This window comes from Artibeus jamaicensis, unplaced genomic scaffold (assembly GCF_021234435.1).
Source record: "Artibeus jamaicensis isolate MK-2021 breed Jamaican fruit bat unplaced genomic scaffold, CSHL_Jam_final contig_780, whole genome shotgun sequence".
Lineage (NCBI taxonomy): Eukaryota > Metazoa > Chordata > Mammalia > Chiroptera > Phyllostomidae > Artibeus > Artibeus jamaicensis.
This window is the reverse complement of record NW_026521967.1, coordinates 960-1,150,298: the sequence shown is the minus strand read 5'-3', so window position 1 is coordinate 1,150,298 and position 1,149,339 is coordinate 960. Positions and strand designations below refer to the sequence as shown.

At 51.9% G+C, this 1,149,339-nt stretch overlaps 1 protein-coding gene across 1 annotated transcript; it reads left to right on the top strand.

Annotated features, from left to right (window-relative positions):
- The first annotated feature begins 412,453 nt into the window (after positions 1–412,453).
- Positions 412,454–1,143,906, top strand: CSMD1 (CUB and Sushi multiple domains 1). The gene is given in 71 exon segments (XM_053672625.1): positions 412,454–412,484; positions 413,012–413,228; positions 529,605–529,717; positions 717,886–718,080; positions 730,372–730,579; positions 845,879–845,991; positions 870,809–870,886; positions 916,859–916,946; positions 930,121–930,245; positions 940,171–940,292; positions 949,838–949,941; positions 957,129–957,241; positions 974,795–974,977; positions 975,933–976,259; positions 977,353–977,547; positions 981,637–981,775; positions 984,181–984,368; positions 984,971–985,159; positions 986,111–986,227; positions 988,006–988,221; positions 989,012–989,200; positions 992,797–992,966; positions 997,280–997,436; positions 1,011,490–1,011,681; positions 1,012,034–1,012,160; positions 1,019,150–1,019,352; positions 1,020,752–1,020,943; positions 1,025,880–1,026,018; positions 1,029,578–1,029,765; positions 1,035,816–1,036,010; positions 1,036,348–1,036,464; positions 1,038,677–1,038,790; positions 1,040,192–1,040,287; positions 1,044,234–1,044,437; positions 1,045,318–1,045,442; positions 1,045,768–1,045,864; positions 1,049,054–1,049,158; positions 1,061,548–1,061,666; positions 1,061,973–1,062,042; positions 1,063,654–1,063,770; positions 1,070,031–1,070,240; positions 1,077,754–1,077,942; positions 1,081,279–1,081,456; positions 1,083,492–1,083,637; positions 1,084,358–1,084,438; positions 1,085,386–1,085,499; positions 1,085,995–1,086,183; positions 1,090,517–1,090,663; positions 1,093,235–1,093,423; positions 1,097,273–1,097,458; positions 1,104,707–1,104,901; positions 1,107,563–1,107,736; positions 1,110,354–1,110,527; positions 1,111,786–1,111,959; positions 1,112,774–1,112,962; positions 1,115,470–1,115,643; positions 1,118,807–1,118,851; positions 1,118,854–1,118,988; positions 1,120,101–1,120,277; positions 1,120,830–1,121,009; positions 1,123,442–1,123,615; positions 1,123,888–1,124,061; positions 1,125,515–1,125,588; positions 1,128,064–1,128,175; positions 1,129,945–1,130,124; positions 1,131,371–1,131,415; positions 1,134,141–1,134,302; positions 1,135,608–1,135,720; positions 1,136,454–1,136,541; positions 1,139,855–1,139,987; positions 1,142,726–1,143,906. Coding segments are annotated over 71 exon segments (10,638 nt in total). The 3' UTR covers positions 1,142,886–1,143,906.
- Positions 1,143,907–1,149,339: the final 5,433 nt, after the last annotated feature.

The window sequence follows — 1,149,339 nt, the reverse complement described above, 5'->3', positions numbered from 1 at the left end:
AGCCAAGCTGCTTCTTTTAGTTTTCCCTGTTAATATTTTATACTTTAAATAAGCATTGAATGAAGTATGACCTGTCAGCACTAAAAGAAAAAGGTTGTTTTCTTGAATATGAAGTTAAAGCTTGAAATCATGGTTGATAAGCTCCCTGTGTGCATTGCCTCCCTCCCCCCACAACTGTATCTATGAACCGAAGTTCAAGGCAAAGTCCTTGTTCTTGGCCCTACAAGTAACAAGTGGTAGTCAGGTGGGCATTTTAGGTTTTAAACGGGATGAGATGATGAAACTCTGTGGTTCTCTGTATGTTATTTCCCACTCTGAGTTTCTGGTTGGCTGTCGGCATTATTGTAAACCTCAAGGACCCTCAGGACCCGGCATTATTGTAAACCTCAAGGACCCTCAGGAGGGTCCTTACAATTTTGCCCAGTTTTCTCCGACAGCCTGTCATTATCTGTCACAGCACACCAGCCTCGCCCGCCCCCAACACGCACTGCCCACTCCTGTCCATGGAAGCCCCCGTGGCTCCAGGCCCACGGGTTCTGACTAGGCCGCACCTTTGCCCCCTTCTCCCCGGACGTGTGATTCTCTTACCCTCCTGTCGGCCTGGAGGTAGGGCGGGGACAGAGCTCCCCCTGGGACGCACACCAGTGTCACGTCGTCCAGGGTTCACCTTTCACTCCCATGCTCCTCTGCAGCTCCCAGCAGAGAAGCCCGATGTGACCCGTGTCATAATGGTTGTCATTTTTACGTGCTTTCAGCACTGTTTGGCTGGTATTCCTGTGTAGCTAGGACCGTGTCATTTTCTGGGACGCAGCGGCTCATCCTTTCATCCCTGTGATGGTTCCTGGTACGTAATGTTCCATCGCCGATGCCTGGCGTCATCAGTGAATAAAAGTAGACCTGAAAGAGATGAGTGGCTCTCTCTGCTAGATGACAAAACTCTCAGAAAGGGACGGACTCATGTGTCTTCCTGCCTCTCACAGTGAGACAAAGGCTTTGTGGGTGGGAGGTACTCAAATCCTTTTCCCAGTCAACGTAGCGATGCTCCGATGGATGGGTCTTCCTTTTCTGCACGTTGTCCTCTTTTCTCTGGGTAGCCAGGGCTTTCCTGGTGGTCCCAGTTTTCTGGGACCCCACAGGAGATGAGTTCCTTGTGCCATCATTAGTCACTAGCCTAATTTCCACCTGCATTCAGATGACTTTCTGACTGTTTAATCTTTCTGAGCCCTAGAGGTGGGTCTCTCACTCAAACGTACTGTAGCCAAGAACAAACCGACGATATTCCCCCTTCAATCGTGCTGCCCCTGGTACTCATTCCCACCCATTGAGCTGCAACGTCCAGACACGAGACCTCCTCCAAATTCTCTACATCGATACAGCCCGAGAACCTATTGACTAAACATTTCTGAATAATTCTCGACATCACTCCCTTGTCTCCTACCTTAACAGGGTTGAACCAGAGTATTATTATTTCTAAATACTTTTTCTAATTTGGAGTCCTGCCGTGTCTGGCTCACTGGCCTCCCTGCGTCCCCTCTGCCCCCCTTCCTCCACTCGCCCATACAGACGTCGGGTGGTCCGCACTGCCTGGACACCTGTCTGGAAGATACGTCTTTAGAAACTCATGTATACAACTAAACATGTTTCCACAGTTTCCTCTTGACTTCTCCCCCAGATTTGGCTTACAGACAAGGGTTTCTAATGGTCCAAAAATACCACTGTGGTACCTTTTCAGGAGACTATGTCCTTTGAGCTGAACGGGAGCACACTAACCTGAGAACTTGAAGGTCCTTGGAACATGTTTCCCATCACGGCTTGAAGCACATTTTGCAAAGAGCCCCTGATTCATCATGCACTTGCTGTGTTACCTTGAGAACCATCTTCAGCCTGTAAGAGAGATCATTTCCACCTCTTTAGGTTGTTAGAAGTTCATTAAAATAACATAGATAGTATGTGGAACTTCCTGAGGTAGTTAGCAGCTCCTGGTGGTTGTTTTGGGGTGACTGGTACTGGGGAGGTATGGAAGTTTGGGAAGATAGCTCTTGTAGCATTTCTTTAACCACCTTTTAGAAATAAACCATCATTTTCCTTATGTCTCATTTTCAGAGTTTAAAAAAAAATAAAGTTAAAGGTGAAATAAGTGAGTTCTAATTGAAGCAAATGCTAGACCAAGGTCCAATTGCTCCACCAGGTAAGGGGACCACTGTCGCCATCCTCTTTTCCCCTGGGGTTTTGATTTTCATGGTCACAAGGGAACTCAGGTCGTCCTGGAATCCGGCAGAGCAGCGGGACAAAGACCTTGGTTTGAAGGCAATTACCTGCTCTCCCAGGAGCCCATCACCGAGTGATAATGAGGTGTGAACACATTCCTCAGAAACCGCAGACAGGCCAAAAGGGCGGTCTGACACCCTGGTGAAGACAGATGAGATGTGAGGGGCTCGCAGTGAGCTCAGCCGCCTCCCTGTGCACCAGCCTCCTCAGGAATGTGGGGTGGGGGCTGCAGGAACTCTTAGTGCAGTGTGCGGGTCTCTTCCCCCAGGCAAAGGTCCTGGCCTTGAACCCACTGACCCCCTGGTAGCAGGGCCCTGAGCGAGCTCAGCCTCTCCTCTCTGCATGGCACGGCCTCCTTCACCAGGTCATCGGGGACGTTTGCGTGTGTGCCGCCCATGCGGACTTCATTTACACAGCGAATCCTCCATTTGAACCCAAGAACTAGTGCCCTTCCGCTGTGCTGTTTCGTTCGCCACAGCTGCCTAGTGCATGCTCCTGAGTCTTTCTTTCTGTACCTCAGTGGATGCCTCTGAGTTGGGGCACAGCTACTCGCTCCCACCACTGGGCTCAGTTGGGACCCGCCTGCACCGTGAGGCGGCCGCTCATCCCATGTGTGTAAGGATGGGAAATACTTCGATCACTTTGAGTCAGTTGGTGGTAGTACATGGCCCAGACCTACTCTGAGCCCGTGTGTGTCAGGTGATTTCATAGAACTCCAGTGGGGCCACAGAAGTGAAGTTCCTAGAATTCCTGTTTGCAAATCAAGTTTAGTTTTAGGTGATGAGGGAAAAATAGTGATTTACTTCATTAACAACTTTGTGCAAGGTCATTGTTTATGAGTTGAGTTCCATTTTCGTACACCTCTGAATCCAGCACTCATAGTATCCAGTAGTTTCCCCGGGAACTTAACAAATTGGCTGGAATGTACCTGGGAAACACATCAGCACTGGGACGGGCATTCAGGATGCTTCTCCCACAAAGATCGACTATGTGAGGAATTCTGAAATGCGCACTGCACGCAGTGGTTCGTCTCAATAACACACAAAATTGGAGTCGTATTTTTGTGTTAAGAATCTTGTGGGTTTTTTATTCGTCCATTAGAGTTCGCATTCAACATTATTTCATATTGGTTTCAGGTGCACAGCATAGTGGTCAGGCATTTATATAACCTGGGAGGCGATCCCCTTGATACCAAGTGTCCACCTGGCACTGTAGGTAGTCGTCATTAACTGTTCCCCGTGCTGTACTTCACACCCTCGGACGGCTGTAATGACCACTTACCACTTCTTAACCCCCTCGCCTCTTCCACCCAGCCCCACGACCCTCTCTCCCCTGGCCACCAACACTTTGTTCTCTGCATCTAAGACTCTGTTTCTGTTTTGTTTTATTCCTTTATTTTGTTCTTTAGATTCTACATATAAATGAAGTTACTGTCTTTGATGTTTCACTTAGCTTAGTATTCTCTAGGACCATCATATTGTCACAGATGGTAAGAGTTCATTCTTTTTTATGGCCAGGCAATATTCCAGTGTGTGTGTGTGTGTGTGTGTGTGTGTGTGTGTGTGTGTATATATATATATATATATATATATATATCACATCTTCGTCCATGTGTCTATTGATGGGTGAGTGGGCTGCTTCCATATCTTGACTATTTAAATAACGCTGCTGTGAACATAGGGATGCATATAACTTTTTGAATTTTTTGGATTCTCAGAAGTTGTCATATTTAATGCTATTACATTATACCAACTTTATTTTTTTTAAGCCTGAATTTTGAAGTCCACTAGTACAATAGGTAGAAACCGGTGCATGGAGAAGGTGTGAGAAGCAGAGCTGAGTGACAAGATGAAGTTGGCAGCGCCCAGTAACTCGTCCCGAGTGTCTTTGTGCCAAGGACAGTCTTCCCATGAGCACACGTTTTCCTGTTTTCCATGGAAGAATCAGTTTCCTTTCATCAAGTCAGAATTCCGTGTGTGGTCTCAGTGAACTTGTCTCTTGAAATCGACCTGCTGACCAAATCTTTGTCATTGCTTTTGTTTTTTTCATATTTAACTTGCTATATTCTTTTTTCTTAATTATGGTAGTGTTTTTTTTCATTTAAAGACACTACCAACTTTAAGAAAATCCATATTTTAATTACTAAGTGGGGAGGGAAAATAATAAATTCTTAATTAAATATACATATAAATTGCATGACACCACCCGATTTTTGAAAAATGAATCTTTAGTGAGAAAATTTGCTTCTTAGGAATTCAGAACATTGGGTTAGAAGTTTGACTTGCACATTTTCAATTATAAAGACAATAATTTATTGCAATAATTTTTAATTATATTTATTTTCTATAGTTTTTTAAAGAGAACATTTTATTTTTTCAGCTTTCTTTGTCTTGGTTTCTTTTGTTCTTTTTCTAACTTTTTAAAATTGTTGTTCAAGTATAGTTGTCTCCATGTTTCCCTGATCTCCACCCTCTCCCACCACCACCTGGGCCGCCCTCGCTCCGTACCCTTGATTCCCGTCCCCCCTTGGTTCGTCCGTGTGTCCTTTATAGATGTTCCTGAAAACCCTTTCCCCTTCTGCCCTTCCGCTCCCTCCTGCATTACCCCCTCCGACCTCCCCTCTGGTTACTGTCAGTTTGTTCTTAATTTCAGTGTCTCTGGTTTTTTTTTTATCTGTCTTCTTACATGGACTCTTTCATAGATTAATTTGCACTCCTTTCAGTTCATTAGGGAAGCAGCTAAGGGCAAACGAGTGAGATGTTCCCAGGAGTTCAAAGTGACGTTATGAAGTGTCCCCGTCTTTATTTAGACGACCATGCTCATACTTTCCTTTAAAAGAACCGGTCTCTGCATCTCGCATGGCAGGGACCGTTCCGGGCGCCCGGGACGGCAAGGCACTAAAATAAAAATGGTCACTGACACCCTGGCAGTGTGTGCAGCTGTTAAATTGTCACCCAAAGGTGTAAAACTGAAATGTGGCAAATGCTACAAAGAAGAAAGGCTTGGTGCTGGAGGCCATTCTGTGCTGGGCTGTGCCCAGGGAATCTTAATTTAAACAGGTGACTGAGGGTCGACCGTGAGAAGGTAAGGCCATTGGGGCAGAATTTATGGCTTCCATTTCTTTTTAAAAAAATTTATTGAGTGTATTGGGGTGACAGTGGTTAATAAAATCGTACAGGTTCCAGGTGCACAGTTCTGTAGTACATCATCTGTGCACCACCCCAGTCCAGTGTCCTTCCGTCACCCTGCCTCCCCTGCCCCGTCCCCCTGCCCCCACCCGCCTCCCCGCGGCCATCCCCGCTGCTGCCCGTGCCTGCGAGGTGTGGTTTTCGGTTAATCCCTTTCCTTCCCAATTTCCTGGCCCTGCCAGTCACTTTCTGAACAGCTGCACCTTCCACACTCCTTGTGTTTTGGATGAACTGGAAGGTCTCTCCCAGGACGGTTTTCTGTGACTCGCGTGGACGTCTGTGAGCGCTTGGTTACCTGACAGTGCAGTCACGTGGCCTCACAGCCACGGTGACAAGAGCCGCCCCACTGTCCCTGCCTCCCACCCCACCGCTCGCTCCTGCAGGGCCTGCTCCCTGGGGTGCTGTTTACCGGCACAGAGCGTCTGGAAGCATCTGGTCTGTGTCATCGTAGGCAGCATCCCGGATTCAGACTTCGTAGTTAAGTCAAGTATCATATCTGTTCCATTCACTTTTCCTGTTTCTTGTCCTTTAAATGATGGAAATTATTCCAAGCTGACTGGGGGCTGGCCCTGGTCTTGAGGACAGTCTACACTGGTGGCTGAAGTTGCTTAGATCTGCGGCTGGCAGGGACTAGACATTCAAGTCTCTTTCCAGTGGGGCTACAGTCCCCTTGGTTGTCATCCAGCCTTTCCTCTGCCCCGTCCGCTGTGGCAGTGACCCCCCACCTCCCGCCCCCTGCCGGGCATCACACACAGGAGAGGAACAGCCAGGCAGAGGTTTCATACACGATTCGGATCCTGGCAGAGGTGCAAAGAGGGTGCTCCCTGAGCCCTGTCCCCGGAAGGATCCACACGTCTGCGGTGGGGACACATCGGTACCATTGCAGGGAGGACTCAGGGCGTTTGAGCCGCATTTTTGCGGAGCGTGGCTTCTCGTTCCTGACTTAATGCCCCAGGCGAATCTCCTGCCACTTAGAGTCTGCAACCTGGAGGGAGAACGCCCCTCGGGCCTGGCGGTGGCCGGTCTGTCTTGGCGCTCAGTCCTTTCCACTCCGTTCCGATTTACACGTGCACCTTTAGTGGACGGTGGGGGGGGTGCAGCCGTTCTCGACTCCGAGATGCAACAATATTGATCGAGCTTATAAAATTATACATACTGCTTGAGGGAAAATAACTCCCAATTTCACTTCTCTCTTGCAAATGGGGAGTTTGGGTAAATTTATGCGGAGCAGTGCTTCCAAAAATAACAGGCTGTCTTGAAGACTAGCCACAGTTTGGAATCTTAGTTTTAGTGGTGAAACCTTGTTCACGCCAGAGCAAATTAGGCAGAGTCCTTAATCGTAGGCTGGCCAGAGAGGCACAGGCGAGAAACCTGTCTGTCTGTCGCTGCGAGGGGCCAGCAGGCCCTGTGGACATGTCCTGACTGGCGTCCGGGCAGGAGCCGATGACAAAGGGCCAGCCGTCCTGGCTTGTCCACTTCCGTGGGAAGGGGCGGGGCCCAGCTAGCTCACCTGGGACTTTCCATGCCCCCCACCTGTCTTCTCTGGGTCCCCTGCAGGTCTCCAGTGTTTGGTCCTCAAAATCGTGCTGTGTCCTGAAGTCTAAGATAACATACCGAACACTTAGTGTGAGAAGACTCGACCCGGGACTTCGGGGACGGGAAACCTCCGTGGGAGTGCCGGATTTCCTCCCCTGGAAGGGTACTTCTGTTTTCACCATCACCTTCTGTTACTGACCTTTTTAACCACAAGGAAGAGGATTTATATGTTCATTGCGGGGCTGCCGGTGACTCTCAGCAGATGTTCCGACTCCACAGGAGCCCCCAGGTTGAACTGTGACCTCGTGATATCAAGAAGGTCGCCCTGCTGGGTGGTCAGACTCCCGGATGGTTAGGGTCTGGTTTCAGAGGCCATTCCAATAGATGCTTTAAAACCCAGGTCCAGAGGACAGGGAGCCAGCCTCGGCCCCATCGGGAACCCCAGGGGTCCTTGTGGGTCTGAACTGATGCTGTGTAAGGAGTCACTGTCACTCAGTCAACACATTTTTGATAAACGCCAAACTGAGGAGACAGCGAGGAGGAAAGCCGGGTGACGTTCGGCACTTTACCATCTGGAGGCACAGGTGGTGCCTTCAGTCAGTCTGTAGGTAAGAATCCGTTTGGAAACCTTCATCTTTTCCCTTGATTAACACTTCACAAAAGCTTATTTGGAATCAGAATTCCACTTGGCTGGTGTGGCTCAGTAGATTGAGCACCGGCCTGTGAACCACAGTGTCGCTGGTTCAATTCCCCATCAGGACACATGCCTGGCTTGCAGGCCAGGCCCCCAGTATGGGACGCATGAGGAGCAACCACACACCGATGTTTCTCTCCCTCTCTTTCTCCCTCCCCTCCCCTCGCTCTAAAAAGAAATGAAAAATAAAATACAATCAGCATTTCAGCTGAGATTAGCTTTTGACAAATGTAGAACATCTTGAAACAAAGATTCATGACTGTTTTTCATTGTGGTTCTCATACACTCAGGACTGACTATTCTAAATAAAAATGAGGTCATGAGCGAACGAAGATTCCCAAAGGTTTATGGGGTTGCCACAGTCTACAGTGAGAAAAGAAGTAAGAGGAATAGAATACCGAATTTCTCTGTATTCCAGATCTTGCCAGGCAAATCTTACTATGTTCTTTAGCACTATTTTTCTTTCCTTTTTCTTTTAAATGGCATTGGCAAGGCTGCACTCCATTGAAAATACCAACTCTGTCTCATGGCCACCGGAAGGCACTGGAATCGGGTGTTTAAGAGCCTCGCTGGTGGGACTCTGTCCCCATTTCTCCCCAGCTCTCCGGGTTCCCGCCGTCTTTTAGTTCCTTCTTCAGGTCTGTGACACATCCTGTCCACCTGTTTCATAAAGGTGGCTGCTGAGACGGCGAGGGGACCTGGGGTGACAATCTGTCACACCACTGCTGACGTCAGTGGTCTCCGCCTCCAGTGCACTCTATGTCCCCGGGTCAAAGGGAAAACATGGCGTTTTGTGCGCACATCCCCTTTTACTGCATTTTTAACAACACTGGATCTATAATCACATTACAAATCAATAGATGTCACGTTCATAAAGTATAAATAAAATGACAGATACATTGAAGAGGGGTCTCTTTGTTGCCACCAAGGGCGCGGGCAGCGCTGGTGCCTGGTAGCCAGCGGCCGTGAGCAGCAGTGTGTGGGTGAGTGGCCGAGGTGCGTGCCTGACAATCGTCTTCCACACGAGGGGGTGGGCAGCGAAACGGACAACGGGCGGGGCACTGCGGAGCGAGCAGGGGCTCAGTCCCCACGCCCACGCCTTCCACAGCTTTCTGGGGTCGCCGTCCAGGGGCCGGGTTTCCTCCCCGTGAAATGAGGGCGGTGCCTCAGGCGGCTTCTGGGCCTCTTCTCACTCTGTGTTACTCACGGTCTATTTAATGTTCACTGACTGCAAAGCTACTACACGAGCGAAGTGCAACGGAGATTTACCTAAACGTCGATCTGAGTGAGAGCAAATGAAATGGAACGCTTCGGCCTGAATGGCGAAGTCGGATTAGAATAAAGTGGGAGCCTACAGCTTGCTCCGTGGGATGCGTTAGTTTGACCCTCCTTCATCACCGCGTTGGCAGTGACGCGACGATGCCACTTGACTCCAGCCGCGGGAAGTCAACCGAAAGTCCTGTTGCAGCCTGGAGCGCCCAGGCAGGGGAGCAGGAAGGAAAGCAGTGGGTATCACTTCTAGCAGGAAGAGCTGCGCACTCCAAGCGCGCTTCTCCGTAGGGAGACTGCAACTGGGAGCGAGAGAGGAAGCGTAACCGCCCCCCGCGTAGTTATTCTGATGCTGTGGAGCACAGTGACCTGAGACTCGCAAGGCTTGGAATGCGAATTCAAGATTTTGTTAGTTCCACAAGTGGGAGCCTGGATGCCACGTGTGAAGGTGGTGACCCCAGACGGGGGATGTTATAACAGCCCGACACTCTGAGGCCTCACTGGACACCGAACTAAGGTTTTGACAAAGATAACCAGAGCAGACCTGTATTAAGAGTTGATTGCCTGCTGGGCACATTTCTATGCACTCTGCATGCATTACTTAATTCTCACGAAACTTGGATTTGGGGTCACAACCTCAGGGGAAAAATCGGGATGCTGTGTATAACCCCCAAACTGTCACTGAATCTGACTCTGCCTCTCCAGGAGCAGGAGGTCAGAAAGGGACGTGTTTGACGAATAATCAGATGCTGAAAACACATATCCTGGGGGAGGGGAGGTCACACGTGGTGTGACTTGCCACGCAGAGCCACGTGACCGAGCAGTCACACACACACACACACACCCTCCACGCCTCTTTATATGGCACTGATCTCAGTGCGTGTCACAAGCAGCTGGCCGACACTGTATACGTTCTTGTGAAGTGTTTTCAGAAACCGAGTGTTTGAGATGAAGGGTCAGCCATCTAACCCCTGAGAGCTTCAGCCCCCTCTTCCCAACCCCCAATCCACACTCTTTTACGGCATTGCAGATCAGTGAGGACTTGGGGAGGAGCCTGGCAGTACCAACCCCATCAGTGTATCTGTTGTTCAACTCCCACTGCCTTGGAGAGATTTCCTCTGGGTTTTTGGTCCTCGTTCCCAGCCAGGGGACGCTGGCCTGACCTAGGCTTTGATGCTGAAGGCTCAGGGCTATGCACGGGTCCCGGGTTTTATTACACAATTGCTGGAGTTCACAGAGGGCCTTTTAAAACCTGAAGTGCCCTGGAAATGCGGACAGTGCAGCTTATCCCTCGACTATTGTGAAAATTGATTTATTTCTCCCGCTATGGAGAGTGGTTCATGCTCCCAGAGTTGTTCAGGCAAATGTGGAATTTAGGATATGAGGTTTGATTGATTCTCTTCCTTTGCCTCTAGAAAGAATAACATGGGGAAGTCTCAATGAATCCATTAAATTGCAATCATTGGCTCAATGTCCGGCATGTCCCTCGGTGGGAAAAGAGCCGAAAAAAATTTAAAACCCAAAGAAATGGAGAAGTGCATTAAAATTGCTTTATGTATGCAGAGGAACGATTTGAGTTTGGTATCGCAGATAAGTATGCTTTCAGCACTCAAACTCAAAGGCCCTAAATAATTTAAGCAGACTTTATTTTCGATTAGGCATTTCCCTTCTAAATAATGCAACAACGAGGCATCTCTTTGGGTCCACACTAACAGGAATAAAACCCAAAACCCAGGTCCTTCAGGTCTCTGGATTTTTCTTCTGAATAAAAATAGTGCCCCGAGCTCTTGGGCAGTCGGCCGGGTGCAGCAGACCTGAGAAATGAGAGTGTGCGTTTAAACCCGAAAGGCGTGTGGGGACAGGGCCAGGCAGGGGTGCCCCTGACGTCTCCGGGCAGGTTTGCTGGCTCAGGGACTTAGGCAGAGCCCGAGAGCTAAGCGGGAGGCAGGACAGGGAGGCTTCAGGAACGGATCTAGAGACTTCGGACAGGTTAGTGTGACACCACTAATCACAGTTTTGCACGGCTTTTACGAGGCAAAGGGGGGCAGCTTTGAAATGACGCACGGTCGGAGAAGTAAAACACGGGCAGGGGAGCCAGGCCCGGGCGAGGCTGGAACACCGGCAGTGGGGCGTGACCAGGGCTTCTCAAGGTGTAGTGCAGACGAGGACACGTGTGTTTTTCATCCCGTCAGTTTTCCACCAGAGAGCGGCTGGCTGCCTGCGTTTGCACTTCACACTCGACTTGGGCGTGGTGGTGCGTGTGCGGGGAGGGCCTGTTTCCATGGTGTCGCTCTCTGCCTACGTCACCCCACGGGACTTACATGGTTGGGTCTAGCGTCTATATTCACACTTTGCCTGGTGTGCTGAGGTGGGGAATGCAAACCGTGGCGGGGAACCGGGGCTCCACGCCAGCCGGGCACCCGAGTTCCCACGGCCCTAAGCCTTTTCTCCATATTGCGTGCTTATCGGATTGGGAACGGTCAGCTAGTGATGTGCGACCCTCGTGCAGAGCACTCTTGGGGAGAGCAACTCTGGCTCTACGATCGAGATCAGGGGAGCGTCGGCCGCCTTCATATCTGTTCAGACACCTCTGTTCATTGACTCTATCGGAAACATTAGAAGCAGAAAATGTATAACTGGTGTTTCCATGTCTTCTTTCTTTATCCAAAATACTTACATTCCCCAAGGATCGTATTGATGGGAATCAGAATTTTACTAGGTATTTTCAAACTTTCTTAAAAAAATAACATAGCTATACACATAATGCTCTCTGCCCAGTAGGTGATCAACAGACTTAGGGTGAATGAATCATTAAATGAGTGAATAAACGCTGGAAAACCCCTTGATTTTTTAAAACTACGTCACTGGAAAGATTGACATGAGAATGTTGTAGGAACACTTCTTCACAAGCCGTTGACAACACCATGTCATTCAGGGCCGTTGCTCGAATATTTCCGCAGCATTAAATGTGTCCTCTTGTAAGCGATGGCAAAGCTCATTGTCCTGTGCCTCTGACAAGACGTCTTTTCTTAGTTTGTCACCATCCACCCAAGAGTTTTGCCAAACCACACTGATCCCCTCACCTACCAGACAGCACACCGGGTAGGAGAAGGTGGACAGGAAGAGGGACATTCACAGTGATGGGGGAGGGAGACCGGAGCTCACTTCCACCACCATCTCTCTCTCTCAAAAATGGAGAGGTCCGTGAGTGTCCTCCACACACAGAGACGAAGATTTACTTTCTCTCCTGTCTGGGTCCAAGCAGCACTCCTCACCAGTGTCACCATTTCTTTCCTAATGCCCAGTGTTCCAATGAGCCGATAGACGTGGAAATCCAGAGAGAGAGGAAGATGACGGCACCCTCTGAATCGGGTTTTGTGGAGTTCATAATTGTCCCATTAAATGATAACCTGATTCCCCGATAGTTCATAAAGCGAAGTGTTCGGGCGCAGTTTTGAGTGCTAGGCATGTGCCCAGCAGGCTTGCCTTCCGAGCGATGATGACTGCTGCCTATTTTGTTTGATGACCATGTGCCTTGAGTTGCTGTCGAGAGCTGACACCCCGAGGTGCATGGATGGCTGCCTTCAGACCTCTGCATGGACTTGCTCAGGAGGGCAATTACACGAGATTGGAGTTCAGAGGTGAGTTCAAGGCCAAAGGCAAGAAATGTGGGAGACTTTCCAGTACATAAGACTGACCATGTTCATTTGATAAGTGAGTAAACAGGGAACAGAAGTGCCAGAAGTGACCCTGGGGCACTCCAGCAGTTAGGTTCACAGGGGCTCCTGACAGCACATGGGGAAGGTGTGGATGGGAAGGGGGAAAACGTGTATACGGTATTGAACAGAGTGTCGTATTCTGTGGGCCAAAGACAAAGTATTTCGGAAAGTAGGGAAGGATGCTGAGAGGGTGGCCCAGAGAGCTCTGGGAATCATCCCTTCGCTTCAGCAAGGAGGACGTGGTTGATGGCCAGGGCGGGACCAGGTGTGGAGGGAGAGCCCGATAACTGTGAATGCAAGAGAGGAAAAGGGGCGGGGAGAAGTGGAGGCTGGGGCCGTGGGGCCCGCCCCTGAGGGGTGAGGGGTGAAAAGGAACAGATTCTACAGCAGTGTCACCTCTGTGCGGGGGCGCATTGCTCCGCGATGGGGGGCCGATGGCGAAGGCACAGCCAGGTGGGAAGGAGGCTGCCGGGCGCGAGAGAGAATTGTCGGCGATCTGAATGAGCCGACGAGGTTTGGGCACACCTGATCCAGTGCGTGCTTTTATTCATTTTAATGTTTCTTATCATTGTTGAACCTTTCGTGATGTCTTGTGTATGATTATAGAACTTTTTCTGGCCAAAGAAATGATTTCTAGAAAGTTTTGTAATGATTTAAAGCAACGAGGGAGAAAAAATGATAACCTTTTATGACCACAAATAGGTAATTTAAATTACAGCCTACCATATTAACCTGCCTTCAGTTATTTTTAAAAAGAGGTTTTATTAACTGTGGCCTCTCGCTGTATTTCTCCAGTAAAGGAACGTTTTCCGTAACGATTGTACCGTGTGCAAATTCACCGAGTTTCCTGTGCAGATAAGTTATATAAACCGGGACTGCGATGATGTTACCATTTCATCACGGATGGCAGTTCCGACCATGGAGAAACCCGCACGCCGTTACTCGGGCTGAGCAGTGCCCCCTTCGGACCAGCCCTGACTCAGTCTGGGATGCACCCCCAAGTTGGGCGGCAGGGGGGCTGCAGGCAGACTCCAGTGCGTTCTGCCGCACCAGATGCAATGTCAGTCCCTGTACCAACGCTTCTGTGCTCTCCGTGAAGATCTTAGTTTTAGTTAAGGCATCGTGACTTTAAACATTCTTTTATTCCTTAATTGCATTCATTTACTTAAAATTGTCCTGCACAGAGGTCATAATGAAATGCAGGCTGCCGAGTTTGGAAGGTCTTCAGATCGGGCTGTGTACAGAAGGGCTCCAAGGCCAGTTAGTCGTAAAGCGAGGCAAGTGAGACCACGCCCCTCCTCTCCACAAACGTTAACTTTGGGCGACTTCACGGTCCATACCAGCGCTTTCCAAACCACTGTTTCCCCCACGTGATGAACGGTGTCATATTTTCACTCTGGCTCGCAGTTTTATGTTGGGGCCCTTTCTCCGCGATGACGGAATAAGGTGCATCAACCTGGAACGTCCTGCGTGTGTTTTCCCCACGTCCACGTACATCCCCTCTGCTCCTCAGTGCCTAGGCAGGGCTCTGAGGGCGTCCATGCGCTTGACTGTGGGGAGGAAAACCTGTGCGGTGCCCACGTCTGGGGTGGCCCCTTGTGCGTTCCCCGGCCAGCTCCTCCGGTCTTGCTGGCCCGGCAGGGGGCAGGGGATGGGACTGAACTCGGCATTTTGCGTACAGAGGTGCAGAAGCAAAATTGTCTGCTTCCCAAATCTGTGTCAGTGTTATCTAAGGCCAAAGTCAAATATATCTTGGAAGGATAAACTCTAGATGTTCGTATAATTTAAAACTGACAATGATAACCATCTCGTCTATTCACGTATTTTTTTTCAAGCAACAGTAATGAACTCACTGCTTAATACATGCGAGGCAAAGTCCTAACGTGCGTTGATAGGATGGCAAAGAAGCGCCATTCTTGGCAATGTGAAGTGAGAGAGCCTCTAATCAGAGAATCGCAGCCTCCCAAAGGTCCAGAGTGAAACTGCACTAACTGGGGGCAGGGTTAGTGCACACAGGAATGGGTGTGTGGCGGAGGGAGCTGTGACCAGGTCCAGGAGTCAAGTAAGACGTGTTCAAGGTGCTGTGGTCAGCCTTTAAGACAGAACGATCCAGACCAGACCAGGAAGGCCTTGGAGATGCCGCGTCGTAAATTCATTCGTGGACACACGTTCAGAGACAATTGCACTAGAAAGGAAAGAAATGGTGCTGTTTCTACTAACGCACCAGTGGCAGAGATGGCTGGAAGGCGTGCATTTAGGAGGCTTTACGAGGTGATTGCGAGACAGCTTAGCATCCGAGTGGGGACAGAAAGCAGGCAGATGGGTACGTGGGTGGGGGCTGGGCTGCTAGAGGAGGCCCCGCCCTCCTGAGAGTGGCGTCTCTGCCTGGCACAGGACCGCGAGCTGGGTCCATCACCCAGGACCGACTCGATGCACTGCTCAGGTTTTACACCCGGACGATGGTCCCCGCCGTGGGTTCCGATGTCTGTGCTAGGACACAGGGCACAGACCGCAGCGAGGGCGTGGGATTGTGCCGAGCCTGGGAGGGTCGATTTATCATGTAACCGAGAGCAGAGGGAACAGTTCAAGTGAAACCAAGGCGTGACGAGACAGGGAGGAGGTTCCGGGGGACGGCTGCTGAGAAAACCCTGCAGGGCCGAACTGGACGTTGTCCAAAGACTCTTCCCGGACGGAGGAAGACGCTGTCCCGAAAGACAGCCGACCTTGCCGCACAGCGGGCGGGCGGAGACGGGAGCGGAAGCTGGGAGTGGGAGAAAATGAAGACAAGCAAACGTGAGTTGGAGGGAATGAGGCCGGCGCGTGGAGGCCGAGAGACAAGGCGAGCTTTTAAAATAATAATCGGAGACACTTGAGCAGATTAAGAAGCTCAGGGGGAGAGCAGAACTGACAGGAAGAAGTTAAATATCGAAGAAACTGGCCTAAGGGATGGTGTGAAGGTCCCGACAAAGGAAGATAGAAACCTGGCGTCGGCCCGCAGACAGAGGCGCGTGCAGAACTGTGACAACTGATTTATGCATCTGCCGGTGCCGTTTTATTTTTAACTGCGTGAAGCGCGCGTTCGTGTGGGGTGCAGAGAGAGGGCTCGTGCGAATCTTACGTGACCACGGATGCATTGTGACCATCACAAAATGCCACGCCAACGACAGGACTGGAGCACAGGCCATCTGTCTTCTGTCGTTGCCTCTTGTAGCTCTGTTCCCTCTCGTGTCTGCTTTGTTGCTGGGAAAGCTCTGAGACGCATATCACCGGCGTCTCTTCCTCCTCAACATCAGCATCAAGAGAATTGATCCATTTTCAGCTCCAGAGTTTGCCGAGTGCCGAGGCATTGTGCAGGGGGCCGTTCTCCCCCAGTCCTCCGAATCCCCCCCGAGGCTCCTCAGGATTTTCCTGGAATTACTTTTGGCACTCAGGGGACCTACAAAACCAGATGAAATTGTTGTTTACTCGAGGCATTGTCTGGGTGCCTTGACATGCTTTGTGGTGTGGAAAATATCTCCTTCTTGCTTTGCAGAGAAAAAATAGCTGCACGAATCCGACATAATGATTTTCCAGAGAAGGTGCCCAGTGGCCAAGTGCAGTCTCTGTCTGCACAGGGGGCCGGGAAAGCGGCCGGGCAGGGACCCTGCGGCCCGCGGGTCTCACATCCCCTCACCTCGGCGTCTTTGATTAGAGCCGGGGTTGCGTTCTGTTGAACTCATCGTGAGCTATATGGATTTCTCATGATAAAAACGATGTCAAAGAATAGAGTGGCAGTCGTGAATTGGAGGTGCTATTTAATTTGTCATCGTGAACAGGTACATGTTTTTCTGTTTGGGGACGCAGTATGATTTATGCTATGATTTCATAAAGAGTTTGCACTCTGGTGTTTCTTGAGAAATGTAGATTAAGTAAGAACTAACAGAGCAAAAATCAATTTTCTGGGGCTAGAAATTAAATAAATAAACACAACCTTTTAAAATTAGAACAACGCTTTCCAAACAAAAGCAGAACTACTTGGTCTAGACCATATACTTCTATGACAGACACTTCAAAAACTTTTATTTTGAAATAATCTTAGACTTACAGAACGTTCTAAAAACTAATAGAGATCCCACGTATCCTCCATCCCCCTTTTGTTAATATTAGACATCTGTGAGGTCCTGCTCTGTCCCCATCCACGGAGAGCAAGGACAGGCAGCTGTGAGCCACTCTGATGGGTAGGTGGCAGATTTACTAAGCACGCGGACTTCCGTACGGGGGTTGTCTTAGGTGGACACAGGAGGAATGGGCCTCCACACCTGCCCAGCAGAATCTCACCACTGCTACGGAGGCAGCGACTGGGCTGAGTCACGTACCCCAGATTTCCAACTGACGGCTGCCTCCTTGGCACCTTGTGCCAGGAAGGCCGGCGGGGCTCACTTGCCAGGGGCGGGGGATGGGGCACGGAATGGGGCCCAGCTTGCAGGTCACCCAGCGGTCACGTCCTCTTGATGAGCGCCACCATTCCTTACCTAACTCTACACATGCAGTGACCAGCATTAAGAATTATCACTGGGGCAGTTCAGATGGCAGCAGAGTTCCCCTCATGCCCCTTCCCCCCTTTTTTTGCCCCAGGGTCCCACCCAGGATCCCCCACTGTACCTCTTCCTCACATCTCCCAGGTCTTCTCTAATCCGTGGCTGTCTCTCCATCTTCACTGAAGTTTTCGGTCTGGCATTGGGGTCGATGGTTCTTTTTTGGCCTTGGCATTTTGAAGCACTCTGGTCCAGTACGGCATAGGAAGTCTCTAATTTGCATTTGTAGTCGTCTGGAGTTGGCGAGCGACTTGATGGAGGTTTGCCTTTGGGTGAGACACCATGTGTCCCCAAGTTGGGCAGCGTCACAGGAGAGCCGAGGGCACCTACGTTCTATCGCCGTTCACCGACGTGTTTTCTCTGGTTACGGTGGTGTTGCTCGGTTACCCTACTGTGAAGCTAGTTTTTTTTTTTTAATTAATAAGTATCTGGGGAAAGAGATTGTTCGATTCTGACAATTGTTAGATTGTTACAGTGTTTTTATTCCAACTTTCACTCTTGCTTACAACAGCGGTCACTGTGCAAAGCCAATGCTGTTTTCTGTGTTTCCGATTCTTGAATAATTTACCCTTTGCTCCACTTGTTCTAGTTTCAGCCATTGAAGCTCTTCCCGATCACTTTCTTGATTCCCTTCCACACACTTCCACCGCTTTTGAGTGGTGCCTAATTTTATGACTTGACAGGATACGCTCTCCTTGTGTTCTGATTGATTCTGGGGAAACTCACGCACGCTGTGCTTCTGTGCCTGTGCTAACACCCTGAACACGTATTCTAACAGAAGCTGAGACGCTACGTTTAAACTGCTTTCAGCTGTTCCCCCTCTCCGATCTCTGTCAGAACTTGAGTATTGGAAGCTGGTCTTGATAATAACCGTGGAACTATCAGCATCACTGCAAGGCCAGGGTGTGGCTAGGCAGCCGGGCCGGGCAGGGGTCCTCCCCTACCACACACGGCGAGGGTAGCCGGGCAGCCGGTGTTGGAGAGGGGCGTGAAGGCGACCCAGGGGGTGAAAGACAGCCTTCTCCTCCAACAACGCTGGGTCTCTAGGTACAAACGTGTGAACTTCCGTCCTTGATACCAGACAAAAGGTGACCGCAAACGTGCCACAAATCTAAGTGCAAAACTTAAAAGTATAAAACTCCTAGGAGAAAACACAGGACGATGCCTTTGTGACCTTGATTTTAGGCGGGTATTTGTTAGTTAAAACACCGAAAGGGACCTCCATGAACGCACCGGCCGGTGACCCGGGTTTTACCAACACTCACACCCGCAGCTTGTCCACCGAACGGCACTTGGGAGATAACAAAGGAAGATGACTCCGCCGGGAAAAACGTTCCGAAAAACCATCTGTTTAAGAATAGACTTATTTTAAAGAACTACAATGAATCATCAAAATTCAATAATAAGAAAACAAATAACCTATTGAGAAAATGGGCAAATAATTTTAAGAGGCACTGTGCCAAAGAATACATATGGATGACACATTTCAGGAAGAACCGTCAGAATTTAATGTTAAATTGCACCTAAACCTATGCTAATAGACTTAGTTTCTGGGATTAATTTTCATTCATTCTCTGGGTTCATTTTTTATACAAAACATCTGTTTTAAAAATATAGATTAAATACAAATTTTACAAACTCAATTTTTGATTTTTTTCTTTTTTTAAAATGCAAGAATCAGGTAAAGCAGAAGTGCCACACACCACTCTGTGGGCCCGGGGAGGCTGAGCCATTCCTTTCCAGTGTCTCGCATGCAGGGCCTGGTCAGCCGGGTCTCGGGCGCGGCCTGGACGATGGAGGACAGAGGAAGGGGCCGCCTCCCTTGTCACAACAACTTCACACAAGCAGGGGCCTGAGAAGACCGAGGAAAAGTGGACTGTTTCCTCCCTTACAGATTTGCACAGGTCGGAAGAGTCAAACTGCGTCCTTTGCTGTCACACACCAGAGTTCACAGCGCATCATCCACTGCAGGTCCGACCCCGGGTCCCCGACTTGTGGTCTCCCCTGTGCCGCCAGCTCCAGGTCTCAGAGGGAACATTTCATGTATAAATTTGTTCTAAAATACAATTTAGAATTGGAGAAGTCAGTTAAAAATCTACCAGAACAGCCTGGAACATTTGTCATTATATCATACCCAGCTATTACCAACCACTTTTTAACAAAAATTTTAAAATAAACTTGAAGGAAGTTTCTTCTTTATCGTTTATGGATGTGCTTCCCTCATTAAAAGTTCCCAGGTCTTGACACTTGGGGAAAAAATGCTCATTGATATTAGGTAATCATTTGTCCCCTTTTTTATTTGTCAGTTACAGTTGACATTCAACATTATGTAGGTTCAGATGTACATTAGATATTTGCATAACTGACCAACGAACACCCTGTGAGTCCAGCCCCCACCTGGTCCCATGCACGGTTATTACAATATTATTGACTATATTCCTGATGTTGTTTTCTGTAACTGCCCATTCATACTCCCTCATCTCTTCCCCTCGAAGGAAGCTTACAAAACCACGCACCTAAGTACTGTTTTAGAGAACTGAGGGGTAAAATACACAACTTGGCCTCCACTTCCTGAGGGCGAGTAACACAGCTGTTCACTTTCGCGTTTGGAGAGACCAGTTCGGTGCCTGTCCTATCTCCTCCTGCCCCAAACATTCCCTCGCATGTGGACTCCTTGTTTTGTAAGTAAAGGACCACAGTGTGCGGCTGGAAAGAAAGAAAACCAGCCAGGACGTGGACCTCCCCTCTGGGTTCCCCACCGACTGCGCACGCAACTTCGGACTCGTTGTCCCTCCGCGGGTTTCGGTGGCGACTGCACACACATCCTTTCAGTGCCTGACTCTCTCTCCCCTCCTTCGCCAATGTCGACATGCTCTCAGAAAAGAAGTCTCTCTCTCTCTCTATTTTAATTTATTGATTTTATAGAGAGATAGGATGGGGGAGAGAGAGAGGAACTTCAATTTTGTTGTTCCACTCACTGATGCATTCCCTGACCGGGGATTGAACTAGCAACCTGGATGATGCTTTAATCAACTGAGCCACCCAGCCAGGGCCAAGAGCCTATGACGTAGGCAGCTGCCACCTACTTCCTGCCTCCAATGTACTTTCACTGGCCTGTAGCCTTTGCTGCCGTCGCCGGCCCCACTGGCCGCCCTACGGCCGTGGAAGGCAGTGGGGAGCAGGCATGTGACCCCGAGACGGAGGTCTCCTCCGAGCTGTGAAGGGGCTGTGGGGAGCCAGCCTTCCAAGAGCGGTCTCGACTCATTAGGCAATGACACCTCTTTTTAACCCCTGCAAGCCCCGACTTCCAGCTCAGGCAACAGCAGTGCCCATCACACGGCCCTGCCCGCACCCTCAGCACAGACCCATGCGTGGCAAAGGCAGGGGCACAGGGTGGGCGCTCTCTTCCTGTCCCTCCCTGCCCTGCAGATAAAGTAAGTCACATAGAGCTTGAGGTGGCCCCTGGAGCGTGGCAGGGCCGCTCTTTCCCGGAGATACAGCACTTCCTCCTAGCACAGGGGTCGGCCCTGGGGCAGATCACCTCCGCCCACCAGGCCCTGGGGCCGAGGGGCAGACCTTGCTCTTGTCGCTCGGAGCTGTGGACTCGGCGTGTGTGTCCCTACCACCGGCACCGGGCTGGTGGAGTGAGAGTGGTAGGAGCCAGAATTCGCTCCGTCGTGTTGAAAAGCTGACTCGAAGGCAGGCCATAATAGCGTAAGAGGGGTCCATTTATGTCACCGACGCCGAGCGCGAGCAGCTGAAACCCTGGGAAATGGCTCGGGTGAACCCGGCGTGGGCCCCCGAAGGGAGCCCGGCACCTTCCAGACTGAGCCTGCTGGTCCTCAGGTGGCTGGAAAAGGTGGAAAACACCCGGGCCACACGCTAGGGCTTTTTTTTCCTTCTAGAATGTGCGAACCCGGTATTCAGTCTAAATGGGGGAGGACACGGTGGTGAGACAGAAATTATCGGGCACCAAAGGGTTCAGGACGAGAGGACGGGACAACAGGGCTCAGCCCCGACAGCCGTCACCTGGGACGGATTCTGTCTGGAGAGCGAGGTCCTCCTGGCTCTCCGCACCCTCGGAACTACCCCCGGCTCTGCCGCGTCCTCTCCAGCCTCGCCCGGTAGGAAAGGTGCCGGAGAAGGTCCGAGTCCCTCCCCCGACACTGGTCGCTCCCCGGGTGAGGCCGGAGCCCTTCTGCCCAGACACTTGGTTTCACTTAAATAAAAGTCCTTCCCATCAGAGCCCATGGGTGGGGCTGCTATCAGTTACAGATGAGCGCTGACGATGGTGACTTGTGCTTGTGAGGGATGGTCATATTATTTCTATCAATTAATCCTTACAGAAACGAAGGAGGGGTGGCAGTGTGTTGGTTTTAGAGGAAACTTGCAGAGAAATTTTAATTCCCCAGAGTCGCGGCCGGCGGAGGCAGGGTGGCCGTCTGCGGGGCCCAGGCTGCCTAAGCCCCAGCGCCCTGGGTTGCCCGTGCAGGACGCGCTTCCCACTTAGGTCCCGGAGGGCCTGGGTGAGAAGGCGCCACGAGGAGCCCGGGGCCCCGGCGCAGGGGGAGAAGAAATGGAGACACTGGACGAGGTTCGGGCCATTCCTTGGGCCAGTTGGGTCACTCTCACCCAGGACAGCGGGGACGCTGAGGTCGCTGAGAATGCCAATACGGAATGAAAGGACTCCAGGAAATCAGCTCAGAATGCTTTTGAAATGATACTTGGAAGTCAGCTGAAGGCTGTACCATAGCATCAGTAGGTCCTTGTTTTAGAATCGGCCCTCCCCGTGACGCAGGCAGGGGACAGCGGTGCGTGAATAGGAAGCAGCCAGCAGCACCCAGACCAGCAGGCCGGACTCCCCACTGCCCAGCAGACGCCTCCTGCTCAGAGGGACACTGGCCACTGGACCCACCCCAGCTGTCGGCAGTGGCCACAGGCCGGGTAGACAGGCCCAGGTTTAAGGTCATCGCTTGCCTGCATTTGTTCTGCACAAGCTACGTCCTCTATGGTTGTGGGCATGAGGCTTTCCCTTAGCTTTGCATGTAAGGAAACCAAAATATTACCGACAGTTATTCTACCCACTGTCGACTGTCAATTCTCACTGCTTCTAACAGAATTTACTCATCCAGGGTCTGAAAATTCTGTTGCAAACGTGGCTCATCTCGTGCTATTGGAAACCGTATTTCACACACAAGTCCACGCGGAGCAGGTGGCAAGTTCTCACTGACTTCTCTCTGAGGAGGAAAGAGTGATAAACAAAAGAGACTCCGCAAAGACCAGAGAATGCCAGGTGCGTGATCGAAAGATGAAAATAGAAAACTCTGTGACTGAAGACCTTGCTACCCGTCTTATCAAAGTGCTAAAGGAAATGATACTTCACGTGAAATCCTGAAGAGTGGCAGCTACAAAAAGTCACGGACGTAAAGTACAGCACAGGAAATACAGGGGATCTCATTGCTGTGACTGTGCACGATGCCGGCGGCGGGGGCGGGGGGCCTGGAATTATCGGGAGATGGCTTTGTAAATCGTACAAATGTCTAAGCACTGTGCTATTCCCCCCAAACTAACGTAAAATAATATTTAATGTCAACCATAGCTGAACAATGTAAAAGACATAAAAAAGTAACACCTGCTTTTGGTATCCTGAGAAAAATGAATGAGTCGGCCAAGGTGGAGAGAAAGATGTGTAGGCAGGTTGGTAGGTGCGCAGGTGCGCGGTCGATACGGAGACAGATGAGCAGTTGGTAAGTGGAGAGACGCAGCGTTGATAAGTCGGGTGAGACGGCCGACTTCATTTGTTCCTCACTGTTCCAGTAAATGAGGCCATCAATTGAGAACGAGTAGAGAGAGAAACATCAGGTTTTTGAAAAGGGGAGTAACCCCTTTGTGAAAGCCGTGGAAACTAGCAGGAAAAATCAGTCAGGAAACGTAGGTGAATTAATACGTAACTGGACTCCTGTGGGAGGTCCGTCAAGATGTACCCGCGGTGCGTGTTTTACTGGGTTATTTCAGGCCGGGCGCTTGTGCTTCTGACCTTCAGTATCTTCTCCTGCAAAATGACAGCATTCGATTATATCATTTCCATGATCCTGTACGTTTCCAAAATTAACTCCAGAATTTGCATTTAAACTAGAGAGACTGCCAGGCTCCAACGGAGTCGTCTCAGTCCATCAAATGCAGAACACGGTTTTCACGGAAGCTTTGAACAGACCATGTGCCCGTTAGGTGTGGGTTTGGGGGCACCCCCGGGACACCTGAGCCCCTCCCACCTCACATGCAGCTGACGCGCATCCACAGTAGGGCTGCGTGGGACAGAGAGAACCTAGCAGCCTGGACGACACCACCGTTAAGAGGTGACGGCCACGGGCACACCTGTGTGGCCCCACGTTCTTGCTTCCACCGCCTGTCACGAGTACCTGGAGCCAAAACACAAAAATCCCATGTGCTCACTTGTACCGACAACGTCAGCTCCGGAGCGTGAGTGGAGTGACAGTGTCTAACTGCCTGACTCCCGTTTGACTCTTCCTTCTTTGATGGTTACAGGCTTTTGAGCCTTATTTTTATTTTTTTAACCATGCTCTTTTTTAAAAAGATTTTATGTATTTTTAGAGAGAAGAGGAAGGGTGGAAGAAAGAGGGAAAGAAACATCAGTGAGTGGTTGCCTCTTGAGCTCCCCCTACTGGGGACCTGGCCTGCAGCCCAGGCAAGTGCCCTGACTGGGAATCCAACCGGGGAGCCCGTGGTTCACAGGCCCACGCTCCACCCACCGAGCCACACCAGCCAGCACATCTTTCTGACGTTCGCATTTTCTTTTAGCTTCTTGCTGTTTTCTCTGTTCCCTCCCCTCCCCGTCGTGCCTTCTGTTTTGCGGTTGTTCAGTCCCCTTCAGTGCGGAGCCTCCCTGGGGAGCCCAGGCTCTGCCTTCCCCACCTTCCAGGCGCTGCGTTTAACCAAATCCCTCTCCGCTGGGTCATGGGGCGACCGCCGACTCTAACAGCAGGCCCCTTGTCGCTGGGGAAAGTGTTACTTGTTTCAAAATAAGAAAAACGTCTGCCCCCGTGAGATGTTAATACTAAAATGTTCCTTCTGGTGAGACGCGAACTGCAGACCCAAGTCTCACCCAGCCTGGCGGGTGGGGCCTGTTCCTTCTCTGACCTGCTGTGGCCACCGGCAGTGAGGGGCATCTCCACCCTCCTGTCTGAGGCCCAGAGCGCTGCCCCGTGGCCCGGCCCAGTGGGAATACGGCCCAGGGCTGGGGTGGGGACACAGAGCTGCCCTCCCAGGGCAGGTGGGCATGCGTGTAGCTGCATCTGACCCCCGAGACAGTGGGTCAGTGAGCGCACGGGTGAGACCTACTTGTCAGCCCCACCCGGGATGCAGCCTCACGGAGGGACGCGCCGCCCTGTCCCCGAGCGCAGCGGAGACACCAGTGGCCCTGCCTAGCGGAGCCCGGCACAGGGACACAGCCGCCCTCCCTCCGGACGGCCTTTCTCCGCAGGCTGGAGCCCTTGTTTCCACTGGCCGTCCGCTTCCTCCCAGCAGGCAGCCAGACTGCCAATGGGCCCCAGGCTGGAGGCTGTGGAGCGAGGTGCAGAGGCAGCTGCACCGGCCCCAGCGCCCAGATCATGTGAGCTAGTGATTATGCGGAAACTTATTACATAGAGGAGGCATGTGTGTGGGGGACTCAGTGATGGAGGAGGAGGCTGCGTGTGTCCCCAGACCGGCCGGAGCTATGGATTTCTGGGTTTGAGAGACTGAGGCGACACCGATTCACTTTCTCGGTGCAGACAACAACATAGAGAGGGAAAATGGATCACACCAAACGGTAACTTATGGAAACAATCAGCTTTTAAGTGTATCGAGGGGCTGCCCAGCAGCCTAGAGCGGACAGGCTGGAGGGTGTGCCCTGTGGGTCCCCGCTTTCACAGTGGTGCGAAAACTTTTTAAAAGGGTCTTTGAGAAACTGTCCACATTCTTGGTCTTTAAAAGAACTTTCTACATAACAAGCACAAACAGACCAAAACATTATGGCTCAGGAAGAACAGCTCAAAGCCCCAGAGCCAATAGCTCTAAGCCACCTAGAGATAGCCAACCTCTCAGATACACAGTTCAAAACACTGGTGATCAGGATGCTCACAGAACTGGTTGATTTTAGTCACAAATTAGAGGAACAAATGAAGGCTAACCTAATTGAAAGGAAGGAAAATGAACAGGGAACCAATAGTGATGGGAAGGAAACTGGGACTCAAATCAATGGAGTGGACCAGAAGGAAAAAAAAAATGACCAAACAGAAAACAATGAAGAAACAAGAATTCGAAAAAATGAGGAGAGGCTTAGGAACCTCCAGGACATCTTTAAATGTTCCAACATCCAAATTATAGGGGTACCAGAAGGAGAAGAGGAAGACCAAGAAATTGAAAACTTATTTGAACAAATAATAAAGGAGAACTTCCCCAATCTGGCAAAGAAAATAGACTTCCAGGAAGTCCAGAGAATTCTCTTCTCAGAGAATCCCAAAGAAGTTGGACCCAAGAAGGAACACACCAAGGCACATCATCATTACATTAGCCAAGATTAAAATGAAGGAGAGAATCCTAGAAGCAGCAAGAGATAAGGGGACAATCACCTACAAAGGAGTTCCCATCAGACTGTCAGCGGATTTCTCAAAAGAGACCTTACAGGCAAGAAGGGGCTGGAAGAGGTATTCCAAGTCATGAAATCCAAAGACCTACATCCAAGATTGCTCTATCCAGCAAAGCTTTCATTTAGAATGGAAGGGCAGATAAAGTGCTTCTCAGATAAGGTCAAGTTCAAGGTGTTCATCATCACCAAGCCCTTATTATATGCACTGTTAAAGGGACTTATTTAAGAAAAAGAAGATAAAAAAGATGAACGGCTAAAGGACAGCAAACTCACAGTTATTAACAACCACACCTAAAACAAAAGCAAACTAAGAGGACAGCTAGATCAGGAGCAGAAGCATAGAAATGGAGATCACATGGAGGGTTAGCAACAGGGGAGTGGGAGAAGGAGAAGGGAGGAGAAGGTACAGAGAATAAGTAGCATAGATGGTAGGTAGAAAATAGACAGATAGACAGGGGGAGGGCAAGAATAGTGTGGGAAATACGGAATCTAAAGAAATTGTGACACATGGACATGAACTAAAGGGAAGGAATGTGGGTGGAAGAGGGTGTGCAGGGTGGAGGGGAATGAAGGGGGGAAATGGGACAACTGTAATGGCATAATCAATAAAACATATTTTTAAAAAAGAAATTCAGCAAAAAAAAAAAAAAGAACTTTCTTTGGCCAAAACTCAGGCATGTTCCCTAGAACCTACATCTCTTTAAAAAATTAGAAGTGTACCAAAGACATCATCGATCTGAGGGGGTCAGGGCACAAGGGCCACAATTAAAATGCTGTGAGTCACTCGCGGAGTGACCTTGAACGCTGCATTTTACCTTTACAGAAACTAAATGAGCAGATCTTGAAAATGCCAGAGTGTACCGTTCACCTCAGGTCTCACGGCTTTGCTGCTAAGCCTGCAGCTTATCGACCCACAGGCAGAACAAGATCGGGTCATTTTTTTAACTGGCAGTAAAGCACATTTCATAGTCAGAGGGCTCAAACGGGCTGGAGCTACATGTGTTTGAGACATTGAAAAATGTAGTCAGCCGAAACAGCAGTCATGGCTGAGGGACACTTTTAAGATTCTCCGTAAGTTTTGTAGCATAATGTACATGCTTCATTGTTACAATGCAGACCCTCCTACACACGCTCGAAGTGTATTTACTGAGGAACCACACCACTGTGGCTCGTGTCCCCTGAGTTTTTACAGTGCGCCCATGTTTTGCACGCACCGTTTCAATTTACTCTTTAAAATAGCTACAGAGTATACATCTATTGTCTCCTCATTTACTTAGCAGGAATGCTGGAACTTGGGAAGAAGACACATCTACAAATCGTGAAGAGATATGAAGTAAATAAAGCATTTAACGATTAATTCCAGAACCCGAACAACCCCACATTTGGTTAGTGCTACCCAGTTCTGTGCATGCAATTTATAATCTAGATCAGGGTATAAGCAGACAAGGCAGCGATATAAATGCTTCAAAACAGGGAATATATAAACGTTCTTAGGAAAGTGTGGTTTGAATTTAATACCTTCATAAACTCATATAATTGAATTCACAGCGTGGGACACTATTTTGGCTAAAACAGCAAATCTCGGGTTTTAGTCTGAAAACTACGAGCGCCTCCTTCAGTCCCTATGAGGCAATTGCATAAAATAAAGTGGAAAATGAACACTGTCAGAGCTAGGGAAGACGGACCAGCCGAGACATTCCTGGGGGGAAGGGTGGAAAGTGGGCCGGCCCAAGGAGAAGCCGGAGCTGGGGCCACGTCATCGTGGGGGCCTGGGGAAGAGCGCGTGAGAGGACCCACGGCCAGTAGCCGGGGCAGCAGTGGGTCAGTGGCATCTGGGGAGGGAAGGAGAAGTAATCGTGCAACAGGCATCAGAAAGAAGGGGGCTTCCAGACAGAAAACCAGTAAGAGGACATCGGGCTTTAACGACACTTTCGACGGGGTGGACTTAGATATTCACAGGGGGCGGGAGCTGGGGGAAGAGATGAGCAAGAGAAGGGACGGGCGCACTCACGGGCAGGCGTTTCCACTGCCTTCTTCGTGACGTTCTGTGATTCTTCACTGAGCGTCAGCAGTTTTCTTGCAGGTTGCAGCCCGGTCTGGTTGGCTGCCCCCGATCTACCCAGGGGGTCGGAGGCCTGGCACAGAGGAGTGAGTTGTGATCTAGAAGAAGGTCCTGGTTCTGTGCGGTGGGTGCTCCCCATCTGACGTCCCTTCCCGAAGAACACAGTGTCCCGGCTCCCACGTGCTTGGTCAGGCCAGGGTCTGGTAGAAGGACCGAGTGTTCTGTCTGCTCTCTGCAGTGTGTGCGTGTGCGCGGGGAGTGAGTGGGTTTCAGAGTCAGGTCTGGATCTCAGTTCCCACTCCACTGGCTTCGTACAGGCGTGACGCGGGCGAGTCACATGTGTGTGGAAGGGAAGGGTGGAAATCCCTAATCATAACATGAGGCAACGCAGCCAAGTGCCAAGTGACACACGCAGGAAAAGAAAAACCAACACTTTGGCATCTAGGCACACGTGTCCCTGAGTGGATGATGGCGTATTTTATCCAGCGGAGTTGACGGGATGGGTTATTCAGTAAACGGGCCCATCCCAAGTTCTCCCCAGCTGGGGAAGGGGTGAGGGGAACGGGATCCCTTCAACACACACAGCTTCCAAGGGTGCTGTGGGATCAGTTACAACCTCAAGCTGAAAGAAAGACAAAATTATAACATTTGAGGTTCAAAGTCAAGTGTTTATGACTTTGTGATTGTCAACTGTGTTTTTAAGTCAGACATAAAAATTCTAAATCACAAATGAACCAGAGTTGTAAATTCAACCATGTTAAAATGAACTTTTCTTCATTAAATACCTCCATAAAAAGTATAAAATAAAAATACTCAGGGGGTAGAATTATTTATCAAACATATAATTTGCAAATAGATTTATCTAGAATATTTTTTTAAAGTCTTACAGATCAGTAAGCAAAAGTCAACAATCCATTAGGAGAAAAAAAAGGGCAGAAAACTCAAAAATTACACAAAAAGAGTTGCAGCCTAATTAGTTCTCAAGGGAACTGCAGATTAAGTCTGCAGTAAAAACACCGTTACGTGCGCTAACTCTGTAAAAACTCAGAAGCTGGACAATGTAAAGTACTGACCAGGAGGCGGGGTTCTGGGCGTCCCGATGTCCTTCTGTTTGTACTGTCATTGGGGAGGGACCTCTGCATCGTCTGGCGAAGTGGGAGGCGTGCGCAGGCTGGTGCTCGCCGCCCCGGCACTGCCCCTGCGGAGGCCTGCGCTCCAGGAGACTGAGGCCGGCGGCCCCGCAGCTGCAGAGCGTGTGACGGTGACAAACAGATGTCCGTCAACAGTGGGGAAGATGCGCCACTTGGGGAGGACATGATGTGGGTGGAGAAAACGCGGTAGCAAAAATGTGCCATCGGCAGTAACACGGAGGAACCTCCGGAATATAAAGTTGTGTAGAACGGGTCCAGTTTTAGAAGAATACATGGAGAATAAACTCAGGTACCCAAAGTTTAAAAACGTGAAAAGGTAAGCCATAGAACCATCCTAAGACTTATATTAAAAAGTAAGGAACGCGCAAACAGTGACTGAAAACAGTGAAACCCCCAGGTGAGCAAGGACGACGGTCGGGACCGGGGGGACCTGTCAAAGGCGTGTCTCTCCCTTCAGCAGGAGAAGGGTCTTTGGACCAGCTGCTGTCCCCGTGGGAAGCAGAGTTCCTTTGCGACTGGGGAAATCCAGAGACCTTATCTGCAGGTGAACTCTTTCGAGTAGCAGGGGTGTCAAGGAACCAGGGGACATAGTGCGGAGAGCTGGCCAAGTAGCAGCTAAGCTGCTCCTGTCCCTGGTCTGAAGGACAGGGCAGAGAGAGCTCAGAGCAGTGGCTGGCATGTGGAAGGAGACAAATCGAGGCAGCTGCTGAGAGGGTACAGTTGCTCTTAGTCCAGGGACATGGGCAGCCTCACGGGGAGGCAGCTGGTGGAAGGGGCCCCCTGCCCCCCGTTTTCCCCTCCTGTGACCTCTGCTGCTCACACAGAGAGGCCCCGGGGCTGGAGAGCCTGTCTGCGGCCTCTGCAAAGACCCGTGTCTGGGGCAGAAAGTAGGTGGGAACCAAGGGTCCGAAGGGCAGAGAGATCTGACCCAGTCACAGTCCCCACCTGGACGCGCCCACAATGCGGAACATTTTTTCCTACAGGAGCCTCACTCTGCGGAGGAGAGGAGAGAGGAAGGCCGGGATGGAACAGGGTGAAGCAGGGTGAGTAGCGGGGGAAGGAGACCAGACTTGTGGTGAACGCATAGCGCAACGTACAGACCATGTGCGTAGAATGCACACCCGAAACCTATGTAGTTTTATTAACCAACGCCGCCCCAATAAAGTCAGTTAAAAACATAGGTAAATAAATAAATAACCAGGGGAGCACTCGAATGCCAAGAAGAAAAACGAAGAGTATAAAGACCTAGAAGGAACAAGGAGAACTGGCGCAGGCCGCGGCCCCGGGGTGAGGAGACGGAGGGCGGAGGTGTTTTCCAAGGAGCTCCTCGCACCCATTGGCTCTGCCTGCCCTGGGTCACGTCCCCGGTGGCTGAGAGCCCTTTGTCCTTCTTGTGGTCATTCTCCTGTCAAACTGTCTTCTCTGAAGAAGTTCACTCCTCCTAGAAACGCAGCCCCGGCTCTGGCCGCACTTGCCACGGTCCTTCCTGTGGCTCAGTGCCGGGCGCCGGAAACCGGGCCAACGTCCCACTTTTTCATGGCAGCAGCTCATGGTAATTTTGCTGGGAACCAGCCGATGAGCCGTTTGTACGGATGCCTTGAACCCACTCCAGTTTTGTTCTCTTATGCACCAGCAGTGAAGGTGACTGACTGGTGGTTTCTAAAAGCCCTTCAGGGTTCACACTGTCCACCTGCGTTTCAATGTCCACATTATTTTGTGTTTGATTAGGAGGAGGAGGCAAGGGGAGCACTGTCTTCACTTATAATTTCAAACATATTCCAATTAGCAGACTTACGACACTACCATTTATTAATGCTGAGTGTTTATTATGTCGCTGCACCAAATGTTTAGGCAGGAGCACCGTTGCTGTGCTTGCGTGTGGACAAAGGTGTGTGACAGCCAACATCCTTGACATTCAAGCCTGAGTCCTGTTGGTCGTCCCCAGAGTGACACACTGGGAGCAGCGGAGTGCGAGGTGCCGTGAGCGCTTCTTGGACTGACGTTCATGGAAGGGGAAGATTCTTTTACTGGTTCAGGCAAAGCCAAAGGGTGAAGGTCCCGAGTTCCCAGGTGGCTGGAGCAGAGGAGGGGACCGTGTCACCCCCAGTCAGGAGGGGAAGAAGAGGAGCGGCCACACAGTAGAAGAAAAATACAAAGGCAGAAAAGTGAGCAGCGTCATACGAGTGGGGATTGGAACCAACCCTGGTTTCCACGTCTTGCAGGGTCTTGACTGCGCCTTCGCTTCGGCTCAGGAAACGTCGGTGAGGGGACAGCCATGTTTCTTGGACACCACTGGCCACTGCACGGAAAGTGCCCGCAAGGTCCCAGCACTGAGGACACAGCAGTGAAGAGTCTGTAGTTGGCGACAGGATTTAAAATAAAACCGACACTTCACTGTGAAGAAGGGAGGAGGGCACTGAAGGAGCCTGGATGCGGGAAGGAAAGCCAAGTGCAGATGGGGATCCGATGACTACGCGGTGATTCGTGTTCAACTTGACTCGCAGGCTCCCTCTTGAATGAGATCTCCTAGAATGACGGTGTCGTTGATTACATATTTCTGATTCGTTTTATCAAAAAGAAAACTTGTCATGGAAACACAGCATGTTTTCACGTTTACAGTCCATTTCTTTCAACTCGGGACCAACTGCCCTTCGGCCCCGGCCCTCCACTCCCTTTGTCTCACACCCTGCCACCGTCTGCGGCCCCCAGGACATGCACAGTGAGAGCACCCAACGTGATGTGCTCTCTCACCGACTCCGAGTTTCCTCACGAGTAGTGGAGACTCGCACTGGCTCTCGACCTGCTTCTGACAGCGTCCCGGGAAGGGGCCTGGGCAGTCGGTCTTTACGGGCCTTCCACAGACAACACCAAGTTGTTGTCGCCGACACGCAGTCATCCTGACACCAACACAGTCACGTGCACTCACACACACCCACCTCCACACTGTTGGTGCCCTGCTGAGGCACGAGGAACCCAGAGATTTCAGAGATTGTCAGAGAGACTGATAAAAACAGGGAAAAATGGTATGTATATCTTACATGGGAGTCAGTAGGGTAATTTATCAGGCAAAGCCAGTCCCGTTGTGACAGTGGCTGGGCAAATCACGCTTCTGTTCCGGCAGCTGCCACCTGACCTAAAGAACAGTGATTATCAAACCCTTTCATGGTGCCATCATGGCAGGGACGTTCTGTGCGCTGACCGTGGGGCATACAGGGCCACCGCCGCCGTCCCAGTCCCCAGTCGGGTTGCGAATTCTCTCGGGCTTTCTCAGTCTTTAACGAAGCATGCTATCAATAATCACATCAGAATAATTTGTGGTGGCTTTAACAAGATTCAATTTTCTATTTCCACCTTCAGAGGAAAGTAATTATTCTAAGAAGACTGAGCCTGGAGCTGATTATATGGCCCGTGTAGCTGAATAAAATGTGTTTATCCAGCACTCTGGAAAGTGCGTGGTGTTTCGTTTAAGGCGAGAGAGTGTCCTAAATGAATGTTGCTTGTTTTGCGGTAGAGAGCTCTCTGTGCGCACACAGTCATGGCCGTCACCGAGGCCGCAATGCCGGCTGCATTAGCAGAGGAACTTGACAGTTAAGTGATGCCCGTTTTTATCAGTTAATTCCAGTGTATTTTTTTCTCTTTTCCATTCAGTTCGTTGAACAAAATAGTGATTTTAGAGTTCATTCTGTTGAATGTGAAAACATTCTAACTGCTATCATAAATGAAGTTAAAAAGTGTAGCAGCAAAAATGAAATCATTCATCTTTTTATTAATAAAAACACCTGTGGGGCGGGGCAAAAACAGGTTCACAGTCATTCGTATGGAAGACATGATAATCAACAACCCAAGAACGGACTGTGGTTCGCAGACTCGCCACCGAGCGCCGTGGAGCGTAGTCTTGGGGTCAACACTCCATTCTCCAGGAAACAAGGTGCTTCTAAATAGCCGTGTGTGCGAACTGGTTGTGAGGCACGCGCAGTCATGCTTCCCTCCGAGCAGTGAACACGTCTGTGCCCAGAGATGGGAAACCTGGCGTCTAAACACAGCAAACAACCGGCACCCGCGCGGCCTGGAAGAGGGACAGGCTCGCAGCAGCTGGGAGATGTGTTGGGTGACTGCGGGGTTGGCTGTGTGGCCCCCTGGTCCCCATGGGGGGACCCCCACAGCAAGTCAGCTGCTCTCTGTCTCCGCATTTCTTCCCGGAGCCCCAGCTGCTCATTTGCGATCCAGGATGCGCCCTCAGGAACCTGATTTCGGAGGGGCTTCTTTTCAGGCCTCCGGTGCGCGCCTCCACTGCAGCAAGGGGGCGCTCTCCTGGGGTTCCGGGGTCCCGGGGTGGGGGGAGGGAGACGCAGGCCTGTCTCTGGGAAGGTGAAAGACGGATTTGGTCTCAGACATAACCAGGTGGAAAAGAGTGTGGAGTGTGAGGGTGAGGAAGGTGGTGCCCTTCGGCAGCCCACACCCACACACCCAAGAGGAGACTGTTCCCGGTGAGGAGGAGCACTCCCCCTCAGTGACTGAATTTCAAAACGACCCGAGGTTCAATTGCTGGGGACAGAGCAATGTGGCATTGTCCTTTTTAAAAGAACAATTTTAACTATTTTTTTATTGTTGTTCAAGTATGGTTGTCTCCATTCCACCCCCATCACCACCACCACTCACCCCCCCAGCCATCCCCACCTCCCACCCTCAGTCCTACCCGCTTTGGCCTGGTCCATGTGTCCTTTATACATGTTCCTTGACAACCATCTCCCCTTCTCCCCTGTTATCCCCTCCCCCCAGGTACTGTCAGTTTGGTCGTAATTTCAGTGTCTCTGGCCATATTTTGCTTGCTTGTTTGTTTTGTTGATCAGGTTCCACTCACAGGTGAGATCACATGGTGTTTGTCTTTCACCTCCTGGCTTACTTCACTGAGCACAATGCTCTCCAGATCCATCCATGCCGCTGCGAAGGGTAGGAGCTCCTTCTTTCTCTCTGCTGTGTAGTATTCCATTGTGTAAATGTAATATGGTAGCTATATGCCAAGGAGTTTTCTTGACAATTTGTGGCTTTTCCAAGGAATACTCCTATGCATTTAGGTTTGGGAACTTACTCAACACGCTCCATGAAACCCAGCCCCAGAGTTGGATGCGGCATCACCGAATAAACGGACGTCCGTGCTACTCTGCCCTAGCTGTCCCTTAACAAATGCCTACGGCTGTGACTGTCGGGGGGCACTTCCGCTCACCGACGGGCACAGTCTCTGCAGGAGCCGACTGAGGAGGGCAGGTTGTGGGTTGGTGACCACAGAGCCGCAGGAGAGTGCCAGGGACGTAGCCCCGTTCGCTGGAATCTAACTGTCCCACATGGATCGTAGGCTGTGGGGCCGTTATTTGGGACAATACTGCAACTGGCCATCTGATTGCTGATGGAAAACCGGTGAATTATTTCTGGAATTTTCAATATCATAGTTTAGGACCTCGGTGGACTGCAGGTAACCATGACTACAAAAGCGGAACCGCGGATAAGGTGGACCTCTGTACACGGAAGTGAGTACAGTTCCATGTTCTCCAGCTATGCCCTTTCTATGTGGACTCTGCAAAATTTTTTTAAAATTATATTTATAGCCACAAAGTCAAGCCAAATCACTTCTGGGACATTCCATATGCTACGTGAAAAGCACACTATTTTTAAAAAAATAAGTAGTACATGTTAAAGGTCAAAGGAATTAAAGCTGAGAGTACAGGAGGATAGCGATCTTTGCCGACCTCTCCTCGATTCGCCTTTTCCCAGGCGAGCACCACAGGTGTACTGCGTTCCAGCGTCACTGGGACTCAGGCACGTCGCGCTGGCGACCACGGTGGGGCTGCTGGGAACGGTGGTGCGGACGGAGCCTGTGTGCGATTCCGCTGGCAGGTCGCAAAGCAGAAGCTGGCTTCGGTTGCAGCATCGGGGGCTTCCGTGCGCACATTAAAAAGAGCATTCGGTCACCCAGACTCGGAGCCACCAGGCTGCATTGCCAAGGGAGCTGATGACCTTGCACGTCATTTGAAAGCAAGGCCGCAGAAGAGATGATTTCTTAGGCTCACGGGAGGGGGGCGGGGCGCTGGTGACGTTCAGGGCCAATCCTTTCCTTCTACCAGGAACTTCGTTCTCTCCCCACTTGCCATTCCCCCAGCGTCCTGAAAGCTTTGACTGGCGCTAATTCGCCAGTCATTTCTGATTATGTGGACTGCATTCTAAATGCAGTTAAGTGCAATTTATTTCTAGTAAACCCGTCATTAGCATTAGCAAGATCAGCATTTACAACTTAATTACCTTTCCTGGAGGCAGAAACAGCTCTATGCACAGTTTTGGTATTTTAAGGCTGCTAGAGAAAAAAGTGTGTGCATGTGTGTATGTGTGTGTATGTGTGTGTGTGTGTGAATATGTATATCTAATATTTGGCATGGTATGTATATATTTACAGAATACCTGGCCTTATACATGTGTTTTGTTAAATCACAATTGAAGTACCAGAATGTTTTACCTAGCATTTACTCCTAGTAATACCGCAGGAATGTTTTACGGAGCAATAGGATAGCTCCCCAGGGAATTGACTGTGAGGTTGATCGCTGGCGCTCACTACCAGGGTGCCAGGTTACTGTCCCATAAAACAGTTCAACGGGGCTGCTTTTGGTGGTTGGTGGTGTCCTTGGCACCCATGTTCACATGCGTGTTGAAAAGTAAAGTTACAAGTCAAAATGACGACAGACTCAGAAATGGGCGGGATGTTGTGGAGTGGATGTGGTTAAAATTTGGAGTGAATATTTGCAATTTTGGACTCTCCTGGTTGGCTAAGAACCGAATAATTTCAGTGCCTTGTGCTACGTCATCCATTGTGTTTTTCACACACGCACACCCACGCACACCCTCGTGATTCGCCGTCACGTCTTTCCAGTCTTTCTGTGTTGCTGGGGGCTCCCCTCCGGTGGAACGTAATGGACTCTCCGAAGCTCCAGTCACCTCCTTAGGACTGGGGTTTCCTGTCCTGGGCGCAGCAGCTCAGCCCCTGCCCCTCCCCGCGCACCCTCTCTCCCCACGGGGTCCTGAGTGGGAACTGGAGTCAGTGGGTCTCGCACTAGCTGCAGGCTTCCCGCAGAGCGCTCACTGCGTTGGGTGCTTCACCCATGTGGCCTTATGGAACCCGCACCACCGCCCCCTGAGAAAGACACTGCCTTTGTCCCGATCTCTATCTCTAAGGAAGTGGGTGCGGAGCACAGGGGTGAAGCAACCTGCCCAGATGCCCTGCGGTAAATGTCGCAGGGAGGTGGGTCAGAGCTGGGTCCACAGCCACTCAGTCCCCTACCCGGACTGCACAGGACAGGTGGTTCCCGCCGAGAGAGACTGGCCAGCGCTGACCTGACCCAGAGATGAAGCCAGGGCTTGCAGCGCTAGGACATTGTCACAGGCAAGTCCACCGGAACAAAAAACAGAGGCCTGGTGGCAAAGCCCTCTTGGGCCTCTGCTGTCACCACCTCGGGCACAGAGAGGGGGACCTGCGCCTGCTGGGCAGGTGCTTGTCCACATGGGAGAGGGAGCCGCCCTGGTTCTCCTGCTCCCCAGCCCTCCCTCCTGCTCAGGAGCCGTGGGCCCCGGCTTCCCCTGGTCGCGTCCAGCCCATCTTCCTCCAGCCCATCTTCCTCCAGCCCATCTTCCTCCAGCCCATCTTCCTCCAGCCCATCTTCCTCCGTGCTGGCACATTCACGGTGTTGTGCTCCGTGAGCCGTTTTGACTGTCTACTATTAATAATGTATAAGGATCTCATAAGCGACAATTACTACTTAGCTTTCATAGGCCCCTCATAGTTGTGTGCAATGAAAACTAAACATTTATTTCATCCTTGGCAATTGTACAAAAGCAGCTTCTGAAAATTCTCTTGTTCCTGAACATTGTCACACTGTAACAGAAATGAATGCTTATTGGCGTGAAAAATATTAACATGTACAGACATTTCTGAAGAGGACATTGAAGAACCCCTGAGTTCCCGGCCCTTAACCGCGTTCTTTCCGAATGTAGATGGTTCTGGTCGGTTTTCGTTCTCAGGGGTTGATGTCAGTATAATCTCCTGGCCTGTTTTATTTCTTGTTTATTGTGGAGAGAACAGGTCAGTGTGCAGCTCTGTTCTGAATCACGGGCTCTGCAGGCCCTTACACACTAACTCACCCAGCGCCACCGCCGCTCCTACTGGTCGTATGAAAATCCCCTCCCCCGCCCCTCCTAACCGCTTCTACTCTCCTTCTGTGAGTGTGACGATTTTAGATCCTCACGCGGGTGAGTCACGCAGTCTCGGTCTTTCTGCGACGGGCTCCTTCACTCAGCAGGATGGCCTCCTCCGACGTTAGTGCTCCCTTCTTTCTGCGGCTGGACAATTTTCCACCGCGCGCGCTGGTAGCGCATCTTCCTCATCCGCCACCATCAGCAAACCAGGGGCGCACGGAGGCTGTCTCGGGTCTGGGCTGCCGTGGCTGGCACCGCGGTCAGCCCGGGAGGGCAGCGCTCTCTGCAAGGCCCCTGGTTGCAGTTCCTTTGCATACGGTTCTTGGAAAAGGGCGGGGCTGTTGTGCAACGGACGCAGTTAAAATCTGGAGTGAATATTTGCAATTTTGAACTATCCTGGTTGGTAAGAACCTAACAGTTTCAGGGGCTGAAACGGCTATGCCCAGAAGGGGGCGTACCCAGAATATACACCCAGAAGGGGGATGGACCACACGGTCCTTCTATTTTAATTTTGGGGGGAATCTTCATGCTGTTTCCCATGGTGGCTGCACCACTTTGCATCCCCACCAGCGGTGCAGGGGTTCCCATCTTTCAAATCCTTGACAACATCTCTTTTTTTTGAATAATAGACTTCCTAGCAGATGGGAGGTAGTATTTTACTGTGGTTTCGACTTGCACGTCACAGGTGATTAGTGATGTTGAGCACGTTTTCACGCACCTGTTGGCCAAGTACGTATCTTCTTCGGAGAAATGTCTATTCAGTTGTTTTCTAATGAGTTCCCTAAACTTTTATGTCTTTTGAATGCTAATCTCACGGGACATGTGGTTTGCAAGTGTGTTTCCCAATCCACAGGTTGCCTTTTCATCTTGTCCACCGTCTCCGCTCGAGTCGGGGGAGGTTGTCAGTCTCACGTGGTCCCGCTCGCCTGCTTTGCGGCACACGGCTGGCGCTGTTGGTGGCGTATCCAGGAAACCGCGGCCCACACCAATATCCTGCGATCTCCCCCCGGGTTTCCCGAATCCGTCTTTTAGTACAAGCAGGGGACCTGCATACATAATTTAAAAAATAATCTGAAATTTAGATTTGACTGAGTATACTGTGGAAAAAGCAATGAAGCAGAGTACATGTTGTACCTAAATTATTTTCCACTTCCTAACTTTAAGCTTTTCCTAAATAGTGGAGGCAACATTATAGGTGAATTTGCTGTAATCAGCCAGGTTTCTAGCTTTTTGGAACTTGGTCAAATAGCATAGTGTTGTAGTCCAGTATTTGAAATGTTTTGGGACTTGATCTATTCCCCAATACATGATTCATTTTAGAAAATCATTCATATGCATTTCAAGACAAGTTATACTTCTGTTGGGTACAACTGGTGCCTAAAAGTCAACCAAGTCAGGTGTATTTTTCAATTTATCAAAACATTTTATCTCTATTTTTCTCTAGTTTTACTATTAGTTACAAGAAGAGGGATGTTCACTCTTTCCCATTGTCGTTACTACTTTTTACATTTTTCTATTTACTTTGTCATTTTGTTTGCTTTGCTTTACAGTCTAATTTGCAGAATATTATGGCTGTACCAACTCTATTATGATTGGAGATTACAATGAATATCCCTTCTGGATTTTCTTTTACTCTCAACATTCCTGTTTCCTTATATTAAAGGGTGTCACTTTGGGGCAGCATAAAGTGGAACATTATCTTAAATTAAATCAGTAATAAAGTCCTTGTCATTTAACTGGTGTATTGAGCTTACTTACTTTTAATGTAATGATGAATATACTTGGGGTCAACCACCTCGTCGAAACTCTGTTTCACGTTTGTTGGAACTGCTCCTGTGCCTTGGGGACTCCTTCTGTGTTGGTCGAGTGGGTCCCACTCTTTGTTGCATGTAGGCCCTTTCATGGTCCTTTTTGTAATTTCTCTCGATATTCAACTTTAATCTTTGACTTACTGTATCTGGCATACAGTATGTGTTTGCATCTCAGCCACTAGGATTAATTTACTGAGTTCTAAAAATGAGTAACGATGAAAAATGGATGAATTTATTCAGCGATCCACCCTCGTGCAACCTGATTTCCCATGAAACTCGACAGTAGTATTTCACGCGCTGTGGAGTGGGGTGACGTCATAAAACAAAAGGAGGACATGTGAGCACAAAGCAGAAAGAAAGAAATGAAGCACATCAAATTTCTCTCCTGGTTTCAGTACACAAATGCTCAGTGGTTCTGAGATTCCTGGGCAGGAACACGTGAGCAAGCAGGTATGAGCGCAGGTGCCTTTCCGTGGGTTTCGGTGAGTTCTTACTGAGGGTTATTTGCCCGTTTTGCTGAGACTCAGGGGAACTGGGGACAGAAGCACCCTTACACAAACATTTTAAAGGGACGTATGAAGACCCAAACATATCTGCTTATCTATTAACACAGTCCACAGAACACCCAGCATATGTCAGAAACAATAACGACCTTTACAAACACCCAACAAGAAATACCAGAAAGTCGCGCCCGACGAGGGTTTGTTTCTCTGGGCAGGAAAGTGTTTTAAAGGCTGTCCCCTCGGTGCCTTCAGGCTCCCCGAGGGGAGGGGCGTTTGGGCGTCTCTGCAACTGCCCAAGGGAACCAAGCTCTTAAGATGACTTACAAATATTTTTAAGGGATAGATACCTAAGCAAATAAAATTCTCTGCAACTTTCGGAGTCAGAAACTGCGGCTGGATCTTTTACTATCCTCACAAGCCAGTGACTCAGCCTGCTCGAACTTCCTGGGTCTTGGAAGAAGGCGTGTGACTTCGGATTCCGAAGCAAAGGGCTGTTTGTTACACTCGGCAGGAGCAGGAGGCACCGGCTGTCCATCTCTGGGGACCCGAATGTACGTGGGGCAAGGCTCCGCCTGCCTCTCACACTGTATCCGTCATCTGGGCCTCAGACTGTGTCTCAGAAATGTCGCTGAAATGTGTCTCCTCACACACACACAAAAAATAGCTTAAGCTTCTATTACTCGTGACCTCGAATATCACAGAGCCCCCAGCCGATCTCTCTGAATCTACTTTTCTCTTTAATTCTTTATGTGCCTGGCAATACACATGTGTCCTTTTAAAGTAATTTGGTTTTGTCCAATCAGAGTTGACAAGCAGTATTAGTTTCAGAGGTCCAACACAGTGATTGGGCATTTACAGAACTTACCACGGGACCACCCCAATAATTCTGGCACCCATCCGATGCCACGCTTATTACTGACTGCATTCCCTATACTGGATTTGGCATCCCAGTGACCATGTTACAAATTTTCTAAGCTACTATTACTACAAGGCAACTTATTTTTTAAGTTTTTTTAAAAAGCCATTTCTACAAATGGGTGAGGTTCACCCACCGTGGTATGTGTGATGTGGTTTCTCACCGGTCTTTGGAGAACCCGGGCTCCCTGGAGCACGCCACCGCAGTTTCTGGTGGCCGAGCCGCTGCCGCGGCCTCCACCCCACATCCGGCTGGACTTTGATGTCCTGGGTCATCGCTGACCACGACCAGCTCCTGTGGCTGCAAGTCTATTACTGCTGCTCCCATTTCTCGGTAACTTGAAGATTTAATCTGAGGTGCCACCTTCGCTACCAAACTTTCATTTCCTTCAGTGAAGAAACGAACAGGCCAGCACAGAGAGACCAACTCTGGCCATTTGTACGACACAGCCGGTGGCACAGGGGGGCCAGACACACGCCCGTTCAAGTGTGCAGGCAGGTCGTTCTGCGTAAGGAAGGGATTGTGTGCCTTTATAGAGACAATCCTGTGTCATGTCAGTCGTGGAGGGTAAAGCCAGCCAACCCGAAGCTCATAACCTTTGTCCCAAAGCACCTGTGATCCAGTTAGGAAGGATGGATGATGTTCCTGAACATCACAGGAAATATACGACATTGTGAAAAATTTATGGGGAAAATACGAGAGAATATAAATGTGTGTGGATACACACACATACACAGTGGTCTGTCTGGAAAAGTCCAGCCGTCGTTAATACAGTGAGAACGGTCTGACATTGATGTGACCTGGCAGCCGAGGACAGTGGCCTGGAATGCGCATGTGTGGACAGTGACGACTTTACTGTACTGGTCAGTGGGGGTGGTAGATGCCCTTGAGTGAGCATGTGCACTGCGTGGCCGTCACAGTCAAAATGATGGAGTGAGTAGAGCAATGAATCTGCCTCAGATTTTGTGTTCACCTTGAACCTTCCTCTGTAGAAACTATTTGGATGACTCAGAGGCCACAGCTGCGGGCAGCTGGTGATTGGCAGCTTCATCACAACAACGCACCTGCTCGTGCATCACGTCTCGTGCAGGGTTTTTGGTGAAACATCAAATCACCAGGTGACTCGGCCCTCTCCACAGCCCAGATTTGGTGCCTGCAACTGCCGGTTTCTCCCAAAACTAAAATCACCTTTGAAAGGGAAGAGATTTCAGACCAAAAATGAGATTCAGGAAATTACAACAGGGCAGCTGATGGCAATTGGGAGAACTGTGTGAGGTCCCCAGGTGCCTACTTTGAAGGGGACTGAGGTGTCATTGTCCTGTATACAATGTTTCTTGTGTCTTCTTCAATAAGTGTCTCTATTTTTCATAGTACATGGCTGAATAACTTCTGGACAGACCTTCTGCATTAGAAAGGATTCAATTTTTACAAATGTGCTGGACTTCAGGGAAGTCTGTCACAAGACAATGACACTGTTCACTCACTCGCTCAGAAGTTCATGGCTCTATGGCAATTCGGTGTTCGGTGCTTACTTTTGGTTCCTTCAAACTTGTACGTGGCGTCTGTGTGCCAGAGCCCGTGGTTTCAGAGGGAAGGTATTAGCTCCGAAAAGAACACCGAATCTTGTGTGTTCACAAGATGGATGTCCTCTCCCCTTCGGATTCTCTCACTCCTGAAATCTAAACAGCGTTGAATCTCATCACCCAGTCCTCGGAAAGGCAGGCGGTGCCCTGGAAATGAAAGGAAATCACACACGTTTATCTCTCTCTGTTTAGGGGACTGAAACTGCCTTCTGTAAGTACTCACGTCTCAGGAGAGACCCAGGTCTGTTTGGACACCCACTTCCCCTTACACTTGTTCAAACCCATTGGCCCCGTAGATTGCCAGGTAGGGGGGAAGCTATCTGCAAGGGAGGGAATCAAAACGCAAGTGGAGCTGTTGACCCGGAGTGTGGTGGCAGCCCCAGGCCACCGCCTTGCCGCCCAAGCTTTGGGCTTGGGGAGAGAAAGTGTGGGAATGCGAAACACTGGTGCATGCAGGCTCCGCTTGGATGCTCCCGGCAAGGAGCTGAAAGAGAGTTCAAGTCAGGCAAAGGCTGGCAGGTTTATAGATTCCAGACAGAGAACATTCTTCAATAGAGCTGTATCCCATTCTGTGTCTGCTCTCAATCTAAAATGTTTCAGTGTCCAGCAGGGCAGGGCCTTTCAGGGTTGGAAACACCAACTGCTTCTGTACGTTAAACACCCAGAGGTACGTTTGTCAGTGAGATTCCCTTTCGACAGCTGTGTGCTCTGAATCTAGAGGCGAACCTGTGAGTCAGCCTAGCGGGTCGGTGGTGAGTTCCATTTCCCATCCACGGCTCCCTTGGACCGCCTCGGCCCTGCTCTGTGTTCTGGGGATCTCCCCTGCAAAGGGCGTCACCCCATTCCCCGCCCTCCCGCTTCTGTTTACCCCCCAGGACAGCAGCAGCAGGTACAGGGCTGAGCAGGGACAGGTGGAGATGTTGGCCCCTCCAAGCCGAACTCAGCTGGCTTGTTTCCTTCTGTGGTGGTGGCTGCTGGTCTCCCCCAGGTCTGGCTCCCACAGGGACGCTCCTTCTCACTTGCCTCTGTCCCCTCTGTCCCCTCTGTCTTTTGTGTTATTGGAACGCAGGGTCCAGCAGAAGTAACACTTGCGCGAGTGGGGCTGGTAGGGTAATGATGTGGTTGTAATAACTTATAGTGTCAACGTGAACATTTCACCTACAGTGTCACATGGTGTGCCCGGGAATGATACTGTTACATTACAGAATTACATGCTCATGATTTTGTAATAAAAGATTTTATAATAAAAAGGGGCCGTTATTTGTGCTGGCCCCTGTATATCTTTAGCTCTCCATTTTATTTTATGTGTTAGCCGCTGAACTATAACGTGACATATTTCTGTGGTCCCTCCGAGGATTGGATTGTACGTCACTAACTTTTGGCAGACTACTCAGAGCCGCGACTTCACAACACTCGAAGGAGGAAAGTCTTCAGCAGCCTCGGTGTGTAGCCCCTGCCGTGTCCTGTAAGCTGCAGTAGTTACCGGTACACCGACTACAGGTTAGAATCTCCAAAATGCAGAGTCAGGTTTGTCGTGGGCACTCGTTGGTATATGAAAGGTCCTAGGAGAAAGGTGACCTTCTAAATTTGCCTTTGTGTTTGCTATACCCAAGCCTCTCCCCTCCGCCCGAGGACCCTGGCCCATCTCAGACCCTGGCCCCTCAGCCAGGACCCCCTCGGTGTGTCTTGCGTCAAAGGGCTGCTGCCGCCGGATCCTCCGCCGCACTCCCTGGAAATGCTGTGTTTGCCTTCCATCCGGAGTGATATTTTCCATGTCAGTAGGGTTCTGTGCCAGCAGCTTTACTTCGTCTGTCTTCCGGGACTGCAAGGTGCACTGTTGAAACCAGAGGCTTTCCGTCGAGGGGAAGTAAACGCAGAGAACCGTCTTGCATCCGGATGGACGTGACTGCATTCCGTGGCTTCAGAGGGCAGCCGTGGCTGGGGGTCACTTGGCTGGCACAGACAGGAGGGGCTCACTAACCGTCCCCTCACGGTTTGTTGTTTCTGATGCTCAAACGGTCCTCCCAGTGCCAGGACAGAGCACACCTTGGCACAGACGGATCTTCTGAAAGGCCCTTCACTATGAAGGTGACAGACTGTCTCACTGGCACCCTGGAGTGAGACAAGGGTGCCTGTCCACTCCAGCAAGAAGGGGAGGACTTCCCTTTTAAGGACAAAGCCTGCCTTCCCCGGTCCCCATGTTTCTAGAGCCATTCTGATGCGTCCAGTGCCATTGGCCATTGGCACGGCAGGGAGCGTGCACAGGGCACAGGTGCCCACTCTGGCCCAGAGATGTCAGGAGACATGAGGGTGTGGGCAGAGTGTGGCAGAGTGAGGGTCTTGATGAGAACATGAGACCCCCCTCCACTCCCGTTGGTAGCTCAGACCTGGAGCACTGACAGGCGCCGAGCCCCCCTCACTGCCTGTGGGATGCAAAGTGGCGCACCTGGTTGGGGAGACACCGAGACAATCTCTCACGAAAGAAACGCACCCTGGCCGGGCGGTCCAGCACACAAGCTCCCTGGTGCTTACCTGAAGGAACTGAAAACTTCTGTCCACCCAACCCCCTGCACCTGGATGGGTACAGAAGCTTTCGGCACAATGTCCAAATCGTCAGACTAAGATGCTCTTCAGTAGATGGAGGAATGAATGAACTGTGGTCCATCCAGACAATGGGATAGTCCAATGCTCAGGGCTGAGAAGGGACGAGCCATGAAGCCACAGAGATACAGAGGGACAGCAGAGGCACATTACTGAGTTAAAGGAGGCCATCCAACAGGACCACGTACTGTGCTATTCCAAGTCCACGCCATCCTGGAAAAGGCAAGACTGTGGACAGTCAGGTCAGTGGTTGCCAGGGGTCAGGGGTGAGGGGGGTGGGGCACAGAGGAATTTCAGGGGGTGAAACTATCCTGCAAGCGTAAGGATGGATACGTCACTGGCCCAAACCCATAGAATGGGCAGCACCATGAGTGGATCCTGATGTGAACTTGGTCTTTGGGTGACTATGATGTGCGTATGCAGCTTCGTCAGTCACAGCTTCTGAGCCCCTCGGGGTCGGGCTGTTGATAATGAGGGTGGGATGCATGCGTGAGGACTGGGGTTATGTGGGAGATCTGTGCCGTCCTCTTAACTTTGCCAATAACCCGAAATGCTCTAAAATGGTAGTCCTTGAAAAAGGGGGTCTTAGCATAGCGATCCTGAGATTCAGGTTGGGGGGCCCATTACCCGGACCCCACACAGAATGGAGAAATGCTTCAGTGTCAGTTCTAAGGCTGCAGCTAAAGCAAAGAGGCATAAGAGAAGGCAGGGGCTGTAGGTTTCTCCGGGAAGCCCTGAGCCCAAGTGGAACATCTTCAGTGGGTGCTTTTCTTACTGTTGAGTTCTAAGAATTCTTCGTACTGTTTAGATAGCAGTCCTTATCGGGTGTCTTTTGCAAATATTTTCTTCCTTATTCTAATTCTTTTTTCTTCACAGTGTATTTTGCAGAGCAGACATTTCTAATTTTAATTAGGTCCAGCTTATCAGTTGTGTCTGAAATAGATCATGCCTTTGGTGTCATCTCTAAAAAGCCATCCCCAGATCCAAGGTCATCCCTCAGTTTTCTCCTATGTTATTTTCTAGGAATTCTACACTTTTGCATTTTACATGGATCTCTTAAGATTGTGATGTATTTTGAGTTAATTTTTTGCAAAGGGTGTATAAATTCATTTTTCCCCAATGTGGATATGTAGTTTTTTCAGCACCAATTATTGAGGAGACTGTCTTTCAGCCATTGTATTACCTTTGTTCCTTTGTCAAAGATCAGTTGACTCTGTTTACTGGGGTGTATTTGGGGGCTCTCTGTTCTGTTCCATTGATCTGTTTGTCTAGTCTTTCACCTACACCAGATATCTTGATTACTCCGGCTTTATAGTGTGTCTCAAAATCAGATACCATCAGTCTTCCAATTGTTTTTTTTCCCCTTCAATATTTTGTTGGCTACTCTGGGTCTTTCCTCTTTCCATGTAAACTTCAGAGTCAGTTTGTCCACTGCCACAAAATAATTTTCAGAGCTTCTGATCAGGATTATTTTGAATTTATAGATCAAGTCGGAAGGACTGACACATTGACACACTGTTATTCAGGAATATGGACTATCTCTTAATTTATTTAGTTCTGACTTGATTTTGTTCACCAAAACTTGGTAGTTTTCTTCATATGAAACTTTTAAATATTTTGTTAGATTTATACATAAGACTTTTTGGTTCTAATATAAATGGTGTTGTATTTTTTATTTCAAATTCCACTTACTTATTGCTGGTATATAGGAAATATATTGCCTTTTCTGTATTGACCTGTATACCTGCAGCCTTGCTATAATTGCTTAGTAGTTCCAGGAATGATTTGGTTGAGTCCTTCAGATTTTCATACGCATGATCATGTCATTGGTGAGTAACGACAGCTTTCTTTCTTGCTTCCCAATCTGTATATATTTTGTTTCCCTTTCTTCTCTTCTTGCATTAGCTAGTACTTCTACTACAACCTTGAAAAGGAATAATGAAAAGGGACTTATTTGCTCTGTGCCTGATAAGAGAGAAAGCTTCAAGTTTTTCACCTTAACATATAATGTTATCTGTTGGGTTTTTGTAGATATTCTTTATCAAGTTGAGGAAGTTCCCTCTGTTCCTAGTGTTGAGTGTTAGGAAAGGAGGCCATTGGACTGAGGTGGCTCAGCTGTCTTGGAAAACCTATGGGATCAAATCCAAACCTAAAGCAAAGTCGCAAAGTTGATGCTCTCCAGTGTGAGACAGTGAAACTCAAGAACAACCAGCCACAAACAGCAAAGTCAACTCTCAGAAATGATGTCACTGCTTAAACTATAACCAATCAAATATATTTGCTTCTCCTCAGCCTGTCGTCTATAAAAACCTTTCCCTAGCTACTTCTAAAGGAGCACTTCAAACCACCTTTATTTTGGCAAAGCCCAATTTGAGTCAATGTTTGTTCATAGAAACTCTCAAAAATTTTAATGTTCCTCAGTTTACCTTTTAATTCTAGTTTACTGAGAGCTCTTATCATGAATGGGTATTAAATTTTGTGAGAGTTTTTTTGTGTGTATTGATATAGTCATTTGATTTTTCTATTTTAGCTTATGGATGGGATAAATTTTATTAATTGATTTTAGAATGTTGTAGCTTAAAGTTCTTTTTATACATTTTGGGGTTTGATTTACCAACATTTTGTACAGGACTTTTGCATCCATGTTGATGAGGGATACTGGTCTATAGTTTTCATTTCTCAGGACATTGTGCCTGGTTTTGGTTTTAGGGTGATGCTGGCCTCATGCAGTGAGGTAAGAAGTATTTCCTCTGGAAGGGATTGTGGAGGTTTGGTAACACTCTTTCCTCATTTTTGGTAGAGTTCACCAGTGAACCCATCTGGTCATGGTTCTTTCTCTTGTGGAAAACTATTAATTATTGATTCAATTTCTTTAATCAGTATCTGTCTGTTTAGATTTTTTATTTCTCTTCTTGTAAGTTTTGGTAAATTGTATCTTTTGAGAAATTTTTCCACTTCACCTGGGTTATCAAATTTGTGGAAATAGAGTTGTAGTAGTTTCTGTATTTTACTACCCTTTTAATGGACATAGAATATATAATTTGTGTTCTTTCTTTTTTCTTAGGTATCCCAGTGAGAAGCTTTTTGAATTTATTGATCTTTTCAAAGAACCAAATTTTGGTTTAATTGATTTTTTTCTACTGATTTTGTTTCAAATGTCACTGAGTTCTTCCCTAATTTTTATTTTTTTCCTCTGCTTACTTTGGATTTAACTCACTGTTTTTACTTTATTTTTTTAGTCTCCCAAGGTAGAGACTCGGATTATTGATTTTAGATCTTCTTTTCTAACACGTGATACCATTGATAAATTTGTAACAGGTGATAAATTTTCTTCTAAGCACTGCCTTTGCTACATTCCACAAAATTTGATAAGTGGTGTTTTTATTTTTGTTTAGTCCAAAATATTTAGCTTCACTTGAGATGCTTTGTTTGACCCACGTTTATAATCTTCATGCATTTGGGGGTTTTCAGTTATCTTTTTGTTACTGGCTTCCAGTTGAATTCCATCGTGTTCTGAGACCCGTGTATAATTTCTATGTTTTTAGGTCTGTTAAGATGTGTTTTTGTTGCCCAAGATGCAGTCTTTCCTCATGAAAGTTCCATGTGAGTTGGAGGAGAATGCGCATTTTGCTGATTTTGGAGGAGGTGGTCCATCGAGGCCAACTCCACTCAGCTGATGGGTGTGGTGGTGGGTCAGCCGTGTTCCTCCTGCTCTGCCTGTTGCCGCTGTCCGCAGCTGACAGGTGGTTGTGGACATCTCCCGCTGTGATAATGGACGGGCCTGTTTCTCTGTACAGTCCTGTCATTTCTTCCCGCAGACAGTCAGATGATCTGCTGTTAGGCACACACACGCTAAGGGCTGTGACGTCCTCTCTCTGAGAATCAGCTTCTTTGTCACTGTGCGGTGACCTTTCACTGTCCTCTCACTCCTTGCTTGGATGTCTACGCTGTCTGAAATTAATATAGACATGCCTGCTTTCTTTTTATTAATGCTTTATTATGGTATATATTTCTCTATTAATTTATTTTTAATCTCTGGGTCTCAATATTTAAAGTGTATTTCTTGGGGAGAACACAGAATTGGCTCCTTTTTAAATCCACTCTGACAATCCATGTCTCTTAATGAGTGTGTTCAGACTGTGGATGTTCAGAGTAATTATTGATGTAGTTGCGTTAATACCTACCATATTCATGGCCCTTTCTATTTGTAATCCTTACTGTTTGTTCTGATTTTTCCTTCTTTTTTCCTGACCCTTGAAGTTTTAATTGAACCTTTTATGTGATTCAGTTTTCTCTTCTTTCTTAGCATATCAGTTGTATTTAAAAAAATTTTGTGGTTGCTCTAGAGTTTGCAACACACATTTTCAGCTAATCCAAGTCCTCTTTCAAGTAACACAGTATCATTTCACAGGTAATGTACCTTCTAGTAGCAAGATAATTCTAATCCCCCTCTCCTGTACCTAATAATCGCTCTTATTCATTTCACTTATCCATAGGCATGCATAAACACATGTACATTTACATGTGAGATATACACAGAAGCATATATAAGTGGATAAATTGTTGGTGTTATTCAGAACACACTGTCAGATCAATTAAGGATAAGAAAAAGAAAAGTTATTTACTCACACAGTCATTATTTGACGCCCTTCCTTTTCCATGCAGGTCTGAGTGTTGGACCTTTATTATCTTCCTTTTCTCTAAGGAATTTCTTGCAAGACAGTTCTACTGGCAACAAATTTCCTCAATTTTTGTTTGTCTGAAAACATTGTTATTTTTTTCACTTTTGAAGAAAAATTTCACAGAGCCCAGAATTTCATATTGTTTTTTTTTTCTTTCAACACTTCGAAACTAGCCCCCGACCCGGTTCCGTCACTTCTCAGGGGTCAATGAGATTTCTGTCTTTGCGTCTGTGCAGGTGAGTTGTTCTTCCTCTTCTGTCAGGGTTTTGCCCTTTCTCTCTGAGTCCGTGGCGACGGTTCCCGGCACTGGACCCTGCTCGGTGCGCCCAGGGCCCCGCGCAGCTGAGGTTTGGTGTCGGACAGTAACTGGAGGAAGTGCTGGGTGAGAGCTTCACGCATCCCACCTGATGTCCCTCTCCTCTCCGTCTGAGAGAAAGGTGTGATCCCCGTCACACCAGAGTTGCCCCTCTTGTGACAGCTCACAGCCGTCGGTACTCTGTGTTGGTTTCTCTCTCCTTTTCGTTTTTGAGGATTCCGTGGCTCGATCCTCTGGCTCGTGGAGTCCCCCTTAGCTCATGTGGCTAAGCCCCTCGCGCTGGTCCCCACTTCGCTCCAGGGTTTTTGACTTGTAGCATTTCATTTCGATTCTTTCTCGGGAGTTGCACCTCTCTACTTGCATGGCCTGTCTGTCCTTGTTCGCCATCGATTTTATTCGCCAGAGCCCCTCCCGTAGGAAGCGCGGTCGTTTTCAGTTCCGGGGGCGAATTCCAGCGTTTCTGTCGTGACCGGTTCTGTGTCTTCAACGTGTGTTTCCTGCCTTGACATGTCTCGGAATGCTTCTTTTAGTCAGGCATGATGAAACGGGTCCAAGGAGCTGCTGCCAAGGAGCCCGGTGGATGCGGGGCGTGAGCTCAGGGACATGTCCCCCCATCTTAGGGTCCTTGCGCACACAGGTACGATCAGAGTTGTTGATTTTTCAGTCTGTTCAGCTTTTTACTTGTGGTCAGTGTGGAGCCAGACTCCCGTGCCCCGGCCCCTCGGAACAGGAAACTGGCCAATTTCAGTTTTATTCTTCTACAGACGGTCTGACTTTTATTGCTGTAGTTGGGTTTAAGCTCTTCCTTCATTTAATTCATTTTTTATTGTAAACATAGGTGTGTTTTAACCATTCTGTTGATGGTGTGTCACCCTTTATAAATCTGAAGGTTTTCATTTCCCATGAAGCCTGAGACTTTCTCCATCTGTTCTGCTGCCCCCTGCCCGCTCCTTCATCACGACCTTCCACCACCTTCACAGCGACCATTTCGTAAATTCCATCTGAATCTGCATGTGCTGCATCCTGAGAAAATTCTTCAAAACTGTCTTCGGTAAATTGCTTTTCTTCAGCTATATCTAAAATGCTCTTAACACATACCCAGGCTTTAATTTCAAGGACCAAAATGCTAGATAAGATAAGATTGAGAAACACTATGTTGGAAAGGAACGACATGCTTTCCAAACTTGGCTAAGAGTATTCGGGGCGAGGGGAAGCTCATGACAACCTTTACAATTGAGAAACATGAAGCGCCTTCTCCCCTGAGAGTATAATTTCTGTAACTGTAATTGCTGAGTTTTTCATGGGCATCTTACTTTACTGTTTTTTAAAAACTTCCGTGCCTTCTCACTTAGGGTAGCCAGTTTGCCCTTGTGTTTTGTGTTATTGTGAAGTCACGTTTGGGGGGCTACGTCTGGGAAAGTCCGAGGGGCCCGCAGCCAGGGTCCTCGGGAAAAGCGTGTCCCACCAGCGGTGCGGAGCCCTGGCAATCCACCTGCTCCGGGCGCATTTCCTCAGACGAACAGCGTGGCCCACACTGCGGTGTACACCACACCCGTGCCTGATGGGAGAGCAGGAGGTTTTGTTGTCAACTTTTTTTCTCTTTTTTTCTGCAGCACTTAGAGTAAGACAGCATTTCCTTGACCTTTGTTTGGTGGACTTGCTTTTCTGCGCCCATGTCTCGGAGGGTAGTTGTCTCAGGTCTGTATTTCTAGGGAATTTAAACTCTTTACTGTGAGTGAGCCTTCCACCCAGCACCCAGCAAGGAGCATCGCCAACCCCTCCGCGGGGCCCCACCTGACCTCAGGTCGGCCAGGCACCCAGAGGTCTGGCTCCCTTCGCGTGTTTAGACAAGGATTAAAACAAAACAAAAAACTTCTTTTAAGCTTAAATATTTCTTTAAAAGCACATTTGTTGTTTTAACTCCAATTTCAAGGGTTAAACCTCTTGTCCATGTATTTTTATGTTGCCAACAGTACGTAGGTCCCAACGATTTCTTTAAAGCAAAACGTTGCTGGTGTTGGAAATTTCATCCCCTAACAGTTACCGTGTTTCCTGACTCCATGCTCTCTGTAAATGCTAAGTGTTTGATTTACCATAAATGCAAAGTCAGAATATTCTGGCTTTTAATTGGCAACCTTAAAAAAAAAGTGCTATACTACCTGTGAGTTCTCTATCTCAGAAATTGTCCTTGAACTCCAGTCTGCTTCAGACAAAGGGCAGAGAGTGGGTGTTTATCACAGAGAAGGTCTTGTTGACTGTAATGTAGGGAAGGTCTTTTTTCAGTGAAGAAATAGGGAAAAAGGAGGAATTTGTTAAATCTCTACATTTCAGAACCGACCTTGAGTACCAGGAAATGGTGCCGTGAGGCTCAGATGAAACTTTGAAATCATAAGCATACTGTGGTTTTGTTATGAATTTGCTAAAAAAATATGTTCATGATCTAGTTTCACTAGTGTTTTTACTATTTAATAATTATCAAAAAAATCTGAGGGTTATTACGTTTTGCTGCTTTATATTGCACAGCGGGGATGGTTTGGTGAAATTTTAATTTGTCCGAAGATCTAGTTAAGTAATATAAGTAGCGATGGTGATTGTGCTAAAGGGCCAAAGGAGAAACATTCTGCTTTGTATTTTTTAACTTAATATCGATTCAAGGAGCCCTAAGTTGTTTCTGAAGAATAATTTACTCAGGAAATTATAATTTTCCATGCACGAACGGCTCCACCAGATAGAAACTGACATTTTCAAATAAATAAATTTATTACTATTTTAAGTCTTGGTACAATTTCATGTTTCCCACATCTTGCCACTCATGAGTATCCATTTTTAAATAGACTTTTCTCTGTGACCATCTCCACTTGATAAAAACTGACATTTCTAAAATAAGCCGCAATGTACTTACTATTTTTAGACTTTGCACAATTTTATAGTTTCATTCTAACAGGTCTGTCTGTGTACAAATTTATTGCTGTTACAATGTTCTCTGGAATTGCAGAGTACTTAAACTATTTTAATAAGTTAACTGCCGTTGTTCTGAAAATTCAAATATCACTGTCGAAAATAAATGTAAAAGAATATATAACCATATAACCTTGAATGACCCCTAATGTATTACTATTCATTTCACTAAACCTTACCCAAGTATTTAAAATATTCTGGAAGTTTTAAATCCATACGTACACGTGAAAAGCGATGTAAGAAAATCTGTGTCAGGGAAGTTGGTGACGGTATGGTACTCTATACACACACAGTCTTCTGCACACTCCTCCAAATTGAACATATAGACATTGACGTCTGTGGCCATTGAACTTGGCGTGGGGTCGCTCTGCAGGGCTTTCCATCAACCTGACCCAGCTCTTTCCTATTTGTAGCACACACGGCGTCTCTCCGAGTCCCTCTGAGCGGTGCCTGGTCTCGGTTCTCCCCCTCGACTTTCCTGCCCGAGCTGCCCTGTGGCTCATATTCTGCCACATCGAAGGCCACAGGGCAAAAATGAGTCCATTTCAAACCACTGTGTTCACGCTGACGGATGTCAGATCAGACCGCCCTGAAGGGAGCAAAAGTCAATGAGTGACAGTCCCAGCAACAGAAAGCACTTGCTCCTGCCTGCCTGTCACCGCATCCGAACGGGAAACAATGCCACCACGGGAAGGTTGTCAGAGGGGACGGTCCTCTGGGCCATTGAGAATTTCTCAAGGCCGCCCCGGGTCACGGCATCGCTGCTTTAATTGGCACTCGGGTGGTGGTGATTTCTCTGCAACACGCTGTAATTCCCCTTCCCTTCTTCTGTGTTGCTGTGCCCTTGCTCGTTTATTTATTTATATCTTGTCACAAATGAATGTGTGGGTTTTTAAAAACGAGCCTTTATAGGCTTGTTTATCCTGCAGAAAAAATATAAGTCTGAAATCAGAGGACCCTATAAGACCAAGATTTATTTTTCATTTCTCTCGTCTTCCCGACGCCTGTCCCAGGAGCGCGGTGGAGAGAAGGTTTCATGGTCGGCCGTGCCCTGTGTCAGCACCTGGATTCAAAGTGTCCCCCACAGGGAGGCAGGAGCGAGAGAGAGCACAGCACACAGGTCAGCCACCATGGCCATCTGGAGCCGGTCTCGCACCGTGCCCGTGGGAGTGGAAGCGAGACGTCCCTCCCTGCAGGTGCCCTGGTCGGGAGAGGAAATGAGACCCGGGTGGCCAGACCCCCCCCCCCTCCCGCCAGCAGCAGTAGCGGCTCTTGGCTTTGACCTGCACTGCGCTTGGACTCCCAGAAACACATGCCCTTTTGCTCCCACCTGGCTTTTTGTTTGGTTTCCTTTTATGTTTTCGAAATGTCACAAACAATCTCAAACAAACAACCCAGCAGACACAGGTCTCCCTGGGTTTCGATGCTGCACCAGCCAGCAAGCCCTCCCTCTGTTGGGGAACCCCCTTCACTCTCAGGAGGGTGACGCCTTCAGGCGGCAGGACGATGTCGTGAGGATTCCTGGGGCGTGAGTCTCGGTGCGGAGCGTGTGGCGCAGACTCGGGGCTCAGAAAGACACCGCCGCACACAATCCCAGCAGAGGATGGGACTGGTCACACGTACTGTTGTCGCTCAGCAGGCAAACCACCAAGACTTCTGCCGCAGAACCTGACAGGCTCTGCTTTGTGTCACCATCAAAATTATCTTCGAAGGCAAGAAAGCACTTTGGGTTTCAACAGCAGCAGACTGTTGTGGCCTAATACGATGGATAAAATAATACCTGTCATACATCCAGTAACTGGGTTCGGCAAAGCCCTGCGTCTCCCCGATGTTGCCATTCATGTGTTCTGAGCACCCACTTAAGCCAAGTGCTGGGTGCTGAGGATGAACATACGTGAGAGGCATGACGTCGGATTTGACAGGGTGCGGCGTCACGCTAGGGGGGTGTCAACAGACCGCCACCACCTGCCCGCCCTCCAGCCGCACAGTTTCCGGGCCCTCGGCGACAGGAGGTGGAGGTGCCGCCCACCTGCCTCCCTGGCCTGGACCGGGGAAGGGGTAGGGTCACAGGCTTTGTTTGCATCATCCTTTGGAGACTAAATCATACAAGCAAATAACAAATGGTGTTAAAAATGCTTAAGAAATATCAGGAGTTCTTTTTAAAAAGTAAAACCTCTATGTGCTGTTGATAAAACTAAGAAACTCTATTATTCATGGAAGAACTGGGAAGACCAGGGACAAGGGACGTAAGGTCCGTAACGAGGTGACGGGGATGTGGTCACCTTCGGGCCGCTCTCCCAGAGGCGGACTGGACCTCAGAGGCCTTCGTGTCTGTGACGGGCTGAGGACCGACTCCCAGGAACTTCCCTGGAAGGAAAGGCGTGGCCAGGAAATGGGAAGGACTTGAAGCAGAACAGGATCGATGCTTCAACGTCATCCTTGTTCCCCGGGATGTTGCGGGGGACACGGGGAACCAAAGTACCGGGACTCTGGTACTTTATTTACTTCCTCGGCCACGAGAACACAGTTGTCAAAATATTTCATTTTAAAAATATGTTAGGTCACTGTTCACTGAAATACCGAACAAAATGTTTGACTCTGGTCCAGATTCAGTCACATCGATCCCCTTGCCTTCCTTCCTTTAATCGTTTTTTCCCTTTAACCCTTGGCGCGAACACCTTGGATTGGTTTTCTTTCAAGCACGTGCTTCCAGATGATTTCTTTAGGTCTCTGTCATCGTCACCCCAAACCGCCTGCAGGCTGGAGAAAGAGAACATCTTCTGTGTAGGAACGATACAGGAATACGGTACACCTAGCATTTCGAGTGGAACTGCATAGACTTGAGAGAGAATTAAAAAGAAAGACACTTCACAAATACAAGATTTCCGTCTGACGTTCATCACTAAGTCCTCATTTTCACGTAGTTTCTGCTTTTCTTTAACTCTTTTTTGGTCTTAAGGAATGCTAGTATTTTTTTTTTTTTGCCTTTAACACATTTTTAACCCTTGAAAAATGTTACTAAAGATAACATGTGTTGCTCAAAAATATTTTTTAAGCTTTGGATACTTTGAAGTATATCAACAGCAATGATTTGGAAAAAATGAATATAACAAAATACCAGAGATTCAGCCCACAAGAACAAACCCCTCTCCAAAATAAAACCCCACTAATAAATGGATTCCACAAAGTTTCAGGATCCAGAGTCAACTTACAAAAATCATTTGTGTTTTCATGCACCAGCAAAGGGCAAACTGAAGAGGAAATTCAGAAACCAGTTCCACGTACAAAGGAGGATGATGAAGATGAGAAGTTTCGAAGCCGGAGTCCCAAGTCCGGCTGCAGCCGGAGGACGATTCGTTAGGGACAACTTTAATGTCCAGCGTGTTGAACCGAATGGGCAAATAGGGGTATTTTCTTATTCTACTTCAGCTTTGCAAAAGGCAATTTATTTATCCGCGAAGAGTGTCCCAAAGATCAAAAGCTTTTCTCACCAGTTTTAAGTGAAAAATTTCTACCACTTTGTATTTTTAAACTTCCATCTTGATGGAAAGCTTGCCCTTCCTGTTCTTTGCCCACATCTGCTTCAGAAAGTCTCTGACATGTTTGCAAACAAATTCCAGGCATGATTAGTTCAGCCCCAGAAGTTTTATTCCACAGAGAATGAGGGAGAGGGTTTGTCAAGGAAATAGCTGTGAAAATTTTAGTGCAAGTACTCAGGTCTTGTGGGTTAAACATGCTGTGTGTGTCCTCACTTTTGTAGTTATTGGGAACGACCCAGTCCACACAACAACATAAGTAAAGTTGCAGTTTTGTCTGCAGGAACCCGGCAGCGAGGCCCGGCCGGCGGGGTCCAGTTCGGGACCGGGCTTTGCCGGGACCCAGGTGTGTCCGCAGGAGGCCGTGTTCCCAGGGTCCAGGAGGGCCGTGCCCAGCCGAGCCTGACTTCCGAGGGTCTCTTCTCTTTGTGTCGAAGGGATTCGTCCTCTTCTTTCTTTAAGGAAATAAATGACAACGCTTATCTTGTTTTTTATTACCTAACAGCAAGGGCTGCATGCTTCAAAATAGATTTCAGCAAATCCTCCCAACCTTAGAGTCGCATTTCCCTTCTCAATTTGTTGTCTGAAAAAAACCATCTTGTGTTCCTTCTGACCGGCCATGCTTCACAGTCTTGTCTGTCTTTTAAAAAGCCGGCAGAGTGCTCAGCTGTGTCTGACCGGGGGACACTGACCCTCTGCAGACGGTTTGCTGTTAGTCTGCACCCATGTCCCATCCTGCCCGCATCTCCCTCTGTGTCTACACTGTGCCCATCTCTGGTACCCATCTCGTCCAACTGACCACTCATTTACACCGGAAATCTTAAAGACCTCGAGAAAACTGAGACGCCGTGACTCACCTTTGTGTTGCTTGTGTTTCTCGTGTTTCGAGACTGTGTCTGCCATCCTTCAGCCAGGTCAGCGTGAGAAAGCCATCTCCCTCCCTGTCCCCACCTCTGTAACGGCTGGTAACAACGTCTCCTGCCCAAATTGCAGGGTTTTATTGAACTTCCAAAGCACTTTCATGACTTTTCAGATGCGATGACGACATACTTGAGTTAGCTGAAAACCTGGTATGCAGACACAGCCTTATTGATTTCGGGACATACATAAAATTATTCTGTAACCTTGACCAAAGAAGCTCTTGGATCCAGCAGCTGTTTTGCCTGAAGGCATTGCCGTCTTGAATGGATGTTCTTTCTCTAGGAGCAAGAGCTCGGAGCTGAGAACTGGCGGTTAGGGCTTGATGACGTCTAAGAAGGGGGCACATTTGAGGGCATTGCACTGATGCCTTGTCTAGTGAAGGCACATGGGCTTACCCTGTGGGCAGCCTCTTTCTGAACGAGCGAGAGGGCCCTCCTGCTGAACATGAAGGGCATGTTCATGTCAAGCCGTCTCGGTGATTTTGTTAAAAATCCCCTGCCTGTGCTGTTTGCTTTAATTTTCATCCTAACTACATCGTATTTCATCCAGTCAAACCCAAATAAATTATAGTGGCGGCTACAATTCTCTCTCACTACTGTTTGCAGGGATTTGAATGTTAGAGAGGATTCTAAATGTATGCAATATAGAATATTTTATGGAAGTGTAAACATATGTGGGTAAAACACTGGAAGGTGCAACTCTATCTGCCCACGTTCCACATAGAAGCCTCATTAGGTCACCTTTCCTAGTTCATACCTATGACCTGTGCATAGCAGGGGACACGTTCACTCACAACCCGGGGGCCAGGGGTACATTTTTGTAAAATGTGGGGAGTTGCTTTGCACAATGTATAGATTTGGAAACACGCTCTTTAGAGCAGTAAATACATTTCTTCTGATGTCCCGTATGAGCCAACATTAAAGGAAACACATTGGGCTCGTAGGGTTTACGACCAGCTAAATTCAGAAATGTCGTGAAATCAACCAGTTGCCAGATTCTTTCAGTTTTTATTTATTTGCTTAAGGTTTTACTTCAGAATAAATTAAGGCACAAAAAATGTTGTAAAAGCAGCACCAATAATTTCTGTATGGATCCAACCAGATTCCCCAAATATTAATGTTTGCCCTGTTCCCTTTATTCCATTATCATTGTCAAGTTCGTGTTCCTGGCTTGTATCTCTTCCTCTTTCTCTCTCATTCTCTTTCCCTCTAGGTGTCCAGCTTGGGGTAGGCACTGGGGATGGCCCGCCTGCGATCCAGCCTGGGATGGCAGGCCAGTGTCACAGCCTCCTTGTCTCCAGCCAAACAGCTCTGGCCAAGACCACCCGTGATGGCTTTGCTGCAGAGCATAAAGGCCGTGGAAAAATGAGTGTGGGTCCCGCCCTCTTAACCGTTTTGAACCCCGACCTCCCCAGTCAGGAGAGCTGGGCCTTGCCTCCCTTCGCCCACCCTGCACCCTGTCCCCTTTTCATTTTCGGGTTGCTGCTGCACTGTTTACGGGGCTCGCTCTTGAAAATTGGGTTTTCTCAGTGTTCAGCCCAAGGTCTTTCCTGTTCTCACGCTGTACCACACTCATCCTACGGAATATCACCCAGGCCCATTGCCTCATGGGGACATGACTCCAGGGTGAGAGTGCACAACTGCTTCATTACTGTCTGTCCTTTCTCTAGGCACCCAGGGGTCAACGGTGCAGACATTTTTATGTGGGTAACCTGTACACTCCTGGAGCACCTCTGGGCTCCTGTCTGCAGCCTGCTTGAGAAGCAAATGCATATGTGCCATGGGCTGGGCACCAACCTGCGTTAGGTCTGGTCCTCGTGGGCACATCAGAGAGAAAGAGAAAGGACACAAAGAGGAAATGTCGCATGTACACGTGGTTTCTGAGAAGATGGAAAGGGTAGGGCATTGCACTTGGTGGTGGAAATCTAGCAGAAAGCCTGGTGATGTCATTGGCTAGCTGTGAGGACTTGGGCGGGGCCTGGAGACTCAGGGGCTCCAATGGGGAATCAACTACCTCCTCAGAGGCTGCTGTGCAAATTCGGCGTGATGTCTCAAGTGGGCAACAGTAAACGCTAGCCTCCTTCCCCGCTGACACCAGGCAGTAACCCTGTATTCTCAAGGGCTACTTGAGAAATTGAAGGCACCCTCAAAAAATCCAGAAAATGCACACATACATAATTGCAGAGGTTTCAACCCAAGGTAAAAGTGTACTATATGTTCTATGTCTAGTTCTGGAGTAAATGAGTAAACAGGCCACAATAAGAATAGCAAAAATAATTTTGTTTTTAAAAATTATTTTCATGCCCTGGCAGGAGTGGCTCTTGTGGATTGAGTGCCAGCCTGCTAACCAAAGAATCGCTGGTTCAATCCCCAGTCAAGGCACATGCCTGGGATGTGGGCCAGGTTGCCAGTAGGGGGCGTGTGAGAGGCAACCACACACTGATATTTCCCTCTCCTTCTTCCTCCATTCCTCCTCTGAAAATAAATAAATTAATTGAACCTTTAATAATTATTTTCAGTTCTTCCCTTTATGTACATTTATGTGATTCTTTTTACTTTTGCTATTTAAAAAATGGAGTACCAGCTGCCCCTGCAGCCAATCCCACACCCTCTAAATAGTTTTGGGTTCTTATTTAAGCGAAGCGGCTGAGGTCTGACGGAGTCCAGTGCCAGTGGTTCTGTCTGTGGGGCAAGGGAGTGGGTTTTGCTCATCCTCCAGGTTGTCACACAAAGATTATCTAATGGCCCTGTGCACCGCCGCCCCAGGCCATGCTGGAATATTGGCAGAAACGGTAAAAATGTAGGTTCTGTGCGGAGGGTCCCGTGACTAGAAGAGTCACTGCTTTGGGGGTCGTAGGAATGGTGGGTTTCAAACGCCTCTCGCTCTCTATCGTGCACTTTGCAAATCACATTGCCGCCTATAATCTGTGTTTAAAATTCATACCGAACCTGTGAGCAGTGCGTCAGCCTTCCTAACACTATTCCACGGGCTTGTTCTTTTAAAGTAGCGGTACCTTTATGTAGCCAGGAAATAACAACCTGTTTCCCCTCGACCACCTCCTTGGTTTCCGTAGAGTGAGCCCGGGGGCGCCGCTGACGCTGCGCACGCTGGCTGTCAGGTCAGAGAAGCAGATGGTCACGTCCAAGTCTGTTCCCACTGACACCAAACTCACCGGGGAGCAGAGGTCACCAGGGGTCTCGCTTCTGTCCAGTCCTTCCGGCTGCACTGCCTCCCTGAAAGAGAGGGCGTCACAGGAAAACCAGACTTAACACGACACGGTGACCCGGTGGAGGGAACGGTGGGCGCAGCGCCCCCCACCCTTGGACAGGACCTCCTTTTGAATTGCAGATCCCTCGGCGGGTGCCCTCCCTCAGCCCCAGCGGTTCCTGAGGAGAAGCCTGAACCTGGCTGTTTCCGAGAACAAGTCTGTGCCCTTCCCTTCTGTGTTTACAAACTCTTTCCGCCCAGACGGATGGAAGACCATTTGTCTTCCATTCATGGGATTTCTGGGGGCAGAACACTTAGCACATTCTCTCTCTCAGCAGTCTCAGAGCGCACAATGAATCCGGCTTCAGAATTTCTCATATTTTAATGCACATAATAAAAACGAACTCCAGATTTCTTTAATTTATTCAATTATTCATAAAATTAAGTATATTTATTGAGCAGCTAAAGTGAGCCCAAATCACTCACAATGATGGTAAATCTCAAAGAATCAGAATTTGGTCTTTATTGCTTTTGTTCGGTATTCATTTACTTTCATTCCATGTTACAAAATAATCTCATATATATGTATAAATTCATAAAGTACATGATATTTTATAATATTCAATCTGCCTGCATTTTATGAAATCAAATAGAATAATTTCATGCTCTTCAGAATGTATGCAAGACTTTCATACCTAAAATGACAAAATCTGTTCCAAATTAAGCACATTTTCTAATCAAGAAATTTTGAGATGTTGATTTTTGAGAGCAACACGACATAGAAAACAAAGAATAAAATATGAGAAGAGACGAAATACATGAGAAGATTTCAGTTTGGTGGGGATGTGTCCTGATCAACACCTGAAATACAGACAGTAAAGAAGGGAAATAGGAACCAATAAACAAATCACGGAGAAGATGTTCTTGAGAAGAAGCAGTGTCTGAGCTCAGTGGTGCTAATAACGGTGAGGCCACCCCTGAGTGTCACAGCTCCTGCTTCCCGGCTGGAAACTGGGGACAGGGCTGAGGCTGCGGAGGTGGAGACTGGCACTGAGGACCTCTCTTCTCAGGCAGGATGCGCCCCTCGGAGGGTTAAGGGATGCTCTTCGTGGCTCTTCGTTGCTCCTGCTGCCTTGTACATGGTCATGGAGCAACCAGGGCGTTGAGAAAGCAGGTGTGTGACTGAAGGCAGTTTCAGGGTCAGCGGACCTTGGTGGCTGCAGCCCACCATGCGCATGTGTTGGGAGAGGGGGCTTCATGAGTAAGAGGCAGCCTGGGTCAGTGCCAGGAGCCAGGTCCCACCGTCCTGAGGTGAGAACTCTGACTTGGTCATACTAAGTGCTCTGTCTTTTAATTGAATAAGAAATGGGTAACAAATAACAAAGAAGTGAGTAATTAAAATTCCAAACAGTTACGTGCAGTTTTGAACAATTACGTATGCGCACTGAGCTTCAATATAACTTGACCAAAATTAAACTCTTTCACACCAGCACAGTGTAGGGAGAGGCGCATGCAAGGCCACTGGTCACTCAGGTGCACGGCGGGGGGTGAGCCTGGCAGGATGAGGATGCCCTGTGTGCCAGCGGCTCTGCCGTGGCAGCCAGGAGATGGCGGATGCTGTGTGCTGGGAAAAGCTCCCGCATTTCCATGACACGGCAAATTTATGTTGGCGCCCAGTGAGGGTCATCGACGTGACGGAAAACCGCGATGGCTTCTTCAAACAAATGGAGCTGGAAACAGTGAGCAAACGGCACCTCGGCAGAACCACCAAAACTAGGAAAATGAGGAACAAAATGAATGACTGACAAAGTAAAGCAGAAAGAGTAAAACCCAATATAGCGATGGTTACAGTGTAATTGAGCCGAGTTCCCCTTTGCAAGGACAGACTGTCAGATTAGGTTAGAGTAAGGAGCATTTATGCACTATTTAAAAATAATTAGTTGATAGAAAAGAGTTTACTTTTGACACGGAAAATGTTTTCTTTTTAATGTGGACTTTTTATTGATATCACTAGACTTTTGACACCATTATACATCACAGGTGGCAAACACCAGGCCCGTGGGCCGAATCCAGCCTCCACCTTGTTTTATCCGGCCCGGCACCTTGTTTCTACCCTGCTGCAGCGCCGAGCTCCTTGCCCCGAGTTAGGGAGTTGTTATGCTTACACAGCCCTAAGGTTACACTCGGCCCTTTGAAGGCCACGGCCAGGCTGACATGGCCCCCGGGGAAGACGAGTCTGGCACCTGCTCTAAATCATCACGACTTCTCTGGATGGGCAGCGCTTCCATCTAGAACTGGTGTGCCTCTCAGCACCCCACTGGTGGTCTTGGGCTTTACTCCCTTCTTTGCACTCTAGACGCGGAAGGGAACTTGGGAATTCAAACTTCTTCTTAAAGAAAACAAATAGGGATTAAGCCAAGAAATCGTCTCCTTCCTCTCAGACCCTCCCTCTTACCACAAAAATTCCTGGAGCCGACACAGCAAACGTGAGTACGAGGTTGCCGAGAAGTGGGAAGAAGGGGCAGCGGCCCAGGGAACTGGATGAAAGAAGGGGAAGGGATCAGCCAGAGAACTCGTATGCATGACCCAGGGACACAGACCGCGGTGACAGCCGGGGGAAGGAGGGGCAGGGGCTGGGTGGAAGGGCAAAGGTGGGAGACATCCATAATAGTGTCAACAATACAAATAAAGTTAGAAAAGAAAATATATATAACTACATGAAAATGAAAATATGGCCTATCAAACTATATGGGATGCAGTTAACACAGTGTAGAGAATAAAAATTATAGCACAATATGCTCAAGTTAGAAATGAAGGAACAAGCAAAATTATTGAAGTAAGTTTCTACATCAGGAAACTAAAAAAAGATGTTAAACTCAAAACAGATAGAATAATAAAAAATGAAGTCAGTGAAATTGAAACCAGGGAAATAATAAAGCAAATAATTAAAACAATAAAACTGGTTATTCTAATAAAAGTCAATAAAATCAGGAAAATTGACATGCTCTCAGAAAAACAAGACTAGAAATGAAACCGGCTCTGTCTCCGAACTCTGTGTAGCCGTTACGAAGACAACGAGAATGCTTCAGACAGCTCAGTCTCACGGGCTTCACACTGACACAGGACAGGCCACAGACCACCCAAACCCAGGAGCTACCGGAAGTCAACCGAGACAAAATAGACTGCCTGACTAGATTAACAAGATGAACTTGTAATTTTTTTTAATTAATTGGCAGTTTCATTAAAACCCTGGACACCCCCTGACCCTATGACCCAATGGTTATACTCCTGGGAATTTTCCCACAGAAATGATGACTTATCTTGACCCCCAAACTTGTAGACATGTGTTTACAGCAGCTCCGTTCATAATAACCCAAAACTGGAAACACGCCAGGTATCATTCAACAAAGGGATGGTTTTGTACACCGCAGTGCCTCAAGGTCACGGCGTGGTGCCCAGCCATCAAAGGGAACAGTGGGTAATGGGAGAGTTCCGGTGATCTCCAAAGAATTATGCTCTGGGAATAAAAAAATACCAGCCCCAGAGTTGACACTCTGTATGATTCTGTTTGCATAACATTCTAGAAATAATGACATGGAGAACGGGTTAGTAAGTGCCAGGGGTTTTTAAGAAGGGGGGGGATAGGAGGCAGATGTGTGGGGCTGTAAAAGTCACCACAGGGTGCTGCTGGTGTTGAAGCCCTTCTCTGGCTTGGCCGTGTGTATCGGTGGCAATATCCTGGCTTTGGTTTTGTTCTGTGGTTTTGTGAGCTGTTGACATGGGGGAGGGGAGTGTTGGGGAAAGGACACATGGGAATTCTGAATTGTTTTTGACAACTACATGTGACTCTACAATGATCTCGAGGAGTTTGGCTAAAAATTAAGAAAATGAGGCTCACAGAAATTCTGGGATTTGCTCAGAGAAAACCCTTTACAAAATAGCAAGACATATAGAAGAGGCAGATGAACTAGAAATCACCAAACTATGCTCCTCCTCATTTAAAAGTCAATGAGATATGAGTGGTAAGCAGGGTGGAACAGCTAGCACAAACCAGGAATAAAAGATTCTCAAATCACCTGAAGGTTCAGAAAAAAACAGTCACTTCTTAAACCAATAAAATGGTCCCCGAGGAGTAAGAGAAGGAAGACAGCCCCTGAGGACCACGGGGGACAGAGAAAGCACTAAACCCTTCTCCACCCTGGACATTTGGTCTCTTTCCTTGTGTGTTAAAATCGTGGTCATCTGAAACACTTAAAAATAAAAAAACAAACTAAAATCCCGGTCATCTAGTTCTAAAAAGAGGAGTGTGGAGGCCCACCTCAACCCTGTATTACCCGTCGATATTTAAAGAGCTAGGAAGTCAAAGGGTGCTTTTCGGGCTCACTCCTCTGTGAACTCGTTATGACTCTGAAATATTGGCAACTGCTCCTTCTAAGGGGAACCACTTGGCCTTTGGAAGACTGCGTCGCAGCCTGTGATCGATGCTCCCACTGAAGGAACAGAGACCGGAGAGAGGAAATAATATGGCCGAGGAAATCAATACGGAGCAGCTGGACACACACCCATTTGCACTGAGTAACTCACAAATGCAAAATGAAGAAGTGACGAAGGTCATAGAGTAGCTAGAAGTCGGTGTGTCCTCCTCAAGGTGTGGGAGGAGCACCGCACCTGGGGTCAGGAGGGTTAGTGTCCTGCTCGGCCTTGACCTCGTGGGTCTGTTTGCCCAGCCGAAAACACATTCACGGCCTCTCATCCCCTTGGTCTCCAGGTGAGAACACTGTGAGGAAGATGGTAGACACACAGTGGGTGTGTAAAGACTCCATTGAATGCTGACTGACCTCCTACCTGCATGGTTTCTCTTATGACTCTGAGCAGCTTTCCGTGTGGACCTGCGGACGTTTTTTAAACGATGGAAATAATTACATAACATTTGAGTGCAGGAAAGAAAATAGAAGGAGGCTAACAACCCAATAGTTGTTGTAGGTGCTTTATGGAATTGACATTGTTCCTTGATTGCTGTTGGTAAGGAGCGCTTCTTCTTGATCTGGCTGCTTTGCGTGTCGAAATAATTACGTGGACCCTAACGATACAATAAGGAACCCATGACTAATAAACAGAATAATGTGAACAAGGGCCATTGGAGACCCCAAGAATCCCTGTGGAGTGGTTTCTGGACCGACTCTGAATTCCGATTGTTCCCGTCGGTAATCGGGACGGCAGAGCCCTTACACGGGTAGCTCGCTGCTACGGGTGGTAGATTTTTAACTCTTGTTCCTCTTGTAAAAAGTCCATGAGTGAAGCTCTCACTCTGTCTAGCATCATATTTGTAGTGTTACTCATGCTTGGCTTCTTCCACATAAACGAACCTTTAGGATAATAAAGCATTACTGCTCTTCAGTCGATGAGGAGCCTGACTTTATGAGGTTACTCGAATAGCACAAAACTAGAAAATAATGAAGCAAGAGCTGAAACGTTGGACATATGACCTTGGAGTTGGACTTCTTCTTCCCTGTACCTCCTGGACACTTTTTAAGGGTGAACACTGGGTCATTTCACTGTACTTCACACGTGAAAATGGACCAAAAGCAGAATTTCCCTTGAACAAACCTAGGTTGAGGCTGTCACCCTACTAATCATAGTAGATGACAAAGCAACAGTGGCAGAGAAGCGCCCAAGTCACATTGGCAGGACTCTTTCTAGGCCCGGGCACGTGTGTGTGTGAAGACAGATGTCCCCATTAGTACACTGCGGCTCTATCGACATAGTGAGACGAACACATTTGAGGGCACATGTTTCCACAGTAGTTTCAGGCAGTACGTGTCTTGCATGAGTTATTTTTATCTGGATCGAGTCAAGTTCTGACGAACCTGTCATCTAGTATATGTTGTGCTTGGGTTTGTCAATGGGAAGGTCAATGTTTCTTAGTTAAGAAAAAATTAAGAAATTAAAAAAAGACAGCTATGATCCACTTCAAAAGCATACCAGGAGGATTTATCCCTTAAACAGTGAGTTATTCTCATTTCCAGGTGAGATGAGTCGTGTGAATGAGGCTTGGTCCCCTCACCTGGACCACACAGGTGTGTTCTGGTGCCCACGGCATAGGGACGGGTTTTATTCCCTCAGGTACTCGGAGCTTCCTCTCGCTAAGCTAGGGAGGGTTTGAGAGCAGAGAGAGTTCCTCAAATACAGGTGAAAACTGTGGAGAACACACAAAGAGCTGTTTCCCAGGGGCGTCGTTAAAAACCGGGTTGTCTGATGGGAATGAGGAGGGCCGTCCCCCAGTGGCTGGGTGTGGGGTGCTCACCAGGCAAACATGGGAGGCAAGACTGGGTTCAGGGCTCCACCAGCCCCACTTTTCTGTTCATCTTCCCTTCTTCCCAACAGACTAGTTTTTCCTCGTGACACTGTTGTCACTTTTCCGTCTGAAATCCGTCCTTTGTGCGCAGTCGAAGTGAGTGGGTCAAACTGAGCAGTGCAGGAACCCCTCGCCGAGCCGTCGGGACCCGGGGCCTGCGCAGAAGCAGCCCCTGCCTGTCTCAGGAGGAAACACCATCTCTGGTCATTCAGCCGTTTCCACTCAAGCTGAACGTGTCAGTGTTGCAAAAATGCGAGGAACGTTTGTTTTTACTGGAGTGTATATTTTCAGTGGCCTCTTTGTACAGTGTTGATGCAGCCCTGGCCTGTTGCTCAGTTGGTTGGAGCATCTTTCTGCAAACTAAAGGGTCGTGGGTTCGATTCCCAGTCAGGGCACATACCTAGGTTGCGGTTTGGTGCCCCATTGGGGTGTGTGTAAGGGGCAGCTGATTGATATTTCTCTTCCACGTGGATATTTTTTCTCTCTCTCTTCCTCACTAAGCATAGCAATTAGAGATTTAAAAAAAGTGTTGATGCATACTTGATTTTTTTCTGAATTTAGAAAGAAAAATAATAATCCCAACTTACTAAATTATACACACAAACACACAGACATATATCTTGGCAATGAAACAGTGGTATTGTATTATTTTGGGGCATAGTTTTAAAATTGCAAAAGGTTTACTATCCAGTAGTTTAAAAGGGCAAGAAAGGTCGTCTCTTACATCTTCCTGTAGATTAAGATTCTCACGTTAAATAAATTGTCCACAGTTTTACAGCCTCCAAGTGGCATTGCCAAGGTTTTAGCAAATGCCAGATTTCACTGGCTAAAACCCAGTGTTGTTACAAAGGGCTTTATTTCATGGTGAATGCTGATAATACTACTCAGCTTTCTTCAAAGCTATAGCAGTCCCGAAACTAAACTTTTATTACACTACTTTTAAAAATTGGGTGTTGTTTTTCTTACTGAAGTCAGAGATTCACTATTTAAATTCAAGTAAGTCTTGCTTGTACTGAAGTTATTTTCTGGACATTTTCATATATAAAGTCAAAGGTTAATAATGTTAGTTATTTTGTGTGGACTATTCTAGTTTGTTGAGTGTCGGCTTTACTTTTTACAACATGAGCATTTATGATTAGGGCTATTTTAGCAATTAGCAAGGTTTAGTGCTGATTTGGCTGGACTCGCTAATAGACCAAATGAAGGAAAAAACTGGGCAAAACGTCGGGAGAGGAGGGGCGGGGAGGGGAAGAGGCTTCGGGAGAGCAGTGCTGGCGTCTGCAAGGCCGTGGCCTCCCCCACAGATCCGAGGAGGCTGTGGGATTGGGAAGGAGCACTACATCCCTGAAGTCGAAAACAGTGGGGGGCCGGGGAGCCCACGAGGGGGTTCCCCATCATCCCGCTGAGCGCCTGGTCCAGGGGCAGTGGGGCGCTCTACGTGGGAGGTCTGGGCCATGCCTGAGAAGCCGCAGGCAGGCTGCGGGCTGGGTGCACGGGCCGCGTGGGGTCCCCAAGCTGCGAGCTCTCACAGGCTTCCTGGTACACGGAGCTGCATACAGCTACACACTCAGCTGTCCCACGTGGGGAGTGAAGGGGCACAGAGCTACCCCGTCTCCGTGCACCTGCGGGAAAAGGCACATCCTGTGTGGTCGGGTGACTTTGGGCTCCCAGGACGCGCCGTTGACGTTGACGGGGCATTCCCGGAGCGAGCGTCCTGGACGGCGCCTCCGAATCCCCTAGAAATGTGTTCCACACAGGTGAGATGGAACAGTAACGAGGATGCCTGGTCACAGGGAGAGAAAACGGATTTCCAGGGCAGGTGGGCTTTCATTTCCGAGCAAACGGAGAGAAGCGAGGCCTCAGGACTTTTACTGACAGGGTTTTTGTCATCTCCTTGGACAGGGCGGCTGCGGTGTAAGTGCCCTGCCCCCAGGCAGCCAGATTGAAATAGAATATTATGTAATTTAGAATTTATATTCATGTAAAACAGACACATTTCTGCTTCCCCAAAGACCCCTGCAGGAGAGCCCGGCCGCGTCAAGGTCGCCGGTGACTAGGTGGAGGGCTTTCAGTCCAGGCCCAGTCCGCTGGCTGTCCCTCCAGATTTGAAATGAACACCTCTTGGGTTCGGTGGGAAAGCAGCTGGGAGAGAATTTTGACTTGGATTGAGCCCTCTGCCTGCAGCTGACAGTCCACCAGCAGGACCACTCTTTAAACTGGCCCTGCCGTTTGTGATAGCTGCCGGGGGGAGGCTCAAACAGGAAGAATTGTATTGAATCTCCCGAGCCCCCAGGAAAATATTATTTTACAGCAAACAAGGAAGAATTATGGTGACAGTGAATGAAATAGTGAACAGGGTGACGAAGTCCAAACAGGCCAAAGTTAATGTCCCCTGTTCATGCCGTCCTTTGATTTCCATCCAGATCCGCCCCCCACAGACCCTCCATTCCCACTGCCCTCTGCTGCGGTGCTCTGCTGGGCACCGGGCACGGAGGGAATGGCGGAGGGTAAAAGCACCGTAGAAAACACATATCTGGTCCAAAGGGTCACATCTCCTTCAATGTACTCTTCGACCTTGGATAAGTTAATGAACTTCATTTGACCTCAGTTATAAGAATGAAAATGACAATTTGTATGAATAAGTAGAACGTGATGTTTTAATCCTTCAGCTTTAATGTAGTCTAACCCATAATCATTCCACAAATAATAGAAACATTTTATTATTGTACAGATACTCATTATAAGTGTATTTAAAAACCTCAGACTAAGAGCTTAATTATGTCTTCAAGAAAGTTTGATGTAGAAGAGAAATCACTAACAGAATATGAGCCAGTAAAAGTCACAGTTATATAAAAAGAATTATACACCATGATAAATTAGAGTTTATTGCAGAGATTCAAGACTGGGTCAGTATTTAAAAATCTATAAGTATAATCCACTATATTTATAGGCCAAAAAAGAAAAAAATTCATGATCATATAATCAATGTGGAGATGGACGTTGACAAAATTTGGCACCCGTTCATGATAAAAAAAATCTTAGAAAAGTAGGAAGAGAGGGGAACTTTCTCAACCTGGTAAAGAGCATCCACAGAAAACCATACAGCACACATTGTGTTTAATTCTGAGAAGAAATGTGAATTTGGAAAGAGTGAATACTTGCTCTCTGCGAGGGAATAAAGCCAGAGTGATCACTCCCACATCCTGTTCAGCGTAGTGCGGGGGGTTGTAGCCAGTGCAATAAGACAAGACAGGGAAATAAAAGGCACACCCGCTCGAAAGGAAGAAACAAAACCATACTTATTGGTAGATGGCATATTTGCGTGCTGTCTGAGTTTGGGTTCCTATGACAGAAGCACCATAGACTTGGTGCCTTAAACAGCATTTATTGCCCACAGTTCTTAGATCCCTTCCCAATCTGCTCATGCTACTTGCCTGCTGAGCTCAGAGCTGGATTCCACAGCGCTGTGAACTGAGAGGGAAACAGTGTGGTTCAGGACGCAGGAGCCGTGGGGCTGGCTTCCTCGCCTGGCAGAGGCAGCCCTCCCCGGGGCAGAGTGGAGGCTCACCTGGCCACGCACACCTGTCATAGGACTTTGGAGCTGTTAGCCCAGCATCTGTGCCTGCAGTTCTCCCAAATGCCCAGATGCCGTTTAACTGGAGTGTAATCAATCTTATGTTTCACAAGATGCCCTGAGATCTGTGCTGTTCAGCTGCCTGGTAGAACTCTGACCACTGTGAGGTGTGTGTCTGGTGTGCCTCTGCCTCACTCAGTTTGTAGGAATGAGCAGAGGGTGATGCTCCATCACTGGAGTTTGAGAAAGAAATCAGGACGTGTGCAGGAGGGGCAAAAGTAGCTTTACAGTTGTGAGTATGCAAAGCAGCATTTGTTCTTATGTTATTACTTTCCGTATGAACCACTGTAGACCTACTTTTGCCCCCCCCATATTATATCATTTTAACATTAGCACCAGCTGTGGTAGGTGACGTTCTGTCTGTATTATTTCTCAAGGGAAAAGTAGGTATTGTGTGAGTAAGAATTGACTGTGTCTATGGAGATACTTAAATATCCTTTTCTAAATGTATGTCTTTCTAAACCCACCCAGAGATTGGGATGTGCCCGCCTATGACATGTTATAAAAAAGCAGTTTTAAGAGACTCTCATTCACATGTTATATTGTCAGTCAATTGACTAGGTGCTATTGTTGTCGATGTGTTTGTATCAGTAGATTTGTCCTGTGAGGTAATGGATTAAGGCTGTAACCCCTTCACTGTTTCCTTCACACGTTGGTTTATCTCCTGCATGCACAGGAGAATCAAGACAGAATACATTCTCACTTTAAATCCCACACCCAAGACTCACTAATGATGTTGGCGTTTCAGGAGCCAGAGCTCATGTCTGAGCCACTAACCAATAGTGGGCAAGTGGAGACACTCTTGATAGAGTGAAAATAAAAGCAAGGCATAAGCTGTAAGAGGTTTCAGAACCCACGGAAAGTCACTGGTCCTTTGACAGAGCCACTCACTTGCCATCAAGGGGTTTAACAAGCATCCTGAAGAGACAAAGAATGACCCACCGGTGGGTTAAAACAACACATATTCTCTCACAGTTCTGGGGGTCCCAAGTGTGAAATCGAGGTGTTCTGGGGCCAGGCACCCACCACGGGCTCCCAAGGAGGATCCACCCTCACTTCTTCCTGCTTCTGGGGGCTCACAGTGCCCCTCACCCGCTGCGACACAGTTGGTCTCCGTGTCCATCCTCACCCAGCCCCTCCCCTGCTGCACCGTGTCCTGGAATCCGGGTGTTTGGGGGCGTGTTTGTTTTCCTTTGTCTCAGGTCACTTTCTAATTTCTTTTGTGATTCCTTCTTTGAACATTGGTTGTATTAGAGGACATGTTTAATTTCCCCACGCTTGTGAATTTTTCTTGTTTCCCTCTGTTATTCATGCCCAGTCTTGTTCTATTAGGGTCAAAAAAGACCCTTTGTATGGTTTCATTTCGTATTTATGGAAGTTTGCTCTGTGGCCTGATAAACGGCCTCTCCTGGAGAATGTCCTCTGCGTGTGCGGGAAGAATGCGTGTTTTGCCACGTTGCGGGAGAGGTCTGCGTGTGTGTGTTGGATCCAGGGGGAACCCTCTCTTTCCTGACTCGCCTCTGGTCTAGTCGTTCTACCCATTTGCGAAGTCAGGGGGTGAAGTCTATAACCAATATTTTTAAACTGCCTATTTCTTCTTTTAATTCTGATAGTTCTTGCTCTCTATACTGTAACTGTCTGTTGCTGGGTATGCAAATGTTTATAACTGTTATATAATCCTTGTGTCCTGAATATTTTATAAATATATGAGGTTCTTCCTGGTCTCTTGTAACTGTATTTCACTTGAAGTCCATTATGAGCAGTGCCTGCTTCTCTTCTTGCGTCTGTGAGGACAGCGGTGGTGCCATGAACCGGCCCTCCTGGTGTCCTCCTGCAGGCAGGTGGAAGCGGACCCACCCAACATCTGCAGACACCTGCTCCGCTCCCCCAGGTTCAAGGGCAGGCCTGGGGAGGTGGGTCACTGCTGTGCTGGGGAGGGTTGGGTCAAAGGCGAGTGAAACTACCATAGCTTTTTCTGCCATTTTGAAGGTTTTTTAATTATTATTTTTTTTTACCATTGGGCTTTGTTTGCTGTAAACCCTTGACTGTTCTCGGAGCTCCAAGAAGGCTGAGCCCGTGAGTTCTCTCAGTGTGTCCGTAGCAGAAAGAGAGTAGGAGTTGCCCTTGACCGCTGGTTGGCTGATGTCCCTCCAAGAATCTTTTCTGAGGGAAATCTTTTAAAGAATATGCACAGCCCTGGCTGGTGTAGCTCAGTGGATTGAGCGCGGGCCTGCAAACCAGACAATTGCGGTTTGATTCCCAGTCAGGGCACATGCCTGAGTTGCAGGCCGGTTCCCTGCAGGCCAGTTCCCAGCAGGGGATGCACGAAAGGCAACCATACACTGATATTTCTCTCCTTCTCTCCTTTCCTTCCCCTCTAAAGATAAATAAATAAAAATCTTAAAAAAAAAGAATATGCACAGAGGTAAAAATAAGAAAAGATACCTACAGTTTGCAATGAACCCCAAGGAAAACTCTATTAGCTCACTGAATTGTTGGTAATTATTCTTTAAATCACCATCCCAGAAGGAGATTGAAAAAAAATTTAAGGCACTCAAAATTTTAAGAATGAGATGTGATTTTAAAAAAATTAGACAACATTTTTGGGCAAAGTTCTTATGCAAAAAGATAGCACAAAATATTGTTGGTTTCATCCATTGCAAAGATCCCATTTCAATGCTTTCCTGGCCTTGAGGTGTGAGACAAGAGAGGTGTTGAAATAAGTAATTAAATCTACACCGGTTGACTTATTCTTTTCCTTCACAGGTGATGATGGTGTCAGGTCAGAACTTCCTTCTTCTCCAGTCAGTCTTAGTTAATTGAAGGAAATGCAGAACTTGGTAAAAGACTGGGGGACTTCAGTCTGTCACTCTCGGGCGTGTTATGAGTGGAGTACTCTCTGGTTAGACTCTCATTGGGGTTTCGTAAGTGGAGGGAGGTGAGTGGAGGTGAGAAGGCACCGGAGCTTAATTCATAGGACAACTTCAGCGTCGACGTGAGAGCGATGACGGCCTCTGGTGTGCGCGGCCACCAGATCCCACACTGGGGTATGTCAGTGAGTCCGCAGGGACACGCGGGAAGTCTTAATGATGCGGGTCATAGCACTGTCGCCTCTCCGTGCTGATTTTCCAGAAATAAACTGAGAGGACGAGGAACTTGAGACAATAACGAATATAATGCATGTGCGGATGGAGGGTCATCTGGGTGTGTGTGCACTTGGATGTGTGGGTGTGTGTACATGTGGATGTGTGGGGGTGTGTACAGGTGAGTGTGTGTGGTGTTAGAAATGGGGAACAGCTCAGTAACAGAGGATGGCTGTGGATTGCAGTAACGCCAACACCACCAAAGGCGGTCAGCGATTCCAAAGGAGCAGATTCGTGTTCCACGTGCAGGGGACAGAGCAGCCTGCTGGAGGCGGGAAGTGCATGGTGACCGTTCCACGGATGTTGGTGTTCGCGGCTGTGTGTGGGGCGTTCCACCCAAAAGTGAGCAGCAGCCAGACTGGGCAGAGGCTGCATCTCTCTGCCCTTGGTCACATGTCGCCTTCCTAGAACTTGGCTAGTTTTTTATAATCCCAAAAAGTTCAACCTTGAAAAATATCCTTTAACAGGCACAGAATGTAGATTGTTCGGGTTGGCGATGTGGAGAGAACAAGTTAAGTTCAGAGGTCGAAAGCTGGTGGAGACTAAAATAAGATTTACCTCTGAGGAGCGACTAAGACAGCTCACACAGAACAAGTGGACGGTCACGGGCGGCGATGAGTCGATTCCGTGGTTCAGACAGCAGCAGTGGGGAGCCGCAGGCGCTGGGCTGCAAGAGCAGAAATCTCGCACCTCCTGTTTCCGAAGTGCTTTCTGCGTGGTAGGGATGGGGGCGTGGTCAGCCAGTGGCGAACCCAGTAGCGTGGACATGGGAGGGCAAGGTCACTGCTGCAGTCAAGCCCTGCGACCTAGCACATGTTCGCCCCCATCCCGGTGCCCGGCAGGTGCTGACTCCGCTGGCTTTCACAAGAATTGAGAGAGAGGTTCTGTTATTTTCGGACAAACAGCACACAGAGCCTTGTGCCAGGGCTGGGACAGTGACCCACACCAGCTGCCCCAGAGCCCGGGTGCAGAACAGGACATACGGATGACCTGGCTTCAGTCTGAACCATCGCCAGCAGTGATGGCAGAAGAGTATGAGCCAAATTGCTGGGGGAGAAGCCACATACCAAAGCTGAAGGTGAGGAGATCCCTGGAGGTTAGGAAAGTACAGTAATTACGGAGCATAATCACGTAAATTTTTAATGTATGCGCATCCTGTTGGCGAGAAAAAGAAATCAAAATCGTTTATGGATTTCATAACCCTGAGGATTAATACCTCCGCATGCTGGCAAATGGGTTTACAAAAAACAAAAACAAAAACAACTTTAAACATCTGCTCTCCCTTGGTTCTCTTGTACTGCAAATAAAACCGAGCTCCTGTGGGCCCCAGGCCCCCGGTGTGTGGTGGAGAGTGCACGGCTGCCCAGCCTCGCCACGGGCCCGTCCCTGGCGTCTCCAACTGCAAACAGCCGCCGTGGCGGGGCGGGAGGGAGACGGCAGGTGTTACTCGTGAAGTGGTAAAGTGAAGGGAACGTGGGCATATGAAATTCAGACGTGCGACCCTCCACTGGGAGGGTCCAGCTCTGAAAGCTGGAATGGGAGGTTCTAGAAGACATGGGAAGGGGCTTCGGGGGAGGCCTCCAGGGACCCTGACCTGGGGCAGGTGACCCCGGCGGGTCCATCTCCTGCTCTGCGGGCCCAGCTTCTGAGTCCAGTTCTCTGGATGCTGGTTCCCTGGGTTCAGCAACTTGACACGGCAAGTGGCGACGGATGGCCACTCCCATGATGGAGTGACATCATACAGACGGCTGACCCGATGAGAGGGCAAGTCCCCCCTGTGATGTGCTCACACCTGCCTGGGATAAGGCAAATGCTGGTGTGAGTGGCCTCGAGGGTCCCAGGACGGGACAGAAGCACCTGTGTGTGACCTCCAAGAGCTGAGACTGACCTCTGACAGGCAGCCGATGAGCACACAGGGACCCATCCTGCCACCCCAAGGGATTGCCTTGTACCGAACCCCCAAATGGCCTCGAAAGAGCCCCCTGATCCCCAGGTGGGATTCACTGTCACACCTTGATGCCTGCCTGTGAGTCCAAGTCCAGGACAGCCCGCTGACCCCAGGGACCTCTGACGTCATGATCATGGGCAGTGGCAAGGTGCCAGGTGCAAGTTAATTGGTTAAGCGGCAACAAAAAACCAATACAAGAAGTATGTGGAGAAAATGGATCATATCAGAAAATAAGGCGAAACAAAACACAACTATCTTTTCTTCTCGTACTCTGACAAATTCTGACAGATTGTTATACTTACTTTGGTGGAAGGTAGCCAATGGTCGTGTTTACTTCTTAAAACCTGGAGCTATTACTCACTGTATCATCTGTCCAGTACATACATCATCCTTAGAAGGCCACCAAGGGTTCATTAAATGCCCACATGCCCTGCTGCTGCTCGGGGCCCCGGCACCAAAAGCCAAAGTGAGATTCAGAAACTGCAATCTGTGCTGAAGAAAACAGAATGTCCATCGAGCAGGGCTGACTGCTCAGGGGGCTTGTCCCCGACCCCTGCTTTTAGGGGGGAAGCGAATGCCCGTGAGCAGAGGGAGCAGCCCCTGCGTCAGAGCAGCCCCGGAGCCCGAGTTCCCCCGAAGCTGCAAGGGCAGGTTTTATAGATACCTCGGGGCCACCCTTCTGATCGGCTCGCCCCTGACGATGTTTTAAATGCTCTCCAGAAGGTTCCATTGCACAGCGCTGCTTAGAAGACCAGGGAGACCAAGGGTGACAAGCTGCGCTGTCAGGCACTTTAATGGCTGAATACTTAAGTAACTCAAAATAGTTTTTTTCAGTGATGTCAGCAAGTATTTGTTAATAGGCCGGCAATCCGCAGGAGAAGCGCCCTGCCCCGCTGTCTGGGTCACTAACTGCAGCGCCGGTGTGAGGCCACCGTGTGGACAGTGTGCAGGGAAGGGTGACAGGGGCTGGCAGGGGGACACTGGAGAACGTGCTCAGTGGGTCCCCAGAGTCAGGCTCCCGTCGGTGGACAGGACCAGGCCCGGTCGTCGCCCACCCACCACGTATTCCAACCCTCCCCCCCCCAGGGCCTTGCGGTGCCCTGACCTGGGGTTGGCGCGCAGACAGAAGGGGAGGGACTCAGACAGAAGGGGACGGACTCCGAGCCCCCTGCTTCCCGATGCTTGGTTCCCTTCCTCCACATCAGGTGAGCAGGCGGGGCCCGCCTTGCGGGGGGATGGTGTCTGTGAGGACGGGAATTGGGTAAACACTCGGCTTGTGTCGGCTACGCAGGAGCAGTAGGTTCCGGTGGACGGTGTGTGGCAGTGACCGGTGTCCGGGCTGCTGCTGTCCCCACGAGGCCCTGCGACGAGACTGCGGCAGCGCACCCGCACGAGCGAACACTGCGCAGCGTGAGAAAGAGCGGGGTCTGACCTTTGCCCGGCGTGGAGGGGCCTGGAGGACATTGTGCCAGTGAAATAAGCCCGTCAGAGGAAGACAAACACCCCGTGATTCCACTCAATTGTGGAATCTCACGAACAAACCGAACTAAGAAACAAAATAGAGACAGACTCATCGATACAGGCTGGCCGCTGTCAGCTGGGAGGGGCTGCAGGGGCTGGGTGAGAAGGGTGAAGGGATTAAGCAGAAAAAAAGCCCCCATAGACCCATTAAACATGGTGATTACCAGGGGGAGAAGGAGGGCGGTAAACAGATGGAAAGAAACTTAACTTGGGGAGGTAAAAACACAGAACAAGATACAGATGACGCGCTGTAGAACTGTACACCTGAAACCTACATGCTTGTATTAGTGACGTCACCCCGATAAATGTAATTTGATTTAAATGCAAATAAATAAACAAACAAATAAGTAAATAAATAAAGGCAGAGACAGGCCCTGTTCTTCAGAGACCCCGCCTGGGTCTCAGGGAGGAGCTCGAGACGCATCCATAAACAGCTTCGGGGGCACAGTGCACCGCCCCAGAGGGACAGGCGCTGGCCGAGCAGGGGAGACAGAGTTTCGAGGTGCCCGTGGAGGTGAAGCTTTTCCGAAGGTGGTCTTTTGAGTAAGGGTTGAGGGTCGCTGGGGAGTTTCCCTGGCAGGAAGGGAAGGTACAGAGACCAGGTGCTTGGGGTGAAGGCAGAGAGAAGCTGAGCATGCGTGTGCCTAGGGAACATGCTGGGTCATCAGGGTCTGCTCACTGGGTTTTTAATACATTGCTTTAGCAAAACCATTGACCATTTGCATATAGAATTTTTTATTCTATCAATAGGGACGCATGTACCATTTCTTCATTATTTCTGGGAGATACTATTTCCTGAGTGGAACTCACCGACAGTTTTGCTCTGTGCTTAGAAACTCTTGTTGAGCCGTGGTGAGCGCCAGTCACGGTTCAGGCCCTGACGACGTGGGAAGGAAGGCCTCACTGAATGGGGAAGCCCGGATGGGTGACTCCTCCGTGGGCAGCCGAGAAAGCCTGGGAATGCTGAGACGTGTACACGGGTTACATGAAAGGGACAGTTCTTCTTCTGCAGAACTAACCCCCAAATTCAGAGACTCGGGTTTTACTCATTTTACTGTAAAATCGGTGTTATGCCAGAGTCACTGGGTGGAAGGAATGAGTCTTGCCCCATTTTTTTCTCCATGAGTCACAGGGTTTTTTTCTTTCTTTCTTTCTTTCTTTCTTTCTTTCTTTCTTTCTTTCTTTCTTTCTTTCTTTCTTTCTTTCTTTCTTCCTTCCTTCCTTCCTTCCTTCCTTCCTTCCTTCCTTCCTTCTTTCTTTCTTTCTTTCTCTCTCTCTCTCTCTCTCTCTTTCCCTCCCTCCCTCCCTCCCTCCCTCCCTCCCTCCCTCCCTCCCTTCCTTCCTTCCTCTCTCTCTCTCTCTTTCTTTTTCTTCTTCTTTTTTTGTGCCTCTTTGGATGATCTCCGGGTCCCGTGAGGATTACCTAAGGAAATGTTTTCCTTTCTTAGGATTGTATTATGTAAGATTCAGGGGCCCACTGGCCAGCCCTTGATCAGAGGAAGCAATGTATTCTCTCCAAGGAGATCATGAATCAGAAAGAAAAAAAAAAGTAGCTTAGAATAAATACTTCTTCCTTTTTGAAATTGAAAAAAATGATGCTTGGAATGAGCTACTTCATGAATCGTGAACGTGGGAAAACAGAAAAAGTCTCTTCCGTCGCCGCTGACAGTTTCCGGTTTAACCAGGTCCCTCACGTCGCAGTGAAGTGTGACGCTGAACGTAAACCATTGGCATAGGTTCCGATCGGCAGTGCGCGGGTCGCGGAATAGCTCCGTGTTTCGACCGCTGCCTTCCTCCCTCACGGACTTCACTTCCCCAGAGTCCAGAGGAGCAGGGGGTGGCGCACAAACCAGGTCCCTGAAGGCACTTAAGGGAGACGCTGATCCGTATGCATTGGAGCCGCTCATGAAACGGGGTGAAGTGCCACAGTCTTAACTCGCACTATGTATAGGCGGCTCCGGATCGTACCTTTGTCCCTGCAGTGCCCTTCACGGAGGCAGGCTGCGGGTGTTGCTGAGAGCGCCACCTTCCCCTGTGAGATCAACGTCTACCTTTCCACTACGATGAGCAGAAAGCCCTTCATTCTCTAAGGCTGGCTCTCGAGCAATCCGTTCAGGCCCCTTCGAGAAAACGGTCTAGAGTAAGTTGTGTAACCTGTCTCTCCAGAACTAACACTGAGTACATTAATCAAAGACCCATAAGGCGAGTCATATTTAAAAAATAAAATGCAAAATGTCTTGACTCTAATGTTGTACCGTTTAGATCTTTTATCCTTGCAGAATTATGTGCATATTTTGCTGCTGTTATATCAGAGTGACTTTAAAATAGAATGATGTAATTTAAAGTACAAATACAAAAATGGACGCAGTCACTTTTTAAATATGTGCAGTGTGTTTACTTTCTGGGAAAGATTCACACGAGTTCAATTAAGTCCATTACTTCAGTGACTGATGGTTCTCGAGTGAGTTGGTTTGATGAGACGCTTGACGAACCTGTGAAATTATCCCTAAAGCGAACTCCGTGCCCTGTGGATGGCAGAGTGGACGCATTGTTATTAAAGAAAGCAACACATCGGGAAGCTGTTACTGTGTCTGACTAGCTGCAAATCACATTTTGAATAATCCTTGAGCGAGGAGTAATTTCTGAGCCACTTTCTGTGTTTGCTACAGAAAACCCTCCAAAATCATAGGACTTAATTATAGCTTTTCAAAATGTCGGCCGTTGTTCTTCCCTAATCGGTGAACTTCCCCCATTCACATTGCTTCTTTGAAAAGTGGTTATTTCAAATCACCGCAAGGAAATTACCTCCCTTTATTTTATTTCACTTATTTATTTTTTGGTTTTGGCGGCATGCTTCACGGGCCTCGGGTTCCTAGATGTACCTTCCTGTTCCAGAGTCCCCATCACTCTGTGCTACAACTGGCACTTCAAGTAGTCCTCTGACCCACTTATAAGGAGAACAAGAAAGTGGCAAAGCCAGGGAGACACGCGATTTTCTCTTGGACAAGGTGGTGGCCCGTACCTGTCCATGCGTTGTAGTGGGGACTTCTGGTCTCTGCCCAGTGCCCTGCCCCTCACCCCGTCTCTGAGAACTGCAGTTGTGACTTCAAGGTAAAGCCATGACGTCCACTCTGTCAGATGACCCTGACCCTGGCGCCGTTGCATCCTGAGGTCTGCCTGGCCAACATCCACAGACGTCTCTCCCTCGGGAGAGGGCTGAAGTCAAGTTGGTGACGGGCTTCAGACCAGAGCTCCGTGGATTTCTGAAGCCAAATTCAGGGGAGCAGCCACCATACCTCCTTCTGTGAGGGCTGCTTGAGAGTGTCTGTCTTTCTGATTCTCTGAGACACCCGAATGTCTCCCCAAGATGTCCTCGTGTTCCGTAAGGGTGCTGCTCTCTTCCTTGTGCACTGTGGATTCATGAGCGGGGGGCGGGGGGGTGTTCAACGATCAAATCGGTGGTGGCTCTTTTGAGGTCACTGTCAGCAGCAGAGCAGGAGCCACACCCCCCGGCCCCGCCCACTGCAGCTGCAGGAAGGGGCGAGAGGAAGCAGTCTCATTCCACGTCAGCATTATTGCTAGAAGTACATCATCTTATGTCACACTTCCCAAATCTGTAGCGTCGTGGTGCATTTTTATAACCGTAAGGGACACACCAGCTGGTAGTGGGAAGGAGAGCCACGGGCAACCTGGAGCAGTGACCAGCGGCTTGTCCTCTGATCTCTCTTCCTCACTGGACGGCTTTGTGGAAACCAGTGAACCGGTCGGATGAGAAAACTGGGCACCCATGTGGGGCCTGTGCACGGCACTGCTTGTGTGCAGCCCATGGTTCACAGCAAGCATTTTAAAACTTTTTCACTTTCAATTTCGAGAGGCTAACATGCTGCTGCATGTCTAAAATATCGCTTCCTGTGGCCGTCTCATTACCTTTTCCGTTACTCTCTGGATGCTGGTCCTTAGTACTCCACCACTGCCCCCTTTGCTAGTATTTCTTCTACCTTCTGTCAAGGCGTGAGGGATTTTGTCAGAGCGGTTATGCAAACAGTGATGTGTTTAAAAAAACCTGTCATGATGTGAATTGCAAATGGTCTGGGTAAATGTAAACTTACCTTGGATCACCTCATGTCTGTCTGTCTGTCTGTATTCAGCTCACGAACAGAAATGCACTGCTCACGGTTCTGGAGGCTGGAGACTGGGGACCGGGGAGCCGCCAAGGTTGGGGGAGGGCCCTCCTTTAGCTCGCAGACCTTCACCGCTGCCGCACCCCCCCCCCCAAGGGCTGGCCACTCTCTGGGTCTCTCCTGTGCAAGCACTGATCCTGCTTGTGGTGGCTTCATGATCCAAAGGCCTCCCAGAGGGGGAGGTGACACCTACTGATGTCACCACTGTTGGGGGGTAGAATTTCGTCATACGAGTTTTGGAGGGACACAAACGTTCAGACCACAGCAAGAGCACCTTGGAAAGAGACTGAGGAGTTGAGGTCCTCTAAGACTTTAATCACATTAGGGAGGACTGTTTACACACTGGAATATGATGTTCATGAGTCTTCACTCACTTGCAACACCCTGCCCCTTCGTCAGCCGTCAGCATTCTCTCTGTCTCTATGGGTCTGTTCCTGTTTTCTTTATTCATTTATTTTTTTCAAATTCCATGGAAATGAAATCATATGTATTTGTGCTTGTCTGACTTATTTCACTTAGCACGACACCCTCTTGGTCCATTTATGTCGTTACAAGTGGAGGGTTTTGATTCCGTTTCCCTGCTGAGTGATGATCTCGTCTTCTTTATCCATTAATGTGTTGATGGGCACTCGGTGGCTTCCATGTCTTGGCTGATGCAAATACCGCTGCGGTGGACATAGGGGATGCATGCACCTTTCCAAATTAGTGTCTTCATCTTCTTTGAATAAATATCCGGGCATGGAATACATCCTATGGCGGCTTTATTTTTAACTTTTCAAGGGCCCTCCACGCTGCTTCATGGCGGCACCAGCTCCTCCCAGCGCAGCAGTGCGCAAGGGCCCCTTTCTCCCCGTCCTGCGGCGCTTGTTCCCTCTTCACTGTTGGACAGCCTGGCCTGTTTATTTATTTGCTTACTGAGAGGAGAGTGTGGTTGAGAAGCTAGGACTCCAAACACGGTGGAGAAGTGAGTTTCTACCGGGGAAATGAGAGCAAGCCTACGCTTCAGGTTAGACCCCAGTGAGAGACTGACCCCCCCGCCCAGGTTCAAGGTCGTCAGTAGGTTTTCTGGAACATAGCAGATATTAGTATACAGAACTATGTAGGTTTTTTTGTTTGTTTAATTAAGCTTTAAGGAGCATATGAAAGCATCTGCTCCTTGTGCGTGAAATCGTGGGCATGGAGGCACAGGTTGGGGTTGTTTGGGGAGGACAGGTGAGGGTGTGCTACCCACACCCAAGACTTTGTGACAGGCATAAACACAGGGCCGGCCACTGAAATGTGGAGGAAAAGCCAATGCCAGAGAAAGTACTGTGAGGCAGAGCAACACCTTTTTGCATTTCACCTTCTTTAGAGGGTTAGGACAACTGTATAAGAAGGAGATATAAGCCCCCATCAAGGGGAAATGTTTGCTTTTAAAACGGGCGTTCAGCCTCGGAATGAGGCAGCACACGGAGCCGTACTGATTGATTGGCTGGTAATGAAACAGAGTCTGCCGAGCAGGCTGTAATTGCCAGGATGCTCTCGAACGTGTTTACTGTCTGTGGGTGACTAAAAAAGGAGACATAAACATGATAATTAAAGGGTTATTTATTTTTTTTGTCCTTCATATTTGAGAATGTTACTACTCAAGATCAACCCGACTGGTACGTGATCTGACACTTCATTTTCTGCTGCAATAAAGGAGGTGGTTGGTGTGGGTAACTGACCATGACAAATAATTAACGTGTTGGACCCGTGGTCAGCACAGCCAATGCCGCTGCGGTGGTTCGTGTGCTGGGGATCACCTTCCGCCCCCTTTGAGTCCCTCGATGCAGCTTCCTCGCCCGGACAAAGCCAGACTTTCAGAGTTCTGAGTCCTGGTGGTTAAAAGTGTGCATCTGGACACGAGACTAATAGCTTCAAAATTAGTTGTATCCCAAGATCAGGGTATTTCTTTCATAATACTTGTGGTTACTCTTTATCTTTAGACTTTAGGGGGACAGTGAGTGACATGAATAGTGAATTACATATGGTGTAACAGATGTTGTTCCCTACAGTGTGCTCAAAACATATAAAACAGAAACATCACACATAGGTATGAATAGATGGATGTTTAGAGTTATTAACCACCATGATCCTATTGGAATAGGCTGAGTATTTCTAGATCTAAATACTTAGAGGAGATTTGCTCTTATTTCCGGTTTGCATGCTGCCATTCTGAACCCCAGTTCTCAGGTGTCACTGACAGTAAAACCATAAGTAAAAAAAAAAACACAGAAAAAACGAGACTTCAGTGTTTCTGCTTTTCTAGCTGGTTTTATTTCATTGGTTGCTATTTCCGATCTGGGTGGTAAAGGGACTCAGTCAGTAACTTTCTCCTCCCATCAGTCCCTGCTATTGTTTTTCACACCTTGCTGATGGCTAATTATCACTAAAAAAGCCATAATTAAGCACACATTTTTATAAGTCTATACAAAACTCTAGTGGTGCGTGAGACCACTTGAATTAATGAAAAGGTTGTTTTTTCCTTTCCAACTTCCACGCAAATCTGTGCTGGTTTTTTTACGGGATGTTGCTAAGAAGTCCAGAACAACATTGTCACACCAAGAAGATCGGCTGTCATTTCTCCTCCTGATCATTTGGGACACTCCTAAAATTTCTTAAATAATAAGCTGCTTGATAAAGCTTTCTAGTAGATAAACTTTTTTTTTAGGTTAAAGTAAGCATCCATAATTGTAGGATGAATAGATCAAGTCAGAGCTAACGTTTCTCCCACAGCCAATTAGAATGATGATGCAAATGTCACCGTAATGAGTTATGGTGACACACTCTCTCATCCTGAGCCATCCCTGAAACCCCACTATGCGATCAACCCTGCCATAACTGTGTGTACGTGTGTGTCTCTCTGTGTGTTTGTGTGTCTGTGCGCATGTGTGCGTGTTGTGTTATGGGTTAAACCGTGTCTTAAAAAAACACCGTTGTTGCTGTCGAGCCCCCAATATCCCAGAATGTAACGCTGGGAACCAGGTCAATGCCGATGTGATTAGTTCATTGGTCATGAGGTCACACCCGAGTCGGAAGCATCCTTGATCCAACGTGACCAGGGTCCCCGCGCAGGAAGAGGACAGACCCGGAGACACCAGACAGAAAGCCGCGTGGGGACGGAGCAGAGCCCGAGAGGCTCCAGCTGCCAGCCGGGGAGCACGTGGGTTGCAGGAAAACACCAGGAGCTCAGAGACCGTCATGGAGCAGAGCTTTCCCTCGACTCCTTGGGGAGCATGGCCCTGCAGACGCCTGGGTTTCAGACTGCAGACTCTGGGATGAATAGAGAAGACGTTTCTGGTGGGTGCGGCCACCCCTTCATCCCTGCAGCCTCCTGAAGCCGACGCACTGCGCGTGCGCGTGTAAGTGGGCGCGTGTGGCCGCACTGCGCGTGCGCGAGAGCTGTGGCGGTGCTGTTTAGGAGGGCGCCCAGCTCCGTCCCCTGCAGAGAGCTGGACGCAGACACTCACTTTCACCTGGAAAGCTTATCTGCTAGAAACCTTTCGGAAGTAGCTCGTCACTTGTGAAGCTCGAGGAGCGTCCTCGGTGATCAGAGGAGGAAGGCCAACCCCTCTCCCAGCAGCGAGGTGCGCACGCGCACAAACCACCCCTGCCTGCTTTACGCTGTAATAACTTCAAAGTGTAACGGATACACGTTTTTCTAAAACTCTACTTGGAAGTTTTGTAGATTTCGAGAAACGATTGTTTAGTTTTTCTAGAGTTTTTTAGTGTTTCAGAGTTTCTATCTTTAATCGGAGAGGATGAAACCTTTAAAATTAATGACTTACAGGAAAATGTATTTCCACTTGGACTCTGTTAGAATACAGAACATGGAATAAACCCTGGCTCTGGCCCTTACGACTGTGTTTATAACCCACACAGTAAGCTTCATAACCTGCAGATACGACTGCTTATAACCCGCACATTAAGCTTTATAACCTACAGAGTCCCAGCTTTTTTTAAAACTCACCTGAGAGCAATAAGTGAACCTGCTGACCGGATCTAAGGACAGTCAGGTGGCTCGACGCGCACTCGCTGACCCGGACAGTAGAGTCCTTCCAATTCTGCAAGGACGGTCACGTCCGTGTTTTAGTGTGGGGTGCGGGGCCAGCGTCAGCCTGCGTGAGCCCCCACGGTCCTGGGAGCTGCAAAGTAGAGACAGGGTTCACCCACCACAGCCCCTGGGTGGTCGGCGGGCAGGACAGGCACCGATGGGGGCCCAGGCCAGGGGAGGACTCGCACACTGTGGGTGACACCCCCAGCTCCGTCTGTCCTCCCTCACTGTTTTGTGGAGGGAACAGCAGCTTTAAACTACAGCGGGAAAGCAGCCAACTCTGTTACCTTCAGGGCAGAGGTGAAAATTCAATAGCACTGGGAAAAGAAATGAAAAAATCATCTGTCTTTAGGGAGCGGCATACAGCCCTGTGGCGAGGTCGTTAACTGCTCTCCGAGGTTGGGGGAGGAGAGAGGTGGCCATCAGGGGCCTTGCCTGGTGATGTGAGGCCGGGCTGGGCGGGGACAGCAGGGAGCACCCACCTGGGGCCCGCTGGGCTCTCCGGCCATGCGCTGAGGGTCTCACACTCAAGGTGAGGGGGAGCAGAAACCTTGGGGCAAAACCTAAATACAAGTGAGACCCTAGACACCCAGCCCCAGCCACGAGAACACGGGAACCCACCTGTCCTGCCACTGGACTCCGTGTCGGCCCAAACACGCCAGGGGGGGGTGCAGCCCCGTTTCCAGACCCGGCACAGGCTGTGGTCTGCGCGGTCTGCATGTTCCTTCACGGTCACCAAGCTCTCAGCCCCCACTCGTGTGCACCTCGAAGAGAACATTTCATGGGAGGTGACCTGGTCAGTACAGCCGGGTTCCAATGTGACCCTGGTGTCCGCATGAGCACACAGTCAGGGAAAGGGTCAGAACCATGCACGCATGGGCAAAGAACCCCCTGGAAATGCTAGAAAAGAAAGGGCTGGTGGCAGAACAGGAAGTTTCTGCAGGATTCGAGCTGCGAGAAGAACCGGTGATCCGGGGGCCAGGCGAACAGAGTCTGGACGTGGGAGCCTCCAGAGAAAGACCCGGAAGCGGGTCTTTAAAACAGCACCCACGTCGCATTCAATACGTGATAGAGAAATAGTAACATTTTGAATAACGGTTATTTTAACTTCGTGAGCTCTGAGCTTCAGGAGCAGTAAGAGTTCTACAGTGCTCTCGGGGACACGCACGCAGCCGCGTGGGCGTGCATGTGCTACACGCACGTTGCTGTACTTTGCTGACAGTTCAGCTCAGATTTTCGCATCCCTGCCTTTCGTTTTGCTGGTAACACATTCCGTTGTGTTTGGGGCAGGCACTGTCCTGTGTCGTCTATTTGCTCTTCTTTTTAAAGTAACCCTTTAGTTTCTGTACGAGCAGTGCTAGTGCTCCCCAGAGAACGGACCAATAGAATGTATCTGTCCGGATCTGTAGAGACAGGTGGGTAATGGTGGGCAGATGGATGGGCGGGTCCGAGGGCGGGTGGACTCTGTCTCCACAGTCAGATGGTACTCGCACCCCAAACCACACTCACGCACACCCTTAGAATAGCGTTTGCCCATCCGGCTGGGTAACTCTTGGCCTCATCAAGTAGACACATAACTTAACCATCACAAATACTTACTATTGGTTCTTCAGTGCGTGGGTAAAACTTACCTTTGAAGAAATGATTTTATCTTGATGTGCCCTTTTTCAGGTGGATACCGAAGTCTCTAATGATATTCTGGTTTTCCCGAGATATTTCAAATTGCTTTTTGTAATTTATGTATTTTTTCTATGAAAATGTCTACTTCATTAAAATGTTCAAGTGTTAGCTTATATTTTATCATAGAATTAGTATCATGGCTATTATTGTCTCTATTATTGTGACTATGATTTTTCTTCTCATCCCAATCAGTAATTAGGACATTATGAATTAGGAATATGTTCTTGTTTTTCGTGCTTCCACAGAATGTTCCTGTGTGAATAATTACCTGAGCCACAGTTCACACCAGGTCCCATCTGACCCCCTGGGAATGCCACTCAGACCTGGTGACCCAGGGAGACACACACTGTGCCGAGTCCTCGCTGTCGCCAGTGTGCCTTTCCAGACCAGTCGGTCCAGGCGTGTGCGGTAGCTTGTTGCTGTCCCGCCTTCCAGGGCGGCCGATCCTTCACACAGCCCCCGACTACCAGGGCTGGCCTCGGGGTCTGTTCCGACCTTACACCAGACGCCCTCTGGCCCAACAGCTCCTAGGGCCGGAGGCATTCACACCTGCTACCTCTGTTTCTGCAGCCGGAGCCCACGTGCTGTCCCAGTGGCTCTGGCCACTGTCTTTGTGTGTAGGGAGGTTGTGTGGATGGGGTCTGTCTGCCATAGTCCTCCTGATGTGCTCTAACAAAACACGAAGCCTGTGTGGCTGGGAAACAACAGTTCAGCAGGCTGGGAAGTCCAAGGTCAGAGTGACGGCATGAAGGGTAGAAGGCGGGCCCTCTCCCGGAGGCAGACTTCTCAGTATATCCTCATAAGGGTGGGCTAGCGAGCTTCCTGGGGGCTCTGTGATACAGGTGCCAGTCCCATTTGGGGGGGCTCTGCCTGATGGTCCAAGCATCTCCCACAGGACCGCTCCCTCATACCGTCACCTGGGGTGTTCCAAATTCAACATGTGACCTTTCAGGGAGAAACAAACATTCAGGCCTCAGTGTGGTCCATGAATTATTTGCGATGCTTTGAGGATGATTAAGTCATTTTATTTACATGGAGCTTACAGTGTATTAGAATTTAAACCCCTACATGAAGATACTGTTTTGTTCACTAATTTGTTCCCAGTGCCTAGAAAAATGTCGCGAATATGGTAAGCACTCGTTTGTGTTAGTTAGAGGACTGGCCTCTTCTTCTTTTTTATTTTCATCCTGGGTCCAAGGAGCAGGGCCCTGTGCAAGGCGATTTACGACAGTACATGAAGCCACGGAGGAACGGTTAGTAGACAAACTCGTCCTTGAGGTGGGGCATTTGCTAGCTGAGGGGCAGGGCCTCCCGGGTCACATCAGATTTTGTGCTGTGACTAACAGGCCACCCCTGCCTTCCATCCCACGCACACAAGGACAGAACCCGCAGAATATGACCCGGCGCTGCCCTGGGCGTATCCACAGGCTGCTCCCCTTGGATTCATACGTCCCCCATTGGGAGACACGAGTTATTACCCCGGTCTCACAGAACAGGAATTCTCCCACCCCAGCGCACGGCAGAGCCGAGCGCCAGAAAACCACACAGACGTTGCCGAGGCTCCTGGAATTTAGATGAGGCTGGCCTGTGTTCCTGGCTCCCATTTCTCTGATTTGTCTTCCTCTCACTCTGGATGACAGTCATCTCAACTTATCGGGGTTTGGGGAGCCTAGAGCTGTTATTGGTGAATGCCCTGAGGATTGTTGGTCTGTGTGATATTCAACACGGGTTTGTCTTGGACCACACGGGACAGGCGAGCGTCCATGACGCTGCACCCAAGCCAAGTGAGAATACACCTTCGGTGTCAACAGGGAGCTTTCTGCAAAGGTGAAGGTCACTTTTCATCACTGTCTGAGGAAGCAGAGAAATGCAACCCGATTACAACGATGGCTGATCTCAATGTCCTCATATTCACGGGGAGGTCGGGTCAAGGCCTCACCCCAGCACTTGTACATGAAATGGAGGAAAACCAAAGAGTGGGGTTTTTTTTGGCATCTTCTAAAAGAACAAGAAAATTGGAACTAAAGATTAATCTTTTAAAGGGCTCCCAACATGACACTTATTAATAAGATGCATTTTTAGAGGCACTTGCTCTTCCAAGGGCATTTTCTGCAGGGGGGGCCTCAGGGGTTTGGCCCAAACGCACGACATGCCCCGAGACACACAGTCCTCTTGGCGGCATCGGAACCGGGGCCGATGGGGACTCACCCAGGACCAAGTCACAGCAACACGGACGGTGGTGCGAACTCCGTAACATCACACTTGCCTCATTGAATTTTTAGTGGAAATCCTGGATGATACTGTTGAGCTTTAATTCATTCCTTAAAATATGTTACTTGATTTTTAAGTACTCTCTAGTCCTCAGTCGTCACCACCTCGAAACCCCATCATTTAAAAATGTTCAGATGGAAATCTTATGGTATAACATTTCTTTTCAGGTTGCATTAGATTAGAACATTCCCAGCAGGGTGAATATTCTTAGGGATAAATAATCTGGAGAAAAGTACTGAGCAGGGTCTCTAACTCTGCGTTTGAAGGTGTCATGCCAGAAATCTCCTGATTTTAAAACTGAGAACAAAGCAATGTTTTTAAAGCGAACAGATATAAAGGCGTATACATATGTTAGAACCATATTGAAGGCTGTGTGGAAACAGACACGGTTCTGTAATATCTGATGTTAATTGTAACGATAGCCTCTCTCACATCTACACAGATGGACCATTCAAGTGGAAATCCCACTGGCTTTTAAGCTATGAGGTCACTTAGAATTTTACTTTTATTACTAGAATAAATGGCTACTTTAAAAAATAAGATTTCAAGCAATGTTACTTTTTGCATTAGAAAGACAATCATGGAAGTTTAACACAGGAAGGGAAAAGATGAGGTCTGTGGCACTGTGGCAAAATATTTGGCCCTGAGAGGAAATATGAGTGTGCGCGCGCACACACACACACACACACACACACACACACGTGGTCTTCTGCTGTGGAGCATAGAGGTTCTTTCTAATTTGGTTTCACGCTTTTGAAATTTCTTTATAGTCCTTGGCATATCAATATTTCTTTAGCATAAATTAGGACAAAGTGCACGTAGTTGGTAATGAGCACTGAAAAGCGAGAATTTGGAGTCGGTTCTGACTCTTTCACTTAAAACTCATTTGAACTTGCACAAACTACCTGACCTCACCAAGCCTCAGTTTCTCTGTCATGTGGAGAAGAAAATGCGACCCTTTCTAGGGGGACAGACCGGAAGGCCAAGGCCGTCCGGTTCAGAACACAGCCCGCTCAGCCTTAAGTCCGCGCTGCCCGTGGTCAGTGCCGCGGTGCTAGAGCTGGGTGATCTGGACGGAGCACTGCATTGGAGCCGAGTATTTTTAAGGTTTCTGGACACATTTGAGCAAATTACCATCCAAAAATCACTGTAAAAGAAAGGCCTTAGAGCACAGCTCAACCTTATCAGAACTGTTATTTAAATAAACAAATCAACAGTTCGCCGTGTTAAGGTGCATTTCCTTTCCTTTGGCTACCGGTAGCTTCCCTGCAACCCACGGTTATTTCTTCATTTTTTCTGTCCTACCGCGCACCCCCCATGGCAGCCTTGGCCCTGTGTTCCTGTGTCGCCCTCTCTGGGTTGACACTTGGAAGCACCTTTAACAAACCTCCTGTCTTCCTTATTGCCGCTTAAATGTTTACCTTTCCTGCTTGTGACCGCTCTTCCTTGGTGGCATTTCTTCCACTCGCCTCCTGAGCCCCCTGTGACTGGGCACAGACCATTCCAGCAGGGGTGTGCGGTGACTGCCCTGTACCCCACCCTGGAGGGAGGCCCTGCTCCCCTCCCCACGCCCCGCCCCAGCCCCTCCCGGCCTGGGGCTCCTCCTGTGGCCCCCGGGGGAGGTCACTGCTAATGCGGACATGACAGAGGAGAACTAAAGGAGCCAGAGGGGCTGGTGAGGTTCACAGCAGAAGCACCTCCAGACTCACCTGTAAAGGCCGATACTGAACATCGGGTGGGAGGAGACAGGAGGGTTCTGAAGTTGACACGCTCTTTTCTTGTGGCCAGTCCTCGCCTGGGGACCGGTCTTCACGTTCCCGTTGTTTCATTTGCCTGAGTGTTGACTTGGTAGCCTTCCCACCCTGCTCGCCACAACCCCTGCCTCATAGCCTCTGCCCGGGGACCGCAGACCCCTTCTGTCCAAGTCTCGGCACAGAGTCACCCCCGCTGATGTCCATTTGCTTGGCCAACACTGCGTTCAGACCTGACTTACCCGTCCTCACACACGCCTTTGTCCCCTTTGCGGTTTTGTCCCCCTTCACGTCAGGCCCTCCCTTTGGCTCTGGCTTGGTGTATTCCCTTCCAGAGCCGACGTGGTCCTGATCCTGCGAAGAGGGACTGTGTGTGTGCACGTTGCTGTCCAGGCTGCCCCGCTGCAGCCCACCTGGGTCACGGTGCAGACTTACCGGGTGTCTAAATTCAACTGAAGTCCCCTTGAGGGGTTCAGAACAAGCTCCCCAGGACGTGCTTCTGGAGCATTTGGGTTGTTTTGAGCTAAAGGTAACTTTAAAGGTAACTTTAGCTAAAGGTAACAGGCCCAAGCGGAACTCTTGCCTCTCTGCCCGATGACCTGAGAGAACTTGCGGGCCTTGCCCACAGTGAGAGGTGCACAGACCTGTCTGTGGGTCAGGACATTTCTGTTTGTGAAGCGCCTGCTCTTCTCCTGGTCCTGTGAGAACCCTCGGAGGTGCTCAAGGCACCTGAGCTCGTCCCCAGCTCAGTGCGTCTCACTGACCCACCTTCTCTTTCTGTCTTTGACACTTCCTTGCAGGTGGGGTCGCTGGCTCTCCGTGGACCCGGCCTTCCCACACATACGCCTTCCCGCACATACACACGCCACGCGTTGGCCTTGGTAGTTTGCTCGTGCTAACCTGCCTCATGTCCCTTTGACACCTAGACCAGCACTTGCGCCTGGAGGAGCCCAGGACAAGGGAGCACGTAGGCGAGGCCCACACAGCACTGGAGTCCTGTTGGTGGCAGCCTGGACGGGATGTCACCTGAGACCAAGAAAAGGGGCTTAGTCCCGCCCTCTCTAGGTCACGTTAGTCACAGTGGCGGACGCAGGGGCTTGCTCCTAGGAGACCGACAACAAGGCAGTGTGGAAACGAGTGGGTTTATTATCGGAAGACAGTTCCCGGTGGGCCTCTCAGGTTTCTGCTTATTTTGCAATAAAGCAGAGGTCATGACTGCCTTTGTTCCATAATCTCTTTGCTCCCCAATGTCAAGGATGTTTCCATAGTGATCAGTCTGGGAAGGCAGAGACGGCGTTCTCCGTCCAGAGCAAAAGGCAAGTGTATTTACTGGCCATTATAAAAGAGTTATGTTCCTGAAGAAAGATTCTGCTGTTGTGACGCAGCCCGCTGTACCCAGAGGCGCCATCTGGCCACGGCACACGGCTTGGAGGGTGCTAGGGCTTGTGGAAGCCGCTGCACAAAAAACCAAAATGCCGATGGCCTTGCTTGCTGCTGTTCCTGCGAGTGGCGGTGCCCTTCGTTTGTGGCCCAGGACTCTCGTGTCTCAGCCAGGCCTCCTGAGATGGGCGGCGAGGGTGTTAGCGTGGAAGTAGCGTACATTCGCGGTCCTTTCACAATTCGTGATTTGTTTTCTGTGGGTTGTTTTCCTATTCACTCCTTTCAACTATTGGCCTTTATTAGCCAAGTAGGAGTAGGAACAAGTCACGGATTGCGGTGTGCAGGGCGATAGGAAGCAGGAAAAAGAAACCTGCTTTCCTGTAGGGAACCGCGGAGCTCCGCATGTGTTAACACGTGTCCTCAGCGAATACTGACGCCAAACACTGCTCTGGAAGTCCCAGGCGCACTTACGCTCTATCCCCACGGAGCTGGGTGCGCTGACGTCACTGCCCTGGCGCTAACTCGAGGGCAGAAACAGACGCGGTGCTGGACATGCCCGCCGGCGAAGGGGGCTCGCTGCAGTTTGCTTATGGGGCAGAGGGGTTTGCGTTGCAGAGACAAATGAAGTCCTCCTGGCCTCCTTGGCCTCTGTTTCTCATTGATACAGGGTGCGGCCTGGGGGGGGGGCGGCAAAAAAAGACTTGGAATGGTGTCCAGAATTCAAAGTGTGTAAAAATATTGGAGAGACATATGAGATGTCCTCACCCCCCAACCCGGGGGAAGGGACGCATGGAGCAGGGCCATTGAGAGCTGTTTTGCAGAGCAACAGCTTTGCAGCTAACCTCTGGAATGGTCATTTAACGTATCTATAACTTTAACTGGTTTCATAGACATGTTAAATAGCTGTGGCCAAGTTTTGAGCAGGGAGAAGGGAGTAGCTGGGACCCAGGATGGAACAAGGGGCTGCACTCCTGAGTGAGAAGGCCTGTGTGAGAGGTTGGAAAAGATGGGCTCCAGGACATGAGGGGATAACTGCCCAGGTGACAGAGAAAACCACGCAGCTTTTCCAGAATGGAGATCCCTGCAGCCAGGTGAAGAAGAAAGACACATGCTTTTGGTGCAGTGTGAACCCCTGCAGCTGTGGTAGAAGAGGCCCATGCGGCTTTGGGGTGCCCCCTTTGGCCACGTGGCCTGGAAAGCAAGAGAGACTTTGACTGGAACTGGGTACAAAGAACTCTTGCCAGTGGACCATGAGAGGGTACCGCAGTACTTTGGATTAACTCGAGATCCTGCACAGTGACACAGCTGATGGTGCCAGTGGCCTGCAACACAGATGTGTGCTCTTTTCCTGATTTACGGTACCCGGAGTTGGGACAGTGGGAGAAGCGGGAGCTGTGTGGGTGTAGGTGTATACCCTAAAGGACTTTGCTATTTTAGTGGAGGCATTAAGCCTAAATAGCATTAAATAAACATTTCATTTTCCTTTTCATAAATCTCTGGCATTGAGAGATGTCTTTCCAATTGGCGGTGGACAGAAGAGCCCAGTAGATATTAGTGTTCCGTCCTTGGGAGGGGCCCCTGTTGTTCTGTAGCAGTTTCTGGCATCCCTGGGTGGGCCAAATATTGCCCCGCCCCGGACGTCTTGTTCAGTAACATCATTGCAGCCAATTTTACTCAAATAAAGCAGAACAACACTGTCCCCATGCTCCTCCCCTCCTGCCCTAGAGTGTCCCAGTGACAGTGGGCCCCCGAGATGTTGGGAGCGCGGGGGATAAAAAACTTTCCTCCACCCTCAGGGGTTTTCTGGCTGCTGTAATAATCAAATTTATGTGAGACAGATTAGCAAGAGAGAAGAATCAATTTAGTAAGTGCCTGTGAATGGGGACCCAGCATACGGGGGGGATCAGAGACCCCCCCCCCCAGTGCACGAGAGGATTGAAGACAGAAAGGGTCATGGACATGGAAGACACCCTGAGCTAGAGATGGGGTAAGGGGCCTGGGGGCTTCGACAGGATGCTGTGTACCTAGAAGTTTGTCCGGCCCCATAGGTAGGTCAGAAAGGTCACCTCCGATGATCACTTCTGGGCAAGGCCCCTGATTCCAGTTCTCTTAGAGCGTCCAGGGAGGGGCCCAAGTTCCTCCAGAGCCTGTGGCCAAAATTGCCCTTAGCTCGAACCAACCGGAAGTCCACAGAGGCCCATCCTGGAGCGACCCATTCTGAGCCCCCACAGGTGGCTACACGGGTTTGTAGGAGTGCTCTGGGCCCCCGTTCAGGCCCAGGGGCTCCGCCCCCTGTGGCTCTGCGGAGCTGACACCGAGGGGGGCAGTTGGAGCTGCCCATTTCCAGCTCTGCTTAACCACCCGTGGACTAGGCTCAAGTGTCAAGTTCAATTTCCATGGACCAAGGACCCCAGAGAGCATGTGGATTTGCTTCAGGCAGCCAAGGGGCAGCCGAGGTGCTGTTGGGGCCGGTCTGGCTGCGTGTGTCACTGACAAAGGAGGCCGGACGCTGGTTAACTGGTGAAGACGAACTGATTCGGCAGTAAGTCTGACTCCAGGAGAAAGCGTCCAGAGTGGACCGACCTCAACTCTGCTCTCCAGGGGGCTGACCGGGGCGGGGGGGGGGGGTGAGAAGCGGGGCGGGGGGGGTACAGAGCACAGCCAGGAAAGGGGGCGTTTGCCAAAGGGGAAAAGGGGGTTGTTCTCTGGGTCTATTACCTGGATTCATGGAAATCGAGCCCCGCGCCCCCCCTACTGGCAGGGGGATGGGGAGTGAGATCCTGTCCTTGGCTGTTTGCATCCAAAAGAGCTCTGGGTCCCTGAAAAGACAGCTCGGGGAGGGGTGGAAGGTATGTGTCTCCAAAGGGAATTGGAGACAAAGGATCTGTGATTCGCAGCTTTTTAAAGTAACTGCTTTGGAGGGGCTCAGGGGTGTCATTCGTTTTTGGCCAAAACAGGCAGTGACTTTTCGCAGCCACACTGGGACTCCCCGGTGAAGAATCTTGAACTCAGGGACTCACTCCTCTCTCCTTTGGTGGCAGTTACAGCCCGATGCTGTGAGATCATACACTGAAGGGGTAAAGACAGGAGGTATTACTGAGACAGGCACTGTGAGGGGAGGGCAGGAGGGCGCTCCTCCTCCCTCCGTCCACCCCAACGCTGCAGTCCCGCGGGGCGGACACAAGTCTCCTTCCAGGGAGCTGGACGGCACCCGAGACCTGCCCAGACATGTCCACGTGTTAGCGCTCAGGGAACAGACAGCGATGAGTTGCTCTGACGCACAGGCTGCAGGACTCCACTGCTGATCAGGTGTCTGTTTTTACATTGCAACCCTTTGTTTGTTCTCGCTTCTTCCTTTCCCACCAAGCCTGTTTCTCGGACAGCTCGGGCTCACAGAGGACCTCACACACACGTGTTGCCAGGTGTACAGAGAGCTTTGTTTTACTGGCAATTATTCTCCACTGTGGACTGTCCGTCTCTCAGTTTGGTACAGGCAGTGAGGTCTTCCTGACCCCACTGACTAATGTGGATCTCGCTGCCCACGTACCGATGCTTTCGCCATAAACGCAGCGGCGGTTTTCATGTCAGGGTATTCCAGTAAGACTGGTCGAATGTACAGGAGACCTCTTCTGTGATATCAATATTTTATGAAGCTATCAGATGCACTTAAGTGCCGACAGGGTTAGCATTCATGCATAACTGGACAGTGTTTCTCTTAATGATAAAAAGATTATTTTTGGATTGCTGTTGAGTTTCCTTCTGTATTAAATTTTTATGAATGATCGATTATAATGGACGGTTGGCCTTCAATTATAATGTGGAACACTGAAAGTATTCACCCACTTTTGAAAGATTACAGCCGTTTGAAAGATTACAGCAATCTGCAAGCAAATTTCCTATCAAGACACAGAAGAATAAATAAAGGAAGGAATATAGCTTTGAACCAAAGGGAGGTTGTGTGTAATGTATAGCCAAGATGAATGGACTCATTCAAATATAGAAACATTCGGGGCCGTTCAGTTCAGAGTGAATAAGATTTTAAAAAAAATTCCTGACATCAATTACATAATTCAATATTCTGTTGAGGATCGATTGAGTTAGTTTGAAAAGCTTCGGTTTAATATAATTATACACAAGTAAAAAAATGGAGGGATAATATTCTGACTTCAGGCAAAGTTACAAAACTGTGTTGCTTTAATTACATTGTTTAACTCGATCAATAAGAGGAGACAAACATGATTTAAGAGGAAGAATGAGATCTGAGCGATGTTTTCTTAGCTGAAAATTTTACGATACCTGTGAGCACGATGACATCTGAGAGAAAACCAGAAAACTTTGTTTCCGAGACACAGAGGTTTGTGTTCCTCTCATAAGCACTGACGTCTTCCGGCCTTGCCCAGCTCTGCCAGTCGGTGCTGTTCCTGCAGCCGCACCGGCTCTGTCCGCAGGGCCGTGAACTGTTTCTGAAAACGGAGAGGAGTCTGGTGTGAAAATGCGATCACATCCCTGCAGCCCAGGACCTGAGTCGGAGCGCGGCTCTGCGCCGTGTTTCGGAGATCAGATGCCCAGCTGCTGGCCGCGCTCCTGTGGTCATTTCCAACGTCTCCCCCCCAGCCTGGGTTGTATGTACTCGGTTGTCTGCAGGCCCACGTCCCCGGCCCTCACTGGGCTCTTTGCTGCTTCAAGGAGGAAGAGCTCCAGGTGGTTCATCTTCCCAGTTGCCCGGACCCAGGTGACCGGTTGGTGCCCAGCCCTTTGCTGATCACGCAGAGGGCACGATGGACACTGTGTGGTGGATGCCAACTCCAATGTCACCACGGGTGCCCGCATTTTGTGCAGATGTCCACTTCCCTGTCGCTCATGCCTGAGGCTGCTCCTGTCCCATCGTGGTCAGCATGGGCCCATGCCTGGTCATTTATCACAAGAAGAGTGGGACCTTCCCCCTGGGCATGTTTGCTGTCTCTGGCCCCTCCCCGCCCCCAGACCTTCAGCTGTAAGGACCGAGTCCCTTGACGAGATGGGCACAGTCCTTCCAAAGACCCCGCAACCTACGGGGATGCGTCGGCAATGCAGGGAAGCAGAGCTCATACCTGGGCGAAGACTAAATGTCTCCCAGCATCCTCGACTGCTCGCACATTTCAGTCCAGAGGACAAAAACACGTTCATTTTCTTCCAAAACAACTTTGCAGGGGTTTCTGTCACCTTCCTCCTGTCTCTCAGTTTTCTCTGGAAGTGACGGTGTCCCCTCAATGGCTTCTTCGCCCTCTGAGGCCCGTCTTCAACAGCCCAGGCCCGGCCAGGCAGCCGCAGCCCACGTCCTCCCCACCCTGCGGCCCTGGGGTCCCCCTGCACCTTTCATTTCTGCTCACCTTACTTTCTCTTGTATTTGCTCTTCTAATAAATACACACCCCATGTCACTCTCTCTGTGACGTAAGGTGATATGGGTCCCGTCGTCCCACAGGTCACTCCCTGACAAGGAGGCAAGTCGTTCCTCAGGCTTGACACAAGGTGCGTCTGTGGGGTTGGCTGACTCAGGTTTAGAAGGTGCCCGAATCTTCTTGAGGCTCATTTCACACCAAACCTGCATCTGAAGGGGGCACTCTTGTCGCCTGCGCAGTGTCAGTGCAGGTCGCGCTCCTGAGGTCGGAGCTCCGTCTAAGGCTGTGCACTCAGGCCGGTGAGAACCAGCCACAGATCTGATGCTGAGACCTAGCAGCTTGTGGAAAACAACGTGGAGAATTCAGTTCTTTCCGAGCGCAGGGCCGCTAAGGAGAAGAGTACACCGTACGCAAATTCGAACCTTTGATAAAAGGAGGTGCAACGAGAGTCTAATGAGCTGCGCTGAAAATTTTTTCCTCCTTACATTTTCCTCCTTATATTAGGAAAATTTTTTCCTCCTTATATTAGACCAATCAATCCATTATTTCCTATGACACGTTAAAAAATGAAAAACCATAATTCAGGGAAGTTGGGAGCTGACACCTTGCAATTATTTTTTATTGTATAATATTTGTGCAATACGTATCAATCAGGGGACAAGCGTCGAAACTGACATTTTCTGGCGTTGCCAGGGTTCGCGTGCTATTTCCTCATTTAGAAGGCTATTAATTTCCAGCATATAAATTTATGTGAGGTTTAATAAATCTAGATTTATTCTCACTTTTAATTCTCCAATTATTTTTGTCTTCCATTTTAATGCCTGCCATCACTTAAGGAGTAAAAAGACAATATTGGGGAGGCTGAACCATTACATCTAAATACTGAAGAACCTCAAAACTTAGCTCACAGTTCCGAGTATTTCTTAAATTCTGTGCCTCTTCCCTCACTCTAACTTCTCGTTGACGGTTGTTCTGCCGACACCTGTCATTCAGGATGCCCTTGCTCCCCTACCTTACTGGCCACCTGAAACCTCAATGGCTAATTTCACAGAAATTCAGTAATAGAATTAATCTTGAAGATAATTTCACAGCCTTTATCTGAGACCAAAAAAAAATGACCCAGAAGGCAAAGCGAGTTATTAATTTACATGGAAAAATTAACAGGCGACCCAAGGTTACAAGTTTCTTATTCTGTGCCATTTGACCGTTCAGGGGAAAAAAAGTCCCTTAAAATCCTGACATGCCTGTTCCCCCCCACCCCACCCCCACCAGGGCCAGCTCGAAAATATGACAAATTTGAGAATCAACATCTCATGTTCAGAACACATTCGAGTTTCAGTTTTGTGCTTGAATATTGCCTCTTCTTTCCGTTGGAAAGGCGAGTGCAGGGCATTGGCGCGTTTTCCTGATCCGTGTAACCCTGCTGAGCCCTGGGAGCCGTGCACCCGAGGACGCCACACATCCCCTCGCAGAGCGAATAGCTAATGAGACCGAATGAACAAAGCAGCGACTGTGTTAGCTCGAGTCCTGTGGAGCCGGCCTGAGGGGAGAGCGGGAGAAGGTCTGCCGGGCATGGGGGTGCTCTGCGGGCAGAGAATCTGGGAGCAGGCGGGGGGTGGGCAGGGCGAGCTCCCGGGCCCTGAGGCTGCCCTGTGGCTGCCCTGAGGCTGCCGAGGCCCAGCCTAAATGGGGCTTTGGAGGGAGATGGTCCTGAATTGAGACATGGGTTCAGGCCACTTCCTCCTGCCGGCTGTTGGCCAAGGCCTAGCACCTGGGAGGAACCAGGAAGCTGGCTCAGGCAGCCGCAGGTGGTGCACCTGAAGGGGCGGGAAAGAGCCCCACCCGGGGGGCAGGGGGGTGGCGGGAAGCAGAGAACCCAGGCAGAGCCCAAGTGCCCCTTCCTGGTCGCCCGCCTGGTCTCCAGGTCCAGGAGTTTTCCGCTAAAGCAAATACCCCAGCTGAGCCCAGGGGTCTGTTCTCTTGGTCCTGAAGCTCCCGCCCTGATCCCTGCAGAGAGGCAATGCTTTCCGCCTTCCACGTGGCTGACAACGAGGAAATGAGTCCCTTGCACTGGAACAGGTGGGGTCAGGTGGCCAAAACGTGGGGCTGGCCGTGTGGGGACCACAACGGTCCCCCTCAGTCAGTTACCGTGGTGACCTACTACACCCGAGGGTGGAGGATTACATGGACACTTCCAGAAATAAATGATTAAGTTGTAAACTCTGCCTCTGCTGAGAAGCGTGGTGAAATCTCTGGAGAGCAGCTGTCTCCCCAGCGCTCCTCCCTGTACCAGTCCCGCCGTGGCGGCCTCGTGACCAGCTCCTCTGTCGGGGCATCACGGTCTGCGTCCCGGTCACCCTTCTTTCACTCACTAGTGGCCCAAAGCACAGGAGCAGTGACTCGGGCAGTGCCCAGGTGTCCGAGAGTGTCCCCCTGTGCACAGGCAGGTGAGAGGTGAGAGGTTGCGTCCACGTGACCTCAGTTACTGCCTGCAGGCTTAGGTGCTTTACAACTGCTTATTGGGTGCGTGGGTCCCTTCTCCCTTGCAGGGCAGTGAGAGAAGACAGCTTCACCATGTGTTGGCTATTGCTCAAGCCAAACATTAAAAAACAATGTTTAATTTAGTAATAAAGTAATACAAGTAATAGAAAAGGGTTATAAAATGTCCTCGTCCATTAAAAATTGGATATTAGGAATTACTGTAGTCATTTTACGTATCTGTTTATTTAATAGTCGAACTGTGTCTAAGAGGGATGTGTTCCTACAAACGGTCCATACATGAGGAAGCCGGGATATGGTTAGTTTGCTAATAAGTGGAGTGGTTAAGAAGGAAAGGAACTTCTTTCTAATTGTCTTAAAACTGGTCAGCAACCCCTTTAAAAATATTTAGGGACAGGTGCCTTTCAGAATTTTTGACTTTTAAGGAGGTATTGCAGTGTGCTCATCATCTGAACCCCTAACAGCCGCTGAGCATACTTGGGCCACTGCCCTTGAACCTGTGGGGAGAGGAAGCGTGTCGTGCAACGTTTGGTGACTGCGGCATTTGAGCGGTGGGGTGCAGAGCAGGCCAAGCCAGTTCATGACAGCGTCGAGTCTGCTTTCAGGATGGTTGGGAGTTTATGATTTTTAACAAGGAATTTTGGCCCAAACTTATGTGAAACTTGAGGGTGCTAGGCCAAGTGAAATGAAGCAGAAAGGTAGACACTGCGTGGTATCCCTTATACGTGGAATCTCAAAAAAGCCAGGTGTGTAGACACGGAGAGGGGAATGGCGGTTCCAGGGGATAGCGGGGGTGGGGGTGGGGCGATGTTGGTCAGAGGACAAAGTTGCAGCTGGGAAAGGCAGGAGTCTGCTCCAGCTCATCCATGTCTCGGCGCTGCTCTCTCCGCGTCCCCCAGCCTGGGGACTGCCAGGCGTCTTGCTATCAGCTCCGGTGTACGGCAGGATTCACTGGCGCCTTATTTTTTTCCATCTCCATTTGTGCGATGAATAATGATGTTTAACAACTTTTCATATGTTAATAGATATTTTGATATTCCTTTTTGTAAAGCATTTATTGCAACTGCTCATTTCTACTTTCTCTCTCATTAATTTGAAATAGTTCTCTATTTTGATGAATGAACCTATTAAATAAATGTATTACAGTCATATTATCCATTCAGAGACCTGACTTTTTACTTTTTAAAAAGAGGAGTCAAGGTTTTTTTATTTTTAAAGTCAACTCATTAAATATTGCTTTTACGACAAGTACTGTTTGAGTTTTCTTTAATGGACCTCTCTTAATTATGAAGCTGTTTTCCTAGGCTTTCTTCCAGAATCTTTAAAATTTTAGCTGTTGCTTTCAGATGTGTGATGCACCTCAAGTTACATTTTGTTCATTTGTTCAATAATTACCCTGGCGATACAATGTCATGAGCCAGGAAGACCGTGCCTTCTGAGCCGAACTGAAGTTACGTCTTTGCGAAGTCACATCAACGAACTACCTGAGCGGACTTCTTACTGAACTCCCTCTTCTGTGGCCTGGCCCATCTGTCAGCGGCAGACACTCTTAGATTCTGGATCTGTAGGGTGAACCTTTTAATCATATTATCTGCTAGAATAAGGTCTCTTGCTTTCCCACTTAAGGCTGTTGATGGCTATTCTTGGATCTTTGTATTTCTATGTGAATTTTACAGTAAGAACGATAATTTACTTAAAACCCTTGTCGTAACCTGAATACCACTGCACTGACTCCGTAGACAAATGGGGGAGAATGGACAAACACCCAGGTTTCTCACCCAGGAACCGTCTATCCCTCTTCCACGGATTCAGAGGTTCTTCTGTTTTTCTCCCTCTATAGTGTGGGAGCTGTGCCCACGCTCTACCTGACAGATTTCCACAGACTTTGTGATTTAAAATGATTATTGTAGCTTGTGTCCTGCATTAGAGCCCACCTGCCTTGCTGGTATACAGGAATATACCAGCAGGAATATATACCAACAGGAATATAACTGACTCTCTGTGTGCCGACTTGGTTTCCAGTAGCCATTCCAAGTTCACCGCATTTCCACCCTAGCTCGTGGTATCCGCACAAAGTCGCCGCGGTGGTGGCGGACGCTCACCCACGTTTTACACTGGACCGTAAGGGAAGCTGTCCCAAACTTCAAGGTTAGCTCGGGCATTTATTATCTGTTGTTTTTATAGAACGTTCTTCATCATACTGAGAGTTCCCTTCTACTCCTCGTGTGCTGAGCATTTAATCAGGAAAAAAGTTTAATGACTTAATTAATTTTTTATTTTTATTTTTATTTTTATTGTTGTTCAGGCTGAGAGTGACCAGAGGGGAGAAGGGAGGGAATTGCAGTGGAAATTGGAGACAGGTGGGGAAGGAAACTTTTTAAAAATTTAGGCATGCTTTATATCATCGAAGTGATTACTTTATCCTTCATTCTGTTAATATGATTAATTATATCCATTTGTTTTTTGAATATACTAAATGATCTTTGTGGGTTTTGAATGCATCTAATTACTTGAAACTTTTTTTCACTGTTCTTTTGTAGCTGGGTTCCAATTGCTAACATTTTTCTTAGTATTCCAGTATCCATGTTCACAAGCGCTGTTAGCTGCTAATTTTCCCTAATTAGGCTATCCTTACAAGATGTGGGCATAAAGTATCTGCTAGTCTTATAAAATGTGTTTGAAAATGCTCTCTCCATTTACTATCCTCTGTAATTTTTATGCAGGATCGCTCTTATCTTTCTCATAAATTTTTGAGAATTCCCAAAAACATTTGAGACTGGAGTTTTCCTTATGCAAACGTTACTGGTTAGGATGCAGTTTATTCAAAGACATGGGTCACTCATGTTTTCTATTTCTTTTTGTGCCAGTCTTTGTTCTGTTTTTCAAAGGATCTGTTGATTTCCTCAGCTTTTTCAAGCTTCTCATCATAAAGTTTACAAGCCGCCCATTTTATTCTCCATCTGTCTGTGAGGCACAGAGCAGAAACCTCTCCTTCAGTTCTGCTGCCGACATTGGTGACAGGTGCTGGGGACACAGAGCTCCCCTCGGCACTGGGGTCGGGGCCCGCACCATCATCTCACAGTCGGTTGTTTCCTGTAAGCTGTCCAGGGTTTGTAGTTGTTTCCGCTGAGAAGTCCAGTCCCTTATAGCTGGGTCTGAGGGTTGGGATTTCAGGTTCAAGTGTACGTGAGTCCTGATCCAGGACCCTGGTCCTGCACCATGACGAGTTAGTTCAAAGGCAGGTTCTCAACATCATCTCCATCTCCATTCGGTCCCAGAAGCCAGGAGGGCGAGACCCTGGAGGCAAAGCAGAGGCCTTTGGGGGGGGAGCCACGGGAGGATGAGCTTCTGGGTGGCTCCCCATTCTGGCTCAGTGCAGCTCTCCCCAGGGCACTGCTCTGCTTCGGGTCTAACAAACTGCCCACATCCACTGCCTTCAGACACACGTGGGCTGCACCCTCACGGTGACTGAGAGAGGAAAAGATCATTGTCACTCCCGTTTTCTTCAGGTGAACAGACTAAGCTTCAGTTTGCCCGAGGTCTCACAGAAGCGGTAAGGAGGGCTCAGTGTGTGCGCCAGGCGCCGAATTCCGAACGCAGGACGCGGCTCCGCGGTGTTGACCGCTTCCTCTTTCCTCTGAATAGCTCCCATTTTCACATTCTTCTCATGCTTTGGACAAGCTCGTCCTTGGAAATTTTGGTGTCTGTTCCGAATCCACTGGTACTTAAAAGATAATTTGTAAGCAAATGAAATAAACGAGGGTGCTATTTTAATTTCCTGATTCCTTTCTGCCTGACTTTGGTGCAGTCAAGTGCTCTGTCATCGCGACTGTGATGTTCAGGGTTCACTTGGCATCCTGAACGCAGGCTGTGATTTTTCTGAGTTAAAGATCATTTGTCTGAATAAAAGGACGTTCGCATCTGGTTGGAGGTTAGATGTATTTCCTGGTTCTCCCTCAGATGTCTCCATTATTTTTTAAACTTTCTAGTTAAAGTAGAAACTACTAACAATTTTGAGGGAGAAATTGAAACCTATTTTGAGGGAGAAAGAGAAGATGAAGCTAGAGTGAATATAATGTTTTATTTTTTTCACATGATAGATTATCAGACCGTTAGTTAAGACCACGCACGGCCCCCTCCCTTCTCCTATCTTTTCTAAGTTTTCAGAGTTGGAAGTGGAGGAGAAGAGAGGGTTGATTGAAAATCCATATTCTGGAAATTCGGTAATCTTCCTTTGTTATGCTTTTGGGGGTGGATTTGAAGACTTCTGTCAGTGCAGAAGTAGCGTGTAGGGGTCCCTGTGACACATATTTCTCAAAGAGATTTGGGGGTCATTGGTATGTGAATTAGAGGCATCCTTGGATGGCCACACTGCCCCTTTATTGGACACCCCAAGAGTGGATCTTCAGCTCTTTATAAGATAAGTGAATCCTGGGTAAAGTCCATTACCGAATTTTTATTCATTTAACCCTGATACAGCACAAAGTGTTGAATGGAATATAAATAAATAGAAGGTTCTGGGCTCGTGTCCAACTGAATCCTTGGCAGTGGTGGTCAGTCACCATGAGCACGCTCTCTGTCCGTTCCTAGGAGACCAGCCTGCCCGAGGGCTGACACAGACATTCCTGCATGTGTGAAATGGGGGCCGCTGGCCCGGTGCCAGGAGAGGGGAGCTGAGACGAACACACACTGACAAACTCAGCTAAGGAACTGTGCTCGAGGATGGGATAGATCTGTTTTTTTCTTCAGTTTCATATAAACAGTTAATACCAAAATACTGTGCATGCCCCGCTAAACCCATTTCTGGGTCACATTGTGTGTAATCCTGGGGCACTTGAGCTTTGGAGGCGGCAGGAAGCAGTGACTAACCTCAGACCCCCGACGTTTCACAGGGAAGTTACATGGGGGGTCGCCTTACAGATCGGGACACGGGTGAGTCATGTCGGGTGACCAGACAGACACAAATGACAAAGGACCTGCTCGCCTGGGAGTGCTTTTTGGATATCCATGCAGCAGCCTTCTGCAGAAGGCCCTATACATCAGTCAGCAGGGGAGAGCGTTTGACTGGGGGCGAGACAGATGGCGGGGGCCGGAGCGGGGGCCAATGACCGCCGCGTCTGCGTCCATGCAAGCCTTCCAGGTCTTGGCACAGGGAGAGGTTGGCAATGGCTGCTAGTTGGCCGGTTGCTACTGAAGTCTGATGCTCCTCAGCTAATGGCTGTTTCTTCAAATTGTGAGTAAATTAATGCTAATCAGGCTGTGAAGTTTGGCTGGTTTTGCATCTCCCATCCACAGGCTACTGCTGAATTGCAATGCTTGCTTTCTGGGTATCTCTTCACATAGCTGTACCCACAGGATTTCTTTATTTGTCTGGTTTTGAGGCAGGGTAATAAAAAGTTGGGAAAATTCCTTGGCAAGTGGAATGGGGAAACTGAGGCAGGTGGCTGACTCCAACTGGCTCCACCCAGCACCCTAACCTCCTGCCCCCTCCTCCCCTGCACGACCACTCCCTTAAGCGTTAAGCCCTCAGGACAGCGAGGTTCTGATCAGCACCAAATAACCTTAGGAACATGGCCTGAGGAACAAGGCCAAGTTTCCGTCAAACGGGAGGTGACATCAAGGCCTCATCTGTGTTTCAGCTGTAGGCCCAGAAAAGCAGCAAAACCAGAGAAAGTGACACTGTGGCTGACGTCAGGACCAGTGGCAATGACCCATGACCCCCCTACCCTGGCACCAACGGATCAGTAGAGACCATGATCCTGAAAGGACACACCTAGAAAGCTCAGGGACGTTCTGTCGAGTTACCCGCCTGAGACCTCCTCTAAAATTCCTGCCTTTAGAAATCAGATAAAAAACACTTAAGGCGAGGGACCCAGTATGCAGGTGCTCTCTCTTATCTGTCTTTTCTCTCCTCTCCCGGCTCCCTTCTCCTCTTCTCCCCTCTCCTCGACCCTCTCTTTAGAGAACACCTACACCTCCTCCCGCCATTTTTCCTTAAAATCATATCTTGATTTTGTTCCTCCAAGGGTCCTTCTTCTGCCTTGGTAACTTGTTTCCTGAGTCCCCACCACCCAGCTGGCTCCCTCCTTCTACTTCCGTGACTGTCTTTCTAGAGAGCTAAGGCAGCCAGGCCTGGGCTCCCTCCTGTGGCTGTGATCTCGCCTGAGTTTCCACCTGAGGCCCTTCCTTCATGTCACTGTCCCCAGCCTTAATAGACGTGCTCTCGACATACCTGGACTTGTGCCGTGACATCTTTCCTGCACAAGGTCAAGGACTGAGAGCCCACAACGCCACCAACAGTTTGAGCTCTAATCTGTAAAAAGCCTGGAAGCCACCACACATTTGCTGGATGCAGGTTCACATTTTGTGAGGTTATTTTAGACCGTTTCTATGTATCTTGAAAGCTGGTATATTTATAGCACACAGCATAGTTTTTTTTGCCTGGCAATTTTCTTGGTATACACTATTTTAAATATATGCATGATTATATACAGAAAACATTATTCCAATTCACAAGTATCCATCTGCAGGGAAATAAATGGTTTTATCTGTGCATCCTGTAGTTATATATAATATATTCATCATGTAGGGATATATTTGTGATGCTGACATTTTAAGCAATTACTGTTATTTTTTAACTTACTGAGACACCCATTATTGCACTTGTCTAAGAGATAACCCCATAATATTAACTTTGCATTCAATTCTTTACCTTCATTTTTTTTGTGGTTCATTTTTAGGAATTCCACCAAATGACCTGTGGAAGCATTGAATTTGATAAAAATCTAGTGTCGATTTACATGGTGGCACACTAATGAGACTTTTTCAAAAAGCACATAGTCATTGAAAAGAAATGAAGTGCCCTGTGTTATGAGAGACACAGACTGTATCATTGGACACATACAGAGCTCACATTAGTGGTTTTCCTCCCAGAACATGACGAGTCTTACCCACGTCCTTTGTTTATATTGTCCATCCACTTGCGCAGTCTTTATTCTGCCCGTTCAGTTCCCTATATTCTCTCCATCCATCAAGATTTAGTCCAGGGGAAGTTGTGCGTGCAGACCACCCCTGCCGCCGTACGCCATTGGACTGGCTCGTTTTTTCTACCTTTCACGACACTGTTCTGCTCAGTTATTGTGTTCGGAACCAGCCATCTTACCATATTCAGTCATTTACTTTTGAAATATGTCTTTTCATGGCCGTAAATAGAAAAGTTCATGACACGCCACTCTGTATCACCCACCTTCAGAACAGGTTTCAGTATTCGCCATAGAAAGCAAAGTGTCAACAAACAATTTCTAAAATATGCTTTGATAGTTTTCACTGAATGTAGGGCTTCAATGTCCAAGTGGGCTACAGAATGTAGGGAAAAATCAATCACACGGATGCAATGAAGATGTCTTCAATTTGACTTAAGTACTTAAACATTAACATTTTGATTACTTTTGAAATTATATTGTAAATGATGTTTTTAATAAAAGAAAATTGCTAGTGGTTTCCATGGAGTCCTTAGGGGAGCAAAAAGTGAGCATTGCTTAGAAATATTTATTAAGTTATCCAATGAAAAGAACCACAGTTTCACATAAAAATTGCTGTTTTGACCATGAATGGATACACCCACCAAATAAGAATTTATCATCCAACTACTTCAAGAAGAACAGAACCAGGCACTGAGAAAGATATGAAAGTCAGCCCTTCCCTCCAGGTACTTCTGGGCTGAAGAAGTGAGATGAACCTGCACGGTTAGACCCCCACCTTGGCGGTGGGTCCCTCTTCCAGGCAACCGCCTCACAGTTGAGTACAAAATCCCCACCTTTCTTGACTTAACAATGTCAAAGCCTGCCAAATCCTGTGAGTTCGTGATTCTTTCCTCTAAACTTCTCTGTGTCCCAGGGAAAATAATTTGGTGTGAACGTGTAAACAATTGTGTTTTCTAAACAAAACCCTCGTGTAAACGGACCGCGCTCAATTTCAGAGCTCACTTTGGAATTCTGCTTTCAACCGCACGGGATTTCAGAAGTGCGTCCTGCCGAGATTCAGGGCACTTGGCCGCCGGGAGAGTGCGGGGTACACAAAGGAGTCCTGCGAATAGCCAGAGGGCAGCTTACCAACATTTAAGGAGAAAAGGGAAATTGTTGCCAAGGGAAAAAAGGCAATGCTGTCCATTTCAAAATTTTCTTTGATGCTAGAAAACGTGGGTCTCTGAGTTTCCTAGAACTCACACCCACTGTTCCATGTGGTCCTCAAAGCTACCATCTCTATTCTAGGCCTGTTGTACCAGATTAAGTTTCTCTGGTTACAATGACAAAATTCAAGGTGATGGAATCAAGGCCAGGGTAGTCCTAATATTTCGATAATTAAAAAAATTGTGTGTATCAGATGGATTGATATCCTACAACCACATGTGGAAGAAAAACTTCTGAAATATGCAGTTATTGTGCCCAAAGGTGATAATAAAATCGATTGAAACATCAATAATAAAAGCTCATTCTTGCGTGTGTATCACCCAGGGCATCGTATGTGTTAATGTAGTCACTGAAATGACTTCAGGGAGCGTATACCGTTACTCTCTCTATTTTGTAGATGAAGACGCCAAGGCAGGGAAAGCTTTAGTTACCTGTCTGAAGCCACAGAGTTCGGCGCGTGGACCACTGAGTCTAAAACTCGAAGTCCATGTAACGAACCTGGCTCCCACCCACAGAACAGATATGCGCCAGCTCAGTTCTGTCTCACCAGGGTGACACGCGGCCACGCGCGCTGGGCACACCGCCATCGAGCTCCTGCGAAGGGATGATTTCCTAGAGTTTAATTCCCATCACTACTAATTGTCGAGTAGATTTCTTATTTTATTTCTTGATGGTGATTGTACCAAAAACTGCTTAGCTGTAATTTTATTTGAATATAGGTAATTAGTTGGTGCCTCTCAGATGAAGCTGCATTAAATTAGCATACGTACCTTTGCATATATTTTAAAATCAGCAAATTCCCAAAAGATTGCAAGATTTAAAGCATAGAAAGTGTACCTGACACGTGTATGATTTTGTTAAGCAGTGTCTCTCCTGATAAGTTCAATGAAAAGGCCCAGACAGTAGAATGCAATGCATGATTCTCCGAAACCAGCTCGTTCTCCCGTTGCCAGGTGGGCGCGATGTGAGACCGGGGACGTTTGATTTAGGAGTGAATTACACTATTGTACTTGACTATACCGTCATCATCATCTCCTCCTTTCCCCCTTCTCCGCTTCTTTTTCTTGTTTGTGATGTATTTGAAGACTTTGAGTTAAAAAGAAAATCATTTTCTGAATACAAAAATGCATTTTAAAAAGCAGAGTTCAGAGGTAAAATCCTTTATCTAGCTTAATTGCTCATAACTGAATACATGTACTCCTCTCAAAATTCAACCTTTCGCTCATTCCCAACTGGCAGCTGCCCCCCCCCACTCTGTGTTTATAATTCTTTGCTATATTTATTTTAATTGTGTCCATTAATTTTTGTGGGCCCTGTGGTCTCTGGTCCCAACTGATCCGTTCTGCTATTGCACAGACAATAACACACAAATGAGTGCAGTCGTTTTCCAGTGCAAATGTCAGCAGCCCAGACCCTCACCCTCACACGGGTTCTAACTGTAAATAAACCCTAACCATGAACCCTAACCCTAACTCTATTCCAGACTTTAATCCCAATACTCGCACTACATCTAAATTTTTTTCTTATTCTTCTTCACCTTTTTCACCCATCTCCTAACCTCAACCCCTCTGGCGACCATCAGCTGTACTGTCTCACAAATAAGCCACTTACGAATCTGGTGATTGAACTTGGATTGACATTTGACATTGTGTCTTTGTGGAGTTATTGGCTTGCATTTAGCATGTTCATTTTATTTTACTGCAATTGCTTCTCTTCCTTCACCTCACTTTTTCTCTGAAATGAGGCCAGGGACACAGGTTTCTGCCCATTCTAGAAGGACCCTTAGACGATGGTAGGGCTGCGTTTCGAAGATCTCCACAAACAAAAGAAAATGGCAGCAGTGTGTCCTTGGATTAAAAAAAAACAAACTGCAGTAAAGACTGATGATAATCAAATAAGATGTATTTTAAAAGATCTCCTTTGTATTGCTAAAGAAAGCACACTGCTAACCCGAAAGAATGTTTGCTCCAGTGTGAAAACCAACATTAGTGTTTAATGTTGCATCGGCAGGAAGCTGATTGGGTGACAGCACAGGCCCCCAGAGACCCCATGTCCGCTGCAGACACAGATGAGGAGAATCGCGGGAACCTCAGGACTCTTCCCCAGGGGCAGACGCCGGCCCCCCAAAGGTAAGGATCGGCCGCGGCCCGAGAACACTCTTCACCTGTCACTGTCGTCTCTGTCGTCGTTCAGAGCTGCTGTGGACCAGTGATATTTGTGTGTTGGACACCGTCCCCTTTCCAAAATGGGGCGTTTCTTTATTTTTTTCCGAAGACTCTCACTGTATTTTTCTTTGTTTATTGTTGACATGACCACAGGTGTCCCCACTCACCTCCTCCCCGCTCGCCTCCATCCAAAATGAAGTTTACGGCAGTGAGCTTCTCCCGTTCCATTGCTATGCGTTTCGCGAGGGCACAGGTTTGATTCGGGTTCAGAGTGTATCCTGAGAAGTGACAGGGGAACATCACATGAGAATAGGGTGCCTCATTCAGAGATCCTAGACTTCTGCCTTCACGCAGGTCACAATAGAATTTAGAGGGTGCCAGTCAGACCAGGCAGGAGGGCCGAACGTGAAGGAAGCGTTCTCAGCTACGTGTTGTGTTCAGAAGGCTGCTACCTCTTTTAACTGGCGTTGCTCACAAAAACCCACTTCTTTTCCCTGGACTGTGTAACAGGACTGTCCTCCTCAACTGGTTTTGAACTTAAGCGAGGTCACGCTCACAGGTTGCTCATATGAAATAGGAACAGAAGTGACTGAGCCTTTGACGGGCAGGGGACTAGTCACCGTAAGTGGGTGCAATGAGTGAGCTGGATCCCCCTCAACATGGCCCAAAAGATGGTGATGAAAACTGCTTTTGCAGCCGCTGGGAGCGCCGCACAGTGTGAGCGAGGTCGGGGAGACCTCACCCGCCGTGCGGAACAAACGTGGGTTACACACAGTTACACTCCAAGAAGAAGATGCGGTCCATTCGTTACTCACAAAGGTGGAAATGTTGCTACGTCTCACCAGAGAGAGGGAAAGATTGATTGATGGGTTGATTGGTGGCAATGAACTGGCTCCTGTGACCGTGGAGTCCTGAAGTTCAAATGCTGCAGGCAGGTCGGCACCCCACAGACACAGGGAGGGACCGACAGTGCAGCTCAGAGGCCAAGGCAGATTCCTTCCTTCTCCCTGGGTGGGTGGGGGGAAGCTGGGTCTCTTTCTCTGAAGCTCTTCCCCTGATTGGATGAGGCCCACCCACATGGTGGAGAATCATTTCCTTCTCTCAGAGTCAAATCATTTCTCTGGTCATTTAAATGTTAGTCACAGCTAATAAAATACCTTCACAGCAACATCTTGACAGGTGTTTGACCCCAGTATCTGGGCATCGTAGCCCAGCCAAGTTGACACATAATTAACCATGTCGGGGACATAGTGCAACTCACCTCTTCAAGGCTCAGCATTTCCTCCCCTATCCTGTGGCTTAGCAAATATGCGAGGCTGGACAAGAGTGGAGTGAAAATGGATCTGTGTAGAAGCAACACATTTTTAATAATTTTCATCGTCAGCAATGCGGGAGGGCGAGGGCGAGGTTCCAGGAGTCCGTCTCCCGCTGCAGTCTGTTCATTAGTGGCCATAATTGAGTGTCTAGTGTTAAATGCACAGCCTCGCACTCTTCTCGGGTGAAGACGGAACGCCGCAAATCTGACTCTCTATCCAAACCTGCCATCTTCTCTTCAGTGTCTTTTAGAAGATGGTTTTGCACTCGAGGCTCCTTGGAGGAACAGAATTTTCCAGGCTGCTTTTCTTGAGGCTAAAGGTGTGCCGAAGGTGGCCCTCCTGTGACCAGCGGTGAAGGACACCACCGCGCGCCAGGAGCAGGTAGAGGGCGGGCTCAACCCGCACGACGTGGACAGGTAGTTCACAAACTGGCCAAAACGAAAGTCCCTTTGAAATAGTGAGAATCGTGGTCAGCAGTAAATCTGGAAATAAACAGAAAGGAGCCCAAACTCGGTGCTAACGCGACAGAAAACCGTAACGAAGGGCCTGTGAGTCCCACTGAGTTACTGCTTGTTCGTCTCTCGTTCTTTGACGTCCTTCACTTTATTTGTCTGGTGACATTGTCGTCCTGTCTCACCACCTGCACAAGATGCCACGGTCACGTGTCTGAGACCTCTCTCCGTCTCCTCGTGTTCACAGTTCTTAAAGTTCGTAAGAGCCAGGACAAGGGGAGGGGACATTAGCCACCAAACTTAGATCGAGCTGGGTGGCTGTGATTGAGAGAATTCTGGGTCAGCAGTGGTTTTAGCGCTTTAGACTCGGCACTCGAGGACAGGAATGTGTTTATACTTACAGCACTTGGTCACGGTAGCCACGTGCTCTCGGGAGTACCACGTCCCTCGCCTGCTTTCATTACCAGCCGTTGCAGGTGGAAGGAGGACTGATGCTGCGCAGGTACAGGAGGGGTCCCTGAACAGGGTCTGTGGGGAAATAGAACGGTTTCTTTAGGGATATAGTCTTTCGAAGGTCACACAAGAAGAAACAGATAAGCTGAATAGTTCTGTATCTCCTCGAGAAATTGAATATATTGGTCCTCATCCCCAGGAGACTGGAGTCATTCACCATCTTCTTTTGTCAGGTGCTAGCTGTGCTCACGTATCAGTATTACAGGCAGAAGAAGTGGAAGAATAACCCGGGGTGGGTCTCCGGGTCTGCTGGTCCCTCTGTGAGGCCAGCCTCTGGTAAAACGCCATTTGTCCCATGCCCTCCCCAGGCCCCCCTGTCCACAGGACCCTGGCGGGACTGCCCGGGGTCAGCGCCAGCTCACCCTCACGTCCGTCAGTCCTCAGACTACCTGGGTCCCCTTTCTTCCTCCCATAGTGTGCACCTACCTGGGCAGGTGCCCAGGTCTCTTTGCGGACAGCTGACGCAGTATTGGGGTGCGTCTCCTGGAGCGTGGTAGAGAGCTCTCGGTCTGCGGGGTGACACCGGTGTGGGAGGTCACTGAGGGCCCGAGACTTCTCCCTTTTAAGTGGATGTTAGCCTCCGGTTCCCGGCTGGTGTAGGGCACGTCACACAGAAAAGGTGTGTGCGTGTGTGTGTGTGTGTGTCTGCCCCTGATGGGTGTCTGTCTCTCAGCTGTGGCAATGCCACGGTCAAGGCGCTGTTGCCACACCCCAGCCCTGCCCCTCCCTGCGGCGAGCGCGAGCATCTGCAGGGTCTCGGGGGGAGGTGCCGTGTGTCCCCAGCCAACCTGGAACCCTGTCATCCTCACTGCTGCTCGGGTCTCAGTCCAGGGCCCCCATCTTACCGAGGGCCGTGGTCTATAGACAGTGGCCTCCAGTGCATGGCTTCTGCCCGAAGTGCACTCCTTACGTCCCTGTGAAGGCAGTGACCTCGGGCCGCCTCCGGAAACAGGTCGGTGGCAGTCTCTCGGGTCTCACGGACAATGTCCATCCCGTGCTCGGCCCCCTGACACGGTGCTGCTTCCCTCGTGGCCTCGCCGAGGAGCCTCTGCCGCCTTCCCCACGTTCACCATGCAGGTCTCCGTGTGCCGAGGAGGCGGCTCAGAGGGGCAGCACAACAGACTGTGGGGACCGTGTCCCAGTGTCTGCGCCAAACCTGGAGTCCCCAATGGTCACCGTGGGTCCATCTCAACCAGCCGGCTCTGACCTAGTAGTACCTCCCTGACCTTCGGTTCAACACCGATAACCCCAGCCTTGGGATCCATCTGTTTTCATGTTCCCGTTGGCATGGTTAACCTGTTTCCGCAGTTTCTCTGTCTGCCTAGCTTTCCCTCCCAGGGGAGGGACTCTAAGCCCTCTCTTAGGAAGAGCTGTGACCTGCCCCTGGTGTTCGCCCAGAACAGCGAGGCGCCCAGTGGCAGAGCTCGGGGACAGTCTGTGGCTGGTTAGGTCATAGTACTGACTCTTGGCAAAGCGAGCGACCTTCCTCTGGCCAGACCAGGGGACAATTCTTCTTCCCAGCAGAAGAGCCTCAGCATCCAAGACCACAGGCTGACCCATCCCCAGGTCCCCACCGTGGTGGGCGAGTCGCCCCCCTTTCCTTGGGCGGCTCTCACTCTGGCTTCAGAGGGTGGGCTCTACGCAGGCAGCTCGGCCCCCCAGTTACACAGAGACCCCGCGTGTGACGTGGAGACAGGCTGCTCTGCCGCCCACGAAAGCACCTGTGAGCCGCCCCTGGACTCCCTGGAGTGCCCTGGGGTGGACGTCAGCCGGCCCCGCCCTTCGGTGCTTTTTGTCATCCAGGATCCCAAGTGCAGGTGAGGAAGGAAGGCCGCTCGCTCTGCAGTGCGTGTGGCCCTCCGTGCGCCCCACACTGGTCCACTCCCCCGGCGGTGCCCACGCTGACGCTCCCCTTCCCCCTGCTCCTCATCACGATGAACGACTGGAATGCCCCCCGTTCACCAGGGTTTGGTCTGGGTGCCTCCTTGGCTGTTAAATGACCCACCTCCCGACCCCCCACGTGGTAGTGTGTGTGTGGGGCACAGATGCCCACCTCCTCTTGGTGGCCTGCTGTCGGCAGGAGCCCGAGGAAAGGTTCACGTGCTGCCCTTCCCACGGGGCAAGGGGTCAGCTCAAGGGGAAGGAGGAGACGACAAGGTTAACATCAGGGAAAAAAAGGGAGAACCAGTGGATTTAGGTGCAAGCTGCCTGCTGCTAAGTGCAACTGCTTGCTTGATTTAAGGCAACATCCTCCAAGAAGCAAACTGCTCCTCTAGAGAGCCTTTCCGGAGGAAGGGAGAACTCATCTTCTGCTCCTACGTCTCGTTAGTCAATGGTTGGCCCCTAGGACGCGAAATAGCCCGCATTTCTGAGTTTCACAACCGTGGTGCTGAGCAGGGCCCCGCAGCACCCCAGGCCTGGGCGTCAGCAGAAACAGAGGCTCAGGACCCAGGGAGACGCAGCCCTGGCAAGGGGGCAGGTGCTGTGAGGTTGGGGTCCCCACAAAATTGGCCACCAGGCTGGAACAGGAGGCAGATGAGGCAGAGAGGACATGAAACGGCACCTATGCTGTGCCTGGTGCACCCCCTGCTTCTGTACGTCACTGGTCGAGTGAGAATAGTAACACCCTGTGGTTTGTTCCAAATGTTAAAGGAAGCACAATCGAGTCACTTGCTGCTTTTTAGTTACTGTCTATTGTATACGAGGCTTGCTGTATGATTTTTGTAAAAGATTTTGTTCAGGTAGGACAGTTTTTTAAATTGTCGGGTGCTGTTTTTAAATTAGACTTTAAGTGTTATCAAAAATTTTACCCAACTCTTTAGATAATTGCGTGATTTTTACGTAGTTGATTGAGGAACTAAATTGCTGGGTTTTTCTGACCTCACAAAATTCTTGCATTTCTGGAGTATTACTTGTGTGCGGTGAGGTTTTTATTTGTAATGTCCTGCCATATTTGTTTGGATAATACACTTTGGGTTTTTGGAGCTATGCCATATGAATTTTTGTTGTTGTTTTTTTAAATCTAGCTTTGTGATCAAGGACACATAAAACATACAAAATCGGTTGGGTGACTTCCGTTTTGGTCTGTCCTGAGGAAATAAATCTCCCACCAGGGACAGGGTTCTCGGTGGGTGGAGGTGTGTTTTGAGCCCTGGGTACAAAGCCTTCAGGAGCGGCAGTGAGGTTGGATGGGGCGCCTCTCCTGTGACCTCACCTCTTTATCTGCAGGGGATCTTTCGAAGGGCTTTTCCTGTTTAGGTCACAGCTAGGCCTTGTTTTTGTTTCTCTTCCCAAAACCTGTTGGCTCCCTGCAAACCCCTCACTCTCTCCCCCTGTAACCCCCTCCCCGCCCCTCTCCTTTCGGTCACTGTCAGCCTGTTCTCAATTTCAGTGTCTCTGGTTGTATGTTGCTTGCTCGTTGGTTTGGTTGATTGGGTTCCTGTTACAGGTGAGATCATGCGGTGTTCGTCTTTCACCGCCTGGCCTACTTCACTGAGCGTAATGCTCTGTCTCTAATAAACCCTTCAAATATCAAGGAGAAAGCAACAAACACCACTACCCGCCCCCCCAAAAAAACGAAACAGGGGCTAAATAAAAGATGAAGTGACGATCCTGTTGTTGAAGAAGGCTCCTGACCAGCCTGTCGGTTGCAGACCAGCTTTGTCACACGGAGCCCCTGCCTCGGGGCTTGTCCCGAGAGAGGCCACGCACCCATCAGGCCAGCGGCACCAGCGCCAGGCAGCGGGGGCGTGGTGATTCGTGTGGGCGCCGTCCTCGGAGAGGAGTCCACAGGCATCTGGAAAGACCCACTTTTGTAGCCGTGTTCATCAGACTGCAGAGTCAGGCCGTTCCCCGTGGTTTATGTCCTGGCACAGATTTACAGGAGAAGGTGAACTGAACAGGAGAACCACGCAGGTGGAAAACACAAATGGCTGAGTGCTGCACGGAATCCGCGGTGATTCCGAACGAGGAAGGGGCGTCCGGAGTGTCTGTGACCTTCTCAGTTACAGCTTCCCGCCACCCTCGTCCTGCATGAAGAACCTTCCTCAGATGAGGGGGACGATTCCCCTCAGCTGTCCTCTCTCCACACGTGCCTCAGTGTGTCCTGACTTTTAAAATACATTTTCACGAGGTGTAGGCTTCTGTCCTTCATTGCTTTACGGTCTGCATTTTCTCCTGAGAGTCTGCGATCATTCTTCTTCATTGATTGATTGATTGATTTGAAAGAAAGTTATCTTCTCCCTCCTTCCATCCTGGGGACTTTTTAGGTTTTTATTATTATTACTGCTCTCCAGCAATTTCAACACAGTATGTGTTTGTAGAATTGTCTTAGGTTTTTGTGGCTGGAGATTGTGGAAATTCTTGAATCTGCAGGATGATACCATTCATCAAGTAAGGTGAATTCTACCCATTATTTCGCGAACTATTACATTTATGTGTTAATCCCTTCGCAGCTTCTTGGGCTCAAACTGCATGTAGTTTGACGGCTTGATATTTTCTGATGGGCCAGAAATATAGTGTTTATTTTAATTATCTTTTTTTTTCTGTTTTATTGTAGGAAGTTTCTGTTGCTGCTTCTTCAAGGTCACTGCGTTTTGTCCTGGGTTTCTAATCCTCTGTGAATTATAGCCAACCTTTTTAATTTTAGATATTAAATAGTCGTCTCTAGAAGTTCCATGTGGACCTTTTAGAATGTGTTCCCAATGCCCCCCCCCCCCCGCCCCGTGTCCGTGTCTCTTCTGTGTCCCCAGCACACGACGGTGTTTATGGGAGCTAGTCACCACCACGGCCACTGACTTGAACCCCCGTCACAGCTGGGTCTGCTCTTACTATTGGTTTATTTCGTTTATGGACCACGCATTTCTCTTTCTACACGTGCTGGTCATATTTCTCTTGAATGACCGACATAATTTACACTGTATGGTACAGAGTTTTGTCCTATTCTTTTAATAGTATCGAGCTTTGTTCAAGAATTCAACCCTTGCTTAAGGATCGCTTTTACCCATAATGCTTGATTTGCGCCCCGCCCGGGCACCGAGGCCTCTGGGAGAGCTCCGCCCACCGCGGGGTGGGTTGCGGTGTCGCGGCATTGTCTCTGGGGGGCGGCAGACTAGTCCCACCCCATGAGTTATGGGAGATACTGAGCCCCCACGTCTTCACGTGTCATTTTTCTCCAACATCATTGAATTTCACGCCACACCCGCAGAATTAAGTAGTCAGGGGAAGACTCGGGGATTTTTCTGCAGATCTTTAACATTCTCTTGTGCCCACCTGGGCCTCGGAATGCAGTCATCGCCGCCGCAGTGAACTCTGACCTCTGTCTCTAACTGGAGAGAACATCGCATGGGGTTAGTTTGGGGGCTCCGCCCGTGCACTCCAGCTTGGAAAGTGCCCCTCGCCTTAAGAGGCTGTCACAGGACTTTTGTCGCTGGTTTTCATTCTCTCCAGAATCGCAGCCTTGTGTTACGTGTTGCCAAATTACAAAAACTGTGCGGTTACTAGTTGTTCACGGTAAGAGAGCAGTTTGCAGTTTTTTGTGGATGCTAAATTGTGCTGATGCATGTTTTGACTTACAGATTGTAAACTCCAATTAGAGATTATGGTTTTATAATTCAGTACAAACTCAGAATTAGAGGGGGTTTTAGAGACTTTCTTTTCTAAAGTAGCTTACACAGCTGAGAAACTTATCAATGGTAGTAGACTCCATTGCTTAGAGTAGGTTTGGGTTCAAACCGAGAGGAAGGCAGAAAGATTTGCCCAATTCCTCCTGCCCCACACACGCCCCGCCTTCCCCTGGAACATCCCCCGCCAGGTGGGACACCTGCCACAATCGGTGAACCTACGCTGATGGCCGTCATCACCCAGGGGCTGCAGTGGACTGAGGTCGACTCTTGGAGTGGAGTGTTTTATGGGTTCGGACAGATGCCCAGTGGTGTGTATCCATTACAGCACAGAAAAGAGAATTTCGCTTCCCTGAAGGTCCTCCATGGTCCGCCTGTGCATATTTCCCCGGCCCTGCTCCCCCCCACCCCGAGCCCTGGCAACCAGTGATCTTTCTTCCATGGTCTCCGCGATGTTGCCTTTCACAGACGCCACGCAGCTGGAGGCCCAGCGCGGGCAGCCTGTCAATGGGCCCTAAGCACTCAGTCACTTGCCCGTATGCTTCCTCCGTCTCTTTTCGTAGCCCGAGAGCTCATCCCTCCTCAGTGCCGAGCGGTGCTCCCCAGTCTGGGGGGAGCAGAGTTTATTCATCCACCACTTACCAAAGGACATTGCCTCCCCACTTGGGCGGTTGTTGAATTGGCAAAATTCACATATAGGATTTTGTGTGGCCATGTTTTCAACACTTCGGGTAAATACCAAGAAGCATAATTGATACATTGTGTGGTGAGAGCATTTTGAATTTTGTAGGACACAGCTAAACTGTCCCCCAACGGGGCTGTGAGAGGGCGCCCCCCGCCCCCCGCCCCGCAGCTGGTGAGATTCCTGCTGTTCCCGGTCCTCACCAGCACGTGGCGCCGTCGAGCCTGAACTTCGGCCACTCTGATTGGAGCGCAGCGGCGCCCCATTGCTGTTTAATTTGCATTTCCGTACAACACCAGACACGGAGCATCTTTTCTTGGGCTTGTTCGCCATCCGCGCAGCGTCTTCGATGAGGTGTCTGTAAGGCTTCGATCAGTTTGTTTCTTACTGTTGAGTTTCATAAGTTCTTTGTGTATTTTAGATAAGTCTTCTATCGTGTGTCTTTTGTAAATATTTTCTCCCAGCCTGCCTTGTCTTCTTAGGAGCAATATATAGTTTACGGAAACAAAGACACGATAGAGTAAATGTTCTAAATTACCAGTGGCCCTAACTTATTTGCATGCTTATAGATCTTCGCAATCTGATGTCCATTCCGTTAAAAAGAAATCAGGACGTCACATCTCCACTCGTTCTTAATTCTTCTTGATTTTATGTACTTGAGGTCCCCGGACGGAGGAGTTAGGGTGGGTGACAGTCAGCAATCCGCCTGTGGGGGAGGGGGTGGGGCAGGTGTGTCCTGTGCTCCGGGTGGTCTGCTTTTGAATACATGCATATTATGCATTAAAATCTCGAGGCCAAACGCATGCATGTGTTCTGGGCGCCGTAAATGTGTAAGTTTCTGTTCTCCCTACAGAATCTGGCATGCGCGGCCTAAGCACACCTACATTTTTAGAATCAGTCAGCTTTAAACTCCTTCCTCGGGTTGGCCAGGGAGGGGTCTCAGAAGGAAGCAGGAAGAGGACGGGCCCTGCCAGTGGGCCCAGCTGCCGCCAGGCCTGCAGATGGCGCTGACGTGCCGGGTCCGCCCCACTGGGGACAGGGCTCCCTGGGGAGAATATACGGAACAGTGATCTTGCTACACTAATTGTGTGCGTTCTCACGGTAATTACCGTAAACTTATTAGTTACAGTGATTTCCAGTACCCCACCGGGGAAAATGAAGTTACTTTGAATTATAATGGCAAATTAAATGATGTAAAAAGACGAGGTGGCATAAGTAATTTGGGTCACGGAAATGCGTGTTATGTCCCCAATGTATCCTTTCATTATCTGATTAGATCAACACTACAGATGCGTGTTTGTAGTTAGCCTCACTCCCACCCCAGGGGGAACAGACGTCACAGTCAGCGGCGAGTCCCCCCTCGGAACAGGGCGGACCCTGTGCATGGGGCCACGTGAGCAGGGCACCGAGTCAGGCCAGCTGCCTGGGATGCATGTAACTGTCCTCGGGGCACAGGCCTGAGGCCGGGGTGATGTTGGAGTGCAGCTGTTACCGATGGCAACCACAGCAGCCCTGCTGGACGGGCCCTGCTGGACTGCAGCGCCGGCAGCCACTGGTGAACGCCAGTCTGGAGGAGAGAGCTCAGGATTCATAGAAAGGAAATAGCAGTTTTATTCAGAGAAGCTCAAGTGCAAGTCCTGGGTATACAGTTTTTCTCTTGAGTGTTGAGTTCCTCATCCATAACATGGGTATAAAGGCCCCATTTCCCAGGGCTGCTGGGGAAACTAAATCGCGATGGATGAAGTGAGAGCAGGAAGACCATCGCAGATGAGATTTTCATAAGAATGATCGAGTCCCCCCGACTCTCTGGAAAAGAGCGGAACGGCACGCCGCTTCTCTGAACAGAGTCAGAGGCAGGGCCGGGCCAGTCCCACACACAGTCTTCCTCTCTGTGCTGACAGAGCCCAGATTTCCATCTTGATAAAACGCTTCCTCAGCTACGCTCTCCCCAGGGCGGCGAGGCGTGAATCCGCGGCACCAGGGGGCTGGTCTGAGTGCCGTAAGGAACGGGTGATTACCGGCGGCTATGTGGCTCCCCCGCCCCTGCGTCCACCTCGGTGGGCAGCAACTATTCCACAGGGTGGGGACAGAGGTTCAAGTTGAATGTCACGTCCCGGGTGCCTCAACTCTGGAAACAAAACTAGGTTTTGATCCTGATCCTCTAAGGTGTTTGCCATGTGTCACACTTCTCACGCGTGGCTCTCGCAACCCAGGCAATCTTTCTATCTGTGGACAGAGTTTTTTTTTCCTCTCCCTGTGAAAATGGGTTTTCAAAACTCAGGGCTGATCCGTTGATGTGGTGAGAGCAATGAAACGATGACCCTGTAGATAAGGTCAGGTGTCCAGAGAGTGGCAGTATTGCCAGGAAAAACTGGGGACTGCACTTCAGGGACCGTATTCCTCAGGCCCCTTGGGTCTAGTTGCAGTCATGTGCCTGGTTCTCACCAAGAGGACAAGAGAGGGACAGTGACATGTGTCTCTTCTGGGCCAGGGCTCGTAAGAAAGCTATTCTCTTCTCCCCTCTGTCGTCTTTCCCGGGGCCCCAGGTCACCTGGCTGTGAGAGCCACCGCCAGGCTTAGTCTGTAGGACACCATGTCAGTTTACTTAAACAAGAAATCAGCTTCCGTTGGTTTACAAACCTCACGTGAGTTTTATTTCTTACGTTACCTCGTGTTCCCCTGGCAGAGCCGAGTGCCGCGTGGACAAAGAATCCTGGGCTGCCTCACACTTAATGTGACAAGGTGCCCGACGTTTCTAAGTCTCGGATAACTGCTGACTTGTGATTTGAAAATGCTGATACATTGCTCAGGATCATTTTAGTCCCAGTAAAGTGACACTGGATGGCGAGTTGCATTATTTTAATGGACTTTATTTTACTAGCCAGTGGCCCTCAACAGACCAGCAGTTGTGTTACTTGCAACTGTGAAAGAAAATCTCGGGTGGCGTGAAGACTTCCACACAAGGAGCGAAAGACCCAATTTCCATCCCTGGCTTCAAAACTCCCCAACCACAACGCTTCGAAGTGCTATTCAATTTCCACTCCGCTTTTTCGTGAGTGAAAAACCAGACGTGGCTGTACACGCTTCTCACACAACAGAACTGGGGTGCCTGTACACTGTTGCACATGCCCCAGCTCACGGGAACTGAAGTCTTCACCTGGTTTTAAGTGTCATCGCTGGCGGAGCGCTGCAGTTCACGGTCATACGCCATTAGGTAAAGAGACGTGAAGCGCATCACACGCCCGCAGGTGTGAAAATCGCAGAGCCTACGGACTCGCGTTACAACCTTGTGAAACAGGTCACACAACTACGTTGTGCTAATACTTCAGATTCACGTCGGTCGTTTTCTAGATTAAGTATATAAAACAGTAAGTTATGTATACGTCTTTTTTAATTTTTAAAAAAGATCGTTAAAATGTATTAAAGACCCCCCATCTCACTCCTCTTCCTAGTTCTCCTCGGATTTGCTTTGAACCCGGAGACTGTTAACTTATTCACCTATTTTTTATTTCTCGGAGCCCTCGTAGTGGTCTTTCCACCAGCTCCAGTGGAGAGCAGCACAGAGACAGGGCCGCCTGCCCACTGCCCGGTGCCCTGCGGAGCCCCTCTCGAGCTCGGGGTGCGTGGCCGTGGGCCTGGAGTCCTCCCTGCTGTGGTCAGTCTCCGACCCGGAGTCGTGGCTCAGCTGTTGCTGACAATGGCCACCGTTCCTCCCTGTCCTCCTTGGAAGCAGAGGCTCCCTGCCGCCGGGGGCGGGGCCATGTGCTGTCAATCATGGTCGGGCAGCGATGATTGGGTGATTGTCACCACTGTGGACCAGTGACAATCCGAGGACCCAGATCAGCCTGCTACAAGGTCACCGGTCAAAGCTGTGAGTTTCTGAGCAGCAAACTTCACGCCCCTCCCAACTCCCTGCACCGCAGCTGCGGGAGTCGGCTTACACAGGGTGTATGAAATAAATTATAGGTATTTATTAACGGTGCCCATGTGTCACACACATAACGATGTGTCTATATTTAGATGTCACGTGCATGATGCCAGGACCTTTAAATGACTCCGACCCTTCTGCACTGTGTGTCTTCTATCAACCGTAATCCAATAGCTAGTGATTATGAGACCTACCGAGCTATAGGCTTGGCTCTTTTCAAACCCGCTTCCCAACTCTAACCTCGTGTGCTTCCTGGATTTTTCTGGACTGTTTTAGGGAGGGGGTGTGGTCTGTGTGGAGGGATAAAGGCCATCCTGGACTGAGGAATTCGGTTTCCGCTTGTGCTTCGTTTTTTAACCCACTGATGACAACTACTCGGGATCAGCCTGACATCAAATCTGTAAAGTGGGTACAGTATAGGATGAGAAGTCATTTCCCCGCGCTATTCTCCCCGGCTCTGAAATTCTGCCTCATTGAAACATCTCATCAGATTCATTCTGCTACATGGTCACTTTGAACGACCTGGATGAATCTGTTTCCGCTCCTGCAGCACTAAAGATTTTGATACATATTTCTTAAAACCCCGATTTTCTCTTGTATACTGAACAGGTCAAAGACCAGCCGTGGGGTGAGGTTTCTAAGACAGTCAGGATCTGATTGGCCTCAGTTCTGTCCTCTGTGAAACTGAGGCTGCTGCAGTTACTCCAAAGGGTGTTAGATTGAAAAAGTGAAGACATTTTTAAGAAAAACAGCTAAGTACTTTTGTTTATAGTATTGATGACAGGCATGTATATATTTAATTATAGATAAAATACAGTAAACTATGCAGATATCTATGATAGTTATGTGATTGTAATAGCAGCAGCATCAGTCGTTATGATAGCTACAGTGTCAGTGGTTGTAATGGCTACAGTATGAGTGGTTGTGACAGCTACAGTATCTGTGATTGTAATAGCTAAGCGAAATGACTTTTATTTACGAGAGCAGGGGGATGAGTGGCAGGCATGCTGTGGGTCACATCAGGCCACTTCCATCACAAGTACAGATGTTTTAAAACTGCTTGTTAAGTCTTGCATTTGGACGTGGCAGCGATTCCTGCAGCGCTCAGCCATCTCCTTGGAAGCGACTTCCTTGAAGATGCATCTCGGCAGACGCCGTTATTTCCTCCCAGTTTGCATCTGCCTTTCCCTCTGTGCGCACTTGCTTTGGACGGAAAAGGTCCCCTCGGGGCACAGCCTGGCAGAGTTAGGAGTTCAGCTCCTGGACCGCTGATGCTCGGAAATGCTCCAAGTGTGTTCTGAGACGATGGGCCGTCTCCCTCTTTCTTCTGTCTGCAGACAGCAGGCAGGGAGACAGCCCAGGGGCCCATGAGGCCCGGCGTGGACAGCACTGGGGTGGCTGCCCTTGGCAGAGTGCTGGGCTGGCTCAGGGGCCGCCCCCCATCCTGAACTCAGCAGATGCTGCAGTTTAAGGGGCACCCCCTTCCTTTCAAGTGCCTGCCTCTGGACAGACCAAACCTGCCTGCGGTCCGAGTGCTGCCCTCAGAGGCCGCTGCTTTCTCCAGTCGCCTGTCTTCCAGTGGGATTTCAGGCTTGCCCGGCCCTGCTAAGATCCCCGTTCAAAACCATGCTGAGATGTAGCTGTTTCTTGCAGGGAGCATAAAGCGTAGGAAGAAAGCTGGTGGGGGGTGACACGGGTCACCGCTGTCCACCTGCCTCAGGCCCAGGGAAGAGGTGGACACTGCACAGCTCGCTTGGCACCTGAACCTCAGTTTTCCTGGCAGCAAAACGAAGATGTTGGACTAGGGAGCTCTAAGGTCCTTTTTAGCTTGAAAATCGAAGTAGCACTATTATGGCACAGACATCAGAAAAGTAGAATCCGTGTGTTTTTAGTCCCAGCTGTAAAATGTCCCCTCCCACGTGAATTTTTTAATTCTGTTCTATGAAATGTCAGCATAGTCAGATGCGTATGAAACCACATCTACCGGACGCCGATTTGTAGCGAGCGAAGCCTCTCCCTAGCCCCGGGCTGCGGTTGTTCACCTGCCCTCCTCTGCACCTGCAGTTTTGGTGACACAGGGGCCTTGTCAACGGGGCGGCGGAGAGCACAGACGCTGCGTGAGAAACGAGGGGACGCACAGGCGCAGCTGGCTGACACCCTCGGAAGTACACGTGTGACGCTGAGTTCCAGGGAATGCGAGACGGCGCCCGCTGGGGCGAGGCGACCTGTCACGTCCCCGTGGTTAAAACCCAGTCGCTGTCCCACAGAAGTGCTGATGCGTGGGACAGAAAAGACAAGCCGGCAATAAACAGTGTATGTGAGAATTCCGTAAATGGCAACATTCTTACAAATGTGTGGGGAAAGACACGACAGCCATGCTGAGAAATTGTTTTCATATTTTTTAATGTTTTAAAGATTATTTATTTATTTATTTGTTGAGAGGGGGGAAAGGAAAGACAAAGAGAAGGCAAGAAACATTAGTGTGCGGTTGCCTCTCTAGCTCCCCCTACTGGGGACCTGGACCACAAACCCAGGCATGTGACTGGGAATCCAACCAGCGCCCTTTTGGTTCCCAGGCTGGCACTCAATCCACTGAGCCACACCAACCAGGGCATAATTAATTATTTTTAAAAGCACAAAATTAGAAGACTATTCGCCGAACTTAGTTGAAAATTGGGTTTGGAAATGTTTGAAAAATGAAGCCATAAGAACTAGAAGCAATTAAGGAGATTGCTCCTGCGCCAGGGATGAGAGAGTTCTAAGGACGAGATGGAAGGATGTGCAAATTTCAAATCAATTCTGCCAACACTCATCATGCGAGGAACGATGGGAACCGCAACCACTTGAAACTCATCCGCGGTGTGGGTTTTGGAGTTCACCCCTCCTGTGCTCATCAGGGCTCCGCTGGCGAATGTAATCAGGATGCCCAGCCCCCAGTTGATGAAGATCCGGTCTGTGTGCAGGTGGGTCCTGACAGGTATGGGCGCTCGCTCGGAGCATTTGGAACAAGCGTGTGTGTGTGTGTGTGTGTGTGTGTGAGAGAGTGTCGAACAGCTCGCTGTTGACTTCTCGGGAGGCGTGTGAGATGCACATCTAATTTGTAAGGACTCCCAGGTCTTCCCTAGATGTGCTGGGCCACCGCACGCGGCCGCCAGCGGAGCTCAAGTGCCCCACGCGCTCCGTGTGCCCTCTGGCGTCTTGAGTTCGAATCTTCCTTCTTCTCGGATGTTCTAACAGCGCGCTCTTCACTGACGCTATGACTTGCACTTCTCTGACTGCCGACGACAGGGAGGACTTTTCCAAGTGTCTACTGGGCATTGGTGTAAGTTCTTTCTGGAAAGGGCCAGCTCAAGTATTTCACACAGTCCTGTCATTTGTTTGTGTGAGATTTTGTGTTGTAAAATACGTGTTTTATGTATTTCCTCCACATCTGTGACTTGCTTATTCATTTTCTTGACAGTGCCTTTTGATAAGTAGAAGTTTCGTTTTTAAAAAAGACATGTGTAAAGTCTAATTTATCATTTTTTAAGCATTATTGCTTGCTGCTATATGTCTGAGAAAACTTGGCCTGCTTCCAAGTCTTGAAGATTATTTTCTATATTTTTCTCTGAAGCTTTATGATTTTACCTTTTATGTTAGGTTTTGACCCACCTTAACTTAGACCGTGTGGATGGTGTGAGAAAGGTGCAAAGTTTCTTTTTCCTTTTTATTGAACATCCAGATATTCCAGAATCATTTGCTAAAAGCATCTTCCTTTCTTTTTTGGTTATTTTGGCAGTTTTGTCAGGGGTTACGGGTGTGGGTCTGTCCCCGTGTGCTGCCCTTGGGTGTCTTACACCGGTGCCTTCTTACCTGATCCTATGAACTGGTGTCCCCCCAGTCAAGTTAATAAAAAGAAAAAAGAAAATGTAGGAAAAGAGTAGCATTTTTGCTGTTACATTGCCTCCTTCTAAACACTACAGGTACAGCTATGAGAATTCTCCATTTCCCATGTTCCCTTTTGTCAAAAACAGTACAGGACAGAGTTTAAAAGTCAAGGAACAAACACAGCAAGCAGACTGGTAGATCCACAGAACAAATGGGGGCCGCCAGAGGGGGCGGGTGAAGAGGACGAAGGGGAGTAAGAAATGTGCCGACTTGGAGTCGTGCAATGAGCCGGAGGGAGCACCGCACCGCACAGGGCGTGCGGCAGTCACGTCGCAGTAACCGCGTGCAGTGACCTGACCCCGCGTGGCCGCCACGCCGTGGGCTTGTCCACTGCCCACACTGTGTCTGACACCAGTGATGTGGCTGCTGAGCGGTGATGAAAACGTCCTTAAACGTGGTTCAGGATGCAGCAGACAGGAGGTGAAAATTCAAGTTCCTTCTACTTTTCAGGCCTCAAGAAAACCTTCCGTTTAAACTATGTCACTTAGTGGCATCATAATTTGGAAGTATTGTTTACTGACAAGATTCAAAATAAAAATATTTTTTTAAAGATTTTTAATATAGTTTTAGAGAGAGGGGAAGGGTGGGAGAAAGAGAGGGAGCGAGACATCAGTGTGAGAGAGAACATTGATTGGGTGCCGCTTGCGTGTACCCCCACTGGGGGCTGAACCCACAACCCAGGCATGTGCCCTGACTGGGAATCAAACCCACGAATTTTGCTTTGTGGGATGACACCCAAGCACACCAGTCAGGGCTCCAGAGAAATTTTAATCTCAATATTTTATCAATTTCTTCTCCTTCAGGGATGACGTTCGCTTCATATTGTGGGTCAAATTAATAAGAAAGCTACAAAAAATTCAATTATCTGTAATATTGAGAAGAGCATATTCAAAGGTTAAACAAATGGCAGAAATATGAATCACATCCAGGCGAGGAGGACCGTCTGAAGCTGTTTACAGCATCCCCCCTTTTCCTTGCCCTTTGTGTTCAGCATCGTGGATGGTGTCGGGGGACCCTCCCGAGAACGCAGCCACGGACAGCAGGAGGCAGGGCGGCTGCTCTCAGGGAGCCAGTGGGCGAGGGCGGCGGTCTCACCGAGCTTCGCCGTGTTATTCGGACACACAGCATCCCTGCTGCCGCTCCTCACGGCCCTGGGGAATCCTGGACATGCCGGCCTGGGCGGAGGCTGTCGCTCACACACGCCGGACACTGGCTGGGGCTGCCGGTGCTGGCTCAACTGTCGCCTCTTCCTCCATGAACACGGGCGGCTTTGCACTGACACCCCCTGCCCCGCTGTCAGCCAGACCCTGACCGTGACCTCCAGTCCCAGAAGGGCATGTGGGACACGAAGGTGGACCGCACGGGGTTCACCAGGTCCTTCAGGACCAAGGAGGGGGCCCTGTAATGTCTCCTGAGGTCACGAGGAAGGAGACCTTCCTGGGCACTCAGTGACCTCAGAGGAACGAGATGACCGTGTGACAGTGCAGGTGAAGTGGCCCCACGCTGCTCCCCCAGGTGGGACAGGCTCCCGTGGCATTGGCCACATCAGCGTCACTTTAAACAGCGTCCTAGGAAGGCCTCCAGAGAACGGGGCTGTGAGGCTGAAGCACACGCCATAGTCATTCACTGGGCTTGTTAGAGAAACAAAAACCAACCAACAAACAAACAAACCAGATGGCAGGGCCCCAGCTCAGGAGTGTCAGGAAGTCCCAGGCGGGCCCCCGGGCGGTGTTTATGGTGACGGAGAACGTGCGTGTTTCACCGATTCCCCGGGGAGGTGCTGATGCCGCTGGTCCCCGGCCCCATGCTGGGAGCGGGGGACAGTCACGGTCCCAGTGCCAGCGGGCAGCTCACGGCACAGTTTGGATCCATCTGGGGAAGTTGGGGGTCCTGGAAGCACCAGGTCAAGGTGCTTCTGTCTTAAAAAACCTTCTTATTGAATTTATTGGGGTGACATTGATTAATAAAATTACACAGGTTTCGGGTGTACAATTCTGTAACACATCCTCCGTCCACTGTGCTGTGTGTCACCTCCCAAGTCAAGTCTCCTTCCGTCACCGTTCACCCCCTTCGCCCCCTTTCCCTCTGGTAGTCAGCACACTGTTGTCTGTGAGGTTGCTTTTTGCTTAATCCCTTCATCTTTTTCACAACCCCCCTCCTGCCTCCCCTCTGACAGCTGTCAATCTGTTCTCTGCATCCATGAGTCTGTTTCTGTTGCATTTGTTAGTTTATTTTCTTCAGCGGATTCCACAGACCGGTGAAAACACAGGCGTTTGTCCTTCTCTGACCCGCTTGTTTCACTTTGAGGAACGCTCTGCGGGCCCATCCCCCTGCCACAAAGGGTAACATTTCCTTCTCTATTTTTACAGCTGAGTAGTGCTCGTTTCGTACATCTGTCCACCGGTGGGCACGTGGGCTGCTCCAATCTCGCCTATTGTCAGTAACGCGTCAGTGGACACGGGGGTGCACATAGCGGCATCTTCCTGAATCTGCCGACCGGACCGACGCAACGATGTCCTCCGTCAGCTTCTGTCACTGGTGCTGTGGGCGACTGTATGCAGTCCTGGGTACGCTGGCTCCTTCTGCGGCTGCCCGCCTGCGTCACGCATGCGCCATTTCCCCTAACTTTTGAAAAATGGGATTCACTCAAAATAGTTTCAGCAGGAAGTAAATCTTTTGAAGGTTCTTAGGTGAATCGTAGAATTGCTGAGGCAGCCGAGGAACCACATGACAGCCGAAGTGGCAGAGGGAACCCTCCAAACCCTGACAGCGGAGTGGCCTACCGCTCCGTCCCCCCGTGTGGTTTAACTTAGCAAGCAGTCCGGGCTGGCGCGTCAGCCCCAGAACCGTGCCTCGCCCTCGCCCTGCCCCGGAGAGCTTAGCTCGTCCGCAGCTTCTGTCTCGGCTACGGAGGGGGGGGTGTGCTGCCCACAAGGCCCCTTCCCTGAAGTTGCCCACGTCCGCCCTGAGGGCTGCAGGTGCCTGCGACCCCCAATCGCAAGCCTGTACCCCAAGCACCAGCAAACCGAGAAACACAGGCTTCGGGGCTCTCTTTTGGAAAGGAGCTGTTTGCACGTGGGGACCTGTCCAGATCCAGGGAGGTGTTCCAAAGCTGTCAGCCGGGCTGCTCCGTGGTTGTCCTAGGTTGCCGTTGAGCGACAAGCAGCGCCAGCTGTGGGGTGTTCAGAGAACCGTTGGTCTGCCCTGGGGCTTGGTGGGTGAGCCCGGGTGAGCTTGGCGGCTCTCGCTCAGGGTCTCTTGTGCATTCACGGTCAGAGTGTTCGGGCTGCATCGTCAGATGGCTGGACAGCTGGGCGAGGCCGGGTGTCACAGGGGCAGGCGGGCAGCTCCCAGCGCATCTGGGGCTGGAGACCCAAGTGTTCACGCGTGTCTTCTCCTCCAGGCGTGGGCTTCCTGGCACAAGGGCTGAGCTGGGGAGAAAACAAGCAGGAGTGAGAGTGAGTGACACAGGAGTGGGAAGACGGCGCCACTTCTGTGGGGGCTGCCCCGGGAGTTGGCCCAGCCTCTCTCTCCCACGTTCACGGGACCCGAGTGGACTCAGGAGGCAGAGCAGCGGGAGAGTACCTTGCGGTCGATTGGAGAGCAGGAACTGTTGCCACGGCCACCTTTGCCGATGCAGTCTGCCAGGCGGGGTTCGAAAGGGGCAGATAGAGCGTCTCTGCAGCTGACTCACAAAACAAACACACACACACACACACACACACACACACACAGCCCAACCACACGGCCCTGGTATTCGATCAGACCTGCTCCTGTGTTGCCCTCAGATACTGAAGTCCTCATCTCTGGTGCTCACTTATCTGCTCACAGCAGCCGGAACGTGAGACCACTCACTGTATCAGAGTGGGAAGGAGATAACGGCGGGGAAGCAGGTGTGGAAATCCCTCCTTCTAAGCACAAGTGAAGGAGAGGGTCTATCGGTGCGGGTTTTCGTTAGCGGTGCTGCTGAATGATGTCCCTGCCGTCTTCCTGCCGCTTCTGTCCTACGTCGGCTTTCTGGAAAACGGTGATACTCCGAACTCGGGGCTGGGCTGAGCCGTCGGGCTAACTGAGGCTGCGCTGTTTCGAACTCAAACCTCCCCAGCGGAATATTCTCATGAACTGGCCTGGTGTCATAATTGAGAAATTGTATATTAGAACTGATCTTTAAAAACTGAAGGACCCCATTCGCTCTGGGACTTTGCTTGTTACAGGTAAAGCTGTTTCCATCTCAGAACAACCATCCTGTACAACATCGCGGGCACCCCTTCCTTGCTGGCCGTCATTTCCAGGAAAGACTGATGGACCTGGTACGTCCGCATCTGGAGAGAATCAGGAGGACGCAGGTCCTGTCACCAGCTTCGCCGTGGAGTCGCTCGCAGACTGAAAGAATTGCAGACATCACTTGGGGACTCTCTACACTTGACTGCACAAGGTCGTCCGCGGACACACGCCCAGCTCCTTACGATGCTCGCTGAGGTCAGCCGGAGCGCAGCCCACACCCAAGAGCTTCTCTGAGCCTCTGGAAACTGCTTCCAAATCTCAACCACCTCCGAGACGGCCTTTCATCCCAGCACTTGTGAAATCATTTACAACCACGAAGATGAACACGGATGGCTGCATCGCGCAGCGCCGGATGAGACCACCTCACGTCCTGGATTGGAGAATGTCGGCACCCAGGAGTCCATTCTGCGGTCTGCGCTTCCCAACGTGGCCGGGCTTTGATGCGAAGGAAACACTGCACCCTTCTGCGGCCAGTGACTTAAAAATACGAGAGTTAACTTTTGGGATTCAACGAGAGGAAGCGATTTGGGGGTCTCAACACTTCATGGGTAAACATTTACTTCATTCTGCTGTTTCAAAATGGAAGCACCAGCCTCCATTAGGCCTGGGGGACGCAAGGGCAGGGACCCTCGGATCTGCCTTGCACTGAAAACAATCGCCAGGTCTTCTGCCGGCACAGAGCGGACGGAAAACGGCCTGGCGAGCTGAGGGGAGGGAAGGCTGCTTCACTGCTCTTTAAATTTTCAGTGTATCTGTTGCTAGTCCTGCCTTATCCTCCAACTTCCGGACATTGGCGGTTCCTCAGCAAAGGCACCGTTGCCTCCTGGGATTCTGCAATATCCTTGTATCGTGTGGCTTTTTAGGACCCACCGAAACCGTTGCTAGCCTACTGTCTCCTGTGCACGCTACATTTTTCTTCTTGCTGTTGTCTCCTCTCAATGTACATGTCTTTGTTGAGTTTTGCCTTCTACAAAATAATCTGCCGTATCTTAAGGAGGCTTGGGAATAAAAAGACAAGAGCGTTTTGGGGGCAGTAAAAGGAATCGGTCTGAGAAGATCACAGTAGGCGCAGGTCACCACACCTGTGTCCAACCCGTGTTCCCGTGCCAGGCAGCAGGAGTGAGTCTCACGGAAGCCACGGCCTTCGGGGCTGTGACGCGTCACCCGTGGTTCAGAAAAGACACCATTCTGCTGAGCGATATTGGGGGGCGGGGGTGTTCCCGAGTGGGTACAAGGGGTGTGGGGGAAACCTTCGCACATTCCTCTCAATTTTGCCGTGAACCTAAAACGTCTCTGAAATGTTAAGTCTCAAAAAAGATGCAAGAGCACATGACCAGTCTGCCATTTTAACCACGGTGTAGGGTGTAGGGTTATGTGCTCCTGCGTCGGACATACCGAAGATCCAATTAAGAGGGCTGAATGACTCTAAGAGGAATGTGAAAATATTTATTTGGTAAAAATATCAAATCAACAAATCATGTTAATATAATTAAGCAGAATTTGCTGAGTCAATTACCTCTAAATCCTGAAGCTAATTAGGTTATTTATTTCAAAGGACACGTTTATCTGTTAAATTTCCAAAACATAAACATCCAGGCCACTCCTAAAGTAGTCGTTATCAGAGACCAAGCAGGAATTGTCCCAGAGAGGAGAAAACAGGCCCCGGCAGAAATGTGCGGAGCGAGCAGACGACTTGACTCTTCGGGGATCATCTGAGAGACGCTTCGACGCTGCAGACCTGCTGGGTGCTGTGGACCAAATTGCGGTCCCTCTCTGTGCCTCGAAGGCTCCCCTAGGTCCCCCCTCACCCCCAGGCCCCTGTGAGTTATGCCGGGAAGCCTGAAGAGCTGACCCGAATCTGGCTCGGACTTGCTGGAGCCACTTCTAGGTTTGGTTTTATCCGTGAACTATCAGCGTCACACAGCACAGGGGACACCGGGCCCCTGCGTCTCCAATACTGACAGTTGGCCATTCTTCATCTAACGGGCTCTGTACAGCTGTCTCCGTCCATCTCCTTCAGCAGAAAGCATGGCTCAGCCGTGGAAGGACGGAGACCCCCACACCCCCCTTCCTGACTTTGGGGGAGGGCACTGACGTTGAAGTTGTTCCCCTCTGGAACCTGCCTGGACACCGTGTGTGATCGTCAGCTGGGAGATTCTGCAGCGTCCAAGTCCCACCACGTGTCAACTCTGTCCTCGGCTCCTCATCGCCGCACTCAGTGCCCGTGGCCGGTCACGCATCCTTGATTTTTGTCGCGCCGGCAGAACCCGAGGAGGTGGTCGGACTCCTGCCTGCAGTCTGCACCTCAGATAGCCATTAGACAGTCCGCCCCGGTGTGCGGTCCCTGTCTAAGTCCCATAAAGATAACAGAACACGATTTAAAAAATGAAAAGCCGGGTCCCTGAGCATGAGGTAGCGGGCCCTGGGCCAGCTGGTTTCGCCCCCGCCCCCATTCACTAAGACGTACGGTTGGCTGCCTCTGTGGTGAAGGGCCCCCTCTCATTGGCACGGCAGCCCACACAGCGCCCCTTCATTCTGTAGTTAAGGACTCAGCTCTGGCTTCGTCTCAGCACGTCCCCCAAACCCTTGGTCTGAATTGGGTTCTGGCCTTTTCCCTGCTCCCGTCAAACCCTGAGCATCCACCAGATACAATCTCCTGGGCGAGTCTCGCCATCACCGGCTGCGCCCACTTATCGGCCAGGGCAGAGGCCCCCTGCAGGCGGAAGCCAGGTACTGCGTTCATTGCTGCGCCCATGACCCCTCGCATGAGAAACCAGTACAGACTGCAGCATAAATTAACGACGTTGTCCTCCTCCTGATTGTCACACCCGGACTCCTCTGGTCTCCGTAGGCAGGGGAGCTCTGCCTGGGGCTTTGCAGCAGGGAACCAGGCTCAGTTTTGAGTAGGAAGGGGAAGGGAGGGGTTTATCACCACAGCAGGGCGGGGTCTGGGGGGAACAGCACTGAGAGAGCTATTTCGAGTGGGTTCTGTAGAAATGACTGGGCAGGAGGCTTGCGGAACACGGGTTCTTGTGAACAGGCCCAAGGGGGGTGGCGAGTTACAAGGGGCTCCGGGGAGCTTGGCTGGGGTTTCGTTGGGTGTTCACGGTGGTCAGAGTGAAATGCTGTTAGCCATCCTCATTTATGACCAGGACCCTCAAAAGCCTCTCGGCAGGAAGAGAGAACTCGTTTCCCCCAGTCAGCCATGGCTTGGATTATGTAAGCATTGCACGGGCTAATCTTTCTTCAGCGCCGTGAAGATGATTTCGGCCAATAACGAGGGGATGCGGACACATGATCCCAGGAGGAGGCTTTAAAAGCCCAGCCGTGCATGGTTTTCATTCTGCACAGTCCGTGGCTCCCCACCCCCCAGTTCTCTGAGGTGGGTGGAATGTAATATTTGGGGAAAGATTTTTCACTTGCTAAAGAGTTAGCGAGGTCAGTTACACCAACGTTTTGAACCGAAATTCTGAAGTAGAAATGGTGACTCCAGGGCACGCACCGCAGCCCTGTCCTTTGTAGGCGGGACCGCAACGTGATTCCTGAGTAAACCACGGACAGCTGTTGGCCAGACCGCAAACGCAGCAGCCGAATCACGATCGGCTACTCAGCTGAGGTGCCCCTGCAAACCCTGGGTTAGAACCACCCACCGTGTGCGAGTTCAATGGAGAATTATTATCTGTCAAACTTCTTGTTCCATCTATTTATAGATATTTTCTGCACCACATGTTTTCTTCCACGTCACTCGAGAAAACCCAGAGCTGGGAGGTCTGTTCTCGTAGGCAACAGGTGACAAGTCCTCTGTCCACTCCACCTCTTGGTGGTGGCCCAATGGAACGGAAGAGAGGACGTTTGGCAAGAGACAAGCAATAACCCAACCTTAATGTTGTCCGATTCAGACGCACGGTCACTGGAGGGTGACCGGGAGGCACCCCGTGTTTAAGAAGTAACCAGGCACACCAAACCGAAACTCACTGGCTATTTATATGGTGATTGACTTTCATCCTGCGTTAGCCACAACGGATGAGCTACAGGCACCTGTTTCCAAGGTCAGTGTCAGGAAGTGGCTGGGCTGCTGTGACTCGGCAGCCCTCATTTACGCACCATTCGCGTCCGCTGTCGGTGAGTCCTCCAGGTTATACCACATCACATACGCGGCACTCATTCCCTATTTGTAGAAGAAATCTCTTTCTAGCTCAACAGTTAAGCCTGTCAATCACAGATGGTGGAGGAAAAAGTACTTTTCGCTGTCTTACCTGTCCAGGGGACCGTGCTGATGAGATGCCACTCTCAACATGCCCATGGTTGGACAGCTTTTCTGCAGCCAATGCTAAGAGAAGATTCCTGGACTGATAAAATTAATTGGCCAAAGGGAAATGCAGCAACGGGCCCTGTGGGACATCGGAACAGGTTGTGCCAAGCAGATTTATTTGCAAAGGTGAGTGAGAGGTCTTGCTTTCAAGGAGCGCAGTTTGCGTTTTCTGCTGCCGCAGAGCTTGGATTCCCGCGGACGCATTCAGTGGTGGTTCCAGAGTGTTTGCCTTCAGAAGGGACGAGGTAAGCGGCTACTCCGGCCGTTGCTCTCTCCTAAGGTAACTCGAGCCCGTGACATGGTCTGTCCCTGCTCTACACTCGAGTAGGGGAAGCAGACGTGACCCAGCGTCCCTGTGAGGAAAACCCGAGACTACCCATTTTGGGCAGTATTTAGATATTTAGCCAAGACTGTCCATCAAAAGCAGTAAAAAGGTCATTTTAGCGTGTGTCTCCTCTTTCTTAGAAGTGCTGCAACAGAAAGAAATTCTGTTTCTAAAATGAAACTGACTTGCATCAAAACCGTCACCGCTTCCACTGAGCATCCGGACACACTGGCGAGAGAACAACACAGCACGTCTTTCCAGAACTGCACGTACTTGGGTGTTATTTTTATTTTTTATATTTTATGAGTGTGATGCTAACTTTCAGATGTGAGAGTCCTGCTACACGCTGAGAAATAATTCGCGACTTCATGATAATTGACAGGTGGAGGCACTTAGTGCTCAACTACAGATATTCTTCATGAACAAAGGGTTGTCTGTTTTCACAGGCTGATAAAGAGAAAGCACACGGAATGAATTTCCCAAATGGCTCCGTGGGGAAGATGTTCCCCTCAAAGTCCCCATGGACCTTTCGCACATGGCTCAGTGGGACAGGGAGCACCTGGCAGGGGCGGGAAACCTTGCTTAACCGGGTCCTGGAAACACACAGGGTGCTGGGTGACAGAGAGCTCGCCCACTCCTCGAAAGAGCTGGGGCGATGCGGAGCGCTGGGGAGGTCACCATGAGAGTGGCAACAGTTAGCAGATGCGTAACTGTTCAATCTCTGTTTGATCACGTCACTGTGACTCTGAAGTCACGGAACAATTCAGGCTTTCATTGCTGGTGACAGTATGTGGCATCTTACCTGCTTGCAATCTTCAGGACTTCTTGATTCGCATGTGTTTTTGTTGTTAATTTTTAAAAATGTTATATTCGTGTCCTGTATTCTCTGTCATAGTCTATAGAAATGGAGGGCATATAATAATCATTCAGTAAATGGTTGCTGATTGATGAGTAACAGTGTTATTGAGAGAAGCAGACCAGACTTTGAGAAACAGTCCGTTTCTGGAAAAATTCATGGTATACGGGTAAGCTCACTGAGGGTCTTCATTCCTCACTGGCTCTCGGAAGAGGCAGATCTCTGCCAACAAAAACGAAGTCACTTCTCGCCTATTCCTTTAAAAGTGGAGTCTGACAAGCACACAAGAGAGACCACCAGCACATGAAACTTGAAAGAACTCTCAGGTCTGGGCTGTAAAAAAACAGGAGAGGAGTTGGGCAGACCGAACATAGATTTTTACTGCAGCCGATAGCATTAGTGAGATTAAGAAATACGGAAAAAGGCTAGTTTTCTCACACCCCTCAGAAGGTTCACAGAAAACCCTTCCTTGATCTTGGGCTTGGTGAGGCGGTGCAGAGACGCACAGGGGTCTGAGAGCAGCAGCGAGGGGGTGCTGTGCGCCCTCGGCACGCCCAGCACGCTCTCGGTTGAAAGGCCCCAGAGTTTTAAGGGGCCTACAAACCCCAGGCAGGCCTTGAGAGTTCAAGGCCAGCAGAAGCTGGGCCCCACTTCTGTCTGGAGTTCTGGGCGGAGGATGTCACTATGACGGGAATGGCCATGGGACACTCCTGGAGGCGGAGGACCCGAGGAACCCGGCATGCGGTCAACCTCAGTGCCGAGCCTCTTTCCGGGGCCCTCCCACGAGACACTAGGCGTGGCTGAGCACAGAATTAGCACAAGGCCAGGAAGTCCAGCAACACAGGAGTAGGAGGCTTGCTCCAGAGCCAGCGGTGCGAGGGGAGTGACAGAAGGTGCCCGAGTCTTTGAGGACCGGCCACATCGCAGGGGAAAGGAGGGGGGGTAGACATGGCAGTGTGCACCGACCTCCTGGGGGGGGACAGGCCACAAGTGGCATGAGCCATGGACCCAGAATCCGCAGGAGGACACCCCAGAACACAGTACGAGGACAGGACACCCCGTAGGCCCGATGACATGGAGCTGCCCTTTCGATTCCACGGCCCCAAAGCCTGGTCACATTCAGAAAGAGGACGAGCAGGAGGGAGGAAGAATCATGAATTCACTAAGTTGCAATCTCGAATTTGTCTACATAGTTTTCCTAAGTGACTGGGGGAAACCAAATGGCCGGGAGACCACGAGGTTTTAAAATCTGCACTTACGTGGCAGTGTTGGCGTTGAATGACCCCGAGGCCCCTGCTACATCACTTAAAGCTCTGAGAGACACAGTTTTCTGGAGAATGGGTCCCCTGCCACCGTGTACCTCAAAACGCTCGATGTAATGATGTTGATCGAGTACTTTGTCAGCTACTGGTATTTGGATCAATAACTGGATTATTTGGATCCCAGTCTGCTTCATATTAACATGTTTTTTAGATATTTGAACCTGAGAAACTCCCAATAAGAGAACAAAAGCAAGCTTGAGTTAAGCACCAGGCCTCTGAATATTATTTTTCTATTATATTAGGGAGATAGTCATGTCACACAGTGATGAGTAATTGCCACCCAGCACTTTGCTGTTATTACATGACAAGGAACCAAAGCGGCAAAGGCGCGCGTGGCCGCCCCCCAGGCTGTCACTGTGTGTCTCTGACCCGAGACGCTTCCACGGCGTTGCCAACTCTCATTCATAACTGAAGAGGTCAGGCTGGCGTCATTGGCCAGCGCTGTAGCAAGTCCTCATTTATCACAGAATGATGAACAGTGGTGCCTGGCCTCCAGGGCAGACGCCCTTCCACTGTGGGCTCAGTAAACACTAGTCCGTTCACTTTCCCTTCCCTCTCAGGGATTCTCACCTCACCTGAACAAGGCAGGGACCTCGTGGGCCGTGCAATACGTGCTGGTAAGTCTGTGTCATGTTCTACAAACCTCGTATAAGTTCAAACATGAAGGGAACACTGGCCGCCTTCACGTTTAGGATAATCGGTAGAAGAATTGGACGGACCTTTATAAAACTGGGCTGAGGTTTACCCTGTAATGCACGTGTAAAAAAAAAAGATAATTAAGACAATCAATAATTAAGATGTTTGAACAAATGGGAAGAGCTACAGAGTGTTTGCAAAGACTAGGTATAATCCCCCGAGAATCTGTAGGTGAGCATTCGAATGGAGAGAATTACGGCAGGCAACCGCCTCGCCCCAGTCAGTGGGATGAGACGCGAGGTCAGTTCTTCGAGGCGCCTGAGAAATGGCTCTTCAGACTCAGAGGGTGTAGGCGGCGCCCCGACCACCTCCCACTGCTGAATAACGAGGCTGGTCCGGAGTTATGCCTGCCTCCGCTCTTTTTCTTTTTAGCCCCAGGCATCTTCCTGTGATTTCTGTACTAGTTCAGTAAATATTTATTGGATTAGTTAAGTTCAGTTAGACCTTGTCTAGACATTGGAGATATACGTGTGATTCCGACACACACACACACACACAAAAAAAAGAAGAAGAAAGAAAGAAAAGACATATCAGCCACAACAGTTAAATCTACTCAGAGAACAAAACCATGATCTCACAAGATGGGGAATTTTTTTAATGCCTCACAGCCAATTACATTCTAGAAAATACTACCATGGGAGACCTCGGCTTCTGATTCGTTACTGAATCTTTCACCAGTGAGCATCTCCCAAGGATATCGATTCCTACTGGCTCCCAGGAGTGTTGCTTCGAAGCGGACCTTCCTGCCGTAAACACACATCACGTTTCATTGCTCTGTGAGCTGTTCAGCGATGCCTTCCAACCGGGTGGGGTTCCCAGGGACACTGAACAGTGTGCTGGAACTCAGCTGTGCAAACTTTACTGATCCCGCATGTGACACTTCACTGGGTAAGGACTATGAGCTTCTGACAATGCAAACGTTGATGTCATGAGGTAGGAAATAGCAGAATGTTATACGGGGTTTACTCACTGCACACAGCATGGGGTGCTTATCCTTCTCTCCACTTACACAAACTTACAGGTCATTTACAAAAGAAGACGGCTTATTTCCACAACCTTATATTTCATCGGAATGCCCTTGTAAATGGCACATACTAACATTAATAAAGAAATAACACCTTATCATATATTTTGGATTGTGCGTAATAGACTTCATTATGATTGGGTGTGAGTTATGTGGGATTAATGAGCCACATTTTACTTCTATTTAGTGCCCCATGAAACATTTCCTAAAAGCATGAGCATATGCTTAGTACAGACTATACGTTGCCTTAAGCGATCAGTTTGGAGACTGACCGGAGAGATGTTTGATAGTACACAGGAAATACCCCTTAGAATATATCGGAGGTAGGGACATCATTGTTCATTTTGTTTTGTCTCGACTTCTGAATATTTTCTGTTTATGGGGAATCTGCTGTTAGAATGCTTTTAAAAACGGAATGCTTACTGGAACTGATATTTTTTTATTGGCTGGTTTCTGCACAAGAGTTTACATTCCTGCAGATTGCGAGTTTTCCCCACGTGCCAGTGGAATTCCCAGGTGAGACTACCATTTTCCTGGGGAGGAAGGGGGTTATTTAGAATTCTTTGGAAGCCGGGAGAGCAAGGTCGCAAAGAGGGACAAAGCGGTGCTTGGTCGCCGTTCAGTCACCTGAGGCCCTGAGGTGGCTTTCAGTGTGGGTCGATTTCCGTATGGTCATCAGGTCGCCTGCAAATGACCAGTCACCCTCTTAGAGCCAAAGCCATCCGAGAGCCAGAGGCCTCACCTTGACACTTGGGCAGGAGTCCTCCAAGGGTCAGGGCCAGTAAGATGTCCTAGGTCTTCTGGGGACAGTTCTCTCGTCATGTTGCCAGAAACCAGAGGAGTGGAGTGTCCTTCCCGAAGAAGACCACAGGAATCGAACATCTCAACTATTTATATTTTGTCCTTGGGAATGATGTCTTGTGAGGGACGTTTAGGGATCTTCCTCCACGGGCTGGAACATCAGCCACACGCGACGTGGTGATTTAGAAGAAATGATACACACGTGCTCATCCATGTGACCGGCATGTACTTCTCGCCCGTATCTGGTCTTAGTCCAGCTCTCTGAACTCACAGCTCCCCAGATCCTTGGGGTTTCCCAAGTGGTGAGGGAACTAGGAGCGTCCTTTGTTCTTCTACTTGGCCCCTCTGTCCTCGGCTCCTGAAAACACTCCGGACACTCCTCCACCCACTACAAACCAGGCTTCTGTTACTGTGGAGACTTCTGCAAAACACCTACTGTGGGGCTGGTTGCCAGGAGAACCAACCGGGAAGAAGAGGGAACTTTCAGCCCCGCCCCTTGGCCTGTGGCGAGGGGGGAGGAGCTGCAGGTTGAGCAGTGACCAATGATCGTCAACCACGCCTGTGTGCCGAAGCCGCCCTAACACCCAGCAAGCAGGACAGGGCTTTGGAGAGCTTCCAGCCTGGCCAACATGAAGGCTTCCAAGGGCCACCTTGCCTGGCCCCGAATGCCACATGGACAGAAGCTCCTCTGTTTGGGACTTCATCTGGCTGCTGATTGGTGTCCTTTAATACCCTTTGTGGTAAATCAGTAGTGAGCAAGTGGAGGGGTTTTCTGAGCTCCGAAAGCCACTGGAGCAAAGTAATCAAACTCAGAGAGGGGTTGTGGGACCCTCTGATGCAGAGCCACGGGCGACCACCTGCCCTTGGTGTCCGCGTCTGGGTGGAGGGCGGCCTTGCGGACCTGAGCCCGTGGCCTGTACGGCGTCCGGCCAGGTTGAACTGAGCTGAATTCGGGGCTCCCCTGCCCTCGGGCTGGTGTCTGAGAATTGGCGTGTGGCGGAGAGAAAGCCTCCAAACGCCGGCGGCAACTGCGTCCTGGCCCCAGAAGACCAAGGGTGCCAGCTCCTGGCTTGCGTGGCGGGTCGTGGCTCCCTCACCATCCACCGGGACTTATTCCTTCCTTGAAATAATGTATTTAGAAATGCTCCGGTGGTCCGAGCCCCTTATTCGTCCTTCTTGGTGACCCCGACTCTACCGCAGCCCTTGCCTCCCCTCCGTCCTGAGGCCCACGCACGCCATCTTTGCTCACGTCTCCTCTCATGCCTTCATGCACCGCCGTCTGGTTCCCAGCTCGCCGGCCACGGTCTCTCTCCTGCACCCTTAACCCTCCTGCTCCGTGTCCGGCCGTACACAGCAGGGCACGGCGGAGAAAGTCCACGTCGGGTGTGACGTCCCACCGCCCTCCCGCCCGCACTGGAGCATTTTGGAGATCACTTTTCTGGCGCATTCTGCCACTAAAGCCTTAAACCACCACTGGGCACCTCAGAGTCGTCTGCTAATCTGAGCCCCGTAGCTTCCCACCAGTCTCGAGAGATGTCATAAATCCGAGAAAAACAAAAATTAGCATATTTTTCTCTTGACCTTCTGTTAATCTGAAAATGTTTCAGACTCTGGTTTTCCGTTCTGAGTCCTGCCTCCTGTGCTTTGAAACCAAGTGGCCCAGGGTTCAGAGGATGAGCCACTAATTCTGGTTTTAATCTTTCCTGTCCGCGCTGTGCTGATGCGTCAGGAACTGCGGAGCGCGACTCGGAGTTGGCGGGTCTCCCGCCGTTTTCCTGGGAGCTCAGTGAGGTGTGGCACCTGAAAGGGGCCAGTGGCACCGGCCCGGCTTCCACATCGGTGACGTTATTGTGAGATCAGGCGGCCTCACCGAACTCCAGTGTCTTTGCATCGAGGAAAAACCTTTAAAAAGAGACATTTTAGACTCAGTAGCAGTTAATGGGGGAAGTGGTGAGTTACTGAAGTGAGCCGGAGGGTTGTGGGTGCGTCCAATGCAAGCCACGCAGGGAGCGGCAGGCAGTGAGCTCTCTGCTGATTAGATGAATGTGGCTGGGCCTGTACCTGTGGCCAAGCCGCCCATCCCCCTCCCCTTTTCCCTTTTAATTTTCATCAGTCTCCCCTGTAACCCAGAAACCAGACGTACATGTCTAGAATCAACATTGTGGATTTACCTTGCCGAGTCCCAGTGCGTGGACTGCCCAGGGATATCGGAGGGGTCGGACATGTCTCTAGATTCCCACGCCCCCGCTGGTAACACTTCCATGTCCCTTGGGTATTAGATTTCCGTCTGTGGGCGGGATGCGTATTCTCTCGCTGCTTTACCTGCCCCTCGCTTCCGCGCCGTGGAACCGGCGTGTAAAGGTGCGACTGCAGTGACGCGGTCGACCCCTAACGTCTCTGTCTGTTCGTGAGGGAGGACTCCAGGGTGGCGGCTGAAAAGCTGTGAGATACAGTAAAGTAAAAGCAGATTCGGTGATTGAAGCGACAGGGGTAGAAATGCAACAGTGTATCGAACGGACATGTTAGAATGTCCCGCCTGGTTCCTGGTGAGCCCTTTCCTGTGCTTCCTCTCTGGAGTCCGCCCCGGCCCCTGCTCTCACATCGAGCCACGTGGTGACCTGAGACCGTGGTGACCTGAGACCGTGGTGACCTGAGACCGCGGACAGGCTGACTGGGAGCAGCCTGGAGCTCCCTTCCTGGGCCGGGGCCTTACCTTCGAGTCGTCTCGGGAAGGGACTGGAAGGCTGTCCCTTTCTTCTATATATTGATTTCTTCTATATATTGCCCTGTTAAGTAAAAGTATTTTTAGGGAAGAGCTACATGGCTAAACTTCTTCAATCCTGCTTACCAAAGCACTGTTATTAGGACACAATGTGACTGAGGTTAAAGAGATGCCATAACCCACATCAGGTAGTGGATGCGTGGTTCATATTCCTTAAAAACAGGAACAGGCTGGACAACCCACAAGGCACAATGAAGCGCATGCGCAGAAATGAAAAATCTCTGGGTCTAAGAGATAACGGACAGTCAATGCATGGCTGACTGTTTCTGACAGCTTCCAGGGACACATTTCAACCGAACAGTTCTGCCCTTTGCTTCCTTAGGGTACCGAGATCCCTGCTAATAGATTCTTCTTCAGTTGATTAAAGACTCTAATTGGTTATGAAGCCCAAGTTCTTGCTAGAGGTTGGGTACCAGGGACTCTTACGGAACCAAAGAGAAGGGGCAGATGGAACCAACTGCGTTGTCCTTATTTTGTAACTGTTCGAAGCAGACACAGTTATTCTTTGTAATTGTGAGAGAGAAGTGTGTGCTCCGGGTCCCCTCAGAATAACCGGTGTGTGGTACGGAGCGTACTGTCCCCGGGATAATCCTCACAATAAACACGGCAGTGAGTTTCACTGGGTTGGATCTATTACCTTTATTAATGTAAACCAATCACGTAGCACCAAAGGGGAAGTCGACAGAGGCAGGTCGGGGCGGGTGGTCCAGGCACAGGTCCCCGTGGTAACTAACGATGATGGTATGAGAACCAGGTCGCCCAATTCCCAGTCCAGTGCTCCCCCCCACACGTGGTACATGACGGGGGGTAATAGGCCTGTGTATGACTCGCAGATGCATATACATGGCATGCGTGTCTGTCTCACGTTTATAATATATGTGACAGGGAGGCAGAGACTGACTTTTACAGGATCCTCCTACGCCAACCGTGTGTCCTTGATTGGTGAACCTAATCACCCCCACCCCGTTGCCCACCGTGCCCTGAGCGTGGGAAAGAAAGTCAGCTTCCCGCACGGCCGAAAGTGCCTGACAGTCGCAGGGTGGTCGTCTTGGTCCTGTTTCTGAGGACCCCCAAACTGTTTCCACAGTGGCTGCAACCATCCATCCGCATTTCCACCAACAGGGCACGAGGCTTGTAACCGGGGGCGATCCCCGAGGAGGCTGTTCTAAGTCACAGAAGGGCAAATGCTGCCTGACTCCACCCACATGACGTGTCTAAAACAGTCACACTCACAGAAGGGCTGTTGCTGGGGGGGCGGGGGTCGAGGCGAGCTGCCACTCGGTGGCTGTGGGTCTGAAGTTCCCCTTAGGCAGGGGGACTAAGGTCTGGAGTCTGCCCGTTCCCGTGGTAACCGATGCTGTGGCGTGCACTTGACCTGGGTGAGGAGGGCGGGGCTTGTGTTGTTTTCTTAGTTAGAGACAAACAAGAAAAGAGGCGAATAGGTAAACGGGGGTGTGTCTTGTTTGGGAGGATGGAAATTTTAGAAGGCTCTGAAAGTCATCCCCAAGTTCTCAGTTACTTTCTCCTTCTTTACATTTGCTGATCAACAGCAAATACATCTAAGTCACAGGCCCCAATCTGAGAGAATGTCTATTTTGAAAAGTCATACTTTGATTTCTTACTTTAAGTGATTTAGAGGATAAATCTCAGTGGTTATGGGACGCATTTCTCTGTCTTCACTAGCATTCTTCTCCTCCCCAAACTCTTTACCCACTGATTCTCTGAACAACTAGTGCCACTCTGTTTGCAGAGCACGAAATGATAGCCATGATGTAGTTCCCACTGTTGGTCATAAGATGTTGAATCACAAAGACACAAATCATCTTCATTCATTCCTTAATTTGAATGGCCAAGAAATGTTGACCCAGCCAGTTACTTGAAGTCCTGTAAGCAGTAGATGACAGAGTGAGGCACAGACCCAGGAATGGCCACCTATAGGCTAGTTCAAATGTCCCCAAGTGCAGACAGTGACCCCTCAGTCCCCAGACTCCCTGCCCCACACCCTTCTCTGCTGATCAGATGAAAATCTGACCCCTCAGGGGCTGCGCTGACCTTCACCGCCACCATTTTCAGTTCTCTGTTTCTCTTCGCTGCTATTTCTAGTCCTGAATCTTCCCGGGCTTTAACAGCCGCAGCTACTTGATAAGCTACCATTAGGTGTTATTAACTGCCTGCCTTGATTCAGCCCGCGTAGCTCTGGTCCCCGGGCGGCAGGATGGGCTTGGTGACAGTCTGTGACGAGAGCCAAGTTTTATCCCATCTGGGGAAAGCGCAGAGAGTTAGAAAGTTCTCCTTCATAAGGACCTTGAGCAGTTCTCAGGGACGGCCACATGCTAACCCCAGGTCTGTGCCTTCCTGCCCCAGAAAGAGCGGTGGAGGCACCGCTGCCCGGTGGCTGCCCAGGGCAGGTTCCTCCTGAGCTTGCTCTTTTCTCTTCTGCGTCTGCCTGTGCCCCTGAGGAGGTGAGGGTGTGTTTGCTGGCCCGGTGAGATGTTCGTGGGATATTCATGTCAAAAATGAGATTGCAAAACATGCATGGTATGGTCCCTTTCTCAAAAAAGCATGTACTGGTGTGAGCATACACGTGTATGCAGGTGCGGCCGTGTGCACAGCTGCATCCGTGTGAACCCACCTCCTGCTCACAAGCTCCGGAGGCCACACCCAGGGCTCATCTGGGTGCGGAATCACGGATCCTCTCCCTCTCTTCCTCCCAGCCCTTCCGAAGGTGGACTAGTGTAATAGTATCCCCGTGATGCTTTTACATTAGGAAAAGAGCCAAACATTATATTTTTTAATGAGTAAACAAAGCAGAGGGGAAAACTACGTGATCTCCCTCTAGTCCAATCAGGTCAGGCTCCTTAGGCTGTAGTCAGTACATTTGTGTCTGCTCCCGTCAAGGAGTCGTTGGTGTCCCACTCAAGTGTGACCTGGGGAAGCACCCTGCAGAGGCTTTGCGGGTGCGGATGGGAGCCTGTGGGGCGGCGGGCGGGCGTCCTCGCTCCCCTCCCGGCCCGTGAGGAGGCCGAGGAGCATGGTGTCCAGGCCTCGGGAGAGCCCTGCTCGGGGAGTCCGGCAGGCTGCGGTCATTCCAGTCCCCGGGACAGTGGGAATCACATGCCCGTCGTTCAGGGCCCCTGCCTGCGGCACTTCACCGGGGCGGCTTCCACGCTCTCAGGGAAGGGCAAGAGCCTTATCTCTGTCTGGTGGCCCCGGCCCAAGTCCCAGCACAACTGGGGGGAGACAGCAGCCCGGGCTCGGCGGGGCCCAAGAAGACGCGAGGTGGCTGATGGCCACTTCTCCAGCCTGTGTCACTTGGTGGGTGGCCTACGGCTGAACCTTCTTACAAACTGACGGTCATCGGCCACACAGAGAACATCAAAGTATCAACATTATTTTGGTGGAGAAAATCCAACATTTCAGAGACCTCGTTCCTGTTGGCAAAGGTTACAACTTTCTATCGAGTGGAGAGCACACCTCTGCATTTAAAAGCCCGGCAGAATGAGATGTTATAGAAAATCCGAGAAACATCTTTCTTCTTTTTGCAGACTCCCCGATCCTGTTCCGTGAGGGGACTATAAAATGAGTCTGTAGCGGCTCCTCCTTCGGGAGTCTAAACACAGGCGTCTGCCGTAGAATGAAGTGAGGGATCGCAGAGGAGACTGTCGCCCACTCAGAACACCACCCCAGGCCTCCTGCCTGTACGAGACGCGAGGACCCTTTGAAAGGAGCCAACACAGGGGGTCCCGGGCCCGTGGCAGCCAATTAACAACTGCTCCTAAGAACCTGGCTGAAGTCTCAGTCTTCAGACTAAAAGCGAGCACCGGGTTCTGTCTCATGACCGTGGCCTCAAGCTCAGTAGCTGGCACTGTGGCTGGCACCGGATAATAGTAGCCAGCGTCCCCAGCCAGAAATGTTCCCAAGGGTCTGGCTTTCCACCATGCTGCCTGATACTTCTATGTCTCAGGTAAAAGCTTTGCACTGAGTAGTCCTCACCTGAGCACATGCGTACTGATTTTGGAGAGAGGGGAAGGGAGGGCAGCGGAGAGGGAGAGAAATGTCAACATGAGAGAGAAAGTGATCAAGTTGCCTCTTGCATGTGCCCCGACTGGGTACCTTGGGTTTGAACCTGCGACCCAGGCATGTGCCCTGTCTGGGAACAGAACCCAGGACCTTTCGGTTTGTGGGACCATGCTCCGACCAGCTGAGCCACCCCAGCCAGGGCGAGCAGTTGGCATTTTTGTTAGAGCCCCTGCGAACGGATCGGACAAGGTGCTCGGCACTGAGTGGGGGGTCGCCGAGTCTCCTGCTGTGTCTGTGGGGTAGGGTCAAATTCAAGGTCAGGTCTGATGCGGAAACTCAGACTTCAGATCCCACTCAGATAGCTCACACGTCACTCCATTCCTTCGTATTTCAGTGTCAGGCCTTTCATGGGATCAACCGTGTGGACTATAAAGCCACGGCAGGCTCACTTGCCCTTCTCCTCCCCGAGTTTGACGAGCTCGTCTGTGTGAGCCCAGAGATGTTCCCTGGAACAGGCGGTCTCTCTGCTAGGCTGGTCGCACAACCCCCACCCCGCCCTGCCCAGCTGGGAGAGCCCTGCCTCTCCTCACGGTTGCCATCCCTGTCACCATCCACACCACGTCCGCAAGAGAGTACCCGCGCATCGCACCCACTTTCGTCAGGGACGGCTGTTAGAACCGTAATCGGGACGCGTCTGGCGGACGTATTTGTCCTCATTCTAGAAATAGGTCTTTCCTCGTCCCTTCAGTTCATTCCAAGACTTCGGTTCAGGATGCCGATCAGCAGCGCCGTTGGGTGTGAGGGTGCACCCTGGGACCTCCTCGCTGACCTTATGCCCAGCGGCACAGACACGCTGACACACGCAGGTGCTACCTGACTTCACTTCCAGCGAATTCCTGGCAGCATCAGCCATGATGACACCCGTCAGCACTTATTCCTCTCCTGTTATTTTTCTTTCTGTTCACAGCCTTTACACATGGGGCCCCCAACCGGATTTTAAATCCTGGGAAAGCACCGACTTTGTCCCATTCATTTCTGTGCAGGACAGGCAGGGCCGCCCTGAGTGACGGTTACAGATGCGCTCTCGAAATGCGGCGCTGCGCAAATCTGGAAATCTCTGTATTGGGCGAGAATCTTTGAGGGTTTGGCAACCTCCGGTTTGCTGGCAACAACCGGCAGGTGGACAAGAGGGAAGGCCCCTGCCCAGTGTCAGGCGGCCGAGCAGCAGAAGTTTAGAGTTTGAGCCTGGGTCTCTGTCTAAAAAGTCCTCGGTCAGGGGTCTGCATGGGCTTCGGGGCTGGGCCCAGAGCCAGGGATGTTCAAAGAGCCCCTTCCATCTCCACTGCGTGTCATGCAGCGCCCCCCCCCCCACCGAGGCTGTGACACCTGGCACCCAGCAGCCCGCCTTTGCCTCTCGCCTGGCAGTTCATCCTCAGCACCCCCTTCGCCCGCCTCCTGCCTCAACCCCGAGCCATCCAAGAGCGACCCCCAGCACTCCTTGGGCCCCCAAGGCCACTCCCCGCTGCCTCCACTTTTTCTCCCGTCAAATGAACCGAATTCTCCAGGTTTCGGCTTAGGCCTCACTTTCACTTGACGTTCTCTCCTTCCTCAGTCCTTCTATAGGAAGTCTTCTCAGCTTTTTATTTTTCACTACTTCAAGTTCACCTGTCCTCTGGCCTTCATTACTTGATTCTGTAGGCAGTAAGAAATGCTTTGTTCTTTAGAACAGGTGGATTTACTTTATCCCCGCAGAGTTCTTACCCATGGTCATCCTACTAAACTAAGATGGTCATCCTGCTTCACACCATCGCAGCCTTTATCAGGAAAGGGACTTCTTCGTCACTCAGCCTGTGACCTAGAGTGACCCCGTTAGCCGGTTGAGTGTTTCAGCAGTTGCTTAAACTTTTTCACGCAGGCGCGTTTCCTGTGGCATCCTGCAGGTGGCGCCACCTCGCCCTCGCCGGTTCCCACGCGCTTTACCTTCTGTCCTTAAACCTGTGAATCCTTCTCTAGATGCTTTGAGTTCCGCATCCCAAGAGTGTTCTCAGCGTGGACCTCTGGTCTCACAGAGGGGCCACCTGTCCTTCCTCCGTGGTTCCTTCGTCTGTCTGGGTCCACGTGCCTTTAAATTGAGTCACATTCCTGCAACTAGGACTTGGTGTGTAATTACTGAGAACAGGCTCACTACCTTAAATCACTTTCTTTTCTTCCGAGGGAAAGGAGGATGCCATCTCTGTAACACTCAGCCCATCAGAAAGGCACTGTGGCTATAGACTTAAGGGTTTTCTTTCTCAAGTGTTAAATACCAAAGCCACCTAAATCTAATCCCTGCCCGAACATTGTTCCGTAAGCGTGTCTCTATTTTCTCTCCAAAGAATACAACCCCTCCGCGTGTGCTCATCTTTAAAATAAAGACCCCGCCATCTGGGGACACTTCCCTCAGTCTTGTCTAGCATCCTGCACCTGCCTGTGGCCCCGCCCTGCACTGCGCACCCCTGGCCCCGCCTCCTTTCTGCATCGGAAGCCCTGTCCGCTCTGGGATGCCTCATCCTGCCCCCCAGACGCCCAGCCATGGACGGCCCCCTCCGCCTCCCTCCGCACTCACCTCTGCCCGCCCCCTGCCCTGCAGCAGGCCCGCCTCTCGACCCTCAGACGCCCCCGGCCCACCATTTCCAAGCGGTGCTCCTCCTGCCCTCCCTGCCGCCCGAGCTGCCCTGCGTCTGCACAGCCTCTCTCGGTCTCCAGCCTAATGCCGAGTAGGCACCACCAGTGTTTCCTTTTATTTTCCTTCTCTTCTACTTGCTCTCTTTATTTCTTTTTGGTTTGTTTTGTTTCTTCTTGTTCTGTAAGGACCCTATTTTCTGGCAAAACCAAACTTTGGAGGGAAGAAGACACGACTGACTTCACACAATCCAACCCCTGGTCGCTGTCCAGTCATCGCCCTGTAGAGGTGCAGAGCCTGCTTCTGCGCAGGTTCGACCCCAACTTCCTCTTAATGCCGGGCTACCACCCCGCCCAGCACTCTGACCTTTGACTCCCTTCCCAGAATGCCCCACACGGTGTGGCAGGTCCCCATGCCCACCCTTTGACCTGCAGAGCGTAGGGAGCCTTATGCATCTTGAAGAACCAGTGAAAGGGCAACGCCGCTGTTTGGTCTGCAGGTTCAAAGTCTGAAAACTGAGCCGTCCAGCTGTGGCGAGCATGAGATGCTGATGTATTAGCAGTTTGTCTGAATTCAAATTTCAGAGGGATACAGATTTTTCACTTCTTTAAACTAGTGAATGAGGAGACTCAGTCGTAAGTTCTACGCCCTTGACACACGTCGGGTTTGTCCCTACACCCCTACGGCCGTGGCCTCCTCCCTCAGGTCAAGCCCTTGAAGTTCTGACGGAGCATTTCATTTAAAAGAACACACACGCAGGGACTGCCTCTCTCATCCCCCCACCCCCACCCACCGCCCGATGAGCTCAGGCCACTGGGGCTGCGGTGAGGGCCCAGCAGGAGGACCATCCCGAGAGGTAACTCCCCGAGCGAGGGTTTTAGGCACAAGATACAAAAGACAAGAAGGAAATTCTGTTTCAAATACTGTGACACCTTTTCCCTAACAGCCATGTTGTTCTCAGCCCTGAATAGGCACTCACACAGGCATCTGGAGATAAAACAGTAAGCACATATTTAATTAGACGATCTTTCTAGAATCTCCCTCTGATCGCTTCATTCTCGCCTTTTATACTGTCTCGTTTGCCCTGTAGATGTGTGTATTCTTAAGGCTCCTCTTCCTTTCCACTGCCACTGTCACTCCCGAGCCCCTTGGTGGCCCCTGCGTGGCTGGGACGGTGCACTGGTGGCCGTCCCAGGGGGGGCCCGGGTGTCCGAGGAAATTGGTGGGAAGCAGAGTCTCCTGGTGCGTCTGTAACATGGGGGCTGAAAGGTCACTCTGTAAATATCTCCACTGCGAAGTGCCCCCTTGACCAGGCAGCTGACAAGCTGTCCCGAGACCGTCCTATCACAAGTTGCTGTGAGGGGGGCCTCTCCGTCACACACCTTTGTTACAGCAGGTGGGGATTAACTCCCACGTTTTATAAAAACCACATGGAATCTTACATTACAGAACACGTGGCTTATTCCCCAAAATTTATTTAAAACTTTAGAAATCACTTTGTCAATGCACTCAAGACTTGAGTAAAGCAGTGACTAATTTCTGAGCTACCTGCGGGGCTTCACTTCAGTCCCGCGAATCCCCACCGCGTTTCCTAATAATCTCGACTCTATCAGGGATTGGTAGCTGCAAAATGAGGCTCTGGAAATGACTGAGTGGGTGGCCCCGAGAACCTGCAAGCTGGGTGTGGGGTGCCCGCCCTGGACGTGCCCTGCCTGCACCGTGTCCACGGCCCCGCGGCCCCCAGAGGGTGCTCCAGGCTGTGGTCGTTAGAAAGATGCGCGGATTCGCCCAGCTCCGCCAGCTCAGAGGCTTAGTTGTGATCCCTGTTAATGAAGGTAATGATTTAGTGGGTGGAAAAAATGAGTCTTAGAAAGAATGATTAGACTCCATATGAGTTTCATAACCAATCTCCACAGAATCTTATTTTATGTCTCAGCTGATCCATTTAATTTCCTATTTGGAAATTATCCCGACAATAAAGGCAGATGGAAAACTCACATCCAAGACATAGTCAGGCTTTCAATGTGTTTTAAGGACTATAAAATCTCAGCGTTGTTTTTTCCCCAAATTCCAAAACTCTGTTCGTTTTCCAGAAACGCTGCAAGCGATATTTAATGCCAGATGTAGGGTTTTCTGGACATTGGTGAACTGTCCGTTTTCCGGCGGCCCCTCCGGACTTCCCGGGGGGCAAGAGCGAAGCAGACCCCGTGGGAGAGGGGGCTCAGCACAGACCCAGGGGGACTGGATGGCAGACCAAATAAATGATAGTCACAGTACGGGCTCTGGAGCCTGCCGCAGCAGGAAATGGGCGTCTCCCGCCCCCCAGGCCTCCCGAGGGCTTCGTCTCAAGTCCAAGAACACGGCCACACCCAGAGCTGAGGAACGACCTCCTAACCCACAGGAGTCCGAGTTGAATGTTTACCTAAACCAACACCCCCCGCACCCCAGTAGGGTTCCTGTTAGGATTATCTTCTCTTGGGGAAGGGGAGGCCCCACCCCGGACAGACTGGGAAAGTACATGAACTGTGAGCCCAAGTCTCCGTTCCATGAAAGAGGACATGGTGGCTGAGTGCTGGCTAGGAAGCGGCTGTCTGTCCTGGGATGGGTGTGTTTGAAGAAGAACAGGTTCTCAGAGGCGTTCAAACTGCTCCCCGTGTAAAGGGATGTTTCCATTAAGTGAAGGCACCACTCGCTGGGGAAACCAAGAACTCTGCACACCGTAGGCACTTTAACACGCGTGTGTTTGAGTACCGAGCTGCAAAGGGTGCTCATCTGAATATGAAAAGCGGTGCTAGGCCTGTTCTTTCCCCCGTGAGCAAGTCACGAAGTCCTAGTGTTGGACGTGTTGGTTTTGTGAATGAGGCGCTTGTTGGGAGAAGGCAGAATTGTCAATTCTTTAAAAGGTTTTTAAGGTCTTCATGGCAAGTGAGACATCATCTTTTTTTTTTTAATGGTGTGTGACTGAACACAGAAAAGCCAGTCGAGGGACTTTATGCAGGAGACATTATTATTTTACATGCCTCTGCGGCCTAGACCTGTGCGTTGCTGGGAAGTAGGAACCTGTTTCTCACCCTGCGGTTTCCGGGGGAAGACCAGGCGGCGGTGGACGGAGGGGGCCGTGTGGGTGGGTCCCGGGCTCTGGGGAGCAGAGGTAGTGCTCAGACACACAGCAAGTCATCTTCAAGAAGAGCCTTAGGGTGGGTTATTTTCTGGAGCCAGAGTGAGGGCGAAAGGTGTGGGTATTAGTTCTGTCAGGCTTTTTTCCCCCTAAAAATTGGATCTTGGGGGGGAAATGGTAGCGGAAGACCCGCAGCTGTTCTAGATGTGGCCGAAGGACACAGGTCCTGTCGGAGTTTGGGGGAGCCCCACAGTGGTGGGGAGGCCACTGCACTGAATTACGGCTGCCGAGGGCAGGCTAATCAGCCTCACCGTTTCATTTTGGAAAACTGTCAGTTGAATTTATGAATTGGCTTTTTGTGTGTCAGCCTTCAATAAAAGTGCACAGTCCATATGGGTTTATTGGTCATATAAAATGAGCCCCAGTGAGCAAACCACAGATGACTGCATTTCTGCACACAGGGATTCATCATCTTATGGTCCCGGTGGAAATCAGGGGACAATTTTATTACCATACTTTGTCTTCCTCGGTTTCCAAGTAGTGAAAAGATAAACTCTCACTTTATCCTTCTGGTGGTTACATGGTTGCCTACCACACAGAATTGAAAATGCAGATATGACTACTTAATATATGCAAGATATGTATATATCCACACACGCATATGTGTATATCATACAAACGGACTCAGGCTCATTTTATATTAAGATTCATAGAGCAATCGCATGATTAGAAATTACTTTACTTTGAGTAAGAGGAGGGGGATACAAGTATGAACAGGAAATTTTAACCGGTGTAACCCACGGTATTAGACAACCAGTCTAGACGCTGTCTTCATGTTTTGTGTGTGATTTGATCCCTGAGGTTTTGAGTTTTATTGTAAGGTTTTCTCAATGCAGTGTAATTTATTCGTGTTGACGGCTTGTGTGGAAATAGCCTGTGACATATTTATTTCCCGATAATATTTTGTGTCATTTTGGTAGGTTAGAATGAAATAATAAATACCAACATCAATCCAAATGTCTGTGAGAAATTGGTCAAAACTCCAAGTTTTGTATAGAGACGTGCAGTTTTTAAAGAGGATTCGAACGCTGGCTTATTTGCCTAATCTAGAAGCAAATTCCTGAAGCAGAGCCTTGCTATGGAATGCCGATATGATCTATATGTATTCCAATTCCCGTTTTATACGTGTTAAGGGATGTACACCACGTATTTCAGAGCCCCTCTCTCCCCAGGAAAGGTAACAAATCAAGGTGCTTATCATAATGACTCTTTGAATGCAGTTCATTCTCTTAAAATCCATGTGAATCCCTCATGCTTGGGCCAGATTGTGAAGCACTGAATGGCATATCCGGTTCAGTGATTTCCACGCATGTGATAGAGATTCAGTTCTTAAGATAGAAAAAAAATACTGTCTTCCCTTAAGAGGGTAGTAAGATAGTAAATTTATATATATATATATATATACCCTCTTTCCTATCATTCTCTGCCAAGTCCTAAAATACACCCTACGTTGGTGCTAGCCTAATTAATGCCACTACAAATCGAACGGCTGCCTCGGCGGGGCCCATCAGCTGAAATGCTGAAAGCGTCAGTGAGCTTCAGAAAGGCCACGAGGGGACGTGACTGAAGGGGAAGAGCATCGTTGAATGACAACAGGGTTAAATGTCTGCATCAAAGAATAAATTTGTAAGAAAATGAAGGGTCACGCAAAGGGTATACTGCCTTTTTTAAGCCCCGAGAAAAATGGAGGCCCCACTCAATGCAGAGAGGTCATGCACAGTTGCTGTTCGAGACTGATTCCTTCTAGGTGCCCACCACCGATGGGATTACAAAGGTTTAAGGTTCAAGTGTACGGATTGAAAAATCAAGGGCCATTTCCTTTCCAGCCCGTCACTCTTTAGTGTAACATGAACATATGTTGGTAAAAGGAAATATACATTTATTTGGCTTATTATTTCTAATGTTTATAGCAAGCCAGAAAAGTTGGATATAAAGTTCTATGCTTCTTAAATTGCCTGGGATGGACTTTGAGACAGCACAGTGCATCTCGGCTTTGGGGTCTCGGCCAGAAATAGCTCCCTTCTTCTTTCTCGGGGTGCCCGACAGGAAGGTCTAAATACCGTGTGTTAGTAATCCTGGTCAGCATTTTCAAAGTCTGTGTATTGTGAAATGTCCATTGTATATAATTTCAATTATCTTTCAACTAATTATATATACATATAACGTGTATACACACGTATGTGTGTATATTTTATACAAACTCACAATAACTTTTTTTGGAGAAGAACAGTTCCTTACACTCTCCTGTGCAACGGATAGTCTACATCTTCTCTCTTCATCTGAACAACACCAAGGCACAGCTTCAGACCCTTCTAGGTGGGCACCTTGGGACTTCACACCGTTCTCCCAATCACCATCAGCTGTCCTGTTGTATTTTCCTGAATCTCATTTTTGGTCTGAAATCTCTTCCCTTTCAAAGGCAATTTTAGTTTGGGAGAAACCGGAAGTTGCAGGCACCAAATCTTGGGTGAAGAGAGGGCGGAGTCACCTGGGCGATTGGACGTTTCATCAAAAACTCCGCACGAGACGTGATGCGTGAGCAGGTGCATTGTCCTGACGAAGCTGCCAGTTGCCAGCTTCCCACAGCTGCGGCCTCCGAGTCATCCGAATAGTTTCCATGGAGGAATGTTTGAGCCTAACTCAAAATTAGGTGCAGATTCGCTGCTCTATTTCTTCAGTCCTTTTAAATGTGACGGCCATACAGTGCACACACTCAGCGGCATCTACCACCCCCACTGACCAGTACAGTGAAGTCGTCACTGTCCACACGTGCACATTCCAGTCCACTGTCCTCGGCTGCCAGGTTACATCGATGTTTTGCAAACTATTCTCGTCATATCAACAAAGGCTGGATGTTTTGCAGACGTACTACGTCTGCGTCCATTTTGAAGATGTGAGCACTGAAGTGTTGTCTTTCATCAGCCCTTCTCCTCCTCTGCAGGGGTGATGTCGTTAATTATTCTGTGAGTGGCAGGGGGAGACTTGACCTTGGGCGATGAGCACAGAGTGCAATGCGTCAGCACGGCGATGTGTCAGAGTTGTGCACTGGAAACCTGTATAATTTTATTAACCAGTGTCACCCAAACACATTTAATAAAGTTAAGAAAAGAGACTCAAAAACATGGCTCGCAAATTGCATACGTGTGTCTGTTTTATCCTGGGCTGTGCGACATCGTAGGAACAACTGGACAGGTTCTGCCCTGTGGGACTTCAGTGACTCAGTGAGATGGACGGACAGACAGGGGTCCTGGTAATGGACGTGTCATTTCCGGCTGAGACGAGTGCCCCGAGGGGAGGGGTTCCGCTTCTCTGGGGGCCTGGGACGAGCAGGACTGCACTTGACCGGCAGTGCCCGGGGGGTTTGCCGAGGGAGCCCTGGCTGGGGCAGCCTGTGGGAAGGTCGTGACATTGGACCTGAGGGCAGATGTGACTCGACCTCTTGGCACCAAAACTTTTCTGTAAATAGCCTATGTGGCCAAAGAATGTGTTTCTGTTCTTTAGTTTTCAAAGCAGAAATTGTCATCAACTTTCTCATAAACACTTAGGTTTCCAAGTTTCCGTTAAAATACTAAATAAATAGCCTGGAAATAACACCTTCATTGCAGAGCAGTGAGGAGTATAAATGTTTGAAACTACCTACAGAATCACGTAAAAATATCTGTGATGTGTATGGGTAACTCACCAGGTTACTGACACTTCTGTGGCTTGCTGTCCGGGGAACTGGAAGGGATGCTACATTTCAGGTCAAGGTCAGGGAGAATAAATCTGCGGTCATTCCCCCTTTGGTTCAGGGGCCCCATGGATCCCATCCACAGACGACTTCAGCTCAGTAACCCTAACGGAGAAAATTCGGTGATGCTCTTTGCTTCATTTCCCTAAAGATCTTCCGCAGTCCTGGCTCAGTCTCTGGTAGCTATCCGAAGTGTAGACCGGAATGTCCTGAGTAATATATTCACATTTTATCTTCATGCTCAGAAGAGCAATATCTAATGGAGAGACCTAACACCCCATGCTGCTGAAAACCCGATGGAAAATTCTATTTTCTTGAATTCTAGAAACTTCGTCTCTGAGATTATTATATTGGAGGAGGGCCTTAGGTTGCATTTTCCTTCGAAGTACTCTAATCGATCGGAACACTAACTTGAGTTCCAAAAATTTCATAAGACATCAGGTCCCCTTAAAAAGAACTCACATTTTATTCGCAGAGACAACTGTTACGTTATTTTATTTATTTTACGTTTATTTTTGCTTGTCCATGTGACATGCAAACCTAGAAACATGGAGACATTCACTGTTGAAAAGCACTTATTAAGATCCTGTGAACTACTGACTCCTATGTTAAGTAGCTTAAACCTCACAGGATTCTCTAAGGTCAGAGGAAAGTGCCCCATCTCACAGATGTGGAAACTGAGGCTCGGGCTTGTCCGGCCCCAGGGGTGATTGCAACTCAGCGTGAAAGTATCGGAGAGCGGCCCCGCCTTGGGCCTGCAGGTCATTCTGCCGCGGAAAGGAGCCTCCGGCACACACCCCTGTGGCCTTGGAGTGCACTTGGGGTGCCAAGGCCCCCCAGAGAACAGAGACATGTCCCTTCCCCGTGGTGCTCCCCCCTTCCTGGCAATGCCGGACGATGCTCCATCCCCATTTCCAGCCCCCGCAGTTGCCTGCAGTGCTTACAGAGTCCTCGACGCCGTTCTCCGTTGTGGACGGGCACTCACATTATTTTACTTAGTGGAAGGACTCGTGGTAGAGACGCTCCTGAGAACCATCACCCAGTCTGACCTCCAGGAGGCGCGGCTGGGTGTGGCTGGCTGCGAGGGGGGCGAGCCCGTTGGGGTGGGCTGCAGTTTCCCCTCCTGCCTGGTCCTGCTCACCCTGCTTTTCTCAGTCCCCCCACACCCCACCTCTCACTGTGGGGAGCTCTCTCCTTTCTCCTTACTTGCCCCCACTGTCGGGAGAGTCCAAACGCCCTTTTGGATGGATTTCTGTTTGCAGGCATTGAAACTCTCAAGTTTGTACTCTTTGCACTGAAACCTTGCCAGTGGACCCCAAATTGGCCTGTGTTGCTTCATAATTATCTTTTGCTATTGGATGAACTTCTTTTTTAACCAAACTTACTAACTTCTGCTCCAAACTCTTCTCCCTTTCAGTAAATGTGCTTACCAACCTGGTCACCAAAACAGATGCCAGGACTCTTCCTTCATCCTTTTTACTTGTCTTTCTCCTCTGAATAGTCATCAGCGACCGCGGCAGTTCTGACACCGCCAGATATCTGAACATGCCTGAATTTTCCCCACCTCAGCCGCGGGCTGGCACCTTACTCATTTGTCCCCAGATTCACGCAGTTCAACAAGTGCTTCCACACTCTCTGCTCAATTGACACTAAGTAAGGTTCTAGCTGCAGGGACTCAACACTGAACAAAAGCAAACGCTGATTGTCATTGCGCTTCCAATGAGCATTCGGGCATCGCCTTCTGTTTGTAGAATGTGCGGACTGTCTGTCGGGGGACGAGGGCGTCACAGGGATGCTTGGCTGACCCTCACTTCCCTGAGCATAAAGCAGGATCAAAGTCCCCGCAGCCATCTCCCTGACGAGGTTCCGGGTTGTAAGGAGTTATCAGCAATAAAACATAATCGAAAAGACAGGTGTTCACGGCATTCCCACTAAAGTGTAAGGGGCTCCAGATCCCGACCCCAGGGGGGGCCAGGGCTCACTTCACCCCGGTGGGGCGCCATCTGCGGGACTCTCCTGGCATCATCCTCCTGCTGCCTCGGTTACAAGGTGATTGTTTCCTGGTAGCAACTTATGTTGTGGCCTGTTCTCAAAATGTGAGGTTGACGGAAAGGTTGTAGGATTTAAAGTGCCAGTCAACCTAGAAAATATTCCAGGTGTCACTGCCAGATAGAAGAGCAACAAAGTTACACTGACCTTTGAAACTTTTATAGCTATCGTCACATAATTGTTTCTTTTCTATTCTGGCAACTCTGTAATTTAACAACAATTAGGATTTTGATGAACATGAGTTACAGAAGCTGGGATGTTGGTAAATTCCTTTAAAACTGTATCCTCTACTTTTTCCTACTAGCATTTTAAAGATTTTGATTAGTTTTGGAAATGATCAAATGAGGGTGTGAACAATCAATTAATCTTAATACATAGAGAGAGTAGGTTCACAGCCTTAAGATATTGATATTTTTGATATGATGCAAACATCAGATATTTAATTTTTATCTGTATGTCACTACCTGAGGTATAAGTTTAATTAATAGCATGTTTGTAGGGTCCTCATAAAGATTATGTTTCCCAAAGTGCACAGGGCAGTGACGTGTATGTTCACTAGCAGTCCCGTGTATAAGAAACGTTTTCATTTGAATGCTCATTTTAATAATTCCTTCACGTGTTCGTCCTTGCATTGCCCGGCCGGTGAGGCTTCATAAGGGGTCTCTTCAGGGAGGGTTGCTATCTTCACCAGAAGTGGATGCACCGTAGTCACATCTGTGGACACGGAAGCACAACTTTCTCAGTTTCGTGAAAGCACGGTGGCAGGATCCGGCGTCCCCAGTGCGGCGGGTCGATATCGGAGAGTGAAACAGCGCTCGCTGCTTCACATCGGCACGCAGGACTTTCCCGGGAAAAGCAGCCCCGCGCACCTTTTGGTTCCGTGAGCCGGCCTCGCCCGGGGCCCAGCGGGCGCTGGGCTCTTCACAGTGACCTGCTGGACGACGGGACACGGAGGGGTAGGGCCGTCCACTGTCCACACGTCCGAATGACGTCCTGTTACTTTGTCAGCCACCCCGGACACGAGTGCGGGCGATGAGCAGGGATGAGAAGGCTCGCACCCTCATGGCTTGTAAACAGATAAACTGAAGCCCAGCCTCGCCCACCGCACATTGTTCCATTGGATGTTAGATTTTCTACCTTGTTTTGTTTTTACCGTCTCTGTAGAGCACCCGGCACCCTCAGCAGCTGGTCCAAACACGAACAACTCGTTCCTACTTATTTCCTATGTGTTCATTCTTTTTTAAAAAATTTTAACCACAGGAATTACAGTACGCAGTTCTCCATGGCCTGATCTCCAACAGAAGTCCTATGTCCCTCCCAAACTTGGGGACTGCCACCTGGTAGAAAAGAGGACAGGAAGCTCTGGGTGCTCGCGCCCCCTCCTGGCTGAGCGCTGTATCACAGCCGAGGGCTTTTCTGAGACCCCCTTCCCTACAGAGAGCTTCGGCCCACTGGGGTGCCCCCCATTGTCTGATACCTGGTTTAGGTTCAAGTCCTTCCTTCATTAAGACATGACCGAGTACTGCGGCAGCCTGGTCTGCGTCTGCAGCGTATCAGAGCAACAGGATTGCTGCTAAATCTATTAACTTGGTAATTACTTGCCGTGTCTGGAAGAAAAGGCCGGTTTTCAGACCCGTGTGTGGGAGTGGGGCGTGATATCCGGCTTTCCCTCTAAAATGCACGATCAAAAATTAAATGTTAAAAGGCAGGATGCACGCAACCAATGTGACCACGTTTAGAAAAAACATGACGCCCCATCGCAGTCCAAGGGGCTTCTCTCAGGAGCGAAAAGAGTGACGTCGGAGACAGACCGAGGGGGACAGTGAGTCTGGCGGGGCCACGGCCCCTCACCCGGGACCTCCCCGAGGGCCAGGCCCTGGGCCGCTTCCTGTCCATCCCCCTCTGGTGTGGACTGTAATCACAGAGTGTAAACATTACCTGTTTGAGCACAGTCCCAAACAAAATCCTCTCAGAGTCACTTTCAGAGGCCCAGGACCAGAGTCCAGATTGAAAGGAGCATTGCGTTAGGGGACAGTGAGGCTCATGGCAATGACCGGGGTGGCCGTGTGGGGCCAATGACAGGTCAGCAGTGACGCTCACCTGTTCTGTCACTGTGGCACGGCATGCTCTCAGCACTCAGGCACACGGTGGCCTTTGGGAAGGACTGCTGTGAGAGGCGTGATTGATAGAGGGCCAACACACTCGCTCTGCACCACATGGGGGTGCGCAGAGTCGTGCACGCGCGTGGAACCACTGTGGAGACGGGAGCAGTAAAGCGCTGAGGCAGAAGGACTTTCCCGGGTCTCACGCGAGGTCCCACCCACCAGGCCTGCCCACCGCGGGGCCTGAGCTCCGGGCCAGCAAACCGACACGTGGCTCTTTTGGGCCAAGAATATAGAGAAACATGGAGCTGGAACCCCACTGAGACTCGCCTGGCCTCTCACCCGTTAATGTTTCCCATGTCTTTTTGTTGTTACTGTTGTTTTAAACAAATCTCTGAATTAACCACAACGCCAAATCATGTTTCCCATGGCAACCGCTGGCCGCCTTTTGCTGGCATGTGCGCAAGATTGTCCCCGTCCTACCTTTGTCCGCGCGCCCCCCTCCCCTGGGCTTTGCTGCGGCCCTGCCGTCCCGAACAGACCGGCCTCACGGGGACCCTTGGGGAGCCCCGTGTCTCCAGGCCCAGGGAGCGCGGCGGAAGCCAGGTAGAAACACCTGCTTGTCCTCGGCAGTGAGTCCCTCTGAAGTAGGAGCTACTCTCAGAATAAAATAGCTGTACTCCTCAAACTGCCTTGTATGCCTAAAAGCCACGGTGTCTATAAATCGCACAGCTTAATTAGAGTTATATTTGGAAGAACCAGAGGACGTGTTTTAATGAGCTGGCTTTAGGAACATCTTTTCGGGGAGCCGCGTTCACACGCCGTCCTGAGGACCGTGTTCCTAACCTGCATCAGAGCCCGGGAACAGAGGGGCGTGTTGTCAGGGCAGGGAGGTGACAGGAGATGCCGGTTCCGCTTCCTCGTGGCTGTCAGCAGACGCCGAGCGAACCAACCGTACACAGTCCTTTTGCACCTTTCTGTGAGCCTGTAATTATCCCAGCGTTGAATGAAGTGTTCCATTCGGCTTAAAAAAAAATAATCCTAAGTTAAAGGTAAGCAGATTCAGGTCAGGAAAACTGACTTACCCTTTCAATTTTACAGCACTGAAAAAAAGTGGCATCCTTAAATAGGCTTGTTGGATGTCGGCATTGTTTGTTTCTAATTAAGAAATGTCCAGAAGTATCTCAGCAGAGTCACACACTCAGGAAAACTTGGTGGAGAATTATTTTTATGTAAAACCTGTAAGTTTCCCCTGATGAAGGAGGCAAATGTTACTTCCAGGTAGTGGAAATGGCAGTTTTCACGAATGTCCTGTCCATGCAGTGGGTGGAACAGGGGTGGGGTGGGTTTGGGCCAGAGAAGCAACCAAAGACTCAAATGAAACCTTTCGAATGTGAAGCAGTTTCCCCAGGAAAGAGATAAAAACTGGGGCTCCCTGGCGGGGGAATAGTCTCTCTCTCCTTTTAAGGCACAGACAAGTTTACTCTTCTCTGTTGTTAAAATACGTGAAAACACTAAGAAGAAAGTCAAAGAGAAAACACTTTGTTTACTCCAAGAGGCATTTTTTTCTTAAAAAAAAAAAAAAGTAGAACGGTCTTGCGAACTCCAGTCAGTCGGGTATTGAAAGAAAGATAAAGCCTTCGGAAGCTTTCCCTTTGATGTTCCCCAATTAAACGCTTCTATCAGCTTAGTCTCCTTCTGTCGGGGAGAATGGGGGCTCGTCTGATCCACTCAGGAAGACAACTTTGAGGGTGGAGAAGCGTCTCATGTTGAATCGCCTCATCTCGGTCCTTTGAGGATGGCAATGTCCCACAGGTACCTAATTGGCATAATCGAACACTCCAGGAGTAGCTGATGAGTTTACTTAGGGTCTCCTTTTGTCAGCGGAGCAACGGAGAAGCGTCTTTTCAGGAATAGGCAGCCGTAGAAAATGCACAGGAAACAGCTGCACACTCACCTCCCAGGACAAGGCAGCAGTTGGAAGTCCAGCCTCCCGAGCAGGTTTTCTGGGTAAAATCTCTCAGCACCTCCGCAGCTGATGGTCTTGGGCCGGTCATTTCCCTGTCCCAGCAGCAAGGCCCCCCACCGTCCTGCCCAGGGCCAGGGCGTGCGTGATTGGGATTAATTTATGTAAAGCGCTTAGCAGAGGATCTGACACTTGGTAAATACTCAAAGTTGTAAAACCCACTTTTTAATGACTGCGTTTTTTGACGCATCCCCTGAAGCAAGAACTAAGTCATGGGATGTGAGGTTGTGCATGTGTGAGAAGTTAGCTCTTTCACATTCTGAATACAATCCTCCAGTCCCTTTTGCCCTGACCACCCCTTCAGGGAAAGACTGTTGTCTCTCTCCAGCAAATGCTTCCTGGGAAAAGCAGAATGCCCAGCAAAATCATCGTGGCCGGTGTAGAGGTGGGTGCTCACAGACTTACTGCGCTGGTCGTTTCGCAATGCGCACAAATATCAAATCGTTATGTGAAAAAGAGAACAGAATACGGGGGCAATTCGGGTGTGGATGGCTAGATGGAATTACATACTCCCATAAATTCAAGTTAGTGTTTTTGTCCAATGTGTTAATGTGATTACATTACACTATATTAATTACATAAAAGTGCCACCGTATCATTGCTGGAATGGATGTGAAAGAGCGTCTTGGACAAAATTTAACACCAACTGAAACCGGTCTTGGCAGACGGGGAGCAGATGCGTGCCTGGGCTGCGCAGGGAGGCTGCTTGGCGCCTTGGAGCATCTCTCCGCTCACGCCACGCGCAGCACTTGGGGTCCCTGTTCAGAGAGTCCCAGGCACATGGGGGGCTTCAGATGACTCGGAGGTCTGCGTCTACGAGAGTGAGGGAATTCCTCTGAAAGGTGTGAGGGTTTGCTCATGGTGATAATAACCCTGACATATTGATTCAAATGAATCAAAGTTAGTTCCACAGTTAAAACATATAAGATGTCAAAGAACACAGAAATTATATGTATATATTCTTTGGATGAAAGTTCTATTAAGAGCAATAAAATCTAAAGTACATGTGGCCTACCTACTTTGAATCCTGAATTGTTCTAAGGACTTGAACATTAAAAATACTCAATATTTTTCAGCCTGATAATGTTGCTAAAACATTTACTGGGGGAAAACTCATAAATGATGTGAGTTGCCAGACAGTTAATTCCCTTTAATGACAGCAAATATACGCAACTCTGTGATAAAAAAAAAGACACACCCAAACAGAGAAATGAGCCTTGTATGTGGACTGAGAGCTCACAGAGAAGACAGCCGGGTGCCCCCTAAACCCACGGAAAGGCACTGACCTCGGGCAGAGCAAGAAGCTCTGGTCAGCGAGTCAACCCCTTATCCCCCGGCAGACGCGGGTTCCTGGGCAGCAGTGGGAAAGCCACCCATCTGAGCCCTGCAGGCAGGAAGGCGAACCGGCGGCGTCGCCCTGGAGCACAATTGCCAGCAGGTATCTACGCGGAAAGGCACATGAAACTTTGATGAGCCATTCCAGCATTAGGGATTTCAATTATGGATATGCTTTTGAAACGCCACGAGTCCCGTCCGCGAGGGCGTCGCCAGCAGAGTGCTCTCTGTAATTCTGCAGAGGTGAGAGCAAAGCGAACGCCCACGGAGCATCAACTGGATTGAAGAAATGGATTTGCCCTGAGACAGCGTAATACGAAATCTCGTGCAGATTTTAAAAGTAATACGACAGAATCCTGCGAAGGGAATTTGAAACTACATCGGTGGGCAGTAAAGCCGGGGCCGATCAGTGGGGTGTGTGAGAGAGCCCACATCAGGGGGGGAACATGGCGAGGAGGCCGTCCTCACCCCAATTTCTGAAGCTGGAGCACCCACACTTTTCACTCCCCACCCCTCGGAACAGACCATCATCTGGACCTGAAAACTGCTATTTTTAAAAGCAGGAGAAAAAATACAGAGGACTCCAGCAGCAGCAGCAGGAGACCCCACCCGAGGGATTCCCGGCCACCCCTGGTCACCGCTGCACGTCCAGGCCACCGCGGAGGTTCTGGATGATGAACGCCTCTGGCCGCCTCCCTTCCAGCTCTGAGCTACACACCTGAGTCCCTACTGCTTCCCGGGGCCTCCGTCTGCGCTTGCTTTGCTTGGTCCCCAGTGCGAGCCCCACTCCTTTCCCTCCCCTGCCCCACGCTCCCCATCAGGCCCTGAGCCCCCTCCCCCTCGTCTGCTCCTCTGCACTTGGCCCTTCTCAGCGTCAGCCTCTGCGTCCCCCCTTCTTGCCACCCTGCCCTGGTGCATGGCCTCGTCACCTCCCAGCCACCTCCTGTGTCTGCTGGGCCCTTTCCCCGCCGTCGCCCAGCCCCACCCATGGCCCCCTGGGTACGCCCTTCCTACACACTCCCCAGGCTCAGGGCGCATCCTGCCACCACCCCTGCCTGCCTCCCAGGAGTCACCAACTTCTGTGATGACCCTTGTGGGGACGTGGGGACTGTGGGGACCACAGGGACTGTGGGGACAAGGCCGGCCTCCTTGCCCCCACACTCCTGCTCTCTCGGACTCTGTTCCTGTGAGGGCTCTGCTCACACGTGGCCCTCCCACGTGGGGTCTGTCCCCACCACGCACACCTGTGGTCCCGGGCACTCCCACTTCCAGACAGTCGTCCCCGCCCTGCCTAGCAACACGGCTTTCCTTCCCTCCCTAGTGGAGGGCCACACGGGGACACCCATGCCGCTGCCGCAGTTGGCGAGGACAGGAGCCGGGCAGACGAGCTGTCTCACCCCAGGCTCTTCGTGCCCTGCTCAGCCTATGGATTTCGTCTTCTGCGAAGCCCCATGGCCTCTCCCGGGAGCCCCCGGGACAAAGCCTCTCAGCTCTGCAGCCTCCTCTGACCTCAGCTGCTACCTCCCGTGCCCGTCTGCAGACGCCCTGATTTTCAGACAGTATTTACCCCCAGGAGGCTGTCCAGTCCGCTGAGCAATCGCTCCGACCTTCCTCACTTGCCACCCCATCAACTCTAGGCCCCTGGACACTGCACTCTGTAAATTGTACAGCCCTCTCATTCCACAGTCCCTAAATTAAGTCTGCTGTTGCCACTTCTGGCTGCATCGAAATGCCTGAAAATCGCTGGGGACACTGCACACCTGCGCCGACTGCCCTGTCACTATGACTACAAAGCGCACGGTGGACCCTCACCGTCAGCTGGGTCTCCCTGGCCACCTTCTCTCCGAAATGTCAGCAGTTTCATGGGCCGTCTCTCTGCTCTCCCACCCGAGGGCCCTCTTTTGACTTAACAAAGAAAAGAGGAAAACATTAAGAGTTCCCATCACTCATTTCCTCCAAACTTCTCTCCCTTCTCCTTACAGTCCACTCTCGCGCCTGCATCCCAAATTCCGGGCCCAGCTGCACAGGGGTTTTGGGGGGAGGGGAATTCTCACACCTATAAGCCATTCTCAGGACACCGGCTGGGCAGTTTAGAATTCAACTCTGTTGTGACGCTGTTTACCCGGAGAGAGCGTCAGATTCCACAGGCAAAGGGAGGGCTCAGTCCCACCCCGTCGTCCTTCAGGTGCCAATCACAGGTCTCTGTTGTCACCGGGGCTCCCGAGCAGCTACAAAGGGAGGTCCCCAGGATGCATTCCTCAGCCTCGATTATCTTTCTGGAGTGGCTCGCAAGTTTTGAGACACTGGTCACTCTCCGGGCTGCTGATTGATTGATTGTACAAGGGTGTAAGTCAGGAAGAGCCAGGTGGAAGGGTGTGTAGGGCCAGGCGTGTGGGGACAGGGTGCAGGGCTCCCACGTCTGCCCCTCCCCCAGCACCTGCAGGAGCTCCCACACAGGAAGCTCCCCGAGCCCGTCCTGTGGGGGAGGGGGGTTGCGGAGGCTTCCTTACCGGGGCACAACTGACTGCCTCCTCGGCCCTTAATCACTGGTTCAGCCTCCAGCCTCTCTCCCTCCCCTTCCCGAGGTGAAGTCCCAAAGTCAAGTTCATTAACATAACAAAGGCACCTTTTCGGTTCTTAACACAAAAAGGAAATTTCAGTGGTTTTAGAGAGACCACGTCCTAGTTCTAAATCCTGCCCCCTGTGGCCTCTTCAAGGCTGGGGGTCCTCGTTACGTCCCTCCTCATCATCGATTTTCCCTTCCCACTAATTTTCCCCACACCCCCGGCAATATCTGCCCTACGTTAGAACGCGTGAGCTCAGCTGGCCCTGAACTAGGACCCTGCCTTCCCCCCACTTTACAGAGACGCTTTGAACTCAGGCATGTGTTCACTGTCTCAGTGCCTCACTTCCTGGCTTTGTTTTATTTTAACTCCTGCCAGTCCCAATCAGGGTCGGTCTGACCTCACAACCCCACAGGAAAGCCTTTTGCCAAGGTCCCGGGTGAATTGCCCGGGTCAAGTCCAATGCTGAGTCCTGTTTTCCTGTCTGCCCGGATGATGCATCCTCTCTGTCTGCCTCCCGTCCTGCTGCCTTTGCTTCCTAACCCTCTCTGTTAGCATCTCCACCACTTCCGGCTCCCCAGTGTCCATCCCCTAATGTCCAGGTGCCCCGGGGGGGGCCCTTGGCCGGTCCTCTCCTCTCCTCTCTGGCTGGGCTCCCGTTGCTCATCAGCTCACACAATTCTTAGGCCTTAATTACTGTCTTTACAGCAATAACTCCCACATTTCACATGTTAAATCCCCGCCTCTTCCCTAAATTTCACGCAAGAAATTCCAATTGCCCACCAGACATTCCTACTTGGGTATTTAAAAGGCTTCTTAATGGTGACTTGTCCTCAGGGTTCAGTGACCCGTCATCACGTCAATGACCTGGATGGGAAGGGAGGTCTTCCTGGGGGCCCCTCCAGGGAGCCGGGGCCCATGGAGCCAGCAAACCCTGGGCTGTGGCGACTCTCGCTCGCTACTCCAGAAGCCCACTGCTGTCTGTCCAGTTTCCCCGTCTCTGTGCGCGTCACACGTAACAGTTTCCTGCGCTGTAGCCTCGTTCCCCCATCTCCACACCCCTCAGGGGCAGAGGGGCCACCCCCCTCAGCAGACTGTCTTGCCCGGCTACTGGTTAGTGCAAAGGGCAGGCAGAGATGGCGGCCGGGGGCCAACTGCCCCCATGCCCAGCGCTCTCCCTGCCCCTGGCTGGGGCCACTTTCCAGGACTTCATTGCGCTGGATGGAAGGGCCAACTCAGCCAACCCCAGGGTGCAGGGTCCCCTCACCCGCCCTCCACCTAGCAGCCCATGGGCTTATCCTCAACCCTGGGGACGGGGTCCCTCAGCCCCACACAGGGGGCGTTTCAGACGCTGCTGTTGGTCGCACAGCCTGGGGACTGAGGGTGCCCTTAGGGCTTCGGTTTTCCCAGCCGTGGAAGGAGGTCCGACACAGGGACCGGTGGTGCAGGCTGTCTGGGTGGTCCAGGTCCCTCCGCTGAGCTCGAGGTCTGGAGGTGGTTCTGGCGCCTCGTTGCTGACGACCACGGACACTCTCTGTCCTTCCCCAGTCCTGGCAGGCCCGACAGTCGCCCTGACCGTTCCTGACCTCATCTCTAGCTCTTGTTCTCGTTCTGTCCCTCCGTCCCCGCCACGCGGCCCCCTTGCTGCCCCTCACATTTCAGGGCCTTCAAGGCAGAACCTCGAGGCCTCCGGACTCCCGCTGCCCCCGCCCCGGAATGTGGTCCCCAAGCTGTCGGGGTTACTTCCCCCTCGACCCATTTTTCTCCTGTTCAGATACCCCCTTTCTAGCCGAACCTTGGAAAATCCTACCTAAAAAAAAAGCCCTCCTGTGTTTCTCTAGAAGTATATTTCTTCACAGCGTTTATTGCTACCATAACTTACGTATCTATTTATTTACATTTTATTGTTTGTCTTTTTTACATCATTCCATAAACATAGTTTTTATTTTTATTCTCAGCTATTTCCCAAAGTAATTTTAGAAACTTCTCAATAAATATTTGTGGAGCGGACGAATAATATGAGAGCCCTCCTGACCTTTACACTACCGGCGGTAGCGGCGGTGTGACCCAGAGCACTCGCCCAGCTCCACGCTGCAGGGGCGAAGAAGCCTCGCCCAGCAGGCCGGTGTTCCCCGAGGCCAAGTTCACTGGTCAGGGATTACTAACACCACCCAACTTAGCATCAGTGCCTGGCCGAGATGGAAAAGGGACTTTGGAGCCCACAGATCAGAAGTCTGATGCACCTGTGATTCCTGCGCTAAGGACTCTACCAGGCGAAGGGGACCTCAAAGACGCAGCTGTCCTCTTGTATTTAGGCCTCAGCCTGGGTCCCTGAGCTGCGAGCGTCACAGGTGCTGCTCAGCTCAGCTTCAGTGAGACGGGGGCAGGCTGGCTCAGGAAAGGCCCAGGTGTGTTAACAAGCCTCCCGGAGAGCAGGCTTGTACCAGGGTGCAGCCAAGAGGGGGGCCCCAAGTGGGGGTTTGTACTGGGGTCCAGAACTCAGGGCGTCCAGGAAATATTAGAAAGGTATGTAAGATATCCTCACCCCTTCTCCCCACAGGTATGAGCTGGGGGAAGGGACGCATGGAGCAGGGCCATTGAGAGCTACTTTGTGTAGCAGCAGCTTGCAGCTAACCTCTGGCGTGGCCGTGTAAGATATCTGTAACCTTTAACTGGTTACATAGGTACGGTAAACAGCTGTGGCCATGCTTTGGGCCAGGGGAATGGGAGTGACTTCCGCCCAAGATGTAACTGGGAGGCAACTCCCCTGGTTACAGCGCCTGCGTGAGAGCTCGGAGATGACTGGCTCCACGCCATAGGGCCACAGCTGCCCAGACTCACGATCGAAGCCCAGTAGAGCTGGACAAACACGGGAGTGCTGGCAGCTGTGGCCAATTGTGGGAGGAGTCGGAAATGGGGCTGCAGAGGAGGATCAGCAGGAGGATTTAAACCCAGACTCAGCAGCCATTGAGGAGTGAGCTATGCCCACTTTTCTGGCAGAGTGGGGACCCCGCAGCTGGGGTGGAGAGAATCTTCATGCAGCTTTAGCAGAGTGGCGACCCCCCCACCCCTGCCAGCTTTGGTGGAGAGAAGAGGACCATGCGGATTCTGACCAGAGTGGGCACCCTTGCAGCTTTGGTAGAAGAGGACCCGCGACTTTGGGGTGCTCCTTTTGGCCACGTGGCCTGGGAAGCAGGAGAGACTTTGCCTGGAAGGAGGGTGAAAGAACTCTTGCCAGTAGACTGTGAGAAGGTGCCACACGGCTTTGGAGTAATTAGAGACCCTGCCTAGACCTCTGAACACAGCTGACGGCGCCAGCGGTCTGAAACACAGACGTGTGCTCTTTTCCTGATACGGTACCCCGAATCAGGTCAGGGAAGAAGGAAGCGCTGTGGGCGTCTGTGGGTATCCTAAAGGACTTTGATATTTTAATGGGGACATTGGGCCACTACTTCAGTCTGTATAGCTTTAAATAAACATTTCCTTTCCTTTTCACAAATCTCTGGCATTGAGAGACGTCTTTCCTCTGGCGACAGACAATCGAACCTAGTGGGGGGTCCTTTCGGTAACAGTACATCATACAGTCCCCTGGGCCCCGTGGGTGTGCGTGTCCTGTGAAGTCTTTGGCATCCCTGGGTCTGTTCTGTAACAGGCTGACATCGGTCATAACAGATCTCGGGTGTCTGTCTGTCCATGGGGTCCCTCATCCACCTCCTGCTGGCAGCAGGTGAGGACTTTTCTCTGATCTTCACCCGAGACCTTGATGGGCTCCTGGTGGTGGAACTGAAACAAGACGGGGGCTTGTTGTTCTCGTCTCTGTCTCGTGCCCACGTTCGTTCTAAAAAAAGCAGACGAGACGCCCTGCTTGGAGACTCCAACAGGCTCCAGCTGGGCCCAGGCTCCAGCTGGGCCCGGGCCCCAGTGGGCAGTGGTTTCAGGCACCTACCCTCTGCCACTCCGGGTTTCTGGTGGGGTTCGTCCTGAGACGCGCGGGGAAGGGCTGATTTTCACTTCGTTCAGCTTTTTCCGTATTGTGAGGATGGGAGCAAGGGCTTGCAGGCTCCTGGCGTTGTGGACCGGAGCCCAGGGGTCCCGACCCTGCTCTTTAAGGTAAGTCCGACCGATATTCAATTCGGGTCTTCTCGCTGCTTCCAAACTGGAAAGCGTGGGCAGTGGCGCGAATGTAAAAGGCAAAGGACTGGTCCACGGTGTGAGGGTGTTTGAGACACAAGGGCTTGTCTCTTTAAGCGGAGCCACAGAGAGAGGGGACATCCCCCCACCACCTCCATAATTGGTGGCTAAACACGGTCACTCTGAGGCACCAAAGGTTCCCGTGCGTCAACTGTGGGAAAAGCTACCTGGCCAAGGCTCGACCTCCCAGGGGCTCTGGGTCCCTGAGGTGTTGCTGCAGTGGCTCTCAACCTTGACCGCAACTTAGAATGACCAGCAGATGCTGTAAATACTCTGATGTCCCTGTGACACTCAATGAAATGAAATCTGACGCTCTCAGGGATGACGCCGGGGATTGTGGTAGCTTTTAAAGCTCCCCAGGTATGCCGGGCACTCAAGGACGGCTGCATTCAGTACCCCCTCTTGGTCCTTGTCCCTGCAGCAGTGTGACGACTGGCATGTGTCACAGTGTAGGACTCTTCCGATTTATCCTGCTTGCAGTCGGTCCAGACTCTCGGAAGTATGTTAAGTATAATTCATTTCCTTTGTCGAGTTTGGAAAGTGTCATTCATTGTTTTTGCAAATGATTTCTCTGCCTCTCCCCATCTCTTCTCCTGCTGGGACCTCCCCCCCAATACGTCCCGGTCTCCTCGGCGGGGGCAGTGGTGCCCCGGGTTGTGTTCACTTTCTTCACCCCTGTTTCATTCTGCTCTTCAGATGCCACTGGGCCTTTCCCGTGAGAGTTCATTGCCTTTACTGTTCTCTGCAGGTCCAGAAGCCCCGCTGGGCCATTCCTTATTGTTTCTGCCTCTTCACTGATATCCCCACCTTGTTCATGGTTTTTCTGGTCGCCTTCAGTGGTTGGTCTGCGTTTTTCTTTACCTTTTTGAAAATTATTTAAAGGAGTTTATTTAAAGTCTTTGTCTAGCAACTCCCGTGCCTGGGCTTCAGTCAGGGATGGCTTTTGTCTGTTGATTGTTTCCTTCCCGTGGGCCACGTTCTCATGCTTTGCGACTTTTGGTGGTTGGTTTTAAAACTGGACACTGGAATATCATTCTGTGTTTACTCTGTGAACCAAACCCTCTGCCTTCCCTAGATTTCTCTCTTCTCCGTGGTTGAAAGCTGTTTGTTTAATGAGTACGGGATTGAGACAAAGTTTGCCTCCAGCACCAAGAGCAAACGGCAGGACAAACAAAGGCCTCTCCCACGCTTTGTGCATTGGTGCCACGGGTGTTCGGGCAGCCCCCCGCTCAGCCGGCTGCGTCTCCTGCTCAGGGGTCTCTGCCTGCTTGTGCTGGACCTGCACACGGGTGCTGGGGCTCTCGGGTCCTTGCTGAGGGCTCCTCTGGGCCTGGGCGCGGCTTTCTGAACACTCGGGGTAGACAGAGGTGCCCTGAGTTCCCGAAGAAACTCTCTCCTGCCTTTCCTCCTGGGTCCTGTGTGCCATGGCGCGTCCTAACTAACTCTTCACGGCCTTTTGCCCCACCTGGCCTCCGGTTTTCCTTCATCCACAGTGCTTTGTGCTGTGTCCAGCAGGCCCATGCTTCCTGCCTGGGTGGGCTCTGAGCTCTCTGAGACAGGGACAGGGAAAGGCCCGCCCCAGCCCAGCAAGACCGCCCCACACAGGGCAGGGCGGATACTCCTGGAATCAGGGAACGGGAGCCTGGGACCCCACCGGGAAACACGGCTCACCTGTGTCAGCCAGGCAGGCGGGTGGGGGGCCGGGGCAGGTAAAACTGCCACAGTGAATTCCTACAGTTTTCAAGGGGCTTCCTGCGTGACTCAGCAGTGGCCTGGCTGCTGTGAAGCTTTGGCAGTTTGTCCAGGGCCCAGGCACAGCTGGCTCTGACAGCTCGGGCTTGTTTTTCGGTTTTTCTGGGGAGATGGTTGGAGCTGTTTGCTACTCTGCCGAGGCCACTCCCTTTGCTTTCAGGCCCGCCCCCCGGCCATCACGGGGTGTCTGCTGAATTCACGAGACTGCGTCTGCGTTCCCACGCTGCAGCGCACGCGGCCAGATGAGCGCACTCTGCCTAATAAGAGTTAGCTCGGTGAGGGCTGCCGCGGTGACAGAACGTTTACTAAACCTTCATGCCCCAGCTACACGCAGCTTCAAAGTCAGGGGGAGGTTCCGGGTGTTTTTGAACTATCCATCAGGTATTTAGCAATTAATATATATATAGACTTGTCTTTATAAATCTAACATGATTCCCAGGATAGAAATGATCTAAAGCATTTAAAAAATTTTTTTTGTTTGCTTGCTTTTTGCAGATTGAGGTATAATTGCCATGTACATTATATTAGTTCCCGGTATATAACACAATGCTGTGATATTTGCATATATTATAAAATAACCACCATAAGTCTAGTAAACATCTATGTTAATGTTTTAATGTGCAGGAAACAAAAAGCGTGGTCTCCTGTTTGCATTCCTTCTGCCCCAGCTTTCTGCAGGTTGAGTGGGTGTGTCTGTCAATACCCGGACACGCACGCTAGTGTTTTACTAGATTATTTCTGCAGTCGAAGGGAGTGGCTCTCATGCCACGGAGAATGTTTGTCTCTACGGCTTTTCTCACGAGGATTTTTAGAGTTTAGCTTCCACCGCACACAGCACGAGGTAACGGGGATACGAAGGCTCAGAGAGCGTGTATGTGGAGGAGCGACCAAGCCGGGACGTCATCACCTGCACCCCCGGCTTCTGTCGGCCGGATGCCATCATAGGGAGAAGACAGAAGGAAGCGAGGATGGCGTTTTAAGGAAATTAAATTCTGATCCCGAGACGCTTTGAAAGGTGTGACTCAAAAGGGCGGACACATGAATCAGTGCCCTTCGCGTTTCTCCTGATTCCTGCCTCCCCCCGCCCTCCTCCTCAAGATGAACGTGGCGGCGCTGTGCTGGTCTCGGTCCCACCTCTCCTCCTGCTCCCGTCAGGAAACCCACCGCCTCTTCAGCAGGGTGCCCTGTGCAGTGGCGGAGGCAGGGTGGGACGCCCAGCTTGGCTCAGGGACTCCGGCCAGCCGGCCTCTCGGGAGCTTGGCGGAAGCTTCCCTTCTGCGTCTGGGGAGGCGGCTGTGTGGCCGGGACAGCACGTGCAGGCATCTGCCTGTACAGACAGCCCTGATGTGACACGGGGTTCCTGCGTGTTCTCCGTGGGCCACGTGTCAAGGTGCAGATGGCAAAGTTCTGGAGTCCCTGGAACAAAAGGAGGACAGACGGCCACCTGCGCAGCTGGGACACGGAAGTCGGACGGACACTGGGGAGTGTGCTGGCAAACCAAGAGGTGCAGCTTCTGTGTCTGCGTGGACAGGTTTCGAGGCCTTTTGCCTTGACTGGTCAATAAAGTCGCGTGTACTTTTTCCAAAGCCTCTGAGTTTCGGTAATTAGATACTAAGATGCCCTCCAAGCACCATTTTGCATTTGTGTTCTCTTCCACGCTGTCTATGAGGAAGCCAATGGGTAGTAACTCTCCGAGAAACCCGCCTCAAATCCATGTGACGTCGGTGTTTTCATACTGTTAGCTCCATAGTCGGATACATGCCCAGGCACAGTCTCCGTTCAGAAAGTTGGAAATCGGTGAATAAGGGTGAGGATATTAACGATGGACGCCTGCTAGTTACATGTCACGCACACAACACTATGCCTTTCCACTCAGAGCTGGGCATCTTCTCTCTCATTCGAGAACCGGCGCCCTCCCCGGTACAGCGCGGCGATGCAGCTGTCCAGGGCCTCCTGTGTTTCCGCGGCAGCTCGTCCCACTAGAAGCAGCTCCCCCCTTGGATGTGAGCTGCTCAGAGAAGGATCCCGAGTCGCACACGTTAAAAGGCTAATTTCAAAAGAGATCCGTGGGTGGAGAATTTTGCTGTGTGAGATTATACACTACCAGAGTGTTTACATTTGAAAGGATTCTGCATTTCTACTCCTGAATCGGAGGCAGCGCTTTCATCCTTCAAATGCCTTGCACTTGGAATATTTACAAGGGAGGCAGGTATCCAGAGGTAGCGCCGGAGTGGAGGAATGGAGTTTTATCAACTCTCCACAACCACTGGCTGCATTGCTGCCTGGCCCCCTGGCAGGCACGTGGCCGCACAACACCAGACTGGGCGCTTGAACTGCAGACGGTCATTTCCTCACAGCTCTGGAGGCTGGAAGTCCCAGGTCAAGGTCTGGTTTAGCTGCTGGCCAGGAGTCTTTTCCTGGCTTGTTCACATGGTCTTTCCTCTGGGGGCCTGCCAAGCACCATCCCACTTTATAAGGACGCTCGCCCTGTGACACCGGGGTCCCACCCTGGGCACTGTGTTTGAGCTCAGTAACCGTAGCACAGAGCACCCCAAACCGAGCCCCCCCAGCCCTCCCACCCTCCTGTCCTCAGTGTCTGCTGCAGGGAGGGGCGGGGAGAGGCATGAAAGGGTCACAAAAGCGACAGAGCTCTGGCACAGGGTGGATGTCACAGCCTGGGAAGCACTGCAAGGAGGGGGAAGGGTCACAGAGGCAGGGCCGAGGGCCAGGGGGCTTTGGTCCCTGTGCTGATAGGCGGGCTCCGAGATGGAAGCCCCCCCTGGACATTCTGCTCTTGTGGTGGTTGTGGTGGTGCATGCGTCTCTGCCAAGTTCAAATACGGAAACCTGGCCCTCAGTGGGACGGTGTGGAGAGGTCAGGAGGTCACAAGGGTGGAGCCCTCGTGGACCCTGTGAGTCCATGAACCAGGAAGCCTCAACTGGACACCCTGTGGTCTCAGCCTTCTAGCCCCCCAAACCAGGAGAGGTGAATTCTGGTGTTTTTAGGCGACGTGGTATATCTGTTCTAGCAGCCCAAGCAGACTGAGTCTGGGGCCGGTCTCCCGTGTTGGCCCTGCGCCCCCACACACCCCGCGGTGCAGGGGTGTCCATCTGGGAGCCCCAGCCAGGCTGCAGCAGGATGCGTGCTGGCTAACCCAGGACCCTGCGGGGCCCTCAGTCAAACTGGGGGAAGCAAACCTCAGACTCAGGTCTGCACTCAGCCTGCGTGATATTCCAGGTGGTAGCACCGTGTCTTAATAAAAGTGATGGAAACCCCGTCACTTTGATGTTCCGAGCAGGGCTGCACCAGGCTCTGGAATGTGGTAAAGGAAACCCTTGTCTGGGCAGGCGGGAGGCCCTGAACGGGCTCCCCACCCGGGTTCGCCGGGGAAAAGTGGTCACTCTCCGGGGCTGCCTCCGGCTGCCCCCTCACTGACGGGGGCATGTGTGATTTGCAAAAGTTCTGGTTGCTCCGTTTTTTCAAATGAGTTAAGCATTTTTTTAAGGCATCAAGACACACTTCACCAATAGCTTTACTTCTAAGCTAAGCAATTCTTTGCATGAGGAGGGCTTCACATTTTGGGAGCAGCGGGCCGTTTCTTTAGAAAGATGAACATGCACAAAAGTGCTCGCACACTGTTCGTGTGACCGCTCCTCCCCTGAAGACGCGGGCACAGACCCAGGGGAGAGACCTTCGCTCCGTGATATCTAAGACCTCAAGAAACACCTGGGTCCCAAATGCAACCCCCTGTCACGGACTGTGTCCTTGGACAGTTTAACGACCCTCCGAGCCTCATTTGCTCACATGGAAATTGTCACACCCATGACCAAGGCCAAGTGCGACCATGTGCGGAGGTGTAGCCCTCAGGTGCAGAGGGCCGTTCCAGCGTGGGTGGTTCTGATGCGCGGCGCTGGGTAGGACGGCCGAGGACATAGTGAGAACTCCAGAGAGGTTCATCCAGTCCTTGGAAAGTACCTCTCAATGCGGAGTAAAGGGATCGCACTGCTTCGAGCCCGGCAACCCCTTCCAGTCGGGTGTTCCCTCATTTAAAATAAAGACAAGTTACAGCGTTTCGCTGTTTACGACCCATCCATCCTTGGCGGCCCTGGTAACGGTCACTTTGGCTGCACTAATTCACACCGCAGTGTTGGCAGTGCAAACGGACGGCAACAACCTCCAATCTCTCTGTTAATGAAGTTGGACCCGATCAAGGATAATAACAACTAATGTTTGTATAAGTATTTTTCATCGCCACAGTGTTTTCCCCATAGAGAATTGATTATACTCTCAAAATGCCGCCGGAGGTCGCTCAGATGGGAATTACTTACATAGTCCTTATGAGGCTGAAGTCGTGAAGACCCAGCCAGAGGGGCCGACTCTGCAGAATCCTGACAGCTGGTGATCAGAGACCGGGGGGGAGCATCCAACCTGCCCACTTCATGCCCCTTTCCTTCCCTCATCTTTCCTGACCCCCCTCTTCACAGCAGCAGCTGAAGCCAAGTCCCTTCCTCCAGAGTCTGGACTCAGGTGAAAGACAGTCCCCCCCCTCAGCCACTTTTCCCATGAAGCTGGACTCTGTCCTCAGCCCCACCCTGCACTCTTTCCCCACTGAAGTCTAAAACAGCACCACACAAAACAAGACAAAAAACAATGAAGAGCACTCTCCTAAAAGAAGCAGAATTAAAATAACGTGCCTCTCTGTGTGGTGTGTGTATTCGTGTGCACGCCCATTGAGCTTCCCCCGAATCTTTCCCTAAGAATGAGGTCCTGCTTCCTAAAACTAGATGGTGGCGTAAATAGTCGCACTTGTCACCAGTGAGGGCAGATGTGACATTTGAAGCAAATTAGCAGAATTGGCCCCCTCCGGAGCCCGTGGCTGCACTGGGGGTGACTCCAAATTGAATTACGTGTGTCTACCTGTTTGTGTCCCCAAGGCCAATGCTGCCCAGGGCCGTGGTATCGGGGACCTGGGTCCTCCTGGAGACAATTGTGCCCGCAGCTAACCTCGGCCGGTTTCAGGCTACTGGTCAGCTGATTTCCTGAGAGCACCCGGCATCTGTCCCCTCTCTTCTGAACCTGCTTCACAAATAGCAAGGATGGAGGGGAAAGGGGACCCATCTGCGTGGTGATGAGTCTGGATTTCTCCAGGAAACCGTCCTTTAAAATGATCCCAGTGGCAACGGGCTCAGATTAATTTTCCATACGACAGTGTATCTTGACAGAAAAATTCAATTTGCGGGAGTTTTTCTCATTGCCACGGGCACGCTGGCGGAGGCCCGGGATACACATCCCAGCGTTCACTCGCATCCAGGGCGAGGAAAGGGAGGCCGCCAAGGCGTGGAGGCAGCCGCTCGGTGCTGCGCCGACCCTCCCGGGGCAGGGCGCGGCCCTGGGCCCGTGGGCCTGCTCAGGGCCGTGCGATCGGGGCGACTTAGGGCACCGCTCACGCTGGACCTGCCAGCTCCTTCCCGAGTCTGGCACCGAGTTCCCTGCAGGCAGCCGGCTTGGGCTGGAAGGGGTGCACCCTTTTACGGCAGGCCAGGTGTTAGGACCCCCGAGGGCCTGCTCGCACAGCTCCTCCGAGTTCCACAGAGTCCCACCCCACGTCCAGGGAGACTCTGTGTCTCAAAGGGCGTGCGTGTCACCCAGGGATGAGTGCCCAGGTGTTTGCAGCCTCACTTGTCCTGGTGAGCTTGGAAAACGTGGCCAACCCCGGGGCTGAGGGAGGCGTCTGGTGGCTGGCTAGTGGCTGACCGCTGTGACCCTTTGCAGAGGCTGCAGTGCCCCGAGCCCACTGACGGGGAGGTCACTGGAAGCCCTGTCCTCTTCAGTGACAGGTCACGTGCTGTTCCCCTGACCAACGTGTGAATGCAGTGACCACAGGATGAACAGACTGTTGTCAGCAGGGTGAGCGCAATGTCGCCCTCTATGGGAGCTTGGGCTCGTGCACCTTCTCCCAAAGACCCCACGCAGGTCCCGGGGCCCGAGGCGTTGGGGGGCCCAGCGTTTCTGCAGAACAAGGCAGCGCCCTCTGCCCTGGTGTGCACGAGCGCAGCATGGTCTTGTCGTCCTGCCGGGCAGCCCCCCAGCCGTCCTGGCCCTGAGGATGTCTCCCATCACCACCGCCTCCTCTCGGGAGGTCCCCACCCCCAGCAGCGTGTTCGTCCTGCGCCTGAGCTGACCGCCCCGTGTGGAGGAGGAACGAGAGGGAACGTGGCCTCGCATATGGTTTCCACTGTCCGGTCACCCTCTGCCCTCCTGGCCGATGGCCCTGTGCTGTCCACACTTTCAGGATCACGGCCATCTCTCCATAGTGAGCGAGGCTCTGCAAAGGCCCCCGAGACTTCTGGGTAAACGCCCTCCGATCACTGCGACTGAATGAGAAGTGTCATCTGCTTGCGTGGCGTCGGGCGCGGGCTGCACCGCTCCCGCCGTTTGGCACGTCTCCTTGTGCACTTCGGCACCCGCCCTCTGACACGGCCGCGTCCAGGTGCCCTCACAGCAGATCGTCAGGACTCGCTCGCTACAAACACACGTTAGGATGAGCAATGTGCTGAAAAACACTGATAAAATACAAACCTGTCGGAGGAGTCGTTAATGTATTAGTTTGGCTAAAAAGGTTGTATGGTTTTTTCCATGAAATAACAGGTACATTTTTCATTTTTGCCAATAGCTTTACTGATTTGGATATTTTGAGTATGTCAGCCATCTTCTGCATGGCATAGCATTGATTTTTCTCAATTAATGTCTTAATTTGATCACTATCAATTTCAACTGGTCTTCCCAACTGTGAGGCAGTGTCTGGCGATAAATCTCCAGCACGAACTTCGCAAACCACTTTTGACACATTCAATCAGTCACGGCACCTTCTCCAAACACTGCACAAGTCTCTTTTTTTCTTGCATTTCAGTTACCTTTCTTGAAATGGTAAAGCATAATATGCCAGAAATATTGCACATTTTCTTCCATCTTCAATAGTACGTTGTTGCTTAAAAATTCACCAATTAGGATAAGTTTTGTTTTAAATGCAAGCTGATATGACAGCTGTCACAATACAATGTAACCAAACTGTTTTGAATGAAGTTAAAGACAAACTAAGTGTTGGGAACCCCTCTACAGCCTCTGGTTTCGGAAGCTGTAACCCCCCCCCCCCCTTTGTGGCTAAGGATGAGTGAGGGACCTTTGGACCATAAGCCACTAAGGAGACAAAACTTGCCTCCCTGGCAGGAGTGCCACTTCTCCTTTTACTTCATCCATAACTGGCCCCCAATGCTTGATTGGTTAGCCAGTGACGGGTAAGATTTGCCAAGAGGGGAACGACCTAAGACAGGCATGATCGCAAAGACTTGGGGGGCTATAGCAAAAGGGGGTGATGGACCCTGGCCCCTCGGCTCGGACATAGCCCGAGTCCTCATTTGGTCTGCAAGAAGTCTCTAATCTCTTGGCTGCCTTACTTCCCTGCCTGACTTAAGCCTGAAACAATGCCCGCAGGCGGTGCAGCCTGTGGCAGAGAGGGTTTGCTGTGGCTCTCAGTGACGTCGGCGCTCCCCGACTCTGTGGGACCTCACTCGGCTCTGCTCTGCCCTGAGAGGAGACACCCTGGGCAGTCGCTCCAAGGATGAGGACCGCAGCCTTTTACAAAAGCTTCTTCGATTGGGAAGATTTTATACATGCAGTTTCAGGAAATATTTTAGAGGATATTATTTCAATCAATAAGAAGAAAAGGGCAATCTTTCAGGGGGAAAAATATCAAAATAGATTTAACCTCAGCAGCAAAAATAAAGAGAATAAGAAGAAAGGAAGCTGACTTTGCTGTTTTGGTTTTCAAGTTCAAATTCTGTATTTTTCATAGATGTTCTCAATCAGCCCTCACAGCAATGGAATGGGTTAAAAATAGTTACTTTTCCAGGAACCGGAGAGTGGGGACCAGGGGCCTGTGCAGGGGACAGCCAGGACACTTTCTTAGCATGGTGAGGACCCCCACTTGCTACACACAGCACGCCCACCAGAGCAGCCTGGAGGGCGGAGACAGTCACAAGGTGACCACCGAGGGTGGTCTTAGCCCTCATCCTTGGGGTGTCTTCCTGGGGCGCTCTTCCTGAGTTAAAAGTCAAGTTAGATTGCAGGAGCTGACTATCTCAACTCAGAACTCCTGAAACTTCTTTAGCTCCTAGGGTGCTCTTAAACACCAAAGCCACCAGGATGCCAAGGACAAGGCCCGGTTGGTGGCCATTTCAGATATATTGACGTTCAAAGAGATTTGGGGTCTTTACGCAGCCATGGGCCATCACTGGAGTCACCTATCTTGAAGGTTGGTCAAGAGAGAAATGGGCAAGGGAAGGGGGGGAAGACCTGGTGGGTGGAGGAAGCAGGACAGGAGAGGTTCCTGAGCAGGCCGTGTCACTTCCCCCGCTGTCCCAGGTCCTCCCCACGCCCAGTGCGGAGAGTCCTTCTGCAGAAGCAGAGGGCACACGGTGTCTTAGCAAGGGAAGAGGGAGGAAGACTGAGCCCCATTCACCTGTACACCCGGCGTCCCCGGGCTCCTTTGGGGCCCGAGTCTCCTGCCTAACACCCGGCAGAATGATGAAGGGGTGCTTGCACAGATGCACGTCTGCCGTGACAGAGTCCCAGTGACAGAAGGAAAAGCCAGCAGGGTCCTGACTTCTGCGTTCAACGGGAATGAGGACATTTGCCCACAGGCTCTGAAACTGACATGTAGAAAATGTTTCAGTCACACGTTTCCTTCATATGAGGAAATCATCACTCGGGAGCAGGCGCTCCTGGTGAGAAGCTGCTGGTCCCTGTCCTGTTGGTGTCTGAATCCGAGGCACTTGGAGGCGAAAGGGCGATTTGCAGTGTTGTGACCACTGCACAGCTCGCTGACTTTCTAGGGAGAAAATGTGAAAAATCAGGTTTACTTTGTGGATGAAGACAAGTGTAGTGATGGTTCATCTTCTGAAGCTACTTCCGAGCTGGTGTGTGTGCTCGCGTGGGGTGCTGTGACCGCGGCTTTGCAGCCTGTTCTGGTAAACATAAACGTGTTATAGGGCGATCTTGGAAGGCCTTTCTCTTGAGGAGCTCACAGAACCTGCACAGGGACCATCAACACGTGTCCCTTTGCCATACACAGAGGAGTGGGAAAGGGCTGAAAGTGAGGAGCACGGGGAAGCAAAGAGTCCTCCAACCTCAGAGGCAGCGTGAACGCAAGCCCAAACCCTCTGTTTCACAGGACGAAAACCTAGTCTTGGAGCTGCCGTGACTTTTCCGGAAGCATCCGTCTAGAGAACCCTGCACACCCTGGCCTTTCTCCACACCATCCCACCGGAGAATGGTCGGTTACCCGCAGGAGACCCAGGAGAAGGCCCTGATGCTGGGTGAACATTTGTTTGTGTTCTCACGACGTGAGGGACCGCTGGAGCGGCCACTGGGCCCGCCCTCACTCATCCAGGCACTGCGGGGCCCGGGCCTGCCGAGACCTGCTCAGGGGAACCCCCGCTCCGGCTTTGCTCTAGTGCGGGAGGACAGTGTCCCTCTGCCCAGCTCCGCCCCAGCTCTGTGAGGTTGCTCTGTTCTCTGAGCCTTGGGAAGCAGCCAAGTGAGCTGCAGCCTCCCAAGCCCATCTTAAAAGTCATACTCACTGGCGCCTGCAGTTTTCCCCACGCACTCCTGCTGGCTTCACCTGGAGACTCTGGGAGGCGTTGGCTGGCTGAGTTGCTTTTTCCTACGAAAGTTCCTACAAAAAATCTCCCGAAATACGGATCAGAACAGATGGGGCAGGCTCTTTCCATCTGAGTGTGTTCTTCTCTCCTCCTTCCCAGACTGATGATGGAGAAGGAAAATAGTCGTAAGAATTCATTATCAGCCATTGTGTTTATCCTGCTGATTTTTCCAACCGGACTTTGGGGGAAACGTGGTGTTTCCCCCATTTTCAGGTGAGGAAACCTGTGCTGGGATTAGGCCCTGGTGCCCAGGCCTGCGCACCCCTCGGTGGGCAGAGGACCAGCAGGGACCTTGTGCAACGTCGATGCAGCAGCAGGCCCGAGTGGAGCCCCTGGCTGGCCCGCAGTAGGACATGACCTCCTCCAGGTCACCGGGTTTCCCAGGGCCACTGTGCCGTCGTCACCGGAAGGGGTAATGACAGCAACAATCCTGATATAAAGGAGAGGATTGCAAACAACAAGTGATTACTCGGATTGTTTCGATGTCAGCTTCCATTCTCAAAGCCCCCCCCCCTCTTTTGGGCCAGGCCCTACATGGAGGGGACACGAAGACTTGGGCCCAGATACCAACCCCCTTCTGAAGGATAGACTGTCCCCAACTCGCCAGTCCCCATTGACTTCTGACGTGTGACGTCAGACCAGCTAAGTGACGTTGATGGAGCCGTCACGGCACAGGCTGCCGCCTCCGACACGTTCACGAAGCACAGCTTTTTCCGGTGCTCGCCGTCCTCACCGGTGTGAGGTTTGTAATTTCTCGTTTTATCTCAAGTGCCCTGTTCCTGTCTCCATGCCCTCCTTACATGATTTCACTCGAAATAAAACCCTCTCTCATTGGTTACAACACCTCTGTCCCTCCGACGAGTCTTAGTTCAGCCGAGACACAGTTTCAGGGGTGTCTGTATCCTTCTTCCATGCGTCAGACCCTCTGTACCTTGTTCATCCTGCCGCTCAACTCCCATTCCCGAGCGCCGATGCCATTTCCCGGGCTGCTTGGCTGGACTCTGGAGACAAGGAACAGGAGGGATGCGCCCAGGATGGGACATGGGGCCGAAAACCCAGGAGCAGTGCCACTCTGGCACTGAGAGCGATGGGGACGGGAGGTCACCCAGCTGCTCCATGGGCCACCCCTGAGGCACCCCACCTTGACCTGCTTGTTCGGTACCCCTCTAAATCACTGGCATTAGAATTGCAGTATAAATTAGGGTTTTTGTGTTCATTCGAAAATCGAAGGGCAAAAGCCTCTAGGAAGCGGATGAGAGAGGCTGCCACCTCGGCCCGATCACTTCCATGGTCCCCGACTGTTCCGGGGGCGTCTGCGGGGAACAGGCAGGGGGCTCGGGCTCGGGGAAGAGACACGAGACAGGCGGGCCACCAGTGCTGTGCGGTCGCGTGACAGGAAAACTCGGGCACTAGATGGCAGCAGGACCACGCGTTTTCCCTCCAAATTAACAGCCTTAAAATCCTGGGGAAAACACTGCAATAGGAGCTCGAATACAACCGTATTACAAAATCAGCCTATCTGGCTTGACAGTCACCCCCGCCCCCGGCACGTGTGTGATGAAGAAATAGTTGGGTGTGAATCAGTGTAACTCGCTGAGTTATGATCTCCACAACAACGGAAAGATGCCCCATAGGAACACACGCAGAGATGGGTCTGTACGGGGCCTGGGCCGCTCCCCTGGCCGTGGGAAGCGGTGGCGTTGTGGGCGGCAGGAGAAGGAGACGCAGTGACGACTTCCAGCAGACCCTCAGAAAGGTGTCCTGCGGCCTGCAGCCCGGGGCCTGTCACTGTCACCGTGAAGGTGCCCGATCTGCAGGTGAAGTCCAACGCAGCTGATCTGGACAGAGCAGAAACTGCCAATGAGGCCTAGCCCGGGATGGCGAGGCTTTGGAGCCGGTTTTTAGTGGCAGGGATTTTCCTCGGTGGCACCAGGCACTAGGAAGCACCGCATGAAGGCAGGGCCCCATTTCTCGGGGAGACGTCCACTCTTCAGCTCCCGAAGGAGAGCGATTGTTGTTTTGTGTCGCTTCTGAGGAAGAGCTGGCAGTGAACTCTGGGGCGTCGTCTCGTCTCAGGCCTTAGAAAGCAGGTTTGTCCACGTGCGGAGGGACGGGACCCACCTGGGGCCTGACCGGAAATCACAGAGCCGGCAGCCCTGCCCTCTAGGCGCCCCCTTCAGCCTGAGCAGCAGAACCTGCGGGTCCGGTGGGAACTCCCGCCCGGCCCGGCCTTCCCTCCTGTTCTCCCCGGCGACGGTGGGAGTGAGGAGGGCTCTGCACTCAGGACGGCAACCTTCAGAGAAGCCAGGGTGGCCCCTGGCCTTGAGAGGTCACGTCTCCAGGACGTGGAGGAGAGTGGGACGGTGCACCCAGCAGTCCCAGGGAGGGGCGAGGGGACAATGGGAAGCATGTTTCGGTGCCAACGTGTCAAGACTGCAGCCCTTCCTTTTCTGGACTGACCCTCACGTGGCCATGGGGCCTAGAGACCCATGGGACAGAGGGGACCCAAGAAAACCCAGACGAGGAAATAAAACCTTATGGCCTTGTCAGTCTATTGAATCTTGAAGAGCTAGACAAAATGCAGGTGAGCTGAACTGCCAGGGCCAGGGCCCGCCCTGGGGTCTCCATGCCACCGAAATCCTCCAAGGTGGCAGAAGACACAGTGTTTCTTGTGGCATCGTCCTGGAAGGTTTCGGAAGGGTGCATCCTTGACTGTCCTTTAGTGACTACCAGCCCTCAGCCAGGGCCTCCATTTTCTGTGCATTTACTACCTCCCCCCTAAGAGGCCTTGCTTCCCATGTTCTCAGAGACGACGGGAGTCTCTCCTGTATTGGGGAGAAAGAGTGGTGAAATCTGGTTCCTTCTGTCAACTTCTGGGGTGCTCCAGTTCTGCTCCCCCCGGGCCAGGCTGCATCCTGTGCAGGTTCAGAGAGAAGCCCTGCCTGTGTCCGTCCCCCCCCCCCCGGGGTGCCCACCCGGCTGGCTGGGTTCCACACAGGCTTCCACCTGCCAGGGTGCCACCTCTCTCCTCGCCAGACCACACCGTCCATTCCAGACCCTCTTCCTGACTTGGCATCTAACCTGAACCCGTGTGTGCGCAGATAACACAACCCAACCTAAACCGGGAGCTGGGGAAACTGTTCTAACTCCCCGCAGACAGTCATCTGGCCAAAGGTGATGCCTAATCACGATAAGGACAATGTAACCACGTTCTTTGCCTGCCTTGGAGTTTGGGCTTGGGTCTGCCTCCTTTCCGCCCCTGTGGCTTTGCTAAGTTAAGCAGGGTCTTCTCAGTGTCTGTGGTCAGCACTAAGCAGAGGTCGGGAGATGGAGGCCAGCCCGGCGCGGCAGGTCCCTCCAGTTCTCCGGAGTTGCCTCTCCCCGGGTGTGTGTGGCGTGGGCGCCCCACAAGTCTGTGCCCTCCAGCCTGCGCGCCGCCCTGCAGGGGGCCAGTGGGGCGCAGCGGGGCGCGGAGCCGGCGCGGAGGCTGGGCGGTCCGGCTTGCCCGAGACAGGCTCGGTCCCCTCTCCGCGGGTAGGGATGGTTGAGTCCAGCCGCCACGGCAGCGGCTCCTTGTGCGCTAGCAGCCTGTCTTCTGCGCTCCCCGCCTCTCCTCTCTAGACTGGCTCTCCGCCTCCCCCCGCGCCCCTCCCTCGCTCCCTCCCGCGGCTCCCACTCGCTGGCTCTCTCTCCAGCTGCCTCCGCTCCGGGCTCCAGGTCTCTCCTGGCTGCGCGAGCTCCTCTCTCCGCCTCGCCCCCTCCTGCAGCCTCGGCCTCGGAGCCTCCCGGCCGGCTCGGCCCGGCGGCCCGGCGGGTGCGCGGCCGCTCAGCCCCGCAGCGGCTCGGACCCGGACCGATGCTATGAGAGGGCAGCGAGCCGGGCGCCCAGACCTGCTGGAGGCGTCGGGCGCGCGCCGGTCTGGGGACCGGGCTCTCGGTGCCGCTCGCCGTGCCCTCTGGTGATTCCTGGCTCTGCCCACAGCCCCGCGCGCCCCGGAGGAGCCCGGAGCGTCCGCGAAGAGACGCCGCGCCGCGCGGAGAGCGCGTGGAATAGCTGCAGACATGACTGCGCGGAGGAGAGCCCGGCCGCCGCTCCTGCTCCTGGTTTCGCTGGTGCTCGGCGCGCGGCTCCTCACTGCGGCGCAGGGTAAGGAGGCGGCCGGCCGCGGGGAGCTGGGCGAGATCCGCGAGGCCGCCGCGGCGTGCGGCGGGCGTCTGGCTCGGGGCGGGCTGGGGACCGAGTCGCTGGCCTCGGCAGGCGCCGGGGAAGGCAGCCCCGGAGCAGCGCCGACCCCCACCCGCCTTCGCCCTCGCTCCGGCCGAAAGGAAATGTCGCTTTCCGCGGCGGGGAGGTGGTGTGCGTTGTCAGGGCGAAGCGAGCCAGACCCAGCGGGGCAGACCGCGCGGCGGCGGCGGCGCGTTGAGTCCGCGGAGATGTGGGCACAGCGGGGTCGGGGTGGCGGGGGCTGGTTCCTAGGACTTTCTCCGGACACGGAGCAGCCGCGAAAGTGGCGCGGGCGAAGCCGGCCTGGCAAGTTCGGGCTCTCTGGGGGCTCGGGGTGCCGCCGACAGCCCTGCCAGCTGGCCGGGCTCCCCGCACCCCTCGCGCAGCCCCGCTGTTCCTCCGCCCCTCCCCTCCTCCAGCCTCTGTGGGGCCCAGCAGCTACCTCTGCGGGGTCGCCCCCGCCTTCCTCCCCGCGCTTAGCGCTTTGCAAGTTGGAAGGAGCTGGCGAGGCGCCTGGAGGAAGCAGGGAGACCTGAGGGTGTCCCTCCCCGGAGGTACTCGCCGCGGTCACCCCTGCCGCTGGCCGGGAGAAAGGGGCTGCCCGGCTCGCCCCCGGGGCTCAGAGCTCCGTGAGCTCGGCTCTCTGCTCGCACTGAGTTAGGGAATGTTTTCCCCGAAGTAGCCTCCAGGCTGCAACCTCGGGGCTGGCAAGAGCTCTGCACTTGTCTATTCTCTGGGAAGGAAAACAAGCTCCCTCTTGATTCAGAGGGAGAGGGAGAGAGGGGAGAGAGAATCGATTGATTTTCACATTGGAAAGTACGTGCCCGGCCCCTCATTTTGGCCTCCGTGGGCGCCCCCGCCCCCATCAGTCAACACCCCGTCGCCTTACTCCTGGAAATATTTACATAGATGTTTTTGTCTTCCTTTTTAAAGGCTGGAGTCAAATTCTGTAGGTTTTTTTTTTTAAATGGTCATTTGCTCTTTCCCCACATCAAATCCCCCGTTCCTCTCTAGATTCCTCCATCCTCGATCTCACCCATTTTCCATTCCTTCCCTTTCCAGTTCCCAGGGTGACTGAGGAGGCCAAGGACCATCTCGGGTTCCATCGGAGCGTCCAGATGGGCCCGGCCTGGGGAGGGATGGAGACGATGGCAGGGCCGGCTTCCCCTCGGGTCTCTCTTCTCCTTCAGCGGCTTCAGGGCTGGGTGAGAGCAACCAGCCGCTGGGAGCCCGTCCCCACGGCAGGCAGGCAGGCAGGCAGGCGGCCTCACCGGGTTGTCTGTGGGGCTGCACCCCAGGACCCTCCGGAGCAGACGGTTGGTGTTAGTGGCCCAGTTCACATTCGCCGGGGTTTGGGAAGCTACCCAGGGACCCCTACGCTCTGCCCACCCACCCGGTTGGGTCCAGATGCCCCGCCTTGGGCGCCGTGCTGGAACCAGCACGGAGGCATGCCGGGGTGGTGGGCAGCTGTCTCCGGGAGCCGAGGACTGGCTGGAAATGGAGGCGAAGCCGGAACAGCAGAGGACAAGGGGGCAAGGCTGCCCCTAGGGGGTGTCCGCCCATCGGTGTCCGGGTTGGGTCAGGGCTCCGGGGCCGGGACCGGGCTTTGCCTTGTCAGGCCCCTGCTTGGAGAAGAAACACCTGCTACGCACAAACTCCGAGAAACTTCCCGCCCCTTCCCCTGCCCTGGGAGCCCAGGGGGCCCAGGCCCCCCGCCCCTGCCTGGGAGGGCACTCTCCATCCCGGCTCTTCCTGTGCTGAGTGCCCTTCCCCCGCAATTAGCAGGGTTTGCTGCTTGGAGACGGCAGCGGCCCTGCCTGGGCTGCTTAATAACCCGCACACGTGTGTGGGGGAGGATCCCGCCCCCACGCGGGTGGGCCCAGGCGCTTGCTGGAGGCGGAGGGGGGGGCGGCTGGAGCAAGAGAGTAGGGGAGCAGATCCTGGTAGGGGTGCCCTTGCAGGTACCAACCGGGCCCAGGGCGTGAAGTCCTGGGCCTCCCTGGAGCCTGGAGGGGCGGCTGCAGGGAGGAGAGCCCCTTCAGCTCGCGGAGTCCCAGACCCCGGCTCCAGGAGGGAGGGGCCTTTGGCACTCACAATGCAAGACTGGAGTGTGTGTGTGTGTCTGTGTGTGTGTGTGTTTGAGCTCCTGCCTGGCCTGGGCTGAGGGGGATGTGCAAGCCACCTTTATCACCCCAGTGGGCTGGTCTCCTCTGCGACCCCAGGGTCAAGAGCAAGAGCAAGTGCAAGTGGCAGCGTGGAAGCTTCCGGCCCGAGGGAGGCTGGGGACCAGCGCCAGCCCAGCCTGAGTCTCCCCTGGTGCACTCAGGCTGGGCTGGATCTCACTGATTTGGGAAGCCCTGGTGGCAAAGGTGGGGCCTCTGCCGAGGGCTGTGGGTTGTTGGCTTCCTGCTGGGCGCAGGCCTTCCTGGAGAAGCAGCACTTGCTCTGGGATGGCTCGGTCCCCATGGCCCTGGAAGCTGCTTGGTGTGCACGGGTGGGTGTTGGCTCCCGCTGTGGTGAAGGCTGGCGGGGGAGTTTTTGGTGTGTGGGGCGTCCTTCCTGACCCGTTTGCCGAGTCCTGAGAGGCTGGAGAGGCCACAGCTGTGGTCCCTGGCACCTGGCACCCTCTGTCCCCAGCCGTCAGCTCCAGCTGCTTGTGTTTTGAGCTCCCGTGCAGCGCCGGGGGGACCTGGAGTTCGCTTCTGATGCTTTTTCTCTTTTTGATGATCAGTGTTATTGTAAAGGTTGATTCCCAAGTGTGCGCAGTGCCTTAAAAGCTGCGATTTTGCAGGGACCTCTGGAGAGGGGAGAAGACTCTAAGCATTTTCATCCAGCTAATCGGTGGAACGATCCTTCCAAGAGCACTCCCGTTTGCGCCCCAGATCTGGCGCTGACCCGCTGGGCAAACACACTCGGTCCCTCAGCACTGGCTCGCCTTCCTGCAGTTAACTTGTGGAACAAGGACCAGGTGCACGAGTTCCCGCAGGTCTCACCCCAGGAAGCCCGGGACAGAAACGTGTTTGTCACAGTTCCTCATTCTCACATTCCCTGGCTCTTCCCGTAGGGACAAGCCATGTAACCAGGCATTGCCAAACCCAGGTCACTCAGCAGAGAGAGAGAGAGAGAGAGAGAGAGAGAGGGCCCAGCAGCTTCTGCAAACCTGTGGGCTTCTACTCGAGTTCCCTTTGAACAATTCCCATTGCCCCAGGGAGGATGCGGAAACCTCGCATTTGCCTGTCAGACTCCTTTGTGGGGACAAGAGTGCCTTTCACAGGGACCCCCGACCCATCACACACTAACAGGGCGGGCCACGCAGGGGGTAGTTAATGCCTCTGCAGTCAGGGTTTGCTTACACATATTTCTGTTGTGTTTTCAAGGGGATTGTTTTTATTTTTTATTTTCTTTCAAGTTGGAACTGTTTAGTCAGAGAGCACTTGTGTGTCTGGAGCTCCTGTGCTTCTCGGTGTGGGATTGTAAGTCTTTAAAAAGGTACGAAGAGGGGAGGCTTTCTTCCGAAGTGAGAGGCTTTGTGAACTTGAACGTGAACAGTAGGGGGAGGAGATGTCCTTAAACATGTCTCCAGAAGTCCGTGGCAGGTGGTAAAGTGGAAGTGGCCCCCCCAGCTCCCAGGGTCTCCCCAAACACAGGCCTGCGGAGAAGCAGAGCCACCGTGTACGTGTGGGCTTTCAGCTGCCCGGTCGTGGGCGACGGGAGAACTGGACCCAGGGAGGGACTTGGAGGTTCCTGCTGGCAAAACGGCTGCTCCCAGGGGCCGCGCGTCTCTAGTCTCCAGTGTATTGCCACAAACACCAGCAGAGCTTTGAAAATGTCAAGAAAACGGTTCAGCTTCCTTTAAGAACTGGGAAAACAAGGGCTGGCTCGGTGGCTGGGTGGTGCTTCCTGTAGACGAGACAGCAAATCCACGTAGACATTTCTGAGTCCTCCCAATGCAAATGGCATATTGAGTGCCCCGTGCTCAGCTGAGTCCTCAGTGTGTCTCTGCTAGGCTTTCTGCTGAGTTCGACCTGGAAATGAGCCACCACTGCTTGCATGCGTGCCGTTTAAACTTCGCTTTCCCTTCGGCCTTTTGTCCTTCTAAGGAGGTTCCTGTCCTTCTGGAATGAAGTCACTGAATGGGGACTCCTTGCGCTGAGCAGGTGACCAGCTCCGCCATCTTTTATTTTAATTTCAGCTAATAAAGCAGAGGGCAACATGTGGGTAAAGGTGTAGGCATTCAGTGGCCCACGGTGTTGGCTCCTGTGGGTCCCGGTGGGGGGAGAGGAGGCACCTGGGCTCCTGGACCGGCCATGGTAGCTGATGGAACCACACCAGCTCTGCTCTGGGCAGGGCCGCGGTAGCAGCCAGAGATGGAGGTGGTTTGAAACAGTCACACTGGCTCACCTGTGACACCTGAGGCAAAGAAAAAGATTCTTTGGCTGCAGTGCAACCGGTCGTCCCCAGGGAGATCGCGCGTCGGGAGCACAGCCACTGCGCTCGGCTCCCTGGATGGGCGCGCGGTCATCCCATCGGTGTGGACGTCAGTGGTGCTGCGCGTTTGACGGAGCCCTCCTTCACAACGGCTGTCGGATGGCTCCAGTGACCTTTTACTGATTAATGTGTCTATATTCAGGCTAGAATTTCTTCCCTATACTGAGATGGATGAGGGACAGAATTAAAATTCCCACTGTATAAAAAAGAATAAAGGGAAATTGTTTAATTGAATTGGTTAACATGACTGACTGTCGGAGCTTTATTGGGAATAATCCACAACTTGTAAGATTTATTTTCCCAAAGATTAACATTTTTTTGGATGCAGAATATAAAACACGTTCCCACCCTCCCACCCTCCCGCCCCTGCCCAAGTTCGGCTGCAATTGCTTTAAACCTTTCGCATCACCCTGTCATTTCTGGGAGAGGAAAATGCCATCCATGCCTCAGGGAGATTGCACGGCCGTTCTTTACCCTCTGGCATCTTGGTACTGGCCGGACACAGCCCGCCATCCGCCAGGCACACTGACTCAGTGACGAAACCCACTTTGGAACATGTTGCAGACGTCTGACCGAGGACTAAAATTCCAGCGCGTGAACTGGAGGGCCAGTCAAGTGCTACTTTGACCAGTGCAGTGGCCACATTTATCTCCAGCTGAAGCTTCCATGGCGATTGAGAGAACACACAGGCATGGACACCTGTTAACAGTAACCACCTGTATTTCTCTAATGCGTTTCGTGACGCACTGGTTGAAGGCTTCTTGCTTTGTGGGGCACTTGTCTTAGGCCTGGGGGGCTGTGAGGGGGTGTTTCAGCGTAGCCAGGCTCTCTGCACACGAGTGAACCAGACCCTTCTTCCTGTGACCGTGCCTGCATTGTTTGTGAAGGAGTGAGTCATGAGAAATGCCCTGTGAGTTAATAATGACTCTGTCACCAACGTGAGACCAAGAGGGACAGAAGCACACAGGACTCACTGTTGGTGACGCACCAGCTTTATCGACTGTGAGTCCCTTTCAGGGCGTTACTGCAACCTGAGGTGTAAAGGACATAAAGTATCAGCTCCACTCCAAGTACCTTTCACTCCTTTGTCTCTTTTTCGATCTATGTATCTTGGAGACCCTCGAGCTCAATTAAAGTCAAGAAAAGCTAATATGATACGTAGATACTACAAACATAAACCCGCTTTCCATCAGAGGTACCCAGATAATGGTAAGCCACACATCCCAGTGGGGTCAGAGCGGCTTTCGAGGACACTCGGCCTGTCCCCCGTGTTTTGTGGCAATGCTCTGTTGTCTGCACTACACGTGCAACCTTTGTCATTGTGGATGTTGGCATTACGGCTGGGATGCAGAATCTTTGAGTATTTTTGCAAACTTGATGTGCATAAGAATCACTCGAGGTCTTGTGAAAATGGGAATTCCAAGGCCTCTCCCCCAAGTGGCTCTGAGTGAGCAGAGGTGTTGTCAGAAATCTGCATTTACATATGTCCATCCGTCCATCCGCCCATCCGCCCATCCGTCCATCCGTCCATCCGTCCATCCACCCATCCACCCACCGATCTATCTCTACCTCCTTCTCAAGGAGAAGCATAAAAATGTAATAACCGATTTACTGAGCCTGCACAGGCTAATTGGCCCATGCTGATTTCATGATGAATGTACTATGTTATAAAATTGTGCAATTATTTCTGAAGATTTCTTCTTTATCATTAGTGCCTCCAGTATCTGTGTTCATTAATCTATGCTGTTTAATCCTGTTTTTTTTTAAAGAAAGGTTTTACAACAAAGTTGAGATTGAAGCTCCCTATCCATGATGTTTATATCTTGGGAAAACTTCAAGGGATAATTATATTCTTTCATATAAAGATCTTTATGAATGAATTATTTTATTTTATTTCTTTTACTGTTTAGTATACTCTTACATGATTAGTGTTGTGTAAGAAGGAGCTAAATGTGGGATTAAAATTGGAATTATTTGGGGAATGCTCTCCAGTCAGTGAAAAGAGCCTTTGAAGTTGATGTTGAGTTCTGAGCTGTCTTCTCCTGGATGCGTGGTGCGGTCCTGCGCCTTTATTCAGGGAAACTCAGTCAGCTCTTCTCCCGTTTTGACCTTTTACACGTGGCTCATTTTCTACATGGCGTTGACACTCACGCACAACGTATGTTGGACGGCCCCCTCACTCACGCCCTTGTCACATTCCACACCCTTGACACGACAGGTGCTGCAGGCCTTAGCCAGTGACTCTGAATTGTCAGCTCCTTTTCTGTCTCTGAATTGCTAATCAACACCACAAACATTTGACTTTTCTGCCCATGCTAATCATCAGGGTTACAGAGAGTTCAACAGGCTCCTTCTTAGGAAAAATATTGAGTTCTCCTGAACTTAAAGATACTCAGCTTTCTTTCAAAGGAGGGATGGCCGGCATGTGTTCCGAGGCCCTCAGCTGTCTTTGGCTCCGTGTTTCAAACTGTCGTCTTTTTGACGGTGGGCCTTGGTGCCAAGTGCGGCTGTGGACAGTTGGGACTTGCAGCCGTGACTGTCAGCTCACACGGAACAGAGGGGGGACCCCGACGACAGGAGTGGGGGTGCGCTTTCACGGGGCCTGAGCTGGGTGGAGTGCCCGCCCGCTCGTGCGCCCCAGGCGTGAGCTTCTGCAGCGCTGGTCCCGCCTCCCCTGTCCCAGCTCGCTCTTCTCCTCCCGTCCTCACGAAACGAGTCCTGTGAACAACTTCGGACACATCTGGCCTCCAGGGTTTTGTCTTGCGTGTGTGGGTGACTCCACACCTGTGCTCCCTTTTCACAAAAACCACGTCAGAGTTCACAAAGGTCAATCGTGACACTTTCGCCCGAACCGTAGAGGTCAAGGGGAAGTCCAGTGTGAGAAGTGGTCCCCTTTAGGTGGGAGCATCTCGGGTCAGTGACGTCTTCAAGTACCTCGGCTGAACGACTCTCGTCCCCAGGAAACACACCTGTGTCTTGTCTCTTCACATCCTTCCCAGTGATGAAGTCCTGGGGGTGGGGCGGAGATCTGGGGAGTTCGGGCTCCTGAACGGAATCAGAGGAGTCACCTTGCTCCCTCCCCGCACCGCTCAGCCGGGAAACCTCCAGCTCCCCGGACCCAACTGTCCCCTACATGCGTCCACAGAGACCTGGGGGCTGGGACTGCCCTCACACAGCTGGCATTCTTACTTCCAAAATAAAAAAAAACCAACCCATGTTGTCACTTGATTTAATTAGTATTTATTCAAATACTGGGCTGTGAGAGAGATGGTACATGTCAGGCTGGTGCACTGGAGAGGAGTGAAAGGTGAACACCTGGCCGTCCGGGAGAAGCAAGGACAAACGGTCACAGTCAGCGGGAACGAGGGGCTGCCTGAGAGCCGGCCCCAGGACAGACAGAAGCCTCCTTCAGGGTCACGTGCGTGGATGACCCTACAGACACCGGCGGATTCCTGTCCCTGGTGAGTTCCTGCCGCATGCACACCGCACACCTGGCTTCAGGTCTCCCCTCCTGCTTCCCCGTGGCACAGGGCCAAACTCCGGCCCGACTGCAAGTTCGTTTCCTAGAAACGACGTTTTTGTCATGTTAAACTCTGTTCTTCAAGGTCCATCCCGTTAGTTACTTCTACTTTTTGTTGTCATGGCCTCCAGAATGCAATACCGACAGGACACAGGGTGGAAAAAACAGCCACACACGTTACACACAGCCCTTCCGGGGCCCTGGCCTCCCGGTGGCCGGTGTGGGGGCCGCACAGCCAGCATGCCCCCTGGCTGACGCCCCGGTGCTTTGGGGCCCGGCTCCGGCCTCCCTCTCTGTCTCTGGCCCGGTGCTTCCTGGCGGTCACACACTCAGGTGTGCCCAGCTTCGAGAGGCCGAAGCCACCTTCTGGTCCTCCCTTCAAATTCCTTCGTTTCTCCGTGTTTCACCTTCGTGGGTGGTGATGTTGGGCATCGTGAGTTTGGGGTCGTTTTGTTGTAAACCTTGCTGGCTGTGGCCAGTTCTGTTTCCGCCCGTGAGCCTCACGCCCACTGCGTAGACCTGAGTGCTAGGAGCTGAGAGATGCTTCTGCGACGGAGCTTCGTGGTGCCTCCCCACCTCCAGCCGCCTCTCCGAGTGAGCCAGGCACATGCGAGGGACACATCTGGGGGGAAGACGTGTGAATGAGAGTGACCTCTTCAAGCCACCCTTCGGGAATCATTTGTCCCCAGGCCTTCGCTGCCGCCTGAGGGGCTTTGAGACCCCATCCCAGTCCCGGTTTCTCGATGTGTTTGCGATGCATGTGTTTCCTTTTCACGGTGGTTGCTTCTGCACACACAGTAAGTCACCCAGGATGTGTGCGCTTCCTCTTCCAGCAAAAACATCTCGATGGCGTTAGAGCGGCTCCAGCAGATGCGTTGACCGGGCGTGTGGATCTCCGTGAGGGTCTTACCTCTCCGCTTCCAGGGCATAGAGTTACATGGAGGATTAGGGAACAGAGAGGAGCTAGTCGGTCTCTTTCTTTGGCTCCTTCAATTACAAAATTACCTTCCCGAGTTTTTTAGTGGCCACAGGAGACATGGAAGGGACAAGCTGCCAAGGTGTTTGAACGATGAGGGGGCTTCTGACCTAAAAGCACAGGCCGAATTCTGAGGGATGATTGATATCTCCCAGCAAATGTGTTTTTCTTTCAATTTTTGTGATGGATGAACACCATGAGGCCTTTTAAAAAGGAGTTGGTGTAAAGTAATATAAAGTGTTATATGACAAGGTGAGGTGACAATCACTTCTCCGGCGAAGTGGGGCCCCTTTTGTATTTAAGAGACGGGCCTGGGAGCAGGGAGCAAACACAACCGCATACGTCGGAGATCGGGCCTCACCTATCACAGCCTTGGAGTGAGAACAAGAGGGTTCAAGCCACTTTTTATGCCTCTCAATGGCTGCTCACTTTTTGTCCCAGATTGAGGAGAGAGAAAGACAAGAGGCCAAAGGCATTTTTGGAAAGACTGTGGTGTGTCTTTCTCCCTGTGCGGGACCAGACGCCACCTGGGACAGCTGAGGTGACAAAGGCCGTCACAGGGACACAGTGGAGGGAAGTCTCCCGTCTCAGTTCCATTTGTATCAGCTACCGATCGCTGCTGCGTAACATCCACCGAAGCAGCGGCTGCAGATGGCACACGCCAGGGCCTCCCCGTCCCTGTGGGTCACACTGGCCCTCTGCTGCTGGCCTTACTGATTGTAGTCCAGGTCGGAGTGGGGACACCCTTGTCATGGGCAGCTCGGCCGGGGCGCCACCCGCTTCGACTGTGACTCATGACTCCCGTGGCTGGTAGGAATCCTGTTCTTTGTGGCTAAGGGGCTGAGAGCTGGAGTTTATTTCTTGAGGTCACCATCAATTCCTAGAGGCCAGCCACCTGTCCTTGTCACGTGGGGCTTCCCAAGGTGGCCTGGAGCCCAGGGAGGGGGAGAGAGAGAGAGAGAGAGAGAGAGAGAGAGAGAGAGACTCAGGCAGGTCGGGAGCTGCAGGGTCGTTTGCAGTCACAGCATCAGGGACACACAGTCACCGCTGCCCAGGCCTGTTGGTTAGAAGCCAGCCCGTGTCCCAGCCACCCCCCGAGGAGGAGAGTCACACAGGTGTGAACACCAGGAGGTGGGGCCAGGGGGCCACCCCTGGAGTCTGTCCAGACAGACATGCTAGAACTGTGCGACTATCTGAAGAGCTTCATATGGTCACTAGGCCGAGGGTCTAGGGCCTGACTAAAAAGAGGCAATGAACATACGTTAGGGTTTTACAGAAAGAAATGATACACATAGGAAAAGGTCTTATTATTTCTCCGAAGGACGGTCTTAAACAATGCTGGGTTTCGTCTGCTACGTTTATGAACCAACTGATGCATCGCGAGTTAGCCAGCAGCACTTGGCGGGGACCACTTTCCACTCAGTTGCTGTCTGTCTGGAGACATCTTCGGGGCCGACAGGCGGTCCGTGCCTGCCCGCAGTCACACGGTCCCGTGTGTGGGCCCCGAACGTGCTCACTCCCGCAGTGACAGGTGCTCATTCAGCGTAGTTCACCCTCTGACACTGGAAAACTGGATGGAGTGTAAACGCCCATCGCCCTAAAATCACAAAATACATCCTGTAACACACTGCCTCGCCCACATGAAAGTGTGTCCACGGTGGAAGGTTGAGTTGAAAATTCAAAACAGAGTGTACATTTCGTTTCCCTGCGTGGGTAGGAAAAGGAGAACCCCTTCCCTGCAGAGAACCCCCTGCAGAGCCCGGCACACCGCAGCGCAACGGTGACCTGCAGGCCGCAGCTTTCCGACCTAAAATAGCAGTCCTTAAAAAGGATTATGTAGAAACAACCACAACAAACAAAAGTAGCTCTTTGCAGACTGTGTTGACAAGCGGATCGCAGACGCATTATAAGATGTTTGAACTTGCAGTGACCTTGACGTCTGGAAGTCTGTGTGTCTCGATTCGCTGGTGTCCAGTCGAGTTCTGTGCAGTGCACAAATGCCTTGGGACCATTAAGACGGGGCCCTGTCTGAGCGGAGGCTCTTATCATGGGAGCCCCCTGCCTGCTGATGACCCACTGCTCCTTCTGCCCCCGCTGGGGCCTGGCCTGGCCCCCCGCCCCACTCCCGCCCCCAGTGCCTCTCTGCCACACCCGACATGGCAGGGAAGGCAGGGTGGCTGGGCAAGTGCTGGGTTTACCCTTCAGAACTGATGTCACTCTGGAGCTGGGGATGCGTGGTGGTCAACTGTGCCCGTGGAGAGGGAGGCCCCGGGGCTGCAGGACCCTCGGGGGCAGGAGAGGTGTCGGAGGGTGTGTGTAGCGGCTGCGTTCAATGGTTAGTTCAGCGACTTCTTTCAGGTCATTGAAAACCATGGCGGTGCGATGCCGGGTGTTGGCCGGTTAAGCCCCTTTATGTCAGGATACTTTGAATGGCGCGTGCCTCCCTGCGGAATTCTTCCTCACGAGGAACGCGGGGCTGAGATGTTTCATTTGTTAGGACTGTTCACATCGTCAGTGGTGCAGCTGGACTTTGCCTGCTCAGATTTCTTCACGATTAAAGTGACTCGAATTATGGAGTAACTTTGAAGGAGTGCAGAACCGGTTCATCGCTTAGATGGGCAGCTGACCTCATGTCAGGGGAGCAACTTCTCTTTGTTTCCACGTGCTCTGGGGTTCCCGTGTGGCCAGCCCCCCCAAAACGCTGTGCTTTGGGCTCGACAGTGGTCCAGGTGAAACTCAGCAGTCAGGGCAGGTTCCTGTCTCGGCCCCCCATAGAGAAAACACAACCTTGAGACACCTGACACTGGTGAATTCCTCTTTGCAAAGCGGCCGTTCACTAGACTCAGTATTATAAGAACGTGTGGAATGGTACAACTCTGCCGGGGAGATCCTAACCTTAAGCCGATGTTAGTGACCGTTTTATAATGGAAACTAAAAAACTAGACCATCAGTCCCAGGTGTGTCCTGGAGAAAGCCCTGTTTTTCTGGAGAGCAATTATTTGTAAGTGGAAATGAATCGTGAGCGTTGGATAAAATCGACCGTCTTATATTTACAAGGATAATCCCGATCTAGTTTCTAGAATTCTGTAGAATGCACAAAACACTTTCATAGTTCTCATTACCTTGTTGGCAGATAAAAATAGAGTTTTTCCATCAGGCCAAGTGATAGCAGCATCAAAACAGGATTTGACCTTGGACGTCACATTCTGTGTTAGTAACATTAAATGCTCAGTAATGTCACCCAGAGAAGATGCATTTTGAAGTTTATGACCAGGACGTCTTGGACATTGGAAGTGACCCAGAGAAGAACCATAAGAGAAAATAGTAAAAATTTTTCCCCAGCAGGAATGCCCTAGAGAATAGATTTGTCTTCGTGTCTGGTGTGTTGGTTGCGAGTGTTCTCCACAGCCAAATGCTGCTTTTGCATTCGGAGTTTGTATATTTTTCTCGAGTTTTGCTGAAGAGCGGCATCCGAGGCCACTCTCCACAGGGACACCTGAAATGGACTGACTTGCTGATGGCACTGTGAACAGGCCAATTAGGTGAGGCCCTTTGACATCCCTCCATGTTCGTTTACAAGCGCCCCCCTTTTCAAGCGGACTTCTCGGAGTCCGACAATTCCTAATGTCCAGAGACGGCTGATGTGAGCCCTGCAGCAGCAGGCACAGCCGTCCCGAGTCCCTGGGCTCCCTGAGCGGCAGGCCTGCCTTCTCTCCCTTTCGGTTACTTGCAGGTAACCTGCACACAGGGTGGTCGCGCTCTTTCCTGTCCCACACGGGGCTGCCTCTCTGTTCCCTGGTCCCTCAGGTGGAGCCACCAGGAGTCCTCAGTCTACTCCTGCAGTTCCCCCCTCCACCCTCTTGAAGTGACACCGCAAGTGCAGTGGCCGGAGCCTGCGGGCTGGGGGCTCCCGTCTGAGCCCTGCGCCTCCTGGCTGGGACCTCTCTCTGCACCTCAGTTTCTTCCTCAGCAAAGAAAGTGGTTTAGCCGGGCCCCCGCCCCGCCCCCCCAGGCCCTGACATTCTTTGACTTCGGAGTCTAGCAGCAATCAGCTAATCCATACATGCTTAGAGGGTTAGAGCAGAGCGGCCGTAAATTCAATAAGGCCACTTGCAGCCGGAAGGTGGACTCCATCCATGCTCTGTGCGTGTGTGTGTGTCTAATTTCTCTTTGAACTGTCTTCCTTCTCATGCTTTGAATTCAGTAATCTGCAGTTTTTCTCCTTAAAGGACATAAAGTAGATATTCCTTGTAATTAGTATAACTTGGAATTAATTACTCTTTGAGCCTATTTCTCCTGATATTTCACAAGCCCTTTGAGAAATAAGTCACCTCGGTGTGTTAAAAGCACAGTTCTCAGTTCCATTCCCGCTCACAGGGGCCAGGAGGTCACACTGATTATCGTTATTCCCCGGGTCTCAGCCTTCCGGGAAGATCAGTGTTCACTGCAGCTCCCGGGCCCAAGCCTCCTTCCCCCCATTATCTCCCCCTGCGCCTGTACTAATGCGCTGCAGCCAGGGCGTCTGGGTTCGCCCAGCGTCTGCCCTCCGCATATTTCCGAGTTGGATCTGCTGTCTCGTAACTTTCTTCCTCTTTTTCAGCCCTAAGTACGAGCATCAACAGCTATTACTCACACGCAGAGGTTTACACACTTGCAAAGTACTTACACTACCTAAGGGCACACAGCATCGGTGGGGCACAGCGCAGCGCTGTGTCCTAGTTGACACTCTCCCAACGAGGAAGTCGAGGCAGCTAGCCACGGGTGCTGCGTGGCAGAGCGAAGACCAGGGCCAGTGTTCCAGGCCCTGTGTTAATCGTAGGTCTTCGAGTCTGCTCTTCCTTCTCCTTACCCTCCAGCCGCCCGGCCTGCTATCACGTGGATGTTGATGAGATAAACCTCCCCAACCGGCAGAGAATATTTATAACAGTGTGTTGGAGGCAAGCTCACGGCCTGCTGGTGAGCAAAATCGCTCCTGGATTGGAGAATGGGAGTTCCACAGCCTCTTTTATGCATTTGGAATTAAGGAGGGGGCCTGAGGGGGCTGAAATGGAGGCAGGAGGGAGCGAGGCTGGGGGTCTCTGATGTTAGTGAGATCCTGTGCTCTCTGAGGGCGGTTACTCTTCCCAGGGTCTGGAAAACGCGTTGCAAAGGGGTGTGGAACTGGAGGCTCGGGAACACTGGGCGGGGCCGGCGTAGGCAGAGAGAAACCCGGGGTGTGACGGCCCACCCATAGCTGTCCAGGCAGGAACTCGTGACCAGGTCACCCTGTGAGGCACTTTTGGTTAGAGTCACTGCCGGGCCCTGTTTTGTCCATAGAAAGAAGGACAAAACTCTGTGCGGATTTTGTTTGCTACACAATTAATTATAAAATGGTGACTAAGTCCTTTCCTGAAGAATCTTACCTAGGGGGCTGCCTCCCATGTGATTTTTCTTGAAATCATTCTTTTTTTTTTTTTTGGCTGATCATTCTCCTCCAGCCCTTCCCTAGTGATGCGCACACTGCGGTGTAGCGTCTGCTCGGGTTCTGCTGGGAACCGCAGTGCGTCTAGACCCTGAAGCTGCAGACCGGACGTGGTCCAGGCTGCTCTCCGGCCCCCGCAGCTCCGCCTGCGCAGGCGCGCTGGGCACGGCCTGTGCTCTGTGGCCGGGACCCGCGGACGGACAGCAGAACCCGAAACTTCCCCTGCTCTTGCACCTGCTGCGCCTAAATCATTATTTTATTTTAATTTTTTACATTCCCCTTTGTTTCAGGACATAGACAGACTTCGCGGAAAAATGTTGTCAGACAGTTGATTGATTGGGTTGGGTTCCCTGTTTGGGGGTGAAGGGCAGTGGTTGTGGGCTGCTCCTGCTCAGAAGAGGCTGCGCCTTCACACGGAGCCCCGAGGTTTTCTTGAATCTTGGGGTGCGTGGTCAGCACATGCAGCAAGCCAGGCACCGCGGCGGCCTCCAGTTACAGGGCCCGTGGGGAAGAGGCGCCATTCTCTGGGGCAGTGTGCTAAAGGCCTTTGGGGGATCTGTGGGGTCACGGCACTGAGGACTTTGTGTGACATTTGATCCGCAGACGCTTTGACTTGTGTCTTACTGGGCAGGAACAAGCTCTCTGGGTTCCAGGAGACGTTTACCAGGTTTTCGTGGTTTTATATTGGTTTTAGAGTCCCACGTGTCCTTCCAGGGCCAGCAGGCGTTCTATCATCTGAACTGGACACGTAGCGCTTCAGCACGAGTAATTCATATTTTTGGTACAAGTGAATTTCACATGTGCTGTGGAAATTAATTTCAATATTGATTCAATTAACCTCGCCGCGCATCCCCGGAAGTTCAGTCCTCCGCTAGCGGCAGCGGATCAAAGTGAACGAGGGGGAGTCCTGCCCTCGAGCATTTGAAATGAAAATAGGGATTGTTTTCCTCAATAATGCGATCAGGGTAATCAAACAAGCTCTAAGAAGATTATGACGTGTGCTCCAGATATTGGCCCTAAAGCAACAATATGTACGTCTCCGTTTGCTCTTACGTTTAGTAAACATGAGACAGTGTGTCTTCCCTTCACTTGCGCAAGCATTCTGAACACTTTAGGGTGTATGCACATTTTTGCCTTCTCTTCATGACATCTTCGAAAGGATTTAAGTTGTGGAAGGATGGACTCCCACCCCAGAGTAAATGCAAATTGTTTCTGATTTCTGAAAGTGACAGCTAAGCCGGGGAGTTAGCCACACACTCTTTACCAGAGGACTCTCCATCCATAGGTGCCAGCGCCTTCATTCAGGAGCGAACATCTCGCTGTTCCAGGCTGTTCCAGGCTGTTCCAGGCACTGGGAGCAGAAGTTCAGGAAAGGGTGGTGACCAAGGCTGCACGCAGCCCCTGCCTTCTCAGGGCCTGGGATGTAGAGAGCCCGCGAGTGTGTGACCACACAGTCTAGGGACAAGATCCCCTCCTGATGCAGCCCCTGCCTTCAGGGGCCTGGAGAGAAAGTCACCAATTCCTCTTTGTCCACTAGTGTCCCGCTCCTGGGTGGTCTTTGGGGGAAAGTCTCTGTCTCCAGATGCGAGGAAGCCACGGCTCCACCCCAGTGACGGCTGCTCGTGGGGCCATTTCCGCTGCAGGGACACCTAGAAGGGCCTGGCGGTGCTTGGAGACAGATTTTACATTCCCTCCCCACCCGGTCTTTCTTAGCTTTGTCGCTCTCACAGCCTTTCCCAAGTCCCTTAAGACTTTTTTTTCAATTGTTGGCTGCTGCGTTAGAGATAAGTGCTGATCGCTAATAGCTATTTCTTATCCCTAAAATGCATAACGTCTGTTCTCAATGAATCCCTTTTATGGAAAATGCATTCCAGGCCGTCGCACGCTGGTGTGTCTGACGACGGGAGTTTAGGGCTATTTCTTCCCTGATAGGGATCATCCGAACAAGGCGACTTACCTTTGAGTCCTGTTGCCACTTATAACAACGGTGATTACAGGAATTATAGAGGAAATATAACTTACGAAAGTTGATACCACTGGCACAAAGGATCTAGTAACAAATATTTGTTATAAATATTCAGAAATAGTCTTCAGTCATATATGTGCAAGGAAATGAGAACAACAGGATACATTTTTAACACATGCCTTTGCAATTACGAATTACAGCCTTGAGTGAGTGATAAACAGAGCCGACCGCTAAATACATTTCTGACTTAAGACTCCAGAAATTTTGTCAGATAAAAATAAATCTTCCTTCTTGAGTTTCGTAATTATGGCAACGAGCACCTGCATGCTAACTTTCACTCCGAAGGACTAGGATTATGGAAATTTGAGTTATTACAGTTTTTGAGAGGAAGTGCCTTTAAATACGCCTTCTCGAGGTGCCGTCTGCTGAGAGGGTACCGTAGATTGGAGAGGATTTGTGATCAGGAGGGACCGTGGAGGGAATCTGCATTGGAGGCGTTTTGAGAGGCCCATGTAAAAATAATTTTTAATCGCTTTATCAACGTATAGGTACTCGATGGCATTGAATCTCCTTTTTTCAGAGATCCCGCTTGTAGGTCACCGGGATCTTCGGTTTGGGGCTCAGAGACTAGCCGGTCAGAGATCTGAGGCTTCAGTCTGTTCCAAGTCTTCGTTTGGGGAGTGAAAGGAAGGGGACCCAGAGCTGAGTCACAGCCAGAATCCAGATTGAAGGGATGACCGAGTCTAGGTCCCGCAACTTCGCACACTGGCTCAGCCAGGGCCCCCGCCACCCCCCCAGGAACCCCGGGACAGTGCCCTGGGTGCACAGACATGTGGACGTCGCAGGTGCACTCGGAGCTCCGGGCCTGTCACAGCGCAGGGTGAGTGGCCACTGTGCCTTGTCAGTGGCACAGGCACATGGCTTTCTAAGACATGCGACACTTCACTTTGCTTTGGCGAGGAGAGCTATGACCTTATCCCCTCTTGTGAGATTGTGTAGTAGGAAAACAGAGACTCCTCCTTGGTGTCCATAAACATCAAGGGGTGACATCTGCTTTGTCGGGAAGTTTTCCTTGGGAGTTAAAGGGCCTTTATCAGGGCCACTTCTTCCTAACGCCTTGTCCTGGTCTTTTTAGTGACATATTTAGGGGGCACTGTCACGCAAGCTTTCTGTGGCTTGGTATGCTAGGGCTGTTTCTGGTGACCAAATCAGACACACGAGTATGTGGTGCTCATGCTGTGTGTGGCCCAGAGTCACCGAGGTAACCTTGGAGTTTAAAAAGCCCTTTCTAACTACATGGAGGCCATTAATGGTTTGCTACATTTGGTTCTTCTCAAACATCTTCTGAAAATGTTGTTCTAAGGAAGACATAAGTGAGGATACCATGGTGATATCGTGACCTGTGCTTCCTTGGGCCTCTTTTTAAAGTTCCGGCTGATTCAATACTCACACCTGTCCCGGCGTGGTTGGCTTTGCTCCGTCTTCCGGATGGGGGCACGGAGGCTCAGAGAGGCCCCCTGCGTCCCCAGGTGGCAGAGAGAGTGGGCGATGGGGTCAGGGTCGAGACTTGGGTCAGAAGTCCAGTGTCCGCACACCCCACTTCACAGGACGAGCTAGGACTTTCCTTCTTGACCTTCTACAGCATTTCCACGTGTAATTATTTCCTGCACTGAGTTATGTGAAACCAAACAATTCTGTCGTGTCTCTGCCCTATTCCAGAGGATTAAATCACCTTTGGATTTTGAGGTATTGAAGAAGTTAACGTATGTACTGTGAAATGTAGGGTGGATACCCACAATATGTAAATGTTGTATGTTCGAATCTGATCATGACCAGAATATAATTACAAATTACGCCTGCAACCCAGTAGGTGGTTCAGCCCTCTCTCCTCTGGCACATTGCGAGGAGCACAATGTCCTACTTGTTTAAGAGAGAAAAATGGATCGCAATCTGAAAAAGGCTTTTGAAGTGGACTGTGTTAAAACTGCAGGCAAAGGATTCGCTTTATTCTGCTGCACTCAGAAATTAAAGTGGTGGGTTATATCAGTAGGTGCGCAGCACGGAGGGGAAAGAGGACCTCGGAGACCGAGCTCCCGCGCTCCGGGGCCTGGGCCGCAGGCTCAGTCGGCAGCCCTGTGCGCGGATTGAAAAGCAGGTCCAGTAGAATAACACGACGAGTGCTTTTGTCGGCCCTAGTCGTTTGAGACGAAAGGTGACCTGGGCATTTGGAGATAAAAAGGGTATTATTTTCCAGAGGTTTGCTTTGTCCCTGCCTGGGTAGGTACATAGATAGATAGAGACAGACAGGAAAAAAATGGGAAGGGAAGGGAAGGAGGGGCGGAAGGACAGAGAAGGAAAAGGCAAGGCAAATAAAGTTTTCTAGAAAGTGGTCCCCAGTTCGGCATGTGCCGACCTGGCCCCATTTGGTCTCAGCATGAGAATCCTGTCTCATCTGATAGGTGCGGTGGAGGAGGAAGACGTCATAAAAAGAATAACATTCTGATAGTCGGTGATTGCTTATGTAAAATATTGTTCACTGGCATGGTGAAAATTCCTAATTCTGTCTCTTGTAGATCATTAACTTATTGAGCATGATCAGGTTTTTGGTTTGTTTGTATGCCTTTTGTACAAGTCCCTGGTGTCAAAGTGGCCAGGAAGCCCAGCACACCAACACAAAAGGACTGTAACAGGGCGTGTGCAAAGGGGCCTTGGACACCAGGTGGGCAGCTAGCAGGTAAGCGAGTCGGCCAGAACTTAACAAACGTGGTGGTGTTTGGGGTGAATTTTGAAAAATGAATAATGCTTTTCCAGTAGAAACAATTTTTTTGGTTTCAAAAAATCCCCTGTATTATTGGTTTAAAAAAACCCAAAACGCTGCGTACAAATGCACGGAGGCCCAGGAATCCGTGGAGGGGTGGTGGGCGTGGAAGGCACTGGAGCTTCGTGAGGAGGCTGCAGCGGTGGCCGAGGTGGCAGGGATGGACCCCGGGCTCCGAGCGTCCCCAGGGTGGTGGGGGTTTTCCTCCAGCTGCAGGAGGGGCGGGGGAGGAGCTGCCAGGCACCTGTAGGTAACATGACGCTGTCTGAGAAACAAGCGGACAGATCCGCGGGGTGGACAAGGGTGAGGAGGCAGAGAGAGCCCAGCCTTTGGACGGTCCGGCTGCGAGGGTAGGTCTGAACTCAGCAGAGCAGTTGGAGGGAGGAGTCGTGGGAAGGCGGAGGGTCCGCAGGGGTCCAGGCAGGGGCGAGCGCACCTCCACGTGTTCCCTGGAAGCTCTGAGGCTCTCCCTGGTGGGACGGACAGCGGGAGCCCAGGGGATGTGGTTTGCACCCAAGCTTTTGACCTGCTTCCACATCAGAGGTCAGCGGGCAAGGGGAAGACTCATGGAGACAGGAGAGATCGCCATGTCGAAAACAGCCTGCTGGGGAGAAGGGGGAGCAAGAGTCCATCGTTTCTCCTCCATGTAGAAAGTTGGGTTAATTGGAAACGCCTTCACGGCAATCATTTTACAGGAGTTCGCCTGGAAGTTAATTGTTGAATTCTGCATAACTTTCTATCACATTCTATGCTATATAAAAATTTGTACTTATATAATCTTATTAGAAAAATATGGAATTTGCATTTTCCTATGTTACAAGAATCGCCTGCCCTTTTTCATATTTGAATAGAAATTCATCATGTGACAAATTCTATTTCTCAGTGAACCTAAGAACTCTAACTTGGCTGGCTTGGCTTAGTTGTCAGATTCAATTACACAGAACTATGCCGTTTTGAAGCTCTGGCCATGTTATATCTCCCTGTCGTCTTTGAATGAGGAACGTGCATCATGTCCCGCCGTTTTGGAAAACGTAGAACGCTCTGCTTTCTCATCTGCTGTGCCACACAGAGGCATGAGTGCGTCCCTGGAGGCGTGGGACTGTCACTTCTTCCTCTCGTGCTTTCGGTCCGGACACCCTGTTGTGGAAATCCAACGCCCCTTGAGCAGCGTGGCTCTTGTGACAGCCAGAGACACCCGCTCACTGACCTCCTGACGCCACGTTCACGAGATGCCCGTGGCCTTATTATTGATAATGTCCGAGTTGGAAAAGTATCCAAGATGCTTGCCCATTGAAACTGCAGAATAAACCCCCCAAGGCCTGGCCACAGATCTGGAGTGTAGGTGCTGTTTTGTATCGAGATTTGTGAAAATGACAGATATTTGCTACGAGTTTTCCAATTGCTTCCAGGAAAAGTTTTTAGGATTTAAACATAATGATGGAACAATAATGTTATGTGGGAGTGTTTATGGAAGCACCTAGTATATTCCATTGCATGACTTAGGCCTACAATTGGGCACAACATATCAAAATCTGAGTGGAACCTATTTATCAATAGGGGTTATAGCCACAATGGCTTTATGACGATGGAGATTATCACTGTCCTCCCAGAACAGCTGAATGATCTTATGACTAATTGTTCAGCAGAGGATAATTTAAAGATAATTATAAAGGCCGAAGAAAGCAGAAAAAATTAATAAACTTAATCTAAGTATGTTTTAGCTTTGTTTTCTTACAGCTCTTTATTTGCAAACAAATGAGAAGCATTCTTAGTCTTCACAATTATCCTTTGAATACAAGGAGTCTCTTCCTGTGATTCCCGAAATTTTTTTGGAAGACAAATGTATCTGCTCAATCATTTCCAGTCAATGACTTATTGAACTAGCCTTTACCCCCTGGAGAAAACGGGGATGTCCGGTCAATTTCTCTCAGGCAGTAAGCTCAGAAGCACAAAACAAATGACATAAAATAAAATATTAATTTGTAAAAAGCAACGAATTCTCAAAGGAATTTGCAACAGATTGCCAATGCCAGAGTGACTGAGTTTTCTTTTTTTTAACATTGTTAAAAAACTGCTTGTGAATCAGGGAAAAATGCTCTTACATAATCAAATTCAGTAATTTGAAGGGCATATTGACAGTGCACCATAAATTCCTTGGATGTTTTTTACAGTGCCAGGGTATCTGAGTTACTTTTAATCAAGGCACCTATTAAATCCAATTCTGTAGTTCCCTTTGGTTTTCCTTCCAGACCCAAGTCATAACAAAGATAATGTGTGGGGACTTCATTACACATTTTTGCTCAGAGTACATATTGTATCTGCTTCCCTGGCTCCTGTGGTTCCACGGAGCGAATGTGAGGCTCCACCCGTCAGTCCCGAGTGTAGGGCACTGGTGCCTCCCGGCTGGGCCTGGAGACTTGTGGTCTCAGGCACCAGGCTCTGTGTGTGAGCCTCGGGGCCTGCCGCGCTGGGGACCGGGAAGGAGAGTTCGTGGAACTGTCATCAGCTCCATAGACACACTTGGTCCAGGTACCAGGAGTTGGTTTGAAACTCCTTGGTTCCGATTTCCGTCCTGGTCAGCGGTGTTCGGTTAGAAGTATTGGAACCGCCCCATGGCACACGTGGACCTGATTGGCGTCTGGACACCATGGTCATGGTGAGTTCTGTGCACAAGTGCGGAGGGTCATTCTCCAAGTACCTGTGGCCGTTACGTCTGTGCACACACACAGGAAGGTGAGTTTACTATTGTGAGTGTGTGAAGCCCAGAGTCCCTTCTTGTGTTACTACTTATCAGTATTGTTTTCCAAGGTGTAAACCCACTTTTGCCCCACCCTCCTCATCCTCTCTGTTTTAACCTGTCTATCCTCTAGTAAATGGGAGAATACATGTATTTTTTGGCCTAAATTTCTATAAAGGTTCATAAAACGCATTTAAATCTGGGCATTTTTTCATCCTAAATAACCATTTGTACATCACTATAAAAATTAAAAAGTGCATTTGCTGCTATGAGGTTATTTGAGCATCCAAACACCCTCACGGGGAAACTTAGGACATGAGCTTCATTCCGTTTATACGGATAATGAGAGTGACCTTCAGTAAACTCCAGGGATAAACCCAATTCCCTAGTTTATAAATGGGAAGCAAAACAAACGGGGCCTCAAATAAATTACATAGCTTGGCAGGGCCCCCTGTGTGGTGAGGCAGAGAGGGCCCTTCTGCTTCTAAATGCTCTGTGTTTTCCCTCGAACGAGTCATGTCTGTGTTCGCCAAAATAAACTGTCTGGGTGAATCGCCAAAATGATTGGATGGGTGCATGATGTCTCAATCGCCTTCGATAGACAGACCTGGCAGTGGTTGAAGTTACCTGTGTAGGTCACATGTCAGCAGGGTTGACATGCAGCAGGCGATCGATCAGTGATAGCTAATATTGATCCATGATGGATTCATGTAACTTGAAATCCTTTCGAAGTCCTTTTCTCAGAGACAGTTTGTGTTTTTAAGTCAGATTCATGACTCGTGATTTTCTGGGTCTATATTATAGAAACACGTTTGCTTGTATCTGAAAGGACCATACACTCCCATTGTTGTCTCCTTGCCTACAATTAGATGGATATTTTTGAGGCCGTCGAAATATATCTGATGCCTTATTGGAAGTAAAACAAAATGCATTTTGTGGAAGGCAGATCTCGAGGTGAAGAAACAACCCAAAATGGTGTGAAGAGGGGCTGAGAGGCCTTGTCACATCGCAGGTGATGAGAATCCTGGTCCCCAGATCTCAGACACTGATAGGAAAGTGCGGTGGGAGCCACACAGTGGCTGGCAGGACCCTCACGTCCGGGCTGGGTACAAAACAGGTGTGGACGTGATAATGGATGGTGAAAGGATTGTTCGTCTGATTTAAAGGCAAAGAGAGTTTTATTTTTAATTTTTTTTACCTTGGTTTGGGGGCCAAAAATACAACTAAATTGTATGTTCTTCACATATGCCACCTGGGATCTGGCACCCTCTAAATCACAGAACACTCGGCGTGAGCTCCCTCATCTTTCAATTTTAGGAAGTTGAGAGGATGAGCCATTTAGTAGGAATTGGAGAGTGGAGATGTTGCTCTAATTTTCTGAGTTCGTGGGTCCCACTTTTAGGCCAGGGGAGACTCCGTAATTAGTGGCGAGTTCGATGATTAGATTTCTCATTGGAGATTGCCATGCAAATTGTGTTATTTTTTAAGTGATTGAAAGGAGGTTAGTTAAGTTCATAATGACTATGTGGTCCAAGAACTGTTTTTTGATTCTTCTGGATACACAAAGCAGCTTCGATGCAAACACACGGTGCATGTTAATCTCACCCGAAACCACTGAGTTATAGTAAACAAATGGTGATAAAAAGAAATGTAAAAACTCACGAGTGCCAGTAAAATCGGAGAGGCAAAAGAGCGAAAGAAGGGCAGGTATGTTTCTGGAAGCAATGAAGGCTCATTGCTAACTTAGCCACGCACGGAGGGCACTGACGGGCCCACGGGTGGGGGCACCAGGGGACACAGCCAGTGGCCCTGCACAGGCCTGGAGATGTTGGCAGCCGGGCCTGGGGACTAGTGAGGGCCAGGGCGAGGGGCGCTGGACAGGGCTGGCCATGCAGGTGCAAGCCCAGATCTCCTTCCTTAGCCCCATGGGTTCTGCCTGCACTGCCCCCCTGCCCTGCATCCCAGGAACACGCAGGTTTATTTCCTGTAGGCATTAGACAGCTGTGCCTCTGGGTTTGGGACACTAAGCGCTGCAGAGGACCACGACTTGAGAAGATCAAGTGACGTCTTTCATGTTCAGTAGTGGAATCCCTGTGCTTTTCTCCGCCTTAACTCTAGAACATGGGCAACCGGACTTCTATCACCTGTGCAATCACCCCCTCATCCCCCCTCACCCCATTTCCCTCCTCCACCCACTCCTGGGCAGATGTGCGGGGCACTTTATCAAAAGCCCACCAGGCTCTGCCAGCCCCTCAGTGAGCCCATCAGGGTCGGTCTCCACTCTTAGGAAGCTGAAAGTAAACCTCATATTTTTGTCATCCTTGTTTCCCTGGGCAATTGTAAAAATCCTTCCACTCTAAAGATAGAACCAAAACAAGCCTCCCGAAGAAGACACATATAGTGGAGTCAGCAGGAGACAGCTTCCAGCACGATTGTCAATCTCAAGGTCAATAATCTGGCATCCACGGGCAAGAACCAGGTGCACTGAAGTGTGCCATCAGAGCGACAGACAGCTACCAACAGGTAGACATGGTGCAGCCGAATTCGGCAAACCCAGAGACCAGAGAGCGGGAATCCAACAGGTCGCTCAGGTGGTAAAGAGCGAAAATTCAGAAGGAGACCGCAGAGTGGGCAGTGGGGACACGGGACGTCGCCTCCACTGTGCTGATGACGGGACACCAAACCCCTCAGAGTTAAGTGACCGAAGGCACCAGGTGGAAAATTGCCTCAAACAACCAAAAACAAACAAAGGAAAAATCCCAGTAGAACCACACTATCACAAAATTTACAGCAATGTAAAAAGGAAAAGCAAGAAAAGTGTACAAGTTTGAGAAACAAAGTAGACAGACCCAGCGTTCAGGTGTCACGGGGGCCCTGGCTCCGCCGCAGCAAGAGAGGGCGCCCTGCGCGGGCGGCGCGTCGCCTTCCAGAGACTCCCCGGGAAGGGGCTCTCCCGCTGACCCAAGGGGGCTGCAGGTGGCCTGGGCCAGAAAGCTGCCTGGGGTGGGGGGTGGGGATGCGTCCCTGCGTTGAGGGAGGCCTGAGGCCAGGAGTCCAGACCGCGGGAGCGCTCTGAAAGCTCTCTCTCTTCTGGTCGTAAGAAAGTAAACGTTGAGCTCACTTTTGCCGAAAAGTGGGGCTGCTGTTTTGGTGGGTGAGAAGCAGGGGAAGCTCCATAGATAGGAATGTATAGTTAAATTAGAAGAAACTAATTAGCAGTAGTAGTATTTCAGGATTTGAGCTATCTTTTCCAATAAGCTTTTATTGCTGTATCACTAGATCATTGTCACTGTGTTTATTTGATTGGAGAATTGTATTTTATGGCGGGTGGTCAGCCATTTTTATACACGAGATGCTTCCTTACAGAGAGGCACGTGGAGAAACATGTCATTTAATTTTTCGGAAAGTAATGAAGTGAACAATCAGTACTTCATGCACGTGTTGCCGTTTTTCTGTCTCTTCCGTACGGAGATTGCAGGAGATCCTCTGACAGGCAAACATTTCATTGCACTTCTGTCTTGTTTGAAGAATTATAAATGGGAAGTTCAGCTTAGATTGGTGCTTTGCGACTATTTATCCCAAGCACATGTCACTTCGAAGTGGCTTTCGACAGGGGTAGGAGAGGTGGCCTGCCAGACCCCTCAACTAGACATTTTCAAAGTGGGACCTCTTTATCCTGTTCCGAGGAAGATGCCAGAACATCAGACACACCTGTCTGCAGTTAGGGACATTACGCATGAAATCAGCATCTTGTCCAATCCCTTCGTACTTTTGGTGGCCTTCCTGGGGGGCTTTTGTCGTTGAGTGTGCTCGATCAACAGGTCCTGAGGCAATCGTCTTCAGAGAAAATGCGAGAAAGAGTTTTAGAGCCTTACCACGTTTCAGGAATATTATTCTGAAATATTTGATGACTCTGCAAATGCTTTTCGAGTCGCAGCTGCGTCTGGCACAGCCTGGGTGAGCGGGTTGGACGCATCCGCCCGCCTGAGCTCGCGTTTCCGTGGGGAGTGAGAGAGAGCAACAGCGCCACGTGACATGTGAGTGAGTGTCACCATTCGAGAGGAGGGAGGTTATAGAGTGGGGGGGGGGGCGTCACTGCAATTCTGATGAGGCAGGCAGGCCATCTCTTTGACAAACTGTTACTACGAGATGTTCAGGGTTAAGTTCTCAGGGCTGTGGACATCCAGGCAAAAAACATTCTACGGAGAAGCAGCGGCCCCAACAGGGGCCGCTTGCTGATGACCAGGGTCAGTTTTAGGGTTCTGACGTTTCGTGATGAGAGAAGCTTTGGAGGGCTTCGAACAGGTAGATGGGATTAATCTGGTCTCTGCAGTGCTGAGACCAGATTGTCACCTAGACGAGGGCGGGAACCAGGAGTCCAGCCAGGAGCCCAGAGCAGTTAGACAGGCAAGTGGTGACGATGTTTCGGACCAGTGGGCTCACTGGGAAGGAGCTGACAGTTGGTCCATTCTGGAGATTTCCGAAGATAGAACAAACAAGATATCTGGTGGCATTGCGTCCTTGTAAATGTTGACTCAGAAGGCTCCGAGATGTCCTGCCATAAACAAACCAATTCCATTTCCACTTCGCTTTGCTAACTCTGTGGCCTCAGAGTTTTTTCAAAAAATATACAGCCGTTGTTTTGTGGCACTGGTGTTGCACAGACCGTATTTGGAAACGCTGTCATAGAAACCAAGACAAACGCCAAACGCAGCCTGGGCCAGACTGCTCCCCACATGAAAGCGTGCTCCCTTTGATGTGGCATGCACTGCGTCACGGAGTTCGGCCGCTTCAGCCGGAACGTGCAGTCAGGTTCTCACAACGTCCCCCTTTTTAATGTTGTTAATTCTCACAAGACCCAGGAAGCAAGGGACATCTCTTCATATTCTGTTTTCCAAAAATATTCTTTTCTCTTTATCGAAGGAAGGAGGAATCAATAAATTATCTACTTTCTTTGACTCCAGGACATGCATTTTTCAGGTCCTTGTCAAGAGCATGGGATATATTTTCTGTTGGAAAGCTCTGCTTATTTCAGTTCTACTTGGAAAAGGGGATAATTACTGATGGCTTATAAGAAGTTTCATTTATCTATTGAGTCACTAAGTCTAATTAGGTCTATTATTCTTAAAAACTCCATGGTAACTCACAAAAAGAGGAAGAGTGGTTCGCACAGACCCCACACTCGGGGGGCTTCTTTCCGCTGTAGTGGGGCTCGGAGAACAGTCCCGCTGAAGAAGCTGTCAAAGCTTCTATTCATTCTGAGAGTTTATAAATTAACTATGGGAATATTTCTGGCCACGGTGTGCTTGGTTCTCAGAGCCTTGGTATCTTCAATATCAAATGCATTTTCTCCTTAATACTTTTGACCTTCACGTACCTTTATTATAGATTCACATCTTTTAAAAAAATTTCATCAGTCTCCAGATTCATTAATTGTGGTTTAAAATAAATGGACGAGGATCAACCATGTTAACCTTTAAATTGGCAGTGACAATGGGAAATGTTTCAAAAAATTATAATATTAGTATTGATGCATCAAATAGGGGACCTTTGTTGAACCAGGTTTTCTAATTTTATAGGGACTATATTGAGTATTTATAGATAATATAAAAAGCATAAAACAGAAACTGCATGTGTGAAACACAATAGATCAGAAGGAAGTTTTGTTTTGTTTAGAAGCTTGGGTTTTTAAGTACACAAAAGACCTTATCCGAATTCCAGAGATCCCTTTTATGGTTGAAGAAATATCAAGCACTCACCAGTCTGCAGTATCAAACAAATGCTAAAAATTCTTTCTCTTCAACTTCGTGACTTGTACCATCTGTTGACATCACACGGTTATGGAAAAAATAACATCTTACTAAGGAGAGAGGCAGAGGCAGCGTCAAGTAAATGACTAAAATGCTCCTTCTCACACACACCAGCTCTATCAAAACACACTCTCATATTTCAAGGGTGCACACTTGTGTTTCCAATCGCTTAGCACACATTTGTCCCGTGCTGTTTGCTTAGAAGTTTTACACTGAGCATCGCGACCCCTTCTAGCAAAGGGGAAGAGGAGGGCAGGTATGGCAGGTAAAGAAAAAAAAACAGCTAATGGAGCAATTACTTTTCCTTTGCTCTTGTTAATTTCATCTCTAGAAAGCCACACATTGTTGATTCCTTCCATGCATTTTCTATTCATATGAGGATCTTGTACAAGATTTTTTAAAACCTTTTACACAGGTACCAATCTCACAACCAGTTTCTCATATGAAACACTGGAAAAGTTGAGAAAAAGTAGTGATCGCTACTCTCTACATTTTCCTTCTCTGAGATTATGTGGTAGCGTAAAAGATGACTGTTCTCTGAGATTTCTGACCAGCGTAACTTTGGACTTGTGAATAATTCCCTTTATAACGTTGATTTTTAATGAATCCCAAATTGACCCTTTGCCACCAAAACGTTTTGCTTGTGAGGAGCCCCAGGGCTTTGGGCCCAGGGCCAGGGTCGGGGCTCCTGGCTCCAGCATCCCAGGAGGCGGTGAGTGCGGCGGTCACTTCCCAGAGGGCCCAGTGCCCTGCTGGCCTGAGGCGTCTAGATTGTGGTGTCTGGTCGTCACAAAGGGCGTTTGCACACCATTACCACAGCTCGTGTTAAAGTGCATTATTCCATTTTCAAACGTATACTTCCCGCATATTTGGCAATAGTTGTAAATTGATCTGCATCTCCTCTTTGAATCAGAAGGATTTCTCCCCGGCAGGTCTTCTGAACGTCCTAGCTGGCCAGGGCTCTGCCTGGACTGGGGCGGAATGTGGAGGAAGGTCAGGCTGCCCACCGGGCTGCTGGACTCGGGTCAGGTGGTCACGGCTGCCCAGGGAAGTGAGAGCCCCACTGGGGACAGCCACCCCACTGGAGAGCCAGCTTGGCTCTCATCCAGGTGCACAGGATGTGTGGGTGCAGAGGGGGTGCGGGGCGAGACCGAACACAGTGGGGTCTGCATGTGGCCCAGTCTGCCCTCCCTGCGGTGTCGGCTCTTGGTTCTTGCGTGGCCCTGAAGGCTCGTCACCCTGCGGGTCACGGAATATGAACTTGGGTGGTCTGTTTCACGCTGGTCTCACCTGTGCTCCGTCATTTTCTGCATTCATTCCGTCACTTAGTTAACATATATATTTTTAGGTCATTGTGCCTTATGCCAAACGACTCTACATTTATATTTGAAGTTAATTACATATAGATTTCACTTGCTTCTGAGACTAGGCGTGGGAGTATTGACCCTAAGGAAAGGAGGAACCTGTTGTTTGTGTGAGGGAGGGAGCAGTGAGCTTTATTGCGGCTGCTGGCCCACCGCCCCCAATGACGGGAGGGAGATGCCAAGACAGGCCACGGCCAGCGGCCCTTGCAGACGCGTGGGTGGCCTGGCTGCGAGGGGGGAGCCCTGGGCTTGGGACAGGAGACACACTCAGCGGTATTTCTGTTTGAGACGTCACCGGAATGATTTTAAGGACTCGTTCAATGGACGTGCTGGCCCCATGCAGTCTGCTGAGTGCTCCACCAGGGCTCTCCGCGGATGGACCCCCGGTGTGCCGCCGTCTTCACCACTTTCCCGGGGCGTAAGCGCTCCCCCGACAGCCAGTGTCCCTGCAAGGGCCCCTCCCGCACAGGGGAACTCGGGCCGGCACAGACCTTAAGGAACGTAGGTGACCCTGGCATGTGTAGGGAGCAAAAAGGTCTGAGTATGACCTTGGCTTGTTTAATATAAATTCTCCTTTGGTAATTTTACAGAACTTCTTATTTTTTGATAATCACTGTGTTTTGCAAATGACTGGCACCGTTTCTGGAAGCTTCCCTCGATGGCAGCAGGTGGGAGCTCCCTTCACACAGGGCTGCGTCTCCATGCACAGGTGCACAGGGGCACTGAAAGCAAAGGAAATCAGCGTTTCGCACGTTGGATGCCTCCAGGATTTTGAAGTGAAGGTTCTCTGAATCCCATAAGCGATGGTCCAGTTTGTCCAAACTTGTGAACCCCAAAAGCAAAAAGGGGGCTAAAACAAAAGCATGGGAAACCAGAAATCTGCCCAGCAGGGTGACTAGGAAAGTTCCCCGTGCCTGCATCTCCTCGCAGCCTCGTGATGCGTGTTACAGGGCAGGACACTCCCAGGTGTCGGTCCCGGGAGTCAGAACCCTGCGTTCTCCACCGGGTTTGTTCCCTAGTGGGTCCTGTTTTGTAAATACATAAAAACTCGAGATTGGTAAAACGTGCTGATTGTAAAAAGATGCTTTATAAACATACAATCAACTATAGACGAATTAGGGTTACTTTGTATTCTATTTTTTATGCAGGGTGAATGAATTAAATCCCCGTTTAAATGACAAAATGATGTCAACTCTCTAAATGGTAGATTGTACATGGCACGCCGACCTAGACGCCAGCAGCTGCCTTCCCTCGGAACACAAACGAGCCCTCAGACATCCCTGGCGTCTTTACTTACAGATGGAAACATCACCTTTTAATTTTTGTATAACAAGCTTCCTTTATTTAAAACCTGTTATTGGCACTTCTGTTATAACACTTATCACATCTTATTGTAATTGGTAATTGTTGTTTAAAACGAAATCCTCAACCATCAGCTCCTGGAGGTTGGGGAACTATGATGTGCTTTCTGTTAGTTTATCATTTTCAATGCCAAGTAATAAGTTCATCATTGACGTTGGAGCTGGAATTCGAGTAGAACTTTGCGGGAGAAATAAGTTTATGAAATTAGGGAAGAAAAAAATCCTCGACAACTTAGTTCTTCCTGGCCGAGGGGTGGGAAGGATGACGTCTTCGTCAATGCCAGCACCTCTCTCTCCTCCTGGGAAGCGATGCTGGTGAGGAGGGCAGCTAGGCAGGTGCCAGCATCCCTGGGCCGTCCCAGTCAGCGAGCCCAGGGTGCGTCCCAGACTTTGTGATTTAATTAGAGTCCTGGGTAATTCTGTCAGTGGCAGATCATTCATATACAGACCGGGGGGAAGGAATGATGGTGAGGATGAACTGACAGGCAGGCATTCACTTCCCGTGGGACCTGATATAGACAAAGTCAGTGTCATGTGTACAGATACTGATAATCCCTCTTTACAAGTGGGATTGATGTTTAATCCGAGCACTTGAGTGCACTTTTATTAGTAGTACCAATTTCTCTTTACTGAAGTTCCACCAGTCACCAACAAACGAAGACGGAGCTTTCTAAGGGCACACGTAAGAGTCCCTAACTTGGCATCCTGAACGTGTTAGCGTCTCCAAATGCTGCTCCTCATAAGACATTCAGTTTGAATTTCAAGTAACAGCACTAACGATAAAGATTTCCTTGGTCACTCATATTGATGACAGGCATTTCAAAAAAAAAAAAAGATGCTTCACAATTTAATGTGTATGAATGGGTCCTGACGCACAGCTCAGGTTTGAATGGGCCTCATGTTGTCTGGAAGGCTGAGTAACCCACGTAGAAATTTATATTTAAAGCATAAATATAAATTTATGGGGATGATTCAGCAAAACTTGTCGGGAAATGAAGGGATTTCCTCCCACTGCGCTGTCTTGTACCTTTAGAGTATTTATACCTTGAGCGTTGAATCCCGTCAGTTCAGTTTGAGTCTATATTCTTTGTTGATTCTGTTTGAATAGATGTTTCTTTTAGGGACTATAATTTTTTTAACCTCAACAGTTGCCAATATACTAATGGTCACCTCTCTCTTGTGGGAACACTTAACACTCAGTATCAACAGGATGGGTTTGGAGTGAGAAGCCCTTCTGTCCTTGCATCAGACATGGTACCATCTGCAGGGGCAAAGCAGTGGGTCAAGGTCAGGTACACGTCACCTCATTATATTACACTCTTCACCCAACGGGCCTGACTGTTTTTGTAGTTTCTTTAGCATATAAACTATACATTTATATCAGATAAAATTTCAAAAAGAAAGATGGGAATCTCAATATTTGATATGCACACAATGAGTATTCATTTGAATTTATTCTACCTGCTTTTGCTTCTTGATAGATTTTTAAAAATTCATAGTCAAACCTCTCCTGGAATTTCCATATTAACTTTCTTGAAATATAAATTGAAGACATATCGTGAAATACTTTAAAATTAAGATTTTCAAGTACGTAAGAAAAATATATTTCAGTAACTCCAGAAAAGCTAAACCTGTTGGGTTTCTTTTAAAATATGTTTATTTCTTCTAAATAAGGGTCATTGGAGTCCAGTAATTATGACCCACTGATACACACTGTTCCACTGGATAATTACTACATGAAAAGATGTGGACACTGGCATCAGGTGTAACTTTTTCAGTCCCCGTCTGTCACCCGGTAACCTGTCCTTCCCCGAAAGCCTTAGCTCCTTAGCTGGCTCGGAAAATGAGCGGCTGTTGCCCCCCTACAACTATTCGCTGTAACTTATGTCGCCTTTCGTTATCTATGACAGCTGAAGTTAATTATAGGAAACACACTGAAGTTCCATAGAGCTTTATGTTTTTGTTAATTTTATTTACCTCCAGATCACGTCATGTTTTGATTAAATTAATTTCAATACTGTAAAAGCATAGGTGCTAATCACAAGATACTAGTTTGTAGAAGATATTTAACAACATTAAGGCTATTTGGTCTATTTGGTCTATGTTAATATTATAGGAGTGTATTTGCTCACTATATTGTATGTGAGGCATTATTTTCTACAGATTATATACAATTAAAATCTCCCAGGATATACACTGTCCAGGAGGTGTCTCAGGGAGCTTCCAGTTTCAGATCTGGGGTGAGGGGGAGAACTGCTTTCTAAATCTATAAATTAATATGGGTCTAACATTCTATCGCACGTTATATACGGAGTGGGCAAAAGTAGGTTTACAGTTGTAACAAATAATAATGCTTATTTAATAAATAATGCAAAAGTAATTCTGTGTTTTGTGTGTTCAGAACTGCAAGCCTACTTTTGTCCACCCCTGGGCTTGCGCTCCTTCCTGCAGACGGTTTGCTGACTGGGTAGAGGGTGAAGCCGCCCAGCCTGCGAGAGGGTGAGGCTGGGACCGCTGCTCCCCGAGGGCGTGGTCGGCGTTCGGGGCAGGCACCGGAGAGACTGGTTGTGCCGGAGAATCTTCCAGGTGGCGCCATGACCCCACGCTGCTCATTTTCTCCTCCGTGTAAGAGACACTCCTAAGGCATGTCACGACCCCGGCAGTCACTCACGGACGTTCACAGCCAGTTTGTGACCATTTTTAGTTTTCCGGCACATGTCGAAGGGCAGTCTCCCTTTGAGCCTGGCCAGCACAATTAATTAGCAATTAAGTGCAGAAATAGCTTGAGTGACAGAAACAGGGCTCGCGAGGTCCGCTGTCCTGAGATTGAACTGGGAACCATGGTGGACGGAGACCCAAAGGCACCGTCAGTGATGACACAGAGGCCCTCCCTGTGTGTGCACAGAACGGCCGTGACATGTCTCAGATCGCTGTGAACCTGGCCTGAGGACAGGGCGTGACGTACATGCGGGGAAGCCACAGGGAAAGTGGGTTCACGCCTGAAAGGCCGACAGGCACTTCCGAGGCAGGAATCCGTCAGTGGGTTCGAGGTGCACACAGGGCCGTTAGAAATCACCCACAGAGCCGCCGGCTCACGTGCTCTTTGTCCGAGTGGGAGCCACTCTCTGAGGTCACACTGTCTGCGGGCCACTCTCTGGGCGCACTCTTGTTTTGTCACGGAGTTCAGCGAGCTCTCGGCTGTGTGTGGAGTGTGGTGGTGGCTCAGGGTCTGGTTTGCGCACCCGAGCCCTGCGGCAGCCCGCAGGGGGGACCGGTGGGGTGACTGGAGCTCGCCGCCCCTGAGATTTGCACGTCGCGGGCAAGTGCGTGGTGCTGCGTGGTGCCCGCCTTCCTCACTGTGGTCAGAGGCCAGTCTCTGTTCTCTTTCCCAAGTTCTTAGCTGTGTTTTAAAATGACGATCATTAGCATGAAAATGATGTCGGTTTGCCCTAAATCAAGTATTTGCTTTAGAGTAAGGGGGGTTTTACTGAAAAACAAAAAAGTGCATGTTGATTTGAAAAATTATTTCAAATTTAATAGATTGAGGATAATTCAGGTTTACTACATGGAGGATGATTGATTTTTCATTCCTACTGTGTAGCGGTTTTATTTTCCAATCAAGTCGAATCGACGTATCTAAAATTGTAGGTTTCCGAAACTCGTTTTTATAAGTTACATGGGCCTTAAATTAACGATATTATGACTTAATTAATAAAATTTTTTTGAAAGACAGCTGCAAATGTTACCCAGTTCAACCATTCACTCACAGATCATAATTAACAATAAAATGGTGAAACTGTTTGGGTAAACCATCAATGTATGTAGCCTATTCATACTGCAGTGCTATTTTGAACAATTATTATGACTATATATATTCATATTTCAACACTCTAATATTTATTAGTGCAGAATTGTCAGCTTTGGCGCTATGGTCATGCTGGATGACACTCTAACATTAAATTAAAGAAAGCAGTTGGCGAACATTCTTTTTTGCAGAGAAAGCAACACACTCAAATACTTTTCTAGGCAAATTTCACCAAATACTGAAGGTACAGATGACTGCAATGGTATCCAAACACTTCTAAAGAATTCAAAAAGCGACACCAATTTCTGAGGTCAAGGTAACTGTGATACCAAAATAGGTAGGAGCGGTATGAAAAAGAGAAAAATCTCAAATCATTACCTTCCGTGTGGGCCGAGTGAAAATCCTGAACTTACAAACCATTTACAAAGCAAATGCAGCGGGGCATGAAATATTAGGGTAAAATTGCGTTAATCGCCCAAACACAAGGATGCTTACTATTATAAGACCGTCACCGTTCACCACATTAGCGGACTGAGGAAGCACACACAAGTCACGTCATCGTCCCAGTAGAAGCAGAAATGCCATTTGGTGGAATTTCACACGCGTGTGTGGTGAAGACATCTGATAAACCCGACACAGAGGGACGCTTCCTCCAAGTGACAACTTATGTCGGGCTTGCTTTATACAGTGCGTTTGAGAGTGTGACTGCTGGAAGTCTGTAGAAGACGGCACTCGTGGTGGGAAACGCGGTCTGTTCTCTCTCCTCACCTTTCCCGAACAACCCTGTGCCAGAGCCCACCCTAGGGCAACGGGAGACATGAAATGCACGTGGAGGGTTCAGGAGTATCAAGGAAGAATCAACCGCTGTCACTCTTCAGGGCTGTAATTGTCTACACTGAGAATTAGACAATTCTCGTTGATTATTAGACTGATTATCAGAATTATACACTGATTATTAGAAATATACACTGATTATTAGAAATATACACTGATTATTAGAAATAGAAGAAGGTTTAGCAGTCAGGCAACAAATATAAATTTGTAATTCTGGACTTCAGCAATAATTTTAAAATTGTAATGAAAAAAGGTACTGTTTAAATGACGATGAAAGACAATGTTAGGATTCACTCTTTTACCAGAGTCGTCAGACCCACATTCAAAAGATGGTAAGACTCTGAAGAAAGTCATTTAAAAGTCTGAATAAATGGAGACGGTACCGGTGGTCTCATGTAGGAACCTCAGTGTGACAGTGTCTCAGTGAGCACCATTCCACCTGAAACCTGTGGTTACTTGTCTCTCTGTATCTTTGTCCATTCCAAGTTGCCTTAAAAGTACTCATTTCCTCAAGTTCATTCAAATATTTAAACTTCCCCGATTTTACTTATCACATAGGATTCTTTTCTCTGGGTGTTTACTCTGGTTTCGAGTCTTTATTTTTTACCACCACTTTTACTCTGTACCACTTTTGTACCTTTGATTTTTCTCTACCTTTTAACTGATTATTGCATGTATGTATTTATTTATGACTGTCCTTTTAAAATAATTTTTTAAACAATTTTTATTTATTTATGTTTAGGGAGAGGGGAAGAGAGGGAGAAAGAGGGAGAGAAACATCAATGTGTGGTCGCCTCTCATGGGCCTCCTACTAGGGACCCGGTCCACAACCCGGGCATGTGCCCCGACTGGGAATCAAACCAGCGACCCTTTGGTTCTCAGGCCTGCGCTCAGTCCATTGAGCTACACCAGCCAGAGCTTTTTTCCAGTTTTGATAAAATACACGTAACACTGAAGTTACCATCTTAACCATTTTAAGTGCACAGTTGAGCAGCATTGAGTGTGTTCACACTGCCGTGCGACCTTCACCACCGCGTTCAGCCCAGAATGTCTTCATCCGGTAAAACCGAACCCCGTGATCCGTCACACAACTCTGCATGGTTCCTCCCAGACCTTGTCCACAGCCACCTCCTTTCCGTTCCTGTCGAGGCGACTCCTCTAGACAACCTGATGAGAGTGACCTGTATCGTGTCTGTCTGCTTGTGAGTCGCTTGCTGCACTGAGGACCCTCTCCTCTGGGCTTGCTCAGGACGTCCTTCTTTTTAACAGGTGGGTGGCGTTCTGGTGCTCCGTTAAAGAGGGACACCAGATTCTGCGTCTTCGTGCGTTCCCAGAGGGTCATCCGGCTGGGCCCCCTCTCGGCTGTTGTTGCAGCATTGCTGGGAACCTGCCAGGCACATGCCTCCTGTGACTCTGCCGTTGACTCTTTGGGGCGCACACCCAAGAGTGGAGAAATTCCGCACCTTACACGAACTCTATTTTTAGTGTTTTGGGGAACTGCCGTACCGTTTTCCATAGCGGCTGCTCCGTTTTACGTCCCTAAAGCAGCCAAGACGTCCCTCTTCACATCCTCACCGAGTCAGTGCCTGTCTATGTCGATGCCTCATCGTGCTGTTGATCGACAGTTCCCTAATGATGGATCGTGCTTGGCACTTTCTCATACAACCTAAGTTTTCAATTGCTCTTCCTGTTTATTTCTCTTATGTTAGTTTTGTCCTTGGCGGATGGATAACTCCTTTAAACTTGCGCTCACTCTGAACTTCTGGTACGTCCTTTAAGTTTTCACAAGCTCTGTGAGGTATTTATTTAGTCCATAAAGGATGTCAAAAACAATGCATTTCAAGAACTTTGAGTGAGAGAATTTCTGTTCCACCTGGCAAAGTGGCTGTGTATTTGTTGGGGGCCCTTGTAATTTAACTCTAAAGTCACTGACGACTAGCTTTCTCTTGATGTCCTTTGCAAACTTTGTATTTATGTCTAAAATCTCCACAGTGCTGAACCCTCAAAACCCTGTTGGGTCTTCTCTTTTTTCTGCAAACTCTTGGTTTTAAACCATCATATTTACTAAGAATGTCCAAATCTAAGATCCTAGATTTGTCTCTTTTATGAGACTTCTTAGTGATTCAGATGCTTAAAACGCAACAGAATCGACTCTTCTGTTCGAAACGTCCATGTGTCTGTCAACCTTCACTCCGGGTTGCTCCGATGCTCTCTGACCTCATTTTTGTCCCCTGATTCTTCTTTGCTTGACAGGTAAAGGAGCCCACAACTCTTGGTCATATTCGCTCCTTATTGTATTTTCTGTTCCCCCTGTCAGGATCTTAGCCCCGTCCACCGTGACCTCGATTCTGTGTGTCTTTAAGAGTCTGTGGCTGGTCTATCTATTTTTGGTCATGTCTTGGCTTTGACTTGCTCCAGATACGGCTGCTGCCAAATCTCTCTTCTTTGGGGACAGTTTTTATCATGTCATTTTCTTGAAGAACAACTTACTGGAGTTCTTTTTTTTGCCTATAATGTTGAGATAGTTATTTTCAAATATTTAAGGGATGATGTATGGAACGGGTATGAGGTACAGTTTTCAAAGTTCTGGAGGGGTAACTTGGATAACAGTGGAGAAATGACAGAGACAATTTTTCTTGATATGTAAAACATATATTTGTAATTACGAGAGATAATTATAAACATCATTGGTTAGAGAAAAGGGAAAACATTCAAACCAAGGGCTAACTGGTCTTAGAAAATACATACCTAATGAAGAGCTTACTGAGTGATTAGAAGTGGAATTAACCCTGTAGGATTTCTTCGAATTAGGAAATTTCTAGAGTCATTCGAGGACGTTCTTTATTCCCTAACTGTGACCCCTGCGTCTCATACATTCCTGACTCAACCTTGCTCACGGACAGGCCCGGCACAGAGTCCTGGGAGCCCGCTACTTCCTTCGGAAATGCCTTCGTCGACGCGTGCCCCTCCTGAATGCACACCTCCTGTCTACACGGTTTCAATATTCGAACCTTCCCAAAGATTTTTCACAGAATAGCCTGGGGACAAACGCGTATTTCACGCTCTTGGAATTCTCCCCTGCACACTATCCCCACGGTGTTTATGTTACCTGTTTCAACTGCCCAGCCCTCACATGCGTGTGGCATTTCCCCTGGCTGCGTGTGCGCAGGTCATAATGGGAACCCACTAATTTTGCTTCAGCCATAGCCCCATCGTGGTGGAACATAGGCCCTCAAACGTGCAAATTTGATGGGTAGATCAAGAAATGTAGCAACATACGTATTAGATTAGAGCACGAGTTACCAATGACTTTTTCATGGGAGTGGAGTCACACTTGTAAGTGTGTGAGAATTACTAATCCATGCATTACTGTCATGGGCAGGGGCAAATACATTAAAAACAATGACTTCAACAAATGTGAATTCCAGGGTCCGCACGTGGAGAACAGGGTCTATGCCCAGCCCATCTGATGAGGGCGGTGGAGATGCATCTGCATTACCCTGGGTCCCGAGGTCACAGGGAGGCCAGCAAGTAAGCAGTGGCCACACCGACGCACAGAACGAGGAGATCATGCCCTGCGTGGGAGCCAGGCACAGGCTGAAGCAGAGTCGTGCTGAATTCGAGGGGGGTTATTCAGGTAGTGAGGGAGGAAGTGATTTCAGAAGAAAAGGAAATGTGAGATGAAATCTGTGTGCGATGAATGAAAATAGTGACTTCAAAACTCAACGGGGTATTTTGTACTTTTGTTATGATGATAATCTTGGGGTAGATTATTTAGGGGTTTGAGGTATTAATTGCGGAAACTGGAAACAAAGATCTTTAAGGTAAATGAGCGGTACCTCCCATGTTCTCAGAGTCACTGTGAAGAGCACAGTGACCGAGTCTGTGTGTTTGTCATTGACCAACAATGAAGGAGACCCACTCACGTCCACACAATCAGATCACAGGTGGTCCTGTTCGCAGGTTCAAACAGGAAATCAAATTCCTGCGATCAAATTTCTGATGGTTTTCATTGACAGGATAGGAGTGAGAAAATTAAAAAAGGCTGCAGAAGAATAACATACACATGGACAACTGATTTCGGGGGGAAAAACCCTCAAGTGTCCATTTCTGAAAGTGCGAGAAATTCACCAGACACCATGGCTTGCCTTGTGCTCATGGTCAGCACCGAGTATCAGAAATAGCTTTGACCAGCGGTCCCCACATTTTTGCACCGGGGACCGGTTTTGTGCAAGACAGTTCTCCCATGGACCAGGGTGGGGGGCGGGGGGGGGGTACATGGTGCCAGGATGATTCAAGCCCATTACGTTCAAGCTCACCCCCTGATGTGCTGTCTGGTTCCTAACAGGCCGGGGCAGATCCTGACCCCAGGCTGGGCGGTTGGGGACCCTGGCTTAGCCCATGGTGAGAAAATTGGTTTTCTGTGAGCATCGGAGTTTAGCACACGAAAAGTGAAATGATGATTCTGAACCCTGTGCTGAGGACGACGGGCATTTCCTCAGAAGAGCCTTTTGAATAATGCCACAGCTTAATGGTTTTCAGTAAATATTTTTGTTTTTTATTTAATTACTGGATAATTCGGTTCAATAGGTCATGATAACAACTCATCAGAAGCTGAGCAGTTCCCACTCCACGGCCTCTTGCCGTGGACCTGGTTTGTGCTGTTGTCTTTTTCAGATGCACTCTGAATAGGGTGGCCGGGGATTAAACGACTAATTTGATTAATCTTAACTTAATTAAAATATAAAATGCCATAATGCAGCTGCAATATACCCTGTAAACAGGTCCTTCGTGCAAGCACGGGGCACTGATCAGTTAGCGCCTGGCTGTAATGCCCTGCGCCCCCGTGACCTCGGCATGCCCGCGGCGGCAGCCTGGTGGGCTGGTCCTTTAGGGTCTCCCGCCTCCTCCTTGCCACCTTCCCCACCTACAACCCCAAACTTACTTTCCCACCTGCTCTGAAAGTGTCCTGAGTTTCTCCCTCTCCTTGACCCATATGTTACTCACTTGCCTCCTTCACACTCTCAGATTCCATCTCAAGCACCCCAAACCGGGTCCTCTCTGCCCCCCATCCACCCCCCCCCAGATTACAGCTGTGGCTTGTATACTGTTTCCGTAATGCATGTGGTCCCACAACAATGCAGACCCTGTGGGGGTAGGAACTAGCGCCGTCTTTCAACACGCACCTGAGGCGCTCAACAAGTATCAGGCGAGGCGTTAATTTTCTGCAAAACCTATGAAAACGGCCTCTTCCCAGAACAACTCGGCGAGAGCCTCTCACTGGTTCAGGGGAAGCAGGTGCCGTGCGATGTAGGTCTGCAATGATTGCAGGGCATGTGTTGGGAAGCCTTGTGAAGTGGTGTTGTTTTTTAAATTTCTAATATATTAACTCGTTGCCTAACCCTTCAAAGTACAATGGTCTTGGAACTCACTGACAAGACCTGCAGCCCACCATTCCCTCCGGAGCGCCCCTAGGAGCCCTCAGCAAACCGTTCCGCCCTCTCCTGTATTTCTCCGACAGCCTGTCGGTTACCTTTTGGAGTTAGGATGCAAATAGAAAATTTCAGTCATTAACCTGAGAGTCTTCGTGGCTACTAACAGGGGTAACAGTGTAAGCATATGAGAGTTCAGGCTTTTTTCCTTCTACTGTTACTCTAAGCTTTTTTAAAACAAAGATTCTTTTGGGGGAGGGTGAATCACAAACGCCAATAAAACTCCTCCCGATAACGCGGCACAGCAAATGGAAACGACGTTTGGAAAAGTGGATGGCTGGCCTTTCCGAAAGAAGGCCGGCAGGCAGAGTGGATCTGGGTGTTAACATTTTCTTTTCTCTGCTGTGAACGTGGCCTTGCTCTGCAGTTCACACTCTGTGTTTTGAGGCGGGTGTGTGTGCACTGTGTGAGCGTGCTCCTTCCTTCCTCTGGGTCAGGTCACACTTACCTCACTCTGCCTGGCTCACACAGCCAGGCACCCTCGCTGCGCCCAATGACAGCGCCGTTCTATTGTGCGTGGGGTGAAGCGGCCTGCGTGCTTCTATTTTCCCTTCCCTTGGTCCCCCGCCACCGCCGAGGTCTTTAGGGGACTGTCCAGCTCCTTGTTGTTCATGGCTTGGGCAGTGAAGGAAATTTGGTGCAGTAGGTTACGAACCATTCTTTTTGTGGCTGTTCTGGACTTTGTAAATCTCTTTTCATCCAGTACATCCGTTTATATCTTTCTTCAGTGTTACCCCTTGTAAAAAAAGGAAACCTTTAACACGAACACTTCCGCCTGTAAAGACGCCCGTGAGAACGCTCCGCGTCAAATGCCAGCATCTGTACTTACTGGTATTTTACCAACACGGAGGGGACAGTAACTTCTAGAATGCATTTCACAGCAAAGGCAGGACTACACCATCTGATCTTTCCTTATATTTTTAAAATGTATGTTATTGATTACGTTATTACAGTTGTCCCATTTTTTTCTGCCCTTTAGTCCCCTCTGCCCCGCACCCCCTACCCACCGCCTTTGCTCACCTTAGTTCACGTCCATGGGTCATGCATGTACGCTCTTCGGCCTGTCCATTCCCCATAGTGTTCTTAACCTCCCGCTGTCTGTTTTGTACCTGCCGTTTATCCCACTCATTCCTTGTACCTTTTCCACCATTCGGCCCCTCTTCCTCCCCACTGATAACCCTCCGTGTGATCTCATTTCTCTGGTTCTGTTCCTGATCTAGTTGTTTGCTTACTTGTTTTTTTTTTTTTTAGGTTCTGTTGTTGATTGTTGTGAGTTTGTTGAGATTTTACTGGTCATATTTTTGATCTTCTTCCTTTTCTTAGATAAATTTGTTTAACATTTCATATAATAAGGGCTTGGTGATGATGAACTCTTTTAACTCGATGTCTGATCCTTATGTGATTTTTAAGTAATGTTTGGCTAAGAAAATATAGAGAGAATAGTATTTATTCACAAAGAGCAAAGAAAACCCGTATTGAATATTTTGGGAATTCTTTGGGGGATTTTTTGTTATTTTTACTTGTTAGCAATGTTGTTTTAGGAAAAAACCGAATTTACTTTGGCCTGCATTTGGGGGCCGTGGATACCGACGATGATAAGCCCTGGGTTTTGTCTCATTCCATTAATGGGCCTGGTGTTTACAGGGTTGCAGTGATCACCCCCTTCTCTGTACGTCTTCTCACGGTTTCAGTTATCCGCTGTCAAACACCGAAAAGATGAAATGGAAAATTCCAGAAATTAACAATTCATAGGGCTTAAATTAGCACCGTTAGCAGCAGCGTGGTGACATCCGGCAAGACCCCTCTGTCCCCCTGGGGCGGGGGTGCTGAGCGCTCTGTCCAGGGCCCCGAGCCCAACCCGTGGCTTACACGGGAGCCACCTCGGGGATCAGACCGACTGCCTGGGATCACAGGGCTGGTGCTCCAGTCCCCTGGGTTTTAGCAACGTGCCCGCAGCCCGAGAGCAGGGTGCGGGGACGCAGACAGGCCACTGAGGAGCCTGCAGGTGCACCTTCTAAGTAACCAGGCGGATGGGTGCAGTGCACTGGTTTGAGAGAGCGAGTGAGCACCTGCACGCGGCTTCTGTCCCAGCGCATCTGTAACTGTGCCTCTGCTTAGTGGTTATTGTTGTTGATCTCTCGGGTGCCTAGTTGACAGATGAAGTTTATTTTTAAAAAGTACAGGCAGTGTATGTAGGGTTTGGTACTATTTCTGGTGTCAGGCACCTGCTGGGGGGTCTTGGAACACACCCCCCACAGGTCAGGGGGTTCCTGTAATGAGAGGGTTACTAGACAAAGCTGATTTTTAATCCATCACCAAGCTGGCCTTGGACTACAATTCATCGACTAGGCCTGTGAGTCATTTAAAATGCTGACGTGGGGTGGGGCGAAAGTGGGTTTATTCTCCTGTTGTTATTTATTAATTATTGTGTTCTTCTCCACACACACAGCTGCAAACCTAGTTTAGCCCCACCAATGTTCAGTGAGTCGCTTCTCAGTTCTAGTCAGAAATGCTTCCGATCGTTCACTGCAAACATGCCTTGGGCAAAATACTATCTATAAACAAGGGGCACAACTGGAAGAGATGAGCAGAAGTTTTTAGTCTCATCCTGATTGTGCAGCCCGGCCACAGTTCCTTCTCCTTGATTATTGTTCTGTTTATATCGGCTTTAGCATATCTTCAGTTTTAAAAGATGATCTTTGTGTCCACTCTAAACCTTGAACAGCCTGATTTATTACTTCAATCTTCCCCGGCCCATATTCACTCACAATTCAATGTGCACATTGCGAAAATGCAGATTCCAAAGCTACGGTAATGTGTCCGCTGATGACCTGGTGCCCGTGGACACGGCGTAACCAGTCTTCGCCGTATAATCGGTTGCTGCCTCCAAATTTGACATGATTTCTGGGGGTCTGGAGGTGGTGAAGGAGGGCATCTGGAATAGGACAGAGCCTTTTCATGACTGAAATTACCTGGACTGCCTGGGACTATTCCACTTTCCCTTTGCTGCTTCTTTGATTAAGTCCTCAGCCCCCGACACACTGCACTGTGAACTGCTAGTATTCTTGGCTGTTGGTCTGATTCTGCTGTGAAACTGCTGGAAGGCAGTGTGAGTGCTGACTGTTCTCAGGGGCTCCGTGACATCCCCTGGCCGCCGTTGGCAATGGAAGGTGGTGCTTGGATCCCATGGGCTGCTCTCCATTCGGTGACATTTGAACTTGAATTTGGTAAACAGCAAACCAAGACCTCACTCAGGGGGCAATTCCTATTCTTGTATTCTTCTTCATTCTGAATCACAGAACTTCCTAGGATTTATTTTTTCCCATCAAATTACCTCCAGTTCGTCTTTATTCTTTTTGTAGCAAGACATGAAATCATTTTGGGCTTACTTCTTTAATTTTCATGGTGAAACCATCAGAGAGTTTGGAACTACATATTTTTGTCTCATGGTGATGAGAAGAGCTCACACTCCCACTGCTGAAAATATTGCAACGAAGAAAAATCTGTAACTGTGGGTAATTGCGTTCTTTTATTCTTCGGTCCGTCCCTCCATCTGTCCATCCTCAGCACCTGCGAGGCTGCCCGTCACAGCACAGACGTTGCCTGGCTTGGCGGGCTCGGGCGGACCCCTCGTGGTTCTGGGCACAGCACTTTCTAGGCTCATCACGGCACCGGACACAGCGTGGCGGGGCTTTGTGTCGCAGGTGCCACGTCATGCCCTGTGGTCACTGTGCTGAATGTGAGGCCTCCAGGCTTATCCTTCCCACACAAGTCTACCTTTGCTGCGTGTGTATATCAAATATTTTAGTATTGGGCATAAACATACGGACCTCCCCTCCAGGTGCTCGAGAAGGCAGAGAGGAGGGGCTTCTGCGAGTTCCTGTGAGTCAGTAAGTCTGTCCATGACCGTCTGTCCCACGTCCATTCACTCTCAGGCTGTTGTCTGATGAGGGCGGACCAGGCGAGGTGCTGGGGAACTTTCCGCTGCCTGGAAACCCTCCTGTGTTATTTGCGGCAAAGTGCAGTTTTTGAAAAGTATTTTTTCTTTCTGTCTTAAAGTCACACAGCAGCTGCTGGCATTTACTTACCTTCTGCACCAGCCGCTCTCTCCTTGGTGGCTTTGAAATTAATTTTCTTTATCTTGACACAAAGACCCAAAATATGACTTTCTTCCCCCCAGAGGAACAGACGGTGAGGAGGCAGCAGAACTTACAATTTACCGAAAGGGGGGATACTATATATAAACAGTGTATTAATGCACGATTGTGTGGCTGGCTGGGTTGGGTTCTTCCGAGGGGATGTTGGTGTTGCTCTTCTAAATTCCTCTGGGGCCGTCACAGCCTGCTCAGTGGACAGCATGGCTAGTGGGGGGTGGAGGGAGGGAGGGAGGGGGAAGGAGGGGAGCAAGGCAGACAATCTTTACTGGTCGGGGACCCGATCAAGGCAAGGAATTACAATGGCGAAGTACTTCACGCTACCAAAGAAAGCAGTATTCATGACCTGGTTCCTTAGAGTGTAAAAGCAAATCTTTGAACTCACCAGCAAAGGAAAATATTGATAGTATTTTTAAACCTTCCATCTTTATGTTGCATTTTTTTGGCTGGGTACCTACGATGCACCTGCACTAACAGACTTAGTCTCAGGCATCCGCTTTGAGCCAGAGCACAAACGGTGTTAGAACATTTTGGGGAGATAGACAAGGTATGTAGCTGAGGCTCTGAAACATCGCACAGAGAGGGATTAAGACACCCAATTAAAGACATAAAATTTCACCTTTATTTGACATAAGCTGCAGTTATTTTAAGGGTAACACTTTACACTGTTCTTTCTTTGTTCGTCCTTCGTGTGCTGTTGGTGTCGACTCTCTCACGGCAGCGATCACTGTGAGCTTACCTACGCTCTTTCCACACATGGGTGGGAACATGTCATCTTGCGAAAGTTCTGGTTCTAGTTGCCAAAATGGTGGACTAATAGGTTTCCAAGACAACATATGTGACAGACTAAGGGTATTATTTTCAATTAGCTTCTAGCTAAATGCTTTCATTTATATTTCATTTTAATTGAATGAGGCTTAATGAGGTGGTAGATTATTTTTTTTTAGGACAAACTGCCAGAGAGCTTTAGGAAGACTTTGTGCCTTCAGCTTGCAGAAGGAGCGGACTCGGTGTGTGTGTGGGTATTCTAGTTTCTGAATTCAGACGTTGAGTGTTTAATTTTTTTTTCATCTAGAAATATGTCGAGTGTGTAGTTACTTGATACCGAATGTTACTTTTTAAAACAATTTTATGTAAAAGTCACTTTTCTAACAGGAGACAAGTTATATTTAAAAGGCTTCCGAAAATAAGCTGAAGGGAAGAAATTCAGTTTACAGTTTTAATTATAGCAGAGCTCTGTCTGTTGATTTCATGAGTCTTTCTGGATGCAGCCAGGACGTGATTGAAGGCTGAGAGCCCCCGTGACAATTGCTTTAGTAAAATGCAGCCATGCTGTTGTTTAATATGTGACATACCAACGTGTTAGCAATATGGTTTTTATTTATTAATATCTACATTAAATAATCCCTCAAATTAGCAGTGGCTTTGGATTTTCACTCTGGATTTGAACAGCTAATGCACTTTGTGTAAGGATTTGTTATCAAAGCATTGCAGGGTCCCAGGAATACTTGTAAAACACACAGACCCCCCCTACCAACCAACAGGCTTAGGGCTTCTGAAAATGCCCTAAAATACACTGCATTTGAACACATTTAACAGGCTAATTACAGGCTACTTACAAATGGCTTTCCGAGTCTCACCCTGCATTTGCAGGAAAACCGTGCGCCATAATTTGCTGAAACGGTGAGAACGTACTGGAAGCTACTTAGTAATGAACTGTTGGCTAGTGTTTGTGTCTATAATTCCCTTTTCTAAGGGAGAGAGATAATAGATCTTTTTATGGTTGATGGCATGATGAAGCCAGCGCAGGAAGGGGCAGTGAATTGTCTCCTAACTCTTCAGGAGAGACGGCCACCGGCAGGTCCCTCTCCACAGTGGCTCCGCCCACAGGAAGGATCGGCCCTGAGCACCCCTGTTAACGTGAGTTTCCCTGATCCCTGGAGGCAGATGTTGGCAACGACACGCATCCCTGCAGCAAGCACTTGGTTCCACTCACATTTTATTGGCTAAAAGAAGGCGCGTGGCCCTGCCTACCTTGAGGGGAGAGGAAGTGAGTTCCTCGTACACACCAAGGCTGGGGAAGAATTACGTGTCCGTGCCCAGTAGGAATGTCTGCACAGAAGTGTTCAAAACTGAGGGAGGAACCAATGTCCCAGTTAAAGAGGAGTGGACACCACTTCAATCTCTTAGACCTCTGCCAAATCATTTCCTGTGAGATGTAAATTAAGGCAAAAATAATAAAATCAGTTCTGTTAGGCCAAAGGAAAGATGTGTGTATAGTTGCCTGAATTCTAAAGCCCATTTCTATGAGCCAATTAAGTCAAGAGCATTTAATGGCAAATTTACTCTTCCTCATGGCTCCTATAGGCACTACACTCCCAGTCTTAATGTTTTTAACTTCAAGTTCAATGCACATCTGTAATCTGGGGCTCTGCAGGAGGCTGAGCAGGGCACGTGGTGGTGGGGAACACAAAAGGCCTGGACTCCGAGTCCACAGAACTCTAGGGAGCCTTCCTTAGGAAAGATTAGATGTAGCCTAGACGTACGTGGGAATCATATATACCAACAGGTCAAAGAAATGGAAATATTGCAGCTGAGATTTCTCTATCTATACACACACATACACACATATATGTGTATATACACACATCATATGTACACACACATATACACACACACACACTGTCTAGAACCCGTAATCTTCCTGAGTCCAAAACTAAGAATTAGCTGGTATTACCCACAATATAAATGACCTAAAAATGGATACCTGGGGTAGGCAATATTAGCACGGCTGGACTTGGCAGCAGCGGGCCCTTGGAGAGACAGGTGATAAATGTAATTGTGTTCCTATCTGTGCCAGTCTCGGCGGGGGGTCGCAAACTAGATAGAAAATATGCCGGGGCCTGGAACTGGCTCGCTCGGCTGTCCACGCGGCTGCCTTTTCAGACAATTTCCAGCACAGCTGTGCTGACCAACATAATAAATTAACAGTATGTCCAATTTTTCTTGGAGAGCCTATTTCTCACAAAAAAATATGTGTATTCACTCATATGGATTTCTTCCCCTTTCACTCTTTAATAGCTTCTATGTCATTTCCATATAATACGCTTTTTTGTTGTATTTTAAATAAGCGACTGTATTAAAAAATAAAAAGCTTGGCTCTCAAAAGTGTGTGTGTACACATAATAATGAATTATATATACACATACACATATATATGATACATATATAGAATCAGGGCACTTGTGGTTTTAAGTACTTCGTTAGATTACGGTGGTCAGAATTGGTGTACCTACTAGTTATGCACGGTATCCTTGGAATGAAGTCAGTTACTTTCGTATTCTGTGGTCCGTGAGTAGAGAACAGCTAATGTTTGAAAGGGCACCGGTCACGTGTGGGAGGTGGGCCCCTCCCGTTGGTGGCCGCAGGTCCATGACCTGAATCCAGAACCGAAGCCCTTGAATGAGTCCTAGGCCACAGAGAGGCGGTGACGTGCAGGGCTTGAGCCCTGGGCCTTGACTTTGCCGCTGCCTCCCCACGTCCCTCTCCCCGTTCAACTGCTCGGTTTTTATCTTTTGTAATGTTTAACGTGTTTGTCTTCCTATCAGCAAATGATCGCTTTGGTTAGCAGCTACATTAGCTCTTGCAATGCACTGACCGTCAGGAGCCGAGAATTTGCAGATGCTCCGAGGCTGACCGGCCTTGCCTGCCCTTGACACTCCCCGTGGCCGTCTCGCTGGCACCGCAGGCCTGAGGGTGTGGGTGGGGTGGACGCTCCTGCCACGCTCTCCTTGGCCTCCTGGGTTCCACGGCTTGTGGCTCCATGTGCGAAGTGTAACCTGTGCGGGAAAGAACAGCACGGGAGCTGGGGCTTTCTGGGAGAGAGGAGGAGCAGCGCGTTGAGTTGTGGAAGGTGCTGGCGGGTCTGAATAAGGTAGGCATCAAGTTCGAGTCCAAGGTTTTCAGTCTGGTCCGGTGGACGACTGCAAGTGCACAGTCCTGCTTAACCCTCCAAACGTGGCAGGGCTGACGCTGCTTCTCCATGTCATGCCTGTGACCCGGGCTCACGATGTCGTCGCCCCTTCTCCGACTGGCCCCCCTGCGGCCGCGCCAGGGGGTGGGGGGGTCTTTCCCATGGCGAGGCTCTGGTGTGCCGGCCCTCGCGCTCTCTGATGAGGTGACCACTTTCTGAGCAAAGCTCTAGAACCACAGAGCCGCACAGCAAGGTGAAGGCTCGAACCCACGCCGCCAGCCCTCGCGCCTTGCATGGCCCTCGCGCCTTGCATGGCCCTTGCGCACTGTGCCTCTTCAACAGGTGCCAGAGCCGTCTGACGGGTCCAGGTTAGAATCGGATTAACTCATGCTTTTAAAGCAGGCAATGCAGTGTTGGAAAAATATGAGTTGGTTTGCAGATGTCATCTCGATAAAGGCTCTTGTTAAGAAAGACACCAGTTGTCTCCTACGGCCACACCACCCTGAACACGCCCAGTCTCGTCTGATCTCAGAAGCTCCGCAGGGTCGGGCCTGGTTAGTCCTTGGATGGGAGAATGACACCAGCTTTACCTTGGTTTGAATCGGATGCTCACTCAGCTGGGTCCTAGCGTATCCGGTTTAGAGGCAGGAAGTGCTTCATCGTATACATCTCATTGCATCTTGTCGCGTTATGTATTGTTATCAGAGAGCATCATGAAGAATGTCTGTCGGATGCAACTCCTTCCCTGCACCTTCTAAGGAAAAAGGTAACAGATTCTGTAGCTGGATGCTTCCTTTTAATTGTTGAACTTGAGTCCAAGAGAATGTTTTAAAAGTTGACTAGAACAAGGGTATCGTTATTAATCAAGGCCCGGAAAGAGCTGATAGTTTACTGAGAATCAACTCGGAAATACACCTGGAGACATGGGAAGAGGCGAACTGTCCAGGTACGCCCACCTCGGAGGTGTAGCAGGTGCGGAGCGGGGGCAGAGGGCGTGGCCAGGCGGCTGGGTGGAGCAGGAAGCTGGGGCGCACGTGGTGAGGTCTTGGCTGCGTGGTTCACCCGTGGTAACCAGGATGAAAGGAAACTCAGTGGCAAAAGCAGAAGCAGATCTCTCACAGTGCCAAAAGATTAAGAGCTTATCCACTTGGTTTTAATTCTACATATACAGTTATTATTCATGTGCGATTATTCCTCTGAACCTAGGCCACTTTTGCCCTGAAGCGTGGCTGATGAACGATGCAAAGGATAATGTGGGTTTATACAGTCACACTGAGAAATGGTATCCAAATGTGCAATCCCGGAGAGCTCAGGAGGTGCGGTTGGCGGTGTCGGGTCTGAGAGAGTTTACACGGCCCCCGAGTGGCGCTCACCAGCACAGACTCACCTCGAAGCGTGCAGAGCCGGGGGGAGGGATGTTACCCAGAACGATGGGTGTGTTATCACTTCCTGCAGTCGGAGCCATAAACATACCCATGCTCACACCTGGCGCGTCTCTTAATTCATTTTTTCCACAAGAAGAAATAAATGTCGGAGTGGCCTCCTCCTCACCCTGTAATTTGAATATTTCCAGGTTGGTAGGCTTGGCCGCCTTTTGGATTTATGACATAGTCAGCTCCTGAATATTAGTGTTGATACCCCAAAACCTGATTTTTCAAAAATTCAGAAGCACAAGTCTGTTTTAAAGAAAATACTTGGCATTTTATTGATTTAGCTGGGCTTTATGAGCTCTCACGCTCCCACTCATTAACTATAAATAAAAATTGCTGAAACGAGATGGGGAACAAAGTATAAACCTCTGTGTGAGAAAGCATTCAGTGCCCAGGTAAATAGAAGCTATAAATATTCTGCGTACGAGGTAACCCAGGGTACCATTTGCAGGTAGGAAATGCCAGAAAGAATGTATGTTTGAGGGAAGTGACTAGAGATCACTAACTTTTATGATTTTTGTGGTTGATTTTCAAATTTTTGCAAGCAAATTGCTTAAGAAATATATGTTCTCTATAGCACAACAAAGCACCTTGTATTTCTTCAACTGCTAAAGAAAAATCAGAATTTAAACAGGAATCATGTCCATGAATTCCAATTGTGACCAATTCGATGACCAAATGCCGGCGTCCAGAAATTTGCCTCCAGGTCAGACTATTAGAACCCAGCCCCTAAACAAAAGTTAGGCGGCACTGAACAACCTCTTAAAACGGAGGCCGACTCTTGCTTGGCCTCTTGGCATCCACAGAGTGAGGACCGAGTACTCAGGACTCCATACTCGCGTGCTCTGTCTTACAGGCTCCAACCTTAGATCTTGCATCTCGGTTTTGCCACGTGAGATGTTCAGATACGTTTGCTGGTAACCCCAGGGATGTGATGTGTTAAGACATGTAAGTGGCTCAGCCAGCCACTCCCCAAACACGTGTTGATTCTGTTCGTCGGTGCAGGCATCATGGTGGACTGGTTATTAGGGTTCGTTATGAGGGACAGAGTTGATTTCTGGGGAGAAAATGCAGGGTTCCCACCCCAGCTTGTCCTTTACTCACTGAGGAGACTTGGGGACGTGACCTCCCCTCTCTGATGACATTCAGAACCCCGATTTGGAAGACACAGGCAATACGATGGAGATACCGGGGGTTGGAGTCGTCGTGATGTGAGCTGACACTGCAGAAGCTCTTTGTAGTTTCGTGGTCGTTACTATGTTTTCAGCGCAATAACAACAGAACAGAGCAAGTTCAAACTCCTAAGAGGAAAACTCATGTTACGTAAATATACTTGAGCTACTTTGGTGAAATTACCTTAAAAAATCATATAAAACATAATGAAGTTATATAAAACTACTTTTGCGACAGCCTTACGATGGGTGCAGAGATACAAATACAGCTTCCATCGTCAGGACTGGAGCGTCAGCCGCGCATTCACGGTGAATCGGGATTCTCAGTCCCCCGACTTTGCAGGAGGCCACCGTGCGTTCTTGTGTGTGCTGACACCTTCTCACATTGTCCGACTCCCGAGGCGGGGGGGCGGACCTGTTCCCTGTTCCCCCATGTGTTTGGGAGCTCGGGCAGACAAGGCACAGCCAGGGCAGCAATGAGTTCAGACCCGACGCCACTGAGCCACCTTCCGTCCCCAGGGAGTCCAAGCCAAAGGGACCCTTTTCACTACGTGACGTCTGTGTACAGCGCATGATTTGTGAGCAGTGGCCTGCATGGTATCTCACTTGATTATTACGGGACGTGGAGTTATCGCTGCCGTCTTTTTTCCCCATGTGGGCACACGGGTCTCCGAGAGGTGGGCTGGGTTCCTTGTGGTCCCGTGGCTAGGTTTTCAGAACTGGCACTGCCAAGTGCTGACCGTCCCGCTGGGCTGATGCCCAGGCTCAGTGCATTGGAAGAGACTGAGCCCTTGCAAGAGGCATGATGGCATTCCAAGGGGCTACGGAATATCCTTCCAGAAAGAGCTGTCCACCCTCCTGGCCAGTTCAAAAGCACCAGAGCAGGTTGTGTTTGAGGAGGAGGCAGGAGTGAGTCAAGGCTGACAGGGCGGAAGGAGGAAGAAGCTGTTTCATGAACGAACAACTGGGTCTGCTCTCGTGTTCCAATGGAAGGAAAGTCTTGGAGATTGAAGCTAAAAACGCTCCTTGTATTACATGTTGGAAAATACTTCTAATTCCATGCTAATGTAGCTGACGTCGCTCATTTCCAACTCTATTTAAGCTGGTTGTCCCGAGTTTAAACGTTCTTTGGCTGAAGTAGCACCTCCCCGGGTGGCGTGAGATAGGCGCTTAGCGCTTCCTGAGTGCGCCTGTGAACGGATCCTGCTCCGGAACATTCTGCACAGGCTCAGACGCCGGGAGCTGGAACCAGCGGGAGTTGGAGGGACGTGACGCCCCTTTGGAACTCAGAGAAGACCCGAGCGAGGACCTCGCCGGAGGGGACTGTTCCAGTCGCTGTAATCTGGAGGTCTGTGGGTGCTGTCGCAGGACGGTCACTCGGGTTGTGGCATTGTAAACAGGGACAAGATACGATGCTCTTTACATGGGCGGGCCTTCCCTTTAGAACTCACGCGTGACTTCTACAGAAAATGAACACGGCATGTGTGCTCAAAGACCGAGAGTGTAAATGGTTTGGCCAACAATATAAAATAAGTCAGATTTGAGGATGACGGGAAGACATTACAGAGATTGAATGTCAAGTCATGAAACGTTCTTTTTGCTGCACACCTCTTGAGCCTTCAATTTCTACATTTTCTCCTGTGTGACTGCCTTTGGGAAAGTATCGGGTTGGTGTGACGACCGGGTCAGAAGCGCCGGGACGGGGACAGGCTCTCCGGGAAGGACGATGCCCGTGCGTGTGTGCACTGCGATCGGGTTTGCAACATGCTGATGGCGTGGACCCTCTGCCCTCAGAACGGAGGGGCCAGGGACCCGGCCACGCCGCCTCTGCCCTGCTACGATCTGCCGTCCGCTGGAGACAGGCTGCCGCCTGTGGGTGGCTGCAATGGCGGGTGCTTGGGGGCTGGCGCTTGGGGTGGGGGGCACTTTACCCATGTGGGGGGTTCTCAGAGCCTTCCCCTGGGAAGGAGACCACAAAACTGAATGGGGGCAGGGCTGGGAATTCCAGACAGAGAGCAAGTGTGCACAGGGGGCAAAGGGTTTGCTTCGTGCGTGAAACGTTGGGTTTGGGATAAGTACAGTCCTCCTGGGCCCGAGAGGAGGGATTAATCAGAACCGCGGTGATAAAGACGTTTTCCCACGGGGTGAGTGAGCGGCACCACACACCCACTCACCTGCGTGACGGGTTCACAGCCCTCTGTCACCCGAGTGAAGTAAGGTGCGTTTTGGAGATCCGCAGTGTGCGTCCGCGTGCATCCCGTTCTCTGTGGTCACCGTTTAAGGTGTCGTCTTCACAGGTATTCGTGAGTTTGGTGTGTGTGAGTGTATGTATTTATAAACACAGGTGTGCATTCTGCAGCATCGGCACAGGTATAAAATTCTTACCTAGAGAGGACCTTGCAGAACATGGGCTCGCTCGCATAAATGTGCACTGTCCGTAAGCTTAGTGTGAAAAATCACGGTCCTTGGAAGCTTAAAGAAGGATTTGCACCGACATCGGAATCTCGCCGAGTCTGCCCCTGTGAGGCCCGCGCCCCATCCGGGCGGGCTGACTGCAGTCCCCCTGGTGGCGGGGTGGGGAGAGAGGCCACAGGAGGACACCAGGAGGGCGGCTGCCACCGGCCCTTGATCACTGCGACCGCTTTTGAGAAGAAGCCCTACTTCATCCATGAGCACTGAGAAAAATGACCTTCCTGTAACTGTATCTTTCTATCACAGTCTTTCTCACTGAAGTTAGTTTTCAGAATTTCACAAATTCATTGCAGCCTTTCCAATGCGCCTTTGCTGGGAATCTGTCGTCATTTTAAAATGTGCCCCAGTGTGGACTCAGTCAGTCACTCATGTCCATTGGTTCAAACAGTTAAGAAAACAATATTATTTATGATAAATGCGAGACTAGTCGGGGGCAAGACTATGGCCCGTTAAGGGATTATGCATAATTAGCCTCAGATTCTCAGGAAAGGTAGGACTCAACATGACAAACACCACAAGTACGAGAGGTGAGGGTTCGCCAGTAAACGGCCTCAGCGTCTCCCGGGTTTCCATTTGCCACTTCCTTTTACTGCCCCTCCTGGGTTATCGCTGCAGAGTGCGGAGGGCACTGAAGCCCACCACGCAGGCCGTGCAAGCTTTTCGACCGCTCCTAACAGAGAAAACAACAGCAGGTGTTAAAGGGCCACAGGGCGGCTCCCGGGTGATGCCCCTCGTGCCTCCGTGAGCGTTTGTTGTTAAACCACAGAATGGGGAGCATCATTTTCTACCGTTACGGCATCATTAGTACATTCCTTTCTGCCAAAGCCTGAGAACCGGCCAAGTGGGTTGTCAGCAAGACCAAGAATTGGGCGTGTTCATCTAAATGTTGGTTCTAAATATACTTAAATTAGCAGAATTATGGCTACGATTTATTCATCGGTCAAGAGAGTATTTCTGAATTATAGCTGTGACCAAATGACACTGTTTGAATTTCAGGTATATTTTAACTTTATAAGGTTTGACCGTATTTTGCGGTGCGTGATGCACACATTTTTGCTCAAATTTCTGAGGTAAAAGTAAGGATGCCCATTACATGTGGGTGTCACGATTACACACCATGGGTATAATAATGGGTAGAATTATCCCGTGTATGATGCGCACAGAAATGTGGATGCACCTTATCCACAGCGAAGTACAGGTGCTTTGCCATCGGAGACTTCAGCTCCATAAATGCATTTGTGTGTTAGCCTTTTGTAAGTGAAGTCCAAAGTGGTCCTGAAACCCATCAGTGATCGATCGCCTGGTCTGTGGGAGTGTCCCTTTATCGAGGCAGGGGCTCTGTCACATCCACCCCTGTGCCCACAGGACTCGCCTCATCGTCACCCACGTCAGGTGCCCAAGTGATAGATTCAAGTTGTAATCAGCCGAAGAAAACAACCACCCAGACTCACACTCACACACTCACACGCTCACACGCTCACACTCCAGATCTTCACTCAGTTGCCTCTGGCGATGATTTCATTGGCTTTTACACATTTTTAAGTATCTCACTTTCTATTGAGTTATAGACCATTTTGTTTTTTAGGTGAGTCTTTGGGTGATGGTCTTGTGAATTATATACATACAATTCACACAACACATAAAGTCTATTTGGCATGTAAATGTGCCTATACAGGGTCACACATATGCATCTGTACACATTATTATAAAAACAATGTATCAGATTGATGTTAATGAAAAAACTATGAATTCATGGACAATTTTAAATGAACTTAGAAATTCATTATATTCATTATATTATAATGAGTTTATAAATTCAAATAATGACTTGATAAGACTGCAGCAGTGAGGTGGGTACAGAAAGGGCGTATTTATCAGTTTGCAGGAACCTGACTCAGCCGTCAGCTCTCAGCGTTGCCCCTTTCACAGCACGCCCTCACGTCCGAGTGTAGGTGTTGGAAATTGGCTTTCTGGTTTATCTCCAGTCCTCCGGACCGGGACGTGAGCACAGGTTCAGATTAGGCAGGGGGTTAGGAAAGGGCGAGGGAGGCAGGTGGATGGACGGAGGGGTGGGCGGAGCAGGCAGGGCGAGCCCGAGGGCCGTCACCGACCTTGTGGAACATCGAAGTGCGGCTCTGAGAGGTCCAGCAACAAAAAGGGAAAACACAGGCGTCGCAGGGTTGCAGATCTTGTGCATGCGCACAGCGGTCTGTCGGGCACAGCGCAGGGGTGGTGGCGCGAAGGGGGGCCCTGCTCCCTGTGACGGCTCCCCCTCGGGGCTCCCAGGACCCCGAGGCACGTGGCGCCAGGTGGAGAAGGGCGTTCTCAGGTGGACAACTGTGTAAACGTAACAAGCACTTGAGAGTGATCATCACTTTTTCATGGTGATAATTTACTGGCGATACTGGAAATGGAGATGACCTGAAGCCTCACCGAGCCCATTGTCACCCTACAAGTGACTCGTTGCTGTCATCTGGACTCCGAGGCCGCCTACAGTGGTACGGCTCACTTTTCCGGACACACATTTCCTGGGGTTCCCCTCCCCCTTTGCCAGTAGGTCGGTGCCTACCGATCAGCGGCCTTTGTGAACTCGGCCCTGTTTTCAACGCCCACCGCAAACGCTGCCGCCCGCCGAAGCCCTTCCCTCCCTGCATCTGCTGCGCTCTCGGCCGGAGCCTGTTCTGTCCCGTCCGTGGTGCCCTCAGCTGTGGATCTGGCACGTGCCCCACGCCCTCGTGGGCCCGCTCGGGCCTGCGTCCTGGGCTGGTTCAGCGCTTACTCCCCACCCCCTCCCGTGCTTTGCAACAATGACCAGTCAGGTGTTGACTGCGGACGCCCACGTGACCTGGTGCAAACACAAACATTCTCGAGTCTCCGCTGACCACTCCTACCACCCTTCCCGGCAGTGTCTGTGCCTGCTCTGGACTGGCTTCTGGCTGCGGCATCACTCAGATACGAACCGTGAACCCCCCTCCTTCTGGTCACAATGTCAGGACAGCTCCCTTACATGAGAAGAGTGGCTTAAATGCTGAAATCGCATCATCCGTGAAGAAAACGTTTAAACGATGCATGTGAAACATTTTAATTCAGGCCCTTGCTGCCGAGTTGCCGAGGTCGAATAACCTGGCGGTTCGGACCCCTGCCGAGGCGCTTCGTGGGCGAGAGCAGCCTTCCAGTGCCGTGCCCATTTTCGTTCCGGACAGCTGTCCTCGGTCTCCTGTCACCGTCAGTAAGGAGGTCACTCTTTTGTTGACAGACAGTCCACCCACGGCCCTGGAATGCCGAGTTACTGTTCCAGTGCCCAGGAATTTGTCACGACGCTCCTCTTTCCTGAGGGTCACGCTGCAGTTATCATCGCAGGCAAACACCTTCGACGCTCTCTGCCGATATTAAAGCCAGGTTTTATTTTGATAGGACCCTGTGTTCTTGTCACTCTAATGGGCTGACACTGTACTTAGTGTCACGGTCTCGGCCATTTACAGAGCCGCCTCCCAGGGCCCCCATGGAGAAAACCCTCCTTTCTGGTACAGAAACATTTTTGTGCCCTGAGTTATCTTCCTGACTTCATCAGGCGCCTGCTGGAACACCACCTGGCTGCTTGGCTCCGGGACCGGGTTGGAGGTGCAGGCTTTGCCTTTCCAGGGCAGATCCAGTCCATTCTGTGAGCGAGCGGCAACAGGTGTGGCGACCGAGCGGAGCCGGGCGGGGATGGCACCCGGCGGCAAAGAGGGGCTTCCCGGGGGACGGGGGACGCTGGCAGGTCACCCACGGGCCCTGTGAAGACCCCGTTGTCCTGCCTGGCACCCGCGGCTCACTGAGAGGATGCAGCCGCCTCCGAGCAGGCAGGCGCCACCGGGACAGACGGGTCTTGGCGTGGCCGAGGTGCCAAGCGTCCTGTGGGTCCAGTGTTTCTACGAAGGGTCCGCACCTCCAGCAGGCCGTCCCCGTGGGTGTCCGCCCCCTCGATGCCGTGTGGTGTGGCACAGCGCCCCTGGATCCCACTGCTGCCCGGCCTTGACTTTGACTTGTTTGGAAGTCCAGGGGGCAGCCCTGGGGTCCACAGCCCGGCGTGTGACTGGATGCAGCCGCCACCCAGCGATTTCGGCTGGGCAGGAGGCCCGTGACATCTCAGAGCTGTGCCCCTCGACATGTGTTCTGTTTCTTAAAACCCCAAGAAAGGAAACCCTTGCTGGCCAGGAGGAAGGGCAGACAGGTTGTCTGGTCTCTGCGTTTGACTGATCAGCAGAAGCCTTTTAATTTGCAAAACGTGGGTGGGGCCAGTAACAGACTGTATGGAACACAATTCATCAACACATGGCCTTTTCCCATTACTGCAAACCCACGCACATAACCTGCTTTGAACCGCCGCTGCGAACAGCAGTGTGTATGCCGAACACACACACGCACGCACACGCACGCACGCACACGTGGAACCTGTAGGTTTCCGTGGTATTCTCATCACGCATGCAGGTGATGAGCACACAGGCTCTGTGCTCTGCGTTCTGCGGCCACCTGCTTGGGAAATAACCTAGCGTGGCCTCCGTGACGTGAGCAGCTGCACGAGCCTTCAGAATACTTATCAGAGTGAAACGCGGGGTCTGTGGCCTGGTCTCTGGACACGAAGCAGAAAAGGTGTTGTCTTCTTGGGACCAAATGTTCTCGTCAGATTGTCTTTGACTTGGGATCGGGGCGACGTGAATGCTGCCCCCCCTTCTTGTGATCCCAGTTGGGGGGGGTGAGAGGGCCGTGGGTCGAGTTCGGGGAGCCCCCGGGCCTGGTCTGCACGTGTCCCGTGTGCTGTCGTGAGAGGGAACCCACGTAGCAGTGCCACACGCTGAGAACACACGTCGTCCTCCTGAGCACGAGGGTCTGACTCGTTTCACGCCGCGCCTTGTCCAAGTTCACCGTCGTGGATTAGTGTCTCCGCAGAGATCGGCCGCGAGACTCGCAAAAGCAAAAGGAGATGGTTTCATCCATAATTTTCCAATTTTTAAAAATGAACTGCTCCTCCTCCCTCTCCTCCCACACATACATATGTATCACTCTGTAAGTTTTTAAAGCGAATTATCCAATCTTCAATACTACAGGGTCTCATTATTTTAAATTTATTTAGCCTTCCAGCTACATTGTTGTAGGCAGGAGATCCGCGCAAGTCCTCATCCCGACGTTTGCAGTCTTTCTGCCCGATCTGGGTATCGTATCGAGATCTGTCAGTTCAGACACTGTTTTAAAGAAAACACAGCATCACACCTAATATGGGAAATAATAATTGCTGAATTCATAGTTTAAAACCTTAATTGGTTACAATTAATTACAGCCCTACTTTTAATAGATTCCTCTGATAATCACATTAATTAAGAAGGATGCACAGTTGCTGGGTTCTGTCCAAACCGTAATACCCTACAGCTGCTGGCTGGAGAAGCTCTTGTCGTCCCGAAGCCCTAAAGAATGTGCTGGAAAGGCTGGCCTGCTAGTTGGCAGTCGTGCACACAGTTCTGCTCACTATTCCCTCGCTCCCGGGTTTGTCAATGGCTCTTCCTAAGATAAACTGCGGTCAGGAAAAGTATGAAACAGGAATTATTATCTGTAGGCCTGTGGCTCCGGGCCACAGCGAGCGTGTGGGTGGAGACCGTGCTCAGCGGGAGGGGCTTGCGTGCCCGGGACACATGTCCCGCCCAGTCATGGGGGGGCAGGACTGGTGCTCAAAGGGGACCCTGGGGAACGGTCTCCTCTGGGTGACGCCTCTGGACAAGTGGTCACTAATGACGGCAGTGAAGCCGTCTCCACGGAGTGTGTGCCCAGGCACTGACCCAGCCCTGGGGACACGAAAGGAAAGATGTGGCCCCCACCCCCAGGAGCTTTCCTAGGAAGGGACCCGAGGCTGTAAACAAAATTGACCCTTATTATAGTGACGTGGGACGGGGCAACGGTAGACCCCGAATGTCTGGGAGTAAAGGAAAGGCAAGAGCTACCGCCACCCGGGAGCTGGGAAGTTTCCCCAGAGACGCCCCACGTGCAAGGTCGCGGCGGTGGCCTCCCCCGAGGAGCCTCTGGGGTTCAAAAAAAGCAGCTGGTATTTTATGTCACTCAGCCTGGAAGCCTTTCAAACTAGTTGAAATTCAGTGGTGCTTACCTATTTGGAACAAGCAAACAAACAAAAAAATCCCCAAACAGCAATAACAACAAAAAACAGGTTGGCACATGACCCACGCATAGCAGGGATTTCAAAGGGAGGCAAAGCCAGAGTAAAATGTGGGGGGAGGGGCCTTGGGGGGGGCTGCCAAGCCAGCAGGAGGAGTCGCTGAAGGTGGTGGGACCCCGTGGGGGGGGGCGCCAGCGTTTGGTCCCTAGTGTTGGAGGTGTCCCCCGGGCGCCCGCCTCCCGGCCCACTTCTTCCCCGTGGAGTCTTCGCTGCTCAGCGTCGGGCCTGAGAGCAGAATCCACTGTGTTCAGCAAGAGAACTTCTCTCATTGAAAAAATTTTGTTTGCTTGGTTTTGTTTTTTCCCTCGATATGAACTGACGTTGAATATTTTAAAAGTACGGGCATTGCAATTAGGAAAAAAAAAACAGGAATCGGGCTTTTTCTCTTACTGTGTAATCTCTGCTGAGTTTCTCTGAGCCTCAGCTTCCTCATCTAAAATCTATAAAATGCAACTAACTGCGCCTCCCGGCCGAGAACCAGGGATCTCGGTCTGGAAAGCCCAGCGGAGCCCTGGCCCACCCAGCGGAGCCCTGGCCCGCCCAGCGGAGCCCTGGCCCGCCGAAGGTGCCCAGACGAACGATGGAGCTCTTCGTGCTCACGGACGGCTGACTCCCGGTGAGTCCTGCCCCCTGGCCCTCTGCTGTCCAGGCTGTGACAAGACCACCCCCTGAAACCCCCACAGCCCCACCCCGAGTTTCTGATGCTCGGACACAACGGGAGGGCATCTGTAGTAGAGAGTGACAGTGACCTCTCAGTAAGGCCGATGACCGGGGGGTAGCGGTAACACTGGGGCGCAGACTTACACGTGAATCACGTAATACCCATGGCACTGTGGGCCCGAGTTCCTGGGGTCGATGTGCTTGGTCAGGGGCAGGGGAACCACACGAGCCTTCCCCTGGTGAGCGTGTGTGCGTGTTGGGTTCTTCCCTCTGCCCCGAAGGCCGACTGTCGTGCAGGCTCACCTACAGAAGTGACAGGGACAAGCTGACCAAGGTCACGTGAAGCTGACAGAGCATCACGGAAGAGCAGGCAAGGCCTTCCATATGCGGTTATTATGGTTACACGCGTGCGGATCTGCATGTAACTCGTGTTCCACGGCCTCTCAGTCGATGCGGACACTATGGAAATCCTGTGTTCGGGACAGATGCTACACAATGGGTAGTAGAACGAGAAGCAATCGCAGCCCTTGGGAGGATGTTTTTTTAATTTGTGAAAAGTTGTCACAGGTCCCCTAGCCCCAGTCCTTATGAAGCGAAGCCAGCGCGAGGCGGGAGCTCCCGGAGTTGGCGGTTTAGGGGGCGAAGGCTCCTGCGCTGGACGCGGGAGACCGTCCACCTTCGGACATGACCCAGAGCGGCCGGACAGCACGTTGCCTGGAGGGAGTAGAGGCTGCGTCAGACTCACGGAGGGGGCATCAGAGGGAGCTGCCCTTTTATTTTCCCAGAGATGTTTCCGAGTAGAGCTCCCTGGACGTCACTGCTCAGGGCATCTGAAGGCTGGGTGTAGGAAGAACGGAGAACACGCCGTGGGGAGCGGCCGTAAGCCGGCGGGAACGTGTCCGAGAGCTTCCCGAGGCCCTGCTGTTTTTAGCTCCTGCTCTAGCAGGACCTCGGAGCAAGGGGTGCCTTCGCCAAGGCCCCCGGGTCAGTGCAAGCCGGGCGACGCTCTCTGGCCCCGAAGGGCGTCAGTCACATTCTAGACCCGGAGCCCGAGTGTCCCTTCCCATCCGGAAGAAATACCTGCCATCGGGAAAGGTGGCGATTTAAAAACAGTCACTGGTAGGGGTGTTTACGTCGGGTTTCCTGAGACACGTCCCCGGTGTCCCTCACAGCAACTGTTGATGGCGTGTGCACAACCAGAAAGACTCCCGGAAGGTTTGCTGTAAGTGTGGCCGCGTGTCCTGGGGCCTGTCCTCTCCCCCCACAGACCGCTCGTGTCCACCGCCCTCCCGACCTTCCGGCTGACTCGCAGGCTGGCGCTCGCTCCTGCTGCCTGCCGGGCCCGTGCCCCTGTCCTCTGCCCTGTCCCCTGCCCTGTCCCCTGCCCTGTCCCCACATGCCTCACACGGGTAGCCGGGCCTCGTGAAAGGGCCGCGGGCTCTGAGTCAGGACTTCGCAGCCTGGTGGACGCAGGTGTGCTACTCGGCTCTTCAAATCACCAGCTTTTCCACCTGCGAGGCAGGTTGCACCTGCTCTGCCAGAGGGACCGTGACGGAGAAGAGTTCACACAAAAGCTTTCTCGTGCTCTGATGTTGCTACGGATGTGAGCAGTTGTCACTGGGCTTATGTGGGAAACACAGGAGTGGGCAGCAGGGGGTTCAGAGTTGCGACTATAGAAAGCACAGAGTTTATTCTTCTGTTTTTATTACTTATTCATTATTGTATTATTATTGTATAATTATTGTAGCAACTGTAAACCTACTTTTGCCCACCCCTGTACATTTATGGTACTCTCAGTGTTTCTGAAACTAACGGTTTACAAAATCAAGGATCAGAGCTTGGTGGCATTTCAGTTGTGTTAACTGTGGCGATTTGGGTAAGTTCAGAGATCTGAAGACCGCGGCACCTTCCCTGTTCCCTGTGCCCCAGATGCAAGCCCACGGGGGTCAGTGTGGTGTGAGCTCGGACCTCAGGCCAGGCCCTTCATCACACCACGGCCGTGGTTTAATCTCAGACTGCCGCCAGCTCTCCGAAGGGTCAGGACAGCCCACAACTGAAAAAGCAGCAACACAATTTTATTCTTTCTGGGAATGTGTATTTGGATTTTGATAGCAAATTCATAGGCTCGAAGACACTCATCCCTATTGGGGACACTTCCTGCAGTGGGTGACATGGTGTGCCGGGCGGCTTCCTGGCCTTGCGGACTCAGGGTCTGCTCTGAGGAGCCGGGAGTCCCTCCTGGTGCCTGGTCCCGCCACACACTCGTGGGCATGCATCGCTCTTCAGAGCTGTAGGTGAGTCTCTTTCCTGACGTATTCAGCCCTGTATAACTCACTTTAAAGAGCAACACTTCTAATCACACTGTAAATATTTTCCTCCAAAATATACCCTCACGGAGCCAGCTGACATCTCCAGGCTTTTTGATTGTGACGCAGCAGTTTGTGAGCAGCAGAGACCGTCCTCGGTTGTGGCATCTCCACAGGTTCATCTCTAAGTCTGCACGCGTGTCTGCATGCGTGTTAGTGCGGTGTTGTTCTCGAGGGAAGGAGAACCACCTGGAGTAGCTTTGGGGACACGAAGCTTCAGGAATAAAACCACAGATGCACAACAGACGCACGTGTAAGAGCTGGGCCCGAAAATGGTCATTGTATTCCTACAGCGACTGCGACGAGAAAATGCGAACGGTTTGTTGCGATTCACTCTGGGGATCCGGATTCACACTCCAGGTGCAGCCGCCGGGTTTCGTTGGGCACAGAGCGCTGTTAATTAGGTCGTGAGCCTCCTTGAGGGACCGGGGCAGGACATCCACGCGGCGCGGGCACGCCGGCAGGACCTCCGTCCCTGGTCCTCGGTGGAGTCGTCCCTTAGTCTGCTGTGATGGGCGGGGGCACCTTGCGGGTGGCCGGGCACCTCCACAGGGCAGATGATAACGGGCGTCGTGAATGACAGACCTCGCCTCGGCCCCGGCTTGTTTTCGTCTCTGCTGGCTGGGTCTCATCCATTCCAGTTGCCTTTTATAGCTTCCTCCGTTATCTGCAGTTAATTAGCATCAATAAATGACCGAGATGTCATGTGGTACGTGGATTGCATTTCTCTCTTTTCCATTTCTCTCTTCAGCAAAGCTGTATTCTTAATGTGTTGAGGGCTGTCTGAACCTGGAGATGAACCGATGCTTGGTATCGTTTTATTTTTAACAGAAGTCGCAAGTTTGACTCTGGTGTCAAACTGCATGCTTTTGTAGATTGTTAAAGATACCTCTACATCCTATCAAAATGCTGCTTGGAAGTCGATAGAGTTATATACCCCTACATCATTCTGCATTCGCCCTCAGTCCACCCCCATCCTGTCGTCCACGGGTCACTCACACATGTTTCTTGACTAGTCCCTTCCCCTTCTCTGCTCCATTACCCCCCCACCTCCCCTCTGCTCCCTTTTAGTCTGTTCCATGTCTCCATGCCTGTGGTTCTATTTTGTTCATTAGTTTGTTATTCACTAGATTCCCCCTTATAAGTGAGGTATTGTGTTTGTCCCTCACCGCCTGGCTTACTTCACCCAGTGTAATGCTCTCCAGTTCCATCCATGCCGTCACAGAGGGTAGGAGCTCCTCCTTTCTTTGTGCCGCGTAGTACTCCATGGTGCAATGTACCGGAGTTCTTCCTTTGGCCGCATGCAGATCCTTGCTACATTCCCCACTCCGTGTTTTACAGGCAAAAGACAGAGGCATATTTGGGTACATTTTTTCAGTTGATGCCTAAATGTTTCCCATAAAGAAAACTGAGTTTTCTTTGATTTTGGGAGTTGGGATCTGTTCTTCCAATATGGAGCAAGAAGGACATGTTCTGGAATAACTGAAAGCCAGACATGTTGCGGAAAGCAGAGTGCTGCCAGGAAGTATGTCTTCACTTACACTGGCATTGTCTCTGCAAGGAGTTGATGAAAATGATAGGATGTTCAGAAATGAAGGCACACGTGTTAAGGTCATTGCAGAGAACACAGAATCTCAGTTCCGATCTCATCCGGTTCTATGAGAAGCTTAAGTCTCTGTTTCATCATCCTCTCCATCATCTGTCCCTCTGTCTCCCTCTGTCTGTCCGTCTCCCCAGGATTTGAATAGCACAATGGAACAGCGAGTCTTGAGTGGGACTTTCTCACTCTTCTTTTAGGAAGGGACTGCACAGGTGAACCCTACTACTGAGCGCTAAGGTGAGGTGAGGAACGGGACCTAAACTGCATTTGTGACTCAGGATTGCTAAGAACGAGTAACAACTGACACCCTATGAAACATCAAATGCCTACTTTAATTTGTGAGTTATGATGGTGTGAGAGGTTAGAACCAGTGTCTGGACCACCCCAAACAACTTTTGAAAGGCATGTAGGAGGGCAAGAGCTAGCTATTTATGTATTTATTTCTATTGTTTGATTTCATAGCGAGCCGTCTTTGCTGTAACTTTATCGTCTTGAAGTTGATCCATTCCCCTGCCTGACTGCGGCTTACAGAGATAACGTGTTGGTAAAGCTTGGTAAAAGTCTGTTTGTGGTGCTTTCTTTTGCATTTCTCTTTTCCATTTCCTAAATGAACCCTTCTAGTTTTGGCGTTACCCAGGGACTTTGGCACAGGAGAAATGAGGCAGACCCTGCGAGCGTTTTATTCTGGGCAGTTCCCTGGTCCGCACGGTGGTGATGCTCTCCTGTGTTGGTCATTCATGTATCTACGTAAAGTGCCCAGAGTCAAGCCTGACATTTCAGGCACTCTGTGAAGGCCGGTTATAGTTTTCTTTTTTTCCCCTCTTTAAACAATGGATTCGACTTCCATGGAAGAGGAGAAGTAAGAGTATAAGAAAATGAAAGATCAGTTAGTCATCAGAGATAGGAATCCAGAGTGTTCCTTGATCTCCCAAGCTCCTGGGCCATCTGGTTTACCTGGGAGGGGAGAGGCCGCCTGGAGAACTGGGGGGACAGGTGGCAAATGATCTGTAACTGCTTGGCCAGCGTCCCCAACAGGCGCTACCTCTGACTCCAGTCCCCACTGGGGTCTAAGGTGGGAGGGGTGCTCACTACCTTGTGCTTGTTGCTTGTACCTTCCCTCACCTGCATAACCAGACCCCTGGAAAAACTCCCACTGTTTAAATACTTCAGGTGGTTTCTATGCTCCCACTGGGAATCACAATGAATAATTAATGACCATGACTGAATATTGAAACGGCAACCGGTAGGCTTGAGGAAGGAAGTAGCAAAAGCTGTAAAGCAAACAACAAAATATTTACAATATACGAGCCACATTCAGAGACACAGGGTTTCAGTCCAGAGGCTTCATATTTGCCTCGTACGTGTCCCACAAAGAAAGAATGAAAACAACCAAGTGAGTGAGCCGAGAAAGCCCTGTACTTTCTGTACCGAAGACGAATACAGACCTCCAGAAGGAAGAGCTAATTTGACACTGAGGAATGTGAAGGGAGGGGAACCCATCATGAGACATATACCAGTGGCTTCTCAGAATGGCAGAGCAGGGCTGGGTGCAGGCGACTTCCCAGGTTGACAGCCATCGTCCTGAAAAGACACTTCTCACAACCACACTGGAGGTGGAAGGCCATGGAAATGTGTCCTCTCATCTGAAGGTGAGTGACTTTGAGACTGTAATCCCATAAATGAGCATTCAAGGGAGAAGGCAGAATAAAGGCGTTTTCGGCCACGTGAAGACCTGCGCATTTCCCAAAGTGCACTTTGTCCAAGGATCGCTCCGGGAGCCATCGCGAAGAATTCAGTCAGATGAAGGTCTGGGGAGGAACCGGTAGGAAAAGTAGGCGTGGGGTATTGTAGTTAATTCTAAAGCAATACCGAGTGATGCTTTTAAGAAGAATGAAGTAGCCTCTGAAATGCAAGTCTGAGCTGCCTGTGATGGGAAGGACCAAGGGGGTTCCTGGGAGGGAAAGAAAGGGGAACCCGCCTGTCACTCTCAGCTTCAGGGGGACAGTCACAGGGACCGAGCGCCTCAGCGCACGCTCGAAACCGTTTTAGTGTTTCTGATAAAACTGAATTGGAGTCACCAGAAGAATATGGGGAGGGTGCATATATAGCAAAAACAACGACAAAAAACCCACTGCAATAAAAAGACAATCATGGGAAAGAGTGAAGTAGTTTGGAACAAAGAACCGTAACGATCCAAGGAGATCAATGGAACGAGAGTGAAGCAATGTGGCCGGAAGAAGACCAGCACATCTGTGATCGATACCCGTGACTCGGTACACGTCCTTTGTCACCAAACAGCACCAGACTGGCTCGGAAGGGAAGGGTGGTGTGTGTGGTGTGTGATGTGTGGGCCTCATATCTCTGTCTTTACAAATGGATATAAAAGGACCAGCAAGGAAGGAAGAAAACATCTTAGAGAAATGCTAACAGTTATAGGGCAGGATGGATAGTGATTATATGTATATGTATGTAATTAGGAATAACTGTAAAAATATAGCCAGGCAGTTGGAATAAGAAATACAAATACCCACTGTAACTATTTTATTGGGGTAATGAGCCCAACCAAAATCAAGGAAAGGCAAATAAATACAACAGATGTCATTTCCCCGTCACATGGATGAGAACAGGAAGGAGGAAGTCCACCTGGTGCTGAAGAAGGGGGAGGGGTCACGGCACAGCACGTGTCCCTGGAGGACGGGTCACAGTGATGAGGCAACTTTTCAAGGTGCACGTGCTGTTATGTCAGATGGTTTACTCTTAGGAAAGCTTGTGGACGGTGCTCACATTCGTGCAAAAATGACACACCGACTATGTTGACTGCAGCGATAGTTCTTGGAGCGAGGGGGGAGGATGGCCTCCTGTCTCTGCGTAGGGGGGCCGTCGAACTGTGAAGGGACCGTCCTGCTGGGGAACCACGCAGGTGGACCAGGCCCTGGTTTTGGACATGACCGGGGACAAAAGGAAGATGCCAGTCAGAAAGTAGCACGGTAGGACAATGTGCCCGTAAATGTCCAAGAGTAGATCTAAATGCATGGAAGTGCAGCCAAAGGGAGGGAGATGGTTGTTTGCCTTTGAGGGAAGGGGTCAAAGCGAGGCTCGTGTTGGGAGGGATATGATGAAGGATTTTGCTTTTCCTTTATGTGTTTATGTTTTGACTTTTTGGCAATTAGGCAAAGTCTACGTATAGCATAAACCCTTTCTAAGCGCTGCCATAGTAGATACGATCATTGTGTTCTAAATGCTCCCGTGCCCTATGGGGCTGAAGGAGGGGGGTCTGTCCTGTGCAACGCTGGCGCTGTGTGGCGGTCGCCGAGGCCTGCTGGGCAGGTGACGCCATCCAGCGGGGCGCACGGGTCCCTGGTGTGCTCTCTGGGGCCCGCGTCTGCTGGGGGGCAGGCAGACGGCTTTTCCAGCCCGGAGCCTCAGCCGCACCCCACTCCTAGGCAGTCTGGCTTCTTAGTGTGGGTGTGGTTTCATCAGAAAGTGAAAAGAGAAAATATCACATTTATCACAAACAAAGCAGTGGATGTGATCGATTCCTTATCATTACAATGAGGCAGGCCTGCTACACAAGCCGTCTCCGACTTTAGAAAAGTGCTGTTTTATCGACAAGGTGTTTTAATGCCTCGAAAGGATCTTGCGAAGTTGTTCCATTTACGTCTAAATGAAGCTACTTTGTTCAAATTGCAGGTGAGAGATGGAAAAACAACATTTGTTCACTTGTGACAGGAAAGAAGAAAATAGAAAGTTCTATTTCTTCCCACTCCCCGCACCTTCCACTGGCTCAGACGGTGTTTGCTGCCTGGCAGTGTGAGCGGGCCTCTCGCCACCTGGTTCCCAGTCTGTCTCGGTGGCACCTCCCCTGCCCCCTGGGTCATGGAGGGACCCCTTCCGTGTCCCTCCTCTTTGATGACCTGCCACCCGATTATTTGCTAAAGCAGAACATGAAAGAGTGAATGCCCACGGACACCGTCCATGGACAACACGAGGTTGTGTCTACACAGGCAATGCAAATGAACTTAATTAATTCAGCCTTCATGGACTGCTGACTCGGCTCACCGGGACACATTGGGGAATAACGTGGTTCTATTTCTAATAATTATTAAAGTGGCTTGTACGCGTTGATATGAGCCTTCAAGGAAACACATGTTTACAGTTTGAAGAAATTCGATTTCAGCGTCTTTCAGCAGAACAACTGATTCCACAGTGAGGACGATTCCTGAAGGGGATGATAAACCAAACAGTGATGCCATGATTTCAAGGCCAAGTACGGGGTAGTCACCTGTGATTCTGTATTTTACTTATGAAATGTCTTCAAATGGAAAGACGACTGTAAACCTCAGGTGTGTTCACACACGGTAGGATAAATTAGAATACCAAAAAAGATCAGCCTACCAACCTGAACGAATATTGTTTTCAGGGAATAAAATTCTCCGCACCAAAAAAATAAGAGTTTGCACAAATAAGCCTTTTAAATAAGATGATGTTGTTAGCTCGGTGTCTTTGCTGCTAAGATGATTCTTCTTTTGCTTGAGAACATAGAAGTTTACTTTTAAGCAGCCCTTGATAGTGAAACTTAATTGTCACATGTTGAGCTCAAAGATACGGTTTCAGAACATACACTGCCTGGGACATCATATCTGTACAACGGCAGAAGCAGCCCTGGGCGATGGGTGTTCTTGCTTCTCAAGCTTCTTGTTTCCTCTTCATCTAGTAATTCTACTACTAGGGGCGTCTAAGGAGCAGAGCCGTCCCCTGTATCTGTCTAGAGGGTCCTCAATTTCCAACATGTCCTTCTTCTTCCAATCCGCTGGACTCTGGATGTTCTCTCTCCTTCTCACCCTACCTGACACATGTGCGCACGCAACACGCCAACACGCCATGCCAGCTTTGCCTCCTGTTCTTCCGTCCAAGTGGCAGCCACCTGAGGCCAGGCAAACTTGTTCCAGGGGGAGCAGAGACCGACCATGTTTATGAAATTTTAACTAAGCCACAAGAAACGATTTCTTCAACAGGAATTTACGGGAAAGGGCTGTTGTGTGTAGGGCATCCAAACAGGGACGTGTTTCATTCTCAGCACTACTTCCTGATGGATAATACAGCTGGAAAAGCTTCAGCACCTTTGCCTTTCTGATTTGGGAGACCGCACTGCGTGTGGTTAAGAGACGCAGACCGACGCCTCCCCGTGCTGGCGGCCTGGCACGCAGAGAGGCCACGCGTTCTGGCCCTGAACAGGCCGCGTCCCCGAACGGCCTCTGTGCCCTGGACCAGCCCCTCACATTTGCTTCTCTGCCTCCTCATCTGTGAAGCCTGGGCAGCAGCAGTAGGACCCTCTGTCTGGGTGGGACATCCCCTGAACACACAGCAGGCACCTGGGAAATGCTTTCTTTGGTCCTGATGAGGGTCTAGGAAGCAAAAGTGAAAGGCAGTGTGTCTCAGCACCCACGGGCTCGGTGAAGGCTGACTTCCTCCACCACTTCACCCCTCTTTGTCTCGTGGTTTTAACGCCACCCCCATACTTACGGCTCCTGATCTCTACCAGTGGACTCAATCCATTCTGGGTTTCCTGTTTTTCAACATTTGCAAAATACAAAGATTTTTTGTATAATCTTCTATCAAATTCTCCTAACGCTAACGCCTTATATGTCTGTAGTTGAACGATCAGCACTAGAGATAGAACTTGATACGAGACCATTACACACTCCGCAAAGCTCGTTCAAACTGCGGCAGATTTTTCAGTCCAGGATAGAACCCAGGGCCACACACTGCATTTGGTTGATGGGACTTCTCAGTGTTCCTTGGTCTGGAATAGTCCTTCAGTCTTCCTTGGGGTTTCCAGAGGGTGACACCGTTGAAGAGTACGTATTTGTAGAACGCCCCTGGACTTGAGTGCGGCTGGTGCTCCCGTGTGAGGAAGCTCGGGCCTGCGCTGGGGACAGTGGTGTACCTGGTGCTCTGCTCTGTTCAGTCTCCCCCATAACGGGTGCGTGATGCCGGGGTGCGTCTGCGCTGGTGATGTGGACGTTGATCAGTGGTGACGTGACCACCGATTCAGGTGCGTCGGCCAGACTTCTCCCCCCAGTGTCACCTTTTCCTCTTTGTGATTAATGAGAACGTTGTGGGTTACACTTGGAGACTCCGTGAAGACCTGTTTTTGTCAGTACGGGGCTCTGCTTGTTCTCAGGGTCTCTATCTCCCCTCACCTTGCAGTCAAGCTGTATAACATCACAGCGGTTGGACAAGTCACTGAACTTTTTCAAAATGTAAAAAAATAATAATTTGGGAAACTCACAGATGTGTGCACTTACACAACACACCACTAAAGAACTAACAGAACACAGAAGAATTACGAGGAAAATCAGAACACACTGTGAGATGATTGCAGAGGCAGGCACAGCGCCCCACACCCTGGGTGTGCAGCTGAGGTGGGGTCACAGGGGCTTATGGCTGTGAATGTCTTGATCTGCGAGAAGAAGGATCTCAAACCAATGACCCCGTTTTCTACTCTAAGGCACTGAACACAGAACTCAAAGCAAAAGAAAGGAAATAATAGAATCAGAGCAGAAATTAACAAAATAGTGAATAGAACATACAGAACATGAGTAAAAACAAAAGTTGGTTCTCTGAGCAACTTTTAAAGGCATTAAACAGGACTTCACTGAACACGTGTGAGCTTGTGCAATGCCATCCTGAGGGATGAAGGAGGTTCGTCAGGTCTCTGACATCAGAGAGCTGACCTGTGTGGGCAGGGGCCCCCTGCAGGCAGGGGGGCCGTGCGGATGGAGGGATGGATGGATGGGAGGAAGGACAGGTGGACAGAAGAACAGACAGATAAACAGGTAGGTAGGTAGGTGGTGGGTAGATAGATGACAGGCAGCAATATAAATATAAATGCTAAGTACACACTTTCAAATATTTATCTGGTTACCTGACCACCAAATGGTCACCAAGTACCTGCAGTGCATCGGCTGCTACATATTTAAAGGCAGCACCGAAAGGCAGTCACTGTCCTAGGAGCTGTCAGCCAGGCCGTGATTTCGCAGAGAAGCGAGAACCTTGGTGACTCAGTGAGAAGAACGGGAACCAGTGGCCCGTGGAAGCACGGCTTTTGCACGCGGGAGAATCCGGCAACTGGAGCCTGACCGCAGACCCTAAGTGCTGGGGCCGCCCTTCCCGGAGGGAGGTCTCGGGGGGCTGCAGTGGCTGCCAGCCCCCCCGGGAAGGCAGGCGAGGCTGACCTGTCAGGAACGGTGGGGTCTGGACAGGTGGCGAGGAAAGGGGCGTCTGGGCCTCGGTCTCGGGGCCTTTGTTGGGGGGGGACGTGGGTGTCTGGCTCACTGTTGGTGCCCACTGCATCCCACTATGGTGGATGAGAAATGCCTCTGGTGATAAGGGTGACAAAAACTGAAGCTGAGTTCTGCTGACAGGAAGAAAATGGCACAAAGCAACCACTCGGTTGACGGAGCTTTGTTCTGGGTGGTCTTTGTGCGCACGCCTGGGTTATGTTCACAGATGCCAACACACCCTCTTTCACCCAGAATCACCGCGGGATTCCCACGCTCCTTTCCGAAGGGACCACTGGCTCCTGTGGCCTGAGGGTCGCCGATTTCCATGTGACTCTGAGTCTCTTCTGCGGCTGAGCAGTGTCCCCAAAGCTCACTCTCCTTCCGCTGTCCCCTGGGGAACACTTCCCCGAGTGCAGAGCTCCCCAAAGCGACCAGGCGGGTTCTCTGCGGCCCCTCCTGAAGGAGGCCTCACGGGGTGCCCGGGAGCAGGCCTTGTCTTCCACCGCGCTGATAGGGTTACCACCGCTGAAGCTAATACGTCCAGCAGAAAGGTAGGAAATTAATTGTAAAGCCAAAAATAAATCAGTCAGGAAATGGTTTCAGATATAACATTGCTTCCTAACCAGAAGTAATGAGCCTGAACAATAAGCAGGAAGGAGTTCGGGTTTGGAGAGTTCATGGATGACGAGGCAGAATGCTCAGGATGCGGGTGGCCTCCAGCAACCCTCCCCGGCTTCCAGACCTGTGCTCTGTGGGGGGCAACCCGGCACCCTGGTCCCCTTCAAGTGACGTGCAACTGGGGTCTGATTGTCCTGCTTACATCTCCTGGCCCCTTGGTCTCGGGGTGTCCTACTCAGGTCCCTTAAAGGGTGTGGCCCTTGTAGGTTCAGTCTTCCTTCCACTTTCTTCCTGTTCTATAGACTCGCTCTGGAAACTGCAGTTTCCTCGTAAACGGATTCCAGGCGAGCGTCTCTGCTTTGTGCTCCCTGTGAAGCACAACTTCGAGTCTCTGTTGCCCCGTGAGGTCCTGTCATCTCGGTGCCCCCACAGCTGCCCCTTCCCAGCGCCCCACTTCATTCCGTCAGGTCCCGCCAGGGACCCCAGCTGCTTCTTTCCCCTTCTTCTCCCCCGACTTTAAGTGCCCTCCAAGTCCCGCCACTTCTGTCCATGAGCATTTCTGGAATGTATCTCCTCCATCCTCTTTCCGCAGCGGCCCCGCTGGTTGAGACCTCAGCCCTTCTCGTGGACTCCGACAGTGGCCCTCCGATGGCCCCTGCCGGTGTCCGCTCTTCCCTGTGGTGCGTTTTCTGCGTTGCCCCCGGGGCCGGGGAGACGGAGCTCTGGCTCCCCACCAGCTGTGGTGTTTGGTCAGAGACACTGGTACCGCCTCCTCTCCCCTTGCCTCCCCTTGGGCCGCCTTCCCTGCCCTCCTGGTGTTTCTTTGCATCACCTCCAAAATCAACTACTCACTCTCCAATAATCTCCCCAGGATCCTCTTGGAGGTAACCCAGAGGAACACTTAAAGATAGGTGGTAAGGTCCTCAAAACACAGTGGCATATGGTAGGGATTTTAACCCCCCAAAAGTCAGCGGTGGCCGGCACCACGAGGGGCTGCTAAGGGGCAGCATTCTGGGGTGCGGACAGGAGTACACGCACCTGAGTCTGGGCTGTATCTCTCCTGATGGACGTGGTTGCCTTTTCAAGTGAATACCATGGAATCTATGTTCCTCGCTCGAGAGGCCGTGTTGGGCAGGACGGTTTGGTTGCTGACACGTTCGCCTGGAGCACAGATCACGGATCTGCACGGAGGGCCCCAGGTCGGAGCCACCGGGTCTCTCGTTGCTGCTTCACAGCGCGCATCCGCGCCCTCAGAACATTCGGACCCGGAGCCGGCCCCTCGTCCTCTCTGCCGAGGATATTTAAATGTTTTCCATACTTTTGCCTGTTCCTTTTTGTCCTGTGCTTCCTCATCACAAACCAAAATGCAAAGGAACCTGGTTTATTTGGGTTTTCATTAAGACGGGATCTTTCAACGCAATGGATTTTCTATTTCTTATGGTCAGGGTGCCGTATACCAGGGGGCGGCCTTTCTGTGTCCACCGGTGGGTTTCACTGCAATTTCCCTCCCTCTCACTCGAGGGCGTCCTCAGCAGACCAGCCCCCGGTTGTCAGGTGTGTGCTGACAAGGAGCAGACTCTCTCAACGGAAATCTGAGCGCAGTTGTTTTTAAACAGAGCTGTGCAAATGAACCTTCCAGTACAGAGGAGAGCGTCTATTTCATTTCTGTGAGCCTCTTTGATCTTTCTACTCTGTATTTGATTTTGAATATTTTTATTTGTCATGCGTTTACATAATGACTGAGCATGTTTTTTTCGAGTGTGAATTAGGACAGAGCTATCCCCCTGGAAGTGATCTGTTCTCTGCCTTTTGTTCATGCTGTCCTACAGGGCTGCTAATAGCTTCTTCCTCTTACATTCTATTACTTGAACTAATTTGGACACGAGAGAGGAAAAACACTCCCATAAAGCTGAGAAATGACTGCGCTGGAGGTGGGTGCCGTCAGCACGCGGGAGGGGCCACGGCTGCCCTCTCAGGAATGAGCACAGGAAGAGAATTAACTAATGAAAACACTCCAAGTACGAGGCGTTTCATCGTCCTTTGCCAAACAACCAATTATCAACTGGCTTGCAAAGTTGAAGAAAAGGGACGCAGGAATAAGCGATTTTGTGCAGTTAGAATTGAAGAGGCATCAAAATATGCCAATTTCTTTACATGTTTGCGTGTGGTCCGAAGAAATCTAGTTGGAAAAAGAAGCAGAGGCATTATAAAAAGAGTCTCAAGTCCATATGGAATAAAGACTTTGACAAAAACAGGCCACTTGCATATTTTTTTCAGTTTTCCCCCATGTTGCGGAGAGGTATGAATTCTTGCACAATCATTTTTTATAGATTCAAAGTAAATTGTGTTCCTTCTGAATGCATCGCTCCTGTGCGGAAGAAGTGGTCGCAGCCCATGAATTATGCTGTCAGGAAGGGTAGAATTACATCCTGGGAAAGGCGGTGGGAAGACTGAGGGTTGGGAGGGGCCCCCATGCTACGCAGATGCACGGGCCACGGGGGGAGGAGCAGCGTCAGCCTTCCCTCCTGCCCTGATTTAGCTGTCGCTCTGGCCGAGCTGAACTTACCTTCTTATCACAGTCGTCACACCACGTGCCACTGTTCTAATGGGTCTGAGTCCATCGGTTTGCTTTCTTTTACCGAAATTTTAACTTTTTACTCTATATGATAACAATAAAAGCTTCGTCAAAGGGAAATACAAAAGTAAGGTGCCCTGTTCATGAAGTACGTTCTTCTTTGAATCTTAAAAAAAAAACGTTGATCAACTAGATGGTTTTAAATGACATGAGTCAATTATTTAGGGATGTACTTGTGTGTGTGTCTGAATACAACAAAAACACTGTTTTGTAGAAGGTCCTCGTCTCTAAATTTATGGTCATTTCTGGGCATGTGTATGTTTATCTTAGTTTCTCATCTCTACTTTCGTTTATCGCTGCGTGGGTTTTCCAGTTTCATTTGGTCTAATTTCTCTTTGTCTTCAGACGTGTCCTGGGCCCCACTGCGGAAGCCACCCGGGGAGGCTTCCATTGAAGGGACTCGGGCTCATGCTTCTGCGGGACGTGGGCACTAGATGGCGCTAGACAAATGCCAAAGCTTCATCTCATGGGCGGCTCCAGTGAGAGAGATGCTTTGCTCCAATGTCCCCTCAATAAATTCAATTCAATTAAAAAAAGATGTAAATTGCTTTCCCCTGGAACTCAAATTTCAAATGAGGCCTGTGTTTAATAATTCATCTTGGTGAAACAATATTGGGCTTTCGTGGAAGAAAGCAGGTCACTTTTCAATTCCAAAATATTAATTAATGTCCTGTGTTCCGAGGGGAAATCATGTTTTCAGCGTGAGAGCCAGTGGGCTGGCGTGTTGTCAGGCGACGTGGGCGCCCACCTGTGCTATTACAGTTTGTGTGGGAACCCTCACCCGAGCCTTGGAAGCAGGTCTGGGTAGAGAAAGGAAGGAGAATGTTCGAGATGTGCGGGTAGATCCCGGAGCATCACCCGCGGAGGGGAGAAGGCCGTTGGGACTCGCTGGGAATTCTCAGGGCAGAGTTTCTCAGGAAGGAAGGCGGGAGGGCGGGAAGGGGGAAAGGAAGGGAGGGAGAATTAAGAAGACAGAACAAAATTAAAAAAAACCTGTGGGAAGATTAACCCACTAAAACCTCCCCCAAAAGTAGCAATTATTCAGGCTCGGACTCTGAATATGCTGGTTTGGTTCATAAGTATGTATGTCTGTATATAGGTGCATGGATAGATATCTATGTCTCTGTATAGGTACATGTATAGGCACATGGGTAGATGTATGTGTCTGTATATAGCCACATGTTTAGATGTATACCTATAAGGGCATGAAAATTCAGATATAACTTAAAATACCCAAGGTCGCCACAGCTCGTCTTCATGGTGAAGTGGCTGTCTGGCGGCAAATCTCTCCCACTAGCCCCTTCTTTCCTTTTGATATTAAAAAATGCTTATACTTAACAATAATCCAACTGACCAACAGCCCAAGTAAAAGTCTGTGGGACAGGATTCAAGATGGTAGATTACATGCTTTGACCAAAGCTGTGGCCACATAAACTGTTGCTCTTTTAATGTTGCAAGTTGCATTATGGTTGTAGTTCATTCCTAACCATGTAAGTCGAAGGCGACTTGGAAAAGATGAAAGGTTGCACTTGGCTGCTGAGTTTGCGGAAAAGTGGACTTTCACACAGCGTTTTCACACACAGGTAGGTAGGTTGATGGCTGGGAGGGAGGCAGATAGGCAGATGTACAGGTGACAACATCGCAACACATAAGTGGTCATTTATTCCAAATACGAGTGTGTGTCTCATTTGGCTCTTGGTAACTGTTTATTTCCCTCCTTCCCTCCCTCCCTTCCTTCCTTCCTTCCTTCCCTCCTTCCTTCCTCCCTCCCTCCCTCCCTCCCTCCCTCCCTCCCTCCCTCCCTCCCTCCCTTCCTTCCTTCCTTCCTTCCTTCCTTCCTTCCTTCCTTCCTTCTTTCCAGTTACCATTTCCGAAACCCATAGCAATTGAAATAATTTTTCACCTAAAAATTTCTCAGCTATGCTGGAATAAAACATTAGGCCACTGATGGGAAACACCCTTCTGCGGTTACCCAGCCTCCAGCACAACACAACTTTCCATGGAAGAGGTGGCAGTGTCTTTGGGGACTGACATACCCCACCCCACCCCCCCCCGTGAAGGCGCTCCAACGTGAACCTTCCCTGAGCACCGCGGTTCTTCAGCCACGCTCGTGTGCGAGATTCACTGGCAATGAACAAAGCCCAACCGCGGCTGCTGTGGGGACTTGCCTGCAATTCGCTCGTGCAGAGGCAGAGATGTTGTATCAGAGCTTGGCCCAGGCAGAAGGCGTGCCGGCCTCACATCACTGCGCCCACAGCTAGCTCACCGGAAGGTCTCCATCTACACAGGATGCTCTTAGGTGTGCACTGCAGTGCTACCTTTCAGATAATATTACAGACTGGTCATCTATGCAAAGAGGGGAATTTTAATCAAACGCCCTTGGATGACAAGACATAAACAGCAGGCAATTCATTTTCCAGAAGCAGATTGATGAGTGGCGAGTGCTCATTAATTTGCATGGTCCTTGACAACCCCAAAGAGTGGGGCTTCGGGGAGCGGTTAGAAAAGACGGGTCAACGCTCTCCCGCTCTCACAGGGGTTAAGCGAGCGATGAAAGTGAAAGTCATGTGCGCCCTTGGTATCTCAGGGCTTTTACTATCTCAACTCGCCATCAAAACACTGTGTTCTGGATGGTGCGTTTGTCATAAAAATAGTTTAGTAACGGGAGTTTCCAGAGACTTGATTAATAGGAATAAGTACGACATCTGAAATCTCCCTACTACTCAGCATGTTCCATATTAAGTGATGAGAAAGTCCCAAGATACAAGGGCTCTCTATTGATGATGAATTTATAATAACGGGAGGATAAAACAGAGAAGACTCTGTGGTGTTGGACTGCAAATCTTTCTCTTTTCATCCCTTCCCTTCTGCTTCTAAACACTGAATAGAAGTGGGTTTGGAAGACCGGCCGCAAAATGATTGCTTTAACATCGAAAGTCCTGTCTTGTTTATATGTATTTTCTCATAAATCCGGTAAAGGGAAAAAAGCATCGGAGTTTCGCTTTAAATCCAGATTCAACTCCTGAGAAGTGACCGTGTCCTGGGGGAAATAATTTAGATTCTCTGGCCTTCTGTTTTCTTAATTGTGAAAATAATAGTCCTTGTCTTGTGGGGGGAGGGTAAGAATGTCTCTCGTGAAGTGGATATGAGAAAAGATGTATTTCAAAAAGCAGACGGCTTTAAAAGAGGCAAGAAAAAGGCACAGAACAGGCTCCCTGGGAGGAGCAGCGGGGAAGCTTCGATCCGCGGGGGACGGCAGACTCCCCTGCCATAGCTTTGGGGACCAGTTAGTTCCCAAACCAGATAGTTTGGGAACCGGTCCCAGAGAACCCAGCAGACGGCTGGGTGTTTCCAGTGTTTGCAGTGGGACTGAGAGTCAGCAAAGCGGGGCGATTTGCAGAAAGCCGAGTGAATTGAATTTCTGTGGGAAGCTCTTCACTCGAGGCGAAATGGTGCCAGCCCCGGCTCCAACCCGGGTCAGAAACTCCGCAGTTCAGGATGACAGGAGACCTGTCCCTCCGAATTACTCGGGGGCTGGAGAGTGGTTATTGATGCTCTCTGGAGGCTTAGGGCCATTAAGGTGTCAGCCCTTAAGGACTTAATATGACATAACGCCAGTCTTCTCGATTTAGCTGTTGAGGCTCTGCTACATCTCAGGGATTTCCTGTGTAAATATAAGCTGACAGAAACAATTTTTTTGAGAGAATTTTCAAATTATCTGCACAGGAAGATTAAAGCCCTCCATAATGATTTTCCTTCCAAGCTCATGATTGAGTTTAGTTAAAATTAAGTGAGAAAGAGGCTCAGCCCCCAACCTCAGGGGAGGGCGGAGGAGCTGCAGGTGGAATCCATCACCGATGGCCAATGACTCAATCAGCCCCTGCCCGTGTCTCGAAGTCTCAACGAAGCCCCAGTGCGCGGTGCGCAGGGTCAGCACGCGGAGGGGGAGCGAGGGGAGGCTCAGCGCCCTTCCCCTCCATCCAGCGGGCTCTTCCTGAGTTACACCCCTTTCTAACAAACCAGGGCTGTGGTAGGAAAAAAAGATCAAAGGCCCTGAAATCCATAACAATGCGTTACGGGGCTTCTGAAGTCCAGGGCTGCCGCTGGATGAAGGCTGAAGTCAGGTGGAGGGCTCGCTTCCCACGTGGAGGGAGTTGGCTTGCGCTCGGCATAGGGGGGGCCAGGGCGGGCGGGCGGGGAGCCCCTGTGAAGATGAGGGTGCGCAACAGCGGTAGACCCACGTCGACCTGGGAACGGACACGGGGGCGCCGTGGGAGGCCGCGGTCGCTCTTGTGTTCGGAGGCGGCAGTGAGCAGCACCCTTTTCCACGTGACCATCTCACATGCTCTCGTGTGGTTTGCTCAGTGGGGAGAAGGCTCGTTTTGGCCTTTTGTGTTTATTAGTAAAAACCGCCAGTTTGCTTCAGACGGGATGGGCGTAAAGAAAATGAAGTCCCCGCTTCAGTGAGAGCGGCCGCTGTCGCCGCCGTGAATCTCCAGGCGCACAGGGGCCCCTCTGTCCTCGGGGGCGGTGCGCGCCGTTTCCTGGGTGACTCTGAATCAGGCGTCTTTTCGTGTCTGCGAGCGTTTGAAGTTTTCTAAATAACGGGTTCATTTTGTGTGTGTGAGAATCAGGTAAGGCCAGGTCATGGGGAGAAAACCAGAATTAAGCAAAGGTGGTGCAAATTTTGATTTTAAGACATCGGCCTACATTTAAATAGATGTCACTTGTACCTGTGTTTACAGATGTGTGGTGGTTGGGTGATATGTAATAGTGCGGGGTGCCAGTGTCCCGTGACAGGTGTGCCAAATGGGAAAGTGTGTGTGCGTGTGCACGTGTGTGCACGTGTGTGCGTGCGTGTGCGCACATGGAGACAGAGGCAGACCCGACATTTTAGGAATGGCAGGCCACCCCTTTAAAATGGTCTGTGAAGTAAAACATCATTGAGAAGGTGAGCGTTACATTTTAGCCACTATATGAAAATAACGTGTCGACTCTTTGTGATCCATCTGAGAATTAGTCGTTGGCTTTTTTAAAACTACAAGACAGTTTCTCTTACTGATACGGCGGCTTTTTCAGCCCCAGGTTACTGTGACCCCTCATCCCTGCTGTGATGCCCTTTGAGTAAAGATTAAAATTAATCTAATGCATTAATAATATTAAAACAGATTCTTTTAACTTTAGCAGAATGTATTATGATGACTCTGCCCATAGAGATTCACATGTGCACAAACCAACTAGAGAGTCATGTCTAGCAGAGTAAGGAAGAGCATACTTTGTAAGTGATTGAGAGATGGGCATATTTTAGAGTAACTGTTATTTACTTCTCTCTCTCTCGCCCCCCCTCAAAGTAAGATCCTTTCCTGGCACCTGTTACAGGTTCAGGATGAGTAAATTATACTTTAGTAAATATAAGAAAAAAATCCTTTAGACTTTTACATTTTAGACATTTTATACAAAATTTATATTCCCCAATCTTCTTGAACTTTTGTCATGTTTAAAATAAATGAAGCAATTTATTGGAATCACATATTAAATGAACAACAAAGTCAGTTCGTGAAACTCACACAAAATGAATTTCATTCCCTGGGGAAGTACAAGCATTGAAACCAGCTCTCCGATGTGTTCAGCTACAAGAAATTAGAACTAGAAGGATAAGTGTGATTGAGAAGACCACCCATGTTGAAAAAATTATTAATTTAGACAACTTTTAATTCTCCATCTCCTCTGTTCATAAAACGCCACTTGACGATGCGACACGGTGCTTTTCTTGATAAAATCTGCTGGTGTCCTCTCCCCCTTCGCCCTCACCAGACTCCTCATCCTGTTCTGTCAGGCCACGTCCACAGGACTGTCCAGTCCCTGGGTGTCGCTCCTGCCCTGGACCCCTTCGCTCACGTGCGTCCGGATGTGGGCAGCGCTCCGACAGAGTCAGGCGGCTCCCAGGGTCACGGCAGGTCAGGGCCTGCACCATGGATGTTAATAGTCAGGGACGCTATTAAGTGGACAGTAAGTGCAGGGGTCTTCCGAGCCCCTGCGCAGAAGGGAAGATTCTGGCACCAGGGCGCTCTCAGGACCAACAGAAGTTAACGTACATTCGAAAGTGTGCGGAGTGCGGTTGTAAGGGTTGCAGGAGCGTTGATTCTGGGCGCACAGGAGGCACCGGGAAGGCAACGTCCCAGCGAACTTGGAGGGGTTTCACCTCGCAAATGCAGCGGGTTTCCTCAGCAGGACAGCGGGAGCGTGCAGGGGTTTAGGAAGGAGAGGTCCTGCTGGGGTGAACGGTTGAGGGCGGCTGTGCTGTGACCGTGTGAGGATGCCATGACCGATGAGGCTGGGAGGTGCCAGGGCCCTGACGGTGGGGGGCCTGGAGATTCACGGGGGGGTGGCTGTGTTGGCCGTGAAGGTCGAGGTGAGCCTTCCAAGTGTGCGGAGTGGTTTCCTCTTAGAAGAGTTATTCTGGCAACAACAGATTGGAGAGAGAGAATTTATGGTGTTCCCAGGTAAGAGGAAGTTACAACAACACAGGTAATAACAAAAGGAGATCTGAACGAAGGAAGTGGATAGATTTAAGAGGTACTGAGGAGGCCTGCAGGTTAGATCCAGAGACAGATTAAATGTCAGGAGAGAGAGTAAATCTCCAGGGAAGCGAGATGGATGGGGGCCCTGGGGTGGGGAACGGGAGATGGAGAACGTGAGTGATAGGCCAGGGGGATGAGCTCTCTTTCCCAGATGACAGCGCCCCAGGGTTGGATCCTGGTGAAGGTTGGCCCTCTCTGTAAATATGCAAAGCCATGTCATCGTGCATTCCATAGGGAGGAATTTCATAGTACGTTAATCTTGATAGAAATATTTTTAAAAGTCACACCAGGATGCTTGCCTAGCCACCTGGGGGACTGCTGGTGCCATTGCCCCGAAGTCTCAGCTCAGGAGAGGAAAAGGAGGGGGTTGGGAGTCAGGTGCCGTCTGAGCCATTCCTGGGCCCCCGATCATGGAGACAAAACAGGCCCTGAATGTCTGAGACTGGGCATCGGAAGTGCCTCTGAGGATGCGGGCTGCGGGGAGGGCCACGGGAGTGGATTGCCTCCCCCCAACAGTGCAGAGGAGTGGGGAGAATGGAGCAGGGAAGCCTCAAAGGTGTTCAACAGGTGAGGACTAGCACGGGAAGGAGAACTGACTTGAACGGGCAGGTAGAGAAACATGGGCAGGGTGGGTAGTGGTGCCGCTGGTATTATTTTGAAGAGAAATTCTGATACAGTTATGGGCACGCCACTGGGTTTGGGCTTGAGTGCAAATTGAGGGAATGGAGCCACTGCCGTCTGTGTAACTCAGCCAAGGAGAGAGGGAATCGTTGGTGGAGGGTTGTTAGATCTAAGCATCACTCTGTTGGATAGTCGTGGATGAGGAAGAGGAGGCGGAGTCCCAGGAAGTAAGAAGACGGGCCGATGGTGATGGTGCAAAGTGCTGGAAAAGAGGGAAGGGGGCAGGGCAGGGAAGGAAGCGGAGGCTGTAGGGTCGTGACTAAGGCCTGCGACGGATATTTGATTGAAAGGACACTGGGCTTCCTGGGGCAATCAGTAAGAGAAGGACATTTTTACCAAAAGCACAAGAAAAAACTAGATACATGAGACTACATTGAAACCAAAATAGAATTGTCGTTCAAAGGGCACCGTGAAGACAGTACAAAGACAACCCATAGAAGGGGAAGAAGTGTCGGCAGATTATTTGTCTCATAAGGGACTTGTGTTCAGAGTAGAAAGAACTGCTACCTCATAATAATGAAAAAGCAAATAATTTAATTTAAAAATAGGGAAAGGATCTTATAATATATAATTCTCCAAGAAGGTATACAAATGGCCGATAAGCATGTGAAAAGGTGCTCAACATCATTACTCATCAGGGAAATACAAATCAAAACCACAGTGAGGTACCACTTCATATCCCCTAGGATGGCTAGACTCAAAAAGGGAGATAATAATAAGTGTTGGCGAGAACATGGAGCAGTTGGAACCTCACAAGCTGCTGGTGGGAATGAAATGTGATGTGAGCAAGGCTTGAGACAGTAGCCTGGCACTGCCTGAGAAGGTGACACATGGCATTCCGTGTGACCCAGCCACACCGCGCCATGCCTCCCTATATGCCCAGCAGAGATGAAAACGAATATCTGCAAACAGACCTATTTTATAAATGTGTAAAGAAACGTTACTCATAGTAGCCAAGAAGTGGAAACAACTCAGTAGCCCATCAGTGGGTAAGTGGATGAACAAGAGTGGTGTTGCCACACAGAAGACTATCATTCCACCGTAAAAACACATGAAGACCTTTGAGGCCTGGGTGGAGAAGCCTGAACTCTGGGGTCTCATTCTGGGTCCCCCGCTGGGTCCTGCCTGGATGCCCAGTGGGAGGGTGGGCTTCTGACCAGGGACTCTCTTGGCCCCCCGAACCTCAATATGCCGGGCTCCCTGCACCATGTTTAGAGGTGCCAACAACAGAAAACAGAAATGAAGCAGTAACATTTGTTAGGATGTGGACAGATGTTGAAAATTTTATGCTAAGCAAAATAAGCCAGTCAAGAAGTAAGACCATATATGACATGATTTTGTTCTTATAAAATGTCCAGATCAGGAATTCTACATGCAGCGGGGAGCTTGGCTGCTGTCCAGGGTGCCGGTGGGCTGGGGCATGTTGGCAGTGGGGTGGGGGGGCTAAAAGGTGCAGGTTTCCTTAGGAGTTGATGAAAAGAATGTAAAATTGGTTGTGGTGATAGCTGTACCAATCTGCCAACACACCGACATCACTGAAGTTCGGAGTTTAAACGGGTCAGTCGTAGGATAGATGATTTATGTCAGTGAGGTTGTTAGAAAAGTCTCCATAGAGGGGACTTCTTCTAAAGACCTGAGCGGCATTCTTCACAACTGCCACGATCATGAAGAACAAGAAAATTATTAGACTTGCACAGCCAGAGAAGAGACGGTATGAAACGTGAGGAGTAACTTACGTGGAATTCAGGAACAGGAAGAGGACAGCAGGGGAAAAGCTGGGGTGGCGGCTGGGCCGCAGCCATAGAATGTATCGGTGTGGCTCTGTCCGCCACGTTGCAACAATGTCGCCAGACCAGTGTGAGACAGTAAGACGGGGAGGAGCTGGGAATGAGGTGTGGGAACGCTTTGTGCTGTCCTCACAATGACTCTGTAAGTCCAAAATTGTTCTAAAATACAAAGGTTAACTTTTTAAAAGATGACATTTTTTTTTTTACTTTTCTGTTTGAAAATGTGATGTTAGAGTCAGCCCATAGAATTAAGTATTCAAGCTCTGTAGTCAGAAACCGCTTATGCCAATTAATTCTCTTTGAGTCCTCTTTGTGACCCTAGTGCTAGGGAAATGGTTCCTGCTCGAACCCACTATTAGATTAAGCATTAATTCATTTCATATTGGCAAGGACCCTGGCTTTGCCTTCAAGAAGAGACTTGGGAGGCAGTAGCATTCAGAAATAAACTATAACCTCGCTGGCCCTTTAAGGCTTCGTTTGTATCTTATGGTTGGCTCAGGTAGCCAGTTATTAGGACAAAAATGCCTTTTTCCTGACAAACCATTGGTTAATATAATTAATACAGACATTGAAAAAAACCCACTATGTATCTTTTTGTCCTGACCAAGGGTCCCTTTCAGAAGCAGGTGTATCCCAGTGTTTAGTAAATTTCAGTATTAGTCTCTCATGTATTCATTTACTTTAAATATGCTTACAGATAGAGCATGTATATAAGCATGCTATATTATGTAAATCTACATACACATCAGATATCATTTTATGACCACTTTTACTCTCTGATGAAATTAATCCTTGACCCTGGAAGAGTTTAAATTCAGGACCGGGCCACAAACTCTACAATGGCTCCAAGTTCAAACAGGGGAGAATTCTGTGGGCCAGATCAGAAGTGCCTTTGCTCAGGTGGAGCCGTTCAGGTCTCCAAGGGCAGCACAGATGGTTGACTGAAGAGGAAGAAGAGCCGGTGGGTTTAGGGCAGAGCCTTGTGGGGTCCCCCCGCAGCCAGAGCCCTGCAGCAAGCTCAGAAGGAGGTAGAAATCAGCCTCGGGGGTGGGCGGGTCCTGGCCCAGCCCCAAGGGCTCTGTGGCCAGGGGGCCCTGGCTGCCCTTGAGATGACCTGAGCCACACAGGAGCACCCCTGTGTGCACCCACCTGCTCCTTGGCAACCGTAACACAAGGGGCCAGGGAGGACAGCCTGGAGGCCGTGGCACAGGAGAGGTCTTCTAGTGTGTCCCCAAATTTGAAAGGAAGGGCTTTAGGCTTGTGCATTGGGAGGAGAGACCCTGAGGTGGAAGGGGATGTCCGTGCTGGTTGTACAGAGGACGGCGTGTGGGAGGAGGAAGAAATTAGGTCACTCTGTGGCCATGCATGTGTTTCAACGGCTGCCGCGGCTGGGTACTGGAGGGTCCCCAGGGGTCTGTCAAACCCCTCATTCTGGGAAAACAGAGCAGTGAGGGGAGGGTGTGGAGCAGCACGTGAAACAGAGACCACTGCTGTCTCAACTCGGATTCCAAATCTGCTAAAATAGTGCCTGGCACACAGTACAGACCTGACGACTACCGGCCGATGAGGAGTCAGAATCCAAGACCACCCGGCTGCCCCAGCAGGTTGCTGATGGGAATTTTAGGTCAGAATTACCTACCGTTTGGACTTTTTGCTTATTGCACGTGTTTGCTATTTGTTGATCTGAATTGTGGAAGCAGCCGGAACGTAAAGCATAAGAAAGATCACGGTGTGCCTGGCGTGTGTGTGGGCGTGTGGGCGTGTGTGCGCAGGTCAGGTGACGTCTGCCTCAAAAAAGGATCAGAGCTTCAGTGACTCCGGGTTCATGTTTTTAATTCTAAAAACTCTTGATTGTCTTATTCAATGCAATACTGACAAGTGCTGTTACCAAAATATATAGACAACACACTTGTATAATAATTTATATCACCTCACTTATTAGTCACAGTGGTTATTTTTAGTGATAATTTTAATATTTAATAGTGTCTTGTGAAACAATGTGTGTATATATATATATATATATATATATATATATATATATATATATATTTGTCTGCACTTCCATTACCTAATATAACTTTTGTCCTAAAGTTCATGGAACACACCAGGTATTCTATGAAAGGCTTTTTTCTTCCTCTAAAGGCCAGTGGGCTCTTTCCGCGTACTCAGGTCTGAGAGTTCCCAGTGCGCTCCCATCCTCGGAGGTGGCGGAGCTGACGAGAACCCATGTGCAGCAATAAGTACCTGCAGGTCTGCACACAAAGCCCGTGAGGCTCCTGAGAAAGGCCCTCCAGCTCGGAAGCCCCGTCAGTCGGTGAATGTGCCTGGGAAGTGGACTAGGGCGTCACCGAGAAAACCTGTCAATCAGAATCTCGAACAGTATTACTATCATTACCGTGAAATCTTTAGAGCCTCGGCAAATAGGAGTCAGCGCTACTCGTATTTCAGTTCTAAGGAAGACCTTTGGGGCAGGCGCTGTTCAGCAGGGATGCTGTGAAATGGAGACACAGAGGAGCAACGCGAGGCCCTAAATTTTGTAGGCCCCCCGCCACTGTGGTTGCTTATTCACTTGCCAGGCCCTCTCAGCAGTTGGTCCTGACCTTGAAGCAGCAAAGAGTGCTGATTGAAGCGATTATGAGCAAAAAGATGGCATTATGCTGAGTAAATAAGTTTCCAAAATAAAAGGAGTGGGTGAGAGCTCCAGCATCCATATTCAGATCTGTTAATTTCCTTTGGGAAGGCCTCAGTCTCTTCCCATTGATCTTCTCTGCAATAAATGATTCAATCAAAGGCCTCTCCACTGATGCTTGGAAACGTTTAGGTAAACACAGACACCGGGCCCCAAAATGCTAGTTTTAGTAGGAAATGCAACCTTAGAGTGCTACTTGAAATTACCAGGTGGCTACAATTAATGCATTTTTTCCAGTGCCATATATAGCAGAACATGATTCACATTTGGTGGAAAAAATAGAACTTAGAACTTGTCGATGAGTGTCACGGATTACATAAACATCGCGTGCACTCGTTTTCCCTCCAGAGGATAAAAATCTGAAGCATTTTACGTGTGTGCAGGCAGCTTCGTCTACGCACTAGGGCCTTCTTCTCAAACACACCACGATCGCATCTTTCCTGCCACAGCTTCCCCTCCCTTAGCCCTTGAACTTCCCCTTTGGGCCCCCAGAGAGCAGCCAGCTGGGGGCCGTTATGCCGAGGTTTCCTGAATCTCTGTGGGCTCCATGTACAAGGGCCACCGCTTTCCCTGTGCAGTTTTTACTTTACCATTCATTCAACAAGTACTGACTGGATGCACTTTGTACACAAGCCCACTGCTGACTGCCGCGAGAAAAACAGCATCCTATTCTGGACGAGTAAATAGAACAGGAGAAAAATGAAGGGATATGAGAGATAGTCAACCCTCAGACTGAGACCTAGGGACTCCTTCACGGAGATGGGAAGCTCATTTTCCCTGGGATTTGACAGATATCAAGGATTTGAATCTGCAGAGATGGAGGGATAAGGTGAAAAAATTTTTGTTTCTTCTCTTTGTGTAAGTTACCTTCTCGTTTTTGGTCTAATCAATCAAAATGTCAGGAAAGAATTATGTAAGCACTGAAAAGCAGCAGGAGTTCTTGAGGTCTTCCTCTTCTCCAGTGCATATATATTTCATAAGCTATTACTTTGTGAACCTCAGGAGTGAATCTCTGGTGGTAGAAATACTAGCACAAGTAATATGGCACCCCTGAGGTACTTTTGGTTAGGGAGACAGTATCTTAATCCCTGCAATTACACTATGCAGTGTGGTGGTGTAGGATAGTCCTACCTGGTGAGCAGACTGTGCTGGGGGTTTGAGCATCAACCTCCCACACCCTTACAAATTAGTACATTGTTACTTAGTCCTAGCATGGTAAAGTAGCATCACCTCTCAAGTTGTCTCAACAGGTGCAGATTCCTGAAGTATAGGTTAAGATCTCTGACCACAAAGAAAAGGGGAGTTCACTTGTTTTGATATCTGGTGGTCCTGTTTCCTGTGTATTTGCTAACCTTGGATTATATGACATTTAAAGTGTATTCCTATTCTACATTTCTAGTTTTCTCTTGATGAGACTTCAACCAAAATGGAAAAAAGCTTTGAGTTAAAAGCTGAGGTACTTGAGGAAAGTTAACTAACTTGAAATTCAGCTAGCATTTATACCTAATGTGCCTATTAATTTCTGCTTATTAAGGTTATTATAAGCAGTAAACAAGAGTACGTCAGAGAAAGCACAGGACAGTGCTAGGTGTCTCCAAGGTGGTCAGGAGGTGGCCAGCTGCTGCTTCCCTGTGGGCATAGTGAGGGGCACCCTCTGGGTTCCGTGTTGCTTAAAGCAGCCCCAGCAAGAGGTAGTTCAGGAGATAAAAGCGATTAAAATTGGGCTTTTATTTGAAGTACTAAAGATTGCAAGGGGAAGGAAACTGTGAAGAAGAGTCTTTAAGCTAAAGATAAATATAAAAATTCCATTATGGATCATTGGCAAATAGTTTGCAACAGAAGGCCAAAAATCCGATTGTTTTGGAAAAATCACATTTATGTGAAAATCACCATTGACTCCCCTTTCCCCTCAGGTCCCATCTTCAACCACTCACATGTTTTATGGCTGCAACTCTTTGGATCTGTGTATGTCTTGGCGTTCCAATTAGGCAGGCTCGTCTCGGTCTGTTTCCCTTGCTTCATTGCACTTCACAGACATCGCATTTCTTATAAATCGAAGGTTTGTGGCAAGTCAGGTCGAGCCCCTCGACTGGCCCATTTTTTTCCTACAGCATCTGCTCACTTACTGTCTCTGCATCACATTTTGGTAGTTCTCTCAGTATTTCAAACTTTTCCATTATTGTTATATTTGTTAGAGTGATCTGTGGTCAGTGATCTTTGGTGTCACTTTCATACTTGTTTTGAGGGCGTGCCAAGATCCATGCCTAAAATATTGGGTTGGCTAAAGAAGTTTGTTTAGTTTTTTTCCCCATAAAATGGCTCTAGGAGTACTTAGCTGTCTTTAACTTCATTTGAAACAATGTTGTTAGATTGTATTGAGACAGCTGTCTTACAGCGCACATTTAAAAAAATTATTCAAATGGGTGAATTTTTTTGTAGCCATTTTATTATTGAAGATGGAAGAAAATGAGCAACATTTTAGGCATATTATGCTTTATTATTTCAGGAAATGTAAAAATGCAAGCGAAACACACACACACACACACACACACAAAGATTTGTGCAGTGTGTGGAGAAGGTGCTGTGACTGATGGAATATGTTAAAAGTGGTTTGCAAGGTTTCTTGCTGGAGATTCCTCACTGGACATGGGATGCTCCATGGTCAGGTGGACCTGTTGAAATTGACAGAGATCCGATCAACACATTAATTGAGAATAATCAACATTATACTATGTGGGAGAGAGCTGACATCTTAAAATATCCAAGTCAATAAAGTTATTAGTGAAAATTTAAAATATGCCTTTTATTTTACGGAAAGAAACTGAATAGACATTGTTCGTCACGGCATCTGGAACAATGAATTCTTTCCAGAAGGTTTTCTATTGACTTTGCCCAGATTTATGAGAGGAATTACTACCTATGGCAGCTAGAGCCTTAAGAAATACATCTCTTAAGTACTAAGACCAAAAACTGCTCCTTGACCCATGGGCTGCAGTATGGGTGTTGTGTCCCACCCAACAGCTGGAAAACTTAATGGATTAGTGTTGTGTGTGTTCTGACTGTTCCACTGATTGGCTGTTACCTTGTCCCTCTCCCTGTCCTCGGGACCCCTCTTCCCTGAGACACAAAGCCATTGAAATTAGGCCAAACAGTAACCCTACAGTGGCCTCCAGTGTTCAAATGAAAGGAAGAGCCATGGGCCTCTCACTTTCACTTAAAAGCTAGAAATAATTGAGCTTCATGAGGAAGGCATGTTGAAAGCCAAAAGCTAGGCCTGTCATACCAGGAAACCAAGTTGTGAAAGCAAAGAAAGTTCTGGAAGGAAAGTAAAAGTGCCATGTGAGTGGACATACAAGTGATAAGAGAGTGCAGCTTCCTTATTGCTGGTGTGGAGAAAGTGTTAGTGGTCTGGATGGATCGCACCAGCCAGACCATTCCCTGAAGCCGAAGCCTAATTCAAAGCAAGGCCCTAAGTCTGTTCGATTGTGGGAAGATGGAGGGGTGAGGAAGCTGTGGAAGGAAAGTCTGAAGCTGGCAGAGGTTGTTTCATGAGGTTTAAGGACAGAGTCGTCTCCATAACATCACAGTGCCAGGAGGAGCAGACAGTGCTGATGGGGAAGCTGCAGCCAGGTGTCCAGAAGAGCCAGCTGAGATGACTTAGGAGGGTAGCTGCCCTGAGCAACAGACTTCCCATGTGGCCAAACAGCCTTCTACTGGAAGGAGACGCCATCTAGGACTTTGATCGCTGGAGAGAAGTAAGTGCAGGCTTCAAAGGACAGGCTGACTCTCTTGTGAGGGGCTAATGCAGCTGTGGCTTTACGTTGAAGTCATCGCTCAGATGTCATCCCTAGGATCCTAGGGCCCTTAGGAAGAACGCCAACTCTGCTCTGCCTGTGCTCTGTGAGTGGACAGCAGACAACAATGCCTGTTGATAGCATACCTGTTTACAACATGGCTTACCGGCTGGTTAAGCCAGCTATTGAGACCAATGACTAAGAAAAAATAAAGGACTCCTTTCAAAATATGATGGCTCATTGCCATGTGCCTGGTCACCCAGCATCTCTGAAGGAGACAGACAATGAGATGGATGTTATTTTCATGCCTGTAACACAGCACCCATACTGCAGCCCATGGGTCAAGGAGCAGTTTTTGGTCTTAGTACTTAAGAGATGTATTTCTTAAGGCTCCAGCTGCCGTAGGTAGTAATTCCTCTCATAAATCTGGGCAAAGTCAATAGAAAACCTTCTGGAAAGAATTCATTGTTCCAGATGCCGTGATGAACATTTACGACTCATGGGAACAGGTCAGAAGATCAGCATTAACAGGAGTTTGGCAGACGCTGCTTCCCTCACTTGTGATGACCTCAAGGCCTCAAGGCTGCAGTGAGGAGGTCGCGGCAGATGTGGTGGGGACAGCACGAGAACCAGAATCAGAGCCCGAAGGTGGGACCGAATGGCAGCAACCTCCCCATCAAACTCAAATGGAGGAGTCATCACTTCCTGTGGATGTGCAAACAGAGTGGTTTCTTGAGATGGAATCGACTCCCGGTGATGGTTCTGTGAAGGTCATTGCAATGACAACAAAGGACTTAGACTATTCCATTAATGTCATGGATGTAGCAGCGTCAGGGGTGAGAGGGCCGATTCCAGTCCGAAAGTTCTTCTGCGGTAAAGTATGACCAAACCGCATTGCCGGTGATGGATAAGTTTCTTGTGAACAGGACGGTCGTCCAATGGGCAGACCTCGCTGCCATCTCACCCTAACAAACCGCCCCAGCCCCAGCCTTCGCTGGGACCCGTCAGCAGCCCCCAGCCCCCAGCAGGACCCTCCGCCAGCAAGGCAGTGGGCTCACTGAGGGCTCGGGGGATGGAGAGCAACTTTTAGCAATAAAGTATTTCCACAATTAAGGTTCCTGTCTGTCTCACAGTCAGCACGCTGAGTGGACTACGGTCTAGTATAAACATAACCTTTACATGTTTAGGAGCCCACAATATTTGTGCAACTTGCTGTACTGCAGGATGCCCTCCGTCATGGCGTCTGGGCCCTGACCTGCAGTTCTCCCAGGCCCACCTGCACTGCGCACTCCCAGAAGGGCCAGCGAGGGGCACCTGGTCACATCCCTAACACGGCGGGCTGCAGGTGGGGCCCGGTCAAGTCACCTGTTCATCAGAAACCATTTCCCTCTGCTTCTCATCGTTCAAGTATGTCTTCTAGGGTTTTCCTAGAAAAAAATACCTTCCTAATCATATTTATAGTTTCATAAATACATTTTTCATTAGCATCTCCAAAGAGTGCCCAGGATTAGGAGGCAGAGAATCTATTTATTATAATCCTATGGTGAAGATGTTTTCTAGTTTTGATCTTCAAATTTCGATTCTGAAATAGAAGATTAGTTTTTTAAATCCCTGAGTTGTGTTTCTGTGTGACGCTTGCACCGTTTGTAACCGACCTTTCTCTTACCTCTGGCACACTAGTTTACCCTGTGCTCTCTCAATGATTCACTCATTTGCCCAGTGTGGACTGAGCACCCGACACGTGCTAGGGATATGCCATTGTTTTGGAATAAAAATGATAAAAAAAAAAAAAGACGGTCCCTTCCTCTGGGAAGCCAAGGGGTTCCAAAAGCAGAACAGGTCTGGGATGATGTTTTCACTATTCTTAAAGGGTTAAGGAAAATGATGCATTAGAGAATACAAAAGTGTGCATTGGCAACTTTCCTTTTTGCTAGAGTCCTGTCAGGGCCATGTACAATGCCTGCTCTCGCGAGGAGAAGAAAGGCTGCGGTCACTATTTTTGTATGTGCTCAGTGATAAAGGTCATAACCCCTGTCACTGCACAATGCTCTTTCTGCAGGAAGCGGAGGCCCTTCCATGCAGGGCCCTTCCGGTGGTGTGAATAATTAAAGGGGAAGCGTCAGTGTTGACGGGAGAGGCCGGGGCCCTAACCGAGCCTTCGTTACGAAGGTGCAGTTTCTCTTCCCTCCGGGCTATGCCTGCTCCGTGTGAGAATGTGAGAGGCATTGTTTCCACTTTAAAGTGTTTGCGCTGATGGAGACTGGCAGATATCGGGCACTTATACACAGTATCCATTTTTATTAGTCAAGGCCATTGTAAGTAACAGTTCTTTACCCAGACCCAAGTGGGGTCAGAGCTCCATGCATGAAGATGTGAGCGTTTAGAAGTTTACTCTGTCAGTGGTCAGGGAGCCTGCTAATGGCGCTGACCTTCGAATGCATGCAAAGAGAACGGAGAAGTCTGAGTTTGGTTTCTATGAAGTTTCAGGTCCAAGTGTGTCTGCGGAATGGCGCCTGCTGTTAACCGATGTGTTCAACCGAAAACGGTCGCTTCCCCTCCTGGTCCTGGAGCTGAAACCGGCAGGAGGCAATGCCCATTCTTTCAGACACAGGGCAGCCCCCAGACCCACACAGAATTGGGGTCCTTAGTTTATTTAGGATTTCTCTGGGCTTTTGGACTGCTCTTCTAAATGTCAGTGGCTTTTTTTTCAATAGATGAGAAGTTAAATGTGTAAGATGTTGAGCTAAATGTGAAATGACACTTGGGTATCATTATAAAGCATGACTCCTTGCTTGTCCAAACTCATTGCAGCTATTATTACATTTCTTGTAGCTTCTATCAACATCCAACAAGCGGGCAGAGGAGGGAGCATCTAAGCAGCTGGGGGACCAAAGTCAGTTATTATAGTAAATGGACAGATCAAGACGTAGTTTCTTTCTTTGAACTTAAAGAAGCCAGGAGCAGGTGTGATGATAACACTTGGCTTTCAAAGAACTCATAGGCTTGGAGGTGGGAAACTGAGGCAGGGGAGTGGGAGGAGAGGTCAGGAAAGGTCAGAAATCTGAAGGAGGCAGGTGAGAACCCAGGTCCAGGAGGCCCGAAGGCCACTGAAGCCCTGGTGTTCCGAACGCCTCGGAGGGTCGGAGTCCTTGCTAGAAGCAGTTTGCTGTGGACGGTTCTACTTTGCTGCAAATGCTACATTTGGAACACACAGCCCGCGATGCACACGAGTGGAAAGCCTCAGTGGTAGGCGCTGAGATAGCAGGGCGGGTTGATGTTGGGGACAGAGCAGGGACAGCGGTGGGTGTCACATTCAGACACTGGGCACCCGCGGCAGCCTCGCTGGGTCAGCACCGGACTCTGGGCCCCCAGTGGGAGTGCCTCATCTGCTTCCAGTGTGAATTGGAGCTGACAGCGTGGCGTTCGGGGGAGGGGGTGCGGGGAGGTCGCCTCCTGTATCGACGCTGCCCACTGCGTGTCTGCGCCTGCCGTAGAACTGCAGTCTGGGAGTGTGCGATCTGCCCGAACCCGGCTGATTACCTACAAAGATGCTCTCGCTCCGCACACTCCCTGCTGCAGTGGACAGTGGGCAGGTGGGACCGCGAGACGTTTGCCGATTCAGGGGCAGGGGCGAGAGCACGGGTCCCATCACACCCAGCCCCCCCCGCCCCCCCGCAGGTTTCCTTCCTTTGTCTGGTCCCTGCTCCACACTTAATTCTCACAAGGCTGACATCACCCGCTGTCTGTCCTCGCTACTGCGCCGCAGATTTGAGGCACTTTAATCATTGTTTTAGGGACAGTCGGGTCAGCACAGGGACGGGCGCCGACTGGCACTCTGATTCCACCTGTCCAGTGAGGAGCCAGTGGCTAAAACCCGGAGGGATCCAGAGTGACGTAAAGGGCTGGAGAAAGGGGAAGCGGCAGGAAAGCAAAGCTCTGAGCAGGGGAGTCCGACCCTCCGTGGTCTCCGGGCCACACGTTAAATACATTGTGACACGTAATCACTCACAAAATAATCCGAATATTTTAAGTAAGTTGACGAGTTTGCGTTGGGCCGCCTTCACAGCTGTCCTGAGCTACACGTGGCCCTGGGGCCGCGGGTCGGACACCCCTGCAAAAACGTTGGAAAAGCCGGATGTTTTCTTGTTTTAAATGTACTTCCCCCCATTTGCATTGATCTTCACTATTATCAACCGCAAAGCCACCACACAGCTTCATGGTTAACAGCATTCACCTCGCCCCTCCTGCCCAGGGCCTCGCTGTTTGGCCTGGGGTCAGAGGGAAGCCGGAGGGGCAGCCCTCCTCTGGCTGCTCCGAGAGGTCTCTCTCCCCGTCTGCTTTGCAGCCTGGACTTGACCGCCTTAGGCTTTCCTGGAGGCGAGGCTGCTCAGAGAAGCCCCCGGTGGTTCTCGCTCCTCCAGTCCCAGACCCTGGTCTTTCCCACTCGCCCACCCCCCCCAGCCCCGCCCACTCCAGTCTCTTCCTCGAAAGGCAGGAGCCGCGGGAGAGAAGAGGCTGCGTCCACTCCAGCATCTCTGATGCTCCGGCTTTCCTTCCAGGCCCCTCGAGGCAGGGTCTGCGCGCAGAATCGGTTCTGCCCTGTGCGGGGTCTCAGTGGCGAGTGGTGCCTTCTTCTCTCACCTGCGGGCCGGGCGCTGCCAGGGACCGGTTGCGCATCGTGTGCGGTGCGCAGACCTGCGTGCGGCTCTCCCCAGGTGGACGCCACGGGATTTCCGGGCCCCGGGTGGAAAAGAGTGCGCGGGAGAGCCAGCCCACCGCGGTAGCGTTTCAAAACATCATGTGATAATGACCGCCTTTTAAAGAGTAAGAACAAAAGCAGAGTGTACTGCTTGTACTGCATACTAATCAACATTTATTCATAAAGTTCGAGTTCAAACCGCACCGTGTCTAAATATTTTCACTGTGCCGATTAGCGCAGGCATGATTCATGGTACCTGTCTGCCTTATCCGACAGCGCTCGCCCCTCCCCCCATGCACCTGGGGGACTTGGATTGGGGGGCCCACTGGCAGAGAGGACAGCGCTGTCTGAGCCGCCGGCCCCGCCCAGGAGTCTGTGCTGTCCCAGGTGCGGACGGTCACCGCCCGTGGAAATGGTGCGCTGGGAGGATGTGTTAATTAGGGTCTCAGAGGCGGAGGTAAGGGAAATGAGGCTTCTGTGTTATAATTTGAAAAATGAGTCATGGTAGTTAATTAACCTATCTAATACCTCAAGGTAAATGAGTGCCGAAATCGACTCACCACGAACAATTTCTGTAACCCCCACTTGCCAAGGAGCCTGGTTAGACCCGCCCTGAGCCCCCCAGACTCTGATGGTCCAGTCCTCTCTTCTTGGCCTTCCTGAGACAGGCTGGGTTCTGGACTCGAACCTGCTGCAAGCCCCGCCCCCTGCCACCTGTCTCCCCCTCCTTGGGAGCAGGGAGGACGCTTGTCCCTGCGGGCACTTACTGAATTCTCAAGAAATAAATGATATGTTCTGAATTTGTCCTCATGGTTTATGATGAACCCCCCCCCAAAAAAAAAGAAGAGAAAGAAAGAAGAGGAAAGGAAAGATAAGAAAAAGACAAAAGAAAACAGGTGACCTTTACATCAGCCTGCGCTGCTCTCAGGCCTGGTCCCGAGGCCCCGAGTTCCTTGGCGGACGGAGAGTTGCTGTTTGGGCCGGCGCAGGCTGCACAGGACCCGCTGGGAGGAATAGTATTTTTACTGTGCTACATAAACTCCTATGTATTTATTAAGTTTTTATTCCCTTGGAAAATCAGGCTCTGCCTGTGCAGGACTGGAGGAGGTTTGCGTGGGGGTGATTTCAAGGCGGACTTCTTCCAGCTGTGGCATCTCGTACGTCCAGCTGCCGCTGGTGCTGGACGTGGTGCGTGGGCGGTTCACGGGTGTGGTAGATCCAGCACAGGCAGGCCTGACCCACCACCCACCCTGCTCCCGAAGTAACGGGTTTTAGGTCTTCCTTTGCTTGTCTTAGTCAACGGTGTTGCCACGGCCCCTTCTTCCAAACTGTGTCTGCAGTCCTCCCCGAGGGCCAGCTCTGTGCATCCCTGCTGCCCGCAACCACCCTGCCTCTCTTCTCCTCGACCACGTTTCCAGGGGGTTCTCAGCTGCAGCCTCCTCCTTCCACCCCTTTTGTCACCCGGCAACAGGTGCTGGGCCACCTGCTGTCCTGGACCCAAGCCCCACCTCCTCAGGTCCCCCCCCGCCCTTGTGCTGAGTTCCCTGATACCTCCCTGGTCAGGGTAACCTTGTTTGTTTAGAATGTGAGAAATTTCAAATTCCCCCCAGGTACTTCCCCCTCTCCCACCACCCAGCCCCTCCCTGTACCAGTCCCCACCAGGGCCGTTCTCTTCCGCTGCCCTTTGGCCTCGACTGGCTTCTCCGTCCGTTGAGGTTGCTCTTCCCCATCCTCCCCCCCACCCCGTTGGTCCTTCATGATTCAGCCCCAACTCTCCTGTGAAAATTCTGAAGAATCTGGAGGCATTTACCTCCTCCTTTCTCCTTGTGTTTTTTCATACTATTGTTAAGACTTACGCCTATTATCAATCGTATTTCTTAATTTATGGTTGTCTCCCATAGGTGATGTACTTTTAAAATTCAGTAAAATTCTTACCTCGTTTTGGATCCCAGTGTCTGGAGAGCCTCGGATGTCCAGGTTTCTCTTCCTACATTTACCCACTTTTTCTTCCTTTCCTCTAACCCATTCAAATCCTACTCTTCTCTGAAACTACAGGTCTGAATCTGACCTTTAACTCATCCTTGTTTCATCTGTACAAATTAGATGTCTATAAAAGTAACCATTGCTTAATGCCATTTGCATAAACAAGAAACAAAGATAATTCATTTAAAAAGTCTCTGGGACTCAAATTTTAAAATCATGTGGCTGATGGTGGCACCTACTGGCCAAATGTGATATTGCATCCCGGAGCAATCTTCCTAAAAACCCTGGGGTCCCAAAGACAAACTCTTCGGGTCCCTGAGGAGGTGGGGATCAGTTGGGACTGCTCTGGGGTGGGGGTCCACACCCAGGAAGGCTCTGCAGTGTCCTTTGGGTGTCAGAGATCCATGCAGCCCCATGCCCCGTCTGCATGAACGACCTTCGTAGGGGTCAGGAAGTTCCCCTTAGCCGGTTGGGACATCCATTCCTAGGATACCGTGTTAGGGGGACCACAGCAGTCACTGTAAGCCAGGCATTGGTTTCCATAGTATGTACGAGCCTGCCTTCCTTCCACCAGGTGCTGAGTGAGCACTTGCTATTGTGACACTCACTCTATTAGTATCAACTGTGCCTTAGGGTCCCCTGTAACTATTTCTTGCCGTGGTAATCTTACACTTCACTTGGAGTCTAACATTTGGCTTTCATACTAACTCCTCTGCTGCAGACTGCTACATTTAGGGGGTTTGCATTCTAGTCTTGTAGTGAGGGATATAGAAAAACTCACACAATTGTTAAATCCAGTAAGAGTTAGGAAGCATTGTACACTTTTCCCCTGAGATTTTTTTTCATGTAGACCTATTGAACTAGAGGGTCGGCTCAATCATTTTTAAGTAGGGATTTTGACCGGGAGGGGCCTGGGAATTTCCTCGCTGAGGTCAGGGTAGAGCTTTCCGGAGTGGCGACCTGAACCTAGACTGCTTGAGGAAGGAGCTCGGAGCTGCTCAGCCCCTGGCAACCAGCCCACCGTGGGGAGTGCGTGGGCTGCTGAGGAGTGATTGTTCAGTGGCCCGGGGGGCTGGGTCAGCTGGGCCCCTCCTGTGGTCAGGGCGGACCTGCCCAGACAGGCAGTCCCTCTCTGCTGTAATTCCTCATCCACGAAATGCCGATGCTTGCAGCAGCCATCAGAGTCTCCTTATGAATGAGAGACACGGGGCAATGCAGGTAAGACTCTCAGCATGGAAATTTGACGTTCTCTGTGCTCAGTAAGCCTTGCCTGTTAATGTCTTGCCCTCTAATTAAACAAGCAACCCTTTCTACAAAGCCATGGATGCTTCGCGGCCCGGTGACCTGGCTCCTACATCCGCTCTGCCTGGGGACGTTCCCCTCAGGGTCCCCTGAGTTTCCTCTCGGCCACAGTACCTTCTCTACAGCCACCCCCGATGGCCCTGGTGGGAATGCGCCACCGCCATGTTGGGGCTGGTGCTGGAAACTGTCCCCATGAGAGCCCATGGTTCTGTGGCTCCACCTCTGTCTTAATGTGCTGCCAACCCCGTCCTGGGTCTGAGCCCCAGGCAGGGCCCTTCCTCACTGGCTGCAGACCAGGTTCCTGTCCTTGCCCCCCACCCAGTGCTGGCATCTCCCAGCACAGCCCCTGCCATGCGCTGGGCATCGGACGAGTGTTGGCGGTTGTGCTAGAATTTACTGAAGACACGGGCGCAGGGAGATGAGCCAGGGCCCCACAGGTTTTCGGAGAGAGCCAGAGCAGCGAGTCAGTGGAGAGGGGACATTGTGCGTGGCTCCCAGGGGGGCCCCTCACGTGCCTGCTGGAGCCGCAGAGGCCTGGGGGCTGCAGCAGCTTTGCTCCCGGAGCAGCGGCTCAGGTCTGGCCCTCGGGGGAGTCTGTCTGCCCTGTGAGCGCTTCCTGGCCCCCTCTGTCAGTGCTGTGTGCGGGGACAACGGGGGCTCCCTGACTGCGGGTGCAGGGGGTGTCCACACAGCGCCTGTCCAGCCAGGTCCCCAGACTAGATCAGGACCCCGCATCCGGGAGGGGGGCTCCGCTCCCAGACCTCCTGCCACTGTCAGGCCACTTCACGAGGCAGGCGGGGGTCCGAGTGCCACCTCACACACCTCTGACAACGAACGTGAAAGTGTGGTGTCACGGGTGGCTTGGGGTCAGGCAGCCTCGTCCCTCAGACCCTTGGCGGCCCTTTTCCTTCAACTGTGCGGACCGCCTGTGACGCCACTTACAGAGTTTGGCACATCGGATAGGACGGCGCAGGTAAACCGCATCGAGGTTGCCATTGGCGGGTACTCAGTGAACCACGGCTGTTCTTATCGTTAATGGTAATAAAGACGCTAATGAAAGGGTTGCTGTGACGGCTGGGGAAGACGCAGAGTGTGTGGGCGGGGGGCCTGTGGGAATGACCCCTTGGAGCTGGGTCCATCACGGTCCCAGTCTTGGGGTCGAAACTTCCTCACGATCCCGTCTGGCAGCTGTGGGAGAACCGCCGAGTCCCTCCGCGGTCAGCCGGGCGCCGCCGCCTCCTTTCCGGGCCCCTGCAGGAGAAGGCAGGGGCGTGCTGGGTCCTTCCCCGTGATCTGAGCAGAAGCACAGAAGCACACGGTCTGAGTTTTCACTCGATGGCAATGGCCCAGGGTGGTGTGTGTTCGTGATGATAGTACCGTGTTGGGTACATTCAAATAAGTCCTGCGTCCAGGACTTCCAGAATAACCTGCCACGTTGAAAATACAACTTCGTTTAATTTTGTTTAAAAACAAAGCTGAATTATATTTTAGTTATACCACACAAACCAAAACTCCCACCGTGCTGTTCTTCAATCTTACATAATACATATCAATTTTATGATACCACGTTGAATATGGTGTGAGTGTTAAAATCCAGAATGTATCTTTTGTACCCTCAAGTGTAGCATTTGTCGTTATCTTTGTGTTTCAGTCATTTGAGGGAAAGAAAAAGATATTATGTGTCAAAGCTCAAATAAATGAAGACTGAGTGATGTTTACCTGTAGAGTGAGGTGCAATTATTCGGGGGGAGGGCTAAGCACCTGTTCACATGGTCAGTCTTGAATAGAAAAAAAAAACCCTTTTGGTGACAATAGCCATCACACTGGAGTTCCACTCACTTTCTGTGAAGCTGCGGATGATGAAAACCGATGTCCTTGATGGCAGTTCTGGTGAGCCGGTGACTCCCACTGACGCCGCTCGTCAGCACCTCCTAGAGGCGGGCGCCATAAGCAGACACCGCACATGTTTTTGGAGACGGGCTGGGGACAACATTCCCAGGAATCTCGGCAGAAAAGTTTGTGAACATGCTGACGAATACTCGGCTCATCTTCCGTGCCCCTCATCTGCACTGAGGGAACAGGTTTCTACAAATTAGAGACAATTCCTTTGTGCCTTTCCGCTCACCCCCTGGGCCCCGGAGCTGGGGAGAGGCCCTTGGGCCCATTTCCTGTCCCTGGTGCCCTTCGGGTCTCAGAGTTAAGACAAAGTCAGAGTCGTCCTCCTCTGGGAAGGTGAGTGACCGAGCAAATGTCGGGCCTGAGATCGATTTCGGTTACAAAAATAAACGCAGATCAGTTTGAAGTTTTCCAATTCTGTGAGGGGCAGGGGAGCTAAACCTTTGCTAGCACAGATATTTTCTCTAATTGCCTTTGTAAATTAAACTATTGATACCACTGCGTCTCCGAGGACAAGGGCATTCCCAGTGCATGGACTTGAAGATTTTCTAATGATTGCTCTGCTAAGGATCGGGAAGCGCGGGAATGTTAATGCGCTTCTGGGGAATGGCCAAGCGGTTTTGTCCTTCAGACCACGGAGGCCCCGCGTTGGAACCAGAGGTCAGCAGGAGCCCGTGGGTGCCTCTCCCAGGGGCGGGCTTCTCGGTGCTCTCTAAGCTGTGTTTTTCTTGCCTGCACACTGACCTTGAATGTGTCTGTGTTTTGACGGCTGAGAGGGTTTCCTGCCCGTGGGGACCCGGCGTGTCTGAGCGTAGTAAGCTCCTATACCTAGAACAGAGCCGCCTCTGGGGCTTGGCCGTGGGGCCACGGGACGGTGAGCAGAGAAAGGGCTGGAAGAGGCTGCTCAGAGGATCGAAAGACGGAGGGGGTGCGGGGCTGTCTCCTCGGTGCTGCCCCCCTTCACACGGTCACTGATGCTTTAGCCCCCCAAGACACTGCTGCTCCTCAGCTTCCTCCCGCTCTTCCTAGGTGGGAAAGCGCTGACTTCTAAAAGGGTTTTCTTCCATCTGTGGGCTCACGCGAGTTTTAAAGCAGGAGGGAGAGAAGTGCTGAGGAATCTGTCTTCAGGAGCCGTAGGAACTCAAGGGTCGTGCACAGGGCACTGCCCGGCTCTCCTTGTTTCAAAACAAATTCTTCGATTGCCCTCCACTTGCATTTCCCACAAATGGCTTTGCATTAGCACTGCTGTGGCGGTGAAAGCCTATTGCCCTGTGACAATAATGTCATTATAATGACATTATTTCACTTGGAAACACTGATTGTTTCTTAAATATAGGCCATCTACCTGGCCATTTCTAGTGAGTGCATTAAAATAGTAATTATTACCCTTGCTGGCTTTTGTCTTTGGTAAGTTCCATGTGCATTATTCCAAGTAATGCCATGATGTCTGATGTTATTTCACTGGGCAAAAGTGCATAAGTATGAATTGTCACTTGTGTGATGAGATTCCTTTTACTCGGCACACACAGACACACACAAACACACACCACTCACCGAGGACTGTCCGTGGAACTAAGCAGACTGCCGTGTTTGGGGCGGTTTCCATGGGGCCACGGTCAACCCAAGCGTCTTTCACCCCCAGAGGATTTTAAGTGGGGTGAGGTTGGATGGTCGCTGTAAAAATCATCCCATCCCTTTAACAAGAAGCTTAATCCTGTACCTTTTGTTCTTACAGCCATATTTGCTTAGAAGTCTCAAAGGCTTAATCACAGTTTCCAACAGAATCAAAACTTAGCGTACCACGCAGCCTTTCAACCCTCTGCCTCCTTCTGGAGTGACAATGAGTGTTATGTCAGGTTGGTGTGTGCCCCGTGGGGAAGTTCTTCCCTGTCCTCCTCTGTCACCTGGCTCCCACCTCTGCCCACCTGCCTGGCTCATCGAGATGGCACTGGAGGTAACAGGGAGAGACTGCATTGCCCTCCGTGGTCCAAAGACAGCAGGCTGCCTGGAGACTTCGCCTGTGGCTCCCCATTGCTTGTGTGTGAGTGTGTAAGTGTGTGAGTGTGTTAGTGTGTGGGTGTGTGGGTGTACTCATGCACACATGCATGTGCCTTGATTGGTGCGATTTCCTTTGCTCGAAATGTACTTTCCCTCTGTTTTTAACATGGCAAGATCCTACTGACATTTCAAAAGTGTAACTCAAATAGGAGGGCTTCTCTTTACTTTCTAAAGCTTCATTTGTATCTAAGCTCTTCTAGCCCCTCCCCCCCCCATTTATTTTCTCTGTCACACACACACACCCCAGCCAGGCCACCACCTCCACCACCTCCACTCTGGGAAGGCTGCAATCGCTTATGTAGTGACCAAGGTCTCACCGCGCAGAGTGATGGGTAAATATGTCATGGTCACTGTCATTATGTTGTGAATCTCTGCAGCCTGGCACCCAGATGTGTGGGTGAAGGTCAGGAGCATGGTCCTTCGGGTGGACAAGTGCCCCATGGTCACTGTGTTTGACTGGGTTCAGACACGAGGGACATGCACTGCTCCTCCACAAAGTCCAAGCCTTTGTGGCCCTCACTAGAGGACGGGACTGTCACTAACCCCCTCGCGTGTGTGTGTGTGTGTGTGTGTGTGTGTGTGTGTGTGAGATACTGTTTAATCCCCACTTAGCGCCAGCACATGCTTTACCAAGGAGGAAGCAAACTGAGGTTAAGGTCACTTAGGGGTTATAATTCACTTTTACTTATTTCCAAAACAGTCAACATTTAACACTGTAGGCATGAGAGCGAGACTATGAAATAACTTAAGCATTTGGATCAAACCTACTAAGAACCTAGGGTTCAACAAACCCTGCACAAACCGGAAATTATTGTGATGACTGCATAGAATATGGGCTCCGTCCACTTGCCACCCACATGCCACGCTCTGTCAAGACATCACTTGTAATAAGTTTACTAGACAGAGCAGCAAAAATGCATTTCACAGACACAGGGATGGAATGAGCATGGCCACGGTGAGACGAGACGAATTACCGGATTCCCCAGATGGGTGCTAGACAGGATCGTCAGAAACAAGTCCGAATAAATTAATTATCACCGTGAAGTATTAGTCACAGAAGCTGCACCGTGCATTGTTCAAATCAAGGAAAGATAGGAGGGAAGACATTAGGAGTCCAAGGGAAGAAATTATGGAAGGAACAAAATCCATGTGGTTTTTATCCAACTAAGGAATGTGTTCTGGAAAAACTTAATTGACACATGCAGCAGCGAACACGATATCACTTGTATAAGTGTTAAATTACCCACGGGAGGCCAACGTGTAGGAAACTGTGTGCAGTTGATTAAATACAGGGTCCGCTTGAGTGTGGTGGGCAGGACAATAATATGAGTGTAATAATTTACAGTTTTAATTTGAACATGTCACCTAAAATGTCATATAATTTTAATTTGAACATGTCACCTAAAATGTCATAGGCCGTGCTTGAGTCTGATATTGTTATGTTACAGAATCACTTGCTTCTGACTTTGTAATAAAAGATTCTGTAATAGAGGCAGGGGCGTTATTTGTGCCAGACCCCGTATGAAGTGACAACTGTGCGCCGAGTGTTACTTTCGAATTTGTGCTTCGCCGGAAGTAAGTTTGGTCATAACCCTTCTGAGGCCTTCTTTTTCGGGTCGGCCGGTTCGTTCAGCCAGGAGCAGGTCCGTGGTCCAGCCGTCTGCAGCTCGTGCAAATGTAAAGCATCCTGATTTAGGTGCAGTCCACTTAAGGGGACCGCTCCGTGTTCTAACTCCTCCCGAGTGGCTGTAGAAGAAGACTTTGAAATACCCTTTGAACCGTCAGAGGGCCCTGAGGACCAGTGGAGTAACAGGCATGCTTTGCTGACTGCCATTGCCCTGGGGTTGTGACCAGCCACAGTGGTGACAATTCCAGTGGCATCTGCTGTGCGACCAGTCATAGTCACAACTGGTCCCCTAGTTGCAGCTGGCACAGTGAGAGTCCATCGGGGGCCACCACACCCTCAACAACCCCGTGCTGCTCTCTGTGGGCGCCTCGGCGACCTGGGAGGTGGCGAGGGCCCGGGTGTTTTCCTTAAACAGAGGGAAGGTGGAAGTAGCTGCAAGTTGTCATTGTTGCCCCAAAAAAGGAGGACAGAGGGACGGAAGGGAGAGAGTGACATTGGTGAGAAGAGTGATGACATCGTAGTCGCTGTGCCATGCACATGCGGTATTTTAATTTGAATTTTACATCGTGCTTTTTGAGACACTTTATTCCCATCGGCTCCTTAAAAAAATACCTAAAACAGGCAAACAACTGTGATCACCTGCACTCTCCATGGTCACGCCCACCCCCTGAGGCCGCAGGGGTGGCCTGCAGAGAGGGGGCCGGGACACAGGTTTGAGGACCACAGGGGGCTGCTCTTCAGTTAGTGACCCGCGCCGTTTGGTTCCGACGCCTCGCTGCTGGAGCGCACCAGTGTCTGGCTGGGTGTCGGTCGGGGGGCACGATGCCGCCACCGATTACACCAGAACGACCCTCTTCTTGGGGTTCAGCCACCACCGGTGTGGCTCTTCCTCCGAAGAGATGTCCTCTTCTAAAACGCAGAGCCCCACAGGCTAAGTGGACTAACCAGTTCTGAATCCCAGGGGTTCACGGGACCCTGTGGGAATAGTGGTGATTACCTGGGAATTTCAGTGAGGAGCTAAATTTTATTTATGTATTACGTTTACGGATTCAATAAGACACGTTCCGTGGAATATGGGAAACGTTTATTATCTAACATGTTACATTGCCTGGCATGAGATTTTAAAGTTAAATTGCTATGGAAACACTCAGGAAGTGGCACCTAAGTGCTTTTGGGGGCAGGGAGACACTTCTGTGAGGCTATTTTTTTTTTAGAGATAATGTTTATCGAACTAATGGATTCTTAAACTGGTTGGATTATATCAGTACATGTTTCCAAGCTGTTCGTGTTTTCCTCAATTCAGCAGTGTTCCTACATGGAAATTGCAGAATAATTCTTCATGCTGCTAAAAAGGTTCTTGTCTCCCTGTCGTGACTTGAAGTCACAGTGACCTGTTGTCACACGCTGAAAGAGCACGCGTGACTCAGAAAGTTTTGGTGTCGGTTTGGTGTGACCCAGATCTTGTCACTGCAATATACGTACGAGTTTTTAACATGAAGTGTAACTCCTGCTGCTGCGTTATGGACGGAACAAAGTACATGTGGTTTTATCAAACCGAAGAATCTGTTGTGGAAAAGGTGGATGGATGGGTTCAGAAGGAAACCCAGTCTTATCTGTGCAAGTATTAAGTTATCCACGGGAAAGCCAAGTAGGAAATGATATGTAGTTGATTAACTATTAGATGAAAACTTCAGGCAAAGTCTTATTCCCATATTTGCCCATGGCCAAGTGTGAGTTTCCATGACACTGCTTCACGCACGGTGCAGGCAGACCCATGGCTTGTGATGTGACAGGTGGCCCTGACACTCCCGCCTCTGCAGCCCTGAGAAAAGAAAGCCAGAGCAGGACCATCAGGGACGAACCCATGCCTGGGAGCCAAGGGGGAAAAAATCTCAGCTCACATAGCAAAACTGTAGCAGTAATTACCTTTCATTAGCTCCTACTATGTACGAGGTAGTTATTACCATCCCTTTGCAGAGTAGCAGACCGAGTCTTGGATTATGTAGAAAAGTAGAAAAATGAGGAATAAATCTCTACACGTCTGATCACAAATCTCAACCATCAATGCATGGACTCTACAGCCTTCTTAGTGGAACTGTAGAGACACCTGAATGACTAGTAAGTGCAATCTAGAATTATTCTGAGTTTTCAAGTCACTTAATGATTTCAGAGAACTTCAGCCACATCTGTTTGCTTGTATGACTTTCTTTGCTTAGTTTTTTTTCTAGTTAATCTTCTTATCTCTCTGTCATTCTGAAGGGATGGTGAGCATCACTTGCGGCTTTTGAGTGGGCTTTAGGTCACCGTCGGCAGGAGAATGATGTGAAGATAGTTGTAAGTCAATGCTGGCCGAATTTATATTTGGATTGCCATATTTTTATCATGCGCTCAGCAGTCAGGCATAGGTGGCGCTCAAATCGTGCCCCAAGTGTCCAGTCATGAGAGGCTGGACTCCAAAGAGGAAGGACATTCAATTGGTGGAGTGCCAGGCGCAGCTCTGTGTCTCAGACAAGGGGCCATAAGGCTGTTTCATGTTTAATTTTTTTGAGGGACCTCCATCCGGTTTCCCACAGCAGCTGCACCAGTCTGCATTTCCCATAATGGTGCATGCGGACTCTCTTTTCTCCACATTCTGTCCAGTACTTGATGTTTGTTGATTAATTGATGATGGCCATTGTGGCAGGTCTGAGGTGAGATCTCATTGTGGCTTTAAACTGCATCTCTTTGATGATTAGGGATGTTGAGCGTCTTTTCATATGCCTATTGGCCATCCGTATGTCCTCTTTGGGAAGTGTCTATTCAGGTCATTTGCCCGTGTTTTAAATGGGTTGTTTGTTTGTTTTTAGTGGGTTTTTTTGGTGTTGAGTTTATAAGTTCTTTATAGATTTTGGGGTATTAGCCCCTCATCCAATGCAACACTGGTGAGCATCTTCTTCCATATGGTGGCTGGTCTTTTGGCCTTATTGATGGTTTCCTGTGCTGTGCAAAAAACGTTTTAGTTTTATGTGGTCCCATTAGTTTATTTTGTCTTTTGTTTCCCTTGCCTGAGAAGATATACCAGGAAAAAAATATTGCTATGAGCAATGTCCGCAATTTTAGTGCCTGAGTTTTCTTCTGGAATTTTTATGGTTTTGAATTTAACATTTAAGTCTTTTAATCCATTTTGAGTTTATCCTTGTGCATGGTGTAAAAAGGTGGTCTACTCTCATTTTCTTTTTTGTACATATCTGTCCAATTTTCCCAAGTCATTCATTGAATAGACTATATTTACCCCATTGTATGTTTCTGCCTCCTTTTGCGAAGATTCTTTTCCATGTAACAATAGCAAGTGCCATTGAGGAGCAAGCCATTGTCACCGTGGGCTAGTCCCACATTCTGCATCCCCTGTGCCATTTATTTCTCCCCAGCCATGGATGGTAAGTCATGCCGTTTTTCCCATTTATAGACAAAGGTACCCAGATGCCATTATTACGGAAATTGTAGGCCTCTGAATCAGGATTCTAGTTTGAGATCACGTTCTTGTACTTCAAAATGGGACATTTTTTAGTGAACCAGGGGTCTGCTGCAGCTCTCGTCTGGAAGGTGAGACACGGGCCATCCTGCATGCACCCTCAGTAAGGCTCCAGTGTGATGAACAGGGGTCCATGTGGTGGGCAGTACAGCAACTTGGAGCTGTTACTTTAATGTTGCACCAGAAGTTCCGTTTGCATCTGTAGCTCCTCCCCCATATGGTGATTGGTTTCCAATGTAAACATTTATCTATTCATACCTTTGCTCTTTTTCTAAAAACATCATTCTTGTCTTTAGAAAATGCATCATGTACATTTTTATTTAAAAAATATTTTTTAAAAAATTTAAATTTATTTTTAGAGAGGGGAAGGGAGGGAGAAAGAGAAGGAGAGAAACATCAGTGTGTGGTTGTCCCTAGCACGCCCCTCACTGGGGACCTGGCCCTCAACCCAGGCACGTGCCCTGACTGGGAATCAGACCAGTGACCCTTTGGTTTGCAGGCTGGCACTCAATCCACTGAGCCAAACAAGCCAGGGCTACCTTTTTTTAAAATGGCATATTTCCCCAAGCATGAATCATGTGATCTGATACAAGATTTATTCAAGGAAATATGTATCCATATTTATTTTATATATGTAAAATAGGTATGTAAAAACCCCAATATATTTGTATATGTATATATGGAACTACATATGAACATGTACATGCATGTATATATGAATGTTTCCATACATTACTCATATCTGAATATACGAAATAATAAATTAGTATTTTATACATCAATGTACATGAAAAATACATCTATGCATGATATTTCCATATAGACATGCAGGGGTAGGCAAAAGTAGGTTTACAGTTGCTCCTATGGAAAGTAATACAATGATTAATAAATAACAATACAAGAATGAACTCTGCGTGCTGTGTGCTTGCCACCGTGACCCTGCCTTTCCCCTCCATGTGTGTGTGTGTGTGTGTGTGTGTGTGAGTGAACATGGACGAAGGGCAGGACTTGTGGAGTGAAAAATGGACGAAAATGTTAAAACTCAACCTTGTTGCCAAGATTGAATCTAACCTCGTGTTCACTGAGTTTGCTCATGATCAGGATGTGAAGAAAGACGCAGTATTATGTGGTGTCCTTTATTTACAAAATGAATTGTAGAGGAATACAGTTTCCATTGGACATATTTAGACGGCGTTAGCGGTGTAACAGGCAGCGAGGCAGTTTTTCTGTGGTTTAACCACAGTGAAGCTTTAAAGGCCAGCAGTTCGCCTCCTTCCAGAATAAATCGGGGAGTGTGTGTGAAAAGCCATCAGGAAGGTAGGATGGTTTTCCCCTCACTATGTGTTTAGAAACATTTGTTCAGGAAGACGCACGCTGATAGGAGACGTTATGACCCTGTGAGTCTCGGTTGTCACGTAGACTAAACGATCCCATGAATCCCTCCAAGACCTTCAGTCAGCGTTCTGGGCATTCAGTCTAGTGAAACTTCTTCAGTCCTTTACGACACATTATTATTCATCTATGGAAAATGCTGGGCACTATGATGCTGATGGGATATTATTACAGCGAATAATGCGTGATATTTGAATGTGAAATTCAGCTCTCAGCACTCCTGTAATGGTCGAGTTGAAAGGTTAAAATACCGTGTTGGTGCCGATGATATTCGTGGTTGATTGTTCTGATTTTCCTTCCCAACAGTTTATCATGTCATTAACTATTTTCCGTCTGCACTGAATGACTCCAAGCTTCTTGCATTACCATATTATCCCTGATGACTTATTTCTAATCATATTAATTGTGCACAGTTAGTGCGATAGCTGGATTGAATTAATTTGGCTACAAACTTGATACAATTTAAAATATTGATTGCAGTAGCACAGCTTTCTCTTTTCATAAATCTGCCCTGTAATTCCATCAATTTTAAGCATGTGATTAAACTGTTTGGTTCGATTTCAAAGTTGTATCTTGACATGAGAAAAATCAAAATGTGGGAAATTGTAATTTCCAGTTGAAAGGCGAGCCACACCCACCGGGACCATGCAGCCGTGTCTGGCATGTTGCATGTGGCCAGTCACACTGGGGTGATTTGGACATGCCTCATGTCTCACCTGGAAAAGATGCATGTCCACCCTCCTTGGGCCAACACCTCTGCAGAGGCAGAAGACAGGAATTGGGCTTCCCAAGCAGATTCTGTCTGTGTTCATTTTTATGGTGAAATTTATCTGCACATGAGAAATGTGCGCTTACAGAAAATAGCAAAATCTCAAACGCGCATATCGGTGCGAGAAGAAGCCTTGTGTTTTATCACTAACTGTAATTCTGGGTTAAAGTCACAGTCGTACGGAGATGAAGCGTGTGCGTGTGTGTATGTATATTTATGTGTGTATTACCACAGAGTCACATGCTAATAGACAAACACGTGTGGCTGTATAAGTAAAACTACACAATGAGATGGAGCTCTGTGTCGGTAAAACCTAACAGGTATTTTCCACGTGCGAGTCGGGGAACCCACTTTCCTCGTCGAGGGGATGCCTTTTGCACAGAAGTGCATTTGCTGGGGGTCGGGAGGAGTGCAGGTCACGCTGGAAGCCAAGATGGTGGTGTGTTTCTCTCTGCGGCCCCCGCACGCCTCTCACGTGGGTCCCCAGCGGCTCAGCCCGTCAGTGAGCCTGTGCTGCCTCCCATTTCCTGCTCTCCCCACGCCCCGCGCCCCCCGCCCCCCAAGTCCAGCATTGACCGTCTCCGGTAACCAGCCCCTGGTAGAAGCTGACACCTTGCTTTCTCATGAAATTTCATCCAAAACCTCGTCTGGTGGAGGCGGGGACACACGCCCTTGCTCCAGGGCGTCGCAGTGGGTGACATTCAGAAGGCACTTGATCCGCGCCTGCGCTGGTTGGAAAGGGAGGGGAAGCTGCCGGGAGGCGCTGACCCGAGCGAAGGCAGGGTCGGCCTGGGACGCCTCCCGGCCTCGTCAGTGGCCCCGCACCCCCTGTGGGCGCAGGGCCTTCTGAGCGAATGTTCCTCTTCCTCCACGCGTGCCCCTCCGTGGTGACTCGCTGCACACGCTTCAGTCCGTAGCTTCTTGTCCCCCCCCCCCCGCCGCACCGCCCAATGACCGTCTTCCTCGTCTTCTTCACTGTTCTGCGGCGGAAGCTTCATCTCCTCCCGGGGTCTGACTCGGAGGCCGCTTCCCCGGTGGCCTGGGTGGGGGTCTTGCTTTTTCTATCACCAGGCAGATCTGCGTGTGAGCTGACATTCTGGCATCGATTACTTAGATTTTTTTAAAACAAAAATGATTAATATCCAGAGCATGTGTCCTCGTTGTGAGACCTCCTTAAAGGAAAGACATAGGCCTGGGGCGCGGCTGTCTCCCATGACTTGGTCTCCCCTCCCCCCATAGAAGACACGAAGCCTTTGCCTCGGTGGCGTAGAAGGACACAGGGTCTGAGCACAGGACGCCCTTCTCCCGAGTCCCAAAGGGCCCTGCTGCGGGGCCGGCGTGATCATCTGAGCCCTTCTCCCGCGTCCTGTTTCCTGGGCCCGGAGCCCTCCCCAGTTGGAGTGACGATGCCCACACCCTCATGACCTTCCTGGCACGGTGCGGTGACCTGGCCTGCGGCCCACCTCTCCTCCTGCTGACACCCGTGGATAGATCTGCCACGCCCACGTCCAGCCACGCCCACGTCCAGGCCGCCCGTGGCACCGCTTCACTTCCTGTCTGGCCAAGTCCTGACTTGGAAGGACATTCAAACTACATCTACATAATCAGTACCTTTCAAAATCGACAATGAGTATCCGTGAAATATGAAGATCAATCAAAACAAGTAATATACAGATAAAATCACCACTGAGTTATCAATTTATTTAAGAAAACATGGTTGTACAACTAAATACTATTTTGTCAGTTAAATATTAATTCATGTTATTCACCTAATGGTGATTAAGAGTCCCCAACACTATAATTTTGGGGGATCTTCAATAAGCTAAAGCTAATAGACATTTTGATATTTTATGCCATTTCATCACCAATAATTTCTATGCAGGTACAAAATGTTGAAAACATGTCACAGAACAGTCACATGACCTGGGTTGCTTGTCATGTTCACCTAACTGAATATTTGTCGAAATGATAAAATAATGCTTCATTACTTGCACAAATAGACCTTCTATAAAACCGATTAATTTTAGTATAGCATACATCTCATTTTCCTGCAGTTTCCGGGAAATTCATGATATGTTTTAGGAACTAGGTGGAAGTTGCCACACATGTCACTGAAATCTGATAGAAATTACTTCCTGTTGCCATTGGAACTCCATCCTGTTCTCCGTGAACTGCTGTCATGGGGCTCAGACCTGGTTTAGTGCAATGACACCATCATCGTTAATTATTCAGTCAGCGATACATTATTACAAACGTGTGAGAAGTTCAGAGAGAGGAGGTCGACCTTCTCACAGATTCTCTCTTCATCTCGCACTGTGATTGGACGGTGCACCCCTGGCCAAACCCTAAGGATACTGCTCCGTTTTCTCGAATTATGATCCTGTCTCTGATGCAATTCATCAGTGACAGGCCTGGACGTTCTCAAACAATGGTACGAGCTCTCCAGGTGTGTTTTCCAAAGGCCATGCGTCAGGGGCTTATCTTGGCTGTGTCCATCTTGAATTCCTGAGGACCCTCGAACCTCCTACCAGTGTGTCTTTCTCTCGTGCAATGGGCACGCCGATGGTGGCGTATCCCTGGAGACCCTTTTAGAGGCTCGGCAAAGAGGTTCTCCGGAGATCTGAACTTTGATGAACACGTGTCCCTGAGGTTTTGGGGAAGAGCGAATGTGTTCACTGGTGTTTGCTCATTATGATTAGAAGAAAAAGCAAAGCAGAAAGCTTCTGATGCTTATTTTTAGAAATTTCTTTGTATGTACAAAGAATACAGAGAACAAGGCCCATTTGTAGGCCATAAATTAAACTTTTGTTTTAAGATAGGTTGGTGGCATGTTTACGTACTTCTGATGTTTTTGTTCTTTTTAATGAATGTTAGCGAGTTTAATGTCTCATCAAAACAGGCTCTGGGTGGAAGTGATTATTTTTTTAACAGAGAGACCTCTCCTAGCATTCCGTGTTTGATTTTGATTTTTTTCTAAGCTCATTTTCTTCCACAGTGTATTCATCTTTAAGACCAAAGCGTGCAGTATTTCTTTCAGTCTATGGATTGACCGATGAAGTGTATGTTAGTGATTTAGAATAAACTTCACATATTTTTTAAAGCAGTGTTCTCCACTCTTTGTCATACATAAATATCTATGTCTGCCAGAAGGATCTTACAAGCAAGCTAAAATCTGTCCTTTTGGAACTGAAGGTTGACGTGAGTTTCAGCCGGTCAGTAAGACCAGGCTCTTTTTCAGAACCATTGTTCACACCTAGAACGCTGTCAGGAAATGCACGCTTTAATGTGCCGTCTTCTGACATAAGCATTTCATCCGCTGCTCTGGGTCCAGCGAGGCAGAGCCTCGGTGCCAATGCCTCCTGGGAGAAGGGGGGAGGACGGGGTACCCTCTCCAGAGCACCGCGGGGGGCGCTCACCGCACACACTCTGGGCGTTTCTATTTCGGCTGCGTTGGGGAGAGAGGCAGTTTCTGAAACATCATTTTCCTTGCTTTGTGCTCACTTTACGGCTTGTCTCTTTAGTGGACTCGAGGATGCTGAGTAAATTAGGGCCCTTTCTTTGTCACGGCCGGTGGAAGCGCTCCATGCATGTCTGAGCAAGATTAAAAGGGACTCAGAGTCCATTATCTTTGACGGGAATCGGCCACCCTCCCAAAGAGAGAAAGGAACCCCCCTTCCCCCACCTGGAGTCCTTCACCTGTGACAGGCAGGCTCGGGCTGTGGCGGCGGGCATCTGTGTCGGCCGAGTAGCACAGGCCACCAGGGACACCTGTGTCACCTTGCCTCCCCAAGCAGCACCCACTGAGCTCCACGGAGGGAAGACGGTGGTCCCTTCTCATCGCCGACCATTCCTGTCCAGTAGGGCACGAATTTCCAGTGATGTCAAACTGAAAACTGTGGAAGTGCCAGAACATGCAAAACACTGTCATTTCTCGGCCTCCGGCTAATAGGAATCTTGCCGGTGGTCTATTTCATCTCTTCTTTAACCCTCAGCCCGCACCTGTGCGGTTGGTAAAAAGCGCCATCAGAAAAGTCTCTCTGGAGAAGCAGTGTGTTTGGCAGGGGCCCGTGCTCTGGTTTGGGCGGATGGTGCTGACTGCACTGCGTTAGAGAAAAGGGAAACAGCGCACCTTTTCCCATTTCTCTGCAATACTGGCATTTGACACCATATCCTTAAAATAAAATTGTGTATTAAAACGAGGCAAAAGGGAACCACAGCATGAGTGAGTACAAATCTTTTATTTTAATGACCACTAGAAATTCTTTTAACACACAAAATCTCTGCTTGTTCGAACCCCAGTAACATTTTAAAGTCAGTACTGGGCACCGCATGTTACAGGACATTTTAACTCGCAGTGATGGACAGAAAGCACATCCACTTTTCAAGTTTCCAAAGCCCAAACTCACAAACCCTGCTGCTCCCGCTGCACCTGCCTCTGGTCCTCACGCCGCCGGTTTATTAGCTTTTGTCTTTTACGTTATGTTCCTCTAGAACAAAAATATTCAAATAACACTTCTATATCGTTCAACTTAACACAGTTTTGGTAGACGATTCCTATTCAAACGGTTCACAAACAGTGTTCGGGGTAGCTTGACTGAAGAAACTTCACCGGTGAGAGTCTCTTCTGAACTGTTCCTAGGTTTTGCCTTTCTTATTTAAGTAGATTAACCTGAAATTCCACAGCAAGGGATTGTCTGCGGTTCTCTTATTCAGCCTGAGCATCACAACTTTCTAGGCACTGCGAGAGAAGAAATGAACGAGGCCGTGATTGTCGACGCCCCAGGGCTGAGTTTTCTCCTGCATCGCAGAGTAACCCTTTCTTCTTACCTCCTCCTTTCTCCCAAATGCCTGGACTCCTTCCCCGATAGAATCCGACTGTCCTTTCCTTTTTGTGCACATCTCACTGGGTGAAATAGAACGGACAGCAGCATCCGAGAACAAGTATCTTTCATGGCCTCGCCTGTAATACCACACCTGTTTCCGCTGGCCCTTTGGTTTCACACTGTGGGGACGGCAGCACTTGGGTTCGATGTGCTTGAAGGGTCTTACCGTTTCCTTGGAAGCCATCTGGACACCACGAGTTAACTCCTAAAGCTTCCTTCTTCATTCTTTAGAAAATTTATTGGATTAGTGATATGCCAGACTCTTCCTTTGGCCTCCCAGTTTCCTCGGAGTAAATATATTGTTCCATATGGAAACTTCCAGTCGACTGATTCTCATTAACTCATCGGAACGGTGTAAAGATGCTGTTCACTTATCTATGAAATACAAAATCATATTATCTGCATTTTCCCCTAAAAACCTAATTAGAAAACGTGTACATTACACATCCCAAATCCACTGTGTTACAGTTCACGTAATAATTCCAATCATGCATCATGTGCTTCCATGAAGTGAAGAAACGAAACAAAAAAGAGATGTCTTCCTTTGCTTACCTTACCTGTGGCGTGAATAGAGGGGTGTGATCAAATTATTAATGGCTACAGAATAAACCATGAAAAGAAGAAAAGAAAAACACCAAGGTGCTCACTTACCAAAGAAAAATAAACTGAGTATGAGAAAAGCAATTTCAATTTTTAGAAGCGAAATCATTTCGTATAAATCACAAGGCTTAAAACTCGCTTCCGATTCAGTGCTGGAGATTAACGTGACCTGGTTCTTTGGTTTCTGTCGCAAGTCGTTAAAATTACACACAACGATAAAGCTCAACAACTTCAGCTTTGTGTTGGTAAAGGCTGCTGAAGTGGTTACTGTGAGCTAATTAGAATGGCTGGTCTTTCTGTACGATGCTTCCACGCTTCTACCGTGAGCACCGTGAGCCCAGCTCGACTAAGCCCCTTACACGGAGAATCGCCCAAATTCCCAGCATCGTTGGGAGGGAGCTGCTGTTCCTACCACAGGACAGAGGGGGCGCTGCTCAAGGTTTAATCCTCCGCGCGAGAGACTGAACTTGGGTCTCATCACATCCTGCGGGTCACGGAGGGGGGCCGCTCCGCACCTGGGCGTGGTGAGCCCTGGAGAGGTCACCAGTCCACACCGAGGTGCGCCCAAAGGTTAGACACACTCCCTGAATTTCAAACATTTAGTTCAAGTAAAAGAATGGGAGCTCCCTCATCAATGATGTTCGCATTGATCCCGTGTGGAACGGTGATATTTTGAATACACTAACGTAAATGTTGTTAAAATCAGCTTTAGCCGTTTTTTACTTTTTATTTTAAACAAGCCCAATGGAAAATTTTAAGTTGCCTTTGCAGCTTGTGTTTTATTCCTGCCGAAGGGCCTGGATTTGCTCTCAGGTCCGGCTCCTGTGCGGGAGTGAAGAAGCCAGGCGGGGACCCCGGAGCCTCGTGCTGCTGGGCTAGGACCGTGCCCCTCGTCCTGGCGCGTCACCCCCACTCACCTGCGCTGGGCAGGTCAGAGCGCTCTTAGCGAATTGCTGTGACGCTGGACAGTCCATCAGCCCTTGACCAGAAATCTATTTTATTGGACTTTTTTAATTTGCACAACACTTTTTTAAAATTTAAAAATTTTTGCCCACATTGTGGCCTTAATTTCTGTCCAGCTAATATGTCTTTCCTTCTCTGAATTTTTATTGGGGATAAAATTAACGTGTGTGTATTTTAACCTACACTGTAGACAGTGGGACCCTCGGACTGAGTCTAACTCCGGGGAGGCAGGCTGTGCGCACTCCAGTTTCAAGATGCCAGTTCGGAAGCGCAGGAAAGAGGGTCCAGGGCCTGATCCTGCCACTTGCCAGTGGCGTTGGCCGTGTGGCAGCCTCACCCCCGGTCCCAGTACGTCCAGGTAAAAGGAGGAACCGCCAAGGCCACGTCCTTGGACTTCAACCGCTGTCAATGGAACAGGAGAAGTGAGGCTCTCATCTGATATCTTGGTGTGTGTGTGAGAAACGCTAACTCTTACAATTTCGTGCGTATTTTATTTTTTCTAGTTTGTAGCATGTGTCCAAGACATCTTTGCAGAGAGCGTGTGTGCTCGTGATTTATCAGAGAGGCGTCTGCCTTCCCCCACATTAGCACCCGCTGCATCTGCAACCTGTCTCGCTTGACTGAGTTCCCTGCCCAAATCTCTTGTTGGGGGTGGATCATGGGGCTGCGACCGAGTGGGAGGTTTCTCCTGGGACTTGGTATCTCAGATAATTTGTGGCTCAAAGGAGTTTAGTGGAAGATTTTAATATAGCAAGAAAAATAAACCACCCCCCAAATTTCTGTGGTTGATAACCAGCTCTCGGGGGCATGGAGAATACCTCTTTTTTCCTGATTTAGTCATTTGTGGTTCAATATCCATTTAACAAGGAACAGATTCCTCTTTAACAATTTTGCCCCCCAGCTCAGAAAGGCCAGTGTGTTCATGATGTCAGTAGATGTTCTTAAATAAGTTTTGGCTCGATTTCATAAGGCTTTGGTATTTCTTAATTATTATCCAACCAAAGGCGAAGCTGCCCGGAGCGGGTAGGCAGGTATTTTAGATCGCCACACGGCCATCCAGTTCACCATCAGGAAAACACCTGCCGAGAGAGCATTAGAGTCCTGCCAGGTCCGTGTGTACTGGGGCCAAGAGACACGCACAGACCCAGGTCTCGTGGAGCAGGCGGCGTGAGGACAATGAAGGTGTCCCCTACGTTGTCAGGGGAATGAGTGCCATGCCGGACAAGTGCGGCCCACCGTGCACGGGAATGGCAGGTGTGTCTGACCAGAGGGAAGTCGGGAGGTCAAGGCGGCTTCTGCCGTGCACAGGGCGTTCCAGTGCGTCAGGTCTGCGGAGGAAGCAGTGGACAGGTACGTGCTGGTTTGTACACAAGAACTGAGACTGTGTGAGGCTAACTCGCTCCTGACGAGGCTCTGGTCACGCGAGTGTCAGAACCTAATTTCCAGGCAGGGCTGTTGGGCCCCTGAACCAGCACCCCCTTCTTAGAAGAGACACAAGAACGCATACATGTTGAATGTTTAACTACTTATGTTGATTAAATTGTTAGGACTCAATAGTGAATGTGACCGCATTGATATTTCAAAGGTCATTTCCATGAATTCTTCCCTGTCTACTAAGGGAACAACTTCCATTAATGCTTTTCTGGGGAAGTATTTTTGGGCCATAAATCATAACTTTAGATTCAAAGTTTGGAATGGATCATTACCTTGGGAGGTGGCCAGGATCCCCTTAATGTATATTAACAATTAGCTAATATCCCTGAATAGTCTATTTTATGGTAGGGAGTCATTATACGTCTGATCTTTAAATAAGACTAAGGAAGTGCTCCTTTCTATGAAATATGGGTTTTATATCTGTATGATGTCACAGGCCCTCTTTATTGGATTGGAACTAACACTGGAGGGAACCAGAGGGCATCTGGTAACTTCGGAGCTTGCTCTAATAACATCAGATTCCGACCCTGGGTCCCTGGATCCTTCCCCTGCTCGGTGTCACACACGCTCACGCACGCGACCTCACTTTACTGTGGCACCTGGAAGGTCATGTCATTTATTTCCAGATCTTGGTGTGATTGCAGTCACCCTCCCCCTACACAGGCGCAGATACCCATACATTGCAAGGGCAGATCGGACATTATAAGTCTGTTCAAATGTTAATATGCCTCTTTGCCAGAAAATATCAAAAGTAAGGAGAGAGTCCTTTCACAGAACGAATGAGGCACTTGAAAGGTAGCAGCAGCCAAGAACGCCACAGCCGGCCGCTGGCCGGGTTCCTGTGGACACGAGGAATTCAGTGTCTGAAAATCGATCGGGGGCCCTGCTAGGCTCACAGGGACCTGAAGATTATACTCTCGACTCGCGGCACTTGCTTCTGAAAGCTGTCTGGTTCTTGTCGTTCACTCTCTCTTGGAGTCCACTGTCAGATGGCAGCTACGGGAAAGGCGGGTCCTCCCGCTGAACCCCCTGTGGGGGTTCGCCCCCACTCCCGCACTCATCACGTACTTGCACATGTGATGCGTGTTGGCTGTCCCTGGTGAGGTGCACGGTGGGGGTGGTCCACGGTGAGACGGTGGTGCTCAGGTCCTGGCCGAGGCTGGTAGTGGGGAAGGGGCTGAGTGAATACTAGAACACTAGGTCAGGCCCGGTCTGCTCGGATGGACCGGGAGTACCTCTGGCGTCGGCGTCGGTGACTCTGCGGGTTCAGTGGCCCTTTGACTCCGAGGTGCCCCTAGACCTTCCTGACACCGTGTGTAAGACGACCGTGTCTCGCTGTCACTGAGCTCACGCTCGGCTTTGCCTGCATGTGCCCCTGCACTGTGCTCGCACCTGGACGTCTGTGATAGTTCTAGACGGGGCGGCAGGATGTGACTGTGGATCCCGTGAGCGTGGAAGGAAGAGACAGTGCAATGGATAAAAGCACAGATAGTGTAGTGGCAATGACACTGTGTCCCTGCAGGAGACAGTCCTCCTCAGTCCAGATAGTCTGAAAACTCCACGCCTCCTTTGTCATTCTAGAGATGCGTTTCACCCCTGTGTGTCCCCCCCTCCGCTTCTATCCTCCTCCTCTTCTTTTTGTCTCACCCAGTTTCTGTATTTCTGGTACAACGGATGCTGAGCTGTAAGGAGTTCAGAGGTCAAGCCTCGATCATGGGCGCCGGGGGGCCTGAGTTCAGAATCCTGAAGGTGGCAAGGCACACACAGCCGCCTCCAGGGACGATGGAGACAAAAGAGCAAAGTGGGGGAAAAGACTTCTTTGTATCCTGGTATCCTTTCTGTCCCGATTTGCTCAGGATGGCATTCAGGGCTCCTTTTCACTAAAATAAAAAACAGGAAAACCGGACGTCCATTCCACGGGGGCTGGCTGGGAGAGGGCCCTGGGGGGGAGCGGCTGCCCCCGCCACAGCCTGCTGGACCTTGGCTCAGCACCCAGGGTCGCGTACAGCTCCCTCCCGCTGCGTCTGTCCTCTCTGCCTGTGTGACTTCACGCTTCGTTTCAAAACTGAAGATGACTTGAGAAACTTGCCGAGCGACTCCTCAGCCCCACGGAGGTTAGAGTCCAGAGCAATGAACGGAGCGGTGGACGGAACCGGCGCAGGGCTCTGGCCTCCGGCAGCCGGCGCCCCTTTAACGGGAAAGGACGAAATGCACACTGCCACGTTCCTCCTCATCTCATTTATTCCTTTCGTGTTTATTTGAGAATCTGATAAATAGTGAATGTGAGCCGTTAAAGACATCAGACTGAAGTCCAACAGTTTTGCATCTCATTAACCACTTGGGCTAAAACTGGGAATGGAGGCAATTTTTTTTTTACTTTTTTTTTGAGCAGTTCGGGTTTACGACAAAAGTGAGAGGAAGGCACAGACGTGTCCCATGTACCTCCTGTCCCCAACGTGCGGAGGAGGCTGATTCCTCCAAGTCACGACCGAGAGATTTCAGACTCGGGAATCTGTCTGACCAGTTCAGAATGCTAACTCAGTGCCCAGAACCAACGCTGATGACCCAGAGATTCCATCCCTGCAGCCCTGGGGCCTGTGCCCCAGCCAGCGGTCCCCACGGTCACCATTCCCCACCCACCTGCCACAGCCCCTCCCCACCAGTCACGGTCTGAGGCCCAGGGTGGCTGACACTCATTAAGCGTTACCCTGGCAACCCCCACGACCAATCTGGAGGAATCGGGGGCTTCATGGCGCCCGGTGTCCCCGAGGGCTTTGCGGGGTGCTGCGCTGTGGCCTGGTCTGCTTTCTCTCCCCGCCAAACCCTGCGGGGACCATCCGAGGACACTGTGAAAAGTCATTGTCCCATGAATACCTGTCTTAGGGTATATTTTTGGGGAATACAGACTAACACAAAGGTTATTCATTTTTTATGTTTTGTATATTAAAATATTTTATAGAAAACAAAAATGACATACTGAAGAAAAAAATTTGAATTTTCTGCTGTCCGAAGGTAATTACCATTATCATTTGATATATTTTTCCAAACCTTGTTTTTTAACAGTAGGAAGAAAATGAGAAACCTCAGCGTGGTGTGTGTGTGTGTAAAAGTGGGTGTGTCATGTTTGTAATTAGGCATAAACTACAAAGTTTAGGCATATAAGCTATATGCCTAATTAAAATCATGACACAGCCACATTTCAAGTTTGTTCAAAATTTGGGTTATTTCTTGTAGATTAAAATACACAATGTTGGGATAAGGATGCTTGAACATATGTCTTTGCATAGAGTCCTATTTTTAATCTGGGATACATTCCTAGAAATAGAATTTCCAGGTCAAAACGTGCAGTCATTTCATATGTAATGTCGAGTTCGTCAAGAAGTGCTGAGCTCATTTATTTACCCCAAAGCAGTGAAAATAAAGTCCCAAGTTTCCTGGTGGCTGTGTGACTGCCCAGAAAGGGTTATTTTTAAAAATCTTACATAATTGAGGAGACATGGAGTCATGCCGTTTTAATGTGTGTCCGTTGATTATGTAATAGATCAGGTTGAGACTGTCATGGACTTGATGGGTTTATCACTGCTTTGTAGACTCAGCCACTTCCGTTTCATCATTTGCCTTTCTGTGGTTGCACTTTTCATCTTCTTCCTTATTGGAGTGTGCATGCCTGCCACACGGGAACCTTATGGAAATGCATCTTTCATGCCTTAGACTGGTCGGGACCCCAGGGAAAATGAGTGGATAGTCTGAGTGCTGGTGGCAGGGTGCTGGGTGACGAGGGGCCCGGGAACTGCACACGCTGGTCAGGCGGTCAGGCGGTCAGGCGGAGCCGAGTGGCTCCCACGTGCTTGCAGAGACAGGGGCTGACGTCATCTGGCCTTTTGAAGTAGTTCCAACTGATTTGCTGTGTTACGTGGCAGTAATGTTGCTTTGAAACTCAAAAATAACAGCAACCAGCCCTGGCTGGTGTGGCTTAGTGGATTAAGCATGGGCCTGTGAACCAAGGGGATGCTGGTTTGATTCCCTGTCAGGGCACATGCCTGGGTTGCAGGCCAGGTCCCCAGGCCTGGCAGTGATGGGGTGATTCCCCCCAACCCAGGGGGCTGCAGGACAGAGCTGTGTCTGCCACCCTGAGCAAGCTGGGTGCAGAGGTCGGCAGCTCCCAGAGCTGCAACCGGTGGGGCTTGCTAGCGCCCCCCACTGAGTGACCAGGCAGGGATGAGGCTGAGCTGTGCTGGGTCCCAGGCACCAGGCTGAGCTGAGTGGGGAGCAGGGAGCAGCAGTGGTGGGGGAGGGGCAGACCCTCTGGTCCCATCGCTGACCGGCGCCCAGTTCTTGTTGGAGGACCAGCTTCCTCTCTGCATCTCATCGTTGATGCAGATGGGATGTGCAGAGGTTACGTGCAATTTCAGGCAGTCAGAGTGATTAATCTTCCCTCCCAACTTCCAGTTTCAAAGTTCCCCTACTGAGGCCCGTGTCAGCATGCCACTGCGTAAATATTAGTATGTAGAAGTTTCTAGTGCTTCCGAAGATGTGGTTTTCCGCAGATTATTTTGGGGTGTACTGTGATGGGTATATGTCTCCCCAAAATGTGTAGCCCATTTCTAGAATCACTGTTTATTCAAAATCTGGTGTCACACAGTCTGGAGCTGTTCCGATCGTCCCCTCAGCCCCACCCACACCTGGACACAGGCTCACTCGTCTGTGACAGTCCCAGCAGTGGTCTGTGTCCGGCTGTGCGCTTCTCACTCCAGGTTCTCTGGGTCCCGACACAAAATCTCCCTTTCTTTTACTAAATTCCTCCTTCCCAAGTGAGAAAAAAATTCAAGTGATTACAGATATGCTTTGAGATTTGGAGTGGTTTCAGTGTGAATTGTGTAGGTTCATTTGAGAGAATGGTCACCTGGGAACACCGTGTGCGTCTTCATTTATTTAGATCTTTTATGTTCCCCTCTATTATTTAACATCCAGTTCTGCGTCTGGTGAGTTGTGTTTCGTCCATAAACACCTATGAGGGAGAGAGAGAGGAGGAGGAGGAGGAGGAGGAAGAGTTGGGGGAGGAAGAGGGAAGAAAGAAATTAAAAAAGAAAGAAGGAAATTAATGAAGGGAGGGAGGGAGGGAAGAAGGAGGTTCTGTTAGAAAGACCAGAGGAAACGATTTGCAAAACAATACAATGAAAACTAAGAACATTGAAATTAATCCAGGCACATAATATCCCTCATTTTCCAGGGACATGGAATTCACGAATTTCCCTTTCAGGCCCACTGTGGAAGGAACGTGTGTGTAAAGACACTTGTTAAAGAACAAGAAATCAAACGTTACAAACTAAGTTAAGGCAGTTTGAAAGTAAGAGAAGTCGACTCTTTCTAAACATAACCACAAAACATAATTATGTAACAGAAAACCAGAAAGTGTATCTGTTAGGATTTGTGTGGGCCAAGGTGAGAGAAAGTCCCGCCTCCACTGGGTGGAAATCCAAGTGAATCTTTTAGCACCTCAAACCAGCGAGGTGATCGGGGTTCTGCCTTCGGGGGTCAGGAGAGCCCTGGGCCGGGCTGCCTTCCGGGCCCTACCTGCCTGCGTTGTTGGTTCCCTTTGCAGACGACTGCAGCATCGTGTTGGCCTCGCAGCTGTACGGGAGCAGTTCACAGTCCCCGAGGTTAATTTCTAGCGGAAAAGACGGACTGTATTTTCCTAGAGGTTCCCCCACAGGTTTGGGGGACTTGGTTGCTAGTTCTTCCCTGGGGAAGTTTGGTTCACTGTTTAGCTCCAGGTCACGTGCTTCATCTATAGACAAGGGTTTGGGGTCCTACCCAGAACACGTGAAGTTCAGGACCTGCAGGGCCGGCGCGCCCCCAGGAACATGGGAATGCAACTCGGAAGCAGGGGGAAGGCTCGTAAGGAGGCGGGGCAACAGAAGCCCGTGTGAGAGGCGTTTGAAAGGCTGCAGGGAGGGAGGCCGGCCTTCCAGGGGCTGTGGACAGGGGCCCGGGCAGGCACTCACCCCTCGGCATTCCTCCCCCCTTTCATCCAACCTTCCGGCCCAGTGGTCTCTCCTCTTGGCACCCATGTCTGCGCTCGCTCTCCCCCCCAACTTATGAATTTAGGTCTCCTCTACTCCAGCCATGTAACCAGTGTAAGCATAGTTTTGTATTGCCAATTTCTAATTTCTGGCAAAGTTAACTATTGATAGAGGAATGTACTCTAACCTTGGCTCTAGGGAGGACAGCATTGTTGTTTGGGCGAATTTCTTCAGAATGAAAAGGTAACAGTAGTGGGTCGTAGAGAACCACTGTGTGTGTGTTGGGGGGGCGGTGCCGAGAAGAGACGAGCCTCCTTCAGACATCATGGAGCAGTGATTGCCGGTCCCAGACGCACCCAAACAGCGTTACCGTCCTGGTCCTGGGGCGCTGATTAAATGTAATCCTGCTTGGGCTAAGGAGTTTATTTAACTCTTTAACTAAATGTATCTTCGGATCGCTTTAGGATGATCACCTCAAATCTTAAACGTGTCTTCAAGTTTTACCTAAAAATAAAAGGCTCCGTCTGCCTGACTCGATCTGCGTGTTGCCTGAATAAAGCAGGGGCTCTAACCCCGTGGGGGCGCTGCGGGGGGAGGGGAGAGGAGCGGGGTTCAGCACTGGACAGCGCCCCTGCGGCTGGCTCCGCTCCCGCGTTACAAAGCCCCGCAGTGCGAGCCCTGGTTTGGGCCTGGGGCGTGTCTCCACCCTGCCGCCTTTCCTTGTACTTGAGACGCGTGTGGCAATACCTGTGGAAGCCGATTGAAGTCTTACGCCTTTCCTTCGGGTTCTAGGTGGCGTGGACGCTCTCCCCCAGACGTGGGAGACCGCAGCAGGCCCACCCTGGCTTCCTCTCTGCCGTGTCTATCCTGATACTCCAAGCAGAGAAAAACGGAATTTTAACTGTCATAGGAGCCCCCGCCGCCCCGTGTTGTCCAGCCGACCCCCACAGTCCGTTCCGTCCGCCCGTGTTATTAGTTATGCGTGATGGCGCTTGTGTTCTTGCGCTGGGCAGGTGCCGAAGGTAAGGTCTCTGTGTCTCCTCCGTCTGGGGCCCCTGCTGGGCCATCAGGTGGGTGCCCGGCCACACCCCAGACTGCCGGGAGTCTGAGAAGGACAGGCCGTGTCCGGGCCGGCAGTTGCGTGGAGGGCGCTCTCACTCGCCCTGGGAGAGGAGGGTCCACGCGGGCCCATGCCCCCAGCCCGTCTTCAGAATCCGCTGCGTTCCTCCGCTCAGATGTGTGTTTCCCTGTGTCCCGTATTTCACGTTCAGTGGGGCCAAGGTAAGCTGAACCCTGCTGCCAAAACCCAAGCTTTAAACCTCCCCAAAGTGAGGACAGTCTTACTGGGATGAACCATGGGCACTGGCCATGTTCGTTGGTCAAGCAGAGTTGAGTATTTTCAACCTTGTGACCAGTCGAATTTGACTAACATTGGGGAAACAGGTGAGGCGTGGCCACGGGCAGGTGCGCTCATCAGCCTTTGACTCCATACAAAGAAACAGTCGTTCTGAACGTCATTAAGATACAAGCATCTTTTAAATGCAACACCAGCTAAGCTGTTTTACCCTTTTATTTAAAGAAGTACTATTTTTCTTATAATTATCTCATGTAATCTGAGTTAGGCAGACTTCCTTCTTTCAGAATAAATTCCCAAATCTAGGCATGCTTCCTATTTTGGAGAAAAGTTTGAACACATTTAAAAGAAAAAAAACAAAGCACATCATCTTATTTAAAAAATCTTCTCAGGTTTTGAAGAAAACCAGACGGGACAGGATTTTTCAAAGATGAACTGTAGATTGGACTGAGACCTGGAGCAGAGAGAGACCCAAGAAACACAGCAGTGCGGGTGTCCCCAATGTTCCCCATTGTCAGTGGTCTCCAAATATCACCACCTGGTGTAAAAGCAAAGTGTCTCCCGACCGCCGGCCGCCTCCTCACTGCCCACGAGATGAAGTGAGGCCTCTACCGTAACACCGCGCGGCAGCAGGACTGCGGAAGGCCTTAGACGCCACGTCCCCATACGTATTAACTCACGCAACAAATGTCTCTTCCACACCCACCACCTTAACCTGAAACTTCCCAGCCAAACGCACACATTTTTAAAAAGAATGAGATTCTAGGAGTGTTTACGTTTTACAACAAAGAAGGAAGAAAGAGACCCTGAGGGGACATTGGTTTGATGGCAGGTGGGTTGGATCGGTGGACTAGAACTCACGTCTAAAGGCCAAGCTGGTAGATGGGCACATGCCCTGACTCACGGGTGGCGCTTGAGTCTGTTTTCAGAGGCACCCGGCCCCTTTCCTTTTCTATCTCATAGTCCTCCCACGCGGCAGCCGCCTTGACAATGTGCACAAGTCCCCGGGTGCAGAGACGTCGGTGGTTCTTCTGCCTCTCGCATGCCGGCTCTCTGCCGGGCGGGGCGCGGGGCCTTCTGGGGCGAGCTGCTTCCCGTGAGTGACGGTGGGCCATGGACGCAAGGGCGGTGGCCAAGCCCGGTCGGCCTGTGCTGTGGGCACTGCGGGGTTGGATCCAGGCCTTGCTGTGTCTTAGCCTGGCGGACAAGGTCCTCGGCCCCTCCCAGGTGCCAGTGTCCCCATTCAGGCAGCCAGGGGCCCGCCTCCTGTCCCATAGGATGGTCTCAAGGTCAAGCTCGATGACTGACTACAGGAGGGCCTCCATTCGTTTCTCCTCTGTTGTGGTGAGTGTTGCTCTCCTGTGAAAGCAAAGTCCAGACTGAAGTCTCTGTCGCCAGGGTCACAGGGGGTGTGAGTGGAAGGGAGCCAGGACCCCAGGAATCCAGACGACTTCCCCAGGGGTCTGGGGACGGAGGAGGTGGGGATCATCCAGTACCTCGGGCCACCAGCTCCCCAGCGGCTTTCCGGGTACTGGCCCCCCGACTCTCTCCAGGAGTCTGGCTGCATGGCTTCCTGGTGGCTGTGCACCCAGCAGGCACGGACGGGGGCGGGGCACTCAGCAGTCCTGGACCGCTTTGTGTCCCCTTCCTTCCAAGTGGCATCACCCCTCCGTGCCAGCTCCTTTTACTCTCCAAAGCAGGTGACATTGTTACCACCTGCTCAGGACAGGCTTTCCCACCCCCGCTTGGTTTCACAGTAACTGACCCCATGCATCCAGTAAGACGACTCCTTCCCACCAACAACCTCCAGACTGCAGGACTCCCGCAGGTGCGTCCTCAGTGGGCCAGGCTGCGCAGGCGTCAGGCGCAAGGTCGGCCCTGAGACTCACACCTTCCCGTCTCCTGCTTGTGTTTGAAATCTCCCGAAGGCCGTCAGAAGGCGCCCGAGATCGCAGCTGTCCTCGCCTGGTGGCCGTGGAAATACCCACTTGTAACAACTCTCTGCCCGGAGTTGAGTTCACCATTTCCGACATCAGCTAACACTGGATTCCATTTCTGCGGTGAATGTTTTGGGAGCCTGGCTGAGTCGCCTTTACAAACGTCCGTCATCTGAGGAAGGGCTGGAGAGGGACCTCGTGATTTCGGTCCGAGCGTCGTCTGTCCAGCCTCCCTGCCAACCCAGCGGGCCTCGCCTGGGCACTGCGGTTGGTTCGGACTCTTTCAGACAGGTCTCCATTCGAACTGGACGTGGACATGCGCTGCCCTCCACTCCGTGTTACCAGGTCACGTCGAATACAAAAACGTGTGCCCCCCTCTCACAGTACAGGCATCTGGAAACCCAGTGGGGAAAAAATAAGGTACCAGGGCAAACAAAATACTTATAGAGGAAAAAAGTTTCCACGTGCCCTGGAAAGGACAAAGGTTAAAAGGTCAAAGGATGCAGCCTGCCGTGATGTTTGGCCAGTGCCCTGGCAGGTAGCAGTTAAGTTTTGATGCCATGGTCATTTCAACCACTCTATCCGTAGTCTCAAAGACGCATCTCTGTACGCCGAGTTGCCTTACCCCCTTTGTAGTCCTGTGTTATAACGTGACACAGTGCACTGAATGGCCCTGCAGAGAGAACCAATGCCACGTGCTTTAATATCTGGCCTGGGGGCTGAGCTCTGGTGACGGGAGAAGGAGGTGGAGCACATGGGCTGGAGCGCAATTTTCTAAATAGAGCATTCAGACCACAGGGTTCCAGGACACCCACGGCCACGCCCCTCTGGGACCACGCCCCTCCGGGACCACGCCCCTCTGCGAGGATGGCCTTACACTTAGGCGCAGAGGTCTGACCAAGCAGCGGAGGTCTTCGTGGACACCCGCCGCGTAGACGTCCAGCCTCTGAAAACCCGACTCTAGGACGCGCCCTCCTGCGTCTGAAACGTGGAGATTGTTGCCTGAGCTTTTCCGAAACCGTACGGTTCCCTCGTCGTACTTACGAGGCACCAGGCCACCTCTTCTGATGCGCCTGGGACTCAAAGGCTCTCAGTTACTCAGCATCGGGCCGCTTTGTTGTATGGAAATATATCACCAGGGCAACATGAAGTGTGGACTCGGGGCGTGTGACAGTGGCTCCTCGGTTGGCTGGCGCCTGGGTATGGCGCCCCGGGAGGCACCTAGGACCGGTCCGGCTTGCTCCCGGTTCCCAGCCGCGTGGAGGCTTTGTGCGGGCTTGGCTTCCCGAGAGAGGCTCAGCGTTTCCTGGAGCGGAGCGCCCAGCCAGGGAGGCGCCAGACAGAGGGACGCTCAGGGGACAGCCCGGTTCTACCTAGGTGGGTCGGGAAGGGCAGCGCACCTCGCTGAAGGTTTTGTTGTTGCATTTCCTCCTTTCTGGTGGGTGACTTCCCAGAAGGTTGGACCACCAGTGCTTTGTTCTGACAGAGGCCAGCAGCGCCCCCTGCCGTCCCCCGAGCCTCGCCAACGTGAGACCCCGGGAATCTGACTACTCCCTCCAGCAGCCCGGCCAGCTCCCTGCCTGGCTCCTGTCCCTGAGACCTGGGGTCAGCGTGGTAAAGAGCACCCCTGAACCCCGGGAGGCTTGGAGCACCTCAGTTAGCCCCGCACCCCAACAGTTCCTACCGGGCGGGGTGCTCACTAGGCAATACCTGATCCTGAGCATATCGTGCTTACCTACAGCACGGCAGCTTGGGCAGAGGGGTTTGCTGATCCACAAGAACGTGTTAACTCTGCGGATCAGCAGCTGTGCGCTCCTTGGTGTAAGGCACACAAGCGAGCGTTCGAAGAGCCCGCCTTCGTAACTGGGGCTCACACAGCCATTCCCAGGCGGCAGGCAGCCCCGGGCGGGTCCCAGACACCAGTCGGTCCCTTCCAACCTGAAGCTGTCCTTGTCCTCAATCAATCAAAAAAAAAAAAAAAGAATCAGATCTTTTAAAGCATTCTTTTGTTACAAAGAATCCAAATATGGTCCTTTTGTATTCTTTCAAAATCAAAACGTGTATTGTAAAACCCTCAAGGACGAGTGTGCTTATCAGGGAGAGAGAGCTGGAGTGCGTCCTGAGCTCCGCGTGGTGGACCACGCGAGGATGTGACCACGCAAGCATGCGCGTGAGCAGGGACGGAGTAACCGATATTAACCAGGAAATAATAAAGTCTCATTCTCTGCACTTTCCTTTTTTTTTTGTTTGCTTCAAATTAGGGAGAGAAAGATGAAACGCTCATCTGCAGAAGTATGAGTCACAGAAGAGCTACACTGTGCAAAAATACACAGCAAAAATAGCTGTACATACAGAGGGTATTTTTAATGTCTATAAAGATGATGAAATGTAGGTGTTCCTAAGCCATACAGTGCAACACTGAATGTCTTAGAATATACTCAGAGTTTAATTATAGGCAAGAATCTACAATTCTAATCCTCTAGTGAGATTTCTCTAAACTAAAAATGCCCAAGATTTTCTATGCCAAAAAAGTGAAACTTTCTCAAAGCTGTGGCCTAGTTGTTTGTGCTGCTGTGGGTTGGAGCCCTGGTTATTTGGGGGCCCTGTTTATGGACTTGGGGTGCAGCACAGGGGGCAGGAGTGGGGGTCCCCGCATCCAGAGTCAGAGTGGCCTCCGTTGCAGTGTGTGTTTTCTGGAAAAGCTTGTTGGCTGTTTTTTGTCGTTGTTAGCTTGTTTTCATTAAGAATTTGCTTTTTTTACAATAGTTTTAGGTTGGAGAAAATTTGCGAGGGAGCTGCAGGGGGTTTCCATAGGGTCCCCTGCTCCCTGCCCTCCCCCCGCCATGCACAGCTTCTCTGACTCTCCAGATGGGACATTTGTCCCAAATGATGAACTTGTCCTGACATGTCATTGTCACCCAGAGTCCGCAGGTGCCATCAGGGTCACTCTGGGTGCTGCACATTCTGTGGGTTTGGACAAATGTACGGAGACATGTGTCTGTCATCACAGCATCACACAGAGGAGTTCTGCTGCCCCCAACCCCCCCCCCCGGCCCCGCCTGTTCATTCCTCCCCGTCACCCAGCCCCCGTGGGTTTGCCTTTTTCAGAGCGTCACAGCGCTAGACTCCTGCAGCCCGTGGCCTTGTCCCAGTCCTGTGCATCTTAGATTCACTCGCGTCTTTTTGTGGCTTGGTAGCTCCTTTCTTCTTAGCCCTAAGTAATATTCCACTGTGCATTCATCTATTGAAGGGCATGCCGGTTCTCTCTGGGTTTTGGCAACTGTGAGTGATGCCGCCGTATACACCCATGTCAGCTTCCTGCGTGGACCTCTGTTTTCAGCATCTTTGGGTAAATGCCAAGGAGCAGTACTGCGGGATCTTAGGGTAGGAGTGGGTTTGATTGAGTAAGAAATTGTACACTTGCCTGCCGCCGTGGTGGGAGGACTTGTTTCAGGCCTGGCTGTCGACTAGCTAGCCAAGTGCCCCGCTGACTGTCCCCGGGCCCTCAGCATGTTAGCTGTGACGCGCGGGCCATCACGGGGAAGCACGCTTCACTGGTCTCTGTGAGGAGCACACACGTGACTTATTCCACAGCGCTCCCTCCTGTGATCGTATTATTGACCGGCACACTCATGGCATGCCTAGACACTGGCACATGCACTCTGTCACAGCGGGTTCCGGAGCAATGCCATGTTACAGTTGTGTGGAGTGGGGACATTTGATCCAGTACAAGGCCACAGATTAATAAGCCAAACCTGCACAGATTTGAAATAGGATCTGTCTGACCCCCCCAAATGATTTCTGTGGCCGTTTGGCCTTATTAGTCTTCTTGTGACCCGCATCTGACAACCGTCCTCTGGGGTCCTGCTCTTCCCCCCCTGCTGAGCAGGAGCTAAGTTCATGGTCAGTTCTCTCCACACCCAGCAACACGCCGTCCTGACGGAACACAGAGACCCGTGCGTGGCTGTGGCGAAGACCAGAATGTGGAAAGGGGTGCAGGGTTACAAATGCCTGCAAACCAAATGTGAACTTCAATGTCTTTTTTCTTGGGGGCTGCTGTCTTGATTTTTAGGGTGCCAGTCTTCTCCGAGGAAAAATCCTCTTCCTTGCGTGGCTGCTGGGCCCCACCTGTTTCACCGTTTGTTCTGTCTGCTCTCCTTGCTCGGGGAACCTGTTTGCTGGGTCGGACGAGAAGCACAGCCCCTGTTGGGAGGTTGGGGTGAGGGGGCACCCCTCCCGGGGGCAGCGGCATCCAGGGAGCACAGCAAAGCGGTCCGACTCAGCAGCAGGAGCCGCGATCTGCAGGTGAGGGCGCGGCATGGCCCCTCCGGGTGAGGAGCAGCGCGTGCCTCAGGTCTTAACACCACTCGGGCTCTTAAAAAACAATCGGAACAGCCCTTGGGCCGATCAATCAGGGCGGAATTCCTTTCTCTTTCCTCTCAGGGGTGTCCAGCCTTCTGGTGTCTGTGGGCCACCCTGGGAGAAGAAGAGTCGTCTTGGGCCATACGTTAAATACATTGCAACACATAATCAAAAAATACTCTCATCGTGTTTTAAGTACATTTACGATCTTGTGCTAGGCCGCATTCACAGCCGTCCTGGGCTGTTTGCGGCCCACAGGCCACAGGTTGGACGCCCCTGCTGTGTAGTTCAAGCAGTGGAACGAGGTGCTTTGAGTTGGAGTGCGTCGAGATGGTGGTATTTGAGGTCGTGAAGAGTTACAGATGACGAAGAGCCTGAACACAGCTGCACGTGGGGCGGGGGACGGGGGAGGGGGGAGGGGGGCAGGGGCGCGGCTCAAACAACGCCGGGCTCCGCCGACCTTCAGGCTGGTCATAAAGGCGCGTTTTTGTTTTGCTTTTTACGTAATCCCCAATTTAAACCCACTAGGTTGTTAAATAGGCAGAATGTCTGGTCGGTTATGCTGTGAGTCTTTGACTAGCGTAAACAGTTGTGAAATATAACTCACAATATAACAAGTGCATCGAATCAGCCAGACACTCTTGAGTCTGGGCCCAAGGAGGCCACGGCTGGAACCCCTTCTGCATCTCGGGCTGCTATTGGGGAGGACCAAAGGATGTTTGCTTAAAATCAAGATCCTATTTAACAACTGATTGGAGGAAGTAAGGTATATTTGTTTTCTTATTAAAAAAAAAAAGAAGAAGAAACAATAGCTGGGAGGGCTATGAGCCGGGGGAACAATATTCCTGCTGTTTGGAAGTTGAACTTTGCAGCGGTCTCCCTGCCCTGGAGGCCCCGGCGCCTCGCTGGCCAAGGGCTCTGGCATTGGAGCGCCTCAATTAGCAGGATTTATTTCGTATTTGCACTTCCCTTTGGCTTTCCGCATGCTCGCCGGCATTTGCTCCGTGATGGAATGTTGCAGGGGGGACCTTTGTAAACACGCTCAGCCCCGCCTGCCAGGGACACGGCCGCTGGGATCTGCTGCGCTCCGATTTGATGACCTTCGCCGAATGCGCCTCTGCCGCCACTGCATCAAGTTCAGGACTGTGAACGGGGAAATGAGGGAAAATTATTAACGAGCTCTGTTACGTGCACGTTCTGCCGAGTGTTGTCTCTCAGACTTGAGGGCGTTTTTCGGTAATAAATGCTTCGCAGGGTGAATGAATTCTGTGAAAGGTATCCCGTGAGCCAGTTGGCTAGCTGCACTTGACTTTTCGGGAAATAAAGATGATGTATACGTGAAACTATTGGAAAGCCCAGAAGTACAATATAAATGTAGGGGATGCAAATGAGCGTCAGGTTCCACGGGCAGCCGGGGCCTTTAAAGTAAAAACGGTAACAAGACCCGTTATCAAACATTTGCCCCCACCGGGAAATCTTGTAAACTGGACTCCCGGCAACTTCTGGGAAGGGTTCTATAGGTTTTAAGTAATTAGAGCAGTTCGGAAATGGACACCAAGCCTCTGGTGGGAATGTCATGTGTGCGGAGTGACACCAGTCAGTCGGATGTCAGTGAAACCCATCAGTCTGGCTGTCGTGTTCCCAGGCCCTATACACTCACACACAGATGCGAAATTCTCCCCATTAGGGTGTGGCTCTGTGTTTGTTTAAAAACCACAAGAAAAGCACGTTTCTTCCCATCTTTTCCTCTCATCTACACCGCTACAGCAGCTCCTAAAAGCTAACACCATCCGAATGTCCATCATTATATTTCTGAGGTCTGTCCAGAAAGAGTCCAACTGTTGTTAATATAATGAGAATGGTTCGCACGACATCGATGTAGCCTAGCAGTCAAGCAGAGTGGGCTGGAATGCGCACGTGTGGACAGTGACGACTGCACTGTACTAGTCAGTGGGGGCAGTAGATGCCACTGAGTGAGTGTGTGCACTGTGTGGCCATCACGTTCAAAATGACTGAGCAAGAAGAGAAATGAATCTGCACCAAATTTTGCATGAAGCTTGAGCATCCCTCCACGGGAACTATTCGGATGACTTAGAGGCCACAGCTGTGGCAGCTGGTGACTGGCAGCTTCGTCACAGCAATGCGCCTGCTCATGCATCATGTCTTGTGCAGAGTAATTAGGTGAAACATCAAATCACCCAGGTGACTCAGCCCCCCTACAGCCCAGATTTGATGTCCTGCGACTTCTGGCTTTTCCCCAAACTAAAATCACCTTTGAGAGGGAAGAGATTTCAGACCATCCATCAGTGAGATTCAGGAAAATACAACAGGGCAGCTGATGACAATGGGAAGAACCGAGTGAGGTCCCAAGGTGCCTATTGGAAGGGGACTGAGGCATCACTGTCCTGTGTGTCTCCTGTCTTCTTCAGTAAGTGTCGCTATTTTTCATGTTACACGGCTGGGTACTTTCTGGACAGACCTTATTCTGCCACAGAAGTGACTTGAAGAAGATGCCCACTATTTCCTCAAACCACAACAAGAGCTTTTAGTTCCGAAGAGCAACCACAGAGAATCGGCGTGGACTCACAGAAGGCTGCCCCGGCCAGACGCTGCCACGCCAGGTCTACGGGACCTGGATACACCTGATTCCACAAAGGCCGCCAGGTACGGCCTGGTGACAGGTGGTAACAGAGGTACCTGCACCCAAACCCCTTCTCAGGGCATTTCCAGGGGGCGTTGCCTGTGGAAAAGACCTCTCACAGGTAAAAGCCCACCTGCTCCATGCTTCCTCTGGGCCGGTTTCTGTGCTGAGTGGCTGCGTGTGGACCTCGTGGGACGCAGAGAACACGTCAGGAATCCCGGATCGATTTCGAGTGCCCCCTGGGGCTGCAGGAGCACCACCACGCATGTATTGAAATGGACTAGGAGAGAAATGCACCAAAATCGGGATTTCAGAAAAGCAGTCAAATTCTGGAAGACTGGGAAGCCACACACAGTGGGCCTGGACTTTGCCTTTGCAAAAGCAGGGGCAGCCCCTGTGCGGTCCTTTGTCAAACCACATGTCGGTGGCTCTTTAGAGACAGCAGACGAGAATAGTAGTTCCCATTAGTAATCCGAACAGTGGGAGGGGCATTTCATAACAATGAGCTTATATGGAGTGCATCTGATGTGTATTTATAAAGAAGCCATGGTATTTCCATTTCTACCTAAGCATGTACTTTATATGGACACACTGGGCGTGCAAGTTCATGAATATAATGCAGGCGACAGGTTTGGACTGTAACTTGGTGCCAACGTCCACAGCAGGGTCGTGCCGGACGGAGTCTATCACCCTGGAAACAAGGTTTGCCCCGAGTTGCTGCAATGGTGCTATGGAGGAGAGGGCGCCCCTTGTGGTGGTTTGAGGCTGAGACGGTGGGGGTCAGGGCTGAAATGCGCACTCACCCTTGCTTGAGGCCCCTGAGGGTTGGGCCCGGAGGCCCTTGTGCTTGCTTCTTCACCTGTGCTCTTTGACTTCCGTGTGTGTGTGTGTGTGTGTGTGTGTGTGTGTGCGCGTGTTTATTACATTCCCACATACACGCAGTGTTTCCAAAGCAGATCCTCTAAAAACAGCCTAATGGAGGGCACGTTCCGTTGCATGCTTGGCATGTGCTGATTAAAACATATTTACGGTTTTCTGTTTTTCAACTGCGGTGCTTCAGGTGCACATGGATTTGTGTGTGTGCTTTATTTCTAATCCTGATGTTGCGGCGCTAGGTTTGCGGGTGCACATCTGTGCCTGCCGCCGTAGCTGAAGGGCAGCGCCGGTAGGGAAGCACCCCCCGCCCCCACTGCCCGCCCAGCTCAGAGGCAGGCCTCCCCCACCAAGGTCGCTTACCAGACCCAGTTTCCTGGTTTATCCACCTGCTGAGTCAATTAGGTGTAATTGTTTCTTTCTCTGCCTCGCCTGCCCGCTGCTCCTGGGAGATGCCCTCTTTTCAGGGAGCTTCCGCCGTCTTCGGTAAAATAGCCAGGAGGTAGGGCAGGAGGTTCCGACGAGAAGGCTCCCCTTCATCGCCTCCGTCTCTGTGTCTGGCGGCACCATTGTGAGGGGCTGAACTAAACAGTAGTTGCCGCGGGACGGGGCCCGGAGCTCAACACAACATTTACCAGGTAGAAACCGGTCACCTGGCTTCTCAGCCTAAGCCAGATTTATACTAACAAGTGATTGTGAGCTCGTGCTTTTACACACCCCAGTGCCTCCATCCTCAGTGACATGGTCAGAGTGTCACTGTCTCATTTTAGAAATGAACGTACCCAGAGAACAGGAACGTGACCTGTGGGAGCTGCAGAATTAGAGATGGGTGAAAGGTAGGGTTAGAATGTAAATCGTGCCGCTCTGGAAGAATACTCCTTGTGTGTTTCCAGGGCTGCTTCTAAAATCTCTTTGGAAATAAAGGATACGTTGCTGAGTGAGATGCGTGGCACGTCTCAGTAAAATTAGAATGGAGTACAGTTAGAGTTGCCTGGTTTTGCTTCGTCGGGTACAAGAACCTTGACCTTGACACAGAGGCGCCATCCGGTTTAAATATTTTCTAGGTAAGCATACCGGGAGGTACCGTTGAACACGAGGCTTTATGCCGCAATCGAGAACGACGTTGCCCATGCCACAAGTTCGCAGAGATACGGTGGCCCCTCTCTGCAGGGACCCCGAGACCGGCTCATCCCGGGTCTAATCACGGCTTATACCTTCTTCTTCCCCGGGCCCCACAGTGACGCGCACTGGGGACCACGCTCGCCTCCGGAGATGCCACAGAGACAGTGTGCAGAGAAGCAGCAAAACCGTGCACTGATTGCAAAGTAAACAGTAAGGTTATTTGCTGCTCGTTCACATTTTCAGGAAGGTTTCGGAATGACGTCCACGTCTGTCCTTATCAAGGTCTCTATGGAAATACTTGCTGTGGTGGCCGTGGCAGTGGGGTTTCTTCTAGCCATGCGGTCGTCTGGATTCCTCTCCAGCTTGGCTCGCCGGCCCGTCCTTGACCTTCCTCACAACCTGAGCTGGTTCGTACTTCCTGGAACCTGTGGCGGAAATGACTCATTTCGTGGAGTGACCACATCCATAAATTCTCAGGGCTGAAGTACCGCGTCACCTTCCCGGGGCTCCTGAGGACTCTGGCTTCCCCGCCCACACTCCTCACTCACTGCTGGCTGATCCCGGAGTGGCTGCCATGCCCCCCCCTTTCTCCCTCATGATCTCCCTCTGTGTGTTTTCCATGTGCCTAGTTACTCATTCTGTGCTGCATTAGATCACAGGGGTATTGTCCCACCAAATTAACACAACTTCTCGATGGATTTTAACCCTTACAAAGGATGGGAGGGGGTGTGACGGCATGGATGTCCCAGGAGGCCCCTGCGGCCCCCGTCGGTCACGCCACACGCTGCCGTGATTCAGGGTCTTTTCTCTTTATGTCTCAGGATAACTTGAGAAAAATGAGTGTGATCTAAAGTGGTCTTTTAATGAACACTGGTGCGGTGGCTATGAACTCATATCTAATTTCTCTTCTGGTTTTCTATCATCCATAAAGTAGTTCTCGTCTGTAGTTCAGTGTCCTTCGGACAGCAGCCTTTGGCGTCCCGGCATGATAAACAGTGTGTGCATGTTTTATACCTTTCTGCTTAATATTTTTATTTCCATGTAATCACAGTAAACACATTTGCACTGTAGGTCTTGTTCTTATTTAGTCGTTCATAGGCATTCAGCAACTCCAAATACTGCCCTCTTGGAGTAGCATTTTTTAGTTAAAAAGTGTAGTTGTCCCTCTGTGTTCTATGACATAAAGCCCGATTCCTCGGGAGATTTCGTATTTGGTCTGATGTCATCTTCCTGTGTTTCTCTGATTTATCTTCAAATTCCCTGCTTTCTAAGTTAGCTGTGTGGGTCCCCAAATTAAACAGCCATGAACCCTCAGCGTATGACGAGAAGAACAGGAGACTCGCTGCGGAGCCTTCCTGGGCAGGTCCCGTTCACAAGGGTCCTTTCAACTCCGCCCGCCACTTCCTGTGTATGGGGGCATCCGTCAGATCTCCGTGCCCTACACTCGATGAACTCCCGACCTACGTTTTGTGTTTCATATATACATCTTGCTGGGGTAAAGTAATTTTAAATTATCTGCTACAAGCAAATAAATCAAACCTATCACCCTACGTGGCATTTTTTGATTCCTGTACTTACTAAAATGATTAATTTATCCTTATCTGCTGATGTTTTTAAATCAAGTCTCGATTAAACCATATTATGGTTTTCTGCCCTTAGTCATTGCCTCCCTTTGTTTGTTTTTTTGAGCTCTTCCCTCATATGCCCAGTTATTAGAATGTACCCCCAAAACAAGCTTCAAATTGCAGTGTTACTTTTCTTCATAAATGCTAAGTGTTTGACATTTTTTTTAAAGAAAAAAGGAGTTCGTATTAGGCAACTCAGTGGAGGTAGGCACAATGGTCTTTAAACAGTGATTGATACAATGTGAATTCTTTTTTTTCTTGAGTTTCTGTATTGGGAATTCATGACATGGCTGCAGATTAATTATGCTAATTACATCGTTAAATCATTGCATCGGTATTTAAAGGAGAGCAGCGATGTTCAAACTGAGAGCGATGCTCCTATACCAATGTGCTAAGAATGACTGTGAACTAGCAAGCCAGTGCCTGGGCGAGGACTGAGAAGCAAGTGAAAGGAAGGCTGGTAAACGGTCCTTGCTCCCCCCATCCCGGTGTAGGTGGGAAAGGAGGACTCGTGTGAAACTGAACTTTCTTCAAACAGAATCATGCGAACCGACTGGGGCGGCCATCCATCAGAATCCTTTACCGGGAGCACGGAGGCGCTCTGAGCTGGCTGGCCCAGGCCCTCTGAGCGCAGTAGGACATCATCAGTAAGCCCACGGCCCCAGAAACGAGGAGAAGCTGCGGGGACTTGGTGCCCATCTGTTTTCCGGGACCGAGGCACACCGGATATCCTTGATGACAAGGCTTCCATCTTGTCAAACCGACGGCCAGTTTGGTGTGGGGTTGCTCAGACAGCAGTCAGTTCTCCCGATGTCCTGAAATGTGTGTCTTTATACGATACATGTTTTATATTCCAGCGATGTAGGAAAATATTTTTTACTTTATCTGTGGTCACTAATAGGTTCATAATCTATATTTCATTGAGTGATTCTAGATGAACCCTCTGTCAAATCTACAGATCAAATTGAAGGAATATTATTGGCCCAAATGAAGCAATGGGGACACCCATAACTCGGGGTGGCTGACATACTTCCAGGGGACCTGCAGCTGATGAGAAATGACCCAACCCGATCTGAACCCCCTCTGACTCCAAGCCATGCGATAAGGGTGCTGCCCTTGATGTAGACACTTCCTTTTGTTAGGTTTCTTGTCTGCCCCTGCACATCATAGGTCTTCAAGTTACGTTCATTATGAAATATTTATTAGGTTTTCAGTAGTAAAACATCCTCTAAGAGTTTGCTCAGTCAAGTCTCTTCAAAGGCATGTGTGACTGGTAATAATCGTCTCTTATCAGCCTGAGCGGTGATTTCAGCTGAAATGGCTTCAGAGCCTGGCTGTATGATGTGGTTCGATATTTATCACAGTCGGATGGCTTGTCGGACCCCCACGTAGCTTCAGCGAAGTTACAAGCTTGGAGTCAGCGGGCGAAAAAAAAATTCCGTCAGTAAATAGGTTGTATGGTGTAAGGATTTTAAATAATTACAAGATAAACATGCTTAGTAAATCACTCCAAGATTAAAGTATCTTTGTGGATATTTAGTGTTAAGATATTGATTCAGTAAATGTTACTGCTAAGGAAGGACATTACTATAGCCTCGGGGAAAATTAAAAAGCAAAAATCCAAAAGAAATACTGGCATCACTTAATTAAAATAAAAAGAATATTACTTTATTTCTCTATAGTCCATTTCATATGTAGAATTTATTTTATTTAATTTGTGATGCTAAATTTTCATTGTTAAAATTAAGTAACAATTTTACTGTTAAAATTAAATATGGGTGTTATGTTTTCATTATTTAATGAATAATTTCATTACATTTCATCTGTAGCCTAAACTAGAGGGGACTATGGCACACTATTAAGAAGTCAGTTTGGGGATTTTAGCAGGAATTAAATGATGAAATATGCAAGCTAGGTCTGCATGATTCCTGGCCACCTGCCCATAGAACGATTACGCTATAAGGACTTCTCCTCTTTTCATTTAATCATACTTCCAAGTGACAAGCATGTTGTCCGGGCCCCGATTATGTGTGTTGTGCTACACATCTGGGGGAGCCACACGCACACGTAACATGCTGTCCTCATGCTGCCGTCGCCCAGGTCTGAAGGAAGTGGCGCCATCCCACGGTTGAAATGAGCAGGACCTCGCCAGGGCTCAGTGGGCGCCTTCCCCCAGCTGCGCCCTGGACCGAAGCGCCGACTGCTACCTGGGTCTGGGCTTCCGCGCAGCAGGCGCGTGACCAGGGACTGGAAGTGATGCCCTGGGCCGTGGGTTCACGGTGCGAAGGCGCTCGATGTTTCAGAGGTTGTGTTGCCTTTGGACACGGTTTCAACACTCTGCGTACACCTTGTGGTTGGTTTTCTGTTGAGTAAAGGAAGAAGATAAAAGTGCAATTCGCTCATAGCGAGGTGGTGACACAAACGGATTCCCTGGGCTGGTCAACCGTCAGCGCCCTCCTCGTCGGGCCTTGGGTGGCTCTCAGGTGCCACCTCTGGGTTCTGCAAGGCCGACTCCGAGACTGCGCCCCGTTCTCCCCTTTGACGTTTGTTTGAATTCCTTCCAGTTTATGGAGCAGCCGTGTCGGTGACTCCGATGGCACAAAAGGAGGCCATTTCTGCGTGAAGTCTCTTACAATAACACAGACAGCGCACCGGCGTGGTGGCCGTAACACCCACCTCTGATCACTCGTACGAGCAGGACCAGCTCCCCGTGAAGGCGAGATCTTCCCCCAGCGTGAGCTAGGCGGGTGGAAGGCCAGGCTGGAGAGATGAGGGGAAGACGCATGGAGGGGAAGGTTCTGTTTCTGGCTCCCAGGAAGGAGGGTGGGGCCTTGGGCCAAGGAAGGGAAGTTGCAGAGTGGAAAACGACCCCTGTCACCTGGCCAGGACAGAGGGCCTGACCTCCAGGACACAGGGAATTGGATCCTGCCCAGGAGCCAGACGAGCCTGGAAACCCCTTCTCTCCCGAGCCTCCGGGAGGAAGGGCAGCCTGGGGAGGCCACGTGGAACTTGCGCCTTCAGAACAGCGAGTGGAAAGTGGTCCTGTCTCAGCCCCACGTTTGCGGTGGTTGCGCCTCTCTGTCGAGGGACAACCTCGTGTGTGCACGGGGCGGCCACAGTTTACAGAAACAGAGCCCAGCTGCAAGAGCAGGTGGAAGTGGAGGTCAATGATTTTCCGTACAAGGCGCCGTAGCTGCCCCAGGCAGCTACCTTCATCCGGCCTGATGGGCTGGACAGGGGCGAGGGCAGGGACTTAGCCTTGGTTCCGTTTCCGATTGGTCTGCGTACAGTGCCCAGCGTGAACCAGGGCTTCCTGTGAGTCCCTGGTCACCCGGTGCTCCCCGTGCCGCGTGGTCCCAGGGTCTCTCTCCTCTGACTGCAGGGTGCCCAGCAGCAGGCTGATCGAGTCTAAACGAGTCGGTTATGTGTGGCTGTGGGCTCTTGGGATGCAGGTCCTCAGTGTTGACTTCAAATAACATTCGGTTTCAGGTTTTAAACAGAAAGCCGAGTGTCCTTAATGGTCACGAAGTCCCCCCCTCACCTCCAATATAGCCCAAAGCCTGGTATGCTTTGTAATCGATTTACGAGTCTTCAGCTGCAAGAGGGATAAACGCCGTGGAAACGGGGTGGGAGAGTTGGGGCCCGAAGTCGGGTTCGCAGGGGTGTTCTCAGCTGGTGTCCCGCCGGACCTCTGGCAGCTGTGTGCCGGGGCCTCGTCTGCTCTCTGCCGTGCGGGCTCAGCCTGAGTCACATCTAAGGAGCCTGCAGCCACGTAACCGACAACTGTGTGTGCTGAGCAGAGGCGATCTCAGACTTCACAGTGAGCGGAATCGGGCTCAGTCCATCTTAACGGTGTTTACGGTGCACTGAGAGAGGCAGGGGTCCAGAAGATGAATGCCCAGCTCAGTGGAGAGCCACCCCTGTGCCCAGCGCCGTGGCATCATCTGTGAGCAGAGACGAGGGAGGAGACCGTTACCAGGGCAGCGGGTCAGGCTGGGGGTCAGGCTGTTGCACACCAAAGAGGCTCCCCAGGCTGGGCCCCGGCCCTGGGTGAAGGGGCCCTGCCTCCGCCTGGTTCCCGCGGCTCGTGCTGGGCGACCAGATGGGCCAGGAGGAGTTGGCGATGTTGCGAGGGCCCGTCCATGTAGGCTCTGACAAGCCACGCCTATGACCTTTCTCCTCTCAACATACAGGGGAGACAGGCGTGGCCGTATTTGTGTTCTGCAACATCCCTCTCTCCCTCCGGTGGGAATGACCTACCAGTACCTTTTAGGAGGCTGCTGAAGCGTTTCCTAGGGACATACAGGAGCTGGACTGGCGTAGAGCTGGACATGGAGGGAAGTGGACGGGATTGGGGACCATGAAAGCCCACAGGTGTGGGCGGTGAGTGAGTGGGAGGGTCGAGGGGGGTGTCAGGAGTGGGGCCGGAGAGCTTCCCCACAAAGAAGAACGGTGCTTCTGTGCAGCGTTCCTGGAATAAAACAGTGTTTTCAAAGTCTCAGTCAGTAAATCAGGAGAATTCATGACTTTTAATAAAGAGGCAAAAGCTGAGGGGGGCAGGTGGTCTTCAAGAGAATAAGTAAATCACAGAGACAGGCACTCGGTAAACAGCAGAATATGCTGCCCCTGATGGCAGTGAATTTCACACCTGAAAGGCAGGAGCAGGGCCCTCGGGCTGCCTGGTGCGCGGCCCCGAGTCATTTACTCCCAGGTCTGCTGGGCGGTGAAGGTGCGGCTGGTGACTCTGTTCCCTCCGCTCACCTTCCTGCTTTCCTCCTTCCGCCCCTGAGGGCGACAGTTAGAAACCCTCTGAGCGTTCTCATAGATGCCCTGTGTATAGTCGGCCAAGTGAGGTAGTGGTCAGTAGCTCCTAGGATGGGTGGACCTTTTTATTTAAAAAAATAAAATATCCTAAGTACTCATATGTGACTTGTGAAATGTTAATGCATAGACATTTGTGTTCCACAGATGATCTTCTGATAAAAACTCATTCCAAAGTGTGATTCAGGGTACAGTGGGGCCCAAACGCCATGCGGTAGAATTGTGTTTTGTTGTTCCTTCAGCAAAATCCCTCCGTTTACAGAAAACGCCCTACTGTGCACTGTGTTCTTAGTAAAGTGCAGTAAGAGTCACTTACTAACCACGGTGATGAGGATTCTTTCAGGTCCGGTCTCGGGTACTGGGGGGCTGTGAACGCCAGCTTTCCCACCAGTACTTTCTTCGCATCACTTCGCTTTACCTTATCTGTAAACCCATGAGCGTGTGACATTATTATCCAATCTTCCTAACACGGCTGAAAATCTAGACAGGCCAGGGAGACGGTCAAGGTCGTCGAGCAAATCGATTATGAGCCAGACCCGTCCAACTGCAAAACCCACGCTGTTAACCCTTTGGCCTCAGAGATTCTGAAAGATGTACCTGCGATGGCTTTGTTCCGAGTCATGTAATGATTCTGCGCCACGCATCAGCTGTGTCCTCACTCGAAAACTACGCCTAATTTTCAGGAAGGAGGTGAGGGATCAGAAACATCGGGATGATGGCTAGGATGGGGAGAGCCGACTGGGCCGCCCCTCAGCCCCCTGCCCTTCCTGCCCGAAACCACGACTGCTTACGTTTCCATCCCTTTCATTCCCTTCCCACCTGGGGTGTGCTGACCCCAGGGAGCAATCCCCAAAGCAGGGGAGCACTCGGGGCGGGAGGGTGGGAGGCTGGCTCCAGGTGGACGCCTCCATCTTTCCTCATGACCTTTTTTATTTGTAGATGAGCATGCAGTGGATGTCTGTGTGTTAGACAATGTTTTAGGAGGATGGGAAGGCACGTTGAGCCCATGCTCAACTGCCTGGACAAGGGACTGCAATGGCGTTTCCATCACCAAGAACAAGAACTCTTTGGTTTGGTGTGGTTTTTCTCCTGTCTCTTCTCTCCATTGACCTTCCCGAGCCCCAGTTTCCTCTTCAACCAATGAGTGTGGTGATGGAAATCCTCTGAGTGCTCTCGGAGATGCACGGTGGACAGCTGGCAATTGAGGGAATGGTAAAATAGCTCCTTGGATAGGCGGTCTGTCTGTGTGAAGGAAGTCGTACTGATTATTTACAACCTGATGTGAACCCTCCCCCCCGCCTGGCTCCATGGACATGCCCTTGTGTTGCGTGGTTCCTTAAATGCAACTCTAGCAAGGGGTCCACTCTTCCCCGAATTCCTTTGTTCTCGACTGCTCATTTGTATGATCTCATTATCTAGATCTTAATTAACGAATGAGTTAGTTAATTACATTCCTCTCTTTCCCTTGCATTTTCTTCCTGATACTATAATTTCGAACACAGTAGGTATCCAGCAAACACTTTCTGAACTGAACCGAACTGTGATAAATTGAATTATGCATTGAAACACCGCGTAGTAAATTATCTCGAAAAATTATCTCCAGCAATCTATCATCTGGCAGTCTGACGGTGTCCTCTTTCAATTTCATCAGAAACAATGAGTTTAAAACAAACCGACTTTCAGCAGGGTTTGCCACTCCAAAATTAGAGTCATTTATTATCAAAACCCTTTGTCTGGCACGTAGGCAGCCATCACCGTGTGGTTCAGGGCAGGTGGGCCATGCGCCATTTTTTTTTGAAAAGTGAAAAGTTAAAAACAAGATAATGAGCAAAATCATGAGATAAAAATTATAGCACTTTCTCAGGCAGATTATATTTAGGATACATATTTGTGGAAGGATGTGGAAATTGATTCTCTGAGATTTCTCCTTTTTTATCTGTTGCAAAGTCTTCCAGGGGACCTGGTATATGAGATTCTTACCAAATGGAAGGTGGTGTGCTGTGAAATATAAAAAAGAAATATAAGATAACGTGTGGGGGGATTTTTCTGAGTCCACACACTTTGAGAGAAGTGAATATTAATGACAATAAATCATAGACTAAGCCATTCGTTCCTGGATGAGATAAACACCAGGAGCTGAGGAGAGATCGTTGGTCAGGGAAATTCAGAATGTGAAAATAGAATTTGAAATGGACCTGCCAGGGGGGCAGAGGGAGAGTCTTATTTCAGGCAGTGAGACAGAGTGAGTGGAAAAGGAGGGCGTGGCAGGTCGGTGGACGATGGGAACGTGGATCCAGTGGAAGGAGGAGGCTGGTCTGCTCAGAAAGCTGTGTGGCGACAGATGTCGGCCGGGGACCGGTTATGCACAGCCTGGGAACACAGAGGGTGGGAGCCGGGGAGGAGAGGGCAGCAAAGTCTCCACTGGAGATAAATCAGCTTCTCATCTGTTTACAACATAGATCGGGAAGGAGAGAGAACCGAAGGCAGAGCAGAACAGTGTGAAAAGGCAGCAGGCCACGGACTGGGCTTCCCCAGGGGACTTTGTCACCGTCGCCCTCATTTATCCCTGCCACCTTGGGCGAATGGCTGTATCAAGTGATGTCAAGTCACGCATTCTACAACATCACCATCTTAGTGTTATTTCCATTTTAAAACTGAGAAAGCCACAGCTTTCGGAACACACTCAACGCGGGAGTCTGCCGAGTGATGACTGGGCGGGACTCTGAGCGCAGGCAAAACACGCAGCTTCCGCACCAGACCCGAAGGCTCGGGTCGGGAAATTCGACAGATGGTTAGTTCCAGGATGTTAATTAGAAGAATTGCAATGAAAAAAAATCACCTTCAAGTAATCCTCAAAAATGTATTTTTGAACAGAAATCGTTGTTAATTAGTTCCCTTCCTCAGGCATGCAGAGAAATGCCATCTTCTGCTTTGTTTCTGTTGGAAAGTGGGTGGGAAAGATGCCCCTGGAGTGTGGCAAGGCCTCAGGAGGTCCACGCTGGCGTAGGAGGGTTTGCGGACAGAGCCCTGTCCACGTGGCGGCTGACTCGAGGGGCTTGGGAAGCCCCTCCCGGAAGGGGCTGGGAGATGCACTTCGTGGGCCGTGTAACCCTGAGTGCAGATAAGGCAGCCGGACGTTGCCGTTTGCAACCTAGGAAACGTGAATCGTTTCGGAGCCCGTTTCCGAGTTAGGGTGAGAAAGACACCTTACTGTTCAGGTGGAGGCGGGAGGTCGCGGCTGGAGAGCAGCAGCGTGGGCAGCAGCGTCTGGGGCCTCTGTGTTTGTCCTTACCTGTCTTTCTACCTATTTATTGTGGAAGCGACAGTCACCCGTGGTTGTGACATCTGATTGTCGGATAAGGTACACGCTGTCATAGTTTTGCTCTGCAGAGGATGGTTTTATTTTTTAAAAAACCCCAATAATGGTTCCTTTCCTGTGACGGGGGAAATGTTCATGCTTTCAGCTGCCAGACTCCCCGGCTCCCTCCCACTCAGAGATAAATGGAAAGCCCTACCTTACTGTTCACAGAGAATGACAAATTGTTACAGAAAATGGTGTGCCACAGAGGGCAATGGGTTCAGCACTTGAATTACACCAAATAGCAATATCACAGTATATTTAATATTTACGGTCTCATAATATTATTCCCTGAAAACATCCCAGCATGCTGTGGAAGCTACAGCTTCTTCACGGGCTCTAATGAGCACTCCAAGGGACTGAAAAATGTCCATAAACAGATGCCGGAAGACGTGGGCATCTCAGGACCCTCGCTGCCACTGAAACTCTTACACATACATGAGCTCCAGTGTGAAAAATAGGTAGGGAACCTGGGAATTAATCTAAATCCACAAGACGAAAAATCTTTCCACTCTTTCAGAAAACAGTAGTTTGAGTTGATATTTTTAGAGAGCGGCTTGGCTGGCTTCCAATCTGGGCAGAACACTTAATGTGAAAAATTCCTACTCCCTGGAATGCTAATTGTCTTTCCAACTTAATACTCCTAAGAACACAGAGGATAACTTACAATTATCTTCAATTTACTTGGATCCCAACTTGCTAAAACTGTAAAATGGTGATCTTTAAGGAAATCATTAATCTGATGATTGCTGCTTTGCCCGATCTTGCTAGCTCTGTGGATTTCGGTCTACTGTGTTCTCAAAAGCATGATCTCACAGCCGCCCCCAATGCCCATCAAACCACATGCATTTCTCTAATCTCTGCACAACACCATGGCCTCCTAAATCTGTTGTGCACGCTGTCACTCGTCACGGCCACAGCAGTAGCTGTTTCACAGAGAAAGGAGGAGTATTGCAGAATCTGTATAAATCCCGTCACGTCTGTGGACTGGGGATGAGCTGCCCAACGCACACAGCAGGCGGTTAGCAGCTGCTTCTCGCAGAATTTAAATGAAAAAGTAGACGTTGATTTCCTACCCGAGTCGAATATTTTGACATGTCATAAGTCGCGTGAGGAATATGATGATTTTCCAAACTTAATATTTACAGAGCTCAGGGTTATGCAGTGGTAGCTCGATCTGGTGTTTTATGCATTTTTGTTTGTGTTCCTTCAGGAGAATATCTCAAGTGGAAATTAAAACATAATTATTTAATAATATGAATTCAAGTGTTTTAGATAAATCGCACGTATTAAGAGACGATTGCATAGGAACTCTTGAGCTGTAATTACATTGCATGTTATCTCTGTAATCAATGATATATTTAAATCAGAATTGCTTTGCAACACACATTACCATTCGCGTCTCCGGTACCATTAATCCTTTACATATTATTGGCTAAAAACGGTCAAAAAGTAGGGGAGTCGGTTGTTTGGAAAGTAAACAACTTTAAGAGAATATATCTTCTCTTCCTATGGCAACCCGCCCACAAGAAGGTGACGGCCATCATGGCCCTCAGTGAGGGACTGAAGGGTCTTGGGACCGTGCCTTCCTGCTACCACGCAGCAGCCTCCCATGGGCTGACCTGCCGTGGACCCCAGGATTCTGGTCAGAAGAGGAAACCCTGGGGTGGCAAGGGGTGGTGGCCTTGGCCAGGAGGGAAAGGAGTTACTGTCTGTGTGCAAAGCCCAGAGACCTTGCTACGGGTTGTTTGGGCCTCATCCGAAATAGTTCCTTCCCATCAGGAAGATGCAGGGTCGGCGTTGAATTCCGCTGCACCCCGTGCGAAGGCCACGGTCGACGATTTCTGTTTTATTTCCTGTAGGCACCCCATCGTCTTTGACATTTGAGGCTGACTTGGGGTGACCTGCGATCACACCACACCGGTGGACACAGGGTGGTAGGGATGTGCCACGGGCTCGGTGGCGTGCGTTCGGGGAACCGGAATAGCCCGCCTTCCCAGACGGCTTCCTTCCCCGTCTCCTCCTCCGGGCACAGCCAGATACTGGGGAAGATAAGCCAGTCTAGACGTTGAAAATTGTGACCTTCTCTGCAATGTGACCGACGCAAGGATAGACACAGGAGATGTCTAATAAAGATTATTAACTCCGGTGCACACCAAAGGAACACCTGTTCTTGGTGTTAGTAAATGGCGTCATTTAGACCCATTTGTTGGCCTCATTTCAAGGAGCTCAGAGGAGGCTGTGGCTCAGGAGCTGGGACTTTGATGGAGACAAATCTGTGTCTGGAACGATGACCCTCCTGATTGGGGACCATGCACGATGGGGCGTCGGGGCAGAGACGAGCCCCCTGCCCCGCTCCCACCCGGGCCAGCCGCTCAGAGTCGGACACTGACCGGAGCCTCCGGGGTGATGCCCGACTGTGAAATCTTGAAATGTCAGTCAGTCCCAGTTTTGAATCTTCTTTCTTTGGAGGTGTGTATGCTCACATATGTCGATGAAGACAACTTCCATTCAAATGAAAGCAGTTTCAGTACCTGAGACACTGAAGAAAAGTAAGTGTACAGAAATACTGTGAGAACATATTTAATACCTTGGGATTCAGGTAGACAGATCCTATTAGATTGTGTTACTTGTTTAAAAGTACTTATTTGACTCCCCCCACAGTTAAGTTGCCAATATCAGGAGACCACACAGTCGTCTCATTAGTTTGGGCTCTAAAGCAGCTTGAGTAAGCGCTGTCCAGAAATGTCTTAACAGCGTAATCACAAATATGCAAGATATTCCTGCTCCCTACGCTCGGTGGTAACACTTTGCCTCTCAGATTTATTTCCTTGTTATGTTATTTAAGAGGGAAAATTGACTTTAAAACGCCAACTAGTGTATTCTCATCACGTGAGGCCTCTTTGGTCTTAATTAATACCTTGAGTCCTAATGTATTTTTTAACAGTTGTGATCAGGTTTCCCACGTTAATTTGGGCTACTCTTCCATTAAGCATCTTCAAGTATAAATTTTCGTGTGTTATTCTGCTTTTTCATTTATTCACCGATTTATTAAAAATGTTAACCCTCCCCCCCCCGAAAAAAAATGGAGCTGGTCACATGGAAAACAGCTCTGACCTAATTCATTATTCCATAATATGTGGTTTCTGGATCATTTAATTCAGCCAAACATCCTTATTTTCATCAAGGGAGTTTATACATTTTAATTTGCAAATATGAAGTCGTACGTGGTTTCCCTCAAGAGGTGACCATTTGCAGCGACGTTAACGTGAGAAACTTTAAACCGGGGTCAGAGCCGCCCGGTGGATGCAGTGTGAGCTTCATGTGCAGTTTCTTTGTATATTTTCATTCTTTGTCTCTTCAGTCATGTGGTGACAGAGACGCAGATTCACTGATACTGCGGGGTACGAGCTTTTCTAGCACAGTGAGCTACCATGGGGGGGGCGGGGGGTGGAGGGGAGCCATGCTGTTCTCAGGTGTTAACGAGCCAAGCCAAAGAGGTAGGACCGGAGTGTCCTTTTACTGACAGGCCTCGTCTCAATCGAGAGAGAACAGTCTTTTAAAAATTGTGTAAGTATTGCATATACAACTTTATCTATTTAGTCTCTACATGTAAAAAAAATTAAAGAAACCAGTGAAACTCATTCTAGTAATGTTTAAAGTAGTAAATGTCAGTATTGCCATTTCAACCTGCGGCCAGTGTGCCTTTTACATCAGTGCTGACTGATTCTTCCCGTGGCGCTGTGCACCCTAACCCTCCCCGCTCCTCTCCGGTCGAACAGCCCCCGGCCGCGGGCCAGAGCTCCCGAGATGTCCTGGCCTCCGTGCTCGACGCAGCTCCGGGAGCTAGCTCAGGTTTCGCTTTAATTGGGATGGTTCTTAAATTATTTAAGTGCGGGGTTCACTTTCACTGACTCACTGCAGAAGATCGCTTACAATCTGATTAACGGGCACTCGTTGCAGGGAGTTCTCGGGCTACAGACGCACTTTTGTGCCGAGTGTAAAGATGGCTGTGTGCACCCCAAACTCTTCTCACCAGGGAAGGAATCGGGAACTCAGTGTGGGCTCTCATATCAGAAAATTCATCTCGAATAAGTCACTACACTTACTAATAAGCTTAAAATAGCCATTTCACTGTAAGTTTTCCCTGCATATTTTCCAACAATCAACAATATGAGTTATCTGTAATAGAAATGGCAATTTTGTTCATAATCTTTGCTAATGCAACAGGGCTCATTGAATATTATTTGCACAAGTGAGTTTGCCAAAATGCTTCCCTCAAATTGAATCATTTTCATCACAAAAGACACTTTATATTAGGGTAAACTGGAAAATATGAAAAAACTAAATGACAAAATGATATTCAGTATACCAAAATATTTATAAAGTAATGATTTGGTACATTTGCTATCGATTTACTTTTTTCATATTTACGATTATTCTAGAAACAAGAATACCATCTCTGCTTATCAACCACATATGGCTAAATAAAGGCAGCAGGAGGAAGCTTTGGGAGGTGTTGATCTGTTTGCGTCCTTATTGGTGGTGATGGTTTTCACACTCAGTGTATCCCATCCTCACACCTGTACGTTACACGCACTGAATACGTGCAGCTTGTTCCACAGGCCACCCGTACACAAAATGTGGCTGAAGCACATTTAACTTGAAGACGTGTATTTACTGGATAATTAATGAGCTTTCATTCAAACTGAGCTTCATTTATTGCTCAGTAACAGATAAAGCATTTAAGAAACACCATTCGCCCTTACGGCTGCACAGGGTAACCTGAGAGCCTTCATGTCACCGGCCGCCAGACGCATGTCCCCCATCGTCCCTCACTGTGGGCACACTGAGACTCTCGCCCAGGAGCTCATGATGGAGGGAAGGACGATCTTCACATGTCCCACAGTTATGTTTGCAGGTTCTTTACTGACAAAACACGGCCTAAGGGCTGTCAGTGCGGCAGTTGGTGATGGTCACTTCCTTTAAAGTCAAGTGTGGTCTACTGAGCGAGCTCACGTAAGATCCTGCGTGGGATTCAGCCCCGAAAACGAGTGACTGCATAGGCAACCAGATGTCACTTCACTCCCAGACACTGTTGTGCCAACTCCTACCCTTCACGGGCATGGTGAGCTACACGGGCTGCCGGGTGGGGGACTCCTGGCATTTGTCAAAGGCTGAAGGGCCTCCTCCCCCAGGCCGCCCTGTCCCGAGGGCCCCAGCGTGCAGGGACGTCCAGAAACCTCAGCCTCTTGCTCTAGTCGAGAAGTCTCTGATGAGCCGATCTTGGCTCCCCAAGGCCAGTGCTGACCACTGCTCCCCAGTCCCCCCTTCCCTCAGCCCTTACAGATTTGCTTTCCGAACAGCCTGTCTTCGCACCTCTCTTGCAGGTAAATGTCTCCTTCGCCTCTGTTTCCTGGGGAACCTGGTCTAGGGCATCGCCTACAAAGTCCCGTAGCAAATTTCACTCTGTTTACCAAGCCCACCTTCTACCTCCGGCCATTGAAATCGCCCTGGTCCCCAAGGATTTTGCTCTGTCCCTGCTTCCCGCAGAAGCCCCAGTGAGCAGCCCCCTCTGAGGGGTCTGTGTCTTAGAGGCCCCTGATGACCCCCTAGTCCCTCCGGGTGGCTCCCACGGTGGGGCCCTTGTGAGTGGGTGCCACTTAAAACAAAAACTCACAATAAATACAGGAGAGTCATTCAAAAATTATAAACAGTATAAAAGACCAGGTCTAGGGAGCTATAAATAAGAATTGAAAAGGCAAGCTTAGTAGCCAAGAGGTACCAAGTGACAGGTACAAAATAAATACGTTCTCGGAATAGAATGTACAGCAAGGTGACTATAGTTAATAATCCTGTATTGCGTATTGGAAAGTCGCTAAGATAATAAATCTTACAAGTTCCCATCACAAGAAAAAAAGGCAAAGCCAGGAAACAGCTTAGAAACATCTTTCATCAAGGAGAAGAGAGCAACGTTAAGAGTCATGTGCCCCTCATTATGAGAAAATTAAAAAAGAAAAAAAACCTAGAAGGCAAACAGCATCTCGGTACCTGAGCATCGGCAAATATTTCCTGTGCTTGAATCTGACGTGCGTTTCTCACCTGAGGCTTTTCTGTAAGTAGCTCTGGGGGAGGAGAGGAAGGCATCCCAAGGACTGTCTGGACAGTGAAGCCTGTCTCGAGCCAAACCCTGACCCTGACCCTAACCTTTCATTAAGGACGACGATGTGTTTGTACTGAAGGCTAAAGACAGACATGAACTCAGCTTGGCAGAGACACTGTCCTCTGGGCTCCGTGTGTGTGTCAAAGCCACATCCAGAACGGTCTGCGGCTTTGCTGCTGGGCCGTCCCCTTGGCCCCTCGCTCCACCTGCCTGGGAGGCCCATCACCCCTTTGATCCTGAGTGAGCTGGTTGAACCTTGCAAGTCCTGTTTCTGAACTTAGGAAAACACTAGATGCTGATGAGTTTTTATGGAGGTGGAGTGATTTCAAAGCTGCGTTAGCACTTTGCTCGCGCACAGGAAACTCATGGCTTGATAGTTAGTATGAGGGGCGATTGTGGTTTTGGGTGTTGACCCGACAGTTTCTGAAAACCTGGGTGGCAAACAATTGCCATAGTTTTCTCCGAGGAAGAACCTGAATTAAAGAGTATAAGTGAATATTAATAAATCAGCAGCTGAAGCTGTTTGCAGCGAAAGACGATTTGGGTGACTGAGTCTGCCTTAAAGCTGGAAACGGAGGGGTCACCTGTCCTAAATGACCACGTCCTCCCAGGGCAGCGGCTGTCATTCCGCAGACGGGGGATGTAGGCCTGACCTCACACTGCCCAGACGGCCCCTAGCAAGTGGCTACGTGTCCTGTGCCGCGTCCTCTAACCCCACAGGCGATGGGGAGCCAGAGGCAAGAACAAAACACAGACTCCCCGGCTTCTGTGGCTGAGCTTCCTGGGGTATCTGAAAACGGGGTGCAAGGCTGGGGAGCCAGAGGGAAGGTGTAGCTGTGCAAACAAGAGCAGAGCGCATGCCGTACCCCCAACAATGTGCCGTACGCCTCGCCGGAGCAGCCTGGGTGACCACAGGGGCCGGCGGAGAGCCTCCTATGTTCATGCAAAACTTGTGTCCTGAAAGTTCACGGTTTCTCACGGTGACCTCCCAGCGGGACGAGCGCCCTACAAGAGCAGTGTCATGGGCGTGCATGACACTGTGGCTGTCCCACCCTTTCCTCTCCACCCTTGTCCTGCACCCAGTCCCTCAGGACCCTCTACCACCCAGTGAGCATTATCTTGTGCACGTTCGAGTCTGTTTGGAGTAGCAGGAACACGGAAGTTAGCGCCATCGTCTCAAACACCCGGGGGTTATCCTGTTCCCCAGACACGTGGCCCGGGCAGGTTGCTTCGCCTTCCTAAGCGTCTCATTTCCCACTCTTCAGGGGCTCGCAAGAATAGCACCTGTCTTTTAGGGAGGTCATGAAGGTTGGGTGAGGGACCACAGTGCGTGTTTCCCCATGTTATACATTAGATTGATATTAACTGTCCTTACCCACCCCACCGCCCAACACTATTCAAAAATAAATTAGAAACATGTAATTGCAGTTTACATCCAATATTAGTTTGTACTGGTTTCCGGTGCGCAGCACAGAGGTCAGACCATCATGCACTTTACAAAGTGACCTTCTCTCGACATTCCCAGTACACACCTGGCCCCGTGCACAATTGTCACAATATTGTACCATATTCTGTGTGCTGTACTTGACGCCCTGGGGCTATTTTGTGTCTCCCAGCCCGGGCCTCTCAGTCCTGTCCCCTTGCCCCTCATCCCCACTCTCTCCCCTCTGGCCGCCTGCAGTCTGCTCTCTGGTCTACGGGTCTGTTTCTGTTTTACGTATCACCTATCATGCTCTTTAGATTCCACGTGTAAGTAAAATTGTATAGCACTTGTCTTCTCCCGGCTGACTTATTTTACCAGCACGATACTCTTCAGGTCCACCCGTGCTGTCGCGAATGGGAAGGGCCCCTTCTCTTCCGCGGCCGATCGTGTTTCATTGTGTGGATACGCCCCATCTTCTCTGTCCACGTGTCCAGTCCCATGGCTCGGCTATCGCAGCTGACGCTGCAGGGAACACAGGGGTGCACGTATCCTTTCAAACTGGCGTTTTGGGTTTTCCAGTTATATTGCCGGAAGCAAAACCACTGGGGTCATAAGGCAGATCCGTTTTTAATTTTCTGTGTCCCCGCCATACTGTTTGCCAAATTCTTTGCGTTAGGTTTGCCCCCAACATCATTGGCTACTAGTGGTCCCTCTGCCACCTCGGCCCTGGAAGTGCCGGCTCCGTGTCTTTAAGATGAGACGGCAGTGGCTCATCTGCACAGTCCCCTCCAGCCACGTTCCGGGGACTTGCTGGTCCTTCTCTGGGCCTCGGTGCCCTCTCTCACATTGACCCTGCGATCTCTCAGCTCTGGTCTCCAGGGAGGAAATCCAAGCAACACGGTCCCCCGATCCTTGCCGGGAAACCGAGTCCCTGCGCAGAGCAAGCCCATTTTACCACCGGAGTTTATGTATCTGGGAGAAATCGGGCAAAGCAGCCCTTCCCCTTTCTCTTCCCCTCACTCATGTGTTTGATTCACTTTGGTTCACTGTGGGTCTCTGGGCCCAGGGGTTCTGTCTCTGAGCTGAAAATAGGGGTTCACATTTCAGCTCCTCTGCTCAAAGCCACAACCAAGGTCGCCTCCATTACCTATGGCCGTATGCAAAGTTTTGTTAAACAATCAGCCACAGCGGCCATCAGTATCTGTGAAGCTCAGAGGTTCGGTGTGGCTATTTTTTTTAAGAGAATTAAAAAGGTTGCATGCAGAGAAATGCATAAAGCAATTGCAAACAAGGTGAGAGAGGGTGCTTTTACGTGGTCATAGAAGAGACTGTAAAGTCAGGACAAACGCAGAGTGATACACGGAGAGAAGGCTGTTTAAGGCCTGATAGGGCTCTTTGTGGGGGAGTACAAAGCGCAGTGAACGAAGACCCTGTGGACACCAGTTGATTCTGTCACCTCACCAGTCATGTGGAACAGGAATCCCAATTCTTTTTTTTTTTTTTAAATGGTAACGTACCTAATTCTTCTCTGCTTCTTTCTCCGAGAGGCTATCAGGTGCCAAAGAATCTACACCTAGTGCACACCGCCACGCTCACACACACCCCACATCCATGTGTAAGCTCACCCACACACAAGGTGCTCTCCTGTCCTTCACAGGGAGCCCGCCCCCGGCCGGCAGCTGCACCCCTGGCTGGGAAGCCTAGGCTGCGTGGAGACGGTGGGCGGGGCTGTCAGTGGGAGGAGGGCCTGACCCCTGGGCCACGTGGCAGGCGTGGCCGGAGGGGGCGGAGCTGGAGTGCAACCCCACGTTCCTGTCGGGCCAGAGCCAGGCCCCTCCCTTAGTACCGGACTGATACCGAGAATAAGATGGACCCAGGTCACAGAGAGGGGGAGGCACTGGCCCTGAACACCGCTGCAGGTGGGAGGGGATGGAGGGTCATGGCTGCCTTTCCCGGTGGGAGGAAGCCAATGATTAGACTCCGGATGAAGGAAGGGGGTCCCCCGGGACGTCTCACTGGCTGTGTGTCTGTGACTATCCCTTTACGGTGCCATGTGAATGAAGGAAGCGTTCGGACTGAGAGACCAGCACATGACACCAGAGACCTTGCCCACACTCCCGTGGACTCTGGAGACTAGAGAAGACCATGAAGGTTTTAAGTTACGGTTCCTGGATAAATTCTGTTTCTCTGTGTACAGGAGGTAATTGCCTGACATCGATCCAAAGACAACTAATTTTTATTGATGTACTTTTCCATCTAAGACGGATAAGCTCTGCATTCTCTTGAGGAAAGTGCCTTTTATTTACTTCTCTGCTTTTTAAATCGTTTTGCTCACTGAGTTGTGTTCGCTTGTGTCCTTAGAGCGGAGACAGCCTGAGGGTCGTGTCCCTGTGTGAAGGTGGCGCGGTCGGCACGCGGGGCACCGGTGACGGTGCTGAGCTGGGGCTCCGTTTGCGGGGTACCAGGGTGCAGGGCTCCCCTCCGTGCCTGTCCCGGGGGCGGGGCTCTGCTGAACCCGGCGTTTTTGCTCGAACTCCTCTATTGAAGGTTGGGGGATGAATGAGTTGAGTCAGCGAAAAATAAATGCGCAGAGACGGTACCCGGCACGGCGAGTAGAAGGCAGACCGCTGGTGTGTCCTTGGTTACTCCCCTCCGAGAGCCCGGCGGGCAGCCCGGAGAGTGTTCTGACAGATAAACCCGGACCCTCGATAAACAGAGACCCCCACGGATGACGCCGGGCTGGGTCTGGGAAGGAGCTCGTTACTAGCCTTCGTCTGGCTCTCTCTGACAGTACTGGGCGGGTTTGGGTCTCATTCGTAGGGGCGGGTGGGATGGGGGCGGGGAAGCGTCACTTGGCACAACACAGAATACATGCCCGACTGTGAGGGACAGTCGCGGGGCTCGGGCTGGGCCGAGTGAAAAGCGCAGTGTGCCTGTTACTTCGCAGATGACCAGGCCTGGTCTTCACAGCAGAACGCACATTGAACCACGTCAGGCCGACCCTTTTGCTCTGAGTTGTGGGATCTCTCACCTGGAAGGACACTCTTTCCCCTGGGGAAGCCCTTGGATTTCTTTAATATCCAGAGCACCCCCTACCACTCTGTCGCTTTCCTTGTTCATCTTGGGAATCGTCTGCCTCCCTCAAAGAGACCTTATTCTAACGCACTCGGTACCTGTTCATGAAATGGAGGAGTCAGCGAGTGAGTGAACAGAACGTGCCTGTTCTGGAAAAAAACAACCCCCAAACAGGGCTCTGTTCCACGTTTTGGGGGCTATTGAGGAAGAAGGTTGAGTCCCAGGGTGACACTCTGTTACAGGTGGACCTCGCCTCTGTGGGAGGGGTGCAAGGCCCTGGTTCCTCTCTCCGTCTGAGAAACACCAGCTGCAGGTCCCCGACTGCCTTGGAGCTGTGCCTAAAAGCGCCTGTGGCCCTCCGGCCTGGGCCCTGCCCCGGCAAAGCGGTGGCCGCTCTGGGGCGCGGGCCACTCTCAGCGGCTGCCAAGCGCTGGCCCCTGGCCAGGGTCCTCTCTGAGAGGTTTCGGCGCTTCCCCACCCTCTACTTTGGAACTTCCCACAACTCTTTTCTGATCTAAAAACTTTATTTTTGGGGGACGATTGTTGTTAGAGTGTGTCCCACGCCGGAAAGCACTTCTTCTAATGACAGATAATCGTTCTGTCCGATTGTCATCCTTTGAGATTGTGATGCCGTCATGTCTCAGTGACCTTGTTGTCTGCCCCCCTCCGAGATGCGCACGTGGGCCGCGCCGCCTTGGAACGTGCCCGGCAGCAGAGGGGCGGACGAGCCGCACGTGTTGGGCGGCGAGGGCTGCTCGGGCGGGACCCTCTAGTCCTCAGGCCGGTGTGTGACGGATGGAGTGCCGTCGGCCGTGTTTTACCCTCGTGGATGAGAAATTCGGGTCTCAGAATTGTTCCCCTCTCTGATGGAGAGGACACAATCTGTCATTCCGGAAAGATCCTGGCACTGGGCTGGGCAGTCTTGTCTGGTGTGTGTTGGCCCTGAAAGGAGACAGGGGTCAGGGGAGGAAAGGCCACGTCCCTGAAAAGTGTAACCCCGAGTCTCAGCCACAGCGCCTGCACCTGCCATTCCTGGTGGCCTCGTCCGGAAATGTCCCCGTGCCCGAGACTGGCTGTATTCATACGTGGGACGACTCCTGGCGGGAAGGCTTCTTTCCCTGGAATTTGTCTGTCACGTGTTCTAGATGATTCTTGTGAAGGAGGTTGCAGAACAGAATGAGGAGAACTTGGTATGAGCAGGTTCCTTCCTAGAAAATGGACATGAAAGGGGTTAGTTTAACTCCTTTCATGAAGCAAGGGATGGTGGGAATCTCTGGGTTTCTGATGGGCAGCGGTGATAGCAACAAAATTCTCTAATAATAACAACTCATCTTTAAAATATTTTATAAGTTATGGGGTTAGTCCATATAAACTGCATCTTGGTTCTTGGACAGTACTTCCAGGAGAGCCACTGCGATTTGATGGTTGTCACTACCTTTTTTTAAAGATTTTATTTATTTATTTTTAGAGAGAGGGGGAGGGAGGGAGAACGGGAGGGAGAGAAACATCAATGTGTGGTGTCTGTAATGCGCCCCCTACTGGGGATCTGGCTTACAGCCCAGGCATGTGCCCTGACTGGGAATTGAACCAATGACCTTTCAGTTTGCAGGTCAGCACTCATTCCACTGAGCTACAGCAGCCAGGGCTGATTGGCACTATCTTATGGGAGAAGAAGCTGCTCCTCACAAACACCAGACTGGGGGCATCACAGGGGTGTGGTGGCTGAGCCCTGATGGAGAGGGAGGGGCTCAAAGACCCTCGGTGAGGGGGAGGATGTAAATTCTCTGTGCCTGCATCTTACTTTACATAGAGTGGGAGACCAAAAATTCATTTTGTATGCATTTAAATGTGTTCCAGAATGTTAATTCCTTTGGAGTGGGCTCCACTAAAATCCCTCCTCAGTACCTGAGAATTCTGAAGGCATAAATTGTGATTTCTTATTTCTGGAATCTCAGAAATGCCTGCTTTATCTCAGTGGCCAGCACTGAAATGAGAAGGGGAAGGGTAAACGGGCCCTGGACCAGGGAAGGCAGTGCAGGAATACGCCCAGTTCTGCGTGCTGAGTGGCGCAGAACTGGGTGGCTTTCCTGCAACGTGATAGCTACTCTCATTAGGACAGCTGTATCTCCACCTCGAATGTGTATTAAAGCTTACATACTGCTTACTCATTACTTTCACCAAAATTGCCTTGCATTCCTACCTTTTAGAAATAAAGAGAGTAAAACTCATTAGGCTACCTTAGTTTTAATAAAGACTTTAAAAAAGCTTTCATTTTTCTGCCCAGACAAAAATTGATCCTGTGTCAGAGGCTCAATGTGCTAAGGAAATTAAATATTCGTGACTTTCGCACCCATGGCACATTAACACTTCCCTGGTTAGAAGTTATCTGCATAGTGAAATCTGACTTCAATAGTATGAATTCGAGTTAACGTTTGGCATGAGATTTTACGTCTTTGTTAGGGTTGAACTCACAAAAAGTAGGCCGTGTCTGCGTGGAAGAAAGACAGCCATGGGTGCCTCAGGTCACTGGGCGATAGTTACTGTGAAACTCTAATGTCTGGAATAACCGCGCACCTTTAAATTTGTCTGATTTGGAACTGTGGAGGGACAGTTGTTCTTTTGAAATTTGAATTTGAATTTTTATATAAGCCGAACCATGAGAATTATATTTTAAAGATTTGGTTCCATGTTAATGCCTGAGAGTATGAACATGGGAAAAATATACTTTCTTAAAGAAGCGTTATATTATATTTCTTTATTCCTGAAAGCCGGTCAGTGAAGGAATCCTGCAGGATTGCAGGGACCAACCATTCTGCACCGTTTGTGCACTAACCAGCAAAACGATCGTCGTTAAAATGTGAACCGAGAAAGTATTTTGTGAAATGACAGGCGACAGGGCCAAAAGGTTCATTGTTTGACAAACTGGAAATAATCGTATTGTTAGAAAAGCTCCTGCCAGAAGTGATGCAGTTGTGTGAATGCTGTCCCTTTGCTCGTGTCGCGGAGCGAGCCCCATGGATGCAGGGGGTTTGCCCTCTGTGTGGTTATCACGAAGGAAGTTCATGTGACGGACAGCCAGCCTCCCGTCCCGTGGGTCAGGCCCGGGACTGAGTGCCGTGCCCAGGGTGGTGGAGACCTGAACTGCAGTGTTGGGGGACGACCTCGAACCCCAGAGATGGCCCTAAGTTATAAGTGGAAGTAGGTTACTCTTAGTGTAGCAAAGAAGTAAGTGAAATGAAGGAGAGCAAACTGGAAGAGGTTCATTCCAGTCCCGAGGTGAAGGGCACCCCCTGGAGGAGGGCTGTCTGGGTGGGGGACTTGGGAGGGGTCCCTGCATACAGGTCAAGGGTGGCGTCAGGTCGTCCTGGCCCTGAGCGCGGTGGGAGAGGCTGGCCCAGGAGAACACTTCCCTGAGCACATTCCTCTGTGACAGGTCGGACTTGCCCCTGCTCCTGCCCCTTGGGCCATCCTGAGAGCCCCGGGAGAGAGACCAGGCTGGTATCTTTTGAGCTGAGCCTGTGGGCTTCCAACCCCCGCCCCAGGCAGGTGGTCTCCAGGTATGTGGCTCACTGTGGAGTCAGGCGGTGGGCGTGGCAATGAGGGAGGAAAGGCGGGGTTAGGGAGCTCCGCCTGCAGTGACCTGTCCAGGGAGAGGGGGAGGAGTGGGTGTGTGGGTGGACTGGACTAGGTGGGCGCACAGAGAGGCTGTGCTCAGCACTCGGACCTGTGCTTGGGGACCTAGGAGGCCACACGCAGAGTCGTACCTGTGCAGTGTGGCTGTTGTCACGGTCCCCACCACAGAGTGGGGGTACCAAGGAAAGTTCGTTCAGGCGTCCGGGGCCCACTGGGGCCCACTGGGTCAGAGGGAAGCTTTGCATCCTAGTGACTGAACGCACAGATGATGGCTGTGTAAACCAGAATGGCAGTGTCTAAAATTCTAAGAGCTCATGGCTACAGGGGAGTGGTCCCGGGGCCAGTGAATCGAGTCTGGCAGGGAGGTCATGAGTTCCTGAGGCTTCCGAATGGGTCAGCTAGAAGCTCACTGGGCTCTGGCCGTTCTACACACACACACACACACACACACACACTCACACTTGATTTGGAGACCCCATTTTCTGGGTTTCATGATGACGATGTCCGTTTTCTTGGAAAATGTTTTTGTTTGCTTATTTATTTCCTGTCCTTTTAGTTTTTTGGCACTGTAATGGGAATACTGACCTGGGGTTTTCCTTGGTTGCATTTGGGCTTCCTCAAACTCTTCACAGGTGTTGAAATAGACCCCTTGTAAGGCTGCGCTCCCTCCACGACAAGTGTGACTGTTCTTGGCCATCATTCTGAGCACCCCTATCGGTAGGTTTAGAGACACCATGTCCTGAACCAAAATAGAGTTAGTGTTAATGGAATAAAGACAAAAACCACGACTGGGAAACGGCTGTGAACTTCAAACCCAGGAAGGCATGTGATCGATAGAAAGACTGTGCCTTTAGTTCAAGAGCGCACAGTCTCTAGTATGGTTTGTGCATTTCATCGTTTATTTCCAGATTACTGAAGCAGTTCTGAGGGACATGTGTCTCTTTATAAGGCTACATTAGTGCACTGAGAGGCACGGTATCCACTGCTCCGCAGGGATGTCCTGGGCAGCGGACCTGGCTGCGTCTGCGGGGTGTCACCCGGCAGATCAGACGTCGCGGTTCCTTTCTGCCGTTCGCCACGCTGACACGGCGGCACCTCGTAGTACTTTGCGAAGACCAGCGTCAACACTGTAGCCTATCACACCTGACTGTCGAATTACTTACTTTGATCACTACCTTTAAAGCAACATAAATTTTAAGTTGTAAATGATAATGGCTAAATAAAAATAAAATATTTTTCTCTAATTACTCAACACATGCTCTACATTTTCCTCTCACTAATGTATATATACAATCCTAATAAATATTAAATACGTCTTAATCATAAGGAGAATGAGTGGACTAGAGCCCTTCTATTTGAAACAACCATCTACCTTGGCTTGTCTGGGCTCTTATAACAAATTGCCGCAGACTGGGGGGCTTACAAACAACAGACATTTATTTCTCACAGTTCTGGAGGCTGGAAGTCCAAGATCAAGGCACCTACAGATCCGGTGTCTGGTGAGGCCTCTTTGGGTTCACAGACAGTGAATGCTCGCCCTGGTGGGAGGGACAAGGGGTCCCTTTTGGAGGGTGCTGATCCCGTCTATGAGACCCTCTCACGTTCCAAAGGCCCACCTCTTACCGCCGTCACCTTGAGGACAAGGTTTCCACTAGGAACTTGGAGATGACACAGCGTTGAGACCAGAGCTGCACTCGTGAAGCACAGTTGGAGACTTGGAACTGTGCTCCTGAACGCGTAACATGCACGTCAACCTTCCGGATCTGGGGTGGGGCCCGAGAGTCGGAGTTTTCAACAAGGTCCCAGCTGATGCACAATACAAGCCCCCCGAGCAGCAAAGATGTAGGAGGTGCAACCTACTGAATGGATCTCAATTCCCCAAATAAACTCGTATATGTTCTGCTCTTCATACTTTTCCTGGAATGTCTGACAGAGCCGTCTTGAGAGAGATGTTGAGATCGAAACATTTTAATGCATTCTGTTATTATTCATAGGGTGCAATGATTAATGTTGGATCATATTGAGAAATTTTTTTCTATGATTTTTTGAGTGTACCTTTATTGTGGATATAATATATCAGACATATTTTAAAACATTTCCTAATTTAAGATTAACAAGATACTTTTAACTCCCGGTGATTTATTTTTTCTTTTTTTAAAATGTATTGTTGTTCAGTTACAGTTGTCCTACCTTCTTCCCCATGGCTCTCCCCTGCTCCATTCCCCTGACTCCCGCAGTCATTCCCCCACCCGGCACTGTCCACGCCCCGGAGTCCTCTGTTCATGTTCCTTGGCTTGCCCCTCCCCCTCCTCTCCCCGATTAGCCCCTCTCCCCTCCCCTCGGGTCACTGTCGGTTTGTTATTTATTTCCACGTCTCTGGCTCCGTTATTCTCACTTGTTTGTACTGTCAATTAGGCTTCACTTATAAGTGAGATCACACGGTATTTGTCTTTCACTGCCTGGATTACTTCGTTTAGCATAACGCTCTCCAGATCCATCCATGCTGCCTTGAAGGGTAGGAGCTCCTTCTCCCTTCCTGCTGTGTAGTATTTGTTACTTCAGTTATTTTGTGACACGAACAATAATTTGTTTACAACACATCAAAGTAGCACAGAGGAGACATAGGTTTGTGTGAGAGAGAAACTTCCAACTTTACAATGACAACAATGGTTTTCATTATGGTCTAATGATAATGGAATTCAACAACAGTGCTGTTCTCTGAGCCTAATTAAAGGGAGGCCAATGAGCTGTGTGCATCACTGGAGTTTTCTATCACCAGTCGCCTCCTGACAACCACAGGAATGTCTGAGGCCCTGGAGGACCACATACACAGGGAGATGGCGGAGCTCCAGACACAGAGGACGGTGATAGAGTGACGTCCTGTAAGGAGTGGACGTTGTTACTCCTTAGATCTTAAATATTAGTGATGACGCTGTTCAAGCTGGGTTATTGGATTCCAGCAAATTACTTTCTGTATATTTCTTTATGCTTCTTTTTATAACAGGTACTAATAATTTGTTATGTTTATTTCAAAAATTAAATCTAAAATGAGGCCTTTGATCAGGAAAATATGTAGAAGCATCATGTCTCGGGTGGGAAGTGGATTAAAGTGCGTCCAGTGTGATGACCGGTCCGGCGGCCTCCAGGAGAGAGCACTGCATTGTGTGTTGCAGAAATGCCTGACAGAAGAGCTACAAGTATTGCGTTAGGTTCTTGTTCTCTCTTTGAGCATCCAGGGAGCCCCTCAGAGTCACCATGGATACACCGCACACTACCTTCCATCATTGGGCTTGTTCTGCTACCTGACACTAATACAGATGAGGCCCTATGTCTTTTTTCCCCACCATAACCCTGCACATAATTGGAGACAGAAAGTTGACTTCTCTCACCCCATGGTCTGCTTTGCCCTGAGTGCATCCCACTGGGTCTGTCTTCCCGGACTGATCGCAGCTTCAGAAGCAGAACAGCAACTCCTCCCAGACTGGGCTGTGAGTGCCTGGTGCTAACCCTGTGTTTCTACCATAAAGCCTTGGATGAAAATATCTTTTTCTGATAGCTACATCCCCACATTAGCTCACATTGGGGTTTGTCTTGTTTTATTTTTTAATGAAAAAGTCCTGCACCTCTTGCCAACTTATGTCGAAGTCAGATTTTCCAGCCCGTCCTTGTAAAGGGTTTGTTGTTTGTTGTTTTTCCCTTGAGTGTCCGGGTAGAAACTTAAGTGCAGAAAGACACTCTTCCTGTGAACTTGAGCTCATTGCATTGACCTTACAAAAACTGGGGGACTCAGATATTTCCTATCAAGCAGAGTCATAATCTGCCCTTCCCCCCATGTGAAGGAAATCTCACCCTGGTACAGCCCAGAGTAAAAGAAGCATCGCTGTTTTCATTGAAAAAATGGGCTCCCCCACCAGTAAAACTACCGCACACAACAGTTGGGGTCCCCGCATCCCCAAGAACTCCGGAAGACACTGTATCTTATGCAAGTCCAAGTGCACATATGGGGACTCACAGAGCCGGGTGATGGACAGGAGATGAGCGATCGTCTGACTTCTCAGGGAGAGATAGTGGGCGGGGCAGAGTGAGCAGGAGGCAGGAGGGCAACTAGTAGAAGCACATTTATTTGTCACGTCTAAGTTGAACTTAGGGTGGTTGGTTGTTTCTTATATTTAAAAAAGCAGGGAAAACATAAGCTAAATCTTAAGAGTCAACAGACACCGAAACGATATTTTTCAGACCATTTTGAAACCATTTAACTCTGGAAAATTCATGCTTATCTTCCAGTAATACCACAGATTAAGTGAGTCAAGACTGAGTTCCACCGAGATCTTCACACACACACACACACACACACACACACACACACACAAACCAGCCTGTGTTGCAGGGTGTGCGGCATGGCCCACTGACCAGAATGTCAGTTCTGGGGGGTGGTTTTCATTCTAATGGGTAAAGTTAATATTTTTCTCATTATAATGGTGTAAGACCTGTAACTTTAACAACACCAATTTAATTCCTTCCTGGAATTTTGGATAAAAAGGAAATGACACAGTTTAGATATAGTTTTCTATCAATCTAAAAGATAAATAGAATAAATTTTCCATCTTTGAACATTAAAAACAGATTGACATGTTTTGCTGTAAACACACCAGAAAATCACGTGGTGACGTCACTCAGTAATTCCACTGTCTTCTTCATGAGCTGCAGCTCTGCCTTAGTGCAATCCACAGGCTTCTGGTCCGATGGGGTGGACTATCGTGTTGGTATTTTTAGAGGTCGATTGACCCTCCTATTTCCAGCTCCTCGTTTTAACTCTCAGGTGAGACTCTAGCCGTGTGTTCATGTGGTTGTGCAGCTGTGTGAAATGTGAGATACTTAGATATTAAAACGGTTGAGACCACCCGCTCTTTCCTGGCCGACCTCTCCATCACCCTCCATCTCATTCCGAGTGGCCAGGGGCTGTGCAGCTGGGATGCATCGGCTGCTGCCTCCTGGGCAGTGAGGACGGGGGGGGGCGCAGGGGCAGCACCCACAGGGAAGGCTCTGCCAGGTGCCCGGTGCGCAGGCAGCTCCCAGGAGCCCCGGTCCTCGGCACAGTGAGCAGGTGCAGCGAGCAGGCCCAGACGCGCAGAGCCCGGGGCTGCGGCGCCGTGGGCGTGGCCTCCGCGCTCTGGCCGCCGCGGGGCCTGAGTGGACAGGGAACAAGGACCCGGTCTGTGCGGCCAGAAGCCTGGGAAACCCTTCCTGCCGACCAGCAGCCAGGAAATGAGACGCTGTCAGAGATGCGCTTCATTGTCTGTCGTGCAGGATTATAAGTGCAGTACAGCTTCTTCTCTTTATTTGTGTGTAATGACATTGTTGATGTTTCTCAAGCATGAATGGTAGTAGCTATAATGAAACTCACATACCCATCTTACTGGCGATTTGGGAAGAGGCTACGGAACATTCCAGTAAATCAGAGGAACGGCTGTCTGTCGGGTGGGAGAGGACCACCTTTTTCATCCTCAGAATGAAACACATTTATTAAAGAACAGAAAAGTCAAATGTCATTCAGGTGGATGGAGATTGGTGTTTAAATCAATGAAACTTGCTTTTAAAGAGAGAAGTACATAGTGATAAAGAGTTAAGCTGTACAAAATCAAAATTTCCTTAAGAAGAGATACGTTTTGAATGGAAGAAATTAGCAGGCTCTTGTGTCATTAAACCCATGACAAAGAGGAGTGAATTACATACTTGAAAGGTATTTCAATTTACTGTGGAGTTAGCTTAAAGACATAAAAATAATAACAGTATTTGAAAAACATTACTACAATAAAGACATCAGTCAAATTGTAACTAAGTGTCAAAGAGTTTTCATCATTAATCATCCTACAGAAAAGTGTGAAAAACCCTGAAGACTTACTGACCATGCATGAATATAAGCTCTTAGAGATCTTCCCCAATTTGACAATATAAAAATATTGTCCCACTAGCATGGGACGTCCCCTCTCATCCCTGTGGAACTGTCCCTCCCACTCTCCAAATGCTGACAAGAGACCTTGGCTGTGACCGGGCCACGTGTCCTCCGTCAGTGCGCACAGGCTGGCAGGCACTCTGAGCCCGCCCAGCAGCACTTCAGGTCCCCCAGGCGGGCGTGTCCTCAGCAGCCCAGGGCACGGGGGTCCTTTCCAAAGCCAGGCTCTTAGCAGAAGCCAACGCCGCCAGCCAACACGGTCAGAGCACCAGGACATAAGGCAGTTTCCATCGTGTTGCAGCACGGATCGGTCGTCTCCCGCATTTCACAGTTCTGTGCGTTCTCACCTGGGCCCTTGTTTCAGTCGCAGGAGGAAAGAAACGGTGAACAAGACGCACGTCTGGTGGCATTAGAAAGGTGGTGTGGAGTATTAGAAATACCCACTCCCTTCCTTGAATCTCAGTGCCGCGGCTTCATCTGCTCCTGGGCAGACTGCGCTCCGTACCTTGCGGCTCCTTTGGGAAAACGCCCCTCCCGGGTGTGGAGTGACAGTGTGTGGAGTGACAGTCACGTGGTGGATTCCCGCAGACGTTCGGGAGTGGGTGCCTTGGAGATATTAGCTTCGTCCCTCCCCGCCTCCCCACCCCTCTTTCCTTCCCTCCAGGAAGTGCTTAGTCTGGGCCTGACTGTCCCTAACCCGCTGGGTCCCAGGCTGTGCTCCGAGTGCGGGCTGCCCACGTGGCCGAGGGCCTCCGGCTTCAAGGAGGAGACCTCTCACCATTGGTTCCTCCTTCTGCGCAGGGTTTCTGTTTGTCCAGCAGTAGAATTTACTGGGTTCGCTAAATGTCCTCGGTGGATTATTCTTTCTTGGGATATAGTGTTCAGATGTTTGTTTTTACTTTTGTTTTTTCTAGCACTGTTCTTTGGTATGAAAGGAAAGAAAGGAGGGAGGGTGAGGGAGAGGGAGGAATGGAATGGAGTGCCTTTTTCTATTTCTGATTTAGCTTAAAATCTACTCTTTAAATACCAAGCTTGGACTGTTTCTGATCATTTTTTATTCGGGCGTGGCGTGGCGGACGTTGGAAAGGAGCAGGGAGACCCGGAGTTGGAGCAGACGGGGCCTCTGCCCGGGTGGGCGTCCGCCCTGGCCGCCTCTCCAGGCTGTGCTTCCCGCAGGCACAGGGTTTGGGGCCCCGAAATGTTTCTAAAAGGATGAATGTGGGCATCGCCCGGCCTGCCTGGCGTTACTAAATCCTGGACGAGTCGGGCACAGTTGGAGCTGAAAAACGGCTGCCGGTTTTCATCACGCCAGGGGCTAAAACCACACAAACGCCGAGGGGACTCCACCCGGTGGGAGCAAGGACTCAGCCCACAGGTGCTGGCAGATGGGATTGTGACTTGCAGGGGCGTGATTTACTGTCTTCTCCTTCCAGGGTGGTCAGGGGAGCAGGCCCCTCGGACAGATCACTTTCCAGCAGCACAAATGAAACCCAATGGCACTGTGAGGCAGTAATTGGCAGAGTGATTTAAAAATTAACGGGCCGTCAAGGGGAAGCTCGAGTTAGCTGTGCCTGAGTGCTCCTGCAGGGCCGGGTGAGGGCTTGGCGTCTGCACTCCTGGAGTGTCCAGGCCAGGGAGCCACCAGAAAACTCCCGTGGGGACTGCTAAGGCGGTGTCGTGCGGCTCGGGTTCCCGGAATCTGGAAAGGGGCTGTTCAGTCGTTTCGGAGGCAGCGTGCTGCAGAGCTCTGCCTGCAAGTCCCATCGGTCCCAGTCGTCACCGGGGTTCTGCTGCCCGACACTGTCGCAGGCTGGGTGCTGGGCACCCTCCCGGGGTCTCTGGTCCCCAGACTCCTGCTGAGCCAGGCGAGGTGGAGAGGGCAGCTTCGAGAGCCAGCAGGCGGCCGAACTTTTCCTCGGCTTTGCCTTGGGTTGCCCTCCTGGTCTCCCCTTCCTCTGAGTGTGGGCAATATTAGTATCATTATTAGTACTGCTGTCGTCGTTGCTCTTGTTCTCGATAGCTTTTTGATTGGGGGCTCGTGACGCATCACGAGAAAAGTGATGCTTTTCTCATTATAAGAAAAGAAACAATTCAGTTTTTTAAGATTACAAGGAAAGTTAAGAAACAGTTCCGTACTGAAGGCCCACGATTAGGACACCCCGTGGTGTCGGCTGCACCCCGGGGACACAGAGCGCCTCACAGAGGTCCCGTCACTGACGTGGCTGTAGGACAACCCTGTGCCTGTGTGTCCGGGGCCGCCGTGCCCAGGCCTGGGGGACTCACTAATAGCAGAGATGGGCCAACTATGCTTCCTGCTTTATCCCTCACACGAATCAAAATATTCATTAAAAAATGTATTGAATGAGAGAATGAGCCAAGGGATGAATGGATGGGGTGAGTGTTATAACTTGATAATGGCCAGATGGACATTTTTGCCCCTTTCAAAGGCAGCCTATGTCAGTGCATTTGTAAATTTTAAATGATTAAAATACCGTCTGCAATGGGAAAAAAATGAAATCTACAAACTGCACCAGGCATGGAAATGAAAGGGCATGTGGCTGTCCGGGTCCCTGGACAGGGGACGGGTCTGTCACGGGAACAGAGACGTGAGGGTCCCAAACAGTGGAGGATGACGAGTGACCCAACCCAGAACAAGAGACCCGGTGGGGGAGGGGGCTCACAGCTTCACGAAGGCAGGCACTGTCCCCATCACGAGGTCACGGTTGGAGAGGGTGGCCTTGCCCTCTCGCCAGAAGAGATCAGAGCCCGAGTCACCAGGACCCAGAGCTCAGGGGGCAGGAGCGCGGGTGAGGCACCGGCACGGCAGACCCTCTATTTCTTCTTTGGTTTCAAGTCTTGAGCCCAAGCACTCGGACCAAGAACTAAAATGCCACAGCTATCCCGAGTGACTAAAACCCGATCAGCCCTGAGATGCCGAAAACAAAGCCGGGGTCCGTCTGGAGAGGGCTTTGTGTGCGAGGCCCATCTCCCACCAGGCTCCTCGGCCTTGGGCCGCGGAGCCGGGCGCAGGAATGATGGACCTCAGCAGTCGGCCAGCCACTCCCCGCTCCCTCGCCCCTGAATTTTGGAGTTCTTTGAACCGCCCCTCCCCCTCAACTCCTTTTCGTCCTCGAGGTTAAAATCGATGGTAAATACATTCCCATCTTCCCAGGCTCTTCTGTACAGCCTCAGATGTTTCTATTGGGTTTAGTTTGTCTCTTGATGAATGAAACGTCTCCAAAATCGTTCCGGGCTTCCTCCGGAGGAAATGTTCTCGGTGTCTCTGTCTCCTCTCCTTCCTCTGAGCACGGTGGCCGTGCTCGGGTGTTCTGGGAACCCGTCCAAGTAATTTCAGATGCTTGGAAATGCGGAGAAGAAAGTGGCTGATAAAGATGTCAGCCAGTGCTTGCTGCTCAAGGCTCATGAGGAGGGTAGTTAAAAACATGACTATGGCAGTGACTCTCGTAGGCAGCTGGTGGTTCCGAACCTGGATCTTTGGGGAGTCTCACCAGGAACTCACGCCCAGAACTCACGCCCAGGAGGCAGCCCCCCAAACATGGGAGCCGGAGCCCTGGCCCGAGTCTCAGAGGACGAGGAGGGTTTCGGGTCAGGACTTCTGAAAACAGCTTAGGGTGCAAGGTCTCACGTGTTCTCTGTGACTGCGTGGGACATGCCACACTCTGTTAGCTGTCATTCGTTTCATGCTTTGATTATGAACCCACCCCGCACAGTTGTGTAGGGAGCACGGGTGTGAGCACAGCGTTTGCGAAGCCCTGGGACTGGAAAACCGACGGTTAGTCTTATGTCTTCACAGAGGTTTAGGCAGGTGTGCGTGAGTGTCCGGGCTCCTGCCTTGCTCACCTGCTGAGAGATTAAGGTATTGTTTCTCTTCCGGAAAATGGATGATTTTCAACAGCTTTAAAACATGTGGGTTCCCCCCATTGTAAGGTCAACTTCCCCGTGGACACCTCCCCTCCGCCGTGGTCCGTGGCTCTGAGCTCCCCTGTGGCAGTGCTGGGAGGGGGGGCAGCACTGGCTCCCTCCCCCCCCCGTCCTCTCTCTCCTCCCCGCCCTCTCCCCCCCTTCCCTGCACCCTCTCCCCTGCGCCCTCTCTGCTGTCCTGGCCCTTCCTGAAAACCACCTCCAAGTGGAGCATTGGTGACCCATTCTCTGTGCTTGTCTCCTTTCCTTCCCATGGTTGGACCAAGTTGGAGTTCCTCTTTCTTTAACAGTTTTGTCATTCTTCCCCCGTGTCCCCTCGTTCTTGTCCTGCCACATCCGCCAGGCCGAGTCCTCACGGCTGAATCTTCCTCTCCGCCCCAGCGCCCCACATGGGAAGGCTGGAGGCCACGTACTCACCTCTCCTCTGCTGACGTTCATTCCATGGGTGACGGTCACCCAGGTCCTCACTGAGGGACTGACTCCTTCCGTGGTCACAGCCCCAGGTCCACCTCAAACCTGAAGCCCAGCCACCCCCTGAACCCCCACCTGGGCGGCGGGCAGCCCAGCGCCTTCCTCAAACCCCCCCCCAACGTCCGGTTCTCTGAGCAGCTGTCTCCCCTCCCTCTGATCCCCTTGCTTCCCAACGATTTGATCTAAAGCAGTTTGTTTCCCAACGATTTGATCTAAAGCAGTTTGACTTCCTTCAGTAGCCAGCAAACTTCGAGTTTTCTGTCCAGTGGACACTTGTAAATCTTCACTGAGCACTTATTCAAACTCGTCCCAAACAGAACTATGTAAACCAGCAACCTGGAAGAACCTTTTACCTGGTAAGGTACTTAGGTCCTAATGAGTTATGACTCCCTAAACTAGACGGGTCTTGACCTCTGATTTGGAGTGGGGAGGGTGTGCGGGGCGCTGTGACAGCGGTAGAATGGATCCAGATGTGGGGTGCGCTCGCTAAGCCAATGATCGGGACCCACCCATTCATGCAGGTACTGAATATTTAGTGAGCACTTACTACGTGCCAGCTCTGGGCTGCGTGCTGTCATTCAGTTTGGGAACGAGACTGAACTGGTTTCTGCCCTCGGCTGCTCACAGTCCACACACTGATGGCCTCAAGGCAAAGGAGATGAAGGCATCTCTTATATAACAAGGACCAAGTCAGTTAAGCAAAGAAATATTTTGAAAGAGAGAATTGCGGATCTGTGTACAAATCACCGTTTTATTTTCACCTAAAGCAAACATATACAGGAATCTCTACCCCTCTATCTTTAGATATAGGGTCATAGACAAAACACACACCAGGTGCAGAATCACACCCACTTAGGGCACTTGGAACAGAAGGGTGGCCTTTAGCTGAGGTGGAGGAAAGAGAGGGAGGGCGGAGTCCTGTGGGAAGAGCTCGGGGAGGTGGCTTTGAGCCTGTCACAACCTCCCTGCAGAGGTTCACTGGGCAGCAGGACTCAAGTGGCGGGGTGTGGCGTGAAAATCCGAGCCAAGAAGTTGTTAGCATTTGGGTGGAACTCACTCAGCAAAAAGTACATCTGTGCATGGGAGGTCGGCGTTTTTTTGGCCAAAACCACACCCACAATGCATCACTCCATGTGGTGACTGTGGAGTCCTTCTGCACTCTTATTATTTCCCGCAGTCGTTTAGAGTTATCTTTCTCCTACGCCAGGGGATTATTTATCCATAAGATGCACTTGAGATGATTCCCAAGGCTTTCAAAGTGGAGGATTATTGTTGGCATGAAAGTTTTCTTTCACGTTCTCAGCCCCTGGGTTTCTGCAACACTTGATTAGATTACTTAGATACAGACACGAACTTGACTGATATGACGAGTCAGTGCGGGAACTGAGTGCCCAGGTGAGCCGCGGAGCCGGCCACTTTCAGAGGGAGTGAGAGCTCAGGGTCGGTCGGTAAAGGAGCTTCCAGCAGGAGGGACGGTGGGTTGTAGTGGGGGCAGCCCCCTTGCCTTTGTCAGGAGCCAGAGAGCTCTGCTGTTAACCCAAACTCCTCTTCTTAGGGATTCATTCACCCTCGGCTGCCGTTCCAGGGCGCCCCAGGCCGGGGGGCTGCTTTTCCGGGTCTATCTTATCATTCGGTTTCCCCTAAACACACCTGTCCAGTTCTCAGGAGAAATTCATAAACAGCTCTTCGTTCTAGGTCTTTACATTTACAATAATGACTTGAAACTTGGCATTTTCCCAAGGTCTCCCGGGCCTTGGCCCTCCCAGGTCAACTGCTGTGTGACCGTCATTGTAAATACAGGGTGGGACTGGGACAAGGAAATGTGACCCCACTGCCGTCCAAGTTGAAGTGTGAGTCCCAGGGGCCCAGGTGGGGGGTGCAAATCAGAGCAGGGGCCAGGTGGCCATGGAGCGCAGGTGGGCGGTCGGGGGTGGGGGCCAGATGCTGGAGTACCAGGAAATAGGGTCCCGATTCCTGTTTCAGGTAGATGGGGGTGCCCAGTCCCCCGAGGCCTCACCTGTTGGGGATGGGAATGACCCTGCCCGTCCGGTTGGCACTGCTAAGATCCTGATGAAAGCTCTGCCCACCCCCCACACACCGGGTGTCACTGGAAGAAGGCGGTGAAGACGGAGAGGATCCCCGAGCCCCCGAGAGTGGGAGCCTCGGTGCAGAGGCAGGCGCTCTATTCTTAGTAGTTCAGAGAGAAAGCTTCTGGTCATAATAACCATCTTTGGGGAATATGAAAAGCTATTTTTTAAAAGAACACGCTACCACTTAGTTTCTATCTCCACGAAGGGTCAAAGGAGTCAGGAAGAACAGAAGAGACACGAAAGAGCTCTTCCGCATTGCGTGCTGTGAGGGGCCGCGGGCGGGGACCTCTGGCGGCAGTGCCAGAACGGCGCCCGGGGCTTATCGACCTGCACGCTAATGGCCGGCCAGACGCACTCTGACCGTCTCGTGCTCCCTCATCTGCGTCCTTCCGCGCACTGTGTGTGTGTTTGACGTGTTGCCAGTCCCCTGGCGGGGCCTTGAACTGGTCACTGGACAAACCAGCAATCAAAAGTGTCTCTTAAAGGAAGCTCCGGGACTTGTCCCTGATGTCAAAGATTACGCTCAATGGTCATCACTTCTCGGTAAAGCATGCCGCGGGTCATTTTATTTTTAGGATGGCGTGGAGAGAACCCTCTGGGACAGGCACCCAATTCTGCACCCAGAGTCTAGAGAGGTAGGACTGGAAATCCCTTTAGCGATGTCTTGGAAATGCCACTCAGTCCCAGCCAACCACCTGGAAGAAAATTCAATGCGAAATCTGCATAACAAATTTTTAAAACACATGTTACATAACCCAGGACAAATTGTTGCTGAATTATTTTGGGTAAAGGAAGACATTTTCTTCAATACCAAAACCAAGTTTGGAATTTCCACAGGAACACAGAACCTACGCCTCTTAGCTGTGCCCACTCCAGGGGGCGTCTCTGGAGAACCGGAACCTCAGAAGCCTACCACGTTGCTTCTGAAGTGCCAGGTACCCGCTTCATTAGCTATAACGAGAAACACACTGAAAAGGGAAACATCGAATGGAGACCTCTTTGAACACTTTACTCAGTGTATGACCTCCCACGATTATGTTTACTTCTGATCTATTCTTTAAAAAATAACAGAGCAACAATAACTACAGTACTTTGCTTATATTATAGTAGATTCATAGGCAAAAAAATCATGGTCACTGTCATCATCATCCTTGGCTTTGCTTGGACTTCCTAAAACATCGTGGTACTGACGGTCGGAGACGTAGGGAGAGCTGGTGGAGAGAGGCAGGGATGCAGCCGTCTTGGCAACTGGGGCATGGACCAGGCGGCAAGATCTGGCTCTCACAACTCTCAGCAGCTTGTAATGATTCTCTGAATAAAGGTTAGATTAATCTTCTAATCTTTCTTCTCTTGTTTTCACGTTCATGCTGTATGTTTTTGTTACCTTTATAAAATGAAGAGTCCTTCCCAGATATGCATTTAATTCCAAAAGTCAGAATTGCAAGTAGCAGAACCCACCGATTTCCTCTTTTATGTTTGAAGTAGCAAGTGCAGACATGCAGACATGTTCTTTCAACAATTCTCTTTCATCCAGTATGTTATGGACTTCAGCTGTAGACGCTAATCATTTCTACAGCAGTAATCATCTCATTTGCTAATCTACAGAATTATTTTTCCACTCATATTGGCAGTTTTAAAAATGAAGATTACTATTATCACTGTTCAAGTTACATATGCCAGGTTTTTCCCGAGGGCATGTGTAACCTGATTCAAACTGCAAGACTTCACTTGCTCTGTACCTTGCTTCAACCGTGGGCTGAGAATGTAAAAACCCGATCATTGCTTAATTGTGTCTGGACAGCTCATTTTAGAATAGTGTTCGATAATGTTAACTAAAAAGACCGGCCATTAAGTCTTGGTGTAAAACTTAAACATTCATTCTCATTTTTTTCCAAGTCACCTTGCTACTAGATTGTTGGCTCCTGAAATAGACTTCCCTGGGCAGACAGCCGGGCCCCCGTCGGGACCTCAGCAGCAAAGCGGTGTCTCAGCCGCTCCGTCTGAACCCATTATTTACTTATTCCATTTCACTTTCCATTAAAGTCCACCCCACGTGGGCTAAAATAGGAAACATTCTGTGTGTGAAAGATCATTATGAGTTTTCCGCCTCATCAGCGGTTCTCTTGGTCTTCATGATGAATATGTGCACACATAATTTGGACTTCGCCTTTTAAAAATGACTCATGTATTGCTATTGATTTTCCAACCTGAAATTTCTATTTTTGCAACTGCAGAGTCAAATATTTTGTGTGAGATGGTGGTAATTGTCACAAAAGTCATGAAATGGTTTCTGAAGCATGCATCTTTTAATTTTTCCCAAGAGGAAGTCTTATAGGAAAATGCTGAATTGTGGCGTCTCACCCAGGTGCAGGTAGATGTTTTTCCCACCTTAGGTCCTATAAAAATGGTTCACTGGCGCATCTCGTCTGAGGCCCGACACAATAGTCCCGTGTCAAAAGCATGACCTCCACATTCTCTGAGCCTGGAGGCCTCACTGTCCCTCCCTGGACAATCCCTGAGGCCTTCCTGGACACAGCTGCGTAACCAGGGGCAGCCCCATCCCCACAAATGCTTGGGAAGATGGGACACGCGTTGACACCTCACAGGCCAGCACTTTTCTGGATTCTATAGCATGTTTTACACTCGGGTGTTAGATTCTTACAGAAATCATCAAAATCTTCTGATGATTTTGAAATGTGGGTATTTGGTGGGCGTTTTCATTAGGGTCGTAGAAATATGTGGTCAGAACAGACACAGGTATTTCATCATTCGTTAAGCAACCTGCTAAATCAATCATTTCTTTTTCAAATTCTCCTTTTTTATAAAATGTTTTACACTTATGAAGACCAAGTAAAATGCACCCCACCGTGCACGCCATGGGCCCTACCAATACAGAATAGACAGTTCAGGAGGTGACCGCTGGGGCTCAGTCACAGGGAAAGTGTATTTCACACACTGTTCGGCTCCCACACATCACCCCGGTGTTTTCAGAAGCGGCAGTGAGCTTCCCTGAGGTCGGCCGGTCCATCTCCCGGTTTGGGGATCCGCCCCACCTCTGTACTCGCTCCTGTGCATTGTAGATATTACAGTTGGGTCACCCCCAGTTAGCCAGTGAAAATGAGCTTACAGCACCGCATGGAAATCGCCTGCAATGTCTTTATAAGTGGCCGTGCCCAGAATGACTTCCTAGCGGGCTTCCCATGGGACCCTGCCATAGATTCATTCCCACTAATGGACGCGAACAGGCTTTAATGGCGTTAGGCGTACGTGTCGGAGAGAAGGCTGCCCCCGTCCACCGTTGGAGGGAGCTCGGTGCCAGTGTGCAGAAACCGCACCGCCGCGTCCCCACGGGGAAGGGGCACGATCCAGCACTTGGAGCTGGACGTGCCCTGGGCTTGCGTCTGTGCGGGTCAGCTGAGCACGGGGAACAGAAAACAACGGGTCACCGTGTCGAACAAAGGACGAGTCCTTCACTGTCCATTTCCTTGGCCAAGATGGTGAAGGGCTGCCATGTGAGCAGGGGCTACCAGGTGCTTACAAGGCTGAAGGACGTGAGTGTTCCCGGGAGAGAAAAGTGGTGGAGCTCAAGTTTGTGTCATTTTCCTGACGGAGGACTTACTGCCAGGTTTTTTTTGTTTGTTCTTGGTTTTTTGTTCTGTGAAAGAGCCACTTCATCATATTCAAATTAGGGAGATCTCTTCCCAACCAGAACAGCAGTGAGATATGGAGACTATCACTCACATTCCTTTGGGCCCGTATACCCCGAGTCCGGGCTTCTTCTAGAAAGGAGGGCAAACTTGGAAGTAGTAAATGTTGTTTGGAAAATCCCCCCCAAGTCAGGGCATCACGCTGAAGAACCCCCAGTCCTGACGTGTCCTGATGGAAGTGGAACGGAGTGACTCAGGACTTGGGGAGGGACAAGAGGCATTTCTCTGCCTTTAAAAGAGAGGACGTCATTTTTAACTCAGTCTAGAAGTGAACAGCATTGTAAGGACTGCTGTATTGAGCTACTTTTCTTTGGATAAAATGAAAATCTGTAAACAGTATACTAGGTGACCTTCTGTCCATCAAAAACCCTATTATTTCGAGATGGTTCAAGGTCCGAGTTCAACAAAATAGAGACACACTGGTTTCCATTGGATGTCACTTGGTCCCTGGACGTTCTGGCCTCTAAGCAATAAAATAAAAAGAGCATGTTTCTGTTCATGTCAAACCACCCAAACTTTGGGTTATGTGATGACGAAGCCAAATGTACCTCTTTGTTCACGCAGCCTGTTGAATCTGCCTCTAGACACTGAGATGCACGAGCAACGAAAACTCCATCCTGTGCCTGAGTGGCCTGCATTTATGGGGGCAAATTATACAGATTTCCGCAGTGCAGTTCAGTAGGACCTGTGCCTCGGGCCTACCTGCTTGAGATTCCATTGTGAGATTCCAACGTCGTTCCCGTATTTCCATCTAAATCTAGTGTGGAGGCAGAGCAGAGGTTTATTATGTTGTGGGTGCATGGGGGAGCCTATAAACTCCAAGATGGAACTGTATACTTGCATTCAGTCCCGAGAAAAAAGCTTTCCTCTTACGCAGGCAGGGCAGGCCATGCGTCCTGGGTGTGGGGCGGTTCCCACACTGGACGAAGAGGCTGGGTGAGGCGGGGTCACGGATGACATGGTCTCCTGTTGGGCTCCAGGTGCTCTGCCTGCCACTCCACAGGGCCCCTGGTTAATTTTTAATAAAGTCCTAAGTCACAAAATACTGGCCAGAATGACTGTTCAGAACGGTCAGTTTATAAATATTACAACTAAGGGAATTTCTTTAACATGATATGCCAAGTAAGCAGCAACAGCTGCTGGCTTTGCATTTAATGTCCTTTCTCCCATTTTCTTTAAGATAATATATGGTACCGTTGCTATTCCGGTGGAGTTAGAGTTTGGCTTTGAGAACACAAAATACAAAGACCCAAACACAGGCGAAGAGGTGGTATATTGCACTATAAAGATTTTTTTCACTTTATAAGAAGGTTCACCGCAGAAATTCTTTCTTTAAAAGGATTAACGATCTGAAAATCAGCATTTGAATTCAGTAAGAAGAGCTCATTATTTTTCAGGTAACATGTAGAAGGCAGCCATTTCAAGATGAGGCCTCGGTGGCTCTCAGGAACTGGAGCAGCCAGCCTCTCCGGCGTGGAGCGTGCACATGCGAGGCTTATTCACGCAGGGCGGCCTGTCCGATGCTTTGAGCTACTTTAATGAGATACAATTTTATTTACAAACGTGAAAGGCAACGCTTCAAGGTTTGGCAGGCAAATAGTAATTCAACCTTTCAAAATAACAAATGTACGTTGGGACTGCTGTAGGTAATTTAAAATTCCCTAGCTCTCGCGAAAACTCATAAATCAATTTACTTTTACCTGGGAGTACAAAATAAGTGGAAAGTTAGCTTTTGGATAAAATAAGAAAAGGAGCCAAACTTTTCTTTACCTAAGCCCTCAAAAAGCAAACTCATCCCGGAATTCCAGAATATCTTGGAAATGTTTCCACAATTCTTGAAAATCATTAAGGAAGTTGGTTGGTAGTTTTTTTTTAAGGACACTTAAACACATTTAAAGGAAATGAAAGACCCAGCTTCAGAAGAAATGGAACAATAGCTGCATGAGTCTCATAAGAACACTCAGTAAATTAGAAAGATATGGCGGAGTCGGGGGGAGAGAGAGGGAGAAGGAGAACTAGTATCATGGAGTCAACATTTGTGTTAAAATTCGTTGATGTCTTTCCTCAGTCACGGCAGTAACATGCACAAAATCTGAAGTTTTCAGTTTAAAAATGAGTGTAGTGCGGTCACCTTCCTGCCCCCCTCCCTCCCACCCAGCTCCCGAGTGCTTCTCCGAGCAGTTCGTGACCGCACGGCCCCAGGCACCTCCCCGAGTGTCGCCTGGGGCACCGCCTGTGTGGGTGACCCGACAAAATCTGGGCGGCATCGTTTCCGTTCTCCCCCTTCTGCGCCCCGGCCCCCAGCAGTCACCACACCGTTGTCCACATCCATCGAGAGTCCTTTTTCACAAATAACACAAGGCAAACTTTCTCTTTGCTGTTTTTTTTTTCTTGATGACAACTCGTCTGGAAAGCATATTCAGATCGGTATTAGTGAACATCCTCCTTCCTTTTATAAAGTTTCCAGAAAATGTCTCTTTCTTCGTTTATGTCTTGACATCTGCCGGGAGCATTTGGAAATGCTCTGAAGTCTGCCCCACGTGTCCCTGTTACGTTCCTCCCTTCCTGTTCTGAGTTTTTATAGCTGTTGTAAACGGATTGTTTTTCTGCAAAATCTAAACTGGTGGTGGTTTTTATGTGAAAGCTAAAATTCTTTTAAAATAATTTAGTTCCCTTTTCCTTGTTAATTTTTTTTCTTAATTTATCATAGCTATTTTAAAAATTGATTTCATTTGCCTCTTCAGTATATAAGCATACCATAAGCAAACAGAGATACATATTGATCTTCTCATTTTCACGGTTTATGAAGTTTATTTTTGTCTCTATTTGCCTCGACTAGCAGTTTTTATAAAATATTAAGCAATACTGGAGATACTAGCCATCCTCGCCTAATTGCTGTTCAGCGGGGAGGCCTCTAAGATTTCTCTCTAAAGCATGAGACGGGATGTGGAGGTGAGCTAGGTGCCCTTGACCACATTAGAGAAGTATCGATCTGTGAATACTTGGGTGAATTTTAGCAAGAATAATTATTAATTTTTTAATATAAGAAGTAAGCCCAAACATCTGTCACTAATTTGATCGATCTATAAACTTCACCACTTCCCTACCCTTTTTCTTATACTATTTTATATCTATATTTAGCAGAACTATTTGCGATTAAGACGTGAGTAGAGAGGCGTTGGGGGCTCTCACACCGCCTGGGGTCACGCAGTTCCTGGGGGCGCGCCTTGGAGGAACCGGTCTTCCAGGGTCATGGTTCTGCTGCATCCGAAGACGCTCTTCCTCTCATGCGCTGACTGCTTCCCCCACAATGTCTCCTCTGGGTGAATCTTAGGTCGCCAGGCACTCTCTGGCTCAAACGGAATTGTACAGCTGACCTTTCGGATTCCCCTGTCCCTTTGCTATCCTCGGACTCGAGCTGTTTTCTCCCCGATGGCCCTTCCCCACACACTCGTGTGTGTCCGTTTCCTGGCACTTCACTTGGCCGCCGATGGGACATCTGAGCATGTGTCTCCTCCTCCTTTCTCCCCGTCCACACGTTTCCCCCGAAGGTCATGTCCCATGTTGTGACGAAAATTGCATTTTGAGGCAGAGAGGTGAGAGGGTGAGTTTTCTTTTTCTTAGTGATTTTTTATGATGTTCAGAATTAAATAGAAGGTCTGTCTTCTGCAGCCTTGCTCATATCCAGGACGTCTTCATTTTCATTAAGTTAGAGTTATTGAAATAATTTTTCTGACCAATGGAATCTCATTTTTACGATCTAGATGCTAATTTCTCTTCCACCTTCTTAGAGAATTGATTCCAATCGACACACACAAGATCTGTTTTTTGTTAGCATTCATGAGTGGCCAGGAGATTTCCGAAAATGGCGCAGAACAGCCAGTCCGACTTCTCCCTCGGTTACTCAGACCTCATTCTGCACTCAGCTCTCCTAGGAGGGCAGAACCCTCTCACCTTGCGTAGCACTCTGACTGGGAGGGCTGAGCGTGGATTTAACATCCTTTCCTCCATAGGGAATAGACCGAGACTTCAGGAAACTTTATGCTAATCCCTGCTCTGCTACTCATTGGCTGTAAGAATATAATGAATGGAAAGATTATAGCACCCAAGGCTTTTGACTTAGAATTTGCATCTGTCTTCTGGATTCCCTTTTTGACTCTCATTCTGTGCGCATTGTCTCTCCTTACACTTGTGTGTGTGTCCCTGCGGCGTTGACTGACACGCCCTTCCTCATTGCCACCCCACACGAGGGCTGCGTGACAATGGCCTGGATTTCTTTTCAAAGACCCTTTGAAGTCAGTGTGTAGTAAACATTGATTTGCTGCCCAATTTAGGATAGAACGATTCCTCCCGGTTCTGAAGACCCCAGTGCCTAAGGACGCGGACACCTTTCGAGTTGAGGGAGGGGTGGGGACTTCATGGAGACAGGGAACTAGTCAAGGGGACGCCCAAGGCTCTGCTCTGGGCTCCTTCGGCCTCTCCTCTTCTTCTTAGAACAGTTTCTAGGATATTCTGGGGCCAGGACCCTCCTTGGGAGACCTAAGTGTTTAGAAACACTGCCTTCTCCATTTTGCAAGGCTTGGAGTGAAGGTCAAGGAGAGTCTTGGAGAGGAAAAGGGCTCCCTCCTCGGTTTAGGCCCTAAACTGGTGTGTGTGTTTGTGTGTGTGTGTGTGTGTGTGTGTGTGTGTGTGTGTGTGTGTGTGTGTTTGCTGAACACCCAGAGGGGGAAGGAATGGCCCAGAAGATTCCTGGCCCCTGGGACCTGGAGCTGGGTGTGGACCGCAGGAGACCTGGTGCCCCTGGAGGAGCCCAGGTCCAAGTCTCACCTTGGCCTACACTTTCGGCTCCTGCTGCACCTCCGTATGTGGGGGAAAGCGGGCAAGGGCGTGCACGGTCACTCACATACCTTAATATTATGGTTTTCAAAACACATTTCTCAGAGCACTGCTTTGGAGGGGCCGCAAAAACCGTGTGGGAGGTTGGGGAGCAGGTAGGCACGTGGAGCTCCCAGCCTGATCTCTGTTTTGACAAGTTCCACTTTTTTACACTTTTTGTGAAATGTTACAGACACAATCTACTGAATAAAAAAAGATGGAAGCCACTGGGAGACCTCAGTGGATGGTTCTTCGAGTCCCTGGGTTCTCCGCAAACCAAATGAAGCTAGCCTCGCCTGCCTGGCATGCTTTCTGTACTGTGCTTTAAGTAATTGGCTAATAAATCTGAAACTAATTTAGACTAAAGTGTTAATAGCTGATAATGATTTAATGTGTTTCCCCACCCAGGGAACACATTTGCATTTTAATAGAGGTCTTACTGGTGATTTTCTTAACTCAAATGGATGCCTTTAATGGCCGGCTTTTGAGGTGCAGCGGGGACCCATCTTGTTGGAACTCTCAGTACCTCACGTGGCACCATGTGGTCCAGGCAGTGCAACATCAGTGCACCGATGATGCCTGTGGACTCACCCTCGTGGGGAGTGGTGCCGATTTCCTGAGCCTTGCATGTAGGTCAAGTGCGATTTCCGAGAATCGAGTTCGCTCATCCATGATGCCGATACTCGTTAATCTACATCCACATCAGACCTCTCTGAACTAGACGCGTGGGACATTCAGTCACATGTGCGCCGCCACGCAGGAACAGGGGTCGGCCGTAGGGAAAGATGGAGAGAAGCACAGCACGTTGAACATGACAAGTTAAAACAGAGGAAGGCGTAGCTTACCAGTCATTATATCCATCTGTGAGAGTTTACTAATTGCTGAATTAGAGATAGAGATTCTGTATATGTACTTACCAGAAATAAAGGATTCCGCGTTCTGAATGGGTCAGTATTCCAGAGCCTGTTCCACCTGTTTACTCTATTTTCTCTGCTTCACTCTGGTTCGGGAAATTGGCCCCGCCCCCAGCCCTGGCAACAGGCCACTTCTGATTTGACACGGAAAAAAGGTGAATGAACACTTCAGAGTAAGAGCTGGTAGTCTTTGGAGCCCTCCGCTGCACTCTCATCTGGAGACTATTAGGGCAGTTCCACTCCCGTTGGGGTCTGGTGGAGGCCCTCGGATATTGGAAATGCCCACCGTCCAAGGCCGTTCCTTATGCTCAATGCACTCATGCTGCCTGATGTCCTCAGCCAATTCTGTGTAATGAGGTGGTGCTGGGCACCCCAAGGTCAAGGACCAATGGCCTCACAGGTAGCCAAGCCCAAAGAAAGAAAACGGAGGCCCACGCCAGGAGCTGCAGTAATGGCCGGTCCCATTAAATGGCTTCCAGGGAGGTGGTAATTTCCTTTTTATGGCCCTTTACATGCGTTTTCTAGCATTTTTTCATAGGAAAATGCCCTCTCCAGCGCCTTAGCGAGTCACATATTTTATGTCACTGACTGGGGCCGAAGCTGTTCCCTCCGACGAGGCGAACGGGCGCTTAACCTCTCCATCTGTGTGATTCCTTCCCGGGGTGATGACTGGGAACAGCCCCCATGGCCAAGATACTGTCCTGCGGGGTGAGGGTGGGGGGCATTTGGAAGAATATTCTAGAAGAATTTTGAAAAAATGTTTCTAAGCTCAAAGCCTTTACCGGAATGAAAAGAGAAAATATGGCCTTCAGTAGTCATAGATGTATTAAAACCGTCTTTCCTACAATAAAAATATTTAGTAATATTTTCTATCTCAAATTTAGTACTAATTTTTCCCATTTTTCTTGGTCAAAACACTATCACATTTTTCTTTTGGGACTATTTTAGAATGGTTGTCTCAAAAATAGCTTCTCTGGTAGTCAGTTTTGCAAAGCACTATTCATTTCTCTGTTTGAATAGTACAGCTAAGACCAAGAATCCTTTCACCGAAGAATAAGTGATAATAAAACAAGGCCACTTGTCCTCAGTCACAGTCAAAACAGAGGTCCCTCTGGCCTTGGCTTTGTAGGACAAACAGAAGATGTCATAAGTGAACATGATTTTGTGAGTGTAATTATTCCGACGACCTCGCTGGCAGCCTGATGTGCACGTTTGACTTCAGGTTCGACTTTGGGAACACGGCGGACCACAGGGCCGTTCCTGCCAGCACCGAGCTGCCTTTGACCCATTTCCCGGAGACGTCTCTTGCAACAGTGCGCCACTTAAATAAAACTGTTTTCTGACACCTCGTGCCATCGTTCTCCATCGTTTTCTTCTCTTCGGTGGCTAATGAGCCCAAATGCCTGAAGCACACTTGCCCAGCACATTCTATGTCGTTCAAGTTCACATCCAATGTCCTCCAGACCTGCCAGGTACTTCAGTACAGGGAAATGGGCCATTTTGTGGCTATAAACATTTTTTTTTGCCATTTTATCATTGGGTACTGCCTCCCCCTTGATCTTTCCCCAGCACGCTTATCAGAGGTGTTTAGAAATTTCTCATTTTAGCTTCTAAGTCTTCTACATGATTTTAAAAAGTATTTTCTATCTTAGTTATGGTGTTTTGGGATTGTATTTTGTGTGCTTTTTCTCAAATTTTTCCAAATTCCTATTTTTCTAGTCAGTTTATTTGTCTATCCAAATTACCCAGTGATATTTTTACTTAATTAACTATGATTTCATTGCTAGAATTACTAAATTAATCTGGTACTCTCTTAGGTGGCTTTGTTTATTCTTATTGTTTTGACTCTTTCAAGGTTTTAGCAATTTCAAGTACATCTATTTTTCACTTCTGTCTAGCTCCCCCTGTTGTTTTTGGCTTTGTTGTTCATGGCCTGAGTGGACAGTGTCTTTCTTTCCCCATCTGCTGCCCCCCGCCCCTGGTCGGGGCGTGCAGGGCTCACCTGCCACAGGTGTCTGGCTGGCTGTCCCGCTCGTGCGCACGGTAGCCTGTGGCATGGCGCTAGCATAGAGGAAGAGTTTCTCTTTCTTGGATCTCCAGGTACTCGTTGTCTCTGGTCTTTGTATTTATTTCATGCCTTCGGGTCTCTGCTTCCAGAAACTACTGTAGAACCAGGTCCCACACTCACAGCCCCAGCGGGGGTCCCTGCTGCCTTTCCCCTTACACCCCAGGACTGGGGTAGATCTCCTCACTGCACCCCACGAACAGAGTTCTTCAAGCTCCTGGTCGAAGTCCGGCTACTCTAACTGATGTGAGAATTTATGGGGTCCAGCACCTCCACGTGGCTGTGTAATTAGGGTCTGCAGCCTGGACGCCCCCTCCAGAGGCCACCGATCCAGCCCCCTTTTTCAACACTTCCCTCTACCCACAGGTGACCAGTGAGCCCATCTGGTTTAGCTGCCGTCCCATCTGTAGGTCTGAGTTGTCCCTTCAGTCCCACCAGCTGGGTGCACCTCCTCTTGGTGATGACCCCAGCTACGTCTCACACGTGACATTGCTTTATTTGACTCACAATTTTCTTGTGATTAGAGTGCAGGGACATTCCTTCCGTGTCGATTCAGTCTGCCATGTGAGTGGGCGTGTTTGTTTCATCTGCCAAATGGGTCGGTGCTCCACTAAAAAGCATCACAGGTCGGGGTGCATAACCGAGAGCTTTCTCTCTCCCCCTTCGGGAAGCGCGGAGCCCAAAGTCAAGGTGCCAGCAGAGCTGGTGTCTTCTGGGACCTCTCTCCTTGGCTTGTAGGTGGCATCTTCCCTCTGCATCTTCATACCGTGTCCTCTCTGTCTGTGATGGTGTCCTACTCCCTCTTCTTACAAGGACATCTGTCATGTTGGATGAGGGCCCCACCTCATGACCTCGTTTCAACTGAATCACCCCTTTAAAGTCCTTTCCCCAAATAGAGTCATGTACGGGATCTGGCGGGAATAATGCCACTCAGTGTGGGTGGTTGGGTACGTGATTGTCACAGGAGATGGACAGCAATTTGTCCATCAGTTGGAACATTTCACCTACAATGTCATACGGTGCGCTCGAGGGTGAGGTTGTTATATTACAGAATTGCATGTTTATGACTTTGTAATAAAAGGTTTTTGTGTAGCAAAAAGGGGGATGCAGTTTGTGCTGGACCCTGTACTTACGTACTGAGTGTTAGAACCTCAACGTATGAATTTTGGGGGACACAATTTCCTGAGGGTAGAGAAGTCTGTCTCCTATACTTAAACATAATCAACCTCGCTAAGATGGTCTCCATAATAACAACACTATTAAACCCTGGGAATGTAATCATCCAATAAACTTTTTGACGGCCTACCAAATTCAGGTCACTGGGAGACAGAACATTCTGTGGTCGGTAACTGGTGTTCTTTAACTTCGTATTTAAGGAGATGGGTCCAGCTGAGTGACACATGGTGCCATAGCAAGGTGGTGGCCCTCCCCTCCTCGTCACTCCCCGGGAGTCCGGGGATCTGTCTCAGGGCCTCAGAGACCACGGAGCTGACGACCCACACGCAGGCGAGGAAATGCGTGTTTTAACCACAGTCTCGGTCTAGACTGGGAAGGGAGGACGCATCAGGTCCAAACCCGTCCTTTCTGAGGAAATCTTTGGGACCTGGGCTAGGCAATGTCTTCTCAGATTTGCCCCCAAGACACAAGTGACACCCGGACACACAATACATGACCCCATTTAAGGGAAGTGTCTACAGAAGGCAGAGAGCATGGAGTCGCAGTTGCCGAGGGGTCGGGCGCAGGTGCTGGGAAGCGCCGGCTCCTTCTCGGTGAGACGGGCTGTTCTGGGGCTGGTCGTGACGGCGGTGACGTGACTCTGGGAATATTCTGAAAAGCACGGACTTGTGTTCTGTAAATGGGCAAATTGTGTCTATGTACGTCATTTCTCAATAGCTACTGAGAAACCTTTAAAAAAAATTTTCCCTGTGTCCTTCCTCACTCCCTGGGGAAGCTGGGATCACGCCGGCCTGTTTGTCGCCCGCCCTGCACGCACCTGCTCACTGACTCCTGCACCGTCGTGTCCGCTCCAGCCCTGAAAGTCCACGCTGTGCCGCGCACCCTCCCTCCCAGAGTCGTCATGGGTGTGGCGGGCAGCCACGGTGGCCTGCATCTCCTACCATGACCGAAAGCAGGATTCGGGAAGCTGCTGGTCTTTAAATAACGCCCAGCTCCATTTTCTGACCTTTGAAGAATTCATCCTAACCTCTCCGATAGTCAGTTTCCTCGAATTTAAAATCCAGACGTAATGCTTCCCCCTCCCGGGACCGCTGTCCTAACTAAAATAGGGCAGCACACACAGCCTTCGCGGCGGCGTCTAGTGCCCCACGCGGTCACTCAGCGGGAGTGTGATTTTGTGGTCACTCTGGCCCACGTCACCACGCTCGCTTCTTGGTTGTACTTTGCGTCTACTTCCCTTTGCGTAGAGCTGCTGGTGTGATCTTTCTAAATTTCAAATCCGGGCATCTTAAGTCCAGCATACAATCTGTTGGTGACGTTCCTCACAGGTCAAGGGAAAGGCCCTTTGCAATTTGGTTCTTATTGTTCTGGCCCCCACCTCCACCAAGCCTCCGTTGGAGGAGGTACACATTGCCTCGTGATCCTGGAAGCTTCTGCGACTCTCCTTTTATCATTTCATGGGGTTTCCCTTCCTATTTATAAGTCTTTCCTCCACTTGTTCAGTCGGGTTACCGGGCCCCATCCTCTAGGTCACAACTCACGCACACCCTTTCCCAGGCTCTTCTCCTGGCGCCCCTGCACGGGCCCCTCCAGGTGGCTGTCTCCCTCTGCACAGCCCCGTCCTTCTCTGCTTGGACTGTCACAGCTCTGCCTCTTCCCAGCAGGGCTGTGGTTCAGAACATCTGTGTCCTCTCCCCTAACGTGCGTTTGGTACGGTTGAGATGGTCACTGATGGGACTGATTGAAACGCGGTAGGCGATGACTCAGTGCCGTTAATGTGAACATGTTTGTGTACAGTTCAGTTCAACCCAGTGTCAAAGGTAAGGATTTGAAGGGTTATCACATGGGAAGAAGGATTTGTTTTTATCTCTTATCATTCCATAGGGAAGATGAGTGATACATGAAAGTAACGAGACAGGAATGTTAACAGAAGTGTATCGTGAAGCCTTCAATTACTGCTACCCAAACATCTGAAATGGCATCGGACCCCTGTCTGAACACAGGAGGCTGGACAGAGAGCACGTATGCGGAGGTTTATTGGGGGATCCCTGTGTACAGTAGGAAGCCCGCCCCCACACGGGGTCCCCAGCCTTCCGGGAGCTGAGGCTGCGATGCTGGGTCCAGGAGAGCCTGGCTCTCCCAAGGCTCCCCGGTGACCTAGAGGCGGTCGGCGCATGGAACCCAGTTCTTCCCAAGGCTGGGCGCTCTCCCAGAGGGGAACTTATCAATTCTTTTGAAATATTAGTTCTAATAGACTGTAGATTGCATAATTTTCAAAACAAAGCATGCATTTGTGTGAAATCACGTGGTACTTGTCTTTCTCTGGCTTATTTGTGGAATCTAATGAACAAAATGAACTAACAAGCGAAAGAGAGAGACTCGTAGATGAAGAGCAGGCTGACAGCTGTTGGGGGTGTTGGGGTTTGAAGGATTGAGCAAGAAAGAACAAAAATGGAGGAAAAACCTCATAGACACAGTGTGGCGATAACCAGAGGGAAGGGGACAGGAGGAGGGGTGGGGAGGACGGGGGGACGAATGGTGACGGATGGAGACTTGACCTGGGTGGTGATCACACAGGACGGTGGACAGACGAGTTGTGCAACTGCGCACCTGAAACCTGTGTCGTTTCGTTAACCAGTGTCACCCCAATACATTCAACAAAAAGCAAAAAAATGGAATCTTATGAATAAGATCTATATTTTCAATCAAATGCTTTTTGATTGAAAGTACGAGGCACTACATCCAAGCGAAGTAAGTAAATAAATGAAGAAGATTCTCACTGATTGCGGTGAAGTGCTGTAATCAAGGACCAATGATTAGGTGTGAGACTTGGAGTGGATGTTCAGTGTCGGTTCATGTAGTAAAGAAATAGTTGATCACCTACAGCATAGGGGAAGTTACTACATGCCGAACAGACAGAAAAGAAGCAAAAGTCTCGGTCTTCCAGGTATGCTGGAGACAGCGTAGGGATTACAAGCGGAAAATAGTTCCATGGCACGAGGAGGCGCTACTGATACAGTAAGTGAGATACGTAGATCAATTGTAAGTGCTCTGTGGGTTGTGGCAGAAGGTGGTGCTAGAGACCGGGGCTTGGACACCCAGCAAGGGGTCAGACCACTTCCTAACCTAACACCCCCTCATGTCTGCGTCCAGGCACTTGGAGCAGGGCTGCCTTGAAATTTTTTTAGGCAATCTTTTCAATCAAGGAGGTGGAAAACCTAAGCCAGCAATTATGTATCCTTATGATGTACTTCTTTGGAAAAACATAGACATCCCTAGTCCGGAACCAGTAAAATATTGCCTAAATATCCAAATATTTAATACTGCCTTTTGTGATTATGCTTTACTTCTAATTCACTGCTGAATGAATAAAAAGAGATCTACGCTTTCATAACTTCAGTGCAGTGCGGATATTTGAACTAAGTACAACTTTCCCACATGGTGGTGTTTGCAGGAGACGATGTCGCTGCACAGGCTGGGTGATGGGTTATAGGTGACTGGACGTGGTTTTGCTCACGTCCCTCTTCTCCGGCCAGTGGGGAAACGCGGGTCCCTGCAGAAGGGGGTGCGGAGCAAGGTGAACTGGCAGCAGCTCCTCAGCGCCGCAGGCGATTCTGCACACACACCCTTCACTGCCCCCCCACCCATCCCCTACTGCGCCCACCCTGGAGGGCCATTGGATTGCATCCTGCAGGCAGGAGGGTAAGACTCCGAATTTTGCAAAGAAATTTCGAATCTCTTGTAATGGATGTGTACGAGATTTTTTTAATATGGCACATCACTCAGATGCAAATTATAAAGGGTATATAATGATTCCAATAATCATAATATGTGTCAATCAGAAATAAAAAATATTACCAGATTCTTTTTTTCAGAACTTCAAATAAGCATTCATATTTGGAAGCACATATTAAAAAACATATTCTGAGACACTAGGGTCAATTTTGTATTTTAAAATATTTTTAACCTATACAATCTATGATGTAAATGAAGAATTTAAATTTCAAGATACTTTCTATGACAGTAATAGACTCGTTTCAATACTGCCAACTATAGCACCAAAAGGGAAGAGGGTATGATGAATCGCTACATTGGTACTCAACTTGCTCCCTAGAAATGATGCTCTGTCTTTCATTCCTCAGAATGGACAACAAATTCCGTATTAAGGAATTTTGAGTGCTTAGCTTAAGAAGTAGGGTGGCATAGTGGTCACTAACAAAGTTCCATGGAAACCCTTATTTGTGATTCTGAATTTGTCGTTGCTGAGTAGTGAGGCTCATTTTGCAACGGGCAGAGCGGCCTTGTGCTGAATCTGTCCCATGAATCATAATTCATGAGTGTTCTGTGACATTTCAGGCCCATAAATATTTTTGTGTCTCATGTCATTAAAATGAAATGTCCTGTCTGAATTTGGGTGGCTCTAGTCTGGTCCTCAAGACGGCCTCTTCCTCAAGACTGTGGCAGGTGGCTCTTTATTAGGAAGTGGCCCTTAGAAAGGTCTCTTCGAGTTGGAGATGTCAGGAGCCAGCCAGGTGGCCCATGGCCTACCAGGTCTACAAGGCAATGACATCCACTGATTCTTGATAGAGTTTTTTTTTTTTTGGTTTTTAATCCAGAGGAGACTGTGAGATTATCTGTTTTACCTAAGTCTTAACCCAATGTTTACTAAAATTCATTTCAAGAAACTGATAGTAAGGCGTACTTAGAAAAAAATCTTCTGAATTATCACCACTATCCACTTTTTTTTTTTTTTTTTAGGAAAAAGGGAGATTTGAAAGGGAAATAAGCAGATGTCATGGAGTTGTGGTGTGTGGTATGATATTCTCTTGCAGAAAAGACAGCCAAACAAAACATTCAAACCAAAACCATCTATGGATTGAGAAAGCAGTTTTTATTTGACATTTTTGGAGCTCTTAAAGATTTTGATCAGAACATTAAAATTTCATGATGCTGTTCCTTCTACCTGCACAGTAAATGTTCGGTACGAACTGGAGATGGTAATGAGTTCTTAGGGTTAAGTGTCTCTGTTTACCTTGGCCAAACTTTTAAGTGCAATTGGCTGTCGAAACTATTCTGAGGTTAGGAATATTCTTTTACATCTTACACAAGATGTTGCAAACTATTAAGCAATTTACTAATTATGAAATGAAAGCTGAGTGTTTGCTGCTTGTAGGATGTCAACATGTTTGCACTTTATCGTGGATTATTAGCCTGAATGACTAATGCTTCCCCTTTGTACTTTGAGCTACCAAGTAATCCACACATCTCAGAATGCTCCTGTCCAGTAATTAAAACCGCTCAGGGGAATAATGTCACCAGCCACTACTATCTGTCCCTGTTAAATTGCCTTTGGTCTCATAATTTGAACTTCCTGGCTGAGCCCGAGTCAGCTGTCCCTGGGATAACGTAATTGTTGTGATCAGCGTCCCCCCCACCCCCCGCCTTGAATAAGCAACACAGGACAAAGCGTGTCTTCTGAGGCCAGATTGCTTTACGTCCCTGGACTCGTCCTGTTCACAAGATGATCATGCTAAGTGCGGAAGCCAACTAATGTGCTGCAGGGACCCAATCAGTGTGTGTATGTGTGTGTGAGGGGTTCGAGACAGCGTCAGGAGTATTTGTCAGAATCCAGTTTGTCTCCTTACTACGAGTCTTTTTTGTAGGTTTGTTTTCCGATTCGCAATTTCCAGAATTAAGTTTTTGGCTCTGTTTGTGGTGGTGTTTTGTGAGGTTTATGGAGTGACACGGGGCATTTCTGGGCAGCTATAGGTTCATGGATGTGGTCCCTTCTCTGATGGCACGGTGGGGCTCCCGGATGCCAGCCCCTGCTCTGGGCACTGGCGAGAGAGCACAGGGGAGTCCCCGACCCTGTGGTTCCACTTCCTAGTGGGGCAGAATGAGAGAACAATAAAAGAAAGACCGAATAAAGGGGACACGTGTGCAGAGCACCGTGCGGGTCATCCATGAGAGATGCAAGGAAGGGCATTGTGCTCCCGCCTCTCTGCACACACCCTGGGCTTCCACTGCTGGTGTCGGCCCTGAACCAGGTGGGCCCGTTTCCCTAGAGGGTCTTTGACAGCGCCGCTTTGTATTCCTGCCAGTGCGCATGTGCGGTGGACTCCGAGTTAGTGACGCAGGGGCAGAGGGCTGTCGGGTGACAGATTCAGTTCAGATCCTGTCACAGAGTCAGGCTCCGTTTAGAGGGGGTGGGCTGAGTAATAATCCCTGTCTTTGACCTTCACCGTCGTTACCAGATATTTCCCCAAAGGGGTCACTGAATTGTCCTTGATCTTCCTTGGAGTTATCAAATACTTAGGTTCATCTTATATTTATCACACCTGAGACTGAAAATAATTCACCACAGCCAGACGCACTATTTTTAATTCACTGAGGGGCTGTCATGTACCAAGGACTGTGCATGCATTATTCCTCACTAAGCCTCAGGACTGGTCGTGAGTTGGGCACCATCACAGTCTCTGTTTTAAAGATGGAGACTCATTACCTCGTTGGAGGTCACCTGGCCAACAGGTAATGACCACAATTAAACGCAGGGACTTGCCTCTAGAACCCGAGTCCTTAACCACTAACCTGCTTCCACAGGGTTCCTCTTGAAGGAGTCTTTAATCTGACACGTCCGGAGGGACTTTTATACTTAAAAGACTTGGAGATCGCCAGTCTGGATGGTGACTTGAGGATCATTTTAAAAATGAAACATCCAGGCAAAACTATTTTAGGAAGTAAGATAAATAATAGAGAGTATTAGGCCAACATAATACTTTGAACAGGCCATCCATGAGTAATTAAAAATCACAAATCACATAATTTGCCTGCACCTTGTCTGTGTGAACTGACAGCAGAGATGGGGAGATGACCCTTCTGACGGGCAGTCCCAACCCGTCCCGCAGAAACCACCGCAGCCAGGCAGAGCGAGACAGTCCCGGGGCACATGGGTCAGCCAGAAAACGCCACCGGAAATCACGGAGAGACTCTCCCTGCACTTGACAGGCAGGTAGAAGGACTGACATGACGTAGAGAAAAAAGAGGACATGTGTTCAGTCTGTGTGAGAAGAAGAGCCCTGGACATGCCGTGGAGTCCCAGCGAAGACCCTTTGTATAGTCTTGACAAGGAGACCAGCTTGGTGACGTGGGACAGTTTCTGAAAGAGGGTATGAGGTGGCAAAGACGGAGACATGGAGGAGAGGCTTGTTATAGGCTGCATGGGTGTCATGGAGCCCTGACAACTTGGAGACCCGTGAGCTCAGAAATGGGGAGTGCAGCGAGTGCTTCCGATGGGAGGCACCTCTCGGTGCAGAATCTCTGGAAGGTGAAACTGTGACCGAGACGCCAGCCTAAAACACTACATATGCGCAGTGGCATAGGCAATGAAGAAATCATTGGTAACCTTTGAAAATAATTATAAACCCTTTCATTAGTGTGGAAAGAAAGGCCAGACAATAGAGGGTTTAAAAGAAATAAGTGCTGGGAAATGGATACTAATGTGAAGGGTCACACATTTGAGAAGCTTTAACCGGAAAAAAAAACCTTCAAGTTTTATGACCTCAGTTCCATTCTCACTAAAGATATCTCAAGATCTGGATGTGTTTAAGATAAATATGTGTAAAAATATCAGTAATATCAAAGATAATGGCCAAAGGAAATAAAGAAGCGGGATAGCATAGGACTGGTGTCCCCACGGAGTAAGTAGAGAATGGGCGGAAGGGCTTAGGAAGTTAGGATTAGTGGGGCCAATCCGACGAGAGTGTGCCATAAAAAAGTCTTCTGCCCCATGTTTTCTTCTCCACTGGGCTCATACAAACATTATATCTTTCCCACGAGGCCCGTGTGCAAACTCCCTTGGCTTTGCTTCTTCCTTTCCCCTTCCTGTCCACTGCTTGATGAACATGACCTTGCTATTGGCCAGGAAGTGTTCTTGCTTATCAGCGTGCTCTGGGGCTGAGCACAGTGTCTCACATTTCAGCTCTCAAAGCTTTGCTACATGAATGAACAAGAGGAGTTCAAGGACAGAGCAACCCTGAGCCCAGAAATTTCTAACGGAATTCAGGAACTTCTGAGAAAACACATAAGGAAATGCTTGTAGTGAGGTTGCAACACCAAGAACGGGTTTGTGCCAGACAGACATCTCCACAACTTCCGAGGGAAGCCCTCTGTCCCAGGGACCACAGGGGTGAGAAGATGGCGACCCAGCAGGGACTGGTTCAGGGTCCATGTGGCTAAGCTGTGGGACCTGGGGAGTGTGTAGGCCCTCAGCTAAGGAGATCACTGTGGAGCCTTTTCTAGCAAGGGGCATGCCCGTGAGGAAGTGAATAGTTTAGGCTGGCTGTGGTAGAAACTTCGAGACTGGCAGTGTCCAAGAGGGACTGTTTCAGAGTTGAAAGGACATAATGTGTTTGCTATGAGGTCAGCCTGCTTGGCATGTTACTGAGGGCTTTCAGCTTTTAAATGGGCACAGTCTCAGGCAAACAGAACAGTTGGGAACCAGGTGTCTCCTTGGCCCCACTGACCCCAGTGATTCTTCACTGTTCTGCCCAGGTGCCCGAGGCGTGTTCTTCCCGTGCTCTCCTCTTTCCTCTGGCCTTCCTCCTCCCTGGCCTTTTTTGATTTTTCCCTCTTATGAACTTCCTCAACTCCTGTGTCCCCAGGACAGCCATCATTGCCAAGGGGAAGTTTTTATGACTTAAAATTTAGCCAGAGAAAGCAACGAGGGCTTGTGTTTGGGAAGGAGAATCCGAGACTGTTTTTTCAATACTTTATTCTTCTATGTGTTCTTTAAGTTTCCCTTAACGAGTTTCTCAAAGTGATACTATTTCTTTTGTTCTTCAAAACAGACAAGAAATACTACATTAACTAATTTTTAGTGGTTAGCATAAGACACATGGTTGTATGAGTGTCTATGAAGAATGTTTCTGGAAAATCCATATCGGCGACTGCACATTTGTTGTTGTCCAGTTGTGGGGCTCATCTTGAGTTGAGCAGGGTGACCTCCCAGGGTAGGAGTCCAGTGAAATAATGATTCATGGATTCATCACGTCGTCTCTTCACTTTAGAGTGCTAATTGGTGGCTGATTAAACCAAGTTCGTTACTGGGTTTAAGCCCATTAACTTGTATATGTACTAAAGCTTGACTTCTGGGAGCAGCTTCCAGGGACTTGTTTGAGGTCAGTTGGCTGGATCTGCCACGAAGGGTGGAGGCCAGAGAGGGCATTTCCAGGGAGTGGAAGGTGCTTGGTGGGTGAGACCGAGGGGCTGGATGGCAGGCCAGGTCTGGAGGACGGACTGTGTGACTCAGGTGGCCAGTCTCTAGGATGGTTTCACTGAACCAAACCCTGCTGGGCAATAGGCCAGTGTAGGTGGACTCAGGAGATGGCAGGAGATGACAGTGTGGCAGTTTATTTGTCATCATCTGATGATAGGGAGTGAGGCGAGAAGGTCCTGCAACCTGAGCTCACGCTTCCTGCCGATTCACTGGAACGTGTGTGAGAAACCTGAAGACACTGGCTGGCTGATTTAGAACCTCTTCGACTTCATTTTCGGTAGTTAGAGTGGAACAATGATTCAAAGGTCAAACCCTCGATATTCCAACCTGGGCTCAATCCCAACACTATGGTACGGGTTGACTTCATGTGATGGGGAGAAAGAGAATGGACTTCTGCTTGGCCCTGTGTCACTAGGAGTGTGTTGTCGATTTGCCCATCCTTTTGGTGACATTCTTCATTTCCTTGTGTCCCTTGACCCTCAGGTATAAAGCCTTTGTACCCCAAAGGCAGGCAGCCTGCCCTTCCCATGCTGTCGTAAAGATGGGGAAACTTTGTTTAAACACATTCAGGTTCAGTTTTAAAGGCGCGTGTTCCATAATGTAATATGACAATGATTTCAAGATTTCAGATCTGTGTAGAAAGGCAGCCATCTAATTATTTAGTTTATAAACTCAAATTTCAGATGCTGGACTGATTCTGTGCTAAATGTATTCACATCATTCATAGACATGTGCTTTTCCTGCAAATAGGAAGTCCCTCGATTTAGACTTTACCCTGCTTCTGGAACTCACTGTCAGCACATAGATAATATTTTCCAAAAAATGTCTGACAGAAATCCTCATGTATTAACCAATAGAAAGTTAAAAATAAAGATTTTGCCCTGGCTGGTGTAGCTCAGTGAGCATGGGCCTGCAAACCAAAGGACTGGGGTTCAATTCCCAGTCAGGGCACATGCCTGGGTTGCAGGCCAGTTGCCAGTGGGGGACCCACGAGAGGCAACCATGCATTGATATTTCTCTCCTCTCTCCTTCCCCTCTAAAGATAAATGAATAAAATCTTTAAAAAAAAGATTCTGGCATCTCCTCCAATTCTGCGGCCCGTAGGTCTCTTTTTTCACTCAGGATGAGGAATGTGCCAACCGTGCTCCTCAGTTCAATTTGTTCAGAAGGAGAGACAGCGGAAAGGAGCTGTGTTGGTGTTCATGTTGCTTTTTACTTTTATTAGCTGAGCAAGTGCTGAAGAGCCTTTTCCAGGAGTGGGCGAGGGGCGCCTCCGTCAGTCTTCATGCTTTTCTTATTGGACTAGGATCTTGACAGTGCCAGAATGTCACAAAGTTAGGGAGAACTGTAGTGTGTCGCCCAATGGATGCGCTGCAGTCGTCACCTTCAGTGGGGAGCGGAGCGGGACGTGCTTCTGGGTGCAACGCCATCCCCCCAGAAGGTTCTCTGTCCTCTCTGTGGTCACGCACTGTGCATCCCTCTCGGTCTGTCCACTGAGCCCCTGACTTGTGTTTATTTGCTTTCAGTGTGTTTGCATGATGTTTAACGTGGTTATCCATAAAACCTACTTCCTGGTGGGGGAAGGTGAGGACATCTGCAGCTAGTCCTGGAATGGGGGTTTTCCTTTCATTCCCACCAACGCAGAATGACTTAGGTAAGGAAGGAGCCCTGGGAGGTCCTACTGGGTCTCCACAGACCATTCCACAGGGAACCAGCTTACAACCACTAACAGGTTAGCAGGAGACTGCTGGGAGGTGTGGCGAACAGGCAGGGCGCTGTGTCCTGTGGCCAGGAAGCCCGGGAAAGGCACTTGTTAAAAAAAAAGGATTGCTTCGCTTTGTAACATCAAGTCCATTATTTCTCTCATTCCTTTTTCTTTCCTCAACTACAAAGGATCGTACTGAGAGTGTCCTTCAGCTTTCCAAATCGAATACTGACCATGAATATGCATTATAATGCAGATGGTTCTTTAAACATTGCCCAAGAATATGTCTGGGAAACATCTCAGAAAGAAAAGCCTTTTTTAACCAAACCTTTTCTATTATAATTCATATTGAGTAAAACAGGCTTTCTAGAGTCTTATAGAATGTGTGGACAAGTTAAAACTGGCAATAGGGCTCTTCAAAGTTTTAAAAAATTGTCCAGGGAAAGGAATGTTGTTGGTATCAAATCTTAAACTAGCAATGCCTACATTTTCTTTTCTATATATCCAAAGTTGAGAAGCTGGTAAGTTACGGTTGTGTGGACGCTGTTACCATCAGGAAAATGTGTGCATAATGCCCCAACGGTTAGGCTTCAGGAGAAAGCATACCCATACTGAAATGTCCAGATCTAGAACCTGCTGCATACATTTGCTGAATCCAGAAATAATGAGATTAATAAATTTTCTTGAGTTTAGGGCAGATTTATCAATTCCCACTCAATGCACTCATTTGCTACTTCAAAAGGAATTATTTTATGGACACCAGAATATTGCATTCGTGTGTTCGGGTCATTTAGTCCTATAATTTACCATTGGCCATTGATGTCAGAGTCAGAAAAGGGCCGTTTCTTTTTTTTAAATTAATTTTATTTAGTTATTTTTCAAGTACAGTTTTTTTGTCTATTTCTCCCATCCCAGCCTCCCCCACCCCCTTGCTCCCCACCTCCCTCCCATTTCCACCCCCCTTAGTTCTCGCCCCTGTGTCCTTCCTATTTGTTCCTCCAAATCCCTCCCCCTTTTTCCCCTTAACTTCCCTTCCTTCTCCCCTCTGGTCACTATCCCCTTGTTCTCTACTTCAGTGTCTTTGGTTTTTTTTTTTTCTGTTTGCTTGTTTGTTTTGTTGTTTAGCTTCCTGTTAAAGGTGAGATCATATGGTATTTTTCTTTCAATGCCTGGCCTATTTCACTCAGCATAATGCTTTCCAGTTCCATCCATGTTGTTGCAAAAGGTAGTAGCTCCTTCTTTCTCTCTGCAGCATAGAATTCCATTGTGTAAAGGTACCACAATTTTTTGATCCATTCATTTACTGACGGGCACCTAGGTTGCTTCCAACTCTTGGCTATTGTAAATTGTGCTGCTATGAACATTGTGGTGCATAGGTTCTTTGATATTGATGTTTTAGGATTCTTAGGATATAATCCTAGCAGTGGAATTGCTGGGTCAAAAGGCAGGCCGATTTTTATTTTGAAAAGGGCTGTTTCTTGAAAAATTGGAATGTGAACGCTTGAATGGGCCACCGTTTGTGTGTGTGCGTGTGTGCGCTGTGAAACACTGTTATAGGTCAAAGAAGGTGTATCAGACTGTACTTCCGATCTAAGGCCCATGTCATACTCGACCACTGCAGTGCTGAGACAGCACCAGTCACAAATGACAGCATGACAGGAAGTTCTGGGTCCCGAGTCCCACCCCGGGCCCTTAGCTGACCGGCTGGGTAGGTGATCGATGCTATTTGTGAAGCAGTGCCCGTATTCTCCTACGAAAAAACAATGCGAATAGGAAGCATTGTTATCGGTAAAAGCCCCCCATCAGCTTCGCAGTCCACGTGACATTCAGTTGAATGGAATGTAGGGAAGGTTCATATTTTGACTGCTACTTGGCTGGCGACCATTTAATTAAGAACCATTTTGGAGGCTTTTCTTGTTATTTTAATGAAATTATATGGATCCCGCTTATTATCACAGTAATGCTTGACCCTGCTGGTGACAGGGGACACGGGTGATCGCCACTCCTTGGGATGGCATGGCGGGGCGCCTGTCAGTGGAGCAGGCTCAATGCCACCTGCAGTCCTTATGCTCATGGAGAGCCTCTCAGATTGCCTCTGGGCCCCGGGTCCACGTCCATGGTCATGCATGCTCACTGGGAGAGGTGCGCTCTCTTAGACCAGGGTGCACCTGGGAAGGAGACTCTAAGGCTGAGAACGAAGCTGTAAGAGCTGGTATTTCAGGTCCGAAGAACAAAGGCCCTTCTGGTAAACCGGGAGCGCACTTCTAGAGTCGAGGACCTTGGAAAGAACAGGACGGCCCCTCAGTTCCTGTGAGATTTTTAGAAGGCCATAGAACTGGGGAAGCAAGTGAACAAACTCTCAGGGTATTTAGTAACCAGTTACATATCTCCTAATAATGGGACCGTATTTTGAAATGCACGCCAGAGGAAACCAAGCAGAAGTGACCAAAAGCTTTGGATCAACAGACGTAAATCATCAGGATATGAAACACCAGCCAGCCCATCTCATGTAACACCTCCAGGTACCCAGGTTGGCCCCCTGCCCTGTGGTTGTGCATTGGTTGTGCAAACATCTCAGGGGACCCGGGCTGGCCCAGGGCCTGCCAATGGCCTGTCTTTGGTCCCGGATGCTCCAGCCGATGGCCTCCGCCTGTTGGTTGTCAAGGCGCTCATCCCTGCTGCCCCGCATCACCTGCTGTTACAGAGACTCTTATGGAGGCAAGAGTCGGCCTCCACAGGAGCTGGACCCCCTGAAGCACAGGCGTGGAAGACACTTTCCACGAGTGCATGGGATTCTAGCAGTGAGCCACGTGTCGGCCCCACGCACAGACTGCTACCTCCCCAGGTGCTGGCTAGGCCAGGACACAGGTGTTCCCTGCCCCCCAGTGCCTCTCCATCATCCCAGTGTCGGACAGCACCCCTCTCCTCTTGGGCCATAGTCCCCTCAAGTGCGTTCCGCCCCCCGCATCCATCCGCATTGAGGCTGCTGCAGTCCTGGCCTTCCAAAGGGCACAGGGCCAGGACGGACGGTTCTGTAGGTGTGTTCCTTGTAACTGGCCCCTGAAGAGAAAGAGTGCAATGTCTCCTTATACCTGTCAAAGAGAAAGCCTAAGACACTTCCGTCGGGAAGGTTTTACTGAGTCTGTGGACACGGAATAAGTGAACATGGCCTTGACTGTCTATCTTCAAGGGCGGAGCGAAAACAGAACTTGCTGCCTCGTAGATCATCCTGACGTGAAACTCTGGATGGAGAGGTGGATGAGACTCCTTGAGCATCCCGGGCGTGACAAAGTTGCCAGTCAGTCCCCTTAGGAAACTAACAGGGTGAAATCAGATGGAAAAAAATAAGGCTACGAAATAAAGTCTTTACAGCCTTAATTCTTATTTATGAAAGTGCATCCCCGTTGAAGATGACGTTATTAGGTCCTCGCAGACAGCTCTCCACTCTGGGAGGCGAAGTGCCCGCGGCCCAGAGAGAAATCGCCTCATACCAAACCTATAAATAAGTGTGTTGTTCTCACCAACAGGTTCAAAAGACGATTTTTAAAACATGTGTTTCAGACTTTTTGTTAGGATCCCACTTCCCTTTACTACATTTAAATGTAGTTGGTTCTGTCATCTTCTCTCAGAAAATATTATCGACCAGACCGTCATTACGTAAGTAAGGTTGCTGTGCCGTTTCCATGGTGTGCGTGACTGCCTCCTTCCTTCTACCCATTAACTCTGTAATTGCTTTTAATTCTTGTTGCGATTCCCTGTGCTCTTTGTCACCCACTAAGTGTGTTCACGACATATTCTGTCATATACTGTAAGTTTCTGCCATTCCCTTGGTAGGCTTTGCTTGTCACTGATATCGGAAGGCGAGGATGGGGCAGTCACAGAAAGAGGCATGTGGACTCACGAGGAAGCCACTGTGGTCCACCAAACTTCTCAGTCCCCTGCTCTTCCTGTGTTAGCTCCACAAGTTTCCCCACTAGGGGGTAACATTCTTTTTTCCCCCCGGCAATTGGAAGTAGTTGATGAAATTTAAAAGTCATCACTACCACTCAACTTTATAATTTTGTTGAGTAATATAAAAAGAAAACTTGAGGTCTGTTACATTTTATAACATGGATGAGCAGTTAATCTTCTTTTCACTTGGTGTTCTCAAGAATTGAAAATGCAATATCAACTTACTGACAATTTACGGTTATTTATGGTTCACAGCAATTTTATGCCATCCCCCCGTTCCTATCAAAGCAGGAACCACTGCTGATGATACTTTATATACATCCTTTTGTGTTATTGCCTTGGAAATCCTTAGACCCTGGTAGAAATTATCCTTCACTCATGCGAAAGTGTTCCAATGGAACGTAGGTGAACTGGGACACAGCGCCGGGTGTGTCCGTGGCAAAGCCCGGGTTTGGGAATCATCGCTTTCTCTATACAGATGGCTCCACCTTCCAAAAACCATTGCAAACTACTCTGATCCTCAGAGAAGATCTGTTACATGTGATCTAAGTAATTAGTGATATACTGGCCATAGTAAAAACATACATATTCAACTGTACAAGCAAGGTGCCCGCTGAATGCCTTGGAAACGCTGGACTAGATGGGGAAAAAAGATGAGGCACATGTTTCGAGACAAACAGAAAGCCTATTTTTACCGCACCGTCTCTCCTATTTTTTATTAAAAATCTGTACACACTTTTTATAGCAAGGTTTTCAAACTATTAAGAAGAAAACACATTGTTCCTGCTTATTCTTCCTCCGAAATAAGTTGCTGGTATTTAACCTTATCGAATTGCTTCATTTCCCTGTAGCTGTGTGGGCATGAAAAAGTTTCTATCCTGTTTTTTCACTTACCTTAATTTTCCAGATTTTAAATGGTTTTTAGAAAATAATCTAAAGCTTATAAAATGCTATCCTGTTGATGTGCAATAATCTATTTGGCCTATGTCTAGTCAGTAACGTTGAGTATTTCCTCAGAATGTACTATAATGAATAACCCTTTCTGCAAAGATTAGCTTGTGCCTGCTCTTCTGCTCATGGGGCTACTTATTTCTTTGCAGCCCCCAAGTGAGAGTAACGACCCCGAGGGCACAGACTCCGGTGGGTGGTCCACTTGCTCTCCTTCGTGTTGTGGTTTTGTGAGCGTGTCAGTGAGCTTAGCATCTAGAGAAATGCGGTGGTAGAAACACGTCTGAGCTCACTGCACAGAAACCAGGGGCTGCACCTCAGGGTGGACCCTGCAGAGACCGTGGGTGGCCTGACGGGCAGGAGCCAGCTCCAGGATGCTGGCGTGGCCTCAAGAGGTTCATGGGCATTGCCTTGACTCCCAGAGGAAAGGCCGTCCCTGCCTCTCTGAGAATGGTCATCTGGCGATACGCCCTTTGTGGCTGAAGGTGCCCTCCCAACTCAGTCTCCAGGGCTGAGTTGTCCAGGTGGAAGTCTGCAGGGCTGTCCCGGCCTTGACCCCTCTGCTCCAGGAGTGGCATCGGGCAGAGCCAGCGGCATCAGCTGTGTCCCTCGGTCCTCATCACACGTATTCAATGTGCAGACATGGGGATGCACTCCAAGCAGGACGGGGACAGGCTGGCCTTCCAAGGCACCTCTCATGCCCCTGTTCCTCTCACAGGGCGGGGACAAGCCATTCCCTCTGCTTTGGAGTTTGCTTTTTCTGCGAAGCGAGAATATTGTGTCTACCTGCATGGCCGTTAGTGCATCTTGCGCCCTTCGGGTGAGTTCCCTGAGAAGGAAATCGAAACTATCAGACTATTTTTTGGTAGCACTTTTTTTCATGGGCATCTTACCCTTAGAATAAACAAACGTTGCTGAACCATATTAATAGATCAGAAATGAGAATTCTCTAGCATCGGCGTTTGGTCACATGCCAGTGAAAACACTACAGATGGATTGAAGACTCTGGTCTGTGTCTAACTTTTGTCCCACACGGAGGGATTGAGAGACAGGACCGGCTTCTACCCAGTGAGAGTGGAGAGGGCCTGGGGGTGTGTCTGTAATGCGTGTGACAGTCTGCATATGTGAAACCACACTTAATTTTCTAGGAGAAATGGAACTTTCTCTGAATACTTGCCAAAGTTATTAGAAACAGAATGAAATAGGCATTTAATATTTATTAGACTTTAAATAGAATATTTTAATCTATTTGGCATAGCAAGAAATCATTATTATACACATTATTCACTTACAGGCCTTTATGAAACCGTTCAAAGCATTGTTTCAGGAACAGCCTGAATGGAACCAGTATCACCAAATCAGGTGACCTTCTGTCGGCATAAAAAGCTGTACACCACTGTGACCGATCGTATCCTGAAGTCCAAAGTTAAAACCGTTTCTAAAAGCCTTTACATTTGTACGGGACTTGACAGGTAGCACGTGTTCATGTATAGTATCTTATGTGCTTTTAACATTTTTCAGACAATAAGCACACAAACAACATACCAAAGAAATGATTCTAATTTGAAAAGCACCACGTGTGTGACTGAGGTCATAAGCGTATGAACACGGTTTCCTACACGCTGACTCATCACAGAGGTGCCTGTCAGGAAGACAGTGTCCCCAGGCCCAGGCCACTGGTAGAGTGTCCCCTGCAGAGCAGGGGGCGTGGGGCAGAGGCCCTGTGACCTTCTCGGAGTCACTGACGTAGGTAAGTGCCACTCTGTGTGTCCCAAGGACGTTGCTTTTCTCAAGTGCTGTCCCACTTGTCTTTGTTATTCTTTGGCTTGGGGAGGAGGAGGGAGTCATCGGGCAGGGTTGGTCTGCAGGCCCAAGGAGGTGACATCCTCATCGTAGGCCACCTTGTCATCGGTGCTATGCGCAGTAGCAAGGATCAGAGGTTGCACCTAAAATCAGCTCAACCCGCAAAGGCAATCCAGTGGCTTACGTGACAACCAGGCTCGGATGTGGCTGGAGCCCGAGGCCCGTGGCCAATGCTGGCTGTTCCTCTGGGGTCCCTCGGACTCTGCCCCCTGCGTCAGCTGAGAGTGTCTCGTCAGGTCTTGCTCAGGATGGAGCGAGGGCTGCTGGGAGCTCCGAGAGCCACAGGGCACTGTACACACAGCCGCAGGGGGAGAGAACTCCTCTCTGCAGCCTCGGACATCGGCCGCGGGCTCCCCATGGGGGACCAGCTCACGCCCCGTAACCTGTCACGTGCACACCCAAGCACCACAGTCAAGGGCGTGGCATCCCCTTTGGACAGAGGCCACATCACAGCGCCAGGGGAAGGCACAGCTCCCTCCGGGTCACTCCGCTCCACCTGTTGGTGGCCCCGGGAGGCTCGTGTCACCACACCCACAGACTGGAAAGACTGGAAGGAGAACACCCCCTGAGATCAGCAAGTCATTCTGGTGGCTTCACCTGTTCCTAGTCGAACATCGTCGCACCTCTCATCAAAATCGAGTGTAAAGTCGGAGTTGAGGGTGAAACAGGACAGATTTACCCACTGAGACGTCTGGGGTCTTAGTTAGCATCGTGTTATCTCTCATTTCCCAACAACAGGTTCATTGTCAAGGGTGGACTAGGCTCCGGAGAACTCTCATGGGCAGTTCATGCCTATGTCAAAAAATGGCGTGTTTCCAGATGGGATTCCCTCCACTTCCGATTACACAGTCACACCACAGTGGATGTTTCGGAATTTAAAACACATACACACACACTATGAATCTGTATGGGCGTCCTTGTGTCCACTTTAAAAGGAGAGCTGAACATGGGTTGGCCCCTGTCACTGCCACCCTCGCTGTGATGGAACTTGCTTCCCCAAGCTGTCGGGTGTGACGGCGTGATGATGAGGAGCCTGCCTTCGCACCGCACGGCGCATCCGAGGGCGAAGGGAAATCCGCAGCACAGTGCGTTCATGTCGGAAAGGAGCAGCAGGAGGGAGAGGCTGGGGGCTGAATGAAGTGACCTAACCCTTCCGACTCACAGCCCCTCCCAGGCTCATCTGGGGAAGTAGCTGTCTCCTTGGAAAACCCAAGTGACCGGGTAGCACCTGTTTTTCAGATTCAGCGAGTGACCAGACGTGCAGCCTGCATTTTGCAATGAGCAGGTTGAGGCAAATCACTGCTAAGCTCGGTGCTAATTCAGAACATATCAAGTAGGCGTGGAGTTGCCCTTGTACCAAACACCGTGCAACTTCAAACGATTAAAAAATAGACTTGTCATTTTAATGGCATGTCATTTTAGTCACATCATTTGCATGTTGTCAACATGAGAAGAGCTGAAGACACTTCAAAACAGCTTATAAGCTATTATATGTGCAATTCAAGCAGTGCAATTTGAACCCTGCATTTTTATATATTAAAACAACTAGTGATTAATTTGATAAGTGGCCAGCTACTTTTGAAACCAAAAAGTGAGCCTTTCAACTTCATATGCACTTTGTATCATTGATACGGATGATTTAGCCGAATGTACAGCTTCGTTCAGAGAGATCGGGCGGCGAAGGGGATCCGTGCATTTCTGTCCAGCAAACATTCGCTGAGCACCTGGGCCCTTGGAGATGGTTCCCCCCGCTGGACCCTCTGAACTCCTTAGTAAGATATTTCCTTGTAGGAAATTCGTCACTGAAGAAGGAGGAAGATTAGGAGGCTTACAGCAGTGGGCTTGGTGTGAAAACACTTTCTCTGCTCCACAGTTAGAGTTTGGGGCCTGCTGTCAAAAGAAAATTCTAGAATAGCAGTGGGTATGTGTGGGAGGCGAGGAAAGATGGTCTAAAAATAAGCAGAGTTGAATTACTTTGATTGGTTAGTAAGCATGACATCTTCTACATTTTGTATTTCAGCAACACTCAGGAAAGGCTTGATATTTCGGAGCTTATCAAAAGTGAGGATGAGCTAAAGTGGGATTGAAAGCAGGCGGGAGTAAGGAAGGTGTGAACTTCTAATGTGCAAACTGCCCGCTCAGAAAGTGCTTTGCTACTCAGGCAGCCACTCCTGGGCAGGGGCCTGAGACCCGTCCCTGCCCTCACCTGCCACGCACTAAGGGCGGCCTCTTTGCTTGGCCCTGCATTTCAGCAGTGGGGTGCATGTGTCCTGAGAGACCCCTGCAAAGGACCGTGAATGCGAGGTCACCTGGGTACTACTTGGTCTGTCCCAGGTCTGGGGGGAGGGTTGGATACGTGCTGATCCCTGTCACCTTTGCCGGTTTGGTTGGGGTCACCTGGGTCCATGTCTTTCATTCCTTCACTGAGCATCACTGGTCTTCACTGTTCTTGATGACAGGATTTGACACACTGGGCCAGGAGTGGGGACACAGCTGGAGCAAACCAGACCCTTGTCACATGCGTGTTACAGGTTACTGGTAAAAATTGGATAAAGAGACAATGTTGCTGTTGATGTTATTCTGAGTTAACATGCACTGTTGACAGTGGGCTTCCTCAACAGGCGTCTCCAAGTCAAATGCCTGACGCTGAAATGTGGTCACAGCGCCCTTTGCTGTAGTAAGTGTACAGATAGCCTGCTTCCTGATGGTGCGTTCTGTAGTTAATTTATTTCCTCACTTTAGTTCCTGGCCATGTCACTAGATTCCTTCAACATAAAGGCCTCTTTCTAAAATTCACTGATCATGAATTCCACAATAGCGTAAAAACTGCCATGCAGAGCTACCTGGCTTATCAGCGATAATAGATACCTGATAGTTCTTACACGGTGACTCCATCCAACCTGATGGAAGTTTATTTCACCTGAGTGCGTGTGTACTGTTACTGGTGGCACCAGGCCCTCTGACGGTCACTTATTTATCATTGTCACTGATGCCAAACGATGGAAGGACTGTGTCTCTCTCATCTTGTCTCCAGTGCTCTACACCCAGAAAACTGAGGTATAGTTTCGTGAATCTCATGGTTCCTTTGCAACATCGCGATGATAAGTTTTCATAAATTTATCATTTTAGAGACTCTTTAATTTCTTTCTCCCTCTTTTCTATCATTCCTCCTTTCCTTACATTTCCCTCTCCTTCCCTCTCTCCTTTCCTCCCTTCCTTCCTTCCTTCCTTCCTTCCTTCCTTCCTTCCTTCCCTCCTTCCCTCCTTCCCTCCTTCCCTCCTTCCCTCCTTCCTTCCTTCCCTCCTTCCCTCCTTCCCTCCTTCCCTCCTTCTCTTTTCCCCCCACAAGAATTTAAGGGGCACCCGCCACCTGCCAAGAACTCTAATGGGGCTCAGGAGCACCACGGTGATTAAAAGCAGAACTCGTGCCATTTCCAGTCCAGTTGGGGAGAGACACGGGTTCATGGTCCCAGGGAGAAATGTAAAATGCAGCGGCGATTGCTGTTCCAGAGACAAACTCTGCAGGCCCTGCAAAGGCCTCCGGGGAGGTCCGCTCGACTGAGCCTGATTAGAAAGAGGACTTCCACTCAGGAACGTGTGGTGTGTGGGGAGGAGGGAGTGGGGAAGAGTCGGGAGGAGAGAGAGAGACCCAGGAAGGAAGAGCAGCCCCGCACTCAAAGGCGTTTTAAACAGTGAACACTGTGCTTAAAAACCAAGGAAGTTCTTCGTGGCTAGAGAACCGCAGCCGCAGGGAAGGAAGCATGGAGGACAGAATGGCATGGACGGGCCGGATAACCTGCAGGGAAACGCCGCGTGCTTGTGCTCGGGCTGCGGCCTGGACCGGGGAGTGTGCAGGAGCGGGGCGGCTCGGACAGCGTGCGGAGAGCGGGCCGGGAAATCGTGCTGGTGCTGCAGGTGGACTGGGAGGCAGGAGGTGTGTGCAGAGAGCAAGACTGGTGGGACCTGGCTGCCGGGTGGACGGCGGAGGTGCAGGTGGGGATAGGGCGTGGGGCAGTGCGGGGCAGAGCTCTGAGAAGCGGGTGGGGGGTGGATGGCGGAGCGTTTACGTCAAGGATGCAGGCAGCATCCTGGGGTGGGGGGCCAGCGGGATCCAGGAGCTTCCGTGTTTGGCTGGGGCCCAGGTGCGTGGTTAACGAGTCTCAGGTTGTATAGAGGGTGTCGCCACCCAAAGGGGCAAAGGCACCGCGTAATTTGTCTTCACTCCCGAGTCCCTCAAACCTCCCGTGTTTCAGTCACAGTCTGGGGTCCCCTTGTGCACAGACTGTGGAAGGTGACGTGTCTGTTTACGCGAAGCCCGAGTGTGCAGTTACCACTCGCTCAGCGGGAATGGGCGCTTCCTGACCTGCCATCCGGAACCGTGGTGAGGGCCAGAGGAGAGGACGCACTTCCAAAACTGCAGGTGTGAGCCAGGACCATTGCCTGCCCCACCCAGGCATGTGCAGACAACAAATAGTTCCCTTCAGACTCGGGGTTGCCCTTCTGGCTTTTCCTGTCGGTCTGACAATTTGGGGACTTCGCGGTGAGGAAACAATTGGACACCTCAGTGCACTGCACAGGTGTGGTGACCGCGGTGTCTCCAAGTCCACGTGCAGACAGTGGTTCATGGGACACTGAGGTGCTCACAAGGGTTGCGGGAGAAGCAGATGGCGCAGCTCCGGGATTCGTGCTCCACTCGGTGTCCACAGCGCCGGGCCATCTCCTTAGCCTGCTGTGACGCCCTTTCCTCTCTGCTGGGCCACCTCTGTAGCGTGGCGTCTGCCCGGTCTCAGCACTGGCCCCGACGCCGCTTCAGACAGAGCTCCACGCTGTCCTGGGACTGGTCCCGTGTAACAGTCCTGCTGCCCTGTGACTCCACGGGGTCAAGTGGAGAACAATCCGTCAGCTCGTGAGCAGTGGGATCAAGATGAGACCGATGTGAATGAGCACAGAAAACAGACACCCACTCAGAGACACAGACTGAAGGTCGCCGGGGGGAGGGGCTTGGGGGCTGGCGGGAAAGGGAGGGGTGGACAAGGACAGACCGGTAGTTACAGGACAGTCACGGGATGTGAGGGACGGCCCAGGGAGCACGGTCAGTGATGACTCTGCTTGGTGCCGGGTGGGCACTGGAGGTGTCAGGGGGCCACTCGGTAAGGTGCAGGATTGTCTACCCACCGCGCTCTACACCTGAAACTACTACAAGTAATGTTGAATGTAACGTGTATTTGGAGAAAATTCCACGTTTAAAGTATTGCAGAACATCTAGAAAAATAGACTGCGCCCCAAACCTCTCAAATGCCAAGGCAGGCCTTTCTCTCCTTCCCTACTTCTCGCTCATCAGTCCTGTTGTGGGTGATTCTTTTCCCCCTTTGACCCTCCAGAATGTTCCCTCAGAGGCCGGGTCTCCTTCTCCCTCTCCCTCCCCTTTCTTTTGGGTACAGTTCCCTCCCCCTCAGTAGGATTTCCCCCATTTCCCAGGAGGAGCGGGCGTGTAGGTGCCTGTGTAGGTCAGTGTGAACGTCAGGGTGTGGGGGTGCTGTGTACACAGTCAGTCTCCTCACTGACCGTGAACTTCTCTTCTCTTTGATCAGGCACCTGGCCTTTCTGTTGGTTGGTTCTTAGTTTTTCTGTATATTTGGCACCTTGCCTTCATCCTAGGATCCAGTGACAGTCATTCATTTTCTCCCACTGCCGGTTCTTTTTTTTTATAGGTATGTGTCTCATTATTCCAGTGACTTTCACTGACGTTCTCCCAGCAGGGGTACAAAACGGGTCGCTCCCTGCTGTCTGCACACGGGATCGGATTACTTGGAGTGCACGGCCTCTGTCTTCTGTCTGCCCTCCCAAGTCCGTGTTCACTTTGGGGATGTTGACAGGCTCACTTGTCTTTTACTGTCCCCTCCAGTCAGAGCGTGTCCCCACCGGCCCCGCAGCTTTGGGCCTAGGTCCAGGGATAAGTAGCTGGGGAAGTTTTTGTGTGAGAGGTCAAAAGATTCCCGAAACCTACGCTGATTGAGGAGGTTCCAGCACAGGGGCCAACGTCCCCCTGAGGCTTCCGTCCATCTCCCTCCCTGAAGTCCCAGGACACCGGGTCAGTGGGACACTGGCAGGGGACACCCAGGGGGCCTGCTGTCCCGTGTAACAGAAAGACCAGTCCCCGGACTCTTGTGCTGCCGAAGCCTGCTTCTTTCAGTGACACTTCATCTCCCACACGACGAGGAGGCCGTCCCGCCCTCGGTAAGCTGAGAACCGGGTGGGGCCCCCAGATCCACGCGTCAGAGCCCTGACCCCTCTGTGCCGTGGTCTTTGGAGGTGGAGCCCGTGGGGGTGATTACATTCAGATGAAGTCCTGGAGATGGAGCCCTCAGGATGGGAGTGCAGTCCTTGTAGGAAGATTCATTCTGTGTGTGTGTGTGTGTGTGTGTGTGTGCGCATGTGTGTGATGTGAGGACACAGCAAAAAGGTGCCATCAGGGAGCTAGGGAATGCGTCCTCATGAGGGAACCGAATTGGCTGGCACCTTGACCTTGGGCTTCCCAGCCTCCAGAACTATGATAAATGACTGTTAGTGAGCCGTCCCACCGTCAGCGTTTGGCTGTCACAACCCTCACTAAGAGACACCGGTTTGCTTCTTGACAGTGCCCAACACACGGTTCTCTGGCCCACGACATCACCTACTTGGAGAGAACAGGTTCCATTGTTAGCCACCATGGTGATCAGAAGGAAGTCTGTCGTTCAACGGGGCCAAGGTCATGGACAGCAGTAAAATTGGATATGAGAGCTGAGGCGGTGGGGGAGTGAAGTCCACTCCTGTTCTAAATTAGTGGCAAGAGTGACAGGGAATGAGGCGGCAGACATACGGGGAGAGGGGATTTCATTAGAGAACAGATCTGGGGAACGAAGCAGGTCTCTAACCATCCATGGTCTCCTTCGAAAAAGTTCCCGAAAGTGAGTTTACCTGGCCTGGGCCAGCACACCACCAGCCTTAGCACATCTGCTGAGTGTCTCCGATGTTTATAAGTCTTTCAACGCAGGATTTGCAAGGATGCAGGCGCGTAGGATGTTTGGCTTCTGTCCCTCCTGTCACTTCGAGAAGCATCAGGAACCCAGTGAGATTCTGTGATTTGGCTTCTTATACACATTTCTTCTTGGATGCCCTTCCAAATATTTCTGCTTGAACTGTCTGCTTTCAGGAATACCACTGCAGCGCCCCCACCTCCAACCCAGAGAAGATTGAAAAAAAAAACCTTTATAAAGGTAGTTTAATAAACAGGAGACATGTTCAAGTCAAAAAGAGTTGACAGCTTCATACCCAAAGTTTTTGAAAACTTAGTTCACGCATACATGTATTGTGTCTGCCGTTTGCTTCTGGAACAAGCCAGCCAATGAATAAGACAGAAAGGAAGAGGGGACATCTAAGGAAATGGATCAGAAATGGAGAGAACTCAATTTCAGAAATAATAAGCCCATGAGAAGAGAGGAATCAAAGAAGCAGCTTTTGTGATGTGAGGAGAGGAAAGAAACAGACGGAATGTGCTGGAAAAGACAGAGATGAACACAGCGAGAGGAGGGTACGGTTGTGGAGAAGGTGCCACAGAGAGCCGCGGACCTCGGGGACGTGCCGAGGGGGACCCCGGACAGCCTATTTCAATGATTTTAAATGTCTCCGCGGTGACGCAGCGATGAAAAGTTCTGCCAGGCAACGTGGCGAGTCTCCCTTCTCCTCCTCCTGGTGCGCATGACAGTGGGGGGGGGAACCCTGACGGGGCCGCAGGGCACCTCACGGTCACGGTGCTGCTCCCAGACAGAGCCCCTCGGAGTCCGCACTCGGCCAGGGTCACCCCTGGGCGAGGTCACCAGGCTCCTGTCAAAGGTCACAGCGGAGGAGGCAGCAGGCTCTAGGCTGGGTCCCCTGCTGGTTTTGTTTGCTTGTTTGTCAGTGTTTCTGACCCGGGCAAGGAACCTGTGCGGTTCTGCAGTCCCTGTCCCTGTCGCATGGCCTGAGCCCTCAGCTGTCACTGTCACGGGGATTCCTGCAGAGAAGGGCAGCGCTCCTGCCCTTCCAGAAATTGTTGCTCGGCTCCCTCACTTCTAAAACGAAGGGCTTTCCTCGGCACTAAAAATATAATTAGAACATAGGTAAACGCGTGAAAAGATGTTTCACTGAAGGCAACGTACAGATGAAAAATAAGCGCGGGAGGCTGTGCCCGTCAATGAAGCGTCTTGTCCGGGAAGTTCCTCCTTGCTCCGGTCGTGTTGTCTTGTGTGTATATTGGGTTGGCCGGAAAATTTGTTTGTTTTTTTCCATAAGTTTCTCTCGTAATGTGTAGTTGTCTTTAACGTCATTTGAAACAATTTTGTTAGATTGTATTGCGACAGCTGTCATATCAATGTGCATTTCAAAAAGAAAACTTACCAAAACTGGTGTATTTTTGTGTAGCCATTTAATCTCAAAGATGGAAGAAAATATGCAACATATTCGGCATAGTATGCTTTATTATTTCAAGAAAGGTAAAAATGCAACTGAAATGCCAACATGATCTGTGCTGTGTGTGGGGAAGGTGCTGTGGCTGATGGAATGTGTCACACGCGGTTTGTGACGTTTCATGCTGGAGACTTCTTGTTGGACGATGTTCCTCGGTCCGGTAGACCAGCTGCAGTTGATAGCGATCAAACTGAGACATTAATTGTGAACAATCAACATTATGTCATGAGGGAGAGACCCGACAGACTCGAAATACCCAAATCAATCAAGTTATTGATGAAAATGAAAAATGTCTCTTATTGTAAGGAAAAAACCACATGGACTTTTTGGCCAACCCAACAGATCATAAATAATGAGAAGCAAAAATAAGGCAGGGGTAATGTGGTCAAGGCTGGCGCCCCCGAGACCAGGTTCTGGGGGGCCACATGCGGTCTCCAGTGCGCATCGGCACAGCGGCCTTGGTCCGCCTGCTCCCCAGCCCCGCCCCCTGCCCTGGACCCCGCAGCTGGGCAGGCTCCACTGTCCAGGGCCACGCCAGTGTTCTGGGGTGAAGCACAAATATCTGAAAAGAAAAAGAGAGAGAGAGAGAGAGAAGGAAAGGAGAAAGGAAGGGAAGGGAAGGGAAGGAAGGAATCAGTCTCACTAACGCTTAGTGAGATTCCTGGCGGGCGCCTCCTTTGCTGCCCCTTTGTTCTCCCACTGTGGGATGCACACTGTCGCCTGGGTTCCAGCGCCCGAAGGAGTGGCCCAGAGCATTTCTGGGTCACGCAGGGCCACGGTCCTGTCAGGGGTGGGAGGCTCCCCCTGGGAATATGCGGCAGGTGGGCTTGCGTGGGACTCGACAGCGGGGTGTGGACGTGTCCCCGACAGCAGCTCACGGAGAGAAGTGACTGCTGAAAGGCAGTTTGTGTTCCTGCGAGCACGACGTGGGAAGCAGAGCCGGTTCTGAGAGACACTGTCGGGCGTGAATGGAGTCTTCCCATTAGCATTCACCAGGGACACCCGCGAAAGTGCCCGCAGCACAGATGGGCTCTTCACGAGGGGACGGCACCGGGGCTGCGGAGACAAGGTGCTTCACTGAGAAAATAGAATTAGTGTTGTTAAGAGAAAAGTGTGCCAACGTGGTCTTTTTGTAAAACCTAATCCTTTTCCTCAGCAATTTCCAGAACAATGCGCGTTCCTAAAAATTGTTCCCTATGTCTTTCCTCATTTCCTCGGAGTAATGCCGTCTTTTATTTTTAGAAACCCCTTATTTGTCTACCAAGTAAGAGTGTTTATTATATTTGCTATCAAGTATCAAAAAAATTTATTCCAGGGTGACTTGGAAAGTGTGCCAAGTTATTAGAAACTATTTATGGGTTTGTTAGAGGGATGTTATTTCCTTTGTAATTTACACACTTCATCACAGTATATGGGAAAATTCAGGAGGTTTAATTTGTGTGTGATGTTTCTCCGTCCCCAAATTTCTCTTCTGTAAAGTCTAAACACATTTACTCATTTGACCTGCATGTCAGTGACGTGTCTGTTAATGAAACGTGAGCTTACCAAACAGAACAGTTGTGGTAAGCTTATCACAGTAACACTCTGCGTTAACGTCACTAACCAGGTCAGTGGGCGTATGCATGTTCATTGTTCCAGAAACACACACTCTTCCCTCACTTCCCCGCTAAGATTGGATTCAGACAGGTTGTGTTACCTACTAGCAATATATTCTCAAATCTAATGTGTGGGGTTTTTTTTGGATTTAGGATCAGCAGGACTTAATATTCTTAGGAAAAAGAAATTTGCCTTGGTCTACATATACTTTCCTCATTTTTTTTAATTTGGAGATAGATTCAGATTCACAAGTAGTTACAAAAATTAATGCCGATATGTCTCCAGTATCTTTACTCAGTTTCCCCCAGTGGTGACGTCTTCAAAGGCCACGCACAAGGTCAAGGTCTCGGCCAGGGCACTGACGCACAACCAGGGTGTGGAATGTTCCGGTCCCCACCGAGGTCACATGCCCACTCCCGCCTCACCCAGGGTCACTCTCCACCTGTTCCTCATCTCCACGATTTCTGTTTGAATCTCAGAATGCTATGCGAAAGGAATCGTAACCTTTGGGGACTGTCCCACTCAGCAGAGTTTGCTGGAGATCCTCCCCGGCAGGTGCAGGCGAGTGGCGGTGCATTCGTTTCTACTGCCGCGTGCTCTTACCTGCCGCGGATGCACCACGACGGACTTAACCCTTTACTCCTCCAGGGGTCCTTGGGGTTTTGGCTTTTGTCTGTTTTAAGCAGAGCTGCCGTGAACCCTCGTGTGCAGGTTTGTGTGTGAACCTGCCTGCACACCTCTGGGTATTCAGGCTCCTTTGCTTTTCCTGTAGGTGTTGCAATGCCGTCGCCCGAAGGACAGAAAGCCGGGCCGGGATTTCTAGAGGGATCTCGTTAAACCTACGTGTTAGTTTGGGGAGAACTGATATTTTGGCTACACCGAGTGTGCCAACGTGGCCCGTCTCTCCGTTTACTTACATTTCTCTCATTTCACCACATTTTGTGTTTCCTTGGGTTTCCACCCAATTATTTTGGATGGTTTTAAACGGCACCGCCTTTTAAAATTTGTTCTGTTTACGCTGCAGCCTTGATAAACATGCACATCACTTCCCGGAGTTTTGTTGTCGGCTCCTGGGTTTTCTCTACAGAGAGAAACCAGGACGTCTCTGAATGTGGACACTTTCACTTCTCCATTTTTTACCTGCCTGACTGCAATTTCACTTTTTTGTGTTTTTGCCTTATTCCACTGGTGGAGGACGTCTGCCGGTGTGTTGAATGAGGGTGATGAGAGTGTATATACTTCCTTTATTCTGATCTTAGGAGCATCTTGAAAAATGGTCTTTCACCATTAAGTATAATTATAGTGATACATTTTTATAGAAGCTCTTTATGAATTAGAAGATGTTGCCCTTGATTCCTCAGGTGGTTTTATCCTGAATATGTTGAATTACATAAAATGTGGGGTTTTTTGCATTCATCAATACGATTTTATGATTTGTGTGATTTTCATACTTTGGCATTTTAATATAGTAAGTTAAACTGACTGATTTCTGAAAAAAATTCTTTAACTTAAATACGCACTGGATACAGGCGCCATTGAAGGTAGACTGTACAAGTTTGCTGAGTTTGGTTTTGAATCCTGGCCATGATTGTAGTCCTGATTATATGGACCCCGCTCAACCCTGAAACGCCCTCAGCGACACGAGCTGGAGAGAAATGGCTGCGGAGATCTGCTGAGCGAGGAGCGACAGGAGAAACTCAAGTCTTCCTCGGACCCTAAGAGCGTGGCACTTGACAAATACCTGCTATTTGCGGACGCTTGAACTCAAATTCAAAATGATACTCAGCGTGCTTTGGGGTGCCGACGAAATGTGTTTGAAAATAGACTTTCCTCCGGCATTTTCTTTTTGCCATTCGCGTTGTGATTCTTTTCCACCTGGGGCACCCTAACTACCCAAGTGTCACATTGAGATCAGAGACCCCTGCGGTGGCCCTGACACCACCGAGTTGTTATCTAGGTCTGTTTTAATGCTCATCATAAATCACAGCACAGTTTCTATCCCGATGCCAGCAGACACCCTCGTGATCATGGGTGTCTGAGGTCTATTTTACAAACTCTCCTTCCTGTGTTTGCTTCATTTGAAGCTCAGATTTCAGAACTTGCCTAGAGAGGAAAATAACAAGTGACTATTGTGAATTAAACCACAAGAACGCAACTTTCAGTAGTAGAGAAAAAATACTACATTTCCTTGTTCTTGCTGTTGCATGAAAAGAACCATTAAGCTTCTTAATAATCTACTAACAGCAAAACTTTTAATTTACCTGTGCATTTGCGATGGCCATTCAGAGGCAGTTTTCTTAGCAGCAGAGCAAATGACCTCTCACCTGGCCAGGGTTCTGCGGAGCAGAAAAGTCACTGAGACCCTAACGCCGTCAGATGGTACGATCACCAGCACGTCTTTGGGAAGTTTTATCAACCCGCCCGATTCCTGGGGAGAAAAGGGGGGCTCTGCGTCTTGTAAAGAGGCCCTGGGGATGCTTGTTGTAGTGAAATGGCCGTGGGCCCCTGCCCACTCACCTGGGGTCAGTCTGCGCTCAGCCCTGCCTGCAGGGAAAACCCCTTCTTTCCTCGTGGGGTGGAGGGGGTGGAGGGGGTGGGCCCTGCCGCCCCGCTCAGTGGCAATCCCCACCTCCCCCCTAAACCGAGAGGAACGGGCAGTTGAGCCAGAAAGGAAGTCTCATGTTTATAGCAAAACCCTTACTGATCTGAATAAGTTAGAACAACAACCTCAAACTATGCTTCGTAGTTACCCCTGGTCTCCAACTAGAAAAGGGATTGGTTTTATTTTCTTGTAGCTTTTATTTTCTTGTATCTCCTTTTGAAGACGCCTATCCAGGCAATTTCTTAATACTTTATTATTGGGAATAGAATCAATCACTTCTTCCCCATGCCTCCCTTTGTCTCCTCTGTTACTACTTTAATGGAAATAGGGTGCCAAACATGTTTACGCTTCAGGTCCTTCCTGCCTCGAACTCCTTCCGTCTTTTCTCTGCCTCGTGGGAAACTGGAGACTCAGACGTACTCCAGTGCAGTCTGCTCTCTGTACCTCAGGGAAGCAGCCCAGATAAGCACGTGACACCCCTGCAGGTCTGTGGGTGGTTCTGGGACTGTCGACCCAGGCTAATGTCCCTGTCACGCAGGCTGGGTACGTGCTAAGATAGGAGCCTGTTCAAACACCTCTTTGTTTTGTTCACTGAGTCAGACGAGGCCCCCTGATAGACATACACCTCGCCCATTAAGTGGTTCACCTGCAGACGAGGTGTGTGGGTTTAACTCTAAAAGAAGTGCTTGAACTCGAGTGTCCTGTTTAAGTAACAATGGCAGGATGTCGTCCTGCACTCGGCAGAAATGGAAGAGAGAGGTTGTCCCAGAAGGTGCGTGACAGCCGGCCAAGGCTGTTCACCATGTAGGGGACCCAGACACAGGTGAGCAAGGGGAGTTTAGTTATTGACGAGGACGTGCGACCATAGGACTCGGAGGACAGAAGGGACGTTGTCCTCCTGTCTCTGACCTGCTGGCGTTTGTGCAGAGTTTCATTTTCCCCGATGACTGGACCCCAGCTGTGTGCGAAGACCAGGGATGCCAGTTGCTCGGGGCCCAGGGACACGGCACAGCCAGGGACAGCCAGAGACAGCCCTTCCCCACGGGCTGGCTGAGTTCGAAAGTCGAAGCGCCTTCAGAGAGAGGCCCGTCACCCTTTTTCTGCAAATGCCCTGATTTAACTTAGGGGCTTGTTTTTGTTTATTGAGACATACCTGATATGTAACATCACATTAGCTTCGGGTGTACGACATAGTGACTTTGTCTGCGTGACCATGGTCCCCACAGTCAGTCCAGTAGTCATCCAGGCACAGCTACAGACTCTTTTCATGGTGAAAACTTTGAAGACCTACTCTCAGCAACTTCCAAATGTTTACCGTGCTGCTACCCATGGTCGCCATGCTGTACCCATGTCCCCAGGGCTTCACCTGTCTTGTCACCAGGGGTTCGTACCTTTTGACCTCCCCTTCACCCACTTCAGCAACTTTTCAATTGTTGCTAATTAGACCCTGTTTACGATTTTGTATTCAAATTCCGCTTGGCTGTATGCGCTCTTCCTTGCGTGTACGTGGGACATGACAGGATTTTGTGCATCAGAAGGATGTTTTCGCAGTTGCAAGCTAAGCCCTCATTTCGGCCTCTGCATTCTCGCTGCATGTGCTTAGCCTTACGCTGCGGTTCCCCGAGACGCCTCCTCTGATCTGACGTCTGAATTCCCTGCGCGGGGCTGATCTGTTAACGTTGCGAACGGCCCTCATCGCCAGGCCCGGATTCTTTCTCGCTATAAATATGTGAGTTGTGAGTATAATCTTCTGGTTCATTTACAGTAGTTACCGCAAGGCTGACACGGCTGTCATTTCGCTGCTGAAGAGACTGTGCTCCCGTTGTTGGTCCTCATGGAGCAGCAGCTCTCTCTCCTCCCCCAGGTCGTTTCTGGTCTAGAACCTTGGACGATGCAGGGTAAGACAAAGGAGAACGAATCCAGATGAAACCGAGCGGCTGCGTTGAGGGGGTGCGGGCCTTTTGCGTTCCGAGTTCTAAGTAGGAGCGAGTAAAATGAGAAAACAGGGTCATCTAGAGACTGTGTATTTTCCAGCTCAAGGCCACAGAGTTGAAAGAACGGCAGTTCCTCTTCTGCCGAAGTGGTTTGTGCAACAAGCCGTAATCTGCCCTGCAATTCCAATATCACGCAAGGCTTCGTCGCAAACATCACACAATCAAGACGGGGTGAGGGACCGGGGCCAGGGACGAGTGAAAAGGCCGAGACCACAGATGCAGATTCGTGGGTAAAGGTCAGTTATAGCTGCAAATCCGTAAAAACTGGGCCTTTGTTTTCTGTTGTCCCCGTGGCTATTTACCCAACGTCTCCTGGCCCGTTCACACATGTCGCTCATATGATGTCTTCTCATCCAAGACGTGAGACATGCCACTGCCCATCAAGTTCTCTACCACGTGCTCAGGCAGCTGGTCTGCAACACACAGCTGGGCCTGGGGGCAGCGAAGGCACCCTCCTGGCCCTTTCCAGCTCCGCACTCTCATCCGTGTTCCTCATTCCTACCCACCCGCACGCGTGCCGTCCTCCTTCCCCGTCTGAGGCTGGTGTGCACCAGGTGACTGTTCAGTCCTCAGTGGCTCGGGCTGGCTGGGACCGCATGTGTGTTTGGATTGAGCACTACCCTGCGCACCGTGTCCTTCCGCTTTGTCTGTGGGGCGTGCGTGGGCAGACCCTGAGTGGCTTCATGATCGCTCATGGAAGCGCCTCACCGTCGGTGGCAGCACTCCAGTGCCGGGATTCACCGAGGTCCCCTCCCTGGTGCACTTGTGAAGGGGCCACCCTGGTGTCCCAAGCCTGCAGGTCCAGGTCTGCTCCCTGCAGCCCCTCGCCCTGAATTGCGACCCCCTTCCTGGACACAGAGCTGGACATGGTGAGGGGCTCAGGGGGTACCTAGAGGGAACTTTGCTTTGCATAAAGCACAGAGCATTTAAATTTCTCTAAGGGACTCTTGACGACCAGGCTGCTGACCACCAGGACCGAGCTCTCCAGACCCCTTTCTGTGGGGGCGGAATGACGACCCCACGCTCTGAGTGTTCCAGGTAACCCTCATACTGCAGCACGATTCCACTTCCTTCCAGGAGCACGACTTGGGATTTTCACGGATCCTTTGACACGTGTGTGTGTATGTGTGTGTGTGTGTGTGTGCGCACATAGACTGCATTCAAACCACCAACATCGCTACCTCCCCACATATGCCCTAACTCACTCATGGGCTCCGGGAATTAAATATCGAGTGTCGGGCACTATTTGAGGAATGAGGATAAAAATCGGGCAGAATGAATTCTCACTCTTGGGAAGCTGGCATATTAGTCACAGAGACAGGTACCCAGTGAGCAAATAAGTAAACGGGATATTTTCACAGTGTGACCAGGAGGAAACTCGGCAGGGAGCAGGGCCGTGAGCCGTGGTCGAGGGTCTGGGAGGACTGTCGGCTCGGCCCCCCACAGGGGATGTTGGATGCGGGGGATCCAGGCAGAGCGTGTGCAAGGCCCTCAGGTGTGGACAAGCTGGGTTTGCTCCAGGGAAGGAAAGAAGTGAAGCAGAGAAGACTTGCTTGTGGTCACAGCAGACCTCAGTGGAGGGAGCAAGGGCCGTGCATGTTTACACGGTCTGGGGAAAACCCTGTTCTCTTTGACAAGTGTTGGGCAGTGGCCGCATGTCCTGCACAGCTGGGGGACCCCGAGTCCTCAGGGAGGAACTGTCCCTTGGTCCTTCTCAGGCCCCGGTGACTCTGGCTTTGCTACTCTTCTCCCCTGCTCGTTGTTGAGTCATCTCCCTTAACGGTTTGGGGTGAAAACGGCACCAAGGGCCCTAAGCCTGGAGCTCACTGCGGACACCCCCAGCTGTTCCTGGTAACCCCAGAAATGGGAGGCTTCTAAGACTTCCTTCAGGGCGTGCCGTTCCTAGGAACTGCCTGAAGACGATGATTCTGAAACGCCTTCACGTCCCAGGAAGGCCATTGTAAGCTGCCGTCCTCCTGCAATTAATCACTTTCCGAATAATGCAGAACCTGAAATAATCGATGGGTGGAACCGCCGAGTACAACGTAGGGTTTCACGCGTGTCTTGTTTGTCGCCGCTTCACGAAGCGCCGCCCGGAGCAGGAAACGCCCACTCCCATCAGTGGAATTGAGGGGTCCTGATGGTCGCCCTTCTGGACCCACCTACACGCAGGTGCCACCCCTTCGTCCTTAAAGAAAACGGACATTTCCAGTGAAGACCGCAGTGCCCAGCCACAGTCAGGTCTCCTTCTGTCACCACGCATGTGGCCCCTTTGTCCCCCACCCCTTCCCTCTGGTCACCCCCCTGCCGTTGTCTGTGTCTGTGAATTTTGTTGTTTTTCTTGTCTGTCCAGTTGTTGCTTTCAGTTGTGTATCCCACACAGGAGTGAGATCACGGGGTTCTGGACTGGTCTCGTCTGACTTTATTCACTTCGCACGATGTCTCGAGGTCCATCCATGTTGTCGCGAACAGCGTTTCATCTTTTCTCGTGGCTGAGTAGGGTTCCATGGTGTACACGCACCACATCGAGACCGACTTTCAAAGCAGGGACGTGACACAGGACAGCATGACCCCTGTCCTTCCCGGAACATGTCACACAGCTTGGTGGAGGGGGCGCCATGTGCAACCACCGGGAGCCGTGCTGCTTTCTGAGATCTGAGTCATCCCAGGGTCTCCTTGCCAGGCAGAGCGAGCTCCTGAACCTCCCAGAATAAAGAGCAGTGCCAACATCTTCAACCCAGCTCACGCGCAGGACTGGCAGCCTGAGGTCTGGAAGCTGCCCACACATTGCGCATCAGCCAAGGCAGCGTCGTTTGCAGAGTGTGAAGTGTAGGTTAGGAACGTGGTCAGAAAGTGATAGAAACGTTGTCTTCGGTCGTGGGGTTGTGAGCGATTCCTACGTCTTTAGATGCTGCTTCATGCCCTTTTCCCTGCCGTGGCACTGAGTGGTCACAAAGAAGGGCCGGAGTTCGGGTTCCGGAATCTCTGGGTCCATGGCCGTCTCGTGAGGTGGTCGGCATCGGTCACCGTGATGGCACCGGGAGTGGGGAGTCCCTGCAGTGTCGGACAGCATGTGGGTCTCGCCTCGCTTGTCTCTGGAGATGCGGCTGTGATCTGGCAGGATAGACAGCAGCGCTGGCATTTCCACGTCCATGACATCATGTGGCTCTGCTGTCCCAGGTGACTGAGAGTCCGTGTGAAAATGTGTGTGACAACACCGCCCCCTCCCGCCAGACGTGGACGACAGAGTGGAAGTGACACGTGATGGCTGGAGTCCTCTGTGTAGAAGTGGCTGCTGGGGGTCTCTGGGTAGAAACCGATGTTGAATTAACCCTGTGGGTGCCGTGTCTAACACTCAGGTTTAGACCAAGTATCTGACGAAGTCTAATTCCAGTGCTAGATGAGTTAGCCATCAATTTCCCCAGGTTCACTGAGACAGAATCGATATACAACATCACCGTACACCGCTTTGTAAAAATTACAGCCTGCACCAAATCGTGCGATGATGGTTTGTGTGAATTCTAGAAAATGAAAGCAACTGTATGTGCATTTCCATGTGCTTGTTTCTGTTTGATGTGGATTTGTGGTGTACATGCAGAGCACCTGTAAGCTACATATACACAGAACAGCTGGAGAAAGGCCTGCTTGGGTGTGGTTGGCAGGGTCATAATATGGGTGCAATAACTTACAGTTTTAATTTGAACATGTCCCCTGGAGTGTCCTATGGTGCTTGAGTGTGACATTGTTATGTTACTGAATTACATGCTTATGACTTTACAATAAAAGATTTTGTAATAAAAAGGGTGATATTTGTGCCAGACCATGTATGTGGGTACTTCTGGTTCTCTCGTTGGCTTTGAGGTTTGGAGGTAACTGCTGCCATCGGTACCTGCAGAAAGACCCTTAGACGTTTTCTTCGGCAATAATTGCATTTCCAGTCCTGTAAAGATAACAGAACATTCACTAACAGAGCAAAATGATCACCAAAACGCTGCGGATTAGTTCATTGCCCTTAGGAAATATAACTTACAAATGCCCTTACAACCAATTCCTGTGGAGCAGTATGTTAATGTGTGATTATAATTGCAGTATTTAAAAGTTTGTTCATTAACATTGCTTCCAGTTCGAATACTCTGCTTCTTTGAAACTCTGTTCAAGGCTGAGATTGAAACCAAGCATAGATGTAAGCCATTAAAAAAGAAACCATTTGTAGAGTGTTTGCGAGTGCTCTGTCCCAGGCAAGCGCCCATCAGAGTGGACGTCTGGAGGCGAAGGACCCCCCCAAGGAAGGCAGGCTCAGGTCTCTGCTGGGGGTGATGTTTGAGGAGACACCACAGCCTTGGTATTTGCTGGGGAGGGGGGTTGAAGGGCAGCAAGCCCCGAGCTCTGTCTTTATGAGAAAGCACGTGAGCAATCGGAACACACACACACAGGTGTCATCTATCATCTGTATCCCTGCAGCCATGGACTTACTTTATTCAGCGGGAAGTCCTTGTCGCCCCTGAAACTGTCTTTATTTCAGGTGAACAGGATGCCTGGATTCAGTTTGGTACCGATGGAGAGCAAAGGTGGTTCATCCTTTACATGCATTGATCAGAATCACTGTACAGCCTGGGATTTCCATTGGGACGCAATTTTAATTTAACGATATGTGGCACCGACCTTTGTTTTTGTGAGTGTGTTCGAAAGCATGAAGCTTGCGTGGATCCTAAGAGGCTGGGACCCACGACTCCGGGGTCACGGTTATTAAGCAGACGTCCTTCAGTTCAGTCTGGGCACAGATGCTGAGTGGTGCTATTTACTCCGAGGCGTGCTGGTCAGTGCCACAGGGGGACTGACGCTTATACAAGTGATTATTTTCATATGGGTTATTTTCTTATTGAAATCGAGATCTTTTCATGAGGCTGGAGATACTGACTAAATTTTCCTGGTGGGACCGAAAGGGGCATGGAGTGAACAAGAGTCAGGAGGCGGGGTCGTTGTTCCTAAAAAGAAGGACCAAAGAAATTGGTTTTGTTTTCCTTTGGCACAAGCCGCTCTTTCCTTCCAGCTCCAGGACAGGGGAGGGCTGCTGGGCCCTGGCCCGGGGACGGGGGGTCAGAGAGTCATCCCCACTCCGAGGTCCGTTGGGCTCTTTCCCGGGGGAGAAACATCCGTCTTTGACTCCGAATCTCCCGCTGCCGATAACCATTGTCTGCCCGCATGGTGCCTCATTCTTACTGATTTGGAAGTTTTCTTCACCATATCATAAATATGTCATTCGCTGAACATGTGCATTGTATATACATCCTATTTTCTGGAGTTCTTTGTCACCCTTTACTTTTATCATTTTATTTACTTTTATTTATTTTCTTATTTCCTTTTATGATGACTCTCTGTGTTCCCCCTGAGACACCCTTGCTCACTGTAGAGTGATGGAGGTATTTTTTCTGTTGTTTCACCTCTTACGGGAAGGTCTGCGTCCCTCGGGAACGGGTGTCTGTGCGCACTTGGGAGGTGTCGTGACGCCTTTGCCACCTGGCTGTTGGTCGGCAGCCCCTTCTGCCCAGAAGACCCCGGTGTCCCTGAGTGGGCTTGTCTGGGGCTTCCTGTTCCGCCCCGTTGACTCTCCATCTTGGGTTGCACCGACTGAACACTGTCTGCATTACTGTCACCGTATAATGACTCGTGCTATTAAGTAGCATAGAGTCTCCCGTTCTGTTCTCCTTCAGCATCGTCTCGGGTGTCTTTGGCTCAGCCCATCCACATCACAACGCTCCTCAGGAATTAATTCTTTAAAAACTCCTCGGTTCACTGCCGCATGCACCCTCTCTGCACCTGTCAGAGGACTTTTGAGAAGTTCGCATGTGTCTGCCGGGGCCTGTGGAAAAGTCCGACCACAGATCAAAAGTGACTCCTTCCGCAGAACGTGCTGTGCTAATTGGTCCCGCAACGCAGCCCGAAGTTATCCCTCAGAGGGCATTTTCATTTCTGATTGTCTGTGGCACTGTGACGGGCCTACAACGGTGACTGCTTTCCAGCTGACACTTCTGTTGCATTTATTTGTTTTTTCCTTCAATTTAGAATCAAAGCTTCACTTTTTGATTTACAGTGAAGCGAGAATTACTAGATAAAGCAGGAAAGCTATTTCCTTCACAGACCTTTCAAAACCCCACCGCTTTAATATCCACTTGTTACAGGGTTATTCTTAGATTTAAATTCAGTGGAAAATGGGGTTATTATTAGTTCTTTGGTTTTTAAACTCATAAATCCCTTCCATTAAATTTTTTATGAAGATTCAGCACCCCCCCACAAACGTTTGATAATATTACTGTGAACAAGTTGAGCTCACTGAGAGCTACCTTTGTTTAATATTTTTAAGTGTAAAATGCAGTTGGAAATAATTTTATATTTGCAGTCCAATAATAAAAGCTGGGATAATGCATGTATTCAGGTACTTACACTCCATGCAATAATCTGTATGTCCCTGGGTTCCTTCAAAACTTTCTTATTATTCTTATTATTATTGTCAAAACATTTCAGTTTAGGTCCTTTGCCCATTTTTAATAGAATTATTTTGTCTTTTTGGTGTTGCATTGAATAAGGTCTTTGTAAATGTTGGATATTAACCCCAAAGAAACCCAAAACCCTGGCTCGAAAGGATATATGCGCCCCTGTGTCTGGCTTGGCGTTATTTAGAATGGCCAGGATTTGGAAGCACCTGTGGGCCCATCAGTAGCTGAGTGAATAAAAAAGCTCTGGTCCATTCACACAATGAAACACTACTGCCCATCCACAACATGAAGGAAATCTTACCTTTTGCAACAGCAAGGATGGACCCGGAGAGCGTTACGCTAAGTGATGAGAAAGACAAGCACCATACGATCTCACTGACATGAAGAGTCTAATGAACAAAATTAAGAAATACACTAAGAGATACAGGGGACAGGCTGACAGAAAGGAGTGGCTTTGGGGGTTGGTGAAAAAGATGAAGGCATTAAGAAAAAAACTTATAGTCACAGACAAAAGTATGGTGACCACCAAAAGGGAAGGGAAGGGGGCACATGGTGTAACGGGGTACATGGTGACGGAAGGAGATGTGACTTGGAGTGCTGAACACACAGTACAATGTACAGATGATATGTAATAGAATTGTATGCCTGAAACCTATATAACCAGTTATAGGTTACTAACCAGTGTCACACCAATACATTTAATAATTTTTAAATAAAAATTAAATTAAACAGAACATTTAGATTCACATAAACCTGTTGATGGGCGATGGCCAGGTAGAGAAGCAGTAAAGTATTGCAGATAGTATTTGCGGCTCCTTCGGGGCCAACCTCAGACATGTTAATGCTGGAACGGTTTGACGGGGGATCCTTCGCCCCCCCATGAGGGCAATATTTGTAGTTAACACGACTCAAGCGTGTTCATGCGGGCAGTCCAAACAACCCACCCATCTCGATTTTGGTCCCTGCTCCTCATCAGCCTGGGTGACGCAGCGGTGGCCACGGCAGGCCCACTGTGAGAGGCGGCAGTGGGCCAGAATAGGTTCCAGTGAAGGAGGGGCCAGATCAGTGTGTCCCTGAGGCTTATACACAGGAAGGAGCACGTGGGACAGGAAGGCGGGAGAGGCAGGTGGCAGAGCGGAAGTAGGCGGATGGAGGATGGGGCAGAAGGGAGGCGGATGTGTGGGTCGGGAAGGCGGGGCTTTAATGGAGTTCGTCTCTTGATTGGAGTGCAGTTGGCAGGTCCAGTGCGTGGCTCTTACTAATCTCCCAGGTGTCCGCCTTTCAACAGACGATCCTTGTAGGATTTCTGGAGCTGCAATTTCCCGGAAAGGTCCCTCCCTGATATGACCTTCCAAATGTTGTACATGCTCCTTCTCTCTCCTCTTGGTATTTTTGTTGTTGTTATTCTCTATCTTTTAGTCCCGGGGAAGACTATTGCAGTTTATCATTAAGGCGGGGACAATGGTAGGGTTACAGTTGCCCCCATGGAAAATAATACCATAATTCATAAGTAATGGGACAAGAATAAACCGCTCTGCATACTCACAGCTGTGAACCCACTATTGCCCGCCCCCCATGAAGGGTCACAAAATAAGCCGTCATAAAAATTGGGAAAGTACTTGGAAAATTATTTTAAAATTCTAGATTAATAACAGCCAAAATAACTTGCTGGTTTTTGACTGATTTTCACGTGTGTTTGTTTCCAGGCCAGAACTGCGGAGGCTTGGTCCAGGGCCCCAACGGCACCATTGAGAGCCCCGGGTTCCCGCACGGCTACCCCAACTACGCCAACTGCACCTGGATCGTCCTCACCGGGGAGCGCAACCGGATCCAGCTGTCCTTCCACACCTTCGCGCTGGAGGAGGACTTCGACATCCTGTCGGTGTACGACGGGCAGCTCCAGCAAGGGAACCTGAAAGTCAGGTAAGGTGTCGGCTCCCCCCACCGCTTCCCGTTCAGTTCTGCTTGACGCAGATCCCGAGGCGTCATTGGAGTTGATATTTTGAATTTCATTGTAAGGGAAGGCCATTTTCTCTGGTTCCCGTAAAAGAAAAAGCTGTAGATGTGCGCACCATTTTTCAATGGTTAAAAACATAACTTCTCACGGAAAGCGATCGTTGACTTCATTTGTGAACACCAGATTGTTCGGGATCCGCAGTCCGGCGTTGTCAAGGTAATTGCAGTGACATTATCAGGCCCCATTGTTTTTAGGCAACTGTGGCTTGGCGAGAAATGGCACCATGACAAATGAGTCCGACTGAGTACTCAGAGTGCAATTCAGAAAAAAACAAAAGCAGCCTTTATATTGTCAGAGAAAACATTCAATAAAAACAACATAGGAGGTGGGTAAAAACATGAAAGACCGTGGCAATCTTGGGAGAATTTGTGTTTTACTCAGTGCATAATATATTCCATTCTCCCTTAGTTTTCTCTATTGATCTATGATTTTTACCATGAAGAAAGAAAAATGCGTTCTGGATGGTTTTAAGTTACATTTTTTATTTGTCACTGTGGGAAATTGCACCTGTACAACTATTCCATTTTTTGTGTGTGTATTTTGCAAAAGAAAAAGGACTATCTTTTCCAGGAAATTAGAACTTCTTAGCTAACCTGATGAACACATTTAAGCATATACATATTTGCAAATAAAGCTTTATGCTCTGGTTTGAAACTCTAGCATTGACTAGAAACAAAGTTTTTGGCTATATAGTGTCACGTAGAAAAGTGGACAGTAGGCAGAAGAAAGTCCTGTTCAGGTGAAGAAAATGGTGTAGCTGCCAGGGTTGGTGCTCATGCACACAAATCGGGAATTTTATTCATAATTGTGGAGGCCGAGGAAAACCTCCAATTATAAGACTAATGATACCTGTACATTTACTTAATATGTACATATCTGTTGTTTAAGGTATTAAATATATTAGTAAATTCCAGGCAGGCTCTATTTGCATTTTACCTGTGCATTCTCCACTGTCAAACCCCTTCTAGTGTTTTCTGGGTCACCTGCGAATGCCCCCCGTCCCTGTGCAGACGCACCTCCCCGCTTGCCCCTCCCTCTCCCCCGGGTGGCACGCCGTCCTCTCCCGGGCGCACCGGGGAGGCTTGCTGTCTCGGTCTGAGGCGCACGGGCCTGCACCCGGGTGTTTGCACGCAGTAGCTACGTAGCTGTCCTCGCTCATCCGATGCCAGGGTTCTGTCCTCTTTGCTGCTTTCTAAATACCCGTCTTTTACCTGCTTTTATTCCCCATGAACGATGCTACTAGGGAACAGCAGTCCATTGTGATGATAAAAAGAGTTGTAAGAGGAGCTGCAAAGAGTGATGGCAAAGAGAGAAGACAGTTTATTCACATGTCAAGCCATGTGACCTTGTGTTAGAAGGCGCTCTCTCTCTTTCCAGTTTGAAAAAAGGCCTAACAAATAAGTCCTTTTAAAAAGCACTTCTCCTCTCCACTTCCTTTCATTCTACCCTCTTCCAGAGGAAACTTTTCTCAAATATCAACTTGATAGACTGCCTGTTTTTAAACAGTCTATTGTCCTCGTATGTTCTTACCGTGCCGCCATGTTCCCTTTCTACATTAATAACGACAAAGCATGGAGCCCAGGCCCCCCGCCCGGTTGGTGATGTGCCGGCGTCCGCACCTGGTGCACTAGGGTCGGAACGCTGAGTCTGGTGGCAGGTCCCCAGAGGTCCAGAGTGGTGTCTAAACCGACACCTGTCCCTCAGGGAGCCCGTGAGTGTTGGTGAGTCCTGTGTGTGCCGTCACGCTTCCAACACTCACTGGTATTTGTACCAGGGAAAGCAAGGAAGGCTGATAAGAGAGAAACGTCCTCGGTTCATGTAAAGTACTGTTGGTTCTGATTTATTCATTTGGGACAGGGAACCAATATGCCATATTTCTGCCCCTTTCTTGTCCTTAAGCCGGGGTGTCCAACCTGTGGCCCGCAGGCCCCGGGATGACTGTGAATGAGGCCCAACACGAAATCATGAATTTACTTAAAACGTGATGAGATTTTTTTGTGATTGCGTGTTACAATGTATTTATTTAATGCATGGCCCAAGACAACTCTTGTTCTTCCAGTGTGGCCCAGAGACGCCCAAAGTTTGGACACCCCTGCGAGGTGAGGAAGATGCTCTTGTCCCCCCGCTACACCCCGTCACTTTTCCCCTGTCTTGCGGCATGCACGCTCTGTGGGTGGGTGGGGACTGCTCATAGCCTGACGTCACTGGCCCAGGTAGCGGCCACAAAGGTGGGGCCTGTTGGAAACAGGCTTCCCCCAGGGGCTGCTGGGAGCTGTGGGTCTTCACTCAGACAAGATGGAATAAACGATGATGGGAAATAAGAGCAGGCGTGTTGCTGGAGCCCACACTGAGAAGGTTGCGACATTTCCACGGCAGCGGACGGGCGGAGGAGTTAGAACTAGCAGTAAATTCTGGTTAACAGAAGACTCTGACGTTATCTGTGTCCCGTTGTACCTTGGGCCAGTCGTCGGCTTCCCCCACACAGTTAACTCACAACATCCACAGGAGGTCTGGGGTTCGCAGTAAGGACGCCTTTGTCCAAGGGTCACGTGTCAGCTGCCGTCCCGCCATGGCAGTTACTGCCGACACTGTCGTGGGCTGTGCGGTTTTGCTGCCACTCAGAGGTGTGTTCAGCAGCGACAGGTGCACCAGCCAAAAAATGAGTAGCTGGTTTTTTGAAACACCTTGAGTATTTTATTATAAAGAAATTTCTTTCGTTTAGCCACAATAAGAAACAGTTTTCTAAATAACTTAAGACTTAGATTTAATCCCAAAATAACAGAACATAGAATTTGGAAGCCAGCCGTATTGATGTTTACATCATACCCTGACCTCTAATGAAGCATATATTATTCACCCTATTAAAAATCTTTAAAGGAAAAGAAATAATGCACAATTTATGTTACCATCTTGGACTATTATATCAAAATATACAAACACGTAAGTGACTTTTGCCTGCATCAGTAAATTAAAATTTAACACGGAGATTTTGAGAGGTAAATTAAGACTTCTCTTAAGCACAAGAAAAAAGATGTGGCTCACAATTAGGAATCGAAATCCACTGAGTGACCTGGAATTAAAGCCACTCCCACTCACCGGCGGCCGCGCAGCCCTGCCTTGTCTCAGTCCCTGACCTTTACTGACTCCGCCTTGCCCCTTACTTCCCAAACGGAGGTCCAACCTTGTGGTCATAAACTCCTGCACTTTGGATCTTGCACCGTCTCTTCATTGACTGCGACCTGTTTTAGTCCTCACAGAACATGCCCCTGGTCCATAGTAGGTTGGCCACCGCTTGACTAGGACCCGACGCACTGCCCTTCCTGCCCTGGGCTCGCCCCTCTCTGATCTGGAATCATCTGTGCCCCATTCTGTGTCTGTTCTGCTTTGACAGTAAGATGAACGGTTCAAGGAAACATCACTCTGATATTCAGGGGACTCTGCAATTTGACGGCAAACTGCACGCTCACCTTCCACCTTTTCCATTTCTCCGCCCTGCGTCCCAGTCCATTTCGGCTGCTCTGGCAGAATGTCATAGTCTGGGGAGCTTACAGACGTCAATTCTCCAGGTTCCGGGGGCTGGAAGTCCGAGAGGGCCTTCCTCTTGGCTCACAGATGGCATCTTCTCACTGTGTCTTCACAGGACTCCATGGGGCCAGTAACCCCATTAGTGAGGACACCACCCTCATGGCCTCGGCACCTCCCAAAGTCCCACCTTCAAATTCCATCACACTGGGGGGTAGGGCTCCCACCTCTGAATTTGGGAGGGGCACCACGGGTGGTTTTGTTTCTTAGTTTAGTGGCTGCACGGGCTCTTCCTCCCCCTGACCTTATAAGAGAACAAAGTTATCATCTCTACCTCCTTGTTCTTTTTTTAAATATATTTTATTGATTATGCCATTACAGTTGTCCATTTCCCCCCTTCATTCTCCTCCACCCTGTACATCCCCTCCCACCCACATTCCCCCCTTAAGTTCATGTCCATGTATCACAAGTTCTTTAGCTTCTGCATTTCCCACACTACTCTTGCCCTCCCCTTGTCTATTTTCTACCTACCATCTATGCTACTTATTCTCTGTACCTTCTCCCCCCTTCTCCTCCTCCCACTCCCCTGTTGCTAACCCTCCATGTGATCTCCACTTTTGTGGTCTGTTCCTATTTTAGGAGTCTGCTTAGTTTGCTTTTGTTTTAGGTGTGGTTCTTAATAACTGTGAGTTTCCTGTCCTTTCACTGTTCATATATTTTATCTTCTTTTTCTTAGGTAAGTCCCTTTAACATTTCATATAATAAGGGCTTGGTGATGATGAACTCCTTGAATTTGACCTTATCTGAGAAGCACTTTATCTGCCCTTCCACTCTAAATGAAAGCTTTGCTGGATAGCGTCATCTTGGATGTGGGTCCTTGCATTTCATGACTTGGAATACTTCTTTCCAGTCCCTTCTTGCCTGTAAGGTCTCTTTTGAGAAATCAGCTGACAGACAGTCTGATGGGAACTCCTTTGTAGGTGACTGTCCCCTTATCTCTTGCTGCTTCTAGAATTCTCTCCTTCATTTTAATCCTGGGTAATATAATTACGATGTGCCTTGGTGTGTTCCTTCTTGGGTCCAACTTCTTTGGGACTCTCTGAGCTTCCTGGACTTCCTGGAAGTCTATTTCCTTTGCCAGATTGGGGAAGTCCTCCTTTATTATTTGTTCAAATAAGTTTTCCACTTGTTGCTCTTCCTCTTCCCCTACTGGTACCCCTATAATTCAGATATGGAAACATTTAAAGATGTCCTGGAGGTTCCTAAGCCTCTCTTCATTTTTTTGAATTCTTATTTCTTTTCTGCTTGGTTGTTTCTTTTTTCCTTCTGGTCCACTCCATTGATTTGAGTCTCAGTTTCCTTTCCATCACTATTGGTTCCCTGTTCATTTTCCTTCATTTCATTTAGTGTAGCCTTCATTTTTTTCATGTAATTTGTGACCAAAATCAACCAGTTCTGTGAGCATCCTGATCACCAGTGTTTTTAACTGTGCATCTGATAGTTTGGCTATCTCTTGGTCACTTAGAATTATTGGCTCTGGGGCTTTGAGTTGTTCTTGAGCCATACATAATGTTTTGGTTTGTTTGCGCCTGTTATGTATGAGGGGCGGAGCCTTAGGTGTTCACCAGGGTGGGGCAACCCAGTTGCTGTGTTGTGACTGGGGGCAGGGTCAGGGTCAGAGAGGGAGCAATGGCATTTGTTCTGCACTCTCATATTTTGGTCCCTCTGCCACTTCCCACAAGCAGATTGGGCCATTCTTGTGCTGGTTCCTGGGTGGGTTGGCTTGTGTACATTCTAGGACCCTGTGAGTCTCTCCAACAAACTCTCCTGTGAGGCTGGGAGTCTCTCCTGGCACCTCCACCCCTGCAAGTTTTTTCAGTGGGTGCTTTTAGGCTTTATTTCCCATCACTGGGGCCCTGGGTTGCATGGTCTGTCTCACTGACCGTTTTTAAACCTTTCTGCTTTATCTGCACGCAAATGTGTGTCTGAGGTCAGCCGGCGCCTGGCGAGCCTCGCTGGGTTTGATCTTTTTCTCCCCGTCCCCGCATCTGCCGACCACCACCTTGTCCTGCTGGGACCCCTTTCCGCCGGCCACCGACTCCACTCCTCTTACCAGTCTGGACAAATGGTTCCTTGTTGTCCGACTTTGGTGCAGTTCAATTTTCTGTCTGTTCTGGTTGTGTCTTTGTTTCTCAATCTTCGTTGTCCTTAAATTTGGTTCTGCGAAGAGGCACAGTGTCTCCACCTGCACCTCCATCTTGGCCCTCTACTTCCTCCTTCTTCCCTCCGCTTCATAGACTCTGGACACATGCTCCTTGGTGGCATTTGCCTCTCTTTGTGTTCCTGTAGGGACAGCAGAACATGCATCTTCTGAGGCCAAAGAACGTGCCCCGAGTGTGTCTTCTCTGGTGATGACAGGCTTGTTGGCTCTAAAATCGTCCCAGAATCTGTGTGGGGTCATTTTGACTTACAGTGCTCTCGATACGGGGCCACTCACCTCATCCCGTGTGTGGTCCTGACCTGACGTGATGTGAGTCTCTGCTCCAGACGAGAGGAGCTGTGCGTCCCACACCAGGTCCGCTGCCCTGCCGATGCTCTCTGAAGGCGGAGGAGTGTTTATTCTGCTCAGAGTCAGAAACTGATGGGTGTGGACATTGCTTTCCGCCTGTAATAGCCAACTTTCAAAAGGAATCGCTGTATAACCTCAAAAAGGTTATGGATTCTATAAAGCGACTCTATGAAGGGAAATTGTGCCACACAAATGTAGAAAACCAGTAGGTATTATCCCATGATTATTGTGTGCGGTAAGGCCTGGGAAAATGGCTCTGCAGTCATCTCAACTCTCTGCCTGTCCGTCAGGAGATCACCGCTAATTTTCTACAATGAGAGGTAATGAAGAAGTTAGAGACGAGTGTGGTAAGGCTGCTAAAATCGGGGAGTCATGAGTAAGTATTGCTAACGTGTTAGTTTCATTCCATTATGGTTTTTATAAACCACAATCGTGTGTTCGAATGCACTGACACTTAGCTGAGAAACCTATACATTACTCACTGGAGCTGATGATGTTTATAATTGGAGAACTTTTAGGGGCGAGGGCAGGGTTTCCGCTGCGTCTGGGCTACATCAGCCCGGAGACCTAGCAGTGCCTGCGTCCGCCTTCCTGTCCCCATTGCCGGTCCGAGCCCTGAGGCAGCCATGCACAGATCAATAGTTAGATACAATCAGAGCGTCGTTTTACTTTCAGCTTGGCTGGTGCCCCGGTGAAGATGCCGATAAACACAGGGCGAAGCATGTCCACAGCTTCTGCCGGGACTGGAGTCTCACGCTGACAACAAGCATGTCTCTTGGTATTTTATCGCCTTCCCTCAGCCACGGGGTCAGGGACGGGAAGGATGACTGGCCAGACCAGACCAGCATGTGCTGAGGGAGGGCCCGGGGTGCTGGGCCTCGAAGCCTGGGTGGGGGAGCAACCATTCACTGCCCGCAGGGGCTACCCCAGCCTGTGCAGCGCAGAGTCACCCAGGGCTCAGGCACCCGCCTGCACAGGTGGTCCCACACCTCAGTGAGTGAGCGCACCTGGGGGTGTGGAGGGGACGGGGCAGAACCTGCGCCTCTCATCTCAGACACTCACCTTCCACCCTCAGGTGCACCTGTCGGCCATGTTCACTATTCTGTACACGTATTTTGAGATGGTGAAATTGAAAACAACTGTCTTTGATACATCATTCAAATTTCTTAACCTATGTTTTAACTGAATGAACTATTCACAGAAAAGGTCAGTGATTATTGGGTGAGGTTGAGTTTTTTTTATTAAGTTGGCTCTCTGCAGGTGACTAGATGGACGTGAAGGCCAATCAAGTGAGAGGTTCGAGGACGAGACTGGGGCCTAGACATTGGTGAACAGGTGAACAGGTGTAAATGCAGATGAGGTTACCGATGCTGCCCGATAGGTAGGTTTCTCCTCCTACCCCAGCCGGTTTCATATTCAGATTGGACTTAGACCATCAATATGTATTTTCACATAAAACTTACATTTATTAACAAAAATGATGAAATGACTAGTGATTAGAAATTCTGGAATGAAAATAATAACACATTTAAGGAAGCAGGACTTCACACGAGTGGCGGGGGTCGTGCCGGCCCGGGTGAAGGTGCCCGTGAGGACCCGGCGCCTGCCCTCCGAGCCTCGCCCCTGAGGCCGCTGTCCCTGGTTGGACGTCCTTGGCTTCTTGCCCAAGCCCTGCTCTCTCTGGCAGCCCCTTGAAGATGGGAGGATCCTTGTTCTCAGCATGACCCCTGCCCCCACACTCAGGCTGTGTGGGTCCCACTCCAGACCCTCCCACTGAAGCCGGGAGCAGGCATGACCAGTGCTTGACAGCTTCTCACTTCTGTGCGCTGTATAACCAGCACCCGCCCCTTTTCCCTTAGAAACCACTTCTATCAAATACAAATACAACCTGTCTGCTTGGTCCCGCCCCAAGGAAAGAGTTCCCCTGGACAGGGCAGGTGTTCGTGTGAGACGGAGAATCAGGGATAGAGGCAGAACACAAGTGAACACACTCCCTACCACTGGGGACCTTTCAGCCCAAGGAAGAAAATGGAGCAAAATAAAACCGGGGCCTCCTGGAAGTTTCTATAAACGTCTTCCTGAAGGCGGCAGCTTCTCGGCTTTTCATGGGCTGCCACGGACCCCGCAAAGCCCTTTCGTGGCTCAGATGGTCCATTCTCACACTCCGTGCTTGCTCCGCCTACAACCTGCTGAGTCTGCCCTGACCGCTGATCAGACGCGGCCGTCCCTCTCTTTCCTCTGGCTCAGGTTTAGGGGTGTCTGCGCTTTACGTGCCCAGGCACAAGGAAACATTTCTTAGAGTCAGTCTTTCTAAAAAGCAGGTGCTTGGTACACATGGTGCGTCACTTATTTACTTTTTAATCCAGTAGAGTTAGACAAATGCTGCCTTTGACCAGGGCTGGGTGGGTGGAAGCGAAGTGGGGAGGCATTTGCAAGGACGGAATGGTCACTGGGCGGACCCCTGTCAGGATGCTCACGGATTTACGCTCATCCGACCGGGAGGCGGCATGCGTGGCGGGGCTGACGGCCTTCCCGTGCACGGGCGCCCCTCGCTCAGGGGCCTTGACGGGCTTAGACTTGACCTTGGCACTCCAAGATGCTGCGTGGGAACTGCGTTTCACGACGTGGGGGAAAACAGTATGTAGAATTTTAGGTGGATGGCGATCGATGGGCACCTTACCCTCCAGGCGCTTCGAGTTAGCGGCCCCTTCATTCTGCGCCCAGTTTGTCTAAATGACAAACACGTATGCATCGCCCTTCAAACGGCCGAGCCAAAGGCACAGCGCTTCTTGAGAAAGGCCATCAGCATCATGCCAAGACACGGCGTGGTGGGAAAACCGGGTCGTTTGGAGGAGTTTGCCCCGGGAAAGGCGGGCGAGCGTTCTCAGGAGGTGTGGGCAGGTGGGCAGGGCGTGAGTGGCAGTGGGGGGCCCCCGGGCCCCCAGAAGGCACTGCTGTGGGGCTGCACACCTGGCACGCTCCGTCCTCACCCTCTGGCCCAAGGCACGCCCCTGACCCCTACCTCCCAGAATCCCTTTCCTTTCCAAATGTGCCTTTCCCCCTTTCCGTCTGCCCATGACCTCAGTGGTGTAAAGAGGGAGTAACTTACGTACATGAGAGCGTCGCGACTTCGATCTGGGGACGGAGAAGTCTGGAGAGCTCTGTCTTTGGGAGCTGACCTCAGCCTTCACACCTGGGGCTGAGGCAGTGGGGCCGGAGGTGTCGGAGTAAGTTCCTCGCTTGTCGTCTCTTCCGAGGGACACGTGACATCACTGTTGGGCAGTCGATCTGCCACGTTTCACGAACACCTGGCGCCGGGGTCACCGGGTTGGAACTCTGCCGCGTGAGCAAGCCTGCCCTCCATGTGTTCTGCACTTCGCTCCACGAGATGCAGGCGGACTCCTGCAGACATGCGTTTCACTGGGGCCACGCTTCTGCCCGACTCTGTGGCGGGCCTTTTCGCTTGCGGTCCTTCCCGTGGGTGTATCAAAGAGTGTTGCCTTAGTGTGGTTTACCTGTGCATTCCGTGGTGGTGAGTGGTGTTACATTGTTTCCTGTGCTGTTTGGGCGTTCAAATAGCTCCTTCGGAAGTGTCGGTTAAAATCCTCCGTTGATATACAATATCTGTATGTGTTACAATTTCTCCCAGATTCCTTCTCTTAAGTGGTGCACTTTGAATGATAAATGTTTTTAAACCAGACTGAGTCTAACTTATCCATATTTTTATTTTTGTTTCATGATATTCTGCAAAATGTAAGAACTGTGTGCAGACTGATGTTGCACATATTTTCCCCAGTGTTTTCTTCTAAAAGTCGAATGGTCTTGCTCCTCCTCATGGGTCTGTGTTGTCCTTTGAGTTAATTTTTTTTTATGTAATGGGAATTAAGGTTATACGTTTATCTTTTTCCGTATGGATATGCATTTGTCTTTGAACCATTTTTGACAATACTCGGATTCTTATAAAGTTGATTTTTTGTGTGAGGCCCGTGTTGGTGCTCATGTTTTTAAAATCCCAGTGATCTGACTGCCTTTGTTGAAAGGAGCTTCTTTTTCTCATCGAACTGACTTGGCACCGTGGTCAAAAACCAGCTTCTGGGACCTGTGGGGACCGACTTCTATGCACTTTCCGGTTCTATTGATCTGTTTGTCTTCTTGCTGAATCGATTATTGTGCCTACAGACTCACACTTATTCAGGGGTCAGTGTTGTAAGGAATAAAATGTGTAAATATAAAAATAAGTTCATGTGTTTCTGCCTACTAACACAAGATAATGCTCACCCACACAAATTTCTCAGAGAATGATGCCTGCACATGTCTATATTGCGTTTTCCCTGTTCTAATGACCACGGTGGCCACCGTCTCTGACCAGATCTTGGCTGACGCTTCGTAGTAACAGTACATTTTTCATAGACATTCTCTCTCCTTTTGGGAACATTCTCAAGTTTTGAAATCACATAGAGTAGCTCCTGAGAGTTGGTTCTTTCGTGCGTGTGTTTTGGTTATTCTAGCCCCTTGGCATTTTGAATAATTTAGAACCAGCTTGTCAATGTCTATAAAAATCTGGTTTTCACTGGGATAGCTTTGAGTCTGTTGATTTGGGGGAAAAAATTACCATTTTAACAATAGAGTTTTCCAACATGTGACTGTAAAATATCTCTCCCTTTATTTCAGTCTTCCTTAATTTCTCTCAGAAAAGGTTCAGTTAGATTCATTCCTTATAACTTTTAGTTTTTAGTTACTATTATAAAAGCCATGGTTTTTCAAACCAGGTCTCTACAGTTCTGGGTCAGCTGTGTTTGTTGTTCGGAAGGTAATTTTAGACAGAGCCTAGGAATGTTTGAAAAAACAACTACTAAGTAAAACTAAATATATAAATGGCAACTGCTCCATAGAAACATCTATTCTGTTTTAAGAAATATAGAATATGTCTACGTGTATATATCATACACAGGAGAGGCAACCACACATTCGCGTTTCTCTCCCTTTCTCCTTCCCTTCCCCTCTAAAAATAAACAAATGAAATCTTTAAGGAAATAAGTTCTAGCATAGTAATAACACTATATCTGAGTCTTGGACGTTTTTCTGCTGAAGTCCCCCCAAAGTCTGTCTGCCTTTTCGAGAGGCTTCATCGCCGACCACCTGACTAGACCTGTCTGCCCAGCGAAGCCACGGCCCCCGAAGTTCCTGCTTCTCAAGGAGCTCCCTAGACTTCTCGGGCTCGGCCGTGACCCCAAAGGGTCCCTAGGGAAGGGTCTTCACAAGTGCTGGGCTTGAGGCCTTTAAGATGAATCGTTCCAGATGGGGGCGGGGGGCTGGTCGGTCACAGAGAAGAGGCCTGCGGTGGTCTCCGGCCCTTCGCCTTGTCGTGGGGGGCGGGAACCTCTCCTGCGGCCTTCGGCAGTTTGGCGGTCTGTGAAAATCAAGTCCAGGTGAGAGTGGTAGTGACCTTGTCAGCGTGGGTCAGCCTATTCTGAGTGGTTTCTATGGATTCCGAACACTGTTCAAAGATACGCTGACCGAGAGAAGCCAACAAATCACAAGCCTTTTAAAAGATCGGTGCTGTTTTATTAATTCAGTTAACACGCGTTGACTTGGGACCGATTTTGCAGGCATTGGTCTGGGGGCTGGGGGGGGGCTCTTATTAGCTGCCAGACCCTGTTCCTTATGCCTTAGAGTCTTCTTTGACTGTGGTCCACGGAACGTATCCTGTGAAAATACCGTTTTATCGCAAACAGCACTTCGCCGCCACACGGCAATGAGATAACCCTTGTTACTTGGTGTGTGTAGTTCAGCGTCTTCAATGCAGAGAGTGCACAAGGAAGACTGGTCTGTAACCACCTCAAAATGATGATGTTTTTGCATGAAGATTAAGTGGCCAGCACCCTGGAGCTGCAGGGAACATGGGCGGTTGTCACGGCCTGCTGGCATCAGCCCTGTGACCAAGGGACGGTGTCAGGCAGCTGCTCTGTCCCTTCCGGGAAGGGGGAGTCCGCTCGGAAGCTCCGGGTGAACACGTGGGGGGACCGGCCGTGCTCGGGCTGTTTCAGGCACACAACCCTCACCTGCCCAGGTGGGACCCGACCGAGAAACAAGGCGTTCGCAGGGCTTGCCTCGGAGTTTCTCTTCACCGCCAACAGAGGGAGCTCTTTGCAGCGTGGCTCCCAGGCCACCCCGGGAACAAGAACTCTCAGGGCTGCGGGGTAGAATTCCATTCCTTTCATTCTGGATTGTTTTAGGGATTACCAGAACAAAGGGTGGTGTGTAAATATGCACATACACACACATTTTTACGTAACCGTTTGAAAATATATGAGAATAGATTCTCAGTGTAAGTTTATAAAGGTGAAAAGGACACCCTACCAGGGACTACAAATTCACTGGACGCAATCAAACAAGCTCAAGATGTGAGACACATCAGGAAGAGAGAGGCTGGTGTGTCATCAGAGACGCAGTTGAAACACTCGTGTGCTACATGCTGAAACGGGGTCACCTCATTTTGGTGCTGTGGGCAGCACGATGATGACGGTTTCACACAATCAGCAGCCGTGTGGGCACTGAGGGTGCCCGTGGGACGTGATGGCATCTTCCAGCCCCGAGAGCCCTGCGTGTGCTCGGCACTCGGGTGCTCCTTGGGATTTTAACTCGGTTTCTGTCCTCAGTGTGTGAAGCCCCAAAGTTAGCGCTTGACAACTCCTCATCTGTTCACTGTGAAGAAGTGGCCGGACAATTTCAGTGACCCGTAATATTTGGGTGACTGTGTAATTAAGAATCGGAGAGTCCTAAGCAAGTACATGCTGTGACCTGCTACGTGAGACCGGTCTGCGGCTCTAAGTAACTGTCCCGTGTGGTGCCGCTGGCGAACACCACCACTGCCGTGTGTCTGAGCGCTTCGGGGGACATGCTGCACGTGTCCGATGTGAAGAGACCGTTCAGTGACACGTCAACTTCTGTGCTGCGCTGTGCATGCACACGTATGTGTGTGCCCAGAGGAGGGTGTGCAAATGCACGCTGAGTACATACACGCACAGCACCTCGGTCTCTCTCTGCACCGAGGGTCCAGGCACAGAGACGGGTTTGGGATAGGGAACCGCTCTCCCCCTGGCTGCACCCCAATGATTCGCACACCGCGGTGCGTGGAGGCGCGTGCAGAGTGTGTGGGTCATGGGCCTGTGGTGAACAGGACGTGTTCTTATCTGGGGACTGGTGTGGAGTCACCAGGGCTCCTTTTCAGGCTGAATGACTGTGGGCTACACACAGGATCCCTTTACAGGTAAATCAGAGGGAATTAGAAACGTTTTAGGAAAGTAACTGAGATTGGACAGTTTTTACCTTAACACAAATATTTAGCTCTTAGTTTCCATGTAAGGCAGAACTATTGTTTAAAGAAAGCTAGTTGTTTGATTCTTAGTAAGATTAATGCGTTGTAAATGCTGTAGGTACGTCACATTTTAAAATATCCTCTTAGGAGAGAGAGTTTATTCTTCCAGATCTATTGAATATTTTTCTAAATCCCCACTTGAGGATGTGTTTTATTGATTTTAGAGAGAGAAACATCCATCAGTTGCCTCGTGTGTGCCCCCCACCTGGGCATCGAACCCACGACCTCGGTGTAGGGGACAGCGCTCCAAATACTGGCCCACTCAGCTAGGGCTCTGCCAAGTGTTTCAGGAGAGTCTGGGCCTCCCTCTCTGGGACCAGGTGTGCGAGCGTGTGTGGCGTCGTGTTCAGCTCACTCTCAGCTGGTGGCTTCTCGGGTTCGTGTTTCTATGTTCTAGACTCTTCCCCGTGAATTGTCTTACCAAGCAATGAGGGGCTCAGGTTCAAGGTTGAAGAATTTGGTCACGAGCCGGTGGACCACAAGCGACGGAGGCAGCCTCTGGTCCTGAGGGCTCTCTCTGGCACCAGGGCCTTTCCCTGGCCCACCTCCCCCTCTCCGGGGGGCGCGCTGCCTGCAGGGTGGGGGCCGGTACCTGCAAGAATGGGTTTTCTGCCAGGCCTCAGCCTCCGATTCGGGCTGTTGAGGCCCCCACCTCAAAGGTAAGGACGCAAAGTCAGCCTGTGGCCCACAGGCAGTGCCCGGCTCTGCCCGGTGCCCGGTCTCCTTCAGAATGGTGGGTCTCTCACGGAGCAGGTGTGCTGCTGGTTTGGAACTTAGGGGTTTGTTACCTCTACTGCCTCTCGCATTGGGGATCAGTCAGAATCTGTGCTCTGCGTATTATCTATGAATTTCCACGCGCTGCTGTCAGGGTTTCCCCCCTGGTTTCCCGTGAGGACATTTAGTGATTAAAGTCTGCAATGCAAACAAAGGGTCGCAGGCACGGAAGTGGACTGTGAAGGGGGTCTGTGGAGGGAGGCAGGCATCTGCCTTCAAAAGCATCACCCCATTCCTCCGCACCCCGCAGAAGCCCCTCTCTGCGTGGCCCTCCTGCCGGGGACACACGGTCACGGATGGGCCCACCTCTCACTCTCCTCCGAGTTCCGCTCATGGGTGACTCACTGGTGCCATCAAACACGGCCCCCTCGTTGAGTGTCATTCATTCTGGGGGCTCCAGCCGCCTCGCTCGGCCCACCTCGCCCAGGGGCACTGGGAGAAACCCCCCCGTGGGGGCTGCAGGTGGTCCACGTGCGTGTGAATGCGTGTAGAGTGCACGCGAGTCCTCTGGCGGCACACAGTGAGTGACCAAGGTCCGCCTCGCCGTTGCATTTGGATGAAGGACAGAAACCTGGCCCAGCGGGCAGCGGACCCAGGGTCACGGTCTATTTATTTAGCACAGGGTGGGCCTCACCTCTCCCGACTCCTCCCTCGGTTTGCTCTCTGTGTTGGCGTGCGGGGGTCTCCGTAACCATAAGGCCTCCAAGGTGACTCTTCCCAGGTGTGACTTCGGGAAAAGGGGTGCATATCTGCCACAGTCGCCTTCCCACGGACGACAGGCTGCTCTCGGCACCTGTTCTACCCATCGCCCCCCTTCTCGCCAGTGGGCATGGTTTGCCAGGAGTGGCGCGGTTCTCGTTCTTCCAGGCGAGGGGCAGTGGGTTCTTGCTCATGTCTCCAGCTGCAGGACGGACCTGCAAAAGTCACTGCCACCGCCGCCCAGCATGTCACGCGGCCAGCCCGCACATAGATGATGGAGGTTAAGGGAGCCTGTCTGTGGTGATCAGCGCGCTTTCAAAGTTGGACCTTTGGCCCCTCTGCTGGGCGTCAGCACTGCGCCTGAGACAGGGCGTGTTCGCCACCCCACGCAGGAAGCGGTGAGCTGAGCGTCTCCTGGGCTCCGAGTCAGGCAGATCCGCGAGGCTGTTCAGCCTCTTCAGTTGTGCCCAAGATAGGAGGGGTCACTCGCTCTTTGTCTTAGTCCCTTCCAGACGCCACAGCAAAACACCCAAACCGAGGGGCGCCTGGCCCTCTGGTTGGAGTTGCTGAGCGGGTCCATGCAGCCCTCCCTCGGCCACCCCCCTCCACCTCCCCAGCGCAGGGACAGCCGGGCTGGAGCCGCAGGGATGGAAGGGGCGTGGCGGGGGCAGCAGGTCCCCAGGCCCCGTGGCGCTTCCCGGGAGGTTGGAGGCCTCTGCACCAGTGGTGGGGGCGCAGCACCCCAGGGGGAGGGGTCTTAGGACCACGCCCGTGCCCGCCTGGGCCACTGAGGGCCTTGGGGGAAACATGCCCCTCTTTCCATCCCCGTTAGATCATTAAAATGTTACTGTTTCGGAACTGAACAGGCTGAAGGAGAAGAAAGGCAAATTAGGCCAAATTCAGGTCTGCGCGCACAAGCAATTTATTAAGAATGTGAAATGAGAACTGAGTTCAGCTGACATTTAAGCCCCAAACTCAGTGCGTGAGGTTTTTTATCCCTGCCAAGGAGTCACCATTTTAAACTGGAATTAAATTAGACTATTTGTACAAAGCAAAGGGGAGCTATCGAGTAGTTTCACTGCGTTTCGGAGAGAGAACAGACAAATGAGGAAACGTAGCATTATGAATAATGTAAAGTACAACTTCTTCAGTCTTGATGGACACGCTCCTGAAGTGGATAGAAGGAAGCCCTTTCTCCTTAATGAAGTGATTCACGTGGATCTCAGGTGAAGGGAGAGCGATGCTCCGACTCGGGGGTGCGGGGTGGGGGAGGGCGTCAGCGTCTCAGGGGGCACCTGGGCAGCAGGTCCCAACGCTCGTGCTGAATGTGCACAGTTCCCTCCTCACCAGTGGGACGAGAAGGGCTGTGTTCAAGCACGCTCCCTCCAGTGCCCTTGGGAAGACTGAGTAACTGTCAACACACCGGACATCACGGTGTCCTTGGGCCAAGGGGGGTGCAGTTTCACCTGTAAGAATAGTTATTAACACGAAATGATTTTCACAACACATTGCTAAGGAGACGTGAATCAGCACATTATACCTACAGTACCATTTCCTTCAAATTTAAAACTACATGTATTGACATGTGTAGACATGTACATGGAGTCATGGACGGAAGTCTAGAAGGACACGCAACCGAACATTAGCCATGCAGAGCTCACGGGGACGGCAGGGCGCAGTGCCCGCTGCCACGCCTCTTGCACGTACCTGACCTTTGTCATGAGACGCAGTGAGGGCCCGGAACTCACATGCCGGAGTCCCCGTCACCTGTCCCTGCATCCTCGGCGCCTTTCCTGACCACGCCGCCAGTCAGCACCGGCCCCCGTCCCTCGCACCCTAAACCCCACGTGCGGACATGTTCTCCACAGAGAGAGTCCTCGGTTCTGTATTTCCTTTTGTCTATTTTCCTCATCAACCAACAGAAGGACTTTGTACTGCCTCACTTGCTGGCCACCCCCCCCTCCCTCCGGCTGCCCCTGGGGGCTGGGCTTTCCGAGTGCAGGGCCCGTCTCCGCAGAATCCCGGGCCTCCCAGAGCCTCGGAAGCCCAGGCAGCCGTCCGGACCACCAGATGGGGGACCGTTCTTTTCTGCATTCTAGAGACTGCAGAGAAAAAAAACTATGGGTTAACAAATGATAAGAAGCACTTTAAAAGCCTCTGCGAGGGCAGGAAATGTCACAGTTGGATTTCATGGGCTGTGAAATTTTCCGTGTTGCTGGTCACCCCTCCCCCACTGGGGAAGGCCTCGTTAGCCTGTGCGTGACGGGGTTTCTGTGGCCGCTGCTCGGCCCCAGGTTCACGCTGCAGACTTCCTGGCTTAGGAGGAGGGACAGCAGGGCCTGAAGTGATTGTGAATGACCACAGCCAGGATGGTACCGGGGACCCTGTAGGCTTGTTCTCTGTCCAGGGCCATCTTCCTGGTTCTCGTCTACAGGGCTGGGCTTACAGGGCTCAACCTGAACTTGGCTTTCAGCCTTGAATGTTCAGCATGGAGCACAAACATGGGAACCACAAGGCCATCCACAGGTGTCCTTCCGTTCCCCGCAGCCGGCCCTTGACCTGGTGGAGGGGCTCTTCCTGGGGATGGGACTGACTTATTAGTGCAAACACGGTGGCCGTACGGAGCAGCCGGTGACGAAGGGTACCCTCGACTGAGAGTGGATGCCACAGATCCTCACCCTGACCTTCGTCTCGATTTTCTTCATTTGTAAGGACCCCTGACAGAGCTCACCACCGGGTAACCAGCTCCGGGCGCAGAGAAGCCTGCGGAAGTGTCTTTCTGGTTTTGGTTTCCAAAGTGGGTTCTGTTGGGCTGACCTCGTTCGTGGGGACCACTGCCCTGTTTGTAAAGGTGACGTGCCCACAATCACTGGGTTTAAAATCAGAGTAGGTTTGTAAGGATTCTCACTTTGTCCTCTGAAAACTGTGCTGGCAATGACAGGATACGCATTTCAGTCATTGGACATACATGCGTAAATATTCAGCCAGGTCTGTATTCATGCCCAAGTATGGCCGAGGCCCGCGTTAGCTGAGCAGGGGGAGTGGGGCTTGTGGGGGCCAGCCACCAAAGCATTCCAGACAGCAGCACGGGGACCCCAGTTCGTCTCTGGCACAGAGCCTCGAGGACACACTGCGTGTTTGGCCAAGAGGCTGGCAAGCGTGGCCACGACTCCCGGTGAGGAGTACATCTTGCATGATTTCCATTTGCTGTCAAGGATGTTCTGTTCTTAGCACACCGCTGGCTGCAGAAGAGACATATAACTAATTACATCGCTCAAGGACTTCACAGAGGCAGCCGCAGACAGTGGTTTGTGCGCAGGTACTCCTGTTGGACCCACACTTCGTCATGAACCCCAAATCCAAGTCACCCTTCGGAAGGGTGACGAACAGGTGGACTGTTCCTGAGTAACAGTCTTTCCGAGACATGGGACTTCAGTGTCGCTGACAAACAAATGAGTCACCGTCCAGAGCATGCTTAGGGTGCATGTAAGTGACGTTTCTGTGGCCAAGTTGAAGGTCGAAAGACTTCTCAGGTACTTACAGCTGTTGTCGTCAGTGTCGGGCAGAAGCTAATAACTGGGAGAAAGGGACCCCCCCCAGAGGTGGTGCAGGAGCACGTGACCTTGCCCGCCGTCTGCCACCTAGAGGGACTGACTAGCCTTCAGCCCCCCCAGTGACGTCTCACACGCAGAGGACATTTAATGCGGGTGCTTGCTCTGCGCACAGGCAGCGGGGGTTGGCCTCCTTGGCCTTCCTCCGCATTCCCAGTAAAGATACCGGGGAAGCAAAGCCGAACGCCTTACGGGCAAGGTGCTCAGGTCGACTTCTCTGATCATCTGAGGACTTTGGACTCGATTTACTGCTGTGAACCTAAATTTTGAATATAAGCATAAGTGTAAAGAAAAAAATTAAAATCATTTATATACCCATGACCCAAAGTTAACAACTGTCAGTGAATTGACCTATGGCCTCCTGGTTTCTAAAAAATAAATGATATAGTTAATAGATTATAAAATGTGCTTTGTACATTATTTAGAAACATACACACATTTACGATAGTATTATTTTAGGGAATCTAGTCACTTTGAAAATTCAGTAATGTCCAAAATTCCCACAAGTAGGTCTCGTAATGAACAGTCGCTCTCCCAGAGGCGTGTGAACTGCGGGTTTTCTATCAAACAGAAGAAGTGGTCGCGTTTCAGCCCTGCTGCCACCAGCCACCAAAGTCGCTTTAATCTTCCGGAGACGGCCTGCTGACCACGCCACCCGGTGCTGAGAAACTGGGAAAAATGGCAATACTTGATACCAAAAGCATTTTGAGGTAATTTTGACTGCAGCAATTATTTTCATTTCATTTTTCCATTTTGCACTAAATAATTTGCAAAGCTCAATTGCGAGGGCACTTAACTTCTTTTTCTTATCCACTGAGCTCCTTGTGAAGCTGGGATGCACCTGTTTTCATCTTTTACGCTTTGCTTCTAGGGGCCAAACACAGGAACTCTTGTGCATTTTGAACGGAGATTTGCCTTTATGAATAAGGTTTTGGAAACAGTTTTTTTAAAAGCCGACACATCAGAATTTTAAAAATAAAAATGAATACAAAACCAATGGAACACTAAAAATAAAATGAAAAATAAAAACTACCTGGTGGACAACAGATCAGGGTAAGAGGGCTTTCCTCGGCTCTGGGGTGTAAGTCAATATTTCATGGCACGTGGTTGGAGTTCGTATTTGCTTAACTTCATAAATGCAATTGGAATTGATTGTTTTAATTCATAAATGTAGCAATGTTTCCATAAAAATTTTTGAGTCCAAATTGGTCTTATCATATGTAAATTCTTAGTCCTTTATTAGTTACTTAGAATTATACACATAGTTAGTCCTTTAGAGTTTCAATTTTAGAATCAGCAATATTTAATTATTAAAATACTTTATTTAGTTATTACATATTTTCAGTATCCTAATGTTGCTTGCTCTTCCATCCGTCTTTATTATTCTCACAATAATCGAAGATGATTCTTCTAGTCATTCTCTGTGAATACAGGATAAAGGTAATGGCTTTACATCGAAATGGTGATTATAGGGAGTCAGCTGGAAAATGCTTACTCCAGATTTTCCTGCAGCTGTTCTAAGTGCTGGCCGCTTCTTTGTGGGTTACAAGAGCAATAAATATATTAAACCCAAACATTTCAAATCAAGTAGTCACGTGAAAATGAAGTAGACCTTCCAATTTCTGAGTTTCACATAAGTTTCTTTCCTTGTGAAGCTTATTTCTGGCCTATCCCAATAACTTCAATAACAAACGCATCCCTAAATATTTAGAGTGTTATTACACACAAGCCTCAGGGCTCCATCATGTCCTCAGCCTTACTGGCCATAATAGTTAAGGCCTCACCTGTGTGTCTGGTGAACAGAGCAACAACCTGTACCTGCCTTTGCTCTTTGAGACCGGAGACCAGTAGTCAATTTCTGCTTCTTTAGAATTATTTGCCCCGACATGAGCCATCCTCAGTGCCTCCTCGTATAGCACCGCTTTGTTCTCCCCTAATAAGAATATTCACCGTGTGGCACAGCCGCCAACGACATCACTCTAGGTGGGGGGTGCAGGGTCTCCCGGCAGGCAGCGAGGAAGATCAGTTTGCAGTAAGCCAGCTGCCCCTCGGATACGGGCGTAGCAGCCCTTTCCTGAGGCCCTTGTCTCCGAGAATGCAGTTGGTCTCCTTGCTGCTGGATTCAATGTCTGCCTCTCTGTCCTGGCCCCCGGGAAAACCTGCCTGCCAAGGTCGTCTCAAAGGTAAAGATAAAAACTTCTGCAGAGGAGAAGCTGCTGGAGGCGCTGCCCTTCTGCCCGGGGAGTCTGCTTCTCCAGCCCATCCACCTGCCCCTCAGGTTGTGTGGTGTGACCCCGGGCGGGCTGTGTCCTGCTCCACTGAGCTTGGCCTTCAGGACTGGGGAGCAAGCCCTGCCCAGACCTGGAACACGCCCTTTTCACCTGGGACTTGCCACTCCCCAGGCAGAAACAGAGGCCAGATGTTGGCAGGATCTCAGAGTGCGCCTCCTGGGTTTTGCTCTGATGTGGATAAATCCAGGTCGCCCCCTCTGCAGGGGGCAAGACAAGGGGGCACGTGTGTCTCCTCAGCCTTCAGGAGGCGATGTGAACCCCGCCCCCCAGTGCAGGCTAATGTCCTTCCACAGGAGCGAGAGCAGAGAGGCAATGGGGAAAGAGCTCACACTTCGTATTCCAGCCATGCTGAGCTTGGGTGAGAAAGGGTGACCTCGAACCCAGCAAGGGACCCTCTAGTTTGTCAGCTCATCCCCCTGCCCCTCCTTCTCCTCTTCTGCAATGTCACACTTGTCCCATGGATTGGCTGAGGGCAGGACAAGTGGGATGATGGTGGCGGAAAGGATCAGTGGCTACAAATAATGGAAATGCCAGTGCTAGCCGGGACTTCCTGGCTCGCTGGTCAGTCGCCACGTGAGTCTGGGATCCAGAGACTGGGGCGTGCCTGACGCTCAGTGGGTAAAATGCATGCCAAGGTGGGGCTGTGGCCACCGAGTGCACCTGAGGGGGGCAGTTTAAACGGGGGCATCCTGCCTCTGAGAGACAAGCACCGACTCTGCTGCGCAGCTTGGCAGAGCTCCCCCGAGGCACCCCAACTTTGGATGTGTCTCTTCTTCCTGTGTTGTTTTCATCCACTTAAGAGGGAAGTTATCTTGGGAAACATTTGCATGTTGCAATAATTTTTTTTCTTATTAGGAGAAACTCGTTAAAATTAAGTTATGGGTGATAGTAAGGAAATAGTTTGCTTAAAAGTGAGATAGACTATTTTTTCAGACATGTAAACCGGTTAATTAAGAGAAAATTTTCCCCTAAAATTTGAGGCTACTACCAACTTACCTTATGCATGAATTTCCATAAAAAGTCAATACATCTACACTTTTATCTTTCTATGAATAGAGGAAATTGTATGAATTTCTTTAAAGAGCAGATAAGTCTACACTTTTATCTTCCTCTGAATAGAAGAAAATATAGGAATCTCCATAAAGAGCAGATAAGTTATACTTTTATCTTCCTATGAATAGAAAATAATGTCAGTCTCCCATCTTGGCGAAATAGCTTTGTCAGCCTCTCGTTAGTTTACGGTGATGTTTGGTATTTAATTTGACAAATACCATTTGATGTTGAATTCAAACCGTAGAAGTGCTTTCTTCAGGATGAAAAGCCCATTAGGAAACAGTTATAATCCACGTACTCTGTTAGGACACACAGGCTGAAATAGGTGTGATATATATTTGGCATATTAGATCCGGTAAGAGGATTTAGGAAGAGGCATGAGTGACCAGCTGAATTTCCTTCTGCAAAAAATGAACGTCGTGCTCATCGATAGCCTTCCCTTTGTGTTGATGCTGAGGGCTGTGTATTCGGAGTCACACTTTGCAGCCACTCTCTAGCTGTAATTAAATCTGTATCTATGGCCATTACTATGTCGTCTAGGTAAAACTTCAGAATGACCCTGCAGGCAAAATCCAGCTCCCAAAAAGGAAGGGCCAGGGGACTTTGGCACTTGGAAGGTCTGTGTGGCTAGTTACGGAACGAGGTTGTCACTTCCCCCACCGCTGGCCTTACCTCAGCCCCACGGCCCCAACTAGGCCAGGGGCACTTGAAAGTGCAGCCCCTCCCCAGGATCAGGGGACCGACCAGTGATGGGTCCCGGTGACCTGGGCTCCATGTGCCAACACCCCCACGTCCGCTTTCAGCTCATACACTGGACCGCCTCCCTCCAGGGGAGCAAGGGCTGGTCAGGAGCCCATACGGGTGTAGGACCTGAAGACATCTGGGCTCGTACCCTAAAGCCACCACCCACTGGTTGCCTTGGGAAGTTTGTGCACCTTTAACTGAATGGAAGTGCAATTCTCTCTAAAAGGCACGCATCTGACGCACCTCGGGTGGGTGCCGTGGTAGATGCTACGTGAAAAGCACTTCGCTTTCAGCGTCCAATCTGTGAACATTGACAATGAGCAGGGCTGTCGTCTGTCAGGGAGGGACACTCAGCCCATCTTGGCCTCTGCCAGCATGGGGGGACCCGGCAGTCTGGGCTCTCGTGGTCACTGTGTGGGCTGGCTGACGGTCAGGACAGTGGCTGTCCCTCCCTCAGGTAACCACACACATGAGCTAACACATGTACTGAACTAAGGAGACTCCACTGTATCTTCATTGACCGAATTCCTCAATGAGTTTTTAAGAATTTATATACTTACCACCTTGCAGATCTCCAGTGTAAAAACATCAGTGTTCCCACCAAAAGCTGAGCTCCCCCTCTTTCTTCTGAGCGTGATGTGGCTTCTGTTCCCACTCTGAGTGTGGGACTTCCCCCCAGGTGCCCGGGCACCCTTCCTTGCAGCCCCTGTCATTGCTGGTCAGCAGGGGACCCACTGGGTCTGTGCCCGGCCCGTCTCCTCACCGTGGCACCGGGCAGACCTCCTAACCTCATTCTTTCTATCGGAATCATCCTGACCTTGCACTGTTGTACACGTTCATGTCTCCCTGCACATTTATTACGTTGCTCTGTTTTAGACCATTGTCTGCGGGCGAGTTCGTCCCTTCTTAACCCCGACAAGAGAGCTTGATTAGAATTAGGGCCTCTTTCATGGAGTCCCTAGACATAAATAAAACTGTAATCAATTTAAAAATTATTTTAGAATATATCTGGCAGATTTATAATCTCCTTGAAAGACTAATTCATTGATTTGAAATTTGGGTTACATTCAGCTGGCATTATTGCCTATTTGAAGATCTTCATCAAATCTCGAAAACAAGGCATTTCCTTCCACAAGCGACGATAAGAGCTATTCCTCATTTCAATAAGCTTAGACAAATGGCGGTCTTCCTATTTCAGAGTCACCCTGTAAAACATATTCTGGGCGGAGTCCTGTTTTGTTTAGTCACTGAAAAGCTGCATTGGTGTCCCGCCCATGTCTGGACTTGCTGTCTGCATGTGGCAGACACACCCCAAGGAGATGGCTGATTCGGAGCCCAGTTAATTTTTATTTGAGATCATTTAACATGGCGAGAAATGCATTTAAAGCGGATCTTATAAAGTCTTTGACAACTTTAAAGCTTCTGTGGAGTTTTATCGGCAGATGTGTAGTAATCAGAGTTGAGGGTGCGGTCGTGGTGTTGTCTGTAGCCATAATGCAGCCAACCCCACAGGACAGCTCCAAGTTCATGGCCTTGCTGACAGTGGGGACTTGCGTCTTCTTACATCACTGGGTGGCAGGCGCCTGCGATGGCCGATGATTGAGCACAGGCCACCGAACTCCACGGCCATTTCTAGCTCTTGGTCTTGCCAGGGGCTCCGAGTAATGACTGCGGTTCAGACAGAGGATGTCACGTGTCACTGTTGGGGTGGAGTGGGGGCAGTGTAAATTAGACAGGAGAGTGCTGGGCATCCAAACAGCGGTCCCTGCTGTGACAGTCCCATTCTACAACTGCGGTGCTACCTAATGGGAGTGGCTGGGAGTGGATGGGTGGGGTGGTGTGGGGAAATCTGAATGAGCCTTCTTCCTAGTTTATTTCTTTTTCGTATATTTTGTTCACAAGGTTTAATAAATACGAGAAGGCTTAATAAGGACCTTGTATAGTTTCACATACACATACAGGGTGGGGCAAAGTAGGTTTGCAGTGGTGAGTATGCAAATCAGAGTTCACTCTTAGATTATTATTTATTATTCTTGCATTATTTTCCATACAAACAACCATAAACCTACTTTTGCCCACCCTGCATGTTATATCATTTTATAGCAATAAATTACTTGTGTTATTAAAGATGATCAGAGATGCCTTGACTGATGCGTGGCTCAGTGGGTTGGACGTCGTCCTGCGAGGCGAGGTGTCTGGCTCCGGTCCCCATCAGGGCGCGTGTCTGGGGTGCAGGTTCGGTCCCCTGTCGGGACGTGTACGGGGAGCCCCCGAGCTACGTTTCTCTCTCACATCGATGTTTCTCCCCCCCTCTCTCTCCCCTTCTCTCCAAAAATAAATAGGTAAACTGTTTTGAAAATAAACAAAATGAAGTAAAAATGATCAGAGCTGACACTGGCTTTGCTACACGGGCCCCTGTAATGTCAGTAAGTGCTCCGTGCCCCGGACACAATGGGGTCTGTCTGCCTCTCTCCAGAGACCATCAGCGGCTGGTGGTCAGGGACCTGCGGGCCCGTCTGGGCAGCTTGAGTGGCAGAGCCCGGTGACAAGCTTAGTGGGATGGCCAGTGATTTCTCTACTGAAACAGGGAAAGCTGGAGCAGGTGATTTTTTGTGTGATTATAACACGATGGTGCAGAGAAGTTAATGATACGCTTTAAGCAAAATGAGTGTTCTGACTGTGAAGCTAGAGTGTGCTGAAAATATAAAAAGTACGTCATTTTGATCCCAATTATACTTTTTGTCATTTCTGTATTTCATTTCACTCTTAGTTGCATGATTTGGCAGAGGGGGAGTTCTAGTTCAAATAGAATTAAAAGGTAGGAATTCAGAAAATGCTTAAGTATATTTTTAGAAGACAAATAGTATAAATTAGAGAAAATCAATTAGGAGAAATGGTTTCCATGAGAACAGAGGAGGAGCAGGTTCTGGGGTGCCATGCATAGCGTCAGTCAGGGTGGTGTCCCTCCCCCCGCCTCCCCACTGCGGGTCTGTGCGGGGGGGTTGTGCTGTGTGTCCAGGACCCAGAAAGGTGCCCCTCCCCCCGTGGTCCTCAGATCGGGAGGCCGCCGTGGCTGTGCCACCGCTGCTGGTAGAAGTCGCTCATCCGTCAGGCGGTTCAGTGAACAGGGCGCCTCCGCTGACTGCGCAGGTCCACCGAGAAGAGGAGGCTGCTGGTCGTGATGTCCAAACGCTGGAGACACGTGTTCGAACGTATCTCGGACGCCGCTCCTCTTCCTTCCAAAACGCGCTTTTCGTGAAAGGCCTGCAGCTGGACCTGATCACGAAAGGGCAGAAATCAACACTATAAAGAGGGAACAATAATAATCACAACGAGTTCACCAAAAACTGCCATGTCGACTCTGGAAGAACGTATCCATTTCAGGGAATTCTTAATTTTTAAAAATAGTTTTTAAAGGCAGGTCAATATTTTGCTTGATGAAAAAGTGACGAGTGTTAAGGAATGATGTGTTGTGTGTTACACATAAAATGTTAAGTGTTATAACTAAACAATGGAGAAAAATCTCTGTTTGTTTAGCCATGAACAGAAACGCATCTGCCAGGATTCCTCCTAGACATCGCTGCTCAGGAAGGTTCCCCGAGCCCTTTCCTTTCGGAATCTTTCCTAAGTCTTGTCCTGGAAACAGGGTTCTGCACCCCTCCCACAATTATTTGTAAACTATACTGTGATTTTCTTTTTTGCTTCTCTCTCCCTCCCACCCAAACCTGAATTTCTTGATGCTAGGCCCCATGCGTTGCTCCAGAATGGCTCCAGCACTAACCACATATTTCTAGAACCTGTGTGACTCAGTTGGTGGCTGCTGCTGTGAATGTGCCCAGAGAAACTGGACTTGACTGGAGAAGAGCAAGGGCGACCGGTCCCTCAGAGCAGGTGGACTGTGTCGCATGGTGGGTCTGGTTAGGGAGCCCGTGGCGCATGTGGGCACAGTCGCAGTGATGGAGACTCTGGGAGTGGCTGGCTGAACGCAGCGGGATCACTGGGCACGAAGGGGTCAAGGAAGTGAGAGTCCAGGGCCTGGGCAGACACGTCCGTGTCCGGAGAAGGACGAGTGCTGAAGCGTCCGGGGCTGAGAACTGATGGGTGTGAGATGGGAATGCTACCCTGGTGGTCGTTGCTACGTGGAAAGAACCGCCGTGTTTAGGAAGCCAGGTAGAGAAGGCCCCCTCGTGCACCTGCAGAAGAGTCGGTAGTGGCTGCAGGAGGGGGCGCTCTACGGCGGGAGAGGCGTCTAGAAGGAGGCCCCGGGGTGGGAACGGTACTACTCGGGCTTCCCATCCTGTGAGCAATTGGAGATGGTTTAGTGGGGGAGCGAGGCGGGGTGGGGGTGAGCGGAGGGACAGAAGGAAGCAAGGAAGGACGGATAACTGGATGGAGGAAATCGAAACAAAGTTAATACACGATTAAGAAATGAAAAAATATTGCAGCAGTTGTCAAAACAGTGCGATTGTTCTCTATGGTAGGATGTGCCTTTGGATGGTCTCACCCTTTTATTTCTCATGCCGTCTTCTGTCTCAGAACTGCAGAGTCATAACTAACTCAAGCCAGGCGAGCTCTGTTCTCATGTGCCTCCACGCTGGCCTGTTTCAGCAGCTAATTAATAACACCCCGTTACCTTGGAAGCTAAATGGGTGTTGTCAGAATCCCCGAGGCTCCGTAAATGCTGGCGCTGTTAAAGCCGTAAAGCCTCACCGCTCTGCTCACCGCTCTGAGCTCTGTTCAGGGGTCCCAGCAATGCATCACAGGACAGATGCCAAAATGTGTCCCCTTCATCTTATTTCTCTGGCATCTGGTTTCAAACAGAACCAATCACTGAATTATAATAGACAATCTCAACATTCAAATTACTGGATATGCTGGAATCATTTATGTTTTTGTCAAATAACCTACTCTCTTCAGCATAATACATAGTCACTAAAAATGGTGCCCTGGGCAGGAATGTACTGCGGGGGGATCTGATGGTAACTAAGGGGATACACCTGCCGGGAGATGCACAGAGCCTGGGAGGACAGTCAGCCAAGTGGACAGGCATTTAATGACTTCAGATGTTGAGGTGAAGGCACACACACAGATTTTATAAGTGTGTGTCACGGGCAACAGAGCAAAATATAGGTTTTGAAGTTGAAAGAACAGTCTCAAATATATATTTGCTTCTTATTATCTCTTAGGGTTGAATTCCATTTCCCTTAATAATAAAAAAAAAAACCCTATGTGGAAGCCAAACACCCAGTGACCCAGAATGTGATCTTCTGGGGAAGTAAGTCCTGAGCAAGGAATCGTGTTATCATGAGGTTGTGAGGCCGTGCCATTGGCCGAAGGGCTGGGGTCCTGGTGGTAAGGGACCAGTGGGCACAGAGGGAAGCTGGTCACGTGAGGTTGGTGGAGTGCGGTGATGCATCTACACTCCACGGGCCACTGCAGGTCACAGGCAAACCACCAGCAAGGAGCTGGAAGAGGCACCCCTGCGGTCATCCCCTATGCTTGAACTTCGCTTCGGTGTCTGAAGCCAACCAGCCTGTGGTTCTTGGCCACGGCGGCCCTAGCAAAGGGCCTCAGGTGGTTTGAGAGAAGCTGTAAGTGAGAGAGAGAGAGAGAGCAGGACGCATTCGGGGCTTCATTCACGGAAGGGGCTTTCAAAGCGAGACCTTCTCAGAGCTTTAAAAATCCCCATCACAGAAACTCAGGAAGTGGTTTTAGCTGTTTGTGCTTTTGTATTCCATTATGAAGCGAAGTGTGATTATACACAAACTTTAATTGCTACAAATAGTCACTTTACAAGCTATTTATAATTGACAATTAGCCGGAGACTCTAAAAGCCTTCTCTTTGATTCTGCACTTCCATTAAACAACCATTTTCCTGCGCTTGCAGATATTTCTATTGAGATGACACAGTATGCCAAAGACACATAATTAGCACCAAAATTATTACACTAATTCTTTCATCACGACAATAGCAAAACTTTAGCAATACCTTAGCGGCACTTGGTTAATTTGCTACATACATGTGAAGAGGAGGGAGGAAATGGGAAAACCATATTAATGCTCACGTTTGTGCAGAAATTCTGTTCACGTCGCGTTCAGCAGGGCGATGCAGCAGGTCTGGGCGCCCGGCTGCATTCACGCGGAGCCACCACCTGCCTCCCCAGCACCGGGGGGCCGCTCCCCCCCCCTGCGAATGGAATAAGCCCACGGGCTGGCGGGGATGAATTATTTACGATGCCTGAGGACTTTAAAACCTCCTCCAGCATATCAACCAAGTACAGTAATTTTCTAAATAAATTTCTGAATTTTACATTCACAAAAAGCATTAGAAAAGACGTGTGAAAGGGGAAACTATGGCAAATCCCACATATTAATGCCGGTTTACAATCTAAATAAATATTAAGGCACAATTTATTAAAATTGTATATTAAAAGTGTATATTAAAGGAGTAGGTTAAAAGATTAATGTACATAAGGTGGAGGAGTCTCATTTTAAAAAATGACCATGGATTCAATGTATGAAAATTAAATATATCATTAGATTATAAAAGCCATGTTATTTATCTTTATGAACATTAAAAACAGTAAATACAATTTAGCACTCATTTCTGACTTTTATAAACTTAGTCAAACAGATACTTTTTAAAAAATTAGCACCATTTTAATGGAACACTTTCAATGTACTCCAGCTAAATGAAATATACTATTTTTGCTGCTTTGATGGAATAATTATCCAGAAATCTTAGTTACCGCAACCGATAAGAGAACAAAAGCATTGCTACTCTGCGTACCAGAACAATCTTAGGAATTACTTTTGCCCTTGGCTGGCGTAGCTCAGTGGACTGAGTGAGGTCTGTGAACCAAAGGGTTGCTGGTTCGATTCCCAGTCAGGGCACATGCCTGGGTTGCAGGCCAGGTCCTCAGTAAAGGGCACATGAGAGGCAACCACACATTGATGTTTCTCTCCCTCTTTCTCCTTCCCTTCCCCTCTCTCTAAAAATAAATAAATAAAATCTTTAAAAAACTAAAAAGAATCAGTTTGAACAACTCTGGTTCAGTAACGTAAATGTAATGAGTCCGAAGTGCCTTCAGTGAGTTGAAGTGATGCCTGAATTGTCAGACGCTCGAATTTCCCTCTTCTCGGTGCCACGCGATTCCATCTGCTCCTCTCCACCTCCCAGGACGGCGGCGTGACTGCAACCCTGCCTCGTGTGGTCAGGCGGCCCTGACTGAGCACCGCTGGCCGGGGGCTTATGAACAACAAGCACCTGCTTTTCATGGTCCTGGGGGCTGAGAAGTCCAAGATCGTGGCCCCGACACACTCAAGATCTGCTGAAATCCAGCTTTCTGCGTGGCTGTCGCTTTGCTGGGTCCCCACATGGTGGGAGAAGGATAGAGAGCGCTCGGGGGTCCGTCCATGAAGACACTCATTCCATTCTTGGGGACCCCCACCCATGACCTAATCACCCCCCAAAGGCCCCGCCTCCAGACAGCGTCGCACTCAGGGTTATGATTGCAGCACACACTTCAGTAGGAACACGGGCGTGATCCGTAACGGTTGCTAAGTCCGCAGTGTCAGGATGGCCCAGGAGAGCATCCTTGGCAAGAAATAGCCTAGGTTTATCATCTTGGTCTCATCTCAGAAAGAAAATGGCCTAGACAGCAATGGTGAGATAGACTCACTGGTGTTACAGAAAAGCGCACGTGGTCATACAGGCGCCTACGTGACTGTCGTGATCACACATCCCAGAGAGGTGGTTTCCGTGAACCCAGCAGGAAGAAATGGATGCGCACTTACAGACACCTGGGCATTCAGAGGAGAAAGCAAGTCAGCCTTCGGTCAGCCAGGGGCCTCACGGGCGGGCGAAGTGGGGTGGCAGACCTCAGCCACGTACTCAGGTGACGTCCCCGAGGTGACCTGGCGCCGCCAGGCTCCTGTCACATTCCGAAGTCGCTCCTCCACTGCGTTCCAGGAGCTGTTAACATGTTCTTGGTGCCTGCTGATGCCAAAGGTGGATTTTTTCTACGTTGGCAACTACATTTTTTTCTTCTTCACCATCATAATTGCCATTTAGAAGTCACGTATTTGTGACTGCAGCCGTTAGATGTTGCAGATGTTATCTGGGCCCGGTGTGCTCAGTGTGAACACACCTGCCTCCTGTAGGGAGCGGTGAACACGTTCATTACGTCACGAGTAATGAGCTAGCGATGGACGAAGTCTCATGATATGGGCGACATCCGCACCCAGGTCCGCACATCGGAACCTGAGGACCGGCCGGCAACCTGCGCTGCTCTGGGTCTTTCTCAGACACTAAAGAGCAGATGGTTTATCATCTTTAATTAATCCCATTGATGTTTCATACTGGAAAAAATGAAGGTTCTCCTGCTCACTGTCATTGATTATTTTCTCTTTCAAGAACCTCAGAGTAAGATGATATGGGTAATAGTTTGAATTAGGGGAAAAACATGTATAAGAAAAGTGAGTAAATGCTTTTATTGACATAGTATATGCAGAGGGGAAATATCAGTTTAGAAATACACTAATTCTGTCCACCTCTAATTACAGGCAATTTCCTTCTTTCAGATTGTTAGTTAGGCTACTGCCGTTTTCCTTGTTGCTTTGTCCTTTCTGTCTTATTCGAGAGCAATGACAAATGCCAGTTTCTCTTTTAAAAATACTTACCGATTAGTGAGAGTGTAGGGACCATTTACTTTCTATTTATTTTTACAGTAATAGTGCCTAATGTCCTTTACTACACTCTCATATAGAGCCTGTAAGTGGGGGGCGGTGGCGGGTGGGGCGTGTACGTCACAGGAAAGAGGACACCCTGGACCATCAACACGGTCCCCCTCCCCCGGACTCGGTACCAACAGGAGCTGCCTCCGGAGGAGAGAAGGAAGCTTCCGGAAGTTCAGCCTCGTCTCCATCCACACGGGAGGAGCCAGAGCAGTGCTTTCCGCTCTGTTCCAATTGGCAGTGTGATGTTTTGCTTCTTTTTCCTTTTTTGGTTCTATCGGCCTGTAGTTGAGCCTGAAATCCCTGCCCTCCTCCCGGTGGCCACACATGGTCACAAATGCAATATAGTCCACTGTCCTCTGCTGATGGGCTCCGCTGTCAGTGACGGTCACTCCAGTTCAGTGGACTTTCAGAGTCCTGTCTCCGCACACGTCTATGCAGGCAAGTCCTCACTGGTTCACTCATCACTCAGCGTGTGGGAAGCCCTTCTATCGAACCGTGTGCCTGGTGCCCTTTGCGTGAAGTTGAAAACTGCACTGGTCCCGGAGCAAGACAGGCCTGCGTGCAGAACGTCCGCAGCACACCGTCACCGTGGAGATGCGGACCTCCAGGGGGTGCCCATCACAGGCACGGGCCCGGGGCTCCTGTGCGGGGCGTCCAGTGTGAGTGCCGGTCGGGGTTGGGAGGGGTTTTGGTGAAGTGTGTGGGTGACGTGGGTCATCAGGAGGGAAGCTCTCCACCCAGAAGCCCTGGGGGGAAGGAAGTGTGAAATGAGACACGAAAGGTGCACCCCTAAAATGTGCCCGAAGAATTGCTAAGCTGTCGTTCCATCTTCGACAAAGGACTTCGGTGTGATTTTGATCCTTAATGCAGCACATCACATGTTCCTGTGTGGGATTATGACTGAACATGCGGTAGAGGGCAGGGTACTAGCCTGTAAAGAGAAGGTGCGCGTGTTAATTTGGTGGGTTGCACATTTGATAACTCTTAAATAAACATCCCTGTCCTTCTCTCTCTCACGCACCTGTTTTCATTTAAGAATCATTAACGGAACAGGAAGAGTAGACACCGTAGACAGAACGTAAGGAGTGCGCCTATATTTCCAAACCGCTGCACAATTTCAGAAGGGCGCATACGGAGAGGCCATTAGAGACCAACGTCACTGCAGTGTGGCGGGAGCACGGCATAAAATGCGTCTGAATTCAGACACAAAACGAATAACAGCCACGAGGCAGATAGTCCTAAAAGTGTGCTGAGTTCGGTTTTAATTACGTGTTCACACATTTCAACCCACAAACACGAGTTTGCCATCACATGCACTGAAGACCCATGTGTATTTAACCCTCGCCGTATTGCCTGTTCCCCCTCCCTTCCGTACCTCCTGGTATTATTTATTGTTCTTCTCCCTGGAAAGTTCTGTGAGGATTTTGTTTTGGTGAATCTGAAAATGTCTTTATGTTTAAAAAGCATTTTCAAAGGGGCGGGCTTCTACCTGGGCAGTCATTTTATTACCGTTCTTTAATAATACCATTCTTTAGGGTCTACCTTCCATTTGTCTGCAGAGAAATCAGCCCCTGGTTTTCCCGTTGCTCTTTGGACTGTATTTTCTGTGACTGATTTGCAGATTGCACTCCGAAATTGGATTTTCTCTGTATGTACCCTACCTTTTCACTTCTGTGACTTGATGCCTTTAATCAGTTATGATAAATTATCTGCCGCTGTCTCTTCAAATATCGCCCCTGCTCCATTTTTTCTTGTCTCCTTATCGAGAAATGTGATTTTCTGTTTTCTCTAACAACCCGCGTCTCTCTGACAATCACCCTTCGTTTCCAATTATTCTCTCTCTCTGTTTCCTTATCCACCTGTCCTCTAGTCTGTAGCCCTCCCTTCGGGTGAGGGTGCGAGGTCAGGGCCCCCAGAGGTGGCCTTGCCAGGGTGTCAGTGTGCCACGTGAGGGGGTCCCCCACCTTCCTGTGCCTCAGTTTCCTCACCTACAAAGTAAGGGAAATAGGACCTGCCACTCAGGGTCACAGTAGGAACCAAAGCAGTACCTGCTGTGTAGTAAGTGCCATGTACGTGTTTGGTAGAGTTTGAGACAGAAACTGACCATTCAGCACATCCAGTGTCTCTGTCTTTGCTCGCGACACCCCCACGCCCCCCACGCTGATCTCAGGCATCCCTGCGGTGATACATGACTGCTTACGAGGACACAGCAGTCACAATTTAAAGAACAGAAATAATGCATATTTTCACAAAAACACACATAAAAGACATGAACTAGAACAACACGGCCAGAGTTACACATTTATCATTAGCAAATCTACACAGATGAATACAAATTCCACCCTCGGGAAGTGAACTGAGGCCCAGGGTCAGATAGAGACCTTGACGTGAGACACAGGCCGGGGTTCAGGCTGCGGTCTCCCCCAACGGCCTGCTGCAGACGTGAGGCCTCAGAGAGCCAATGGGAACATCACACCTTCTCGAAGCTTTACCTTCAGAACCACCTGCCCCCCCTTCCTACCTCTCCCTCTGCCTGGGTTTTTATGCCTTTTCTTCCATTTGTTGATGAGTGGCCTTCCTGAGTGTTCCGTCCTCCCCATTCTTTGTAAAATGGTTGGATGGAAACATGGAAATATATCTTCCCAGTGGAATTAATGAGAAGATGCTACTTTAGGTGACTCATGTAATTAAATATATTGATTTAATATTTTTCCATAGAGTAGCTTTCAAGTGGTAGTTTAAAAACAAGGACCTAGTAAAATGTGCTTTCCATCATGTCTCCATTCCCGCTCAGAGAGACGGATTTTATAGCCGAAGTAGAAAATTAAGAGCTCCTCTGAGGGCCGGTGGGAAGCTTTATGGTTCTTTAACTTGCCTTGGAGGGCAAAGGCTGGTTAGTCACTTGAAAATGCTTGTATTCGCCTTATTATCAAGTGTGAGAAACTTGGAACACAGAGGGGAAAGTGCTGGAAATAACAGGTAATTTGTGAGCACTTGCAAAGTATGTTGTCATTGATTAATAGTCCGTCTTAAGCCAAGCTCTCGGTTTTAAGCTGATATGTGGTCCCCGCACGTTCACTCATCCTCAGAGACTGGATCTGCCCAAAGTTCTCTGGCCACCAACCACCGTAGCTGAACTGAGATTTGCTTCCTGCGACTGAAACAGTTTGTACTTACTCATTACACGATTATTCGGGACCTGCCAGGAGCCAAGAATTTGCAAGGTCAGAGAATGGAGCTCTAAGGAAGACCTATTCTTTATTCTCAGCGAGCTCTTGAAGTAAGTGCAGGCAAGCAGAGGAGCAGAGAGGAGGCCCGTGGGCCTGCTGTCCTACAGGGCCACACGAGCGCTCTGAAGCAGCAACGTGTCCTGTCCGAGTCGGGGGAGGCCTTGGGGGAGCAGGGGAGTACATTGGGGTATGACTAATGAGTCTCACACGCCGAGAAAGGAGAGATACAGGCTCCCGCCGGAGGGGACAGAAGGTTGGGGCGGCATGCGGGTCGGAGCTTGGACGGGCTGCGGCTGGCCCGCTGCCAACCTGGCAGCCAGCGCGAGAGGAGCGGAGGGGGCCCAGGGCCTCCGGGAGTCCCGAAGAGTTCTGATGGGTCAAGGAGCGGGGTACATCTGGGTCCGAAACCGAAACTTACCCTCACAGACAGAAGACCCCCCACTTGGAGGACAGTTAAGGAGAAGTACCGCACACTTAAAGGTGATTCTGAAATAAACACTCCAACTTACGGGGGTCTCATTATTATAATAAATCATAGGATCTTCCCAGAGGACAGCCAAGAAGTCAGCCAACTTGGAGAGCTTAAGGGTATTAAGCAAATTTTTTTCCACTTACTTCTTATATTTGACTTTGACACATTTAAAAAAATTAAATAAAGAGCAGTTAAGTACAAAAGAAAACAAAGAAAAACTAGACATTATATATATTTTATGATCACTGGGTGTAAAGTACAAGTTCTCCTGTAATTCCTGTTGCCCCGCTGGTAACAATCAAAGCAAATCCTAAAGAGATAGACATCCATGGTCTGGCCCGTGTCACCATGGAGACGGGTCCATGCCGTGTCCATCGAACTGGAAAACCCAGAGGAGAGCCTTGAGATGCATGCGTGCATAAATCTGAGTAATCATCCTTTAATTCTCGAGTCTTTAATCATAGCTGAAATTTGACTCCAAACATGGGAAATACCTGAAATAAGAGTAGATTGAGTATTAACATTTAAGTAAATTTCTGTAAGTACCTCATTATCACTTGAATTGGGATATATTTGGATAGATATTAACATATTCCTACACATTCGCTATGCATTTGAGGACCTAATTTTCAGTCTCCTAGCTATAGTACTTATATTTGAAAGCAGTTGTTTCATGTATTTTTCTTTTGGGGAGCAGTATTTATTGAGCACCTGCTGTATGTAAAGTTCAAGCTCAACACTAGCAGGTTGTGACCTGCTTCCCCGCTGCCACCACGAGCAGCCGGTCAGGCGGGTCCGGGTTTCCGGGTAGAGTCGGGGAAGGACCTTGGTCAGAAACTGTGAGAAGAAATACGGGCTTTCCAACCATGTGAGGACGGTGAAGGAGAGCTGCAAGGAGATTTGCCCTGAAGAGCTCGTCTGGCCCGGGCAGTTGGTGGGGAGGTCTCTCCTCCAAGGTGTCCTGGGGCTTTGGACTGGAGCACGGGCACGAGTGAGTGCAGAAGGAAAATATGAGCAGGCCAACTCTGGGCCAAACCCTGCCGAGGGAGATCACTGGGACTGTCGCAGGTGAACGGGAGAGGCAGCCGGGCCGCCGGTGGTGAGCGGGACCACGAGCAGCAGCCGAGACAGCCAGGGAGGGCGCGTGCAGAATCTGCCAAGCTCCAGGGTCCTCGGAACCTGCATTCTAAGATCAGTGGCGGGACCGCCATGAAGGGGAGACTGCATCGAGGAGAATTAATCGGAGAGAGAACAAGAGTGGCCGTGGACAGATCGGTGACTGATGATCGCAGGTGTCCACCCTGGAGATGACGGCAGCTGGACTGGAGAGGTGAAGGCAGGGGTGGATGGAAGTGAACGGGTTTGGAAACCGACTTGGTGAGGTGGTGAGGGATACTGTGATGTCGACATTCCAAAGACCTCCGTGACCGATATACAGGGGAGGTCCAGAGGTACAGCTCTCGGCCACCCTGGTTCAGAGCAGGTGCTCGTACGCACTTAACTAAATGAAAGCACGAACTATGCGTGTCAGTGGTTCGTGCGTTCTGGCCACGTCCTACCTTAGAATGAGTTGTAAGTACACTTTCAAGAACTAGTTTTCCAGGGGCCATTTTTCCCGTGGGTCCCAATGGTGCACAGTATTAAAACACAGTTCCATTTAAACAACGTAGTAGCAGTCACGAAGAATTGCTTACGTAGAGTAGATACTGACATGAGATTCCAAAAGTGTACACATTATTGTGTCATAGAGAAGAATCTTGTAGATGGCGTTTGGGACCAAGAGGCACTTGGGAGTGGACAGGGTGGGGTGCTTCTGCTGGAATGTTCTAGACGGCCCCATGGAGAGGGCCCAGGGCTTGTCTCTGTTCAGATTCCCAGTGTGTTCATGAGGGCGGCCGCGCCTTGGTTAGCTTTGGAAGGAAGATGCTTTCCCCACCAAACCTGGAGGAGTCAGCAGTTTGAGCGAGCTGGGCATCCGCAGGTCTCTCTCCCATTAACATGTTCCTAAGGCCGGGAGGAAGAGACACCTCGAGTCTGAAAGGAGAGCAGGCTTGTGCACAGGAACATGTTTTCATTAAGTGAATGTTCGCATCTTATAAACTAGCACTGCTGTGAGGGGCCCCGTTCTGAACGGGCCCTTGGAAGAACTCTGAGTAAAAGTCCCTGTGCTCAGGGACTCCCTGCTGGAAATCAAAGTGTCATTTCCAGGCATTGGACCGTTGAAGGCATTAAACATTAATAGAATAAAAACTCTTAATAAGCACTTTTATGTAGCGTCTGGAGTGATGGCAATGGCTAATTGGCCCATGCAGCCTCGTTCCTCCCCCTTTGCTGGGGTCTGGGACTTTCGCGGCCAGCAGTGTTAAAATAAGTGCAGCGCAGATCACCCATGCTGCTAGCAGTGTGCTCCTCCCTGCTGGACAGTGTCCCACGGTCATGGGCTGCCCAGAGGGGCCGCCACCCTTCCTGGGGACGACACAGGGACAAAGGCCCACAGGCCCACGGCAGCTGGTGAGAGCCTCTTTCTGTGGGGTTGTAAGCTCTGTTAAGTGGTGAATGGAGATAGTTGAAATTAAAGGGATGTTTTCACAGTTGACCTGTGAGTGGTAGGTGTTGTGGAAGATGAAGTGAGTGGGAACTGCTCGTGCCCCCTTCGAAGAAAGGGGGCGTGGGGAGGGCGAGGACCCTGCCTCATCTCCAGGTCTGACGCCAGCGTGTCTAATGTCTGGGATGACGTAGGTCTCTTCCAAATAAGTGTTTACCGAGTTCTTGGTTCTTTTCCTTTCTCTTCTAATAAATATCATGCAATTTTACAAGCTCTGTGAAGTGGCAGTTATTTACTGTCATTAATAAAATAATCTGTTTATTCACTTACCTTTGTGCCTTGTGAAATAACTACAAAGCATCTGTACAAATACCTTTGTAGACAGTCATAAGCCACTCTGTGTAATGTCGTGATGCTGGGCTCTATTTAAAACCATATATTTGTAAGTATTGGTTAAGTATGATTTTTCCTGATAATTTGACCACAAGGTTGCCTGTTAGTTGCTTGAATAATACATACACGGTTTAATTTAGGAAAATGATGCTTTTTCTGTGGTTTTCTTGAGTCTTGCTTTCACTAGAATTAGCTTACAGTTTTAGGTATCAGCAAAATTGCTTTTTTGGGGAGGGGAACTTTTAGGCTAGTCAATAGTTGTAAAGAAATTATTGAGCCAGGTTTAAATAATAAGACCCAGTGATCTATTTAATGACATAATTTGTGAAGACATTTATAACCAGATTTTTAAAAATAAATTTGTTATATTTATTAAATTGTATGTTTCATCCAAAGTAGTTCAACCAGTGCTATTTACTACTAAAAATGTTCAACACTGAAATTAAATTTCTTATAAAATAGCCCACTTCCATGGACTCTTGTCATACTTTTGATAACATGTCCCCTGGTTTTTTGTTTTTAAAAAACCTAGTTTGTCATGATCTGACTAGGTGGTGCCAGCTGTCCCTCTTTTGGTGGCAGCTTTCATGTCCGTGTTGTGGGAAACCCATACACAGACCAGAAGGTTCTGGTGCAGACTAATTCACAGCGCCTCGCAAGGAACAATGGCAAAGTGCTGCTCCTGTGCAGGGCAGGTGATGCGTACTCTTAGAAACCATGATTTTCCATAATGACCTGAGAGAACATTCAAGCGAACATAAATAATAGGCAAAATAACGGTTTTCCTAAAGTTTCTACATGGACATTCACATTAAAATTCAGAGCTGGACAGACCCAAATATAGACTACACCGTGAAAAACTGGAAACTTGAATGAGCAGTAATTTTCTACCCAATGTAATGATGGCACTATCTCTCATAGAAAAAAAATAATATGCCTTCCTACAGAAGAAAAAACCTAGGATGACTAAATTAGTTTCTGAATCTTTGTTTTGCTTGGAAAAGACCCGCAGGAGGCCTCCCACCGCCCACTGACGCGGTCGCCACGGCTGCCGGAGGCGGATTTAGAAAATTCTAGGCCTGCACTTGTGCACGCTCCATGTTCTGCAAACCCCCCTGAACGAGCTATTTAAAGTTTAATTCCCCTGAAGTCACTACAGAGGACGTAAGTGAGAGAGCAGTGGCTGTCCTTGCCTTTTGCGTCATGGACATACGTAAGTCAAATGGAGACAGAGAGCTGAGGAGTCGTGCTTCGGGCAAAAATAAGAACGAAGAAGCTTTGGGGGCAGGAAGCACTTAGAGGAAGTTCTTCTTCAGTGCATGTCTTTTTTTTTTCCTTGAATTTGAGGTATTTTTTAAAATTTTTATTTAGTTATTTTTCAAGTACAGTTTTTTGTCTATTTCTCCCATCCCAGCCCCCCCCCCCCCCCCGCCCCGTCTCCCCCCTCCCTCCCATTTCCTCCCCCCCCCCCAGTCCTCATCCCTGTGTCCTTCATACTTGTTCCTCAAAATCCCTCCCCATTTTTCCCCTTAAATTCCCTTCCCTCTCCCCTCTGGTCGCTGCCCACTTTTCTCTATTTCAGTGTCTTTGTTTTTATTCTGTTTGCTTGTTTGTTTTGTTGTTTAGCTTCCTATTAAAGGTGAGATCATATGGTATTTGTCTTTCAGTGCCTGGCCTATTTCACTCAGCATAATGCTTTCCAGTTCCATCCATGTTGTTGCAAAAGGTAGTAGCTCCTTCTTTCTCTCTGCTGCATAGAATTCCATTGTGTATATGTACCACAGTTTTTTGATCCATTCATTTACTGATGGGCACCTAGGTTGCTTCCAACTCTTGGCTATTGTAAATTGTGCTGCTATGAACATTGTGGTGCATAGGTTCTTTGAAATTGATGTTTTATTCTGGGGATATAATCCTAGCAGTGGAATTGCTTTAGTGCATGTCTTGAACATGGACCTCAGAGTATGTTTTCTTGAAGACAGAAAACATCTGTCCTTATAGTAACCCCAAGATGTCCTGTGTGACCCCACACTGTTGGAGCTGGGAAGCTCTAAAAGGTATGAAAAAGTGTCCTTATAGTAACCCCAAGGTGTCCTGTGTGACCCCACACTGTTGGAGCCGGGAAGCTCTAAAAGGTAAGAAAAAGTGAGAATGTAGCTATTAGCTGCAACGGAGAGAGAAGAAGAAATTAAACTACATGAAGAAACAAGACATAAACAGCAAGCAAATGTTGGATCCATTGTAACTGAAGAAAAGCCAAAATATTTTAGATTCTCAGTGCTGGTAGAAATTGTTTTGTGACATTTTTCAAATGCTTTTTTGGTTGTTGTTATACTCATATTGTACTAACTGTCATATTAGACATGTCAAAATGCCCTTAACATTATCGCTGTGTGCTTGTGTTTTTAAAGCCTAATCAAGTGACACCAAACTTGAAATTAGATGCTTCCCGTGAGACACTTGTTTCTTTCAAGCAAAACTGAATGGCTCTCGGGAGCAGAACACATTGTTACCTGGTGTCCCTCACCTTGCTTTTCACGTGGACCATGCTGTTTGCACTTCTAAGATGCAAAATGTCTACATTTCAACATCAAATACAATAACATGTCAACTCTATAAAGTGTTCTCTGCATATCTGCAGACTGAACAGATTTTAAAATTTAGAAAAATATTGTCTCTGAGGATTGCTATTGCTTTCTGTTTTCAAAAACTTGCAGACTATGAGACTAACTAGTGGATTAAAATGAACGAAATTATGAATCTTCCCATACCTAGGGTATTTTTATCATCTTAACCAGGTCATTTTTTAATGCTTGTAAATAGCAATATAATGATTAATTTATATGAGAGAGAATAAATTTTTAAATGGTGTCAATAAAATGTATGAAAAATTGTTTCTAATTATCAGAGAAATTGATTGATTGGTTTTTCTTTTTTGTATTACTCACGTTTCTAATTAAACTTTCGTGTCACTGTTTTCTTGGTGACGTGTCTGGGAAGGAGGTGAAGCGAGGTGATATAGAGGCTCACAAGGCTTTGACCTTCCCTGCATGTCTGTCTCGTGTACACAGAAGTCCTGGGAGATTCGTCCAGGCATCTGAGATGTCACGTACGAGACGTAGCGGGCATGTTGGGTAATCGGGTGTCATGCCTCCCGGTTTGCTTGGGAAGCCGCGAAGAGCCGCCACCTGAACCCACGTGGTGTGCTCGCCGCTCCGCTGGGATCCCACGGTGGCACTGAGCTGCAGAGGAAACATTTTCGGGAAAATCGTTCTTCTTTGTTGCTCCCCGGCTCCAAGGCTCCTTGGCAGGGATGACAGTCTTACACTTGGTCACCTTTAGGACTGGGCCTCCCACTCTGAGCCTGCAGGACTGGGGATGTTCGCACGGACACACGTCCCATTTTCTACAGTCACGGTGTATACCTGGAAGAGGGAAGCATTCCCTCCAAATTCAGTGCCATGCAGCTCTTTCTACCTGTTTTTAGGTTTTGAGCAAAGAAAGCTTTGTTTTCAGGAAAACTTTGGTTGATGTGAACTCGTTTCTAAGCAGCTCAGCAGGTTCAGGGTGAGGATGGATGGCAAACGGGGTGGAGTGGGGCGGCGTGCAGGGAGCCCATGGGCGCCGTCCTGAGTTGTGTGTGAGATGCCGCCATTGGCCAGGAGGTTCCAGAACTCTAGACTCATTTGAGAAGCCCCCCAGATTTCAGTTGCCACATCGAGCAGTGTTCAGAACGCCAAAGGAAGCGTCACTGCGCACACCGAATGAATGGGCCATGTTGGCAGGACAGGCTCGGCCGACTTGTGGCTCCCTCGGCAGAGAGAGTTGCACCCATTTTTCCATGTGCGTTCACCTTCACTGTACAGGAAGGTGGGCAGCTCATGGTGCTTTTCTTGGGCACTTCCGAGGGCACGCAGGTGTGTTCTGAGGATCCAAGAGAATGGTCTGTCTGAGTTATGCTCCCGGAACAGAGCCGGGAAGAACTTGTGCTGCCGACGGCCGCCTGTCTGCGGCTCAAGGTCAAGAGCAGGTGAACTGGGCCCTAGGCGTCCTCTGCCCGGTACCAATTAGTTTCACCTTCTGCATCTGACATTTCTGATGTGCCCTCGGTTTCTTAAACTGAGATTGTTTTAAAGCATTGTTTTTAGCCCTGGCTGGTGTGGCTCAGTGGACTGAGTGCAGGCCTGCAGAGCAAGGGGTTGCTGGTTCGATTCCCAGTCAGGGCACATGCCTGGGATGCAGGCCAGGTCGCCAGTGGGGACACTGCAGAGACAACCACACATTGATGTCTCTCTCCCTCTCTTTCCCCTTCCCTTCCCCTCTTTCTAAAAATAAATAAGTAAAACCTTTTTTAAAAGTACTATGTTAATAGTGAAGATATGTACATTTTTGTTCTATTTTAATAATCCACTTAGCCCATGCTTGCTGACTCATCCTATAGTTGCTAAACGAATATGTACATTGTGAAGGGAGCCCATTGAAGTGTGAGTTGAATTATGACCTCGGCTTCTTCTGATCAGAGAGTTGAGGTGACCCAGCCGCTCGGTGGGTTTGGTGCTCCTCTGATGTCTCGGCCGTGGGCTTCTGGTTCGCCCCCCTCCTGCCGTTGGCCCCCATTTCTTCGGGGGCCCATGGATCTCATGGGTGTTCCCACTGCGGAAGGCTGGCTGGCAGCGTTTCTCTGGCCACGTGCGCGGTGACTGATTTCCTCCGTGGTGGCCCCCTGGGCTTCCCCACGCCCAGCTTTGCTCTCCTGCTGCACATACCCTGCACCTCTCCCTGCTCTGTCGGGGGACGTCCCCCAGCCCCCCGTAGCACTGACATCTCCCTTCAGGATGCACTGACTGTTTATGGCCATTCTGTCGTCCCGTGACTTCAAGCACCTCTAATTCCCTGCCTTTACAGGGGGCAGCTGGGGGGCAGGCGTCTGTGCACGAACAGCACTCACCTGTCGGGTGTGGGGCTGAGAGCAGCCCCCGCGTCTCTCGCTGCCTCAGTCCCACCTTCGGTGGAGCAGGGCACGCTCAGAACAACGCCCGCCATACTCGCTCAAATGTGAGGATGTGGGTGACGCGTGTGGAAACAGTAAGCATTGATGTTTGCTGCTGATATTATCATTTATGTTATTACATAATCATTTGTAATTCATGCACACAGTGTGAGTTGAATACATACTGCACACAGGGCCCTGCATTAAGGCGTTGGACGTGCAGATTAAGAAGAGGAGGCTGCAAGCTCAAGCTGAGGCCCCGAGAGCCAGCCTGCAGGAGGGGCTTGGATGTGCCAGCTGGAGCCCACTGTTGGGGACGGCGGGGAGCAAACAGTAGTGGGGGGGCGAGCCTTGGACTCCGTGCGGGTTCGATCCATGTCCCAGGAGAGAGAAGAGGGAGGCCTGGGTGGCAGGTGCCTCAACCCCAGCGCAGTTCTGAGAAACACGGGTCAGAACCACAGGGCTTCCTGAGCAAGTGCCGGGCACAGAAGGAGTCGGTCCGCCGTCACCGGCCTCAGGAGGCAAGCTTGGTGGGCCCGCAGGGGTGGCAGGGGAGGGTGTGTCAGTCAAGGATGTGTCCCCAGTGGGTTCTGTTGAAGATGAGCCTCCCTGGCTGAGACGGACGTCAGCCCAAAAGTGGCTGGTGGTCTGTGATCGAGAAACTCGGGGCAACAGGGGAGTGTGTTCCTCCAAAGGGCGCTGGAGAAAACTTCCCTGAAGTGGTGCTACGTGGAGAAGGGACATGAAAAGAGGATGTGTGTCCCCCGAGTGAGAATACGGTTAAGGGCGTCCCTGCCGCAAGTGAGCAAGGGGGGATGGCAGCCTGGAGGCCGGCGCCCTCAGGCCGGGGCTCGGGAACCGGAAGGCTTTGTCGGGGTTGTGCTGGGGGCAGGAGCGGGAGGGGTAGACAGGGAGGAAGTCCGGGGGGCAGGCCGTGCAGGGCTGGAAAACCGCCTGGAAGACTTCAAACCGGAGCGAGGGCAGGGAGGGAAGCCTGGCAGGGGTTCACTTCGGGTGCTCGGGAGGTCATCTGGGTTGTAAAGGCTTATTCCAGGTACGAGTGGGGGCGGACCAGAGAGGAGCGAGACCACGGGGCAGGCAGGGTGTGGGGTTCCAGGTAGTGATCGTGGCTTGTCCCGCGTGTTGGAATTAGGTGGATGGACTTTAGATAAACTGTGTTGGGTTTTGTCGTTGGAGTCTGTGCCCTGGGTGGGCCTGTGGGGTCCGGGTGGCATTGCCAGGAATGCCGGTCCTCCAGGTGAGAAGGGCCAGGTCCCCAGCTTGGGCTGCGGGCACCAATGATGCTGGGCAGCGACTCACGGGAGGCGGAACCTGATGAGACACCCCACTTGGCATCTGCGTGCGTTCATGGTGCCGACCTTCACGTCTGGGTGACATTGACGGGAGTCATTTGTAACCTTATTATACCCTTGGACGTGGAGGGTACAACCTTTTGACAGCGTTGAGGTCATTCTGCAATTTCCTGCTAGTGGCTTAAAAAAGAAAAAAAAACTTTCCTAACAAAACTGGATATAATTTTCCAGGAACGTAATATGAATGCTCACCCTCCACCTTCATAAAGGCGTTTTATGTCTTGTTTTTTCCAGGGTAGACTTCTTAGCCCCTTCTTTATTACTATGGCCTCACACACACTATATTTTACTATATTGATGTAAGAGAGTTTAAAGATTTTAAAAACTCATTTTGTAACATAACCAAAGAGTGGGAAAGAGGTGACAAAGAATAGAAAATCTATGATTTCACAATTCAACTTAAAACTGTTATTTCTAAGTACCTTTTTGGACCCCCCCCCCCCCACTGTAAATTTATCCAACGTCAGATCGTAACAGGCTGCAGCCGCGTGCTGACGATGCAGAGACTGTCTGGATCGGAAGCGAGTACCTACGTGAAAGTTCACCCCCGGGAAACGTCCACGTGCACAGGTGGAATAAGGCGTTGATTGCTCAGTGCCTCTCAAATGCCAGACGAAGCCTTAGTGTGTGTGTGTGTGTGTGTGTGTTCGGGGGGCACGTACAAGTCGTTCTGAGGTGCATGCATGTTAGATCAGGAAGCAGCACCGTCCTCATAAATTAACTGAGCTTGGGCCAGAGTCCGATGGCGGTGCCCAGAGAGGAGCCGCGAGGGCTGGCTCGCCCTCTGAGGCCAGGCGGGCTCCGGGGCAGAGGGCACCTGTGTGAAGGTGTTTCAGCTGCTGACTTCAGTGCCGTCTCCTGAGATAAACCTGTGTCCGGACGGGATCTATTGTAGCCGACTTGCAACCGTTTCTTAAGCTAAGTCTGAAATAAGTTTTGAAGTGACTAAGTGTGCTTCCTAAACAGCTCAGTGGACAGTTGGAGTCAGGAGACTGTGGAGTCAGGCACTGGGTGTTTCCTGCGTCCAGCCTCCCTCCGCCGTGCGGACGCACGGTTGCCATGTCAGCGCCCGAGGCCCACCCTCGTCACCTTGTGTCCCCAGTCCGATGTTGGGACAGCCCCTCTCTGAGCACAGATAAAATCCCCTGCGTCTCGGCTGTAGAAGGTTTTCAGCAAATGTTTGTTGAAATAACTGATCGTTCCCTCCGTCGGCGTGATAAAAGTTTTGTTAGCTTCAGCTCAGAGACCCGAGCGCTGAGTCAGGGATGGGCAGCTGGTCCCGGCAGTGAGGCCCAGGCCCCCTTCCTGGCAACCGGCTTCCTGAAAACAGCTTCTCCCTCGAGTTTCTAAAGCAGGAGGGAAACTGTGAAAGATCAGATGTGAGCCCTGATTGCCTTAAGTGATCCCCCCACCCCCCCGCCGCAGCTAACAAACTGAATGTAAATAGAACCGTGGCATGAAATGAGGAACGAATGGGATGTGGACACACAGTCCGTCTCAAATGGGGTCTTGTGCGATTTCGTGTATAAAGATCTTCAACCTGACTCTCTGGTGTATAAAGATTTATTTAATCTCTCCCTCCCTGCCCCTCCCTCCCTCCTGCCCAGCTTCCTCCTTCCTCCTCAGTCTGGGCCACCCTCGCCCCACTCCCCCCAAATTGCCAAGTGTCACAGTGTCATCATTTTCTGGTTTCATTCCCATGTCGTGACAGACACACTGCATCTCCACACGGAGTATTTCTGCAGTGGATTCGGTGACAGAACAGATGTGCCTTTTAGAAACACATGTCATCTCGCTTCAAAATGGGTTTCAGGCAGCTCACTTGACATATCTGGCGTTCGGAGGCGTGTCGTGGGTTTTCTTTAACTTTTGTAGAAACTGAAGCCTATTGACTTTCATTGATACGAACATGGAGAACTTGACACCTGCCACTTAGAAGGGCTAAGAAGTTACAGGAACGGCGCTGAGTGATGCGTGTCCCATGTTAGGGTGGAACTCAAGACCCCAGACTCATCCCTAAGCTCCAGTCGGCTGAGTTAACCGGGAAAGGGACACTGAAACTGACCCCCACTCACTGCCCGGGACAGAGACCGCACTGTGGCAGCATCTCATACCTACTGCGTGTGTCTCGACCCACTGGTGACTGTTAAAAAATGGTGCACGGAAGTGAATGAAGAAAATGCTGCGTCGCCACGCCCAGGTTTAGAGACTGTTTACGCCCGCTTATGTGAGGTGGCAAAAACCAACACCTGTTTGTTTGCTGTGGCAATTAATTGCACAGATTTAGTGACAGCTGCTTGTTTGCATTTCAGCATTAACATTCTGTTCAATGCATCCTGGGGGGGGGAAATGAACAGGACGGACTCACCAGACAGTGCTCCTGTGTTCCGCCCCCAGTCAAGCAGGCAGCCCTCTGATTCTCAGAGAAGACTTGAGCTTGTGGTCCCTCGCAGGTATTCAGTGCGTCCCTAGGTCCCAGGGAGCAGGCCTTGGGGGCCGAGGTGGGGGTGGCCTCCCCGCCCCAGCCACGGGCTCCCCTGGGCCTCTGATCCTCTGTCAGTAGGTTTTAAATTGTTATAAAAATCGTTCTTGACCTTTCTCCTGACCTCCAATGTTATTTTAAACAAGTTATTATAAGGTATTTTACTGTTGAAATTTTTGAAGATGGCCAAGATTCCTTTTGAGAGGAAAGTATGGCATAATGAGTTTTATTTCCCAAGAGAAATCATAACTTGGCTGTGACTTGAAGAAGAAAAGTATGTGTGATAAAATGCCCCAAATTCAAAAGCATGAATAAAAAATTAGTTTTCTAGATAAATGCTAACGTGAACTAGATGTGCTTTTTCCTTTCTTTGAGTTTAACGTGCCCTGAGTACAATAGGCAGATGATTTTAATTTCAATATATTTTAATCCATTGACTCTTAATGGAAACATTTGGAAGTTTTAAAAAATATACTTTGCCCTAGAAAGGGACTAGCTTCATATACTAGGAACAGATTTCCCTTTGTGGAAGTAGGAAACTTTTAAACCTTTGCCTCCTATTTTACATGACAAGTCCCCGGCACCCTCCGTCCGGATCTGAGGTCTTCAGGTGCCCGGGGTCCTGCCACCTTCCACAAGGCTGCCCCACTCCACCCACAGGGGCAGGGTCCTTTCTTAAAAAGATTTTATTTATGTATTTTTAGAGAGAGGGACAGAAACATCAGTGTGTGGTTGCCTCTCACACGCCCCCAAGTGGAGATCTGACCACCAACCCAGGCGTGTGCCCTGACTGGGAATCGAATCAGCGACCCTTTGGTTCACGGGCTGGTGCTCAATCCACAGAAGCCCACTATCCAGGGGATTTCTGATAATTCTCTTTCCTGGAGCAGGGCACCGTCACCTCTGGGCTCCGTGTGGCTTCTGCCCAGCTTTCAGTCCCATGAGGACGTGTTCAGGAAAGACTAGCTGTCCCCTTCACAGACAGGCAGCTGGCCCACAATTTGTGGCACCGACAAGTGGCGCCGGACAGATCTTGAACAGTTTTTATAAGATCTTGGGAACCCTATTGCCCCCTGTTTATGGTGACAATATACAGGTATATGCACAGTGCGTTTAACACTGCAGGTGAATATTGATTTTTGCGTTTGGCAAAGCCAACACATATGGAGAACAGCTGTGACGTATGTCTGCAGGGCCACTTAACTGTTATCATTGATGTCTATTTTATAAAGCCTCACGTTCGTGTTTAAAAGGAAACTTTATTCCAGGTTCTCAAATTATGCCAATAATATAGAAACAGTAACACCTAAGGATAAAAATGGAATGTTTTATTGAAAACTGATTGAGAATAGTTTCCAGAAGCCACTGGTAACCGCAACTGCAAAGAAGCACGCAGCTCCGTGGACCTGAACTTCAGCAGGACAGACAGCTCGGCGACGACCCACGAGCAGCACCGAGCAGCTCAGTCCAGTTGAATTTTTGCCTTGAACAAAGTCTGTCTCGTGCCGGCAGAACTGGTTGATGAGCATCGGCCAAAGGGACTTCGTGACGCTGATGATGCTTGTAGCTGAGCCCCGCGTCTGATTCTTCCTGCTCATTTCTAGCAGCTTGTTGTGGTTTGCGCAGCCTGAGCTGGGCAGGCCACCAGCTCGCCAGGTGAGCCCCTCGTGAAGATGCTGAGCTTGGACCCAGAAGCCTCAGTGCAGGGGTGAGATGGCGGAATGTGTTACCGGAGCGCCAGGGATGTTCTGCGCAGTGACAGCGGGGCCGGGAGGCAGAGCCGTCACTCCGAACCCCTAAGGGTCCAGGGCGGTGGGCATGGTCTCAGAGGCCCACCTGGCACCACACTGGAGGGGGCCGCCTGGGTTTCCAGGAGACAGATGAGAAACCTGATCTCAATTGTTGAGTGTGCTCCTCCTTTGAGAGCTGAGATGCTCATCACAAGAAGACGATCAGAAGTCTCATTTTCTTTCTCTACATCTCTCCCTCTCCTATTTTTGAACAGTGTGCTTTGCCTTCCGGGACTTTTCAAAATTTGTTTTGCAGTTTTCCAAGGCCTCCTGTGTCGTTAGTGGAAATAGGGTGGCAGGTGTGCAGGCAGTTGGCGTGCAGCTTGCACGTGGAGCACGGGGCTGAGAGTCCAGGACATGGGCTGACGCTGGCCAGGCGGACAGAGCCCCCTTAGCAGTGACTTCAATCCGAGCGGTGGGCAGGGCAGCGGCATTGCCGCAGTAGGGTGTCCTCAGAGCCCAAGGGAGCAAGACACCCATCACCTCTGAGAGCAGGGGGCCGTTCCTGGGCTGTTTTGTTGTGTTTTCTAACTATGGACTGATTACCTGTGTGCTTTTCATTGTGACTTTATGAAATGCCCACCGCAGCCAACAAAGCTGACCAGCCCGAGGCCCAGAGCCAGCCACGTGGGAACAGGAGAGGGCATGTTCTCTTCAAAGAACACAGACTTGAACTGGAACCCCTCTCCAACCCGGAGAAGCTGTTGACTAGAGGAGCTCGCTGGCTGGGTCGGCTCTGGCATCCAGGTACCGAGTCGTTCAAACCGAGTTGGGTGAAGACAGGATGGAAAGGCCCCCTCCTACCCTCGGGAGAGGAGGGCGTTCCTGAGGCCTGTCCCGATCCACGTTAAACCCGACACCCCTGGGCACTCTTCGTGGGCAGGGGGTGGAGAGGCAGATGTGTGGGACAGCAGACAGGGATGCCCTCAGGGCCAGAAGCAGAATGACCCCGAGCCTCTGCTGCTGGCCGCCTGCCCAGGTGCAGACCTGGAGGACACGTCACTGGGCAGCCCCTGGAGGTGGGAGCTTGCCTGGAGCCGGCTGTCACTTAGGGAGCCTAGAAGCCACACAAAGGACTAGAAATCCTCGTGTTGGGGCAGTGGCAGCATTTCAGAGAGGGCTCGTCCAGATCTCTCAGGAGCAAAAACAGAGCAGTTCAACGGCTCACCTCGAAAGAGAGAGGTCTACTCAAACATGATCTTATGCTGGACATCACAAGACTTAAAAATGATGGTGATAATTTCCGAAATCCAGCTGCCTTCCAAGATGCAGCGTCCGAATCAGTGGGAACGAGGCTGCTTGGACACTTCATTCCAGCATGGATGTGAGGCAACAGTGAGGTGTGAGTTGGACTTCAACTATGAGGCTTCTTCCCAGCCTATTCTGCTGCTAACAGACGTGCCTGAGAGACGCCAGGCCGGACCCTGTCCTGGGGGAGGGGTGGTGTGACAAGGGAGGGAGTGATGAGCCCCTCCCATGAAAGGTCCATAGGGACTGTAAGGTCACAAGTCTGTCACCATCAGGTCTAAGACATTCGCAGGGTCTGCAGGGATCTAAGAAGAGGCATAGGAAAGGCCTGTGGTCTGTGTGGCCTGGTGGGCAGGAAAGCTGAGGGACCCCATCCTACCATCTCTCAAAGCCAGAGGACCCCGGAAGGGAAGGCACTGGATTGTACCGGGGTGCGGAGGGACCTGAGCCGATTCCGGTCCAGGTGTGCAAAGGCAGCGTGGCTCTGCGTGGCGGCTCCGTCCAGTGGGACTGGCGTGCAGCAGCGTGCATGCGTGGGGCCAGGTGCAGGCCAGAGGTTCCTTCAGGTGATTCTAACCAACTGTTAAGAACATTCCCCACACGGAACCTGGCAGCATTCACTGAGTGTGTTTCCAAGAGCTACTTTCAAAGGTCAGAATTTTAAGGGTCGAGCTGTACATTCCCATGGGCGTTGCTCCATCGGCTTCTCCCCTGTGATAACGTGCTGGACGTCCTCGTGTTCAGAAACTCGGGAAACCAACGGGGCTGAATTCCTGGCCGCCCCCTTCTCTGATGTGAAGGGACAAGATGAGACTGCTTCCGGGAGGGCCAGAGTTCCAACTTCTGCATCTGTTGTGGCCCGTGCTGGGGACCATGATGCAGCCGCCTTCAGCTCCGAAGGAAAAATTGTCTGGGTCGACTTGAAGTATTTGACGCTGTGGGTGGGACGGTAGAGAAGGACGGAGGAGAGTGTTCTGTACGTCTGCTGTCCTGGGTTAGACGCCCTGTTCGAGTTCCTTTTCGATCCATGTATCTGTGGGCTTTCACTGAGATGCGTCTTTCTTTCATGGCCTCTGACGTAAAGATGACTGAAAAATGAAAATAACTGTATCCTGCAAAAATAGTAGAAGTTTCTAGTTAAAACCTCTCTCTTCACTGGGATCTAAGTGAAACTAACTTATGGAGGAGAAACCACAATGGTTTTTGTTTATTTTTCCTTTCAGTGCTGCTGCAGGCGTGAGCCAGGCAAGGCTGGTGGGGCGGGGGTGCTCATCCCAGGGGGCCGTCCAGCACCCAGGGTCCTCTTTCTTGGCGTTTCTTCTATCCCCAAGGGTGTTGTATTCAAACGCATGACCAGAGTTGCCCCCCCAAACCATGTCTATAGAAGCGGGAAGAAAGAAACCCCCAAGGCTAAGCTATCAACATCCCTCCCTTTGATGTCCTGCTGGCGATGCCTTAGCCTGTTGCCAAACCCAGCAGAAAAGAAGACCTAGAAAAAAATTAGTTGCTAGCTGGGTGGCCTGTGGCCTGTCCAAACTTGGAGACGTTCTGCGACTGGAGAACGGAAGCAGACGATGCCCCAGCCGTTGCTTCGCCCTTCTCTTGGGCTAGATCAGCACAGGCACACGGCTGGAAAGCCACCATTGCCGAGTGTGCTGTCACCGACCTTTTCCACGGGTTCCTGTCGCCTCAGAGGTCCCAGAGCACCAAGGCCAGCTGCTGCAGAGGCGTGTAGGCAGAGCTGGCTGTCTTCTAGGGGCGGAGGGTGGACGCACCCCTCCGTAGAGGGGGCGGCTGTCCAAGTGTGGCCGCTGGGAGCCTTAGCATAAGAATAAGGCTTTGTTTTTCTTATTTCTAGAATGAGTTCTCCCTTCTCCTTCCCGTTCCCTCTTTCCCAAAGACCTTCGATGTCTGGTCTTCCTTTTGTTCGGGGCGTGGGGGATTCCGAAAGACAACAATCCATGGAATTGCATTGCTACCAATAGGACACTTTTCAAATGTCCAGCCCACTCAGTGGTCTCCTCCCCTTGACTCATCCTGTGGAGGACATCGGGACATGTTCAATTTCTCTAAAGTCCATTTATTTTTATTAAACCCCGAGGTCAGGGCAAGTTTCAAAAAGTTTTTCAAGGCAGTTAGTAGAGTGGAAAAGAACAAACCTTACATAATGACTCATTACAAGCCTGAAAATACAAATTAAGATGGTGCCTGAAAGCTTCGTGCAAAATTAATGCCCAGGGGTCAAGTCTGGGCTAGAACAAGTTCCCGACGTCGCGGGAACGGTGTCGTTTTCTCAGTTGTGCAGACGTTCTTCCCGTGCGCCCCGGGATTTCACCGGAACTAACAGGGGCACCTGGGAACACACCTGCTTTCAAATCGGTCCTGAAATGACACTCACAATCGGGGATCAGTTAAAATGGGGAAGTGCTTTGTAGACAGGTAGATGGGAAATCAGATACCTAATTGCAATGATTTTTTAAATCATTCGGTGGGAAAAAAGCCATTTGCATCTATTAGTAATCTAATCACATTTAATTATATTATATATTTAACCAGACAAGCTGGTGCTTTGCGTTCAGCGTGAAAGGAAAGGCATTTGTGTGCCTCATGCACTTCTACTCTGCCGGCTCATCTCTTCCTTTATGTGAACGCAATTACATTGATTTTGTATTTATACGAAAGTTGGAAATGTTATAGCATAACAAAATAATAGACTGCATCTCAATGAACGGCATGAATATTCAGTGAACAAGGGAAAATGAGAGGGAGCCGGTGTCTTATGGGGAGATCGTTAACACTACGATGAGGCAGGTACAGGAGTTAACAGGAAGGTGCCTCTCCCTCCATGGTTTCCAGAGACGGAATTGTTGGGTTTTGTACTCAGCGGAAAGTATTTATTCAGCGTCAGTTTTGTAGGGTGATGGTAGACCCCACGCTCGTTTTCCTGGGCGTCTCCAGTCCCAGGGGTTCAGCAGTTTCCAACACGCTGTTGTCGAAGCAAATAGGCTGAGGATAGTTCCAGCCCTTTCTCTGAACCGCTCCTTTCATTGAACGAGTTGCGCTGCTCAGCCACGATCCACAGAGTCCTAGGCAGGGGGCGAGGCGTTGCCTGGGAGTGGGTGGCCTGCCTCAGCTCCATCGATGTAGTGACTCCTCCTTTGTTTCCCAGGCCGGATGCAAAGTTTCTCCATGGGCCCTGGCTTTGTCCCGACGGAATGGCCGTCTCAGGGTTCTGCCAGGGAGCCCAGCCCACTTTTCCCCATGATGACAACGGCCCCCACAAACAAAACACGCGCGTTTCTGTTCCCCCTCCGCCCTGCTGGCGCCCTCCCTTATGGAAGGTGAAAGTCTGATGCGCCCCTTGTGTTGTGTCCAATGACTTTTATCGGAGTCGCCTGCTTTGAGCCCCCGCTCCAGAGAAGGTGCCTTTTTGGTACCGTTTTTTCAGTAGAACTCAGTCATTCATTTTACAAACACTCCTGGAGTATATACAACCCACCCGAGAATTTCTCTCTTTTTTCACCCCTGGAGAACGGGGTGAGCAATGTGGCCTTGTCTGAGGAGCTGACCTTCGTTCAAGGGTCTGGAGCAGTTCCAACAACCCCCGCAGAGGAGGGGCAGGTGTCTGCTGGCCCGGCAGCTCGAAGGTGCAGGCGGGACGCAGAATGAGGCTGCTCTGTGACGCTAAGAACCGGGATGGTACCCCAGCAGTCACTGACCCGTAGGCAGTCGGCAGGTGAAGTCTTCGGGTGTCAGCTGTGGCAGTGTGGAAGGGGACAGGAGGAAGATGCAGGGGAGGAAGGCTGGACGTGAGCTGTCAGTGGTGAATCATGTGAAAAGCAAATGTGCGGGGGACTCAGGGAGCAGCGTGGGGGTGGGGCCGCAGAGGTGACAGGAAGGGCCTGCAGGTCCCCGGCTGTCCTGCCCACGGGAACGTGCGCTGGGACAGAGACAAATGACAGTGGCAGCTTTATGGTGTCATTTTGAAATGGGTGAAGGGGTCCACATGTCGAGTTTTTGGTGACTGTGACGGGTACAAATGGACAACCTCCGACGGAAATGGGACATGGGTTTGGAGCTCAGGGGGGACGTCTCACATGGGACATGGACACCACTCCCCAGGCTTAGTGCGGGGATCTCCTGTGGGGGTGCAGCTGCGGGAGATGCAGGAGCACTCGTGTTGCTCCCAGGAAGTCTGGTGTGAGCTCGGGAAGTGTCCGTCGGAAAGCGGACCCTGGTCACAGAGAGCGGGGAAGAGGACGGAGGGAATCGGGCAGGAGAGGGGGGTCAGAAGCAGATGCGGGCGACCTGGGAGACTTTCCACCTTGAGAAGGGGTGGATGTGAGTTGCCGCGGGGCGGGGAGAAGAGAGGGACAAGCTTGAGTACAACAGAGGGGACACCTGATGGAACAGGTTTCCCAGGAACGACACACTGCGTGGTCCGGACAGCGGTGGACGTTTGCACGAACTACAGGGAGCACATGGCCGGCCTGAATCGGGTCTGAATGTGGTGGCTGGTGCTGGCACACAGACATTTTTCAGGGAATGACTGAGACTTTGAGGCTCTTCCTATGTGTCAACAAGGATTTTACTAGAGAAAATAGAAAGTGTCCCCCAGGGCAGGGTTAGGGGACCCCGCAGGTGTCCTGCTCTGAGCCATGGACCACACACCCACTGTTTGTCCCCAGAAGCTGTTGCGAGTGTCACTCTGACCCAGAGAGCCTTTGGTCTCTGCAGTCGACGTTATAATGCCACCCGCCCACTCATCCTGACAATACCTTGACAGACAGGAGCTAACGTCCTCTCTTCTGTCTTCGAAGTGCTTCTAGTATTAAGTACTCTGGTTAATCCGTGCATCCTTGGACGATTCAGTGACTGAAAAGCCCATGTTTGGGGGAAAATGACATGAAGAATACTTACTTATTAAGAGCTTCCCGGCGTTAGACACTGTAGAGTCAGAATGCAAGGAGCATTTCATTTTGAACTGACCATAACCCTGTGCCATCACCGTAAATTTCCCTTCCTTTGACGGCTAATAAAACTCCAGCTCGGTTACCCCGGTTCAGCAGCCGTCACTTGCAAGTAAGATTTAAGCAAAAGTCAGTCTGGCTTTCAAACTCCTGCCAGATTCTGAGGACAACATAAGCTTGCATGTCACACACACTGTGTCCAGGTAGAGTTTTAATGCGTGGATGCATCCACACACACGTGGGTATGAGGACTAGGCACTGAGTAAACACATTACACGTGCGCTTATAATCCGTCAATGACAGATTGTAATGTTCAACTTTTCATTTGATTTCTAAGTTTCAAAGCATAAAGTGCGGGGCCCTGTGATGGTTCTGATTCCTTGCTACTTATCTGATGTCCGGCCCCCCCGCCCCCGGTGTAGGAGGCAATGGAGCACCTCTGTGCTGCAGGTGGCCTGGTGCAGGTCTGGGGTCTGCGAGGGAAGAGCAGAGCCGTGGGCCCTCTGTAAAAATGGATTTGCTCTGTCCTGTGAGCCCACGACCGAGCGCAAGTTTAAAGGGTGCCCTTTGTGCATCCTGGTTTTGGGCCAGGCAGTGGGTACAGGAATTCGTTTTGCCAAGTGTGATTAAGGTACATTCTCTGTTCCTAAAAAAGAAATTTGCATAACTGCTTCTTTCAAGGATGGACACACATGACTTTTTCTGCTCTCATGCTCTGAAATCTGTAAGCCAATTTTAAACACCTTCAGTTGATCACAATGTAATATGCATTAACAGAAATGGAAGACAGTTTTTTTTTGTCAGATTGCAAGGGGGAAAGATTGGGTTACAGATCACCACCACACCACGGTCACGGGTCCAGGGAGCCAGATGCACCCGCTGAACACGCCAGGTGAACACGCTGCTTTCGCCTTGGGATTTTAGGAATACTCACGGTCCTATTGTTTCTTAATTTGCTGGTGTTGGGTACAATGATCATGTAATCGTTCTGAAATACGGACCTTGTGCTTCATTTTTCTCATAACCACCCACTGAATTGTTTCTGGTAGAAGCACGTGCTTGCTTATTTCCCCACTGTGTTCTGTCAGGTGCAATACTGCGATGCGTAGTGACTTATTTGTTCCCATTCTCTCTTCTTGGAGCGGAGTGAGAGCATTTCACTGACAACAGCACTGATAATAACACATGCAGTACTGGACCGAATCAGCACCATCCTTCCGCACGTTAGTGCAGAAGTACGCCGTTCTGAAAGGCTCCTTTGAGAATTCTCTCTCAGGGAGAGACTTTGAGGACGCGGTTGGGTGATCTAGTCAACGTCTACTCTTCCTCCCTGAACCCCGTGGGGCATTCCCTGGGTCACTGGTCACCACACTGAGGTATTTTTAACAGTTAGTGTTCTGGAAGGAAACACTAAACTTCTTCTGAAGTGCAGACATACTCGTTCTCTCTTGGAGAGGAACCATTGCTGTTCTCCTGTTCACGGCTCTATTTGACGTGGGTTGTCAGCGTTTCCGCACGAACTGGCAAGGTCATTACCCAGGAAGAGTGTGTGCTGCAGGGGGTGAGAACCTGGAGGGTGCTCGCCGCAGGGGCGAGCCTCACTCTCGGGGACCGGAGCGCCCCGGGTGTGACTCAGGGAGGCATGGCGGCAGGTGCGGTCGCTCAGTGCCTGACTCACCCCCATCCCTCTCACTAGAGCAGGTGGAGTGTGGCTCGTCCCTGTCCTGCCCGCACACTGCTGGCTGTGCGGCTTTGTCAGGCGTTACTGACAATGACGCAGATGCCTGTCATACCACTGATAGGACAGCCATCTGGGCCAGCACCTGGCCGCTTGGCCTCTGTAAAGCCCATGGCAGTGCAGGGGGTCAGGCTGGACGTACACAAGGAAGGATTAAGGGCAAGGTCACAGGTGTCACAGAACTGACGACTGCAAGGGCTCCCAGCGTCCCTGCTGCAACACATGCACGGTGTCCCGGCCATCGGTCGGCCACTTCAGGTTCAGAAACGGAGAATGAGACCGAGTCACTGACTTGTCCTAAATCACACCCCGCTAGTGGCCAAGCCGGGACCTGCCCGGCCCCCCGTCCGCAGGCAGACACTGGTTTCCATTCCGTGGCACTGAGCCGGGGCGCCACGGTGGGCTCATCGGGGTGGCTGCAAGTCCATTCCCGTAAATCCCAGCCCTCCGGAGAGCCACCGTGTGTGTGACCAGTGTGTAGAACGTGTTACGTAATGCAAAGCATCTGAAGAGTTTCCGCTTTCCGGGCCTCAGGGCTCCAGGACCTCCCCAGAGTGACCGGTGCCGCGGCTGCGTTCAGGGACCGTACCTGCTGCATTCAGACGCGAGCCTGGTCCTGTTGGAGGCCGGGCAGCACCCGGGGCCACACCCCTCCGTCAGGTCCTCCCCTCCGTTTGCTGCATCTCAGCATCTGTCTGTGGGAATAGTCACAACACCAATCCCCACCCCCCCCCCGGGCTGCGGGGTGAAGGGAGGTGAAGGGACAGCACTCAGCACCAGCCTGTGACAAGTGACTGATGCGAGTCAGCAACTGCAGTGGATGCAGGATGACTCGGAAACCTGGGGAAGCTGTCTCTGGTCTCCTAGACGGTTATTGGCTTCCTGTCTTGGCACCCGAAAGCATCATTCTCACGCTAATCGCAATGCTCATTACTTTCCCCAGCACTGCCTGCCCCCATCTCTGCCCCGTGCTTTTAGATTCGGGGAGGCTGCGGTTCAGGGCTCAAATCTAACTCCCTGTCTCGCCGGGACGTTCCGTACTATCTGCCATGGAGCCGAGGTTCAACGCCTGTCCCTTCCTTTCACACGTCTTGCCCCGAACCTGAGTTCAGGCGTCCCAACCCCCATGCCAACCACTCACGGTGTGCACGTGTTCATTGGTGCCGAAATCCTGGAAAAGCACACGAGAGGTTTCCGAGTGTACTCCCCTCCTCGCGGATTAGTATCTTTGAAAGAAACATTGGTTGGTTTGTCATTTCTACAGCATGACACTTACAGTGGTGCAGTGAATTTTGTCCACATACGGATTTTTGCCTCTGTTCCGTTGTCAGCATTGTATTTTTTTTAAGAACTGAGCCCGAGAAGCATTGGCATGAAAACTCATCCTGTGCCTGGCACCAGAGAACGTTCACGGGCCGAGCTGCCTGGCTGGGGAGGAGTTCATTTAGGGGCAGGAAAGCGTGGAGTCACCGGCCTGTCAAACCATGGATGGCGTCACCGCACAGAACGTGGACGGGTGCCCCCTAGGGAAATCCAGGGCACAGGCAAACTGTGATATTGTAAGGAACAGCTCCCCCAGTTTGAATTCACCTGTATTCTTCTTACTGGATTTAGAGATCTCAAGCATATTAGTCTTTAGGGCTGCTGTCAGAAAGTACGTCAATGGATGGCTTGCAAATTAGAAATGGATTTCCTCACTGTTTGGAAGGCTGGAAATCTCAATGCAAGGTGTCGGCAGGGCGGGTTTCTCCCGAAGCTGCATCTGCCCCGAGGTCTCTTCTCCATGCGAGCCAGCCCGTGCGTCTCAGTGTGTCCGCTCCTTCTCTCCCTGTGAGAACACCAGCCAACCAGACTGGACTCGAACCGACTTCGTTTAAACATTCACCTCTTCGAAGGCCTTATCTCCAAATAGAGTCTGATGTTCGGGTCCTGAGAGTTGGGGCTTCTCCATATGAATTTAGGAGGCCACCACTCAGCCCATAACACAGAGTTTTATGTATGAAAATCGAGTTCTTATGTTGCTTTTACCATGAGAAGATTCATACTTTACATGGGCTGTTTGGGACTGTGGTCATCGTGAAGGCTTTTACAAGGTTTATTCATTTATGCAAAATTTTTTGATTGAGTGGCTACATTTCAGGGGCTGAGGGGGATGTAAGGAGAGATAAACAGTAGATCCTCACCCTCAGCAGCCTTCCTCCAGCCCAGTCGGCACTAGTAGGTACACAATGCCCATAATTGTAAGGGGTGAGAGGTGCGCCACCTTGGGGTGCAGATAATGGGGATTTCGGGGCACAGGGAAGAGCTCTTCTCTGTGGGGATGGGGATGTGACAGGGACTGTGTAGTTGGAGTTGGGTCTTAATGATCAGTTCGACCTCAGTGTGTGAGTATTCAGTGAGAAAGGCACTAGAGAATAAAGCAAGAGACATACATGGGGTAAGAGAGACCAAGAGAACATTTCCAAAGAACAGAGAATGAGTAGTCTCGTTTGGCTAGAGAGCGAGTTTGTGAGGATGCATTGCCGAAGACCCCAGGCTGACCTAGATGGAGGAAGAATCGGGTATCCATGGGAAGGCGTGTGAAGGATTCTTATTGGACAACATGACGTTTTAAAAGATTTAAAGCTGAACATTGGTTCGGATCCAAGAATTCGGGTTTGGAAACTTGGGCTTTCAGGGTTCGGCAGTCCTGGCCTCTCTCTGTAGCCCACATCCCACATCCGGGGCACAAGTCAACCCTAGTCTTTTAGAATCATGGCCTTTTCAAGTCTGACAGGTGTAACCCTAAACCCGCATGGGAAGCAAACCAGATTGAAAGCACCCCCCAAATATTGTGGATTAAATGTCTAAAGATAAAAAGTCTTCCCCCTAATATCTCAATAATTCAGGGAGAGAGCGAGGTCATTTTTCTCTATAACTGACTTAATAAGCAACAGGGTTGATGATTTAATCATTTATATTTACTCTACACTTTGGATTTATCAACTCGCCTTTCTTAAGTCTCTTTAACACAATAAGCTGGTATGTTGTTAAGCAAATGAGGTTGGCTAAACACATAACGTTTTATTGGTAGAAAAGTCAAAAGGAAGTTATTTGCTGACATTTTTTGCACAACTTTGCAGACGGAGTTTTGGGGGCTGATTACAAATGCCATCCACCGCTTGAGAGCGTGTTTCTATGGGCACAGTCCGTGAGCTCTGCTGCTGATCCACCGGCTTCGCCAAGGGGATTTGCATGTCTTTAGTCTGAAAATAGCTCAGCGTGTATTTTCCACCCCGTGAATGCATAGCACCTCCCCCAAACACTGCAGGTGAAAACACAGTGAAATATTTAATGCCTGGTGGCTCAGGGCACTGGCAAACCTCACCCGCAAAAACATGGCCACACAATTCAGACAGCATGCTTGCGCATAGAAAGTCCATGTTTGCTTTCTTTTCAAAGAATCCACTGAGCTAAAGGTCATCATATAACATTTCTTAAACAAACAAAAAAAAGCCAAATATTTTTCTGGTACCTAAACTCTTGTCAGTCACGAAGGACGAGGGCATTTGCGCAGGGAGCCAGCCTCTTTTATTTATTCTAGCTGGATTTAGAACTGAAGCCAGAATTATTAGCTTTTCCTTTATATCTGAGCAAGTAAAGCTTTCTATATTCAATATAAATTTCCAGATCCAAATATGATTTAAACATGAAAGGTAGCTCCGGTAACTGATGGGTGTGCATTAGGAAGTCAGGGTGCTTTCCTCCCAGCTAGGGAATCTGAATTAAGTCCCTTTTTGAGCCTTAACAGCCTTATCTTTTAAAAATTTCAGCTGATTTTATTCAACCTTTTCCATCACCTTTATCCCCCCCCATACCCTCCTCCGCCTCCATCTCCCCCCACCCTTCACAATCGCCACACTGTTTTCTGGGTCCATGAGGTTTTCTTTCTCCTTTTTTTTGCTCAATCCCTCCACTCGCCCCAGCCCCCGAACCAGAGCTGTTTGAACCAGAGCTTATGCTCAAACTATGGATGAAAACAAGTATGGAGTTCTGGGAAGAGTAATTGATAGGGTGTCTGTTGAGCATGTGAGCCGGGGCTGGCACAAGGTCATGACTGCTATTGCCGTGTCTGTGGGTTACGCCCGTGGAGACTGGCCCAGCCCGGGGAGGCGTGGCGCAGGCAGCGCTGCACAAGTCGGGTCGGGAAGCGGACTTGAGCAAGCGGGGCAGAGAAGGGCAAGGACACGGGGCAGATGGAGGTGCTAAATGGTAAGGTAGAGACCAAAAAATGGAGCCACTGCTAAAGGGGACCCCAGAGCCCTCAGCTCCCTGGACCGAAATGGCCACACACCGGGCTCCTGGTCATTTTATTTAAGATTCATTGATAGGTAGCAAAACCCCTTTTCAGCGTCATTGGAACAAGGAGGCGATGGACAGCTATTATGTATTTATCCTCGGTGATGTGACTCAGATGAAAAGGTGTGACTAGGGCGCAGCGTCTGCCTGCGGGTACAGCTGTGACGAGCAAATCGGTCTGTCAAGACGAGAGGGTGAACTTCAGGCTTTTCTCACAAAGCGAATAACTAATGAGAAAACAAGCTTTCTGGATTCTCTGCGGTGCATCCGTGAGACGCAGAAGCTCTGCTCAGCTGGCTTCCCGGGCCGCTCTCCCAGGCAGACGAGGCCTGGGGCGTGAGCACGGCCCTCGGTTCCTGCCGGGTACCTCCCCTTCCCCAGGCCCCTGCAGTGGTGCTTGGTGGCTGGTGCTGTTGTCTGAAGGGAAGCCGCCGGGAGCCCCCGGGAACCGTGGCGGTGGGGCACACCCAGGTCTCACTGCAGGTGCACAGGGGACTGGTGGGTCGCGGTCCAAGGACCATCCAGGCAGAAGGTCCTCAGCAGGATCTGGAAACAGAACTTTTTATCAGAGGGAACTAGAAACTTTTCTGAGTTCACATACGGTAGTCTAGAAAGTACAAATATTAGCCATATACAAAAAAAATAAGAATATCACTTACAATAACAGTACCAATAAGAGCCATAATACAAAAACAGAAGACCCATAAAATATATTACATTGTCCTCCAGAAATAGGACAAAATTTCTTAACTCAATATTCTCTGTTTTACACACAGACCCTATCAACAACTGCATCTGTAAAGGTGTAAGCAAGGTACTGTCCAGGCTACTTTATTTTCCTAAATACACACTGCATTTATGCTAAGTTGCCTCTAAACCAAACATCTTCCAGTAAATTAACATTTCCCTTAAATTATTGTGCTTAAATAATGAAGTTTTACTTTTGAAAAGCACAATAGGACCCACAGTATAATAAAATGCTGTGTTCGAATAAATGCACATTTAAAAATGTTGTATTTCTTTCTTTTCATTGAACTGTCTCCCTTTGCCATGTCTGGTTGAAATAACCCACTATGGTATTTAAAGACCTCATCAAAATGCATAGAGTCGATTAAAAGAAACGCAAATGAAGATGGGCAGGTGATCTCTTGCTTATCTGACTGGCAGTGACGCACAGGTTGCCAACACACTCTGCTGCTCAGGTTCTAGGAACTCGAACCCCCTCAGACGTGGCCGTGGAGCCTAACCAACGCCACACCCCTGTGAGGGGGGGGGGGGCGACTCCTTCCAAAACCGCACCGTCATCCCGCTCTGCCACAGCCAGCTCTCGGGCATTTACACCAAAACGTATCCCAGGGAAAGTAACGCTGATGTGTACTCTTGGCTTTCCGTCCCATTCCTCTTTGTGAGAGTAAAATATAAATCGGCTAAAAAATAACCTGACCACACTCTAAATACCCACGCACAGAGCCAGCAACCTAGGGTACATCTGTGATGGCGTGACGTGGAAAGTTCTCACTCACAGTAGGAAGAACTTCCCTGACACAGGGCTTCTTGTGGGAGTGCTCCCGTGTAGGTAGTGAAGGACTGCTCTTACGGCAGGCTGCTGTAAAAAGATACACAAGCTATGTCTACTGTGTTGTGATATTCAAGGCTTGTTCATTGAAACAGACAAGATGGGGATGCCACATGTGGGGAGAGTCTCCAAGACTGTGAAGGGTGCGGAGGTACCTATTGTCTATCCGCATTCCCATTCCTGTATCTATCGATATCCTTACCTATATCCATACCTATATTGATTGAAGTGTGAAATCAAAAGGATAAACAAAATCAGTCACAGAAATAAATATTTCATGCAGGGAATGGATGAAAACTAGATTTGTCTTAGCAGACGATGCTCCTTGGCTCTGATGTAGCATCTCATGAACCATTTGCATACTCGGTAAATGCCCGTACATCCGTCGGGGCGACTGCCTTCCCTGGCCGCCCTGGGAGACGACCCAGACAGAAGGTCCTTCTTTCCGAAGTCGCAGGTGTGGCCCACAGGTGGAGTTTCCCGGTGAATCCTGTTCTTCCTGTCATTTCAGCCCACAAGTCTCACGAATGCCACTTTGAGGTAGTTGAGTGACAGATTCAGAGCATTATAATCCCGGTCTATGCATGTCATCACCTCCCTATTCACTCGGGTCCTTGGACAGCCCTTAAATTCCACTTCCAGAAACTCCACTCCCTGCGCTTTTGTCAGAAGGTTCACCCCGAGGAATAGACCAGAGCAAAGTTTTGGAGAACTCAAACCACAAAAAGCCAGGCCACACCCAATGAACCTAAAGGTGTGGAACCCGCAGGAGCAAACGCCACGTGCTGGGGTGAGGCCTGGGGGGAGGCTGTTCCCGTGGCCAGTGTCTTCAGTTCCACTGGAGGCCGGGAGGGCTTATTTCTGGAGCCTGCGGCGGACGCTCTGCAGCTCTGGTTCGACGTCCACTACGTAATCCATCACCTGTAGTCGCCCTCCTTCCCGACACCCCCGCTCAGACTCGCTGCTCATTTTGGGGAAACTATGGACGTAGCCTCCCGTTTTCTGCCCGCTGCAGACGGAGAGCCGTGGAAGGCTGGATGTTACTCCTGTCTAGTCAAGGGTGTGCGAGGGAGCGTCTTTCTCTAGACTGCGAAGTGAAATGCCAAGTTCATCGACAGTTAGCTATATAGTGAATCTCTCTCAGGGAAGATTGTATGGAACTTAAATTTCAGGAGCATCATTTTGCAGGGACTCCCACGAAATCTCCCAAATGCCTGGATGAAATAGGAAAGCGGACAATTGTCCCTGGGCGTCCATATGGAACCTGAGCCGAGCTGAACGATTTCTAGCTCTGCCAATTTCCCTCTTTTAGATGAATGTAAAAGTAAAAGCCCCAACATCATGCACAAGGGGGATTTATTTTAAACTTATCTAAAAGAAAAATTTTGAGTGCCGAAGTATAGAATGCATTCTGATTCACTTCTAGGCATTCTCTTTATTATTTCCATGACAACCTTTGTTGGAATGAAAAATGTGCAGACAAAAAATGGATACAGTGTGAGAGAAGGCACATCTGCCTGGAACTCTCCACCCCGAGATCTGAATCCTCACGGTCTGCCCCACGGAATTGTCCACCCTGCACTCAGGTTGGCTCCAGAAAGTAGGGACCCGTCCCCGCCCCCCCACCCCGTGCCTGCCAAGCGCCTTATATCAACTGCTTCTGATTTAGTCCGCATGGATTGTTTCTGTGTGCATACTTGTTTTCGTGCGTTGTTCTTGCTCATTTTTATTATTCCTGCCTTTAGCGTCTTCACCCCCAAATTGTGAGCCGGTTCTGCCATGTTCCGCCCGTCAACACATACTCTCTGGGGCTGGCGGTGTCCCTCAGGCAGGCACGGAGCGCCCATGGCGTGGGAAACAGACTGTCTCCTGGCCTTCGAGGAGCTGATAACTAACTGGGGGACCCTGATGGCCAAGACGTAAATAACTGAACATGTTAATGTCCCAATATATCCACCGTAATGGAGGTTATAAATGGGGTTCTGGGTGAGGAAGAGCGGGGTGAAGACAGCCCACCCAGACAGAAGGTACAGATGGGCTCTCTGGTTCAAAAACATGGGAAAGGTTACCTATAGAGAACGTTTACCAAACAAATGGATTGCGGTTTGGCAAGAGAGAAAGTGGGTTAATAAGGAAATGAATGCTGTTAACTCTGAGGCAGAAACACTCTTCAACTCTTTTATTCTGGACTTAGAAAATTGCCCTGAGGAGTTTGGGGTGTGAGAGCTGTCCTTCCCTGCAGACCCTGCCGACACTGCCAAACAGCCATCTCTCATTTACAAAGCGTTGTTTGGGTATGAAAAGGTTGGTGGCATTTTCATCTCATGAGATTTATCTTTTTCTTTTCATTGGGTTTGTCTGCTTTCCTTTCAGAGTGGCAGGGTGATGCAGTTGTTCATGTGTATGTTTAGAGAGTCCCCGGTTACCTGGCAAAGTGTCTCCTTTGTGGCGAGGATTTCAGCTTTGCTGCCTCTGCCACTGCCCCCCGCCACCTCCCGGGGCATCGGCTGCTGCTCTGAGTTGGTGGGAGTGAGAGGGAAGGGCTGGGTGTACCCACAGGGACACCTTCGGTGCCACACCCTGGCTTCTTGTCTTGTGGCAGCTCACAGTTCCTCAAAGACACGTGACTGTAAATGAGAAGTTTTCACTGGACTTTTGCATCATTTTACATGTTTACAAATTCCAGTGTGCTCTGCAGCTCACTTTCTTAGACCAGTTATGTGCCCATTTAATAAAAATACACGGAATGTAGGATGAGAATGTTACAGTAGCAACTCAACATACATGCATGAGAACATGTAAGCAGCATGCATAATCTTAGGATGCAAATAAGCCCCTCCACTCAATGCAAGTTTTATGAATTATGCCATATACGTGCTTTTTAACAGCTAACAAATATATATTTTAATAATCACTGTAGGACTCGATTTGTATAGTGAGATTAAATTCAGCCTTTATGAGAAATTCCCTGAAGCATGGAGATGCTTTTTGTATAAGGCTGCCATTTAAGGACAGGTACAGTGAGTATGTTGTGTTTGTAAAACCCATTCATGCCAGTTTGTTCTGTTTGAATAATATGTTGGCCCCGTAGGTGTGTAAGAGCTCACTCATGTTGAATATTATACATGTCGGGACCAGCTCTGTAACCTGGAAATGCTTTAGAGCAAACGAGGAAAGGGAGTTAGAAACCAGTATTTGTCAAACACTGCTCATGCCCCAGTCACTGTTTTCAAGGGCGTCACCTCTGCACCCGTGGGAATTTTGGCAGGTGTGTTGCGGGCTGTTTCATAGGCACCACGAGGGGGAGGAAGCCTGCCTGCTCCAGGATTAACTGTTTAGCCCACGATCACACTGACAGGAAGTCCGTCCCCCGTGAGACCGGGACCCAGGGGCACTTTGCCTTCACGTTGCAAAGACGTGCAGGCCCCGTCCGCACACGCATCTAAGTGACATTGCGACTGATCGTCTCACAATTCACGGGCAGGTCCTTATCCTGTTCTTTCATTGCTATGTTCCCCGAGCTAGAAGTTTTCTGTTTTTATATTCAACACTATTTTATTTTGTTTATTTTTAAAAATCGTTTTATTGTTGTTCTCTTGCAGTGGTCCCAGTTTTCCCCCCTTTGCTCTCCTCCACACACCCCATCCCGCTCCCTCAGTCCATCCCCACCCTGTTGTCCATGACCGTGGGTCACTCGTACATGTTCTTTGACCAGCCCCATTCTCTTCCTTCCCCTGTTACCCCGCCCCCCCAATCCCTCTGGTTGCTTGTCTCCATGTCTCTGGTTCTATTTCATTTGGTATTTTATTTTATTCATTACATTCCTCTTATGGGTGAGATTATATGGTATTTGTCTTTCACTGCCTGGCTTATTTCACTCAGCACAATGCTTTCCAGTTCCATCCATGCTGGCGCGAAGGGTAGGAGCTCCTCCTTTCTCTCTGCTGCATAGAATTCCATTGTGTAAATGTAGCACAGTTTTTTGATCCACTCATTTGCTGATGGGCACTTAGGCTGTTTCTAGCACTCGGCTATTATACATTGTGCTGCTATGAACATTGGGTCTTTTGAATTGGTGTTTCAGGGTTCTTAGGATATAATCTTAGCAGTGGAATTGCTGGGTCAAAAGGCAGTTTCACTTTTAGTTTTCTGAGGCAATTTCGTACTGTTTCCCACAGTGGCCGCACCGGTCTGCACTCCCACCAATGGTGCACTGAGGTTCCCTTTTCTCCACATCCTCTCCAACACTTATTGTTTGTTGATTTATTAATGATAGTCATGCTGACAGATGTTTTCTTATATGAAGTTATTTCATTTAATGAACTACATCGTCATTCATTCTTTTCTTAATTTTATTTTGGCAGTCTTTTAGAAAAGCCAAAATTATAACCTGAATTTCTGCATTCACAATAAAATACAAAACAAAAAAACAGACTGAATAATTAGCATTCAGAACCTCTGACTGCATGAAATACACTGTTTCTCTTTTCTTAGGTTTTCATTTTTCATCAGGAAGAGCCGCGGCAGGCTGAATGAATAAGTCTGTGTCATGAGACTCAAATTCATGTAAAAACGTTACATTCACATTCACCTTGGCGCCACTAGAAAGGGAAGGAATTTGCTACATCTTGCTGAAAATCCCCAAAGCAAATGTATTTGATAAATATACTCTGGCTTGATCCACAACAAATTTGCATGAAGGTATGCAAATGCACAGGTACCTGGCTGGTCATGTGACACTAATTTGCATAGAGGGCAGACTGGCATGTAGAGAGTGTGAGGGATTTAGGGCTGATCGGAGAAAAAGGGGTGGCCCGAGAAACCATACTGGGCACAGCCTTCAGTTAATGCTCAGGCTGGGTCGTGACCTGGTGACCCACACGTCATGATTCTGTCCAAGGCCAACAGCAGTGGCAAGAGGACTGACCCAGGCAGGCAAGAGAGCGAGGAATTCCTGGGACAAAGGACGGTGGGAGGCACTTACATGTCCTGGTGATGCCCCACAGTCTTCAAAACAGTTTGTCTATTTGCAGTGTTACTGTGAAGGTTCTTAGTCACGAGTGCTGGATGGTCCCAGACTGACCCAGGCCAGGCCCCAAGGGGTCATCAAGATTCACGTCTTCAGTCTGCACGTCCTGAGGAGGGACGACAGACATGGGGACCTAGTGGACACATTCGCAAAAGCCGAGCTGAACCACCCCCAGCTGTTCTAGACACCTGACCTCACTGCTCATCGCGTCCGAGTCCAGAGCAGAGTTCCCTCTCAAAGGCCTGGATGGTGCGTCCTGCCAGGGTGGTGGCGGGGGGTGTGTGGGCAGACGTGTCGCCTTTGTCCCTGAGTCCCGGCTGGCTGAGCAGCCTCCCTCTCATCTCTGGGACAGCCTCTCCTCTCAGCGTGGCAGGTGACAGACACGCCCTGTCTAGACAGGACCCCAGCAGCCTGAAGTCACCGTGCTCCTCCGTCCCATGCTCTCTCCTGGACAAGGCCGTGCGTTCATCCCCTGCGCCACATTTTCCAGTACGAGCTTCCTCCTCCTCCTCTGCTGCCTTGTCCCCTGTCCCCTCCTGCCACAGCACTCCTCTCCTTGTCCCACTTCTCAGTCACGCCTCCACACCCTCGTCTTCTCCCCCGGATCCCGCCACGGGCAGGGCTCGCACCGGCCAGCCTCTCCGCTCAGCAGGCCGTTCCCTCCTGCGAAGTCTCTACAGAAGGGGCTGGGTGCGGCTTCTCCCTCAGCTGGGTTACCGGGGTCTGGCTGGGGGAGGACCCTGCGTCCATGCCAGGTGGTCCGGGTCTCTCTGGGCCACAGGCAGGCTCCTGTGAGGCTCTTAGACCCGCCTACCGGCGACCTTTACGCTGTCCTGTGGTGTGTGGCCCCCAGGTCCCCTTTTGGCATCTGAGTATTTTCTTTAAGACAGAGATGCTTCTGAAAGCCTCCACAAAGCTTTGCCTTCCTAAAAACACTGAAAGTACAAGTTAAAATTTTTAAATAGTGGACACAGGGTGACTCACTGTTTCAACATCCCACTGAAATCATTTGCGAGTGATTTACATCTTTATATTTACATCGGATTACATCCGATCCCTCTGTGAAGCAGCCGAAAAGCCGTCCCAGACCCAGTGCCAGCTGTCATGGGAATAAGGGTCATCCTTCCAGGAGGGACTGGGGCACCTCCCAGTCTCCGACTCACTTGTTTCTAAAGGATGGCCCGTCTGTCAGATCGAGTTAATGTGTAGCTGAGTCCAGCTTGCAAATCTACGGGCTTGGGTCATATTGTTAAAAGAGAAGCAAAACATTATGGAACAACGTTCCAAAGTAAGACTTTTTACTTATTTCATTGGCATTGAATTGGGTTCTTTCGGCTTTGAAGCATAGCAAAGTATTCTACGTATGACCCTATATCAAAATCAGGAACACTGGCATCTGAACCAGGAGGGAGTGACATTCTACACAATCTTGTCGCTTCCTTAAGACCCGGCTTTCTATTTCCTTCCTCTTTCTGCACCCGGAGCACTTGACAAAGAGATGCACACAGCTGACGGAAAGCAAGTGTTTGTTACAGGCACTGAGTTTAAGCAGTGTCTGAGAGATTATAAAGACGACGCCTCCCGGGAAGTGACCACAGAAAACTCATTTATTCTCCACTGGGTTCTAGATTTGCAGCGTCACTGTTCCCCTCCCTGTCCGAGACAGCTCTCCATCTCCAGATGGCTTTTCCGCGGAGACAGTCAGGGTCCCTTGTGTGACCGAGAACAGTTCAGAGTTGCACCGACGCTGGTGCCTTCAGCCGTCCCTCTGTCCCAAAGACCCCTGATCACCAAGACAAACGGCCACACCTGGAAACCTGTCCTATCGCCTCGTGACGTCTTGGGACGTCTCTGCCTCTCAGCTCGAACATGCCCCCTCCTCCTCCTCTGCCCAGCAAATCTGGGCCTGTCCTTCCCTGTCCCACCCAACTACGTACAGCGCTGTGAACAGGGTGCCTGAAACCATGGAAACGGGTTCTGTCGCCATCGGGAAGCCAGAAGCTGGAGATCGTGGTGTGCTCAGGACCACACGCCCTCTGTCAGGTCAAGGGGGTCTTCCCTCCCCGGTCCCAGCCTTGGTCCCAGCCGTCCGTCCCGGGAACTCCTGGGCTGGTGGGCACCGCCTCATGGCTTCCCTCCCTCGGCGTGTGTGTCCGCATCTTCCCTGCTCTCCCCGAAGACGCGGGACTAGGGACCATCCAGCGTGACCTCCCCTTAACCACACCTGTGGGGGTTCTAACTTCACGTGAGGCCCCCGGGGAAGTACTGCTGGTTAGGACGCCTGCAGGTCTTGGTTTGGGGACAAGCGGTGTGGGCAGAGAAAGCGGGCTTGAGAGCCCCCCTTCTGGGTGGGGTGGCGGGGCTCCTGCCGACACAGGCTCAGCCCCTTCAGCCTCGGTGGGCACCTGCGCCGCGCACAGACCTGCGGGTGTGACACAAATTCAGGGGGAGAGCAGACATGTGACCTGTGTGCACTCAATTGTGCGTTTTCTCTGCTAGTTTTCAGAGGAATCGCTTTGTATTTGTTAAATTTTCATGGCATCCGTGGATGGTTTTGAAGTATTATACTCTTATTACATTTCCAGTTGCTACTCCTCCTTGAGATCTTCATTTCTATGTTAGCAACAGGGGAGTGGGAGGAGGAGAAGGGGGGAGAAGGTACAGAAAATAAGTAGCATAGACAGTAGATAGAAAATAGATGGGGGGCAAGAATAGTATGGGAAATATAGAATCTAAAGAACTTGAGACACATGGTCATAAACTAAAGGGGGGGGAATGGTGGGGACAGGGGGGTGCAGGGTGGAGGAGAATGAAGGGGGGATAGAACAACTGTAATGGCATAATCAATAAAAATAAATAAATTAAAAAATTTCCAGAGAATTCTCATGGGACTGGGGGCAATGTTAAGTATAACAGAAGTATCAATGGCTGGCCGATCTGTTGCTATTAACGCCCCTGGTCTGTCGTGTGGTTCACACGCACGGCTAACAGCTAATCCAGTGTGTGTTGTAGCCCCACTGTCCGCAACGGTTTACACTTTCCCGTCACACTGTCCGTGGTTTCTCGCCCGTGTTACTCCTTCCTCTCTTCTGCACCCCGACCCTCCAGGGCCCCCGCTTCCTCGGTTCCGTTCCCATCTCTGTCACGCGTGGTACCTGCCCTTGTTTTTCTTTTCTGCCAATTCATACTTAACAATGGGAATTTTCAGCTTTTCTTTCCATATTTCTGGTAAAATTGTTACCTACTTTGTCTTTCTTCCCTAAATGTGTTCTGCTTCCTCAAGAGCGTATAAAGAAATACTCACCATAGAGAATAGGTAATCAGCGAGACAATGCGTGCAGACTTCTTGCATATTTAACCCAACTGATTGGGATTCAACAAATTTATTTTTTTACATAGTAAGAATAGTGATGAGGTTTTCAAGTAATGTGACTGTGAATAAAGTAAACTTTCTTTTAAAAACTGTATTTTAATGCAATTTCTGAAGTTTTACCAACTTCTCATATTTTTAAACCATGGCCCAGATAAAGCCCCACTAATGTCTAGTAGGTAGGAATAATTTATTTTGATAAAATCTGCAGAGCACTGTCTGAAAGTGAAAGTAGCGATGACCTTTTAAACTAACATGTGCTGTAAACTAACCTCCGGGAACCAGACTTGTGTCTGTTGAAAAGGAAAGCGTTTTGTGTCTCACGCTGAAAAGTCCCAAACGGACTCGGGCAGTTGGTGCTGGGCCTGCCTGTAGCACCGACACCGCAGCTCTGGGTGCGGGAAAGTCGGAGCATGAGAGGAAGTGACACTTTCCTGTCTGTTTGTCTAGTTTACTCGGAACTCTCTCTGTTGGGCCAGGACGTCTCGGCCTCAACACGCACGCGGCGGACGAGAACATTCTCTCCAGAGGCAACATGCAATCTCCCGCGGTTCCGGCTCCCCAGCTCGCCGCCCCCCACCCTCACCTTCCTGACCACCCCCGGGACCCAGCCCCCAGTGCACCCAGGACGGCGGCCGCCTTTCTGCTCCCACAGGCTCTGAAGTCTCCTCGTTTATCAGCACCTTCTGGGGGTGACTTTAGACTTATTTAAAGGGGGCACACAGAGTCAAGTGGACTTATTTTTTTAACCTGCCAAAATAATCGTTAAACATCAAGTCAGCTTGTAATGTCTGTTACTGGCGTTTCCTGGTCAGGGCCCCTGTGCGTGACACTCAGGACACAGGGTAGTCACTGAGTGCAAAACGAATCCTACTCTGACAAATGTCATTTACTGAAGCCTCCTCAACTCAGGCAACACACTCTTCATGGTGCAGCCAGTTCTACTTATATTCTTTTGAAGATTCTGAACGTGTTTGTATCGGGTGGCACACATTAGCAGACAGACCCCCCACCGTCCTTCAGGTGAACACGCCACCCCCACACACATATGCACACTCAGACACACGTAAGATTTCTAGATTAACTTGGAACATACATGGTGATGATTACTTGTCAAAGCAATTCTAAACACATTTTATTTAGTGTATCTTTGCACACCAAATGGAAGTATTATTACTGCCGGAGCCAAGCAACACCACCGCTGCCCTTCAGAAAACTTCCTGTATCCTCGTCACGGCGTCTGCCTGCCCTCTCCCTGCGTAGAGATGGTTCTGTGTGCTTCTGCAGCCAGTGACTCTCAGAACCGCAATACTTGATATTGATCTCTCTTCCTCTGGCCTTTATTCTGACACAACTTTGATCTTAAGATTGTGGCTGTGTGTTAAGCCTCGACTAGACGAAAATCAATTTTTAATAAGAGTCTTCACCGCTGGTGACAGTTTTCTCTAATTGATAGCACAGGCCCATATTAAAGGAAGCGTGGTTCCAGGCATGTTCTTTATAGTGGAACATGTGTTGGTGGCTGGGATTGGACTGGATCACCTCTCGCGCTGAGTGAGAATTAGGAGCCCCGGGGAAAAGAGCTTCAGGTCACGCAGGTGAGTGTGCGCGGCCCAGGGTCCGTCGGCCATTCTCCTGGGTCTGTATGTGCCTTATCCTAAAAATCCTGGTCACCTCTGCATGGTCTTGTTCTTGATTAAACATACCTGCAAAAAGCAAAGTGCTTAGTGGGGCCCGTCAAATAAAAGTATGTAACCCTTCTATTAAAATGCTCCATCATTTTCCTTTTGCAGAAAGGAAATAGAAGCAGATTGTGTGGGGAATTGCTGAGAGATGGTCGATATCATAATTAACCGATTCAGTTGAAAAAGAAAGACATCAACCTGCACATCTCTTGGGAAATCCAAGCTCATTTGCGTGCGTGCTGTAAAATAAACCAGAGCTCACCTTCTTTAGTGCCACGTAGTTGGAATCGCACAGTCTTTGTTCATCTAGAAAACTGCATTTAAGCTTCTTCCCCATCCTTCTGTGGCTAGAGAGTTCATTTAATTTTTTTAGCTGAACTATATTGTACTGTTTGGATTTCCCGCCGTTTGTTTATCCATCCACCTTGGTCACCTTCAGTCTTGGACAATCGTGGAGAAAGCTGCTACAAATATTTTGGTGCAGATATTGTAGGCACATCATGTGCAGCTGATTGGGGGGGGGCAGCCCCAGGAGTGCAGTCGATGGATCCTATGGTCAGATTCTGTTTTGCTTGATCGGAACAGATCACTGATTTGGGGATTGGAAAGCACCAAACTACCTCCGAGGTGGCATCGCCATCTGCATTCCCACCAGCAGGCGCCAGGGTTCCCGTTGCTCCACCCCCTGCCAGCACTGGACATGGTCCCTGTTTTGTACTTGTGACATGCTGAGAGGGATGCCACCGCAGGTTGCTGAGCATCTTTCCACAGGTGTATGTGCCACCTGCCTTCTTTCATGAGGTGTCTGCTGAGGTCCGTTGCCCCCTTTTGGTTGAATGTTGTTTTGTTGTTGGAAAGAGCAGAGAAGCGGAAGGAACCCAGCGTCTCACCCAGCAAAATCTGTAGCTATTTAACAACCCTTTCCTCAGGCAGTTTGCTGATCTTATCCCAGAAGGGACTCGGGGTTAATTACATTGTACATTTAAGGCTGGAATCGGTAAAAAAACGTTGCTGAGAAAAGCCGAGACAGGGGAATCTCGACTTGTCTCCTTGCAGATAGAGCCACGTTCCGTGGCACATCAGACACGGCCTCCGGGAAGCTTCCCCTGACCCCGCTCCAGACAGAGCTGTGACAGGTCCCCACACGTTCCTGCGTCCGTGTGCCTGCGCCTGCAAACTCACGGCTGTTGCTGACGGAGCAGCGCTGGGGCTCCTTCCCCCCCAGATCGGCGGAAACCGCTTCTGCCATAGGCTGTGGTCAGAGCAACCCTTCCGTGTGCTTGGCAGCCATGACCTCCTTCGCTACACCTCTTTAAAGGAAGGGGTAATGCCTTCCCAACCCCGTTTTAGAGGAAATAGGGGCACAGAGAAGTGTACTAACGTGTCCAACTCCACTCCGCTCGCTACTCAGTGAGAGCCTCGGGTTTGACCCGAGGTAACACGGGCTCCGCACCGCGCCCGAACCTGAGTTTGCCCCGAGTGCATCTCAGTCCCATGGCACTTCTCCCACTTGTCCAGCGACGACCTTCCCACTTGACTCAGATCTGTGCTGGCTTCCTTCCTTCCTCTGGCTTTCTCCTCTAAGAGAAAGGTCAGGAGCAGAATTGGGGATCTCCTTTCTTTGCCATCTGTTCCGTTCACAGCACACAGTAGGTGTTTAAAACTATGGTCAATGAATACATAATCTAAAATTATGTTTCAAATTTACCAGTCTGGAATGGAAAAACCTAGAAATAAAAGCTCGGTCAAGCAGGAGATTGTGCTAGATTGAGAGCTGCGTCTCCTTCCCCGCAGACTGAGCTGGGGCCGGGGAGCCACGGCCAAGCTGCCGGGAGACAAAGGCGCCTTGGGCCTGCAGAAAAGGTTGCAGGACTTCAAGGTGAGGACAGTCTGTGTCGGTGGTTTTCTGTTGCCACTGCACAGCTTCGGGCCACCGTCTTGGCTGAAACCGACACACCTTAGGTCCCTCCTGTCTCTGGAGCTGGGCTGGACCTGTGGCTCTGGGTCTCATGAGGCCATGATCAGAGTGTGTACTGGGCCCTGATCTCATGGGAGGCTCTGCTGCAGAGGAATTGACTTCCTTTGGCAGGATGGCATTCCCCGCCGTCACAGGATGGAGGGTGGTGTCTCTGTGCTGGCTGTCACACTCAGGCTGACCTCGGCCCTGGCCCTCAGGGTCACAGCATAAGCCGTTTGCACCACGGTGGCTTCCCTCTCCAGACCCAGCGAGGAAGTGCGGTCAGGAGGGGCTGGCTGAGGGGACCGCGTCTGTCCCTGCACCTTCACTGTGTTCTGTTGATTAGGAGCACGTCACGGTCGTGCCACGGGAAAGGAGAGAGGCCCACGAGGTGAGACCAGGAAGGGCAGTTCCAGCCGTCTGTCCTCATGCAGTTGCTGAGAGTAATTTAAGACAATTGGCCCGACATCCTCTCATTGGTTGTCAGAATGGGCGGCGCCCCCCTTTTGTGACTTTCTAGCCAACGAGCACCATTTGACAGAATGACATGCCATGCTGATGATAATGAACTTGACACATACACAGATGTGCTCAAGCAAACAATGGCAATGATCAACACGCACAGAAGTGTTTCCTTCTAAACTGAGCATTTGGAATATCGTCCAGGCCTCCTACAGCCACAACCCTGTCCTTCAAAACACCGAGGGCTTTTTCCATGGCACCCGTTTCACCGTGTTCGGCTAAGGAGCCCCCGAAAACTTGGGAGTTCCGCGTGGAAGTAGTTCTAGTCCCGTGTCCCAGGGAGGAGGGGCCGGGACTCCTGTGCAGAAAGGAGTCTGCAGACAGGAAACCGGTGAACAGCACGGGGCCTTGCGTGGTGAGCCGGAGGCTGGCTGCCGGCGGCCTCTGGGGTCCCGTTTCATTCTTCCTCCAGGTACATTGAGGTACATTGAACAATGAAGAATATTCACGTCTAAGGTGTGCAGTGCCTGTTCTGATATACACATATATCGTGAGATGATTGCCACAATCAAGTTAATTAACACATTTGTTACCACTTCACATGGTGTGGTCTGTGTGTGGGGGCGAAGGTTCAGGGTCCACTCTCTTCGCAAATTGCAAGCAAACGACAGTTTCACTAACTAGAGTCACCAGGCCCTCTAGCGAGGTCTCCAGCACTCGGTCATCTTTTGGTTGAAAGGTGAACGGCCGGCCAGCCTCTCCTCATTCCCCACAGGGAACACTGACAGCCACCGCTCTCTCTGCTTTTGTGAGTCTCACTGTTTCTGGTTCTGCATAGAAACGGGAGCACAGGGCTCCGTCTGCCCGGGCCCGCTTAGTTCAGGCAGCACGGACAGTGCCCTCCAGTGCCCCACCCCCGTCTCCGCCCAAGTGGCAGGATGGGTGGTCCCACTGGAGAGGCAGGTGGTAGGCCAGAGCCCAGGGCTCACACTTTTCTTTCTTGGTTGGAGGATAGAAGGAAGTCTCTTGCTAAATCTGCAGAGAAATTGTCTGCTCTCACTGTTTGTCTCCGCCACTTATTTTTTGTGTGTGTATTTAGATCAGCTACTTAACATTAGCCTTCCAGAAAATAGGGGAAATAATCCCCCAAAACAGTTAGTATAGAGATTAAATGAGTTGCTCTGCATAAAGAATTTAGAATTTAGACAGTACTTAGCAGGTGTTAAGCTCTGTACAAATGTTAACTACATTTATGGTTGTTTTAAGTAAAAGTCTTCCACCAGGCATTTCAATCCATGGGGATTTCTACTTTTTATTTCATTTACGTTTCTCCATTTAGGCACTCTGAGCAGGAAGGGTCTGATTTTATAATAAATGGAAATCTATGCTTTGCCTCGCTATTTCTATCTTGCATAAGTTAATTATTTTTGTAAGTATATTGAGAACGTGAATCTTTTTAGAGTTGTTAGGAAGGTAGGATGAGTATAGTTATTTTTGTATTCTTTGAACAGGTCCTTTAAGACAATTTTTAAAATTGATCTAATCACTCTTCAAAAAAACCTTTTCTACAACAAAATCATGGTTTGCCTTATCTCAACCTTAATTTGGAAGCACGCGTCTTTATGTCTTTATTATACCTATATGACACAGTTCCGTATGTGATCTTCCCTGAGGCGAAAACGCCCGGAAAAGGTCCAACTTCGTTAGAAAGGGGAGCTGCATTAAAATTTCCTTCCCTGGGGTTTTCCGAGGTGTCTCGACCCCCCAACAGAGGAGCTACAAAAAGTAGAGTTGGGCAGCCCTTGGCTGCGGGCATCTCCTTACCAGCCACTGGGCGGGGCCACGCCCACTGGGCGAGCTGTAATTAGACCCTCCCTTCCCTGGGCAGCACTGTGAGCTTGAGGTGTAACCAACAACAACGTCCGGGTGGAACTCAGACTGCAGTGCCCTCCGTCACCCTGGTTCTTGGTATCCGGCTCTCTTCCATACGTGGAATTTCCTTTGGACTTCTTGCTCTGAATTGCGATGTTTTCTTTTTTAAAAATATTTTATTTATTTATGTTTAGACAGAGGGGAAGGGAAGAAGAAAGAGTGGGAGAGAAACATCAATGTGTGGTTGCCTCTCATGTGTCCCCTACTGGGGACCTGGCCCGCCACCCAGGCGTGTGCCCTGACTGGGAATTATACCAGCGACCCTTTGCTTCACAGGCCCGCGCTCCATCCACTGAGCTACACCAGCCAGGGTGTAATGTCTTCTTCATTCCGCAGTGCCTCAGCTGCAGGTTCCCTGTCTGCAGTTCCTTCACAGCGTTTGGATGACCAAGTGCCCTTCCTGCCACCCCAGTCCTAAACAGAATGCTGGTGGCTTGCACACTGGTGGTCCTTTATTACGCTACCCCCCAAAACAGGACTTTAAAGTGAACGTCTCTAAAAACATAAAAGCATAACTTTTAAGTGAACATCAATATGAAAGAAGAAAATTTTTTAATGCATATGATATAATTATTCATAAAGAATATAATTTTTGTGTGTGTTTGTGATTCCTGGAAGTGAAGTGGGGAGGGTTAGACCGGAGGCACCAGCCAGAAATCACATCGAACTACCGTTCTGTACAACTCGACAAAAGTGTGTGTGTATGTGTGTGTTGGAGTGAAACGTTTACTTTTAATATTTAGGTGTTATTACTTGGCCAAATCAGGATTGCAAGAGATCAATGATTGTACTTCATCACAAAGTCACTCAGAAGTAGAATTTCCAATACTATTGATACCAGGGTGAGGAATTTTGTGTCTACAAAAAGCAAACCAAAACCTTTGACAGAAATTTATGGCTGGCAGGAAGCCAGCATCTTGCTGTCGGTCAGAGAGAAATGTCACCCAGATGAGGGTTTTACGATCGTGTCTACATTTGACCACCTTTTAGAATTTGTTTTCTTTGACCACCAGCAGATGTGTGTATAACATTAACACACACACGCTCATAAGTCTCCCAGTTTGGAAGTATGAGGCAGTGAAGTGCTTGGGACGGGGATTATGGACTTAGTGTTAGAAGTTGCTAATTTGCTGGCATCTTGGTTTTCATCGACCTCATTGATCCCAGCCGTGCGAGAGCTCATGGATTCATCCTGGTGGGACAGAGGCAACAGTGGCCCATTTCCGGGGGGCCCGCCCTGGGAGAGGGGGTGCGGGAAACAGAGACCGAGTAACCTGGGTGCAGGGATGAGAGGCGTTTGCTGACTGGTGCCCACAGTGAGAGTCGGAGCCGCGCAGCCAGGGTTTCCTCATGAAAAACTCAAATGAGGACAGATTGTTCGAGAAGCCTGTTTGGCAAAATATTAACAGGGAAAAAATATAAGTCTAGTGAATTTCTAAATCTTCTGTTGGCTCAGTTAGCGGAGATGTTTTGTTCCCTTGCTGCAGTTCGGGGCCTCCGGGAATTGCTTTCTCAGAGACCCAGCAGTGTAACTGATGCCCTGGGCTTAAGGGATTAAAACCCAGCAACCTGGTGGTTCAGAGCTGTTGGGGACACTCTCCCTTCTGCAGACAGAACAAATCTAAAAAAACGAGGCCCAGTCCGTGTCCCAAACCCGTTCGGAAATGCCCCAGTATGCATCAACTGTTTGTAGAGAAATGAGTGGAAAACGAGGTGGGGGAGGCTCTACAATCGGGACCCTCCGCTCACCTGTCTGAACAGAGGCAGCAGGAGGAAGACCTGATTTTTCTCTCTGGGACTGTCTGAGCCGCTGGCACCTCCGCTCGCAAAGCTAATCACTGAGTGAGTGGGCGGCACGTCCACTTGTTCAGCAGAATCACTCCAGGGGTGGAAGGTAGTTGACGAGAACTGAGACAATTCGCTGAAGAGCCCTGTATTCTGTTTTGTTCCTCCTTGAAGTTATCTTCGAGCAAAGGAGAAAGAAAAGAACAGGAGGGCAGGCAGGAAGAAAACTTTAAATACTCGTGATGATTTATGTCTGTGATCCCTTTAGTGAAATAGAGATTATTCTGTAAAATAAGTAACAGTTATTATATTATTAGTTACTAAAAATCCTCTGTATTTTTCTTACCAGGTGTTGAATTTTTAAAATCCCACAGATTTTAGACATAGAACCAGGACAGACGGACGTGCCCACATATGCATAGATATTAGGAGCAAAGCAGCCCACGGGAAGCAGGGCTCCCTTCCTGACCTTGGCCCCCACGCGGTCTGTCTGGGAGGAGCCGAGATGCGGGCTGCAACCCCCCAGACGTTCTGGTGGAACCCCAGGCCCTCGCTCCTCCGGGTCAGCACCTTCTCCCCAGAACCCACAGGGAGGCAGCTCCAGGCGGCCTGGGAAGTGCCTGCGGGGGGCCCAGGGGCTCCTGCTGGGGGGCTGAGCCAAAGGGAGTGGGCGTGCAAACTGCAAACTGGGCCTGCGAGTCAGTGCGGGACAGCCTGGTGCGGCGCCGAGGGTGCCCCGGTCCCCTGCGGAACCGGCAGCTCCCTTCCCGGATTTTCCATTCACCCTCGTGGCGACACACGTCCAGACGATACTTCTGACGTTCTCTGAAGTTTTTGGACATTCTCACAAACCATGGGACCGCATTGTTGAAGACTGAAATGCCAAAGCAATTACCCACTGCTTATCTTCTTCAAGAACATCTGCTGGAACTGGGTGATCCATTCTCTCTTTCTCTCCATGTTGGCAGCCCAGATCCGTTTGTTTTCAGGTAAAAAACTTGTTAGTTGTGTCCTTCAGCCCATTAATCATATTTCATTGTTTGAAATTAGTCTCATCTCCACCCTGTGCTTCTCCTGAAAATGAATCAACGCTTCGATTTCAATATTCATGATGTAAACAATTCTCAGTTTAGTTCTCCTTGTTACACACATTTTTATGATTATATCTCTTGCATTAGTGTTTTAATGGCTAGGAGTTTGTTATATTAAAGAATTAATTTTTAATGATAATTGTTTTATCTTCATATGTAATCAACTAACATTAGAACACACAACATTAATTAAAATACTTTATTTACTACAGAAATTCTTACCTGATTTTTCTAAGTGTTGTTGCCATTATTTATGGTGCTGGTAACTTATCATACTATGATTACGCTGTTGAAAACAGTAAAGTACTGTGTCCAGACATCTTTGTAACAACCTTGTTGTCATTCCTGTTACGGGAGTTAAAAGAAGTAGCAAGTTAAGACTTTTGTGACTGGCCGCTTTACATCAGCTGACAGTGTGGACAGTCACCCCTGCCGGGAGGGGCCCCTCGGGCCAGCCGGTGAGACTCTGGACACAGCCCTGCCGATGCAGGCCGCGCCGTGTAGTGGCCGGGAGCGTGGGTTCCATAGCCAGCCCCTCTGCGCTTTGTCACATCCAGCAAATCCGTGTTTTTGTGCCGTGATTTCCTCCCCCCCGAAACAGGGGTGGTTAACGAACAGTCCCTTTTGTCAGGTGATCAGAGCAGGCCGGCCTGCGGTGGGCACCTGCCCACACCTTTGGGTGGAAAGAGGCCACGGCTTCCCTGGGAGAAGCCCGGAGGGCGGTCCAGGTTTGGGCTGAGGCAGTCACTAACCCCCTGCTCTTTGGTTTCCCCGGTCGCTGAAGCGTTGTTGGTGGCAGGCAATAGACCCGAGAAGAGGGTCCATGGAGAACGTCGCCACAGCAGAGCAGGCTGATTCCTTCTCTCTTTAAAGCAGCCGGTGGCGATTTGATCAAAGCTAAGACGTCTTCTGTGCTGGAAATACATCATCATTTTATCACCCACCACAGGAAAAAAACCCAAAATAAAACAAAACAACGTTGCCAATTAAACTCTGACCCAGCATTTTCTTAACACTGGGATGTGTCACTTATACTGATTGCAGTGGCTTTTTCAGATTCAGACATAGACTGGAACGTATTATTTTTGTGTGGACATAAAAGCCAAAAGGTGTCAGCCCTTCAGGCAGTGCATTGGGGGAACACACAGCCACGTCCAGATGGAAACCTGGACTCATCGTTTGTAACCTTGAACCCTCCCGACGAGCAGGCAGGACCCGAAAGCACAGCGGACTGTTGCCCGGACACCACCCTGGTACCCATCCTGAACCTCACAGGTGCATCTCCAAGCTGCAGAAGCCGAGTTAGCGAAGGCTGAAGGGGGCCGTTATTTGGGACACAGGTGTGTACGCTCCTCCGCTCAGGCTGGGGGGGCCGAACGCCTCCGACGGGGCGGAGTAGAGGCACCGGAGCTGCACTTCTCCCTCTTTCGGAGGCTGGAGCCCAGGCTCAGGGCGCAGGGGGTCCCTGAGAGCGAGAACGGGCTTCCTGGTCCACGGGAGGCGTCTCCTCACTGTGTCCTCTCATCATGAGGGGGCACGAGCTCTCTGTGGCCTCATAATTTTGTAAAGGACACTGATCCCCTTCATGAAGGCTGCGCCCTTGTGAGCTGACCTCTGACAGCAGCCTCAGGGACTCAGAGCTTAAGTGAGGTGTGCGGCTTCATTCCGAGGATTGGGGTGAAGCTCCCAGAGTCTGGGGTCCTGCTCTTTCTATGGCAAGAATTTGTTTTCCTGTTTGCTTTTTTTTTTTTTTAAGATTTTGTTTATTTACTTAGAGAGGTGAAAGAGAAGGAGAAAGAGAGGGAGAGAAACATCAGTGCGTGGTTGCCCCTCACGTGTCCCCCACTGGGGACCTGGCCCGCAACTCAGACATGTGCCCTGACTGGGAATCGAACCAGCGAGCCTTTGGTGTGCAAGCCCGTGCTCAGTCCACGGAGCCTCACCAGCCAGAGCTGCTTGCGATTTTTGAGATGACCGTATACTCTCGTAGCATCGGCGAATGGTGGAGAACCTGCGCTGTGAAAAGCGCAGGGCAGTGCTGTGCCTGGGCAGGCCCAGCGCTGGTCCCTTCCCCGCGGGCGCACCGGGAGCACCTCCGGGCAGGACGAGCCGGGTGTGTGACGCTGGCCGTGTCCCTTCGCCGGGCGTTTATTCTCCTGGCTCCTTAGAAAGGAGACTGGGCACCCAGCACAGCTTCTCCTTTGTAATTCTCCTACAGTGCGCGTTTGCGGAACCCCTTCACTATGACTCACCGAACTTTGCCATTTCCAAAGTCGGGAACAACCTGTCACAGAGTTGTGATGATACTTTTTAATATTGTAGGATTAAAAGCAAAATAAATCCACCCTGAACCAAACCCCAAACATACCGTTAAATGTTCCCCCTTCAGGCTGCGTGTCACTCCTGTGTCCCAGAGAACACGGCTCACTCGGGAAGGTGAGGAATCACTTTCGCAGGCAGAGGATAAATGGGTAATGATGATGCAGATTATCAAATTATCCCCATGAACATCGGCGCCAGTTTTTCTCCAGCGGTACATGGGTCACTGTGTTTAATGACACACCGTTGTGTTCAGAAAAAAGGGTGTGTCAGTTTCCTTAGTGAGCAACCAAGATTAAACTTACTGCATAATATTACATTTTTCTTAGTTTAAAAATTCTGATATTTTAAAAAGACCCGTTGGAGTCCTTGGAACCCTTTTTATTTTATTCAATTATTTTTGTGATACTACTTTGCAGTTTGTAATAAATTTGTAATAAAGAAAGAAATATAACCTTAAAATGAAATGAGGCCCTGGCTGGTGTGGCTCAGTGGATTGAGTGCCGGCCTGCAAACCAGAGGGTTGCTGGTTCGATTCCCAGTCAAGACACGTGGCTGGGTTGTGGGCCAGGCCCCCAGTAGGGGGCGCATGAGAAGCAACCACACATCCATGTCTCTCTCCCTCTTGGTCTCTCCCCTCCCCTCTAATGCTGTGACGGAGCGCTGCTACCAGACCAGGGGAATGCAAACTGACCCTGACACACACGTGTGTCCTTCCTTCCTTGCACGCAGATTCCCAGGCGGCGAGAGTTAGGTATTTTCAATCATTGCAGAAGACAGTATTTTAGGCTATGCAAAAGCGTAACTCAACACTAAGTGCTTTATTGTCCCTTAGATACCTTGGGATTTTCCACGCAGAAGAGGCAAATACTGTCTCAGGTGATGGCCATGTGAGTAAATCTTAACCGAGGGCGGCGCTTCACCACAATTCCCAGCGCCGAGGGGAGCGGGAAAGTGTCTTTCAAAGCCCTTTGCTCCTGACTGCGTGGGACGGATTTTCCGTTCAGTGTTTGATCCGAGTGTGCGATGATTGGGTTTGGAGCTCTGGAGGGAGACCTTGGTCCTAGGGATGGAGGAGACCGCCCCGAGCCTGGGCAAGAAGCCCCCACAGCCACGCGAGTTCTCTTTGAAGGCCCGGTGCAGGGGCTTGGAGTCCCTCCTCACAGGAGACAGATTTGTGTTCCCATCACAGGGGATGCTGTCTACCCTGTCCCCTGCTCCTGGCTCTCCAAACGGCTCCCTTCCTCCCAGTCCCCAGTCCCCAGTCCCCAGACAGCAATGCAACTTTCCAGACAGAGCGTGTTTTCCCAACTTCCCCGGCTCACTCCACTCTCAGGGGCGTCTCCAGGTCCTTCCATTACTTCGCTTGTAATCGGGGGCCGGTCCTGGAGGGACCCTGCCTGGACCCTCACTTCGGCCACCTTCCGAACAGACCTTCATTAAGAGCCACCCTTCTTCGCTCTCTTCTCAAGGGACGGAGCCGTGTGGCCCTCCAGTCCCTCAGCCGCGTGTCCTGCCTCTGTACTCGCAACCCAGTGGCTGTTAGTTAATCAAGTGGCCGTTGATGAGCTGCATGTCGTTCTCTGGTCGGCCTGTCTGGGGACCTTCCCAGAACAGTGAATGGCTGCCTGGCCTGGATGTGGTTGAGAGACCAGCTTCCTCTCAGCCATCACGGTCCCCTCTCAGGGACCGTGGTCCCCTGGGCTTTTAGTGACGCGGTTGACTTCTGGGAAAATGCATTGTTCCTCATTGACGGAAGCGGGACACCACTTTTGTGAGCTTGGGGACGCACGGCTGCATTTCTCAGGCTCTTTCTGCGTGGTATTGTTGGGATTAAATAATGAGAGATCTGTCCCATGAGAAGGGTTCAGTTCCGGTCACAGATAATTTTAAAAATAATATGTAATCAGGCCATTATGCAAACATAAAATGAACGTGCTCAAGATTTTACTTAGCTCATTAATGAGTGGACAAGATGTTTTAAATTATTCAAATGAGAAGTCAAAGAGCCAATGGACTATAAGCAGGAGATGATGCTGCGTTACATTACAAACATACACAAAACCGGTTTATTGTGAAAGAGAGAGAGGAGCCGTGAGGACATCTCTGCCTGTGTGCGGAACAGAGTCATTCGCGTTGTTATGATTTATCTACAGTTGAAAATTGCTCAGAGCAATGACAGGGTTTGTCCCAGGGACCCCAGGGACTCGGAGAAGCCAGCAAGGCTGGCTCGCATGACCCCCGACGCTGGCTGTCCTCTGCGTCCGCGTCAGCCGTCCGCGGTCTCTCTCTCACCTGCCTCCCGTCCTTCGTCCCCTTCCTCTCCTCCTGTTGCTCCCGCAGTTCTTCCCCGCGAGCGGCCTCACTGTCAGCTCCACCCACGGTTGGTTGGGAGAGCAGTTCGGGAGCTGCTACCCGCAGGCCGGGTAGAGCTGTGTTCCTACCTGGTTCTGCCTGTCCTCCCAGTGCTTTGGGACGTGACTTCTCCCTCGTTGGCCTTCATTCATTTGTTGTAATTCCTCAGTTCCATCCACACATGCTTTTAGTCACGCATCATATCAGTAAGGATTTACGGGGCGCCCACTGTGAGTCTCACGTGTCTAAAAGACGCCACTTCTAATCTTTTGGGGGGATGATTTGCAGGTACAGTTGTACAGAGAAAAGCCCTGGCAAAGGCTAACTTCAAATCCGGCCGCTGGGTGAGGCCACGTTGTCTGGAGGAGCTGCTGTGGACTAAAGGGAGCAGCAGACGAGGGAGCCCGTGGCGTGGTGCACACGGGAGGAAGGGGGCTATGGGAGCATGGCCCTGGAGAAGCGTGTGCTGGGCGGGGCTGGGAAAGACCAAGGAGGCCAGAGGCCGTGGGCGGGGAGGCCTGGGGGAGAGTGAGGAGCGGGGGTGGAGAAAACCAAGGGCCGGATCCTATGGGTGCCCCGAGTGGCTCCGAGGACTTCGGTTCGGCTCCTCGGGGCGGACAGGACGGAGGGGGCAGCACCAGGATTCCGTGCGTTTGAAGGCGTGTCCAGGTCCACTTCTGCGCGTCCTCTGTGAAGGGGCGATGACACGGCGGCAGAGCATCCCGCCGATGACTGCGCCCACCTCGGGCTGACAGCGGCGGGGCTGGAGAAGTGGGACCCAGTGGATTGGGTTTGAGACGCTGGGGAACGGGGTCAAGGACGACTTGCAGTTTCGGGCAGTGAGTTGCCCTGGCTGGGGGGGGGGGGGTGGGGTCCTGCAGGGGGGGCTGGGGCTGCTCCAGCTGCTCACGTGTCCTGATCTGAACTTGCTGTTAGCGTAGCCACCGCCACAATTTTCAGCCCGATGGCGCGCCTAACCTGATAACGAGGCCCGATCGGGAACCCGCCATGTTGCTTCCTCCCTCAGAGTCTTGTCCCTTGCGGGGAGCGTGGCCTCGCCACCTCGCTTCAACCCCACCGCCTGCCAAGCCCAATCTGGCTCCCTCTCACCCTCCTTCCCAGGCTGCTCAGTGGGTGGTGGCCCCCTTCTCCCTGGGGACTGCGTGCGGACTGGCTTCCAGGGGAGCAGGGCCCTTCCTCTCTCCTCCTGGGTCTGGCCATCTGGGCACCTCGGAGGGCCCTGCAGGGAGGGGCCCCATCGGCTGAAACAGGCCGTCCTTTTCTTCTCTGTGAGAAGCAACCTTGGTGGCGCCGGCGGCCGAGCCTGGTGCTGTCTGCTCCCCCTTCGTCTCTGTCCCCGTCCCTGCCGGAGCCTCTTGCCCCCATGACACCCAGACCCTTCCCCTCGGGGTTCCAGGACTCGCCCGACAGGTCGGAGCATCCTCCCCTGTTACCCAACACGCCCCAAACCCCTTATTCTGTCCCTAGTGCATGACTAGCTCAGTTGATAATTGAGTTACCCGCTGGGCTAAATTCAGTTCAATGACTATTGATTATTCATTATGTGCAAGACCCAGGACCTGCTAACGTGATTAGGACCTAGCAGGAGCCTTGAGGGGACCCTCGCTCAGCCGGTTCCCCGAGCCCTGTTACCACCGTTGTTACAGCCGCACAAGGACGGAGGTGGGCAGTGACATGCACCCTCAGAAACCTAGGAACTGATTTTTTTAAATTTTCTTCAGATTTAGCCTTCAAAAGTCGTTGGTGGCCGCATGAATGAAAAGGAGAAAGGATTTAGTGGGTGGTGGGAAGAGTGGGTAGGTGCATTCCCGTGGGGTTCGGAGAGGACAGGAATCAGTCCCCCAGATCTCAGAGCGCGGGGTTGGAATTTCAGCCGGAGCCTGATCAAAGCCGGTCTAGCCTACTGCACAGAAGACTTCAGGACGTCTCTTGTTCTTTAATGATTTTTAAATGCTTTTGTGTAACTTGATAATGCCTCAAAAGAGAACTGTGACCCAATTAATGACAGAGGAGATGCTGTCCCCGGTTCCCCTGCAGGAACTCGGCCGGTCTCTTCCTCGCCCCGGGCTCCACGGAGCCCCCACACTCCCTGAGCCTCCTGGGAGGTGCCGGGTGCAGCAGACAGGGAGCCGGGCTGCCAGGGACAGGGGCGCCCTCGACAGAGGGGCACCTTAGGTGGGTGTTTATGAGCCTGGTTTGAGTCACAGAGCAGAGTGCGGAGCCCGCCATGACCAGAGGCCAGGCAGGAGCGCACTCCAGAGATGGAGTTTGTAGCAGATGCCAACGGCCCAGAGCGCGTCATCCAGCCTCGAGCCCCGGCCCTGCAGCCCTGGAGCCGGGCGCCTGCTGCTCCGGCTCCGCTCGGAGCCCAGTCGGCTGCACGCCTGCTCTCCCGGCTGCTTTTCCTTCTTCTCGGGCTCTTTTCCAACGGATGGAAACACCGCTGTATAGAAGGAGAAGGAGATGTCCGAAAGTGTGTACGATACTAAGATACATGTGATGTATTTTATGGGTATACGTGTGTGTGTGTATATAATTTTTTTAGGCACCAGGCTTGAGATGTTAAAAAATAAACCCAGTTTGCCCAGCCTGACCATGTTTTGCTTTGTACCTGGTTTGGTTGCTGTGAACCTAAAGTGTGAAATGACAGGATAGTTCAGAAAACAGGAAAGAATTGTCCATGAACTGGCTGAGGAAGGAGGGAAAGAAAGAAAAGGACTTTAAATGTACAGTTTCTCAGTGGGTCTGGTGCGTGAACTGAGAAACAAGTTGTCGGCTGCAAGGCAGAGCTCTGTCTCCTCGGGTCAGGCCCAGTGACCCTCTGGCACATGCGGCTGGACTGTGAGCCTGGAGAAGCCCCGTGGGGGGCGTGGGGTGCAGGGCGTGGGGTGCGGGGTGTGGGGAAGGGCGAGGGAGGGGCTGGCAGGGGGAGAGGATGGCTGATCGGATCCAGGTGCAGGAATCAGACGTTCATTGATGGGTCAATTAAATAATCTGTCCAGTGACTCCTTATTTCCTTGCCGTGAATGGGTTTAATTGGATATGAATTGAAGTTGATTATTAGCTGGAACCATTTCCCGGGAGCTCTGTGCAGACATGAGGAAATTGGTAAGGACTCCCAACATTGTTTACAGAGTGACTTGTAAAAATTTTTTTTTTGACTAAGTATCTGGGCCAAGAATAGGTAGAAACTGGAGAAGAAATCAAAGCTAATCACTTTCTTCTTTTCATTCTCCTGCTGAGAGACAGGCTTTTTGTCAACTTTCAAGGTCAGTGGGGGGAGGGTCAGAAATCCCTCGCAGCCGAACGTTTCCTCCCAGCGAAGGGAAGGCGGAAGTTGTCATGTGAGACTCTAATTTCCATGACGTGAAAACACCTCGTGAAGTTTCATTAGAATTAAGAAAATAACCTCAGAACATCTCATTGCTGAAGCAATCTTGAAATAATATTTCTACTGCGCAAAATGCGTTCTTTGCATTTACATTTTGAATGGCTAGTTCGTTTTCTACATATTTTAATTTATTGGAATTAATGGTTATTTCATTACTATAACTGAACATACGATGTTAAGTTTATGCATGACATAATTTTATATGACATTAAAGATAGTATAACTATGGGATATTTGTTGTCCTCAGTATAAAATGTTTAAGTGTTTACTGCATATCAGATTATCACATTAGAAAGCTAATTTGTAATACTAACACTACAAAACTGTCTACCACTTTTAATAAATATTTATTAGCAGCTATCTGATCTTTAATGTTTGGTATGTCTGTTTACCAGTGTTATTCTCGAGTGTACTCTTAAAAACCTCGTGCCCAGTATTTTAAAGTAATTCACGCAGGGACCACCATTAGGGTGGGAAGAGGACCAGACCCAGCAGCCTCGAACAACAGCAAACCTCCTAAAGTGAAATCGATTGTTTGAATTCCCATTAAAGAGAGAGAGAGAGACTGAAAATCGGGAAGAAACTTCCAGCCTATTCACAGCTTGGGAAATAGTGTGTTTCTCACATTTTAATAAGATCAAATAGTAAAAGCAAACAGGGTAACTGTGCGTCACCTTCCACCCCGAAGCTTACGTTTGAATGATGATCTGGAAGTATTCCCAATATTAACGCTTCCAGAACGCAGTTTTTTGGTATCCTACAGGAAAAGTTGATAGAACAAAATGGGTTTACAATATTTCCATCACTGGTTTTACGTGATCCAGTCTGGTGTCAAAGCTATCATTATACCAAGGTTAAACAAAAACTGATTTTCTTTAAGACCATTGCGATAAAGGAGAGAGGCCAGCACGCACTCACGAGACGCAGACGGACCGGACACCTTCTGCGGAGGGCGCCGTTGGGCAAGTTCACGGTCTCGCAGGACTGCAGAGGCGCATGCGCACCGTTAGGCGGCCCAGCGCACCGCAGGCCCAGGCGGCCTGGTGCAGCCTCCGCTCCCGGGCTGCCGGCCAGGTCGCTGCGCAAACCTCAGGAGTTTACTCCGAGAGAGAGAACACGCGACGAAGAACACGGGCGCACGCAGCTCCCCCCAAAGCAACGGAACACGGTGGAACAGCAAACTCGTTCCTCAGCAGGAGGAGTGGACGCTGAAATGACGGTACAGAGTACAATGCAGCAAACGCGTGAACCCGCACTGTCGTTATGCTGGAGTCTGATGCGCGGAGCGCAGCTGTTCGCGCTGCACTTTATTCGCCCGGCAGCGCAGTGGGTTTGGGTCCAGCAGCGTCCCCGCAAACCCGTGACTCTGTGAAGTCATGATCATTAATGATTAAAAGGTCATTAGGTGCTAGGACACTGTCAGCTCCATTGTTACCTCCTGGGACCACGGTTGTACGCGTGGTCCGATTCACTCTTCACCAGACATCACTGGGCTCTCACCTTCTCAGAGAGGCCTGGTCCTTGATGGTCGTATTTCCAAAGGAGGGCTCCCAGGTCTTAGAGAAAAACCTCCTCTGGTCAGAAAATCGAGGAGGCCTTCGGAGGCCTTCGGTCTTCATAAGTCTGAACCCCACCGAATCAGGGGTTGGGGTGCATTCCCCAGCAACGGTCCTGGCTTTTCATGCCAAGTGGCCATAAAGACAATCATTTGTCATTCTAGGTCTCTCTACACGTTTTCTCGCCCAAGGGTCTCCCCACCTCTCCGCTGCTTTCCCCACGCTCCGCTTCAAGCCGGCGTTTCTCCCCTGCCCTCTTGTCCCCAGGAGCGCTGGTCTCTCTGTTCCGCACCTCAAAGGCCTCGAGGGGCATCTGTGGGTGACGGCAGCGGGCTTGGTGGCCTGAAATGCCGTAGGGATGTGGGGTGCGCTGGGCATAACGAATAACAGTTGGCCTTCGACAAACTCGTTTCCCCAAACATTCCCGTTCTTTCTTCCCAGTCCTCCTGTGTGATGGGGCAGTTCAACATGATAAAAGTGATTTTATCTTTCTAGCACGGGAGGCTTGAACTCTTACTCTGGTGGAACATTGGCAAACGTCATGATCTTACCTCTGACGTGCCCGCCTGTGGCGATGGTCTAGCGAGGAGCAGGCGTCCTGGATGGCGGGCCCCAACCCACCGTCCTGTGGGCTCCGACAGCGCCCTCTGCGGGTGCCTGTCTGTCAGAACCTCCGCCCTCTTCTCTAACGCTGGATGGCGAGGCCGAGTGGTGTCCGCATCCATCACTCGGGGTCGCTCTGCCACAGTGAGGTTGAGGTTCACCCAAGGGTTGCTCATTTACCTTTTCTTAAAATTGTTGTTCAAGTGCAATGCTCTCCATTTGCCCCCACCCAGCCCCGCCATCCCCACCTCGCACCCATGACCCTATCCCCTTTGCCCTTGTCCATGTGTCCTTTATACATGATCCTTGACACCCCTTTCCCTTTTCCCCTCTGTTGTCCCCTCTCATCCCCTCTCTGGTTACTGTCAGTAATTGGTCATAATTTCAATGTCTCTGGTTATATTTTGCTTGCTTGTTTGTTTTGTTGTTTAGGTTCCTGTTAAAGGTGAGATCACATGGTGTTTGTCCCTCACCGCCTGGCTTATTTCACTCAGCATCATGCTCTCCAGTCCCACCCATGCCGTCACAAAGGGTGGGAGCTCCTTCTCCCTCTCTGCTGCATAGAATTCCATCGCGTAAACGTACCACAGTGTTTTGATCCGCTCATTAACTGGGGCGGATGGCAGACTGTAGAGCACAGGAAGCACAAGGGCAGGAGACATGTGCCAAACACAGCGTGTGTTTTCTGTAGCTGCCCCTCCTCTTTCTAGGACCTTCCCATTCTCTCAGATGTCAGGTCCTCAGGGTGGTCTGGGGGCGATATTTTTAGGCTGAAACCTGAAAATTCACTGATAGTTTCCGCCAGTGAAAACTGTTGCATTCTAGGAAAATTCATCCTCCTGCGTAAATCCCCAGCCTTTTTAGGGTTTCTTTTCTTTTCCAAGGCGGCCCCTGGGCACAGGAGATAGAAAGACCGGCCTCTTGTGCCATCCTGGCACTGCCAGGATGTGTGCCCGGCTTCGCCGCACTGTCCTGAACTCCTCCGAGGTCTGGCTCATGTGTAGGCCTTTGGGACCTGCTTCAGTCCTTCTTGCACTCCTGGTCAAAGTGTCCCCAGATGGGATGCACTGTGAACTGTTCTTTCAGACAGGATAATGGAGTCCCTTGGACCTGGCGGGTTCCTGCTGCTGACTAAGCAACCCCTTCAGCTCCCACTGATTCTGCCAACTGGCTGAAGCCCCCGGTCGGGCATCCCTCCTGGGGCCGCTGGTTCAGGGCCCCCATTCCCTGGGGTGCGTCAGTCCCGACTTCCTCCCGTGCGCTCCCACGATCACCTGGGGGTTTCTGCTTCTCTTCTGCGCTGCGTGGAGACAGCAGGGAACCAGGGGGCGCTGGCTGAGGCCCGAGCATCCACTGTGGGGCCAGTTCACGTTACGATTGGCCATCGTCTCTCGGTCAGAACACTGTTGAGAGTGGGAGGGGGTGAGAATCAAGCTTGTGAGACAGTTTCCCCCCATGGTGCAGAAAGGGAGCTGCGGCTTCCTCCTTGGTGGCAGTATTTGCATTGCCTGCCACGTCCCTGGCCCGGCTGGACTCTCCCTAAAGCAATGGGCACGAATAGCATCCTTGGACCCGCCCTCCTTACCGTCCCTGGATCTGCCCTTTCCGGAAAAGTCACATAAACGCAGTCATGTAAAACATGGTCTTTTGGAACTCGCTTCTGTCATTAGCCTAACGTGTTCAAGGCTTATTCGTGCTGCAGTGAATAAGCAGTTCATTTTTCTGTGCGTTTCCGAATAGCGTTCAGTGTTACGGGTTTATGCCCCGTCTGCTTGTCTGTTCCCACTTGTTGCAATTATGCAGAATGCCGCTCTGAACAGGTGTGCGCACGCTCCTGTGTGGACGTAACCACCCCCCTTGGGAGTCTGTCTGGGGGTGGGCCTGCTGGGTCCCACGACAGTGTTTGGAGGGGCTTCTGCAGTGTTTTCCGAGATGGCTTCACCGTTCTCTGTTCCCGCCAGGTCCCTATTAGTGTCCAGTCGCTCCGCATCCTCGCCAACACGTCTCAGTAACTGTCTCTTTGATCATGGCTGTTCTAATGGATGTGGGCTCACATGTATGTGATCAGGGGCTTGGCCTGCATTTCCGTGACGGCTGACGGTGGCAGGCACTTTTCCTGTGCCCCTGGTCGTCCTTCTTGGAGCCCCGTCTAGCCAGATAGTTTGCCTCTTTTTTAAAAAAAATTGAGTAATTTGGCCTTTTATGATTGCGTTGTAAGTGATCTTTATATATTTGGGGTATAAGCCTGTTATAAATCATAGGGTTTGCAAAAAAATGTTCTGCAGTGGAGTGTTTTTATTTTGGATGATATTCTTTGAAACACACAGTCTTTCATTTTGAAGAGGTCCAATTAATTTGTTTTCTCTGTTGTTATGCTTTTGATGTTATATCTAGGAAGACAATTAATTCGAGGTTACGGGTTTACTTGTGTATTTTTCTCAAAGGGTTGGGCGGCTTTATTTCTCGCACTCCAGCCTGTGATGTGCCCTGCACCCCCATCTCCTCTGATGTGCAGGGCTCGGCCTTGCGCTCTCTCCTGCGGATGCCCAGCAGCCCCGGGACACTTGGTAACAAGACCATCCTTTCTTCACAAAACAGTTCAGCGTGTCAAATCCATTGGCTGTTAATGGGAGACTCTATTTTTGAGCGCTAAAAAGACGTATTAATTAACACATCTGTTCTTTGCCGGTAGAATATAGTCTCGATTATCTTAGCTTTTTAGAGCCCATTCAAACAGAGAGGTGTGCATGTCCTTCTTTTCCGTGTTTTTCAGTGTTGTTTGGGCCGTTCTGGGTTCTCCGTACATGTGTGTGAATTTTAGGGTCATCTTGCCTCTTTCTGCAAATAAGCCAGCTCTTCTTGATTAAATATTTCTTCTTCCGCTTCATGTTTATAGGATGGTTTCCGGAGACTTTTAAAAATATTTTCCTCATCCTTTTCACTCGTGACTGTGGGCAGATACCCTGTGCACCTGCAGTGTTTTAAAGCTGTTAAAGTCAGCAAAATGTCCCCAACCACCACACGTTAACATGTGTGGGGGATAATCGCTCCTCGGCCTTTTGGCTCAGATGACACGCGGTGACACGCGTGGAGGGTGACTCTGCAGGTAGCGAAGGCGGTACACATCTGCTTCGGGAGCACGTCTCAACTCCACGGCTGGGAAAGACAGGTCGAGGAATTGGAACGTTGTATGTGGCTCAGGCCGAAAGAGTAAACATTGAGAGACATCGATCGTCACTTAATTTTGCTTTGTGCTGGAGGTTTGGCGCTTCATTCTCCCCGAGCCCTGGGGATCAGTGGTTGCCACGTGGATTTTGACGGAGCTCCTAGAAACCTCCTGAAAGAAGAGGAAGTGCCTTGCTCGGCGGGAAGAGCTGGTGGTGGGAGGAGGTTTCAGTAGTGGGGTCTGCTCACTCTGATGCCCTTGGCCATGATCCCAGCAGTCAGAACTTACTCAGCCAGCACCCATGGGGACCGCCTTCCCAGTTAAGAAGGTGGGCAACTACCTGAGTCCTGGGTTAGCTCCACCCCCATAGTTCACCAGTCCTGTCCCCTCCCCCAACAAACCCTGCTGGGAGTGAACAGGCTGACCAGCAGGGGGCGCCAGGTCCTTCTCGTCACTGGCCTCTGGGGCGGCTTGCTGGGCCGGGTCCCCCTGCCTCCGGACTTAAGTTAAACATCTCAGCTCTCAGCATAGGGGTTTGTTACAAATTTCTCTGTTTTTGATTTGGTCCAAAGCAATGCAGCTACAAAACTGCCCGAGGTACGGACCCATTGGATACCCGCCCAAGGACTATGTCCAATAAGTGTTAGCAATTACTATTATCTTTAATTAAAAAGCATTTCATTTGATTCTTTAATTTTATCCGGATGGTTGACAAGATTCCAGAGCTTGCCATTCCCTCCCTTTACGCCCTCCACCCAGCCCCTGCCCCTCCCCCGGGCACCCCCCCCACTCCGTGTCTGTGTCCATGGAGCACACGCACACTCGAGGCTGGTCCCTTCCCCTTCTTGTAAGGGTGGCCTCTGGATGAAAGAAGGCAGTTATTTTATTACTCTCGCTTCGTTCACAAGCCACGAGTAAACGGGAGTTTACGATGAGTTCTTCTTTTGTCCTTGGTATCTATCCATTTGGTTAGAGACAGATAAAATGTTTTAACCCAAGGGTTCCAGCTGCATGACACACAGAGTTTTTTTATATTAATGTAGTCTTTCTAAAAGTAGGCCTCCAGCTCTCAGTAAATGAACCACGATTTACTCCTGTATTATTGTGAATTCATAGTTGCATTATTTTCCACTCGAACAACTGTAAACCCACGTTGGCCCCAGCCTGCGCGGTCTGCAGCTTTGCATCTGGAGCCCTCCTTCCCTGGGGCCCACTGGCTGGGCATTTAAGCAGCTTTTCCTGAACGGAGACCCCCAAGCCTCACCATCTCACGAAGGGCAGATCCGCTCTTTTCAGAGAGAGGGGGGCACGGTCTCTCGGCCCCTGGCAGGGTGCCCTGCCCACCGGGTGCCATTCAGGTTTCAGAAGAACCCACTAGAAACCGGTGACGGGCTAGATCCGGGGAGGGAGGGAGCGGCAGCGGACACGCTCTGGAGCCCGGTCGGCGTCTCCACAAAGGGGTGCCCTTCACTGAACCCAGGGCCGCAGGGGAGCCGCTAGGGACGGGGTTGCCACATCCTGGTTACACCCCATGCGGTGGCCCAGAGGGGTGAGCGGGAGCTCTTGGAGATAAGGCAGTGTTTGTGCCCTGAGGGGCACCTGAGGTTTTAAATCCGTGGCTGTACCAGTTGAAGGGACCGGAGTGGCCAGGTGCTGCCTCTGAGGGCACTCACTCTGTGGGGCCTTCGTGCGCGGAGGGCCGAGCAGAGCTGGGCGTTCAGTTCAGCCGGACGTTGAGTTGGGCATTCTCTGCACCCAGCAGGCACCACCCGTAACTGTTTTACCTGGAACTTTGCTGCTTTCAGCACGGAGTCCGGCACCGGAAACCCTCAGGGCCCAGGAGGCTGGGACAGCTGGTCCCCAGTAGAGGCAGCTCCCGCTTTCAGTGTGCGTGAGGTTGGGGTGCATGAGGTTGGGGACCCACTCCTGCTCCGCTTCTGACAGACGCCCAGGGAATGGGGGGACCAGTGTGCCCGGGATTCAGAATCCCATCCTGCCCTCTCTCTCGCTCTCTGTCCTGGAGGGGGGTGGTCCCCTGCAAATCAGCAATCTGATAGGAGTTTATCTCCAAATGGTATTCTCCAGGGGACTGCGAGAAACTGTCGGAGCAACTCCAGACCTGAACGTTCAAACTGAAAACGCACGCCGTTCCATTACGACTGAACGGCTGCCCACAGCAGCGTCTGTGTGTCCCTCTCTCCCGCCCCTCGCGTCCTCTCGTCCCCTTTCTTGGTGGCGGTGGACTTTGAGTCTCTTCCCCCTATGCTGCCCCCGCCCTGTGCTCAGGACTCAGGGCTTTTTTTTTCACTAATCCAAAAACAACCACGTGACTTCTATTGTCAGACCGTGTGTTTTGAAAGATGAGCCACACCCCACACGTGTGTGCATGCATGTGCGTGAACACAGAAGGTTTGTGTCGTGTATAATTTGTCTCTCAGACATTTTTAACTCTTGGGCACCTTCTCAGAGGGGTAAATGAATAGTATTACCAGTTTTCTGACATTCGGTGTTTTTAATTATTTTAATATATTGGTGAGAGAGAGAGAAAAGGACATCGATTTGTTGCTTCACTTGTCTGTGCGTTCGTTGGTCGATTCCTGCACGTGCTCTGAGCACGTGCCCTGAGCAGGGACCCAACCCACAGCCCTGGCCTGTGGGGACGACGCTCTTACCACCTGGGCTGCCTGGCCAGGGCCCGATGTCCGGTCCTTTGGAGCTGATGGAAAAGGACGGGAGGAACTGAGGACTCGGATTTTATCAGTGTTGAGAGGATGATCTCACAGTCGGTGTCGTTCGGAGCAGAATGCTCTGACGCAATCAGAATGGGCGATGACTGTGTGAATTTAGTGACCGATACGCCAGCCCGACCCCCTGGAACGACCCGGGAGACCCCCAGGTTACACGCAGGCTCAACTCTGACCCCCAGTAAAATGTGTGTGTCGCCATTTCTGTTAACACTGTCCAAAGGACTCACCGGAATACAGGCATTGGACATGTCACCCATAAGAAGCAACTTGGTCCAAACTGGGCCCAAGATGACTTTAGCTGGTGTCAGGGGTGAGCAGAAGCCCTGGTAGGAAAGACGGCACCGAGGGAGGGGAGACGGGGCGGGGGGGAGACCGCCCACGCAGAGCCACGGAGTCCACGAGGGTAAGGCATGGAGACCCCCACACGGCAGAAGCACATGTTGCAAAGTCTGCTGGAAGCCCTTTCCTGTCCCATGTTCCTAAAGTCGGCCAATGGCACACGTGGCCCTTTCCATTCCCGGCTCGCTGGCAGGAGGGCAGGCCTCTGAAGGTCGGTGTTGATTAAAGAAAGTCAAACCGTGCGTCTGTGGACAGGCCCCAATTTGGTGTGGATGGAAGATTAAACCACATGAGCTGTGACAGGGAAAATACGGAAACTTGAATTAATAACCCAAACAACAACAAAAAAGCCCTGGCCATACCAAATGTGCGTCCTCGGAGACAGGTTTGTAGGTTCCGCGGACAGGGTTCAAGTCATCGGCGCCCTGTTCTCACAAGGTTACTTAGCTCCAAAGGAGGTTGTGTCTGGGAGAACTCGGCGTCCGCACTGGCCGTGGAATCCCGTTATCCACACGTTTGTCCCGCTGTCCCCTGTGACAGGGCCCTCTGCCCACCTGCTGACACGGCCTCCACGTTTTCCCACCCTGCGTCCTCACTCCGACACCCCCTCCCTGCAGTTTCAGAACTTTCGCTGCGACCAGGGTCTTTCCCACCCCTGTGCTGGGCCACCTGTCCCTCCTGTCGTGCCTTCTGACCGCAGTCAGGGCAGGACTTCCGGATGTCTCCGTGCCTTTGTCCCCACTGTGCCGAACGGTGGCTCCTGCCTGTGGTCCGTGCTCCTTCCATAGGCTCCCGAGTGTCCGTGGCCAACCCATGGCGTGAGCCCTGCAGGGCCGACCCCTCTTTCCTGTTGGGTTTGCTCACCAGAAATGCTGGCTGTCGCAGCGGGCCTGGCCGAGACACGTTGTTTTAGAGTTTCTTCTGGAATGTTCACACCGGTCCTTTTCTCACCCCGACTTCGCATTTATATTTTCGTATTAGCGCCGCCAGATTGGAAGAATGCTCCGTGTGAGGATGTTGTAAGCCGAACAGTGAGTGTCTGTACAGCGGTTGGAAGGACCGAAGCTGGGGGACCAGCGTCGCCCAGGGCTGGCGCGTGCAGAGCAGAGGCCCCTCCTTCCTGGCCAGCGGTGGGGGGGGGGGGGTGCAGCCCCTCGGAGGACAGCCCTGCGATCTCTTAGAAAAGAAAGCTCTCCCCACCCTGAGACCCAGCGATCTGACTCCTTGGCCTTGACACTGAGGAGCTGAAAAGGTATATCCATGCACACGCCTGCACGCACATGTCTATTGCCGTTTTATTTATAATTTCTAGAACTCGGAGACAACAAGATGACTTCCTGTAGGTGAAGGAACACATGCCCTGTGGCATATCAAACCAGGGCACGTTTACCACCAAAAGTACGAGGAAAGGAGCAAAGAAGAAAGAAGTGAGTGATTAAGCCACGAAGAGGAAGCACAGAAGGAACTCGAATACACGTGACTGAGTGAACGAGCACCTTGAAAAGGCCACACATCGCGTGCTTCCCCGGCTGTGACTTCCCAGAAAAGGCCCAAAGGCGGGGACAGGAAAGGGATCAGAGGTGGCCAGGGGCCTGGGCGGCAGGAGGGACGAGTCGGCAGAGCCCAGGAGACTCTGAAGGCAGCCGCAATAGGTCCCACCGCTGTACGGTGGACCGGCCGTCCCGCACCCACCGCGGAGCCCGACGGGAACCACGGACTTCGGTGACGCGTCCATGTGGGTCCATCAGCTGCAGCCAGTGTGCGGTCTGGAGAGAATGCGGGCTTCTGGGAGGGTTGACCTGTGTGCAGACGGGGAAGGTGTCTGCCTTTGCCGTGAACCTGAAACCACCCTTAAAAAGCACTTTTTTGAGTCGCACACACAAAATACTACATTTCCCAACCAGTGTCCATTCTAGGCGTCCACAGTCTGAATGGTCACACTCTACCCGGACCTCGGCGTAGGGGTCTGCCTCGGCGTCCTCTGTCCCCTCAACCTCCCGCCGTCGGTGCGGCCATCTTCGCTCCGAGGCCCTTGGGACCAATCTGGGTCCCGCTAGCGGGTGTCTGCCTGCAATCTTCCCCAGCTTCCCGACAGCTTCCTGCCGCCCTGGGCCACGCAGAGGCCCCGTTCACGGGTCTCCTCTGCGAAGATGAGGGAGAAGCACAGCGCCTGCTCTGCTGTGGTCAGTGGCCCCGCTCTCCACCCGGCTCTGGGCTCCGATGCGCAGACACTAGCTTTGCCCTCTGACGTGGCCCTGACTCGTCCCTCTCACCGGTGGGCCTGGGTCCCTGCCGCGTGGCTGCCCAGCCCTGCTCCCTGGTGTGTGTGCGGAGGGTTCGGGGCGGGCCACTCTGAATTTGGCAGACAGTTGACTGAGAGGCGCTGGCGTGGGGGACAGATTAGAAGGAAGAGAGACAGGAGGCGTGGGGGTCACTGGGGACACAGGGTGGTTCTGGGACGGGCGGCCACGGCTTTGCTGGGGAGACACGTGGAGGAGGTGAGGCCCAGGGAGCTGCAGCGGCAGTGGGGCGGCGGCGCCCGGGTTTCTCCGTGTGGTACCGAGGCTGACGTGGCCGAGTAAAGAACCGGGGAGCAACGAAGTCACTTCCTGAGACCGGCACCGTAGGAGGGGCAGCTGGAAGGACACACTGTGTGCACTGCGCAAACAGGGCTGCTTCCCACTCCTCGCCGCCCTGGTTTCTCCCCTCCCCCTCCCCCCTCCCCCCCACTCCCCTGTTTCTTCTTCCCCCTCTTTCTCTTCCTCGCCCCACAAGCCTCTCCTTTTGGTGACCATCTCCGTGATTCATGCTGATGGCCCTAAGAGAGGTGGACTCTGGCCACAGCCGTGACGATGGGGGACGTCTGTCATGGCAATGGCTTGATGGGTGCATGAGGGGCCGCCCTCGCCACACCCCGGGGACGGAGGGAGGGAGCTTGGGAGAGAACATGGGAACTAACCTGCTTCATGTTGCACTGGGTCGTGGCTTAATGGCTGGGTTGTAAGTAAAAATAGACGAGGTCGTGAACTTGTGTGCACTTATGTTACAGGTGACCACAGCAGCCTTATTTCTTAATAGGCTGGAAACATCCTAAAAACAAATGTGGGCGAGGGGCTGAAAGCCAATGAGACAATGTTTCCCTACTGTCTTCTGGTGAAGCATTTCTGAGTTTCCTTCCAATAATTACAACCCCAGCTTGAAAAAAGCATATTTTCTCTTTATAATTCTGAAGAAATGGAAGAAAACTCTATTGTGAAAGAACATACTTCTTTGCAGGGGCTGAATAGACTTCATCAGCTGTGGCTCCCCCCCCCTTTTTTTGTAAATCCCTTGTAAAGTATTCAACCTCTTTAGAAAAAGGTTTATAGCATCTCCGCCACAGGCCTTTTTAGTTGAGAACCATAAATTAAACTAAATGTACACAGGGAAATAACGTAGACTAAAATCAATTTATAGCTTAAGATCCAGAGGAGAAAAAGGGAAACCAGTAATTTATCAGTGAGCTTTAAAATTATACAGATGACTATGTATTCTTCTGAGTGTTTACTGAGTAAATCAGAAAATTGGAGACCTATCAGACAGAGGGAGACGTTACCTTCACACTGTCCTAATGTTCAGTTCGCACCTCCTTCTATCCTTTGTGAATGACATACCCCAAAGGCTTAGCCAGGGTTGTCTGCATGTCATTGAGGAGGAAAATTCAAAGTGGAACTCAGGTGCCATGAGCTTCAGGAGTGTCAACAAGGGTGTGTATCACCTTCCACATCTGGAGGATGAGTGGGTGGTCCCCGGACGGGGGAGGCAGAATCCAGTGATCAGAGGGGGCTGGATGAAAAGTTATTTTTTACCAGCGGCCACACGTCTCAGTTGAGTGATCCCTGGACTTTAAATTATAAGATACACAAAAGGGAAAATGTCAGAGATCTGGAAGAAATATTTGCATGATTAGAATATTATTAACTGGAGTTATATGTCTCTGAACTTTAAAAAAATGAATCAGGTCCCTGCCTGCTGTTGTCTGAACAATTAAGTCACAGAAGATGATCCCCAAGTGGAAGTTTTCTTCACTCCGTAGTCAGGAAGGTGTGCACAGCCCCTTCAAGTGGGCAGTTACCGCAGTGACTCAGCGGACGCACAGGAGGTGCGAGCTTCGACCTTTGTCCACGGGGCGGTGTGGCTGCCCTTTTCAGAGCTGCAGGACGGCTGAACCCCTCTTTCACCGGGTCTCTGCGCTTCCCAGAGCGGCATGGCGTGTCTCCCAGTGTGAAATTCTCCCTCCGTGTAGCCCCGTGTCACTGGTCTCTCCCCCATGGCTGGTCCTGATGGGAAACCTCTTGTAGCACAGGGAAACCTCTGGACGAGATGAGAAGACCAGCCCTCCATGACATCATACAACCCAGCGTGAGGGAACGACGAGAAAACATCGCCCCGTTTTTCTCCAACGAGCGTTTTCCTCCTGTCATTATAAAATGAAACCCACCATCTGGATGAAGGCTAGTGTGTGTGCACACTGATGGTAGACTCGAGCTAAATCAAACTGACTCTACTTTCTAGTAAATGCAGACCTTCCGAACAGAGAGAGACATCTGTGCTGGTGGCTGGGTGCAGACCGGTCTTGGTTCACGTACCAGTTACAAGGTCACGGTGACCCCCTCCCAGGCACCCAGTGATGCATCTGGGAAAGATCACTGCCTCCAGAATCCTACCAAGAATTCTCAGTCTCAGACCAAGAAATGAGATCCTGGTGCTGTACTGGCCATCGCTTCCCACCATGTTTTATATGCAATAACTAAGGGCCAGTTCTACCCAAGATGTTTTTCCAATAACCATACACTCCAAATGAGAACTGAATCAAAAACTGTGGTTTTCGGAGGGTGGAAGTTTGGTTCAGTGATAGGACTTTGGAGATGCTCCCGTATCTGCATGTCTGTTGCTACACGGGCAGCCGGCAGGCACTTCCCGGTGTCAGTCAGTACCAACAGCTGTATCACTTTGTGGTCTCCATTCAGCTCATGGAAAGAAAAGCAACTGATGTGTTCCGGTTTCAGAAATTAAATTCAACCAGTTACTGTCTTTGGATTATATACAAACACGACATATTCACTCAGTCTGGTACCAGAAAAGACAATTTTTGGGAACTGCCTTTTCATGGCATTGAATAAGGGAAAACCATCCCAGTTGTAAAAATACTCGGACGTCCACAGGAAGTCACAGGTCTAGTTCCTACTTTTCTGGTATCGTTGGGGATGAGCTGCAATGCAGTGAAATGAATTACCGTTAAGTGTCCCGGTTGGAGCTGGTCTTCCCGGTCAACATGGAACATGCTTACGCACAGGCGTATGAGTGCATGTATTGGCTGCCGTGAGCTGTGCGTGCACATCCATGCAGAGACTCAGAGGCTCTGACACTCTGTTGAAGGAGGACCCCATGGGGGGTGTGGGTGTGGGGTCGGTTTTGAAGAACCTCCACCTTGTATTCTGTACCTGTTACTTTTCTGACTCTGTGGAGTTTTGTAGTACTGTTATAAAAATAAAAACGGAGCTGTTCCACATTTGTTTACACGCTCGGAAATGGCCCCAACTCTGTGTATGGCAGTGTGCATGGCAAGAAAGACTCGTCACAGAGCCGGCCTCCCCTGCTGGCTCAGAGCTGTGACCCAGGCCCCTTGGCTGGATGGGGACAGCAGAGTGTGCAAAGATAAAGAGTTCAGGTGCACACCTCAGTCTCTCAAACTCTTGTTGTTTATAAACAAACGGTTTTCCAGAACCTCCTCCAAAGAGGAAGGTTCACGGAGGTGGTTTAGGACAAACGCGTTTGGCTTTTATTCTTTTGTGGAAGGACTTACTTTGCTACTGAGTTTGTCTGCACACTGGCCAATTATATCAGAGGCTGAAAACGAGGCTCACAAGGACGTCACCTAACGTGAGCGAAGCGGTTGGCACCGACGCAGAGTTCTCCTTCCCTGGTCCCCTGCCCTTTCCCCCGCCTGGTAACGCCTCGCTCCTCACACTCCGTGCGGCACAGCTGGCGGCCAGAGGTTGGAGAGGCTCCGAGTCCGTCAGTGAAACAGGCTGCGATGCAATATCCGAATAAAATGTTGTTTTCCTTTAATATGCCTTTGATGTTTTAATTAGTATTTTAATAAGCCTTGCAAACAGTTTGTTTTAGAGCAAATTGTGACTTGCCTGAGAGACAAAATTAAATATGTAGGTAATGAAGAACTTTAACAACATTATCAAGGGCATTACATAGAAATTGCTTACATAAACTGCATAGAAATTGGAGTAGTTTTATGTTCCCATCAACATTTCAACGTTAAATTAAAAGGGTTTTTCATAACGCTAAGCCGCCTTCTCCTCCTTGCAAAGCAGTGCGTGTGTAATCAATGGTAAGGCATCTGTCGTCATTGATTTCATTATAAGAAAATCATCTTAACGATACCTTGTGTTCTGCCTAGTCACATGGTCACAAAAATGTTTAACTATTGTACATAGTAGGGTTTAAAGTAGATGCCTACTTGTTGCATATTTTTAAATATTTAGTTTTAAAAATAATGCATTCACACGATGACACTTTTCACAAGTGGCGAGAAATGGATACAACACAGTTATGTCTCCCAGGGTCCCTGCTACAACCTCCTTCACTTCAGAGCCAAACGCTGTCTAGTGAGAGTGCGCAGCAGCCCCCTGAGTTGTACACATGAGTGTGTACTGGCCATGGTTCATGTGTGTGCATGTCACACACACAACACACGTGTGCAAATGGCCCTTCAACAGGAAGGAGTGTCTCTTTTGTAATTTCCTCGTTCAAACCCTGTCTGGAGCTGCTGGGCAGTGCTGTTAACAGTAGACACCTTGCTCTTACACTGGAATTTCTAAGTCTTGTAAAAATTAAAGTGGGTAGAAATGTCGAGAGTTGCTGAAGAAGTGACCATCACTGCGTATTAATCCATTTATGGGAACGTCCAAGCGCACATTCTTGCTCACTGTGTTTGCTAGTCATTTCACATTTTCTACAATTTTATTGTCTGGTTTTATTATCTCTAGGAGACGATACCCCTGAGTTCTTTCCTTCTCTGCGGCTGGGAGTCACGGCTCTGGTCTGAGTCAGTATTTAGGGCTCCAGCCTTTTCCATCAGTAGGAAAGCTGCTCTGTGCCTCCCTTCGCTGCCCGACTGGGGACTGGAGTTAAAGCCGCAGTCTGCCTTCAGTAGGTCAGTCTTTGTCATGCGTGTTTCGGCTTCATTTCTATTCTAGCCCTACGAACCCTGCCTTCTCTTTACCCTGAAATAGACAGATACAGACATGCATATTTCTTCTTTTTAAAGATTTTATTTGTTTGTTTAGAGAGGGGGGAGGGAAAAAGAGAGGGGGAGAAACATCAGTGAGTGGTTGCCTCTCACATGCCCCCTGCTGGGGACCTGGCCCGCAACCCAGGCATGTGCCCTGACTGCGAATCGAACAGACAACCCTTTGGTTCAAAGGCCAGCTCCCAATCCACTGAGCCACACCAGCCAGGGCAGAAACACATATTTCTTTATAATAAAAAATATGGAGAAGAAAGATATATTCTTTTCAATACTTGCATATGTATATACAGGTACTTCAAGTATAGCCTTGAAATTGGTGCGTGTGTGTGTGAACCTGTACATGGCAGTCTGAGATCGGCGCAGACACACCTGCGCGGTGCTTCGGCCTTGGTTCCAGGCTGCCACAACAGAGCGCCCGCAGTAACCTGCGCCGCAAACCTCAGGCCGGTGGAAGGTCTGCCCTTCAGTTTGTGAAAAGCACATTTGTGGGGCAGTAAAGCAAAGCAAAAAACTGAGGCATGCCTGTTTAAATGTAGGAAAATAGAAAAATTCACGAGAGTATTAGAAATTAAGTGAAAAGAATCACTGGATTATGAAAAAGTTTAAGTAATGAATTTATGTGAAATAATTTAGCAATCCATGAAGTTGTACACTAGTATTATTTTTATAATTTTTGTAATTTGGGGAAAAAATTACGTGTTGATTCTTTGTTAAATTTGGCACCAAGAAAGGTTACTTTCAAACTGTAATTTGTGGGGGAAAAATACTATAATTCAAATAACCCTAAAATATGATTTTATTAAGTGACTTAAAAAGTCCTAGCCAAGCAGAAAGAACGGGATATAAATGAAGAATTGGTTGTGTGGCTGATTAATTAGCGTGACGCATGCCGGACTGAGGTAATGAGGGTGGCGTCAGAAAGCCCTGTGGGAGCCAACAGCCCTTCGCCGGGTATTATCTGTGATTTAGCTCCAAGACGAAAACGGTCCTCGGATTCCTCAGGCTGACAGAGCGTCCGGGACTGAGCAGTAATTCACGGATGGAAATGTCTGAGCCTGTGTTGCTGCTCACGCATAAACTCCGCTGGAGCAAGTGTTTGCTACTTTAATGCTTTTAAGAGACTGTAGATTCAGATAATGCGTCCTTTAATTTAATTTCGGAAATGAGGCCTTGAATAGTAAGCGTGCCTTTCTGATCCTTAAAATGCCTCGTGAAGGAGGGCAGATTATGTGAATGGTTTCATTTGTCGCCAGATATTGGTGGCTCCTTGTAGGCAGTCTCCCTGGAGCGTTAAGGCCAGGAGAGCTTGCAAAGTATCTCGGCCTCCAGGAGCTGCAGGCCAACAGTAACCGCCAGAGAGGGTGACGTGGGTGTAGAGGGCAGAGCCATCACCCGCCATGCCGCGCTGCAGGGCTCCCCGAACTGCTGTCCACTCAGGGGTGGGCAGTGCACCGTGTGAAGCAGGCAGGAGCGTTCGCCTGCCCCTTCCTGGGGCCGGCCGGGCCCAGGCCTGTCTCCTGCTGCTGCTGGCCTCCTGTGATGGGGCGACTGTGAGTGTCTGCCAGTGTCAACTGTGCTGATTACTCAGCACTATGTCCCCGCAGGAAAGGGGCGATGCGGGAAGGAACCCACAGTCCGGAGACCTGGGGCTGTCTCAGACGCGGAAGCCGGGAGCATTTAGGCAAAAGAGAGGCCCCTGGAATCCTAGGGGAACCGAGGGGAACAGCAGCATAAAAAATAAGGCTGCTGAGCAAAACTGTTTCTGGACCTCCCTGAATTTCTCTCTGAATGTCTCTGACATAGCCGTTTTGTAAATCAGCAGCATCTAAACAGACAAACACCTGATTAGTGTTTTCTTCACTGATGCCCAGTAGAGAAAGCACCAGGTTGGACACCAGGCGAGTTGGGGGTGAACACTGGCCGCTCCCTTTGACAGGGGAGGCTCGGACCAACCCCCGTGCCCGTGGGAAGGGAGGGTCAGACCCCCCACCGGGTTTCTGTGGGAATACGGGGGGAGTTGTCCGGGAAGGAGTTGGGGAGTTAGTTTGGGCGGGCTGGCGTCCAGCCCAGCGCGGGGGTTCTCAGGTGAGGCCAGGTGAGCTGTAGGGTGTTGGGTGGGCTGTGCCCTCACCCTGGTTACAGGAGGCCGGGACCCCTCAACACAGCTTGTCCATGGCAGAGATGGGACCCAAGTCACGTGTAAAATTGTAGAATCTGGCTGTGTTTGAGGCTACTCTGCTCAGCATTTCAAATGTGTATGTTGGTCTTGGTCCAGCAAACCTGAGAGGAGAATTTTCACAGTATTTACTTCATTAGGAACAGATGTCCAAATGTTACGGAGTCGTGACTATGAAATGCGGCTGAATTTCTGTGCTGCTTATTCTTAGGGTTTCCAGAAGATACCTTACAACATACTTCCTTTAAAAAAATCCACTTAGATTTTTCTCTCAAACAAAACTTCATAATCCAGTTACTTGAAAGAAAGATGAACTTTCCTTCCTGTTTTCAAAGACATTTCTTCAGTTTAGATGCTGGTCGGTCATTCATTTTGATTTGTTTTGTTGAGAGAGCAAAGTCTTGCTTTGTTTTGTTCAATCGTTTTTGCCAAATAAGATATTTATTTTATCTCCAAAATAAAATACCAGACAGAACCCTTCTGGATGGGAACAATAATGTTAATTTTTCTACCACGAGCCCTAGAATGTCACGTCTAAGGACCTGGAGGAAGAAGCCCTGGGCCCGGCTGGTGTCGCTCAGGGGGTCCGAGCATGGTCTTATAAACTGAAAGGTCATGGGTTCAATTCCTGGTGGGGCACACGCCTGGGTGGTGGGTTTGGTCCGTGGTCGGGGTGCGTACGAGACGCAACCCGTCAGTGCTTCCCTCCCACGCTGATGTTTCTCTCCATCTCTCCCTCCCTTCCCCTCTCAGTCAGTGAGCGTGTCCTCAGGTGAGGACAAACAGTAAATAAAGCAGCCCCGAGACTCACGCCGGGAGAACACTGAGCCCTGGGCCGGGTGGCGGTGGACGTGAACAGGGAAGTGGGAACCCTGTCTTCCCCCGGCCGGACCCAGGCCGGCGGCGGGCGCAGTAACCCCAGAGGCCCCCGCTGTGGGCAGGAGGGGGTGGCGATGTGGTCACTCAAGGGCAGGTGGCTTCCCAGCAGAGCCTTGCCCAGCAGGGGCCTCGGACCTCACGAAAGCCAGTTTTGTGGAGCGGCGGCATCAGAGATTAAATCCTGTCCATTCCCGCCGCACCCGGCCCTGGAGTCCCAGGAAGAACGCGTCCACCCTGGGTGGGACGTGCTGCGGCCTCCGTGGTCGGCGTTGTGCATCTGTGAATGTTTTCCGTCTGAACTTACCTTTTAAGCAGCTTTCATAGACCATGTTAATGCAATGCTCCTCCTGATGGAAGAACCGGGAAATGGTAGATGGTGGCGTGCGGGACTCAGGGTGAAGGAGCCATAGATTTCGGGTAAAGTCCCCAGCGATTCTTACCGAGTCTGCCTCTGGCAGGTGCTCTCACTGAAGGGAGGGCCTCACCACTTTCACCCCCCCATGATGCGACTGTGGGTCACGCACGGGCCCCAAGGGGGTCTCTGGGTGGGTTCTTTGGACCAGGTGGGTCTAATGGGGATGTGGTCCCCCCCCGCCCCCGGCTGGGGGGGGGTCACCGGGGGTGGGGGGCGGGGGGTGGGGCTGGTGTTCCAATACAGGGTGGCAGCAGGGAGAGGTCGGGGGCGCTGAGGATTTGCACCCCAAACAAGGCGTCTCCGATTTTCTGTGGGTGCCCGGGATTAAGCTAACAAGACAAACGAACTGTGTGCCTCCCTCCGGACACTGTGGTCTGAGGGTGAGAAGAAGCCGCAGCGCCATGGGCCCCACTCACAGTCCCGGGGCCGAGTCACAGTCAGGACCCTGGGTCTCACTCACAGTCCCGGGGCCCAGACCGGGCCTGGGACGACCATCCGCAGGCGTGGAGGTAAATTCAGGAAGTTTCTCACAGAGGATGCGTTTTTTCAAGGTTTGTTTTTTCGGAAATCAGAGTGGCTGATATTTGCCCATTAATTCACATCCTACATTGGAGTCCCACGATCCCTTCTTCAGTACGAATAGGTCACTAATTTGAATAAAATGCATTGTTCCTTCTTATTTCTAGCACCTACTATTTTGTGCACCAACAAAATATTAGTAGAACATGATCTAAATTATACTTATGTTCCATAGGAAAGGGCCCTTCAATTTCTTCAGGAATAGATGAAAGTGAAAAAGCACAAATGCTTAGAATATATGTTTTTCTAGGGGACATTGGTGATTTTAACGTCCGGAGCCATTTTTCAGCATGCAGAGTAACATGACAAAAATGACAGTATTTTCTTGAGGAGACAGGCCTGTCTCCCCCACTGCTCACCACTGCCCTGGAGACCGGCCTGCGGAACAGGGGCCCCGGGCGCACGTGGCCGGCCCGGGAGGCAGTGGGGGGGGAGCGTGTGGAAGGCGAGGTCCCCAGGCAGCGGCTGAGCGTCTGTGCCTGTGTTGTGACCCTGCCGGCACCGTTCTGATCAGAGGACGAGCGGTCAGTTCGACTCTGCCTCTGTTCTCCCTCCATCTCCACCCTTGGGGGGGGGGGGCTGTGTGGTGGGCCCTGGCATCGGGGGCACCCGGCGCCTCTGCCCTCCCGGGGCGGCACAGTGAGGCCCCCTCTTACACCCGCGCCGCAGCGTGGGGGGTGCTTTCTGCAGGGGTCACTTCTTTCTGTGGGAGGCGTGGCCACGTCCCGGCCGTGGGCCGTTTTCTTCTCCTGGTGATGATACAACCGCATCACTGTTTGATGATGTGGACAATGTGCTTCTGTTTAAACCTTTCCACGTCCACCTTTGTGTGTCTGCTGCTCTGGGTGGAAGAGACTTTGTCCCCAGATGTCACCCCTGCGCTCCTTCCCCTCAAACAGGACCGTGGAAGTGAGGGGATCGGGAAATCCGCCGCTGGCGGGAATATTCAGAGCCTTTCGGGGACTCTGCGGGGTCCCCACCGCCAAAGCCGAGGGCCGCAGGCAGGAGGGCTCCCAGGAAACTTCCGTGGGAGTTCTCATGGGCTCACTTCCAGAATCTTCCGAGTCATTGCACTGGCTTCCGCTTTACACTGAGTTCCTTGAATGCATAAAATGTATCAATCCTTAATACATCTTTTAACAGATGCCAGTAAATACTTGGAGTGAATGAAAGTTAATTCTGATCGTCCAATAGGAAAACTCAGTGTCAAAGAGAGCGCCCAGAGAGACCTCGATTGTTGCAAAATAAATAGTTTTTGAAAAACAGGACGCCCCGTATTTTACTCTGTGGCCTGGAAACTCTTCCGGGTGCTAGTTCGGGACTAACACTTGAACATGCACCGAGATGGGTCCCTGCGTTAATGGTTAATAGTTAATGGTTAACAGTGCCGTGGGCGACCTGGCGGGTCTCCGGGTTTTGGCCCCAGGAGCACCCACACAGCCCAGGGCGGGGGCTCACCGACCCTCTTGTTGAGGAAATTGATGTGACAGTAAAAGATCGGATAATTGAATACCCTCCAAGGGTGTGACTCTAATCCTACTCACAGTGCAAGGCCGAGATGTTTTAGAAGCTGTCATGTAAAGGTAGCAACATTAGCATTACGTGATGCTATTAAATATTGAGTATTAACATGAGTTTGGCAATATTTGGCTCTACAGCGATTTCCTTTAAAGCAATTACTTCACTGGAGTAAGATTTAACGTAGTGATTTTTTTCCTACTTTACTTAAAATGTACACTTTGACATTTTAACTGAGCCGCAGTTTTAACTGTGTCTGGCGTTTTAAAATCGCCAACACTGTGGAGTGTGCGACACGCACAGTGAGGAAGAGGTCACTCTGTCGATGGACGGGGACCTTCCTCGCCCATGTAGGTGACGTGCGCCGCACTCCCGCCCGCCTTCCGGGTCTGCGCGGCCGCTCCCTGAGCCCCTCATCGTTTCCCTTCCGCACCCCATTTGCAGTATCGACCTACTCACACCGGTATCAGGGGTTGGGGTGTCTAGAAAGACGGCTCAGTGCAAAGCACTTTGGAGCCTGTCTCGGGGCAGCCCCGCCCTGGGCACTTCTTGGGACACGGAAGGACGAGCTGTTCAGTTCCAAAACTCCCGTTTCCGTCGGACGACCGGTCCCGAGAATGCGGACTTGCTTCCTCACTGGCCCTGCTCCCGCCAGTGATCACTGCCTTTGACAGGCCCGCCCTCGCGTCCACCCGGAGAGCCTCCTCTGGCAGGAAACACGGTCCGAGAGGGTCCACGGGACCCCAGGATGCCACCAGGAAAGACAGGCGAGGCGTGATGGACAGAGGGAACTACGGCTTGTTTCTACCGTCCTCAAACTCCACTGCCTCTCTGAACAGTCTCCTCCTCCTGCCAGTAATTCAGGGAGGGGGTCAGGTGACGCCCTAACACTCTGAATACAATCAAATAGGGGTGCTTTCCGCAGGTGAGGCACGGAGACGCAGCTTTGGTGTAAAACCGACCTCACTCCCAGGTCAGCCTTCAGAGCCAGCGGCTGCTCCAGTCACCCAACCACTCGGGGACACCAGCTCAGCTGTTTAGGTCGTGTTATTGGATAAAACATGTGGTAAACAGATACACGTGTATCTGCGCCTTGATTTTTGTGCCAGGCATCTCCAGGTGCCTTAAATATGTCACCACCTTACCCCGAGACGTCCGTGACGCTCAGTTCCACGGAGAGAGGTGGGGAGCGGGCCGCTGCCCTCGTTTCCTCCGTCTTGTTCTCTTTCACTGTCCACTTTGCCGACACCCGGTCAGTGGTGCCTGGACACAGAGCGGCCCCCAGAGACACCAAGGTCCGTGGACTCGGCGAGGTCCATGTTAGAGGGGATGCAAACGTGCGGAGGCTGAGGCTGCTGGACACATGCACACGTCGCTTAGGAAGAGCCGGACACGCGGCTCTTCATCTCCTTGTAGTGGACGCTAAGAGAGAAGTTCGGGCAGCCCCGTGACTCGTCGGGTGCTGCAGACAAGCCCGTTGTTCCTGAGAGTAGGTGACCATGACCTGTGCCCAAGGGTCTCCGGGCAAAGACTGTAAGCGATGCAGTGAAGAGGCCTTGGGCGGCACCCCTGCGGACACCAGGCGTGTGCACCAGTTTTCCCCAGGTTTCTCGGGCGGGGTAAGGCTGTGAACGCCTGAGGCACAGGTTCAGCCCCCCAGGCTTCCTCAGGACCCGCGGGATCCACTCAGCCTCTCCTCCGTCCTCCATGCAGGCCGCACGCCAGGGTTTCACGCTCGGCTGGGAACGCGGCCCCGTTAGCAGGCCAGGTGTGCGCATTTCGGGTGCGGTTGTGCGCACTGAACTAGACCGCCCGGACTGCCCGCCAGCCTTCACGTGATGGAGACTTAGGGCTCCTAACATCGTTCCCCTCTTCTTAATTGCAGTTCTTTATGAAACACCTTAATTTTAAAAAAATGATGAATTTGTGTGAAAGTGCCCTCCTGTTATTTGATACATAAACTTACGCTAATAAATATTTGAAGCTTCAAAATAGATTATTGCTAAATAAAATGAATGTCAACAATTTTTGCTGCACTTAATTATGGACCCCAAGGGAATGTTTGGATATTAAACACTATTTTTTAGTTTTTCTACTGATTGTAGATTTGTACCAAGTAGTAAGAAATAGAGAGATCGTGGGTGTTCTTGACATGGTGTCCCCAAAGGTGGCATCTTGCAACATCATCGAACAAAGACTCTGCCGGGGTGTTGACATTGGGACAGAGGGGATACAGGGGGGGATACAGAGTGTTTTCTGTTGCCATGACAACCCTTCTTGTGGTCCTTGTGTAGCCATGCCCACTTCCCTCCTGTGCTCAACCCCTCCTTAACCCCTGGACGCAAAATATCCGTTCCCCTTTCCAACAACGTTGCCATTTCAAGAATGTTAAGAAAATCAGGTTGTACAGGATGTAACCTTTCAGGACTTTTTTCACGACGCCGAATTCTCTGGAGACTCACCCAGAAGGGGCCCCTCAGCCCTCTTCTCTCCGTGTGGCCGAGCGGTCCCTGGCGTAGGGGCCACCGCTCGAGACCCACGCACCCCCACGGGTGTGTGAGTTATTTCTGGTTTCTTTATTATTACCAGGATCAAAGCTGTCATGGCGTTCGCATGCAGATGCCATGTGGCTGGATGGCGGATGCCTGTGCAGTGTTTGAAGGAACCGTCCAGCTGGTTTCCGGAGGGGCCGGGCCCGCTGCCTTCCCCACGTTCTCCCCAGCGATGGGCGTTGTCACTGCTTTTCACTCCGGCCTTTCTGGGGAGGAGGGCAGGGCTATTTCTTTGTGGTTTAATGGGCGTCTATCTCCCTAATGGATCGTGATCATGACCGTGTTTTCCGGCCCTAATCTGCTATCTGTGTACCGTTCAGCTGAAAGGACTCTCTTTTGTCTGTTTTCTAATTGGGTTGTCTGGTCTTTTACCGTTGGGTGTTTAGAGGGCTTTACGCACCCCGGACGCTTGTCCCTTGTCGGATATGCGGTTTGGCAGCACTTCCCACCATCTCCAGCGTCCTCATCCCCTTCACGGGGTTTTCCACAGAGCAAATGCTTATGATTTTTATGATGTCTGATGCGTCCACTTTTTGCTTTAATTGGCTGGGCTTCTGCTGGTCAGTCTGGAAACTCTTTGGCCCTAAGTCCTAAAGACGTTCCCTCTGTTTTTTCCTCTGAAAGCGTGAGTTTACGTTTCACGTCTCTGTCTGTGATCCACGTGGAGTTGATTATTATACGTTTGATGCAGAGCCGGGCTCCTGTTGGTCGGCCTTTGCCAGCACCCGGGGCTTCGAGCGCCGTTTGCTGTCTTCTCTCCACCGAGCAGCCTTTGCGCCCACTGAACAGCTGGGCGTGTTTATCTGGGCCCCTTCTGGGTTCTCGGTTCTGATCCACCGAGGTGTGGTCTAGTCCTCTGCCGGTAACACATTGCGTGGGCTTAATTTCTGTAGCTATAAATGAAATCTTAAAACTGGGTAGACTGAGTCTACCTAGTTATTTTTAATTAAACTATTCTTTCTTCATTCATTCTTTTTTTTAATTTTTCATATAAATTTTCAGAGAATCTTTGTATTGGCCAAAAAATTGCTGGGGTTTTCATGAAAATTCTTAAACCTGTATGTAAATTTGAGGAAAACAGGCATATTGACAATGTAGACTCCTCCGATCTGTTAGCACGGTGTATTTCTCTATTGAGCAGTTTACCGATTTCTTGCTTTAGCATCTGCCACGTTCAGGATCTATTTTGTACCTGTGTTGTTACTGCTCAGCATTTCATTTTATTTTTTCACCGATTACAAAAGGCGTCGTGTCTTTCATCCTGGTGTCCGTGAGCTCAATGCGAGTTTGCACAACAGAAAGACAGTTGCATTTTTATGTTCGTGGCGTTCCCTGTCACTGGCTTCTCTCACGTCTTCGCTCTGGAAGTGTCCTTACAGGTCTGGCGATACAGTTTACGTGGGAGGCTGTGTCACCGGCAAACAGGGGCCATTGTGTTCCCCCCTTTCTGGCCGGTACGTGCTTGCCGTCATTTCGTGGCCTGCGACAGCGTCACATCTTCTGGCCCAGCGCTGGCAAAACCGGGGAGCCCGGGCCTGCGCCTCGTTCTCCGTGTTCGGGGAGCACTCAGTGCCACCCACTGAGTGTGAGTCAGCTGCTTTGGGGTGCTCACTGTCGCCTGGGAGAAGTTTGCCCCACTCACATTTCCCTGAAAGTTTGTTTTCCATGATTAAACAGTGACATTTGCGAAATGCCTTTTTTCAACACAGATTATTACAACCTTGGAGTTCACTCTTTAGCCGGTTATTATGGCCATTACATTGATTGGTTTTTCAAATATCGAACCATTTTTACATGCCTGGAATAAACAACACTTGGTCATTTTGACGAACTCTTGTTACATATTGCTCGCTGTTATTTTCTTTCATTAGGCTAAGGATTTTGTATCTACATTTATTAAGGATATTGGTTTATTCCTATTTTTTCAGAACCGTTGTTGTCTGGTCTCAGCATCAGTTGTCATAGCTCAGTCTGCTGCCACGAAATGCCATAGACCAAGGACTTAAACAGTGGACATTTATTTTCCCACAGTTCCGGGGCCCGGACATTTGATGCCAGGGTGGAAGGTGGTCAAGGGGGGCGAGGGCTCTCTCCGGCTGGCAGACGCCTGCATTCCGGGGGCTCACCTGACCTTCTCTCAGTGCATGTATGGGGGGGTGCATGTATGGGGGGGTCCCTTTCTCCTCCTTCATTCAAGGCCACCAGTCTCAGTGGATTAGCCGCCCACCCTCACCACCTACTTTGGTCTCATTGGCCCTCTTCAAGCCCTGGGTTCAAATGCAGTTACATCAGGAGTTAGGGCTTCGCCATGTGGGTTCGGGGACAGGGATTCAGTCCACAGCACAGGGTAACATTCGCGCCACAAAGCACACGGGGTGCTCCATCCCCTCCTACGTGCCTGGAAGGAGCGCTGTGAGATTGGAGTCCATTATTTAAAGGTCCGGTAGATGTCTTAGTGCCTTTAACAGAAGACCAGAGACTGCTGGCCTGTAAACAATAGAAACGCATTCCTCACTCTTCTGGAGGCTGGGAAGTTCCTGACCGAGGGGCCAGTGATGCAGGGTCCGGGAGGGTCTCTTCCTCCTTCACAGGTGGCGTCTCCTCGCTGTGTCCTCCTGTGACAGGAGGGTGCTCTCTGGAGTCTGCTCCATGAAGGTGCCCATCCCGTTCCCGAGGACAAGGCCCTCGGGACCTCATCACCTCCCAGTGCCCCGCCCCGGGGCTCTCATCACCTGAATTTTGTGCGAACATGAACACTCTCAGTCTGTGGTGGTAGAATTCTCCTCTAACACTCCTGGGCCTGGAGATTTCCCTGGGGACAGTTTACTAGTCACAGGGTCACTCCAGTTGCCGGTGTCCTGTTGGGTAACCTGTGGCCGTGTGCCTGGAAAGAAGGTGGCCCCTTCGGATTCAGTGGACAATTGACGTGTGCAGTTTTGCAGCTTCTCGTATTTGTTCTGTGTCTGTGGTCCCCTGGTGATATTTGCCACCGTGTGCCTGACAGCAGGTGTCCGTGGCTCCTCCCAGTCCTTCATTATTTTGTCCATTTTTCTCAAAGACTTAGCTCTTTTCTAGAAAATTGTTTTTCTCTGTTGTTTCTCTGCTTTCAATTTCTAATGTTTGCTGCACTTATCTTTTACTTCTTACTTTCTGTTTGCTTTACATTGATTTTAGTCTTCTTTTCTAAGTTCCTGAAATGGGGCTAAGAATATTAAGATAAAATTTTCTTCTTTTCTGATGTATTTTTAGTGCTATTAATTTTTCTCTCAGCACTGCTTAGCTGAGTCCCAGTTTTGACATCTTTTAAATTTTATTTAGTTCAATGTATATATTTTTATTTCCCTTGAGACTGTCTCTTTGATGCATGGGTGATTTAGAAGTGTGCTGTTTAGTGATTGGTGATTGTTCTTTCATTTTTTTCTTATTAGTTTCTGTTTTGATTCTGCAGCCTACAGAGACTGTAATTAAGTTCAATGCCATGGACAAACCGGCAAGCCAGAATGTCCCCTGTGGGGAATGAACGTTCAGGTTGACATATTCTGGCATCAGAGGCTTGCGTTCAGGCTAAATTAAACTTCACATCTGTGGACAAACGAGCTAATTATCAAACTTGGGGTAAAATACAAATTGATAAAGCATCTCTTTGACCTTTTCGAAAGCTGTTAGTCGTTAAAGTATTATGCATATTATTCTACTTGTTTACTCATTCCGAGTTCTGACTTTACCATCATTAAAATTTGTAAGTAGATCCAAACCCAGTGATACGTGAAAAACATCTTTAAAATTCAAAGTGTGTGTCATGAAATCCAAACGTTAAGATCAATTTATTTGCCCTCTGCTCAAGGTCGTGATTGATTGTTGGTTCCTACCCTGTGACTCGTGTTTTCAAGAGGACCCGTGGTTTATTGTAGAGAGACGATACTCGCAAGCACAGTCACTGTGGGCTGTCACAAACCACCGCCCAGTGGTTCCGGAGGGACATCACAGACACACAGGCAGATGCAGCAGCGTCGGTTTGGGCTGCGGGTACGAGGCGTCTTCCCGACGTCTACGGCTCCACCTGGTCTCTTTAAGACAGTGGCGGGTTGTCCTCTTCCCTCAAGGAAGACTGTTTCCCAAACTCGTTCAAGTGAACAGGCTCTGATGATTGAAGACACTCAATCAGCCAGCGATGCCTTGCGCACGGGTCCTGTCACCGTCCAATGCCCCACCTCAAATAAGTGACCCGCCGTGAAAAGAGGAGTCACTTAGGCGTTTCTATTTCAGTCTTGTTTCACTTGGACGTCTTAACATTTCTTTCACGTGTGACCCGAGGGCTATGATCGTGAGTGTAAATAAACTCCGGAGATAGCAGAGTTTACAAAAGACTTGATAAAAAGACTGGGTCGGGGTTTGGGCCCCTCCCTGTTGACAACACACACCTTGGAATCTGGGTGTCCCCTGGGTGAAGCCTCATCAAACTCGCTTCAGCAACACCTTCCTGCTCTTTAACCGTGTCCGTGTGTTTTTTCTGAAATTCAGGTTGTCCGGGTTTCAGCTGCCCTCTGCCATCGTCAGCACAGGATCCATCCTCACGCTCTGGTTCACCACCGACTTCGCCGTGAGCGCCCAGGGCTTCCGAGCGCTGTACGAAGGTAGGACCCCACTGTGCTCTGCACATGCCCCCTGGGCTTTGCAGAGCGGCGCCCACTTGCCGCATGGTCTGGATTAAAGATTTTAGTGGGCCCGTAAGCTGCCATTCCACCGGTGATGGAATGGCAAAAATGTTCGACTCTTGCATCAGGCAGTGACAATTGGAGAACACTATTTGCTTTCCTTGCCAAACGTTTTAGGCCAAAACGTGTGTTTACAATTTTCCTTTATCGATAGGACTCTTTTTATTGGAAAAAGGGCTTGTCTGTGGACACACCGCAGGGAAGTTCGGAGGATCCGAATACTAGTCAAGGGCACTCCCTGTCTGTGAAGAGTTCATTCCTAGTACAGATGAGTTTTCTTAGGAATTGCGTTGGGCGATTCCTGGCGGTGCTCACGGGAGGGGCGTTCTGTGAAATGAGCGTTTGTGTTCTCAGTGGGAACTGTTCACCGAGAAGGTTACATGGATTTGGCTGCCCCGTCCTCGCATGGCCTTGGGGTGGCGTTTTGGTAGTTACTGTGTTTTGGGGTTTGTGTCTAGGAGGCAACTTTGGGGTCGTGCTATCGGTTTCGAACTACTTTGCAGCCAAAATTTAAAAAAGGTAAGAGAGGGTCCAGCCTCTGACAGGGAGAGTGATATAGACGATCACACCAGGTGCTCGGTGTTCAGAAATGACGTTGGTCACACTTGAAGTGCACATGCCGAGGCGTTTCTATTTCAGTCTTGTTTCACTTAGACGTCTTCACTTTTCCTTCACGTGTGACCCGCGGGCTATGATCGTGAGCGTAAATAAACTCCGGAGATAGCAGAGTTTACAAAAGACTTGATAAAAGACTGGGTCGGGGTTTGGGCCCCTCCCTGTCGACAACACAAGCCTTGGAATCTGGGTGTCCCCTGGGTGAAGCCTCATCCGTGTGTCCTTGTTCTGTGTACTTGGTGCACGTGGGCAAAACCCTCTGTGGAAACTTAGGTCTCCAGGTGCTGTGTGCACCTTCACGTAGCTGCTGTGCAGTCACAGAAAGTATCGGATGGACTGTCCTCTCTGCAGGCGTTGAGACCGACCCATCCTTCTGTTGCGAGTTCTGCACAGAGTGATCCTTAGGACGGTGGACTGTTCTGACTCTGGTGGCTTTGAGGCCATGGTGTTTGTGTGGCAGCCAGCCTCACTGGTCTAAGAGGGTTAACCATCTTTAAGTCCGCCATTGACTGTGGGGAGTCATTTAACGCTGGGAGAGTAACAGGCTCCTTTCAGATTCCTAAGTGCGGTTCTCTTTCAGATTCTCTTGTATCTGCTACTTCCTATGTGCTTTAACTTCACACCATTTCCTTTTTACAAAAAAATAAGGGTTCCTCAGGCAGCCTACCCCAGTTAGCAGTGAAGCCACCGTCACTGGTGAGATTACCACATGTGACTGCATCGGTCACATGTGCTGCCTTTGCCCAGCCTGTCCTTTCCCCTCCCCTGCCCCCACCCCCAGGAGGCTGGTACTGGAAGAGCAAGGTCTGCTGGGCTTCCGGAGGCAGTGCTGGGGGAGCACCAGTGAGCGGCCCCCCTTCTGCGAGTCTTGCTGAGCTGTTGCTGTTGGTGCTGCCGCTCACCGTGATGACACAACAGGGACAGTTGGGGACGTTATCTCTTGTTAAAAAAAATATTGACCAGTTTCCTAAAAAAAAATTAGAAAACCGACTTGAAAAGTGAGGAGGAACATAAGTGAAAGGTGTGATTTTTCAAGAGCTGGCCCTTGGAAGTGCTTTTATTTTGAAATTTATATTTAAACAGGGACATTCAAAGACAGTCTGTTTACAAGTGAATGCGAACCTTGGTTTCGAAAGGGAAGGCTCTATTGAAAAAAGTGCTTTGTCAGCAAAACCAAAATGGTTCACAACATTTAATATTGGTATTAACGGATTCCTCGATTAGCCTAAAGGTCTCCTGAGAAGAGCATTCGCACTGTCTGGAGAAAACCAGTGGTTATAGTCTGAGCAGAAGTTGGAAGGCAGGAGAATTTACCCAGAAGAGTGTGAAACTTCATCGTAAATGAAGCTGGTTTACGTATATGGTCCCTGGTTTATATATATGTCAGATACACCTATGACGCACCGAGGCAACATTGCTGGAGAGAGTGAGATAGTATTGTGAACAGCATGTATAGAATATGTAAAATAACTTTAAACATAATATAAAACAGCACCGGTGATAACTGTCAGAAGAATGGCCGTAATTCTTCTGGAATGAAAGCAGTGAGCCCTCCGGATGACTCAGATTCCCTCCTCTCATGTCAGACTTTATTGGGGCGGGATTGTCCACCAATAATTAACATAAGCTAATAATACAATGAATGTCACTGTTCCACCCAAGACATCAGGAGGAAATTTAATTTGTATAGAAAATACTTATTCAGCATTTACAAATGGATGTAATTTACTCTACTCCTTGATCTAGTATTGTTTTCTCCCAATTAAAATTAGAATTTATTTAATATTGTCAGATTGATACCTAACTTTTTCATTTACATTTATTTGCCTGACTTGAAGAAAAGCTTTCAAACTGCAAATATGTCCAAACATTATAGCCTTGGTAACAAACTTAATCCAGGCACTGACCTTTTCAGATTTCCGGCAGTACTTTTGAATTGTTATTGTTTACATTAATTATTATTGATTCATGGAAATATGAATCTGCATAATGAGCATGAAAACAATAAAATATTCTAATAAATGTATTCATTGAATTTATCCCTGGAAATCAAATGGGAATATTTATAACTTTCACACTAACTTACTAAATATGGAGCCCTCCAGGGTCCTACTGAGTAAAGTTTATAGAATGTTGGTGAAATGAACGTAAGAATAATGAAAATTGAAGTTACTAACTTAACAGTGTTTTGCATTAATTTATGGACTAACTCCAACATTAAACATTATTTTCCATGATAAACCAAAGAATTAGCAAAATTTCTTTGGTAAGTTCATAAAAGAAAATACTGCTGGTATACACAATTTACAGTAAGACAGAGCACTGTCGAAATTTCTGTATTTGTCCAGTATCAAAGTGCAAGGTATATAAGTAGCATTTATTCCCGTACTTCTCTTTGTTGACCTTCTTCCCTCAATCTAAATGATGAAAACAGTTATTTTTGCTTATCAATTTCATGATACTAAAAGATCATGCAGGTCACAGTGGGCGTAACTTGCCAACACTTGAAAATGTCGTGGTAACAAATGCGGGACAAGGTGTGGCTGTCGGCAGACTTGAGAACAGGTACGTTTGGTGACCGTGTTCATTAGAGACTGTGCCCCAGAGAACCCGACATTCTTTTCTCCGCATTTCTTCACTTTTGAAAAGAGAATTCCTCAATTTCCTAATCAATTTCCCTAATAGTGAAAAAGCGAATTGAATGTTAGAAATACCAGTGGATATATGATGAAATCTCTCCAGCTTCAAATTTTAGTTACTTTGGCCTTAAAGTCTGCTTGGCTTTTAGATGCCATTTATTTTGTTAACTCATATCATTGTGTTTGTCCCGAGTACCATTTCCAATGTTTTATAAATGATTTGGTAGTTTTTACACATTGACCTTTAACAAGACCTGGGTTTTTTTCAGTCTTTTTTTTCTTTTTAATTTTTATTTACTTATTTTTCAAGTACAGTTTTCTGTCTATTTCTCCCATCCCAGCCCCCCCACCCCGTGCTCCCCACCTCCCTCCCATTTCCACCCCCCTTAGTTCTTGTCCTTGTGTCCTTCATACTTGTTCCTCCAAATCCCTCCCCTTTTTTCCCCTTAAATTCCTTCCCCTCTCCCCTCTGGTCACTGTCCCCTTGTACTCTATTTAAGTGTCTTTGTTTTTATTCTGCTTGCTTGTTTGTTTTGTTGTTTAGCTTCCTGTTAAAGGTGAGATCATATGGTATTTGTCTTTCAACACCTGGCCTATTTCACTCAGCATAATGCTTTCCAGTTCCATCCATGTTGTTGCAAAGGGTAGTAGCTCCTTCTTTCTCTCTGCAGCATAGAATTCCATTGTGTATATGTACCACAATTTTTTGATCCATTCATTTACTGATGGGCACCTAGGTTGCTTCCAACTCTTGGCTATTGTAAATTGTGCTGCTATGAACATTGTGGTGCATGGGTTCTTTGAAATTGATGTTTTGGGGTTCTTAGGATATAATCCTAGCAGTGGAATTGCTGGGTCAAGAATCCTTTATCATAGTTTAGGTTGACTACTTAGATTTTTTCGGTGAAATAGCTTTGCTTTGACACTGATTGAATTTTTATCATACAGTATTTTGTGCGAGGTGCCATTTTTACATGTAATACACCTTGTGCGGGCCTAGGAATCACCAGCCTGTGAAACAGATAATGAGCCCACGCGTGCATCCACCAGGACCGGTACCCTCTTCACACCGACCACGTGTCAGCGGGGCGGGGTGGGGCAGGGCCGTGTGGGGGGGGCTGGACTGCCTCTGAACTCTCACCAAAGGCATCAGCCAGGGAATAGCCGGTTTCATAAGGAAATCGGAGCGAAAATCCTATGCATATTTTGACATAAATATTCACTTTTTCGATAATTGCTTGACAGGGCAGAAGGAAGGTTAATTGGATTATTAAGACAAAGCTGATAAGAAAAGAGAAATCTATTCTCTCTAAAATTTCTTTAAAAATGCTGGCAGACATGATAGTTAGAAAGGGAGAAAAACATTTTCTTTAAAGGAAGAAATTTTCACCGCACATGTAGCAGTCAGATATCTTGATCAGAAAATGCTGATTTCACGCTCTCAGCGTTTCTCTCAGCTTCCCTGGCGCCGTCTTTGGTTCTACTGGCCTTAAATTTTGTGCATGGAATCTATGGGAATGTGAGAGCACTCAAACCCATCTTAAGGGGGCAAAAGCGCACTGGGGGCACAGCGAGGGGAGTCGGACAGGCCCCCGCAGTACAGACCTGCTCGCGGCGGGAAGTTGCGCTCCACGCACAACAGCTTGTTAGCTGGAGAGAGAAAAGCTACTGCCCGTGAAGACGGCCGGGGAGAGTCCCCAGGCTCGAAGATGCTCGGCAACAATTTTTCTCTCTCCAGTGGGTTTTTTTTTATCTTAAAATTATTCACTCCATCAATCAGGGCATTATGTTCTGCTTACGAAGGCACACGTGTCTTTGTGGGAGATGAGTACAGAGGTGGGTAGATGGGTGTCCCTAGAACGATATGAAACCTTAGTTACATTCTGTCGTTAAATCCTCACAAGATTTCTGCAAGGGAAGTAAAAGTACCTATAATATCAGCTGGAGAAAGTGAGGGAGTGACTTTGACATGATTTAAATGGCCAGGAGCTCACAGCCAGTAGACGGTAAAAGGAGAAATTACACCCAAGTCCGCCTTCTTTTCCCAGAAGTCATCATTCTTAGCCAATCACTACGAACCTTCTTATATACTTAAGTTTACTTGTGTTTGTGCAGACATGCAGTGCAGAGGCAAATACAGGTGTGCACATGTGTGTACACCCAGGAAACTGCGTGGACACACCGGGTGGGTGTGGTTAGGCAGGTGAACTCACCGCTTTCGTCCTTGGTCCCTTCTCTGCTCTGAGCACCTACAGAGACCCAGCGCTGGGCATGGAAAGGCCAGCGGTGCCCGTCCTGAAGGGCTGGCAAAGGCCAAGGGGGACCTTGCGAGAGCAGGGAGCATCGTCGGTGCTGACAGGGAACGCGGTGTCTGACAAGCTCGGGACAGAAGGGAAGGTGGGGTCTGCGAGGGCGGGAGGGGTCCCACAGAGCTGACGTGTGGGCCACGTTGCCAGGGGTCACTCCACACATGCACGTGCTCAGTGCGGCCTCTGGGCCTGGCCCTGAATCGAAGTTCCTCGGGGATGACAGGTGCCAGGAGCATCTGCCCAGGAGGCATGTAGACAGGAGGCGCTGGCAGCAGAGAGGCCGAGGGGCGCCCGGGGGGCCTGCTGGGCCCTGGCTCTCCAGGGAGAGATCACAGCACGGCCCCTGTAGCCCAGCTCACAGGCAAAGGCAGGGGCGCCCAGGCTCAGGGCCGCCGGGACAGCCGTCAAGGAAGGCTGACCCCGGGTGACTGGACCAGGGAACAACACGGCAGCGTTTTGGTTCCTGCATCTTCCATTTCGGGGCTTTGGAATCGTGGTGTGGTGTCTGAAATGTAAGCAGAGAGGGGGCGCTCCCTGCCTTGAGTGGCTTCTGAGTCCTCTGCGCTTGAGCGCCCCCTGGCGGTGGCCCTCCCTCCCCGAGCGCAGGGACGGCTCCAGGGAAACACTGAGCCCCTGGCGCCTGGCAGGAAGCAAGTGCTCAAAAGCATTTGTGGATTGAAAAGAGAATCTGCACTCAGCCTCAGCTGACTTTCATCCAGTGCCACTGCTCACCAGTGCCACCTCTAACTAATGTGAAGATGACTTCTCTCTCTGGTTAACAGCCCGTCTCACCCAGAAGTTTCCCCCAAAAGCACGAAAATTCATTCGAAACGAAGAGGTTGTGTGATCCACAATAGGTGTCCACTGTCTGTCTCTCTCCCAAAACAACAGGCTCCATACAGGTCACTAAATTAAACCCATGAAAACCCGAGACACATTTTCTCTATGTAAGCGAACGGCTCACGTTCCATACGGCACAGGAAGTGTGAATCTTGTCCACAGCCAGACCGGGCTAGGCAGTGACCGTGGGGGTGGGGGTGGGCGGCGCGGCGTCTCCCCCAGGAGCACGGCTCCCGTTCGCTGGGTGTGTTTGGCCTTTCCCGCTGACACATCTCACAGGCAGAATTTTCTTTCCTTTCACACCCAGGGCTGTGGATTTAAAAAGAGCAGCTAGATGATTGCCCTTCAAGCTCCAGGCTTTATTTAGAATGTCAGCACTGGTTTATTTCTCCCTTGGGGTGATTATCCAAACTCAGCCTGAATTAACACGGCGCGGCAGTGACCCACCTGGCGAGCCACGCTCCCTCCCGAGGACAGTGAGGACGGTGACGGGGGAGGCGCGGCGGGCGGCTGTCCAGCAGAGACCGCGCTGACACGCGGGGACACACTGAGCTCCTCCTTTGTCCTGGCAATACGCCTCTGCACACCCATGTAGTCGGATCCTGGTGTGGTGCAACCATTTTAAAAGCAATGCTTGCATACATATGTAGGCACGTGCGTGCACACATGTGTGGAGCATGCACATATAAATTGTGTTCGGAAGTGTTGAGGACCACCTAAAGTGTTCATATATGGTACTTTGGGGGAGAGCGGGAATGGTTAGGAAGAAGGATCACTGGGTGTTTCTTTGTAAAATTGCATTATTTAGCTCGTTGCCATGAACATTAAAAACTCAAATAATGTACATCCTAAAGAAAGAAATTTCCAAAGATGATGGGGCACTTAGTGTTCTTCAGTGGATCTCTGGTCCTCACCAAGAAACTGAAAAGTGAGGCCAGGTGATTGAAAGTCCTTCAACATGGCTTTCAAGTGGCTGTGTGTGGGTCCCGGGGCCACCACTGTTGCTGAAAGGAAGACTGTGCGTATTCACTAGAAATTGCCTCGTGAAACAGAAGCCTGACTTCCATGAAATACAGGCAAATTGATTCCATGAAAAGGTGTCTTCAAACTCTTTATTCAGTAATAAAATAAGTATTGACTGATCCTTGTCCTTGGAGATCATTCCCAAAGCAAGTCCGGTCACAGACTGGTGCTCACCGGCTTCAGAGCATGTCAAACCCTGCAGTCTTTGCACTTTGATGAGGAAAAAAAATGTTTCCGCCTGCGGTGCCGGTTTGGGGCTCGTGGCACTCGCTGGAACTCACACAAGGCACGACAATGCCATGTGGGGGTGAGGCTCCATCATCGAGTCCCAGGACTAGTCCCAGAGTGAACTAAGGAGTCCCCGAGCTTCCGGACCAGGAGTTCTGGAACCTGCCGTGAGTGGTACTCAGGTGCCATAGTAACAGGAGTTGCATTTCTGAGAATAGTTCCTCTGAACCATAATTCAGATTTTATCCTTTGTACCTGTTCATCTCCTAAAGTTGTTTTCTTTCTTTTCACTGATCTTTTTTTCTTAAAAATATCTTGTGTCCGAGACAAATTGCTCCAAGTTTATAAGCATATGCCTTTGGTAATAAGTATTCTCAGGTAATGTTTGAAAAATAAAAATTTGTTGTTACTGCAAGTGAACTTTTGTAGGCAAAAGTAACGAGATGCGGTGATTGTTCGGGCCTCCGTAATGAGTGCACTGTGAGGGACCAGGGGTCCGGGGCCTCTCCATTCCACCCCCTCCAGCCTCGGCTCTCTGCTACCCGGGTGCCAGAAATGACAGCGTCGGAGGAAGTGAGTGAACTGAATGTGTGTAGACCAGGGCGTGGTCCCGAGTCTGCATAATCCAGTTCTCCCGTCGCTGTGTGCATGACCCCCAGGGACGTCCCTCCACTGTCTGTTGCACCGTGTCCCTCACTGTGAAATGACAGAGGCGTAGCACCTCCCTCTGAGCTGTCTGGGTCTCCCAGCACATGCGTGGTAGAGGCCGCTGGGCTCCGTGCCTGGCGTGTGAAACGTGGAATGTGTTCTTCCAGTTCCGCAGTGTTGGCCCAGACAAGGGCGACGATAAGCGTGAGAATCACAGGGCGCTCATCTTTAACGCCGACACCCTTCCTACTTGGTCCCCTAACGTCCCCTCTGCTGTCTTACTCCTGGGACACCTGTACCTCTCTGCCTCCAGCCCACCTTCTCTGTGCTTTGGGTCGCTTCAGCTTTTTTATGTCATTTAAAACAAAAGACAAATTCGTGATGATTCTGTGCTTTTCCAAGTAAGAATGCAAAAAAGAAAAGATCCATCCCGGCTTACGACGTGTGAGTGGAACGTCGCGGTTTACCACGAGCCAGCAAACTGCGCATTGCGGTTGGTGTGACTTTATGTTTTTCTCCAATCTCGACTCGTGCAGGGAGTAAACTACTCGTGTAGTTTCTGATTTATTATTCTCCGTTCTAAAATAACAAGCCTACAGGATGGAGCTCACGGAGGGAAAGGGGCATTACACTCCCTACATTTGCTTCTGGTTGGAGATGGATTGTTGGAGGCGAGGCAGGGAGAAGGGGCAGATGGGGCAGACCAGCACCGGGGGTTGGGGCAGGAACACGGGCATCTGCTGGGGCCCAAATGCAGAGCGCCCGAGAATGCTGGACGTGAACACGAACGATGTAAATCAGGACAAAAATACATTGCAAACTGACAGATAAATCAAAGTCATTTAGGTTTTGGAGAATCGGAGAAATGCCTCCCCTCTCTCTTCAGGTTTTTCACGAGCAATGTGCCCACCACTCGAAACGTGGTCAGTCCGCAGCCAGATGTGAAGAGCGAGGTTTCAGCAAGCACTTCACTCAGAAACGGTGAAATAAATGCCAAATGGTAAAGAGAGAGGCAGATGCAAATGATAAAAAGAGAGAGGCAGATGTTCGGTCACATGAAGAGGTCTCAAACCATCTGCAGGAAAGAGTTCATCCTCACCCCGAACTTCGCACTTCATGATTTCAACACTAAATTGGCAAGTGCGTGCGCTGCCACCTCCGATGTTCTTGCCACTGAAGGTCAGTGGGTCACTGAAGGTCAAACGAGCACCTGTGTTTGCTAAATCTAAGCTGATTTTCAAAGGGCATGTTAATCTAAAAAGGTCCCAAACTTCTTAGGTAGTTTTTTTTCTTTCTCTTTTATTGTTTTCTTTATTTTTCTTCTTTCTTCTAATTATTTAATTATTGTTCAAGTACAGTTTTCTGTCTTTTACCCCTTTCCCAGCCCACCCCCCCCAGTGCTCCCCACCTCCCTCCCATTTCCACCCCTGTTAGTTTTTGTCCATGTGTCCTTTATACTTGTTCCTGCAAACCCTTCCAGTTATGACTTTTGATCGTGAATGGAAAGAGTGGATGTCTCGTGTGGAGTAATCTGAATCCAGGGAGGTGGAGCCGTGACATTTACACTATAGTCACGCAGAGACCTACTAGGTGTTCTTCACACCTCACTTCGCCCTTGTAAAGGCACTAACGTCGACGGGCAGTGAGCTGCTCGTCACCTCACACGAGGAGCCACAGTCCCGGGACTTGTCTGTGCTCACACGGCGTGCAGGTGGCTGGTACCAAACGTGTCATCACTGCTGCTCCCAGAAAACTGAGAAACAAAAGAACATAGTGAGTCTAAAATTGGGTGACGTTCCTCCAATCTATGGAGGTCACTATTATTTCCAAGCTTTTCCAAGCTAAACATCATCAGCTCATGCAAAACCATCATTTCCGATCACTGAAAGACCGAAACCGTCCTTTGAATAAAGTGCATTGTGTCATGGGGCTTTTCTCTCGTTGAAATACTTCTGAAACACAAACCTTGGAATGGTACTGAAGATAAAGTCCGACGTTATCTTCTGCACCCAGCATCTCCCTGTGCAGAAGTCAGGTACCTGGACGGCCATGCTGAGTCCGTCCTCCTGCTGGGAATAAAAACTGTACTTCAAATGACCTGACAACCTTTTAAAAGCATTTGCACATCAAGACATTTTTTAAAAAGCGAGAATTTGCAAGCTCTGTGTCAGAGAGGTGCTCACAGAACAAAGTCTCCATTAAGAAATCTGAAATAAAAGGCAAATTCGTCTGAACCAGCCTACAGGATGGGCGACATTAAATTTATTTTTTTCTCTTTTAACATTTTTTGTTACTCTGTTACAGTCGTCCCAGTTTCCTCCCCTTTGCCCTTCTGCACCCACCCCCCACCTCCCACCATCAATCCCCACCCTGTGTCCATGCCCAGGGGTCACTCGTACGTGTTCCTTGACTAGTCCCTTCCCCCCCTTTCCCCCGTCACCCCCGCCCCCTCCTCTCTGGTCACCAGTCCATTCCAGGCGTCCCTGCCTCTTGTTCCATTTTGCTCATTAGTTTATTTTGTTCATTAGATTCCTCTCATAGGTGAGATCACAAGGTGTTTGTCCCTCACCGCCTGGCTTACTTCACTCAGCATCATGCTCTCCAGTTCCACCCACGCCACAGCGGGAGGTAGCGACTTCAGCCCACGGGTCAGTCTGGATGCCTGCTGGGCGCCCACCTCCACCGGTTCTGGTGAGGGCGACTGCTGACGCGGCCGGCCCGTGCCCTGTGCCGGAGCCGACCGAGGCCTTGTAGGGACTGCCGCTGGGCCTGTCGCTGGATCTGAGAGTTTCCCGGGAGGAACGAGGAGGTCTAGACTGCACGTGCATGTGCATAAGCACACGTGCTCGGGGCCGCGTGCGTGGCGTGAGAGCACCGTCAGGAAGCTCTGACACACTCAGAGCGCGTGTGAACTGGTTTCAGTGGGACCGATTGGTCCCAATTTGGCCGTATCTTGCTATTTTAATTCCTAGAACCAGGGAGACATAACTTCTTCCAAGTCCTCACATTTTCAGCTGCTGTCCTTCTAGGCAGCGCTGCGACTTGGCTGTCACTGTAGTTACTGCCCTGATGGCGGCAGGCTCTCCAGATACAAATTGCGGCCGTGCGGTGTGGTGCTGTCCCACGCTGAAGTCATGTGCGTGGTGGCTCGTCTGCCTCCCCTGATGGTGCAGGGGGTCCGCTGGGAAAGGCAGGCTCACCGACGGGGGGCACCGACGGGGGGCTCTTGTCCTGGGTACGGAGAACCGTGCTGAGGGGTGGGGCCATTCACCGCCCCAGGAGACCGACCAAGAGCCAGGCCTGGGTGGAGAGGTTCTGACCCGGGGCCATTCCCCCGTCTTCTTAACTTGGACACCCTCCTTTCACAACCTACTGAATGCTTTCCTCTTTTCAACGTAGGCTCACTCTAGTGAACATCAAAACCCAAAGCACAACACAAGAGTGACAATTTGGCACCTCATGTTGAGACGTACAGTTGTCCCAGGCCCTCCAACCCTCCTTTCTCCTACAGCAGCCGACAGCACCGCCTGCCCCGAAAAGCAGAGGCCAGTGGAGCGGGGAATCCAGGTCTCGTGACCTGGACTGAACAGAATGTGGCCAGGGGACGGGGCAGGGCTGTTTTTAAGAAAAAGAATATGGTCATAATTCTAAAACATTCCATCAGAATGAGAAAAGTTATCATAGAAAGGACATTTTAGAGAGCAAACCAATAGCAAACTCATCAGAAACAAAATCACACACACACACAAAACAATAATTTTATTAACTACTTGACTGTATAATACTTTGAAAACTGTGTCCCTCTCATAGAGTTTCTGCACCTAGGACCTGAGCCCTCCCCCTTGGGGTGGTTTTATCTCCCACCCCCCCCAGGGCACAGCTGAAGTTCTCTGATCGGCAGTGAGGTCCCTGTCACTGTCCTCGTGGGTGTGGGGAGGTCACACACAGGAAGAGACACTCCAGGCTGGGCCCTCTGCAGCCACCATTCGTCAGTCTTTGGACTGTCGGAGAACTGACAAAGGAATTATTTGTAATAATAATCATTCTCGGCTTTGGCTTTCTCCTTATATTCCAAGTGGCGAATTTGGGAAAACTGGGAAGGAGTTCCTTTTCATTGCACTTATTTTTGATGGAGTATTATTTGAACCATTATTTTAATGCTTTTTAGCTCTACTGGCTAAAGAAAACCTTTTTTATTTCTTTATGCTACCATTTTCTAAGTTGATGCATGTATACACTTTGAAGTTATACCTGTTCACACACACACACAAACTGAATTGTGGTCTGTTTTTTTTCTGTTACCACGTTTTCAACAAACACTTACACAGCACGCTCATTTGCACTGGCGAACGAATCCTCTTCGCACCCTGAGGCCGTACCGATCCGCACCTCCGCACCGCAGGGCCTGCCCCAGGTGCGGCTCCTCACCCCCGCTCTCTGATGCCCGGAGTCCTGCCCTGAGGACATTTTACATTTCCTGCTGAAATTAGTTTCTGGGGAAGGATGGGGAGAGGAGATAAGAAACGGCGTTTGCAGAAGACCATCTGCCCGACGTGTGACTTCTCCCACCTCGGCTGAGAGAGCAGTGTCCGGTGCAGAACTGTGACGGAAAGCTCTGTCCGGCACGGCGAGGGGACCCAGCCCCGGAGACCCGCCCTTGTGTGTTCCTGCACGGCGGCCTTCCCTGCACATGCCACAGGGGCACGGTGATGGGTAGGAAGGACGTCACACCGAAATGGCCATGGGCTCCCTGGTTCGGAAGCCAGAGGCTCGGCAGGGCCTCAGAGCGCCCGAAAGGCCACTGGAAAGCAGAAGTGGCTGAGTCGGCAGGAAGAGGCTGAGACCAGAAAAACCTAGAGATGGCCTCTGGCTGTTCTCCAAAGCCCAGAGCAGCGGTGGCCACCGGCCAAATGCCCTAGGGAACCCGGGGGACCAGAGACACTCCACTGGTGTCACAGGATTCCCTTGCCTCAGGGACACAGATAACTGCCCGGAAGCTGCAAGGGGACCCGTCAAAGATACCGTGGCTGGACTAAAGCCCTTTTCCCCCAGGCAGGGAGTTCAGATTGAAGGGGGACCTGAGACCTTCCCAGCCACAACCGGACCTGCCTCAGAACATACGAGAACCGAGCAGCTCCCCTGCCGACGGGAGCGGCCCTCCCCAGGAGACCGACCAGGAGACCGACCAGGAGACCGACCAGGAGACCATGTTTGCGTTTCTCTCATGCCCACCCTGAGGCTCACTAGCAAGCCAGTAGCACCTTGTGCCGGAAAAAATGACCGTCTTCTCTCTTTAAATTCAGGAGGGTACACATTTTACCTATATCATTACGTATGGCAGGGTCTGTTTTTTTTTTCTAATAACTGAGGTTTTCTTTAGTATGGAGAGAAAGGAAATAGGAGGATGATGTCTCTTCGGGACCAAGGACACCTTTTCTGGTAAACGACACGGCCTGTCCACGCAGACCCAACGGCACTTTAACCCGCTCTCAGGCCGCGGTACCTGTGCGTCTTTTGGAAACCTCACCTCCGGTGCTTCCTGAGGTTGAGAAGTTCGCTTCGAGTGGGGGCAGCTGCCTGCGCTCACCCGCCATCGGGAGTCCCTTGAGAATGGGGGGCCCATGTTGTGGCTCTGTCACCTGGCAAACCGGTGGCCACGTGTCCTGTGACTGCGACTCAGGCAGCGCCTCGAAACTTCACCAGAAGATCTGGAAAGGCGAGTGTGCCCTTGGTGGTCTGCAGTGGCTTTGCCTGTTGTGTCCAGTGGAGACCCCAACGTGCCTGTACTGGCGAAAGGCTTCGGAACCTCAGAAGCCCGGCGCCCACAGACGCCCCCGGAGGTGCAAAGCACGTTCGCTTTCTGGGGCCATCGGTGTCCCGGGAGGACCTGGTGTGGGGTGGTTTCTGAGCCTGCCCCGAATTCCAAGTTCTCGGTGAACCACGTACGCGTCAATGTCTTGTCACCACCCATACTCTCAACCCTTGGTCTTTATCAACTTGGTCTGCCGGAGAAGCTGGCGGAGACAGTGTCCCCTGGGTGTTCAGCCTGGAAGCCGGTCAAGCCCGAGTCCAGCTGGCCTCCCGGATGAGCTAAATTTGCTCGGATCTGTCGCACAATCGCACACGGAATAGTTAGAAACGGTGTTTCTGCTTCTCTGTTTTTCCTCTACAAATCAGAGATTTTACACCCCTCAGGGGATTCGTACTTCGGTTCTCAGGCCTTTGCATTTCAGAAAAAACGTCATTTGATTCTTCCATTGCCCCATTATTCATTTTTCTTTCACTTCTAATAAGTCCCCTAATAAAAAGCTTCTTTTGTATTTTTCTCATCACCTATTCCATTGATAGCAAAATGCATTCTAATATGCTTGGGAGAAATTTCTACAAATTTTCATCTTTGAATTTACTAGTGACATTCTGACTAATAAGTTTTTCTCTGGGTTTTCTTTTTATGTGAGGAAATATTAGGGGAGGATAATGTAATAATATTTCATGAACTTTTAACACTACAAGTAATTAAAATATTCTAAAATGTGACTACATCAAAAATTTTAAATTAAGTCAGAAGATAATATAAAACATTATATAAAAAGGTAAATGGCAGTCTATAATATTTAGTTTGCAATGTATATTTATTATATATGCATATATTATGTTATATATGTGTGTGTGTATATATCATGTAAAGAACTACAAGTCAGCCATTTTATATTCCAATGTAAAAATGGATAAAGAACAAGACATGGAACAAGAAGCCTGGCTAATAAAAATATGGCTAAACTTTCCCGACTGAGGACATGCAGACTTAGAAGGGGAGGAGGGAGGGTCAAAAGGGGGAGGGGATGGACTCCATAGAACCGAAATAGCGACCTTGTAAGCTGTATAGATATTGCTGCTATAACGTGGACCTGAGACTCCTGTACTATTGTTTCATGACTGACTATACTTAAACAAGTCATGAGAGAACATTTAATTAACATCAAATTGGAAAATACGAAATGTGGAAAATGTCAAATGTGAAAAAACAGAGTCCCCCGGGGGTGTTTAGGCGGAACCTGTGGAGGGTAACGCCCCAGCCGCTGACGGAAGTGCAAATGAGTTCAGCAACTTGAAAAGCAACCTGGTGCTTCCCATCAGCATTGACCGTGGGCCTTGGGGACCAGAACCAGCGATCTGCTCGTCCTAGCTGAGAGGTGGACAGACTGCTCACGTCGGAACTACTGACGGGAACCCCACGTCTGTCACCAGGCTGTAGGTGTGCAAATTCCATAACATTCGGGTACACACGCTTTCGAGCCGTATAAATAAGGAGTTGTATAGCTTTCCATTTGAGTAGATTTCCAAAAACAATTAAAAATAGCAGAACAATATGTGGACTTTTATGAATTTCATGAATGAAATCATAAATACTTGGGATATACTTCCCCCCAGTTAACGACAGAGCTGTAACTGCGTTTTCGTTGGTTTGGGGGAGGGGAAAGGGAAAAGCGAGATTTGCAGGAGGCTGCCACACTTCAACCCGACTTTTAAGTATTTGTCTCTCAAAAAATAGCTGGTGCTCTGCTGATGGAAAGGTAACATTTGAAATGTCTTCTTTTGAGTGCATGAGTGACAGAAGGAACTTTGCACTTGTCTGTTAAATTTCTTCTGTGCGAAGGATGTTTTTCTTGTTCTCTTTGCAACACTTTGCCTCCTCCGCTCTAATTCCAGGGACCTTGTTGACCGTTGTTTTCAAATGCATGACCAGGTAACAAGGAAACAGGGTCCTCGGTGGGGGCTGCACCCCCACCTCGCCCACTGCCTTCTGTGACGGAGACCACGGACACATTGGGGTGTGTGAGGTTAGTGACAGGTGCTAGAAAGGGCGTGAGACCTTGGAACAAACCACTGGATTCTACAAGGTGGGGAAGGGACGCTCCAGCCGCGTCTTCGAAGTTCCCTGTGGTTCTCACGCCAAAGCCAGGCCTGCACGCGGCTGGTTGCGGACGTCGAGGGCAGACCAGGCACCGAGTGTGCAGGCAGGCCGGTCTCTAATTCACAGAAGGAAGGCTTTTCCATCGTAAGATGCAGCTGTGCACAGACCGAGGCTGCTCGGTGTGCAAAGCTGGAGGTTTGCTACCTGTGACTTTCCCTTCCCATCTCAGATTCCAAACTTTTAATTTGCCAGACAAAATCCATGCACGTTGCTTGCGAGTCACGTGTTGCACTTTATCTAACCCTGGCAGATAGGATTGGAATAAGAACATTAAAGAGTTTTGTTGGCAGCTGTCACCGATGACTATAAAAAGGAACCCACAGTTTTTGAAGTACATATTCAAAGCTCCTCTTTTTAATTCTTGTAAGCTTTCAGATGCCCTTCCAGATAAGCTGAATGAATATACCCAGTTCGGCTGGAGTGTATATCGTTCCCTCAAAGGTGCCTCGTGGGGAAATATTTTAATTGATGTAGGTTTTTATTTTTAGTCACTGTGAATAGTGTTTCACATTAAATCCTTGAAAAATACTAGTAAACATTCCAATTTTTTTTTTACCATCTTGTATTCGTAAAAGGTGGACTGACGTGGAAAGGATTTTTAGTGAGCGCCCATGCAATGTGGTAATAAAGGAGGCACAGTTTTCTCATTATGTAAATCAAACACATCTTGGCATTGAGGTTTGAATCATAACTGAACTGTTGTAAAGTGTTTTGAAATATTATTTGGTGAAAACTATGGGGGAAATGTGTGCCACTGAATAGAGGCGAATACACCATTTATCATACATTTTTTTAAAGACCCACATCAAACATTAGCGCCGCTACATTCGACAAGAATCTGCTCGCGCCGCGTGGACAGACAAGAACCGACACCCACGTTATTATTTCAATTTGCTTGGACGCAGCGGACCCACCCTCGTGCCGCCTGTCTTCCAGTGGTGCTCTGTTCGCTCATTTCCCTCATTAGGATCGTTCTGTCCGTTTTACAAAAGTCTCCAGTCCTGCTCAACTCAGTGCGTGCATTTGTAATTTCACCCATTTTACCTTTGAAACAGCGACCCCATCAGCATCCTGACACCTCTTGCAGGTGAAGCCTGTCTCGCCCTCCACGCTGCTGTGACACCAACCCTCCTGTGTGTTTCTTCACGCGATTTGCTTCTGTTAGTGATACCGCATGCCTGAGAGATCCCTTTTAATATGAATAAGTCCATCTTCTTTCGGTCAGACAGGATTCAGAACTGGATTCCATCTCGCCCGTTCCTTAAATTCCAAGAGCCCTGAAGATTTGTTTAATTCCCTCCCAGCTGTTTGTACCCTCAGGAACACCTTCCTTAACTCTTCCCTCCTAACCAGCCTCACTGTCTGGGCACCGTGTCTGAGATAGACTTCCAGGGCCATCAGGGTCTTCTCCCTAAAAGGCTCCATCCCCCCTGTGGTCTCTGATGTTTCGGATTAGATGTAAACTCTGTGTCTGCTGCGTTCTGTCTGTCTCTATCATGAGCCCAGTCCCCCCAGACTTGCCTTCGGATTCTCCTGCAGAGCAGGTGGTCCAGGATGGGGGTGGGTTGGACCTGCAGGGACCGGTGGATTGGATGGAGGTGCACAGAGTGGGGAGCCGTGGTGGTGCGTGGGGGGACCATGATGAAAGCAGGCCAAACTCCTGGGCAAAGATCAAGATTCTCGTTGAGGCCAGAGAGCAGCCAGCAGAACAAGGTGTCACAGAGAAGCCAGGACAGAGAGGGTTCCTGGGTGTCAGTCGTGGGACCAGAACCAGAGGAGTCACCGTGACCTCGGAAGGCGAGGAAAGTAAAGGGACAAATGAGCTGCGAGGGAAAAAGGTTGGGGTCAGAGAGGGGTGTCTGAGTTTTGGAAGGGGGGGCACACTTTGGAGTTGCACAGAGCGGCCGAGAGCTGGGTGCGCGCACTTCTGAGGGAACCTCGCCCTCCCGGGACGCCGCTCCGGTGAAGCCGAAGACCCGGTTGGTGATGCAGGGAGGGAGGAAGGGCCATTGTTCCATCTGTGGTGGCCGGAGGAGGTCACTGTGGGGACAGCACATGTCACCACATGTCCACCGTGGGCAGAGGGGCCCTCAGAACTATGTGAGCAAAGCTGCGTGAACGGGACGCCTCACAGAAAAGGTGTTTTTCTCCACAGAGGCGTTCTGATACACAGGCGCGTGTCTGAACTGGACTCAGGACGAGGTCTTCCCTTCGAAATTCTGTTCACGTCAGTGCTGCTATTTTCCAAGTCCTGCTTTTGCAAACGCTTGGTATTAACACATTTGACTTTTAGAAAAACAGTGATTTATCCCTGAGAAGGCAATTGCTTTATCTGCCCGGCTGGGTCTCTCCTGGGGTGTGGTATTTACTAGACTGCCCACAATGCAACACCCCAGTTTCTCTTGGGGACACCTCTGTGCACTTGTAACATGGAGATGGCCCCCACCCACCTCACGCAGCAAAGGCCCCTGAACCCTGCTTGTCCGGGGCCACCTCCTCGGGTCGCAGGGGCAGTGAGTGGTGTTCTCGGCGCCAGGGCCCTGTGCATCAGCCACGGCTCTCAGGTGTCCTGGGATCACATCCCAGGAGACACATTGCTCTCGTCCAAGTGACATTGGGAACTGCTGATGAGCGGCGGGCTCTGGGGAGACTGCCCGAGACGGGGACATGGATCTCCCCACTGTCACTCCCAGGGGGACAGCCTGAGTCACATGTCGGTGGGTCCCTGTCGTGCTTTCTAGATGAAGAACTCTGCAGGCCCTGATGCTCCTAAGTCCATAACTTATGCCTTTGGTAATGTTTAACGGAGCTGAGTTTCCATTTGAGGGACCTTTTCACTGTTCCCAGTGATACGGCAGTATGACGCCTAAAATACGTCCTTCCCTTTCACAAATGCGTTCTTGACTTTCTGACCTTAGGCGCGACGATTCACTGAAGTCCGCCCTTAACGTCCCCAGTTTCCACCAGGCACCCCCTTCTGGTCCCGGGGCCCCACAGCTCGCCAGCTCTCCCCGGCTCTTCCAGGCCCTGAGCTTCCTAGGTAAGGAAGGTCCCCGGTCAGGTCTTTCTTGTGGACCGTGTCTCGGGTGTGATTTGTCGGGTCCTCCTCTCGTGGTTTCTCCTGGCAGACGTGCGTGGAGGGGCAGACCCCAGAGGGAAGTGCCCTCTGAGCACCCCCCCCCTCGCCAGGGGACATTCCACCTGCAGACTCACTGCTGTCGGTGTGGACCTGATACCTGGGTCGGGGGAGTCAGCCGGGTGTCCCCGCTGCGGGGCCGCTGCCCTGGCCCTCCCTGCCTGGCCGTGGTCCCCGGGGGGCGGTGGCTGCGGGCAGCATGGCCCAGGGAGTGGCGTCCACCCGGGGTGGGGTCCCTTCAGGTGACTTCGAGCGCTTCCGCATGGGGAGCCTCTCTTCCCCCCCATTTACTTCTCAGTCATTCATTTCTAGCCACGCAGGCTCAGGAAGAGTTGTTTTGTGCTCCGGGCCCCGGATTCCATTCTCTGTCCTCTTTACAACTCTAACACGGATGCCATTCCGACTGTCTTTCCCCAAAGCAGTGCCCCCCCCCAGCCACACAGCGTGGATTTGCTGGTCAAGGTCGCTGCGGTGGGCACGTCAGTCCCCCCAGGTGGACGCATTTAAACATCGTTGTGTCCTGGCAGGGACCACAGCCCAGGAGGGCGGCACTTAACTCACACAGAGTGGTTGGCTCTGTGTCCTGAGGGCCAGGGCCTGCTCTCCCAGTCAGAGGCCCGGGCTCCCCCGTGTCCCCAGCCACCCCTGGTTCCTCGTCCCCGGACCCCATCAAAGGTCCACAAACCCTTGTCACTCCACATGTGCTACATCTCAGGGCTTAGCGTCAAGCCATTTGTGAGGTTTTTATCTGAGACATGCCATACGACCTCGCCACCCTCCTTCCAGAGTCAGCCTGGTACGTACCAGACTGCAGTGATCAGGAAGAAGACATTATTGTCAACATGAAGTCGTGAGTTACATATCGAGATTCTACCAGATTCTCCACCACCACGCACCAATGAATATCTAGAGGGAAATATACTTTATTACTGTGCACTTATCCTATTTATTTATTTTTAGAGAGAGGAAAAAGAAGGGAGAAAGAGAGGCAGAGAAACTCCCTGGTTGTCTCTCGTTTGTTCCCTGACCAGGAATTGAACTGGCAACCTTTTGCTTTGCAGGATGACAGAGAGAGAGAGAGAGAGAGAGAGAGAGAAAATCATTTTTCCCAGGAATTTCTCCAAATGATGCTACATTTAAACTTGTTTTAGATCAACATGTAAATGAGAAATTATGCAACTAATTTCTCTTGGTTACATTTCACCTTATGTTAATTACATATGTAATACTTAAATGAGCCCTGAGTGATTTATAGCAGCTAAATTGCGTATGGCTTACGTGGCATAGAGGTTTGGGGACAATCAATTTACCAGTGTTAACAGTGAGCAGAGGACACTTTAAAAATAAAGTCTCAGCACATAGCCCAATGGTCGTGGAAGCCGGTTAGGATCCCACGTGAGCCAGCATGTCCGAGCCCAGTGACAAGGAAGCCTGTGGTCCCCACGGAGGTGAGCGCCTGCATTTTGCATCCCACCCCCTGCAGGGTGAGTGATCAAACGCCTGGTGGGAGTCACCCTTTCCTGGAGCTTAGAGAGCATGAGAACAAGCGAATTACAAGGTATCTGCATGTTGCCCAGAGCGCCGCACTGAGGTCAGCGTTCCACTATCCACGCTGTGAGAGGATCGTCAGGCGTCTGTAACATCATACAGAGTAACGTGTGCTAATTTGGCTACTTCATTCCAGCCCTCACCACAGTTGTAGAAACGCACTAATAGGGACCACGACCTCCATTCATGTAGAGGGACCATCTCATAAAACCTCAATTTTAGTAGCTGCCAAGCTATACTTTTTCCTGATAGCTTCGTAGTTATTATGGGCAGCTGAAGAAGTATTATGTAACTCAGAATTATGCAGTAGGTGGGATTTTTAAAAGCTTAGTAAATGTGCTAAGAGGTGGCGGGGTGAGGGTGGGAGGGCACGTGGTGGTCGCGGAGGCCTGGCCGGGGGGCGAACTCAGAACCTGTGCACCCAGAGGTTGTGGAACTGCACACCCGAAACCGGTTCGGTCCACAAAACGAATGCACCAACTTGGCCACACTGGCTAAGCAGCGTCACCCCAGTGAATTCAACGACAAGGGGGAACATTTACTTTTTATTTATCTGTTATTGTTGTGCAGGTACAGTTGCCTCCATTTCCGCCCCCACCCCCCTACTGGTCCCCGCCTCCCACCCTCAGTCCAAACACCCTTTGGTTCTGCCCATGTGGGAAAAGGGAGAACATTTAAAAAATAAATAAAAGCTTAGTAGAACTATATGCGTATATTTAGCTAATCTTCTAGATGATTTCCTTACGTTCTCAGATTTGCAGATAATGAAATCCAAACGCTGAGGGTTTGCCTGGCCTGTCCCCAGAGTGACGGGCGCAGTGCTGACCACGCAGCAGGTGCCCCGTGTCCATGCGCCCGGACAACACTCGCACCGACCCCTTCGTGCGGACAGGCGGTGTAGCTTCAGCTCCCGCTGTGCAAGGCAGACCGAAGTGGATTCGGAGCAGTCTCGATACAGTTAGGAAGAGAAGAGAAAAGGAGTGAGACCCTTAAAAGCAGAGTGGAGGGGTGCCGTGCCCACAGCCACCCCCCAGGACAGGCTCTGTGGCGGATGTGCCTTTCCAGGTTCCAGCTGCGACCAGGCCCCTCCCCCGCACCCCCCTCCCCCACCACCCAGAGTCCCTCCTCTGCCCCTCCCTCCCTGCAACCCCAGGGGTGAGAGCTGCTTTCTGCCATTACTAGTCTCTGGTTCACTCTCCTTTTGGCTCTCTGGGCTCTTCCGAAAGACAGGTGGCCGATTCTGTGCCTTCAAGTCCACTCTTTCCAACCCATCACACTGCAGAGGAGAAAGGAAATGACTCTACAGCACCACATAGACCGGAGACAAGTTAAAGGCGTGAGAGCAGTAGAATCAGTGGTCCGGGGAGAGTGTGGCAGGAACCAGTCCGGCCCGCCCCGCACTGACCTCGCTGACCAGCAGGGTGTCCCCCACCCCCGGGCGCCCAGAGGCTGGTGTTCACCCAGGGAGCTCCGTAGGAATCCACGTGGGAGCCGGGAAACCTGAGCAAAGTCAAAGTCACTGCAGACGCTGGGAGACATGCCAGCCGAGAAGACCCAGTGTTTCCCCCAAATCGCTTTACGGATGACGGACATTCTGCGTGTGCAAACGGCCCCTGAACTGGCTCCTCCGGGAGCCGCAGTCGGAACATCATTCACCGTCGGACCCTCATTCTGCATCAAAGTATTTTGAGTGTAGTCAGGGGGTCCCGGCGTGTCTTACCCCCTCCTGCTGCGTAGCCACCGGTCCGCGGGCACCGTCTGTAATCTGCCCATCACGGCGATCTCACCTGAGGATGGTCCACACCCCCTTTCTGCGTTGCCCAGCGGGCTGCGCACCGCCCCAGCTCTCGCTTTCTCTCTGGTCTTCCTGGGTCTCCGAGATCCTCGAGCTAATCCCCGCTTCAGCCCCACCCGCGCCTCCCCTCCCCTGGGGTCTCCGCCCTGTCTGGGTCCTCCCGCTTTTGTCCCCACTGCGGCCACCCCAGACCAGGTCGTCACTGATCAGAGAAGGACCCTCAGTGGCCTTTCTACCTGCTCCCCTTCCGCCCCTCACGCTGACCCAGCGATCTTCTTTTCATATGAAACGGCCTCCGTCATCCAGCCCCTGATCAGAACGTTCACGGTGAAGACCACCCTCCCTCGTTTGCCTTCCCAGACCCTCTGCCTGTCCCCTGTGTTCCTCAGTGTGTCTCCTCACGCCCTGACAGCACACGTCACTTGAACCAGGCCGAGCAGCCTGGTGTTTCTGGACTTGCTGGGGTCACGCACAGCCACGGTGGTCTGTCTGGCCAGCTGGCCCTCGGTCCCCTCCTTGTGGTTGTCGGAGATCCTGACTCCTTGTCCCTCCACAAAGGGTTTCCGGTGACCTCAGCCCAGCAGGGCTCTTCCTTTTGTTCTTCCTGAGGCCTTTGGTGTCTGGAATCTAACAGTTTCATAAGGAAGAGCTTACCTCTGACTCTGATCTTTTGGCATGTGTCAGGGATTGTTTTGTCTTTCCTTCTCAATTAGCAAAGGCTGGTAATTTACACGTTACACAGGGCCGGTGTTGGGGGGCCTCTGTCCTGTGGGCTCTGTACTCCAGCTGATGGGGGGTGTGGAAGGAGTGGGGGGAGGGGACCCCGAACCAGCCAAGGCTTTGTCTCTGTTGCATGTGCTGTGCACTTGGCATTGGCTTGTGTTATTCGTATTTACACGTAGCTTGGTTGTGTCTCCTCGCTGAGAATGCTTTTGGGATTCTCATCACGTATATCGGCGTTTGCCTTAATAGTATTTATCAAGTCTATTATGAAGAGATATCAAAGTCTTCTAAATAAACAGAAATTGAGAGCTTCCTTCTTAATGCCTCATTAACAGCTTCTGATTTAAAACACGAGAAAAATACGTGCATGTATACGTAAGTGAAATATCCTTGAGCAAGTCCGACTTCCAGGGTTTTCGATGACAGCAAATTCATCAAAGGGGACAAGGGCCTCAGGAAAATCCCACTACGACGTCCCCTCCCTGCAGGGGAGAGGGAGAGAAGTGTTTCCTTCTAACTTAATTGAAATGAAATGTCTTATTAAACTTTCATACTCTGTAATATGTTTAGACAAGAAATACTTGCTATGTTCTTGACTCCCTCTTGTACATAGGAAAATTAAATAAGATGAAGTTCAGTGATAATAGTACTTCATAGAAGTGAGCAGGCTATATGGCGGACTCCTGGAAGTTTTTATTTTCAGTCAACATTTTTTAGGACAGTGTTCGATTTACACCTTCCAACAGGGCTGGCGCTGGGTCCTGTCTCGCCCTGTGCTCTCGCTTATGGGGCGGGGAATGGAGCAGAATTAGGGGACATGTGTACAGCCAAAGCTTTGTTTTACAGAGAACTTCAGAGACAGTGCAGGGGTTTTGTCCTGGCTGGTGTGGCTCAGTGGGTTGAGTGTTGGCCTGGGAACCAACCAAAATGTCGCTGGTTCGATTCCCAGTCAGGGCACATGCCTGGGTTGTGGGCCAGGTCCCACGTCAGGGGCATGTTTCTCTCCTCCTCCCTCCCTTCCTTCCCCTCTTTCTAAAAATAAATAAAATCTTTTTTAAAAGATGGTGCAGAGATTTTATGTGCCCCCCTTCCCTGTCCCCCACTAAACAAACCCGCATCCGGGCACCACTGTCCACTCTCACTCCTGTCTCCTTCCTCTTCCCCAGCGCTCCATTCTGCTCCAGTGCCCCAACCCAGCAGCCAAGTCACCTTCAGTGGTCACGCCTCCTTGAGTGTCACACCTCCAAGGGCAGCCCTTGACCGTCACCGTTTCTCAGACTCACCTTGTCTCCTGGTGGCGGACAGTGTTGACAAGGAGGGCGGGGTTTGTAGAACGTCCCCAGATTAGGGTCTGTCTGATGTTTTCCTTGTGGTGGGTCTGGGGTCCAGGACTCTTGGGGGAAAGCCGAGGGCTAGAGCGCCGTTTTTGTGATGTGAGACCCCCTGGTGCATTGGAGGCCGCATGGTGGCTCGTCAGCGCCTCCTCGCCTGGCGGGGGTGAGGGGGTGCTGCCTCCGCCTCCTCCTCCTCTTCCTTCCCGGCCGCGCTCCTCAGAGCCAGTCCTGCGCGCAGCCCGCACCTGGGGGGCGGGGGCACCGACCCACCTTCTGGAGGGCGAAGTGCCTGCCTGCTTTGTCCTATATTCTCCTGAATAGGAAACTTGTTTTTCTCCCAATTTATTATTTACACCTTGAAGATGGACTCAAGAAGATTTATTTTCTACTTCAAAGTAAAGTCCACGACTCCTTTTCTTCTCTAACTGTTCTGTCTCGAGACCGTGGGGGTTGGATGGGTGTCAGCCTAGGCGGCCGTGCTGTTTGATTCACCCCCTTCCCGTGGGCTTGCCGTGGTTGCGGCCCCAACCGTGGCCTCCAATGCCCCGCTCGGAGGAAGACTTTAAGGCCCAGAACCTGCATCGCGGGCATGTCTCCCCACCTCTCCGCCCGCCCGCCCCCCCCCTGAGTCCTCACTGCCCTCCTGACCCCGTCTGGCTGCCCGCACAGTGCGGGGTCCCCACGTGCAGAAGCTGACGCCGACCTCACGCGGAGCTTCAAAGCCAAAGGCCTTTGAGAAAGGCACACACACAAACATACACTGTCCTAAAAATCATACGGCTGTGATTCTATTAACTTTAAGGCAGAAGGAAGACAATAATCTCATTTGCTCAATAGCATGCTTTTTAACGAAGAGTAAAAAGTAAACATATTCAGTGGATAACAAACGCGTTGTTTCAACAATTCGTGGTGTGCCCTTTCTTGTCAAAGGAAGTATCTCGTGTCTAAACATCTGTGGCTTTTCCCCACATGCATCCTGATCCGGTTTCCTCCGCACAAACCCCAAACTTCATTCACTCAATTAGTAAAAAGGCATTGAAAACAAAATGTAGCAAAAGGCCGTTTAGAATCTCCTGTGTAAAACGCCGAAGGAGAAAGACTCACGTGCCGAGTAAAGCTGCCACATCCATAGATTTTTAGGGACATGGATTTGACAAAACCTAGGAAGGAAAAAATCCGTGTGGTGATTCTGAGAACACTGAGGACGGCCCGGAAAAGCCTGGCTCCTGGAAGTGGAGGTCCCACCCTGAACCTCAGTCCGCACCACCCGCACAGAGGACGGGGCCCCGGGGTGGGGCTGGGGTTCACGCAGGACTCACCGTGGGGCCTGTGTTCACGCTCCACTGTGTCCAGGGTGAGCAAATGCAGTAGAGAAATGAGTGTGTCACCGGATGCCTTCCCCTGGGAAACGAGGTCGTGAGTAACTGGTGCCGCAGAGAAGGTCGTTGGGAAGCCGGGCCCCACAGGCCTGGGCCACTTGAGGGGGGAGTCAGAAGCTGCCCACACAAAAAGTGTCCCCTCTTCTCGCTCCCCAGGCCCCACCAGGCAGAGATCAAATTTTCAAAAGAAAGCCCAAAGTAGAGAAACATGGGGGGAAAAAGATGTACGATTTTGATTATTTCGGCATTGTAATTAGCTGTGCAGTTTTCAGGAGTTGGTTATAACCCTAAATGCATTTGGACATATTGCTTTTCTTTAAGAAAGTCGAATTAAAGTCCAGACTGCTTATGGGATAAAGCATTAACGATATTCATTTCTTTTTATTTACAGACAAGGTACAAAGTAAATCCTTGGAGCCAAATTACTGAATTAGAAATGAGCAATGGGCAGCTTGTGTATAAATGTTTCCTCTTTCTCAAACCATGAAAAATACTGGAGTTCTTTCTGTCAACTTCCCAAAGCCGCTGATTAAAATGGAAAACGTCCTCCCGGTGGAAAGAGAGCAAATCTGATAAAATATCATCCGGGTTCTATTAGAGCCAAGGTGTTTCCAACTTGGACGTGCTAGACTCCCGCTCCTGTTTGTGTTGGGGACCTTGACTCAGTTCCCACCTTGAGTAGTTGGTTTGTCGAGGGGCATTCTCTCACCACCGGCATTTGGGGCTCTCGTGGCCCTAAGACAGAAGCCCTGAGGAAATTCCAAAGAAACGTCCAGTCAGGTATTACCGGCCGTGGGCCCACGCACAAGGGGGGCAGTGCAGAGGGTAGTGGTGGGGGGCCCTGTGAACCGCCCTGGGGGCTGGCTCTGCCCTGAGGCTTTGAAGAGCTGGGGCAAAGCATGCCGGGGGGGAGGAGAGCTTGTTGGAAAAGGCACGCTTCCAGAAGTTGTCATTTCAGGGTCTGGCGACTTCCTTTTCCAACTGCATCGTTTGGTGGCTGTGTTTGCTCATTGCCAACCCCCCAGGAAGGTCTTGTAGTGGGGGGACCTTGATCAGCGGTGCGCATGGGTCAGCAGCCCCCACATCTGCAAGGGGGCAGGTAGCGAGGAGGGAACTGAAGTCGGCGGCGTCGGGTTTGAGTGGGGAGGGGAGGAGAGGCGACGTTCTTCCGGTCGTCTTATCCGGCTTTCCTTCTGGACACTTGACATTTCTCTGTTCCCAGACCCAAGTCCCTGCACTCTCTCACAGACAAGCTACATGATTGTCCTGATGTTTTTGACCTGAAAAAAAATGCAGAACCACCTAGAAAGCATTGCTAAAATGTGTTATTTTAGGAAAAATTATGAAATGCAAAGTATGCCTTCTTGTATCAGCTGGGGTAGTGGTGGCCGGTCCACTGGTAACAGGAACCTTAGAGAACAACGTGATTTTCTCAGGTACGGGCTCTGGCTGTTTTAGGGGACCGAGTGCGACCAGGAGGGCTTTAATGTGCGCCTCGGTGTGAGTACGTCTTGGCCCTGTGAATTCTTCCTCTGCCCCTTCGAGCTGTAAATCTTTCTAAAGGCCTCTTGCCAGTTTCACAGCCCAGGACCGCCTGTCTGAAGGACTGGGAGCCCCCCTGGAAGTGCGACCCTCCGGAGAGGGGCAGCCACTTTCTCCCTGATGATTCACTTGTGCATCTGCATCCAAAGGACCCAAAAACGGACGCAGACGCGATACATGCACTCCGGTGTGTATTGCAGCATCAGCCACACCAGCCACGACGTGGAAGCCATGGACGCGTTGGCCGGCTTCCGTGAGGTGGATGAAGTGAGTGGGTGAAGAAGGTGCAAAAGCACGGTGGGGTGTTGTCACCCAAAAACATGGCCGAGAGCGTTTGCAACAGCGTGGATGGACCGGAGGGCCTCAGGCCAAGTGACAAGGACGGACACTGAGTGTTGTCACTTCCCCGTGGGATCTAAGAGGCCGGACTCACACCCTCAGAGCAGATCGCTGGTTTCCAGGGCCTGGCGCGCGGGGCGGATGAGGAGGCGTGGATCCTAGCGGACGAGGTCCAGGGCTCCGACGGGCAGCGTGGCACCCACAGGTCACAATACCTCGTCCTTGACAGTGGTGAGGACAGCGGGTCTGAAACATCCTTGGATGAAACGGTGACTAGGTGCCACGACGGAGGTGCCCGCGAACGCTGTGGTGGGAAGCGCTTCACAATAGATATGCGTATCAAATCACCGTGGTGTGCGTCTTAAACTCACACAGGGATGTTTGTCCTTTGATGTCCCTAAAGATGGAAACACGTTGGAAGCACAGGTCCACGCAGCCCATAAACAGTGATGCTGTACTTATGTGGTGTTACAGCTCCACGGGGCGGTGGGGGGTTAGGAAAACACGTCTAAAAAGGCTCCTACCTGTGGGGACAAGGAATTGAAGAAAAAGATGGAGCAACCCCTGACTTGGGTCGTCCCGAGAGATGGAGCTCTGCCTCCGGTCTGTTGGAAACCACCTCTCGCCTCTCGTGTGTTCCGCAGAAAAACGGAAGTAAAGACCCTGACCTCATCCTGGGACCCACCGAGAGCCCACGGTTCCACAGAGAAGGTGGAGTTTTCTATTGTCCACGGCAGGGGGAGCAGACGCCGCAACCGTACAATGTTTAAAGGCTGCTGCAGAGCCATCTGGTCTCATTTCTAGATGCTTGGTTTAAATTCCACCGTCACCCTTCTCCTAATCGCTTCAGGAACAGTGCTTCCTACGTAAGCATTTAAAATTGTTTTTGTAACTGTTCTGAGCCATGGATTTAAGAAGCCTCAATGCCAGTGTTTTGCCATGGGGAGAAGATCTCATATTGTAAACTCAGCTCGCCAGACAGTTCCTTTTCATTTTAAAATTCGACTTCAAAGCCCATAAATACGTGTCTCTTTCAACTGAACACACGTATGTGGAGGGTTCCTTTCAAATGGAAAGACTAAAATACTCGGTGAAGAAATATTGGTTACAAAACTGCGTCACAAAACTGGTTTTCCTTTTGAAAACATCACCCATTCTGTGACGTCCTTTTCCTTTTATTTGCTCTGTTTTTACTGAGGGGAGGGGAGGTGAGAAGAGCAAAGTAGGGATTAAAAAAGGAGCATTTATTGAGCTCCTCCTCTATGCTCTGCACACATTGTACCGTTGGCTTTCACAATAAATTCAAGTCTTGTTCATGTTCGTGTAGAAATTGGAAAGCAAGCAAACAAAAGGAAAGACCACCCTAAGGTGAACAGCAGTAGACTCAGCTCCAGTCCCTTCCGGGGCCGCCAGTCCTTCCGGTGGGAAGCCCGGCCTGGCCTCCGGGCTGGGGACGGGGGGCCGTGGCCCTGCGGAGCTGCTTTATGCTCCAGTGTTTGAATATTTGTCATCTCCAAAGAAGCTGCAACTTAGAGGATTTAATAAGGGCTTTATGAGTGCAAATTAGGAAGGTAAACTAATTTCTTCCAGAGCAGTAGAGCTATGATTTATGAAACTTTATAGTGGCCTAAGAATAATTTCCTCAAGTGCCAGGAGGACTTGGAGGTCCTTTTTTTTAAAGGTGTTATTAGTATTGCTTAACTGTATCTGGTAACGCAAGCTAATATTCAAGGTGTGACTTCTCGAGCTTTTTCTTGTTCCTGTCTCACACCTGTTGTTCTACGATGTTTGTGATGTCATGTTTGGAAAACACCATCCTCTTCTCCTTGGGTCACGTGCTAACGCAGCATAACCACTCTCCGAGTTTCGCCCGGCCCTGGAAGATTGTTCTAGTCTTAGTATTTGATAGCCTTCTTTAGATCTGATATGAGATTTTACTTTCCAAAGCTACATCTCAGGACTGAAGGCTGCTCTGTGGGAGGGCACTGAGAATCAGCGATTCGCCGGGCAGCCTTCTGTGCCTGCCACACGCGAGGATGACCCAGCTCTGTCCCTGCAGGTTCTGGGACGGACTGAGTTGTTCTCTGCCTATCAGACATGTGTTGTCACGGTCCGGACGGCCATCATTTCAGCCCTGAGCGTGAGAGAAGGACGTTTCAAAATCATGTGTGAGTGAGATCAGCACACAGAGTTGAGGCAGTTAGAGAGGTGGCTCATTACTCTCCTTTTGAAGTAATTTGATGAAGCAACCCCGCTATTGTCACGGCAAGCACATGTGTGTACATACACACAGACACACACATGACCACACGCACACATCAGTGCTCAGCTGTCTGTCACATGGTTGGCTGCAGGCACAGGGTGAGGGCCACTGTCCCATCCACTGAATGCACACTGTTTGGTGCTCGTTTATTGTTATCATTAGGAAATCAGCATTGTTTGTAAAATCACTCCTGAGTTTATGTGAAAAGGAAAATCAGTACGTGTTTTCCCACAAAGATGAGTGAAAATAGAAAAGCAGTTAAATTCCATTTAACCTGAGAACGTCAGCATTGAAATGGATGTTGGATGCCATCTAGTTCGAGTCCCCACTGACCCACAGACGTGGAAAATGAGACGTACTGTATCAAAGTGATCGAGGCGTCTTTTGGTTCATTCCACAGGTGGAGATTAAGTTTTGGAATCCTTTCCCCATAGCTTTATTCTCAAAACGTCATCATAAACACGTTCTTAAAGAGTAAGAGGAATGGGCCATGTGGACGTAGCTCATGAAATGCTCATGCTTCACAGGGACAGAGACCCAGTCTCGACATTGTTCGCCCAAGTTTATTCTTCTTAGAGATGATGTGGCACCTTCTCAGAAAGTCCCCACCCCCACCCCCTGGCATCTGGCAGCGTTAGCTTGTTCTCGCTGTCTGGGGTTGTGTTTCGCTTTTGTTTATTCGTTTGTTTTTAGGTTTCACATACATGAGATCATACAATACTTGTCTTAGGCTAATCTTACTTAGCAGGATTTGTGTATATGGGTCCGTCCATGCTGTGGCAAACGGTGAGATTTTATGCTTTTTTATGGCTGAGTAATATTCCATCCTGTACCTGCACCGCATCTTCTGTGTCCACCTGTGGGCGGGCACTCGGGTCGCCGCCACATCCTGGCTTCTGTAAGCAACGCCACAGTGAACCTAGAGGTGCGTGTATCTTTTTGAATCGGTGTTTTTGTTTCTCTTGATAAATGCCCGGCAGTAGAACTGCTGGACCACAGGGGAGCTCCATGTTTACGTTTTAGCAGCCTCCTTACTCTCTCCCAGATCTTAATTTTTGCCTTGGTCGCAGAGGATGTTACTTCCTAACCTAAAAACCTGCCCTTTTATTCAATCATGTTGCCCTACATTTTGAGTTCAAGGCCTTGAGCACTACAAATTTCCTACCATAAGTTGGAGATTCATCTCCAAATCCAACGTGAAAGACTCGCACCTAGTGGTGGGGTGGACCGGCTAACATATTTGAGCCTGAAATATGCCAATTTCACCTGCGACTTTGCTCTAAAAAAAATACCAGAAAACCGGTGATGCGGTTGCCGGCGCCATGGAAACGTGCCTCTGCCGCAGACCTCAGTCCCCGAATATAGATGATTAACGCCTACCCGTTCAGAATGTTTAGCTGGGCCTGTTACCTAGGCAACAGGGTACTGGAAATGAGGCGTCTTCATTCTCACACGTTTTTCTTCCAAGTTTTACCTTTTACCTAGCTTTAGAGTGTGCATTGTAAAGTTGTATATATAATTTTCAGAAAAATTAGGGTGATTGTGACAAGCTGGAAACCCGTCAGTTTGAAATAGAACCCTCATGTACTGACTAGACCCTCCGGGGCCCAGAAATGTCGCCTTCTTAGTGTCCCCTTGAATTGTAATTGTGTCGGTTAATAGTTCATCCCAAACATGGTAGTCAGATTAGAATTCAAATCCCTGAGACCTCAGAAGTGGAAGACGAAGGATCAAGTTGTGTTTTACTTTTTTTTTTGTCAGTGACTGCTGTCACACTGAGTGACAGCCGTCAGATTCAGGACTGACACAGATAACACAGAAAAGCATTGACATAAATAGAGTTTGTCTCTGAGAGTTCGTGCAAACCTCCCCCTTCAGGGTTCTCATCTGCCGTTTAACCACCTTTCTGGTGAAAGAGTCCGATGACGCCCTTGCCGCAAAGCCTGTGGGCGTCCCTCTCTGTGTCACTCAGGCTTGAGGCCAGCTGTCCCAGCTTCCAGGACGTCACGGCTCAGACTCTGCCACGGGCTGCGAGGGGAACATGGGCTCCCAGGGCTGTGAAACAGTTATGGGTGAAGACTGTGGCCGTGAGCTTGCTTTGACCGTGCGCTAAACAGGGAAGACCTCAGAGGAACTCTACATTCCTTGTGGGAAAGAAGCGTGCGCTTCTCCAGGGTCCTGGCGCGTTCGAGGGTGAGCCCCCAGTGCTGCGGTGGCACGTTATTTAATGTTTGTCGAGTGGATCGACGGCAAAGTTGTCCGAGAGGAAGCAATTCTGGGGCCAGATGAGCCGCGCTGAGTTCTCCACGTCACTCCTTGGCAGTTCCCCAGCCATGGAGCCAAGCAGAGCCCGGTGAGGAATTGTATCAGAGTCCCAGGGACACACCAGAGAGGAGCTCTGTAAACAAAAAGTGCCAGCATCTTGTGACAAAGGGAGAATTCATTTTCAAACCTGACAATCACAGAGAAGCCATCGCGATGTGTGTGAGACGCTCAAAAGACGTTACTATGACAACTTCCTAGTGTCTCTAAGCGAAGTGCCTTGGGAGGAATTTCTGCTGTTACCAAGAAGGCAGAACGTCTTTGCCGCACGTGGGTGACTGACGTGCTGCTCTTCCTGGACCCTGCAAGGTACGCGTGGCCCTGTTTCCCTCGCCCCGTGGCCTCTCAGAGCTCAGGCTGTACTTGGGGAGGATCGGGAGTACCGCCGACTAAAAGTTTGAGACCTCACTCTGCCCGCCGTGGTAATTCTCGTCCGGTTCTCCGTTTTCTCAGCATCTTGCGCAGCTTCTCCTTGGCTGTCTCACTCACTCAACCCCGGAGACCTTTTGGCCATCCGCGCATCACGTACTGAAGATTCCGATGCACGTATTCCTAACCAGGCAGCCGATCCGTGTCCAAGATCCCCAAACTGTCCTCAGCCCTCCGATCACACGACCAACGTGGCCGCAGAAGCCGTCTGTAGTCCTTAGACCTGTAGGACTGGGAGTGAGGTCCCATCGATTTAAACTTGGCCTTGGCTGGGCTCTGCAGCTCCCCTGCCCCCTCGGCCTCCTGCAGCTGATCCCCACAGCAAGCTCATTTCTCTCATTTGCATGAGAGAGAGCCCGCTCTTAGATTAGCACAGGGCAGGACAAGATAAAAAATAGATTCATTATTTGACCAGCTGACGGGTCTGCCAGGAGAGCTTGTGAATGCAAATCACAGAACGGCCAGAACTGAAAGGGTTTGAAGTAGTTATCAGCCCTCTGCTTTTGTCTCTAGGGGCGACCAGGACTAAATTATTTCCTATAGATTATTGCCCGTGGTGTTCGGGCGGATCTCACTTGAAGGAGATAAAGCCTGGCTTAGAAATTCATTCCCGCGGCTGATAACTGTTCGGAGGTCGAGTGCTTCTCTGCCAGGGAGACGAGCTCTTCAGCCAGCGGTTGGTGCCCAGGCTCCGACGGGCGAGCAGGAACCCTGATAGGTTCGGGGACTCAGAGGCGCCGCATTAATTGAGTTCACTCCCCCCACAATCTCAAAGCAGTTTTTAATGGTTTATTGTCTTTGTATTTTTTCCTATCACCATTTACCCCCTTATACCGTCTTCCACACCACCCACATCCTCTCCCCTGAAATCGCCACCTGGCTGTCCGTGTCCACGAGCCCTTTCTCTCTTTCTGGCTCAATCCCTCCGTCCTCCGTCCCCCGGAGAACTGTCAGCCTGCTCCGCATCTATGAGTCTGTCCCTGTTTTGCTTGTTAGTTCAGTTTGTTCATTAGATTCTACATCAGAGTGAAATTGTATGGTATTTGCCTTTCTCTGGCTTATTTCACCTAGAATGATACTCTCCAGGTCCCTCCATGCTGCTGCAAAGGTAACATTTTCTTCTTCTTAATGCTGAGGAGTGTCCCACTGTGTAGCTGTCTCATAGTTGTCTTACCCACTTGCCCACGGAGGGACCCTCGGGCTGCTTCCGTATCTTGAGCGCTGCAGTGGATGGACATAGGGTGCTCCCGGCCTTTCACATTGGAGTTTGGGGTCCCTTAGGATAGACTCCCGTGGTGCTGCTTTTTGAGCACTGACTGTGTGAGCAGACCTAAATTCAGATAATTTTCACCTTTTACTGTTTTATCACACCCTGGCTTTCAGCACAGGAGAGCTGAGCACCGAGACTGTGCCAGCCACTGCAGCACAGAAAGAAGGTAAACTTGGGTTAATTGGGTTTCAGGAGATTTAATATCTGACTGTGGGTCAGGAGGGGAGAAATCGGAGGTACGCAGCTCGTCTGGGCCGCCCTTCGTCGGCTACATTCAGGACCCTCGTCCCACGGGCATTGCATTTCTGTCTGTGGTTCCCATTGTGAGTTCACCGGACGCCTCGTCAAACCCAGGCACACGCTGTGAGGACAGAACAGACTGGAAGAAGTGGAGGAACTTTGGTGATATGAGCTGTCCCCCCGCAAGACCCCGCGAGAGGCCTGGATGACTCGTGACAGTTTGCAAATGTGAGGTGTTTTCGGGTCCCTCCTCTTAGGAGAGTCCCTGAATATTCCAAATGGGTGATGCGTGCACATATGTTATAACGCCACTGACCTATTGCCTTCAAATATCACGTTTATTCAATGACAGACTATTATGACTATTTCTGTTCAATATTGGAACACACAGGAAGGGCAATTTCATGCATGTGTGTACGTGTGTGTGTGTGTAGGTTTCTGACGCCGCCTTTAGCGCTAGCTGGTACCTGCACTGTTGTCCTCCTCTGCTGCCTTGCAGCGGGTTGAACGTGACAGTAACTCTCAGGTTGATTGTGGACCCCAATTAAACATGGACGTGCATATAGGGAAGGAAATAACTTGATTGTCGGAGTGGACGATTTGCCCAAATTTTCCCATGTAATACTCAGAAGGCCTTTCTTCCGTGGGGACGAGGCCACTGTATAGTTGAGACCCCCAAACTGAATGGTTAGGGAGTCGGTGAGAGGTTACTGTGACGCAGTGAACTGTTTAGCGATGGGATCGCTGCGTTGTTAGGTTCCAGAATGGAAGAGCCCTGCTTCTCCTTTGTAGATGCCGGTGACGCGCCTGTTTATGCTGCTGGCGAGCGATGCTGGTGGGCTCTGTCTCCAGCAGCCCCACCCAGCCGTTCCGCTCTCTGCCTCCGGGAACTGGGCCGTCCCGGGGACCTCACGTTAGTGGCATCGCTCCCTCTTTGTCCTTGCCTGACGGGCGATTTCCCTCAGCAGAGCGCCCTCCGGTTTATCTGTGTGGTAGCGTGTGTCGCACTGGCCAGCCGTGTTCGTGGTCAAGACGGTCATGCTAAAGCCACGGGAAATGATAGTGTGAGGCCACAGGCAGTACCTGTGACTATTGGGTAGCAGTCGGAACATTATCCTGCAGCACGACTCAGCAGAGAAGCCCGTGAAGGGTAAGCACTCTGATGACGTGTCCAGGAACCTGCAAACCAGCACCGAAGGGGGGGCTGGAAGGCAAGACACCGGCACGGTGCTCAGGTTAGTGTCGGGCAGTCCTCCTCAGGTTTTGGAATTCTGTATATTATGTGCGTGATGCCAAAGTTAATATATTGGGCAGTATCAATTTTCAAAACGTACTTGACACCCGCAGGCCCAGAGACCGTCCTTTCTGTACCGGAGCGCCCCCTCTCTGTGCTTGGGGGGTCCCTTCACGTCTTCAGCAGTTAAGCGGACTCTGTACGGAAAGGTCGGTTTCTCCCTCTCGCCCATGCACCCTCCCCTTTCTCTCCGGGCCCATCCCCAGTGCCACGAAGTGTCCTTCAAAGTGGGGCCGCTCCGGGGGAGAACAGCGCCCACAGCAGCCCGTGATTTCCCAGTGGCCACGGCTGCCCCGTGGCTCCCCCCACTCTGAGTCGAAGGAGTGTGTCTCTCACTTCGGCGGATGAAGCCGCATGCGGACCCCATGCTGTGGTCACGGCAGGGGTCTTGGGACTCGAGTCCCAGTCCCACGCCGCCACTGCCCGGCCTGGTCTGCCTCACGTGCGGACTCCGGGCATCATTCGGTTCCCGGGACTGGAAATGGCCGATTTCGCTGTGCCCTCATGTGTCGGTGAGTTTTGTCCTTTCGTTTTTGAGAGCCAATTTATAAAAGGACTTGCTATACTTGGGGTCAAAGAAAAGAAAACTCTGCTTTTCAGAGTGGATCCCAGTGCACATCTATAGGGCGTCCCTTTTCCACTGCTGTTTCACCCGGGGCCACAGACCCCCAGGCCCACCCACGTCTCCTCGAACGGGAGCCCCAGTGTCCGAAGTGAGCCCCGCACAGAGCAGCCTGGGCGCGTCCTGGCCCCACTCGGGCGGCGGCCACCGCCATCAGGCATCAGTTTAAAAACAAGGAAGCCAGCAGCCTGTGAAAAGGTTGGCCCATCATTCCACGTGAATGTAATGGGTACTTTTGATGGGTTAAGAGGCTCTTTTTGTGAAATGCTCAAAGGAGTGAGGTGAAGTAGATTGTGAAGGAAAAGGGTCACGCGATTCTCATCAGGATAATAAAAACTAAGTTGTGAGTGAAGATAGGATTGAATTGTAATGTCTGTTATTCATTGCAATGTTATTCACTTAGTCAACATCCACTTACTGAATAAATGAATCCTGTTCATTTATTGAACACTTATTCAATGTTTTACGATGTTATTCATTGGACACACAGTATGTTTCAGAGAGTCTGATGGGTGTAGAGATGTCTGTTTGTTAGCATCAGACTGGAGAGGTTTCCCAGCTGACAGGTGCACAGTCTGGGTGTGCCGGACAATTGGAGGATCTATTTCTACACACAAAGAGGAAATGTGATTGCAAGGGAAAGTAACGTTCATGCAAAGCCCCTGAAATTGTCAGAATAAAACTCAATTTGAACCAGGCTTGCCTGCCTGTTAGCAGGGTCACCCAGAGAAAGTCCATGAGTGTGGAACTCGCATGTTCCATAACACCGCGGTGATAATAATGGCTCTCTTTACTACACAAGCTTACTGGGATAGTCGGGATGCGTTAAGAAGTAAGTCCAACATGTGAAGTCAACAGCTTGTGTGATACATTCTGAACTGTACGTGATACCCACTAACGAAGAAAAACCTTTTGAACTTGGCAGGTGAGGCCCTTTGCGACTAGGTTAAGGACAGATTAAAGCTGATTCTCACCCAGCTGGGTTGTCTCCTGACAGTGAGCTGGTTCACATCGTGCCTGTTGGGAAGTTCAGCCCACGGCTTCCATCGTGGTTTAGAGCAGGGGCAGGTGGGCCATGGGGGCTCACAGCTCTGCCCCGGGCTCTCTCCGACCCCGCCCTGCTCCCTCGCAGCTGCAGGGTCCATTCAGGACCCTAGAAGGACGAGGGGGTGGCGGGGGCAGAGACGTGGGGGTATGCCAGCGGGCTTCTCCCTTCACCTGCAACAGGACACCGATTGTCGTCAGCCCCGGAGAGTTCTCTCCACGTCACCTGGTCCAGACGGGGACATGTGGTCACCCTAGAGGCAGGGAAGGCTGAGCAGGCCAGCAGGGTCCTCTTACAGCGGGTTCAGTGACCTGTGGAGGTGACGAGGGCGTAAAAGATGCCGGACACCAACACGGGTCCGCGTCGGAGCCCAGTGACGGCTTCTTGACTAATCACCTACGGATTTTTGGCCTCTGTGATAAGATGCTAATTTTTGCTGCCCTTTCTAAAAATGTCTTCTCAGTACCTAACTATGATTAAGCAAATGTTGTCAATAGAGCCCGGAAATAAATATTTCCTCGAAGTAGAAATCTCGAACCCGGAACAGTGGAGCCTTGGCTGATGCACCCACGAGTGAAGCCCGGTACCTCCGGGTCCCCGTCACCTGGAGAGGAACCTCTATGTCCCGGACAGGCTCACAGTGCCCTTTAATCCTTTTTAAATTACTCAGAACTGTTTAGTGTGACATAATAGCTCATACCAGCTTCCTTTCATTCTATCTACATATCATAACAAATCCCCCTTCATCACGCTCTTGGTCCTTGAGTACATTTGACAGTACCTGGTGGTGAGGTTCTGGAAATATTCACATCCATCAACTGAAGCATCTTTTTTTCCCGCCTGTCCATCTGAACGGTGAATCGGCCTGAGACCAACAGTCTCACAGCTGGGCCTGTCGCCTGCCCTGACCTGGTATCGACAGGCCCCCGCTGGTCCCCGTCCAGCTTGTGGACAAGCAGGTGGCGTCAGCTCTGCGTGGAATCCTCTGGGACTGCATCTGATGGTCGGCAACAAACTGAGTGACTCAGCGAGAGAAGGGCTGGCACCCACGAGCCAGCACAGCAGAGATGAGTGTCCGTGAGCACGGCCTGCTGCTGGTGTTGACCTTGGAGTTAGACGAGTCCGTGACGAACAGAGGGCAGGCATTCTTTGGGTCCTCAGTCATCTGACTTCTTACCTTCCTTCGTTAACACGATCTTCTGATGAGCCACCTTTTTGGCGGTCAGCAAATGTCACTCACGAACCAGCGTGAGGCCACGTGTGGAATCGCACACTCGGGTGCCCGCCTTGACCCGACATGACGAACCCCGGGCTCCTCTGAAGCACAGTAACTGTCACAGCTGGCGGGTCCTTATCAATACCGGGGTGACGAGTCGTGTCCCCGCAGTCAGGAGATGCGCGGTGGCTTCAGTGTGGCACTGAGCCCAGAGCCGCAAGGGGTCAGATCCCGAAACCTCCTGTGTGACTTGTGAGCTTCAAAGAACGGGAGTCGCCAGACACCACGAATCAGCCGGCGGGTTTCCTGGCCGAGGAAGTAACGAGGGTCTGGGTGGGTCGCTCGCTCACTCTGAGTGAGCAGGCCCGTCTGTGCAGGCTGGACTCAGGGACCCCGCATCGCCACCCCTGCGCGTCAGGTCGAACGGAACACGCCAGAGGTGCGCACTGCGGTGCCTCACCCCCTCTCGAGAGCCAAGTTCAAAGCAGGTTTCTTAACATCACACTGGGTTACAGGGCTTTGCTTCCCTGCGGCCTGGGTGATGTGGGAGCTGACGTGTCATGGTTCCCACACCTTTAGAATATTTTCGTGACTGTTTTATCTAATTTCACTGATTACCACTGTGGCCCACAATACCCTGGAGCATTCCCCTGCGTGTCTCCTCTCTGTCTACTTTGCACAGCTCACCTTCCCCTTCCTTCCTGCCTCTTCATGGGTCCCCTCCTCACGATCACCCTCTCACGTACAAGACTCTATGTTCTAATCACGTAGGTGTGTATCACTGTCTGTTTTCATTCTCTAGACGGTGAGTTTCGTGACATCAGCTTTTTGAAAAAAACCTGAGCGTCTAGAACAGATCTGTTACAAACCGAGCCTTCCATCAATGTTTCTGCCCAAGTACGTCAATGATGTTTTGTACTCATGTCCCAGCAGCAGAAGGCGATGATTTGGGAATCTTTTGAGCCGTCACAACACACCCACTAGGGTGTGAGCCCTTGAGGCATCAACTGACCTTCATCTGTCCTTGTCGTCGAGGCTCCCAGCCTGACGTCTGGCGCATGTTAGTTAAATTATAGCCATTTGCTTACTGAATGAATCCTACTAAAAAGGATGCAACTTACCTGCCGTTTATAAACAGTAATGCATCCATCCTCTGCATAATGAATGGTGAATAATTCTTAGCAACAATAACAAATCTCTTTTGGAAAACAGATTATTTGAAAAGTTTAAATATTTCACCTTTGGCCATGACTCCAGACGCCACATAATTTCATGCTCTGGCGACAGCCCTTCCTTTCTAGCCATTACTGTGTCTGGGAAGAAACCGTGTGGCCTTGAGGAATTCCCACGCACCTTCACAGTGGCGGGTACCTGAACCCTATGACCTGTAATCCTTTGGATGCCCCAACTTCCTGCTGTGGCAATTTCTGGCACCAGGGGGCATAAATCCTCCATCCTAGTCACTGGGCAAGGTTCCAAAGGGATCTGTCTGGGGGTAGCAGGGGACAGCAGACTCCGTGGTGGGGAGAAAGGAGAGGTGGCCCTGAGTTTTGGTTAAGAGCCGGCTCCTTGTATACAGGGAAGAAGAGCGAAGTGCACCGCTTATTCGAAGGCCATTTGGTGTGGGCGGTAGACCCTAGCTTCCTAGGTCTCAGGAGGACGGTGTCCTCAGTGTGGAAGGTGCCTGGAGCCTCTGAAGTGGGGGGTGCGCAGTGGGCAGGGGAGAAGCAGCAGCGCTTTGACGGGTGGGGGGCCAGACGAGGGAGGAGGGATGGAGCCGCACCTGGGACGGGGCTCCGTGGAGCTGCGTGGCTGAGGCGGAAGGGGAGGAATGTCCCCGGCACCAGGTCCCAGGGAACTTGGGAGTCGGTGTGGGTTTTCGCTGCAGGGACGTGCAACAGTGCCCCGGGGGGCAAAGGGAAGAAGGGCCGCTGAGTCTTCTAGAATTACTGGAATTTACTGAGTCACTGTCGATGATCAACTATATTTTTTCAGGGTTTTATTTTACCGGTGCTTATTACAGATAAACAATATTGTAAAGGTATGTGGTTATAGTAGGAAAATTATCAGTTTCTTTGTGTATAGGCAAACTAAGCTAAAATAGAGGGTCTTATTAAAATAACTTAAAATTTTAATATTCTAAGAACTAGAAATATCAGTTCCTGTCATGTTATTCTGCAAAGTCTATCAGGCATGGCTCCCAGTTTTAATTTTGTCGGCAGCAGGGTGAGCTCAGACAACATTTTTCCCCGCATTGGCCAAATGGAGGTGACAGCAATAGCTAAGCGTGTGTGACGAGAACTCCCGAGACAGGACACAGTGAGGATTGGGACCCTCGCCTGTCACAGCAAGTCCTCAGTAGCCGTCCCCACCCTCACTGCCATCAATCAGGAGAGAGCAGAACCCCGTCCGCGCTCTGGAGCTCTGTCTTTGTGGCGTTAGGTCCGTCTTGAAAAACGGCCGTGGGGTGACTTCACCCCCGGGGGACGAGGCACCCAAACTTCTGTTTGAGCACAGCGATTTGCGACGCGCTGTCTCATCGGCCCGAGACCACAGCCGTCTCACATTTCGATGCCCTGGAAGGTTGGTGCTGACTCTTGGTTCCCTGATCCAGGTGAGAAGAAGGCCAGGGTCACGGTCAGGTGACTCCCGGGGGCAGAGCCAGGAAATCAGTCACGGCTATTTCAGAAACACCTGAATCCTGATTGTCCCCAAAGAGTGTCCCACATACACTGTTGGTCCGGCTCCAGGAGACAGGGCATCGGCATCTTCAGTGTCCAGGGCTTTGGGGACCTGTCCAGGAGACACGCACAGGACATCGCTCTATCCAGTGTCAGCCACCAAAAGCTCCTCGTGTCCCCAGGAGTCACACTGAGTCTGAAAGCGGCAGAAGAGCTCAGCGTCCTGACTGTAAAGATGACTTAGGAATCGATGTTTACGTTGCTTAGATTGTCTTAAGTTCCACATTCTCAGAACAAGTATGTAGTGAAGACTCTATATGCGAGTGTTTGTAAAAGACCTCCTTTAAAATATAGGACAGAATTGTGAGTAATAAGTGATCATTATAACTTATTTTATTGGTGATATATTTAAAAACGCACCTTCTCCTCAAAATATGACATTGCATCATTGCCTAGTTCCTGACAAACTCTTTGATTATCTCTAATTCGGGAAATTACAAGTCTGTTTTTTTCAGATTGTGTTCTTTTAAACCACAGAAGGAAAAAAAAGAATGCTTAGACATATAGATATTAATTTCTAGGTGTTTGTATAATGAATTCATTTGAAAAGTTCCTGGCCTAGCTTTGGCTAACACTGTAGGAGTTTAACGGTTGATCAGTACAGTTGGTTTGGTTTGTTAGTCATGAATCAGTGATGTTTCCCCAGAAGTAATTTCAGCGGAGCAGGTCTGTCGGGGAGCTGGCTACTTCCATGCTCCCCTTCCTCCCTCTCTCCTTTGCTGTGTCCCCTGTGACCTTGGAAAGTGGCCTTGGAGATGGCATCAGCACTCATGCTGCTCCATGGCTGGTGGACCTCGCCAGTGGCTGGGTAGTGCTGGGCGGAAATGGAGGTTGGGGGCCCATCCAGCCCCTTCCCAGCTGTGTGCAGGCCAGGCACAGCCGTCGCTGTGGGTGCGGCTCTCACCATGCAGACCTCTTTGGGGGCAGGCGGACCGCTGCCCACCCCCACGGCCGCCCTAAAGGAAGTGGGGCGTCACCCCCTCAACTCAGCTGTGCTTCCCGGGCCCTTGGCTGGTGTCCCTCCAACCTGTCCACACATTTGCAGAATTAGTAAATTAATTCTCTTGAAAAAGTCACCAACCAAGATGTCTGTAGTGGGTGACGGACAAACAAACCACAGTCCCTTGAGACAGTGTCAGCAGTAAGAACAGATGAGCTCTGGAGCTGGGAAGAGAGACACGGGGTAACCTGACATGCATGTGACCGAGTGAAGGAGCCAATGTTCCTGAAAAGGCCACATGCTGTGTGAGTCCAACCCTGTCACATCCCGGAGAAGGCGAGACTGTGGGGACAGTGACAGGTCAGGGGAGCCCAGAGGGTTCGGGGCAGCGAGTCTACTCTGTGAGGTGCTGTAATGATGGACACATGCCACCGTGCATTTGTCCAAACCCACCAAATGTGCAAACCCAGAGTGACCCTTATGTCAACTGTGGACTCTACTGACGCTGATGTGTCAGTGCAGGTCCATCAGCTATGACAAATGTCGCACCTGCTGGGGGTGCTGATGGTGGTGGAGGCTGTGGGTGTGTGGGGAGCCTCTGTCCCTGCACCTCAAGTTTGCTCTGAGCCTACAACTACCCTGAAATAATCATCGCAAATTGAAATGAACCCATTGGAGCCTCTCTCTGCTCTCCTTAGGACACTGGCTCAGAGAACCTGCCTCTGTCGTGTCCATGTCTTCCTTTTAGCGTCCCTTTTGTGGGGGTCATGGGGGATGCGGCTCAGCACCCTGCTTCACTGAGGCCAGTTTTGTCTTGATGTGTTATGATGTCATTGCTAGAACTGCTGCAATCAGCGTTGGAAGACCACTTGGAACAGTAACAGCGATGCTCAGAGCAGGACCTTAGGTCTACAATGGAGAAAAAGGGACTGAGACATATTTTTTCAATGAACATTTCCCTCTCTAGAAATATGTACTTGTGCACAGGAGTTATTGGAAGCAATCCCATCAAAAGTTCTTTGAAAAGCAAGGCGCAGGAATCCACACACGCGACTCAGGGCCTGCTGAGAGGATGAAGCTCGCAGACCTCGAGGTTGCTGGCGTGCGGGGCACACGGGCTCCCTTTGTCCTGGGTGGTCCCCTGGTGTCCTCTCACCCGGGAAGGTCCCCACACCTGCCCCCTGACCAAGGGGCAGCGGGTTCACGGGAGAAATGCCGCGTCCCCTTGGGGTCGTTCTTCCCGGACCCGGCTGTCCGCACACTTTCCCAGACCGGCAGAAAGTTCTGTTGCTGTTCAGCATGAACACCAGGAAAGCAACGTGAAGTGGACGTCATGCTTTTAATTGCAAATCATGGAAGCGATTTTGAAATGATTTCCAACTTTTGAATTATCTCAGCATTACTTTGCAAAGGACATGTAAAGTGTAAGAAGTCAGTATTACTTCATTCTGTTTTATTACTTTAAGGTAAGAATTTAACAGTCTTTATCTCACCCTGTGATTAATTCAGCAGGGTTTGCGAATTTCACCCAATACATAAAGAATTCATTCACTTTAAAATAAAAATATTTTCCATTTCAGAAGAAAGTACATCATATGAAAAGTGAGCAAAGAAGTAAAACATTGCACTTAGCTTTAATTCAATTTCTACATTGAAGCCATTTTGTTTTGCAAATGAAATGTGTATTATGCTTCATTAAGAAAAAGAATGGTTAAAATGCGTCCTATGGAACAGGTGGGAAACAAGAAAATCCCATCCTTTCACTCTGCCCGTCCCAAGTGCACCAGGAGTTGCAGGGTCTGTTTTCACCAGGGAAACTTTTTACGTGATCTTAAGAATACATTCATATACTGGTTTTTGTATTTAACATTAAATAGAAGTAGGGAAAATACCATGTCCATCACCTTCAGTCTTTGATTATTTATCTCTTTTTCAGTCACAGGCGATGGACAATATTACATTGATTTGCGGTGTGGAATGTCTTACAAAGGGATCCTTCGATCAGGTCCACCTGACACCACGCAGAGTCGTCACTGTGTCCCCGACTCTGCTCCCTCCGCTACACATCACACCTCCGTCACTGGTCTCTAACTCCCAGTGAGTGCTTCTTAGTCCTTGGCTTTGCATTTGCTGACTTTTAATCCATATTTATCCCAAGGAGTTAATCAATGAGTTAATCGTTCATTTCCCCACAGCTTAGGGTAAACATGTTGCTAAGTATTTCAACGTTCCTTTTTTTATTTAATCCAGATGCTAATAATCTAGTTGAGAGCCACACTAACCAGAATTTAAATAATCTCCTAACCATGTTCATTAAAAGAGATATAGATTCCTAGCAACATTTAGGAGCTGGATTTTTATTACACATAACAAAATGTGAAATTCACTTATTCCGATCACGTTTTAGACCAAGATACAAGTAAGCTCTTATTTTGACACTGGGACACGTCCGTTGAGCCCACACTGCAGAAAGGTGAGCTTCCATCCCTGTTGCCGCCAGGCATCGGGGAGGGGGGCAGGTGATGGGTGGCTCAGTGGGGGTCCAGCCCCCTGGAGTGGGGGGGGGACAGAAATGCAGCACCCACCCCTGGTGGCCCCAGAGCTCCCTCAGATGGGTATTTTCACTTCATTTTACAATCTTCTTTTTTAATTACAAACTACAGTTTTCTGCCACAGATAACTCTGAATTTACAGAATAGAAACCTAAATGAAACTATAGATATGTAGATAATGTTAATGAGCATCGCCTACCTCCTATGCTCACTATTTGCTAATGGAAGCTGCTATTTAAACCTGGGTGATAATTGCCAATATAATTCTGCCAGAGAAAATGTCCCCAAACAGGTTTCCACCTGCTCTTGGCAAACTGCCAGGAAGGTAGGCGACAGAAGGGTTGTTACCAATCTTCCTTAATCTTTGTTTCTATTTTCACTGCACTCAGAGATAGTGAAAATAGAAACATTGTCTAGTAGGGATGGAGGATCCTGGGACACACCTTTTGTGCCTCTCTGTTGCATGCTGTAAAGGATGCTTTCTGGAATTCTCAGAAATCAGTGTGCCTGCTCGATTTTTTTTTTGTTCATTTGTTTGTTTTTTTTGGGGGGGGGGGGGTTGCAGTTCAATATCCAAGCTCAGACCTCAAGTGGGAGACCTTTCTCATCTGGCCACTCTGCCCACGGAGCCTGGCTGTGCAGTGACTCCCCGGTGCCTGTCTCTGAGTCTTGGCCTCTGTGCTCCTGAGGACAAAACTCTCCCTTTCTTCTTACAAATGCCACCCGCGGGCACAAACAGGGGCGTTTCTGTGGACAGACACACCTTTTCTTGGGTAGTTGTGAGCTTCCAGTCTCCCCCACTTGGGCCGGCAGGCCGCCCGGTTGTCCCCTCCAGGAGCACTGGGTGCTCTTCCACTGGGTCCCTCCACCCCGGAGGCGGCTCCAGGCACCGCGGTGCACAGCCCCTGTGGCCCAGTGAGACACCCAGGTCGCAGAGAGTGGGGGTCTGGTGAGGAAGTGCTGCTTACACATCAGGCCGGAGGCGCACACTCGCCCCGGTGCAGAGCGGAGGTTTCCTGTCACTCTTGGGGACCCAGAGCCTGGTCGGGCTCACTCTCAGCCCACCTGGCCTTTCTGTCGCAGACATCGGGTGTCTCCCATGTCAGGCGTTGGTGGGTCATTGAGCCCATGTCCCTAGAGTTGGAACTAATGGCTTCAGGTCCTTACAGAGCTTTTCCGTTGCTACTTTGCCGGAGCGAACTGGTTTTGTCTTCACCCTCGGTGCCTGGTTTCAGTCCAGCACGTAGCCCCTCTTCCCGGCACTGTAGGCTGGCCCCGCGTCTTTTATTTATATTTACTCACGCATCGCTGTCTCGTGGCCACCGCCCAGTGTGTGTGATTTACTGCGACCCGTGCACTGGGGGCCCTGCAGCTGTTTTCCCGAGGGACAGCACCAGGGGAGGCTCAGGGAGCCTGGGTGCCCCACCCGAGGTCACACCGGCCCCGAGGGGGCGGGAACTGGGGGCAGAAACATGCCTCTTACCCCGAGGCCTGTTCCAAGTTGCTGCCAGTGCAGAAGGAGGGAAAAGGGGAAGAAACGGGGGTTTTGTGGTGACAGCGAGCAGGTGGGCAGAGGGCACACGTGGTCGTCGGAGTGGCTCCTCGCCAGCAGTTCCCCGAAGTCCTTCTCCAGACTTTGTGTGGACAACCTCCTGGTGACGGAACCAGGTGTGCGACCCAGGGCGGAAACAGGACACTGGAGGAGCAGCTGGTGAGAGGGCGTCGGAGCCTGGGGTTGAGGCGATGGCGCAGCGTCCCTGCTGGCTTCTGGCCTCGGACCCGCACACCCCGGCCGTGTGACCTGTGGACTCCAGACACCAGGCCCGGGGCGCAGGCAGCGCCCTGCCTGACCGTTGCGACTTCTCTATGCGTTTGAAAGTATCACAGAGTTTTAGCCCTTTCTGACCACTCCCAAGAGTCTCAAGTTCGGAAGCTCCTTATTTTCCATATAAGAAGTTAAAGCCAAACAAAATCTAGTGTAGTGATTGTTTTTAAAATAAAATCACAGACTCATTTCATGTTAACATGAATCATTCATTTTTTTCTTAAAACATCACTGTATTTTCTAAAACAATGACAGCCACAGAGCTAGTTAAAAAAGTGGACTTGTTTAGCTTTTTCCAAATCTCCAACTCCTGGCTCAAGGCTATAGCGGCTGCCGGGTCCTTAAATCAGAGAAATGCACGTCAGCTGAGACGGGCCCCTGGGTCATTGTCGCGGACGCACCGTGTGTCTCCGAGAAAGTCACCTCCTCTCCAGAGTCTCTGAATCTTTGTGTTGAAGGTTTTGAACGAAGTAGGACACCCATCGTTCTAGAAAAAAAAATGTTGTTCTTAGGCATGAACCAGTAAACTGTATTTACACAGAATGGGAGGGACATGCAAATGTTGGTTCGGTTTGGAAAGCTGCACCCGGGCGAGAGTCTGCTCCTGCGCAGAATTCGGTTCAGGACACACCTGCACTGTTAGGTGGGCCAGGCACCTGCGTGTGCGCTCGCCACGGGTGAAGACCTCAGGCCGAGAGGGGAGTGACGAGGTCAGGTGCAGGGCAGCGAGGAGAACTTGCGCTAAAATGTTCCATCTAAACAGGCCGCCTACGGTTTACCTTCAAACTAAATTTAGAGGGAAAAATAATTGTTCAGAAATAATTTAGATGCTAATGTTTTGAAAACACTCACGGCATACTTTCTCTCAGCCAGCCACTTAGTATTTTCATCACTAATGACAGTGAGCAATTTTCAAAGTTGGCTAAAAACAGGATATTGCCATTAAAAAAATAGCCCATGTTTATCTCTTGAGCATTTAGAAAATGGAAATGTGGTTGAAGAGAAACTGCGAGGAGTCAGGAGTGGCTTGCAGGAGAAATGGCGGGGTTATCACAGTCTGACGGCAGGGCCGTGTCTGCTGACGTTCAAACAGCGTCCAGGGAACTGCAGGAAGCTCAGGAGTCAGGTGGAGGACAATCACGATCTTTCAGAAATGGAAACGCCCAGCAGGTTCCGAGAGAAGCTGCAGCGAATCGACATACTGGACCCATTAGGAAGTGTGATTAGCGCAAAAAGCTTTCAAAATATTGCTGTTAAACAAACTACCCCCCCAAGTAATCAACAGTGCTTCCTTCACACAGACCATACATGAGTTGTCACAATGCCGTCACCTTCAACTTGATTCTTAGTGGTGTCCAAATGCGTGAACCCTAAACCATGAACGCCAACCCCAGACCAGCGTCCCGCTGTCTCCCTCTGACTATGACCAACCAAGGGCGACCCATTAAATATTATTTGTACAGCGCTCTGTAAAACAAACAAAAAAATGCATTGGTTCCTTCACTGAGGCAAAACTCAGAGTAGGGAGATCACTCAGACTGCGTAAAACCGCAGAACTGGCGGTTGCTCGCCCTCTGGAATCCACAACTTGCTGGACAAGAAGGCATCCTTGGGGTGTCCCTGGGCTTCCTCATGCAAGACAAGGAGGAAGGAAGCATCTTCCTCCGGCTGCCACGCAGCCACGCTCGGAGCTGGGCCCTCGCCCCGCGCCCCTCTTCCACAGCCCCCCCAACTCTGCTCAGCATGTGACAAGTGCAAAGAGTTGATATTTGCACTTCTGCACTGTCCTAAGGCCTTCCTCTTCTATTTCCACTTCAGAAGCAAAGCTTGCTTGGGCTCTGTTGATCCAAACAAATCACTGCAAAAAAAAATCTGCTTTAAAACGGTATTCGAACACAGTTTTCCTAAAGGCTTATCCCATTTCCGTAAAAGCGAACTTCACCTTGTCATGGCTGCTGAGTGCTGCTGTGGGGAGCTGGGTCAGGCCCTGAGCACCGCGGTTGGTGGCCACTGTCCCCTCTGCGGTCACTCAGCCTTCATAAGCCTTCACTTTGTCACCTGCAAACAAGGTCGCATGCATGTGAGTGAGGTGTCTTTAGGAGGCTGTCACAGACAATTAGCACTTTATCATTTTAACAACATTAAATTAAGTTTCACATGAGTATTGCTTCATTTTCCCATGAAGTGTTTTTAAGACAAAGTAGGGACATTCACATTATGACATTAGATATTAAATTATATGTAAATATATATATATATATATATATATATATATATATATATATATGTATGCAAGTAGATGTTATTATACAGAATTACCTATCGAGTGAGAAAGTCCAGGTATAAATTATAGGCTCAAACTTTTGGCTTAAACTATCTTTTTAGATCTTAAAAAATGCTATAGAAAATAAATGCTCACAGTTGGCTAAGGAAACACTATCCAAAGCCCTTTAAATGACCTTTAACGGGAAAGTTATTCTAGTGAACTTCGGGCTAAACCTGACAAATTCGAAGCCTTGCAGGGGCAGCCCCTCCCCCCAGCCCACCTCCCCACTGGGACGCCACCCCTCACATCTCGGTGGGTGGCTCGAAGCTCCCCGCCCTGGCTCTGTATTTGTCTCTGGCTCCAGACCAGGGACCCGTGGAACCCCAGTGGGGTGGGTTTATTCTGGGTCCTCGGCCTGGCTCTCCCTTCAGTCGCCCAGCGTTCTCTGTCTTCACTCTCGAATCCGCAACCTAGAGATGGCGGCCACTCCCTGAGGTCACACTTCAGCAGCCAACTCTTGCCCACACGTATTTCCGCGGGTGGACTGTGTTCAGTTCACTTGAGGGCATCCTGGTTTGGGGCGTCCCTCAAGCCTAGTGCCACCCAGGGACCAGGGAGGGGTACCCCCTGTCTCCACGCTAGCCCGTGGGCTGAACACAGCCCAGAGGGCTGCTGAGCATTTAAAATGCAGCTCAGGAAACTGTAGCGCGGAATTTTTAATTTAATTGCATTTTAATCAGTTCGAAATCAAAAGCCAGCACTTGATTCCACCGTGGTCATTTTTTAATTGTGTTTGGAAAAACTTAGGTATGCGGATGTACCTTACCAATTGCAAAGTTTATGGAATCTGAGTATTTCCATGAAAAGGTAGATGTGCCGTGGGCTGGTAGGTCAAAAAGGGAACATAACACGCACACATATCAGTCAGTATTTAGCATATCGATTGTAAGGTGAAATGACAGTGTTCCGTATATGGTGTGTTAAATGCAATCAACATTAATGTCATCTGAAATTACCAATTTTTTTCTCGTGGCTTTAAGAAAATTACATTCACGTCTGTGGCCCACACCGCCTCACCCTGGAGCTTGTGTAGGCTGTTTGCACCTTCTGTGGCCTGTTTCGTCCAAAGCCTGGAAATTCGTCTCCAAAATTGCTGCCGGGTGTGTCTACCTTTCCCGCGAACCCGCCTGCCCTGAGGTGGCCCAGTCTGAGCTTCTAAGTGCAGTTCTATGCAAGCTCAACAGCCGAACATAATTTTCTTGTGAATCTTTATTTTTTCCACTAAGATATGCAGAGTTTAATGAAGTAGTGATGTATCAGCAATGCAAGTGCCAACATTGGTTTATGTTCCCACTTATTTTAAAGGTAGATTTTATTTTCAGGTTCTCAGTGGCTGCAGAGAAACTGTGTCCTATGTACTGAATAGTTACATACTGGGAGCCATTTTTTTGGTAGAATGTATACATTTAAAAGGCTTTTATTATATATCAATTTGTGAAAAAGTATGATAGGACCAAATATGCAATGTATGAAGCTAAATATATTCCAAAGGGAGAAAGTCATCCTGTCTAGTTTGCTGTGAAGAAACAGTAGCCTACGCTCAGTTCTTTTAATCAGTTTCAGAATAATGCAGAAGAATCGCCGCAATAAGGCGAGCACGCAGAACACAGAACCCAGGTGTCGTCCAGGTCGCTGCTCAGTGTTCTAGCAGCCAGTTCGTGGTGTCAGACAGGACAGGGTGCGCCGCCTGGGTGTTGGAGCGAACTTCGGCTCCAAACGACGTGTTCTGCACCAATGCACTTTTCTCGTGGTTTGTGTCTTTGCTTAACAAAGGCACAAAGAGGAGCCACCAGCTGTCGACGCCAGTGGCATACGCTTCGGACTCACTGTTACCGACTGCTGGTCGTTGCTGGGAAAACTCAGTCTTTTTATCATCAAAACCCGCAGCCTGGTGGTACTCGTGGCCTCCTTCTCGACCTCAGACAAGAATTTTTTTAAAGAAATGCTGCATTAAAATCTACTGTGAGTGACAGAGAAGATCATGTATGCCCAGAGATACCTATGACCGCAGGTCGAGACGTGTCTGGTTGACCTCTCAGTTCACGGGGTGCATCTGGGAGGGGTCAGCGGCCTTGCCCAGGAAGCATTTTGGAGGACAGTCAGCTCAAGTCGTGCTCCTGACCCCACACTGACGTTCAGTGATGAGCCCCCCATTCCTGCTTTTGCAGAAATGCTGGAAATGGGCCCCCAGCCTCCCGATTCTCAAGGATGACACTGCCAAGAATTCCAGAACGTCCCATTCACGTGGGATGAACACCCAGCAGGGACTCTGGCCTTCCGTTCAAAGGCCCGTGTGCCCTGGGGGTCTCCCTCGGCCTGCGTGTCTCTCTGTGGTCTGTCTGGAGCCCCTGTCGGTGGGCGCTTCACTTGGAGGTGTTCCAAAGCAGGGTCTGTGCGTCTGTAGCCTGGTGCGGGTGCGTCCTTCTCTGTGCTGACGTCCTGCCGGGAGAGAGGGGAAGGAGAGGCTGAGTCACGTTCTCGTCATGCGGACCCTGGGACACTCAGAAGTTGGGCGTCATGCTGGCTGTCTTGTGAGAATTTCATTATGAAAATGTTAGAACATAAAGACAGCAGAGAGGTACCTGTGGGAAGGAACCTGTCCCTCACCTGTCCCTCACTTAGTTTCAGCAACCGTCAGTAGGCGGTGACGCCCTGCATCCACCTGACTGCTTAGAAGCGAGCGGAGTTTTAATACAGAGCAGAACGCGTCCCAGGAAGGAGGCGCGGCCTCTGTCAGTGCGGTTCCTCGGGGACTGGCTTTCTCCCGAGTACGCCGAATTTAGGAATGCGGCTTGAAATCATTTGTCTCTTAAATAGTCTAGGAGCAGGTTTCTGAACGCCAAGGAACACCCGCTCCGTAGTCAGCACACACACTGCGTTCCTTCGCCCAGAGTGCGATCGCCGGTCCAGGTGATAATGGCTTGAGGCTGCCTTGCCAGTGGGTGGGGGGCCCTGGTGGCCGGCAGCTCTCTAAGTTAATCAAAAGCTACTCTATTCATGTTAGATGTACAGACCATGGTACGATTCCTCATTCATGATTTCATTTAATGTTTCTCTAAAAATAGCCATCATTTTCTAACACCGCCTTTTTAAAGAAATCTATCACCAATCTACTGCTTTTATTTTTCAGAATACATATACACACACACATATAATGGTTGCCTCACATTTTATTCCACTTTGTGAGCCAATGTATATTCATATTTTGTAATTGACTACCTCAGTTTACTTAGTAATTTTGAGTCACCTGTCAGTCACATTGCAGATTAGTAGACATTTTCACCGTCTTCTTAACACTTGTGAAACTTCAAGCTCCACTCCTCGAAACTAAAGCTGAATTTCAGTCCTCACACATCCCTGAGCGCTCAGCAAGCGCAGAGTCCAGTAAGCACTGGGATGACACTCAGACCGTGCGATGTCCCCTGAAAGTCAAGGCCGTGATGTGTCCTTGGGGGAAGCTCTCTGAGCTTTAAGGGAGAGGGAACCAGCCAGGAACATATAAATGCAAGATTTAAATTGTTGTAAAGTTGGTCGTGGTAAAGGTGTAATTAACCACGTTAGTGCTTTAAGTGTAAGCTTTCCTGGGACTCGCTAGTGAGCAAATCCATGTGTGTCACAAGCGAGCTTGCTCAGCGGAACCTGGGGATGAAGTGAGTCAGTGCGGTGGCCAGCTGATGTCACCCTGACAGCGGTGGCCTCAGGCTCCAGGTCTGCACTTTCAACAGCATCGTCTGGATAGAAATGGCAAGTGTGGCTCAGAAGGAAAGTAAAATATGCTTTGCTGGAAAGAGCGCGTTCAGTTTGAGACCTGATGGAGAGAATGACCCAGAGATGACGGAGGGACGTTCTGGTGGGGGGGCGGCTGCCAGGGGAGCCGGGGCGGGTGCGGAAAGAACCCCGGTTTCCATGCCCGGGGAGCGGCCCTCTTCCAATGGTTGAGGAGTCACAGTCATCTGCCTAGTGATCCCGTCCTTTCTTTGGATTTTCTTCTTTCCTATTATTTTTTAAAGTAAAACCATTGGGGCCACATCGGTTGATGAGCTCACGTAGGGTTCAAGTGTGCGTTTCTGTGGTCCCTGTCTGCGCACGGCACCGTGTGCCCGCCGCCCAGGATCCGGTCTCCTTCCTTCCCCAAGTGTTCACCCCCCGCCCCCTCCCAGCTGCCCCGCCCCCTTCCCTCGGTCACCACCCTGCTGCCGTCTCTGAGCTTTGTTTGTTTTTCTTCTTTAGTCACTTGTTGCTTCCGGTTTTATAACCCACGGGTGAGTGACATCGCATGCATGATTCTTGACTTTTTCCATCGACTTATTTTTTGGTAACATGATATTCTCCGGGTCCGTCCGTGTTGTCCCCAACGGCAGCATTTAACCTTTTCTCAAGGGTGAGTGGGGTTCCGTTGCACAGATGCCTGAGGCCCTCTTCCTCCATCGAAGGGCCTGTCTCCGCCACCGTGAGCGACGCCCCAGTGACACAGGGGTGCACGTGTGTGTTTGTGAATATTTTCAAATCTTCGTGTAGGTACTCAGGAGAGGGGTTCCTGGGTCATACGGACTTTATTCAGGACACCGTTGAACAGCATTTTGGAGGCACCAACCCAGACATATACAGACAGAGAGAGGTTGCATGTAGACATAATGTTCAATTGAACTGTGACTTTTTATAGTAGTATTTATAGAGGAAACAATTTTTTGAACAGGGTCAGTACTGCCGTGTACCATGGTACAAATTGGATTTTCTGATGGCATCTTGGTAATATTTTGAACTTTCTTTAACTTTTAAATCTATCTAGGATTTATGTTTCTTAAAAATTGGTTTTTACTCTCATTTGTCATTAGAAGAAAATACCCGCAGGCTGCTCTGAAATGAATTCGGTTCGCCATTCCCAAGTCCTAATTTGTTATAGATGTTAATGATTTAAATTAAATCATTTTCTGATTAGGAAAATAAAGCTTATTGATGTTATTTTTTTTTAACAGAGATTTAGTACCCAGAGAAAACCACAGCGATTTTTTGAAAGGTCATTTTCTTTCAAAGTGATTTTTTCCTGGATACACAGACACAAGATATGTACACATTCCTGTCTGTTTATTCATTTACTTAGTTTTATTTTTAACCATGCCCAAGGATATTTTTTATTATTGATTTTAGAGAGAGAGCAAGGGAGTTAGAGAGAAAACCATGGATGTGAGAGAGAAACGTCAGCTGGTTGCCTGACTAGGGAGCCAGCCCGCCCCCCAGGCCTGCGCCCCAACAGGGAATCAGCCCTGCAGCCCTTTGGTGCTCAGGGAGATGCTCCAAGCACTGAGCCCCCAGCCAGAACTCCCTGCTCATTTTTTAAAAATTGGCTTCACACTGTACTTACAGATCTTGTCTTACTATTTTTACTTAAAATTATATCAAGATCATTTTCTTATCTTATTACAGATTTATAAAATTATTTTCGCTGACTAAAGTTTGATTTTGTGTGACTTGGCATTTAAATAATCCTCTATCACCATGCATCAGGTTAATTTGTGATTTCCAAATTACATTTGATGCTTCGTGGAACAGAATGTCCAGTTTCATTAGTGTAGATCCTTAAAATGTCAAAGGTTAAAGCACCTCAGGTTCTCAGTTTTGTGGCTAAAGTGTTTTCCGCAGAGTACGTCCAAATTCATACTCTTCCTGGCAGTGAATGAAAGCAGACTGAATATTATCTTAGAAAAAGCTTTGCGAATTGAGACAAAAATGTTTATCGAGTTTCCTTTCGCCCGCATTTTTACAGTTTTCTGTGTGATTTTTTTTTTTTTGCACCCCGAGGTGTGAAGTGCAGTGAGTGTTACTTCCCGTTGAGCTGAGTCACGGACACCCAGAGGTTCCGGGGTCTCAGGGCCGCGTGGCGGTTTCGGTGCCCACGCCAGCGTTTGTCCCCGGTGGGCCCCGCTCTGCAGACGTCTCCGACAGCCGCCGAAGGGCGTTCCATAGCTCACGCACGCACTCGGCCGTCCTTCTCTGAACGTGGACAGACGATTCCTCTCGTCCTGGCATAGAACTTCTTCGATCAAAAACACAGCACACAAGCCCGCACCTTCCAGTCTTTCCCATTCTGCTTTTTAATAAAATAGAAAGGAGAGGTTCTCATCTTTACTTCCTTTACTTCCCTCCATGTTCACTGACCCACAGAGAGTGAACCAGACAAGGATTTAACTTAGAACTTGAGGGGAAGTAAAAAAACGAGAAATACAGCTATGCCATGATATCCGATCTTTTGTTGACTATCCTCCACTAGCTTTGTGAGGCCACAGACTTTTTATTTATTTGTCTGACCTCGCTACTCATTGTGTTAGGAAGGATCTGGATCGAGTAGTGTTATGGACCCAATGCCAACACCCCCCACCGGCCGTGTGCGACCTGCATGATGCACAGTGGCGGTAGCTGGTGTCCCCACTGAGGGAGCGGCCGCCCAGGGGGCGCAGCTCTTGTGGGAAACCAGTGCACAGATCTCTTCGGTTCTGCACTCCGGGAGGATGAGGGCAGTGAGAGAGTTTGCATAGCCAGGCAGACAGAGAGTTCGCAGAGGGAGGCAGCGTTCCTCCATCGCTCACCATCCTGACCATCCCCCCACCTTGTTACGGAGGCAGTTCAGCGTCACGTGTTGGCGTCAGACGAGGAACGTGAAGCTGGGTTTCAGGTTTGTTCAGAAGAGGACGGCATACGGACCCCTGTTCCCCAGTCAAGAGAGAGCTGGCTGCAAGGAGGGACCTGCCCTGGAGACACAGACCTGGCCCTCAAATCTGTGAGCTGAAGAGGCATGTGTTCGAAGGTCATTTATTTGCTTGGGTGATTTGCGAATACCATGTGCTTACAATCGATCAGTAACACATTTGCAGTTCTGGGCACCAGAAAACTTCGAAAATGTTAGGAATGCTCCAAATTCTGACTTTCTGATCACTGTTTAAAAGACCGAAACTTATAAAAACACACGCTCGTTATTCCCACAGACACCGGTCAGGCGGTTTCCATGGTACATGCCCAGTGGTAGGAGCCGGAGGGATGCTGGTGCTGGAACAGTGCTGATGCGGTATCGTTCCTTCAGGACTCTGGACTTCCCGATATTTTCTCCTCTCTGTTTTGGCACCTAGTTCAACTTTGCAGAAAACGCACTAGTTTGAATGAGAGTAACTAATACAGTGATGGAGGAAGTACTATTTAATATGCTCGACATATTCATAAAGTGCACGCGAGAACCAAGTCACAGTTTTAGACTTTTCCTGCATAATTGCTTTTCTTGTGACAAGTAGAGGGTATGGTGGGAAGTGTGTGCAGTTGTCTCTAGCAGGGCAAAGGACCCTTTTACGAGCCCCAAGTGCCACTGAAGGGCCTTCTGCAGGGCGGAACCTCGACAATGGATAGTCCGCACTTACACTTCGCCGAGCGCCTGCTGCGTGTGAGCGCTTCAACTTCACAGCAACCCCCGGTGACGGGGCTCGTGTCAGTGCCCCTTCACTCCTGCGCGAGCTGCGGCTCAGAGAGATCTGCTTGCCTGGCCGGGGTTCAGGCCCCCCTCCCACCGGAACACTCACTGTAGCAAGCTCTGGTGGAAAGCCATTTCCCACGAATCCTCGTGTTTTACTGGGATTGTTGGGTCAAACTTAGGTAAACAGTCAATGGCAAATACTTACCTTAAAAATCTGTCACTTGTCTGATAATTAAATTCAATTTCTTATTTGCTACTTAATTTTCAAGGTAAATTAGGCAATTAGTCTAACTCCCCTATTAATAAAGATAAAGAAGTCGAAGATGGCTAGTCTCCTGTGAAATCTGGAAACCCACCCACTTCTTTATGACCCCTAAATATCAATCAGTGCAAAAGTGTCCTTTCATGACTTCCGATATTAAAGAAGAAAAGACATGTATAGACATACTCCTGTGTGTTTGTGACTGACACAAATACCCCAACTGCACTTTTACAAACTGTTCTTTTTTTGCGTGAACTGCCGTATTTTCAAGATCATGTTCTTCTTACAATGCGTTATTCAGATCTCTCTTTTAAAGGACGAGGAAAGGAGAAAATGGTAGTTTTTCTCTGGCAATGTGTTCTTTTTGGTGCGCGTGTGGGTTTGTTTTATGCTGACTCTCCTGGCACAAGACAGTGATGGCAGCATTGTGATCACCGATTATTTTAGGGGACAGGTCATGTTCAGGATCCAGCCGCACTTGTATCGTTTCTCGGTGGGAAATGAAAAACAGTACTGGCCACTGGTTTCATTCTCACTGAACACCTATCATCTGGCTTCTGAATATAAAAGAGTTCAACTTCTTAAGGACTTCTCCTCCATCAGCTGTCTCTCTGCCCACCGCTGTCTGTCTCTGTGTGGACCGATTCGTGACCTGTCACGGCGTGGCTGTGACAGGGACGAGCGGGTTTGGAGGTGGGGTCGTCGCCCCCGATGCCAACTTCACTTTGCCTACTGAGAGTTTATTGCAGGATTATTGATTACAAACGGAGTTTCACCCAAAGAAGTGTTACATGAATCTATAGTAGTTTGGAAGTATGATAAAGGGTGTATTTATTTCAAGCCTCATTTAGTTGAATCGCAATAGCCTATCCTGACATCACAAAGGCGTGTCATAAGTAAATCACCAGCATCACCAATTTGAAACTAGCGATTTGACAGGCATGTGGTTTCTATGCATTATTTTTAAAATATATTAATTCTGGTCCCAGCCAGGGACCTCAGTTGGTGAGAGTATTTTCTCAATACACCCAGATTTCGGGTTCAATCCTCAATCAGGGCACATACAAGAATCAGCCAATGAAAGATCGGTAAGTGGAACAGCTGGTTGATGCGACTTCCTTTCTTCCCCCCTCTGTCTCTAAAATCAGTAAGTAAAGTGGTTCCGCACTACTTGGATCTGCACTCGGGTGCTCACGGAGGCCTGACTGTACTCTGCTTTTCCCCTGATACATAATAAAACACGCGGCACGGTCGGGACTCCGCAAGGCTCCGTGTGTGTAGTTGTGCGCATTCTCACTGAAGGGCAGAGACGCAGGTTTTGCACGCTGAGAATAGTGATTTGTATCTGGAAGTCGTGTGTAAGGTTATCACTAGGAGGGAGAGGAGGATAATAATTATAACAATTCATTGTCATTTTTCATGTTCTTATAAAATATTTGCTTTTGAGTTTTAGCCAAGGCATGAACATTTATTCCCCTAACATTTTAAGAATTGAGCTTCCCAACAATTTCCTTGTGTTAGCATTTGATTCTCCTTTCTTCGTCGACTACCCATAGGATTTACACAACTCCATGCAGACTCCGTGTATTTTCCATTTCTGCGCAAATCTCACAAATATGGCATTTTCCACCCAGTACACACTGAGGCGTTCATAACTTCTCCTCTTTATCAAGGAGAATAGACTCACAGGAAGCCGAGACGTCTGCCCCCACTGTTCACCGGGCAGCTTGTCTGAAGCTCTGCTCCCCAGTTTGTTCTGCGCAGTTTCCTGGTGTGAGGACAGTCGCTGTCCCTTGTCCTGAGAAGACACTTCTGAACCAACCCAGCCCCGTGGTCAATTCCTCTCCCTCCTCTGGGCCCAAAGTGAACACATGTGTGGGTCCTGGGAGATGCTCACTGACCGGTTCAAAAATGACGGAATAGTGAGTTAATGGATTAATGCCCCGCCATGGAGGTCCGCGGTCGCCGTTCTCATCACTGGGCAGCTGGCGTGGCCGCTCCCCGATCTGGGGCCCGCGAGCTGCGAGGCTCCGGTCTCTTCGGACCTCCGGCTCTTTAACTGTGTCCATGACACCACGGCCCGTGACGTTGCTGCTCAGTGCCATTAATGTCATTCACAGCTTGAAACCAAGGCATTTTTATAATTTTTATTCACTCTTTTTTGTGTGTACAAAAGAGATAATGTTCAGGCTTATGAGGGGTTTTTTTTTCCTGCTATTTTTTCCTCTTTTCAAATCTTGTAATGGTAACATCTAGATTCATTTTGGCTCCTCTGATTCTAAGTTAGTTTTTTTCTTTGCGCAATTTATTGAATTCTAGTGATTTTTTTCCCCACTGAACTATAAAAACCTTGTAGAAAATGTCAAAGATGTTATCAGAAAAAAGTAAGAGGGGGTTCATTTTATCACTTTTTGACATTTCCCAAGCACAGCTACTTTGTTTGTTTGTTTTGCTAACGATTACAAATGAGCTTCTTCATAATCTCCAGGGAGGTGATGCTCTCTGGGGTGTCCAACCCTTTGGCGTCTCTGGGCCACCCTGGAAGAAGAAGCGTTCTCTTGGGCCACACAGTAAACACACAAACACTAAGGAAGACGCGTGAGCAAAACAACTTCTAGGTAAATGTACGATTTTGTGTCTGGCCCCATTCACAGCCACCCGGGGCCCATGTGGCCTCGAAGGAGCCCCACGAGAGCATTCCCAGCCCGGCTCGGCTCGGAAAGGGCCCGCCGCGTCCCGAGGTCACCTGTGTGGCCAAGCGAAAATAGATAAAGGTGCGTGCAGGCTATCTTCCCGTCTGTGGTTCCAGTACCCGCAACGGCACTGGAATGCACGCAGCCCAGGGGGGTGGACAGTGAGCCGGAGTCCGCCCCAGGCGCAGGTACCGGACACCTGCGGGGCTGCCTGGGCTTGCGCATGCTCTTGGCCTCCCTCTCTGCTCCCCGCCCCCCACCCCGTCTACTTGTGGGGCACCTCTTTCTTCTGTCTATCAGGCCCTTCCCCAGAATAGAGTTTAAAGCTGGATCTTAGGGAAGAGGGAGGTGTCCCTGGGGACCGGTAAAGGACCCCCCCACCCAGGGAGCAGCCTTTTCACAGAGGTCAGACCCTGAGCCTGGGGCATGCCACTCCCCTGGGGATGGGCTTTGCTGCGCCTGTGACCCCCCCCACACGGTGGAGGGAGGTCACACAGGCCCAGGCGGCGGTCCCACCCTCAGAGCGAGGCTGGCTCAGACCCAGGCTTTCTGTCTTCATTTCCTAGATAAAGACAAGAGACCTGTGTGGTCACCGAGTGAGGGCACAGTGGGAAACGGCGGCGCTGTCAGGGACCCGGCTCATGGAGGCGCCGGGCGGGTCGTCCGGTGGGAATAAGCTTGGGCAGGAGCGGGACCCCCAAACAGTGATCGGAGGTGTGGATTCACGCGGCACCGCAACGCTGCCCAAAGCTGGGGCGTCAGGGAGAGCAGAGTCAGCGGCCCTGGGGAGGCGCCCCACCCAGGAGGCCCAGGAAGGGCCTGACCAGTGTCCGCGCCTGACAGGCAAGGAGGAGTCCGTCCCGGGAGGGAAGCAAGGCCCAGCAGGTCCGAGAGACAAAAGCAGAGGGCAGGCCACGCGGAGGGTGACGGGAGCCAGAAGCCGGACTGTGGGTGTGAAGACGCCGCGTAGCTCCAGCGTGAAGAGTTCAAAGGGCAGCCAGACCGAATAGCATCAGAGGGGAGTGGTCCTGGGAGGAATGGGAGGGACATGCACCACGAGGGCCACCCTCACCCTTCAGCGCCCCTCCCCGTCCTCCCGCCCTCGGTCTCTCGACCCTAGTCTGCCCCCCCCCCCCCCCCCCGCCGACAATCAGAGTCTCGGACACCCCTCGGAAATGTCACAGGGGAGGACGATGTTTTCCTGCCCCTCTGGGTTCTCGGCTGGGCTAATAATCACGTTGACGTCAGACAGAGTCAGAGGAGGAGAACAAGTCTTGTACCGGTGGACACTCATCGAAAGGCGGGATTCCAGGACGAGAGCAGAGCGGGCAGATTCCACACCTTTCAGACGAGGAACAGCTGGGGAAGTCTGGCTGGGACAGAGTGGTCCGGGCGGGAAATCAGTGCAGCCGTAACCAGGTGACCGACCTCCCCGTCCCTGGTGGTGCCAGGGCACCTCGTGTCCTCCTGGTGCAGGGAGCGGCAGGGACAGGGACACTTAGTGCCTGCCCTTGGGAGGACAAAGGGCCTCAGAGGCCCCACCTTGCAGGGTCGACTCTGAGCAGCTTTGGTTCAAGGTGCTCAACGTGCCTGGGGCTGTGTGTGGAGGTGGCTCCGTCTGCTCGCTTCAGTGTCAACGTGATCAGGTTGCTGGCCTCACGGAGGTCTCCGGAGCCCCTTGGTGGCCGCGAGAGGGTGCCCACGTACCATCCGGAACAGGTCCAGGTGGGGGACACGGGCCCTGAGGTCTCTCCCGGCCCCCCGCCCTCGGCAGCCTGGGCTGCTCCCCAGTCAATCAGCTTCGACATCCCCCCAACGTGGGCCTCAGGCGTCCATGTCTCAGACTGACCTGTCGTCGTCCTCCCTCCGTGACGGAATTCTGTGCTCAGAACCCCAGGGGTGATGTCGTGATGTGGGCACGCTTCTCGGGGGAAGAAACAGGTGGGCGTTCTTGCAGCTCCACACACTCACTGGGACCTCGCCCGTCGGTAACTGGGGTCTGGTCAATTTTTATAGAGATGGCCTTTTGCAGCATTTTCATCAGAATGTAAATATTAGGATTCAAATCTCTCCTGGTTAGTGGATAAACTCAAAGTTAATCAATAAGTTTTTTTTTCTTTTTTAAGAAAACATTTGGGTTTGGAACGAGCAAGAATATGCCTGACAGACGCAAGCGTGACCTGGAAACATTTGGGGGGTGAGGGGAGCTGCCGGCTGTGGGGGCTACTTGCCAGAGACGGAGAGGGGACTGAGCTGCCAGGCGCTAGAGAGAGACTGAGGTTTTGTTCTTTTCTAGAGAAATAGATAAACTCCCCCATCAGTGTGACAGGCCGCGCTGCCTGTAAAGGATGGGGTTCGAAGGGCCATTAACAAGACGAGACTCCCCGGAGAAAACACGCGAAATCCTGTTTTATTGTGAAGTCAGGAAATTCATTAAGGAAAGGGTTCTTTTCTGGGTGACTTAGTAAAATGAGAAACTGGTTTCTGTTCTCCAGACTGCGTGGACCCGGCCGGACACTCAGTGCACGGGCATCTCTGCGGACGGGGGTCTGTGCCGTGGACGTTCCTGACCGTGCAGTTGGCCACCTGCTCCCCTCAGTGGTCCGCACTCTCTTCCAGTCAGAGACACGTGGTTTGTAGGTAGCTGGTTTTGGGCAACAGAATTAAGGGTGGACGATGACTACACTTTAAAAAATGCAGCTTTGCCGGCGTGAATTACTCTTTGTGCACGCACTCGTGACTTGGAGACTTTGTTTAGGTTTCCTGTGATCTTGGGCGTCCACATTATTAACTATGCTTCCAAAAAACGGTCTTTTAAAATGAGGATGTTTGTCTACCCTCTCTCTGGTAAACGAAATGAAATTTAAATAATACTCTGAAATGACACGTTTCTCTACACAGCGTGAGATGTTTCCCAACGTCCGCACCAGGACCACCTCGCTGGACTGCAGACCCCCAGCAGGCTGGTAATGGTCATGAGTGGCTAGAACAGTAATTACCTTCCCGCGAGAGAATTAACAGCGTGTGTTGACCCGGGAGGAAAACATTAGCCAAGGAGACTCTAATTAGTATTTACCTCGGGTCATAATTGTTTTACACGTGGTCACCAGTTCGTTCAGTCCGGATGCCCACGGCGCGTCTCATTCACCGTCCCCTCGCTGCTGTCTAAGGCAGCGACAGTCCCTTTGGGGTGACTTCAGACAGAGCACCCGGATGCTGGTTTTGTAGAAAAGACGTGGGGGTGATAGACCTCTGGGGGGGGGCCCTCGTTCCTGCGTTCAGACCTTCACCTCGGGCGCAGTGTTTCTAGGTCGGGTTGCGTAGAAGCCGAAATTCTGAACGGGGTTTGAGGAGCGACCTCACACCTGGGCCTCAGGTCTCCCGCTCCTCCTCCTCACCATCCCAACCCTGCCCTGCCCTCAGGTCCACGCTACAAACTGCCTTTGAATAGCCAGCGAGCGTGAACGAGTACAGCCTTTTCATTCCGGGCGTTAAAATTCTCAAAGTGTTCCTGTATTTCGGTGTTTAAGGTGGAGGCGTGGATAACCGCGGTGAGGATTGTCTGTCTGCAAAAAAACGCAATATGTGTTGTGCCTGTTGTTAGTCACCGAAGGTAGGTCGTGACGCGCTTTTTGTCTTAGGTAGCTGCGGTGGACAGTGAGTGTGTCTGTCACTGTCCTGTTAAAGACAGGCACTCTGGCACTCAGAGAGACTCCTGCGAGTCTACAAGGTCCCCAGGAGCTGGAACGAGGATGTTCAGGCAGCGGGTAGGACAATGGACGGGAGGTAGGGGTTGGCTGTGGTCGGAACTAAAGCCAAAATTCTAAGCGCGCAGAAATACGTGTGTAGGTGTTAAGGTGTGGTGTGAAAGGCACACTGCTCGGAGCCCAGGCTGCGGCCTCGGCGCTGAGTTGGGCACAGCGGGAGGGGCCGGGCAGCGGGACCCGCGTCGATGGCACTTGCGACACGGAAACTTTCAGGTCCAGTAAGACCTACCTCTCATTCGTTTACGTCTTTGTACTCCTAGGTGCAGGCTTATCGTTTTCTTCACAGAAGTCTTTTCCTTCTCCAGTTTATTCCTGAGGCTTTGTTTTAATCCTAATTGCTACTTTTTAATCCTTATTGCTATTACATGAGATTTTATTTTTTTGCATTATATTTCCTAAGTGCTTTTGGCTAATATATGTTAAAATAAAATTTATTTTCTTACTAGCAACTTTGCAGAACTCATTTCTAGTGAGTAATGGTTCAATGACTCTTTTGTCTTACGGAGTCAATGATTCTTTTTGTTTTAAATACTTATTATTTGAAATAAATCCTTCATTTTCTTAATGAAATAGTACTTATTTCATGATTACTTATGCATTTATGTATAAGTATTGGAATAAGTATTGCAATACTTATTTTTAGCACTTGATGAAGTACATAGTTATTTCATTTTCTTATCTAATTGCACTAGAAAGCACTTTCAGAAAAAAGGAGAAGTTAAATAATGTTAATAAAAGGAGGCACCTTATTTTGGGGTCCTTCCTAGGAATGCTTTCTGTTTCATTGTTAAGTTTAACACCGACTTTTGTTTTATGAAAGTCATATGCAACATTATTTTCTTATATTTCTGCATTTGTTGATTCTAATCAAGAGTGGATGTTAAATTTCACTAAATGTCTTCCACTACTACTTCATATATAATTTTATTTATTTCCCTCTATATTAACATATTGAATTAAAATATTTCCAAATATTGACCTGCAGTTTTCATATTGGAGTAAATGCAACATATTCATGATGTATTACTTCAAGTGTTGTTGAGGGTCTGTGTGTTCACATATACGCAATTGGCCAATTGGTCACCTAATTCGTAAGAAAAACTGGGGTCTACAATGTTTTGATAATTTTTTGAAGGTATGGTGTCATTTGCCAATTTGATAATTTTTTTAAAGATACGATGCCGTTTGCTATTTTATGATACTGTTCATAAATTGGTGAATGAAAGGCTCAGGTGGAGGTCAGGTCATCTGGGTTCTCGGGGACACAGTGGGCAGTTGTGTTCACAGGCACTTCTCTAAAGGCGGAGTACGAGGGTGAAAGTCCTTGACTGTTAAATGGAGTGGACTCTTCTCCTAATTATCATTTTTATATTTGGCTTCTGTCTAATCAGGTATCAATATATATTTTTAAATTGGTTGTCGATTATACTAAAAAATGTGTTTTTCCCCCAAACAAATTGTTCCTAAGACCTAAGTGTTTTTTTTAAATAGAATAAGAACTTTACAAAGCTGTCTTATGGTATTTTTTGTCCATTTTGTAGGCATCTGTTACTACTCTTTTTATAAAATGTATTACTAAAAGCTTTTTGATTTATTGAGTAGCCTGGAATTTTGATGCTCAGCTTAACTAGAACAGTGGTCGCTGAGGTGGGCTCTAGCGGACCCCCTGCCTCTGGACGATGCTTCACTCCCAGAGGGGCGGGAGGCTTAGGAAAGACCAGCCACGCTCCCAGGAGACAGATGCGGGGAAGAACCAACACCAGGGCCCTCCACCTGCTGGGCCCTGGGGCAGGGACTTGTCACTTCAAGGCTCTTTCGGAACTTGCCTAGGGATCTGCACAGAGATGATGGAGGTATAGAAGCAGCTGGCTGTCACTGTGGCCTTGGCGGTACACAGAAGGCGTGGGCTGTAGAAGTCATTGTCACACCAGGGAACCTAAGCCCTCGCTTCCTGTGTTGAAAATGATCCGCCAAGTTGCATGACTCTAAGCGATACTGTAACTGCCTTCGGAGTGACCCAGGGCCGTCCCTAAGATCCAGGGCTGGGTCAGCCATTCAGATGCTGATAGAAGTGCGTGGTTTCTCTTTCCCCCTGAAACATTACTTTTTTACGTTATTATTTTTAAAATAAGAATTGCTTTACGTCACCTGTGATATAGAAATGCATAGATATAGTTCATAAAGAAACAACTATAATTTTGGAATTTTTAGTCCAATTTTGAAACACTCTACAGTTCTTTTGTCTGATGATAATGACGGTCACACCGAGTTAGAGACAGGTTTTTCGTCTGACACCTAAGAGCTCCAAACACTGTGGAACTCCAGGGAGGAAGCACTTTGGCCCCAGCGCCTCTGGAAGAGACTTTACCTCCACACCTCCCTAAAGTGAACCGCCGTGCTTAGGTTTTGGGGATTTTTTTCTGATATGCAGATAAGTGCTCATGGTGGACAACTTCTGTCCCCACATGCTGTAAATTCCAGGTAAGAGTCGGTGCTGATGCAGCTGCCCGTTTTGCCCTGTTCCCGATGTTTGGTTCAGCCCGTGAGTGTGTCAGCGGGACTCACACCCACGTCTTGTACCCGCTTGTGCACACTCATGCCCTGTTTCCTTGTTTGTGCGTCTGACAGTGTCTTCAGGGGGTAGCTCAGGCACAGAGAAGATGGTAACTCACCAAGTTCATGAAGCGATCTTGGCCAAGGGGAGTTCTGGGTGTTACTGAAAATGCCACCCGCTCCTGGGCTGTTAACTGGTCTCAATTTTAAGACTTCGTCTGCCTTGTTTTGGGGAAGACCAGCCTCGGCAGAGATGGCTCTTATAGGCCAGGGCAGGAAAAAAAGGATATAAAATCCCCACGGTAATCTCTCCAAGTACTCAAAGCACCCCGTTTTCCAGGGTAAAACCGAGCTTGAAAAGCATAGAGCTTTAAAAAAAGAAAAGAAATTCTCGGATTCAGGGCACTGCCTGGTAGTCTAGGACCTAGATCTATGAGACAGAGCTGTCATCTGCAAATTGTGTGCCACTGGTCATTTTATTACACCGGATTGAGACACAAAACCTTCAGAAGTTTCCTGTGTCATTTTTTCAAAAAAGTGATGAGGCAGCGATGGTGTATCGCTAAAGATATCATAAAAAAATGGAATATCTGGGGGTAAAAATGGAGGCAGAGAGAGACACACGCAGTGTTGAGTCAGAACCAGTTCAGGATGCACACCCCAGACCACAGCCTCCGCAGACCAAGCACGAACCCCGATGCTGCGTTTCCGTAAAAAACAGACCCAACTTCTCACCTAGTTTTTTAATCTGCCAGGAACATTTTCATAAGCCTCTAATCTCTGATTTTAAAAATGTAACTGAGAGCACTTTATGCATAACTACATTCCAAAAGGGCTTAGAAATATTGAAATTGCCAGAAATATATGCATTCTTAAAACTGCTAAAGAAGGAATGCTTAATTAATTTAAAGAGAGGGAGAAGTACAAATCCGTGATTACACAGAAGATGAAGAAAAATGGTAATATTTAATTTTCTAAAGAGAAAGCTATTCAACTCTTGAGTGGGTGGTTAAAAATAGTTATCATTTAACACTGTATGGCGAAATAATAAGCTGTGACAGAAAGGGCACCGTAGGACCAGTATAATAAAATTAAAATACATGGCAGAATGATATTAGCCTCTTTCCATAAAACTTCTCATGCTTAAAAACGCGGTACCGTAATTTATAACTCAAGGTCAAACTTTTAGTCATTTGTCCTTAAGTGACAAATGCAGTGCGGGTGCCCCACACGCCGTCTGGAGAACATGGCATTACAAAGTTCTAAGGGACGATCCACTTCGAGATGATGACACGGGCAGATTTCCTAGGTGGCTGGGCCCCAATGGCTTGCATCACTCGGAAATGGCCCGTCTCTTCCAGATGGAATATACCTGCTGTCTGCACTGGGGAGTCGGCGGGGGGGGGGGGCGGACGAGCTTCCTGGACTGTGTCCTCCAGCCCCAGCTGCTCCTCTTTACTTGACCTTGGCATCCGATCCATCCTTTCTGCACAAGCTACCTGTGTGCCCGCCTGGAACCCTACTCCTGGAGCTGTATGGCGGGCCAGCCAGCTCTGGGGTCTCCCCGGGGTCACGGCCACCCAGCATTCTGAGACCCCCACTGGCCTCACCGAACCTCAGGCGGGTTCCTCTAAAGGGAAGGTGACCCCCCTCCCACTTGGTCGGTAGATGGCAGTGAATGGAGTTCTGTGTTCAGTCGACGCGTTCACTCCTAGTCGTTTATGTTGGACTCTAACGGGCAGCTCCCATGGGCAGCTCTGGACTAAGGCGTTCCCACGTGTCATGTCCTTGGGTCCTCGCAGCTCTGTGATTTTCGGAGGGAATGGAGGCCTAGGGCACTGAACAACTGGTGCAGGATCGTGCACTCAGGCGGAAAACCGGAGCGAGAGGCGTAGACGCAAGTCCACCTGCCTAGCTGTACGTTTCACCCCCAAGTATCGGCGAAGCCAAACACAGAGCAGGACACGCGATATCCAGCGAAGGTCGATTTCAGCCATCACGTGGTTACAGTGACAGCTCAGCAGAGAGGAAGCGACATTTGCATAAGACACACAATGGCCTACAGGTTGCTCACTGTCGGTGGTTGTAGCTCAGAAAGCATAGTGCAGAAAAGCAAGGGCGTCCAGAGAGCGCCCGAGCACACCTAAGATTCATGGACCTACGTACCCATCCTCCTCGTACCTGCAGGGTAGCACTCTTTCCAGGCAGCGTTTACCAGGCAGCCCTTCCCCTGCCCCCTGTGCTTTTATTTCTGCCCCGGGGCTGTGCTGGTGCACAGAATTGATGCGGACCCTGTGCGGGTGGGTTTGCAGCTGGTGGGTAGCAGGGAAGCTCCATCTGCACCTGCGCCTGGAGAGAAAAAAACGAGGGCAGTGCAGGCCCCGGAACAAACTCAGACTTTACTTAAGTAGGTGTGATTTACTGAAAAACAGAACAAAACAAAAAAACCCCACCACCTCAGGTTTAAGTATGTACTAAGGATGTATTATAAGCTGTATAAATAACTTGCAGCGTCTAAGACTGTCCAGCTATCTTACTCTTGATGTCTTTGTCCGCAGTAATTGCAAAGTCCGAGACGAACGAGGCAGTGTGGTTTCTTTGCTGATAAAAGCAGATATAATCAATTCCGCACAGAGCCCGCTGCCAAGCGAGAAGCCCGTCTAAAAGATACAAAGAGCAGTGATGGATCGTCTCACTCAGGTTGAAGTTAAACGTGGGATTTTCTATAATGAGCAAATCTGCATCGAATCCTTTTAATGTCATTACTTCAAATTAAGTGGAAAACGGTCAATTTGCAGAGCTCCGCGCTGTGCCCTACTTACTCTATTGCTCACATTCCGGCTCCAGGCTGGAGAATGATGATTGGGTGTCCCAACCGCTCTGTTCCCTTTGGACATGCCAAATGAGAGGTCTTTGATAATTAAGGTGTGATGAAGAACCCATTCACAGGAGTAAAAATTACAATAGTAACTACTGGGGAAAAGTGAGCCTGTGGAAGTCAACTGCCACCCACTGTGTTCGGCCAGCCCTGCTGGAGCGGCCTCCGTCCCCTGCTCTGGGACAGGACAGGACTAGATTGGCAGGGCCCTAGGGTCCCGCAGCTGTCAATCCAGCGGTGGGGCCAGTGCTCTGGGGTGAAAGTCCAGTCTGGTTGGATGAAGGCCGCCCAGAGTTGAGTTTCTGCCCCTGTAGTTGGAGGGAAGGGACAGAGGAAGGGGGGCAGCCACCCGAGGGTTAGGAGACCCCCGGAGACGCAGTCCTGCCAGGTTGTTAGGGAGACACTGGTGATGGGGATGGGGATGAGGGTTTGTCTAGCACACAGAGGCAACGTCTCCACATGCTAATTGTTTTTGACTTCCACTCAAGTATGTGAATCACAAAGTTGAGGCGAAGGGTTAAGGCTCACGGAGGAGGCAGGTGGAGCCCTACGGAACCCGGGGAGCCTGGCCCCGCCCCTCACTCTGACCTCCCCCAGGCCGCACCCCGGTTCCAATTCTGACTCTAGTTCCACTCGTCTCGTCCGGTCTCTGTCTCCTGCAGGGGGACACTTGTCTCTCCCACAGAACTGTTCCTAGGCCTACCTTCAAGCTCCCGTTTCCCTGTTGATATCCCTCACCACCTCAGTCCACGGTTTGAATCAGCCCAGACTACATGTTTGCCGAGACTGAATATCCCTCCCCTCCTTCCTGACGCCCAGAGCCTGCCTGGCGCCTGCTGCACAGGGAGGGCTGTCACTCATTGGACCGACGCTGGTTAGGGGCCGACTGTGAGGTCTCAGCTGTGTAGGTGCCGAGAGCACAGCGCCATGTGAATTCGAGGCTGCGGCTCAAAGAACTAACGAAGGAGACGTGAATACATGTATATAGATGTGAATACATGTATGTAGGTAATACATGTATAGATGTGAATACATGTGTATACATCTATATACACACGAATACATGTATGTATGCACACACTTAACCAGGACACAGGATGACGGGGCCAGTGGTGGGGAAAGGGCGGAGCCCTGTGTGCAGGAGGCCCTGAGAACGACCCTCGTTGTCCCCAGCACTGAGGACGGAAGTGACAGAGCTGTCAGCAGCCCTGCCTCGTGAGCAAGGAGGGGTGGGCTGGGCTCAGAGAGGACACGTGGAAGGCTCACCAGGCAGGCGGAACGTGGCCCGATGGCTCCGTGCTTTCAGAAAACATTTCTTCCGGATCTCTCCGACGTCAGGCGCGGTGCTCGGTCGCTCTGCAGAGCGCCTTCCTCCCGAGAGTCTGCAGTCTCAGCCTCGTCGGACGGGGACGCACAGAAAGTCTCCTTCGGTTGCCGGGAGCCGGCGTCTCACAGCGGCTTAAACACTCGTGGGCTGTGGTTAGAAGTGAGCTCCGGGTCTCGGAAGTTGCTGCCGCTGGTTGAGAGGCTCCGCTGGTCCTGGCCAGGGACCTGCGGCTCTCTCTGCCCTTCTCTCATGATCCAGTGAGGGCCGCCGCCTCTCCCACCGCCCTTCACGTGTCCTTGGCTGGAAGGAATTGTCAAAAGAAAAGGCCGAAGTGTCACACTCTGCCCGCCTGCCAGGAAAGTCCCCTTAGAGCCTTTCCGTAATCTCGTCCGACCACTGCGCCCTCTGATATGTCTCGCTGGCCCACCCACGCCACGTGGGGGTCCGTTTAGTTTGTAAGCTGGGTGTCATATCAGCCCTGACTGGTGTGGCTCAGAGGGTCCCGCAAACCAAAGGTTGCCAGTTCGATTCCTGGGGGCGGGGTGGGGCACAAGTCCGGGTGGAGGGTGTGGTGCCGGGTTCCGGGTGTGCGAGAGGCAACCAACCCATGTTCCTCCCCAACACTGATTTTCTCGCTCTTTCTCCCTCCCTTCCCCTCTCTCTAAAAATAAATGAATCTTCAAAACATAATGAAAGATCAGAACACCATACACAATGTCTCCAAACTTTTGAGACTGGATATTGGGTAGACAGCTAGCACTTTCTGGCAGGTGCTTACATCATCGGGCACATTTCCTGGTTGGGGGAGAGGGCGTGCTGCTGGCTTGTCAGACACAAGGCACTGGTCCTGGCAGGCTTTCTCCTCAGTGCCCTGGACTTCGCTTCTCTCCCAGTCCTGGCTTTCGTTCTATTAGCCGGGGAGGGAGAAAATGTCACTTAAGTCTCTATTGTGTAAGACGGCCGGGTGTACACACGTACCCTATATACCCCATCATAGAAAACGTCTGACATGTAAACCGTAGAACGCGGGGCCCCTGCAGAGCTGAGACAAGCGGCAGGCTGACGCCCAGAAAGGAGAGGGCGTGACTGTATTTGTGCACCTGTGTCCGGTTCCGTGCTCTCACGCGCCCCTCCTCCCAGCCTCCTGCCTGCGCTGCACAAACCAGAGCTGCCCTTTCCCTCATCCTCACCTTCCTCATTACCCCCGTGCCCGCCGATCCCAGTGTCAGCACTGATGACCGTCTCCTGAGTGTCACACATGCGTGACACATCTGTCAGCGAGCTCTCCGGGCCCCAGCCTCTCCCCCACCTGCTCACCTGGGTGCAACCTCGCCTGCCTTCCCCCTTCCTCCCCCAGCCCTCCCACGTAACTGTCCACAGGTCACACCCCCTGCTAATCCCAAAGTATTGTTGTGTGTGAGTCAGATGTCCTGCCAGCTGGAGAAGTAAAACCTGTGCACTCACTTTTGGGTTGGGATAGAGAGGTGACTTTGGAATAGTCCCTGATGATGCGTGCTGGAGACCGCTGGGACCGTCCACTCTCCCACACCCACTGTGCTCCGTGTGTGAACGCTTGGGCCCCTCTGGCCCTGGGGCTGCAGGGGTCCCATGGCCCTTTGGGTCCTTTCTACTGCCAGAGCTTCAGGGGGCTGCCCCACAGGGCTTCAGTGATCCCTCTAACTTCCTGTGATGTGGGCACTAAACACACAGGGTGTGTTGTAACAGATGTGCTTGTAAACCAAAAGGAGGCCTGTGAACCAGTACCTTTAATACAGTTAAAAATAAGCCCTTCAGATCCCCATGTGGATAAGGACCCCCCCCCCAGCCGGCACATTTTTCATTTATTGCAAACTCATTGGTTCTTTTTTTTTTTTCCTGTTATATGTTCTCTTCCCTGTTCGGCTTTGACAGCATTATTCTGGCCTCTTCTTCAGAACACTGACGGACAGGTAGCCTGCCCAAAACCGGCAGGGCAGGTGTGAGCACAGCTCTCCACAGCACCTGCATGTTACTGCTTGGAATTTGTGTCCAGGCGCTAAACATATGCTTGCCGTTAGCTGTGATCCGGCGCGATCCGTGCCTCATCAGTTCAGCCACCAGCATTCGGGGAAGGAGGGCGTGTGAAGGAGACGCTGAGCCGCGTGGAGGGGCGGCTCTGCCACGGGGGCAGCGAGTGTGTCCGGCAACGGCGACCACGTGTTGGCACATCCCACACAACTTTCCACCCGATACCACGAAGCCTTTTAACAGAGCAGACGAATCCTGGAGTTCCTGGCGCAGTCACGCACTTTTAGGGTTTCATCTTTCCAAACTTCCTTAGATTTGCTCAAGAAAGGGTCGGTGCTGAACAGGAAGTGTTTACCGAGAACTGAAATTGGAAACGATCGTTAGAACAGCGTTAACATGCGCAGAAGGGACTGTTTTACCGTTTTGGTGAACCCATCCATGCATTAGAAATTGTGTGTGGTTTTTTTAAAAAGAAAATTGGTTTCCCAGTCTAAATTTTTGAGGGTTGACATTTTTCAAGGTGTATGCATTTCTCCCAAGTAGTCGTTCCATTGCTCAGAATACTGGGCTGCATGGGCCCCCATAGGAACCTTACAGCACCCAAGTGGCCAAGGGATGGGCGGCTACCGCGTGGATCTCAGCTAGTTTCCTCCACCAGCAGGCGTACAGGGTTGACGTTCAGGAACTGGCTAACTTCCTTCCTTCCTTCCTTCCATCCTTCCTTCCTTCCTTCCTTCCTTCCTTCCTTCCTTCCTTCCTTCCTTCCCCTGCCCAGCTGCCAATCAACCCTGTGGTTTCTCCTTCTTTAAAAAAAATGCTTGTTTTTAAATGAGAGCCATCTTTAGAGTAGTTCCTGCTTCACAGCAGAGTTGAAGGGAAGGCAGAGGAGTCCCCCGACACCGCCTGTCCTCCACACACACGCACGGCCCCCCATCTCCCCATCCCCCAGGGCCGTGGCACATTCGTTACGACCCACTGCCACCTTTATGGCATCATGCAGAGGAGCCGCACTGCCCTAAAACTCGTCTGGGCGTCACCTGTTCACGCCCACCTGCTCCGCCCCCGGCGAGCCCTGGTCTTCTTACAGGCTCCGTGGTTGTGCGTTTTCCGGGACGCCATGGTGTCGGTTGGAGTCACACGGTGTGTAGCCTTTTCGGAGTGTCTGTTTCACTTAGTGACATGCACTGAAGGCATCTCCATGTCATTTCCTGACAACGTTGTGATAGATTTTACTCTTGTTTCCTAGAGACAAAAGTAGTTTCTTGTTGACCGTATAGCTCTTCGATGCCATGGGTGGGTGCAGCCTTCGTGTTTACCAGCCACTTGTACTTCCACTGTAAGCGGTGTTGCGTCCTGCCCTTCCCCCTAAAGCACTGACACATCACGTTTAAAAAGAGTGGCAATTTTCTTATTGAATTTCCTTGAAAAATTGCAATTCTTTCCATTCCAGATTTTTAATCTCACACCTTGAGATGCGGATCTGATTCGGTAGACTTGCGTCAGCGAAGGCCTGTATCGTTCTCAGAGCATTCTGGTAATTCTTGCCGATGCACGAGTGCTGCCTGGTTAGCTAAGTTAATGTGTCACCCCTCGTTTCCGGAAGACGGAAGGGGCAAGTGAATCTGTCTCGTCTGTTTGAAACACTGCTTCGCCTTCCAGTCCCCTCGACAGCTTCCATCCTGTCTGGCCAACTGGTGGGAGAAATGATGTCTCAGTTTCCTACATGCTCTCTCCATCTTTAAAAATCACCCCCAAGTCCAGTGCCACTGCTGTCTGGGTGCAAGAAATCCCAGCGTTCTTTGTGGGAGTCGAGCCTTCAGTTCATCTTCCCCTGGGCAAGAATCTTCTCAACTCATGCCAGGCATCTCTCAGGGCCGCTCTGTACCGTCACCTGAGCTGAGTGCCAGCCACGCCGTGGTGACCCAGGGATGTCGGACAGGGGCATCCTGGCTGCGTGCGGAGGCCTTCACAGGTGGGGCGCTTCGCCCCAACAGCTCAAGGTGCTGAGAGGAGGAATCACACGGGGCCGACTGGTGACAGTGGGTGGGGAGCACCTCCTCATGGACCGGACACTGAGAGATGAGAAGGGAAGACAATATATGCCCAGCGAAGTATATTCATCTCACACCTGAAGGCTGTGCCCTTTGACCTCCATGTAGCCACTCTGCCCTCCCCCTGGGGGCACCTCCTGCACCCCCCGGGGGCACCACTCTACTTCCCATTGGCATGAGATCTGCGTGCTTCAGTTTGCCACGGGGCCTCGTGCACAGCGCGGAGACTGCAGTGGTGGTCCTGAGTCGTAATCTCTCCCTCTGGGGGCCCCGCCTGCACGTGTCCTCCCCCGCACCTGTCCCCCCCTGCCCCCAGGTGTCTTCCCTTTACCCTTCTCTCTCCTAAGCTCCAAGGGCCCTTGTTCTGCTTCTGTAACTCGTGTCCTGAGCCTACGCAGCCCAGCCAGCTCCCCTCTTACCCCCTGCGACGTTCTACATAAACTTTCTCTTACAATTTAAAATACCAGGAATGGGTGGGACACCCAGAATTTGCTGACAGGGGAGACCGGTGCTCTCACCCCCCAACAAGCTCACATAACCTGGTGACCGGGAGCTGGTCACCCTCTCACGCTGTGGGCGGATAGCCAGACCTCGCACCGTCCATTCCGTGTACGTCCATTCCACCTGCCGGCCGTCCTGCAGCCGACCTGGAAAAAAGGAAATTAGGCCGACGTGCGAGGGAGCGGGTTCGGAGCGGCCTGGGTGCCGCGCGCGGTGGAGGGCCCGGGGCCGCACGTGGGGCCAGCTGTGCCCCCAGCCCCTGAGGTCACTGACAGCGTTCAGGAGAAAGGCCACCGCCTGGATCTTCCGTCTCAGAGACGGCGCTGCGGGTGGCGCTCCCAGTGGACTGGCCAATGATGGGTCAGGACACGGAGCCCCAGCTCCGTTCACACGGGGATGCCCGGGACGGAGGACGGAACACGCCCGGGGGCATCCGGCAGGCGGAACCGTCGGAACTTGGCGACAGGCCGGCTGACTGTACTGATCGCTTTGCTTTGCGGCGAGGCTATAATGTGAGGATAAGCCGCTCAGTGTCCTGCAGGCCCGTCCCTCACACACAGCAGATGACCGAGGAAAACATCACGTGACGCTCGGCTCTCACGTGGTTAGAAACACGTGCGACACCAGGGCACAGGAGAGGAAGCGAGTGTCCGGAGAGGCGGTGCTCGGGACGCCGGGCCCCTCAGGAAAACATCGGGAGGCTCTGCCGGGTGCTTAGAAGCCTGTTAGTCATGGAAAGCCACTGAGCGTGCTGTTTGATACCTTCCCTTGGGGTTCTGGGAGTTTCTTTTTACACTAAAAGATAGAATAAGAGGGTCGGAGAGAGGCGTCCCGGAAGCCCTCCAAGTCGGGGGCAGCGTCAGCCTGTTCTGCAGCCCCGAGGGGTGGGCTCGCGTCTCGGGTTGTTACGAGGGTGTGCAGGCGGGGGCGCAGGGGGCCCTCGGGGCGCAGGGACAAGGGCAGGCTGAGGCTGGAGACCCGGCGCCGGGCTCTCTGTTCACAGACACAGCGGCACCAGAGGTTCACATCGTCCCCGATGCCCTCCGGGGGGTCGACACGACCTGTGGCTGCCCAGGGAGTTGTCCTCCCATGAGTTGTCGCGGCCTCTGCCTTGTGGCCGGACAGTCGACTGACTCGGGCAGGACAACTAACAACAGTTACCGGAGCGACGCCTGTTTTCGTAGAGGTCTTGATTTCAGTAGCGTTTCTATTAATTTCAGTGAGAAATTAGATATGTTCTGTCGTTGGCGTTTGCCTCGCTGTTTAGATAACAGGCTTTATTCAAACTTCATCAAATAGTAAAGGGCCTGCTTGTGCGGTGGGAACAGAGCTGGCCCTTCCTGAGAGGAAACCGGTCCCTCTGTCCGCGTTCCTTTTCTTTTTTAATCCTCACCAGAGGGTGCGTTTATTGATTTGGAGACAGAGAGAGGAGATGTTGACGTGACACAGAAACATCGACTGGTTGCCTCCTGCACGCGCTCTGACCGGGGACTGAACCCCCAACCCGGGCGTGTGCCCTGACTGAGGATCGAACCCCCAACCTTTTAGTGCAGGAGACGATGACCGACCTACTGAGCCGCCCGTCCAAGGCAAGTGTTTGTTACTAAGAATCACTGGTCAAGACACTTGGGGCAAGAAAACATCTGTGTTAAGGTTGCACGTTGCTAATTCAACCCGACCTTCCTATGCCGACAGCTAGTCCTAACAAGGGAAATGTCACCTTGTCTGTCTTTACTCCCAGAAGGAGGCACAGACAAATTCAAGCAGGAATTCCGCGTCTCCGTCCTTCCTCTGAATATGATGAGATTGGTGTGAGTGCAGGTGGCACTGCCGCCGTGAGCCAAAGGTCAAATTCACAGACACAAACATGGAGGAAATGTCTGAGGTCATTACCCAAACAGATGCATGTGCGGAGGTTCCCCAGGAACGTGTGCTCCGAGGACCCCCTGTGAGAAAGCGGTCTGGTTCGGGGCTTCCAAGGGCAGGAGGGCCATTCACAGGGAGACGGGGAAGCCAGTGTTTGGTCAGTGAGTGTCCGCTGGGCCACCTTCAAACACAGGGAGGACGTGGCTCCTCTGGGCCTTGCTGGGGTCCTCTGTGTCTGTCTTTCGTTCCTTGATGACCAGCTTGAAACCAATAGCCACTTTGGCACAGTCGGGGAGCAGGCTCTGCTTCCCTCTGCGGTTATCAAGAAGTGGCCCCTCCGTGTAATTTAGAGCAGTCAGCTTTCCAGAGGTCACATAAAAAGTTCATGTGTCGTCAGTCCAGGTGACAGCTCCCCCACCGGCTGGGCGGTGCAGGCAGGGACCCAGACAAGCAGGAAGTCGCCCTTCTCTGCGCAGCTCCCCGGCCCGTTAGCAGAGAGCGCCGTGCAGCTGGGCACCCAGGCCGGAGCCGGCAGGCTGCGCAGTCTGGGGCTCCTGAAGGTTCTTTGTCTGAAATACAGGGTTAGGGACACTTCCCTCCCCGTTGGGCAGTGTTGGGGATTAAACAGGCATTTGTGAAGTCGGTCTGAAACCCCCCAGGATGCGGTTCTTTACACGGATGGAAGTGAGAAGGAGCCAGCAGACCAAGCTGGGGGAGCTCCGAAGGTGCCCCACTCCTCCGGGCCTTATCCATGAGTTCCGACAGGGGGATTCAGAACACTTGTGTTCTGAGCTGCGGGACCTCTCGGGGTGAAACTGGGAACTGGGGAGAAGGCCTTCTAACTCAGCATCTGAGATCTCTCTGCTCTTCCTCGCCTGTCACCTGCAGCGTCAACTTCCAGGAGACAAAGAGAAGAAAATGCGAAAACGATATGTTTTCCATATGAATGTTGTTGCCTCTCCCACTGAAATGCGTGCCTTTGTTCCTGAGGCTGTAGGACTTTTGATGGCATTTCCTGACGGTCTCAAGCGCAGCCCCCGGGACAATGGGTGTTAATGCCGCCCTTGGACACATCCCTGGGCTGGGATCCGCAGGTGCAGGGTTGCACGGAGGGGCACCGGGCTCCTTCCTCCTTCTCCCCCATGAATAACCAGGCTGCCCTTGGCCACAGAAAGCCAACTGCCCGAGAGCGCCGGGTGAACTTCCCATCCTGTTTCTCCTTCCACCCTCCTCTGAAAACCTGCCCCCCGGACAGACAGACAGACAGGGAGACGGAAGCTGGAAGAGGGGCTGCCGCTCTCTGGGACGTGAAGGCGCCTGGGACTCGGGGCAGCCGCAGCCTCACCTGCCCCTCCCTGGAAGCCGTTCCCTTTAAATGCTCCTCTGATCCTTAGCTTGCCCCTAGGACAGTCCTCCGAGCAGCGCCTCCCTGAGCTGAGAGGGGGGTTGCCGATGGAAAAGGAGGAGACAGTGACTGAACCCCTGCCCCTTGTTTCTGTAAGACAAAAACCATGACGAGAGCAGCAGGAGCCAGCCTCGCCGGCTGCCGCTCCTGCAGGGGGAACCCAGCCCAGCGACCCCCGCAGACAGGGCTAATCGTGTGCAGGGCAGAGCTCTCGGGACAGCCGGGCTCTGAAGTCTGGGGAGAAGCGGTAAATTCAGAGGTGAAAACAGCAACCAGGCGCTGAGGTGGGAGCCCGAACAGGACCCAAGATGGGAAACCAGCCACCCCGCTCCTTTCTTCTCCTCCTTCTGAGACTCGACCGCATCAGAGCCCAACTGCCGCTTCAGACCACGGCCGCCTGTGGATGGTGTTGCTCTGTGAAATCATTAGCCCTCAGAAAGAAACTCCTGCTTTAACTCAGACGACTTCCCAATCACCCAGCCGATCTAAAGGACAGTTAGAAGCAGGAAGGGAGGGAGGGAGGGAGGAGGGCACAGGCTTGTCCCGTGCCGTCTGCAGACCCGCTAGCAGGGCACCTGCCTGTAACGCGCATTGGATCCCTCATCAAACCTTCGTCACTGCCCGGGTGCGTTTCCTGGAAGTTCCATCAGATGAACTTGTGTGTTTGAGGCCCTGGCTCGGACCCATCGCGAGAGACCCCACCCACTGTTGAGACTGGACGTGCAGACCCCAGGCTGAGCTCACTGGCAACAAAGGCTCCCAGCAGAAGGGTCGGCAGTAGGAGAGGAGGCTCGGTCCACACCAGGCTGGGGCACATGTAAGGTGACGCTGTCACACCAGACATTCACGCTCCCCCAGCCTTGACGGAAAATGCAGGCTTTTCTTCTGCTTTCGAGTGTGTGTGTGTGTGTGTGCGTGTGTGAGAGAGAGAGACAGAGGAGGAGCGAGCACGCGCTGTCCCTGGTCCCGTTCACTGTTTGAACACGGATCACACGTGTGACGTTTTTGCCATAACCTGTAAGACAGACGTGACCCGTGCGCTCAGGTAGAGAAGTCCAGCCCGAGAGGCCAGGTGACTTACCAAAGTCAAGTGTGAAACTGGGCCCGAGATTCCGAGCCCCACAGTCTCCGCAGCGTCACTGCCCCCGGTGACCGGTGGCCTCTCCTGGTCCTGGCGAGTCCTCTCAGGGAACAGACTGCCTTTGACCCAGACCCTGGTGCCCACACCCCGCGGGCTCCGGGCATTCTGCCCGCAAACTGCCGAGCTCCTTTGGTCTTCCTGGCCGTCTGCTCCGGCCACACTGCCGCCGAGGGGGTCACCCGGACCAGGCACCCGAGACAGGGCTCTTCGCTTTTGCCTTGTTCTCCAGGGAGCGGGGCCGATACAGCCTTGGTGCACGGTGAGTGTGTGTGATGAGAACCGAGTGGTAACAGCGAGGTCAAAATTTACACACCCTGGAGACCACGAGTAGGAGAAAAGTGACAGCTTGAAGGATCGTAGACCAGAGTAGTAAGTGTGGGGGGGCTTACAGATGCCGTTAATGAAAACATCATCTACTTTTATCAGAGAAACATCGCAGTGAAAACTGCTCAAGTGAGAGGCACAAATTGTGTAAAAGTTAAAAAATATATCAAAATGCATTTCAATAGCATTTTCACCAGCTTTATTTCTACAATTATGGAGTCCTTGGAGGTCTGGCGAAGCCACCGAATTTTGTTTCAGGAATACTTTCTTAGATTGATAGAGAAAACCATGAGCTCGTTGGGAATCAGTAGTTTGAGGAGTCGTGAACATCTTGGGACGTGTCTCACAAACTCGAACAACCGGTTTTACAGGACAGACTTTATTATCCAGCATAATTGAGCAAATAGTCTAATTAATCATATGTCCAAAAAAGCGCACACATGATTCTGTTGCTCTGAGAATAGAGCAAGTCTAATGATCCTTTATTAAGAGGTAATTAGAGAAAGGTTTGCGTCGCGGGCGTCGGTGTGAGAAGGATGATCAGGCCACACTCAGGATGCGGGCCCGGAGGCGTCTGGACTTGGGCCGGTCGCCCGGGTTCTCTGTGTGTGGGTCCCCTGGTCTCATCGACGGCGGAGATTTCCGAAGAGCTTGTCCCAGGCCGTCAGGGCTGCCTGCGTTACCAGACATCAACCACTCGTACAGCAACTCGAACATCCATTGACGTTAGAAGGGACCCCTGCATCTCGGAATGACCGGTACAAAACGTTAATTCGAAACTGCCCCGATTGTCACTTTCCCTCACTGGGCTGGGGGCTGCGGCTCGTTTCAGGAAAAGGGGAGGGGTCTCTATTCTCACGACACCCGGGGCTGATGGAGCAGCGCGCACACAGGTGTGACGTGCTGACGCGTCGGGGGCTGAAGAGCATAGAGAACGACAGGACTTTATCAGGACGCCCTTGTTACTGCAATGCAGATTGGTAGGATCTGAACGTTTTTTGTTATTAAAACATAAGGTGCTCATTCAGTCAACGACTGCTTAGGGATCGTCATTGTAAGCCACACTGTGTCCATTGCTGGGGACAGAGCAGAGAGCAGACCCAAAGTCCCTGCCTTCTTAGAAGTTACCTGCTTTTCCAGGAACAAGGGAAAAATGACGAGCGCGTAAGCCCGTATTTGATCGTGTAGTGGTAACTGTTATGCTTGATAGGAACCCAGCAGCGGATGGGGGCTGGCCCAGCCCAGGGCAGTGGGTCTCCTTCTGTGTCAGGTGGTGAGAGGGGACTTCTCTGAGCAGGTGGCAGGTAAGGGGAAAACAGGAGGAGGTGAGAGGGGCGTGAGGGAGGGAGGGAAGGACAGAGGGAGGGAGAGAGGGAAGGACAGAGGGAGGGAAGAAGGGAGGGAGGGAGGAAGGAAGGAAAGAAGGAAGGGAGGGAGGGAGGGATGACAAAAAGCCAGAGCGGCATTCTGGGTGGTTTTCTGGCTCAGATCTGCCCTCTGTGATAAAAGTCCCTTCCGGGTGGTTTCCTTCACCAGGGAGACATCAGACCCCCAGAATTAGCGGTGCTGCCCCCAGCCCCCCATTTCAGGGTGAGCTCAGATTCCTGCCTCCCCCAGGGTGACAGTGTTTTCTGCACCCTGTTATATCTTAAGAACTGTGCTTTTCCAAACTAAAGTGAAACTTCTAGCCTGAATAAAACACGAAACTTTGAATCCCCACAGTCCCAATTACTTTTCCTCTGCAAACTCAAGTTCAGCTTGGACTACATGGGTACAGAGCCTGCGGTCCACACGCTGACGTCTCCATCGGTTCTGAGAGCTGGCGGCTTCCCACGGCGCCCATCTCTCATTCGGAGCCATGCTGGTGGGGGCTGGACGCTGGAGGCATCGCAGAAGAGCTGTCTTCCGGTTTCCGTAATTTTAGTGTTCTTGTGAGTGAAGCAAGAGATGTTACAAGATGCGGGTGCGAAGATGCAACCCTTCTCCTGGGTGACTTGTTTCCTACGTACAGGATCAGTGACCAAGCCGCCCACCCCTCACTGCAGGTTCTGTTATTATCATGCCCTGTAGATGTCCAGATTCCAAACATTTATATTCTTTGACATTTGCTGAATTAATCATGCATATTTTATTATATTTCTGCATCGTTTTAGAAAGGATAGAATTGGTCCGTGAAATGGTCTGTCGGAGTGAGAAACATATTTTTAAAACAGTACATAGTGAACTGATTCTCTTTAGAATGTTGACGAATCCTTCACCCAAAGACTGAACTGCGTGTAAAGGCATCAATTTGCCGTCATAGGGTTGTTGCCGGTTTTTGCGGAGCTCGCCAGGCTGTGTGGGAGCAGCGGTGGCTGTTTCTCCTTCTGGGTGCCAAGGCTAAGATGCCGACTGATGGGAAAGTGGGTGGGAGTGTCCGTGCGTCCTTCCGCTCCGACTCCAGGTCACCGGAGCAGGTGGGAGAGGAGTGTCCGCAGCCCGTGTCTCTGGGGCTTCCCTGTGAAATTCGACTGGGAAGGGCCTCGACCGCAAAAACGGGTTCCCACACTGGACAGGCATTGTGATTTCTACCGGAAGCACGCGCGTGGGCCCAGGCGGGGTGCTGTCTGGGCCGGTGGTCCCCCAGCTTCACGGGGCAGGGTGCACCCTGCATGGGCCAGGCACGCAGTGCCCCTCGGAGACCTGGGCCTGAGAAACTGCCACCTAGTGGCGGAGCGTCTCCATAGCGTCCTTTCCCGAGGCCCCTCTGGCCACTCTCCCGCCTGTGATTCTGCCGGGACAACTCGGGACAGAGGGAAGTTGTCATCTGACAACTCGGGACAGAGGGAAGGCCCACAGTCGCGTGGGATCCCCAGTGGGACCCACAGGTGGCGTTTCCATCATGAACGACCGGCTAGAACAGGGACAAAAGGAAGTAAGTCACTCAAAGATGAGTGGGTGTGCATACATTTATATAGATTTTAAGCACTTTGTACTTTATCATTATTTTTAAGCAAGTAGTATTCACAGTGAAATGCAGACACAGCTTTCTGCGGAACCTCAAAAATTACACATTTATAAGCGACATGAGGCATATTAGGTCGCCTTTGCTGGGCCAAGTTTTGAAATGTCATTAATGCCTCCCTGTCGATGACTCAGGAAAAACGTTTCAAACGTGACCTAACCATGAAGGCGGGGGTGTCCCTGGGTCTCTTCTCTGCCGGAGCCTCGCTCACCTCACAACACAGGCCCTGAAACACGGCGGCGGGTCATTGCCCGAGAGAGAGGCGTCCCCAACACCAGCAAGTACAACGAACGGCAGCGTCGTGAAGCTGACGGTGCATGTGCTCCTGCCACCAGGAACACGGTCAGCACACGCTTCCACGGGGCGGGGAGCCGAGCGGGCTCCGGGGCGCGCTTCACGGGCAGGAAGCCCACTACCAGGAAGGAAGCAGCCGTGGCAGCGAGGTGTCTCCCTGCCCTGGACGTGGGGCGGGGGCAGGACTGCACCGCACTCCCTGCTCCCTGTGGCTGAGTCTGGGCTGAGGCGACAGCCATTTCAGGGCGTCGCTCCTGGAGTCCCCGGGGCCTCCTGCCGTGGGCAGGGGCGGGCGGCTTGCAGGCACCAGCCTTCCACAGCCGCCGCCACGTGGGGCTGCGGAGTCCTAGCCACCGTTCCTCCTCGTGGGCCCGGGAACAGCCTTCGAGAAAGCACCCGGCGTGTTCAGACACACCTCTCTGAGGTCAGCCTGGCGCTAGGACGCCGCCCACGGGGCACCGGTGAAAACATGCTCGGGGCCACTGAAACGCACACCGAACACGGCCAGAGGGTGGCTTCCTCCTCATTGGCGTTTTGCTGTAATAATGGCACCTGCGGGGAGCAGCTTGTGCTGTGAGCATCTACGTGGGGCTGCAAGTGGGGCGGAAGGAGTCTGCAGAATTTCCTGGAGAGCCTCCCGGAGGAGCTCGGCCGGCTGGCGTGGGCCGCTCTGAGGGGCCGGAGAGCCTTCGCAGGGACGCACGTTTGCGGGACTCCCAGGAGCGCCGCTGCGTTCCCCACGGGGCCTTTAAATGGTCGCGGCCACCGTGGCACGGGGAGAAAGCGCGCTTTCCCTGGGCCCCCGGCCTGGGAGCCCGTTCATGTGCCTCGGACCCGGTCCCTGGGCCGGGAGTGCCCTGCAGGCCGAACCGCAGCGGCTCACTTTCCAGACAGATGAACGAAAGACGCTGGGTGTCTCCTCAGAGAGCACATGCGGGAGGGGCTGGGACCGCACGGCCGGCTCCCGTGAACATCCCCGCCCCGCCGGTCAGTCCCTCACCCGTCTGTGTCGGTGCAGGTTTAGATTCAGGGGACTCGGGTCCTGCCGGGCAGGCCTCGCTCCCCTGATGCCGACCCACGAGCGGCTGTGTGCGCTGTGAAGCCAGGTCCCCAGGATCCCTGCGCGGCGACGCTGCCACCCAGGTGACCCAGAGGCCTGTCCTCAGTTTCTCTGGCAGCGAGCCGTCTCCCACTCACCTCGCAGCCGCTGATTCCCTCTCCGGACGATGACGGGTCGGAGTGTAAACCCCGTGCCAAAGCCACAGTGTTCCTTCGTGTTCGCGCCAGTTTGGAGGTGGGCGTGGAGGTGGGGGCACAGACGCCGAGGCCGTCAGCCAGGGACGGAGACACACGTCCGAGGGACTGAGACTCCGTTCGCGGTTCTCGCCCGGTGCAGAGGTTAACCTGCTGACCCCCAGGTGCGCCTCTGGGTGGGGGAGGGGCGGGGAGGGTCCCGCACAACCGGGCGTGTTCACCTGGGATTCTCAGACCTGCCGCCCGTCCTGCCCTCGCGGTGCCCACGTGGGGTCTCTGTCAGCCCCCCCGAGACCCCCCGGGCAGGGGCCCTGTGACTTGAAGGACCCCTGGTCTGGTGGGGGCCACGCAGAGCACACGCCTCCTGCCGTTCCGTGGACGTGCGACTGGGGGAAAGGTGGTGGTGTCAATCAGAGAGGACATCCGTGGCCGTGTGACGTGTGCGGTGACTCTGGAAAGATGGAGGGAAGTGACCGGGCAAAGGAAGAGTGAGAGGACAGCTGGCGGGAGGGGCGGAGGCGAGGGGGTGCTCGGGGGCCGGCAGGGGGCGAGGGACAGGTTCGAAGAAGCTGCAGACCTCACAGGCCGGCGCGTGTCACCCACGCGAAATGGGGTCACACCAGAAGCGCAGCGGCCGCCGGGGAAGGAGCCCGGCGCACCGAGGACAGTCTCCTTGCCCTGCCGCCCTGCGGGGTGCTGGGCGGCTCTGTGGCCACCCGGAACGGAGAGAGTCGGCTTCCAGTGTCCACAGTGGACCGCTCCACCCGGCTTCCAGTGCAGTTCAACCCCCGCCGAAACTGGCCGCCTCAGCCCTGGGGGCCGGGGCCTTCTCCCTTCATGCAGGCTTCATGAGAACGTCCTGCCTTCTCCGGCTTCACCGAGGGCTCACTCCGCAGTCCTGCCCCGGCGCACTCCAGGCCTCCCCTCCGCCCTTCCTTAAAGCTCGGGGCCCCGGGAGGAGCAGCAGGTGTGGGCCGCAGAGAAAAAGGACGCACTTTTAAGGGAAGAGGGGCAGGAAGGGTCGCCGTGGGGATTCATCCGGCCTGGCAGCATGTGAAGGACTCCGAGGGGCTGTGTTCAGGACCCCGTTGAACGCCCTGACATGTTTTCTTACTCTCAGCATAATCCGAACTTCCCTGGGTCCTAAAGGGTTGTGTGTGTGTGTGTGTGTGTGTACGTGTGTGTGCCCCTTACAAACTGCAAGGGAAGAGCTGCCCCCTGCAGAGACCTTGGGCTCTTGGAAGGCGAAGCTCTCTGCCTATTTGCAGAAGCTCAGAGGCCCTGGGACCCTTTTCTCAGTGCAGAATATTCTAGAAGTGTTGGCTCTTTTAGGGTAATGACAATGCAGAGAGGTGCCTTTGTCTGGATAAATTATTCGTGTTTTAACTAAAAAGTTCCAAGATAACTGCCCTCGTGAGGGTAGAGGGACTGAGGGAGGGTGTTCTGGGGAGTCCGGGTTGGGGCTGAAGTGGGAGCGAAGGAAGAAACCTGGAGGGCGTCTCCGCCGGGGGCCGCAGGCGCTGAGCCCAGGCAGGGCCCTGCTGCGAGAGTCGGGGCGCCCTGTGCCCCCGGGGGCCGGCACCCTGAGGACTGACCTTGACGGACCGGGTCACGTGCTCGGTCAGAGTGATGCCCGACTTCCTCGCCAGTCCTCACAGTGGGTCTGTGCCCCGTGTAGGAGAAGTGCACCCCGTGTAGGAGAAGTGGCCATTGAAAGTAGCCCCAAAAGAAAGTACGTTGTTAAAGTTCAAACAGTGACATTTAGGAAAGTGCAGTTGAAGCCGGATGGTCACAGTTTTTCTGGAAAATGTGTTTTTATTGTGTGAGCCTCCGTGGAAGTTGCGCTGTATTTGAAATGTACAGCACAGGAGTGCAGCACACAGATGAGAGTGTGGCATGTGTGTGACTACAACGTTCCCTGTGATGTCTGTACACACATACCACACACGCACGTTCACATGCATGCACACAAACACACAGTTCACATAAACTCACACACACAACATCTGTGCTCCAGACTCCAGCACAGACTCCCTTCACCCCTGAAGTCCCCCACACCGAGCCCCACCTTCCGGCAGCCCACTCCTGAGTCACCGAGGGCAGGGCCTGTGAGGGGAGGGGCCTGGGACCCGCAGCAGAGCAGAGCTGGCAGACCTGAGTGGGACGACGGCTGCGCAGTGCGGGTCAGGGGCTGGGCCGGGGGTCCGGTGGGCCAGACACCGGCCGGTCAGTTTTCTGCGTCTCGGTTGCCCATCGGCAGTGAGAGCGCCCGGGCTCTGCCCTTTTGTTCCGTGTATCTAGGTACACGGTGGTCCCTTCGTCACCAGTGACTGTTTAAATAATAATTCATTCCTCCATTCACTCATTCATTTGGGAAATATTGAGGGGCTGCCCCTGGAATTTTATAGAACATGTGTTTCCTGGTTTTAAAGGGGTTTTATTTTATTTATTTTATTTTTAGACAGAGGGGAAGGGAGGGAGAAAGAAAGGGAAAGAAACATCAGTGTGTGGTTGTCTCTTGTGTCCCCTACTGGGCACCTGGCCCACAACCCAGGCATGTGCCCTGACTGGGAATCGAACTGGTGAGGCCGGTGCTCAATCCACTGAGCCACACCAGCAAAATGTCATATTGATTTATAGATGTATTACAATAAATAAATAAAAAAAAACAAAATTAAAAATTGACCTTGGCTCATTCCAGGAACAGGCAGTCCGTCTGGGGTCTTTTCCTGCTCCTCCTACCTGCTCTTCCTTCAATGTGCTCCTCGCAGGCCGGGGGCTGGGCGGCCTCCCAGAGGGAGGCCCAGAGCCCCGCGTTACCAGGGGCCTGGCCCAGGTGACAGCAGCGCACTAGAGACTGCCTGTTCCTCAGGGGTCCCCACGGCCCAGATCAGACCAGACCAGTCCTAGTGTTTGCTTCTTTTGGTGGAACACGGTAGGCGCCAAACAGATAACACGGAATGCACTGAATATAGGTTTCTATGGGTTTACGTAGACATACACGTTAACCTTTTAGCTTTTAAACGAAGATAGTTGTGGCCTCTGGGTTCACAGGACAGTGCCTGGAAGTACAGAATAGAAAAGTCTGGATACGTGACCATGCCGTTAATTTGAAGAAAAGTGACGGATCCACAGAAGCTGTGATGTGCCTCGTGGCTTCCAGTCTGCGTCTGACTCACGTGCACAACTCTTTCCTTCTGTGGACAGACTTTTAAAACAATGATTTGCATTGTTTTAAAACAACGCGTTCTCTTTGGAACATATTGTGGTGGGTGTGAAACATTTTTCAAAAACAATGAAGTCGAGTTGGAACATCACGGCAGAGAACAAGAAACACGTGAGGGGGGACAAGCAATTCTCAGGAGAAGCTGAATTAACTTGTTAAGAAAACAGAAGGGGACCAGAAGGGCCCCGGTGCCCGGAGACGCGGATCAGTGACGCAGCGGCACGCGGCTTCGGAGCAACGGTTTGCAGACCGGCACCTACAGAGGGAGCACCACCCTGCCCCCAAGGCATCCACGCAGCCCCACGGGCCTGGGAGCAGGACGAAGCCAAACGAAGCCAGCTCTCCGCAACATGGCTTCCAGCTACTGATTCCAATGACGCCCGCGTGGCACAGCTGCTCCGGCTGCGCGGCAGGGCCTTCCCATCCCTCCTGGGCCTCTCTGTCCTCCAGGATCGATACTCTGCATTCACGCCCCGCCTTCGGGAAGCTGTCACGCTGACGGACACCAGAGAGGTTGAAATAGTCTTCTCCGGACTCTTGGCACCCAGTGGTGTCTCTAGCCTTTCACACGCAGCCCGTCTGACCGCCGGTCCATGGCACTGGGGTGCGAGATGGTCACCCGCTTGTTTCTCCCCCTTCCGACTGCCTGGGCAGCCACCCCCCACCCCAGAGCTGCCAGGACACGCCATCTCAGCAGGGCAAGCCTGCCGCCCCCCGCCCCAAACTCACACAGACACCCCAGCGAGGCTCCAGGCACAGCCCATGCCTGTGTTCATCTCGGTTGCCAAGCAACGGCTCTCCTTCAAGTTTTGAAATTCATTAAAAACAGAGAAAGCTGGCATTTTATTTCTCTTTCCACTTGTAAGAGGGGAGGCAAACCTGCCTTATTTCTGGACACTGTGCCCAGCATTTCCATCTGACGCCACGCTCGGCGTGGTTCCACATGCCTTCTCGTCCCAGTAATTAGCCAGCGTCCCCGAGGGAGGGCGAGTTGTCGCCGTGGCCTGTCCTGTGGTCTGTGACGTGGGCTTAAGTATCCTGGTTCCAAACAAAGAGCTGCTTTGCACAGGGCCCCCAAGAGACTTTCCAGGACCCCTGACTGGAGCATGTCACCTCGTGGGCGTGGTGACGATGGCCGACCCAACGGGACCTGTGACCATGGCCAATGGGACCACCGAGCTGCCCACCTGGTTCACAGACCACATGGCCTGTTAGTGAAACGTGATCCGCACTCTGGCTTGGGTTTACCCTCTGGTTCACACCCCAGTGAGGGGCTTTGGAGGGGACGCCTCCTGTTCCACCCGGCCCCGCCCCCCGAGGTGCGAGGGGGGCTCCCAGATGGTGTCTGCGACCTGCCCCATGGTGACCGTGTGTCCCCACCCGCCTGTGAGAAGTGGAAGCTAAACCGGGTGATTTCCACAACGTTTCGTATGCGTTTAGGTCGTTCCATAAAACCGAGCGGTTACTTCTGCTCTCACGCTTGTTTTCATTCTTCTTCAGTGAACGGGGGGCGTCAGCAGTGGGGGCGCCGCTGTTTTCAGTGTGTTGGGCCCTGGCTCACTGTCTCACGTTTCGGAAGAAACCGCGTTCCCTGACGTATAGCACACCCCGACTCTCTAATCTGCGTGCACGGTGAGGTCTCTCACGCCTCCCACGTTCCTGGTCCCTTTCTGCCGCTTTCTGGAACGCCAGCAGGACTGGCGTCACGATGTGAAAAGTGTAGCCCACCTTGTACGTCATGCTCCGTGCATTTATTCTCCTATCTTAGTGAGATTCCCTGCACTAAGGTGTTTTAACTCGCTGAAACTTTACAGAAATTATTCAACTGTCAGCAGATTTCCGTGCTTGGGTGGTGTCAGGTAGAAATGGCCGTAGGTGTGAGAACAGAAAACGTGTTAACAGAGGGAGGTGACTGTGTAACTGATGGACTTCCGGGGAAACAAAGATCTGTCCACTTACACACTCTCGGACGGCACGGCCGGTATAGTCGTTAGACAACACCCAGGATTTCTTATCACGGAACGGGAATTTATCAGTTTATTGTTCTACAACTGCCAGTTTTCAACAGAAGATACGCTGTGAACATCTCTCTAAAACAAGGATGGAGTTTACTCCTCTTTGTTTCCCACGGTATATTCTTGGTGTTGGGGAAATGCTTCCTGCGGGTGAGGTTTTTCACTGTGTGGGTGAGCGGGGGTGTTGACCTTCAGCGCCCACTGAAAACCATCTGACACCCAAAACCACCGGGGAGGCGGTTCGTGAAGGAGGCCCGGTTTGTGATAATTCTGTGTGGATATGAACTCCTCTGGGCTCTCCGCCTGCAAAGTCGGTTTGCTTCAAGTTCAATTTGCCTAAAACCCTCCTTTCGAAGTAACGATGCTGCCATTTCTGGAGAGTGTGAGGTAATAGGGCGGGTGCTGCTCTTTGGAAGCAATTTGTGGATTATTTTTTTGCCAATTTAGCAGAGCTTCTTTCTACCCAATTTAGCTACACTTTTCTTTGAATGCCCAAAAGTGTGCAAAAGATAAAAACGAAAATAGGTACATCCAAACATGACTTAACATTTTCAGAAAGGTCTGAAACCTTCTTACATTTTATGAAGGGCTCTGTGTTTGGTGATTTGGTGACGGCTGTGACCTTAGTTTAGGTAAAATGACTACACAAGTTATTTTAATACTTCCAAGAAACACAGGGAATAAAGGAAGATGATGGATTTGAAAGTGTGATGTATTGATAGTGGGTAAAAGACAAGAGAAAAAGGTATGCATTTTTTAATTTTTGTCCAATTAAAAAATCTTCTGTGCTTAATTCATGTCGGCTAAGAAATGTGCCATTTTTTCAGTAACCTACTCAGTGATTGGAATGCACAGTTCAGGAATAAATTAGAACAAGCAGCCTTCAGGATCTAGGTAATAATTCCGTGTGGATATGAATTTCTTAGAGCAGGGCATTCATGTGTCTTTTCACGTGGCTGTGTCCCTGTGACGCAGGCCGGGCTGGGCTGGTCTGCAGCAGTACTTCCTGCAGAGGCTCTTGCTATCAGGGCGGCCAGTGCAAGGCAGGCCGGGGCGTCCGTGTGCCGGGGAGTCAGCCCCCCTGCAGGAAGGGGTGTTGGGGACAGCACACGGGGCTCTGGGCACACAGGGCTCCAGTGCACACTTCACAGGTTGCACATCACACACCTCTTTGCACACCAGCCCGGGTGAGGTCTCCGAGCCTCACGGGCCACTGAGCTCCTGGCTGGTCACTAACAGAACCAGAAGGATCTCCACACACTCAGTGTGTTAAAGAGCTACCGATCTCTGCTGCCTTAGGTTCCCCAGTAAAGGAAGCGTGTGCACGCACACGCAAACTGACGTGGGAGACGGCCTTATTCAGACAAACACTGTGTTCTGGGCAACTGAAAAAATTAATGGGATATTATTTATTTCATACCAATTTGATTCACTCTAAATCTTCTAGAAAATTGACCAGATACACATTAGGCTTCCTGTTTGTACATTTATGAAATCTGAAGATAAACTGCTGTTTACCATAAGCAGTAACGGAAGAAAAGTCTTGCTAATTAATTTGTTTACAGTTAAATGCTAAAAGCGTCTGTTTAAAATGACTGGACTAAGAGTCATCGGCATCTGTGGTGTGATGATCAGCAGAGCTCGGGTCGGAGGAACCCCGAGTTCCAGCAGGTCGGTGAAGCTGCGGAAAAAAAACATGGAACAAAAGAACGAACAAAGAGCAAACCCCAACCCGTCCCACGGTGAAGCTGCTCCCGGTGGGCCAGCACTGGCGGGGGCGGTGGGGGAACAGGGGCGGGCGAGGGCCAGCACTGGGTGTCCCAAGAGTGACCGAGGGGGCGCCTTCTCAAGGACGATGAGAGTCTGGGGGAGAGGAAGGCAGACGGAGGAGCCGCTGTCCGGGGGCAGCTGAGGCATCCACACTGCTCACGGCACCTAGAGGAGGTGTGGGTCCGTGGTAAGAAGATAGACACTGGGGGGGCAGCTTAGAAAACCCAAGGCGTCACAATAGTGTTGAGGACACAGGAGTGCCCCAGCTTTAAGCGACCGGACCGTATTTTCCAGCCCGCACTCTCTTTGCAGGCAAGACTGGGGGGACCTGCCTCGCAGCTGGGGAACAAGGACGAGCGAAGCACAAATCGAGGGAAGGAGCCATGTGCCTTTCAGGGGCTTAGGCAGCTATTCATTCCAGAGCCCGAGGCAGAAAGCCAGATGGGAGGACCTTGCACCCCCGGGGGAAGAATTAAGAAAATCTAAGCAGGTGCTTACAGTGTGAGCCATCAGAGGGCAAGCTTGAGGGGAGAAGGGGAAAATCCAAGAGCAGGGAGTCGGAGGTGATGGGAGACCGCGCTCACAGTTGGGGATGCGCCAGCTCTCACCCCTGGATTGTTCTGCCCTGTGCCCTGGGGCGAGAGGGGGAGTCTTCACCTCTCATATCCACTCGGTGCGTCGGCACGGAAACCCCAACCATCCCGCCCTCTCCGGTATTTCGAATGGGTACTTCACGCTACTGTCGTTTTGCAACCTCAGGGTCAAAGCCAATGCCACGGGGCAGCTTCTGGGCAGTCTTTTTCTCATTTCCCTGGTGTGACTTTCCCACAGGTCTAATTTCTCAATCTTCCCTGCTTTTCCCTTCCTTCGTTCCGGTATATTTTTAGTCATTTCTGGACTCATCGTAATCCTTTGCAGAATTGGGTTTATCTCATTCCGTTGCCTGAATTTTATTACTCGGCATCCATTTTCTTAAGATTATTTTCAGTAAGTAAAAAATATATAGAATGAGTCAAATCCATCTGACGCTGAAGTTAAAATATAATCTACTCTTACAGTTCATCTTAGATTAATAAACCTCAGAAAGCAAATGAATAGAAACATCAATTATCAGCCTTCTATAGCTGCAAAGAATTCTGAAAACATGCCTAATAGAGTTTTAATAACAAGGTAATTATAACAGGCCAGCGACTCAGCTTCTCGGGGAAATGCTTTTCTGGAAACGATTCCCATGAGACCTAGTTCATTTTTGTTATTTTCCTGTCTTCTTTCTCATCTCCTCTTTCTTCTTGTCCTCTGTGTATTTGACTGTGACAGCAGTTACAACAGTGGCACTCACTTGTAAAAGGAAAAAGTTACACCTGGTCTTGATCGCTCTATTTCCCTTTATTAAACTCCCCGCCCATGTGCTTAGATATTTTGCATTAATGAGGTCATCGGGTGCATCGACATTCACATTCTGACATCATGCTCAACGTATAGGAAATTGAGTGTGAAAAAAACCCTCAGTTGCCCTGAAATGCTGTCATGTGGTTAACTGTTTCCCTGCGGTGTGGAATTTAGCTTGGGTGTTTTACTTTTCTCCGTTTAAATATCATGCTATAATAAAATCTAAAGATAAATTTCTAAGGATGGAAAAATGAGACTAATTAGTCTGAACATAATAATGTGCTTGCCCCATTCTGACCTATTACTCTCAAATATGAATCAATTTATACAAAACCTCTTTGAGCCTGAGAGTGCATCTATTTCAACATAATTAATTGGTTTACCCTTTAGCATTATCAATTTCAGGGGTTTATTATTCTAAAAGATTATGGAATGTCACATTATCTGGATTGATTTTTACTTATTAATACATTCATTGTAAGAAAGTTTTATTCAACACCAGGATGTGAATATTTAATAATTTATGTAGCGATTTTTGAAAGCCTCTAGTTCATAATAAAAATGTTGTTCCGTAATTTTCAATTTAAGAAGTACTAATGGCTGGACAACAGTTGTAGATTAATAAATGGAATGAAATTAACTTCCAGGTAGAGTTCTATTTCTAAAACAACTGCATGAAAGTTGATCAAAGAGGAAATATGATTAACTTTTTAAAGCGCCCCTTGGATGTGTGGAAAAGTCAGCGTTGCTGTTCGGTTTTACCGCTTTCAGGGAACCGCCCCGCCCACAGGCCGAGATTAATGTCGACCCCACTCGGGTCAGCGGTGACTGTGGGGTTTAATTCTGTCGTTTGAAAATTATAGTGATGCTGGTTCTGCCGGTTCTTATGTAACTTTAACTTGTGTCTATCTTATTCTGTAATTTCGTATCTATCACTATATAGATACACTATTTTTGCCAGTTGTACTGAGATTATTAAGAAAATGCTTTATGAACCAAGCGTTGATAATCTACCTCTTCGAAATGTGAAAAATAGAGATACAAATTTGGAAAAGGGATAGTGTATATCTTAATATCCAATAAAGCACTTTTTTCGGTTCATTTTTTTACTTTTATTTTTTGTATTTTTATCGAGGTAAAATTAACATATTAGTTTCAGATATACAACACAATGATTCAATATTTGTATATATTACAAACTGACCATCACAGTAGTTCTAGTTCGACATCCATTACTTTATATTTTTCCCCACCACTGCCTCCCACGGTCCATCCCACCCCCCTCTGGCTTTGTCCATGTGTCCTTTATACATGTTCCTTGATGACCCTCCCCCTTCTCCCCCCGTTGTCCCCTCCCACCTCCTCTCTGGTCACTGTCAGTTTGGTTGTAATTTCAGTGTCTCTGGTCCTATTTTGCTCGTTTGTTTTGTTGATTAGGTTCCACTTGTAGGTGCGATTATACGGTATTTGTCTTTCACCACCTGGATTGTTTCACTCAGCATAATGCTCTCCAGATCCATCCATGCTCCAGTAAAGCATTTTTAAAGGGCGTTAATTTTATAAATTTATGGCTTGGCCTATATCAGTATAAAATATTGTTACTTCTGCCTTTTCAGAGAAGATGGTCATCTGTTAGAATCTAAAGTATAACATATTTAGTTCTTTTAACTTTGGAAAATATTGTTACACACAATTTTGCTCTCAAATCGCATAAAATATTACTCAAAACCCATAAACATTTGTGTGACTTACATATAACCGACCCTCATCTTTGAAGTGGTATTGTTTTCTTACAAACATTCGGAGCTCTCAGCCTTTCTGAACATCTTGACCCATCTCACAAAAATGGCAGGAAAAACGGCTGGAACCGCCTCTCTCTTGGTTCCTGCTCACTCTGCTCTGCTCTGCGAACCGGGGGCCGCCCGCGCCCAGGGAGGGAGGCAAGGACACTCTCTTTGAAGAAAAGGGAATAAAACGCCCGGAGTAGACCGGTCAGGAGGGTGCGGCCTGGGGAACGGCGAGCAGTGCTTATTCGCCCAGGACGGGGAGGAGGGGCCTGCAGGGAGGCTCAGAGGTGCTTTCTGTACACTTGGCGGGATTCAAGGCAGCTCTAAATGTTTTTATTTGTAGAAGTGTGTGCCAGTGAATAACTTTCTGTTCGTTTGAACAGCAGTGAGCACAGGCATTCCCTTGTCTCCTTTTTCCCTTTAGAAAAACTGTCATGTGCCTGACGTACATTATCCTCTTCGTTTTCGGCACAGGGCACAGCGAGTCGAAATGTATCTGTACTCGAACGACTCCTACTGCCTTTCCCATAACACTGCTTACCACCTGCCACCGCACCGAGTTGTCGCAATACTATCCACTGTACCCCTGTGCGGGGCACCACACCCGTGACTTATTTGTGTTGGACCCTGTGTTTCTGCACCCGCTTCTGTGCGGTTCCGTCTCTCAGGCGTCCCATGCCACTTGTGTGCGTCTGTGTGGCTTTTCCGGCGTGGGACCCGCCAGGCCCATCCACGCTGACACATGTGTCAAAATTCCACCCCGTTCGTGGCTGAGCAGCAGCACCTGGTTCCCCTGCTCTGCTGCTGTGAACCGGGCTCTGGGGAGCCTGGGGTGGGTGGATGTTGCGTTATACATGGGTGTTTCCGGTTTCTCGGGACACACACAGGAGTGGGATTGCTGGTCCACCCGGTGGTTCGAGTTGTGTCTTTGAGGAAGCGCCGTGCTGTTTCCCGTGGCGGCTGCCCCGGTTCCCACGCCCGCCGGCCGTCCACGAGCATTCCCTTTTCTCCACGCCCTCGCCAACCCTTGCTAATTCTTTTGTCATTTTGACAATGGCCATCATGAGTGCCAGGTGCCTGCTGGACATCTGCATGTACTCCTTGGTAAGATGTCTATTCACGCCCTCTGCCACTTTGTAACTGGGTTGTTTGCTTCTTCTATGTCAGATTGTGTAAGTTCTTTCTGCATTTTGGATACTGACCCCCGTCAGATCTAAGATCTGCGAACATTTTGCGCCGTTTCGTAGTCTGCCTTCCCGTTTTGTCGGCGGCTTGCTTTGCTCTTCAGTTTGACCTTGTCCCTTCGCTTGTGTTCGCCCCCGCGGGCCTCACCCGAGGAGGCTGGTCCGAAGAACTCTGCTGAGAGACACGTCAGGGAAGCGACTGCCCACTGATCTCTTAGGCTCTGCGGTTGCACGTCTTCCACCCAAGTCTTCGATCCACTTGAATCTATGTCTGTACGCGGCGAGAGAGCGCTCGTGCCTCGTTCACCAGAATATCTGTCTGCACCGCAGTGGCCGACGAAGTGCAGCCGAGGCCCATGCATCAGTGTTTCGGTTTCCTCGCCCGCACAGCGGCTCACAAATAATTACTTCGTCTGGGTGTCTGGGTGGCTACGCTGCGCTTAGGAGCAGAGGATCCGGCCTGTAATAGACTCCTCAGAAATAGTAGTTTGATGATACCGAACTAATTAAAAAGGGATAAGGCCAATGCCCAAGCTAAATGATGTTTACAGCTTTTGCCTAATAAAAATTACCTGAACTTTTCGTCTTTGGTCTAAAATATTTTTGTAAAAGAGAATACAGAATCCTCTGACAGGGGCTATTTAACAACTAAATGAGCAGAGCAAATATTAATTATTATAAATGGCATTTCACTCAGGGTTTAACCAAATAGAAATATGAAACGGGATTTTTTTAAGTAGGAGAATTTCTTTACCAAATATTCTACCCAAGTCAGCACACTTTAATCAGTTGTTAAAGGCCAGCAGCTACTTCAGTTTTTAGTTCTAATTCGTCTCACATTAACATGTCTCTGTGCCCGTATGTGTAGGGAATCTGTCCATCTGTCTGTCCGTCTCTCCGTCTCCTGCCCCGCTCCCCTGGTTCTACGCAGAGGAGACCCCGGGACGGAGTCGGAGCCGCGGTACAAACGTGTTTGGCCCCAAGTGCCCAGCCCTGGCCACGGCGATCTCCACGCGCAGGCCCAGCTGCTCCATAACACGGGAGACTCTGACACACGCGTGGTCGACTGTTCACCCCTCTGCTCTCTGCCGACGTGCTCCCTTCACTGTGGGAAGCAGAGGGCGGTCACTTCCCGGGGCTGCTGCCATAAGTTCCCACACACACGGAGGTTCGCACATCACAGGCAAAGAAGGGTTTACTCAGCATCTCGTAGGTGAGGAGTCCCACAGGGACTCACGGAGCTGCGGTCAAGGTGTCGCGGGGCTGAATTCTCTTCCGAAAGAAGCCGGAAGAACCTCGCATTTTCCGGCCCCGCCCCTGCCCACCTCTGCTTGCTCAGGCCCCTCTCTGCACCCTGGGAGCCGGGAGCTGGCCTTTGCAACCTTTTCCTCCCCTGCAAGGATGTCTCCCTGTGACCGCAGCTGGGGAATGCTCCCAGGATCACGAATCCCGCGGTAGCGTTAGGCCCCCTCGGATGGTCCAGGGCAAGACCTGGGCTTGTCCAGACCCTCAGCTCTCACGTCTTCCAGGCCCTGTGGCCGGGTCAGTTAGCACGGGGCTGGGGGTCAGGGTGTAACGTGTGTGTGCTGGACGCTGTCACTGGGCCCCACAGATGCTGGACGGCGGTGCAGGGCCACGTCCCTCTGCTCCCTGGGGCGTTCACTGGGGCTGCGCCCTCCCCCCAGAATGCTTCCGTCACTCTGCCCACCTGGGTGTAACGAGCCAGGCTGCAGGCCCCTTCTTTATTAGCATTTTCCAACATCTAGGCCCTCTCTTTTCTGATTCCCCCCCCCCCATATCGCTCACCGCATTGTGAATCAAATACTCACGAACCAGGGACTTCCTCGGGCGCCTCCCTCCCTGCTGCGCCACAGGCTCCCTGAGGGCTGGCGGGTCCCTCCCGTGCTTCTGTCACTGGCCACACCTCTCCCTCCGGGAAGACAGACCACTGCCTCTGAGCAGACGAACCTGTGAAGTGCTGAAGAGTACGTGTTGACCAAAAAAGCTAGTTTTCCATTTCAGTATAAAAGTAAAGTGTGCTGTTGAAGACGGAGCTGAATCCCACTCCACGAAACAGTCTATACATTTCCATGACCTCTGTGTCTTTGTACCCTGGTGAAAACGAAACTTAAGAATAACGAAATGCAGAAACTAAAACTGGTACACAGAAACAGAGAGAGCCATTAAAATGCCGCATTATCCCCGAGCTCCCAAAAAGCAAATGGGCAGAGGCTCTGTTTTCTAAAGCACGTTCGGTGGAACGAACGCACCCCTAACCACCCGGGAAAGCAAAGGCATCGATCGTCCCTCCAGCTGTCGCATCTCATTCCGCTGAGTCGTTAGGGGAGCGATGGCCCCGACTCGGGCAGGTGGGCAGCCCACCGGCCCAGGAAAGGCCTGATTGAAGCTGCTTCCTCCAGAGGAGAAAAGCACTTCACACTGAACTTGAGAGGCGGCAGGAAGAGCCGTCCGCAGCAGGAGTTGCACGTCCGTGTCTTTGTTTCTCCTTCCCCGGAGTCGAGTCACCTAGACGTGAACGGAGACTTTTTTCCTGCTTCAGAACCGTTCGGGTTGGCGCAGATCACATGCTCCTGAGCGAGGCGGGGACCGCCGCCTTCCCCTGATTTCCACGTGGGGCGCGGGTGGCAGGAGGGTCCTTTCGTCAGAAGCACTGGGAGACACGCACGACCCGCCCCCACAGGAATTCTGGGCACTGCATGTGTGCACTGTGGTTTTTAAAGTCATTCTTCTTTGCCCTTCAATCTTTGATACGTATTTTGGTCAAATTTGAGAACATTAGAGAAATGAATGGTCAATGGCTAATAAGGTCTCATTTTTCATTTGAATCGCAAATTATTCTACAGTTGTTGATTACGTTCTATTTTTGTTTGTTTTGTTTGTCCGTTTCACTCACAGGACAAAGGAGAACACACACCCATTTTTTTTGTATCAGATACTGAGCTACTTATTCTGCACAAGTAACATTACTTCATCCCTACATCAATCATTTGGATTGTGAAAGATGATCTATTATTTATGTGTAAAGACTCATTTGCTCGTTAGGCACTGCCTCAAGGTCAAGTACGTGGAAGGGAGTGGGTGGAATTTAAACTCCTCTGTCTCTGAGTTTATCATGATGTCTTAGATCCCCGGCAGTCAATGCATTTCCCTGGATACTATTAAAATCATTCTGTCACAGTGGTTAAAGGGAAACATTTGAGCCCTGGCCGGGTAGCTCAGTTGCTTCAAGTATTCTGATGCCCCAAGGTTGTGGGTTTGACCCCTGGTCCGGGCACACACAGGAGCAACCAATGGGTGCATAAATAAGTAGGGTAATAAATAGTTGTTTCTCTCTCTCCAAAATTAATAAATAAAAACTTAAAAATAGGAATATTTGAAAACGCAGGCTCCTACACTAATAGAGGAATCAAATCGCATTAAGGTGGTATGGCTTAAAATAAATTACTACCAGAAAAATGATAGTGATGACGATTTGTAGGTACATGGACTCAATCGTTTTCCAGGTTTCATAGCAAATGGGGACAGTTTCCCGGACACGCCGAGCCCTGGTGATGTTCCCAGGCACCGCCTTCTCTCCGGCTTCTTTCTTCCACATCCTTGGGAATCACAGCAAGCACGGCTTGTCATCACATTTTCGTCTTGTGCTGAGGGCTTCAGATTTTGTCACTGCAAGACATGGTTGAGCAGAAATTTCTCTTTTTTGTTCTCTAGTGACACATACAGAAAATCCATCCAATTTTCCATTGGAGTGTCGTACGTGACTCTTGAGTTTGTGGAAATATTTTAAGAGGATCTGAAGACCTGAGCCTCAGAAATAGCGTTGGATTAACAATGTTCAACCTGGACGTGACTTTCTCCTGCGTCACGCCCTGAACATGGGTTGAGTCCTCGATTTATTCAGAGCAGAGCTCAAGGCTTTGTGGGAGAACCAAGATGCATTGGTGTGTCCGTCCTTGGCAGTGTGCTGTGTGGCAGGGAGGAAGCAACAGTGGTGACAGTTGACACCTGAGTGGCAACTGATGCTTAAGCACATATTTTTATTTGCTTGTTTAATTTGATATTTTTCTGCAAGATGATGGGCCACAGAGTCGTGACAACTGCCCTGCTGGGCGTCGGTCTTGGCCTCCGTCTAAAATGACATCCCTCCACGTTAAGTCACCAGTGCGTCTGGGAAGCAACTTCAAGTGCGACCGGTCTCCCAAGGTCTCCAACCAACTGCTCCCCAGAACCGGGTTGCAGGTGGATGGCCAATGCAGGAACTGTGCGAATTTACGTTTTCACACGTTAAACACCACCTCAAGTGTAGTGTTTCCACTGGGCGGATTTTCCCTTCCTGCAGGCTCGTGCCAAGTGTTTTATAAGATGCCTCCTCCACCAAACCCCACTCGGACAGGGGAGGGCTTTCCCCTAGAGAGCCGACCCTCAGGGAGGTCTTACACCTGCCCTGCACCCTCATCACAAGCCCGTGTGTCAGAGCTGGGGGTGCACGCCACCCCCGCCTGGCCCCGAACCTGAGCAAACTGCACACTCAGCTGCCCCACGGGTGTGTCCAGAATTGGGTGGGACAGAGCTGACCAGAAGACGGGGGTTGACAGTCAACTTCGTTCATTTGAGAAGGGACTGCAGGAGGGAACGGACATCCCTGTGTACGTGGGATGCGTGCACACGTGCCCACAAACCCGACGAGCAGTGAGGGGAAAGCGGCTCTGATTAAAGGAAGAAGAGGAGAAATGCGTGACACCGTGGTGAGTCTATTTAGAAATACTGGCCTCATGCTTCTAGGCCTTGAGTGCGGCCCTTCCAGTGAAGTCTGCGACTCCTTCCCGGAGCCCCGTTTCTGAGTGCACACAAGACACAACCGCCAAGGGGGAGAACCATCTGCAAACACTCTGGCATCCATGCTGCTCTGGGGTCCAGCGCCCAGTCTGGGAATGGCAACCACATCGCAAGTGGGAATTCAACCCACGCGGCTGCGGGCTGGGAGACTCACCATGCTGTACCCCAGCAGCTGCCAGCTTGCTTCCGAAGTCTTCTGGAAGACCCATTTCTCAGCATGGGGAGTGAGCTCCACTTTGCTTACTCAGGAAACACGTTTCACTGAATCACAGGTACGCGAGGTCCATGCGCAGTGCCGGTCTGACCGGGCGGTTCGTGAATCCTGCACGCCTCCCCTGCCGGGGGAGTGGGAGCCAACCGATGCAGGAGGGGAGACAGAAGCAGGGACCGTGCTGTGCATTCGGTGCCGTCTCTGTGATGATACGAGCGTGTCATCAGGTGCTTCCCGGCACCGCTGACACGTCACTGGGATGAGGGCACAGACAGGCACTGCTCTCACGGAGGCCTGTGTCCCCATCTTCACACATTTCACAGAGTTGGACATGCCCGTCACTTCGTGGCCAAAGCCAACATGAGTGACGTCAGCGTATGCCACCGAGGGTCTTCTCGAGTCTCTAAGGTCATTCTGTACAGGTGACGTGGTGGGGGTTGGACTTCCTTAACTATAATTCTTACACTGGCTCTTCGCTTTCTGTGCTCATCGCTGGGCAGACTTCAGTGATCCGTGTCAGATGTTGAAACACACCAGCGTTCAGTTGTTGGGTGTGAGTTTCAGCATCACAGGATGCAGGGCCATCGTGGGAGTCGTCCGCAGCATGCCGAGTGGTGGCGGAAGGGCAGCATTGTGTCGTTGATGTTAGATGACTCTAGTGGGAAGCTCTCGTCGACCCCGTGGCTCCGGGAGATGGGAGTGGAACTTGACTGCACTCCCCTGTCCTGGAATTCGATGTCTGACTTCATCTCGTCTTCTTGCTGTGAGCGTGGCCAGTGGGACAGAGGCGTCTCCATGTCGATGTCTGAGGCCACAGGGTTCATATCTTCCTGATGCAGTGGCCCCGCACTCTGCCCAAGCCCTGGGTGCTGCTGTGGCGTCCTCACCGCCACCCCAGTCCCAGCCGCAGGGTGTCAGTCACGCTCCGCCGGTGCGTGTTCTCACCCCGGGGTGAAGCGGCTCCGCCACGTCAGGTGCTGGTTCTCTCCTGGACTCACACTCCTCCTCACTGCCGCGGCGGCAGCTCGCCCTCCCTGCCACACTGCCCTGCTGCTGTGGGGGTGACGAGGAGGGGTGGCCGCTCCTGCGACTCGCTGTCCGATGTGAGGGGGCCGACCTCACCGGGCCAGCCCACCTGTTTTGGGGGTGAGTTATGCCCTCTCTGGAGGTCCTCACCGCTCCATTACCTGCCTCAGACAGGCGGGGTTCCCTGTGAAGTGGACATCTGCATTTCGGTCCCCTCGGGCACCCCGTTCATTGGCCACTCAGAGCCCTGTGGCGCTTCCACCCCCACCCCCGGGAGCTCTTGCTCGTGGGGCCTCTTCCCAGCTCCCTTCTCCCCTGAGCGCTGGGCGCCTTGCCCTCCTCGGCCAGTCCTCCGAGGGGACGCCAGCCAGACGTGAGCCACAGTCCCCTTCTCTCACGCCCACCCTCCTGCCCGTGATCGTGACCTGGCGGGGCGCAGGCTGCAGCCCCCATGCACGTACACCAGCCGCAACTTCAGCGTGTCCTGTTCTACGACATGCGTTCAGGGCATCGCTTCTCCTGGGCACCCAGTGTTGCCAAGTGCAGATGGGGCGCCATGCAGTGACTCAGCACCTGTCACTCAGGTGTCACACGGCCTGCACCAGCCGCACCTTGACTCTTCTCCCAGCTTTGGGCTTGGTGTCACAGGATGCGTGCTGACTGGTGACCGACCGCGTGGAAATGACCTTCTGGGTAGTCTGGAACCGCAAAGACACGGGAGGCACATGTCCGTACCACACCACGTATTTCAAACACTTTAAAACACTCGCAGGATGTTGATTTAACAGCACTCGAAGGTCGGTGTTGAGCTCGAGATGTGACCGCCTTTGGTCTGCAAGGCGCTTGAACTCGATGCCGTGGGAGTCGGGGGACATCAGCATGGGCACCGTGAACCCTGCGTGAGGGGCGCGTCCCCAGAGGAGGCTCCGGACGGGGCGCGGCACGTGTGACCGCTGTGGCGCTCCCTGTAGCCAAGATGCGGGGGCTGCCGGTGCTCTGTGAGCGGATGCGTCCAAGGGCCATCAGGGCTCCCTGGGATTTAGTGGTAGAGATCATCACCGTGCAACAAACACGTGACCCTTCGTACCCGACTCCGTTAGGGAGCCCGGGCTGCGGTGACGAGGGACCACGGGCTGCCTGGCTCAGAGACTCAGACGAGATTTCTCGTGGTTCGGGGGCCTGGTTCTGGTGAAGCCCCTCTCCTCTGGGTCACGATGGCTGACTCATCCTATCTTCACTTGGTGGGAAGTCAGGGCTCTCCTGGCACTAATGCCGTTAACAGGTCCCCACCCTCATGGCTCAATTACCTCTGAAGTCCCCACCCCCTAGCGTCACTACCTGGGGGCGTGGTCTCTACCCAGCTCTGGTTTCCGCTGTACCCGGTCCCTGCATTGCAAACGTTCATATTCCCCTAAAGTCACACGGCGGGGAGACACCCCAAGGGCCTACTCAGTCAAAAGAGCAAGAGAAAGACACCCTCAAACAGACATCCCAGATTCGCTGAGTAGAGCTCCTTCCGAAAGCCGGCGGGACGGTTTTATTGAGGACACCGTGAAGCCGCGTTGAAATGCATCTTGCAGACAGACGCGCTCATAGTTGACCGTCTGAACCAACCACACTTTGATAGCAAGCCACCGCCCTCGCTGTTTTACTCTTGTTGTGAGTCACCTGCTGTGACTGAGCAGCGGGCCTGTGACGTGCTCACAGGAAGACTCATTCTCCAGGCACCGCCCGCTTCTGGGGTCGGCTTCGGGTCCAGTGCCTGTCGAGATGCAAGTACAGATCCTTTGTTGTGGGAGAACTGGAGACGGCAGGAAGCCAGAGTGCCCCCCCCCCGCACCCCTCAGGGCCACACAGCCCCGTGCGGGGCCCGGGCCACGGTGCAGATGGTTGGAGGAAGCTGCACTGTTCCCCTGTTCTTTCTCTTTGCTCCTCTTTGAATCCTTGTCCAGTGTTGATGTTGCCGAGGTCTGGAAACTCAGCGTTGGTTTTGCTGATTCACCTCCCCAGTCATTTAATGGAACATTGCAGCTCAGTTCGATCTTAAACTCCGAGTGAACCAAGCCGCCGTCGAAATGAAATGGCCTTCTTCTCGCTCTCGCGTGGGAGCCGATGCGTTTGGCTCTGGCGCACAGACCGCAATCAGCCTGGTGAGGGCTTCCCACGGCTTTTCATTTTCTTTCAATTTCCCCGAGGTTTTCTCTCAGCATCCGAAGCTTCCATAGCCGAGAACAGTGATTCCTGGCTGAAACACAGGCATCATTTTAGGTTCAGTTTGGGCAAGAAGCACGCTTTGGGGACCAGCCCCCCACCCCCAGGCACCGAACTGGAAACTCATTAAGGACAGAGCTTTTATTTTTGTCTTGTTTGAGTAGTTAACTGTAACTGCAGGTACGCTTTTAGTTACTTTTCCATACATGTTTGTTCACAAGTTGTCACGGACATTGCTTCTGGTTATGAAGCCGAAGCTTGCAGACCGGCTAAGCCACCAGCTAATGGCCGTGTGTGCCCACCTGGCCCCTCTGCCTGTCACGGTCAGCACGGGGCACAAACAATCTCGAGTCTCCAGATGAAAAAGCTGACACTTCTAGATGCCTGTTCAGATGTTAACTCGGGTTTCTGATTGTATCGCTTATCGTATGGCGCGTGCATCGTGTCCTGTGTGTGTCGGGCTCCAATCAAGGGACCCAGGCCATGAGTGTCATGTCACTAAGTGCCACTGCCACTCTGCAAGGCAGCTGTGCTTTATAGGTGGGGACACTGAGGCACAGAGAAAGCCACTTGCCCGAGCCAGACAGCCGTGCTGTGTAGCAGACACTACCCTGAGCAGTGAGAACCGCCGGGTCCCCTGTTCTGCATCGGCACACCGGGCGCCTTGACTTCTGTTTAGAGAAGAAAAACAGGCAGGTGTTTCTTGAAATGCCCAGACTTCATACTTTAGAACTGGTTCAAGGCTATAGATCATGTACCAACTAAACTTTAATATCTTAAAAAGCTGTGCTCTTTTAATTGATTCTACCTTAGTATCTGGCAACATGATGAATTCTTGTCTTTGTGTGCCAGTTTAATTTTAATGATGTATCAGGATATTCTTCTTACTATTAAAAGTGGTAATTAGGAGACGGATAAAAATGACCGTTAAACAGTGATTCCAGTATAATGTACCGCTATAAGGAAGGGTCAGGGGCGTCAGTGTCTGGGCCTTCGTGTGCAGACCCCGTGAACCTGCCCATGGGAGCCTGCTTTGCGTGGCCAGAGGGGCTGCGAGGTTTTTCAAAACTCTTCACCTAATGAAGTTGCGTCTGGCACCAAGTCTTCGAGGGATGCTGGATGGCGACCAGAGTGTTAAGGCAACTTTAACATTAAGTCACAATACGGCAATAACCCTCTGCTGAGAAATATCTCACAGAAACACACCGTTACACCCGTGTATTTCCTTTGCTTTTAAGTGATTAGCTAAAGTTGGGAACCCTGTGGGCTTTGTCGTCACCGTCACCATCATCGTCGTCATTATTCCTACCAAACACGCTGGGCCCTAGGCCTCACACTGAGTGTCTCAGAGTCGCTTCTCGGCGCACAGATGTGCCTGGGCTCTGTGCACCAGCGCAAAGGTGGGCACGCGTCATGGTGGCCCCTGGGACGCAGGCGTCTTCCCCTTGGACGGGTGACTTGCGGTCCTACCAGGCGTGGTCCTACTAGACTGCGGCGTTGGCTCCACACATTTTCCTATTAAGTCATGAAGACTAATTGTTCTAACACACCAGAGCTGCCAGGCTAGCGGCTGACCCCAGGCCAAGGTCATTTCCGTCCCCGCCCACCCTCAGCACCTGGTGGGAGGAACTGAAGGAATAGGGGGAGCAGACGCCACAGTCATGGTTGTCCACTCTGTCCATGGGGTGGGCTGGGGGCCGGGAGGCCGCCTTCCGGAAGACCTACTCACAGGCGCGGGGACACGTGCCGTTTCCTGTCCTCCTTCCCCCCCTCCCCCCACAACACAGGCCTCACGGCCCCTCCCAGTGAAAGCGTGTGTTGTTTTCTTTCTCTCCGTTATTTAAGTCATCCATCAATTACGTTTTACTTATTTTTTATCTTGTTTATAATGGCTAGAGAGTTCAGAAGCTATGTTTTAAAGAGTTTTGTTTTCTTGGTTGGATGAATAGGATCTTACCCACGGAATCTGAAATTCACCGTTTAGAGCCCATTGGCCCAAAGCTCCCACGAGGTTCTGCCTGAATCACAAAAACAGCCTGGAGCTTTCTGCAAAAAAAACCCAAAACAAACAAACAAACAAAAAAAAACAAACTCCAAAACAAACCCTGTCCTGACCAGGTATGACTATAATTAATGCCAAGACTCTCTTCCAAAATGCAGTCCCTTGGGCTTCATTTCACACTTGTATTTGCAGAAATCATCTCGGGGCGCATGCTGAGGTTTCCGCATCACGGGCTCTGGTGCGGGTGGGCGGGGGCCGCTCAGTGTGCCCCCCTCGGGGCGCAGGAGACTCCAGAGTGGGGAGCTGTGCCCGCCGCACGCCAGGGCAGCGGTGGCCCCGCAGGGTTCGGCTGCCTTCTGTCTGGGCGTCAGGGTCAAGTTTCACATAAATTAAACTGCCCGTTCTGCCGACAGCATCTTTAAAAGAATTATGTGCAATTTACATACTTTAAGATTAATGTGGTAATGTCTTAAAACATACATTTTAATGAAATGCCATGCACACTGCCAGCAATCACATTCCGATTTGCTTTCAATCACCTGTGTGACTAGGAAGAAGTTTTCTTTATGTTTTTAAAAATCTTTTAGCTTCAGAGGAAATAAAATGCCTGGAGCGAAAGCCTCCCGGGGGTTATTTACTACTTGTAATAAGAACTGTTGGCGTCTAAGTGGAGCAGCACTGTTACCGTGTGGACGGAGACCCCCAGTGGAAGACCCCTGTGCGGCAGCGGCTCTGAGACTGCCATTTCAGGGGTCAGCCCGCCTCTTTCTTTTACCTCTGAGGGGCCCTGCTCCAAGCACTGGATGTTCATTGAGGTTCCCAGATACAAGAGCTTTCCCACTTCAGTTTCTGCTGAAGAGCGAGTGATTTGCGTGCGTGTGAATGTGCCCTAAATAGTGCAGGGGCCGCGCCTCTACTGAGGCGTCTTGGCTGTGACGTGAAGTGCAAATGGACCTGGGTGTCCTGTGCTGTCATTTGCTAAGTCTGACGCCCCGAATCTGCTGCCCGGCCCTGCAAGTGCACCTGTAAGTTGAGAGGGAAGTGACTTGCTCTGCGCAACGACCACCCCCAAATGGGGCCCCTGGCCGAGCCTACGGAACACACATCACCTCGCAGTTTCCGTGGGGCAGGAATCTAACCAGGGCTCGGTGGGAGCCCACAAACACTCTTTGCTACTTGGCCAACCCCCAGTCAGGCCCCAGAACCTTCTCCCAGGTCTGCTGTGTCCTTCCCTGTAAAATCTCATTGCAGCAAGAACCCTTCTCAGTCACTGTCAGAACCGCGCCCTTGATAACCAGTCGTCCTCAGCCCCTGACGGGCCTCCTCTCTGCCTCTGTCCCCAGACAATGTGTGACCACCGGGCCTGGCCCAGCAGGAACCGGCTCCTTGGGTTCAGCCCGAAGCCCCGACCACTGAGGTTTCCGCCTGGCCGGTTTCCATCTGCTGGGGTAGATTTCCACCTCCCAGCGGCCTCTGGAGCTGGGCCCCATTGCTCTCCCCCAAGGCGAGACCCCGAGAAGGAGCTCTTCCCCCAGCCATCTCATCACGAAATTCTTCCTTACCATCTCCAACACGTGCCTGCTGATCAAATCCCGTAGGACCTTGCAAGGGGCCTATCACTTTGACTGCATCTGGACTTGTGGGGTGCGGGGTGGGGAGGGGCTGGTGGCTGCTGGCAGCCTCTGCTCTCTTCCCGCCGAGGCCTCCACAAGGGGCTGCAGAGTGTCGTGGAGGTCAGCGTCCCCCCGGGAAAGTGATGCACGGGAGGAAAGGAAACCGCAGTCTTTCCCCAGCCCGATCTGGAGAGTGACGCCCATCACGGGGGCCGCGTTCTGATTGGCAGGAGTGAGGCTCTGCGTCAGCGGACGTGGGTCAGAGAAGGTCACGAGCGCCAGGGGGCGGGGCTCCATGGGTCATCGGACACGGGGGGTCTGCCGGTGCGGATCTTCCCCGGAGACCCATCCCACGGGGCCCGGGGATGCTGCTGCTCCTCACGCCTCCCGCCCTTGTTGTTTCCGCCCAGTGAGTGACACAGTGTGGGTGATGCCTGGAGTCCAAGTGACCTCAGTGGGGACATCTGATGTGGACAACACTGGACACATGGGCTGTTTAGACTTAGAATGGACTTAAAATTAAATTAAGTTAGAAATGAATGTCTCAGCCACATCCGCCATCTTTCAAATGCTCCCCAGCCCCCGTGCCTGGGACCCCTGAGCCACCCGCGGAGCCTCCTGGGACCCTCGTGGACACTGCTGAGGGGGGTCCGGTCAGCTTGGTCCAGCGTCACAGTTCAGAGGGAGCAGCATTTTTGTTTAAATTTACTGGTTTTAGAGACAAAGAGGGAAGAGAGATGGACAGAAACATCGGCTTGTTGTTCCACTCGTGGATGCATGCATCGGTTGACTCTTGTATGTGCCCTGACGGGGGATCGAACCTGCGTCCTTGGTGTGTTCCATGCTTTAACCGACTGAGAGAGATACCCGGCCAGGTAGAGCAACATTTTTCTTATCAAGAGGCACATGCGTATCTTTTGTGCTCATGTTCTTAAACCTGAGGTAGTTGCTCACCTACTAAAATGGTCTGCCTGATAAACTCTCCGGAAAGGAGGTATTAAACATTATCTATTCTTTGGTGGCATTAAACTATGATATTCAAATACAGCACGCCAATTATCACATTATGCAGAAAAGAACACAAAATCTAGCGTATGCATGCCCCATAATTTATGTGAAAACACGCAGACCATTGCGTGTGAGTACTGATGTGAGTAATGAGAGAATCACACATAATAGGCTTTTTTTTTATTAAACCGAGATTTAGTTGATTTGTCTTATGAATGAAGTTACTCAAGCAAATTGGACTGTCAGCAAAAAAATTAAAAAGATAACATAAAGAGATGGAAATTTCAGAAGCTCAGCACAGCAACACCAAGACACACGAACCAATGTGGCTGTAAATATCCCACCAAAGTATCTGCACAGCACACAGTCGGCGACCGGGGGCCTCGCTCCGTGAACGCAGGTGGGGATTTCCTGTAGTGATGACACGTCATTGCGGTGTATCACTCCGTACCCGGACTGTGTCGGGCGTTTGCGTGTGCCCACAAAAGTCACTGTGGGGTGCGCAGTCCACCAGACTCGGACCTGTTCTTGTCCATCACCCGATTCGGAAGGGAGGGGACGCCCTGCACAAGCCCATCAGTGGCCACAGTGCAAATTAGAAAGCGAGCAGTGTGGCCGCGTCTCCGTGTTGTCTGCTGCGGGGGGTGGGGGGAGAGTGAACTGCAGGAGGGCAGGAGGCGGGCTTTCAAACTGCAGTAACACTACAACTGGAACAGAGCCAGTTCAACCGCACAACCAGGTAAAACACAGGACCCCGCAACACACCGCAGGCGTTTTTAAAAAGCGAACACAGTTACAGTCGGTGCTCAGAGCCCAGATGGTTCTTCATTTCCAGCTGGCGGTAGAACCTGGTATCGTCTTTGTTTGGCCGGTCTGCCCCACATAACACCACCTCTTCCACTCACGTGTCTTCACATAGTGGAGTATTTGCTATTAATTTCGGGAGAAAACAGGCTTTCCTGCAAGGCAGAGGCATCAAAGTAAGCCTTAGAAAATGTCATAGGCTTGCTTTTCTTAACAGGGCCTCTCTGTCACCAAGCTTTTCATCCCAGCCTCTGCAGAACCTTAACCTCTGACCTGTGATGTTTAAGACGGGATTGTATATAAATTGCAGTTGCCACCTGACACGCCTCTGGCTTGCACCGCAGGCCGTTTCCCACGGAACCGCACACGGTGTTAAGTAGAGGTAGGCAGTGATTTATGGAACTAAGTTTTCCGAGCTGCAAGCAAAACCGAATTGCCTCCCATTTGAAGGAAATCTTTCCCCAGAACCATGGGTTTAGGAATTGCAAACAGAGGGTCTCTGGAAAAACCCGGGTCCCCTCTATTGAGAACGAAATGATTGCAGGGTGGCGCCTCGGGCTCCCATGTGAACTCCAGTGTCTTGTGCTGACACGCCTCTGTCAGTGGTTTCTCTCTCTCTTCTGTGTCCCGTGCATTCACCTGCCTTGTCCTGGAGAACACAAAGTCCTTGCACCCCCACCTGCCCAGGTGACGTTTCTTCCAGAAGGTGCTTTTCAGTATCCCAACCACGAGGCTCCCGGGACAACCAAGCCCTTGAAATGAAACTAGTGGAACTAAGAAACTGAATTTTAAATTCTACTTTTTTCAGGCTATAAGATTCACTTCCTTCTCAGATCTGGGAGGGAAATGGGGGTGCATCTTATAGTCCAAATGTAGCTCACCTGGATCGCTGTGGGGGCGGCGGTGGAGTGGGGTCGCAGGTCATTCAACATTTTACCACATTTTTTTGCTTCAACGTTTTCCCCTGTTTTCCTCCTTTGAAACCTAGGTGAGTCTTATAGTCCTAATAATATGGTAGATAGACTTATGTTTAAAAGGAAATGCAGTATAAAATATTCTGTCATTTGAACACAGTTTGTCATTTTAGTAGGACTACATTTCTCTTTGGTCGTGGAAAATTTAGCATCCAAATGCAATGTGTTACACACCTATATTATGTATATAATTTTAATTTTATGTATATGAAAAAATGAATGTAAAATATCTCATTGATACATTTCTACATTGTGATATATTGAAATGATAACATTATGGATATATTAGGTTCATTCAAATGTGTTATTAAAGTTAACTTTTCTTTTTTGCACTTACTTTTCAGTGAGAGAAGTATGGGTTTAAACCGATGTGGAACAGGGGCTCACGTATTTTCAGTAGACGTCGCTGCTCTGTAACATCATCACTAGGCGTATCATTAGCAAAGATTCCGAGTCCAGTTATTAAGATCTAAGCAGATGCATGAGGTAGAGAAAATGGGTGTAAGGACACATGGACCGATGGAACCGCAAAGTTTGTTTCGATGATCAGCATTAAAGTTAACGATGGTAGTTTGCACATCTGGCGAGTATCTGTTATGTGTCTGTGCACAGATCAGCCTGTGGGGGCCTCAGCCCGGGGAGTCTCTCCATCCGTCCGAGTGGCGGATGGAAGTTAGGGGCCCTCAGGGGAGCGGGTAAGGTCTCCTTTCTGTCTGGGGGCGGGCTGCTCCGTCAGAGGTCACCTGCTGCCCCCAGGTCTCGGGACCCCCGGCCTGGGTGTGTCTCTGGTCTCCTGCCACAGGTGGCTCTTGACTTCCGTGACTAAACCAGTTCCCGAATGTTTCTGCCCCTGTCATCTTTACACAGTTTGCTCAAAACTTCTGTTTTTCTACCTGGTCTCAAATATCAACTATTTTTATGGTTCCTTAATATATTTTCTTCTAAAAGGGCCATATTAATTATTTAAAGTCTTATAATAATTTTAAATATTTGAACTATAAAATTTAACTTATGATGTAAGATATTGAAAATTCTTCATAGTGTACTTAACATATTTTGCTTTATTACTTATTTTGTTTGTGTCTCATATATACCTTATTAAATTGATTTGGGTTATATTGGTCAGTAATGTTGTACACATTTCAGATGCACAACCTTGTAATAGAGCATCTTCATTCGCCACCGTGTGCTCACCACCCGAAGTCTTGTCTCCTTCCATCAGCAAATGGTTGACCCCCTTAATGCTCTTATGACAATTTTGTTAGATTTTTGAGAATCAAACCGTTTTAAAAACTTGTATAAGTCTTGAATTCACCTTTCACTTTGCTCATTAACATATTGTCAATTATTCTACATTCTCAAAGACTGCCTTTTGAGATAGCGCTGAGGATCTTTGCAGACTGTGGGAGTTTATTTAAGTAACAGAAATAAAATGTTGTTTGTAGTAATGCACATTCGTTAAACTCGGCTGAGTTTTATTAACCAAACATTATTATTGGAAAAGCTGCGGCAGTTTACTGAGGGATGTCGCTGAGACGCACACTGATAAAGTGATGATTAAACATCACATACGGAGTTTGGGAGAGAAAATGTACTCGAAGCAGGTCCTGCCGCAGATTAGGACGTCCTCACCGGCTTAGCTCATTGAGAGTCATGTAGCCGTGTGTTACTTTAGTGTTTGAATGTTGCCTTAACGCTGGCTTGTTCATCAAGGTTGACATTAAAGAGAATTGCTTCGTTGAGCAAAGTTGGACGCAGATGTACAATAGGGAGTCAGAATGCGCAAGGCCGCCGTAAAGAAGTCACTTCCCCGGGCACACCCTGTGCCATGGCTGCTGCATTGTGAATCCAAGGAATGTAGTCTGAGGCCTTGTGACGTCTTCCAAAAATAAGGGTCAAAGGATTAAACGCCAGAGATAAACGACAATGTCACTTCTCCCAATAAACAGGTAAAAAACCAAACTCCTGTGTGACCCAGCTCAGAACTGTAATTTACTTGCTTAATAGTAATATCAGAATCATTAAGAAATACCGCGCCCACAGTGTTTTCTTACAGTGCCCCAGAGACCTCATCTGCAAAATCGCAGTGATTTGTATTGCTGTTGTTTTAGTTGGAAGGCGCCTCTTACGATTACTGATGTTTCTGAGCGAGTGTGAACCCCGGTGTGCCTCGGGTGACGCCCCTTCAGGGCGCCTGCAGAAGGGGAGGGGGACCCCTGGGAACAGGACATTCACCCTGAATTCTGTTCCTTTTCTTTGAGCCGAACGACTGCAGGACCTTGAGCGAGCCATTTAAAGTTTCCTCACGTTGGATTTCCTCTTCTCCAAAATGAAGGAGGAGTGACAAGGTTACCTCCAGGACCCCTTCCAGTTTGCAGCTCCCCGCCTGTGTCCCTACCGTGAAGGAGACCTGGGTGCGGGTCACAATTCTGTCCCTGAACAGCCCTGTGTACAGAGTCCTGCTCCTGCAGCTCATCGCCAGCTGTGGGTGCTGTTCCTGTCTGCCTCACAGGGTTGTTGGTGGAACGCAGTGATATGTGGAGCGGGTCACACTGTGGGCACTTCTCAGGCTTGTCCTCGGGGGCCAAGGTCATCTGCCACATCATGGACACTCCTCGGAGGCTGGGACACTCAGTGTTCAAGCAGGGTTGTGATTCCCTACGCACGGGAAGAAACACAGGAGAGGAGCAGAGCTCTGTGGGGAAGGGCGAAGGCTGTGTCTTGGCGTTTGCGCAGACCGGTCTGTCTCATGCACACGTCCAACGACCGATGCAATGCGATCGAGCCGTCTGCTGTGTGTTCAGCGGAACACCGTTGGGGTACGATCTTTTTCAGAACTTCTGTTAAAGGCACTATTGGAAACTAGAAGTCCTGACCTTTCTTCCTTTCCAACGTCGACGCTATTCTACCAGCCTCCTATTACAGTCCGACTGATTTAGTTCAGGTTGTGAAAATAATCGCGGCTCCCTGTCGATGTAAGAAATGCCCAGCCCATAGAGGGTTTTATAAGAATTCATTTGAGCCAAAGAGCAGGTACCCCTGGAAGCAAGATCTCAACAGGGTGGGAGAAGTGCTCCCGAGAATAACTTCCCCCAGTTTCCTTCCTTTTGAAATTCAGGAGGGAACCTCAGAAGGAGGCAGGAGGAGGGAGGGAGCCGGGCGGGGAGTGGACTGCAGCAGAGTCAAGGTTAGGTGACCCCTTGAGGGCGGTCAGCGTTTACGGCCAAGGCGTGCTCACCTGGATGCGCAGAACCAATGCACGGGCCTCACTCAAGGCAAAGGCGAGCCTTTCACTGAAGACATTACGTGCCTGGGGCATCACTACCCACCCTGAACTGCCCGGTGCAGAATTTACGGTCAGATGACCTGGGAGGCCACTTCCCATAGACCCCCTTTCGTCCACATCCCCCTAGGGGGACCCTGCGGAGGCTGAGAGCCGTGCACCCCCGCACCTTTGTGGGTGTGCACACGGGTTACCTTTCGGTGGCCACAGTGAGGCTGAAACAGTCTTGCCCCAGAAAGGGGACTCTGCCTTCACGCAAAACAAGGGCCAGGCACATTCAAATCCACCCAGTGGGACTGACCCCATGGAGGCAAAACGCATTTCTCATTTCCCGCTGATGACTTCAGGCCTGTGAAGACATGAAGGTGTCACTTATTTTCCCTTATAAATAGCCGTTATTCTTAACTCTTTTCCTCAGTTTTAACAGGTTTCTATATTTAGGTCAACTTAACATCCCTCTATAATTTCAAAGTTGGCCATGTTCTATAAAACGTGTAGGATTTAACAAAAATAAACAGTTGTATATTTGTTGAATAGTTGTTTTCTAAATCTATGAACATCTGGGAATCAGAATCTTTCCTGTGATTTCTGATGACATTTGACTTTAGGAAAATTGTTCTAAATCTACAATACAGATTTATTTTCTTAGAATTTAGTTTTAATGAAATCATCATCTTAAGAGTTTAAAAACTAGTATTGCTGAATTCATTTTTTAAAAGTCTGTAACGCTGACAAGGCTCTGGGTAGTCAGAACCACGCCCTCTGTGTTAAGTGCCAGGAGACGTAAGTGGCGATGAGCACCCCCCCCCCCCCCCCGGGCTGAACTCTGGGTCCTGGCTGCCGGGGCCGGCGCCCGGGTTCCCGCCGAGTTCCACCCTGTCCCCATTTCCTGCCCAATGCGCGACACCGTCATCTGGCCTGATGGGCAAAGCGAACAAAGATCAGGGCACAGGACAGAACGTTCTCCTGGGGACCTGCAGCTGCTGCATGGGGTCGCTTGGCAGCGAAAACCATTTTTGGCCAGTGCCTCGCGTTTCTGGCCTGTGTCCTTAACTGAAAGCCTTTGGAAGCATCGATGGAATTCGTTTCTGAGCTTTGAAATGAAGGTGTCAAATGAGAGCCCTTTTTCATTGCATAGAGAGAAGATGCACAATTCAAGTGAGGCCATTAAAAAGGTGCTAAGGTCCTTCGAACATACCAGTGAAACAAGGAAGCAGGCCCCCAAGGGCCATCCGTGCGGTGCTTTGCTCACAGGAAACCGCTCGCGGAAGGAGTGCAGGCGCGATCTCGATTTGACGCCCTGACCACCTGCCTTTGCGTCCGTCCAGCCGCCCCCTGGACTGCGGAGCCTGGACTCCCGGAGCCTCTCAGAGCCGGCACTGCGGGGGAAAAAGCACTTCCTGTGCCCGTCCACTTTTTAGTCGTAATTAAAATGCTGGTAAAAATGAAGGTTTGGAGGCCACGGAGCTGCCGGGACAGAGAAGCAGCAGCCTGGGCCCCCTCTGCCCTCCCGCCCAGCGCCCCTCCTTGGACCTGCCTCCCGGCGTCAGAGCGTGATCTCGGCGCCAGAAGATCCTCACGCTCTGATTAACCTGAGCCAGCCCCGTCCGCTCCACCTGTGCCGGGCTCCCCGGAGCCCATCCCAGGAACTGGGCCACTGGGTCCCCGCAGGCCTTGGGCTCCTTTGACGGGTGTCAGCCAGCTGCGGTGCTTTGGTGAACGCGGTGTGTGCGGATGCGGAGCTCCCAGGCCCGAACCTCACCCATTCATCCCTGCAGGTGGCGGGGACCCAGAGCGCTCTGGAATGGCACTTTCAGTTGTGTCCTATTTTGCAAGATCGCATTTAATTTGCAGCCTTGTCTGTTACCATTTGTGGTTCTTAAGACGCAATTTAGCGCCGAGAGCCGGGTGATGGATGAGGGCCGGCACAAAGGGATGCTGGCTGAGACAGAGTAGCCCTCCCTTGATTAGAAATTAGCCGAGAAATCCCTCCTATTCCTCACAGTGTGCGTTATAAATGACCCAGTCAAGACTGTTGAGAAGTCAAACCTTGCCTTTATGGGCACATGACTGATATTACAGAGGTAAAACATTCATTAGGAGAGGCGGCATGTGGTTTATTTATTTATTTTTTAACCATTTAAGCTTCGCAATTAAGACTGGAATTTTCCTTCCATTAGCTAGCAGAACACAATTATTAATCATATGTTCATTTCCCCACCAAGGCCCCTGACAGGTAGAAAGAATTTCTAATTTAAAAATGAAGCCGCTGGGTCCACAGCGGAGGTTCAGAGGTGGTGGCACTGAGTGGCCCAGGAGTCTGTGGGGGCGGGGACATGGCCCTGGGGGCTCAGACCCCCACCCTCGGCCCCGCACTCCACCCCGTCACTCTGGCTACCCTGTGCCTGACCCGGGCCTGGGGCCCCACTGCCCACGGCGGAAAGAACACCACGGGGCGAGTTCCTGAACCAGGGCCGGTTTCTTCATCTGTCACAGGGGACGATTGGTCTCACGTGGCCTCTGTGAGGAGGGCGTGGGCTCGTGCCCACCACGCCCTGGATGCAGCGAATGCCCTTGAGCACCAGAGGCTGGGATTGGCGTTCTCCCCACAGACGGGTGCAGAGGGCTTTCCAGAGCAGCGCCGGGACGGTCCTCGGAATGTCCAGCACGGTCACGGCACTGGCGGGAATGGCCTGGGGACCTGGAGCAGCGTCTCCCTCCAGTGGGCGTTCGCTCAGGGCGCTCTATCCGACGGGAACCCGCGATTCAGGAGCCGCCCCCGGCTGGGCCAGTGTCTCTGCTCCATCTGACCTGCTCTGTGAGTAGCGCGCCGGTGTCCCCCCGTGTGTGGTGCTGGGGGCGCTCTGCACACAGGGTCTCTTTCACCCTTTCCCTTGGGTGTCCGTGACGAAGCCACAGTCTGAACGCAGTCCTCGGAGGGGTGTGGTCCACACCCTTTGCAGCTCAGACTGCACCGCCTGGGACGCGTCCTTCACGGCCCAGGGGAGAGCTTTGGGTGCTTTGTTCTCCGGTCCTGGCTGTCCCCGCGGGGGCCTGTCTGCACGCCTGCCTGGGATTCTGCTTGGCCGGCCCCCTGCACAGGACCCCCTCGACTTGAAGGTCTCGGAGGCAATAAGCCGGTGTCTGCTGAATGTGTCTACGTTTATCCCGCTCATTTGTTTAAGTGTCCCCAGCCATGGACCTCCTCGTACCTCACTCTTTCAGCTCGACTGTGAAGCTGTGAGGAGAAGCAGGTTGTTCTCTCTCTAAGCACCGTCATTCCCGAGTGTCTCCGTGCGGGTCCACTCTCACCTGGACGGTGTCCCCTGAGCGGACGTGGTCCCTAAGGTGACAGGGTGGGAGGGCGGAGACGAGCCCTACAGGAAGCTGCAGAGACGCCAGCGACCCAGGATGCGAAGCTGTCACCGAGGGCTGCCCGCTCAGGTGTCCGTGTCCAAAGACACACAGGACAGGGCCAGCAGCGTGCCCTTCGCTGGGGAGACGGGCCACGGCCAGGCCGGACGTCTGTCCAGCGAGGCTCCGTAACTTGCCTCTGAGGGTCGTTCCTGGCTTCAGAGGGATAGACGTGCAGACGGAGCTTCCCTGGGCAGAGGGTTCCAGACGGCCACTCAGAAACGCCGCCCGGGGCGGGCTTCCTTCCCTCCGGAAGGTGACTGGGTTGGTGGAAATGGGGTCCTGGGCAGTGACTTCATGAGATGATACAGGACGTCAACTGCCTCGGCAGGGAAGGGGCGTCGCTGGCCCCCGGGAGGGGCCGTGCTGAGAGGCGGCCCCCGGGAGAGGCCAGCTGGCACCATGGGCAACGCAACGGTTGGACCGAACGCAGGAGAGGACCCGCCGTGGCCGCCAGGCGAGCCGTGCTCGGGCTGGTTGCAGGTGGCAGGTCGGATGCTCTGGGGACTCGGTGTCAAGTGTCGCTGCGTAGCAGATGTTTACTTCCAGGACTTAGAGGGAGAGGCTCCTGAATGAGCCGTGTCCGAGCGGAGGGCCGCCCAGAGGCCCCGGGACACCTGCTCACGTGTGTGTGGACAGGGAAGACCATCTTCACTTACAAACCATGGACGGCGGTGACGGTGCCACAGGCTCATGACGACAAGTGAAACCACACGTCACCCTGCGTTGGAAAGGGAAGTGCCGCGTGACAACCCATGTCCTGTCCTCGCAGAGACTCGATGACAGGAAGTTGAACTGCCACCTGTGCCCGGCAACCCTCTGAGCACTAAGGGGTTTGCTGAACTGGGTACAGAAGACTCGGCATCTTCTCGCTGTTCACGCACGTCTGAAATGTGTGTCTCCATCCTTTATCTTGCCAAGGATCTTTATTAGTCCCCCAGACCCTGCGACCAATCGCAGTGAATTACTCAGTGTAAAACGTGCGTTCTTCTCCTGGCAGTGATTGTACCATCTTCAGAGGGCACACGTTTCACCGCGTGTGTGGTCCGTGGCAGCCTGGGTGTTTCAGACTCTCCAGAATATTTCACAGTGTTTATGTATTTCGGGTGTGGGAGGAATTGGAGCAGGGGACAGGAAGAATTCTGCATGGAACCTTCTACTTTCAAGTGGTAAATTCCTCTGCGCCTGGGCGAGTAGGGGTCCTGACCCCCCGCAGAGCCAGGGGGCACGGCACGGCCATCCGCTGGCCAACCCGCCGGCCGACACGCCGGCCCCGCTGCAGGCGAGCCGCCACGAAGCACTGAAGGACAGGGCGCAGTTCCCCCTCCGCCCTTTCTCCAGGACCATCTGTACCTCGAGGTCTTTGCGTGGAGAGACCGACTGAAGGTTTGCGAGTCCCCGAGTGTAACCGCAGCCCTGGAGACAGGGCGTGAAGGTCGCTCTGGCTGTAATTATGAGGCATTTCTCACGGCAGGGACAGGTCCCCCACTCGTAAGACATCGCTCAGGTTGTTCCACGCTTCCCCTCCCTCCCCCACCCCGGTGCATGCACGGCCCGCTCAGTTCCCTGATCTTTTCAGGTGGAGCAGGTCGATCTTCTCCTTCCTCCGGGACTGGCCCACCGGCAGAGCCCGGCGCTTCCCAAACTAGCGATGACACCGGAAGCGCGGTGATGGCTGGCGGCTTCCCCTTAGCCCGCTGCCACTGTGCGGTGGGGTCGCATCCTCGGTGGGGTGGTGTTTCACCGTCATCACGCTTCCCGGGGCAGAAAGAAATCCCACCTTCTAGAAAATTCCTGCGTTATAAGCTATTCTGTCCGAAGCTTGTCATGCAAGGCAGCCAGGCAGAACACCAGCACGTGGCAGCTGCCCCTGGTCAGGAAGTGGCGGGCCGGGGGCTTTAGAAACTCTCCCCTCCCAGGAAAGTGCGACCGGGGTGACCTCCACAGCGAGCACCAGGGTGTCCGGGCTGGGGTGGCATCATGGTGGCCAGTGGGGACAGAAATGGCGTTGTGTGCAGGGCATGGACTGTGTCGCAAAAGGCCCTGTGCCTCTGGACCAGCTGGCTTATCCTCCAGCCCCGAGGAGTTTCCCCCGAGATGCATAATCTTCACAACGCACCCCCCTGAAAAGTTCACTTACTGACCTTCCTCGCGCCAGGCAACACGCACTGGGCGCTTAGTGCCGATCCATGGGTGTCTCCGACTTCTCTCCCCGGGGCCGAGCCCCGTTTCACTGACGGCGGAGTTTCCCGATGTTTGCAACCCGAAGTCTTAGCAAAACACCGAGGGGTCGAACACCAGTCACCAGGGTGCACCTAGGTCGGCATCATTACACTTGTAATTTGTAGAGAGAGGAACGCAATTCAATGGGCATTTTAACAGCCGGCGCGCAGTTAACCTCCCCTTACCTGTTGCCAGGCACGCAGCAAGGCCGGCGGGCTCCCCACAGCGCTCCAGCCACCAGGGATTTGGAAGGTGTTTCCGTGGAAACTGAGCATCACTAAAGGCACTTTCTCTGTGGTGTGGGGCCGTCCCCTGCCAGTCCTCTGCGTACAGAGCTCATACGGTCCCACAGCCAGAAGAGCCGCCGTTCCCTCCCTCTTGGCACATCCCCCATCGGGATTGGGCTTTGGATTTAGGGACAGTTCAGAGAGGACTTTTGTCCTTGGTAAAACTGCATTTCACCGACCATTTTCAGTCGAGATTAGAGTGACCATTGCAGATATAGCTGAAGATGTTTTCTTTGCCTTTGTATAGAAGTAACATTTTAACTTTTCGGAAAGCTATGGAAGCTATTACCTAAGATAGTGTCACTAGATCAGATTCTACCTTTAATGAGTGTAAACTGCACTGATGTTTTTAAATCAATGAATCTGAGATCTTTTCTCTATATTTGCTTGTGGAAGTGTGAAAAGCTAATATATAGGCTTTCTGATACAGGACACCAACACAGGGGGTGCGGAAGGCTCAGACCACAGTGACCGACCTTGGGAAGCCGTGGCCAGCTGAGGTCATGCTCACGTGACCTGGTCCCCAGGGCTCTCGCTCACTCCTGACCTCCACTGAGCAGGTCCTGCCTGTGAAGGACGCCATCGGCCCTTTGCTTCAGGGGAAGGCACAGGGCCCTGGCGTTTGTATGATCTCATGACTTTGGAGCTCACACACAGAAGGGGGCAACCAGCACTAAGCAAGACCCACGGTCTGTGTGGCACCCTCTGTGCTCGTTAGGGATCTCCAGGGAAAAAGAGCCAATGGTCTGTGTGTGTGTGTGTGTGTGTGTGTGTGTGTGTGTGTGTGTGTACAAGGAGGGCTCGGCTCAGGCACTCCCCAGAACCCATGGGGGCCGAGCAGTCCCACAATCTGCTGCTCATGCTGGAGGCCCAGGAGAGCTGGGGGTGCAGCTCCTTCCAGTCGGAAGGTGGGGACCAGGGATGTTGGTGGTGCGCGTTCTAGTCTGAGGGCAGGAGGCCTGTGTCACGTGGCTGGCCAGGGGGCCGGGGGCACAGTGAGAAGTGGGCAAGGGAAGCTAATGGCAGCTTTGTCTGTCTCACTCCGGATGCAGGTGACGAGAAACCCCTGAGGGAGTTCGAGCAGGGAAGCAGCAAGCACTTACCATATGTATAGGTGTGCGTTTTAGCAGCCCCCAGAGAGTGCTGGGAGGCTGGGGAGTGCCCGGAGGAGCAGGGACAGCCTGTCAGGGGGACGTGGGAAGGTCTTGGGCTGGAAGGGGCAGGCGTCCAACAGCAGAACCCACACCAGCCAGGGCCGACGGATTCTGGGAGGAAGGGGAAGGAAAGCGCAGGAAAACCTCTCCGAACTCCAGTGTCTTCCCGTAAACATTTGGAAGACGGTACTTCATTGGCTGGAGTTCGGCTGTTTCATCTGGACAGCACACGGGACGCCCATCCTCACCCCTGAGTCGCCGACTAGTATCTAAGACGAGGGTTACCCACGGGAGCCCAGGCCCTGCGAGGTCCGCGAGGTCCAGGTCCCTGCTCCTCCTTCCTCTGCAAAGTGTGTGGTCACGTGTGGTTTGCTTCACGGAGCGTGTGCCGAAGCAGACTTGCTACGTGGTCTTTGGGAAGTTCCTCCTAATCTCTTCTTAAAGCCTGTAGAAGTTCCTTCCAAGAAAAAGGAAGAACCGGGAAGTTCTCAACAAGAAAACATGGCTAGTCTCCCTCTGCAGGTTCCGGTTAGAGCGAGTTAAGCCATTTCTGCCCCATTGAGCACGAAACCGCCCCTTCACGATGCCCACCCGCACTTGACATTGTGTTGGAATTTAGCAGAGATGCATTTTTATGACATGTGTGTTAACGGTCACATCTAGGAAGTGCCATCGCATGCTAATGTAAGCTATTCATGTCCTTAAAATGTTCTAGTTCTAAGATAGTTCCACTTTTTTCCTAAAGGGGAGAAGTGCAGAGAGCAGGCGTTTTCCTTTGGAGGAAGCGGACCCCCCTCTCGAACGGCCCGAGGGCCGTCCCTCCCGTGGGGTTTTCAGACCCAGTGTCGGGGCGTCCCTGACTCACTCGCTCACTCCTGACACAGGCGGACAGCCGGTCCTCGGGTCCCACCAAAACCGCCCCTGCCGCCACCGTCGCCTGCCGTCCTTTGACCGGGCACAGCTCCCTGCACACGGAGGCCTGTGGATGAGGTCAGGGTGGCGCGAGATAAAACTCACGAAGTGGAGTTATAAATGCACAGGATTCTCACCATGTACCAGAACAAGAAGGCAGAACATAGAAAAAGAAAGCAGAGCAGAGCTGTCTTTCCACGGCGCAAATGCCCAGGGAGGAGTGTTCAGAGCCGCCGGCTGTGCCCAAACGGGTGGCCAAACCGTAGGGACCTGATGTCAATCAGTGTGACCAGCTTCCACTGTGACCCACGTTTTCTCGCCTAGAATAAAACTCACTCACCAAAGATCCCCGATCCCTGCCCGCTCTCTCCCTAAGTAACCAATTCTGTAGCAGGAAGCGGGTGGGACGATTTCTTCTCAGCAGGTCACCAGGCAATTTTGAAAAAAGCCGGGAACTGGGACCACAAAGCAGAGCTGGAACCGAAGGAGACCTTCCAGAGACTCGGGGGGAGGGGGCCGAGCCCTGGTCTCGGCCTCCGGGGACACGGCCTCCGGGGACACGGCACCTGCTGTCACATCCACCTCCTCTGGTTCCTGTGCCCCTGGGGACCCCCAGAGAGAGCCAGGGTGTCACAGGTTGAAACCGGCTGTACTTCGTTCCTTTTGCTTGTAATTGAGGTGGAATTTACCACTTAGTCCTGGTTGGAGAAATCTGGATCACTCTAAAAATGCTTCTGCATCTGACTTTTTCTGTCTCTGGTGAAAATACTTCGACGTCTGACCTCAAAATCATTCCTCTCATTCATTTTTATGCTTCATCAGCTACTAATCGTATTAACAAAGGATGGAGTTGGAAGCAGCAGAGCCATTTTTAAAATAAGCCACCTCCTGTGTTAGACATTTTATGATAAATACGAGGCTTCGCTTAAGCTTCGTTCGCATTAACCGAGCACCTGGCTCGGTGAGTGCCGTCTCCACGGCAGGCCTGGCCCAGCGAAGTCTCTGCTCTGCGGTGGGCGCAGCCGGCTGCCGGCCCTCCCCTCATCTCAGATTCATGGCATAAGGTGGCTATTGGAAAAACATCCTTTTCTACCTGTAATGAAAATGGTTTTTTTCTCTCTGAAAATTTCGCTGAGCTTAGAATCCATCTGGAACAGCTTGTTGGCACGAGCTTGTGTGTCGAGCAAATGACAAGGTGGATTAACCTCAGAGGGACAGAGAAAAACTAGTTTCGTGGCGGCCGTGGACAGAAATGTTGACCTGCGGAAAACTGCGCTCTCTGGGAGCCTCTCGCGTCGGCCTGCAGGTGGTGGTCGGAACCCCCCCCCCCTGCCCGGGGTGGAACGTCACAGGGCAGCAGTACGCTCTTTGGGACCGAAAACTGGCTTTGGAGGCGTAAAATCCCTGCCTCACTAGTAAATCACGCTTCATGCTAACATGCTTAGTTAGGAAAAATAATTGCTTTAATTGAGTAATTATCTTGGGTCCTCGGCGTGGCGTTAGTCTCTAGCCTTTTTCACACGTTTACTTGGCTGGCTGCTAAGGAATGGGGCTGAGTCCTGGGAACGGCCCAGCGGGCCAACTCCTGTCTTCTGTGCCGCGGCCCTGCACCTGCACCGGTGGAGAAAAGATGAGTTTCCCAGCTTGTGAACGAAGCAGCCGAGGCTGCCGTTCTGGGTAGCGCCCCGAACAGCAAAAAGCGCCCATGGCTTCCTCTGTCTGCCTCATCCTCTCGGTGCTCCTGTAACTAAGTCTGTTTTCGTCAGAATAAACATGGAGCGATGTTTCTAATTTGGCGTTGCAGAACAGAGCTTCTACTGCGTCTCCCTCGCACGCACCGTCGGCAGCATGGGCTGAACCGCTTCCCGAGTTTTTAATTGGAGAGCTGTAAAATCAGAGTCCCTGTAAATTCACTCGTAAGCCATTTCTGAAGAAGGTTGGAGAACATTTGAAATGAGGTAAAAGCATAGAGGAGGAGTCATTCCAGCCCCATCCTCTCCTGGTTTTGCTTGGCCGGAGAGTTTGTGCACCTGCGGGAGTGTGAGCAGTAACTCACAGCCGGCGTGGAAGCGAGCGGCCTGGTGTTGGCGGAGGCTTTCTCTGCGGTGCGGAGCTGTGAGCGTTCTGGAGAACTGTGCTTTCTCCATTTGGCTTCTTAGTGTTCTTGGAGGGTGTGAGCTGCATGAGCTTCAATGTGCCCAGAGGGGAGAGGGGCTGAGACTGTGGGACCCTTGGGAGGAAGACTCCCACTGAGCCTGGGTCTTGCTCGGTCTCGGATGCGGAATTCCCTTCCCTGGGGATGCTTCTCTCCTCCAGCTCCTCCTTCATTTCCTCCCTCTGCTCCTGTTCCCCTTTCCTCCTCCCCAAGCCCCGCCTTCTCCTTACTTCCCCTCCCTCTCTTTTTCTCCTGTTGCACACACGTGAATTCAGAACCCACCACACCAGATAAAAAGCGGTGGAATCCTCAGTCAAGTCCACGATCTGCCCTGTGTGCTCTAACTCACAACCCGTTCCTTATGGTGAAGCGGGGACAGAGACCCGACGTCTGGTAGCACTGTCGGTGGCACTGTCTGTCTGCCAGCCACGCCGCTGCCCACCCCCGGGCTACAGCCCCTCCCACTGCCCCCAGCTCTGGGCTCCCAGCCCCCCTCAAGCCCTGTCATGAACCCCAACCTCTTCGCTTGAACAGCCTGATGCCCCCTCTGTTCTACTAAGTAAACAGAGGTCAGGGAGAACGGTTTAACTCCCTCCCCCGACCCCTCTCAGCACAGAAATGCCTCAGTCCCCGTGAGGACCGGACCTTCTCCCATCTGCCCCGAGGGGGACATCTGTCCTGCGCGGAGCCAGCCCTTCCACCCGCGCCTCTGAGGAGGGCAGCCAGCCCACCAGGGGAAACCCCAGTTTGACGCCTTCCTTTCTCTCTGCAAAGTCCCAGGACACAAAGTGTGCCACTTGGGTGTCCCCGTGACCCGCCTCTCTGAGCCTTCGTTCTCGTCACCTCGTGGCCACCCAGGACTTCCGATCAAACCACTTATCCAGCCGGTCTCATGTCACGCCTGTCTAATCCTTCTGCTTTCACGTGCTGGTCCCTCCACTGTCCTTCACCTACAAATGCAGGGCGAGTGACAGCCCTCCATCCGAGTGTGCCTGGCACCAAAGGCGCCGTCTTCCCCAGACCCCCCACGCCTCCCGGGCAGCGATCACGGCTCCTTCATTTCCGGACCCTCAGCACTGAGCACAGGAACTGCCCCTGCAAAGGGGGTCCTCAACCCCGTGACACGCCTACTTGTCCCCCAAGGGAAGGGTGATGCTGCATTTACAGTAACATTCTCAAGTTCGTACAGTAGCAGCAAGGACACCGCAGCCTCCGCTGTGCCAGAAGCTATAGGCGTAGGAGTAGGTGTAAATAAAGATTTAGGTTCGGGAGAAATGGGAAGAACCCTTTAAACAGTAAACCTTAAAGATGTTTCTCTAATTTCCTGGAAGTCCGTGGTCTATTCCAGGGGAATTCTTCCTAAGTTTAAATACCACTGATTTCCCAAAAATACGTTTTTTAGGAGTTTGCACATGTTCATGCCACAGAGACACCCGCTCCTCCCATGATCTGTGTGTTTCATGGCACATCTGTGGGGCGCAGCTCCCGGAACTGGAGGTGACGGCCCAGACAGGGGCAGCCCGGGTGAGGGCCCTGGTCCCCTGGACACCCGTGGCCGCTGGTCCCCTCGGCCATCAGCTCTGCAGTCTGTGGTCCCAAAACCTGCTGCTGTCACCGGCTGTAGCAGAGCCGGGAGTCCAAGACATGCCCATCACTCAGAGTTCGAAAATCAGTTCCTAATGTGAGACATCAAAGGTAAGCTTGCACAGTTAAATCTGTGTCACACCATGTAAAGAAGAAGGAATTTTGATGATAGAGCTTGGATTATTATTGGAAAATGTATAAAATCATACTTTCAGATAAAGTACAAAGCCATACATTTCAGTGTCTTTATCAGTGTGATCGAGAAACTTATCAATCTATAAGTCATTGCTATATCATCAGAATGAAGTTAAATTGAAGCAATTTATAAAATGTGGGTTCTCCATATTTGCGTCTTACTCGTTTTTCTTCCTTATAATTTAATCTATACCACTGTCTTCCAATCTTGCATCCATCGGAGAGAAACTAATACAAATGAAATATGAAAACCGCCCTAGAACATGTCAAAGGGAAATACTGATATTTTTCCCAATAATTGCTTTTACAACCCTTAGTTTGACAACATACTTAGTTTCATTATTATACTCAAGGAATAATTTTGATCTCTGTCTATTCTTGGTGGGTCCATTTAGCATAAGAACCCGCGATTCCCCGAATGTGTCTGAGTCACCATGGAAGGTGGGCCTCGGGGTCAGCGGCGAGGCTTGCGTCACCGGAATCCGACCCTGTGCCTTTCACACCTTCTCCCAGCTGGACGGAGAAGGGGCCTCTGAGTGTGAATCACAGAGAGCCCCGTCCAGACAAGGTCAGCCCAACGCTGTTAGGGAGGAGCAAATGTACAGGCTACTATGGCGTCTCTACAGGCAGACCATTTTCCTGTTTCACTGATTTCACAGGAAGTGGACAACTGTGGGTAACAGGGTGGTGTGTCCCAGCCCAGAAGGGTGGCTGATCACAGGTGCAGCCTGGTGACAGAACAGAACAGCCGATGGGTCTGTCATTGACGTCTCCTTCATTCCGGGCTGTCTTCTTGTCGCAGTCGGTGTTGACGGGGCGGCACTGGCCCTGGGTGCCCTGTGTTCATCTCTCTTCCCACAACTAATCCCGGACCAAATCTCGTGGTTGTCGGACATTGGGTGGAAGGCTTCCTTGACGACCTTAAAAGTCACTGCAGATGGAGGCTGATAACACTCGAAGAGTTTGCATGGCCACAGAGCTCCCGGAGTTGGGGCAAGACAGGCTCACAGCTCCGCCGAGCGTCCGTGGGGGGTGAGAGGGGACACAGGACACACGGCTGCTGATCTCCACGGAACGAGTTGGCTTTGAACACCTCCCTGCAATTGGCCTCTGCCGAAACGTTGTGCGTTTAAGGCGTTTTCAGTTATTCTGCTGACCGGGTGTACTCTTGTTTCCATGGATACTCCTATAACGACATCTACTTACCTGGTTGGCTAGTGTACAGAGACCCGCTTTGTAGGGGACATTTGGTGGGGACCAGCTGTACGTTGACTGTTTCCCACGACCACCCCGCAGTTTATAGGCAGACAGCCTCCTTTCTCCTCGGAGAAGGACGAGGATTTTGTAATGACTGACGCATCAAGGTGCTGGTAGGACCTGGCAGCTGAAAACACGGTCCTTATTTGTCTCTGACTTTCTTCAACCTGCGATGTAACAAGTGCTCTCCGAAGGCTCATCGCGTGTTTTGGACCGATTCATGAATTCACATAATTTGTTGTGCATGTGGTACCTTTTCTAAGAAAACAATGGGGTTGGAGATTCTTTTTTTGAGGGGCTTTGTGAAAAGTTTCTGTTGTACATTTTCTGAGACAATTCACTGTTTCCACAAAGTGCCATTTAAAATTCTGCTCTGGCTTTGGCCAAAAATTGAAAAGATATGCATTGAGTCATTGATGAAAATGACCATATCTGTCACAAGGATTGATTTAGAACCATTAGCTTAAAAAGTCTAATGAACAACACAGGAAATATAGTTGATAATGGGTAACAGCTATTTATAATCTCTGGGACATTATTAACTTTTTTCTTAGCCCTTTCTAAAATTTTAGTTTTATATTTTTGAAAAATTTTGTTTAAGGGATATTTATTTTGCTCCTGATAATTTCACTTCTTCCTTCTCGTTTTTTCCTCCTTCCGTCCCTCCTTCTTTCCATTTTTAAGTTTTTAACTCAAACTCTGATAGTTGTTGAGAAAGATGTCAGCTGTGCAGAAGAGCTTTCCCTCAGGACGCGTCATTCTGCACGGTGTCGGACCTGAGTAGACAGAAGCTGTCTCCTCAGCATGCCTTTCCCTCCGCTTCTGGTCACAGTTTTAGTGTCATTGTGCCTTCACAGGACAGTATTTTGTGTAACTCAGAAACACATGCGCAAGTCTTCACTAAAAAATGTTATTTTGGGGGACTACTACGTGACGGCACTGTGTCGATAATCTGAGAAATGGCCTCCCCCCAGCAAACGGGGTCCCAGTGGACTGCAGCCGCGGGGCCAGGGAGTGCGTGGAGACCCCGAGGTGAGCACGCCCCGAACTGAGTGCGAGAGGCTGGTGTCAAGGAGCGAGACAAAGAATAAACTGTAGAGGGTCATCCAAAGTCTGCCGAGGCGTTTGAGTAACTACCTCGGGAGTTGGAAGCTGTCAGCGGAATTCAAATAGTCTAGTTCAAGGATAAAGTTCAGATGAAATCAGTGACTCTGACCGCCCTGCTGAGAACAGCGCGGAGGGAGGAGGGTCATCGAGGAGGCCGGGGACGAACTCCGAGAGGGGGGTGGAGCAGAGCAGTCAAGGATGGCAGTCGTAGCACATCCACAGGCCCTACTTTAGAGGTAGAATCAGGGACCTGGTGGCATGAGTGTCGGCTTCCCTGTCGGAAGGTGTGTGACCAACAGGAGAGTCTCACCATGTGGTTCTGGAGGCTGGGAGTCTCCAATGGAGGTGGGGGTGGGGTCCCCTGGAGGCCACTGTCCTTGGCTTGAAGGTGACTGTCCTCTGGCTGTGTCCTCACGTGACCTTCTGTCTGTGCCCAGGCGTGTCTGGGTCCAAATTCCCTGTTAATTAAGGGCACCACCCATCATACGGGATCAGGGTCCATCCTAAAGACTTCTTTTTAACTTAATTACTTTTGAAAAACATCCCTGTTTCAAAATCGTCCCACTTCTCCATTTCTCGGCACTGAAGTCTCCTGACGACTTCAACCCATGACTTGGGGGCGGGGCCGTGACTCACCCCACAACAGCCGTGACCTGTAAACCACGGGGAAGAAAGGGGACCTGGTGTGCATACAATTAGTTTGTAAGTTAATTAGGCCATAAATTCAGGTTGGATACTCTAACGTCAGTAGTAATGATGATGGTAAGAATGGTAAGCTTTATTATAACATCAGCAGTTATTCTCTATTAGTGGGTAATCTTATCTAAATCTTCTTAAATTATGATTAGGTGTTGCAGCCCTTCTTTTCTGTGTAAGCACCCGGAGCTTTAGAGAAGTTAGGTAAACTGGCCGCGCAGGCTAGAAAGCGGAAAGGTCAAGATTCTGGTTTGTTTCCCCAGAGAACTACTTAGATGAGATTTCTTATAAAATTCGGCAGGTAACGCTGGTCCCCAGGGTGGTAAGTGTGGTAAGTGTTTGAAGCCTGTGATGAAAGACTTACTCTAAAGTTCTGAAACATCGCCTGGGCCACTCGACAGTGTCGCTGTGGCACTTGATGTGCTGTGATGTGACGAGGTTTCACACATTCATTCCCACGTCTCCCTGGAGGCACGAGCCGCCTTTGTCAGCCCCGAGCGTGAGATGTGTGAGTCACGCAGGGCCCGGAATCCACGGCCTCCTCCCCTGGCGATGGGGAGGGAGCAGGTGACGGAGGCAGCTGGGGGGGCTGCCCCTCTGCTCTGGCTGAGATGGTGCCAAAAACCTGTGTTTGGTGAATAGGACATTCCCATCAATTCCTGTGAGGGACGTGCCACATGGCAGAGCATGCTACACGCCGCAAAGGTACCGTTGCCGAGTTTGGGAAGGGCTCGCTCTGCCAGGAAGCCGGGCGTGTGTCTTCTCATTCCAGGGCCAACTGAACTTGGGAAGCAAGGCCGGGTCTGTGAAAATCTTATCTTAGTAACAGTGCTTGGTGTTCACCATGTTCTGAAGCTTTCATGGCTAAGGCGTGATTGTATAGAAATATAAAAATACATATTCCATTATTCCATATATTTTAGTTATATATATATGGATTTTATATCTAAATTTACCTTTGTGTCTAATTATCATCTATCTACTCTATCATCTCTATTGTCTTCTATTTATATCGATCTATCATCTGTCTATATCTATTATATCCATCCATCCATCCGTCACTTCTGCACACACGTACCTGCTGTGTTCTGTGCCTTTCCGAACCACTCACGCAGCATCAGCAGTTACCTCTGCCCGTATTTTGACTCCAAATCGACCCGTGAGTGTGGAAGGTCCAAGCACAGTGGAGACGGCCATCGGGTTGCCGTGAGCTGTGACAATGAAATGTTTCCTCAGCTCCGGGATGGACGCCAATGTCTCCGCCACCGTCACTTGTCAGCCGTCGATGATACCAGAGCGCATAGAGGCTGATTTATTGCCACCTTTACATTTTTAAATCCTGTCCAGTGATGGAGAAATGCATCATAAAATGGACTCAACTACCCATTTCTTCTTTAAAATGAAAATTAGTCAATGGTCTTTTGCTTTTTTGAATAATAGTTTCCATAAATAGACCTCATTTTCAGACACCGCACGGAGAATGAGCTTGAAGAACAGACTTACCTTACAAGAAACACAAAAAAGGTCGTTTGTATTCTCCTTAGCACCATAGTCCGATTTTACCTTCAAAGACTGAACACTGCCCCGTGACAGTTTCATCGGCCAGCAGGAGCGGGCGTCAGAAGCTGTCATACCGCCTGGGAGAGGAATCTGGGACTGGTTCTAGCTACGTCAGCAGACAGAAAGCGGACGATTGGTGGAAATCCCACTGAGTGTCCTGCAGACGTTGGGGACCACAGGTGAGCTGTGTCCCTGCAAGTCTGTGATCGGCTGCTTCTCCCTTTCTGTGCCCCCCCGGGGAGACGGACGTGTCTGCTCCGTGGAGTGTGAGTGCGTGTGCATCGGCTGGTGGGGACAGAGTCCTGGTTTCATATATAATATTTACACAGATATAACACACTATGTGATAATCACATCTGCCCATGTTTACAAAGAAGTGGAAAAGTCTGCCAACACGGCATATCTTTGCAAACATACGCACACTGGATTACGAGGGAAAAAGTAGCCACACAAAATGTCCTGGTTTGAGGTGACAGATACCATAATCCCTTTTATCTCCACCTACCAACCACTTCTTCCCTAAATCCCATTACAGCTGCAGGTCTGATGAGGAAAGGATTGTGTGTTCAAGTGGAAGATCCACAAGGGCAAATAAAGGGCAGAGGAGAAGAGTGCGATGCAGTTGTACAGCTTAGAAGACAATGTCAAGGGCAATTGACTTAGTTCCAAGACTCAGGAAATCAGAATCCTATTCCAATAGTTGAGAAAGTCGAGAGGCAAACTGATTCGCCCCAGGGGAATCCCAGCAGGCTCCGAAATCAGCAGAACTAGATGCTCTGAAGGTAGAGAAGGAGGTGAGGCCGGATGAAAGAGGTGACTGAAAGAATATTTTACAAGGAATCAGGGTTCCTTTGGCCGCCCCAAGCAGCCAGGCACCTGCCCCTATCGCATCTTAGGAAGAGCTAGAGGCTTATCCTTTGGGGAGGGCAGGGTAGAGGGTCTTTGGAAGAGACACCCCAAGCACACCTGAGGACCACACTGGGGTGTCAGCATTGAAAGGAAGGTTCGCACCTTCCGAGGGGTAGACTTTCGAGCAGGAGGGAGCTCTGAGCAACTCAAGGGAGAAAGCGGGTGAACAACGCCAGCTCTTCTTACCTGCAGTGGACCAGCTGGGCCGCCCGCACGGTGTCACTGCCTGGCCTTCCCCCAGCGGGACAGCTGTAGACCTCACAGGGCTTCACAGGACGGGCCGGCGTTCGTGTGAGCAGACACCGGGAGCTGCGCTGCCTGGATTCAGGTCCCGCCTCACCACTTCCTGACAGTGACCCGTTTTCTCCGTCTGTAAAATGGGGGTTATAAGCAATAATAATACCAATAATACCACCTACTGTGTAAAGTCAGTGGGCGTTAAATGACGCAATACATGTAAAAACTTGAAAGCTGGCGCATAGCGAATGCATGATACTTCTTGTACTTCCCGCCAGCAAAGGCTATGGAAGGTTCTGGAACTCACAGAGGTGTATATGAACACAAACACAGTGTGGACAAGTGGGGTTGAATCAAAACGCCTACTGTGGGGAAGGGGAAGAGCCGGTGGAAACACTGAGAAGTTGGAGAAGAACGAGGCGCTACTGCGGTTGTGTGTGTGACTTTCAACAGTCCCTGAAAAACCGAGTGTGGTTTCACACAAGACTTTTGGTTGCGTTTTGAGGTTGGAGACCTTGCTGGGTGGTTGAGGGGGAAGGAAAAGGAGGAGGGGAGTTGGCGAGAGGGAAACATGTCTAGAACACGGAGTCACAGAGGACGGGGAAGGGCATGGACACGCCCCGGCCTGGCGGGAGTGAGAGCTTGTCCTCGTGGCTGTGGGCTGGGGGTCCTGCCCTGCCGAGGCCGCCACCCTGGGGACCCTGGGAAGACTGTCTGCGTCCAGCATCACTGCCGCAGCCTGAGGTCCCAGGTGGGCCGGGGAAGCCTGTCTCTGGGTGAGCCAGGTAACCAGGAAACCGGTCAGATAAAGAACAATAACAGGGCGTGCACTGAGTTCCACCTAAAACGCATCTGTCCCTTGAACCCTGATTTCTAAAGTCGGACCACGGCAGTGTCTCAGCCAGTGGTCCCCAAACTCGAGTGTGCATCTGAGTCCTGCTGGGAGCACCTTGGGTCCCACATCCTGCGCTCCCCCCCAGGTCTGGAGTGGGGCCCAGACTCGGCTGTTCTGACGTTTTCCTGGGCAATGCCCATGCTCCCAGCTGGGATTTGCCAGGAGAGCAACTAGTTTGTGAGTGTCTTGAGGTAGACTTCCCCCCACCTGGGCAGTGCCCATCAAAGCCCACGAGAGGGAGGATGGAGGTGATTGCATCTGGCGGTGAGGGGGTGTTTGCTCGTATGTTGGTTTTTTGGCAGGAAAGGAGTGCCTCTGGGAAAATGAGGTGTTTGATGGGTGATAAACACATGAAAAATGTAGTAAGGAGAGAGAAGAAAATGAAATACCAAACGTCCCCAAAGAGCTGGTCATCAGAAACTGATGGATGAGACAGAGGGGACATGAATGGCCTCCTCCCGGGCCTCTGAGGCCAGCGCATGTTCCCTTCAGCTCTGCCGTCTGACCAGGCCCCCACCCACCCAGGGGACACGTCAGGGGCCTGGTGACGGGGCACACTGGGCAGGGGTGCTGAGAAATCCACAGCGCCCTTTTCTCCGTTTCCAGCCCATTCTGGATACCGTCAGATGTCTGGCTGTGGGTGCCCCAGAGTGGGGGCTCCTTAAGGGACTAAACTCCGACTGGCAGCTTTGCCCAAGGGGCCCCAGAGAATTCTAATGGGCTTTCTGTTTGAGAACACACTCACCATTCCCCAGCATGGAGACGGAGCCACTGCGGGTCTCACTGACCCCATCTCTGCCCCATCTGGGGAAAGAGTCAGAGAATGAATCCCCCTCCCTTGTTTTGTGGGGAAATAATTCTGTATACAGTGGAAAGAACATTTCTCTTTTGACCCAACTGAATAGAGGGTGTATGTGGAATCATGACTTTTAAAGCCAGAAGAACAGGAATTCGCAGACCTGATGAGTTCATGGGCGGTGATGCCAGCCCCCACACCCGGCCCTGCGGGCTGGCCTTCCCTGCCAGGCCCCCCGCCTTCCCCGGTCCCCACAGGCCTGTTCCAGGCCCCAGCCACCCCCCAGCATGTGGCAGGGAGGCCCCTCCCCCTCCCCTCCCCTGAGTTTTTCTGTGCCTATGAGTGTGCGTGTGCTCTGCCTGGCTTGGTAACACTACCCAGGAGAGAAACTGTTAGAGGACACAGTAATACTTTATTTTTATTATTTGTTGCTAAATCAGAAAGTTCTCTTTAAGAGATAATAAAATCTTCACTTTCAAGGTGCACGTACAATCTAGTTGCGTGTAATTTTTTGAATGTTGAGAATGCCCCAGGTACTCCGGTTTCTTGCTGAAACTTAATTTTTTTTGTTATATTTCATTTATGTGTCTTATGTGTTCAGCATTTGTAAATAAATACAGAATATGACAGCATAAACATCAAATTCTAATGATCAATGATACTGCTTCCTTTAAATGCAGTAAAACCATAGAAATGAACATAGAGTTTCCCCACTATAAGTGTTAGTAGTTCCGATTTCCAACATTATCCATTTAATAGAAATTTCCTAAAGAAATCACAATGCACTGACTCACTCAGAGCAGCTTTTTCAACATTAAAAATAAAATACGTTGAAAGAGATAAAAGTCTAATGAATACTCAGACGCACAGACGAGTGTCAGAAGGTAGAGTTATGAGGGGTGCTCACCATGCTTTACTGGTGCTGCCTTCACCTCTTTCTTCCCTCCTCTTCCTCCTCTTCCTCTTTTTTCTTTAGATCAGAATCTCCCTGAGATTATCAGCTGGGATACGTCTGCTCCAGGCGTTAACCTGGAACAGTATGTGTGGAATAGTTATGAACTGTGTATGTCCTAAAAGCCGCAGAACTCAGAGACGCACAGCCTGCTCCTGGGACTCCCAGGACGCACCCCTCTCCGGAGTCCCCTTCTCCTGGAGGGACGCACAGGGGGTGTCTCAGCCCGGACGGGTCCCAAGTTCCTTCTTCGGCTTTCTGGTTTGTGTGCGGATGGGTCTGTTTTCCAATCTCACTAGCATTGTTGATGCATGGAGGTTTTTGATCATTAAACACATAAACATTCCGTGTCTGATTGGAATCCCTCCACACTCATAAGTCAATGGTGAGTCTTCGTTAATTACGACGTCACAAGCCATAGCGTCTGCGTAACGCTGAGATGCAGGACAGGTTTGTCTCCAAAGTGGCATTTACAGCCATCACCCTGTTCAGGATTTGTCTTCCTCTCTTTGCACGGTGTGTCTACTCCCCAGGACCCTTGTGACAGAGGTGGGGGAAGCTGAAATCATGTGGCTTTTTGATGGGACAGAGTTACTTCCATGTACCACCCCCTGACGTCTCCTCACTTCTCAGACACTGTCGCTTCTATGACGATTCGTGGCAGCCTCACTGGACCGCAGCCACGGGGTCCCACGGTCCCCTCCTCACGGGAGCTGGGTTTGGGGCTCATTAGCCACGCCCACATGGACGAGCCCTAAATGCGGTGAGACAGGCTGTGTCATCAGAGCTGTCGGACAGACAGGGACAGCTGGCGGCTGGTGGTTTCCGCTTCTGCTTAGACCCATCTGCGCCTCGGTTTCCTCCTTTCTACGATGGAACCGCTGTCGGTGTGGACCCCGTAACTTGGGTGCGCAGCCTGGTGAAGCCCACACACTAAATGAATAGCAATCCCTCCCTTTCCTGCTGGACCGGAAAACAGCCCACAGTACTTACCCCCGAGGCTGTGCCGCAGCCAGTAAACCCGTGGACAACCAGGTCCCCGGCCGGCAGATGCAGCCACGCCGCGCGACATGTCTCACCAAACAGGGGCGGCAGAGTCGGAGAAGGTGCTGGGGAGTCCCCGCACCTGTGACTCCATCTAATGTACAGGAAAATGCCCGAGTTAGCCACACGATGTCACAGGCGCTTCCGATGCCCTATATTTAAAATATCGTACCTGTCTGCCCCCTTGACGGACATGAAAGGAACACTTAGACTCGCAATAAGGTAGAAACGCATACATTTTAGATGGTCCTCAATGATTATAAAATCGTTATTTTAATAGAGCAATATACGTTGGCATTATTAAATGACATTTTAAGGTCATTTATGTTTTAATGAGGAGTCAGGCAGCCTGGCTGACAATTTTGTAATTGCAGGCCCTCCTAACAGTTTAAATTCTTAGGGAAGCAAGAGTGTTTCAGAGAAATCAAAGTGTTCTTTATTTTACTTCTTCAGAGATAAACACAGGTTTTATTGAAAAACTGAAATTAAAAGTAGAAACTTGGCGGATGCCCCGAGGCTCCGTCAGCACCTTGGGGTCCACGGAGAGGCCGCCTGGGGCTCCCCGCCATGTCACTGTAGACGGACTTGGGTCAGCCAGACAGACAGACAGACATACTCTCCCCTGTCGGGAGAGCACGTGTCTCCTCCGACTCCGGAATTCCCACTTCCGCTGCAGGCCGGCGAGTCCCAGATCCGAGCGCAGCGCCGGCCCCGGCCAGCGTGGTGGGCGCCCACAGGGTCCTTCAAGTGCCATGGGATTCAGACCCAGCAGGAGGGTTGTTCGGACACTCTGCCTCGTCCCCGGCTACCAGGCTCCTGTAGCTAATGCGTTCAGGACACAGGCAGATGAAAGAGTTCCCATTTCACGCATACTTCGCCAGTGACAACTTAGGGAAAGTGTGACCCTGTACACAGTTTCCAGCAAAAAAGAACAGAAGGTCTGAATGCCACCGCGGTTTTCTGTCCATCAGCCCCGAGTGGCTTCGTGGTCCCGGGACCTGCGCGCCTGACCTGGAAGCTGCTGGGCTGCCTCGCCCCTCCTCCACCCGCGAGGGGCAACGGGCAGTGATGAGACCTAGTGAGGAAGAGGAAGGAGAGCCGAGGCCTGAACAGACCGTGTCTGCAGCAGCCGCCCAGAGAATCAGCTTGCTTGTTACAGGAGGAGGTGAGAATGGAGATAACACAAGTGCACCCGCCCGGCAGGGTGGCGTTCCCAGGGCGCGGCTCGCCCATCGCATTCCAGGGGGGCTGACCCCTGAGAGGTCCCCAAGTGTGGGAACGCAACAGGGTGATTAGTGGTAGTGAGGGACTGCGTTCTTGTGCTCCTGTTAAAAATGAATAATGATAAAAAATGAAATTACAGTCATATGGAATAAAACCGAAAGCCTTCCTTTATCCCTCACCCTCTCCACTAAAATTGCTGTTGACCGTTGTTTTTGTGGGTTTTCCCAGATGTTCCCAAACACAAACGAGCACACCATGTAGGGGGTTTTCTTTTTTTTTTTTTTTTTTTTTTTTTTAATTTTTTTATTGATTATGCTGTTACAGTTGTTCTATTCCCCCTTTATTCCCCTCCACCCTACCCCCATCCCCACCATCACCCCCCCCTTTAGTTTATGACCATGTGTCTCAAGTCCTTTAGATTCTATATTTCCCATGCTATTCTTGCCCCCCCATCTATTTTCTATCTACTGTCTATGCTACTTATTTTCTGTACCTTCTCCCCGCTTCTCCTCCTCCCACTCCCCTGTTGCTAACCCTCCTTGAGATCTTCATTTCTATGTTTCCACTCCTGATCTAGCTGTCCTTTTAGTTTGCTTTTGTTTTAGGTGTGGTTGTTAATAACTGTGAGTTTGTTGTCCTTTCACTGTTCATGTTTCTTTAACTTCTTTTTTCTTAGATAAGTCCCTTTAACATTTCATATAATAAGGGCTTGGTGATGATGAACTCCTTGAATTTGATCTTATCTGAGAAGCACCTTATCTGTCCTTCCATTTTAAATGAAAGTTTTGCTGGATAGAGCAATCTTGGTTGTAGGTCTTTAGATTTCATGACTTGGAATACCTCTTTCCAGCCCCTTCTTGCCTGTAAGGTCTCTTTTGAGAAATCAGCTGACAGTCTGATGGGGACTCCTTTGTAGGTGATTGTCCCCTTAGCTCTTGCTGCTTCTAGGATTCTCTCCTTCATTTTTATCTTGGCTAATGTAATTACGATGTGCCTTGGTGTGTTCCTTCTTGGGTCCAACTTCTTTGGTACTCTCTGAGCTTCCTGGATTTCCTGGAAGTCTATTTCCTTTGCCAGATTGGGGCCGCTCGGGCCACGCCCCCACATACAGCGTCACAACCCAGCGACCTGGGAATCCAAGGCACCACTTCTTAAAGGGCCCGAACAGACCAAGAATGGCGCAGGAGGATCTCAGAGCCCCAGAAATAAATCTAAGCGATGAAGAAATAGCAAATCTCACAGACGCACAGTTTAAAACACTGGTTATCAAGATCCTCACAGAACTGGTTGATTATACGGACAAATTAGACAAATATATGAAGGCGAAACTAATTGAAATGAATGGAATTGCACAGGACACCAATAGCAATGAAAAAGGAAACTGGGACTCAAATCAATGGAGTGGACCAGAAGAAAGCAAATAATGGCCAAACAGAAAAGAGTCAAGAAGCAAGAATTCAAAGAAATGAGGAGAGTCTTAGGAATCTCCAGGACATCTTTAAACGCTCCAACATCCGAATTATAGGGGTACCAGAAGGGGGAAAGGAACAGCCACCAGTGGAAAACTTATTTGAACAAATAATAAAGGGGGTTTTCTAAAGAAGCCACCAGCTGCATTATAGGAGGTTGTCTCAGTGCGGCCGCTGTGACAGAGGACACGCACGGGGGCTTAAGCACCACGAATTTGATTATGGCCGAACATCTAGACAACTCTGGACTTCCGGAATATTCCTGTGATGTTTATTGCACACACCTGAGAAATTTCTTTCTTTATTTCCCTCTATTTTGAGAAACTTAGAGACTAAATTTTGCACCTTTGCCCAGATCACAGAAGATATTTTAAAAATTTTGTTGAAAGTCAAAGTATTTGGTGCAGGTGAAACAACACAATAAAAATCATTGTAAAATTAGAGAAGCATCTTGTCTACAAGGCTGTGTTGGTTCAAATGTGGAGGCAGCCGAGTTAAATGTTTGTCCCCAGAAATGATTGTTTTCTTAGCCATCGGAATCTTCTGTTGCAATTGCTTCACCAGCGGATGGAAAAGAAAGCAGCTCGTGAAGAAATAGGACCAAAGACACAGTGACGCCAACAACCATGACGTCTGCCTGGCATCACCACCACGTCCAGTCCAAACCAGAGCGAACCGCGTGAGGCCGCGAGGACCCGTGACCTGTGGGACTGACGTCGATCACAGCTGTGTGCCGTAATGCAGGTTGGACACCAGAGTCCGTCTGGACTCCTCCAGAGGACGCAAAGCTGAGGACAGGTCCCTCCGTCCTGCAGAGAGGCCTGGGGACACTACCAGGGCTCAGAGAGCCTGTCGGGACACCAAAGGCCATCTCATCAAGGGGCAGCAGCACGAGGTCACTCACCACTGAGTGTTTTCCGAAGGGTGTTGTTCACATCGCATGTGTTTAGCGTCACAACAGCAGCCAGTGGGATGTCAGGGCTCTCTAAGAATACCGGTGTCTTGGCTGTCGTCGTTGACGAAGTAAAATTAGCTTAGATGCAGAACGCCCAAGGGTTGGGGCCGGGGCTGGGGGTGAAGGGAGAGTGGCCCCCGAGGCATCTTCAACCAAAATTTTTGTATCACTTCATATGTCCGGGGTTTTTGTAGGGATGAAGTATAAAGCTTTCATACAACTTACAAAGAGTTTTGTGACTAGGGAAAGCATTTAAAAATAGGCGCAAATCAGAAGCATTCAGTAAAAGCTGCAGAGACAGGGCAGCCCTTTGACAAGGCAGGATTCCTGGGCTAAGTGCGAGGGGAAGCAGGTTGCGAGAGGAGCGAGCCCGTGAGGACCTCCAAGAGCCCGCTGGCCCCCGATGGGGAGGGCTGGCCCCCAATGGGGAAGGCTGGCCCGCACCTCACAGGGAAACCGCAGTTTCCACGGACGGGAGTAATAGGTAGAAAAGCCCCAGGTTCAGGGACAATGATAGATCGATCAATTAAAAATTTACTTGGCTATCCACTCTTATTCCCTTTATCTCCTCTTGATTCTGAGTTGCATTCTTTGGTTAATCGGTCCGGAAGAAACTGCTCATTTACGTATGTAAATCTCACTATTCCCAGGTGCGCCTCCCTCTTGTCGGAGGGAAACTGTCTCGTGTGGCCACGGGAAGATGTCAAGTTCTAGTGCGTAACCTGGGTGTGATTTTTCCTTCACCATTTCACTCAACACGGCTCGGATTCCTTTCAATCCTTGTTGGACTCTTCTAGGGAGTGTTACTCCCGAAATTGTTTTCTTGATTTCTTCCCGTATTTCTGTGATCCACATTGCCTGGAACGAGATTTCAGTGATAACAAAGGGGGAAACGCTCCCCGCCCAACCTCCTGACTTTCCTGGTGTTCTCCTTGTGTTGTTGGCGTTAGTAGTTTTCTTAAAGCCTGTGTGTTCAGCCCGTGCACCCGGGAACGCAGACGCCCAGCTGCCCCGTGTCACATCACACTTTAAAAAGAACGGGCCGGGGGAGCCCGGGGACTTTTCACAGCCCCGTCTGCCTGGGAGCGTAGTGAGGAATACCAGAGAGGGTAAAACACAGAAACACTCGTTTAATGGCAGCGTTGTCCAGGGACGTCACTCCTAACACCTGAATTCAAGGACAGATGTCCCTGGACAGACCCTGACGCGGAGGGAAGGCTGCATGTGTGCATGAACACTGCTGATGACCGAACGGAATGACCGCCACCAACACCTCCCCTGAGTAGCGGGCACTGGGACGCAGAGCCTACATTGAGGGGCGTGATACCAAATTCTCAAGAACATGAAACTTCGATCCAAACTGGGATTTCCTTCCCATCGGCTTATATGACGTGCCCGGGAAAACCATGAAACACTTCATGCGTGAAAATGGTAGCTCAGTCTGTGGAGTTTGTGTAAGTGGTTTCTCTATTATACATACGTGGGCAGTTTTCTAAGGCGGTAGGATTCCTCTCGTCACACTTTCTTGTGATTTCAGGTTTGTTTCATTAAAGTGACAGACAGACACAAATACGCTGGAGTTATGGGCTCTTCCGACCTGGACCTTCTGCTGGTTCTCCCCACATTTCAGGGCTTCGTGCCGTGGGACCCACTCAGGTCTCCCAAATCTTAGCTCGATGCCCAGAAACCAAGCAGCCCACACACACACACTTTGCTTGTGTTTCCCCAGTTAACACCTGTAAAGAGGAGCAACAGAATTGGACAAACAACGGCAGGAGACACTCACAGGGTCTCTGGAGGAGGGGACTCTCAGCGGGGTTCCCGAGGCCCCCGGGCACAGAGCCAGAGGCAGGTCCCTCTATGAGGAGCAGGGGGTGCCCGGCTGGGTCCCACGCGATTATCCAGTTACAGGCCACTCGGAACAGCCAGGAATGGCCGCCGATTCAGAAGTTTTCCAGGGAACCTTCCTGGTTAAATGACAGACCCTGCAGGGTCCCTGCGCCCTGCACTGTGACGTGGTCAACAGTGTAAGGAAGTGCCCACCAACGCCCGACTTCCCCGCAGGCGCCCAGGTGGCCCACACCTGAGTCGGCAGCCTCTGAAGTGACTGGGTGTGTGGCAACGGAGCCCTCCGCCTGTACCGGGCACGTGAGTGAGTGTGAGCTATTTGCCCGAGAGTCTGGCAACACCTAGAGAAACCGCGGGCTCCTCCCCTCCCCGTCCCCTTCCTGCCTCCCGCTCCCCCTTTTCTGATTCTGGCCAACGCTGCTGGCACCCCAGGGTTCAGCCCCTGGGCTGCGGACGCTTGATGGCAGTGCCATGTTTAAGGCTGGCATCTAGGAAGGAGAGCGAACTTGTATTTCCCCGGGAGGGTGTGCGCACCTGGCCTCCTTATTCACATAAACATGATCAGGTCGCACGTCCTCTTTGAGCAGCAGGTGGCAGGGAGCCAGGTGCCGTCCTGTGACTCGGCGGCGGGGCCCTGTCACTCTCATCCCGGTATCTGACTGTGACTCAGAGTCAGCGGGCGCCCCTGTGCAGTGGAGCGGCTGGTGCAGACACAGACCGGTTCTGCACGGGCGTGTCGAGGGCTCGGACCAGCCGGATCCCACTCGCTGTCCTGACACAGAGTCTTCCCAGAGAGACTGTGTCACTGCCGCCCCCTCAGGCGGGGGCAGCGGTTTCCAGGGATGTCCTTCACCCCCTCCAAGGGGCCCAGGGAGGGGCTTCATTCCTGACCGCAAAAGTTGGGAACTCGCCACTGGATGTCCGCTGAGGAATCCAGTGCTGGGGGCGGGTGGCACAAGCCCCCTCTGGTCGCGGTCGTTCTGGGGGGAGCTCACTGAGAGTGTGTGTGGACCCGTCTGCACGGCGCCTGTGTGGGGCATGTGCGGGGCTCGTGACAGCATCAGTGTGTCCCTGTGGGGGGTCTGGGTGGATAGCACCTTGGCGTTGCATCTCTGAACTTGAGCTTGCCGAGTAAAACAGAGAGGCTCAGCCTGATGTGTTCAAATACCTGTGTGCACTTGAGCTGAAGGACTGGAGGTCAAGGTCTGACCCCCCCCTCTGACGTTGGCGATGTGTGCTGGGTGACCCTGAGCTCTGACCGGTTGGTCCACAGCCCACCAGCTGCCGCTCGGGGGACGCGGGGAGTCCTGCCCCTGCCGACGGGCGTCTTCTTGTCCCTGATCCGCATCCTGGAATCCCGTCAGCACCACCCTTCCGACCGCAAATACTGCACATGATTGAAACCAGGTCCACCGGTCTGATGCGGCGCCCCCAGACCGTGAATTCTGTGGCCGACTCAACATCCCTGAAGTTTCTTAGGTAGCATTTCCTGGGGCAATTATGTTGCAGCCCAGTATAATGTTTCATTGTTTTTAATTGAGGTGGGATGGAGCCCTATAGCCTGGAAGCCCTGGCGTGGCTCCCGGTGTGTCCCTGGGGCAGAGGTGAGCACCGTGCTCCCTCATCAGACAGTGAGTGATGGGCCAGGACCGTCACTGACCCCCACCCCTCAGACACGCACCAGCCTCAGGGCCTTGGCGGCAGCTCTGCCCCTGCCGGGAACCCCCCGGTGCCCCCGTACCCTGCCACATCCTTGCACTTCAGCAGGACCTGTGAGCACCTGAGATCAGAGTTTCAGGGCAGGGCCCTGCGTGTCCCTTCTGGGCTGACGCATGGAGGACCCAGCTCAGGGCCACACAGCTGTGCCCCACTGCCACTGCACCCAGAGCCGGGGGTCAGCAGGGCAGGTCACAGGGGCCTGTGGCCTCAGCAGGCTGGGGGCCTGCGGGAAGCACCAAGCAGCAGTTCGAACACGTCTGCTCATGGCCACTGCGTCCCTGACAATTCTATCCTAATGCAATATTTTCACAGGGAAAAATAGCAATTCAGTTAAAAACTACATTACAGAAATGCTAATGCTTCTGGAACATTCTCCAGAGTTTCAGAGACATGGCTGGTGTGAGAAGGCACATTTGTGGTTCCAACAGAGCAGCCATGGATTTCGCCACGAGTTGGCCCAGCGTCCTAGGCCGGCCGACAGGTGAGCCGCCTGCCCGCCCAGTGGGGCCCACCCTGCTCCACAGTCCCTGGTCCAGCTGATCTGGGGCGCCCGGCACTGACTGGCACTCTGTCTCTCAGCGTCCCGGTCCCGTGTGTTTTCAGCGTCTGGCTGCTCCCCTGGAAGGTGGGCGCCACTCCGAGGACCCCTCCCTGCACACCGTGCTTCCCGGGGCGCGCCCGTCAGACGAGGGGACGCAGCACGGATGAGCCCCGCCAGCTCCCCACGCTCTCTCTCCAAGGCGCCTTCCTGCAAAACAGCGTCTCTCACGTAGCTGTACTCTCAGCGCCCGTGGAAACTCATTTCACCAGTATTGCGGGACCAACGTGAAGTCACAAAAGCAGGCATGTGACTCAAGGACAGACATCCTGAGCTTGTCACTGCGGGCGGAGACTTAGCATCTTGGGGACACCAGGTCTTTGGGTGTCTGTTGTTGGTGATGGTGCCGGCACTAGGAGCTCATCAAAGCTCACGCTCTGTCTTTACTTCAAATTTTATGGCCGGCCTGAGTGGGAATTAGACACTTAGCTTTTCGATAATGTGGTTTTTAATCGAATTGCTTTTTTTTTCCTGTGAAAATGTTCTATTATGATAGACTAGTCAGAGACGCAGCGGCGATGAGCAGACGTGTTCGAACTGCTGCTCGGTGCTCCCCTCACGTGGGAACGCGCTGCCAGGGGCGGGGGAGGGGGTGCTGGGCGTGCGGTGAAGGCTCCGAGGCTGTGAAGGACGGGGAGGGCGCCAGACAGCCACCGCTCCCAGGGACCCGGAGGGCGAGGGACCCTGGTTTGCTGGGCGGTTCCCTGCTTGCTCCCAGCCAGCCACCTCAGCCAGAAAGTTTGCAAGTTCACAGTTCTTTTCCTCGACTCCTTCCTCTGCATGAAAACCGGTCGACATCGGTGCGCTCTGATTCCCAGTGTTCGTGGGTAATTATTTAATTCACATACTTATAACTTGACAGAAAAGTAAGTGTCTTCTTAGAAAAGTTGCAGATTCTAGGTATGGGATTGTAGGGACCCAACCTACGAAAGAAGCAGGGTGACTGGGACCAAATCGATTCATTCAGCACGTCTGTGTGTGAGAGTGTGGTGTGAGTGAACGTGGGTGTGACTGCATGTGCGAGTGTATCTGTGCAACTGTGCGTGTGAGTTTGTGAGTGAATGTGCGTGAGTGTGTGCGTGCAGTGAACGCTGTGTGACTGTGTGTGTGGAGCAACCACACACCGTCAGGTATAATAGGACTTTCGTCTCAGGAAACATGTTAACGAGCTTCCGTTGTCACAGTAGAGGAAGGTGGACATGCAGATGCCACCGATGAGCCACGACACTGGAGATCTAACCAAACAGCAAATAAAATCATGGGCAGTAACTGGCGAGGGACCGACTCAGCGAGGTCTGTGAGTTCCGACCGTCTCAGTCTGTACTCGGGGCAGCAGTTCGACCCGTGAAGGATGGTGGGAAGGACGGGCCCTGGCCCTGGGCCGGCTCGTGTACACGCCCTGGGCAGGCGGGTCCCAGGTTCCCCCTGGGGCGGGGCCTCTGGGCCCGCGCCGCTGTCTGCTGCTGGGGACACGGGAGGGGAGGGTTGATGACCGAAGGCCCAGCACTGGACACGCACCAGAGCCAGGTCATTCTAGGACAAGGTGCTCCCAGGACCTGCCTGCCACCGGGCGTCCTCTTAGAAGTGACTTCTGTGACTGGGGACCGCACTGCTTTTCTCGTTGTCCCTCCTGGATGACTAGGGGGCTCTCACTGGGGTTCTCCCCGATCCCCCTTCAGTTTGAGATCATGTTCTGTGAGTCTGAAGTCCCAGAGGTCTAATGAAATTGAAAGAGTATTAATATCACATGAACACTTACATTTCACTATCTAAGCCATGGATCAAAGAGTAAATGTATTTACCCACTTTACAAAGCTTTCATTGATACAGTTGGTTTTGTATGTATAATATTTCGCCTTTTAAGGAAATTAAACAGCTGTATTGGTGGTGGCCCACGTGGGTGAGGCTGCACGTATTTAACCTGCCGTCGCCGAGTTCGGTGCGTGTGTGTCCGTGACGTCATCGGCTCCCTCCAGGCCTGGGCGCCCTCAGGGCCTCCAGCGGTTTTTTCTGCCGCCTTCATTATGTGTTTCTTAACAGTCATGAAACGAGTATAATGATGCGAGTTTTTACAGGGAAGATGTTTTAGAAAAAGTGGAAAAAACTGGCTCCTGGTTCCCAGATAGCAACCGGAGAGCTGGACTGTAAAACTAAGTGGGCCCTAGTCTAGAGGGTCTGAGAAGAGAGGATACATATATTGCGTGTCACCGGTTCTGTGGGCCCACCCACACGCAGGTGTCGCCCACTCCACACAGCTGCCGTCTGCGGATCACAGACAGAACCCACCGCACGGACCCGCGGGGACCTGGAACCCCAGGGTGGGACTCTGACCGGCAGGGCCAGCTCACAACCCAGGAGCAGGGAGGTCGGCACACACACACGATGCAGCTGCAAAGTCCGCACCTGTTAAAATTGTTAGTAGGGGCTTTGTCGCTTGCTTGTTCATTTTTAACGTATCTGGGTGATGCTGGCTGATAAAATTGCATAGGTTTTATGTGTGCAGTTCCCTAGCCCGTCACCTGCACACCGCATCCTGAAGTGGGCATCAAAGTCAAGTCCCCGTTACCGCCACTCCCCCCTCTGCCGTCCTGTGCGTCCCCGACGCCCATTTACTCCCTAATCCCCACACTGTTGTCTGTCTCTAGAGTTTTATTTTGTTGGATTTGTTGTGTTGGTGTTTAATCCCTTTGCCTTTTCATCCAGACGGCCATTTCTTTTAAAGTGAAGGAGCAACTCTGGCTGCCAGCACCTTGCTCCAACCTTCAGCACGCAGAGCCCAAGACGCTGAACTTGAGCCCATTTCATCCAGACACTGTGGGGAAAACGTGCCTTTGCTGTTGCCGCAGACGTGTTAGAATTGAAAAGATCTTCATGGAGTCTCGTCTGGTAGATGCAGTTTAGGGGAATATCATCAGTTCATGTCCCAGACGTTGGGTTATTTAAATTTGGGCGGGGGAGGAGCAGCTGGGAGAGGGAGGCATCCGCGGACCTGAGCTGAGTTGGATCCAGTCCTTTCCGGCCTGGGGGCTGTTCTCTTCTGATAAGCTGACATTTCGGCAGGTGCAGGCCTGCCTGCTGTCCCTGAGTTTTCAAAGGCTCCTGCCCTCACCCGGCGGATTTCACCTCCACCTGAAACCGAGCAAGCGCTTCCTCAAATGTGTTCTGACGGCATCAGGGGACAGGCCCCAGAGGGCCTCACCTCGCCAAATCACCAATGTCACGGTTCCGTTGTAGGAAAAGAAAATGAGGACACGTGCCTGTACGATGAGCGGAAAAAGCTCAGGCTGTAATTTTGCTAATCGTGCTCATGATGTCTAAATTATCAGATAACCAGAAATAAAAGACTAGACAAGGGCAAGGGAGATGAGTTCTAAGTAGAGGAACAACTGGTTTGCTAGAGAAAAAGAGAAGCAAGAAGCCCTGTACGTGATCTGGGTGTTCGTTTGCTCGTTTGTTTTTAAGAGCATTTATCCGTTTAGAATCACATGCGCCGTGGCGGGGGCGCTTTCTCAGGTCAGAAGCTGGTTTGGGATTCCCGCCCCTCTGAGAACGGCCATCCCCAGAAGCCTGGGCCGAGACTCCTAGACAGGGCTGACCAGGGCTCACCCCCATCCGTACTGGACACCCGGAGAATGGGGTCCCTGAGGGACATTGGTGGCTGCGGACAGGAGGAGGGGCAGCCGGGCAGCCACAGTTTTGGTGCTCACGTCCAGTTCCGCAGCCACGAGAACAAGGACACTCATTCACGTTGCCCGTGGGGATGGGCCGCAGCAGTCCGAAACCAGTTCTCAGTCATCCTTAGCTGGGGTCTCGGGGCTGTGCTTTCAAGACTCCATCACTGGGTTCCTCTCACCTGTGCATAGTCTAGAGCATTTTGAGAAGGATTTTTAAATGGTCCAGATCCCCGTGGCAGGTCATCCTATCCCGTGGACTGGGTATTTTCTAACCTACTTGTATAAGTGCCAGGGAACCAACCGCTCACGTTTCCCTTTACAAGTCTGTCCGTTTCCTGGGCTGTGTACTGGGGTCCGGCGCCCCCATCGCGTCCCACTTCATGGAGGCCCTGTAAGCGGCCTGAGAGCGGCGTGGGGCGGAGCGCTGGCCGTGGGGGCGGAGGGCCAGGTCACCCAGCAGTGGGCGCAGCGCTCGGGAAGCCAGGCCAGCTCGGCGTGGCGCTCTCGGACGGGCGCTGCGAGGGAGCGTCTCCTGTGGCGTCCTCGCCACATTCCGTCCTGTGAAGGAGGGAAAGTGGGATGGAAATGAATGAACGCCAGTCACGTCAGAACGGTCTCATGACCGGGACTGTGCCCGAGCCGGTTCTCCAAGGGTCAGGGAGACCTGAGAGAGGGACCGGAGGGTGTCCTAACAGTGAGCTGTGACCAGAGTGGGACGTTGCAGTGACCCTCACAGAAAGAAGTCTTGTGACAGGGGACAAGGCCGAGGGGTGACCCAGAAGAGCTTCCCCTTTCAGGGAGTAAGGGACCGAATAGGTCTGGTAAGGAAACAGCAGAGGGGTTTCAGTGTTTTTATCTGCTTTTTAATAATAAGATGCAGTGGTTCATTTAAAACGCAGGGAAGTGTTTCAGAAATCGTTTGGCAATGGTTTTGAAGACAAAGGAATTGACGGATGGGTGGGCGGATTGACACCCACCAGACATTATTCTAAAACGTGCTTATGTTCGTTCCTTAACTGAAGTGTTCCCAGCACCACTGAAGCCTTGGGGCAAAGTGGAGGGTCTTAGGTCTGGGATCGAGAAGCAGCTGAAGCTTGGGTTTGAGGAGTGAACAGGCGTTGAGGGACGGAGGAGGGGCTCCCAGTGTCTACGGGAAATGGCAGAGAAGATGGCAAGGGGCGAAAGGAGCGGAGCAGGGAGGGAATTAGGGGAAGAGGGAAAGCTTTGAGATGCGTGTGTCTGGAGAAAGGTGTGCTGAGCTGAGGGTTAGAAAGGGGCCGGGGCATCAGAGGCTGAGGGGGAGACAGGTGAAGACATAAGGCCGGGTGGGATAGCAAGACATCTGTCACCTCCGTCCTCGTCTCTGCCGATGCTGTTCCATTTGTGAACACGGCCTCTCTCTACTCCCACGACTTGGGGATCTCTACTCACCGGCAGCACACAGGTTTGGGGTCACTCCCACAAAACCCTCCACAGGTCCCCAAACCAGTGTTGTTCATCCCCCGACATTGGACCCAGGACCTACTTCTTATTTTGCCTTAGAAATGTCCCCACGCACTGGAACACCTGTCTCCACCACTGGGCGCCGGCTGGTGGGCCCCTGGGCACGGAGTCCATTCATCTGTGTTGTCCTAGCTCCCGGTTCAGACCATGAACTGTGTAATGAGTTAAATAAAGTCCCCTCGAGTTCTCAGTGACAACTGTAGAGCCATTTTGACTTTTCTCTGGGTCAGACCAGCTCCTAGTACAGGTTCTGTCTCCTGGTTGCTTCTAAGTTGACGACTCGGATGTGAATACCTGAGTGGGTGAATGGCATTGATAACGGCCTTGAACATCAGAAGAGCCAGCCTGTCCTCATGTTCTTGTCCTGTTAGGAGTCACAACTGGAATAGTGTCTGAAAGGGGAGAGCGTGAAGGGCAGGTGTCCTGGACAGGCACGTTTGGGGGACTGAGCACAGGTGGGAAAATGGGTCCCGGCCCACAGAGGAAGCGGGCACGTCACGACCTTCACTTCTTTGACCCCTTCCTGTGGAGGATGTTGGACTTGCCGCCTTCAAGCCCCGAGCAGCTGATTTCAGGGTCCACTTCCTCAGGTGATTGACTTCACAGAGGGGCCCCTGCCCCCAAATCAAGCGCAGAATCTAGTAACTTTCCCAGCGTGATGAGAGGTGAGGCGTGTCCCGCACGTCACAGCACATGATCGTTATGAGGGGCAAACTGCTTTATGAATAAGTAACTTCCGCAGGAAAAGGGACAAAGAGTGTTGTGAGCTACGTCGTTTCTTGGCACGACTCTTTAGAGAAAGCTTTGCTGTCTCAGATGTCTTGCGTTCATTCCGCAATGCCATTCCATCCGAAATGCATTGTATTTAGTGTAATATAATTAGGTTCTATTCGAAGTGCGTGTATGGAATTATGTAGAAATCAGCTTCATTCGGAAGCTGCAAAACACAGCATTCTCATTTGTAAGTGTGTGATGTTCAATCTGACTAGTAGAAGAGACTCTTCCTCCAACCTTTGTTGGGGAGATCTCTCACTTCACTACAACTCCCAGAGGGCCTCGTGTGTCCCCAGCGGAAATTAACTGGCCACCCGGGAATCACCGCTTTCTGGCATGAGGGTCCACCCGGTTTATAAGTTGTCACAAAAAGGACTTCACGTAGTTAAGCTACAATTAATGTTTACTTTCAATTAACTCCAATTAACTCATTACCTTCTTGCTCTCAACATTTTGATTGATGAACTTCCATGGGGAGGGACAAAGTCACATGCCATTGTCATAGCACCTTGAACTGTGAACAGTGTGCGGCAGACGTGCCCCGGACATAAGACTTCTAGCCGAGCGAACACTGAGGTGTGTATTCACCCAGAGTCTGATAACTCCTTTGTTTTTCTCTGAATCCTAGTCCTGTGTTGGGTGTGCTTGCTTCCTGGTAAGGGCCCAACTTCCTTGTCTTTAGAATCCACTTCTCCCTACGATGTTAATCAATATGTGTTATTAGGATTGTATTATACCGAATATTCTTCTAATTTACTCTGTCTTCAGCTTTGAATCTGACTCACCAGGAGTAATAATCATTACAAGGGGATTTAAACCTTGTTTTAATCAGCGTGAGTTATTACAACCATTTCTAATAAGAACTACTACATCTACCATCCGTTCACGCCTCTTTCCATGTGTGCAGTGTTCATTCTTGTGACGCATGGACAAGTGAACATTAATCCTTGCTTCTTATGGAAATGAGACAAGTACAAACAAGTGGGCCGGCATCACTTGATTCTAAAAGATAAGCAGAGCCCAAAATGCCCTCCTCTGGCCCCAAGCTGTGCGCTCTGCCAGTGCACAGAAGGGACGGTTTGCTGAGCTGACCGCTCCCCACGAGACATCGAGTGCACAGTTAGCAGTTGCTGACTGAGCCCACACTATGTGCTGAGACCCGGCAATGAGCAGAGTAGACAGAAATGAGCGAAGGGACCGTCACCACGCAGGGCTCAGCGAGGGACAGGTGCAGCTTCCTTTCTTTATCTTTTTTTCACGTTTGATAGACTTCAGTTTTTACGTCAGTTTTAGATTCACAGCAAAATTGAGGGGAAGGTACCGAGATCCCCCATATCCCCCTGCCTCCCACATGCAGGGCCTCCCCCCTTACCAACACCCCCCATCAGAGGGGCATTTGTGGTAACAGATGAACCTACACGCAGACATCATCATGCCCCAAAGTCTGTAGCTTACCCTCTGGATGTGACCCATTCTCTGGGCTTGAAAACATATAATGGCCTGTGTCCATTACCAAAGTATCACATTGAGTGTTTTCACTGACATACGTTTTTTTGGTGTTTCACCTGTTTATTCCACCCCTGGCAACCCCGTGATCTGTTACTGTCCCCCTGGTTTTGCCTTTTCCAGAATGTCAAGTTGGAATCTCACAGTGTGTAGCCTTGACAGTGGGCTCTTTCACTCGGTGGCATGTCTCAAGGTCACTCTGTGTCTTTGCACAGTTTGATGAGTCATTTCCTTGTACCTGAACGGTACCCATTGGCTGGGTCTATCACAGTTTGCTGGCGCGGTCACCTGCAGGAGGGCAGGCTGGCTGCCTTCAAGGCTTGGCCATCGCAAACACGGTGGATGCGCACATCTGTGCGTCAGCTCCGGGCTGGACGTCAGTTTTCAGGTCCTTCCCGTAAATACCAGGGAGTGTGATTAACGACAGCCTCGCTTCCTTATGTGGTAATTAGGGAGTATTGGCTCATGAATAACAAGTTTTAATCCGCTCACTTAATTAAGAAAAAGATGGAGGATGGAAAAATAATCACCAGATGTTTCATGTCTGTCCATTTCTTTGGATTGATACATTGGCTCTTGCATATAAATTATTTTCAGGGCAGAGGCCTTTTCTCTGCTATTATTGATAAAATTGCAGTAATTGAACACATCTGATAGTGCTGGGTGACATGGACGAATGGCTTACCTGAGACACTGGCACTGATAAGTATGTTAAAGATGACCAGTCACGAGGTGCCACCAGGAGGCAACTGGAACCTCCTTCCTGGCGAGAGAGAAAAACCCTGTCCAGGGCCCAGCACTAAACCCCCGTCACGTGCCCAGATGATTAACTCAGGGATGGCAGCGTTTCCAGGGCCCTGATTGGTTGGAGGTACATGTACATAGTTTGAGTGTCTGTGATTTTTATATTGTCCCATTTCAACATCAGAAAAGTTGCTCTCTGATGATGTTAATGATCGGACCTTAAGAGAGGATTGAAATGCTAACTTTTGGATCATTGCTGGTCTTGCATCCAGAGCCTGTCTCTGTGAAACCAGAAAAGACACTGGTGTTTGGGCTACATGTCACTGCCAAACCCAGTAAACAATGACAGCGATTGAATCTTTATGGGCACTTCATTCAGATGGCCAGCGATCTGAGAAGATGGTGGGTTCTTACCCTAACAGACCATTTGTCTTTTCTTTCCAGGCCGTTATTTATTTATTTTTAGAGAGAGGGGAAGGGAAGGAGAAAGAGAGAGAAACATCAGGGTATGGTTGTCTCTCACAAGTCCCCATTGGGGACCTGGCCTGCAACGCAGGCATGTGCCCTGACTGGGAATCAAACCAGCGACCCTTTGGTTTGCAGGCTGGCACTCAATCCACTGAGCCACACCAGCCAGGGCTCCAGGCCAAGGGTTTTGTAGCAGGGAATAAACCAGGTATGGTGAGGGGTTTTGAAGTTCAGGGAGAGTCAGGTAGGAGAAGCTGCAACATCCCCGTCCTGGGCGGTTAGCTGTTTCCGGGGGCAGGTGGTCGTTTGCCCCTCCATGGAACACAATGGCCTGGATGCCTCCAGTTGTCCCCAGGCGGTGACTTTCAGCAGGGCCTGAGGAGGTCGGCTGTTTCCCAGGAGCCAGGGCGCGCTTTATCTATAGTTTCTGAAACAAAAGCTCAAACATACACGCTGCTTGCTAGGCTTACACCTATTTACCTCAAACTAAACTTTTCCAGCTCTTCAGTCCCCTGCCACCTGGGGCTGCCTCAGAGGTCCCTGATTTCTAGATGGCATCTAGATTTCTAGATGCCCATGAACTCCCAGCATCCCCGGGCTTGCCTCTCTGGGCCTCATCCTGCAGCATCAGACCAGCATCTCGCTTTTCCTGTCACCCTGGCTGGAAGGACACTTACCCCTGAAGGCCCGGAGGAGCCAGCCTTCTGTCCTGTGTCCAAACTGTGCCTGTGCTTGGTGACTGCCACTGACATGTCCCGACGTGTCGACTCCCTCCCCAGCTCCACGCGCACTTCACCGTGCCTGACGGATGTTTCCCAGGAGTGTCCCCAGATTCCACGTGGACTTGTCCAGCCTGGAGTTTTCAGGCCCCCACCCTGCACTGTTGCTGCCCCCAGAACCCAGACCTCAGCCGGGACCCCTCCTGCTGGCCCCTCCCCGCAGCACATCCATCAGCCTGTCTGCCCCTCCAGCGTGGGTCTCAAACCCATTGCACCCCCCCGTAAGCCCTGTCACCTGTCCCCTGTCACCAGAGGGAAGATCACAGCCAGGTGGGCCTGGGTTACTTAGCACAGGAGGCTGCAGAGCTCAGCCCTCGCTGTGCCCAAGTAAAAGTGGCCCGCACTGCGGCGTGGACTCAAAGGCAGGCTTGTCCTCAAAGACAACGCCCCCCCCCCCCGTGGAACTCCGCCTCTCCACCCGCCTGGACCTGTGCCCACTCCAGTGTCCCCCACAGTCCCCGATGCCCCAGGCGGCTCTGCCCCAGGCTCCCGTCTCCCAACCCCTGCCTAGGCCCTCCGGGTCCTCACCGCGGAAGTTCAAACTTCCAATACAATGCTGCCCTCCTGTCTGCCGGTGTCCCTTCCTCAACGTGGTCTTTTCACTATGGAATGGTGAACTCTAGTGGCATAAAGTGTTCCCATATAATCCTCCGACACATTAGCTAACCTGTAAAGCGATGGCCTTTTTCTGTTTACTTTCTCAATTCAAATTCAAAGGGATTCCATCGAACTTGCATGCATTTGTTGGCTTCAAATAATTAATTTACCTTTCTAAACATCGTGTTAAATTTGAAACTTAACTTTCACTATTACATTTGTATTTACCTCAGGGAAATTAAAAGCTGATTAATTTATATTGTGTAGGGTAAATAATCACTTTTATGTAAATGCGACTTAATTTAATTAGGAACATATTATGTAAATATATGTAAATTATACTTTACATATTTACATAATGCAAAATTTAAAATGTTCTATTTATTTGTTAAGGTAAGCCTGGGAACAGTCAATATGACTTGCATAATTAATGGCTAGGGACTTAAGGGACAAGGGCATTCGTATTAATTATGTGGTTAAAATATTCGAGGGGAACTTGCTTGAAGGACTGTGCGCCTTGGGCTGGTGCCATAAACAAGACATTGTTTTCAGCGCTGCCGAGACGAGAGGTCCCTTCCGTGAGCCCGTCCCACCTGCGCCGTGCGTGGGTATTCGCCCCGGAGCGGGGATGGGAAGGAGAGGCAAGGATCGAGGAAAAATACGGAGAGAGAAACCCTGAGTTTTGGAAAGTCAGAATAATTACAAGAAGTTTTCTTAGGAAGATTAGCCAGTCTTCCAAAGGGTTTCCATCAGAATAAATGTAAAAGAATGATTTTTTAAAGGAATTCTCGGTAATACAATGATAAGATAAGAGGCGGCCCAAGGGTGATGTGGGCACTCACGAAGTTGTTGAGTTTACTTTTAGAAACTGGATTAAAGTCAAAGTCTCTAGAAAAAAGTACCAAGGGAATTATTTTGGGACTTTAAAAAATGATTTCATATGGCTCGTATCCAACCCATTCTTCCCCTAATTCCTTAAGATTTTATGCTGATCAGTAGCAGTATTGAGAAATACAATCACATTTAAAAAATACTTTTCCCAAACGAAGCGTGTGGGTCTAATTATCACTTTACCAAAGATAAGAGTCAGCAAAAACTCTGAGGTCTGACTCTCCTCCCCGTAACAATCAGCTGGACACGTGGGGACTTCGGGGGGCAGCCCGGCAGTCAGGCCCCCGAGGGGCCAGGCTGACTTCCCGGCAAAGACTGGCAGTGTGGTCGGAGGACCGAGGAAGGGGGTCCCTGCGTCCGGCGTTACCCCCGAATTGGAGCAAACCGTGGGCCCTGTTTGTTCCTGCCCTGCCTTCCAGAATGACTTGGAAGCATTACCAGGAAATGTCTGCTGGTCTGTGACACTCGGAACCGTCCCCTTCCGTCAAGTCCGCACCGATGCTGCCCTAAGGAAGAGATCAGCCTCCGGTCTGTGTGCAGCCTCCAGGTGTGACGAGCGGTGACGACACCCCCTGCCCCGAGAAACGTGCCCCCGTGGTTCTGTAAAATAGCTCAGCCTCTTCACAGGCACCCACATCCTCCTCCTGGGGCGTCTTTCAGTGCAGACCCGGCCCGTGGGGACGTTCGGGAGCCTGCAGCTCTCCCAGGCCCCAGGCCCACGCCCCGATAGTGCTATTATTCCCTTCCCCATGAGCACCTGCTCCCCTTGGAGAGTGAGGCCCCTGCCACAACTGCCCGCCGAAGGGTCCGGAACGAAACTCAAGCCACGTCTACACACGTGAGTGCAAGAGAAACAACGCTACGCGGTTGTCAGGTCTCACAAGTGTTCACAGATGCCAGCGAGTATTAACCTCTCGAAGAACTGGGCATGGGGCTCACTCCTGTCATTGTTTCCTCATCGCCCTGAGTGTGGTGAGCATCTGTCACCGGTGCTGGGTGGGACCCACGGTGGCCTGCACTTGGAATTCTCAGGGACACTCTGGTGACCAGTCGCCGCCCGGCACTGCACACAAGCAAAGGCTCTCGAACCCTCTGTGTGTTTGTTCTGCACAAAGTCTTGCAAATAAAATGTGCAAGTGCATTGAACATTAACTTGTCTTATGAGGGTGAACTCTTCCTCCGTGGCCACTGTTCAGAATTTAATGATGGAATTATTACTTTCCTTATGCAAGTAAACATTGACCGAAAAAGAAATGAATTGTAAAGTTCACAAAATCCTCAATCATTTTTGCGCTTCTGTTCTAACTGCACCCTCACCACCGTCCCTCCCTCTGAGTGACATGCCCCGTTAGCACAGTGACAGTGACAGTTTCTTTCCCCAGCTGTCCCCATGTTATCATCCCACTTAGGGAGTGCATTCCTCAGTCATCCTGCAGAGGGGAACGAGTTCCAATCCACTATCCCACGCTCTTTAAACGTTGGTTTAGTTTGGGAAGAAACCTTATTTCCAAAACTCTATCTACTAGACGGTAGGAGAGGAAACCATCAGACCGGGAGGTCAGTTGCTCTCTTGTCCCTCCGGTTCCCACTGACACCAGCCCAGTGAGGGACCTTCCGTAGGGTCCTGGCAGTCGGTGACTCAGACTGGAAGTTCTGGTCTGCGTCCCAGTGTTTCGTAGCTTGGATTATAGAGACAAGTATCGCAGACACTAAGGATGTTTCTGAATCACTCCATGGTGTGATATGAGTTATTTCTAGTCTTTCTGTGCATTGTTTGCTGTTTCAAAGCCTCCTCATTTTCGTTCTTAAAAAACTAAACCCATTCCATCAAGGACTGGGTGTTAATTAAAGAGGAGAAAGGAGGAAAATCCGACAGTAATTTATTTTTAATGCATAGTAGATCGTGACTCGTGTTCATTTTTAAAAATAAACAGTATTGCCTGACTGCTCTGAGTTTCCCTGATTGAAGTGTGAACTCAGACGAAGGGGAGTCCCCACTCACGACAGAGCCACGCCTCTTTCCCGTGTGACCGGCTGCCCATGAGTCTCCGGAGCGAAGCCCATCACGCGGCAGCAGCGGCATGCAGATTTCAGTTCAGCCGTGTTTCTGTAAATCCCTCCTTTTTCTGCTACTGTACATCAGTGTCATGTGTCGTGTCTCCTCATGGAGGCTGGTAGCGGAGGTCAATGTCAGGGGCATCTCGTGTCTGAAACTCAGCAGGGTATCAAACCGCATGCGTGAGCAGACATTGTGGAATGACTGGTAACAGTGCCCCGAGCTGATGGGTGACACCGTCAGGAACGATCCCCGCGGTCCCTGAGGTCGCTCCCTTTTCCCAGCGCCTTCTACGTGGTAGCGCTTCCTGAGCACGTGGTAAAACAGTTTGTCACCACTTTCTGATGACAATATGTAAACCAGGTGTCAGTGCGCGGTGTCCCCTCTGGGTGAGCAGGTGTCGTAGCCAGTGGAAGCCAGAGTTGAAATCATTTTCGGTCAGGATGCCGTGAGGCCTGGCCGCTTGGAGGCTGCCCTGGGTCTGCGGTTTGTTACGTTCCTTTTAAATCCTGGGTTGGAGAGAAGGAGGTGCAGTCGGGAGCAGCAGGGACGTCCTGGCCTCGGGGCCAGCTGAGCGCACGCACTCCTGTGTTCCTCGAGGAAGCTCTGGAAAGGCGTCCCCCCAAGTCCTGGCTCTCCCCGCAATCCAGCTTCTCTGCCACATGGCACGTGCTGGTTGACTGACCTCTTTCAGACCCTGCTGAGCACGTGAGAAGGGTACTAAGGAACCAAACATTTTCAGTCGGAATCAGGGCAACTGCGGTCTTACATTTAGCAGGTGACATAAACAAGGGTCAGGAGAAGACTTGGGACCTCTTGACCTTGTAACTATAGGCCAGCCACTGGTGGCCTAACAAAGAGGACCTCAGGGGAAGGAAGATGCCCACCTCCTCTGTCCCTTCCTGTGGACAAACTCTTATGCATAACTATTTCCACCTCCTCCTAACACAGGAAATGCACCTAAAAAAATACTGTTCCTCTCGGTGCTGGTGACTTACCCTGTGCACGTGGCTGTCCAGTCCCACAGCAGCTACTGAGTAGAGTGGGGAGGAAATAGAAATTCATTCACCCAGAAGAAAGGCCACAAATGACGGCTGACGCCGTTTCACCTCCAGTGCCCCCGCTCCACCCGCGCTGAGCCTGGCCCTCCCACGAGTGCGAGTCTCCCACGGGCGTTCAATGAGCAAAGATCATGCCCGGGCTGGGGCTTTGGGGGAGGAGTTATTTCCATTACAGGAAGGGGCGCCACAGCCACAGCTGCTGAATTATTAAGGGTCTCGGATAGTATGTCCATGGTGAAGGGAAAACCTTAATACCTGCAGCTTCCGCTGGGCAGCGTCCGAGCTGCTGTGGAGAAGAGCGGCTCTCACAGGGCCGCCGGCGTTCAGTGATTGTTTACTGAACTGAGCTGACCCGGCTTCACTCAAGGTCAGGGTCAGAGCGATTTCTTAAACCGAAGTCCACTATGACTGCACCAAAACAGAGAGCAGCCGCCCCTGCGGTGGGAAAGTGGCCAGTCTTTCACAGGGTGCAGCACTCTGAGCGTTTGTAGAAAGTAGGGCACTGGCTTAGCCCTCAGGTTCCCGATGAGACAGCTGAGGAACTAAACACGGTCACCCATTGTGACAGAGAAGTTAGTCTTCTAGATGACTGTTTTGTAGGCGCACTGAAACCCCTCTCATGTGGCCGAGGGAAGCGCAGGATGAACACAGAGGCAAGGACGCAGGCCAAGCTGCGGGGAGACATGACCGCAGGGGAGTGACGGACAGGCGCAGTCACCCTGACCCAGTAAAGGACCCGTGATGGGGACTCGTCACGGGAAGTGGACGGACCTTAGACAAGTCATGAAGGTGCCTCTCTTCCAGCCTCAGTCATGATCCGATTTTCCATGTGATTTGAACTGGAAAGACTGTGCCAGACGGCACATCTTGCAAACTTGGCTCCTTTGGCTACAGATACCCCTCTTCCCTGTCCTCGTTATAAACATCCATTTCTTTTTCAAAGTTCTACCTAAGATTTTGTGATCCTCTCAGAGAAACTTCCTTTCAATCCCCGAGAAGAAACAGTTGGTTTCTCGTCTGAGAGGCTGTGTCCAGTAGCACATGTGACAAGTGACAGTCCATTTGCGTTCTTTCAGAGAATGACTATTCATGGAAGCGTCTAGGTTGCGAGTGGGCGTTGATTTGAACTTGAGGTCCTTGCTCCCTCCCCATGTGCCTGTCACGTGTGCTTTCTCACCATCTTCTACCTCGGCTGCTGTCTCGGTCCCTCCGGTTCCTGTCCCAGAGTGTCAGCGGCACTGCTTCGAGGTCCTGCTGAACAAGAGGACTTATTTCTCACAGCCAGACCCTGGGGTGCAGCACCATCGGGGTGGGGTGAGGACCCTCTCCTGGGTGTAGACAAGCCCCTCCCCCGCTGTGTCTCCACGAGGCAGAGACTTCCCTTTGAGGCTCTATCAGTGCTAATCGCCTTCATAAGGGCGCCCCCACGACCTGATCACCTCTCAAGTCCCCGGGTAATGCTGTGTACCCACCTGCTATCAGTGAGAACCTGTGAGCCCAACCAGAAAACAAAAACCTCTGAACTGGGCCTGGCCACTCTTGACCTTCATGATGCTGCTGCCCGCAATTAAACTGATAAAAGGAGAACATGGCTTTTTAATTGCGTCTGCTCCTCTCCATCGTTCAGAACGAATCTGTCACTTTATTTGTACTGTGCGAAGCAAGCAAGGGTCTTTCGGGAAGAAGTTAGTGGAAGCCCCCACGCTTGCTGAAGCAATTGTCCCTGCGCGTCAATCAGCCGATTCCCCGCATGAGTTCTTTCCTGCGTTCCCTAACAAAGTGCATTTAATTTAAAGTGAAATACAGCAGCACACTTCTCCGGTGTTCGGGCCCCAGACTTGCAGGTGGCTTCATAGTGGACACAACCATGACGCTGCTTGGCCTGCACGAAACACACAACACGGAAGGGGCCCTGCCTCCCGGTGCTCCGTGCTGCGCCTGGAGCCCGAGTCAGAGCGGACGTCGGGAAGCCGAGCAGAACGCCAGGTGCCGCGAGTTACGGGAAGCAGGCTTCAGCCCAGCGGAGGCGGGCGCTGTCTGTTCTCACACTGTGCATCTGCTCGTGACCCAGGTCTTAATAAGTCCCAGACTGTACCCATTCATCCTGTGCGTCCCACCAGTAGGGGACCTGCTCCGTAGCATGAAGCGTCTCCTTATGTTAACGCTTGGCCTTCTCCCTTTTCGAGACTCAACAGCTGAACTGGACGGCCTCAGATGCCACATGGTTACAACCAGCTCTGGACAAGGAGTGTGCAGAGCTGTCCCCCGAGTGGTCGGACCCCAGAAATGAGGCGCGTGACACCACGACACCATTGCTTCCATCCTCAGGGAGGAACTCGAGTCACGCTTGAGAGACCTTCACAGGACTGAAATTTAAGCATTTGTCTTGCTCCAAAGCAATCAATAAAATAGAAATTATTCAAAACATTATGTCTAAGCAGGGAGGATCACTATTTTTCAAAAGTATAGTTAGAAAGAAAGGCATGTGAAATACAGAAAAAAAAACAAAAAGTACTGTATTTTACATATAAGATTTTGAGTTAAAAATTTAATATCAAACTCCTTATGACAAAGTTACATGCAAGGTTATTAATTTGTGGTTCAATTACATAGTAAACTGAAATGTGTAGGAAAAATTACTAAATTGAAGTAAAAGTGCAACTAACGAGGGTTGAGAATATTAAACTGAATTGCCCTCAGAAACGTGTAAGCTGATTTGAAAGCCGTTATAGCATTTTCCACGTCAATTATTTGAACATTTCTCTTTCTGGCATGGAGTCACTTATTACAAATGTATTTTTTCCTGCGCCCGGCAGGTGGATAGCATTTCCTGAAATAGCACTATTTTTTTTCCATCAGAGAGAAAGAAGAAAGAGGAATCTGAGACCGAGGGAGACGGTGCAGGGTGACGCGCCACAGAGAGGGGCTCTGGCGAGGGCGGGTCTCCTGCAGGGACGCTCTTCGTGGGGGGTCGGTTACCAGCCAGAGGGCAGGAGGCACTTCGGGCTCAACTCGGTTTCGGATGCCGGGACCTCCTGTGGAAAGGGGCGAGGGCCTTGCTCGGAATGGGCCTAAAAGAGCGTGCGGGAGGCTCGCTGTGCTGGGAACAGAGAATGAAGCGCACACTCGAGTCTTATGAGAAGCAAGAGTTAGACTCCGTGGCTCAAGCAATGAAGACGTGGGAAGAAGGTCAGACCTGCCCCACTCTGTGGCCAGGTGCCCCGAGGGATCAGCGGTCCAGCGGCAGAGACGAGGGGTGGTCACGTGGGGACGTTCATTCTGTTTGACCTGGTGACATTGATGGGTGTCTGGAAGGTGAACGGAAGTGCTGGGAGGCGGTGGTCATGATGCCTCCAATTATAAGCCGTAATAAGTAGCAGATGACCCTGTTAAACGGTCAGGTACTTGCTGTTAACAATCAGAAACCGCTGGGAGTCACCTCTGATGAAAACACTGGAGGTTCCAGCAGCTGTACATGGCAGGTGCTCAATGGCTTCTACGCAGGAGATCACCACCTGTGGGCCAACGTGAGCAGATGGGGGCCCTGAGCACTCTGGCCCAGCTCCAAGCCTTTCCCTTTGGGGGCAGCTGTCACCCACTCTGTGTGGCTGGACATGCCGGCCAGCTTTCTGGATGTCACCAGACTCACACTGAATTGAAGTGGTGGCTGAGAACGCAAATGGCCTCCTTTGGCCCATTTGCCTCGAGAAACAGGGTTGTTGGCCACTCGTCAGAGAAGCATGTGAGCGGCAGTCTGCCGGGGCTTGGCCGGGCTGGAGACCCAGCACTGTCATCACCCAGGGGTCACTGCGGTGAGGCGGTGAGACCTTCCAGCAAAGAGAGCTCAAGGGCCAGCCAGCTCTGTCATAGTTTGTGTGTATCTTGGGATGCAAAATTAGGCAGCTGATGTTTCACTGCCAATCAGAACAAATTGTGGCAGAGGGCGTGAGACAGAGCAGCGCCTCCTGAGGGGGAGTGGAGGCCAAGGAGGGTGTGTGCAGTCTGTCCAGGGCTGGGCTGGGGCCGGGGAACAGCGTGGGCAGTGGCCCCCTGCCTCGTGGGCCAGGCCGAGCGGAGCCTGGTTAGGACATGCCCTCGTTAGAGGGCCGGCATCAGGGGCCCTGCAAATGGTAACATGTTGGCGGTGGTGAGAGCTCTCTTCAGACATCGTTTTAGCCGTTTGTGTTTGGGGGGCTTCTTCTGGGCTCTGCACATTCATAAGTATTTGTACTCCTCACCATCAATTTAAGAACCTCACACTTCGCCATTATTAAAACCATGGTGTCTTCATCAGCTTGAGTCGCTGTGACAAAAAACGGCAGACGAGTTGAGGGCAGCCTGTAAACGACAGGTAATCCCGTCCCACAGATCCGGAGGCTGGTGGTCCCAGCCCAGGTGCCAGCTCATCATGTTCCTGGAGCCCCTCTGCCCTGCTGTGGACGGGGCTGCCGAGGACCCCTCATGGGCTTGCAGCGGGGGGTGGGGAGCAGAAGCCAGGCCAGGAGGGAGCTCCCCATGGCTCTGGCGAGGGCGCCACCCATTCCCAGGGCTCCACGCTCTCCACAGACCCTGTCTGACCCTGTCCCACCTCGGGCCCCACCTCCTCACACTGTCACACCGGGCAGTGGCTCTCAGCGTGGGGACTTTCAGGCAGTGCCTAGCAGAGTCTTCGGTGAGCCGGGGAGAACCGATGCCTCCCTCTCCGCGATGCTGTCGGACCTCAAAGAGCTGCAGCCCCTGCAGAGAAGAAACCATTATGCAGTTTCCAGTGAAAGAACACTGTGTTATGTTCTTCATGTTATATACACAGGGAAACATGTCATCCACATTTGAATGCGTGACACAAAGCCGGCAGGGGCTGGATGGCTCCTGTGGGGCAGCCCCGCCACCTGGCCCTGGGAATAAAGGACTGTGACCCACCAGCTCCTGAGAAAATGGGCATCCAGGGGGCCCTTCCACAGTGACCATCCAGCATCTGCAAGGTGAGCCCGGGGCTCTCAAGTGCCCCCCGAACTGAGTTCATCTCCCCAATCCGGTGTGAGCTATGCCGTGATAGTAGATCTGTGTCACTCTGGAGTGAGGGAACCCTGTTTAATAACCCACTAACTACCCACATTCTCCAGGGGACGCATGGCGTCTTGAGCTATCAGTTCCCATGTAATTCTGGAGTCACTTATTTTATCCATAACAGATTTTTGCTCAAATAATTTATATTAGTAACTGTTAGTAGCTATGAAACTTATTTTGGTATTAGAAATACTAGCAATTTTACTTTTAGTCAGTCTTTTAGCAAAAAAGAAAGATATTTCAGCACTTCAGCTCTTAAGGACCCCCATCCACATCTGTAGCTCATACTGACACATTCACGTTGATTCACAATCTTTATTTGGTCGTGTTATCATAGTGCTTTCTTTTTGGCAGATTACTCTAGATCTTTAAATATCAGAATTTAGTAGCATGCATATTTGTGTAATGGGCTCCAGAAAAGATTTGCAGCTCGGCGAAACTCGGCTAGTTGGCTGTCCCTCTTCGCTACACGGAGTTTACAAGTGAACTGTGTGTCTAACGATTCTGAAGCCCCTTCCAACCCCCTGTAATGGGGTTATCTGCTCAGCATCTCTGCGGCGCTCATTGTAATGAGCGAAACACAAGCGTTGTCTCCTCTCGTTGAGTTTCTGGTCTAGGAGGAAAGAAAGATGCAGTTGTCACATGGAAAGAGGCATGATGAGAAAGTGTGGCACACCCAAGCTGGTGGGGAGAAAGGGAAGCACAGAAAACTCTCCCTAGAAGAGAAAGTGTCGGTAGGTCCCCCAGACGACGGCAGCAGAGAACGGCTTTGCACACAACGGTCTTTCTCAAATCAAGGCCATTAAATGAGCTGGGACCTCCAGGTCCCTCCTTCTGCAGAATTTGAACCGGAAAAGGGCTGAGAGTCCCATGTGAAGACCAAGTTCCCACAGGCAGAACGGGCATTTGAAATGATTTTTAGCCGAGGCGTTCAGTCAGATCTCTTAGCATCCCCAAGGGGTAGTAATTTACCCTCAGATGTGACATTCCATGAAGTTCCCGATTTCAGATTTGTGTGTCGGGACATCAGCGGGTTTCTGGATAAATGGCTTTTACAAGGGAAATAATCATGTGCCGTTCTGATGGCCAGCCATGAAAAATTTACCTGCGGTTTCCTGGCCGAGTACAGAGTATTATGTTCAGACGCTGAATTCTCTCAATCCGTCTTCTTCATTTTCTCACGTTGGAGGGCTCCGCATCATAACTTTCTTTATAAAGACATTTGTTTTGGCTTTTAGTTGGAAGGCCAACAATGTGGTGAAATTATTTTATATTTGACATAATGACATAAACCAATTGAACCAAGGAAGGTGTCGGTTATATTTATACAACCATAGGGTTGGCGTGAGTAACTTAAAATCCGTCTAGGCAGACTTAATAAATTGTATTATAGAATTGTTCTGGTGCTTATCAATGCCATAGCAAAATTAAATATGCAAGAGCAGAAACTATAAATGCATCTTTCTTTTAGGTTTTTAAAGCTTTGCAAAGCCATCAACAAACATTTTACTGTAATGAGTTACCAAAGAAAACAATATCAAAAGTATTTCTTATATATCAAGACTACTTCAAATATTTGTATAGGTCTGGATTTTGCATTGACTATACAACTGAATTCAAACACTTTTAAAATATAAACTATTTGGCCCTGGCTGGCATAGCTCAGTGGATTGAGCGGGGGCCTGCAAACCAAAGGATCACGGTTCGATTCCCAGTCAGGGCACATGCCTGGGTTGCAGGCCAGTTCCCATCAGGGGACGCACAAGAGGCAACCACACATTGATGTTTCTCTCTCTCCCTCCTTCCCTTTCCCTCTGAAGATAAATAAATATTTAAATAAATAAATAAACAAACTATTAATAACTGAGCATTTTAAAACCAATTACTAGTAAAAAAAACCATGTAGTATATATTTTATTGGGGGTAATTTTCAAGTTTATAGATTGCTGAAATGGAAAATAGGGCAGTGTATATGCAAATCAATATTTGTGCATTAGTAAGTTAATTATAAATCATCTAAACATAACTATACTTCAAAGAATGCATTCTTCACATAAATTTATGAAAACCCAATCATTTCATTTTCACCATTTGCTGAAACGTGAATCTTTCCTTCCCTCGCCCTGGAGGGCCAGCCCCGAGGGGGCGTTTGCGCCGCCTGGGTCGGTCGGAGCCATGTGGGGGGCCTCTGAGGGCAGGCAGGACAAGGGTGGCCAGAAAGGGGGGCGAGAGACTCGGGCCTCAGTGAGAGAGTCGCACGGAACAGCAAGCAGTTCCCCGATTTCCCCCAGCTCCCCCCAAATTCACTGTGTTTTGGCTTTGCTGAGTTTGGCCGTGCTCTGGGGCGGCCGAGGCCTCTCCGTTTTCACAAAGCTGCGTTTCGTGTTGCTCCAGCCCGACGTCCTGCCCCTCTTCCAAGTCTCAAGTCGGCCCGTTTTACGTTCTCATCATTTAACGTTCCTCTCGTTTGATCTTTGAGTAAAGTAGGTGTAGTGAGTTCTTTGTGGTGTTCAACCTCAACTTCTTCCAGAACCAAAAGGACTGGGATGTCCCTCACGTCACACCAGTTCCCAGAATGGTGACGGTAACCGGAAAGAAGACATGGTTGGTAAACACTAAATCGAAACGAGTGAACGTGAACCTTATTCTGCACCCCGCTCACAGGCGCGGTTGGTTCGGGGTTTGTGCAGAGTGTCCGTTAAGTGGAGGCGGCGCTGGATGTCGTGGAGAACACAACAGGGCTCATCAAAGAACGTGCTCAGTGGGAAGTTGGCCGAGGTTGTTCCGGTTTCACCGTGTTCCACCGTGAAGGCGTTTGAGTTCATGTCCAAGCTCATAAAGTATGGTGGTGAGAGCAGGGCCCGCCCCCTACGCCGTTCACGGTGTGCGACTCCACGTCACTGAGGGTCACTCCGTGTCCCCAGCCAGCTCCCGAGGACCCGCAGGGTAAACACCCAGTCACCTGTGTGCCCTGTTCCCCGCCAGGCTCTTGTTCCTGGGGGTCCCAGCAGCGAGGCGGCCCTGCCGTCACAGGCTTGTGCCCCTTCCAGAGCACACCCAGACCTGCACACGCTCACATTTGCACACAAGACGACACACACGGGGCTTGAAGTCTAACGACTCCAGTCCTCTGTGCAGCTTTCAGGAGTTGTGTGAATTATAGTTTATTTTTCTTCTCTACAAATTTGAAATAACAAAATGTATGGTGTTTCCCAAAGTAATTAAGAATTAAAATGGTGTAATTACAGAACATAATTGCCACCTAGAATACAACTATAAAAATAAAGTGGCTATTCTTCAAAAATAACATGTGAGTCAGGTATAAGCAAATACCTGAGGCAAAGCAAAACTGTCCTAAAAATGCAGCTCAGGATATTTCGGACAAACCCCAACCTTGAACCGGCCCTTCTGTAATTGCAACGATGGATGAAATGTCAAAATAAATAATCTAAAGGGGAAAAAAATCCCTCTATCCTGGAGATTAGGAAAAGCAGACAGGTTGTGGAGGTCTTGGGTTGGAAACCATTGGTGACAACAATGGCCTGTGGTGAGGTGACCTCCCGCTGTGGCTTCAGTCCCCAGGCTCCTCGGGGGTCAGTGCTGGATGGGACAAGGGAAACTCCATGTTCCTTCCAAGCTGCAGACCCGGTGGACAGGCCGTGAGGCCCCCACAGTCCTGGAGAGAAAGGGAGGGATCCCGGACACGAGAGACCCGGAAGAGAAAGCCCAAACTGCGGTTCTGGTTCTCCCCGATATGTACGAGCCACGGACTCACCCCGGGACGGCTTGGGTACAAGAACTGAACTGAGATTGGGCCTGCCACCCAGGAGGCAGCTTATCCAGTTTGAGTCCAGCCAAGTTCATTGCCTCCTGAAAAGAAAAAAAATCAAAGCAAACAAAAGAAAACCAATAAAATGCATCAATGATTTTTGGAAGACTATATAATGGAATCTAGGGTTCCAAAATATTTTCACAATTCCAGAAATAATAAAAAGTTACCAAAATATTCAGTTTTAAGAAAAGGGGGGGGTGGTTTTAAGCCCATTTTAAAAAGAGAACTTACTGAAAAAGAGAGAGAGAGAAACTACTCAGATGAAGCTCAGCAGAAGCCAGAAGATGGAAGTAGCAGACAGGGATTTGAAGCAGTTGTTAAAACCAGGCTTAAGGAAGTAAAGGAAACAAAGCTATTGATGCAAAAAATTTCAAAATCTCAGCAGATTTAAAATAAAATAAGAACCAAATGAAAAGTCAAGCTTTGAAAAGTACAATACCTGAAATAAAAAATATAGAATTGACTGAATGGCTTCCCAGGATGGAAATGGCAGGACAGTCCATCAAGTTTAAGTTAGACAGTAGCGATGACAGAATCTGAGAAAAGAAGATTGAGAAAACTAAACAAAAACCCAGACGCCCCGAACACAGCAACGGGGGCCTGGAAATAATATGAGACTGTCTGACAGCTTTGATCAGAACGCCAGAAGTGGGGGAGAGACACTGAAGCAGAAGGTCTCTCTGGAATAATCAGGACTGAAATTGTCTAAACTTGGGGGGAAAATTGGAAACTCAACACGCTCAGTGAACTGAGGAAGAGTAACTGAAAAGAGCCACAGCGGACACATGGAAGTCAAACTGCTCAAAATAAGAGCCTGAGAAAGTGGCGGGCAGCCAGTGGAAAACAACGCGTCACAGGCCGGTGGAGGCATCCGTGGGCAGCAGTGTCCTCGAGGGCGGAGAGCGAAGCCAAGGAAGGGGTCACTGTCCACCCAGAGTCCCGTGTCATGTGAAATAGCCCCTTAGAATGGGGCAGCACAAAGAGAAAACAGGAAAGTCTACGTGGACTTGGCACCGGCAGAGCTGCAGCCTGCAAAAAGCTGAGACAGAACGTCTGGGTTTTCGGGCAGCAACAGGGGGCAGAACCGGAATCTTCAACGAAGAATAAAAAGCCGTGTCATTGGTAAACCCTTTAGGTAGGAGGAAAGCACTCTCTCTTCATTTCTTTAAAGTACAAGAGACTTTTTAAAGCAGCAAGGACTACATTCGCTGTCTGGGGATTGGACACACCTGCAGTTGTAATGTATGTGATGACCATGGCGGAGGAAAAGGGGCGGGGTTCATGGCCCGCACGCCTGCACTCTTTCCACAGCTGGAATACAGTGGCGTGAGGTCAAGTCCGCAAAGATGGAAAACCGAGGTGTCCATCGTAATTCCTAGAGCAAAACTGAGGTCATAAAGCAAGTGAATGCAGTCAAAAGAGCAATGAATAAATTCATAAGGAGTTCTAAAAAAATCTATTCAAACATTCCAAAAGAAGGCAGGAAATGAGGAACAGAGAAACAGAAAATGGGGATAAAAAGAAAATAAAAGACGCATTTCTGGATAAGGTGGTAGCAAAGCATCGCTATCGACTGTAGCAGGTTTTCACAGATGCCCTCACCTTTAGACTCATTCAACAAGTATTTCCTGAGTCCTTGCTCATGACTTAGCCGCTGTCCCAGGAACTAGGAATAGAAAAAGGAAGTAAATGGTGTCCCCATCCTCAAGGAGAGTAGAGTTTAGTGTCGAGAACGAGAATAAGCAAAACGTGACGCTATAATCAAGTCCAACTGTACCACAGAGAAGGGTGCTGCAGGGGTGAGCACAGGGCCAGTGGTCAGAGAGTGTGAATTCGACTGTGCTCTCCTGTGCCAGGAGCTCCCAGGCTGGGGCCTGGGTCGGGCGCTGGGGAGGGTTAGACGATGAGAACCAGTGACTGATATTAGCAAGTGTCACCCTGTCTGTACAAATAACTCAGAAATCATTGTGAGTGTCAGGGATGTCTCTCTATGAACTTACTTAGAAATAACTCGTGAAAAACAAAATTATATTCTATTTTTAAAATATGCATATTCATTAGAAAAAACTCAGAAGACAGGTAAAAGTATGAGGTCAACATGCCCCGTGGTCTCACCACCCAGAGATAAGCATTAAAATTGTTTCCACTTCAGCCAGTACTTCCAAGTGATCAGCGAATCACGACCTTGTACTGGACTTTGGGGTCTGCTTCTGTATGTTTTTCTTCCAAGAACCCACATAACTTTACCAAAATCGTTGCCCTACTGTATGAGATCTTACAGGCTGTCTCAGGCTGCGCAGGATCGCGTCACCAGTGAATATTTACACACAGTGACCTTGGGCAGTGGTGTCCTCTTTTCCTTAAGCAAGTCCACACGGCGTCCGTGACAGCTTCTAATAGGACTGTGTTTAGGGAAAAGTAAGCCGCCCACAAGAGCACAGGCATTTCGAGTGGGATATGTCGAAATCCACGGTTCTTTTTCCAAAACAGTTCATGCTGGGTGGAAGGGCAGACTGACGTTGTAAATCTTGCAGAACCGGTTCTCAACAACGCAATAACCATTCGTTGGCTCATTGTACACATCTTACTGCACGTGACTCTCGGTGCCGTGACGCCCGTCTCAGCTACAGTGATCTACCCGCCACCTTCACGATGCAGCACCGTGTGATCCAGGCAGGCAGCCCTCCCTTTCCTGTGAGTGATTACATGCTACAGGGAGAGATGCAATTCTTCCCACACCAGCTAATTTAGACAGCATTTCGAAATGGGCCAGTTCTTATCTTTACTGTCTTTTTTTATCTTTACAAACTCATAATCACTCTGCTCCTGTACACTTATGTGAGCTGGATGTTTGCGAAAACCATCACAAGCACCTAATTTGAGAACTCTAATAACTCCTGGAGGGCACGTTTTGAAGTGCTGCATTTTGATTTTTTAAAAAGCAAAGCCTGTGTTGTTCCCAGAATGGTGTTTGTATTCGGGTTCGCCGTCGCCACGGGCTTCTTTCTGAAATACACATCCGATCTGTGCGCCTGCTTCTCAGTCCTCCTCTGCCTTGGATCCACAGACAGGGGAGAGTCCGCCCCTGACCCCGGCTGGACAGATGGGGACTGGAACCCAGGCCTCACGATGGCCTCTCAGCTCTTCCCACACATGCCCCCGGCGACACAGCGTGTCCCTCCCCACACAGAATGTGGAGCCCCGAGAACTCCTTCCTCCGCTCCCTCCTGCCCGTCACCCCGCTCAGAAGAGTTTTCATGCCCCCCGCTGCCCTTGTCAGAAGGAAATCCTCTGCATCTTTCTGGGAACCCCCTCTGCCTCTCCAAGGATAAGGTCCCTCCTGTATTTACCCGTAACGATTCTGTTTATAGGAAAATGCACATCTAATCATCGACCCAAACAACTACAGGTCGCTTCACCTAAATTAGATGTTATCTAGCCCTGGTCGGCTGGCTCAGTTGGTTGGAGTGTTGTCCTGTGCACTAAAAGGTTGTGGGTTCGATTCCGGGTCAGGGCCACACCTGGGTCACATGTTCAGTCCCAGCCGGGGCACATTCGGGAGACAACTGCTCAGCATTTGGCTCTCTCTCCCCATCTCCTCTCTAAGGTCAACAAACATGTCCTCCGGTGAGGATCAAAAAAAATTAAGTGTTACCTAGTTTCTCCAATGCGGAGCAACTTTAGGGTCCATTTAATTATGTTCCATGCCTCAGGGTATTTATGAAATATAAATGGCCCTTCTCACTTGTTTTAAAATATGATGCTGCTATAGTCATTTTTGTCCTGTGAGGCCCGGGGTCAAAGTCATTGCCACCGAGGGCAGCCCTGTGTGTGGCCGCTGACTTGTGTAGACAGAGCGTTGGTTTGCCTCTTCGCTTCTTTCCTTGTTTGCTGGAAGCTCAGGCCACGTCTGAAGGGTGAAGATCCCCTGTAGGAGGCAGGTGAACCTGATTTTTCCATGCAGTCAGTCCATTGGGAATGAACAAGTAAATGGATGCATTAATTAATAAATGGTAATGCCACAGGTGAAAATTATTCATGATTTTACTCATATGTTAAGTTCTCTAATAAAATAGCTTAAAGTGCATTCAATAAATGTAACCATTTGAAACTGAAAAAAAACCATTTTTTTATACGAAGAAAGACTAGTGTAAAATTTTATAACAATATTCACTTTGGGAAATATTCCTGAGTTTCAAAAATACTATTTTTCTATCAAAATCTCCTTTAACTCAATAGCCACCTTCAAGTCCCCCGAAGTGGGCCAAACTGAAAATCATCGTCGAGTCAAATGCGGTGCGCAGGGGGTCGAAAGAGTCTTTCAGGCTGGGGTCCTGCTTGTGGCAATTCCCGTTGTGAACGTCGTCCTTCCTGGAGGGAATGACAGCGTGGTGAGCGTGAGGTCGGAGGGAAGCGGCTCCCCTGGGCCTGCGTTCCTGCCTTCCCTTCAGCGGCACGTGAAGCGGATGCACAGAGACCTGGGCTGCGAAGGGGGCCCTGGGAATCTTCACCTATTATTTTATTTCTGGCTTTAACATACCTAAGCCCAGAACAGCTGGATTCCATGAAAGCAAAGCCAACTTAACACAGCTTGCGTTGCCTCCTTTCTCAAACGTGGAAGAACTGCAGGATGCGCTGAAGTCTGTTTTCTGCCTCAGGGTGTTTATAAAGTATGAATAGCATTTATCGAGGGTTTTAAAATACGGTGCCGGTATAGCCCTGTGTACCCCATGAAGTCCCGTGTTGGATTAACCACAGCCGAGCGCTGTCTCGAGTGCGGTCTCTGGTGCGTCTGTCTCTTGGCGAGCAGACGGAACGTTGATTTCCCTCGTTGTCCCTTTCCCTGTTTGCTTGAATTTCAGCCCATGTCGCCACCTTCTCCGTTCCGCCAATCGAAATACGCCATTTCGTATGTTCAGATCAGGAAGAACAGAAATGTCCTTGGTTTGATGAACAGGAAGCTCGTTCACAAAGAGTTGTTAACGGTTACTAATACAGTGAATTTCCCTTCTGGGCGTAATTACATTAGAAAAGACGATTACCACCTCTTGTAATGAATGTTTAATGGTACGATTTCAGGTAGATGGCTGGAGGGGTGCATCCAGTACGCCGGCTGTGTGATCAGTGGATTCATTAATGACCCAATCATTTATTGGACCAGGCACTCTGCCCTGCTCTGTGAAGTCACAGGGGTGCACAGGCACCTCCTGTCCTCGGTGACAGTTAGAAATACGCACAAGCCATGGACAAACGAGGTAGAAAACAGAAAACTGTCAGAGTCTGGGGTGAACTAAGACGCGGGAGAGAGAAGGGGTAGCACTCAGGTGATGAAGGGAGCTGGCGAGAGCTGGTGATGGAGGAGGAAGGGGGTGTGCTCCACGTTGGCCGTGGCAGCAGTTCCTACGGAGAGGTCACGTGCCCGTGGAGAAAGGCGATCACCGTGCCAGGCGCGGAGGGCGCAAAGCTGGAAGCGTTATAGCCGTGTGCTTGTGAATGAACCAGAATTTCCCATTGCTCTGCTGGAACTCACTCTGACCTGACCCAAGGACAGATAGGGAAACACCCTCACGCAGAGGGAGATGTGGCCCCCATGGGAGCCAGGAGCAGGACGGAGGGCGGAGTCCCCTGGCCCCTCAATGCTTCACTGGCACCAGGGGACAGCGAGGCATCTCCCGTTCTCTCTGGCTCATGGTCACTGCTGTGCACCTCCATTGTTCTCCGTGGACCTAAGGCAGACAGTGAAAGAAGGAGGTTCCCATAATATTTAAACCCAGTTTGCTGAGCAGATAAACCCCGAAGCAGTCCCTGTAGTTTCGGGGGTCCCCACTTGCTTTACTCCCCTGGTCTTTCCTGTTCACGTGGTTCGTATGGTCAGAGCCGGGCTTGACCAGCTGCTGGAGGCCTAGGCTGCGGGTTCCGGAGGCCTGAGTGCATGTCCGCTCTCTCTGCCTCTAAACCAGGAGATGGGGCCTCGTCCCGGAGGTTCCCTTCCGGTTGCAGCTCATCAGATGCTCCCGGGTGTGCAGTCGTTTCTCCACACAAACACAGGATGACAGGGACTGTCCCGGCACTCAGGGTGCAAAAACCGGGAGCTCAAGTTTGGCTTCTTCTGGAACGGCAGGGAGATAAGTGCTTAACCAGCCTCCCCTTGGTCTTCCCGTGCACTTCCTCCTGCAGGGGTGGGGGCGCCCCACGCCTCACCCCAGGGGAATGGTGTCCTCTGCAGCGCCGTAGCCAGAACACGGAACTGCTTCACATGTGCGTCCCACCTCCCACAGCACCAAAGCCGAAGCACGGGTGGTGGCGGAAAAAAAACGAGCTGCGGTCCAGGGACGTGAAGCGCGTGTGAGTGCGTTCTGACCTTTGCCCAGATAATGCACACTCACAGTCAGCGAAATCAAAGCAAAATTCTCCCCTGCATCGACCCAATTAGTCTCCAGCGGTTTTGCCAAACAAAAGGTGCTCAGTGGCTGAGGGCCGTAAACTCTTCCTGACTGTCCACGGCGTGGACGGACACTAGCCACTCCGGCTGCCGGTCAGAATCCAATCCGCCGTGGAGAATTGTGCCCTAAAGGACTCCACTGCCCTTGACTCATTTATGTGTTTCGGCTGTGGCTTTTCATAAGACGCTCTGAGTGATTTCTGTCACTGGAATGTCTTCTGTAAATAAATAGTGTCCGTGTGGTGGGATTTAACGAGAAAAGAGAACCTGGAACTTCAAACGGCTTAAACCAGGGAGCAGCGTTTAAAACCCGTCGCTGCTTTTGTGTCTTGGACGGTTATCACCACTGTTTTTCTAGTGTGTTTTGACCATCATCCCAGAGGGTTGTTTGCTGTTGGTTTTTTGGGTTTTCCGGTGGTCGTTGTCCATCCCTCCTGAGTCATCGTGGGTTTGATGGGGACCGAGCCGAAGTGTGTGCAGGTGTTGCCGTGAGCCTGGGGGCGGGGGCAGAAAGGAGGACCCCGTTGGCCCCGCTCTCGGTGGGCAAAGGCCCCCGTGAGGAACGGGGGGCTCGGCCACCGCACACGGCCTGCAGGTGACCGTGACCACGCTGGGGGTGAGGAGGCCGGGTCCTAAGCAGGCCGGGCATTTCCCCAGCAAGGGTGCTCGCTGCTCTGAGTCTCAGGGCGGCAGACAGGCTGACGTGGCCGTGGCCGTGGCCGTGGAGCGGAGCGTGGAGAACTGCGGGGCTGGGCTGGGGAGTCACCCTCTGCGGCAGTGGTTACCCAGGTTGCGCATGGAGAAGGGCCTGTCCCTGGGGCACCCACCCCCTCAAGACCAGCACCCTGAGCTCTTCAGTCAATGGCTGTTCCCATGGCTCAGCGTGGACAGGGGTGGAGCGTCCGGGAAAAACACACCTTCCTACAGTTGCATCTGGATGGGCTCCGACCCATCTGGCCTGCACCATGGGGGTCCATCCCCGAAGGCCCGGGAGGCAGGATGAGTCCTTCCCGTGGTAGCAGAGTCCCTTTTAGTCCCCTGGCCTCCAGGAGAGAACATGGGCCTCGTCGCCCTCTCGTTTAGCTCACGGACATCGCCCTAACCTTCTTGCCCCTGGTCCTGCTCCGCAGTGGCCTCTGCGTGAATGGCTGCGCCCAGCTGGCCCGGGACCCTCCATACGGGGCATTCTCTTGTTGCCACGGGACCCCGTGGGGTGACTTGCCCTGCAGCCCAGCATCAGGGGCTGGAGCCTGCGCAGGGGGCGGTGCCTCCGGACAGAGAGGCCCTGGGCTCTGAGGGGCCTCACTGCCTTCCAGACCATCCCGAGTCGCCCTGCTCCACGGGTACAAGAAACTGTACTATAAATCCGATACAAAATTAGAGGAAATGGAGAGAGAGAGAGAGTGAGAGGGGGTGGGTCTGGGGGTGGTCTGCCCGGGTAGGACCAGAACCCAGGCAGCAAGCTTCTCGTTTGCCAGGAAAGCAAGTGTGTGTTTCATTCTGCAGTCGCCCAGCTTGTCCTGTTGCAGCAAAAATTAAACAGTATTGGACGAAAACAATTTATATTAAAAACTAAGTCTGGCTGTAGAGAGAGGTTATAAAAGCAACGAGATCTATGACATCTTTCCAAGTTGTAAGCACTTAGAATTATCCAGAACTGACTCCATGCTTACACATATCCTGAGAGGGTATGTAGCTTTATATAATACACAGTCAATTTTAAAATGTGTTTGTTATATACACTACATTTTATATAATATACATTATATTCTTCTCAGAAAGAGCTTCTGAAATTAGACCTCCCCTGACAAAATGCAGTTGCTTTAGAAAATTTCATTCATTGTTTGTTCTAGTCATTTAAATGCACAAAATAAATAAAACGCCGTCCCCTGAGGACCAACCCCTGCTCCTTCACTGCCTCTTCACGTTCTGCAGCTGTCTTCCCTTTTTCTAAACATTCCGAATATTCTCAGAGGGCTGTAGTATAAGTCAGCAATTCCTTGGGTCTGAAGGATTTCCATCTTTGAAAGCTGGCGTTTCCTTTGGCCCCCTGGTGTCCTTGCCCGGTGAGTCCCCTGCAGGCACAGGTGAGCACAGGAGAGCCGCTGGCCATGGCCGCCCTGACCAGCTTCACTCTGAGGTCAGCTCGGAGCAGATTGGCAGAGGCAGCAACCTCCAGCCGACCGCCATTTCAGTCCACCAAACTCTGAATCAGAGGTAAGCCCCGCGGCCCACCAGCCACTTCCGTCCCCTCCCTCCCAGGCCGAGGTCAGGCAGCGCCGCCCTTCCCTGTGCCGCCCCCAAGCTGCTCTGCCAGGCGCTGGATCAGCCAACAACATGCATTTTCTGCCTCCTGGACGTGGAGGAGGGGACGTCCCCTCACAAAACAAAGCGAGGAAGGTCACACAATAAACAAACCGCACAGAGATGGCATTTGCGCCACACTAGTTAGCCGCAACGAGTATCAGGGAATTAATTTCACATTCGCTTTGCTTTCCGGGGGACGAGTGTCTTATCTCTTTCCTCCACACTTCGGTGAGAAGCTCATGTTTTGTTTTGTTATCACGGGTGTTAAACATACCGAAAGGGAGCCGGGGGTTTTCATTTCTTCCTGTGTCATCACCTCGCCGAAGGATGCGTGATCGGGGACTGTCTGTTGTCCGTCATTGTCCCATGCCCGTCTCAGAGCCCAGAGTGGCCCCAGGTAAATGGATCAGTGTGAACGGCTGTGAGGCTGTGTTTCGCTTGCATTTCGGTTTGGAGAGATGGGTACCCCCCCATTTCCTCGCTTACAACACCCGACCACGTGGCCGCAGCCGTGGGCAGGCACGGTGCCAGCTCGTGCCGTGGGGATGCCACCCCAACCCGGCCCGGGGTGAGGCCCAGTCCAGATGCCCCCGGGGACGTCCTCGGGTTTCCTCTGTCACCACGGCAGCCCTCGCTGCTTCTCGGATGCCCCCCTCCTGGCCATTCGCTCCCCAAGACTCAGCTTCCTCCTCTTCAATCAACAGCAGAAATATTAGCAGTTCTGCACTATCAAAATAGAGACCTCACGGCTGAGCGACAGTTCCCTCCCCAAAATCAGTGTAGCCTAGAATGTGAGGCTTTCGGCAGGAGGAAGTCCAGGCGTGACGGGGGCACACACCTGCATGTTTTTGTTTAAAGGCCGACACATCGTTAGCCTCATTTGTCACCTTCCCCGGCTGTACGTGCACTCACACCGCACGCTCATCCTGTCAGAGGACACGGGGCGCGGTGCCGGGCTGTGGTTCGAATCGTCCTCCCCTGCCCACTGGACGCTGCATCTCATGCCAGGTCACAGAGGTACAGAATGGCGAGCGTGGTGGACTCTCTGTACTTGCACGAGGCCTTTAATTGTCCCGGCTTTTCCGCCTGGCCGCCCCCTTTCACTAAATGATGCTATGAGATTCGATCAGCCCCCCGGCATCAGGCCACCGCTTCAGGAAACGGCACACACAGTCTGACTGTGCCTTGTCACATCTGACACTCAAAAGGCAGGCGAGTTTCTGTGCAGGCCTTTGAAGCTGCAGGGGGGCCTCGGACGTGCTGCAGTCCTCACGAGGCTCTGCCCGCGGGAGGCCCGGGGCTCTGCGCACCGCCTCTCCGCAGGGCCACTGCCCGCTGCCTTCTTCCCGTGTCTGTTCCCCTCGCTCTCCCTCTCGGTACGATGCCAGGACGCAGGCCCTCGCACTTCGACCCCTGCTGAGGGGATTCTGTAGGTCCCCGACTTCAGCTTGGCTCATGTCCCTCCCTCCATGTCCATCTTTCTTCCCCCCCCAAGCTTGTGAGGTCTGATGACTGACATGATATAGACCGACTGAGGACTCGTGTAAAGGCAGGCTGCGATCCATTCCTGGGCTATTCGCCACTCTCTTTGGGAAGCAGGGCCTTTCCTAAAATATGTGTTATGATTGGGCATTTTAGGCAAAGTCTCTGAGCTCCACACCTTAAGAACCCGGGCTTTCCGACCCAAGGCCCCTGTGCACGCTCATTCACGCTTCCTCGGTGGATCCTTCCCTCGCTGCGCAGGTGACGGAGTCTGTGCTCCGCTCCAAGCTCAGTCGCGGCTGCGTTGGGCGGGAGGATGAGTCAGAGCTGTGCCTTCTGCTCTCTGCCAGCCGAATTCCAGGGGGAGGGCCAGCCATTAGCCAGCCCACAAAAGGACTTAAAATAGTAACAGCACCAGAAAGAAACCACACCACGGAGTGGCAGAAAGTGAAAGGGAGTTATTTCAGGTCAGCCAAACAGCAGAGACGTCCAGAAGGAGAGACAATGGGCCTGAGACCTGAGCCATAGGCCGTCATGCCCAGGTCGAGGTTGAGGGTGCAGATGGGCGTCATCCGAGCTGAGGTGGCAGGTGGTGGCAGGTGGGGTGGGGTAGCTCCGTGTCGTCACCTGTGTGGCTGAGGCCCCAGGACGTCCCGGGGGTGGCGTTCAGGCAGGTGTCTGGGGTAAGCCATGTGGGCACTGCGGTCCCCGAAAGGAGTGCGGCATGTGTTCCAGACGCAGTAGGAAAACTGGGGCATTTTCACCAGGGAAGCGCCAGACGGGACTTGAGTTGTGAATCGGCCCCTCCAAGCTGTGCAGAAAACACGCGGTCAAGTGTACAGGAACAGGGATCAGGAGAGGAACTCGGAAGAGGCTGTCACTGTGAATTAGGAAAAATGGGGTGGCACGAATTCAAGGTTATGGTCAAAGAAGTGCCGACCAGGGGCTGGGGACAGGGGGCACTTCTGCACAGTTTCAGCGACAAGCAGCATCTGTGAGACGGGCACAGGGTTCTGCAAAGGCACCTGCTCTGGGGAACGAGCTGTTTGTTTTTCCCCCACGGGGGTCCCGGTCGGCTGTGCGGAGACCACTCTGAGTGTGGGTGGGAAGAAAACATTGGATTAACAATGGCATCTGGGAGCCAGGTTTGTCCCTGGACAAGATGAGCAGGGAGAGGAGCCTACAGTGACCGAGTGGGTACGGGGTGGAGTTGGAGACGTCATCAACTCCTGTTTGGTTACTGCACAGACGTTCACCTGCAGAAACACTCAGATCAGACGCACCTGCCCACTGGCGGGGCGGACACACGAATGGTTTTCTTGCTCTGTTCTCTGTGACTCCTTAGAAGCAATGCCTCCTGGGAGCCATGGGCACACCCAGCTTCTTGGCCTTGGTTGCTAATGCTGTTACCCGACAAGAGGAACCAAGGCTCCTTGGAGAAGCAGCTGCTTCCAGGGTGGGACAGGAAGTTCACACAGCATGAGCCGGGCGCGCCTTGTCCTGAAAGTGGGCCAAGGAAGGAAGGAAGAAAGGAAAAGGGGAAGGAAGGAAAGGAAGATGACCACAGTGATGAAGGCACGGCGAAGGGACATGGAAGACAACTGAGTGGACACGCGCCCTCACGCTCCCTACGTGCTTCTGCCCGCGGTGACCTCTTTCCCAAGGGGACGGGACTGGAAGAAAGAAGAGGAGCCGCCGCGCCGTGGGGAGCTGACACGGCCTTCCCGACTGTCACCTCCGGAGCCTTTGCCCACTGATGCCTGTCCCCTTGCCGCGACCTGCTACGAACGGCCCTCTGTGTCTGCAGCCTGCCTCCCAACCACCCCGTGGCCTCATTCCACCCACAGGAAAATGTCACACAAGTTCCAGTCACTGGAACATCTGCAAAACACCTGACAGTCACTCAAGCCATCAAGGTCTTCAAAGAGAAGGCTTCAAAAGCTGGGGCATCCAGGAAACTGTCACGATCAGGAGACGCCAGCAGGGAGGTGACAAACAACTCGCCGGGGTGTCCTGGGAGATCATGATACAGACGGAGGCCGTCAGGTAAACGCCGAGAAAACTCACTGGACTTCAGCCGATGACGACATCTGTGGATGTTTCACGTGCAGGGTTGTTCTTCGAGCACAGGGAGGGCCGTCCCCAGGGCTGTGGATGCAGGACCCACTGTGCACCAGCCTGTGTCTCCCTGGCCCCTCCCTCCCATCCCTGCTGCCTGGAGCTGCTGTTCCAGTCATCTCTGACCGACGCCAGTGACAGAGTGAACCAGGAACCAGTTGCTGCCCAGCAGCAGGCGCACGCATCCCGAGAGATCACAGTACAGACACAGGCTACCGCCGTGTGAGCAGGGCTCCAGCTGGGGCCCAGGGTCCGAGAGTCCGTTCTCAAAGTGTAGGGATTTCTAGATTCCATTTAATTCTGTTTCCATGGATCCGAGTTGTTCCTTTATTTGTCAACTCCAGAGCCAAACAATACCCGTTGGGGAAGTTTCTGGAACTAGGAGACAGCACGGGATCTTAGTGAGAGGAAGTGGAGTTTTCCACGTGCAGCCGTTTCTTGCTACAACGGACTTGTGTGGAATCGAAAGTCGGTCTCTGGGAATTAGCACAAGCCCAAGTCGACGCGTTGTCTACTTTGCTGGCACAGGACGGAGCAGCATGTTGTACCGTGTGCAGAGGACTCTTCAATAAAGCTGGAGCCACTGACGTGAATTCAATCACAGAAAAAGCTTTCAGGTTCAAATGAATGCGAAAATCATAAATTAGTGAGACCCCCGCCTGGTAAACCTCACCTGCTTGTGGCCACAACTTTAATTCAAGACTATTTTTAGAAGTTAACTGCCAGCCCAGGGAAAAAATTGAATCAAGATAAGCTGAGTGGCAGCCAAGAACCTATTAATTAGAAAGAAGATAATGCCACACGACTTTTATAAATTATTAAACTCCTTTTATCATTTTCTGTACAAATATGTCTGAAAATTGGAAGTGATGTTAAAGCTAACATCAGTTATACATCTAAATAAAGTTATAGAACCATTTTGTGGAATGATACACACTTTTCCGTACGGGGTCTAACACACTGGTGAATCACTCTGGTGTGTATTTTTCTATTCACTTTATAAGACACACATGTGTGTGTGAGTGGTGTACGTGTGTGTAGCTGAGTGCGGCCTAAATATCCTAATTGTTTAAAACAACAGCTGAGTGAGCAGAGCCCGGAGCGTGAACGAGAAGTGGGGCGCAGGGGCCGACGAGCCGTCCAGCTCTCGGCGCCTGAAGATCGCCTCCTGTGAGCGGCTGAGTCTCCGTGTTTCTGAGTCTCTCAGTCTCTGAGTCTCAGGCCCCTCGGGGCCCCTGTTTATTTCAGTCTTTGGACCTCACGGTGGTGGCGCGAGTCCTGGGTCACCTCTCACAGCTGCTGCTGCTCTCGTCCCCTTCCTGAAGGCCATGCGCCCTTGACCCAGGTCCCCACTAAGAGCGCTGATGATCTTGGGTTTGGTTCATCTGCGAACGTGCTTGCTGAGGGAGTGGGATGCCCAATGCTGCTGCCCGGGGCCCGGGGCCCGGCAGGCCCCTCGTCTCTGCAGCTCCGCCTGGGGCTCCAGCTGTCACCACCGCCCAGAGAGCAGCCGGCAGGGGCAGGCACAGACTCAATGGCAGCATCCTCAGAGCACGTCCTGTGCCACACAGCTGACGATCTTTGTGCCTGGCCAGCCCAGCCAGGACCTTCTTCCTTGGGCGCAGCTGGGAGAAGTAAGCCTTCATGTCGCCGCTGCGGCTTCCAATCCAGTCCATGCCCAGCTTCACCCCCGGGGCCGGGTGCCCCGCTCCAGCCGGCCACCTGGCCAGTTCCAGGATGCAGGACAGCGGCGGGGGTCAGGCAGAAAGACCCCACTCCCTCCATCACTGAACACCCTTCTGTTATCCCCCCCACACCCAGCACACTGAGTGCAAAGATTTTTCAAGGCAGCTTTTCTTGTAAACCTGCAGGTTTCGGTGGAAAGGTGGAATTGTTACATAGGAAATCAAAATAAATAGCGAGTGAACACGACGCAAAACGTGAGCGGTCTTGGACCCCAGGATGAAAAAGAGAACGAGAGTTCAGCGTTCGGTTCACCCAGGGTTTAGCGCTAGAAGCATCACTCACCCGACACCTTCTGCAGGGATCTCTGTGGTCAGAGAGAGTGACCGTGTCCAGGGTCACTCTGTCCAGGCATCCAACAAGGGGGCCGTGCTGCTCGGGAAGCTGTGGCCTCTCTCATTCGGGACAACACGGGGGCCACTCTGAACCCAGTGCTCCCGTAGAACTGGGGCTTCTGCCATGACTGCTGTTCAAGTTCTCTGTCCACCCCCTCTTCCCTCCCTGTCCCCAGGCTCGTCCCGAGGCCGGAGACCTTTGCCCCCAGATGTCTGTGAGGAGGCCCTTCCCAGGGGCTGTCCCTGGAGAGGAAACTGAGACCCAAGGGCTCAGCCCACCCGTGGTCTAGTCACAGGCCATGTGGCCTGACCGGGTGGCCGCCAACCAGGGCTGTGCCCGCAGTTAGGTCAGCTGGGCCCCTCGAGGGTCGAGAGCCCCCGAGGGTGGGGCACAGGAGAGGTGCCAGGCACTTCAGGGACGGCCACTTGTGAGCTGTCCTTGGGGGCCACGCTCCAACACCACCGATGGCCAGTGCTTCGAGGGCCTCTTTTTCATCGATCTGATGTGCTTTCAACTTTTTTACCACAGGAAGGTGAATCCAATCCCTGATACTTCAACGTGGCCAGAAGGGAGAGGATGAGAGTGAGCAGGTTCTTTTGTTTGTTTGTTTTGTTTTTATTTTATTTCTTAACCTGATTCACCACATCAGCTGTGATGAAGAGAGTTGGGAATTGTTTCCTGGAATCAATCAGTTTGCTCACTGCCCCTGGTGGTGGGTGACGTGCTGTCTCACCTTTGGAATGGATGGTGCGGGCCACGCCTTAGAGCACAGGTGGCACACACCAGGCCCGCGGGCCGCGTCCGGCCTCCGCCTTGTTTTATTCAGCCCTAGGTAGGCATCTTGATCCTACCTAGTGGCAGCGCTGAGCTCCTTGCTCCTAGTTAAGGAGTGGTTGCACTTACACAGTCCTGAAATCACGTTCAGCCCTCCGGAGGCAACCTCGGGGCCGATGACGCCCCACCCCCCCCAGTTCAGATGAGTCCGCCACCCCTGCCTCAGAGCACACAGCACTCTGGGCGCAGGGCAGGGGCCTGGGCCCTTCTCCCTTGTCCCCAGTGTCCTCGTTCTCGTTTGGCAAGCTCCTGTCCAGAGGACTTTCACTGTAGTATTGAAACATCCTCTTCGGATTTTAGAAATATTTTCCCTTCTCTTTTTATGAATATTGAGACACAGGCAATCAACTGAACACCAATGAGCAGGAAGCTCGCTTTTTTAAGATTTTATTTATTTATCTTTAGAGGGGAAGGGAAGGAGAGAGGGAGAGAAACGTCAATGTATGGTTGCCTTTCGTGCGTCCCCTGCTGGGAACTGGCCTGCAACCCAGGCATGTGCCCTGACTGAGAATCGAACCGCAATTGCCTGGTTTGCAGGCCCGCGTTCAGTCCACTGAGCTGCACCATCCAGGGCCGGAAGCTCGCTTTTGAAGAGACGGGAGAAAGGGGGCCGGACAAAGTCGTGCGTCTGCCCACCCACGGCTCACGACGGCGTCCGCGTGGCTGGGCAGACGTCCCTGAGGCCATGCGAGTGGGCACAGCTGCCTTCCTGGTAACTGCTCCAAACCTGGGCAGTTCGCCTCGGCCGCTCCTCGTTGCTGTGCGGGTTCCAGGGGGGCCCCCTCATGATGCCGAGTCATCCGCCGGTGACCTCACCACACCTGTGCTTCTGTGTGTTCTCTCAGCGAGCTTCCTGGGCTCTCTGTTTGCTCTCGCTCTCCACTTTTTAGCCATTTTTTTCTATTTTATTTAATGACTCCTCCCCCCTTAAGTTCACAGCCACCAGAAGACGTACGTCTGGGCTCTCGATTTCTTTGGTAGTGTTTTACACTCACTGCACGGACACAAGTTCAGTCGGCGGGGTCTCCGCAGGCCTTCTGGTCCTCGGCCCTCGTCTTGTTGACTCCGGACGCGTCCACGGAGACCAGCGTTTCTGACTAACTGCGTCCCGTTGCATGGGGGCCGGTCATGGCCGTGGGGGCGCGTCCCCTCCCTCCCTGGTGCAGCGTCTCTGGGTTCCCGCCAAGCCTGCTCTTTCCACCTCAGCGGCTGCCTCCCGATGCCTCACCACCTCCTGTTTCTGTCACAGTTTTGCAATCAGCTCCTGTCTGGACTAACGCCTGTGGTGTCTGAGCTGGCAAAGGCCAGCTGCCCCGCACGGCTCCACAGGGTCACGGCCAAGTCTGCCGCCGATACACAGAACCAAGTCCTTGGACAGGGAAGGGGACGTGCAAGGCCTCGGGGCTCCCCGCCAGCCGTGGCTGCGCTGCTTACCCTCCCGGGGGTCACTTCATGCTGTCAAAATAATTTTGCCCCTGGCAACTGCGAGTTCCCGCTTCTCAAAACCTGTCATGCCCTCAGTTGCCATTCAAAATCTTTGGTAAATCTGGTTTATAGATTTCCGATCCTTCTGCCAGCTGGCTTTTTGGCCGACATTAACTCTGTTACCCGGCTTCTCCCGAGGCCTTTCTCCTGCCCTGCAAATTGCCCACAGGGTGTGGAGTGTGCTTTTTATGAGCCAGGTGATGATTTTGCCCTCAGATTCACACCAGATGATGTCCGAGTCCCCCCAAACCCTCAGATCAAAGTGCTGATGAGAACACTGGGCATCCGATGGTTTCTCATTGTTCTATCTTTCGATGTTAACATTTTCATAGATGTTTCTACTGCAGCGTGAAGACTGGCCATGCTGGACGCGCCAGCAGAGTCCACCAGCTGCGTGGCCGAGGGGACACTGCCTGACCTCTTTGTGCCCCCGTGTCCACTTCTATAGAAAGGGGGCGGCGTTACCACGTGCTCTGTATCGCATGAATGGGCACACGCCGCCGAAAACAAGGTCCAGCTCGTTACGCAGTGTGTGTCCCTCATTGCCACCACCACAGAGCAGGACAGACGGGGCCAAAGAAAGAACCGAGCTGGCCTCCTCCTTTGCTTTCCACTTTAATAACTGTCCCAATTTTAGTGCTGCTATCCACACCGACGGACTTACCTTAGCTTTATTACTTTCTGAAACTGGAGTACATTAGAATAGTATTCCCTTATTCTTTTTTTTATGCGTGCATGAGTTCCTGACCGTTTTCATGGTGCTCTGGGACGGGAGAAAGAACGTGAAAGCCGCTGATGTACACGAGTACGTGTTCTGTTCCAAGTGTCCTGCCCACGGGGCCGTCAGCGTTGTCCCGTTTATGTCCCACAACGAACCCATTTTGGGTTTCACTCTTCCGTTCCCTTTGCCAGATGTGGGCTTGCAGATTTAAGGAGTCTGCCCGATGGCGTGCGGGCTGTCTCCGGCGCAGGGACCGCCCGCCGTGTGTGACCCGCGTCTGCCCTGCAGGGCCCGCCCGGCTCTGTGCCTTTCTGTCAGCGTTGGCCACCACTACGTTCCTGCTACACAGACCGGCTCTGCCCCGCAGGTGGCTGAAGCTGCCGCTTTTCCCCTTTCAATTCGCGTAGAGCTCGCCTCCTCTGGCAGCGGCGGGCCTCCCTGCAATTTTGCAGACAGTGGTCCCTCCCGAGTTTCCCCCACAGCGGGTGAGAACAGACTCGGGAGGGTTGGCGCTGAGGACCTGGTGCCCGCCGGGAGATCCTCGCGGCTTCGTCACGCCCCGCTGTCTCAGCATCTCCCGCAGCCACCGGCCACTCTCAGAGTCGGTCAGAGAACAGTTGTCCGGCTTCGACCTGTGAAAATCAGGTGTGTGCCGTTTTCCTGAAAGTCCCATAATCTGATTCCTCTAATTCCCCCCAAGGGTGGGGGGGGGCACAGGGCAAACACCTGTGGACAAGGAGGGCTCAAGTGCCCGGCGCCAGGCAGGTCTGCGAACTCTTATCTCCTTAAGCTGCTGTGACACCCTTGAAGAGTGTGGCACCCGCCCCGGGGACCCTGATCCCCAACCCGGCCGTGGAGACGCTGCGTCCTTCCTCTTCGGGAGAAACTGAGGCCTCTGTTCGCTCGCCTTTCATCCCATTTCATAACGAGTATTAACACCGCATTTTATTTTAGTATCGTTTTCCCTTTCTCCTGGAAAAGGAGTCGACATGACAGCCCTTCCGCTTTCAGCAGGTGGGTGGGGGGTCGTGAGGCCATAGCCTGGTTCTGCCCGGAGCTGCGGCCCTGGCACTGGCCCGGTCCTAGTGAGCGTGGCAGGGGGAGGGAGCCGCGTGCGTGTAATTGGAGTGACAGCCGCCGTGGGAGCCCTGGCGCCCAGGTTTGGCTCCCTGAGGCCCGGTGGAAACCTGCCACCTGCGTCCCCTTCCAGAAATCCTGGCCCGTGACCACACACCTGCCCGGTGGGGAGCCCTGGCCTGGAGAAGATGTTCCTCTGGAAGCATTTGTGGGAAAGGGCGGAAATGACTTCAGGGAAGGTGAGAGGGCATTGAAAGCACAGTGCAAGGCAGTGCTGGGAGCATTTGCTAAATACTTGATGTGGGGGACACGGAGGGAGAGCCAGTGTCTTCAGGGAACCGGTTAAAATTGTTACTTGAGGTCAAATAGGCAGAAATGACAACTGGTGGGATTTACTCATTTTAAATGACTCCAGCCGCCAAGTCTCGCGTGTTGGTAGCACGTATGTCTAGATGTCCATCTTTACGCAGACCTACACTCATTTCCATCTATTTTTCACAACGGACGGGGTTCTGATCATTTTTAAAATAAAACTGCTGCTTTTATAATATTATGGGCATATTTGCTGTTTTGTTTTTCCTACCGAAAATAAATATTTTAATTTATTCTCAATTCTTTTTTACTTCTTGACATCAATCACATTAAAATTTTAATTTTTTTCTTAAAAAATTGGTTGAAAATACAAATCTTCATTGCCTAAATCATAGATATCTGTTTCTGCTAACAGCTAGTGATTTTGAACTTTATACATTAATTTTTAATTGCTTCCACATTTGTTAAATTATTTTATTTTAAATTTTTTTAAATTGTTTTTAAGCCTCTGAAGCCTATTTACATTTTTAGCCAACTATGGGGGATGGGGTGGTGGGAAGAAACGTGACTTAAAGTTATAATTTGTTACTGATTCATTATTTCTAAAAGGTTGATTTTGTCCTACTGCTTTTGAAAAACTTTTTCGATTTTCTCTGTCCCCAGACAGCTATTCAGTATGTAAATGTTAGTTATCGTGCACACACTCTCTCTAAATACACAGTAAACTTTTCATTAATATTGATAATGGTCATTGAGTCGACTTATGTTTAACAAGGCCTTGCTCAGAGCCATTGTTCTGGATGTTGTGGAGACAAAAATGAACGCATGCCCCCCCCACCCCGTGAGCAGGTCGAGGGGTGGACCCGAGGCTGTTGGCTGCCGTGCCCCCACGGACAGGGTGACACAGAGTGGGTGCTGGGACACCTGTGTCCCAATCCTACACCACGTCATGGAGAGGAAATACCGATGAGGACCCGCCTTTAGTGAGTAAACGGAACGAAGGCGGTAAAAGCGGAGACTTGCATCCCGTTCTTTCCGTTCAATACCCCGACCACTGAAAGTGAGGCCGTTCAAAAGGCACTAAGCACGGGGTCAGCGCTTCTTCAGGTTGCAGTAGAATTGTCAGGGTGTCAAGGCAAAGACCAGTCTGTGGACAGGAACGGACCAGGAGGCCTTTCCCTGGGCTGAGAAGCCGGGGTGGTCTGCGGAGGAAGGGGAGGCGGAGGTGGCCCTGGAAATGGACATGGCCGTCGCCACCCGGCAGGCTTGCTGGGCTGGGAGAGGGCGCGTGGCTGCCGACGGCCGTCACAGGCGATAGAGTCCGCGCTGCCCCTGGAGAAGGGTCATCAGCGTCATCACTGTCATCGACGACAGTCTGAGACATGACGTTAACCACAGGAGCAGGTAGACTTCAGTTCTTTCTAGTTGTACGTTGGCACCGTTAATTTTAAATCTACAGTATTTCCTGTTCAAGTAGCTTTCCTGGCTTCACGGCCCAGAATGGCGGGAATTATTTTACTCCCTGAATTTTTCAGTTGTCTATGTTCCCAAATATGACGTTAAACTCTGTTCAAGTTTTTAAGACATGGATTTTTCCCCCAAAAGGCTTATCCTACTCAGGGGGACCCTTGTTTTCAGAAATGATATTTTCTTCTCAAAAGTTTTGAAGTTAGTGTCATTTCTCACTTCCTCACAATATCACTGCAAAGTTAGGTTTTATATAAATTGTTTATCCCTCACTCTTATTTAAATGTATGAAATAGGCCGAAGGTAACACAGTGAGATGCCGGTTCAAGTACCACCAGTAACTTGCGGTCTGCTTCATAGTTTGTTTTTTTGTTATGACGAGCTTTCTGTGTGTCAGCTTGTGCTGAAGATAGACCATTTTTAAGAAGTCATTTCTTTCTGTTTTCAATAGGAAAGTGGACAGAGAAGTTCTTAGGGCTGCACTCAGTTTCCAGAATGCTCCTTTGTTTATCCAGTTAGGTGAAAGCAATAGCTTGTTGCAACCATCAACAGCAGGATTTAAGATGTTTTACAGATTTATACTGACAACTCTCGTCTTTGGGGAAATGTATCTGAACACAGAGGATAGTGAGTTGCACTTTCTGATAAGAAGTATTACGAATAGTTCATGGAAAGGAATGAAGGCCCTTACAAAAGGGAAGGGTTTGTTCGTTCAGATGCTTTCAGACAGGGAAGAAAAACACCAACAGCCTCCAACTCCACGCGTCTGCCCCCCGGCCCCAGCCTCTCTCTGTCCCTGGCGCCCAATCAAATGCGTCAGCTGTGCATCTCGGACCTAAGACCTGAAGCTCTCACCAAGCCGGAAAAGCAATCGACCCCCAGGCAGAGCTTAAACTCTCTCTACTTGGGAAATTATAGGCAGTTAAAGGTGAAAACACTTAAAATGTTCATAAACAACATTTTAAAAAGACTTATTGACTTACAAATTATGAATATGGTGTTGAACAAAGAACTCCCTTTTCCACAAGAAGAAAAGATGATTGTCAACCAAACTTGCCTATTTTCTATTGTGTCCCGAATAGGTTTTTGTTGACTGTTCTCAGACATCATTGTCTAAGAAATAGAGCTGGGCACACCTTGGCCACGTGGATGGTGATTTCATCAATATGTCCATTACGTTCAGCGCCTAAATGGCGGCACAGTTTGGTTCTGTGTGTTTCTACAGAGCGGGCTTTGTCCGTAATTAATGGCATAATAAAATAATTTTAGAAATGCTGAGCTTCCACCTCGTTCCAAAGGTCTGTCTCTTTCTCAGTTTATACACAAACAAAACAAAAAAAAATTACTCCATATTCTATGTATATATCAAGCTACACTCTGTACCAGTGTAAAATAATTGGATGCAGATAAAAAATAATTTGATGTTATTCACTTGGAAGTACTTCTCTGTTGGGAAGTCATTCCTTTTTTAAATGGTGGGGTCCTTAGTCTGAATTCTACGTGATAGCAGCTGATGTACTGGGGACCTTCTGGACTTAAACCAGAAATATAGAGGCCACAGCTCACAATCATCACCTGTCTCTACTCAACCTAATGAGCATTGATGTAGTCAACAACTATGTTTTCTGAGTGGGGATGGCGTGTCAATTAGGTTTCAAGGTCATTGATGTAGGCAGAAAACGTGAGGCAGTCGAGAAGGGCAAGATTCAGGCTGTCTCGCCACAGTGTGAGTGAACACAGTATCTGATGGTTAACACTGGTGGTTGAAACCCAGCCGTGACTCAGACACTAGACGTGCCCAGAATTCTACTGATAAAATAGGGGGCAGTTTTGTTAAAAGCTGATAGATGAGTGAATGATCTTTCATCTACTGTTTATCCATCAAACCTTGATTAAACATTGGTTGGTGGTGGGCTCCAGGCTGTGCTGGTCCGGAGTCCAGGTGGGGTGGACATCCATGGATGCTTGTCCACTGTTGGGATAGTCTGCACCCTGCTCTGTCACAGGAGGCTGGCTTCAGGGGGCTGCAGACTCCCCCCATCGGAAAAGCAACCTAGATGAGGGCACCGAATTTATACAGAGTCGTGTTTTTCCCTCTCATCAAAATGCATCATTTATACCTTAAAGATGTTTTGACTAAAATACTGAACTGCTGATGTAAAACACCAATACATTTCTCTGTTCAATTCTGAGGCTGAATTAAACTACTGTTGTGCCACAGTCACTGCTTTCAATACTTCAGAAGGCGGTGTATGTGTTGGGCCGTAGATTGCTGTTAATACAACACCATCCTTTACCATTTCTTTTCTCTTTCCCGCAGTTTTGCCGAGCCACACCTGCGGAAACCCTGGGGAGATACTGAAGGGCGTCCTGCACGGAACGAGATTCAACATCGGAGACAAAATCCGCTACAGCTGTCTCTCTGGCTACGTCTTGGAGGGCCACGCGATCCTGACCTGCATCGTCAGCCCGGGGAACGGCGCGTCCTGGGACTTCCCTGCCCCGTTCTGCAGAGGTAGGTGCTGTGCAGGGAGAAGCCGGGGAACGCACACCTGCTTCAGGTGTCCGGCTCTGGAGCTGACGTCACACGTTTCCCAGGGGTGACACAGGGTCCATCCTGCTGGGTCTGCCCAGGTCAGCTTCATTCTGTTCCCAAAGGGCGTATATTGCATGTCACCTGAGAAACAAGTATAGATACGGTCCTCAAGTATCCAAACTTGTCTTCATTCTATTGCTCAGACTCCATGAATTTCTGCGCATGTATTGCCTCTCATCAGACTAATCTAAGTTTTAATACACAGCGTCTTGTCCATCTTGACTGGATAGTTGCTTTTCTTCTTTTTCTCATTAAAAATGACAGATACCCCTGGTCATTGAAATTCACGTTTTAGGGCTCTGTCAGTGCTCTTAGACTTCCGAAATAACGCAATCGCGAAGGGACGTGCTGTCACTTGACGTGCTCAGCATCTGAGTCGGCGTAAGGTTAGAATCACCGCACCCAAAGCCCCGTGAGTTTTAGCCTTTTCCATAATGTTAATATTACTGACTAAAAAACCCTGAGGAAGAGCTTGTTTTGGTTCTTAATTTTTGACTTTATTCAGAAAAATTCATCTTACAGTTTCAAAAGCGAAAGCACTACTAACATTTCATGTAACGCCTGACAGTGTGCTAAGTGCTTGACTTGAATCATATTATTGAATTCTCACAACCCACTGAAATAATAACTATTGACACTTTTTAACAGAAAAACAAATTTTTTTAATTTAAAGTTTACAGAGGTAGAATGTGTGAAGACTCAAATTCACGCCTGACTTTTCCTATGTCTTTTTACTTTTTAATTACAGTTTTCAGTCAGTATCATCTGTATTAGTTGCAGATGTACAGCAACGTGGGTAGAAAGTCCATACTTTACGGAGCGCCCCCCCCCCCCCCCGCTAGACCACCTTCTTACACCACACATGGTAATAAACCCGACACGGACTAAAGAGGTAAATGTGAGACTCGAGACCGTAAAACTCCCAGAAGGAAATGTCAGCAGTAAGATCTCACACGTGTCTCACAGCAGGGTTTTCTCGGATGTACCTCCTTGGGCAAGGGAAACAAAAGAAAACAAACAAACGAAACTGCAGCAAGTCTTTAAAAATGCACAGCACAGGAAACATCAACAGAACGAACAGACAACTGAATGAATGGGATAAGATTTTCACCCGTGATGCACGAGATGAGGGATTAATACCCCAGATTTGTGAGGAGCTCGGACCACATCACCGCAGAGAAGCAAGCAAAAGACGGGCAGACACCTGAACAGACATTTCTCCGCGTCTGACTTTTAACCCAGGCTCATAACCAAACTCACAGCCTCACCGTAAGTGACCCTGTAACGGTGCGGGGTTTTCCTTGGCATGTTTCTGGACTAGCCCACGCTGTGAAGGAACACTTTTCCAGTTTTGCATGTCAAACGTTGCAGTCTCATGGGGTCCCCTGACGGTGACTGTTTCAGGAACGGCCTGTCACCACCGACTCCCACTGCTGCTGGCGGGGACATATTGATGACCTATGGTGGGTCAGGTGTGACTTGGACACACTCACTCCTCGCGAGTAGGCAATGTGTTCAGGGCTCAGTGTACAGGGGACGCGTCGGGTGAGCTGGGACACAGGCCCTTCCGGCCAGCCGTCGTCGGAGCCTGCGTCTACCGTGTCCGGAGGAGTCCCGCGTCCCGGAAAATCCCTGCTGTGCCTGTCGTGTGTTCCAAACGTCCTTTACCCTCTGGAAGGGCTCATTCCCGTGCACGCTCCTGGCGCTCTTACATCTCTTGTTTGTTTTTTCCTCCCTCACTGCCATTCATCGTTTTCCAGATATCTAGTAGCAAAAAGTGTTGTCCCAAAACCCACACGTCCCCCCCATATCCCAGGCCTTTCCATAGACTCCCCTCAGCGAATGGATCCTGTTCAACGTCACTGCCGCGGGCAGGCCCCGCATGTGCCTTTCTCCCCTGTTCCCGCCCCCTGGCCCTGGCGGTCCCAGCCCCTCTGGAGGGGCACTGGAGTTACCTCGGCTTTGCTCTCCACTGTTGCCCACGTGTGTCTTCACTTTCACACTGACTCACGCCCACCCCACCCCTGTGTCCTATTCAGTTACTTGTTTTCTCCCCTGCACCTCCTTCGGGTGGGTTACGTGAGCTCCGCATCGGGACCCTCAGCTCCCCAACCCAGCACGACCCGCTCCTGAGTCGTTGCCCCCCACACGCCTTCATGGGGCCTCTCCTCTCTCCAGCAGACAGCATCAGCACCTCACCACGAGTTCAGTGCCACGTGGCCGCGGACGTGCCCCACAGTGGTCCCCTAGACGGTCCCATCTCCTCTGTCGGCGTCCCTGGCAGGTGTTTGGCTTCTCTCCTCCACACTCCCCGCCGTGTGGGGGCTCATGGGCGCCGGCCTTGCTGAAGCCGCTGCCCCTTCCTCCATCCCCGTGTCCCGGGTCCCTTCTGTTGGCACGGTGTCAACACCTTGGACGTGAGCAAACACTGCCGGGAAGGTGTTTCCTGTTGTTTGTTTTCCCCTGAGAGCTCTTTACCAGTGCACCACGGCGCCTGATTTCCAACTCTTGCCCACTTTTTCGGTTAACACTGTGGACCTTTCACCTCAGAGCCATCGATCTTACACGTTTGTCAGTTTCACTCTTAACTCCAAATTCAGTCCTTTCTTACCGTTGCAGCCCTTTTAAAAATTTTTTCTTTGAGAAAAAGGTCCTTTGGTTTAAATCATTCGTGTTGTTGCTATTTTATATTTTACCTTAATGCCTTTGAGCTCCCTGTACGTGTGGGGAGCCCGGCAGGGGCAGGCGCTGCCGTGGTAACGTCGGTCCTGCGCCCTGGACGCCTGGTAACGGAGCCTAATGTGCGGTGTCCTTACAGCTCCACCCCCGTCCGTCCGGAAACAGGCTCCGGTGGGTGCGGAGCCCCCGATCACGAGTCACAGACTCGGAAAAGCAAAAGTAAATGTCAACAGCAAGTAGTACACCTTCTCTTTTTAACTCTTTTTTTCTAATAATTATTTATTGTTTTTAGAGAGGGTGGAATGGAGACAGAGAGGAAGGAAGGGAGAGACAGACAAACAGACAGAGAGAGATATTAATTTGTTCTTGCACTTACTGATGCATCATTGGTTGACTCTTGTGCGTGCCCTGACTGGGGATCAAACCTGCAACCCTGGAGTATCAGGATGCCGCTCTAACCAGCTGAGCCACCGGCCAGGGCCACAACAGCTTCTGTTCTGCCCACACGTCTCCCAGGAGTTTTCTTCTTGATGGGTCAGTGCTTCCTGATCCCACTGTTGTAAACCTTACAAAGCCGGGGCATGTGTAGTAACACTAAGGCCCCTATTTTTCCTATTCTGTCACCAATTTTCTAAATCTCAGCTGTATCAAGAAGCTTTTGTCCTGGTATTTTCTCTTCTCTATTACAGGTTACGAAATTTATGCTCAAATATTGCTTCATCTAATGCTTGGGCTAGTTAGATTACAAAGGACAGTAAATTAGATGTAATTATTTCCTGGAAGAAAGTTGAAAGCCGCACCATTGTTACTCACTGACTTGGGTAACTGGATCATAAAGAAATAATCATTGATCTGATATTTATAAATGCGTAGATGGGACATGCTTATAAGAGACATAAGTGAATGTCAGCAATATAGGCTTCAATATTTTACAAAAATGAAATGAGTATGTTTTCCGCTCCTCCTACTGCTAGTACCTTAGTTCCAGGAATCGCGTGAGGCTTCTTCTCAGCAGTGTCCCTGACGGGGGCACCCGCCGCCTCCTCCTTTGCAACGGCGCTTTGCTGGGGTCGAAGGACCTACGTCTGATCTGAGGGGCGGCGGTAGCCGGCAGGGTGATGGGGAGGTGTGCGTGTCCCCTCTGGAGTCCTGATGCCCTTTAAAGAAACACGATGCAACTTTGTGTTCAATGCAATCAACATGTAACAAAGTGGGAGGGCAGCCAGCACTATTTAACGTGAGTTTCTTTAAATGGGAGACCAGCATCGAACTGACCTCTCGCAAGGATGAGCATTCGATTTTGTTCTGGAAGCGTAATGCTTTCATCTCCCTCACATCCCTGCGTTTTCACCTCAGTGCCTGCATCCCCCTGAATTTTTCTTCATTATTGTGGACCGTCCCTGCTGTCCCCGCAGCCTCTGCATGGACTGACCGTTTCTGTAGCTACGGGGACGGCGTGCGCTCCGAGGAGAAGTGTGAGAGCGGAGGGAGGCGCTGCTGGGCAGATTCCAGGGCAGGTGCTCTCGCTCAGGGCTGGAGCGCGCTCCGCCCGCACTGTGTGTCCCCGACTTCACTACTGAATTACAGAGACCATGATGCTGGAGGCCAGGATCTTCCATAAATCACCTTGAGCTCCAGGATGCCGCAGGGCCACGGGGGATCAGGTCCAAAAGAGGAGTGTTCTCGTTGGGTGGAAAACACGAAGGGCGGGCCATTGTCTTGGGGTGCACGGCATGACCAGACGAGAAAGTGGGAAGAAGGGGGGTAAGGGTCTGTTTTAGGAAACGTGCCTTTAGAAGAAACCTACTGCCAGGCCCAAAGAGATCGTCCTTCTCTGTCGTCGGCCCACAAAGTGGGCATGTTTCTTGTCCGTCATCTTCCTCCGGAGACCGTTTCACTGTGACTCTCCAGTCCTGGGTCACGTTTCTGTCGGTCTGAGTGTGGCCTTCTGTCTGCTGCTGTGTTCCGCCCACGTGACTAGCCACTGCAGGAGACACGCACACTGGGAAGAAGCTGGCTCTCAGCACACGCGAGTCCACGCCAGCTGGAGACCCACGCTCTCTTCCCTGAACATCACTTTCCCGTGGCCCTACCTTCCTCAGCGGTGGAAGATTCGTGTTTGCCAACGAGGCCTCAGAAATAGTTCTTAACAGTGATGAGACCCCTACATTCTGGACACCCCGACTGCAAGCATCCGCCATAGTGTCTGCACACATTCTGCCCCTCACACGTCAGCCCGGAGGAACACGGTGTGCGTGACTCGTATGAACTCCCACAGAGGGTGTCCAGAATCACTTACGGGATGTCGCTGTGCAGATACACCGAAGCCGTAAATGCACAACCCTGCTCGTACCTCGGATCGCCGTGAAATTCGTGCAGGGAGAGGGCTGGCGTCCCCGTGCCGAGGGAAGGACTAAATACACACTTGCTGATACGCTGCAAACAGGGGACGCAGGCGGCGTGATGAGCCACCTGCACGTTTAACCGCATCGTCCCGGTCCCACTAAAACTCGTTCAGTCTACAGAGCACACACCCGGGATTAACGCAGTTCACAAAGCTGAAGGGGCCCCGCGCGTCCCACCACAGTGCCCACATCTTTACGTGACAGACATTTCAGCGCCTTTTCCAGGGGTTTGTCCTTAGTGTCGGAAACCTGTCCGTGCTCTTCTTCTTTCTCAATTCTGAATTTTTTAAGTGGACATCTTCCTGTGAGTTTTAATGTCCAGATAGCACCCTGATTTGCCGTGTCTTGTTTCTCCCGATTTCACTTAGATTTCTCTGTATTATCTTTGGAAATTTAAACAACACACTTGACCTTCCGGCCCTGCTTCTGCCACTTGCCACCCCCCGCCACAGCTGGTGTCCCCAGCATTGCCTCTGCCCTCCCAGAACACTTTCTAGTCTGGCCTCCGCCTGCGCTCTCTCGGCCCCAACAGAACCCTCGTGCCGTCAAAGCAGATAACGTTTATGTTTTACTCTGTAATCACAGTTCAGCCCTCGGAACGTGCCCGGGGGCTGCTCATGAGGCCAGAAGGCAGCACAGGGCATGGCGCTCCGGTGACAGTGACGTGTTGTCCACCCGCCCGCAGAGGACCGTCCTCCCTGGGAGGACAGGGCCGCAGTCCCCGCGCCGATCACACTTCCGGCGAGCTCCCCCATAGCCTCGGTGACTCCGAGTGACCCCAAGTGACCCCGTGGACCTGCCGTCCTCCTCTGGCCAGGGCGTCCCTTAGTTAGGGTGTGACCGGCGTTCAAACACGGGCGCGTGTCTCTCTGTTCACACACACACAAGATACACACATGTACACATGTACACATGTATACACACATACAGTATACACACATACGGTATACACACATACAGCATACACGCATATATTCATGTGTGTGTGTGCGTGCGTGCACACCGGGGGCGTCCAACCTTTTGGTGTCTCCGGGCCACACGTTAAACACACAAACACCAACAAAACTGATGAGTGAAACAAGGTTTGAAGTGAATTGACGATTTTGTGTTGGGCCGAATTCACAGCCGTCCTGGGCCCAGGTGGCCTGTGGGCCACGGGTGGGCACCCCTGCCGGCACAGTGTCACGCACGGCGTCACACACACAGGCAAAGCAAACGTTTGAGAAGCTGTTCTTCTCGGTGTCCACGTGGAGATTCGGTGGAACGACAGAGAAAGTCAGTGAGGGACCGGGAGGGAAAAGCGACGCTGTCTCGGTCTTTTCCGTGGGTGCAAATGGTTCCCGCTGAGCACCGAGTAGGACCGCCTCTGGGGACTTGATGGACGGGGCGGCCTCGCGGGTCTCAAAGGAAAAGTCCCACCCTCCGCACGCTGAGCCCACAGAGGGCGGTTTCAGCTAAAGACGAACCCACGTCTCCGTGGACTGAGTCACGCTTGGAGAAGACGGAGGGAGAGCCCCCGCCCCCGCCCCCGCCCCCCGGTGCCCCCCCGGGCAGGGGCTGCCTGGCGCCCCTCAGAGCTCCGACTGTGCCTGTGCGAACACCTGCACTGAAGGTACAGACTTACCTGGTTGTTGAAAGCGCATCATCCCTGCCATGTGGCGGTTTCACAGGACACGGGATGTGGCAGGTGTTCTTTAAAGGACGGACTGCTTCTGTCCATTTCAAGGCAGCTGCATATTCTTGGAAGAATTAATAGCCCTTAGCAGAGAGGTGAGAGCCACCCAGTGAAGAACCGGTGGATCTCAGTAACACCCGTAACAAAACACATAAATAAAACACGTGTGCTCATGCCTTGGGGACAGCTATCTGAAGCCACAAATTTCTTTAATTGACGAGCCTGACGCAACATGACGGGAAGGGACAATATGTCACTCGCTGATGCTTTGTGAGATGTCGCTTGAAGTGTTTTAATTGCAGGCTCTCTGCCGCTCGTGAGGAGAGGAAGGGAAGCCAAGGAGATGGCGCCGCTGCAGGGAGACAGGCGAGAAGCCGCGCCACACGGGGCTGCTTGTCACTCCTGCCACAGCGAGGCCGGCTGCGGCCGCAGCGGCCACGTAGCCGAAGGGGCGCAGCAAAGTGAGTCTCCAGGGAGCCGCCCGGTCGGGGCCGAGCCGTGCAGATCCACGGGACCGTCTTCATAGGAGGAACCTGGCTGTACATTAAGTTGGAACAGCTTTAGACAGTTCAGTTTCAGTGCTTTTCTCGCACGATGTAAATCTCGGCAAAACTGGGCAAAGGAATCACTAAAACCAGAGGTCGACTGGAGACAGTTGTCAATCCGGTTCCCACGCTTGGCGTCTCCACAATGCCCCAGGCTCCCCGCCAGACGCTTCTCCTTTACACTAGCAAGTGAAACGAGATCTTGGAACGAGTTTAAACACCACCCTGAGGGCTTCTGGGCCAGTTATTTTTCATTCGGGGGAGTCAAGTCACGGTCGTTGCCCATGACGGTGCTCCATGCAGGTACCTGTGCCGTTGCAGGACCATGTGGGTCTGGTGCTGAAACCCACCCGTGGAGGTCGCTGGCATTCGCTGTGCCCGGCAGCAGGTGGACTTTGTCCCACAGGGCCCGGCTCCGTGTCAGCCTGGCCGGGACACCTGGGACACTGACAAAGCCCTCAGTTCTGAAGCTGCTAAACTGAGCTGGTACCATTTTTAGTGTCTCGGGCCTGGCATAGGTTACGTGAGAAGCTCCGGGTGCTCACAGTCGATGGTGGCCGTCCCCATATCGCTCCTAGTCATCAACGAGCCGGCGCCGAGTGAGAGCGGAGGCCGAGAGGCCAAGGCCACTTTCAAGGCCAAAGCCAGAGAGCGCCGTCCCGTCATCTCTCCACTTTACTGGGTCGCCTCTGCAACATTTTACGTTTCGCCGACTACACTTTATTCTCCATATCCTCAAAATTATACAAATTAATGGCATTTCTCTCCCCATAATTTAACATACCGAGTGTTTCCAATGTTTGCTTCAGCACATAATGCTATAATTAGTGTCTCTGTGTGCACGGCATTGTTTCGGCATCTATTTAATTATTTCCCAAGAAGGAATTGTGGGAGTGTTCTTTGTGCTTTGCAAACTCCAGGCTGCAAGCAGTTTCAGCACAATTACTCTGGGTTTTGATGTATTTCCTTTTAATTTGAGAGAAGTCAGTGGCATTAAAATGACACCCTCAAGTTGCCTTAATTGCCCCTTGGTTTCGGGGGAATATGTCTGCTTAGTGTCTGCGCCCACACGCTGGTCCTGGGAGGAAGCATTTGTCGGGGCCCACGAGGCATCAGATGGTAAACAACAAGGCCAGTAAACATGTCTGTCCAGGGCTCCCGAGTGGACACTCCAGTCCTTGCTAGCCACTCGGCGCCTACTGCTGCTGCCGTGTGCACCGCTGAGGAGTGGAGGGCCCCACAGACCGGCCCCGGACGGATCGGAAGGACCGTGTGCCGGTGAGACTCTACCTACCAAACCAGATGGACGCTGCGCCATCTACACGCTGTGATTCCCTCCTGTTGGTTCTTAGTATGCGGGTCACCAAGTGAAGGAAACAAAAAAATGCCAGCTGGTCGGAGGTCACTTTTTAACGGATGGAGATAGACGACATAAATACAGAAACGAGGAAAAGCCAGTTAAATGTGTCACAGCTGGTTGGAGCACATGCTCAGAGGAGCTCTCGTTAACAAAACCACATCTGATGACAAGCCCCAGCGACCAGGGGCTCGGAGGCTCAGGGAGGGCTTTAGGCTCCCGAAGCCCCGTGTGCGGGGACACCTGTCTTCAGCAAAAGCAGGGTCCTTGGCCCCGGAAGGATCTGGGAAGCAAGGTGCATGAGAGCATCCTGAGAACGGCCCGGATCAGGGACATGGCCAGGGCACCGGTCCTGAGACCGGAGCACAGGGCGAGGGCAGGGCGGACGATGGTGTGGGGGTCGCAGAGGAGGTCAGAGGTGGGCAGGGAAGATCCCGCAGGGCGTGCGGACCCTAGTGTGGACTTGGGCTTCCATCCTGAGTGAAGGGGAAGACCCTGGAGGGTTTTAAGATGAGAAGTGGCATCGCTGCCCTTGGACTTGAAGAGGACCCCCCAGAGGAAAGACGACAGAGGGGAGGGGCAGGGTGGAAGTCCTGCGGTCAGGACGGCAGGACAGGCGTTCGGACGGGAGGGGGTGGTGCCTGGGAGGTGGGGCAGCTTCGAGGTTGGGGAGATGTGCCCGCGTTCGGAGTGCGGTTCAAAGGAAGGCCCCCTGGGCTTTGTTGCTCAAGGAGGGATGTGAGGGGGTAGAAGGGTCACCGATGGCACCGTGGCGAAGAGCCAAGTGGACATTTACTGAGATTGAGAAGAGGGACAAGGTCACATTTGGAAAGGGGAGGACCAAGAGGTAGATTCGGGAGCTGGTGCGTCTGGAACGCTACTCCCTTGTCCACAGGGCTACGTCATGCAGGCGGTTGGACAGTCAGCTGGAATCAGGGGGAGGGATCTGGACTTGAACTAGACACTGGGAGACTGTCAGCACACACGTGGTGTCTGAGTCCGTGCGGTGGGGACCAGCTGAGGGCCACAAGGGAGTGAAGGGCCGAGGGCGGACTCCGAGGGCAGACAGAGCGCGGGTGGACAGAGCGCGTGTGGTGCTGGGCCACTCGTGCCCCGGGAAGCTGACGCCAGGGTGGACGCGCCAGGCAGACAGCACCGCTCTGCTACACTGGCAACCTCTTACGAATTTGCTATTATTTTAAGCTTAAGAAAGCTTTTCAAGTCTAGTGAAAAATGTATTTTAAGGAGGAGGAAAGGGATGGCCATCACATGTGGCCAAGAGCACAGGTGAGCTGGGAGTGAGAGCTCACTTGAGAGGCCTGCTGCGGGGCCCGTCACGGCTCGAGAGGGTTCTAGAGCAGGTGGGAAATTGCAGTCTTGGCCCCAGACAGGTGTTTTCAGGTGTGTTGCTGGGAAAGGGGTGTCACAGTCAAGGCTAGAGGTGAATGCAGACTCGGGTGGTAGACAAGCTTTCTTCTGTATTTTGAATTATACCCTTAAGTTTCATTGCTAGCAATAAGTGTACAGAGGCAAGGCATATAGTGATTTATTTCAGAGTCGCTTTTCTAAAAAACCTGAATGGGCAACACTATCACAAGTCTGTGTGCTGAAAAGAACTCTGCCGTAAAAAGGGGAAATGATCCTCGCAAGAGAGGAGACAGCAGTGACGCTTTGGCTGCCATCTGCTTGGGGATGCGAGCAAGACCGCCACTTAGGTGTCGGCCTGGGGCTGCAGCGGCTACGGCTCAGTCCCGACGCGATTTCTATCCGCAGAAGTGCAGGTGGTCAGATGTGGTGGTGACCGGTCGTGAGGTTCCTCTCAGTTTTCGTTTTAGTGTGATGGGGGCAAGATCACCCCAGGAGTGAGGACGTGGTGGACGATGCTGGCGGGTTGAGGAAGAAGCTACAAAACGGTCGTCCCCAAAGAGGGGGCGAAAGGAAGTGGGGACGCCGTCACTCGAGGGCAGTTTGGGTCTGGCCGTCCGGTAGAAATTAGCCCCGTGCGCATGTTTCTGGTCCCGGTTTCTCTCCAGTCACATGTACCTGCAGGGCAGGAAGTGCGGCTTCCCTTCGGATGCAAATCGGAGCTATTGACCCTGGGATTATGGCCGTGGAAGCTAAGGATGGCAAGGGGACAAACAAGGACCTGAGGGGCTGAGCGGGGAAAGGGACAAGCAGCAAGACCAGAGAACTCCAGGCCCTGTGGGGTCGAAGCACTCCTGCAGTGCGGGGCATTCGGGAAGGGGGGCTGGGGACACAGGGCACTTTGGTCATCACAAATGGGGGACTATTCTTGGCAATAGGTGGACACAGGTGAGGATCTGCTAAATCCCCCAGGAAGCGCAGGGCAGCCTCCCAGGATAGAGGACGGTCCGGCCCTAAATGCCCATGGCCGGCATCAAGCGTGGGAAGCCACAGTCTCTGTGTCCCCTGTTCATGATCCTGTTAAAGAAGAAATGCTTTCTCCTGGCTGTTCTATTTAGGGGGAGGTCTCTGGTGGTGAGGCCCAGCAGCCTCTCAGGAGACCCTTGGTCCTCATTCATGCATGTGTCCTGGGGAGAGGCTGGGCGAGGGGGTGTGGGTCTCTGGTGTCCACATCGCTCCCTCAGAAACTGGTGACATAGCTGAAAATGTCACCATGGCTGATGAGGCCTCAGGCTTCATTAAGATCCTGGCAGTTAGTTGCTTTAGGAAAGTTCTGTATTCTTCCATTTATTTTTATTGGGCGCTTTTTATGGTGGGGAAAAAAGTATCATCATGTATTACCAAATGTTATCTATGTAGTCAATTGCGTATAGAGGGTAGATCAGTTTTTTTGTAAAATAACATATTCTAAGATATGTCTACGAATATAATTCCTTCCTTCCTTCCTTCCTTCCTTCCTTCCTTTCTTCTCTTCTTTCCTTCCTTCTACTCCTTATTACAATGCTTATTGATATCATATGTATTTCATCTTTATTGACTTTATACTTGGTCCTTTCCCAAAATACTGTAAGTTTAAATTTTCATGCAACTATTTTCTAGTTGGAATCTTTTTATGAATCAAGGTGTCTCTGTTATGATAACATCTTATGATATTATCTGAAGTTCAAAACCAAATACACATTCCAAACTCTATAGAAAATAAAGATAGATAACTGCTTTTAAGAGCACCGTTTTCTCAAATGTGTGTCAAAGCATTGAGGAACGATGGCACCGTACATTTGGATCTCAGAATGTCACCGACTTCTCTCCATCCCTCAAGGTTCCGAGACAAGTTTTGGAACAACCGTTCATCTGTCCCGAGATGTGAGGTGTGCAGCGATCAGACAGTCCCGATTTGGGGACAGCCATGAGTTCAGTCTTTCCTACGATGGCACTTGGGTGACTAATGTGACGTTACTGTACGACTTCTGTAAGCTTTCCCACAGAACGCAGTTAACAAATCTGCACAACCCCTGAGTCGGGCGGAGACTCAGCTTTCAGCTAGGCACTGTCCGTCCCTGTTCCCGGGTGACCCTTTGTCAATGCACCCGTGTGTGAGACCCCCCTTCCCTCTGTCCCCTGCAGCCGAGGGCGCCTGCGGGGGGACCTTGCGGGGGACGAGCAGCAGCATTTCCAGCCCGCACTTCCCGTCGGAGTACGGAAACAACGCCGACTGCACGTGGACCATCCTGGCCGAGCCCGGGGACACCATCGCCTTGGTCTTCACCGACTTCCAGCTGGAGGAGGGCTACGACTTCTTGGAGATCAGCGGGACGGAGGCGCCTTCCATATGGTAAGTGCCGCGGAGCGATGTGTTTCCCACACGACGCTCGGTCACGCGCCTTCCCTGGGGATTGCTGACATGCATGGTGTTTCTTCGCTTTGCTATGCTAGCTACGAAAAGGTCGTTGATATTTATTGCCATGGACTTCAAAGTTCCTAAGTTGTCTTTGTGCGGGCATCTGGGGCTGGGGGAGCCCTCCGTGCCCTGAGTACGGCACGGGAACTGACTGTGCTACCATCCTGGACTCTTATAAAGTCACCCAAAGACGGCCAAGCAAGGTAAGGGTTGGATTTGGTCCAGAGCTGATGCAAAGTGATCAGATGTTTTCAGGCTGTGGGCTTACCCGTCACTGATCTGTTGTGCTGCTGACACATGGCTGATTGATTCTTGTTCTCCCTGGACACGCCACACCACGTCACAGAGCCACTTGGTGGGTCACCGGCAAACCACAAATACCACCCCAACATACGTGTGAGGTCGGGCAACATGGTCAGTGCCTGTTAGGGCTCTGGTGGGCACACGGTGGGGTCAGGAAAACCGGATCTGATCAGTTGCATGGTGTCGGTGGCAAGAGCAGCTTTAGCCGCATCTCCCAGTGCCACTGAAAGTGGAGAATTCAAAGACGAGGTGGCAAAGGCTTGAAGTGTGTCTTGATCTAAGACATTTGTTGTAGGTTGAGCTGCTTTTGTTGTTTTAAGTATTTAATTTCTTGGCACGTTAAAACCTGCCTCAGTCACCTGTGTCAGGTGTTGATCTACAAGCTGGGATACACGTTTCTTCAAAGCCAGGTGGAACGGAGGGGCTTGGCCACGCATGCGCGGAGAAAAGAGAGTGTGAAATAAGCGTCGTGGCTGTTCCCCCGGGTTTCGGTTTGCACTGCAGTACAAAGACTAATGGGTAAAATATCAAACCTAAGCAACGTTATAAATTACACCACCTGCTTTAAATCGGCTATTGAAATTTAAGTTTATCTGATTTCTCAAGACACGAGACTCAAAGCACAGCGTTCCCAATAATGGGTAAATTATTTCCTTGCAGTAATTGCACTGAAGTTGTGTCCAATGTTCCTTCTGTTCAGAGAGAAAAGACCACCGCCTCTGCGGTCTTTGTTCCCCAGGGGACTTACCCGGGACGACCCCGCAGACTGAGCAGCTGGCCCACTTACTGGTTCTGTCCCACGCTCGCCCACTTATTGGTTCTGTCACACGCTCTGATCTTCAAACTCTCACTCTGTGCGACCCCAGAGTTTGTGGGTTCTGAGCTGAACGCTGGGTGTGCGGGACACTACTCCAAGTTATACCGCAAATGAACCTTGTGAATTTGGATGGATTGCTCAGCTATTTACTTAAGAAAAGGGGCCACCCTAAGTGATCTTTAAATCAACTCAGTAAGCATCTGTCCATTGCGGTGAGAGACTCGACACTCTCTCCGCTGTAAGATCACACCATTCCGGCTTTCAGAAAGTCACCGTGTCTCCCAAATATGCGGTGCCTGATTCCCAGAAAGTAGGTTATTAGTGGTAAATGGCCCTCTTTGTGAGAAATTTGATGGGTCCTTGGTGCTGAGGGATTGCCTGGCAGGTCAGAGGTCAGGTCGGGGGAGAGACAAGGTGTGAGTGCGGCAGGTGTGAGCTGGGAGTCCACGATCAGACAGCGTCTGTGAATGGATGCACCTGAGAGAGGAGACGGTGAGGCGCGCACACCCACACCGAAGTCTCCAACAGAGAGGGTCCGTGTGGCAGGTGCCGAGTGTGTGGGGCTCCACCTGCACAGGCCAGGTGACCCGCCGCACACCGGGCGGTTTCGCCTGAGTAGAGGGGCGGCTTTGTGCACTGGAGGGACAGACAAAGGGACGGGATGGTTTTGACTTAGTTTTGCCCCTTCCTTCCCCCTGCGGTTGCTCTGCTGCCCTCCCCTCTCTCGGCTCCGTCTCTCACTGCACGGTCCCTGATACGTGGCCCCGCAGGCTCTCCTCTCAGACTCGGACGTGTGTGCAGATGGATCCTGAGTGAGCGAGAGCCGGGTTCTGTCCGAAATGTCCAGTGGGGTCCGGGACATGGGTGGGGCCTGGTGGCATCGTCGCCGTGTAGAGACAGTCGGCACAGGAGCCAGAGAAACTGGCCTCTGCTTCTTGGGCTCCGGGTTCAGGCTCGCGATGGTTCCAACACTGAAATGGAGGAAGTATTTGCCCCGACACTGATGGTCTGGGAGCAAACTGGGGAAATGGGGCGGTTGCTGGGGCAGCTTTTGGTGGGAGCTTGCATCGCGTGTGCTGATGAACCAGCGGCCCTCTGGCCTGCCATGCTCTCTCTCGGTAACTGTCCTCAGATGGCTCTGTGTCCATAACCCTGTCCCTTCGATGGCATCCATGGTCCTTCGGGATGCGCACAGAAGCCCCAAGGGTGGCTGTTGGTGAAGGAGCTGAGCATGCACAGGGCGGAGCTCAGGCTCAAGGTTGTGGACTCCAAATTGCACTTCCTTTCCCCCTAGCTCCGTCCTCAGGAGGACAGTCCAGGTCCGAGCCCACCGCCCGGTCAGGCTGTTACATTGGCTCTGTCTCAGGATGGCCAGTGGGTGCAGAAGCCTTGAGGGGAAACTCCCGGGTGGGGATGAGCCAGCGGTGCAGCGATTTCACGCACACTGTGTCCACAGGCCATCGGGGAAGACAGGGCTTTTCCGGGTGACATTCAGTGTTCACCATAATTGCAACCGGAAATCTCTCAACCCCGTGTGAATGGAGCTCCCGTCTCAGTGAGTTTTTGGTGGGGGCTGACGAGGAAAAGTTTTTCCTAAATAACTGTTGGAATGTGGACAAGCACATTCACCATAGAAAACGAAATCCCTTGAAGTACCTTTTTAAAATGTATGGAAATGCATGACACGGCTTGTCTTCCAAAGACCATTGCTTTACTGTCATTTTGGAGTAATGGTTGCATGTTCCAACTTGGTGTGTTTAAGGGATCAGCCCACCCCTGAACTCCAAAGAGGACCCTAAGCAGCAGGGCGGTGACTCCCAGCTCAAGGTCACGCGGGGTCCCTGCCACCGATGCTGATGCTGGTGGGCAGCCCAGGTACACAAGCTCGTGTAATTCTCCAGGATGGTCAGCTACTTTAACAAGATGGAATATACAAGCAAGGACACTCTAAGAAGAAGTTACTTAGAAAATTGTTAAGAACAATAATAGGATTAGCCCTATTTTTACTTCATTTGGAGTGAAATTACCAGCTCAGCTATGTTTGCTGCAAGGTTGCCATGGTTACGGTTGGAGCGTCTAAATGTGGTGAATGATGTCATGCGCCAAAATTATCTGTGTATTGAATGTGCAGGGGCTCGTATGCAGAACCTGGGTGACGGTGGGTGCAGCAGAGAAGGCTCCTGGTTACCACCAGCCCGACTCCAACGCCGGGCCTGTGGACTCTCCCTCAGCGCCGCCCCCGACCGAGGGCTGCCGGCTCTGGTTCTCTGCGCAACGTGCTCTGGTAATTGCGGTGTCTCTTGCCATGAAAGAACCCCGTGTGCAGTGGATCCAGCCACGCATCCTTTCCTCTAGGGTGGTTTGGTGGCAGGACACCTGACTCATCACTCTGGAAATAGCACGGAGAGAGAACATTGATTTTCTTTCACAGTGAAGCTACTATGGTTTCTAAATTGAGAAGCAGAGGTTCAAGGGGGTCCGGACACATAGTTTGGGCAGGAAATAACTCGGGGGGTATGGATACCTTTCAACTACGTGACCCTGTCCATGGGAATCATTCTCGAGGCCCCCATGGGACAGGGGACGTGTGTGGGGCAGAGACGGAGGGGGACAGGGACAGGCAGGCACGCGAGACTGTGCCGCATTGGACTCAGGCAGACCCCGAGCCATCGGTTCTGGAAGAGCCTTCGGTGACTGAGCCTCGGGGCCTGAGGACGAGCCCCACTGGGCGCCATTTGGGGACTCCTGTCACCAGCCGCTCCCGCCTCTGTCCACACCTCTCATGTCAACACTGCAGGTTCAGCCACAGTGAACATGTCCTTGTCTCCATCTTATCACAAAGCTGACCCCGCCCCCCCCCTCCCCGGGCACCTGGGTTCGGGCCTGTGGGCACATGCAAATCCCGCCCTGCCCAGTGTGGCTCCAGCTGAATTAAGACAGTGCTCAGAGGGGTGTTCCCAGGGCAGAGAGCTTGGAAAAGTCACACGAACGGACCAGAAGTCTGTATGACCTCCCCTACCGCCACCTCGGAAAACGTCCTTGGCCGTAATAAGTGCAGGGGTGCTCCGGGCGGATTTGGACCAGACCCGCCCCGTTCTTGTTCTACTGCTCACCCTGGTCACGGCCTCGCCAGCACGACCCGAGGATAGGCCCTCGCCTGCCTGGCCCGTGTGGGGCCTCACCGAGGGGACAGAACCAGTGCGTGACAGTGTGTACCCCTGTTCCCGTAAACCAGACACCATTTCACTGTTAAACCAATGGCGTCTGTGGCCCAAATAGAACTTTAGAGAAAGCAGGGAAGCCCCGTGAGCCCCAGAGGGCCCTCGAAGGGTCAGTCAGCACCAGCAGAGTCTATGCAACTTGTCACCTAATTAACATTGACTTGGTGTACGTTTAATTCCGAACCAGGAAGCATTGTGCTGGCGTGCACTCAGTAATGGACTCCCTGAAATCCAGCCTCCTGCCCACCTGCCCCGGGTGAAAAGAAGGAAAGGCCTTCCCACCCTCCTCTTGTTTTTAACTGTCCCCTTGGAAACCAGTTTACAGAGAAGATTACAGGACACTCAGAGAGTTGCTGGGTACCCTGACGGCTGACCTCTGAGACCACCACAGCATAATCAGTGGCACCAGGAAATTAACGCAGGTCACAGGTGACTGACCGGTTCACACACCTGATCTGAATTTTCCCGGCGGTCCTGCTGGCTCCTTGTTCTGCGCCAGGGGCCAGTCCAGGGGGGCCCACGGCCCCGAGGGGGTCCACCGCTGCCCCCAGCCTGAGATGGTCTCCAGCCCTTCTTTCCTTCTGTGGCCTTGACCTCCCTCCTGCTAACCGTCAGTCCGGGCCCGTCACTCGGGGAGGACGGTGGAGCCCACCCACACTGCCCCTCACTTCCGGGGAGACGCCAGCCTCTCCCCTCTCGGCTTTTCCACTTCAGTTTGAATTTAGTAAACATGTCATGCAAGTTTTTGTCGGGCACGCCCCTCCGAGTTTGTAGGGAGGCAAGTGTAACATAAAAAGAAACAGCTGTGGCCCGTGTCCGGGTATCTACGAGAACACGTGAACATTCATATGAATGTCCGAGTGTCGTGTTGGGCGGGTCTGTCTGCCGTCTGAGCAGCTGCCTCCTATCTCTCTCTGACCGCCCCCCCGAGCCCCCGCACACTAGCTCAAGGTCTGAGGACATGATGGACATTATTTTCGCCCTTTCCCTAAACACCTCCTTTAATCCAAACACCTTGTTCTAAAACTTTCTCTGAGTGATGCGTCTTTACAAACTGCTGAACGGGAACACGTATGGTGTGTGTGGCATGCACGGGACGGACGCAAAGGGGAGCCGCCCCTGCTCCCTCCCCCTGGTGCGGGCGAGAAGGGGGAGTGCCAGCGCCCACGTCTGGCCCGGGGTGGAGGGGCCGGAATTCGCACAGACGCGCTCTCTCGGGTGAACCTGCCCAGGGGGTATTTCATGGTCGGCCTGAAGCCAGGACGAGGACGTTTTCTGCTGCCCTTCAATGTTGTCCTAGAATCACTTGGAGGCAGTCAGGGTCAGCGGGCCCGCAGGGAGCGGGAGGCGTCTGCAGCCTGGGTCTGGCCCGTTTTCTCTGGGCTGAGCCCGCTCGAGGCCTCCTCTGTGTCATTGGCTGTAAACTCATAGAACCTTCACGCACCGAGTGCTGTGCTTGTTCGGGGCGTTGGTACAACCCCGGGGGGGTAGGTCAGGAGGCCCCTGAAAGGAGCATAAAGGACAGGTCTGAAGAGCCCCCAGCAGTGTGGCTGGAGCAGCTTCGTATAAAGTGTCAGCCCATTTAACTCCCAAGTTGGTGCGGAAAATAAAGCCGGTTCAGGTCACCACAGCCCCTTGGCAGCTCCCCCCTAACACTCAATAGACAGATGCAGGTGCACTCATGCACTGACAGCTAGTTTAATGGGATGGGGGGTTCTAACCAATGCACGGCGTCTGTTCACACGCATCGCCCAGGGCACGTTGGTCTTGCTCAGGCAGGTGAGGGAAACCCTGCACCCCGCCTGCCAGGAAACGGTCCTCCTCTGCCTTAGGGACTGCCGTCCGAGGCCCTTCCTTCCCTCGTCCCCACCTGAGATGCACATCTGCAGGAGGTGCTGGAGGAAGGTCCTTCAGGCCAGACTCCACCTTGAGGAAGCAGGACGACCCCTGGGCCTGGCCGAGGGGAACCTGCTGCTGGGTCGCCAGCCCCCCCCCCTCCCCGCTGCTGTGCATCCGGGCTCTGCACCCGGCAGGGGTCCCCAGGGGAGGCCTGGAGGCCGCCCACCTCCCTCCTGGTGTGGCGATGGCCTGGTCAACAAGCCCTGGCACCTGTCACCGCTCCTGAGTCTCCCTGCCTCTGAGAGAGCTTTCATGTGGCTGAATCTACAGCCAGGTTTCAAATGCACGAGGTTGACGAGGTTAAAGAACTATTTCAATTAATGTCTTGAATGGCAGGAATTTGGGTAATTTATTTCATGGAGGGAGCTCTGGATAAACTGCAGCATTTCACCCTAAGACTACACGCACAATGACCGGACTAAGGGGTGACATCGGACTAAGAAAAAAGACACAGACAGAAAGCCCTGCTGGCGTCTGACCTGCAGGGCACTGGGGGGGGGGGGGCCGCCAGCACGGGGAGAGCCCCAGGCCGGGTCACAGCCACGGTTAGACAGAGGTCGCCTGCCAGACGCCACAGCTGGACCGCAAGGTTCTCTGGTCTCGTGAAATCCCACCACGTAACCTTGTTTTACTCAAAATACAGTCGCTGTGAATTATTTATGTTGCAGGAAATGGGAAAAATTTTCCCCTGTGGGGATTTTAATTCATTCCACAGGCCCTTGCTATCTTGTGTTCATGCCTCTCTATTTCTGTATTTCTTTTTTTCTGGGGGGGGGGCGGTCCAAAGAACAAAAATTACTCACAAATAAATTTACATTTTTAATTAAGTGCCTTCTAAAAATGCACCACCTTTTAAGGGGCTGCCACACCGACTCATTTTAGTGGTTCTCAAGGGACAGTTGTGAACTCAGCTATTCCCCAAATTAGCCAATTTGTACGTCACGGCGTTTCAACATGTGGGGTCTCCATTTAAAATTTCCATCCAAACTCTGGATTATGCAATCCTCTCCTCTTCAAGACTGCACAGTTCCACGAGGGCTGGTTAGGAGACTTAGATGATTCTGTGCGACCCGACCCCCCTCCAGCCGATGTGACGTTTTGCCGCCTGGGTCTGGACCCGTCCGCACGTCCACACTGTGCTGGAGACGTTGGCGCCGACATCTGTTAAACTGAGTAATAAAAGAACCGAAGTTATCCAACTCGAAACCCTCTGGAGAAAGCTGCCACGACGGGGTGCCGGGGTGTGTTCCAGGGTCACTCGCCGAATCGGAATCCGGAAGAGTTTTAACTGAGCGTTTAGCAACGCCGGGGATGGGTAGAGAGAAATCGGGGTGCTCTGAGCCGGGATGGGGGGGTCTGCCCCTCTCCTTCCAGCTCCACAGAGCACCCGACGGCTTAAAATGGGAAGGCTCTCGGAGATGTTTCGGGACGGGTGGTCCTCGGTGGGCTGAGGCCCCCTCTCACCCCAGCCTGTAGCCCTCCATGGTGTGATTCCTGAGTCAGAGGGGCTCTTATATAAGGATTTGGAAAAGTAACTGGATTTCAAGAAGCAGTGGAGACCCGGATCCCCCTTGACCCAATGAAGCGCACAGCAGGACAGACGGCCACGCCAGAGCGAGTCGGAAGAGAAGAGCTTCCAGTCCACACAAAGTAGGGGAGACACTCGAAACAAGGGGGCCTGGAGGGTCGGAAAAGAAAAACTGTGCGGCGGCCGGACAGCCCAGGATGCAGCCTCGGTGTGGGAGACAGCGCTTCACGCTCAGAGGCTGCGGGGTGATGAGCAGCTCCCGGGGTTCGGCGACTCTAAGACGAGTTTCGTGAAGAGCCTCCCATTCTCGACGGCGGCCACACTCGGAACGGGCAGCGGTTCTTATTCAAACGGAGGGCAGACCAGGGCACAGCAGCACTTGGACGTTGCCTTTAACTTCACACGCTTCGCGGCAGACGGTGTTCAAGCAGCGACTTCACTCACCGTGTGTGTGTGTGTGTGTGTGTGTGTGTGTGTGTGTGTGTGCGTGACTGTGCATAATGGGGACACTGAGTCCTGGACCCAATGAAACATGTTGGGTTTTCGAAAAAAGATCAACAGTTGGTTCAAATCCGCCTCTAGCTGTAACCTTTCTTACTTTGAGTGAACCATCAAAATATTGCACCTGTCTCCATGTTTTTCTTTAACGTGCCTGGAAGACACGTCAAACTCTGAGCCCTGTGTGCCCTCACCTGCCCGAACGCCGGGCTCCGTGATGGGAGCCCGCGGTGCCACGTCTCCTTACCGAGCGCCATCACCTGAGAGCCGAGGGCACCACCACTCTGAGGTCGGACGTTCTAACCGGGAACAGTCCGTCACTCCTCCCTGGCTGTGCCGTGGGTCGGGGCTGGTCTCGGGGCACCGGACAGTGTGTGACACTTCGGCGGGCAGCCGCCTGGTGTCCGAAGTCAAGCTGGCCTCTGGTGGGGCTGACCTTGACTGACTGCCTGTGACGTGAGTAGGAGGTTCCCTGAGGGAAAACCCAACCAGAGTCACAGACGGGGCAAAACAGGGTACATGGGAACGTTTAGAGGGGTCTCAGCTGAAAAGACCATTGTCACCTGGGAGTGTGAAGGATTTGCGGCGAAGGTGGCCGCCGTCCAAGGCAGCCCGGGCACGGTGGCCATGGGACAGTGGCACTGAGGAATGTCTTCTCAGCCGGGACCAAAGCTCACCTGCCATGTGAGGGGGTTCAGTCGCTGGCCGGGCCCCTGTTCTTGTCCGGCAGAGCTTTCGGAGAAAAATCTAGAAAGAGTGGAAGATACCCGCCCCCAACTTGGAAGAGGATTTGTATTTGAATTTGTATTTGAAAGAAAATGGCAGGATAGCACTGAAGTTTTTGAGCAGAAGTGAGGTGCCCTTGGGGAGTGACCTACAAAATCACTTAGTGGAAGGGGGAGACCTTCCATCAGGACGTCACACGGAAAAGCCACAGTCAGTCCCTGACAGCAAACGGTGACGCCAAAGGCAAGCAAAGAGCAGCAGACCCGGCCGATGGATGTGCAGACAAAATAGTTTCGGAGGAGGCCTCCAGTGTGGAAGCAGCCCCACCCCGAGGGCTTAGGACGCGTCGCACGGAAGTCCTATGTAAAATGCCACAGTGCATCTGGGACCAGGCCGCCCCTAACCTCCGCTGACACGCAGCGTTTCTGGTCCAGGCCAGGCCATGCTGGGGCCGGGCCAGCTCCCTCACCCCGTGACCGGGACCCACACCAGCCAGCAGCTGGCAGTTCGGTGCGCAGATTGGGTACCGGGTAACCTTGAACCTCGCATTAGCACATGCTCCGTAAGCTGTATAGCCCTGTACGATAAAAACCACTTCCATTAAACACGCAGGAAGGAGAGGACGGAGAGAAGTGACCAAGTGGGAACAGATGGCGCTGTCATCTGCCGTGGTTTTGGGGTGATGAGCTGCGGGCACCGCGTCCAGGCGTTTCCATGGCTGCAGACCGTCTGAGACATGTGGGGACCCGCTCCCGAGTGCCGTCACTTTCACTCCGGCCGGGCAGGTGACAGTGCCGTCGCTGAGGCAAACGGTCCTTTTGGAGGACACCGCCATGTTCACCAGGTTTGTCTGACCAGTCGCTAACGCTTAGACACTTCCCACCCTGTGCCTGTCTGCGTGGCCCACTAGGCTGAAGTGCCACCTGCTGGGCAGTGTGTCACCGGGGCAAACGCATTTCTCACAGTTCTGGGGATGCAGGGCCAAGACCCGGTGGCGGTGGGCGTGTTCCGCCGGCGTCCCTTTCCGGCTGGCAGGCGCCGCCTTCTCCTGTGCCCACGCGGTGCGGGGCGGAGGGCGCAGTCTGAGCCTCTTCCTCTCACAACAATGCTAATCGCCCCCAGGGCTGCAGCTCACTGAGCTCATCTCCCCGATTGCAGCCACCTCGCCCCCGCCTGTGAGTCCAGGGGGCATCGGGGCCACACTGGGGCATCCAGGACACACTCGGTCCTCACACCGCGTCCGGAAGGTGAGTGTGGAGGTGCCACCTAGGCCTCCTGTCCCCACCTGCGTGGCCGCTCTGCCACCATCCACCCGCTGTGCCTCCCACCTCGCAGTGCGATCTAGATAAAACCCGCCGGCACCTCAGGCAGACTGTGCAGAACAAATCAGGGCAGGCAGCCACCTGCTCCCAGCAAAGGGGCGCCCTCCATTCCGAGCCAGAAGCAGGAGAGGAATCCTGCGGCTCCGTGTCTGAGCGGAGCACTGAGGCCTGACGGGGCCCGGCCCGAATCCAAGGGGCTGAAGGGGAAGCCTCTGCCGGGCGCATCCTTACGAGGCTTCTGGGTCCCGGGGAGACACGGTACCGCTTCTCCCCGTCTCATCTCCGACCTGCTGTGCAGCACAACCTTCCAGGAGGCGTCTGACAGGTGGAGGGGCCCGTGGCCAGCCATCAAATGCCTATTAGGACACAGATCCCCTCCTGGCTCATTGTCCCCGCCTGTGTTCCCTTCATTAGAGTGAATTGGTGCCCTGGGAGGGGCTGGCACGCAGACCAGAGCTCAGGGCAGAGGCTGCCTCCAGACGGGGGCAGGGCCAGGGGTAGGGGGTCTTCCCCTTAAAAGCAGGAGCACGTGAGGCCCCCTTGCAGGTCACTGAGCGCAGTCCCTCGCACGGATCAGAGTGTTCACTTAGCGACGAGTAGCTTCTGGCTGGGCAGGAGGTGTGTGAGTGAGGCGGGGACCCTTTTCATTGAAATTCTGTCCCCACCAAGAAGCCTAAATCCATTCATTACGCCTGAGAAGGATCGGTACGGATGGTTGAAACCTTTTGCCGAATTTGCGTGTGTGGGTTGCAAGCTGCACTGTTGAGTGCAGTGAACTATCTAAAATTACAGATGCAATTCAGGGGTTTCTTGCAATAAGACCTTTATTGGGAGGGAGGGAGGTTCCATGAGTATGCGTACAAGGAATATATGAGTTGAATAAATCTGTGAATTATGAATATTTTATAAATAAGAGGTAAAATTATATGTGCTTAGGGAAAAGATAGACCGGGGTAGGGAGAGAAATGCGTGGACGCTCGCTATCACGGGGCCTGTGAGTTTCTGGGGTGGGTGGGGCTTTCCATGTCGGCGACGTGATCCCACGTGTGTGGGGTCCGGGCCCCTGGGGGCTCTGGCTCAGGGCTGTCTGTCCCACGGGTAATGACAGTTACGTGTGGACGGACGAGACAGGATGCTTTTCTTGTGATCACAGTGACCATGCACTTCGTGAGCCCTGCAGGAGGAGGTCCTCAGGAACCTGCTCTGTGAGGTGGGAACATTCAAATTCACGGCCCCCTAGGCTAGTGCTTGTTCATGGGGTGCCGTGGTTTGGGGGGGGAAGCTATAACATGAGGCGAACACAAGGCAGGCGTTTGCAAGCGCTTTCCCTGGTTATGGGGCTGAATGTATCCACAGGTCACTTACCATCCTCTCGATCATTAAATTTATTCACGACCCGTGTTTCCAAATGACTTCCAGTGGCCTGCTTGAACCAGACTCATGCAGAATAATATAATGGGAGAGAAAACAAAAGCCAGGAGGAATGAATTAATTAACTGTAAATGGACATGCGTGGAATCAGAGACCAAAATTAATATTTAATTTTTAATTTCCAGGAATCTATAGTGAAAGGAGGAAGTTAGCCATTTACTACGCTCTCATTAGCAGAAGAGAGAAGTTTTAAAATTTCTCTCCAGTGGCAATGAATTTATTTCCCTGCTAAATTTGAAAATAAAATTTAACCAAGGACTTTACCCCTGGTCCCAGAAAAATGAAAAAAATTGCTTTTTTGAACACAAGGATGTGAAATCCAACGGCAGGTCATCTGTGTGTTTCCCTCGGTGGAATGTTTTAGGTTAAGCCCACGCCACCCCGAGAGATGCGGAGAGGAAGGAAAGCACCCCTTTATTCCTTCCTTCCTGCAGCAAGATCCGTTTATGCTCCACATTCTCCTCCAGGCTGTTGCTCTGGGCAGGTCAGGACATCCAGAAGGAGAGAAACGATCTTTCCTCAGGGCCCCATAATCTGGTTGGACCTTCTTGTAGGAATTGCTCACTCCGCTGGGTAGAGTATGATAATTATAGAGAGGGCTGGGCAAACAAAAATAGGGCCAGAGCTGTTCCTGTGGAAAACCCTACAGTAAGTGATGAGCAGCAACACAAGAGTAAACGCTGCGTTTCGTTCACTCACACCCGTAAGCCGGCCTTTGCCCCGCCCTGGGGAGGTCTGACCGCGGATGCTCAGCCTGGGTGATAGGCACCGTACGGCACAAGGAAAGTTACGACCATCTTGCTGTGAGGGGACGGGAAGAGACGCCACCAGTGTCACTGCCGAGCTTCAGAACCCCGATTTGCAGTGAAGCGCCGTGTTCGAATCCGGGTGCAGCGGGGACCACTCGCGGGGATGGTGAGGGCGAACTCAGGGCATGGGCGGCGGCGGTGTCCCCGGTCCCTCCCAGCTCCCCCTCGAGGGGGAGACCTTCAAAGCCGATCCACTCTTCAAATACTCCGGACACGGATCACGCTTTTTCCTGGGTCCCCTCCTTCGGCAGGTTGTAGGATTTTCAGTGACCTCACAGGGCCACAGTTCATTTTGCAGGAAGCTTTATTTGAGGTAAAAAAATCAGTATAGAATGTATAGAGTGGGAAATGAAAGCCAAACTATCAACTAATATAATCGTTACATTTATTGGGTAAGTGTAACTGGAAGCAACATCCAGACAGCTGTCAGTTGCTCTTCCCCAACACTCTTTGATTTTCACATATATCTACTGTCTAAAAGTACAGTTCTCCTTAGGTGGTAGTGTAAAACTGGAAAGATTTCTCATGGTGGTGGAAGGCATAAGGGCTCTGAAGTCAGACAAATCCCCGTCCTGCTACTTACTCAGGGTATTTCACGTTGCCGGAGTTAATTTTGCTTTCTTCTCTAAGGAGCTCATCCACATGGGCCAAGGTCATTGATTTGTTCATTTTACCTTGACTGGTACCCTCTTTATTAGGCTGCATGCAATGTCCTTGCTCTCCGTGGAGTTTTCTATCTATAAACACACAAAAAGCAAAAACATACGAAAGATGGAAGAGGCCATGAGTGAGACAGGCTGACACCAAAGGCGCCATAAAGATAACCAACCGTCTGGTGAAACCGAGTTCCGAGCAGCAGGCACGGCACGAGGTTTGGCGACGACGGGAGGAGCAGGGAGGGACTGAGAGCCGGCCCCTTGGAACGAGTCACCGCGGTTCCTGAAAGCCGGCATCTCACCTCCCAGACGGGAGCTGAAGGAGTTCATCACCATGAGCCTGGCCTTTCAGGAAATGTTCAAAGGGGCATCCTCAAGATGAAATAAAACTCTAATTAGTAGCAGGAAGGGATATGGAAGTATAAGACTCACAGTTGAAGTCAATTATACTTCAATAAAGCAGAGGAAAAGAGGGAAAGCAATTAACCTAAAAATATTCTCTTTAGGGAGTCATTTGGCAAGAACCAAAATTGTGCAGACCACTTTATCCTAAATCTTAGTCCTAGAAGCTATCCTAGGAAATTGGCCCAGAACACTGAAAAACCACTCACAGGCACAAGTGTGCACCGTAACATCATGAGTAATGATGACGGTGTTGCTTTGCAAACCCGTGGGGCATAGAAAATCCAGTCGTGTGGTGACAAGGGGCATGGCTGTCTCAGGAATGGTGCGTCTTCTGTGGCCCACACACAGATAGGATGACGTCTCAGCTGCCACCTGCCGGGGAGGGTGCGTCCTGAGATGTTGCCATGGCTGCTGACGCAAAGAGGCACGTCTCCCAAATCACGTCCCCAGCCCTCGGAGTCCTGTGGAAGGGACCCTGGGGAGTGACTTGACTCAGTGGGGTGAATCACAGAGGCCGCTCACTAGGCACGTGAACTTGAACAGGGTCCTTGAGCCTTCGGGGGCTCGTTTCCCTGACACCACACTAAGGACAGGGCAGCCTCACGGGGCTGCTGTGGAGATGAAACGAGCTGACGGACAGAAAGTTCGGAACAGTAGATGCGTGGTCGTTGGGAAGTCCTGGCCATATTTAACCAGGGTGGTCAGGGTGGAGGGTCAAAGTTCAAGGCTACGGGTTATTATCACTGATCATGCAGCTCCTGCCTTGTGCTATTTGCTCTTAATTGATAAGATTGGTAGGATCCACAGGAGCTTGTCTTGGTATATTTTGACTTTATTCGACACGTATTTGTGAACTATGACACTAGTCACTTTTCTAGACCCTGGAAACAGATGCATTTATCAACAAAAGGAAAACAGCCGTGTCCCCTGAGTGCGTCACACTAATGAGCAGTAAACGACTTGTGGTCTAGGCACTTAGGAAACACTGACTCTGTATGGAAAATGCAAGAGTTTACCCTGGTGGGGAGAGGGAACCTAAGAAGATAAATGTTAATAATTCCTAAAAAATCATATTTAAAATATTCATAAAACCAGTACATAAGTGATTAAAAAATAAGTCATTTCTTATTTAAAATCTTAAGCCCAGCATCATTGCTATCAAGTTTCTCCTCTACAGTTAATGAGTTTGTTAGGGTTTTGTTGCTTTCAGGCAAAAACGTCCAGCACATGAGGTGCGAATGCCTATCAGTTCATATGAAACAAATCTCCTGCCTCCGTTCTCATTGTACTTTTAATTGAAAGCCTGAAAGACGTGCAGCGAACAACTTCTGTGAGGCCAGCCCGTTAATCCTATTGCAACTAATGAAAACACAATATTACTTTGTTATTTAAATAACAAGGGGCAGCCACAGAAATAATACATGAGCAATATGGTTTTGAATAAAAAATATACAAGCATTTTTTAGAAGTAGCTTATATGAATATATTTTTGATGACTTGGCCACACCATGCCCTCTTTTTCTTAGTTTGCCTATGACGAAGTCGGGGAGACCTGTTGGGGACGTGTCCTTAGTTGGCGCCGTGAGCCCTGCTGGGAAGCAGCGGGAGTTGGGTGCATAGCACCCCCTGGGGAGTCCCCTGAGGGGAGCGGCTTCTGTCCAATGAGGGAGACACCTTCACAGCCCCAGCCCTGGGTGACGAGTCCCAGCTGAACTTTAGGCCCCGAGAGTCACTCCGCTGTGACGTGGCAGTGTGTTTTATAGTCGGCTGCTTGCGGGGCAGTGAGGAGATCCCACGAGGCGGTTAGAACACGGAGTGTCCAGTTTCACTCACATCACTGGGAGGTCTTGCTTTCAGTTCCTGTCCATACACATCTGCAGTGGCCCCCAAGTTACACCGTGTGCAGAGAGAGAAAGCGAACTGACCACAGCCCTGTGTATCTTACAGCTGTTTGGGTAGGACAGGATTAATGAATAGCCAGGCAGTGGATGGCACTCAGGAAGCATCCAGTTAGTACGGACACCGTGCTTATCCCAAATGACACCTCCCTGGAAACACTTGTGAGAGGGAAGAAGATACGGTCGATCGTATGGTAAACAACACTGTCGACCTGCTGCTTCCAGTCAAGCACTGACATAGTTTTTCTATTTGCTGATTTTTTTCTAATTCCCTATTTTGATCATCCACCTGTGTTTTCTACTTTATATCGTGTTGGGGTTTTTCTCTCTTTCATTTCAACTTCAAAGTGTATTTGCAAATATCCTTTTTTTTTCATGAAGTAGATTCCTGCAATTTGCTAGGACATTGAACATGCACACTTTTAATGACTTTAATTGGCCCTGTGTGTTCACTCCTACGAGAATTGTGCGAAAGAAGCTGTTAGTAGTAACCATGCCGACAATGTTGAATTTACTATCAAATATGAAATACCTTCCATAGGTGTCTTCATAACATATGGAACATAAATACTGTACATAAATATACATGATGTAAGGGAGACCCTGGGTTCCCTGTGGGGGGTCCCGGACCTTGAGAACCGAGTTCCTGAGAATGACAGGGACAATGAAGGAGAAAGGACAGAAGGAGTGGAGGAGACCTGCTTACGAGGGTCCAGCGTCGCAGGAACGTCAGCCCCTCGCACGGCGCAGGAGGAAATATGAGCAAAAGGGCTGCAGAAGTCAAGGCTATCGTGCAGAATGGTAGTACACACAGTTTTCAAATTTTCATCGAGTTGGATTGCCTGATATTTAAAATTCAACCACATTAGAATGGACATTTTGGTAGACTAAATAGGTTATCTAAGATTCTAGACTTCTAATTTGACTAATCAACTCCCACAAGACACACAGAGAGGACAAAGAAATCTTTAAAAAGATCCCATGCCGATTAAATGGGAAGAGTCATCACCATGCGCACTTTCTGGACACTACTGGAAAGAGAACGTCTCTGCCTGGCCGCTGCAGCCTTGAGAGACGCACAGAAGCGCCATTGGAGGTGACGGGCACCTCGTTGCCCTGCTGGGGGAGCACCCGGCAGGGCTGCGCGCCCTCCATAAAGACCAGCCGACTCCTCCCATGAGCAGGAGGTCAGCGCTGCTTTCCATGGAGTGCCCACAGGCCCCGTTTCAGGGACACTTGGATGGGCCAGTTCAAGGCATCTCAGCTGTGGCCATACAAACATGCAGGTTCTGTAAGAAACCCCAGGTGCTCGCTGAGACACGGGGGCTCCTGGAGCCCCGTGTGGTACGGATGCTGCCAGCTGCTCCTGGAAGATGCCACCCCACCCCGAACCTGCTCCCTTCCTCTTGAGTTCTGTGCCCTGCTGTGTCCGTACATCAGTGAGAAGACGTGAAAATCTGGCTTTAGGTCCTTTATTGTATTTCTGGAATCTTAATATAAAAGAATTCCCTCGTAGTTGCTTCTTGAGGAAGCAGAGGCTGGTGTCCTTTAGAGCCATAAAATTGATAAGAGGCCCCATGTCACAGGTCAGGTCCCCACTGTGTCCCAGGGGAGCCGCCATGGAACCTTCTGGTGATTCTGGGACCTTGGGTCTCACCGCTGGGCTTCTCCACCTATCAACAACCTCTCAAAAAAGATTCAGGGCCCACCGACACTGTTTTTCTTAACTGATTACTTTAGGATGCTCTGGACATTTGCTTCCTTTAAAAGAAAATCCACAGCCTGACGGGTTTCTCTTCGACTACTACATGTCACAAGAAGTCATCATTTTAAAGCATTTTCAAATATTTCAGGACTTCCCATGAGGACAAATGTGTGTTTGATTTCAGCGATGCATCGAACGCAGGCCACTCTGTAGGTTAGGGACACAACAGGGACACCACATCAGATGCACAACAGTGTTTCTGTCAAGGAACTCAATCAAATGCCAGCTAACAACTTCTCCTGAGTGACAAAAATGCTGGGTGCAAGGGTTTCAATAAGATGAGTTTTCCAAATTACATAGATCTCTGCATCCTAATTTGACAGCTTTGCAGAAACTCTCTCGCAGATGAACACTTCATTTAAAAATCCTCCCAGTCCCTGGTGGCTGGGAGATTTCTGCTTCAGTAAATTAAAATAGTAATATATATGATTATTCCGCAGGAACCTCAGATGGTTATTTTACTGTCAAAATCACCCCTGGATACATCAGTAATACCCAGTAGTGCCACGGAGCTAAAACTGGTGCCACAAATAGGGGGCTGACGGGTTCCCCTAGCTTCTTCAGAGACCCTGTCACCTTCTGAAACCTTTTGGAGAGTAAGCTGCAGTCCTTTCAACACCGTCACCTCCAACACCATCACCTTCAACAGTCACCTACAACATGGTCACCTCAAAATCACTCCACATCTACCAACATGGTCATGTCCAACATGATCACCGCCCAACACTGTTACCTCCAACACTGTCACCTCCAACATGGTCACTGCCCAACGTCATTACCTCCAACGAACACAGTCACCTCCAATATGGTCACTGCCCAACACTGTTACCTCCAACATGGTCACCTCCAACACCATCACCTCCAACAGTCACCTCCAACATGGTCACTGCCCAACATCGTCACCTCCAATGAACACAGTCACCTTCAACATGGGCAGCACTGAGAGAATGCACAGGGACCCAAGGGACCAATCTGCACTCAGGACTGGTTGTCACCTGTGTCCTGAGGACACAAACTGGACAGAAGTCTGAGGTGTGTCTTCGTATTTAAGGAAAAGGCAGAAGTTGTTACCAACCTTATATTTTTTAAAGAAAAATATCTTGAGGTTAGGAATGTCTGGGGACAGAGAGCCGTAGCCTGATAAAGGGCACAATGACGTGTTTCTACAATGGTGCGACACCAGCTTCACTGAGCTCAGTCCTGGGGCTCACAGTCTGACGTCGGATGCTGGACATGGGATCTGTTTTGTGTCATGGGTGGCAGGCAAAGCCAGTGAGACCCCAAGTCGGCTCCTCACCTTAAAGACACTTCAAGGGGATTTGAGATGAGAAACCCCAAACGTCCAATGTAAAATTAGGGAAGATGTGGAGGACATGACTCGTGTTCCTTACAGGACAGCCGTGCGCGGATGAGAACGAGTGTGATGAGTTGCTCTTCCCACCAGTGGTGACACTGCCAGGTGGCGTGTGGCTGCTTCTCCTGGCTCCCAGGGGTCGGCACGTCAGCCCTCAGTGCACAGGAAGGGGTGACAGCCACCCCAGCCTCTGAGGGATGTGTGGGGACACCCTCAGATGCAAACCGATGGCGGTCTCGTGGAGCCCGTGCTGGTTGGTGGGGACAAAGGTCCTGTGTTGGGCCCGCTCGCTGACAGCCCTGAAGTTCAGTCTGTCCACCCTGTGGCCGCCGCTGACTGCAGGGGCGTTTCCAGGCCCGTCCGTCTTCACTCCTCTGCCTGGGAGATGACTGTCAGCTCTCCAGGGGCCTTGTGCCCGCACAGAGAAGGCTCCTGAGGAACTGCTTCCCGAAGGACCGTCACTCTGGCCCCGGTCTGTTAACCCCTTACGATCGGCCTGAGGAAGAGGGTGGTACTTCTCTGAAAAGTCAGTCTCTGACATAGGAGCTCGGATATTTGCAGGAAAACACGCTTCCGAGGAAGCTGGGGCAGTGTCTTGTGTCCCCTGCTCCTGGGCCCAGACCTAGTGTCTTCCTGGAGCTGGCCTGTCCTGCGCTGTGGGCTCAGAGTCACCTGCAGTCCACCCACTCAGAGAATGTGGCTCAAATCCTCCACAGCGGCCCTTGCCTAAGGCTCCATCGACCTCGAACGTAAAGTCTTGTTGTATTTTTATTATTTCTAATTGCCCCAGAGATGGGGCTCTCCTCCGACCCCTCCGTCACAGTGGGAGACGCTGCAGCCCCGGCTGGATGCCCACCCCCGCCTCCGCTTCCAGCCCTCAGACTGGCTTTCTCCTCCAGTCTCCAGGCTGTCTTTCTCTTCACTGCTTTCCAGAATTCATCACCACAAAGATCACCTGTCATCCTCTCTGTCACCATCGTCACCGAGGTGTGAAATACAACCCCGCATCCCTGCTTTGAAACCAATTTTAAGTTGGCCCCTGCGGATGGGAATAGGTAAACTTACAGACTGAAGACGGAGAGGTTCCGTCACGCAGGTCACTGCCACATTCACGGCTGCGGCTGCTCTGCGCGTGTCAGCATTAAGGCTGCCTCTGTGTCAAGTATCCGCGCGCCCCTTGCTCCCCGGACCTCTGGTAAAGGCGGGCGGTGGTTGTACCACAGGGCTTGGCCCTGAATGCAAAGTACGGGCAAGTCATGTTGCAGGAGATGACGAGCTATTGGTAGAGCAGGGAGCAAAGTGTATTTGGAAGCAAGAAATTGGTGGTTTTCTGGCACAGTCACCTGATAGGTGTTTGCCATCATTCCCCAGGGAAATATGTTCAACATCACGGGCAGGCACGTCAGCGATGCTTTTAGGGAGAAAGAGAGATTTGTAATGTTCCCAGGGAGTTTCCCTGTGGGGAATGCTACCATCCGACGGAAAAATACAAATAGTTGTCCAGTAACCACAGGCAGACCTCCGAGATGCAGCGGGTTCGGGTCCAGACCCCGTGACAAAGCCACTGTCACTGTAGAGGGGGTCACGGGAACTGTTTGGTTTTCCACGCATATAAAAGTTACGTTTACACCACCCTGTCATCTATGAAGTGTGCAACAGTACATCATGTCTTCATTTGAAAATAATTTGTTGCTAAAAAACGTGACACTGAGAAAGGAAATGAGCAAGTGCTGTTGAAACATCGTCCTGTGAGGGCCGCCCAAGCAGGGCTTCCTCCGACTCGTGAAAACCACAGCATCTGTGGAGGGCAGTGGAGCACGGCACCACAGGACGAGGCTGGCCCGATGCATATAAACCGTACATGTAAACCAACACACAGTTCCATGTGTGAGCACGAATACACAGTTCACGTGCGTGGCCCCGTTAAGTCACAGGATGGTCTCATTATGTGTAAGGTCACATGTATATATGCCTTGAGGCCCGGAGGGAGGGTGATGAGGCCACAGGGCACTTGCACAGGTCCAGGGTCCCAGGGGAGAAGGGGACGGCCATCTCGTTCACGTACAAGAAAAGGAAGGAAGAGCACAGCGGTGCCCTGGAGGAAAGAGGGGAAGAGTAGATCAGAACAGGAAAATACCAGAAGGGGAGAAGCCCAAAGCCGTTGAGAGGCTCAAGTGAGCAGCTGAAAGGGGAGACAAAGAAGTGACAAAAGCGGCAGCCGGTCAGCCCACCACTGGCCAGATGCTGCCCTACGGACACTTCACGTGTATCGTCTCTATGTTTACACCCGTTTTCCGTGGGAATCGGCTCCACATTGTAAGTAAAAAAACGACGACAGCCTGAAAGGTCCGCAGTGACTTGGCACAAATGACAGCTTGTCCACAAAGCGAGAGGCGCACGTGTAACAGGCGGGTTCACTTAGAGCGTTGGAAGGTGGGAAATGCGTAACCGCGCCTGTTTCAAAGGCAGAGATTCTGCTAGTGAACAACCACCTGTGAGTCGGTTGGTAACCACGCCAGGTCCTAATGAGGGATGACTGTGTACACGAGTCTTTTGTGACTCAGAGTATTTTTCAGATTTCTGAAAATTTTTATTCTCTAATAATTAAGTTATAAACTAAAAATACAGCAAAATCTCTCCTGTAAGAGGCAAATTTAAACATGGTGTGGACACTACCGTTGACCCTTGAACAAGCAGGGGTAAGAGGTGCTGATGGGCACGCAGCCCAAAATCCGTGTCCAGCTTCGGACCCTGTCCACGCACTTGCTGTCCCTCACCTCGGACCCTCAGGGGACCGGCCATCCATGCACCTTGGGTCTTCCACACCCGCCAACTCCCAACCACAGGTCAGAGACAAAACCGAAAACACCTCGACACCGTCCCTGGAGGAGTGGACCTGCGTTGTCCAAACCTGTGTCACTCAAGGGTCACCTGTAACCCAACAATTATATTTGGGGTCTGAGCAGAGAAGGACGTGACCTTGGGCGACTCCCTCCGTCGTCCATTTCTCAGGCAGCTCAGCTCTTCCCATCTCGGCTGCAGCACCATGGCCAAGCCCAGCTCAGGCGAACCAGCCCTTGCTTCTCCGCCCGCCCACCGTCGAGGCCCGAGTCAGGGCAGGCGAGGCCCGCGTGGGTGGTGCGCTGGGCTCTGGGTGGTGCGCTGGGCTCCGAGCAAATGCGTGCAGATCTGCTCCTGCGAACACGCCCATGTGTCACGGGCAGGCCAGCTGTGCAGGGGCAATGGTGACCAGCCCCCGCTGGCCCTGGGAGTGCGCGTAGGAAGCTCTGCCTCTCCAGTGGGGAATATTAGCCAGGAGTAGAATTTAGGAAATTGCTCTGAATTACAGAGCCTTTTAAAAAATGACTTTACTGTTTATTTGTTACCATGAAAATTAGTTGCCGCCCTGTTCTGTGAATTTTGTGCACAACTTCCTTGCTGGAAGCAGGTTCTTTTTATCCTGTTGACAATAAAGTTATTCAAGCAAGCAGCTCATGCTGTGCTATTAATGAGAAATAATTTATGCAAAGCATGGAGTTTCTTTGTATATTATGGTAATGTTCAAGTCATTCTGTTTGACTAAGTCGCTTTTAAATTCAACAAACTTCTTTTGTTGAATTTAGAAAATTGAGATGAGAATGAGTTAGGAATTTTTCCCAGAGTAAATTAACACATATACCTTTATTTCTTAAAGTACGATGGTAAGATTCCATTTAAATTTGTTTAAAAGGAGAAGTTTTATGCAGTATTTACTTCAAAAATATTAAGTTTTAGTCAGAGTTGGGGTAGAAAGTATTGTGATTGGCATATAAGTTTTGTTTTGCCATCATAACTGTTGCATTTTTGCCTGGGAAGACACTCATTTTGCATTAATGTTTTTAAATACAATAATATACCATATAATATAAACCCCAAAGAGAGCTTGAAAGAGAAAAACAGAAAAGACAGAAATGAACATAGAAAGAGATTGGGTCAGTGGTGAGAGGGGAAGACAGAGAAATGGAGAGAACGATGAGAGAAGATTGACTTAGAGAGATGGAGGGGGGAGTGGAGAGAGAGGTGGAGGGGGAGTGGGGAGAGAGGGGGAGTGGGGTGAGAGAGAGGCAGAGAGAGGGGAGGTGGAAGAGAGAGATGGGAGGGGGGAGTGGGGAGAGAGGTGGAGGGGGAGCTGAGAGGCGGGTTGGGAGGAGGAGGTGGTGAGAGAGAGCGAGGAAGAGAGGCAGGTGGGGGAGGTCATGCATTTAGATTGTATGTATGTACCCTTTTTCTCATTGTTTTCCACTTTTAGAGACATTTACTTCTCTGGGTATGTTGCAGGATTATCTTCAGTCACAAGTTTTATTTAGGCCTGTTACCATGTTATGCACTTCATGTCTAGGACTCTCGCACATCGAAGTCACGTACCCTCAAATCAAACTTCAATCAGATGCTGTAAATGTGTATTTGAGAGAAATTCAGTGTTTCAGCAAATGAAACAATTTTTACAGTGTGATAGACAGATATGTGTAGAATCTCAAAATGTTTGAACAATCATAAAGTTGCTTCATAATACTTATCAATATTCACTATACAATACAGAAGAAGTATAGTTGAAATAGGACATTTTCATAGAATCTAATTAAACTATTATTTGGGACTTAATTTAGCAAGACAAATGTAACTAAAATATGTAATATTTTTTTAAAATATGTGAATGCTGTTTTATTATGGAGGGAGCATGGGTGTATTACAAACTCGCTGAGACAACAGGAAATACAAAGAAGGAAGTGGAGACCGCGCCCTACTGGGCAGACTGTGACACGTGTCTCCCTGTCGTCATTGTCACACACAGCCCTCCCCCCACTGTCCCCACACGCACACGCGGGCACAAGATTGACATTTTGCTGAATGCACCGAATACTTCATTTTAAAATGTACTTTTCTTCCTATTTTTCAAAATAGATTTTTTTCCTGTACAATTTGCTAACATAACTGCTGAGGTAGAAAACTAAAGATTTTTTAAAATATGAAAATTCAAATGGCCATTATCAATATTTTGGGTCTGTTTTTTCCTACATGTGAAATTATATTGAGTTTATTTTCTATTAAGTGATTGGTCATACAAGTTTTTCAAAAATCATACTCTAGATTGTTTCATACTTAAAACACAATAGAAAGTGAAAAATAACTTAGAAAATACTATTTTATATTATAAAATAATATACTATTATATTATTTTATAATATAAAATAGTATTTTCTAAGTTAATAATATAATATAATACTATATTATTTTAGTATTAGTATAATAAATATATTAAATATACTAAAAATATACTATACTAATATAGTATATTTTAGTATTATTTAGTATTATTTATATTATTTAGTAATAATATACTATATTATTTTATAATAGAAAATAATATAATACTATATTATTTTATAATAGCTACTGGATCCAGCTTATCTACATTTATATGTTATTTATAAACCTACCTATCTTTGGTTTCATTTTTAAAACAAAGATTTAGAGAGTGTTTTTAAGGTTGTCTTTTTTTTCCAAATCAAAAGGACACTTCTGTGCTCTGTGAAGTCTGTCACTCACACACCGTGTTGCATTATTTCTCTCTGCAAGTGATGAAATCTATGTCTTAGTAAATCAATAAGCTCAACAATGTATGTGTCTTAGGAGGTTAATTTATTCCGGTTGACAGTCGGCTCTGTCTCCTCCGTCCGAATGAGAATAATTTCACCGTCACTGCGAAACTCCGTTCTGCCACACGGCGTAGCCTCCCAGCTCCACCCACGTTTTTCAGCAGAGAATGGTGGGATACTGAACATGTATTATAGACCCACAGTTGCCACGTTTCATAATTCGCTTCTCCTCTGAAAAATTTAATTTACTGTGAAAAGGAAGATACATCAGGTGGCTCTCTAGCTAATGAAAATACTCCGATTTATCTGACATGGCCTGTTAACGAAGGCACTCTGTGTTGAGACTCCATAAAGCCCGCTGAGGTGAGAAAAGAGTTTGTGCCGAGGTCTCTAATTGCTGTAGGGTAGCAGGTAGTGCTGTAGACTGCAAAGAACACCTTCTTAGCTGCTGCCACCCCGAGTAACGAAAGAAGGCAGGGTGCCCAGATGGGACAATCGGCTCCTCCCAGCCCCAGGGGCCTGGGGCCCCCCACACCGACTTCCACGGAAAGACTCCTCGGCCACCTCCAGCGACTTCCCAGCACAGCCTGTCCACTTCTGCTGCACACATCTGCTCATGCCCCACACCCCAATCCCGCAGGGCCCGCCCCCAGGGGGCTACTGCCAGCCCCTGAGCACCTCCATTCTTTCAAAGCTCAGATCGCCACCAACACTCTGCCCATCCCATTGATCAAACTCAGTTCTGACCATATTATTTATATACAAGTTTATGTAAATGTGTGTGCTCCCCGCCCCCTGCCCCGAACGTGAATGATATAAGGAAAGCTTCTTCTTGCACTCGGAAGGGACGTTGTGTGTCCTGTAGTTTTGGCTTCCCCGTGTTGTACGGCTTTGTGAGCATAAGCCTGTCCATGGGCAGCCAAACTCTGTCGCCCGAAACTAAAAAGCAAGGTCAGGCTCACCAGAAATCAGTATTCATTTCCATGTAACATTTCAGGTGATTTACAGGTTCGAAAAATGTCACATGTGGTCTCACACAAGTTTCCATATATTTGGGAGTTGATTACACAAGCATTTGATCATCTGTGTTATAATAATAAGGGGCTGGTTCTCACAGTTGGCAGTCTGGTTTGGGGACTATGAGACACAGCCAAGCCTATCAGAATTTGTACCCAACTTGTCACGCAAACTGACATTTAGTAGTTTCACGACCCGTTAAGCCATCGGTTACAAAGTTCCCTGTGAAGGTACGATTCAAGTAATATTCTATGTGAGGCTCTCACTCCATAATAATAAACCACGTCTTAATTGCTAATTTCTTGCATGCTGTTTTAAGAAAATAGAAGTATTATACAGGTAAATATCTGTAGTTATCACATGCATAAAATCTTTCCGATGAATTAACCACTTGAAACTATTAAATGTAACTAATGTTTCATGCTGCTCCGGAATATACTAAAATATAAAATATAACACCTCTGACAACCATCCATGTAATAATTCTGTTACTATACAAACTCTAACAGTTTTCATGCCTTCTACTGACACTTTCATGTCGTAGTCAGAACTTTCTCAGGGAACAATAAGGGTCACGTTCCTGCTTTTTAAACTCCTACTTCTGACACAGAGAGAATGCACGGAGGGGGTGGGATTGGAAATGTCAGCTACAATGTCCGTGCCGTGGAAAGTGAATGAGGCTAAGTTTGGGGGCGCAGCTCCGATTCCCCCGGGGCGTGCACATCTCTGAGCTCAGGTACGGTTGCGGTGAGCACTAATTCAATGCACCGCCCACCAACCTAACAATGGTGTCCGTCTGGAAAAACCCCAACAAGTCACTCAACACCAACCCGCGAAGACAGGTGGGGTGACTCCCTGGGTCCCCAGCACACCCCTGGTCCGACAGCTGCCACTGGGAAAGACTTGTGATGAAGGCAGCCCTGATCTAGCCTGGGGTCATTAGCTTTCCTCCAGTTTGAAAAAAAAATTACAAGACATGATAATCGGTGTCTCATCTTGTTCACTACTGATTTCAGTGAACGGGATGAAAATCAGTGCCCGGATCAGCATTTCTCCATGTTCCCTCCTTCCCCATGTTAACTCACAGCAGCTGTGTGGACTGTGCTCTCACCAGACCGGGGGTGCGGGTATAAAGGACCAGGTGACTGATTCCTTGGAGACGGCGGGGCCGTCACCTCTTCCTCCCTGAGTGCCTTGGATTCTGACGGAGTTAGAGTCCAGTTTGTCTGGGACACGATTGTTTCTGCAGCGTAACCAGGCCACATTCTCTGGGAGGTCAGTGATCATTTCAAGTCTGGGTGTTCAGTTTCCGAAACATTCCTCGCAAGGTACCACTAACCACGAACTAGTGTTCGTTCAGCCCGTGGGAGGCTCCTGTGCTCGGTGGGCTCCGGGTACGGTGAACGTTTGCCTAAAGGTGCCCCCTCCGCACCTCATTTTTCTGCTGGTTTTCAGCCAGCCCGCAGCAGGCGACCTAGCGGAGGCGGCACCGGGCTCTGGGAAGTGAGGCGAATGGGGTCGGCACACAGCAGCCCGTCCACTTCCCACTAATTGGTTCTAAATGCAAGAACTGAATCATAAAAGTGAACCGGGTGTGAGATGCAGCACACCCGAGCAAACGGACCTTCTCCCCCACGCTCTGGGACTCGCTCGGCACCCTAATGCATGCAGCATGCTCACGAGTCAGAGGCCGCCCCTTTTCAAAACTCATTACCTTCGCGCCGAAATCTCGTGACTGTGGGAAATACCGGTGCATCACCCACAGCGAAACTTCCCAAATCCCCGCACGCTCAGCTCCTTTCCCAGCGCACTGCACCAGGCACTATGGCCAGAGGCCCGGTCATCCCCCTTCAAAGGCCCCCAGGCTGTGTCCCCAAGAAGATCATTCGGGAGAGGGGGGAAGGCGGGCAGGGTCTAGACGCAGGTGAGAAGCGCTTCCTCCTCGCTACCTCACACATGCCTTCCCCGGAATATTCCTCTTATGTTTTTGTTTGAGTAAGAACCAGGCCCAAACGCCTCCTAAACATGCTGAATGGGTCGAGGGATTTCCTAGTAACCTCGGAGTGAGAACAGAAGTGAAGAAAGCAGAGTATTTTAGGTCAATCGATAAAACATGCAGGATAAATCATTGCCTCCCTCTTTCTGCTCAAGAGACGTTTCGGGAGACGGGGTGTGGATGGAGTTTCACACAGAGGAGTGTCTCGGGTAAACCCGTCACTGCTGCGGGTGAAACTGCAAGCCGGTGAGGAGCAGGAGGAAATAACGCTGCTTCTTTTCCTTTCCTTTTTAACCAAGCACTTTATCACACTCATTTTGATAAAATATTTCTCCTGCTCTAGGTATACTAAATATTTGTAAAATTTCAGGATCTTAAGAGAAAGTAAAAAGAAAAAAATGCATGTACTTATCTTTTAAGTTTTAGTTATTTTTTTAACTGGATAAGAGTGTGTTCTCATTGGAATAAGAAACTCAAAAGCATTTTTCAACCTCCCATGATAGTTCATTATAATAATTAATTATTACTTTCTCATGTAAACTGTTAGTCATGTAAAGAAAACATGAAACAGAGTGTTCGACATGGGGTGGCGGGCACGGTACAGTGTACAGGTGACGCGTCATAGAACCGTACACCTGAAACATATTATCAACCAATGTTACCCGATCAATTTCATGAAAAATAAAATATTAAAAAAACCAGCCCTGGCTGGTGCAGCTCAGTGGATTGAGCACGGGCCTGTGAAGCACGGTGGTTCGATTCCCAGTCCGGGCACAGGCCTGGGCTGCAGGCCAGGCCTCCGGCAGGGGGGAGAAGGAGAGGCAGCCACACACCGATGTTTCTGTCCCTCTTTTTCCTTCCCTTCTCCCTTTCTAAAAAATAAATAAAATATTTTTAAAAAATAACATAAATCAAATGAAGAAAGCATGAAATACCTTATACCCACACTTAACACTGAAATCCAGCTTTGGTCGCCTTTGTGACTGCTGTTTGCGGTTCGGTACGTTCCACTCTTCTTTTTAGCGGTTACAGTTCAAGGCCACCCCAAACACGTGACGTTCTGGCTCCTTCGTTGGGCAGGCGCTTTGAGGTTCCTGCCCAACCTGCGGATCCCCGGCGCACGTGTTTGGGGAGCTATGCTGCTCCTGACTAGCCCCACGGCTGATTAAACGGTAGTGAGTTCGGCTTTAATTATGAGACGGGGTTGATTTAATGAGGGCAACACCCGCCGTTTCCCCAGGCTGCGTCTTGGGGCCCCACACCAAGGTGGCCCTGCCCCGCCTCCCTCCGCATGGTGTGGGGACGGTCCCTGGGAACCTTGGGCACCCAGGGCTGCGTCCCTCCTCCCCGGGGACAGACAGCACACGGAGGGTGCGTCGCCCCAGAGGACCTGCGTGTGCCTCCCAGCACAACAAAACTTCTGGAGAATTCTGAGCAGGCTGCCACTTTGCAGGGAGTGTTGGAGTCAGTGTTCGTTCCTCGCTGCCAAATGGCGAAACCGCAGACACAATGTGGCACGATCGTCTGCTTCAGAGCCTCCTGCCTGCACCACCTCCGGCCCCCAGGACCAGCCCGAACTGCACCGAGACCTTTGCTCCCAGACGCAGTTCCGGAGGTCAGTCCCACGGGCCTCTCACCTGGGACCCCGCTCTCAGGGACCTTAGGACTGGCGCTGACATTCCAGGGTCCCCTCCCTGCCCCTCCTCTGGCACCAGACCCAGTGTCTGGAGCCGATGAAAAGGTGGCTTTTACATCATGCGGCGACACCCCGTCCGTGTCTTCTTCTGGACGTCTGTGTCCAGGGCATTCAGGGCCGGCCAGTCTTCTGCGTGACCTGGAACCCACAGTGTCCATTTCCCATCACCCGCAGAGTGGTCACCTCTCTTGCCCTCCTTGCTCGCTCCCGTCTGGATCCCGATTAAACCAGATCTAACAAGGCCCCCACTCTTACGCTGCAGTTCCGAGTGAAAAGAAGCAATGAAGTCAGCTACACACGACGTCCAGTGGTGCCCATTCCTCCAATGTCTCTGACACTCGAGACCAAGGGTTAAACCAATTAATTGCGTTGCTGCCCTTGACCTTCCTCCAGAAGTTCATTAAACAGGCTCAATCTAATTTGTAAGGACAGACCGGAACCTGTGCATCCATCATGTTTCAAGGAGCCACCGTCTGATGAGCAGCCAGGGTTAAAAATGCAGAGTGAAACCACCGTCGTCCGGAAGGTCTGGGACCGAGTTCGGGTGGGAGCCGAAGCAACGACAGGGGCTTGTCCCCTGTCTCCCCGACGTCCCACACTGCTCCTGTGATTCTTTTCCGAAAACCGTTGTCCTGAAACTAAAATGCAGAATGTAGCCAGAGCTTAACAAACTTCGTTATGAAGCCCTCAGTTTGCTTAAATAAGTGTGAGTGGGTGATGCTTTGAAGATGCACAGATGTTTAGCGGAATCATCTGTGGGGAAGCGACCCTCAGATGTCAGGCATCGGTGACACAGCCGAGGAAAGGAGGCAGAAATTAAAATCCTTTACTCTGGCGGTCACACCGCAGAGACGTGCCCTGTGGCGATTAGCAGTGTGACGCCCAGACCTCCCGTGTCAGGAAAGCATGTCACTGACTCAGGAGTTCCCTGTTTTTAAGAAGTAGCTTCTGCGCATGCTGGCGAGGGGAAGAGCCCCCTCGTTTACAGCCCCGCCCCCGGGATCTGCAGGGCGAAGTGCAGGTGGCGGAAGGCGTGGGGAGTCTGCTTGGGACCTGCCGAGGCCGGATCTGCTTCTGCCCCCCCCCCCCCCCGGCTTCCTTTTCCCTCCTGCTAAGCTAACCTTGTTCTCAGGCACTTGTCCAGCACACTGCCATGCCAGGTATCCTCTCTTGAACTACACTGCAAGTTTCAGCGACCAGTTTACATAAGAATGTTTTTATCATATATTATATAGTTGGCAGATGTGCCTAACGCTGCATGGTTCGGCATTTGAATCCTTCTGATTAAAACGGAATGGCACGGCATGTCCAAGTTCACGGGGCTTCCTTCCGTGACTTCACCTCCTCGGCCACGACGGCGAAGGCTGAACCGACTTCCCCAGTTACATCACTTGCCCCCCCTCCCCGCTGCCTGCGGAGCAGCGCACCCTGGACTCCAGCAGCTCCCGCCACGCGCGTTTATTATCTCAGAGTGTCCTCCGTCCGGACTTCTCCGAGCCTCTGCCTCGGGCTTCCTCAGGGTGCGGTGACAGTGGCCTTGGACTGGGCCTCCCTGCGGCTTCCTCCCAGCGAGGTGGCTGCTGGCTGTCTCAGGCACAGAGTGGCTGCGTGACGGAGACCGGCCTTTTGATGACCTAGTCTCTCCTCACACCAGTGACAGCTCGTGCTTCCACAGTGACCTGCCCTCTGGAGTCAACCTGCCCAGCGGGCCCCGGGAGGGAGCTGCTGCTGGCACAGGTGGGCACTGGCCAGCGGAGCGTCCACCCGCAGGCAGGCCCCACCCTCAGGTTCCCCGCCTCCTGTCTGGAGTTACTGTCCTCCGGTCCTTTGTGGTGTAATTTCTCCGCATTCCACCTGGCTCTTTGTCTGTGCAAACCCCGCATCTCAGGGCAGCCTCCTTACTCTTGGGGATGAAGGAAGGGACGCCGTTCATCCTTGACAAGCAGCGCCGAGCACACTGGGCGTGAAGTGCTTCCCCACCTCTCGGCAGTCGGCGCGGAGCACGGAGGCGGCAACTCCCCACGTGCAGTATGCGTGTCCCCCGTGAGCACAGTGGCAGCAAGGCCCGCGTCACCTTGGTCTCAGGGAGAGAAGTCGAGGGGGGGGCATTGGGGACCCCGTGCCGGCTCTGCCTGGGGGTCAGACCGACTCTGCCACTCCTGACAGCGTCACTTAGCACCCTGAATCCCTGCTGGGCCTCTGAGGAGACACCAGGGATGGGACGAGGAGAAAATGATTCCTCCTCCGCAGCAGCGCCCGGCCTCACGGGACAGTGGGACCCTGCCGTCCACGTTGCCTCGGGGGCTGACGAGGAGAGGAAAAGGGACGACCCTCGTCCCACTGGTTCTGCTTAGCCTCCCCCCGTCCCGGTCCCGGCAGGCTGCGGGCTCTCTGCTCACCTGCCCGGCCCCCAGGGGCGAGCCCGCTCCCGGGACCCCTCTTCAGCCCTCGCTTTACGGTGGAGGAGCCGATTATCACTCCTGCTTCGATCCCTGTGACGACTGCAGAGGAACCTGCCCCGGGCGCGTCGGGTGTCCCAGTGCCTAGGACACGTCCCGGGTTGAGCCACCGCCGGCCGATGTGACCATCCGCACCGCACAGCCCACGTACCTGGACGTTGGAGGTTTTAGCCTCAGCAGGTCCCCGAGTGAAAATTTAGTCCCCGCTAATAGGAAATGTGGAGGAAACAAGGCTTTATATATTAGCAAATACTGTGGTTAATTTTAGTATCTCCTTTGTTAAAGTAATTTTAGACAGCATAATATATAATGATAAATAAGTAAATACTTCCAATGCTCAGTTAACATCTAAAATAAAGACTTTGCGTCCACACGACACTCCCACTCCCGTGTTGTTCGGAGCTGCCGGACGTGCGGAGGGGCATAAAGCGGCCCCAGCGGTGATGGGCGGACCGTGGCCACCCCGACAGGGAATGTTACTCAGCAGTAAAAAGAAATGAGCTGTCAGCCGTGAAAAGACGCGGACCTTCCGTGGGTAACCTTCCACGCGGCGCCTCTTTGCAGCAGGAAAGTGTCCCTGATGAGTGGATGTGTCAGGCTGTCAGGAGGGGACAGCAACAGATGACACCTGTCATTTTGAGTCACAGATAGATGGTCCCAGTGTCTTTCAATTACAGACTAAAGGAGAGCCGTGCCCTCGGGGGTAAGGGCCCCACCAACTCTGTGGTCACTTCTAATGCAACTCCTACGACTTTGAGAGAAATTGGTTTCCCACAGTCTGTCTCATGGCTGACAGTGTAACTTCAAAATGTGAGGCTTTTGGCAAGCACAGCCTTCTAAAATATGACTTATACTTCAGGAGCATTTAAAAATGTTTGTTTAAAAGAAAAGATAGAAATGGCTTAATAGGTCTACACCTGTCTCCAGAGTGTATGCTCTAGAGTAGCCACAATTAGTGAACCTGAATTTATGTCCCCAAATGTAAGCATAGTACGGTGTCACAGTATCACAGGAGAATGTCAGCTAAGATGTGAAAAAGTAAATTTAGTAAAATAAAAGTCTCTCACAAGGTCCTTGCGTGAGAAGCGTGGTTCCTGGTTGTGTGTTCCCCGCAGCTCCTGGCTCAGGTCCGGCGTGTCCCAGGCACACGGGAGGCACATTTTGAAATGTCTGAGCTGAAAGGCCTTTATATGAACGTGGAAAGGGTCGTTTGAGAGTTAACCTTCCAAGATCGTTTCAGTTTATCATCGTCAAGCATATCACTGCCTCGTTCTTCTCTGACTCCTAGTTCCTTTGTTTACTTCTCATTCTCTAAGTCAACCGGCTCACGCAGCCTTCAGAAGAAGTGGCCGAAGTCCCCCGATGGCCTCGCCCCGGGAGGGCTTCCCGGGGCAGGAGGCCGGCCTGATCGCTGAATGGCAGTACGTCTCTGTGATTACATAAATAAATAAATAGAATTTAAAAATATTAAAAACACAACCGAACAGGTTTAGAACGTGAGGCTTCGTGTTTTCCTTGGAAAACCTAGACATGTTTGCAAATTTCTGCTCATCGTCACGTTCATCTTTGTTCCCGAACGAGACGAAGTGCCCTCCCCGCTCCGTGAGTCCCGGTCTGCCCCTCGAAGGCCGTCCGCGCACACGCAGCAGCCAGGGCTGGTCAGCCATCGCCACTCTCTGGCACACGTGGAACTCACAGGCTCACTTTGCTACACCTGACGCAGCCCAGGGACCTGGGACAGGGCACCAGGAGGCACGATTCCTGACCTTGAAGTCAGTCCCCTTTCCTGCTTCCTCCCAGAATTTACCTCGGGTTTCAGCAAACAGGAGGAAACGACCCCCTGTTTATTTGATCTGAATCACAGGGTGAGAGTTCAAACCATCCCCCATGTTCCCCTGGAGACATTCTGAAAGGCCGGAGCCCTCACTGTCGGAATCTTGTCCCTGCGGCACTGGGAGGAGTGACTGTCCCCCAGAGGTGGCCTTCACACCGTCCCTCACACAGCAGGTGTGACTCACCTCGCCCACCTTCCACAGAAGTTTGAGGATGGAGCTGAAGGCAGAAGAAACCCCCCGAAAGGGGGGCCTCACAGGACCCTCCTCGCCCCTCCCCTTGCCGGGCCCGGAGCTGGGGGCGATGCCCAGAGCGCCCCTTCTCTCAGTCCCTGCGGTCCTCGTCCCTCCCCAGTCCTTCTCCGCAATCAGGCTCCAGCGGCTGCATCAGCCTCTCGGGCTATTTTTATATTTTTAGACTTTTCATTCCAATCTATTTCCCCTCGCCTGAGTGTCCATGACTGCCATTTGAATCATGTCATTTTTTTGTTCAGAAACCAGTACATTTCTTACTTATCCACTTTCCCGAGCCCGGCCACTGTCTCTGTAATAACTTCCATTTCGAATCCCGCCCACCACCCGCACCTTCCCACTGCGCAGCCGGCTGCGGCCTCTCCTCTCTAATTGGATTTCGGTGCCTCTATCTCTCAAGTGCCCACGCGACACCCCTCTCTCTACAGCTTCCCACCAGCAGAAACACACGTCCTATATTAAACCGTCTCGGATGTCACCGAGGGTCCTTCACCTCGGTGGCTCCGGTGACCTCGCCGCATTGCGAACCCTGGGCCATGCATGGTGCTCGGCGGGGGCGTGCGTTCATTTCTCTTTGATGGATGTTCTTGTGCATTTAAATTTTTTTTTCAAGTCATCTCTCTGGAAACAGTATTCAGTTGAGGACGGAGCCTGTGACGTCTGCCTTCTTGGTCATTCGGGGCACCGTCCAAGGTCACATGTCACTCAGTCTGCTGCCCTCTGGGCCCTCTGCAAAGGCCGTCCTCGCTCGGTGTCCGGGCTCCCCCCCCCCGTACAGCGACGAGAGCTTGCTACTCAAACGTGGGGCTTCACCGGTGGCTGTGACCAGTGCAGGATGCCCGGCCCCGTCGGGCCGCGCGCGTTGTCATGGATCGCATCATCCTGCTGGATGACTTCAGGCTCCACACCCATCAACACCCGAAGAGCGTATTTGAAGGGGAGTGGTTTCCTCCTCCGGAAAATCCTGCCCTGAGTCCCTGCCACGTGCCTGGCCCGCAGCTAATTCCTCTTCTCCCCTGAGCTGCGGAGACGAAAAATGTTCTATAGGGTCAATTTTTTTAAAGTTTTTATTGATTTATTTTTAGAGAGAGGGGAAGGGAAAGAGAAAGAGGGAGAGAAACATCAATGTGTGGTTGCCTCTCTAATGCCCCCTACTGGGGACCTGGTCTGCAGCCCAGGCATGTGCCTTGACTGGGAACTGAACCCATGATCCTCTGGTTCCCAACCCACACTCAGTCCTCTGAGCCACACCAGCCAGGGCTATGGTCAAATTTTAAACTGAGCAAATACACGACCTCTCAGTGAAATGTGTTGTGATCATGAGATTTCACCTCTGTGGTTTTCTAAGTCACCCGCCATTCTACAGCTGTGTTAAAATAGTGAGCGTGGAATAGTTACTTATAACCAGGACACCAACAACCAGCTTTTAATCAGCTGCTCTGTGCATCGTATCATGTGTTATGGTGATGAAATCGGTATTCAATATGCCTCCCCTGTCTTCCAAGGGCTTATAACCATTGGTGTGTTTACGGATTTTATTCTAATGAAATAGGAAATATTTTATTTACCAAACAAGTGGGTAGGAATTTCATGATTATTTCAATGATTTCTCCTACAGGGGAAGTTTTAACTACTTTTGTGCAGACCTAACAAAACCCTTTTCCACTCTCATGCTTGTAACTTACCCGTCAAGGTGGTCGGTCACCCCCAGTGAAGGTCATAAATCTCTACGGAGATAAGCAGGTGGCCAACAGAGTTTAGTTCTGCAAATGAAATGGTCAAGGAAGCCCATCCATTTCCTATCTTCCTGCAACCCAGCCTCTCCCCCACAGGTACCCCAGCCAGGTCACCAGCGGTGTCTCTCTGACCAGTTACCATGACTTCAGCAGGAAGGGAGACCTGCCATAAATGGTGGAAATGGTGGCAGCCACGTGACACTTCTCAGTCATCAGAGTCTTCAAATTTCTTTCCACTTCACGTACCGTATTCATAAAACAAGTTAAGTCGAACCCTGTGAATTTGGCCACATTCTACTGCTTTTGACCTACAAAAAAAGTCAGTTCTGCAGGGCTCAACCTGAGACTTCATACATTCTTTCAGAACTTTGAAGACAAGACTTACTTTGGTCACTGTGTAAGGAGGCAGAGCCACGACTAAGTCACTTCCCGCAGACGCGTCACTGAGCTCATCTAAGCCAATGCTGAGTGAGCAGCATGATGAACTCTGCCAACATTTGTTACAGATCCGTGGGCTTGTTATGGAAAAACCCACCCCGGACTGGCCTGGCCTTCTGCTGTAATCACGGACAATGCAAAACAAAATTTGAGTAAATAGTGGAATAAAAAATACAATGCATTTAAATATAACTGAGACCTAATGAGCCAACCTAGAAAACAAACCACTCCAGTCCTGCCCACCGTCAGAGCCCGCGGACCCGTAGAATAGCCACGTTTAAAACTGATGTAAATGGAGCTCACGCAGTGCCATCGGGGGCAGAACGGACATTCCTGGGGACGGGAGGACCACCTGCACATGGGATACCGAATAAAGGTCCGATACCCAGAATGGAGATGCTCACAGCTCAGCAGCAAGATCCACACAACTGAACACCGAGCCGAGGATGTAAACAGACGTTTTTCCTAAGATAATATGTCAACGTAGATAAACACATGTAACTATGCTCCACATCCTTAGTCACGAGGGGAGGAATTTAAAGCCACTTGAGACGGCATGTTATGCCCCCTGTCGGGACTGTGACCAGACACATGATAGACAGGTGACGACCAGGATGTGGGCAGCTGGGACCCTCACGATGGATGGCCCGTCAGAAGGGAACCCAGGACGGGGGCTTTGGGAGATGGCTTGCTGTTCCTCCCGTGGTTAAACACTGTGTGACCACGTGAGCCAACAGCGTCATTTCTAGGTTTTCTACTCAAGAGACCTGAAGACATGTGAACACAAACACGTAGAAGGCATAGTTCAAACACACAACACGGGAAATGACCCCGGTGTCTGCCCGCGGTTCCTAGATGGACACAATATTGCGTGCACATTGGAAGGAAATGATTCCGTGATGCGGAGGAAGGGCACTGGCGCCTGCCACACTATTGACGGATCTCCAACCGTCACGCCGAGTGGAAGGGGCGCTGGGGGCCGCCTGCTGGAGGGGCCTCTCCAATAGCACTGCCTTGGCGGGTGCGAGGGGGGAAAAGGGACGGGTGACGCATACGGGTTGGACTTGGGGGTGACGAACACACCCTGAGTTAGACTGCGGGGGTGGCTGTGCCGTGCTGTGTACGTTTAAAGTCCATGGATTTGCGCAGTTTATCTGGGTGAAGTTTAAGGCAAGTAAATTATGCCTCAGTTGGACTGTTTGACAAAGGCAAAATTAAAATAACCTTCGCTGCTGCCGCAGTCCAAAGATGAAGAAAGCCATCAAAGGCCGGAATGTAGTAACCCCGGAATCTCCTCGTAAATCCTTAAAGACAAGACATGCATTATGGAGACACGAAATCAGCTTGGGAAATGTATGTAACAAGACTTCTACTGTGCCTTTCACTTAAAAAAAACTCATTTATAATAGTCATCTTTTATAATAGTTCTCATTATGTTATATATATTGCATGTGCGTTTGTTGATACATTTTATTAATACGCTTAACGTTGCATTTTTAAAGAGTCTCCACATCATGATATTTTAAATGCATTTTTTAATGAAAGCTGACAACCTTATACAGGCACCCGCGTACCCATGTGGCATGGTGGGAGGCCGCTGGCCGGGCTGGTGGGGAATATACTCAGCAGCCTGAGTGGGCTCCCTGCCTCGTTGAGGGGTGCAGTGCAGGCTTGCCGAGGGTGTAGTCACGGACTATTTGTATAATTTTAAGCCCTCGGTAATAAAGCAATTATAATTCTGTCATTTTACTACTTTAACTGTGACCCTTCAAAACTCAATAAAATCCAGCTCTGGAAGATTTTCTTTATTTTAATTAAAAGACATCCCAAGAGGGCAATACACGGGCTTGAAAGTTCACAGCTCTGCTCCCTCTGCTTCACCAGAAGACGCGGTCGGTCCCTTCCTCTGTCAGGTGAAGGGCCCTTCTGAGAATCTGCACCGGCACTCGGACGACGTGGCCTTCAGAGAGGTCTGTGAAGACCCAGGGAGACAGGAGGTGTGGGAGGGCCTGCCAAAGACTTGAAAATGGAACGAAATATCTGTGATACTTTCTAGTGTGAAGTTTCTATCTTTTCCTTTTGTAATGACGAGGAAAACAAAATCCAGAAGAACTGAATTTTAATCACGTGTGATGTAAAACAGAAAGCAACAAATGAAAATCCAAATGAATTCATAGACTAGAGGAAAAGCCATGGGGGAGGAGGAAGATGGTGAAGGGCCCAGACACATGGGGATGGAGAGAGACGAGACCTCGGGTGCTGAGCGCACCATGCACTGTGCAGGTGGTACACAGGTTACAGATTTGTACACTTGAAGCCTACGTGATGCTGGTAACAGTGTCACCCCGATCGCTTCATAAAGAAAACAAGAATCTTTAAGGGTAAGAATACGGTAGAAGCCTCGCCCAACTCCACGGCTACTACAGAGAGAGCTTGTTCCCACGTAGCACCTTCGTGGGGAACTCCATCCTAAACACTGCCAATGCCGCCGTGCCCCAAGCCACGTCACATTATCTATCTCGTCAGCACGGAACTCGAGGGCCTACTAAGCGCGCATATCTGTTCTGAGGGTTTGGTGCACGTTGGGGCCAGTCATCACTTAAAGCTTCCAGTGTGTGAGGCCGAGTGCGGAGGCTGATGGAGAGCACACATTCGGACAGACAAGAAAACAGATAAAGGGTGAACCCACAGCTGGGGGAGGCAGCTGATGGAGAGAGTGGGAGACCGCCCCCTGGAAAGCAGTCGGTCCCCAAAGGACACCCCCGGGAGCTGGGCAAGGAGAAGGGAAGGGGCACGGGAAGTGCCAGGCCTGGCCAGGCAGGGCTGCTGTGGGCGCCCGAGGTGGACAGGTGCAGACGGTTCACCGAGGACATCCCAGCCCAGGGCGGAGCAGTGGCTCAGAGGCTGGGAGGCTGCATCCAGGGCAGGCTGGGCAGAGGTCTGCACAGACCATCTCCAGCTCCATTCTTAGGATGAAGACTTTGGGTTTTACTCATCTGGAGACTGGGAGCCCCTGCCGAGCTTTGATGTCGGATGTGACTTAATCCAAATTAGTTGGAAGAACATCCTCCCTCTTACCCTGCAGGGAAGAGGCCTCAGCAAATTTCACAATAAATGCTGGTGTCCAGCTGGGCGGAGCCCTAGCAGTGGGCGGAGCCCTAGAGGTGGGCGGGCCCTAGAAGTGGGTGGGTCCCTAACAGTGGGTGGAGCCCCAACAGTGGGTGGGGACAGTGGGCCTTTCGCACCCTCCCTCTGCCTAGGTGGGAACCCAGAAGCCCCCTGAGCTAGACAGGAAGGTAGCTTGGGTCCGAGATGCTGAAGCCTCAGAAAAGAAGCAGCATCAGAAATACAGTGAATGAAGTGCCCCTCCAAAAAAAGGGAGATGTAAATTGAAGATTTCTTTCCACAAAAATAAAAGTACTGTTTTCCTCAATTGATGTGACTAAATATAATGGTCTATGAAATAATGAATTTGATCCCTTTATTAATTTTAATGGTTGTAAAGCAATTACATGCCATTTGCCTGTGCATGAGATATGAGGAAAATGTAGCCAAATGCCCAATAGGTCTCTTTTATGAATGTTTCATCATCTTTTTAATGATAACCTCATTCGAGAATAAAATCTATCCATTGTTCAAAATATAAAGTTTAAAATACGTGATCAGAAAGGGAAATATAAGATCCAGTTCCATGAGTTTCATGCCTATGTTTTCTTGAACATAATTTACTGTTTCAGGTCTCATATTTAGGTTTCTGATCCATTTTGAGTTCATTTTTGTGCGTGGGAACAACCTGCAGTCTAGTTTCATTCTTTCGCATGTGGCTTCCCCAGCACCCTGAATCTTTTACCCAACAGGCTTTCTTTTCTCTATCGTGTGGTTTTGGCTCCTTCATCTGCCTGTGTACACGTGGTTTTATTTCCAGGCTCTCGGACCTGTCCCATTGGTCTGTGTGTCCGTGTGTCTGTGTGTCTGTGTTCTGCAGACACCGTGCTATTTCGACTGCCATCCCTTTGTAGCAGAGTTTGAAGTCAGTTTTGGGCTACCTCTGGCTTTGGTTTTTCTTTTTTTTTTCTTTTTTCTGAGGATTGCTTTGTCTGTTCGGGGTCTTTTGTGGTTCCATACAAATCTGATTATTTTTTTTGTCCCATTCCTTTAGAAAGTACCATTGGAACTTGATGGGGGTTGCCTTCGATCTGTGCATCGCTTTGGTTAAAACGGCCACTTCAGCTACGCTGGTTCTTCCAGTCCGTGAACATGGACTAGCTTCCCATTTCTGTGTCTCTTTCAAACTGTTGTAACAACGCTTTGTCGTTTCTTGTGTACAGGTCTTTCCGATTCTTTGTTAAGTTCATCTCCAGGTATTTGATTCTTTCTGTTGCAATTACAAACGAACCATTTCCTCTGTTGTCTCTTTTGAAGCGTCTTCATTCGTGTGCAGAGTTGTAACGGGTGTTCGTATATTGATTTCGTATCCTCTACATTTACTGTCTTTATTGCTTCTCACGGTTGTTAGTGGAGTCTCCAGGGATTTCTATGTGAAGAATCACGTCATGTGTAAAAAGTAGCAGTTTTGCCTTCCCCTCCCCAGCCGGGCGCCTTCCACTTCTCTCTCTTGCCGCTGTGCCCGGGGCTCCCAGCTCCACGGGGCACGAGAGGGAGAAACCGTGATGAGAGTGGACATCTCGTCTTGTTTCTGGTCTTAGACAAAAAGGTTGCAGTTTTTCGCCATTAGAGCATGATATTGGCTGACGGTTTGTCATCCGTGGCCTTTATTATGTTGAGCTACCTGTGAAATATTTACTGCCCTTGACCGTTACATTGAGCTTTGAATTTCCTAACAGCCAAGAAACAAAGAAGATATTTTAAGCCATATACTTCTTAGTATCGGATGATGAAGCCCCCCAGATAATAAAGAGAGGGAGGATTTGCATCCCTGGTTTGTGCTCCTGGCAGTGATGGGGTCCGTGACAGATGACCGCCATCCCACACAGGTGGGCAGGGCTTCGGGGAGCACACTCCCCGCTCCATGTCCGACCCACACTCGTCTTCCCTCCGGGCCCCCCACTGGCCTTGGGGAGCTGTCTCCCCGTCACAGTGGAAGGCAGTCCCGCGGCGGCAGAGAGCATGAGAATGCCGGGTGCCCGTGGGGACGAGCTGAAGACCAAGAGACAGAGAGGGGCCGGAAGGGCCCCCATTGCCCCTGGAAGGCCAGCGTCTCAGAGGAAGAAGCCGCAGCTGTCCCCAGGTCACCCTTCTCTCAGAGAGGGAAGCAGCACCATTTCCCCAGGGTGCCAAGACCATGAGGGAGAAGTCCAATGTCCCCAAGACCCCATCGTGGCCAGAGAAGCAGCCCCTCGGCAGCTCCCTCCATTGTCTGCCTTCCACCCCAGCTCCTCAAAAATGGGTGAGATGCCCTTGACCCCCCACCTGGCTCCCCCAAAAGAGGCAAGATGCTCCTGAGGACCAGGATACACGCCCCTGTGTGGCATGAAGGATCCTCACGTGTGTGCGGGAACCAGGAGGAGCCTTTCTGCATCCGTTTCCCAGGTGAGAGCTGCCTGCAGCAGGACCACGGTTCAGGGCTCTGGGCGATGGGGGATTTGGTGTCGGCACCATCGCCACATGGGGTGCGCGCTTCCTCTCCTGCCAACCGTGTGTCTGAGAGTCTCGTCTGTCTGTGCTGCTGTTTGGCTCTTGACTGCGCAGGATTTGTGGGTGGGCCCCCGCACTGCGTGAGGACCGGCCTCCCAGCCCGTTGCACGTCCTTGAGGACACAGGTTCTCTGTGTCCCGGCTGCTCTCGGGGCAGACCCATCTGCTCTTCTTCATCCTCGGACTCCGGGCAGCAGCCTGGGTCGGGCAGGTGGGGGCGTCAGCAGCTTTGTTGTGCGTAAACCGTTTCATTGGATGTTAACGGGACTTGGAAAAAATGGACACTTGGCTTGATGGTCTCAATGTCTCTTTAATCTCTTTAAGTTCTAATACTTCCTTTAAAACATTAAAACAGCACATTGCTACCTAATTGATTGAATACAAAAATAGTTAGGTTCACATAAAAAAAGAGAGGGCTTGGGAGTTTTTTGTTTTGTTTTATTTGTTTTGCTTTTTCAAGTCCTGGGGTAAGTTCTGGTTGTTTTACTGTGGGTCAGGAGCCCAGTTTTCATCCTCCCTGAAGTACCCGCCACCTTAATTCTTCAGATAATAGCTTTTCCGGAGCCAGGTCTGAAAATACAAATCCTAACCAATATGTCCCTGCGGCCCTGAAGCAACAAAGCATTGCGTGAAGCCCTGAAACATCCCTCAGAGCCCTGGCGTTAAAGGAAATTGCTCCTACAAGTGCCCGTTCTGAGACACAGGGCCTTTGTGTGTGTGCTCACACACACACACACACCCATGCACACACCCCTGTGCAGTGGTGAGCACCTGCAGAGCCACTCAGGGCACACTCACCGCAGGACAGCGACAGCAGCCACGCCCGGGGCCACGTCAGACGTGAGCCAGGCCGCCACCTCTGCACGTCAGTAATCTGGTTTAATCTCCAGGACGGTCCAGTGAGGTAGGAATGTAATTGTCGCCATTCAGAGCTGGGAAAACTGAAGGTTCGTGGTGAGGTTGAGTACCTAGCAAAGTCCTAGTGGCTGTAACTTTTAAACTCTAGGGGAAGTGCATTAGAGTTATTCTGTCTAACTCGACCTAACTACCAGGAATGACGGAATCTACTAGCAGAGGAAGAGAATAATTGTGACATGGTCCAGCTCCATCTAGTGGTAGACAGACACTTGATCTGATGACCAGAGGACAGGATCAAACTGCTCCTCCCACTCACTTAATCCAGTGACCAGACCCCAGATGCAGGACTCTGGGTGAGGGACCAGGAAGTCTGCGATGCGGGTGGTCTGTGTCCTCAGTCCAGAGACTCGCACCAGCCCCCACCCCGCACCCCTCATCCTGCCCACGCTCTGGACGGGGTGAACTCGCCGGGACAGGCTGACCCTGAAGGAAGGCGTCACCCTCTCTCACAGCCTTCAGTTTTCCCCTGGGACGATCCACATTAATGACAAAGTCAGGACAGTCCTCCGCCGATGTTCCATGCGGTCGTGATTTTTCATCAACTAAATTCAAGCAATGTACACAGCAGGCCAGCAAAGCAAAATACCCAATTTCGTACCTGACAAAAGGAAAAGTAATAGAAAGTGATTAAGCCAGGAACACCTCGATGCTGTGTGCAGCCAGGAAGGTGTCCCGTGATTATTTTTTTCTCGTGTGCATAACGAAAGATCATTAAGCCAGAAATGTCAAGTTGTCTTTGAAACATGAATGCAATGCTATTAGTGCAGAGCTTAAATAGATACTAATGATATGTTAATTGGCTAATTGCACGTTTTAATAACAGACTTACAAAGCCACGACTGCTCTGTGTTTAAGGAACCTAACTGGGTGTCAGCTGCGTTTTTGGTAAACACTGGGGTGTTTTCACCCACCTACACAGCTCCGTATAATTAAGCTGGGGCTTCTCCTCCTCACGTTGGAATGGATGCTACTGTCTTGATGAGACAGGCGTCGTCTTGGGGAATCTGTTTTCAGGCCCCTCTCTGCAACCGTACCTGGGCTGTCATCAAGCTTCCGGAACGTCGGAGGGACCCCTGCTGAGGTGCCGGTACTTCGACAAATGGAATTGCTGCCCTCCCTCGGGCATGGCCAAGTCCAAGAGCAGTCTGCCTTTTGCCAAGTGATCACACCGAAGAAACTGAATTCTAGTTCTTTGAGGCCAGGGGCTTGCAGAACTTGTCCACCGAGACACTCGGCCCAATTCCCATGTCATTCCAAGCTCTTCCATGTCGTCTGGCACCTGAGTGCTATTTTTAAAGCGCCTTTTCTTCACAAGGTGCAGCGGCCGTCAGACCGGCTCGCCCGAGCCATGCCACTCAGGGCCGGGTGTCTCTCTGAAGTCATCTGAATGTTCTTCCAGTATTTTTTAAAAACCTGCGAAAAGATGGCTCTGCAAAGCATCCTCCCAGGAAACGCACCGAGAGACAGGCAGCGCACCACAGCGACGCTCCAGGAAACAGGGGCTGCACTTTTTGTTCCCGTGTTAATCGGAACCTCCCCTCAGACCAGTTTTGGCAAACTCTGGAATTTAAAAAACTCGGAGGGTCAACTGGGAAATACAGAACGGTTATGAAAACAACTTTTTTCATCTACTCAACCAGAACGTATTGGGACGAATCTTCAAAACTACTGGTAATTTCCCTCGTGAATAGCCGGCCGCACCAGGTGCCTGCCCCACGGGGGCGTCTCAGCCCACGGCAGGGGCAGCAGCCCCGTGGCAACGGCCCGCCCCCTGCTGCTGTCTCACCGGTTCCCTGGAGCCAGAGCTAATTCCTGAACCGAGCAGACGCCGTCTACTCAGAGGGCCCCAGTGGTTTCCACCTTTATCTAAACCCCCCACTCTCCTTCTTCCCAATGATTTCATAACAACAGCTGGAGAGCTGGCATTTATTTTATAGTTTGTGTCAGCATAGGGAATTTGGGGGTGCAGTCTGCAGCGGCGTGAGACTGCGTGTTTCCAAAGCCACCTCACCCCCTGCCCCCGTCCCACAGCCCTGGAGAGGGTTCTGGAGTAACTTCGCGGACGGCAGACCCTCGTGAGTGAGCTCCGGGACGGCTGGCCCGTGGACCGTGCCCACTGGTGGGGACAGAGGGTTTTGTGATGAAGCACACGGGGTGAGGAAGCCAGATGACCGGGACATGGGAAAGGACACGGGGAGTGTCCCGCCTCCGAACAGCCCCCCAGGAACGGAACGGCTTGTGCGAGGTAGGACCGCCTGCCCGTGAGCCTGCCGTGGCCGTCAGCTGACCAGCTGGACTCACTGTGTCCTTGCTGGGCTCCACTTCTGTATGTCGTGGAGACCTCTGGGTGAGGGCAGTGGCTGACCAGAAGAGTGTCCAGTGGTCAAAGTCGCCGTTGGATCAGCGGTTCCGACGATCACCCAGATCATCACCTACATCACTGAGATGCCATTTCACAGCAATGCTCTGCAAGGTCAAGGTGTGCCCACAGGTAAGGACTGTGGGGGCCTCTCCCGATTTGAATGGGACGAGGTGCACTGTGGAGCTACATGAACGTGCCGGCCCCGTGACCACTGACCGTCCCGCAGAAACATCTCGATGGAGCAGCGCTGATTCTCACACGCGTGAGTCAAAACGGGAGTCGGAAATACGGTGACTGAGGAGGGGGCCGAGCCAGCACCTGTCGGCTGCCCTTCCGGGCTACGGTTCAGGACTGAGGGGGGAAGACAGAGGCGGCTCCCGGGAACCTGTCGTCATCTGTGGTCACAGCACCACTGGTCGGTCACCCAGCAGCAGGGCAGCAGGGCTGTGGGCTGCAGCTCACCCAGTTTGCGTGGCAGCTCATCGGGGTGGAAGGAGGGGAGTTACCCCCAGGGGTCACTTCACGCAGTAAATGTCACCGTTAAAGTTGCAGCACAGTCGGGTAGCAAAGAGGTTCAGCGCAGCATCCTGACTGAGAGACACGCGTCATCAGTCACGGAGCAGATCCCACCGGGCTCATCTGCAAATGCACAGATACTTTTAATTGTCTGCGTTCATGCCGGCGACAAAACGCGGGATCAGGCGTACTGCGTGGCCCGCAGCGAAGAAAACTCTCTGCTTGGAAACAATGTTTCCAGTGGCGCCGCAGTCCCTGTGTCTGGCCAGTAGTCAAATGCCCAGCGCTTTTCCGCACCAAACAGCGCATTTAAGGAGAGACGGGCTGGGAGTGCGGGGCGCAGGGAGACAGGGAGGGAGGGGACAGAAAAGGACCTCACTGTACTAACACCTTCAGCACGGACTGAACTTGAGGTTGCCTTCTTTAAACTTGGACATTTCTGTGTCTTCAATCAGACAAAAGAGGAAAAGCTGACCCCTCCTCCCTTGCCTGCTGCACTGACGTAAGGAGCCTCTGCTCTCGGGGCCGTTTGTGACAAATCCCTTCAAGTTTAAAATATGTGGTCATTTCCTAAGTCAGAAAGACGGCGGTTTCACAGATCTGTCCAACGGAGCAGGAACAGCTACGCTTAATTAAACTGACGTGCATTAAACTAATCGTCATTTTCCTGAGTGACTTGTTGCAAACCCATGGGCGAGGCCACAGGCCAGCCCCCGCCCCAGCCGCTGGCTCCCACATGCACCCCCTGTTTGTGTTCCGAAAGGAGGTTCTGCTTGGACCGGGCTCTGTCTGGCCTGCTGCCTCTGAGCCGGGGTCCCCAGTTCTCCCCCCGCCCACTCTCCCCTGCTGAACCTGTTCACGGGTCAAGGTCACCCTCCGCCCCAAGCAGCCCTCCATTGGTGCACCGCGCTGCTTCCAAGTTGCCAGGGAGTGACAGGATGGCGCCTGCGTCCCCTCCACAGGGCTCCTTAGCCCAGCGGTGCCCAGCGGTGCCCAGCGGGGGCGGTACCACAGCCACACAGGTGCTGGGCTCACTGGCCGGGATCTGGGGAGGGGTCTGGCTGTCCCTGCACCGAGGCCCCTGGTCTTTGCTCCTGGAGACGGAAGACAGGGCCAGACTTCTAGGGAGACCCAAGGGAGCCCCGCGAACAAGGAGCGACCAGCCCGAGGTGTCACCCCTGCCACGGCGGGGACCGGTGATCAGGAGCATGGCCCTTCCTCGCTCCGGAACAGCTCGCACTCCCAGTCTGCTGTTCTGCCAGCGTCGTCTGTCCCCTCCTGACTTTGTGGTCATTCCACACCGGTTCTAACACTGTTAAAAAACCATAAAACATGCTGCTGGACAGACCCCCTTGTGTGGATCACCGCAACGCACAGCAGAGCGCCGAAATCAAAACTGTCAGGGCTCTGGATCCGGTGGTCAGGCGAAAATGATGCAGGGAAACCCCGAGGTCTGCACTGGGGCGGCTCCCGGTGACCCCGCCAGACTGCACCAGGGGCCGGCGCTATGGGCAAGCCAAAGTGTTTGAGAAAAAGACTAAATGTCCATGATACCTGAGCAAGACATTCTCTAGAAAATTACTGCCAAGGAGGTATTTTGCTTAGTATGCCTCCAAGACATGGTGGCAGGTGACCCTTGTTTCTGCTGAAAGACACCAGCATGGCTGCTCATTGGACTCCCTGACCCAGTTTCCTGGGGGCTGGGACCCTGTGACATTGGGGACAGTGGGCACATGTATGGTTGGGAGTGAGACCAGGAGAAGGGTGATGAACAAAACTCTGTTGGTCCCTCCCCGGAAGGAGGCCTGCATTTTATGCTCCACCCCCAGCGGGGGTCAGAGAAGGCCACCAAACCTCACCGATGGTAAATTTAGATTTATTAAGATTAATTATGTTTATGGCATATATAATTGACCTTGTCGGCATTTGCCAGCTCCTTGGGTTTCTGTGTAAATACGAGAGGTAAACTAAAATACGTGGGTGATTGTGTTTAAACGTGGTATCGAAGGCATGAAGGAAAAACACTGTGTTTGGACAAACTCACAGTGCTTTGAAATTACATAGGAGTTGCTGTGGTTCTAAAGTCCCAGAGCAGATAGACAATTCGGGAATCGTGTACAAAAAAGGCCCTAGATGCCAGCCTCTCATTACCGATCACGGCTCCTTCATACTCCGGATGCATCCGGCGCCGCCTCTGTCTCTTTGAACTTGGAGATTCTCACACGCAGATTATACAAGGTCATAAAAACACATTGTTCTTTTGATCTATAGCCCTGAGTCAGCGAGAGACTCTCAAGGGGCTGAATTCTGGCCTTTGAATCACAGTATGTGGCAGTAAGATTACAGTCAGCTTCACTCCACACTTATTAAACAGAATTATCATCAAAAGTGAGTGGAAGGAGAAAAAAGAGGCAGTGATTCATTGGACTAGAAACTTCATTTACTCCTCCAATAGGTTTGCTTGATTAAAGCGTGATAGCCTCGCACTGAAAAACTTCAGTAAGTTCTGGCTGCATTATCAGTCTCCCTGGGCCGTCTCTCCTCATCGAAGTTTTTGCCTTGCTGATAAACTTTTATGGGGTACTTGCCCCCCTCTGCCTTTGAGCCAAATTAAGCAACAGCATTTATAATTTAGGTCTGCGTGCAGGAAGAAGGAAGAATGGCGTAGTGCCCCGTGTAGTTACACGCACAACTGTCTCGGAAATCCTACCCCTCTTCCTCAAATTATAAGTGATGGTGAATTAGGCAAAATGGCATGGACTGTTCTTTGGTAGCCTTCGAAATACAATAAAGAGCACGTTAGTGTATTAGGTAGCTGATATATTGCCACATGAAGTTTGTTTGAACAAATCCATTAACGCAAGGACGCACCACAGCTTCTTCTAAATAATGTGTTGTTAAGCACTTGACACAAACTCTGTCCGTTGCAGGTTCTAACCCTACTGAGTTATTCTGTGTGTAAAAATCTCTCCCCCTCGAGGTTTTCAGAATATAAATGCCACAGGCTCTCTATCTAAGCAAACACAATTGGGAGAGAATCTTCTCTCACATCAGAATCAGGAAGAATCACAGCTCCCTACGTACCGGGGGGAGGGGGGAAATGTACTTCTTCCTAGTTACCGTAAATGTGCTTCCCTACATTAAACTGTGTTGCATTTCACCTTCCTCTACTCCTCTCTAATCTGTCGGTGACCCTTCAGCATCCAGGCAATGTCCAGAGAAGAAGAGAAACCAAGCAGCAAATGCATAAACAGACTCCTGCCATGCTCCTTAGTTCTGTGTGAGAAAAGACTAGGGAGCTACAGGGGGAACAGGGACCGACAGGGGAGCGGGGACTCTGTTGCGTTCAGGGCCCTGAGAAGGAGCAGAGAAGAAGAGTTCTGAGTGGAGAGGAGGTGTGTGGCCCGCAGGAACCCCCGACAGGGGCGTCAGGTGTCCAGGGTGACAAGGCGTGGGGTGGCCTTTGGGACCAGAGGCCCCACGTTCACAACTCCGGTGAATGCCCGCTCGTCTGCTCTGGGGAGCTACCCTGTATTCCCAGATAGAGTTAGGTGGGAGAACCTTCCAGAAAAGGGGGGTAAGGAGTCCCGAGCATTTCCGAGGCTCCTTTCTTGGCCACACCCGGCCTCCTTGGCAGCGCGAATGTGACCTCACCCTCTCGGCCACGCACCCAGGGAGGCGGAGGGAACCTGCCGGGCCCCAGAGCACTGGCCTCGGCTGCATTTAAAAAGCAAACTGTCCGCTTACCTGGAAAAGCAATTCCTACAAAGTTGCCAGCTCCTTCCCCGTGGTACGCAGTAGCCAACCGGCACCGTGGAAGGCTCTGCATACAGGGCGACTTCCAGGTGCCGCAGCTGGGAAACCCGCAAGGGAAAACACAGCCAACATTACGACCTCCGGACTGCGTCCCCCAGAGCAGAGTGTCTGGTCCAGGGGCCGCCAGCCGCCTGTGCCTGCAGCGTGGGAAATGCGGTGTGTCTCTACCCAGCTGCCCCGTGAGTGACAAAGGGCAGGGCGCCGTGCCTCGACCTAAGTGGGAAAAAAGCGTGTAAAATATTTTGTTTCCGTAGTACATTTTAAATGGATCCTATGTTGAGAGAAGACCTGTAACATATCGGGTCAGAACGTTTGCACCGCAGTCCATCCCCCTGCTCATGGACCCTCTACAATGTGGCTGCTGGGACAGCCCTGAGCTCCGGGCCACAGCGGGGCCCCCGACCCAGGTTCGGTAAAGGGAGAATTCTGGAGCGTCCCACACTGTTAGTCCGGGGCAAAACAGACAGCAGTCCTGTTGGGGCTGGTATTCTAAATAATTACTCAGGACTGATGCGATTCTCCTCAAGTTTAAAACGGGAGGCGCTGTGCTGGGACACCGTGGCCGCGTCATCCTCCACGAGGTTCCCTGCGCTGGGCTGGGGCTGGGCAGTTCTGCGGGAGGTCTCTTACTGGGAGACACACGGGGGCCACCCGGTCCTCCTGTCCAGTTCAGTCACAGAGGGAGCAGTGGATGGGAGCAGGGGCCAAGTCCCACCAACGGTGCAGGGCGGGGCTGATGGTGGGTCAGTCGCTGGGCGAGGAAGCAGAACGCAGGAATGGGGGTTGGTGCCGGGGAGGGAAACTCTGCTGTCCGCTGAGCCCCCCGTGCCCCCACCCCCGAGACTCCGCAGCGCTCTCCAAGGCAGATGTGCCAGTCACGGGAAGTTGTCTCTGGGGCAGATTAGGAGGAGGCGGCAACCTCGCCAACAGTGGACGTCGTCACCATTTCCAGCCCTTATTGCATAGAAACTGGGAGGCTTTCAGTACAGTTTGGATTCGAAACAAACTTATCGCACAAAAGGGCAAGATCGGAGATCAAGGTCAAGTGGCAGAATCAGACACGAGAATTTCTTTCAGGGGATTCTGAGCCAGATTAAATCCAACGTTTTAGCGAGACCTCCACGTGATAACAGTCTTCCACACTTTCTGGCCCTGTTGTCCTTAAGGTCAACGCATTGTCTTTCCACCGGAGACTCACCTGGGCCCCTTCCACTGAATTCTATCGAACTGGGTGACACTCGTTACTATAACTGTAGGTTTCAGGGGTACACTCTGCGCCACGCCATCCGTATGTGGCACGGTGTGTTCACCAACCCTAGTCAAGTCCACCTGGATTCGGCGGCAGCAGGTCTGCGGCGCGCAGGGAACTGTTCGGGGAACATTTGTGTCCACGTGGGGCTTTGAGGATTCAACTAGAAGCCCTTCGAGGGCTGGAGGAGCCGGAGGTGGTCCGCAGGGAGGTGATGTTACGATGCAAGGGGTGGGCCCAGCTGGGAGTCACGCGGAGATATCACTTCCAGATGAGGAAGAGGTCGAGACGGCGTGCATTCAGGGCTTGAAATGAGTGGTAAGAGTAGTTCTTGCGTGGAATCAGCCTGAAACGCACAGTCTCAGGAAGTTCCCCAGGAAGCCGATTGCTCACTGGACTCAAAGTGACGAGACCCGACTTAACAGAAGACAGACCGTCCTGACGAAGGGCTCCCTTTTCCTCCGTTTCGACAACAGCCCTTTCCATTCTTACAGGCCGAGGACCACACAGCTACCCGGGTTCAACATCGCGGGTGTTTTGTTGCCCACTGTTCCAACGGGGGCTCACAGCGGGGCCTCCCGGCCGGGTGGTGCCCCTCCCAGTCTAAGAGGGGCTCGTTCAAGCCTTTCTCGGGGGTCCTTTCCCTGGTGGTCCTTTCCCTGGGCATCTGACATCCGAGTCCTGGACCTCTCGGCAGCCGAGTTTGGGCAGAGAATTTCCCATGTGGTCCTGGGTAATCTCTTTATTTAAAAAACTGAGGTAGGACGTAATATTAGGAAAACCCAATTACAAATGCAATCCTGTCTTTTAAACTGTGTTTTCTCTACATTAGAGAGCCAGTTACGAAAGACAGCCCACGTCAGCTGACATGCGTGTGCTCAGGAACCCACTCCTGCTCTTTTGTTTGAATGATCACATGTCACCTTGGAGGAGGCAGACTTGCCGTGTGTTCTTGCTGTGCACTGAGTAGGGCCGCACCCCCCAGGATTCTAAAGTTGAAAGCTAACCCCGGAGGAGATGAGGGAGGAGGCAGGGCTGTGGGGAGGCGACCAGGTCGTGAGGGTGGGGCCTCATGAATGGGGTCGGGTCCTCATAAAGGAGACCCCAGGTTGCTCCCTCGTCCCTTCACCAGGTGAGGACGCAGGGCGCTGCCCTCTGTCTGTGCCCAGGAGGTGGGCGGACCCTACCCCACGGGCGCCTTGATCCTAGCCTTCCGCCCTCCAGGAGGGCGAGGAATCGGGGAACTGTCCCTCAAGCCCCAAGTCGATGAGACTTTGTCACAGGCGCCCACGTACAATGAGCTCATCTGGGGTTCTCTGTCAGTCGCTGCAGCGAACCGCACATACCCTCACAAAGTTACAGCTGAACAACAGGCGACCAGAATCAAAGGCTCCTTATAAACAGAAATGAGTAATCATGAATAAACATGTAGTGTTCTAAAGGACCACCTGTTTAGGTACCACCTGTACATAGAGACCATTATATATACACACACACACTATATATATATATGTATATATACACCATATATACACATATATATACATACCACACACACTATATATATGTGTGTGTGTATATATATATACACACATACACACCATGTATACCATATATATACACACCATACACACACTCACACACACACACACACACACACACACACCTGGTTGGGGAAAAAACACATTGTATTAAACTGTTATTTCAGCAGCTCAGAACCTCCCTGGCCTTTGCCAGTGTGGTTTTTAACTTGAATTCCCCTGTGTCACCTAGAGGTCCCCAAGGGACCGTCGTATTCCTGACCTGTCTCCTGCAAGATCCGGGCCCCAGATAAAATTTCAATTACATCGATGAAATGAACTATTCATATGGAGCCATTCTTTCTATCAAAACCTCTTCAGATAAAAACATCATTCTGAAAGGCAGATAGACCTCAGGTACGGACTTGGTCAGGAAACTTGTCAGGAAATACATTGCCTGCCTTCCTGGCGCTTGTCCGATAGACAATCACGGCAATTTGAATGGGAAGAGACCGTCCTGCGGATTGTTGCCGGTCACACCGATAGGCGGCGTTAACAGCCGGCCCCTGACTGCCTGCACAGTGGCTGTCACAGAGCGGCCGTTCGCATGAGCCCCGTCTGCAGCTGCACTCACAGTGACCGGTCCAGGAAGCGCGGGCTAAAAGCAAACTCCAGCCTCTGTCTTGGCATCGCCACAAAAACAGGAGCCCCGGTGCACAGAGCGGCAGTGTACCTCCCGCTCGGTGAGTCGGTGGGTGATGCGCCCCCTCGATGTGCAAAGCCACAGGGAGCTCCACCACTTCCTGTGCGGCACGCGAGGGGTCCGTGTGCCGGGGCCTGGGAGCCTCTCAGGGGAAGTCACTTAACATCCACAGAGACGGCCCCACTTCCACCACCGTCCGTGACGGCCCTGACTAGAAATGGCAGCCTGGCTTTCGGGAAGCGTGAATGACGATGCCGCCAAGTCCTCGCGGGTCTTCTCCACCTGCTCATCCTCAGCGGGGCACACCTGTCCCTCTTGCCACTCAGTGAGATGACATCTGTAATTAACAATCCACTAGGGCTGTCATAGACCACTTGGTTTTGAAAACAAAAATGCGTCAACATATTGACAGATTCCAGCAGACTCTGACTCGGGGAATACAAAAGATAAAAAATAAATAAAAGTCAACCCCAGGCGAATAGGGGAAGGAACTTGATCTTCATCGCCGCTTCCCTGCCCGGGTCTGTTTCAGTGGCCCTTCCTCACCTCCTCGTATCTGGTCTAGGCTCACGGACTGTCCCTGCGAAGCCCCAGCCCCTCCCTTGGCGCCCCCTCCCCAGCCAGCGCCCCCGCACCTGCTCCCCCAGCCCAAGTCCAAGCATCTTCCCAGGAGCCTCCGTGCGGACCTCTCTACAGGTCTCCCCACTTTTGTTCTCATCGACCCCTTTCCCCTCATTGGCCCCAAAGATCTGACTCAGTCCGAGAGGGGATCTGTCGCTTCCCTCCGGCGCATCTGGCCCAGCTCCCTGCAGAGCCTCCAGAGAGAACCAGGTTCCTGGCCTCTGAGGACGGATCACGGTGAGATCTGGCCCCATCTCTGACCCACAGGAGCAGCCCCCAGCTCGGCCACCATGTCCCCACGAGTCTTTCCTCCCTCAGCAGGCGAGCCCACTCCCTTAGGGTGCTCCAGGGACGTCCTCTGCGATGATCTTGTGACAATCACCAGACCTTTCTTGCTGCTCAGAACTTAGTCTAAATGTCCTCTCTTCCATGGGGCGGGGTGGGGGGCGGGCTTCCCCGGCCATGACTGACAGCCGGGTGGCCAGACGGGGATGGCCCGTCCCCGGCACAGCTTCAGGTTCAGGTGTCCTGCACAGCCCTCGATTGTCACTCTGGGTTGTCCCTCACCTGCACCCGAATGTGATCTCCCAAGGTCAGGAACTGTTCATATTATCCTTGCCATAACCTCAAGTGTCTAAGTAGTGGCTGGCAGGCGATACGTGCTGAATAACAAAGCGTGGAGCGAATGAAGAATTAGAAGTGCTCAGCCAAACACAGACTGTGAGGTCAACTGGGCTTGAGAAACGTTAGGCTGAGAAAATCCACCTCCCTCTTGAGCATCCCTCAGAGCAGCGTCTCCTGTGACTTACCCGATTTTAAAGCCAGGGGACCCTTCAGTGCTCACACCCGGTTTGCTGGACCGAGTGTGTCCCCTCGTCCGTCCAGCATGATGGTGAAAAGGGCCGGGGTGCTTTGAGGGGCAGCAACCGGCTCTGGGCGCTGGGCAGCTGGGGCGAGGATGGGCACGGTGACCACCGAAGAGAGTGGACCAACCCCCGAGTGCCCAGGACTGACCCCCAGCCCGTCACTCAAGAGGCTGTCCCCCAAGACTAGCGTTCCTGCCCCCTCCAGTTAGACCAGAATCCCCTAACTGTACATCTTTGCACCCTCGTTTCTGCACAGTCATGCTCTGACTTCTGACTTGTTCCCACGTGGATTCCCTCCTCTGGGCTCTGAGTTCTCTGCTAAGAACAGCTCCTGGCAGCCAGAGGGCACTCACAGTATCAGAAAAAGTTTGCAGAACATGTTGATACAAAATAACAATTCCATTCTCTACCGTGGCCAATATCAGAGTGCACAGCCATTGGTACTGAGAGCACCGGGAGACGTGTACAATAATGGACATTCCTCCCGGTTCTGCTCAACACCGCGTGTGCTTCAGGGCGAAGCAGGCAGTGTGCGAGCAGACTCGCACACTAGCGCAGGTGCTGCGTGAAGTGAGATCATTGGGGGTGCGGAAGCCCCCCTTGCCCCGAGGCCGGGTGAGGATTCTAGGAGGGTCTTCCTGGGAGGTCAGGGTGTGAACTGAATGGATCGCCCCTTCCTTCTCCCTAGAGAAAGTCTTTTGTTGCTAAAGCTCTAAGGGGAGAGTTTATGTCCAAACAGCCAGCTCACAGGCAGCGTCCCGCTCACACAGAACGCCCCGCTGGCTCTGAGCGGAGCTGGGTCTGGGACGAGCTGGGTCTGGGGTACAAACCCGGGGAGGGCCATCAGGAGAGGAGAGAGCCACCGGCTCTGGAAGCCGGACCACTGGGAATTGAATTAAATGTTATTTCACAGATGCGCTGGCAATTCAGAAGGACACCGGTTTCTCTGGGGACGGCCCAGGGAGCGTAGGCTTTGCCCACCACGATGGGAAGGTTTCCACTGCGGAGAGTTTGGGGGGGATCCTGTCGTCAGTGTTCCGGCCCGGTGGGCAGCAGACCACGGCACACGCAGCGTGTTGCATCCCTCCGTGGGACCCACCGCAGCCGACGTGCCTGGAATCAGTTCAGGAGCCACCCAAGTGGGTGCCTTCCATTACTGCCGAACCGCACAGTGCAGATGCCCAGACGTTCCTGTCGGGACAGGCGGGAGGGGCGTTGCGTTAACCTGCCCTCCGCCCCCTGCAGAGACGGACCCTCCCAGACGGAGGAAACCTCCGTGGCGCCGCGCCCTTCTCAGTGGGGAGCCTGCGGGTTTCCTCCAAACCAGTGGGTGCCGAGCGACAGCCTCTGTGGAATGTGGGTGCGGTGACTGCTGACACGGGGACAGTGCGGCCCGCACCCCGAGGACCTGCACTCCAGGGGAGTCAGGGAGTGAGGTGCCATCCAGGAGGGTCCGGCGGGCTGCCGATGACACCGCCCAGGGCTCACAGCATCTCTGCCATCCGTTCCCTGGGTTCTGTGACCCAGGAAGGTGGAAACACCCAGACGTGCTCTGCTGTCCAGCTGCGGGCGGTCTGCGGCGCGTGTTAGGATTAACGCTGTGCGTCTCCCGCCCTGTCTCCCGGCAGCTGGTGCGTCTCCATGTTGCTGCCCATGCCACCCCACTCGGGGTCCTGCATGGGGTGGGGGGCACGGGAGAGCCTGCTCCCCGAGGGGTGCTGGGAGCCCTCAAGGGACCCCACAGAGCTTCACGGAGGGGGGCGGGGGTTCCCACACTCTCCGCCCCACAGGCTGCGCCCCACACCCCGCCAGCCTGGTGGTCTCTGTCTCCGCTGCCTTAGCTTCCTCTCAGTTTTCAGCCAGAAGGATGCGCCTGGCCCCGAGTGTTCCCGCACCTCTCCTCTCTAAAGTCCTTGCTCTGCCTCTTTGATTCACATTTTCTCAATTGTGCCATTTTTCAAGTACTTTCGTGAATGTAATCATGAGTCCCAGTTACAGAAAAAATGGCAGGGCTTTGTTCCCTATTGTGAATAGGGAGCCGCGAGTCTCCCTTCCTTCGGGTTTCTTTCTTATCTACGCCTTATTATTTTATATTTCTGAACAAAAAGCATTCTCTGATGGAAAATATATACAAGTACAACAAGATGGGTGTTTGAAAGTGTCAGAGATTCCAGGTGCTTGTCAGGAAATTGAGACGGAAGGACCCTGAACAGCACAGGTTCACGACTAAGCTTCAAGAGGAAGTAAAAATGGAACTTGAACGTGAGAGGATGCTGGTCCCCGGTACGGGATCCTGTTTTTAATTTCCCACCTGGCCCGGATTAGAAACACCTTCTCCATCAGAGATAAAATGAAAAGTCGGTTTGTGCCGTTGCAGAGCGGTGAGCGTGGAGAGGATGGGGAGAAACCCACGCTGCACAGACACCTGGACGGGGTCTGCGTAGCCCCCCCCTCGGGGAGGTAATCAGGCGTCTTAGGAAGTGGTCGCGAGTCACCCGGCAGCTCATACAATGCCGTCTGTGTACATTAAAGCGCCCATTTCTGAATCAGGGCCGTAACTGCTGAGGACTTTCGATTTAGTATCTAACCTTCTGATCTTTTCAACAGAGCAGCTTCCCACCAAAGCGAGAGCATCAAACAGTCCGTTCCTTCTCTTTAACTTTTCGGGAAAGTATATAATCACAGCAATTTACCAGAAAATGTTCCTCAGTTTCCTGTGTTTACCGGAATGCAAGCTTTAGTACAACTATATTTGTATTATATATTATATATAAAAATATATATACTATATATATATATATATATATATATATAGTCATCACAACACTAATTTCTATTTATTTCTTATTTCTACTTTCTCTGTGTAAGAGTATTATCTGGGAAATTTTATGTAAAAAACATGATATTCCATTTAAAACAATTCGTAATGTTCAACTCCCCGTTATATTTTATTTTGTAATTTTATATTACAAAATTACCATTCATACTTTGTTATAAATGATACCTTGTATTTCTACTTTCACTAGATCTTTTCCACCTTCATAATTATTTTCCATGGATACTCTCCTTTTTTGTGTGTGTTCTGTAAGTGGTGGCTGTTTTGATTTTCATCAGTTTGAGAAGTATTTGAATAATAATTTTGACAAACCACACGGGCCACCAACCGCCAGGACGGACTCAGTGCCCTGGAACCTGTGACATCTGTCAACCCACACGGATGTCCTTTTTCCCTCGTGAGTGGAACTTCTGAGACCAACTTCCTCAGCAACTTTCCAATGTGCCCACAGTCCCCACGCTGTGCACACGCCTGTGTTCTGTAACCAAGGTGTTACCCTTTGCCCACCCCCCACCCCTGGCAACCCCCAAAGCTTATTCATCAGTGAAACAAAGGACATCCTGAGGTCGGAACAACACGTCTGGGTACCGATGACATCATGCTAAGTGAGAGAAGTCAGGCAGGACAGACAGACACTGCATGCCCTCACTTAGGTGTGGAATCTAAAGTGCCAAGTTCACAGGGTCCCCGTGAAACTGTACGTGGGCATGGCATGTGCGTTCATCTGTTCAGTAGAACGGGTGCTCACCCCCACCCAGCAAGGCTCCGGGCTCGAATCTCAACACGGGTAATGGAGGCGAAGTGGCCGAGTTTCTCTCTCGGCCTCTCGGCCGCTGGTGGGAGGGACGAACAGGAGCGAAACCACCTCCCAGAGGTGTCACAACAGCATTGGGGACTCGCTCGAGACTACAAGGGACCTGAGGGCGTTACGCTCAGGGAAATCAGGCGGAGGGAGCCAGATCCTGTACAGCCTCATTTGTACGTGAGATCTGAAAGAAACAACCAAAAAAAAAAAAGTCCACCCCTAAAAACGAGGTCTAGACACAGCGGGCAGACAGGCAGTTGCCGGAGGTGGGGGTCAGGGGGGCGGCTGAAACAGGCGGAGGAGATGCAATGGCACCAACGTGTGGCAGCAAGATGCACAAGTCCCGGGCTGTCTGCGCAGACCGCGGTTAATGACAGCGTCTCGCGTGATTGACAGCTGGTACGCGAGCAGATCCCTGGTTCCCACCAACAGTGAGTTCTGCGCCTGTGCGGAGGCGCGTGCCAGCTGGACTGGTCGTGGCGACCGTTGCACAACACACACAAACACCCCACCATGACGGCGACACCGGGAGCCGATCCAGCACTGCGTGTCAGTTGCACGTTGATAATAAATGAATACAGATCACATTTTTACCTACAGTGTTTGTGTTGTGAGGGGAAAATGCCTCTTTTTAGGACCTCATTCCCCCACCTTTGCCCCCTGGAAAGACAAATAATTGCTTGTGAGGCTTATTGAGAAGCCATAAGGAGCCGCCGGAGGAAACCAAGGAAGGAGTTTTGGGAGGTTCAACTATTCCCAGGGCCTTGTTCCGCTCAGTGGGGCCCGGGCAGAGCATAGGGTCGAGGGAGAGCCCCAGCGACCTGGGGGGTGACTGCCGCTCTCTCGGAAGTGCCTCTGCAGGGCCCAGGGCCTGGGACTGGTGACCAGGCGAGGTAGGGGATAGAGCGGGGCCCACCGGGAGCTGCGAGGGGCGAGGGCACCAGCCGTGATCGAGGTCGAGTCTCCCACCATCTCAGCAGGAAGAAAACTTGAAACGTGTTGCTTTGACAGTTAAAGAATTAATCATCTCACTGGGGAAATTTAAAAAAAAAAAAAAAAAAACCTCGTGCTCCGGATTCTCTGCGGCACCATAACAGCATCCAGACCCTGGATATAAAACTCGCACATCCGACTGGACCACCCGTGGAGCCGAGGTCAGGGGCCCACGGGCGTCTGGCTGTGGTCCGGAGTGACTGACTGCCCAGATTCGTGAGCTGCCATGATTCTCCTGCCCTGGCCCGGGCGCTGCCCTGTGACCTGGGGGACAGGGGGGACCAGGGCAATTTTCTATGGGAAGCATGTGCTCTGGTCTTCACTCACACCTCCAACCTCTCCCCGTCCCGCCCCTTCCGGTCCTGACCTCGTGGGAACCGCTGCCTTCCAGTGATTTACCTACAGAAACCTGCCACCGGGCAGAGCCGTTCTCCCGAGAGCGCTTTGCGATGGCTATTTCCCTTCTCCAGGGCATTTCCTCGTGACGGTCACATCGCAACACACACACACCCCACCTCAGACGGTCCTGTGGACGGCGGCTCCCCACGGCCCCCCTTCACTCCCCCGTGTGCCCTTACCTGTTCCCCATTTTCCTTCCCATCCTCCCCTGGACTTGAACTTCTCTGACAACCGGGGCTGGGTGGCGTCCCGACCTGTGTTCCACAACTGCAATGGCACAGAGAAGTGATTTGTTCCTGAGCAAAGAGTTCTGGGTCCAGGGACCTATTTTATTTTCACCATTGAAAAGCATCAGGCCACACTGTCAGTACATTAAACCTAAACCTTAGGTCATGGGAGAGGATCTCAGCCGTGAGATGACAGCCTGCCAGTGGGACACCTGGAACCGCCGTCTCTCGCTTCTGAACCCCTTCCTTCCCCATTTTGGAAACCGGAGGTCGAAGCACGAAGTACTAGTAACTGTAAAGCACTTTTTGGCTTTCAAACACAGACACAAAATGGACGTTCCCATTTGTGCTCGGTGTGCCCGGCGGCCGCACTAGAGGCCATCGAGTGCCCAGTAAGGAGCAGCGTGCGGGCTTGCTGGTGGGCAGGGGCTCTGAGGGCCTGGGGCACCGAGGAGGGGGCACCCTCATGGACGGGGTCTGTGCATGCAAACACGGAGATTTCCGCCCACCATCGGCTGCTTGCAGACGGAGACATTCAGGGTCCTTCACAGGCCAAGCCCCCAGGGGTCCTGTTTCTTTGATATTTTAGCGCACATGCAATTTTATGAGCGTTTCGTCACGGGTAAAAAGGCCTCTTATGAACAGCTTGCTTCTCTTCATTTAACATTTCTCTGCGTGCCTGAGCCATCCAAGGGCCTCTGAAGCAGCCAACTGCTTCTGTAACTTCGAATCTTAGAAACCAAAAAAAAAAAGGTAACACATCTTAGCCAAATGGCACAACAGATGTTCACGAAAGGCATTGGGTGCTCACACAGGCCATCAGCACCCCAAACCGCACCTCCCGGCCCCTTCCCGGGCATGCCCTGGAGGACTGCCCTGCACACGCATTTCGAGGAAGAGTAATAGTTGTGATAAGTCAAGTGCATAAAGTTGTACTTTGTTTCACTCTCTGAACAGCAAGAATTCCTATTTCCATGAATGTAATAAGCATTCAACAAGTTTTTGATTGAGTTACAGAAGTCACGTGTGAAACAAAGTGGCGGAGTTGTATTCACGTAACTCCGTATGGTTCACTCATTCCCATGTGCATGCTGTAGCCACAGGGAAAGTGCATGTCTGTGTGCGTGTGCGTGCATGTGTGTGCATGTGTTTGAAGCATGCTTCCCTCCATTCTCTCGTTCGTGAGAGTCAGATTTTAATTCCAGGACAAATGCTGACTTTCGCGGGCCGACATGAAACCAGGCGTGAAAAGAGACTGTCCTCAGCGGCCTGTGACTATCTGTCACCCTTCTGAGGGGACGTGTCGGTGGCGTGGCTGAAATGTTTTTTGTCTGTGTAATGGAAACACATACAACAGCCTTTAAATGACAGATTTGCATTGCTTCATTTTAAAGAGCTCATAATTTTGATTTTGAATGACCCTCAAAATCAAATTTGGAGAGAGAATACATATGCTTGGCCAAATAAACCGCCATCAAACGGACATTCTGGGTGATTTGAGCAGTTTCTCTCTGAGCTCCCAGCCTAAACCCAAGGTTTCTAATTAACTACTGGGCGGCGTTTCGCGTTCTTCCACATGATAGAGCACTTACCATGTTCCCCGCCACTTTTCATTATTCTTCCGTGTTCTGCCGGCACCTGTGCTCCTAGGAGTTTCGCGTAGGACCTACATACTCTCAACTGCTCATCACACAGTTCACCAAATCTTAGCATTTGACAAGATATTAAGGTTGGTGACCAATTTTTCAGATCTGACTCTTTTAGGGTTTAAAAAACCCCCATGATTGTAATTCTAGTTTAGGGGTCCGTTTACTAAAACACTGTAATAACACCAAGTTGTACCAATTCACTCAGCATTAAGGGAATTGTGTGAAGGACAGTGTGCACTTAACATTCAGAGCTACTGAGTCTGCGCCGTCCACCCGCTGAGCTAAAAACGCTTCACATCCCCTCGTTCCTAGTTCTCACACTTGCTGAAACATGGAATAAGTGTGACAAGAAAAAACACAGGCCTAACACTGCCCAGTTCGAGCCTAATCTTCTACTGTCTAGACAACGTCTTTTCTGTGTTTAAGTATCACCCGTGTTCATGCACCTTCTGTAGAGTTGTCCTGCCTGGTCCGTGTCCTCGGTAGAGATTCCAAACTAATTCCAAGTCTCCCCATGAGACGCTTAGACTTCTTATTCCAGAACATTCTGTCAGAACACCCTGAGTCAGATTTGGATGCCCCTGTGAGCACCACACCCACTCCACACTTACGCCAAAATCCCTCTGGCCGGCTGGGGCTGGGTCGTCACTCCCCTCATTGCTCCGTGTCTGCAGCTGAGGTTAACCCACCTCCCCCACGATGGGGCACCAGGTGTCGGGGGCCTGAACTCCTGTTCGTGTGCATCAGTGGGCTCCCCGGGGTCAAATCGCCTTCGTTCCATATTGTGCCACTTAAAACGGGTTCATGATCTCCCGCTTCACTTCGCTGAAGAACCTCCTTGAGGGGCAGCAAGAGCAGCACCCTGTCCCGCTGCACAGGCTCTGCACGGAGGCGGCATTGGCAGCTACAGTTCTGACTCAGAGCGCTGGTAAGTTACATCAGATTTCAAAGTGAAATAGAATTTAAACCAAGATAATAAGAGACTGGCACAGATTAAAGAAAAAAAAACAAGTTGAAATGCAAATTGGGAAAACAGCCAACAGCAGTTAAAACTCCTTGTCGGAGTTGCCTTTGGAAAAGTGACAAACGACTCCCAACCCATAACGACATCCACAACTTTCGTTTCACGGAGCTGGTGTTAAAAGTGAAACTGTAAAGTGCCCTGATGTGCTACAGGAGTCCTAAGAACTGAAAGAAACTACCGGTGCTCGTATTGGCTTCCTTGGCTGGTTAATTTACCCAGTCTGATTTCTAGAATGGCACTCGCACCCGGGGCGGCCGTCAGATTTTACAGAAGATTGATGTTCTAGTTTTTTTTATTTCAGCACCTCTCTTAAAATTAAAAAAAAAATGTATATGTGATTAAATCGACATTTTGTAATGAGGTCAGTTCTCAGCTATCCACTCTGTAAAATTCTAGTTTCCCTCCTGTCCACTTGCCCATTTTTTGCAGTTAACACGACAGTATCCTCTTCATTGAAAATCTATCCATTGCTTGTTCATGATTCCCTCCTTTTATGCCATTTTTGCTCATCAAGAAGGAAATGATCCGAAGACTTGATTTGTACAATGTTTATTGGCTGCCTACTCTGTGCGACTGCAATAGAGAACGAGTGGCCGTCCCAGGACACAAACGGCAGACTAAACCCAGACCCCCACACCTGACACGAGTCACAGATAAGAAAAAACATGGAAAGTCAAAAACTATAAGTGATATTTATATCAAAAGTTAAATTACTCTTCGGCTGATTGCTTTTGAATTTAAAAAAAAACAGAATAACTCTAACTCGTGAGTGCTTTTTTGTCAACTCATCAACTGGGGAACCAAACCAAATCATTGAATAGTAAAAAAAAAAAAAAAAAAGCACATATAATAGGACATCACGGAATATATACGTCTTTGAAAAGTGAACTGGCAGGCAGCAGAGCCATTGAAAAGAGCCCACGGCGGCCAGAGCCAGGACGGACCCTGCACGCCGCCAGGAGGTGCTTGCTGTCAGAGTCTGTCCTCGCCCACAAGACTCGGGTCCACCCTCTGCGAGGCAGAGGGCACATGCCACGGGCCCTGGGGAGCCGGGAAGAGGACGCCCGCCGTGAGTGCAAGTGAGGGCAGTCCAGTCACCTGCCCGGAACACGCCTTGCATCCCAGCGGGGTCACGTGAGCATCGAGAAGACGGCGCTGGAGCACATGCACTCAAGGTGCCCTGCCCGGTGCCCGGGGCCCGGTGCCCAGCACGGCAGAGGCCCTGAGGTTACGGCAGCACAAGGGCATGATTTCAGCCTAAATCCCCACTTCGTTACACAAGGTCATCTAAAGCCTCCCTCCTGCCTTGATGACATCTCTGTTACACACACAAGAGAGCTGTCCTTTAGGTATAAAAATAAATCCGATTTTTAAAAAAATTAGGAGAGGCCCATTTTCATTTCTTCTCTCAGGAGGAGAAGAAAGAAGGAAGGAGAAGACGAGTAGGTGTGGGCTTGGCTAGTAGCTCAGATCCCGGGCTAGGACGACCTGGGGCCCGGTGAACAGCTGATCGCCGGTGAACCCAGAGAAATTGACGGTGACTTTGGCGGACCCACTCGAGTCCTTGTGTGGACAGAAATGACAACCACCTGCAGAAATCCCCAGAAGCTCTCTTGGGTAGATGTATGCAAACCTCAGCTTTCAAGCTGATCATTAAAAAAGAGTGATTCGGGGACTCAACTCGGTGACTCATAGTGAAGGTGCCGGAGACTTGAGTTACGTGTTCAGAGGGTACAGTGGGTCTGGCAACGTGACTAACTGTAACTTCATCACTTTTTAGCAGAATCGTCACTGGGAAAAAATTGGATTTTTAAGGAAGTAATAACGAGAGACCAATGCCCTACAAAAGGCAGGTGAGCAGACCTCATTTCTGCAGGTGGGGTGAGCTCCGAGCAAGCACCGGGCCCTCGGTGCTGGAATCCATCACTGTCAACAGTCGGGCCTGACTCGCTTTATCACCCACGGGCAGAAATACAGAGCTTCGTCGGCAATGAGGTCACGTGACCCCAGCGACTTCCAGGTGGAAATTCTCTGCCTTCCGAAATAATCAGAACAGGTTTTTTTCTCTCGGGAAGGAAAAAAAATGTCTCTTAAAGGTGAAAGCCGGTTAACCTGATAACTCCTCCTGGAATTCTTGCCAACGCTTCTCTATCCATTCAAAAATTGAGAGCCCAGGGCTCAATCTTTATTTTCAAGTATAATCTCAAGTAAGGGAGAAATAAACACAAACTTCAAAAGTGAAGGAGGAAAGATTCTCCATGTAGTAACGCCACCTGTGAAGGTCTTGTGCGATCCTCTCCTGTAGAGAACGCACAGGTGTGTTTGAGAGTGAATGTTGAGTGTAAGACACATCTGTAGATGTCGTCCTGAGCCAGGGGCGTGTTTCTGAGAATACAGAATTGCACGTGGTGAAGAAAAAAGCACACGTGCAATAACCAGGTCTGCATCTAGACTGTACAGGAGTGCGCACACGGAGGGAGGGAGGCGGGCTGGGAAGATGGATGGGAGACGGTGGGAGGCGAAGACCCCAGGGGCGGATGGAACCAGGTGTCGAAGGAGGACACGCTGAAGGCGGGGTCGGGCCTCGGATACTAGAGGCAACCACACAGGCCGTGGTGATAGGTCGCTTCACCTGCATGGGAACTGTAACCCGTGAGATAAGTAAGGAAAACAGTAACTCAGAGGTCGGAACGGTGACTCGGGCCGGTGTTCATGTCTGGGACGCAATGAGTTCCTTCAGTGCCCTGTGTGGGCCATGGGTGAGCCATCTGCCTGGTCTGGTGGGTGTCCCTGAGGGAGGTGCACTGTGGTGAGGTTGGGAACTGGGGACACGAGGACCTGGCAGGGAACAGAGGACTTAAAATCAAACTCAGGCGTCGGAAAGCCTTCTAAGAACAGTTAGGAGGAATAAGAGTCCTAAAGACAAGGCAAGGGGATTGTGCTCCATCACGCAGTGGACAGATTTGGGGTTCTTGCCCTCCGAGGTCACCTCCCCATGAATTCCAAGGGCCTGGTAACCACGTGACCGTGCACAGGTTCCTGGACATGAGAGGTTCAGACCCAGGAATGAAGGGCGAGTGGGCGAGTCCCCCGACGGAGTCACTGCCCCGCCCAGCATGCTCCGTGTCTGGGGACTCACTCTGCGTTCACGTGTCCCAGCCTGTCCTGTCTGTCCCTCTTACCCACACCGAGTGCTTCTCTCTGTGTTCCTCTCATCTCATCCTTTAAAGTCAGCTATTTGTGTATTTATTTTAAGTATTTTCTATTAGTTATGCTAGTACAGCTTCCCAATATCCCCCCTTTCATCCCCCCTCCACCCTGCCCGCCCAACCCTCCAGCTTCCCCCACTTAGTTCATGTCCATGGTTGCACGTGTAAGTTCTTTGAGTCCTCGGTTTCCCACGCCATTTGTATCTCTCCCCGTCTATTTGATGCCCACTAATTACGCTTCTTCTTCCCTGTACCTGTCCCACCCTATTCCTCCCTCCCTGTCCCCACGGTGTGATGTCCATTTCTCTGGTTCTGTTCCTGTCCTGGTTGTTTGCTTAGGTTTTGTTTTCATTGTTTTTCTTTTCTTTTAGGTTTATTTGTTGATAGTTGTGAGTTGTTATCATTTTACTGTTGATATTTTTTATCTTTTTTTTCTTAGATAAGTCCCTTTAATGTTTTATATAATAATGCTTGGTGGTGATGAACTCTTTTAACTTTACCTTGTCTTTGAAGCACTTTATCTGCCCTTTAAATGAAAATTTTGCTGATTAGAGTCATTTTAGATGTAGGTCCTTGCCTTTCATGACTTCAAATACTTCTTTCCAGCCCCTTCTTGCCTATAAGGTTTTTTTTTTTTTTTGAGAAGTCAGCTGAGAGCATTGTGGGACCTCCTTTGTAGGTAACTGTCTCCTTCTCTCTTGCTGCTTTTAAAATTTTCTCTTCATCTTTAATCTTGAGTAACTTAATGATGATACGCCTTGGTGCGTTCCTCTTTGGGTCCAATTTCTTTGGGACTCTCTGGGTTTCCCGGACTTCCTGGAGCTCTATTTTCTTCATCAGATTGGGGAAATTTTCCTTCGTTATTTGTTCAAATAAGTTCTCTACTTCCTGCTCTTGCTCTTCTCCTCCTGGTACCCCTATAATTAGGATGTTGGAATGTTTCAGGTTGTCCCAGACAAAAAGTAGGAATAGCATGAATGTACATACACACACTAACATAAATGATTTTTCCAGAAGGAAAAGCCATCACACCCACTAGCAGGGAAAGCGAAACAAAAGCGATGAAGCACAGAGACACGCAGAACGGAGGGTGAGAGTGTAGACCTCGGGCCTCCGTCCCGGGCAGACCCGCTCCAGCCGGGAAGGTCGGTCTTGTCGTGCGTTGAGAAGCTTGCTTTTCGATGCCGCTCTCCCTCGGCAGGTGTGAACGAGTTCCCCAGAAGCTTCGATGAGTGCAGTTGGAGCCGGAACAACGGCACAGGACGGACCCCATAATCCCTAGGCTAGTTTAGCACTGGAAACCCGGATTTAATTTTCCCGACCTGGCTAACTACCTCTGCGGTGCCGCATCATGATGCAACTGCTCCCTCCTCCGCACACACCGGGCTTCCACGGGTCCCCCCGTCCCGAACTCCAGTGGGCTGACTCTCTGAGCCGCACTGGGCATCCTGTCGAGTTCTCACCGTGGGCCTTCACGTCCACCCGCTCACGTCACAGCACGCGGGGGCACACTCTTGTTTGTGATTTCTTTATCTGCGCCGCCCAGTCCGTAGGGGTCGCCTGAACCCCGACTCCGGGATGCGTGTGTTTACTGAGTGGTTTCGTAACACCCGTACGTACCCACCCAATCCTTCCCGTCTTCTCTGACAATCTAGATAAGCACCTCAGACGTTGGCATCCTCTCACCGTCCCGTGCAAACACGCTGTCGCCTCCGTGCGGAGTTTGTGAGGCTCAGAGAGCACGGAGGCCCCTGTGGCTTCGCCACCAGGAGCCACAGTTGCCCGTGTTCGTGGCGCTGGGCTGTGAGCTCTGAGCGTGTGTGCCAGACCCTGCCACCCACCACCCACGGCAGGAGACGCGTCTGCTCGCAGACACCCTGGGAAATGCCCACTGACGGGTGAAGCGGGGAGGGGGGCGTGGCGTCTGCTACAGACGGTCCAGTGCCCACGTTTGGTTTGCAGTCTCTCCCTCCCCCTGCCCGGGGGCTGAGCACGGCTCCCACAGTGGCTGCGCTGTTCCCGACCCCAGTGGACACGCATCACGGAGAAGACACGCATGGGCTGCTGAGATGTGGAGGCAGCTTGCTGCCACAGCAGCACCGCAGTCAGAACAGCTCAGGTGCACTCAACGCTCAGTGTTTCCCGGAGAGAAGCTCACCGCCACGGCGCGGCCCCGGCTGAGAGGGCTGCCGAGGCCCCTGGTGCTTCCCGGGCTTTGCCTGGTGCAGAAAGAGAAGCTGTGACACAGCTGTCACTCCTGCCTCCGGGCTGTGCACTCCTCGGGGACCGCAGGAGTTACCTGAGCTTCGTGGGCCCAGGGCCAAGCCCTGCAGGAGGGCATAGTCCATCCCCTGGGGGGCGGTGGCTGGCCAAGAGGGGGGCCCCATAAAGGGCCTCCAACACCAGGAGGGGTTTTCTGACCGGGGAGGTGTGAAAAGCAGGACAATTTAAATTTTATTAAAGAAGCAGAAGCTCACGCTTTAAAGAGACCAGCCTATGTTGGGGGCAGCAGGTCCTCCAAAGGCGCAACGGCAAGTCAGTGTGCTGGGACCTCGGAGAGCCTGTGGCGCACACCCCGCTTCTGCACGGAGTCCACCCCCGTCGGGGGTGGGGGTCATGGGACCTGTCCCCGAGACCGTGCCCTGGGAGGTGGTCTGGAGCCTCTGTGAGCTCCACCGTGGGGGCGGCTGGCCTTCCCGTGAGCAACGGGGCTGGACGGTGGCAACCTGGATGGAACGTCAGTAGGTTTCCTGGACTCCGCCGCCCAAACACACCTGTGCGCTTATTGCTTTTCCAACGCAGTTTTCAACACAGATTCCAGGTGAAACTGTCAATCGACGTGGGATGGGGAGAAGAGTTCAGGCTGAGCCCCAAGTTGAAGCAAGAATGGAGAAAAGACTTTAGTTTCTAATAGAAGCCCTGGTCACCTGCGTTAGATGAAAGGTTGTCTGGAATAAAACAGATGATTTCTGTCTTTAAAAACGGTCACCCTTTGGTGCCTGGCCTGTGCACTGAACCTAAACTGTGTTTTAAAACATACTAGTTGTCTGTTTGAAATCGGTCCACATTCATGTTTTTGGAGAAATGAGTGATTCCATTTTGATATATACAATACAAAGAATACACTAGCCCCCGAGAAGATGTAATTTATGACTGTCAAATTGAATTTTAATAAGTTCGATCTCAGCTAACTTTCTTTCATTAGAGATAGAAACAGAGTTTTTCCAGTGCAGTGATTTAAAAAAAAAAACCCTAAATATCTTCATTCCCTAAAACCATCACTCACAGTAAAAGTCAGGCACTGTTTTTCTCTAACGTCCTCCGCGGACTCAGGGTAGACTTTGTCAAACCCTGAGGATTTCATTAATATGAATAAAAACTTCAGGGCTGCTTCTACACAGAGCCAACTGAGAACCCTTCATGCCTGACCTGGACCTCACCATGGTGATGTGAAATGCACGCCGTAATTCTGCCTACCTCTTCCGTCAGGTTGATTTTCTGCTTCATTTGAGCAGAATACACACACACCGCTTTACCTTCACCCACGAATTCTCACCGTTGGTGGAACTGAAGGCCTGCTTCATTGTGGATAAAAGTTCACGGAACGAGGGTTAAATAGGTGTGAGTGGACTATACTGAAGAGGGCTGTTGGATTATTAGTGCCTGAATGCCTTGGGCCTGCTTAAAAATTACTTTGTGCTGTGTGCCCGTGGCTGTGTTTATGGTCCTAGCAGGAACTGCTCTCATGTCCCCAAGTGAACACAGTTCATAAGTCACATCCCGCCGTCACTGTGACTGTGCCCTGCACAGGTTCTGCGAGATGCCACAGTCACGAAGAGCGGCTCCTCCGGTCTCTTCTGGGGCCCGTTTCTCTTCAGCAGCACCTTCCCGAGGGTCTGGTTCCTCCCCCCGGGTGCGTTCGGTTATTCGACTGGTGGATTGTGTGCTGACTGTGGCCAGGTCGGGTAGGGGGAGCTGAAATACGGGCTGATTCTCGATTGTACCTGGTACCTTCAGGGAACTGGGCAATTGTCCCTTAGAGTCCTGGTCACCGTGACCTCCACGTAGTTGGCACGGTCACGTCATGGACCTCTGCTCCCCTTAGCAAGCACTGACCTCTCAGCTTCCTGGATGCAGGGACCACGCCCACCTCACTCTACTGCAGACATGTGCCCCTGAAGTCCTGGCGGGAGCCCTGGGGGGCGGGCAGAACCGGCCCCTGCACTTCTCAGGGAGGGCCGCTCCTTCGTCCCCCCGCTGACCCTCCTCCTCCGGCGTCAGCTTCTGTCCACGGGGGCCTGGGGTCGCACACACCATTTTTGTGATTTCTTCTCTCTGTAACATTTCAGGCCCAGTAATGAGATTTTCTGTGACTAGCTTTTGAAATAATAATAATGTATTTTATTTATAAGTACATAGTAAAAAAAACCAATCGCAGCCTCTCCCTCGGATAACCCTCGTCACAGCTCAGAGAAACCTCTGCTTGCCGTGGGGCTGGCCTCGCGCCTGAGATCCACGGGTGGGGTGGGGCCACACCGGGAAGTCCAGCCCCGTGACGCAGGGCCAGGACTCTGGGTCACAGGATCCAGCTGACGGGAGACTGGGTCCAGGCACTTGGGGACACCGGGGGTGGGATCCTGTGCAGGTGCCACTGGGGAATGGCCCTACGGGGTGTCCGTTTATAAGCCACAGTGACCTCATGGGCACGTGTGTGGACTCTGTCCCCTTGGGTGTCATGTCCATGCTGGTCCTTAGGAGAGCAGGGGATGAGCAGCTGTCTGTCTGCTGCAAGAATTCACCAAAGGAAACATCCCAGCTGTTCTGCCACTGGCCCATTCAATGGATACCTTCTCTCTGTATCTCCGTGAGTGAATCTGATGACAGACGTGACCCAGGAAGGCTCACGTGCCTGAACCCTCACGGCTGAGCCCTCTCACGGATAACGGGAGTCTCAGCACCCGCCACCCTGCGTTTCTGGGACGGCCCAGCTCCCAGAAGCCCCTCTGTGCCCCGTGGGTGCCGAGCCTTTCTGGGGTGCGGTGTCTCTCGGGTGGCGCGTCCGAAGCCAGTGCGGTCGTGCCACACACCCGTGCACTCAGGGTCGTCCGTGTGCTCAGTCTGGGGCTTCTCTCCCACTCTCTCTCCCCCTGGTGGTCAGTCTGAATAGACAGACTATCAATTTTTCAGTGTTTACATTCCTCCTGCCATGACTCCACCTAATTCCGTGTACCTGCCCCGTGTCACAGTGGGTTTTTCTCTTCCCGAAACGTTCATGTCACCGCCGTAACCACCTAATAGACGGCCTCCCCCCGCCCCCCGGAGGCGTGGGCGGTCCGGCCCTCCTCCCAGGTGAGTCCAGGCCCCGGCGGCCGCCACTCCCCTGCGGGCCGCTCCCCGCCGACCTCTCGAGCCCCTCCAGGTGTAACTGCTAACGCGGCTGGCCCCGCTCTCGTATGGACTCTCCCCCCTCGTCCCCCGATCTGTCCTGCACTGCCTGTCACCTCCCGTCCCTCGAAGGGCAGCCTCTCCCCACACCTCACACGCACCTGTCCCGGACCTTACGACAGTTCGTCTCAGCCCCTGTGTGGACGGGGTGCTGTGCCCAGGTGCGGGCTCACTGCCCGGCTGCCCGGCCTCCGCTCTCCGGCTGTCGGCTGAGGCAGATGCCCCGATCCATCCTTTGCTTCTGAATCCAAAGCGCTTCCCCCGCCGGGGCCGGTGTGACCTGCGAAACCAGTGGGCGGGGGGCGCGAGTGGGGAGGTCGTGCCTGTCTCCTGTGGCTGCAGCAGCCGCGTCCACACCGGCTGCCGCGTGGGCGCGGGGTCCAAACCTGGGGCCGGGAGTCGTGCGTGTATATACTGCACATTCCTTCAGAAGACAACCCCCAAGGTCGTAAAATACACAGCCTGAGAGTGTACGTTACGTGTGGGCACCACAAACACTCTGACGCACACCCTCGTGTCTGTGCAGGGAACGGCTGAGGACTATTTACAGTCTCGGGTGGAGGGATCTCCATCCACAGTGCAGAAGTCCACCCGGGGACACTGCTCTACTGGGTTTTCTGTGTAAAATCCTGTAATCTTTTTATTTTTAATGCAGCAATCAAGTCAATCAAAAAATAAAAAACCCTTTCGTGTTTCCTATCACTTTTGGTTTAAGAAACTGACAGCGTGAGGGTTACACCGACCTGTGTACTAGAGAACCGTGCCAGAGGGGATCTCCGGAGGTTGGGAGAGTTTTACTTCCTTTTATGTTCTGTTTTATTTTGTTTCTGCAGCTGCATTGTGGGTGGGTAGTACATTCATACAGCAGGAAAAACAGAGAGGCTTCCAAAGTGCAGAAGGACCCCAGGACGGCCGGGGCGAAAGTGCTCCTCAGTAGTCTGTTTTACAAGTTGAACACGTGCCGTTTTCTACCTCGTTTTTTAAGCTCTTTCTTTATTTGAACAGCATTATGGAGTTGTCTCTTCTATGTCAGAAAACCTGTTGACCGACAAAAATGCAAAGGCAGTGCAGGTGTCCGTTGCCCCAGGAGCTCACAGTCCTCTCAGTCCCGTCCCTGAGCCAATGCCTGTGGACAGCCCCGACCGAGAGAGGGGCTGGGCGGACTCGGTGCGGTGAGAACCATGGACAGGGCAGGCGCGCGCCCCCAGGAGAAGGTGCGGGGGGGGGGGGAGAGGGCGGAGGGACAGGCAGGGGAGAGAGCAGAGGGAGGGGACGGGACACTTCTGCCTGGCAAAGGGGCCCTGTCTCCGGGAAGGGGACCTGGGATCAGGGTCACCTCGTAAAGGAGAGCGCGGTGCTGGCGAGGTTGGGTGGACGCTGTGTCTGTGGTCACTCGGTTTGCAGAGAGGACCCTGGACGGGACGCTGGCCTGGAGGGGAGGTGTCCCTGGCTCACTGCAGAGACCAGGCCCCGCTCACTGCGCACACTCGTGGCTGTGGCCGTGCGCTCCAACGCCTGCCCCCCACCCGTTCCCCATCCCCCACCTCCCCAGTGACTGCCTGGGTTCCTCCTGGGCCGGGGGCGGGGGGGGCCTCTGGCTCTTCACCTCCACAGGCTCAACGCACACACACCACCTGGTAAATGCAGGTGATGCGACATTCCTGAGCCGGACGGCACGCCTCCGCAGGCTGAGATGCAGGACCCTGAGGGTCCAGAGGAGCTAGTGCTGTTGGCCGTCTTAGAAAAATGACAAAAATCAGCCATCCTGTGTGGTCCTCGGTGGCCTCCTCCGTAAGGTAGGGGCGATGAGGGAGCCCTGCCAGGCACACCCGCCCCCACGGGTGGGGGTTAACAGTACTCTGGGAGCAGGGTCGTTGAGGGTAAATCGATCATGGATTTGCAGGTCTGACCCTGGCTGCGGGGACGCAGGGACTCAGGGTGCAGGCGGTGAGCGCAGTGCCCGGGTGCTCAGCTCCATGTGAGCTGCCCACGAGGCCTGAGACCAGAGTCGCAGACGCTGCTGGCAGAGCTGCGGCCGGTCTGGGTGGCCAGGGAAGGACGACGGTGCCGGGAGAGGGGGCGGAGGGGACTGAGGAGCACACAGAGGGCTGCACACAGTAACGAGCTGCTGTCCGCTGCTCACGTTGGGGACAAAGTTCAGTGGGTCGCTGCCTGCTCTGTGTGAGACCCACTCCAGGGTCCGCGGAGGGTCCGTGAATCCGACGGTCCCCACAGTGGCCAGGCTCCTTTCTCTCTGATTTCCTCAGTGTCTCCACGGGTGCGTGTGCCAAACTGCCACTGGATTTCAGCTGGAAACACTCACTGCAGTAAAATAAAATCATAAATAGCGATGTTTACAAGCTCCACCCAAACCGCATTAACACCTCATTTCTCCCAAAGCTGGAGATGTCATTAAAATGGTAACGACAGAGAATTTTGCACTCAGCCACGTGAGTGAGACAAATCCCCCCCCCACAGCAAGAAAAGAGAGCATTTTTAAACAGCTCCATTCACGAGCCTTCCCCCCCATCAGGACTGTACCTAGGGGGAATTAGTCTCCGTACCTAAGTGTTCGCGAAGCCACTGAAGGTATATGGCATTAAGACTGAACTCCACAACTGCACGCCAATTGGAGCCTAAATGAGCGAGCCATTATTCCCCACTCGAATCTTCAGCCACGGCGTCTGCACGTTGCTGGTAATTACCCATAAACCGCAGGGCTTTGATGAACGCATTTTCGGGGGGGACTGTTGAGGAAGCCGGGCTGGGAGCCGGGTTTGCTCTCGCCTCACCAGTTCTGTGTATGCGAAACACAGGCCTTCCACTTCGATTTCACTGACTTGAGTGGAATGCGTGGGGCGCAGAGGGATGCTCTGGGCACCAGGATGCGGCAGAACCGCCTGCGCCCATCGGAGGGTGTCAGTCTGCACACAGTCCCGCTGGGTCTGGGGGGGCACTGACACCGGAAAGTCTGCCCCTCCACCCTGAGGTCAGTACCCGGGACAGCACTCGGGGGAAAGAAGCCTGGAGCAGCGATCCGGGTTCTTCCCGGGCTGCTCTGTGGGACGGCAGCCCTCGGCTCAGGGAGACCAGCTGGGCCCGGTGGTGACTGCGGGCCCTTCCTCAGCGAGGGCTGTGGGCTCTGGCAGGGGCCCCAGTTCCGGGAGACTGGGTCTGTGTGTCCAGCGGGAGGGACGCCTGCCTCTGAGCCACCGGCCTCTAGGGACGGGGCAGCTGAAGTTCCCACGCTCCCGGACACCGTGCTGAGGGCACTGACTCGCGGTTCTTCGGTAAGTCACCGCTGCGGCAGGGACGCGGGCGTGCGTGGAAGTCTGGGAATGCCAGAGGCGTGAGCCAGCAGCCTTTCGGTTGTATAAGTCCATTTGTAGAGGTGCCGCTTCATTTCCATTTAAACGGAGTCCCCCCTTTTTTCCAGGAAACAATGACAAGCATCTTGATGTCATCCCTTTAAAATTATGTTTGTCCCTGTCACTTTTCCCACTGCATTAAAGGGAGGGACAGGATGGTGGTTGCTCGCCATTCCTGCCAGTGGGTGATGAATGAGGGTATAACTCACGGATAAGTGATAACGAGCTCCGTCGCTCGAGAGCAAGGCCACATTACTGAGGGCTGCAAAGGTACAGCTCGTCTAGGAGTGACCAGTCCAGTGACCGGTGTGGCGACCAGTCTAGTCATCAGCACGGTCAGCAGGGAGGCCTACCAGACGGCCTGCAGCTGGACATTCCTTCTGGTGCCCTCTCTTCCATGCTTGTCAGGATCCTTGTTCACCGGTGATGTGCCTGCGTCTCTTTCGGGACCACAGTTTAAGTAACAAACCAGACAGACTCTCCCAAGGCTTCTCCTCCTGCCCATCCCCTGCGTGGTGCCGGGACTCGTCCTACCAGTGTTTGTCCTCCCATTTCCCCCTGGGGCCCCTGAGGGGGGTGTCTGCTGTGTTCAGGAGCCATGCTGCATTCTGGGAATGCCTGGTTTCAAGTTCTCGTTCACCCATCAGTCAAATACACATGCAAACCAGTGTCAGATACACGGGCTGAGAGAAAGAACACAGCCAAGCTGCGCCCCTAGGTGTCTGGTGGCTAGAAAGAGGGAGCAGGAAGCAGGACTTAGGCCCGTGGGCCCCGTTCACTGGGCGCCCGCAGCCGCACGCACGTACCGGGCACCCACCGGCCGCGATGCTGATCTGGGTGCAGGGACGACGGGGCTTTGCCAGGCGTCTCCCTCCCCCGCCGTCTCCCTCGCCGACGGCTCTCGTTCTCCATCAGCGGCGCTCATACGTATCTGCGTCCGTCACCTCGTTTACGGTCAGGGAGCCCCAGGAATAACGCACGTTTTCTCCGGGGGAGATCACGACATGTCAGTCGGATATTTCGAAGCTGCAGGACACAGAACCGCGGCGGAGAGCGTGCTGGTGCACACAGAACAGGACCCAGGTGCCCGGGACCGAACCGTCCGCACGCGCCCCGGACCCGCCGACCCAACTGCTCTTACCTTCCCAGGGGCACGTGGGGAAGTCAGGCTGCACGCACCTTCCACAAGGGTAATCTTGCTCCAAGTCTTCTCCAGAGGTCTAGAGAGAGTTGTCATAGGCGAGGGAACCCAAAACACGCCCTGGGATTTATTTATAGGAATTGGGTATTGACGCTTAAACTTCAGTCGCCTTCAGAGTGCTCTCATCTGATGCCATTTGTCTGAGGGCTGCAAAGGCCTCGTCTAGGAGTGACCGGTCCAGTGACCAGTGGGGCAGCACCCACAGAGACGTTTTCCCACGGCTCCAAACAGTTTTTGAACTCGTCGATTTTGATGCCTTTTCGTGCTTCTGCTGTTTTTTGTTTTGCCTCTTCAATGTCGGCAAAACATTTCCCTCTGAGAATGTTTTTCATCCAGAAAACAAAAAAAAAAGTTGTTTGGGAAGAGTTCGGGTGAATAGGAAGGGTGGGGCACAGCAGTCATGCCGTGTTTGGTCAAAAACTGCTGACCACTCAGTGTGGTGTGGGCAGGTGAGCTCATCAATCACCCGTCGTGAAATGGGCAAACACATCGAATCTTCAAAGAAAAAGACAAATCACTGAAGCCGAACGCAGCCTCTCACAACCACCCCAGTTGGCGCACTGATCCAGATGGGTTTCTAGAACACTCACTTAGCAGAGGAAGCCTGTCCTACATGAGGCCTGCCCTCCAGAAGATAATTCTGTTTTGGGGGGGTCCACCCTCATATATGTCTCTCAAAATTTAAAAAAAAATCGATGTCCTTAATTTCATGGACCTATGCGTTCATCTTCCCCTTTCTGTGGGTCCCTGACAGCTTTGACGACTCTGTGTTGACCCCGGCCTGGCAACGGGGCAGCCAGCCCCTTAGGGATGCCTCCGTGTTCCCCGCCGACATGTTACGTTGGTGTCACATGCATGTCTTCACGTGGTGTCTACAAGTCTTTCTGTGAGATAAATTCTTAGAGTTGTAGTTATTGGTTAAAGCAGAAGGAAAACTTGAATTTTCATAGGTACTGCCAAATTACCCTCCCAGAAGTTCATATCAACTCCCACTAACAACTTGTATGTGTTAGGATCTGTTCTTGAAAACTAATCTCACATTTATACATAAATTATGTATGCATATATGGGTATATATAAATTAAAACAAGTTGACTTCGCTATTAATTGAAATTAAGTTAAAAATAAATTAATACAAATTATATTATTTCATCCATAAAACGCATCAAAACAACTATATCGCTTTGTTTTAATTTTTATTAGGAGAGTGTTGGGAAGATGTTAACCATTATTTAAACTCTAAGCTTCTTGCATATATTCCCATGTTAATATCCTATTTCTGTTCTTGACCATATATTATATGTTAACTTAAATCACTTGAGTAACTAGGATTACATTATTATCAAACAAAAAGGGCAACGAAGTACTGTCACTTCCCTTATTCCTGGTCTCGCTCTAGCGACTCAGCCCAGCCTTCTGTCTCCTAATGTTTCTTTCCTTAATCACTTTTCCTGTAAGAAAAGCTCAGAGGCCCGAGACCGGGAGGCGCAAGGAGAACCGGCCACTGGGGAAGCAGGGAAGCCAGGGAGGCGGTCTCGGGGACAGAGGTTCCCAGGCGGTGGCCCGGCTGAGAGAGGAGCAAGACGGGGCGATGAGGACAGTGACCTGTCCCAGGGCCTGACCCACGGGGGCCTGGGAGCATTTCCCGCTGAGTTCCCGCCGCGGGGGCCAGTGCGGTGGGGCGGGGGCGGGGGGTGCAGAGCAGGGTGAGACGGTAATGGGACGAAGGAAGCAAAGACAACAGCCAGGAGGCCTTCAAAGGTCGTCATCGGGGAGACCGGAAAACCAGGGGGCGGCCGGCGGCCTTCGGGGAGCGCAGCAAGAAGGGCCTGTCGGAACTGTCGCGGCACCTGATGTTTGTCTCCACGTGGTCAGAACACGAGCCAGGGACCAGCCGCTCTTGGTGGTTGGGTGAGAGGGAACCGGGGTAGGGCAGGGTGGGGGGAGGTGGTGGGAACGTGGGGTGTCATCAGGAAGGAGGGAGCAGCCATCGGGCCGTCTAGGTCCCCACAGGCACAGCTCCAGTTCTCAGCCCTGCGTCCTGTGATCTTGCATTTTAATTTCATGCTTTGGCGTTTACTTACATCCTGTCCGTTTCGGCATTTACTGTCCCCCCTCTCTGTTCCTTTAAAACACATTTTTATTAGTTCCCAGGAAACAAGCAATGAGCCCCTGGACAGCCAGTGGCCAAATTTGTCTTCTGAAGGTTGCAGACTTTGGCGGGAAGCGAAGGGTGGGGTCCCTCTGATCCCCGGCACCACACCACAGAAGCCGCCCTTCTGGATATAAAGCCCATTCATACACGACTCGGTTTCCTTGTGAGGTTTGCTGCAGTAGGGAGGGAAACAGCAGCACCTATTTCAAAGCTCCGATAACTGCTCTCTCAGCTTTTGTGTGTGGCCTTGTGCTGGGGTCTGCATTACATTTTTGTGCCGATAAGGAATTTTGCATTTAAACGCTTGAAGACATGGTTCTTTCTTATTGTTATGCCTTATTGGCGGGCCCTAACAGAATTTACAGAGTCATTTATCAGCAAAGATTCACTCTTTTGTTTATTCCTAGAAAAATATTAATTCCGAAAAGAGGCAATAAGTTTTTAATATGCCTGGTTTATCATGAGTTATTAGAAGCATAACAGATAATTCATAACTCATAACACAACCTCCCCCAATACCGTGTCTTCTATGAAATGTGAGCCTTTCTCTTTGAAGCGTGAATTAAAATAGCATTTTTTTTTCCCTCCCAACCACACAGGAGTCTTTGGGGGCATCCTCACCCTCACTTCACTCGGGCCCCCCCGTAAAGGGAGTGATGTGCCCCCACATTCCTCCCTCCCCCTCCCTGGTCGCTGCGTGAAGGAAGGAGGGCGAGGCTCAGCCCCCGCCCCCACGCGGTGCCCCTCTGCTCTCTCTGCTCCTGGCCCCGGGCTCTGCCCTGCGTCAGGAATCCCCTCTCTGCGTGGGTCCGAGGTGTGTCTGTGTAGGGACGCACTAGCCTAGGCTGCCGCCCCTGCGGACTCCCAGGGACAGACATCCAGGGGCTGCCCAAGGCGGGCTCTCTCAGTCCAGGGGGCCCCGCGTCTCCCTTGCTTTGGGTTTTCATCCGAGTGGAGGAGAGGGTTTCTTGTCCTGATGCCCTCAAGCCTCAACAGCCCCTTTCTTCTTCATGAAGCCCAGAGAGACGAAGCAAACGTCCTCAGGTTGCGCTCCTCCGTCTGGGGCAGGATCCGGGCCTCCTGCGCCGGTTCCCGTGTTCTAAACCTCGGAGCCTCTGTTCTCTGTTCACTACAGCCCTCGGCCCGCGGCCTGCATGCGAACATAACGTCACGTCTAGTGATACAAACAATTAGCTGGACTATTAATAACTCAGCTTGATGCTCAGACCGAACATGAAATATTAAAGTAATTATGAACACCATCGTGGAGAGTGTGTAGTCACAGAAATTATTTCAGTTTTGTCCGTTTTATCTAATAACCATGAGCAAACACTGTTCAACCATTCATAAGGAAAATATTAAAAGAAAATTACTTTAGAGGCCCTGGACAGAATTGAAAGCTTAAACTAAATTAGAGCGCACACGTGCCTGTCATTTCAGCTGAACGTGCGTGGTGCATTTCTCCCGAAGACCGTGAGGCACCGTGCCCGTCTGATGGTGACCGTGCCCCGGGTGGTCAGGCAACGAGTGACCGTGGCCTCTCCTTCCCCCACTCGGCCCAGAGGCCCTGGGTCCCTGCACGTTCTCTGCAGGGAGGTGGGAATGAAGGAGTCCAGACCGGGAAGTCTCAAAGGCATCAAACCCCAGGTAGTGGGAGAGAGAGACAGACACCAGGCGGTGTGCTAGACTGTGCCCACCGTGTGCAAGCGGGGCTGGAGGAGAGGTTGCGATATTCTGCAGGCTGTTTCTTAGAGGGTTCTTGCACGTGTGTCTGCTCCGTCTGGTCGCAGAGAAAACGCTGGAACTGCCGGGGAAGCATCCCCACGGCGGCAACCAGAACAACAGACACAGCAACAGCAGTGCCCACCTTCCCCGTCAGTCAGAAGAGTGAACGGAAATGTTAGTATTGGCGAAAGAAGGCACGAGCTGGTTCTGTGTCATTTGTTCTGCGTTGTTTACTGAGAGGACGGCGCAGGAACCGGAGACGCGTGGTCAGCGTGCGAGTCCTTTCTCACGCCTGTGTCGACACATCTCTGTCTGCGATCTGTGTAGCGGGTGAGACCGGGGGAGACCCGTCCGGGACGCGTCTGGGCTGCGGCTCTGTGTGGAGGGGCCCGCTGCCCTCCGGGGAGGACCAGGGCTGTCCCTTCTGCATTGTGCACTCTGACGTTGAGCTAAGGGAGTGACTGTGTTCACCGTCCCAAAGTGCCTTTATCGTGTTTTATCAAGTGTGTCCCGACGACAGATGACAGATCACATCTGATCTTCAGTGTTCAATATTATTAGAAGAGTCATTAGAATAACTCTTCGATATTATCAGAAGCGATGTCAGATCAGAGAGAGTGGATGTAAAGGGACTCACTCTGCGCCTCTTCGAACCACCCCTTGGGCACCTCGGTAGAAGCGGGACATCACCCCACACGGGCGCTGGTGCCTGTGCTGCACGCTCCTTCTAGAACACTCCCTTCCGCAGGTCTCTGGGCACGGGGGTGCGTCTTTGGGGTCTCCACTGTCCCAGCACTCAGCCGTGTTCTTGACTCGAGTAGGCGTTCAGGAAAGGCGTCATATTTTGTAACAGTTATCAGGTCCTAGCGGAGGTAGTCGCGGTCATAATTACCTATTAATGAACAAGTGACTAATGAGTACAAAGTATGGTTTTCTCCATGCAGAAAAACACATGCACATGTGTGCCTAAACACGTTAACATACACAGTGTATTGACTTCATCCATGTACTGTAAGCGAACCAATATACGTTAGGATTTGACTGTGGAACGTTTTTGCTCCTCAGTCAGATCTTAACCAAGAGGAACTTTCCGGGTTCCTTGGGACGATCTCAGGATACTGCACACGTCGGGCCTTGCGGCAAAAGCCCATGAATGTGCGTGTGGAGGACCATTTCCCGGGGAAGGCTCTGCTCGCTGTGCGTGTCACCTGGGACAAGTCACGTGGGGGCAGGGGGCTCTCTCCTCTCCCGTCTCCCCCGCCGTCGCCGGGAGCAGGACACAGGCTTCGGGACTCGGCTTGGTGCCTGCTGCTCGCTGGCTTCACAGGTGACGAACCACAGACGCCTCCTTCTGTGCGGGGACCCTGTGTCTCCAGGGACCTTGCAGATTCCAGAAAAACAGGAAAGGCCAGTCTCCACAGTGGGAAGAAAAGAACTGCCACGAGTGGAAGATAGAGCCTTTCACGCTGAATTAACACTACTCTCTGATTCAGACACATGATTTCTTTTGCTCGGTGTGCGTGTATGAGGGCACATGTGATCTCACGGCAGGTCTGTTCCAGTCATCTTTACATCCACAGGAACGACACGACAGTTGGGATGTGGTAAAAACATATATATTTGTGCAATGAATACAGTTGTGTATAAGACAGGTTGAATTTTATATGAAAGTTACCGGCTACTGCAAAGTGGAAAAAAAGTGTTTTTTAAATAGAGTTCCTAACCTAACAAGCATATTGCCACTTGAATTAATTTCCTGCCATAAGTTTCTATTGTGACGCCTAATGCATTCCATCTCGGCCCAGAGCAAATTGGATTCAGGAACAGCCCAGAGAAGCAGTGGGGGAACAAGGCAATTTTAAGTCAATTTGATATGAATTACCTACTCTGGGCGTGTGTTCTAAGTCGAATTCTCCTGCTCTGCACACTGATATTAGGTTACCTTTCTAAAGCTCTCCCCAAACACCGAGGCCCCGCTCTCTATTAAATGCCGTCTAGAGAAGCAGCGTTCCAAACCACCGAGTAGACCATTCGCTCTGAGACCAGGGAAGTTCCGCCAGCAGCCTCCAAGTGTTTATTCGATGGGCACTTTAATTCTCTGGCTATTTTTTTCTGGTTTAATGTCCTTAACGTTCAGATAAAACATGATTTTCCAAAGCAGCACACAGATCAAGCTGATTTCATTAAAGGCTTCTAAGTAGGACCACATAGAGACAGTTACCTTCCACTAAACAAATTCTGTGTTGTCAGATGTCTCCTTTCAAGTCATTTCTGTCACTTCTTAGCCTTTTCTGTCACATCGAAAGGGAAAGAAATCACCGTGTGCTTCTCCGCCCCAGACCCTCGTACGAGCGGAACTGTTTCCCGAAGGCCCGCACACCAGGGCCGTCCTGAAATGAAGCCCGAGGCCAACAGGGCACCTTCCTGTGGGTGTGCAAAGGGGAGTCACTCAGAGTAACACGGTGACCGATGTCTGTTTGCAGGTGTTTTTCATTCCGAACACAAACTTTTTTACTCCTGCTCCGTGTCCCTGACGTGTAAGTGCAGCATTAGCCACGAAGCATGGTTTTGGCCCCAAAGAACAGCCAACTGTGTTTTTAAATATTAGCAACAGGAAAATGGAAACGAAATTTCAAAACGGAGCCACCCAGGGTATCAGCCAAACCTCTGATCCTGATGAGCAAACCTGAAGAATGACTTCCGAGAAGGTGGCAGCGGGTGAAACTGAAGACGGGAAGGAGGCGTCTCCACACCCCGTCCAGTGCTGGGAGGCCGAACACTGTAAACGGCGGTTCCCTCCAGGTCAGTCAGTGGGTTCACGCTCATCCTAACCCAGCACCCGCTGCGTTTTTCTTGGTGTCGCTTTATTTTGTTTCCCACAAGTGGCCACACGGATTCTGGTTTCCCTGCACACAGGGGACGCTGAATGCGGTTTTGAAGAAAAAAAAAGCTGGCCCCTAACCCTGCGTCCTGCCAGGAGCAGTGACGGTGATGAGTGGCTGGGACGTGAGTGGGTGGTTCCAGAACAGGCAGCGGACCAGTGCGTGGGAGGAAGGCGAGCAGCAGACCCACCCAGCTCTGTCCACTCCGGAAGCCCCAGTGCCAGAAATGCCATAAATGCCCACGCACGGAGAAGAGCTACATTCAGTTGGCGTGCTCACAAAAGAGACCGCTCTGCGGTAACGAAACTGGACCCACTGCAGAGTGCCCGGCGCCCTCCGGCCGTGGGGGGTGAGTGGTCGACCGCCGAGGAGAATCATCTGGACCCTTGAGGACTCCGGAGGGACTGCGGATTCGAAGGGGAAGTGACACATTTTCTAGAGCCAGACACCTCTGAGTAAGAACACTTGTTTCAAACACGAAAGGCATGAACAGTAATGAAAAACCAACAGGCTGGACCACATTATTGACCTTGAGAAATTCCATCCATCAGAAGACGCTGTCGTCTAGACAGTGCAGGAAGGTCTGCCTCGGATGCGCCCTGTTAACACTCTGCTCACAGAACGTGTGAAGGGGCCTCCCGTACACACCACTCAGGAAAAGACAGACGGCCCCCACGGAAGCGGCAGTGGAAGAACTGATGCTTCACCAGGAAAGGTGTTAAAGGAGCCAGTCCGAGAAACAGGAAAGAGAAACGCACAGAAAACTTTGCGACAGGAGGCCACTGGGCCTGGGCCCGAATGGCTGTGTGAACACGGCGGGCCGTCCGCCTGCAGGTGGCAGTGAGGAGCAACGGGACGCCGGCCCGCGGTCCGGCACTGCCCGTCCGTGTCAGTGTTTTGTAAAACTGCCGGACACTCTGGGTTCCCGACAATCATCCCGTGAGTCAACAGCACCGTTTGAAGGCGTCCATTTATTCCCATCAAGTAAAACATAACCTAAAGCAAGAGAGCAACCGTGTCATGTCCATGGCCGCGTCCTGTTCCTGCAGCCGGCCGCTTCTCCTCTGCCGCGGACACGGCGCTGGATTTTATTAGGGGGCGTGCACGGGCGAGAAAACAAAGATTCCTCCTGGGAGACAACCCTGAGCAGCCATCAGGGTCGGACAGGTGAGCGGGCCACCTGACCTCCCCCGGGGCTGGTTGGGGGTTATCGGCACACTTCGGTTCACGTTGTGCGATGAGAATAGAGAGGCTGGGCCTCCAATCATGGAACAATACGAGAACAGCGTCCAATCACGAAACGCTATGAATTATTGCCGCAAAGCTGTACTACAAAGTTCTAGTGTTCCCGAAGATAAAAATAAATTCCCAAAAGGCATCTCGACATGAGTGTGCCCCGTCATCGGAGAATGGGGAAGACGGGGTTGTCGGCCGCCTGTGAGTGTGAGTACACGCGACATTACCGACCCGCATCTGGGTCTGCAGCAGTGTCTGCCCCGGGGGCGGCTCCTCGACGTGTCCGCCACCTGCGTGCTCGCTCCCGCCTCCCCGACTCCGAGAAAGACAAAAGTGAGCACACGACAGTGCGTGTATGTACCCGCACCCGCACACACGCCCTGACAGAAATCAAGCTCACTTACAGTTACAACTAACTTTCTGACGCAATTAATGATAGAATAAAAGTATGTCTGGCCTGGTCAAACTCTATCAACAGAACAAGTTGCTTTTTTGCTCATTTTCCTATGAGTGTGGCTTGTTGCTATTCTATGAGTCAGCATAAAATTATAAAACCCTAACTTAAGTATTTATTTAAACTACAACATGGTTACATTAGTATGAATCTTATTTTATCACGGGCAATGATTTGTTCAGCCTGAAAGCAATGGTGTAGAATGTCGTCCACTCAGGGAACACTTTGTGTGGGGCCAGATGGCGAATTGAGGAGGTTTGTGGGCCTCACTGTCCCTGTCACTCCTTGCTGTTGCGGCAGGGTGGCAGCCCGCCATACCCGGGAATGGCCGGGCATATCCCTGAGTTTCAGATTCGGTCCGCAGGCTGCAGTCTGTGAGTGACCCCTGAGACACACCTGGTAGTACCTGCAACTGCCCATTAAAAATCAGCCCACAGCAGACACTTGCTGACCCTCCTGTGGTGCCTCTGAAGCAGCCACACCGTCCTCCCTCCTGAGGGGGCCGAGGTTTGCAGAGGCAAAGGGGTTCGCCGAGGCGGCAGAAATCGGGGTACGGAGCTGGGGCCGGAACCAGGCTCTGTCTCCACTTTGGGTCCTCCGCGGCTCCGCTCCGACTCTCAGGCTGTACTGACGTGCTAAGCATGAACCCCGACAGTCCCCGGGGTCCCCGGGTCCCTTCTCAGGGTTCTGTTGGAGTCGGTCAAACCACAGGAAGAATGTGTTCCTGAGGACGTTCAGAGGGACGGGACTTGCGAACCTTCCCAAGCCCACCCTGCCCGTCTCCTCGCCTCCACCTGAAGACCCAGCTGCCCGGGCAGCCGAGCATCTCTGCTGGAAGTGGAACGCTTCACCCAAACTGCACCCAGCAGCCGACACTAACGGCTTTCTGGGCGAGCGCTTCGGCCGCCGGAGGTGTCCCAGCTTGGGGGTGGGAAGGCTGACTGTAAGGAGCCAGCGGCCTGGCACCTGCCAGGTGGTACTAGAGCCACCTGGGAGACCCCCAGGGCTCCTCCTTCCACTGCAGGTGTCCTGGCCTGAGCCCTCCGGGGGCCGCAACAGAATCTAGACAAAGCCAAGGTTACTTTTGGGTGAGTCTGTGAGCAGGTGGCCGACGCGCACACGCCTGTTAGTTAACGTGGGCACAGACCTGGAGCTGATCAGCTCACAGCCTCTGGGTCTCGGGCTGGTCATACCTGAGGACCACCTGGTGGTGGGTCACACACACCGATGCCCAGACGTCCTCCTCAGCTGATTAGATCCGCACCTCTGTGGAGCCGCGCAGCGGAGAGGAGAGGGACAGTCTGCAGGTGGCTCCCGTGCGCAGTCAGAGGTGAGGACACAGTCCCAGGTGCGGAATTAAGCACCTCAGTACCTGGAGACTGTACGGAGATTTTGGAGAAAGCGGCCTTCTCCGGGCATCCGCAGGCCGGCGTCGGTGGTCACTGCCCCGGGTTGGTGAGTGAACGTTGTCACATGCCCGTGCGGTGTTAGGCCTCGGCGTCTGCGTGGTGCAGAGAAGGAGTCGGCCGTGCGAGGTCCCGCTCACGCCTCTAGGCGGGGTGCACGAAACAGAGAGGACTCGCTTGCCCCGAATCACAGTGATAAACACGATGCTTTTAGCGACAGGGCTCAGTTACCGGAAACGGGGGAGCGCCTGGTGGGATTGCTGTCTGTCAAGGCACCTAGCTTCTGGGAGAACCTGAGGGTACACGGTGCTGAAAATCGGGGCACGGGCATTACTGTGCAACACGGAGCAGATAACAACAAACTGTCCTTCGTCCAAACGGGGTAACGTGGGTGACATCGTTCACGTGAAACCGTTGCCACACTCAAAAGATCGTGTCATACCTGACCTGAAATCTCGATGTCGAAGCCCAAAGATCAAGGAAGGACGAATGAACCATAAAGGTGACGGCGAGCGCACTGCCGCCACCTAGTGCTCGTTGGCAGAAGCCTGGCAACTTGACCTTCCGGGTGAAGCTAGGCCTTCAGCTTCAAAGGCTGGTGATTACCCAGCTGGGCGAACCACCAACCGGCTTGGACAGGAGGTCGTTTCACTCCCTACCGCAACCTCCTTCCTGCCTTACGGCAAAGTTCACGTACGAAGTGCATAATTAAAGCGGAGGGTTACCGAGGCGATGATTACTGGCGAGTTACCATGGCACAGGCGGGTCACGGGCTCCCTCCGCCCTGACCTTGCCGTGACGCGCGTGGCATCAAGTGTCAGCTGCACGAAACTGAGCTGATAAAGGCCCAGCTGCACCATCGAACGAGGACTCTGAGATACACGCAAGGTCAAGTGTCTGCCGAGTAGGACATTCATCTCCGTGTGTGCGGTGAGAGAAAGCCAGGCTGCGGGAATGGAGATCCAGGCGAGGGGGCGGCTCGCGGACTTTGCGAGAGGAAACGAGCGCACTTGCGAAAAAGCTGAGAAGGAGGTTATTCTAGAACTAATGATTGTTGGTTAATGCACAACATTTCAATGTGCGTCAGTGCAAATAATTTCTCACGTAATTAAAAGCATCTTCACACCATTCAGTTCTGTACACATATCAGTGTGATTACTTGCATTTTACTTGAATGAAAGTTCTCTCTTATGAACAAACCAACCCATCCAACTGCAGTAATTAATACAATCCCATACAACGGTTTTAAAAGGAGTTTATACACCAACTACACACTTTATCAGCTCATTGTCAGTTATTGAATCCTGCAGGCTGGAAATTTGGCTTCCAATGATTCAAAAGCCGAAAACCAAGGTCCAGAGAATTAAATGGAGATTTTTGCTAAGGTCGGGGATTTCTCCAAGACTAACTTATAAACAGCAACAATAATAAAACAGTGGCAATGAAACAATAATGAAGTTGAATCACAATAAACCGAGGAGGTTCTTTTCAGAGGTTGATTTTCTAGTAAACTGGTGTCCTCAGTCTTAGAGATTAAAGGAAAATGTAAACTGCTGAGATTTTTGCTAATAAAGTTTTGACAATTTCCAATGTTCTGCTGAAATAATAAATAGCGTATCTTGAAAGACGGCCATCAAATGATAGGCTCCTAATCTTATGACATCCAAGAACATGCCTGTTTAGAGCGGGAGTCCACACAGAGGACGTCTGTCTGAAAGGCACCGAGGGGGACAGCCATCTGTAAACGGAGTCTCGGCCACTGTGGCCCGCGGGCGGGGGGCCGACCCCTGCCACGGTCTGCAGTTGCCTGGAGTTGCGTGTTGAAGGATATAAATAAAGGCATGGATATTCAGTAGTTGTCAGCTCTGAAATTTGAGTGTTGATTACTTCACACTCCAAGTTAAATCTCTTCCAAGGTCCAGGGCACTGAAATCCGCAAAACTCTCCCTGAACCACTAAACTGTTCCTGTGTTTTGTGTGGCTTCAGGGTTGCAGAGAAAATGAGATGATTTGACAATATATTTTCTAACATGTTAACATATGGATTACACTCTGCCTGATCTCAGAGCATTTTGATAACTAGAACACTGTGTTGCCCAAGGATACAATTTCATGTTTAATAAGAGAAAAGCAACATTGTTATTGACCCAATTTGCAAAGAAAATCAGACCTTTTAATGAGCGTTGTATTTAATGTGCTTGGGAAATTGTACAGATAATGGAGAATTGCAGCCATTCATTCAGCAGACGCTGCTCCAGTATTTGTGCTATGGCGGGCTGTTAGTGGGACTGGAGGGTGGAGACACAGGGACATCTGTCCTGTTTTGGGGAGGACGGGATTCCAGTGGCCTGTGGGGAGCCTTTGAGGACAATCTCTGTCCAGCTCCCAGGCCGCGGGGGCAGATGACCCCCTCTGTGTGGTGAGGGGCTGAGAGGTGAGGGTACAGGCGTGCACACCCAAGACCCTGGGCACCTGGGAGGGTGCAGGTCCCGCTGGGTGGGACCAGAGAGCAGCCCCGGAGGGGACGCCGGGCAGGCCATGGCTGCAGCACCGGGCTTGAACCAGCCGTGTCTCTTGTTGAATGTGACAGGCCTGCGTAGTCAGCTGGTCTGCCAGGACACGTCATCCCAGGCAGGGCCCCCAGACCCCCAGGATTCAGGGGCGCAGGGCCTGCGTGGGGGAAGTGACCACAGAGCGGTCAGCAGGCTGCCTTCTGCCCAGGCCGCCCGCACCTGCTTCTGCACGTGGCTTCTGTGCATGCTTCCTGCCCGAGGCTCTTCCTCTTCTTCTGGGCACCGCGGCCTCTTGGACAGGCCCACCCTCCCCCCTCGGTTGAGCTCAGTCTCCTGGCCACGTGATCACACCGGGGCCACGGCTGGGCTGCAGCAACTCCACGTCCTGTCCTTCACGGGGCCGCCAGGCGGGGACTGTGGATGGGGAAGGCAGGTCGGCACGGAGGGGGATCAGTGTTGGGAGGAGCAGAAGCTTCCCCCTCCCCCACCCTCAGCCTGCGCTTGCCCGCGGTCATTTTCTGACTCCGCCCAGTTGGCTCCCCGCTCGCTTGGGCGCAGGCGCAATGAGGCAGAAAGGAGATGCACAAAATGCTCAGTCTGTCGGGCTTTTGTCTTCCTTTGGTTCCTAAGCTAGTGTCCCAGACGGGGGAGGTAGGGGGCCGGACGCAGGGTCAGGGCACATGGAACCGCGCTGGCTGGCTTCCAGGTCCTCGGCCCCTCCTCCGAGGCCCAGGGGAGACCCACAAAGTCCACAGGGGCTGGTCCCCTTGTCTCCTGCTCTGGGGGCCACAGCAAAGGGGCGGTTTTCCAACCATCAGAAAATAGCGGTGACTTTAGAAGACGTTACTGATGGGATCGTGATAGCTGGCAGTCAGCTGAAGCCAACGTGGGTGCTGAGAATTCCTGTCACTTCAATTGCCAGTCACTGGGGAACCTGGCACCGTCCCCAGAGTGTCCCCAGAGCATCCAGACTGGGCAGGCCAAGTGAGGAGCGGGGCCATCAGACAGCAGGGGGCGGAGGCCTCGAACCCTGGCTGCCTGGCTGGTGACTCAGCGGAAACCCCTCTTCCCTCTGTGAACTAAACAACTTCTCTCCCAGGGCCCAGCAGCGCCCAATCCATGAGGGTTTTCAAATTAAATTACGGGAACTATAAAGCATGCGGCATGAGTACCCCCCCCCCAGAAAATGGGGCAAATATTTCCCACCCTGACGGTTAACAAGACGGACTCCGCTGGAGTTTTGCCCCAGGAAGATGTGAAGGAGCATCTGGAGCGCGTCGTCCAAGTTCGCAGGAAGGTCTGACGGGATCCTCACGCAGCACTTTGGTGTTGGCCCATCCCAGGGACTCACACAGAGTCGGGGCGGGGTAATTTTTATGTTGGAACTGTTCACATCCCCGAGGGTGGCCGGCGGGGAGGGGGAAGGCGGCATTTCCAGGGTGCCCGGCGGGGACCGTGTGTTGCTGGGATTCCCACCCCCCCCTCCCCGCCCGGGCCGGGCCCCTGCTCTGGACGGAGTCGAGGCAGGAAAACCAAGGCCGGTCCGGAGTGGAGCAGGTGCACAAGCGAGGTCTCTGCTTGTACCTGCCACGGCCCGCGGGTCCCATCGCCGCCGGGACCACCCCCCACCTCACAGGGCTGATCGGGCGGCGGCTCAGGGGTGTTTTCTTTTCCACTCACCACGGACCCACGGGAAGGTGCCCGTTCGAGGCTGGCTACGCGTCTGTGAATTATTTCTGCATGCGCTTAACAAAGCCGTCAGCATGCCAAACTCTGAAGAAAGACGTGAGCATTTTCCAATTAGTTTCTACAAGCAAGTCGTCAACAATTTTGTTATCGGTTCTGGGTAATATTGCTAACATGAGAGCAGCAAAATAATGTTAAAGTAGGTCATGTTTAGGGAAGGTTTTATAGTGGAGTGCTGAGAAGTCTGTCTCCGTGTTAGGGAGATATATATACAGTCTAAGACAATATTAGCAAGTGACAGGTAGCAGCCCAAAATACACCACGCACTCAGGCCGCTTCGAATGTGCCGCCGGCTCATTCAAGGTTAGACTGCAAAGTGGAGGTCAAGCGTCCCTCAGACACCAGAGCGCCCGCTGGCCCAGCTCATCAGCTCCACTTTCCTCACCCCTTGTTGCCAAAAAGGTAAACTGTCTTCAACCCCCCCCCCCAAGAAGACCTGTGGGGGGAGGTTTGATGCTTTTTATATCTCGGCACATAGCCGTGCAGATCATCGGGGGACCATTTCCCCCCAAGCGAATGACACCGGGCTCGAGGACCTGTCACTCACATGGGCCCCGGGCTCTGGAAGAAGCCCTGACATTGTGGGCCCAGGGACCGCGGGGGCTGGGGAGAGCGGAGCCAGACACTTCGAATGTGCCTGGGAAGACCTGCTCTCTCGGCCCCTAAGACACGGAGGGGCCTTCAGGGTCCCACCACGGAGAAGTTAGGGGTCAATTATGTCAGCCTGTGTGCAGTTGTCGTGAATCATACGACACGTGGCAACCCGGGACAACTGAGTGCTGGGGCCGGGGCACCGGGAGCAGGGACGGCGGGGGCAGAGCTGAGGGAGTGTCCGCAGGCCAGACCCCGGGGCCGGGGGCAGGCAGAGCGCAGGGTGACGGGGACCCAGGTGGAGGCTTGTCTGAGAAGCTCCCTGGGGGAGCTTTTCTCAAGTGGGACCACAATGCCAAACCCGCACAGGGCATCGCCCTGGTCAGCGGTCACTCCGAGATGCAACCTGCTGGGGAAAGTGATCCTGCGACACCTAGTTGGGCTAAAAACTGGACTAACAAGAACCTGGAGGAGCTTTCTAGTCTTTACAAGAAATATTGCAAAACCGCAGGACCTCACCATGGGGTGACCGGTCCCTCTTCAGCAAACCTGCAGCAAAACTCGAGGGGCTGGCCAGTCAGGAGCAAAATGAGCAGGAATTTTGTTTCCAGGCTTTTCCCCGGTATTTCTGATGATGACAGAATTTTTGAGATTTCCAGATGTGTGAGTTCCAAGGACGGAAGGAGAGGTAGAATCTCCACGTTTACGAACATTCCTTCCATAACGAACGAAGCTCAAGAACGCGGTGCCACTGAAGGAGAACGCCGGTCTGCTGCTGCCCCTGCGCCTGCCTCGCGTCCTTCCTGCCCCTGCCGGGAGCTTTGCCCTGGTCTCCTCTCCTCCCAGTGGCAACTGGACGGTCCACGTCCTCAGACGGGTGTCTCCCATGGTCTTGACATTGGCCAAGGTCAACGTACACCGCAGTTTGCCCGGCGAAAGGAAAACAACCTCACTCTACGTGGGTCTCAGCGACAGCAACACAGGGGGCTTTACGAGCCGCCTAGTCCAAAACATTAAGGACGTTTTGCCCCAAATAGGCACCTAAAATAGGTTTTCCACCTTCTACTGGCCTTCTGTCCGCACTGAGCTCTGTATACGAAAACGGATGGCGCTGTGCTGGGGTTGAAATGACCACCAAGGCCGTTTTAACACCCCCTCCCCCAGAGAGCAGGTGGCCAGCTGGCCTCGGGTCTGGAGCAGCTCTGTCCCATTTTGGACCCCGTCTTCCTCCTTGTCAGACAGAGCGGTGGCGCCCCGGGTTTTGAATGCTCCCCGGATTCCCAGATGCTGTGCGTGGTCATAACCGCATAACTGACATCGCGGGCAGCCAACACTTTCCGAGCAGAAATCTAAACTTCAACGAGAGGAGAGCTCCTGGAAGAACGGAGCCAGAAGTTGTGAAAACGAGGAAGGGCCAGTGAGGAAGCCGGCCTTTGACATGGAGACAATGGCCACCGCAGGCCTAGCCGTTGTCCTCGTCTGCATGTGAGGAGAGCCACAGAGCAGGGCAGGCGACTCACGGGGCAGGTTTCTCTTCAGCCCATGAGCTCCAAGAGCGTTTCCTGAACTCGATGCCTGCGTGGCCTCCAGAAATGAAACATTTCTCAGAACGTCCCGGGCGGATTAGTGTTTGTTGGAACTATTATCTTAAAATCATGCAAATATAAAACTAGGAGGGCCTATAGATTCTCTGTAACTACATAAATATATAAGCAAGTGTATACGAAGCTACACAAATAAAAAGATTGAAAAGCGACAATTACGGTGACAAGTCTGAAGCAACATTAAATCGTCGTCACTCCAAATGAAGGCTCTGGCATGAAGCGGCAGCATCACGAATGTCGTCACTGTCACTACCAGTCCCCTTCAGCGTGCCCACAGGGCTGCGATGGGGCCGTGGAAATTGGGGCGCACCCTCTCCACACGCAACACTCCGGGGCGATTCTCTCCTTTTGGCCCAGAGGTGTCACTTACCTGGTGAGTTCACTTCCCTCTTTTTCTCGTTAGCCCAAGGATGCTAAAGTCGTGCGACTGACCGACTATGGCGTCTCAGACACAGGGACACAAGGACAGCGCCTGCTGATCGTACCCGGTGGCTGCCCGGAGTCACACAGTCATCACAGGAGCATGGAGATCGGAACCTGGGAACGGAGGGCGGAGCCCCCAGCGCTCCCCAGATTCCAGGACTGGGGGAGCTGCTCCGGCTGTTCAGACACCCGATTCCTCCCGCCGTGGCGGGGAAATAAGTCACGGCCCCCCCAGCCGTCCCGCCGCAAGCTCATCAGTGTGGGAAAAGTTTCCTCCGCGTCCAGGAAGTGACGATAGTTCCCGGAAGGTTCCCGCAGAGGCGTGATGACCGAAGCAATGCTCTAAGCAGTGGGACAAGACACCCAGAACTTCAGCACCAGACTGGTTTTGAATGGACGCTTTTCTTATTTTTGCCTCTTCCCCCTCCTATCTCATTGCATTTATTCTGTTTCGTGCTTCTTTTTCCCAGTTTTTTTTGTACGAGTTTTAGTGATGTCACATGACTGTCTCTCTGTGTCTCTAAAGCTGACCCGACCCCGCTATTAAGCATTCCGATGACAGAAGTCGCAGAACAACCCCCACCCAGGCAGCAGCGTCCTGACCCAGAACTTGAACAGTCGTGACTCCGGGAGTTCAGGGCCCCCTCAGTCTCTCCCAGCAGCCCGAGTTCGAAGTGGCTCTTCTCGGGGCCCATAGCCGCTTGTCTCCTGCCCCCCTTTTCCCGAACTACTTTACTATTCGCTCCTGTCACTCAAACCACTGACCAGAAAGGGGTCTCAGGGCGGAATCTTGGTTTTGCCATTTGGAAAAAAAAAAACTGTCACCTGGGGCACATCATCCGGCCTCTCCGAGGGGCAGTTTTCCTGTGGAGTAAAGTGAGGCCGTCCGCTCCGCGAGGCTTTCTGAGTGTCCGTCCGCATCACGCCGCGTCTGGCCCCCCTTGGGTGCTAAACGGGCGGTATCCATAGTCGACCTTCCTTCCATCCTTCTCTCCGTCCACCGACCTCTCTTCCCTCAAACCACTCACCTTCACTCCGGGTTCCGCCGGAGCTGAGGGCTGCCCTGAGCCCAGCTGTGGCCAGGAGGACGCCCCCCTCAGCACTCCTAAAGTCCGTTTGGTTCGCTCTTTTACTGGAACGGCCTTTCTCTGAGCCCCTGGCTGGGACCCTGCGGCTGCCATCAGCGCCACTGAGGCTGGTCTGCTTCAGCGGCTGGCGAGCTTCCACTGGTGTTCTTGGGAACCCTGGTGTCTTCCACTGGTGTTCGAGGCCTTTCCCCCCCGGGAGGGGGTGCTTCGGGCCATCTGCTTGCCCCTTGGTGCAACGCGAGGCCTCCAAGGCTCACTCCCAGGTACATCTGATCCGTGATGGGTTTCCAGCCCGTACGCTTTTAGAACATTCAAGATAAAAATAGCCTGTGCAGCTTGAAATAATTGTTCAGCCTACAGGGTTTGACAAAACAATCACTACCTCATCATTGTATCCCTATAACCTTTCTCAGGCCGGATTATGGATACTGAAGAACTATCGCCATGAGAATCCCAGAGAACAGTATAGGGGAGCAGAACGATGTCAGGAGGAAGCTTTGGACCTGCAGAGACCCTCAGAATTTGCTGGCACTTCATCCTCTTCCTGAATTTGAACTTGTAGATTGTTATTACTTTCTTCTGGGGCCTTTTTCTCCACGTGGCTCACTGCCATGTTCAGCATGTTTGGCCACGGTGTCAGGTAACAGAGTCCTTCCTGCCTAGAACTTAGCCCCGACTCTGGGAATGACAGGAGCCATCGTCAGTCACAACATCCTAAGTGACAACCAACGGGACTTTGCCATCTTTCCGATCATGGGCTTTGCCACCCCCTGTTGAGTCAGCGTCTCAGCCTCCTGTTCACTGTCCTTTTATTTAATCTCCAGGGGCTGCTGGAATGTGCAGGTGGTCTTGCTGATGACGCGGTCATTGGCTCTATTTACCTGCACACGACAGGAAGCACCTACCTCCACACACCCCCTGGTTCGCTATTTCCTTTAGGTTGAATTGGAACCTGGGACGCCCCGTCCTTCAACCCCACAGCTGACATCCTTCCCACCTGTCTCCCTGACATGGTCTGCATGTCCCTTCCTACCGCCCACGGCCCGGCAGGCCTCCAATCTTCACTCTGAAATCAGTTTGTTCACAAGTCTTCCAGACGATGGGGTACTTCTGCCTTGTAATATTTGTGTAAACACTTTATCTACTCAGCTCCAGCTCCTATTTCCTCAGAACCAGAATGGCGTCTCATTCTGAGACATCATCTGCATCATAGGAGCTGAACCATGAGATCGCTTAATACCGTCTTTTCTTCCCCAAATCATTCTAGGTTCTTTGGGGAAGGGGCTGTCTTCCCTCCTGTCCTACAGCCAAGTCCTAGGGACAGAGAAGAGTGGACGGTTACCTAGTTGTTTCCCTGCAATGGGCCTGCGTTAGTGCCTCTCAGACTCAGGTGTGTCTGGGAGCGCCCCTTGACTGTCTCAAAATGCAGATTTAAAACAGCAGCTCTGAGGTCCGGCATTTCTGAGAAGCTCACTGGTGGCCCCAAAGCTGCTTCTGTGACGCACACTTTGGAGACCTAGGAATTAAATCACCTCGGAATGTATTTCTAACGCCTGACCTTTCGTGTCAATGAAATGCGTGCTCAGCCGCCTGTGCTCGGCGCCCCTCCTCCGGGACCTGTCCGGGGGCCCGACCTTCTCCGTGATTTCTTTTCCACGGTGCTCGTGTCCTCCTGGGTCTCTGGGAGGGGCTGGAGAAATCTCCTTGATATTTTGTAAGAGATGAAGAGAGAGTCCTTCCATTTAAACAATTATCCGTAACAGGTAAATATGTCGCCAGTGTGTTCGCATGAAAGGCAGCGAATCCTCCTCCGTGGTCTAAACGCTTCCTTTTCACCACAGAGAAGTGCAGGTAGATTGTGTTCCTCTGTACACAAGGCGGACAAGATCCCGAAAGATTAATAATATCTGACTGAGCGATTAAAGCAACCTAGCGAATAGTGCTGATCTCACGAGAAAAGTGTCCTTGGCGTTTTCTCGGTGACTGTGAGCAGAGGCTGGGCTTCGACCAACCCAGCCTGGTGCACGGAGCTGGCCGGGGCCCAGGCCATGCCACCGAGGCACCTCCAGTGCCTCCGATGTCCCTGAACGTGGCAGCTGCACCTGCATCTGCTGCCCCGTGGTCCTCAGCCGTCAGCATCCTGGGGGGACGTGTCCATGTGGAGCCCAATCCCAGAGATGCTGGTGCAGTTTGCCCAGGACAGGCACTGCCGCCGGGCCCCCGGGGGTGCCTGTGCTGCTGGACTAGGCCCCCGCCCCACCCCACTTTGAGAGCCGGCTCCTGGAGCTTCTGCCCCACACGCGAGTCCAGACGGGTAACAGCGGCCTCTCGGGGGTGCAGCTCGATTATGTTCCTCCCGGGCTCAGAATCCCTGAATAGACCTTTCCTTGGCAAATCAAGTCCAACACCTTGGTCAGTCAATCAAGTCTCTGACATTGGACCTGATCTAAGGACAGTTATCATCTCTTATTATTTATTCCCTCCTTTGCAATGGGCCAGTATATGAGGTCTGTCTGGAAAAGTGCAGCTATTGTCAATATAACAAGGATGGTTTGTGTGACGTCCATGTGACCTGGCAGCCAAGGACAGTGGCCTGGGATGTGCGTGTGTGAACAGTGACGACTTCGCTGTACTAGTCAGTGGGGGCGTAGACACCGCTGAGGGAGCATGTGCACTGTGTGGCCGTCACAGTCAAAATGACGGAGTGAGCAGAGCAACGCGTCTGCGACAGATTTTGCTCCGACCTTGAACATTCTCCTGCAGAAACTATCGCCATTTCACAGACGAGGAAGATGATTGAAAGAGGTTAAGAAAGTTCTCCCCTCACATCCGCTTGTGGGCAGCCAGAGCAGTGTTCCGATCGGATACTTTGGACCCCAGACCCCATCCTCGGGCCCCCGCTGTGCTCAGGGGTTACTCCGTGCGTCACTCTGAGCAGCGGTGACGCGCACCCGGGAGACCTCGGGTCAGATCCCCCGCAGCAGGTGCAGGGTTGACCTTTGTGCTGGAAGAGTGAAGACAAGAAAGCTCAGTTTCATAAGCTCAGTTTTGTCACAGTGCCACCGAAGAAAAGTATTCAATGGATCTTGTAGACACATTCAGGGCCATAACGAAACATGAGATGCTACAAAATAAATACTCATTTTGTGTTTGATAAAAGTTAGGATTGGAAACATAGCAAAGCTTCGGCTTCTGTGAATCACGTAAATGCGGCCATGTAGATTTTTCTCTGTGTATTCCCCAGTGACCTCTGCGGGGCCTGCCATGCGCAGTGAGGTGAAGGTCCCAGGGCACACACACCCTTCAGTAACGGCACAGCGCAGTGTCTCGGTAGCCTGTGGAAGTCAGTATCAGGCAGGTCTCTGCTTTGTGCTCGGGAAGTGCCCCCAGCCGAGGGTGGGGGCCGGCGCGTGGCGGGGGCAGGGCAGGTCCACAGCAGGGACGCATGTGCTGAGCCAAGGCTGGCTGGCGAAACCGCCACCCTTCGTGTGCGTTAGGGAAAATGGGGGCAATTCTGCAAATTCCTGCGGCGTGATGCTTGCGTCGGGCCTCCAACCCCCCCTGTGGCCTCTCGGCATTGGTCTGACTGTCAGAACTCACCCTCCGCTGCCATCGGCCCTCAGACAGCCCGGGGTCGCTCCTCCGGAGTCACCCTAACCATGGACCCCACAAGCCAGGCTCCGCTGGGCAGGGGTTCTGCCCCGAGGACAAGCTGCAGTTAACCTCGGGGTGGGGGGGGAGGCAGCAGGCCCGGAGACCCCCTGGGCCGCAGGATCCCGCTTGGGCACCCGTGGCTGAGAAGCCCTGGTCTGACCCGCGGCCGTCGGCGGAACGAAGGTCAAGTCCACAAGTAGGGTGAGCTACTACCCAGTGACAGGGCAGGGTCGGTGCAGGGGCAGGACACATAACCCGCTGCCAAGACGCACCAGGGCTGAGGCCTGGCGTGTTCTGTTTTGTGACGTCAGTGACAATGGCGCCGCACAATGCTGTCACTTTCCCCAGACGCGTCAGGCATTCCTGAGTGTTTGCCTCTTAATGGCTTCAACGGTCTCACTCGAGGGGCGTCCACTCCTGCGCCCAGGAGCTGATCCGTCACAGCACAAACAGGGGACGGCTCCACCTGGGCATCTTCACCTTCCTCGGGTGACTCCAGGGGCCCCTGTCCCAAATGTCTGGGGCGGCGGGACGATGGTCCTGGGTGAATCGTCCCAGGGCCAAGAAGCAGTTGGGAGAAGGGCACTCGATTCCGTAGCTGATGTCAACTCTGGGGATGTGAGAAAACATCACGAGTTTTCATAACCATTTGAACAGTGTTTGGAAGAAAATCACTGAGTGTATCCTACCGGGTAAAAGCGGATGGAACAGGGGCAGAACAATTAAGATCAATTTTTGCATCAGAGCTGCGTGGAGTCAAATTGGGTAAGAAGAGCAACTGGTTTTCTAAGTGGTACTCCAAGTGGAGGGAACGGGAATGCTTTTCCCCAACAATTACCTACATTTTGCTCTCAAACAGAGGCACTGTGGGAGCGAAGGTCGAACACTAACCTGGAGAGGGGAACTGAATATAAAAAAGGTCCATGACTATGTGAGTTTTAAGGCTTATCTCGGGCACACTGGTTAGATCTGGGGAAGGGGAGGTTGGTGTCACTGCCAAAACCGTTGTCACGAGGCCCAGCGTGTTTTTGTGTGGGAGTGCACACGTGTGGGAGGTCAGCCCGGGGTCCAGATGCTCAGCCCGTCCACGGCTGCCTCAGCGAAGGCCACGGAATCCAGAGCCCGCCCTGGGTGAGCAAAGGGCCAGCTGGGAAGCCGCCTGGAGGCCGAGCGGCCTGGAAAGAGCTTCCTAAAGTCCTGTGATTCAGGTTCACCGGTGTTATTGATAATATGCTACCTATCGTACTCATGAGGCAAGTAAACATAATTTTACGGAGAAGCGGGATTCGAGTGACGCGTTCGAAATAATCGGGGCAGAGGTTCCTATAGATGTATTACCATTCGGGTCCTAAAGCGGCAAAGACAGATGGTTTTAATATAAAGCTGTTATGGGTAATAAGGGAGCAGACCAATATTGCTAATTGCGTAATTTATTTTTCTCCTTTGTTATTCGGAGATGCTTTTCAAACCTCTGGGGGTGTGGAAACAAAGCCAGCGCGGCGTGGAGGGAGCATGAAGCCGGCCCCCGGAGCACGCCGTCTGGGTCTAATCTGCTAGGAAAACCCCGGAACAGGCTGTGTCTCCATCAGCTCCCTGTCCCCCTCGGGTGAAATGATTCCAGTGGAAACAGGAAAGTCGAGTTCCCCTCACATCACCTGCACAATGTCGGTGGCAGCGTGATTGACAGCGACCAGAGCGCCCGCTGGGTTTGTTTCTGGAGCTATTTCCAGGCACACGGGCCAAGTCCTACTCATTCGGGGCTCCCAGCTGGCCCTTGGGGTCGTGCCTGTGCTCCAGAACTTTGAGATGACCAGGGCACGCTGTGAGGTTACCATGGCAACGGCGGCTCACTGGACAGGGTGCCAGCCCCGGACCTCAGAGAGATCCCAGAGAGCCACAGGGCACAGGGCTGCGGGAAGTGGGGCCTCGGGGCATTGCAGCAGGGGCGGGAGCTTAGTCCCGGATTAAATGGCGTGATTCTGGAGGTTTTTCCTCTGTGTTAAGTGCAGTCTCTATTTCCGTAGGTTCCGAGTTTTTCTCCTTACTAGGCAGCCACGTGTGTGTGCGTGTGTGTGCGTGTGTATGCACACAGGTGATGCAGAGACAGTGAGGGGTTCGGACGTGTCGACGGTGAGGTGTAAGTGCTCATCCGTGTGCAGACACCGAGTTGAGTCTTGGATACGTTTGCTGGGGCTCTGAACAGACCTGAGGGTGAGAATTAACGGGGGGGGGGGGGGGGGGGGGGCTTCCTGCACATGGATGATACTAAGGACCCCAGAACTAGTTTTCTCAAGGATGCTTTGAGGACCAAGAATCTCCCTGCTGCGTAGAGAAGAGCCCGGCCAAGTCAGAAAGAGGTGCAAGCAACCGAAGGGAGGGAGCAGCCAGCGCTGCGGAAGAAAACCAGGGAACCGGCCCCAGCGGTGCAGGGAAAGGGCTTTTGTAAACCGGTGGACAGGTGCTGTGGCGGGAAAGGGCACTCCAAGTGGCAGGGTGGGGTAATGCAGGCAGTGGGAGGCGTGGGGGATTGGGATGCACCCCTTCAAGACATGTGGGTGTGAGCACATTGACAAGGTAGCCTCTGGCGGAGGAATTTGGGTCGGCGGAAGGTGAGCAGTTAAAGATAGAAGTGCCCGGAGTGCATGTGAAGGGGCGGAGTGGGAAGGAGGTTCGAGGAAGAAGCCGGGCGTTCCGCCTGGAGACGCAGCAGAAGCAACCCCTTCCCGGGAACGTGGGAGAGAGCAGGGCCCAGGGGCTCACGGTGGGTCCCGGGCCCCGGGGTAGACGTGACAATGGACGTGTACAGATGGAACTGCCTGGGGGCGGGGGAAGCAGAGAGAGCTCCCCTCCAAACCTTCTATTTCTGCTGCAAACCCTGAGGTGAGAGCATATCTTGACAAAGGAGGGAGTGGGTGTTACGTGCAAAAAGTATAGCATTTGTAGCTCGTCACTAAGTGTTACAGTCGAAATGGAAATTTCCTCTCTATGGTTCAGATAAATGAGGAAGATTGTACCACTTTCTCTGAAGTCAGCAGCCAGGGCACCTGAGTGCTCGTCAAATCCGTGCAGTCACCAGGTGGTAGACACCTTATACTCCCTTTTACTTTCGGGTCCTTCGACTCAGGTATCAGTCCAGTCTTCATTCACTGCCGGCCGGTTCCTTCCACAAGTGTGCGTGCAGCACTGGTCCCGCCATGTGTCCTGCGATTTTGAATTCGTCCAAGGCGCAGACCAGGCAGGCCTCAGTTTGCTGCTGCTGAAATCTCGCAGAATAGCTCGGTAACCACCGGCGGTATCAGTAACAGGAACAGCAGCTGGTGCCGCGGCACCAGGAAGGCTGAGGGGGGAAGCGTTCACGAGTTAAAGGAGTGTGGTCAGATTCTACGTTGGCATCAGCGCAGGAGGGGTGGAAATGACCGCTGGCCAGGTCAACGGGAAACCTCTGTTAATAAAGAGAGAAGACTTTCAGGGGTGCAGTGGGGTGAGAAGACCAACCCCAGGCAGTTATGAACAGGGTCAAGGACAGGAAAGCGGATGAGCTTACGCCCAATCCATCCCTCAGTGGAACTCTAAAACAAGCCATGTACGGGACTCTCTGAATATTCAGTAGAATTCTAACTAAAACATCTGAAAAGTTTACCCTATGATTACATCTAATTTTAACATAAATAGTGCGCTTAATAACTGATTAGCATCACTGAATATGTAGAGCTTCATCTCCCTTGTAATTTATAGGTTGAACATTAATGAACTCTGTCAATTTCCATGACACCTGTCCCTATGAATTTAACATCGATTTTATTATACTTCCCTAGCTTGCCTTCCAAGGCCTAACATTTCAAATATCACCCCACCCAGGAACTTTTATTCGTTTTGGAGTTATGCACCCTATGAACTGTCTTGCTAAATTGTTCGAGGCAGAACAGGGGACTTGCTCTGAAATTTCGGGGAACAGCCAAGAGCACGTTAGTGGGGCTCCCCAGGCCGACGCGAGGCAGTTAGTTGGGGAAACGTCACAGCAGGCAGGAGATAAATGAGCGACATAATACTTTGCTTTTCGAAGAATCTGCCCAGGAAGCGTCTTTGACTCGGTGATTCTGTCACACCAGCTAAGACGCCAGCCAATTAATTTCAGAGACAATAAGGCGCTAACCACTGTTACCACCAAACACAAAGAGGACAATAAAGTGACCACAGAGCGGCTTCCAGACGTGGCCCAGAGGCTCATTCTGTGGGGCAAGGAGGCCGAACACCCTGGGTCCCCTGAGACCTGCCGCAGACAATGTCGCACTGGGGCTGAGTGTCCCTCCTCCACGAGCACTAGGTACTTCCATGATAAAATACCTCCCGGCCTCTAAGGTTGATTTTTAAGAGTTTATTTTTTAGGGTAGCTCTGGGTTTGCCAGTGACCTGCAAGGGAGGTTTGGTGGTTCTCCGGGTGTGTGTTGGCCCCATGCACAGTCTCTCCCCTCCAGCAGCTGCCCCCCCCCCCGGGAGTACGGCCTGGTTATGGTCCAGGAACCACGCAGACGTGCCGTCATCACAGGAAGGGCACAGCTGACACTGTCGTCCTGGGGTGGCGCAGTCTGTGGTCTGCACAAATGCACGCGTGTCCGCCACGGCGGTGTCACCCAGACCGGTGCCCCTGCCTCACACGCCCCCTGTGCCCCTACGACCCCAGCTCTGCCGCTGTCCCCACAGCTCTGTCTTCTCCAGGATGTCGCACAGCGGGGGTCACCCAGCGGCACCTGCTCGGATTGGCTTCTCTCACCTGGTCACCTGTTGCTCAGGGCCCCGACCCTCTGGCCCCGTGTACGACCCCTTGTGTCCAAGAACCCACGTTCATGCCACTCAGCAGTCACTTCCCAGGCTGTGATTCCTGAACCGAAAAATCTGGGTGCTTTCTATCAAAGCTTTCTAGAGATCAGAGGCTCAAAACAACTAAAAATGGCAAAAAAATCAGGCACAACATTTGCCTCTCTCTATCTTATGGGCTCAGAGAAACCTTCGGTAGGTTGTTCATAGTGTATTGATAGGTTGCTCTTGCAATGTGTGGTTAGAGTATGAGCCTGAATTTTTCAGACACACACTGTATGCTTAACCCTGTCATTACCGTCATCTTCATCGTCATCGTCAACACGCATGGGAAGCTGCACCCAGTGGGTGCCCGGGACCCATTTTTTATGGTTGCCTGTTGTTTGCTGTCAGTTACACAGATGTACGTTTCCCCCCAAAAAAGGGTCCTACGTGGGCAACACTGAGTGAGAAGGCATCTCAGTTATGACAGCGGCCACAGGCCTGTGACCAGGAGGGGGCACCAGAGGGTTTCATCTTTGTTAAAATGCCAGCGAGCCGCACTCCGATGCTTCCACTTAATATACTAATTACGCGTCTGCGACAGGATTCCGTCAGTGCTCCACGGTCACCACACATGACAGTCGCAACATTTCTGATAAATGCTAAATCGATAGTCATGCGTGCCTTACTAGGCAATTTTGAGTTTTCAACATTTTATGCTTTAGAGAGTCAAGTCCAAGAATAACAGAATTTTTCAGCACCCTCTAGTTATATGGGCTTTGTATAGTCAGTGAGCAAAACTATTATCTCTAATTTAGAGTGTTAAACTACATTCCTCAAAACAGAATGGTAGTATTCATAATCTGTATGCCGCTTCTTATTAAATTATCACGCCTTTCAGTAACAGCAAACGCTAGCTAGCAGGTGCCTGTCACGTCATCCTCCGGCTCTAAGGAGGGTGGGACATACGGTGAAAATAACACGGGGTCTGAGCCCTAAAAGGATGCCAAGGAGCCGTTTCCAGGCTCCAGCCAACTCCCCTCTCGGAACCTCGGCTTGCTCCTGTGTAAAATGGGCGTCATTGTAATATGTACCCCGCAGCATTAGGGTAAAGGTTGCATTGAAATAAGGTTGTAGTCCATTTGTTGTATGGCGTTACCATTCCTGCCTTTACACAATTATCAGGGAGTGAGGGTCACCCCTGGGTGCGAAAGTGCTTCATGAATCGAAATCGCCCCCGAGATCCCTGAGTGTGCCTGCCTCCTCCTCCTCCAGAGAGAGGGCCGTGGTCGCCTCAGCGGGTGTCTGCAGGCCCTTCGCTGAATGGGGTGAATGCACTCATGGGGGGCTGGATGCTGGACGGACGGTTGACTGTCGGCAGTGAGATGCAGCTCCCAGCTGACCCCGCGGTTCCCGGCTGGGAGGGGGCCGATTGCCCAGGGCCAGTCTGGTTCCTGCCGGCTCTCAGCCACCCCCTTTCAGGGCACCCTCTGGCCAGGAGCCCTGGGGGGCCTCAGAGCCTCAGGCAGGATGCAGAGGAGGGTGGGCCCAGCTCAGGGAATCTTAAGTAGCATTCCTTAATCTCCTACTTTTCGTTGTTGTTGTTTTTGTTAGCACCTTGCTAAGATAAACCTTATCAAAGAGGAGAACTGCTGAGCTGATCACACCTTAGAGAATGCTGCCCCGCCCTCCCTGACGGCCACTTATGCAAAACACCACAGAGGCTTCTCCTGCCACTGGCTTCCTGCCGCCTCTCTCTGGGAAGGTGTGGAGAACATTCCAGAGGAAGTGCTAGGAGGAACCTGAGAATCCATCCAATGAACCCCAGGGATAGGCCGTTTGGCTCAGGGTGTGAAGTTCAAACGAGCCAAAAGCCTACTGTCTTTTTTCTTGAACTAAAAATCACGATTCTCAGTTCACGGTGCAATGATGCCGTAACTCCGGGCCAGACCCCCACGCCTCTCCTCCTCCTCACTGCCGCCTGCACTGCTTTGATCCCTGTAAGCAGAATGACGCTGTTACATCCTGGCACTCTTCCTGGGGGCAGTAGCTCAGTGCAGTCGCCTTCTAGAACATTCCAAGTGCCAAAAAGTTCCAGTTCCTTGCTAACACAATATTATGAGAGTTCCCAACTTGCCCATACAGAGCCTGTGTTTACCGTATAAATATTCTAGAGATTTCGAGTTGTCTAAAAGCTTATAAAAATTTGTGAGCAATATTACATTGGAATTGCCAGGCTACTTTATTTCTCCTTGGAATACACATAATTATGCAGCTTTGATTGTTGTAACAATCATATCTTTAATTAAAGTACCTGGAAGATCTGTAGTGTCTCACATATTCATGGATATTAATTTATCATAATTGCTATACACCTCTTCTGATAAACTGACATTCCACTTGATTAATCATTATTTTGTTTTCACATGAACACGTAAACCATTTAGGGAAATAATTGAAATTCGTGGATTGATTACATCTGAGAACCCTGGTTTTCTGCTTCTGAAATCGGTTTGGAAAGGAAAACAGCACCCAACCTGGCGCAGTTTGCGCTCCAGCACCCAGACCCAGATACCCACCAATGCCGTTTACCCTGCAACATCGCACCCAGCTCTTGTTACACCTCCTGGCTTTTTTCAAACGCTCTTTAAAAATGTCTTGCCTTCAGCAAAACAATGGAGAGAAGGCATTATAGAACCTGAAGTCCTGCGCAGCTCCCTGGCTCTATTGTGGAAGTGCCAGTGTCTCCCACGGGCTCTTGTTAGGTGCACGGAAACAGAACTTCACTGGCAGGTGTTCATGCCTTAAAGAGCCGGAGCGTCTCTGTGCCTCCCTGCCTCCAGCACACCCACCTGTAATGGACCTGGCGTCTGAGATGACAGTTCTCACGGTGTGTGTCTGTTGATAACATTAGGGAACGAACTTGGGTGAGAACTGTACCGGGGAAGATGCTGCTGAACAAATGGTCCCGGGAATTTGACAGAGAAACGGGACAAAGACCTAAGCTTTTTAATGTGAGGGCTCATTCCTGTCGTCCCCCCCCTCCCCACACCGGCCCCACCCCATCCCCATGGGTCCCTGCTGAGCTCCTCACGTGCGAGAGTCCACAGGGGAGTTCCATGGAGGAGGGTCAAGGGCAGAAGGCCTGGCTCCTCCCAAACACCCCCACTGCCCGGGCAGCCTGCCCTCCCTAGAGTGCCCGCTTGCCTGCGAGGCCTTGGGAGAGAGTTGGCAGACACTCTTCCCTTTGTGAGTTGGGGTGCATGGGCAGGTGACCCCGCAACCACACACCCCAACTCAGGGCCACCCTGCAGCTCCAGCACCCCGTTCACCCCACGGGCCCCTGAAGACACAGCCCGGGCTAGCAGCTGGGCCGCAGGACAAGTCCGCACTGAGTGGATGCGTTTTCTACCAAATTCCTGACACTGACGAGATGCTCTGCTCACCGGGCCCTGGCCAGGTTGAGTGAGTAAGGACTGCGGAGCATGAGCCTTTGCTCGCCAGGACGCAGTCTGATTCGCGGAAACCAGCGGTGGTGAGAAACCGCAGGACTTTGCTCCCATGATTCGCGTAGCCCCTTCGAGTTGAATAGTCGGGATGTCTGCCTGGCGCGGCCAGCTTCGCCCGCAAACTCCCAGGGACGTTTTCGCCCTCACTCCTGTCCTCACAGCCACGCACCTCATGGCTTACACCGATTTGCCGCGGTGCTTTGACTGGCGTTGATTGGATTTAAATTTCTGTTATGAAACAGTGAATACTTCATTCCAAGCTGTCAAGCCAAATGCCAAGGAGATTTTAGGGGCAAGCAGGCAGGCATCTTTAAAGCTGATGCTTCACATCTAGAAAATGATGATCTTACTGAAATTCGGCAGCGCTGCCTAAACCCCTTCCACATCCTGGGAGTCGCAGAACGTGCAATAAACAGAGCCAATTATTGGGGAAATTGTTTCGAGGAAAAACACCGGGGCCAGCTGATTGAATTACTTTCTCTTAGATTGATCTGTCTCCAAGAATGTCGCCCAAGAGTTTAAATGGGCTGCAGGTGACAAGCGTCCTGCCTTCCCCGCCCGGTTGCGTCCTCTCTGTTGTCAGCCGAACTGTTGTCACAGGGACAGGTCCTGTCATCACCTCCGGGTGCTGCAGAAACGTCCAGTTTGACGTCGGCTTTAGTGATTGATCGGACGCGCTTCACTGTGAACTTGGTGACAGAAATGGGTGGTGTCCATTCCCAGTGTAAGTCCATACTAAGCACTGACGCAGTCGGTGGAGGGGTCTCTGACGCTGAACCCAGAATGTGGTCCAGAACCGTGATGCTGAGCCCCGCCGGCTGCGGCCAGTCAGCAGAGCTGCCACTGGGCGCTGGGAAGCCCCCCGGGGACCGGGGCGGCTCTTGCTCGTTTGCGGCAACTCCACACTCGTCTCTGAGGGACAGCTGTGACTCCAGCGGGCTCACGCGAGGAGCCGGAGCGAATTGCCTGGCCTGGCCTGTGGCGTTTCTGCACGAGGAAGGGAACCAGGCCGATCTGATTGATCCCGATGCACTCGCGCAGGGAGAAAAGACACGCTCCGACGTCCCACTTCTGGTATTTGCTCTGTGCATATCAATGTTTAGCCAGATGGCACCATTTCGTATCAGAATGCGTCTCATTATTCGACACTAAGTGGAAAGGGAAGAGGATTTAAATGATACAAAGAACGCCTTTCGGAAAAGTGGGCGGGGGTGTGTGAACGCTGGACCATGTTCGCCTCGGGAGAGAGAAGCTTGGGGTTCACTTTTCTTTTGGTAAAAAAAGATTTCTCAGTTTTCTGATATTTAAAAAAATTTTGAGCTTTTCCAAAAAAATTATTTATTATCTTTAGAGGGGAAGGGAAGGAGAGAAAGAGGGAAATATCAATGTATGGTTGCCTCTCATGTGTCCCCTGCTGGGAACTGGCTTGCAACCCAGGCAGGTGCCCTGACTGGGAATCGAACCAGCCATCCTTTTGTCCCCAGGCCTGCGCTCAATCCACTGAGCTATACCACCAGGGCCCAATATTTAAAATTTTGCTAATCTAAACCTTCAAAATATCCAAGAACATTGTGAGCAATTATTTTCCATGTTCTCTACTAAATATATCTTTACATACGACTTCCTGAATTTCGGGACCTTGACCTTGCTTCTGGAGTGAGCATGAAGACAGGTCAGCGTAACCTTCCAGTAACTTCCATACAGCTCTGTGTGGTGTGTACGCTGTGTGAGTTTATGTTATCATGCTCATTTCTTTGTATTTCAACCCCTGTCATGACAATGGGTAACCTAAAATATTAACCCTGCCGCCATCTCCGTTTTATTGGAATCCCAACTATTCACCCACATAATCGTTCTTGGGGAGCCGCGCACAATCCGCTCCGAATGCGCACGGCTCGCTGAGGAACATGTGTCTACCTCAAGGATGGAAGGACTTCAGTGAATAATGTAAAAAGATCAGTTGAAGACACACAAGGTCCCTCCGGAGTTTTCCGAAACCCCCTCTCTATGGCGGGTCATTGACATTTTTAGCTACACGGCTGTTTTCAAATAATGAGCACATTTAAAAATCTCAGGAAATCGGATGCTTAGCTCTTTGAGAACATCTGCCCAGCAGATAGATGGCGCCCTCGACGTCTTCACACAGGAGCAAGCGCACTGCCATTTCTGCTCCAACTCGTTACAGAAAACAGCAATGAAAATATTTCATTGCTCTGGAATCCAGACTTTGAGAGTCTTTTAACATTTGGAGAGGAATAGGAACAGTCCTCTGTCATAAAAATGGATCTGGGATAGACTCAGAACTGAAGATGGACTGGCAGAAAAGCAGAAAACAGTGCCATTCTGGCAGCCAACCGGGGGAGGAAGGGTTCATGCTGACTCATGTTTGCAACATCATCTACTTACTCAGCCTTTGCACAGCCTGTGAGCATGTAACAGGGCACCAAACCCGGTGCCGTGGGGGGACCGCCCTGGGCGGCAGGCGCTGGCACCTTCTCTTGCAAGAGTTCATTTTGCGTCCTGGGGAGAGGACAGGCACACACCTGCCCCGGGACGCGTTGTGAACCCAAGGCTGCTGCTGCTGAGACACGGAGGCTGTGGGCACACGGAGATTCGGTGCCGATTGGGGGACTCTGCACAAGTCTATGCAGAAGGCGACATTTCAGCCATGCAAGGATGGGGAAGAAACAGAGAAATAAGGTTGGAGGGTCAGGGGAGGCCGGGGGATGAGAGGCCTTAGGTAACATCCTGAGGAAGGTAAATGTGTTCTCCAGGTCTCCGAGGAGACGGACAGCAACTATTTTTAGACGAGAAGAGGCATGACTCAATCTGTACTTTGGGGAAACAGCCAAAACGCTACAGTCAGAGAGACTTTGGGCAGAGAAGTCCCTGCAGAGGAGAAGCGTTCGGAGACCGTTGCTTGGGTCTGATCCAGGCACGGGCTCTAGTTGTCCTGGCAGCCTTTCACTTAGCATCTCCGATCCGCAGTCCACGTGTGCAGAATGAAAATAATCGGTGCGTGGGGCAAATGGAATGATTGAATCGTGGCGAAGTGTATAATAGGGGCTGATACTCGGACGGTAGTTATTCTGGGTTAGCCGCTGCTGTCTCCCATTTCCCTCGTCATTATCGTCTGTTTTAGAGAGTGAACAATCAATTAAGATGTGATTAGTCCAGCAGGTACGTAAGAAGACCAGAATCTAATAAAACCGCCCAAAGTGTGAAGAGCGGACTTATTTCGTCTTCTCTAAAACATGTGAAACTAGCTTCCTTCCATGCCTCCGTGTCACACGGGACAAGTCAGGGGTTCCACGCTGTGGGGACAAGCGGCCAGGTGCTCCCAGCCCACACCTGCGCCCAGCACCAGGCGCCACGATGCGTGGCCGCCCAGGGCCCGTGGACACGTTGCTCGTGGGTGGGGGCTGGATGCACACGCACGTTGCCCCCCACCCTCCCGAGGGTGCCAGTAGGGAAGGCGGTCCCCCGACACCGCCCTGACGCCCACGCCCTGTGAGACACCGGGAGGGGCCTTTGACCCCTTAACCGAGGGTTCCCACCATCTGGACGTGGGTACAGCAGGCCGGGCTGGGTGTCGGTGGAGACCACACGGCTTGTCGGGTTGTCTTTTTTATCCCCACTGGTGTGCGGGACGGATTGGAGATGTGAAGGCTTTCAAAGTGGACAAACCAGTCCACTGAGCAGTGGATAAAATTCTCACCAAACCAGTGAGAGTCCAGCGAATGAACGCTTTACTCCGGGGGACGGGGCCCCCAGGGCACTTCTGGAAATGGGAAAAGCCTGCGACGCAGCGAGTCCACGTTTCCTCCGAGCCCGGGGCAGCCGCGGGCCCGGTTCAGGACTGTCCTTCCCCGGGGTGCGCCCCCCCCCCCAGGCACCAGGCTGAGTCTCCTGGGGGTGGTGCTGGGGTTTCAGGTACTGTGTCTGCGTCCCTGCCCTTGCAGTTCTGGGGGGGTAGGGGGTGTTGGCACTGCCCTTTCACCCACCCCACCCCGCCCACACCGGTGCCCCCCTACTCACCTCCCGGCAATGTGGGGGGTCCACCAGGCGATTGCTGTAGTTCTAGGAAATATTTTTAATACTAAAAAATAAGTGAGTTATAACATAACTTGCCTTTTCTTAAATAAGCTACTCAATGGATAATGACGGAAAGAATTCACGAAATGTATTAATAATTACAGATGGGCTCAGTGGGGGATGGGTGCGGGTGCGTATGTCAGTTGCAGGGATGCAAAGTTACAATGTTACAGAATACGGATCACAAGGGCTTGGTACCTCAGTCCGTAACTGCAGGAAAAAAAATCGGAACAATTTGCCTGCCAGGCCTTTTAATGGCTGGTAGGAGCGTCTTAACACTTCCTTCTAGTTCCTCTTTTATCTGGGAAAAGGAGCCGGGTGCAGACCCATAGTACTTCGTAGGAAGTCCCACAGAGGGGGGCACACTGACGGCACACGCACCGCGGCCTCAGGTGCCGTCCGTCTCGCGGGGGAGGCGGGGGGGAGCCACCTCACAGGGGAACGAACGCAGGGATGTCGGAGCAGAGAAGCGAGCCCTGCGTGCTCAGGGGCCACCGAGGGGGGGGCACCAAACTGGCGCTAAATGGAGGTCGTGGCACGAGTAACGGGGGCCCGTCCAGAGGCCCCTCCCGGGGCCGAGTCCTGCGACAGGCCCACGAAGGGTCTGGAAGCGCATCCCTCCGGCCCCGAACCTTTACTCCCAGGAACGGATCCTGAGGACACGGAGGTGCTGATGCAAAATTTACTCATCGCAGTGCAGCTTATTATCGAGCTTATCAAGATATCAGAGCCAGCATCAAACAGCCCCCCGGGCGCTCGCTGAATCCGTACTGGCCCTTGCATTGGATCTGGCAGGACATAAAATTCACAAACAACGTGTATCCGTGCAGCAAGAGCGGTAATCCTCTCCCGAAGAGAAACACGTAGGTTTTTAAACTGCATGCAACCAGGCATGCTGTTTTATATCTACCTATGTGTGTCTGCACAGGGAAACATTTAGAATATTAGATGTGTTATTCATATATTATTATTATTGTTGTTGTTGTTTTGCTTATCTACTATTTGCTAATTAATTTGGGGAAAAAATTAGGGACATCGCATTGAGCTGGATGTCTCTGAACATTCTTTTGTGCTAGTGAATGTTTTTAAATACAATATATAATGGATATTTCTACCCACTTTGGTGCAACTTTATTTTAACAGTCTTCAGCTTTTCTCAAAGCTGTCATTACTAGAGACGATTACCTGACCGTGGTTCATCTCGTTACTGACATGCAGGGAGGACCCGCAGGGAGGACCGGCTGGACCCACAGCCTCAGTCTCACTGGCGTCTCTGTGGATAGTGAAGTTCATTAACAGACGGGAAGAGGAAATACATACATAAGTACTCATGGTTTTGTAGTCAGTTTAACCCTGTGCTACTTAACGAGGAGAAGTTACATCATTAATTACTTCCCTCATCTCCACTTGTCCATGTTGATTCCAACCACGCGCCATCGCCGGCATCTAAGCCGCTCTGTTCTCCGGGTGTGACCTGAGCAGGTACCGGAGGCCACTGCGCGTCTGCTGTCCTGCCCCCGCACCCATAGGCGACTGGTTCTGGAGAGGCGGGAGGGACCGCGCAGGCCCTCCCTGGGCAGAGAAAATGTGGTGTACGTGTGTGCACGTCTGCAAATGGGACACGCTTCTGGGCGTCAGGTGAGTGAGTTCCGGGGCTGATGCACACACAGCCTGGTGGCGGTAGGTGACACCTGTGTCATGTACTTGAGATTCGCCCCCGGAAGGAAGTGTCTTGTGGGAAGTATTCTCTTGGATAAGAGCATGAGCAGAACGAGCATGTGCTTTCACATAGGCTGCGGGTGTTTAATTTTGTCTGTGTGCTGCTGTTTTCCCAGAGGGTATATATGTGGGTGGGGCTTTTACAATACACTTTACAAGTATTTGCGTATAAATATGTAACTGTCGTATGTGTGGATACACCCCTGTGCCCATGTTCGTATATGTGTATCTGTGTGCACACGCACGCACACACCAAACCCCATTGCTGCCCACGTCCTTCCCAGGGGAAGGCCGGCCTCCCTCCCGTGTCCCTTTCTGCAGTGTCCGTGATGAGGCGGGGCACCGCGGTGTCGGGAACTCCGCGTGCCTTCGCCGGACAGGGGCTTTCCCCAGGGAAGTGACCGACTGCCCACCAGAACAGGACCTTCCGGCAGCGGGTCGTCCGAGCAGAGCAGCCAGTTTCACGTTGACAAAGCCACTCGGCATCACGTTGGTGACATGTTGGGAGGAAAAACAACGCAGCTTCCACACGCCTCTGTCCCCAAGATGACGAGCAATCATAGCATGATTCCGGTCCTTAGACCCCCGCCCGGGAGGGGGCGCGGTGCAGCTGTGTTGGGGGTACTCATGCTTCCGGCCTCTTTGTCATCACAGCTGAAGTGGTTTGATTACGAGGAACACCCCCGATTGATGACGATGTTCCACAGACCTAAGAAATGTGGCTTCACGTCCAAGCAGAGCCCTGCAATGCGTTTTAGAAAAGTGTCTTTGTACGTTGGTGCTACATTTTTCCAGTCACATAAGTAAATGTGCTGTAACGTTTAAGAACGAGGGGCTCACCCCCGATATTACACGTGACAAAGGGGGGCCGAGAGGGGTCAAGTGAGGAACGGCGTCAGGAATACGGTATAAACGGAATCCTAGCATTTACGGGGAAGCTATTTGGAGAAAGTGGAACAGACTGGCCTGTTCTATTTTGGCTCACAGAAGGTCATCACAACTTCAAAGTCAAGTATCCCATGAGTCCTGCATCCACTCTCACTGTTGGCAGAAGCCAAGCCTTATTGAATCCTTTACAGGAAATGAATTTGCCAATGGATTAACTGGCTTCCTCTGGTGTAGACAGAAAAAAAGCAAGGTCCGCCCACTCCCTCCGGTCCCTCCGTGGGGACTGCCCAGCGGCCTCGCTGTCTGGCTCCATGGGCTTCCTGACCTACTTTGAGCGGCTCCAGAAAGGACAGGTGTCTCCCGTCCCCACAGGGGGACGCGTCCCTGCCTCTCCCCTGGAGGAGTCCTTTTGCCGTCTCCCGTTGTGTGAATCCGAGCATCTTGGAGTCACCTGATCTCCCCACGCTCTGCCCTTTGCTTCTCAACATCCAGGACTGGGAACGTCACTGTGCGGTGAATGGCGGGCACAGATTTTGTGGCTCCTCCAGTTGCTCTTCCCTCTTCAAAGCTCTCTGTCCTGGGTCTGAGGCTTGGGTCCCCCACCCCTCCTCCACGCCAGCCCCATAGCGGGGGCCTGTGGTTCATAACAGCTGTTCTAGAAACCCACTGCAGCAGACTTCACGCGCAATGGCCACAGGCCACAGAGGACTTCGGGAGGCCTCACTCCAGCAAGGGGTGATGTTCAGCCCTTGACGATTACAGACTCGGCCTCAACTGCCGGGCGTCTCCAGGAGTGCCGGTCAGTGCAGACGGACGGTGTGTCTTACACCCCCCCTCTGGGCTCTTCAGAATGAAACGTGGCTTCACGTGTTGAGAGGCTGTCTCGTTTTCCATTGTTGCTGCAGTGGTGGGTGCAGACCCGATGGCGCAATCCAGCGTACAGAGGCTGTCTTGCAGTTCCACGGGTTGTACACCATCCTGGGTTTGGGTGGCATAAGACCGACGTGTCAGCAGGGGTCTTGCTGAGGGGCTCTAGCGAGAACCCATTCCATGGCCTTTCCCAGAAACCCCTGCGTTCCTGGGCTCATGGCCCTTCCTCCACGGTCAAGGTCAGCAGCCTCAAGCGGAGTTCTTCTCAGTGAACCACGCGGACCTCCTTCCCTGGGTTCCTTGTGCTCCCCGCCTCTCTGCTTCCACCCCTGTCTTCCACCTTGAAAGATCTTTCTGATTGCATTGGACTGCCGGATGAGCCAGGGGAATCTCTCCATCTCAAGATCTGTGACTTCGTCCCACCCACGGAGCAGCCTGTGGCCTTCCGAGCTCATGCAGTCACAGGCTCTGGGGTCAGGAATCCGAGGGAGGCAGAGCTCCCCGGGGGCCCTGCTAACTCTTCACATCTGAGTCTTATCTGCGCCGCCGGTGTGCTCAGTAAATCCCCAAGGCCGCCCGCTGGTTCCTGCTTAGTCAGCTGTCTTCAGGCCAGTTTGCAGTGAAGGACCTGCCGGCTGCACGGGGGTGATGTACTTTGTGAAACTCTAGTTACAACAGTTCGCTCCAGGTCCGTCAGTGCCTTCCTGACCAGCTTCCTCACAAACTGCCTCACATAGGCCGCAGCAGGGTCAGCCAGCCTGGCCCGTGAGCTAAGAGTGAACTTCACCTCGGTAAGTGGTCAAAAAAAAAAAACAGAAGAAAATACTCTGTAACCTAGAAAAAGTAAAAACTACAAATTTCAATGTAGATAAGTAAAATGCTCTCAAAGCCCATCCACGCCCATTCGGGGGCTGGGCTTGCGAAGGGTGGGGCCGAGCAGCTGAGTGGACTGGGGCAAAGACCCCCAGGCTATTTCTCTCTGGCCCCTTATAGCTGAAGTCATACCATGGATTTCAGCGCTAGACACTTCATTCAATAAAATGTAGGTGAGCTGCATAGACCGGGTTGCTGAATCGGGAATTTGCTTCTCTTGGCCATTGTCAGTATTAGGCAAAGAAGCATGTGACCCATTTCTAACAGAATTTGTAACATCATCTCCCCAGGACAAAAGGGGGTCAGGGAGCTTTCTAACAAAACGCCGGCGTGAGGAAATGCTTCTCGGAACCGGTCAGCACCACGTGTAAACTCCAGCGAGCAGCAGCTCTGAGGAGCCAGTTCCTCCTACACAAGGTTATTCCCAGCAGGGGTATTATCACCGTCGCAATTGGTTACAGTCAAGGTCTGGCTTTGAACTTCAAATGGATACTGCTCATTTCCAAGCCTGACATTGGAGGGCTCGGCGGCCGCACGTCTGTTTGATGCTGCTGCTCCTCAGGTGGGGGGGGGGAGGGAAACGCTGTCCTGGCCCCCGCAGTCCTGGGCCCGGAACGTGCTCTCCCTGTCCCCCCGCCCACACAGGGCGCCCCAGGGCTCAGCCACAGCCGCCTGCTCAGCACCCTCCCCATCATCCGCACTCATGAGCGTGCCCTTGAAAACAGATGTGTGAGCAGAAATGCCAACTAGGTGCATGACGCCTGGCCACATGCTCGTGACGTTAGAAATATGCTTCAGGGACATTTACATGCACAATCGTGCAACTGCTGTCAGGGAAGCGTTTTCAAGTCCAGGTTACAGGCGGGAAAACTGAGGTCCGGGAAGACCGCCCGGCCACAGGGAGACTCAGCCAGAGCGAGTTCTGCCTCCTCCAGCCCCGGGCGGTCACACCGCTGGCCAGGGGGCGGCATGAAGGCGCCCCTCCTGGCCCTTCCCTTCGCTGCCTGAGGGTGCACCGCCTCCTTGGTGCTGACGCGGGTCCCCCAGCAGGACACGAATGACCGGGTTTTATTTTCTGACAACAGAGCGACCCCCTGTGCAGTGGGCTGATCTATTTCTAAACAGCTGGACCAGAGATCGAGCCTGTCTGAGGTCGGAGAGGTTTCATTGTGTTTAAGATGCTCTTTTACTCCGAGGCAACTTTATCTGGTTTTCAGTCTGGTAGTTCTTGCCCTGGCCGCATGGCGCAGTTGGTTGGAGCGTTGTCCCATACTCAAAAGGTTGTAGGTTCAATTCCCGGTCAGAGCATGTGCCTGGCTAGTGGGTTCTGTATCCGACTGAGGCAATTGATCAGTGGGGTTTCTCTCTCACGTCGATGTCCATCCCTGTCTCTAAAATCAACAAACATATCCTCAGGTGAAGATTAAAAACATTTTTTTAATCTCTGTAATTTCTCATCGCCAACCTCATACACTCTGCCCCTTGTCACGGCGCGGGGGGGGGGGGGGCTGGTCGTGAACTGTGGCGCGTGGCACTCGGCACATGGCTTGCTGTGTATCAAGTGTGAAAACGTCCGGTGAAAGAGTCGCCCAGGGTTTAAATCGTGAAGGGCAGAATTTTATCCTTTGCCAGTTTCCTTACCTCCTAGAATTCATTATGATTGAGGTTCCGATGAAAAGAAAAAAGAAATGAAATGCTATTTTCTCATTGATGGATCACTGATATTTGTGAACGCCTTCATGCCATCGAGAATAAACGCAGTATCTGTAGGTGGGGAGAGAGAAAATCACCCGAAGGCGTAAATGCAGCGAACAGACGACTCTGGGTGAAGCATCGGGGGCGGAGGCTGCGGGCTGACGGTGAGGCGGGCCTGACGCGGGCGTGTGCTCTCTCGGTTCACAGGGGCCTCTGCCCTTCCCTCTCTCCCCAGGCTGACCGGCATGAACCTCCCCTCTCCGGTCATCAGCAGCAAGAACTGGTTACGACTGCACTTCACGTCCGACAGCAACCATCGGCGCAAGGGGTTCAACGCTCAATTCCAAGGTAAGAACGCTCCATCTTATAAGGAAAAAGAATAGCAGAAGAGGCCTGCCGGTCCTTTCCAATCCTGAAATGTTGGGGTTCTCTGCCTAAAAATGGGACAAGAGATATAATCTTGAAAATACTTTCTATCCCTTTATGGACAGTTATTGTTAGAAAAGCTACAGTTAAAAACTAGCCACTTAGCAAAGCATTGTTGCGGTGATGTATGCAGTAGGTTTTTCTTATTTTGCTGGAATTATTGCTAAGTTTTAATCAACAAGCACCGATTAGCATTCATTTCCATTTCCATACCCCTAACTGATAAATATCCCGGTGGTGTGGTTATTTTTTTACCCATATCTTAAGAATGGTCTAGCATATAGTTTGCGTGAAAGTGCGTAAGCACACTCTCCTATCACTTTGAGTTCTAGAACATACTCCCACTACACAAACCCAGTTACCTGGGTTAGCGATTTACACATGAACAAAGCCCCAAACAAAGGTGCAGTTGTAAGTGGGCTGGCTTCGAACCTTCTCTCTGCATCTTGTTTAGCACGTTTATACGGGTACAGTGTTGTATCGTTCCCTGCCTGTGTCTGATCATCAATAACCGTATCGATACCACAAAAAGAATTCCATCTATGAAGTAAGAGAGCCATTGAAAACAGCTCCACTTTCATTTGCAAATAAAAATTGTATGCCACACACACAAAAATTATCTGACAAAAATTGCAAAAAAAAAAAAAAAGCGGGATAGTTTCCCAAGCAAATGTCTCCCGGGTCCTCAAAACATGACCCAGAGGATATCAGTTTCAAGGGTATGTTTCCTGACATGTGGCCAGGAGCCCCAGTGAGAATATTAGACACATCCCACGCTGTACACACTAGGAGGTTGGAAGGACTATTTGTCAGCAACTTCCGTGAAAGGCAGAGCACAAACAGAACCCACGCTGGCCACCTGGGGGGATTTTAGTCACGTTCCTCCAAGTGGATCTGAGTCACAAGTCCATCCTGAGAATGCCAATCGACTGGCCTGTGATGAGGTGGGTGAATCCAGTGAGCGAAGTGGTTTCTGAAGCACTGATTGGTCGTCTCCAAGGGTCCTGGTGATTTGATTGGCCCTTAACCACAGAGGACTCTCCAGGTGTCGCCCTTGAAGCCTGACCAGAGCAATCAGCGTCAGTGATTGCGAGAAAGGCGAAAGGTAGAACGTTGGGTTAGAAGGCGCTAGAAATTGGTAGATACAAGAAGTGTACCAGCTGACAGAAAATCGCAAGAGCTTCAATGTGTGGGCCATCGATTTTAAAAAGAACATATATATAATTAAAGTGGTGAGTAGAAACATTTGCCCATAAGCCCAGAGAGATAAAAAGATGCCAAGCACAAGGCACTGTAGACGGGGCTGAGCAGCAGGAGACCAGGCAGCCTCTGCAGGCTCGCCCTGCGCTTTGGCTCGAGGCTGCCTGGTGAGAGAGGTCGCCAGCCACACGTGTGCTCATAACAGCCCCGTTGTGCGGGGGGCGTTGGGCTTCAGCCCACACCCCAGCAGACTGAATACAGAAGGCTCATCTGGAAAACGGACCCCACGGAGAGCAGCGGGGTATTGACAGGAAATACTCCAAAGAAGGCCCACGACACTTCCGAGGAGGGTGGTAATTCCAGGCAGGAAGGCATTAATCGCATCGACCGAGGTGGCTCCACGGGGCAGAGCCACCACCCAGGGAAGGAAGCTACAGCCCCTGTCCCAACACAGAACGGACCTGAGGGCAGCAGAAGGCAGGAGACAGAGCCCCTTTGAAGTTCAACTCCAAGGCCAGTTGGTGAGAGGGGCCTGTCCAAGTCCCCACCTGCCTCCCACTGACCACGTCCATGCAAGATGCCACCCTGACTTTGCAGCCAGGAGGCCTCTGGGGGCTGACTGGGAAACCTTCGGGGCCTCCGGAAGAAGCTTGCCGTTCACTTGTCCTTCCTGCCTGCATCGAACACCAAGGAGCCCCAGCTGGTACTGCGCTATTATTTCAACTGGACCAAATGAGGGAAAGGAAACACTGTTATCACCAATACAACTGCAAAAGACAAAAATAACGAAAGCCCGGACGATGCGCCCCCTAGAAAACCACCAAGAACAACAGTAACAATAGTCCTGAAGATTCACAAAAGTATTTCCCAGATGCTGTTTCAATATCTATGCAAAAGTTCTGCCCAAGAATCCAAATTTGGGTTATTTGGAGGAGAAGGGGACCTTTTTTAGAAAATACACATTTCTATGGTCGCTGCCATTTTAACATCACTGTGGTCACATTTATCACTGTGGTTGCCCTTGAGGATGTAAAAATTCCATCTGTGGTGCTGGGAGAAAATATGGCTGCAAACCACGTGGGCCCCCAGGGATACTCTCCTGTGGCCCCCAAGATGCTGACGCAGCCCTTGGACGGCCTCTCTCCGGGAAACTGCCTGTGTCCGAGAGTGCCATGGCTGCACGGACCTTCACAACTTCAAAAAACAAAGAGCATGGTCTTTAACGTGGTCAAATAAACAACCACCACCACAAAATACCTTCCTTCTGTTTCTTGATGATGTTTTCGGCTTTTATCTCGACATTCTTTATCCCCCGAATCTTGCCCTTTCTTCTTCAGCTTTTATCTCCTCAGTCACCCCGACAAATTTGGCCAAAAGTAGCCATAAAGGGTGATCAATGGGAACACGGGCTTCACAGCTGCCTCTCCTGAAACACGTTCGCGTTTAAACTGGCATCACGCACAATGCAGCAGCCCATGCAGGAGGGACCATTGGGTGGGTCTGTGGTGTCCACGCACATGTCGAGCTCTCGTGGAAGGACAGACTTACGGAGGGCACCTCGTTTTCCTTTTAAATCAGCTGAAATTGAGCCCATTCTCTCTATGCTTGCCTCCTTCATTCATTATAATTAAATAATCGCCTTGTCAGCACCATTTGTCTCCGAGGCATTTTCGACGTCTGCGAGCCGGGTTTTTGAAACGTGACTTGGCCTTGACCCGTACGCGCCGTTACTCTGAAGCAGCCGCCTACATGGCGAGCTCCGGTTCCACGCACAGTTTCCCTGGCGGGTTATAAAAACACAATTTTCACGTGGATTCCTGTAAGGGATAGATCACTCGGAAGGCGTGGGTAGTGAGTTCCCCATTCGTAGGGAGAACACTGTCTCATAAATCAAGGGAAAACCTGACCCTGGACTTAAATCTTGTGTTGACACCAATAATCAGCTTTCCTTTAGGCTGTGGTTCTGTATAGTCCTTGGTTTTCCCTTTGACTTAAAATGAAGACCTTCGCAGAAAATGAAGGCTTGTGTGTTGTTAAAAGTGTATTTTGGAGGACGAGGGGCTTTGCCATTTCAGGCCAATTCAGATCTGGATACGGCGGGTATACGGCGGGTGCCTTCCCCACTCCCGTGTGCTCACACTGTCTGCAACCCGGATGCAACTGCGGAACCTTAACCTCAGAGGTGTCGAGCTACCTGGCCACCAGGCCAATAGGTGGTGCCCCTCTCTTCCTTTAGAGCAGCACCTCTGCAGAACAGCGAGGGCAACGACCTAGAACCCAGAAGGCACTCGGTTACTGTGTGCGGAAGAACAGAAAGGTGTCTCCACAGAAGCTCCCCAAGGCCGGGGGGGGGGGCGGGGGACCACGCATGCAGAGCCTGTGAGTACCTGCAGGTGGCGCACTCTCCACCCAGGGCACCTTTAGGTAGGACAGGTCAAGTTCTCTGTCAGTCCGAATGGATTCGCAAAACCCGATCTTATAGCCTCTAAGTAATTCTTGAAAACTCTAAGCCTCTCAAAGAAAAATAGGTATTAGTAGATATGAGTTCACTCAAATCAGAAACACACACCACGTTCCCTAAACACACACGTGAGATTCCCTTGGACCCAAAGAGCCGTGTACAGCGCCCGCACCTGCACCGTGAACAACTCGGAGAAGACGCCGCTTGGGCTGAGCGGCCGGCTCCCGGCCTCGACATCGTCATTAAGGGCTTAGTATTAGCCAGCTTCCTTTCTGCCCGGGGTGTCCTGCTCCTGGCTCTGTGAGATAAGAATAATAACACCTGCCCCCCGAGGCACTGCCGACGGCCAATACACAAAAGGGGGTGTGTCAGACGCTCGGCAGGCTGCCAAAACCCCCAGACCCCCACCCCTGGGCCACGGATCCTCCTGACCCAAGTTCGTGAAAACGCTGTGTCTGTTCTAACGAAAGAGTAAGTAAAAATGGGCAAAGACCAAGGGGGCTGCACACCGCAACAGGAGGGACTCACACAGGCTCACACTGAGCGAAGCAGCCGGACAGGGAGGCGCCCACCGTGGGGCGCTCGCGAACGGAGCCCAGGGATCTGCAAAGCCCGCTGTCTACAGGGTGTCTGGTCCCCAGAGAGGCAGCAGGGTGAGTCTGTGCATTTCAATTTGAAAAGTGTTTTGAAGAACCGTCAGAACAGTTTGTTTCCCTCCAAAATGACACTGTTTTTTTTAAAGTTTCTTGTCCACGGGGCCACACAGACCCCTAGAGGCTCCCCCATGGCGCCCAGGCGCTGCGGAAGGTTCGAAGCTGGGAGGCCCAGGGAGCCGGCAGCCGCCCAGACAGCCCACCCCTGGCAGGGCCTCCATGTAAATATTGCAACTCAGCGTCATCCTGTCCAGCTCCGTTTTCTGCCCTGGTGGGTGAACTGCCCCCTCTTTCCAATCACAGCACCGTCCTCTGAGGAGCAATGATTTATTTTTGTACAAGTGAGATCTCCGGGATAAGAGCGGCCCTTGAAGGCAGCCAGGAGTCCCTGGATGCTCCATCCACTTTCCCCGCAGAGCCTGGGACGGGCACGTGGTGACCAGCAGAGATCACAGGTTGGGGACGCAAAGCACTGTCCCCAACCTGTGTGAACGAGTGAACGTGTGTGTGAACCTGTAGAGATACATGTCAGTAAAGGGCAGCATGAGAGCAGAGGCCTTGACCCCTGGGGCGGCAGGGAGAGAAGGGAGAAGTGGGCAGTTGCCCCGGGTGGGAGCCATCTGGGATGGTGGAGACAGCCCCCGCCCCCCATGGAAGCATCCAGTGCTCAGACCCACCTTGCAGAGGCCGGGACCTGAGCACAGCTGGGGGGCTGTCCCCACTGTGAGTGCCGGCCCCGGAGCCACCGCAGAACCCGGGACCAGAGCTGAGGGAGTCAGGTGCAGGGGGCAGTCCCGCACACCTGGTGTGTGCAGGGGCTGGGGAGCGGGGGTCCCCAGCTGCTGACTGCGTTGATTTTAAGCCGACGGCACGGCCTCCAAGGCTGTGCGTGGAGAGGAAGTGGTCCAGCCCCTGTGGGGCACCGCTGCCGGCTGCACCGGCTGTCGAGGACGCGCCTCTACACAGGAGCATCCCTTCCGCCCCCAAGGGAGGGCACGCCTCCTCCACACGGCAGTGCACAGGTCGCCCGGGGCACACACATCCTTCCCCCGGACCCTGGCCATTCGTGGTGTCCAGTCCCCAAGGCGAGGGCACAGCTGAGCTGGGGGACAAGTGCAGCGGACGAGCGGGCACAGCTACAAGGGACCACCTGCCCGTGGGGCCAGGGGCCCGCTCAGGGCAGGGTGCCCAGCACCAAGGCTCCCATTTGATGGAACCCCTCGGTCCCCTAAACCTCACTGTCTGCACCACGCAGACCCCCGGGCTGGCTGTGCAGTGAGGACTCCGTGGGCTGCCCCTGCCCACCCTGCGGGGGGCGGAAGAGCAGGCAGGCTTTGGTGCGTGGTCCTCTGCGCGCTAAGAAACCGTCGAGGTAGCAGTTCGTTCCCAAGGGCTGTGCGCTTCCTCCCGGAGAGAGCGCTTGTGTCCAGGGGCCGTTTTTTGACTAGACACTCGAGGTGATTTCTCACTAACGCTGAAACAAGAGAACATATGTCTTAAGATAAATACGCGCTTACGGTCGTTAGGGATGTGAAATTAACAGCTAGCCGTGTCACCTCGAGGCAGCCTAACGGAGCAAATGATCTTCTGAATTCATTCCAGACTCCGAAGTCCATGTATTTTCATGTGTTGATTTATTTAAAAAGCACATTTAAAAAATTAATATGTGATAAACTGAGCCATTAGATATAAAACCACTTAAACCAAAAACTTCCCTTTCTCTAAACGTCTGCATGTCAGAGATCCACACTGGCGATTGGGGGCCAACAGTACCGCTCAGTAAATGACAGCCATTTAAAATAGATTAATATGTGGCCACAGCGGGTGGATGTTATCTTCTTATGCTTGAAGGATACAGAAACTTAGGAGGGTTATTGTCCCCTTGGTGAATTTTCTTGCTACATTTTTTATTTATGAGATAAAACCAATTATCCCGGCGTTCAGGTTGGGGACCCCTGGCTGTCATCATTTTTTAGGTGTCTCTCTCCTGTGGCAGCTGCGTTGGTCAGATCTACAGGCTGCAAGTTTATTTGCTAAATGTTCACACCCACCTCTGTGGGCAGCCTGCGCTCTGTGATTTAAGGCACCGCCCGGGACAGTGGGCATTTCAGGAGGCCGCCCACCAGGGTTGTCCACATTCACAGGAAGGATACGATGACGTCGGCGGAACGTCTATCTGCTCCTGCTGCCAGGTCAGCGAGCGGCTGCGTTTCGGCTCACCCGGGGGGCGACCTGCCCCGGGAAGCCGCACGCAGGTGCTCAGAACCGTGCAAGAGCCGGGAAGCGTAACAGTGCACAAGCCACGCTGCTTGTCCTCTTGGTCACATGCACAGTGACACTGTGGCTTCTCACAGTGTGTCACCCAACCAGTGGTAATAATTCATGTTTTAGGAATATATAAATCAGACAGAGCTGGCAGGCGGTAAGCACTGGATATAGAAGAGTGATTAATAATGCACCGTCTCTGCCTTCGGGAGTTTATAATTTAATTAGTAGCTCTCGATATTGGGTCAGAAGCCCCATTGGAGATTTAGTAGCAGTTATGAACTCACCATACCTACTAGAGTTCACAGGCATTTTCTATGAACTTCATGTTTGCCTGAGACCCCAGGGGTCACTGGTGGACTTCAGGTTGAGACTTCTGTGTATTCAAATGAAATACGGAGTTAGAACGCTCACTCCCAGCGAATGGCGGGCGCTGGAAGACTCGCCCTGTAGAAAGAAGATGGGTGCCGACAGTGAGGACGGGTCAGGAGACACGGCAGTTTTGGCAGGTGGTTATCGGCAAAGTAGGCCAAGAATGAGCTGTGGGTGGACAGGAAGCTGAGGGACAAGGGGGCGATGGAGCCTGAAAGGGCCACCTGGGAGGTGACAAGGTAACATGGGAAGAGCATTTGGAGAAAGTTGAATCAGCGTTGACAGTCGCCGATGATGGAAGAGTGTATGTTGGCCAAAATGTGACTGCACAATAAGGAACTTGAGCTTGAACTTGAGCTATGTTGTTAGGTACAAGAGGTGGGGAAGAGGCCTGGGCAGGGCTTGACCTTACAGAGAGGGTGCAGACCTCAGCAGGTTCGAGCCACGGAGCAGTTCAGTGGCTGAGGGCACTCAGTCCTCCCTGCAGATGACTCTTGTCCAAAAGAACAGAAGTCCCGGGGGAGCTCAGGCCCTGCCCCACAGTTTAGAGAGGACTTCCCATTTCGTTACCTGAGAAGTCTCCCATCTGCACCATCCAGCTACCCCGAGCAACTCAGGGTTTAGCCAAGAGTCACCGCTGTGGGCAGACGGCGCGGACCCTGGATGCACGGAATGCACCCGCCGGCTGGCACCAGGAGACAGAGACACGAGAGCCCGTTTTATGAGCTGAGACACTGGGTGAAACCACTCTCACAGGTCACGGAACGTGTGCGGGTGCCTGGGGAACCTGGACTAGGAAACGGAGCCACATGGACCCACGGGTGACAGCACTGTCCCTTCTCATCGTCCACTGTCAGACCTCGCGGGGGTGCCTGGGCACCCCCCTCAGCCACTGGCACCCAGCTTTCCCACCTGTCCTCAGACGCCAGCCCGACAAACCCTGCCTCCTTTCCTGTGGATTCTCACCTTCTCCTCAGTGTCCGCGGTTCCTCCAACCCACAGACAGGACCCTGGGGTAAGGCTCTGCCACCCCCCAGTGCACCCCTCGACCAGCGGCTGCTGTCTCCTGGGAGGGCCTTGCCCAGCTGCCTGCCTGCAGCTGCGTGGGGAGCACCTCGCTCCCTTGGGTGCGGCCGGGCTTCTGCAGAAGGTCTCGGGCAATTCAAAATCAGTATTGGAGACTGAAATCTGTCGGTGTGTTGACCTCGGTGAGCCTTGCTCGGCCACCTTCCAGGGCTCACGGCGGAGGCGAAGCAGGGGTCTGAGACACAGCCAGCCCACTCGTGCTTCCGCAGGTCCACCCCTGCCCCGGAGTGGGGTGTGAGAGTTAATATCGGTGTGAGGACTATACATTCCTTTTTAAAGCTTGCTCTTGGAATGCTCCTTGGAGAATTCCACTTGGATTACAATTCTCTTCATCAACAATATGGCTCGGAACCTGGGTGCTAAGCCCTCACTCAGTTGAAATAATGGACATGATGACTTACGGCCTTTGAAACAGCAGTTATTGCAAAGGGCTGAGATCACGTAAAATTTAAACTTAGTGAAATTAACGCCTTTACTGCATTTCCTTTTACCCCGACAAAGGGGCATTTTGTAAACGGTTCTATTTTTTGCAATTTCTTTTGTGTTTTGTTGATTCCATCATTGGAAAAAGTCCGGGCAGTCGAGAAAGTCCAGAATTTTCATTACAGGTTTACTGAAAATAGAACGAAGCTCTGCCATCAATTTTTCTCTAGATTTTAGAGAAAATTCCATCACTGCCCAGAGAATGAACTCACCGCTACTAACCTCGTGAGAGCCTTTGGCGTGCCCACCTCTCTGAATGGCCCTTAATGTGGAATGTCTGTGCTTTTTGTTGCTCCGCAATCGAAAATATTTTTTAACATTGCACTCCTTGATCTGAACTGGTTATGAAATCTGCTGCTGTGGTCTCGATATGTGTGGATCAAAACCGAATATTTGATCATGCGCATCACACCGTTCAGAGTCTTCTTAATGTTACTTTTTCAAACCTCAGACGCTTCCCAATTTTCTTGGCCCAGAAAATTCTATTTTCAAAGTCGTTTCTTGTGAAATGAAGTTTTCACTTGGATGATTACAGTTTAGGTCTTATTTCATTAGCTAATTTTAATCTGATTACTTCTAGGCAGGAAGCTTATTATTTTGCTTCTTTATGTGTTTTTTTCAGCAACAGGTATTCAAGAAATGTGTAAAATACTTTCTGCCTTTTGACTAGACTTTAAAAGATGGGTATTGAGAAGCGCAAAGAAAAGTAACAGGAAATGAAATTCACTGAAGTGCCAGGAAAATTTTGCTTTTTCTGGTTGAAAGATCAATGTCGTCTCCTTTGTTCCTCTAGAAACTAAATCACGTTTTAAAAATGACGATCAGGAATTTTATTCCTCGCAAATTTAAAGTCATGCCCCCCCAAAAGATTAACTTACAAAGATCGCTCAGGGACAACATGTATCACACATTCGACTTCAAACAACTCAAGTCTCTGAGATACACAAAGGTCTTTTCCTGTTCCTTCCCGGTGTGGGCCTTGAACTTCCGGACTCGGAATCCAGGATGAACGTGGTGTCGCGTTTGACGCCTCCAAACGAGGGTTATGTGCCCACAGGGCTTTGTTTTGTTGTCTCGCTGGGGTGGCTCCAGTCTCTGTCCCCACCTGAATGTCACCGGTTCTCACGCTCTGCCTGCCGGTTTACCTCGGGCCCTGGGAACGTGCCTTCTGGGCAGCTCCTGTGTCCAGTAGCCAGGGGTCGACAGGAGGTGACTAAGGCTTTCCCGATGTCTAGGACGTGAAATATTAATGTGACAAAATTTCAAGGAATAAGCGTCCCTTATCGATAGCTGTTGTAGATACAGACAACAGTGGCACCTGGGGGGCAGCATCGCCACACCACGGACCTCGCAGACATTGTCTAGGCCAAGGCCGCCGCGCGTCTGACTTTGGAACTGGGCCGATGAGCAGAGTATCACCCTCTGCACTTTCAGTTGGATTCAGCGGGAAGCCGCCTCGCGTTCCAAAGCGTGTTTCCCTGACTCATGCTGAGGGCGGCTAGTGCCGTTGCTGGGTGTTTTGCCATTTCCTCATTTTCTTTCCCCGAAAGGGCACTGATGAGTCCTCCTGGCCGAGGGAGGGACCTCATGACCAAAGTTCAAATTTAAATAACGGACCAGCTGCAGGTATTGGCTTCAGGTATGATTTCAACCCAAGTCTAAAAGAAATGAAAGGGCGAGAGCGTATTTGATGGAAGTGATGCCGTTACAGCCACTAAAGCCCAGGCACTAACACGGTGAGACGCGCTGGACCGGGCGCAGCGCGTGAGGCGGCACCGGCACTCCCCACAACTTGCTGGCGTGGCACCCATTTCTCCTCTTACAGGGCGTGAGCTCGCTCTCTCTCACTGTCTTATGTTAGAGCAGTTTCAGGGACGCAGCTTTACTGAGCAGAGGGTACAGGGGTTTCCCATACAGCCCTGCCCCTACCCCACAAGCAGAGCCCCCACCAGCAATGCCCACACCTGATGGGACATGTGCTACAATCAGTGAACCTGCTGGACACAGGAGGGCCAGAGCCGGCCTCAGGGCCACTCTGGGTGTTGGGCATTCTGTGGGTTTGCACAAATGCACAGGGATGTGTGTCCATCCTGAGAGCGTCACACAGAGCAGTTCCGTGCCCGAAGCCCCTCAGGGCTGCCCTGTGCTGTGAGCACTGAGAAATCCATGACTTCATCAACTGTATTTCCACGTTTATTGAACTCGGAGAACAAAAGAACCGATGTTTTCTCATTCGTGTCTGCGGAACATATTTGATCCGTAAGTGTGCGTGCGCCTTAGTCCACGATGGAGACTCCAGTAACCACGTCGTGTTCCAGCACATGAACGTCAGGGAGGGGTTTTGGCTCCGTCCACTCGGTCACTTTGTCCCATGTCCTTCTGCAACCTCTCTCAGGCAGTCTAGTGGTTTGTCATACAAATCTCCCTGACAGCCCCAGCAGGTGCAGCTGAGTGGATGGAGCGCTGGCCTGTGAACCAAAGGGTCGCTGGTTCGACTCCCAGTCAGGACACACGCCTGCGTTGTGGGCCAGGTGCCCAGTAGGGGGCGCACGAGAGGCAACCACACACTGATGTTTCTCTACCTCTCTTTCTCTTGCCCTTTCCTCTCCCTAAAAATAAGTAAGTAAAATCTTTTTTAAAAAAGTGTAATAACACCTCGAATAATATACTTTTAAACATTAAGATAGTACATTGGAACTCAATGGCAACAGGTTTGCTTCAAAAATTCTTCATATTTTTAAGCAGCTTGTATAAATTTCTGAGTTTACGCACTTTCATATGTGTATCTGGGTACATACACACACAAACTCACACATGTACATACGCATTCATACAACTATCCAAGTTTATCTTCAAAAAGTTCTCCGCCACCCGAACCACGCCGTGAGTGAACAACACGCACTCCATCACACGGTTCTCAGTGTGACCCTGCAGGCCACGATAACGTCACACACCAGGGGCGCGGCCCGGTCCCCTTCCGGTCCTCGCGCCCCTGACCTCCAGTCCCTGTGGAGAAGCCTTTGGCTCTTTGGGTTTCATCCCTGAAGCCTCGGGGTATTTTCTTTCTGTGTTTTAAAACATGTAATTTAGGATCGAACTTGGCCCACACCGGCAATCTACTTAAAAAGATCGTGGGGGGGAGGGTGGCTGATGCCCAGTCTCCGTGGCCCGAGTGCCCGGCACGAGGTCGCTGTCTTTTATGAGATGCACTGAGAAGTTGTATACATTTCCAGCAACATTTTCCATGTGTTGCTATCAGGGTTATGGCTCTCTTCGTTTCCTTGGTTAAATTGCTACCCTGAGAAATAACTTGGTCGGGTATAACTTGTTCGTTTTTAATTTCGGGGAGAGAGAGTTCAAAACGTCCTTGGAAAGGCAGCCTCCCCAGCTTACTGGCCTTGAGACTGGAGTCCCCAAAGGTTAAATGCACTCCAGGTCCCTCCCAGCAGAGAGAGGGGGTTTGTCCCCGCGAGCCAGCATCCTGCCCAGCCAGTCGTCTGCCGGGCGGCCCCAGGCAACGGCGCTCCACCAATCCCGTCCGCCTTCTCCTGAGACTGCGGTTCCCAAGGCAACCGCCCCGGTGAGCCTTCCTCCAGGCCTGCCTGCGGCTTCCTTCCGCCAGGAGCGCTCTGCTCCCAGGCCCTCTTTGCCGGGGTCGTAGCTATTTTTGTTAAATTCCCCTGGTCCCAGGAAGGAAAACTCACTCAACAACCTTAAGAAACAAAGACGGCTGCACGTGACCCAGCACCGTGACCACCCGCAGGCAAAGACCCCAGCGCTGCCCCTCACGTTCAACGCGCTGGACGCTCCCTGCGTTTGCCGTCTGCAGCTTCAAATCACCCCACGCCAAAGCAGCTTGTTTGGAGTGGCATGTTCTGAACCCCTTCCTGTGCCAGTCACCACAGTGTCCCACCCGGACGCAACCTCGCCTACCTGCCTGGGACCGCGGAGGGCGCTGCAAGGCACCGGCAAGCCCTTGTTGATGCGCATGTGCGGGACCCCTCTGCCTGCCTCCACCCTTTCCTGAGACCCAGGCCGGTGGTCGCTGGCAGAGGGCCCCCTCCTCACGCCCCTTCTCTCTCTGCTTCTCCACATGGGACCCCTCTTTTGCTCTGAGCTCACTGGGCCCACAGCAGCCTAGAAGTGCTGGAATCGGGATGTCCCCCTCTGCCCGGGAGAGGTTGGGACTGGTGGGTAACTCCCCCTGCCTGTGATCCCTGGGAGGTCACTCTGCGTGGTGCCCCGAACAGGGCCTGCGCTCCAGTGAACTATTTTCCATTCTCCTCCCCTTTCCATCCCTGGCTCCTGCTTCCCAGGCTCTTCCCCAAATAGATGCCGAGCGCCCAGCCTGCGTGGCTGCCCTGTGGGGAGGCGACCGTCTGCTCTGTCCTGTTCACTCATTCAGTTCTGCTGGCTGCTGTAGGAATCAGGTAGATGAGGGGCAGAGTACCAGGGGAGCTCCAATGCCTCACTCACAGCGTTTGGGGGCTCCCGAAGAATGGGGGGCGGAAGGAAGCCCTGGGCAGGGAAGGCACTCAGGGGCGGAGAAGAAAGGGTGGGGTCTGGTCGGGGCTTCAAAGGGGCGAGGGCCATTCACAGGGATCCGGGAAGCCAGTGTTTGGTCAGTGAGTGTCCTCTGGGCCACCTTCAATCACGGGACACAGAAAGGACGAGGTTCCAAGGGCCCTGCTGGGGTCCTCCTTGTCTGTCACACCTGGCTCATATCAAAGGACAGTTACCTGTGGGGACAGCTCCCTTCCTGGGGAAGGTCCTCCGTCTAAATCCTTTTAGAAAATAAGAGGAGGGTCAGAGGTTCTTCCTGAGTCTTTGGCTTCTTAAAAATAACCAGCCTAAAGTAACCACTCCCTGGCCAAAGGCATGGTCTGCAGCGGCAGGCTCTCAGCCCTCCGTTTTTGATGGAATGAAAGTTAGCACACCCTGCCTCTGAGTCATCACTGTAGCTGCTTTTGGAGGCTGATGTGGACACTGTGCCATTTCGGACTGCAGTACTGAGAGTGACAGAGTCTAAGTGACCCACCTGCGGTCCGATGGGTACGAAGCAGAGAACCCAAATGTAACATAAGTTGAGCTGTACAATCAGCGAGCTCGTCTTCATAGGCCCAATGGGGTATTTTACATGAGTGGGTCCAGTGGTGGTCATGGCTGGCCTGGTTGGGGACAAACAGTGTGACCTTTGTTTAGCCCCTAGTGCAGTGGCAGACCTGGGCATCGGTCACCGGTCGCCCCCCAAATCTCCGAGAAAACGGCAGCCCGCCAGGTTCTGGCTCCTGCAAGAAGTGCAAAGCACACCTGCAAAGAACGGTGCCGGGAAGATCGAACCTGAACCTGACCAAGGCTTCAGCTGACTGACAATGTACAGGACATTGAAAGGACAGAAGGAAACACAAAAGATCTTCTCAGCAATATGATTAGCAAAGCCCGCAAGTCTGTAATCTGACAAAGGGCATACGTAGCTCTTCTCGTTCGATGAACAAATCATAGAGTGGATGGAGCAGACAAGAAATGGGAAGAGAAACTATACAATTCTAGGAGGCACTTCAGAGACATATCCACCAATTGTAATATCCACACCTTATTTGAGTCCCAAGTGGATAATTAGATTAGTAATTACATTAAGATAAACAGGAAAATTTGGATCCTAACTGGATAGTGAATGATATTAAGGCCTTATTGTGTGTTTACACATGATAATGGTATTATGGTCATTTATTTTCAGAAGCATCTTAGTTCTTTGGCGATGCACACTGAGATATGTATGGGCTCATGGCATATTTATGTACTGATATTTGCATCAAAACAAGTGGGGTTGGGATGGAAGTTTGTAAAGATGTACCTCTAGAAAGAATAGCTAAGAATTATTGCAAAACAGTGATGGGTACATGTGGGTTCCATATACTTCTATCTAACTTGGTGTTTGAAATAATTTTTCATGCTGAAAAGATAAAGAAGACACCAACCCTTGGCAAGAAGGGAGACTCTGGAGCTGTACATTATTCTGCCTGTCACACTGACCAGAAGCACTTTCTCTCGTCACCTCTAGCTTTTCTTACTCTCCAGCACAACAGGATAGTGGTGTTGTTTTAGAACCTGTCATAATGTTGGGCTAAGAGCTTCATCTCTGAGTGACCTCCCGGCTGCGTCTGTCAGCCGAGCACAGGGGACTCAAGTCTAAGCCTGTGCAGTGGGGGGACAGGCAGGGCTCTCCGGTGGGGACCGCCATTGCTGGCGAAGGTTCCTTAGGGTCATGTCCTCAAGGGTCAGCCCTGTGGCAGGCTGTGGCACCTCTTTCTTTCTTTCTTTGCAAAGCTGGACAGTATTCCCCTGCACGGAGAGACTCCCTCTGGTGTCTCCCTTCGTCCTCCCAGGGACACCGGAACTGCTTGGCTTACGAACGTGGACTGCAGCATCTTTCCAATACCCTGCTTTCTGTGTCTGGGTGTCCACCTGGAAGTGGAGGGGCTGGGTGGTAGGGTTCCATCCTTGGCTAGCGGAGGGACACCACTGTGCTCTCCGCGGCGACTGGACCATCCACATTTCTGCCCGCAGGACGCAGGGAGACCACTTTCTTGAACTTTCTTACATTTTGACACACCCATTGGCGTCACGCCCATTTTGACGTGTGAGACAGGAAGACCCCACAGTGTGGATGTGTGTGGGGGTCCTGCAGCTGCCTGACTGCCCCCCACCCCGCTCACACCCAGCCAGGGCGTGGAAACCGGCCGCTGTCCTGTACACATGTGCAACACCAGTGCACGTGTTCCCTTAAAGTGGCGACGGAGCCCTTAAATTAACATGAAGAACAAGAACAACTGCATTCTCCGTAAACAAAGACAAAAAGCAGTGCAGAGAGCAGACCATTTTACGTTTTTGTAAACTTGTCCCAGGAGGAGGAGTCTGGGCTCGCGTCTCCACCTATATCTAGTGTGCCGTGCCCGGCGGTTTTCCGTGAGATCAGTGCAGATGGTCGGGCTCACACGGGGATGGTCGGAAAGCAGAGCAATACTGTATTGATCTCTGAGCTGATGTGCATGTTCCTCAATACTGCAGCGAGCTCAATAGACGGCTGTTTCTCAAAGGGAGTTGCAACGTGGAGTCCAAAGCCTATAAATAATTTTCACGCTCAATTATAGTGAAGGCGATCAATCTGTCTTGCATTTTGAATGGGTCTTTTACCCTTGAATGATTTTTTGGCACCAAACCGGCAGCATTTTAAAAAATTTTTTAAAGATTTTATTTATTTATTTTAGAAAGATGGGAAGGGAGGGAGAAAGAGAGGGAGTGAAGCATCAGTGTGTGGTTGCCTCTAGCACGCCCCCTACTGGGGACCTGGCCTGCAACCCAGCCACGTGCCCCGACTGGGAATCCAACCGGCGATACTTTGGTTCGCAGGCCTGCGCTCAATCCACTGAGCCACACCAGCCAGGGCCCCTGGACCATTTTTAAAGTATTGCTTCACTGACATGTTCAGATTTGTTTGTTGGTGTCGATATGTAATAGATTTTGTACAATATCTTAAAAAGAAAGCCTGTTAGTATCACTACTATGTCATCAGAAAAATAGTTTAGTACTTGAAAGTTTGTAAAGATTATAGAAGGAGACATAGAAGTTTTCTAAAATGTTAATATCTGCTTAAAAGCTAAAATTTTATCAGTAGAAACATTGTCTACTTATTTCTCATGAAGTAACAGCCGATCATCTGTGTACGAGTAAACGTCACGAAACAGCCGGTTTTGAAGGCTGACTCTGCGCAGGGGAGCGGCCGAGGTCCGCAGGGCCCCAGCGCCTGGCCGTGCGGTCAAGATGATCAGCTAAACCGACAGGTCGATTCCTTGGCTGTTGTGATCTCGAACCATTAAAGTCACTTCCAAGTTCATCGTGCTTTTTTGGAAGTTCAATGCCATTCTATCCGAACATCGTTGTCTTCAACTGTTTGCCTTCTGAAATGGGAGAGATCTGTGTTTTGATCCTTCACGACTGTTTGCATCGGTTTCTGCCCAGTCCCTCCACATAAACACACACCAAACCCGCCCCCTTTCTGCCACGTTGGGGGTTCTGGTCACGGCCGGAGAGGAGCGCAGAGGAATGAACGCGTCCACACGCACTGGCGGTGCGCATCTCCACCAGCATTTTGAACACAACTGGCCAGCTACGCACACAGGTTCTTCGCTGCCTCTTCCTTCTCACGGTGCCTCTCTGGAAATGCCCTGCAATTAATTTCTCAAAAAATGGCTTTGACAGTGTACTCACGGAGAAAATTTTTTATTCCCATGTAAAGAAAGACAATTTTGTCTTTTTTTTCTTACCACATTAAGTTTGATTTAATATGCCATTTAGTGAAATTAATGACGCTTTTTCCAAAGCACTGGGGGAAAACAGCAAAGTAATGGTACTTACAAAATAAGAATAATTGAAGTAGAAGTAGGGAAGGAGGAGACAAGTGTACACAGAGACTGCCACGAGGATTCAGAACAAAAACGTTCTGCACACCCGGTTCTCCCTCACGGGCCCGAACGCTGGGAGCTGTCTGGTGGTCTGGTTATTGTGGCTGAGCAGCGAGCGAGCTCAGGCCTGGGGCGGGTTTGCATTTGGGTGGTCTGTGATGTCACCTGAGAGGTGTGGTTATTAACATGGAGGCCGCTCAAGACTGAGAATCCATGACCACCCCCCACCCGCCCAGTGTGTCCACTGGACAGGGACAGGGCTCGGAGTTTCGCTGGAAAGTAGCCTTTATTTGAGGACGGAGCCGATGCCCCGGAGCACAGCTGTTGGAGCCTGGCTGCCTCATCCGGTTCGTCCACACGCACAGCCCCCGGGGCTGCTTTGATGGGGTCGCTTTTGAAGGTTCATGACTCTGCCTATGACATCAGTCTCCTGGGCTGGGTTCCTGGCCTGCCGCTGGGGACTCTCTGAGCTTCCCCGTGGGTCAGGGAAGAAGAGCAACACGCTTGCTTGCTTGTCTTTCAAGAACAAAGGCCTGGGCACAAGCGCCGTGCACTCTGTCCTGCGGTGAACCCCGCCATGTCCGAGGGGGCTGGCCGGCAGCGGGTGTGCTCACCGCTGGCAGGTGTCTGATGGCCAAGGGGACAAGGTGGCGGTCCCAGAATTGACTGTCCACAGGTCCTCACCACCTTGAAAGGTCACGTCTCCGGTTGGAGAGTTGACCCACACTGTTGGCATGGAGGCCCTGTCCTGAGCGGCTAATCTCAGCTGACCCAACGGGCAGGTGCAGGTGGGGCCAGGAGGCGCTTCCCTCCAGGGCTCCCGTCCTCCCCCCTCAGTCAAGGCCGGAATCAGCATTCGTTGGCCAAGGCCCTTCGTTGTCATACAGCGGGTCCCAGGGCTCCCCCTGGTTTGTCTGTGGGGCCATCTCAACCCAGCACCTTTCCCTGCACTGAGGTTCCCAGCCCCTGAAAGAAGACAGTCACCAATGAGATAGTTGAAAAATTCGATCTCGTTTTTATTTGCCTTGAAATGATCAATGGACTTATTTGTTGATTCTTTGAGATAAGTCTCACCCTTATTTTCTCATGGTCTATACACTATTGAGGGGGATTTAATTGTTACTACAATATTTTTTAAATGAGAAGTATGTCTCTTTCTAGGTAATTTTATTGGTTTATGATTTATGAATTATTGGATTCCTGGGAGATACGTCTGTGCCCCTTTCTCAGTTGGAAGTCAGGGTGACAGCATGTGTCACTAATGTCTTGGGAACTGTACAAACTCAGGGAGTTGACTTTTTGTCCCAGCTTCCAGTGCGTGGTGAAGTTCAAGGGAAAAGCTCAGGAAAGAGGTGACGATCGCGAGGTGCAGTGAACGTGACCCCCTATGGAGAGCCGCCCTGCTGTGAAAGTACTTTTCACGCATGCGGCCCGCCTGGGATGGGTCAGCCGTGCACCTCGGTGTGTCTGTTCCTCGTGTCATTCCCTCTGTGGCGACAGTGCCCTGAGGCACCAGATGGCACCCACACCAGACGAGGAGGAGCCTGAGGTGTGGGGACGCCCGAACCTGCCGAGGTGGCATCTCCGGTGAGACCCCAGACGGTGACCAGATCCACTCCTAACTCCAGAGCCCGTGCTGAGTGGTGTGGGGCTGTGCCTGTTAAATGACTCGAGGGTCAGAGACGCCAGAGTGGGATTCCCCCCCGTGTGTGTCTCTGGTCCAACGCTGTGACGAGCGCCCTCTGACTGGAAAGCATGTAAACAACAAGCCTCATTCGATTTTCATAGTTCTGGGGCCTGGGTCGTCCAAGGTCAAGTCTCCAGCAGATTCTGCATCCGGTGAGAGCTTCTTGCTTCATAGACAGCTGCCTTCTCGCATGGGGGGCAAGGTGAGGGAGCCCCCTGGGGTCCTTTCAGAAGGGCACAGATTCTATTCCTGGGGACCCCACCCTCAGCACCCGACCCTGATGTCACCTTGGAGGCTGGGATGTCAACAGATGAGTTTTACAGGACACGAATTTCAGACATAGCAGGGCATGAGTGGCAGTGACTATAAATTGAACACTCACCCGTGCCCGGTGTGAGGACCAGAGTGCGTTCTGTGCAAGGGACGCCCGAGACCTCTGCCAAGTGCAAGTCGCTGCTGAGAGGACACCTTGTGCCCCCCTCCCAGCAGCACTCCTGCCCGAGGGGCACCGGTCTCCGTGCGTTTCACAGGAACACCCGGGAGTGAGTGCCCCAAAGTCCGCCCTGTGACGGATTGTGGAGGGAAGTTGGGGACCGTGCTCAGAATCAGACATCAGCCACTCTGCTCAGTGCTGCCCTGTCTGCCTCGGACAAGGATGAGCAAACAGGGGGGTGGGCCCCTCGAAACCCAACCTCTTCATCCAATAGATACAAAAAACCAAGGCTGTGGCTCAGGGTCCTGGAAAATTCCAGAAGTGAGACGGAGCTCAGATCTCTGGGCTTTGGAACAGCCCCCCTCTTTGCCAACAATTTCTGCAACTCGACCACCCACCCTGCAGGCATACGGGCGCCCCAAGCTCGGCTGGGGCAAAGGGGAACGGCAGCAGGAAGTCGTCTCGGACAGAGAGATACAGTCTATTACAGGAAGGACACACGGACTCCGCACGGACAGACTGGGTTTCCTGAGATCGTCCTGTTTACAGCCCCTAAATTGTCTCCGCATCTCTGCCCGGGGGGGCAGTGAGGAGAGCGGCTGTAACTTCTGGGGGTCCCATCATCACCCTTTTCTCTCTCTTCTCCATTTCTGCACTGTGGCCCCTCCAGGGCCCTCTGTGTGGGAGGAAAAGGCCTGAAGTTGCTCTGCGGAGTAACCCAGCAAATCACCGCAAAGCTCAGTGGAAAGTCTTCTAACCCCCACGTGCCCCAAGCCGGACCCTGAGTGGTCTGACCTCTGACACCCTAGATCACGGAAGGTACGTTATTTAATGGCTTGTTAGGCAGGTGGAGACAAGTGCTGTGAGTTAGTTGCCTTCTTCTCACAAGGGGTTTGACTGCGGTTCCCGTTAAGTTGGTGAAGGAGCCAAAGCCCGGTGTGGGTGGGCGCCCCCCAACCTCCCCTCCGCAGCCGAGGTCGTTCCCACGGGGACATCACCGGGGAAGGCGCTGCTTTTCGCTGACGAGTGACCTGAAGTGACATTGTGCCGAAAGGCTCTGAAAGCCGGTCAACAGGGCACATCAGCGATGGGAACGTTCACAGTATGAAAGTGGAGTAAACACAAACGTGTGGCTTTTAGGCGCAAAAGATCACTCCTAACACCAAGCTTACAGAGGGCCAAGGCGTGCCGGCTGGTTCAGGAATAAAAACGAAATGATCTAGTTCCTGAAGTGCGGCCGTCAGTTTCTCTCAAGGGTCCACGTTCAAGGACCTCATAAAAACTGGTAAAAAAGTGGAAGAATGCCGGAATATGGACACACAGGGACACACAGGAAGGCCCGCAGGGACAGCTGCTGGCAAAGGAGCCTCGTGACGAAAAGAGAACAGTCACTGCTGGATTAGACAGTACTGTGGTCTAACCAAGCTCCTCATACAATAACATACAGACCACGAGGCAAGAACGCTGAGGTTTATGTCAGAGAATCAGTGAGTAGCGATATTAATTATTTTAGATGCAAAGACCAGAGAGATGGCATTTCTCAGCTGCCAAGTCAGGAAATGCTTTCTTCTAGGTGCTAAAACCCAGTGCCGGCCGAGGTGCGGGGGTCAGCAGGTGCGTGGAAACAGCTGGGATCGCACCGGGACGGGCTCTCTGGGGGCCAGGCGGCCCTCCCCCCGTCAGGACCCAGCGACTTAGTGCGCAGAACCGATCGGGGCACTGCCACATGGAGGGGAAAAGAAGCCGGTGTCTCATAGTCACAGAGTTAAATGCGTTATGTCTGGTCCATGAAAAGCATTTTGAGAAAACATTTAACGACCTCGGGAAATGCGGGCGGCATATGCCGTGCAATGAGGAACACGCAGTCGGGTGAAGTGCTGAACGCAGTAGCAGGAGTCCAACGAAATGCAGGTGTGGCTTTTTGTTCTGTGAGCATCATAAGTGCGTCTCTACCTTCCTACCCTCTGAGTTTACAGACAAATGCACAAAGGGTGGGAAATAAAGGCCCCAAAACAGTAACGCTGGTTGTTTCAGTGAAGAGACGGCACTTTTCGTTTTCTCCTTGCTAATGTATAGGTCTGTCTCAGATTTCCCGAGACATCCACGGAGGGCTACCCTCACACATAAAGGCGTCCGTGGAAAAGGGAAGTAACTGATGCTATGGGACTCGGGGCCAACCTTCGCTGTGAGAGGGTCGATTCGAACAGACTTCCAACCCCCTTTAAACAAACGGCAGGGAGATGCCTGGGTAACTAACTGTACAGGCTGCTTTGAAAGACGAGCGTAATGAGGAAGCGCAGTTACCAGCGCGTAACTATTCAGGCACCACGCCCTGTGAGGCGAGAGCTCCCTCCTTTATTACGAAAAGGGAACGAAGAGTGAGGTGCGGTCAGAACCGGTGACATAACCCCCAAGAGGACAGCGCTCCCTGACAGTACCACAGGCAGGTTCCTGGCTCCAAGTTCACCCCCGGAGTCACTCCGCCACCCAGGGCGTGTTACCTGGGGTGACTTGCTGAGCTCTGTATGTCAGGGTTTTCCTGTGAATTACAGGAATAATGGCATAAATACTGGAAAAATGGCATAAATCCTAAAACACAGAGCCAGAACTGAAGAGGCTGTGGATAAAGCAATGTGCATAGTACCCGGGGCACAGCAGTTTTTAAAAGTATTACTAAGAATCACAGCACGACAGTATTTTGTTTGATTTCAACACCGCTGCTGGCAGTGTGGCCCTGGGGCTTCCCCGGACACGGGGACCCCACGGTGGTAGGTACCGGAGGGTCACAGGGCTGCACTCAGGGTGGGGACCAGTGAGTGAGGACAGAAACCGAGACCTTGTGGGGCCTGGGGGGCTGGGCAGAGCCCACTGGGGAGAAGGGGTTGTGAGGATTCGCCACTTTTGCTGATGTGTTTACTAATCATAGTTAAATTAGTAAAGGGCAATTAACTGCTGGCCATAGCAGTGAACACGCTCTGGGTGGACGGCTTAGGCAGAATTGTTTGGCCCAGAGTGGAACGAATAAAGTTATGATGATCCCCTGAATGAGCCATAAACTGGATAAACAGGCTTATATTTTTAATTCCAAGCCCCGAATTCTTCCAGTTTGTCTGTCATTGGTGTGTTTACATGAAACAAGTTTCTCAATGGCCTCCATCCCATATCTAGCAAATTAAGTTCATTTGAAACGACTCGAGTTCTATGCATTTACGTGGGGTCATCTGAGCTCTTGTTATGGGGGAAGTGGGGCTTTAGATGGTGAACCGTGTTCTCTGGCACGGGAAGCTCCAGGGACCTCAAATTTTCAGACTGCCCGGGGAAAGCAGGTTTATCCCCAACCGAGGGACCATGGGGAGATTACAGTGAAAGCAGCTGATACAAGGGGGTGGGCGAGGAAGGAAGGAAGGAAAAGTAAATTTAAGAAGTTCTGCTCCTTGTGTGTGATTACTGCAGTGTTTTTCAACCTCTCTCCCCCTAAAGTGCAGGCACGGTCCCCAGAATGTCCCACCGTCTTAGACGTCGCTGCGAGCAGGGATGTTGCCCCTCTGTACTCGAAGTTGTTGAACCTGAATTACTGGGAAATGACCCGGTCAGGCCGAGTTAGTCTCAGATAAAAACTGTAGCATTTATTGAGCACCCCCTCCCCTCAAACGCAAACTAACAAAGAGAAAAGAGACAGAGTAAATTAAACAAACAAGTAAAACCCGGGCAGCTGTGCTAGCCACCAAAGCTTGAGGGCCGGGCCCTGCCCTGGGGCTGCTCCCTCAGTGGGTCCAAGGCTGGACGCAAGCATTAGCCCTTCCATCAGTCGCTTCATCGTCCACTACAACACTGGACAAGGAAGAGGCGACAAAGCTTCGATCACGGAAAGCAGCTGGAGGGACGCGCTAAGTGCCTGGTCCCCCTGGGGTGCACGCACCTCCCTCCCGTGTGGGGACCCCACCCTGCCTGCCGCTCGGACCCCCGGTGGGAGTGTCCGTCCTGCCCGGGCGGGGCTCTCAGGACACACAGGACGCCTTTCCCCTCTGCAGGCTGCCCGAGCGCCCCTGCCCAACCAGAAGGGACAGTCCCTGGAAGCAGGTTAGGGCCCATCACTGGGGCCAGGCGGCAGCAGAAAGCTACCCTCCTCCTGCAAAACAAACCAGCCAAACCCCCGGTGGACGTGAGCGTTACTCAGCTCCACACACCTCCTCGCCAAATCTAAGAAACAATGGGACGCCCAGCTGTGTCCCGTGTTTTCAGGTCCCTTTATCGCACCCTGAGGACGGCTCACGTTTCTCTTTCTTCTCGGAGCGTGCGAGCCTGTTGAGTCCCCTGTGTTTTGTCTGTTTGTTCTGGGTGGCCTTTGCTTTGAGTTGATTATCTCCCATCGGTTCTCTGTTCCTTATTCGTGGCACACGCATCACGTGAACTCCCCTCTCTCCTGAGTGGGTTTGAGGTAGAGGCGTTTGAGCACAGGAAGGCGGCAGTGAGGGGACAGGTGGAGGCGGTTTGCCTGGTTCCAGGAGAGCCGGTCCTGGGGGGCTGGACAGAGGTCACGAGCGGCCAGCGGGGCCGTGGAGCGAGGGTTCCAGTCTCGCCGAGTGTCTCCGGGGTCGTGCTCACGGTGCAGGCAGGACGGGAGGGGAGGGGCCCAGAGGGAGGGCAGGCGGGAAGGAGAAGGAAGGCGACTGGCATGTGTGGCGCTGCTTCTCCGGGACGGTCGTGGGGGCAGGTGCCCCGTGGAACACCCTCTGGGGCGACTGTCGTGAGGGGAGCAGAGAAGGCCAGTGGGGAAGGAGAGGCCCCCTCGGTGGTGATGCACAGGCTGCTGGAGCCAAAACACATCTCGGGGGGGGGCCACTCTGGACCTGTGTCCTCACACCGGTTAGTCCTTGGTGTGTCCACCCCTGGGAGGTGGCTGCCAGCAGCTAAGCATTCCCGAAAGGGCCTGACAGTGACAATGGCCATCGGCCTCTCCTTCCAGGAAAGGGTATCTACAGTTGTCACCGAGGCGTGGCTACCTCCACGGCCACCAGGGGTCCCCTCCGCATCAGGGGCACGCTGGGCCAATCCCACCCCTCATCCACGCGGCAGGGGCACGCCCTTCCCGTCGCCCCCAGGGGAGATACAAAGCTAGAAGTCTCCTTTGCAAAGACCAGACAACTGAGATCTATTGCAGACACGTGGTGTGCAGCTTACAGGACGAGATCAGGAGGATGCGAATCCCCCCCAGACCAGCCCCCCCCAATGCATTTTGCCAAGAAGGGAACAAGTGGGTGCCCCTGCCTGCCCAGTGTGGGGAGGGGCCCACCTGCCACCTGCCCCGGGGGCGGAGCAGAGAGCGGACCACCACGGGGTGTGGGGAGGCGCTTCCTAGCAGAGGAGGGTCATAGAAATGCCACGGTGCGGAGGAGGCATGAGAAGCGGCGTGAGGGGCTGCGGCCGTAGGAAGCGCCCTCGCTGTCTGGTGACCCGGAGTCACCTCCCTCCAGCTGTCACACTCGGTGTGCTGCTCGCCGTCGCCGCCCGGGCTGTGGCCCACTTCCCAGAGCGTGACGGGCACGTGGTCCCACCAGGGAAGCGCGTGCGGGCAGACGCCACCGCGCGGTCTCTCGCCCTCCGCCCCTGCTAATGGCTCTGTTCTTCTTCTTCCAGTGAAAAAGGCGATCGAGTTGAAGTCCCGAGGGGTGAAGATGCTGCCGGGCAAGGACGGCAGCCACAAGAACTCCGTCTGTGAGTGCCCCCGTTTCCTTGTGGGAAGCGCACATCGTGGGGGGGGGGGGGGCAGCGTCCTCTCTGGGCTGTTTGTGCAGGCCGAGCCGCACCCCAGCTCTGTCCGGGTTTCTCCCTCAGAAGCACTTCCCGGTAGGGAGAATGTCCCCCGACTTCCCATTGCGGGGGAAGAATGTCGCGTTGACGTTGCCTCCTGAACGCAGGTCGAATCCGTCTTCACGCTCCGCCCTCCTCACTGCCACTGCGGTGGTTTCCCCTCGAACACCTGTCCCTCTGCCAGGTGCCCTCCCCCTTCCGCTCTGCATTCAACTCCCCCACCCCACTCATTGCACTGATCTCGGCATGTGGAAGTCTGGCCTCACCGTTTTCCTGTGTAAATATCCCCGTCCTTCCACGGCCTGCAGAGTCAGGGAGCCTCGGGGCAGCGTGCCCCTCCCTCCCGGAGAACAAGAATGTGGGGCACCCCCACGGGGCCCCTCCTGGGTGCGCCCGGCCCGTGGCAGACCCCAGCGACAGCTGTTTGAGTGAAGGGAGGGAGCCCCTGCCACCCACCTCCCTGGTGGCCGTGCCCCTCCCGGCTACTCAGCCCCGCTCCTGGGCCGGAAGTCCCCTCTCTGTCTTCGTTGAGTGCAGAGGTGGGATAAGGAGACTCGCTGTCCGTGGCTTTTCCTGACCCCACCCGCCCCCGGCACAGGGAGCTCTTTTCTCGTTTCTTCCCACCGCTGTGCTCTCCGCAGTCCTTGTCCCACTGTGGGTTTTGTGGCCTACTACGTGCGGGTGAGTAGCTCCCACTGGGATGCCCAGAGGGCGGGTGCACAGTGTGGCCCCTTCCCACGCACAGAGCTCTTTTCTAGACCTCCCGCCAGCTGTGCTGCCTTTCCTGCCTGGGGTCTTCCTCCTCCCCTGCCCCGTGGTGCTCCTGTCCCCAGTCCTTGGGTCTGAGTGCGCTGTTTTCTGCTGCCGGATGTGGGTAGACGTGGAGGGAGGGCTCAGGGCGAGCGTTTGGAGCGCCCCCAGCTGGAACAACTGTGTTTTCACCCGCCTGATAAATGGGGCTGCTGCCCCAGGTTCTCTCCCTAACGAGAATTCCACTAAAATTCACGAGTGAACAACAAACAAGAATAAACATCTTCTAATCATCACACTGTAGGCTCACCACCTCTGCCCCTCGGTCCCCCCATTTGGCGGCTTCCTTCTGGTTGTCCAAGCAACAGCAGCCCGGTGGCCCTCCCTCCGGCACCGGGAGAGGACAGAGAGGGGTCCCAGACCACTGGGACACTTGCGTCAGGCACCGAGACCACTCTAGCAAAGTGCCCTCAGCGAGGTGGTGCCGCGGGCTGGCAGTCCCACACTCAGGCGGAGGCAGGCTCAGCGTCCGATGAGCACTTCCCTCCTGGCTCACTGGCAGCTGTCGGTCTGTCTCTCGTTGTAGCTTCAGAAGGTGGGGGTTGGGGGGAGAGAGCGTAAGAGAGTAAGAGGGCAGGAACAGGAGGGGACATCTTCTCTGTCCCTTCTTACGAGACCACCGATCCCATTGTCAGGGCTCTGCCCTCACTGACTATCACCCCTCAGAGGCGCTCCTTCCAAATCCCATAAAATTGTGGGTGAGGATTCTAATAAATACATATTGGGGGGATGCAAGCATTTGCCTACAGCAGGTTGGGTTCCCCGAGCCCTGACCGGAACTCAGGCCCTTAGATTCCCACGAACAACATCATCCATCTGCAGACATTTGCATTGCACTCGCTGCCTGGCAACCCCTCACGGACAGAGTCAATCCAAGTTAGACTGGGCTTACGAAGGAAGGAGACAGCCCAGAGATGGAGGAAGGAAGGAGAGATTTTTTTTAAGTTCTAATATTTTGTCACTGCTAGCTTTTACTGCAGGATATTCCACAGAGAGGGCGCTGTGGTTCTAATAATTGCGGAATTAGTATTTGACGGTTAAGAATCCTGCAGAAATGTTCCACAGTAACACAGAGTGCACGTCAGGCGAACCCTGACATCAGGCCAATGTTAGGGTCAATAGCAGATCACTTAGGCGTCAGACGTTCCTGCCAGTCTAACATACAGACAGGAGCGCCTTGGTAAGAAGATAGTTCTTCTGTTCTTATCCGAATGCAAATGTACAAATAAGTCGTTACTCGTTTGGCTTTAAGAAGTGTTTTTTACTTTCTCCCAACAGTATTAGACCATTTTTTTCAGACATGAGAGCTAATCATGAGGGAAAATAGGGAAGAGAAGAGACAGCAAGCCTCCTGAGAGCTGAGGTAACATAAATGGTGATGTTACCTACACAGAAGGTGTGACCAAACTAAAGTAAATGTTTCGTAGAGGAAAGGACAGAGGCTTTGAAGCTGGAGAGACCAGGATTCGAGAGCTGCAAAATTATTTATGTGATTCCAGCCAAGCTTCCTCATTTATAAAATTAAAATAGTAGCGCTGTTTGTCGGGTAGGTCCAGCAGGGTCTTTGTAAATTCCTACGCCAGTAGGTGACGCTCGGCAAAGCCAGCCCATCAGCAACTTTCTGTACAGAAGCAGGAAGAAGCAGAGCGTGCGAGCGGTGTGTTAGCCAAGAACTTGAAAGCTCTCACTTCCCAGAGAAGGGGGAGGGTCCAGACCACTGAACTTGCCTTCTCAGGTGGCAGAAAGTCCGTCGGTCAATCTAGGAGGCGAGCCCAGAACACAGGCCTCCCCGAATCCCATCCAGGACAGATGCCAGGGGGTGGGGGGCTGTGACCCAGGAAGCCACAGGCTCGTCTTCTCTCTGAGCAATTCACGGGTCCCCTACCACCTCCGTGAGCTGGGGGGCCACACACGGGAGGCATGTGCATGTCTTATACACACTGACACCTGCGCGTGGATTTCAGCGGGAGCAGGCGTATCGAGACCAGCTCGCCGGTTTCAGTGCGCCATTTCTACCGAACGTGCGGTCCCTGGGACGGGCCGCATCCTCACTCAGTGCACTTCTGTCCCCAGCACTGGGGCTTGATCCCAAGAGCTGGTCTCTCCTGGAGACCACGGCCACAGACGGTCAGGGTCAAACCCAGTAGGCGAGTAGCCTTGCAGCAGCCGCACCATGGCCCTGACCGTGGCCCCCCCACCCCAGGGGGCTGACATCCCTGAGAAATGCCAGCCAGGTCTGACGGCCCGCTGGCCACTGTCCTGCGCTGCTCACTGCTGACCTCCGCCTCAGCTCTCTCCCTTCTCTGTCATTGCTGCTTCCTCACAGAGACCGCAGGTGTGACAGCAAGGGCCCCGTGGCCATCTTTCCCCCAGGGTTTACGCCCCTGCCCACCAGCAGGTGCTGGTCCATGCCCTTTCACTCAGGCCCGACTCGAGGACTGTGGGGGCCGGTGTCTTCCTGGGGGTCCCAGTTGAGTCCTCCCCGCAGAAGCCCAACAGGTGAACAGAGGGAAGTCGGAAGGTGAGGCCGGGTACTTGCTCCTCCCGTTGCCTCCTTGCCAGGTGCCCTCCAGCTGACTGTGCCCCAGGCTCGGAGACCGAAGGTGCAGCTCTTCTCAAAGGGGCTGTGCCCACGAGACCCTTCTTCTTGAGTTCATTACAAATTGCTCCCCTGTCGCCTTGGAGGTGACCATCTCAGCAGGGACTAACCCCCATGTGAGTGCCCCACACCTGGCAGCACCTCTGCAGTGACTCTGCCGTCAACAGCCCCTTTGGAAGCAAGCCCGCTTCCCCTGTCCTCCCCCTGAGCGGCGGGGTCCCGTCGGGACCCTGTGAGGTGAGAGAGAATGCTGAAGGTCGGCATGAACCAGAGGCAGCAAACCTACCCAAAGACCCACATGTGAAAACGAAAGAAAACACTAGACAAGGCGAGGAATCACGCCTTCTGACTCCGTCAGCTCCCACCTAAGGCCCTTCTGGTGGGCTCCCCTGGGTTGCCCCCCTCGTGAGGGGGACCAGAGGGTGCCAGGACAACTGCCCAACTTGCAGCGTCACAGTGGGGGAACAACATTGCCGCCGTGGTCAGATCATCCCAGGGCTGAGATGCGACAGGTGCCCTGTGCTACAGCAGGAGTAGGCGAGGACTTTGCAGCTCACGTCCTCACACGCTAACGAGCGTGCCAGCTCCCACGTGCCAGCACGCGGGAGCTGGCCCGCTCGTTAACAACAAACTCCCTGCGTATGCGGTTGAAAGACAAGCAGCAGCTGCGTCTGGGTGCAACCCACCGTCCCGGACTCCAGCCTCCACGGAGCCCATCTCCCCGCTGGTCCACTTGCCCCTTCCTCCCAGACCTGCTGGGAGCACACAGCTGGTCCTTGACAAGCTCCTTGCGGGCTGAGTTCTCCTCTGGGAAGGGCTCCATCTGCCTCCCGCACGGGGACTCACAGGCCGAGCTCCCTCATCCTCCGATCGCCCACGCTGTAAGCGCTGGGCCCGGCATGATTCCAGGCATGAATGAAGGGACAACACAGGACACTCTCTCTCTGTGTCTCGGAACAAAATCCCTGCAGGGTCCCTCGTTTATTCCTCCCAGTGGCGTCTGGGGGACCTTCTGTGCGTTTGCTCCAGAATCGCTACGTTGGTCGGTGTCTTTTTCTCGCCCTGATTCCAAGTTACCAATCAGCCCTTAGTGATCCTCTTAACACACCCAAACGTCACCACGCAGGGTGGGGTGGTGGCAGGAACCCATGGGCGCATTTCCACTCATGTATGTAATGAGGGTGACTTCCCCCACTAACCTAGAATGAAAGATTTAGAACTTCAGGTTTTTCATCAGTTTAATTAATTATCAATAATGTTTTCAGGAAAAAAAAACAGATAATGAAGGCATTAATTCTGTATAAGGCTCTAACTTTCTAATTATTTCCACCTTTGAAAGGTTACGTACGACATAAGGGGCACCTAATGCCGCAGAGAAAGCTTATCTGAAATAAATAAACTTAGAAAACACCCGCCCCCAGACTTCCTTCCCTCACTAAGCGGCCGAGGATCCTCCATCTTTGTTCTGAGATAGGGTTGGCTCAGCACCGAGCTTACTCAATCCCTGCTCTCTCTTCTTCAGTGATGGCGACAGTCCACGTAGATTCTTCCTCCTCTTCTTGACATTCTCCTTGACGTAACTCGATTTTCACAGCAGTGAGCGTGGGAGTCAGTAGGCTAGATGATCCATCAGGCCCTCGAACGCCAAAGAACAGGACTCCGGAGAGAGGAGGGAGCCCCGGTGTTATTTGTCAGCTGGAGCTTGTACAGGCAGCTTTGCAAATGCAGCCCCTGACTCCCCGCAGCCCCCCAGGGGGACGGATGGCCCCCACCGCGCCCGTTTGCGGTTGCAGTGGACTGGGCCCGAGCAGGGTGGGGGGTGCGACTCAGAATCTTTCTTTAATGGGAAGCTGGACAACAAAAAACTGCAGGGAGGTCAAGTGATATAATGCATCATCTTATATACCCTCAGGAAGAAAATAACAACAGAACATTGTGAAGTAAATGACCCCGAAGTTCCTCTGCTCCGGACTATCAGCCATTCATTTCATTGTTCTTTGTCTCCATGCACGGTCCTTTTTTTCCTCTCCCTTCAAAAAAATACCTGAAGCAAAACAGAATGATACTCATTCCAAGTTGCCAAAGACACGGTACCGGCAATGAAAAGCCGCTGATTGGACATTGTCCTTGGTAATGATTTCGGCGACTGCATTTCCCTGGCTTCTCTGTTGTGTTAGACGTAATTATCGGCAAGGGCAGATTTTAAACTTCTGTAGCTCCTTTTTCTTTTCGGAATGAAATGGAAAAATGATGTCTGAGCTGCTTTGCACAAAGATGCAATGATAGCCACATAATGTTTGAGTTATCTTTGCAACATGGTGTGACCAGTTAACCCAGTTTCTAAAATACGCCATTAAAAAGATTTTTAAAATATGCCATATAAAAGATTTTTCTTCCTTCTGCCCTGGCCCACACTGCATTTTCCCACTTATCGGCTGTATGCGCAGCTATAGTTTCCTGAAGTTTCGGAGCGTTTAAGAACACGTGGACTATGCTGGTGTGTAACTCTCCTTACTCACACCCCAGTGTGTTGAAGGAGAACGAAAGGACGTTAGTCTTGTGTGTCTACTTCCTTGCTGTGCCCTGAGCGTCTCATCTCAGAAACATCATCACAACTTGGGCCATTTCTCTTCGGCGCCGAGCCACCCCTGTTCCTCATGGCTGTGGTGGCACTGGACTGGCCTCCGCTCCCTGCCTTGGTTTCCCCAAAGTCTGCCTTCCCCACACAGCCCGAGATCGTGAGGAATGTCGGTGGAATCACATCATTCTTCTGCTCAAAGCCCTTCAGCGGTTTCCCGTCAGGGACCCTGTCCACGCTTCCCACAGACCACAGACGGCCCCTCCCAGCCCCCCCACCACCTGCCCCGTCTCTGCCCTTGTCCTGTAGTTCAGGGGCTATTTGTTGAAGACCCTCAGATGCACTGGAATCTCGGCCATGGCTGGCTCTCCCCTCACTCTGGGCAGACCTGCCCAGGAAGCCTCATCCCTTGCGTCCTTGACGTCACTGGTCAAGTATGACATTCTCCACCCGGCTCTCCTGGGTCCCCTGCACCGACTGTGACACTGCGGCCATCCACCCACCGTCTGGTGTCTTCTCGTGACCAGCTCTGTTTCCCTCTGTGCCACTTGCAACGCACCAGAGAGAGAGAGCACGTGAAGACACGCGATGGGTGTGTGTTACATCCCGTCCTTGCGAGCAAGAAGGGTCGGAGACTGCTGGGCAGTCAGAGGTGTTTTATTGGCCAAAGTTTCAAAGTTTTACCTGCGCAGGGGCGAACTCTCGGGGTGCCTCCGGAGACACGCGAGTGCCAAAAGGGCTGCAAATGAGAGTCGCGCCTGGCTTACAGACTACTGGGTATTTATATTTTCTAGCAAGCAAAGGCATACAGAAGCAGAGGTGGCGGTTAGCTATTGGCTTATTTAAAAACGGCGAGGGTCCCTGGTTGGTGGGTGCTGCTGCTGGCGGGCACTTTGTGGCGGGCCGGGTTAGTTACCTTATATGGCTAGAATTTTAAACCCAATTGTTCCCTGATGTTTGTTCATTACCCTGTTCCAGGAACTGCAGATTTGGGTTGGGTAATGCCCTAGTTGTAATTTTCCTAGCTGGGTATAACAGTGCGCAGTTACTGTGTGTGTTCGTGGGAGCGTGTGCACATATGTGTTAGTATTTATGTCCTTCCTCCCACCGCCCCGACTAGAACACAGGCTCCACAAGGACAGGTGTGTTTGTCCATGTCCTTCCCTGGTAGATGCAGTCACACAAGCACAGCTGCACACACATCCGTCCGTGGAACAGCGCGTGTCCTGGTTGTGTGGTGGCGTGCAGGAGAGTGACAACGAGACGCTCGTCCTTTCCTTCAGTCGGGTCTGTATTCTCCCCTTCTGCTTCATGAGTGTAACGGCCTGGCCCCCAGGACGCTGTGCGGCTGTCATGGAAATGGTGGGACTCTCCCCGTTCCCTGGAGGACGTTCCGGTTCCCGCGTGGGAAGCTTGTGTCGGACGGGGCGCCGGGTGAGGGCAGCACCGTGTGCCGAGGGTTGCGTGGAAATAGAGGTTTTTGCCCTTTCACAACAATAGTGCGTCCGACCCACGAAAGGTGAGGAAGCGGGGGGGAGGGGACGTGCCAGCGGTCGGGCCCCGGCCCCTCCGTCAGGGACCGCTTCTGTGTCTGGGTCACTGGGACGTCCCACCGTGGTCAGATAAAGAAATGACCCGCCGACTTATAAAATACTGCAGCCTTAGAGTCACCGTGCCCACTGCGGGGAAGGGCACGTGGAAACCCGGGGGAACCGGTTCCGTCTTTCTCGCGTGCAGGATGGCGAGCGGTGGTGAAACCTCATCAGCCATGCGCACTCTGTGTTCTCTGAGATCTGAAGGTGCAGACACCGCTGTCCACAGCCTGGGTTACCCGGAGCCCCACCGCGGTCCAAAACCACTAAATGGAAAATTCCGGGAGTCAACAACTCACAGGTGTCAAATCGCACCTGGTTCTGCGTAACCAGATGAAATCTCGCGTTATCGCTCGCACCCGGGAGGCAGCATCGCCGCCTGCTGGGCCTGGAGGAGCCGCCGGGTTAGCAGACGGGGTCCAGGTGACCCCGATTTTACCGAAAGCAGCCCCGAAGCGAAGGGCAGTGAGGCCGGCGATTCGGACCCGCCGGCGAGGAACCAGAAAGATCCCCCTTCCCGTGACAAGGTGGGTGAGAACAGTAAGACTCCCGGGAAGACAGAGACTGCATTCACGTGACCTGTGCTACAGCATCTCATGTAATTAATTGTTCTGTGTCATTATTGGTTGTTGTTGTTAATCTTTCTGTGCCTAATTTATGAAAGAAACTCTATACGGGAAGGTAGGACCCGGAAAGCCCTGGTGCGTTCAGGGTGCCCTGCTCTCCGTGGTCCGAGGCCTCCCCAGGGGCCCGGGCACATGTGCCCGCAGATGGAAGGCTGCTGTACCCCACAAGGTACGCGAACTTTCCTCCTCCGCGTGGCCGAGTGAGTCGTTTGTCCCTGGATGCATGACCGGGACCAGGCGGCCCTGCATTCTCCGGAGTGTGCCCCAGACTCAGGGCCTGACCTGGGCTGTGGGCCTGGGGGCCGGGGAGGAGGGGAAGGAGAGTGGGGCTGGCACCCCAGTCGGCCCCCTGGAGGGCTGCGGGGGCCAGGCCCTCCCGCCCCTGCCAGCTGTGGAGGGCCTGTGGTGCCCCCACCTCTGGAGCTGCCTCCAGACGGTTCCCACCCGGCGCCTCCCTCAGGCCTCACTGCGTCCCGGGGAACCTGCCAGCTTGCTGTCCTGTGAGTCTCTGCGCAGATCACCCTCAAATGATGAACACACTTTGCTTTTTTGCCTGCAAAAGGTGTAACGTCTTTGCAGGCGGGCAAATTCATTTTGTATTCCTGATATGTGACACGTTTTTTTTCCTGATACCATCGTCAGTCTCTACGCTGGTTGCTGGTTGCTAGGGACGCCGCCTGTTGTCAGGTCCTGCTTTTGGAGGGCCCGCTGCGGCGTCATTGTTACTGCGCCGTTTATCTGGGCCGTCCTGGGGTGCAGGGTGAGCAAAGCCACTGCCGAAGCAGAGATGCACTTGTGCCTCTGGCGCTCGTCTCTGCCGGGGGCGCCCCGGGCAGGAGGAAGGACGACAGCCCCGTGAACCTCCGGCGGCCGCACACAGGTTTAATACATCAGGAGGTGTAATTGCTCCAATCACTTTGTTCCTTTATCACAAAACTCAATAGTGAGGTCTTGCAATTGTTAAAAAATCCTTGTTTTCTCAACAAAGGCCCATCCCCATGTAGCAGGAGCGCACGCAACTGTATAAATCGCTTCATAAATCAGGGGAGTGAGTTATGCTCACACTTCCTCAGCAGGCCTTCACAGGAGCAGGGAAGTGCCCTGGGGACCCTGCCTCGGGGGGCTCTGGGGTCCAGGCACACCGGAAAGGGCGGCCTCTCGGGAACTAGGAGCAAAGCTAGCTGGCTCATCGGGCATTTAACACACCATTCACATGTATAATTCCTGCAGTAACTCCGAAAAAGCACCTTGTAAAACATGTAAAACAAGGTAGAGGGTGATTCGAGCACACATGTGAAGGTCACACATGTGGCCGTCCCATGCCGGAACCTGAGTGGGCAGGAAAAGGCTCTGCGAGGGGTTCCAGCCCCGATTCCCGGGCATAATTGATCCGCAGTGTGGAAATGCATTCTGCCAAGTAGGTGGCAAGTGTGTTCTTCCACTGGGGGAAGTGGATGGAAAACGACCCCCAGTCCCGAAAGCACCACATCAACCCCACCGCGTCCACCCCTCTGTCCCCGAAGCCCCAGATATCCTGACTGTTCCCCCAGTGTCATCGAACAAGGAAGTCTTCCCGTCAGGTGGGGTGCAAACCTCAGGCCCTGGAGAGCTCTGGGGTTCGGGCTCTGGCTGGTGGATGGCTGAGCCGATGGGCCGTTGGAGGGGCAGGGCTGCCTCCTGTGACGAAATTATCCCCTGCCATCGAAGGTTGGTCGGTGAGCAACGTCGGTCAGAGGCTGGAAAGATGAAACTAATTAATCAGGAGTAGCTTCTTCATGAATTGAATTGAAGTCCTCCACGTCAGACACAAGGAACCTCAGTGGACAAGTGAACTTCGTCAGCTTCGACACAAAGGTAGATGGAGACGGAGTCCAGAATCATACACGCAGGGCACCAAGGGAATTCAGAAAAATGTGCATCCCCCAGTCTCACTTCTTCCTTTAAGACACCTTTTAAAGGTGAAAGGAGAAGCCAGAAAATATCTCAGCCCCTGTTCTGTGACAGGAGTGCTCACGGAGTTACAGGAGAGAGACAGGAAAATGCAGTTCCAGCCCCCACCCCCACTGAGGGAGGGATCTGGAGATAAAGGAATTTGAGTGCCTGCCAACGTGGAAAGGTAAGGGGCATAAGGCTGGTTTAGCTCAGGAACAGAGGGACACTCGGTTCCCCAGAGACTGGGGGGAGCGTCCTGACGCAGACACTGCCTGGTGCGTCCAGACACAGAGGAAAGGTGGTGACCTCACACCCCACCTGCATCACAGGTGACCCTCCGAAGATGGGCACCTGTCGTGCGTCCCCCACGGCGTCTCTGAAAGATTTTAGGTATTCGCCACTCCCTCTTTTTCGAGGTTTACTTTGAAACAACTACAAATTCTCCAAAAGTCACAATAAAGCCTGCGCGGAAGTCTCCCACCTGCACGGTTCCCCTGGACGGTAGTGGCGTCCACGGTCTGAACTGGCTTCTCCTCGGGGGCTGATGGCGCGGAGCTCAGGGCACACGGGGACTTGCCGTCCGCGTCTCCTGCAGTGACGTGGCAGGTGATGAATGTGCCCACTTCACATTGGACCTTCTTTCTCTCGTTCGGTGCTGAGGGTTTGTCCCATGTTCGAGATGTCACCCCGTGGTGGGCAGAAGGTTTGCCAATATTGTCTCCCTGCTCCTAGCTTGTCTTTGCTTCCTTTCCACGGGTCTTTCTCAGAACCAATCTCTTTTTGAACTGCTGGATTTTAATCTAAAAGAACATAGATTCTAGGATTTTGTTTTGTTTAAACCAGAAAGAGCTGACAACCCCGGCCTGCATTTATTTACGGTGGCCCCAGGAACAGCTGCCAGGGTGGCCCTGCATCTGAGTGAGGCTCTGTCACCAGAACCCACCCCTGCTTGTCACCGACAGGCTGCCTCAGTGTAGAATCCTAATGCGGATGAGGGGACCTGAGCGGGAGGGTGGAGGACCCCGCGAAGGCCCCCACTCGTAACCCCCTGACTGATCAAGCCTCTTCGTGGGCACCCAGTGAGATGCACTAATCTTGAAACCATGGAATTTAAATGATGACAGTGAAGTTTAATCCCGATGATAAAGAGAAGGAGAAATAGAGTCTATAAATTCTTATGGATTTTTTCCCAACCACATTCTTGATTGTCCATTTCCAGGGTGGCTGTATGCACCGAGGTTTAAAAGGGACAGTTCTGTCCCCGTTTGTTCCTCTGTCGTCCTGGCTGCAAATGGAGCAGCGTCAGCACTAACCACCAAGCCCGTGTACTGAGGACGGTCCAACCTCAGAAGTGCTCGTGTTTCTATCCCCATTAATCACCACACTAACTAGATTAATTTAGATGATTTGATTAATGCGAGTGGTCAGATTTATTTGGTGTGGTAGTTATTTGGTCACGTCCCTTGAGTTCTGTGCATGTACCTTATTCCCCCAGAGAGAAAGCAGATGAAGAGAAGGGTTAAGAGGAAGCTGATGCCGGAGAAGGGAAACGAGTCATGTGTTCAGATGTGAGAAAATGTAGGGCCGTCCAGGGGACGAGCGAGGGTGACGCGTGGGGGTGAGGGACGTGCTTCGAGGGGCAGGCACCACATCCTGGAGCCTGGGATATTCCAGCTGTTACTAGAACACCTGGAGGGAATTCAGTTTGCTTCCGAGTGAGCTGCCCGTCAGAAAGGCAAATAAAATGGTATAAACCTCATCCGAACAAGCCACGTTCACTGTGTTTCTGGGAAAATTGCAGCTTTTAGTGACAACTCAAGTTCACTGGTTAATACATAAGACAGTGTCCACACTGCCCCAGAGAAAATCTTTGCAGCTTTTGTGTGCAAATGGGCACACGACAGTGTTCCACGAATCTCTGTAGGCCCTGAGGTAAGGACGTGACCCCATGTGGTTCCTTGCACTTTTCGGACAGGCTGATTCATGTGCTGTCTGTGAGAAGGTAGAAAAGGATGAGAAGAATATCAAACTCATTGTAGGAATAGCCAGGTGAAGAACAGAGCGGTGCTTTCTGGGAAATAAAAAAGGGGCCGTCACCCATTAAGGCCGGATCTGCAATCGATCGCCTGTGGAAGGTGCCCACTCAGGACCCAGCTGCCGGCCGCACCTGCGTTTCACCTGCCTCTAGGCAACGGTGCTCTGGGCCCCGCGTGACAGTGATGGACAGCATGGTTTGACTGGATTTTCATTTTCCATGCACGCTATTTATAGCACAGTGGCGTATTTAAACCTGCTTTAGTTGAATAAAGGACTTTGTTTCTGTTTTTCAGTCCTGTTAGCAATGAACGTGGCAAACCAGGGCCTCTTCTTGGGGTTTCTTGTGCATCCTCCACTCCAGGACCGTCACCCGTCGAAATAAGGTTCTCCTGTCTGGCGGGGGGCAGACATCCCATTGGTGTTCTCTTCCGCGTCTGGGATGCTCCATAACCCACTGCTGTAAAGCCACACTCGTGTTGCTCACGATTTTTACGTCGTTACTCGTTCTATGAAGAGGATTAATCGGAGTGGAATTTGCTGGAATCGGGCTTAGCACACACACCAGACGGCACAAGCAACCCCTTCTTATCCTTCGTTCCTCGGCAGTTCTCCCTGGGCGCTGGGTGTCAGCGGGCACACTCTGGTCTGTGACTCTGCAACTTTCCCCAGGTTCGGGCCTGTGCCCACCTTTCCAGGTCTGCCAGCTTCTGTGGCGCCTGGGAAGTAGCTCTCGTTTGTGACAGTGTCCCGCCGGGCCTTTCTGCACTTTCCAGAAGGGCTGCCTCTCAAATATCCGTGCCCTGCGCCTCAGAGGTAACCACACACAGGCACACGCACCCTGGGCCTTCCAGTCCGCTGCCTCTTCTATTTTTCCTTTGTCTCTTTTCGTTATCTAATCCATATTATGTGCATATATACATTTATATTCCTGTCCCTTATTTTCTCACAAAAATGAGGGTGGGGATTTTAAAGTCATGTTCACTGTCACAATGTGCTTGGCACCTGGCAGGGACTCAGTGGATGTATGTGGTGAATGAATGAATGAATGAGCGAGACTTCTTGCAGCTGGTCCTCCTCACTGTCTCACTGACAGCTCCAAAATCACACCCTTGGACACCCCGCCCTGCACCCTGCAGCAAGCCTAGCCCCCCTTGCCGTCCTGATCAACGCCGTCTGCCACGTCACCCTGGTCTCTTCTCTTCCGTGACAGCTGTCAGTAGTCAAAAAGAGCGACTTATCCATTTAGGGGTTTTTTGGGATGTAAGTTTTTCGAAAAGGGGCCTTAACATGTACGTGGCTGTACCCCCAGAATACACCAGGCCCCACGGTAAACATTTGATCAGGGTGTGGCTCCCTGACCACCTTCCCGTGAGCTCACCTCAGCGCGGTGTCTGGTGCAGAGCAGGCGACTCTGCCTCCCTGTCATCTCCCTACCGTGTATCCTCTGTCATCTGTCATGGCCTGTCACCATCTGTGTGCCGTCCACCTACCTATCACTCACCTATCTGTCATCTGTCAGTGTCTCCTGTGTCCGTTGTCCATCATCCATCTGACATCAACTGTCATCTACTGTCTGCCTGTCTATCATCCATCACCTGCGGCCGTCTGCTACCCATCACTCATCTACCTTTGTATCATCTCTACAGCTCATGTGTCTGCTATTTCTACCTACCATCTGTCTATCTGTATCTATCTGCCATTTATCTCTACCTTACATACCTATTGTCTGTCAATCATTCATCTATATATCTATCCAAATCTATCAATCAATCACATGGAAAGGGTGGCCATCGATTCTATCTTTAAGATACACAGAATATAGCGATGTTCTTGAGATACACAGTAAGGCCCCCCTACCTCAGAACATCACATGGCAGAAGGCATGTGAGCGTGAGTCGGATTCCCACCTTTCCTCGGGAACCTTCATTCCCGAGGGAGAGATGGAATTTATAGCCAGAAAGATGGGATTCGTACCCAGAAATCTTAATTTGATTGTAAATGTCAGGTGGTGAACACATAGTGCAATATACACATAATATAGAGTCAAGACATTTGAAACTGCATAACTTTGTTAACCAGTATCACCCCAATAAATTTAATGTATTTCTTAAAAAGAGGTCCATTTGAGCTGATGAACTCCACAGAGAAACTTTTCCTCAAGTCCCTCCTCTGGGGAGGTGGCAGCCCACGCTGGGCAGATTCGTGGGCACGCTGGGCACGAATCTTTGGCAGATTCGTGTTTTCTGCCTGTGCGACCTTAAGAAGTAATGCAATGCTGCAAACATTCGTTGTCTCCGAGGACGTAAAAAACGGCTCCCTCTTGATGTGTCCTAAAAAGAAGTGCAGAGGAAAGTGTGATGCTGCCGATGAAGATGCAGACCATCACCATCACGCCGATGGGAACGCGTCCTCTGCTAGTCCTTGTCCCACACAGGAAGGGCCGGGCCCGCAGGGGTGGGGATGGGCTGACGTGGGCTGGGGCGCGGAGAGGCCCGGCGGGGGCCGGGGTATCCATGCTGCCCCGAGCACCGCCCTGGGCCTGGCCTGAGTCCACCCGTTATTTTTCCCCTAGTGAGACACCTGACATGATTGTGACAAAGCAGTGAGTGCATAACATTTTGCTTCAAATGTTTAAATAAAGAATCAGAACCTACTATGCCTCGGAGAAAAACAGGAGATATAAACAAAGGACCATAGAACTGGAATCTTAAAGGAATTTGGACTGCTCACTCGGATGGAGTGGAGGAAATCCTCAGACAGCTTCAGGAGCTGGTTATCGCTGTCAGTTGTGATGCCTGAAGTCCTCCTGAAATGACCACGTCCTGGCACTTGCTCCGGGCCGGGTGCCACGCTCATCGCTGACACCCGTACCGCTCTCAGCAAGGCCACGGGGCGGACATTGTGACCGCCCCCATCACAGGTGGGCGAGAGAGACACACAGGTGACAGGCCATAGTCGAGACCGCACGGCTCCTGACTGGGAGGGGGGGTGCGTTCTCAGACCCCCAGCCCCGGAGCCCGCGCTCCAAACCGCTGTGGTGCACGTCTCTCTGTCTCTCTACATCAAAGGAAAGGGCACTGGGGACCGTGTTTGCACCGGCACAATGTCCGGCACATGCACCCCGAGTGCACCTCTCTCCTGGGGGAGCCCCGGGAGTGCAGTCGGCACTGAGCGGAGTGTGAGGACTTAGAGACGTGCCCTTTGGAAAGAGCCCCGTGTGAGCTGGTTTCGTTGCTACAGGTTCGGATTGTTGCCGTCCTTTTAGATCACACGGTCAAGACGTGCTTTTACATGGAAATTTTATTTTCATATTTTCAGTGCGCCTGTTGTTATTTCTCTAAAGAAGTTCGAGTGTTGTAGTCCATTTGGGGATGCCGTTTTCTGCCGTATGATTTTACTCCAGAAGTCCGTGACATGTTGGGCGTTCAAGACAGTTGCTGATGTTCATCATAAAATAGTGTTGAGAGAATCGATATCATGGAGTTTGAAACTGACTTGTGCTTGCTCGAAAAGCCCCGGTGCCGATAAGAACAGCACAGCCGTCTTCTCTGCTTCACTGCGTCTCCTCCTGGGAGACCCAAGACACAGGGTCACGGTGAGGTAGGGTCACCGAGGGGAGATGGACGGACAGTGACTGCCCGGCGCGGGCTGACCGGAGGGCTCCTGTTGGCTCGGTTCGAAGATTTGCGAACGAGGTGGGTGGAGTTTGGATGGTCGCAGAATAACTGCAAACACCGGGACCAGTCACCTGGGTCCCAAGTGTAAGTGAGGCTGGGCAGTGGGTGGATAACCCGCCGGAGAGCCCCCGACCTCGGTCCTCGTGGCAACGACCGCATACTCGATGAACGAAAGCGGCGTGTCTCGTAGTCTTCACCTCGGCCTGTCTACTCCTCAGGAGGCGTGAGGGGTCCAGAGCCCCCGCGGTGCCGGCTGCAGGGAGGGACAGCTGTGTTTCTCCTACCTGTCCCCGAGGCCCGGCACAAGCTGCATTTTGTTTTCAGGATTTGCCTGCTATTTACTCATGCAAATTGTTCTGAGTGAGTTATGTTACCGTTATGGAAATTAGAGCTTCAAGGAAACGTCACTGTTCCGTGTTAAACTAACGACAATGCTTTGAAGACCTAAAGTTATTTTGAGGGAATGCACCTTGAGTGTTAAGTGATCTGGCATCTGAGAAGTATGCTTTCATGGGCAATGCTCTTCCAGGTCGGGGTGGGATTCTTCATTTAAAGAGCAAAGCAAGTGACATTCAAGACAGTCCTCCGGCATTCGTGGGAAATCCTCAAAGTGACAGGCAAGAATTCATGTGAATTTGTTGAAAAGCTGTACACTAAAAAAAAAATGAATCTATAATGAACACATGTCATTAAAAGGTTACTAAAATTCACTTTTAAGATCAAAATGATCCTTATTAAGAAACCTTATTAATAATTCAATTAATCTTATTAATAATTCTTACTAATACATTTTTTGTAGATAAAACAGCGACTGCAGTGAATCCATGTGCCTGATCCAGCATTTATCCACTTAACTGTCACCATTCATAAGAAAAGCTTCCCTCCACTTCAGTAGTCCACACATTGATCATTTATTTTTAACTAACTGAGTATCGTGTTTAAACTCACTTTGGAGTCTCTTTTGGTGGATGTGGTAAGTGAGGCAGCCGACCGAAGCTTTCGAATCTTCCTTTTGTTTTGGTGATGACAATGTTGTTAGCATGATATACTTACTCACTGTCACCTGTTCCTGCACCTCATCAGTCTCGCCCCACGCCCAGCACTGCACCAGCGCGCGGTGGGACCACAGTTCATTAAGTAAACAGGTAAAGAGGTCCCTGCGCCACGGCGGCGTGAGTGACCTCCAGGAAGGACGGTCACCGCCTCTGTCAGCCACGGCCCCCGAATCCACTCCCGGAAGCCCATTTCTTTGGGGTTTCAAGGTTTTCTGTTTTATTAAGAGCTCAACAAATATTCAAATGGATGAATGAACTTTACACCGCATTCCGGGAAGCTGCCTTTTGAAAAAGAACGTGCTTTTCTACCTGATGTGCTTTTAAGCATTTTTCATGACAGCAGGCCAGGCTTACAAAATTAAAATTTATTACAACTAAAATTTATGAGTAGGATAAATTAGTCAAAATGTTTTAAGATATCATACATAGATTCGGTGCGTTTTCCTGGCACCTTTTAAGAATACAGTGCTTGGATAGGGTGATCATTTTGCATTCAGCATTTGGCTTTTCATTCCATTTTGATATTTTGTTAGATATTAATTGGAACTTCTAAAGGAACTTCTCAGAAAGCCCACGGCATATTCGTTTTTGAGCCCCCACATGTTGTGGTATAGACATAAGGGAAAAGTTAGCAGTATTTGTAGTTGTTAACCTCATTCAGCCGAAGTGTTATTATTCTTTCTCCTTACTCTGTTAACATTGTTGTTCTTGCCACCACACGGCTTGTTCCCTAGGGTTTTGGACAGTTCTGACCCCCCAGGGGTGGGGAGCACGACACCATGTCAGCCGCTGGGCCTTTGTGCTGCTGGGGCACCGGCAGGGGGCGCCGTGGGGGCTTCGGGCTGGGCTCCTGGCTTCTGAGCAGGCTGGGGCGCGGCCGTGTTGCCAGGCGGGAACATGGGGACGGGGAGAGGCCAGGGGGCTTCAGGGGGCCTTCCCAAAGCTGCTGGAGTGAACAGAGGAGGCGGAGCCCAGAGAGAGGAGGAGAAGGGGAAAGGGAAGGAAATGCGCAGAGTAATGAGACGCAGAAAAATCTTATCAAAAAAGTCAGGCAAGGAGAGAAACAAAGCAGGGGGGAGGAGGGTGTGTGGAACATTCCAGGGGCCACGGGATGCGTCACATTCATTGAAAAGAGGGCGGTAGATCCGGCAACAGTGAGAAAGTGGCCAGTTTAGAGGTGGAGCCAGAATCCCATGTTTCTTTTTAGAAACAGCTCCTTGGCTGCCTTCGCTGGGCTCTTGAAGCTTTTCCCCGAAGGAAAGTTCCGGTCTCCCGTTCGCCGCCCACGAGCGTGTCTCAGTCACATCCTGTTTCCTAAGTGCGTGGCGTGAGTGGTGTGGAGCCAGCGGGGCCCAGCTGACGCACCCGATTTCCAAATTAACACTGAGGAGAGACCCACCGGTTTCCAGAAGGGCCTCACTCTCCGTTCATAAAAGGTGACCACAAGGGATGCATTTAAATAGCCACCCAAAGAATCTCCGAATGCATTGCTTTTTTAAAAAAATTGCGTTGTTTATTCACATGTCTAGACTGTATAGAGTGTACCGGGTACGGAGGAGGCTGCCCCTTCTCATCCAGTTCACGCAGGGATGCGGGGAGGGTGTAGGAGCAGTCAGGGGAGGGAGCCGGCTACGACCACCTTGGCTGTTTGGAAACTGGGTCGCGGATGAGTACCTGGGGCAGAGTCTGCGGGAAGGGGCGGCGGCGGGGGCAGCGGAGGACGAAGAGAGGAAGGGAAACGCACACGCGCTGCCCAGCTGCGCGGCAGCAGTCGGGGTCCGGCTGCTGGGGGGGCTCTCAGACCTGCTTAAAATTGCTTTCCCGCTTCACTGATGACATGTCCCAAGGCAGGGGCCTACGTTTAATGTTTTAGCAGCCAAACGCCAGGGTCAGAAGCATCTCTTTTTATCGAATCACATCTTCAGAAAGTTTTTGTAAAAGCCCGAAGGCCAATTTCCCCCTCGGTGCACAGCGACCACAGGGTCTTGTTCACTGTGGCAGAGACTAATACTTATTTCTCTTAATTACTTTTCTCTCTTTTAATAGAAAGATGTATTTATTGACTATGGACAGACGTGTGTGACTTTAAACAGCCAAAACATTGTTTCATGAGAACAAAGCAAAAATAAGTGCTCATCAAACCGGAAAAGAAGGACCTGCACACGGACACTGGAAGCATTTACGGCAGCTCCTCGGCCCTCGTTGGCCCCAGGGCCCGTCAAGCCCCAGGCCAGTCGCGTTTTGACCAGAAGAAATGTTTCGGCACTTGGCAGTTGCTTACCACTCTTGGCACTTTTAGAACTTGAATGAGTCATGGCGCCACCAGGCCAGAGGTCAGTGGTAGCGTGGAAGCCCCCCCGCCAGCCCCTCCGCAGTGTCGCTAGGGGGTCTGGACTCCCTGGAAGGGGCGCAGGGCCCCTCTGGCCGCCCTGCATCTCGGACCCTAGGGGGCACTGGGCTGCTCCAGACGGTGCATTCTGCTGCACCCTTCACCCCGGGTCTGTCTGGTTTAGTCGTGAGAAGGTTAGAAGGCGTCTTTCTGGCCATCACCCCAAATTCTCGCTTTTTCGTACTATAGCTGACTTCCAAACCACAAGTCTATGCTGTTAGGATGGTTTAGAAGAGATGGACATGCAGGAGATGCTTGTTTGTTTGTTTTACACAAAATCCACTTAACCAGCGTGGAGGCCAGACTGGCGCCTTCAACGCCTCCAGCCCGAGGCACCTGGCTGGCCGAGCTGGTGCCCCCAGGGGCCCCCTGGCACCTTGCCCGCCGGGTCCCCAGCAGGTGCGGGGCCTGCTTGCCAGGACGCGGTGGTGCATTTCTGCCAAAACTTCAGTGCCATTTTTCATCATAAGTAAGACATTCAATGAAACATTATAGAAACCAATGATATATGAGTTTCAAAAGTTGTTGTGTCTATAGAAAAACAGCTGAAGGCAAAACTTCCGCCACACCCACGGCAGGCAGGACGGCTGCGGGAATTTGTGGGGGAGCCTTTTCCGGGGAGCACAGGGCCACAGGCTCAGAGAGCCTTCGGCGCTTCCGTCTCTGCTGCCCCTCGTGGTGACCAAGAGCGTCTCGGGTGGCGTCTGACCAGCTGGCTTTGCAAAACACTGACTTGCACAGGGCCCAGCCCGAGAGGGAGAGGGAGGGGGAGGGGAGGGAGGGGGAGGGGGGAGAGGGGAGGGAGGGGGCACTAGAACTGAAGTTTGGGAAGTTGATGCACATTTTCACGCTTAGGATTCAATCACTGCCTGGGAGAAGCACAAGCATTTCTTCTATAGTTTCCACCTGCAGCTGATTTTTTTCACTAAAGAAAAACACAATAAGAGACTTTGCTTCTCCGTCCCCCACGCGTGGTGTTCAGTCTGAGGGAAGCATGAAGGGGGCAGCCGATGTGGACGAGGGGCCCCGTGCTCCACTGTGGGGGCAGCTCCGCCTCCTGGTGTAGGGTGTGCGGGAGCAGCTGCCAGTGCCCTCGGTGTTCCTGCCCAGACCCTGGCCGCCGGGGCGGCGCTGGGCCGACAGGTGGACCCAGTGAGGTCACCATGCCCTGGTCCATCCAGCTCAAGGCCGGAGCCCTCTGGCACCCGCGGAGGGGCCGGGGCCCCGGGTCCACGCTGACCTGAGATGCAGGCGGCCTGCTCAGGTTCCCCCACACGGACGTCTCGCCCCTGCCAAGGCAAGACCGGCCGGTCCTGGAAAAGATGCGCGGGTTCCCTGAGTTTGCACAGAAGTTTCGTTCCTTTCCTAACCCCGCCGTGGGATCATGACCAATTCCTTCCTTCCAAAATTTAATTTCTCTTAGTGTCGCAGGGTTAGAGCTTTGTTTTCTCTTGCGTTTGTAAAATGTTGTGCGCCCTGTTTTCCATAACGTTGGCCCCTAAACCCAAAGGACACCTACTGCTACTGTTACTTTTTTACGCACACATTGATATTTGCTCTTAGTTTAAGACAAAAATATTTCAGCCACACCAGATATTTATCTTTCCGACCTGCACTTCAGTTGTGATGTAAGTTTATGAAGCTCTGTGTTTTATTATATGCCGATGATGATGTCATTCTGACCCGTGATGTCATTTTGAGCCGCAGCTCACTCGGCAGTGGGCAGGTCACCAGGAGGGCAGGGGGCACTCCCTGCCCCGCAGACAAGGCCATGTCAGTGACGTGGTGGCTGTGGCCTTGTGTGTGGCATGTGGCGTGTGGCGTGCACATGAGTCTGAGCAGCAGCGGGCAGGGGCACCCTCTGCCCCGCAGAGGAGACGCAGTGACAGCCGGGTCCCCCTCCCTCAGTGACACTGGCTTCTCCCATCAGTGGTCCGAAGTCACATCCTATTTCTCACGTGGCAGCGTGAGGCCTCCTGTCGATGAGTGAGTACGAAGGAAGGGCCGTTTTCTGATCAAAAGCCTTTTTAAGTTCCTTTTATTGGGTTTCAGTTGAATGGCTGTGTTATGAATAGTGCCGACGCTAATTACACTTTCTAGTAGTTAAAATAAAGGGGCTCCCGTCTTCCCTGTGCTCCCTTAGCCCTCCCAGGACTGTTTCCCGACCTGGTGCCGGCCCTGCTCCAGGCTCTGGGGCCACAGCGGACACAGTCCCGTTCTCAGGGGGTGTGCGTTCCACCATGTGGGGGGCGGCAGGGGAGACAGAAAGCAAAGCAGTCGGCAGGGCAGCTCCTCCAAGGACGTCACTCCACCGTGACCGTGGTGAGATGCGCACCGACGTCACTCTGGTTCGTGTCCGGGAGCCTGTGGCGAGGGCGGTTTCGCTGCACGTGGTTTTGCTCAGAGTCTGGAGCCCACCGAGGCTGTGACCTGCGGACCGACGCTGCACAGCCTGTCAGGTGGCAGGCAGTGCTCTGACGCAAGATCGAACTGGGCCAGCACAGCGACCTGCAGCAGAGGCAGGCAGTGCCCGGCCGGGGCGGGGGGGCACTGGTGGTCTGACAATGGTGTCAGCAGGGACCTTGGTGACAGGTGCCACAGAGAAGAGGCTGGGCGGCAGGAAGGGCCAGGTGGGGGGACAGGAGGTACAAGGGCCCCGGTGGATTTCATGCTCGGCAAGCCCCAGGGCAGTGGCTGACACGTGGGGTGACAGGGAGCCCCAAGATCAAGGTGACATCTCCTGAGCAGAAAAGACCTGATGATCCTGGTCACAAACAAATGGAAGGATCCCGGCTTCTCCTCGTGGTAACACAAGACTCCTTTGAGGAGTGTGGAACGGGAAGGGCTATGATCTGTCTGATATCTTGAAAAGTGAACACTGGCTTTGTCGAGAACACCCAGGAGGGGACAGGAGGGGACGGCCAGGACACTCCCACAGTGACTGGGTGGGCTCTGGCGTGTGCCGGGAAGTGGCCGTGTTACACAGGTGTTGTGGAGCAGAACAAATGCAGCGCCTGCCCCCGTGGGAAGGCTGTACCATGGCCCAGCCTGGCTCCTAGTAAAGGGTGAAGCCCATTACTGGGGCATCTCCAGGGTGGGAGCGGTCTGGGGCGCGGGGGTGGGGCAGTCAGACGAGGGAGGCGGCCATCGGATACTCGGAAGAGGTGTGGGTCATCTGTGAGACACACGAGTCTCCAGTTCTGGGGGGATGTCCAGGTTGGAGATGCTGTGATGGACATTTGGAATCAGGAGGGGGGAATAGCTCCCACTCGTGGGCTAGCAGCCATGGCCAGTGTAACGGCTGAGTCTCGGTGTCCGCTCTGCATGAGGCTGACGTCGACGAGCTGTCCCTTTGAGCCGGTGGGTAGCGTGACGGCAGTTCGTTCTCAGGGCTCCCCAGGTGGCAGCTGGACCCTTTAAGGACGTGTGTCACGTGCATTTAGAACTAAAAGTGTGCTGTCTGCGAGAGCAGGGCGGGGTCGTGGCCGGGAGCCCCCACAGGAGGGAAGCCTCCTCAGGTCCTGGCCCCAGTGGCAGAGCTGAACCGAGTCCCAGGGCCAGTAGCACCCGCCCGTCCAAGTCTCTTCCTCCCGCCCCGTCGGCGAGTGTTCCGATCGCAGAAAGGGATCATCCATCGTCCTGCTCTCACAACCGGACGCTGGCTCATGCCTTTTCGAGCATCTCGTCATTTAAGATCATCTCATGGAACTGGACAGTGTAATGTAACTGGAGACGGCACGTGCCGTGAGGGGCACCCGGCTGACGAGCAATCCGTGAGGTGCACACGCAGGCTCCACACCGGCGGGTGAAACCCCGGGAAGGTGCTCCAGCCCACACGCCCCCTGCGCTGCGCGCCAGGCCCGAGGGCGGCACCAGTGGTTTCAAGGGTAGACTTCAACGTTAAAGCTGACATTTACATTTTCTCTAATATTTCACTAAATGTAGGCAGATGTGTAAAGTATTTTTGTAATTTTGTTCCTCCAAGATTAAGTGTGAGGTCCAGGTTCCAGCTGCATAAACCAGAGGACACACTGCAGGAAGCGTGGTGAGTGCGTACCGCTGCCCGCACGTCTGCTGAGACCAAAGCTCGTTCTGTGACGTGACGTCACCACCTTCCTGCCGAGTCACTGAGGAAGGTAAAGGGCCAGAGGGGAGCCGGAGAAGACTGGGTTCTCCAGGGGGGTTTCCAGGGATCAGCTGTGTGGCCTGGGGCGGCCCCTGTCGTGAAAAGTGAAGGTAAAGAGAACTTCAGGTGCCAAGCACAGGCCTGAGCACCTAGCAAGGACAGATGTCACGAGATGTGGTTGGTCATCTAATGGAAACCTGAGGCACCAGGTACCTGAGCAGGTGAAATGAGTCACCTGCCGTCACATCGCAACGGAAGACAAAAGAACCCAGTGCTCGGCCCAGTGGGGGCCGGCACGTACAGAACGCTGGAGACTGGGCGGGTCCCGCCCGGGCCGAACGCGAGCGGAGGGTCAGCCTTGCCCTGGGCGGGCCCCCGACACGTGCCGCAGCCGGTGTGTCCGGGTTACTAGGCCTGGGCTCCGCACCTGGGTGACCTGTTTCAGGGGGACGTCACTGAACCTGCTCTGAGATGGAGACAGACCTCCAGACCGGCTTCTGTCCCTGGGACCAAAGGAGGGAGGAAGTACCTGCTGCTTCTGCCAACCTTTCCCGAGGCTCCAAATGCCCCCCAGTGACCGTGTGTGTTCAAACGCCAGGCTCGCCCTCAAAAAGTGGCTTTTCGGGTGGTCGGCTCTGAGTTTGAAAGGCTCCCTCTCATAACCGCCCCATTTCTTAACACTGCAATGACCATCGTTTCAGAAAGAAACATTTCGGGATAAATGTAAGTTATAGTACTTGAGAGAAAAGAAGGATGGAAACATTGTAAAATGACAGGAAGATCGCTTCTCTACTATACAGTTAAATATACAGTGCAAATGTGTAAATAGATATTTAATTCATAAACTTACAGCTTTCACTTGAAATATATTTATGTATACTTGATACGTATTTATTTTATGAATTCACATAACACATATAAAATTGATATATTTGACTTACATCAGTAGATTTAGTTTATAAATATACAAATGGACGTGGATTAGCTAAATACACCCAGCGCAATGAACGCTGACACACGCGCTGTTTGCTCACACTGGGGGCTGCTTGCCCTCATTGACTCCTCGTGCGCTAAAATGTTGCGGGAAAACGCACCATTTCACTAAATCCAAATGAATGAGGTTGCTGTGTGCATCTCAACGCATTTTCCAACTGACGTCCTGCGTTGGAAACACCTGCGTGACAGCGATGGCGGCGGGAACATCACTCCTTGGTCGTGGGGACGTGTGCCCCTGCTGTGTCCGAGCGAGTGATCGGCTCTGTCCAGTGCTGTAAGGACATTTCAGGGGACTACGGCTCCAAGACATAGTGCCTGCAGGTGTGGCCCGACGCACACTTGGCTGCGGACCAGTGGAGGTCTGGGCCACCCGCCAAGTGAAGAATCCACGTGAAACTGGGACCCTGCCATGGGCCGTTCACGTGGCAGACCCCCGACAACTGCACATCCCTGTGGGGAGAGGAAAATGCTCTTTCCACCCACAGTGATTGACTCTGTGGGTCCGAAACCCGGGGCACAAGGGGCAACTTTGTTCATTGACGAAACCTGCGGGTCGGGAACATGGCCCTGAACCTGGTCACGGACAGAGGGGGAGGGGTGGGGCTGGAGCCTCGTTAAAGCCCCCCCAGAAGATGCAGGTCAGCAGCACCATTTCTGAAGGTCAAAGTGGGGTGCACCCCCCCAGCTGGGGGCACATCAGGACTCAAGTGCAGCCTCGGCGACCCTGGTGGGCTGCAGGGAGACTCAGGGGCGGAGCCTGCAGCCGGTTCCCACAGTGCCCCTGTGCGACAGGTGAGCACAGGTGTTGGGAGCACAGCCTTTTAAAACGCAACCCCTGCTCTGAAAAAAAGTGAAGGGAGCCTTGTCAGGACGACTGCGTCAGGACTGGTGGCTGACCCCTTCCGTGGGCAGAAACGCACACGCGTGCACGCACACACCGGACTGCCCTGCAGAGGACACGCTGCCTTCCACTGGGGCGTTTCTGAGGCCGCCGTCCAGCCGCCGAGCGCCCCGGGCAGGAGGCGGGGTGTGCACAGGTGTGGTGCACCCTGTGGTGCTCCGGGGCGGGGGGAGCGTGGCCCCCAGCAGCAGCAGCTGCCCCTCTCTGCCACCAGCACGGAGCCCCGCTGCCTGACAGCGTTCCCGGCTCCGTGGTGACTCCCGTCCCCCGTGGGGTGTGACCACACTCTGGAAGGAGAGGGGACGGCAGGTGGAGTGAGCCGCCCGAGCAGGAGGGGGCAGCACTGAGCCGTGCTCACAGGGCTGGGGCTGCAGGGGCCTCTGTGGGAGGGGAGACTGGACCCAGAGGGGCGAGTGCCAACAGCAGAAGACGCTTCGGGGAGGTGGGGACGCGTCGGCAGGGTGTCACGGAAGCGCTTGGAGAAAGACAAATTCGGTCCAGTCCTCGCTCTGCCCTCCCTGGGCAGCTGTTCCCAGGCTCTGAATCCGCCCTTTCACCTCGGCCGGGGTGAACGGGAACGTGGACGTTCTCGGCCTTGACAGTGACGTCCTGGGGGGCAGTTCCACTGGGAGGCGCAGCGGCCGGGTGGAGGGGGCCTTCCTGTGCAGACCAGGATCTTAACCGCCCTGGTCTCTACCCACATGCCAGGAGCGGCCCCCTGGTGGCAACCGTCAAAACTGTCCCCAGATAGCACCAGTGTCCCCGCTGGGGTGCAACTGCCCTGGTTCAGAACAGCCGGTCTCACCTCTGCCCAAGTTCAAGGCCACGTTGGTAGAGCCACATGCTTGGTGAACAAAGACAGCCCCCGCTCCTTTTACAGAGTCCTACGAAACCCGAAGTGACCACCCCCCTCTGTGCCGTTCGGGACTCACTTGGCAGTTAGTTGATTTTTCAAATGACCAACCTTTGTAACAAACAGCAAGACACATACCAGAAGCAAAAACTCTACAGGTTTGATTCTTTCAGAATAAGTTGCCCCACGTTAAAGGGTGATTTCTCTGTAATGAGTAACAACTGAGTGTAAAACATTATCTCAGAAAGGCGTGGCTTCTGTGGTCCGTGAAAAGCGTGGGCTCTCACCGCTCAAGGCGTACGGGTGTTTAAAAGTGAAGGAAGGCTTTTCATGGAGTATCGGATCGAAAGTTGACTGAGCCTGTCTCCCGTAGAGAAGGAGGGGCTGTCCCTCCCGTACCTCCGTCTGGGGTCCGTCAGAACACACCGCGGCCACTCTGTAAACCAGCAATGAGACGCAGTGCACCTCTGTGCAATGCCCACCCCGATGACCCCTGTGGGGCAGCAGAGATGCTGACTCTAGTCCTCAGGAGCCAAGGTGCTGTTTCCCACCTGTGGTGGCGGACGGCCAGGGTCGCATACTCAGTTCTCTTAGCAGGAAGCTTCTGTCCGCAGGGGGACCCAAACATGGCGTCTTTGTCCTCTGCCCCCAACCAGGCGCTGTGCCTGGTTCATGACAGGCTGCCCCACGCGTGGGAGCAGGGTCTGCTGCCCGCCACCGCTCCGTGGCAGTGGGCCTCAGCCCTGAGAGTGGCCGGTGGGACCTGCCCGGCCCCTCCAGGTGGGAAGAGTTATAGAGGACAGTGTGCCCTGACTGAGTGTAGAGGTTTAGTCCATCTTCCATTCCCTCCCTGCCCCCGGGGTTGGGGGAGCGTGCACCACTCTGGGGCAGACAGGAATGAGGGCAGGGGCGGGGCAGGATCAGTGAAGAGAAGACCAGGGCTGTTATTTATGGAAAACCTTCTGCACCCCCCCCCAACCCCCGGGAAGCAAGGGCTGCCGGGTTGGACGCTCTGTCTGCTGGAAAGAAAGGCTAATGAGGTATGAAAAGCAGGCAAATCAGGCCCCGGAGAAAGCCTTGGGCGGGAACAGAAAAGTCACTAATTTTTAGCGGTCTCCTGGCCACGCTTTGGGGCTGTTCCTCAGCGTATCAGGGACACGGATTTGTACATCGTGAGTCCCAGTTCCTCAAGTGCAAGCCCTGTATTTACATTCTGAGAGGAAGTCATTATCGTCTTAATGGATGCACAATTTTCCCTTCTTTTCAAACAAGGTGCTTAATTTCTAGTATTGAAGTAGACCTTTGTTCTGATTCCTTACTGCACAGCAATGCAGGCCTAGAAAAAATGGCAAATGCAAGTAAACAAAGTATTTAACAAAAATCTCTATGCAATTCAAACAATTACAGCTGACATTTGGAACTAGAGTGTGGCTTTTTGAATATGTGTGTGTAATATTTTTTCAAATATGACAAAACACTGTGTAACAGTTTGGGGGTATTGCTTTTCATTTCTTAGATTGCGAATAGTTTTTGAGGTGGACACAGTCTTTGAAACACAGCTCACTGGCCGGGGAGTTTCCCACCGCGTGGCTTCTTCTTCCTGCTGGCGTAGACCCTTTCTGGGTCTTTGATTTTATTACACAGAAATTGTTATAAATACCACATACCTAGTATTTCTAAACAAGTTCTCTTAATTACTCCTTCAGGACAGATTTTGGTGTGTCAAATTTATGAGTCAGAAGTTGAAAGGAAGAGACCGTTTGAAGACGGGGTGTTTGCACCCAAATTGCCCAACTCAGGCTAAAACACCCGGTAAACTACGCAGTCCGTCTCCTCCTGCAGGAACATGATTCTGAGAAGCTCCTTCTTCTAGGATGCGCTTCACTTTTTCTTGTTTTTGTCTTCGTAAAGTCACCCAACCTTGACTCCGCAGTCAGATGCCAGATGAAGCCTGTGTGTTGCAAAGTCAGACTCTCGACATTCAGCTGCGTAGCCTGAGGCTGCCCCCAACCCCCCCATCTCCCTGCCTCTTCTACAAATGTGGACTCTTCCTTCAAAGTGGCCTCTGTCCCTGGTACCACCCTCCTCCTGCGCTCAGGGTCCACCCGAGTCTCCCTGCCGAGTGCTCCCTCCCCTCCACCCTCTGAGAGCGCAGGGCTGAGCCACTGGCAAACTCAGCCTCCACCTGGTCTGGCTCCTCCGGGCTTTCTCCTTTCCTGGGTAAGGATGGGTCTCTCCTCCTGGCCACTCGGGGAACGCACCTGTGTCCGTGCAGTAACGTCCAGAGACAAAGGCATTAACACTCATTGCAGTGCTGGCCTGAGAGGTCTTGAACTTGAGTACAGCCCATGGCGAAGGGAAATAAGGGAGTTGACCCCAGCACTTTGATCTCGCTGTTCAGGCAGGAAGGAAGCTGGACGGTTCAAGGTGGTGACCCGGTGGCCGGATCTTCCGAGTCAGACACAGCGCAGTGAGGAGACAGCACGGCACCCAGGCAATGAGCACGCGTGCGACTCGTAATTTCCTTCAGGGGCTGAGTCCGCAGAGCCGGCCTTTCCAGGGAAAATGGGGCAACGCTGCTTTCGCTTCACTCTAACTCCTGCCATCCTGCCTCCCTCTGCTCCGCTGCAGCCTCAGAATCGCCCAGTTCCCCCCTGGTTCCCCGGCTCATTCTTCTCCCCCCTCCACCCTCCTTCTCATCTCCTTCTGGCACCAGGAGGAGAAGCCGGGTGCCAGGAGCATGGCGTGGCCCACCTATGTCCGTCTTGTCCCTGCTCCTCTCCGAGATAGGGACCTGCAGGTGGGCTGCCAGTCGACGGTTCTCGATTCCGGTCACTGCGCCTGCTGGACAGAGAGTGTGTAGGAGCCAGAGTGCCGAGTCCAGTGCAGAGTGTCTGGCTCCGCAGGGCCGGATGGGGTGTGAAAGTCAGAAAACATGCGTTTCTGATGTTGCTGGTTCACCCCCCCCTCCCCCCCGGGAGCCCTTCCTCAGAGATGAAAACCCGGAGGCTTTGACCCGGCGTGTTTCACGTGCTTGTTTCCAGTTGTTCCTGAGACGAGGGCACTGGCCTCCTCTGTTAGGGACATCGCTGACACCATGGTCCCGTTACCGATGCCCCTGCCCACGTGTCCAATCAATGCAGCTCGTTGACTTTACCGCTAAATAATCAGATGGACTGATTGGATTAACCTAGTAACAATCCCTTCAGCCCTTTGTGAGTAGCCCTGTGGTTGGGTCCCTCCCTTCTCTGGTTCTGGAGGGTGAACCGTGACTCCGCCTGGAACTGGAAAAGGCAGGGATGGCTCCGCCCCCTGGCGTGAGAAAGGCCTGGATAATCTGAGCCAGGTCCCGGCGCCAGCCATGTCCAATGACCAGAACTGTACCGTCAGAGTTCAGAGCCAGGAGAGGCTGACTGAACGGAGAAGAGGGGAGGCCAGTGCTGCCTGCCTCGCACCCGTCTTGCACGCTGGGTCTGGCAGCCCCGGGGGATGCGGCCGCGCTGGTGGGTGAGTTTTAACTGCAGGCCGTGGAAGCTCAGCCGTGAATGGTAACGGTCGTCAGCACCTACTCTTCCTGGGCAGCTCATCCTTGGCTTCTGGAGGGTTCCATGTTCAAGTGCCACTTCTTCCTGTGCTTTGGTTTCCTGGGGGGAAGGGAGGGCGGGACTCGGTTCAGGTGCAGCTGCAGGTCACAGTTCTCTCCTCTGCGCTGGTTCGGCCGCATGGCTTGGGGCTGCCTCCTGTGGTCTCTGAGAAGCAGCTCAGCACTTTATTAGGACGGTAAGGACCGGTCTGAGCTGGTTCTCGGTCCGTACAAGAGCCTGCAGGTCTTTCTCAGCCCGCGGCTCCGTGGGTCACCCATGGCCTCCTGCCCTTCCCTTCACTGCTGGCCCCTCGTTCGGCTGTGCTGAGGATCTTGTCCTGACCTCACTGCCGGTCCCCAGAGGCCACTTCCAGGTAGTCCCCCTGCGGGGCTACACTGAGCGGCGGGACGTGGGGCAAAGACACACCACGTCTTTAGCATCGGGCCTCCTGGTGGCCTCCTGCGATCTCAGGCCAGACCTCCCTCCTGCCGCTGCCCACCCCTCGGGCCCTGAAACGTTCCGTCCACTGTTGTCTGTCTGTCCATGGCGCTGTGTCTGGAATCCGTCCTTCAGGTCTGTGTTTCAGGCTGTTAATTCAGGGTCCCGCCTGCCATTCCTAATCTGTTCTTTAGTATCCTGAAATGGGCAGTGTTTTTATCACCATTTGCCCCCCCATTACTGTCTGTCTCCTACCTCCACCCACCGACTGCCCCTGCGATCACACCTGGAGCTCTTTCCCATTTTTCCTTCTGTCTTCACTCCACCTCCCCAACCCCCCGCCCCTCCGCAGAGCCATCAGCCTGTTCTCTGTCCCCGGGTCTGTCTGTTTGTCTTTCTCTGACTGGCTTCTCGTGCCACCTCCAGACCTTCCACAGGGTGGGTGGAAAAGCCTGTTTGAGATGGTTCCCTTCCGCCGTCACACGCTCCCCGCTCCCTTACTCACAGGCTCACGTGGGACACGCCTTCGCTGTGTCTCGTTTCCGATGGGCCCACGCCTGACCTCCGCAGTCCCCTCTCCGGGAACCTGCGTCCGCGCACACCCGGTCAGCCTGAGGCCGAGGGCACCGGGCAGGCGGGCACGGGATGGAGGGAGAGAGGCCCAGCCTCCCAGGCTGTTTCAGGGGTTGGGGACGGGCGTTCTCCCCGAGGACAGGAGTGGACGTCCCAGCCACCACGGCTGACCCGAGTCTCCGTGTCTCCGTAATAAAATGGCTATTCCACCACAACCTTAAAAGCCGAGACTGGAAATGCTAGTCTTTTCCAACCATTGCCTAAGTACTTGTGATCTTGCAATATCTTTTTGCTTTTTCATTAGTTTTCTCTAGTGAAGACTTTAAAAGCTTGCTCTATGTCCTCCTGAGTATAACAGAAACATCAGTGCCCCACACTGCAAAGGGAATGACAGTTTTCCCAGGGCTGCAGATTCAGCACCACTCCCCGGCTCCCTGCCGGAGGGGCAGGGACAGCCGGTGTCCCTTCGGGACCTGTCCTGCCGACACCAGGAAGAAAGCTGGGCTGTCTGTGGAGCCGGGAAAATTCCAGCTTTAAAGATGGTTTAAGTATTTTGGGGTCATTTGTTTACTCATTAGCAGTTAAGGCAGGAAAGTCCCGATTCACTCCAAAATAAATCCTCTGAGATAGGTGCTTTATTTACTCAAGAGCCGTGACCGGAACATTCTCCTTGAGCCGTTAAATGCTCTGGCCACACCGGAGCACTCGCATCTCTCATTACGCAACCTGGATCCAACTCGCTTAAACCGCCAGTCACCTCTGGCACCGCCAAACCCAGGGCTACGTTTTCATCTATTTACCAGCTTCTTAGCACCTTTTCAAGCTGCTCTCGGCTTTTTACATCTTGAAAAATTCTCTTATCTCGGCCGCCTGGCAGGGCACACTGCCTCCCTGCCTGCTTCTTCCCACCGGCTTTGTGCTTTGGCCCGCCTATCCTTGACCTCCAAACGTTCTCGCCGCTCCAGACCCGGCGGTGGGTTGGCTTCCGTGGTTCCTCACACCAGCCGCAGGCTAATCTATATTGTTCTCCGACTGAGTGCCGGCCCCTGTGTAGAGAACAGTGAACAACACAGAAAAGTCTGTTCACCGAAGGGGCTTACCTTGTGTGGGAAGAGTTCCAAATAAATAACTAACGTGGCTTCTGATGGTGTTAAGTACCTTGAAGGAAGTACTAGAGAGCTCTGCGCTAGACCAGGGTGCGGAGAGGATGCTCTCTTACCCCGGGAAGGGGGTGGGAGGTGACATTGGTCTCCGTGTGGCTGAGACAGGGGCAGTGATGGGAAGAGGTGGCAGAAGGGCATTTCAGGCACAAGGACAGCACAGGCCTGGAAGTGTACTCGGTCCTTCAAGAATGGGACGGTGACTCTCCCGCTAGATCGCATCCATGTTCCGTGATTTTAAGCACTGCCCGTGTGACAGCAAGTCCCCTGCTTCTGTACTAGGTCAGGCCTCCCCATCAGACTCGGCCTCCCCAGAGCAGCTGGCGGGCTGCCCCGGGGCCTGTGGCTGCACCTGCCATGTAGCAGGTGGGAGGCAGGTGCTTGCCTGCCGGTCTGATCTGCTCTCCCCCCGGGTCCCCACCAGGGACTGAGCGTGCCCTGTCTCAGCTGCCCCTGACAGATGCGCCCCATTCCTCAGCTGTACCTTAGGACCAAACTGGTCACAGAAGGCTTTTCACTCCCTCCCCCATGCAATGCGGACCGTCCATTGCTCTCTGTTGCCGAGCCTCCGTGCCTGTCCGAGCCACCGCCCGGAGTCTGGACTCTGAACGTTCCTGCCACCTCCGTCAGCCCTGTCCAGCTGCCCCGTAAGTGGGCACAGAGCCTGTCCGACACGACTGGGCCCTGTCCCCGAGCAACTCCAGGGCACCCCGCTTGGTTCCTACCTCCTCTTCAGCTGCGGTGAGGCAGGCGCCTTGGCCCCCTTTTCGGAGGTCGTTGGAAGGCTCCCACCTCTCCCCTCCTGGGGAGCCTGACTCTGCTGTTCCCCAAAACGGTCGCTCTGCTCTCTGTGCGCATTGGTTCGCTCGCCTGTTAGGTTCCTGCTGATGTGGCACCTCCCTGAGAGCCCCGCCCGGGCCCCCACACAGACCCCAGTGCCCCCCCTACTCTCCGTTTCGCTCTGACGGTGTTCTGTCCTTTGCTCCTGTCACCTCTTCCAGAGGGGACCAGACATGGCATTTGGGTGGTTATCGTCTGGGGAGGTCTTCCTCGTAACACCCCCCCTCCAAGAGCTAACCCCAAGCCTCCCGCCCCGGGCATCGGCCTGTGTCGGGCAGACAGGATGCCGAGGGCCTGAACGGATGTGGCTGCCATTATGAGCCATTTCTATTTCCAGCTATGATGTCCATGGCGATTCCGACTGTTCTAACCCGTCAGGAAAACAGCGTTGGGATGTCGGGATTGTTTGCTTCTTATGCGTGAGAATGCACGGTCCGTTGAAGAAACCCGTTCACACCTCTCACCACCTTCGACCTACCACAAACAGCGCTTTAGGAAACCGGCTACAAACCCGGTGCAGACAGTCTCCAGGCCCCCCTGCTTCCCAGGGGGACGGCGTGCTCGCCTGCCATGCATCTGGGTGACGATGCCCGAGCCCTGTGGTTTGGGACAACAGCTCTGACCTTGCACCTCCCAGCCCCTGTCCACACGGTGCGAGGACGCTTTCTTCTCTTCCTTTGTGAAGAGTGTGTGTGGCTGTCGGGATCGCACCGTCTCACCTGCCCTCTGTCCGTGCCTGGCGTGGGGCGTCTGGCAGCCCAAAGTGACCCTGTGTGCTCTTACTGCCCCCAGTGAAGCCCCCCTGAGGATGGGAACCGGGGACGCAGACTCGCAGGACACTGGGGCCGAAAGGGAACATGGCTGAATCATTTCGCTCGAGGTGTTTCCAGGAGAAAGAGGAGAGGAAAGAATACTCGTAGTGACATTCTCTTGTCTGAGCAAGGCTGGCGTACTCGGTGCACCGTCATCAGGTCTCCGCGGTGATGGAGCGCGGCGGCCACTCCACGTGAGCAGCAGGGGCTCGGGGAGGGGAGCCACAGGCGGCCCGGGGCCCCGCAGCCAGGCACCCCCTGCCCACCTCCAACTCCCCACCCACCGCGCCGTGAAGGGTGCTCCTCCTCCCTGAACTCAGTCCCCGGAACTGAGGCACACAGAGCTGTGGCTGTGTTGCATCATTCTTTTCACCGCTAAATTGCTGTGATTTTCTCCCATTCAAGCTGGCGGGTCTACGCTCTGATGCCACCTGGTTTCCCTCTTTACCCTGGCACTCCTCCTTCTTTTCTTCTGTTCTCAAAATTGTGTCCCACCCTTTCGGGGTGAAAGGCGTCACCCCAGGATCCCGAACATGATCGTCTCACTGGCAGCCGCAGTTCAGGTTCCTAAGGACACAGGGAACTGTAGGCTGAATGTACCCTCATGGCAGGCAGTGTTAAAACAGCGAAAAAATAGATGCATAATTTAAAATTCAAGTGAAATATTTCAAAATAATATATTTGACCGCACAGGCTGTATCCCAGGTTTCCTTCTGTGACCACACGTAACATCACCCACACGTGTGCAGTGAAGGGGGCACGCCTGAGTGGTGGGCGGGTGTCACAGGGAAGGAACAACGAGAAAGAAGTGACGCATGTCTCATTCAGAGCCCTGTCCCGAAAGTGACTGCCACCATCCGTCCCGTGCCTCGGACCCGACTGGGGTCCCAGGGTTCAAGTACAAGCCCTTCCCCTGGGTGAGCAGGTTCGCCTGTGCTGTGTAACCCCACGTCCACTCTGACCTCGGGCTGCTCTGGCTTCGCCCCGACTCCTCCCGAAGGTGGGGACCCTCGATCCCCCAAGATGTGCAAGCGCTTCCAGCCCAGGTTAGACCTCTGTCCTCGCCTCTCCTCATCCACCCCCACGCCCCTCCGTCTCCTCCTTCCTTTCTGCGAACTCCTCCCTTCCTCTCTTCCTTCCTTCCTTTTCTTCTTCTTTATTCTATTTCTTTAAGATCACTTTTTAGAGCGGTGTGCGAGGTCCCTGAGAGGAAGGAGCGGAGTCCCCTGCACTCCTTGTCCTCACGCGAGCACAGCCCCGTCACAAACCCCCCCACCAGGTGGGGTGTTTGTCCCTGGGAGGGGTCTCACTGACAGGTCAGCGACCCCCCAGGTCCACAGTTCCCATAGGGGTCACTCGGGGTGCTGCGCATTCTGCGGGTTCGGACAGACAGACAGCAACACGCGTCCACCCTCACAGCCTTGCACGGAGCAGGCTCACTGCCCTGCAGCCCGCGGGCGCCCCCCTCCCTCCCTTCCCCAGCCCCGCAAGCCTTGCAGGCACGTTGGGTAACTACTTTTAAAGAAACCCTGGAGGTCAACAGTTGACATTTTTATGCACAGAACTTGGCCTCTTCTCCTTTTTACTGTCTCCAAAATGTTGCCGTTTCCAGAATATTTAAACATTCTCTTAGTAAACAAATACTAATACATGTTGTATAATATATGATAAAAGTATATATGATAGACAAATCATTTTATAAAGCAACATGCATTTATTAATATTAAAACTAGTTAAATACTGCCCTGGCTGGTATAGCTCAGTGGATTGAGTGCAGGCCTGTGAACAGACAATCGTGGTTCAATTCCCAGTCAGGGCACATACCGGGGTTGCAGGCCAGTTCCCAGCAGGGGACACATGAAAGGCAACCACACATTGATGTTTCTCTCCCTCTCTCCTTCCCTTCCCCTCTAAAGATAAATAAATAAAAACTTTTAATTAAAAAAAACTAGTTAAATACTATTATTAAACAAACTATTAAATATTAATAAACTATTTATTAATATTAAAACTATATAAGCAAATGTATAGCTGTTAATAGTCAATTGAATATTTATATTTATTTAATGTAAATTTTCATAGTTTAATACTGTATGAATACACAGGTTACATAAGTGACAAATATATAAAGTGTATTCTGCTTGTTGATGTCATTTATATTTATAGTATTAGAACGTCCCTAAATATAAGATTTGGACATCACTTATAAACTCTTATGAGAAGGGAACTTTCTGTAGGTATTTATTACTCAATTTATATTTCCTATTTTTTAAATCTAAGAATTGAGAAATAAGGTTTTACAATTTAAATGTGAGTATATTGTCTTTAAAATAAAATATTTAAATATGTGGTATTTAAATAGAAATATAAAATATTTGTGTTGAGGTATATTACATGCCCTGCCTGTGAGATTCTTCCATTTCTTCAGATCATATGTGAAGGTTACTGGCCACATATTCCCACCCTGTGGAGTCCTGGAAATCGGCCGGACCCGGTGCTGGCTGACCTGATAGAGACCATGAATAATTAGGTGTCCAGTGAGTCATCTCTGAGTCGACCCTCAAAACTGCTCCCGAGTCCTAGGCGCAGAGCCCTTAAATTCGCACAGACCCCAGCGTGAGTGCCAGGCTGTGAGACGTCCGGGCAGCCTCCTGGCCGGGCGCTGCCCGGCCACCTCCGTGGGTCCGGGGGACACAGCAGACAGCACGGATGTGTCTCTCTCGGCCGGCGCCCACCCGGGGCCCCTCAGAGGGGCTGTGGACGCGCACACCCGGCAGGAGGCCCGCCTCGGCTGCACTGCGGTAAAAACTGGAACGCTGTTGTTTTTGTGTGGAGGTCATTGTGCTGGTCACTGTGCTGAAAATGTTCTTATTTTTCATTTTGTGTGAGCAGCACACATCCCGGTGTGATTCGAAGGCGCACAAAGAAAATGCTCCCCCCGCGAGCATTTGCTGCCATGGTGACTGGGCTTTGGGAGGATAATTACTAATACGATCGCCTCACAAGGAACCTACTTGTTTTTCTCTCTGGCAGAAAAACAAGTCAGGAGTGGGAAAGGGAGGAAAAGGCTGAACAGTGAGAGCGTTCGGGGTCTTTAAGTTTACCTGGACCGTGACTGCCCCGCAGGAGGTCAGTAGGGAGAACAATGTCCGTGTGGGGGCGGGGGGGACAGTTTCCTGCCGCCTTCCAGTCCTTCTCGCTGGACTAATACCCGAGTCAACAGCAGACCCAGTAACCGGAGGAAGTCTGATGGATGTCCGGGGTTCCCTGAGCGAAGAGCTCCGAGGACGCTCCGGGCAGCGAAGGCCCTGTGACGACTGGTCCCGAGGAGAGAGGCGGTCAGAGGGCAGGAGGGCCGCTCTCGGGGAGACGGGTGGAGACGCCAGTGTTTGGTCAGTTGGTGTCCGCTGAGCCACCGTGAACCACGGGACCCAGGGGCCTTGCTGGGGTGCTCCTTGTCTGTCACACCTGGTTCATGGTAAATGACAGTTATCTGTGGTGACAGCCCCCTTCCTGGAACAGGCCCCCTGCCTACATTCTTCAGAAGCTAAAATCTGTTTCAAAAACTAAATTCCTGTACGTTCGGAGAGACCAGATGGAACACTAATGGCGGTGGAATTGGAAAGAGAAGAACATGGGGCCAGTGCAGCGCTCACAGTGAGGACAGTGGCCCTTCGATTTCCACAGTTTTGGAAGTCAGCAAATTAAAGTGCCCCGGGGGGAGCAAAGAGGGCCCGTCAAATACGCCCGGTGCCCTCAGGCGCTGGGGAACCCCGCCCACGGCCCTCCCACGAGGGCCGCGAGCTCCGAAAGCCAGCCGCTGCTTCCTGGAACCTGTCAATCCCAGACCCAAAACATCTCAGACCCAGGCAATGTGCTTTCGACGACTTATTTCTGCATATACAGCTCAGGACCCTTGTGTCGCCTGGTTAATAAGAATTTATTGCTCAAAGGTTCACAACTCGTGTTTCGCCTATTTCTGTGCATTTGTAAACATTTGCACAGCGTCCTGGGATCAAACCCAACTTCTGCTCGAGGCTGTGCCAATACTGTGCAGAAACAGAAAAGAAGCGAAAGTTCTGCTGTGCCTGTGGAAATTTCTCAGGTGATAGTCTGAGTCAAAATAATCCCCTGACAGCTAAAAACAAACAAGCAAAAACGGGTGTTACTACAAACAAAGAATGTTGCTGAAATCAATTTTTCATTACAGTATCAGAGTTCGAGGAAGGAGGAGAATGGATATGAGTCAGCCCTGACGAAATAAAATCCCTTTGCAAATCTAGAAGAGGAAATGCAGTGAAAACTATACCGCTTTTCGTTTCAGTAAAGAAATACAAGTCTGGCCCTGGCTGGTGTGGTTCAGTGGATTGCGCTCCAGCCTGTGAACCAAAGGGTCGCCAGTTCAATCCCCAGTCGGGCACATGCCTGGGTTGCAAGCCAGGTCCCCAGTAGGGGGCACACATGAAGCAACCACACATTGATGCTTCTTCTCCCTCTCTCCCTTCCTTCCCCTCTCTCTAAAAATAAATAAATAAACTCTTTAAACAACAACAAGAGAAATACGAGTCTGTTAAATGCAAAAGGAACAAATGTCAGAGTTGACTTCTTTCAAACCGAGTACAGCAGGACGCTCTGTGGCTCACAGCTTCCCCCGCCCACGCGCCCAGCGGGGCGTCCATCCAGTGAGGTCAGTGGTAAGTGATGTCACTGCCAAGGGGTTTCAACCACCGCCACGCAGTGGAAAACTCACCACCGCTCTGAAGGTTCGAGGAAATCGGACGCCCTCCCAGAACTGATCCAGCCAAAACACATCTTCAGGTCTCCAAAACATTAGCTATGAACAGTAAAAATGGGCTATAATAAATCACAAGAGCAGTGTCACCAAAAAGCATGTTTATTTACATGGTGCTTATGTTGGATTCTTTATGCCAAAGCCATAAACCAAATTTTAACTCAAGGAAATGGAGTTCCACGCGAAGATTTAACAGTCAAGCCAATGCAGAGTTCCGGCGCTCAGCGGCAGCCGGCCGGCGGCAGTGTGTGCGCAGTCTGTCCGTCTGATCCTTCCGAGCAGAACTGGCCCCCGCCGGGATTTGAACTGAAGCCTCCTGGCTGGAAACTATGGTTCCCTGTACATGTCTGGTTGGGAAAACAAACTCACTCTTTTCCTTCATTTTTTGATGCTTAATATTTCTTCATTATAAAATGTTTCATTACTAAGCAATGAAGATACATATTTATTTTTAAAAGCCCCACTTTAATTTACAAAGGGCTTTAACACATAATGTTTCCCTGGTCAGGACACATGGAACGCATAAATAAGTGGAATCTCTCTCTCAAATCAATAAATAAATTCTTCCTTGTGTTTCATGTTTAACTATTTCTGACTATTCTACTGATGTAAACCTTGACTCCACTGATTCATTCTTCTACAATTTCCTTTGTCAGAGAAGTAGAGTTGGCCTTGGAACATATGGGGGTGAGGGGCACAGACCCCACACAGTCAGAAACCCGCATCAGCTTTGACCCCCACAACCATAACGGCTAACCGCCCACCGCTGACCGGGCACCTTGCCGAGAACTTAAACAGTGGATCAACACGGATGTTGTGTGCTCGGTGTATCCTCACCGTATTAGTACAGCGCGGCGAGCTAGAGATGAGGTATGTGTGGAAGTCACAAGAGAGGAAATGCGTTCAGAGGCTGCACGGTGACCAGTGCCTGTCCTTTGCACTGGTTTCATCCTCCGCCATAGCTCGCGTCCAGCCGCACGGTCTTCCCCAGATAAATTCTTGTTGGGTTTTCACTGCCACTCACAAGACGTGTCCTCAGAGGACGGGAAAATTCCACCGGAGACAGAAGTGTGTCCCTCCCTGACCTACCCACCTGGTATGAATCCCGAGAGCGTCTGATGAGATACCGTGAGCCAACCTGCTTCGGAAAAGCCATTTAAACATCTGTCTAAAATACAACGTGTCCATTTTCAATCCCATTTCAGAGCCCTTTACGGCTGACTTGCATCAGTCTGTCCCCTGGCGTGACTATGTCTCGGGTGGCCACAGTCACTGCTGACCGACGGGCCCACCCACCGATTCGTTCCCAGGCTGAGTCTGGGCTCCGGGGTTTTGACTAGAGTTTACTATATTTATTAACATCTATGGTACGTGTCTTCTGAGATTTGAAAAGATATCACTCAACAAAGTTAGAGTTAAAGCGATATTAAAATCGGTAATTTCTCTCCTGTGCCATGTTACTCCGAGGCGCTGGGGACCCCACTGAGCACAGGTTGATCTCCCCGAGCCCCCCGAACCCTGCAGCTTCAGCTCCCAGGGAAGTCAGCCGCCCACGATGCAGATGGGGTTTGGGGGCCATGGGGCTCACTGCTGTACGTGTTTGTCACTGCGGTTTTTTCTGTCACCATCCCATTAAAAGCCCATCTCTGTTTTGGGAAACCAGCCACATTAAAAACAGTTTTACTGAATGCATTGGGCTGACGCTGGTTAATACGATTATGTAGGTTTCAGGTGTATGGTCTAAACACATCCTCTGTACATGGTGTTCGCTCACCACCCCAAGTCCGGTCTCCTCCCATCACTGCGGGCCCACCCCCACTCTCTTCCACCTCCCCCACCCCCTCCTCTGGCGGTTGCCACACGAGTGTCTGCGTCTGTGAGTGTTTTTTGCATTCAGACGGTCCCCACTTTCCTCTCCTCTCCCACCACCTGCCAGTCGCTCGGGCCTGTCTGATTCATCCTGTGCTCCCCCAGAACTCCGACAAGCACCGTCTCCTCGGTAAATAGGCCACTTTGCCGTCGTCTTTCAAAGATCCCGAGTATTTTCGTCTGACTTGGATGGATACCTCCAGTTTCCCTCATTCCTTTGAGTACCGTTCCCTGCTGGAAAACTGGAACAGGGGGCATTGGAGGCCGACGTGCATGCGCTGTTATGACATGTTTGGGACGAGTTTGAGACCGCAGATGGCGCGGTAGGAAGCCCGCTATCGTCAGCCGCTGCGGATGCGCACAGGGCCGGCCAGTCCCTGCGAAGGCACCGTCTTTGTTCACACAGCGATGACCACCTTGCTGGTGGAACACAGGAAACTTCTGCCCAATGACAGCAAGGAAAACAGTGGAAGTGACACCAGCATCAGGGTGAAGGGATTAAAACTAGAATCTGTTTAGATGAACTTGAGTAGACCACATCAGTAGACCCCTCACTGCCTACTGACTGGGGAATGGGATGGCCTGAGCCCTGGGGTGGGGCAGACCAGTCGGATGGAAGGAAGCAGGGGTGCGGGTGGGTTACAGACACAGAACTCGCTGGAATACACGCACAGTGTGAGACACACGTAACATACAGTTACCACGGAAGCCGTCTTAAACGTCCAGTCCCGAGGCATCAAATGCATTCCTGCAACTGGAATCCAGCACCACCATCGCCCCCAGAATTTTGGGAACGTCCCCGACTGAGTCTCTGTTCCTGCGAACAGGAAGTCCCGTCCTGGTCCCCAGCTTCCAGCAGCCACCCTGTGGCTCTCCAGCTCTGTGAATTTGCCACTCTTCTCTTCTAGTCTTTTTGTCCCCTCGATCTAAATAAAGCGAGCCTTCCATAAACAGCACATGGCTATACATGTAATTGTATCCTGTTTCTTTTTTTAAATCCATTCTGCCGATCAGTGCCTTTCCACTGGGGAGCGAATCTGTCTTCTAATGCCGCCATGCCACACTAGCGCAGCCTGGGCAGATACACAAAAGGGGTTCGTTCCCTCATGGTCCCGGAGGCTGGAAGTCTGAGAGCTTGGCGTTGGCGGGACTGGTTCTTCTGAGGCCTCCCCCTTTGGTTTGTGGACGGCCGTCTTCCCGGGGCCTCACACAGTCTTCCCCGTGCAGGCCTGTGTCCTCACCTTCTCTGCTGGTGAGGACACCAGTCGTACCGCATCGGAGTCCACTCTAACAACCTCGTTTTAATTTAATTACTTCTGCAAAGAGCCCACCTCCACCAGCAGCTAAACTCTGGGGCACCGAGTGGTAGGGCGTCAACACAGGAATTTTGGAGTTTTGGGCGCGATGCATCCATGCAGAGCAGCTTCCATGTGCATTCAGAGAAATGACAGGTGAGAGAGCACCTGACTTTCACCGCTTCATTTGTTTTCTGCGTGTCTTACCGGTATCTGCCCCCACACCCGCCACTACCAACTGCCTCTGCGCTTAGTCGGTGTTTTACAGTCACACATTGTGATTCTCCTCATTTCTGTCTGTGCACAGTCTGCAGATGTGTTCTTCGTGGTTGCCATGGAGACCACACATGCAAAAACTCTTCTGTGCAGCCTCCCCAGCAGTTAACCCTGCTGATGTCACAAATTACATCTCCGTCACGATCCTGTCAGCATCGCCGTGAAATGATTCTTATGCATTTGTCTCTGAATCCGGCAGAAAACAAAAAACATAGAGTCAGAAATCAAGTTTACGAAATAGTGTTTTCTTACATCTCTGTCTGTGTTTGCTGTGAAGTGTCGTCTCTTCAAATGGCGTTCTTCCCTCTCAGCCAGCACAGTCCCCGTAGGGTCCCTCCCAGGGCAGGTAGGACGGTGATGACCTCCCTCAGCTCGCGTCTGTCTGCAGGCACGTGCTTCCTCTCCGCTCCAGAGGACCACTGGGTTAGGGCAGAGTCCCCACTTGGCGGCAGCTTTCCATCCGCCGTCCGAGAGCCCCCCCTCCGCCGAGCGGCCCTGGGACGGTTTTACTGGGAACCCTGGTCTCTCTTTCTGCCTTCAAGGTGCTCTGCCTTCGTCTTTGACTTCATATCCAGTTGTGGGTCTCGTTGGGTTTTCCTACCGGAAGTTTGCTGAGCTCCTCGGGTTTATAAATCTGCGCCTTTCCTCGAATTTTGAGAGTGCTCAGCTCTGACGTACTGGAGTTCATGTCCGAGAGAGCGGTCTCAGACCTCTGGGTCGCAGGTCCAACGCGCGTGTCTCCTCAGGGACTGTTCCTGGGGTCGCTTTTGTTCTTCGGCCAGGCCACGCGTCCTCACTGCCTCGTGTGCCTGTGACAGGCCCCGCACAGGGCCCCTCCCCGTCTCTGCCACCAGGTGGTGGGTCCCCGAGGCTGGGACCAGCCCGAGGGGCTCTGCTCCCCTGCCCTCCGGTTGCTCTGCAACATCTTCATCTCCCGCAAGGCCTCACTCTGTCTCCTTCCCCCAGGGTCTTAGGTGTCCCGCAGTGGTCCTCTGCCTGCCGTGTCCTGCCCCAGGGGTGCCGGTGGCTGCAGTCCCCAAGTGCCTTTTGACAGCCGCTGGGTCCGCCTTGGCCCCCATGGCTTCGCCTGCCCCTCGGGCAAGGTGGAGCCTGGCAGATGGGGTCCGCTCAGCTCCTGTGGCCCCCCAGGAAGAAAGCCGGGGTGGGCCGCTTCCTCCCAGCAGCCCTGTGACGTGTCGGGAGGGCATGGCACAAAGACCTGTGCGAAGTCCGTGACGTTGCCCACCTTTGTGAAGGTGGGCTCGCCCCACGGGGCCCTTGCGGGGCAGCCCTGGACCTGTGAGCCGTCCCTAGGACTCCCCGCAGTCATGTCCATCTGCAGCTGTTAGTCTGATGTTCACACCTCGGCCCCAGGGCGCGCAGGTCCCACTCTGACCCCCGGCTGATGCCATCACCCAATGTGCTGGATGAGTTCTAACTGATGTGGGGCCGAGGCCGTTCTGCCTGTCTTCCCAATACCTTGCTGGGCTTGGGCTCATGACTCCGTCCAGTGCAGTGGGGTGGGACAGTGCCCCTGGGAACACGTCTCCGCCTGCTGGCTGGAGCCACGCCTTCATCACTCAGTTCACATCTGGGTGGATGGACAGAGTGGGCGGATGAGTGTGGCCGGGGCAGCCGCTCCATCCAACAGGCAGATGGATCCCTCACAAACGGCTCGGTGACCGGACACCCTGCCACCAGGAGGAGAGGCGCTCGGTGGACCAGATTCAGGAGGCGGATCAGCCTTCTGTGCAAAGAAGCCAGCACTGCTTTTAGCTCCCAGAGAAATGCATCTGAGGGTTAGAGTAGAACAGGCCATTTTTTGTGAAATCTCTCTCGTCTCAGGCTTCACAGATCATTAATGTCTGCAATTCATCCATGGGGAGAGAATGAGGTCTTTCTTCCGTATGAACTTGGATATTTTCACCAGGAAGCTTCCTTTTCTTATCAGGCTGTTAATTGTAACATGCCATAAAGTTGATCATCGTGAGCAGACATGGGCTTTTATTTATTTTTTTTTCTTTTTTTTCTTTTTTTTTATTTTTTATTTTTTATTTTTTTAAATTGATTATGCTGTTACAGTTGTTCTATTCCCCCTTCATTCCCCTCCACCCTGCCCCCCATCCCCCCCATTACCCCCCCTTTAGTTTATGTCCATGTGTCTCAAGTCCTTTAGGTTCTATATTTCCCATGCTATTCTTGCCCCCCCATCTATTTTCTATCTACTGTCTATGCTACTTATTTTCTGTACCTTCTCCCCCCATCTCCTCCTCCCACTCCCCTGTTGCTAACCCTCCTTGAGATCTTCATTTCTATGTTTCCACTCCTGATCTAGCTGTCCTTTTAGTTTGCTTTCGTTTTAGGTGTGGTTGTTAATAACTGTGAGCTTGTTGTTCTTTCACTGTTCATGTTTCTTTAACTTCTTTTTCTTAGATAAGTCCCTTTAACATTTCATATAATAAGGGCTTGGTGATGATGAACTCCTTGAATTTGATCTTATCTGAGAAGCACCTTATCTGTCCTTCCATTCTAAATGAAAGTTTTGCTGGATAGAGCAATCTTGGTTGTAGGTCTTTAGATTTCATGACTTGGAATATTTCTTTCCAGCCCCTTCTTGCCTGTAAAGTCTCTTTTGAGAAATCTGCTGACAGTCTGATGGGGACTCCTTTGTAGGTGATTGTCCCCTTAGCTCTTGCTGCTTCTAGGATTCTCTCCTTCATTTTAATTTTGGCTAATGTAATTATGATGTGCCTTGGTGTGTTTCTTCTTGAGTCCAACTTTTTTGGTACTCTCTGAGCTTCTTGGATTTCTTGGAAGTCTATTTCCTTTGCCAGATTGGGGAAATTTTCTTTTATTATTTGTTCAAATAAGTTTTCCACTGGTGGCTGTGCCTTTCCCCCCTTCTGGTACCCCTATAATTCGGATATTGGAGCGTTTAAAGATGTCCTGGAGGTTCCTAAGACTCTCCTCATTTCTTTGAATTCTTGCTCCTTGACTCTTTTCTGTTTGGCCATTATTTGCTTTCTTCTGGACCACTCCATTGATTTGAGTCCCAGTTTCCTTTTCATCGCTATGGGTTTCCTGTGGAATTCCATTCATTTCCATTAGTTTAGCCTTCATATGTTTCTCTAATTTGTGGCTATAATCAACCAGTTCTGTGAGGATCCTGATGACCAGTGTTTTAAACTGTGCGTCTGAGAGTTTTGCTATTTCTTCGTCGCTTAGATTTATCTCTGGGGCTTTGAGGTCTTCCTGCGACATTTTTGGTCTGTTCTGGCCCTTTAAGTGGGAGAAGCGGCGCCTTGGAGTCCCAGGTCGCTGGGTTGTGACGCTGTATGTGGAGGCGTGGTCAGAGCGGGGAAATGGCGGCGCCCTCTACCTCCGCGGCCGGTCCAATCGCCCACTCCCTCTCCTGTCCGCTCGAGTGCAGATAGGCGACCGCAGTCAACACGCAGCACCGCCTCCCCACTGTCTCCTCTGCAGTTGCTCACCTGGTGGGTTGCTCGGTCGCTCACTAGGTCCAATCCTGCGTTTGGAACCCGTGCGTCTGGATTCTCGGGTCTGGATTCTGCGCCCGGGTCCGTCCTACGGAGTCCTCCTGTGCAACCCCTCACCAGCCGCCGGTTTCGCCCCTTACCGGTCAGGCTGAAGAATTTGTTGTTAACGGACTTCCGAAAAGTTCAATTTTCCGTGTTCTGGTTGTGTTTTCTGATGCTAATATTTAGTTGTCCCTAAACTTGGTTGTGTGAGAAGGCACCGCACATCCACCTATACCTCCATCTTGGCGGAAGTCCGACATGGGCTTTTAAAATCAAATTTTGACCTCTTCCATAGAAGAACGGTTCAAACTAAAGAATATTGAAATTCTTTCATGAGATAAGGAGCTTTTGTTTCTTGGGGGTAAGAATAAATGTGTGTGAAGGGAGTTAAACTGGCTTAATTCTTAAATCCCATTTTAAGTCAGAATATTTTAAGGGCCAAACCTGCCTAATTCAAATGTATTCTCTGGGCATTTCCCCAGCAATGACACAGAATTGTGATGATGTTTTTCTCTGTTGTGTTGCAGTGAGTCAAGGCGGCGTCGCTTTGGTCTCCGACATGTGTCCAGACCCTGGGACCCCAGAGTTCGGGAGGAGAGCAGGGTCCGACTTCAGGTAGGAGATGAAGGCGCGGTCTGCTGGTGATGGTGTTTGCTAACCCACAGGAAATCCGAGCGTGTGGTGTGCAAACATCTTGTCCTGTGGATGGGAACACAGCTGCTCAATTATTCTGCAGCTGCATCATTGTTAGAACTTCAAATGTGTGCTGAGAATTTCCAGGTGCTTCGGAGTATCTTTCACCATATGACCCACTATTAAACATTTAATTTAAAATGTATATGATCAAAATGCATCTCCAGGGATTTTTTTTCTGTTTTAATTTGTTAATTTCCAATAGTCTAATATATTTTGATTAATGTTTTAAAAATAGATGGGGCAAAAACGTCACGATAGCTTCATAATCATTTCATTAGATACACTTTCGCTGTGAGGAATGTAAGTGACAATGACTTTATTTCAGGAGATGTTAGGATGCACTTTACATGGTCGTGATGAACCAGGACCACCTTCCAGTCACTCCATTTTTAATGTGGCTGTGGTAATAGTGCTGTTTCTGTGGCTTTCCACACTTCTCCCAGTTAGCTCGAGACACTTAACCCTTTTCCGAAGGACTCAAGATGGAAACTCACATTAGGACAAAGCTTCCCAATGGAATGGTAAAGGGGAACAAGGGATGCATTTTTCCTTCTCACAAGCTTGCCATTTTTAGAGAGAAAAACAGAAAAAGATACGTGTAGAGAGGTCAGCTTATGAAGTGAGCTAAAAACTGATGGAAAATAGTGGTATTTTGTCGAAGAAAGGAAGATGTATATATTTCATTAGATTTTTCTCCCTGGATGTCACTGTCGAGTGCAAAAAAAGGCAGTTTTAATTTGATCTTTTCTACCTGCATGTCCTTTATTTACTTTCCTTACCTGGGGGCACTGGCCAGGACCTCTCACTACGAGGCTGAAGAGGAGAGGCAAGGCGTTCTTGCCTCCTTCCTGATCTGTGATGGGAACACCCTGGTAGTCTTCCTCAAGAGTCGTATTAGTTTCCAACTTTCCATAGACTCCTCTAATCAGGTGGAGGGAGCACCCTTTTATTTTTAGTTGGTTGAAAGTTTTAAATCAGAAATGGAAATGAAATTTTGTCAAAAGCTTATCTACATAAGTTGATGTGTGGTCTTTCTGTTCATCTAGTTTATTTATATGAATGACTAGGTTTTCTGACTTTGCATCCTGGAGTGATATTTATTTGGTTTTGATATATGTTTTATGTACTTTTGGATTTAATTTGGTGTTTTTTAGATTATTTGCATGTATGTTCATAGAAGATATTGGCCCGTAGACTTTCCTTCTAATGACTTAGTCTGATTTTGCTATGAGGGTAGTACAGATCTTAAGAAGTTAATTAGAAAATAGTCTCTCTTCTCAATAGCCCAGGAGAGTTTGTATAGAACCAGTAATATTGCTTCCTTGAAATTTTTGGAAATGAATCAGTGAAGCCATCTGTAACTAAATTTTCTTATGAGAAGGTTTTTTAATTACAAACTCACCTTCATTTCTACTTACAAGCCTACTCAGGTAATACATCTCTACATGAGTGAGCTTTGACAGTTTGCATATTTGAAGAAGTTTTTCAACTTGAAGTTGTCAGATTTATTGGCATAAAGCTATTCATAATGTTCTCTTCTCATCCTTTAAATCATGAACAATATCACAGTTCTAATTCCTGATATGGGTAATATCTGTTTTCTCTTCTACTTGATCCATCTGACTAGAGAATGCCAATCAATTGATCTTCTCAAAAAAAAAAAAAAAGGAAAGAAAAGAAAAGAAAGACCTCATGCATTTGGTCTCCCTGGGCATACTCTGTTGGTTCCACTTGCGCCGCATTGATTCCAGCTCTGGTCTCTCCTCATTTTCTTTCTCTGGTCACCGTATGAGTCAGTCACTCTTCATTTTCTCATCTCTTAAGACTGAAGCTGTGATTTCAGTCCTTTTTATTTTTCTAGTGTGGGTTTTTAGTGATATAAATTTCACTCTAAGAACTGCTTTAACTGCCTCCCATAAGTTTAGTTTTTCTTTTCTCACAGTTCACAACACACTCTATTTTTTCCTGTGATTACTTCTTTGATCCATGGGTTACTTAAAAGTTTCCAAATATCCAGAATTTTCCAAGGACCTTTGTGCTCAGAGAATGTATTTTATATTGCTTCGACCCTTTGGAATGTATTGATACTTGTTTTCTGGCTTAGAAATTCTTTATCTTAGCAGAAATTCCACATGCCTGGCAAAGAACATACGTCTTATTTGGGTGGGGTGTGGTATAAATGCCCACTGGATCAAGTAGGTGAAGGAGCTGTTCAAGTATGCAACATTCTTACTGATTTTCTCACCACTCACTCTGTTTTGAAAGAGGAAATTTTCCATAGCAATCATGGATTTGTCACTTCCTCATCTCAGTTTCGTCAGTTTTTGCTTCGTGGATTTTGCTATGTTAGTAGGCACATGCATGTTTAATGTTGTTAGGTCTCTTAAAAATTTTATCTCTTTGATAATATAAAGAGACTCTTTTTATTCTTACAATATTCTTTTCTCTGAAACCAACTTAGCCTATATTAGCTTAGCCTCTCCAGCTTTCTTTCGACTATTGTTGCTATGGTAACAGTGTAGCTGGACTCTTATATTTGTTTTTGCACCCAATCTGTTGTACTGCAGATTTTTTGTTAAAATATTCTTACAAAATATTCTGCTCTCACATACTGCTGAAAAAAGGAGTTAGTACTTTAATTACCTTTCCAAATAATTATGCTTATTCTTATTCAATACTATCATAAAAATTGGCAGATGATATTTTGTTAAATGTTAACCACAGTGTGGAACATGAAATAATAACAATAAACATTTCATACTTCCTTACATGAAAATGTGTTGATCTAAGTTTCTGTCTTGAATTATGCTTTACACATGCATTTTTTTTCGTACCATTATGCATGGGTCACTGGCAAATAATGATCTGTTGAATTATGAGTTTCTTCAAATGTTCATGTTTCAAAATACGGTATCAGCAACATCACATTTGTTGCTATCAGAAAACGCTTTAAAGATCACAAAGCTGTCAATCTCCTGATGGCAGTCACAGATTTTCAACAGTTCTAATTTTTATTCAACAGCTTGAATTTTACCATTGGTGGCAAATTTTTTCCATTATGCTTCTCTGATAAAAAGGGTCCTTTGCTCAGCGTTTACCATATCTGACAAATATCTGATTCTAAACAATAATAGCTTATCGGTGGTTCTTCACATAAAAAAGCGTTCCATGAAAATAAAACAGTTAATTCAGTAAACTAGTCAGCATTTTGACACATGGTTTTAATGTGCATCAAAGATGTATTTCATATTCAAGGGTCAAGATTTATTAAAATTAATCATTTATTCTGCTCAGTCAAGGAATTGAAGTGAGGTTGGCTTTTTTCTTTTCTTTTTTCTTCTTGCTGGTGCGTGGCGCCAGTTACCGTGGCTGTGTGAGGTCACGTCAGCTTCCCTCACCATTGCTTTTACCCCGTCGATACAAATGCCAACATGTGGGGGAAAGCATGTCACCTCTTAGCATCAATAGAGAAATGTCACCCCTCTGACAGGGTCTGAGGGCCCCACTTCGAGAAGAGGTGCCCTTGACCTGGGAGTTGACACTATGCAGAATCAAAGTTACTGTTGGAGTTACAAGGCGAAAGAACATATGAAGAAGGAACATGCTATTCAGATGTTTGATTTATTGGAACTAAATGGACCCTCAGTGCCACTCCTGCAGGGGTTTGGGGTGGAGTGGTGATCGTGGGCGGGAGAGGCGCAGGATTGGCATCTGCGCTTCGACTGCCCGCACCCGTGTGTGTTCACACGGAAGCCGAAGGTCACGGCCGTGTGAACTACAGGTGACCATTGACTGAAGTGACACGGGCACGTGCCTAGCATGTAACCAATTCACTACAAATGCTGATGTTTCGAGCAGAGCGGAGATAGTCTTAATTGTTTAAAGTCTTTTCGAGGCTTTTTAATGAAAAGCAATTCCGCTTTGTCTCAATTCTTATAATCAAAACAAATGCCTAACATAGAATCCAAACTAATGGCCAACATTGTCAAGATGAGTGGGTAAAATGCATTTGTAGTTAGCACTGTAATTATATGTAATTGGGGGCTGTTTTTATTTGAAAAGACTTCACTTTATTAAGTTGGGAAACTTCCTCATCTGACTGTATTTATAGCATTATTCTTCCCTCTTTGGAATTCTTTTTCTTTCCATAGACAGTCTAAATATTATCTTCAATATTACCCATAAAAAACTGTAGGTAAAGGCAAAGCTTTCTTGGTTGAATTCAGATAAATTGGGCGACAGTTTTCTTCACCACTGACCACTCCCTGAAAGACAGTATGATCCTTAGAACCGCAGATTTAGGAAGAGATTGCTAGAAAAATTCAGATGCTGGTTGGGGAGGGACAGAGTTGCAGCAGGAATGTGGCTCGTGGAGGGACCTCAGCACCCACGATGAGCATGTTTCCGTGCCGGTGGGAGGCGGGCGCCACGGACGGGCAGATGCCCTTGTCTCCCTGGCGGCAAAAAGAGCCGTGGAAACGGGCGCTGAGATTTGGGGCTGGACCTCCTGACCCCAAGCCCCTGTTGACCTAAGAAGTCTGTACAATAAATAACAAGAACTTTAATCAGATTAAATGCTCACGCAACGGGGACGCAGGACCCCCTGAACCGTTGCGGACTTCCCAAAGGCCAGGTGAGGAGTGCAGGTCTGGAGGCAGCCCCCCAGCGTGGGGTCACCTGTGCCCCCCAGGGGGCGGGCCTCAAACCGACCGGGGGAGGCAATGCAGGGGTGACAGACCCGCAGGGCTGAGCACCGCCTGCTCCACACAGCAGGCCTTGTGGGTTCTTTAGACACAACGGAGACATTGTGTGTGTTGCAGACTCTGGGGTTCAGTGTGTGCAGGTGGGGGCCCAAGAAGGTTTATAGTTGTGAGTGATGAAACACAGAGTCCACTCTTGTGTTCTTTATACATTGTATTGCTTTCCACACAAACAACTGTAAACCTGTGTGTTTCACGGGGCTGGTATGGCCCCGTGACCTGTGGCTCTGGCCTCCGCGGTCCCCATACACTGAGAGGTGTTTCACTGCACACAGAGCGTGGACGACCGGGTCGCCCCTCGCTGCACCTGCTCTCCCCCCGGCGTCTGCTCCTGGGTCTGTCCTGACCACACGCTCTGGAGCGGGCCCCCCTTCACCCCCACCCCGTGCTCCCTGCACTTCACTTTGGCTCCGAGAGGCTCCTCCGTCCACTTGTGTCTGTGCTGTGATTTAATCTCACACACACGTGCGTGCGGACCATGCCTCTGCCCACAAGGGCATGAGCTGCACAGGGAAGGGGCTCGGTGGTCTTCACTGCTGTGTTCCCAACACCTGGGCACACACGCCTCGGCTGACAGCGAGTGAGCCGTGCAGTCAATATTCATAAAATCATTTACATCTGCTGTTATGTAAGGGGTGCCTTCATTGCTTCATAGTGTAAGGCAATGACAAACGTTGATTTGCCTGCAGAATTCTGATTTATAGGCAGATCTTCAGGAATCTAATTATTACAAAGAGGACAGTGAGTGAGTACTATTCCCCGTGGATTCTGTCAGGCACCGAGCCCCCACTGTTTGCTAGATGGGTTACGTACGTGTCTGCTAACCTCAATAACCGGATGAACACACGGGGGCCATTACTGCTGTTATTAGGAGGTTATTGAATTGCGCAGCCTGCTTTGTTCCCATCAGACAAAGAAATTAGTGTGCTCACTGGGGGAAGCTGGGCCCGGGGGTGTAAACGGCACGGCGGCCGTCGCGAACAACGCTGCACTGGGGACCTCACCGTGGCCAGAGAGGCCGCCTTAAAAGTCGTCACCACCAAACAGGTGACTGGGAAGAGCAAGGCGGGAACCGACACTGTCACGGTCATCATGTCACAATGCAGGCACAGGTGGTATCACTGCACTGGACCCCTGAAACGTGCCTGATGCCATTATACCCACCCAGTGGGGCTGGGAGACAATCAGTGAAACAGGTTCATTTTTTTAAATTAGAATCAAATCAATAATCGGGGTTTTGTCAAGCAAAATGTGGAGAAAATGGGAACAATAGGGAATTTGAGGAGCGGGGAGCTGGCGTTCCTGGGGCTCCTGGTTTCTGGGAGCCGCGCTGGGTCTGTGAGTGGTGGCCCTCACAGCTCACTGGCACTGGGGGGGACAGGAGAGTCTGGGGGCTGCATCTGCTCTGCCCCCGCCCGGCCCCAGAGACAGCAGGTCGGTGGGCGCAGGGGCGACCTTCCTCAGCCCGGCAGGTGCGCTTGCACCACCACAGTCCGCCGAGGTGTTGAACTGGAAAGCAAGTCCCGAGAGACACGCACGGGTCCCCACCCTTTACAGGATGTGGGCACGTGGCCTTCCTCTGAAGACCCCGTTACTAAGGAACTGGAGGAGCCTGGGAAAATATTCGCCCACGGTTACTGAGCTTTCCAAGAGCCCCATTGTACTTTTACAAACCACTTAATATTTCCTTGTTCACGCTCGTGGAATCCTTGAGGCCCCTTGAGGAAGGGCAGCTGCGAATGTTTCCGACCTCGTCTTTCCTGCTGAACTCTCTCGCATAAAGAGCCCGCCACGCAGACCTCGTGAGCATTCCCCCTCCCTCTTCCAGTCCTTCAAACAGCTGGAGCAGTGAATTAATTCTTCGTCAAAGTAACCTTCACTAAGCTGTTTCCTGGGGGAGCAGGTCATTGTTATTTAAGCGTGCATCCATTTGTTAGTTTAAAAGCGCACAAGCTGGTTGACGGATGCATTAGCTCCCTGCACCAGGAGGTCTTGTCGTTTTGGGGGCTGATGGAAGAGCAATGTCCGTCTGTCTCACGGCCTGTCCCTCTGTCTCTCACTGCCCTCGTTGGTCAAGGGATGGGTAGAAGCAGAAGCCAGGGTTTCTGAGGTCTGTGAGTTTGAAGCTCCTCCCTTGTCTCTCAGTCATGATGTAGCCGTTGTCTGTTTTTGAGTGAGACCTGCCAGCCGTCTGCGGTGCTGCCCAGGGACGGTGGGAATCCTGAGATGTGACCGTCACTGATGAGCCGAAGACCTGCCGCTTTAAGGCCACTATTGGTGCAGCGGACATCGAAGAGTCCCCCCCTGCATTCGTGTGGGGGCCGAGCCCTGGACTCCCCAGCACTCCAGCTCCTGTGAGGACTCTCTGGGGTCTAAGATCACTCACTTTCACACCCCAGACGATCCCCCAAAATGCGTGGGAGAAACCCAGGAGCAAGTTGTGTTCACGGACCTCCGCTTGGTGCCTGGCAGCCTGCCCCGCCCCCCAGGGGGCTCAGCTGGTCCTCAGGTGCACCCCCACCCCCTGAGGGTCCAATGTAATTGGTTGGGAACACGGCCTGGGAATCAGGATTTTTACATAAGTTTGTGCCCGCCTGCAGAACTGAGTAAGTTTGCAGTTGCGGTAACATACGTAGTACCTAAAACTTGCCATCTGAGCCATTTTTAAGTGTACGGGTCGGTGGCTTTCAGCACCTTCGCCCATCACCTGACTCCAGAACTCTTTCGTTCTCCAAAACTAAAACTCGTACCCACAAAGTAGTAACTTCCCATCCCCCTCCCCACGGCTGCCAACAGCCACCATTTATTTTCTGTCTGTGCATCTGACGGCCCTGGGCGCCTTTGTATCAGGGTGCGTATAAGCAGCTGTGTCATTGTGATGTCCACATGAGGCTGAGGACCCCCCAGCCGCCTGGGAGCAGAGAGAGGTGGGCACAGCTGCTCAGGACACAGAGGTCCGCACGGGGGCGTGTGGGTGCTGAGTGGCGGAGCCTGTGCTCTCCTGCCCTCCCCGCCCATTGGTGCTGGTGCTGGTGTTGCTGTTATTCCTGTCCCTGCCCGGGCTTCTCCGTGTCGGGCCTGATCCTGCGAGTGGCCGTCAGTCAGTTTCTCGTTGCAAGTGGAGGATGCGTTGGAATACTGAAAGGCTTTACACAGTGTGGACTTAAGCCTAGGAGAAAACATCAGCTCTGCAGCCTCTGTGTGTTACCAACACTTGCGGATCAAGCACAGATACACGCAATAAGTTTCAGAGTAAAAAGTGAAGGCAGCTGAAACCCACAGATTGCATGACCTTGACCTAGGGACCTCTGTGTCCCCTTCTTCTCACCTGTGAGGCGGGGTGAGGCCCCGGAGTGCGGACATGGGCGCCCACCAGGGGCCTTCCCTACAGGAGTGGGGACAACGCCGGCGTCTCTGTGTCCGGCTGGCGCCCTGGCACCCTCGGGCCTGGTCACCACACACAGAGGTTCCCGAGGCTGGTCCGTCCTGCTCTGCAGACCCGCCCACCCACAGGGTGGAGGCTGTGGGAATGCCCTTTCCCTCCCCCTCCCCGCCAGCACCCCCTCCCGGGTTCCCCAAAAGCTGCAGGGGAAAGGGAACAGTCAGTAAAGCACCTCCTGGCCCCAAGTCTCAGGCTGCCCCTGGGCTCCCCCATCCCAGGTGGAGGAAGGCCAGAAGGGTCTCTAAGTCCAAGCAGCTGGCGGTGCTCAGGAGAGGACGGGCCCGAGGACAACCCCGCCACCAAGGAAAGGGACCAGCTCCTCCGGCCTGGACTCTGTGCCTTTGCCCCGGAACCCCCTCCCCCCGGTGCCTGCCTGTCCCTTCACAGAACGAGTCCTGTGTCCTCCTGTGACATGCCACAGCCACTGAAGAAAGGCCTGGGCGGTGAGCAGGACGATGTGCTTTTTCTACTTTGTCAGACAAAGCAGTTCCTCCTCTTTGGAAGTAGCAGATTCCCGTGAACTTCTCACCTACTCGGAAGATTTACATTACATTTCTCCACGGGAAAATTCACACGTTTTTCTAAACGCTGAGCTTCAGAGCTCGGGCCACCATTTGGAGACGGCTGGTCACTTGAAGCACCTTCGAGAGCCAGGGCTGCGGCGCACAGCTGGACGCGCCTTCCCTCCGGATGGCGCTCAGGGCTCTTCGCTGAGCCGCGGTAGACATGCAGCATCTAAAATTGTGTGAAATTGTAGTTTCTTTCCCTGAGGCCAGTGAGCTCCCTCGGCGCCCTCATGCATTTTTCCTGGTGCTAAATTGCCTGCAGCCTTGAGATGAGTCTGAAAATTGTTCCTATAATAGGGAACGGTGACCTGTGACGTGTGAAAATCAAAAGGGCAATGGGCATCCTGGCTGCACGGTTGTCTCAGTGACAGTGGCTCTGTCCGTGGGCTGAGCGCACCCACCACCCAGCGAGGGGACATTCACGGTGTGTGGCCACCTGTCAGCTGTACTGATGGAGAAGACCTCTCGGGGTTCTCGGGGGCCATCCAGTCACAAATCCAAGTGCCTTTCTGAGCTGGAGGAGGACTTCCTTATCCACGACTCCGTGAGGTTTTCTGACACCGCGTACCGTGCGGCAGAAGCCCATGGGCGCAGGGAGGCCCTGGAAGGGGATGGACAGGCAGCCCACACCCCGGTCCCGAGGGGCTCTGCCCCAGCCCCTGCCCAGGCCGTACCGGCTCGCTGTTCTTTGACTTAGTGATCTGAGTTCGCGCCTGTGGCGCTGGCTTGTCCTCGCACATTTGCAGGGGGGATGGCGTCCCACGACAGCCTGTGCCGGGGGCCGTGGAGGACACCAGGGAGAGTCACCCACCGCGCCACATCGGGGAGCTTGGCTCCCAGACCCGAGTGTCCAGGTGGCTTCCTTCTCCGGCCCCCGGCTCTAAGTTGTATGTTTTTTCATTGTTGTTACTCAAGAGTAAAAACAGTAACATATAGTGCGTCTCTCGCACTGGCTAGGGGTGAAAAATGTTTAATACCCATGTTTGGTGCCTGAAAATGATGCCAATTCCTTTTGTACTTGTGAACCTCTCCGTGTGCCGTTCGAACTGGATTTCAGAAAACCAGAGACGCAGGTCGTCTGTCCTTCTGTCCACCCGTCGTCCTCACTGCGCTCAGTCCGTTGATCTGTCCCAGAAAACCCTGGAAGGGGAGGCGGTCATTTGTGGTTCAGCAGCCTCACCAGACGCAGACCGACCCTGTTCGCCAAGCGGGGAGGCGGGTGCCGCCAGCTAGCCGGGCAGACCTGTCTCGGGTCTCCTGTCTGCGGTGGGCAGTGACCCGTCATCGCTCCGCCCCCACCTGCTCCCTGGGGCTCCATTTCAGCCTTTAAGTCACCCCAGGGCTGTTTGCTTTTCAATTTTCAGTTAATGCCCCAGTAGCCATTTTCTAGGAAAAACCTATGTGGCCGCAGTTCATTCACCTGCAAAGGCCTTCGGACCGTGGCAGGAAAGCCATGCAGACGGGGAGCAGGGAGCCCCTGCAGGAGCAGACGGGCGATGGGCTGAGAGCCACTGGAGGAGCGACAGGTGGGGTTTTCTCCGTTCTGCTCTGTTTCGGTCACAGGATGGGGCTGGTCTCCCTGTTTGACTTGATGCATAAAGACTCCCTTCACACGATCTATGCGATCTCCCACAAAATCAGTTTTCTACAAGGTTTCCAGTTTCTAAACACTAACAGCTGTCGAAACTGTACCACATAAAATTAAGCTAAGGTGTTCAATGCTTGTCGGTGGGAGGGTACTGATGATTGTTTTTGGAGCATTCCTGTTAGAGAGAGGACTTTCCGGAAACCACATTCGATTCCCTGACGTCACTGGAGGAGCCTCCGTGGCTCGGACCCCGCCCCGAGACCACACCGAGAGGTTGCGCCTAGTAGGATTTGGGGAGGTTTTTTCAATGTAAATCGTAAAGTCACGCCATGGAACACAGACACGAAAGCGCACGGAGAACGCACCCGCTAGTCTGGAAGTAGCCCTGCGCCTGCTCTTCCGACGTGTGTGCGTCGTCCTGGGGCCGCATTGGGTTTGATCGCCCCGCCGACTCCCCCCACTCTGCCCCGTGGCCGCACACGTCCCACGGCCCCTCTGCGCAGCGCGGCGGCGCATCCATTCAGACGCATCCAGAAGAACCTAGTGAGCCATGGTTCTGGCACTGGCTCCTCTGCCTGTGTTCCGTTATCTTCAGTGGTAAACATACACTGTAATGCCAGAAAGAGATCGAGTCCCCAGAGAGCACTGATATCAAACAGTTTCCGATCTCCAGACAGAGCCCGGTTGCTGAGGGAGCGCGCTGGGCTGGACCGGCAGCAGGCCCGGCAGGGGGAGGGGGGCCCTGGAGCGGCACGCACGCCGTCCCGGCTGGCGAATGACAGGCTGCCGTGACGGGAACACGGGAGCTGGGACCCCAGCGTCCTTCCTTACGTCCGACCCGCTGGGAATGGCAGCCAGGCCCCAGGTGAAGAGGGGCGTGGGAAGGCCGGCTCGGCCTCCGACCCCAGCTCCCCGCCCCATCGCAGCAGGCGGTCCCTGGCCTTCGGCGCCGAGGCCTCTGGCGTGTTCCTCCCGGCTGCTCGTCTGCTTCGTCTCCGGGTTACAGGACTCCGCCGTCCCCTCCGGGGGTGCCCGGACAGGGTGATACAAAATGTGAAAACTGAGATGTAGGCGATGCACGAACCGAAGGGCGGGGCCCAGAGGACACGGAGCTACCATAGTGCTTTTCGGAAAACACATATTTCATTCATGTGATGTGGCCCCGGAATGTAGGACAAACACAGCAGCGGAAACCGTGAAAGGGGCACCTACGTAGGTAGGAGAGCCGCCCCGTGTAACCGGTGTGACGACCGGGACAGAGCGTGTCTGCGTTTCCGATTCTGCACCTCTCACCTTCGAACACAAGGAGTGCGGTGATTTCCCAAAGCCATTTCCATGGATTCTCACCGTCCCGGAGACCTGGCGAGAAGGGCGTCCTGGGCAGACCCACTGGGAAAACGCCACATAGTCTGTGTTCTCAAGTAGGCAACACAATGAGTCTCGGCGTCCTACACGTGGGCAAGGGTGAACACCTCATTTGGTCCCAACACCCACCAGCACCCGCAGAGAGAGGCCGTGTGGGGCCGAGAGACGCCTGTGTTGTCTCCCTTGGCAACACTCCCGTTGCAGGAGAGAACTCCTCCTCCGTGAGCAGCACAGGGAAGCATTTGTTCACCTCCGCGTCTTTGATCTCTGGTTAACTTTATGGACGGCACGGGCAGCATTTTCCCTACAGGGTGCGTCTCGCCCCCATTTTTGTCAACAGCAGCCTCAGGGCTTGTCAGATGGAAGACACAAGTGGAATTTCCCGCCCTAGCAACTGGCTTGTCCTATAGTGACAATTCACAACTCGACTCCAGGCAGACACCAGGACTTGGAAGTGGCACTGGGCGTGGCGGGTGTGCCACACACCTCTCCCAGGTGCTTGCACACCGTTAGACTTGACTCTGCAGCGACCTTGTGTGGCTGCTCCTCACCTAGAGTCTCGGGTGCTCAGGGGCAGCTGGGGAGCCGCGGCCCAGCTCACTCGGGGCTGGACGGAGCACTTTTTTACAACAGACGATGCCTCCCTGCAAGACGCGTTTCTGAACTAGGACACCACCGGCCTTCTTCTGAAATGATTAATGGTTGTGATAGCAACACAGGCTCTTTACTGAGAACTGAGTTTAATTCTTCTTCTTGCTTGGGGCAAGTGTTTTCTTCTAAATTCTGTTAGAACACTAAACACCAGATGTATCTTCTTGAAGACTTTGCGGTGTGCGTTGTTGCAGGCAGTAGGCACGGTGCGTGCAGCAGCTCCCAGGACTCACTCCTCTTAGACTTCACGCCTGTTCATTACTAACTCCCCACCCCCCCACCAGCCCTGGCAGCCCTGTCCCGGGCTTTGCTCTTATGAAGCTGCTGCTGTCCGTCCCTCAGAGAGGAGAATTCCCCAGCCCCCGTCTTTCTGGTGCGGAGACTTTCCAGTCCTTCTTCCCGGGAGACACCGGTTCGTGTGAATGACGCCCAGCTTTGTTCTGTTGTTAGGACACACAGGTTTTTCAGTCCCCCCCCCCCCGCCCCGTCCCAGCACACAGGGGTCCATCGTTGGGCTCCGCATCTCAGAGAAGATGTGTTAAGGTCCTTGTACATTTATTGGGCTCGGGAGCCGCAGGGCCGGGTGCGGCTGCGAAGAAGCCGTACTGGGTTGCTGGAGGTGTGACGTTGTTTTGGAAACGGCCCCGTGGCAGCGCCGCGGTGACATCTTTGAGAAGTCGTTGTGACTAACCGGGTTGTTCTTTGTTCTCTGGTCGCTCAGGGTCGGCGCGAGCGTGCAGTTCTCCTGCGAGGACAGCTACGTGCTGCAGGGCTCCAAGAGCATCACCTGCCAGCGGGTCACGGAGACGCTGGCCGCCTGGAGCGACCACCGGCCCATCTGCCGAGGTGAGGACCGCGCGGTGGGGCCGCTGCGGGCTTCTCCCCTTCCGCGGGGTTCCCGTGTTCTCCTGAAACACGACGAGATGCGGGTCGTGAATAGCGCGGCACCCAGGGCAGAATTTGGTCACGGTGAGGCGGGCACCAGGAACATACTTTCCTGAAACTTGTTAGGAGGTAAACATTGTCAAGGGTGTTTGTGGTTTTAAAATTAAGAAAAGAGCTCTGACCGGGGCGGCTCAGTGGCTTGGGCATCATCCCACAAAGCCAAAGGTCTCTGGTTCGATTCCCGGCGCACGGGGTTCAGTCCCTGGTTGGGGCGCATAAGAGAGAAAAGCAGTGGGTGTTTCTCTCTCACAGGGAAGCGTCCCCGTCTTCTTCCCCTTCCCTCCCCGCGTCTCTGAAAAGCAGCTGAATGAAACATTTAAAAAATTTAGAGACGATACGAGCAGATGGAGTCGTTCAAACTTGCACACGCACACTCAGGGCCTTACTCTCTCTGTCTCTGGTCGCACACGCGTTTGCACACCCGTGACAATGTCTCGTATCCAGGTCCTTGCTGAGATGACGATGGTCGCCTTTCATGACAGTGAAGCTAATTCTAGGCTGTGGTGTCAGTGACAGAGTGTTTGGTAGCAGGACCCCAACTCCACATCCCATGGTAGTAAATCCTCCTAAACTCGCCCATCGTCAGTGGGACCAAGCGTCACGCCGTCCTGTCCTTCGAAGGACGGCCAGGACCAACTGTCCTGTCGAGCACCATGTGGGCACTCGGGCCTGCAGTGCAGGGGCTGGGGAGCCCTGGGCACGGTTTCAAGGTGGAAAAGTTAACAGACTCCAAAGAAACACCGAGATGAGTCAGCTTTGCCGTGTGCCTGTAAAATAATGTATGCGAATTGGTGTTTTTGAGATAAGGATAAAGCAGCACTGAATTTGATTAAGGAAGGAAAAGGGAAGTTTCGTGGGTGAGAAGTTGTATCATTCCTTAGCCTCTTTCGGGTGAGTGGACTCTCGTACGTACATTTTTATCATAAACAGCGTCATCAAAAGCTGTCTCAGCTTTATCGCAGGTGCAAACACTGACTTGCAGGATGTTCCACATCGGGGCCCTTACCTGTGGCCACGTGTGGCTCTTAGGCACAGCCCCACGGGTTCCGAGTGCAGAGCAGGGCGTGGTCTGGCAGTGGGTGGCTGTGTCCTGCGACACAGGGGGGTCTCCGTGGAGAAGCCCCCCCCATGCATCCCCAGGGAAGCAAATGGGAGTGGCTGGGCCCTGCGGCCTTTTGCCACGAGTCTACCTGGAATATCGTGTGATCCCAAGTGGGGCATCGTCAGGCTTTTAAAGGACCTGCAGGGAAATGCGTGCTCCCACCGAGAGGCAGCAAAACTCGACATTCTCGGTGGGAATGAGGCCCGAGGTGCGGGCACTCCGTCTCCCGAGGGAAATGACGTTCTTTTGCTCTGTAACACTTCCTCATGCTTCCGGTCCAGCATTCTAACAGGCCGGACTGGACAGAGCCCCCCCCCCAACCTGCTCTCAGTGGTTGGAGTCACGTGCTGGAATCGCGGGCGGGGGGGGGGGCATGTGATTCTTCTCTTACCTGCTAATCCACAATGTCTCCCTTTTTGGCCCTGAGTCTCATGTTAGACTCAGCACACGTCTCGGTGTCCCGGCCCTGAGTCCACGCCCGACCTGGTTTTACACCCTCAGGCGCTGTTCTCTCGGCGGACAGCTTGGTGTGGGGCCCAGGATGGGGGTCCCTCCTGCTGTGCCGCAAACTCCCGCTCTCAGGGGCCACGAGAGGACCTGTCTCTCACCTCCTGCTCTGCTGGGTCCTGTCCTGCCCAGTCAGGTTTCAGAAGAGAAAATCTCTCCCCCGGGGTCTTCGTTGTGCAGCCTGCTTGGTCGGGTCCCATGGGCCCCCCGACACCCCTCCACCCTTCCTGCATGAAAGCAGAGGCCAGTGCCTTCATCTGCTCCTACCCCCTCCCAGCTGCTGGGCGCCCCACTTTGCTTCCACCAGAGGCCCCTTTGTTTTCAGGGACTAAATCCTTTCTACTGTTCTTGTGGGGTATATTGCTCTCAACCTTCTGAAACAATAAGCAGTGATAGCTAGAAATGTTTTCTCAGACAGTGTGTTCGTGGGAGACACATTTGTCAAAGCTTGTGCCTTCACAATCAAATCCGATTGTGTCTGGGGGACCATAACGATTTTTACAGTTTTAAAGAAATACATCTCTTAGTATATTTGGAGTAATACCAAGTTAGACCAAAACATGTAAACAAAAGCCTTGACGTCTCCCTAACAGAAGAATTGGAATAAACTGTATAGAATCGGGTGATAAAAATTAGGTGGAAAACATGAAACCCCAGAGAACTTAACCCCGATGGGAATGGATTTCTGCTCCTGTGTGAGGCCTAGAACTGCCGTCTTTCCTCGGGGGGGGGGGTGAGCAGGCAGCGGGAACCACGTTCCCACGGAGGAAGGGGACACTTTAGGGGGGACGGCCATCCCCGCACGGAGATGGAAGGGTCGTTGAGTAACCGCCGCAGCCCCTTTGCGTCCCTGTGCCCTCGGTCCGCAGCCCGTCTCGGGAGCTGGGGACCCGGCGCCCCAGGCGCCCCGGCCGCCCTGTCCCTGTTCCCTGTGGGTTCCTGTCGCAGTGCCCGGTTTTAGTTGTAGTCATGTGGATGGAAAATAGCTAGACCTGTGTGACTAGACCTGTGTGTGCGCGGATGTCCCGCGTCCCAGGCTGGACCGGGCGTGCTGTGAGCAGCGCAGTGAAGCGGGAGCCCTGAGCTGCGCCTCCACCCTGCCCGGCCCTTCCCCGCCCCGTGCTCACCTCCCTCCTCAGAGCCCGCCTCTAGTTGGGAAGGTCAGGGTCCGGAGTGACACCATGTGATCACCTGCGTTGCTACTCACAGGGACGAGTGACCGAAGCGTCTGTGTCCCTGGGGCTGGTCCCACAGAGGAGCTCACCGCTGGGAATTCCAGTAGCCAGACTAAGAAAGAAACAGGTGACGTTAATGTTAATAACACATTCCATGTACCCCGATGTCCCCCAACATTATCGTCCTAGCACACAGTCGATACAAAGGGAGTTAGGTGGCGCTTCCGGGTCAGTCTCGCCCTCTCCGTCAGCTCTGCCGGCTGTCACCGCGGGCATCTCGGGGGCTTCCTGCCCCGCCCCCGTGTTCTTCCTCACCGTGGGAATCAGCCGGCACCCCTGCAGGTGTGAGGAGAAGGGATGAGCTCGGGCAGCCTGACCTGTCCCGATGGCTGCCCTCCCTGCAAACGAGATTGAAACCTGGAGACTTCCAGGGTCACCGCACTGGGGACCGCTGAGTCCGCTCTCGTCCCCCACCTTTAAATGGTCTCTCTCCTTGCTTTAATGACTAATCCATGCATTAGAGAAGACCGAGAAATCATTAAAAATGAAGATGTTGGCACTGTCTCTATAAAGACATAGCTTTAGAGGTGTGCAGCGTAGAAGGAAGTGGATAACACGAAACGAAACAGTCACAGGTCCTTCCAGACGGGCGGTGGGACATTTCCTGAGCTATCGCTAGGCCCCCGCAGGCCAAGTGCACTTTCCAAGTTCGAGCTGCAGTCTGTGGCACTCCCACCGTAACATAGTTGGTGAGAAGAGAACATTATTGGGGGGTGTGCCCGATCCATGCCGAGCCTTTAAAAAGCCCTCATGTTGATCATCGCTGCCACATATTCTAATTCAACCATCTATCAGGTCGGAGCATCGCCCACACGGTGAGATCGCCAGTCAGTGAATTAAGGAAGGACCGATGCACTGGGCCCGTCTCCACGAAGGGTCTCTGAGTCCTGAGCGATCGCCGCCCCCCTTGGACGGCGAGGCGAGCGATCCTTCCCGTCTGCACACCCTGTCAGGGCCAAGGCTTCCATTAGCTAATTAGCTGTGAGGACGGGCTTTCCTTCCTGTTGCCAAGCGGATGAATGGATGTCACGGCCCAGTAATTACCCCAGTGGATTTGTTTGAAAATATGCCGACTTCGTTCAGGGATGCGAAGCAGCTCTGCCGATTTTCACAGGGTAAAACGCCCTGAGATGTTTGAAAGGGGTGAAGCATCCTTCACGGGCAGTATAGATTTTTGAAATGGGCAAAGAAAAAAGGAGAAAAATACCTTTATATATTTTTTTAAGTGGCATGATCAAGCTGGCGTCTCATCCCATGAACATTTAGGGAGACTTACATTTAAAACTTCCTGTGATGCGGATGCACTTTGATCTGCAGAATTGATATTTTTGTTTCTTACCGGGTTGAGGGTGTGCAGAAGAAAGGTGTTGTTCTCAGTCGTAACAGTGGGCCCGTGGAAGCCAATTAGAGCCCCAAAGGTCACAGGATAAAGTCATTATCCTGTGACTTGGAACACCTTAGGGTGTTCCAAGTGAACACATTAGCTAAAAATTATACTTAATTATCACCGACTAAGCCTTTTACAGCTTCTTTCTTCCACCCATGTTTCCTGTCCTGGCTGAAACGACTTTTTAAATAGTAATGAGAAGACTCTTTGTACCCCAAAGATGACTCTTTATTCCACTAGATTAAAGGTCTGGAACCAGTTTGAAGATTACATTTTATGTGCTGATTACTGAATCATGAAGCAGCCATCTCAGAGATTTAAAGAAACATAGAGAGTTCTAACTTTTATTTTAATTCCATTACTACGGGAAAAAAAAATCCGTCGTTGCTTCTGGACTCCTAAGGTTTTATATTTTTTATTTGAAGTCACTAGGAAGAAAACCATATTTTTCTGTTTATTTTATTGTTATCGGAAATAATAAAGCTCTTATTGTACTACTTTCAAATCCTATTGACATAAAATGACCTAAAACCTAGTTAATTTGGTGCTAATTGCATTCCTAGAACATGCCAAGGACTGTTTTCCTTGTGCCCAGAACTCACTCCCCCCAATGCCCTCGTGGCTCCCTTCCTGCAACCTCAGTGGACCCCCGTTCTTCCCAGACCCCATCTTCCCCATCAGACCCTCTCCGGACCCCTCCCAAAGCCCTCTGCCTTTCTGGGAATGCTCTTCTGACGTGAGATGCTTATGTGCTGAAGGCAGGGAGCTGAGCCGCCCTCTCTCTGTAGATCCTCAACGGAACACGGCCCCGCCTCCTCGTAAGCCCTGGGTGCTCCTCCTTGGACCCGCGCACTGTGGCGTGTCGGGCCCTGGGCTGCGCGTGGCATTTGCACACTTCCCTTCGATGCTCATGGCGATCCCCGAGGCAGCTGTATGGGGACTGAATGAACTGAGACACTCAAAACAACAGAACCTAAGATTAGACGTGGAGTCACCGAGAGAGTGTCAGAGACGCAGGTGTGAATGACGAAGGCCAGCCGCCCGCATCGGCCAGCCCTCTGCGCCCCTCCGGGGGACACCATGGGCTTGGACATAATAACACCCGTGGTCAATGAAGAGACTTACTTCTCCAAACGTGCCAGGAGTGGATTATGCAGCATGATTATGGATTTTCTTGAAAAAAAGCTTCAGATGCAAGTTTCAGTAGCCTATTAATCTACACTTAGTCAATTAGAATATAAGTTATTTGATTAAGTAGTTATATTAGAAAAGTTTCCTGGAAATGAGTTTACATAAACAGATAAATGATTACTTACTATTACATCAGACAAATTTGGTAAAATGGGTATGTCTTGTACTTAGTAAGAGTATTTATTCATTAAATGTAGAAAAATGACATATGTTGGCACTCAAAATCCCTCAGTTCCCTGACCCTTTATACTTCCCATCTTGACTTATTCTATTTCCAATGATCATTTTATGGATTCTCGTCTCGTTTTTAAAACACAGAAGTTGCCACTAAATTTTCAGCCCACAGATTTAGTGCCGTGTCGTAGGAGTGATATTAGCTGAACGTGAAATCACAGTTATTACCCAAGACCATTTATTAAGCATTATTAAGCAGTTAAGTATACGTTACTTTATACTAGATGTTATAATTTTCCAAAACGGTCTTGAGGAGGGAGCAGGTCTCTGGTTAATTAAGTGCAATGTGTACAAACGAGCCCGTGTTTCCGCTGTGGGACTGTGTGTATGTCTCGCTGTACAGACTGCCTTGGCACCAGTGAACTTGCAGTTGATCACGTCAGTCAGTTAAGTAACTTGTGGGCTAATTGAACACACGCTTCATCCAGAAGCTGCTTGTTGGAAGGAAGCCCCAGACCTCCGAGGACCCTGTGAAATTGCTGGGTCGCTGTCAGAACAGCTTTGCCCCCGAAGGTCTGAGAAGTGACCTGGCCCATTCCTAGGTGGCCCGACGGCGGAGGAACCAGCACGGAGGCCAGAGGGGAAGAGCCGGGCCCAGGGTAGAGCCTCAGGCACCTGTTTCCACCTTGACTGTGAACCCAGAACACGCGTCCGCACCCAGTTACAGCACAGAGGGGCCGGCAAAGCAACATCGGTGCGCTTTCTGGGTAAACCAACCATCTCCCTTCTTTTGAAGGGTCTACAAGGATTGCCCCGAGCCCCCCTGCAGCTGCCCTTTCTTCCTGTCTCTGGCTTCTCCCTCCCCAGGGTCCCAAACACCATCTTAGGACCGAACCCCCCCACCCCAGTTCCTCCCCAGGCTTCAGTGGACGAGGCCGCAGTTCATCTCTCCTCTGCGGGCTGGTCTGCACTCTCCTCGGGCTCTTCTTCTTCCCGAACATTGGATTTTGAAGCCAGCTGTGGTGGGATGGACACGAGAACCTGAACCTGCAGGTGTGTGAAGCCGCAGGAGGCAGACGCAGTCGGGCACCGCAGAGGACGCATCTGGCCAGCGCTCCCCCCTCCCGGAGCACACTCAGGGGAGGGCCCGTTTGACCAGCCCCCCTGCCCCCGAACTGGCCTGGGAAGGAGCCCCAGGGCCAGGCCGAGCCGCAGAAGCTGCAGACGGTAACGAGCCATCTGGGCCGAAAGCAGCTCACAGATGCGGGGACGGACTGGGAGGAATCCCCGCAACTCAGGGGACATCGCAGTTCGACAGAGCTCACACACACACCACTGAAGTGCGCGTGTGGCGGGCGGAGAGTCGGAGAACGGGCCGCAGGAAGGCCCTGATGGCAGAAGGCGGCCCTGATGGGCCGTAATGGGAGCCCTGCTGGGAGAGCACAAAGAGGCGCCGGGGCTGAGAAGGGCAGAGAGGGACTGAGGCGCCAGCTGAAGGTTTCAGCAGGTTCTGAGAGGGAGGTTTAAATCCAATGCACGTAGTTCGGTCACGTTAGGTGAAGCTGTCGCAGCTGTTCCAAAACCACTCGCCTTTCTGCGGAGACCACCTCACGCCAGGCTGGTTCTCACCGGCGAGGCCGCACAGCACACGAGGCGGGGACGCCCCTTCCCTGAGCACCGCCGCTCGTTTCCTGTCAGCTGGTTACTTCAACAGCTTGATTAATGGGGCTGGTAACAGGCGTTACGTGTACTGGAGAAATGTACAGGCAGAGACATTTGTAGGAAGAAAGAGACCTGGCTCCTGGGGTTCAGGGGATTGCATGCCAGCCTTCCAAACAAAGGGCCGTCAGTTCGATTCCCAGTCAGGGCACATGCCCGGGTTGTGGACCAGGTCCCCAGTAGGGGGCACACGAGAGGCAACCACACACTGGTACTTCTCTCCCTCTTTTTTTCCTTCCATTTCTCTCTCTCTAAAAATAAATCAGTAAAATCTCTGAAAAGAAGGAGAAAGAAAAACTTTGAAGAATTATGTTGGTGACATCAGGTGAGAAGTGTCTCAGAAGGGACCGGATTTGTGACTTTATGTGCAGTGCAATACTATATGTGTGTATGCAGTGTGGCACACCAGCTGGCTGGCTGTGACGGGTTTCCTGACAGACACCCCACTGAAGGTCTCAGGCCCCCAAGCCCTGGGTAAGCGGGATCTCAAGAAGAACTGGGAGCCAACTTCGGTCCATCCAGCCGCAGGTCACAGCGCAGAGCCAACTGCCAGGGCACAGGCCACAGGAGGGTTACCAGGTCTGCCGAGGTCACAGCAGGGTGGCAGCTGGCCAATGGCTGCAGGAACAGAGTGTCTGTCACCGGAATGTAGCCACTTTGATCCTGACTGCACGCTCTCCTCAGAGTTCATGGTAACTTAGAACGGCGCTTCGACAATATCAATTCAAAGTGAAGTCAGCAGGTATCTTTTGAGTAGAACTATATTGTACTTAATGTCAGCCATTCCATTTGAAACGCAACAAAGTACGAGTATGTACTATGCAGGTATTATAACTCCGATCGCATCGATGGAAACTTTTCTTCCAAGATTTCCTAATGAATGCCAAGTGCTTTTGGAAACTGTTACATCTGAAGTTCACGACCCTCTCAGAGATGTTTCTAAAAACAGACCCATTAGCGGGGTGAGCCGTGAGAGTGTCGGACTGTCCAGGGCTGTGTGCCCTTCGCTGAATGACCTTGTCAGCAGTGAAATGCCCACCGAGCTTTGAGAACCAGAGCATCTTTGATGCCTCTTTATCTAAGAAACGGTGGTCAGGAAAGCAAATGCCAGCATTTTAACTCCCTTTTCTGTGTTTCGGTCAGCCAGCCTGCCATGGGTTCGTTTGCGGTACATGGTGTCCATAGTGGGCAGATGTCCAGCAACGGCAGGAGGGTCTTGGGGACCCCCCCATTCTCGTAGGTCAGCAGCTGGTGCCCAGGACGGCAGGTCGGTGAGGGCCAGGAATGCACAGCTCAGGTGACGGTGGATCTGTGAGTCAGTAACTACCAGGGAGTGAAGAAGCGCCACACGGAACGGGTGTGGTTTGTCTCCTTTGTGAGTCACCTCAAAGGGGACAGGGACACGTCCTTCCGTGCGGACACCGGGCAGTGCTGGCTCCAAGGCACGGTTTCCCCAGGCCCTGACCCCACCCCCCGCAGGGCCCTGGGGGGTGGGTGCCGTCAACTTGGCCTCACAGCTGAACCTCCCAGGACGCCCTGGACCAGCCGGGGAGGACAAGGGGGGCGGGACATGATGAGGACAGTCCCTTCCCTGAGGGACACCTTCATCGGTTTGCTGACATGTGTCTCAGGGGAAGGACCAGACCTCCTCGCCTTCTCGTAGGTCAGTTCTTACCTGGGAAATGCGTTTCTTATTTTCTCAAATTAAGTTTCCACGTTTAAACTGGGCTTCAGGCTGATACCTGATTTCTACAAATTGTTACTGATTTGAAGGAAAAGGACCCCCCCTTGAGGACAAGGTCAGGTGAGGCGCACCCCAAAGTGAGTCAGAACCTTGGGCTCTGCCCTCCCTCTGATCTGCTTGGTCTTTGAATGCCACGGTGGTTTTTTCCCTTCAGAGTCCCTGCGCCTACTTTCTTTCTTTCAGCTTTCACATACACGTGAGCTCCGCCTGCACCGGGCTGTAGGGACGTCGTAGGGTTCATTGCAGACGAGACTGGAAAGCTGGTGGGAGGCCTGGAACTTCGCCTGTCCCGCAGCTCAAGGAACGTGGAGGGGGCGGGGCTGGGGCGGGGCTGGGGGCGGAGCCATGTCGGAGCCCAGAGCCGAATGTGCTTACCAAGGTCTCCTGCTCTGTGGTTTGGCTGGCGCGCTGACCCCGGTCTCCCGAGTCTCGCCACACTGCGCTTTCACTCTCCCACACGCATCCCCAGGGCCACACGTGTGCACGCACTGTGTCTGCATCAGCGCGGGGTGTGACAGGGACACACTGAGGCGACACTGTCCTCCTCGGTGCTGTCAACTGCCAGGTCCCCCGCAGGCGGTCACAGCTCGGCAGAGGTGTCGGGATGGACGAAGAGTTTGGGTTCCACGTTGCAGGCACAAACCAGGGCTCGAGCCCGGAGCCTGCTGTCCAGCACGGAGGGTGCAGGGTGCCCTGGGGTTGGCACGCGTGCGCCTTTGCGCGCAGACGGACACGGTAGAAAATGACTCTCCTTGTTGTCTCCGCAGCGCGGACGTGCGGCTCCAACCTGCGCGGGCCCAGCGGCGTCATCACCTCCCCCAACTACCCGGTGCAGTATGAGGACAACGCGCACTGCGTGTGGGTCATCACCGCTGCCGACCCCGACAAGGTAAGGCGCGTGCGGGCGCGCAGCTGTTTGATGGAGGCGTGAGCGCCTCGTGTGTGGTGCCCGAACGCCCCGTGGGAGGCCCACCCATCTGGAATTTCGGGGACAGAGCGAGCCCTCTCCGTGGGACCGCCTCCTCATGAACCACGCCACGTCTGTCCTTTCCTTGGGTCTCATGTCCCACTGCCTTCACTCAGGGGTTACAGCGCAGCGATTTGATACACGTGTGTCTGTGCAGTGGCATGGTCACTGCAATGGATTTCCTTAACAGCCTTCATCTAGTATAGTCACAAATTATTTTGGGGGGATGAGAACTTTGAACATCTCTTCTCTTGGATGCTGGTTTGTTTTTGTTTTTAAAGAATGCTGAAGGAATTCATTCTTGTAACTGAAGGGAGTAAGTTAATACCCTTGTATTTGTGGTTCTGGGGAAATTCCATGAGTGGCTCCTTCGAGGAATCGCGGTGTGGAAGCAGGTGATGTGAGGGCCCAGGAGGCCCCGGGGGCAGGTTCTGCCATCCCATGCTGTCCCAGCCTGTCCCCACAGACTTGGCACCTCCCCCGGATGCTTCTGCAGCCTCACCTCTGACCCCCACAGCTTGGGTGCCTTCAGGGGTCCCCTTTGTCCAGGCAATGCAGGCAGGAATGGAAGTGGCAGGGGGTCCCCAACACCTTCAGCCACAGAGAAGCCTGTGTGGCTCTCCCCCTCCTGTGGGTGCCCAGCAGGGTGTCGGGCAGGTGTCCGGGTGGGGTGTCCGGGTGGGGTGTCCAGCAGGACAGAGGCACGATCGCACCCCAGGCGGGCCGTCTCTCCTTCCCTGCCTCTCTGTTCCCGTGCAGGGGATCCCAGCAGGGCCCCGCTCTGGGGGACCCAGGACAAGATAAACACAGAAGCCCCCCAAAATGGAACCTTCTTGCCTGGGCCTCCTGCTCAGAGGAAGGGAGAGCAGGTGGCTGGGTTTCCAGGAGGAGAGGAGGGGGCGGGAATGGAAATCCAACAGGACAAGTGACAGGCCTGAAACCCCGGGAGGGACGGAGGGAGAAGTTCCCGCGAGGAAAGCAGAGGGAGCCGCGTGTGCCTGACGGGCTTTCATGGGGAAACCGTCACGTCCAGCTAAAGGCAGAAGCAGTGATCGGACGCCCCACAAAAAGAGGGAAAAGCCCCCAAACAGTAAAAAGTGTGCATGGCCCGTTCATGACTTTCTCAGGGCTGAGATTAAACATTGCGTCTCATTTTTAAAGGTTTTATTTAACGTCACGTGTTCCTTAATGGCACATACAGAATGGCAGCTCCTAGGAATCGGATCGGAATGAAGTGTCACTTGAACATCTTGTGTGTGCAGCAGACGTCTACGGCGTCTGTGAAGTTCCCATCTCCTGTCTGGTGGCCGCCACGCGGCCAGGGCCGGCAGACAATTGAGAACGAATACAGAGCTGAACCCTGTTAGGTGGCCGAGAAGCCCGAGGAAGGAATGCCAAAGGCAAGGTTTTCTTCTGAAAAATGCATCCCTAGTATGTCTGTCCCCAGCCAGCAGCTGCACACATCCACGCGATGTTTGAGTCCTAAAAATGGCCTAGTGCGCCCCACGTTTCCAGGTAAATGGCGTTCCCTTGGAAACGCCCGCTGCAGGGCGCGCAGGCCCCACCTTCGCTGCCCGCTGCGCTGCGGTGACCCCCTCCAGGCGCCCACGTTGCTGCCCCAGCATCATCGGTGAGCCTGCATTCCCGACGGTGCCCACCAGGCGGCGCCCACGGGTGGGCCGCTGCGTCACTGAGCGAGGCGCCCTGCCCTGCAGTCCTCACCATCTCCGGGTGGCGATGTGACTTGCGGATTTGAGGGTCTGTGTTCACAACATGGTGATGGTTTCCAGGGGCCCCACTGAAGACAACAGCAGTATCCACGGGCCCCAGAGGGATCGGGGGAGGGGCCCAGATTTACACCCCTCTGCGTTTTTTGTGGTCGGCAGGGCAGCCACACTGGGCACCGAATAACCCAAGGGGGCAACGAGAGGTTCTGTTGCGCCATCATCTGAAGGCGCTGGCCGTGCAGGTGGACCTCGGTGCAACCCCACTCACGGGAGGCCGCCCGGCGCCCGTACTATTCTGGTCCCACCCTGGAAGTTACTGAAATGGCTGGAAATCTCCTATTTGTGATAGGAATCTCTCATTGTCTGAGAAAAAGGCTCGCATTTCACTGAAGGACTGAACCAATCGTATCCTCCCCCAGGATCACTTCTGATTCCTAACGTGATGAAGAAAAGTGTCCTTAGTTAAATACCTCATGTTTATCGTGCCCATTTAGGGCGCACGTGAGTCTGAACCCTCCAGGGTCTGCAGCTGCGGGTGTGGGGAGGGCCTTAGGTGGGACCGTGTGTAACGGGGGGAGTGGGTGTTAAGCATGCAGAGCACACGTATGTCGGCTACACACATATTTACTGGGTACGTCCTTGGCCAGGACCCAAATCTGCTGTTTTAGCATTTTTCACTTCACATCAGGAAAACACAGTCCATTCCGATGTTCGCTCTGTGAAAGCGTTTTTGTACCACGTTGGACCAACCTGCTGCACAGGCAGGTACAGGGTGATTGAAACGCTCGGCCATCGAGAGGTCTGACGTAAGAGTTGTCCTGCAAATACATGTGTATGTACACATATACACACACACATACACATGTATATGTAGATGATTAAATGACAGAAATGAAGATTCAGATTATAATTGGCACATTTAAAAAGACCTCACATTTGAATGGAAAGTTATCAGAAGCAAATGTATATATACATACACATATATTTTAAATTTATATGTAAAACAAGTTTATCTCTAGGTAGGATTTAAGAAAATGAGCTACAATTATGTAAAAATCTTCAGTACGGTGAGCTTTTAGTAAGTTCCTTCAGACATGGCGTTTTCAAACTGGGGCTCATGTATCCAAATTCAGTCAAGGGCACCCACACACCTGCGACCTTCCCGCCCCCCACCCCCAGGGGACACACACTGGGGAGCATTCGCCCCAGCCAGTGGGGCCACCCTCGGGTTGTGACACACCCTGGTGACACCCCGCAGAGGGAGCGGAGCCTCCGTGTGGCTCCTGCTGAGAAACTCCCGCACTCTCAGCCTTCCTGGGCGGTGGACAGGTGGGCGGGCAGCCACGCCCAGTCACAAGCATGGCTCTGAATCGCTGTCCTGCCCCTCCCCATCGGTCCCCGTGGCCCAGGAGAAACCTCGTTCCGTCGAGCTGGCTTTTCCTAACCTCAGGCAGCGCCGGGCACATCTCAGAACCGTCTTCAGCAACGTGTTTCCACTCTCGCAATTTCCTGTGGACGCCAAGGCTGACAAATGACTCTCTCCAGGGGCCTGGGGCAGCGGGTCCGAGCTGAGGGGGACCTGCTCCTGCTCCTCGTGGCAGGTCCTGTGACGTGCTCTGTCGAGGTGTCCGGAGTCTGTGCATTGTCAGGTGACACCTTTCCGAGGCGTCTAGTCCGTAAGAAAGCGCGTCACCTCTCCCTGAAGAGGTCACTGCATCGCGGCGACGCTGGCACTTACTTTAACCAGGGCGGCAAGTCCTTCGTCTGTGTAGATGCCAGCACGGTCTCTCCCGGGCAGACCTTCGGTTTCTGGGTGTGGACGAAGCCCCCTCCGACCTGGCCGTTGCTGAGGGGAAGCACCTGTTTACTGGAGGAGCTTGTTGAGTGTCACCGCCCTTTGTGTGGGTGCTGGCACCCGTTGACCCCCTCAGCTTGCTGGAGGGCTGTGCTCGGTTCGCAAAAGGCTACAGTTCCTCTCTGCCGACCTTGTCGGGCTGGTGGCCCCGCCACGGCCTCTTCTGTTTACCTGCTTCTCCAGGAGCCGCCACTTCGGGCCATCGGGTGGGTGAGCGTGACCCAGGTGACGATAAAACACAAGACCCAGGGGCAGCGCCCAGGGCTGACTGAGCAGACCGGGAAGATCCGAGAGCTTCCCAGTGCCGACCGCGCATGAGGGCTTGCACGAGGACAGCAGAGAGCGAGGAAGGCCGCTGGGTGCGGATGTGCAAACAGGCTTTACAGCGAACGCTTGGTCTTAATGCTTTATTGCAAAGCAGACCTGGTTTTCGTAGGGAGCCGTCCCCGGCCAGTGGGGAAAGTTTGGGGAGGGGACTCGGGAAGACAGGAGACTCCGCATCCACCTGGCTCTCTCTGGGCAGGCAGGTCAGAGAGCAGGAGGAGACTCACCCACAGGGAGAGCTTTCCCGACTGCAGGGCAGGTCTCTCCGACTGGAAGGGTTTGCAGTGCAACGTGAGACTGTGAATCGGCCCCTCGGGAGGCAGGCCTCTGGGCTCCATGAATCGCCACTCCCCTGCCCGGCCCGGGGCAGGTCCTCACAGGGCTCTGTGATTTCCGAACACCTCCCCAGGCCTACAACCTTCTAGATGCGGAAGGGGCAGATAATCTGTGGGAATCAGGGGACACCCCTGGGCCCTGGGACTTCAGCCCCCAGGTCCGGGATGGGACACCCTCCAAGGTGGCTGCTTTCTTGTGGGACTCAGTGGCTGCATTTCTGGGCACCGCCACTAGGTGGCAGTGACAGTTCACACTTTCCATTAGAGTTTCCACTCCTGCCAGGCCAGAAGGGAAGCATTTACTGAGTTTCTACTATGGCGGCCCTAAAGGCTTGTCCTGTAAAGGAAATGGGGTGGCCCTCACTCATCAAAGGGGAAGCCTCCGGCCAAAACCGACTCAGGTCGCCAGTGACCTGTCTCCTGAGTGGGAGCCCTGCTTCTCCACAGTCACCCGGGGCAGGCTCAGGGGACGGAGGTGCAGGACACCTCCAAAACCTCAGCAAACAGACAGAAACCGTCTCCTTTCTCAGGACGAGGGGCGTTTTCTTGGCTCTGTAACGTGGGCTGGGAGTGGAGAGAGACAAGAGCAGGGATCCGGGAGCAGGTGTCTCCCCACAGGCCCCTAACACCTTCAGGACAGGTCAACTCTGCCTCCCTGGCGACAAACCCAGAGAAGGGACCTCAGCCCTGGACTCTCTCGAGCCAGGAAGCATTTGCACTGGGGTGTGTGCGTGTGTGCATGTTCCCACCAGCAATGTGGCAGCTTCCGGCCCACCTCTACCACCTCCGAGCCCCGGCTGGCGAGGTGGGCTCTCTGCTGAGGGTCGTGCTGTTCCTCGTTTGTTTCATTTGCTTCTCCCTTTTGTTTTTGACGCCCTGCGTCGACTCCGCGCTCCAAGCAGTTCCGACGTATTGCACTGTCTCAGCTTAACTGCTCCTGCCTGGGGCCATGCCTTTCGGGCCATGGTCAGCGGCGAGTCCCACTCTGAGTCCTTTCAGAGACACTGTTGGGCTCTCCCGGTGCTTCTGACACAGGCAGGGCTGCTTCTGCGTGTCATCAGTAAAAACTCATCTCAGAGGGTCCGAGGAGCCCTGAACCCCTTTCCCTGGTCTCGCTCCTCAGTGTTTGTGACGGCCCGTTTGTCTAGGAGGGTGGCTCCCTGGGAGTCACCTCTGCGATGGGCGGGGACAGCGTTCCCAGGAGTTGGCAGGGCACCCCAACTCCCTTCCGGAGACCACACTATGCGAGCCCGCACCCCATCCCTGGGAGACGCCCCAGCTTCAGAGAAATCTCACTTTGAGCCAAAGGTACCCACCCGCAGCCGTGCACTGGGGAGACCTTCGGAGCGCCCCGTCCTACCAGGGCCGGCCAAGCAAAACAAGAGCGGAGGAGTGCTCACCATGGCCGCCTCGGTCCCTCAGAACGGGGGTGTCCTGAGAAGGTGCTGGCGTGGGCCCCGGGTCCACAGAGACGACGGGGGTTGGGGCTGAGTGACTCTCCGGGAACTAGGAAGTGCGGCCCCTGGGGATTAGACGACAGTTACTTTCCGGCACCTCGCCCCGGAGGCACAGCACGGAGTCTGCACCCTCGTCCACTTTCTTATCACCCCGACTCCCGCTCACACTCCCGCTGTCGCCCCCTTTGCTCTGGCCCGATGTCTCCTGTGCTCGTTACCTTGGTGGCCATTTCTGTGTCCTCACACCCTGGGTATTCATAGACTTCCTGCTGGGAAGGGGGCTGTTTAAGAGCCGGATCCGGGGCGAATGAACGATGAGTGACTGGATGAAACGCAGTATCCGTGTCCCTGCTGCATTGTTCAGGTTGGCCCAAGGCAGGGGTCACAGGTCCTGTGTGTCCCCTGCCCCCCCCCCCAACAACGGTGTCAGAGTCCGTATTCTCCTACTCGGCACCTTCCGGACTCTGCACCGCTTAGACCCCTGTGCCTCCAGGGCCCTTGGGGCTCCTCGGAGACCGGAGGCAGGTGGCAGTGAACTGGAGACGTGTGTCCCCAAGCTGTTGTTGTGAGCATCCATCTGGGTCCCTGGGGCTCAGATGGCAGCTGGCTGTGGAGGGGGCGTCACCGTCTTCGTGGGGTTCCCACACCCGCCTCTGTGTCAGCCTCCCCACCCGTCACCTGCTCAGAAGGAGCCACCTCCCTGTGAGGCCACACGGGGGGTCTGGGGCCCGGTCCCAGGAGGCAGCGGGTCACCCCAGTCTTGATTTGTTTAACTCTCGTTAACGTGCAGAAATACACGTACACATTTTTACTTTGATCCACTCTACCCCTCCTACATTATATAAATTCTTTAGGTCAGTATTTTCATATTGAAACAAGAAGCCCTTTAGGTGACTCTTTCAAACGGACCCCACGGTCGGAAGTTTTTCTGGGTCCCGGTGAAGACGCGAACTGTGTTCATCCAGCACCTGCTACACTGACGTAAAAATCTGTACGAGACTTTCCCTCCCTCCTCACATGACGTAACCTCTTCCGTGAACAAACGTGCAAAAAGCACGTCCTTTTTGTGCTTCTCGGGCTCAGTCTTGCTGATCCACTGTCTCTTGGGTGCTACTGCATCAGGCAAAAGCAGAACACACTGCAATTCACATTTCTGCAAATACAATCCACGTGTTCTTCTGGGTCCGTGTACGGATTTTTAGGGGGGTGTTTCTTACCCTTAAGTAGCTCTGTGAGGAGATGTGTTCCTGTTTGGGGGTTTTGGCAGGTTTTGTTTCCCGGGGTCCACCGTGCACCGTGTCCAAGCCCTGTTCACTAATCAGCTGTAGAAAACAGACCTCCCAGGATTGCTCTAATCATGGATCTGAACCCTTTGTTCCAGGCCCTTTCTGGACAAACGTCAGCATCTCGGCTTTTATCTACAGAGGTCTCTTTTTTCTCTTGGGCCTTTTCTATCTTTTCATCCTTCAAACTTCCAGCCAGGTGACTCCCCGTTGTCTTCCGTCGCTAGGTTTCGATACTTTGTAAATACACGTGTGTTTCACCCCACTTAACGACGCTCTGACTGGTCCTGTCGCGGTTATCGCGTTGATCCTGGAATTCCCAGCCTCTCGTCTGTAACGCATTGCTCTCCTCTTTCCTCCGTCGAGAACACGTTCAGTCATTTTCTGGATGGTGCCGGCGACTCTCCAGCCGCTTCCTTCCAGGATTAACCCAGTTCTCCGGGAGCTCTCCGTGGCCCGTCCCCTTATTTCACCTGGGGGACGGGTCAGTGTTTCTCCGTGATTGCTCCGCGACCGTCCCTTCCCTGGTGAGCGGTGACTCTCTGGGGTGCACTGTGAGCCACATCCCGCACAATTCCAGAGGCATTTTGATGACTTGCTGGAGGGATTTCCTTTCTCGTGCGAACCCTTGTCATCTCCTCACCCCCGTCCTGCTTCTGGCCGGAAACCCGCGGATCTCTCTTCCTTCCGAAGAATCTGCCCTCTGGGCGACCACACGTCTTCAGAGAAGCACAGGCTCCTGGAAGGAAGCGGGACTTGAGCAGAGGAGGCGCGGGGTGAAGGAGCCGTTTCACGAGGGGCTGGAGTTAGGCATTGCCGAGCGGGAGAGAAGAGAGACGCTCACTCACACTCAGGTTCCCAGGGACGCGCGGCCGCCGTGGCAACGCGTGTGCACGTCCGGGGCTGCGTTCACCCCCGTGCCGTCCCCAGGGCCACCAGCTCCCGGATTCTGTTCTCTCGAACCCGCCGCGTCTGCACGGCCAAGCGCACTGTCTGTTCTGACCCTGTGAAGTGAAGGACGTCCGTCCACTGCGTTCACATGGTCAGTGTGGCGACGTCTCCTCCCCTGTACGGTCTCTGGCAGCTCAGCCTGTTTCCCACCAGTTTGCACGCCCAGGAGGTGCATTCTCGTGCTGGCTGCTAGAGGGCGCTCCAGAGGCGTGAGCGATTTGCAAAAATACTCAATCTTGCTGCTTAGTTTATCGATTTTCTAGGGAAAATCAGGGCGGCCTGTTTACCGAGAGCGAGGCAGACCAGGGTCACAGCTGCACTGTTACTGTGGACAGAGCAGCCGCACACAGGCACCGATTATTTTTTCTCTATTTAGTTCCCTCTCCACCCCCGTAGTGAGAAAACCGAAGGAGCAGGTGAGCAGGGTGCAGAGTTTGCACACGCGCAGTGAACAGTCTCGCAGCCCAGCTGTTAGGAAGCATTTGCCTCTGAGTGTTAAATTCTGTCGTTCGTTTGCATCTATCGGAACGCCCGCTGAGTCTGACGTTGCTGAGTTCTACAACTTTGTCCTTTTTGTGTTTTCTCCCCGTTTTCTCTGCTGTCGTTAAGGAACCTTTCTCTGCAAAAGTGAAAACTTCTATGATGACTCGGTGTTCACCGACCTGCCCTGGGCCCAGGTGCAGGTGTGCGGAGTCCGGAGCTTTGGGCGTCCTCTCCCCAGTGTGGGGCCCTGCGGGGTGGGGTCAGGGCCGCCCCACATCGGGCCTGCGCCGCCCTCCTGGTACCTACAGTGAAGCTGGGGGGACTGGACAGCAGACCACATCTCCAACGCGCCTTCCCCTTCTTCACGGAGTCTGTCACTGAAGGAAGCTGTCACAGGACCAAAGGACCCCGTGGGCTGCGGGGAGAAGCTCGCAGGGAATTGCCATGCTGGTGCGTCAGAGACAGTCACGCGCAGATGCCGTGGGCGAACTGCCACCACAAAAGTGTCATGTATAAAAAAGAATGACACTTAAAGCTCTGCAGAGCTAACTGGGCCGGACAACGTTCTGGTCTCAGACATTCCTTTTCATTTGCTAATGTAAACGACTGCATGGAACATGCACACGCCACTGTAAGTGTTCCTTTGGTGGTGTTCTGGGCACCCCGAAAATATATTCCATTAACGATCATCCACATTTCTTCTGCCTACACTGAGTTATATTTGAGTCATTCCCAAATACCAAGACTGGTAGAATAAGTATTCGATAGACATTTCACTTGAAGCATCACGTGGGTTAAAGTCATTTTACAGCTGACAGTGAATGTCTTTGGTGAGTGGGGATTTGGAGTTCCGTTGACTTCTGTAGCGAAGGGTCTCAGATGCATCCAGGAGTCCGCATCCTTCCTTCCCGAGTCGGCGGGACCCGCCGGCCCACAGGGAATTAGGGGGCGGAGCGGCGCCCCTGAGCCCGGAGTCCCGGGCAGCCCCTCCGCCCACCGCCCCGCCCTCCGTTGCCCCTGACGACGCTGCTTCTGTCTCCGCCCCCACGCAGGTCATCAAGCTCGCCTTCGAGGAGTTCGACCTGGAGCGCGGCTACGACACCCTGACGGTGGGCGACGCCGGCGTGGTGGGCGACACCAGGACCGTCTTGTACGTGTAAGTGTGGCTTCCCCTCCCTGACCTTTGCGGGCGGCACGGGGGGCGTGGGGGACACGGGCGGGCACCTGCAGTTCTGAGGCAGAACTTCCCTTTCCACAGGACATACGACAAGCGCCACGGGTGGCCGATGTCGTAGTTTCTGAATCTGATTTCATGGGGACACTCATGCAGGGTGGTGTTTTATTGGCAACCATGGTTTTCCTCCAAATCATTAAAAAACGTGGCACAAGATTTCAGTTTACAGAAAGTAGGACTGATGAGCTTCTCGCCTTCCCTTCTACTTTCTCGGGTCCGAGGCTGTCATGTTCTGTAAGCACAAGTACGTTCTAGAACAATGCCGCGTGTCTTCCCAGAAGCCCTTGCACCGGGTAGAGCTGCATTGGCAGCTGATGGGGGTCGGGGGGCCGGGATACCTCGCCGTCTCTGTGGGGAGCTCAGGTCCGGGGTCCTTGACCCAAGATGACATTCGAGTCCTGTGCTGCGCCTGCCAGGACCCAGCCTGCTCCGTGGCGTCACCTGGGCATCACCAGCTGCTCCCGATGCCACTCGGTGAGGACGGTGGCTGCTCTGTATGAGACCTGCTCTGTCGAAATTAAAAATAAGACGCAAGGGTGTCATTGCCAGGCGGCGTTGCACAGAGCGGGATGTCTTTGCACTTCCGCGACCGGCTTCTGCACGCCGCCCACGCGGCGTCGGGTGGTGGCACCCAAAGCCAGGAAGCCACGCGGGTCCCCCATTCACGGAGGTCGTTGTGCCGGGTTTTCACCTGCTGCTCCTCAGTTCCCATGCTCACTGCTGAGGCCTCCTCTTCGTGTGAGAAAGCTGGTTCCCGCCCCTCAGCATGTTGTTCTGCTGGAAAAAAACAAAAACCAGCGCAGCAATTATGCTCGGTAGAGGAGTTCTCTCATTCACTGCTGCGACTCACAGTTAAAGCTGCGTTGCTGGCCCCCAGCCCAGCACAGGCCTCATGGTGGCAGCAGCAACATCGAAGTGGGTATTGAGTGTCCCTGAGACACCACACACGGCCAGACACCTCCCACTTACTGTCTTCCCGGCCGCCCACCCAAGTCCTGTGAGTGGGGGGTCGACAACACCTCCATCACACAGACGATGGAACCCAGGCACAGACAGGCCCCAGGTGGCTCACCTGGGGCAGGTAGGGGCCAGGGTTCACCCTCAGAGTCTCGGCTGGGGGGCCCCTGGCCCTCATCAGTCGGCAGGCAGGCACCCCATTCTCCAGAGAGGAATTCTGGGGTACACAGTGTCTTCATGTACATGGTCTGCTTTCCCGATAATCCTCCCCAAAGTCTGTAGCATTTTTCTATTCCGCTCCCGTGTCTGAAGGTTCCTGTTTCCCCAGCCTCCCACCAAATACTTTTTCTTTGTTGCCAAATGACTAGCTAAGAACCGTGTGTATTTATCAAAACGAAGGCGTGGCCTGCAGCTCAGTGCTGACCACACGCAGCCTGCCCGCACCCTCTGCAACCCCGCAGGAGGTCGCTCTACCTGTCCGCACCCTGCTGCCTGGCCGTACCGTACGGATGAGGGACTTTTCCCGCCGGCGGTCAGGAGCAAAACGCAGCAACGCACAGGGACGCACCGGAGACTAACAAATGCAACCCGCGCGCAAAACAGCTTTATTATGACCAGCGCGTCCGTTTAAGACAGGACGCCACCGAGACAAACGAGGGAAATTTTCTAACAAGCACCATAAAATATAAATGCGGCAAAGTGATGCCGCAGGAAGCCCCTTAGGTCCCCATTGAAGATCGGAAGCCGCACGCCCATCTTTCGAATGCCCGTGGGCGAGAAGAGAGCAGGCGCAGCCGTGGTCACGCGGACGCAGGGCCTCCTCTCTGTCGCTCAGACCCACGGCCAAGAGGCCAAACCGCCCGCTGAGCCCCACAGAATCGCCCTCTCGGGACCGCAATGGAGCAACGATCGGCTGGGCGTTGATCGGCTGCCACGAGAAGAAAAGCAAAGCAGCCGGCACCCCAAATCCTTAGCTCACGAAACCACGGGAAAAGAAGGGACACTCTGACACCGCAGCTGGCTCTTCCCGTTAACAGGTAATTTCAGAGAACGCACCAATGACTACCGGTGCGTGCTCACACGACAGACGCCCTTCTCAGCGTGAAGCGTGAACTCTCCCTGGAGAAAGGACAGGATGCAGGGGCTCCAGGCAGCGTGGGACCGGGGGCTGGTGGTCATGTGCACAGTGCACTGTCAAGAACCATTTCTGGGGACGGCGGGCATTCCTGCCTCGGGCGCGGGGCATTACCGGCCCCCTTTGCTGGGTCGGAAGAATGAAATTCTTTCCAGTCTGGGTTTTCAGGAGATACTTGGGGTGTAAATAGCCTAACCAACTTGTCCTAATGTGCTTTTAAAAATTAGAATCCCTATCGATGGCCTTTTATTTTCTTAACTTTCTTGGTAAAAAAAGAGAGAGAGAGAACTGCCTCTTTAGTCTGACCTTCCCCAGAGAGGGATGCATTTGTTCAGGTTGCTTTCCCAGAACGCCAGACTTCCAACAACTTGAGTAACTTATTGAACACGTCTCCACCGAGACTGTTCTAGGAACACGTGTGGATGACTCTCAGATGTAACGTGCGGGAGATCAGCCCACGGGGACACTGCCTGTGGCCCTCTGGCTGTCGAGGTCGTGAGCAGCTGGAGACGGGGGGGGGGGAGCGCTGGCCCTGGGCGGCCCGGGGACCCGCACCTGCTGCAGGTTTTCAATGTCCGTCCCCTGAAGTGGGTCGCCGGTCGGCTCTGGGGCAGTCAGAGCAAAGCGGCGTCGCCCCTGCCTGCTGACGTCGGGGGACAGAAGGACGAGGAGATCGGCCCTCCTTTCCGGCTGGCTGACCCACTCCCCTGGATGCTGCCGGACCTGGAGGCCCCTCCCCGCTGCCCCCCGCTGCCGCTCTGAGCCGAAAGGCACCCTTCTCTTTCTGGTAAAAGATGGTGGATGAGCCACAGCGAAGCGGACACTGACAACTGAGCGCGTTTACACACCGACGGTGTTGCTGGGACATTGTCCCTGCGTGTGGCAGGGACCTGGAGAGGAGCCTGAGTCGACGAGGTGCAGATGACCTTCGAGCAGGTGGCCTCGTGGAATGTCTGAGGGACCGTGGCAGGGGCACAGGACCGGCTCCGCTGGGGCCCGCTGCCCCTGGACTCCATCCACTGCAAGCCTTCCTTTCTGCACCTCGCAGCCCAAAACGTTCCGCCTGCTCCTTTGAAGACACAGTCCTGAGATTCGGAGGTGCGGTGGGACTCAGGGGGAGCAGCAGCCTTGGGGGGGTGAGCGGGGGGAGTCAGAGCCTGCCAAACGCACTCCCCCTGGAGAGCCGGGGAGGGGGCAGAGCTGGCCCTTCCCCAGACCCTGCGGCGTCCCGGTTCCAGCAGCCCTGTCGGGGACATGGCACACTGCTGACCACTGGCGTTTTAATGCTCGGAGACCAGTTGTTTCTGGGGTGTCTGGGGAAAGCAAACATCCCAGCACTTTGGGGTCCCCGGGAAGTTGTCTTTGGGGGTGGCCTCCTACAGAGGGCAAAAAGCCGCTGGCCCAAGGGACGCACCTGCTGGAAGCACCTGCTGGAGCACCTGCCAATCGGGGGTCCAGACAACAGGAGTTAGTGTCCAGCTGCCCTGACGATTACATCACCAGCGTCAACCACTGTGGCTGTTCTCTCCAAGGAGCCGAGAAATGCACGCCTGTCTTCACGCAGTCAGCCAGGGCCTCTGCCGCCATCCACCAGTCAAGAGTGTTTGCGGTTGCTGTGTGTTTCTGACATCCACACAACCTCAGAGGCAGTCGTTTGTTTTTGGGGGAGATACACGTTTCCAAAACGATAATGGTCAGCCATTTGCTGAGCAATGAGAATCGCTACCGAGCATCTGCCTTTCGCCCCCAAAAGACGATCTGAAGAGTCAAATGAACCGGTGAAGGGAAAAGCGTTTTAGACGTTAAACTTGCAGGGCAGCCAGAAGACACCGCACCTCTCACTGCAGCTACCTGAAGTAGCAGGGACTTCCCAGCTGCGCCAGGCACAATCGAAATGCGCATTTCAAACGTTGCACGTGAGACTTTGCTCCCGGTCACTGCTGGTGGGCAGAATGTGGGGTCACTCCTTCCAGGGCCTCCAGGGCATTGGCTGCAGGTTTTGACAGCTGTGTGACATGTTCAGAGTCAGAGGTTTGTTTTTTAATCTTCAGGTTTTCATTTACTCTGTGTGCGGTAAACATAAGATTTCAGGGTGCAGGTTTGCGAGGACTAAGGCATGTGCAGACTGGTGCAGTCTGCGCTCAAATTGGGGCTCGAACAACTCTTTCACCCTGTATCCGAAACCAAGGCCCAGCTGTTTGCCCCAAGGGAAGCCAGACTCCGGGGGCAGGTGCTGCTGAAAAAGGAGAGAGGTTCTATTCCGGCGCCACCCGAGAAGATGGGGGACTCATGTCTCAAAGCCCATCCCCACCTCTCAGGGCAGGCGGGGGGTTCGCAGGGAGGGGAGAGCAAGTGGAACAGGGACCACTGTGGGGAGAGGCCGCGGACCCGCAGGCAGGGCCTCACTGGTCCCCACGTGGATCTTTAACGTCCGCATCCTGGCGCCGCCGGGTGCCGGCCACACCCACAGGCCTGGTCGCGGCCACTTCTTGGACAAGCAGGAACCGGAACTGCTGACGGAGAAGCTGCCCCCGTGTGAGCTCTCTCACCAGCGTGCTCCGCACACCCTCCTCTAATTCCACTGCACGGCGAGTCAGCGTGAGGTGTCCGCTCCCTGTCACAGCCCTGCCGCGTGGGCTGCACCTTTGCACACAGCCTCCTCCCCCTGAGCCGCCAACCTAACGTGCGTCACCATGACCCTGGTTTCGAGAATGTCACACGTGTAGAGTCATAGTCTTTACGGGCTCGGAGACCTCACCTGGGAGTTTAAAGTGGTGCAGTCATCCTGAAAAGCAGTCTGGTGGTTTCTAATGAAGTCAAATATTCCTTTATGATGTCATCTATAACATTCACCCTGTGCGAATGGTTACAGTAACTCTATTCATAATCAAAAAAAAAAAACCCAAAACTGGACACAAATTGGGAGTCTTTCAGCAGATACGCAGAGAAACAGCCTGTCTCGTTTTCAGACAAGAGGATTCTGATCGGCAACACCGAGGGGCAAACTCGGACACACGCAGCCCGGCACCGCACAGGCCTCGGGCTGGGCGAAGAGCCGGCCCGGTCCGCACGCCCCCTCCTGGCCAACGCGCCTCCTGCACGGGTGGGGAGGAACCGTGCACCTGGGGCCAGAGCGAACCGCAGGAGGCGGGGCCGTTCTGCCCTCGCTGAAATCTGTCGGAGAGATAATGGACTTCTCGAGGCGAATAATGCCTTCAACCTAATTCACCACGCTCACTTCACGACGAGGAAACTGCCCCAGAGGTGGGGCGTCGTCCCTGAAATAACGGGATTCGTTAATGGCACAATTAGAACAGAGCCTCCAAGGCCAAGGCCTCGATGTGCTGAGAGGGAGCAAAGTGTAAGTCATTCTTTGGGAACATTCTCATACATTATGCAGGTCTTTTTTTTTTTTCGCATAAATGCATGAATGAAAGTATAAGTGGATCATTTATGCATTTATTCGGAAAACTTTTGCATGTCATGTGCCAGAGTCTGGGCAGAAAAAGACCAAGAGGCAGAAGCGTTTGCTCCAGGCAGCCGAGCATCTGGTGGAAGATGAGTGTCCACAGAGATGCTTGTCCTGCATGACGCTGCTTCAGGGTCGGCAGTGACCTGCGGGCAAAGACCCTCACGCCGTGAAGAGAGTGAGGACTGCCCCACTGAGAGCGCTCGGAGTCCTCCAGAACGTCAGCTGTTTTCCAAGAAGAATGAGAAATCCCTCAGCAGGGATTTCCACGTTTGCCAAAAACCGGGGGCGGAGGACGCCCGGACTGGGGAGAACTGTGACAAAGCTCAGTCTGGCTGCAGCCCGAGCTGCTTGGGCTGCGGGGGACCCCAGCTCAGAGGGGCCAGCAGCGGGGCGCTGCCCACCCGCCGCCCTACGATGGCGCTCTTCCCCAGGAAAACACGTTGGCTTTCCGGCGGAGGGGCCAAATGAACCAAGGTTTCGTGAGAATAATTTTATTTTGAAGTGAAGATCAAAACACCACGCACTGTAAACTCCGTTTGGGAGGGGAAAAGACCGCTTTGAAGGAGGCGATTGAGCGTGTGTGTTGTGAGGAGTGGCAGCAACGTGCTTTCCCAGAATAAGCCCCTGTTTTGTGTTTTAGTTGCAAACCACTGGTGGAAAAACTCTGTTTCAAACAGGGTAGCAACAGCACCGGTTCCTTCGTTGTGAAGAGGCCGTCTCCGAGGGCCGGCTGACTAGGGTGGTTCTGGAAACCAAAGGAGACGCCAGAAGGGAAATAGGCTCCTTGTTTGGAGTCCAAAATAACTCCTAAAATTAAAAAAAAGTTAACACTTAAAACACTTTATATTCAAGCAGTTTCACTGCCCCCAAACCCTCTGGGCTCCCTCCCCTGACCCCAGGTCTGTCGCTGTCCCCACGGTCTCGCCTTCTCCGGGATGTCACGGGGCTGGGCTCACACAGCGTGTGGCCTTTTCAGGAACACGGGCTCCTTCACTCGGTCACGTGTGTGTCAGGTTCCCCCACGTGTCTTCCTGGCCCGGGGGCTCACTTACTTTTTGTTCGGAGTACTGATGCCCCTGTGACGTATTTCAGAAGCGACCTTGCACAGATGTCCCTGCGGATTCCACGCTGGACCATCCCGCCGTTCCTGGGCTGAGACGTGCTTTCAGGTCCACGAGCGATGGGATGTGACCACACAGCCCCTCACAGAGGGTGCCCCCCCAGCCCCCCATGTTTCAGAACTGTCCCTGTTTTAGTGCTGAAAGTCTTGCAGCAGGAGAAGCCCTTCCATCAGGCACACGGGACAGCTGGTCTCCCCAGGCTGGTTTTTAAAAGGTACAAGTGTGCAGTTGAGGAACAGAATAAGGACTAAGATGCCAGTGAGACCGAGGGGGACTTAGGGACAGAAGTCACACCGGGCTGCTGGTTCCTGGAGTGAGGGTCTCACAGCGGAGGTGCGGCCTCTTTGTCGAAGCGGTGAGACCCCCTCGGAGGAGCCAGGAGCACAGCCGGCCCCTGACCAGCGGTCCCCCGTTTTCCATGCAGACTCACGGGCTCCAGTGTGCCGGACCTGATCGTGAGCATGAGCAGTCAGATGTGGCTGCACCTGCAGTCAGACGACAGCATCGCCTCGCCCGGGTTCAAGGCCGTGTACCAAGGTAGGGACACCGCGTCTCCATCTGTGTCCATGGGGGCAGCGCCCCCGTGCGCTCGGCCGGAGGAAAACTGGCAAGTGTCAGCGGTGCCGAAACGCGGGGGCTGGTGTGTCCTCCGTCCTGAGTGACGACCCTACTTATTTGTGGAGCAGGTTTGTTAACTTTCTGGAAGCTCACAGTGCACACCATTCTGGTGCCAAACCTTGCACCGTGAGATGTGCGGCCACGCGTGTGCCGCTCAGCTTCTCCCTCGTCCCAGGAGGGGGAGTCGTGGAACTCACGGCTCGGGGAGGCCCGCCGTGGATGCAGTTGGCATGTGCATGTCATCCGTGGGGGCACGTGCGGTTTTTACAGGAGGCAAAGGACCCCACGTGGCGTGGGGGCAAAGCAGGCACAGTGCTGGCGTTGGAGATGAGCAGCTGTTCCGAGGGGTCCCAGGCCCAGGGGGGGCCTGCAGAGGGGGGCGTCTGCCCCACAGGTGACTGCGGCTCCGACCCATGGCGGGGGGAGGTGACATCTCGGGGACCAGGGAGCAGGAGGTGGGCCAGTGGCCGGGGTCCTGCTCCCGAACGCCCCTCCATGTTGCCCCTCGAGGGACGTTTCACCTGGGACTGTCTCTTAGGAAGCAGATATCTCTAACCTCAGGATACTGATTGTAGTTTAAATATAGATTGTGGAAAATTTCAAAAAAGTGCACAGAAGTAGGGAAATGCTCTAATAAGCCAAAGTGACCTATGTTGGTGGATTTTCGCAGGCCACTCCCAGACACCTTCTCCTGCCCCAGGTGCAGATTTGGGCCCGGCCGGCTGCACGGGTGGGTGCCCGCCGGGCCCTCGGCCGCAGCGCCCAGGCCCCTGCCACTGTCCTTGAACGTCTTTCGGGAAACCGGGGATGTTTGCTGCTCTTCGCCGTGGCCTGTTCAAGGCTCCTGGCCACACTCGGCAGTCACCTTCCAGCAGGTGGGGAAGGACCTGTTGTCGAGATCTCGAGCCACGGTCAGGGCCATTCTTACGCTGTCCCCCAGATGACCGGGGCTGACAGTCATTTTATCAGGGGAACGGGAAAATGTGTTTCAGCCCCACCCAGGAATTTTTACTCACACACACTTGAAGAATCCATTATTAAAAAGAAAACGCTGTTTATAAACTGTGGTCTAAGAAAAATGCAGTAGGCATTCAGATTAAAACATACATTCCACATTAGCTATCTAAATTTTCAACATTTTAGACATTGCCAGAGTAAAGTGTTAAAATTCTAAGGAGCTAAGCAATTACTGAAATGCCGCGAGAATGGTGACTGTTTGGGTCATTTTGCCGTAGGGACTGTCCGAAAGAAAGAACGAATGAATTTGGAAGTTACGGTCCTGATTTCTCGGGGCCCTTTCCCTGCGGTGCGCCCTCCCGGTGGGGGGCTCCGTCGGCCAGTGCCCCGCGGCATCCTGGAGCCAGGCCCTGGCCCGGGGTCCCGGGAACTGGGCTGCAACACAAACGGCCCCTGACCTCCGGCCTGCAAAGGCGTCTCCACGGAGCGGTGCCCGCGGTCACTGCCCTGCGGACGGGCCCCGCCGGCACGTCTGTGAGCACATTCCTCTCATGCTGCGTGTGCCTGTCCTTTGGGTTCCCCTCTGACGCGGTGCCTAAAAGAGCGTGCTGGTTCCTTCATTAATTACAGAGCTCATTAGAGCCTTGGACGTGACGGGCGAGCGTGTGTGACGGTGAGCCCGAGAGGGATGGACCCGAGAGTCGGGGGTTCCTTGTCCTTCAGTTTCCCGCGCAGGTTTGGGTGGAGACATGCTCTGTCGTCCGTGCGTGCCCTGCCGTGTACCCGGGAGCTGGAACCGTCCCCAGGAGCCCTGGACAGCAAGCCCATGAGGCAGACAATTAAAAAGAGGGCGACGACCTCGAAACGAGGGACTCTGTGGGTGATGGGGTCAGGGGTTAAGGGGCGCACACACCCCGGCCTGCGCTCTTCCTGGTGAGCTGCGGGAGCCCCAACGTGAGCAAGTCCTGTGATGGGCACAGGTCCCCCCGGGGGTCCTCACCTGCAGAGTCAGTGGGGTGGGGGCTCGGTGACTCTTTTCGGTGAGAGGCCGCAGCGGCGTGCGGTACTGACACTCCCTCCAAGGTCGGCACCGGAGAGCACTCAGGGTTGCTGAAGACTCCCCGACATCCGGACTTTTGGGCTCGACCTGTCACTGAACTTGAACGTGGCTGTGCTGTTAGTCCAGAAAGCGGGACTTGCCCGTGACCAGTGCTTGCTGCTGCCTGGGGTGGGGTCTGAAAGCCTCAGCGAAATGCCACCGCCTTCCCCAGGGCAGTGAGCCGGTCCCCAGGGCGGGCAGCCAGCCGGCGGTGTCGGTGGTGTGGAGCCCGGGGAGGCGAGCCCCCGCCAGGGTGCGGGTGCCTGGCGTTTAGGGGAAGCGGCGTCCTCAGTTATCACGTAACTCTTCTCGTTTCAGCCTGAAAGACCCAACAACGTTCGTCAAAATGACACTTGGCCCTGACTGGTGCCTGTCCATACTCTCAGTGGCCTATCAGTAGTGATGACGTGGGCTGTCAGGGAATCCTGGGGGCCACCAGGCCTCGTGAGCCGGCCACGGCTCCATTCTCAGACAGGGTCCCCTGTGTGACATGGGACAGGGTCCCCGGGTGTGGTGATCGGACGGGGTCCTCGGGGCCACCTGTCATCCCTCAGGCGAGGACCGTGGGTCAGGCAGCCCAGCAGGCGGCGTCACTGAGCACAGAGCGGCCTCCCAACGTGGGGCCGGAGCAGCAGAGAACGAACGTGTTTTTAAAAGCGACCAAAGAGCTGGACGTTCAGTCCCTGACGCAGCAGAAACCCGTGCCCTTCCCGGGGCTGCGCGGTGAACGCTGGCCGCCCGGCCGTCACCCTGGCCCCTGCTCTGACACAAGGCCCTCGGGGACAGGCACCCCTCGCCCTCACCGCCCTGTGCGCCACTGCGCCCACCAGTGCCGCCCTGTCTTTGCAGGGAACTCGGGGCACACTCCTTTCCCTGGGACTCATCTGCATGTCACCAGAGAGTGTCCTGCAGTGGCACCAGGACAAAGAGCACGCGGCTCTTGCGGGCTGATTGGTGTGGAGAGACGCGGGGACGTGTTGGGACGCCATTTCCTCTCCGTCCATAGCCTTTCACCTTTCGTCAGTGTCCACGCGCTTTGATCCGTTGCTCCTTCGACGTTTTCGACGTTTTCTAAACCCGCCCGGTAACGAGGCCGACCACGGCCGGCGCCACGCGGCACTTTCCTTACAGGAGGGCGCGCCGCCTCCACGTGCACTCGCGCTTGACCAGCTTGTTTCCAGTCCCGGCATCGGCGGCTCCTCCCGAGCCAGGGCGGCCGCAGGCAGACGGGTGCTGATTGTTCCCCCCCCCCAGTGGGTGCCGGGGCGTGTCTGCCGGTTTGTAAAACTAGAAGCAGGTTCGCTGAGGATGTCGGCTCGGCGGCAGGACCGAGAACTCGGGACCACCAGCCCGCGCTTCTGCGGCCACCGAGCCGTGTCTGGGAGACGTCGGCATCCCGATGTCCAGGTGGTCTTGCCTGTAGCTTTGTTTCTACATAGGAGGCACCCCCCAAAAATAAAAAAAATATTTTTTTTCCTGTTTCTTTTTTTTTAACTTTTTGCAAGACTTTTTTTTTCTAACTGAACTCCCTGAACAGCTTTCCTTCTGTCCACACAGCGTGCAGCCTTCCTAGAAGCATCTGCGTGTCTCTGGAGTTGAAGTTATGGCTAAAAGCGTGTTAATGCAGATTTTGCGTTGAGATGTCAGGGCGGCCATGGGTGCATCCACTCATCTCCCGATCGTTCCTTTCGTTGTTCGTGCAGTGGGTTTTGTCTGCATAAGCTCTGTGAACAGATGCGGGGGCTCATCAAAGTTCGTGTGAGGCCCCCGTTGGCAGCTGTGACCACCCACTGCTTTTACGAACAGGCGAGGAGAACGTGCTGTTTATGTGAGGGCTGTTTTCTGCAAAGGAGAACACTGATGTTCTCGGGGCTGCCCGGCGTCATTGAGAAGTGGTTTTGGTTTTGCTCAGTCTGCCTCTCCGTGGTCCAGTCGTTTAGACGGTGCCTTCGCAAGCCCCCCCACCCCCGCCTGCTTCCGTCCCCAAGGCTGTGGTGTCGCCTTTCTTGGCGTCTGCCCCATTTCAGCAAACCTCTCAAATTCAATTTCAGGCCATTTCCGCTTCACCACTATCTTTCCAAACTCTTCACTTTCTTGTCAAAAATGTAATTACCCATCCAGATGCTGGACGGCAGTTTAGACTTTCCATTACGCTCCCCTCTCCCTGTGGTGTGCTCAGACCCAGCCCCATTTCGAAGTTTCCAGTCAAAATGACGGATCGCAATTCTGTGCTCTCTCTCCCTTGTGACCTGCGGAGTTGAATTACACGGTCCTGTTCAAGGATATAATCCCGCTGTTGCCATTGTTCTTTTGTTTTTCCTCAAAGCTTTGTCCTCTTACTCTTTGTATTGCCTTGTTTTGATTCTCGCAGATTTTATTACAGTAAAATCACAGACCCTCTCTCGTGCCCGGCCCTGCGTCTCCCGGCCTCGCCGTGGGAAACGCGTGTTCCTGTAGGTTCTCCAGGTCCCCATGGACGCCATCCCCTCCCGGCTCCCTCCTCTGCGGGGGGTGTGGGTGCACCCTCCCACTCTCACGGGTTTCTGCTTCACTAAAGAAAAGGAAGCACAGGAGAGGGGAGTGCCGCGGGGAGCTGCGGCGCATCGGTCCCCCCCCGTTCCGAGCTGTGTGTTCCGTGGTCCAGGTTGCGGTTTTCTTCCTTCGTCTGCCGTGACGTGGACGTCATCACCTGCATCATGTAGGGCGTTTGGGAGAACAACATGATAACATACATGTGCACCTGTGACAACCTGTAGAGCATATATGATGGGTACTCAGCACATGCCAGTGCCTTACTGTAGCATCACAGACAAACCCCATCTGCACCCACCGGCACGGCCCACGCCCGAGGCCCACACTGCTTCTCCATCATCAGGACAAGCTGGCGGGACTCGAGTCATTAAAAATTCATTGTTTGGTGACTGTGGTTGGTGATATGGAAAGTATCTTAATTTACTTTCCTCTGTTTGTTTTTTATTCTCGCAGTTTGTTTGTAGAAGAAACAGATGGAGCTGACCTGTGCAGTTAGCTGCAGGGCGCACTTTCTGACTGCTTTCGCACGGGGTTGAAGAAAATCGCCCCAGCTTTATCCCCACCCCCAACCCCTGTCACTTTTGCTCATTCTCTCTGTCTGTCTGTCTGTCTGTCTGTCTCTCTCTCTCTCTCTCTTTCTTACTACACAGTGTTCCACAGCGTAGATGGATGGGCTTTAGTTTATTCAGTCAGCCTTCCAATCTATTGAAAGTTTATTTCCAGTCGTCTGCTTTAAAAAATAATCCGACATTATAGCCTTGTGGATTTATCTTTCTGCATATTTTTCAAGCAAAAATAGTACCTAGAATTATCTTCTGGAGGGCAGGCCCCTTGTAGGACATACTTCCTCACTAGGCGAGTGTTCTAGGAACCCATCTGGATCAGTGCACCAGCTGGTGTTGTTGTGAGAGGCTGCGTTCGGCTTCAGTGAGTTTTATTTGAAGACTATTTCAGTGAGTTTGCCCACTTCACAGCAGGTAATTCACAAGTGCACCTGCCCACACTGTGCTGAGTGCTCAGCAGTGTTTGACCCCAAAGAGCATGACCCCAGGGCTCCCCTCTCCCTGTTCACCCCATCTCGCCCTCAGCAACTTTGTCTGCTCCTCCAGATGAACAGAGTCCTCACAGGGGACCGTTTGCCCGTGTGGAAGAGGTGAAACAAAAAACAGAAGCACTAAAAGGCATCAAAATTGATGAGTTCAGAAACTGTTTTGGAGCAGTGGGAAGAATGTCTTTACAGGTGAATGGCATCAAATGGGGAGCACTTTAAGGCGACTGAAGTCTAAACCTGGAATAATTGCACAATTTTTTATCAGTAATTTCTGGGGTTTTTTGGGCCCCTCCTCATATGCAGAAAACACTCCCTTCCAGCGATCACCTAAATTGGTGTTTTCTTTCCTGAAGTGTCACTGACACACAATCTTTGTGTGTCCCTAAACACAATCTTTGATTTCTTTTTTAAAATTGTCACTAAATGCATTATTAATTCATTGTAATTATAATTTTAAACAGAAATATTTTGACTCATAAAGGGAAAGAGCCATTTTAATAATTAAAAAGAATAAAACCTATTTTTTAAAAATTGACACCAATTCTGCACAATCACTTCCAGACAATTGACAAGAGAACACTGGTCGGTTAATTTATGGAGTTTCATTGGTCCAGTGTCACCCCAGACACTGCAAAGCACAGAGTGACAGACCGATGCCCCACATGCATATTCATATAAAGTCCTTAACAGAATACAGCCAACAGCATTCGAACATGAATGTAATTATATATGTGTATGTGTAAATGTGCATATATATATTTATGATTTTTTCCCCACAATGAAAGACTGGCTCAGTATCTGAATGTCAATTATTTTCATGTTGTAATCTGTCATACGAAGGGGAGAAGGGAAAAGCAAATGATTGTAGGAGCAGAGCCAGGAGCAGCATTCGACACAATTCCACCCCAGTGTCTGCGTTTCCTGAGCAAAGGTGTCCCCGCAGACCTGGTGTCCGGCCCCCTAGGGACGTGCCTTCCGACCCTTCTCAGGGACAGGTCCGGGGCCAGCAAGGTGCTGGTCACATGGCCGTGTCACTCCGGCGTCTGCCGGGTCTTCACACCCTCTCCTCTCCTGCGCGTCTCCTGCAAAGACACTCGGTGCTGGGTCCAGGGCTTATCAACGTGACACGAGCAATCTGCTCGTCTCTAGACCTTTAACCAAACTGGAGGTGCAGTGGCCCTCTTTCCAAGTAGGTTCATGCGCATTTTCCAAGAATGAGGAGTTTGATGGATATTTGGGGGACCACCGTTCCACCAGCTACAGCACCCACTCACGATGGAAATCCTCAGAGAAGTGGGAAGAGCAAGGACTTTGCTCTGTTCGATTGTGTCCACAAAGGAAATCCACAGCTACCAGTGAAGGTGAGTGGCGCCCGACAGAGTGGCCAGGCAAGCTGCCTACTGTGCGCACTCCATCTGCCCGGCCCTGGAACTTCTAGTCACTGCAGATGAATCAAGCCACACATATCAAAGCCTGAGAAATAAAACAGACTCTATTTTCAACTGATATTTTTTCTATCTAAAATGTCTCCTAAAAACTCACAGAAAAACCCGTAAAACCTATGAGCCAGCCTGTGAATGGTAGGGTTCACGATCAGTCACAAAACGCCATTGTGTTTGTCTTCTAGCAAGAGCCATGCAAACACCAAACTCAACACTTCGGCATCATTGACCATCGCTCAACACAATGAAATGCTTCGATGGGCACTGACCGCGTGTGGAGGACTCGTGTGCTGGAACGTCCACAGTGCCACGCACAGCAATCGAAGACCACGCTGAGCGCAGACCCGCCCTGGGGTCGCAGACAGATGGAAGATGCCAGTTCTCCCCGAGTGGGTTTAACACCGTTACCACTGGTATCGCAGCATGATTTGGGGGTGTTTTTTTTTTGTAGAACTAGACAAGATTATTTTAAAATACATGTGGCAAGGCAGAAGAACTGCAGTAGCTAAAGTAAATTGGAAACCGAGTGAATTGGGAGACGCGGCCGCCCGCCTGGAAGATGCTCTGGGCAGCTGCCGCCACGAGACCGCGGGGCACAGTGCACAGGTAGACACACGGGTCACGAAAGGGCTCCCAGGGCCGAAAAAGGACCACAGGTGTGCGCCCACCTGATTTCTGACCAGGTGCAAAAGCAGTGCAATGGCGGAGGGACATTCCTTTCTGCAGATGGCACTGAGTCGATTGGACATCAATTTTAAAAACCCTTAATGTGTGTCTCATACTTTACACAAAAATTAACTGAAAGTGGACTAAAGAGTTCAATATAAAAGGCAAAGCTATAAAAGTGCTAGAAAAAGATGAGAGAAAGATTTTGGAATTTGGAGCTTGGCGAGTTCTTAAACTTGGCACCAAAACGCAATCTGTCAGTTGAAAAATGGACAAGACAGACTTCATCAGGGTGAAGACCTTCGCTCCGTGAAAGCCTGTAGGGAGGAGGGGAAAGACGAGCTGTGTGGCCAGAAGAACACGCTTTCAAACTATGTGTCTGGTGAAGGGCGGGCATCTGGAATACACTGTAAAGAGCGTCAAAACTGAACCAAACACACACACACACAATTAGCACCTGGGGAACTGGCGCATGGGCACGTCACCTCCCAGGTGACATGCAGACGGCAGAGAAGCACCAGGAAGTTGTGGGACACCCCCTCCTGCTGGGGAATTGCAGATTAACACAAACATGAGATGCCATTGCACACCTATCAGAATGTCTGCAATTAAAAAAAAAACTGTGACAAAGCCAAGCACCGTCAGGGATGTGGAGAATCGGGTCCTTCAGACACTGCAGGTGGGAGTGGGGTGGTGCAGTCACGCTGGAGAACAGCTTAGCAGACTCGTGTTCACGCAGCAACACAGTAACCCAACAACAGTGCGAACGGGAGTGACTGTCTCAGCTCTGTTCACTGATGGTGAAAACCGGAAACTACCTGGACACCCTTTACCACACAAGTGATCGCAGAAACTGCGGTGCATCCGTGCGATGAAACGTGATTCTGCCGTCACAAGGAATAACCCGCTGGCACATACAAGGACTGGGCGCATCTGCAGAGAGAGAGCTGCGCTGACGGAGCCAGAAGCTACTCCCGAAAGGTTACGAGTTGAGAAATGGCAAAGCCATGGGCCAGAGAGCAGACGCGGATGTCAGGGCTGAGGGGAAGCCAACTGGAAGAAGCGGGTAGGGACCCTGGGGCTGAGGGGCCTGCTCTGTAGCTCGTCTGTTTCAGTGTCGATACCGAATGACAGATGTCCCCTCAGGGGCTGGGTGACGGTTACCAGGCATCTTTCTGCTTTGCTTCCTACTGCTTCCAGTGAACCTACACTTACCTCAAAATACAAAATCTAGTTAAAAGGGATAAAACCCCACAGCAACCCATCACCAAATCACAGATGGCCACTAAACACGCATGCCTCACAATGTCCACCCCACTGCTCTTCTATTTAGTAAGTTCTCCGGCTTCCCACACGTGCGAGGCTGTGCTTCATTTCGGAAACAGGTTTCAATCAGCTGCCTCCCACTGTAGCCGGCGGCAGCTCTGTCAAGGCCCTGGCGTCTTGTTTGCTCTAACTGCTGTTGGACAGGGCCAGGCTAATGCTATGGATACAGTGTAACTACGGGTCGTATGGTTTGTGGAGTTAGCTATGGATACAATGTAGCCATGGGTCATATTGTATGTGGAGTTAGCTATTAATATAGTGTAACTATGAGTCTTACTGTCTGTGGAGTTAGCTATCGATACAATGTAACTACGGTCCTATTGTATGTGAAGGACATAATCCAAGTGAGAGGATAAATGGCTTTCACTCAGGACCCGTGGCTACTGTTTGCTGGATGTTTCCTCTTACTAGGTCCCCTCAAGCAGCTTTACAAGCTGCCAGGGTTGATTTTACTTTCCACTGTCTGGTTAGAATAAAAGTTTGTTTAACGTTGTTTACAAATTTCACAGCCTACAGAATTCAGCCCCAGAAAGAGCCAGATCTGTACGTGTTGTCAAAGTGTGTTTTATATGAAAGCAAGCCCTGCCTCACAGATGAAATCTGAGTGGAGACCAACAAAGACAGGGAGGGGCTGGCACGCGGGGAGCCCGTCCATCCCCCAGGATGCGAATCTTGTCCTCGGAACGACGGCCCCAGACAAGGGCGCGTCCACCCCCGGGAGTGACGGAAAGGGTCGGTAATGAGTTTTCCCCTGGACTGATGGTATGATCGACCCATATGGTAGCATTTGCTTTCCCCCTCCCTACAAGGGATCGGGCACAGAAAATGAGTTTGCCCTTCAGTCTTTGAAGCTTCCCATGCATGACAACCACAGTCTGCTGATAAGGATTAAGCTCCGCTCTTTCAATGAGCAGTAAGCCAGTTTTCTGACTGCCCGTTTTAGTGTTTCTGTCTGCTTATCTGTTTTTCCTTTCTTGTTTTTAGACTCACACTATTTTTTCATAAATTTATTCCTTTATTTTTTAGAAATTTTATTTATTTATTTTTAGAGAGAAAGCAAAGGAGAGAGAAAGAGAGGGGAGAAACATCAAGTGTGATTACCTCTCGAGCGCCCCCTACTGGGGACCTGGCCTTCAACCTGGGCATGTGCCCTGACTGGGACTAGAACTGGGGACCTTTGGTTCCAAGGCCGGTGCTCAATCCACTGAACCACACCAGCCAGGGCTAATAAATGATTCTGCATGTGTACATGTACATATGTATACAGAAACACGCAGACACCAGTGGACTGACACGGAGGTGAGCAGTTCGGCGGCAGCTGCTGCGCCTGGTGCCCGGGTGTTTCTCTGTGACTGGACCCTGTAGCTCTGGCTGGGGCTCCGTGTTTGGGGGCAGCAGAGGTCGGGACTCTCGGTAACTCATTCGAGGTAAGATAAAAACTGTACATTTTGGAGGAGTAAATAAATAACACCCAGCCTACTGGATTTCATTGCAGACTTTGTACTGAACTGTAGTCGGGCACCTCCCTTCAAATTCCCTTGGGCTTTCTGCCCCGGTGGGGGTGATGGAGCATAGCGCTCCCATCGGATTTTCCCATAAGTCTTTGTGTGTGTGTTTCATTTGTCTTGGGTACCTACTGGGTGTGGAAGGGTCAAGCCATCTATTAATACCCATTTCATGCTTCCAGAAGCTGCGGGATTGTCCCCCCGAGGGGCTGCGGCACCTCCGGTCCCCGCGGCAGTTGACGAGGCTGCCGGCTTTGGCGAGCTCTGGCCGACATTCCGTGGGGCCAGTCTGAAGCTGCAGAGCCCTGGCCCGGACGCTTGGTGCCCTCAGAAACCGCGTCAGGACACAGCGCAGAGAGCGGGGCCGGCCAGCGTTTGTGCTCGTGGCCACTGGCGTCCCCTTTGCCCTGAAGGATGACGGGCCCCTCCTGGCACAAGGTTGGACGGCACCTGGGGCCCCCAAATGGTCCCACGGAGATTCTCCGGGACCTTCCACGTGCGGGGCATCAGCAGAAATCCAGGCAGGTCCGACTGCGTGCCCCGGGGGTGATACCTGTCTTCTAGTGACAGGCGGGCACAGGAAGCCGCAGATGCTGGCGCCTGACAACCTGATTTCCATAATCGCTAGGTTCTTGAGTGAAGTGAGGCTTAATTTCACTTCTAGATGTTAAGACTCTTCTGCTTATTGCTGCGGGTCTGAGGGTCCTCAGCAGCATGTTATCGGCCCCTCAGCAGCAGAGGCCCCGCTCAGCTCTGAAGGCGAGCGGTGCCCACGCAGACCCCGCCCCCCATTCCTGCAAGAGCCCCTTTCATGTCTGAATGGGATTCAACTGGCTTACTGGGAGCCTGTGTGTGTTACTTTCGCGTTTCCGTGAAATCCGAGAAAATCTCGGTGAGAGATAAAGGTAGTGAACGGAAGTTTCCTGAACATCGTTAGTTTGCAGGACCGTCTTAGACAAATTGTTGCGTCTCTACTAAGTCCCATTATGAATATTTTCTCACAAATTGGATTGATGGAGAAAGGTTTCCGTGGTGTGCAAAACAATCTCCATATTCAAGGGTCAGCGAGCACTAACCAGGCCTTTCTGTTTCGTCTTTAGTAAATACCTCACCGCTGGCTGACGGAGGGTTGCATCTCCGTTGTAAATCTTCCAGAGTAGGTGTGTGGAAGTTGTTGAACAGATTCGTGTTATTGGCACAGTTAGTTTTTACGATTGCTTCTGGTTATTGTGGAAGAGACAGGGTCACCCGCATGGGAGAAACTCGAACTCTGAAACAAGCGGGGCCACGTCGTCTGCGTTGCCAAGTCCCCAGCTGCGCATCTCGTCATCGGGCAGCTTGTGACGCGGGTTCAGGAGCAGGGTCCCCGCGGGTCCAGCCGAGGGAGCCCGAGGGCGCTGTGTCCCTCCGGGCAGCGTGCGGGATGGACATGTCCCCCGGGGCTCGGCTCCAGCTCCTGACCTGAGGCCCTGCGTATGGCCTTGGCCTCGAGTTAGTGGTTTCTCACATGATGATAAAATGCTTGCTACACTGACACATTTTTTAAAAAAATTAGAGTGTCTCACCTTCAGACGGGCAGAGAGCCAAGGAATGGAAACAGTCTGTTTTTGCCTGACCTCAGGATCTGTCCCTTGTCTAACGAGGAGAAACCACTTCAAGTGACACTGAGGGATGAGGGGTGGCACTGGCCTGTGAGAGCCGAGGGGGCCTCAGTGCAGCCCACCTGCCCACGGACGGGTGGGGAGAGTCCAGCCTGGCTGAGCCCAGGTCAGAGAGGTCAGATCGGGGACAGTCACACAGGATGCTCGCACGAGTCCTCCAGGCCGACACCAGCCACCTGCGTCCGAGCCCCGGGACAGAGCAACGTCTCGTATGAAAAAGGGTGGTCGGAATCGCAGACATCACAGAGGTTACGGGATGGCCTTCTCGGGAGCCGTGGGACCTCACAGAGAAGAAAACGCTGCGTCTGGGGTTGGGGGTTTTCTCACTGAAGGAATCATTCATCCTGAAGCAACAGTGAAGGAAGCGATGCTTTTTCACAGCAAAAAACACAGCATTTTCTTCTTTAGTCTGTCTCTGCCCACATATGATACCCTGGTGACACTCTCGGGGTCATTTTTATGACCCCACTATGCACAATTACCGCAGCTACGAGGACACCCACGGAAGCACCTCGCCTCCCCCGCTCTCTGGGACCCGAGGCACGACAGCGAAGCTGCGTGTGTTTCCGCACCAACCGCCTGTTACACGGACCTCGCGAGTGTTCCGTTCACTTCCTCTCAGTGAGGCGGTGACGGGGCGGGTGGGCGGCCAGTCGGCGTGTCCCGAATTCTTATTCAGAGAAAATGGAATTCTGCAGAAACAGGCTAAACTGGGCCACAAATGGTGCTGTCAAACACGTGCAATAACCCTTCGTAAAATCGCCCTATATTTAGTTTGCACTTGCGGGCAAATTGGCTTCCCAGTCTGATAAATGTGTGCCCCTATTTATAGTTAAGGAAGAAGTACGTTAAATCAAGTATTGTTATTCTTAGTTTATTGCTCCTTTATACAGTTGACATTCAGGGTCACTGTGTGTCGGTCCTGGGTGTGCAGCGAGGCGGTCGGATACATACGCTTCGTAAAATGACACCTGGGCTTCCCAGCACCCGGCAGGTTATCACACTGCTAGTGACTGTAGCCTGTGTCCTTCTCAGTCCCGTCCCCTTCCCCCCAGGCCCTCAACCCCCACCCCTCTGGCACCCAGAAGTCCGTTCTGTGTCCACCAGTCTGCCTCTATTTTCTTTGTTTTGTTCCTTGTATTTCACATATAAGTGACATCGTAGCGTGTGTGTCTTTCTCTGACTCACTTATTTCACTCAGCATAATGCTCTCCAGCTCCATCCGTGCTGGGCAAAGATTCCCTTCTTTTTTACGGCCAAGTAGTATTCTGCTGTGCAAATGTATTACAGCTTGTTTATCCAGTTCTCTACCGGTGGGCCCTCAGGCTGCTTCCAAACCTTGGCAATTGTAAATGATGCTGCAAGGAACACAGGGGTGCTTATGTTTTTCCAATTAGTGTTTCCTGATTCTCAGGACCTACTCCCAGAAGCAGAATCGCTGCATCAGGAGGCAGTTTCGTTTTTAATTGTCTGAGGCCGCCCCACACTGATTTCCACAGTGACCAAGATGAGTCAGAAACACGTGCTCGGAGAGGCCGTTGGGAAGTCTGGGTGCTTGTTTGTTTGTGGGCCCGAATTACGGGTTTAAACGGAAGAGCTGCCCCGTGGGGCGCGTGGAAATGGTCCCCATCCGCTCGGTGAGGATAGGGGTCTGGGCGCAGCAGGCACCGCTGACGTGGCCACGCAGTGTCACGCCTGGCTGTCGACCCAAGAGAAATGCACACGTGTCCACGCAAAGCCTCGGGCTTCCGTGTCCGTAAGCCTCCATGCACAAGACCCCGACGCACAGTGCCTCGAGGGCCCACTCACTGCAGTCAGATAACCCCGTGTGGTCTCCCCAGAGAGTGGGCTGCTCAGCCATGGAAAGGGGGTGGCTGTGCCGTCCGAGACCCCCAGGGGAACCCCAAGGCCTTTATGCTCCGTGAAAGGAGTGGAGTGCTGAATGTAGGGGCTACGTGACCCCACTCCCCAGATTTCTGAAGAGGGTGTGGTCGTGGAAATCACATCACCAGTTCCAGGAGCCGGGGGCAGGGGAGGGAAGAACTTGGAAGCAACATGAGGGACCTTCGGAGGAACAAGAACATTCTAGAGCCTGACTTCGCTGGAGGTGGTGGAACTGTGCCCTCTGACCTTTTGTATTGATTTGAGAGACAGAGACAGCGATTCGTTGTTCCACTTACTGGCGCATCCCTGGGTCGCTTCTTGTCTGGGCCCCGACCTGCGATGGGACCCACAGCCCTGGTGCGTCAGGACGACGCTCTGACCAGCGGAGGCCAGGGCAGAACTATACACTTTAGTCAAATTCACCAAATTAAACGAAAATCCGTCCATGTTTACTTAGATGTGGTGAGTTTTATAGTGCGTGATTATGCCCTAATCAAGAAGATGGAAACATCGTTTTAGGCTGGAATGAACAACAACAATGACTACAGAACCATTTCTGCTGTTTCAGTACACTTTTAAATCCATAGAACTATGGAGCTGGCATAGCTGGAAATACACAAAAACCCCTGGAGTCAAAGAACCGGGGGCAATAGATTTCAAAGACTTTATTATTCGTGCTTTTTTCAGCTGGATCCCACCTAACAGAACCTGATGTAGCGCCTTTCTCGGTTCCTCAAAGTCTGACCTTCTCTATTCTGTCTCATAGTGTTTTCTCCTTTTACACCTGAGTTTCGTGACAGCATAACCTTAAAGGTCACCAACACGGGCTCCGCTGTAAGATCACGGATGTGCACGTGATGGATCCCAAAAGATTCTTATCGATGAGCATCTTTGGAAAACAGTTGCAACACAAGCTGTGGAAAACTTCCTCCTCGCCCAAGATTCTTGGTTCCTCCTTCAGATGGAACCTAGTTAACATGTTTGCCCTGCCCCCATGAACAAGCTCAAGGTTAAATGGCCGCATTTAACGTTAATTAGCTCCTTCGAGGCCCCGTCCCCAGACACAGCCACGTGGGAGTCAGGAGTCCAGTGCGTGAACTGTGGGAGACGCGGTCCATCCGTGGCCTCTCTGTGTGATTGCTCATCAGCCATTGACTCAGTGTCACCTTCTCCGGTGCAGGGCCACATGCTCCTGCGAGATGCCGTTAGCATGTGAGACCCAACGCCGGGACATGTGCCCCAGCAGACAACCTGCCCGCTCTCCCAGCAAAGTGTTGGCGGGCAGAGCCAAGACCCCGTCCCTTGCCCCAGCAGGGCTGCTCTGATGCACAGATAAGTGGACAATCAAGTGCCCGAATCTTGTGCTTCCTTGTAGAGCGAAGTCGAAAAAGCAGCCGAGGGAAGTGTTTGCGTTTGGCATCGCCCGGCATCGTCCCCATCACCAAGCGGCACTCGTAAAGCCGGCACAAGGCATGTGTTTCAGTCGTGTGGCAAAGCTAGGAGATTTACCCTGTGTGGCGTGGTGGGTACTATTTAGTAACACTGAGTGGAGACGTTGAACAAAATAGGTGTCTCAGAAAAGGGTATTTATCACCACCAATTCAGACCCGAGAAAAACCGGCCGAGAGCCCCCTTGGTGGAAGGGCCCTGTTTGTGTTCGGGGCTGGGACCCAAAGGTGTGTGCCAAGTGCTGTAAACACGGCAGCTTTTGTTCTGGTACAGCTCGTGTTTCTTAGGGAAAAAAAGTTGACAACCAAGCCAGTTGTGTGCTAAATCTGCTGCCTAGTTCCCAAAATTAAAATTGGCCTTTTTCCTTAAATACGCACGCCTTTCTCTTCCTTAGAGCCACCCCTCCAAACATGCTGCGCAGTCAGGAGCGTCCCCGGAGCTGCAAGCTCACAGGTTGAGGCCACCTGGAAGGTGCCCTGGCAGAATTCAGAAAGAACAGAAGCTAATCAAACTCTTACTTCTTACCCAATTCGTGACTTTTCTACCTATGTAAAAATCATTCTAGTAATACTCACATTTTGTCTAGCATGTTTAAATTTACCTTTGCGTAATGCCCAGTATATTCCCTAAAGAATTTAAAGACACATGTTTCTATTTTCCTCTCTGAAAACTAAACACAAAGTAGCAGAGCACTCAGACGCGCGCCAGCTCCCCCTGGCGGACGAGTGGGAGGGACGGTGTGTTGGAGGCAGCGGATGCATTTCTGGTCCCGCGGGTAACAGAGGTGTTTCGTTCACACACGGAGCCTGGCTGGTTATGGGGCGTTTCGGTTACTCGCAGGAAGGGAGGGGGTGGGCCTCACGTCCAAAGCTCCGCCCCCCAGGCAGGCAGGCAGGCAGGCTGGCCGGGGACACACGGGCCACTGGCTCAGTGGTGTGGGGGTTCTGCTCTGTGGTTGGCTGCACTTCGGGGGCCCTTCGAGCTCGTCCTATTTGAAGCTGTGTCTGCAGAGTCCCGGGCTGCGCTTTAACATTCAGGGCGGGGAGTTTGTCCCGTCTCACGCACCCTCCGTCAGCCCCTTGGACTCCACTTGGCTTCCAACGGACTATCTTCGTCGGAAATTATGTTCATTTTAAATAGTCCGGTTTGGTTTTTTTTTTTACCTTCAAATACTGTCACCTACATGAGAGCATGGCTTTGTCTTCTGTGTCCGCCAACCTCATTTCCTGGGTCAGGGTCTGAGCACAGCTGGCCTCCAAAAGTGCGTTTCGCCTGAATAAACACATCCATTGTCGTTGATACATTCTGCACAGTTCACGCTGAAGGCAGGGCTGCGGTCGCCTTTTCTGTGCAGTTTGGTGCCTCTTGATCCGTATTTCACGTTTTAATGAAAAGAGGTGTGACTCTGCGCATCTTTTTTTGAGACCTGGAGACCATAGGTATATTCATTTTGTTTCATAAGTGAGTGGTAACATGAACTGAAGGAACACAAACCCCCGTGGACACAGGGACAGGAATATTCAACAGGGAATGAACGGTCCCGCCTGCGCCTCCCACCGGGAACCGCGTGGGTCGAACAGGACTTCTGCTCGCAGTCCAGGGACACCTGGGGGGGGGCAGCCAGTGGGTGGCCCTCCGAGCGTCGGCATCCGGGACACCTGGGTGTAGCCATGCACATCCCTCACAAGACAAAGCGTTAAGTACTTTTCTCTCAAGTCTAAGTTATGCCTTTTCTGGCTTTTGCCTTTAATTAAATGTGGGCCAAACGGAAGACCCCTTTCCAAACTGCTTATGAAAGTAACACTGAGACCAGCGAGCATAACCCATGTGCCCACTTTCTGAATGGCCAGCGCTGGTCCCTGTGGCTTGTTCACCGTCCGCTTGTCTTTCCCGTTTTCAGAAATTGAGAAGGGGGGCTGCGGGGACCCTGGCGTCCCTGCCTACGGGCGGCGGACGGGCAGCAGCTTTCTCCACGGCGACACGCTCACCTTCGAGTGCCAGGCCGCCTTCGAGCTGGTGGGGGAGCGAGCCATCACCTGCCAGCGCAACAACCAGTGGTCCGGCAACAAGCCCAGCTGCGTGTGTGAGTGTCGGCTGGTGCCACGGCCTGGCGGGGGCCTGGCAGGGGTCTGGGGGGAGGCGGCTCTCAGAGGCGCCAGTGCCGCACCGGCTGTGGGCCCTGAGAGGCACCTGAGGGGCAACAGCCATGGGGCGCCTGGGCGGACCCCCGTGGGGGCGTGTCAGCAACTGCTGCGTCCTCAGAGCAAAGTGTGCGACCGGCAGGGAAGGGCTTCGGGGCCGTTTACAAACAGGGGGTTTTGTGACCAAACACAGCAGCGGTCAGGAGGTACGCATGAAGTGGTGTGGGGTACGAAGCAAAACCACTCCCTAGAAGTAAACCCAACAGGTATTTTCTACAAAAAAGAAAAAAATATGTGTATGAGTATATCCATATACATGTATTTGTGTCTGTATATACATGATTTTAAGAGCACATTCCTAAAGGTAAATTTTCCAGAAGACTTCATAGTGCCCACCCGAACGTGGTCTGACGTTCCAAGGCATCACTCACCGGCAGTTACACTGTAGCTAATAAAGAAAGCGAACAGCTCGCCCCCGGCGCCCGCCCGGGAGGTGCACCGTGCTGCTGTCGGAGGAGACCGACTCCAGCCGCGGCTCTTCTCTGGAAGTCGCTCTGGGACACAGAGAGCTTTTCACACTGACCTCCCGGAGGCAGGCACGTGTGGCGGAAGTGTCTCTCTTCCCCACCAGTCTCAGTCCCGGGACGGGACCAGGTTCCGATCAAGCCTGGGCAGGGTCCCTGCAGGCTCTGCTTTGTGCCACACGTGGTGGAAATTTCCAGTTACAGCTGATGGGGCGAGAGAACAGGCGTGGTCCGTGGTTAGCCAGTGGAAGAGCCGACTGGCCCGCCCAGGTCGGGACGGTTTCCCCGCCCAAGTGCCCCGCGATCCATCCGCGCCGGGCACCGGGTCCCAGATCTGGGAATGGGCGCGAGACACCTGCCTGTGTCCCCGCAGTTTCCTGCTTCTTCAACTTCACCGCGTCCTCGGGCATCATCCTGTCCCCGAACTACCCCGAGGAGTACGGGAACAACATGAACTGCGTGTGGCTGATCATCTCGGAGCCGGGCAGCAGGGTCCACCTCATCTTCAACGACTTCGACGTGGAGCCCCAGTTCGACTTCCTCGCGGTCAAGGACGACAGCGGCTCCGACGTGACCGTCCTCGGCACCTTCTCGGGCAACGAGGTGCCCTCCCAGCTAGCCAGCAGCGGCCACGTGGTCCGCCTGGAGTTCCAGTCCGACCACTCCACCACCGGCCGCGGCTTCAACATCACCTACACCAGTGAGTGCGCCCCAGCGCCCTGCGTGCCCCGCCCCCGTGGGAGCGGCGGCTGGAGGTGGAGGCCGATGCTCAGAGGCGTGATCGTAATTAACGGGGTGACGGTAGCTGGGTTGTGTGTCGTTAGCCTGATGACCTAAAAATACACCACTCTGTTCAGGTCAGCACGTCAGTCACTCCTGTAGTAAGGACCGGGTCTCACAGGCGTTTTCTGTCTTTCTGGCCTTCCTTCCTTCCTTCCTTCCTCCTTCCTTCCTTCCTCCTTCCTTCCTTCCTCCTTCCTCCTTCCTCCTTCCTTCCTTCCTTCCTTCCTTCCTCCTTCCTCCAATCTGTCCGTCCACCCACCCACCCACCTAACCATCCATCTATTCACTCACCACCTACGTACCTCTTTGCAAGAACAGGCGAACCAACCACCCAACCGCAGTGCAGGAGCAAGGATGGAGGCAGGGGGCCGGGCCCGGCCCGAGTTCACCAGTGCGTGTCTCACATACGCCCAGTGACTGGGACAAGACAGCGCACTTTTCTCGAACTCCGGTTCCTCATTTGCAACACTGATCGTATTTAAGAACATCCACTTAGATGCATCATTGAGGGAATTGAGCAACATTATAACGTCACCCATGAGCTATAATTGACAGACTGCCGACCTCTCTGAGGCACGGTGCCTCCCTTAGTGTGACGGCAGCTCCCGGGAGTGGCCTTGACCTTCCTCCAGCTATAAAGGTGGTCAGGCTCCTCCGACCGTCCGAGGAAACTGCCCACAGGAAGGACATCAACGCAAGAACCAGGAGTCTGGCCACGATGCGTCTGAACTGAGATCTGAGGAGCACAGTCAGCCTGTCAGACACACAGATACAGTCACATCCGTGTCTCCGTCTCTCTCTCTCATACATATATTTACACACACATATATGTATATATGAGAAACTATATATGTATGTGTGTGTGTGTGTATAGTGTTTCCTTGTCAGTGACTACGTGACCGAGACCTAGGACCAGGCAGCATTACCCGTAGTTCTGCGTCTGTAGTTGTGTGTCCGTTCCGGACGCACAGATGCAACACTTGGCTGCATGTTCCCCTTTTCCTTTCCAGCGTTTGGCCAGAACGAGTGCCACGACCCCGGCATCCCCATCAACGGGCAGCGCTTTGGGGACCGGTTCCTGCTGGGGAGCTCGGTCTCCTTCCACTGTGACGACGGCTTCGTGAAGACCCAGGGCTCCGAGTCCATCTCGTGCATGCTGCAGGACGGGAACGTGGTCTGGAGCTCCGCCGTGCCCCGCTGCGAAGGTGCGTCCCGAGTCCCCCTCACGTGAGCCAACCCCCAGAGGCGCCGCTTCCCCAGGGCAGCCCCACTAAGTGCGCAAACCGGGGCCCAGATGGTGGAGGTCATGGTCTCCCAGGCCTGGGGGCTGGGCGTACGGGTCCTTCAGTGGCTCCGGGGAGACAGCACCCTGGGCACTCGCGGCTGCTGGCCGCCTGCTGGCCGCCTGCACAGTCCCTTTCTCCCTGCGGGCGCATCTGTGCCCGACTTCCCCTCCTTCTAAGGACACAGGCATATTGGATGGGGCCAATGTCGCCTTAAATGAGGACCTTATATAAGGTCATTGCATCTGCATCAGCCTTACTTCCAAATTACACCATGTTCTGAGGTTTGGGATCGGAGGTTCAAAACAGGATCGCAGGGGGCACAAAATGTGAGTGGGGGGACAACCCACAGGAGTGACTCGGTTTCCAGGGAACCGCCGAGTCCTCCCTAACGGCGCCGGCACCGGCAACGCCTAAGTTGCTGCTGGGCCTTTCAGGCTGGTTCCCTACGTCAGAAAATTACACAACACAGCAAAAACACCAGCGGGGAGGATAGGTATTGCCTCTAGTGTTGACTCCAGTAAAACACGTTCACTAGGATACAGACTCACGCCTTCCCCATGAGGACGGTCCAAACGCAGAGTGGAGAAAAGCTTTAAAAAAAAAGTGTCTCCAGCAAACGCCCCAGACGTTCAGATGGTTAAGAGTGCCCGTGCGGAGCAGTTCCCGGGGGTGGCACAGACACTCCCCGCAGGCCCCCTGCCCCCCACGCACAGCAGCCCCCACTGTGGACATTTACCAAATTCGGGGCAGCTGATGAGGCGTCTGCACAGGGGCAAGTGGGTAAGCACGTGCCGCATCCGTAACAGGACACACGGGTTTTAAGCCAAAGCTGGAACACTGATTTTTGTCCACCGCGTGGGCACAGGTACCCACAAAGGAGCAGGTGTGTTATTGCTGGAGCTGCAGAGAAGTCACGGCGGGGGGGGGGGATGTACATCGAGGTCTTAATTTTTTCTTACCTTTTAAGCTGTAAATTGTACTCCAGGATCCGTAATGTAAGGACATAGTCAAGCAGCCGTGAAAAGGCTTTTGTCCAAGAATGTCCTGTCCAGTAAGTACGTATTCCGGCTGACGCTGGAAAGAACTACGTTTTAAACCACAGAGAATCGGTCACATTCGTCAACGGGATATAACACACGTCCTTCACAGGGACTGCACCTCTGAGACGCTCGTTACACGTTTCCACGCGGAAGCCCGGGTGATGGGACCACACGCGTTGTGATACGGTGTTTTGGAAATTCGCACACACACGGTTTTTCAGAAAATGAGGAGAGAGGCCCACCCGAAAGTGTCCATCGCGTTTACGGGTGATTTCCACCCCACGTTTACTTGCATTTCCTCGGTCGTCACTCGGTCGTGACAGAAGAGTCACATCAGTCAGTGTCTCTTCTGTCATGGACGCATCGACCGGAACCACGTGGCAGACGGGCCCTGCGGCGGAGGCCCCCTCCTCCCTGGGAGGACGGCCCGCCCCCCCGAGACCCGGGGTCTCACGGGGAAGGCGGAGCCCTCGCCCGCTGACCAGGGCGGTAGAGCGAGTTCCTCGGGGGGCGGCCACCTGTCGGGCCCAGCGCTTCCCCGAAGTTCCCGTCATCATCCTAAGGACTAGCACTGCTTCCAGTCAGCGCTGGCTGACTCTGCGCAAACTACCAAAAGGTGGTCCCCACCCTTTTGTGATTTGTCACAATCCGGTGGACGGAGAGCACCCCCAGGGGTGGGAAATGCATCAGTTGAAGGGCAAGAAAACGGGATGAATTTTTATTTGATCCACTTTACCATCTATTTTAAATGCGTGGCTTCTGCGTTTTGCATTTTAGTGACGTTTATAAATGGCTGGGTCCTTGTGAGTGAGCAAACACCTTCTCCCCGGCGCTGAGACACGGCCCCACTGCCGGCTTTACCGCACTTGCCCCTCCTCCAGCCGAGCCCGTGGCCGCCGACCTGGAAGCAGGAATAGACAATCCTAGGAGCCTGCGGCTCTGGCCGCAGGTCTCGCCGAGCTGGGGGTGCCCACCTGCCACACACGCCTGCCGTGCCTGTGAGCTTGGGGCACACCTGTGCCCCTCCGCACAGTCAGAGAAAGGACAGGACACACGCGAGTGGCAGGTGACAGTTCGTACAGCGTCAGAGACAGCGAGAAAGCACAGTGTCACCTGAAGAAGCCGTCCTCTCCTCGTCTGGAAGAAGCCTTTAGCTGAAGTTCAATACAAACTCAGCTGCGGGCTGATCGTGAGAAAATCCTCAGTGCAAAGGGCGAGTTAATAGTGAATGATTTTTAAAGTTGATGTCACTGGGCACAGGTGATCGAGAGAGGGCAGGTGGATGGCGCAGGGGGACACTGTGATGCCCGCTGAGCAGACGCCCCGATCGGAGCCCCTGATGCAGAGAACAGCCCGCCGCAGAGTCTATGCCGGAGGGACACGCCCCGGAGTAGGACACGGAGGCGGAAACTAAATTAGAATATTACGGTGAGAAGAATCAGCGTGAGAAACAGCACCAGCGAGCTCTCTGTTAATATTAATAAGCTAGACAAACCCCCTACGATTCTCACACAGAAACCAGGAGAAAACAGAGGTGTAAGAATTTAGCCAAAGAAAAGATGGAGACGACCATGACAACAGCAAGTTCATAAAATAATGGAACCCACTGTCACTGACAATGACTTTATGGAAAAAGTGAGAGCCTCACAGTAAAGCAGATGCTGAAACCCAGGATGTGTATTTATTCCGGCGGAGTTTCCTGGGGGCCCACCCGTGATGGGGGAAACCTGCGTGGGCGGACGGCGTCTCTGTCCTCGTCCTGCCACGGACCCCCTCGGGTTCTGCGGCCCGACTCCAAGTCCTCAGGTCACGAGGGACCAGGGAAACCAGCTGCACACGAACGCATCGCGAACTGCGTGTCAACAAATCTGCGAACAGCAAGGACACTGGTGATTTCCTAGTGAAGCGTAAATTACTAAAATTAAAAGTGCGAACTGTGCACGAGCAAAGCCCTGTAGAGAGGCCAGATGGGCGGTTAAGGACTGAGAGGGACGCGGGCACCAGAGGGCTGCCCAAGCCGCTCCCCTGTCCGTGGGGCACAGGGGGGTGTGGCCTCCGGAGCTCGCCCCCAAAAACGGAAACGGTGGACTGAGTCCTACATAATATTTTATAAAGCCAGGGTCGATACGATATTTCCAAGCCAATTATTTGCATCACAAACAAAGCCATAGAAGAAGCACCTGTGATCAAGGAGGGTTTATCGTAGGAGGGCAGTGCTGGGTTGCATGTCTATGCAAGTGGCCGGTGAACCTGGGGAAGGGAGCTCTGGGTAGACCTCACTCCCGAGTCTGCATCTGGTCTCCAAGCTGTTCACCAGCCGCTCCGAGGCGGGGCCTCCGCCCTGCAGGGCTTCTCTGCCTGCCCCGGGGGAGGGGGGTGTGAGACCCGGCTGTGGCCAGTCAGGGTCAGCAGCGGTGATATTCCCCCTGGCCCAGGCTCCTGACATCATCACTTGAAACTTTAGGATGTAATTAGGTTGATGTGCAACATAGAGATTAATCAATGTGTCTGTTTCAGCAGGATAAAGGGACACAGGACCTGAAGGATACTAAGTTGCAAAGTGAGGTGTAAAGGTCAAGACATTAATAAAAAACTGTGTGTGACAGCTCAGGCACATTCCAGGAGACAGGACAACTCAAAAACCGTGGAAGCTTCCTAAAGGAAGTGTGTTTCTGTTTCTGTATTTATGTGGGAAACAAGACTTTTAGAAAATACTCATCATGCAGATTCAGAAATGGCTTATGCATCAAAAAATTTTTAAAATCTGTATTTGCTGTACGTCTTTCTCATACAGCATCTTTGGATAGTTCCTTAAATATGAAACATGTAGTCACAGGCTTCACACAGACTCAGTGAGTTGAGTGCACTTGGGACTAGGCTGTGCTTCAGTCCTTGGAGACGGTAGCCCGGGACGCTGCCCGTGCTGGACCACGAGTCCCCACCTCGCTGACCCCTCTTCCCCTTTCAGCCCCGTGCGGCGGACATCTGACAGCGTCCAGCGGCGTCATCATGCCTCCCGGGTGGCCAGGGTACTACAAAGACTCTCTAAACTGTGAATGGATCGTCGAGGCCAAACCGGGGCACTCCATCAAGATAACATTTGATAGGTAAGGGAAAAACCTTTCTTTTCTTGCTTAATTTGGACCTAATGACCAATGCGTGCTGAATGTTTTTATCTACATGGTTCTGGAAACTTCAGAATGTGATGGTTCTGTATTGGTTTTCCCAAAGGAGTTTATGTCAATAGAACAGGCACTCGCCTGAAAAGTCCTGTTCTTGAGCTTCAGCCTCTAAGTCCCCAGTGGCTCGCAGCACGGCAGGTACCAGGCCGCCACCACCCGGCTCCCGTGGCTGCTGGCCCTCGCGTTTGGGACCTGCAGGTGGAACGCACTCTGCTGTTCAGCTACACAGGGCTCCTCCTTTGGAATAAGCAGCTCTGGGAAGCACGGAAAACAGCTCTTCTCTTCCCGTGGCGGCTGCTGGTACCTGGAGGCGGCTTTAGTCACCGAAGCTGCCGTGACAGATTGAAGGCCTGTTAGTCATCCGTGGGTGAGATAGATAACTCACCCGTGGATGAGTGCCGGCTGGTGTGCCGGCTGGCATAGCTGCTCGACCGTGTGTTTAACAGCCTAAAAAAAAATCATGCTTTCCGAACGTTTCACAACAAAACAGTTTACCTCTTGTCTCAACGATGAGATCAGTGGAAGATTAGAAAGCAAAAATGTTTGGGACGAATCCTGGGTTTTAAAATCTAAGGAGGCATCGTGTGGGGTGTTAATCTTTAAGGGGCGTCTCCCCAGCAATGAACGACCTCTCCTTGACTCTGCCAGTCCTGGGTTTTTGTGTTCAGAACACCGCGATGTCCCCAAAGCAGACAAAGCAAATTACTGTTTTTCACCCATTTTTTCACAACTGACGGTAACCCCACAAAGAAGGCTTTGAGCGGGAGTCGCATCATCTCTCAGCTGTTCTCCGTGTTTGAAGTTATGATTTATGCCGCCGTTTATTTGGGTGGGATGATAGCAACCTCCGCAGGATGGCCTCCCAGGCGGAAGCACACTCTGGTGTGCGTGTGTGTTGGACGGTGGGCCCTTGCACACCCCTCACCCCTTGGGGAGACATTACCCTGCACTCCACGCACCCCCGCCGTCCTTCAGGAACGGTGTGAAAACTCGGTGCAGATACTTCCAATGGGATTTATTCTGTGCTTATCCAACTTTTGGAATTTGGATTCAGGTAACTGAGAGACCACAGGGTTTCCGATGGCATTGAACCAGTGAAGGATGAGACTGCCCGATTCAAGGGCCCAGCTGCGGGCTCATCCAGGCCTCTGCCCCCGCCCCCACATGGTGCCTGTGTTGTCTGAACTTCTTAGGGAGGATTGGGGGCGGGGCCCTCCTAGGTCAGTTGGAAGGACACTTGGTCATGTGTTTGCATGAGGAGAAACCCAGGGCTGACCGGTGAGCCGGTTTCCAGTCTTCGTTCAGCTGAGCCGGCCCACGCCCTCCTCCTCCTCCCCACGCACACGCGGACGGAGTGCAGCAGAGGTGGGCTGTGGGGTTTTCCTCTCAGCGAAGGAGGCCCCGCATGAGTTCCAGGCTCCCTGGGGCCCGGTGGGGCCCTGGAACCAGGCCAGCTCCGCGAGCCCCGCTGGGTGCGTCGTTAGCAGTTATCTCAGCGGCTGGAACGTGCGGCACGTCTGTGGCGTCTGGGGGGACCTGAGTAGGGGCAACTGTGTGTGAACATCCCACCCCCACTTTCCAGAGGGGCAGAGTCCTCCTCGGAAGACACGTTAATCCAGAAGACATGTTTCTGGAAGCCGCTCTCCCCTCTCCAGTCTTGAAAGCAGCGCCTGGTCGCTGAAGCGGCCCTCGGCTCGGTCTCCCCGAGACCTGCGCCCTTTCCAGCAGCGTCCGGGGTGCGGACTGACCTCCCCGAGGGGCGTGCAGAGAACTGGGCCGCCGCCTCCCGAACTGGAGCGGTTCCTGCCGCCCTGACTGTTTCAGGGCGACCCTCACCCTGCTCCACAGGCGACCGTGAAAATGATCGATTTCCACTGTTGCTTATCGATCTAGCCGTTCTTCTGGCTTTGGAAATCACTTTCTATTTCACAATTACAGCAGACATACAGCAGGATACTAGCTTCAGGTGCCCACTCCCGTGACCCACAGGCCGTCAGCCCCCCAAGTCCTGCCCCACCCCCGGCCACCACACAGAGCTGCCAGAATACCTTACTTGTGTACGAAGGCTACTGTGGTCCCGGCCCCGTTTAGTGTCTCTGATGTTACAGACAAGGCACTCAGTAAGAAGGAGGGGTGCGGGGCATGACCTGACTTGAAGAAAAAGTGCTGTTCTTAAGTATGCCGGGTGTCCAAGTTTACCTGAGTACACAGAACTGTACTTACCTTTTCTGCATTGCTGTGCACAGGTGTGTCACCAATGGACACAGCTGTTGCGGGGGTGTCTGAAAGTTGCGCTTTGCCGCTTTTCTGACCGATGCCCACGCGTGCAGGTTCCAGACGGAAGTCAACTACGACACCCTGGAGGTGAGGGACGGGCCAGCCAGCTCGTCCCCGCTGATCGGCGAGTACCACGGCACGCAGGCCCCGCAGTTTCTCCTCAGCACTGGGAACTCCCTGCGCCTGCTCTTCACCACGGACAGCAGCCGGGCCAGTGTGGGCTTCCTCATCCGCTATGAGAGTGAGTGCGGTCCGGCCCAGACCCCTGCGCCCCGTGCGTCCCGTGCGCCTCACCGCCCTCCACCCCTGTGCGTCCGTTCTCATGCACCCGGTCCCCTGTGCATCTGTCCCCAAGGCCCCCTGTGCACCACGTCCCGTGTGCCTCCAACCCGGTGCTCGGTGCGCTCAGGACAACGGGCTCAGTCCCCGCGTGCAGGTAGCTCTGCACCACATGATCCCGAGAACTAGCTGGGACATAAAATATTTAAAAAATGGGGAGAGGGGAAGAGATGGAGAGAGAAACTGAGACAGGACTTCGACTTCATTCACTGGGTCTCGTTTGATTTTTAAATGAAGTGAAATTCAGAGGTAAACAGATCTCCAAGTCTGCGCTACTAGGTATCACCTGGTAAACAGCGTAACAATGTATACAGAGACCTTTCTCTACGAGACCGCAGTCAAACTGCAGGATATATTTTATGCACGGATACATTGTTGTAGCCACCGGCGTCCTGTTCCAGGACCGATGACGTCTGCGAACGTTTCCCATGTGTCGCGGCTCAGATCTTCTTTCCCTGAGACCCAGGCAGATCCTGACGTGGCACCTTCTCTCTGGGCTTGTAGGTGTGACCCTGGAGTCGGACTCCTGCCTCGACCCAGGGATCCCCGTGAATGGGCGGCGGCACGGCAGCAGCTTCGGCATCGGGTCCGCGGTGACCTTCAGCTGCGACCCCGGCTACACGCTCAGCGATGACGAGCCGCTGGTCTGCGAGAGGAGCCACCAGTGGAACCGCGCGCTGCCCAGCTGCGACGGTAGGCGGCGCCCCGCGGGGACGCGCACGTACTTAACTGGCGTGGCGGGCAGAGGTGTCCTGGGAGGCGGTGCCACGCAGCCGAGGGGGATTGCTGGTTGGCGAGGTGCGTGCGTCACAGACCCGCGGCTGTTTAACATTGGAAACCCCTCCCGCGGAGGTTTCCTGATACGGAGAGCGCGGGTTTAGAATGGAGCAGTGAACTCTCACGGGCTGCCTTTCAGCTCTGCCCCCCCAACCCCCGGAACATTCAGAGCTGAGTTGCACACGCAGCCGGGCACACGGCACTTGTGGAGGCAGCGTGCGAGGCGCGGTAGGGAGCACTCAGACTCCACGTCCTGGGCGCCGGTTTTCCTCGGGTCCAGGACCTGCCGCCCGCAACCTCCGCCGGGCCCGCGTAGCCCGTCCTGCTGCCCCTGACCTCAGCCCTGAGCTGCCCACACTGCAGCCTCCTGGTCCGGTCTGGCGTCCACGCCCTCACTCACCGCACCAGGTCTGCCCCGTCTCATCCCTCCTTCAGACCCGTCCCGCGGAGCGCAGACTTGCACACCCAGTGCACAGGCCAGCATCTCCACGTGGATGCTGGTCGGCATCGAGTCTCACGGATCCATCACAGACCAACTGGTCCCAGAACCTTCCTTCACCCTCAGTCACTCACACTCAGGCTTAAAACCTCCCAACCACCCCAGGTCCTCCTTTGGCACATGGTGCTCACAGGGCTCAAATGAGGAAGCCCTCCTGGCTCCGCCCTCAAACCCCTGGCCAGGCCTGACCCCCGCCTGCAGCCTCCACTGCGCAGGTCCCTGTCCAGGGTCCTGACTCCTTCCTGTCCACCAACCCCCCATCCCATTCTCATCGAGTAGCCGGGCCAATTAAATGCCCCTTGAAGTGCGTCTTGTTCTAGCCGTCCTCGTGAACCAACCACTCTAATAATATTCTCTTACTATTTAAGCCCTGTGTGGAGGCTACATCCAGGGGAAGAGTGGGACGGTCCTGTCTCCAGGGTTCCCGGACTTTTACCCAAACTCACTCAACTGCACCTGGACCATTGAAGTGTCCCACGGAAAAGGTAAGAACTCAATGCCGATGTCGCACACGCAGCGTGATTAACAAGACAGAGACGCAGAAGGGGGAGAGGCGTCCGTGTGCGAATGAGCAAGATAACAAATCTCATCGCGTGTGTTGTGGTGTATCTGTTACCGTTTGTTTGTATGAGATTGTAGGCGACGGGTGGTCTTTAAATGGTCAGTGCTACGAGCGAAGGTCGATGTCTCGCCTTGCTCTCTGGTTATCAGCTGACCTGGCTTTGTGCCCGTGTGAATGGGAGTTGAAAAGCAGGTATAATTGGTGAGGAAAGGGGCAAGGACTGTATAAGGTGTGACTCTCGGTTACACGGGAGGAAATAAGAAGAAACCAGCGAACTTCCAGTTTCCGCGGCCGATCTAGGAGGCCTCTTTGCGCGGCATGTTTTCCAGGATCACGGCTCGTGGTACGTCACGTCCATTCACAGAATCCAGTAAAGGCTCACGGAGCGGGTGACGTTCACGCACTTTACGGACGTGCACAGGGCAGACCAGAGACGTGTCCTGTTTGTACAGGAAATGTAGTTTGTGAACTTTCAGTTTAGGAATGGGTCTTTGTTCGTTTGTTTGTCTGAATGTGCGGTTTGTCACAAAGTCATTTGGAATTTTGATCACACGAATGCTGTGCAGACTGTGCTTCCCACTTAGACCTGGGCTCTGCTTGATGCTCAACTGATACATTTGTTTCATGTACCGAGTTACATTATGCCTTTGTGAATGCATGTTAAGAAGATTGTGGCCTTGAAGGAAATTAAGAGTAAAAAGGAAGAAATTATGATTCACCAAGATTTGGTCATCATAAATACCAGTGTTTGTACCCCAAAGAAGCTATTCATAATGAATGCCGTTGATTTGGCTCCGGGAATGGAGAGGCAGTACTCTGTGTCCATGGTTAACAGGGGCACAGCGGCCTGGGGCCCGCAGACCGGAGCTCCAAAGGTGTCTTCCCCCCGGTGCGTAGGCTGATGCTCAGGGTGCCCGGGCGAAGGCCTTCTGAGGTCACGTGCTCACTGTAAACAGGAGAGCCGCCCCGCTGTCCTGTCTCCGCTCCTCCTCAGGGCCCAGTGACCGTGTCTGCGGGCAGTCTGTGGTCCACCTCCTTCCCCGTTTCACCCCCACATCTCTGCCTGCCTCCCATCGCGTCTCTGTCTTCTCCATCTGCATCTGCATCTGCATCTGCATCTCCATCTGCATCTTCATCTGCACCTGTACCTCCTTTTGTATCTGTGTGTCTGTAACTGTATCTCTATCCACATCTCCATCTCCATCTGCATCTGCATCTACAGTGTGTCTGTAACTGTATCTCTATCTGCATCTCCATCTGCATCTGTATCTCCATCTGCATCTGTATCTCCATCTGCATCTGTATCTGTGTGTCTGTAACTGTATCTCTATCTGCATCTCCATCTGCATCTACAGTGTGTCTGTAACTGTATCTCTATCTGTATCTACATCTGTGTCTGTATCTCCATCTGTATCTGCATCTACATCTAAGCTTACGTCTGACTTTACACTTATATATTCTTCAACATTTATTCATTTTTGCTGTTCATTCTGCTTATTCCTTTCATTCCTAAAACCCCCCCCCCCATTGTCTGTATCTTCATTTTTAAACTTCAGGGTTAGGTTTACATGTTGAGAACAAATTCTGATTCAAGACGGATGTCTCGGAGCCCAGAAGAAGTGACCCCTGGGCATCTGGCTTCCTCTCCCCCTCTGTCTGGCTCTCAATTTTCTCTCTCTGTCCCCCTCCCCCGTTTCCCAGGGGTTCAGATGATGTTCCACACCTTCCACCTGGAGAGCTCCCACGACTACCTCCTGGTCACGGAGGACGGCAGCTTCTCGGAGCCTGTGGCCCGGCTCACGGGCTCGGTGCTGCCCCACTCCATCAAGGCAGGTCTGTTCGGCAACTTCACCGCCCAGCTCCGCTTCATTTCCGACTTCTCCATTTCCTACGAGGGCTTCAACATCACGTTTTCGGGTACGCCGGGCTCTCCCGCCATGTCCCACAGTACCAGTGCTGTGCGGGTGGGTCTGTGTGCCGTGCGTGGGCGTAGGGGGGGCGTGGGGGGCGACAGGTGATGGGCACTGGTTGTCAGGGGGAGGAGGAGGCTGAGCACCTGTGGAGCAGGAAGGCGTCTGCGCGGCACCCACAAGCGTCACTTTGCGGGTTCCCAGTGAGCCGTAGGTGGCGTTAAGGCACCACTACCTTGTCCTGGTCGTCAGCTTTGTCGGGGGCCACCTTCACGCCTGCTGTCCCTGGAGGCCGACACTTGCGCTTCACCTTCAGGGTGAAAAAAGTGTGAACACACACAACCGAGAAGAGTCTGGGCTTTACTCTATTGCAGACGCACAGTGACAAAGTGATTTCCAAACCTAACTAGTTGGGGCCAGGACGGTTCCCCGGCGGTGCCTTTGCTGCCGCTGAGATTTCGTGCTGTGTGTCCCAGTGACTCGGCGCCACTCAGAGAGGAGGGCAGCAGCCGACTGTAGACGTCGGAAAGAGTAAATAATTTCCCACAGTGGAAGTGACGGCTTTGAAAGGGTTGTTTCCTTTTACCGCACACCTGTGGGCACGGTCCCAACACCCACGCTGCTGGACAGGCGAGACTCAGGGTGCGGAGAAAGACCACTCGCCTCGCGGTGCCGGCAGGGTTTGCAGAGAGTGTCCATGTACCGGGTCCTCGTTAACCACAGCGTCTTTTTGTCCTGCCAAATAATGTTCTGTGTCGCCCCGACCCACGCACCTGCTCTCTCTCCCTCTGTCTCAGAGTACGACCTGGAGCCCTGCGACGACCCCGGCGTCCCCGCCTTCAGCCGCAGGATCGGTTTTCACTTCGGAGTCGGGGACGCGCTGACGTTCTCCTGCTTCCCGGGGTACCGCTTAGAAGGCGCCACCAAGCTCACGTGCCTGGGTGGGGGCCGCCGAGTGTGGAGCGCACCTCTGCCAAGGTGTGTGGGTAGGTGGCCGCACACTTTCATTTCATTCATCCAGGGGGACGGCGCGGTGTGGCCGGGAGGCGGGGCCGGGGGGGGGGGGGGGGGGGGGGAAAGGGCTCTGGCCGAGGTGCTTCCCTGCCGGGAGTGCGGGTCTCTGGCCATGCTCCGCCCTCCGGAGGGCCGGCTCCTTTCAGCTCTAAAACTTCGTGGCTGTAGGACAATGAAATGCAAGTGTCACGCACGTTTACAAAGGGAAAAAAACAGGTGAAACAACCGCTGGAAACCAGGCTGTCCGCAAGACCACTTTTGACCCTTATGTTGATCAGAGCAGGCAGTCTCGTCCTGGCTGGTGTAGCTCAGTGGATTGGGTGTCAGCCTGAAAATCAAAGGATCACCGGTTCAATTCCCAGTCAAAGCACATGCTGGGATGTGGGCCAGCTCCCCAGGAGGGGGCGTGGGAGAGGCAACCACACATGGATGTTTCTCTCCTCTTCCTCCCTCCCCTCCCCTCTCTAAGAATAACTAAATAAAATCTTTTAAAAAGAAGAAGCAGCAGCAGGGACTATCTCCCGGTACAACAGCGGTAACAACTGAAAATCTACAGTTTTCTGTGTCTTTCAGCGCACTTCCGGGGCGTGGTAGAAATCCGAACACTGGATTAGCTCTGTCAGGGTGCTCTCGAGGAACTCAGGGTTGCTTCTCCATCAACCCGCTCGGAAACGAAAGAGAAGCATCACATTTACTTACCGGTCTCAACATGAATCAGAAAATGACAGCGACCACAGCCGCCCACATCTATCGGCCTGGTGTCAATTCAAACACAAATGTGTTCTGAAAATTGAGGGAAGATATAGAAGTTATGCTTTTAGGAAAAGAAACTAATTGCATGGTAATTTGCATGGAAGATTGAGGAATATAAAGCAACATGAATATAAATAAAATAGTAATCATGCCTAATTTAGGGATATATAAAGTAAAACACTGAACTAAAAATTGATTTTTAGAAAACTAACATATCAAATTTGTACACTGTGCAAGCCATCTCGTGCTCTCAGAGGGGAATGTGCACCCAGGAGGGGAGGGGCTCCCCAAACTGCACTGAGGTCATGCAGTCCTGCCCCCCGCATTCCAGGGCGCCCACGTGGGCCTGCAGGGCTGGGTGCAGGTACACGTTGAGTAAACGAATCGTGGTTGACTGTGTACTTAGCATTTTGTCTCAGTGCGAGAGGTAGTAGCTTCGATACTAGTGCGGACTTTATTCCCAACGGGCCAGTGCGCAGTGGGGTGTGGAAGGAGCCCCTGTCGCTGGAGGCCAGAGCCGCAGTGTTGCTCGTGCACAGAGGACGATGAGCCACGACGGCCCAGTCAGTGTCCTGCACTTGACGGTTTCTGTTCCCTCCAGGCTCGCCCTTCATTAGCACCACTCAGGACACATCTGCTTTTTCAGAGAACCCCAGAGTCCAAATCCTAATCAAAAACAGGTGAAATTACGTCTTCAGGCTCCTTTTTTTCTTCCCTTGCACCCAAATGCTGAAGTCTGCTGTCCAGTCCTACCTCTTTGTCCTGCGGCCACACGGCGCCAAACCAGATGCACGACCGGCCACAGCACCTCCGAGCACCCTCACAGGCTTCCCTCCCCCTGGAAATAACCCATCTGCCGCTAGGTTAGCATTCTTCACCTCTTCAACAGCAAGGCGTTTTCTTTCAGACTTTAAAATAATGGCTAAGAGGACCTAAATTTGATGTTTGCATAGTCGATCACTATCAAATTCAATTTTGCATAAAATCCCCTAACGTAGCTGTCAGACTCCGATGAGTTTCTCCTTCTTCCTCTTCGTGTCTGATATTTGCAACATGTTGGATGGATCCCCCGTGGTGCCACCCACTGAGCAGCCAGAGAGGGACACTTTTTTGCTTTGCTATTGGGCTTTTAAGGTAAAAACACCCTCTTTCTTCAGGAAAGAGAAGGAGTAAAAGAACACTCCACCAGGCCCCTGAATTGCTAGCATCTCCCGAGGGGGGTGCTTACCGACGGTCGTGCTGAGTTTGAGGGGCAAAGCCACAGCTCTGCGGCGGTGGGTGCCCGGGTGCCCCTCGGGTGCCGTGGGAAGGAGGAGCGCTCCCACTCGGGGACCACCGAGCCCTGGCCTGAGGACGGGTGCCTGGCGTCAGGCAGGGGGCTCACCACCTACCACTTTCTCTTTGAAAATGTTTCCTAAGAAAGTATTATTACAACCTCACAAGTGTGTAAATAGAGTAGTAACGTAGCCGCCATGTTTAAGCGATTGTTATAAAACCCCTGACCTTCATCAGGTCCCCAATTTCTGCGGGTTCTTTCCCACCTCTTCTCCCCTGCTCCCTACCAAAGCATGACACCACGGCCTCACGGGAGGAGAGAGAGGGACAGGTGACCCGGGCGCTCCCGTGGTGTCCCCCTGACTCTGCTCCCAGCCCTCCCATGTGGGGACACACAAGGTCCAAGTGCACAAGCCCCGAGAGCTGATCCTGACTCATGAGCCATTGTCTTCTGGCGGGGGCTTGGGCCACAGCTGGGGTGATCCCATCCACTGTCATGGAAAGGCGGAACGTCAGCAAGAACGGAAATGAGAAGCCGGCATGTGGAGGCTGGTGACTCCCCTCACATTGTCTCGGAGTCCCTCTGTCACCCCGTTGGACAGCTGCACAGCATCGACTGTCATTGTCCTGTGGGATCGCGTGTCTGCAAACTCAAGCTTACGTTGTTGACTTCTTGAAAGTCACTGTTGCTGGCGTGTGGTGTGGCTGACAGGAAACAGTCTTTGATGGGACGCCCCACGGGGCTCTTTTATCTCACGCACAGACTCGCATGCTCATCAGTAGACACACGCCTACCCACACACATCCGCACACCCACACTTAGTGACTTCACTACCATATGATCCTTTGGGCTCATAGAAGTTTAGAGCTGATGGAGTTCTGACCTAACCTGGTTGGTCACGTTCCCAGGTGAGGGAACAGGTGACGGAAAGCTGAGGGACCTTCACCCAGTTGTCACAGAGCGGGGCACAGTGCTCATTTCTGCCTGGACCAAAGGTGGTTTCATGCAAATGCGGACACAGGTGAAGTGCCCTCAGGGGACGGCAGAGGGCGCTCTCGGCCCCAGGGCGCTCTCGGCCCCAGGGCGCTTCGCTTGGCGCTCCTCTGGCCTCAGAATTCCTGTTGCGCGCATGCGTGGAGGCAAGGCCTACGGCTAAAAACGCGGGGGAGGAGCACGGATGCGACAGCAAAGCCGGAAGTGGAGCTGGGGGCCGTTTCAGGAGGCAGGAATGAGTTGAGGAGATGAGACCTGAGGCCCAGGGAGACGGCAGATTGTTCTAGAAGCCATGGCGGGATGGGATGGCGCCCTGCTCCCTTGGAGATGAGATGTTCTGTTAAAGGAGATGAGAAAACTTTGCCAACGGGATGGATGGGGGCGTCTTCCCGCCCCGCCCCCCCCATCTACGGTCAGTAAAAGGCTAACCCATGAAAACAATGTAGGAATTAGGTGCCTGGAGTGTCACGACTTTAAAATGTTTTTCCAGGGAAGCCAGCAACCCCGTTCTGAACCTCTTCCCTTTGCAATGTCCGTTTCTTGCAGCTGAATGCGGGGCGAGTGTCCGGGGAAACGAAGGGACGTTGCTGTCGCCGAACTTCCCGGCCAACTACGACGACCACCACGAGTGCATCTACAGCGTGGAGACGGAGGCCGGGAAGGGGGTCCGCCTGCGGGCGCGCAGCTTCCAGCTCTCGGAGGGGGACACTCTGAAGGTACAAGGACCTTCCATAACTCGCGGTGGCATCTGCCCAGCGGCGCGCACCAACCTGAGTAGATGCACATGTGTGTTCACGTGTTTTTATGTGAGCACATCCGTCCAGCTTTATCTAGCGGGGAAGGCGGCGTGGAGTGTCACTCAGTAGAATGTATGTAGACTTTAAAATACCGTGTATTTTGCCGTGTATAATGCGTGCTTTTTGCCCAAATTTTGGATGAAAAAATTATACATGGGTGGTTACCGGTACATAAAATTCCTTGTACCTTGTAATCTGCCCTGGTATTTTATAATTCTTTGTTCCATACCATTTCTTGTACCATAATTCATTCAAAAGTAAATTCTAAAATTCCTCTATAATACACAAAAACAAGTCTCAAAATATAAATAAATAATTGGATTAAAAACTAAAACAAAACTTTTTTTTTTTCTTTCCTGAAAGTTTGGGCCAAAAATGTGTGTGCGCATCACACGCGGCAAAACACGGTGTCTCGGTTCGGGTTCCTGGGTCTCACCTCCTTAGTCGGCTCCTTGGGGGAAACTGCCGAACCCTGTTTAAGACTCGGCTTCTGCTGCGTCGGATCGCGCCAAGACGCGCGCCCTTCGGAGTGTCCGGAGAGTGTCCGGAGAGCGCCGTGACGTAACCAGGGCGCGCTTCTAGCCCGCACCCTGCACGCACGGTGACCGGGCAGCATTGGGCCCCCAGGCGCGGCCCTCCCACCGCCGCCCCCACCTTTTCTGGGGCCTCCACGTTCAGAGCTACAGTGATTTGGATGCGATGGTGGAAACAAGCTCAGCCACTGTGACCGGCTGCAAAGCGGGGCTCACGTGGAGAGGCCCCATAGGACAGGACACGGTCTGTGTGAACTGCAGGACTGGAGGACATGCTGGTGGGGGGTGCGGCAGCTCCAGGGGCCTGTGATGCAGGGTCAGCAGCTCTGGAAATGCCCACCAGGTTCCACGCCCAGCCCACCGCCTGCTCCCTACACGGGCGCCAGCAGGGCAAACCAGGGCCAGCAGTCCCCCGGGCCGGCCTGGGTTACTAAACCCCCACCTCCACGGGGAGATGCCCTGCAACCTGTGCAGCTTCTGATGGAGCCCCCGCCTCTGTTGGGATGATATCGCGGAACTGCGGACCCTCCAGGGTCCAGGGAACAAGCGTTTGCAAACCAAACCTCAGGGCGGGGAAGGACAGAGGCTTTGGGCAGCAGGGTCAGAGTCTGGACGTCACCCGGTCCCACGGCGCCCGGTGCCCTGAGATGTGGCAGGTGGCAGAGGTGTGGCCGGAGGGGCCGCACTCTCCTCTGATTCCCTGTGTGACATCGGGGGTCCGTGCGTGCATTACCTGGACGCTCCGATGCCACGTCTCAGGCTCCGCAGGCCCCGCTCTCTACAAGCTGCCAGCACTAAGGAAACATGCAAAACCCCACTCAAAGGGCACCGTGAGCGTCCCGCCCTCCGTCACCCAGGTGCAGGAGATGAAGCAGAGTCCCCGCAGGTGCCCTTGGCCTCACCAGCAGTGCGTCCCAGAACCTCGCGGGCGGAAGCCCCGCCCTCCCGCACGTTTGCCCACGTTTCCGGTCGTTGCTCAGAGGGTCGCTCGCCTTGGGCTCTGGCCTTTAGTGGGCCTTCAGGAACCTGGTCCCTGACCGCGGCCCAGAGGACGGTCATTAAGACACTGGTTTCAGACAGGAAGCCGGCGTATTCTGGTGTCTAAAATACACATGTAAAGTATGTCGTAAGGAACTGCTTTCTGAATGCTTCGATAACCTGGAGTTTAGAAGTCAGCCTTCCAGGCAAACTTGTAAGTAACAGTGACCTGCTCTCAGGGGCAGGGGAGTGAGCGGGGACCCTGTACAGAACGCACACTGATTAAGGTCACTGTGGCAGAGGAGGCAAGTCCCATTCACCTGTGACTTTGCAGCTCACACTTGCTGACTCTAGCGAAAGGCCAGCCCATCTCGCCTCCACATTCACCTTCGGAGGTGCGGCCAGTCAGCACAGACGCCTGGGTGACTCTCAGACAAATGTCTCATCGAGTTGGCTCATTACTGACTCGGGGACAAAAACATTTCCAGAGGCACTATCTTCACCCTGGGTCACCGGTAATGACCCACCAGGGTCCTCCTCGGGGACTGAAGAGCAAGTCCACAGGCACACACAGCCCTGCACACACGGGGGGTGTGCCCTCGCTCCGTGTGGGAAAGTCCTGGGGGACCAGCACAGCTCTAATGAAAACGTCCTGGAAGAGACCTACAGGGGGGAGAGAGGTTCATCGTAGACACGGGGGCCTTGGGCACTGCTCGTGGGGAGCGGGGGCCAGTCCCCAGTCCTTCCAGCCCCGTCCCTCCGGGGTACTGGGGGACGCTCTCCAAACAGTGAGCAGCTGGCATGCCCGCTGGAGCGCATGGCGGGGTGCGCAGGTGAGCCCCGAGACCGTACGGCATGCACAAAGGCGCAGCCTGGCATTAAGGTGGGACTCAGGCCCTTCTCGGGGCTCAGCAGAGGCCCCGGCTGCAGCTGCTGACGGGTGGAAGTGCCAGGGCGCTGCTGGGCTGAGCTGGTCCCTGATTCAACTGCAGTTCAACACCCCGTCCCCAACTTCTGACGCTGTTCGGGCTGTCATTTGGGATCAACACCGAGGTCGCATCCAGATGTCAGCTCAGGGCTGACACAGGAAGGGTCCCTGTGGTGGGCCCTCTCTTCACTCCAGGGCTCCGAGGTCCAGCACAGGCGGATGGCTGGGGGAGGGGACCCACAGGACAGAAGTGCCTTCTGGGGGAACCGGTGCTGCCTCCTTCCCAGCTGGTGTAGCCTGAGAGCCCGTGAGCCCAGCACCCTCCTTGGTCGGGCTGATCTCTGTGAAGTGCTCAGTCGGGCCAAAGCCAGTGGGGCCAAAGCCAGTGGGGCTGACCTTGACCGCCCTTCGGAGCTGAGGAGTGAGCTTGGGGCCTGCATAGCTGCTCGGCGGGCCCTCACGAGATCACAGACGATGGTGGCCTGCAGTCTGACTGGCCCTGTCTGCGGTGCCCTGGACGTTTCTCTCTGAGCCAGGTCCCTCTGGACTTGAACTCTTATGAAACGTGGCGTCAGAAACTCGCTGTGCTGGCCCTCAGCGGGAAGTCGCAGGCATCTGCCTCGGCCACGCAGACAGAGCTGCTGGACCAAAATGAAACAACACAGTGACCATGAAATTAGTTTTCCTGGATCTGCTCCCTCTAAGGGCGTGTGCGTCCACGGGGCAGCCCGTGTGGGGTCTGTGCTCAGGGAGGCCGAGCCGTGCAGCGGGAAGCCGGGGGGGGGGGGGGGGGGGGAGAGAAGCAGATTCCCCGGGGGCGGCTGCGGCCTGAGAACTTCTGTTTAGTTAAGATCTTTCTGACAAGAAAAACTGGATAGTTCTTTAACGCCATGTAACATTTCTACCCTTGCGTCCGAAAAGTCCTTATCTGAACCGCAGGCTCCTTGCTGTGAACCACTGAGGCAGTTCAAAGCCGCAAATGGACCACCCGCTCCCGCCAGGCACTCACCCTGGGGGGGTTTGGGGGGGGAGGAAGGGTCACTGTGACCCTGGGTTCTGCCGGGGGTGGGGGGTGCTGCTTCCGGCTTCCACAAGGAGGTGTGCCCTGGGCCACCCCACCGTGTCCCCGCCCTACAGTCAGTCACTGCTGTCTGACACAGCCCTGCCCAGCGAGTGTGACCAGCACCCCGCCCCTCCCAGGCTGGATGAACTCGGAGAAGCGCCAGATTCTGTCCCAAAGCCTCCCCTCTGGTCCCCTCACTCCTGCTCCTAACTGGGCCCTGGTGGCCTTGCCGCGGAACCCTCCGGGTGCCCACCCGGCCTCCCACCCAGTTGGGAGCAGGCAGTCGCATACACAGTGACTTGCCTCTCTGGTGTCGCCGCCTGGGGATTGTTGTTTTTTATCGCCACTCACCCAGGACTGCGGTCACTCCAGGTTCTCTGACTGCAGTGTGACAAGGTCCCGGCACAGGGTCCTTCTGAGAGACGTTGGGAAGGGAGGGGTGTTCTGCAAATCATTTTGATTTTCAACAAAATCAGTATTTAATTTTAAATGAACACAGCAGCGGCTCTCCAAGCAGTGACTGCAAAACAACCTGCACACAAATGACTTTTTTTGTTTCCACATTATCAGTAGAGAGGGGACAGAAAGGAAAGGGCTGGTGAGCAGGTCGCCCAGGCAGCTCTGGGTAAGGGCCACCTGCTAACGTGCCGTCCGAAGCCGCTCCTGGCTGGGGCTGCTGAGTTAAAGCCCCCGTGCAGCAGGACGGTCTCACGCTGTGACTTCCCTTTAGGTCTACGACGGAAAGGACAGCGTGTCACGGCTGCTGGGGACCTTCACGAAGAGCGAGCTCATGGGGCAGACGCTGAACAGCACCTCCAACCACCTGCGGCTGGAGTTCACCTCCAACGGGTCGGACACCGCCCAGGGCTTCCAGCTCGCCTACACCAGTGAGTAGCCCGAGCCACCGGCGTTTTCCTGCCTGGCCGCAGGCTGCAGCTATTACCTAGCTGGCGCGATTTCTGTTCCCTGCTGACTTTTCCTGGCCGTCCCCACCGGGTGCCAGACGGCCGTTTAACTCTGCACACTGTTGGCCAGGCAGCGCATTGAGAAACCTCACTGGAGGCAACTGTTTGAAATGTGTCTATTGAGAAGTCCAATGTGTTTAGAATCCAGTGGCAGAAAAGGAACACCTGAGGCTGCTCAGGGCTGCACAGCATCGGCTGTGACACAGGTGCATTGAGGAAACTCCTGTGCAGGGGCAGGAGACGGGAGCTGCGCGGTGACGTGTTGGTGCAGATCGCCTTTGCCCGCCTGCCACGCGCCAACACTTTGCTGTCGTGTTTATTAATTCATATATTCGACTCTATATTAGAGCATATGTGGTTGTACACGTGTATACTATATAATTACATATCCATATAAAATTATAAGGGGGGACCCAAAAAAAACAGAGTTATCTCCTGTAGGGCGAGCCCCTTGTAGGACAGGCTTCCCCCGCTGGGTGAGTGTTCCAGGAACCCACCTGGGTCAGTGCGCCAGCTGGCGTTGTTGTGAGAGGCTGCGTTCGGCTTCAGTGAATTCTATCTGAAGACTCTTTCAGTGTGTTTGCTGTTTGCCCACTTCCTGATGGGTGACTTGTGAGTGACCGCACTGAGCATTCATCAGTTTCTGGGCAAAAACCGCACGACCCCCATGCTCTACCCTCCCTGTTCACCTGGCCTGGTCCCAAATGACGTTTTTTGTTTCCACGGATGAAAAAAGTCTGCAAAGGGAAATGTTTTGCCGACGTGGAAGAGGTGGGACGGGCAACAGCAGAAGCACTGGAAGGCCTCAAAATTGACGAGTGGAGAGTAACTGCAGGTGACTGAAGTTTAAACGTGTAAAAATCAACACAGGATTTTATATGCATAAATTCCGGGTTTGGGGGGTCCCTGTCCACACACATGTGCCCCCACACATGCTTGAAACAGCCCTGTGCGGTGAGGCCCTTCTCCCCACCACGGATTTTCTAACGAGAGGAGGACACACAGACAGAGTGCGTGTCCATCCGTGACCACACGACTCCGGGGCCCGTGCAGCAGCGCCCGACGCGGTCCCTTCGGCTGCCTGTCGGTCCCCACCAGTGTGGGACGAGGAGGAATTATTCTTTCAAAAGGACACGTTTGCCGAGTGGTAGCTGTCGTGTTCAGTCTGTTCACTTCCCAAGAAATAAAGTAAAAAGACGTAGCTACTTGGTGTGAATGACCAATTACAATTAAGTAATCAGTGAACTAAACTGGTTGAGATATGCAAGTCAGTCACATTCTCCATGAATCTGATGTTTAAAAATCTTTAGGACACCAAATATCATGATACAGGAAATTAAATGTTTTGCAATTTTGAGCACTAATACATGTCAGTGATCATGGAGATTAATTTCTTTATTTGACAGAGAAGCAAACAAAGGCCTGGAAAAGATAATGATTATCCGAGATGCAGAGCTAATCCAAGTACCGAAAAGGAAAATTAAGTTTCTCAAATCCCACTTCGTAGGGTAATGCCAGTCGAAGAATTGTTTGACTTTGGGCAAAAACATAATTAAAGCAGCTGGTATCCTGAGAAAACCTGGGCCTTGCTTTGATGAGAGTAACTGTTTAAAAGGCTCAGGAAATGGAACGCACATTAATTATAGTGCATGTAAAATAAAATAGCAGTCGGCGTTACCAAATCCCCTTCCGTGGTGTTTATTAACCAGCGTTGCACTTTATTGAATTCTACACTCAAGAGTCTCTAAGCGTTCTCAGGAAAACCGCTGGCTTTGAACGTAGATAAAATGCACGCGGGCACAGCGCGGTCTGGGCTCCCCTCGACATGCTTATTGTGCTTCTGTTTGCTCTGCTCCCTGAAATGGTCACCCCCACACCCCTGGTCTCACTCTTGCCCTGGACTCTTAGGGGGTCCGATGCTTGAGGAGGAAACAGCCAGAACTCCAGGTGACCACTGAGTTCACTGCCACTGATGGGAAGTTCCACGCACACCGGGCTGTTCTTCTAACTCCCTTGCGGCCTTGGCTTTGCCCACAAACGCCGCCTCTCACCTAGAGGTTTGTCAGCACGAGCAGAGGCCTCGGCCTGGCGCCTCCCCCGCCCTGCAGGCACTTCTGTGACCCCGTCTTCAGGGAGGCTCTGAGGCTGGGCTTCGGGACTCAGCCCCGCCTCCCCTAGAAAACATGAGGCGTGAGCTTCTGTTTTACGTCCAGTCACCCTCCCAACCCTAGTTACTGCTTCCTGCCTTCCCTCCAACTCTTTCCCACGGTGGGGCAGTGTGTCACGGGTGAGCACTGGTTCCTGCATCGTCACGGCCGTGCCAAAGCTGTCCAGAACCGAATCCGCTCCCTCTGTAATTTCAGGTCACGGGATTGGTTGATTCAGCAGCTGCTGAGCTGTTTCCAGAATTCTGCCCCCCGCCCCATTGCTCTGCAGAGATCCGTTCAGAAGGCCCAGTGAGCGCTCCAGCCCCCATTCGTGGGTGGGACTTGGGGTTCGTCGGCTCCCTTGGCCTCGCTCACCTGCCCTCGTCCAGTGGAGTTGCCCCCAGGTCTGTCCTCAGCCCCTGTCAACACCCCAGGTCTCGGTGCCGTCCTCAGCCCAGCATCAGGACCGTTGCTGCCCCTCCTGTTCCTCTGAGTGACGTTGGCAAACCTGGCACCTGGGCATCCGTGTCTGGGCACTTCCATAATTTAAGGACTTTTTTTCTTTAACATTGCAGCATAAACTGTCTAAAAATTAAGAGAAAGAACTATTGGTGATAGTTTGATTATTGGAATTTAGCTCCTCGTGTAATCAATTTGATGAGAGTAGTTCTCTTTTTTGCCCATGTTCCCACTTTGCCTTGCCTAAAAAAAATAATAAAGTAATAAAAGGCGGGCAATGCCTGGGGCCAGTCTCGCTGTGGGGTTTGCCCGGGAAGGGCCCACTGCCAGACACTCATCATGTGGAATCGGAGCTGTCGATGGCTCCGCAGTCCACTCATTACTGGCTTCACGTTGGGTTCTCAGGTTCAAACACGGAGTGACCGAGTTTCAGAAATCCCAAGCGCCCACGATGTGATCAGTTATCTAGAGAAAATATCCATCCGTAAAAGAGGGCGTGGGAATGATGGTTGTAGAAAGTTTGGAGCAAATTATTAAAGCTTAAGACTATGTAAAGATACTTTCAACTGTTTTCTAAAGGCTTTGTAATTGCCTCTTGCTAGTTAATTGCATTACTGAAAGAAACCTTCATATTTAAATGTTTTGGATCCATAATTAGTCTACACACCAGAGTGGATTAGAAAATGTCAACAGGGTGTAAGTATATAGTTTAATAAACACCCTCAAGACTTTGAAATGGTCACAAATGACATTCGTGTGTTCCTTAGTATTTACAGCACCCTCTCACACTCCTTCCAATCGTACCCCAGGGGCAGTTCTGGGTCTTGGTCCCCAGCCCCTCTCACTCTTGTCCAGGAGGTAGAAGCTGAGGGTCCACCTCTTTAGCTGGTGCTCCGGAATTTTCCGACCCAGAAGTGGCCCAGCCAGGACCCAGGTCAGGTCCTCTCGCCGAAGCCCAATGCTGTTGATGAGGCTGTTTTCCTGTACCTCTGGCGAACCCTCTTGGGTGAGCACCCTGTGTACTGAGGGGTGGTTTTGCACCTGACACCACAGGCCAGGAAGAACGGCCAGGCGTCCCTGGACAATTGCAGTGCAGAGAACAGCAGATGTTCATGAAGCAACACAGGTTTCCGAATAGCAGGGCAGGGCAACCCACTACCGATGGAAAAAGTCTGCGTCCACTGCAGACAGCGCTTTTTGTTGCGGGGGGTTAGTCTGTTGTCCTACTGGCTCCGAGACCGTGCCCACTGGACGTGTCACCCGGGGCACTCAGTGGTCAGAGACAGGTGTGTGCCCGCACTGACTCCCCTCTGCACTTTGCACAGACGTCGGAGCTGTAATACAAACAGGGCAGTGTGCGTCCTTGTCATTCCGCCGCCTTCCGTGGGTTGCGCAGAGCCGGCCGTGCAGAGCCGGAAGCGGGTCCCACCTTCCCGAACACGGGCAGTTTTCTTCGCCTCCCCCGTGGTCCTGGACCTCTGCAAACAGCAGGAGGGACCCCATCGGCAGTGCAGGATGGTGTTTCCTTAAATGGTCCAGCAGATATTTTTACCACGGAAAGACCCTGAAAATAAATCCTGTACCAAAGTCAGAATTTCCTTTAGAATATACTGACTTTCTTGGAATTCCACAAGAATGTTTCCAGAAGGGCGGGCGCAGGCTCTGTGGGGGGAGGGGGGAGTGCCCAGGCCGAACGCCCTCCGTGACTGGGACAGGCAAACGACCCGAGTCCCCAGGGCCGCCCAAACGCCTGCCGCCGGGGCGTCACTGGGAACAGGAGTTGAGAGAAGTGTCGCAGGTCTGGCTCAGTGGATCTGTTTTCCGATGAGTCAGTGAGTGTGTGTGAGTGTGCGTGAGTGTGTGGCGCTGCGTGGAAACAGACACAAGGCCCTGCTCACAAGTAACCGGCCTAGGCGGGTCCCTGGGGCCCTGGTGGAACCTTGCCCAACAGAAATGTGACCCACAGGGGGAGGGTCTGCAGGGGACGGCGTGGGGGTCCGCTCACCACGCCGTTCAGTGACCCGCGCGCTTGGCCTTTAATATAGTTCACCTGTTGTTGAGTTCGACCTTTAATATAGCGTTATATTTTCTCCTTAACACAGGTCAGCTTTATATGAACTTGCTTTTCAGATAGAGTTTCTTGATGATAATATGTGACTCTTGTAAGATTTAACTATATATATGTATATATATCGTATATTATGTATAGATTATATTTCATGTATGAGATGTGTAATCTATATGTAATGTGTGAGATGCATACATACACACACACACCCATGATGATGGCAACAGGGTTTTCCAGAGGAATGCAAGATGGCTGAATGCTGGAATAATCTAGAAGCCCCCAGAAGGTTCTTTCCTCACTGCTGGAGGGCCTCTGCCTCGTTGCTTAATGAGGCCAATGGCCCCGTGAGTGGGTCAGCTTTATTTCATCACCGTGTGGGCTCGGAGCCACGGCCACCGGGCAATGTCCTTGTCACGAGTGGGCGGGAGCATGGCGGTCCTGGGGGTGGAGTGACCTGTGGATGCCGACGCAGGGACTGTGGTCCCTGAGCTGACTCCCCTTTGTTTAAAAGGAGGAAGCTGGCACATTGTGTCCCTGTCTCTCCCTCCACGAGCCGGGGGATGGGATGCTCTGACAAATGACGTTGCAACATTGTGTAAGTTGAAGGGTACAACGTGCTGGTTTGATATGTATGTATATAAAGGATTCCCACCTGAATTTAGTCACCTCCGTCACTATACCTAGTTACTTATTCTGGGGGGCATGCGGGGGTGAGATCAGCCTATTTCTAATGGAGACCTTCTGGGACAACGAGTGAGGTTTAAGTGGATGATGGTATGTTCATTTCCTTGCTGATTCCTTTATGTAAACAACTGGATTTGGGAAATTCCGTGTAAAGGAAGCGGCAGATCACAGGTGGAAGTTCTAGAACCCGACCTGACCAATGATGAATAACGAGGTTCGCGGGCAGACCGGGTTGTGGCGTGTGTGGGTCGTTATGCAAACAATGGCACTTGTCACACTCTCAGTCTTTACAGGGCATTCTGAAAAAATTGTGTCGGAGTAACATTTCCTTCAGTGGCCACTTTTCTGATTATTCACCACTGGGCTGCAGCCCCAGGAAAGGGAAATGGGGCCAGGGGGACGCGCAGCCTGCAGTGAGTCTGCTCCACAGGCTTTTATTTCGTTTCAACAAAAATTAATATCGTGGCAAAAGCATCTTGCTGCTTCGGTGTCTCCTGTGTGACTTGAGAGTATTGATGTGCAGGTTTGTAAACCAAGGCTTATGGAGCAGGACTTCGGTCTTAGAGAGCCATCGATCCCTCAGCAGATTACATTTTTGAGAAATACGGGAGCCGTGTTAATTGCTCTTCGGCAGTTGTCGGTGGTAACAGGCGGACGGGGTGGAGCCTGGGCTCAGTTCCGGACCCGCAACAAAGTATCGCCAGGAAGCAAGCCACGTTTTGGGGATTTGGGGCTTCCCGGTGTGTAGAAAGGTCACGTTTACACTATCCTGTCAGCTCTTCTGTGTGCAACAGCAGAACAGGTCTAAAAGGCGATGCACAAGCTTTAATTTAAAAAAAAAATAAACACGTTGTTGCTGAAAATCATTGACCTGCATCTGAACCTTCCCTCTGGCGGAGGGCTCTTGCCTTCAGCTGATGAGATGCGCAGGGTCTGGGAAGCCCCGGAGCCGAGGGGAGCCTGTATTTTGTGTTTTTTCTGTTGCTAGGCAACACATGCCCACAGACAGAAAACCACTCTCCTTTGGTCCCCACCCTTTCCGGAGGTCGGGACAGGCAGGGCCGGTCTGGGCTGGTCCAGCAGGTCGCAGTGAAGGTCAGCTGGGTCCGGACACACCTGAAACTCGTGGTCCTCGAAGGCTCACCTGTCCTTTGGGCTGCACCTCCCGGGGTCCCCTCTGTTCCCTGGGACCCCCCGCCCCTCAGAAGAGCTTTGTTTGGTCTGAGTCACGCTGTCTCAGGCGCATCTCCATTCTGACCACTCACGGTCGATGACTTGGGACCTGCAGCTGCAGCTTGTCCTCACCTGTGCCGGGTCTGCAGGACCTGAAGCAGGTCACAGGAAGGAGGGGACAGGACCCCGTGGTGTCAGCCCCAGGAGGGGGTCACAGGGTCACTCGACAGTCTGTCCAGACGAGTCCGCTCAAGCTGTCATGCAGGTACAGACTTTTTACAAAGGAAACACGCAACTCGATTTACGTGCAGTTTCACCTTTTCAGGACACATTTCTGGTCACGTTATGAACCTACTCTGTGCAGAGAAGCAGCTGTCAGAATCACTTTCCGATGGCCACAGAGAGTTCTTCGGTTTTAGGACTCAGAGCTTCCCGCAGCCCGTGCCTGCCACCTCGGCGGGCCTGCCAGGGTCCCGCCCATCTGTCCCTTCCCTGTGCAGGGGGACTCAGGGCTGCCAGGCAGGTGACCAGAGGCCTCAGGTGACTCGCCTCTGACCAGCGGGAAGGCTGATTGGCAGAGAGGGATCTGTCTTCAATGCCTCACGGAAGGAAGGACCTTTTAAGGACTAGTGACTTTTTGGCGGATTCCTGAGTTCCTTTTCCTGCCCTGTGACCCCCAGGGGCCTGCAGGGGCCTACAGACAGGACCACTCGTCCCTCTCAGGTGCCTGCTCACCAGGGCGCACCCCCAGTGTCCCTCCCTCAGCCCGCGCACAGCGTCCCTGCTCCTGTGTCCTCGTGTGTGTGGTCGAACCCCCCCTGCAGTGGGGCTGTCCCCAAGCCGCAGCCCCCTGGGCCTACACCAGACCCTGGGCCGCATCCTGCAGACTGGGCGGCATCCTGGCACTGCCCCCGAGGGCTCCGCTCTGAGTCGCAGGGCCACCTCGGGCAGGCCGCCCCGTGACCAGCCATTTCCTGGGGGAAGCCCGTTCCGGTGCCCCAGTGAGCACTGCAGCGTCTGCCCTCTCCCTCACTCTGCTCTCTGCACCCCTCAGGCCCCCAGGTGCTGCCTGAGATGGTGCCCCCCACCTTGAGCCCGTGGACGTGGGCTCCAGGACTGGACCCGGGCTGAGCCCGTGGCAGCTGTCGCGGCGACACGCCAGCTACTTCCTTTTAAATCAGTCATGGAATGACCTTGGTTAGGCTCCATGGAGATGACTCACGGGGTTGAGATCTTTTATTCAAAACGTGTCAAACACGTCTAAACTCTCAGTTCAATTCCAAGTGGGTTTTTGCTTTCACACTCCGCTGACCACTGGGTCAGCTGCACCGAAGCTCTGCCTCCAGGCCACGGCGCTGGCCTCTGCTGGCCTCAGGCGGACTTCGTCCTCAGCGACTCGCTCGCGTTTATCATTATTACTCAGCTCCAGGCCACCGAGAGCGTGCCAGAGCGTGTTCGCAGGGCTCGGGCTCCGCGCCCGGTGCCGGGGTGGGCTGACGCAGGAGATTTGGGTCTAGGCTGATGGCCACTGTGGGCCGGCCCTGTCCCCACCCATGGGAAGGGCAGGGTCTGTACGGCGTCCGGGCCGGCCCTCACGGTGGGCACGCGGGAGCAGCTCACATGGACTTGGGTGGGTAGGTCGTTCCTCAGTCACAATGACATTCAGAAGTCAACGCAGAAATGTGTCAACAGAGCACGTCCACGGAAAGCCAGGCACGGTGACAGCAACCACTGGACTGGCTGTTTGGGGAGGTCAAGGGAGAAGCGTGCTGAGGAACCAGCGCTGGTGCTCACAGGGCTGTGGGCAGACGGTTGGACCAGAGACGCAGATACAGGGAGTGACCCGATCAGCAAGAGTGACCGCAGTGCGACCTCGCAGAGCGGACGGATGTCCCAGCCAAGGGAGGGAGGCGGCTTCTGGAACCTGGGCCTGCTGCAGCCGGTGGCACCCGAGAGGCCCCTGGTGTGGCGAGCAGGTGCCCAGGGGCTGCAGCCATTGCGAGGAGGAGCTGTGCGCCCGAGGGTCTGTGCTGTGGTGGGGGCATCTCTGCAGCGTGGAGCGGGCGGGGCGCAGACGCAGAGAGGGATCTGCTCCCAGGAAATGAGGTGCGCACCTCTCGCTGTGCTGTTTCCAGGTTACCATCTTCCTTCTTTGGGGGGACCAGTGAAACAATTCTCCCACAAATTCTCTCCAAGTACAGCATCATGACTCTCAGATGTGAGGGGGAAAGATAGTAGTGTCCCCGTTGTTGTGGCTCCGTGGATAGAGTGGCGACCTGCAAACCAAAGAGTCATTGGTTCGATTCCCAGCCAGGGCCCATGCCTGGGTTGTGGGCCAGGTCCCCAGTAGGGGGCGTACGGGAGGCAACAGCACATTGTGGTTTCTTCCCCTCTCTCCCTCCTTTCCCCTCTTTAAAAATAAATAGTCTTTTAAAAACGAACAAAAGATAATAGCTAACGTTTAATTCAAACTGATGCTTTACAGCGACATGCATGGTGAGTGAGACATGAAGGGGCCCACTCAGAACCCTTGGTGCTGTAGAAGGAAGTACCAGGGGAGACCCGGCTGTGCCGTCCATGGGGTGACAGGGTCAGGACCCTGTGCTCCGTGGCCACGTGATGGGAAACCTGTCCTACCGCCGTATCAACAGACATCGTACACGGTCGTAAGCCGACGGCTTCTCGTACCGTTCTGAAGACCACATTGCCCTCGGCTCCTGCAGGGAAACAAACCCTGCGGAGTTCCTGCCGCACAGAACGCACTTCAGCACAGAATGGCTTTCCCTGGAGACAGCACCCACGGAAGATAATTCAGGGGCGGCAGAGAGGCGGGCAGTGGAGAGGCGGGCGGCGGGCGGGGCCCCAGGAAGAGAACTCTGTTTGCTGCGCATCAGCGAGGACGTTTCGGGAGGGGCAGAGGCCCTGCCGGCTCTGGGAGTGCCCCTGGAAAACCCAGTCCCCAGCCCCAACGCACGCTTCGTGGTTTGCACTAGAAAGCTATGCTCTGGTGCATACACTTTCAGGTAAGCGTCAGAATAAATATGGAATTACTGTAAAATCATGAAGTAAACATTCAGAACCAAACTTGACAGGCTGTCAAAGACAGAATGGGAGGGAGTCTCTGGGGACCCCCTGCCCAAACTGCAGGACTGACCCCCTTTATGTCTCAGGAGGAGGAAAGGGCCATGTGTCACCATGACGGTTCTGAGAAAGCAAAGTGACGCAAGGCGACGCTTAATGAGTCTGCTCGGTGGCCGCAGCCCCAGGGAGGGAGAGCCAGGCCAGCAGCCCTGGCCTCCGCCCCTCGGACGACCCCTGGTCTCCCTCCCTCACTGGCCTGTGCGGTGGCCCCCCCGGGCAGAGTGGCTCCAAGGGGACCCCGACTCGTCTGGGACAGGAGGACGGCCCAGTTAGGACGTGGGCCCCACCCCCACCGTGGCCTCTCACCCCGAGGAAACCCAGGTACGATGAAGGGCGTCTCCGTCAATTTGCATTGCTCTCCACGAGGTTTAACTTTGTAGATTGCTCGTTTTATGTTGCAAGGATGTCCTCCACGCTGTGACCCTCTGTGGGCTGATTGCCACACACTGCTGCTCATCTTCCGCTTTCAGACTCGATGGGTATGTTGCTGGTCACCCGCACTTTGAAAAAGACAGAGGACCTCCAACTGGGCGACATAAATAACTTAATTACAAGGATTAAACTAGAAGCATTTGACTTGACCGAAGTAAAAGGCGGGCTGGCATATCACCCAGCGCGGTCAAAACCGAACGTCCTGTGGGAAGAGTGATGACAGAATTGTGTTCTGTCCTCCTGCAGGGGACAGAACAAGCAGTAATTATTGTATTAGCCGCAGGCGCAGGTTGCTTTTGGGAAGGGTTTCCCGTGGGTGGATGAGAGTCTGGGTCGACAAGCATCGTCAGAGAGGGTCAGGGGTCATCTTATTTCTGGTCCTGGTTTCTCTGGCACGCGCCGAGGTGTTCGTAATGATGTGTTTAAGGGGAAGAGGGCGTGAGATCCAGCCAGAGTCGCGGCTGTCGTTCCTCCGCACTGCACGGATTTGACGGGAGGACACTCGCAGGCTCTCCGGTCTCTGCGATGCCCTCCGCTCAGGTTTTGTTTGGTCTTTGCTACATAAACGTTGCAGATGACACCGTGAGGAAGAGGGTCCTTCCCGCCAAATTCCAACAGGAGGTGGTTAGACAGAGGGTGTGGAAAATACTAGGGCGATCGGGAAACATGGCCCAGACTCTGCAGTGATGAACTAACACCACCCAACTGCAGGTGCCAAGCACAGACCCGCAGGGTCAAGCTCGTCACCTTGGTCACAGGGAGGGGTGGCCACGCCCTCCTAATCTCCACCACCAGCCGCTGTCTGGCCTGCTGTCCCGCAGGGTGCCTGTCTCTCTCTGAGGGGTCATCGGTGTTGGACACACTTAGTCCCCAAACCCCGTGAGGTTGGAAACCTCGGGGCCCCTGTCACTGTTTAGAGGGTGTGAACTTGGGTGTGAACTTCCCTGTGGTGATCGGATTAGAAGGGCGCTCGCTCGCCCTTGGGCTCCCTGGGAAGGCAGGCAGGGAGGGAGCTGCGCTCGCCCGGTGGTTCCGGACCCCCAGCTGTCACTGGTGACTCAGGCCGGGAGGTGGGTCGGCGAGCAGGGGACAGTGGCAGGACTTGGTTTTCGGGCAGGAGGAGTCCGAGGTCCCTGGGCATTTGGTGTCGGGTTGTCACACTCGTGATGACATCTCTGCGGCACATGCAGCCGGCACAGCTGGAGTCAGGGTTCGCTCCCTGGACGTGGCGTGGTTGATTCTGATGTAACGACCGTGAGGATGGTGCTGGAGGCCAGAACGGGAGAACAGCAGGCTGGGGGCTCCGTGTCCCCCGTCCCTGGGGAACGGAACCGGACAGGGGGAGGTGCAGGAAGTGCCGTGTGCAGGGGCGAGGACATCCATGGGGACTTCCCGACACGGCGCCTGGCCACGGCGGCCCTGTCTCCTCCTCCCAGGGGCAAGTGGACCGAGCAGGGCAGGCACCTGTCTCCGTGGGGGACTGAGCCTGGGGGGGGTGGTCAGTGCAGTCTGCATTGTCCATACAGTGGCTCTCTTGGAACTTTCTAGAGGTAGCTGTGTGCTTCCGTGTGATGTGGGCCCATTCGGGAGACACACGAGTGATCTGTGATGCAGTACAATGACACAGTCATCAAAAGAAACGCTAAGAAATCGCTCCTGCCTGTCCCCCATTCCCTCCCCCTCCCCCCCGACTGTGGAAGTGTTTAACTGACACTTCAAACTCAGGAGGCCTGGAGGCATGAGGTGGTTCCAGCAGGAAGTAGGGAGGAACGAGTCGTTCGATACAGGACAAAGACGGCTTTGCTTCTCATGGAATCTGCCCTGTTGTTCGGGCTCCTGGCTGCAGGTGGCTGGAGATGGTTGTTGCTAATTTATCACCCAGCAGAACTCCCGTGACTTGGGTAACACTGCCAGGTGCTCCCCAGCTCTTCCGGGTGGGGTTGTGTACAATAATAACAACGACGGCGGTAGTTATGTAAACGTGTCCCTAAACGTTTCCGCACTGGCCCCTCAGACCTCCTGGGACCCCTCCTTGCAGGTCCGTTTGGGGGAGTGTGAAACCGCGTTCCTTCCAGGTTTGGTAAATACTCTTGTCGGATGGACCCGTTCTGGAATTTCACTCACCACATGTTCTGATCGACTGCTATTTTTACATCCCCCCAATGTCTTCAAAAATCAGAAGGTTTTTAAAATGGGAGAGACATGCCTTTGTTTTTGTGGTTTGGAAAGCCAGCCCACTGGGTTTTTTCAGTGTGTAGGGGAGTACCGAATTTTGCATGTTCTAATAACACTTGAAAAGCAGGCGAAGCTTCACAGTTGGTGGGACCCCAAGGCGCCTCTCACCAAACAGGAGTGGGGATGGGCCTCGGCGCCGCACGCAGGCCCGACCAGGTGTCTGGGTGCGGCCAGTGGAAACCACGGCCTCCTGGCCAGCGGTGATGCTCCAGGGGGACTCGGGTCTCTGTCCCCATCGCCCTGGGCGACCCTGCTCCCACCCGCCCCTTCCAAGAGTGAGCAAGTCAGTGTGACGGCCGCGTGGCTGTGCGCCCTTCTCCCTCTTGTGCGGAGAGCGGCTGGGCTGGGTAACCCGCCAGTGCTTGCCCACCAGCTGGCTGCCATTCGTCCCGGGGGTTCGGCAGCTGGTGTCTTACAGGCACCGGGGGCCGCAGAGCAGAGGAGTCAGACGTTCATGGGAGCCAAGACCCCGTGTCCCATGGCCCTTGGGGGCAGTTTAAGCACCCCCCCGGGGTTTCACCAGGGTCCACGTTCCCCGGGTCCCTTCCTTCCCCGTGTCTCAAACTGACATTCCCGCATGGACCCGAGGGGTGAGGTGGCACACACCCCCCAGAAACACGCTTTACCATAGAAACTGTCCCCAACCACTAAGAGCAGACAGTCTCAGGGGGAACCTGTGTCCTGGATGACACCCCGCGGCTCAGCCCTGACCACGGAGACGGCCCCTGGGGGGAGGCGGCCTGTGGGTTTGGGGTGGAAGTTTCCTTCACAGCAGGCAGGTGTGACGGGCAGACTTGGCCAAAGTCACGTGTTCATGTTCAATGACTTTATTTTGTTTTGAGTCAAGTGAGGTGGAAACAGGCCCAGGCAGTGCCCTGTCTCCAGCCCTCCTTTCCACAACGGCCACGCTCTGCACCCCGGAGCACCCACAGAAGTAATGGGCTTAAAATATGCCCTCCCCACCCCAGAGTTCGCGGCGCCCAGGGAGCCAGGCCTGCATGTCCGTCCCTCTGTCCCTCGGGTTTAAGAGCAGAGCCTGACGGAGGCATTGTCGTGACTCAGCCCTGGAGTTTCTGCCGTGCGTGGAGTCGCTCACCGACCCCTGTGCCGCAGGCCGGTGGCCACTGGTGACCCTCCAGGCCCTGTCCACTGTGGGCAGGGCTCCCCGTCACTGCCCCTCGGAGGCAGGGACCTTGCGGTCCCAGATGGTGGGGTGCAAGGGCCCGCAGGTGGCTCTCGATGTCGGCCCAGGGCGAGCAGACCCCAACAGCTCCCTGTCGGCCCGGGGTGGGGGTGCCCCCCACCTGGAAGGCCCCCATGGGCCGCAGAGGGGGCGGAGGCAGGAGGCCTGCGGGCTCTCGGGGGGCCCAGCACCGTGGCCGGAGAGGTGGGTCAGCGATGACAACCTGGGGATTTTCGGACACGCCTGCTGCTCAGACCCAGACAGAGGGACCGAAGCTCCAGGAGTGACTAACAAGCAGCCCCCCTCCGCCCCGCGTATTCCCCCTTCTTAAATCGCAGCTGTCGTTTCTGTCCACACGTCAAGGGACACGTGACCACGCAAGTCTCTCTCCTTGGTAGCCGACACTGGAACCCGCCCGGCGCGGCCTCTGCTCACTCCCCCTCTCCCTCGCAGGCTTTGACCTCGTGAAGTGTGAGGACCCCGGGGTCCCCAGCTACGGCTACCGGCTCCGGGACGAAGGCCACTTTGCGGACACCTCCGTCCTGTTCAGCTGTAACCCAGGCTACACCATGCACGGCAGCGGCACCCTGACCTGTCTCAGTGGGGGCTGGCGGGTGTGGGACCAGCCCTTGCCGTCCTGCGTGGGTGAGTGGGGACCCCAGCTTCCCCGGCCCCCCACTGGGGCTTCCTGTGTATCCCCGACATTGGTGTGGGTGTTTTCAGGTAGAAAAGATGGTTTCACTAGCACTGTTTTATTGGGACAATGTGCAGAGAATGATCGGAATTCTAACACCGGTGTTTTGTGCTCTCAACTCTCATTACTTTGGGGGAGGTGCCTGTCCCTCTGGGTGACACTTGGGAGCAAGTGAAGTGACAGAGACAGAGAGGGGCCGACACAATGTGTCACACGAATGGGATGGGTTCAGTTTTTTGTGGCTCCATCAGAACCCGAGACACCTGGCGTGACCGTCCCCATGTCCCTCTGTGTCCCCTGCAGCGGAGTGTGGCGGGCAGATCCACGCAGCCACCTCGGGGCGCCTGCTGTCCCCTGGCTACCCGGCGCCCTATGACAACAACCTGCACTGCACCTGGGTCATAGAGGCAGACCCGGGGAAGACCATCAGGTAGGTGTCTCCGGTCGGGCCAGAGGTGTGAGGAGGCGTGTCTGCCACTCGGGCAGAGAAAACAGGCGTCTGTCCGTCACTCTCCGGGACCAGGGAGAAGGCGACAGGACAGCGACATAGGCTGTCGGCTCACAGGCTTGCGCTGTGTGAGAACCATGTAGAATGAAGAAGAAAGGAAGGTGTATCAGTTAGCTTTCGCTGCATAACAAACTGGCCGCCAAAGCTTAGTTGCTTCAAGTAGTTCTGTGTGCCCACAGCTTGGTGAGCTGTCTGGGCAGGTGTGGTGTGGGTGGGGTTGGCCAGGGGGGCCAGCTGGCCTCACTCAGGGGCTTGGCCTCAGCCGGGTGGTGGGGAAGGTGGGGCCTCCCCACCCCAGGTCTCTGTTCCGTCAACGCTCCATCTGAGTAAATGGAAGCCATGACGGGGGTTCTGGTTTGGGGATGAACCTGAGGACCATCCGACTGGTGACTTTATGGGAACTGGGCGCCCTTCCTTCCCGGGCACTTCTGGCCTCGGTTTCCCACTAGTTCCCTGGGGCTGCTTTTCCAGGAGTTAGAAGGAGCGAGATGTTCTGAATGGGGACCCGCGAGGAGTCCCCCTGGCAGGTGCTCTAAGGCTTCATTAACATCCTAATAAGGAAACAAGAAATCAATAAACAGTGAGTGGGCGTGATAAAAATGCACTGACCTTGATAGTTCACCACTAACATTCCAGGACCAAAGTGACCTTGCTCCACCCATTTCCTGTCCTGGGATTTTTTTTCTCTCTTCTGTTACATGTGTCCCCGACAGGAGAGTTTACCAAACTGGTCATCAGAACTTTTTAACTTAAGGCATCAGGTCCTCCCTGGGGAGGACGGTGAGGAGGCGGCGGCGGTTTTTGTAACTCGCTTGCGTGACTGATACGCAGCTGCACCCCAAACGTCCTGGCGGTACCTCCTCCTCGGTGAACTAGAGACTGTTTTAGAGTACGTTGGTTCGGAGAGTTACATACGGAAAGGTGCGTGATACACTGTAGGCTTAAAGCGGCACAAATGCGGGGAAGAGACGGGCCAAGTCTTAGCTTTGGTGTTTGTCGCCAAGGTGACTGAGTCCACACACCACTTTCGCTCTTTGCTTGAAAATGAGGACTGTGTGCTTTATGTTAGCGTGAGTCCAGGGACTGAAGTAGTTAACGTTCTTAATATAAACAGAGCTCATTATTATACATTCATACTGTGATTTTTTTTTTTTTTACTGTAAGTGGTTTTTTTCCTCAAAGACACGAATAAGCACCGAAGCCCCGCGAAGGTGACAGGCTAGTCCCCGCGCGTCCGTCCGTCTGTCTCTCCCGACTTCAGTTCCACCGGGGCCCAGAGCAGTTTCCGACTGTGTCTTCCTGTGACTTTTTACTGGGGGTAATGGAAGACCCCAAAATGCTTGCCACTGGGCTCTGGGGTCTGGAAGGAGTCTGCGGTTTTCACGCTGAGCGAGGCTGTAGCTCGGTGACTGAGCGGAATGTAATTAAAACCGGACGCAGTCGATCCAGCCGCGTCGTGAATCACACACGCACGCCTCCCTGAGACCTGGCCCCTGCTGGGCGAAGCCGTGGCCGGTGGAACGGCGTGAGGGCGTTGACTCTCATAACTGTGTGGCCCCGGTTCTGATGGGGTCTGGGGAACGGACGGTGAATGTCCTTCTGCTTGTGGCTGCAGGAGGCAGGCCCAGGGGAAGTCCTTCAGGAGGGTGCACGTGGCCCCGAAACATCACAGGCCTGTCCCAGACGACTGACCACACTGGTCGCAGCGGTCCCTCTGCCCACTTAGAAAGCGAAGAGAGGGTGGACCCTGGCACCCCCAGCGAGGCCTGAGTTTGTTTCCGGCCACGTGAGGCTGTAAAGAGACGGCGTGATCTGGCTCGGAGAGCTGGGCGCACCTTCATGTACGCTGATCGCACTTCCAGGTCCCTGTGAGAGGGCGCCAGCTCGCGGCGCTCCTTGTCAGCTGTTGTCCTGGTCTCCATGTGGAGCCTCCGGCCGGGCCAGGGCCGGGCCAGGCACCACAGTCTCCCAGCCTCTCCTGTCTCACTGCAGCTGGGAGGGGGCGTCTCCTGCAGAGATGACAGAGTCCCCAGGGAGTGACGTCTCACCATCAAAAGACAGCGAGCGGTGGCAGCAGGCAGTGCACCCAGGGCCACGGCTGGACTCCAGTCCCTCTGTGGCTGCGGGCCCACTGCTGGGCTCGGGGTCCCTAACCAGAGACGCAGCACCATGAGCCAGAGAGGTTGACATGGTCTCACTGACACCAGTCCCTCAATTGCCTGCATGACGCTGTGGTCACCGTTGTAGATGAGCTGGGAGAGACGGCGGGAGGGACCAGCTGGTCCTAGGCCTTCGGTCCCCAAGTCCCTGCCCCGTCACAGACGCACATCCCAGGCCCTGACTGGGCTCGCGTCTTCTCCCGAAGCCCTGTCACAGGTTATTTCGGTTCATACCCAGACAGCAGTGTCCCCTCCCCCCACCAGGGAGAAACCCAGCTGACACTTGGTAAACTTGGGCAGTGACCAGGGGAATTGGCGTAAGGGTGGGGGAAGGGAAAGTGCTGGCCTTGGAAGTGAAACTGGAATTGCAGTGAAGTGGAATCGCAGTAGAACGGGTGACGGGACGTGGGCGTCACCTCCATTCCATTCAGGGGATGCTGCAGGCCACCCAGACGCCCCGGCCCCACGGCTCCCTGCTCAGGACCCCGCGTCTCCCAGCCCTGGTTCTGCCGCCCTCCCCGGGTCTGCCGGTGCCGGCACCCCTCTGGGGGATTCTCACTTTCGGTATTCACTTCACTTCTCCTTCCCGGTCCCCAGCCTCCCATCTTTTCCAACTTAAACGAAGTCCAGACCCCATGGGGTGCTCCTCTGTTCTCGGGGCTGATGGCGTCCCCTCCCTCCAGGGGAGGCGGCAAGAGAGACCGGCCGTGTGTGACAGCCGGGCTCCCCACTTATCTCTGCTTTCCCCTTATCTGCCCTTTCCAGCTGGGGCTGCACCTCACTGCCCCCCACTGTAATCCTCTCCCACTGACCTTTCCAGATCCGCCCTCCACCTTCTCCGCTCACAGAGTCCCCGCTAATCTGCCTGCCCGGCTCCCTCCGGGGGCCTCACACCCTCTGGATCCGGCGCGCCGGGCCCTTGCGAGTTTATCTGCGGCGCCCACCTGCACCGCTCTGTGTCAGCACTGAGAGGCACCCGTCCCTCTCTACCCGCCTCCCCAGTTTTTCCCTGCTGCCCCCCCAAGCCCCCCACCTTCTGGGACTCAGTCAGTGAAAATGTCAACCCCTCAACAGAAATGCCCTTCCCGTTATTCCATCTGTGAAGCAGGTGTCATTTTCTCTGGACACCATCCCGTGGCTCACAGCGCTCTGCCTCCGGAGCCGGGGCTCAGTGGTGTCAACGCCACACGCCCAGAGACCCAGGGTGCCCCTCTGACCTCCCCGCCGCCGTCCCTCCCACGCTCCCGTGGTCCTGCTTCTCAGGGCCTCTTCCCCCGAAGCCTTGGACCCACTGTGCGCCCGCCCCGGCGGCTGCTCCCTGCGTTCACCCCCACACCACTTCGCCAGCCTAATGACCGAGCGTCCTGCACGGGCGTTGTGGTCCTCCGTTCCCACCCCGAGGGGCAGCCTTAAGCTTCTTCATGAAAAATGGTCACTTTAGCCCCTGGCTGGTGGCTGGGTTGGCTGGAGTGTCATCCGTGCACCAAGGGGCCGTGGCTTCAACCCCCGGTCAGGGGACACACCCAGGCTTCAGGTCCGACCCCTGGTGGGGGCACAAACCGGAGGCGGCTGCACGGTCAGTGTTTCTCTGTCCCATTGATGTTTCTCGCTCTGAGTTTTGTTGGTGTCCTGAGACTTTGTCCACAGCGGCCAAACTCAGGGCAGCAGGTGCGTGTGGGCGGGTTTCTCGCTGACGAGTGGCAGGTATGTGCACAGCCGTCCTCAGAATGACAGCCCTCGTGACCAGGACCAGGTGCGCCCTCAGCGCTCCGTCCACAGCCGGCCTCCTTGACGGTGACCACCGCCCTGGCTTCGGGGCGGCGGGCCTGCTCCGAACTTCTCCTGAGTGGGGCCGTGCAGTGAGCTCGGTTCTGTGTCTCCATTCCCTGGGCCTTCACTTCCAGTGACACAGTGGGCTGTTTCCCCGGGTGAATGCACCCATCCACCCTGGGTGTGGACAGACAGACAGACACTTTAATCCACTCTGGGGACCCTGCAAACGGCGCTGGCGGCTCTGGGTTTGAGGGTCAGACGTGAAGGTGTGTGTTCCTTGAGGGCACGCACCCAGCATGACGAGAGCTGCGGGTCCTGGCAGACCCTTCCTTCGGCCGCGGCGGGAGCTGTCACAGCGTCCGAGGTGGTGGCACCGGGCACACGCCCATCATAGTGTCAGCGATTTTTGGGTCCCACCTCCCAGTGGCACGTGGCCTGGGCTGTCGTCTCTGTGTCAGCCGTGGCAGTAGGTGGGCAGGGTCTGCACATTTCCCCGTGACTGACCCCGGCCGGCGCTCTCTACAGGTTCATTGGCCCTGGGAGCGTCCTGTCCCATGAACTGGGAGCCAGCCACTTGGACTTCTGTCGCCTGCACTGGGCTGTCTGCCTTTCACTTTTGATTCGTGCGAAATTTCTGCACATCTGTGTGCAATCTTTTGTGGTTTCTATAGAACAGCTAAAGCACTCATGTGTAACATATAACGTATAATACAAGAATATATAACATCCTCTTATACTCTGCGGTCAGCCATTTCCGTCTCAGAACCATGTCTGTCTGTGCACACGCAGACTCTTAACTTCAGCGAGTCAAGTGTATTTGGATACATTTCCTTTTACAGTTTGTGGGTCTCTTATTGGTACATTAGGTAGCGTCAACTGTTTTGTTGGGAATGTTCTGAGTGTTTTCGTGTCCAGATTAAGAAAAAAAAATCCTGTCTCCCCAAAGCCATAACAATATTATCTTAGGTTTTGGTTTTTTTTAATAGAAGATTTGTTTACTTTACCTTCTTCATCGTGTTTCCAGTCCGTCTGGAGTTGACTCCAGTGTGTGGTACGAGGAAGAGTGAGGGAACTTTATTTTGTCCGGGGAAAGTTTCATTGTCCGTTTGTCAGAAAGTCACCTTCCTTTGCCCTCCTCTCTGACCTTCCCACAGAGAATTCCACGTGCTTCGGCCCGTTTCTGAACTTGGTTTCGTGGATTGCTTGGTCCACCCAGCACAGTGTCCTTCTAGCTCATTACCTCCGTACTTTACAGTGAGTCTCCGAACCTCGTAGCACAGCTCCCTGTTGGTCTCTCATTGGATGCCCAGGACTGTGCTCAGCCCCTGTTTCCATGCGAGTTTTACAGACACAGGTTACTCTCTGTAACAGGAACGGCTGGGATCTCTGCTGGAATCACCAACAGGTGAATGTCAGGAAAACCGACATCGTGTGCCAGTCTGCAAACAGGCACAGATCCCTGCCTGGCAGGTGCACCGTCCCACGGGCTGCGATCTTCTGTAGTTTGTCTCGACACTGCGTGCGGTTTTCTGGGTGGACACCGCAGAATTATTCTCGCTACCGTGTGCTTCCTGATAACAAAGCAAATAGTCCTTTTGGTTTCATTTCCTGTTTGTGACTGTCCCCAACATGACATCTCTCAGGGCAGAGGAATTTCACAGAATGCTGAGTATAAAACGCAACTGGGAAATGGGACCAGCACACACCAAAATGACACCCATTATGCGTAATCATTGTTAAACACACAAAAGAGGCCCCGTTTGGGGAGAACAGGAGCACACGCCTGTGGGAACACTGTGAAAATACAAATGGAAGTGTCTCTGTTTCAGAGGGTGGGTGACAGGGAGGGTCGGAGTGTGTCTGCAGGATTTGTTCTGTGAAAGGACCCGCAGCAAACGGGGTGGGATGTCAACGTGGGGGGTGCATACGCGTGTGTACGTGTGTGCCACGCTTGGTTCCTTCTCGGCAGTAAGAAGATTTCACGGAACTGCCCACTTTACACTTTACGGTGAGGTAGACGTTGTTGAATGAGTGATACACACAAGACAGTTGATCAGGGTTTGTGTGCGGTCTGCACCCACTCTGACCGTTAGTCTCCCTCATGATGTCGGGGGCGGAGCAGTAAACAGAAACCGACCAGTCAACACGCTCAGGAAGCCCGGTGTGGGTGGAGCCTCAGCTCCTCTCTGCTCGAACCGCCTGAACGGGACTCGAGCTCTGCTGCCCCCTCTGCAAGGAGCTCCCTCGGTCAGAGGTGTTTACGCCGTTCTGGAAAATATCTGTGAATCTAATGAAAGTGTTTTAAAGTTCATAGAGGAAGGAGTTCACATTATACGTCTCTACCTTTGTGTTCGAAGCCTTTTAAGTTGTGTGGAGACTCTGTAGTTTACATTTCTGCCTTGGCATTGGTGTTTCAAATAACGCGTTTTTCTGAAAGTAGAATCCATAGAAGCAAATACAACTCGAGATCCAATCAGAGGCAGGCGGGTAATAAACATCCTGGCCCCGCCCCCGGGCCTCCCTCTGCCTTTTCTCTGGGCGTGCACACTGCCACCTGATGGTTGTCACAAGAACAACAGCGACGCAAAGTTGAAAACTTGCCCACTGAGCCTAAAGCAAAGCCCTGCCACACTTGACCTTGAGGTGTGTGCCAGGAAAGCTTTGAATGATGGAACCAGCTGACAGCCTCCAATGGCGTTGTTTCACCCCAGAAAGGAGCTGGGCACAGGGCTCGGTAGGTGGTCTCTGCCCCATTGCGGGCCCCCGTGGTTCTGTCGGGAGGCAGGTGACCCCTTGGCTGCACAGGTGTGCTGAGGGCACTGGGGCTTGGCCCCCACCCACGGGTCAGGTGGCAGAAAGGCACGTGTGGGCGGGGCTAAGCCAGCGCCACAAGCCCGCATGCTGGCGTGTGCCTCGATGTCCTCACGGGGGCGCCAGGTGCCCCGTCGGTGACCCCCGCCAGCTGTGCTCTCTCTGCAGCCTCCACTTCATCGTGTTCGACACGGAGACCAACCACGACATCCTGAAGGTGTGGGACGGGCCCCTGGAGAGCGGCGTGCTGCTGCAGGAGTGGAGCGGCTCCGCGCTGCCCGGGGACATCCACAGCACCTTCAGCTCGCTCACGCTGCAGTTCGACAGCGACTTCTTCATCAGCAAGTCCGGCTTCTCCGTGCAGTTCTCCAGTGAGTGGGCCCCGCCCTGCCCCACGCCCCACCAGCCTCAGGGTCCTGGGTGTCGCAGCCAGGGGACACTTTCTTAGGACCCTTCCCCGTTACTCTGCAATCTCAGTGCTTTCTTTTGTCCGCGGTGTTTGCCCATTGCCTTCGCTGTTCGGTTAGAAGTCTCTGTGGAGCCCAGAGCAGGGCTTGTCCTCTTGGTGCCTCCGGAGTTTTCATTCAGATAAATCCCTTCTATCTAAGCAAATACATAACATTGCCCCAGGGTTTCTGGAAGCAAACAGAGCAGAAAGCTCAGAACTCAGAAATCGAAGCCCACCCCTAACTGCACGTGTGCAAGTGGGAAGATGGGCAGAACGACGGTGGGGTGGGGGCGGGTGGTGATTCGCGAATTCCTTTGTCTCTCCGGAACCCTGGGGCTCCGAGCCCGGGGCGTCCCTCGGGGCGAAAGTGAAAGTCTGTCCCTCCAGCGGGGATGGGGAAGAGAGAGCTCACAGTTCCAGTTGAAGGGAAAAAGGAAAGGAAAGAAGACTCCACGTTTGGGGTCCTGAAGTTCGATGGGGGGTAGTCTCCTCCTCAGCAGCTGCAGAAACTGGAGAAAAACCACCGGGACGCTCGGGCCGGGCGTTTCAGGGAGGCGGCGGATTTAGGGTTCTGCCGCAAAGTCTGGTGACAGTGTCTTCGCTGCCGGGACCTGCACAGGGTTGGTGGCGGTCCGTGTGATGGGACTGAAGGTGCATGGTCACCACACGCTCACCATGTGTCTGCCAGAGTCCTGTCTCCCAACGCCTGCTGTGCCCAAAACTCTCCCCCAGCTTGTCTGGAGGGGTGGCGGCTCCTGGCCTGACCTGAAGTCTCTAATCCTTTTATTGGCAAAGAAGGCGTCATCGCCAGGGCTTTTGCTAGAGTTGGGGTCATCGTTTAATTTGTTGATGACTCTGTGAAGACAGCATCACCCGAGAGTCGCTGATCCCCTTGGCCGGGTGGCACCTTGGAGGGCACAAATCTCACAGGAGTTTGTTTTCTTTCATTTTACTCGTGGTTCCCGGTGGTTGGTGTGCTTGAAGTCGTTTAAGTTGTGGTGTGTGTTTTCGTTAGATGATGCTAACAAAAAATCTCAGAGGGGAGTGTATGTGTGCATGAGAGAGACAGAGAACTCTAGCCTGATGCAGTTCTTGGCATTGTCCATAACTGGCAGCATTTCCAACAAGACTTTGCTAGAATTTGTTCCAAGTAAGGTCATCAAGATGCCTGCTAGTGCCCATATCTTTGGGGAAATAACCCCTTTCTGTGAGTTCCTATGTGGACAAATGACTCAACGGTGCCAGGCAAGAGTCCCCGGCATCGGTGAGTGTGGGGGGGCCTTTCTCCGATTATGGGACCTGTCCTTGTCTCGTCCTTGCAGCCTCGGTGGCATCCACCTGCAACGACCCAGGTGTGCCTCAAAATGGCACCCGGTACGGTGACAGCAGAGAGCCCGGGGACACCATCACCTTCCAGTGCGACCCTGGGTATCAGCTCCAAGGACAGGAGAAGATCACGTGTGTGCAGCTGAACAACCGCTTCTTCTGGCAGCCGGACCCGCCCACCTGCAAAGGTACCGTGCTGAGGGGCAGGGGGGTCTCCTGGCTGGGGGTGCAGGCGGGCCCCCGGGAACCCCGTCCTGCAACTGTGCCGTCTCCGCAGAGAGATTGCTTCAGGCGTTCTCCCTCGCACCCGGGTTCTCTGAGCCTATCTCGACATTTTACCTTAACCTTTAAACTTTATTAGGTGAAATAAAGGAAGTAGTCAACTTAATATACAGTAATTGACATTTATCTAACACTCCCTCTCCTTAATAATCCTGTAAAAATAAGGACCAATCAAATTACTGTAATTTAAAATTTTTGGAGGCTAGAAATGCTTAACCCTACTATTGCGATTCTCGTTTTTAATATTCCAACTTGCCTGTAGGCAAAACCTACCCCATAAAGAGCACATTCTTCGTTTAGATGGTTTTCCTATAATAGTTCTGCATTTTCACGGAATTCTGAACACTGGGCACTACGCTGCTTAAGTCGAAATGAAGATCAAGGGAGAAAGTTGTTTCTGAAGTTCACCGGAGTTTTCGAAGTATGAACTTATTTAAAAGGGCGACGCTCGGTTTTGCAGACTGTAATTTAAACTATGATCACAGGCCTTCTGTCGCAAATACGGTTTTAAGCTAATGCATAATTTTCTATAAAATAGTAATTTTAGGTAGACTGCCCCTTTATCCAATTAACTGTTTTACCATAGATACCTGTTTGGAGTATTTCATCTTAATTTTACAAAGAAGCGCCACCAAACTGTTGTCATCATGCCCTGTGGTGGTTGAGTCTGTATGTCTTTAAGTGTCTGACGTGCGTAAGATTTAATCTGTGAAGAGCGAAGGTGACAACGGAACGACAGGTGTGTGTGTGGTTGCTGTGTGTGGTTGTGCGCTGAGTCACCTGGGCGGGTTCGTGATTTAGCGGGCTGGGGCCCTCATGGACACAGCCGTGGGGACGGGCTCTGTCTCCCCAGGGGCTGAGATGCGCGGCCCCTGGCCTGTCACAGGGAATTCAGGGGACCTCCCAGGCTGAGGGGCGGGTGGCAGGGACGCACTCCTGTCTGCGCTGCCCCGTCAGAGACGACTGTGTCTGCTCATTGAAGGCTGGCTGCCTCGTCCTCAGTGCAGCCCTGCTGAGAGCACTGTGTTCCAGGCTGAGTCGCCATCTGTGTGCTCCTTTGTCCCAGCGCAGTGACTACCTGTAAAGGCAGCCGTCCTCTTAGACCGTTGTCCTGCTTTTTAAGTAGGACAGGCCTGTTTGAGTCCCCATTTTGCAGGATTTTCAGCTCACGGAGAAGGACATCCCAAAGCAATGCCACTAACCATTAGTCTCTTTAAAGTGATTTCTCAATTGACATTCCTGGAAACACTTAAGTGTGAAATCTTTCCCACTAAGCTACTGTCTTCTGCTGGTGCCCCTCGGCGAGCTGATTTTGGCTGGAGACTAGGTAACCGGTCCTCTGCACCGAAAGCAGCTCACAGGTCTGCGGTCTCTGAGGTCCTCAATGTCAGGTCAAGGACGAGCTACCTCAACTGTCAGGACTGCTGGCCAGCAGACCCGCCTCCCCGCCTGGGTGTCACGTCACAGGAAGGTGGCGTACTGGGGAGGAAGCGAACGCCGGTTTTTCATTGCCCCGTGGACAGTCCCCCAGGAACGTGGCCCGGGGGTCTCGGGAAGGAGCCCGTCCACTGGGGCCCGGCTGACCGAGGCGCAGCCCTCCCGGGAATTCTGTTCTGCTGGCTGGGGACGCTCGGCCACTTCCTCTGGCTTCTTCCTCATTCAAAACGCATGTGTCTGATGGAGGAGCTTTGTCAGCTGTGGTTAGGAAGACGCTGCCGACCTGTGCCCGGAGGCCGCTCCTGTGAACCTGAACCCGCACGAGGGGACTTCCTGACGTTCTCACGTCGAGATCACCTGCGTTTAGTGGTTTGAAGTGGCCGCGTCCTGGTCGATGATCCTGTGAACTGCACGTCCTCCGCGCCAGCGCACAGTGAGCGTTTCCATGGCGCCCTGTGCTTGCCGTCACAGGGCGCTGTCACCACTCAGGGCCGGGTGGACCCGTCCCAACACCGTAGCCCCTTCCTGCTCTGCCAGTTGGCCCTCCAGGCTTTGCTCTGCCACAGTCACACTCTTGTGGGAAGACACCCACTATTATTTATGAGTGACACCTTCCTGCAAACTTGTGTTTCTAGGGCTTGAAAATCGTTTTGTCCAAACCCAGGAGGGTCGCACCGATTTGCTCTAGTATCAGCCACGTGGGAGCGTTTACTTCTGACCAAGAGAAGCACAGTGTGGAGGGAGTACTCGGTCTCATCACTGACCAGGAGCAGAGCCCCACGGTCCCTTGGTGTCGTCACCGGCGTTTTAAATCACCAGTGAGGTTCGGCTGTTAGGAATCTCACCTTCTTTTTGGCTGCTTGACCCGTTCTTCCCTGATTGGCCTGCTCATTTCTGTTTTCCTTGTATTGTGAGTGTGTCCCCATCCGATTCACTGGCTCTCTCTCTCTCTCTCTCTCTCTCTCCCCCCGTTTTACCAAATCTCTTAACTTTTCATCTCTCTGTGTGTCGCTCATGTTTCCACCAGCTTGTCATTCATGAATTTGCCTCCTCGTTTGCTCCGATACGCTGCTTTTTTCCCCCACTTCCCGGAGGACGCCTGCCATGGAGGCGCCTTCTTTTGGCATTTTCAGCTGAGTCGTAACAGAATGACCATTCGGACCAGGGACCGTCACTACCTTCCAGCTCACAGAAAGCGTCCCCGGGAGTCTGAGTAGCCCACAGTCCCCCGTCCCCAAGTCCACGTCTGCAAGGCTCTGAAAAGCAACACTGGGCCCCACGTTTGCCGCAGTTTACTCGGTGGCCACGCCCTGCTCCAGGCTGCTGGGCGGCCACTTGGAGGCCATTTACTCCATTTGACCAAAGTTCAGAATGTGAAGTGTCTCACGGCAGAAACGTCGGCACGTCTCGTGGAAGAGTCTTGCTCGATCTGTGATGGGTGAAGTCCTCACCATGCCCGGGGGGCCCAGGGCTTTGAATGCAGGACAGTGAATGGATGTGGATTTGTGGACTTTCTCTATGTCTGCTTCCCTGGAAAATTTCCTAGGGGGCTGAGTGGCATTTTGGACTAAATCCTCGTCCTACCCAAAATAATTCGCAGGCTCCTGATCGAAACCTAATGAGGGCAGAGTGGAGAGAACCAGACCGAAGGGGGACGAGTAAGACAGGGCTGCTCATTTCCACCAGAAGTTTTAGGTGGCTTCCCCGAGAGCGCCCCCAGGGTGCCGGCCGGCAGACCCCTTTGTTTCTTCCGCATCTGCATTTGGGCTCATCCCTGGAGTCTCCCGCCTGCGGTGCCCTGTAGCCAGGACCCAAATCTGCTGTTTTTCATCTTCCCCAGCCCGTGGAGGGAGCAGCCTCTTCTCTGACCCTTGGCTGCTTCCTTCCCCTCCAGCTCAGCTGCCCCCACCCGCCCCCGGCCCACCCAGGCCCCTCAGCTGCGCTGTCAGCTCGCACTGGGTCCTGGGAGGTCCTTCCCGCGCAGTCTGCCGCGGTGACACGGTGGCCCCGGTAAATTCGGGTGAACGTTGCATCATAACGCTCCCGAGTGTGTGTCTGAGAATTTATTGAAAATATTTTCTATTGAGAATTCGCCTTTGATGGCACTAAAATTACAACAAAAATACTGCAATTTGTTATCATTCTTCTCATGGAAAACTAAGTTTTCAGGGGTGTTAGGTGGGTATATAAAGTTACATCCATCACAGAATATTGCCGAGTGCGTTGCCGTCATCTTATTTCCAGGAAAGTCATTTTTGTGTGTGCAGGACAAGGCCTCCGTTGGGTGCACCCTTCTCTGCTAATATTTCTTCTCAACGAATACACGACCCTGACGTGACACTGGATGTAGCTTCGGGGAAATGCATCATTTACTTGGGCTGGTTTTTAAAAACAACCGGGCGATAAACAGCATCGGTACAGGGAATGGGGAGTGAGGCTGCACAGGCGCCCAGCCCACGCGCACTCATGAATTCCGCGGGGTTTCAGCAGCTCCCGCGTGACGGAGCCGTCACGGAAATCCCACCTAGTCCACGGACCCGCCTCGCACACCTTCCCGCCCAAAGCTGGCTTGCCTATCACATCGCACTAGCTACTCACCACCTTCCTCATAAATATAAACAGACGCACATTCCTCTGAAACGGAATGGCTGAGCAACCCCTCGGTTTGTGCCTGCGGTACTTGTTTCTGGGGGCGGGCAAAGGTAGGTTCACATAACACAGATAAACAACTGATAAATAACGACACGGGAATAAAGTCCCTTCACATACTCAACACTGTGGACCTACTTCTCCCCCCCCCCCAGTGCGCTGAGTGCTGTGACCAAGCAATGTCACTTCCAGGGGCCTTGGTCCCCACTCCGCCGCTCCATGGACACACGTGCTGGGGGGAGTTGGTCACCAACACCCTGTCAGTTCGTCACGGGAAGCTCGGGAAAAGTAACAAGCCCTCTAGGCACCAGTGGGCTGTGAGGAGCATGGGTACCTACACTTGTGTGCCCGTCAGCCACATGGCCCAGCCGAGCAGAGGGGGCGGGGCCTCGGGCCGCTTCCCGGGCCGGCGCACAGCGGCGTGGGAACCTGGGAGAAATGAGAAATGCACAGGACGGTAAAAGCACGTTCGTGGGGTCGGTATTCCTGCGCGAGTCTTGTCTTCGTGGTTCTGCAGTGTGGCTCACAGACATATGGGGCGATCTGCTGATTTTAACAAAGCAAAGTGTAAGAGTATAGCAAGAAAAGATCTAGTTTGAAAATGCCCCTGAAAGTGGGGAGGGGCCTTATGTCAAATGTCCTCCCCGGGCAAGGCTCCTGCAGTTTCTCCCCTGGGTCACTTGTTCCCGGGTGGTGTCCTTCCATTCACACTGACCGGCGCTCATTCTCTCTCCTGGTTGTCCCCCTCTGTGACAGCTGCGTGTGGAGGGAACCTGACCGGCCCGGCGGGCGTCATTCTATCGCCCAACTACCCGCAGCCGTACCCCCCGGGGAAGGAGTGTGACTGGACCATCACGGTGAACCCGGACTTCGTCATCGCCCTGATATTCAGAAGGTACCGTCCCACGAGGAGCACGTCTTTTCAGCAGGACGGCGAATGTCCACCCTAAGGATGCCCTTCCCCCCGAGTGGTATCCGATCTCACGCCCAGCCGAGAGCAGCTCCCGTGTCCGAGGGAGGCGGCATCGGCCACAAAGCGGCGCCTGAGCCAGCAGCCTCCCCTGGGGCCGCCCTGCGTGCTGCATGTGCCGGTGCCCGTGACGGGGCCGGCACCGCTTCTGGACTGCGTCTCCCACATGTCGCAGTTCAAGCGAGAAGGTTTAAGCTACTGAATGCCCATAAAAAGTAATCGGGACACGGGACAGATGTACGTCCCGTGATTTCTCAACAGCCTCTTCTCCCCCTGGATGAGTGAGAGCGAATTGATTTCCTTACTGCGTCTTGTTCCACTCCCTCCCCCCAAAAGGCGGTGCTACGACCATGAAAACAGTCCCCGTTCGGACTTTGAAAGGGGAAGTTCCCTGCCCTTCGGTTGCTATAAAATCCGAGTTCCCAGATGTGCATCCTAAGAAAAAAATTGAGAACTCCTTCCTGCGAGAGTGGGTGCTGGAGTTGTCAATGTGATGATTATTTCATCAACATGAATTCCATAGAACTGTCACGTTATAACTACTTGGTGTACATTACAGTTGCCTTTTTAAAACCCCAAGCTCTTCCCCAGCTTCACCCTCTGAAGGCCGAGCTTCGGGCAGTGTGAGTTCAGACAGTGAGGGTCCTTGAGGCCGCCCTCGGCACAGAGGCCTGGTGACACCGGTTAGTGGAGCCCGGCACCAGCTCCGTTTCTCCCGATGCCGGCGTCCGTTTCCGGCCTGGCTGGGGGTCCGGCTTCCCCCTCCGAACTCAGTGGGAGGGAGCAGGGAAACTGAACCCTCCAGGGTCCGAGTGCCAGGCAGGCAGATGGGCCTTCACTGCCTGAAGTCACTGAAACTGCCACAAGTTGACAAGTGGCGACCATGTTACGGGGCCACTCGGCCGCAGGGAAAGCCAGGGCAGGGCTGCGCCTGTTCTGGAAATCTCCGCAGTCCTGGCCATGCGAGGTCCCAGCAGTGCCCTGGTTAAAACCTCCTCGTAGCAGGAGAGGATGGGTCAGTGGACAACCCTGGGCGTGCGGGGAGGGGGGCCAGGCCGGGGGCACTCCCTGCCTGTGACTCCTCATCCAGGCGGCCAAACCTCGGGTCGTTCTGGGGCGCAGAAAGCTGTCTCCACAGACATTCCCAGTGTCCCTGCAGGTCCCCGCGCCTCCGGAGGAGGGTTGAACTGGAAATCTCCACGTGTTCAGCCCACGCTCGGGCGTTAGGAATCAGAAAAGTCACCTCCCTGTGACTTCTTCTAGAACCCGGTCAGGGCGCGTGTGCACGGCTGTGCCGTGGGGCAGTGGGGGCAGTGGGGAGTGCCCGGGGCCTTAGAAGGAAGGAGAGCACTCAGTCAGCAGGAGGAGGGGCCACAGCACCCACGGGGGCCAGACGCCCAGCTTTCCACTGAGGCCCGGCGACGGTGGGTGCAGGTGAGACTGAGTTCTGCTTTCCTGGGGCATGGAGGGGACAGGGGCCTGCAGCCAGCGCCCATGCAGGCTCAGCGGCACGGGCCCAGAGCCCACATGAGCGCCCGGCCTCGCCCTTTATGTGGGGACCACAGTGGGGAGGTCACAGGCCCCACAGACCGTGCGCCCCCGCAGTGGGACTCAGAGGAAATTGGGTTGAAAGCTTGGCCAGACTCTGGCCTGCTGTGGGGCCAAACTACCCCTGATTTCTCAGACAGAGCCATTAATTATATAAGGTCATTAATTATACTTGTCACTCCCGACGCTGCATGTGGATTCTGATACATCCAAAGACAAAGAGGGGGCAGTTGAGAGCAGTTAGAACATTTCTGTCCCGTGTTTCCAGTGTGCGAAAACAATCTAGCACGGTAACTCCCAATGCCAGTGTCAAGGGGTGCAGTGTGACCAGATTCGGGCAGCACCTTGCAGAGAGTCCTGATAAACTCCCCACCCCAGTCGACCCCTCAGGGCCTCGCGGCTCCCGGGGCCCCTGCCCACTCGGTGCCCCCCAGTCGTGCTCACACCTGTTCCGCTGCTGACCTCAGGGAGCTCGTCAGCTAAACAGACGAGCGGAACGTCCACAACTTTCTTTGGTGACTATACTGTCGAGAGACCCCCATTATCCACGGTTGCTTTAGGCTTTTTCTACTACCTGGGGCCCACCGAGGTCTGAAAGTATGAAAGGGAAAGTTCCAGAACTAAACAAGTCAAAGCTGTAAGCTGCGTGCCTTCTGCCGCTCTAGGTCTCTCCTGATGAAATCCGAGGCCTTCGTTCTGCCCGCCCCCCCATGACTTGCCCCTCCCTCCGGCCAGCCCGCCCCTGTCCCTGAGTAACCCCCTCTCTCCGTGACCGAGGGACACCACAGTCCCACAGCTCTGATCACAGCGTATGGTCGTGAATGCTCCACTTTACCGCCACCGGCTGTTCTCAGACTCTGCCCCGCCCTCTGGCTGCCTTAGACGTTATCGGAGGAACGAGTGTGCGGGGAGAATCGGCGCATACGGGGTCCAGTACTAACCCTGGCCTCAGGTGTCACTGGGGGTCTTGGAACGCACCCCTGGGAATAAGGGGTCTCCTGATTCGGGGGTCTCCTGGGAGAGAGCGCGGCCCGACACAGGGCGGTGGCAGCGTGCAGGAGGGCCGGCAGGTACCAGTGCGGGGTCCCCTGTGGTCCCCATTGGTTTCCTCCCAGACACCAGAGCAAGTTCAGGGGACCTCACATATGTGTTTTATCACCTGAATTTCCAGATAAAGGGCCTGCGGGTCTAGCGACTCCTGTCCCTTCCTGCTGCTCCCCAGCTGAGGAGTGACAGGGGTGTGCATGGGGCCCAGATTAGAGAAGGGGGACCGGAAGGGGGGGCCCGGAAGGCGCCGTAGACGCCTCTGTCTGGTTCGTCCGTTCTGCTCACAGTGAGCCCTGTGGCACCCGAACCCGCTCAGCCTCTGGCCCCGGAGCCCACTCACTTGCAAAGGTCCCAGACTTACCGCGGCCTCGCCTCAGCCGCGGCAGGGGCACCTAAAGCCACCTCCCTCCTGAGAGCACGGGGCTCTGCGGGGTTTCCAGGATGTTAGCGTTCGAGGAGAGAGAGAGGTCGAGTGAGAAACAGAGTGGGAACGAGAAGTGGGGACCCCCCCCGTGCGGTGGCCGGAGAGACACCCCCGCGCTCGGTTCCCCATAGAAACCACTGCCGTTGGCCGAGCTTCCCGGGGGAGGAGGGCCAGTTACATTTACAAAGGACAAACAGTCACGGAGAACTTTCTTTAAACCCTTAAGAACGGTCAGTACTACCAAGTGTCCACATAGTTACCAGCTATCGGCGGTAATTCACCCTCCTGCGTCCAGAGCAGGACATTCTGTGTGTTTCTGGGGTCCCTGTTCTCATCGGGGTCGTTCACAGGGATGCGGTTTGGAGTCAGGTGAACTCTGAGCAGCGTGTATTACAGTGGATGCCTGTTGCTGTTACTCCCATTTTGACACTTTGATCGCCTTTGCCGTCCGGATTGTCCCCGCAGCTTCAACATGGAGCCCAGCTACGACTTCCTGCACGTGTACGAGGGCTCCGACTCCAACAGCCCGCTCGTGGGCAGCTTCCAGGGCGCCCAGGCCCCCGACAGGATCGAGAGCAGCGGCAACAGCCTCTTCCTGGCGTTCCGGAGCGACGCCTCCGTGGGCCTGTCGGGCTTCGCCATCGAGTTCAAAGGTACCGTGAGCGGCGCGGGCGGGCGCGGGCGGGCGCGGGCATCCCCGCCGGGCAGTCTGCGCCGTTCTCGTTGTTGTACGAGGCCTCGCTGCCTGCGTCACGCCTGACAGGCTGGCGTCTGCCCGTCTGTCTGGGGCAGGTGTCGGACCTGAGCTGTGGGGACAGAAATCCAGACCCGTGTCCCCGCTTTGCTAGGGAGCGCATACGAGGAAGCTGTTTCCCAAACCCACGGTCATTTTACAAATGACGATCCGTGCAGCGGAGCAGAACATCCGGGGATGAGCCTCGGACGAGCTTACACGGCTTCTGCTCTGTGTCTTTCACTCAGTTTACCTGTACCGACCCCCTTGGTCTTTCCTCAGTGTTTTCCCGTGTGAAACACCCCGGGCGTCAGGTGGTGAGGACTCCAGCCAGGCACAGCTGGCTCCCTGGTCACCAGACCATCGGGGACCCGCCTAGCCCTGTCAGTCACGCCCCGAGGCAGCAGACAGACGCCCACAGAGTGCACCCTGACCGAGCAGTTTGCTCTCGGATCCGTGAAAACAAGTCATTCCTGTCCAAACCCCTTTCTCACGTGGACAAAGAAAAGGCAGAGAATCCAAGAGATGGACTTAACAAAATATTAATTTTCAATAGTGAGCACTTTACTAAAAATAACAAAAATATGTGCTTTTGCTGAAGCTCTTGAGTAAGTTATCAGTTATTAGACCTTTAAAATAAGTGTTCCATCTCTCTTAACTCTTCGACAGGCTTGTCTTTCTCTCTCTGGTTTTAAGTAGAAAACTAACCTATTCCCCCAAAACAGCAAAATCTACAAACGTACAGACCATTACGAAAAGGCACTGGAAATGCAGGCGATCAGCAGTCAGGGGTCCCTGGGCTGCTGGAAGGACGCGGTCTGCGGACGTCCGGGAGCAGTGAGCCAGACTCTCTAGGAGGACGTGTCCTCACATGGCTTCTGTGCAAACAGAAGTCCCCTGAAGTGCGTCCCCCGACAGCGCGGTCCTGTGAGGGAGAAGGACGAGCGCACTTCATCTGCAGGTGCAGACGCGCCGTGACCCTTCCTGCCAGGACGGCCCACCGCGTGCCTGGTGCCCTCCGTGGAGGAGGGTGCGTGGGTCCCCTGCCTCGCTCGTGGAAAGGAGGAAGAGCTGCCCTTGGGTTCGTGACCCTTCCTTCCCTGACCAGGCAGCTGTCCAGTCAGGGGCTGCAGCCCCTCACAGTTTAAAGCGTCCCCTGGGTGTCTGTGACAAAACAGAACCTGCGGAGAACAAGGAGGCACCGTGGTGACGAAGATTCGTGTCCATCGGGGACGGGCCCCTGCGGGTCTGGGGGCAGCATCAGGGCCTGGTCCCTGTCACCACAGGAAGTCGGCGCCCCTGCCGAGCGAGGATGGGGGCGCTGGCACACTCACCCCACTGGACCCCGATAGGACCCCCGAGGGGTCCCAAAGCAGTGGGGACGTGCACACCAGCAAAACACGCCACGTTATGAAGTCATCTCATCCGCACGGTGACAAGCTGCGAGAAAGACGCCCCCACGATTTACCACCAGGCATCCTGCACGGACAGCTGGGTAACTGGCGCCGGAGGCTTGGGCGCGGTTCATTGCTGGGCATGTTAAACACCTGGCGTCGGCGATCAAACTTAGTGACATGGAGCAGAAGATGGTGCAGCTGGGACTCAACCCAACAGAAAATTAGCTAAAGATTAATCACAGAGTAAATGGCCCGCAAGGCTGACAAGGGGACGGCCACGGACTGCAGGCGTCTGCCGAGAGCTTCTCACTCTTCTGTGAGGGAGGCGAGTGCGCCCGACAAGCACTTGGATTGCCAGGCGCTCGCGGCGTCCTGTGGGCGACGGAGGAGACCCCAGCCTACTCTGGGGGCAGCTGTCCCCATTTGTCCCTTCACGTTCAAGGGAGGTGTCCCGGGTCCTCTGTGGGCTCGGAGGCAGCCACAGAGAATCGCCAGACTGTCACCTCCCGGTGACATAGCCAGGAAGGTCTGCAGCGAAGCCATCGGAGAGACCGTCCACCAGACCCACCCACAGCCAAGGCATGGAGCCCACAGAGGGCGTCACGTTATTGTACGTGAGCATGTCACTGTACCATGTCGCTGTGCCATGTCGCTGTGCCATGTTGCTGTGCCATGTCGCTGTGCCATGTCACTGTACCATGTCACTGTACCATGTCACTGTACCTGCAGGTCACAGAAGTGATACAGCCTGTTGGTCGATACAATTCATTCTATGGCATGATATCAAAATATATCACTGCCATAAATATGCAAATACTTATGGGTGCACATTTGCATGCATTTGTATACTGTGGTTAAAACAGACATATAAACATGTATTATGCAATATTTATGTATGTTGCATTTTAACCACAGCACGCAAGCAAATGGTGCGATAGAACATGCTAATGTTTGCTAATGGAAATCAGAAGATGCTAATGGAGGGCCAGCACTTGCCCCGCGGACACGGACACGCAGGGTGTGGCAGCTACGATGGGAAATGAGGATACAAATGGGAAACAGGCCTGCTTCTCTCCCCGCGGCCCACCCCAGGTCTGGCTGGCTCCCCTTTATCTAGTCCTCAGGGCTGAGCGTGGTGGAAGGCTCTCCGAACTCCTGTCTGCCACTTCCCGGGGTGGCCCCTGTCCCAGTGGGTCACCATCAAAGAGTGAAATAACACCCTGCCCCCACTTACACTTTGCGGAGATTCTTGGACCTGAGGAGCCACTGGGCTCTCTACCACGGAGGAGGGAGGCCGGAGGAAAGAGCAGGCAGTCTCTACTTTACCCTCGGCTTGTGCTCCAGCCCGTACTGGATTCACTAACCCCCCCTCACACGTGCTCGCCGGTGCGCACGCGTGCAGAGTGGTAGTTTACTAACTTTAAAGCGTGAAGGGGAACGTTCCAGGGAACTTGCGTGTTGACCACGCGGAGACTGGGAAGTGCGCTGCCACCGGTTCCGACGAGCGGGGAGCTTGGGTGGCGGGGCGCGGAGGAGCAGCAACAAAACGCAGGTCGGATGACCAGATTCCACGCAACGTGGAGGCGCGGGTGTCTTCTCCGTGCGGAGATGTTTGGGGAGCTCTGTTGAAACAGCACGTTGAACATTTTAAGTCTACCAAGGGGGAGCTGGGTCTACCTACAGCGCAACAAGACTCCGAGGAAAAAAAAATAAAGCCGATTTTGTATTTATATTTGGGAAAAGAGAGGTTTTGGGTAGCGGTCTGTCTTACTGAATGGATCCGCAGGTAGACAGGTCTCCCCAGTGTGTTTTTCCTGAAAGTTACGTGACTTTTCTGGAGTTTGTCCAGACTCTCAGGTGTGGGGTGGGCGGGACCCCGCGCCGACAGCGCAAAATGGGCCGCGCACTGTGCGCATGCCCAGTGCCGAAAGCACAGGCCCCCAACTCTCTGACCCGCTGCCACGGCAGCAGGGACAGGTGTGTCCGGGATCCTCACACCCAGGGCTGGACGCGTGCCGGCCGGTGAAGGGCGTTTCCAGCTCAGGCTGATGCGCCCTGGGACTTGGCGAGGGTGGCGGAGGCCAGAGCATCTTCCCCGCTGTCTTCTCAGTCCGTCCGTGCGCCTCTCGCAGGGAAGCCCGACGCCCCATAGCTTCCCGGGCAAGCCCCATTTCCACGGTACTGGGGCTTAAGTCGGAGAGTCGGGACATGGACTGATTCCCCCAAAATCAGTTTCTTTGGCTCAGCACTAAAATCTGTGATCAAAAAAGGGGTAGATGTATAAAATTATATACAGATGAAAGCAGTAATTCATTAGCAATCCTGTAGGAAAATGTACAACTGAAAACTTAGAGATACAATTTTGTTGTTTTCCCTACTTTTCCATGACATTTCATTTTGAATTTTTTTTATAATTTATTTTTTAAATTGATTATACTGTTACAGTTGTTCTATTCCCCCCTTCATCCCCCTCCACCCTGCCCCCCCCATCCCCACCATTACCCTCCTTTAGTTTATGTCCATGTGTCTCAAGTCCTTTAGGTTCTATATTTCCCATGCTATTCTTGCCCCCCCCATCTATTTTCTATCTACTGTCTATGCTACTTATTTTCTGTACCTTCTCCCCCCCATCTCCTCCTCCCACTCCCCCTGTTGCTAACCCTCCTTGAGATCTTCATTTCTATGTTTCCACTCCTGATCTAGCTGTTCTTTTAGTTTGCTTTCGTTTTAGGTGTGGTTGTTAATAACTGTGAGCTTGTTGTTCTTTCACTGTTCATGTTTCTTTAACTTCTTTTTCTTAGATAAGTCCCTTTAACATTTCATATAATAAGGGCTTGGTGATGATGAACTCCTTGAATTTGATCTTATCTGAGAAGCACCTTATCTGTCCTTCCATTCTAAATGAAAGTTTTGCTGGATAGAGTAATCTTGGTTGTAGGTCTTTAGATTTCATGACTTGGAATATTTCTTTCCAGCCCCTTCTTGCCTGTAAGGTCTCTTTTGAGAAATCCACTGACAGTCTGATGGGGACTCCTTTGTAGGTGACTGTCCCCTTATCTCTTGCTGCTTCTAGGATTCTCTCCTTCATTTTAATTTTGGCTAATGTAATTATGATGTGCCTTGGTGTGTTTCTTTTTGAGTCCAACTTTTTTGGTACTCTCTGAGCTTCTTGGATTTCCTGGAAGTCTATTTCCTTTGCCAGATTGGGGAAATTTTCTTTTATTATTTGTTCAAATAAGTTTTCCACTGGTGGTTGTGTCTTTCCCCCTTCTGGTACCCCTATAATTCGGATATTGGAGCGTTTAAAGATGTCCTGGAGGTTCCTAAGTCTCTCCTCATTTCTTTGAATTCTTGCTCCTTGACTCTTTTCTGTTTGGCCATTATTTGCTTTCTTCTGGTCCACTCCATTGATTTGAGTCCCAGTTTCCTTTTCAACGCTATGGGTTTCCTGTGGAATTCCATTCATTTCCATTAGTTTCGCCTTCATATATTTGTCTAATTTGTCGGTATAATCAACCAGATCTATGAGGATCCTGATGACCAGTGTTTTAAACTGTGCGTCTGAGAGTTTTGCTATTTCTTCGTCGCTTAGATTTATCTCTGGGGCTTTGAGGTCTTCCTGCGACATTTTTGGTCTGTTCTGGCCCTTTAAATGTGAGAAGCGGCGCCTGGGACTCCCAGGTCGCTGGGTTGTGACGTTGTATGTGGGGGCGTGGTCAGAGCGGGGAAATGGCGGCGCCCTCTACCGCCGCTTGCTGCGGGGACACTGGGCCCCGGTCCAACCGCCCACTCCCTCGCCCGTCCACTCGCCCGCAAACAGGCAACCGCAGTCAACACGCAGCACCGCCTCCCCACTGTCTCCTCTGCAGTTGCTCACCCGGTGGGTTGCTCGGTCGCTCACTAGGTCCAGTCCTGCGTTTGGAACCCGTGCGTCTGGATTCGCGCGTCTGGATTCCGCGCCCGGGTCCGACTCAGTCCTCCTGTGCAACCCCTCACGAGACGCTGGTTTCGCCCCTTACCGGTCGAGCCGAAGAATTTGTTGTTAATGGACTTCCGAAAAGTTCAATTTTCCGTGTTCTGTTTGTGTTTTCTGATGCTAATATTTAGTTGTCCCCAAACTTGGTTGTGTGAGAAGGCACGGCACATCCACCTATACCTCCATCTTGGCGGAAGTCCTCATTTTGAATTTTTAAGTCTGTTGTACTGTTTATGCTATTACAGTTGTCCCATTTTTTCTCCCCTTTCTCCCCCTCCGCCCTGCACACCCCTCCCCCCTCACTCCCCCACCTTAGTTCACACCCATGGGTCGTACATGTAAGTTCTTTGGCTTCTCCATTCCCTACGCTCTTCTTAATTTGATCATTAGTAACTTGATAATTATTGCTAGAGTATGCAACTATTAACTTCATAATTAATGAACAACCTTGTTATCAGCCAATTGATAAATATTTGTGGAGCATTTCTCAAACGCTGGGTTCCACTGAGGCACTGAAAAAATAATTAAATGAGCGACCAGACAACCGAACACACACACGAATTGAGACGCCCGGTCTCACGTTCGCTCCCTCTGCAGAGAAACCGCGGGAGGCCTGCTTCGACCCTGGAAACATCATGAACGGGACGAGAGTCGGGACAGATTTCAAACTGGGCTCCACCGTGACCTACCATTGTGACCCTGGCTACACCATCGTGGACCCCTCGTCCATCGTGTGCGTGATCGGAGCCGACGGGAAGCCGGCCTGGGACCGCGTCCTGCCGACCTGCAGCGGTGCGTGTGCCTTGGTCTTGCCTGGGAGTCCAGCCGGTCCGCAGACGGCGCCCCACTGCCCCCTGTAGGCCGCGGGTGGGATCGCGGTTGGGATCCGAGAAAGGCCAGAAGACAGACAGCATCCCGCCCTCCTGCTGCCTTAACTCACGTCTGTTCTGTCCTGGGAAGGGTGGTCTTTCTTTCCCTTTTGCTTTGGGCAGCAAAGCGAAGCAGCTTTTGGACTTTTACATTCTGCTGAGTATTTAGGGGACCCCGGCACCCCGCAGCTCCTCCCCTGGGCCCCTGTTGCCACCCCTGCCACGTTGCGGGCACCTAACCCTGGTCACTCCCCTTCCAGCTCCCTGCGGGGGCCAGTACGCAGGGTCGGAGGGCGTGGTGCTGTCGCCCAGCTACCCCCAGAACTACACGGCCGGCCAGGTGTGCCTGTACTCCATCACGGTGCCGGAGGAGTTCGGTAAGGACATGTTCCTGTGTTTGTGGACTCGTTGTCCTGTGTGTCCGTGTGCACGGGTCTGTCACTTTACAACCGCCCCAGCCGTTGGCGTAATAAACCGCCATGAAGTCGGGGCCACGTGGAGGGGCGGGTCTCCCGGCCCGGCCCACGCAGGACCCGGCTCCTTCCTCTTCTCCCCGGGACCTGGACTGCCCCCCTGTCCTCCCAGGGTTCTGGCCCCGGATGGGCAGAGAGAGCAGGTCCGGCGCTCCCCTTACGTTGGCCACAAAGCACCTTTTCAGTGGGCTGTTTCCGGGACTAAGGGAGGGCCGCAGAGCCTCGTGGGTCAGGGACGTCATCATGTGACCGTGAGGGACGTCCCCGGGTCGGGGAGCACACCTGTGAGTGACCGGAGGTGGGAGGCCCGGCCGTGTCCCGTGTGACCCTGGAAACCAGGCTTCCTGACCTTCCCTCCTCAACTTTGCTTCCGACCGGAGCCCGAGGCCGAGCCAGTTTCCCTGAAGGGCTGCATTTCCAGAAGGGTCTCCGGGGCGGCCCGTCCTCGGTGAGGTCGGTGCTGGGCACCGGCATCTCCCCCCCAGGGAGCAGGACACTGTCCTTCGTGCGGCCTTCGGCCCCAGAGCCAGCCTGGTAGTAGGCTTCATCGTGGTACCGATGGCGCTTGTTTCCAGCAGTAAAACTAAAATCCTGCATCGTCTGGCTTTTTCTTCGCATGCAAGTTAGCAGCTACCCCCTCATAGAAATAAAGCCGATAAAGATTCTAATGTCAGAGTGATTGGAGGTAAAACATTTTTAAAAATTCAATTCTATGGCAAGAACATCAATTGCTGGGCAAGAAGCTGGCTTATGGGAGAAATCAAACAATTTCTGTGAAGTTCTGTCATCTATTATTTATAATCCATCATTTTAGCTTATTCCAGAGTTTTATTGAGTTGTCACAACACAATTGTGATTTTTCAGCAGGAAAACTCACACCCCCGTCCTATGTATTGATCTGACTTTCCAATCTGAAATGTTTGTGATATAAACATACAGGACATTCTTGACGAAAATCTACACTGTCTTAGCTTTTATTCCCCCTGATTTCCTGATTCTCTGCTGGGGATGAATCAGTTCAACGACTGTGATAAGTGCTGGGATGAATGAAAAGTGGTGCCACCCAGTCCTGTGAGACGGGGTGGTGGTCACTGGGGAAGGAACAGCTAGGACAGGTCTTCAGGTGCCAGGAACACCCCCCTTGTTCACCCCAAAGCATCCTTCCTGAAACAAGACTGGACCATGCAGACCCCTGGGTGAGCACCGTCTCCCACACCTTCACCCCGGAGCCGACCCCGGGTTTCAGTCCTGGCTCAGAGGATGAGACAGCGAAGGAAGAAACTGGAAGAGAGAACCTCGCGAAAACCAGTGTCCCCTCCTTGTGATGCTGTTTTAGAGCGACCCCGTCGCTGGGGGTCCGGCCCTTGCATCCTTCAGCCCTCGTGGGCATCTGCTGCACAGGCTCTATTGCGCATGAACGGAACATGAGTGTGACAGAGCATGTGCCGTGTGCACAACTGAACACACACGGGAGCCACGGGCTTCGGGTCGCCTCGTCGTGCCCACACTTCCCTCAGTTCCTTCGCTGGAATCCCGATGTGCGTGATGGGTGTGCAGGCATCTTGCCCAGAATGGTGTGTGGGGACCTCAGCCGGACACCAACACGTGTGTGGGACCCAGCTGCTTGTTGCTCAGGAATCAGCGCTAAACTGTGGGTTTCTGTGACCCCAGGTGTGGCTGAGTCCCGCGCTTAAACTGCAAGGAACTCACATGAATTGGTGTGAAAATGCTCAGTGCTTAGGGCTCTCTGACTCCACACTGAGTCGTATGCTTTCCAGACCAGGCGGTGTCCTGCTCCCCGAGCTGGCTCCTCGGGCCCTAGACTAAGCGGGGTGGCGTCTGGGGGACCCCCACCACCCGGAAGTAGGATGAAAGGAAACCGTCTTCACTGATGTTCCAACTGTGCAGAAAACAGCAACCCCACTCCATCCATAAGAACTAAAAGAGGAGCAAAATCAAATAGTTTTAGCTGAGAAGTTTCAGAAAGCAAAGCAGTTCATTATTCTCGACTGGGGTCTTAGGACCGGGACCCTTGGGAGGACGGAGTCGGTCCGTAGTTCAGGCAGAACCTGCGCCCCCGCCTCTCTAAGCCTGCCGTGCCGCCTTCCCTCCCCAGTGGTGTTCGGGCAGTTCGCCTACTTCCAGACGGCGCTGGACGACGTGGCCGAGCTGTTCGACGGGGCCCAGCCGCAGGCCAGGCTGCTCAGCTCGCTGTCCGGCTCGCATTCCGGTAACGCATCGCTTCCCTTGCACTGGGACAGCACGAGTGAGGAACTGTTGACTTGTGTGTGTGTGTGTGTGTGTGTGTGTGTGTGTGTGTGTGTGTGTGTGTCAAGGGGCAGGGGGAGTGAAAGCTCATCTCTGAGAGCGTTTGTTTAGTAAGATCTTACCTTCGATGTGAAAGTTCAAATGCACTTTTATCCCATATGAGAAAACCACTTGCCTCTATCATTTTATTTACGAAGATTACGAAAAACGCAATGTCCGTCTGGTAAAGACGGCAAGTGTCAGGAAGAGGAAGGAGCGTCCCGTGCACTTGGTTTTCCGTTCTGCCTGCTGGGCCTCCTCCCGGAGCCCACGGGACTGGCGTGTGTCTCCACCATCTGAATCCTGTTCACGTGTGTGGAGCCGCCCCACCCACGCGTGTAAACAGTACATGTGTTCACACGCATGCACCCACGTATGTCCACGTGTCGGCAGGTCAGGGATGTTAGCTCGCAGCTGATTTTTACTCTGCGCTTTCGCTGCACGGGGCGTTTTTGAGCCTCCCTGTGAGGCAACACTCGGCACAGGCTGTGGCTGCTCCGTTCTGAGCGGCGGCCCGCGGGGCGACCGGCCCGCAGCGTGCTCATGCGCACACACCTCACGCCCGTCCGTGGCGGCACCGCTGCATCCTGCCGGTCACCCAAACTCAGGGAGGTCCCCTGTGTGCGTCACAGACCAGGGCCACCCGAGGTCGAGGTCTGGTGAGCCTGGTTTCGCTATTAGTGACCCACGGCCTTAAACCCGAGTCCTGGTCACTTCTCTGTGTCCAAAGATGGGGGTCAGGGGACCTCAGAGGACACACATGTAAAACATGGACCCACACTGAAAACCCACCTCCGGAGGGTCACGCCATCCCCACGCCCCTCACAGGGCCTGACAGTGACCACTCGGGCACAGCACCTGCACTTTAGTCAGAAGGTGAAAATAAAACGTGCTTCCTGAGATTTTTACCTAAATCCTTTAATTTTTTAAGCCAGCTTTGGATTCAGAGACACTTTGTCAAGTTTAAGTAAAGTCCGAGCACATGATTGTCAAACGGAGTTGACTCTGCCCCCATGATTCACGGATCCTATCTCCCACCTTAGCGGCTCGTAGGCGGTTCTGGGCGATGCCTTTTCAAAGGGAAGCAGACGTGGGACCGTGGTTAGAATAGCGTCCCAACAGAATGGACGTGCAAGAGCAAAGCTCTTCAGTCGCCGTAGAAACAATTGCTTTGTCCTAAACCCAAAAGTGCAGTTCCATGAGCATTCAAAAGTCACGCGTTGCATTCCCAGTCTGTAGTCATTTTCCGAGATACCACATCGCCCACCACTGCGCGGTGCATTGTGCTGGTCCACCCGTGTACGAGCTCTTGTTTCTTCCCCAGGGGAGACCCTGCCTTTGGCGACGTCCAATCAGATCCTGCTCCGGTTCAGCGCCAAGAGCGGGGCGTCTGCCCGCGGCTTCCACTTTGTGTATCAAGGTAAACGCCGTGGCCGCGCGGGGGCCTCCCGACCCTCCCAGTATCCACTTCCGTCCCAGGGGGTGGTCTGAAAGCGCCCGGCTGCACTCTTCGGTGTTTAAGAGATTGAGGCTGTTTGTTTATTTATAGTACGGTTATTTAATAAGAACGTTAAGGTTTTTAGTTTGGCACACATCTGTTTAAACCACAAAGATGAAACATCACCTCCTTTTTCTGACACAGGCAGGAAACACATGCCAATCAAGTTAGTTTTATGTAGAACTTCACATTTTGCAAAACATTTCAAATGCATTATAGTTCATCTAATTAAGAAAAATGTTTCCTAAAACTTTAGATTTTTGTAACCGTGCTAAGAAAACCCTCATAAAATAAGTTATCCGTTTCCAAATCTCACTGCAAAAACTGATTGAAAAGACAATAATTTCACAAAAGCAAATAAAATGTCCCTGCATCTGTCACTCTGTAGATACTTTAATTTGTGTTCTATCGACTTTTGAGATCTCAGTGCTTTCTGTTTATGTCTGGGTTTGGGGCTTGTGCAGCAGCGTGTTTGAGGTTCCTCCTCGAGGTTCCTGAGAAACGAGGGTTTTTTCCCTCGTGCTGCTCGCTCGTGGTTGTGCATGTTCATCCGTGAACTTGGGGTGGCAGCGTGTGACTGGTTCACGCTCTCCCTTTTGGAGGTGCTGGTGGGTCTGCGTTTCTGGGGTGCAGGGCGGCGCAGGCCGGGGTCTGGGAGACGCCGTCCTCTTCAGCGACGAGCTGAGTCTGCAGGATCAGGAGCAGCACCCCACTGCCCTCGCTCCCCGTTTTGCTCGAGTGGAGACGCTGGGCTGCTCTCCCACCTTTTCCTCCGGAGCAGACGAGAGTCCCGCCCTAGAGCGGCCTCGCCTCGTTCCTGAACACGCTCCAGGAAACCGCGTGACGGCATCGTGTGTTGCAGGATGTGGGGGGATGACAGCTGCCACGTCACTCGTGTGTCTAGTGACCTCACCCTGCAGGCCCACGTTGCCTGCTGAAGACACCTGTCTGCCGTCAGCGGTCGGGTGATCTCGCAGGAACAGCGAGGGAGCGGCGTGTGCGAGGCCAGTCGGAGGGAAGCTCCCTGACCCAGTTGGAGCCGCCGCTGCCTGGACGAAGCTGAGTTGGAGCCAGTGACGTCGCTCTACCTGAAGCTTTCAGTTGGGCTGGAAATGGCAAACCCCGTAGTTAGAAAGCGGACGTGACTGGAGAGTGGCCAGTTCCGGCAGCTCGCGTCCTACCCCTCCTAACTTTCTGAAAACAAGTTCAATGTTACCTTTTGCAAAATGTAACCTATTTACAAACCAAAGTTGGTGAGACGTAAACAACTTGAACCACTTGGTGCAGTTTTCATCCTGGAAAATCTCACATTGCAAGTTCCTGACCTCAGCTGCCTTGAGGACAGGCATCCTTTGAGGGTGTGTTTTTAAAAAAATAAAGGTTAGAAAAGCAATCAGACCATGATATAAAATATCTGAGGCAAACGACCCAATGGCTATCCTATTTTCAAATACTACACTTCAAAGTCATCCTTTTGAAAATTCTTTCTTTAAAGTAACATATTAACATCAGCATGGCCTAACCCCGGCAACAGAAATAAAAGCCAGGGACTCATAGGTGACTGCGCGTCCCTTGTCCTCAAGAACAGTGAGGACTCCAGCGTCCTCAGTATTCGTGGGGTCCAGCACACCCTCTTTGCTGCTGTGGCCCTGTGCTGAGTTTGTGCAAAAATCGATGGCTTTGTGTCAGAGCTAAACCCTCGGGGTAAAGAGCTGGGACCTAGAATGCCACCGGTGACAAAGGATGCGGGAACACCTTTGTGGGGACGTGTCCAACACTCGTGAAAAGTTAAATCGGAGGTTGGCCCCTGAAGGCGAGGGGTTTGTGGAAGCCTAAACTACTTGAACGCCACTCTATGAAAACGTTCTGAACAGGGCTTTCACCCACTGATACGGCTGCTTTCACGGTTCTAAAGCTTGGAATTGCTCAGGGACTTGAGCTTGGTGGTCACAAGACACCTCGCCCTTGAGGCCCCAGGGGAGGGGGGTGTCAGGAGGCCAAAAACCTGCAGGGGGCGCCGCTATCGCCATCACTTACTGTAACAGAACATCTCAGTCTGCTTTTCATCAGAAGAATGTAGAACTCTGAAGTCTCATTAATGCTTTAATTGTACCCACGAGACAGGAAACAATGTTATTAACTTCCACCTTCTGATAGAAAGTGCGTCAGTGCTGCCTCAAAATGTAGCCCAATCAAAATAATCTGACTTCAGATGAGCTCGCTGTCTTACCAGAGGCTCCCACAGGGGGTCTGTGGTGGCCCGGGTCAGTTCACCGCTGGGGCAGCATGGAGACGGGGGTGATCCCTGAGGACCTGAGTCCCGGCGAGGGCTGTACGCACGAATGAAGACATGTAGGGCCCAGAAGAACGGGATCGCAGATGCAAACGCAGACCGATCCCCCCCCCCCCGCAGAGAACGAGGACCGGGTTTGCAGGTCCCCAGCTGAGCGGCTGCTGCATCTCTGTGTCTGAGTCTGTTTGCCGTGACCGACCTCCTGGCCATGAAGTATTTCCCAACCTGCACCCCTGCCCTTTTCATGCAGAGAAGACCCCCGACAGCTGGTGGATTCTGAGCTGCAGCCCTGGGGTACCTCCCCGCCAAGCAGCAAGGAGGCTCAGCGGCCACCGCCCACCCCCACAGAACCGGAAACTCAGTGGTCAGCGAGCTTTTCCCTGGCTGCATCCATGGGGGCTGTGAGGTGCAGAGAAACCAGATGTCTCCACAGGGAGTCCCCGCAGGGCAAGGCGGGGGTCAGGCTGTGCTGGCTGCTTCCTGTGGGGGCTGTCCGGGTGGTGGGTGGGCAGTGTCTGTGTCAGGAGGATGGGGAATGGAGCGCAATGCAGCTGTGACTAGGAAATCGCTCATGTTAATGGGAAGAGTGGGACTCGGATCTTTTCTGGGGATTGTATAGATTTTCCGACAGCGCTGTGGTCAGCCCCGGACTCACGGCGGGCTCAGAGGCCGTATGTGGTCAGCAGGAGGGTACGCGGCCCAGCGCTCAGGCCCAGCAGCCCCAGGTGGCAGGTGGCAGGTGGCAGGTGGCAGAGCTTCCTGGTCGTCCTCACACCTGCAGCCTGGGCTGAGCGATGCCCTCGCCAGCACGTTATGAAACTGGGCTTTTGTTGCTTCATCGGTCTTTGCCATTTCCAAACATACAATTAGGATATTAGTCATGTTTCTAAAAGTGCACATCTTCTAAGTGTCGGGTGGCCGCCTGGGGAAGCGGGGTCTCTTCTCTGTCCCCAACGCGGCTCTCCGGTCCCCACCACGTGCCCGTGGGGAGTGGCTGGTCCGAGAGGCAGACCCCGTGGAAGGAGGTGGACGTGTGGGCTGTTTTCATAGCACGGCTGTTTCCATCACGCATGAATAAAGAAGGCTGCGGTGGACATGCTCTGCGGCCCCAATTTCTGTTACTTTGGGTAAATAACCAGAGGGGGCGGCTGGGTTTTTGTCCATTCTTTTTCCAGATTTGTTGTTGTTTTGTGATGACCGTATTATAAGCAGTCTTTGATGGATAGCCGCTTTTCTCACTAGAGTCTAGGGCCCTTGAGGACAAACAAGCTCAAGTTCTTAGGGACGTCAGTACCACTGGGCGCTTAATTCATTTTAATTGCCCGAAGGTCACTGGGTCCTCCCGGGCACTGACCCCCCGCCCTCCTGCCATGTGTCCTGTCAGAGATGAGATGGGAGGCCACCCTCGGTGTCAGCAGGAGGGGGAGTGTGGGCGGGCGTGTGCCCCGCCCCTCCCCTGGCCAGGGGTGGACGGCGTTCGTTACCAGCTCCACAGTCACTGACGCTCCGTGCTGGCTCATCTGGGGTCTCCGTCTGCGAAAATGCCGATGTCCGCCTTGTATGTTTCGCCTGCAGCCGTGCCCCGGACCAGCGACACCCAGTGCAGCTCCGTCCCCGAGCCCAGATACGGCCGGAGAATCGGCTCCGAGTTTTCAGCGGGTTCGGTCGTGCGGTTCGAGTGTAACCCCGGGTACCTGCTGCAGGGGTCCTCGGCCGTGCGCTGCCGGGCGGTGCCCAACGCACTGGCCCAGTGGAACGACACCATCCCGAGCTGCGTGGGTGAGCGAGTGTCCCCCCACGTACCTGTGTGCATGAGGCTGCCGGTCCCAACCACCCCACGGTGTCAGGGAGCTGTCAGCCCTCTGTCCGAGCCCCAAAACCCGATCACATTCCAGACCCGTTCAAAGAGCAGTTTGTGTTGCTGGAAATAATTGGGCGGCAGCAAACCCTAAACGTTACTGTTTCCTGGAAGCACCAATCAGATCAACAAGTAGGAAGCCTGTTTGCTTCTCGATTCTTACTGAGAACCCCATCGACTGCCCAGCCCTGGGCATAATTCCATTGCGGGGGGTCATTCTCCTGTCACTTTGCAGAGCACTCTCTCCCACGTGTGTGCTGACGAGGTTTCGAGGGCACCGGGTTCAGGCAGGCTGAATGGCAATGACATTGCGAGTCCTGGTTTCCTGGCTGCACTCGTGGGAGACCTGCGATGCAGCCAGGCTCGGCCCTGGAGGTCACGGGCGCCTCTTGGGCGCCTCTCCCCCACTCCGCCCTGGCTCGTGAGCTGCCCTAAAATCCCCTGGAGTCCGGTGCTGGTCCGCACTCGGAAATGAGCAGAGTCTGCAGGGCTCCTGAAACGCGGCAGGCAAATTCCTGAAACAGGCGTGGACACCCAGATGCCCTTGGCAGGCAGGGCCCCTCCTTGGAGGCAGTGACGAGGTTTCTTTATAAAGACACAGGTCTAAGCTGAGTAGTGTTGTACCTGATACCCGGGTCGCTAATTTAAGACAACAGGTTACCACTGATTGACCTTCAGAGCATTGCGGTCCCTGTGACGTGTCTCACGATAGTTGCGCACACAGGCGGAGGGCGCCCGGCACCAGGCGGAGGGCACCCCCTTGGCTGTGTTTTACCACCCCCCCCCCCCCCCGTCTTCCAGTCCCCTGCAGCGGCAACTTCACCCAGCGCAGAGGCACCATCCTGTCTCCCGGGTACCCGGAGCCCTACGGCAACAGCCTGAACTGCGTCTGGAGGATCACCGTCACCGAGGGCTCAGGGATCCAGGTGGGTCGGTGCCGCCCGGGGTCTGAGGCAGGCAGGTGGGGCCCAGCCCTGTGCATGGGCCTCTGGCTCGCTTTTCCATTTTTGAGTTAGTTCTTTTAACCACATACAACAAAACCAGTTTCTCTTTTCTTACTATTTTTGCAAAGTGTCTCTAGTCATGTTTCTATATTAGAAATTAAAACAGTAGATCCTAGGACAAAATCTATCCAAAGAGCCCTTTGCAGGAACCATTGGGTCTGGGGCTTGCCTTCCCGGCGCCCGCACGTTGAGTTTCGCAGGGGCCTCCCCGCCCGGCTCCTTTCAACCGCGTCTCGCTGTTGTGCAGATCCAGGTCATCAGCTTCGCCACCGAGCAGAACTGGGACTCCCTGGAGATTTACGACGGCGGGGACACTGCCGCGCCGAGACTGGGCAGCTTCTCAGGTGAGAGGCGCCGCCCCCTCCTCCCCGCCTCCCTGTGAGCCAGGCGGTCAAACAGGAACAAAGCAAAGGGCCCAGGACGCCCAGGGAGCCCTTCCCTCCGCCGCTGGCCCGTGGGTGCAGTGTGCCCCCCCCCGTAGAGCGCAGCCGTGGGAGACAGAGACCCTCAGTCCGCAGGGAGCTGGACCCCTGCCGCTGGGAAGTGGCCGGTGTGCATGCGGTGGACACACAGGGAGGCCCCCAGGGGAGGGTCCCCAGAGAGGGAGGAGGCGAAGGCTGAGACCCCATCCCGGCCGGCAGGCCTTTGCCCACATGTTGTTGAGGGTCTGACGCAGGTGGGGACGGAGAACCGGGTGGCAGCTGCAGTGGGCGGACAGCTGGGGGACACTTGGGGACTGGCCCAGGGGAGTCTGCGAGGACAGCGTGCAGCAGGGGCCTGTCCCCGGGCAGGGTGGGCGTGAGGGGCAGGGGTGAGGGCAGCTGGGACGCCCGGCTGTGTCCGGTGTGAATTACAGACACTGGGGCGAACTCCTCCTCCTGTTCCCTGTAGCTACAGACATGAGTAAACATGTGCACATGTGTGTTTATGGTTGCATGTGCTTGTATGTGATAGATTTTCTGCCTTTGTCCTTGAGGGGTGTGAACAGTGACACCCCACTAGTGACAGGCCCACCTGGCACCCAGCTGTGGGGTCCTGAGTGTCGGTCTCAACACCGTTCTCTCGAATGGAACCAGTGCTTCTTGGAGATGTGCCGGCCCCGAGGCTCCGGTGGGGGAGACCCCGGGACGCCTGTGTGTGGCGCCGACGAGCTGGTCACGCTGACGTGAGCCCACAGCTGCACAGGGGCCACGGCTGTGTGGGGAGTTTTGGTGGCAGAGCGGACAACAGGTCTGGAAGGAGGCTGGGGAGAGGAAGTGGTCACACGGTGGCCAAAGTGACAAGGCAGCAGCTGGAGCAGCTGGACGGCTGAGCCGGGGGTGGCGTGCGGATGAGGGACAGGATGGTGTCAGTGTGACTCCCTCCTCAGCCTCATCGGGCCAGGAGGGGAGGGTGAGCTGAGGGTGCAGACGCCGGGCAGACAGAGCCCAGGGCGACTAGATCGCCGGTCACGGGGCGTGTGCTGAGAGACCTGCGTGTGTGCACACTGCCTCTCTCAAATCAGTAAAAACGGGTCATCTGCTAAGAAGTTTAAAAACCCATAAAAAGTTTTAAAAGGGACGTATTTTAAACCTACGCCTAGAAATGAAACTTACAAGCCTTGCACGTTTGTGAAAAGATTGTGTCGCACGCACGGACCCGCGAGGCAGAAGGCAGCTCCCTGGAGAGGGACCCGCGCCGTTTCCTGAGTCCAGAGAAGAGCCGGCAGGTCGGCGGCAGCCGGGGACTCGTGGAGACCGATGAGGACCCGCCTCCACGGCCCCTGCAGGGCGGCCGGGGTCTCCGAGGCGCCCTTAAGTACTTCATGGAGTTCAAGTGCGGCAGCTGCACCCCGAGCAGGGACGTGTCAGAAGGCAGCAGGCGCAGGTGCAGGGGTGGTCCCCGGGCCTGGCCAGCCCAGCTCCTTGTCCAGTGGACGAGAGGCCTCGTCTGCGGGGCGAAGCTTCTGCATGAGGAGGAATGGGAAAGCCAGTGTGGGTCGGAGGAGAAGGGCATCCGGGACCACGACGGTGGGGACACTGGAGCGGAAGAAGGACGTGGCGGGAAGAATCCAGAGGTGCCGGCCACGGTGAGATCACACAGGGGCTTTAGGCCGAGTCCCTGAGGCAGAGGTCGCATCCTGAGAAAACGAGGAATTTGAGGATGACCTCATCACATGTCCATTTATTGAAAGCGCTCCCTAGCTCCCAACAGAGGGAAGTGGATTAAGGCACCGGTGGACTCCGGGCCCCATTTGGCAGACTGGTTAGCGGGGCTGGCGGTGAAGAGGCGAGGCAGGGACGGCCAGACCCGGGAGCCAGGCTGGCTGGTCAGGGCCCGGTGGCCAGCCATGGGCAGCCTGGGGTCAAGGACAGGGTGGAAGCTTCTTGTGGAAGGACGTGCATGCGCGTCAGTGTCATGGACTGACCTGAGGACTCAGAGGGTCATGCGGGTGTGGCCGGGGTGCGTGGCGTCCAGCTGTGCACACGCCACGGTGCAGCCCAGTGACAAGAAGGAAGCTGGGTCCTCCCCGGAGTCTCCTGCGTCCTTGAAGCTCTCAGAGGTCACCAGAGCCACCAAGGAGAGAGTGGAGGACGACCGAAGGACTATCTTTTCAATAACGTCCGACTGTGCAGGAGGATTATCGACCGAGCTCCTTGTTTTATTTTAAACAGTGTCTCTTCCCTTACACACCAGCGTTACCTTCAGTGTAGCTTGTTCCAGTAAGTTGTGCAAACAGTTTGTGCTCTGCCGAGCAGGTGTTTCCTCGGCACCGGGAAGTGCACACTTAGTTAGAGAGGGCTTTGAGCACAGCAGAGCATTGACTGTGCACACACGCTTTTGGATAGAAGCGATTTACACTTGCTTCTCATTGTGTGGTACCATCAGCCACTCCCCCCAAATGTCTCCAGCTACCGGCTGATGAGCAGGTTTCTCTGCTTGGCCCCTTGGCCCCTTGCAGCTCAGGAGCTCCTCCGTGGCGCCGACCCTCCGCCCCCCTGCCGTCTCCTGAACGGCCAGTGGCCATCATACAGGCTGTTTTCCTCTTGCGTGTGTTCATTAAAATCCTTCTCCCGGCCCAGGGGGACGTCACTCACTGTGAGTCACATGGGGTAGAAAAGAGAAGGCTGTCAGGCACCTGCTCATGAATGATGCATCGGGCTGGGTTCAGGCTCCCCACCCCCCTGCCCCAGCCTTCCCGACACTGGTGCATTCAGATGGTGTCTCCTGTTTGCTCATGTCGAAAACAAAGAGGCTCACAAATGTATAGTTAAAAAGAAGCAAGGCGAGAGCCCCCGTGGGTGGTAAAAGGTAAGCATGGGGTGTAGAGAGGTGTCACATCTGCTCGGGTCGGGGGGCAGAGAGTGGGTGGTTTTCTGCGGCTCCCAGAAAAAGAGATGGGCTGTGAGTCCAAGGGTCAAAGCCGAGACTTGGGCCGGAGGCGTGGCCATCAGAGGAGCAATGGGGGTCGGACAGGTGAACACGTGTCCCGTGTATTTCACACCCGAGGGCGGGTGCATGTGTGATGCTGAGCCCCTTCTGGTCTCCTGCAGGGACCACGGTGCCCGCCCTGCTGAACAGCTCGTCCAACCAGCTCTACCTGCACTTCCAGTCGGACATCAGCGTGGCCGCCGCCGGCTTCCACCTGGAGTATAAAAGTAAGGCCCGCCGGGCACCTGCCCTCCAGGGCGGCACCGGGGAGTCTCTCACAGGAGAAGTAGCTCACGCCTTCTTGCACAGGGAAATACTGGTCTCAAAACCCGAGTCTCAGAGTTCAGTGAATTGGGCCGTCCAGAATCCTTCTCTGGGAAATGTACATTACAAAAGACAAATAGATGGGAAAGTGGGCATGAGTATCTGGAATAATTAGATGAAGTAGCAGCTTTCATTTAAGGTTATTTGTATTAGAAAGCATAAAAAGTAACCTTTAAAACGTAACCTTTTGTAACAGTACCAGCTTTCTTGTGATAGTAAATAGTCCTATTAGCATAAAAAAAACATAGAAAATTGTAATTTCCCAATAGATTATGGCTCTACGCCCTTTTCAGTTCTAGCCTCTCAGGCTGCTAGATGAGGACCAGCAGCAGTGGCCGCTGCGCCGCCTGCATCTGCATATTTTTCATTTTAATTGGAAGAAGGTCTCACGAAGGAGCCGCTAACCTTTTAATAATGGATGCGAGACTGAGTTAATAGTCTGATGAATGGATGGCAAAGGTCAGGCCCACCCGTCTTCCGCGGTGTTTGATTATGCAGGTAGACCCCGTGGAAGCAAAACCAGAATTCCCGACGAGAGGGAGGTTTATTCGGGGGCATGTTTTCCGAGCACTAAAAACGCTTGATGCTGGTATTCATCTCCTTTAATAAGCAGTTGCAAAGAGGCAAACACGTGGCTGAGCTGTAATAAGTGGTCCTGTGAACTGAGATAAACAGTTGGCTGGGGTGGAAGGTTTGCAGGGCTCTGAAAGGCCAGATTTCCAGCTGACGATAAATATTCTGCTCCAGGCACAAAGCACAGGGCTGTTTCCCCTCCCGAGTACATTTCCCTGCTTATTTGCGGGCATTTGTATGCAAGTTTGTGTCCGCTGGTTTGAATAGGGCTGCTCCGGTGACTGTGTAAGATGATACTGGGGGTGTTATTTATGTGGGACTTGTCTGGAAAAGTCCCGCTCCTGTGATACACTGCGTGCACACGGCAGCTAGGGAGTGATAAAGCGGATTTGCGGCAGTGTTAATGCATTCACTAATATTTGCAGAAGTGTTAGAACTGACGAATCCTCTTATTTTGGCCTCTCAAAGTTACCTTGTGTCTTCTGGCTCCTCACGCACTTCTTAGGGACGGAGGTTCTAGGAAAACAATCCATCTGCATTTAGTACCACGCACACTTGGCCACAGACGCTCAGGTCTGGCCACAGAATCGATCTCCTGCCTTCTCTGCTTTCCAGGGAAAGTCCTTCCTTGAAACAGAGAAGAGAAGGGACTTCTCACCGATGTGACTCATGTTCAAGATCCAAGGCCTTGTTCCATTTTGTTGTGCATTTACTTCTTTTTATCTGATCAGAGGTGACACTGTGTTTCCATCTGTCACTTCTTTGCATGGTCCTTTCAGGCGCTAACTCCACGCTGGCAAGTCCCTCTCCTCCGTGGGCTTTGAGAAGGCCATTTCTCGGTTCGAATTCTCCGTGCCAGGGTTTAAAACGTGGATTGTATAAAGTGTGTGTGGGATTAATCTCCCTAAGGTTGGCGCCACACAGTGTGGGTGCTGCCGAAGCAAGTTGCCCAGAGACGGCCCGATATTTGTGATCTGTTAGCGTAGCTCCACATCCACTGTTATGTGCGTCCAGCCCATCGGCAGGTCTCTAAACTCAGGTTTCTCCCTGACACTCTCTCCATGACAGCAGCAAAACCCACAGCAGGCATCCATGCTGTGCCAGGTCTGCACATGTCGTGGGCGGTAACTCACGTGTCCCCAGAGCAGTCCTGTGGGTGAGGCCTGCCCGGGTCTCAAAGGAACAGGGACGGGAGGACACGAGGTGCTTCCAGTGGCCCGGGTCTCAGCCTTTCTGTGGATGAGGGGCCCCTGTGCATGGACCCGAGACCCTGTGGCACCAGGATGGCACCGAGTGTCCTGGCCGCCGAGTGGGGGGGTGGCGGGTGCAGAGCCTGGGAGTGGGTCCGGCTGGTCTGGCCCCGGCCACAGAGCCGCTCCAGGATGGCCACACCAGCTCGCACCGGGGAGTCCCCGAGTTCTCAGGTGCAAGTTGGGCCAAAGAAGCGCTGCCAGGGTTCCTGGAACAAAAGACGTGCCTTCCAGTAGGAAGGGCTGGGCTGTAAAATGCTCACGAAAGCAACTCAATTCTCAGGAGGTCAGCCTGATGTGAGTGAGGCAGGTTTCGGTGAATTTACACAATCAGGCAGAAGCCGACAGGTCGGCACCTTGGAAGGCATGGCGCCTGCCTCTGCCGCTGAGCCCTGCTGGGAGCGAGGGCGGTTACGGCAGGAAGAGCGTGTGTCCCTCCGACTCCGGGCTCTTCATTCACGACCGTGACCAAGCAAACACATAACCAACCAGTGAGCAAATGCCTGGGAGCCTCCCATCAGACAGACATGCAGATACTCGTGATACTGGTTCATCCTGGAAAATGCAAAATCAGACCTAGAGGGGAGGAAATGGGAGGAAGCTGGGGAAAAGCCTTCCTGAATCAACAGGAAAAATGCTACGAGTCCTTGTGTAACCATGAACACATGCCTGTGTATTGATACATTGATATGGCCCGTTACACTGACAAGGGATACACTGTTTCGATGTCTGTGACATTTCACAAACGGATACATGTGTATCACCCCTGGTCTCAGTGGGACCTGCTGGAAGGGTCACTGGGGAGGCGGAGCACCTGGGTCCTGTGGGATTTGTCCTCTTTGTCTTTCGTGGGTTTTGCCTTTTCCTGGCAGCTTTGGTCTCATTGTCTGATCTTGCTTCCGTCTCTGTCCACTATGGAGTTGACGTACTGGATGAAACCATTTAAAATTTCAACGGTTTCCCTAGAGTTTAAAATGTCCATCCTCAACATGGTTCAGCTCACCCCCGAAGGGCACAGTGTCGCTCTGTGGTTGCGACAACAACCTCCTAAATGCATCTGCCCCTGATTCCTCCTCTTCTCCTTCTCCGCCACATCCTTCACCTTTTATCTTTACTTCCCACTAAGTTCACAAACTGCTCTATTTCTGCTGTGCTGAGTCAATATTCTTTAAAGTGACCAAAAGCAAGAAACAAATATTTTGTTTTATTTTAATCTTTTTATTTCTTTGGGTAAATTTAACTTTCTGTTTAAACTTTATTTTTTCTGTCTAAAGATCAGTCTTCAGCATTCTTTATTGTTCAGGTCTACTAACAACCAGCTCCCCCAGCTTCTCTTTCCTAAAGGTCATCACTTCACCCTCAGGTCTGGACGGTGTCTTTGCAGGGCATGGAAGTGGGGGTTGCAAGTTTCTCTGTTCTCAGCATATTAGAGATGCCATTTCACTGTCCCCTCATATGTTAGTTTACAGTGACAAGCCAGCTGTTTTTCTCTGCCCCTTTTCTCTGGCCTCCTTTCAGGTTCTTTGTAGCTCGTACTTTCATCGGGTGGATGAGGAGGGGTCTGGGTGGGTGCGCGTGCCCGCCGATGCACACTCACCGCACACTCACCTTCACGGGCCCCAGCAACCTCGGATCTGTGGCTTTGTAGGTTTCATCGCCATTATCCCAAATATTTCTTTTGCCCCCTCCTTCTCCTGCTTCTTCGGCCCCTGCCCCCCCCTCTGCGCGTCCGCCGGACCATTCGATGCTGGTTCACAATTCCGTGTGCTCAGCCTGTGTTACTCGCTCACTTCTCCTTGTGTTCCGGTTTGTGTAATTGTTGTTAACCTTTCTCCTGAGTTACCGGGTCTTTTCTCAGCCACATCAACTCTGCTAATGAGCTTGTTAAAAGATCCTCCGTCTCTGACGTTGTGGTTTTCCCCCTAGAATTTCCGTGGACTCTCTTTCAGGGAGGAGGGGGCATCCAGAGCAGCCCCCTTCTCCCTGAAACCACATTGGTGGACCCGCGTGCAAAGGCACATCACTTTCTTGGCAGCCTGTGGTCCCTTGAAAACGGTGATTCCGTTTTTAAAGTTATTCCTTTGGTGCCAGGATCTTCTTTTTTTATTTTTTTATTGATTATGCTGTTACAGTTGTTCTATTCCCCCCTTCATTCCCCTCCACCCTACCCCCCATCCCCACCATCACCCCCCCTTTAGTTTATGACCATGTGTCTCAAGCCCTTTAGATTCTATATTTCCCATACTATTCTTGCCCCCCCATCTATTTTCTATCTACTGTCTATGCTACTTATTTTCTGTACCTTCTCCCCCCTTCTCCTCCTCCCACTCCCCTGTTGCTAACCCTCCTTGAGATCTTCATTTCTATGTTTCCACTCCTGATCTAGCTGTCCTTTTAGTTTGCTTTTGTTTTAGGTGTGGTTGTTAATAACTGTGAGCTTTGTTGTCCTTTCACTGTTCATGTTTCTTTAACTTCTTTTTCTTAGATAAGTCCCTTTAACATTTCATATAATAAGGGCTTGGTGATGATGAACTCCTTGAATTTGATCTTATCTGAGAAGGACCTTATCTGTCCTTCCATTCTAAATGAAAGTTTTGCTGAATAGAGTAATCATGGTTGTAGGTCTTTGGATTTCATGACTTGGAATAACTCTTTCCAGCCCCTTCTTGCCTGTAAAGTCTCTTTTGAGAAATCTGCTGACAGTCTGATGGGGACTCCTTTGTAGGTGACTGTCCCCTTAGCTCTTGCTGCTTCTAGGATTCTCTCCTTCATTTTAATTTTGGCTAATGTAATTATGATGTGCTTTGGTGTGTTCCTTCTTGGGTCCAACTTCTTTGGGACTCTCTGAGCTTCCTGGATTTCCTGGAAGTCTATTTCCTTTGCCAGATTGGGGAAATTCTCCTTTATTATTTGTTCAAATAAGTTTTCCACTGGTGGCTGTGCCTTTCCCCCTTCTGGTACTCCTATAATTCGGATGTTGGAGCGTTTAAAGATGTCCTGGAGGTTCCTAAGACTCTCCTCATTTCTTTGAATTCTTGCTTCTTGACTCTTTTCTGTTTGGCCATTATTTGCTTTCTTCTGGTCCACTCCATTGATTTGAGTCCCAGTTTCCTTTTCATTGCTATTGGTGTCCTGTGCAATTCCATTCATTTCAATTAGTTTCGCCTTCATATATTTGTCTAATTTGTGGGTATAATCAACCAGTTCTATGAGGATCCTGATGACCAGTGTTTTAAATTGTGCGTCTGAGAGTTTTGCTATTTCTTCATTGCTTAGATCTATGGGCTCTGGGGCTTTGAGATCTTCTTGCGACATTTTTGGTCTGTTCTGGCCCTTTAAGTGTGAGAAGCGGCGCCTTGGACTCCCAGGTGGCTGGGTTGTGACGCTGTATGTGGGGGCGTGGTCAGAGCGGGGAAATGGCGGCGCTCTCTGCTGTTTCTCACAGCTGGGTGAGGATTAGCGTCTTAGGTGGTTCACCTGGGCCGGGCCACTCAGAGTCTCTGGGTTATGACGCTGTATGTGGAGGTGGGGTCAGAGCAGGGAAATGGCGGCGCCCTCCACCGCCACTCCCTCGCCTGTCCACCCGCACACAAATGCGCGACCACAGTCAACACGCAGCCCCGCTCCCCCGCTGTCTCCCCCGCGGTCGCTCGGTCGCCCACTAGGTCCAACCCTGCGCCTGGATTCCGCGCGTCTGGATTCCGCGCCTGAGTCCGTCTGACCGAGTCCTCCTGTGCAATCCCGCTTCACCAGCCGCTGGTTTCGCCCCTTACCGGTCAGGCTGAAGAATTTGTTGTTAACGGACTTCCGAAAAGTTCAATTTTCCGTGTTCTGGCTATGTTTTCTGTTGCTAATATTTAGTTGTCTCTAAACTTGGTTGTGTGAGAAGGTACGGCACATCCACCTATGCCTCCATCTTGGCGGAGGTCCCGATCTTCTTAACTTGCCCACAATTCGAGGTGCTATTCCATCAGACGCACACCTTGGAGGTCCAGCTTGAAACGCCCTCTGACTCTATAGTCAGATTTGCAAATGTGCCCTGGGCAGGCTCTAGGGAGCAAAGGCGCTAGAAATGGAGCCAGTGAGGACGTCTCACTCCGTGACTTCGCCAGCCGCCCGCCAGCCGCCTGCTGAGAACCTCGGTCCCGCCAGGCTTTTGGTGGGACCTTTGAAAATGGGCGTGGATTTTAGTAGCATAAGTGGGTTGAAGTGTGTGGTGAGAAACACCTGGAGTGTCAAGACTCGAAGCACTTTGGGAAGGACAGGTGAGACGGGGCTGTTGCCCACCCCCCAGACTCTTGGTTCCCTGCTGCCCCCACACGTCAGAGCTGCCTGTTCTCTGTCCTGTGAGGTCAATGACAGTGAAGCAGAAGTGCCCCCAAGGGCTGCCATCCCCACGAGCCATCATCACGTAGTTCTTCCAGTGGGGAGGGCCCCCTAACTCTCCTCGTTAGCTCACTGATTTCATTTTTAAATGTCTGTTCCCCTAAATCTTGTCATTCTCATGAGCAGCAGCCATAACTTCCCACGGGGTTTTCTGTCTGCCTTTTCCAATGCAGAGCCACGCTTGGGCTTATTCCCAAACATCTCTCCGAGCAGAACCGTACCTCCTGCTGAATCCCCCCGATCCCCTCGTGACCTGTCACCCTGGCTACCGCCAGAGGTTTCCCCTGAAAGCCGCTGAGCCCGGTCAGACGGAGCCCAGTGGCCCACTGTGTCCATCTTCACACCCACGCAAATGCCTCCCACTCCTCTGTGCCTTTGCGACGCCTCCCCACCCTGGAGAACGGCTCAGCCCAGGCTCATGTCCGCGGTCTCTCCCTTTTCTTAGCATTTATTGTCTGTCTCTCCAGTTATCTCACATTTTCACTCTTACCTCCTCTAAACACAGTAAGTTCTTAACTCTCTGTCATCCTGGAAGGTGATAAGCATCTCTCACCACAGAGGTTCTTGCATCTTGCAGTGGAACTCAGTAAACGGTGTCGTTCACTTGTTTGTTTTCATACGATTTGATGAGTAGGTTATTATGTCCAATTAGGGGGAAAAAGAGATTTTAAAGAGATAAGGATATCTTCTTTCTGCTACCCCACTTTAAATAGAAACCTGTATGATTTGCCGTTTTAAGACATGAATGATTTTTAATCTCCACGTACTTAGGAACCGTCCTGCTCTTTCTATAGATGCATGTAACACACAGACCCATGCAAAGTCAAGTTCAGCACCGCTGCTGGTCCTCGAAGGGAGGACGGCGAAAGCCCGTGCACCTCACAGGCACACACATCAGATGTCCCGTGTTTCAGTGGGCCCTTATCCCCACGACCCGTCCAACACACAGCTGAAGCCACTGGAGGGGACTGCAGGGCGTGGCTGTCCTTGCCCTCATGTCACACCTGGGGGGCCCCGGGTGGGACAGGGGCCGCACCTGCTGTGCGACGTAGCTTCGAGTCTCGCAGGCTGAGTGAGAGCACAGTGAGCGGTGGCGGAGGAATGCAAACTTGACCTGACCGTGTGGGCGGGGCCTGCTGAACACAGATTCTCACTCTCCTGTGCACCAAACGCCAGTCGCTTTTTCCTTAGAAAACTGCTCCATAAACGAGCGGAGTTTTCTCTGTGGATGCCCTTTGCTCTCGTGGGGACACGCAGACCCGTCGAACGTTGTCGTGTAAGGGTCTGAGGGTACGGGTGACAGGCGTGTCTGCGTCTCTGCAACTGCGACATGCGGCCCCTACTTCCTGGGCTGGCAGCCTCCCGTGGCGTCTCCCAAGTGGACCTGTGACCTCTCTGTCCACCTGGTTCCCAACTCATCATCCGCCCTGTCGTGCGGTTTCTGAGTCCCGGGTTTACGGAGAAAGAATATCAGCAGGACTTCTGTCATCGGTGGTATCAGACCTGTAGGCGTGCAAAGAGAGAGATTTGTGCAAAGGAGTAGTTACTGTGTAATGGATGACAAGAAGCAGTGTGTGCAACACACTTTTCAAAACTAGGAGTAGCCCGTGTGTCCTACAGCGCACGGGAGGACCGGCCATTCACTGAATGTTCGTCCACGTGCCTGTCCCCAAGTCCGTGGCCCCGCCCCACAATCCACCCGGTCACGTCTCCTTGGGCTCTGCTTTTCTCCATCTCTGGTCCTTTTCTTCATCATTGTCTGGAACTGTCCCCCTTCGGAGGATTCGCCTTTGAGTTGTGAAGTCTGAAAACCACACACCACGGGGGTCAGCCTCATTTCCACCACGGCCACATCAGCCTCGGGGTGGCTGTCAAAGGGCTGGATGTCATGTTAGGGCTGGATGCACATAACTGCTCCTCCACGGTTAAGCCAGAGCTGGGCGCTGCTGCCAGGTAGAAACCAGGCACCGGTGGATGAAACCAGATGCCGGGCCGGGTTCGGCCCTCGGGCCTCGTGTTTGCCGCCCGAGCCGTACACTGTCCCGGTCAGAGTGGGACCCACGCCAGACTGAGAGAAGAGGCTTGAAGTTGTTTCAGCTGCATCTACGAAGGTCTTGTTTTTCCTGCTCAAAGCATCTGACAAAAATTGCATGTTTATTTTGTTTTGAAATCATTTTCATTTTCACAATTTCTGCAAACCATTCTCTGAGTTGTGCTGAACAGAGTTAGACTAATGGCTACAAAGGCCCAACGAGGCGAGTTTCTCAGCCTTTGCTTCCACGGGCTACAGGCACGGAGACAAAAACTGCTGCTCCTTCCTGACCGTGGCCGCAGCTTTACAAGTCGGCACATTTCTAAAGGCCCCAGTTTTTCCATTCGAAGTGACCGGAACCTACATCTGCAGCTAAGGGGGTACAGATGCCAGGGTTCACGCTTTTCTCGGCTGCGTGGTTCCTTTCCAGCAGGAGGTCTGACCCTCCCAGAAGCACAACTCTCCTCTGGTCGAATCAGGGTGCCCGGCGATGCATGTCCGGTGGTTCGTGAACAGCCTCTTAAAGGAGCATGTCCTGCCCTGGCTGCTGTAGCTCAGTGGACTGAGTGTGGGCCTGCAAACCACACGATCGCGGTTCGATTCCCAGTCAGGGCACATGCCTGGGTTGCAGGCCAGTTCCCACGAGGGGACTCACGAGAGGCAACCATACATTGATGTTTCTCTCCTTCCCTTCCTCTCTAGAAATAAATAAATAAATAAAATCTTTAAAAAAAATAAAGCAGCATGTCCTTACAGCCTTCGCTCCCTCGCCCTGGAGGATGGGGACGTCAGCGGTCCGTGCTGAGGGGACCGGGCGCCCTTTCTGTAACTGTGACGCACGAGCTTATGCTGCGACAGTTTGATCTCCCAGGTTCCCGTACTTCTGAGAAGGAACGTGGACTCTTCCTATCAGGTGCTGGTGTTTTACAGCCTCGCTTTGGGAAGTCTGCAGAACCGGTTTTATTTGCGTGCATCTTTCCTCGTGTCTGCTTTTGTGCCGAATTAAACACCTCTTACGTGACGGGTTTCCCAGTTCCGTCTGTCACTGGCGTGAGACTGCCACCCAGGGTTTAACGGCGTTAGTGACCGGTTCCACTCACCCGAAGCACCGTCCCTCTGAATCTCTGCCCCAAATGAGGGTTTGTGAAAGTTTGTCCTCTTTCTGGTGTTTCAGAGACGGACACGCACAGGTTCACACGGAAGGCGACCTTCTCCCCCACCTGCTCTCCTCACGTCTTTGGTTCCCGTTTTGGTTAGAAGAGGGATTTGGTCCCCGTTTTGGTTAGAAGAGTGATTAAAGGCAGTTCCCCCTTCTTCTTCCCCACACCCCTTCCCCGGCAGCCCCGCCTCCGTCTGCGGAAGGCAGACTGTTCGTTGTTCCGACTTCTAAGTTCTGACATGTAAGGTTTTGCACGGCCTTTCCTTGCGACCTCGCCACCCTCCCCGTCTTGTTTTTGTGTTTTAGGCTGTAACTCATGGTGGATCTCTCTCTAAAAGGACCCCCCACTCCCTTTAAAGCACAGGCAAGAGCTTCTCGGGGCCCAGCCTGCGCTGTGTCCACATCTGTCCCCTGTGCCTGGGGCGTGGTTTCCAGACCGGAAGGTGACACCCCACTCGTGACGTAGAGCCACTCCCGCTGCCGCTGGGTCATTCTCAGTGCTGTCGGGGGACCCAGCCCCTTTAGGGGACAAATTCGATGTTTGGAAAACACGTGGGCCTGGGCCCAGGATGGCTCTGTCACTCACAGATCTCCGCAGGCCTCATGTAGCCCCTTCTCTTCTCTGCTAGTGAATTTCTGGATGTGAATGCCTGTTGCCTTGTGCTCGTTCAAATGGCATTACTAGGAGCTGTGGCTACAAACGCCAAGCACACACCTTAGTGCCCTCAGCTCCCAACTTAGGCTGAGCACACAGGGACCGTGGACGAGGCTGGGACGAAAGGTGATTCCGTCTGCACTTCAAATGTCAAAGCCCACAAACAACCGCTGCCCGTGACTTGCCCCGTCCCGTGCCGATTAAAGTAGCTTTTGTAGGTTTTCTATTTATTCAGAAATTCTATGATAATCCTGCAAGTACAGCTGTAAATGCAGGTTATGTTTTCACAGCTGAACTGGATTTACGTTTACATTTCAAGGAAGAAGAAAATAAAAATAAATCAGTGCACAATAAATGCAGTTAAATTAACGCATAATAAACAAATAGAGTAAGTAAGTAAACGCCCATTACTTGTAAAGCAAGGGAGACTCAGTAACTAAATCTAATTTTGAATTACTTGCTAGGGTTCTTTTCATTTCAAAACACCTTTCGTGTCCCCTTTGTGGGTTTTGGGGTCTGCACTGCTGTCTGGTCTCTGTCACAGCAGTGAAGTGTCCCCAGGTGACGCTGCCTTATCGACATAAACCAGCTTTTCACTGCTGCAGCTCGCAGTTAGAAATGGTGCTTTCTTCAGGGTCAAATTGAAATAAAAAGTGATGACGGAAGCTGATCTTGCCGATACCTGATCGGACAAAAACGTGAAGTTTAAATATCGCTGCGATCTGGACTCCAAGGTTAGGAAGATGGACAAATCAGACACATTCCAACGAAACACGGGAGGAGCCTAGGTGATTGCTTCTTTCACACTTAGTGATTTTGTGGGCTCTGAAAAGCCCCAAACGTGCTGGGAATAAGAAATATTGCCCCTCTCTGCACACGGCGTGTCCTGCTTATTAACATGCGGCCTTTTAGGGAGAAATCCACTTCCACTTAGAAAAACGTAGTTAACACCACGCAGACCCCGCAGAGCCTGGGATTAAACACCGGTTAGTGCAGCCAGTGGCCTGGGGCAGACCCTCCGACACAGGTGGCCCTGGTGGACCGTTACTGCCACCATTAGGGAGTGAAGACACATCCTGCCCTTTATTTGGTCTCTCGGGTTTGAGAGCAAAGTGAGGCCGAGAGGTGGGGCTCACGCTGGAGCACGTGTGACTCCGGGGCAGTGTCCTGCGTAGGCTGCGCTAGGCGCTCGGCGGAGGGTCGGGTGCGTCCACGCCTGCGCGCTCCCAGGGGCTGGAGGGGGAGGGGGTGGGGACTCCTCCGCTGGGCGGACGCACCTGCGCGCCCTGCGGGCACCTTCCCTGTCACCACCTGGACCCCCTCGGCACCCTCCTGCATCTGCAGCGCGCGAGCGGCCTCTCCGCGGTGACGAGCCCCGGTGTGTTCATCCCGGGCTGCGCGCCAGTCCCTCTGAGGGCTGCCCGTCCAGGCTCCGCAGCCCAGACGCCGCCCCACCCCCGGCCTGCCCGGTGGGCAGACGCGTGGTCTGGCGTCCACTCTGCCGAGCTCAGGGGCGCCCTGTGCTTGCTGTCTGCAGTCTTGAAACCGTCAGCAATTTTCTCTGTAACTTTGGGGTTTTTGGATACTTGGAAATAATTTTTATGATACTTTAGGCTGAATCCCAGTGTTCTGTGATGTATTTAAAACACTGTCGGTGCCTTAACTAAAGGCCATTTCCTCTAGGAAACTGCCCGATTACATCTTTTGGGCCCGTCCGTAGTGGTGATGTTTACTGAAGAAGAGACTTCATGAGAATCATTTCTGTTGTCTTTCAATGAGCAAATGTGAAACATTTGTCCCCGTGTTGGTTTCCCCAGAGAGCAGGCCTCCCAGACACTGAACACCTTTCACAAAGACGGTTGGGTCTGTTTGAACGGCAGTAAACAAGAACTGTCATGGGGTTTTGCATCTAATGAGGAAGATAGTAAGTCGTTAGGACTCTTCAAGTTGCGTCGGCATTAGAATTTGTTTTATATGAAACGTGCATGTCACAAGTTTCATTTAATAAGTCAATCTTCAAAACAAAATACATCGACATTATGATGAAATAAAATAATATCTAAGAATTAGCTCAAAAGTGATGAAGTCACCCAGTTTTCTTGGCAGGCGCACGGGAAAGAGTTAGCGCCTCGGCCCTCCTGCCGGGGCAGAGCCACAGAGAGAGAGAATCGCTCCATGAGTCCGAGGCAGGAAGGGGGGCCTGTGGCCTGACTTCCCCCTGTGTCTGCCTCCCACAGCCGTGGGCCTGGCCGCCTGCCAGGAGCCAGCCCCGCCCAGCAACGGCGTCAAGATGGGCGACCGGTACCTGGTGAACGACGTGCTGGCCTTCCAGTGCGCGCCCGGCTACACGCTGCAGGTAGGTCTCGCCGGGGCGCGGCCCAGGCCTGCGCCTGCGCAGCTCACTGGGCCCCCCGCCGCTCGGTCTGTGAATCAAAGGCGTCACGCTCGTCGTGGGGGTGGGCCGCCTGACCTCAGGATGGAAACGGCTTCTGAATGGCAACGGACTCCTCCGAAGTCGAGCGTTTCATTCTCCTAGTTATTTCCTCTCAAAGCGGGAGTTCTGGTGGCTGCGCAGACGGGACGTAAGGGGGCGACGTCACCGGAATCCACGAACAGGCAGCCGTGGGCGCGACCTGTGAGTGTCCGTGGCCTCTCTCCGCAGGGCCGCTCCCACATCTCCTGCATGCCCGGGACCGTGCGGCGCTGGAACTACCCGACCCCGCTGTGCATCGGTAGGGACGCACCCCGTCACCGTGCTGTGCGCTGGTGCCATCTCCGTCGCCACGGGCTCCTCCTCGAGACAAAAGAACTGTGTCCCAGCTTCTGCGAGTGCACCTGTCCCCCCAGCCTGTCCCCCACAGTGCACGGTGGCATCTGCCACGGGCCCCACCCGCCAGGACCCCCCCTGCCTGACCCCCTGCCCCCACCCCATGCAGCACCCTGCCTCCTGCAGAGGCCTCCAAGCAAGAGGGAAGGTCCACAGTGGTGACTGGTCCCTAATGATGAGCCGACCTTTGAAAGATGCTCTGAGATGTGTATTGCTCCCCCAGGCACGCACTCACCCCCCAGCAAGGCCTGGTTTTGCCTCCCAGGGCAGGGCCTCCCGCTTCTTACCCTCGCCCATCCTGGGTCCCCCCGCAGGTGGGGCAGGTGCTCAGAAGAGGCTCCCGTCACTGTGTGTGTGTGTGTGTGTGTGTGTGTGTGTCGCGCTTTCTCCCGTGTCGATGCCATGTCATTGCACATCATGACATTCCCCTCCCTGCAGTCCCAGGGATCTCACACCCCACAGCATGGCACACAGTAGGCCCACACAGTCACTCTCATTCACGAATGGCCAGTCAGGACTGATGACCACAGAGCATTGTGATAATGGTCACTGCTCACGGTCCCTCCAGCCTCAGGCCTGAGAACTCCGGGGGGCCCACGCAGAAGCCTCCCGGGCTGGGGTGGGGGGACTTCAGGTTCTACTAACGAACGGCTGAGCCACCTCGGGTGGGACACAAGAAAGTAAAACTAGACCAAACCACTGACACCACCCAGACGTCCACCCCCAGGAAAGCCTGGCCCAGGGACACCCCACATCTGCTCGTGGTCACAGTGTCATATCTGTCCACTAGTGAGCAGTGTCCTCTGTGGCCGGCATGTTGTGTGTGTGTATGTGTGTGTGTGAAGGTGATTTCTTGGCAGAGAGGAAATGTCGAGGTGGCCACGCCCCCTGAGAAGGTGGAGCTCTGTGTGTGGAGATTCAGAGTCCCCGGGCTATTTAGAGGGAGAAGGGGGCAGGCGACCCCCTCGCTCCCTGCTTTTTCTTATGCAGAACCTCACTCTTGTTTAGTTTTAGATGGAGAACACTCACCGGAATTGGGGGATGAAACACTTAAACTTTGACCTGAGAGCCACACACGAGCGGCACTCATTTGCATAATGTCCTTGCTGGAACTCGTACAATGCCAGCAAATGTTTACCTGAACAGTTGGCCTCTGTCCGCCGACTGCAGTGGGTTTTACCTTGTGTCTGACGTGCATATGAACAGAGCAAAGGTGCAGCGTCTTCCCCGACACCTGCTTGCCCCTAAGTCTTCCCAGGGCACAGAGACAGGCTCTCCGCCCCGAAGCTCTCGGGTGGCCCACAGTAAATACAAGACCCGATGAGAGATCAGACAGACGGGAGGCTTGTGTTGTCTTCGCTGGTTGCTTAAGATTAATTCGAGGTGGGGATTTGAGGACTCGAAATTCACACAGAGATGGTATTTTGCCTACTGGGTCTTGAAGATCTCTAGGCCTATTTTTTTTTTAAATAATAGTACTGACGGAGTTTATATCAAAACCGTCTCCCTTTCACAGCGACGTGCGGCGGGACGCGGAGCAGTATGGGCGGCGTCATCCTGAGCCCCGGCTTCCCGGGCGCGTACCCCAACAACCTGGACTGCAGCTGGAGGATCGCCCTGCCCGTCGGCTATGGTGAGCGAGGGTGCGCCCGGTCCCCGAAAACTGGACTCTCTAGCTTGTGTCTCAGCAAGAGTCCAGCTGAGGATACGCGGACCTCACTCTGTGGGGGTGCAGGGTCTACGGTGGGGGGTGGCCTGCAGGTCGAAGGGGAGCCTGGGCAGTCCTGGCTGATGTGGCTCAGTGGGTTGAGCACCAGCCTGCGGACCAGAGGATCACTGGTTCGATTCCTAGTCAGGGCCCATGCCTGGGTTGCAGGCCAGGTCCCCAGTAGGGGGCGCATGAGAGGCAACCACACACTGATGTTTCTTCCCCTCTCTTTCTCTCCTCCCTCCCCTGTCTCTAAAAAGAAATGAATAAAATATTTTTTGAAAGTTGGGGGCAGAGGGCTTGAAGAACACACAGTTACTGGGAAGATCGGGTAAGCCGTGTGGCTGTTTCCGAGGCAGGCCGCGCTATCCGAACGGTGATGTATACGCACACAAAGCGCAGCATCCTGCACGGGGGGAGCGGTGTCTCACTGACGGGGCGAGCCTCTGTCATCCCACAGCAGAAGTCGGGGACAGTCACTGTTGACTTCCAACAGCCTTAAGGCCTTTGAAGGGGATGGCACCTTTAAGTATCGTTTTATAATTTTCTTCAGATGAATGGGTTGTGCTGATGTCTGTTTATTAGGAATGGCTTTTTGCGATACTGAGTCTTGAATTGCGGGTCATTCGTTCTCATTGCTCTGGGCGCCGGCAGCTCATCCGGCCTCCTTGAGAAGCGCAGGCTTCTCGCAGCCTCTTTCCCGTCCCGCCCTCTCCTGCCCGCCCTCCGGCCGCCCGTGCGTTCTGGTTTGGGGACTGGGATTTTCCCGTTGTGGGCCCCTCCAGAGAAGTGCACGGTGATGCTGTGTCACAGTAATTGCTGGTGTCCTAGGACGGGGCCATTGGGAGCCCAAGGCTGAACAATTGTCATTAATGAAATGTGTGAAGACGATGACCACGCGCAGAAATGGGCGTCACTCCCCTAGAAGAGCGCCTTGTGTGACATTTCCGAAGCTTTGCTGGGACCCTGTCTGTACCCGGAATGTGGCAGCTGTTCCATGGAAGGGAAGCAGGGGCCGTGCTCAGGGACAGGGACCAGGAGCTGGAGGGGACGTGGGCAGGCGGCCCGCAGGCCTGGGCCGGCGTGGGGACGTGAGCGTGCTGTGGACAGACACGGAGCGTGACATGGAGAAAGACGGGGTGTGGAAGGACCCTCCCGTGTGAGGTCCATGTGCCCTGGCTCCCTGGGGGCCACCAGCGAGGGCGTGGGGTGCAGAGGGAGGGGGTTTCACAGACGGTAACAAAAGCTTGCTGTCGCTTTCAGGTTTCTAGATTGGGTCTGATTTTTAAATCCAAACTGTCTGAGCGTAGAGGCGGTGACTCCACTCTGTGCGAGAGGGACCAGCCTCCGAGTGGCTTTCACCGAGCCGGCTCAGCTTGTCCCTGAAGTGGGGGCTGCGTTTCTTCCGGGGGGGCTAAAGGCCTGGATGCGGCTGGTCCTGTCACGTGGTTCAGGCACGAGGGGTCGGAGGGAAGACACGCGGGCCCTGCTTAGGTTTTACTTCTTGTTAAAGCGAAGCTGACGTACAACATTCTCTGATGTTGGATGGACAACACGGCAGTTCGACACTCATAGGCCTCACAGTGCCGTCACCCGGGGAGTCGGGGGCCCAGTGGGCGCCGCACACAGTTGTCAGCATCCCAGGGACCACGTTCCCTGTGACGTGTGCATTCGTAACGGGAAGTTTGCATTTCTCATTCCCAGTCACCTCCCCCTTCCCTCCCTCTGATGACCCTCTCTCCTCTGTGAGTCTGTCCCTTTTTTTTAAAAATTTTATTTATTTATCTTTAGAGGGGAAGAGAAGGAGAGAGCGAGAGAAACATCAATGTTTGGTTGCCTTTCATGCGTCCCCTGATAGGAACTGGCCTGCAGGGAACTGGCCTGCAACCCAGGCATGTGCCCTGACTGGGAATCGAACCGCGATTGTCTGGTTCGCAGGCCCGCGCTCAATCCACTGAGCTACACCAGCCAGGGATAAGTCTGTCCCTTCATTGTGAGATTTGCTCACTCCACATGCCCACACACCCCACCCCTGGCCTAGGCCAGAGCTGCAGGGGGGCCCAGACCCCTCTGAGTCTCTGCAGTAAGTTCTCGGTCATTGGCCCACTCAGCCGCCGGCCCTCAAGCGCTGCCAGCGCCTGGGGTGGAGATGGCGGGCAGAGCGGTTCTCAGCTGACTGCCTGCAGGTGCCCAACCATATCCTCCAGCCACTTCCTGCCGTTTTCTTCCCTTTCCTGCAGCCGGTGGCTGGTCAGTGTGGCTTTGGTAGGAGCCCCGCCAGCTCAGAATTTCTGTCTCTCTTTCCTGGAAATGTCTAAAGGCAGAGCTCACAGACACGCAGCCTGGTGCCTCTCGGTTTGCTGTCACCACCTGCGTTCACAACCCACTACAGGAGCAGGGCGCCCTCGCCGAGCGACACAACCTTCCTTTGGGCCACGTAGAAGCGTAGGGAGGGGATGAGAGATTCTTCACAATATTCCCTGAACTCTAAAACTGTTACCCCTTTGGCCATTTTTTTATTGCACAGAAGATGCAAAATAGAACAGTTCACATTCACAAACTCTATCAAGAGAACATGGAGGGTTTAACTCTGAAGTCATGGCCACCCAACTACTCAAAGTTTTAACAAAGGTCCCACACCCGCGCTGAGTTTCTCACAGGTAATGACAGCCAGATAAGGGCGTGTGCTGTGACTTCCACCCAAGACGGGCGTGCGGGCTGTGGTTCCGTGTGCGAAAGCACTTAGGCCCCAGCATTCTGTGAGATGAGACAAGGATGACTCACTGGGCTCATTGTAATCCCTTCATTTGGGCTCGGTCGTGTCCAGCTGGACAGGACTCATGGACAATCAGCTGTGTGACCCCATGGAGACCGGAGCAGAGCGGGCTCTGGTCTACGTCCCTATGCGTGCAGGCAGCCTGAGGGGTGGCTGACACTCCGTCCTGCTCAAGGTGCGAGTTTGTTCCTGGTACGGCAGCCGTCACAATTCCATGTGCATTTCAAGTTCAGATCCAGATCTGGAAGGAGCCCCTTCCCCCGTTCCCTGTGCCTCTGAGACGTTGGTGGGCTTGCTGCCTCTCCTTTCTTTCTTGGCCTGTGGCCCCGTGAGTCCCGGGATGTTCTCCGGACCGGAAGTCTGAGGCCTGCATGTGCGCAGCCGGCAGGAGCACCTTCTAGGCCATCTCCCTGCTCTTTGACTTTATTCCCAAGTGTGGACTGTGTTGTGTTCGAGCCCTGACCTGGGTTCACGCCCTTTCCTACCCTGTTTGTACAGAAACGGAAACATCGGTGGTTCAGTAGCCATTTCGGCTGTTTTTGTGTTTCTGTCTGCATTCTAGTTTGTGGGGACAAACAGGATGGGCATTTAGGAGACCGCAGGCCCCGGGGCCCTGACCTGGTCTGCCTGCCTGTCTGTCTGTCTGTCTCTCACACACACACACACACACACAGAATGTGTTAGTGCTGTGTATTTATTAGCAACAAAACTCTCTTTTATCAGCTTCGGGGACCAGGCTACAAAAGAAAACTCTGTGTATAATTCAGCAACTGGTGAGGAATAAATTGGATTCCGATGTGCCACCTCGTAAGGAGTCGAGTGTCTCGCCCTTCCAGCTGTGGGGGGGGGCGGGCCAGACGGGGGACGCAGAGGGCTGCTGGCCCTTCCTTCCTCCCTCCTTCCCTCCCCCAACTCGCCTGCTTCTCTCCCTCCCCAGTCTCTCAGCCTCTCTCTCTCTTTCTTTTTGTCCTGCTTACAAATTTCTTTTGTCTGAACATATTTGCTAGAATTTAGAAGAAAATTGATAGCTCATTGTTGGCTCCTCAAAGAAGTAACATATTTGAAATTTTTCCTTCTACTTTTTAATTAAATATTTTATTGTTGTTCTGTTACCATTATCCCAACCCCCCGCCTCTGTCCTCCTCCGCCCGACCCACCCCCACACTGCCGTCCACGTCCGTGGGTCATTCACACAGGTTCCTTGTCTAGTCCCGTCCCCTTCTTTCCACCATTCTCCCCTCTGCCCTCCCCTCTGGTTGCTGTCTGTCTGTCCTTTGTTTCCAAGTTTCTGGTTCTTTTGTGTTCATTAATTTACTGTGTTCATTAGGTTCCTGTTATAGGTGAGATCATATGGTATTTGTCTTTCACCGCCTGGCTTATTTCACTCAGCATAATGCTTTCCAGTTCCATTCCATGCTGTCGCAAAGGGTAGGAGCTCCTTCTTTCTGCTGCATAGAATTCCATCGTGTAAATGTACCACAGTTTTTGATCCAGTCATTTACTAATGGGCCCTTAGGCTGTTATCAGCACTTACATTTGGCATTTTTAAACAATCACAGAAGTTTTAAGTGTACAGAGTTATTTCCTATCAGCTGTGCACCAGGCCCATATCGGTGTGGCCCGGACCCCCGCCGGGACCTGCCTCCCTGGCTGTGCTGTGCGTGTGTGGTCAGGGCTGCATCACAGGTGCGGACTGAGTGAGCCCCACGTTCTGAATCGGTCCTCGGCCTGGCTTGACTTGTTCAAGGTCTCCGTTTCCTCTCCAGCATCTCCCTGTGCTCTCTGCTTCCTCCTCTTCTCCTGACGAAGGCCCCCTCTGCTTCTCCGTCCTCCTCTTCCAACCTCAGTTGAACAAATTTAACACAAACGGTTTTCTCCAAGAAGGACTGGAGCATTTTCACGTCCCGAGTGTGTTGCTGTGGTGTAAGCACCTTGCACGCCACGACCAGAGACGGGCGGCCTACGTCCGTCAGAGCGGGGCGCGCACCACGCTGCCGCCCCGTGTGTGGGGGCAGAGCCCCCGCCTTCCTGGGTCTCGGTCTGCTCACCTGTAGGACGACGGCAATACTAAGGACGACCGTCCTGGGGACTGGGAGAAAAGCGAGTGGGCGAGCGGGGTCCCTGGCCGGACAGACGGCAAAGGGGGTGACATCACTCTGCCATGTGTCTCACAGAGTTTTCTGCATCGAGGGCGACGCTGGGTGTTTTGGGCGACTTTCCATTTTATGCAGCACCCTCAGGCTTAGCTTCCCTGCTGCTGTGTACGTGAGGCTTTCCCCCGCCGGCCCCCCTGAATCCTGGCTCAGGGGGGCTTCACGTTCCATCAGTAGCTAAGTCGATGTGCTTGCTTTGCATTTTCCCACATTCGCACTTAAGTAGGGGGACCATTATCTTCTGTTTCCGAACCGCGGGATCAAGTGCGTTAGACGGAGAGCAAAACGAAAGCTCTTCTTATCTGTCAAGCACAGGGAAGTAACGCAAGTAAAGCTTCTCTGATACGTCGGCAGGATAATCCGTGAGAGCTCCCACAGTGCTTGACTTCGGCTCTCCAAACCCCAGTGAATTGCCTGGCTCTGTGCACGGACGCGGGCCTCCGGAGCATCATCTGAACTATTCCCGTGGTGGAAGGACTTCAGACACGGCCATCAGATCCGTGTCCGAGAGTGCCACAACGCCCCAGCAAGTGACTCAGCGCGATTCTGGTTTTGCTTTGCTTGGAGGTCATCGGACCCCCCCCCCCCCGTTTGCAGCACACAGAGCTGCGTGACACTGGCCACTTGAGCAGGCCCCAGTGTGTCGGCCTGTGCCAGGCTCTGGGACGGGACTGCACCAGTCACAGTCACCAGGTTTGCAGCAACATTCCCTCGCTTTGCACACAACACAGAATCAGAAGAGTCACCTGCAGAACTAACAGACCTCTTGTGCTGTGGCCGGACCAGTTAAAAGCCACCTGCAACATTTCTTGCATTTATTTGGGGGCCTCCGTCGGCTTCTTCCTTGATGAAGCCACAACTTGCCTTCTGGAAGGTTTGACATGCAGCCAGAACCTCGTGTTGATGGGTGTGTTAGTCAGAATGGCGTCTGGACGGCGTCACTGCCGGGCGTGGGGGCAGCAGCCAGCGCCCCCTGTGACACAGTACTGGTGCTCTTTCTGTCTGACGAGGAAGCGACGTAGGGACCCTCACTGCACGGAGGAAGGTCACACAGCCCCATAGGTCAGCGGGGAGATCAAACTGAGGCCCTCTGTGACCCAAAATGGGTGATGGGTCGGTCCCCTTTCCCCTGCCCCACTGTTCTGCCTCCTGAGAGACAGTGTTCAGGGACGCTCGTGAAATTTCACTCGCCTTGGACAGACCTGGGTTTTGTCCATTTCATTACTAACGTTCCTTAATTTTGCCTTTCTTGGTAGGCGCGCACATTCGGTTCCTGAATTTCTCCACGGAGGCGAACCATGACTACCTGGAGATCCAGAACGGGCCGTACCCCACCAGCCCGCTCATCGGGCAGTTCAGCGGCCCCGACCTCCCCGCCGCGCTGCTCAGCACCACGCACGAGACCCTGGTCCACTTCTACAGCGACCACTCCCAAAACCGGCAAGGGTTCAAACTGGCTTACCAAGGTGAGGAAGCAGAGAAGCCCCAGACGCTTCTCGCAGACATTGAAACCGCACTGACCGACTGGCCGCCGGGCAGCCGGAATCACGGTTAGAGGAAAACCCTGCTGGTTGGCAGGTCGTGGGGTCATTTCTGTTCTCGTCCTCGCCGGGGGGACCCAGACTCCGAGGGTACAGGCTGCCCCGCCGCGTCCACGGCCCCCCCACACTGCTCTCGCCCTTCGTGGCCACCACCATGTACCTTCCAGGCCACGGAGCTTCATCGTCACTCTGTCTTCTCATGGGGTGGGGCATCCTCCCTGCCACACGGAGGTCCTGACCTCCCAGATGGCGGGGGGCGGGGGCCCTGCACAGAGGGAGCCTGGCTGCGTCTGTTAACTCACATCTCCTCTCTGCTTGAGATGATGTCTCTTCTCAGCCTCATTCCAATTAATCCAGAAAAAAATTCAGTGAATGAACTTTATTCTTTTTTAAACTTTCAAAACATGAGAGCTCTAAGAAAAGCTTGGATCGACCATTATAGCGGTTTTGACATGAAAAAGTCCAGAGTTTTCATTTCACACAGAATAGTTTGGCCTTTTCCTGACTGTCTTTAAATCAAATGACGTTGGGAATGTCCAAGGCAGGGCCTTTTCCTTATAATGTGGCTAAATCACCTGTTTCCTTTAATTTCGCAGGCTGCCCCCGAAAACAGAGGGTAGGCAGTGAACCCCCCGAGGAGGGGGTGTTTGTGTGGAACTGGTAGGCAGTAGCACTGAAGTCATGACCATGGGCGATGAACTCACATTTCCAGAACCCGGGTCTCTGGAAGTAGACATCGGGCAGGAGGGGAAGGCGGAGAGGGGCGTCAAGGCCGGGCCAGCAGGGAGTCGACAGGGCAGGTGGCCGGAAGTCCCCGTGCGCCCCTGTGTCTGCCATCACTCCCAGTCTGACTGTCACCCCCCCGCCCAGAATCTCGGTCTGACCCATTCTAACTAACAAGAGTGGCAGTTTGCGTCACATCAGCTCGGACTCAGAGTGAAGCTGGGGAGGAAAGTGTCCCGGAGTCTAACAGACCCTCCTTCTGGTGTCTGATGACTCGGTGAGGGCTCCAAGGTCTGGCCCTGTCGGGGTGTGATGTCGGGGTGTGATGTCAGGGTGTGATGTCGGCGTGTTCCCTGTTCACTAGGCTGTGCCGGGAACTCCACTTCTGGGCTAGGAGGGAAGGATTAGAGTGAGACACCGTTTCACCGTAAACAGTGTCACTCTTTAGTGGGACGTGCTGACCTCTGACACAAAACGAGAGCCCAGCCTGAGGCTCTCCGCCCCTGGGCCACTTGCGGAAGTTCGAGGGCAACCCCCTGCGGCCTGGCGGGAGGGGCCCACCCAGCAGGTGGGCTCGGAGGAGGCTGTGTGAGGAGGCGTCGAGGCCCGTGTGTGGGGACACCGGACACCCCGCTGTGGCAGGTGGGGGAGTGTCTCAGCCAGAGCCGTGGCGGGTACAGAGGATCGGCGGGGAAATGGCACGCAATTACGAAGTGATTCCCACTCTGCATTCAGAGCCTGACCCTCTCTCTCTGGAGCAGTGATTCTAGAATCTGAGGGGTCCGTGATTTGAGTGACATTCATGTACGACACAGTCAGTCACATCTACTTCCCTCCCACCTGCGCAGGGAGTCACTGAGAGATTGTAAGTGAGAGACAAATGGCCGACGTTCAGAGAACGGGTCGCCGGGGGCGGGGAGGGCACTGGGAGGGCGCTGCAGGCGCCCTCGTTGACCTCCTTCCCTTCGCTTGGTCGCCCTCGTCCTCAGTTTGGACCTGGGCGTCTGCATTCCAGGCTTCATTGCCCCATTTCCCCACCCTCCTCCCCCCCTCCCCACCCTCTTTGACGTGTGTTCCGCGAAAAAAATGAACACTTTACTCGTGATCACCAGTTACACTTGGTTCATCCAGGGTAAACCTTATTGCTTCATTGCCATAATCTTAATTTCCAGGTCAATTAAACTCTACACAGTTATGTATCTCGAACCATAAGCTGCCACATAAGTGGTCTCCCTCAGGTGACCCTGAGAACTTTGGAGAAACCTCCCCCGGTTTGAAAACCTTAATACCGTATTCGGACTTGACTTTTCCTTCCTTATCGACACTGCAGAAGTCAAGTGAAAACTCCCACCGGGGGGGCACTTCCCACAGCACGGAGATGTCCGACCACCGTGTTGTATGCCTGGAACTAATGCAGGCTAGCACGTCAGCTGTAATTAACTTTAAAAACAATTTTAAAAATTCAAGCACTCAGTACTCACGTCTGAAATAACACAAAAAATGTGATATGGAAGAAAATCCATGAGGATATCATTTGCCATGGACTTTGAGACCATATTTCATATTCCACAATTTCTAACCCCCGTAGTTCCAGTGTATTGTTGTTGTTTTACTTCTCTCGGTGTTTTCCAGACAGGTCACTGAAGCCACGTCTACACAGTTCCAATGTCGTGGGTCCGTTCAATGTTACAAAAGGGTCTAAGAAACCCATGTGGAGGCCTCTTCAGGAATGGTCCAGGCCGGGGGTCACACTGTCACTGTGATCAGTTAGCTGAACATTAACGTGTTTCCAGTCGTCAGGTTTTGGAATTAGGTTTCACCAAGTCTGTGAAACCCCACGGATCTGCTCTCCTTGTCCTCCTGCAGCAGCGGAGTCTGGAGCTCTGCCACCTGCTCCCCCGGGGACGGTCCCCTGACGGCTCAGAGTGAGCCCCTCTCCTCTCCAGTTTCCTGTGGCTCCGCCTCGGGCCTCTGGACCAGGTGTCCTCACCCAACGGGACCTCTGGTTGGCCGAGCGAACGTGTTATTTACCTGACACCCTACTCTAAGTTCAGTGTCCACATTTTTAAAAATCCCGAACAAAATATTTTTATTGTAGGTAAGGAATTTGCTGTCGTGGAGGGATGTGAGAGTAAACAAACTGAGAAAGAAGGACTCGGGTGTGAGGCGCCCTCCTTACCCACAGGGATGGCGCTTCATTAGAAGCTTCATCATTTCACAGAATTTACGCCACAGTGAAATGACACCGCCGTGATTGCCTGTCACTCCCCCATTCCCAGGTTCCGCCTGAGATTTACACGTTGAGCGCACGGTGAGTAGCTCATAAGAAGAGGCATAAATCATGCAGAGAACTCCTGTCATTCTCCACGAGGCTGTGCAGCTCGTCTCGTTCTCAAGCCTCGTCGCTTATTTATGGCCACGTAAAGGCCAGAGACGTGATGAGCAGATGGAGCTGTCTTGCAGTTCAGTGGCTTCAGAACTTAAGCAGTGAGGATCAAGAACATGTTAAATAAAACTGAGTTCGTGCACCTTATGTCTAACTTGAAAATGGGAAATGGGTGAGACCTGGAGATGGGCACCGACTCATCAGCCGTGAGCCAGAGGACATCGTGGGTGGGAGGCAGACGAGCCCGTGACCCCATGGGCCGTCCCTTCGTGCACCGGTCACTTCAACACCAACGCAAGTGCTGCCTGCGGCTGTCAGATGTGAATGACGGACACGTTCGTACCTGCAAACTGGGGCTCTGCCGGGAGGACCCCGTTCTGTGTGTTAACTTGCTCTCATGGTGTTGGTATGCACTTACCGGGACTTAGATTTTTTTTAAATAATATTTTTGAAATTGTGGCATGTTGAGAATTTTAGTGGATTTCTCTCCTTTTGGGTTTTTTTTTTTTTATCTGATCTTTGGAGAACTTGAAACTTGGTCTCCCTCCCTGTGCATCTTCCTCTGTCTTCCCTGCATCGTACACACACCTGCCTGTGGCTGCCCGGCTCCAGTCAGGTTCGCCTGCTCAGCCACGGGGTGGGGGGGGAGTCTTTTCTTTCTCCACGCTCCTCCCTTTCACTTTGCTTCTGCTGCCGGTGTGACGCACCTTTAAGAACAGAAAACGAGAGCAACCGACACGAAGCACAGGAGGACTGTGAGGTCTGTGCAGTCCTCCCTGCCAACGGGAAGCTGTGGAATTTTTAGTGAACCGAGCGTGAGGAAGCAGGGCCCGTCCGCCGCCACCTGCGTCTCCCTGAAGGGGAAGCGGCCCAGCCGCCCCCCTGGCCGCAGACCCCAAGGACACCCTCCGACCGTTCCCTGCGGGCCTGGCCGTGCCGGGCCCGGGACCTCGATGGGCTTCCGGCGCTGTCCCTCTTCTCGCTTCAGTGCCACTCTGAGCAGCCGTCTTTGCCGGAAGAGTGAGGGCGGGGGGTTGACACGCCCCTGAAAGTGGGCCTGCACTGCACCCCATCTCCGTGGGCAGAAACTGCTTCACAAGCCGTCAACAAAGACTTGTATCGATGCCCCACCCCTTGAGAGCGTCCTTTTCCAAGATGGAGAAAGGGCCTGACTCTCGGCAACCAGAGTCCAGACCTTAAAAGTCGGCCCCTCTCCTCCCTGCAGAACGTGGGCGAGCAGAGAGCAGTGGGGCAGCCTCAGCCCCTCGGTCCCTCAGGAGACCGGCTTCTCTGGACCAGAAACACACCCGGGCAGCGCAGTGCCCCTGGGCAGGTGCATCTCCGAGGAGGAGGGCGCCTCCCAGCTGAGACCGTCCGCCTGCGTCCCAAGCCGCACGCCCCGGGCTTCTGCAGCTGTGAGGACAGCAGGTGCCGGGCCTGACGAGGGACCTGCCGCCTTCGGGAGCTGCCGCCTTCGGGAGCCCTCTGGGTCAAATCCGCTTCTCCCCAGCGTGGAGGCTCCTGTGCAGAAGGACTTCCGGGCACAGAGTCCTTGGCTGGTGAAAGCACAAGACACAGCTGAAGTCACAGTCACCACAAGCCCCTCAGTTCAGTGCCCCCAGCCCAGCCTCCAGGGACCCAGAAAGCCTGGGACGGGCTGCAAGCTGAGTAGTGACAGGGGTCGGCTTCGTCAGGGCGTGTGGGGGTCAAGGGGGTGACAGACCCAGCAACGAACATTTAGGCAGATAACCTACCGCAGAATGAGAACCAGGGTTGTGCCCTTGTCACACACACTAGTTACTGACGCGGAATGGTCAGTCTGGGACCGGGGTGCACTTACACATGCGTGTGACTCCCAAATTCCAAGGACAGTGTGTGCCTAAGTGCTACTGGGCCCAGACTGCTCTGTTGTGGAGGCAGAAGCCAAGGACGAGGGGGGACGTGAGTGTGGTGTCCCCGCGGACCGCAGCCTCTCTCCCCTGCGCCCAGGCAGCGAGGGGCCCTCTGTGTGTGTGTGGGACACGTCTCACCCAACGGAGCCACACTGTCTGGGATGCGTGGTAGCTGATGTTCGTCCGCGCCCGGGGGCACCCCCCTCGGTCTGCGGTGGGGTCTTCCCATGAGGACAAGGGAGGTCGAACACGGTTTCTCTTGGTTGCCCGCCCGTGGGAACCAGTGACTGTTTATATATATATATATTTTTTTTGTTGTTGTTGTTGTTGTTTGTTTTGTTTTGTTTTATTATCAGTTGTGGGTGTACCGGAGAGCTCGCTGCTCGAGCAGAGTGCGTTGTGTTTCAGGCGAAGCGAGAAGGAGAACACGTCCCGTTTCTTCCCGAAAGAGCCCAGGGGAGAAGGGCGCCTGCCGGCCGCGGGCACACGGCACGGGGCCCGCTCTCGCCCTGAGCACGGGTCTGCGGAGCAGCGCCCGACTCCACGGCCTGGCGGGGGGGCTCCCGCGTGTGGCGGGCGGGCAGGCGCTGGCCAGCTGGCCCTGCCTCGTGGGAAAGGCTTTTGGGGGCTGTGGGGCGGGGCGGCCCTGCCGTGCATTCACCAGGGCGGCCCAGGGAGAAGCACAAGGGACTGGAGGAGTGTGCATGTGTGTCGTGTATGTGCACACACGTGTGGCATACATGTGATGTGTGTGGTGGGTGTCTACATGGAGGTGTGTGCTTGTGCACATGTGTATTGGCTTGCACACTCGTGTGTCCATCTGTGTGTGGGTGTGTCAGTGTGTACATGCACTTGTGTGTGTGAGACAGACACATATGCTGATCTGATCGGACTGTGTGTGTGCAAACCTGGCACTCCGTCTTCTGGAGTCAACCCACGCACCCGGCCCCGCCTCACATGTTCTCATGTGTCCGGCAACTTGTACACACGCTGCTGTGTTCTCCTCTTGCCTCGTCACCCTTCTTGTCACTCCTCCTTTATTTCGGGGACTAATGCGGAAACAAAAAGTCCAAAGCTCGGGAATCACCTGGTGGGAGTCGCAGGCCACACGATTTTCTGGCCTTTACTTACAAATTCCGAGGACAGACACCGGCCCCGGTGGCAACCAGCAGATCGAACCGCTGGCAGGTGCGGTCAAAGTTCCCACCGCTCTCTCTTTCCCGCTCGAGGCCTCCCGGGCGGCCACTGGTCTCCCTGGTGCCAGTGTGGCACCCTCAGCCGACGGGGCAGTGGGCCCAGGTCTGGGCCTGCTTTCGGCAGGGACGCGTGGCAGGTGGAAGCTGAGCACCGCGCTCCGGGGTGGGGCCTCCGCCGTGTGGCTCTGTTAGGGAGCAGGGAGACGCCCAGTCCCTGCTGTGGGAGCAAAGTCCGGCAGGGGGCCAGCGCTGCCGGGGGAGCTCCTCCTGCTCAGGGCTGCACCCTGCACCCCGCCAGCTGAGGGTGTTGCTATGCAGAGGGCTCACCTGGTTGTGAAAGGATGGCATCTGGAGGCTACACCTCGTTTACAGACCAGTCAACCTTCACTGACCAACATATCCGTCTGTGAATCGCACAGTCTGCTGGTCCGTCATCTCACCTGGGGCTTGTTCTTGGGAACACGCGAAGTACAATAACCGTTTGTTACGCGAAGAGTATGCTCATACTAATTCCTACCACAGCAGTTCCACAGTTTGTTTTTATAATTTCATTTCTCGATTACAGCTGACATTCAGTGTTGTTCTGTGTTGGTTTCGGGAGCACAGCATGGTGGTTGGACTGTCACGTACTGTACAAAGTGCCCCCTGATGTGCCCAGTGCCCACCTGGCTCTCTACATCATTATCAGAAAGTTACTGATTACGTTCCCTGTGTGTGATCACACCCTCGTGACTGTTCTGCAACTACTGATGTGTACATCTTAATCCCGTCATCATTTTTCCTCCATCCCCCGACTCTACAGTTTAAAAAAAAATAAAGAAAACAGAATAAATTCCTCTATGGAATATTAATTAAAGCAAACAAACGAAACAGCAGCCCGCCGTGACAGCACTCGGGTCGGAGCGCTGGCGTGATGTTTTCCCGGTGGGGAGGGGACGGCGCCGTCTCCCCTCCTTTCGTTGGTTGACTTCCTCGCGTAGACGCCCTTTCACGGCACACGACCAGCTGTGTTTGTGGTGCGACATCACGTCTAAAGCACATAGGAAGCATGAAATGCAGAGTGTCCTCGCCACCCCGCTCACGACAACCATTGTTTTACTTCCCGCGGTAACTGGCAGCTTTGGCAGGCGTGTTCTTCAAAAACTGACCCCTTAAGAGGCTGAAGGCAGTCACGCCCCTGCGCGCACTCCCCGGCCCCCCACCGGGTCGTTCACGCCCTCGGCTCTGTGTGTTTTCTCCAGCCTACGAGCTGCAGAACTGCCCGGAGCCCCCGCCCTTCCAGAACGGGTATGTGGTCAACTCCGACTTCAGCGTGGGCCAGTCCATCTCCTTCGAGTGCTACCCCGGGTACGTCCTCACCGGCCACCCGGTGCTCACCTGCCAGCACGGGACCAGCCGCGACTGGAACCACCCTTTCCCCAGGTGTGACGGTAGGTTGGCCGCTCTTCGCGGGAGCAGCGGGGCCTCCCCTGGTGCGTGACGGCGCGTTCAGTGTTAAAGGAGTGATTTGTCCCACGAGTGTTTGTCGGGAGCCACATTCTGCTTAGTATTCAGGGCTCTATCCTATGCCAGGATAAATTAAAAAGAAAAACACAAAGATGAATCGATAGGCCTTGCCCTCGAGGAAATTACAAGGGCATCAAAATGATAAGTGCAGAGATTTCTTAGGCAAAACCAGATGCATGCAGACAGCGCTGAGGGATGTCGGGTACGGAAGACGGAGTTTGGGGAGTGAGGGGCGTCTGGCAGGAGGGGCCGCGGTAGCTCCACGGAGGCCCCGCCGGCCCATGGGATTAGAGGTGGGAAGCGTCTTATTACTGTCACCCTGGGTGTTTTCGGTGCCGACTTCCTGCACGGTACCAGCACCTTGCTTTGCGTTTGGGAACACTGGTTTCTTTTCATGGCGGGGCTTGAGGCACACACCCTGCTTAGCAGCTCAGAGGTCGAGACTGTCCTCGGAGAAACGGTGGGAGCAAATGCAGCATGTTGGGGGCCCTCGTAGGAAGACGGTGGTGCCGGGCATCCGGGCAGCCATGCGCACCTGCTGAGGGGGTTCCGGGGTGCGGGGGCTGGGCACGCAGACGGCCCCTGGTCCGCGGGACGCCCGGCTCTGAGCCAGGCTCACTGCTCCAGAGCTGCTGCCTGGCTGCCCGACTCCTGACATCACTGGGGATTTTTGCAACATCCAGTTAAAATAAATAGACCCGAGGGCTTTGTTTACGAAGTGTGCATATGGAACAGAAAGGTTGCTGGTGCCAACTGGGTATTCCAACATTATAAACACAGGAGCTTGGAGTGAAAACACCAACTCAGGGGACCTTTGAAATGATAAATGTTTGTGTCCGGCAGCAAGAGAGGGCGTGGCGTCCAGCTGTGCTTCAGTTTTAACTGAAGAAAGGAGAAAACGCATCAGTGAACCCTTTAAATCATGTTTTATCTGTATTTTTCCATTCTATACCATTAGAGAAATACTATAGGAGGACTTTAGCTGTATTTTTAAGATGATGTTAGCCTAATGCAAATTTAATACTGTAACAATCACTAATAGTGTGACTAAATGCAGATGGACAATAGCATTTTTAAATTATTTTATAAAACTCAAATAGCAATTGCATATCCAGTGTTTTTGCATTATAACACTTAAAAAAACTTTTCATACCATTTTCCATTTTAAAATTCATATATTTATGTGTATAAATTATTTGACTTGTCAGGATTATTTTCTTTCCACAGTTTTTACCCGAATCCTCTGTATTTGTATGTAAATGGGATACTTCTTGGCTTGGTATAAAAACTAGAATTAAGCATTTAATTAGATTTCATTGCTTTTTCAAATCCAGTTTTCTGAGATGGAAATAACTGCTGGCTCAGCATGAGTTTACCAGTTTGAGGACAACCAAATGTATCTTTTCTGATGTAGCTTAGCGGTGATGCCATTTTCTATAAGCGCATCAAACAGGATGTCTTCAAAATGAATAAACGAAAGAGTATATCTGGAAGCGACAAGAAATTCAAGGCATTACTAATTTTGCCAAGAACTAATAATTATACAGAAGCCACAGTTATTTTTTAAATGGGTTATAATTATTGACATGTACTTTGAAAGACTGTGGTTTGTTAAGTTACTAAGTGTAACTTGATAATTAAATAGGTATCTACATTTAGAAATATAGCTCAAAAGTTTCAGACATGTTGTTGACCTAGTTAACTGTTTATCACTGAAATACTGGTGTAGATGCTCTTTGAAGGTCTTCTAAAAAGTGTAACCCCCGTCCTGTGAACCTTTAAAATGCGGGCTCAGGAAACTCCCAGACGACCTACTGTGGGCAGTGTGTCGCCAGCGCCTTTTAGACGGACAGATTTCGTAAGCAGGAAACATTTGGGTGCGTAACTGATACGAGAAATCCAAGCAGCCAAAGATAGGAGACGGTGTACATACTTTTGAAATGAAGACTGACCGAGGCGGTTGATAAGCCCAGAAACGAACCTTCCCAGACGTTCAGACGTGGGGGTGTCTGTTTGGGTGGAGGAGACCCACTCACCCCTGGGGCGGCGGTGAGGTGGTGGGAGAACAGGCAGGTGAGCAACTGCCTGAGGTGCAGCTGGCAGAGAGGTGCAGCAGGGTGACATCCCCAGGGCCACTGCCGAGTGCCCTGTGGCCCTTGGTTACAGGTTGTCACCCTCTGTCTGCCTTGCTGGGTGTCCATCAACGTCTGCCTGACTGCAGACCCCACCGGGAATGACACTGGGAAACCCACCCCCTTTTCTCTGCAGCCCCCACTTCCAACGAGTTCACAGCAAACTCACCAGGGTCGGTCCCTGTCACAGGCTCGCAGGCACCTGCGCGGTTCCCTGGGCTGGGCCCGCCGCCCGCCTTTCCTCCTCCATCTTGTTGCTGAGTTTTTTCTTTCTGTCTTTTCATGGGTTTTGGCCTATTCACTCGGCTCAGATTCCTCACCTTTCCTGTCAAGTCCTTAGTCCCACAGGACTCCCGCTGGCCACACACACTCACAGCACGGCCGTGGGGTTGGGCTTGATTAAAAAGTCTGTGGGTCTGTGATTGCAGTGCGTCAAGCCCCATGGGGAGTGAAGAATACGCCTTGCGTTATTCTGCTGTTACGTGGTGGGTTCACTTTTTGTAAAGAAAGGAAGCCATTGCCAGGGCAGCTGGGAATATGGATGTACTAAGTGAAACAAACCCGGGCGGATCTGGTACTGGGGCCTCTTCCTGGAGCTGAGCGCCGTGAGCTCCAGCAGTGGGCCCGCCACTGACATATGTCCATCTCCATCCCCCACGCGTGTAGACCCATGAAGGGGGACGATGTCTGTGTTTCGCAGCAAACAGGTGAAAACACCACTTTTAGACAGTTTAAAGAGGCTTCGGAAGTCTCACTTAAAACAAAAGCATTTCTTTTTCCTGCGTAATTGTCACACAATCCACACAACACTGGTGCATTGCCAGGTCCGCACAGGACACGCTGACTGAAGATTTTTTCTTTTTAATTTCACGGCGGTGAGTTTACCTCAAAGGTATCGCGGCAGTTTGGTGAATGTATTAAGTGAAGCAGACAGCTTGGAAGCACCATTCCCTAAGGTTTTAAGACTTTAGGGGAGTTATTTTGACCAGGCAGTCCCTGGGGGAATACTTCACAGTCATTTCTGGGTGGGGCCATGTCGGCCGCGGGGCTGCAGAGCCCTGGAAGCGTTTCCCTGGGTCCGTTCTCGGGCTGACCGCGTGGCGCTTGCCTTCCCGTCGCCCCCTTCAGCCCCCTGCGGCTACAACGTGACGGCGCAGAACGGCACCGTCTACTCCCCCGGCTTCCCGGACGAGTACCCCATCCTGAAGGACTGCCTGTGGCTGCTCAGCGTGCCCCCGGGCCACGGGGTCCACATCAACTTCACCCTGCTGCAGACCGAGGCCGTCAACGACTACATCGCTGTCTGGTAGGGCCCTGTCCTCGCAGCCCAGCGGGGACGGTCGCTGGCCGCCCTCCCGGCCACTCACAGGTCACCGGGGCACCAGGCTGCCTGGGGGGTGAGGGAAAGGGCGTGGACACCCGAGGCCGGACGTGCAGAGAATAAGCGTAACGTGACGTGGTGGGTCTGTGCACCATCACTCCGAATGCAGGAGAGCATCCCGAGGTCACTCATTTGACACAGTCAGGGTGGTCACTTTTCTTAAAGAGCAGCTGGCAGGCTCCTTCACCGTCAGGAGAATGTGCTGCCTCTGGGACTCTGGATGGAGTGTCGACATGTGGCCTCCCTCCCTCCCTCCCTTCCTTCCTTCCTCCCTTCTTTCTTTCCTTCCTTCCTTCCTTCCTCCCTCCCTCCCTCCCTCCCTCCCTCCCTCCATCCTCGGGAAACGCAGTGGAGAAGCGCCCAGGAGGCGGGTGTGGAGCGCTCGGAGCCAGGCTCGGGGCGGCCTGCTGCAGCTCCGCCCCTTTCCAGGGAGCTGGGTGGCCCCCTGGGGCCCCCGAGAGTCCCCTCGGCTCACTGTGTCTACCTGTGGGAAGGGGTCTCCCCGCCTTTGCTTCAGAGGTGAGAGGTTGTGGGCGAGCAGGAGATGCCGTGGCCCTGTGACCCTGTGACCCTGTGACCCTGTGAGGGGCACAGGCGGAGGGCACCGCCGGGTGTGGGGGTCGGGGGGCAGATCTGAAGAGCCAGGGTGTGCTTCTGGGGTAGACGGCCACCAACACCAGAGGAGTGATCCCGGTTAAGGTGGGGGTGCGAGTGCGTGTGTGCACAGAAGTGTGCACAAGTGTGGGTGCGTGTGTATGAGTGTATGTTAGTGTGAGTGTGTGTGAGGGCACATGTGTGAGTTTGTGAAAGTGTGGGTGTGAGCGCATGTGTGCACAGAAGTGTGTGTAAGTGTGTATGGGTGAGGGCGTGTGTATGAGTGTATGTTAGTGTGAGTGTGTGAAGACACGTGGGAGTGCATGGGAGTATGTGTGTGAGCATTCGTGTATGTGTGAGGGCAGGTGTGCGAGTGAGTGCATGTGTGCACAGAAGTGTGCGCATGTGTGAGGGAATGTGTGAGCGTGTGTTAGTGTGAGTGCATGAGAGTGCATGTGTGTGAGTGTGTGTTAGTGTGAGAGTGCATGTGAGTGTGTGTGTGTGAGTGTGTGTTGGTGAAGCTGCGGTGAAGGCGGGCTGCTCCACAGGCGGGAGAGCGCTGGGTCCCGGCAGCTGGACCGTCTCAGGCGTGTGGGGCTGAGTGGGGCGGGCAGGAAGCTCCAAGACAGGCCGCGGCCGCCCGGGGAAGCGGGACCGGTGACCCAGGGCCTTGCAGATCACGCGAGGGCCTCGGGGCTTCATTTGAGGAGCCAGGCAGGGTCAACGAGGGGCTCCGAGGAGAGCCATGGGAGCAGATCCCGGTCTCAGCACGTCCCGTCCCCCTTGGAGGGAAACGCAGTTTCCGAGGACAGACAGACGGCCTGGCCGCAGAGGGGCCTCCGGGGCACGGAGGGACGGAGACCCTGGAACAGGGAGCTGACCGAGAGAGCTGCCATTTCAAAAGCAGGTCTGGGAGGGAGAGGCGGGGTCCTCGTGGCTCACGGAGGTGGGCCGGCGCCCGTGGGAGGCGCCGACAGGAAGTCCAGGCAGCTTCGGGGGCGTCGAATACACATCCCCACGTGTCTGAACACAGTGTCCAGCAGATGGGAACATTCACTCAGGTTTCAGACATAGTCGAACTCAGTAGCAAGGTCTCCGTAGGTCTCACCACCCACGCCATGGAACACGGTGTTTACGGTGGGGACTTCCGAAAGGAAGCTGTGACATGGAGTCACAGCACTGGCAGGTGTGGGGGGGGGACCACGTCTCCGACGCTCCCTGGACGGCCAGCTGTGGACAAGCGTGTGTGGCTGGCTGGGTGCCCCCTGGGGGTGCACACCAGCCCTGTGCCTGGAGCCCAGGGTGTGGGCTGTGGGTGCATGGATGCCGAGCGGGCGCCTCTGGCTCAGACACCCTGTCTGCGCAGGGACGGCCCCGACCAGAACGCCCCGCAGCTCGGCGTCTTCAGCGGGAACACAGCACTGGAGACCGCGTACAGCTCCACCAACCAGGTGCTGCTCAGGTTCCACAGCGACTTCTCCAACGGCGGCTTCTTCGTGCTCAACTTCCACGGTCAGTGGGCCTTCGCCCTCCGAGGGGCAGAGGGTTGCATGTGGTTCTGCTCCGGTCGGAGCCTGGGCTCCAGCTAAAGAGCCCGAGAGGAGGCCCTCGCATGCGGTTCCCGCGTTCCCGGGGCCCTCCATTGCCTCAGGGCACCTTTGGTATTTCGCGCCGTCCCCAGCTGTGTTTTCCCGGAAAGCGTGGACTCGCTCCAAGGGAAGCGGGTCGCACAGGAAACTCAGATGCACGGTCGGTGAGCTTCCTGTGTCCTCACCGCCTGCGTCCTCCCGGATGGAGCAAGGGCAGCCCCGGGGGGCTGGAGAACGCGTGCTAACTAACGTAGGAGAAACGTGGGAGGGTCCCTTGCCTGTCCAGAGGTGTGCCACCACGGGAGTCCCGGGCCCGGAGGCAGAGACCTCGTCGCATCTGAACATGGACCCGGACGAGGCCGTCACGGGCCATTCCCCGTGCAGGGTCCCTCACAGGAGGGGCTGTGCACCCAGGTTCCCGTCTGGAAAGTGCACAGTTTTCTCTGACGTCAGGTGCCCCCCAGACATTAAACTATCCTGTGAGCACGGGTGCTCAAGGGCCTTATAAAACCGTGACTTACTAATAAATGCAGAGCTGTTTGCGTGCCTGTGTGTTACAACAGCGTAAAAAGGACGCCTTCTTAATGATCTTGTTGATTCAGCGAATGTAATTGTGGTCATTTTGTTTTCATACACTGTGTAGCATTTCAACTGAAGAAGTGCCAGCCGCCCCCAACTGTCCCGCAGGCGGAGATGCTGATGGAGGACGAGGACTTCGAAATCGGTAACGGGTTTCTCATCAGGAGCTCGTTAGCTTCGCCCCCTCTCCCCACCCACCCTGCCGGGACGGGGCTGGGACCGGGGTGAGCATTGGTCAGAAGCTGCCCTGCGGCCCCTGCGGCAGGGGGGCTGCACACAGGGCTCACGCGTCGGGCAGGTGCACGCCCCTTTCTCATGTCCGTGATTTCTGGTTCCTGTGATAAGAAGTCAGTCTTTTCTTCGCTCTGAGTGGTTTCCCCAGAGTACACGTTTTTTTCTCTTGAGTGACGTTTTCTGAAGAACCAGATCCGTGTGTTGAGGTAGGGCCACACGACCGCAGACTCAAACTCCGTCATCCATGGCCACAGTAACGACGAGGCCGACTCTGGCCTTTTGCGGACACTGGGGGAGGGGGCCATGTCCTACGACAAGAGTTAGAAGTTCTGCTTGTCCTTTCCTATCGGTGGCCTGTTTCCCCAGACACCCATCAGTGCCCCTGTGTAGGTTTGCAGGTCATGGTCCCAGTTACAGGCACCCCGTCCCGCTGGGAACCCCCCGCCCCATCAGGCCCCGGTCAAACCACAGGTCCCCAGTCCTAGAACACTCGGAATGGCTGAGTTGGGGGACCGTGGCCATTAGGCCAAGGCCTCACTGGAGCATGAAAGCCATCCTGTCTCCCAGCCTAAAGGTCCAAGTGCCCGTTTCACTGTCATTCCCCGTCATCCTCAGGGAAGGGGAAGGGACAGTGATGCATCAGTCATTTCTGTCCCAGACGCAGGCTAAGCTTCAGGTGGCCTTTCTGTAAATGAGGAGCAGAAATGGCAACGTTTTATCGAACAGTCGAAAATGAGGAAGCACGTGGGTTCCGGGGCGGATGCAGGTTCAGGGGCGGTCAGCCCAGGGCTCCCTGGGCTGGGCCCCAGCTCAAGGTCAAAGGGGTGTCATCGCCAACTGTTCACTGGCCTCTTCCAGGTGACTTTGTGCGGTACCAGTGCCACCCGGGGTACACGCTGTCTGGGGCCGACACGCTCACCTGCAAGCTCCGCACCCAGCTGCAGTTCGAAGGCACCCCCCCCACGTGCGAAGGTGGGTGTGTCCGCGTGGGAAACACAACACGCATTGTTTAACGCAAAATTTGATGCAGATTCGTTGTTCTACTGGCTCAGTCATTTTGAATGTTAGGCCACACAGCACACATGCTCACTCAACAGTGTCTACCACCCTCACTGACTAGTGCAGTGAAGTCGTCATTGTTCACACACGCACATTCCAGTCCACTGTCCTTGGCTGCCAGGTCACGTGGACGTCATGCACACTATTCTCTTTATATTGGCAGTGGCTGACTTTCCCCAGACAGACCTGGTACACGTGTGATGCTCCTCCCACACGCTCCACGTGCACAGTCTCTTGTAGGTTACAGGGCAGTGTTATAGTGTTGCCATTAGTGAGCCTCCAGCTGCGTCTGCAGCCTGCACTGAGCACAGCTGGAGCTCCCACCCCTCCCAGGGGCACACGGGATCCATGCCAGCCCCCGGAAGCTGGCTTCGCCTGGCTGAGCACGACTTTCACTTTTCCCCTTAGCACAATGCCCCGCCAACGAAGTCCGCACAGAATCGTCGGGGGTCATCCTCAGCCCGGGTTACCCGGGCAACTACTTCAACTCCCAGACCTGCTCCTGGACCATCAAAGTGGAGCCGAGCTACAACATCACCATCTTCGTGGACAGCTTCCAGAGTGAAAAGCAGTTCGACACCCTGGAGGTGTTCGACGGTGAGTCTGCCTCCCCCGCCCACGTGACCCAGCGGACGGGGTAGAACACCCTTGTAGTGCATTTGTCACACGAGAACACGGATCCAGTTTTGAGTCAAATGGCATCATCCCCCAGACAGGAAAGGAGTTCCTCTCCCACTGTGCAGCCTCAGAAATCCGGCGCTTTGTCGGCCATTCACACGTCGTCAGTGTTGCAACTTCAACCAATCAGAACACGGGTGACACTTGGGGGGATGTGTGGACCTGCTTGGGCCATCGCGGCTCCTGAATGCGGGTCCAGAACCGGACTTGTCTCTGTAGAGTCGTATCAATTTAGAGGGTGTGTTAGGGAATTCGAGATTTAGGGAATAACGATGCTGCGTTGAGTCTAATATGTCACAGGGCACATACAACTATGACAGCTCCCAGCGGTTTTCCCCCAACGAATGCTGTGGAGCCTTTAAGGAGTAATTGTTTAAAAATTAGCTTCAGGTACGTTTATACGATTCTGATCAGCGTTTTCACATGATAGCCCAATGCCTGGAAAGTAGAGTGTGGTTGAATTGTCAATTTGAAATGAAACTGATATTTATATTTTGCTTCATCGTCCTCCAGAAAAGGAGACCAACATACAATTACGGCTGCGTGATGATAGGGTTTTCCCGTGTTTTGACAGACTTGTTGTTGCGTTAGATAAATTACAATCAAGTCAGTGAAAATAAATAATTACTGTAATTGGTCCTGAGTGTGTTAGCACGCCTCTTACTGACTGGTGCATGAGATACCACATCGCTCACGCAGGCAGGCACTGCAGGAATCGATCTGTGTGTTTCCCAAGATGAAAATTGGGAATCCGGTGTACACTTGCAGGACCAGAGAAGAGTGTTTTCGTTTTCAGGGGGTTTTGGGTCCAGCAGCCTTCCCTTCTCCACCTTCTCGCAGGCGACTGCGGCCCAGGAACAGTAAGTGGAAAACTGTGCAAACAGACAACTCATGGGTTGCGAGCTGCACTTTCTCCACAGCAGGGTGACGGACTCCCCACGGCCCCGCTCACTCTGCCCAGGACCCGAGACGGCCCTTAGTCCGATGTCTCCATGGGGCTCATACAACAGACGCTCCTCAGCCCATTTCTCACTCAGCAGCCGTCTGGGTGGCCAGCCCGACGATGCCGGTGCCTCATTCCTGCCACCCTTGTTTTCTTTAACGATGGCCCTGACGCGCAAGAGCGGTCATGCCAGCGGCTCAGATGTGCCCGGAAAACCGCAAAGCGCTTCCTTCCAGTGGAAAGCGTGTGTGTTGGGAGAACATGGTGCCCCCAGGGTCCAGTCCCACCCACAGTGTCCAGGGGGTCTGTGCTCCCCACAGGTAAGGGGATGGCGGTCCCTTAACACACAGACTGTTGACGCTGTTCCCCTCAGTCCTCAGGAGGAAGGGCAGTAGTGAGCTAGCCGAGTGCAGACTGGGCTCTTTTTTCAAAGAGGGGCCAGGAGAGCGATTCTGAGGCCAGTTGGGTGTCTGAGAAATAAAACAGGCGAGCAGCCCACTGCAGGGGTGTGCACATGTGTGTCTGTGCATGCGTGTGTCTGTACATGCATATTCCTATCATGCTGTCTATCATGGGACAGACTTAATAATCATTTTAGATCTGTGGTCATCCCTCTGGCCCACCTTAGTTGAATTAGAATTAGGCTGACCATCCTCTCTATTGGTTACTATCAGGAGGAAAGCGATTATCGATAATTTGTGCTTTAAATGCCTATGATTTGATCTCCCCCAAATAAGGACACATCACACCCCCTGTAAACCACCAGCGAAGTAGATAATAGAGACCATTTCCAAGCAGTCGCTGGAAATTATCACAGATCGATGAGGGTGTGTTTTGTCTCAAAGATTTTTCTATAAAATGAAAGGTCGGCATTTCATGGAGGTGTTTTCCAGGCGCTGGCAGTTTTCCTTCAGCAAATGTCTCATTCACGGTGTGTCTTTCTCTGTGTTTGTGAGACAGGGGCTCTGTCATAGCTCGTGAGTGGAGGAGAAAATGTCGAACATGTTGATTGCAAACTTTACTGGCCCAGGAGTGTCTTACTCCCCACAGTCCCCATAGTAGGTGGTTCTCAATTAAAAAAATAAAGTTACATCATTATGGATCTCAATGGAGAAGGACGTCGAAATACAGACCGTGGCGTCACTGGTAAAGGCCCAGTCGTCTCCGCCCGGGGGACAGACGTGTGTGTCGCACTTGTCCCCTGGGCTTGGCTGGCCGTGCGTCTGCCCGGTGGGGGGTTAGTTCCGAGACAGCGAAGGGCGCAGGTGGAAGCGGTGAGGCGCGATGTTACGTCCCCGGTCCCTGGAACTTCACTCTTGAGCTCTGTCCTTTAGCGTGACATTTTCGACTTTCGTAAATTCAGGTTGATTTTTCCCCAGCAGCATTTATTGTTAGAATGCGCATCGCCTCCGTGGCCAGCACCAAGAAACCCAGCCCAGGAAACACATCACCGTCCCCCCCATTACCAAGCACGCCCGGCCCTGTCCCCGGGACGCTGGCCCGGGGACAACCTCCCACTTTCAGGAGCGTTCCGCCTGCCGCCTTGGCTACGGCGAAACGCACCCTCGTCTCCAACTGGCTCGTCGGGGTCTGATTCCGAGGGACGCAGTAGCCCAGAGCCAGCAGCTGGGCCCCCTGCACCACGGCATTTACTTCCCACTGTTCCGAAACGGGAGGTGGAGACCGGGGGGGGGGGCAGGACTGGCTCCCCTGGGGCCCCTCTCCTGGGCGTGTGGACGCCGTGTCCTCCGTGGCCTCACACGGGTGTCCCTCTGCGTGTGTCTGTGTCCCCTGCGCCCCTGCTCATGAGGGCCCTGCTGTTGAGTCGGGTCCCACCCTGATGGCCTCGAGTAACCTCAACGGTCTTTTCCCTGTTTCCCAGCAGTCATTCTGAGGTCGGAAGGTCGGAGGTTACATGAGTGTGGGTGGCGGGGGGATGAGACACCGTCTAGCCCGTGACAGCTTTGTGTGGCCTCAAATCACTAGCTCCGTTCCGATTGGGCGTCACACCGAGAATGAGGCTGCGGTTTCTCGGCCTCGTGGCCCCAGTGAAAGGTCCATGTCCGGTCCTGCAGGTCCCGCAGATGTGTCCCTTGACCTGCTGAGGCCACAGCCTCCTTCTCATGACACGTTTCCTGGGCAGGAGCCGTGCAGTGAAGGAAGGCTTCAGACCAGAGCCAGGTCAAGCTCACTGACAGCAGATGAGAACCCCAGGCCAAGTTCACTAACAGCAGATGAGATCCTGGCAGGGTGGCAGCAGTTCAACATCTAGCTTCTCTCAGGAAATGACATTGAGTTACAATGGCGAAGAACAGAACAGAGTGAACGACGGGCTCCATTTGCTTTTTTAAAATACTTTTCTTAAATAAAAAAATGTATATGTAGGTACGAACTCATTACTGAGTGTAATAAATGTTAGGATTTCATTAAACGTACCTTAGTCTGTTTTTTTAAAGGAAGCCGGAACACAGATAGATTCGGGGGACCCCCCCCCCCGCCTCACCCCTCGCAGGGGTGTTAGCACCGTGTCACGTGCTCGTGCCCGTCCTTGTCATTCCTTCTCCCTGCCGCCCTCCCGGTCACCTGCCCCGCGCCCTCCTCTGCCATCCGTGTGCAAACACACACTCGTACCTGCCAAGTGTTGTAGACTCTCAGACACCCACCCAGTGGCTGTCACTTTATACTGATCGGCAAGCGACTTCTTCAGTTGACCTGGGCCCCTGAGACATGTTCTCCTCTCAGCGGTTGATTTAAATGCCGTCTAGAACTCCTTTTTCATGGCACTTGCCATTTTTTATTTAAAGCTCCAGTCGAGATCTAAATTTCACCATGAGAAGTGAGGCTGGAATGCACATTTTGCCGTATGAATAATGACTGTACATATGTGGTGTAGTTTGTAGAAACAGAATTAACCCTTCGGTTTTCCTGGGTGTCACCAAAGTACCCTCCACAGCGACTGTGACCCGTGGGGCCACTGGTATTCACGGAAGCTTCCATTTCTCCTAATCCTTACAAGGATCTAGGTACTCCTGGTGATAAAAGTGACTTTTATTTTTTCAATTACCTCTGTTTAATAGATAAGGTTCGTTTGATGTAAGTGTTATGCTGGTAACGGCATGTGCACCTGACCTTGTTCCGGCTGGTTACTTCTGTCAGTTGCTGTGACATTCACTAGTTATTATTTTCTTCACCTTGGAAATAAATAGCGGCATGTTGTGCGTTGACACTCCAACGCGAGGGAAAGCTAGACTCCGTCTGCCTGCTGTGCGCACCTCTGAGCTTTGCCCCCCACCCTCCTGTTTCCCGCAGGGCCTTCCGGGCAGAGCCCCCTGCTGGTGGTCTTGAGCGGGAACCACACGGAGCCGCTGAACTTCACGAGCCGGGGCAGCCGACTGTTCCTCCGCTGGTCCACCGACCACGCCACCAGCAAGAAGGGCTTCAGGGTCCGCTACGCAGGTGAGCGGGCCGAGCGTCTGGACAGAAGCCGCATCCATTAAACAACGCGATAGACGTGACGAATGTAAGCCTAGGTTTCGAAGGTGAACGATAAGCTGCAATAGCAATAACGAGATGGGAAACTCTCTGAGTGATATTTCTAAGTGAGTTTAGGGAAGAGCAACCATTGGTTAATCACTTAAAAACATATTGCTCACATCAAACACCACTGAATTACATACCATGGGAAGCAAAGACATCCCCCCCAAGACATAATTACATAAATCAAATTTAAAATATGTCGAAATGCCAAGGGAACAAGCAGGAAGATGTAATCGTCATGCTATTAATTTTATAAGTGATAACAATAACTATCAACATGTGGGTTTTCACGGATCATCCGTCTGCTTCTTCACCTTTATGTGAATGAAGTGCAGACAGCACATAAACGACACATGGCACGTCGGGCCCTGTGCACACTCGTCAGTGTCACCGGAGCCCCCAGATGGTCCCCCTGCCCTACAAGAGCTGCAGACAGACAATTTAAACTTCCGACACGTTTTCATGACGAAGCAGAAAACCTCAACGCTGCTCAGTTTCCCGGGACTCGGCAACAGCAGTGGGTAAAGCCAAGACAGGCTCCCTAAGGCGGGTCCCGCGTGCGCCCTGGACTCGGCGGCTCCTCCCACCGGGGTCGGCACAGGCCCTGGGCGGTGGTTTTCATCGTCCGTGATGAGCCAGGATCTGAGGGAAAACAGGAAAATGTCAGCGGCAGCTCTCAGCTCTCTCTTCTCTGGCTGGTGAAACGCTTGGCAGCTTTGAGGCTTTGGAAGGCTCTCGGGGGGAGGACAGTGAGCGTGGGATTCGCTCCCCCCCCCCCGGGAAAGTTTAACAAGACACACACCGGCTGCTGGTTCCCCGCCTGTCAGAGCCGCCATTCTTTACACATTTCAGTGAAACGACTTTCTTTCTCTCAGTGTGTAACTAAGGTGCGGGGCCTTCGGCCACTGAAATGTTACGTTCTGTGTATGACTGTCATTTCCACATATTCCTGTCTCTTAATTTTTTAAAAATCCACCCCGACATGGATAACTAAAGCTACTGCAAGATTTTCAGTGACCTGCATTTTCTTCAGAGATTTGCCCAAACCCCAAATCTGAAAAGGAACCTTAACACCTTCCTCACTGTGCAAGTCACGGACGCCCTCGGCGGCGACGGCGAGGAAGAAGCTGTGGCACTGACTGAAATGCACCTTCCTCCCTTGTGTCCGTTTTAATGATGCGCTTCCTTCGTGTTGAGAATGGTTTTGTTTCAAACGTGGGGCCCAGGGCAGAGGCTCCCGCTTCTCAGCCCCGTGACTCCGGAGCTCCCGTAAGTGGGGAGCCGGCCTCGCAGAGACCAGTGAGGACCCCCACATGACCCGTGTATTTCTGTACAGTATTTTCATCAGAGCCCCAGCTGGTGTGGCTCAGGGGATTGAGCACCGGCCTGCAAGCCAAAAGGTCGCCAGTTCGATTCCCAGTCAGGGCACGTGCCTGGGTTGCAGGCCGGGGAGAGGCAACCACACACCGACGTTTCTCTCCCTTTTTTTCTCCCTCCCTTCCCCTCTCTGAAAATAAATAAATAAAATATTTTTTTAAAAAACAATATTTTCACCAGAAAGTCAGGCTCCTACCTTCACATTGACTAACAGTTGCAGGTAATCCCAACTGGAAGGTCAGAGACTGGACTCTTGGCTCCGGGCGGGTTTTTTGTATGTTCTTTGTTCTCTATGAAACCTGTTTTTCCAGAGACGTGTAAGATTCACAGCAAAAGGGAAAGATGCAGAAATTTCCCACAAATGCACGATGACGCGTGTCCGTCGTTACAGCATCGCACAGAGCAGACTCGCTGCCCCGAACCTCTGGGCTCCCCTGTGCATCCTTCCCCCCAACCCCATGGCACCCCTGACCTGTCACCGTCCCCACAGCCTCGCCTTCTCTGGGATGTCACAGGGTTGGGCTCACACAGCATGTGGCCTTTTCAGGAACACTGGCTCCTTCACTCGGTCACATGCATGTCAGGTTCCCCCACGTGTCTTCCTGGCTTGAGAGCACATCTGTTCTCAGTGCTGATTCTGTCCCACTGTCTGGAGGGACCGTGGTTTGTTTGTCCGTCACCCACTGAAGGGCGTCCTGGTTGGTTCCGAGCTGTGGCCGTTCTGGGGGAAGCTGCTGTGCACACGCGTGTGCGGGTCTCTGTGTGGACGTAGCTTTCAGGTCCTTTTGGGAAACGCCAAGCAGCACAGGTCGTGGATCTTACGGAAGGAGCGGGTCTGGTTTCCAAGGAAACCTCCGGCTGCCCTCGGGGTGGCCGCCCGTCTGCGCCCCCGCCAGCGGGGAGCGAGCCCCCCGCCGCCCCGTGTCCTCCCAGCCCGGGGTGCCAGGGGAGAGGTGACAGGCTCACACCTGTCGCCGACTGCTCACTGCTCACACAACAGAGGCGTTCACTCAGCTCCCTCTCACCAGGGAGGGAGACGCCCGGGCACCGCGGATCGGTCTGTGTTGCTCCGGTTCCGTTCATTTTGACGTGTCTGTGTTTCCCTGCCCACAGCACCGTACTGCAGCCTGGCCCATACCCTGCGCAACGGCGGCGTCGTGAACAGGACCGAGGGCACACTCGGGAGCCAAGTGCAGTACTTCTGCAAGCCCGGGTACCGGCTGGTGGGCAGCGGCAACGCCACCTGCCGGCGGAGCCCCGCGGGCGTGTACCAGTGGGACGCGCCGGCGCCCCTGTGCCAGGGTGAGTGGTGTGGCCCGCCCTCCTGGGTCCATTCCTCCTGCTCTAACTCACTCCGCAGCTCCCGGAGCCGTGACTGTGGGTCCAAGGTGAGGAAAACTCGAACGTGCGTTTAGGAACCCCCCCACCGACCGTGCACAGGACTCTGACATGGACGCCGGCCTCGACCTGGCTCCTCGGCCGGCACTCAGGAGACGCTGAATGTCCACGAGGGGCCGATAGAGTCCTTCTCATACGTGCTGGTGTTGCATTTTGAAGTAAAAAAAAAAAAGGTGTTCTCTAATTCAGATTCTAAACAACTTTACTTGACAGTTGAATTATTTAAAAAATCAATCACTAACACCGACTTTCCTTATTTTAGTGTAACAACGCATCATTTGAGCCTTATCCTACATATTTTGTTTTCTTTCAGTCTTTTCAATCTAGGGCTTGTTCAAGTTGATTTCATTGTTTTATGTCTTTTTTACATTTTTTCTTTCATATGCATAAAAATCAGATTTTCAAAGATGGCGTTTTCATTTTTCCTCGGAGCTCTTTGAAGCCGTGACATTCTCATGGTTTTGTCTGAGATTTCTGTTCATCATGGAAGATACTGGCTCTTGAAAGCTGGTGATGATTTATAAATAGACCCTCACACCGGCTTCCCCTCTCCCCCTCTCTGGTTAGACAGCGCATGTGCTGGTGCTGCTCCGTGGAGTGGCAGTCGGCATCTGTCCCACCCACTGCGCGAGCGCCTTTACCGGCGGGGAGGGGTCAGACGCCGGGCCTTCGGTGTTCATGTGCTTCCTCTGGAAGTTCTTCTTTAATGGAAGATAGACGTGCAGGTCCAATACGCTCATTGCATTAGGAATGATGGGGTTTTTTTCTTTTAAAGAAGGAGTCAAAACAAATGTATTTTTTTGTTTCAAAAGAAAAATTGCTTCTTGTTTTCTTCAAATGCTCTGTTACTCTCTGCTTGTAACTTAAAGCCGCCTGTTCCGAGTGCAGCCTGTGGGGTCGCCAAAGGGTCCTTGTCCCTGGGGACAGAATGCCAGAGACAAAAGCAGTGGCCTGAACAGTGGCCCTAGGAAAGCAGGTGGGAGCAGGCCTGGCGGGCGCCCCCGACACCCGGGCCCGGGCTGGCCCCCACGACAGAGCCTGCGGGGAGTGTGCTCTCAAAGCCCAGGAGGATACGGGGAGAGACCCTCGTGCCGAGGGGCTGAGGCCAGGGGCAGTCGGGGCAGGCGGGAGTCCATCTTCCAGGTACGTCAGGTGTTCAGGAAGTCGTTACCCGAAGGGACAGGTGGCCTTTCAAGGAAGACTGGAGAAAAAAATCACAGGACGCCTGGAGCGTTTGCTCTGATCTTTGCGCTTCCCGTCCTTCTCCCAACTCCTCCCCGGAAGTTACTGAACGCTGAACAAAATGACCCCTCAACAGAAATCGTGCACAAAACAAAGAAAAGGTCCTTCTGAGGTCCTCGTAGTTTGGGCTGAAGAATCAGAGAGAAGGTGGAGGTGAGCAGCACGTCTCTGCCCCACGCATCACCCAGAGGCGAGCGGTGCGGACGTGGGAAACTCTAACCCCCACAGTCACCATCTGGTGACTCTCCAGACGGAAAGTCACCAGGATCTGGCGGAGGCCACATCCCGCCGCCAGGCCACGCCCTCCCAGAACAGTGCTTCTGCGGAGAGCACGGGAAGGTTCGTAGGCAGCACCCGGAAAGTTCTGGACGGGAGTCACAAATTAGCTAGGAGGCTGCACGATGGTCGCCTGTGAGTGGAAAGATGCGTAGCGGGCGAGATGTAGTTTATCGGCCTCAGAGAACTTCAGGCTGTTTCCCCCACTCTGACCTTTTTAAATTGCTTCTCTCCGAAAGCCCGTTTTGGCTTTTATGCCCCTCGATGAAGCCGGGCCCACCTCCTGTCCTCACAGCTTCATTTCCTGCCGCAGAGCAGGGGCCTGCGCCAGGCAGCCTTCGAGCTATCGGGACGCCGGACTTGCTCGTCTCGGAGACCCGAGGTTTTCTGTGCCTGGCAGAGGCCCAGTGAGCCGGCCGAGTGCCGCTGTCGGGCCCCCCGTGAAGGGCAGCTGACGCCGGACAGCGGTCTGCTCTGAAGCCGTGACCCTCCCAGCCAGAGGTTGGGGGGCAGCTGCGGCTTCAGCTGGAAGTCGACTTTGTTGGTTATGCTTCGCTTGCGATTTGCTGGCTTTGAAGAAGCAGAGAAATGGTTTCTCATAAGCACATGATAAGCATCTGCTCGTAAAGTTCAACATGAAGACAGAGACCTGGCCGGCTGCCTGTGCCCTGCGAGGACAAGCTGCAGGGCTGACGCAGACGATTGGACGGCCGGAGCGAGAGGGGGCTGGATCGGAGGGGCGGCTGGGGACCCCCCAGGGGCTGGGCTGGGCCTGGGAGTCTCTAATCCCTGCAGCTACAGGGCATCTACCAGAAGGAAACCATTTTGGTGGTGGTGGTGGCGTTTTAATTTTTAAAACAGCAGGATAATCAAAATTTAGGAGGGTAGGCTTGGTGCCCTGGCATAAATGAATTAATCGAATCATTTCATAAATCATAACAACTTTTAGTGGTGAGGATAAGAGTGATGGCAACTGTGTGTTGATTTTTCCCGAAAACACTTCCCTGTTTCTGTGAAATGATCGAGCTTCCCTGGGCCCTGATAGTAGTGCAGTGCTTCTCGAAATTCAAATATGTTTCAAAAATATCAAATCATGTTATGATCTGTAAGAAAACATGTATACATGAGTGTGTGTGTGTGTACATCTGTACGTATACGTAATGGGCATTATATCAGCTATGCTCCAAGTTACAACGTCCTGAATCCACACGTAAAGCCGGAGCATGCCAAATCCAATTAAACCTCGTGGAAGCTGGCCTTTCCCCCAGCTGCCCCTGGTCTTCTGGTGGCATTTGAGTTGACTGATGCTGGGACAGGATCTGCCCTCCAGGACATTCCCAGGCCCCGACAAGGCAGACCTTCCGCTGCAATTAACCATTTGTGTGCTGACCCGCTGGGTCACCTGCCCTTGCCTGGCTTCTTTGTTTGTTTCGAATTAACAGATGCTGTTTTCCTCTTCCTCCGGCTACAATGTGCTAAACATATTCGAGAGGTTTAGAGCAGCTGCAAAAACTGCTCAGCTGAATCCTCTCGCCCTGCGCTGTCCGTTCCGACACTGCCCGCTGCCCATCTGCCTGCTGCAATTACGCGGGATGAATGAACACGTGAGCCAGCCTGTGGGTGCCAAGGCACCCCACTTTCTCCTTCTGAGCCCCAGTTTTCTCTCCGTCAGAGTACATGCTTACGCAAACTCTCTCCACCAGGCTCTGCAGCCCCCAGGGTGGCTGTGGACCCCCACGGGAGGCGGTGTGGGGAAACGAGCCATCTAAACTTGAAGTTCACGGTGTGCCCGGCTGAAATGTGGGCTCAGTAAACGGAGGCCCCTCACTTTGCCGTTGCCGAGTATCTCGGGCAAGTGCGCCCGGCCCAGGCACGGGCTCTCGGGGGTGACCGCTTACAGCCCCGGGACTCAACACTGTCAGTGACTTGTGGTTGTGAAGGTATCGTTGTGTCCTTTCTCCGACCTTCAGCAGAGGAGGGGGGCTGTGCCTTTTCTCACCCTCTGTGACACAAGTCAGGGCACTCGAACTGCGTCCCGGCTGCCAGAGGTGGCCTCTGGAATACTAACCAGAGGGCATTTTGTCCCGACCTCTTCTGCAAAGTTTCAAGTTCCTTAGCCCATAGGACACGTGTGCACTTGTGTGACGTGTTACAGGTGTATGAAACGTGTGGAGTGGACGGGAGGGGAAGGCACGCTTCCCACTGCCAAAGTGACCCTGCCTTGTTCCACCCCAGCTGTGTCCTGCGGGATCCCGGAGCCCCCCGGAAATGGCTCCTTCTCGGGGAACGAGTTCGCCCTGCACAGCCAAGTGACCTACGAGTGCGACGAGGGCTTCCTGCTGGACGCGGGCCACCCGGCCACGGCCGTGTGCCAGGAGGACGGGTCGTGGAGCAACCGGGGGCGGCCGCCCCCCTGCAAACGTGAGTGCCAGTCCCCCCACCCCCGCCTCCCTGTGCTCAGGAGCACGTCCCCCTGGGGAGCCCTGCGGATCCCGGGGCACGGAGCTCGCCACCCTGCGTGTCAGCGTGGGGTCACTGGGTCGTGGCGTCCCAACCCTCCGACACCACACCAAACCCTGCCACTGGTTACGACGCACACCTCGCACACCGGGGAGCTGCTGGGGCAGTGCGATCGGTCACCGTAACACAGCGTGGGGAAGCGTTTCATTGTATGAACCCTCGGCTGCCCCACTACCAGACGCACGGCTGTCTGGCGACAGTTGAATCTGACACCAGTGCTCTGGCATCAGGGCAACACAGGCAGTGGGTGACGTTCCCACGTGTGCCGGGGCGCAGGCCAGCCCTCCGACACTTGGCTGCCACGCGATGCCCCTGGGGCCGCCGTGGAGTGTCCTGCACTGTGAAAGTGTCCTGCACACTGTCAGTGATTTCAGCTGAGCCGTCGGCCGAGCCAGGCTAAGGAAGGCAGGCCCCGGCCCCGCCCCCAGCCGCATGCACGGTCACCGCATGCAAACTGGAAGCACATCGTCAAAGTGCACACGAAACTCACAGCCTGGGGCCCCGTCCCTGGCTTCCCAGGTGGGTCGCTGGACGCTCTGCAGAGGCCGCGGAGACCGAAGGTCTGTGCAGTGTGGGCAAGATGCAGGGTCCCCTGGGAGGGGTCCCAGTACAGTCCAGCCCTTCCCCCAGCCACCAAGATTCAACTGTGCCCGGCGCAGCTGAGGGGACAGAGGGGTGGGTGGAGGCCGCTGCCCAGCGAGAGGCTCACAGGCCTGACGTGTGAAGGGGCTGCCAGGAAGCTGTGAAGTGAACGGTCACTAAACGCCCACCACCTGCAGGTGGTGCCCTGTGCAGGGGAGGAGAGCTTGGCCTCCAGCAAGGCCTCACCTGGCCTCCGCCCGGCGGTGACTCTATCACCCTGTGTGGTCTGCGGGGGACAGCGGCTGAAGGCTGTGCCCACACCGTGTCCTCACCCAAAGCGTCACGGGGCCCGGGGTTCTTTCTGCACTGACATACAGAGGCCTCGGGCTCCGCCGCCCCAGGTCCCTGTCAGCCTGCAGCTGGCAGTCGGCTGCGTTCTGCCGGTCGTGGTGGTGCCGTCTGCTCTGTGGCTCCACTCCAAGGACCGAGCGCGCCTCCGCCCGGCCGTTCGTGTTTGAGTCACCGCTGTGGAAGGTGGCGCTCGGTCCCCTGATACTCGTCAGAGCGGAGTTTGCACTGAAGGCCTCAGGAGGGTCAGCACAGGAGGGTCTCCCAGCAGCCTGCACGACCCCCAGTTTGGGGATGGACGAGTGATGACTGCTCAGTCTCTAAGAAGCATAAACTCTACCAGGGCCGGTGTGTCTGTCCCCTTGGTTGGCGGCTGGGTCTTTACAAATACCAGTAGGACGAGGGGACCAACACTTCACCTCTGTGGAAACAGCTGAGGAAGCCGCCTTCCCACACAAAGAGGAGGTTGCCACAGTGCAGTCAGGGTGACGTGTGACCTTGACAGGTTCACACCTGTGTTGGCCGTGTCCTTGAGGACCTGTGCTCCTTACTAGGGGGGGTGGGGGCCTGTGTGCACACGCCACAGAGACACAGGCCCAGGGCGCACAGTCTGAGCACGGAACCGCCCTGGGCTCCGGAGCTGGGCCCCGCCGGGCGCACACGGGTTTGAGGAACCGGGCCCCGGGGGCACGGAAGGCAGCTCTGCACGCCTGCGCACTCCGAGCCAGTGATGATCCTCACCCGCTGCCTCGAGCGGCCGAGCTTGTAGGTTCTCTTCAGTGTGAGTGCGCAGACACCCTCACCTTCCGGGGGGCAGCTCCGAACCTGCAGCCCTGCAGAGGCGGGACAGCGGCAGGGAGGCTCACCTCCGCGTGCGCTGCCGGCTGAAGTGTCTCGGCAGGGAGCTGGGGTGCCGTGCCCTCCCCCTGCAATGCCACCGTGGATGCGTCGCCCCAGCAGAGCCTTCGCACGCAGCTCTCACTCACTCACAGGCGCGGGTTCTGAGGGGGAACGGGCTCATGCGACGTGCGATACTATGCACTGGATTAGAGGCATGTAGACACGTTCTGAGTGCTGCCAGAGAAAGTGTTCAGGTTTGGGATTTTAGTCCGGGAATTTCTCAAGCATGTTCTGCTATTGTACATGATCCCTTTATGTTTGGAGACTTAGAAAAACAAATGCACTAAATAGAGTTTTGTTATTCTGTATCAACATCATCAAAATGGTAAAAAAAAAAAATAGAGGGTGTGACGCTGACCCCACACTCACAGACTGGAGTGTGCTTCTCACGCTGCTTCCAAAGCAGCCACCACCTTTCAGGAAGCCCCCGCCCCCACTCTCCTTCCGCCCTCTCCTGCCCTCTGCTGGCCGGCCCAGGGCAGGGCAGGAGCAGCCCTACTCCCTCGGCTTGTCTTACCGAATGGCATCGTCAGGTCCGCCCCTGACGTGGCCCCTGGGTGAGAGGCCACGTCCTGGTGGGTGCCATCTGTCCCCATGTCACTAACTGTGCCACACACACAGACAGTTTGAGATTCTGGGTCACGCACTTCATGACCCGCAGACTCCTGTGAAGCATGTTACTGTTAGATTCATACTGAAGCATTGCAGGGGGGATGTTCCATTTCTGGGGGCATCAGGAAAGAATATTTAAGCAAAGGCAAAAAATCTGCTCAAGCAAATGATTTCCTTTAAACAAAAACCCTGGAGAGGACGGCCTTCGTTAGAGGAATCTGTGGACGTCTGCTTCGGTGTCGGGTGCCGTGCACACTGGAACGCTGACCCAGGAAGTGTGTTCCTTCGGGACCTGGCGCAGCACCTAAGGACAGGGAGACGGACAGACGGCCAGGGCAGGAGCGCCACCGAGCGGTCAGAAGCGGCTGGAAAAGCCCCTTTCTGGGGGAGAGCCGTGGACGATGGAAATGCCACGGCGCCTCCACGGTGCGGCCCACACGCGAATGGACGAGACGCGGAGCTTGAACCACTCTCGGGTGAACAGCGCTGTTTCCATCCAGGCCGGACGTCGGTGTAAACTCCTCTGGTCTAATTATTCAACTGGTCGTTTTCCATCATTAAGGAAGAGCTTTTCTGTCAAACTCGAATCACAGAGCCATGACACGTTCCGAGCAGTGTTTGCTGTGTGCAGAGTGAACGGGGTTTGAACGTGGGTCTCGTTTTCTCCTGGACATCAGATCGCACCGGCAAAGTTCACCTTCAAGGTGTGAGTCAGGCCAGAGCACCTGGGCCCTGACGTGGCCGCCGCCCAGGGTCTCACTCCAAGAGAGAGGTAGTGGGAGTGTCCAGGGTCTGACTTGTGACCTCTGCTGAGAATGACCACAGGAAATCACAAGAGGCCTGGGCAGAAAAAAACATCTGATCTCACGAGGGTTTCGGAAACTTCACAAGTGGGAAGGGCAGCAACGGCCAGAATGGGGAGGAACCCTGGACTCCAGGCCCCCAGACCGTGCGTGTCTGGAGTCTGGATTGGACCAGGGGTCTCGGGGAAGAGAGAGTGGGGGGCACTAAGGCCTCGGACTGTCTTTGTCTGGAGCCTCTGAAAAGCCAGTTGGTTCTCGGGTACTTTCATGAATTACACCGTGGAAGTGTGCTCCTCAGCCCTGTTAACTCACCCCTTTATCAATTCCACCCACACTGAATCCCAGCAGCTCATGCACTATGCATTGGATTAGGCTCCGGGGATCAACCAGAAATTCCAAGCAATTTCTGTCCGTGGAAGCCCACGGCGTCATCCAGTCTCTCTGTGGGTTCACTCTTAGACCCATGTTTCAGTCCAATGGCGTGGAATGGGTTCAAATCGCCTCAGTGGCTGCTTCCCCGGGACCTCACTTATGCCCCTTCTTTGCCAAAGCCGAACAGCCTCATTTTCCCGCTTCTAACGCACCAGGACTGCCCGCAGCACCCCCGCCCCCATTCAGGGGGCTGAAGGCTGGGCTGCAGAATGTGAGGAGGGGCCCTGGGCTGAGGCCCGCTGAGTCCTCTCGGGCCGGCGGCAGCGAATCGGGGAGCCACAAATCTGATTAGGTGGCTCGGACTGAACCGGGTCACGGGCGGCACTCTGCCTGCCGATGTGACGGGGGGTCTGCGGGAAAGACAGGAGCCCCCCTGCGTCTCAGGGCTGAGCGCACACTGTCGAAGATCTAGGTCAGGGGTCCGTGATGGGCACGGTGCAGGCCGGGAGGCGTCCTTTTTAAAACATTTTGATGTTTTTTAAAACATTGGATTTCCCTTGATGTGGTGATTCGTTCATTTATAACTGTCATAAACATAATTGAGACCGTTTACATAAAAAAGTTTTTTTCTTTTGCTGCATCTCCCAGATGGAACAGCATTTTAAAACATTCCTGAAGAATGATGTCGTTCTTGATGCTGTGTCCACTGCTGGTGTGTCGGGAAATCCTTGTGGACTTAACTCTGGAGAACATGTCCCGCGTCACCTGTTTTCATCATTTGTAGAGGGAATGTGGGTTTGTCACTTTGTTTCTAGTTGCAGAGAAAGTCAGGGCCAGAGAAACCCAAGGTGGGGACACTCGGGACTCCAGCCGGTTTGGGGAGAGCTGAGCTGACTTGCTCATCCGTAAGAAAAGCAAATGACGGTAGTGACGCCCATGTCCCTGTCTCAGTGTCGCTGTGAATCAGCTCAGGTCTGATTCAGTGATAATTAACCTGCCCTGTGACGTCACATGTGTGTTTATATCCACGGTGTGACAGGGACCCTTTTCCAGGAAAACTCTAAATCAACAGCGTCTGAGAGGTCGTGCCCACGAGTGCAAATGGGTGCAGGGTTGGGGGGCACATGGAAAACCTGGGGCACAGTCGGAGGGATTTTCATCAGGGGGGCACCAGCACAGCGGCTCTCAGGCTGCTCCCTGTTGAGTTGTGACCGCAGTTCAGCGTTGTCATCGTGTGTCTCAGGGAGAGGCCCTTGGCCATCGGCTGGCACGGAGGGGCCCCAGCACGGAGCCTGCTCCTCGCCCGGCTTCCCCCTCCCCAGGCCCGCAGCCCCCCTCCCCCGTCTTCCTCTGACGAGGTTCTGCCAGCGTCACGTGGTCTCCCACGGGGACCGTCTGCGCGTCCATTTTCTGTTTTCCTTGTGCTGAGTGTGTGTGTGTGCTCACAGCCGCTGGCATCGTGTAGACGGAATGTGCCAGGAGGGGCCTTCCCACTGCTGACGGGAAGCCGTCTCCTCCCACGGGGCCCTGGTTACATTACTGGGGGTCTCACCGCCCGACGAACGCCACGCGTTGTTCAGACTCGGATGTCTTTGTGCTCTTCTCTCCGGCCTCTTTGAAAACACTAAGTAAAACCACGTGGTCAGTGTTTCTGGGACCCTCCAGCTCCCCCCCTCTTCCTTCAGGACACGAGAACAGGACGGACTCACATTAAGTGTCTGTTCTCACCGCGCTCCTCACTCTCGGCTGCACCCGTGTGCTACGGTGCCTCGGCTCGTGTGTTCTGCCGCCACACACACCCCTTTCTTGGCCCGTTGTTTTCCAGTGCACACACGTGTGTGTGCTGACACAGTCCGTCATACACGCACATTCACTTTCCTTAACGTGGCATCAGCCCCTGCTCGTAGTAAGACATTATTTGCACACACAGAAAAACCTGTGAAAAGACAGCAGTGTGTGCAGCAAAAGAGGGGAGGACCCTGCAGGGAGGGGGGGACAGAGGCCAAGACCGAAGCAGAAGCAGGTCACGCACAGCGGACCAAGTGCGTCCTCAAGAGGAACCGTGGAACTGAGAGGGTCAGGGGGTCGGCGTGCGGGCGGCAGCCGGGAGCGCCAGGGAACCTGGGACTCCACTGGGGGAGCCGCCCGCGGCCGTGCCTGCAGGGACAGTCGGGGACCGGCCAGGCAGCGGACATCACCATGCGGATGCTGGAACCACCGCTCCAGCGAGGAGGAAGGAGATTTTCCTGGCAGGTGACCCAGGGCTGAGACGAGGCCGAAGGCACCCAAGGCCCCAGAGCCGACAGTTGTCCCCGGAACTCAAAGGTGCTCAGTGAGAGGGACATTTCACTCATGTCATCAGGTGAAACAGTGACACACACCCATGTGTGGGGTGGGTGACTCTTCTCTAAAAACCACCCGCAGAGAAAGGTGTGGGATCCTTTTGAGTCTGCAAACCCTCTTCACATGTCAACCCTCGTCAGCAGCATCCTGATGCCACAAGACCTGAGTTTTCCTCCATTCTGCACACACTCCTGGTGAATTGCTAAGAGAAGAATAAATAGGATTTGGGGACCTTTCAGACAGGTCTCATTCAGTGATAACTAACCTGCCTAGAATTTGGAAGTGAAACGCGTCTCTTAATTTCCTGACAGAAGCTCAGGTTTCTCTCGCTCACGTGCGGGTGCATCAGGCAGTTCACGGGCACCTGGGGGGCCCTGTCAGCTCTGCTGGGGGGGGGGCTCCGTGTTTATACCAGTGGGTTCCGGTCTTCACTCGGCAAAGCCACGCTCAGTGTTCTGATGCTTTTCGGAAGATCTGTGTGGACTGGCACACGTGAAACTTTGCACAAACGGCACAGGTGCATGTTCCTTGGAGTCCACGCTGTGGACAGCGGGGTTGCGGGGCTGCAAGTGTTGCCCCCGCTGCTGTAACCGGTGCCAGAGCCTTTGACCGAGGCCCAGTCTGACTCCAGGCCTTTCTCCCAGGTGTCGGCAGACGACCAGCTTTGACACCAGGGGGCCCGCTTCTCTGCATGGTGCCAGTGCCGTGTGCACACGTGTGACCCTCACACACACACGTGTGACCCCACGTGCACACTCATGACCCCACGTGGACACTCATGACCCCACGTGCTCAGGAGCTATCGTGTTTCACGGGGAGGAGGGCGTGTGCTTCTCTGAGAATCGCTGTCTGGGCCGTTTAGACTCTGAGCTGCTCAGAGAGACGAAGTGTGAAGGGCGTTTTTATACATGTGTTTGTTTCCGGGGGAAAAATCCCACCTTCCCACGCACACGCGCCTGCATCACTGGCTTGTCCCTTACACGGGGGTCTCCACATGAGGTCCCCACACATGCTGAGGCTCCGGATGGCACTGAGCACATGGGACCTCGGGGTGCCGAGAGAACCCAACGCCGTGGGGACCACCTTAGAGTCACCTGGCCAGACTGGCCGCAGGTGGAAGGGCTTTGCCACCTGACGCGACCCCTCAAGTAGTAAACGATGACTGACACGCGACCTGCTTCCCTTCCAGCGGTGACCTGCCCTGGCATCGAGGCCCAGCTGTCTGAGCACGTCACCTGGAGGCTGGTGTCGGGGGCCCTGAACGAGTTCGGGGCCCAGGTGGTTCTGAGCTGCAGCCCCGGGTACTACCTGGAGGGCAGCCGGCTGGTGCGGTGCCAGGCGGACGGGACGTGGAGCTCCGGCGAGGAGAGGCCTCGGTGCAGAGGTGAGTGCAGGGCGTGCTCCCCGCCCCCCCCCGCCCCCCGCCCCCCGGGAGGCAGCCCCGCAGGTCACAGGTCAGTGCAGCGGATCCTGTAGATTCCTGGCGGGGGTGGGAATCTCTTTCCACAACAATGAAGAATGTGCATGGAAGGCACCATTCTTAAGGTGTAAACTGCTGGATTGCACGCTAAATGCCATCTTCTCCTGGTCAGTGAGAGTGTTTTGTAAACTTCGAAATCAGCCCCAAATCCAGGCCGGCGTGTGTTTAAAAAGACGGCCCATCGTGCGTACAGCGGCTGCTCGGCCTTCTCCTTAAACCCCCGGGAAACCACATTTGTGCTGAAGCCGCTGTGCTCCCAGGACCGACCGTGTCGTTATTCCCCACTGGGATGGGGCAGGCAGGGTGTTGAGTCGGTTTCATAGTAAACACGAACAAGCAGGAAGGCAAGGCAGCGTCACTGCCGTTCCGAGCACAGTTCGATCGGGCGTGTTGAGCGGACAGCCTCGGTCACTGGTTCTCTGGAGATGGTCACGCCCAGAAACAGGGGGTCGGGCCCTGCCGCTGCCTGAGCACGCAGCCCAGGAAGGATGAAGCCGAACAAAGACGGGAAAAGAACGAAGGACGGTTGTGTTTCCTACTCCTTGTAACTCAGCGTTTGACGGACCAGCTGTTGATTAAACACGTGGTAGAGCTGTTCGCCAGGAACATGGACATAAATTAGGGCAGCCGGTGACCTCCTTGAGCCCTCCGCCCCCCGTCAGAGTCAGGAGCAGCCCGTGTCCCCAGCTGGCCCTGCCAGACCCTCTCCTCTGGGGCGACTCCCCACCCTCATCAGTGTCCTGGTGCGGCCGTCCAGTCCCTGGGTTCCTTCACGCTCCCCACGCAGCTGTGCAGTGTCCTCATGCACCCAGCCTGTGACGTGCAGTTCGGAGACTTGGAGACTCAGTTGTCCAGGTCTCGGGGAGACCAGAGGGGAAGGAATGGGGGTCATTTACCCCTGGGCCCCGTGGGACTGTTCCAAGCCAGCGTCATTCTAGCAGGTCAGAAAAGGCACAGGAAAGCTTATCGGGCTGGGGGGTCCCCACATCGCCTGAGTCCTGGGCTGTCCCTCCGTCCCCACTGCTATTTGAGCCCCCCTTCAGTTGGCCCTCGTGTGGCAGGAGGGGCTCCGTCCACCTCCCGTGTGTGCGTGGAGGGGTGCTGGGACTGATGGTGCGTGCACAGGTGTGCCAGCCCGTCGGCCCGCCCCTCTCACCTGCACGGGGGAGACCAGAGAAAGGCATCCTTGCCACCTGCCTCCCACGTTGGAGTGGACGCGGCCACCGCTCAGTGTCACGGAAGTGACAGTCTCAGAACTCACACATGTGTGTGCAGCCTGCATCAGGTAGCTCCAGGGGTGCACATCGCCCCCCGGACAGCTGACGGCACGTTTGCTCACCCCCACTCCCAGAGAGGACTGCGTCCCACGTCCACCCCGGAGCATCCACGTGCGCACGCACCGTGGATGAGGGAGAGCAAATTTCCCCTCAGAACTCGAATGGAGGGAAGAGCCCGGAATCGGGGCTTTGCCGTGGAAGTCTGGCAAGGGTGGTTTCTTTGTTCCCTTCATGCTGGGGGCCCCCTTTCAATCAGGCAGGGCTCCCAGGCCGGGGGCTTCCCTTGCCCTGTGTCGGGTCAGGGCCACGGAGCCTCTGCACGGCAGTGGGGGGGTGCATCACCCTGCGGCTGGTACTAGGCCCCACTCCATTAGTTTTCCTTTCCAATCCACGGAACCTTGGAGGGCGAAGCTCCGATAGTTCTGTCGCCACCGGGACCCTTCTGACGGAGGCCCAGGAGAGCAGACCCCAGTAGCAGGCTCGCTGGGCCACGTGGACCCAACACTGGCCGTCTGGGCTCCAACACTCACGCTTTTGGAGCCCAGGGAACCACGTGGTGTCGTGCGCATCTCCGGCGAAAGCGACCATTTAATTTAGCTCCCAAACAGGCGTAGTCACGGGGGCGGAAGTGGGCACCATCAGCGGTGATGTGGGGACAGCAGGTGTACCCTGGGGACATATAGTCACCTCATCTCCAGCCACACAGGGGCTGGACTTCCTCATTTTTTAATTTTTTTAGAAAGACTCCATACATCAGCTGTCGAGTCAGCCTTTGCATGGAGCTCAGGACCCCAACAAATCAGCAAGTCCCTGGAAGAATAAATGAGCTGGAGCTGTTATTGGGGCAGGACTTCCTGCCCCTCCCTGACCCCAGGAGCGACCATTCTGAACTCCTGCTGGGCACATGCCTGCGTCCAGAAACGGGGGCGTGGTCCTGTGACTGAGGCAGAGGGGGTGGACAGGAGCCCGGGGGGCTGGTGGATTGGCCTGGGTGTGAATGTGTTTGGGCACTGAGTGCTTTTTCAAGAAAGGCTTAGCTTCCTGCGAGGGTGGAGACCCGGGCAATTGAAGGGACCCAGCCCATTTTGGAATCCACTCTAAACTTCCAAGCTTTCATTTCAAGGAGGAAAGAGAAGGAAAATTAAGCTTCCCAGCTGGCTGGCCTGCCTAGCCCTGAGCAGACACCCTGGAGTTCTTGGTGAAGAGTAAGACGGAAGATTCGCTTATTTTCAGGTGACTCGGTACCCTTCAGAGGTGAGGGTCACACCATCACTCTTTTGTCTCCTAGTCATCTCTTGCGGAAGCCTGTCCTCGCCCCCCAATGGCAACAAGATCGGGACGCTGACCGTGTACGGGGCCACGGCCATCTTCACCTGCAACACAGGCTACACCCTGGTGGGTTCGCCGGTGCGCGAGTGCCTGGCCGACGGGCTCTGGAGCGGCTCTGAGACGCGGTGCCTGGGTGAGCGCCCCCCACCCCCACCTCCCGGGAGCAGGCAGGTCAGCGAGCTGGGACGCAGAGCACGGCCAGGCCAGGCAGGGGACGGCCTGTCCGTCCATCTGTCCCACTGGGTCTCACAGCAGCTGACACCTCTAAGCAGCTGTAGGGCTGTTTCCAGTCTGGCCAATAAATGGAGGTCACACCATGCCTGAGGTGATGTAACACTGTTTTACAGAGAGCAGAGGAGGTGAATTGAAAAGAGCTTATGCATTTAAAGAATTACAAATTATGGCAACAAGTTAGCGAGAGGGCTCCAGGCAGGTACAATGAATCATTTTAAAGGGCAAGTGTGGGCAGTGCCTTGGTCTCCTCTCCCCGAAGTTAAGGTGTTTTGCATGATAATTGTGAGAAACCGAGTTGAAAGTGTTTCTCTTTAAAAGCCTCCTGAATAAGTGTATGGAACTTGTTGAATGAGCAGCTTAAAGTACCGTGATTTTAACGCTGCTTTTGGGGCCCTGCGTGACTGGTAAAACGAGTTAACTGCCTCCAGACCCTCTGTGATCCGATGATGTTTTCACCACGCAACAGCCCTGGAAGCAGCAGAGCGGACGCATCCGGCTGTCCCCACACTAGGGCCACTCCCGGGACTGAGCAGAACCGGGGTGTTTTGAATGGTCTGAGCTCACAGTCTGCACCATCCACACTCTCCACACGAAATCAGGCTGGTCCTCCACGCTGTCACCTCTGCCATCCGTCCTGTCCCCCGCGCCCGTGACAGATGGGCACGGTTGCCACCTGAGCCTTATCCTCGTTCCGTTAGAATGCCCTGCAATGGCTGGAATAAGTTTGCGTTTGCTGCGCTATCATGACCTTGGAGGTGTTGAGGTTGGGAAAATAGTTTATAAAGGTGACAGTCACGTGGCTGAAATAGCCACATGGCACAATTCAGAGCAACACTGTAGGGCCCTGACTTTTCCTGGTTCTTCAGGAGCCGCATCAGGAAGTATTCTTCAAATGCCCTGCATTTTATGAGAGATCGACGTAAAAATTTTTCATAAAACAGCTGAGAGTGATAATGCTTATTTCAGCAAAGAGGGCGGCACTGGGGCAGGAAGAGTGCTCCCTGCCCCACGGTGTTTGCTGGGGGACCTTCAGGTAAATCGGGGTGCAGGGGCCTGGGAAGGTAACGCATCGGGCGCGGCCGCCCTGATGCTCTCCTCTGCACGCGCATTATCGGGGCTGGTCAGCGATGCCACGATGCCCCTGTCCCCCGGCTGAGGGCCACTGTCCGGTGTCTGAATGTCGTCTGAGGGCCATCATCTAATTCCCCAGAAATGCTACATAGGATGTAAAGGTTCATAGGATGAGGCTCTTGCTTTTAAGGAACTTAAAGTCTAGGTGGTAAATGAGATAAACACCCAGTGCCTTTAAGGAGCAGCTGGGATTACTGGGGAGTGGCAGAAGCATCTGACAGGGTTGCGGCAGGGGTCGGGGACAGGGCTGGAGCAGGAGGAGACACGGAGGGAGTCAGGCTGCTGAGCAGGTGACATTTCCACAAGCAGAAACGGAAAAGTTCAGCCCAGAAACAAAGATGCAGAGAAACCTCCATGTGGGACAGTGCCGGGAGGTCCCGTGCCTCTGCCGTGGGGTCCCCCGAGCACAGCGTCCCTGGCTGCGGCCTCACATCCACTGGGAGCAAGAGCCGGACCAATGGAGGAGATAAGATCTTGGAAGAGAATTCCTCCACCTTCTCACACGTCTCCTCCAGGTCGGGCAGGTGCCAGACGAGTCTGTGCCGCCTGGGGTCCTGCTCTTGGGACTTTAATAGTGGAGATAAATAAGGAACAACATTCTGTGTCCACCTGCTCCCTTTGAAGCAAGCAAAGCAACAACCCCTGCAGATACCGGGTGTGGCCTGTGGGCAGTACCGGAAGGATGTCTGTGGCACCAAACACTCAGGAAGGACTGACGGTGCCTCGGGGACACCGTCCCCATTCCTGTTTGTAGGTGCTTTGCTATTGAAACCTATTTGATGCCAGTCACCCCCTCACCGGTCAGACCCCTCTGTCAGTGGGTGGAGCCCCAGCCCTTCCTCTTCCCAGCGGCCCAGCCACCTGCCACTTCCCCACCCACCTGGCCCTGTCCCTCCAGAACCCACTCTGCGTCCGTGTGCCCCTCCCTCAGCTCCGGGCTCCGCCTCCAGCTCTGTGCAGGCCACGCTCAGCTCACCAAGACTCCGGCCCAGGTGCACCCCAGTGCGTGTGTCTGCAGTCGAACTGATGTCCCGACACCTCTCCCTCCTTTGAAATCTCACAAAATGTTTTGTATTCTCTCACAGTGGAAATAGACTAACAGCATAAATAAAATTCTGATAAAGTAAGTACGTGGGAAAATCATAATTGGGGAAATAAACTCATGAACAACTTCATATTTGAAATATTACTATTGACCCACCGTCGTTGAGAGAAGACAAGTTAGACAGGAAAACTCTGTGCTGTCACAAACAGAGAGGGCACATTTTTACTGAAGTGTACGTCTGGTGCTGTCACCTGCTTGGCAGTGAAGGCCCACACATTTGAAATACAGTCCTTTTATGAAAAGACTGCGGAGTGTGTTCACTGGTTTCCCGATCTTTCAGCGGGCCACTGCGGGTCCCCGGACCCCATCGTGAACGGCCACATCAGCGGGGACGGCTTCAGCTACCGGGACACCGTGGTGTACCAGTGCAACCCTGGCTTCCGGCTCGTGGGCACCTCCGTCCGGATTTGCCTGCAAGACCACAAGTGGTCGGGACAGACCCCGGTGTGTGTTGGTGAGTGGCCCCCCCAGGTGGCAGGGGCCACCTTCCTCCCGTCTCTCAGCTTCAAGTTGGAGCACAGGCCCGAGTGGAGACCTCTCCTGAGATGGACCGCCGGGCAGCTCGTCCCCTTCTGTCCCCAGGGTTCCTCCCGCTCTGGTTCTGTCCCCTCCTGTAGAATCCATCAGTCCCCTGGGAGGGATTCTTCCCCTGGAGGGTGGAGCGGAGGGTGGCGCTCCTCCCCGATGTCCTCACAGGGCGGACGGGGACAGGAGCAGATCCGAGTGGCCCTGCACTGTCCCCTCAGCAGCCCCACTCCCCCCACCCCCCACAGTTCTGTGTGTTTGCCAGGGACCCCCTCACACCACAGAGTTTGGGGACCGGTGCTTTCTCCCATAGAAAGAGGCGAATGGCATGTGACGATCGTCCTCAAACTCGGTAACTTCCGAGGTAAACGCGGAGAAGTGTTTTCAGGAGAGATTGAACCCGCACCGCAGATTTGGTCTTAAACCAAATTTTCTCCCGCCTGCACTTTACGAAACAGAGGGGATGTGTCTGTGACTGTGGCAGAGAGGCAGGCACTGTCTGGAGAGCCAGGGGGTGAAGGCTTCACTTGGAAGGAAAAAGTGTCGTCAAGATAAAGGAGAAACACTCCGGTTTTCTGACGGTCACGTGGTTTTTCCTTTGAAAGGGCCGGCAGAGGGTGTCTGTGTTGCCGTTAGATTGGCCTTGACCTGACAAGAGTTCGCTGCGTCTCAGAGGACCACACAAGAGGGGTCGTCAGAGCGATGCTGTCTAACGCGCACACTTGTTTTTGCTAATTTCCTGATGTGAGATCATATTGGCATCATTTATCCACACACGGTTTGAACGATCAGCCCCCATAATATTTGGAAACGAGGGTTCTACCAAATTAGCTGGTGTTCTAAGGCGAAAATATTCAAAACTCATAATTAATGCAAAAATTTCAGCATCTCTTGTTTTCATTGCTCTATTTGAAAATTACTTGTTATTGTATCATAATGTAAGACATAGTAATTATTATAATGAAAAAAGTACATTTTGGGGGTGCATTTTCCACAATTTTACCAAAATCCTGTGGGTTCAGCCCGTGGTGTTTTCCCAATAGTTCCTTCCAACTACAGTGTCTGATTAGTTGTAAACCCTGGAATCCATCCATTCAGCTACCTGCTGCTGGTTACTGACGAGCTCCAGGTGACAGGGGTGACCTGCTCACTCGCTGACGATGACACACACCTGTCTCACCCCACAGCCATCACCTGTGGTCACCCCGGCAACCCCGCCCACGGGCTCACCAATGGCAGCGCCTTCAACCTGAACGACGTGGTGAACTTCACCTGCAACACGGGCTACGAGCTGCAGGGCGTGACCCAGGCCCAGTGCAGGAGCAGTGGCCAGTGGAGCAGCCCGCTGCCCGCCTGTCGAGGTAGGGAAGCTCCCTGGGCAAGGGGCGCTGCCCCGCAAGTGGCAGGCCCTCGCACGGCTTCCGTCGCTGTAGAAAACGTCCCCGAGGGGAACGCGCATCTCTCCGGGCCGGGCCTCCGTGCGGGACAGAGGTTCATTCAGTCAGAGCCGTCTAGGGCTCTCTGCTTCCAAGACAGAGCCCCTCCCATTCCTCCGTCCACTCACTCGCCCGCTCGTTTGCGGCTCCCACGTCTGCTCAGCATCGCTGGGCCCGTGAACTTGCAGCCTTACGGAGGTGCCACCCACATTCACCGGAGTTCGAGGCCCGGCACCCGCAGGCTCCTTCTGAAAGGGGCCGGCGCTGGATCCACACGCCTGTGGGGCCGACAGCAGACTCCAGGCGCACTCCAAAGTGTGTGTGTGGGGGGGGTTCATTACTGTCTGACACGGTCCGGGAATAGCACCCACGGGGGAAAGTACTTAACCAAACGGGCCTCAGCTGGTTGCAGGTTATTTTCATAACATAAAAGCTTAACCAAGAAAACTGGAGTTTAGACTTTCCATGGAAGGAGCCGTTATAAAGAGGTAGTTCAAGGAAATTTGCCTCACGTTGCTAAAATCCCTGTAGTTGCCTGTAGGGCACCTGACATGTCTGAGCCCCTCCGGCCCAAGGCGGTGAGGGGACGTCACAGGGGAGTGGATTGTATGACGAGCCGGCTGCGGGCAGTCATCTGGTGGCCTTTCCGTGGCAGCAAGGGGCCCCTCCTTCCCCCGTCAACCTGGGTGACGGGGCGTGGCTCTCTCTGAACCCCACGTGTCCTGCTGTCTCTTCCCAGTGGTCAACTGCTCCGACCCAGGCTACGTGGACAACGCCGTCCGCCACAGGCAGCAGCGGCCCCCCGAGAGCTTCATCTACGGGACGAGTGTCTTGTATCACTGCAAGAAGGGCTTTTACCTGCTCGGCTCGTCCGCCCTCACCTGCACGGCGGACGGCTTGTGGGACCGCTCTCTGCCCCAGTGCCTGGGTGAGTGGGGCCGTCTCGGGTGCTGGCACCCCAGGAGCCTCTGAAAAACCCAACTCAGCAAGTGGGCTTTTTGTCAAGGAGCCACAAAGGTGTCGGTTTTTAATTCTCTCTACCCCCCAACCCCCAAGTCACAGGTTGTATTGTTATCATGATGTCTGCATAGATTGGCGGAAAGTCACCAATGACAGCTCAGACTAGTTTGGGGGGATTACAGGTGGGGGACATTGGCATGCTCACACCCCTGGCCCCAGGGAGAGACGGCCCAGACACGCACCCACGGGACCAGCTCCATCTGTCTCCTCTCTCCTCACGCTGCTCGTCGCTGCTTCCGCCCAGCAGACGGCCAAGCGCGTGCGGCCAGACAGGGCGCCCAGCTCCGTGTGCCTCTCACTTCGCCCGGGTTCAGAAACGTGGGCCAAGGTGCCGGTGGGGACAGTCCACCTGTGGACCTCCCACCTGTGGCCAGAGCGGGGAGCACTTGCAGGGGCCGATTTGGGTGTCGTGGGCACTTCTGGTCAATAGTACCTACACTAAAAAAGAGGCTCGTCCTCAAGTAGCTTCCTCTCTGTTTGCACGGTTGACTCGGGGCAGGCAGAGTGCTGTGAGGGACAGGCTTCAGTGAGCAGACGGAATCTGGGAGCCCCGCGGTAGCCCCCTAAAAACATTATCTTTTTTTGCCTGAAAAAGCACATAGTCCTTGCGCTCAAAGACGGCCATCTTCTCAGAACACAGCCTAAAACTTAGGAAAAGGGGCTACTCTCCTTGGCCCTTTATGAATTGGCCAGAAAGCAAACAGCCTTTAAAATGAGTATTTTCTCTTCTCAGTGTGTATTCCACGTGCGTGAAGGAAGTGGAGGGTTGTAAGCCCCCCGTGGGTGGCGTGTGATGAGAGGCCGGTGGCCCTTTCCGCCCCTTGTCACTGCGGAGCATCTCCGAGCGTCTGAGAAAGGCCTGGGGCCGGAGGTTCTGGTCCCGCAGGCACTGCCCTTCCCCACCGGTCCGACCCACGTGGGGCCCCGTCTCTTTCTGGCTGTGACTGGGCTGGCCTTCTCCATGGAAAAAGAGTGCAGAGAGGCGCCCAGCCCCGCCAGACCAAAAACGCATCAGTAAACTTGGGGCCGTCACCCAATCTTGCCCACTTTCTGGTTTTCTTTGCCTTCACACAAGGGAATTGCTCTTAGAAATCATTCTTTTTTCTTTTTCTCCCCAAACATTTCTTGGAAGCCTTCCTTGTCTTGTGTGAGACTGCATTTGTTTTTGTAACCATGCCAAGGTGCTCCCAATCTCCGGGAAGCAAGTTCTCACCAGCTCACTTGTTCCTGGGTGGCTGGCTCCCCCCTCCCCCCACCCCCTGCGGTCATTAACCTTTGGAACTGCCAGGCACGTGGGAGCAGAGTCCTCCGAGGGGTGGTCCATTCCCACCGCTCTGTGACAGCCGAGTGGCATCTCGGGCTTCGCCCTTCTGGTTCCCTTGATCCGCTTTCTTTCATTTCCCCCTGGCACTGGTCATGGGCCAGGGCTCTCACCGATTCGGCTCAAATCGGCTTCTCCTTAGGCCCCTGTCTGTCCAGATCAAGCGTGATGTGCAGTGAGCGGCTGTCTTGTTCTCCCGAACGAGCCGCCGCCACCCCGAGGGCGACCGCGGACTCTGGATGAGTCACGCCCTCCGGCTGGCCTTCAGGCTGCTTCCCTTGGGGCTGCCACTCACCGTGATGACCCTTGGGTGGCACTGCAGTGGCCTTGTGACCATCTGTTGAGGACTTGAGTCCCATGAGCGGTTCGCAGGTAGCATAAAGTTTGTCTTATTAATCCTGATTTGGGGCTTTCTCAACAGGGAAAGAGAAATCCTTATTATCCCATGTGAATCTGGGGTCCAAAATATGGCTTCTTGAGGGATAATTTCTGAATAAATTATGGGTCTGATTTGGTGTGAGTTTAAGAAAATGAATGGGAATACTGAAATTATATTGCAGAATGACTTGAAAAGCAAATTAATCAATAATTTATTATTATTGGACAAACATTTCAGACTCTTAGCTATTCAAAGAGAAATTGCTAGAGCCATCTCCGAGCTGTCAGAACTCAAAGAGTAAGCATATGAAACAGATTTTCTCCCAAATTATTATACACGATTGTCATCTAACTGAAGAAAGAGTGGAAATGGCTTTGAGGAATCTATGTTAACTTGTAGCATTTTGAATAATACCGCTTATTTGGGATACGGTTAAGGGCAGATGGAAAAGTCTACCTGGAGTGACTTTCTTTTGAAAAGCCTGAAGGTGAATGTGTGTCTTAGGCAAAGCCACTTGGATTCAAGACTTATAAAACCTCTTCACGGGCAGGACTGCTCTTGCCTGCAGTGATGTGTGGGGGTCCAGGTGGGGAAGTGTGTTCAGGGAGCCGTGGGGCCACGCCAGCATCCAGGGGAGTGTGCGTGGGCGTGTCTCACCGATGCAGAGTGGTGTGATGGGGACACCATGCACAGTGGTTCCTTCGTTTCCCTTCAGCTGTATCCTGTGGGCACCCAGGTGTCCCGGCCAATGCCGTTGTCACAGGGGAGGTGTTCACGTACGGGGCTGTGGTTCACTACTCCTGCCATGGGGCCCGGAGCCTCATGGGCAACAGCACCAGAGTTTGCCAAGAGGATGGTCACTGGAGCGGGACCCTGCCCCACTGTACAGGTGAGTGATGGCTGTGCAGGTGAGAGATGGCTGTGCAGGTGAGAGATGAGTGTGCAGGTGAGTGATGAGTGTGCAGGTGAGTGATGAGTGTGCAGGTGAGAGATGGCTGTGCAGGTGAGAGATGAGTGTGCAGGTGAGTGATGAGTGTGCAGGTGAGTGATGAGTGTGCAGGTGAGTGATGGCTGTGCAGGTGAGAGATGAGTGTGCAGGTGAGAGATGAGTGTGCAGGTGAGAGATGGCTGTGCAGGTGAGAGATGGCTGTGCAGGTGAGTGATGAGTGTGTAGGTGAGAGATGAGTGTGCAGGTGAGTGATGAGTGTGCAGGTGAGTGATGAGTGTGCAGGTGAGTGATGAGTGTGCAGGTGAGTGATGGCTGTGCAGGTGAGAGATGAGTGTGCAGGTGAGAGATGAGTGTGCAGGTGAGAGATGGCTGTGCAGGTGAGAGATGGCTGTGCAGGTGAGTGATGAGTGTGCAGGTGAGAGATGAGTGTGCAGGTGAGAGATGAGTGTGCAGGTGAGTGATGACTGTGCAGGTGAGAGATGAGTGTGCAGGTGAGAGATGGCTGTGAAGGTGAGTGATGGCTGTGCAGGCGAGAGATGAGTGTGCAGGCAAGAGATGGCTGTGCAGGTGAGTGATGTGTGTGCAGGTGAGTGATGAGTGTGCAGGTGAGAGATGGCTGTGCAGGTGAGAGATGGCTGTGCAGGTGAGTGATGGCTGTACAGGTGAGAGATGAGTGTGCAGGTGAGAGATGAGTGTGCAGGTGAGTGATGGCTGTGCAGGTGAGAGATGGCTGTGCAGGTGAGTGATGAGTGTGCAGGTGAGAGATGAGTGTGCAGGTGAGAGATGGCTGTGCAGGTGAATGATGGCTGTGCAGGTGAGTGTTGGCTATGCAAGTGTGTGATGACTGTGCAGGTGAGAGATGAGTGTGCAGGTGAGTGATGAGTGTGCAGGTGAGTGATGAGTGTGCAGGTGAGAGATGGCTGTGCAGGTGAGAGATGAGTGTGCAGGTGAGAGATGAGTGTGCAGGTGAGAGATGGCTGTGCAGGTGAGAGATGGCTGTGCAGGTGAGTGATGAGTGTGCAGGTGAGAGATGAGTGTGCAGGTGAGAGATGAGTGTGCAGGTGAGAGATGGCTGTGCAGGTGAGTGATGAGTGTGCAGGTGAGAGATGAGTGTGCAGGTGAGTGATGAGTGTGCAGATGAGTGATGAGTGTGCAGGTGAGAGATGGCTGTGCAGGTGAGAGATGGCTTTGCAGGTGAGTGATGGCTGTGCAGGTGAGAGATGAGTGTGCAGGTGAGTGATGGCTGTGCAGGTGAGAGATGGCTTTGCAGGTGAGTGATGAGTGTGCAGGTGAGAGATGAGTGTGCAGGTGAGAGATGGCTGTGCAGGTGAGAGATGGCTGTGCAGGTGAGTGATGAGTGTGCAGGTGAGAGATGAGTGTGCAGTTGAGAGATGAGTGTGCAGGTGAGAGATGGCTGTGCAGGTGAGTGATGAGCTTGCAGGTGAGAGATGACTGTGCAGGTGAGAGATGAGTGTGCAGGTGAGAGATGGCTGTGCAGGTGAGAGATGGCTGTGCAGGTGAGTGATGGCTGTGCAGGTGAGAGATGAAGTGCAGGTGAGAGATGGCTGTGCAGGTGAGTGATGAGTGTGAGGTGAGTGATGGTGGTGCAGGTGAGAGATGGCTGTGCAGGTGAGTGATGGTTGTGCAGGTGAGTGATGGCTGTGCAGGTGAGAAATGAGTGTGCAGGTGAGAGATGGCTGTGCAGGTGAGAGATGGCTGTGCAGGTGAGTGATGGCTGTTCAGGTGAGTGATGAGTGTGCAGGTGAGAGATGGCTGTGCAGGTGAGAGATGGCTGTGCAGGTGAGTGATGGTTGTGCAGGTGAGTGTTGGCTATGCAAGTGTGTGATGACTGTGCAGGTGAGTGATGGCTGTGCAGGTGAGTGATGGCTGTGTAGGTGAGAGATGGCTGTGCAGGTGAGAGATGAGCGTGCAGGTGAGTGATGGCTGTGCAGGTGAGAGATGGCTGTGCAGGTGAGTGATGAGTGTGCAGGTGAGTGATGAGTGTGCAGGTGAGAGATGGCTGTGCAGGTGAGTGATGAGTGTGCAGGTGAGAGATTGCTGTGGAGGTGACAGATGGCTGTGCAGGTGAGTGATGGCTGTGCAGGTGAGAATGACTGTGTCAGTGAGAGATGAGTTTGCAGTTGATTGATGACATAACTGTGCAATTATTTGAAACACTGCATGAGAATACAATTATTTTGAAATTCTTAATAGTTCTCTTTTAGTCAAATATGCCTTTATTATATATCATCATTGTCTTTCTAACTAGTCTCAATATTTTATTTTTATTTTTATCATTGTTTATTGCCCTTGAGCCCTTCTGCACCTCCATACCCCCCACAATCACCAGGCAGTTGTCAGAGTCTTTGAGCCCGTTCTCTTTTCCTTGTTTGTTCCACCCCCGACCCCTGACCCCCAGCACCCACCAGAGCCGACAGCCGGCCCTCTGCCTAGGAGTCTGTCCCCATTCCATCCTCCTCATCCTCAGTGCTCATCACCTGCTCGTCCTGCTTTATCCTGCAGAGTCCAGAGCTGCTCTGTCACCTGTGCTGGGCGCTGGCCCAGAATGTCCCTGTTTGCTCTTTGTTCTTTTTCTGCGTTTCCTCTGAATTCTTCCACGTCTCCCCTGTGTCTGCAGTCGATAATTCTGTTCACGGTCCTTGAAAAAGTAATCATCTTAATTTTCCATGAACATTTGTCATATAAACATTCATAGAAATGAATGTGCAGGGACTCAGCAACCCTGGGCATAATTTGGAAGAATCAAACCCCCCTTGGACTTGTGTTTGAGTCCCCACTGGCCCTGACCCGATGTCCCCTCCGCACTCACACAGACACTCCCCTGGGCAGGCCCCACCTCCATCCGCCCAGTGTCCTGTCTCCTCTCCAAAGTCCTGATGGGGGCCTCAGCCGCATCCCAGCAGATGGCTGGTGTTCAGGGGACACAGACCAGTTTCTGTGCTGTGATACAATCTCCTTCCCTAGCCTGCGGCAAGGCCGTGGAATCGTGACCCCTGTTCGGCACATGTTTCCGGATTGTGACTCTCTGGTTTAATGGAGTCTAACCACACTGGGCTCTGCCTTGTGAGTTTGTGGCCCACAGGAAACAGCCCTGGGCTCTGCGGCGACCCCGGGACCCTGGCCCATGGGTTCGGCTCAGCCACGAGTTCAGGATGAAGAGCCTCCTCCGCTTCTCTTGCAAGGTGGGCTACCTGCTGCGAGGCTCCGCCGAGCGCACCTGCTTGCTCAACGGGTCCTGGTCAGGGCTGCAGCCTGCGTGTGAAGGTGAGTGAACCGGGCCTGCAAGGCCGCCTCACGGTCAGACATGCAATTTCCTCAGACGTGACCAGAGAGGTTCAGACGGTTGCACGGCAAGGCTGCCTTCCCCACCCCGTGTCGGAGAGTCGAAGGAAACAGACCGCGCAGACGGAGACACCTTGTTCAAAGGGCCATGTGACGTCCATTCGCACCCTCTGAGGGCTTACAGCCTGAACAGGCTCCTAGCCTCCTGCTGGTGACACAGTTAGTGCTTTCGTCACATGTTGCGGTGGCCGGTGGGGAGGAGCTGAGTGAGGGACCGGCCAGCCTGAGCGTGGAGGCGCCGACGGGGTTTCTGCAGCAGAAGCAGGTCTCCGTGTGCGCCCCACTTCCAGGGCTCCGCCAGCCTGTGTGCAGCGCCCTGTGCCACAGGTCACTCGGGGTGGTTTCCTGTGTCCTGATTTGAGTGAATGTACTTCACTGTCACCTTGCAGAGGCAGGGCGGGGATGGGGAGACACCCAGTGACGACAGCAAAATGCCACAGATGCTTTACAGACACTGCATCACGTGCGGGCCTGGCTGCCTTAGCACGGTGGCAGGGGGACACGGATTTGTCTGGGGTCCAAGAAATCGCTGGTGCCGGTCTCGGGCACTGCCTGTGAGGGTTTTTTTTTGTGTGCAAGCCTCTCTGAACTTTTGAGTGCAGTGGTCACACAAGTTACACAACTGTTTCCATGTGGATGAATATTTGTTATATAAATCGATGGACATGGATAAGCTGGCAGAATATCAATACAAAAAAATGCCAGTCAAGTTTTCTTTCACTTCACCCTTTTCTGCTCTACTAAGCCATCTCTCCTTGCACCCGTGTCTTCTTTTATCACGTTATACAGAGCATTAGAATGTAACATCTACGTATACAATCTCAGTACATTGTCTATAACCTAACTGTATCACAATGTACGCAGTGTAAGAATGTAACACAGAAAACGATGGTGTGAGTCGTAAAGTGAGACGTACATTGACCCCCTCGGGAAGAGCGACCATCCTCCACCAGTCGCTCTGATGCCCCTGGGGCCCCGGCCTTGGCACCCTCAGGAGGGGTCACACCCCCGTGCCCTGTCTCTGCCCCTCACAGCCGTGTCCTGCGGGAACCCAGGCACACCCACCCACAGCAGGATTGTCAGCAGCGACGGCATCCTGTTCTCCAGCTCGCTCATCTACGCCTGCTGGGAGGGCTACCGGACCACGGGGCTGACGATGCGGCACTGCACAGCCAACGGCACCTGGACGGGCACCGTGCCCGACTGCACAGGTCAGGAGCCGGCGCCCTGGCGGCACCGGGTCAGAGACGCCTGGGTTTATTTCTTCAAGTGTGGCGTTAACTGTTGAACTCAGAGAGAAAAAGCACATGCCAGGCTTGGTTGGATATCCTGATTCTAGTTATTGGACATTTTTATCGTTTTTCCTCACTTTCCTACTTGTGTGATTGAAACTACCGTAAATGGCCCAGGGGCAGGGCATTGTCACACGGAGGCCCCCAAAGCCCAGGTTGTCCTCTCTGTGGGCCACTTAGTCTGTAGGGAAGTACGAGAGGCTCCAGGTTTGGTGATGCAGATTTAGCCCTTCACCCTGGGGGTGTGGTCACACCCCTGGCATGGCTGGGGACCGGGGAGGAAGGTGACCAGCTTCCAACGGAGCAGAAATAAGCGATTCCAAACGCTGGTCAGCAGCAAAGCCCTTAAGGAGCAGGTTGCTCTAACAGTTCCCGGTAAAACACTTTGAATAGACCCTCGGGGGGTCATGTGGCCAGAAACTACGTAAGTAAGTCATTTCATGTCAGTTTTGTGTTTCTCCCACACAGCAGTTGTGAGCTGTGGAGACCCAGGGACCCCGGCCAGCGGCATCCAGTTTGGGATGGACTTCACCTTCGACAAGACCGTGAGCTACCAGTGCACCCCTGGCTACATCCTGGAGCCTGTGGCAGCAGCTGCCCTCCGCTGCACCGCGGACGGCGTGTGGAGCCACAGCAAGCCCGTCTGCAAAGGTCTGTGTGGCCTCGAGGTGGCTTTCTTGTCACCCGGGGAAAGTTGTTTCCATGCTACCCCCCCGTTCCCTTTCCAGCACGTACGCAGCCCTTCTGTGAGCTAGGAACTCCTGCGGACTCATTTGCAAATGTTAAATCACCAGATTTTATTTTATTTTTTTTGGCAAAACAGTCAGAAAACATGTATCATACTGAAATGTGCACACCCTCGTATTAAAACGCAAAGCAGCACGTGGGCTGTGCCGTGACGGAGCTGGTTTCACTGGGACAGGCTAATGCCCCGCACCACTCGGCGTGATTTCAAGTTGGATGAGCTTTTAATTATTCTCAGCCCACTGCTCAGTCCCGATGAGGAATTCCAATAGCTCACTGTGTTAAATGACATTTATTGTCTCATCAATCCTGAGACTCAACCAGGAATGCTAACTAGACAAGCAAAACTAAAACAAGTCATATATAGAAGTTCACTTCTTCCCCGCGTGATCTGCACAGAGAGTGTGGGGCCACAGGCCAGCGAAGGGGGGGGGGACAGGCAGGGCGAGGGCCTCCCAGGATGCTCTCCTGCTCTCGGGCCTGTGGGGGTCACAGACCTGTTCCAGCCCAAGGGGGAAACATTTCAGCACAGGGCTGCTCTGCGTCCGACCGTCCCCCTTATGGGGGCAAAATGCAAGGCTCCCCCTCACTGAGGCAGCTGACCTTCTGAGAGAGATTTTAAATTCAAAATGACTCATCCCTCTTCTGCCTGAAAAAGAGGAGGATCACATGATACTTCCAAAGGCAACACACCTGGGCAAATGGACAGAGGTGTCCTCGTTAAATTCGTGGAACTGGGGTTCCAGGTGGAACTGGGGTGCTACTCCACAGACCTCACAAACACTCGCTGACGAGTTGGGGGAGGCTCTTGGGGCAGGGGAGGGAAGGACTGTAGGCAAACCGCAGGAGCTGTGTGCTGCTTTGGGAAGGGGGTCGGCAGGCGGCTTCAGGTTCCCCGAAAGAGGCCCTCTCTTCACAGCGAGAGACTCAGTGTGGTGTGTGAAACGTCTCTATAAATGACCCCCGGCTTGGACGCTCGTGACTGTACTAACATGCTCAATTTGAGAAGCAGAAGGAATTTTCATGGCACAGTATGGTGGTTGATGTATGATGTCTAGCGTTCCAAGAACAATTTCACTTGGTTTCCTCAAGGCCGTCCTCTCAGCTCTCAGGGGCCAACCTGGCTCACAGACAGCCTTGGTGGAGGTCAGGGTCTCCCATAAGGAGTTGGAGGGGTCAGAGTTCAGAGTTCGAAGGGCAGCCCTCCTTTGGAGCCCTTGTGTCTGTCTGTGTTGGTGAGTGTGCTAACCAGCGGGGTTAAGTCTCAGGGTGGACATGGTGGGTCCAGGTCAGAGTCAGGTCAGAGGGAGAAACGGCAGGGGAGCTGCTCTTCCTGCAGCCGAAACTGTCCCTGGCAAACGCCCTCCGGTGTGGTGAGTCCAGGAAGCTCCTGGGTCTTCAGGGGAGGTTCTCAGATGGGCCCCACCCCCACCCCACCCCTGCAGGCCTCTTAGGCTGATGGCTGTAGTGAGGAAGGTGGGTGGGCGACCCGCACCGCCCGGCACGTGCGTGGCCCCTGACAACTGTGTTTCCCACGGAAAATGCACATGAGGCTGCAAGACAGCTGTGAACCTCTGGCAAGTGGTACGTTCTGGAATCTTCTTTAACCATTCAAGCATTTGTTGTTTTTACAATTCAGCAGAGGGATCAGCAGTCTGTGTCTTTGGAAAGTATGTACAGTCTTTACACAGAAAAACAGCGCAGAGAAGTGCTGACCCTCTTTCTGTGCAAACCCACAAGCCTGTGCTCAAGTCATGTGACCAAGCCCTGAGCCCCCTTCCCCTTGGTGGCCGCCGTGAAGGGACACATGGACTGGGAGCTCGCTCCCCTTCTCGGCCGCAGACACACTGGGCGTGTCCTGCCAGGACCTGCTCTCCTCACAGCGTGTTTTGCCGTGCTTTTCTGTCCTTGGTCTAAGTCCACAAGCTTCAGATGAGGCCCTGCAAGAAGCTTTAAGACCCCCAGTACTTGACTATTTCACAGTCAGGGGCACTGACCTCTTTTCCCTGAGGTTTTCAAATTTCTTAAAAAGTGACAACAGCCAACACAACAGCAGCCATCCAGTGTGAGTGAATCAAAACTACTCCTATTTTTGTTACATTGGCCACAAATATACTTCCTGGCTTGCTGCAGACGTTTACTGATTAGGTTATGTCTGCCCTGTGAAGAGGAGGGTAGAAGACCACCGTCTAAGTAAGGGAGACACATTAGGGAAACCTCTGATTGTTGTGATTTTCCACCTCCTTGATAATTCCTGCATGTAAAGACCACTCTGCACCTGTCCCTAACGGCCGTGGTGGGAGGCTGCACTGTCTCACACGCATGTGCTTCGCCTGCAGCGGTCCTGTGCAGCCCACCGCCCCGCGTCCCGCATGCAGAAGTGGAGGGAGCAGACTTCCGCTGGGGCGCCAGTGTCAGCTACGGCTGTGAGGCCTGCTACCAGCTGTCTCAGCCCGCCATCCTGTCCTGCGAAGGCCAGGGGCGTATGGAAGGGGAGACGCCCCAGTGCCTGCGTAAGTCCCCCGGCACGATGTGCTCTTTGGGGCGCCCCTGCGTCCACAACGGCAGGGGCCCCCGAGGTTACATTTGAGGAGACAGCGGCCCTTGTCCTGTCTTGCCAGCTACGACGGGTGAATGTCCACTCTGAGCCCACACTGCCCAGGGGAGACTCCGTCCCATTGATCCGAGAGTTGCACTGAGAGGTGGCCCAGAACCTAGGGGGGGTTAGCAGGCCACCTGACCCCGAGGCCCCCCACGGCTGACTTTCCTATTGTTCCCACCGCAGCTGTGTTCTGTGGGGACCCCGGCACCCCTGCGGAGGGCCGGTTCAGTGGCAGAAGTTTCACCTTCAGGTCTGAAGTGTCCTTCCAGTGCACGCCGCCCCTCGTCCTGGTGGGCTCCCCCAGCAGGACCTGCCAGGCGGACGGCTCGTGGAGCGGTGTGCAGCCCACCTGCATCGGTGAGGATGACAAGTCCTCCTGGGCGGGGGTCTGGGGGGAGGACACACTGTTCTGAAACCGGGTTGCCTGTGGGCACACGGTGTCCCCAGGGGTGGTTGCCTGTGTGAGTGCTGACGCAACCCCCGCTTCAATCACGCAAATGAACTTGGAGTTCAGGTTAGAAATCAGCTAAGGTAGCTCCTAGATGTTGGTCTCTTGCCACATGGTCCCCACCCCCTGCCCAGGTCATCTGACACTCGCACAGTTAGGTGCACTCCAGCCCTTGTCATTGCCATTCTCCAGAACAAGCGCAGCCAGGAGGACAGACGGCTGGCCATGCCGCTGCCCTGCCTCCCCCGATGCCTGTCTGTCACTTCTGTCCCCACAGAGCCAGCCAGGCTGGTGGCAATGACAGAGTCACATGGGCACTTGGGTTCCGATGGCCTTAGAGTGTGGGGACCAAACTTGCAAGTTGGAAGAGTCCGTCTTCGTGTCCTAATGTCCCCATGTCCCCTAATGTCCCGAAGCCCCCGTGTGTAGGTTGAAACTCTGCTCAGGCAGGGATTCCCCTGGTGACAGCCTCAGCCACACATAAACCAGAGCCGCCGTCCCCCCTTGGAGCACAGCCGCTGTGGGAGCCCCCCAGTCCGAGCTGGGCAAACCTGGTCCGTCAGCTCTGTGTCTGTGCTGCACAGCTGACGGTCTGTGGTCCCGGTGGTTCTCTAAGAAACCGAGTGATGCAGCTTAAAAAACACAAAGGCACCCTGGACAAATAATCCCAGTGACGCACCTGGCCTTCTCTGGCTACAGAAAGGCCTCCCCCGCCTGATTTACGCGGCAGCCGCCTGGTAGTCGTCTCTGCACTGAAGACACATTTCTTCCCCAATAGCCTAGCTTCTCTTGAAAACCATTTTTTAGGTTCCCTGTAGCAGCTGAAGAGACTCCCATCACACAGCTTCGTGCTTCTTGATGGCTGATGCCCCTGCATTCTGGGGAAAGGCCAGTCGGCCTAGCACGGGCTTCGGTTCTGAAGCATGAAGTGTATTTCCTCTGTTTTGAGGAAAATGAATTTAGGAGAATTGAAGGAAGCTGTGGATGACCAGAGGAGCTGGCCCTTCAGAGAACTGTTTAAAAACCGAGAACTGTTACGGATGGTTATTGAAGGCGGAGCCTCATGAACCAGCCTGTTTAACGTGCCAGGAGAAAAACGTAAACCAGAGTGTGAGAGGGTGTGCTTGCTCTGACACAGAAACTCGCACACACGCAGTGTAGGGTGGAGAAAGCACTCACCGCCCACCCCTAAAAGATGCCAGGGAAGGTGAGAGTAACCATTCAACTCCCAGTTGTCGTGAAACACAACCTGCACACTTGTCAGAACACAGTTTTCTCGCAGCTGGGGGACCTTCGAGGGGAAATGGTGGCAAGTGAACCAGAGCCGGCCTCTGGTTTTGTTTTCTTAATCGTAAATTGCAGACCCTGCCCATAACGCCTGCCCGGACCCCGGCACACCGCCCTTCGGGGTACAGAACAGCTCAAGTGGATACGAGGTACGTATGGCGTGTTTACTTCCCTGCGTTCTCTGTGAGTATAACACGCCACCGAAGGTAAACACGCATGCAGGTTTTCACACACTGTGTCTGATTTCTGTCACGCTGGTCCACACGGCACTCATCCCACTGGAGTTGTTGCTGGGGGTACTCTCACGCCTGAGACGGCGTGGGCTTCTCCTAACTCACCTCACGGTAATTGCCCTCCTGAGTTCAGTCTGAAAACACGTGTGTGTTGCATTTTTTTCCTCTGCGGAGCTGACGTGGCTGTTCTCGAATTAGTGCACGTCACCCCTAAATAGCTCCATGGAGAAGGACCCCATGTGGTGACCCCAAACAGTGGGCCAGTGTTTCAGTCCATGTATTCCAGCCCCCGAGGCTGAGAGGACTGTGTGGTCGCTCTTCTCCGCACGGTCACTTAGAACTCGATGAACTACCAGCGAACTCAATACCACTTTCCAACATCCACCGGACTTTTTAAAATAAAAAGCGCATGAGCATTTCAGGAAACATGAGAGGAGTCAGTGAAAGTGGAAGGTCAGCGGCTCCAGATGCACCGTTGCGACCCCGTCCAGTGACCGAGGGACCCAGGGCCGTCGGGGGCCAGGCCTGAAAGCAGCCAGCTGTGCTCCCTGCTCACACGTCAGGAAGAGTTCCTTTCTCTCTGGCCCCTACTCCCGTCCCCACTGAGACCGAGGCCCCCTTGCTGCACTGGGGGGACGCACACAGCACCTCCCACTGGCGCCCCCCCCCCCCGGCGAAGGAAGCCCTCAGGGCTCCAGGGTTGAGGCGAGCAGGTCCCCCCACCCTGTGGTCGCCCCAGGCCTCAGGGACAGGCTGTCTGGCATGCGGCGGGCCGCACCAGAGGCAGGAATGGAGAGAAGGCTGCAGGCGCTGTCTCTCCCATGTCCCACTGCAGCGCTCCAGTCTAGGTCAGCGGGGTCCCCGCGGTCCCTCAGCTGCCCATGTGCAGCCTGCAGACAGGAAACCAGATGGGAGCGGTGCTGGGCTGTGCACTGTGGTCCATCTGAAGCTAAGGGAACAGGACACCCCTCACCCTTGATGACGAAGGCATGTGGTGCCCCCATGAGTGACAGATTGGGGCTCAGACTGAGGTTTGCTGGTCATTTAAAGAAGAAGCCTCCCACCAGGGGTTGGGGCTTGGCGGGTTCTGAGTGCAGCAGGTTAGACACTGCTTGTTTCTGTCTGTGTGGTGCGCTGCGGCTTCACACACGTGAAGGGGAAGGGGCCACATCAGCCTGGGACCGTCCCTGTGTCCTGTGCTGCCAGTCACTCAGTGCAGGTGCTCAGCTCCACTTTTCCTTCTGGCCAGGCCCCGTAAATTCACTGACCCCTGGCAGCTGGTGCCGCTGCACCCCCAGTGGCCAGGCACGTCCTGCTGGGAATGCCCCTTTCCCGAAGGCCCCCGTGTTCCTCCTGCCGGTGACGAGGGTCCTGCATCTCCCCCCTGCCGACCCCCATCAGCAGGTCACCAGAAGGTCTCCCTGAACTCACAGCCAGATTCCAGGGGAGAATGGCAGGGACCAGCCCCTGATCCCACGTTGGACTTGTGTTCTAGTTCTTCTCATGAAGTTCAGATAAATGTGCATTTTCTAGAAGAAATACGGACCTCGTCCTTAGGGGCCAGGGCTGAGAAGCTGCTACTGTCTCCGACTCTCACCATCCCTCCTCCGAGGGGCGACTGCCTCCGGGCATTTTGCTCACCATCACGCCTCCCAGAGTCCCACGAGGGAGACGCGGGCAGGACAGGGGACAGCCCAGAGGCAGAGGGTCCGAGTACCCCCATGTGAGGGGTCTCGGAGCGCAGAGCAGAGCACTCACATGGCTTCGAAATGGAATTTCCAGGCACAGTGGGTCCCGACCCCACACAGGGCCGCCTGCCAGCTCAGACCACCTTTCGTGGCAGGTTTCTTCGCCCAGGCCCTGGTCTCGTGTTCTGGATATGAGCGATCTCTCCACACGTGACTGTAACTCGGTCTCTGAAATCACGTTTCCTGGCACCTGGCACCTTCCAGGGCACCTCCAGGCACAGGCTGCAGGGGGAAGCAGCTCGCTTGGCGGAGGCCTGGCGGAAAGACGCGGCGGTGAGCAGACGCACTCCATCTGAAGCTTTCGGCCTGGATGGAGTTTTGAAGGGAGCTCAGATGGAACAGGGTTGGCCAGTGCCCAGAAGTGTCCACAGCAGCAATTCACTAATAAGTATCCGTTGCTTAAAATGGGAGCAGCAGGGAAAAGTGGGGGGAAAATTAGGACAAAGTGAAGTGAAGAGAGGTGAGGCAGAAATGAGAGGAACACTGTACTTTCAACACTCCAGGGAGCCCCTCTGGTGCGCACAGCTCACTGGGTCTAAGGGCTCGGTGACACCAGAGGGACTGGGGCTGGGCGCCCCCCCACACCATGGCCCGGGACCTCCGCCTGCCGCACCTCTGAGCCCTCATCCCATCCCCCTTCCAGGTGGGAAGCACAGTGTTCTTCAGGTGCAGGAAAGGCTACCACGTCCAGGGCTCCACCACACGCACCTGCTTGGCCAACCTGACATGGAGCGGGACCCAGACGGAGTGCATCCGTGAGTGAGCCCTTCCGCGCGGCCCCACCGCTGGTGCCCCCCAGGGTCTGGGGAGGGCTTCCCTTCAAGGGAGGTAATGGGAGGCTGGCCTGGTTTTTTTTTTTTTTTTGATTGATGGTTTTTTAGTTCCCTAAACTAGTGTCTCTCAAAGTTGGACTCCCTAGAACGAGCAGCATCAGCGTCCCCTGGGGGTTTAGTGGACCCGGGGGTGGGGGAGGTGGTTCTTCGCCCCCAGCCCACACTCGCCAATCAGAAACCCCGGGACAGGGCAGGCCGGGCGAGGAGGGACAGTGTCTGGCCTACCTGGCGCTCTAGGTGATTCGGGGTCCCCACGAGCCGGAGAAGGCCCCCTAACCCTTCACCACAGTGCAGGGCAGTGTAGTGGCATCACAGGGAGGAAGCCGCCATCCTTCTAACGCATCCCCATCTGACTGCGGGGGAGGGCCAAGTGGCTGAGGCGAGGTGTCCAGGGGTCAGCAGGAATGTTGGAAATGACCGACTGTTCCCACGGCTCCTCAGAATCCGAGTTTATGTCCTGACTAAGCTGTGAGCATTCGGAGACGTGTTCACCCTGCTGGATGGATGGTTTGCGAGTCAGCGTCCACCCACACCTCTTTGGCATCTCTCTCTCAGTGGTGAATATCGTAAGAGCAGAATGTTGTAAAAATTACCCCCATAGTAGATAAGATACGATATTTGTGTGTATTTATCAGTATTGGGAGATACGCATTTATTTCAAAGCTATCAACTCGACCCTCAATCACTACTCAAATTATGTATGTGGGTGTTAACACACACACACAGACACACGCTTGTGCTCACACCTGTGCGTGGGCAGCCTCCTGATACCGGGTCTGCATGGCACTGGCGTTTGCTGAAGTCAAGACTATGACGATGCTTCCAACAGCTGCGTTCACAATTGTAACGTCATAAACTTATTCCGTAACAGTCTGCCCAGCCCTTCACTTGGGGCGTGTATCAGTGGATAAACTTTAGAAAGAATGTGAAGTTACCTGACATCTGAACATTGAAACCTGGCTGATTCCTAAATTATATTTGGAAAGGGAACGAGACTCTCTAGTAACTCAATCACTAGACACGCACCACATGTTCACCAAAATTAATTATTCATTTAACTGAGTAGTCGATTCACTTATTGGCCTTGAGACCAAAATCAAGGCACATTTCTACCCATGTGCCAGTCTGTATTCGTTCAGTTTGTAGGACTGGCTGTCTGAGGAAATCCGACATGTTACTGATCTCACTGGTATGTCCCAAACAGTGTATGTTATTTCAAAGCTGTGATTTCTATTCTAAATTTCTCCAAATAACCACACACACTTGTGGAGAGAAGGCCATATATGCATACACACGGGTGGGCCAGCGTCGGCTGGGAGAAATTCATATGGGAAATAATACAATAACTATGAAATAATAGTTCAGGAATAAGTTCTGTGTTTTGCATACTCATAACTGTAAGCTACTTTTGTGTGTGTGTATATATACGGGGATAGAGGGAGAGAGAATGGCAGAGAGGAGGGAGGGAGGGGACAGACACCAGTTCTCCCTGGTGTTGAAAGGTGCAGAGGGAGGGGGGATGGGTACTGGTGATAATTCAGTTGATACTGTGTTCACACTTCCAAAATACATAGTAACTATAAAGCCTTTCCAGACTGTCGCCCTCTTTCTTCATGTCTTCATGTCTTCATGGGTTAAGTGCACAGTAAGCCGGGTTTCTGTGCCCCCTAACAGGATGAATGCCGTTGCAGCTCACACCTGCGGACAGCCGGAGACGCCGGCCCATGCAGACGTCCGGGCCATCGACCTGCCCACCTTTGGATACACCTTGGTGTACACCTGCCACCCAGGGTTCTTCCTGTCCGGGGGGTCTGAGCACCGCACCTGCAAAGTGGACATGAAGTGGACGGGGAAGTCGCCTGTCTGTAAAAGTAAGTCACTGACAAGCCTGCCTCGCAAAGCCGAGAGGAGGCCCACCACTCACCAGGCTGGGGTGCCGGCGGGAGACCCCCACACGGACAGCTTTGTGGGCGCCCGACTTTGTCCGTGCTTCCTGTGTGTGTGCACGTGTGTGTGGTACGTGTCTGGCACTGTGGAGGCGTGGGCAAAGGAGAGATGCAGGCGCTACCGTGTGCTAGTCATGTTTTAACCCAGAGAGAAAAGCTGTCTGGTTGAAGAAAACCAGTATGCGTTCAAAGAAAACAGCATATATTTTGGAAAAACTTATCTTTTAATGAAAACGGACAAGTATCGCCATGTATGGGTGCACAGTGAATTAAACTGTCGTTTTTAAGACCACAAACTGTGAGGTGGTGGAATCAAAGCTTACGTGTCCTTGACACTGGTTCTGGTTTTTAAAATTGCAAAAACAATGAACAGGAACATGATGCGTCCATGACTCCCAAATTTGTGCACTTACGAACGAGAGGAGTTAATCCCGGCCCAGACTTGGTGGTGGCCGCTCTCCCAGGCCCCTTCCCCAAACTTAGATTCTGCACACACACTGGGCATGGAACTCCATCAGTAAAGGCCGTGTGTGTGTACGATTGACCCCACGACTTTAGCTTTGGTTCCTGGAGCTTATTCATAGCTCCATTCTTCACCCTTACGTTCATTGCCCTCGCCCTTCTCCAACCAGAAATCAAAGTAAATAGACTGAAAAAAATTATAATTTGTACTTAGATACCAAACTAGAAAAGCTAAGAAATCATGAGTTAAGTTTAACTCGATAGACCAAATTAAATGTTCTGCAAGAGACACGATTTGGCATTATTCGGTATTAACTTATAAGAGCATCGACCTGGGCAGGGACTTGTCGAGTTATGGGAAGTTCTGGAATCTGAGTTAGTTCATCACCTTTCGGTCGGGGGCAGCATGTCCCACGTAGGAGTCAGAAACGGACCACAGAAACCCTGCTTTGCAAGGCTCTCTGTTGTAGACACTGAGTGGAAGGAGACGCGTAGGGTGGACTCACTGATGCTTCCCCTGGAAGCTTTTCCCACCATCGCAAGGGATGTCTTCCGGGCATTCAGGGGTTAGAATGGATGGGGATGAGATGTGCCTCTCCTGGACACTTGAGGAATCTGGAGAAAGGAAAACTGCTTCAATCTGACATTTTTTCAAACTGATTCCAAAATACCTGTTTTTGAAAATGACGATTTGTCTTTTTACTTGTAGGTAAAGGAGTGAGAGAAGTTAATGAGACAGTTACTAAAACGAAAGGTTTGTATACCAGACCAGCTACAGATTTCAGTCAAGGGCCGTGATTGGTCCTCTACTCTGGGCAGCGAGACAAATTTGGGTGTGCAAGTCTCCGACCCCACTAGTCCCCAACCGAGTGGGCATGTCGGTGACCAAGATCGCCAAGGCCACGCAGCAAATTCCTAGCGCTTTCTCCACTGCGGTTGGTTAACGCAATAGCGGTACTTAGGAGGGGGAGCTCCCGGTGTGATCTCACATTGTGCCATCGAAGGTGCCGCAGGCACCGGGAGGCAGCCGGGGGCCAGAGCTGCAGACAGAAAGTGATATAATGGAGAGCCTTATAAAGAGGGTTAAGGTCCTCTCCTCCCCCCGAGGAAGCAGACCTGGGTGAGGCCTTTGACTCCAAGTCGAGCAGCTCAATCATGAGCCCGCTCTCACCACAGGTCCCCAAGCTGCAGGCAGCCTCTGCCCCCGAGACGTGAACTAGCACGGCTTGCTGCGTGTGGCACCTGGCTAAACGCATGATGGAGCAAATAAAAAAGACACAGCCCTGCCTCTCAAGGAAGTTATTTGTTATCACTCCCAATCAGCCACCCTGACTTACACATGGCATTAACTCCAGACAGCGTTTAAATGATACAGTGCTCCCCAGGTCATAACTTAAATCAAGCTTTTTTCAAACAGCAATAGAAAATCTTTGTAAATATACAAGGCCACATCCCTGGATTTCCCACACTTGGGTTTTAACACTGGTTTCTTGGGCTTAAGGATCTATTATCACGTCAACTGTGCAGGGTGTGAAAAATGCTCTTGCTGGGTCACACTTGAAAATCCTCAGAGGAGGCCAAAGGTCACTGTGTGGTTACAGGAACTACTTCAAGTGCATCACGGAAACCCAAATTCCCAGGCTCTTCCGTGTAACTGTTATTTACAAGTTGAACGCTGAGTGAAATCAGCACTCCCTCCCCAGGCTGCACTGTCCCCCTCGAAAGGAAGGAAGGAAGGAAGTGTTGGTGGTGGTGGTGGTGGTGGTGGCTGAGGCGTGTGTCCCCCTCCTGTTTGCTTACGTTCTGTTTGAGAGACCGAAACAGTGTATCCACTCTGTGTGCTTTCTGAGGCGCACACGTGGCCACTGGTAGACCCCATCTCCTCTTGGAAGGGGTGTGCGTGCATGTTAAATATGGTTCTTGATCAGCGTGGCACGCTCTGACACACCCTCTCTTTGGTGGCCGCACCACTGCACACTACCAGCTGAAAGTCCAATGACAAGGACCCAGAACGACCCATCAGCTCCTCACGGTCACGTGCGAACAAGAACGGGCCACTTCCTAGGCCCCCACCAAGAGTCCCTTCAGTGAAGCCCCCACAAGCACATTAGAAGCCCCACCCAGTGGGTAAATTCTGAGTAGGGGAAATCAAGCCGCCTCAACAGTATTTTAAAGGCTGCTCATCTTGGTAAGGGAATCCGCGAGGGGCTTGCCGGTGAAGACCCGGTGGCCATGAGGCTGGCAGACAGCGGCCGCATTTAATGTCAGTTCTCAACCAGCAAACGCATGGGACCCCGGCGTTGATATCTTCGTGTTACTCTTATTTCATTTCTTGAATTGTTGTGATTTGGGAGTCGGGTCCACTCAGAACAGCAGGGAGTGATGACGTTCCCTCCGTCTTCGACTCCCCCATTGCCAGGCTGTGTCCTGTGGGTCAGCCTGTTGGGGAAGGCAGGGAAACGGCCAAGTGGACCATTTGACGAGGGGCCGCGGCCACAGGTGTGTCCCGGCATCACCTGCTCTAAGTGGGTCTGCAAAAAAGTGCTTTTTGGGAGAAACAAATCTTTCATTCCACCCCCGAGTCGAGCAGTGTGTTTTCTCCGATGCCACTTGTAGGGACTCCTGTCCCGCTGTCCCACGTGGTCCCTGCCTGGGGCCCATCCGAGGGACAAGCAGTGAGGCCCCTTCCTTGGTACACCCCCGGCCAAGGCTGTGAGACGGGCGGCAGTTCAGGCACGTGGGCCGGCAGAGGTGTGGGAAATGGGTTTAATTTTCAGTCAGTGAACAAGAAGAGAGAACGTCTCAGCAGTCTCTGTGAGTTGTCCTGTCCCAGGTGGACTTTAATGTTTTACACAGACTGCCTGCCGTTTCTTTCTGAATTCATCCACACCCGCGACGTGGGCCACCCTTCCATCCGTCTGTCTTCCCTGTGGTGGGGCGTCTCCACGGGGAGATGGCAGGGGGAGACGGTTTGGCCCGCGGAACGCAGCAGGCTGTCTCTGTGAGCGGCGTGGCCAGCCCACAGGAGGCCTGGCCGTGCAGGCTGCGTGAGAGCGGGACGTTCCTGACACAGGTCCCACGTCTGTCCCCCAAGCCTCTGTCTTTCAAAGTGAGAGTCACTGACGCATCAGCAGCGATTTTCTGGGGCCGTTTGCCATGCGTCTCATTAAGCACAACCCAGCCTCACCCGGTGTTGCTGGTCCCAGCCCCACATACGCTCCAGCCACGCAGGTCTGCTTTGCATCTGCACTCTGTCTCCCCCAAACTGACAACCGTGTGTCTTCCCCTCGAGGGAGCCCCCGGGGGTGCACTTGAGCTCCACACGCTGTGAGGGGCCTGCGTGCAGTCCGTCACCCTCATCCTTGTCACTGTGCTCATGTCTGGCATCTCCCCAAGCAAGTCTGCCTTCTCTGTTGTGAAAGACCCACGTAGCTCAGTTCCACGTCGGCTGATCTGTGCCTGTGTCTCCTCCCTCGCAGTTCCTTCCGACGTGTTTTTTGTCAGCTCCATGTGGCAGGGCCTTTAGGAGTATTTGGGGAAGACACAGCTGGTGACGCTGACTGTGGATGGCTTCAACGCCACCAGCAGCAAGGTGAGTGCCACCTTTCGTTCCGCCAACCAGGTGGAGCTGAAGCTGACAGGTAGGCCAGGGTTGTCCTAAGCGGGGGACCTGGGCGGGCAGCCGCTCTGACGGTCCCCTGTGCCCCGGCGTGGGGGTCACCCTGCCCCAGAGCCCGTCCCGCCACGCCACGTCACCTCGGGCCCAGGCCGGGCGCTTTTCTCCTTTTGAGGCTCACAGACCAGCACAGAAAAGTGCACCAACTTGCTCAAGGTTATGTGCATAGCATATTGAGTCAAAGATGAGGAATTTAGTCCAGAGAGGCAGGTCTCTCAGAGGTATTATTTGATAAGTGGGTTTTCTTTTCTTTTTAACCCAAATCTTAACTCTAACTTTAGATATTCTCTCTTTTTTAAATGTGTTTGCTCCTGGTTTTGTGGTGTTTTAGTTTTTGAGGGTTTTCTGGGGGATCATCCCCCTGTTGATAAAATAACAACAGCTTAGACTTGCCGGCCAAAGGTGGTTTTCTCCACCTGCAGTGCACAGGGTGGGTCAGAGGTTCCAGGGGATGTAGCCCCCGAGGGTGGGAGGGGACCCTCGGCCACAGGCAGGCCCTCGGGCGTCCTTGTCATCTGGGAATTCAGTGGTGGCTCCCCACGGTCCCTGTGCCCAGGGCAGCTGGGAGGTGAGAGCGCTGCTTCTCTCATTTCCATGGGAGATTGCGCTGCTGTGCACTCCAAGACAGCGGCGCTGTCCCCCGTCCTGCCCTCCCGCAGGCAGGGGACTCGAGGCATTGCCGACAGGTCCCGTGTGTGCCGACCGCCGCACATCTGAGTGAGGAGAGTGGGGGACAGTCCCTCCGCCTCCTGAGGAGCCGGACAGTGTGACAGTGGAGTCACCTCGTGCCTGAGAGCATCCAGGCCACCAGGGCGTGTCTGTCACCCCCTGGCCCCCACACTGCTCTTTCCATCCTAATGGGTGAATCGCCCCTTTGTGCACAGCTGTCTGTGGGGCTACGGCTGTGGGGTGGGGGCCAGACTCCCGGCCCCTTGTCAGCACATCGTAAACAAAAAAATGTTGGATTTCAAACATGAATATAATTGAAAGCATGTTAGTTTAGTTTTGTTTTGTTTTCCGTGGGATAAACAGGTGGAAATGTTTCACCAAAGTGAAGCGGACGATGCCCAGTCGAGAGAGACAAGGACTTTCGTTAGAGGTGATTTTGAGGAAAGAGGTGCCAGAGCTCAAATTTGAAAACATAATAACAATCTTTCTTCTCTGTGGTATTACCACCTCCAGGCCGTATTCCCAGCCAATGGCTGCACGCCCGTGCCGGTGGGCCCGTGAGTCCCGGTCATGCAGGGGCGCCGCCCTGGTCTCTTCGCAGGCGTGTACAAGAAGGAGGAGGCCCACCTGCTTCTGAGAGCCGTTCGCACGCACGGCCCGGCGGACGTCTTTGTGGGCAAGCTCGACGATGGCACCTGGGGCCTGGACGGCTACGTAAGTGCCTGGGCGACGGCTGAGCTCCGCCGGATGGGCCCCGGGGTGCGGGCAGCAGGGGGCGTCCATGAGTCGAGGGGGAATGGCCGGTGCTTGGAGGGATGCTGTGGTCCCCCTGCAAAGTGACCTGGCTCTGGTACCCCTCATCTGAGCACAGAAGAAACCGAGTCCCCAAATGAGATGCTTATGGGCCGAGGCAAATGGGCTGTCCCTGCCAGGTCACAGCCAGGTGTGGACTCAGGTCCCGAGGCTGCTGACAGCCACTCCGAACGTCCCAGACTGCCACTCCCGGATGAGCAGGGACAGTTAGGACGCCCCCTTGAATGGGCTTCTCTGCACCTTGAGAATGTGTTTGCTCTGTGATTCGTCCCCCGACCCAGGGGCACAGCCTTACATGACGCGTGTCAGCCACGGCGGTGACACAGGGTGTTTTGCATAACTCGGGTTGTGTGTGGTTTCCTATCTTCATCCCTTTCATAGAAGGCAGCTCATCCACACGCGTGTTGTAAATTTACAAGCCACTTTTGAGGCCAAAATGAGTCAGAATTTACGTTAGTTATATGTTCCATCTGTATATTTTGCCCTTTAACTACATAGTTTCACCCTAAGGAATGGCGAACAGAAAACATTAGCCTGTGCTCTCTGAGCAGGGAAGGTCCAGTGATCTTAGGGAAGGAGGGGCGAGCACTGGGCCCTCATTCCGCACCCTCTGCCCCCTCCCCTCCCACGGCAGGTCTCGTCGGGACTCGAACGGGGAGGGTTCACTTTTCAAGGTGACATCCGTGGCAAGGACTTCGGAAAGTTCAAGCTGGAGAGGCAAGGTGAGCAGCTACTTCCAAAGGGAGGGAGTGGCGGGCGGGCCAGCCTTCGAGCAACAGTGCTGGGAAGTGACCAGGAGGCCAGGGCGCCAGAAGGGACCCAGTCGAAAACAGCGGGGGAGGCAAACAGGTTTCGAAACTTGATGGGGAAAAGAAGAGATAAAGTGGCCAGACAGAGCTGGAAAGACACAGGCGGTGTGTCCGGTGTGGCATTGCTGCCTCACTGTGGAGGGGGGGGTGTGGAAGTGAGGGGGAGGAAGAAAAGCCAGAGAACTCAGCGAACTCTCTCACCTGAAAATTACACGTAAGCACGACTAGAAGTCACCAAAGAGCAATGAAAAGAGCGTCAACTTCAAAAATGTATATGATGGACTCAGAGATAGGTCATCATTAGTTATCAGAATTCCCCAGTGTTTCAAAAATGATTTTGGGGGGAGAGCAGACTCCCCGTGGGAGTCCGTCCCGGTGGGAGTCCCGGAGGGTGTCACAAGTAGGTACGCACAGTCCGGCAGCACCCTCTCACCCCACAGTTCCACCCCAGTGTGTTGCAGACGGTGTCACAACTTTTATTTTCCTAGCTGGGTGTATCTCAGGCAGGACCGGTTTTAATAGCTGACATCCGAAATAATCTCTCCATTCCACATAGCGATCATAGAGAAACTGCTGAAAGAAACAACTTGATGCTGTGTTGTAGATCACACAGAAATAATGATTTCACTGAGCGCATTTTGTGACAGTGACAAGGCTACGTATTGGTGTGGGCAGACGTCCCTGCATCTGTGAGAAAGAGCCCACTGGAGACAGACAGGCAGGCAGGTGGACACACCCTCCTCCTTTCTTGGTCTCTCTGTCACTGCTTGGGCTTTACCTGGATCGTGTAGAAGGAACGCATTCAGCAGCCTTGGACTCGGGGTGAGGGACGGCATTCTGTGTCTTCCTTGGGCGTCCCATCATTCTGAGGGAACGAAGCCACTCACCGAAATCCGTGGGGCAGGAAGGATGAGGGATGCCTGCTCAGGGACCCCGGGTTTATTCCAGGGGAGGGCACAGTGTCCCGAAAGTGGATCATGGGCGTGGCCGCAGCCCTGGAAACACGAGGACAAACAGCGAGCTCGCAGACCTGGGCTGGCCTGTGTGCTGTGAATGGGGAGCTCGCTGGCCTGTGCGCGCCTTTCGATGGCGCTGCCTGAAAGTGGAGGGGCCCAGGCCGTGGCAGGCGAACCGCTGTCGGCCCTAAGTGAGAAGGTGCAGGTGAGACAGTGAGAGCAGCCAGAGCAGCGGCAGAGGGTCACACTGATGTGGAGACCTGGGGGTGGCAGAGGGAGGGGGAGGCGAGGGGAGCAGGTGGCAGTTCCTCATTGCATGGGGGCCAGGATGGTTTTGTCACGGCCCCTACGATACAACACTGAGAGGAAGCCGGACCACCGCCTTGGAGGGCAGTTGGGTGAGGAACAGGGACGCAGAGGGTATGTACTCAGCTAGACTCCATCCCGAGTGGTCAGACCCTGCTGACGGGCAGCCGTGGCCAAGAGACTACTGCACCATTAGTGAAGGACGCTGGGAACAGCCCGATGGCCATCGGCAGTGGGTTGGCTGGACAAACTCCGGCTCGTTTCATGAACACCACAGAGCACTGCGTTGAACCTGACCTCTGGTGGAAGAACCTAAAGTGCCCAGTTCAGGTGAAAAAGCCGAATCTAAAACCCGTGAGTCATCCTCCTGGTTGTTAGAAAGGTAATAAAAGAGACACAATCATGTGTGTGAAGAGTTCTTTCAGCAAGGTCACTACCAACACCCCAAAGCTATGGCACGCGGGGGCCCAGGGGACCTTCGTTTCCATTGACCTTTTGACTATTTCCGTACCTTTTTATGCCATTTTAATTAATACCATGTGCATGTATTGCCCTTTACATTGCTAAAACAAGGTAAATAACTGAAAGTAACTAGGAGCTTCAGACGGCCTCGTAATTTCTGGGAAAGGTTAGCTGCGTGACTCAGGCACCCTCCTTCCTTGTTAGGGGGTGAAGTCCCTGGTGATGCATAGATTCTCCAGGACTTTGTTGATCAGGAGGCTGACACCTATTATGGCCAGCAGTATGCAGTCTTGTTGCAGAAAACACCTCAGTGAATTTAAGCAGAACACAGATTTGGGAGAGCGAGGGAGGAGACTCCCAGGATTGCAGAACCTGGAGCAGGCCGTCGGGCAGCTTGCTGGGAGCCAGGGGGCGCTCATGTGCCAGGCACACAGCACTATTTTTTTACATCACAAACGTGCACGTGGCGCACCTGCTGATCTCGGTGTGGCGCAGGCCCTGGGTTCGGGAGGAAAGCGGCCCAGTCTGGCCTCCCATGTGGCGGCACTTCTGTCCCCTTGCACGCCGTGCCTGGGCCCTGGTTTCAGGCAGTGGAGACGTCCATCACGTGGGCCTCCCAACAAAGCCGTGAGGTGGGTGCCCTTGGCACCATGTGTCCAGGACACCCCCCAACCCTGCCAACGCCAGTGGTGGCCAGGACTCCCCGCAGCTGCTTGTCCTGTCCTCAGCTGGCACTGTCACCAGGGGCATCTGTATTGTCCCTGCAGCCACAGGGATCAGGGCTATGCCTGCCTCAGTCCCTTCAAGTTCGGGATGGGAGCGTCCGAGTGGCCACTCACGTGCCAGTGCCGGTCTCAGAGATTTAGAGAACAGGCGCCCGGCCCGCAGGCGTGAGCGCGTCTGGAAATCCGCGGTCATGTCGAGGCCCGTGCGCTGCCCGCCAGGAAGGGTCTCGAAAAGATGCGGCTCCGAGGCATCAGGGTAAAGCAAGCGCGCAGTAGAGCCTCAGGTGGCAGGAGTCGCACCCTGCTGCCTCTGGTAAAGCCGGGGACCAGTATTATTTGCACCTTTTTTATGTAAAAATTCAAGAATTTTTTTATTTAAGAAGCTATTTTCATAGCTGAAACACTTCATAGAAAGAGAAAACAAGGCTCCCCTGGCAGTTCAGAGGTCCCTGTGTCCTGGCGCTGCGCCTCCGAAAGCAGCCGGCGCTCGTGCCCAGGGTTATCGGGCAACGTAAGCAGAGTTCAACCGCGCGAGGCCCATTGCCCTCCGCCGCATCCTGGGGGGCCAGCGCTACACTTAGTCAGGTCGCGCTGACCGTCCCCTGAGGGGTCAGGTTTTGCGCCTCCTTCAGGGAGACGCACGTTGCTGTTTCTCCGGAGGAGTATTGGCGGGTCCTGCTGGGACTTAACTGCTGCTTCCTGGAGGATTTACACTCACGCATGAAACATGTCTGCGTGTTGGTTGGCGCAGGGCTGATGGACCCTTTTGTCTTCCAGACCCGCTGATCGCTGACCAGGACTCTGAGCACCGCCCCCCGGGCACCAGCAGCGGCTCCGTGGGGGTGGCCATCCTCGTCCCCTTCTTCGCTCTGATACTGTCAGGGTTCGCCTTTTACCTCTACAAACACTGGTACGAGCGCGCAGAGCGCGTGGGTCGGAGGGCTGCGCGCCCTCCCTCTCACAAGCATGTGAACGTGGCATAGCTGCGCAGTGTGCGGTCTGGCCTGCAGGCCTCACACATGAAGCTGTGGTTGTCTGTTGCCCGCTGGCCTTCCCCGTGAGCCCCTCCGAAATCCAGCCGCGGGGGAACCCGAAGCGGGGTTGCAGGTAGCCAGCTCTGTCTCCGGCTCCAGCGAGGGAGCTGGATTTCCGTTCCGGGCGCCCGGGTCAGCTACTGGGGCGTTTCCAGGGCTCCGGGAAATGCCACTTAAAAAGTGTCCATTCACTTCTCCCCTTAACAGATACAAAGAAAGTCCTTACTAGGTGCCCAGCAGTGCCACACGCTCCTCCGGTGAGAAAGTGGCCCAAGTATCGGCCCACTGGCATGGGTCTCCCAACAGGAAGATGGCAAAAGTTCAAAAAAAAAAACTTAAATGGAATTGATTCTTTCCTTGCCATTGGCATGGAGGCCAAAAAAAAAGCAAAACTAAATTTAGAAGAAATAACAGATTCACTTACATTTCCTCTCTGTGGAAAAATGCGTCACCTGGAGGCATTTGGCCCACACCAAGGTTCTTAAATTCCTTGGACTCTAACTAGCATTCCTACAGGTAATGAAAATAATTACGATCCTATAAATAAGGTTTAGGTACGTTAAATGTGCCTTCTGTTTATATATGTGCTGCAGATATTTCTACGTATCCTGGCAAGCAAAAAACAAAAATACAGAAAATACTAGTGTGTGGAGGTTTGGAGGCTATTTTGAATGACTAAGGGAAAAGGTTTCACTGTGTGTCTTCAGGCTTTTCTTGAAACAAAATAGGAAGAATTTCACTTCACAACTATGTTCTGGTAGCTGCTTGCAAGCGAGCCCTCGATTTTCTGTGGTTGGTGCGCTCTCGCTATAAAGATGGGGGCCGGGGGGGTTGAGATGGTCTCCCCACAATCGAAGACTGACGCTTCTGTGTCAGGTAGTGTTTTAGAGAGAAGAAACCCTACGCACATGAGTCTGACGAGCCTTATTCTCACATTTCGGTTTGGAACTAGATGAAAATTTAATAAATGTAGAACTAGGTCCCACCACCGTCTGCAGAAAAATCCGTCACTTCTTCCAATCCCTCATTGGAAGAAAAATCCATCATTGGCTTCTCATTACGTCAGTCACAAGTGTCTCTTCCTTCACAAGATTCTCTAAGAAATGTAATACCCTCAGAGACACAGGCCTGCAGGGGGGATTTATAATCCTGCAAGTGTGTTTCTGCTTCGGTGGCGTCCACATTAACCCCAAGGACTTGATGTAGCTCAGGAAATTCTTTTTCTCTCCTTTTGGCTTTTTGTCTGTGGATGGGCGGCAGCCCCACCTGTCGGGTGGGGGGGGCACCTCCCCGTCACACAGACATTTACATGAGTCACAAAATGTTTTCAGCTTGTCCTTTATCCTTTATTTTCTTCTCTTATCCTTTAAAAGGATACATACGCTCCCAGAACTGTATCTACTCATACATCAATTAAACATTCCTTCTGACTGTGTCTTAACGTTTAGAGGGGGCAGCATGGGAGGATCCCCGCATCCCAGGTGGTCTCCCAACCTCAGAGGCTTCCCTGTAAGCGGCAGACTTCCACCTTCCAGCAGGTGGCGCTCGGGAGTAGACCTCAGGCGGAGACCTGACTGATGGGGGCCCTGCCGGGTGTGGGCTCTGCGCTGGACCCCTGGCGGTGGGCCCCTGGCGGTGGGGTGTCCCTCCCAACGAGGGCGGGAGGGTGGGGGCTCCTGACCTGGGGGTTTAAGGGGAATTTCAGCCACGTTTAAGCTTCGTGAACATGTGGCTGAATCTGTGTGCTGACTTCTGCTATCAGAGCATTTTCAAGTTCAGTGTCAGAGGCCCTGGCACCCTGCCTTTCTGCTGATGCAGAGTTCTTCGTCCTCTTGCTCTTCACAAACATATTACAATGTAAGGAAACCAACTAGCAATCACGGCAGCAGAAGTGTCTTTGTATCAGCATGAAGTGATGTCTTTGCCAGACTGGTCACTTCAAGTTGTGTTCTTACCATCTGGCCTATTTTTCTCACGTCATCTCTTCTGGAAAGGGGCAAGGGGGAGCTTTACCACTTTTATACCTAAAAAGCCTTCAATTCTCTAATCTGAGGTCTACCCAGAGGTTTTCTTTTAACCAGAAAATATACACAACAGTTGAATAATGAGTCTAGCGTCTTCTCTGTAACTTCCTTGTTGGAGACAAAGTTGCATTCCAAAACCTAGCTCACGTTTGGTGATGTCAGTAATGGCAGGGTTACATTTGTATTTCAGTTGAATCTCCACAGTCCTAGAGGGCGGACACCTTGGTTCCCACTTAGTGGCGAGGTCCACTTTCTCGAGGTCATAACACTTAGGGGTAGGCGGACACCCAAGCAGAGTCTGTCTGCCACCCGCATCAGCGACCTTCCGAGTTCACCCAGATTATCAGTTGGAATCGGATAATTCTTTGATTTTGGGAACGACTTCAGTGTTTAAAGTTCTCTTGATAATCTCGACCAGCCACTCAAAAGAGTGAGGCCTGCGAGGGACAGCTCTGTGTGCCCCCACGCCCAGCGTCGGTTCTGTGGCCTCTTGTTGGTGTGGCTCCCTGCAGACCGAAGGGTCAGCGCAGGCCCAGCCCTGGGCATCGGAAGGCAGGGCCCTGACAGTGTCTGCTCTCTCTCCCTCCTAGAACGAGACCCAAAGTGCAGTACAATGGCTACGCCGGCCACGAGAACAGCAACGGCCAGGCCTCCTTCGAGAACCCCATGTACGACACGAACTTGAAGCCCACAGAGGCCAAGGCTGTGCGCTTCGACACGACTCTGAACACAGTGTGCACAGTAGTATAGCCCCCGGCCCGGGGGCCGACTCATAGCCATACCTCTGACGGGCAAGCAGTGATTCCTTTGGTGCCAGGAACCTCTCTCCCTCCTCCTCCCGGCTTCGCCGCGCGGCCCTTCCCATCTCCTACCGGATTCACGCAGCAGGGATGTCCAGAGACTGTGCAGAATCTCCTGAGGACCGGCCACACCTGGCCCCCATCCGGCTGCACCTACGTGGGGTCAAGGCGCCCTGGAGGAAGCCCGCCCACCCATCCACCCAGGCGTGCGGGCACATCCGCCTCCAGGCCTTGGACGTCCTGCCTCCAGAGGCTGGGATGCCCCCCCCCCCCACTGATGCAGCCTCCTGGGCACACGGCCACCGCCTCTGGGCGTGGTGACAAAGTAGCAGCCCCACGACACCTTCTGTCTGTGTTTTCTCACCCCCACGAGTGCAAATACTCTGGAAAACGGCTCTCTTGAAGGAGACACCTCCCTCGCGACGCACACACCCACAGGCGCCCCGCCAGCCTTCCCCAAGCCTGGCGCACCACGAGGACCCCCAGCCCCCTCGGCGTCCGCGCCCAGGACCATCCGCAGATTCCCAGTCAGCTGTTCAATTGCAGAAGTTTTGATGCACAATTTTTTTGCACTAGTGTGTTACAAATGACTGAGTAAGAATTCTGATAAAATATACTATTTACACAGGGTTTATACACACTACACATTGTATATAAACATCCCTTCATTTCTCAAGCCGAGCATCTCACTGTCAGGTTGTGTAAGAGAGAGAGAAAATCCCCAGATATGGCACAGGTTTTCACAGAAGTACGGTATTAAAGAGATTTATTTTATTATTGCTTCTTTTAGCTACATATCTGTGTTGGACTCACTGAGAAAAAAAAGAGGCCTTTTATTTCCCACATGTTTCCCCCTCGCGTCTGTTGCCGTCCTGGTAGCATCTTAGAGAAGGCTGACCGCGCCCTCCACCTGCCGTGTACAGATGTGAATAGTAATTTATTTCAGATGTGCGTGGCCGTGTGAGTGGGAGCTCCCAGTGCCGTCTTCCTCGTCACACTGTGTTTCCCGTGGCCATGCACCCTTGACGTTGCAGGGAGGACGGGACCCCCAGGAGCCCGGGGACCCACTGGACACTGTCGGTCAGGGTCAGAGGGCCCACATTGCTGCGGAGACAGGAAGACAGGACTCACACCTTCCCCTCCAGGGACCTCATCCTCTGTGCTCCTTTGCCTTTCATTCCTGCCGTTCCAGGTGGAGAGAACGTCTCAGTGCGGTTCCAGGATTAGCATTCGTCACTGGCAAGTTGTAAGTCGCAGGACAATGGAAGTGGGTGTGATCATCCCCGGTGTGGAAGTGGGTCAGAGTGTGACCCAGATGAGGCGACAGTGGAATTGTTTGGGTCACAAAGGGGAACGCATTTGTCATCATTGATCAGCACGGGGTAGAAAGAGTGCGAAGAGAATTCTTCTTCAGCAGTTTGAATGTCAAGCACCTTTTCCACATGTAGAAAGCTCCCTTCTCGCCATGCAGACTGGCCTGGGGAAAGCGAGGCAGGTTCAAGTCTCCTGGTCGTCTCTCAGTTCAAGTCTGGCGTCCTGGTCTGTCTGCTGTGGATGGAAGGGCGGGCTTCACACGTGGAAAACGGGGAAAGAACTGTCAGGGTCAGGGCTCACTGTCTGCAGGCCGTGCACCCTGCTGGGTGCCCCTGCCCTGCCCTCGGTGGGGGGCGTGTGTCCTCCGTTGGGAGGGTATCACCGGCCCCTCCTGGTGGCAGCTCGGCCTTCGGAGTTCCACGGTCTCGTGGAATTCCCTGCACATCTCCCTCAGCCGTCCTGGCCCCAGGACGGGGCTTGGCTTTGCCACCGAGAGTTTGCATCCCCTCTGTTCAGACCAGACGAGGTTGGCCACAGCCCAGGGCCCCACACACCCCAATCCAGACCGAGGGGCCAGGAGGGGTGGGCTAGCGTGTGGGGGGCACCGCTCACCCCCACCGTAGGTATGAGTGCATGTACACACATGTGCACCGAACACGTCTGAGTGTGAGCCGCTGGAACCAGGTGCAGCCAGCTGGCCTCAGACTCTCATCCAGCCATCTGTCCCCACGTGCCTGTCCTGCTGGCCAGGCAGTGATGCTTGGAACCCCAGCAGGGCAGGGCACAGGTTCCAGGCACCAGGGGTGGTCAGGTCAGGCACAGCCCCCCTCGGCCGCACGGGGCCACACCATCCTTCAGGGGTCTGTGTGGTGCCTGAGGTTCAGACACAGCCACCCCCGAGCCAGCCCCTCCCAGGGCGAGTGCACGGCCTCGGAATGTGCCGGAAGACCCTCCCTGCCCAAGGGGACCTCGAGAGGGAGTGCCCATGCTCACGCGGTTCATGTGCTTAAAGCTCTTTCAAAGCGCTGCTTGCCTCACACATCTTGCCTTCCTTCAGGCTGCAATAATCTTTTTTCTTCTGTAAGATATTTTGTAAACAGCGACAAAAAAGCTATGGTAACAAGGGGAACTTGAAGGCTGGCGCCCCGGTCAGGACCTGCGGTCACCCGCCGTCCGGACATCCCACCCCATGCTGCTGACTCACGTTAGGTGCAAAAGACCTTTTTGTACAGAGATATATTTTTTATGAAGAATTTGTAAAATTATTAAATATGCTGTAATTTTTTGATTAATGTAGGTAAATTGTTAAAAAAATAAATGTTTTTACAATACAAAACTGTAATTTTCCCAATATTGTACATTGTACCATCTCTAGCTGATTTCCAGTCCTGACTCTATCACACATGTATTAATATTACCGTGGCCTGTTAAAATGAACAGTATCTTTTTTGTTAAAAAAAAAATTATAAAGAGAGTGTAATATAGCCTGTGCATTGCCACCTATCTTTAAAGCAAATCAGACTTCTAATTAAATATTTAATTTTACATTTTGACTTTCCCCGTGACTGTGTTTGAGCTTTCCCAGGTGGGTGTGGGGGGGGGCAGGGCAAGTCACGGATTTTACCGTGTTTGGGAGGGGTCCCTGTGTCCCGAGGCGTGAACAGCTGTGATTGTCACGATTCGTGAACAGCTGGCCCAGGAGGAGTGGTCACATGCAGAGCAGCGACGTCAAACCTGGCGGATTTCTTAGTGGCTTGCCTTAAAGTCAGTGGGAGTTTTGTTCCACCTTCAACCCAAAATCTGGCCTTTATTTTTATGATAAAAAAATGTTAAGTTCTTTCTGCAAAGGTTTCTAAAAATTTTATTTATTTTTTATACTTATTTATTTTTAGAGATAGGGGAAGGAAGGGAGAAAGAAAGGGAGAGAAACATTGATGTGTGGTTGCCTCTTGTGCGCCCCCTACTGGGGACCTGGCCCAAAACCCAGGCGCGAGCCCTGAATGGGAATGGAACTGGTGACCCTTGGGTTTGCAGACCTGTGCTCAATCCTACTGAGCCACACCAGCCCAGGCAGATTTTATTTATTTTTTTCAGAGAGAGGGGAAGGGGAGGGAGAAAACTTAGATTGGTTGCCTCTCCCACACCCATGACCCTGCCTCCAACACAGGCAGGTGCCCTGCCTGGGAATTGAACCGGTAGCATTTTGGTTCACAGGCTGTTGCTTGATCCACTGAGCCACGCCAGCCAGGGCACTTGCTGTAAACTTTCTCAACACTGGAAAATGACCCCAAAAGTCCCCTCTAAAGGAGCATTTCAAACACCAGCCTTGAAGAAGGCCCAGAAGCAGCTCTGGCTCCTCCGGCCCTCGCAGCCGGGAGCGGCTGCCTTCCTTCCGCTTGAGTCTGGGCGCTGAAAACCAAGCGCTTCACGTGTGCCAGGCGGGGGCCCAGCAAGCGAACGTCCTGCGGTTAAATGGAGTGAAGCCCTAATTCTTCAGAGTCAGCTTATTGCGAAATGTAAAGCAACCAATAAAAATAAGCCTCACGGTTGCTTCAAAGTAACAACATGTTAGGAGGCGGGGTCTCTGGGCATCAGCAAATGTGTCCGGCTGCTGTGGGTCAAGGACCCACTAGGCAGCACACACGGTTCCAGAAAAGCACAGCGTTCAGATGGCCTCTCCGCAGGTTTGCCCGTTTTCACCTCATGGATGACGTAGCAGAAGTTCAGAGAAGTTAGTTCATCTGCCCAAGAATGCACAGCCAGGCAGTGCTTGTATTAGAGGTCAGTTTGCTCTTTTCTCAACATTCTTTTTTACCAAAAAAAGCATATATTTTTTACGTGATGAAATTCATCAATGTTTTTCTTCTTCTGCAGTTAAAATTTTTCTCTCCTTCTGTCAACATTTCTGTGTTTCATGTGGTTAGCAGTTAGCACAGTTAAGAATGTAGGGAAAAATACACTCTGTACCCGCAGATGGGACCGTCCCGGAATTGCGCCTGCGTTGCGCCTGCGTGGTCAGCAGTGAAGCTGGGATGAGGAGCGCCGCTAGTGTCCCTGGCCTTTGTCCCGCAAGCTGACCTTCTCGCAACTGAGCTTCCCTCTCACGTGACTGTCGGTCCACCTTCACGACGGGTTGGGGCCTGAGTCCAGGAGTCTGTCTCCCGCCTCGGCCCCTCAAACCCTGGAGTTTTGCTCCCCTCCCCGCCCCGTCCCCCGGCCCCTGGCAAGGGCGTTGCCTGCTCTGCGTCTCTGAGGGTGAGAGCGATTCCGCACGTCGGGTGGCCAAGGAAGAGCAGAGACGGAGTCGGACACCTGGCCCCTGAGAAGGGAGCGCGGACGCCCCCTATTCCCTGCAGGGGTTCTGCAAATTCTAGTGTTTCTGCACACACTCCAGGTGCCTGTGCAGCGCAGACGGTTTTCTCTTGAGAGGCCCCGGGCCTCCAGCTGCTTCGCCAGAGACACCAGGTGCCTGGACTCCAGGTGAGTGCGCTGCAGGCCTGGGGAGGGACTCGGGCCTCCCTTTCTCGGCTCCACGGGCACCTGCCCACGGAGAGGCGAGGGTCTGAAGCATTAACAAAGGTTGTTTTCCCAAGACTGCAAAGGGTAACCGTTTTTGAAAATGTCGAAAAAATGGAAACAATCCATTTTATCTTGTTTGTTACTCAGTGGTAAAGGTGTGCGCAGAACAGGCGCCCCCTGGTGCCTATTCTGGGGAATTTCAGCGGGCCCCTCTCGGGATCAGCTGGGAGAGCAGGTCTACGTGTTCTCCCCGGGGACCCACGGACGGGAAGCCGCGGAGGAGCTAGGTCGTCACGGTGGCAGTGTTTCACAATCCATGTGTATGGAACCAGCCGGTTGACTCCTCAAGCCCACGCAAGGTTACAGGCCAGTTGTATCTCCACGGAGCTAACTGTTCCCTCGAGTGAGCAACTCCCGGGAGAGCGCAGCCCGGGAGCAGGTGAAGGCGGGTGGTGGGGAGAAATGCAACACACGTGGTGCGTGGGCGGCACCGAGTTGCAGGATTGGGAGAAGACCTGGGAAGTGCAGCGTGAACCCGGAGCTCAGGGTTAGGTCTGGGGAAGAAGCATCGCCCAGACCTCAGCGAAAGGCTCCCCGCGGGGGGTGACTGGGCATAAGGGGAGGGAAGGGAAGGGCTGGTGTCAGCGCCTGGTTCTGCCACGGGGGCCTGAGAGGACGAGGAGGGACGCGAGAGGAAGGGGCTTGCGCTACGCCTCGCACGATTCTCCATCCTGGAAATGCGGGTGAGTTGCCGATTCACACAGTGGGATCCGCGCCCCCAGACTAGATAGACAGCCCGCGCAGGGGCCTGCTGTCCGGTCGCGGTACCGACCTCAAACCTGACTGGGTCATCCCCACAGGAACATTGGGAACGCTGGTTTCGGGCCGGGTCTCTCTGTTGTCTTAGTTCTCAGAAACCAGCAGAAGAATACCAGGGAGGGACGCTTCATAAATAGTCTCTCACCCTTAGGTGAGGAAGGGCCTGGGTCCGTTTAAAGACCTTATTATTTCTCCCCCGATCGGCATGACTTTCTCCTCCATTGTTCCTGAAAGCTCAAGTGCATCGGAAAAGCCTCGCTAAACTTGCATCATTTTTTCTGCTTGATAAGCTATATGCTGAAAGATTAAAGAGAGTATCAGGAACAAAAAATAGGGTTCAAAAAGATATTCAAATATAGCTCTTAGAAGCAGAAATGGGACCAGCCAGTGATATAAAAAAATAATCCGGATTAAGGTTTGTTCTCCACCAGGTGTTGGTGTTTCTTATCCTAGAAAAACGCCCAGACTGGCCCCAACTAACCCTGCGCAGCTTCAGCACCAGCTCGGGGAATCAAACGCATTCACCTTCCAGGTATTTGCAGAGCACCTGCTGGCGGTCAAAGGTCGGAGTAGAGCCAGAGCGCTCAAAACAAACAGGGCGGGGTGCAGGCTCCCAAGAAAGCCATAGACCAAGCAGAGAGGCAGGTGCGTAAATAAGACACAGCTGCAGCTGAGAACAACAGAAATGCCTGTGTCCCCACACAGGTCTTCGGGGGGAATGTCCCAGGGGCTGCCGGCTACGGCAGGGGCAC